Source organism: Lasioglossum baleicum, chromosome 11 (assembly GCF_051020765.1).
Source record: "Lasioglossum baleicum chromosome 11, iyLasBale1, whole genome shotgun sequence".
Lineage (NCBI taxonomy): Eukaryota > Metazoa > Arthropoda > Insecta > Hymenoptera > Halictidae > Lasioglossum > Lasioglossum baleicum.
Window position 1 is genome coordinate 3161829 of NC_134939.1, and position 1153274 is coordinate 4315102.

The 1153274-nt window shown below is 40.2% G+C and overlaps 57 protein-coding genes, 3 long non-coding RNA genes and 8 pseudogenes across 125 annotated transcripts; 27 read left to right on the top strand and 41 right to left on the bottom strand.

Moving 5' to 3' along the window:
- The first annotated feature begins 19865 nt into the window (after positions 1 to 19865).
- Positions 19866 to 23439, top strand: Nachrbeta2 (nicotinic acetylcholine receptor beta2). The gene is made up of 12 exons (XM_076433048.1): positions 19866 to 20182; positions 20326 to 20483; positions 20561 to 20605; positions 20691 to 20800; positions 20880 to 21060; positions 21208 to 21364; positions 21429 to 21556; positions 21629 to 21804; positions 21904 to 22056; positions 22166 to 22278; positions 22606 to 22718; positions 23227 to 23439. Exons 1-12 carry the CDS (start codon positions 20131 to 20133, stop codon positions 23437 to 23439), a joined length of 1599 nt encoding a protein of 532 aa, XP_076289163.1. The 5' UTR covers positions 19866 to 20130.
- On the bottom strand, positions 22299 to 28975 carry Su(var)2-10 (E3 SUMO-protein ligase Su(var)2-10). Of its 9 annotated transcripts, none has more exons than XM_076433041.1 (9): positions 28652 to 28975; positions 27147 to 27313; positions 26828 to 26926; positions 26608 to 26746; positions 26243 to 26557; positions 26049 to 26150; positions 25613 to 25853; positions 24878 to 25294; positions 22299 to 24577 (listed from the first exon to the last, which is right to left on the bottom strand). In XM_076433041.1, the coding sequence occupies exons 2-9, from the start codon at positions 27308 to 27310 to the stop codon at positions 24369 to 24371; spliced, it is 1686 nt and encodes a 561-aa protein (XP_076289156.1). In that variant the 5' UTR covers positions 27311 to 27313; positions 28652 to 28975; the 3' UTR covers positions 22299 to 24368. The 9 variants fall into 9 exon arrangements, with proteins under 9 accessions (XP_076289156.1, XP_076289154.1, XP_076289152.1 ...); XM_076433039.1 differs by lacking the exon at positions 28652 to 28975 and adding an exon at positions 28164 to 28643 and having other exon boundaries at positions 26243 to 26530; XM_076433037.1 differs by lacking the exon at positions 28652 to 28975 and adding an exon at positions 28164 to 28643.
- Positions 28976 to 29508: 533 nt separating this feature from the next.
- Poli (DNA polymerase iota) lies at positions 29509 to 32508 on the top strand. Of its 2 annotated transcripts, XM_076433046.1 has the most exons (3): positions 29509 to 29931; positions 30134 to 30315; positions 30430 to 32508. In XM_076433046.1, the coding sequence occupies exon 3, from the start codon at positions 30521 to 30523 to the stop codon at positions 32216 to 32218; it is 1698 nt and encodes a 565-aa protein (XP_076289161.1). In that variant the 5' UTR covers positions 29509 to 29931; positions 30134 to 30315; positions 30430 to 30520; the 3' UTR covers positions 32219 to 32508. The 2 variants fall into 2 exon arrangements, with proteins under 2 accessions (XP_076289161.1, XP_076289162.1); XM_076433047.1 differs by lacking the exon at positions 30134 to 30315.
- Positions 32509 to 34252: 1744 nt separating this feature from the next.
- LOC143213315 (chymotrypsin-2-like) lies at positions 34253 to 37161 on the top strand. 2 transcript variants are annotated; one of them, XM_076433054.1, is made up of 5 exons: positions 34253 to 35271; positions 35343 to 35502; positions 35571 to 35820; positions 35970 to 36107; positions 36611 to 37161. In XM_076433054.1, exons 1-5 carry the CDS (start codon positions 35220 to 35222, stop codon positions 36761 to 36763), a joined length of 753 nt encoding a protein of 250 aa, XP_076289169.1. In that variant the 5' UTR covers positions 34253 to 35219; the 3' UTR covers positions 36764 to 37161. The 2 variants fall into 2 exon arrangements, with proteins under 2 accessions (XP_076289169.1, XP_076289166.1); XM_076433051.1 differs by having other exon boundaries at positions 35970 to 36710.
- A 1002-nt stretch (positions 37162 to 38163) lies between these two features.
- LOC143213320 (uncharacterized) lies at positions 38164 to 41407 on the bottom strand. The gene is made up of 3 exons (XR_013009948.1): positions 41211 to 41407; positions 40971 to 41141; positions 38164 to 40763 (listed from the first exon to the last, which is right to left on the bottom strand). It is a non-coding gene; the product is annotated as an uncharacterized LOC143213320 (long non-coding RNA).
- On the top strand, positions 38213 to 47417 carry LOC143213309 (tripartite motif-containing protein 2-like). 3 transcript variants are annotated; one of them, XM_076433036.1, is made up of 11 exons: positions 38213 to 39126; positions 43183 to 43345; positions 43416 to 43589; positions 43675 to 43878; positions 43968 to 44216; positions 44297 to 44483; positions 44638 to 45074; positions 45134 to 45316; positions 45411 to 45518; positions 45593 to 45731; positions 45794 to 47417. In XM_076433036.1, exons 1-11 carry the CDS (start codon positions 39107 to 39109, stop codon positions 46033 to 46035), a joined length of 2106 nt encoding a protein of 701 aa, XP_076289151.1. In that variant the 5' UTR covers positions 38213 to 39106; the 3' UTR covers positions 46036 to 47417. The 3 variants fall into 3 exon arrangements, with proteins under 3 accessions (XP_076289151.1, XP_076289149.1, XP_076289150.1); XM_076433034.1 differs by lacking the exon at positions 38213 to 39126 and adding an exon at positions 41689 to 42573; XM_076433035.1 differs by lacking the exon at positions 38213 to 39126 and adding an exon at positions 41689 to 42573 and having other exon boundaries at positions 45414 to 45518.
- A 1295-nt stretch (positions 47418 to 48712) lies between these two features.
- LOC143213314 (glucocorticoid-induced transcript 1 protein) lies at positions 48713 to 63277 on the top strand. Of its 2 annotated transcripts, XM_076433049.1 has the most exons (9): positions 48713 to 50311; positions 52174 to 52334; positions 52418 to 52515; positions 52660 to 52802; positions 52875 to 53041; positions 53119 to 53248; positions 53590 to 53670; positions 54710 to 54845; positions 56111 to 63277. In XM_076433049.1, the coding sequence occupies exons 1-9, from the start codon at positions 50071 to 50073 to the stop codon at positions 56289 to 56291; spliced, it is 1338 nt and encodes a 445-aa protein (XP_076289164.1). In that variant the 5' UTR covers positions 48713 to 50070; the 3' UTR covers positions 56292 to 63277. The 2 variants fall into 2 exon arrangements, with proteins under 2 accessions (XP_076289164.1, XP_076289165.1); XM_076433050.1 differs by lacking the exon at positions 53590 to 53670 and having other exon boundaries at positions 48715 to 50311.
- On the bottom strand, positions 61302 to 96917 carry LOC143213308 (sorting nexin-29). Of its 7 annotated transcripts, none has more exons than XM_076433028.1 (13): positions 96661 to 96917; positions 67422 to 67684; positions 66698 to 66840; positions 66539 to 66595; positions 66336 to 66461; positions 65975 to 66230; positions 65741 to 65870; positions 65316 to 65557; positions 65020 to 65235; positions 64793 to 64949; positions 64448 to 64588; positions 64239 to 64378; positions 61302 to 64129 (listed from the first exon to the last, which is right to left on the bottom strand). In XM_076433028.1, exons 1-13 carry the CDS (start codon positions 96772 to 96774, stop codon positions 64045 to 64047), a joined length of 2070 nt encoding a protein of 689 aa, XP_076289143.1. In that variant the 5' UTR covers positions 96775 to 96917; the 3' UTR covers positions 61302 to 64044. The 7 variants fall into 7 exon arrangements, with proteins under 7 accessions (XP_076289143.1, XP_076289148.1, XP_076289145.1 ...); XM_076433033.1 differs by lacking the exon at positions 96661 to 96917 and adding exons at positions 68040 to 68121; positions 68224 to 68624 and having other exon boundaries at positions 66539 to 66840; XM_076433030.1 differs by lacking the exon at positions 96661 to 96917 and adding exons at positions 67836 to 68121; positions 68224 to 68624 and having other exon boundaries at positions 66539 to 66840.
- On the bottom strand, positions 73456 to 75246 carry LOC143213341 (uncharacterized). 2 transcript variants are annotated; one of them, XM_076433092.1, is made up of 3 exons: positions 74447 to 75006; positions 74222 to 74354; positions 73456 to 74150 (listed from the first exon to the last, which is right to left on the bottom strand). In XM_076433092.1, exons 1-3 carry the CDS (start codon positions 74756 to 74758, stop codon positions 73918 to 73920), a joined length of 678 nt encoding a protein of 225 aa, XP_076289207.1. In that variant the 5' UTR covers positions 74759 to 75006; the 3' UTR covers positions 73456 to 73917. The 2 variants fall into 2 exon arrangements, with proteins under 2 accessions (XP_076289207.1, XP_076289208.1); XM_076433093.1 differs by having other exon boundaries at positions 73977 to 74150; positions 74235 to 74354; positions 74447 to 75246.
- LOC143213317 (uncharacterized) lies at positions 82506 to 85266 on the top strand. 3 transcript variants are annotated; one of them, XM_076433058.1, is made up of 8 exons: positions 82506 to 83117; positions 83276 to 83604; positions 83698 to 83745; positions 83820 to 83852; positions 83945 to 83977; positions 84059 to 84095; positions 84193 to 84313; positions 84394 to 84535. In XM_076433058.1, the coding sequence occupies exons 1-7, from the start codon at positions 83109 to 83111 to the stop codon at positions 84280 to 84282; spliced, it is 579 nt and encodes a 192-aa protein (XP_076289173.1). In that variant the 5' UTR covers positions 82506 to 83108; the 3' UTR covers positions 84283 to 84313; positions 84394 to 84535. The 3 variants fall into 3 exon arrangements, with proteins under 3 accessions (XP_076289173.1, XP_076289172.1, XP_076289171.1); XM_076433057.1 differs by lacking the exons at positions 82506 to 83117; positions 83276 to 83604 and adding an exon at positions 84638 to 85266 and having other exon boundaries at positions 83710 to 83745; positions 84394 to 84553; XM_076433056.1 differs by lacking the exons at positions 82506 to 83117; positions 83276 to 83604 and adding an exon at positions 84635 to 85265 and having other exon boundaries at positions 83710 to 83745; positions 84394 to 84553.
- On the top strand, positions 91305 to 94092 carry LOC143213318 (uncharacterized). 3 transcript variants are annotated; one of them, XM_076433062.1, is made up of 8 exons: positions 91305 to 91939; positions 92098 to 92426; positions 92520 to 92567; positions 92642 to 92674; positions 92767 to 92799; positions 92881 to 92917; positions 93015 to 93135; positions 93216 to 93357. In XM_076433062.1, exons 1-7 carry the CDS (start codon positions 91931 to 91933, stop codon positions 93102 to 93104), a joined length of 579 nt encoding a protein of 192 aa, XP_076289177.1. In that variant the 5' UTR covers positions 91305 to 91930; the 3' UTR covers positions 93105 to 93135; positions 93216 to 93357. The 3 variants fall into 3 exon arrangements, with proteins under 3 accessions (XP_076289177.1, XP_076289175.1, XP_076289174.1); XM_076433060.1 differs by lacking the exons at positions 91305 to 91939; positions 92098 to 92426 and adding an exon at positions 93460 to 94092 and having other exon boundaries at positions 92532 to 92567; positions 93216 to 93375; XM_076433059.1 differs by lacking the exons at positions 91305 to 91939; positions 92098 to 92426 and adding an exon at positions 93457 to 94091 and having other exon boundaries at positions 92532 to 92567; positions 93216 to 93375.
- Positions 96918 to 100005: 3088 nt separating the features above from the next.
- LOC143213653 (uncharacterized) lies at positions 100006 to 101168 on the top strand. Its single transcript, XM_076433709.1, has 3 exons — positions 100006 to 100104; positions 100147 to 100363; positions 100496 to 101168. Exons 1-3 carry the CDS (start codon positions 100006 to 100008, stop codon positions 101146 to 101148), a joined length of 969 nt encoding a protein of 322 aa, XP_076289824.1. The 3' UTR covers positions 101149 to 101168.
- A 16440-nt stretch (positions 101169 to 117608) lies between these two features.
- LOC143213319 (uncharacterized) lies at positions 117609 to 138756 on the bottom strand. Of its 4 annotated transcripts, none has more exons than XM_076433065.1 (6): positions 138463 to 138753; positions 138150 to 138322; positions 137095 to 137190; positions 136906 to 137022; positions 136415 to 136719; positions 117609 to 119152 (listed from the first exon to the last, which is right to left on the bottom strand). In XM_076433065.1, coding segments are annotated over exons 4-6 (366 nt in total). In that variant the 5' UTR covers positions 136966 to 137022; positions 137095 to 137190; positions 138150 to 138322; positions 138463 to 138753; the 3' UTR covers positions 117609 to 119151. The 4 variants fall into 4 exon arrangements, with proteins under 4 accessions (XP_076289180.1, XP_076289181.1, XP_076289179.1 ...); XM_076433066.1 differs by having other exon boundaries at positions 136433 to 136719; positions 138463 to 138752; XM_076433064.1 differs by lacking the exon at positions 117609 to 119152 and having other exon boundaries at positions 136411 to 136719; positions 137116 to 137190; positions 138463 to 138756.
- LOC143213316 (uncharacterized) lies at positions 123547 to 130480 on the bottom strand. The gene is made up of 2 exons (XM_076433055.1): positions 130354 to 130480; positions 123547 to 130185 (listed from the first exon to the last, which is right to left on the bottom strand). Exon 2 carries the CDS (start codon positions 124578 to 124580, stop codon positions 123552 to 123554), a length of 1029 nt encoding a protein of 342 aa, XP_076289170.1. The 5' UTR covers positions 124581 to 130185; positions 130354 to 130480; the 3' UTR covers positions 123547 to 123551.
- A 6317-nt stretch (positions 138757 to 145073) lies between the features above and the next one.
- On the bottom strand, positions 145074 to 456531 carry LOC143213306 (pikachurin). Of its 6 annotated transcripts, none has more exons than XM_076433022.1 (15): positions 456372 to 456531; positions 453355 to 453746; positions 358255 to 358371; positions 314628 to 314872; positions 304640 to 304940; positions 220960 to 221161; positions 208531 to 208675; positions 188716 to 188902; positions 177062 to 177201; positions 171037 to 171260; positions 157270 to 157519; positions 154607 to 154890; positions 153241 to 153486; positions 153017 to 153120; positions 145074 to 152434 (listed from the first exon to the last, which is right to left on the bottom strand). In XM_076433022.1, the coding sequence occupies exons 2-15, from the start codon at positions 453467 to 453469 to the stop codon at positions 152286 to 152288; spliced, it is 2709 nt and encodes a 902-aa protein (XP_076289137.1). In that variant the 5' UTR covers positions 453470 to 453746; positions 456372 to 456531; the 3' UTR covers positions 145074 to 152285. The 6 variants fall into 6 exon arrangements, with proteins under 6 accessions (XP_076289137.1, XP_076289138.1, XP_076289139.1 ...); XM_076433023.1 differs by having other exon boundaries at positions 456300 to 456530; XM_076433024.1 differs by having other exon boundaries at positions 453355 to 453824; positions 456372 to 456520.
- A 3595-nt stretch (positions 456532 to 460126) lies between these two features.
- On the bottom strand, positions 460127 to 502998 carry LOC143213723 (putative ferric-chelate reductase 1 homolog). The gene is made up of 12 exons (XM_076433838.1): positions 502391 to 502998; positions 488733 to 489052; positions 485178 to 485269; positions 478482 to 478641; positions 470540 to 470737; positions 469604 to 469699; positions 468270 to 468426; positions 467374 to 467600; positions 465442 to 465682; positions 465154 to 465266; positions 463580 to 463693; positions 460127 to 463480 (listed from the first exon to the last, which is right to left on the bottom strand). The coding sequence occupies exons 1-12, from the start codon at positions 502398 to 502400 to the stop codon at positions 463340 to 463342; spliced, it is 1869 nt and encodes a 622-aa protein (XP_076289953.1). The 5' UTR covers positions 502401 to 502998; the 3' UTR covers positions 460127 to 463339.
- A 28-nt stretch (positions 502999 to 503026) lies between these two features.
- LOC143213725 (ADP-ribosylarginine hydrolase CG3568) lies at positions 503027 to 519882 on the top strand. 4 transcript variants are annotated; one of them, XM_076433843.1, is made up of 10 exons: positions 503027 to 503168; positions 513707 to 513979; positions 514208 to 514471; positions 515508 to 515677; positions 515797 to 515868; positions 515982 to 516268; positions 516349 to 516510; positions 516589 to 516699; positions 516868 to 517052; positions 519743 to 519882. In XM_076433843.1, the coding sequence occupies exons 2-9, from the start codon at positions 513719 to 513721 to the stop codon at positions 517050 to 517052; spliced, it is 1512 nt and encodes a 503-aa protein (XP_076289958.1). In that variant the 5' UTR covers positions 503027 to 503168; positions 513707 to 513718; the 3' UTR covers positions 519743 to 519882. The 4 variants fall into 4 exon arrangements, with proteins under 4 accessions (XP_076289958.1, XP_076289956.1, XP_076289955.1 ...); XM_076433841.1 differs by lacking the exons at positions 503027 to 503168; positions 519743 to 519882 and adding exons at positions 508890 to 509117; positions 517135 to 519736; XM_076433840.1 differs by lacking the exon at positions 503027 to 503168 and adding an exon at positions 508892 to 509117.
- Positions 519364 to 525107, top strand: LOC143213655 (uncharacterized). Its single transcript, XM_076433710.1, has 5 exons — positions 519364 to 519477; positions 519743 to 520320; positions 520818 to 521152; positions 523454 to 523710; positions 523779 to 525107. The coding sequence occupies exons 1-5, from the start codon at positions 519364 to 519366 to the stop codon at positions 524373 to 524375; spliced, it is 1881 nt and encodes a 626-aa protein (XP_076289825.1). The 3' UTR covers positions 524376 to 525107.
- A 391-nt stretch (positions 525108 to 525498) lies between these two features.
- On the bottom strand, positions 525499 to 530868 carry Hlh3b (Helix loop helix protein 3B). The gene is made up of 4 exons (XM_076433850.1): positions 529444 to 530868; positions 528001 to 528228; positions 527596 to 527807; positions 525499 to 527512 (listed from the first exon to the last, which is right to left on the bottom strand). The coding sequence occupies exons 1-4, from the start codon at positions 529444 to 529446 to the stop codon at positions 526813 to 526815; spliced, it is 1143 nt and encodes a 380-aa protein (XP_076289965.1). The 5' UTR covers positions 529447 to 530868; the 3' UTR covers positions 525499 to 526812.
- Positions 530869 to 535418: 4550 nt separating this feature from the next.
- Positions 535419 to 545281, bottom strand: LOC143213724 (uncharacterized). The gene is made up of 7 exons (XM_076433839.1): positions 545140 to 545281; positions 540900 to 541117; positions 540220 to 540401; positions 539982 to 540129; positions 539187 to 539852; positions 537040 to 537269; positions 535419 to 536667 (listed from the first exon to the last, which is right to left on the bottom strand). The coding sequence occupies exons 1-7, from the start codon at positions 545171 to 545173 to the stop codon at positions 536340 to 536342; spliced, it is 1806 nt and encodes a 601-aa protein (XP_076289954.1). The 5' UTR covers positions 545174 to 545281; the 3' UTR covers positions 535419 to 536339.
- LOC143213726 (spliceosome-associated protein CWC27 homolog) lies at positions 542957 to 560440 on the bottom strand. Of its 4 annotated transcripts, none has more exons than XM_076433848.1 (8): positions 560195 to 560440; positions 548011 to 548265; positions 547584 to 547793; positions 547313 to 547513; positions 547086 to 547225; positions 546761 to 547015; positions 546528 to 546689; positions 542957 to 546463 (listed from the first exon to the last, which is right to left on the bottom strand). In XM_076433848.1, the coding sequence occupies exons 2-8, from the start codon at positions 548050 to 548052 to the stop codon at positions 545941 to 545943; spliced, it is 1533 nt and encodes a 510-aa protein (XP_076289963.1). In that variant the 5' UTR covers positions 548053 to 548265; positions 560195 to 560440; the 3' UTR covers positions 542957 to 545940. The 4 variants fall into 4 exon arrangements, with proteins under 4 accessions (XP_076289963.1, XP_076289962.1, XP_076289960.1 ...); XM_076433847.1 differs by lacking the exon at positions 560195 to 560440 and adding an exon at positions 559760 to 559970; XM_076433845.1 differs by lacking the exon at positions 560195 to 560440 and adding an exon at positions 549354 to 549492.
- Positions 548581 to 560136, top strand: LOC143213721 (dynein axonemal heavy chain 7). Its single transcript, XM_076433832.1, has one exon. The coding sequence runs from the start codon at positions 548581 to 548583 to the stop codon at positions 560134 to 560136; it is 11556 nt and encodes a 3851-aa protein (XP_076289947.1).
- Positions 560441 to 561190: 750 nt separating the features above from the next.
- Positions 561191 to 563187, top strand: LOC143213656 (NSFL1 cofactor p47). The gene is made up of 5 exons (XM_076433711.1): positions 561191 to 561292; positions 561788 to 562205; positions 562404 to 562692; positions 562765 to 562956; positions 563058 to 563187. Exons 1-5 carry the CDS (start codon positions 561191 to 561193, stop codon positions 563185 to 563187), a joined length of 1131 nt encoding a protein of 376 aa, XP_076289826.1.
- A 276-nt stretch (positions 563188 to 563463) lies between these two features.
- On the bottom strand, positions 563464 to 565779 carry LOC143213727 (uncharacterized). The gene is made up of 2 exons (XM_076433849.1): positions 565584 to 565779; positions 563464 to 565218 (listed from the first exon to the last, which is right to left on the bottom strand). The coding sequence occupies exon 2, from the start codon at positions 565152 to 565154 to the stop codon at positions 563838 to 563840; it is 1317 nt and encodes a 438-aa protein (XP_076289964.1). The 5' UTR covers positions 565155 to 565218; positions 565584 to 565779; the 3' UTR covers positions 563464 to 563837.
- A 120-nt stretch (positions 565780 to 565899) lies between these two features.
- Cpsf2 (cleavage and polyadenylation specificity factor subunit 2) lies at positions 565900 to 570677 on the bottom strand. Of its 4 annotated transcripts, none has more exons than XM_076433834.1 (11): positions 570481 to 570677; positions 569985 to 570185; positions 569754 to 569913; positions 568750 to 569101; positions 568361 to 568671; positions 567812 to 568071; positions 567522 to 567728; positions 566788 to 567157; positions 566500 to 566712; positions 566083 to 566220; positions 565900 to 566018 (listed from the first exon to the last, which is right to left on the bottom strand). In XM_076433834.1, exons 2-11 carry the CDS (start codon positions 570131 to 570133, stop codon positions 565926 to 565928), a joined length of 2253 nt encoding a protein of 750 aa, XP_076289949.1. In that variant the 5' UTR covers positions 570134 to 570185; positions 570481 to 570677; the 3' UTR covers positions 565900 to 565925. The 4 variants fall into 4 exon arrangements, with proteins under 4 accessions (XP_076289949.1, XP_076289952.1, XP_076289948.1 ...); XM_076433837.1 differs by having other exon boundaries at positions 567522 to 567707; positions 570452 to 570676; XM_076433833.1 differs by having other exon boundaries at positions 570452 to 570676.
- Positions 570678 to 571193: 516 nt separating this feature from the next.
- Atg14 (autophagy related protein 14) lies at positions 571194 to 575419 on the top strand. Of its 2 annotated transcripts, none has more exons than XM_076432856.1 (9): positions 571194 to 571772; positions 572556 to 572661; positions 572737 to 572818; positions 572889 to 573126; positions 573270 to 573445; positions 573519 to 573675; positions 573763 to 573939; positions 574011 to 574140; positions 574224 to 575419. In XM_076432856.1, the coding sequence occupies exons 1-9, from the start codon at positions 571573 to 571575 to the stop codon at positions 574392 to 574394; spliced, it is 1437 nt and encodes a 478-aa protein (XP_076288971.1). In that variant the 5' UTR covers positions 571194 to 571572; the 3' UTR covers positions 574395 to 575419. The 2 variants fall into 2 exon arrangements, with proteins under 2 accessions (XP_076288971.1, XP_076288970.1); XM_076432855.1 differs by having other exon boundaries at positions 571224 to 571772; positions 573261 to 573445.
- Positions 575420 to 575836: 417 nt separating this feature from the next.
- LOC143213224 (protein phosphatase 1B) lies at positions 575837 to 588166 on the bottom strand. 4 transcript variants are annotated; one of them, XM_076432857.1, is made up of 7 exons: positions 587987 to 588166; positions 586362 to 587283; positions 585764 to 585881; positions 583273 to 583384; positions 582927 to 582981; positions 579253 to 579328; positions 575837 to 577492 (listed from the first exon to the last, which is right to left on the bottom strand). In XM_076432857.1, the coding sequence occupies exons 2-7, from the start codon at positions 587172 to 587174 to the stop codon at positions 577428 to 577430; spliced, it is 1239 nt and encodes a 412-aa protein (XP_076288972.1). In that variant the 5' UTR covers positions 587175 to 587283; positions 587987 to 588166; the 3' UTR covers positions 575837 to 577427. The 4 variants fall into 4 exon arrangements, with proteins under 4 accessions (XP_076288972.1, XP_076288973.1, XP_076288975.1 ...); XM_076432858.1 differs by lacking the exon at positions 587987 to 588166 and adding an exon at positions 587731 to 587941; XM_076432860.1 differs by lacking the exon at positions 579253 to 579328 and having other exon boundaries at positions 587987 to 588165.
- LOC143213227 (uncharacterized) lies at positions 587531 to 592175 on the top strand. Of its 5 annotated transcripts, none has more exons than XR_013009919.1 (4): positions 587531 to 587568; positions 590421 to 590659; positions 590893 to 591221; positions 591600 to 592175. It is a non-coding gene; the product is annotated as an uncharacterized LOC143213227 (long non-coding RNA). The 5 variants fall into 5 exon arrangements; XR_013009917.1 differs by having other exon boundaries at positions 587564 to 587649; XR_013009918.1 differs by lacking the exon at positions 587531 to 587568 and adding an exon at positions 588935 to 589170.
- Trprs (Tryptophanyl-tRNA synthetase) lies at positions 589855 to 591697 on the bottom strand. The gene is made up of 3 exons (XM_076432861.1): positions 591561 to 591697; positions 590257 to 591194; positions 589855 to 590188 (listed from the first exon to the last, which is right to left on the bottom strand). Exons 1-3 carry the CDS (start codon positions 591685 to 591687, stop codon positions 590021 to 590023), a joined length of 1233 nt encoding a protein of 410 aa, XP_076288976.1. The 5' UTR covers positions 591688 to 591697; the 3' UTR covers positions 589855 to 590020.
- Positions 592176 to 616281: 24106 nt separating the features above from the next.
- On the top strand, positions 616282 to 637780 carry LOC143213449 (LIM/homeobox protein Awh). The gene is made up of 4 exons (XM_076433318.1): positions 616282 to 616778; positions 623842 to 624161; positions 635198 to 635652; positions 636679 to 637780. The coding sequence occupies exons 1-4, from the start codon at positions 616773 to 616775 to the stop codon at positions 636885 to 636887; spliced, it is 990 nt and encodes a 329-aa protein (XP_076289433.1). The 5' UTR covers positions 616282 to 616772; the 3' UTR covers positions 636888 to 637780.
- A 446-nt stretch (positions 637781 to 638226) lies between these two features.
- On the bottom strand, positions 638227 to 675934 carry Awh (LIM/homeobox protein arrowhead). Of its 4 annotated transcripts, none has more exons than XM_076433089.1 (6): positions 675669 to 675934; positions 657092 to 657375; positions 647123 to 647340; positions 646168 to 646413; positions 644154 to 644327; positions 638227 to 643887 (listed from the first exon to the last, which is right to left on the bottom strand). In XM_076433089.1, the coding sequence occupies exons 1-6, from the start codon at positions 675672 to 675674 to the stop codon at positions 643781 to 643783; spliced, it is 1035 nt and encodes a 344-aa protein (XP_076289204.1). In that variant the 5' UTR covers positions 675675 to 675934; the 3' UTR covers positions 638227 to 643780. The 4 variants fall into 4 exon arrangements, with proteins under 4 accessions (XP_076289204.1, XP_076289206.1, XP_076289203.1 ...); XM_076433091.1 differs by having other exon boundaries at positions 638229 to 643848; positions 646168 to 646416; positions 675669 to 675932; XM_076433088.1 differs by having other exon boundaries at positions 638229 to 643887; positions 646168 to 646416; positions 675669 to 675932.
- A 16917-nt stretch (positions 675935 to 692851) lies between these two features.
- Positions 692852 to 700445, bottom strand: LOC143213337 (uncharacterized). The gene is made up of 3 exons (XM_076433087.1): positions 699613 to 700445; positions 698375 to 699098; positions 692852 to 698342 (listed from the first exon to the last, which is right to left on the bottom strand). The coding sequence occupies exons 1-3, from the start codon at positions 699946 to 699948 to the stop codon at positions 696946 to 696948; spliced, it is 2457 nt and encodes an 818-aa protein (XP_076289202.1). The 5' UTR covers positions 699949 to 700445; the 3' UTR covers positions 692852 to 696945.
- A 215-nt stretch (positions 700446 to 700660) lies between these two features.
- On the bottom strand, positions 700661 to 711533 carry LOC143213657 (uncharacterized). Its single transcript, XM_076433713.1, has 8 exons — positions 711392 to 711533; positions 709452 to 709770; positions 706848 to 707211; positions 704396 to 704652; positions 702847 to 702949; positions 702246 to 702529; positions 701271 to 701634; positions 700661 to 701131 (listed from the first exon to the last, which is right to left on the bottom strand). The coding sequence occupies exons 2-8, from the start codon at positions 709748 to 709750 to the stop codon at positions 700874 to 700876; spliced, it is 1929 nt and encodes a 642-aa protein (XP_076289828.1). The 5' UTR covers positions 709751 to 709770; positions 711392 to 711533; the 3' UTR covers positions 700661 to 700873.
- Positions 711534 to 711672: 139 nt separating this feature from the next.
- Positions 711673 to 723736, top strand: LOC143213336 (uncharacterized). Its single transcript, XM_076433086.1, has 2 exons — positions 711673 to 711974; positions 720520 to 723736. The coding sequence occupies exon 2, from the start codon at positions 720608 to 720610 to the stop codon at positions 723350 to 723352; it is 2745 nt and encodes a 914-aa protein (XP_076289201.1). The 5' UTR covers positions 711673 to 711974; positions 720520 to 720607; the 3' UTR covers positions 723353 to 723736.
- Positions 723737 to 729449: 5713 nt separating this feature from the next.
- On the bottom strand, positions 729450 to 734405 carry LOC143213265 (AP-1 complex subunit mu-1 pseudogene; annotated as a pseudogene). Of its 2 annotated transcripts, XR_013009926.1 has the most exons (9): positions 734361 to 734405; positions 734172 to 734268; positions 730650 to 732457; positions 730445 to 730545; positions 730107 to 730225; positions 729967 to 730035; positions 729767 to 729883; positions 729614 to 729683; positions 729450 to 729517 (listed from the first exon to the last, which is right to left on the bottom strand). The product of XR_013009926.1 is annotated as an AP-1 complex subunit mu-1 pseudogene, transcript variant X2 (transcript). The 2 variants fall into 2 exon arrangements; XR_013009925.1 differs by having other exon boundaries at positions 729450 to 729683.
- Positions 734167 to 736272, bottom strand: LOC143213266 (AP-1 complex subunit mu-1). The gene is made up of 3 exons (XM_076432948.1): positions 736113 to 736272; positions 734361 to 736020; positions 734167 to 734268 (listed from the first exon to the last, which is right to left on the bottom strand). The coding sequence occupies exon 2, from the start codon at positions 735708 to 735710 to the stop codon at positions 734712 to 734714; it is 999 nt and encodes a 332-aa protein (XP_076289063.1). The 5' UTR covers positions 735711 to 736020; positions 736113 to 736272; the 3' UTR covers positions 734167 to 734268; positions 734361 to 734711.
- A 13043-nt stretch (positions 736273 to 749315) lies between these two features.
- LOC143213658 (putative cytochrome P450 49a1 pseudogene) lies at positions 749316 to 750452 on the bottom strand (annotated as a pseudogene).
- A 3686-nt stretch (positions 750453 to 754138) lies between these two features.
- On the top strand, positions 754139 to 757649 carry LOC143213490 (electron transfer flavoprotein subunit beta-like). Its single transcript, XM_076433398.1, has 6 exons — positions 754139 to 754473; positions 755921 to 755977; positions 756190 to 756588; positions 756653 to 757032; positions 757115 to 757306; positions 757385 to 757649. The coding sequence occupies exons 2-4, from the start codon at positions 755927 to 755929 to the stop codon at positions 756965 to 756967; spliced, it is 765 nt and encodes a 254-aa protein (XP_076289513.1). The 5' UTR covers positions 754139 to 754473; positions 755921 to 755926; the 3' UTR covers positions 756968 to 757032; positions 757115 to 757306; positions 757385 to 757649.
- A 15236-nt stretch (positions 757650 to 772885) lies between these two features.
- LOC143213659 (melanization protease 1-like) lies at positions 772886 to 775953 on the top strand. The gene is made up of 5 exons (XM_076433714.1): positions 772886 to 772946; positions 773095 to 773273; positions 773722 to 774034; positions 774454 to 774725; positions 774807 to 775953. The coding sequence occupies exons 1-5, from the start codon at positions 772886 to 772888 to the stop codon at positions 775152 to 775154; spliced, it is 1173 nt and encodes a 390-aa protein (XP_076289829.1). The 3' UTR covers positions 775155 to 775953.
- A 32236-nt stretch (positions 775954 to 808189) lies between these two features.
- Positions 808190 to 810751, bottom strand: LOC143213660 (uncharacterized; the record flags this gene model as incomplete). Its single annotated transcript, XM_076433715.1, has 5 exons — positions 808190 to 809007; positions 809100 to 809425; positions 809646 to 810124; positions 810282 to 810394; positions 810517 to 810751. Coding segments are annotated over 5 exons (1284 nt in total), but the record flags the coding sequence as incomplete, so codon positions are not given.
- LOC143213661 (uncharacterized) lies at positions 810613 to 817303 on the bottom strand. Its single transcript, XM_076433716.1, has 5 exons — positions 817270 to 817303; positions 816534 to 816598; positions 816171 to 816449; positions 815228 to 815535; positions 810613 to 813654 (listed from the first exon to the last, which is right to left on the bottom strand). Exons 1-5 carry the CDS (start codon positions 817301 to 817303, stop codon positions 811170 to 811172), a joined length of 3171 nt encoding a protein of 1056 aa, XP_076289831.1. The 3' UTR covers positions 810613 to 811169.
- Positions 813515 to 815359, bottom strand: LOC143213487 (CTP synthase-like). The gene is made up of 5 exons (XM_076433394.1): positions 815224 to 815359; positions 814438 to 814843; positions 814248 to 814355; positions 813946 to 814161; positions 813515 to 813833 (listed from the first exon to the last, which is right to left on the bottom strand). Exons 1-5 carry the CDS (start codon positions 815224 to 815226, stop codon positions 813709 to 813711), a joined length of 858 nt encoding a protein of 285 aa, XP_076289509.1. The 5' UTR covers positions 815227 to 815359; the 3' UTR covers positions 813515 to 813708.
- A 553-nt stretch (positions 817304 to 817856) lies between the features above and the next one.
- Positions 817857 to 833148, bottom strand: LOC143213662 (lethal(2) giant larvae protein homolog 1-like). The gene is given in 15 exon segments (XM_076433717.1): positions 817857 to 818674; positions 818785 to 819301; positions 819386 to 819531; positions 819627 to 819754; positions 819757 to 819782; positions 819883 to 820106; positions 820207 to 820211; positions 820330 to 820908; positions 821073 to 821358; positions 821440 to 821615; positions 823044 to 823311; positions 823475 to 823610; positions 823613 to 823712; positions 832857 to 832957; positions 833073 to 833148. Coding segments are annotated over 15 exon segments (3114 nt in total). The 3' UTR covers positions 817857 to 818328.
- Positions 824772 to 826325, top strand: LOC143213489 (uncharacterized). Its single transcript, XM_076433397.1, has one exon. The coding sequence runs from the start codon at positions 825486 to 825488 to the stop codon at positions 826275 to 826277; it is 792 nt and encodes a 263-aa protein (XP_076289512.1). The 5' UTR covers positions 824772 to 825485; the 3' UTR covers positions 826278 to 826325.
- A 1898-nt stretch (positions 833149 to 835046) lies between the features above and the next one.
- LOC143213488 (uncharacterized) lies at positions 835047 to 837532 on the bottom strand. The gene has a single exon (XM_076433395.1). It carries the CDS (start codon positions 836860 to 836862, stop codon positions 836023 to 836025), a length of 840 nt encoding a protein of 279 aa, XP_076289510.1. The 5' UTR covers positions 836863 to 837532; the 3' UTR covers positions 835047 to 836022.
- An 8958-nt stretch (positions 837533 to 846490) lies between these two features.
- LOC143213664 (partitioning defective protein 6-like) lies at positions 846491 to 851613 on the bottom strand. Its single transcript, XM_076433718.1, is given in 6 exon segments — positions 846491 to 846742; positions 847378 to 847464; positions 847467 to 847658; positions 847743 to 847870; positions 848497 to 848728; positions 848870 to 851613. Coding segments are annotated over 6 exon segments (951 nt in total). The 5' UTR covers positions 848930 to 851613.
- Positions 851614 to 851686: 73 nt separating this feature from the next.
- Positions 851687 to 857236, bottom strand: LOC143213493 (UPAR/Ly6 domain-containing protein crok-like). Of its 2 annotated transcripts, XM_076433401.1 has the most exons (4): positions 854962 to 857236; positions 854024 to 854158; positions 852650 to 852823; positions 851687 to 852570 (listed from the first exon to the last, which is right to left on the bottom strand). In XM_076433401.1, the coding sequence occupies exons 1-4, from the start codon at positions 855026 to 855028 to the stop codon at positions 852341 to 852343; spliced, it is 606 nt and encodes a 201-aa protein (XP_076289516.1). In that variant the 5' UTR covers positions 855029 to 857236; the 3' UTR covers positions 851687 to 852340. The 2 variants fall into 2 exon arrangements, with proteins under 2 accessions (XP_076289516.1, XP_076289517.1); XM_076433402.1 differs by lacking the exon at positions 854024 to 854158 and having other exon boundaries at positions 854962 to 857226.
- A 589-nt stretch (positions 857237 to 857825) lies between these two features.
- On the bottom strand, positions 857826 to 862581 carry LOC143213665 (uncharacterized; annotated as a pseudogene). Its single transcript, XR_013010004.1, has 11 exons — positions 862500 to 862581; positions 861745 to 861984; positions 861480 to 861637; positions 861240 to 861387; positions 860623 to 861049; positions 860380 to 860534; positions 860077 to 860316; positions 859493 to 860003; positions 859276 to 859401; positions 858182 to 859199; positions 857826 to 857964 (listed from the first exon to the last, which is right to left on the bottom strand). The product of XR_013010004.1 is annotated as an uncharacterized LOC143213665 (transcript).
- A 2415-nt stretch (positions 862582 to 864996) lies between these two features.
- Positions 864997 to 869175, bottom strand: LOC143213475 (bone morphogenetic protein receptor type-1B-like). Its single transcript, XM_076433372.1, has 4 exons — positions 868633 to 869175; positions 866997 to 867972; positions 866548 to 866863; positions 864997 to 866463 (listed from the first exon to the last, which is right to left on the bottom strand). The coding sequence occupies exons 1-4, from the start codon at positions 868697 to 868699 to the stop codon at positions 866347 to 866349; spliced, it is 1476 nt and encodes a 491-aa protein (XP_076289487.1). The 5' UTR covers positions 868700 to 869175; the 3' UTR covers positions 864997 to 866346.
- Positions 869176 to 874576: 5401 nt separating this feature from the next.
- Positions 874577 to 875384, bottom strand: LOC143213497 (AP-1 complex subunit sigma-2 pseudogene; annotated as a pseudogene).
- Positions 875385 to 875408: 24 nt separating this feature from the next.
- Positions 875409 to 881503, bottom strand: LOC143213478 (UDP-glucose 6-dehydrogenase-like). Its single transcript, XM_076433377.1, is given in 5 exon segments — positions 875409 to 876672; positions 877335 to 877781; positions 878965 to 879018; positions 879021 to 879164; positions 881042 to 881503. Coding segments are annotated over 5 exon segments (1206 nt in total). The 3' UTR covers positions 875409 to 876573.
- Positions 881501 to 912641, bottom strand: LOC143213474 (uncharacterized). The gene is made up of 15 exons (XM_076433370.1): positions 912500 to 912641; positions 911553 to 911639; positions 911272 to 911486; positions 910956 to 911199; positions 910734 to 910877; positions 910466 to 910656; positions 910092 to 910230; positions 884505 to 884675; positions 884336 to 884421; positions 884122 to 884253; positions 883741 to 883905; positions 883368 to 883655; positions 883197 to 883285; positions 883067 to 883111; positions 881501 to 881524 (listed from the first exon to the last, which is right to left on the bottom strand). Exons 2-15 carry the CDS (start codon positions 911602 to 911604, stop codon positions 881521 to 881523), a joined length of 1965 nt encoding a protein of 654 aa, XP_076289485.1. The 5' UTR covers positions 911605 to 911639; positions 912500 to 912641; the 3' UTR covers positions 881501 to 881520.
- Positions 912506 to 915747, bottom strand: LOC143213481 (myeloid differentiation primary response protein MyD88-like). Its single transcript, XM_076433380.1, has 6 exons — positions 915494 to 915747; positions 913983 to 914179; positions 913818 to 913913; positions 913336 to 913463; positions 913096 to 913264; positions 912506 to 913014 (listed from the first exon to the last, which is right to left on the bottom strand). Exons 1-6 carry the CDS (start codon positions 915634 to 915636, stop codon positions 912644 to 912646), a joined length of 1104 nt encoding a protein of 367 aa, XP_076289495.1. The 5' UTR covers positions 915637 to 915747; the 3' UTR covers positions 912506 to 912643.
- Positions 915748 to 937265: 21518 nt separating this feature from the next.
- On the bottom strand, positions 937266 to 940716 carry LOC143213479 (embryonic polarity protein dorsal-like). 2 transcript variants are annotated; one of them, XM_076433378.1, is made up of 9 exons: positions 940575 to 940716; positions 939628 to 939714; positions 939347 to 939561; positions 939031 to 939274; positions 938809 to 938952; positions 938541 to 938731; positions 938167 to 938305; positions 937552 to 937831; positions 937266 to 937482 (listed from the first exon to the last, which is right to left on the bottom strand). In XM_076433378.1, exons 2-8 carry the CDS (start codon positions 939677 to 939679, stop codon positions 937620 to 937622), a joined length of 1197 nt encoding a protein of 398 aa, XP_076289493.1. In that variant the 5' UTR covers positions 939680 to 939714; positions 940575 to 940716; the 3' UTR covers positions 937266 to 937482; positions 937552 to 937619. The 2 variants fall into 2 exon arrangements, with proteins under 2 accessions (XP_076289493.1, XP_076289494.1); XM_076433379.1 differs by lacking the exons at positions 937266 to 937482; positions 937552 to 937831 and adding an exon at positions 937838 to 938086.
- On the bottom strand, positions 940709 to 942356 carry LOC143213485 (myeloid differentiation primary response protein MyD88-like). Its single transcript, XM_076433393.1, has 5 exons — positions 942058 to 942356; positions 941893 to 941988; positions 941411 to 941538; positions 941171 to 941339; positions 940709 to 941089 (listed from the first exon to the last, which is right to left on the bottom strand). Exons 1-5 carry the CDS (start codon positions 942206 to 942208, stop codon positions 940719 to 940721), a joined length of 915 nt encoding a protein of 304 aa, XP_076289508.1. The 5' UTR covers positions 942209 to 942356; the 3' UTR covers positions 940709 to 940718.
- Positions 942357 to 943360: 1004 nt separating this feature from the next.
- On the bottom strand, positions 943361 to 944286 carry LOC143213492 (glutamine synthetase 2 cytoplasmic pseudogene; annotated as a pseudogene).
- Positions 944287 to 947926: 3640 nt separating this feature from the next.
- Positions 947927 to 950304, top strand: LOC143213491 (uncharacterized). Of its 2 annotated transcripts, XM_076433400.1 has the most exons (6): positions 947927 to 948775; positions 948854 to 949012; positions 949091 to 949381; positions 949507 to 949674; positions 949769 to 949887; positions 949982 to 950304. In XM_076433400.1, exons 1-4 carry the CDS (start codon positions 948470 to 948472, stop codon positions 949507 to 949509), a joined length of 759 nt encoding a protein of 252 aa, XP_076289515.1. In that variant the 5' UTR covers positions 947927 to 948469; the 3' UTR covers positions 949510 to 949674; positions 949769 to 949887; positions 949982 to 950304. The 2 variants fall into 2 exon arrangements, with proteins under 2 accessions (XP_076289515.1, XP_076289514.1); XM_076433399.1 differs by having other exon boundaries at positions 949769 to 950304.
- A 14794-nt stretch (positions 950305 to 965098) lies between these two features.
- LOC143213502 (uncharacterized) lies at positions 965099 to 967808 on the top strand. Its single transcript, XR_013009979.1, has 3 exons — positions 965099 to 967430; positions 967591 to 967684; positions 967765 to 967808. It is a non-coding gene; the product is annotated as an uncharacterized LOC143213502 (long non-coding RNA).
- Positions 967809 to 977692: 9884 nt separating this feature from the next.
- On the top strand, positions 977693 to 984246 carry LOC143213500 (DNA repair endonuclease XPF-like; annotated as a pseudogene). The gene is made up of 20 exons (XR_013009978.1): positions 977693 to 977983; positions 978056 to 978408; positions 978488 to 978606; positions 978673 to 978822; positions 978885 to 979062; positions 979137 to 979320; positions 979408 to 979588; positions 979671 to 979825; positions 979909 to 980022; positions 980153 to 980300; positions 980380 to 980540; positions 980637 to 980856; positions 980946 to 980962; positions 981194 to 981374; positions 981459 to 981630; positions 981702 to 982136; positions 982330 to 982505; positions 982630 to 982759; positions 982840 to 983027; positions 983408 to 984246. The product of XR_013009978.1 is annotated as a DNA repair endonuclease XPF-like (transcript).
- Positions 984247 to 984724: 478 nt separating this feature from the next.
- LOC143213483 (protein trapped in endoderm-1-like) lies at positions 984725 to 988415 on the bottom strand. The gene is made up of 4 exons (XM_076433387.1): positions 988258 to 988415; positions 987843 to 988080; positions 986632 to 986878; positions 984725 to 985837 (listed from the first exon to the last, which is right to left on the bottom strand). The coding sequence occupies exons 2-4, from the start codon at positions 987973 to 987975 to the stop codon at positions 985189 to 985191; spliced, it is 1029 nt and encodes a 342-aa protein (XP_076289502.1). The 5' UTR covers positions 987976 to 988080; positions 988258 to 988415; the 3' UTR covers positions 984725 to 985188.
- A 35091-nt stretch (positions 988416 to 1023506) lies between these two features.
- Positions 1023507 to 1024962, bottom strand: LOC143213666 (uncharacterized). Its single transcript, XM_076433719.1, has 2 exons — positions 1024681 to 1024962; positions 1023507 to 1024232 (listed from the first exon to the last, which is right to left on the bottom strand). Exon 2 carries the CDS (start codon positions 1024191 to 1024193, stop codon positions 1023507 to 1023509), a length of 687 nt encoding a protein of 228 aa, XP_076289834.1. The 5' UTR covers positions 1024194 to 1024232; positions 1024681 to 1024962.
- Positions 1024963 to 1026435: 1473 nt separating this feature from the next.
- LOC143213667 (uncharacterized) lies at positions 1026436 to 1028169 on the bottom strand. Its single transcript, XM_076433721.1, has 2 exons — positions 1027907 to 1028169; positions 1026436 to 1027458 (listed from the first exon to the last, which is right to left on the bottom strand). Exon 2 carries the CDS (start codon positions 1027417 to 1027419, stop codon positions 1026436 to 1026438), a length of 984 nt encoding a protein of 327 aa, XP_076289836.1. The 5' UTR covers positions 1027420 to 1027458; positions 1027907 to 1028169.
- Positions 1028170 to 1046020: 17851 nt separating this feature from the next.
- On the top strand, positions 1046021 to 1048590 carry LOC143213499 (uncharacterized; annotated as a pseudogene). The gene is made up of 2 exons (XR_013009977.1): positions 1046021 to 1046294; positions 1047912 to 1048590. The product of XR_013009977.1 is annotated as an uncharacterized LOC143213499 (transcript).
- Positions 1048591 to 1051478: 2888 nt separating this feature from the next.
- On the top strand, positions 1051479 to 1053460 carry LOC143213496 (ras-like protein 1 pseudogene; annotated as a pseudogene).
- Positions 1053461 to 1053874: 414 nt separating this feature from the next.
- On the top strand, positions 1053875 to 1061195 carry LOC143213477 (electron transfer flavoprotein subunit beta-like). Of its 2 annotated transcripts, XM_076433375.1 has the most exons (8): positions 1053875 to 1054981; positions 1055065 to 1055150; positions 1055233 to 1055364; positions 1059318 to 1059374; positions 1059587 to 1059985; positions 1060050 to 1060429; positions 1060512 to 1060703; positions 1060782 to 1061195. In XM_076433375.1, exons 1-6 carry the CDS (start codon positions 1054750 to 1054752, stop codon positions 1060362 to 1060364), a joined length of 1221 nt encoding a protein of 406 aa, XP_076289490.1. In that variant the 5' UTR covers positions 1053875 to 1054749; the 3' UTR covers positions 1060365 to 1060429; positions 1060512 to 1060703; positions 1060782 to 1061195. The 2 variants fall into 2 exon arrangements, with proteins under 2 accessions (XP_076289490.1, XP_076289491.1); XM_076433376.1 differs by lacking the exons at positions 1053875 to 1054981; positions 1055065 to 1055150; positions 1055233 to 1055364 and adding an exon at positions 1057541 to 1057870 and having other exon boundaries at positions 1060782 to 1061189.
- Positions 1061196 to 1078136: 16941 nt separating this feature from the next.
- Positions 1078137 to 1080476, top strand: LOC143213668 (CLIP domain-containing serine protease B4-like). Its single transcript, XM_076433722.1, has 5 exons — positions 1078137 to 1078197; positions 1078346 to 1078524; positions 1078973 to 1079285; positions 1079701 to 1079972; positions 1080054 to 1080476. The coding sequence occupies exons 1-5, from the start codon at positions 1078137 to 1078139 to the stop codon at positions 1080399 to 1080401; spliced, it is 1173 nt and encodes a 390-aa protein (XP_076289837.1). The 3' UTR covers positions 1080402 to 1080476.
- A 13491-nt stretch (positions 1080477 to 1093967) lies between these two features.
- LOC143213484 (uncharacterized) lies at positions 1093968 to 1103887 on the bottom strand. 5 transcript variants are annotated; one of them, XM_076433390.1, is made up of 10 exons: positions 1098826 to 1103887; positions 1098201 to 1098463; positions 1098052 to 1098114; positions 1097903 to 1097965; positions 1097605 to 1097667; positions 1097324 to 1097518; positions 1097148 to 1097234; positions 1096939 to 1097059; positions 1096713 to 1096850; positions 1093968 to 1096603 (listed from the first exon to the last, which is right to left on the bottom strand). In XM_076433390.1, the coding sequence occupies exons 1-9, from the start codon at positions 1098832 to 1098834 to the stop codon at positions 1096800 to 1096802; spliced, it is 915 nt and encodes a 304-aa protein (XP_076289505.1). In that variant the 5' UTR covers positions 1098835 to 1103887; the 3' UTR covers positions 1093968 to 1096603; positions 1096713 to 1096799. The 5 variants fall into 5 exon arrangements, with proteins under 5 accessions (XP_076289505.1, XP_076289507.1, XP_076289504.1 ...); XM_076433389.1 differs by lacking the exon at positions 1097903 to 1097965 and adding an exon at positions 1097754 to 1097816 and having other exon boundaries at positions 1093969 to 1096603; positions 1102188 to 1103887; XM_076433388.1 differs by having other exon boundaries at positions 1093969 to 1096603; positions 1102188 to 1103887.
- Positions 1103888 to 1104214: 327 nt separating this feature from the next.
- LOC143213669 (uncharacterized) lies at positions 1104215 to 1111289 on the top strand. Its single transcript, XM_076433723.1, has 4 exons — positions 1104215 to 1104343; positions 1105169 to 1105353; positions 1105623 to 1105836; positions 1111216 to 1111289. Exons 1-4 carry the CDS (start codon positions 1104322 to 1104324, stop codon positions 1111287 to 1111289), a joined length of 495 nt encoding a protein of 164 aa, XP_076289838.1. The 5' UTR covers positions 1104215 to 1104321.
- Positions 1111290 to 1153274: the final 41985 nt, after the last annotated feature.

A 1153274-nucleotide genomic window follows, 5' to 3' on the forward strand; every position in this document is an offset into this window, starting at 1 on the left:
AAAACAAGTGCACCCTGAACTTTGTCGAAGAATCCTTCGTGAAAATGATTTTCATGGTCGTATTCCTCGAAAGAAGACGTTTATTAGCTAAGTTAATAAGCAGAAGAGACTAAATTTCGCTAAAAAGTATGTCAATAAAGATAAAGATTTTTGGAAACGCGTTACGTTCTCTGACGAAAGCCAATTTAACATATTTGGACCAGATGGATGCCATAAAATTTGGAGATTAGCAAATAGAGAAATGGATCTTAAAAACCTACGTCTAACCGTGAAGCATATGGGGGGTGGATCGATAATGATGTGGTGGTGTATGGGAGCCAACGATGTTGGAAACCTCGTTATTATCAAAGGAATATTAGATGAATATAAATATCTGCAAATATGAAAAGCTAATTTGAAACGAAGTGTGGAAAAATTAGGGGTAGTAGAGAATTTTCATTTTCAACAGGACAATGATCGGAAACATACTGCACGTATCATTAAACAATGGATCATATACAATGTACACAACGTTTTAGAAACAACACCAGAAAGTTCGGACATCAACCCAAAATCAGCAGGCAACGTAGTAAATATAATATTACTTCCCCGGAAGCATTAAAAACCAAAATCTTTGAAGTTTGGAACAGTATAAAGAAAGATATTACTGAAAATTTGGTTGGCAGCATGCAGCGACGTTTGCAAGCCGTAATAAGTGCTCACGGTATTCCGACAAAATATTAAAACACTGTAATTTAAACTGTATACTGTTATTTAGTCGTTCGAATACTTTCGTGACTCACTGTACGTGCTTATGATACCTTGATACTTTGAAATCAAACCCATCACTACCTAAATGTTTAGTAATTGATTCGATACTGACATATTTCATAATGTAAACAATACTGTGAATTCGAGTGCTGAGGGTTAAAATTTTGATTCTTCGCGACAGAGTCGAGATTGCTCGTAGCGTTTTAACCTGCTCGGGATAGTCTGTCCCATAAACAGCAGTCATAATTAACCACTGTAACATCTCGTACTGCTTTGTGCCGGGTTACAGCCATAAGTTAGCCGGCGTTTGCTAACTCTGTTACGCTCTCTCAGTCCCGCGGCCCCCGAGTACGTCAGGCTTTCAGCGCAGAGCGACGCGGCGCGGCGGTGGCAAGGGTTTTTATCGCGTTTAGAGCCGAAACGGCAACGCGGAACGGTGTAAACACGCCAAAATAAAATCCGATATACGCAAGTAGAAAAAGCATAAACTATGGAATAGCGTGGGGGGTGGGGGGCTAGCTAGGTACGCTACTACCCTAGCACAAACGGTGCCTCGTGTGTTCACGCCGCAAGAATCAAAAGCACCTGCGTGCAAATTACGAGGTGACTGGTATATCGCGATATCAAGAGTCAGAAATACGAGCCGCCCACGTAAATTGCACGTTTAATATGTAAACGACCCCATCGATCACAAAAATTGAGGCGCGTTAGCTTCGTGCCCCACCGATAATATATATCAGATTGTCGGATATCACTTCTGCTCGAGAATGATCATTCGTTTCCCTCAGGAACTTTTTTGAGCGATTATATTATAATCTTTATGACACGGCCGGCGGCGTATCGCGTACAGTTATTGGCAGCGTGTAAATCAAGGGGAGAAGTCTCGATAGCGCACGGCGACGACCGCGGAATGCTCGTAATAAAATATGGCTTTTAATATGGCTTAACAACATTAATATATTATGATCGGCACCTATCTCGCCAGAGTTACAAACTGCTTCGTGTTTGAACTTGCCTCTTTCACAGAATTAGCACGTTCGTTATAATAACAGGGTCGAATTTGTTCGTTTGCAAAGAGAACAAAGCGATTGAAATTGTAAACCCACCTCCGGAAAATTTGCATCTTGAGCCCTCCGAGTACTGGCAGCTCTCTGAAACCTGCATAAACCACAACGAACCATAATTCGAAATCCTAAAGGGCCCCAGAGCCAAAAACACAACCTCCCCACGAAATTACAGCTATCTCTCTCTCCTCGTTCCCTCCGAAACAAAGAGCAACTGGGGTCGGAGAATTACAACTTGGCACGGTTGTTCACGCATCGAGTGGTTCAGTTACACCCCGCAGCGCGCCATAATCTTAAACAAGTTATAAAAACCGTGCTCCAAAAGAACCGGAGGCTGCCGGGATCGTGTAATAACCGGATAGTCCGTGGACTGGAAATTTCGCGATGCTCTTTTTCTCTGCCCTCTCTATATCTATCTATCCTCTATATCTTCGACGGGGTTCTCGGTTGTTTCCTCGGCGCATTCCCAGTTCCTTACGTAGCGAGACGCTGTCGGGCGAGTAGCAGGGGGCTTGCTTAATGCCAATCGACGCTAATAAAAGGCGACCATTAGCCGGCGCCTGAGTATCTTCTAAACGATCATCTTCTTTCGGGGCGGGATGAGCTTGGCGCAGCTTCTTAGCCCAAACTGGGGTTGCCTAGCAGGGCTGGGAACTCTGAGAAGGGTGTAAAAGGGGAGGGAAGGGGAGAACAGACAGAGAACCGAATCCACTCCGAGAGCACTTTCCATCCCGCAGCTATACACTCCTCTGACTCTGGGGGTTGGAACGGGGGAGAAAGAGGAAGGGAGAGAGAGAGAGTTGGGAGATGGGGTTGAGGGTGCATACAGTGCACACCATCGATTGGTGGATGCAGTATAGCCATTGGATAACTGAGGCGCCGCCGGTACGGAACAGGAGAGGAGCCGAGAGGTTACTGTTCAGGGTTTGATCAACTGGTCTGCAGACCCTATTTCCTCTTACTATCAGGAGGAAATTGCCACTTCATCAGCTGGATAGTGCGAAAGATTAATGTCCGTCGCTCTCTTGTCATTTACACAGCCGGCCCCGACCGACAGCTCTGGCCGCGGTTCTGATGGAACTCCGGGAAAAACAGCTAGCCATAACCCTATACTTCGGGGATGGTGGGTTGTGTGCAGGGTAGTTCGACAGTCCGATGTCCAAGGTGGCTCAGAGCAGCCCATGGTAGCCGAAAGTAGCCCACGAGGTCGGTTGAAACAACGAACGAAAATTCATTAACAAATTTATTGGGTATGGGAATAAGTTTCCGCCCTTTTGGAGATGTTGTACTTATCGCGTATTTGATGGAACGTAGTACATATTTTTGAAAGGTCTATGTCTAAGCTTCAAAACGCAGTTAGTGGCAATTGTTTCGAGCGTGAACGGCAGTCAATCTTTCGCGTGAAAAATATCGACTTTTGTTCCAAGTAAGCAACATTTGCGGGAAGTCATGTTGCATTATTTTGTTTTAAATAAAGGTGTTATATATTTACGGGAACACACACACGATGCTCCTTTAAAAACCATGATTTCGACATAAGGGCAAAGATTGCGATGGTGTGCCAAAAAATTCGAAGATACATATTTCCCAACATTACTTGATGGAAATCCACGTCAAACACTTGCAGCATTGTGGATTGAATTAAACGTCGATCGATCTACTGTTGGAAAACGTTTCCACGCTATGGGAATTGTTTATACGCTTCCCATACCCAATAGTATCTGTAGTTCTTCAATGCATAGCAATTCCTCCTGTAAACAATGTTTTCGAGCACTCCCTAGACTACTTTAGCCTATAATATTTCATGAAAAATGGCTGTAAAAGTACCAAGAATTATTACACGGAAGGATCGATGCCGGGAACGTTATATCCCAGGTGTTCCAGCGTCCACTCCAGAATTAAACTTGATTCTCTTTCGCCGTGGACGTCCTCGCAAGCAAGCAAGGCGAGAGACATATTCCAACGGGGTCCCCTAAACGGATCAGGTGGGTAATTAAAAGGGGAAAGCGGATGTAACGGAGAAAGCTTATTTCTTCACGCAAAATCCCAAGGTGTCCGACTACCGTGGCCCCGGTTCAACTTATTCCGCGACTCCCCTCGGTATGATAAGTCCTCCCGGCTCCTTGTTTCACGGTGTAATAACCATTTGCTCAGTTCTTGGCCAGCGTCCGTTCCCAAGGACGAAGTAGCAACGAGGTTTTATAGCCAGGTGTCCCAAGAGGCAATGAAATTCCTCGAGCCCCTGAGTCTGTCTGTAAGGTTTCGCATGGCAGGGGAACCCGAAGAAAAACATCGCTGAACGCGGCTCGGTCACGATTTTTGCTTGCACCCGGTTGCTTCGCGAGTCTCCTCCAACCTTGTCCCACCGATGCCTTGAATACAGGTGGGCACAATGGAGAACTGCCTTCATCCTCTCCTCTTTGTCTCCCGTCTCCCGAGCGTAATTGCTCCTAATCCCTTATTTAACGTGTTTAGCAAGACGTGAGCTAATTGTTCTAATTAAGAAAAAAAAACTGTAGCGCCACCTTAATCCGCTCGGTGCTCGCTGAATTACAACAATGTCCCCTTCGTTAAAATAATTTACGGCTCATTTTTGCGATCCTTGGACATCAATAAGAATTTTATACGAGAGAACATTTAAGAGAATTCGAGAATATCGATATATTCCTTGACAGATGAGCTATCATCTTCCTAGCAAGAGGAAGACTGTCGCATTGATCTGGTGTCTAGAATCTGATCTGGAGTTTCGAATATTATCAAATTTCACTTGTTAGAGGGAAGAAGGGGCACACGAAGAAAAATGGCAGCACCGATAAGAGGATGGTCACGTATGGTTCCCGAGGAAGCAGGTGTGTAACCGCGTTTTCACGCCGTATAGCCGTGGAGGGATGTTTGGAAGAGGAATCGGTATCATTTATTCGATCGGCACACGTACGATCGATCATGTTCCCAGTATGTGGCGGGTTTTCACTTTTTTTTCCCTCCCCAGACCAGAGATTCTCTTTGTTAGGTTGGGGGTGGGGGTGGATGCCGAGACAAAGAAAAGTTCTCGAGCGTCCGGCTGCGCGGGTGCAATCGTGCGAACGTCGGTCGCCTAACAAAAGCGTGCCCGGCACCGAACCTTGTTAAGGGGCAACATCAAAGTGCGGGGTAAACTTAATTCCGGGCCCGCAGAGAGCGGAGGACGCTGATGGAACGTTAGAACGTACACGGATAAAGTAAGCGTATCGGCGGAATACAACCGGAATGATGGGGTCATTTCCTTGGGAAACGGCATTACCGCTGACGAGCTGCGAGGCGAATTCGCGATACTCCGACTTAGGCGAATGCACTGCGAGGGCTGCGTTTTATAAATTGTTGCTCGGACACTCGACCCTCTACGCCTCTGTATCGATCAAAAACACAAGTGGATAAAAAATTCGCATATTAGAAGTGCGTGTTATAGCGAGCAGAAGTTACCACTATTTTACTCTCCAATTTTTAATGCGTATAATCTTAGTTCAAATAAATTTCTATGTACCTGAACGTGTATTGAGATCTAGAGCAGGATTTCAAACACTTTTTTTTTTGTTACGGCTGAAGAAAAAAATGCTTTTATGCACACCGTAGGGTAGTGTGGGATTTAGGGATGGTCGGTCCCCCCACTACCCACTAAAAATAACCTCAGCCGAGACAGCCAATGGGCTGACTCTCTACTGTCTGCTTCATGCTCGAGCTTAAAGGAAGTCACGGTCCCGCTCTTCGCATTGCTCCTGACTTTCTCATCCGCGAGCCCTCGGCCTCGCCTGTTCTTGTCCAATCAGCATTTCAAACACTTAAATCCAGATATCTACATATACGGATTAATTAATCCAATAAATCGCATTATTGCAGACTCTAGCACTCTCTACTATAATCGTATTGATTTTTTTAGTGGGCCTTTACACACTTTTAAGAGACAATTACGTAGGATTATCGGATAATACCATACCTTATGTGCATGAGTTTTTGTGCATGTCCCTTCTTTGTTATTTTACGTAGTCTTTTTTCTATTGTGTAAACATTTGTGTAAGAGAGCTTTGGTCCGTTTATAATAAAATAGAATAAAATAGAAAATAAAAAGGATTGTTTTTAGTTCCTAACCGATTTTTAAATCCGACATATGCAAATATTATATTTTCGGTAGGCAATACTTTTTAATTATAACAACTCCTTCACCCTTCAGGGTAGTTGAGAATAGTTGTTATTTCAGGTACACTCCAGGACGAAAAGAGAGCACACTCTGAAAATAATGTAATTTCTGTTTATTCAACATTAGAAATTGAATTTCTTTATACACATATTTTTAGTGCGTCTTTCTTAACATCTATGAATGAAATGAAACGAAGCTTCATTAACTTATCTATTTTTATTGAATGAAGTAGAATTATTAACGAAATATAGAGATACATAATGATAGCACACTTAACGAAAAACTTAAAATATAACAGAATTAATCGATAAAAATCAATGCTCAATATTTTGTTGGACCCCCTTTACAGCTATCAACTTTAATCATTCGGTTTCGTAAATATTTATACAATTTTTTAATACTGTTTTGGCTAATATTCTCCCATTCGTCCAAAATGCTCTACTTTAAATCGTTAATATTTTGGAATTGTCTGCCATTTTGGTACACAGCTCTGGCAAGATGTCCCCAACAATTTTCAATAATATTGAGGTTGGAGATCTTCCTGGCCACTCCAGAATATGAATAATTTTTGAAGAAAAGTATTTCTTGACCGCATTCGCTGCGTGGACTGCTGAATTATCTTGTTGTAAGATGTGTTTATTTGCTGCAATTCTTACAAAAAAGTGTTTAGTTGTTCATTTATCATTTCAATATACCGTTCACTATTCATTCGTCCTTTTATAAATTTGATTTCTGTTTTACCCCAACATCCAATATCGGCCCAAATTATCACACAGCCGCCTCCCATTTGTCCTCATATTTATATGCTTTTCGGCAAATTGTAAGCGGAACGCTTTATGCTTCTTCTTTAACCAAGGTTTTTTCTGCAATTCTCTTCGCGCTAAGTGCTAGCATTTTTGTAAAACACAACGTACATTCTTTCCGTTAGTGTTCACGCCAACATTTTCAGCGATTTGTCTCGCAGTCATCCTCGAATTTGATTAAAATATTAATTTTCCTTAGTTTCATGTATCAAATGAGAAAAAATAGATGATGTGCTATCTTTTTGTCCCGGAGTATAGTTCAGAGTAATTGAAAAGTAACTCAATTCAGAAATAAAGTATAAATTAATAGCAGAAATCCGGGTACGTAGAATTCGCCTTGAACTGGGGAGCATGATAGAGGGTAGTGAAACGATTTAGGGTATCCGTGCTCGTTAATAAGCGTATCGGAAGTTTCGTTCGCCGGCGTGATTGTGCATGTGCAGGGCGGCGTAGCTATTGGCAAAGGGGCGATCCGAAAAAGGGCCTTGAAAAAGGGAAAAGGCATCGAGGTAAAGGTGTGCAAGGAAGCTCCGCCGCGCTCCACCGGAAGTGGATGAATTGGCTCAAAGGCGATATGGTCTGAAAGCCCGAAAGAGGAGGATCCGGCACTCAGGGCGACATAGATTATTCATGTAATTCTGCACTCACTTTGCCTCGCGATCGATCAGTCACGGAACGATGCTCATCTGAATAATGAAATTCGAGGATTCCTTGTGCCGATGACGCGGCCGCGACTGAGATTTTTCGAGTCGACGGAGGGATACGTTTCCGAATGCGCAAACCGTGATCCCTGAGAAGGATTGCACGTCCCGTTTCATCCTGGTTCATCCCGTTTCATCCCGTTTCGTGTCCGTGTCCGACGAACACACGGCACGTTCGATGCAAAACGACGCTTAAGAATGTTACTCCCTTCGATGTAACATTTACTCCGGAAGGCACCGTAAAGAGGCCGCTGGGAAAACAGAACGCCACGTGGAGACGTACGGATCGGGTATCGATGTTCTTAAGTTCTTCTGGGACCATGATCTTATATTTACGCAGGTATCAGCTTCTTTCTTCAAAGAATGCGTCGGGACGCCGATACTCTTTACCCTTCCTTATTTTTACGATTTTACGGCATGTGCAGCACCACTTTGATTAAATGGAAAGTTTTCTGTATTATTTATCTTTTCTCTATGATTTCTATAAAAACATTTTATAAAAAAATCACTTTATTGACTCGCGATTTATCACTCATCCCAAAAGGATAAACTGTATCACAATTATTGGATGGTCTCCAAAAAGTGAAAGAGCGATGGTTTAAAAAAGACACCGGTGAAAATATATTGAAATTTTTGGTGTACATCGTGTGCAGATTATGTCTTGCAAAATAAAAAATCGATAGGAAGTTTAGATTGGAATTTTTCGTTCAGGATAAAGTTCCCGAGAAAATAGGTTTTGGAAGTCTGATGGACGTGGCTGCTGCATAGGACACGGCTGACGTGTCTGTCCATTGCGTACCGTTTCTACTTAGCATCGATGTATGAATAAAAATGATTCTACAAACGATCAAAGGGAATGAATCCCGAATTATTCTCATATAGCTGTTCCCATCTGAAAATTCGTTCTTGCGCGAAGGTTACAGACGGACGTCGTACGAAGATTAATTGACGCGAACCGTTGAAGGAGCATTAGTATTACATGGTAACGGAAGATTTCCGAGTAAAATGATCGCGAGACGGAGTAGAATGGCGGATGGGATCGCGTCGAACACCCTCGCAGACATACATATGTATGTACACACGTCGTGAGCATCACGTTCACGATGCCAAAAATTCCGCCCGGCCATCCGCCCGCTGAACTGCATAAGTTTCCGCGTGATCGTTCGCATTCGCTCCATATTCCGAACCCGTTATGATCGGGGAGGGGTGGGGGGGAAAATTTGCCTGCGCACGATCGGAAAGATTTGGCAGGCGACTCTTTACCGTCAGCCCCTACTGCACAAGTACAAAGTCGTGTCGAACCACTCCGTTTATGTAACTTTCGTCGCGCTACCAACAGACTCCCGGTAACGACCGCTTCTCCGATCGCCTTGAATTTTCATGCCACCGTCAAGCCAAATCCCGGTGATACCGCACGCAAGAGTGTTTTCGAACGATGGCAACCCGTATTCATAATTAACGCGACTGCCGGGCTAACGTCGCGAAATATCCCGCGATTTAGTCGATACACTAGGCTTTCGACGCAGTAATTACTCTTTTATGCATATACGCATGAATTTATTTAATAATTTCCCCCGAATAGAATCTCCACAATGTCGGTATTAATAAAATAATTCTAGTAATAATTAACCATCAGAGCTCATAAAGATTGTATAAATTTGTTGAACATGGACCGATAATATCGAAAGTTTGGGAAAATGAAGTAATCGTCTGGGAAAACGAAACGTGTTTGTAACCAGAACGATTACTATGATATTGTGTATGCTGTTCGGCAAACAGTGCATTAGTTAGCTAAAATTGTGCGATAGTTGTTGCCATTAGCACGATAAACATCGATGGTTTATTGAGCAGCCGTCAATGGGTTACACGAAGGTTGCGATTGTAGTCGCATAAATTGATTTGAAATTCATTGTCTGCAGTAAAACAACGATCGGCGGGGCCGCATTAAGCTGCATGCAAATGAGCACGGAACAGAATCAGAGGACAATGTTCTACATTATCGTTTACATCGTTAATACCCGTTGCTCGTTGTTACGAGGCCCGCTTCAGACATTCGACAGTCGGATTTATTTTTCAAGGAACAACGCGCGCGCAAATGGGTACCCGCCGCTCCGCTAATTTATGGTAATACTTCGACTTACGGGGAAACGAGTGCGGCATCGAAAACAGAGCTAATTGAACCGCTTCTGCACGCTCCCCTAAGAACATCGAATCTTTATTACCCCTATTCTTTGCTTTTTAAGTGAGATTGAGATCATTGGCCTTCTACATTTTATCCTGTACATCCTATACACTGAAATATGGGAGGAGATTCGAAATACCTGGGGCACCTAACACGAATACAATGGTAATTAAACTACTCTTCTGTTCGTTCCCCTAAGAAACTGCAAAAATTGCAAAAATATCAAAGCAACTGAGATGTAGAACTGAAACTCGAGCAGGAGCAACGTTTCGGAGCGCCGCGCCGATAAATTTCGGCGAGCTAAAAGCTGCAAGAAAACCGGTCGTAATGCAAAAATTCCGCGCGGACAAACACGGAGGGTTGGGGAGGGAGAGGAGAAAGAGGCGGCGTTTAAAGTCCGATGGAAATGGATCAGGCGTGCTGTCGCTGTTGTCCAGAAGGGTAGATCGCGAGAGGATCGCGTTTCTGCGAGTCTCCCTCTAATCACATCCGGTAACTTAGGAGCGACGCTGTAACTCTTCCGGCAACGCGACCGCTCGCCGAGACAAAAGCCGGCGCGGCGCGGCGGTACGCGCGGGAGTGGTTCGCGGTGGAAACTGAAAAAACAGATATATTTTTCTTTCCGTGTCCGTGGACTCCTCTTCTCTCATACATCTTCCCCTTTTATCCTTCGTACACACCGGCCAGAAATACGGTCGCCGCTGCCCGCCGCGCTGCTATTTATAACTTCGACTCATTTTACCCTCACCCCCGCGGAGCAACCGGTACACCGGATAAATAATTGTTTTTTAACCGAAGGTTTATTGTGGGGAACCCCCCGGGCGAACCCGCACAAATTGCACGGGAGGGGGGGCAAAGACACCCGCGGACTAAGTGGATTTAACGGAAAAACCGGACCAAACTGCCACTGTTATATACGATTTGGATGTTTGTTTAGGAGTCGTTGGACCGTTTAAAAGAGGACTTCGCGCTATACTTCCGGTACGTTTCGTGAACGTTGGTCTTGTGTTCGTTTAGTGGGGCTCAGTTGCAGTAAAATCGTCCAACGATTTTGTATTTACACATAAATTAATTTTCTATTTGTTTTTAAAGTTGAGAACGTTTCTAGATCTGCCTGGCTGGAAAACGTATTTAACTTGAATTCCATGAGCGAGAAAAATTTATCTATGCTTTTTTCCGCGTAAGAAGCTTACCTAACATGTCGACGGGACTTCAAGATGGCAGCGTTTAACGATTAAAAATATCGTTCCCCGTGTCGTCGTCGTCGGCGGCGGCGGCGGCGCAATCGAAAGAAACGGAGTATCCCGATGACAGGTACTAATTCCCGCAAAAAGTAAATTGATCGAAGGGCTCTCGTACCCGGGATGCGAACCAGCTCGACAACCATTGCTCTCCAATTTTCAGACGCGACTCCCGAGAGACGACCTCATCCGGGTCTGTGTACTCATAACTAACAATCGCCGTCGATCCGTTTCCCCCGATGTTTTACTTTAGTTCCACGAAAAAACAACCAGCCAGCTACTCGTCACTAGCTAATTCCGATATGTCGGATGCAGTGAACCACTCGTTTGAGTTTAACCTGTAATCGGATTCGTGAATTCTAGTCTTCAGTCTCCTGAAAAAAAGTTCACTTAGAAATACTGGAAAAGATGTACAATTTTAATTCCAAAATCAAGACATTTCTTCCAACTTATAATATTTTCAACTGAGAAGTACAGTGGCCGAAATGATGATAGGTTCACCAGCCGCGTCGGCTGGTGGTTTACTGCTTCTACTTTTATTTTCGTTTTCGGAAGTGTACTGTGGCACACATTTGTTTTTATTTGGCAAGAATGTATTTAGAATACATATACAATGTGTAGACACATTGTGTAAGCAATCAGTCGACTATCAACAGTATTAGTGTAAATAGTCCAGTCAATGAATGCTCATAAGGGGGGTGTAGAGGGAAATGGAAAGAACACAATTTTTAACTTTGTGTTTTTGTTTGGACTAGTTAGGAGGTAAACATACTAAAAGTCCCCACTCCTAGGAGGTGAGCAGGGTGCAGGGGGTCACGTAGAAGGTCCCCTTTTTCGGTTTTCCGCTTACAGTGACTCACGAAAGTATTCGAACGCCCTTTAAAACAAAATAACTTTTTTATAATTGTAACAAACGATCTGATTTTTTATAATCAATTAGAAGCACTGGTTTATGAAATGATATGCAAAAAAGATTTTCCAAAAAATTATAATTTACAAAGTTACATGCAAAAATAAAGAAGGCATTTTTCTAACTTTTTTATTTGGGCCCTTACAGAAAATTTAAAATATTTGTTTTGTACATCTATGTTAGTTATACACATGCTGAAAATTTCGTCAAAATCGATTAACATACACACGAGCTACAAGCGATTAAAAATGTTGAAAATCGTAGTTTTACACGATTTTTGTGATCAGTTTCTGCTTAAAATCCACAAAATCGTACATCTTTCGTGTCGTTTTTTCCTGCGTCAACCGATTTCGATGAAATTTTCAGCATGTGTATAACTAACATAGATCTACAAAACATATATTTTAAATTTTCTTTAAAGGCCCTAATAAAAAAGTTAAAAAAATGCCTTTTTTATTTTTGCATGTAACTTTGTAAATTATAATTTTTTGGAAAATCTATTTTGCATATCATTTCATAAACCAGTGCTTCTAATTGATTATAAAAAATCAGATCGTTTGTTACAATTATAAAAAAGTTATTCTGTTTTGAAGGGCGTTTGAATACTTTCGTGAGCCACTGTATATCTTGGAAACTATGTATGTGTCCTAGCGACAAGACCATTCTATACAAAATTAAAGCTGACAAAATGTGCCACAAGATTGATTTGATTCAGTTTTTCGCAATCTCGCATAGTTTCCGAGATACCCGCGCTCAAAGTTCACTAATTTTGAAAAAGAAATTTTTGCCTCTCGTTTTTTACCTTACTTGACTAGCTTCAGCACAATTAGTAAACTTTGAGCGCGGATATCTCGGAAACTATGCGAGATAGCGAAAAACTGAATTGAATCAATCTTGTGGCACATTTTGTCAGCTTTAATTTTGTATGGAATGGTCTTATCGCTAGGATGCATAGTTTCCGAAATATCCGCGCTCAAAGTTCACGAATTGTGAAAAAGAAAATTTGACTAGCTAACTCTTCAGCACAATTAGTGAAGTTTGAGCGCGGATATCTCGGAAACTATGCGAGTTGACGAAAAACTGAATGCAGTCAATCTTATGGTACATTTTGTCAGCTTTAATTTTGTATGGGATGGTCTTATCGCTAGGACGCATAGTTTCCGAGATATAAGCGGAAAACCGAAAAAGGGGACCTTCTACGTGACCCCCTGCACCCTGATCACCTCCTAGGAGTGGGGACTTTTAGTATGTTTACCTCCTAACTAGTCCAAACAAAGACACAAAGTTAAAAATTGTGTTCCTTCCATTTCCCTCTATGTACAACTTTTCGTTGACTGGACTAAAAGACGTATGTACTTGTTTCGAAAAGACTTTGAAAATTATCGAGTACAAGATACGAAATAATCTTAGGTTCATGGAGAAATATTTGAAAATTACTATTGATAGCACAATTTTTTGAATATTTTTGATTGGTAAGTACACAGATTTATGAAGTCTAAAAATTATAGAAAATATTTTATGTTCGTTTAATATTATATTAAAGCACAATGACACGGGGAAATCGTTAAATGAGAACGAAAAGGGCCAAATTATTGCTTTTTCCACAATATGAATCTCTTTAACAGAGACATTGCAAGACGAATGAAAAGGTCATTAATTGTCATAAACAATTTTTTAAAATTAAAAGAAAAATACGGCAGTAAAAAATCTACAGCTCATCCAAAAAAAAGTAACACATAGAGACAAAGGTAAAATTTTTCAAGAAGCACCGCAAAATATGCTTAATACCTCTAAAATAAAAATGAAATTAGATTTGCCAGTTGGTGTTCAACGTGTACAGCAAGTTCTGACATCGAGTGAGATACTTAAATTTTCTGAAAAATTGAAAAAACCTACGCTAACTAAATTCCACAAGGAGGAAAGATTAAAGTTTGCAGAATATGGCGTGATGAAAAAGTGTAAAAATGACAGGAGTCCATGAAGGAGGATGTGTAATGGTTTGGGCTGCATTCGGCTGGAACGGTAAGACTCCGATAATGTGGTTCCCTCGAAAAGCCAGTGCTGAAAAATGAAAAGGAAAAGGAACTATTGGAATATCTTGGTGGACCTAATTTAATATTCCAACATGATAATGCAGCAATACATCGTGCAAAGACAATTAAAAACTACTTTGAGAGGGTAAAAGTTGAAGTTTTAACCTGGCCATCAAGGAATCCGGACTTGAATCCGATTGAAAATCTTTGGGGAATATTAGCACGAAAGATATACCACAATGGAAAACAGTATACATAGCACTGTTTCAGAATTGAAAAATTAAATTATATTAGAAACATTACAAAAATTAATTGAATCGAAAGTTATAAAACACAAAGGAGGGTCAACGAAGTACTGAATTATTTTCATTTCTTTTTTTACTTTTTATGTAAAATTACATAATGGACCTATGTTTATTTCGCAACTAAAATTCAAGTGTTGTAATAGAAAATTTGTAATTGACATTAATTAACACTGTGTTATTCAATTGAGCTGTGTATTTTGTTAATTATATTAGAATGAATAAATAATAATAAGTAAAATCAAAAATACTGCATTAAACACAACATTATGTCAACAAATTGGAGTGAATTATTATTATTATTTCGGCCACTGTATTTGCAACGAACAATTCTTGTCGAGTGGGTCCTACGGGATCCTTTTACTTACTCGCTCCCATAAAACAAGGTTCCGTGGGGGTGTGGGTTGCGTCGGGGAAGCACTGAAAATAGTTGAAAACAGGGTAACAGGAATCGAAAATTATGGTCGTCCCCGCGCCCATCCCCCGTCGCGTTTCGAGGGTGGACTGCGCGGGGGAAAGGGCAGGGTACCTAACGTTGGTAATATCGCCGTCTGGTGAACCGCACATTGCGACTCGCCGATCCAGTACGATGTTAACCACCCTGTATATATGTGTCTCCACCCGCGGCGAGCTCTCCGACACCACCCCCGCAAACAGCGTCCCCCCGAAACACCCACGACCACCCCCGTGTATCCGTGCGCACGGCCGGCCGACCTCCGGTTTGTCCACACCATACACTTTCAACTAAAGTAGTAATGAACGCGTTCTGCAGTTTGCACTCGGCGCAACCCTGCCATTATTACATTGCTCGAGCTAAATAAATTATTCCGGCGTGCCACCCCGTGGCTTTCGTCCTATCGCCGCACGCGCGGAAACTGTATCAGACCCGAATGCTATCGGGACGTGTGATCCTTCCACGTTGACGTCACTATCGTCCCCGGTCAGGCGATTTCTGAACCGCAAGGATCGTTGTTCAGACGGCAGCTTGCTCGTGTCAGGAGAAAAAATTGAGAATTCGCTAGCGTAAAAAGGACTTTGTCTTTACGAAGTCCGAAGCGATATTTTACTCTGGTGTAGTATTAGACGTTTTCATTTTAATTGCGACTTTTAATGACTCGTCCGGAACATCAATTGCACCGTATTTTCGCGAATTTACTGGCCGCGGCAACATAACCACGCCACGTTCAAGAGATTTAGTTGTCCATAAGCATAAAGCATTGATTACTATAAATTACTAAATTCGATAATATGGATTCTAAACACAGCAGTGCATTGTGCTCGAAGGCCGGAATTAATCGTCAGAATCAATTACAATTCACTGTTAATAACGACCACGAAGAACTCGTGCATCGATTAGAGGGTAATACCATTAAATCCACTAGCAAATTATGAATACTGTTCGAAGCGAAACTGTCAGAAACAGGCCAATTAAACTAAAATTTTTTCGGGAGGCCCTGGAAAATTACCTCAAGTTCTGGACATGCTACCAAACGTGTTCACTAGCAGAAAGATCAAGACTAGATTATTCCACTTTCGCCCCACTAACATAATTAAGTAAACAAACAGATCCCCAAACAGGTCCTGTATCTCAGAGGAGACGCACGTAACGTTTATTCAGCACGAGGATGCACAATCATCGTCACTCCATTGTAACAGTCCGCCGAATCAAAGTCCACAGCCTCCAGATTTCAGAGGGGTGCGAAACGGGTGAAGATAGAGTAAGAACCCGGCAAGATTGGCGACAAATGTTTAAACAAACGATTCCGCGGACCATCGTGGAGGTCCAGAACGATGCGGGGCTTTGAGAATTACCGGAAACTATACGCAATGGCATCGCGAAGCGGCACGAATCGCCGGCGGGGTATCGCAAGCGCAGCGGCCGCAGTTAAATGCAGCAACCGTAAGACAATAATCGGGAGGATAATTATATTAATAACGGATGGAGGTCAAACGCGACCACCTCGGCATGTGCTCGGCGTGCATGCGCCTGGTAAATACATCGAGGGGGGTTATGGCAAGGGAGGATGCGTACGTGCGGAATATACATGCACATCGTTGCACCGTTGCACCGTTGCACCGGTCCATGCCCCTGCTCGGTACGTAACTCAGCAGGATATTGGATACTCTGTTATCATAGTAAACCTCCATCCCTCACCGAACCCGGTGACGACGTAATTATCTCTAGTAATTAAAGTACACACCTACTTTGCTCGATATTGGCTCTTTAGATCCCCGGACTACGTACGAAGTACGCGGAATTATGGAAATCATAAGCAAGCAACGGACGTTTAACAGTTGCGCCGGGACAATCCGCGATCCGTGGACGTTCTCAGACGACCGAGATTGGCTACAAGAGGATTTCCGAGGACCCACCATCCGCGAGTGCTCGCCATCTGTCCCGCAAGAATTATCGCGTCCCTCATCCGACACTTTTGGGAATCGCCCGGACACCGCGTCTTCTTGCACGTTTATCTCCTGCAGCGAAGCACCTTTCATCCGTTTAACACGTTCAGCACGATATTTGGGGCCCGGGAAAGTTTTATGGAGCTGCCAGAGAATTTTTCGAATCTGCAAAACACTTTACATTAACCATTTGCGGGCTAGATCGTTTTTACAGTTTTATTCGGCGCAGGCGAATTACGTTTCACGAGTTGAACACGTTAGCTGCACGCTGTCTGGGGTCCGAGCAGATTTTATGAAGCCTCCGGTAAAAATTTTAGAACCTATAAACGTTTCAGATTAACTCTTCGCCGACCAGATTCTTTTATAATCCTATTTAGCGCAGCCAAACACTTTTGATCATAACGTCTAGAGTTTGTGGAAGTTTTATGGAGAGTTCCGAAAAATTTTAGGACCCACAAACATTTTAGATTAACCCGGTCTAATCATTTTTAGTGCATCTCGGTTTAGAACGCGGGTAGGGAAACAATCGCCATCTTGTTCGATGCACGTTGCACAGCTCAGTTCGTAGTTGCGCGACCGCAACGTAGCCGTGGAAGGTATTTTACGTAAAACGTGTAATTGTCGCGACGTCAATTACAATTCTGTTTTCATTAGCTTCGGGACTTGTAACTGTAATAGCCGTGCACATAGTTCTAATCCTTTGTTCTCGCAAAGCCACTTTGAGCGGTGGACTGACTCAACTGAATGCGAACTTTGGACATACCGTGTTTACGGACGGTAATATGGCGGCATTACATAAATCTGTGTGATAACTATGGGTAAACTTTCGCGTTTAATACTATAACCGCCCAGGATTTTGCCAGGGAATAACAATAATAATCTGACGTATTCGAGGTACACCAACGCACCTGTAAATTGCATCTGCTTTAAACGTTGATTAGAATCACTGTCGTGGTTATTGTATTGTATCGTACAGTACGCGTTTCTTACGCATGATTGCAAAATTTGAGAAGTTTAAGCATACAAGACTACACCATTTTCGAAAATTCGATTATCTTATTTTGCCGAGGGTAGCCTCTTAAGGAGACCCATCAGCGGCCACCAAAATGGCGCCGCGTGGGAGACCATTCTCGACGCTGCATCCTCCGAGTGGTTTCCGTATCTGCCCATAGATCGTGATCAATGTTGAATTGAAAGCCGGGAAGGCGGTTGCTCACGTTATACGACGAAAGCATTTGGCACCTGAAGCCTCGCATTTGCAGATTTGTTCGCGTCTTCCCTAGACGTTCGACCTATCTTTCTATCCTCTCATCTCTCCTTCTCAGAAAATTGTAATGCGCCGTCTTCTTGCGGGCCGGGGCAGCTTTTAAGGGATTTATCGAGCTCCACATTAAATGGCACTGATCTTAGTAAATCCAGATGGAATTCCCGTGTTTCCGCCACTTGGCGTGGCTTCCAGGATTTGGCGGCAAACCGTGGCGCCCCGCGTACGCCAAAAATCGATTCCGTCGCATTAATCGTCGGGCCCGCGGAACCGTCCGACATATTTCCATATTAGGATTAAGTGCCCTCTCTACCTATCAACGACAGACAAAAACCCGACCGGTAGTAACACTGTCGCGACGCGATTAATGAAACTCCTACGATTCTTCCTCTCAAGCTTTTCCAGATATGGCCTCTGAAAGCTATTCCGTTATAGAACAGCCTGTGGAAAATGTTCGGCAGCCATTTCATTTGGAGCCACTTCATTCGGATAGGAGTTTTTCGCAAGTGAAATAAAATAAATGATGAAAGAGACAATATACCGCAAAGAGTTAAGATTTCAGATCCGAACAAACGACAAGAAAGAACCGAAAGGAGCCATACACGGCAAGTACAAGAAGAGCAACCCCCATATTTCACGCCAGCAAATCCAGTGTGCCGTAAAGGAGGTCCGGGTCTCTCTTCCCAGCGCAACAATATCTAAATTTGTCAGGGGGTAAAATACGTTCTTGGATGAAAGGACTGCGAAGGGGTAGCTAAATTGTTCTCATCGAGTGGCGCCAGAGTTCGACGCGCGAAAACACGATATCCACTCGGAATCTATCGGTTTCAGAGGTGTCGTTACTCAAAGGGCTGTCTCGGTGGCGATACACAGGACGGACCGGGTGAAAAACCGTGACAGGATGACCAGCGGGATCTAGTGGACCAGTCGAAGACAATCTCTCTCTCTCTCTCTCTCTTTCTCTCTCTCTCCTCCTCTCTTCGTTTCTCTTCCTTTCTCTGGCGTTTCTTAGAGAGGCGAAATAGAAGTGCGGGCGGAGAATAGACAGCGTAGGGTAGTAAGTGGGCTAGTAAGTCTCGCGATAACAGTTATAAATGACCCTCTCGAAGTGCGGCGCCGCGCCACCCAACCCTCGACTATGCGCCAGACACTGGCTCCTCTCGGTAACCTAACACATGCCCCGCACAATATAGTCGTAAAAGGTACTAAACAAACATACGCTAAGTGGCCGGCGCGTGTGCGCGCGTAACCATCCTCTCTATCTTTCTCTATCTATCCATCTACCTATCTCGCTCTATCTGGCTCTTTCTCTTTCACTGTTTACGTATCCTTGATCGATAATCGTGCGCGAGACATTGTGTGGCAACGGATCGATCGTTCCACGGGCCCCATTTACGACCGACGACCCGCCACTTTTCGGAATATATCTCCGTTCCGGGGGTGCTTCCGAATACAAACTATCCCGTGTGCTTTGCTCTTCCACCGACGCTACTCGTTTCACATAATTACTACGCTTTCGAAACGAGCCCACACGCCGCACATCCTGTCGCGAGAAACGCCACTGCGCTATATGGTGCACCCCTAAACGGGTGGTTCTTTGCGGGAGAAAAAATTGTTTGTCTTTACGGTGTAGTACATCCTTGATTCACATACATCAATATGTGTCTTCGAAGTTACACTAATTCGTAAAAAGGCTCTAACTTTTTACACAACTTTTTTAAATGAATTCCTGCAGAATAAAGAAGAGGCTGCGAACCTATAGTTGATGTAAACCTAACGCAGAGTGCGCCAGCTGCCGGTCCCGAAATCGCCGATGGTAAAGCTTGGATTTCAACCCTTCGTCATCAGAACCGCGATATTAATCAATTTTTTTAACAACGGACTTCAACGATGTTTAATCATTTTTATAGACAACTACAGTCTCTGTAAATTTGGATTGACGATTATTGGAGCTAGTTGAGAGGTTTGAAAATGCATTTCCGCGCTGGGAATGCACGCAAGCGCACAGGGGTTGATACGAGGCTAAAACTAGGGAATGTGGACTGCGATGTGCACGATGGCGCTAACTTCGGATATCGATTTTGGTCCAGTGGGATGCAGAACGCTCGCGTACTGTTAATCGCGATTCTCACTGTTATTTTACAGCAAGGAACCGTCCACTCGCGCTAAACATTCTCTCGCCGTGATAATGTCAAGTCGCGGAACCGTGGTGTGCGGTGTCAGCAGGTGAACACGCGTAATTATCGCATTGGGAGTGGTCGCTGCCACCTCGCCCCTACGCAGATTTGTAAATAGTCCGGATTAAAATGCGAATATCTGTGCTCGGGATACTTCTAAATTACGTTAGCATCGTTTACGGTGAGTCTGATCTATAATTCTGTTTGTATCACATCATTATTACTCGTGTCGAACTCTGTTGCCACCCTTGAAGGGTGTGTTGTTGTCTGAACTTGTCTTTTTGTATACGCCCTTTTCACGATTTTATGCGAATTTGATTCCAGGAGCCGCGGGAACGAGGACGTACGAAGCAAATCCTGATACGAAGAGGCTTTACGATGACTTGCTGTCTAATTACAACAGACTCATCCGCCCTGTCATTAATAACACCGAAACGTTGACCGTTTGGCTCGGTCTAAAGTTGTCGCAGTTGATCGAAATGGTAGTAAATAATTTATTCTATTATATTTTCGGAACGTTGATAGAATTGTTTGATTAATAGGGTTGAAATTGTTGCAGAACTTGAAGAATCAGGTGATGACCACGAATGTCTGGGTGGAACAGGTACAATCTACTTAGAGGGTCTCATTAATTATTTGTATGATTATCCTTTTACGTTGTGTTGTACAATGTTGCCCGTGTCTTGCAGAAATGGTTCGATTACAAATTGCGATGGGATCCAGAGGAATACGGTGGCGTGGAGATGCTTTACGTGCCTTCTGAGAACATTTGGCTGCCAGACATCGTGTTGTATAATAAGTAAATTGCGATTAAATAATAATTCAGCTTTCATAAAAGGTTTTAATTTTATTCCTGAATTCGTCATCTCGTTCTCCAGTGCCGACGGCAATTACGAAGTAACGCTGATGACGAAGGCGACGTTGAAGTATACTGGCGAGGTATCCTGGAAGCCACCTGCGATCTATAAATCGTCCTGCGAGATCAACGTGGAATACTTCCCCTTCGACGAGCAATCGTGCATCATGAAATTCGGATCTTGGACGTACAACGGCGCTCAGGTGATAACTCCGATATTATACCTTAACCATTAACTATATTGTACTAATGATAAGATGGTTCGTGTAGTTTCCATCACGGAAAGGTGCAAATAATTAGTGTCAACAGAGTCCTTCGAAAAAATGCTTTGTAAAGACTTTTCGCAACAGGTAGACCTCAAGCACATGAAACAAATACAAGGGAGCAATTTAGTGGAAACAGGGATCGATTTAAGCGACTTCTATTTATCAGTAGAATGGGACATTCTCGAAGTGCCAGCGTCCAGAAACGAGGAGTATTATCCTTGCTGCACAGAACCATATTCTGGTATGTCGTCAATTGAATTAAATGAAATATTTCCTATTAACCTCGCCGATTAAATTTTACGCAGATATCACGTTCAACATCACAATGCGAAGGAAGACATTGTTTTACACGGTCAACTTAATTATCCCCTGTGTGGGCATCACCTTCCTCACCGTGCTCGTTTTCTACCTGCCAAGTGACTCAGGCGAAAAAGTAAATACTAAGAGATGCTGACTTAATTATTTCCTCTTTGTATATATTTTATTACATGTTTACTGTTCGTAGGTCTCGCTGTGTTCCTCGATTCTGCTCTCGCTCACGGTGTTCTTTTTACTATTAGCCGAAATTATACCACCGACGTCGCTGGCCATACCACTTTTAGGGAAATATTTGCTGTTCACTATGATACTGGTCACTCTGTCAATATGGATCACCGTATGCGTTCTGAACGTCCACTTCCGGTAATCACCGAAACATATTTAATATTTATAAGATGGACCAATCGACGTCAGACTAATTGACATCGAGAAAACTCTGATATTCGTGCTGTTCTTTCATAGATCTCCATCCACCCACAATATGTCTGCATGGGTCAGACAAGTATTCTTAAATTGGATGCCTCGGATGCTGATGATGCGTCGCACGCCATATTCAACCCCCGAATACGACGACACTTACATGGACAGCGGCTATACTAACGAAATAGATTTTAGGTAAGAAAGTACTTGAATAGTTATCGTTATTAAGCATGTAAGAGTCAAGCTTAGTAGTTAAATCAAACTTATAACTAATCCAGAGGCACCTAATCGCTATTTTTCACAGCGTAAGCGATTATCCACTGGAACTGAAAGGAAGTCCGGACGGTTTCGAGAGCGTCACCTCTCAGTTCAAAAATATCCGCGAGGACGACGCTCGCCACTTTCCGCACGCTTCAGGTAAATCATCGGCCCCGTGCTCTGTATAAAAGTTTTTATTTATCATCTCCATCAAAGACACAATGCTGCTCTCTTGACACGATAGCAACTACAAATATGTAAATCGGTAAAGTTCTCAATACACTCTGATTTCTCTTGAAAAGTCGACAACGCATCCGCGCGTGTCTACATCTTAAACAACTAAACGAATATCAGAATTAACACGCTGTCATTCCTCGCGATCCGCGGATACATAAAAAAACGAATGGTGACTCACGCGGTGAGACAACGTCATGTATTGCTGTTTAGGCGAAATGATGCGCTAACAATGAAAGATGTGATTTACAGTTACTGACAGTGAGAACACGATGCCAAGACACTTGTCTCCGGACGTCATATCAGCCCTGAAGGGTGTGCGTTTCATTGCTCAACATATAAAAGACGCGGACAAGGATAACGAAGTGAGTTCGACTTATTGATTTGATTTCTCCTGTAGCACACAGTTCCTGTTTTACTTCTGATGCCTCGTTCCGACAGTAACCGTCAGAAACGATTAGAGCCGAGTTTGTACTTCGTACGTTGACTGCCAGGTCGTTAGACCGCGAATTTTTATGCAAAATTAAAATTATATACATCTGCTGCAAGAAACAAGAGCCTACTCTCTCTCTCTCTCTCTCTCTCTCTCTCTCTCTCTCTCTCTCTTATACACGCACACACACGCACACACACAATACCCAAGTACCGCACGCGTTACTTTCTAAAAACAACGAGAACAATTTTACAAACTCAATAATCGTAAATTATATTGTTTTTCTAACGCAAACAGCACTTTTCGCTCTGAGGAATGCATGAGGATGAAATCGATTTGATTCGTTGAGAATTATGGAGAGTTCCGACCAGGCAGTCAACGAGCTAATAAATAAATTCACAACTATCGCGTTGTTCTAACGGGTTCCTAATGTCTTCCAGGTGATAGAAGATTGGAAGTTCGTAGCTATGGTGTTGGACAGATTGTTTCTTTGGGTTTTCACTTTTGCGTGTATCGGAGGAACGCTCGGTATAATATTCCAGGCACCTAGTCTATACGACACAAGAGAACCTGTGGACCAACGACTCTCTGGAATATCATTTCGTAATTTCATGTATCCGAATCTAGAAACGGACAACACGCCGAAAGAGTAAACACAAAACCAGGAACCCATTGAGCCCGAGAGACTCGCGCGTACCACAAACAACGATGGAAATTTGTTATACCGTTCGAATCATATTTATATCGACTCTCCTATCTCTCTTTATCTCTCTCCCTCATTTTATTCCGTAAAACGATGTTGCTTTTGTAAGAAACGAGGATCTAATAATAAACATAGTCTAAGCGATTTTATTAACCCTGATCAGCCACAAATGAAAATGAATAAAGGGTCGATAGCCTAGAAAAGAAAGGAACGTCCGGATTCAATTCCACTCGAACAAATTCCATAAACACCTAACATCAAGGTTAATAAAAGGCTTGAGCTACGAAACAAGCGATCACTCTTTTATTCCGATCGAATCACACCGCCATTTACGATTTCTCTACGACGCTATAGACATGTATTAAAATACTTTGTGTGCTCCTTCTCAACGGAACCCATCAGTTCCCGAGAGTTTCCGCTTCGCTCTCGAGAGTTGGACAAACTATACATTAACGATAGAACGGAATGCAACTGTGAACAAAAATCGACGCCACTCTTGCTATCCCGCTTGCTAACCGCCTCTTCTCTTTCAGTACCAAAAGTAAAAACATCGTGACGATACACCGTACTCTCCGTGCCTCGCATCCTCGCTCGCACCCAATGGTTAGGCGTTGACGTCACACGCTTTAGCCAATAACTCGGCTAGAATCGAAAATATCTGTGGTTCGACCAAATTGGACGGCTTACAGCCGCATTCCTACCGGGGGAGTTCTAGCGAGGCACGCACGGTACGTTAGTCCCTAACAACAACGGTTTTACTTCGACAGATCACAGAACTAATTCACGTGTTTGGTGCTCGTTTGTTCTGTACACGACTGGTACGATCAGTTAAAAGTTTGGCAGTATTTTTACATAGATAAATACGAAAAAAGGTTTCCTTTAATCTAAATCAATAATCATCAACTCTGGCGAATCGCTAGTACTGCTAATGGAGCTGGTCTGCGATTTTTTTGGCGAGGATGTACCACAAGCTAGCTTCTTTGTACTCTGTGTTGGTGTACTGTGTTCGTCGTCATCGTCGCTGTCTGATATCAAGTCGATTACAACGGCTCGTTTCTTTTCTTTCGGTGGTGCTGGGTTGCTTTCGTCTAAATCATTGCAAACGATGGACGTGATTAGAAAACATCGTGGTAAGTAAACAATTTCTCTGAAGGTCACATTCTAAGGTCATCGATGTCTCTGTTTATAAACATACGAGGTGGAGCACTTGAGACAGACCACCCTGTATATTTTTATTAGCCAAGAACAAATCTAATCCAATGATGTATAATATCATGACCTTCATGTGACCTCAAGCATCAAAACCGACTCAAGAGAAACACGATTAAGAATGAAGTGTTCAATGAAAATCTGAAAGAGACATATTATCGATAAGAAAAGTATCTCACCAAGGTCCACCGTGTCCACGTCAATTTTACGGTCTTGCGAGTTGGTGACCACTTTCGATTCTGTTTTGTCCTTGTCCTTCTCTTTCTTCAAGACCAGATTTTCCCAAGAACCGTCTTGAAGAAGCTGAATCTCGTTCACGTCCGGCAGCAGCTTCTTGGAATTGAGAACCTCTTGGAAATAGCCGTCGATAACGAGAGTATCGTACAACGCTGGCTTGTCGCAAACCGGACAACTCCACGTGGGTTTCCTCTCGTTCATTTGCAGGAATAACGACGCGTCGAAGCACTGCAAGTGTGAACACGTGGACGCGCGGCAAGGCGTGGCCATCCGCATTTTCCCTAATGGACACGCTAACGACACCCTAAGCGACGTTGTTGCTATTTCACTATCCGCATCCTCGTTGAGTTTCTCCTTAACTGCGTAAAGAGATCATTCCCGTAACAATCATTCCCGCAAAACATGGACTCAATTATTCCACTTTGATTTATGGGGTATTCTGGATATTCATCACCTCAAAAATCGACTCAAAAACAAGAATAACCCCATGGACGAGCTTTTATAGATGGATTTAGAGCTAAACAGTTTGTTATCCTATTTTTTATCATACAATCTTTTAGTGCTCTCTTTGCACTTCAGTTACAGTAGTTAACACTCGACAAAGAGGTATTTATCGTATAAAAGCTCGTGAAAGTGAAAAATTGACAAGGTCCTGAAGATGAGCCTCCACTACTTACTCAAGCCCCTCGTGTAATCCGAGTGTCGCACGCCTCTACTTTTTAATCTTGATAAGAGCTCGGCACTTGATAGTTTTCTAACGAGGTATACCGCGATTGCATAGCGTCTTCCATAGTCGGCCGACCATGTGACCTGAATGTGATTTGGTACTGTTGGGGATAATTTAACTAAAGCGCTAATCTGCACAGGCCTCGGCGGCCTCTTTGGTTCTACTCCTGGTTTGTTCGTGGGTATTGGATTCTATTAGAAACAAACCCGATCAAACGACAGTCCAACATATTATTCCGAAAGAGTAATATATAGAGGTGTGCGAGAACCCGAAAATTTCGGGATTCTCAAATAAATAAAATATCCGGATCAGTCTCGATCATCGAGTAGCCAAGTTTTTCGCGTTCTCGCGCATCTCTAGTAATATATTATCGTTGATTTACTCACAGGTAGAGGACACAGTTTTCCATTCACTTTCACTGCAATACTGGGTGGAAAACAGTCTTCTTGTTCGCACGAGGTTTCTTGTAAACAAAATCGCATTTGTACCTGCGATGCACAATGTAAGATGCATTTTATTTGTTGCGAAGTGCAGATTAAAAGTATGCAAATTGGCCGAGAACTGAATTAACCAATGATACCTGTACACTATAGTCGATTTTACTTCCCGCCCGACAATCCCGTGAACTAGCTATGTCTGTCGACTGTTGTGGAGTTAAATGAAACATAAACGTATTCTCTTGAAGTCTCATAGTTCCCTGAGGCATCAAGCTAGACGGCTTCAATAATTCGGCTAGTAAGTCGTAAAATGGAAGCTTTTTGAGTCTAACGTCCGGATGAACAGGATACTGGCTTCTAGGTTGTATTTGTAAAGGAGATGGCAAAACTTTTGGAGGATATGGGTACTGACTATAGGCGGCACTTGCAGTCTGCTGAAATTGTAAATCATATGTAAGCTAATGAATAAAAGTTTCCAAATGTTCTGCATTGAAATTCTTAAACTAACTTGTGGTGTTACGCTGGTGTATCCTGTGGTTTGATACACTGGATTACTTCTAGGTGCTGGTAGCGATGCCTGATGCGCCGGAGGAAGTTCTTTTCCACTGTTAACTGCAGATTGTGACTGCTGTTGCTGGCTGATCTGCCTTTGAATTAAATACAGATAATAATACCATGAAACGTAATCTACGTACTTGAATGTATAACTGAAAGTTAAATAAATTTACCTTGTGTAATAATTTCTGGAATGCATGTTCTGATCAATTTGTGGTTCACCGGAACCACCTGTTTGACCGTACATTTGGTGTGCAGCAAGTTGATCAGCTCTAAACAAAATAACGAAAAGAATAATGGCGCTGGCGCTTGATAACAGTATACCTTAACATGTATAGTATACTTAAAGTATAATAGTATGCCATAGTACATATAAAAGAACATATACGGTTGAAATAATATACTTATGTGTTCGTTAAATAATAGTAACAACTTTTAGAAATTAATAGAATTTCGAACGTATACTTGTATTCACATTAATATTATACTCACTGTATGGTTTTATATAGTTCACGTATTTTGAGCTGTACAGGGTGGGATCTCAAACGTAACAATTCTAGCGCACGTGTTTGTAATTCTGTTTTTCTACCGGATTTATTTCTACCAGCAAAACCAAGAAGCATCTGAAGTTCAGACACTCGAAAACTCAATACCATATTCTGTAATCACAAAATGAAAATATTCATGTATTTTAGCTACTGTACATGCAATTTTCCTAAAAAGAACATATTTAAAAAAAAGAAGAAATTAATCGAAAGTTAATACCTCAAATACATTGTCAGACTTTATCAGCAACTAAATATTGTGTATATATATATACATATGCTCCATATACTGCTTTAAAGTATACAAACGTAATCATAAAAATACGAAATCAAATTTGAAAATACTAGGCATAAAAATCATACTTCAAGTTTTTCTATTTCTACAAAAAAATTAACATAGAACTTTGTTTTTTTTTAAACCAATAACCGTATTGTATAAGGACGAATACAATAAAGTATGGAAACACATTTTTTTTTCTTTTACGATTGAGATGAACAGTATGAATTTCATGGTACACTTTATGACAAAACACGTACGTTTTCAATGACACTTTATTTTCGAAAATGGAGTCGGAATGATCAGAAAAACATTCACAACATGTTTTCAAACGGAACGAGGTAACAAATTAAGGTTACCTATAATTACGTGGACATTGCCTGTCTTTCGAAGCACTGTGCGGTTGATAGAACATGATTAACGGTACGGATGTAATTGAGAACAAAAAGAAATGTAATAACTATCGTGATATCACACTGAGATAGGAAAACAATGATTGCAACAATGGTGTACAAACTTGTACGGCGGTGCACTATACGTCTGTTAACACAATTTACTGACGGGAATCGTAAACCGCTAATAACCCGGATATAACCACGATAAATCCACAATGCAGAGCCGCCGACATTTCTTTAAAATTTTACACGCTATCTATCTGCACTGCACCACTTTTAATACTTCACTCACCTCTAATTCTTTGGTCTCCGCCATCTTCTTAGACGATTTTTTTTGCGAAGCCGTTTTGCTTATATTATTTCCAACAGTTTCGATAGAAAAATTCTCCTACCCGGTTCTTATACCTTACAAGCTGTTTCGATCGCAACCCGTTTCTATAGTTTTCTTGAGTTTAAACGTATATAGCTATTAAATAATACCGTTTAAAGGGCGCGAAATCGATTTTTGTACGTTCTAATTTTGCGGTAACAGCGAAAAATCTGACTTTCCTCGGAAAACTCAGTTCCTCTGAAAAAATATTCTGTTCAACGGCATAAAGACGAAGTAAATATCGATATTGAACACTTCGTTCGTTCGAAATACGAAAAGGGATTTTCCAAGATGGCCGCCTGCACTGAATTGCACCGAATTTGTGAATTTGGTAAATTTCAAGGAACCGAGCAAGATCGTTCGTGGTGTGACGTTTACTTTTTTAAACATGCGCTAAATGAAATACTCACATCTCACATTAAGGTCGTTCGTTTAAATTCGCTCTATACATTTCACCGTTTTAACAAATCTACACGATAACGAAAAATCTTTACGTACATATACTGGTTATGTTTCATCTATTAGATTGCATGTATCGTACTAAACAATTTACATCCCGCTATATCTATCAGGACTATATTACAAATATATAATATTATCCAATCTATACCTCAACTATCCACTTTTAAATACCACAAAGTTGCATTGAAATATTGCAATAATGTTTTATTAAATGTATCTTACAATAATATAACACGGTCCTATATTGGAAACACGAATATACAATGCAACATAAACCTATAACCCTTTATGGCGGCCTTATCTTTTCAAAAGTAGATAATAAATAATCTTCACTATATCGATGTGATAATTTCACTAGGTGTTCAGTCAAATGATTCGTTCACACCTAGGGGAAAAACACATTCTAGATTATCATCTTTTCGTCCTGGTAATTCTCCAGTGGTGTTACAAAGTTCACTAGTTGCGTTCGTAAAAATGTCATAAAACTGCATAAAACTAAACCGTTATGTTATTTTTTGTTGGAAAAATTTATCAAAATGAATTACTAATATTTAGAGCGTTTAAAATTGTTTATAATAGTCCCAATTCACTTTCATGAATATCAATGTGAAAATTTTTCTAGGCGTTCGAAAAGACGATTGGATCATGCCTAGTGTAAAAACACACTTTAGACTTTAGATTATCATCTTTTCGTCTTGGTAATTCTCCAATGGCGTTGCAGACAGTTGCAGATATTATTAGCTAATGTCATGAAAATTGTGTTATCTTTTAGTGGAAAAATCTGTTAGCACGCATCACGAAGTAGGATGCGCGTGCGTCTATCTGAAGACATTAGTAACCACTAAAATTTCGAGTGTAATTATAAATATGTATGTATATATGGACATATCTATGACAATTTAAAAACATGGCTACCATGTGAAAAATAAATTGGTCGCATTACCGTCTATACAAACAAGAGTTTGTTTAGTTTTTACGATAATTTTGTTGCACGGTACCAGCGAAACTTAGTTGGTCGTAAAAAAGTACGCAGCTTTGATGAAAACTTGCAAAGTGTTGGCGCGGATTCGCCGAGTGAAACATTTGTGTTTTTAACAGTTACGGCTGCATTTTTAATGTCTATCGAATGGCCTAACGGATTTATAAGGGATACAAATTCATCTATTTACGTTCGAATATTCAGCACGATTCCGTGGCAATAGACTTCACGAAGGATTGTTGAATAATGGTAACCTTACTTTTTAATCTAGAGAAAGTTCGAATACCTCATAAGGAAAAGATAGAATTTTACAAATAATGTATTAGTTTCACTCATTACGAAAGAATATCACAAATAATCGGTTACACGATTGTAAATAGTTGTATGTAATTTAGGATCGGCGTGCTGTCTGTACATTTCGTGTGTGTATATAACTTAACCTATTTTTTAGATTCAATATATTTACAATTAAACATATCAACTAGCATATATAACTGTATAAGCACGAGTTAAGAAATGCTATGTTCAAATCTGTTAATGCTGGAAAGGAACTTGTACTTTATTAACATGTACGACCGCTAAACGTGATTCATTCGAAAGTCTGTTTTTAAAATAAATCTATTCTCTAAAAAGGTAACAAACTTTTACTAGACTGAAATTGTTAGATATGTCTCTTTGTGTAAAATCATATTATTGTACTCTGAGTGCATTGTTACATTATACATATGTGTGTTATTATTGTTGCAGATTATAATATGTTAAGACATTAAGCAAGACAACTTGTATAATAAAGAATCTATGTATAATACTGTGCTGCATTATTTATAAACTGACATCAATGGATTCCATTGATTTTGATACAATTATACGACATCCACGAACTATCATTCACGTAGATGTGGACTGTTTTTACGCTCAAGTGGAGATGCTGAGGCATCCAGAGTTGGAAGGCAAGCCGCTCGGAGTAAAGCAAAAAAATATAGTGGTGACGAGCAACTATCTAGCCAGAGAATATGGAATTAAAAAATGCATGCCTGTCCAAGAAGCTTTACAGTTGTGTCCGGGCCTGGCGCTGGTAAACGGGGAAGACCTAACAAATTACCGTCAATTTTCTACCAAAATACTAGAGATACTACATCAGTTCACACCTTTAGTCGAAAGATTGGGCTTCGACGACAATTTCATGGACGTCACGTCTCTTGTGCAGAAATGCATGAACTCTGGCAATGATTCCGAATCGAACATAGACATTTCCATGGAGGATCAAAACCCAATCGGCGAGATATTCGGCACCTCGGACGAGGAATGTCCATGTGGCTGTCATGCTCGGTTAGCCACTGCTTCCAAAATAGCAGCTGAAATAAGAAAACGAATTTACAAAGAGTTGCGTGTCACTTGCAGCGCTGGCATAGCACATAACAAGCTTCTAGCGAAACTAGCCGGGTCGTTGCACAAACCAAATCAGCAGACAGTGATTTTCCCATGCAGCGGACCGATGCTCTTGTCTACAATAGGGTCCGTATCAAAAATCCCAGGTGTTGGACAGAAAACCACGCAGATGCTAATGTCGAACAACATAAAAACAGTGGACGATCTGCGCAAGACATCTCTGGAGACTCTGGAGATGAAGATAGGCATCGATTTGGCGAGAAAACTAAAAGATAATGCCGAAGGCATCGACGAGACGATCGTGAAGCCTACAGGCAAGAAGCAGTCCATTGGCTTGGAGGATGGTTTCAAAAGTGTCTCTCTAGTAGCTGAAGTAGAATCAAGACTGGGCGCGCTCTTAAGAAGACTAACAGAGCTGGCGATGGAGGATGGGAGGATCCCCATCGCGATGAGAATAACAGTGAGGAAGCACGATTTCAACAAGCCAGCCTCCGGCAAGAGAGAGACTCGGCAATGCGCATTACCAAAACATTTACTGCCCTCCACGAAGTGCGGCGTCTACGACCACGCTAAGATGCTGTCGCTAGCTATGAAACTGTTCCATCGAACTGTTGACGTGTCCAAACCATTCCACTTGACCCTGCTAGGAGTCGCTTTCACGAAGTTCGAGGAGAGATCCTCCGGGAAAAATAGTATTACATCTTTCTTGCGGAAACAAGTCGCCGTTCAGTCTGTTCTAGACATCAGCTCCGAGGAAGGTATCTCGGATGTGAGCCTTGGATCGCCCATGAGCGTCAACCAGGACAGCAACGATGGCTCTGCGATGAGCACTACGTCATCCCCTATTTCAAAAGCGGTGGGAGCTGCGAATCCGGGGATCGAAGATGATTTGCTGAGCGAGATAGAGCCGCTGCCGAAGAAGACCAGGCTGGAGGTGTGGCTGAACGGTCGCAGAGAATCTCCCAGCAATGAGATGGCCGATCTTCGACTCAGTCCTTCGTCACCAATGCAGTTGTCACCGAAAATCGACGCGGCGGTCCTCAAGTCTCTACCCATCGACATCCAAAGGGAAGTGACCCGCTCCTGGCCGACGACTAGTAAACCAAAACCGAATAATATATTGAAATACTTCATAGCTAATAAGTGACGGAGTTCCGTGGCCTAGATCGCAACATAGCCATCACTTTTCTGTACACATCTCCGCGGGTTACAATATTGGATGGCAGCACCATGTGATATTATGACTTTAAGTTACAGATGCCGCGAGCTGATTTGCAATCGTTTTTGGGTATTAAAACTTCTTCTACGCATACACATATACATATATATATATATATTTTCTACGGCATTTACATCGATCGAATTTGTTAAACACGTGAGGTGACGTTCACCGTATAAATCTCTACCAGAGTCTATGAATAAATTCGCATAAATACATATACCTTATTTATTTATCTTAACTGATATCCGAGGGCATCGTTTGTTTGTCTTTTCGAGCGTTGTTTAGGGTAGACGGATAGTTTGGTCGGACCTGCATTTACAAAAGCTGTGTATTACCGTTGTATTTTTGAAGAGGCGTTCGAGAATGTATAAAGACGATCCAACGAGAAAAAGTATTCCCGAGAGTTTTAAAAATAAGTTTCTCACGATGCATCGAACGCGCGCGTCTAGCACCATATGATCTGAGGCGAGCAAACAAGCTACGAGTGCATAGAATTATAGAAATATCTACGTACATAACAGTAAACGAGAAGATGTTCGGAATAAAGTTGCGTTATCATAATCTTTTCCATTTACATTGAAAAATAAAAGATATCATTCGAGACACAAGGCGTTTCCATTCGTGTTCGTTAGGAAAGCTGGATTAGTAAGCATTTTGCGAAGGAGAAAGAGGACACTGTCGATATTTTTTTTTCTTTAATGAGGTGCTGGCATTTGATTTTGTACGTATGCTCCAACGGCTAAACCGTGGTCGCATTGATTTAAAACGAAAAGAAAAAAAAAAGGTGAAAGTGTTTATATTTTTAGTACCGACGATGTTATGCTACGAGTGGAACGGGTGTTGCGAATAACTGTACACCGAAACGGAAAATACTCGATCGATCCTACCGTGCAACTGATATGGAGCTCCACACGAATGATGACGAATAGTTTCTATGTATTGTATAATTATTTAGACTATTAGACAATCATAAAGACTTTATCGGTTCGATACGGTACAAGGTGAATAATTATAATATATATTATATATATATATATATATGTATAAATATATATATATATATCCGTTAAGCATACACGAGATAAGAATATGAGCCAACGATCCACGCGATTTCGAAATTATTTCTATTAGGCATACAAACACACGCGACGTGTATGCACAACAATGTGCGCGTCCTACACGGTTACTTAAGAAACGAAACAATTAATTGTAAATGAGAACATACGTACATTAGAGCGTGGCCAGCGGCAAGTGATACTGAAACAGTAGCTTTTGTAAACAATAAAAAAATACTTATATATACATATGTATGTATATATATATAAATATATATGAATATACATGTATATGTGTATATAAGGGTCGGAAGTTTATATGTTAAGCGTTAATTAACGACCAAGGCGGGAAAATCAGAGATTAGTTATCGAGCAAGTTTTTTCTTTCCTTCTCCTCTCTTCTTTTTATTTTGTAGCCCTCTCTATCTATGTTTATTTATTTACCGTACTGCATAGGAGAAGCGGCGACCATTTTGACTATTAACTTCTGGTTGTGAGAACATGAATATTTTATACGTAACACACACACACGACGTTGGGGATGGTATGAGCGGTTGCGAAATACGAGCGCTTGTCGTCGTCCAAGTTCTGATTAATTAGAATAACATGCAGCGGTTCTTCAGATAATTGTGTTTATATTTCGCGCGTGAATCAACCGAGCGACGCACGACCAAATTGACTTTGACTTTGCACAAGCTGTGCGCCATCAACGGCGCATACTGTCCCCGATCCGTTTAAATAAAGAAAGTTCGAGTTGTACGCTATGCATTATTTTCTTGTCCCCTTAATTGCTTAATTGCAATCCTCTGTACTCCAATCCTCCTGAAAAAGAATTGCCGAAAGCGTGGATTTTTGTTCGATCTTCAAAATTGTGCCATTTCACTTTTTTTATAAAATAATGAAGTTAAAGAAAAATTTAGAATGCAACCTTCATCGGACAAGTCTTGAAGAATCTTTGTGTATTCTTCTTTTCATTTACTAAATAGAAAGCGTTCACAATAAATTGGTCACGTTTTAATAAATTGTGAAAAGAATTCGTCTTTTTGTGTCCGATTGAATGCACCGAATCATGCACCCGAATCTTCGCAGAGCGATATTTAAGAGCAATATCAGAAAGCGCAGTACGTTCAAGTATGACGCCAGAATTAGACCCTTGCCACTACTATACAATTTGAATGAGGCCAATCACCCAGCCACCGTCTCTGAATGGGACATAATCAGGGTGAGTCACGTCATAATGGAATGAATTGTGCAGCTTTGTGACTTTTTAAATTGTCCTGCGCCCTCGTTTAATAAGCCTCCTCCCGAATAATCATCTTCGAGTCATTGATCAACACGACGACGCGAATCAGATCGTCGAATAATCGTTTACGCGGTTTTAAATTGTGAAATATAACGTCTGCCCGAAGTGTCCCGAACGGCATAGGGGCTTGAGAAATCTTAAAACATCAATTTCAATTCTTGAAGAATCATTCATTCCGAATAATCGTCAAGAAGAATCGAAATTTTTCCAATTACTCGAGTTATAAACACCTATTTTTCTATGCGCATAGTGATCGCACGATTATGGAATTCCCAGGATAATCAAGTGCAAACGGGTGAATTGTTAGTCTAGCATCGTTCGGCTCTTGAACGATAAGGGTACTTGTTCGGCCAGGGTTTTTCTTAGGCCCTATCACTGCGCACGTGAGATACATCTAAACCAGCTTTTTCATAGGTAATATCTGACCCAAATTTAAATAAAGGCCAGGTGCACGTTTAATTCCCATGGACATTAAGAAGGTACTTGGTATAAATACACTTCGAATGTTTCGGGAATGTCAGATTGATACTTCACTCGTGATAGTTAGCACTAGGAAGAATCGTCTAAAATGTTGTTCGTGGTCTTGACGTTCACCATTGTTACGGTGCTGCGAGCATCCGGTAATTATCTTACTCCATTTGAAGATTAATCCAATTCAAGACTAATATATTACACAAATTAATAAATACAGCGGCGAGCATAAACGAAATTCCGAAAATCGTCGGAGGTACACCAGCTGAAGATGGACAGTTTCCGTACCAAGCTTCTCTGCGCTACAGGAGCCGCCATTTTTGCGGAGGATCTGTCTTAAACAAGAGATGGATACTAACTGCAGCCCACTGTTTATCAGGGTCTCTTATTAGAATTATTTTTATTAAAAATTCTCTGTATCTTGCCAGCTTTCACGATGTTCTTTTAGCTTGAACGGCAATGGAATTACCGTCGTGCTGGGCACCAACAAGTTAGACGACGGCGGTGACATGTACCAATCCGAAAAGATAATCAGTCATCCGAGATACAGTTCAGCATTGATCAGAAACGACATCGGGTTGATCAGAGTATCCAAGGACATCGTTTTCGGGGACAAAGTGATGCCCATCGGTCTGCCAAACGAGAACTTCAGCAAAACAGATTACCCAGCCGCGTTGTCTGGCTGGGGAACCACCAGCGTGAGTATTTCAAACGAAAGAGCCGAGTAACAATTCCACGTACTCTTACATATGTTCTTTTTCATTTATTTCTGTCTGTTTTCTCTGTTCCATATGTCCTTAATTGGGCACAACAACGGGCCGCGCGTACTACCCTAAATCGTGTTAAGTACCCGGGAGAGGCCCCGAACAAGCTGCAGCACATCGAGCTGAGCGTGATCGATCAAAAACAATGTTTAAATACCAGCTTTCGTATCACCAACGACAATATCTGCACACTTAACAAGAGGGGCGAAGGCGCTTGTCACGTAAGTGCATTCAGGTCTAGTCGAGTGCTCGAGAAGAGGGCCCTTTCGCGTCAAAGGGACCCTCAGCAAGAGCAGCACCTCTCTCTTCGTTCTTTCTCTCTCTCTCTCGTGTTCTTTTTTCTTATTTGTAGTCCGAGGAAATCGTGCCGGCAAGTGCGTGACAATGAACACCATTCAGCCTCACTTATGCTAGATCGAAAGAATTGCTCCGCCGCGCGCGCACAGTTTGGCTTCCACTTTCTTATCGAGCCGCGGATAATCCAATTTACGAAGTGCCGAGCCGAGATTGCGATATTAGAGCTCGTTTATCCGGCTGTAAACTCCGTTACATCCTTTTACAATTCGCTGTACAGGGTCTTCGGCAAATCATTAACACGTCGAATGCCGCACGACTTTTCTGTGCTTCACGTATATTTTCATTTACTTCGTTCATGGAAGTGTGATCACCCTGTACACAATTTATTAATTACGTCTAATCTGTTCAATTGATGTTAATTTCACAGGGAGACTCTGGAGGTCCCTTGGTTGCCGATAAGGAACAAATCGGAGTTGTATCCTGGGGAATACCCTGTGCCAGAGGACAACCGGACGTTTTTACTCGTGTCTACAGCTATAAGCAGTGGATAAACAAGCACGTCGAAAAGGACAGCATTTAAATTTAAACAATGTACTTCGAATCTTATTAAATAAATTCTGCTTCACGTATTCAACTTTCGATGTTTAAACACGACACGGCGCGCGGCGAGAGAAACGGCGCCGAAAGAACCATTAAAACGGGACTCGGCGGAAGACAAAACAAACGTGCCTGAATCCGACACCCGGTGCCGAAGTTCGACCAAAATATGAATAATTGTTTTCTTCCTCGAACTCGGTGTCGCAACTTCTCCTCGTCGCATGTTTAGTTGCACACGTAACAAAGCGACCTACGCTTATGCAAATGCACTTTAAGGTGACACCAATTTTACGGCTCATATTTGCGAATTAATGTCACACGCGCCTAATGCGCTAAATTAGATAGAACATTTAGGTGGTGGGTAACATTATCCAGAGATAAATAAAGTAATTCGTGCTGCGGGCACGAGTTTAATTGCGTTTAACCGTGCGCTCTGTTGTCGTGCAACTGTATTTATAAAATTACTCGGAAATCAACGTTTCAAAGATTTGAAGTTTGTATTAATTATGCACCGACAGCACAGATCGCGATCGCGCAACCTCTTTTTAAAAAATCCTCGATTGCAGTTTCGGTCAAGTAGCGGATGACCCGAATTCGATGGCGCATGCTCGGATCATGTGCATCGAAAATCGTTTCGGGTGTAAGAAGGATGCAACCCCTAGTAATGCGTCCCAGGACAAAGGGCTGAGGACCTCGAGCAAACCCCTCTAAAATTAGACTACCGGAAAACCTCTTCCGACTTGCAACCCACGAAACCCGGCAAAAAAAAGCCGGGGTAATTAATCAAGATGGCAGATGGTTATTTGCGATTCGAATCTCGCGAAGATTACGACACCTATGCAAACCCTCCTGGCTGTGGTGCAGCGGACACATATTCGAAGATCGCGAGCAACGGGGCCAAGGATGCGCGCCGCTACCCCGACCTCATAAACGTTTGAAAACCATTCTGCGGATCGATCATGGTAGATGATGATTGGTAGAAGCGTATCAACGTGTCCTGAAATTGAAATGAGAATCGGATTGGAATAGAGAGCCGGGGAACAAGAAGAAGAAGCCCGCGGTACACGGGACAACTATTCATCTATCAAGCAACGCATGACCTAAATCCGGGACGCGCATGCTCGGCTCGGGCAAGGACAGTTTCGAGGGTGTGTTTTCATCCCCTGTTTCTGGCCGTGTCGCGAATTTCTCAGCAGCGTTGTGCGGTCGCACTCTCTCCCCCTCTCCCCCTCTCCCCCTCTCCCCCTCTCCCCCTCTCCCCCTCTCCCCCTCTCCCCCTCTCCCCCTCTCCCCCTCTCCCCCTCTCCCCCTCTCCCCCTCTCCCCCTCTCCCCCTCTCCCCCTCTCCCCCTCTCCCCCTCTCCCCCTCTCCCCCTCTCCCCCCTCTCTCTCTCTCTCTTTTCGTCGTTTTGCGGGAAAAAGCAGCGTGTCGTGAAAGATGAGGACCGGTGGCCGTGCCACCTGCTGGAGCTTAACGCACATCGTCTGAAATCGATATCGCCGTCCTTGTCCCTCGTCTTCGGCATAGTCGCTCTAGCAGCTTAGGGGTGAAATACGAGCGCGATGGAAACTGTACACGGGGGATTGTATTCGGAGTGGTAGTTCTTTTGTGCGTCGCGGCGCGAGAAAACGCCGAGCGATTGACCTGCCATTGTTTTATTGGATTTTTGCTACTTAGACCAGTCCATCCCCCTTTTTGGGGCTGATAGATCGCCGTTAAAGAAGACCATTCGACTGACGTCCCCAACCTAGAACTTCGTCGCAAACTTCAAAGAAGTTCGTGCGCACGGAAAGTTGGAGTGCTCGTCGACCATACCATCCGCTGCCTTAACGTACCGATAAACGCGCTGTACGTTATCAGCGTGGGCGTAGCAAGAGACAAAAAATCGAGTTCCGGTCCATGGCATGCGTCGGGGTTGTATTCGTGTGCCTCCAGTCTATTGTTTACGTCCGAGGATCGTGACAACGCTCAAGATACACCTGTTTACGTCGATCCACGCAGCTCTTCGGCCCCTTTCCGCAAGGTGTTTACAATAATCAAGGGGAACACGCATACACGCATACTCTATTATGCCTCGTCGTTTCGGACTCGTGGGAAAGAATCGGGTGCACGGTGTTTGAAGATTGTCCGGCGGAGGATGATGTCGTAAACAGTCGTATGATATACAACGTCGATCCTGTCGCAGTCAGACCGATGCATCATGGTGCTTTGTTAGTGTGCACATCACGCCCAGTTGAGATCCTTGCAACGCCATAAATAATATAACGCGCCAATACATTGCCTGTATAAAAATAAGTTATCGTCTGAATTTATCAAAGGAACCTTCATGAGCTGCTGTCCATTCATGTGAGTATGTGACAAGCTTTCCTAACAGACACCCACCACACACACACACATACACACATGTCCAATGAAACGCTTACACGGTTTATACAGCGATACGTGACTCGCATTTTAGGGGTTGATAAAAATGGCGATAAAAAAGTGTATTTGCGCGACCTGAGAGGACTCGGTATAATGGCACGCTTCTTTTCGGTTGTTCTCTTGAACCGAAAACATAATCACTTTTCTTATATCAACTTGTGGATAAATAGTATTTTTCTTTAATCCTTTCTTTAATTACTACTGGATTTTTGGCTGATGGAAATGGGTCAGATCTTCAGCTAATAACAAATAGGTCAATGTGGTTGGACTGAAATTTAACAAGCTAAAAACGAAGGTGGCAAGGTTTATCATTGCTATTTTTGACCCTTTACACTTCATTTAGTATATTTAGTATATGTATTATTAAGTGTACAAATGAATTCGCGCGGCTCGTCAGTCGCTGTAACAATAAAGAAATTCATTTCCGAATGCAATATCCTTGAACTTTCTTTCCACCAAAAGGAGGATCATTAAACCAGTGAACTGTTACCATTTTATCGATTATAACCGTGGCTATTTATACCTCTTATAATAAAGATAATTCAAGTGTCGTGTTGTTATCGATATGTTCAAGAGCAGCGTCGATGCTCAAGCAAAGTTTACGCTCGACAATAAAGTTTCACTTTTGTCGAGGGGAACATGTACGATTCCTTCCGTGGTAAAGTTTGTTTGGTAACGATTGTACACCGGAAAAGTGGTCGAGGAAAAAACAGGTTTTCTGTAGAGTAAGGTGTATGGCATACAGATGAGAGAGTCTGTTGGAAACATGAAATTCGTGACTGTAGGAAATGTACAGCTGTCCGTAGGGCCGGCTGTAGCAAGTGCATGGAAGTAAGCAAAGCGTACACATATCAGGCGCTACACCTTTTAACGGGCGACTGCGCAGTAGACAATTCAGCCGTCTACATGGCGGTATACCTCGCGCAAGCATACCAAGCATTTCTCCGTCTTTGTACCGGCGTTGGTGTTCCTCGTCTCCTTACCCTTCGGCAGACTCTACTGTCCCTCTTTCTTCGTCATTGGTTTACTCGCTATCTTGCTTCTCACTCTCCTGGCAAACGCTTGACGGTGCGCCAATACTCAGGGACGTATTACACGTCGCTCCACCGAAACTGTTGCACACATCTCGCATCCGACAAACAAACGCTACACCTTACACTACTTTCCTCCATTCGTATATGAAATCTTGATGCTAAATAACAACACAATCACATCTTCCACGCAGAGCATGACGCACTTCTCTTATCTATGCATATATGTACATGTACGACACTCTCCGCAAAAATCGGCTTATCGCTCACACCGAAATCAAAGTACCCTCGATTATTTTTAACCAAGTACCAGAACTATATACTATCTTTAATTTTAAATCTTGATCGAAAATCGCTGGTTAAACACGTTCGTCCCAAATCGTCAATTGCTACGTTTTATTATGCGGTATTAATTGTTATCTACTAATCTATATGTAAATTCATGTTACATATTCATCACGTAACAGTAGACTACATTGTATTTTATAGTTACACAAACGGTAGAGTAGGTAGGTATTCCTGAACTTCCTAGGAAAAATGAATTTGTCTTTAATCAATTTTGTTAAACGTTCAAATGTGGGTACGATGCACTCTCGATTGCATCTGGATAGAATGAACAAGATCATATATACACTATCGGCCAAACGTTTAGAATCACGGCGTAAATTCAGAAAAACAGGAGGTTTATAAGAACTGAATGCCTTTAGAACAACCAAGGAAGATTAATTAACTTACGAGGAATGCTTATTTTTCTTCAAATTGCTCTTCCAGGGCATCCTGGCAATTAGTTTTTCGAATATTTCTAATTTGATATTTTTCCTTGCTTTACGTAGAAGTTGCCAAAGATGTCTCTTTAGAAAAGTGTATTCCGAACATTGTCTTACACTGGGTGTAAAATGCTGAAATCTGTTAATCAACTAGTGAATATTTCATATTATAACGATGGATCATTTCAAAATTTAACGATATACATACATATTCGATTTTTACAAAAACCAACAAGAGATTCCAAACTTTTGGCCGGTAGTGTGAGTCGCATGATATGACGAAAATATTCTAAACGAGACGTTGAAATTCTGGAACGAAGATGGATAGAAGATTTCGCCGCGAATTCCGAGATTTGATGTGCAGCAGCGCGATGAATAGTTTGGATCGAGGGAAGAGATGATGCATCATAGTGAATGGTGGGCGCGGGCGCCCGCATAGTGCGCCTACTGCTTTCGTCCCTGGCAGTGGTGCCGGCTGCGGATGCAGGCGAGAACGTGCGCAGCTGTAAAACGTGAGTCGCTGAGCTCCGCAGCTGATGCGACCCGTCGTCGTGATCCGTGGGTTTGTGTTTTGTTTGGAAAATGCGACAGTGCCACGCGGAATTTCGACAGTGTCGATGCAACGGTATCTCATGTCCATCCGATAGTGAATATCCGCAAGAATATCGCGAGTGATAGTGACACGAAATAAGTACGAGACGGAACAGGAACAGGTTCGAAAAATGACAACCGAGATATCCGAAGACACGCGTAGCCTCGAAAGTGAAACGGAGACAGTCCTGAACGGTTGATAAACTCTTCCTTTTTCGACTTCGCACACGATGCAAGAACTATGCCAAACGGGCGCCGCGAAGCGCACGGGCTCGTCCTAGCGACCATTTCCGCGGCGAGGACAATAGCCATCAAAGGAAGAAAGATAGACAAAGAGTCGGCATATGCTTTGTGTCGCGGTCGCTTCTACAGCGACAGGAACATCTATTTAAACCTTCCTCGCGAGACGCTTTTAGTTTCCCAAGACTGAAACATTGACTCGTTTAGATTCCTTTATTTATTTATATTAATCGTGATTTCTCGGAAGCGTTGATCATCCTTCGGATTGTATCGCGTCGTCTACTAAGCATTCACAAGCTTCCGATAAGCTGGGTCGATCACGAGTATCAGAGAAATTGTGTGAACGTGAATTTGTTGGCTGGGAATGTAAAATGCGTCGGGTGATTTCATACGCGGATGTATGAAAAAAGAATTGTAAATAGAAAGTTACTCGGCTGCGCGGTCCGTGAGAATTTTGATGTTTTGATTGTTTGCATGCGACGCAACTGGATGTTTGTGTTTGATGGCTCGGTACCGCACGGCATTAGGAGATGCGATTTAGGGGGAAGTTATCCGACGAACCCGTTACTGTCGGCCAGCTTATTCCGTGATGAAAATTTATGCGAAAGAAGCAAATACTATGCTCCACGCTCGCGTATGTAGATGCACCGATAATGCCTGTGCGATGTAACGGATGTATACATTTCTGAAAACGACAACAGGGCTAGATTCATTATGGAGGCACTGCGTTTGGCTATACAGTGAGTTTATTAATTCATAAATATTACTACGCGAACACCTCTGTGCTTCGCAACGCGCGCATTGTTACAGGCTATTGTTAGGGTACGTTCACTTGTCACGCTTGCGGTATCGCGGCAGATAACTTCGGAATTACGCGATTACGAATTTTAATCGATGTCTATCAAACTACAGTAGTCCATTTATAATAAATATTAATGAACATCGAAAATGTAATTACTATAGATAGCGGATCTTTATGCAAAATAAAAACTTTTTTTGCCTGAATTATAAATTATAACAAACTCGAGTGAAATAAAAATTTATTTTCTTTGTCTGTTTTTGTTTTCAAAGTTTTAACTTACACCTACTCATTTTTGTTGTAAATGCATAAAAATCCGCTAGTAATTACTGATTGAAAAAATGTACAGATCTGTGAGAATGTTATCCCAATAATTAAATAATAATGAAGCAAATTATTTTATACAGATAATCTTGGTTCAATTACTGTTCCTATAATTCAGTAACAGCTAGTCTACGCAAGTTTTATCTATTCAGAAAAAATATGATCTATGTAATTGAATAAATTTATCCATGTTGATTCTTATGAATGTTATTATAATTTGTTTCAGGACACGGCTAGGGGAGAGGATGGTCAGCATGAGCTCAAGGCTCGTGGAGACAGTCAGTATAAACTATGAAGATTTTAACGAGAGCTTTCTGACGTGTGGCACTTGTCTTTTCGTTTATGATGGTGGAGAACACACTCCTAAGTTGCTACCATGTTCGCACACAGTTAGTATTTCGTATAAATATTCCATATAAAATGATTGTAAATGATTAATTGATGTAATGCTGTTCACAGGTATGTTTACATTGTTTAACAAGAATCGCTGCATCCGAAACTCGCGAGCCTGGTGCCTTCCGTTGTCCTATTTGCAGAGAATTAATAACAATTCCTCGTGGTGGAGTTCCTGCGTTACCACCTAGCTTCCTCGTGAACCAACTTCTTGATCTTATGTCCAGACAGAGAAGAGAGGTTCGAACTAATGCTTTTTACAATATTTCTCTACATATGTACCATTAAATGTAACAAGTATATTAATTATTTTCTTTGACTGTAGGTGATTCCAAAATGTTCAGTTCACATAAACCAGGAGCTACTGTTCTGCGAAACATGCGACACAGTCTTTTGTACGGTTTGCATGGGTGGGAATCATGCAGGAACATCACCGGGTTGTACAGAGCACACCATCATACCTTTCAGCATTGCAATTAAAAGAATGTCTGAAATTTTGCTCTACAAGGCTAACGAATGTATATCCAAGGTAACGATCCTCCCATCCACATGGCGTAGAGTTTAAATTTTTTATTAGCTTGTAGTAATCAATGTAAATTCATATAACTGTGGTTTTAGTTGACACTGGCCCAGGATTCTGTGAGTACAGAGCTGCAACGCTTGGAAGCTTCTAAAGAGAGGTGTTTGAACGCTGTGGACAACGAGTTTGCAGAAATTATTGCAAAGTTTGAGATGAGACGTTCGGAATTGCAAGCGGCGGTAACTGCAGCTGCAAGAGACAAGAAGCACGTGTTAGAAGAGCAACACGCTCTCATAGAAGCCGAGAAAACCAAAGTGCAGCAAGAATGCGAGGGCTTACAATATCAAGTACATCATTTACGATTTTCTATTACTAAATTACTATGCTTCCTGTTTGTACCGTAGATAATCTGTTACTCTCATTGAAGGTCGAAGTACGGAACATCACGCAGAGGATTGGTAGTTTATCTGATCAACTAGACGCGGCATCAGCACTTAGCGAACCTAAAGAAAATGCCTTCATTACATTCGAATTTAACCACAATCATGCTCTTTCTCAATTAGAGGAAGCTATTCATAATTTGGGACGAGTACGTTCTAGTACAACATTGCCAGGTATCCTGAGGATTGATAATACAGTAAAGTACCTGCTTTAAAATTGTTATTAATCGTTCAATTGCTTTACTCGTTCGCGTTATCATCTTTTTTGAAAAAAAGAAGAAAAGTTGGACGATATTTAGCGTAATCAATCACGTTTTTTTTCGAATAGGTTTATGCAGAGCCAGGTTAAAGGATCCTGCAATAGTTAAGTTACAAGCGATCGTCGTACTAGAGACTGTCGATTACCATGGGTATCCTAGAAGCGTTGGAGGAGATCTTATCACTGCCGAATTAACGTTAGCGGATAGTATACATTCAAACAACCAAAGTTCCAGAGTCGAAACTGAAATAGTAGATTTAGAGAACGGTACATACGAGATACTGTTCAGACCTCCGGTTGCAAAACGCTTCGTCCTGAAATTATCGGTTTTCGAGCGGCCTATTAAAGATTATCCTTTATTTTTTGACGCGACTGTACATAATGAACCAGTTAAAGTATATGGGAAACGAGGAAGCGGAAAGGACGAGTTTGACCAGCCAGTTGCCGTTGCCGTCGACGACGACGGCATGATTTACGTTCTAGACACCGGGAACTCCCGCGTGAAGGTACGTTCGTGAAGCATTCAAGTTTTGATCATTTTTATTAGATAATATTCTGTTCCTAGGTACTCAATTGTGATTTAGAATTTCAAAGGCATTTAACTAACGAAGGTCTGGAAGGCCGTAGTTGTACAGGAATAAGTATATCGCAGCAAGGTATCGTTGTTGTCAATTGGAGAACACGAAAAATTACGGAAATGAGCTCTTTAGGCGACACAATTAAGTCTTTCACTCATAAAGTGTTTCGAGTAAGTATTTCTCGTTCTACAACTATGTCCTTGCTTAAAAGTTGTACAATTAAGTGTTGCTTTCATTAATCGTGTTTACCATTTTGATATTCAGCAGCCAATCAATGTCGCAGTAGATAGAAATTACGGACATATACTTGTGACCAACAACGGTGAAAATTGTGTTTTTGTGTTCAATTCCGAAGGCGAATTCCTCTTCCAGGTTGGATAATTTTTACAGTCATTAATACTTTGTATATGGTGAATCGTTCTAAAATTCTGTTAATGGTTATTAAGGTCGGAAAGACGATAACGTTAAAACTAATTAGAGCCGTTACCGTTGGGCGTAACGGTGAAATTGTAGTTGCCGATGATCATATTCTAGTGTTCACTGCTAAAGGAGACTTCTCCGAGGAGATATATTCAGAAGGCAAAGGTAAATTCTGTGAAATGGCTGCTACTTTGCGTGTGTGGATATTAAGCGTAATTTGTTTATAGGTAAAGGCGCTTACTACGAAAGTTTAGCTGTCGACGCAGAAGGTAGAATACTTGGTACACGCACTGACAAAGGTCGCAATACGATTCAAGTGTTGAAATTAGGTGGAGGTAATATTTTGACTGAGATCGACTCGCATAGTTCAAAATTACGACGTCCTTCAGGTATTGCAGTACTACCTGACAATCACTTAGTAGTTGTAGACCTGGGAAACGACTGTACAAAAAAATATAGATATTGGTAAAAAAGAAACACGAAGAGCAGAGTTGGATGTAGCTTGAATTACTTGCTTTCATGAAACTTTTGTTATAATCCTACGCATAATTTTAACTGTGTCTATGTTTACATACATTTTTTATATGCAATTTTTACAACTTACATGCTTAGGATCAATCAAAATAATTTTATCGGTGTAGAGAATATGGTGTCGATCGTATTTGACATTATAAGTGCAACATATACATATATACATATATATCACGTGTATACGTATGTGTAATACTTATAGAAAAGAAAACGGTGTGTAAGTTTATTTATGTGCTAGACTTAGCGACGTGCGCGTCGCGCTCCTAAAAAACGGAAGAGACTTGATTAGTATAATGTAATTTATAGTATTTTGTGTCATCGTTCGTTAATTTAATTTATTACTTAATCCAGTAAAAGTGATCCTTTAATTTTTTACTACTTATCTTGATTGTTGTCTAAATGTACTATAATAAGCATTTCGAATTGCCATAGTCCGATATGTAAAGATCAGAACGATTATACTGAGATCCTATCGTACATATCTCATAGTTGAACGATAAAAGTTCATACGAGAGGTTTATTTTACAATCAGAATTTCATTGGAAGTTTACAAGACCCGATAAACATGTTGTAAATGTTATAGTCAATACATTTTTTGGTATCTTTATTATACTCGATTGCTGCTGTCGTAATGGACTATTTTATGCTTATTAGTGTCATTATTTCGCACTAAAAATAATTATAATGAACTAGTTTCATAATTACAATGATTGAATGAAATTTTTTGTAATTGCTTTTGTCCTATAAACAAATGTTGTGTGTAAAGCAAATATTAAAAATATTAAGTATAGTATCAAATTATGTTATAAACGTGATACTTAATATTTTCTTTCCACAAAAGAAGCTCGCTGAGATACATGTTGCAACAAAGGATTTTACTACGATTACCAAAGGAATTTGATCGAAAACGTTTTGTGTTCTTATATGTACAGTCTTCTCATTTATTTTTTCATCGATAAATGTGCTTAGGTAACATATCATCGTATTTTTACATTTTATATCTCATTTGTGGCACTCGAATACGTTTCCACAACAAAAACGCGAAAATTTTCATTTGTGGACATTAAAATGTTAAAAATTACTCCTGTACTTATTTTGCACCTAGAATTAATTTAAAATGCTTTCTATGAACGTCTCGAGAACGTTTTTCGTGTTGATTTGCTTCGACGATTATAAGCATCACATTTTATTATAAAATTGTCATACAAAGCATTTTGTATTTCCATTACATACTCATTACAGTTTTTAGTTGCGATTTCATTCGTAAATGCAAACTATAACTAGTGTATTGTAAATAGATAAAATAAAAAATAAATTCAAGTTTGTGCTAATATTTTTCCTGTATCATTGCAGATCGATGTTACAATATATATTGTTTTCTATTCAATTTTGTATGCATAAATTATGATTGTATTCTAAAGAAATGTTCGCGTATACTTATATATATGTATACAGAAAGCTCGATTGTACTTTGTACAATAATCTTCTATTATGTCTATGTCGTTAACATGTTTTTTTATTCATGTATAGAGAAATAATTCTACATACTTTTAGCATTTACATTTTATCTGTTACACAACTGTTATGTCTAGAGAAACGTAGTTCCAAGTGTATACTGATTGTGTTCATTTATAATATTTCCCAGTTGATATGGAGTCCAGTTTTCTACTTATTTACGATTAAATAATAGCATATTCGACAATTGAAACGGATATGAGGGAAAATTACCATATACAAACATTAGACATATTATTAGTAAAGTATATGCTCAGTGTTGTGTTCAGACCCTCATAAATAAACCAATTCATAAGTTTAGATTCATATAGTAGCAAGTACTATTATAAACAGCAATATTAGAAATTGTTAAAATAAAAAGGCCGAAGAACCATAAACGTTAAATAGTTCCTTAATTGACACGGAACATTCCTTATAAAATGCTTGGTACAATAACTCATCAATACCTAACAAAAATTCGATTATAAGCACACATAATCGCGTGTACATATGTTACACGAATAATACACTTATACCACTGAATTAGCCTTTTATGGGAAGGACACCAGTGCCTTTACAAAACAGGAATTAAATATTATTAACTCGATAAGAGCAAATAATGTATTGATGTTATCAAGACCTGGTTTTATTGTTTGTACGTTAACATATAAAGCTTCGTGATAAGATTAAGAGTGCAACACAATTAATATATTACGTTCGTCATACTTTACAAAAATTACTCGATGCTCAAAATTTATACTGCTCGATATATAATTTCAACATTTCGATCGTAAAGCGAATTCAAATCTAGTCGTACGTTAAACATTACTATGCAGAACGGAATATTGTAATGTAACAACACACAGTGTACCATAAAATTGTAAATAAATATACGAGCTTAATTTATATAATACAAGATTCTTCTCGATCCTATAAAAAAAAATGTCTCACGAAAATACCCATCGGTAAATGAAATCTCTACAGAAAAGAAAGAAAGAATTTCCCCATGGAAAGCAGTGAAATCGCCGGGCGTTTAGAAGCGATCGAAATGCCCACAAAAAATTCCTCGGCGTCAATACTATCGAAATCAAGCTCGCGCGGTAATATTGACTCGATCCGCGGCAATTCAACCGATCGTACGCCGTTCGAGATTTCTCCTCGCGAGAGTATCGAATGAACGAGTATAGCGTGCACGCGCCGTGGCTAGGAAACGTAAGCTCGCGAATACTACGCCTGTGCTAGTACGTGCCCCCGTACACGATAGTTATTCACGCACGCTATTCATCGGCTTGTGCTCCTCCATTACGTACGACGTACGTACATAACGTGAAACGTAAGACGCTACATACTGGCCTGTACGTGTGTCGCGGCGGTGCCAGGTGTATACACAAGCATCGTTGCACACGAGAGCGTCGACGGAGTATAGTAAGTACACGTATACCAAAACATACTTTCGATTGAAACGGTCCGGGCTGTGGGGTACATTGGAAAAACCGAAGAGAGAGAGACTACCAACGAAGCAGATCACAGACATCGGGTCCACGATATTGTTTCCTCGCGAGGATCAAGCAAGAAGAGGCTAAACAGAGAAAAACTGAGTGTACGCGCGACGAAAGTCTACATTCGATATACATATATGTATATGTATTATATACATATATATATGTATATATATATATACATTTATATTGAATTCGCGTTACGGAACGGTGAAACGGGAGTGCTCGATAAACAAACCGTTGTAAAAACGGTGTTCGGTGGATAATCGTCGACACGGAGATATTCCGTAAAAAGGGTGAATTTGAGTGTCACTGCACAAGCGCGAAGAGGAGAGAGAGAATCTTGTGCGGAGAGACGGAGAGAGCGATAGGACGCTAGCTACGGTGCTACGGTGGTAGTGAATGGAACGCGGCCCCCACGGGTGAGCGTAGTACGACGCTCCACGGGCCAGCGTTGCACCAATGACCAGCCGGGACGGGCGGTCACGTGACGTGCGTGCCGAGCCAGCAGCAGAACATTGCAAATGACAAGACGCGTAGGGCATTGTCGTCGCGCCGCCGCTGCCACAGTTCCCGTCGTTGTTGGTGAACCCGTCACCGCGTCGTCGTCGTCGTCGTCGTTGTCGCAGCCGTCGTTCATGAGATCTCGCCCACCGCCGTCGCCGTGAAACGCGCGACAGAGACCTGAACGGGGCTCGCCGTTTGAGAACGGATTCGGGAGTCTGTCCTCGGTTTGGTTTGGTTAGTGTCGGCACTATCGCCACTGTCGGCGCGTGTGCGCGACAAAGTCGCGGGTGCTCGGAGGCCTCGTGCCCTGAACGGTGCCCGCGGCGCCCCGTCCTTTTAGTGCGACACCACACTACTCCGTTGTGTTGTCCCCCCCCGTTCCTATCGTTCGGATACGAGGTGCTGCGTCGTCGCTCTCTGCCACCCGAGGCAACGTACACGCGAGCCCGAGCGGCGACCGTTTACATGAGAAAATGTCGGGATCACAGCGGATGCGAAAGTCCTCGCCATGCTCGACGTCGAAGCAAGGCCCAATGCGCGCAACCCTGCCTGTAAGCTCGCTGTTACGACAGGGCCGGCAAGGCAGCAGCCTCAGGAAAAGCAACAGCAACAGTCCCACCGTGTCCCCGACGAACGCGAGTGCGTGGCGGGCCCGCATCTCGCCGGAGACCTCTTCCTCGGGACAACGAAGCCCCGGCTCTCTCTCTTACAAAGGTATTTACTGCTGCTACTATATCCCTCCCCCTTCTCCTTTCACCTCCCGAGCTCTACGTTCGTCCCTCGTACTCGCCCCCCACCCCCCTTCAATCATCCCTCTCTCTCTCACACCCTCTTCTGTTTCCCCATCTGCTGTCTCCCTCTCTCTCCCGCTTTCTCTCTCGAGATTACTATACGACTCTGTATACATGTCGTTTACATGTCCTGTACATGCCGTCGTGCTCGCTCCATACACACTGTTTTATCTCCCAATCGACTTCTTTGTTGTGTCTGTCATTTTTCGTTTTCCAAACCGTTCGCTCGAATCCTCGATTAACAGCAGATATGTACTCCTTCCTTCCTTCCTTCCTTCCTTCCTCACCTATCCTCCCCCTCTTTCCTTTCGTTTTCCACGACGCTGGTGTACACACCGACGTACGGATGCTTACTCGCTCGGCGCCCCCTCTCTCTCTCTCTTTCTCTCTGGTGGATCTCGTATTATGTTTGTTTGCCCCGTTTTTTTATGTCGGCGGCCCTATCGTTTGTCAATGTTTCCGAGATTCACATTTTCGGTGAACATCTCGCGAAAATCGTTGTTGACAAATACTGTAGAACCTCGATTATACAAACTAAACAAGGAAACCTGATTGTTCGAATACTGGAACAATTACTTTTAGTTATAATGCCAGATTCAATTTTTATTAATTTGTACAATGAATAGTGTTGCATATGGACCACTTTAAATTGAGCTATTTACATCTGAAGCATTTTAGGATATGCTAAAGACTTTGGACGTCAGAGGTTCTACTGTATTGTTGTTACTTAGTATATGTTAGGCCAGTGCCTTAGAAAGTTGTCATGTTTCAATATGAAATCAGGCAACAGCTTTTGCGCTGACCTAGTATTCCCTTAGGACTCGATGATCAATAGAAGAATAAGTATTTCTCGTTTCTGTGTAAGCACAAGTTTTGTATACTCTGGATGTTATATTTTTGTTAGGCTCATTGTTGTAAACGTCACTTACCGTGCTTTTAGTGTTTTTACGAGTAACATATTTATGTGTTGTGGTCATGCTTATCCATGGCCACTCGATTTTTCTCAAGAGCATTTCTTGATCTTTCCACTGTATTTAATCAAACAGCTAGCAATTAAAATTGGACCAGAATGGACCGGCATCCAAGGATTCCTTCCTCTCCTTTTTCCTCTTTCATTTGTTTTTTCATAAGTCTGTTACCTCATGTTTGTAATTGTATCGTTGTCATCTGTATTTGTCAGTGTTTGGAATGAGAGTTTTGTGAAAAGTCTAGTAAAAGTCACTTGTCGTTGAATTATTATCGCTGTTGGTAATGAATTGCGAGTTGTAACATCATCTATCAGACATAAACACGATGGTTATCATGAGAGAATTGAAGTATCGAAGAGTACATTGTTTTTCTTGTGTAAGCACAAGTTTTCTATACTTTGGATGTTGTAAATTTATTCGGTTTCTAGCTGTTGTCAATGTCACTTATGCTTTTAGTGTGTTAACAAGTAAATGTTTCGTTAAAGGTAACATACAATGCATTTATACATTAATATCTGAAGATAGTTGATACGATTCTCTTGTAATATCTTCTCACTATCACTTTATAATCTCTTGGATCAATTAACTCGGTAACCGAACAATCATTATTAGATCGGTTCCACAAGAAACAATTACAAAATCCTTGACCCTTTCACTCTAATTTTGAATTTTGTTTAAATTTTATTTTATCTGTTCATTTAATCCAGCAACCGAAAATATTTTTAGTAGCCCGGTTCTGGTTCACGTCTACACGATATCACAGACTAATTTTGTTTTCCTACAGTTGTATCTCTACTTAAAATATTGTTATCTACAGCAAAATCAAAAACATTAAGTGGAAGATGCAGCGAAAGTTTAAGTGGAAACCAAAATATCCGGAGGACAGCATCATTAGATACTATCTACTTAAAAGGACAATGGCCCCGTGATTCATACTACATTCATTCCAGTCTCCTTTTGGTTGATAAATCTACACAGGTAGCTATGGCATACTTTCGAGCACTTTAATTTCCAATGAAAAACTTTCCACGATGTTTATTATAACATATGTTTATGTACAGACAGAAGAATGGTCCAACGAACCAAGGAAATTACACACACGTCATCCCACAGAACAAACCACCACAGACGAGAAGTTGGAAAAGTACTTTAGGCATCGGTATGTAGACATTTTTTCATACATCTATATTCAGGAATTTTTAAAATAGTTTTCAAATTTGCGCAGTGAATTGTCATCGTTGTACGTTAATGTATAATGTAAGACTTAATATGTTCGCACTGATTTATTGATGTAATTATGCAGGTTACAGCGTACAAATAAGGAAGGCACTAGTAGTAGAGAGAGGACAGCTGCATTTGGACTCATAATGCCTGGTGGACCGCCACCGGCTTTTCCTGCAGATCACACAGTACTTTTACCCAGTATTGCTTCGCAAACATCAATACGTAAGTTCATTTGTCAGCAAGCGTTTTCTATCCGAGTACTCGATGTACATATTATTTGTCTTGTTCCGTTAGACAATCAATTTAGCATCAGTACAAAGGCAAGTCCTATGAACATCCCTATGAAACCAATGAGGCCCCCGATGCGTTCTTCTATCGAAGGATTAAACCAAGAAATCGAAGGACTCGTTCTTAAATCTGCAACAAACCCTAGTGATCCTGATCACCCAGTGGAAGACAAAGTAAGCGATCTATGCCCAAGCAGTGGTATGTACAGTAGAAGATTGACATTTATTGAAACATTTATTTTTCGTTTCAGTATGCACGGTATCGCGAACAAATTACGCCGGAAGGACATCGTGCGCCGTTAGCAGACTTACTGAGGGCTACTCGCAGCGTTAATACACAAACACCAGCTACAGACCTTCCCTCCAGTTCTTATTCTTCAGGTAATTCCAAACTGATTATTAATCCGCGAAGAGTTTCTAGACACGTGAGCTAGTTGCCAATGTTCTCTCACACCACTTGTACTTACGGAAACTTTATGTTCAAGTTGCGCGAGGTTTCTAATCAAAATGATAATTTTACGTAACAAGATAGCAAGATAATCTTCGTATCTTCTTAATAACTTCGTAACAAGATCATTTCTTTGGTGAATATATAATTATTTAAATGTATATATTAATTAGGAGTATTATATATATATATATATGTATATATGTGAATTATTTCTCGTTACTGGAGATACTATAAATAACAGACTAACTATGGTGTGTGCCTGTTGAGACAGGCCCTCCATCTAGGAATTCTGAGTCTCCGCTGATTCCTGGTCTTATGGATGCCTCCCGTCCGCCTAGCGATCTCTTACAAGGTTGGCTCATATTTGCGGAAATGTTGCTTTTGTCTGTTTTTTTGTTTCTCAGATTCATTCGATCAAATTTGTTTGTCTTATCGAACTTGTTTTCACCGAATGCTCTTTATCCAGATAGTTTAAATGGGATATCTTATATACGTCTATCCACAAATGTTTTATCTCTTTCGTAAATATATATATTTCTTGCAAAATATCTACACGTAAATATATATGTATATTTAATTCTGAAGTATGTGCATGCACTGTTTTTTCATTGAGAATATAGAAGGTGTATACGTTTTTGTGGGCGGTAAAAGTGTCAATTTTCTATCGATTATACATCTGGAATTATTTTCTGATTTTACATAGTAAATCGTAGCATATCACACTGACTAAAAGATTTTATCATTTCATGGAATACTAAATGCCAAATTGAATGTACACTATACATTATGACATTACATGGTAAATTAATCTGTTCTTTATCAATTACGATGTATATTAATGTATTATCGTTTATTAATACATTCGTGGCTGCATGCAGGCTTTATTTTATATAGCTTTGTTTATATACTATATTTTAAGAATTTTTATTTCAATCATCATTGATGTAGTCCACTACCGAATAACTTCACCTAACATATTCGATTCACTAGAATGTAATAAACTACGATTACAATTGAGAGACATTATTACTACGATCGAGATATTTCAAATTTGCATGTCGAAACACTGTAAATTATTACACATTTGTTGAAGTAATCTCATCATTTTGTCGTCATTATTCATACATAATACATATAGTTTTCATAGAACGATAAGTGTACATGCTTAAATTGATTTACATATATTTGTATTTTTAGCGAAGTGGAATGAAGTTTCATTTTGGTGTATGAATTCATTTTTATTTTACACAAACGTACGTTACATATCGATGCATTGAGTGAATTTTTGTTAGCATGAGCTTACGAGATTTTTTTTCCGATCGTTGTAAACAGTATAATTACGCATTGCTTTTACTAAACCATTAATCTCGTTGTTGTGATTCATCTTTAAGGTGGAAGTCGTGGTTCAACCCCTGAACAAGATAGAGAAGGACGCCTCGGCACCTCTCCTCACATTAACAGGTTCCTAGCAAGAGAACCACCCGATGGCTGTGAGAAAGTCAATCTCAAATTTGTAGAGGATGCCAGGTAATTTCACTTGTATGTTCATTTTCACATACGAGACGATTCGATAAGAATTTCCATTTAAAATAATAGTACATTCCTGCAACAAGGTATAATAAAACGATGGAAATTCTTCTTGACTCATTGTCAGTGTAATCGTACTGTCCAACAAATTTGAATTTGATGCGCTGAACACGAATCCAAACATCGTGTGTATTGAATTAATTGATTGAGCACGTGCGTGCAATTGCACACGATCTTCGAGTCGAGTAGGGACAACGTAAATTGATTTCAATTGAGATATCGAGTGTGCTTCGTGTGCGTGGCTGTGATTAGAATTTTGGAATATAACAGGGTGGCTGAAAAGTTCCCGGAATTTTTTAAAGCGTTTCAGCAGCATAAAAATACTGCACAAACGAATGAATCCACACACTTGACCGAATAATAAGTTTTATCAATTCATTAACAATGAAATTAACCAAAAACATTTACAACAGATGTTCGAAATTGCCTCCGTTTGATTCGATACATTTACGGACCCGCTTTCTAAAATTCCCGACGGTCGAACCCCTACACAACCGCCAAAATCACCGCCAGCTGCTCAAGAAGGGCCAGCAGAAGACTTCGGCCGCGAAAACTATCGGCCGCAGCCATTTTCCAGCCTCGGTCATGACTTGGGCCGGTATCTGCACCACCGGGAAGACGCCACTGGTGTTCATCCCGAGAAACGGAAAAATCAACGCCGCCGAGTACCAGGAACGTGTCCTCCGGAGGGAATTAAAGCCGTGGGCAACGCGACACTTCGGCCAAGGTGGATTCACGCTTCAGCAGGACTGGGCGCCGGCGTTTTCCGCCAAATCCACCATCGTCGTCTGCAAAGAGCTGTCTCCCGGCTTTTGGGGAAAGGATGTTTGGAGCAAAAGATTTCAGGAAGACGATACGCCACGGTGGAACAGCTGAAAGCGGCGTTGACGCGTGCCTGGGACGAGATTACGATGGAAGAGTTCGCGACCATCGTCGGGAATTTGAGAAAGCGGGTCCGTAAATGTATCGAATCAAACGGAGGTAATTTCGAACATTTGTTGTAAATGTTTTTGGTTCATTTCATTGTTAATGAATTAATAAAACTTATTATTCGGTCAAGTGTGTGGATTCATTCGTTTGTGCGGTATTTTTATGCTACTGAAATGCTTCAAAAAATTCCGGGAACTTTTCAGCCAGCCTGTAGTATAATAAGTGTCCGCGGCTGCACTTCAGCATCACTGAAGCAATAATATTTCTATGCATAGGCGACCCATGATAGACTTGAGCAAACTAGACTATTGCCCAAAGCCGTGTGTAGCATTCCAGTTAAAACCTAGCTTGGGATCAGCGTTCCTGCCATTACAACAGCCAGCCAGTCCAACGATGGTTGCAAGTGCATCACCCTCTTCGCATACGACACCAACTACACCTCCTCCAAATCCATAGTCCTGCTCTCCACCTTACGGAGTAATGTTTATAAACCCGATTGGTATATATATATTTTTTTTTACCGACCTGATGGGTAGAAAGTGGTTTACTTTGACATGAAAGCATACACACCGACAATGAGAAATGAAAAAAAGTTACCGAAAAGCAGCCTGTTTCCAGTGCGACAAACACACAAACCCCCCCAACTTTCGGGTAGTTCGTGATTGTGTAATTAAATGGAAGTTCTAATAATTACGTCGACCTACACACGAGAATATATTGAATGGCACCCGACAGAGAGCTCCGTTTAAAAACGTTCGAAACAATAAATAAAAAATACGAGGAACAATAATTTGTGATAAACTAAAAAAGGGGAAAAAAGAAACGATGACGAAAGAGTAAAAAAACGACATTTAGGAATGAACATTGTGTTCTACAGGGAAAAAGACTAATAAAAATTGTGTATTCTAAATTTAGTGCTAAAAGTGTGCTAAACTTTAGTTTTGTATACAGGGATGAAAAAGAAATATTCAAAATGTCGAGAGAAAAAAAAGTATTAAATTTGATTGTTGGGAAAGGCAAAATTCTACTGATACAAAGAGAAAAGAAAAAGGAAGAAGAAATGAATGGGTACATGTGCCTGGATTTATGTACATTATGTGCCCCCCTCTATAATGTTCTCATTAGATCTTTATCACTTTCGAGATGATTCGATTTTTGCATAGTGAAACGCGGAAGGAAAAGGAAACGAAGCACCTGTTAGAATTTTGTATTGTTTTGTATTATTACTCGTACACTGAGAATATTCAATTTATTATTATATGAGGAGCTCGAAAATAGTGTATCCCTATGGTACATTATTTCATTTCATTCTTTTTTTCTTCTTTTAGAATTACGTGCTCTAGACTTATAAATGTACACACACACGCAACACATTCTTTACCCGTCTCTTCATTTCGTTTCTTTCTTTTTAACGTCGCATATGTAAAGATAAAGGCATAAATTAATTGTCACGATAGTTTTTATTTTGTATCACGTGTACACGAACGTGCACTAACTTTTTCTCTCGCATAGCTTCTTCTTCTTCTTTTTATAGTGATTTCTCTTAGGAAGTAAGATTTCTACTTTTTTCGAATGGTGAAAGAACGGAAAAAGGAAAAACACTTTGCTCGAGACTATAGTGTTCAGTGTCATAAAACGCAAACTTATGGAACTTAAGTTAATCAAGCAAGAGTATATTTTATTAATCGATAACGTTTATAGGGAACTATACCATAGGGCTACAAGATTTTTTGGTTTAACTTGTATTATGTTAGTTTACTATCTGAATATGTACAACCAATACAGCATGTAATGACAGGTTGACGGATGTATGATAAATAAGAGTGAACCTAAACGATACAAGGCGGAGATGTAATGAGTAATAATACGGAGAGCGGTAAGATTTAAACAATTTTTGATTGAGGCAACAAGTGGACGACACGTGGTTTAAAGCCAGTGCGGTGTATCAGATGTGCAGAGAATGGAATGGCTACCTAACTTGGCACAGTATTGGTGTGACTGTAGGTTTTTGTATTAAACGCGGAAGCGACGAAATAATCGGGAGAAAAGGTTTTATCAGTCTGCGTTCTATACAAATGACAGTATGCATGTGTTGTGTAATATCAGAATCCTGTTTAAACCATCCACGAATAACACACAAAATACGGAGGCTTGTCGTAACTAATATACCGAGAGACAAAGAGAAGAAATAAACAAAAAAAAACAATACCGATTTTATACGAACGTAACGGACAGACACGATGGAAACTTAGGAACTACTTTAATCACTCAAACTAAAGAAAAAAAAACGCTATAGCATTTTAAAGATATTTTTAACGCGCGCGGCCTGTAGAAACGATTTTACTCCGAATAAAAATCTAACCGACAACGGATTAGCAAGCGACTTTTTAAATTTCTTTCTTACGGATAAGAATAATCAAAGGAATATCAGATATTGTAGGAGATATTTTGATATGAACTACTCTACTCTGTATTTAAAAAGGAACAAAGAAAAACGACAAAAAAAACACGGAAGAAAGAAAGAAAGTGTGGCGAAGAAACGCAGAAGAAGAAAACGAAAAGAAGACGCGAGAGAAGCAAAAAGATGGAAGAGAGAGTTATTCGTGCGATGGGTTTAATTTTATTGTTTAGTATACGCAGAGAACATAGCCACTCAAGAAGTTGAATTTATTTTTTGCTTTGACTAAACGCGCGCAGAAAGGAAATGGTTTCTCGCGGACGAATTTAATCGTTACGGTCGGACGGATAAAGATCTTGAAATGAAAAGATATAAGATCGAGAGCAGGGAAGAACAGTTTTTTAAATACAATAGTAATATACTTTCTAATATTGTAATGTATCTAGCTACGACAGTGAAGGGAAGAGGAAGGGAAGGAAAAAAAATGAGATGTTAACACATAAAGTACCTGGCACACTGGTCTATGCTCTCTTTTATCCAGCTCACTAGGAAGTTCATGCCTTAGAATGCGTGGCAAAGTGTGCTAAATAGACAGGAAGGTTAATCAGAGAGTCAGGATATATAAAGAAAAAAAAATGCACTGGCTAGTTAACAAGTATACAATACAAGAAAAAAAAACTAATCTGCTATCTACTAGCTTAAGAAGAATCTTTTTTTTCGATTTATTTTCGCTATGGACCTAAATGACATTATCTCATCGTTGTAAGGATTATTACGTGAAATTTGTAAACGCCTCGTCGAGTTTACAAAGCGCTCCATGAAATAGAAAAAAAAGAAAGAAAGGAAACCGACAGATTAAAGAAGAAGATAACAAGAAAAACTTATCGATCGCGCGTTTCATCTGCTGGCATATTTTCACTTCAACGGAGGAAAACGAGTATAAAAAAATAAAGATAGAGAAACCAAGTGGCGATAAAAAAAAGACGGAGGATGTTTTAACACGTAAACAGACATTGTATTAATCATAGTGAATAAAAGGAAAAAGAACGTTTCATACTTTTACTAAATAAGCAGAGGAGGAAAAAAAAAGAATTACTTTAGAGAGAAAGGCTAGCCTTATTATTTTTTAACTACACTCGTAAGGCTCCACTTTTTAACCTTCGTGTACTTGCGTGATGTGTTATCATTGTTAAGCTTTTGTTGTGAGTTCTCCTGGAAAAAAAACAAAAGAAAACAGAGAGGAATGCGTGTAAAGACTGCTAACACTAAAGATTACCTGTTGTTTGGATATAGGAACCGAAAATTGACGAAAAAAAGAATTAATGCGAAATACGGGGAATTAGGCTCAAATTCGTAATCTCTCTTTCTCTCTCTCTCTCTCTCTCTTTCTCTCTATCTCTCTCCGGTTACCTATGAAACGATATAGGGGATAATTACTCTTTAAAAAAGAAAACGATTCGTTAACTAAATGATCCTTACGTGACTACTGTTCGGTACATTCTTTCTACATATCTAAAATCTGAGCAGGCTTCAGAAATGGCAAAATGATTATGTCAATTACGAGTTCATTTATCCCTAGGACTGTCCAAACGTATCGTTGTAGTGTCTCGCCTAGAACAACAACAACAAAAAAAGAAGAAAAAGAACACAACAAACAACAAACCGATTGTTTGTGATTGTACATTGTAATTTGTAAGATGCTCATAAATGACACTTATGCAAACGTTTTTTAGTGCATAAAGACAACACGTACACATAACACGTTGTACAGTGAATGATATCTCGCGGAGGGAACGAAAAGACAAAAGAAAGACAAAAAAAAATATGACGAACGAAAGGGAAAAAAATGAGGACAGATTTTTATATATTTGGTGAAGTTAAACGCAGCTTTTATCCAATTGTTTTATAATAAATATATGAGAAATTATTTATTGTTTTTTATTCGGGGTGACTAAACCTTTTTCTATCGAGTGTAACGATTCCATGTAAATGACGTTGTACATAGAAAATTGATAAAACGCGCTGGGGATTCGATTGTATGATTAAGGATTTTATATATTGTACAATACATTGACGTTCGATTGTTTCTTTATCTTTGTTTTTTAATGCTTTATGACGAGAGGGGAAAGAAATTTTTATAGCTTATTTTTCGGACGATTATTGGAGGGGGAAGGGTTTTTATTGTTCGACTCGAATTGTTCTATTTGAGAATTGCGACGCGGAGTATCTTACAATGTATAGCGATGGAAAAAGGCAGTGCTGCTAGAAGATTCGCAACGGTACATCGAAAATCAATAAACTTAAATACATTATAAGGATCTATCTCGAATCTGTCCTAGGGCTAAATCAAAATTAGTCAGCGAAGTGAGCTAGTGAATGTAAATAATAATTTAAAGCCGTTTGACGATGAAACCTTTGTACGGAACGTAGTGACTAAGGCCAACGAATTCTGTACTTTTCGTGTGTCTCTTGCGGAAGTTCGTTGAACGAAAGGGAAGGAAAACTTGTGGATCAATGCGAACTTTTAAGAATGTGTATAAAAAAAAGAAAAAACAAACAAACAAAGATATTACCACGAAACACTGGCCTGTCCATAGTCAACTGAGATTAGACTCCTTTTTCCGAACGGCACAATGCAATTATCAAAATCATAGTAAAGCGTTGGCTTTTTCTTTCTAATTCTGTTATATATCCTGTTTATACATTAGTTCGAAGTTGCAAGGACATTTTTATTATCATTTTTTATTCGTGAACGTTTTGTTTTTTCTTCTCTCTCTCTCTCTCTCTCTCTTTCTCTCGTATTTTTTCAATTTTGTATTTTGTATTTGTATGTATTTCGTATTTTGGACGATGTTGGTATCGAATTTAGATCGATACGTTTCAACGGACGGGTCGTTTATGTATCAGTATTGTAAAGTATCTTAATTTTCACACGGTCGAGATTTCATTTTCACTTCGATGCATATGGATTTTTTTCATGAAACGTCGAACATTTTTGTGTAGATAAACTCATATTTTTCTGCGGTTTAAAAATACTCTTTTTCCTTCTCTCTCTCTCTCTCTCTCTCTCTCTCTCTCTCTCTCTCTCTCTCTCTCTCTACCTATATATCTATCTATCTTTCTCTTGTTTTTTAAGCGATAAGTTTACATATTGTATTTTTCGTGCATTATCGAATCTCGAAATATAAAGGCAGATTAAAGTGTAAGGTTTAGTACGTACGCGCGCGCGCGCGCGCGAATAATATTGCCTTATTTTCGAGTATTTTTATCATTATTATACATTATTTATATTTGATATTCAAATGTTTTAACGATTCGTATATTTAGAGATATTTTTCAAATAAGTTTAGTCTTCTCCGACTTTTCCTTACCATTCTCCTTCTTTTTTACGTTCTTTTTTAGGAAAGAAAATAATTTTGTATTTGTGTTTCCATGTTTCTATCGATCGTTAAGTATCGTCTCACCATAACGAACTGATTGAACAACGGATTTGTTCGATGATTTTTTTTCACCCTCTCGCAGGACGAACTATTATACAGCGTGCCCAATAATTATGGTACAATCGGGAATGTTTTCGTGCGAGCCTTCGTTATCGAGAAAAATTAATTTGAAAAAATGAATTCTGCTCATGGCTCGCTGTTTTAAATCTTCGATATTCTCGAAAACGAAATATGATAAAATTGTGTTTTGAATTTTTGACTTTGTTTTTTCACCGGAGAGATGGGATGAAATATCTTTAAAAATATTCAACAAGTACTTAGAAAAAAAAAAGAGAAATGTTTCTAAGTGTAGACGTTTTAATAATAAAATTTCTATTCTCTTTAACTGTGTAATTTAAAAGGTACTCAGAGGTACTCGAATTTGAATTGAGTAAGTGTTCAAGTGCTTAAGTGTATTTGACTACTCGTATTTAAATTAAGCAAGTATTCGAGTACTCAGATCCCAATGGAATGAGTATCTTGCGTACTCGAGTGATCCGTGCAATAATAAGAACATTAAATTGCAACCCTTTAATTTAGTAATTGGAATTAGGCAGAATTTTGAAAGAATTGTCTTTTTAGTTGTACCATAAATATTGAGACATTCTGTGTTGTATAATATTTGGCAATGAATGTGTCTGATTTGTAATCGATTTTCTAATGTAAACGCGTATGGTTACGTTACGGGACTTACTATGATTATGATGCTATGATTGCGACGCGCTAATAACATAGATTCCATAGATTTGTTTAAAGCGTATGTAATTACAATTAATACATTGACTGCCACGCAGTCTTTACTTATTTCGATACGTCCGTATCGAATGAAACGTAAGCGACGGTTTTAAACCCTGTCAAACAGACAAATGTCGATCTGTCAAGGTTTGTCGTCTGCTTTGTTGTTCTGCCGGGGCACAAAATAAATAAATAAAAAAGAAAACAGTTGTTCGTGACGCGCCATCGTCGAACACACACCTAAGTACATTAACAATAATAAATACCGTTGGTTCCTTTGTAACAGAGAAATGCATTACGGTTCCACACACTCTCGGCGGTCAAGGTATTAACGATGATTATCATTAATGACTCGATAAACTTTGCTATTACAAGAAACTTTTACATCTCAATATGGAAAGGTAAAAGAGCGAACGCGGCCCGTGTGTTTTATCTCGGTCAGTACAAATAACTAATTCGAATTAACAATCTGTGAAATTATAATTGAAAGACGCACGCGTGCGTACCATTGTTCGAACAAGTTTTTGATATATACTTGAGGAACAATGATCGACGCGTGAGACTCGTTCTTCGATAAATTGGTTGGCTTGGGGAATTCTTTCTTGTCTTACCTCTCCATAGTGAGACTCCTATGCAAACTTGTTAAACCTGTGAATCTTATATGCGAATTAGTTGTATTATTTACCAGCATAATACTGTATGTACTTGTTCCAATAACAATATGCACTTTTATTTTTATCATAAAGTATAAATGGAAAAGTGTACCTTTTTATATTACTGTTAAGGCGCCTTATATGAATAAAATTTTTAGAAAATGAGATTTAACTTAATATCGTACAATTTAATGGTGTAACAGCTAGTTTACAAATACTTTCGTTTCGTTCTTTGTATTCCGTTTTCATTATTTCTCGATTTTTTCGTTCGTGCGTACACACGTTTAATCGATCATCTTTCATTATCGGAACTTCGATTCGTTATATATATATATTTTTTTCAATTTTTACGAACTACATTAGAAAAATATTTTTTCCGTACGTTTATTATAAACTATTTCGATATATATATATATATATATATATATATATATATATATATATACAACAAATTTATATAGTAAATAAGAAATATATTTTTTTAACTGACTGTGAAAGGTTGGAGGTAGGATTAGAATTTTTCTCTGAGCATGAATTAGACTTTTAAACGATAATTACATATACATAGACATTTGTAAAAAAATAATGCATACTTTTGTAAAAAAAAGGAATAACTTTTAATTATTTTGGCTACATATTAATTTTTATACAGATTATCATATATATAAACAGCATATGTGTGGATGTATGTTAATTATGGCTGTATACATACAGGCATATGCTCACCTCTTCAATTGTCAACAATTTATATATATATATATATATATATATATATACATTAATATATATATAATAATTAACAATTATTATATATATACAAACACACACATACATATATATATATATATATGTTCTATATACATATATAGAACAACATAAGTATTTTATACATTAAATTAAAAAGGCTTCATGTATGTACAAATTGTCTATAAAAACGTTAATAATTATAAACCCATGTATTGAGGGGAAGAAGAAAATGTGTTTCGTGTAGAATTATTTTTCCTCGAATCCTCAGTGTTAGGGTTATCACTAAAAAGAAAAGCAGTACCTATTTTAATCGAAAGAAATCTTTATCTTAAAACTTTCAAAACAAAATTCGCTTGTTCCAGCAGTGAATTATAATGTTTCGATTAATTACCCGAAGAAAGGCATCAAAGATATAAGCGTCTGTCTGCTTGGTCTTGACGAGAATGCGGGCGAACATTGAGCTAATCTTCCGACAACTCTCCTCAACCAATGCTGTAACTTTTGCCGTCTCTCTTCAACAAACTTAGCGTCCTAAAAACGAAAGATAAAAATTTAATAACGAGTTGCAATCTCGAAACGTTCACCGCACCGTAAAAATACCTTATTGCCTATCGTTTTCTTTGGCGGAAAATCGAAAGTAGTAACAACGGTGTCATGTTTCTTCAGTTCCCTATAGAGTGCGTAAAATTGCGCGTAACGTCTATATATATTCCATTCAGTGTCTCTAATGCGCACATATATCTGCAACGCGAGCAATATATTATTTATAATTCCTTACAGTATTTTACATTTGTTTCTTAACCCTCGGACAGCAGTGTTTCGTACTCTCTGTAATCATTTCCTTCTCGGAATTATTTTTCGAAGAATTTTTTATAAATTAAAATAGTCGAAAATGTCCGCCTTCTGAGAGTTGAAAATGATCATTTATGATTCAGTGTAGAGCACCTGATAGACGTGATGTATATCGGAAGATTGGCCAGTAAGGAATGCGGATGGGATCCAAATGTGTATGAGACATGGTGGTTCCGATGGTAAGTCGTCCTCATTTATGGGGCCACGAAGACACTCTAATTCTGCTTGTAATAACTTCACTAGTCTGTCCCTGAACATTTGAATTTTCAACATTAATATAATCCGTCTATATGATCTGCGCACAGGTAAATTAGTCATACCTATCAGTTAATTGAAGAATTAATCTAGCATTAAATTCCATCAACTCCGCATGCATGTCTGCAACCTGTATTAATTTCTCTTCGTATTGCTGAGCTTCGTTATGGTAATCCAATGACGGATCCTCTTCCGACACTGTTCCGACATCCGAATCTCTTCTTAGCATTTGTACCGCTGTTACATATTTACGTAACTGTTGCCTCAATAGTTCATTCTCTCTATATTCATATTAACACATTGAATATTAATTACTTCCTGTAGATAAGTAGCAGAAAATAAATATCAGAAGAAGTATTACCTGTTCAATGCTTGTATCTGCAATTCGTGTCTCTCGAGATAATTCTGGTGCTGTCTTTGCAACCGAGCGAACTGAGATCTACTAGCCACAGCATCCTCCCGAGCTTGTTCTAATATCTCATTCATCGCTAACAGTTTCACTCTCAGTGTTTCCACGTCTAAACTCTCATTGTCTACATGAGCATCCAAGCCTGCTAATGGTTCTGTGGCTTCCACTGCGGCTTCTGTGATTTCGGATGAATCCTGAGAAAAACAAATCAACTTACATAAACACTTAAAGCTTTCAACACATTATCTACCAGTGATTATTTCATAATTTTTGTCTCCTCCGGCAGATAAAGCGTTAACATTCGATTAATTAATTACACTGTCCATCGCGACCTTCTCGTCTCGATCGGACAGTGTTAATTACCTGAATATACATACATCTAAGTAGTTTGGCAACGCTATTAACATGTCGTCTAACGTTTGATCTAGAGGCGAAACAGGAACAAGACCACCCATGTTACCAGAATCTGTGACCGGAGTTAATACTTTCTCCTCTTTGAAGGATTCGCTGAAAATTTACAAGGTATTAGCACGATGTAAGAATCGGGAGATCAATTGATTTCATAACTGGAACTATATTTACTATATTTACCTACCACTATATTTACCTACCATTTCTCCCATTCCGAACCTTCTTTATTGACTTCTACATTCTCATCGTTCGATACATTATCTGTCTGAGTTTCAGATACCGATAAAGAAGAAGACGGGGTATCCTTCGTGGAAGTTACTACGGGAGAATTCAAACATGTCGGAGGAGCGCTGACCGAAACGTTCACTTCTGTGGTCTCTTGCTCGTCGGTTTCATTATCAAACGAAATTATAGTTGGTACTTTCTTTCTCTGTTTCGGCTGGTTCGAAATAGGCCCTACTTTCAACAATGTAGCGATTACTATGATGTACACTGTTAATCTCAATGATGTACATTCTCTGTGTTTTTATAAAGTAATGCAAAGTAGTTGCTTTCAATTACCGGGTATTGTGGTTGATATGATTGGCTCAGACAGTGAAACTTTTTGTCTGTCGATGTCTTTTCCTCTGGAATTGTTGTCCAATTCTTCATTATCTACCCTAATGGCGAATAAAATGCTACCAAGTCCTAACAAAGAAGATAATGTTTAATCGTTTTGGAGAAATAAAGAAACAAAGTATAAAGCAGATTTATCGCTTGTATACCTGCAGCTACGTTTGGCAATACTGCGCTTCGTTCTTGGTCAAGTAAAAATGCCCAATCTTCGTAAAAAGAAGATAATATGTTAGGGTCAAGTATAGCATGTAAATGACGTTCGAGAGAACGTTCATTTAAAACAGCTCTTAGCCATGCTCTGCCCCTACCATAATCTGTGTGAACTTTCTGTAGTATGCTAAAACGTTCTTGTTCGTGCCATGTTAATTGCTCCTTTATACATGGCCAAAATGCTATGTCCGATGTGTTGCTTGATTTTAAATTGGCACCGGACACAATGTCGGACACATGCCTGTAAAAACAAAGGAAACATGAGTCAATACAGCGATCTGCAAAACGACAAACGTATTAGTCATGCCATTGTATTATAGCTTGAGCTGATAAAAGAAGCTGTTGATAATAAACTCTTCCTATTTGTAGCGTAACACTTTGAATAATGTAGAAATAAATAATAAACATGAAATATGTACTATTAGATTGTCCGAAGAGTTTCTTTCAGAATGTGTTTCTTTAATGTTGCTAAAAAAAATACAATGCGATAATTTTTATGTTAATGTTTTAGTACTTTCTAAAAGGAATTTGCATTATGTGTAGGAATCGAAAATCAACTTTTGGGACAGCCTATTGAGTTGGAACGAAACTTCGTAGCATTTACAAATTAAAATTCCAAGATTAAATTAAGATGTTTATTCACAGGTTTATTAAAAAATGGCAAAAAGCAATAGAACAGAATGGAAAATGTGTTATTAAATGAATCTCTGTGAATAAATCTCTTAATTTTATCATTGAATTTTAATCTAAAAACATTACGAACTTTCGTTCCAACCCAATAATATATTACGGAGCAGTGGGAGTATAATTGTTCTGCGATACCTTAAAGCCGAGTTCAGTTTCTCTATGTAATTTACACGTAATCCATGACTGAAGATTGCTTCGAACATTAGACACAGCTGTTTCACACACACGTCAGACTCAGTCGCCAATTCCGTACGCCCACCGAACCTGGCGTGACACTTTTTAGCGGTGGCCAATAAATCCTCCAATAGTTTCTGTCTCTCGATAGCATGATCGTAAGTCTGATTAGCATCGATTACACTGTGCGTGCCTGGCACAATCGCTGACATCATACGCAAAGCCTAAAACGTATACATGCATGTTAATATCGTAAATATTATAATATCGTTTAACTAATAATTTTGTAATGTAAATTCGCGTGCGTGTACGTTAATCTAATAAAGACGTAAATGTTACATATTTTCAGTGACTTCGTGGCATGTATGTACAAACCATAATTATTCGAATTCTGGTTAAAAATCTCGACACTTTTTAATACGAAAACAGTCATTTCTTTGTTCGGAAAGTTAGACGCGTTAAATACTTTCTAATGCGCAATTTCTATGTGATATCTGTTCCGGTACAGGGAGCAGAGTTTACATCTTCTTTCGGCGGTGAACGAGACGTTTATTCATCGTTTATATTATTTTGTTAGACCTGTCATGTAACAAGTTCCTCATTAACATGATAGGCTGACACTGGAAATCAGAAGGTCCGGCAACGCAGCGACTTCTGTCGCCTAAAATCAAGATACACACCATGGGTACGAATCAACGATGATCACCGTCTATTCCCTTTCAAATTGCGGCCGTCATTAAAAAAACTCGTACAAAAGACGTACATAAATATACAACCACTTCTAGGAATAGTTATACGTAGAAGGTATGTCATCGAGAACGTAGCAATATTGCGACTGCTCCATGACAAGTGAAAACTAGACTGTTCGTTCTCCCGTTCTCCCTGACAAACTGGTAGATGAATTTACATAGCAGGAAAAATTCAGGGGCGGAACTTGGCCTCCTCCATCCTTGATGCTTTTCCTTGATCCACCTTGATCACAGATCTGTCGTGAGAGTTAGATATAAAACAGGCATAGAAAAAGTGCCGTTGATCGCGATTCACACATCGTGTGTTTTATCTGGTTTTATCGAACACGCTTCCGTCGGACAACGATTTGATTCATTTCGGAACGCGTTCGTTTGATTTTACCATCGGTGATAATTTGTCCATAGCAGAGACACCGACGGTTCCGTTTCACGCTTCAACGCATGAATCGCTCAGAATTCCCTAGATCCCCACCACTTCTCGCGCATCAGCTACCACAGCTCTGAGGTGAAGCGTTTGATGCGAAGTTAGTAGCGCTAAATTTGAAATCAAAAATGGCTGCTGCCATGGATGACAAAACGTTATCGGCTTTAACGTTATTTTTGTTAAATAAAAACATTGAACAAGTAGAATTGAACAATTGTAGTAGTGATTCGAGTGATACTACGGATATGAGTGACAGCGAAGATGAATTCAGCGAAGATGAATTAGAAGATACTTTTTTAAATTTTGATTTGGAGTTAATTAATACAATATTAATGGTTGGCGAAACGCGAGGAGAGATGGTTTTAACCGAAAAAATAGAAGATTATGTCGAGCGAGTTATACCTGGTTACTCTAGAACAGTATTCAAAGAACATTTTCGGTAAGTAACATAATTTGTTTTAAAAATAAAAATACTTTTTGATAATTGGTTACTAAAATGATTACATTTTTTAATAAATTTTATATCACGTTATTTTAGAATTTTTCCTGAAACTTTTGAAATGGTACTAAGAATAATTGGTCCAGCGTTATGTGAAACTAATAAATCCTCTGGTAGAAAACCAATACCAGCACAAAAGCAACTTCTTATTGCTATTTGGTTCATGGCTACTCCTGATTCTTATCGGTATTTACATGAAGCAATATATATTAATATATTACAGACTGTCACGTTATTTAATCTATATGATAAATATATCATTGTTTCAGATCTGTATCGACAAAATTTGGAGTTGGCAAAGCAACTGCTTTTCGAGCATTAAGACGTGTTACATTTGTTCTCCATTGTATTGCTCCTCGATTTATTACATGGCCAAGAGGTCAAGTTGCTGTTAATGTAATGCAAGAATTTGAAAAATCATGCGGTTTTCCCAATGTTATTGGAGCTATTGATGGGACGCATATTAAAATCCGAGCTCCCTCTGAAGATGCAAACTCATACATTAATCGAAAAGGCTTTCATTCCATCAACGTGCAAGTAATATGTAATTCTCTTGGTCAATTTACACACGTATATGCTGGACAGGTTGGATCGGTCCACGACTCTAGAGTTTTTCGGAACTCTCCAGTAGCCCGTTTTCTTGAATTACCTGCAGAGTATTTTCCGAATAATTCTCATATTATCGGAGATGCTGCATATTCCATTCATCCCCACGTAATGGTGCCTTTTCGGAATAATGGACATCTGACAAACCGGCAAATAAATTTTAACTATTGTTTGTCATCCACGAGGATGGCAGTTGAACGTGCTATAGGGTCCCTGAAAATGCGCTTTAGGGCACTATTGGATTGTTTGTCATTAACAGACGCCATAAATATTCCAGAATTCACTTTAGCATGCTGTGTATTACACAATATTTGCCTGCTTCAAAATGATGAAATGCCCGCAGAAATACAGTTCATATTTGACGAGGAAGCTAGCCTTGTACGCAGTAGTGCAGTAGAATTGGGAAAAGAGAAACGAATAACAATTATGAATGCGCTACGAATGAGAAGAAGTCATTAAAAAAGTATCTTCTAATTCATCTTCGCTGAATTCATCTTCGCTGTCACTCATATCCGTAGTATCACTCGAATCACTACTACAATTGTTCAATTCTACTTGTTCAATGTTTTTATTTAACAAAAATAAAAAATAAAATAAAATAAAGCCTATTTATTTACATATACCAACCACTAATATACAGGGTGTCCCAGACCAGGGCCCGCTCTAGGGGGGGGACAACCCGGGCATTTGCCCGGGGCGCCAAGACTTAGGGGCGCCATTTTGGCTTTGGCTGCAAGTGTGAGAAAAATATTGATGTTTTAAATATTCAATTAATAGAAAATTTCAGACTACCCTTGCCAGACGATTTTGCTAAAAAAAAAAGGGTCATTCTGTTCAGCGCGGTGCTTAGTGCTTAAAAAGGGGCAGCAATTTATTTTTTTGCCTGGGGCGTCGTAACCGCTGGAGCGGGCCCTGCCCAGACAAAGTGGTCTGTTCCGTTTCACGCTTCAAGCGCATGAATCGCATAGAGAAGCGTTCCGTTGCATTCAATGCGCACATCAGAACGCTCAGAATTCCCTAGATCCCCACCACTTCTCGCGCATTAAGGGGGTAGTCCACCCTCGATTTGTAACTAGAAAGGAACTAGAATCTTACTAGAAAAATGACTCGAAACATGGGTTTGCGCGCTGTCGGTTTTCGTCCTTATTTGAGCTAATTGTGGGCTGGATGAGGGCTTATTCTAAAGAGGAAGGTTAAACACACTGCGCCCTGGTTACGAGGTTAACGAGATTATGTTTATAACTAATAATATGAGGGCCCAAAGTAGAGAAAAAATCTAGGAAAAAAAACCAGCACATTTCAATGCATTTTTCTGTCTCCAAAAGACTTTATGACTTATGAGATGACCAGGGCGCAGCGCGTTGAACCTTCCTCTTTAGAATGAGCCCTCACACAGCCCAAACTTTGCTCAAATAAGGACAAAAACCGACAGCGCGCAGACCCACTTTTTCGATCGAAAATCTGGTAAGATTCTAGTTATTTGCTAGATATTTGCTATTTACTAGGATCTTACTAGATTTTGGGTCCGAAACCTGGGTCTGCGCGCTGTAGGTTTTTGTCCTTATTTGAGCAAAGTTTGGGCTGGGTGAGGGCTCATTCTAAAGAGGAAGGTTCAACGCGCTGCGCTCTGGTTATCTCATAAGTCATAAAGTCTTTTGGAGACAGAAAAATGCATTGAAATCTGCTGGTTATTTTCCTAGACTTTTTCTCTACTTTGGACCCTCATATTATTAGTTATAAACATAATCTCGTTAACCTCGTAACCAGAGCGCAGTGTGTTTAACCTTCCTCTTTAGAATAAGCCCTCACTCAGCCCAAACTTTGCTCAAATAAGGACGAAAACCGACAGCGCGCAAACCCATGTTTCGAGCCATTTTTCTAGTAAGATTCTAGTTCCTTTCTAGTTACAAATCGAGGGTGGACTACCCCCTTAAGGGGGTAGTCTACCCTCGATTTGTAACTAGAAAATTACTAGAATCTTACTAGAAAAATGGCTCGAAACGTGGGTTTGCGCGAATCGGTTGTTTGTCCTTATTTGAGCTAATTGTGGGCTGGGTGAGGGCTCATTCGAAAGAGGAAGGTTCATCACACACGGGTCTGGTCATGATTTTAACGAGATTATGTTTATATCTAATAATATGAGTGTCCAAAGTAGAGTAAAAATCTAGGGAAAAAACCAGCAGATTTCAATGCATTTTTCTGTCCCCAAAAGACTTTTTGACTTATATTATGACCAGACCCGTGTGTGATGAACCATCCTCTTTAGAATGAGCCCTCACCCAGCCCAAAATCTGCTCAAATAAGGACAAACAACCGATTCGCGCAGACCCACTTTTTCGATCGAAAATCTAGTAAGATTCTAGTAAATAGCAAATATCTAGCAAATAACTAGAATCTTACTAGATTTTCGATCGAAAAAGTGGGTCTGCGCGAATCGGTTGTTTGTCCTTATTTGAGCAGATTTTGGGCTGGCTGAGGGCTCATTCTAGAGAGGATGGTTCATCACACACGGGTCTGGTCATAATATAAGTCAAAAAGTCTTTTGGAGACAGAAAAATGCATTGAAATCTGCTGGTTTTTTTCCTAGATTTTTACTCTACTTTGGACACTCATATTATTAGATATAAACATAATCTCGTTAAAATCATGACCAGACCCGTGTGTGATGAACCTTCCTCTTTCGAATGAGCCCTCACCCAGCCCACAATTAGCTCAAATAAGGACAAACAACCGATCCGCGCAGACCCATGTTTCGGACCCAAAATCTAGTAAGATTCTAGTAATTTTCTAGTTCCAAATCGAGGGTAGACTAGCCCCTTAAGGGGGTAGTCCACCCTCGATTTGTAACTAGAAAATACCTAGAATATTACTAGAAAAATGGCTCGAAACATGGGTTTGCGCGCTGTCGGTTTTCGTCCTTATTTGAGCAAAGTTTGGGCTGAGTGAGGGCTTATTCTAAAGAGGAAGGTTAAACACACTGCGCCCTGGTTACGAGGTTAACGAGATTATGTTTATAACTAATAATATGAGTGCCGAAAGTAGAGAAAAAGTCTAGGAAAATAACCAGCAGATTTCAATGCATTTTTCTGTCTCCAAAAGACTTTATGACTTATGAGATAACCAGAGCGCAGCGCGTTGAACCTTCCTCTTTAGAATGAGCCCTCACCCAGCCCAAACTTTGCTCAAATAAGGACAAAAACCGACAGCGCGCAGACCCAGGTTTCGGACCCAAAATCTAGTAAGATCCTAGTTATTTGCTAGATATTTGCTATTTACTAGGATCTTACTAGATTTTGGGTCCGAAACCTGGGTCTGCGCGCTGTCGCTTTTTGTCCTTATTTGAGCAAAATTGGGCTGGGTGAGGGCTCATTCTAAAGAGGAAGGTTCAACGCGCTGCGCTCTGGTTATCTCATAAGTCATAAAGTCTTTTGGAGACAGAAAAATGCATTGAAATCTGCTGGTTATTTTCCTAGACTTTTTCTCTACTTTCGGCACTCATATTATTAGTTATAAACATAATCTCGTTAACCTCGTAACCAGGGCGCAGTGTGTTTAACCTTCCTCTTTAGCATAAGCCCTCACTCAGCCCAAAATTTTCTGAAATAAGGACGAAAACCGACAGCGCGCAAACCCATGTTTCGAGCCATTTTTCTAGTAAGATTCTAGTTCCTTTCTAGTTACAAATCGAGGGTAGACTACCCCCTTAACATCGCATCAGCTACCACAGCTCTGAGGTGAAGCGTTTGATGCGAAGCCGATGCATTAGCGGTAGATTTGAAAAAATCAGATGCAAGTAAAGCACATTATTTATTTTATATATATTAACATTAATATAATCACTGAATGAACAGCGTAACATAACAGAATATATTTTTCTTCCATTTTTGGACAATGAATTTATTATTTAGTCATTAATCAATAAATACAACAATATACAATATACAATAAACAATATAACAATTGAACACCCCAATCCCAACAAGTCATTCACGTGGCCTGATGGGGCAGTACTTCTACTAATAGATCTATATAGAGAAAAGGAAGCCGAATTTAAAAACGGCTTGAAGAGGAACATCGTAATTTGGAAGGAGATTGCAGCCCAACTGCAGCAATGTAATTATGCTGTAAATGGGCTGCAATGTTCGACAAAATTTGCCGGTCTACGTCGTATATATATTATTATTTATTTGCTAGTGTTTCTAAAACTTTTAATAAAGATTTTTGAATTTCGATATTTTCAGAATGCATTCTTTCTCTTTCCTGTTTTCTTTCTCTGTGTCTGGCTTCTTTCCTTTCCTCCGCTGCCCTCCTTTCTTCGTCTCTTTGAATTTTTCTTAATTCTCTTTCTTGTTTTAGTTCTGCTATGTGGCTTTCTAAAATGGTTTCCACCCGTCTTTTTTTAATAGGCGTACCTGTAATACATATTAATATTTTTTTTTATATTTTTTTTTAATAATATTTTTTTATATATATATTTTATTACTTTGGGATCCAACCATGGACGAGGAAGAGCTGGAACCTGGTTGGGTTATAGGTGTAATCAATTCTAGCCCTTCGCTGCATGCTACAGCTGGAGGCTGCATATAGGCCCTATCGCCAATAAGTGAATCTATGGCCTACAACCACAAAATAAATTTTATAAATCTATACATAATAGATAGTATTGTATTTACATTTTTACGTATTATACACATAAGCATATACTTACAGAATAAAAGGCCCAACTGCTATACGCGTTGCCGCTTTTATTATTTTGGTCTTTTATATTTTTATAAGTACGACGTAGACCGGCAAATTTTGTCGAACATTGCAGCCCATTTACAGCATAATTACATTGCTGCAGTTGGGCTGCAATCTCCTTCCAAATTACATTGTGTCTCTTCAAGCCGTTTTTAAATTCGGCTTCCTTTTCCCTATATAAATCTATTAGGAGAAGTACTGCCCCATCAGGCCACGTGAATGACTTGTTGGGGTGTTCAATTTCCTCACGTAATTCAGGAATAGCAGTAATAGTATCCATTTTCGTGACAAAATCGCTTGACAGAAACTGCTTTCAAATTTAGCGCTACTAACTTCGCATCAAACGCTTCACCTCAGAGCTGTGGTAGCTGATGCGCGAGAAGTGGTGGGGATCTAGGGAATTCTAAGCGATTCATGCGTTGAAGCGTGAAACGGAACGCACCCAAAGACTGCCAGCCTTATGGGGGTAGTCCACCCTGGATTTGTAACTAGAAAATACCTAGAATATTACTAGAAAAATGGCTCGAAACATGGGTTTGCTGGTTTTCAGTTAGTGTCCTTATTTGAGCAAATTTTGGGCTGGGTGAGGGCTCATTCGAAAGAGGAAGGTTCACCGCAGGGGGCTCTGGTCATGAGGTTAACGAGAATATGTTTATATCTAATAATATTAGTGTCCAAAGTAGAGTAAACATCTAGGAAAAAAAACCAGCAGATTTCAATGCATTTTTCTGTCTCCAAAAGTCTTTTTGGCTGATGGGATGACCAGAGCCCCCTGCGGTGAACCTTCCTCTTTCGAATGAGCCCTCACCCAGCCCAAAATTTGCTCAAATGAGGACACTAACTGAAAACCAGGAAACCCATGTTTTCGACCCAAAATCTAGTAAGATCCTAGTAAATAGCAAATATCTAGCAAATAACTAGAATCTTACTAGAAAAATGGCTCGAAACATGGGTTTGCTGGTTTTCAGTTAGTGTCCTCATTTGAGCAAATTTTGGGCTGGGTGAGGGCTCATTCGAAAGAGGAAGGTTCACCGCAGGGGGCTCTGGTCATGAGGTTAACGAGAATATGTTTATATCTAATAATATTAGTGTCCAAAGTAGAGTAAACATCTAGGAAAAAAAACCAGCAGATTTCAATGCATTTTTCTGTCTCCAAAAGTCTTTTTGGCTGATGGGATGACCAGAGCCCCCTGCGGTGAACCTTCCTCTTTCGAATGAGCCCTCACCCAGCCCAAAATTTGCTCAAATGAGGACACTAACTGAAAACCAGCAAACCCATGTTTCGAGCCATTTTTCTAGTAAGATTCTAGTTATTTGCTAGATATTTGCTATTTACTAGGATCTTACTAGATTTTGGGTCGAAAACATGGGTTTCCTGGTTTTCAGTTAGTGTCCTCATTTGAGCAAATTTTGGGCTGGGTGAGGGCTCATTCGAAAGAGGAAGGTTCACCGCAGGGGGCTCTGGTCATCCCATCAGCCAAAAAGACTTTTGGAGACAGAAAAATGCATTGAAATCTGCTGGTTTTTTTTCCTAGATGTTTACTCTACTTTGGACACTAATATTATTAGATATAAACATATTCTCGTTAACCTCATGACCAGAGCCCCCTGCGGTGAACCTTCCTCTTTCGAATGAGCCCTCACCCAGCCCAAAATTTGCTCAAATGAGGACACTAACTGAAAACCAGCAAACCCATGTTTCGAGCCATTTTTCTAGTAAGATTCTAGTTATTTGCTAGATATTTGCTATTTACTAGGATCTTACTAGATTTTGGGTCGAAAACATGGGTTTCCTGGTTTTCAGTTAGTGTCCTCATTTGAGCAAATTTTGGGCTGGGTGAGGGCTCATTCGAAAGAGGAAGGTTCACCGCAGGGGGCTCTGGTCATCCCATCAGCCAAAAAGACTTTTGGAGACAGAAAAATGCATTGAAATCTGCTGGTTTTTTTTCCTAGATGTTTACTCTACTTTGGACACTAATATTATTAGATATAAACATATTCTCGTTAACCTCATGACCAGAGCCCCCTGCGGTGAACCTTCCTCTTTCGAATGAGCCCTCACCCAGCCCAAAATCTGCTCAAATAAGGACAAACAACCGATTCGCGCAGACCCACTTTTTCGATCGAAAATCTAGTAAGATTCTAGTTATTTGCTAGATATTTGCTATTTACTAGAATCTTACTAGATTTTCGATCGAAAAAGTGGGTCTGCGCGAATCGGTTGTTTGTCCTTATTTGAGCAGATTTTGGGCTGCTTGAGGGCTCATTCTAAAGAGAATGGTTCATCACACACGGGTCTGGTCATAATATAAGTCAAAAAGTCTTTTGGAGACAGAAAAATGCATTGAAATCTGCTGGTTTTTTTCCTAGATTTTTACTCTACTTTGGACACTCATATTATTAGATATAAACATAATCTCGTTAAAATCATGACCAGACCCGTGTGTGATGAACTTTCCTCTTTCGAATGAGCCCTCACCCAGCCCACAATTAGCTCAAATAAGGACAAACAACCGATTCGCGCAAACCCACGTTTCGAGCCATTTTTCTAGTAAAATTCTAGTAATTTTCTAGTTACAAATCGAGGGTATACTACCCCCTTAAGGGGGTAGTCCACCCTCGATTTGTAACTAGAAAGGAACTAGAATCTTACTAGAAAAATGACTCGAAACATGGGTTTGCGCGCTGTCGGTTTTCGTCCTTATTTGAGCTAATTGTGGGCTGGATGAGGGCTTATTCTAAAGAGGAAGGTTAAACACACTGCGCCCTGGTTACGAGGTTAACGAGATTATGTTTATAACTAATAATATGAGGGCCGAAAGTAGAGAAAAAGTCTAGGAAAATAACCAGCAGATTTCAATGCATTTTTCTGTCTCCAAAAGACTTTATGACTTATGAGATGACCAGGGCGCAGCGCGTTGAACCTTCCTCTTTAGAATGAGCCCTCACACAGCCCAAACTTTGCTCAAATAAGGACAAAAACCGACAGCGCGCAGATCCACTTTTTCGATCGAAAATCTGGTAAGATTCTAGTTATTTGCTAGATATTTGCTATTTACTAGGATCTTACTAGATTTTGGGTCCGAAAAAGTGGGTCTGCGCGCTGTCGGTTTTTGTCCTTATTTGAGCAAAGTTTGGGCTGTGTGAGGGCTCATTCTAAAGAGGAAGGTTCAACGCGCTGCGCCCTGGTCATCTCATAAGTCATAAAGTCTTTTGGAGACAGAAAAATGCATTGAAATCTGCTGGTTATTTTCCTAGACTTTTTCTCTACTTTCGGCCCTCATATTATTAGTTATAAACATAATCTCGTTAACCTCGTAACCAGGGCGCAGTGTGTTTAACCTTCCTCTTTAGAATAAGCCCTCATCCAGCCCACAATTAGCTCAAATAAGGACGAAAACCGACAGCGCGCAAACCCATGTTTCGAGTCATTTTTCTAGTAAGATTCTAGTTCCTTTCTAGTTACAAATCGAGGGTGGACTACCCCCTTATGGGAGTTGGCGGGACTCGAATTTTTCGGTATTTCTTACGCCCTCTAGGATATATTTTAGCTCCATCCAGAGAAACAGAAGGCCAACGACGGCATTTTGTCGGTAAAGAAGACCACTGAGGAGATTCTCGTCGCGATGCATCGGTGTGAATGCGAATTATTACGAAACCATATCGATTATTATTGAATGTTACATTCTCTGCCATATTTCAGACGATGTTTTGGCACTATTTTAACACTATTTAGAACTTTTAGCGATGTGGTATATCAGATCACTGTACCTTTCACGTTATCCCCGCGCCCACTCGCGCCCACTTACTGGTCCCGCGGAATAACACAGGGGCTGGCAGTCTTTAATAGTATCTCGTCGGTGCTAGAACCAATACGAATCGGGTTCGACTGGTAAAACTTCTACAGCCAGTGCCGGATTAATCCAGCGCGGGGCCCGTAGCAAATGTAACCAGGAGGCCCTATGGTGTTTGCACAATAATATAATAAAACCCAATGAATGACCTTTTTTGTTGCAAAAATATCTGCGAACGATATGTCTACAGCGTTGTCAAGTCTAAAGTACGCAACGTTGTCCGATTATGAGTTTTCAATACATCCGAAAATCATCGGATGAGTGCAATCGCGAAAAGGCTCTTTTCTGCCCGTTTGCCGTAAAGAGAGCGAATACGCTAATAAGAAAGAAATCTCCTTACGTTAATAACCTTACGCTAGCTTATATTGAACTTAATTTCTTAAATTAAACCAATTGCTCTAGCTTTCCCTTTAAAATTTCAAATCGTATAGTACAATATTGAAACAGTTATCGACTTTTTTAGAGTGTCTTTAAATTTTTGTTCACTACTGTATATCGAAACGTAATAAGAAAACTATAAAAACATTAAAAACGAACACATTAGGAAGGTGTAAAAATTAAATTTTTTCAATTTAAGAATCATATTAAATACACGTAATGCGAATGGAGTATAAAATTTTTTATTCGTGCTAATAAATGCTAAAAAATTGTGTTTTATCGGTAACATTGGGTGTTGACACTGAATGGCATAGACCAGATACTATTAAAGACTGCCAGCCTTATGGGAGATACTGAGGAGATTCTCGTCGGTGAGAAGGCAAATCATCACGGAACCATATTGATCATCATGAATTGTTACATTCTGTACCGAGCAGATATTTCAGACGATGTTGGTTTCAATATTAAAAGCAAAACTCAAGGACAAAGAATTCCTAGAAATATATTATTGAAGCATAATTTTTTAGGAAAATCAACAATTCCTATTTCAAATTTTATACGAGACACCTCAGTTTGTAATTCAAAAACATTTCATAAACGAGAATTATTACCTTTCACTTTTTTATACATAAATGTTCCAAGAATCGATCTGGACAGAAATATTTTGAAAAGACTTTACTTTTTTGAATAAATTAATGCGTGCGAATGTTCATGGTTTAAAAGTTATTCTATATTTCGAGTTTTATTGTCTATTTTTACGAAAAATTTAGATGGCAAGATGGTCAAGGGAGTGCTCGTTAACATCGTTAGCAAAAGGAATTGTTATAAACATTAAACAGCCAGAAATAATAAATTTATCTGTGAATTGTATCGAATAAATGAATGCGTGCGAATGTTATGGTTTAAAAGTTATTCCGTATCACGAAAACTATTAGCCACTTTGACTAAAAAATTAGATGGTCAGATAGCCAAGGGATTGCTTGTGGACATCGCTGTAAAATAGAATTGTTATAAACATTAACCAACTGGAAATAATAAATTTATCAATAATTGTCACGGCGATCGACATCGATCGATATTCGGCAGAGTGGGGGGCGCCGCTCGAGTTCGGCTGAGTGGGGGACGCCGCTTGAGCTCGGCGGAGTGGGGGGCGCCGCTCGAGCTCGGCGGCTCGGCGAAAGCTCTCCGTGAGTCAGTCAGTCGGGGCGGGGGGACCGGCGTGAGCGGACGTGCTGCGGGACCAGGAGCGCCAGGAGAACCGGAGGGACTAGAGGTGGACCAGAGGTGGACAAGGGATCATCTACAGTTACCCTGGCCTACTTTCAACTGTTCATTCAAGGAACAACGGTAAGTTTGATTACTAATATTTTTCAAAACTTCCTTTGTCTTTTTAAACTCGTCCTTCATACTTTTGAAATTTTCATCGAGACTTTCGATGAAGACTATTGAGTCTTCTTCAAATTTATTAATTTTATTCTTTATAAAAATTACATTTTGAGCGTCCCACTCGTATGCAGGATTATAATTGCTCTTGTGAACTGCTTCGTTGGTTGTATTCGCACTTCTGTGCGGGTTTACAACTGCTCTCATGAGCTGGTTCTTTGGTTGTATTCGCGCTCATGTGCATGGTTAGGTTTGCGCTTACGTGCGGGGTTATATTTGCTCTTGTGAGCTGGTTTCTGGTTGTATTCGCACTCATGTGCAGAATTATAATTGGTCTTGTGACCTGGTTGTGTTCGCACTCCTCTACAGGATTATAAATTATAATTGCCCTTGTGAACAAGTTGTATTCGCACTCATGTGCATGGTTAGGTTTGCGCTTATGTGCGGGTTTATATTTGCTCTCGTGAGCTGGTTACATTCGCATTCGTGTGCGTGATTTAATTCCGTATTCAACTGCATTGTTTCTAAATACGATTAGTCTGTTTCAGCTAGATTACAACAGCCCGCTGCTAACAAAGACGACACACCAAATGAAGAGGACACATCAACGAAGAGGAAGAAGACTACAGTGTATTTTGAAGTTAGTTATATATGATCTATGTATTAAGATTGTATATCATCGTTGTAAATATGTCGTGTTTCACAAGTCCCTCTTCCTACAAATTTTCTCATCTTGTTTGAAATTGGCATTCCTCCGATCGGAGGTCCCCCAGGGGCTCACTCACGGATGGGGCCGTGAGTGAGTACGGGGTGTAGCGTCCCCGGGGCACCCGAATCGCCTATAGGCCGCACCCGTGTGCGGGGTTAGTTTGGCTCTCGTGAGCTGGTGTTAGGTTGGCTCTCGTGAGCTGGTTAGATTCGCACTCGTGTGCGGGGTTAATTTGACTCTCGTGAGCTGGTTAGATTCGCACTCGTGTGCGGGGTTAATTTGGCTCTCGTGAGCTGGTTAGATTCGCACTCGTGTGCGGGGTTAATTTGGCTCTCGTGAGCTGGTTAGATTCGCATTCGTGTGCGGGGTTAGTTTGGTTCTCGTGAACTGGTTCTAGGTTTGCACTCGTGTGCAGGGTTATGTATTGTTATGTCTAACTATATTATTAGTCTGTTTCAGCTAGGATACACCAAGAAGAAGTCATACCAAGAAGAAGACATACCAAGAAGAAGACATACCAAGAAGAGGACACACCAAGAAGACTGCGGCGTATTCTTAAGTTAGTTTTATTTGCCGAGCAATTATTGTCTTAGCGTCACCCCCGAACCTGAGCCTTCTGCTCAGGCTCATGTTTCTTATTTGCGAATCAAAGCCTTCTGCTTTGATTCTTCCCCTTTTGCGATTTAGTTGTTTGGTCCCCAATAATTGCTCGGCTTGCGTGCGTTAATTTTTAAGAGCTTGTACTATGCCCATCTGTATATACCCATAATATTGTAGTAATTATTGGCAATGGTATTATTTGCTCGATTTAACGTTTTTGGTTTAATCTCTAAATCTGTAATACCATATACATATGCATATCTAGTTATCAGGATATCAGGATACAAAGGTATCAGCATATCAGTTTAGCAGTATATCGCATATCACTATATATGTATATCAGTATAGAATTACCATAACAATGAATCAGTATAATACCAATGCCAATAATTAATTGCGTGCGTGCGGTAATTTTTAAGCTCGTATATCTTTGTTGTAAATATGTCGAGTAATTATTGCAATAACGTCACTTTACTCGACTCGTATTTTTGACTCCGACACAGCCCTCTGCTGTGTCGGACCTTGCTTGTATGTACCAGACCGGTTGGAGCCGGTATTCGGCGTCGATACATTGAGAGGGGTGGTTCATTGAGACCTGTTCACTCGTATTGCCATTCTCTCTGTTCGTAATCCTACCCGAGTCACCTCAACGCTGTGCGTTGCCTGGTGGCAGGTAGTTGGCAGAGAAATTCTCTGTTCGTCATCCTACCCACGTTACCTCAATGCATTGCGTTGCCTGGTGGCAGGTAGTTGGCAGAGAGGTGGTTCTACGTTTGAACACTTCTCACTGTCCATTCCTCTTGGTGAGGACACGTCGGGTATCGGCTCTGACCGGAGCTGCACTGCAAGCATTGTACGCGCCGCGTCACCTTCGAACTAGAGCCCTCTGCTCTGGTTCGCTCTTGTTTCTCACTTTGAAAGAATCAGAGCCTTCTGCCTGATTTGCCTTTAATCCCCCGTGGATCGGAGACTTCTTGTCCGATTCACACCTTTTGCCCCGCGATAATTACTCGACATACTTGCGTAATTTAGTATTAAGTCTGTCGTTGTAAGAAGGGGAGGCAGAAGGAATATTGCATTCGGTCTGACTCCCTTTCGGGTCTCTCGTGCAGCAACCTCCTCGTGGTGAGACCTGGGCAATCGGTATTATCCTTTATTTGTAAGAACTTCTAGTCTCTTATGAATAAAGGATAATACCGAGCTAATAGCTGCACATTGCACATGTACAATTTTCGATAAGATTGTGTACTAGAATTTAAGACTTGCGAGATATAGAAACATATGTATTTCATTACATTGTATGTGAATTTACTTTGAGGTAGCTTGCTGTCGGCCAAGGGTACACCAATGCTTTCTGCGTTTACCCTTGGCCCGCCTTGAGTTCGTTATTTTTTAACGAATTTTTAAACAGGCGAATCGCGCCTCCCGCGAAGAATATGCGAAACGCGCGTCCAGCGAAAACAGGTGAAGCGCGCGTCCAGCGAAAACAGACGAAACGCGCCTCCCGCGAAGAATAGAATTTTTCTACGAAAAAACAGACGAATAACATCGAGACAAAAGACAAGTACGTCAATGTGGGGGCCGAGCCAGCGGAGGGAAAACGGCCCACGGTCCACTATTCTAGCATCACTATCACTGCCGGCAATAGTTCTTGAGAAGCGCTCCCGTCCACTTGCGACTTCAAACTTCTCCAAACTTCAAGCATCATGGATAAAGTAAGCTTGAATTTTTAGTTTCTAGTTGACGAAATGTTTGATCGTATCGTTACAGTGTCTCGCACAGCCTACGAATGTCAGCGACAATCGTCTGGTTTTTTCTTTCCATTCTTTGATTATTGATATTAATATTCTCTTTCAATGTTCATACATTTCAGAATCAACAACGTCCAAAAAGGCAACCACAGTTGCCAGCAAAATATAAAGAAGACTCGGGGAAGGCAGGGCCATCCAACAAAATACGAAAGAAGCAGCCCGTTGCGAAGGAGCAGCAAAAACCCCCCTCACGCGAGGATATGTTGCTACTACTGCAGGCCAGTATGGAGTCGTCGGATCCGCAGGTGAACGTCGAATTCCCACCGAATCCTTTGATCCAGAATCGTTCACCAACGTCCAACAATCCCAAACCTTCCTCCGCCGCTTCTACACCACTTTCCATCCCCATCCCGACTCCGACACTCCAGGTGCCTCCTCCGCAGCAAGACAGGTGAGAAGCACGAGTTGCACATTTGTTTTTAAATTTAGTAATAATTGTAATTAAATTGTATAGTAAATGGTATCACGTTTGTATTTGTTTTAGTATCACGATACTGCTGCATCTTGTTCAGCAGTTGGGGCAAAGGATTGAGTAAGTAATACAATAACAATTACAATTAATTGATTGTAATTAATTAATATTAATTTATGAACCTTTTCTTTCAGTATGGGACTGCAACAATTGGAGCAGAAGGTGGAGTAAGTAACACGTGGTTATATATGTATTCGCTAGCATGTAATAATTGTAATTAATTAATATTAATTTATCAATTTCTCAACCTTTCGTTCAGTATGGGACTGCAGCAATTGGAGCAAAAGGTGGAGTAAGTAACACGTGGTTATATATATAATAATTGTAATTAATTAATATAAATGTAATAATTTAACAACCTTTATTGTTTTAGAATGAGTATGAAGCAATTGGAGAAGAAGAAGAAGAAGGTAAGTAACACGTGGTTTTATATATAATGATTGTAATTAATTAATATTAATGTAAATATTAATATTAATATAAATAATAAATCTACAACCACATCAGGAAAATAACTGGGATGCTAAAGGTCGAGTATCTGGGGCAACGACCGCACTGGCTACCGCTAGAGTCTGCAGAGGATGTGCAGAAATTTGAAAATTGTCCCGGTAGCGACTTCCACAGTGTCGTAAGTATATATATTGCAATAAAGGAGACTATTGTGTTATTAGTTTATGAATATAGAAAGTAATGTTTATTTTTTTTCAGGTTGGGTATTTGCACCAATTAGGAGGGCACTCGTTCCGAGAAGCTGTCAGGGCTAGTTGCGACGATGCCCTCTCTGACACTGTGGCATTGTCGCACACATGGACGGGCATCCATGGAACCCGCCCGCTGTATAAAACGCGGATAGTGAGGGCCATCTACGGTAAGTATTGTACATCTCTTATTCAGTAGAATGTAATTATTAATTTATCGATTAATATTTTTATTTAAATGAATGTTACAAAAGCTACTTTCCGGTCAGCCGCGTATCCAAAGGCTACGAAGGCTGATTTCGCGGATGCCGGGAAGGCGGCGCTCAAAGCCGCAAAGCAGCGGGCGGCACGGCCATCGGCACGTGAACTCTCCGCCGACGCCCTCGCCGTAGCCGACGCTCGCGCTTGCTGGACAGGCCGCGACGACGACGACGACGTCCACTATAACAACAATTGCAATGACGACCACTGTAACGGAAACGGCGACGTTATCAACTACGTCTTTGACAATAATGACGACGATGCCGTCTTCGAGTACCTCCGTGCCGAACACGGTGACGGCACCGACTTAGAGTACCTCGAACCGGAGTACAACGACACGTGACGTTAATTGACGATACTGGGCGACCTACTCGCACAATCTCGCTAGTATTACGGATGTCAGACTACCTCGCTGGGTGGGGAGAAATTGACGTAAAATGTATTTGTTGATTCTTTGCGTCGATCAACAAAGGCGGGCGGAATGTTTTAATTGTTGTACCATTTACTATCATTATTGTAATTATTGTAATTAGAGACTCGCTATTAATATTATATTGTCATTATTAATTATTATTAATTATTATTATTAATAAATGCTGTTACCATTTTTAACCCTCTCTCAATGAACGGGCAAAAGAGAGCCTCTTCGTGATTGCACTCATCCGATGATTTTCGGATGTATTGAAAACTCATAATCGGACAACGTTGCGTACTTTAGACTTGACAACGCTGTAGACATATCGTTCGCAGATATTTTTGCTACAAAAAAAGTCATTCATTGGGTTTTATTATATTATTGTGCAAACCATAGGGCCTCCTGGTTACATTTGCTACGGGCCCCGCGCTGGATTAATCCGGCACTGGCTGTAGAAGTTTTACCAGTCGAACCCGATTCGCATTGGTTCTAGTTTTCGAATTCACCGTTCTCAAAGCGTAGAGGACGCTAAAATCACTGGCATTTTAAGGTGTCGGTACTTCAGATTCAGAGGCCTGCTTACAGAGCCTCCCGGGCAGACATCGCGCTGCCGAATAATGTAAATTACGCCTCGAAAACGCAAAAGAAGGCCACTTGGGCGAGCTCACGCACTAGATTGATCTTTTATCTAGCGATTGTGACTACGTAGGGGTCTCAAATGTGCATTAGCGAGACGAATAACGTCGGGAGCTGAACCCTTGTTATCCGTCTAGGCACACGCACACGCTTCCCGAGCGGTGAGCTGTGCTACACACTCTCACTCGAGCACACCAACGCAGCATCATCGTCAGCCGTATAGTGACGTCACGTTTGCGTATGAAGCCTAACTTACCGGCAACACTTCTCAACCCCCGGTTTATCGATACCGTGATTGCATTGCCTGGTGACCGAATCACCGACGAGATACTATTAAAGACTGCCAGCCTTATGGGAGTTGGCGAGCCCGAATTTTTCGGTGTTTCTTACGCCCTCTAGGATATATTCTGGCTCCATCCAGAGAAACAGAAGGCCAACGACGGCATTTTGTCGGTGAAGAAGACCACTGAGGAGATTCTCGTTGCGATGCATCGGCGAGAATGCGAATTATCACGAAACTATATCGATTATTATTAAATGTTACATTCTCCGCCATATTTCAGACGATGTTTTGGCATTATTGTGGCACTATTTCGAATTTTTAGCGACGTGGTATATCAGATCACTGTAACTTTCACGTTTTCCCCGCGCCCGTTGCGCCCGGTTACCGGGCTCGCTGAATAGCACAGGGGCTGGCAGTCTTTAATAGTATCTCGTCGGTGACCGAATGACAAGAACCAGACTTCAGCGCTCGTAGCGGAAAAATGCCGGAGGTGTAGTTTCAGAGGACCGTCCCTTCTGAGTGTATGCTTCGGCCACCGACGTCGGTGCTTCGGCTCTAGACGAACGGTCGGTTTAAATACGTTTGTTTTAACATAATAAACATTGCATTGACATTGTATGTGTCCCCGCTAGCGCGTGAGATTCCCACCGTTTCTATAAGGATCCCACTTCTCTCGATATGTAAGAAAATGTTTGTCTCTTGACAGTGGCAGCACTTCTCGCGGCTCCGCTACATGCTGGCGAATAATGCAAATTATGCCTCGAAAACGCAAAAGTAGGCCACTTTTACGAGCTCGCGCGCTAGATTGATCTTTTATCTAGCGATTGTAACTACGTACGGGCCCCAAATGTGCATTAGCGAGACGGATACCATCTAGAGCCGGACCCTTGCAATCTCGTGTACGTATACAGTGTCTAGCGGTGTGTGAGTGTGCCACCACACTCTCGCTCGAGCCGAGTCTACACCCTTAAAGCGTAGAGGACGCTAAAATCACTGGCATTTTAAGGTGTCGGTACTTCAGATTCCTATGGACACCAAGTCCCATAAGGTGTCAGGTCTATTCTTATATCTCGTCTGTGGTTATATCGCACGAAGCATCGGTTGAAGCTAGTTCTGATTTACGCCACAGGCTAGTAAAGGTTCTGTTTCATGCTGCTGCATGGTATGGTCACAGACGAGATATAGGAATAGACCTGACACCTTATGGGACTTGGTGTCCATAGGAATCTGAAGTACCGACACCTTAAAATGCCAGTGATTTTAGCGTCCTCTACGCTTTAAGAACGGTGAATCCGAAAACTAGAACCAATACGAATCGGGTTCGACTGGTAAAACTTCTACAGCCAGTGCCGGATTAATCCAGCGCGGGGCCCGTAGCAAATGTAACCAGGAGGCCCTATGGTGTTTGCACAATAATATAATAAAACCCAATGAATGACCTTTTTTGTTGCAAAAATATCTGCGAACGATATGTCTACAGCGTTGTCAAGTCTAAAGTACGCAACGTTGTCCGATTATGAGTTTTCAATACATCCGAAAATCATCGGATGAGTGCAATCGCGAAAAGGCTCTTTTCTGCCCGTTTGCCGTAATTAGAGCGAATACGCTAATAAGAAAGAAATCTCCTTACGTTAATAACCTTACGCTAGCTTATATTGAACTTAATTTCTTAAATTAAACCAATTGCTCTAGCTTTCCCTTTAAAATTTCAAATCGTATAGTACAATATTGAAACAGTTATCGACTTTTTTAGAGTGTCTTTAAATTTAAGAAACGTAATAAGAAAACTATAAAAACATTAAAAACGAACACATTAGGAAGGTGTAAAAATTAAATTTTTTCAATTTAAGAATCATATTAAATACACGTAATGCGAATGGAGTATAAAATTTTTTATTCGTGCTAATAAATGCTAAAAAATTGTGTTTTATCGGTAACATTGGGTGTTGACACTGAATGGCATAGACCAGATACTATTAAAGACTGCCAGCCTTATGGGAGATACTGAGGAGATTCTCGTCGGTGAGAAGACAAATCGTCACGGAACCATATTGATCATCATGAATTGTTACATTCTGTACCGAGCAGATATTTCAGACGATGTTGGTTTCAATATTAAAAGCAAAACTCAAGGACAAAGAATTCCTAGAAATATATTATTGAAGCATAATTTTTTAGGAAAATCAACAATTCCTATTTCAAATTTTATACGAGACACCTCAGTTTGTAATTCAAAAACATTTCATAAACGAGAATTATTACCTTTCACTTTTTTATACATAAATGTTCCAAGAATCGATCTGGACAGAAATATTTTGAAAAGACTTTACTTTTTTGAATAAATTAATGCTTGCGAATGTTCATGGTTTAAAAGTTATTCTATATTTCGAGTTTTATTGTCTATTTTTACGAAAAATTTAGATGGCAAGATGGTCAAGGGAGTGCTCGTTAACATCGTTAGCAAAAGGAATTGTTATAAACATTAAACAGCCAGAAATAATAAATTTATCTGTGAATTGTATCGAATAAATGAATGTGTGCGAATGTTATGGTTTAAAAGTTATTACGTATCACGAAAACTATTAGCCACTTTGACTAAAAAATTAGGTGGTCAGATAGCCAAGGGATTGCTTGTGGACATCGCTGTAAAATAGAATTGTTATAAACATTAACCAACTGGAAATAATAAATTTATCAATAATTGTCACGGCGATCGACATCGATCGATAGTCGGCAGAGTGGGGGGCGCCGCTTGAGCTCGGCGGAGTGGGGGGCGCCGCTCGAACTCGGCGGCTCGGCGAGAGCTCTCCGTCAGTCAGTCAGTCGGGGCGGGGGGACCGGCGTGAGCGGACGTGCTGCGGGACCAGGAGCGCCAGGAGAACCGGAGGGACCAGAGGTTGACCAGAGGTGGACAAGGGATCATCTACAGTTACCCTGGCCTACTTTCAACTGTTCATTCAAGGAACAACGGTAAGTTTGATTACTAATATTTTTCAAAGCTTCCTTTGTCTTTTCAAACTTGTCCTTCATACTTTTGAAATTTTCATCGAGACTTTCGATGAAGACTATTGAGTCTTCTTCAAATTTATTAATTTTATTCTTTATAAAAATTACATTTTGAGCGTCCCACTCGTATGCAGGATTATAATTGCTCTTGTGAACTGCTTCGTTGGTTGTATTCGCACTTCTGTGCGGGTTTACAACTGCTCTCATGAGCTGGTTCTTTGGTTGTATTCGCGCTCATGTGCATGGTTAGGTTTGCGCTTACGTGCGGGGTTATATTTGCTCTTGTGAGCTGGTTTCTGGTTGTATTCGCACTCATGTGCAGAATTATAATTGGTCTTGTGACCTGGTTGTGTTCGCACTCCTCTACAGGATTATAAATTATAATTGCCCTTGTGAACAAGTTGTATTCGCACTCATGTGCATGGTTAGGTTTGCGCTTATGTGCGGGTTTATATTTGCTCTCGTGAGCTGGTTACATTCGCATTCGTGTGCGTGATTTAATTCCGTATTCAACTGCATTGTTTCTAAATACGATTAGTCTGTTTCAGCTAGATTACAACAGCCCGCTGCTAACAAAGACGACACACCAAATGAAGAGGACACATCAACGAAGAGGAAGAAGACTACAGTGTATTTTGAAGTTAGTTATATACGATCTATGTATTAAGATTGTATATCATCGTTGTAAATATGTCGTGTTTCACAAGTCCCTCTTCCTACAAATTTTCTCATCTTGTTTGAAATTGGCATTCCTCCGATCGGAGGTCCCCCAGGGGCTCACTCACGGATGGGGCCGTGAGTGAGTACGGGGTGTAGCGTCCCCGGGGCACCCGAATCGCCTATAGGCCGCACCCGTGTGCGGGGTTAGTTTGGCTCTCGTGAGCTGGTGTTAGGTTGGCTCTCGTGAGCTGGTTAGATTCGCACTCGTGTGCGGGGTTAATTTGACTCTCGTGAGCTGGTTAGATTCGCACTCGTGTGCGGGGTTAGTTTGGTTCTCGTGAACTGGTTCTAGGTTTGCTCTCGTGAGCGGGTATTAGGTTTGCACTCGTGTGCAGGGTTATGTATTGTTATGTCTAACTATATTATTAGTCTGTTTCAGCTAGGATAAACCAAGAAGAAGTCATACCAAGAAGAAGACATACCAAGAAGAAGACATACCAAGAAGAGGACACACCAAGAAGACTGCGGCGTATTCTTAAGTTAGTTTTATTTGCCGAGCAATTATTGTCTTAGCGTCACCCCCGAACCTGAGCCTTCTGCTCAGGCTCATGTTTCTTATTTGCGAATCAAAGCCTTCTGCTTTGATTCTTCCCCTTTTGCGATTTAGTTGTTTGGTCCCCAATAATTGCTCGGCTTGCGTGCGTTAATTTTTAAGAGCTTGTACTATGCCCATCTGTATATACCCATAATATTGTAGTAATTATTGGCAATGGTATTATTTGCTCGATTTAACGTTTTTGGTTTAATCTCTAAATCTGTAATACCATATACATATGCATATCTAGTTATCAGGATATCAGGATACAAAGGTATCAGCATATCAGTTTAGCAGTATATCGCATATCACTATATATGTATATCAGTATAGAATTACCATAACAATGAATCAGTATAATACCAATGCCAATAATTAATTGCGTGCGTGCGGTAATTTTTAAGCTCGTATATCTTTGTTGTAAATATGTCGAGTAATTATTGCAATAACGTCACTTTACTCGACTCGTATTTTTGACTCCGACACAGCCCTCTGCTGTGTCGGACCTTGCTTGTATGTACCAGACCGGTTGGAGCCGGTATTCGGCGTCGATACATTGAGAGGGGTGGTTCATTGAGACCTGTTCACTCGTATTGCCATTCTCTCTGTTCGTAATCCTACCCGAGTCACCTCAACGCTTTGCGTTGCCTGGTGGCAGGTAGTTGGCAGAGAAATTCTCTGTTCGTCATCCTACCCACGTTACCTCAATGCATTGCGTTGCCTGGTGGCAGGTAGTTGGCAGAGAGGTGGTTCTACGTTTGAACACTTCTCACTGTCCATTCCTCTTGGTGAGGACACGTCGGGTATCGGCTCTGACCGGAGCTGCACTGCAAGCATTGTACGCGCCGCGTCACCTTCGAACTAGAGCCCTCTGCTCTGGTTCGCTCTTGTTTCTCACTTTGAAAGAATCAGAGCCTTCTGCCTGATTTGCCTTTAATAACCCGTGGATCGGAGACTTCTTGTCCGATTCACACCTTTTGCCCCGCGATAATTACTCGACATACTTGCGTAATTTAGTATTAAGTCTGTCGTTGTAAGAAGGGGAGGCAGAAGGAATATTGCATTCGGTCTGACTCCCTTTCGGGTCTCTCGTGCAGCAACCTCCTCGTGGTGAGACCTGGGCAATCGGTATTATCCTTTATTTGTAAGAACTTCTAGTCTCTTATGAATAAAGGATAATACCGAGCTAATAGCTGCACATTGCACATGTACAATTTTCGATAAGATTGTGTACTAGAATTTAAGACTTGCGAGATATAGAAACATATGTATTTCATTACATTGTATGTGAATTTACTTTGAGGTAGCTTGCTGTCGGCCAAGGGTACACCAATGCTTTCTGCGTTTACCCTTGGCCCGCCTTGAGTTCGTTATTTTTTAACGAATTTTTAAACAGGCGAATCGCGCCTCCCGCGAAGAATATGCGAAACGCGCGTCCAGCGAAAACAGGTGAAGCGCGCGTCCAGCGAAAACAGACGAAACGCGCCTCCCGCGAAGAATAGAATTTTTCTACGAAAAAACAGACGAATAACATCGAGACAAAAGACAAGTACGTCAATGTGGGGGCCGAGCCAGCGGAGGGAAAACGGCCCACGGTCCACTATTCTAGCATCACTATCACTGCCGGCAATAGTTCTTGAGAAGCGCTCCCGTCCACTTGCGACTTCAAACTTCTCCAAACTTCAAGCATCATGGATAAAGTAAGCTTGAATTTTTAGTTTCTAGTTGACGAAATGTTTGATCGTATCGTTACAGTGTCTCGCACAGCCTACGAATGTCAGCGACAATCGTCTGGTTTTTTCTTTCCATTCTTTGATTATTGATATTAATATTCTCTTTCAATGTTCATACATTTCAGAATCAACAACGTCCAAAAAGGCAACCACAGTTGCCAGCAAAATATAAAGAAGACTCGGGGAAGGCAGGGCCATCCAACAAAATACGAAAGAAGCAGCCCGTTGCGAAGGAGCAGCAAAAACCCCCCTCACGCGAGGATATGTTGCTACTACTGCAGGCCAGTATGGAGTCGTCGGATCCGCAGGTGAACGTCGAATTCCCACCGAATCCTTTGATCCAGAATCGTTCACCAACGTCCAACAATCCCAAACCTTCCTCCGCCGCTTCTACACCACTTTCCATCCCCATCCCGACTCCGACACTCCAGGTGCCTCCTCCGCAGCAAGACAGGTGAGAAGCACGAGTTGCACATTTGTTTTTAAATTTAGTAATAATTGTAATTAAATTGTATAGTAAATGGTATCACGTTTGTATTTGTTTTAGTATCACGATACTGCTGCATCTTGTTCAGCAGTTGGGGCAAAGGATTGAGTAAGTAATACAATAACAATTACAATTAATTGATTGTAATTAATTAATATTAATTTATGAACCTTTTCTTTCAGTATGGGACTGCAACAATTGGAGCAGAAGGTGGAGTAAGTAACACGTGGTTATATATGTATTCGCTAGCATGTAATAATTGTAATTAATTAATATTAATTTATCAATTTCTCAACCTTTCGTTCAGTATGGGACTGCAGCAATTGGAGCAAAAGGTGGAGTAAGTAACACGTGGTTATATATATAATAATTGTAATTAATTAATATAAATGTAATAATTTAACAACCTTTATTGTTTTAGAATGAGTATGAAGCAATTGGAGAAGAAGAAGAAGAAGGTAAGTAACACGTGGTTTTATATATAATGATTGTAATTAATTAATATTAATGTAAATATTAATATTAATATAAATAATAAATCTACAACCACATCAGGAAAATAACTGGGATGCTAAAGGTCGAGTATCTGGGGCAACGACCGCACTGGCTACCGCTAGAGTCTGCAGAGGATGTGCAGAAATTTGAAAATTGTCCCGGTAGCGACTTCCACAGTGTCGTAAGTATATATATTGCAATAAAGGAGACTATTGTGTTATTAGTTTATGAATATAGAAAGTAATGTTTATTTTTTTTCAGGTTGGGTATTTGCACCAATTAGGAGGGCACTCGTTCCGAGAAGCTGTCAGGGCTAGTTGCGACGATGCCCTCTCTGACACTGTGGCATTGTCGCACACATGGACGGGCATCCATGGAACCCGCCCGCTGTATAAAACGCGGATAGTGAGGGCCATCTACGGTAAGTATTGTACATCTCTTATTCAGTAGAATGTAATTATTAATTTATCGATTAATATTTTTATTTAAATGAATGTTACAAAAGCTACTTTCCGGTCAGCCGCGTATCCAAAGGCTACGAAGGCTGATTTCGCGGATGCCGGGAAGGCGGCGCTCAAAGCCGCAAAGCAGCGGGCGGCACGGCCATCGGCACGTGAACTCTCCGCCGACGCCCTCGCCGTAGCCGACGCTCGCGCTTGCTGGACAGGCCGCGACGACGACGACGACGTCCACTATAACAACAATTGCAATGACGACCACTGTAACGGAAACGGCGACGTTATCAACTACGTCTTTGACAATAATGACGACGATGCCGTCTTCGAGTACCTCCGTGCCGAACACGGTGACGGCACCGACTTAGAGTACCTCGAACCGGAGTACAACGACACGTGACGTTAATTGACGATACTGGGCGACCTACTCGCACAATCTCGCTAGTATTACGGATGTCAGACTACCTCGCTGGGTGGGGAGAAATTGACGTAAAATGTATTTGTTGATTCTTTGCGTCGATCAACAAAGGCGGGCGGAATGTTTTAATTGTTGTACCATTTACTATCATTATTGTAATTATTGTAATTAGAGACTCGCTATTAATATTATATTGTCATTATTAATTATTATTAATTATTATTATTAATAAATGCTGTTACCATTTTTAACCCTCTCTCAATGAACGGGCAAAAGAGAGCCTCTTCGTGATTGCACTCATCCGATGATTTTCGGATGTATTGAAAACTCATAATCGGACAACGTTGCGTACTTTAGACTTGACAACGCTGTAGACATATCGTTCGCAGATATTTTTGCTACAAAAAAGGTCATTCATTGGGTTTTATTATATTATTGTGCAAACCATAGGGCCTCCTGGTTACATTTGCTACGGGCCCCGCGCTGGATTAATCCGGCACTGGCTGTAGAAGTTTTACCAGTCGAACCCGATTCGCATTGGTTCTAGTTTTCGAATTCACCGTTCTCAAAGCGTAGAGGACGCTAAAATCACTGGCATTTTAAGGTGTCGGTACTTCAGATTCCTATGGACACCAAGTCCCATAAGGTGTCAGGTCTATTCTTATATCTCGTCTGTGGTTATATCGCACGAAGCATCGGTTGAAGCTAGTTCTGATTTATGCCACAGGCTAGTAAAGGTTCTGTTTCATGCTGCTGCATGGTATGGTCATAGACGAGATATAGGAATAGACCTGACACCTTATGGGACTTGGTGTCCATAGGAATCTGAAGTAGGAATCTTGTTCTACCTGATGAAAGATATAATCTTGTTCAAAGTTACTTTCAGAAATTGTCATGCAACAGAGTGGAATAGGCCTACAGGGGAAACCACATAAAAAACGCATTTACAATAGTACCTCAATGGTAATGTGGAAACCTATTGATACGGGTGTCGCCCTAATGCGCCACGCGCAGTTCATACGGTCTGGGATAGGTACGGGCCTGAGCTGCCTCGAGGACTAGGGCCGTTACGGGGAATGGGACGTGCGGTCGGTGAAAAGAGGCGGCGCGAGCTGAAAACGGCCTGCAGAGTCTCCTCCGTGCCGACCACTGTACTATACGTAGGTCTGTTACAAGAGAAATTACATTTCTTTTTTCGTGCGCGGGCGGTACCATCAGCTTACTTAAATTAATTACTTAAATTTTACTTTTATTGTTTATATTTATAACGAGAATTGTAATACAAGATGTAATAAAAGATGTAATACAACTCTTGTAATGTAAGCTGTAATACAAATGTTGTATTACAATTCTTGTTATAAATATAAACAATAAAAGTAATATTTAATGGTCATTTGTTATTCTGATTCGAAATCTGATATGCTTGTGTCTGCGGATTCCTCATAAAATATGTGCATCGACATTGAAGCGTCACGGTCAAGTTTGCTTACAATGTCGCGATGCACGTTGCAAGGACAGTCCGATCAGAGAACAAATATGTATCGTCGAAATACATATAAATAGACAGATGGTACCGCACGCGCTCGTAAAAACATATGTAATTTCCATACATGTGGAAAAGAGTTGCAATTTTTTCTTTCAAAGGCATTAAAATTAGATAAATTCTCGACATTTTGCAAAGCAGAATTGTTTCGAACGCGCTGAGAACATAACTAAAACCTTGGGAATGTACACAAATTTTATTATTTTTTCAAAGTAACACAAACAAGGTTCTCACTATAACTAAATATTAGAATAATTTCTAAATACCACGATATGTGTAATCCTTCATTTACCACTACACGAACAGCCCATGATTGTACCGTAATTATTGAAATCTATTTGTTAGAACATCTATTTTTGGTAATTGTGCATAAAGGGTCCCACCTCACCGATTTTGATAAAATTTAAATATGTTGTAAAACTCAACATTCTGAACAACTTTTTCCTATACATGTAACCGCCGACAGAAAATGAATTTTTCGGGTTGTCCGCTCAGAAACACTCTGTGGGTGTGTGCGGTGTCGTCGTAATATAATATGTACTCATTCTTCATCATCATATGATTTAAAAAGTTCACGCGGTATATAGATCGTTCGCCGATCGTAGTGATATATCTGTAGAAACAGTTGACGAGTGGTCGCATCATGCTAACGCATACGCACAGCACGGGCGTGCACGTATAGGCAAAATTCAATGTAGTAGTAGCTGCAGTTTTTCGCAAATCTTTCAAAAACGAACGCTGAGCGGCGGTTACATGTATAGGAAAAAGTTGTTCAGAATATTCATCCTGACAACATATTAAAAAATCATCGAAATCGGTGAGGTGGGACCTTTTATGCACAATTACCCTATTTTTCATTATACATCTAGCCTCGATAGCAATGATCAATTTTCCACTCAAATGACACCGAACGTACGCTTTCCACATCATTATTATTCACTGATTCTGCAAGAGCACGTTCTACAATTTACTTACGGATAGTCACGAATTCACGAATTTTCATATTTTACCACGTTTTTATTAGCTCGCTTTTTTCTAGTTTCTGTCAGAAAAGGTTGATCGAAATCTTCGGCCTGATAACATATTGAAAGATCTTCGAGATTACGGCGAGGTGTGGCCTTTTATGCACAATCATCGATCGAATTGAGACATCTATTCATAAATTTATACAATAATATATTTTTGAATCTGTTCCATTACTTTTTGCCATTTTTGTAACAATCTTTTGTATTTTCCAACAAACAAATGTAAAAACACTTTATAAAAATTATCGCGGTTTGTTATACTTACTTTTGTGTCTGGAACTGTCCGCCACAGAGTCAAAGTCCAAATGGCCGAATCTTCCCGACGGTGCTGCGATTCTGCCCAACTTTGCTCGCGCTCGCGCGATATCTGAGCCGCCATAGCTGAGGCAGTTGTATTGGCGCGGAAGTACCGAAACAATCTGTTCCGGACAAAAAAACTTCAGGACGTGTTCTACAAGTTACAAAATATACACAAATGCACATGTTATATATACATTCATTTTTCAGAATCAAATCATACAAATCTTTTCAAATTCTGTGGGGTGCTCAAAGTACCCGGTTATTGAGGCTGCAAGCGCCTCTAGCGGCCTTCCATCGTACGAAAAACGGTGCGCGATATCGGAACAATTGAAGCCTCCATTATAACTGGCGAACACAAACGCGTTTAGACGTGAATTGTTCTTTGAGCTATTCACAGTATTAGTCTTTGCGCGGCATTGTGCAGTAGTTAGCGATTAGTTAGTTGGTGATTTGGGTGATTAGTGATTACCAGTTATGGAGAGTGGAGTCCCGGCGAGCACCCAAAGGAAGAAGCAGTTCAAAACGACTTCGATGCTCCACAAAAAGATACAGCAGAAGAAAATTACAACGAAATAGGTAAGTGTACATACATATACTGCAAGATTTTCGACATAATTTTTCATACTCTTCAAGATTCTCTCGAGTCAAAGTAAAATTATTTCCATGGACGGTGCACCAGGGGGCGTAATCTTCGAAAATCGGCTGTCGCGAGTAAATAATTCGGCAAATATTTACATTAGGGGCTTCATTCTGAACAACTTTTTCCTATACATGGTATCGCCGCTCGATTTTAGTTTTCGAGATTCTATTCACAAACAACTATCGCTGATACTGTATTGAATTTTCCGTACTCTTGCACGCTTCGCAGCAACGTGAGCCTGTCCCGGCGCGGCGTTTGTTTACTTTTTGTTTCTATACACGCTGTGGAGATGAGAGAAAAAAAGTATCGGAACATCTGGTTTCCTCACTGAATGTTAGAGAAGGCAAATAATTGCTTTTTAATTGATTCCATCGACCATATACTTCGTCTCAAGGGCAAAAACGAGTATATAGCCGCAAGTGTCCCCTTTACGGACCTGTTTTTAAAAAGGTTGATAATTTAAAGTTGTCAAAATTAAAATTATCTTACATGAACGCTGCATCGCGATATTCAGCCTCGGACGGCCGCCAGCGCGCGGTATAGCTGCTGGACGGCTACGTTTGCCACCCTCCGTGTACCTTCTTGTATGCGACTTACCTTCGTGAAGATTTACGAAGAGGACGTGTCGTCACGGAAGACGGAAGAATCCTTTCATTGGTGGAAGACAACAAAAAACAAGTGCATAAATCAAGAAAGAAGAACTGCAGACCCAAATCGAAGAGTCAAGATGAAGGGGTGAATGATAGTTCGGCGACAGGCGAAGCAGCGTTCACTTGAAATAATTTTAATTTCGCGATTTTTTTAAGTATCACCATTTTCAAAAACAGATCTGTAAAGGGGAGATCATTTCCCTATAACAATTTTTTTTTGTATTCTATTTGCAGAAGACGGCAGTTAGCAAAGCTTGCCACGGAGAAGCATTGTACAGCAGCAGAAAATGCAGTGCCGGTATCAAATGCACTTGAAGAGGAAATGGTGTGGGACACAAACATCGAAAATTTCATGGCAGTGCCCAAAGGAATCGAAGAAGTAACATGCGACGTGCAGGCAGAAACTGCCACCGACGAAGAGGAGTACTTCGTAGTGGAAGAAATAATATTCGACGCGCAGGCAGAAACTGCCACCGACGAAGAGGAGCACTTCGTCGTGGAAGAAGTAACATGCGACGTGCAGGCAGAAACTGCCACCGACGAAGTGGAAATGGTGTGCGACGCATACACCGAAAATTTCATGGCAGAGTCCATAGGAAACAAAGAAGTAACATGCGACGTGCAGGCAGAAACTGCCACCGACGAAGTGGAAATGGTGTGCGACGCATACACCGAAAATTTCATGGCAGAGTCCATAGGAAACAAAGAAGTAACATGCGACGTACAGGCAGAAACTTCCACCGACGAAGAGGAGTACTTCGTCGTAGAAACAGAAACGACGACCGAATCAGAGGAAGTATCATCCCTTTCGGACGGGTTGAGCATAGCTGACATGCGCCACGTCTTTTACCAGGTACAGGAGGCAAGCGAGCATTCGAAAAAATACGGATGTACGACCAAGAATCTGCAAATAGAAAAGATGATGAGATCGGGCTTGGAAACAACTATGGTTCTGAAATGCACGATGTGCGATCATAGAGCAAATGTCCGTAGCCAACGTGGTGATACTAAAGCGATGAACATCAACCACAGTGTAGTCGCCGGAACAATAACCACCGGAGGCGGATACGCACAAGCGGAAGAATTTTTGGCGGCTCTGAACATCCCCATGATGAGCAAGAAAAAATATCAGAGTTGTCATGACGTCGTCGTCGTCAAAGTAATTGCTGCTGCGGAAAAGGTAATGTTAGCAGCGGCCGCAGAGGAGATAAGACTAGCCATTGAAAGAGGCGATGTCATAAACGGAATTCCACATATTCCTGTCGTGTGTGACGGAACCTGGATGAAGAGGTCTTACCGAACAGGAAAATATGACTCCATAGCTGGTGTCGGCGTGATAATAGGCTATTACACGAAGAAAGTTTTATTCGTGGGAGTCAGGAATAAAGACTACAGCATTTGTCGTGGAAGGATCAAGAACCGCGGGAACACGAATGTATCAAGAATTGGAGCAGAAACGAAACGTCTACCAAAATGGAGAGCGACGCCATCGCAGAAGGCTTCAGGACAAGTATTGAAAAACGAGGATTGATATATTCGACGCTCATTGGTGACGGCGACAGCAGCGTCTACAAAACAATTCTGGACTGTGATCCATACAAAACGTTGATTCGCGTGAAGAAAATAGAATCCACGAATCATTTGTTGCGCAATTTCTGCAACAAAATGAAAGAAATTGCGAAGAAGACTCCAGCCGGGTACCACAGGCGAATCGTGGAAGCATGTATTCGGCGGATGCGAACGGGAATTGTGAAAGCTGCAGAACACAGAGCCAATGAGGATTTGCCGCTAGCAGAGGAGATAAGGAAGTTATATGAAGATATAACGAATATACCCAGTCATGTTTTTGGAGAGCACAAACGGTGCAACGAAATAAGATACTTCTGCGATGGGACACCGAAGGAAAATGAAGAAAACATTGTTTCAGATTTAACGAACATAGGAGTGTATCAACAGATAGAGGAGATCATTGGACGCCTGGCGGCGCATGCAGAGTCTCCTCTACCTGAGCAACAATAACATGGTGGAGAGCTTCAATTCCATAATCCCGAAGTACACTGGCGGAAAGAGATTACATTTCGGCCAAAGGGGATCATACACTGCAAGATGTCACGCTGCTGTAATTCAGTACAAGACGAAGGATGTATTGTCTTGTTTACAGAGAGAGTTTCAAAACGAGCCGCCAAAAGTTTTGCTAAAAATGGAGGAACGACGCAGAAAGAGAGTCTTGACAAATGACCAAAAACAGAGGACTACGAAGAGAACATGCAACAAGTTCCGTGCAACGAAAGATGCTGATTACGGACCAAATGTACAGGCGCCAGACATGGAGGAACCTATATATATTCTAGCAAGGGAAAATCATTTGAAAATGCTAAGCGATTGGCAAAAGGATAGGGACAACGTTTAGCGGAATACAGTTGGACAATGGAAAAACGCAGAGTGGCTGATGAAAAAGTCAAAACTTTTGACAGCGTCCAACTTTGGCGTAGTGTGCAGCTGACTGAAAGGAACGCTGTGTAAAAAGCTGGTAGCGGATCTGCTCTACCCACGCAAGCTAAACACGCATCCTGCCATAGGATACGGACGGAAGTACGAACATACTGCTCTCGAAGAATTGGCGAGTAGGGAAGGTATAACCATAACAGAATGCGGCCTTTTCATCGACGCATCGATACCCTATTTGGGTGCATCACCAGATGGTGTGATCGACGACGACGGAATAGTCGAAATAAAGTGCCCGTACACTGCGGAAAATGTAACGCCAGAAGAGGCAATACAAAGCGTACAAGCCGTCAAGACGATGTTTACAGATAGTACGGGTACCGCATTGCGCAAAACACACAGGTACTTCTACCAAGTGCAAGGACAATTGCACATAACGGGCAGAAAGTACTGCATATTTTGTGTGTGGACAAGGAAAGGTATAAAATCAATTCGAGTTGATAGAGACGACGAATTTTGGAAACTTCAAATGGAGCCAAAATTGTCGCGCTTCTATCTAAATTGTATGCTGCCCGAATTAGTCGACCCCAGACGTCTTAGACAGAGGCCCATTCGGGAGCCTCAATATCTTCTTGACGAACATGCAGAATTAATGAGAAAAAGAGTTGCAACTGTCCGACGTCGAGTTGCACGTACTCGTGCAAGGCCACCGCCTTGAGCAGCTGGTGACAAAATACTGTAAAGTTATTACAATCCGACGTCGCGACGTCGGACTCTGACGATTTGTTCGAGTCTCGAAATGAACAAGGGTCACAAAACCGCCGTACTATGAAAAGTGAATAATCGGTTAAAGAGAGAGCGAGAAGAACGACGACGACGACGACGATGAGTAAAAAAAAACGTGGTGGAAGAGCTGCATGCCCCGGCGAGACGTTTTTACCCGCGTAGACGTGTGGTTGTGCGAGGATTCGATGATCTTTGGCAAGCTGATATCGTCGAAGTTCAAAAATACGCTCGAGACAATCGAGGGCATCGATATATTCTCACGATAATCGATGTATTTAGCAAATACGCATGGACGGTTCCTTTGAAGAGTAAAAATGCGAGCGACGTGTGCAAAGCTTTCGCGTCAGCGTTGAAGAAGGACGGTAGAGTCCCGAACAACTTGCAGACCGACATGGGGAAAGAATTTCACAATGCAACGTTCCAAGACTATCCTGAGGAACCGCAACATCAACCATTATTCTGCGTTTAGCACTATGAAAGCGTCCGTCGTGGAACGTTTCAATTGCACGCTGAAGAACAGCATGTGGACATTTTTCTCGTTGAGCGGAAAATATCATTGGATCGATGCGCTTCCCACGTTGACCGAAGACTACAATAACAGAAAACCATCCGTCGACGTGAACCGTAAAAATGCCAGCCACCTTCTATCCACCGTGTACGACAAGATGAAGATTGCTGGTCCTGCCAAATTTAAGCTCAATGATCGCGTGCGCATTAGCACGTTCAAATTCCTATTTGATAAACGATACACACCGAACTGGTCAACCGAAATATTCAAGATTATCGCGGTGAAACGAACGAATCCTGTCACATACCTCTTGGCCGACGCAAGGGGCAAACCGATCGCCGGAGGATTTTACGAACACGAGATACGTGCGACAAAATATCCTGACATATATTTAGTTGAAAAAATATTACGTAGGAAAGGAAATAACGTATATGTAAAATGGTGGGGGATGGACGCGTCACATAATTCATGGATATCTAAAACGAATATACTTTAATTTTGTATTTTCTACTCGTATTTTATATGTAAGAGTTATGATAGTTATCTTTTTCTCTAAAACGGCTATACTTTATATGTAGAAGTCACTATAATTCATTTCTCTATTTTAATTGCATTTTTTTTTATTCTATAGGAATTGTGAAAAAATGTAATTTATAATAAAATAAAGTACAAAAGAGATATTCTCGAATAATTTTATTTTAAAATAATGTATCGTTACAAAAACACACACACACACACACATTAATTTTTTAACCTATCTGTTTTGCGCCTCGGTCGCGATGATGTCAGCGCACGAAGCCGCCAGTTCGCAATCGATCAGCGAACTTTGAACGAAAGATTCGCTCTCGACGATCGCTTTCATGATATTCTTCGCGTTGCTATCCTTCACTGCAGCGGCAAAATTCATAAATTTAGCAGTCACCGTGGGAACATTGTCGATCGACGATGTTGTCGATCATTGTCCACGAACTGATTCGATAATTTCACTATATTCATACCATTGTGATTAACTATTTGTAATGTTAAATCATCGCTCATTTTTCGACACTGTTTCTGCATAGATTGTAAATTGGAAATATACTCCTTCGTGCGCAACAACTCTGTCCATGCGTCCAGGGAAAACGTAATCTCGTTACTGCGGTTATCTCCTATAGCCAGTTCCACGCAAATATCATCGCCAACGTGCACACCAATTTCAAGATATTTAAAATAATTGCCAGCTATGGAATATCTTCGACTCAAGACTCGCGCGCCGTGCAAACAACTCGACGACGACGATGATGGCTGTATCATCGATGAAATGGGACTGCTGTTGCGAAAACCCCTGCAACAGATTTCAAAATTAGACGTTTTTCTAAATTTCTTTTTCACAATTTTTCATCTTTTCTATTTTTCTAAATTTCTTTTTCACAATTTTTCATCTTTTCTATTTACATATTATTTAGCCTCCTCTTTTTGTGCGACTCCTCGATGTTTTAACGATCACATTCGGCGAGCGGACGACGATTGTGCTGCATCGTGCTGTCTACGTTTTAGCGGTAGTTGTCTTGATCTGAAGCATGACGCTCGGAATACGATATTTTATATGCTGTCTCCCTACCACTCCTTTTACAGATAAGATCAGCAAAATGGACGCATCCCCACTCCGACTAGTCTTCAAAGATTTACAATAATCTCCCTACCACTTCCTTCTCCCTACCACTTCCTTTTCTTTTACGACGATAGAAAATGGTGACTCGGTTTTTCTTAATCGATGCTGTAATGCCCCCAAGGAAGAGTATCGATCAAATTACTGCAAATATACCGCTTATCGTCGTGCGAACTCAATGCTAATTTTATTTCCGACATCGAATACACCTGATGTCATACGGACACTATACGATTACTGCTAACACTGTTTTCCGTATTATTATGAAGACAGTCGACATAGTCCTCGAAACTTATATCCCGAGCGGTAGCGTTTGTCCTGATGCCTTTGATCTTTTTAGTTTCGCCATCGCCATGCACGCGAATCGCATACATTTTCGAACGAAGCCCTACAAACTCGATCATAATTTTACCGCCATTCTCATCCTTCATCAATCCTAGTTGTTTCTTGTTCGCAGTAAACGTTTTGTAAACGTTGTTCGAGTCATAATTACTGGTGTCGTATCGATGGATATCACGTTTCAGCAGCGCCTCGTACGCGTCATCGCAAGCGATCTCGTATATCAGACTGTCCGTGTCCGTGTACAAAATCTTACAATTTTGCTGGAAGTTTGGATACATGTACTCGTAATGAAAGCTGTACAAATGAAATTTCGATATATCCAATACGGACATGCCTACGTAGATTGGCTTATAAAATTTAACGAGCAGCGTTTTCATCTGAATCGCGACGAAGTCCTCGGAAAACACCGTATAGCTGTGAAAATTTGGTCTATCTATCAATCGTTCGACGCCGTGTCTACCGTTTCATCGAGAAAGTAATTTCACGATTGCATGATTTCAAACGTTCTCCATCGTTTTTCCAAACACAGCATTGTTCATTAATTTGAACAAATTCTTGGAAAAATCGTTGGTTGCGTTGGCGCGTAATTTTTTATTCAAGTCGATATATTCATGCAACCATCGCGACTGTTGAAACTCTAGAATTCGATGAATTTTCTTCAATTTCAGATTATGTTTTAAACTTTGCTGGAGGTATCGATAATGTATAACGTATCGCTCCTTATTGCGAAGTGTTGCCAGCAACTTTCTTCGACTCGAGCTGGTTGACTTGGACAAAATGGAAGATCTGCGTGAGCATCGTGAATTTCGCGTGGATAGTCTAAATCAACCTCCAAAATGTATCCTACAGGGCTATCGATTGGAATGGATTCAACGTTGAAATTATCGATATCCTCCACCCATCGAAAGTCTCTGTACGGTAGAGGTTGCGACACATTTCTTGCGCACCCATTCGAACACATTCACGGAAACGTCGTTTTCTCGTTGAAATTTCCGAATGTCTTTGAACAGCATGGGTGATTGAAAACCTTCGGTTCGAAGCACCGTTTTGTAGTGCGGATACGATGACAAACGCGACGGATTTGCCTCGGCCGGATAGAGACCCGCCACGACCGCCCAAAAAAAGCATGCTTCATCCTTGCTGATCACGTTCACGACCGCTCTTTTCAGCTGTATCGTTCGAGGCAAGTAGGTTACAGCGGCGCAGCCGGCTTGCAACGGCTGGTATTTGCTAAAGTTCACGATCAGATGTAGTATCTTCGACAGCGCCCACCCACTGTCTCGCTCTTGAAACTCTTCCAACGATGTCAAAATCGTCGGTACAACGTCTCTCTGATACCACTGTCGTAGATTGCTCGTCCGAAACAACGCGACGTTTCGCGTGCCGAAAATTTTCACGGAAACCTCGTTGGCGCGCTGCATGAATTCCGCCTCGAACGTTACGTTAGCTTTCAGCGATGAATGCGTATTTAAAAATTCCGTAACGCGTCCCGTAATTATTCGTTTCGCGTGCTGTAAAAATTGTTTCGGATCAATATGTTCGACGTTGATAACGATGCCGGTCGATATGCGATTTTTAAACGCCGACTCAACATTTTCCCAACGAAGCGTCGAGGCTCTCGTTCAAAGTTTTCATACGATGCATAATCGATGTTAAACTATGTTTCTTGCCTACCGGCAATTCATCCTTCACACAGGCTAGATAATTGACACAACACTGCAGAGACTCGATGTATGAGCAAAACCATTCGCGATACTCGTCCATAGTTTTCACCAGCATTGACATGCGTATCAAACACTTCAACATTTTTTTCAACGTTTTAATCATCTTGCTACCGCACGGTTGTTAACAAAATATTTCTTTCAACTTCGATTTTGTATCGTTCGTTAAATTTCCAGTTCTCAAAAATATAATTACACTTTGCATCCAACGATGCGATGTTCGCCCGTTTCGATGATGTCTAATATTGTCGATGGGGATTCGATCACCGGCCATCGCGCGACAACTTGACTAAATCTTTTCGTGTAAACCAAACATATGCGACTCGTAGCATCATTCCGCATTAAACGTTCCACCAATGTTTTCAGCTCGATGGAGAAATGATCACTCAAGTACGAATTTATAACGTGAGCCCAAGCTAAATTTTTCAACGTTGGAGCAGTCATGTCACCTTTTTTCTCCGATACGTTCATTTCACACGCAACAAGTCCAACGGGTAGTACGCGAAAACCGTCACGTATGGAAAAATGGTTGACCTTTGAATCTCAACACGACAAACGCTTGCAACGATGGAACGTTTGCGAAGACTTCGCGTTCTGTTAATTTATTCTTACCATACCCACCAACTACAATAAAAAGATGGAAGAAATGTTTTGAAACGCTACTCTTAATGAGCGTTTACGATAGCTGGCTGTATGGCGATGGCAGATGGAAACAGCGACACGGTCCTCTTACATCTTGCATTACATCGATAAGAAGACGCGAAAAGATAACACGAAACACGTTCGGACATGGATCAAAGATGTAGCGAAATCTCTAGCCATGAAATTAAATATGATGTTCATCGCACTCGTGCATGTGCGCGATTTAGGTTGTGTTGTAAACGCCTTAGCGTAGGTTAATTTTTAGAGCCTTACCCTCATTTAGAATGGCCGATCCGGCTCCCGAAGTCCCCGACTTCCCGGAGGAGACTCTTGAGCAGATCCGGCGAGAGGTCGATGCGCTTAGGGAACAGTGGGAAAACAGAAACGTGCGAGAGGAGCGCGGGGATGCTTCCCAGGTCGCGGTCGCGCGTGCTCCCAAAGTTCCACCCTTTTCTCGAAAAGGTCCGGTGTTATGTTTCTGCCAGTTAGAAGCATCATTACGTCGTTCGGGCGTGACGCACGAACTGACGAAATTTGATTATTTCGTTATGTCATTAGATGAGGACTCTTTAGCTAATCTAAGTGATATCATCATGATGCAACCTCCATTTCCTGACATTTATACTAGAGCCAAAAGACGTCTGCTTTCGGTCTTCGCGCCAACAGACAAGGAGAACCTGCGAAGGTTACTAAGAGGACAGGTTGATGTAAATTGTAAACCGTCCCAAATACTTCGTCAGCTTCGATATCTTAACGAGAGATGCAATTGTAGTGATTCGGTTTTAAAATCATGCTCGACAGTAATGTGCTTCATTCCAAGAGGCATCCAGACTACAAAGATGCAAAATCTCTTTTGCGTCACATGCAGTTGCCCTTGTACTTGATAATAGTGAGAGTGATTTACGTTTAAACGACTGTCGTCGTGTCTGTCGAAAAATCTATGGACATCACCAACTTTTTGCCGAATTGCATCATCAGGAGTCACATTGCGCGCCAAATAAGGGCATTTAATTTCAACGATTTTATCGTCGTCAGTAATGCCATCAGGCGACGCGCCAAAATATGGGAATTCCTGATCAATGAATAATCCACAATCTTCGATTTTACAGGACAAGACCGCTGCCAATTCACGTCGTGCCACTGATTCTTTCTCTTTACCCCACTGAGTAGCGGGATTATTGAAGGGTTTACGGTAAAGAATATCATGAACCAGACTTTTGCGCGAAGTTACATCTTTCTTGGAGCAAACTTTTTTGAAATTCGAAGCAGTCAGCAGGTGCTTACGTGTCTCATGCCACAGCGCGCATCGATGATGCTTCCGCGTACCCTGCTCGATTATTCGCCACTTCTGCTGTTTGTCTCGCAACTTTTGTAAATGAACGGACTTCAGCTGTTCCAACTTTTCAGGCTCAACATCAGGCTGTTCCGCGTTTGGACCATAATCTTTATCAGGCCCATTCTTGCCAGAATATCTTGATCGACGAATTCTTTGACCCGATTCTTTTGTTACGCGGAAACGTTCATGGCGTTTTGCCTGTGCGGCAATATTTCTATCTTCCAGCACGTTTGCACGTGCTGGGGGCTCTCTTTACCTAATGCTCGACAAACATTCCTCATCGGTCTGAAAGTATTACATTGCACGACGGATGCTTGTACACGCGTTCGGTAAGAGCCTCTTTGTCCTAAATGCGTACGTTTGCCGCCAAGAAGTTTGCAAATAATAGCATTATTACTTTCAGCAGCATTGCTGGTACAATTGTGTAGCAAACTTTCCGCATTTTGTTTGACGCGTTGTAGTGCATACTCTATTCTTTCAAATATCCCTGCCGCTTGTAATTGGGGAACAAGATTTGTCTCGTTTTCTTTTGGACCGTTACAAAAGTACGAGGCGCAATTTTGATGATCACCAAATATATGCCTGGGTGCATTGTCAATATCTCTCATTAAACCAGTAATTTTGTCTGCCCATTCTGCTGTACTGTCCCGGTGAAAATCAGCAGCCTTCGTAACAGCGTTTCGGAATTTCATTACGCTGTTCTTAACTATTTTTTTCAATTTTGCGTATCTTCGACCAGCAACATTAGGCGCATCCTTTATTTTCTTTGACATATTGCGGAGGAGATGATTTCTACATTCAATCTTGTCCACATCAGTCTCACCGTATGGTGGGAAATCCCTCAATTCTTTTTAATACATTGCTGTCGCAATCGCCAATGTATCGACTATATATTAATCCATGCATCTCTTTACTATGGCGGAAGCCTTCGAGAATGATGTCACTTTCCATACCGGTGGAGCTCTGATTAGCTCCCCAGTTCTTATAACACACATGTTCTTTTGGCGTCGTACCCTTATTTGCTGCTCTTGCACAGATAGAGCAATATTTGTTACGTACACCAACGAACAATATTTTTCCTGTAAATTTACCTATGATAAGAGCCGCTCTCGTCATCCATGAGCCGTCTGTTATCACAGCTGTGCATGGAACACCGTTAATGACATCACCTCTCTCGATTGCTAATTGTTTTTCCTCTTCACCAGCCGCTTCCAATACTGCTTCTAAGGTCTTTCGATACCTTTGGCCCCTATGTTTGAGTACTTTATATACGTTTTACTACTCATACTTGGAATATTCATAGACCCCATAAGTTGTTCTAACTGCTTGTGACCGGTCCCTGTCAATATAGTACCGATAACTGCACTTGTATTGATATCTAATATGCAGTCGTTTTCCGGTTCGCTCCAAAAACTATCTTTAAAATGACACATACGACATGTGACAAAATATTTCGTCTTGAGACCGTAACGAAGCGTCTTCGTTGTAACAAGATCTTTAAACCGGCAACAGCAACAGCAACAGCCACGACCACGACAACGACCAAGACAACAGCAACAACTGCAGCTGCAACAACAGCAACAGCTGCAACAGCAACGGGGAAGAGGAGGATGGGGCCGCGGCCGTGGAGGAGGAAGGGGCCTCTTCCGTCTCCACGGCCGTGGCGAGAGAAATCTGCTGTATAAAAATTATTTCATCTATAAGCGTTAAATAAATTTATTTTAAAAAATAAAGGTTTTAGTTGCGTTCCCCCCAATTCAATCCCAGTTGTAGTAGAAAATAGGTTCATTTCTTGCCCTTCGGCCGTGTGCATGCATGATGATTTCCATTTGTCTTCTTCCTTCCTCTTGGGCTTTTTATCTTCTCCTTTTTCAGGTCCTAGCGATCATGCTTTGGCCTCTTCCTTTATAGTCTCTATTTAGGTAGTTTGCTCCCTGGCTGTCCCTAATTTGTATGTAATTTACATAGTATCTGTCCCCTATTCTATCATATTGCCATTGATACTGCTTTGCCCTGTCACTTTGTGTAACACTCTTCAGTAAACTCCGCTCCTCTCCCTATCTCTGTTTCTATTTCCTGGATAATTTTGGTGTTGAAATAGTCTCTGAATTATCGTGGGGTATCGTACAGTGCCCTTTTTTGCAATTTACCAATTTTGCAATTTTGAAACTTTTTATAGAAGAAATTGTATTCAGTACAATCCAAGAAAGGGCTCTGTACGGGACCCCGCGATAATTCAGAGAATATTTCAACACTAAGAGCATGAAAAAATATTGCTTCTTCGCTAAATGCGGCTTACCCGCGTGATCGGGAAATCGAACTGCTTGGATATATCTCTGTCTTTGTCTCTCCTGCGAGGACATGTCTCCTCTCTGTCACAGCCCTGCAGGAGAGACAAGGAGCTCTCTATCCTTGTCCGGGAGATTGTTAATTCTGCCGCAGCTATCGCTGATGTCAGAAAAAAATTATGCTGTTGCTCCGGCGCACCCTTAAGCGATAACAACGTGCGTATAAACTTTAAGAGAGGTTCTCGGGTAGTTCATACTAATAAGATTAAACACGCAAGGGAATCGAGTTCGGTTACAACAACTGCGACAGTTGAGAAACCCGAATCGTTTAGACTAGGTGCGATAATCGCGAAGTCCGATACGCTTCCCACGAATTCGACATCGACAGGACCGGATAAACCTATGACCCAAGTAATAAACAACGCCCGAAAAGCGTTTTCAATAAGGGCTATGACACGTCATTCCCCCTCTACTTCTATTTCTAAACCTACAAAAAGGTCCAAGCGTGGTCCACTCAAGAATCAGTTCGATCAAGAGACCGCTAGTACAGCATCGCCGATCCATCACTACGATTGCCAAAATGTGCCGCAAATTTTAGACCACACCTCGCCAGAGGTCCGTCAGTCACAAGCGTGGGGACACCATCGCATATCTGGAAAATGTAGTCTGCTACAAGGGAACAGCCTACTCGGCAGGGGACAAAAAACTGCTCTGCGTCGCATGCAGCTCCACGTATGCGACCCGGGAGATCCTCCAAATCCACGGCTACATCTACGACAGCGTCGTGGACAATTTCTGCGAACAGTGCTGGGTACAACTATGCAGCACACAACCCGCGACAGAGTGCTGGCTGTGCTTCCTCGAAGCCGGAAACGAGTTAGCAGCATGGAGGGCTCAACGGGAGGCCACCTTCGAGGAGGAGGCGACAGACTCGGAGGAATAAGGTGTCACTCTTCCCCCACCCCCTCGCAAAAGGTAGCCGATGAGACCAGGCACGGTAGCGATAAGGGTGAATATAAGACAAAGCTCAAATCACGACAGGCACAGTCACCACGCGACGCCGACAACATGAAGACCTCAGCTCTCTTCATCCTCGCTCTCTTCATCTTCGCACTCATCCGATCGACACTCACCTTCGTCGGGTACGACTGCGGGGGCAGCACCCTCAACATTACTACGTTCTCCACGATCGACCAGCCAAGATGCGACTATACAAGCGAGTCTCCGGTAAACCAAGATCTACAGATTTATATTTATTTAAGAACCACAAAGACTACTACATGAAAATAAGATATTACATGATTCCACTTTCTCATAATTCGCCTACGAAAATTAAAAATGGTATAAACATCCGTAGTCTACGTATAACTAAATTAATTTTACGTATTAATTAAATCTTTGCGTCTACATCTTTTGAAAACACTTAAAGAAACTGTGAAAGAAACTGATTTTTCCAATAAAGCTGTTCCTTTTCGAGTACAATTTAAAAAAGATTGGTCACTCTGTTCCTGCAAATACTCCACTGTCCATCAGACGCAAGAATCGAGGAAGCTACGTCCACCCACCCGCAAAGAGCACGGAAATTCGATGTGATCTGTTTTGCGAGATCTATTTGAAATTGATCGTGTGGCAGATAGGAATCAAAGAATAACGGTTTTACATCACAACATTCTTCCATCGATATTTATAAACACACACCGTACAACACCGACATCTCCTAGCATGTAAACAGCGTATTCAAACGCTGAAGGGAATTTTGCAGTGTTACCCCCAATAGAATCTACGGTTACTATCCCTCAAATAAGCACCCCGCCATCTAATAGTATTTTTCCAATACAGAGTACCCTAATTTGATGGACTCTCTTGCTCAGTGATGAAAATTATAAGAATCAAACCCGTCGGATAAGTCTAATCTCCTTGCTTTGATTCGGAATAAAATCTTAGGACATGCCGGCTTCCTAGTCCCAAATCACCGCGAAATCAATAGTTTAGACGATTCAATAAACCTTTTGTAGGAGTCATTCTCGCGATTTTTCGGGGTAGATTTCATTCATAACGAACTAAGAGAGATACGACAAGTAGATTATGAGATAGCGAATTAAATTAAAACGAATACGATTATGACGTCGTGTCCAAACTCAGTAGAGTGAACTCCAACGTTGACGCGTTGTCCCGAAACCCTGTTGACCTCCAAAATAATCCAACTCTCCAAACAAATTCAACTCATCCTTGTCTGGAGAACTCGGGGGTGGCCCTCACAGGCGCCGGCGAGGTGCTGCTCACGAACCTTCAGACAAATCCAAACCTGGACAAAAGTTTAGAATATTACTGCGAAGAACAGGTTGCTTCTGTCTTCCTTTCGCGAGAGAAGCAGTAGTTAGAAATGAGGTCGAAGACAGTTGCAATAAATTCAATAGTAAAGACAGTGATAATGACGACAACGACAATTACCATACTGCTGCCTGTCACGCCTGAGGTGACAACGACTTGTCACGCTTGAGGTGACAACGACCGGAGCGTCATCCTCCTCCGAGTGACAGCGACCGGTGAGTCCGTTTCATATTATAAGTCATGTTAAACTCACCGCGATCGTTGTGTAGCGTGCGTAATAGCGTCTAGAGGTTTTGTAACATCCGTAATGCTGCATGCGGGTGCCAGTTCGGGTCCTTGTGCAGACGCAGACGGAAGTGCTGCGTGGCATTAATGACCTGGGACGTAACAAAAATTGACGTAACACTGGCGCCGCGGACAATTAAAGCTCAAGAGTAACGAGATTTCGAACTTTCTTTCCGTGATTGAAAATGTGGTCGCCCCATCACAATGGCGGATCAAGCGGAACAAATCAAAGCTCTCACAGCAGCCGTACAGAGTCTCCTCGAGTTTCGACTTCAAAATCGGGGGACAGGAGGACAACCATCCACATCAACGAGTTCGTATCACGCACCTTTACGTCCGTATGAGGTTGCGCCGTCTGTGGCGATGTCGTTTAGGGTTGATGCTGTGAAACCGAAGTTGGATACGGACGCGTCGTATATGCAGGTGTGGTACGACGATAAGGTGCCTGGTGCTAGTGTACACAATTACGAATACGATCATGAGATAGTTGAGAGCAGCGATCTCAGCCTCAATGTGGATAGGATTAAGTCCTTGAATAACTCGGTTGGCGTTTTCCGGTTGCGTAAATATGGAAAGTTGCGTCCGGTGATGGCATATCTGGGATATACGATCACGAGAGATGGTGGTCAAAGAGCACATGTAGAAGAAAGATTAAGGAAAGGGGCGTCGTTATTGGGACAAATATGGGGAAGAGGGAAAATGAGATTTGGTAAGGACTGGGGTAGGAGACTGTGGCTCTTCGATAGGTTAATTTGTGCAGTGATTTGTCACGGAGTAGAAATCTGGGGCTGGAAGGAGAGGGAAGGATTAGAGATACTACAGAAGAGATATATGAGATGGCTGCTAGGTGTGGGAAAATACACGCCGGGGTATATGATAAGATAGGAGCTACAAAGGGATCTATTGAGGGAGAGGGCGGGTATAGGGGCGTGGGGGTATGAGTACAAGTTGGGGCAAGGAAAAGGGGGTGAGCTAGCGCGCTTATGCTGAGAAGAAGTGAGGAGAAGAGATAGAAAGGGTGGAGAGAGGGACGGGTGGGAGAAGGAGAGATGGGAATTCTTTGCGGAGAGGGGTTGGACGGAGGATGTGATTTTGAAAAAGCTAGAGGAGAGGCAGGATTCAACAAGTGAAGAAATAGTAGGGTGGGAAAAGTTAAAACAGGAAGAAAAAAGATGGGAGAGAATTAGAGGCACGAAATTTAATGAATGGTATGGGAGGGTAAAGGGTGAGGGTTTACCGCCTCCCACCACTCCCAGATTTTGTAAATTTTCTCGGAAACTACTCGATAGAATATTTTAGAAATTGGTTTTTCGGACTCGCAGAGTCAAGGGCTAAACCCTAACATTTTTTTTCGGAGAGGGCAAACCAACTTTCATTTGACTGTAGGCCTAGAGAGGTGAAACTCGAAAATCCCCTTCGATATTTCGGGCCGCACTTTTTCCAACGCTGGGGCACAAGGCCTTGTACCTTGTTACATTGGTGACCCTGACTATTCTCCGTGTCGAGTTTGTATCATCGGGACAACCTATAATTGGTGACCCCGACTTTGGACATCGCGCGGCCACGGAGAAGAGCAGAATCGTTCGGAGCCGAGAAAGATCGGGATTTGTGCAGCCCACACTGCACGGCTCGACTTTGGCGGTTCAACATTTCAAATTGACCAACGGACCAAGCCGCCATTTCAAGAAGGACGAGCCTTCGTGTCGGCCTACACGGTTTTCTTCAACTACCGAAGGAAGACACGGACAACCAACAGTGTGTTGGGTAAGTTTGGACCTCTACTGATATTCTGAAGGGTTCCAGAATTTTCTACTGCAAGCACGGCAGTTTTTCGCCACGTGGGGAGAATTCATCTTCTTCACGATACGTGCGAGTCGAGCTGGCTGTGACGTCACACTTAGAAAAGGTGATCTGCTGGTGATCCGGTATGCTGTCCACCTCGTGGCCTGGTCATCCCCGAGATCACGCCGAGCTTGCTGTCCGTTGCTGCTTACCTCGTGGTCTAGTTCGCCCGAGGTCACGCTGAGGGACATCTCTTTGTTCCTGCGTCGTTTGTGCGGTTGTTTGCCTCGTAGCCTGGTCCGCCCGAGGTCACGCCAAAGGACGCCGCCTGTTGCTGTGCCAGAGGCTGTTTACATCGGGGCCTGTTCCCCCCGAGGGTTCTCTGAAGGATGCTGCTCTGTTGCTACGCCAGCACGTTGTTTACCTTGTGGTCGTAAATCATAGGAACGTAAGTAGAACACAATGCAAAAGATCATTTACGTTACAAGAAAAAATAATCGCTTTATCTATTTGGAAAAAAAGCCCCAGGAATTATAGGTTTTTCCAGAATCTACTGTTATTGCCCTCTACAGTAACATTAAAAAAATTAATTACACAGTTAGATATTCAATCAGGAATATGCAATAGTGTTTTTAAAGCAATGGAAAAAAACGTTAAATCCTTCACAGCAAAGGAAAAATATTGTATATTAATTTTCGATGAAATGAAACTATCTGCGGGAGTACAATATAATACAATAGTAGACAATGTGGAGGGCATATATGTAGACAAGCAGGGAAATGTACAATTTGCGGACCATGCGACAGTCTGGATGCTGAAAGGCGTATACGGTGCAAGGCCGTGGAAACAGACTGTCGCATTTACATTCTGTAATAGCAGCAGTACCTACTTAGATATTGCAGATATGTATAAACGTATTGCAACAGCAGCGAAAAATATTGGCCTCACGTCATTGTCTCTGTTTGCGACCAGAACGCAAACAACGTGAAGGCAATAAATACATTAATAGAAAATTCGGAAAATCAGACTATTTCTATTTGTAATCAGGAAATAATTCCTTTGTATGATATTCCTCACTTAATGAAGTGCGTGAGAAATAATTTATTAACAAAAGACTTGCAGTTCTCCCTCGATGGCACCAACTTATTAACAGCAAAATGGGAACATATAGATGGGACATACGATATTGATCGTACTAATGGACCTAATCGTCTTCTGACAAAAATTACAGATCAGCATGTCAAGAGGGAATATATTAAAAAAATGAAAGTGGCGTACTGTACGCAAGTTTTTAGTAAGACATTTGCAAAAATCATTAATTTCTATGCTAACTATAAGCCCATTCAGGGAAACCACAGTGTTATATTATCACCAGATCCAACACATACTGCAGAATTATTAAACTTTTTTAATCTAGTTTCTAATTTACAACCGTCCATGCGAATAAATTAAAACTAGCTTGCATATATACGATTAGATTAATAAAAACGATTGCATTTACAAATAAAAACCTCGCCTAAATAATTGTAATGTAAACATACATATATGTACACCAGGAATTCCGAGTCGTAGAAACACACGCGCTCACACACACGTATATATGCAGACTCAAATCACACGCCGTGTAATTAACTATTTGTATATATATATATAATAGAGTAGTAGAAGCTGTTCCCATAGGAAACACCTTTTCAATAAGGGGGGAGGTGTAGCGTGACCCGTTGATCACGCGAACATAGTCACGAATAGCGCTACTGCCCTGTATGTTCGATTAATGGCGCTGAGAGAGAAATTTGAATATAAAACGTAATGTTTCAAGCCGTACATTTCATATACATATACTTTATTCAGGCACGATAGCTTAGGCTTAGAATAAGTAGGGAAACAAGAAGTTTCCACAGAGATCCTTGACGAAACCAGATAGGCGAGACTAATCAAGGAATTTGGGTAAAGTCGTGTAACCTCTTGGGAGAGCTTCTCCAATTTCGCATAAATAGACAGTCGAAGTCTAGAATCGGTCAAGGACGGGAAGTCGTAAATTCTCAGTCAAGGACCTCTTGGAACTCCCTCGGACCTCTCTCTCGCTCGGTCCCACGACCCTTGTTTTGACGGGCCTTCACGTGGCCTTCACCCTCGCGTGTACCCCACTCTCGTGCGCGCGCTATTGAGGCACCTCCACCTCCAATCACCATCGAGCAACAACCGAAGACGAGCCACCCGACGAATCAACGTCCAGCTGGAAGATCCGAATTTTCCTATTGGCTAAGGAAATGGATGCTGGAAGAATATAAAACTTCAGGACGAGGCAAATACGAGGCAGATAGAATTCTCAGATCATAGAGTCGACAACTAAGTTCAATTAAATAAAGTCTATATTTATTTTTCCTTTACATTACATTGTTAAAAGTTATTTTCTGCAAACCTTCCACGAGCAGAGTGCTTCAGCGCTCCACGGGCATCCGAACCCAGCAAATTCCCTAATCCCAGTACAAAATGAGCGCCAGTGTTCATAAATTGTTAATACACGGAGCTGATATTATAAAATCTTTACCACTACTAGTTGGCTAACTGTCAGAAGATGTAATTGAGGCGGGCCATAAAGAGTATAAAAAATTAAGACAATATCACTCCAGAAGAACTTCAAGAATCAACACCAATAGTGACATATTTAACTGGATGCTGGTATCCTCGGACCCTCTTGTGACAAGTACGCGAAAAACCCCGAAAAAAAACAAAGCAAAGTTTAATCAGGTTTTATTAAGCATGCTAAGATTGCCTACTTTCCATAATAATAATATTGAAAGCAACGATGATGCTACTAATGATGCTGATGATAATGATGAAAATAACAATGAGGATGTATAATAACATTTTTATTGCATATTATATCTCAAATAAAACTACAGAAATAATGTAGTGTTTTAATTTATTTAATTCTGTTTTAATTTAAATAATATGGACCCTTAACCCTTTTTTATGACATCAATTAACCCTAAGTAGCTACTTTTCCGATGATTATTATTAAGCAGTCTTCTTATAAGCATTTCTAACCAGAATGTCAAATAAAATCTCATTTCATATTTTTGTCGTCGTAATTTGGTTATTCGGCCGTATGTGCGCCGTGCCGAGCGCTCGCCCTGGGTGCGGACGAGACCCATGGGCGAGTTCTAATTAGAGATCTCGATTTCACATGTATCTGAGCGCAACCTTTACTTGGTTCCTTTTTTTTTCCTCCTTTGGTTTAATAATTCAGATGTATAATCTTTTCCAAAATTGAAACGCCAAGTTTCCGTACATCACGTTTCGTTGACCAGGTCCGAGCAACGTGGAAGGCGCGAATCAGTGGCGATGGATTCGTCGCGACATCGTACCGCCGCCGCAGCAGCCATCGTCGCCGGCGGAATGGAGGTATCTAATGGTCGGCGATTCCGACGAATCGTCGGACTGCGACGATATTGTGGACGCGCTGTACGATGCTGCTATTGCTGCTGCTGATATGTACATTTATATATATATATATACCCTCGGTTATTCCATGAACTTCGATCGTGCTCGTGGGATCAATGGTTATCCCAGATTTTAAACTAGACGCGCGTATCAAATTGACTTCCGAGCCCGTGTCTAATAAGAATTCACTTTTCTCGTGAAGCTGAGGGGCGGAGATTTGTACGCGCGGGATCGGCGAGTCTACTGCGAGGTTAACTGCAGAGACGAATCGTCGATCTGGTCTTCGGGGAGCTCGTTTGTTCGAACGGCGGTCTGCGTGAATGTTTGGTTGCGCTTCGTTGGGGCGGCCTCCCGCTGTTGATTCGTTTCGGTCAGGAGGCCTGACTCGTTTCCCGAGCGCAGGTTATTATTATAAGCTCGTTTGCGGCACTCGTGAATGTCATGTCCGGGAGTTTTGCAATAATTGCAAAACTTTCGGGGCTCTCCCGAACGTCTGTTGCGATTTGAATTCGGGTCCCGGTTTTCGCGCTGCGGGTTTTGTTCGCGAGGAGTTTCGGACCGCCATTGTGGAGTTTGAGAACGATAAGAGTTGCGGTTCGAGTTTCTCCACAAGTCTCGACGTTGGTGGGACCCGTTATCGCGACGCTCATCCGGTCCGTTGTCGCGACGTTCAGGAATGCGTTCGCGGGAATTGTAATTGTCAGAAGAGCGTGGGCGATAGGAGCTTCTGTTATCTGAGAAGCTTACCTTGCGGGAATCGTCACGATTAGATTCGCGACGACGGTTTTGATACAGCTCATATTGCTTATATGCAGAGATGGCTGCTTCGAAGATTTCTGCCGAATTCTGAGAACGGCAATGCAAAACTTCGCTGCGAAGTTGTGGGAGTAGACCGCGAAGGAAGCACTCGACTGTGAAACGATCGATTTCTCTGTAGTCGTAATGTCCGTCGGTAGAATCGCTGATGGCGGTTCGTAAATCCTTGACTCGATTTATGAAATCAAGAATATGTTCATTGTTGCCCTGGGCTACGCTTGCCAATTCGCCACGGTACTGGTCCACGAATTTGTAGGGTCCCAGTACTGTTCGTAGCTTATCGCAAAGTTGTGAGATCGTACGTATGTTTTCGCCTTCAATGGCAGCGTATATATATATATATATATATGTCACAACAGATTTCGTTGAATCTGAGCCCAACCTTTACTCGGTTCTTTTTTTTTCCTTTGGTTGAATAATTCAAATTTATAATCTTTTCGAAAATTGAAATGCCACGTTTTTGTACATCGCGTTTCGTTGACCAGGTCCGAGTAACATGGAACAGACGCACCAATGGTATTATGTTCATCATCATTGCAACGTACCTTCGCCGCACCCTCCGCCGCCGTCGCTGCCGACGCCATACAATAACTGGATCCTTACCGATTCCGACGAATCGTCGGATGACGATATTCCGGACGAAGCGATATATGCTGCTGCTACTGCTGCTGCTGGTCTGAGTAACATGGAACAGACGCCCCCCAATGGTATTATATTCATCGTTGCAACGTACCGCCGCCGCGACCGCCACAGCCGCCGCTGGATCTCGTCACCGTTTCTTCAAACTTGTCTGAACAAACAAATCACATTGTCTGCGGGTTCAACTTACGAACAAAAAGAAGAGTTACAAAAATTAGATGTTATAGCATTTTGGAGCACCGTAGGAAATTTAAAAGATTGTTCAGGTGAATTAATGTATGACGAACTTGCAAAACCAGCATTTATATGCCTATCACTACCGCATTCCAATGCAGATGTGGAAAAATATTTTTCCATAGTCACGGACATGAAAAATATAAAAAGAAATTGCTTAGGTACACAGATGGTTTGCCCTATGACTAGAATTAAATTATATTTTATAGTCGATATTTGAGAGAGTCGTACGCTGTGTGCGAGATTCGCGATGCGTTCGACCGACGAGCGTGCCGAAGCGTTGTTTACAGTTCTTAACAAAGGCTCGACGGTTGACGAAGATTTCCGAAGATCGGCGACAAGCACTGATCAATGGAAGAAGGCAGTCGTTTATGAACAATCGAGGCATCAGTCACGGGTCGCCATTTATGGTCTTATACCTTCCTCAGTGTGAAAATTCATACTTCATACTTCGCTTCACGACTGAAACTCCCACATGTTACAATTCATTTTATTTATAATAAAGAATGTTTACAATGTCTATTTAGAACGATTCATATGATTCATTTGATTAAGTACGTATATGTACACGAGTACGATACGATACGCGGCAATAACCTAAAACCTGCGAAATGTCATCTGTCCTTGCTGCGTCCCCATCGCGCACAAGCAACGTGTCACATATTACTCTAGTCATCAGAGAGGGGGTACCTCATATCGGCGTGATTCCCCTCATCTGGCAGCACTGATCCCGCAGCCGTCCACACAGTCGCTGCCGCGACATCGAGACCCTGTTCCGTGCAAGCTCCGTGCGTGTAAATGGTCACAATTTCCTACTCCTACAATTTCATGCTAATCCGTTTCATTTCTGTACACCGCGTATGTGAAACTCGCAGTCGACACAGTGGGGAGTGGGTGGTGGAGTGGGAGTTGACGGGCTCACTGCGCCTTCTCATCTCTCGTGAAATGCACTTTACAATTGGTGAACCGACTACTTTGTTCGGGACGAAGGAGCGTTCAGCAGTTTCCTGGCTCGACGATACGAGCTGGGGTTCCAGAATTCGCTGTGTCTATGCCAGAGATGGGCATTATCTAAATAAAAAATTATTCAAATATGTTTTCGATAAAAATAACCTGTATCTTTTGTGTTTTATTCGAAGTCGAATGCAGGCGTCACAATGTATCTGTAACTTTATCTTTCGAGCACTCGGTTTGGAGAGTTTATTCGTCTGTCTCTCCGAGGATTTTGTGGTTGTCTTCAACTTTTATTTCAGAGTCGAATACAGCGTCACGATGTATCTTACGGTTGTATCTGTCGTTACTTGGTAGCAGAGTATCCGTCAAATTTTATTGGAACAAATAGATTAGTAATCTTATGGATTATAATTCGAATCCAGATGTCGCGCGAGATTTATCTGTCATCTTCACTCGTTATTTGTTAGAGAAAACTTAACGACTGTATTCACACACGATTTAGTGAATACAGTTATACAGAAAACACAACAATAAATGTAATGACCAACGATACGCGACGAAAAGCTGGTTGACGAAAACGAGAACGACAGAGAGGTAACGGCTAAACGAAAGCGGTGAGACGGACGCGATATCTACATATAAGCGGTTGCCGTTAACTAGAATAAGAAGACCTGCCGGTTTAAACCCGAAAATTCACGCGTTGGGCTGACGCAAAGTAGTGGGGAGCGCTTAGACGACGTGACGTCACCCGATCACGGCTACGCGAAGTCGGTAAGGCAGATCGACTGCGTATCGGTCGGCCGGAACATTTCACCCACCCCCCTTGCCGAGACGCAGTTTTGGCAATAGACGCGGGGCCGTCGACTTGCATTTAAGGGGGCCGTCTCCTAGCAGATGACGGTCGCGCGTGAACACTCACACACCGCTAGACCACGTATACGTACTCGAGAATTGCTAGGATCAGGGAAATGCGTTCTGATTTCTCGATAATGCAAAGACGGGGGTTTTTATTAGTCAAAATCGCTAGATAAAAGATCAATCTAGTGCGCTGTTTGCTTCAAAAGTCGTTCTTTTACGTTTCCGAGCAATGATTTTGCAATATTCGGCTGCATGTTGCCCGTTAGATGGCGCTGCAGTCACGCCGGCGTACTAGCCTCTCCGACGGGCAACATGCAGCCGAATATTGCAAAATCATTGCTCGGAAACGTAAAAGAACGACTTTTGAAGCAAACAGCGCACTAGATTGATCTTTTATCTAGCGATTTTGACTAATAAACACCCCCGTCTTTGCATTATCGAGAAATCAGAACGCATTTCCCTGATCCTAGCAATTCTCGCGTACGTATACGTGGTCTAGCGGTGTGTGAGTGTTCAAGCGCGACCGTCATCTGCTAGGAGACGGCCCCCTTAAAGTATTCTCCACGAGAGAACCGTACCGCGTGAAAACCTGTTTTCGTTCGTCGCTATGCACCTTCGCCCTAATTGGTTCAAGAAAGTGGGGAGTGGGTAGTGAAGTGAGAGATGACAGACTCGCTGCGCCCCCACCATCTACATCAGCTCAGAAGGCTGCGCAGAACGATACGTTTCTCTCGTGGAGAATACTTTACGACGGTTTATGACGCGGGGCGATTCGCTTCGACGGACAATCGACACAATTTGACGATTGGCCGTTTTAACATAGTAATCGCAGTTCGGGCAGTTCGCAGGCGCGACGGGAGCTGTCGCATAATTTGCGTACACCAGGCATGGGCAGAAATAGCACGCGTGCTAGTGATTCTCAAGGAATACCCCCACTTCTCCCGGCCGCGCGTCTCAATCCCCTTGGCGGCCGTAGTTGCTCCGAGCACTACGGCCGCCACGGGGAGCGAGACGCGCGGCCGGGAGAAGTGAGGGTATTCTACGGGTATTCCTTGAGATTTCCTAGCACGCGTGCTATTTCTGCCCATGCCTGGCGTACACCGACGAGCTCTATGACGAGCCCACGTTACGCAGCGATTGATAAGGATCGCACTAGTCGTTGACCGCTGACAATCCGATACGATTGTCGGCGTACAAATTGTGCAAGTGCGCTTGAGCGATAACGAGAGAGGTGAACGCCGAGGACCGCGGCAAGATTATCGGGTTTTTTATCCACATCGACGAGGGAGTGCTGCAAGCATCCTCCCACGCGCAAGATGCCGTTTGCGTCAGCGAAAAAAACGGCTACGCCGTGCGTTATTGCCTGAATTTCTTGTGCGAAATGATCCGCCTGTGTTTGGCAAATTCAAAACTGACGAGTTTTCTATTTCAGCGACGGTTAAGGGATCTACAGGCCCGCGATCCGCTCTATCGATCTTCATCCGGCGCAAAGCTCGACAACACAATACGGTTATACGTAACAACCGAGTAAGCGACGAGAATCTCTACGTGGAATTCGACGCGGCGTGTAACGTGGACGTTTTCTCAGGTCGTTTCTCGGCGTCGAAGCGGGGATCCGGAGACAGTGTTTCCGCGGGCCATGCTGGAGAGAAGTCTCGCAGCCACGCAGAGGCCCTCGCCACCAAATGGAATCGAGCAATGCTCGGGGAGAGACACCGCGGGACGCTGAATCAGCAGAGTTGCTTGTCCCTGGAACGTGACGCCAATAGGCTTGCGGTGCGAACTGATGTATATCCGCGAAGCGATTCCGTACGAAATCCTTCCATTTGGAGGGAGGGCTGCGAATCCACGCGAGCGCCACGGCCGAATCTGCCCACGGATGCGTTGGCATTCGCTCGAGTTCCAACGCTGTTCGGATGTGCCCGACTTGCTTTGCGAGGAGGAGCGCGGCCGACAATTCCAGACGCGGAATGGTCATTGGTTTGATGGGAGCGACTCTGGACTTCGCGGATATAAGAGTTACGCGGAAGGTATCATCGTCATTTCTGACCCGCATATAGATTACCATGCCCATTGCGCGTGGATGCATCGGCGAATCCATGATTTCAATGAAGCGGTGGCGGTCGAGGTGTCCGACCTATCGATCCAGAGTCAGATTTCGAATTTCCGGCAAGTCGGTGCAGAATCGCTCCCACCGACGCGTGAACTCGGGCGGAAGAACATCGTCCCATCCCGTTTTCTAAGTCCATAATTCGCCCACCTACATAGGACGCAGTTTTCGCTCCATTCTCGCGATCGGAAGCAACGCACATGTGGCCGAGACGTTCGTATTCCTCGAGGAACTTCGTGTATTTTCTCCGGAATTGAGGACGCGACGCGAGTGCCTTTTCGCTCCGCAACAATATTCGAAGCGCCGCTGATCGCGAGTCCCCGAGCTCGCAAGGGTTTCTTTTGCGAACGGCAAACGCACAATGTATCGCCCGGTTTGGTCGCGGAAATGAGTATTACATTGACGCTCGGAGCCTGTCAGCATCGCTTCGTGCCGAGTGTTCGGCTCCTCCTGGACCCAGAATTTCTACAGCAGCTCGTAGAGGTCCCGGTCGACGCCGCACTGGAAGCTGGAGACTCCGACGGATACAGGATCTGGGATGGCCAACCAAGCTCGGTGAGTTGGTCGACTGGATGCGGCTGTACACGTCGACGCCGATCACGATGTCGATTGGCTGCGAATCCAGGTAGGAAGGGTCGGCCAACTTCAACCCTTGTATGTGTGACCAACGTGCGTGCGGATTTGCCACGGTGGGTGTAGAATGTGTCCGCTCGGGTAAAATAAAGGCGTTTACTTCGCAGTTGTACGTCTCGGTGAGCGATGATATGACGAACGTGGAGACGCCCCGTGTCGTCACATTATGATCCGCTCTGATGCCGTAAATAGGCAAGCAGGCTGCCGTGAAAGACGCAACCGTTGGCAAATGGACTCCTTGATGAAGGAAACCTCGGAAGCTGTCCCCGTTGGTGGAAATAACGTTGACGAGTGCAGTCTCCTTGGGCGAGATAGGAACGACGTGGTGAACAGTTGCAGATGAAGACTCGTCTGTCGGTGCTGATTCCGAGGACGACGAGGACGCTGAGGTGACGGTGGAGGCTTCATGCAACGACGTGTGGTGTCGCGGAGCGTATTTCGTGCACCGCTTAGTGCTGCGACAGGTCTTTCGTGGGTGGTTACCCAAGCAATTGCAGTAGCGTCGATGTTGGGTAACGAGCTGCTTTCGTTGATCCGGAGTCTTCGAGAGATATTGAGTGCAGGCTCCGAGGTAGTGATCCGCGGTGCATAGAATGCAACGTTTCTGCAACGTAGCGTGCGATCGAGCGCTGGACGATCGCGATTTCTGTGCCGTCGTGACAGCTTTTGCTTTCTCGATCGAAGTAAGCGCGTATATGCGATGTTGCAGAAAATCGTCAAGGACGGCTCGGAATCCAGCCGTCGAGTTACCCAGAATAGTATAAACGGCCCCCAATGCAGAACTTGACATTTGAGTAGCTCGAGCGCGTTAAGTACTTATTTCACTGTCCCGCGAATTTCCTGAAGCTCCGTCACAGATTCTGACTTCGCCGGGGACGCGTGTGATGTACTGTCCGACGATGAACTGCCACGCACGTTCGAAATGATCGCCGTCAACCGGTGAATTGCGGACGAAATCGAGAGCGTCGCCGCTAAGACTCGGGAGAAGATGATGAAACTTCTCGGTGCCGTCGAGGCTCGCGTTGTTTAAAACCAGCGACGTGAACAAAGCTTTGAATGGCGACCAGTCTTTAAAGTCGCCGGAGAAATTTGGAACGTCGATACGGCGGAGTTTTGACGATGATGTTGTCTTCTGGTGACCACGGGAGCTTGAACCTTCGCGCAAGTCGGAATCGCGGGGCGGGAGGTCCTTGAGCATCTCGCATAGCGTGGCTTGGGTTTCGATGAACAGTTCCTCACACACGTACTGTAGGTCGCGGACGTAATAGTCGTGATTCTGGAGGTCGGCTGTGCATAATTCCTGGAGCTGTAGATGGTTCGCCCGGAATTCGTCCCAGTTGCGCAAGAGTGCATTCAACCGTGCTTGTATGTAGGCCTCCGCGAGGTTGGCCATCCCCTTTTTCTTCGTGTTAACGATGATGCGGTGAATATTCTAGTGCAATTCGAACTGCAAGGCGATGACATTTTTGGCCGTTGACATTTTGAACGTAACGGTGCGGCAACGAGCGCGAGCGCGACGATAACACCAAACAAGCGAGCGGGTGGCAACGGCCACTGGAACGATTTGAATGTACTGTGCGATTTGCCGTTAATCGCACACACGTTCGCTGATGCGTTTGCACGAATGCTTTCACCCACTAAACGTGATCTCAGATTGAGATGCTGAGAGCCGCCGATCGATCCGGCTCGGAGGACCAAAATGTTAGAGATCGGATACGAGGAATAGTGGGATAGTTATACAGAAAACACAACAATAAACGTAATGACTAACGATACGCGACGAAAAGCGGGTTGACGAAAACGAGAACGAAAGAGAGGTAACGGCTAAACGAAAGCGGTGATACGGACGCGATAAGTATAAGCGGTTGCCGTTAACTAGAATGAGACGATCTGCCGTTTTAAACCAGAAAATTTACGCATTATGCTGACGCAAAGTGGAGGGGGGGGGGGCGCTTAGACGCCGTGACGTCACCCGATCGCGGCTACGCGAAGTCGGTAATACGGATCGACTGCGTATTATTACGACTTGGCAACGTCGAATCAAGATGTCAGATATTTAAACTCAAATAAAAATAACTAATAAAGATACATGTGATTTCATCTCTGCGAAATACTCGTCACGAATAAAACAATCGAATAAATCATCTTGCTACATCGAGCTTCGTATAAATCGGAAGGTTAAGACAAAATCGTTCCATTGAAATCTTACAGATAGACTTCCGTAGCCAAAATCCGACAGATACACCGTTAGATACATGGTGGCGCTGCCTTCGACTCTCAAATAATGGCTAAAGATGAACTGAAAATTCTCAGCTGTATCTTACGGATGGTGCTTCTCGAATAACTTCTCGCCGCCAGAGGCGTTCAATACGCATACGTCGTTACTTCGAGCTTCGATAACCTACAGATGATGAATGAAATTTCTGGAGAGTATCTTACAGATAAACTATGTCGAATATGTATTTCAGAAAAATAAGTACAAATAAAAGATAAACGAAAGTTGTATTTAGTTTATTAGATTTAGAAAGTTATAGTTAGTTTATTAGATTTATTTTATTATTATTTTATTTAGATAAAAAGATTGCCCATCTCATACGTTGATCAAGTATCCAAAGCTACCTTATAAAGCCAGGATTCTGAAAATATTAAAGCAAATTGGAATTGGCCAATTAACAATTTCGAATACAATTTCGGAATATAAATCTACTGGAATGTTTCGTCTCCAAATAGAAAAAGGTCACGACTGAACATTCTAGAGAAGACATCCGAGGAGGATGTCTTAGCTTTCAGGAGGAAAGTGCATGACTTTTGGTTAGGAAAAGAAATACCGAACATGCAGAAAATTGTAGAAGCAGTCAATAGTGACCCAGATTTACCAGACTTCAGCAGGACTACATTATATAAACTGCTGAAGCGTATGGAATTTAAATTTATCACACGTGCGCGCAATAGTGCACTAATTGACAAGCCATACATTATTTGTTGGTGACAACAATATGTCCGCAAGATCCAGCAGTTTCGTGCCGAAGGACGGAAAATTTATTATTTAGACGAGACATGGATCAACGCTGGCGATTGCCGAAAAAAAGCTATGGGTTGACGGCAGTGTAACCTGTCCGCAAAATGCAGCTGACAGGGGACTTTCCACTGGTATACCCAATCCGACAGGAAAGGGACAACGTCTAATTATAGGGCACATCGGGTCGTCAGACGGGTTCCTACCTGGAGCCCTCCTTTGTTTCGAGGCGAAGAAAAATTCTGGAGATTACTGATAGCAGAGTATTTGATAGGATAATAATAATGATTTTACTTCGTGGAAAAGAATGATATATATATATATATTTATAACAGTACACGTGTTCACTCTTGGAGTGTGGTTATACGTCTGAGGTTTAAGCTAGACGCATGTCATTAGTCGCATGATTACATAGATGTCACTTAGTTGTACTACAATATATGGTTTCTACATTATCGATATATATATATATATATATATATATATATATATATATATATATATATATATACACACACAGTACCGGACAAATGAATTCGGACAGAAATGTTTTTGTTTCCCTACACTGTGACATTGTTGGTAGGAGAAGGCCACTCTGTGTTTTGTTTTCTATTAGTTGAAAGCTAGCTCACGAGGAAGTTAGACGTAGATATTTACTCTATATTACGTATAAGGTAGGTTTTATTCGAATTTGTTTGGACAAAAGTATTCGGACGTCTCATTTATGCGTGTAATTTATTTTTTAATATTGATATATTTGTTAAATTCTTTTTTTTGTGCTTTTATTCTATTCTTACGAAGAAGAAGGAACAGGTTGTAAATGCTTTACAAAATGGTGAATCGATATCTGACGTTTCCCGACGCTTTAACATCGCAAAACAAACTGTGTACTGCATTAAAAAGCGATTTCAAGAACGTGGACACTTAGAAAATAAATCCAAGCCTGGCCGTCCGAAAAAAACCTCAATTAGAAAAAACAAGCAAATACGACGTCTGTCAATTGCTGATCCTAGGAGGACTGCAGTAGAGATACACAGAAGTTTAATCGAAACTGACGACTTGGACATTAGTGTGCGTACAGTACGACGTTGTCTAGTGTCTTTCGGGTTACATGGACGACATGGAGTGAAGAAACCATTAATTTCGAAAAAGAATAGGATGGCCCGACTTAAATTTGCTCAGGAACACCTTCATTGGTCAATAGAAGACTGGTCTAATGTATTTTTCAGCGATGAAAGTAAATTTAAATTATTTGGATCTGATGAAATTCAGTGGGTACGTCGACCAAAAAGTCAAAGATTCAACGTGCGTTATCAAATTCCCACAGTCAAGCATGGAGGAGGAAGCATTATGGTTTGGGGGTGCTTTTCCGGTCACGGCGTTGGTCCATTGCGGCAACTTAAAGGTATAATAAAGAAGGAACAGTACGTAGAAATATTAGAGACAGACATGTTGCCTCATGCAAGGGAAATCATGGACGAAAATTGGATATTTCAACATGATAATGATCCAAAACACGCCTCTCGTGCCGTGAAAAATTGGCTTAGTATAAATAATGTGAACGTTCTTAAGTGGCCATCGCAAAGTCCGGACCTAAATCCAATAGAACATCTTTGGGATCATTTGAAACTATCCATAAAAAATAAAAAATGTCTAAATACTGCTAAATTGTACAACACTCTTTGCCAAAAATGGCAAAACATTACTCCTGTTACATTAAATAGTCTTTTGAAATCTATGCCCAAAAGAATGCAGGCAATTATTGATTCTAGAGGTTATTCTACTAAATATTAATTTATTCTTTTATTTTCATGAATAACATTCGTTTATATTATAATTTTCTCAAGATATAAGTTTTGCCCGAATACTTTTGTCACTCAAATTTTTGTTTTTTGTTCAAAATATATATTTTATGTTAAAATTTACTAAATTGGTTTACACACATTATTTATCACCCTGACCTTCATAAACGGCTCAATTCATTTTATATTAATATCGTGACTTATACATAAAAACTAAGGGAAATCATTTGTCCGAATTCATTTGTCCGGTACTGTATGTAGGATCTCAGGAAAAATGAGGGCACCGCCGCCGCGGGGATCGAACCCCGACCTCACTGGTGGTTCGGTACCTCGGATTTGTGGTCAGTCAGGAAGGGCTGAAGGTCGATTCGGATAAAGTCGCGCCGGTCATATCGTTTCCAGTTCCGCGGAATATAAAACAACTGCGGCGATTTATTGGGATGGCCTCGTGGTATCGTAGGTTCATCCCGGATTTCGCCACGGTCGCGGACCCGCTGAACATCCTTTTGCGGAAGACTCATCAGGACAAATGTCGACTCATATGGAAAACGGCGTATTCTCGTGTCAGAGCATTTACATGCTATCATCGATTTAGGAACGGCAAACAAAATCGCAGCTAGCGGACTCGCGAAATTGGTTGATGATGTTCGCCAACATTTAAACATGCTGCATTCTCTAGATGTTACTCCGGATAGTTCCATGATTATTAGATTTTTAGAAAGAGCAATGCCCAGCGAAATCCGAGAGAAATGGGAAGAAACGTTAAATTTGGATACTCTCCCCCTACGTTGGAAGAATTTTATAAATTCGTGAACGAAACGACGTTCCGACGACTCACCCTTGAGAAAGGTGCCGTTCGCGACAATACCGAGACGGGAGCTAAACGTCCGACCGGGAATCGCGTACAGTTAAAACACGTAAAATCGGGACCGGTGCGCGCGCTCTCGTTACCGCTACCGTGCGTACTTGCACTCATTGCAATAGGCAGCACTTCTTGTACAGTTTCCCGGAATTTGGGAAATTATCCGTATCCCTACGTTGGGATGTCATAAACCGAAAAAGGTTGTGTCGGAATTGCTTACGATCTTATAACGGAAAATGCCGGTCGTCACAATGTAGGCATTGTGGACGTCTCCATCATTCATTGCTACACAATTTCGGTGAGCAACAATCTTCCACTGTACAGGCCACGACGATGCCAAATGCCGCGAAGGACGCGGCTGAGCCGGGTTCAGCATGACTATGCAAGTTCGCCTTAGGGTGTGCGCACACCAGAGCGTCTCGAGAAGGCCACGGATCATCTCGAGAAGGCCGTGGCCGTCGATGGACGTCCATGCGGCAACAAATCTCGAGCGGGTTGACGGGGAGCAAGGCTCCCTATTGTGCGTGGCAGAAAAAAAGGTCTCCGTGGGCTCCCCACCTCTTTTAGGGAAAGGGACCTTTCTTTCAGGGAGCCCTGCTCCCTGCTGTGGAGCCGTCGACCCGCTAGAGATTTGTTGCCGCATGGTCGTCCATCGGTGGCTTAGGCCTTCCCGAGACGATCCGCGGCCTTCCCGAGCCCTCTAGTATGCGCTCACCTTTAGGGTGAGCGCATACTAGAGGGTCTCGAGAAGGCCGCGGAGCTTTGCTCTCCGTCTACCTGCTAGAGATTTGTTGCCGCATGGACTCCTTGCTCCCTTCCTCCAAGGCCCCTGCCTTCTCGAAACGATCCGCGGCCTTCCCGCGACCATCTAGTATGCGCTCACCTTTAACCGCCGCGTGTCGTGTCCCTCGATCACAATTAATGATGAGTGCCATAGTTCGTGTCCGAAAATCCGACGGGACGTTTATTGAAGCTCGAGCGCTTCGCGACACCTGCGCGACGGCTCATTTTATGACGGAAACTCTTGCACAACAATTAAAAAACTTCCCACCCAACCATGCTCGATTCCGATCAACACGATCAATGAGATGACCACGATGTCGAGGGATTTAATTCAAATTACGTTCCGAGCACTTCATAGCGACTTCCAGAGACATTAACATGCTTGACAGTTTCGCGAATTACAGATTCGGTACCCGATGAGGTATTTCCGCGCGAATCATTAAAAATTCCCGCCAACATCCATCTTGCCGATCCCGAATTCCATATACCACGGCCCGTCGATATTTTGATTGGCTCTGGAACCACCTTATCGTTGATGTCGATAGGGCACATAAGTTTGTCTCGCGACAACTGCGACCTAGTCTTGCAAAAAACCCAGCTTGGATGGGTAGTAGTAGGCGGTATAGGAGACAACGCCGAAAATCGAATCATTTCGTGTAATTTGTCCGAATTGAAGGAACAAATCGCGAAGTTCTGGGTGATCGAAAACGTGGACGCAGAAACGTCGAACTTGTCAGAAGAATCGTTATGCGAAACACATTATAGCGAGAACACGACGCGCAATGATAGCGGACGGTACGTTGTAGTACGGTTGCCGTTCCGTGCTGGTGGTAGAGATTTCGGCGACATGCGACGGATTGCCTTACGTCGATTTCATGCGCTTCAGCGGAAGCTCAATACAAATTCAGCTCTCAAAGAAGAGTATCATAAGGTGATGGAGGAATACGTTTCGCTTGGGCATATGTCGTTGGTTAACGACGATTCATCGACTCGCTATTACTTGCCACATCACGCCGTGGTAAAGGCCACAAGTGCAACCACAAAGACTCGCGTCGTATTCGATGCGTCGGCCAAATCACCTAACAATATTTCGTTAAACGATGAACTCATGGTTGGTCCCACAATACAGGACAAACTTATTGAACATTTGCTACGTTTCCGCACACATTCTTATGTCATGACTGCTGATATCGAAAAAATGTACCGACAAATTTGAATACACCCGCAAGACCGTAAATATCAACGCATATTTTGGTATCATGAAAACAGAATAAGAACGTTCGAATTAAACACGGTTACCTTTGGCGTATCTTCCGCTCCGTATCTTGCTATTCGAACCGTACAACAGCTCGCAGATGACGAAAGTGCAGACGTCCCACATGCTTCCGAAATTTTGAAACGTGACTTGCATGTCGATGACCTTTTAACAGGTGCGAATTCTTTGGAAGAGGCTCTAAGAATCCGCGAAGAGGTGATCGGTCTTTTGAACCGCGGCGGTTTCAACATACGGCAGTGGGCCTTGAACCACAACCACGTTCTCGATTCCATAAACGAAAAGGTTCTCGGAACGGACTACGCAACCGATAAGAACCCCGTCATAAAAACTCTAGGCATTGGATGGCACGCGCAGGGGGATAAACTAGTTTACATTGTCAATTCATCAGAATCTTCCAAGAAGTCGACGAAACGCGAGATTTTAGGTGAGATCGCCAAAATTTTCTACCCTCTCGGACTTCTTGGACCGATAATTCTTACTGCAAAGATTTTCATGCAGGAATGCTGGAAGACGAAACTCGATTGGGACGAATCGGTTCCGCAAGTGTTACATACGCAATGGTTAAACTTTTCAAATCAACTTCCGTGCATAAACCACTTATCCATAGATCGAAAACTTTTGCTCGAAATTCTACTAATATTGAAATCCATGGATTTTGCGACGCGAGTAAGGTAGGATATGGCGCGTGCATTTACATCCGTTCCCGTAATCCAGAGGATCGTATTCTCGTTCGTCTGGCATGTGCCAAATCACGAGTCGCACCTCTTAAAGAAACAACCATACCGCCACTCGAACTATGGTGCGTTAACGTTGGCCCGACTTTATCGAGAGACCTGGGCTGCATTTAAATTCTCGAGAGAACGATGTGGCTAGTATTGAATTTATGATCAAGTCGTGTGGTTTGCATGTGGTTGATTTGCCTCCACTTGCCAAGTTAGTTTTAGATATGTTAACAGCGGATAAGAGAGTGTGTTCCATTTTGGAAGGCAATGATGTAGACGCGGATGAGTACGATTGTTTAGTTGTGCGTGATGACTTTGTGAATGTTGATAAACTTCGGAAGGGCGGTGATTTGATTGTGTTGGTGCGGGGTAGGTCGTTCGTATTGCCGACGGTCATCGATATGCGGTGGTCTCTATCTCTATTTCAGGTTTTAATGAGGTCGGTCCTATCCCGGATTGCGTCCCTATTACAACCGGCTCGTCAGCCCAATAAACCAGCGCTTTACCACGCAACACATCACCAACGATGGATCCCTGGGACGGGGTCAGGGGGTTTCCCGGAGAGCCGATTTTCCCAGGGTAACCAGAGCGTCTGAACAGAAAGAAAGCATCGGACTTGTCCCTAACGGGTCCTGGAACGGGGTCAGGGGGTTTCCCGGAGAGCCGATTTTCCAGGCGCCCGAGTCACGGCAAGCCAACGATGCCCGAGACGGAATCCGAATATCTACACTCTCTTCACGGTTGCCGTGTCTTTCAACGACCTCGTCCAGATCAGAGAGTGGTTCCTTCCCTCCTACGTGAAATTTTATTGAGGGTGAAGGCGTCTTGTCTTTGTCAGCAGTATGGTAATTGTCACTGTCTTTACTATTGAATTTATTGCAACTGTCTTCGACCTCATTTCTAACTACTGCTTCCCTCGCGAAAGGAAGACAGAAGCAACCTGTTCTTCGCAGTAATATTCTAAACTTTTGTCCAGGTTCGGATTTGTCTGAAGGTTCGTGAGCAGCACCACGCCGGCGCCTGCGAGGGTCACCCCCGAGTTCTCCAGACAAGGATGTGTTGAATTTGTTTGGGGAGTTGGATTATTTTGGAGGTCAACAGGGTTTTGGGACAATGCGTCAGCGTTGGAGTTCACCTTACCAGGTTTGTACCCGATGTTATAATCATCTCTATTTAATTTAATTCGCTATTTCGTAATCTTTGATGTGAGGGAAAATGGTCTACTGCAAATAAAACTGCTAATAATTCCTTTCTGATAGGAGGTTGCATGTTAAGAATTACGGCGTTTCGGGTACGGTGAGTACGCGTGTGCAAGGATGTGCGGTTTCTGACTCTAAGAAGAAGGCAACGTTAGGAACGACTGTAAGGAATTTGGTGAGAACTAGTGTGGCGAGTGTGGCTGCGTTCCGCGAATTCTCGTCTCTCGCGAGACTCGTATTGTACCGTCGTACCGTATTAATCTTGTTCGTGAAATCTCGACAACGCGTTCCGCGATCGACCATCCATCGCGAAAGTGTATCAGAAGCGCGGGCTCCCGGTTTGCGGCCACGTGGCCGCCCACCTGTAATTTATTACTTTGACCACGAATAAATTCATTCGAGCCCTAAACTATCGAGTTCATTTCCGACCTGCGAGACCCGTCCTGCCGCGTGGGCTGTCCCCGTTATTCCCTCTGTCCGAACTCCTGGCTGTTCGTGTCGTAGAATTCCGTCGGTGATTGCGAGAAGATTCGAAGCTCGTGTTCGACCTCTTCGAACACGAGACATTGGTGTTCTTTAGTGCGGTACTTCAGAGTATCTGGCGCCCGAACAAACGTTTCTTTAGTGTTCTCTTCGAGACTTCTCGGCAATCATATTTGTCCCGAGAGGACCGTGCCCGCGCGGCCGCGCACAGCCCGTCCTCTGAGACCATAAATTCTCGGGTGTTAGCCATTTCCGCCGGCTAGAAAACCGGGCGAATAAGGGCAACGTCACAATATATATATATATATGTATGTATATACTCTCCTCGGAATCAACGAACAAATAACACTGTCCAACAAATTTCAACTTTTTTAAATTTCAATATATTGTTGGGTCCTTCTTATAGAGTTTTTTGCGCTGATTTTGAATCTGTCCTTAATTTTTCTCCTATACGCACAGTTTTTGAGAAACATGGCTTTGAAAAAAAAACATTTTTCGACTTTGAACAGATATTATGATGTTATTATAAAAGATATTGTATTATTCTTTACAGCAAAAGATTCTCTAGACTTTCCCGAAACCAGTGATGTGCAATAGTAATACATTATGATTGTTTAAACATGTTTCACTTTTGCATCAATTTTTGAGGATATTTTTCAATTTATCTCAAAAAATTAGGGTCCAGCGGAAAATCGAACTATACCACCACGCGATAGAGCAGACTTTTATCTTGAAAAACCCCCATTTGAAGACATCGACGTTTTTTTCGAATCAGAAAGCAAAATATCTTCGCCCGACATGAGTTTCCGTCAGTGGCGCTCGGGACGGGATACGGCGCAGCGAACGACCGTTCTGGTGGTGAGCGCCACTGGTGACAACTCATGTCGGGAGAAGATATTTTGCTTTCTGGTTCGAGAAAAAATGTCGACGATACAAACTTCAAAGGGTGGTTTCTCAAGATAAAAGTCTGCTCTATCGCGTGGTATAGTTCGATTTTCCGCTGGACCCTTATTTTTGAGATAAATTGAAAAATATCCTCAAAAATTGGTGCAAAAGTGGTGTCTCTCCGTCTTTAATCGTTGTTTAAACATGGTTAAACAATCATAATGTATTAATATTGGATATCACTGTATTTGGGAAAGTCTACAGAATCTTTTGCTGTAAAGAACAATTCAATATCTTTTATAATTACATCACAATATTTGTTTAAAGTTGAAAAATATGTTTTTTTTCAAAGCCATGTTTTTCAAAAACTGTGCGTATAGGAGAAAAATTAAGAACAGATTCGGAATCATCGTAAAAAAATCTATAAGAAGGACCCAGCAGTATATTGAAAACAAATTTGGTGTTGGACAGTGTAATGGAAAATAAAGAAGATAGAACTTTGGTGATGACGCACGGGCCTTTAAACTGGGCCGGCGACGGCGACACGCTTCGGCCACGCGATCCTATTTCATTCTGTCTTTCTCTATGTTCGGCTCGTCGATCGAAGTCTCGGCGTGGTCTACGCAGTCATAAAAAAATAGCCTACCTACGCTATTGAAGTCCGTTCAAAACACGGGTGTTGGGACTTCTCGATCGAAGAATTACTCTGTGTATACAAAATTAAACTAGAGAAAGTTTCCTACAATTTATGTAATAACAATTTTTTTTGTAAAATCAATAGTTTTGGCGTACGAGCGCCGCAAACTATTATTCATCTGCACCATCGCGTGTTTTTCGTATATTTACGAGAAAAAAAAATCATTCCTGGGGAATGTTGCAAACAAGAACCACCTCATTAGAATGTTGAAGACAAAATTTGAAGCTGAGAATTTCGTAGTCAAACAAGCCACGGAAGATGCGGATACTCTTTAATATAATCAATACCGCGATAAGTGTTTCATCATCATTCGATTCCGTAATAGTTGTCGGCGAAGATGTAAATCTTCTTATTCTTTTGACAGCTCTATCTACGCGATCAAACATACAGTAGCGTACTACACGATTTGAACTTTTTTGGAATTTGAATAGATAAATTAATTAATTATAAGAAAATGAATTCTTTTTTTTTCTTTCTTTTTTTCCCCTCAAGGTGATGTGGAAATGAGTTTTTTAGCCAAAACGCATGTTGAAGTACACTTTGCAGCGCTCATACGCCAAAACTATAATAAAAATTGTTACTACATAAATTGTAGGAAATTTTCTCTAGTTTAATATGGTATATGGATGTTTTTATCGTAAAATGAGTCGGAAAGGAGATATTGTCAAAAAACTGCTATTAGGCGCCATTTTTCCAATATGGCGGCGCGAGCGACAAAGATACGAGGTGGCAATTTAATTTTCCAGATCATTTTAGTTCTGAAGAAAGTATGACTATAAATGGCGCTGGAATAACAAACCGCTGCGTCGAGACGCGCAAAGAAGATCCGGCCTTAAGCCAAATTTCTCACAAACATAGCAGTATGCTCGAGGAAAAAAAAAATGAAGCAAACAACTCACCATCGAAATCCGAAATACCTGACAAAGAATGGACTTGCTCCTCTTCTAACATGTTCTTGCTCTGTCTTCCTTTTTAGAGTCTGCAAACTTGTTTTCAGATCCGTAATTTTCCTGTCTTTTCTTCTATTATTCACTCTTAAGGCTTTCAATTCCAATTGATGTCTTCTTTTCATTTTAGAGATTTGCTCCCGTAACATTTGCTTTGTTGGGGAATTAAACAATCTTGTCGGGGATATGCACGTAGATTTGTCTACCGAAGACACTTTTGCTTCAGTCGATTTATTTGATTGCAATATAGCACCCACCTGCAATATAATAAAACCAGTTAGTAAATGATCATATTAGGGTACACACTACCGATTTTGATGAAATTTAGATATTGAAAGTCATTTTTACTTTTTTATAAATAAACCTATCATTTCTTTACCATATTACATGACGCCACGTAATTTTTCATTTTAAACTGTATATATTAGATAGTAAAAACTTACATGTTCATTTTTGAATTCAGGCTCAATTTTTAATATTTCTTCGCCACCGTCAATGCTCATTGGTTTGGTAAATCCAACTGAATCATCAGTTTCTACTTTTATTACTGCAGACCTCGTCTAAAACAATAATATTATCACAAAATGAGTTTGTTATTTCAAATGAAATAGTATGTAAAGTAAAAGTCTTACATTATAGCTATCTGAACATACAGAAGTTGAAGGCTCCTCAGTTAAAATTTCTTTGCACGCATTAAAATTTTCTTCCTTGATTTCTGGTAATTTTACCTATAAATATAAATACACTTATTAATATCACTTATGGGTCATTCCACGCGAAAACGGACACTTTTTGAAGTAAAATTTCGGATTTTGTTCACATTTAAGGGTGCGCTGGAGCAAAAATATCACTATTTCCACTCGCCAATCGGCGACAGAGAAGCAGATATGTTTCTCGCAGGGAAGACACTGACAGAGAATATGAAACAAACTGCATTTAGCGAAGAAGCAATATTTTTTTATGCTCTTTGTGTTGAAATATTCTCTGCATTATTGCAGGGTCTCGTACAGAGCCCTTTTTTGCAATTTGGCTCTTGGGACTTTATAAACAACAAAAATGTACGTTTTTATAGAAGAAAATTTTTTCTGTACACTTTTTCCAAAAAAAGGCTCTGTACGCTAACCCGCAATAATACAGAGAATATTTCAACACAAAGAGCATTTGGAAAAAGTGTAGAGAAAAAAATTTCTTCTATAAAAACATACACTTTTATTGTTTATAAAGTTCCAAGAGTCAAATTGCAAAAAAGGGCTTTGTACGGGACCCCGCAATAATGCAGAGAATATTTCAACACAATGAGCATAAAAAAAATATTGCTTCTTCGCTAAATACAGCCCACCCGTGTGATCGAAAAATCAAGCTGTTTCATATTTTCTGTCAGTGTTTTTCCTGCGAGAAACATATCTGCTTCTCTGTCTTCGTAGTTCACCTCGATTGACGCTGTTAATGTTACTCTATTTCCGCTCTCTCTGGCACACCCTTAAATATGCTATAGATTTTAGTGACCTATGAACGACCAAGCCGATGAAAATAAGTGTTTGGGAAGTTGTAGCGGAAACATCAGAGTATCTACTAACAATGCTGTTATTTGACGCAAAAAATCAACATATTTGAATTTGAGAAAAATCTGAAATTCCACTCGAAAAATGCATGGTATAATGTAAAGAGCTGATAAAATATTACATACATATGGTATTGCATTCTCCTTCAATCTTACGCATACTAAAGATGTTCTATGTTCTATCCAAATCTTCGTGTCTAAAATGAACAAAACATACAGCCGGATATTTTGCTACAACTGAATTCTCGAGTCCCAGACTGTTTAACCACAAATGGCGTTTCGTAGGACATTTGGGAAATCTGAAAATGAATTATACAAATACATTGCTTTTCCATAAATTAAAATTAGTATATGAAATTCCTTTTGTACGTATATTAATATTATATTAATGAGACGTACAATAAAAGTTTCAAGTTTCACTGTATTTTACTATACTTACGCGTGTAAAGTAATTTTCATTGTTCTCTCTAATTCTTCTTGTTAGCGACTCTTCCGATGATCTATTTCTGCATACTTTCACAATCCACACTGGCATTTTTAGAAATTAATGCGTATCAACGCGCAGGAAACACAAAGCAACAACGATTTACTATTTAACTTTACCGCACGTATACCGGGCACAAAATGGTTGTGAATTCTGAGTTCTGGCGGAACAGACCACATGCTACAGACGCTACAGTGTACAATAGGTTTGTAACGGTTTAGGAACAGTGTTCCGGTCGGTGATGCCAGAAATGCGCAACATTTCACACGCATGCGCGACAAACAGATTCCAGGACGTGTACTACGATTTACAAAATCTATACAAATACACTTGTTATACATTCATTTTTTAGAATCAAATCATATAAATTTTTTAAAATTCTGCGGGATGCTCAAGGTGCCCCATTTCATCGAAAAAATCATCGAGAATCTTATTATGTATACTGAGGCTAATCGCCGCGCATGCGCGTGAAATGTTGCGCATTTCTAGCATCACTGGTTCCGGTTGAACCTACCGTTTTTCGCGCGTTTTCATCTACAATGACCGGTATTATTAGCGGGACAACTGATGGACGAGAGACGTGACGCGGAACGAGGTAAAAGTATTGTTAATACTTTTAAAAGTCTTTTTTAAAAGTCTGCGGGGTGCTGAAGCTACCCGATTTCATCGAAATGGTTACGTTACTAAGTCTGAAATTGCCGCGCATGCGCGAAAAACGATGGATTCAATCTTAGACCATATACATATACCTATAGACCCGGCGCAGATAATTTGGCCCTCGGAAAAGATGAAGACGGTGTGACGTCACGTTCTCGAAAGATGTATAAGCTATGCTCATCGACAGTGCCTACGCTTGGCTTATATGGGGGGTGAGGGGGATCAGCGGGTGCGCCATGTACATGTACATACCCAGTACGCGGGAAGAATGGACAGGATAATTTCAAAGAATTTGACATTGTATCATGAAATTATCTATTATAAACTGTATTTGAGATACAGACGTTTATTCTGTATGTTTTATTAAGATATAAAGTAATAATAGTATTATATATGTATATTAACTATTTTAGGAATCGCGCGATATTTGATTCTGAAAACATATTATGCAGGTTACAAAATGGTTTTTTACATATAAATTGATCACATTTACAACATTTTAAGGTAGTACTGCTAGTTTTACACAATTTACATTTACCTCGCTTGTGATTAGTTATTGCATTGCTAGACTACGGATCTTTATGCATTTACAAAAAAATTGAGTAGATGAAATTCAAATTCGTTGAAAAATTGAAAATGTCAATACATGATTTCTGCTCTATTACAATCATTCAGGGAAGAAATAACATTCAATTTAATTTCTATTTCTTGCCATCGATGTATTGCTACACAAAATTTACACGGAGCAAGTGTATGATGGCGTAGTGTCGGCGTCGGTCTGCCGTTTCAGCCATTTTGAAATTATCTTAAGACTGCTTAAAACTTATCTTGTGACGTCACACCGTCCTTTATCTTTTCCGAGCTGTACTCTCGGTTTTCCTATACACATACTATACCTATGCCGGGTCTATAGGTATTAGGGTGGACCTAAGCTATACTTGGCGAAAAATTTTTATCGAGATACAAAGCACGACGCCCCCAGAATGGTTCTCTTTGGTGAGAAAAAAATTTGGGCAAAGTTTGAAATCGATCGAAAAAAAGGATCACGTGGCGCATTTAAATTGAAAATTTTGAAAATTTTGAAATTCATCGTAACTATAAAGTATTATATATCGTTGGATCTGTAATTTTTTTTTAAATAAGAATATGGAAAAATTATATGACCTTAATTAAAAAAAAAATAACGATGACCATGAAATTTCGAAAATTTCATTTTTAAAAAAAAATTTTTTTATGCCATTATATTTACCATATTGAACAGTGCAACTTTTTCCTCTGACATTTTTTCGTATAACCACAAATAACAGAGATATGTGTAATGAATATTTTGAATATATTCTACAGAATAGTGATAAGGAACTATTTCTTATATTCTAATGTAAGACTATCCGCTTTTAAGATGGCAAGGACAGAGCGGGTCACCAAATAATACGCCGATCAATGGTGAAGCCGCTCGCCAAGAATGCATTTTATTAAATGAACAGACAAACAATACAAAATCTAGAGAGAGAATCCAAACTTGACAAGTCACTGGAAGAACGGGTCCTCAGACCCGAAGTGGCTGTAAGGACCCGCGCTGCCAGCGTATTTTATGACGCTACCCCTCTGGGTTTCCCTGAGAGGGAGGTAGCTGTGTGGTTCGCCTGTGCTGCGGACCCTCGACGTTCGATTTACATGTTTTTCGCTATTGTTGTTTTCGTTGCGTCAGGATATTGCTGGCGGTAATCTTTTACCATTTGCAGTACCAACTGCTTTTCTTCCTCATTGCGAGCTAAAATTTGATTGTATGTAATCCTGTATTAGCTTAACGGCTCTTTCTGCCGAATCATTGACCACAGGTAAAGCCTTAACTATATCTAAACCTAGTTTGTAAGAATCTTCATCTTGCCAAACTACTGGATCTTTTTTTAAAAATTCTGTCAATATATTAAATCTACTAAAAAATTTTCGGCTTTCGTCTGATATAAAACCTGAAATGTCCTCTTGCATGTGATCGGCCACATTAGTTGGTCAAATGACAAATTTTTTATAATAATCGCCGCTACTAAAAGATCACTAATTGATCAAGAAACTCTTGTTCCTGTTGATCTTGTATCTGGGATCGTCGTTTACAACTCTTTTGTAAGACCTTCCACTTGTGGTATAATGACTCCAATTTCTCGACGCAGCGACTGTTTAACTGAACTGGAATTTTGGCCTTTTCCCACAACACCTCCACTTCTTTAACAACAAGGTGTGCACTAGACCGAAGGTTCAATTTCACTTTCCGCAAATTATAAAATAGCACTCCTAAAACTTGTCGTTTCGATGGCAACTTAGCGTCAATTATCTGATTTTCATCATGTTCTAATAAGAACAGTTTTTCGCGACTTCTACTTTCCATTGGGCTTCTCAATTTATATAGAAATTGAGTAGTCTTCCTGTATGACTACTGTAACGTCTCGCGTCTGCCAAATCTGGATTGAACGACGATGATCACGAGTCCGATTTTGTAAGTTGAGGTGATAGTTGATCAAAGACAACACTTGAGGTTGTATGTTCGCTTACTCGATACTGATGATTACAGTTCGTTAGCTCAGACAGATCTAATCGGTGGTTCTCTGATACATCTAAATCTTACTTCGGTGTGGATGTCGTTTGTTTGAAAAAGCGTGATGATTGGTTGATGGAGTTGAAAGTAATTGGTGGAAAAACTTGTAAGGATAGGAGTAGGAATAGGAGTGGGAGTTTAAGTACGGGTTGTTATAAAATTTTTAACGAGGGTTTACATCTGTTTCCCGGGTGTGCGCTTATGAATTTCAAGATAGGTAAAATTGTAAAAAAGTGGACTTAAGGTCCACGGGGTACATCTGGAGGTAACGTAATAAATTATATTGGGTCATAGGTAATAAATGGATATGTTTAAATATCTGTTATTTGTGGTTCTACGAAAAAATGTCAGAGGAAAAAGTTGCATTGTTCAATATGGTAAATATAATGGCATAAAAAAATTTTTTTTTAAAAATCAAATTTTCGAAATTTCAAGGTCATCGTTATTTTTTTAAAAATTAAGGTCATATAATTTTTCCATATTCTTATTTAGAAAAAAATTACAAATCCAACGATATATAATACTTTATAGTTACGATGAATTTCAAAATTTTCAAAATTTTCAATTTAAATGCGCCACGTGATCCTTTTATCCGATCGATCTTAAATTTTGCACAAATTTTTTTATCACCAAAGAGAACCATTCTGGGGGGCGTCGTGAAAAAAATTCGTTGGTCAAAAAATAAGGACCACCCTAATAGGTATACATATATGGTCTAAGGGTTCAATCCACTGATAGTATATGTATATATCAGTGGTTCAATCGGAACACTAAATGGGCACAGTGCTTCGATTGTGCACAAATTTTCTCGCGCATGCGCGGCGATTTCAGCCTCAGTAAGGCCTCGTACCACTGATACAGACTATACAACATGTATAGAACATTTCGACGAACTGCGCCGCGAACCGCGCATTTCGACGAACGTTTCGATGAATGGCGATCGGAATTCCAGATTTTCTTGCAAACAACTATGGGAGCTGCAGCGGCGTATAGTACACAAAGAAATACAGAAAATGTTGGCAGTTTATTGAGTTGTAATGTTCAGGTCTGTACGAAGCATTTTAAGAACATCAGATTCGAGATTAAATGACTTGAATTTTTGGAGATGTTGCAACATGATGAATTTTCGTCCTTATATGATTCTACGATACATATTCTGAATAAAAACGGAAGGGTTAAGTTCTGAGAGCGCGTTCCGTAAACAACAAGGTTGGTCACACATCGAGCCCTTGTCGGTTTGGCTGAGCGTTCTAAGTTACTTTTGCGTTTTCGAGGCGTAATTTGCATTATTCAGCAGCATGTAGCGGAGCCGCGAGAAGCATTGGGCTGCGCGATGATGCTGCTACTGTCAAGAGACATACATTTTCTTCAATATCGAGAGAAATAGAGTTCTTATAGAAAAAGTTGGAGGCAACCCCGCTATAAACCCGGGAATTTCCGAATCCCGATGCCGGGAACGGGATGGGAAGCCTCGTATCATATCGGGACAGGATCCCAAAAATCCTGAGTTTTTCCCGAGAATATTCGGGATTCCCGGTGGTGTTCGGGTTTCCCGTGAATTTTTTCGGGATTTCTGCAGGGGTGTGCGAGATTCCCGAAAATGTTCAGAATTCCCGTAAAATATCCGGGGAAAAAATGCAATGTTTTCATAGCAAGGACATCTTTAATAATTTGAAACAAATTATAATTTAATTTAATTTACTAAGATAATTTAAATCACCGATGTCTTTGTTTATAAATTTATGTCTATTTCTTGACATTTATTCCTTATATTATGAATATTTAGGATATGCTATCTGTCCTGCAAACAGATTTGTAAGTGCCGCCCCGTTCGCGTTCGTGCGCGCCGAAATGCGCGCGGCGGCGGCGTTCGTGGCACCGTTCGTGGCACCGTTCGTCGAAATGTTCGCCGAAATGCGCGCGGACAGATAAATGATTAATTTAGATTGTTTACTAATTTTCGGGTACCCGTACCGATCCCGAAAAAATTTCGTGTTCCCGACCCGACCCGATATCTCGGGTTCTCGCACACCCCTAGTAATTACTTTCATTTTTCCTACATCTATAAACTATCGATTATATTGTAAAACAATGATTACAATGGTGATATGTACTAAGGAAAATAAGAATGCAATAAGAGAATTATATACATATAGTATTATAAGGCAGTTACAGAATGGGTAATGTCAGCATTCTACTATATCATTCTTTTTCTACTTGATGAATATCTCGTCAGTGGTAGAACTTTAAGCGATGTGGTATTATGAGATCACTGTAAGTTCCACGTTATCCCTGTATAAAGAAATGAAAGTGCAACAGGAGTTTTCTATATCGAATTTAATAAATTAGCATCACGACAAATAATGCACTACTCGCGCTTGTTTCGAGATGTTTATTATTATTTGTTGATTAGCATTGCGAAAAATTATGATTCGGCTTGGCTCCTCCCCCCATAAATTCAAATGGCTGCTATCGCGTTTCCATTTGCACGGGAGTTTTCCATTTTGAATTAAACAGATTAGCGTCACGATACATAATGCACCGCTCGCGTTGTTTTACAGTGCAGTAGGGTTGCGCAAAAATGGTTCACTCGTGCGTTTGTTTGAAGTTTATATATGCATATTTACCTTTTTTTTATGTGTTAACCAAAAATTTAGAATGTTTTAAATATTTCGTCCTTTCCCGGTGAATTGGTAAGAACGAATAAGATGGCGGTACAGGATGTTTCCCTATAGAGCTACGTATAAAAATTAAAGTGCACGGGAGTTTTTCATATTGTATTTATTAATTTACATCGCGTATAATAATGCACTGGTCGCGTTTGGTTTTTTGATACGTTCAACACGTATTTTGCAGATTTGCGTTGCGAGAAAATGGTCCACTCGCGGGTTTGTTTGAAATATACATCGAGTGAACAATTATTTTCCAAAAATGTAATTCTTTTTTTATTACTATGTTCATGTGCTAATTCTAAATTAAGTCTGTTTCGGATCATTTGAGAGCAGAAAGATCTCAACTTTAAGTGGACACACGCCTTCAATTTAATAATGTTTGGTAATCATGTAAATATGTATTTATCATTTTTAAGTGCTTTCCACCAATGTTGGCATGTTTTACAAAACGATTACTTGTGGCAAACTTAGTAAGAAAACTAGACATGCTAGATGTAAGAAAAAATGTATTGAAAGATTCTCTATAAAGATCTTGTAAATGAATATCTAGGATTATTTGAAACCTATTCAAAGGGATGAAAAGATTAGGAACACACACGATGCCTGCGAAGGGACGAGGAAAATTAGAACAGGGAAAAGCCACCTGATTTACAAAATCTCTTTTTTATTGATGCTTCGACAACATGGGCTGAGACACACACATTTGCTCATATGAATTTATACCACTGCGTGTTCCAACATATACATACACAACTCGTTAAATTATTGCATCGCGCGGCACTAGATCGAAGAAATAGATTGACCTCGAGTCGTCAAGTTCTTCCGACAAGATAACCAACGAAAGAACATACCGAGACAATCGAAAATACAAAAGAGAGAGTCTCTCGAAAACCCTACGAATCCATAAAACAACGCAAACACGCTCGAACAAATTTCCTCAATTTCTGAAATCAGAATAATTATATCTACATCGTATCTTAACACTTACATTATACGTGTAAACGATTTTCTCACAGATACCGGAACTTAACGATATGAAACGGAAAAGTGAAATGGAAACGATACACATCCTGCCATCGACAATCGAAAAATCTAAATATTACTATTACTTACGTAGACTTACGCAACCGCGAAAGATATGTTTTAGGTTTCTCCGAAAAACATTCTTTCTCCGAGACATGTTCAACTTAAGCGCACGGTGTAAGCGTTTCCGATGCCACGATTTCTAAGAAAACAATTATCAGTGCGCATTCGCGTGATACCTTCGGATCCGATAAGCTCCTTCGCTGGAATTAATCGTTGACCTACACGAATAATAATTACCCGAGAAAGAGAGAGAGAGAGTGAGGGATAGGTCAAGATAGAGATAGAGAGAGAGAGAGAGAAAGAGAGAAATAGAGAGGGACAGCAGGAGAGAAAGAGAGCGAAAGAGAAATTTTCACGATTGTCTGGAAATTTCAGCGAAAATCTCGTTCGTCCTTCGTTCCTTGCTTTCCTCTGCAGCATCGAAACATGAAAAAAGAAATCGTTTCTCGACCATTCTATATGCATACATACATGCATACACACACTTACATATATGTATATACATATATATTCGAGGAGACTCACGTGGGTCGCAAGAATAGGTTGACAGGATAGACTCTTCTAATAGACTTTGCAGACGGACATAATAGAAATATTTAATATATAGCATCATATATTAATATAATATTCAGTAATAATATAATATCTATTATATATTAATATGTATGATATTTTTTTTATCGTTTTCAATATAGCGTTCTTTTCCTTTCTCGTTTACCCCATCGTATCTCGCTTCCGTCCGAGGGTTGTGATATCCAGCGATTCGACTTCTCCTCGTTCCGGATCGAATAGATCGCGATTCGTTCCAACTAAAGGCTCGCGATCCATCGATCACGATCGATTTTGATTCGCGAACCTCCGCTCGGATCGATCGTCGCGTTCCCGTTTCGTTTCCTTTCCTTTTGGTCGTTTTGCAACGTATGCGTTGATCGCGAAAACATTCATCTAGTTTCTGCAGTCAGACAAAACGGACAGACTAACTTTCGATGTTCCTTCTGCCCTTCCTTCGAACTGAATTCTTGGAGAAATGTGAGAAACGAACCAGTCAATTTCAAGTTACTATAGTCTGTTCAAATTTAGAATCCACCCCCGTGCATCGTTTTTCTAGGATTGTTGCAGCGATCGAGTAATATTTCGAAATTAGTCGCATTTCATTCAAAAGAATAAACAACATGTTTGAGTTTTGGTCTAACTGGTCCTGAATAGTGCACGAGGGTTAAGGGATGCGCTAAGGGTAGTTGTGCGCGAACAGATATGCGTGTAAACGTTTGTCAGATTGTTTTGCTACATCACTCTTGTATGATAAACAATACCTAATACCATCTCTGACAGAAGACCATTCAATTAAAACGGAACAAACGAATACACTACGATAAAGAATTCTATTGCACCGAGAATGTTCACAAAAATGCGAAGCATCTTCTCCGTATTAAATTTTGTACTTCCAATTTATTATTCGTTCGTCGAAATACTGTTTTTTGTCAGAGACAGTTTACAACTGCGATTTTATTTTGCAATTTCGGCCCGCGCAGAAGCAACCTGACAAATACCGAATCAAAAGTGTTAAAATACTCCAAGAAGATCGTCTTACGAAATGAGAATTGTTGCACGCTGTTAGTGACAGTGACAGCAAACATCGTTCAGGAACCTTATATCCGGTGATGACGGGAATACAATTAACAGAACACGACACCGAAATGGGACAAGTGCAAATTCTCTATGCGCGACGGCAAAGTCTGATGATCGTCGAACGAGAATTGATAGTTCGCTCGAAGCTGCTTTATTCTAGAAATCATCGAATTCGTTTATGTAATTGTTCTATTTACAGATGTGTTTAACATAATCTATAATCAACAAGGAATCCTCGTATTAAACATTTATCGAACCGAAAAACAAAATTGGGAATTTCAATCTCCTTTCGATCTTGCTACTCAGAACGTTTCAGTCGACTGCAGATTTTATGCATTCATAACAAAAATGGGTCAGTCCATTTTAAAAAAATGAGAGACGAAGAGAATGTAGAAACACCAATGTATGAAAGAACTTTTTCCTTGGCCTGTGTCTTTTAAAATTGATGCAGAAAATTTTTATTTTGCATAAAGATCCGCAGTCTAATTATAAATATTTGAAATGTTCGATACTGTAGAATGTTTAGGAAATAGTTGACGCATCAGTCGCTATTATTGTGTATTTAATTTCAAGGAAACAAGGGAACTCATTTCTCTTTACTAATTGTAAGGCAACTTATTGCAACTTATACCTCAGAAATATTCAAAGCGGCTCCGACAATGAATATTTCCGGTGAAGACTGAAATCTATCGGGAAAATTTGCATGTATACGAAGAGTTTCAGCTTTCGCGTAGAATCTCGAGCGAACAATGAATTCTGCTCGACAAGCAACATATTCGACGAGACATTTCGACTCGCGAACGTCGCGTTTCTCTGGGAGGAAGGCTGTGCAGAACAGAACTCGGATGTGAAAATTTACATGTGTACAAGCTCGTAGAGTCGCCACGGTGGTCGATGAACAACAACACGTCGCGAGTTGTGAATTGTGCAAGACAAACGGTATTTTTACCGGCAAAAGGAAGTTGGCGGCCCTCGAGCCTCGAGGCAGGCTGAAATACATCCTCACCGGGACGTATACGCCATTTTACATCGCTAGACTTCACGTGTAATCGTTTATATTTATTATAATTGTACTTTCTACGTTTAACTACCATTCACATCTTTGATATCCTGTGTTTCATTTATATAATTTCAAGAAAATAACATCCGTACAAAATTGACTACAGCCGATTGCTTTTCTGATGTGTTTAGTCGGTTTGTTTTCCTTGTTTTCTGCCGATCACGATCCGACTCGAGACTCGAGTCTCGAGTTCGCGTTCCGACTCGGTACGCGCCCGTTTCAAATCATTCTCGACGAAACGGAGAAACTAAAGTGTACCACTTCGTCCATTATTTCGCTTCGTCGTTCGTCCCCCAGTTCGTTCGCCGTCCCCTTCTGCTCTTCCTCGTATTCTTTACGATATGACGTGTATACGTATTGACCTCGCTGATTGATTCCGACCGGCTATTCTTCTCTCCTTTAATCCTTCCGGCATCAATCTTATTCCTAGCCGCTTGCCAATTAATTGTCTAACTTCAATTTCTCTAATCATCTTCGTCCACACACCCTCGCAGACACGCAATCCTACTTTCGAATTGGATCTCGCCGATTTCATCGATCTCACCATCGAATCATTTTCTAATTACACTTAACCGCATGTTCTTACGATCTCGTTCTCGTCCAGGGGCTCATTTGCAACCCGAGGTACGACGCGAATGTATCCAATTTACAACGAGGAGAGCAGCTTAATATGTACCAGCGCAGCGTCTAACAATAAGTAAAAATTCTGAGAAATTATTAAAAATTCATGTGGCTACGAATTTTTTTTTGAGCCTGACCTAATCTTATAGCCAATCTATCTTATAGCCAACTATCTTCGAGAGGCAATGAATTATTGCTGTTGTCACGTCCGGTGGTGCAGCCATTGATAATAATTAGACCGCGGATCTTTATGCAAAATAAAAATTGTCTGCATCGATTGCAAGAAATAGAAACTAAATTGAATGTTATTTCTTCCCTTAATGGCTTTAACGAACTTAATTTTGAATTTCATGTACTCAATTTTGTTATAAATGCATAAAGATCCTCGTAGATTATATTTGTAGACCTACTGGAGACGCAACACTGTCAATTAATCAAGATTTACAAGTTAGGTACTGTAGTGTTAGACACTGGTTGAAATTCTGCAGCTCTCCTCCATTGGTTCACATTTCTTCCGAGTTCGTCAAGCTTTCATCGCTCTTCCAATCTGTTTCGTAGACTCTCGTTATTTCTGAACGCAGCATGACTTTTCACATGAACAAATCGCTTAACACAACCGGTCGAGGTGCAAACATTGAAGTAAATACTAAAAATCGAAGGACTTATTGCTTGTCGAAGTAAACGTATCTCAGGTCTTGGGACTTGGAACAATGTTTATTGTTGTCACATCTAGATAGCTGATGATTTTCGTCTGCGTGCCGGAAGGATTAACGCGTGTGCTAGATCCGTTTCCTCAGGGTTACTCGAAAAAGTCCTATCAAGTTAAGAAAATATGCGGGGATATCTCCGTATTAAGTCGCTAATTACTTTATACAGATATTTAACCATTAGAACGTGCGGCTCGTGCTTCTTAAGCGGGGACGTTGGGGAGCGTACGCTGCCAATTTGCGGAAGTACATTACGAAGCATAGTGGTTCTCGTGAACACGAACGCGCGCGGATCGTCCCTGCATGCACGCGCTATAACAATCCTCCTCGTATCGCGTGCCTGCCCATTTGACACAAAAGCAACGCGAATTTATAAAAATCCATACACGGAGAAAGTATCTTTTGCATTTGCTACCTTCGTACATAGCGTCGAAAATGTCCTCTAGTTGTTTCGATGACAATCAGCCATTTTCGAGGCTGTGCTTCCATTTCGTAAGCAATTCTGCAGCTGGTAAATTATTTTTACAGAGGTTGACGGTAAGTCCAATATTTGGAAGATTGGATATATCAATTTTGTTTTGATGACGATCAGCCATTTTCGAAGCTGTGCTTCCATTTGGTAGTTCTGCAGCTGGTAAATTATTTTTACAGGGGTTGACAGTATGTCCAATATTTGGAGAACTGGATATATTAATTTTGTTTTGGTGGGCAGTGTTCAGTCATTTATACAGTATAAATGTGCAAATGTGAAGGATTTAACATTGATCCATATACGGCGGCATAATCTTCTGCTAGAAGGTTGTTTCATTCTTTAATTACAATTGATTTCGATGTCCTAACTTGAGCAACTTTTAAGAAGAAACGTTCGACGTTCTGCCGGTTCCAAAATGGCGGTGGCAACTCGCGAGAGATACTTTCTCCAGGCACAGTACCTTGTCTTCATCGCGGGGGGATTCCAACTATTTGCATCGTCGATGATGTCAATTGCTTTTGGTCCTTCTTGTACCTTTCGTAATTGATTTAATTCCACTCGCTCGATTATCATACCTCTCTATCGAGCGTCCGAGACCTCCGCTCGAACGTGCGAAAATGATACGGTGCTGTGTGCGATTTACGGAGCGATCTGCATTCAACGAATATTTCAAACGTGTTCCTCTTCCATCCATTACAATTTCAATCTGGCCGTCCCAAACCGAACGTTGTATTCATAAAGACAGGTCAAGCAACCTAAAAATAAAGATGGAAATCCACACGTTCGTCCACTAAAAATAGCTAGCTTATCAAGATTACAAATTAGATCGAGCGGAAACCGTGAAGTAACCTGGAGGATCTATTTCTTATTCACACGAGATTCCAAATCTGCAAATGGACGCGTTTATCCACTAAAAATAGCCAATTCGTCGGGACTAAAGATTATATCGAACAAGAGAGATCGAACAACTTGAAAAATCTGCTTGTTCAGACAAAAAGATTTTGGCTAGTAGTCCCAAGAGCAGAGCGCTCCGTGAACGCAGTTAGCACATTGGTATATACACAACGCACACTTAACTCGATGCAGCTACCGCCTAGAACATTTGAGAACCCTTTCCAGACTGTCAGTCTAGATGGTAGCGTGTGGCGACGAGGTGGCTGGACGTATGTGTTTAAGTTAGCTGCGGGACTGTAGTGTAGATCGTCCAAGAGTGCTGTCGATCCTCTTTTCTCCTCGGCGGGATCTCGATCCGACGAATGGTTGCCCGTGATCGAAGGATTTTCGCGCGACGTCCGGTCGGAGGGCGTAATAAAAATTGACGCGGAGGGGTTGTGCACTTTTTTTTCTCTACCATACTTTAATCTTATTAGGCCGAGGGCGGTCTTCGAGACGCGCTCTGTCGAGTTCTTAATCCGGCCGGAGACAGTCGTGACTGACTTATGGACGCGTTCCTTCACCGTAACAACTTCCGTCCGACACATCTCGTTCATTTGTTAGAAACGGAACGATCCGATTCCCGTTTTCCGATGAAAGTGTAAAAAGATCGGTCGAACAGAAAAGCCAGGTGACAAGCGAGAAAGAATATTAATGAATACACACACAGAGAATCTATTGGTATACCTATATGATATTTCGGGGACGCCAAGCGGAACATTCTCGTATCTCTGTCTATTCATGTACTCGGATTAATTCCAATTGCGATCGATACTCGATTTTACAACTCGATACCGGAAGTTGCCACAGAACGGATGTAACGTCGCGAGGCGACTGATAGATATATCTCCACACCGCGTTTACCTTTCGTTTAATATTTACAGTATAATAAGCTGTCCACTAATTCTTAACTCGTCGACGAGACTAATGTTAGTCTTCCCCAAAAAAGTGTCCGTTTTCCTCGCTTTTCTCGTTTTCTCATCTTCGTGTCTTTTTTTTTCGTTTCGCGTGGCTGTTTGTATTTCCCCTCTCTTCTTTTTTCTCCCCCCCCCCCCACCCTTACCACTCCTCATCGTTCCGCGTCTCGTCGGGAGAATTTGTTTCTTTTTTTTTCGTCGTTGATGAAAGTCTGTACAAAAAGGGTGATGATCCGTGTATAAATCGCACGCCGATGCGACCGGGGTAGCGTTCAAGGAGTCCTGAAAGGTGCGAAGTGCACCTTGAACGCTGCTCCATCGGACGTTCGCCCCGGCTCGGGACCGAGCTCGATTCATCGTGATGTATTTTCATATCCTAGTAACGGCCCTAACTGAGGACCTAACCACCTAGTGTCGGACGGTACCGGTGTTTTTCAGGGGATGCACGAGTGCGTGTTGGTGGCCTGCGCCGGTGACGACAGGGCCACCGAAAAGTCCGAGTCGAGAACCAGGTCGCTGATGCAGCCGACGATGCCCTTCGTGTATCTGCCTCCCGTTGTCCTCACGATGTCGGGCGCACCACCTGCAAACGCCAAAAAGTTTCGTCTATTTGTATAGAGAATTCATTTTGTGGTTAACGAAGTATCTTATTTGCAATTTTATGGTTTGTTTAGTTCAGAATGGATTAATTTAGACTCGAAGCAGTAAAAAGACAATCGCGAACGCGAAACGAGAGCGTCGCGGCGCTGGGGACGTTTCAGGAAGTAAAACGGGTTGAAATTTACATCCATAAGTCGGCGAGAGTTTAATAATAAATCAAGCCCTTTCTTAGAGAGTTGAACAACTTATTGTTCGAAGTTTCGTTGAATTTTGCGACCCTGGAAGAGGGCGACCCACTTCGTAATTTCGGCGATAACTCAAAGACGACTGAACAGGGGTGTACAGGTCGGTTCAGGTGCGAGTTGCCGGTAGTTAATCTGTTACGGTTGTTGTATTCCGACGGGGGAAATACGGTTTCACGGAAGTTAATGGCGGCTTGAATTATTAACACTAAAACTACCGCGAAATTGCTTTGTGCACCCTCAATTATTTCAACATTAATAAATACCCACTAAAAAGATATTGGACTCAATTAGGGATTATCTAGATTAACAGTTCCACTCACCAACGTAAAGACCCGTGTCGGTGTTGAGCTGTCTGAGCTGTCCAGGCGACGAAGCTGAGACGCCAGTGCCGCTGTCGACGACCAGCGACGCCCACTGTTCGTTCCTGAAGAAACACAGCTCGACTTCAAAACACGAGAACTCGATTAACAAAGATCTTAAGAGTATAAAAGTTTTTCCAGTGGAGAGGTTTACGGATCGAATGACTCGCGGTGCGAGGTTTTACCTGACTGCTCGTACACGATGCCATAGATCATCGTCCAGTCTCGTTAAATTGTATCGCAGAACGGCCTCGCCGGAACCAAGGTTGTACGCCAAAGTCAGATAACCGCGATCCAAGCCGAGGGCTAGAAAATCGTCGTTCTCGTCCCTTTGCTCCTGCGGATCAGCCTGGCGACCGCTCCACAACAGCAAACCGCTGCTGCTGCTCGCACGGAATCTCATGTTGATGTCCACCCTGTAACTGATTATCCTGCAACAGGCGGATGTCGGTCCTTCCGTCAGTGCCACGAAAGAAAATTGTAATATCTCATTTATAATATAAATTTGTTCTCGCATTTTGTCGTAGAACGTTTTTAACGTACGTTGTTTGTTAGATATTCTTCTTCCTGCCAATACTTTCAACATTTTACAGACAATTACACTGCAAACACTTTTATCTGCATGTTCTTTTGAAGTTCTTCATAAAACGCATGTAACTGATTATCCTGAAACAGGCGGATTTCGGCCCTCCTGTCAGTGCCACGAAAGAAAATTGTAAAATCTCATTTATAATATAAATTTGTTCTCGCATTTTGTCGTACAACGTTTTTAACATACGGCGTATTCTCTTCTTTCCGACAATACTTTCCACATTTTACATACAATTGCACTGCAGAAACTTTTATCTGCATGTTCTTTTGAAGTTCTTCATAAAACGCATAATTCATGTCTGTTGGCTTAAAATTACTATGGAAAGCTTGAGGGATCAAAGAAAATTATAAAAAATGTCACGTTCAAGTAGATTACTTTGTGTCTTTACTACTTCATCTTGTCTTCTCGCTATAGAACGTTTTTAAGGGATTAAGTTTCGCTTTGAATAGAACGAAGATTTTTCTTGCCGCGTTACAAAGAGATTTCCGTTACCGTGTCATTTGTTTCAACATTTTTTCAGCCGACGCTATTTTACAGTATTTCATTTCGGACGCGAACCAATTTGTAGGAGTTGAAATTACCCCTCGAAAAGAGCGGAGAATTTCCTTTCTCTGAACGAAGCACGTTCGCTTTTATTTCGGGAACAAGTTTTAGTTGGAAATATTTTACGTCATCCTAAAACGAATTTTACAGCTTTTATACGTGATTATTCTTTTAAAGCTCTGTATCAGATGCATAAAAAGCACGTCGCTTGGTCTGAAGCGCTAATCAGGAAATCTTGAGAGATCAAAGAAAATGAGACTCTGTGGGGAGTATTTCATCTTTACCATGGGTTGACTTCAAAGAAAAGTAAGTTTGAAAATCCTTGAAAAAATAAAAATTGGAAAAGATATAGGTAAAAGGTAATTTCGAAGTTCGAGGTTCTAAGTAATGTTCGTTTGTATAGTTTAATAGGATACCTTTTCATCGTGTCAGCGTCATTGTAATGAAGGTAGCTCTCGCTGCCAGAAAAGCTCGGCACGGATCTCTCGTATCGCGTCCCAACGTTCGATTTCGCCGGCGAGGAGCCGAGAATCGTATTGTCATCGGGTGCTGGACAAGGATGCGGCATTCCGGGTCGACAGCGACAGGTGAAACGGTCTCGGAGCGGGCGACATTCCGCATCTCCGCAGGGCCTCGCCTCGCACGCGTGTCCGCAGTTCCCGACATTCACTCCGCCCAGAGCTTCGGCGAGAATTCCAATCTGTACAGGGGAAATTGACGGTTCTAATTGACAATTTAGATTCACGGATTACACGTTCATTCTTGCGCCCCGACAAAAGCTCTTTCACGCGTGATCTACGCTTTTCAGCCCGACACTGGAAAATGCTTCAGCTCAGACCCCTTAGCACGAACTTCACTGAAAAATTACTGTTAACATGGACAAGTGGGTTTTCCACGTTTATTTAACCCTTGTCTCAATTATCCAAATTTTTATCCTACAATGTGAATTAATCTACAGACTGCGGTACATTTACAGTCGCCGCGGAAAGTATTTTGATACGTCGCAAAAATGCGTATTTTGTATTTTAAATCAATAATTTAGGAATTAATCGGAAATATTTATTATGTTTGTTATTTAATATAGTATAAACTAGTATGTGTAGCACCAAAGATGACATAAAGTTTATAATAATGACAGAAAAAATTAAATAACTTTTTTATCGATTGCGGAAAGTATGTTGACAGCATTAAAAATTCGTAATTGAGTGTATTCTTAACAATAAAACGACATAATTAATATGAAGTTTGATACCATTTGTTTCTTATGACCTCTTCAAGTCTTCTAAACATATTTCCAAACAATTTATTTATAACATTGTGCATTTTTTAAGCATATTTTCAGAAACACCTGGTATATCGAAATGTTAATGAAATTGAAAAAACAAAAGGGGTGCCTTGAAGAGAAAGAAACGCTCTTTCTATTGCTTTTGAGGAGTGTATATTAAATAACATACATAATATATATTTTCGATTAATCCCTAAATTATTGATTTAAAATAGAAAATATGTATTTTTGAGACATGTCAACATACTTCCTGCGGTGACTAGACGTTTGGTTTCCGTGATCAAATGTATTTTTCACTTTTGAAATTCGGTTTCGTTCGAAGGCGGCGCACTCGCGAAATTCCTAAGTGGATGATAGTTCTTCCGACAAAGGGCGAGAGGAATGCAAGTCGGCGCATTTTGCGCGTAATAAAGGGCTCGAGCCCTCGCAGGGGATTTAGCTCCTCGGAGCCGCGACGTGAGAAAGGGAAGAAGAGTGAAAGCACAAAATGCGTGCATTCGTACGGCTTAATGCCGTACAAATATTTATGCGCCGACCGTTCCGCAAGATAATTTCTACCGAATGGAACCATCCGGAGCGTTAATAAATACTTTTGCCTCGACCGCGGTCTCTCAAGAATCCGGTATTCCGGTTTAAACGCGTCTACCGCATTATTTTCAACGATGCTCACGCACGAAACTGTTCGTGCGTGCTTAAAATCGCTCCGCGGTAATGACAGTACACCTTTTGCCTCGGAATCGTTGTTCGCGGCAACCACCTTTGTAAACTTTGACTTTAAATAATGAATAGCAATGCTGGAACAATTGCTAAGCTCTGCGAAACAATTTTAAAATTTTACGTCCCGCAATATTACCGTTTCAGTAGCACCGGTTATGATAAGACAGCGGATTTTATGCAAGTACGAGAAAAATGAGTACGTCTAATTTAAAACTGTAATAAAAACATTAGAAAAATTTAAACATACAGTTTGGTGCAAATAAGTGCAAAATTGTTTGAGATCGTTGTTCGCGACAAGCTCTTTTCTAAACATTGGCGTTTGGTGATGACCAGCAACGTTTGAACGATTGTTACATATCTGAAATTTTCGTTCGCATGTGATACATATTATATTAATGTTTCAGAAGCATCGGTAGAAGTAATTACGTTTTGAAGCGTATGTATAGGTTCCCGGGGGAAATTTCTGTCAAGTGAAATAGGAGAAGTACGTGTTCGAAATGCGGCTTGATGTGTAGTAACGTAGACAGTGTAAAACTGGGTCGCATTACAGAAATGTTTAATCGCGTACACCGCGAGTAATAATATAATACGAATGTCGAGTGTTCGGTATATATTATTGATTGAATTGTTATCTCTCTCTCGAATGTCCGTGTCCAGGTTGACAGGATGAACATTAATTTCAATTAGATCCGTCGCGAACTATATTATTTTGACAGTCGCGCCACTACCTGTCAAGCTATGCATACAACGTTCTCTTATTCAACGTTGTTTCACGATCACGGGAAACGCGAGACACTTCTCTGAAAAAGCGACTTTTTAGAAATTGAAACTGAAGTGCGGTAAAAAAATGATCGCAATTTTGCAACGAAAAGGAGATCCATGAATATTAAAGCAGCCCAGGAAAATGATGGTTTGGTACAGTATCATTTTTCTGAGAGGAAGCGAACAAATCCATGCAATTTAATTTTGATTCGTCCGGGAATTAGCGTAATTAAATTTATCGTTGCCGGGGTCGCCGGTAGCTCGCGGCGCGTAGCGTACGGGGGTTTAATTTCATGAATTATGCGAGTTTCTCACCTCCCGGCGATTCAGTATGACGGTCTGAATGCAGCCCACGAAGCTGGCGGTGGTCTTCATCTTCGGCGAGTACATGTCCGTCGATGGCGCGCCGCCCAAGTAAAGATTGAGAGGCAGTGACAGCTGCGTGAAAGCTCCTGGCGCCAGGATTTCCTGCGGAGGATCGTCCTCGACCTCGAGGGACGCCAAACGTCCGGTCCTCGACACCCGGACCTCGACCCATTCGCCGAGCCGTACCGGATTCTCGCTTCTGCAACAACGATCGATAACGTGACCTATCGGTTTCCACGAAATTTCCACGAAACAGCCTTGTCTCGATCATTGACAACGAAACCCCTCCGCATTTGAACGATTGATCATTGGTAGACAGCGTATCATCGGTGAAACAGAAGAATTTAAGCAACTAAAATTTGAAGCATAGTATTCGCTTAATAATTCGCTTCGTAAAATTATCCAACAGTTTTTTATTGAGGTTCCGGGAGCAAGAATGGTTAGTCTGGCCGGAGGGATTTTCGCGTAGAACTACGGCAAAGATAAATATCAGGAGAAGAAAAATCGTGGGTAGAGAGTCGGCCGAACGAGAAGGCGGGAGAAAGTTCCCAACAAACTCTTTGAAAAATTAACGCGAAGCTACGATTAAAGTTCCGATACGAACATGCAAACGAGAGTCCGCGGAAGCGCGAAACTTCGTTACGCCGAGCGAGCGGTGGCCGAAAGAAAATTCGAAATTTTCAGTAATAATGGACGGCGATATGTTTGGAGAGCCGTTAACTTACTTTCCGAGGCGACTGTGTAAACACCGATGGGGATACACAATGCACAAAGGAGGAGAGAACGCTGGGAAAACTCGACGCCGGGGAAATGAAAAAGGAAAATTCTAAGCGGTCGAGTATCAGAAAAACGAAACCAAAGAAAAAGAGAGAGGGGGAGAGTGAGTTTTCAATGTTTACGTGGGTGGAAAGAGAACGAAGAAACAGATATGAAATTAGAACAATCCAGAATATATATTATGCATTGATATTAAATTCATTTAAAAATGATTCCGTGTAATCTCAAAAAACTTATCAGTTCCATTTGATGTAGAATATCTAAAAATGTAATGTTATTCATCCGAGGTGCTAAAAGTTGGACTCCTTGCCGCAATGGGATGCTAGTACATTTTTGAGAGAAACACATAATAAATAAAAATTCACGGAGTCGTCCTTTCTTCCTGAAAGGAAGAACTTTCTTCATCTTCGAGAACGAGGATTTGCATACAGATTTATCGTCTCCGGCAATTTCATTTCTAAACCGTGAATCGGTTTTAATGCGGAAACCCGAGCACAGCGAGAGGGAAAAGGGGATAACGGTTCCCGCGGATCGTTGTCACGAATGTAAATACATCTCGTTCAATGGAACGTATATTCTATGAGGAACGGTTGTATCTTTCAGCGGCTGTTGTTCACGGATCCAACTGTTGGGGATGGAAAACCATCAAGGTGGGAATCCACGGGGGATGGAGACGGAAGCCTGTGGAAATTCTCGATATCTCAATCCTCGGGACCCGCGTAATCGCTCCTATTTCCCGATAATCGGGAAAACTGCCGGGGAACGAGAGTAGCCGTCTTGCAACCGAGCGGATGTTGCCACAAATGACTGAGAGCCGGGGTCTCGCCGCGCACACCTAGAAGCGCGTCTTTACCGAAGTAAGCGCAGCCCGAGTAAACGAAACTTTGCTCGTTAGGAAGCTGCGTTTAAAAACCGCGTGTTCTGTCTTGGTAGCTTGCTTCTTGCTGCTCGATCCGCTTGCCGTTGGGTTAACAAAGCGGGATTATCGAGAGCGAGCAAAACAATTGTACACCTTACAGGGTGTGAACTTTCAAACGCCTCTTGACATCTTGTATTTTTTATCATTTTTCTCAGCCGTTGGAAATTCGAAATTATGTTTATCCTGCACGTTGCCACAGTGGCAGTAACTCGTACAGTTCAAATGAAGCTTCAACAAATTTTTAAAAAATCACTGATCCAACACCTTTGTTCCACAATTACTGTTGGGTGGTTCTTATAGAGTTTCTTGCGCTGATTCCGAATCTGTCCTTAATTTTTCTCCTAGACGAACAGTTTTTGAGAAACATGGCTTTGAAAAAAAATCATATTTTTCAACTTTAAACAAATGTTGTGATGTTATTATAAAAGACATTGAATTGTTCTTTACAGCAAAAGATTCTGTAGACTTTCCCGAATACAGTGATATCCAATATTAATACATTATGATTGTTTAACCATGTTTAAACACAAAGACGGAGAGACACCGCTTTTGCACCAATTTTTGAGGATATTTTTCAATTTATCTCAAAAAATAAGGGTCCAGCAGAAAATCGAATTATACCACGCGATAGAGCAGACTTTTGTCTTGAGAAACCACACTTTCAAGTTTAGAACATCGACGTTTTTTTCAAACCAAAAAGCAAAATATCTTCGCTTGACATGAGTTGTTACCAGTGACGCTCACCACTAGAACGGTCGTTCGCCGCTCCGTATCCTGGCCCGAGCGCCATGTTTAAACAATCATAATGTATTAATATTGGATATCACTGTATTCGGGAAAGTCTACAGAATCTTTTGCTGTAAAGAACAATTCAATATCTTTTATAATAACATCACAATATTTGTTTAAAGTTGAAAAATATGTCTTTTTTTAAAGCCACGTTTCTCAAAAACTGTGCGTCTAGGAGAAAAATTAAGGACAGATTCGGAATCAGCGCAAAAAGCTCTATAAGAACCACCCAACAGTAATTAGGAAACATAAAAAAGTTGAAATTTGTTGGACAGTGAAATTACTTCACACATCCAAATCGTACTAAAAGGACGTTAAATATTATAGTGACTCTCAGAACTGTTGCAATGATTAGGATTGTTGATTAAAAATGAAAAAGTATCACATAAACTCTTTTGAGAAATACGAACTTTATTGAAAAAATTAAAGTAATATTATTAAACTTTGAAAAAAATACATGAAATAATAATTTATCTCGATAGAATTTATCTTCATAGTATGTTTAATCTTTTTTATTTTAATAATGCATTTCAACACTTTTGCACCGCAATTTGTAGATCATATTTTTAGTATTTAATGTAGCCGCCTTTGGCTTTTATGATAGCATTTAATCGTTTCGGAACACTGTTCACCAAACTGTTCAAAAATCCTTCAGTAATACTGTTCCATACAGTTTGAACTCCTTCCCACATTTCATGAACAGAATTAGGTGTATCTGGATAGCCACGTAGCCAACTGTTGTTTTATATAAAACCATACATGTTCAATAATATTAATATCTTGCGATTGAGGAGGACAGTCTGATGTTGTCAAATCATGATCGGTGATCCAATTCATTGTTTTGTTTCGCTTTATGCTTTGGATCGTTGTCCTGTTGGAAAACGATTTCTCGCTCCGAAAATTCTTAAACTTGGTAATAATGTTGTTTCCAAAATGTGACAATAAGTTTCCGCATTCATCCTTCCTTTGATTTAAAAAATTTTTCCAACATTATTGCCTTTGATGCGAACTTCACGGTTGGTAAAACATGATTGTCTTGTTTTAAGGATTGTCTGAGCTTGTACGGCAGTATCAGCTTCCCCCAAAAAACAATGAATTGGATCATCGATCATGGTTTGACAATATTAGACTGGCCTGGTCAATCGCCAGATATTAATATTATTGAACATGTATGGTTTTACATAAAACAACAGTTGGCTAAATATTCAGATACACCTAATTCTGTTCATGAACTGTGGGAACAAGTTCAACGTGTATGGAACGGTATTTCTGAAGGATTTTTGAACAGTTTGGTGAATAGTGTTCCGAAACGATTAAATGCTATCATAAAAGCCAAAGGCGGCTACATTAAATACTAAAAATGTGATCTACAAATTGAGGTGCAAAAGTGTTGAAATGCATTATTAAAATAAAACAGATTGTACATACTATTAACCACTTGGTTCCCAGTGACGAGTTATATCGCGACGTCGCGCGTCGATACCGTATCGGCGTCGCGTCATAACACGTCTGTGACCCTATACCACCGACGAGATACTATTAAAGACTGCCAGCCTTATGGGAGTTGGTGTCTCTCGAATATGTCGGTATTTCTTACGCCCTCTAGGATTTATTCTGGCTCCATCCAGAGAAACAGAAGGCCATCGACGGCATTTTGTCGGTGAAGAAGACCATTGAGGAGATTCTCGTCGCGATGTATCGGTGAGAATGCGAATTATCACGAAACCATATCGATTATTATTAAATGTAACATTCTCCGCCATATTTCAGACGATGTTTTGGCATTATTGTGGCACTATTTAGAATTTTTAGCGATGTGGTATATCAGATCACTGTAACTTTCACGTTATCCCCGCGCCCGTCGCGCCCTACCCGTCCCGCTGAATAACACAGGGGCTGGCAGTCTTTAATAGTATCTCGTCGGTGCCTATATGAACGGTATCGATGTCGACGACATAACACGTCCGGGGGAACGAAGTCGTTAAGGACCAAGATAAATTATTATTTTATGTATTTTTCAAAGTTTAATAATATTACTTTAATTTTCAATAAAGTTCGTATTGTTCAAAAGCGTTTATGTGATAATTTTTAAATTTTAATCAATAATTCTAATCATTGCAACCGTTTTGAGAGTCACTGTATTTCGTACACTTTCCCAAACCCGTTTAGCGAAAGCAGCGTATCGGAACTTGAGGAAAATGGGATCGGCGGTGAAAACGGCCTTGAAGCAGTATCTTTTGGCAGAAGCATCCGCGTTAAGCCGAGTTCACGGCTCGCAGCGCTATTTAAGCTCTGGAGGTCTGGGAATTTCGGATTTTTCGCTGCATTAGGACGGGCCACGTAACATTTCGGCCCTCCCTATCTCGAAAGTTTCCTCGCGTCGCGTCGGCTCCAGGGACCGTTCAATAGATGACTTTCTCTCCCTTCGAACGTGGCCCGGCGCTCTTCCGGTGTACCCGGTTCAGCGAAATATTATCCATGAGCAAACTTCATTCGCATTCACGACGTTTGACCGGAATCACGGCGACGGGACTCCATTCTAGCCGGTTTTTCCCCACTCCTGCTATAGGATTTCCGCCGCCCTCGCCGCAATCCGTCGACGTTTTATTACTACGTCGCTGGGAAACGTCGGCTTCTTCGATGTCGAACAAGAACCCCGCCATCTTTCCTTGAAATTCCTCGTCGTATTTTCCCCGGTCTCGATATCGCTGCTACGACGTCCACAATGCTGTACACTGCAGCATTTTTTGCGTCTTTGCGAAATTGGAAATTATTTTCAATCGTCTTTCCCTCTTAATAATTTCTACTGTTTTAAACTGACATTCTTTACGTTCTTCCGATGCATGTGAACGATGATTTGTGCACTTTGTTCTAAAGTGGCCCGATCAATAATATTGTCAATATTTGCGTCAATATTAACGGAGGACCTATTTGATTGTCTAGGAGCGCATTGAAGCGTCCTATCAATATTGATGGATATTGATACAAAATTATATTTTCTGTCAATATTGAAGAACCGTTTGAACGTCTAGGAGGTTTATATTCTCAATATTTCCTTCAATATCAGTTGCTTGTGAGTACGTGACGGCGCAACTAGTCCAGTCGCCAGGTACTTTTACCTGGAAAGTATTCCGAACTTAATGAAATTTTGGCACGTCATTTGGGGGTACTCTGGGGAGTCGAATCTGTGTTTTCGACCTCGAGGACCCTGTGCTAACTTGGGGAGGGGGAAAAACCACGATTTTTGTTACCTGTTTTTGGTATTTCGCCTATAACTCAAAAACTATATGTCCTACGAACTTTTTCTTTTCATTTTTGAAAAGAGCATTAAATTTCCTTCATTCACTGGTCCAACGTATTTTTTGACCCAATATGTACCGAGAGACAGGTGTTCACAACTAGGAAATGTTTCTCAAAATTACATTTTGAGCCACACATTGTGACATTTAGCAGGAAATTTGCAAGTTTTTGGCTCATAATTTTAGTTTTTCAACACATCTACATATAATCTACATACTATGTATACCCCTTTATATTGTAAGGCTCAAAATGTCATTGTGAGAAACATTTCCTAGTTGTGAACACCTGTCTCTCGGAACCTATTGGGTCAAAAAATACGTTGGACAGGTGAAATTTGAAGGAAATTTAATGCTCTTATCAAAAATGATAAGAAAAAGTTCGTAGGACCTATAGTTTTTGAGTTATAGACGAAATACCAAAAATAGTTAACAAAAATCGTGGTTTTTTCCCCCTCCCCAAGTTAGCACAGGGTCCTCGAGGTCGAAAACTCAGATTCCAGTCCCCAGAGTACCCGCAAATGACGTGCCAAAATTTCATTAAGTTCGGAATACTTTCCAGGTAGACGCCCTTTTTTCGACCTGGCGACCTGGACTAAACGTGAGGACGACGGCGAATTTCTCCGCTCCGTAAATTTACGATTGGGTGAAACAAACAAATTTTCTATGACAGCGTTATTAGACTCGGGTAGCCCTGTAAGTTTTGTTAAAGAAAATTTTGTACCGAAAAATATTCCTAGAATTACACTATGGAATACCTGAATATTGCATCTCAGTGCTTGTGTTATTGCTTCGCAGGTTTCTATGTATAATGATGTTTTCTAATGTCTGAGAGGCGATCCCACACATACACTTCATGTCTTCCAAATCCATTCCAGACGCTAGGTATCTCAATATTATAAAAAGTCTTCGGTTTGCAGGGATAGCTTCGCGCATAACAGTGTCTTTTTTCTGGATGATGGCCTAAGTTAGGCTTTATTATTTATTTATTAGAGCTAGTAGCTCTAATAAAGTTTGAAAACCTTCTTCGTCTATTCGACGAAAATTTTGTAGTCGTCCGGTTCTGTAGAACGCAAAACATTCAGCAAATGTTCGTGTGTAAAGCGGCTTCTCAGCTTGTACCACTCTTTGATTTTCTTTGTTCGCACAGTGAAAGAGTCAATGCTGGAAAGCCCAAATCCGAATTGGAAAACATTTCGAAATTCACAACAAAAACACCACTGAAACAGCCCCGACCATGCAGCACGAATATTTTCGCTAGAATGAGTATTGGTGAGAATATTGATGTGCGTTTATAATGAAGCATATTGATGCGCGTCAATTTTGACAATATTATTGATCGTCTAGGGGCCACTTTAGATCTCGGAAAGGTTGACCTTGACATGACCTTCCTACACACAGACTTACGTCCCCTTTGAAATCCCAAAAAATCGAAAAATCGAGAATAGCGAGTTTCGACGGAACGAGAGATTTCCAGAGATTACGCGTCCGGCGAGGGGTGAAAATAATGGCGTGGCTGGCCGGTCGTCCAACATGACGAATGCGAATGAAGTTTGCCGACGGATATTATTTCGCGGAGGCGGAGGCGGCGCGGCGCGAGCCCTGCTCGGAAGACCGTGTCGGATAAAAAGGGTGTTTATCGAAGAGTTTCATAAAGCGAGCAAACATGCTCGCGCCCGGACAAGTCGTATATGTAAAACAGGAACGGGCCGGCGCGGCGCGGCGTTCGAGTTAAATGAACCGAGATTAATTAACGTGAAATATTTTTCCACAGGGAGGCCGCCGCGCGCCACGGCCAGCTTCCGGGCACAGGGCGCCAGTTATAACAAGAAATACAATAATGGCCCATTGTTGCGAACGTTAATTTAATTACCGTCTGATCGATAACGACGAACTGCACCCCCGGTGTTTGTTATATCCCCCTCCGCCTCCCTCCGCCCCACGATCGAGGTTTTCTTTGTTCCGTTTCCATTGTTCAACGGGAAGGACTCGTTAAACGGGAAAATCTTGCTATTAATGAATTTTTAATGAGAAAAGAACGAATACAATTTTTTCACGAGGAAACCTGTCTATTCGTCGTGTAAATTGTGTGGACTTTGTATATATTCGCGAAATGTACCAGCGGAAAATGGTTTTCGCATTTTTGGATTCGCGAACCTGTGAATGGGAGTTGAATTTTCGGCGGTGGAAGTTTGTTAGTCTTCGTTTCTCAATTATTCCTGTTCAACGTCCTTACACTCGACATTTTATGGCAATTACCACCCTACAGTTTTTCATTCTGTCACGCTTCGTTCCACGTTAACGGGAGTGCAGTTAACATTATTCTCAAGTACCATTCACTCGCCGGCTCTCTACTCTCGCAATTATAAATCCCCCTTGCTCCATTACGCCCCCGTATTTATATTAAAAATTTCTGACCCTACTGGCGCACAGTGCGGCGGTGGTATGCTCGGAGTGGACAAAAGTCTGTTCTTGTCGGATTCTTATAGGAAATTTCACGCTGATCACGAATATACCATATATTAAGGGTCCCTGAATAGAGTTTAACAGTTTTCTTCCGACGTTTTTTGAGTGTTTTGCGTGAAAAAATGGTTAAACTCTATCCAGTGACCCTTAATACATTCATTCGTGATCAGCGTGAATAAGACCTCAAAGTATTTTTCTTTTGTTTGGGATCACACTGTATATTCCAAGTGAAGGAAACAGGGGTCATTTAAGAAAAATTGCTCTTCAATGCATCATCTACAAAAATGAGGAAACATGAACAAAAATTGAATTGAATTTTATGGAAAATTGAATTTCAAATAATATTCTATAAACATTATAACATTAATAACAAAAAATTGCTTTCAAGTTTTATCACCAAATGCAATCACAATATGTAAAATGAGTTTAAACTTTTGATCACAGAAGAAGAAATATCACCTTTAAAAGAATTACCTATACATAGCAATAATAATAGATGGAATATTTAGGTAACTTCACAATAATAAAAGTATACCTATTTATATAATATAGGCTATGCCTATGAAGTAGATATTTATAAAATCATAGTCACTAATTATGTCTGATCATAAAAAATATAACAAAAAATAAATTTTTACTCTGAACAGAAAAAATAACACAGAGCCATCCATAGCAGTTTGAAGTAAGAAATTTTTACATATTTGTGAAGTATAATAGTTGTGAAATCAAAATATATCAGAACCTCAGAATGTTTTGAACCGAAATTGATTAAAGCTTATCTGAAGATATTAACGTCTATAACACTTGATTCTAACTTACAATAGTGTTTTTTTATTATTTCCACAAAACTAATTCAACCGTTAATGAAACTGGAAAAGTGGATATTCCTCACCTTCTTCGATACTTTCTATATTCAAAATTTGAAGAAAGAACACACAACAACGTTCTTGATTAAAGAAAGTCAGTAACTGATTGGGCCAGGTCTCGCGCGAGTTCTCCGATGATCTCTCTGATGAGTTCTCTGCCACTTATTCAAACATATTAGATTCCTAGTACCTGTGCCATACACTAGAGACACCTCTCAAGGGATTAGTAAAGCCAAACAAGGTGCGAAGAATAGATAATAATGAATCAACTTTTGCCCATAGGCGGTCGCACTGTGAGGCGCCTCCGAATTTCTATTGATAAAAAGTATAAAATAATTTTCATTTAATTTATGTGAATACACACGAACTTAAATACAATACAATCTTTTGGGAGGCGGCGCAAAATTGAAAATTTTCGACACTGGAAATTATGAAAATCCTTAAATTCTTCTAAATACTAATATATTTATATTTAAATAATATATTTGCGCCGCCTCTGAAAAGATTGTATTGTATTTAAGTTCGTGTGAATTCACATAAATTAAATGGAAATTATTTTATACTTTTTAGTGCGTTTTTTCGAAGTGGTTTAATTTTCATTTAAAAAGTTTTTTTTTATTTCACACTTTTTTTATTTCTGTCAGTCGTCACATTCCAAATCGTAATTTATAAATATCTGAAAGCCGGAATCGATAACGGTAACGACGTCGCGTCGTTACTGTTCCTAATGTCTAACATTCAGCGGAGTTCACAACGGTATCACCACCCTACATTTTCGCAAATAAAATCGTAATTAATAAAAAAAATGTAAAATTTTTTGCACGGGACCATCCCGGGAAACATACTCTACAAGATGCAAAAGGTTTCGTTCCGATTGGTCCATCCATCTCGGCGTAATCGGTGAACATACATAGAAAAAAAAGCGAGAAAAAGGCACATACAGATCGAATTGAGTAACCTCCTCCTTTTTCGAAGTCGGATAAAAATACAATTATGTTTCTTGACATTCTGAAATTTCTTACAATATGTCCTCGTGGCCAGAATTAAACGCTGAAGTGCTTCACATCTGCATGTTTCTGTCTTCGGAGATGAATTCTCCGTTAAACAAGACACTCGTTTAATCCCGATCGCCGGTTCGCAATGTCTAAAAATGTTTCTCTTAATCCCCGTCCCCGTTGCTTAATAGTTCTGCGCGTTTAACCGGTGTTCCACTTAATCCTGAATTATGTCAGTCTTACTTTTTACCGGGATCTTTATTCCGGACATTTCAACGCCGTTCGAATAACGTCGTATTTTAACGGAACCGTTTGCTGCAGAGCACCGCGAAGCCGGAGCACAACGGTCCGATCTTAATCCCGCACTTTTTATCGTAACTCATGAATTCGCGTTACACGCTTATTAAACCCATTTAAGTATCAAAAATAAACGAAACGGTCGCCGCAGGAAATCCATGAAACTCGTCTCTCTCTCCCTCTCTGTACCTGTAGATCAAAGATTGCCAACTTTACAGAGTCCAACTTGGAGTTGGAGAAAAAATGTCTCTCATTCTTACGCGATGTTCCTGGACGCTGAAAATTCTAATAGCCCACAATTAAATTGTCCACGTTGCATCAAGATTTTACTGTAACTATAAAATGAATGACTCAATAAAATATACAATTATCGCGACAACGGAAGTCTCGCCGAAATATCAACGCAACAAGAAGAAAACCGCGTCAGAATGTTCTGAAAGGTTTCCGGCGGCTGCGGAACGGATTTCCCTTGGGCAAAGGGTTAATCCTGGCGATCGAAAATGGGGAGAAAAAAATGAAGGATGCCGATCGGAAGAGGGAGGGAGAGAGAGAGAGAGAGAGAGAGCTGAAGAAGAGGGAGAGCCATGCTTTTCGTCCTCGAGGACGCACCTACTGATTTTCAGTCATGAATATTCAAAGGCTTAATTCGCGATGAGACGATGAGACCGCACGACGCCGATACATCGTTACTGGCGGCGATAGCACGGATTAAACGATCGGGCCTGGTTCTTTCGACACCGGGCGTCGCGTCGGGGCTCGTTAATCGATCGCATCGCGCATAAACTCGTTACAACGCGTTACAGGAGACGTAATCAACGGGATCACGTTCCGCGCGTCTCGCCACGTTCCGCGTCGCGTCAACCCGGAACATTTTTCCGAAATTCAACCTCACCATGTACTACCCTTTTGTTTTCGAGCCACTCTCGTAACTAAAAAGAAAATTTGATTTTACATTGGGGTCAAATATCGTTTGTCCACTGTGGTAGCCTCACACGATTTTTTAAATGTTTCGTTAAGGGGTTACACCACCCTGAGGCGGCCGAAATGACATCAACGTTTACGAATTTTTTTCTACAAAACTATGAATGTGACAATTATTTTATTATTATATTTGGTTGGGGCATACATTAAAGAATATTTTGTGTGAATTTCATAAAAAAATATTAAAAAATGGCCGAGTTATTCGTTGTCCGGCAGTACTAAGGACTGTGATGCCCACGATTATCAGAAACTAAAAAACTCATGATTTGATTGTTCCTCGATCAAATATCTACCGCGAAACATAAGGATTTCAAGAAAAAACCAGTTTTGTACAAATGCCAGGAAAGTGAAAATGAACATTCAATTTTTTCAACTTTAAATGATTGATATAAACAATTGGAATATCGTATCAAAAAAATCCTATGCTTCGCGATAGATAATGTTATTAGAATTATGTGTATCAAATTTGTGTGAAGTAAATCGGACGTATAGTTTTTGAGATATTTGCTACACCAGTTGTAAAAATGTAGTTTCGAGATAAACGCAAAAGAAGGAAAAGTGCGACTTGGAAACGCGACCTACCTGCTCGGAAACGGCGACTGCCGCACGATCTTCTAAGCACTGTAACTTCGCTATTTTTGGGAGCTGTTGCATCTACCACGGCTTAAATTATTCCCCGAACTCTAAATTAAAGGAAAATAGAAAAATCGATTTTTTAAAAATCTCAGGATGGCGTTACCCCTTAAATAGCCTCGCCAAGTAATTGGCTTTTTATTGAAATTTTTATTTTACAACATCAATATGAAACGAACAAAAAAAGTTTAAAAAAAGACACCTGTCAGATGATAATTCCAGAAGTGGGTTCAAAGGGTGAGTCCGTAGAAATCGCGGTTCTTCTCCCATAAAAAGGGGACAAAGGGTGATTTCGGTTTCCCGTATCCCGGCCGCAACGTGACGGTGAACTCGATCCGACCCCCTTGAACTTTCAACAAATTAAAATACACTTCCCCGTCTAATCAAGCGCAAACGCGGCGGGCATGGTCCGACCGACCCACTTCCCTTTTTCACCCCAGTTGCCGTATGCGCGTTCCCAATAAAATTACAATATCCGTTCACGTCCCTTATCCGTTCGCCGGGGGTCGGCATGCAAACGACTCAATTAGAGGCTCCTGCTCGAAAGGAGTAACGAGGAAATTGAAAGGAAGAGGGCAGGGAACACCCGGAACCCCTCACGGGGTGGTTGTTGCCGGAGAACAAAATGGCGGACCTTCTAACAGTTGATTCGCGAAATTTTTGCCGCCATTGCGGACCTAAATTCATTCAATTTTTATTTTTAACTAGCTTTCGCCCGCGGCTTCACCCTCGAAAATTGATATTGTTTCTCCATAAAACCTTTTAACCCCCCATTCACCCCTATAGAGTTTTAATTTTTTCATGTCGCCATCTTAGATTCCAAAACCCCTTTTCACCCCCTTAGGGGTTCAATTTTTTAAAATGCCGAAATAGGTGTTTGATTAATTATATCAAAGAGCATAAAGACCAAGTTTCAAGCAAATCCGATTACGAACAAAATATTCCTCATACAAACGTTGCAAACCCTAAAAAGTATAAAATAATTTTTCCTAGCCCCATACAGATTCTCAACCTCGTACAGATGGTCCTGAAAGTTTGTGATTGTGAATTTTTAATAGCTATGAAACTACTTGTAAGATTTAATACAAAAAATGTGGGGGTGGGCTTTTTTAAACATTTTTTTTAAATATTGCATTGTCATTTCGTTCTGAGCTGTGTTTAAGATTTCAAGTCTCTAGCTCATCGGGAAGTTAGTTTAAAATCAATTGCAAAATTTGTACTGAACAGACAGACAGGAAAGCGAGCTAATAAAAACGTGGTAATTTTAGGAATTGTTATCAGATTCTAGAGTTTGACAATCTTGTCATGTCACGCAGGTTGTAAAATGTTTCTTACAAGTAAATCGGTCGCATTTAAGGTTCTTTTAAATATAAAAACTAAATGTCATTGCGCTGAGAGCGTTAATAAATGCATTAAGCAGTTTACATATCGAAGACACCTAAACTATATACTCATTTCAAGCTCATATACCCTTAGCGTTTAATTAATTATAGATAAATTATAACCAGATGTTTTGAAGGGCAAAACAAGTCTAAAAGAATACCCAAAAGTCTAGAAACTGATGTTTTACTTGCTTTACCTCCATAAAACCGACCGAAATGCACTCCGTGCACACGCGCGTCCACCGGAAGGTTAAATACACGTGAAATGGATATCACTAGTTTCGAGGCTAACATGTGGGGAGGGATTTGACTTACCTTAAGGTGGCAGGGCCCGTCCCCAGGTCGAAGGTGAACTGCACGTGTGCCGAGGACAAGTAGAGCGCGATGAAGTCGCCGGTGGCGTCGCTATGGTGGCCGTTGTAAAGTATAACACCGTCTGCCGCGGTCGGTTTCAACGTGACAGCCAATTCCAGCCAAGATAGCGACGTGTCCGCTAAACCCGGGTAGCGAAGATAAGAGGACCCGTTGAACGACGGCACCTGCAACCAAGAGAATCCATCGGGCATCGTTATCTTACGAGGTTTCCAGATTTTCAGCAAGTTCCACCGTTGAAAGGCGATCAACGTTCCTGGAGCGTTGACTTTATACTTTATACCACCCGTCTCTTTGGCAGCGATAGCACTATGACGGTGAAAGCGTGATCAAATAGTTCCGAAAGTTCTGACTGTTCCTTTTTGGGTCGCGATAATTAACACTATAAACTTATCTACTAATTCTGTCGTTTTATGATTTTTTATTGCAACACAGATGAAAATTAAACCAGAATATTGACGTTTTCGAAAATATACAATTTCTATTGGTCACAGTATATTGACAACTAAATAGCCGCTGTAGACTCGTGGTCGTCGAGATTGGAAAATGAAAACCATTTTGACGAAACGTTTTATTTGTTCGCTGTTTCACGTAAAAATTGCGTCTCGAAAAAAAGCCGGAGCGATTGTGTAACAGGTGAACGTGTATTATTAAAAGCGGCAATAATGGCTTCGAGAAGAATTTGCTGTGTAATAAATGCTTAATGTGTGCACAATTCTGTTCAGATTGCGATATTTATGGGAGCCTAACAAAATATGATATTCAATAATAAAGCAGTCTCTTTCGTTTCATACTCGAACGTATATTCTCAAAAACGGAATATAATTCATTTAGACAATTCTCCGAAGAAATTAAATTTTTATCAGACTCTTCGGTGCCAGATAAAATTCCGTGTCCCAACAATTTTTTCGAGTATCAAAAATACCACAAAAACAAATCCGGTTTTAACTCTATCCCATCATGTTATCGCGAATCAAATAACGAATGCATGAACATCTGCGATCCATTTACGGGAATTAAATGTACGGGAGTCAAGGTATACACCCACCTGCTCCAAAATTCAGCCCAAATAGTTCGGCTACAAAATTTGCAACAAAACGCAATTTTCATGAAATATGGCGTGATCCAGAGAAACCCGGGGCCAAATATTTAATCATGAGCACTTCTCTACCCACATCGAGATGCAACGGCATTAACACGTTCGCTATCAGCATTCATTTCAGCAATGGCCGCCGTAGTTACAATATTCTATTAAATGCAGCGTATCCTCTTTTGAAATACGACTGAAAAGATATCGTTGCAGAACATTAATGTAATATTTTCAAGGATTCGTTGTTTTCACAGAATTAGACCCACAGCTGAACAGAATGAAACCACTTGAAGTATTTTCCAAGGTGTTTCGCCAAGCGGAAGTTGTCGGAGCCAATTGCCTGGCTGGTCGCTGTATAAATATCGTTATTCTCCGGTGTAATATTTCGAGGACGGTCTGGGGACGTAGGATCGAGGTCCTCGATCACAGAGTCCGCGAGGAAACACCATAAATCGAGCGATATCTCAACGGAGGAGCGAGAAAAATCGTCGGTGGCCTCCTCGAGCCGCGACGACATTATTCCCTCGGTTCGCCCTTATTTTCCCTTATTCCAACCACCCCCCACTCCCTCCCGGTTATCTAGCGGCGTCAATTTCCGAAAATGACGTAGTTACAGGAAGGAAACCCACTCCGCTGGTAGATACACCGACAGTAAATTAAACCGGGCGTGTTCGCCGCGATCGGCCGCCATTACCGCACTCGCATAAATCCCATCGAACAGAAACGCCGCCGTGTCGAGAAGCTAAGACGAACGGGGAACAAGTATAACACGGTCGCCGAGTGATAAAAATAAAAATTGTATCCCTTGTACTACATCCAGCTGGATAAACCGGAAATCCACCGCTGCCATTCGGGAATGATGAATATTCTTATGCGAGCGAGTTTCTCTGCAATTCCGCGGGCGCCTTACGGTTTTCGCGAGTCCACCATAGAGTCGGAGATCGAAGTTTCCTTGATCTATGATTTCTGGTGGAGAATTATTCTAGGTCGGAAGAAATATTGTAATAAATAGACTGCGGATCTTTATGCGAAATAAAAATTGTCTCTATCGATTGCAAAAAGTAGGACGCACTTACCCCACGCCACCTTACTGTGAAGTGGGAGGTTCCCGAGATCATTTGAAACAACATTTTTCTCTGCAAAAATGGCGTCCGCGGCTTCGTTAAGAAGTTATTAACGAAAAACACGGACCAATCAGAGCGAGACCTAGACGCATGTTGGTAAATACAGGCGCCAACACGCGTCTATGTCGCGCTTCGATTGGTCCGTGTTTTTCGTTAATAACTTAACGAAGCCGCGGACGCCATTGTTGCAGAGGAAAATGTTGTTTCAAATGATCTCAGGAACCTCCTATTTCCGGATGTTAAAGGAATTTTGAGACACCCTGTAGAAACCAAATAGAATGTTATTTTCTCCCTTAACAATTTTAATAGATGAGAGATCATATATGTATTGACATCTTCAATTCCCAAAATTTTCCTACAATTTTCAATTTCGTCTACTCAATTTCTCTATAAATGAATAAAGATCCGCAGTTCTGTACATAATAAGAAATAGCGTGAAGTTCCCAAATATGGTATAGTCGCTTATTATGGCACTACCTTTATATCTTGTAAAGAAGAAGTCGTACTCTAGTGAGGAAATCCTCAAACAATAGTTTATCATGTTTACTCAACAGTGTGAACAGTGTGCAGTGCAATCGCACCATTCTTGTATAGATTTTAGTATCGATCCTCCGCTAGTTGTGTCTCCACGTGTTGATTATTTTTGTGGTTAGATTTTCGATTGTATCTTTTTCGAGGAAGGTAAGTGATTTTGAAATATTTGAACATATCTGTAGTATCAGTTTATTTATATTAATTTATATTAAATTATATTAAAAAAATAACCAACTGTTGATTTGGGCTAAAATTCATTTTCTCTTTGTCAGTAGTTAGTATTATCACTCCACGTGGAGTTCCTAATATGGCACAACCAAGGGTTCCCTAATATGGGATAGTTATTGACATTCTTGGTGTGGGTGCCGAATATGGCACTAGGTGTCATGTTAGGGACTCAAGGTGTACCATATTAAGATACCCCTTTCGCTGGAACCTGCAAATGACACACCACAAAAACAATATTTTCCCAAGCTGTATTCATTTTTTAACAAACTTGACCACAGAATCTTATACGGAGGAAATGCATCCACAACTAGTAATTTTTTGGTCGAAAAAGATCATTCTAAAATAATCAAAAAATGACTCCAACCAAAAGTGGTTCATATTTGGCACTTTACCTTACTGTAATATTAAAGCAGGCTTCAAGCTCTAAAATTAGCAAAAGTTTATCGTTGTACGATTTTTCGTTCGGAAATTTATATAATAATTCAAACATTGACAATTTTAGGAAAATCAGAAATTTCTTGTTTCTTTTCGGAGCCACTGTGTGTGGACTTGTAATTAAAATCGAGCATGAAACAATTTCGGAGGATGTTGTGGATTACAAAGAAGATTAGAGTACAGGAAATTTAAATGTCTGGTGGTCCGGAACGGGAAGTGGGAGGCAAAGGAGCGAAAGACCGTGGAGAAGAGTCGAGGAGTATCAATTCTAGGCGCACAGCGCACCGGTTGCTATTGGAATTACTCCCGAACTGTACCGGACGTAATATCGGTCGGCAGAGAGGCGGACACGAATTTTATCGGATACAGTTCCGCGCGCTCGTCTCCGCGGGTTTCAATGCTTCCGGCGTCGTTATAATCGATATCACCGCGGATCCGCGCATAATCCGCCGTATATTTCGACGCACACGTGAAGTGGCGTCTGCGGATGAGAGGACAAATTGATCGGCATTATGTCTTCGTAAACGGCGAAACGTTTTTAAATCGTGCGAGAGACGAGGAAGGGAAATCGAGTCGAGGAAACGTGGAAAAATCAAGGAGTATCGCGTTAACGCGATCTAAACATGCTCGGAACGATCGCGGAAAAGGATTTTCAATTCAACGAGTTCGATCGTTCTTTGTATAGTATCGTGAATCTTCAATATGAACGCGGAAGCATAATTGAGCACTTGTTTTGGAAATCCAACAGCTGAATTTCTATAGACTTTTTAAGCTGGCGCTCTTTTCCCTTCATTATGCTCCGAGTGTCGGATGTATTAACAGGACCTTTTGAAACGCTCGGTGGGTTCTTTCATGAAATTTTTACTACCTTTCGAGTAATATCATTACACCAGTCTGGTTTTGATCGCCATTTAGCTCTTGTGTGCTCAGAACACGCGAGAAGCTTAATCAAATTATAAAATTAATTAGTTAGCAATCCAGAGTGTTTGCACAATTTTCCAGTTTGCGAGGCACAGGCAGTTGTGCATTCATTTTTGTCAGCATTTAATCGCTCCCAAAATTATCTTTTTACACCTCAACGTTGGATTAAGAGGATTTTAAATTATATTTTAACACACGTGTATCACATTTTTCGAATTGCGACCTCAATCGCAGAAGTTCCCCAAAGAACCCCCGCGGCGAGTACGAGCTCGCGGAAGCTGAAATTTCTTGGAAAATGTCACGGGGAACTGATCAATCATCGCCGTGTGGTAGAACGTATGTTTTTTTTATATCCCCGGCAGTAGCCCGGATAGCTGTATTTCTCGGCGAACCGGAACTTCCTATAAACTCGTCCGACAAACAGCCACGAAGGACCAGAGTTAACAAGTGTCACTTGAAACTCAAACTCGTTCTCGAACTCCGAGTACCCGTTCGCCTCCCCTTTAATTCTATATAATACACACCCCCGACAATTCAATCGAAAATTTTCTGAAAGCTTTATCGGTCGGTGACTTCGACAGCCCCGTTGCACGCTGTTACGATCCCCCCACGACAGAAAGGATCGGCAAGTTCTCCGATCCGCAAACGCGGCCGGACATTAATCGAATTTATTCGAGAAGAATATTATCGATCGATCGTACACGTTCCATTCATAACAACTAGACAACGGTCCTTAAAGAGTGATTGATATTTAAATTGCGACTTCCAGAATCATTTCCTAAGAATATATCGTAAAAAGGAAACTTTTTACAGGAGAGCCATTCGAAGATTACCTAAAATTGTCCATTTTTTAAATCGTACATCACCAACTTGGAATTGAGAATCGCATGATTCAAAGGGTGTTGAGCCGGGTTCTAAGCGAGTAACTTCGGCAAAATTACGATTTCGTGTCGGAAAGTTCACCGGGAGTGGGAAAACTATTAAAAAACTTGGATAAAAAAGGAGGAGCGACGGTGATCTTACGAGGACGGTAAAAATCAAGGCGTGGAAAAGGATGATTGAATCCATGCGCGGGGCGCGGTGAAGAAAAGTTTTATGAGGTGTGGCCAGAAACCCGAGGCATTCTTGGTCGATGCTTACGACCCCCTGACGCAACGTTGCCCTCCTTTCCTTTTCTCGGGAGCAAAGGCGACATCCTGGTGATAACCTGATCCCGCGGGACTCCGCAGGAAAGTGACCCTGTATTATGCGAAAGACCGGCGGCTCGGAGGATCCCACCGGGGGATGCATTTTCCCGCGTCACACGGAAAACATCCCCCAACTTTACTTATCGTGTTCCGCCGATGTGACGAACAGTCCCCCCGCAATCTCGTTTCGCTTCTCCCGACGTGATAAAGCTGCCTTTGCTTATGCAAAGGAATATCGGAGGAACATCCTCTCGCTCGGATCCACGACCAAAAATAATTTCACTGCCGATTCCAAAAACATTCTATCAAATTGGAGTACAAACTCGTTCGTATAATTCGTGAAAAAGAAATCGTACAATGATGCAGCTGAGCTCAAGAAATCGCAAGAAACGCGACGAGATCTGACGATAAAAATAAATGAAAAATCTGTAATAAATCTCGGTATTTACCTGCAAATCCACTCTGGTTTCGCACAGGTCGCCGGTGTATCCGAGGGGGCAGAGGCAAACGGCCGTGTCACCGCCGGTCGTCAGACATTTCCCTCCATGGGAACAGGGGACCTTGCTGCACCTGTCCGCGGTGCATTCCTCTGCAACGACAATAATAAATCAATCGCATCGATTCTTTCCTCGCGAGAGCAAGCTACGCGAGAGCCAAGATATCGCTACTGCGAAACCTTTGCCGAAAATCGTCCCTTCGATAAAACGAGAAAGAGAGATCGAGGCATCTGGATTCACCGAGCCGAAAAATATCGATCCCTTTTCCTCAACCGGCCGAATATCGTCGGGTAAATATTTGACAAAAATACCGCGGCTTTTGTCCTCCTTCTTCCAGGTATCGGAAATCGAATACGCTGTAAAATCGCCCCGTGTTCGGACGGCATAGCAATGCCGGCTCTCTGGATGCGTAAAACATTCGATTCAATATGGCGTTATTGTTTTACCGGCGCCTTTCCCCTTACTCCAAAGCTTCTACGGTTTATTTAACTTCACGTCGCTAAACAATCCCTTACTTTAATGAATAAATTTGTTTCTTGTCCAATTCAGCAGCTGTTCGTACAGATTTTCCTAGAAATCAACCTAAATGTGATTTCTTGCTTTATTTTTAAATAGAAATAACTTGTAGTCTAATGATAATTAAATGGACGAAACATGTACTAATAAATTGATCAACTCGTGCATCTATAAAATTGATAAACAGGTTTTCGTTCTTGATCATCTTTCTACGATGAGGATAATATAACAGCGTTTTTTTTATCTGGTGTTTTCACGAAGTTGTATTTCACCCTATAAAATACATAAAATCTGTGCTCTGATGATAATTAAATGGACGAATAATGTACTAATAAATTGATCAACTCGTGCATCTATAAAATTGATAAACAGGTTTTCGTTCTTGATCATCTTTCTACGATGAGGATAATATAACAGCGTTTTTTTTTATCTGGTGTTTTCCCGAAGTCGTATTTCACACTATAAAATACATAAAATCTGTGTCTGATAATAATTAAATGGACGAATAATGTACTAATAAATTGATCAACTCGTGCATCCATAAAATTGATATTGCTCTCCCCCTACTTCATTATTCACCGTTCAGATCGCGCCGTTTTATCGTGAATTTTTTAGGAGGAGCAAGAAGCTTTCGTGCACCTTTTTTCACAGGCAGACCAGATCACTTTGCAGTGTTTGAAGCTTTTGAAAAATCGATTCTTCAGCCTGTGATGGATGGAACGTTTGGCGGTCTACGATGTGTTGTGACCGCTTTTGATGCAACTTTTTCGCCGGGAGAATGGGTTCGATTTTTCAGGATCTTTCAGCAATTTTCAGAATAGTAATTAGCGTTTGTTGTATCGGTCGTTGAACAGTCCGATATCATCGCGAGCTGAGTCATCGATAAACGTTATAATAGTATTTTTTATTTTTTGAAGGAGTATCGTATGAGTTACATTGATAAATATAATGGAATTTCGGGTACTTCCAGCACAGTTCAACAACACGTGGTAGCACCCCAGAGGCTATACAGCACATTCAACGAGCAGTTTTCTGGAGGGAATGTTTCGTCTACTTTGTGAAATTTAATTTACGACGCTTGTACGCTCCGATAATTTCGAAACACGCCGGGAATTTTCCCAGACACCGTTTTATCAAATTTCGCCTCGCCGAATCCTCGACTGTTTTTTAACATGTTGTATCACGAATTAAATGTTTATTAGGATTTGCAGATTCCATATGATTTTTTACCACGTTTTTATTAGCTCGCTTTCTCGTCTGTCTGTTCAGTACAAATTTTGCAATTGATTTTGAACTAACTTCCCGATGAGCTAGAGACTTGAAATTTTAAACATAGCTGGATGAGAATGCAATATTTTTAAAAAATTTTAAAAAAGCCTATGCGTTTAGTAGATATAAACTATTAAATTTAACCGTTTCACCTTCCCGCACGACGCTCGGCTCTACGTGATCAAGTTCAGCGATCCCCACTCCGCGCAACAGCGCTCCCTACTCCACTACGCGTTCCCACTCTAACTCATCCCCACCCCCTTCGCACCGAAGGAGCTCAGCGTTCGAGCTCCGTGCGGTGTTTACAAAGTTACTACCTATTATTATACTATAATGTTTGTTTACCAAGCGCAAGAACAGTTACAACGAGATTCTCCGTTAAACCTTTATCTTTGACATTTTACCACGGCGTTTTTTTCGATATGACGAGTCGCAATACCGTCTGAAATGTACTACATGTCTCTATTATAATCTCATCAAAATGTTTAAGGATGTTCTGGACGTATATAAAAACGCAACGAAATTTTTGAAAATTTGACAAGATATAATTCTTACTAAATTAATACAATTACCAAAGTATGGGTTCGATTCACTGCACCGTTTAAGAATTATAGCAACTTAAAGTTTGCACATTTTAACACGTCTTCTTATGGAGAATTCATAAAAATTCCACTTCAAACCCTATTTAAACCTTAGAAAAACGCAACTAGAAGCTCCAGTTTTTTTTATATATAGTAAAAATTATGTAATTAATTATGTTCAAAATTTATTAGTATTCACTAAACAGTTACAGAGCAAAAAATTATTAACTGTTACAAAACGTCAAAATCGTGTTGTCCTCACTAGCATGGAAACGCGACAACTGTAGACCACTGAATATAGCTATAATCAGAGTGTACAATTATTCGCAAAAGTCACTTACAATTTTTTATAGTATGAAGACAATTTGATTAAAAAATAAATATAACATGAAATTCACTAATTAAACGAAAGCTTTTTAAATTAATCTATTTTTTTAATGCGAAATATACTTATGAATGGCTTTCATCGCCAATATATGTATTGATGGATTTCGAATTTCTTGTACTTTTGTCTCCCATTGTACCTCCAAAACATCCTTAACATTGACTGAAAAATTTCACACACACACAAGACTAAAAAGCAGAAAATAATTATTTAAATAAAAATCAGTTTTTTAAAAATACCACGTTTTTAAAACGGACTAAAAAGTAAAAAATAATTTTTCCTAGTCCCACATACAGATTCCTAACCCGGTACAGATAGTCCTGAAAATTTGTGATTGTGAATTTTTAATAGATATGAAAATACTTGTAAGATTTAAAACGAAAAACGTGGGGCGCATGTAATAGATAATTGATGCATGAACACCTAAATCACTAACAATTTTATTGCACTGCAAATGATATGAACTGTTGTGCGAGTTTTCTTAGCGGCAGTTACTCTCCACACTCCTTACTATGTATTATTTTACGCCCCACGTTTTTCGTTTTAAATGTTACAAGTATTTTCATAGCTATTAAAAATTTACAATCGCAAATTTTCAGGACTATCTGTACGGGGTTCGGAATCTGTATGGGGCTAGGAAAAATTATTTTATAACTTTGTAGTCCGTTTTAAAAACGTGGTATTTTTTAAAAATTTATTTTATTTAAATAATTGATCTCTCAATCAGTAAAAACGAAACCTCTCCATCAAAGTGCAAGAAATTCTGAAGGGGCAGAAATTCGCGGAGCAAAAATTCCGAGACTAGAAATTCGCAATCGACGATGTATGTGTGTGTGTGTGTGTGTGTTGCGTACGTACAGGAAATCGCGTTAAAGCTCGCTGCGAGATAAAAATATTGGACACGTCTCCGTCGTATGGGGGACATATTCCCCGACGAAATAAAATTCAAGAGTCGCTACGAGAGGGATGCGAAACGAAAGCATCCGGCGGGAAAGGATGGCATCCGGTTTCGTCCGTATTCAAGGCGGGCGTCGGGACGCCTCGACTACGCCCGACGACGACAAGGGGCCGATTACTTTCCGAAATAACCCGATTTACCTGAGCGAAATTAAAGCTAAGTTTCCGGTGGCCTCGTCACCAGTCTAGAAACGCTTTAATTCGCTCCTCCTTAAGACGGCCCCCGATCAATATGAGTCAAGGTAAGACCGCGTACTCGAAATGGTTCGCTTTCGAAAGCTACTTATCGCTTCTTTTCAACCGGTTCTTTATCGAGACCTGACTGCTCTCGCTCTCTCCCTTCTGCGCGGATCGAACGAAGCACGTATTCTATTTTCGCATTGCAGAGAATATTGTACCGTGTGAGCTTAAAATAAATGTTTTCCAATTAGTCCAATATATTTTTCGTCTTTCATCTATTCATTCTGTACGTACAGTAAGGAGCAAAACTGAACCAATAACCACAAGTTTTGTATAAATCATTATTTATTGCTAGGAATATAAACAAAAAATCAACATTATAATTATTTTTATCATAGTTAGAAGTAACTTAAGAAATTTTTTTCAATAATTAATGTCTCCTCGTTTAGCAATGATAACAAAAATAGATTGACTCGGTTTTGCACCACGTCCAATACTTGGCAATATTTAATATATTATTTATTTTTAATATTTCGTTCACAACCCTTGTGCTTGTAAAACTGCACTAATTCGCTTTGGCATACTTTCTACTAATTTTTTTCAATAATCCGGAGATATTTGTTCCCACTATTCTTGAATTCGATCATACAAATCTGTGATTGAAGATGGTTGGGAGTCATATGAATCCCGAAGTCGTCTTTTTAGTAAACCCCATAAATTCTCTATGGGGTTGAGGTCGGGGCTCTGTGCAAGCCAATCCAGAACAGAAAATTTTTTACACTTTTAGCAGTGTGCTTAGGGTCTCGGTCATGCATGAAAATTACATTTTTTTCTTCAAAAGGCATATTTTCAACAGCATCTATGAGATGATCTTGTAAAATATCCTTGTACATGTACTGATTCATGAAGCCATTAATTCGGTGCAGTGATCCAACACCAAATGCTGTCGGGCACCCCCAGAACATTAGGAATCCGCCTCCATGCTTTAACGTATGTTCCACATGTCGTGGTTTAAGCCTTTCATTTTTACGAATCTAGCACCAAGATATGCCATCTGAACAAATTCTGTTAATTTTCGTTTAGGATGATTTTATTATTATCCTCAGTAATAAAAAATTTTCTGTTCTGGATTGGCCTGCACAGAGTCCCGACCTCGATTCATATGACTCCCAACCATCTTCAATCACAGATTTGTATGATAGAATTCAAGAATAGTGGGAACAAATATCTCTGGATTATTGCAAAAAATGAATAGAAAGTATGCCAAAGCGAATTAGTGCAGTTTTACAAGCATAAGGGTTGTGACCGAAATATTACAAATAAATAATATATTAAATATTGCCAAGTATTGGACGTGGTGCAAAACCGAGTCAATCTATTTTTGTTGTCATTGCTAAACGAGGAGACATTAATTATTGAAAAAAATTTCTTAAGTTACTTCTAACTATGATAAAAATAATTATAATGTTGGTTTTTTGTTATTCTTCTATATTCCTAGCAATAAATAATGATTTATACAAAACTTGTGCTTATTGGTTCGGTTTTGCCCCTTACTGTAAATGCACAATTCATTTCACAAGCGACAACCAAATGATACGATGTTCTCAAATTTTTCGGAAGTGGTTCTATAATTATTAGACAGCGGATTTTATGCATTTATGACGAAAATCAGTAGGTGAAACTTAAAACATTAAAAAAATGTTTAATACGGAGACCTTATTTTCAATCAGTTGAAATTATTTACACAAGAAATAAATCTTCATTCAGCTTCATATTTCCATGCAAATCATGTACAAACATTTTATTTTGCATAAAGGTCCGCTGTCTAATCATTATCATTGTAATCGAGAAGCGAGCGATCCCTTTCAACAAATGAATTTCCCCAAATTTCAGAAGCTTCTCGGGGACAAAATTCAGATTTTAACGCGTGGCGATCTAACGGGCTCGAAGGGAATCTCCCAAGACATCGTTCTTCATCCCGGACGCAATTTCAGCAGCGTTCCATCAAAACTCTCCCTGCTAAAAAATTCAAAGTCTCTCGGAAACTTCGCCGATGCGTCCCACTCGATGGGACTTCCTCAATTTTTCCGTCATTGATTAACCCAACACCGTAAGACAGAGGGGACAAGGACTTGGGGACAACGCGTGGGAATGCGCTAAATGAAATTCTGAACGGGGGACAGGGCTTTCGTGTGTTGGGTAATTAGTCGAGCGATCAAAGTCGACAGGAGTGCCGGCTAATCGCGCGTCGAACGCCGCCTCTGCATCAAGGACCAGCGTTAATTATCAAGCGTTAATCAATTATCGAGCCGGGGGTACCGTCATCGTTCCTCCCCGCGGCGTCCGCGGGACTGCTCCTCGACAAACAAATTGAATGGCCCTGTCATCGAGTGGAATTTTATATTAACCGGTCCTCTGGCAAATAAGCCCCGCCTGCCCCATCATCGCGAGTCCATTACCCGGCCGGAGTAATTAACGTACGCGTGCTTGTTAACAGGAAAGCGACTGAGTACACATTCGGACACCTGGCTTCCTACTTTCGAACCTGCTCGAAACAATCGAACTCCTTCCCGGAATTCATGTTTTTTGTCGTAACCTTGGTTTCCAGGGGTTCAGCCCCTCGCACTGCCAGTTTTGCACCCCATATTAATCTTCTTGTACAGGGTGTCAAAAAACTATACATCGTGAAAAACTCACCGAAAAATTTACCTTGATAAAACAAAATATTTTTTCGTTCGACTAAATTGTGCGTGCCCATCTTTGTCACAAATACATAGAGGTGGACATTATTTGGCGAAACAAATATTTCAAATACTGATTAATATTATCGATTTTATTTTGCTTAAAGAAAATAGTATTTTAAATAAGATATACAATTTCGAAAATAAAATATTTCTATTTGAACAATCTGTACCTGAAAATATAATATTTCTGTTTCAACAATTTGATCCACGAAATAAAATATTTCTTTGATTCATTTGATTCAAGAAATAAAATAAATGCTGAAATACTACTTTATTTGAATAAAAGTATTGTAATTACTATTTCCAATACTTTTTATTTGAATTGTACCCAGCACTGCACAAATGCATAAAATCCGCTGTCCAGCATCTAGCTATTGGAACGATTGATCTTCTTGGGAAATAAAATTTTAAGTTTATTATTTGGGTATTCAAATAAAAAGCAAAAATAATTATCTATTATTTGAGCAAGTCTAAATGAATTATATAAAATAATAAAGTTGATTGTTATTTACAAATACAATTTCAATTATTATTTGTATTGACAAAGAAATTAAATTGTATTTTTTATAGGTAGCTAGGTCCTCCGGACGGGCTCGACTACTGGCATATAATACAAAATACAAGAACTAAGAGAAGACCAAAAACTATTTATTTGATTTCCACCTCAATACAAATAATAAACAATCTTTTATTTGCAAATTAGAAATAGTAAAGAGATCACTTTTGGAATTATTTCAATTACTTTTATTTAAATGAAAAGTTCAGTTATTATTTGCAATTAAAATCACATGTTTATTTATTATTTATTATTTAAAACAAAATTTGCCCAACGCTAGTTACACCTACTCGTTTTTGTCGTAAACGCATAAAATCCGCAGTCCAGTTATCATTAGCGAGAGGGAGTAAGGTTCCCCGATTCTCCAACCGACGGGTTCAATACTGGAGAGCATCTGGTAAATTCGTGGGAAAGAGATCAATTATCGGAGTTCCTGTTTGTTGCACGTAGTATTTTCGTTTCTCGAACAACATGTGCAAACGCATCCTCGTTCCACGAACAACTGTTCTCGAGGATATCTGGCGAAATTCCAACCGAAGCACACGAAGAAGACGAAGAAGAAGTTACAGAAACGGGACTGGACGCGAGCACCGGGGAATAAAGGGAACTTCTCGAAGAAAGTTATCGATCGAAACTTCCCTGGATTCATTAGAAAGAGAGGAAAAAACCGAGTTACAGAGGGGCAGACAATAAAACTCCGTGGAAATACTCTGGGTACGTGTCCGAAACAGTAACTGTGACAAAAACCTCGGGAGTTCGTTCGCCGGGGCCCCATCGCGCTTCCTTTATTTGATACAGGAGGTTCGAAAATGCAATTAACAACTTTACAAACGTGGAACAATTGATGAATGATGTATACGAACTGTAGAACAGCTTTATTAAGTAACATATCCACGCAAGAGCAAATCCAGAGGATAACTAAAACATGATTAGGCTGCTTACGGGCGCATAAGCTCCAATTCAAGTTAACTAAAATTTGCCAAAGTGATTTTCCACAATTCGTCTGCAACTTCGTCCGAGGTTTCAAACATTAGGCAACACAAAGTGGCTCTAGACGACAGTAGCCACGACTCTCTGAAGCAGCACAGTGTCCTTATTAGAGCAACTCGAGGCTGGTTCCCCGAAATTAGGCTAATTCTACGCAGCGTGCGCTGGTGAGAGCGACTTGCATACGCATTACTTGAACTACACACGAAGAAGAAGAAGAAGAAGAGCGGGTTCCAAAGCTTCCGGCGTTGTAATAGAACGATTTTCTAGCACGGAAATAACCGCGAGCCTTATTCCGGACTTCGCATCAGCGAAATTCATTGGACGAAGTGAGAAATCAATACTGCACGACGGAAAAGTAGAATCGAAGTTCGGAGGAAAGCGGCGAAATTCCGGCCGTTTGGAACACGCGTATCGGACGGTTCGCGCGATAACGTATCGCGCGGTCCGCCGGTCCACGCTAATGCATAAGAAATTTCCCCGGGTGAGGAAAAAGTAGGGAAAAAGGAAACGAGGTAAATTGGTAAAGTTCGGGAAAAGGCCCCGGGAGTTCGGCAACCCCTCGTCGATTCGGATAACCTCGATTCTCCGGGGCCGGGCGACTTCGAAAATCGTCTGGGTCATTCATTATTACGGAGTCCATACGAGTCACGTTTCCACCCGGCTTCCTCTTTTACTGCGGCCGCGGCTCTCCGCCGTCGTAGTCGTTTCTTTCGGCCGAATTGTATTTTATTCACCGAAAGTAATCCGATTAACTCACGGCGGAATAGCAAACAGGCGGCGGCAGCTTATTCCGCGGGATCCTCGCCGTCTCTCGGGCGATCATCTTGCCGTCGCGTCGTTTCGTTAAAGATTTCCCCGGGAACGGCTTTCCGAGATCCTTCCCCTGCCGCGAAATATGTATGGAAATTTTTATTTATGCACCTCGTCCGATTCGACACAGTTTTCCTTGCGGCTCGACGCTCCATTATCCGGGAACTGTTCCAGCTCGTATTGAATTGTCTTCTTCTGGCTCCCACCTCTTGCAGTTGGTGCAGAAAATTTTTATCTTAAGTGGTAATTCTAAATAATTCCCGAATATTGCTCTAGTAAGTTCTGCTAACCTCGAATAATCGTTCCTCCAGGAACCTGCAGCGTGATGCTATTCGCATCATTCGTATAAGCTCTCTATAAATGCTCTACACCTAACCGAATATACGGCAGTCACAGGAAATAATTCTCGACGCTTGCTTTCTCTCGTGTAGAGCACATAAAATTACTCTAGCGAGTAATAACAACTTCTATGGTTGCTCCGTTGCTCAATACTGTTCTCGTAAATCGCAACGACTCTAGAGAATCGTTTCCCAATGAATGGTTAGTATGCCATCGATAATTTCTTAATATGAGGATCGAATGAAGAAGAGAATTTCAGTTATTGCAGCGATTCATTCGGATTTTGCAATTTCAGTGGACAGTAATGGAGACGTTAAAACACCACGGTTCATAATTAGCTGCGCTGCCGTTGCATTTTGTTTTCGGTGCAGCGAACCTGTATCGGAGGTTCGAATTAACTCCTATATCGTGGTATACAACAGGTGTCACATGAATTCAGCTAGGGCGTCCCTCAACCTTCGTTCTACAAACCACTCCGTCGCCCGGGAATATCTTTCACTCCCCACCCGAGCGTTTTTAATACAAATTTCGTTAGCGTCAGGTCGATAACCTGCCTGGTAACGAGATAAAGAGGTTTAAATACCTCGATCGATGCTACGAAATTACAAAATGCTATTTATGCTCGAACGCCACTTTTAGAGACAGATTTAATCAGTTTACCGAAGGTTGAACGCTATTTTAAGAATATTTTCAATAAAGTTTTAATAACACACCGATGCAATCCTTGACAATTTAATCGTTCCACTGATAATAAAAAGAAACAAAGAATGAGCTTGTTAAAAAAATTCTTCTGACCGAACAAATGTACTTGCATCTTTGCCACGACTAACAATAAGATACAGCGGCGCGGCGGAGCAAGTTTCGATTCGAGTCTCAGAAGAAAAGTATCAAAGGAGAAGTCAGAAAATAATACACAATAGTATAAAACGTGTAATAGCAATAATAGGAATGTCTTTCAAATTCGAAGAACGATTGTTCTGCCAGGAACAGCAAGGAGAATTTATTTTCTGGGACAGGTCAAAGCGAGCACTTATCGAGGGTACACGAAGTCGCGACGATTGCGGGGTCCACAGACGATTTACTTCGACATTTTCCTCTTTCGACTCCGCGGCGATCTTCAGGATCGTTTTTCTTTCGAGGAGGAGGGTCGCGCACGCGGTCCTCTCCGACGACCAAAAAATGCATTGGCCTCGGGAATGTGCGCGGTCCCTTTGATCTATTGTGCATTCTGCACCGAGGATGGAGATATACGACGGCGGAGTGGTCGGACGTCTATCGCGTCCTCGACAGAAACCGAGCCCTTAAAAGCTGCCTTGCCTCAAACCCCCTCTTTCGACCCCTAAACCTAACTCCCCCTCCCCTCCCCCACCCCCAGGAGAGGTTACGCTCGGATGGATTATACGTATCCCCTTGAGCCTTTCAATGGAGATTTGGTAGTCGATTGACCAGTCTCCGGGCGTTCTTGGCTTTATAAGATAAGGAACCGCGCGAGTCCTCGGTCGACGCTCCGTTTCAGGATTATTGCTTTACACGAGCGACCCGAGCTGTGTCTCAGCTTGCAGTGGCGTATCTGCGCTTGATTGAATTTCACTCGGACACTCGTCTTTGTTACTGCTCTATCTAATTTCGATTCTGGCTCACGTGAAATTTCCCTTCTCGACTTTCCAATTTTTCACGATTTTCTGTATAGAATTCTGAGGTCGGGGACCAAGAACGTTTGCTCTTCACATTGTTAGCCCTTTGCACTCAAATGGCGATTGTAAGGCGCCAGTAAAGTGGCCACAGCATTATTCAAAACAGTTTTAATATTATTAAATTCGTCTATTATCTATAAATTGTGAAAAGTTCAACTGTTACTTGAGAAAACTGGTTAAATTTATAAAAATGAATAAAAATGATCTGGGCGAAAGAAATGATTTTGATTTTCGAATTAAAATTGCTTCGAGTGCAAAGAGTTAACCCGTAGCAGTTGAGGGGTAAATATTGTACGAGGTATTATATCAATTCCATATCCATACAAATTATTCTGGATCGGAAGAAATGTTTAATTTTCAAGTTAAAACAACACGCCGACTGCAAAGGGTTAATCCGTTGTGGATGAGGATTATTTAAAAATATTTTCCATGAAGAACTGGAGTGGCGAAGAACTCTGAAGGATTGTGAAGAGTTTCAATGGAAATATTGCGACAGAGGGGAGGTATCAGGGAGGAATGGTAAGAGAAGTTGTCCCATCATCGGAAGGAGCAAGTTTCGGAATTTAATTGGTAAGTTGTACTCACCGACGTCGAAACCATTCGTCGCGTCCCCCTGCGGCGCAAGAGGGAAACGATAGCGGTGTTCATTGGCTTCCAGATGCCGGACGCATCCCTTAAATCCGGTCCTCACCGGAAGTCGCTCCAGGCCGGTTGTATTTCCGGGTCCGCCGACGAACAGCGGCTCACGGAAGGTAATCCTCGCAAACAAGCCCTGCAATCAAATCCAAAAGTGTCTTGTTTACGTAACTGTGCGGGCCCTGTTGTATAATAACCATCTTTGATCTCGTAAATTGTTTAAATTCACTCTGAATGCCCCCCTGAGTTAAAGAACGGACAAGTTCTCAAATTTGTGCAAATAGTAAGGAATTATGACATTTTTGTAGGTATAAAATCAGGGACCTCACCTGGTATAACCAGAAAGAAAAAAAGTCATGGAATAACAAGTATTTCATCGATTAAAATCGTATTGGTTATAAATAAGGATTACCCAACAAAAACATCCTGTAAACAGGAGCCAAGTTCCTGTGGCCGTAAAAAGTTGTGAGATTAAATAAAATACGGCCAAGTTCGTTAACTTAGATATACCTCTTGCAATTCTGAAAAAAACGTTTGTAAAAATTAGTTTAAAAGAACGCTATTTAATTTTTAAAGAGTTACATGGAGGGCTAAATTATTCAAACTTGGCCGCTACCTAACATCTTTTATGGCCATTGGTTTAAAAAGTAACGGCCAAGTTTAAATAATTTAGCCCTCCGTGTAACTCTTTAAAAATTAAATAGCGTTCTTTTAAACTAATTTTTATCGTAGAAAATTTTAGAATAACTTATTTTTGGTCCCTGCATAAAACATTTAACTTGAATTTTCAGTGTATTCTGCACATTTAGCGTGCAGTAGTTTCTATTTCCAAACTTCGCACTCGATGTGGCACGTTTTCCTGACGTCCAATCGATCTGAAACTTTAGATATATCATTTTTTCACAAAATGGAACAATATGGAGGGCGGCGTGCTCAAAATTTCATAGTTGAAAAATGAGGTCCATCCTATAGTATACAATTAATTCGATAAGTTTGGAAGAGAACGGCGCATTCGTCGTTCTACTTCCGCAGAACCAAAAATCCCGCAGCATGCAAATTCGTTTTCGAGATATAAGGCGGAGACGCATTCGGCATATTCAAGAGGGCGTTATTGCGTGGCTGCCGATTATGACAGTTCTAACAACATTGCCGTTTTCACCCCGTGGCGGTTTCAGATATATTCCGTATCAGCTCGCGACATCCGCGCGGAATCGTCGCCGGCTGGAACGCAGTCGGAGATGGGAGCAATTTACGCGAATTATGCATCCCGGGTTGGCCCATATTTGCCCAGCGAGCGTCGCGCAATACCGATTCGCTATAGAACAGTGACTAGCAATGCACCTATCCAGCACGCCCACACGCCCGAGCAGCACGTGCGCGCGAATCCTGTCGACGACCTCACAGTTTTCAAGCTAATGCACTTACAAAAGTCTCGAAACTTTCTCCGCGCCGGTGCATCGACCGAGGTTGCCAGGAGTCATCCCCCTCTTCTTCCTCCACGTCCCTTTTCCATCCCCTTTACAGCCAACCCCCGTTACATCGTGCCTAGAAACTTCCGGCGAGACCTATCGACAACGGCGATCAGGACACAGAAAAATGTTGGCTCGGTGGTATTGGGTTGATTTAAAAGTTCGCGCGATTTTTACTGTACAATTGAAAGTTTCTGTCCGGGGAAGTAGGTGACGCGTCCTGATAAGAAGACAATGGAGCTCGTCGTCACACGCGATTCAGACCCCACGCTTTTTTTCAGTAATGTTGTTGCGCAGCATTTTCGAGAATGCAACATTCAATGATCTCTTCAGTGTTACGCACATGGAATTATGAACAGTTTTTAGTTAAAATATTCAGTCACCTAAAAATTGTTCGAGTTGTCGTAATTTTGAATGGCACATGCAGGGTGGACCGCGAAGCGCGATTAGCTTGGATTATTCTGCTGCTAGCGGGTCGATGTATTATGTACAGAGTATTGTATATGTATATGGACCGTATTTATTTTGAAAGTGGTGCAGCATTAGTCAATTCAAAAATGTAAATTAATGGCAATGTCTACTAATTTATCAATATGTAATTTGATTACATATATTTCTTTTAGGCGAATTTAACTAAAATAATATACAGGGTGTGGCCGGACGGGTGGTACAACCGGGGGTGATACTACATGTAAAAATAACTCGAAAAAAGGAATAACATTTTTTCGTTTGACGCTTCGTTTTCGAGAAAATCGAGTTTAAAGTTCCGCCAGGTTCGCGTGCTTTAGTATATGCACAAAGTAGAATTGGTTGATCATGGTCAGACGCGTCAGACGACTCCTATGCAGTAGCACGTGTATTCGCTGCATTTTCAAACTCGATTTTCTCGAAAACGAAGCGTCAAACAAAAAAATGTTGTTCTCTTATTTCGACTTATTTTTACATTTCATCACCCCCTGCTCGGTTGTTCCACCCTTTCGGTCACATCCTGTATATTTACGGGCTGTAAATGGACTTAGACCATTTTCATGATCAATCAATTGTAAAAATCAAGTAAAATTTGTAAGCATAAGTCCTCAAAGTACCCGAATAATTTCTTGGCCTTCTTCCATTTACAGTTTCACCATGAACATTACAATAGAGAAATAGGTTTTGCTTATTAAAATCACCTATATTCCAGAATTGATCAAATATTGTTTTACGTTCTGCTACATTAACACGTTCTATATCGAGCAGTTACAATATTTAGATTCAACTTTTTCTGCTGGAATACCTTTTTTAATTTTCTTTTGCAAAATCGAAGTTTTGTCTAACAATATCCTCATCTGATGAAGATTCTACCTCTATAATTCATCTTCTCTTTTTATGTTTCATTAAATACGTGTTTTTCTTAGTGGATTTGTCTTCATCCTCCGATTCTAAGATTCTTCTTTTGTTTATATTCATGGGTTTTATTTCTGTGTGAATTTATTTATAATTAAATAAAATGAATATTTTCACAATGGTTATAAAATAAGATTGATTTATTATTTCTTCTCACCTGTATCACTATTTCATGTTAATATGAAATTATCCACATATTTGGAAGAAAATCAAATAAGTAAGGTTATATATATTATATCTTCGACACGCGTGAAATTAAGCAAATTTAACCACGTGACCCCGCCACTTTCATAATCAATCGCTACGCAATGTTTTTTATTGGCCAATTTTAAATTGAACAAAGCATTGGCATTTTTTAAGATATTAAACATTAACTAGTTATAAATAGAAATTTTACACTAAATTAATCACAAATTATGTGATATCTCATTTCTTTTTTAATGGACTTACACCATTTTCAAAATAAACGGTCCATATATCTCTCTGTCTTTGAGGAAGACTGTTTCTTCGCGAAAGTTGTATCTAGACCGAACTTCCCGATAACGATTTTAGAACTGGACGGGAGCTTGTTTTCTTTAAAAAGTGGAACTGTTGTTTTAAGGAGTACGGCGATGGCATTAACGATACTCGATTAACCCGGATCTTCAAGAGTCTGAGGACTAGCCTAATTGCATTGTACTATCGATCTCCATCAACAAACTCGAACATACCGGGTCCAAACTTCTGTCGTCCTAAAAATATTTTTTACTAACTTCTGCAGGCAATTTACCAGTCCAATCAGAAAGATCGATCCATTTTCCCGAGGATGCGAAACATTTTCGTTCCATTTCAAGCCGAGTGGACAAACTTCCAGCTCCGAAAATCTCGCCGGACGTTCTCGGCGAAATTGTTTTCGCGATTCGCATAGTTTACAATTAAAGAGGAGGGGGTTGCGTTGGGGGAGGCAGCGGACGGAAGGGCATTAAAACAGCATTACCGCGTAAAGACCGTGCCGGTAAAAAAGGAATATGCAGGGAATCGGCGGCCGTGCCGCTTCGAAATCCCGGGGCCATCTCGATAACAAGGTTTCGCCATTAAAAGCGTCGGGGGCCGTACACCGGAAACGTGACTTCCAATGAACGAGCCTTCTGAGAGGTCGTCCCTACCCTCTTGGTTGGTAATTGTATAAAGCTTAAACGATTGATGCCGTCGTTCTGCTCGGCGTCCGTGAAACTTCCGCGGAATCTTTTGATCCAAGATCGGCTGTTCCGAAAGAGCCTAGCCGATTAAGATGGTTATAACTGACCTTAGGGGGTTTTCAATGACTATCGAACCATTCGAAAGCTGACCAGAAAACACCCCTCAAATTAAAATTTCAGCCCTCTAGCGTTCCCGCGAGGGTAGTTACAGGGTAAATTAGATTTCGCGCTTTTCCATGCATTTTCCGGGCTCTTACGCGTTCGAGAACTCTGAAAAAAATGTGACATATTTTGGATCCTAAGACCCATTTTAGAAAATTTTTTAAGTTTTTTTTTGTTGCAAACTGTGCCCCTAAAAAATGAAAAACCCCCAAAAATTCGGTTTTTGGATAAAATGTGGTTGTTTAATAGGTTCAGAATAATGTAACAATTAGTTTTTAAAGGAAGAAGAGACGGTTCATAAAAGAACAAAGAAGAATGAGTAATAAAATACTGAGGGTGACGGAAAGGTTGCTTCAGGGAAATCGATTCGAATGAAATTGTTTGAAAGAGCAAAATACCGAAGGGAATTACGGTTTTTGAAATTCACACCTTTTTTAAGGACCACTTCTCCAAGACGAGGATCGTAAAACAATGAAAGAATAAAGGGGAACAAGTTGTAAATTAATGAGAGATAAGTGGCTTTCGAGGAGGTTTTAAGTATCGTAGAGGATCGTGTGGAAATACGCTGCAAGCCTCAAAATGAACAAGAAGAAAATAACACGACAAATGCTGTAATGATATTTTTTTTTGAAAATTATGCACAACGGATTAATACAGGATTTACACAGGATTTAAGTTAGCAGGACTTACGCTTCGCGAAGCGTTTGTGCAAAGTAGCAAGACGTGAGAAGAATAATGTTGCGAGCAGGATAAGTCTGATAAGTTTGAAAAATTTTATAATGATGAAACTGCGGAGATAATCCGTTGTTTTTACATAATAACCTCAGTACAGAGATACTACAGTTTAATGAATTTTCAATTATACTTGCATCCACACGAATATCTAATTGGCACAGCAGTCTAATTACGAAAAAATGAACAATGTTCGAGGAACCTGATTATTTTCAGTTATGGAATCGATTCTTCATTCTACTCTACACAGAGTACTATTGTACGAGCTTGATTAATTAACGCATAAAAGATCAACGTATTTACAGTCGCCGCGGAAAGTATTGTATATTGACACGTCTCAAAAATGCATATTTCCTATTTAAAATCAATAATTTAGGAATTAATCGAAAATATTTATTACGTATGTTATTTAATATAGTACAAACTATTGTAGTATATGTAGCACCAAAGATGACATAAAGTTTATAATTATGACAAAAGAAATTAAATAACTTTTTTATCGATTGCGGAAAGTATGTTGACAGCATTGAATTCGTATTTGAGTGCATTCTTAACAATAAAACGACATAATTCAGATAAAGTTCAATACTTTTGTTTCTACGACCTCTTCAAGTTTTCTAGGCATACTTTCAAACAATTTATTTATAACATTTTCGTCAATACTATTCCAACCACTCAGTTGTGCTTGTTTAAGAACTGATTTATTATTCCGAAATTTCTCACTTACACTTCGATCTAAGTGATCCCACAGGTGTTCAATTAAATTCAAATCGGGACTTTGACGGGGCCATGGTAACAATTGAATATCATTTTCACTGAAATATTTCGTCAGTAGAGACTTTTAGTATTTTTTCTATAATTCTCTCCTTTCAATTGCAATTTCTGAAAATTTTTTTTCACATCCTGTAGTAAACTAATTGCTCTAACTTCCCAAAAAAGATCAAATCATATAGTACAATATTAAAAAAGTTACCGTCTTTTTTAGAGCGTCCGAATATTAAGCCGAGTCACTGTATGTATGGAGAAAAGCAAGGTAAATGCTTTAAATCAACGATGATAACGCGTACAGGAAAGCATGGTGAAGGATCAGTATGGGTTTGGGGTTGTTTTTCTGCAAATGGTGTTGGCAATTTACATTTTATAGACGGGATATTAACACAGTAGCAGTGTATGTAAATATTCTGCAACAGAATTTACAAGATTCAATAATAAAAATGAACATCCACGGTGATCATATCTTCCAGCAAGATAACGACCCCAAACATAAATGCAAACTAGCGACAAAATATTTCAGTGAAAATGATATTCAATTTTTCCTCCCCTCAAAGTCTCGATTTCAATTTAATTGATCACCTGTGGGATCATTTAGATCAAAGTGTAAGTGAGAAATACCGGAATAATAAATCAATTTTTAAACAAACACAACTGAGTGCTTGGAATGGTATTGACGGAAATGTTACAAATAAATTGTTTGAAAGTATGCCTAGAAGACTTGAAGAGGTCATAGAAACAAAGGGTATCAAACTTCATATTAATTATGTCGTTTTATTGGTAAGAATACACTCAATTACGAATTTTCAATCCTGTCAACATACTTTCCGCAATCGATAAAAAAGTTATTTAATTTCTTCTGTTATTATTGTGGGATAAATGGTGAATTTATTGTATAATTACAATTAAGAACACGGCACGGAAGAAGAACAAAAACGTAACACTGACAAAATTACAATCGCTCTAGACAAATTAAACCGCTCTCGTCGCACTTTCGCTCGCAATGGTCGCAATCGCTCTACATTTGAATAAACTCGCTCACGCTCTCGATACTCTCTCACTTACGCATCCAAACATACATACACATACGTTTAACAACACACTTTAGCTTAGGTTGTTGTCACCGCTCTTTGTTTCGACCGTTAGGTGACAACTCGCGATCGACGGTTCCGTGGCCGAAACACGTAACGTACGCCGATCACCTTCCGCGGATCGTACACATCGATCATACGATTGTTTCTTTTCCAAATTCAAACCCACATTATTATAAACTTTATGTCATCTTTGGTGCTACACATACTAGTTTGTACTATACTAAATAACACACATAATATATATTTTCGATGAATTCCTAAATTATTGATTTAAAATAGACAATATGCATTTTTAAGACGCGTCAACATACTTCCCGCGGCGACTGTATGTTAAGGTTTGTTGTTTCTCATTCGGGGCCCACCCAGATCCACGTGATTACGAAGTTTATCAATTAAACCGCGAATCCGTCGATCTCTCCGCGACAGTGTAATTATTTTTTCCGCGAGCCTCCGCGGAATTATCATCGGCTCTAATGATCACGTATGTGGGTCAGATTTCAGATCCGAGAGAGCAAGCGGAAAAATATTCGCAACGCACAGTGAAACGTCGTGCGGGCAATGAAACTTTTAATTCGTTAAAAATACGAAACTGGGAAAACGGCGGAAGAATTATGGGCACAGTTCGATTCATAAGAAAAGTGATACACCTCGAAATATATTTCTAAAAACAGTATAACAATAAATGTATAAATCGTGGTGTACTTTATAACTAATGTACACGACAATTCATCCAGTATCTAAATAACACCAAATAATTTAACATTTCTAAGTTGGTGGTATATACAATAAAAAAATTGTAAAACTTCTCTCCTGCAAAATTTTCTTTTTTTCGACTTATATCACTTTTCTTATGAATGAAGAAATTCTCCAACCTGTGAAAGTTTTCTCGCCGAAAGAAAAGTCTGGCAATTCGACGGCAAAGTGGCATCTTCGTTTCATTCCCCTAAAAAATAAACAAACCCGAGAGCCCACAATTTCCACCATCCATCTCGGAGCAACCCCAAGGTATGTCGACAAATGTCCAATTCGAAGTTTCGAACTGGGAGAGCACAGGGTGGTGTCCCCTTGAAATCCCCCGAAAAAACCATGAGACCGAGTGCTCATCGCGAACTCGGTCCACGTCGTCTTCGCGCTCCCCCGCGAGGAAGGGGGGGGTCTTATCATCCCCAAAGGGGTTGGAGAAGGTTGTAGAGGGGGCTGTGTACCGTACAATTTATTTCTCTTTGCGTCTCATCGTCCCCGTCATTTTTCGCACGAGTCTGACGCTATTCGAGGGTGGGGACCTCGGGGGATGAGGGATTGGGGCCGGAAGAAAGGAGAACGAGGGATAATCCGTCGTTTGTAGGCGACTTTATAAGGCGGCACGATACAATCGGATTCCCGCTGCTGCTTTGAGGAGACAGAGTCACTCCAAAGAGACTGAGAGATTGAGAGAGAGAGAGAGCCGGCTGACGTTGCGATCAGCCGTCAGATGCAGTTAATCTGCTCTCCCTTCGAGGGGAGGCTAATTTCCGACGACTTCGAGGGGTTTGTACACCACCCACGCCCCCATCCCCCACCTTTCAAGGTAAACGGGGACACCGGGACTCGCTTTTTAATGAATTTTTCTGTAGGGGCCGGTGAAGTGGGCCGCCCGTGTTCCTGTGTACCTCTTTTCAAGCTTCCTTCTTTGTTCTGACGAACCATTGACGCCGGCGAATCTAATGTCGGAATTAACCGGCGGATCTCCGGTTTACAAGCGAAAAATCATCGATCTTTTTCAACCGCCTCTGTTTCCCCCAGAATGTTCCCGGTAAGTGGTTTGCCGAGATGTTTGAGATTAGTGTAGTGGAGATTCAGAGGGTCCCATTGTCCCGTAATAAATTCCGAAAAATTACCTTCTTCTACTACATGATTGGAGTAAAGGTGCTCTTAATTATAAATCTGTGGAACAACCTCGAGAAGGGACTCGAACATCGGCGGAGCTAATGAAGGGAGAGAGAGGTGTTAGATGATAAAGGACGCATCCAATTTCTATAAGAACAGGATTTGCGAGAACCAACTCGAGTTCATCTTACAGTTGTCGTTGCTCTAGAGCCTCCGGAGTTATCTCGTCGGAAGAAACCTCGTTTCCGGTAAAAGGATCCTGTTTCTTGCGCCGCGGCAGATCGCCATCGTGTCGTTAGAAGTAACCGGGCGGGCGGCTGGTGAAAAAATTTTAACCGGCTTAACACAATAAAGCAACGTATAACGCGGAAGTAAGCCGCTCGAGGCACAAAGCACGTTTCTTGAGCATCTAATTTTCCCGACTTTGTAACGGGTCACGGAATAACTGGCACTCTTCGCAGCTGCTTCATATTTTCTTCACATTTTTGTCCATGCCACGGACAAACACTAGGAAGAACAGTGGAGAAAACCAGAACAGAGGAATTTTTCGTTCAACCACGCGTCGAGAGAAGCGATTCGCTTTTTAGCTTTTTCCAGCTTTTTATTCCATCATCGGCTCGATCTTTATCAATCTCTGACGCAGATTGCGAAACACGCGTCCACCGTTTTACTTATTCATGCCGTTTGTTTCGCGCGTTTCTGCCTCGTCCCATCCGCTAACCCTCCACCCCCATTGTTCGAAGTTATACTATTCGTTTTGCACCGCTCTCGGCCCGTTTCATCTTCATTTATCCGGTGAATTCGCGCGTTTAAACGGTTAACCGAGTCGCCGCGCAGTCAAAAATCAACCGGACAATCGTCCTGTCGAATTAAATCAGCGCCGGCTTAATGAACCGCGGGCACGATTATTAAAAAGTAATATCGACGCGATAATCCGTCCGCTCACGTTCCGCGTGACTTTTAAATATTCAAGAAGGAACACAATTTTTAAACTTTGGGTCTTTGTTTGGAATAGTTACGAGGTAGACATACTAAAAGTCCCCACTCCTAGCAGTTGAGCGGGGTGCAGGGGGCACGTAGAAGCTCCTCCTTTTCGGTTTTCCGCTTATATCTCGGAACCTATGCGTCCTAGCGATAACACCATTCAAGATTGATTGGATTCAGTTTTTCGCTATCTCGCATAGTTTCCGAAATATCCGCGCTCAAAATTCACTAATTGTGCTCAAGAGTTAGTCAATTAAGGAAAAAATTTCTTTTTCACAATTAGTGAACTTTGAGCGCGGATATCTCGAAAACTATGCGAGATAGCGAAAAACTAAATGCAGTCAATCTTGTGGCACATTTTCTCAGCTTTAATTTTGTATAGAATAGTCTTATCGCTAGGACACATAGTTTCCGAGATACAAGCGGAAAACCGAAAAAGGGGACCTTCTACGTGCCCCCTGCACCCCGCTCACTTCCTACGAGTAGGGACTTTTAGTATGTTTACCTCCTAACTAGTCAAACAAAGTCCCAAAGTTAAAAATTGTGTTCCTTCCATTTCTCACTACACCCCCCTTTTGAGCATTCATTGGCTGGACTACTCGGATTTCATTGTTACCGGGAAAAAGACACGGCGCGAAGACAATTTTGGGCTGCTCTTTACTTTACCGGACTCAAAATTTGTATCTTTCTTCTACGAATTATGATGTATTTGGTACGTAATCCAGTAGATTTGTACCCGGCGCGGATGCACAGATCAAAGTTTCGAACCTCTAGGATCAATAGTTGAGGAGATATGGTCGCTTAAAGTTGAGCATATTTACAGTTTCTTGACAGGTAAGAGCGCCGCGATATTGGTTTGTAGTGACGGTCGTACGCCGCTTACTGAGTTGGTTAGGATTAGGTGGTGGGGGCGGTAAGGTAAGCGGCTCGCGGTCGTCACTACAAACCAATATGGCGACGTCCTTACCTGTCAAAAATGCTCAACTTTGAGCGGCCATAGCTCCGCAACTATTGATCCTAAAGGATCGAAACTTCGATCTGCATCCGCGCCGGATGCAAATCTACTGGATTACATACCAGATGCATCATAATTCGTAGGAGAAAGGTAGTAATTTTGAGACCGGTAAAGTAAAGTTCATCCCAATTTGGCGTTGGACTTTCACTCGGGGGACTAAGAATTTTCAACTTTCCCGAACGTAATATTTAGACTGCGGACCTTTATGCAATTATGGCTTTTGAAAATTTTCAAAAAATGCTAGGAATTCAGTACGATTTTAAATCATTTCAGATCTGAAACGGCCACTACCACGGAAAGTGAGATTCTATTTTATTCCAGTTTCTTCAAATTCGTCTACAAAAATTGAAAATTGCATAATCATCCGCAGTCTAGTAATATTATACGGGTTACCTTGATCGTCGACAACTCATTTCACCGACACTGTTTTCATCGACACGAATTGACCGACATTAACTTTCGTCGACACTATTTTTTGATATGGTCAAATCGTCGACAAATGTCTTCATCGACATGATTTGACCGATACTATGTTTACATCGACACGGTCAAATCATCGACATATGGTTTCATCGACAGTCCGTGTTTAGCGACAGGTTTGAGATTATTCGTTTCCACTGACACCAAATTCGTATTTGCAAATGTAGATTAATCGTTATTATCATTGTTATGTTCTCGACGCATTTAGTCGTTTGTATAATAAATAATAAAGAGAATTACAAAGCATTGTTATGTAGATCAAAGTTTTTATTGCTACTTTATCAATCAGAATTTCTTCAAATAAACAAACTTTATTAATAGGTACACACAAATGAACAAAAATCATAAAATTTAATTTAAATTCAAACATAATTGTGTAAATACATATAAAAAATTAGAATAAACAGAACGAATGCTACGAGTATGCATATATACAGTGGCTCACGAAAGTATTCGAACGCCCTTTAAAACAGAATAACTTGTTTAAAATTGTAACAAACGACCTGATTTTTTATAATCAATTAGAAGCACTGGTTTATGAAATGATATGTAAAAAAGATTTTTCAAAAAAATATAATTTACAAAGTTACATGCAAAAATAAAAAAGGCATTTATTTAACTTTTTTATTAGGGCCCTTAATGAAAATTTAAAACGCATGTTTTGTAGATCTATGTTAGTTATACACATGCTGAAAATTTCATCGAAATCGGTTGACGCAGGAAAAAACGACACGCATCGAAAGATGTACGATTTTGTGGATTTGAAGCAGAAACTGATCACAAAAATCGTGTAAAACTACGATTTTCAACATTTTTAATCGCTTGTAGCTCGTGTGTGTGTTAATCGATTTTGTCGAAATTTTCAGCATGTGTATATTTCATTTTTCCATGTAACTTTGTAAATTATAATTTTTTGGAAAAACTTTTTTGCATATCATTTCATAAACCAGTGCTTCTAATTGATTATAAAAAATTAGGTCTTTTGTTACAATTATAAAAAAGTTCTTCTGTTTTAAAGGGCGTTCGAATACTTTCGTGAGCCACTGTATGTAGACTACAAAACATAACAAAATTGTATAATAATTACACAAATATCAAGTAATGAAATTAAAGCGATATGAACAATGAACTCAAACCTGTCGTTGAACACAGATTGTCGATGAGACCATAGTGTCGGTCAAATCATGTCGATGAAGACAGTGTCGGTGAAATGAGTTGTCGCCGATCCCAGGGTAACCCATATTATACAGTTTGACGTAAAAATGATCAAACTATACATTCTAGTGGATCCACTCATCCACTGCTAACGTCGCCTAAATTCAGCGCAAATATGAGCTAAACGCAGTGAATATTGCAGAAGATTCCTCGCAGCAAAATCCGCGAAAAAGTGAACGAGTGGACGTGCCAACGAAACGTGTTGCCTTTTGTGTTTCGACTGTCTCGCGGCCGGAATAAGAAAAATAAAAAAAAAGGAAGAATCGTCGAGGAGGACATAGGACAGAGAGAAAGGGAGAGGGTGGGAGAGAGAAGAAGGGTCGAGGGGTTAGCTCCTCTAATTACGATGCTGTCATTAGGACACCGAGTGCTTAATGGCACTTCGGGATAAAGTGGGCTCGGTTCGCGGACCCATTCGCCGGCTGATTTTAAAGGCAATTAAACTCTCCCCCTCCCCCCCCCCGGGGGAAAACAGACGTCCCCTGTCTTCGAGCAACGATCTTCTGAGCCCGGCCATCGATTATCGTCTCTGCTCGAGGCTTTCTTATCGGTCAAGATACCGACTGCGGGATAATTCAGCTTTACGTTCATTCGACTCGTAGTTTTATTCTACAACAATTTCTGATGTATTAGTTTCAGCTCAATAAAATTGTTAAGAGAAGAATTAAAAATTTTCGTCTGTCTCCAGACGAATGAAAATTGCTTGTCTACTTAGAATGAAAGCGTAGTTAACGTAGAAATGTTCGAAAATCACATTTCTCTGTCCGATTGTTTCGCGAGCTCGGCGTGTTTTCCAAGGGGCCACTCGAAAGCACTTTTTTCTCGAAGAAAGTGGCGCCAATCTTTCTCCCTCCGCCGTGGCGGCGCGCACTAACTTATAACGAAACAATTTGCAAGTCTTATGAGAGAGGTCGACCGAGAGGGCCCGAGCGGCAAGAAAGCTCGCGAAAGAACGAAAGATGGAGATAGATCTCGGGAGACGAGTATGTGGGGGAGAGAGACAGGGCTTTTAAAGACTTTTATAATTCGAGAGCGAAATGCCGGGCCGGTACTTCGGCGCAGTTTAAGAAAACGCCATTGCGACGTAATAAAACATGCTTAATTACAGAGTGTCGGATCGTAAAGCTGCGAGGAAGTTCCACGGGCCGGCGAAAGTGGAATTTCGTGAAGATCGAAAGTGTGGGACGCGTGTCTGCGCTTCGAATAAATTGGCTCCAACAGAACAAACATGAAAAAGATATTTAGTCAAGCCTGTGTGTTAAATTAAAAAATACGTCCTCTCCCGATTTTTTGGAACTCGTATATTTCGTTGTAAAGCAGAACTAGCAATGTGTCGTTTCGAATTTATACAGTTTTTCCGTCGCTGGAAACGAGACTCCATTGCTCCAACCTTGTCTCCACTGTTATTTTGCGAAATTCATGTAGTGTTTTTTGTTTTGGAACTTGTATTTCTTTGTCAAAATCGAATTTACCGACCGGAAGTCGCGTAATGAATTATCCAGCAGTAATCTTGAATTCATTAAGGCGAACAGCTTCGTAATAATGAATAAAGTATCGTTAAAGCCTGCTCGAGTAGACTGTTAATTCGTCAGTTCGAAGTGCGATCCACCCCTGCAATATTAATCCTCGATTACTATTACTATTAATAATCCAGCCAACCGGTTATTAATTCAACAAACCATAAACATAATGAAGTGAATGCGCATTCCAGCATACTGCTAACGTAATTGCTAAGACGTGTAAAACGAAGTGAAGCGGATTTTGTAATCCATTATGAGACGTCGCGCGATATTAAACTGCTTTAATTAACCGGGCGAACCCGGCCGCGATATAAGTATTACGAAAATTTTAATAAAACCATACACGCGACGACACGGTTTGTCGCATTCCCCCGCCGACGACCCAGTTTCATTAGAACGTCCGACATAAATTAGGGTAAAATTAGCTGGCTCCGGGAAATCGATAAACAACCCGATAGAGGGAATGGTTGAATTTCCTTAATCGAGCGAACTATGGACGACTTTCGCTCGTCCGGCGCATTTTAACTGATTACTATGGCCGGGCTGTTGCCTTACAGGGGCGTGGTTCCAACATTCATCCTTCACTGACATCACCATCTGTCTTTGTACAGGGTCATTCGAATTTAATCGTTGTAAAAGTCGCTCCGGGAGACCGGGCACTTTCACGACACAGAAAAAGTCTAACTGTGATGTTACGATTGAAGAATGCATTAAACGCAAGGTAATAAAATAATCAATGTATCTACTTTTCATCGAATTTAGTGTGTTCTTCAATCGTATTCTGATTTCAGGAGAGATGCACCACATTTTGTTCTCTGCTTATAAAAATTTTATTAAAAAGAATTGAAAGTGTTGACAGGCATAGTTGAATTCTTTATTTAAAACTCTTTAATAAAATATAACGTTAGATAAGTAAAACTTTTATATTAATATGTTAATATCTCCTTAATTATCCCATATTCTGCAAAGTTTCAGCTTTAGTTTTAAAAAAATTTCATCGCTCTATCTCATTTCTATCGAAAGTTCTTTGATGTTGACACAGATTTAACCGGTTTGTCCCATAGTGAAGCCTCCCATGCAAATCCGTCATACTCGATTTTCGTCTTATTTCTAACTATAAAATCTGTCTAACCCAATTTGTACCATAAATTATGAAACACCTTGTATTTAGGCACAGTGTGATAAAATAGTTCTTTGTGTTTAAACCTTAATTTTGTATCTAGAGAATGATAATCGGGCCGAAACACTTCGAAAAAGTAGCGAGAGACACGTCAAAAGATCGTAGTGGCATTGAATCGAGAAGCTCGCAGTTGTTGAAAGGATTTTAAAGAATTCGCATCGGAGACAAAGCGGTGGTTCGAGGGGGACGAAGGGGATACAAAATAATCGCCAATTGCATCTGAAAGAGGGATGGGAGAAGCGAGAGGGTGGAATTTACTTACCTCGAACTGCTGCGCGGACAAAAGGATGGATGCCTTTTTTTCGTTCCGACGTCATTGTGTCTCATTTGTAAAATAGGGATGAAAAAAGCTTGGCGGTAGGAGAAGCACGAAGAGCACGAACGGAGGGGTAGTAGCAGAAGAAGAAGAAGACGAAGAAGGAGAAGAACAGGCGGAATAGACGTGGGAAAAGAGGGGGAAAGTGGGGACAAAGGTAGCGTCGACCCGCGCGTCGCGAAAACCCCGAGTGGTAGCTTGAAATAAAACCGAGACGAGACAGAGAGTAAGTGCCGGCGTGATTAAAACAGAGCACTGTAGTTAACAATAGGATTCGTGTATGCGTTTTGTTGCCGGAGCTGAAAAAAAAACGGGAGCGAATGAGAGAAAAGGATATGCGACTTGCAGCGTCGCGCTTCTCCACTGCTGAAAGACGGGGAAAACGTCAAAGAGGATTTTCCGGTGTTTGCGTCGGAAAGGAGAATATTACTTTCGACGGTTCGAGAGCGACAGCCGTGTCGAATTACGCTCGCAAATGGAGCGTGAAAACAACTGCCGGCCCCGGTGACTCCCGCGGAACCCAATTAATTTTTGCGGATGATAACCGCGCGTTTTTTCACTCGCCAAGCACCGATCCGTCGTTTTTTATCGTCGACATTTCGCTCTTTTTCTTTCGTTTTGGTTATCACGTTTTACAGGCTCGGTCGAATATTAACCGGATTTTGGATTGTACGACAGCATACTTATTCTAGTCGGACATGACACTCGGTCTGCGTCGAGGGCTATTCTACTTACAGTGAGCCACGAAAGTATTCGAACGCCCTTTAAAACAGAATAACTTTTTTGTAATTGTACCAAACGACCTCATTTTTTATAATCAGTTAGAAGCATTGGTTTACGAAATGATATCCAAAAAAGATTTTCAAAAAATTATAATCAAAATCAATGTTTCATGACATCTGTCATTTGTTTTGACACATCTTTCAATTTTTAGGTTAACCTAATTATTACGAATTATAAATATTTTTCTAATTTCATTCGTTGATTGAAATCAATTGTTTTATTTCATTTGAATATCAACCCATTGTAAAAGTAAGATGAAAGAAAACAAGTTATGCTGGAAGCAATGAAAAACGATGGCTCAAATAATTTTAAGCTCACGCATATAGGGAAAGCAAAGCTAAGGGATCCAACCTACAAGTTTAAAATGCAGTAACGAAATTATTGAAAAATCCAGAGAGAGAAACTATCTGAACACTCAAAATAAAAAAAAATTGGGAGCAATATTTTTCATTTATTGCTTAATGTAATCTAGTTTTTTCATAATAAATGTTGCGTTTTATATATATTTTCTTTTGCAAATTCAATGCATCAACTGCTACTATTATTATGGGACAGAGGGAGTAATTTACAAGGTTACATGCAAACATTTTTTTTAAAACTTTCTCATTTGGGCCCTTGATGAAAATTTAGAATATATGTTTTGTAGATCTATGTTAGTTCTACACATGCCGAAAATTTCATCGAAATTGGTTGACGCAGGAAAAAACGACACGCATCGAAAGATGTACAATTCTGTGGATTTTAAGCAAAAACTGATGAAAAATGGTGTAAAAGTGCGATTTTTACCATTTTTAACCGCTTGTAGCTCATGTGTATGTTAATCGATTTCTTTCAACATGTGTATAACTAACATAGATCTACAAAGGATATGTTTTAAATTTTCATTAAGGGCCCAAATAAGAAAGTGTTAAAAATTGCCTTTTTTATTTTTGCATGTAACCTTGTAAATTATAATTTTTGGAAAACTCTTTTGCATATCATTTCATAAACCAATGCTTCTAATTGATTATAAGAAATCAGGTCGTTTGTTACAATTATAAACAAGTTATTCTGTTTTAAAGGGCGTTCGAATACTTTCGTGGCTCACCGTAAATGTTTTCTCGATAAGTGGGAAATAAAAATGACCATATTTAATTCATACGGGCCTGGGACGAAACACTCCACCTTTGTTTTCCTCCAATAAAATAGCATTTGGCATCTTGCTGATTCAAACCCGAATCGGAAGCGTTATTTGGTTCGAACCCGGACTATAACGTTTCATGCCCCTCAAGCTATATTCATTTAATGTAGAAATTGATCGAACCTGTGCGCCGAGAAAAATAATTACCATTCTTTCAAATAGTGCGATCGCGAAAAATACCTCCTTTATTTTAATTCATACGTTTCTGTCCTGAAGGTATATGATCCGCAATCTATTGATAAACACACTGGCGTGTAAAATGAAATAGGGCTTGCTCAACTTCCATTTATTTTTAACACCACTCCTAACACCGCTAATTAACTCATTAAACGCTCAAGTGCATCGAGCGGAAAGTTTTCGGAAAAAAACATACAAAATTCTAGTATCGGAGGGAACGTGAAAGTTCAGCTGCTTAGGATTCCGTTTCCCGGAGCTGTGTAACATAATTGCGAAATTGAATTTTCGCCCAAGGAAGAGGTAATTAAATTTGTTATTCATGCGTTCAATTTTTCCTCATCCAACAATCGTCTCTGTAAAAAGAGAAAGAGAGAGAGGTGAATTTCTTTTTTAGTCTTTTCGAACCAACATCTCGCCGTATTTAAAATTCACCGGAGAGAAAAAACCTCAAAGTTCCCATAAATTCGCGAACTTCTTAATTGGCGTATTTTATGTATCGACTGGAAAACATTTCTCGGTTTTAAGGGTCTTGTTCTTTGAACTTTCCCGGGGAAAACTACTCCACTTTCCCGCCCTCGTATCTTTGCGCTCGAATTTTCCGGGCGGCCGCGGCCGAACACGTCTCGAGAACAATTTGTCAATTAATAGAAATTATGGAATGCATTAGTCGATGAAACTTTATTATAATTACGGTGGCGGAACGTTTATTGAACATGTGCAGTGTCTGCGAATTTTAACGCTCCGAACTTTTCCGGACGCCGGAGACTAAAGAAACACACATTGTGTTTAATAATAAATGTTCTATATTAATAATTGGGGCAGACTGGGACGCTCCGGATTTCCAGCATTAATGTTTAATTTGTTGCAATAAATGTGGTCAGCGGGAGACCGGTGAATCCCATTTTCTTCTATCAAATTACTGGCGGGGGTAGTGGAGTTGCGAAAGGAATTGCGAGAGAGGCAGGGGGTTCAAACGAGAAAGAAAAAAGGGGGGAAAAAAGAATATCGGAGATACGGCGGCGAACCGGTGTAATTAACGTCGTAAAATTCCGTGCCGTCGGTGTCTCGAGGAATAATCGTAGGGAACCAGCCGTTGGCCAGAGTTTCGTCATTAAATGGACGATTTCCCCGGAAAATAACGTTTTCGCGGGAGAGACGCGTACCGCGGGATGGAATTGCATGCAGGTGAATAACGATGACGTCGGGGCGCACCGAGGCAAGAATACACGGGAAGTAGTGAAAAGATTTGCTCGTCTCTAAAGACGTCAGCCGGCTCGGAATTTAAAGGGAACCGTCCACGGGAATACGGCCCCTTTCGCCGGCAGAAAATTATGTCAAGGGAAGCCAATTTCCCCGCAGCTATATTCGTATCAGGATCGTTAACGATAAATCCTCCTCTAATGGTCAATTCTATTTATTTTGCAAATACTAACTGCGGTAAAGTGCGCGGTTTACGGAGCCTGCATAAATTGCTTACACAATCCCGCGCCGTCCTCGTTGTTATTTAAATTATTTCTTCACAAATTTATTCATATCAACGCGACACCTGTGGATAACTTAAAATTCCGGACCTCGTTCGTTTTAATATGAACGCGACGAGCGGTTCATTAACTTCGCCTCGTTACTTATTTACGCAGCAATAGATATTGATTGAACGACAAACAGTAAATTGTTTGATATTCGTGTTATTTGACATTATTATTACTATTATCAGTGTCGAACGCGCGCGCGACTGTTCTAAAACGCACATTAATAAATAATGAACCTTTTCATTAAACAAACCATTAATTGAAATTCCATTACCACAACATAAAACATTTCGAGTCTCGTTAACAGTCATTTGCACATTTGTACGAAATTATTGATTAATGTTCCCTACAGATTGTTACACAATCAATAAACGCTCGTAATTAATTCGTTGCGTACAGCGGGCAGCTTGTTAAAACATGTTGCGGCATTGTAACTGGGACAATCTATGCAAGCTGTTAATCACCACAATTAGTTGAATAGCAAGCACAGGATCCACGTGATGTGAGAAAATCGAGCGGTAGAATAATTTTGTTGAACCAGGGGAAGGTGCTCCTTTAGCAGCGATCGAGAAAATTTTAATAAGTTCCGAAAGAGAGATAAGACGGATTCGCGACGCGTGTTAGGAAATTGAAGCGAATTTGCAGAGATCGAGCATATTCCACCCCCTGGAATCGTTCGCGAACGCAATCCGTTCTCTTCAACAGTGTCGTAGGGATAAAGGGTTCTTACCTTCGATCTGCCCTCGACACGTTTCTCTTGATTCAGCTGGATCCAAGCGTCCCATCGGTGCCTGTAGACAGTCAACGTATTCCATTCGTTCAGCTTAACAGTTTGCGTGCTCCTGACGGTGCCGACGCCACTGCCACAGTCGAACCTACGAACAAATGCCAAGGCTACGTGAACTTTCCTCGTGAATGCCACGCTCCGAAGATTTATCACACGCTTTAGATAGCTTAGGCAGCTTCTTCCGGATTATAAATTGATCTTTCTTGCTATCGTTAACACCCTCGCTCACAAAAATTACGAATTTCCATTTTTCTCTCTTTTCATTCATAAATTCATAAGACTCTGACGATGAGAATTTATCACTATAGAACTACGGAATGTATATTAAGGGGTTAATAACACTTTTCGCGATATGTTCGAGCACGATTCAATATTCCAGGAACATTTTCTATCACACCACTATATGCAATGGTTTTTATTATGTATGTTAATAAAGGGGAACACGTTCAATCAATTTTAATTTGCAGCTAGCTTGCAGTACCCAGCAGGAAGGGTACAGAAAATTTAATCAAGCCATATTACAACAGCGGTGAACGAGATTTTAGATTGCAAAAAATTTTTTTATTATCTCGCGGCGTTGTACTTCAGTCGCGATTAAGAATATCTGCATAATGTGGAAATGCTCCGAGTAATAAAATTAATATTGCGTTTCGCGAAACTACCCTCTCGACGAATCATACGGAACGGGTTGTCTGTAGGAATCTGTTAGAGCACTGGATTCCGCGAAATACATTAAACATATTTAATAAAATATTTATTTCTACGCGGGATGTTTTTGTTTGTTTTTTGGATCATTAATTTTGGTGTTCCGCAAATTTTTCATATAACCACAAGTGTTCCCCGACTTCAAAAAGCTTAAGAACCAAGGACCAAAAATAACAGTTATTCTAAAATTTCCTACGATAAAAATCATAATAAAAAGTTGATTATTATTGAAATTTAAGATAATCTACACAAAATATAAAGAAACAAAATTCGAAGAACAAAATGATTAAAAAATATCGATTTTTATACTTTTTGGTTACAAGTAACAGTTATTAGTATCCAAAAAATTGAATCCTCCTCGATAACTGTTATCGATGAAGAAAAACTGTTTCGGTTGCTCGAAGCAGTTATCGATGAGAGAAGTTCATTTCGATCGCTCATAACAGTTATCAATGAGAGAAGTTCATTTCGATCACTCATAGCTAGACCGCGGATCTTTACGCAAAATGAAAATGTTGTGCATTAATTTTAAGAAGGAGGGGCTACATAAAAAATTCTTTCATCCTGTAATCATTTTAATACGTCGAAAATAGTAGTCATGTGTTTCTAAATTCTCTTAATCTTTACTTTATTTTAAATTGTACCTACACATTTTTGCTATAATTGCATAAAATCCATAGTCTACTCATAACAGTTATCGATGAGAGAAATTTATTTCGATCGCTCTTAACAGTTACCGATTTTCTTTTTACTTGTTCATAATAATTATTGATGAGAAAATTCATTTCGGTCGTTTATTTAATTATTGAGTTGTGTACTCTTTTTCGGATGGAACAAGCCTGTGAAATTCATTGAGAAGATTTCGTACAACAAGACGAATAACAGACCGTATGAACAACACAAAATCTGTTTGTTGACTGTCTTTGCTCACGGACGACTCTGTTCCATTCGGGAGAAACGAAAATATTATAGATTACTGGGAAAATCAGAAATATAGACTCCCGTATTTATCAAAACTAGCGTGCATAATTTACGCTGTGCCTCAGGTTTGCGTTGAACGAGCCTTTTCAGTTCTAAAATTAACGCTAGATGATTTGCGATGTAATTCGTCAAGAGAAAATTTGGAAAAACTCATTTTTGTCACATTAAATTTTGATTGTAGCAATTGATTTTATAAATAAAAAATTAATGAAATAATTGTTTGTATACCATTTGAAAGTTGTACCATTTAATAATAACTATTACAAATTTCCTGCATCGATAACTGTTATGAGCGATTGAAATAAATTTCCTGCATCGATAACTGTTATGAGCGATCGAAATAAATTTCTCCCATCGATAAATTTTATAAGCGATCAAAATAAATTTCTCTCATCGATAATTGTTATGAGCGATCGAAATTTATTTCTCGTATCGATAACTGTTTTGAACGATAGAAATCAATTCCTCTCGTCGACAAACTGTTATGATCGACCGAAATAAACTTCTCCCATAGATAACTGTTATGAGTGATCGAAATAAATTCCTCTCATCGACAACAGCTATGAGTATACTGCGGATCTTTATGCAAAATAAAAAATGTTTGCATTGATTGCGAAACACAGGAGCCAAATAAAAATTTCATTCTTTTTTTGATTATCTTGTTACTGTGAAACTAATACACTGGTGGCCTTAAATCTTTTTAATACCTCCACTGTTTTAAATTGTACGTATCCATTGTTGTCATAAATGCATAAAATCCGCAGTCTAGTTATGAGCGACCGAAATAAACTTCTCCTATCGACAACTGTTATGAGCGAACGAAATAAACTTCTCCCATTGATAAGTATTATAAGTGATCGAAATGAATTTCTCTCATCGATAACATTTACCAACAAGAAAAAAAATTGTTGTAACCAATGCGATTTTAGTCGATGAAATACTTGTTATTCCATGACTTTTCTTCTTTTTGGTTATAACAGTTAGGAACCCTGTTAACAACCATTGCGTTAGAGGGACATTAAAAGAGATGGGATTGAACATCTTTTTGCAATATATTTTTTTGATATTTATGAAGTAGGTAGTCAATTTGAAAAGCGACCGATTTGGCGGTATTTGTAAACGCGACCCGTTCGAACTGTTTGACGGAAGAGAGTATCCTTAATTCAGCGACGCGCGGCTCCGGTATAGTTCGAGTTCAAAACACGAATAAATGATGCATGGCCTCGTCGATTTCCGTCGGCGCGCCGCTACCCCATTATTCATCCCCTTGTTTTCTTCTCCGGTATGTTTCGCCATTCTCCCGAAACGATTCAGCACGGAGGAAAGACAGAAAGTTCCACGCGAGGCGTGCTCAACCGCCGCGGCAAGGGTCGGATCCTAAGTTGCGGCAATTATCACTGTCGGGGGTAAACGACATGGTAATGAGAAATTTTAACGAGTTGCGCCGAGTGCACCGTAAATCCTGCACGGTCGAAGTACGTAATTAATAGCACGCAGACAGCGGCACGCGTGCAACTCACAACTTTTCTGTCGCGTTCTCCTGCTCACCGACCGAAACTACGACCCGACGAAATCTTCTTACACAACCAATGAATTGATCCATCGACAAGAAATCCGTATTCCCGTACATTTCTAGCACGCATCAATTTTCACTAGCTATTTCATCGAGATCAAAAAGTACGACTTAAATCGACTTTCTTCGATTTTTTTAGGACTTCTCGAACGTTCTGCTTCCGTGAAGCGGCCAAGATTACCGGAGCTCGAACTTTTATGCTTGCACTTCGGCCTTCGACTTCGAGTTCTGCCTCCAATCTTCGATCTTCGTGCCTCGGAATTTAACTTTCGAGCTCGAACTTCTCTGCCCTCTGATCTCCGACCTTCTTAATCTTCGATTTTGTACGGCGTCCCCTGATTTATTAAGTTGCTCGACAAAGTGCCAGGTATTCTCGACATGTTCCTCTGAATACCAATTATAATTATTGATGTGCATGGAAAATTTGAAGGGAGAAAAATTTTAATCAAGCTCTAACACTCGGTATTTCATTCTAAAAGTTCATTTTTAAATTTGTGTGAACATTTGCCAGTCGGTACTTGAAGAAGGGAGATTACAAGGACAGTTTGGAGTGGCGGAATGCAGCAGCGGATATATTGGTGTCACGGCGTGAAGATTCCGCAGCTCGAAAGCTGTTCAGTTCCACAAGGTAGTCCCATTTTTCGGGGAGACCGAGCGAAATAATTAAGAGCTCCCGGGAGCGTATTGCAAGATGCAACCCTGACCTTCTTCCAGTCGCACTTTTTTCCCGCAATCGCAACGCCAGGCTGTAACTGCACTTGACATTTCCACGACGTCGATGATACACAACGCGACTGGAATAAAGTCACGTTCCAAGGCTTAATAAAGCCCTGGCTGCGACTAACCAACGACAATTGCAGATTCGATAATGAGCGCAGCGCCTGAAATCCCTCTGCCTTTTGTGGAACGCGAAGGACAAAAGGAATCCCGGAACAGAGATTTTCTCAACGACTAAAGGAGATACCCCGAGAAATAATAATAATAATATTTGTAAGCGACACGATTCTGCGTCCAGCCATAAAAATTAATTTTTAATCCGAACGTTCTCGGAACATCTTTAACCCTTTGCACCCGGAGCTATTGGATGATTGCATAAGTTCGTGCCCGATTCGAAAATAAAGTTTAATCGTTAAATTTTTTTGAATGCACTTTCATTAATCAATTATATAATTTCCATTCTTTTCCACAATTGCTTTCCAACGATCTACAAGCCTGTCGATTCCAGTTTTGTAGAACAAGGTTGAAGGAGCGTCCTCGGAATTAAGTTTCGTTCCACTCAAATTATTCCTTAATGATCGGAACAGATAAAAATCTGAAGGGGCAATGTCTGGAGAATATTCTGGCTACTGCAGAACTTCTCATTGCAACTTTTGCCGTTTTCGTAACGTCTGTTGTGCGACGTGTGCCCTGGCATTGTCGTGGTGGAAGATTTTTTACGATTTTACGATTGGCCAAAACCGGACGTTTTTCTCGAATAGCCGCATCGAGTCTAGTAAGTTGTTGACAGTACATGTCCACCGTGATTGTTTCGCCGCATCGGGGAAGCTCGAAGTGAATAATTCCCCTGCAATCACACCAAACACGCAGCAACACCATCATTGGGTGCAGGCTAGATTTTGCGACGGGTACTGCACTCTCATTTGCCTTTTTCCAGATCCTTTTCTGGTGTACACTGTTGCACAGAATCCACTTTTCATCGCCTGTTACCATTCGATCCAAAAAAGGCTCCGTTGCATTGCGTGAAAGGAGAGACATGGCTACAGTTATGCGGTCCAGTTTATTGTTTTCTGTCAAAGAATGCGGCACCCACGTATCGAGCTTGGAAATGAATCCAAGCCTTTTTTAAATGGCGAAACGCGGTCTAATAATCCATGTTCATCCCCTCAGCAATCTCTTCAGTTGAAATCCTTGGGTTCTGATCCACTAAGGCGCACATAATGTGGCCATCAATGTCGGAAATTACCATTTCCAAATCTGCCAAACCACTTTTTAACCGTCCGGATAGCAGGAGCACGATCTAAATAAACGCTCCGAATTTTTTTATGAGCAGTCCCAACACTCTCGCCTTTTCGAAATTCGTACAGCATTACGTGCCGCAAATGTACCTTTTCATGCCCCATCTTGTAAAATTTCTCTCACGCACAAGTCGACTTATCTGAACGATGTCTCACGCTGATGTGTCACGTGACACTGCCAGCTATTCGGTAGATATACATAACCTCACAAAAACAAGGGAACTCCGCCGTGCAGTACAGTTAGCGACATACAGGGTGTTTCGTTTATCTGATAACGGAAATATCTTGTGACTGCGACGCATTGAAGTTACGAAATAAAATTAGTTAACAATTTTGTTCGGTATGAAGGGTACAATCATGTAGTCTAATTTTTTTGAAGACTAGAATGGTGAGGAGGGGATTGCAAAGTCAAATTTAGCTTTTTAAATGGAATGTCTTATTTTGTATACCTAGATCAGGGGTGGCCAAACTGTGGCGCATGCACCAAACTTAGTGCATTGGGGATCCTGGCGACTATACTTATTCTTTTGAAGTAGGCGCCATAACTGAATCCATCTTCATATTTTCAACACCTGAGAGCTCTCAGTTGAATTTATTCAGCTTTCTTACTCATCAATTCGTCGCAATTTTTTGACAGTTTACAATTATACGATGGGAATTGCGGTGTTCAAGACAGTGATCGCCCTATCGTCCAAAAGATCATTTCTCACTGTTGTAGATTAGTGCTCCAATGAACGTATGTCTTTTCAACTGGTGTAAGTTAATTAATTTAGTTGCGCGATTGAGTTATCCCTTTTCCTCCCCTAACCGAAGCAGATCTTACCCCTATACAACGAACGTAAGAAGGTAGAAAAAGTGCTTGAGTTGTATGGCGCACCTGAACTCGCATGTGAAAAAATTTTGCGCATGGTATGCAAAAGATTGGCCACACCTGCCATAGATCGATAGAGTATCAAATTCTGAGTATAAAAGTGTTGACCTTCAAATGTTCTAAACCTAATAGTTAACGAGATATTATCCAAAAGTGAAAGAAAATTGTTTTGATAATATCTCGTTAACTTTTAGGTTTAGGACATATGAAGGTCAACACACTTTTATACTCAGAATTTAATATTCTATCGATATATGGTATAAAAAATAGGACATTCCATTTAAAAAACTAAATTTGACTTTGAAATCCCCCCTCCCCGCCATTCTAGTCCTCAAAAAAAATTAGACTATATGATTGTACCCTTTATACTGAACAATTTTTGTAAACAAATTTTGAAACATCCTGAATATGAAAATCGGACACGAATTTATGCAATCATCCAATATTTCAACTGGGAATTTAAGCATTTTATGGCTATGAAATTAGTATGATACCTCATACAATACCTAAATGTTTAGTAATTGATTAAATACCGATGTATTTAATCATGTAAACAATATTTTGAATAATGGTACAGCAATTTTTAGTGTTGCCTCAGAGTCTCCATTCGAGGGCTAAGGGTTATGAACAGAACCCTTTCATGAAATATTGTCAAAATGTTAAAATTAATGCTAATTCCAGAATCAAAAAAGGCTTCCGCTTCTCTCTCCCTCTTTTCGATGCAATGGTCGAAGAGGTTCGAGGTTAAAAATCGTCTTCCGAGCCGATGGAGCTCGATTCTCAATCGAGAATGAACGAGAGAGGAGGATAGCGACACAACGGCCGCGGTTCTTTTAACAGTATCTTCTGGCTGGGTTCCAGGCCAGAATTTCTATTTCTCTCCGATCCGTGGCTGGTTGGATATTATTTCCGTTCGAAACATCCGGTCGGTCGTGGATGCAACCATAACGCGGACATCGGTCTACGTGAAAGTGATTCTTCGGGGAGAGGAGAGGCAGAGAAAGAGAGAGAAAACGAGAGAAAGCGAGCTCTCCCAATCGTGGAAATACGCGGCTTATGCCGAAGAAAAGGCAACTCGGATTGGATAGCTAAGTCGGCAAACTCGGCCAGAGATTTCGTTCCGACGTTGAAAGCGAACGGTAACTAGTATTATAGCTGCTGGATCACGAAGATTCAACCCTTTCGCCGCCACTCGCTTCAGATTTTGTTTCGGCTCGGAGAAGGCCGCTTATCTGGCAATTTGAATGACTAATGACTCTGCTGTATTAGGATACTTATCGGCAAAAGAAGTTGCTCCTAAGATCGCTGATTGAGGAGATTCAAAAGACTCATCTGGGTTCTGATCTTCAGGAGGCTAACTTCTGGAAACCTATAACGTCCACCTTTTCATCGGGACTTGGTTGTTGTTTAAACACGCTAACGATCGGTGTTTTATAGCACTGTATGCGCCATTCCGATCCACCGTATTTATTTCCGAACGTATTAAAACAGGCTATTTATGTCATTCCTTCGAGTAATTCGCGAGCGTTCTGCTTAACGGAACGATAAATCTCTCTGCCAATCGTTTAGCGTTCGGTTAATGAATTATGGAAACGACGCCGAGGAACAATGAGCGATTATCCAGGCAGCATTGAATAAATTACACCAACAGTTCGAGCCGAGAGTTTCTATGGAGACCGCGTTTCGATCGCTTCATCTGGGTCATCTCGGTAATTAACTACGTATTCCTGTGTTCGAACAAATTTCCCGTGCAATGTCTTACCGGCTCACAATCAACCGGCACGATTATTCTAATTAATCACGAATATTTCTCTGTACAAAATTTCGGATCTCATTCGCAAGACAAAACTCTTCTTCAATGTGTCGTTCGTTCTTCAGCTCTCGAGTATGCATTGTTTAGTGATCGTTTTTCAATAAATTACAGTGCAACGAGTGCCATGCAATTTAGTCTTCGAAATAAACGAGCGAATAGCACCTAATTGAATGTCTAGATTTATAGACTACTGTTCTGTACGGAGGTGTTGTGTGTGTTTAAATCGGCTGTCAGCGTGTCGGCAGTTATGGGTTATTAAACTGTAAACGAAAAATTAGTTCCCGGGTGGAATTCTTAATTAATGGCCGCGTCAAAGTCCCGCCGGTACGTTATCGGACTAAAGTGTCCCGTAAAAGTTTCACGGAAAAGTTTCCGCGGCCCCTGTTAGGGAACTATACACCGTCGACCAAGTTCATTTACGCGATACTTCACAGCAGTATCAAGGCTGGCTCCCTCGAGACGCGCGGAAGAATTCATTTTGAGCCGCGCATTATAATCCACGGGCAGAAGTTGAGGACCTTCGTAGTCGTTTGCCAGACTATATTTATCCACAATCATAAAATCTCTCTGAATATGTGAACAACAGCTTGGTTTCGAAAACAAGCGATCAACAACCACTAACCTAGCGGTGTATTGCAACTATGTCTCATCTTCTTTGGATGCTAATCTACAGGTTGACACAATTTTTACCGATTTTCAAAAAGCTTTTGACACGGTAAATCATTCTCTTTTAATTGAGAAGCTTGCAGCATTCGGCTGCAAGGGAAATCTATTGGCATGGCTGGAAAGTTACCTTACAAACCGTTTTCAAATGATACGTATACGCAGTGCTTATCATCTCCGATACCCGTTCTGTCAGATGTACCTCAAGGCTCCCACCTCGGTCCTCTACTATTTATCATTTTCATTAATGACTAGCTTTCGCCCGCGGCTTCGCTCGCACAGGAAACCGTTTAATGCCCTCGGAAATTGATATTATTTCTCCATAAAACCTTTTAACCCCCCATTCAACCCTATAGAGTTTTAATTTTATGTCATGTCGCCATCTTTGATTTCAAAACCCCTTTTCACCCCCTTAGGGGTTGAATTTCGAAACATCCTTTATTATTCCTTGTATAGATCACAAAGGGAACCTCTTTACAAAATTTCAGCTTTCTAGGTCCAAGAGTTTAGCCTGGGCGTTGATGATTCAGTCAGGACTTTCTTTTTATATAGATTTGACTATGTACCATTTTTCAATATTGTAAGTACTTCCTATTCGCAGACGATTTAAAAATCTTCAGCAGCATCTCGTCCTATGATGATGCTTCCAGATTACAGGTAGACCTTGATCGTTTCAGCGATTGGTGTCGCATGAATGGAATGGAACTCAATATTAAAAAATGCCACATTATGAGGTCTTCCCGTCGCTCTGTACCTTTCATGTATACTTACCGTCTCAATGACAGTATTCTCTCCTCAATAAGTGAGGTAAAGGACTTAGAAATTAATTTCTCCTCTACCTTGGACTTTTCCAACCATATGTATTATATTGCTAACTCCGCCTCAAGAACACTTGGTTTCATACTTCGTTTTTCCACTGATTTTCATTCAATTCACACACTTAGATTGCTATATATCACCCTCGTCCGTCCCCTATTAGAATATGCTTCAATTATATGGTCTCCGAATAGCTTTAATTACGAAATCAAGCTCAAGAGAGTTCAGCATAAATTTCTCAGGTTTTGTTCATATAAGCTAAATATAATAAATAAGCTGTCATTCTTTGATCATGATTACTCCACAATATTAACCACAATGAACCTAGAAACATTGTCTGCTCGAAGAATAGTATCCGACCACAGCTTTATTTTTCATTTAATTAATAATCACATTGATTGTCCCTTTCTACTTACGCAAATCAGTTTCTATGTACCTGAACGTGTTTTGAGAACTAGTGCAGGATTTCAAACCCTCAAAGCCAGATCTACCTATGGATTAATTAATCCAATAATTCGCATTATTGCAGACACTAGCACTCTCTACATATAATCATATCGATTTTTTCATTGAGTCTTTGCACACGTTTAAAAAACAATTACGCAGGATTATAGGATAATACCATATAGTTTGTGCCATTAGTTTTTTGTGCATGTACCTTCTATGTTATTATACGAGTAGTCTTTTATTGTTTTCTATTGTAAACATTTACGTAAGAGGTCTTCAGTCCGTTTAGAATAAATGATAATCTTAATCTATATATAATAAAAATCAAATGCTGTTCGTTGGTCACGACATCACGGGAGAACTGCTGGACCGATTTGTCTAATTTTTTTTTTGAAATGTTCGTAATAGTCCGAATAAGGTTTTAGGGAGAGAAAAATTGGAAATGCAGCCCGGAAAAATGGAAAATTCGGGAAAAACTAAAAGTGCTTTTTGAATCATATTTCAATACAACAAAAAAAAACGAACGTCGCAGTTTTTAATCAGTATTTCAATAGGAATTTACATTATCGACGTGACTGTTTGCATTATCGATATTATCAACATCCGCCAGTTGGTTTATTTCTATTCCAATTTATGAATTTACATTATCGATGAATTAAACTCTGTGTGTATGTACAATTTTTTTTCATATTGTGAAAAGTTGTGACGTCATTAGTGCGCCCATTGTGCGCCTCCCGCCAGGGCAACCCGTCCGGAGGGCCTGGCCAGTAAAAACTAGCTAGTAATAATAATAATAATAATAAAAAAAACACACACTGACGCACCGGAACTATTTTCTGTCCACCAGCAACAATAAATATAAAATGAAACCGAATTCGGGAGATTTAAATCGAGATCGAGCTTCGAGCAAACAGTGTGTTCTTGCGAGACACGGTTCCACCGATGGAAATTTAACCCTCGCCGGTGTCGAGACGAGTTCCTAGAATGGGACACGTCTTTCAGTCGAATTTCCATCACAGAGTTTGCCGATCGCGTCGCCCATATTCCCCTCCTGTAGACGGGGGAACCGTGTATCGTGGTAAATTGAAGTAAATCGCGGTTTCGCGCCGGATCCTTTGATGTCCCGTCGCTAATGGGCCAATGAAGTTCGGCGCGAGAAACTTTGGTTATTGCCGGAAGTTGAGGAAAGTTGGCTGGCATAATTCGGCGCCGGTGACGACGGGGCCACGATTTCCTGCAAACACTGGGCCCCTCGTTATATCGTTCCGATCGATCGGACCTCGCCTACGATTTTAGGCGAATCCCCATTTGCCGGGCCGACTGCCGATTTCATTCGTTCTCCAGCGAACGACGAGGATTTAATCGCTGCGCGGATTTCGGGGGTCGTAGGTCGATGTAATGGTGCCTGCTCGCGTTAATAGCAGTTCGGGAAACGTATTAATCTCCTCTGCGCACAATTTTGGGAGTCAAAGCTCGTGGCAAATTCCGTTTTGTTTCTCTTCCTTGACGATTCGACCTGATTGAACGAATATATGCGACCATAATTATGAAATATTTAAAAGAGCACAAGGGGAATAAGTTAGTATCACGAATCCCGACTACGAAGAGTAAATTCTCGAATCGCAGCGAGTTACCGAAAATTATTACACGAAGAAAGATTCTTTAAGAATTAATCGCCTTAAAGAGAAGATACGACTGCGCCTCTGTAACGGAGGTAAATTCATGGACCCCTAAATTATGAGCAAGCTGGAAGTGATTTATAAAGAATTCATTGAATTTGTTAGCGCCTATATCCTCGGAAGACTAGTAAATTTCTGTTCACTCCATGAAAAGTTATTGCCGAAGTGAACTTACGGAAAGTCATAAAATTGCATCCTCGAGCCACTTAAGTAAATCTAATATTCTATCCTATTTGTTATGCTCATTAACGAGTTTAATCTTATAGAGAATAAGCTTTGAAATTTATTCCCCTCGAATCCTTCCCGGGAAAATCCTTCTACCATTTCCACTTGTAATTTTTAGGATTTTTACTCGAACATGAGCAGGAGAAAGCTATTCTACCTGGATCTAATTAATTTCTACAGAAATGCTATTTGCTGGTAGTTTTACGAGGAAGTCCCCACACAATTTTTTCCGTTGAAAAAATTTATATTAAATAATATGAATAAGAGTTACAAAATACCTTTCGACGACACAGATTACATATACACGAAGTTTCGCAATTCTCCGAATTTCCATATTGGCGTGCATACCTGGTAAAGTGCTTCAAAGAGGGAGGATTTAGCAATCCAAAATTCGACACACTTGTGCGAGGCTTTGCCAAACAGATTCTCTCTGGCTCGGTACGAGGACGGAAGAACGAGCCCCTTCGCCAATAAAGAATTCGCGTTGCGCGTCCCTTAAGAGCCCGCTGCCCCAATTCCGAGTGACAATTGCGCCTCGTCGGTGGTTTTAAGTCGCGTCGGTTTATGACGGGTGGCATCGTTACCTAAATTCGATGAAGCCGTGATGCAGTATCAAGGCCATGAAGTCACCCTGAAGATCGTCCCTCTCTCCAGCGAGCAGCAAGATACCGTCCCACGCCTCGGGCCGGAATTCCAATTCTAATTGGACGTGTTTGTAGGCAGCCTTCAGGGCGGGGAACGCCAGCCAACCGGAGCCCGTGAAACGGGGCGACCTGACTTCGGCCTCTGCAAGCAAAAATGATTAGGGTCGTTAGAGTCTCGTTATCATTACGATAGGCGCGCAACGAGAGAGAAAGAGAGAGTATCATTCAAGAAAAATCATTATTCTCGAAAAAACCCGACTAGAATTTCAGTTAGGCATGCCTAAAAACGAATGTGGGCCTGATGCGGAAAGAATGGTGTACGTCTAAGTTGGGCATTCCTAATAGTAGCCATACGTGGCCCAAATGGGGATGGCCGAGCGCATGCCTAGGTTAGGCATTCCTAACAGGTGCCATACATGGTCCAAATGGGGATGGCCGAGCGCACGCCTAGGTTGGGCATGCCCAACAGGTGCCATGCTTGGTTCAAATGGCGATGACCGAGCGCAGGCCTAAGTTAGGCATTCCTAACAGGTGCCATACATGGTCCAAATTGGGATGGCCGAGCGCACGCCTAGGTAGGATATTCCTAACAGATGCATGGTCCAAATGGGGATGGTCGAGAGCACGCCTAAGTTAGGCATTCCTAACAAGTGCCATACATGGTCCAAATTGGGATGGCCGAGCGCACGCCTAGGTTGGGCAATCCTAACAGGATTATGCCATAGCATAATAGCCCGAACGGGGGTTTCTATTTGCTTCGAGGATTAAGCTAGCATTGTCATTTGGTGATCATTCCAGACGTCGCCCAAATGTTTAGTTTTTCAAATACCTCCTTAAAATTGCAACGCGCCATAAACCTAGTCTCTGCTGATGACCACACGCGACCGTTCAGTACGGTCTCAAGGTACTGAGACTCGCTGTTAACAGAGTTACAGCTTATCAAATCTAGCTGTGCGGCTGACCAAAACATAGGAATGGGCAAACAAATACAAAGATTTCCCCTCGCGGGGAACTTTCAGCCGCACAAGCTGTAGGTATCATTAGACTCCTCCTTCCGGGTAGGCCTCCCTTAAAGCTACGGGAAAGAGGCCTGAACAATCGAAGGTGTCCTGGGAAATGCAACGTTCAGCAGGAACCAATGGGGCATCTTCCTTTCTCATGGCAATCGGAGATACAACACCACCTCCAAAACTAAAAACTAAGACTGGAAGTCGAGATCACTCTGTTCAGTTCCTACACTAGAACCGTGACATTGCCCAGTTCTTCGCATAGTCTGACTAGCTTTCGATCAGTTTCTCGCTCTCAGCATTGCGCCATCCTTGTCCAGCCATCGGGACAAGGCAAGTTGACGAAACGGGATTTCTCAAACACAACAATACTCGCAAGCGATCAGTGAACCAGCTACCTAAAATTAATTTGGCGGGTTGTTAATACACAGCAACATTCGCGAGTCGACGCGTCCACGGTCTAGTAGGGCACATAAGCTTTACAGAGTGATCAATCATCCGCTTCATCATTCATCATCATTGAATAATCATAAATTGTTTTCCACTACGATGTCGGATGACATGCGAAATTTGAAAACTCGTGAACTCCCACGTCTCGCAAGGAGAGGTCGCGGACGACGGGAAATAGATTTTCCTGAAACTTTCAGTATTTGAAGATGACGTGTCCAAATGTACAAAGCAGTAGCGCGCACTTCTCAAGATTTTCCGAGAAAGTTGCGTTAACCTATGAACAACAACCGGAGTGGCCGAGGGCGCCGCGAGAAATAAATACTGGTAATCAGCAGGTCGCTGGTTCGATTCCCGCTGTCGACATTTCTGGTTTTTCATTTCTTCAATTTTAATCCTAAAATTTATAACATCTGCCAATAAACATTTTTTTAAAATAGAAAATGCATGTTTTACATTTGTGGGTATTGAAAAAAAAGTCTTTGGGAGAACCTAATGTGAACCTATACGCGGGTTTCCTAATGCGGGCCTCATACGGCTTTCCCAATTAGGCAGTCGTGAACATTCCGCGTAACATTCCGCATGCCTATCCAATGTGGCTGCCCCATTAGGGCCTAACAGCCAAATTAGGCTAGCCTAATGCGGACCTATAGGTCTGCCTAACTGAAATTCTAGTCGGGAAGATTCAATATCGTCCCCGCAAAAAAGCATAGGAGATCTGCGGCCATTCTGTTCGATGTCAGGAGCGAGGGGACAAGTTTTGGTGAGCGGGGGTGGAGAAAGTGCGACGGTTTTCGTTCCCCAGGCCCGAAGCATCCGAGGAAACGAAGAAATATGGTTAAAGTCGAGGGGGTGGCGGAAGAGAGGCAGACAGGAAGCCGGGGATCGTGGATGCCAGGAACGTGCGAGGCTTAGAGAACATCCTTTACCTTTGGCGGTGCGGAGCCGACTATCAGTCAAGGGAACAACACTGTACACAGGAGAAGAGGACCCTCCTCGGTTGGTAGTACACGCGAGTATAAGGGCGGCGATAAATCAGGCCGACAAAAGGAATGGGAAAACTCGCGGCCGCTCCTCCCGGAAATGGAATAACGCCTTCTGATCTGCGAATCCACTCGCGTAATAAACGTTATTCGACGAACTGCGCTATTCCAACGAGAAGGGGAACGCTCTCGGTGAATTATTCGATCAATTCATTATTCGCTATCTGTTAAATGAATTATTATGGGTATAATCAGGTTTAATAAACATTCCCTAAGAAGAATATACATATATGTATGCTATATCTATTTTCTGACATGACTTTCTTCCACCTAACATGGCCATTCGGTACACTGTACGTGTGGCTCGAGGCGACAGCGTCACTAAATAATTTTTAACGGCCAAGACCGAAGTAATGAAAGTCAATTACACAGCTGGGGATAATTCGTCAGGTTGCCACAATGCGCCAGCATTGAATCAGCCGCTTGGTTTTCAAGGGAAAGGTGAAAATCTCTCCGGGGTCAAGCACGGAACGCGACGGTTCCCAGAGGAGCTGGACCGACCTTGACCAGTCGAAATCCTCAGACCCAACCAACGTCGTGGATCCTTCGACTGTGAGACGAAGACCGTGCAAATATCCCCGGAATCTCTCGTATGCAGAGCAGCACGCGTAACGAACCGGGAAATCGCGTTGTTTGTATTCCGCCGAGCCAAAAAATCAGCGGCATCATTCCCGAATGGAGAGAAGGGGCGCGACGTGTTCCTCGGCTGCGACGTTTTGCGGGTCAGCCTTCGTTAGCACGATAAATCGGAGCTTGGTGTTTCGCATTTTTAATTGGCCGCCGCTGATTGCCTGGGGAGTCAACCCCTGGAAGGCAAAACCAGGCAGAACCTTCTGGTACCGTGCAGAAATGGCCAGTTGGCTGAAGAAGTATTGATTAGATTGGACTCGGGGAAGGTCTGGGCTGAACTTTCACTCAGGGGAGAGAATGTAATGTAAATTATAAAACTTTGAATTCTAGTGCGAGGAATTCAAGTTTCATTGTGCGGAGTTCACTCCGATGTTTCCATGTAGCTAATCGACGTTAAGCAACGGTGCAAGCACGAATACATCGACCGGTCGTCACGTATAACCGCAATGCACTTCCGATCGTGCCGCCGCATTTTTATCGTAGCTACTCGGCGAAATGGACACGACCCACCCCCGGCTCTACTACCCCCGGCTAGCCGGCCGCGAATTTATGCAACGGATTAGCGTGACGCGTCCGAGTACGCTGAGGTTTTATCGTTCATCCGAATTAACTTGCGAACCGGCGTCCGGAGAAACAACGACCGTCCTTTGTCTGGCTTTATAGTGCGGGTCGAACGAATACGGTCCCTTAATCGCCGGCTTCGGGATTGTGCAGCGTGATTCAAGCAGCCTATCCAATCTACAACTTTGTTTAAAATTCAACAAAATTATGTATGAAATTTTTATGCAATTTATTCGAAGCTGCTGAGAAAACGATTAAAGTAGAATCGTACAGGGCGATCCAAGAAATCTATCTGATGTGCAGGTCTCTGTGAGGCGAATATCGAATCGGATATATTTTATGAAAAACGGCGGAATAAATGTAAAGCCCTTAAGTGTATTATAAGCGTTTACGGTTCACTCGACGCGGAACCGTGTTCGTCACACGGCACTTTCAGCTTTAATTTGATATACTCGCCCGGACCGCTCGGCACGTTTTAATAAAGAATGAAACGTTAAGAACGTCTCATGGCACTCCGGTTAATTCTCAAAGAGTGGGACTCAAGAACAAAGCTGCTTAACGGGTTGTTTCCGACCGCGTCGACGGGATTTATGCGAATTTTGAAGCCACTTAGGTCTGCCGGTAAACAACGGACAATCAAGCCCGTAAAAGTTTCATCCGACCACTGAGGAGCTGCTGGCAAGTATTTCGAGCTAGTGACTTTCAAAAATCAATCGACCGAACGTAATAATCGATTCGTAACCCTAATAATTAATTGCCTACAAAATTGAATGAACACAAGGGCGGTGATCGAGACCATTTTCAAGACTGGAATTCATTTGGCTAATTGCGCACAGTTACACAAAGACGAATCAATTTGCACGGCTAATAAATACACGATGCTCGCGAAGTCGACCGGAACGCGTGACCGGAAATCAATGACGCCGAAGTGTGACAAACGATCGGATGCGGTCACGATTAAGGAATTATTTACAGTTTTCGAGCGTCCCGAACCGAACCTATCACGGCCAATTAAACAACCGAGCTTATATAACCTGTTGTGCATTTAATTACCCCCTACGGTGTAATCGGTTTAAACATGTGTTTGTTTGATGAACTTGATTTAAGTGCGCGGCAATTTATAATGAAAGTATCAATTCCTATTTTGATTATAACCAGGATATCGTTTACACGAGAGGATTTCGCGAAAACAAGACTCGCGCGTGTGTGCATCGTGTTTTAGATTTCACAGTCGAAGCTGGGTGCAGTGTGTTTGCATGTAAATACGAATTTATATGCACATGACTCGAAATCTATTGGAAAATCGAGTAGGCGAGTTAACCCTCGTACTCAAGAATAGTTGCATAAAAGAGACTAGGACAATAATTCACCCATTTTTAGTCTACCCGTTAAATCAACCAACATTTTACAGTAGAAAATGTTCGGGTTTCCCGTGAATTTTTTCGGGATTTCTGATACTGTACGGAAACTTTTAATATTGTTTTTTAGTCTTTATCTATGCTACAAGAGTCTTCTGTAGAATTTCGTTTTTCAAAATATCGTCTAAAGAGAAGTCACGCGTACAGTTGCCATCGCAAAAACAGTAAACATAATGTTAATGGTTATTTATTACAAACTATACTTTCAAAATCCTCTACAAACAAGTGTCCAGGTTCCATAAGTTTACCTACTTCCTATAAAAATATGCATTTGCATAAACATCCGCTGTCTAGTTATTGATGTTTTATTTAGATAAATCAAACACTATGGTCATATTCAAGAAAACAAGACACGTTTCCCAATCCCAGCATTTTAAGAAATCCCGAAAATATTCACGGGAAACCCGAACATTTTTAGGAAACCCGAATATACACTCCTCAAAAGAATTAAGGGATCACTTGTGCGAACCCGAAAAATTGGTCTCACTTTACGTGATCATAACTCCGTCAAAAATTGCCGTATCGGTATCGTTAAACAAAGGTTTGAAAGCCTGAAACCTTTAGTTTCAGATGCACTGTTTCAAACTGTTGCTATTTTGGTTTTACAAAGTTATAGCGAGATGAAGACAACATTAACGGTTAACAAAAATTTTGTGCAACTTTGGAACATCACACGGGGAGCAACAAATTTTTTTGATAAATCGCGTTAATATCATTTAGAAGGGCTATCTTTCCTGTGTAAATTGTGTGGTTGTTGATTATATTGCGATTTTTTTTATTCGAGTTATTCAACATTGAAGTAAATGTTGACTGTTTAACTTTATCTGGCTCCAGAAAGCGAAAAAATTATCGTAGAATCTTGTGCAAAAAAGCAATAGAAAGAGTGTTTCTTTCTCTTCAAGGTACTCCTTTTGTTGTTTCAATTTCATTAACATTTCGATATACCAGGTGTTTCTGAAAATATGCTTCAAAAATGCACAATTTCCATTTTTCCTTTAACTCGCTATATTCCGGCGAGAAATGATCGTAATACCATGATCCTAACGTCAGATTGAAGCAGAGATTCTGCCGATTCGATTGAGTACCCCATGAACTCGCTGCGACAATTGTTTACCTATGGCAGCTGTGCTTGAAGTTAGTGCTTCGCAGAAATTAACGCGCCACGTACAGCGGCTATTTGGATCAAACTAGATTCAAAATCAAAGAACTTTCGATAGAAATGAGGTAGAGCGATGAAATTTTTTAAAAATTAAAGCTGAAACTTTGCAGAATATTGAAAAATAGGGAGATTATGGTACGAACGTTTTTTAACGTTAAGAAAATTCGTTAAACGTGTTGAATTTCAAGAAAATGTGGTTTCTCCAGTACCACGCGCGGAAAATTTTTTTTAACATGCTATATATCATTTCCTGTAGATTTTTTCACGCTGATTTCAAATCTGGTCTCAAAATTTGTCTACGACCTCAGGTTTTTGTAAAATCGATTTCTTGCAAAATCTAGATTCTACGATAATTTTTTCGCTTTCTGGAGCTAGTTAAAGTTAAAAAGCCCATATTTACTTCAATGTTAAATAACTCGAATAAAAAAATCGCACAATATTCAACAACCACACTATTTACACAGGAAAGAATGCCCTTCCAAATGATATTAACGCGATTTATCAAGAAAATTTGTTGCTCCCCGTGTGATGTGCCAAAGTTGCACAAAATTTTTGATAACCGTCAATGTTGCTTGCATCTCGCTATAACTTTGTAAAAAACCAACATAGCAACAATTTGAAACAAAGCATCTGAAACTAGAGGTTCCAGGCTTTCAAACTATTGTTTAACGATATCGATACGGCAATTTTTGATGGAGTTATGATCACGTAAAGTGGGTCCAATTTTTCGGGTTCGCACAAGTGATCCCTTAATTCTTTTGAGGAGTGTATCGGGAACCCCGAACATTTTCAGGAACCCCGTCCGATCCCGCACACCTCTAGATAATAGTAAATGGGTGAATTTGTACCCTGAGGAACTTACAGTGGGTGTACAAAGTATTCGTACACCTTTTAAAAACTAATAACTTTTTTATAATTGTACCAAACGACCTGATTTTCTATAATCAATTAGAAGCATTAGTTCACGAAATGATATGCAAAAAAAGATTTTCCAGAAATTATAATTTACAAGGTTACATGCAAAAATAAAAAAGGGATTTTTTAAAACTTTTTTATTGGGGTCCTTAAAGAAAATTTAAAATATATGTTTTGTAGTTCTATAGTAGTTACACGCATGCTGAAAATTTCATCGAAATCGATTAACATACACACGAGCTACAAGCGGTTAAAAATGGTGAAAATCGTAGGTTTACACGACTTTTGATCAATTTCTGCTTCAAATCCACAGAATTGTACATCTTTCGATGCGTGTCATTTTTTCCTACGTCAACGGATTTCGTTGAAATTTTTAGCATGTGTATAACTATTATAGATCTACAAAACATATATCTTAAATTTTCATTACGGACCCAAACAAAAAAGTTTCAAAAAATGCCTTTTTTAGTTTTGCACGTAACCTTGTAAATTATAATTTTTGGAAAGTCTTTTTTGCATGTCATTTCGTAAACCAATGCTTCTAATTGATTATAAAAAATGAGGTCGTTTGATACAATTATAAAAAAGTTATTAGTTTTTAAAAGGTGTACGAATAGTTTGTACATTACTGTATAAGGGTTAATATAATTCTGGTAGTAGGTGGATGTAAATTTACTGGGTGCTTAGGGACGATTACAACCCTTCGAAAATTATAGATAAAATTTTGTTGTGCAGAAAACTTGCGGGTGGATTATTACCGCAGCTGACAATTGGAGAAATGGGCTCGTTCGCGAGGGGATGGTCATTGTTGCGGGATCGGCGACCCTTCTTTCGTTCGCGGAGTGTCGGGATCAGTCACTTTGGCCCTTTGCCAGATCCAGTTTTCTGGACGGGGCCTCAATTAACCACTCGGGGGGCGCGATTTATCGCGCTTGAAGATTTGCAAGCCACGCCAAACAGAAGAGTGTCGCGCAATCGACAAGTTCCCGCGCAGCCCCGTCGCGTCGCGCTCCCCGTTGTGGTTCACCGAGTCCATTCCGAAAGTTTGATAGAATCTCGGCAACAGCTCGATAGCTGTTACTATATTCCCGTCGTTTCAAAGCTAGACGGGCACGTAACTGTTTAATAGAAATCGCGCGGAAGTGCTACGACCGTTTCGAACCAGCAGCCCGACGCACCCTTATGCAATCGTGAGCTCCCTTTTTCCGTCGATTACCGTCGCGCATTGCGAAACTCCGCGCAAACTGCCGCTTTTATGCCGGCGAATTTGACGAAAATAAAATCCAACGAAACTCCCCTTTTCTCGTTAATAGTTCCGGAAAATTAGATTAGGCTCGCCTTCGTTGCTAAAGGGCGGAGTTTATTGCCGGCTAATTAGCTCTTATTGGCTTGTGCTTTAATCTATAAATGAATTATTAGGCCTGTGGTAATACTGCGCAATTTTGTAGGAATTTGCGAGTGTAAAAAGAACACTCTCAAAAGAGTGTAAATAAAACAGAATTGCTTCTACAGATTAATGGAATTCGTAGTTTACGCTGTGGTAAATTCTATAATGAACGAGACAAATATTTTTCAGTCGTGTTCCTGCGCAGAACTTGTAGAGATATGTAGAATCTACTGCTACGAGGAGGGAGTCCGCCAGATGGTGTAACACAGTTTGATACTGTACATCACAATAACAACCATCCCTCGATTTACACAGTGGATACGCTCCTCTGGTCGTTCTATTTCCCGTGTGGTGCGAGAGATCGAATAAATCATGTCCGCCGGTGTAAAAAAATAGAAACGAGACACGCAACAATATGAGATACAGCGTCGACGTGGTAACGAACATCGTGTGTGCACACGGACGAGAAATATAACGATCTCGTGAATATAACCAAACATTCATACCTCCTGATCCCCGACACGATTTTATCATAATTCCATCTTCCTCATTCATTTACGCTAAAACGCTCGCGAAGCACGTCGAACTTCGACCCGTTGTATTCAAAAACGAAAAATGGGAATTCGGTTAACGACACGGCTTGCGATTTGCATGCAAAGCGGAAGCTCTTGAGGTTAATACGGTTCTAGCGCGCGGTCAATTTAAGACGCGATGCAACTCGTGCTCGATCGGATCCAGAGTTCCTGGGGAGGTTGACGAGCTTTCGATCGGTGCACTCGTGCACCATGCGACTTGATTGATCGTTGCGCCTTTATGCAAACTAAATACAAGGATCAAAAGGCCTCCGGTTTCTTTGCAGCTCCGATTGCTCTCGCGTTCCGTCCCGTTCCCCTGCCGCGGGAACGGTAATGGCTCTTCTTTGTCCGACTACTTTGTCGTCCGCGGTCACTTTGCTTCGTCGACACCTTTGAAGTCCTTGCTATCGATCGCGACTTAATTTTCCGGGTCAAGAGAGCCGTGGTGCGATCGCTATGCGTAAATTACAGTCTTGCTGATTGGTATTACAATAAATCCTCTATAAACGCAAAAAGGCCGTACACGATAAACGCAAAAGAAGTATCCCCTCCACTGTAGTAATCTATATCGGTGTGAACCACTACTAATGCGACGCGGAGGGTCGCAGTCGTCGACACAGTTCAAAGGCCCGTGCGTCCTCACAATGTAATACCAATATAAAATCTTTTTTATTATTACTTATTTTTTTATGAAACTTTTATCAATATATTTGTGGCATTTTTCTGATTAAAATAAGACCAAACACGATATAATTTCAACTGTATTTAGTGGTTTAATTGACGATGAACGTTTCGGGCGCAAGGAAGGACAGCGTGTGGGAAAGAAAGAGACGCGGAGAGTCGCAGTCGCTTCGGCCGCCTGTTCTTCTCTACGTTCGCCTCGGCCTTTGAAGCTTAGAAAAATAGTGTCCGTCTTCGAAAAATGTAAACGAACCTCCCCGAGGCTTTTGTGTTTATAGAGGATTTACGGTGGTTTGTTAAATATATGGCCCGTTTATAAACATTTTCCTGAATGCAGTGTAAATCTTGAATTTTAAAGATTGGTGCAAAGGGTTGGCTTCCCTGTGGACACAGCTTTACAATTACCAAGTTCAATCTCTCTCAGGCATTAGCAGTATAAATTAATTGAATCAACTCTCTGGAGGAGTCCTACCATTGATACACTCTTTCACGTCCTGTTTTTCCGATTCACCCTTTCTGATCGCTCTTGCCATGTCTTGGTGCTTTCGTGTCTCCCTCATTCGACCCTTTCTATTAATTTCCTGGTCGAGATCTTGAGTGCTTTTTCTTGATCATCTCGTCCACGAGCTCGGGCTCTTTCAGCTTTCTATTTCCTGCTTTGGCTCGTTGACGTCCTCAGTTTTCTGCCCCGGTTTTCAGTTTTCTAGATTTTCAATCTCGATTCTCTTTGTATCAAATTGATCTTTCTGTCCCTTTCTCGCTCTTTTCATACTCCCCACCGTGTCTCGTATCAGCTCTTCAGATTGCGTGAGACTTATTTCTCTTTCTTCTTCTTTTTCTTCGAGAGAGAAAGTTATTGGCTCGAAGTAAGCAGCATAAACGCGACAAATTCTTGAGGCACGTCTCCGTAACAGCTAACATCTCTTAAGAGATCGAGATTGAAGGAACGCAAAGGGATGAGAGCAATTTTCAGATTCTCCGTGCAGGAGTTCGCCGGGGTGAGTCGGTTGAAAGATAAGGTTGAAACGTCGGGTTAAAGCTTATTTCTAAATTTTCTTCTCTCCTTCCTGCCACTCGTGGACCGCTTTCATATTTTTTAAGCAGCCCTCTCGGATTTTTGCATATTTTGGGAGAGCGTCGCGGCTTAAACGCCGCTCTTAATCCTGAAAGGGGTCCCTTATGGTCCACTCTCGTGCTTAACAATCGCCCAAAAAAACCCTCCTCGCCGGCGATCTCCAGATTTTTATACAGCTCCGTTTCATCTCGGAAAGGAGCTGCTTGGAAAATTAATTTACACATTTTGTACAATTTATGCAAGCACTCCTGGAAGCTCGCAACATGTTTCAATCAGTGATACAATTAGATCTTTATGCAGAATAAACATTGTCTACATTATTTAAAGACCTAAATGGCGTAGACGGAACCAGAAGCATCGTTTTAATACGCCGCATGATCCTCCAAAAAGTAAAATCCCCGACGATGCAAGTTCCCTCGATTTATCCTTATCCACGCATGTCAAATTAGCGAACAATTTATCGGAAAGTATTTCGCACACTATGCGGTTCCGGATACACGAAAATATGAGTTTAGCGTGCCGAGCTGAAAACAACCGAGGGGTGAACTTCCCCTAAATAAAATAATTTGGCTACCCCCAGAACAAACTCCTGCAGGAAGAAGTAACGATAAAATCAGCTAAATACGAGACGCAAAAATGAATTCGGTCCTCTCGCAATTAATCACAGTCGTTCAGGAACCGCGTGCAGCAAAATGATTTTGTAGGGCGACGTTGAATAATTCTGCAAAAATGTCCACGGAAAATAAAAAGGAGCACGTCAACGATTAACTAACCGGAGACATTCAGCAGAAAGTGACACGGCTCGCGAGTGGAACTTGACAGTGAGCGAGGAAAATTCGCCGCGTCTTCGTGAAGTTGACAAAGGGACCGCGCCGGGGTTAACGAAGACGAGATAATCTGGCTCACGGAGGGCGCCGCGGAAAAACAGGGCATTGTTTAAATGAAATCAGGAAAAACCGAGGGGGTACGAGATCCTCGGGGCGACAGAAAGAAATTGGCTTTATTTACTGCCACACTTTTGGTAACTCCTAGAGAAGACCGGTGCCCGTTTGTTTTTCACGGTTTTACCTTGCCGGCGGGTCTTCTTGTTCGCGCGCGCATTTACATACCAGCCCGTGGTTCGTGTAATTAATTCTTCTGGATTTCCTTGATCTACAACGAATTAATTTCCCTTTATACAACATCCGCCGGACTGCTTCCCATCCCCCCACCCCCCGCGCTTTTAATTAATCAATCGAACGGCGGTGCGCTCCTTGCAGCTAATTAACGATCGCCTCGAATACATTTTATCGAGAATATTTCTCTCCTCGAATAATGCTCGGTAATTGTCAGTTTATCAGGCTGAACATTTAAATCGTGAAATTAATTGTCGGAAGCCTGCGCGTGGAACTCGCCGCCGCTATTAAGACGTTCCACTGTCTAGATGTTCTTTGCTTTTATAATTAAATCGTAATTATTACTCGCAAATGTTTTCCCAGGCGTATCGGACCCTAATAATTATTACCTTAAAAGTCTAACAACATCTATATTAAATATTTTGTTCGAGCCGCGAGTATAAGCAGAAAAAAATACCAAAGAGAAACGGAGGTTTGGGCGAGATGCAAAGCGGGCTCGAGAAAATTTCGCAAGGCAATAATGCGAGTCCCATGACGATAAAACGGACTCCGGAGGGATGAAAGTGCGAGGGCGTGAAGACGAGGGATGGTAGAGAGAGAGAGAGAGAGAGAGAGAAGGGTTCGGTGTTTCGAACGAGAAGATTCGCGAGGTATTCTGCGGGGGTGTGTGCAGGCGTTGCGAGCGGGGGGTGGCCGTCGGATGGTAAGTGGCCGGGTTGCACGTGTTCACGTGTTCGCCGTGGCCCGATGAAAAATGCAGCGGCGTAAAAAGAGCGTCGGATATATTTGCAGCGGCGGTGGCGAAGGGTCGCGGGCACACGCCGTCGCGTCGCGTCGGTTCCATTAATGGCTCCCCAGCGCAATTTCACCGGGGGATAATGGTTTTGAACACGCTCCTAGTCGGTTCGTTCCTATTCGTCCCCCGCTGGCGAAAGTGCACTTTCTCGCACGGACAGCACGCCCTCGAAACATCCCTCGGGTCCTCGACTCGAGATCGATGCAGGACCTCAAGGAGCAACCTCGCACTCGATACTTATTACAATGGTCTGCGACCCTGTTCTTTGTTCCCATTTTTTTTATTGCCGAAGGGAGGGAGGACGATCTTCGAGTACCTGGAACGATGTTTGCGGTTCTGTTTCATTGGGGTGAGCAATAATAGGATTCTTTTGATGACGCTTTCACAGGCCAAAGCGTACTATTGGATTGGCAAGAAGGTAATTTAGGTATTTTAAGGTGAAATGAAAAACCAACTTTTTTATGCAAGCAATGAACTGTAATGAATTAAATATTTTTTTGTATCGGAAATGACCTGAAATCAAATCTAGGCGAGGACAACTTCGGTAACGTCCTCCTTTTCTTTAGATCTATCGATATACAGTGGGTAACGAAAGTATTCGAAAGTCCTCTAAAACAGAATAACTTTTTTATAATTGCACCAAACTCGCTGATTTTTTATAATCAATTAGAAGTATTGGATTATGAAATGATGTGCAAAAAAGATATTCTAAAAATTAAAACTTTTTTAGTTGGGCCCTTAATGAAAATTTAAAAGAGCTACAAACCAAGAGCGACAAGTGGTTAAAAATTGTGAAAATCGTAGTTTTACACGTAGTCCAGTCAATGAATGCTCATAAGGGGGGTGTAGAGGGAAATGGAAGGAACACAATTTTTAACTTTGGAACTTTGTTTGGACTAGTTAGGAGGTAAACATACTAAAAGTCCCCACTCCTAGGTGGTGAGCGGGGTGCAGGGGGCATGTAGAAGTCCCCTTTTTCGGTTTTCCGCTTATATCTCGGAAACTATGTGTCCTAGCGACAAGACCATTCTATACAAAATTAAAGCCGACAAAATGTGCCACAAGATTGATTGGATTCAGTTTTTCGCTATCACGCATAGTTTCCGAGATATCCGCGCTCAAAGTTCACTAATTGTGAAAAAGAAATTTTTGCCCTACATTTTTTGCCTTATTTGACTAGCTAACTCTTCAGCACAATTAGTGAACTTTGAGCACGGATATCTCGGAAACTATGCGAGTTAGCGAAAACTGAATAAAATCAATGCTTTAATTTTGTAGAATTATAGGGTTATACACACATGTACATACATATAATACACACACATCATTCGTACTTAAGTACGAATAAAATCAATGTTATGGCACATTTTGTCAGCTTTAATTTTGCATAGAATTATACGGTTATACACACATGTACATACATATAATACACACATACGATGTGTGTGTATTATATGTATGTACATGTGTGTATTAACAAATAACCCTATAGAATGGTCTTATCGCTAGGACGCATAGTTTCCGAGATATAAAGCGGGAAACCGAAAAAGTCCAAACTAACTAGTCCAAATAAAGACACAAAGTTAAAAATTGTGTTCCTTCCATTTCCCTCTACAACTTTTCGTTGACTGGACTAATGAATTTTGAACAGTTTCTGCTTAAAATCTACAGATCGTACATCTTTCAATGCGTGTCGTCTTTTCCTGCGTCAACTGATGTCGATGAAATTTTCAGCAATTATTTACATAGACTAACATATCCTTACCCATTCTGTTAGGTTGTAGGGAGTATATCGCCGGTCTTGCCCAGTATATCAAGGATACAAATATGTACAAAATATTGTAAGGAAATGTACCGTGTTGCTAAGGACCCCTGATGTTGAAGCAGCATTAAATAAATACATGAAAAAGAAAAATATTTTAAATTTCCGTTAAGGTCCCAAATAAAAAAGGTTTAAAAAATCCTTTTCTTATTTGTGCATGTAACCTTGTAAATTATAATTTTTGGAAAATCTTTTTTGCATAACATTTGATAAACCAGTCCTTCTAATTGGTTATAAAAAATCAGGTCGTTTGGTACAATCACAAAAAAGTTATTCTGTTTTAAAGGGCGTAAACTGCTATAAATTTGTTCTTGCACTCTTCACAAGTAACATGTAAGATATGATCTATTCGATTGTAAACCATGTGGTCACTAATTACCTCGCTGTTAATGCGCCCACATTCAAATATAAACCATGAATAAATAGATAAATAAAATATTTTCCACAATCCTTTCGATAATCTTTGGCCATTTTTCTGGTAGCTTCAAAAGATCATCGAACAAAATGGAACTATTTTATTGATTACAGTTCATTGCATTAATAAAAAAGTTGAGTTTTATTTCACCTTAAAATACCGAAATTACTTGCTTGCCAACCCAATATCTATAACAAACCAGGCTCAATGTATAAAATTGAGGACAGCAGACGTCGAAAGACGAACAGCCACTAAAACCAGCAGCTAGTTTCCACTAATTGACAGGAGTTAAAAGTTAGGCGTTAAGAGGACGGCTAACATTGGCAAATCTTGCGACATCAATCAGAGATATGGTCCAGTTCGCAAGACGAGAATAATCGGGCGGCTATTTTTTCCAGGCCGGGTACTCGATTAGCGTTCCCGGGACAGTTTTTTCCACGTCGTTAGCGTCCGCGGGCAGGTGACATCCGCTCGCGCAGCCCGGACATATTAATCGATAACAGGGGCCCGTTAATTCACGGGTGATAATTCTCCGGAGAAAACGGTCTGGGTCGGTCGCGCGTCGCTTCGTCCGGTGCAGCATATGTTTCTAATGGACCATCGATTTAGCATACGATTATTGGCGGTGTCGGTGTCACTAGCCCCGGGCCCCATCGAGTCTGTTAATTGTCAGGGGCAAGTGGAACTAATTATGAGTCATTTCCTGGTCGACGGCTACGACCGGCAGTAACGTTCATCTTGCCTCCACGCGAGAGACTACGCGGATTAAAATCCGCCGACTTCAATTAATTTCGTCGCTCGCGACACCCGGCGGATTAGCGATAACTAAAGTCGATTAAAACCGCTTAGTAGTTCTGCAGTTTCGGTGAAAGAGAAACACAGAGAGAGAGAGAGAGAGATAGAGAGAAAACGTCGTCGCCTTTGGTGCTGTGAAACCGTTCGGAATCGAGATCGATCGATAAACTCGATGCAATACGGGGCAGAAAGGAGATCCTGGCGGCTGGCCAGAAGGAGCTGGATTCGTTTCCGGTCAATTTGAAGTTATTTTAAACGTTTCGACCGGGCGCGGCGCGGCGAGCCAACGCGGTGACAGAAACGAGTTAAGTTCGCCGGCCACCGTTCACCCTTCCCCAAGTTCAACGATGATTTTTCCGCGGGAATCCTCCGGAGGAAATAGCAAAACGGCTGTCGATGAAAGTTTAATGGTCGACGGAGTTTTATGGGAACCCGGCCGAAATTGTTCGTGACGTTTACCGTCGAACTACCGGGGACGACTGATTCTTAATGGCCCGCTGTGGCGGGATTTATAACGGCGAACTCGCTGAAAGCATCCATTCATCTCGATTCGATGGGATCTTCGGTTTCTTCGACGTAACAAGCATAATTTAAATCAATCCGGCAGACAATTTCACCAATATTTTTCTACCTGCCTTTCAACTTGTAGAGTGAATTGATTTGGCGAGAATCGAAAAGGTTTCAAAAGATCGCATCGCAAGAAACACGAGACAGAAATTAATTTCCTGTACACCATGTAAATCTAATAAAAAGAGGAAACGGTGCATCGACATTTTTAAGTTCGTTTGATCTCTCCGCTGTCTGAAATTCCCTGTCACGAAATCGGCAGTCTACTTACGAGGACCAATTCCAATAAAAGTATCGGGCGAACTCCAAAGGGAAATGTGCACAGACAGAAATTAAACGAAACGGGGAACACACGGTCTACGGATCGCAGCGAATCGTTAAAAGAGGGCAGGGTGTAGTCGAGCGTCGCGTGTTCGAGCTCTATCGATTTTATAATCAAGAGAAAAGGTGTGCGTTTCAGGTGCTGTCGTACCAACATCCCCGAAAGGCGTCCCTGACATTACCGGGTCCTCGTGTAGGTGTCACGCTGTCCACGTGCTGGTTATGTTCCGCTTAAAACACGCGTCGTCTGCTTCCTCTGAATAAAAAACAAACCCTTCGACAGAGCTTCCGGGGATGCATTTCGCCATTTAATCTTCCAGTCATCGGAAACGCGAACGTGAAATCTTAATTACCCTTTTCCCTTTAATAGGCTGTGAACACATTACCTACCGGCAGTTATTCCATAATTTTTGAATATCCGTGGTTCATGGCTAAGGGTTTTTTAATATTGGGTTGGAAAGAAAGTTCGTAGCGTTTTCAAATTAGGAATCGAAAATAAAATTAAGGTAATTTATTCATAATTTTTATTCAGTAACACGAGAAGATATTCGAAAATGGCAAAAAAAGTAATAGAAGAGAATGGAAAATATGTTATTGAATAAATCTCTATGAATAAATATCTGAAGTTTAGCTTTTAATTTTACCACATTTTTATTAGCTCGTTTTCTTGTCTGTCTGTTCGGTACAAATTTTGCATTTGATTTTAAACTAATTTCCCGATGAGCTAGAGACTTGAAATTTTAAACATAGCTCAGAACTGGATGACAGCGCAATATTTAACACTTTACCTACCGGAAGCCGGAAAAATTAATAGGATTATTCAATAATTGTGCTGTACCAAAAGAAATTTTCTTTTACATTGCAATCTTAAATGAAACTATTAGATGACGTTATTGAGGGTGACTTGTTAGTTCACAATGAAAATTGTTGTTGCTATTGAAGGTTCCAGTAAAAAGTGTTTACTCATGTACCATAGATTTTTCAAAATTATGCAATAATCACCGGTCGGTAAGGTGTTAAAAAAATTTTATAAAACCCTATGCGTTTAGGAGATATAAACTATTAAATTTAACCGTTACACCTCGCACGACGCTCGGTAGTACGTGATCGCCGTTCAGCGATCCCGACTCCCCGCTCAACAGTGTACGTTCGAGCTCATCCGTGCGGTGTTTACAAAGTTACTACGTATTATTATACTATAATGTTAGTTTACCAAGCGAAAGAACCGTTACACCGAGATTCTCCGTCACGGCGAACCTTTATCTTTGACATTTTACCACGGCGTTTGTTTTCGATATGGCGCGTCGCAATACCGTCTGAAATTTATTACATGTCTCTGTAGAAAATTTTGAATAGCTATGAAAATACTTGTAAGATTTAATACGAAAAACGTGGGGCGCAAGATACTAGTAAGGAGTGTAGAGAGTAGCTGCCGTTGAGAAAACTCACATAACAGTTCATATCATTTGCAGTGCAATAAAATTGTTAGGTGAACTATTCATGCATCAATTATCTATTGCATGCGCCCCACGTTTTTCGTTTTAGCTATTAAAAATTCACAATCACAAATTTTCAGGACTATCTGTATGGAGTTAGGAATCTGTATGGGGTTAGGAACCTGTACGGGGCTAGGAAAAATTATTTTATACTTTTTAGTCCGTTTTTAAGCATATTTTTTAAAAAATTTATTTTTATTTAAATTATTTTATACTTTTTAGTCCGTTTTAAAAACGTAGTATTTTAAAAAAATTTATTTTTATTTAAATATTAAGTTACAAACGCTACGAACTTTCGTTCCAACCCAATAGATCCCTCAACAGCAACTACTACCTCAAGGGTGAACCAACAAAACTCACCCTTAATAACGTAACTTAATCATTTTGTTTGGGCTTATTGTGTAAAAGAAGATTCTTAAGCTTCTTTTTGGTACAACACAATTTTTGAGAAGAATTAATAGGCTTCCGATAGATAAAGTGTTAATCAAAAAGATTCGAGCATCGTTTACTAATGAGACAGTTCTTCCTGTAGTTCCTAGGTGAATCTCCTCAGTGGTGGGGAGAAAATGTTCACAGTTACGGCAGAGATCTTTCGGACAGTTCCGGAGAGAATACTGTACAGCTGCATGCGCGAGCCAACCATTTCGTCGGCAGTTTCTGGGTTGGACGTCGTTCTTCCTCGTTAAGCATAACGAAGGGCGGGTACGAGAGCTCGACGCCGCAACAGTTACTCGGCTCTGGAAAAAGGGGCTACGAGGGAAACTTTCGGAACAACCGGCCGTGTTTTCCGCCGGTTCTTCCGCGCAAACTTCCCCGGTAAACGATCGCAAACGACGCAACTGGTGCACAGTTTCTTGGCAGGATACGTTCCGGTTTTCGGTGTGCTGCGCTGGTTCTCGCGCCTGCGAAACGGAACGGAACGGGAACTGTTACTCGCGTTCGCCCAGGATGAAATTAGCGTTCTCGGGTGTTCGCCAGGCGTCGCGATCGTTGTTCGCAAATTTCTTTTGATTGCCCGACGGGATACCGACATAGTTGGCACCGGGTTTTCACGATAGAACCAACTGGAATGGCCAGCGACGGCTAATTCTCCTCGATGATCATTGGCATCCAGCCACCGGCTTGTTCTTATGTTCCTTCTCTATTTCTCTTTCTTAGATTCGTTCTCTGACTCTCTCTCTCGGCGAGCTTTTTCCAAGCACTGATGTCTTACGGAGCTCGTTATCGTGAGCACTATTTATTTCGCGCGAAAGAAGACCGCTGGAGGGGCTGGCTCGGTCTCGGAACCGTGAAATCGTTATTGCGGTTCTTTCGGTTATAACGACGGCTCTAAAAGCGCGGATGTTTTTAATTCCTCGACCCAAGCTGAACTCGGACATCCTGCACCGATGCCGCCGCTCTTAATTCCGGCTGAATTTCATGCTGTTGGGCTTTTTAGGCGTGTCGTGAACTGTAATGTCTTGCGCCATGCCGAAACAATTCGATTACGGACTTCTCTTAGCTCAGTGACTCGAAAGAAATTTTTCTACCGGTGCGATCTTATGGTTTCTGGTTGTGTAAAGTATTGTTGCGAATTTGGAAATTTGTTGCAATATTTTTGGGCCACTGTATATACAGTGGCCCACAAAAGTATTCATACGCCCTTTAAAACAGAATAACTTTTTATAATTGTACCAAACGACCTGATGTTTTGTAAGCAATTAGAAGCATTGGTTTATTGAATGATATGCAAAAAAAATTTTCCAAAAATTATAATTTACAAGGTTACATGAAAAATAAAAAAGGCATTTTTTAAAACTTTGTTATTTGTGCCCTTCATGAAAATTTAAAATATATGTTTTGTAGATCTATGTTAGTTATACGCATGCTGAAAATTTTATCGCATATGTTTGGTAGTTCATCTTGCAAGTATATATGTATAAGTTATTGATAAAATGATGTACCTTATTAAATATAAATTTAGTAGAATTTGCATAATCGTTTGGTCGAAACGAAATCGTATTAATTGTATTCAGTTAGGTTATGTTTACTTTTAAATTGAACTTGTGCCGTGTCTTAAGTCGTACCCATATGAGATTCCTAAGTCGTACTGCCTCGTCAGTCGAAATAACGTCAACGCAGAATAAAGAAAACATAAAAAATGCGGCAAATAAAAGAAACGCAGTAATTAATAAAAAGGAATTGGCATTAAAAATTGAAAAGAAGAAAATCGATTGGTTTTGTTTTATTTGTGGAGAAGATCGGGAGGAAAACATGATTCAATATTTGAAATGCAAATCATGGGTGCACGATGTATGCGCTCGAGTTGACAAAAGAACAAAAAAATTTGTATGTGATGTTTGTACTAACTGAATACCTATGTGGCATGTAAACAGATTCATGAAAAATACGTTTTAATTATTATTGTTGCTTAATTGAATTCTTAGGTGCGACTTAGGAAACCGGTTCCTTTAGTCATACCCATGTAAGTTTTTAAAGATTTAGTTTATTTTACGTGAAAGCATACAGATTTTCTAATTTCGTTATAATAAATAACAACAATATTAACACAAGTTTTGAATAACACATTTAATTCCTATTTATTTGATAAATCCCAAGTCTTATACGGTTTTTTTCTTAAGGGGTACGACTTGAGCAATCTTACCCTAACCTTGTAAATTATAATTTTTGGAAAATTTTTTTGCACATCATTTAGTTAACCAATGCTTCTAATTGCTTACAAAACATCAGGTCGTTTGCTACAATTATAAAAAAGTTATTCTGTTTTAAAGGGCGTACGAACACTTTTGTGGGTCACTGTACACATTTAAGTGACACACTTTCGCAGGTGGTTTTTCGGTGTTCAGAACGTTTCTGGAGATGCTAAAGACATTTATGTGATAGTATTGGCGTTCTCCGGCAGGCAAATTAGTTCACGTTCGATCGACCAACGTTACAACTGTCCCACAGACGTCAACAGCAGTACCAGCACGACGCTGCGGAACGACTCTTCCCCGGTTTCGATTGCCCGCATAATATCGATTTCCACGAGGACGAATAAATTCAAATCGAGCGAAATTTCGAGATAAAGTCGGGCTGGGTATTGAATTTTCCGCGGCCCTCTCTGTGAATCGGGACCGAGGACCGATAAGCAACGATTCTCGCCGTTCTCTCTTTCCCATCCGTTCGCGGTTCGGAAATGAGAGATCGCCGCCGGGATCGAGATAGTCAGACACTGAGCAAACTTTGCCAAACCGACCAATGAACTCGGCTTTATTGCTGCGACCATTTACCTCTGATGTTAAACAACAACTTGATGATTGCAATTCACATTTCAGTTCAAAATAGCTCCTATAAAATTTTAAAAACCTGACACAGGCCCATGTAATTTCGAATTCCACGCGATCAAAGGCTAAAGCGAAACTAATAACGCACAAGCCACGATAAATCAACACGGAGCTTACTATGTCCGCAACATGCATCTAATAAGTAGACAGTGGATGTTTATGAGCGTATAAAATATGCAAATGCGCGGTAGACATTTCCGTGGGAAATACGAAAGCATTCAAAATTAGTTGTCGATTCCCCGGCAAGATTGTGTCAAAAGCGAAGATGTTATGCTCGCGCTATCGTCCAAGAAATACACAACAGAGAGTCGTGTACAATATAAAAACATGAGACACGCACGTGCTGGATATAAAACGGGAGTTTTCCGTGTGTGTTTCGATCTATTCTCCATATTCCGATTTGTTCCGTGTATTCCGACTTAATCTACATACCGCAATATATTTTCCACATTTCCATTTATTCTGCATATTCCAATGTATTCCACATATTCCAATCTACTCCGCGAGATTCGGTCTGCTCCGCGCATTCCGTCGCGCGTTCTACACACTGCGTGGTCAATTTTGCCGTTAAACAACCAGTTTCGCTTGTGATTTACAGGCTTTACAGGCAATCATGCTCATTCACCCTGCCGCGTGCATGGGCGATTTAATTATCTTCTAAACACTCGCTGCATTCACGAGATGCGCGAAGGAGACAATGTACTAAATAAAATTCTTCCAGAAATAGCACTTCTGGCTGCTCTTTACTTTACCGGACTGAAAATTTGTGCCTTTCTCCTATAAATTATGATGTATTTGGCATTGAATCCAGTAGATTTCTACCCGGGGCGACTGCAGATCGAAGTTTCGATCCTGTAAGATCAATGGTTTAGGAGTTATGCTTGCTTAAAGTTGAGCAATCTGTAGTGTTTTTGACAGGAAAGGGCGCCGTCAGATTGGTTTGTAGTGACGGTCGCGCGCCGCTTACCGAGCAGCCTTACCTGTCAAAAACACTGCAGATTGCTCAACTTTAAGAAAGCATAACTCCTGAACCATTGATCTTACAGAATCGTAACTTCAATGAGCAGCCGCCCCAGGTACAAATCTACTGGATTACATACTAAATACATCATAATTTATAGGAGAAAGCACAAATTTTCAGTCCGATAAAGTAAAGTTCACTCGCACTATTACACGTTCAATAAAATCAGGAATCAGAACCACGTCTTTCCGGTAAAGCCACTGCCAACTCTCGTAAAAATTCGGAAAAATTTGTGTCCGCCATGAAAAGCTCGTAAAGCACATTCCCAGGTCGAAGCCGAACTTTCCTCGGAGAAACGCGAATTTCCATAAAGTTTCGCCCGAGGTTTATGGACAACATTGAAACAAACGAGATCTCCGAACGCCCCGGCTAAATTCGATTTCCTCGGAAAGGCATCAACGAGGATAATGAAATCAGCCTAATGGGGGAGAGGAACCCTTCCTCGGTGGAACACGATCGCGAACGCTTCGGTGGTACCGCGTTACACGGGATCGTAGTTCATCCCTAGCTTGTATCGTGTTTCCCGGGGATGGCCGACCGGCCCGGTCGAAAAGCGGGTTATCTCATTACTCGGCAGCTTGCCGTGGAGAAAGGGCTCGTAGGGTCGAAGGTGAAGGTTGATGGGAAGGGTGAACACCGGGCCAGCCCCTACAGTAACCCCAAAAAGTGAAAACAGTTTTTAAATTATTACCAAAATTTCCATTTCATTTGTCGCAGATGAATGCAGCACAGATTCTCGGTGTTGAGGGATTTTTTAATTTTCCACTGAAAGGGAGAACGGGCTCGTTGGGCAGAGGTTGGCATTATTTGATGAAAAAAATATTTGAAATACTATTTAATATTTTAGATTTTATTTTGCTTAAAGAAAATAGTATTTTATTTGAACAATCTGAACCTCGAAATAAAATATTTCTATTTGAACAATCTGAACCTGAAAATAAAATATTTCTATTTTAATAATCTGAAACACAAAATAGAATATTTTATTTTTTGCGTCGTTATACCTAAAACTTTCAGAGATCGCATTACTTATTTAATATTTCTTATTTTAGCAATAATTTAAAGAAGAAATGGTACTTAATATAAGAAACTATATCATTTGCCACATTTTCGTTTTATTTTTTGGTTTGACTGCTGCTATTCGCATACGACAAGGTGCAGCGTTTCAAATTGGAATCTGTTAGGGTGCTCCTTCGAGAACACAGAATCAGTCCAGCAAAGCTAAAAAAGTCTCTCAACTAAGGCAGAGGATGGAATAGCTGTGTTGTATTTTACCACGTTTTTTTAAAAATAATGTTTTTATGTATTTGTACTTTGCAATACTTTCAATTTTCGTGTATCACTACCGCTCAAATATTGAAATAATTCTAATTCTGCAATGTTTGTGTATGACTGATATCATTTGTTTCTTTTTCCATAAAGCAGAAAAAGTCATCTATTTCTTTGTTTTATGAAAGTAATTGAGGTCGTGACTCTGAATCTGGATTTGCTATCTGTTTCAAAGCATTTAATACGGGTTCTTTGATAAAAGTACGTTTTTCTTCATTTAAGTCTTTCGGAATCCATCGTAATTTCCATTTTGGATGGCTAACAGTCGCAATTATATAGTCGCTTGCGTGTTCAGAAAAATCGAATAAACTCGATAGTAAATGAAGTTTCAAAGGTTCGCAATATCTATTGAATGCGAACCATTATTTTGAGCAATAATATTTAAAATTGAAATTGAAAATAAAGACAAAGTCCAAATATTTTCAATATTCTTAAAATAAAATACTATTTTCAAAAATGAGTGCATCAAACAAAATATTTTATTTTCAAAAATTACTGCATCAGACAAAATATTTTATTTTCAAAAATGGCTGCATCAAATAAAATATTTCAGTTTCAAAGTTGTACAGATACTGTAAAAAAATGTATATTATTAATTATTTACTATTTATTATTTAAAATACTATTTTCCCCAGCTCTCTCTGTCGTTGGGTCGAAGGTGATGGCTGATGGGGAACGGTGAACACCGGGCCAGCCCCTACAGTAACCCCAAAAAGTGAAAACAGTTCTTAAATTATTACCAAAATTTCCATTTCACTTGTCTCAGATGAATGCAGCACAGATTTTTGCTGTTCAGGGATTTTTAAATTTTCCACTGGAAAGGAGAAAGGGCTCGTAGGGTCGAAGGTCAATTCTGATAGGATGGGTGAACACCGGGCCAGCCTCTACAGTAACCCCAAAAAGTGAAAACAGTTTTTAAATTATTACCAAAATTAACATTTCATTTGTCTCGGATGAATGCAGCACAGATTCTCGGTGTTGAGGGATTTTTAAATTTTCCATTGAAAGGGACAGAGGGTTCGTAGGGTCGAAGGTGAAGGTTTATGAGAAGGGTGAACACCGATCTAGCCCCTACAGTAACCCCAAAAATTGAAAACAGTTTTTAAATGATCACCGAAATTCCCATTTTGCTTGTCAAATTTTCCATTGAAAGGGAGAAAGGGTCAAAGGTGAACGTTGATGGGAAGGGTGAACACCGGGCCAGCCCCTACAGTAACCCCAAAAAGTGGAGACAGAAACAGTTCTTAAAAAATTACCAAAATTCCCATTTCACTTGTCTTAGATAAATGCAGCACGGGTTTTTGCTGTTCAGGGATTTTTAAATTTTCCACTGAAAAGAGGAGGAAGGGCTCGTAGGGTCGAAGGTCAATTCTGATAGGAAGAGTGTACACCGGGTCAGCTCCTACAGTAACCCCAAAAAGTGAAAACAGTTTTCAAATGATCACCGAAATTCCCATTTTGCTTGTCTCATACGAATGCAGCACAGTATCTCGGTGTTGCGGGATTTTTTAATTTTTCCACTGTCTTTGTTTTCATAAGGTATTTGGGTTAGGTATGGCCGTGAAATGGAGGGTTGAAAATGGAGGACCGCCCTATTGTCCACCGGGTGTCCTCGAGTATTGTGCCGGGGCCAAAATGCGGCGGGTTCTCGTGCAAACACAATTTGTCGCGTCACAGCGGATAGTCAATCGATTAGGGAGGTGATGCAGGGTGCGCCACAGGTGCATGTGCAGCACACGCGGCCCTGGATTACGCCTGTCTCGGCGACGCTTACAGTTACCCATAATTCCGACGCCTAACGAGTCGATGCGACGATCCAATTAGACGCTATCGCAACTCTGCCACCGTACCGTATCAATTCTTGTTAGCGGTTCGCGGATTTTGCCAGGTTCCATACGCTCGCTATACCGTGTTTCTAGAATTCTAACATTTTTTACGAATCTCCAGTAGAATATTTTAATTATGTTCCTGAAAAGAATTGTCCAACGAGGAATCGCATTTTCTTTTTCGTTTTAATTATTGCGCATGTTTTACCTGCAAACTTTTTCTCACTATCGCGTCGCGGGATGCACTATATTTCGCAGGGAACGTCTCGTAAATCCATAAACCGGTCGTCGATGCACGAGTCTCTCGGGTTTTTGGCACAGGAACTGTTTTTTCTCCCTTTTTCCGCGTGTTTTCGAGGTTTTGCCTTTCCATCGCGTACCAGGGAGTTCGGAACCGAAATTATTTCGCTACGGATCGATCCTTGTGGAGAGTTTATGGAAGCTGGGTTTGTGTAACCGAGTGTAATCGTAACGGGAGTATCTGTTGGCCGAATTTTATTTGTTTGCGGAACGTGCGGAATTGTGCCGATAGTTGCCTCGATTCTTCGTTCAACCTTTGTCAAGTGAAATAGAAGTTTTTCTTTATTGTTTCGGTATCGGTATCTTTTAATACGATCACGTGTACCAACATTTCCATCTATTTGTTCACTTGATAGAAATTTTGGTGTCCGAATGTAATCGTGTACCAACTTTTATTTTGTCACTTTACGGGTGACTTTGCTGACAGAGCGCCACAGCAAACCAGCAGAAATCTAATTTCTGCGCTAAGCTACAAATTCAAGCGATCCCCCATAAATATTTACATATTTCATTCGAACGGCGTGACACCCTGACGAATTTATCACGGAACGTGCAAGATGGATGCGAGTTCTTCGTTCGTTCGATGCATCGGCGGCTGCACAAAAGAAATTTCTTTTGTGCCTTCGACGGGGAAACAAAATTGAACGCCAGTCATGGCAGCCGAGAGGCGTTCGATGTTAACGATGTTTATCGAAAATAAGGGAACTCAACGGAGAGGTAGCCGAGGGAAAGAGGGGCAAAAAAAAAAAGAAAAATAAAAACAGAGCGCACCGTCGATCGATGAGTAGCACATTTTCCTCCGGGTTGAGTACACTTCGCGCGCTCCTGTTGAATTCTAATAGGCAAACACACGGCGTACTGTATTTACGCGTCGGGTAATTGCTATTTATATTGCGTTAATTGTCCATTTTCGCTTTTTTAACCTCTAATTCGCCGACGATCCGACCTGCATTTTATTTTCCGCCTAGGTCGACTTCTACGCGATTTTTTGATAATTTTTATTTCCACATAAAAATCCGCAGTCTACGAGATTCGTTTTCTCCTTCCGCGTGTTTGTCACGCTATCACGCGAAACGTCCAATTAAAACGCTTCAGCGAACGCTCATTTATTTCCGATCAGTTTTAATGAGCCAAAAAATCGGAGGACCGCGAAAAACGACATTCTACAAGCATCACCCTAATCACATTTCGAAGATAAATGGCGAGTAAATTGCAAGTCGCGTCGTTAACGCGGGAAAAGACTGATGAGCGGTGTTCTAAGTGGACAAGGGTGAATTCTCAGAATTTCTCGCGTGATAGCTCGTCGTTTCGGTGGCATATCGACGGAACGATTATATTCTTACGTATGTATGCACGTGGGGTTGCTTCGAATTTCTGAGTGGAAACAGGGGGACCCATTGCCAGGCAATTATTATTATTAGCTGTTCCCACTCAGAAAGTGACACTTCTCTGGAGAATGATACGTTGACTAAATAAAATTCGCCTTTGAAATACAGTGCCTCGGAAAAATATTCGGACGATCTAAAAAAGACAAAATAACTTTTTTAATATAGTACTATACGATTTGATCTTTTTTGGGAAGCTAGACAACAATTTTTTTCCAAAATAGCAATTGCTCGGAATTGTAGAAAAAAATACTGAAAGTTGCATTTTACAAACTTTTATGTGGACCTATATTGAAAATTTAAAAAGTATGTTTTGTAGATCTGTGTCAATTATATGCACTGTGAAAGTTTCATCGAAATGGGTTGATGCGGGAAAAAACGACAGGCACTGAAAGATGTAAGAATTCGTAGACATAGGCCGAAAATCGTGAAAATCTGCAATTTTTACCATCTTTAAACGCTTGTAGGTCATTGCAACTTCGACCGATTTCGATAAAATTTACAGGATACGTTTAATTTACAAAGATCTACAAGACGTATTTTTTAAATTTCCATTATATGTAGGCTCACATAAAAAAAGTTGTGAAATGCAACTTTTAGTAATTTTTCTACAATTCCTATCAATTGCTATTTTTTAAAAAAGTTTATTTCATATCCTGTAGTAAACTAATTGCTCTAGCTTCCCAAAACAGTCCAAATCTTAAAGCGTCCGAACATTTTTCCGAGTCACTGTATTTGATCAGGAATTTATACATACATAGACAAACTCACTTCTCCAGAGAAATTCTGAAAGAGTATTCTGATTTGATCCGACAGAGATTAGGGTACAGTCAATCACGTCTGCGTGACAGGGAACGATAAAAATCGACTGTGCGAAGTCACGCATAGGTGACACTGGTCATTGTTGTTAATTATGGTAGGCAACTTTTTATTACAGAGCAGGAAGGAATTTTTATTTCTATGACCTTAACACTAAACCTACCAACACCGGTCGAACAATATACGATCGAACTGGCCCTACAATATATTTTACGATTTCAGTGATTAAAACTTTTTTTGTAATTCTTAATTTCCTAAAAAACGACAAACTTTATATGTATTGTACGCCTATACGTTCCCCCATAGCATTGCATTAACAAAACCAAAATAGAATTTTATTTCGATTTGAAGGAAATTAATAGCATACATATTTATTAGACTCTGTTCACACACAGAATCTTCGTCACGAGTCTGACTTGATAATGCAAGGGGTTAAATTCTAATCGGAAATTTGAGAGCAGGAACAATTGAATATCATTTTCACTGAAATATTTCGTCGCCAGTTAGCATTTATGTTTGTGGGCGTTATCTTGCTGGTAGATATAATCACCGTGCATGTTCATTTTTATTATTGAATCTTGTAAATTCTGTTGCAAAATATTTGCATACTCTGCAACTGTTAATATCCGGTCTATAAAATGTAAATTGCCAACACCATTTGCAGAAAAACAACCGCAAACGCATACTGATAATCCACCATGCTTTGCTGTAGGCGTTAGGACCGTTGATTTAAAGCATTCACCTTTCTTTCTCCATACACTCGGATTAATATTCGGACGCTCTAAAAAAGACGACAACTTCTGCAATCAGATTACGACAATTAGTTTACTACTTATTATTATAAACTCTACACATACTAGTTTTTACTATATTAAATAACATACATAATATATATTTTCGATTAATTCCTAAATTATTGTTTTAAAATAGAAAATATGCATTTTTCAGACGTGTAGACGTGTCAACATTTCAACATACTTTCCACGGCGACTGTACTTTTAAGGCTCGGTAGGTTTAGTGCTAAAATACATTCTGAAGCTTTACACCTCGAGAAAATGTGGAAGACATTTAGTCGTTTCTCCTCGCTCATTTTTTCCAGTACAAAAATGCAATCAACTGCTCCGAATTCTACGAAATAACCGGTAATAAAGTCCGGACGCGAGTCGAAGCGAATTTGAAAGTAAAAATGCGATTTCGCGGGAACTTCCTCCGCGCAATTTCATACCTAGATAGATTTTGCATGGATCACGATTCGTGACACAATGGACCGGGGATGGAGACGATCGACGACGCATAGAAAACACTGATCGATTTAATTTCCGACACGGAGGGAAGTTGCCACTGGGAACTTCGGATAACGAAGCCGTCGGTTCGTTAAAATCTCCCTTCCAGCTCGCTTTCAAAGAACCCCCTCTTCTTTAATCTCGTCCGTTGTGTACGTTCTGCAACTTCCGGCTGCGAGTCTGAAACTTAATTATTCCGGCTTCGACAACGTCGATGCTACCGACGAAAAAAAACCAGAAAGAGAAAAAGAGAAGAGAGAGAGAGAGAGACAAGGTGAGAGGGAGAAGTTCGTCGGGCAAGAGAGAATTTCAGATTCCTCTCATGACCTTTTTTCTGTCCTCCGTCCACGCCCCCTATTTTTTAATAGCATCTCCACAACGAAAGCTAACAACGAAACTTTTTCAACCAACTAGTCTTGACATGACAAAATTTTTAGCGCGACCGAAATAGCGACCGAAATCTGCAAGTGGCCAGTCGGACCCGCGACCGGAAGTCCTCCACTGTTTCGAAAGAGAACAAATGCTCTCGCAACCTGTTTACGTCACCGAGAGTTGAATTAATTATTCCGAGGAATAAGAGAAAATGGAATTTTCAGCTGTGAAACTAATAAAATTGCATTTTACAGGGATTTATTAAAATTTATTTTGTAATCATTTTTTCTATTCATTACAATCTGGACTTGAGCGTGAACATTTTTGCGCGACTCCTGTTTGCTTACTTCCGGTGAAAACCATTTTTAGTAAAAAGATTATTGGCTCCGCGTTTACGAGGAAATCGTGAAATTGTGCCTTTTTCATTTTTATATTTACGATGTGTTGTCGGTGCATGCTTCTTTTTTTCTAGGCCAATTGTTTTTTCTTATTTTGTAGAGCAGAATTTTAAACCCATTCCAGTATTATGGCGAGGTAGATTCCCGTTCGATTTTAATTACATTGCAGCACGCTTTAACGATTCCATGTTTATTCTCCAATAATTCAGCAACTGTTCCATGCACGTGTGCAATTCCGATACGAGTGCCTTACAAATGTGTTACCGGTTAGCTCGAAACGTACAGAACAATTTCATGGAATGATGAAATGCTAATAGAACGATTTCAGACAGAAATATTCATTCCATATATTACTACCCGTCTGCGGTGAAACTGTATCCATTTATCAATCTCTAAAACTATATAATACGGAACAGTTTTAAAAGCCCAACTAATATCTCAACAAATACCACTGATATAGTTTGTTAATGAATATTTTACACTTATTTTTTTTTAGCTGCTGATGTTCGTGTGAAGGGGGTGTAAACAGCCCTGAAAGTTGGGGTGAAGTGATGACTACAGCTTGTCAAATCTAGCTGTGCGGTTGACCAAAACTTAGGAATGCGCAGACAAAACAAAGACCGCACTTGACGAGAGAAGAATGCAACATATGAACGGTAAGGTACACACACCTCGTTAAAAGTGCGTACTGTCCATTATTTATTTATTTATTATTTTTTTTTATTTACAGCCGCACAACTAGATTTGACACACACACACACACAAGCTGTACATTCCTTGATCGCAAACACTATATCCAGTAAGGTGGAGTGGGGTAAGTGCGTAAATGGTGCAAGTGCATTAACTAGTTATTTTTATTATAATATGAACGAAATTTCTCTCTAGCTTGTATTTATTAATGTAGTATAAGTTAGTATGAACTATTCGACATGGATGTCGCCCAAGAATAAAGGTGTTTTTCTCGCTTAAATCAACCAATGCCAAACATTCACGTGCGAGGTACACGTACAACTTTGAGGTTATCCTGGACGTGCAATAGTTTACAAGTTATTAATATACATATTCTGTCTTGTTATTTTAGGTAAGTACAACAAAATTTTGATGTAGGTTTACATTGAATAAACCGTTGTTATTATATTTTGTTAAATTTATTGAGATAATCACTAAGGGGCAAGTGCGTACTATCACGGTGGGGTAAGTGCGTACTGTATTGGTCAACCTGGGTTCGTCGACAACTCATTTCACCGACACTGTTTTCATCGACACGATTTAATTAATTAACTTTATTCGACACTATGTTTTCATCGATACGATTTAATTAATTAACTTTACTCGACACTCGACACTATGTTTTCATCGATACGATTTAATTAATTATCTTTCGTCGACACTATGTTTTCATCGACATGGTCAAATTATCTATAAATGTCTTCATTGACATAATTTGACCGACACTATGTTTTCGTCGACACATGTGTCCCCTTTCATATTTCAGCATAAAAGTACTTGTTCGTTTAAAATGGATAAGTATAAAACTAAACAATATAATTTAATGCAATAAGAAGCATTTTATAGCAGGCTTGTTAATCATTCTTTTCTCGCCCTGTAGCACTTGAAACGAGGTTCAAAAGCACATTTTTAACTCTCAGAGACGTTCTTGCCCTATTTTCGGGGCAAGTGCATAGTAGTTGACACTTTGTAGAATATCCTATCAAAATGGTAATTTTCAAGCAAACTTAGAATCCTACATAATACGAATTCATCAGTAATAACTGTGGCAAGAGTTTGATACAAAGAGCGTTAAGTTTTTACATACCAGACTGAAAATACATCAGTTTAAAGTCCAACTTTACAAAAACGAGTACGCACTTACCCCACTTCACCTTATAAATTTCATTAAAATTGGATAATGTCCCGTGTGAGTGAAATGAAATTGGTACCGACCTGAAAGTGCAGTCCGAAAGAAATAGAGAAGTGGAGAATGAAATTTCAGAAAGCGAAAGGACGTTTCCCCGAGCAATTTCTACGAAATGGCTTTGCGCATAACAAAGGGGACAATATCGCGCGCGCAGTAACAAAGTAACGAATGTCCTGAAGTTCGCGTAAAATCAGACAGAACTTTCCGGTGGAGTTGATTCTGTACAAAAGACAATAAGAGAGATGGTGTTTTCAAGCGTCACAGTCGATAGTTACTTTCGGTCGAGGAATGCCCGAGTAATTCTCCCGACATTTTTGCGACAATAGCGCATGGCGGAAATTTCGAACACGAACAGGAGAGAAGAGGCGGAGGAGTGGTAGGTAGAGGATAAAACGCTGGGGGATGCGCTTTTCGGGTGCATCGGGGAGTAACTGCGCTGGCTGTGCAACGGTGCAACAACGTTCTCTCGTCGATCCTCTCTTATTCTGTTACGCGCGAGGCGGAACACGTCCCGCGACAGTAACGACGTTCGCGTTTCTTCAAATCGAGTTAGCGCCGCTGAAGCGTCACTTAATAGCGTTTTTCTTAAGCTTCGGCCACGGTTTCCGGCAAATTGCGTTCACCCACCGGTGCGCTTTCCCCCAGAAACAAAAACAAACATGGCCGCGCAATCATTTTTACAGGAAATCTGATTTTAGCGCGTCGCTCGCTTTTGCGGCTCCGACGCTGCGCAAAGCAATTTCCAGTTCCTGCGAATAATTGTTCATCTGTTAGTTTTCGTTTTATCGCATTAAAATACTGGCCGGACTTCGAGAATGAAGCCTCAGCCACTTTGTTGGATTCCGTGTTCCGAAATTGAGTACAACACTTTTTATAAATCGAAAAGAGATTTTATTTAAGAAAGGTCTACAGTAGCGTAGTAAGGTTCAAACAGTGACTTCCTAGTCTTCAATTCGCAAGAGAACAAATCTGCTGCTACTGTTTCGGCAGCTCTACATATAACTTATTTTGGAGAGGAGAATGTGGAAGGGAGGGGGAAAGATGCGTTGTCGAAAGTATGACGTGGAAAGGACAAGGTCTAAGGATTGTATAGTCCTATCTAGTTCTAATAACTTATAAGTTTAGGCTGACGTGTCCGTGGCTTGATTATCGTGATGTATTGGCGTTTACATGGGTTATCGGGTACACAATAACTTTTTGCCAAGTATTTCTGCACGATTTTCAGAGATTCTAATACATTTTTTGAACGCCGTTATTACGGGAAAGAAATGCAGTAGCTTGCGAAACATTGGCTTTTCGAAAGACAGTTTTTAAGATATCTCACGTGCCCCGAAAACTCTCGAGCTCGCTTACGCCGCGCCGCGCCGCCGTTCATTTCCACGAGGCCAGACACGCTCGGGGTTTTCTGTTCACAGAGACGTAACCCGAGCAAACAGAAATTGCTGATGGCTTCGTAGACCCCTTGATGATCTCGCGAACGATATACCGTAATGGTCCCGTGAACGTTCCACGACATACACACTCTTCTCTCTCTCTCTTGTGGGAGCCGTCTGCCGTATAAAAGCGCCGTTCCGAAGGTGGATGGAATTACGTGCATGGAATTACGTCGGTTGGAAAAAGAGGGCCGTCTACTATGGGGGCGGTACGTCTGCGAAGGGTGGGAGTCGGATCGAAGGGCCGTGGATTCCGTGACTAAAGGGATTTCCAGCGAGTTCGCGTGTCCTGGACGCCGTTGCCCCTCGACAATGTCTGACTCGCTGGCTTATTACCATTCCCATCGAAGCCCACGATACGGCACGCGCTCTACACAATTGTACACAGTACCGTGGCTTATCGACAATTTCCTCGTTATCACGGAAATCCTCGCGAGGCACCCTTCTACCACAACATTCTACCACGAAAATGTTAAAAGTTGTTGTTTACAACCTTCTTATGGGTGCCTGTACTGAAAATTTAAAAAATATTGCGATGGAACGAGAGTTTATATAGCGTTTTTAAATAATCATTCAATGATACAAATAAGATATTTATTTATAGGTTTATTCAGTGACATGATAAGATACTCCTCGGGAGGATTCGGATACGTCAATCGTAGACGAGTAGCTATTTTTTGAGCTTGGAAGGCCCAGCCGAACGTAGAGAAGGACAGCGCGCGTAAAGCGAGACCCCGCGCGGGCCTTGGAACTATGCCGGCGACTGCGACTCTCCGCGTCTCTTTCTTTCCCATTCGCTGTCCTTCCATGCGCCCGAAACTTTCATCGTCAATTAAACCACTAAATACGGTTGAAATTGTATCGTGTTTAGCCTTTTTTTAATCAGAAAAATGCCACGAATATATTGATAAAAGTTTCATAAAAAAATAAGTAATAATAAGAAAGATTAAATATTGGTGTTACATTGTGAGGACGCACGGGCGTTTGAACTGTTCACACCGATATACCCGAGCCGAGATCAGATTACTACAGTGGAGGGGATATTTTTTGCGTCAAGCGTGTACAGCCTGTTTGCGTCAATAGAGACATTACTGTACCTTAAAAATGGCGAAAAATAATAGAACAGAATGGAAACCATGTAATTGAAAAATCTATGAATAAATATCTTAATTTTATCTTTGAATTAAAATTTAAAACCCAATACATTTTGTAGATCGGTGTGAACTATACACTATTTTAAAAGTATTCGAATATAACTGTGGTTCATTGCGTAAATTGAATGCACCCAACCGATACACTTAGTTCATCAACTAAAAAATACAACACTTTCCAGAGTTTACGACATAAACTCAGAATCCTGAAACTACAAAGTTGTGCCCCATCAAAGTCCCCCCGAAAGCAAGAAATCGCAATTTCGAGGGAGCACTCGACTCCCGGCGAGGGATTTAAATAAACTCTAGTTACTGTCATTGAAGGGACAATAAACGGTGGCTCGGCCGACAAGAACCATAAAGGAGCGAGGGGGAAGAGGAGAGGCACTTCACATAAATCCAGCAAGGAATTTTCCAAGTTCCGAAAGGGCAAGGCTGAAGTCGTCGAACACCTGGCGTGCCGGTCGAGCTTGTTTGTTATCACGAGCCGCTCGTAAACGTCACTCTCGGTGGAAAAATGGTGGGGTGCGTGAGTTACGCGACTAACTCAACCCTCGATACTTAGCCCCTGACTTTCTACGTCTTCGGGGACGACTGAGGGTAAAGAGGAAATGAGAGTAGAGACTTGCTCCGTGTTATTTTCACTCATTATATTCATTAAACAAAATATTGACGCTGCTAGAAATGATCATAAATTTTGTTTCCGACTTCTTTTCAAAGTGGTTCAAGTTACCGAAGTGCGATAAGACACAATCGATGTCAACGACGATGATCCAACAAATATAATCGTATATTATTTCACTGAAATTTAATCCGGACGACAGCCAACGCTGGTCGGTATAAAACATGCAAGGAAATATTTTTTTCACGACGTTTCGTGCAACGGAAGTGGCGTCGGGAGTGCCGGAGGCACGAGATGCATCTCCAGCCTTCGAGCGGAAAATTGAAAGGACTGGTCTCGGCCAGACACTCTCGGTTTTTTGACACTGCCGCGCGCGATTAATTTTTATGCGAGCTGTCTCTCCCCGCGGAGAGCATCCCCGGTTTGCTAATTCCACGAAAAAATCTGCATCTTGCAGCGGCGAGGCACGAGACACGTGCTGTCTATGAAGGAAAAGCGTTGCGCGTCGTAAAAAGTGTATACTTTGCTGCACACGTGTTGCTCGGTCGTAGCTTGTTACTGATGCAGTCTGAAAGTACGTATGAAGCCTGTGAAAATGTGAGGATAGCTTGGCCACGTCCTTTTGGAATATACAGGGTGTCATGTTGGTCCTGATTTATTCAAACAAGTTGTATGTCGATTTTAGAGAGACAATAATGATTTGTAATTTTCTCATGAAGTTATAGTACTCTAAATGCCAGCAATTTTTAACGGAGATTCAAGAGGCTGTACGCTCATGCACGGGAGTGTGTATCCCCTAGCAACCTTGTACTATTATTACTGGGCCAGGGTTAGTTTACGCAAACAAGAATAGAACAGAATGTTAATTGATCGAGCGTATTATTAGGTTCTACGTAAATACAAAAGAAATTACCCTTCCTAACGCAGAGGATTATCAGACTTTTGGAAACAGAGACTATGAAAAAATTGAGACTTTCAAAAGTATCTCAAAATTCGGAATTCTTGTAGCCAAATATTTGAAATTAATATTCTAACATTCGAAAGGGAAGAGTCTTTTCGATCCCAAGTTAAAACACTCGCAGTCACCCAATACGGCCGAAATCTTGCTCTAATTGGCTGCTGAACGAACCAACAACTTCCTCGGACGCCACAGTGGGTCAGAAACTGATCTTTCTGCACAAAAATCTGCCGACAACTCAGTTTTTCATCGATTCAATTGGAATTTTTTTTTTAAATGTTCGTGAAGGACTATACTTTGATGACGTGCTGCGCGAAAATTGTTAACTGTCACAATCAAGAATCCTTATCTACAAAACCCAATAACTCCGATACTTCATCCGCCTATACCATAAATTTGCATGTCCCAGCCAGGCTTGCCATATTCCGCGCGGTACCAGGCCCCACCTCGCCACGCTACTACTCTGAGCCCGCCCCACTCTTCCCACTAACACTGACGCGTACCGTTAACTTAGCTTGCTCCACGCGGTACGCGTCAGTGTAGTGGGAAGAGTGGGGCGAGCTCAGCGTAGTAGCATGGCGAGGGGCGCAGCGGTAAGGGGCCTGGCACGCGCGGAATATGGCAAGCCTGGTCCCAGCTGAGTTGCCGACACTTCTCAACCCTAAACCCTAAACCGCAAAATTTTAAACTGTAAATCTGGCCCTGAGAATTACCAATTGAATAGAATTACATTCGGCACTTATGAGACTTACCATTAATTTATTGATCCAACAGCAGCGTTTTCGCTTCTTGAGAAACAATTTCCTTGTGCTGGGCATCCTTTATTCTTAGAGAGCTTATAAGTGGATCGGATGATAATAACATATACTGTATAATATCTATATTTGTCTTTTTGCGGCAACACATTCGGGAGTTTTCAGCTCGTGATTTCCTGAAGACTTTATTATTTGCCTCTTGTGGCTTGTGGCATGGATAAATTTTAATGCACAATTTATCCGTCTCCGAACAAAATATTCTTTGAATTTCACAGAGTCAGCTTTCTTGTCATATGTAATTACCTAAAGAATGTTATGCAATCTTGTGATAATAACCGCATTTAATCCAGTCACTGCAGCAACTGATTCGGCTTTTCTAAAGGAAGTTCGGGCCACGTTCCCAGTATTTGATGTACCAGCTCCCTGTTTGATAACATCAACTGTGACTCATAGATCTTTCAAAGAATTTTGCACGTTAACTTAACGATTTTCGCGCAGTACATCATCAAAGTATAGTCCTTCACGAACATTTTAAAAAGAATTTATTTTTGTCCAAAAAGATAGGTTTCTGGCCCACTGTGCGGCGCGGCGCGTCCGAGTATGGGCGATTGAAGCTACACAGTTTTCGACCAATAATTCGCCGGTTGGTTTTCAGACTCTACTATGCAAATCAGTTTGTCCCTTCCCGCGGACCAACGGTGAAACTCGATTCGAAGTTCGCCGGCCGTGTAACGCCTAACTTTCGATCCGGCGGGAGCGCGAGCTTTCAGGCGACGGCCATTTGATACAGGTACGTTAAGCGATCTTTTAACTGCTTCGGAAATTCCCGTCCATCTTGTACTGCGTTGCGAGCGAACATTTTCGATTTCTCGATCTCGGGAGTCGTATGTGTAACAATTAAAGTTTCGGCTCGAAATATCCTGACCGTAATCTCTATACGCCGGTGGGTCTCCATTCTCTGCAGTCTCTAGCCTTCGTAATCGCCGTCTTCCCGAGCTCTCTGTGTTTTATAGGTCTTTATTCTATACACGAGCTTCATCCCGCCGTAATCTCTGCTCTCTCAAATTTCAATTTAACTCCATTCTTTTCTAGTCTGTGCTTTCTGGCGTCGAAAATTTTTTTATTTGTTCCTATTGTACAAAATTTTAATCTTTCGCCATTTCTATTCTCTATGCAAACTATTGTGCACAATTTTTATTTTAAGGTTGTTCGGAAAGTCTCCGCCGATTTCCGATATATGCCGCAAGAACGCTCTACGAACATTAAATTATTTTTATAAACCTTTAATATTTCTGATTATAAACTTTCTCATAGAATAAATTTGACTGGGATATCTTACCGCACCCTCCATATAGTCCTGACTTGGCTCCTTCGGACTATCATCTCTTCCGCTCTTTGCAAAATTCGCTGAACGGAAAAGATTTGAATTCTTTGGAAAACTGCAAACAGCAGTCTTGACAAGTATTTCAGCGATAAACCAGGGACGTTTTACGAGAGTGAGATAATGAAACTTCCCAACAGATTGCAAACCGTCATCGAACAATATAGTGCATATCTTATTAAATAAACTTGATTGTTAGTACAATTTTGTTCGTTTCAATTCACTCCAAAAATCGGCGGAGACTTTCCGAACAACCCAGTATGATATCCAGAAAATATCTTGTACATGGGTCAGCTTATTTTTTCTCTAAATTCACCAGAAAATTAATTGAAGTCGACAACACTGTGACTTCTCCTTGTCAGTACAGTCAAACCTGTTTTTGTGCGGCAAATAAGGACCGCAGAAAAAAAACCGCACAAAAAAAATATTCACTAGCTATAACAAATAATTTTTCACATCATATTCAAGACAATCTTTTTTATGCGGTGGAGAGAGACCGCATAAAAAAAGTCTCACTTACTTAGAAAATATGTCAAAGCTTTACGAAATATATATAGCGAGAAAGTGCTTCCCAAACAAAATAAATAATTAAATTACACATGGAAACATTTAAAAATATTTTATACATAATTCAATACTACTCGTCGTAGTCCAAAACGCGCATATTCTTTACATAATATTTAATATTCTATTTAATATTCTATTAAATAATAGTACATACACACTGATAGAAAAAAGTGATGCCAACACCGTCGAAATTGACCATACATATGGCGAACAGAATCTCGATATTCATATACCGTATAAAAAAATCGCACAAAAATCGCATAAAACAAAGACCGTACAAAAACAGGTTTGACTGTAATTCATCAGTGCAGTATCTAGAGGAACCATGATCGCGAATCTCACGCCCGCGGGTCGAGAAGAACGCGTCAGGTTTTCGCAAGGCCTGTCCAACAGAGAGGGTCGTTCTGTGTACCCGCAACACCCAGTGTGGCCACATCGTCAGGATACAAACGCGAGGAGGGTTGCGGAACGCGGCGGCGAAACTTTTCTAACGAGTTCCGTGGACGTCGAATCCCTCCATTCTCCCAAGGAGTCCCTTCTCTATCCCGAACACACCGAGTAGTTTTCAGTGCGGCGCGCAAACAGCCCAGGGCCTGTAGAAACCAAGGAAGAGAGAGAGAGAAAGAGGAAGTTCGACGCCGCGGAGAGATATCCGGACGTACCCCGGGACATTCCGCGGTCCCGCGAGAAGACACTGCCAGCCGAGTTTTATAGAGAATAATCCCGTCGCGAAACTTCTTAAATAAAACACCGCGAAAATCCGTTGGCCCGCACGTTCCCGTGCCACGAGATTGTTTCGCGGACGCGTCCTCCATCTTGAATGTTGTGCGCAACACTCTAGGTTGCAATTGTTCGATCTAAATTTTTTGTTAAATTTTTATTCTCTCTTTTCTGGCTGTAATTTTTCGCCGACAATTTTTCTTATTGGTAGATTACGACTATCTGGAAATAACGTGAGCTCGCAGCGCGTCTCCCTTCAATGTTCAATTGCAGCCGACCGGACCGTTCGATCAACATTCACGCAATCAAGGGATACATGTTACGGGTTTTCCGATAAATTAGCAAACACCGAAGATCAACATTAATAGCGACAAGATAACGTTGGTGTGGTTATCGATTGGGTTGTAACCGGAATTCGTGGTCAAGCGTTTCAGTCGTGAACAGCTATTCGGCTCGCCTTTGGACAACGAGTTAACTCCTGCGAAGACTTCATCTCAAACAAGCTGACATTTGTCAGTTGCAAATCACACTGTCAAACGAATACGTACAGTTCTGGTAAGGTGGAGTGGGGTAAGTCCGTCAACGGGGCAAGTGCGTTAATTTTATTATAAGTAGGTTATTTTTATTATAATATGAACGAAATTTCTCTAGCTTGTTTTTATTAATGTAGTATAAGTTAGTATGAACTATTGGACATAGATGTTGCCCAAGAATAAAGGTGTTTTTCTCGCCTAAATTTGCAACTTTGAGGTTATCCTGAACGTGCAATAGTTTACAAGTTATTAATATATTCTGTGTTGTTATTTTAGGTAAGTACAACAAATGTTGATGTAGGTTTACATTAAATAAACCGTTTTTATTGTATTTCTTAAAATTTATTGAGAAAAACACTAAGATGCTCTTGCCCCGTAAATATTACTACAAGTGCGTGCTATCACGGTGGGGTAAGTGCGTACTGTATGTAAAACTAAACAATATATTTAATGCAATAAGAAGCATTTTATAGGAGGCTTGTTAATCATTCTTTTCTTGCCCCGTATCACTTGAAACAAGGTTTGAAAGCATTTTTAACTCTCAGAGACGCTCTTACCCCATTTTCGGGGCAAGTGTGTCCTAGTTGACACTTTGTACATACCAGGTACATACCAAGTTTTTACATATCAGACTGAAAATACATCAGTTTAAAGTCCAACTTTGCAAAAACTAGGGCGCACTTACCCCACTTCATCTTAGTAAATTATTTATTATATTTTAAAAATGTGATAGAGAGTCGGGAGTTCAGGATGTTGATTAAAAAGAGGTGGGACGAGAGAGATTGTGGTCTGTGTATTCGGGAGAGTGTGAAAACGTTGATCTTGAAAGCAAAGCGTGACCCAGCCTCGTTATATACTCGTCGGGCGACCCGACGGGGTAGCGTATAACGAGGCCAATACCACGAAAGACGTAGCCGACAGCGAACGAATGGCCGGTCGGTTTACAGCAACAAATCGGTCGTCGGAAGCAACTTGGTTCCATTACAAGCACTTCCGTGACGTTCTCCGGTGGTAAATGGAGCTGCGAAACGGTAATGGATAGATGGATCCATAGCGTTCTAGTTTTGCGATAGTTCCCGTAAACCTTCAAACTTCTTCGACTACGAAAAATCCAGCGAGCCGCAAGAAATAAAATCGTCGAAGTTTCCAAATATCCACAGTGTGAACTACCCTTAAAATATTATTTTTTACCATTTCAAAAAGAACCGACGAAATTTCATTCCGAAGCAACGAAATTGTATTGTTGCGAAGGCTTCGGCGTGGTCTTGCCGGAGAACACATAATAATAATAAACGAAACTATAACTTTATTAAATGTACAATAGAAGGAGAACAATCGATAATGTGTGCTTTCGTCTCAATCACTCGAGAGGATCTAACATCTCTCTTCTTCTTATCAACAAACTCGTTGTCCGGATACCGCAATATCGATCTGACAGGCGACTTCACTCGATCTCTGTGATAACTTCAGAATATCACAGGAGAAAGGCAACTTCATCGTAACATTACTCCCCCCTTCGAAGAAAGCGGGCGTCCCGTCCGCGACTAGGTTCACCTCTGTAGATGTTTCAACCTTCACGCTTCTAATTAACCAGCATCTTCAATACGTAGTCGTTAACCTTTTCACGTCAGAATGACAGCTCCCTGACATATCAACCACTGTCTGAAAAGTCAATAACCGAAAACTTAAGTGATTTACCCTGGTGGCCTCAGTCAGACAGTAAACGTCCCGACATTTGTCCTCTGTCTCAGGGGAAAAACCACCCAAAAAACCCTGAGCAGGACGTTGATAGGAGGAATTAATAATTCTTTAATGAAGCTACTCCGCCCAATCCTCGCCACTCCTCTTGACTCTTGTACCTTGAATACTCCTTTCTTGATGTCTTCTCGGGTACCAGAACAAAGTTACCCCCGTCTTCTTTTGATGAAACGTCCTCTTCTTAAGCGAAAAGTGTCGAAGTTCCTTTCCTTTGCCTCATAAATTCAAGCATTGTAACGTGCGAGTCTATTTACATGAACAATCTTTGGCTTCGCTTTAGGTGAGCGAATTATACGAAAGATTAATTCATTTAACCGATCCTTTATTACATACGGTCCTTCCCAATCAGATTGGAGTTTCGGACACCGGCCTCTTGTACGCCGTGGATTGAATAACCATACCTTGTCTCCCGTTTTAAATGAAACTGAATTCGCGTGAACATCGTACCAAGACTTCATTTTGTCACTACTAATCTTCATCCGTTGACGCACAAAATCATGGATTTTCAAGATCTTAGCCCTCGTTTCTTCGATGTAAGTTCCTTCATCCTTCTTCTCAGAAGCGTAGTTACTTCCTCTCAAGAGATCTAAAGGAAGTCGTAATTCTCGACCCATGAGAACCATTGCCGGAGTATTTCTGGTTACCTCATGTTGAGACGTCCGATATGCCAGAAGGAACGTCGGTATCCATTCATCCCAGTCTTTTTGATGTTCTGAAACAAACTGTGTTAGATACTGCAATAAAGTTCGAATCATCCTTTCAACGAGTCCATCCGATTGGGGATGTAGGGGCGTCGTCCTTGTCTTTTTAATTCCAAGCATCCTCATCAATTCCTTGAAAACATTAGATTCGAAATTCCGACCCTGATCTGAATGCAGTTCCAGTGGTACACCATGACGGCTTATTATATCCGTTAAAAGGGTCTTCGCTATGGTTGTTGCTCTTTGATTCGGAAGCGGAACCACTTCCGGCCACTTCGAGAAATAATCTACGACGACAAGGGCATATTTGTTTCCGGTCGTAGATTTTGGTAGAGGTCCTACAATATCCAGTGCAATTCGTTCAAAAGGGGCTCCAACATTGTAAATCTTCAAAGCGCCCTTCCCTTTCTCTCTAGGGCCCTTCTTCGCCACACAGCTATCACAACGACGGCACCATTCCTCAACTTCCCGACGATGATCAGGCCAGAAAAACCTTTGCCGAATCTTAGCAAGTGTTTTGCGAATTCCGAAATGTCCTCCCCATGGGGCGTTATGACACTCCCGTAACACTTCTTCGATTTTGCATCTAGGGACGATTAATAACAGAACTGCTTCTTTCCCGTCTGTGGATTCCCACCTCCGGAAAAGCAAACCTTTTCTTACTTCAAGAGAATCCCAAATCTTCCAGTAAAACTTTGTCACTGGGGAAAATGAAGAAACTTCCTGCCAATCTGGCTTATTTTGCTCAATTACTCTTTGTAATATGAAATTAATTTCTCCGTCGTCCTCTTGTGCTCTCTTCCATTCTTCTGAACCGGCATCTTCACAGATCGACCTGTAAACGTGTTCTTCCTTGTTACATATTTCTTCTCTCAACTCTCTCTTTTCAAGGCGATGACAATATTTGCACTGCGAAACCTCGCATGGTCTTCTTGACAGACTGTCTGCATTTATATGCAACTTTCCTTCCCTATGTTTAATTTCGAAATCGTACTGTTGCAGTCTTTCTATCCAACGAGCCATTTGTCCTTCTGGATTCCTAAACGACAGTAACCATCTGAGCGCAGCATGGTCAGTCCTCACTAAAAATTTTCGACCATACAGATAGTGGTGAAAATGTTCAATAGACTTGATTATTGCCAAAAGTTCTCTTCTAGTCACGCAGTAATTCCTCTCAGCTTTTCCTAGCATTTTCGAGAAATACGCAATAACTTTCTCCTCTTGATCTTGAACCTGCGAGAGAACAGCTCCAATGGCAAAATTCGACGCATCAGTATCTAAAATGAAATCTGCATCTACCAAAGGGTAAGCCAGTATCGGAGATTCAGAGAGTCGTTGTTTCAACCACTCAAACACCTCCTGGCATTCTTCTGACCATCCAAAGGTAACTTTCTCTTCCGTCAGACGATGTAGTGGCCTAGCGATGGCAGAAAAATCCCTGACGAACTTCCTATAGTACGTACAGAGCCCAAGAAAACTTCTTAGTTCCGTTTTATTCTTCGGGACCGGCCATTCCTGGATTGCCTTTATCTTCTCCGGATCCGTTTTTATTCCGCATTCGGAAACGATGTGTCCAAGGTAACGCACCTCTTTACAGAAGAAATTGCATTTCTTCGGGTTCACTAACAGTTTAGCTTGACGCAGGCGTACGAAAACAATCTTCAGATTTTCTATGTTCTCATCGAAACTTCGCCCGTAAACAATTATATCGTCCAAATACACCAAGCAGATTTTTCCGCAAAGGCCTTTTAATACCGTATCCATAAGTCGTTCAAACGTGGCAGGGGCATTGCAAAGTCCGAAGGGCATCACTTTGAATTGCCAGAGTCCTTTACCCACGCAGAACGCGGTCTTCTCACGGTCCCTTTCATGCAACATAATCTGCCAATAACCACTTTGCAGATCTATCGTTGAAAACCAAGACGATTCAGCTAGGGCATCTAGCGTGTCTTCAATTCGCGGTAATGGGTAAGAATCTTTTTTCGTGACATCATTAAGCCGGCGATAGTCCACACAGAATCTAGTGCTTCCATCCTTCTTCTTCACAAGAACGATAGGAGAGGACCATGGACTTTTCGACTCTTCGATTACTCCTTGCCTTTCCATCTTTGCGAGTAACTCTTCAACCTCGTCTCGTCGGTGGAAAGGAAGGCGACGTGGTGCCTGTTTGATTGGTACACAATCTCCTGTATCAATTCTATGTTGGACAACGTCACAACTTCCAACATGTTCAGGATTTTCTGCAAACACATCCTGAAATTCATGTGCTATTTCTGCAAACGCCATCTTCCGCGGCGGAGATAAGACGGTAGAGCAACGCTGGAAAAGATCTTTTAAATGCTTCGGCACAAGTGAAACCATCTTTTCCTCCTCCGGAGTAACTTCTTTCTTCTTCGCCAATAAAGTTACTTCTGCCTTATTTTTCATCCCTCGACCAATAAAGCTGACCTCCTCCTTCCCAGCTATTTGTAATTTTCCTGCCAAATAATCGAGCCCACACGCGTGTCTCTGGAGAAATTCATTTCCCAAAATACACTCCTCCGCCATATTAATTACGAAGAAATCTTCCTCCGATTCAAAACTGTTAATTTTAACCAGACATCTGCACCTGTCTTGAATCGGTAAATTCTCTCCAGAAATGGACACAATTTTCATTTCCGGAAGTCCCTCCGCCGCGCCAAGCTTACTTTTGGGACTGAACTTATTTGTCCCTAAAAGATTCACACTCGATCCTGTGTCAATTACTATCGAAGTCAATTCTCCATCGATGAATCCCTCGATGGCCGTACAATTCTTCTTCAAGTAAGTCTTCAGCACGACGGGGGTAGAAGAAGAAGAAGTCACAGTCTCCCCCTCTACTGTGACTTCTTTGCGTTTCCCATCTTCTGCGTTTGCCTCTTCGGACAATCCTTCTGAAAGTGTCCAGGCTGCCGACAACTCCAACACTCCCTGGGTCGATCTTCTCTATTACTGTTAATATTCGTTGTATTCCGATTCACGAAACTCGACCTCTGCTGGTAGCTCCTGTTCGGACGAAACGCCTCCTCCGGTCTTCGATCGCTCTCCCGTTCTCTCCAACTCCGTCCAGGGATAATTCGTTCCGGAAAATAATAAGGTTTGTAGCGATCGTTTCGGTTTTTATATGAGGTTTCAGTAATGGACTCAACAGCTTCAATCTCTAGGGCTCTAATAACCGTTGCCCTCAGAGATGTAAAACCACCGAGTCTCAATATTCGCTTGATCTCCTCGTTGGCCAATGCTGCTACAAATTGAGAGGCCGCGAGTTTGTCCCTACTTTCGAAAGGGCATTCGTCAAATGCAGCTTGAGCAAGCCTCTCAATTTCTGCCGCCAATTCAGAAATCGACTCCCCTTTCCGTTGCCTGTAATTTTGAAACTTCACATAACTTAAATTTCGAAAATTTTTTATCCCATAACGGAACTCTAATGCCGAAACTATCGTCTGGAAGTCATTTTGTTTATCCACAGAAAGAGAAGTCAACACTCCTCGAGCAGGGCCCTCCAAAGATGCAACTAAGGCCAAAGCTTTCCTCGGTTCATCCCATCTATTCGCGCGAGCTATCGTGTCAAACTGAATCCGATATTCTTCCCACGAAGCTTTACCGTCGAATTTAGGCGGTTTCACGGTATATCCTAACTCTGAAACACTACGAAACCCGCCCACCGTATCGCGCGGAGGATCCTGCTGCGAAAGCGGAAGAACCGGAAACGTAGACCCGTTAAGAACAGATATATTTTCATTTTGAGGTTCACGGTTCTCGGTAGAGTTAATTAATCGCGGCTGTACAAGCGTGTGTAGATTTTGCGAGAGCACCTGACACTGAGCCTCCAGGATCCCGAAACGTCCTTCCAAGGCAGCTTCCCTCGCAGCTTGAGCGGCCCTGTTTGCTGCTTCCGTCTCTTCAAACCGGGTCCTCTCCTGTTCCCATCTCTGTTCTGAGATCTTCTGCTGCTCTTGAAACTGCCCCGAAATGTTCCTCTGGAGGGCTTCGAAAAGCGTCTGCAACATCATCGCTTCTACTCCCGAAGTGGATGTTGTTGCGGTGCTATCTCCCGTAATCCCACTTCTGACACCAATGTTGCGAAGGCTTCGGCGTGGTCTTGCCGGAGAACACATAATAATAATAAACGAAACTATAACTTTATTAAATGTACAATAGAAGGAGAACAATCGATAATGTGTGCTTTCGTCTCAATCACTCGAGAGGATCTAACATCTCTCTTCTTCTTATCAACAAACTCGTTGTCCGGATACCGCAATATCGATCTGACAGGCGACTTCACTCGATCTCTGTGATAACTTCAGAATATCACAGGAGAAAGGCAACTTCATCGTAACAGTATATTTAAATATCCATAATATTTGCTGTGTTCAAAAAATGGCCCTGCGAAGCTTAAATAGCAATTAGGCTCCGCTACAAATACGAAATTCAGTGTAAAAGCAACGAAATTCATATTCTGTGTTTAAATATTCACAATGTAACCTGTACTTAAAAAGCAGTTCAGTAAATTTCGAACCAAATTTCGTGCCAAAATGAAATAAATTGTTGAAATATAATTCCAAAGCAACGAACCTGGTATTGCGCGTTTAAGAGTGTGCATAACGATTGCTGCGTTTAAATCGTATTTTCATGAAGCTTATAAAATATGTTCGTCTGATCGTGGAAAACGAATAAGCCGCGCCAGGAAAAATTTAATTATCAGCCAACGGCATCGATGCTCTGCTTTTACATGTTCGTAATGGGAGCGACATTAAAAGTACTCTATACATTCTAATTGATCGCAAAAATTAAATTGTTGAAATTTAATGTCGAAACAACGAAATTGATATTTCGTGTTGGATTAATCGTGATCTGTTGTTCCCTTAAAAAATGTATGAATTACGTGCTCCATTTCCATTCGACGGGGACCAGTAATTAGAGCAAGACCGTAATGGGTTCGCGAACGCATTGCAACTCGAAACGTCGAGCAGGATCGAGGCGTCGATAGATCCTTTCTCTCCGAAAGATCCATTATCCGTGACGCCTCGTCGCGGCGGAACATTAACTCGGTGCAAGTAAATAATTGTCGGCCGGTGGGAACAGCCGCGGCAGCTCGCAGCGAAAAAATGGCTCCGGCTGAAGTTACGGTTTCATTAACGGGGAACCGGTACGGTGGCTGATGCTGAATTATCATCGTGTTCCCTGCGACGCGAGCTTGTGCCCGCGAAGACGCGGCGAAAGTGCGGAAAACCCGCGATAAATCTGCGGAATTAGGACGGGATGAGTTTACGAGGGTGATTACTGTGACTGATTACGTGCGAATGGCACCCTCGTTAACTGATGGGGACAGGGAAACGAAATTTAGACCCCTTGTCCTGCTCAACATTTCATGACTGCGAGCAGACTGCTGATCTATCTTTATGCAAATTCTCATCTTTATCAACAATTTTATAGAAATTCATTTTAGCAGTCATGAATTTTTCATCCATTTATTGGGTATGGGAATAAGTTTCCGCCCTTTTTTGTTGAAAAGAAGCGTATAAAGTATAAACCATACCCATAACGTATAAACGTTTTCCAACAGTAGATCGATCGACGTTTAATTCAATTGACAGTTCTTTAAATGTTTGACGTGGATTTCCATCAAGTAATGCTGGCAAATTTGTATCCCCGAATTTTTTGGCACACCATCGCAATCTTTGTCCCTTACGTCGAAATCGTCCCCGTCCCCGTGAATATACAAGGTGTCCCAAAATTCCTGAACATCCCGGAAATGGGAGGTTCCTGAGACCATTTCAAGCGACATTTTCCTTTGCAAAAATGTTATCCGCGGCTTTGTTTTTTAGGAGTTATTAACGAAAAACACGGACCAATCAGAGCGCGACCTAGACGCGAGTCGGCACAGTCGGCCAATCGACAGTTGGCGCGCCGGGCCGACTGTGCCAACTCGCGTCTAAGTCGCGCTCTGATTGGTCCGTGTTTTTCGTTAATAACTCCTGAACAAAGCCGCGGATAACATTTTTGCAAAGGAAAATGTCGCTTCAAATGGTCTCAGGAACCTCCCATTTCCGGGATGTTCAGGAATTTTGGGACACCCTGTATAATAAATATAATATAGTAAATATATAACACCTTTCTTTAAAACAAAATAATGCAACATGACTTCCCGCAAATGCTGCTTGCTTGGAACAAAAGTCGACATTTTTCACGCGAAAAATTGACTGCTGTTCACGCTCACAAACAATTGCCACTAACTGCGTTTCGAAGCTTAGACACACACCTTTCAAAAACATGTACTACGTTCCATCAAATACGCGATCGGTACTTAAGTACAACGACATCTCCAAAAGGGCGGAACTTATTTCCATACCCAATACTTTTCGAAATTTCCAAACGTACTGTGTCGTGCAATTAATTGAATTTTAATTTTGCATAGAGATCTCGCTTTGATTTTTCTACCAAAATTAATTTTGATGTGGAGCAGGGTTTTCATTAAAAACGGGTAATAATTTGACAACATTTCTGAGAGAAGGGAATGCAGTTTCAAAGGAACTACATACCGAGGAGGACATCGTTCCTCGTTCGTCGCACAAAGCAAGGAATTGAAGGCGACCCCGTGCCTGTTCGGCCGGCGTAAATAATCAAAAACGGCTGACGAAGGTAATGCAGCACGACGCGAAAGCCATGGAAGCAAAGCCAGCAATTTATTCAAGCTTAATTCAGCGTTTCCTCTCTCTCTCTCTCTCACTTCTCTCTCACTTCTCTCTCTCTCTCTCTCTCTCTCTCTCTCTCTCTTCGGGCCTCTCCTATAGAATCGTCGTCTTCCTAGTTTCTAGCTCGCCATTGTTGCACCGCCAGTTTACCCGTCGTATTTCCCCTGATTGATACTTTGAATGAAGGGTCGCAGAGAATTCTCTCCCTCTCTCTCTCACTATCTATCTCTGGGTTGCTTTCGTTTCCCTCTGCATCTGTCCCCCTTTGCATTCCGCTTGATTTTTTCCCTCAACGGTTTGTGTTTTCTTGTCCCATTTCGTTTCATCTTCGACTCGACCTCGATTCCTTTTCGCTTGCTGCTCCTTGAATCTGTGTTTCTTCATCTTCCTACCTGAAGCGCTCGCTCTTTTCATCCTTATTCGCTTCTCTGCGCGATGCCTCTATTCTCGGCGAAAGGAAAATTGTGAATTTTATTTACTTTCGCGCTTCTGGTAACGAGAATTCACCGTGGACAGTCTCCACTCGCTTGTTTAGGTTAGTTGCTTGCTCTACGATGTTTCTGGTTTCTCTGAAATTTATATTTTGTAGCCCAGGTGTTTCTAGTGCACAGTTCGAGACTATTTCTTTTCCATTCCCCTTTTCACAATTTTTGCGTTAATCAACCATTCGAAGCTCGAGTAAATTTTTCGGTTCCTTTGAACACTATAAGTTCCGCTTTAAATTCGTAATTAGACTTTTCGTGTAGATACTGCTGCCTCAAAGAAACCATCGAGCGAATAAATAGGACTTAAATTTGGTAGCTTGGCTCGAAATGGAAAAATTTGCTTAAAACAAGACTGAATCGTTAGAAGCAGAATACACTTTCGTTGGACGAATTTCTTTTTCCATCATTTCTGCAGTTAGAAAAGTAACCCTATTTTTAGATAGAGTAATTAATCCCTCTGGAAATTGGCGTGGTTATCGGTCGCAGGAAATATATGGAACAAAACTACGCAGCACATGGCCGAGAGTTCTTATCGTACTGCACGTGTGCTCGTAACTTACTTGGTGACCGCAATAGTTTTCGTATTTATGTTGCGAGGCAACTTCAACAATGTCTGAACTCCGCAACAGATTAATTACTCCACGGCAACGAACGCCAACATTAGAAAGTTTCTTCTTTATAGAAACAATCGAGCCGATACCGAAATCAATTTGTCCGAAAAAATGATTTTTGAACTGTATTTCACGTGTCATTTACATCATTCATACTTATCTTAGCAATTGATATTAATATTAGTATTAACAATAAATACGATCGATACAAGGATATAACTATCATGAATGGCGAAACAACACATTCACAACAAAGGAAAGTTTTTATGCGTCAATATATCACGACGGTTTGGATTTGAAACTGTAAAGGTTCTCAAGGACTGGTCTAACACAAAATTATCAATTGCTAAGATAAGTAACAGAAAATTGTTTTTATTAAAATGCAGAACAAACAGTATAATACCAAATTTTATTAAGAATAACGTAAAAACAAAAATAATGATCGAACCTTAGCGCCGAAAGCATTAGTAATTTAATATTAGCAATAAATACGATCGAAACAAGGATATAAGTAGGATATTTTTAAATTTCTTATATTCAAAGGTGGAAATTGTACACTCCGTTATATCCTGAATACTACATACTATCTCCAAAGTAAACACGCAAAATCTTAGGATTGTGTCGCATACCATAGCAAAATTAGAGAAAGATATGTGAACACGGACTGACATTGCTTCGACAAAAGTATAAGACATTTGGCTTATTTTCCAATCATAATGTGACTTCTACCATTAAGTGTTCTACTGCGAACGTATTCAGACGTTGAATCTTGTGATTTTCTTACATTATAAGTACATTTATTACAATGAAAAAAAAATAATGGGTCGAGGAAAGCAGTTAGATAAAAGTGAGGTCGATCGAATCGTTCTGTTGCGCTCGGAAAAGTAAAGTATTAATAAAATTGCGAAATTATTAAACAGAAGTAGGTGCGCGATATATAATGTGTTAAAAAATCCAAGTGCTTATGGAGAAACGAAAGGAAGTGGAAGACCTAGCGTTACTGCCGATAAACGTGCAATTTTGCGTGTCGCGTCGAATTTTAAGGACACAGCAAGACAAATAGCCGAAGAAGCAGGTGTGAAAACAAATTTAAAAAATGTAGATCGCATTTTACAAGGAAGCAAATACATTAAACGGAAGAAATTAAAACAACGGCTACCCTTAATGGAGAAACACAAAGCAGCACGACTAAAGTTCGCTTGTGAACAAGTCCACTGAATGAAAAACTGGAAAAAAGTTATTTGTAGCGTCGAGAAAAAATTCAATCTAGATAGCCCTGACGGCTGGGCCTACTACTTTCATGATTGCAGAAAGGAAGAACTACTCCATTTACGTTGCCGACAAATGGGTGGTGGCAGTGTTATGATATGGGCCGCTATTGGTTACTATGGAAAAACAGAAATAAACTTTTTATCAGGTCGGATGAATATGTACAAATAAACATATTGAACTAATAGCAGATCAGTTAAACAAGCCTGCAGCTCGTATCACGCGCTGTGACTATATTTTTCAACAGGATAATGTAGCAATCCATACTGCAAAATCTGAGAAACAATTCTTTTCTTCAAAAAATATTAATATTTTGGAATGACCCGCTCGTTCTGCCGATTTAAATATTATAGAAAATGTGTGGGGTGATTTGTCAAGTCGATTCTACGCGAATGGGAGACGATATAATAACGGAAATGAACTAAAAGAAAGTATAAATCACAATTGGACACATTTAGAACAAAAACGAATCAAAAAGTTATATAAAACCATAGACATATAGAGATAGACTGCGCCGTCTTATGGGCGAGTTGAAGCCCACAATGGCGGCGCGCGGTACAAAGAGTGAGAGAGAGAGCATTAGTCGGGGTCCATAGCGCTCTCTTTCTATATGATGTGTCGACACATCAATTAGAAAGAGAGCGCTATGGACCCCGGCTAATGCTCTCTCTCTCTTGCACGCCGCCATTGTGGGCTTCAGCGCTTCGTACAGGCCGCGCAGTCTATCTCTATATGTCTATGTATAAAACTATCCGAAAGCGATTACTAGACGTAATTCAATTCAAAGGAGGTATCACAAAGTATTAATTTTGTATTTTTATTTGCTTGATCAAACATTTTTCTGTTAGTATCTTATACTTTTGTCGAATTAATGTCAGTCCGTGTTTACATATCTTTCTCTAATTTTGCTATGGTACGCGATACAATCCTAAGATTTTACATGTTTACTTTGGAAGTAGTATGTAATATACAGGATACAACGGAGTGTACATTTTCTACCTCTAAATATAAGAAATTTAAAAATATGCTAGGTGTCTTATTATTTTGTCGAGGACTGTGCATTAATACATTAGTATAAAAGTTTTATTCATTTAACGTTATATTTTATTAAACAGATTTAAATAATCAATTGAACTATGCCTGTCTACACTTTCTATTCTTTTTAATAAAATTTGTATAAACGGAAAACAAAATGTGGTGCAACTATCCCGAAATTACTCTAATTTGTGAGATAAATATACTGACACTATACTGCTGCCAATTTATAACATCATTGATTAGAATAACGTTCATTCATGAAGATCTAATGTCGTCTATTTTTCGCTTCGGTCGAGTTCCACCGCCATTTAATTGTTACGCCAGTATTCCCGTCCGTTCCCGTCGGGTTTGATAGAATTACCATTTTTTTCTCGCGTCTACCATCGTTGTAAAAACGTCACGCACACAGAACACGCAGTTCCCATTTCGCAGGAGTCTGTCGGCACGTTCGTTTCAGTGGCGCGCGTTCGTTTCATCGGTGACCAACTTCCGTCCGCGCAGTTACGGTGGAGTTATAATAACGCGAGGGCAATAAAGCATGTTTATTGCTGCCCTTATTATGACGCGAGCGCAGGGAACAGTACGAGCACACAATGGGCGCCATGGTATGGAAATATGGTTGTTCGCGGGTAATGGGTCCGTTTCGCAATGAAACACCGTGTTTCTAGCCCGGTTGCGTCATAAAATGGTAAAAATCCACCGTTAAGAACACTTTGCAAACGCTTCACCGCTGACTAAAAACAAACGAATACACGGCCTCGCGAGTTGTCACTGAATGCTCTCTAAAATCCACCTGTCACTATGCCCACCCTTTCTCTTTGAAAAACATACGCACCTTTTTATAATAATAGACAAAGCATACCGCAGAAGTTTCAATGGCAAAATTATTTCATTTGTTGTTTTAATTATAATAATTGTACGAGCACCATGTACTTTGCCGAAACGGATAACACAATTCCCAAGTACTTCAGCGAGTACAACATCGTCTGCGAGGCATTATATCAATTTATTATTAATTAATTCGACACTGTTTCAATTTGCTGCTTCATCGACCTATTAATTACTCATTTATTCTCTCTTGTTTACCCATTTTAAACCTGAATATTGAAGGGACAAATTATGCAAAAGCACAAGTCCGTTGACCACAACACGTCTGCAAAATTGCCATCATATTTTTCTTCAAATAAAAAGTAGTAGTTCCAAACAATCTGGTACAATATCAAATCAATTATAATAATGTTTTCAGCGCACTGGGGTTCGATCTGAGCATCAGATTAACAAATTGTCGATCGAGGTCAAGGAAACAGTTAAAATCAATTTCATTACACATTCTGAATTATACTTCGTTTAATACCACTCTTTGCAAAACAATGGTGAAACGGTAACATTAAATAGCAATCCAACAAGAAAGAAACGTTTATGTATTTGATGAATATTGTTGCGGGAAAGTCAACAAAATCAGTTTTATTTTCAAACCAAAAGAATGCTAACGTACCACAAATTTTGTTTAACTTTGTTCAACTGCATTGTGTGTGCAGCACCGTTCGGAAATCAATGTTTGCACTTCGATATTTATTTTGATTCGACAATTATTTCTCGGGGTTTCCAAATGACCGGAAATTTCGTAACGATTTCGAATCACTCGGACGAGTTGCACTGGTACATACGCAACACGGAGGCTCGCAGTAACGGCAGAAGGACTACATTGTCCCGAGTATTATCTGACGATCGCGAGCAAGCAATTCTAGTTAATCGATCGTAAATACCGATCGGGGCCGATTTGTCCGAGAATAATCTGTATTTAACGATATTTACATGATTTCGGTTGGTAGCGGCCATTGGGAGGGAGTGAAAACGCGGTTAATCGGCTCGATCTAGCGCCGCGGCTGGCCATTTTGGACCGGGGCCAAGCAACTTGGTTGCACTTAGTTGCCTGGACAACTGGAAACTGGTTTTTCGGAGATCTGTGGATCTCTTAATCCCCTGCGGCGGGATTTTCTTCGAGATTACGGTGGCTGATCGAATCACTAGAGCCGCAGGACTCAAAATCTATTTATTACCCTTTATGCATTTATTTTACTTCAATTCCATGCACAGTGAACCATGGAAGTAATATTTGAACGCACTTTAAAACAGTATAACTTTTTCATGATCGGACCAAACGACCTGACATTTTTTGAGCAATTAGAAGAATTGATTTACCGAATGACATGCAAAAAAGATTTTGAAAAAATTCCAATTGCTAATAATTACATGAGAAAGTAAAAGAGACAACATTTATAACTGTTTTATTAGAGCCCGTAATGAAAATATAAAATATGCGTTTTGTAGATGTATATTAGTTATACACATGCTGAAAAATCGAAATCGGTTGACACAGAAAAAAACGACACGCATCGAAAGATGAAAGAATCTGTGGATTTTAAACAAAAACTGACCAAAAGTCGCGTAAAACTATGATTTTCACCGCATTTAACCACTTGTAGCTCTTGGGTATGTTAATCAATTTTGATGAAATTTTCAGCATGTGTATAACTAACATAAATCCACAAAACTTACATTTTAAAATTTCATTAAGGGCTCAAATACATAGAAAAGTTTTAAGAAATGCTTTTTTTATTTTTGCATGCAACCTTGTACATTGTAATTTTTTGAAAATCTTTTCTGCAGATCTTTCAGTAAACCAATACTTCTAACTGCTTACAAAACATCAGATCGTTTGGTACAGTTATAAAAAAGTTATACTGTTTTTAAGTGCGTTCAAATACTTTCGTGGTTCACTGTAGCTGTTTTAATCAGAATGTTATCTTTGATTCACACTCCACAAGCTTACTTCGACGACACCTATCACTGTCTGTATCAGAATCTCTTGAACAGCTCGTGTACACTTGCAGTTCTATCTGCGATCTATCATATTATACATGCACGCAACAGCTTCCTCAACTATCTGATAATCTCCGGCTGCAGCAGGCGTGCTTGACACATCCGGCTCGCCTAAACTGCAGCATCAATCAAATGCGCATTGCAAAATTGGCGAGTTGCACATTAAAACAAGAATGATAAAAGTACAACACATATAAATATTGTTCGCACTGAAATACAGACTCCCAACATCATGAAAATTTTTTTAATTAGAAACTCCTCACGGAGAAGTGTTTTATTTTAAGGAAAGAATTTCCCGGAAACCCATGTACCAGAATGGCACCGAGGATCCGTAAATCAGGAGTTGCCAAGTATAATTGCCCCCCGGAGAAATAATATTATCTTCTTCTTTGAACCACGGTCTCCGAAACTCTTGGCCCATTCTTGCAGAAGAACAGAAAGAAGGATTCTTTCTAATTTTCCTACAATTTCCGGCGGAACGGTGGACAGTTACGATTCTCCGTGGAGCACGTGATGTCTAAGGTAGAGTCCTGGATAAAAAAAATCGAGCTCGCCGGGCCAACAAGATTTTAAGTCCCATCAAAGCCAACGTCTTCAACGGCGCTTTTATTTTCCCAGTCTCGAACGTGCACTGCTGTAGCTGCGGCTCTTAGTTCTCCGTAGCTTTTCTTCCGTGAAAAGGGACACTGAAGTGGCTGGAGCTGAACAGGTAATAAGGTTGCGTCCATTTCGGACGTTGTGACCTTATTAGCCGTCCACCCATCCATATTTTTCATTATCAATCGAACTTCCATCGAAGTTAAAGATGTTGGTACCTTCAATATTTTCTTTCATTCTTTCCAGAAAGAGTTACGATTAATCAGTTATAACAGTTTTGATGATTAACACTGGATAATCACCAACTAGGTTAAATGTGCCTATTACGTACAAAATGTTCTTGATTTTATTTTTTAATATTTTCTTATGTTGTACCGGGTTTCTCGAGGGACACTAACTTCTTTTACCACACTTATATTAGCTTGCAGAGTTGTCGTTGTTGTTCTAGTTCTTGTTGTTCTTGTATGCGTCAAATCTTGTAATCGAATTTTAAACCACTTCCCGATGAGCTGTGCTTGGGTCCAAATAAGAAGGTACTTACTAGCCGACGAGTTTAAGACTCTACTGCGCATATAACTCTAACGGAACTCGTTTATTGGCCAATCCCCCTACTCGTACTTCGCCGACCACGCGATCATTGGCTGACGCCATGCATTTCATGGCTGACGCGCAACAACATGCGCAAAACAAGTACCTTCTTATTTGGACCCAAGTATAGAGACTTGGAACATTAAACGTAGCTCGGAACTGGATGACAATTCAATATTAAAAAACAAATTTTTAAAAAAACTGTGCGTTCAGGAGAAACAAAATATTAACCGTCACACCTTGTCGCGCGACGCTCGGTAGTACGTCATTGTGTTCAGCGATCCCCACTCCGGGCGTCAGCGCTCCCTACTCCACTACGCGTTCCCACTCCGACTCATCACCACTCCACTGACCAGTGATGCCAGAACCGTGGTACTGTGGTACTAAACCATACCCCCACCATAGCCTACTATTGCCCTACTGACCCATTTCGCACCGAAGGAGCTCAGTCAGTGTGGTGTTCCCTTCATTCAGTTCCATTTCGGACAATTTCGGACTCCATCAAGAGACGCCGCGTCGTCTCTCGGAGTCATTTCATACCAGTACATATTATTATATCTTGCGTTCCATTAAAAAAAGACTAAAAAGTATAGAAATGTATAAAAAAAACTTTTAAAAAGGAGAAACTTTTTTTAGACATTAGTGACTATAAATAAAAGCGTGGAGCGCCCACGAAGATTACGTCAATATAGTTTAGCGCTCCACACTTTTATTTGTAGTCACCAATGTCTAAAAAAATTATTTTCTCCTTTTTAGTGCATTTTAATAGAAGCTTGTTTTTTAAAAAGTTTTTATTTATATATTTTCTTGTTTGTATTCAGAACACATGATTCTCCCATAAAATGCTAAAACATAATATTGTTTGATGACAAATTAGGAATAATATCAGAATAAAGTGGGATCGAAGCATGATACCACGCGAAACTAGTTCCCCAGGGTCCCCAGTTCGATTTTATCGCCAATTATTATGCGCGTCAGAGCCTGTAGCAATAACGCGCGCGGAACTCGCGGCACTTACGCATTTACGTGCTCGATATATCAGATTCCTAGTGGCTAGTAAAGCAACCGAGCTCCTGGAGTCGCCATAATTGCCTCGCCCGGGGAAATTTGCTAAACGGCGCGCGGCGCCGCGACGTTCGTTTAAATCGAGCAGGGATTCCGTGCGATCCTCGTTTTTAACGAGAGGCCCAGGGGGTGCACCGAACTTTAAGCGTTAGTAATTGCCGGTTGTTTGTCGATAAATCCAATCCTGTTGGCGGTTTAATTGGTCGTCGCGGATCCTACGCGCGTGTCACGACGCGCCCGTTAATGACCAAAACCGACGACGTTTTTCCATTATGTCTCTCCACCGTTTCTCTGTTAGATCGGCACGTCCGTTTTCACCGGGGCTTTCTTCCCCGCTTTCTCCGGACAGTCGACCGGACCGCCCGTCGATCCGACAGGGGAAACTGCAGTCCGTGAGCCTCTGCAACAGGCTACTCGATCCATAAATGCAATACCCTCGTCGGTCCTTTCGGCCGCGTCAAACGCACTCGCGGAACCTTTGATCCGCGAACCAACCATGCAATTTTTTGGTACGGCTTTGTGACAACGGGTGAAAAACTAGTTTCCCCGAGCATTTCCGGAACCTTTTTTTTCTATTAATTTCGCCGGGAATTTTTGGGTCGATTGGCCACGGAAGCGTCGAGATTGCGTTCGCGCTCGCGAAAGCTGCAGCCTCTATCACGATTTTTTAATAAGCTTCTGGATCTTTGAGAAATTTAGGTCCAGTTTAAGAAATAAAATTACACTACCCACCCTGGGCAAAGTGTTGCGGTATATTCATTAGCGCCGTAATCCCTCGGCCGGACGCAATAATTTCCAAAGAGGGACGTCGGCGAAATTGCTCACCGTTTTTCTCGGCCGAGGAATATGTCTGGAAGGGTTTCAGAAGAATGGCCGGTAATTTTGGAAGATTTCGCTTTTCTGAGGGAGTGAGGTTAGCTTCCGTCTCGACGATGACGAGGAAATATCGGGATAATTTCATAGGAGTCTGCGGGAGGGGGGATAAACAGTCCTCTTCGAGCCGTGTCCGTTTTCGTTATCGCGGAACAGGGAAAAATGAGATCGCGCTTCATGAACGAACCCCCTTCCTATTCCACGCCGCCGCCTCTTTGTTCCTCTGGATGCTCTCCTCCAGATTGCGATTTATTCGCGCGGCGGATGCGAAAACGTTGGAGCCCATCCCCAAGGTTCAAAGTTCCGGCTTGTCTCTCTCTCTTTCTGCTGTTGAAACGATATAGTGCGAGATCAGAGCCGCGACGAGAGTTCCGCGAGGCGAACGTGACGTCGGGGTGACGACGGGCTTGTTTCAGCGAATTTAAATATTGAATTTGCATAGGGGGAAGAACCACGGAGGGAGCATAAATAGAGACATCTTACCGAGATTCGCGGATCGCTCACCAGAAACGCGATCTCTTTGCATTTTAACGCACCGCGAACCTTTGTTTTGTCGACTGACATTTGGTTCACCTTTCCGCTCGCTGTCCTAGTGGCCCGTACGTTCTGTTTACCTCGTTTAGACCGCAGATCTACAATCCGGGACGAAAAGATGGCACACATTGAAATTAATGTAATATCTGTTTATCAAACATTACAAATTCTATGTTTTTACACACTTTTTCAGTGTGTCTTTCTTAACTATATGAATGAAATGAAACGAAGATTCATTAACTTATCTATTTCTTTTTTAAGAAGTAGAATAGAGGGACAAAGTGATAGCACAGTTAACGAAAAACTTGAAATATAACAGAAGTAATCAATAAAAATTAATGCTCGATATTTTGTAGGACCTCCTTTACATCCAATGACTTTAATCATTCGGTTTAGCAAAGATTTATACAATTTTTTAATACTGTTTCGGCTAATATTTTCCCATTCGTTCAAAATGCACAGTTTTGAATCGTTAATATTTTGGAATTGTCTGCCATTTTGGTACACAGCTGTGGCAAAATGACCCCAACAATTTTCAATAATGTTGAGGTCGGAGATCTTGCTGGCCACTTCAAAACTTCCCGACAAAGTTTTGAAGAAAAGTATTTCTTTACCGCTTTCGCCGTGTGAACTGCGGCATTATCTTGCTGTAAAATGTATTTATTTGCAGCAATTCTTACAGCATACGTGTTTAGTTGTTCATTAATCATTTCAATATACCGTTCACTAGTCATTCTTCAGTTTTACAAATTTGATTTCTGTTTTACCCCAATATCCAATATCGGCCCAAATCATCACACAGTCGTCTCCCATTTGGCGCCGGCTTAAAAATTGCTGTTTTTTTACTCAAATCGTGGCAGTAATAACCTAGGCCGTCTGGACCATTAAAATTAAATCTTTTTTCATCAGTAAATATGACTCTTCGCCACTTTGTTCTCCTATTTATATGCCTTTTCACATTTTTGACAAATTGTAAGCGGAACACGCTTTATGCTCCTTCTTTAATCAAGAAGGATCTTCGCGCTTACATCACGTTGCTTACATCAACACAATCTTCGATTTGTCTCGCAGTCATCGTCGAATTTGATGCTATTCTCAATATTGCACGTTTTTCACGGGCAGTTAGAAGAGACCTGGGTACCCACAAAGTTTTCTCCCGTAATTTTCAGGATTTTTTAACAAGTTTATAATAACTTTTCGACTTCTATTTAGAACTTTTGATATTTGTGTAATTCAATATTGTTCTTCCTTTAACTTGAATATCGCATGTATTTTACATTCACTTGGTTTCTTTCCACTACCCATTCTTAATATTAGGTGTGCAATTAAGTTCCTTCCCCTTTTTTTTCTACTATCATAACCTCTGACTGAATTTGAATTACTTCCCGATTTTGGTGTCATCTGAAAGAGCCTTCTTTTAGTTTGAATAAAAGTCGTGATGAGCGCTCTAAGAGTTCCCAGTCCTATGCAACAATTTCAAGCAAAATGTCGTCCGAGAAGCATCAGTTACGTCGCTGCTTGCTTAATCTTTGCATTCCAGCTTAGAAAATCAGCTGTTGAAGCTACTGAAATGATTTGTGCGGTACTGGGAGAGAACGCTATATCTTACAGAACATGGAGAAAGTGGTACCAAAGATTTAAAGCCGGAAATTTTAATTTGGAAGTCGACGATCGTTCAGGTGCACCGAGAAAGTTCAATGACGGTGACGGTGAGTTAGAGGAATTACTCGACGAAAATGCGATCCAGACGCAAGAAGAATTGGCAGAAAGATTGGGAATCACACACCAGACAAGATTTTACATTACATTTTATGTAATAAAATCTTGAATTTGGAAAAAGAGAAGGGGGAAGAACTTATTTGCACACCTAATACTTTAGTATGATCTTTTCTTAAATAAGTACGACAGTAGCTAGTACATGCCCGCTTTATCAATTACGTTTTGCAATGAATGTTCGCTCTGCAGTAACTTCTACACAACTGAGAAGCGTAAATCTGCTACTTGTGCTATCATTTTGTCCCGCTTGCGGATCACAATACGTTTCCATTCCTAGAAATTTGTCAGAGTAAATATTGTCGATGATATTCAGTACATTATACATACAGGCACGTCAGAATATGGTGGACATATTAAAATATTAATTTTCTTCACTCGATTGTACCAAATCAGAAAAAGTAGACGATGTGCTATCCTTTTGTCCCGGAGTGTATGTGTTTACCAACAAATCTTTCTGTTTACACCATACAAATACTTTTACATTTATAATACAAAGCGTTTATTGTACCACGAACGACGACTATTCATGCCGTCTGAATTGAAACTTGTCCCTCCGCTTTGATTAACATCGGTGTGCTTTTATTTATTAACGAGATCCATTGTCTCCATTCTGCACCGTCGATCGTTCGAAAAATTGCTTCTGGAACCGTTTATTTTGCCGAAATGACTTCTTTGAAACGGTCTGTACAAGTTTTCTATCAACACTTTGCCTACCGGGAGCCTATTCACAGGTTTTTCGGTGACAGCTGCGCATAAAAGAAGCTGAATGATTTTCTTTTAAATAAAAATCTCAGGAAGAGTTGGTACACATTATATTAGTTCGAAAAATTTTACAAATGAAATTCTAATTATAAATATATGTAAAATGAATGAAAGTGTGTAATGCGGTAAGAGGAGTAGAGCACGGGACGAATATTCTTGGGACAGTAGGGATTCGCAGGTTCGCGATAAAGCTCCGAGCTTTCGGTGGAATGTCCGCGATAGGCGGCTCGCGGATCGACAATGGTCCCGCGCGAATATCATTGTGTCCCGGTGGATATAATCCCCACGCTGCGCTGTCGCAACGGTTCGTTCGACCGTTCGTTTCCACCGGTGGCCGGTCGGTGCGGTCGACCGGTCGCGTTTCCGTCCCTAGTAATTGTTCCGGCGAGTTTCGTCGGCGATTCGACGTGCAAAAAGCTCGACAACGAGTGGCCCGAGCTCAACACGAGGTCGTTGATCTCGCGTTCTCGTTCTCCTTCTCTCTTCAGTACTCTGTTCGCTCTTGCTCTCTCTGTCTCTACCCTCTCGTCGGTCTCTCCGACAAGAGAGAGAGCTTTTCTTTCGCGCGAAAGAATTGCCCCCGGCCCCTCGCCCCCTTCACTGTTCCACGGAGTCGTCTAGACGCAGACAAGAAGCACCAGACATCGGGAACCTGGACGAGCATGATGAAAACCTGGACAGCTCTCTCTCGTTCTCTCTTTTCGAGCATGACGAGCACCTCGACTCCCGATAGCTCCGAAACCAGACCGATAGCAACAAGTAGGGGTCCGGCGGTCCGGGGAATCGAATGTCGCCACTGGACTACGCAACTTTGTGCAAACAGCAATTGTTTGTTTGGCTTGCCACTTTGCTTTGTACATGGATCAACATTTTTTTGACTGTGCAATTCTGAAATTCTTGGCAATATTTTTCCCTGGTCGTATACGGGTTTAGAAACGTTCGTGTATTTTTTTGGCTATGATCATTTCATCTGTTAGGCCGCTATTAGACTGGGCCACTGGTGGCGCAACGCCGGGCGCACACTGGCAATAGGCAAGAACATGCGTGGTCTAGGATTCCAGAAAAGGGATACAGGAGTAATACGCTGAGTATATATATATTATTTATCCTTCATATTATAAATATTTCATGCTTTCAATATCTGTGGTTGTCTGGAAGAACGCCGCATGTCATATACTTGCTCTGAAATTGCATTAGTTTTTTGTACCTTTCGAATTTGTTTTCATGACTTTTCTTCTGGTAAATACATAAATCCTATACTATAGTGCTCAATTAATGCATAAACAGATATACATATAGTACTTATATTAGATTTTTCCAAGAAACGACGTTACAGAGAAGGCACGGAATGAAATAACGACAGAAATTAAATGATCAGATATGAATATAATTATAAAAAATCACGTCCTCCTCATCACTCGGCATCTTTGTTTGCTTTCCGTAACTGACGTGAAATTTGCTCTAGTCCTCGCATATAGACGATTGCGGTATCGTACGCTAATCATAATGACGACTGCATGTAGCGACGATGACGCTTCGTGGACAGACGTCAATTCTTTTACATTGGTCGCAGCACTGAAGCGTATAGCAATCGGTATTTTGTCGCGTACGCAACTCTGACGCGACGCATCGTGGACAGAAGGCCTTAGTCCAATATGCTACATGCAAAACAATGCCCCCAGCTGATGGCGGCGCCACCACACGTTGCCCGGCCGGTTGCCGATGCCGTTCACCAGATCGGCAACAATTTTTGGTGGCTCCACCAATTACCGTAGTCTAATAGGTTCCATTTGTTTCAATGCCCCGAGACGTGCTGAGCCACTGGCGGAGCAATTTGGTTACGCCACCAGTGGTCCAGTCTAACAGCGGCCTTATGTCTGGAACAATGTTTAAAGTTGATCGTTGTTCGTCTTTCTTGAATGAGGAAGTTCAATAATTTTTTCTCCAGATGAACATAAATTGATTTGCTAATTTAAGGTTGGCCGACTGCATTACGCGTTCGGGTTGTCGGGCATCTGGTCACTATGCAGAATAGAGAGGGTATGCAGGTCGGTCGTAGATAGTAGGTCGCGAGGAATTTGTTTTCCCGGACAAGGTAATTCGCATAAAAGCCTCGGGTCACAACTTTCCCGAAACTCCGTGTGAAAAAGCACGTTCCTAGCGCGGCAAGAACGGCAGATCGCCGGGGGCTAAGTGCCGGGTCTAATTATCCGCTGACCTAACGAACTGCGTTTCCCGCATCGTCGGAATATCAGAGCTCATTCGAACAAAGGAGAACAACGCTTGCAGTCCTTGCGAATTCCTCCGCGCAAGAGACGTATATTACCGGACGAGGACACGCGTTCCATTACCAGAACTTATGATGATTGGACGACGCGGTTTTTCCCTAGACCACCGCACCGGCAACCGGAATCTTCCCATTTTCCGCTGCTTTCTTCGACCGAAAAGGATCGCTTCCCTTTCGCGATACTCGCTGTACTGTTAGCATCTTGTTCGAGCCTCTCCTTTGGTCCTTTAACGTTCGCCATTTTCTAGCGCTTCATTGAGCATTCAAGTTGCTTCTTGTTGAATGGCGGAAACGTCCTTCCACAAAAATTTATCCGGAACTCGTACTATCAAATTAATTTCTGCACACTGGAATTTATATGGTAGCTATCTAATTAATTTGACCGATTCATTCTCTCTTGAATTTTTTCATTAAATATTGCAGTCCTTGTTGAATTAATTTGGCTGCAGCAGAACTTCCAACATTCAATTAATTTGTACGATCCATTTTCTGTATGCGTGTTTAATTTATTTCATAACATATTTTAAAAAAACGAGGCGTTTCTTCTTTCATGTCGAGTTTCCATCAAAGTTTTCTTAGAATCAGGTGTTAACAAAGGACCATCGAGCTAGAGACTCTGCCAGAAGAGTTCACAATTCGTGTGCGAGTACTATCCGCGGGAAAAAATAGCCGACAAAGAATTTTGAGAGGAGCCTCATCGCGTCAAACTTTCTCGTTATTCTTCCCTCCGCCGGCGCAGCGTTAAAAGCTTCTGCGCAAAGAAAGGAACGGCGAACAAGTTACAACTTCTTCGCAGAAGATAACGCGCCATTTCCTCTGTAATTTAGAAAGGAAATCGCAAGAATGAGTACACTTTCCACGTAGCTTTATCTCCATCTTCCCGGACCGTGCTGCACACGTATTTACCTCGCGGACATTTTTAATCCGTACCCGTGTCGCTGTGTTTGCAAAACGTTCCTCTCCATCTCCGGTGCAAAAGTTAACAAAGGCCTCTTCGCATCGCCTGAAAAAATGAGATTTTAAGAAGCGTGTTCTGCGAATTGCAGTTCGAAATTCCAAAAATTCCTGAGTACCGCTCAAACACAGCTGAAACGGTAGACGGAAGTCCGATAACAACAACTTTTTAAATTTCCCCGGGAAAAAATCGCAAAGTTATCCTGTCGCGATCCAAGCTGTGGAATAGCTCCTTGAGATGCTGTCGACAGTCTGCAAAAGCGAGTCGGCTTATTGTTATCGTTGTAATTTACGTTTTCTCGAGTTAAACGCTGCTGGCGACCGGAAAGCAGCGTCGAGTGCAGCGAACGAGTAAGAAACTTCAACGCGGTTTCCGGCGGGGACATAAATTCCCTCGGCTCACTGTGTGCAGTGTGCATGTAAATCCGTGTACACGAGTCTTTCATAGTGAACACGGTGGCTGACGCGTTGCCTCCAAATACATGCACGAAGCAAGTATTCGTTCAATATTCGCATGTCACGTTATTGTTGCATAATTGACAATATTAGCCGGGATTGTTGCGGCTTCTTTGTACCGTTCATCTTCGACAAGATCTCGTGCTTCGTTAGCTTTGGAATTAAATGCACAAATATATTGTGTCTGGGTGTGTGTGTGTGTGCGAAGAAGAATCTGGAAAGAATGATTGGACGCTACAGAGCAAGAGAGTACTATGAGAACGTCGCGATTCTTGTCAAGAGCCTGTGTTCTGCACGGACAACTATCGCATACCGACATTATCTCTTTATGACTGCGCCTACCGCGCCGAGAGTTCAGACGAAAGCTGAATTTAGAGAAGGACAGCATGAAATGGCGTGGTCGATGCATATCATAGTGTGAACCACTACTATAATTGAATGTACAAAAACTTCTTTATTTTTCATTATTTTTTAATGGGACTTTCACCAACTTATCTCTAGCTTTTTTCTGATTAAAAAAGACTAAACACGATATAATTTCAACTGTATTTAGTGGTTTAATCGGCGATGAAAGTTTCGGGCGCAAGGAAGGGCAGCGTGTGGTGAAGAAAGAGACGCGGACAGTCGCCGTCGCCGACACAGTTCAAAGGCTAGCGTTGTTCGCTGTCCTTCCTTGCGCCCGAAACTTTCACCGTCGATTAGACTACTAAATACAGTTGAAATTATATCGCGTATGGTGTTATTCTAATAAGAAAAATGCCAGAAATAAGTTGGCGAAAGACCTATAACGAAATAATGAAAAATAAAGTAGTTTTACCCGAGATATACCTGAGCCGAGATCAATCATCGCCGCCCTGCGGCGCACAGTGGGAAATTTGGACCAAACTCGATTCAAAATCAAAGAACTTTCGATAGAAATGAGGTAGAGCGATGAAATTTTTTAAAATTAAAGCTGAAACTTTGCAGAATATGGGAAAAATAGGGAGATTATGGTACGAACGTTTTTTAACGTTGAGAAAATTTACGCCGCGGCGACGTCCGTTCTCGTGGTGAGCGCCACTGGCGCTATATTTTGCTTTCTGGTTCGAAAAAGACGTCGACGATGCAGACTTGAAACGGTGGTTTCTCAAAATGAAAGTCTGCTCTATCGCGTGGTATAGTTCGATTTTCCGCAGGACCCTTATTTTTTGAGATAAATTGAAAAATATCCTCAACAATTGGTGCAAAGTGGTGTCTCTCTGTCTTTGCAGAAAGTGGTGTCTACACATGTTCAAACAATCATAATGTATTAATGTTGGATATCAATGTATTCAGGAAAGTCTACAGAATCTTTTGCTGTAAAGAACAATTCAATATCTTTTATGATAACATCACAATATTTGTTTAAAGTTGAAAAATTCTAGGTCTAGTCTAGGAGAAAAATTAAGGACAGATTCGGAATCAGCGCAAAAAACTCAATAAGAACCACCCAACAGTAATTGCTGAAGGTGTTCGACGGTGTAATTGGACAGATCAGAGTGCAAACGAAAATGGCAGGGGTCGAAGCATACTAATCCACGAACTGTGGTAACGTTCCTGCGACGATAAAAGTGATCTCGGCGGGCACGAAAATTCACTCTACCGTCGCCGAACAGCGACAAAAGCTGCGAATATGAGAACCGGAAACAGCCTGCTAAGGAAATTGAAGGGTAACAATACCCGAAACGCGTTGGTGCCCGTGGGGTGGTCCTTAAACGCAGAAAACAATGCCGCGACAAGGAGAGACATAGAGAAAGAGAAGACCCGGCGAGTGGGTTAGCCTGTTTCTCGATGTTGTTTCACCGGTGTGTACACGCGTTTCCCTGTGTCTACACACCTGGCCGTGTACCCTTACCTTGCGCGAGGACACAGACACAGAAACCCCTATTAAGGCCTGCAATGGGAATTGAATTTATGAGACTCGTTTATTACCCTCGAGATTAGAATTCGCGACGACGCTTTTACCCGGCGAATTCTGTTTCCAGCGGCGCGCGGCGGCGGATTCCGTTTCAACGGGATTAGCAAATTGGAAATTTTCATTAATATTTGAAAACTGTGCTAACTGAATCCGAGGATCGGGAGCAAGACGCTCTGGAACTCTCGGTTCTGTTGCAAACGCAAAGTTTAGCAGAATGAATTTTAATGTCGTTTACGAGGATCCTCATCTTTGCGATTTTATAGCGCGATTTGGAAAATTGAGGAAGCTAGTTGTGAGTCTAGACAACATTTGGAATTTTTGCTGTTGAATCATCTAGAAAAATATTCACTATGTCTTGACAAAATTCTGGAAAACAATTAATCTTCCTCAAAAGTCTCTAAAGAATTTTCTAACGACCAAAAGCGTTACGAAATTGGATCATCTTTGCCGGAAACATTCGGGCTAATGATCACAGAGCAATTTTCTACAGCATCTCCGCTCCCAAGTAAAGAATAATAAAAGCGCCCGAGGGTGGTGCAACATGATCCAATAAATTTTAAACACAGCCAACCGAGCGCAAGATAGCAATTCAGCTTGCAATGGATTACCTGCGCCGTTGCAGCACCGCATAAAATATGCGAGACGCGGAACGACCGCCTTTATCTCTTATTCTTTCGGAATATCCAAAGTTTGAAGCGACAGCGTGCACACGCGTGCGTGAAGGGGTGCATCGGGGTGCGTATCTCGCAAGAATACGTTGCGGAAAGCCTCTTCCTTCCTTCCATCCTCCCTCGCTCTGCTGGAACAGCTTTCTTTCTCTATCACCGGCCCGGAAATTGCTATCTCCTCGGTTTCTCTTCCTCGCAAAAAGGGAACGTTGTTCCGCCCGTGAGTAAGAAAGTCACGTTGTTACACGGAGAAGCGAGCTTTTCTCGTCAACGGGTCCCCGAAACTTACTCGCGAGTCGTTCCGAGGATGATGAACGAACGCTTCTCCCCCAGCCGTGGTCGTCTGAATTTATTAAGTTCCGCGTCGCCGGGATTTCCGCGCGATGAGTCTCCGCGGCAGGGATCGAACGCTATAGATCCGAGAAATTGGGAGCCGCGCGCTCATCTTCGGGGAACTAGATTGAAGTTTTATAAGAACCCCGGGACGTGATGGATACCTTTCAGAAAAACCGGGATCCTCGAGACCCTCCGGAATTTCTGAGGGTTCCCCGTTGTTCGGGGAAAATTAATTTATTTTGAGGCGCCGAACTCGCGAGAGAGATCCCTTATTTTGTGATCATTCAGTTTATTTAGTTCAGTATTTAATATACAGGGTGTCTCAGCTGAAGGAGGCCATATTTATGGCATAATTTAAATGGTATCGGACGAGGAATATCATAGAAGAACAATTTCTTTTGTCCGGTTATTTTCTCATAGTTTTATCAAGCTCATCGTTATTTTCTTTATTTTCTGAATCTTTATTATCGGAAAAACTTATTTTTTTATTCCATCTTATAGCGGCTGAAAGAATATATTTGAACACGCTTAAGTCATTAACAAGATGGAATAAAAAAAAAGTTTTCTCGATAGAAAATAACGATGACCTTGGAAAGACCATGAAATAATAACCGGACAAATAAAAATTGTTCTTTTATGATATTCCTCCTTCGATACTATTTAAATTATGCCATAAATATTGTTTTTGATCCACTAGAATTAAATTCGCCCTGTATTGTGTAACTATTTCTGAAATTGCAGACTTTTATGCACTCGGACTGCGAACTTTCGCGTGATTCGATTTCAGGCGTCGAAAAATGTGGTAAAATGTGACGAAACGCTTGGAACCTGTTATTCGATTATTTCCCTAATTCGTTTTCTTCAATTCGTTATTTTCTCGACATGTCCTTAATTGCTGGAACCAGATTAACGCGAGATAAATCAATTCTCTTGGCTGCCTGGAGAAAATGTCATTGGATAAAAATAAAAATCGACGAGACAGTTATCCCTGGAAAAATTAACATTTCCATAGATCAATATCAATTTTTCATGTCTAATTACCAGTAAAGATTTCACCGAACCAATCAGGCTATAATTTGTCCATAGAATTGCAAAACAATCTTCCAGGAGGATTGCAGCGTCCCCGCAGATTGGCGTGCGAAAGACAGGCAGATTTAAAGTGCAAGTCTATCGGCGCGTTCCACGGTGGTTAATCCTTCGCCGCGCCAACAATGCGACCGTATTGTTTTTGCAGAAAAAGGCAGCCGGGAGCCTTGGTTCTCGCCATTGTCGCATAGCTCGGTGTCTTTTTCGTTGTCGCCCTACCACTTCCGGTTATTCTCCACGGAGCCCTCGATTATTTTCTATTCAAAGCCGGCGTCGCGTCGTCCGTTCGTCGAGCGGTGTATCGTTCTCCGACTGAAACTTCCTTTCTTTTCAAACGTCTTTTCCTCTTCCTCTCTCTTTTTCCCTCTCCGTCTCACTTTCGCTATTCCTTACCCTCTATTTTACCATTTTCCTCTTTTTCTCAATTTTACTGTCCCTTACCCTCTATTATTCTACCTTTTCTACTCTGTCTCGTTTTTACCGATCCTTGCCCTCTATTTTTCTATCATTTCTTCTCTGTCACACTTCGGGTATCTTCTGTTCCGTCGCTTCCTTCTCCTCGCAGTATTTTTCACTCCGCGTATGTTCGAATTCCTCGCGATTCACGTCTGAATATTCGAGAAAACTGTGACGCGAAATTTTTTCCGTTTCCAGCTCGTAGCGTTTCCTCCGCGCTCGCCTCTCTTTTTATTTTGCAATCGTGACCCACATCGAAAGAGAGAGAGAGAGAGAGAGAGAGAGAGAGAGGGGGGGAGAGAGAGAGAGGGAGAGAGAGAGAGAGAGAGAGGCGATAGCGAACCGAACCGCCGCGAGGATTCCACCCGCAGGGTTTCATACCCTTTCATTGTTGCGGTTCTCTGTGTCACGTTCTCTCTTTCGAAAAATAATATGATCGATTTCTCGCGTTCCTTTGTGTGATCCTGCGCCGAGTTTCCTGTCGCCCCGATGCCATTTTAGTTTCTGTATCGCTGACGAAGCTTATCCTTTGACTGCCCCGAAAAATTACGCGTTCGTTCCCTACGGTTCTGCGAAGTTGCTTGAAATAAAGCTCTCTTGGAGAACCTAGCATATTCAGTTCGATAAAACACAAAGGGTTGAAAAAGTTGTCGTGTAGCGCTCTTTTCAGAAAGTTGAAAAGAAAATCGTAGGCCAAGGGGTTGAATTAAAAGTGTGTCTGATGAAGAAAGACACTGGTCAAACACATGTACATTTTTTAGGCATTTCCGGTAGTGCAATTACAAAATGTTTTAAACAAAAGTTTATCAGTACTTGGTGAGATACATGTTTGCATATTCTTAAATCTGAAAAATGCTTTTTACGTAAAAAAGTAAAGGTCACCTTGAGTTTTTTAAATGGCACCATATGCGTTGTGGACGTTGTAGGATTGTTGCTGACGTCGAGACGAATTCAACAGTGTATTATACTATGACCTTGAAATTACCTCAAATTCAAAAATTGTATATAAACGTAATTTTAGTGGAAAATTATTTCTTAGAAAATAAATGAAGTTACATCAGATGTTCGAATTCCGATGTATCTTCTATGATACAGACTCCGCTCTTTGTATTAGATTTTTCGTTGTCTCCATAATTAGGGCATCTCGGTTTATGTTCACTTTCGTCGCTTCCCATATTATGTTTGTATTTATCACGTACACTTTAGAATCATCAGTTTGTCATCGTGTCATCGATCTAATCAGTTCATTGGCAGTATTTCTTCAGTGGTAGTTTAGTGTATCACGATTTGATCTTTCGGAATGAGTAAGTTTTCAAATATAGAAAGATGTGATACCCAGATAGCACACGATGTCTTCAAGACGTCCATTTTACGTCTATTTTAGACCAGAAAGTCTTACGTCCTAAAAACTTTAAGACGTCTTTAAGACCAAAAACAGTGTGGTTTTTATGCACCCGTAAACTAGCAGTAAGTATTAGCATTGGTATTATTTGTTCGAGTTAGTGTGTTTTTGCTTCAATTTCAATTTCAATTTCAAGTTTTATTGTGATTTTAATTTTTATTATTTTAATTGTGATTTTAATTGGAATTGTTAGTTTTATTACACTTTTTATGTCAATTCCACACATGCGTTCTTCCGATAAAGTTATTATTTATTGGTTTCACTTTAAACTCGTTTTACGTTATAAAAAGCATTTTTTCAGATTTAAGAATATGCGACCTTTTGATTGAACTTTTGTTCAAAACATTTTTTAATTGCACTACAGGAAATGCCTAAAAGATGGTGACATAACTTAACGCGTAGACCCTGTATAGTAACAGGGGTTAACTTACAAAAGTGCGAAACGAAGAGGGGTGGAACCACACTCGAAATCGCATCCCGTAAACGCGCTATAATTCTTCCCGCCTCGGTGTGTGAACGCAAGGGATGATCCGGCGAGCAACCCCTCAAAAACCAAGGGGTAGTTGGTTCGAATGAAGCGTTACGTGACTACCCTTCTTGCGGGGGTGGTGATACCCAACGGGGCTCGTTGCCGCGTGGCAAAACGGCCGAAAGTCGGCCGGCTGGTTTGGTGGAAAAACGGTGTCGCGCAATTATACCGTGCTCTGTGCCGCTGGCCGCCGACTTATTCGCTGAATTACCCTCATGGCAGCATCGGCAACCGTCTACACGGTACACGGACACGAGTTTGCGAAGCGAAACGAGCCAGTCTCTCTCTCTCTCTCTTCATCCCCTTGAAACTTCCGCGCTCGTTAGGCACGCGCGCGAGCCTCCCAGCGAAGTTACGTCGTTACAACGCCGCCGAGAAAAAGCTTCCGGACAAAGACGGTTTAGGGGGTGGCAGAAATCGTGGTCTTGTTCGTTTGCCGAGGCCTTGCCGAGCACGATTCTTGGCTCCAGAGATCGCTGATGATCGAGACTGTTTCCTGGATATCGATCGGCCAGGCCGGAATCGCTCCACTGCGTTGCGTTTTGACAGTGTGGATAAATCCAGATGATGAATGGAGATGTTTATCTATAGGTTTTTTTATAATTTTATCTATAGGGGTCTGCAGAAACGTGTCACACCGATTAAATCGATAATTCTTCTCCGTGAAATTACGTCTGTCTCAGCAGGAACAAGTTCCTTTTATTTACTCGTGATACGTTTCCGTCGTCCCTGCCTCCTTCGTGGTTTGTTCAAGGATTTCAGACGCGGCGGCGCGTTCTTTCCCGGGATCCCTGTCCGAGCGAGCTCGTCGCTCGTCGAACAGCAAAGTAGAACAAAGTGTAGAACCGAAAAAGATCTTAAGAGGATTCCGAGATCGCTGGCGGAAACTTTCTCCGTTCCCGGATAGAACGGCGCCGGGAACTTTTGCGCCCTTTCGTTCCCTACGAAGAGCAGAACCAGAGAGGAAGAGAGGAAGAGAGGAGGGAGGACTGGCACGAATCCATTTTGCGTGGCGAGTACGTGTAAACAGATCAATAGGCAAAAAGCGTCGGGACAGCGTGAATTTTACCGATACGGTTTCCGGCGTGCGGGGGGCGGGTTGCCTGGAACTCGAGAATGCGCAGCCATGTTGGAAAATCGAGTCTCCAAGCTTGGATTGCAGCGTTAAGCTGCGTCCCCATCGGCTTCGTTTTTGCTGTGTGGCTTTACTGCTTTCGCGAATGCTGCGGCGCTCTTCGGGACATGCAAATTTTTTAACAGGGTTTCGGACGAATCGAGATTTTACTAATCGATTCGAGAGCCTTGCAGATTAGTCCGACGCGTTTTAGAAAACCGGAGATCGTTCGAGCGGATTTTAGAGCTGCACAGATTTTTCTAGTGATTTCTCCGGAGACCTTCCGGGCGATGAACAATTTTTTTAAGGGATTTCAGAGTCGCAGACATTTTTTTAACGGATTTCAGTCAAGAGTTTTTCTACTGGATTCATAGGTTTTCTTCGTCGCTTTAGGTGGTCTTCCGGGTGACGGCAAGATGTTTTAACAGGTTTTGGATGGTTTCCAAATTCGAAAATTCATGATGATAGGTATATGCATACAATATAGATCATCCTGGAGCAGAACTTTGACCTAGAACCGCAAATCAAACAGCCACAAGTGGTGCTGACGCCTAGAGGCAACCCTTCCAGCCGCATCACCGCTAATGGATCCGATTTTTTTCAAACCGCAATAGACACGACAGCTGCTGGCACTACTTCGACCCATCTATAGACAAAAGACCTAAGCCTGTGTCACTGTGGCCTGTGCTAATTCTTTTTTCCTCTTGGAACACCGAAGTACATAGATTCTATTTTCCTAGAAAACTCCTCGAACTACTTCCTTGGGAAACAAACTTATTGTTTAAAATTACACTGGTTGCAAATGTACATTTTCGAAGCTCACTACGCTGAGAAATATATTTTAATAAGTAGCGAAAAAATTCCAAAAAATGTCACGAACAATATTTCCGTACATTATCAACTTTCAGCTTCTTCTAGACTCACTATGATTCCGCTCGCACCGCGAAAAGACTCAATTCGTTCCTATCCTCTTTCCTGCGAAAGCGGGGAGGAAATCCGTCACGAAACCTCGCAACGACGTCAATTTTCCTGGAAGCAGAGCGCCAAAAAATATTTCAAAAAATACTGTCTTCCACCGTCGACCTTCTACGTCATCTAGAATCCCTATCGTCGAGTATGGCAGCAGCGGGAGACCCTATTTACCCGAGCCATCCGAAATTCACCACCGAGACGGGCTAAGAAAATGCAGCTCGCCGGAAGGCAATTATCGTAACAGATTTTCCGAAAGCCCCTGAAACGGACCAATTAAAAAGGGTCCGGTTTTCCCGGGGCCGTCGTCAGCCAGACGGTAGCGGAAACTTTCCAGCCGGCATGAAACGACAATTAAAGTGACGAACTTCGCCGAGGACTGGCCGTACTTAGCCCAGAACAATGCGGTTGCTTAATAATTCCGAAAGTTAGGAGATAGCCGGTTGATTCCACGGCCAAGTTCCATCTCCATAGGACAACCGGGCTAATCCCTGTCTCCGGGATGTCGAAGATTCGTTGGAACAAAGTGCGACAACGATAGAGATAGAGAGAGCGACACAGAGAAACGAGTTTCTCCTCGCTTGTTCTCGAAGCTAGCGAAACACCGGGGAAAAGGAAACTTTAATTCGATCGAAGAGGAAACGTGGTGCTTTGGGGATGGCGCGCGGGGTGGGTGTTTCAGAGAGAGAGAGAGAGAGAGAGAGAGAGAGAGAGAGAGAGAGAGAGAGAGAGAGAGAAACTACGGTATTTTCCCGCAGGGCCCCGGAAAGTTAAGCGTTACATATTTACTCGGACTGGCTGTTACGACTTTCGGCACGTATCCTTGGACAGATAAATTGATTTACATTTTCGGCTATCTAGGGAACGAAACTTTGCCAGCCTCGTTTCCTCATCAGCAACTCGGGACTGAATGCTGCTCAAAGATACCGGCTTGATAAATCCAGGCTGGCCAATGCAGCTCAAAGGGAAGCTGGATATTTATTTAACCGATTATTTCCTTTGAACAGTAATTAATTTCGCAGGACATTCGTAGCAGGTTAGGTCGATCAGCCGAGTAATATAAGTTTTTTGCGATCGAGGGGGAATCGATGCTCGTGTAAGAACAGTTTCCGGAAGTCTCGCAGCGACTAGGACTATCCCTCCGTCCTCGAATCTCTAGCAAGTTCTTTGGACGCGAGAGAATAGCAAAAAGTTTGGACGGGAGATTTCATCTGGTCTCCAAAAGCGACGACGACCGAGGGAGAGAGATAGAGAAGAGAAGAAACTTCTCGGCTTCCCTGGTCCGACGACGGCACTGTTTTCGACACGTTGAAACGAAACCAGCCACGGTTTTGTCCTCAAAGGGTCGCCGCAACACGACCGAAAGATTAATTACTGTTCGTATTACTGTGTTCACCTGACCGTTTCGAGCGACTCTCTGTTGAAACATATTTCGACTCCGCTCATGCGAGCATCCAGAATTCAATATACAGGTTGCATATGGGAGGAGGTCCTCGGAAAATCGATTTACATTCAATTTTCTTCCATCTTGCGTCATTATAACACAATATTCACCTTTATCTACGTTCCCTTAAATCTTAACACATTACCGACCGGTGATTATTGCATAATTTTGAAGAATCTATGGTACATGGCCAAACACTTTTTAATGGAACCTTCAATAGCAACAGCAATTTTCATTATGAACTAACCAGTCACCCTTAATAACATCATCTAATAGTTTCATTTAAGATTGCAATATAAAAGAAAATTTCTATGTTTTCTTTTGGTAAAGCACAATTATTGAAAATCCTATTACATAATAGGCTTCCGGTAGGTAAAGTGTTAACCCTTGTAAAACAATGTACAAAGGATAGAAAAATAGAATACCTTAAGGGCTTGCTCTCACCCCTCGCGACACCACTCGAAAGAGGAAATGAATCATCCTCATCAACATTTTCTTAAGTCCTGAAGCCACCCTAAGCATTGCAATAATAGCATGAAAACAGTGAATGGCGAACCCACCCCCACCGAAAATCTGCAGCCGTGCGCCGACGTACAGAAGAGAGGGGTGCGTTCAATTTTTCAAAGGAGCGTTTCAAGTATCGTTTATCCTCCCCTCGACGAGCAGCAAGAAGTGCGTCTGGGCGCAAGGAACCTCTAGAAATCCGGCTGATTCGCACACCTTCTCTCACCTTTGTATTTGCTGGCGGCATATATTCATCGTTCAGACAATGCTACAGCCAGTGGCGGCACTTGGAACAGAGGGGAGGGCTGGCTATCTGTAGCAATTAATCTCTCTTCCGAGCGTACACAGTCCGCGTGCCGGCTTTTCAACGGAAATCAAGGGAAAATCACTCCCGAACATTCCCCTTAACCCCTTCTGACATTCCACCACCTTTTTGCAACGCACTGTGGTCCCACACATATAAGAATTTACCACTCGTAAATATTTAAAAGCAACATCAAACACGTACTAATTGCAATCCTCATCAGCAAGAATTGTTGTTGCGAAAGTAGGAAAAAATGTGCGTGACCTCAATTAAAGAATGACTAGAATAATAAAACATTGTTTAACGGTGCACGCTTTTTTCCTGGTAGTTGAAGAAGGTTTTCATCGGCAGCCTTTTCAACGGGAATCAAGGGAAAATCACCCGCGGACATCCCCTTCAACCCCTTCTGACATTCTACTCCCTTTTTGCAACGCACTGTGGTCCTACAAATAAGAAATCTCCACTCGTAAATATCTAAAAGCAACATCAAACACGTATTAATTGCAACCCTTATCAGCAAGAATTGTTTTTGCGAATGTAGGAAAATGTGCCTGACTTCAATTGAAGAATGATTAGAATAATAAAACGATGTTTAACGGTGCAACGCTTTTTCCTGATAGTCCAGGAAGGTTTTTATCGGCAGCCTTCTCAACGAAAATCAAGGGAAAATGTCCCCCGAACACCCCCTACAACACCTTCTGACATCTACCCCCTTTTTGCAACGCACTGCGGTCCAGCAACATCAAACACGTCTTAATTACAATCCTCATCAGCAAGAATTTTTGGTGCGAATGTAGAATAATGTGCGTGACTCGAATTAAAGAATGACTAGAATAATAAAACGATGTTTAACGGTGCAACGCTTTTTCCTGATAGTTCAGGAAGGTTTTTATCGGCAGCCTTTTCAACGGAAATCAAGGGAAAATGTCCCCCGAACATCCCCTACAACCCCTACAACCCCTTCTGACATTCCACCCCTTTTTTGCAACGCATTGTGGTCCTACTAACAAGAATTTACCACTCGTAAATATTTAAAAGCGACATCAAACACGTCTAAGTACAACCCTCATCAGCAAGAATTTTTGTTGCGAATGCAGATATGTAGGAAAATGTGCGTGACTTCAAGTAAAGAATGGCTAGAATAATAAAACAATGTGTAACGGAGCCACGCTTTTTTCCTGGTAGTTCAAGAAGGTTTTTCTCGGCAGGACTGAGTCCGAGCCCAATCGAGAGGCCGCGTAATTGCGCTTCTTAAAGTTCCCCGAGACAACCCTCCTCCACCTCTCTGTTACACGCCACTTCTTGCTGAAAGCGGAACTTCCCCGACTTCCGGGGCCGTTGTTGCGAATTTTTACGCGATAGCCTTCTCCTCGCCTGTCGGACTCCCCTGGATTATTTAGGATCCGCTCGGAACTGTTTGCGGGATTCCGAGTGCAGTTGTAACGGAGTTGTAAACGCTGGATTCTCGATGCTATTGGAGAATTAATTTACTCTTTGTCTGCTTTTGGTTTTATTGTTGCCCGCTGTTTGTTTTCTACCTTCCAAGTTGTTCGATCGATGTAGTTTAGTGGAACTTCTGCGGTATTAATGCACTTCCTACAGAACTACTGTTGCGATTGAAAGTGAATTTATCAGCATTTTTAATATTTTTTAGAAAACGTTCGGAGTCTATAAAAATTGATTTCGAATGTTTTTCGAATCAGGTTTGAACTCGTCTTGCAATTAAACGAAGCAACAATTTATCCGCGCTAAACTGCAGGAAACGGCTATGTAACTCGTCCGACAAATGTTTGACAAACGTTGGTCGCGGGAAGTTTCGGGCGCGAACTTTCGGGATCGCGTCGGACAGTTCTAATTTATGTTTCTAATTTATTGCTGTGTGCTCGCGGAAAAAGCAGCTCGCGATGTTACTGCGAAAGTTTTAACACCTTTATCTCTCGTTTCAATTGTTACTCTCTACCGAATGCAAAACTAGTTCTTATACGATTATGATATACACTTTGTGAACATATATGTATATATTCGCTTCAAAAAATATATTACTGCACTTGACACGTGCATCTCATATGTGCTCCAATCCAATAAACACTTCCGCAACTGAGAAACAAGGTCGGATGAGACACATATCCGTGCGAACTTTTTTCATTATTTCTGCGAGTCCGGTTTAATCTCCGAAACAATTTGCCCCGGAAGTTGTCCATGCAAAAATGAAATTTATCGCACCCCGGATTGCTCGGCAGCCGCACTATTGTTGATCCCGTGAGATCATATTTTTATAGCGAGGTCCATACACTTGGCAACGAATTTTTCAACAAAATAAATTCGTCGTATAATTCCTCGTGAATGTGTCTGTACCATCTCAATAATCGTAAATTATTCATATTAGAACACGTTCCGCAAACGCGTTAATGAAATATTAGGTTGTTCGAAAAGTTTCTTTCGCAATGCGTACATTTAATATTGTTACATCATGGATCATCTGTTTATTAACTTTTCATTACCTTGTAATAATACAGACTGGGTTGGGTCTGGGTTAACCTAACCGAATACTTGTGTGATGTAACAATGTTAAATGTACGCATTGCGAATGAAACTTCTGGGACGAGCTAATATAACACTGTCCAACAAATTTCAACTTTTTAAAAGTATTTCGATTCCCTCTATGCGATTCTTATAGAGTTTTCCGCGCTGATTCCGAATCTGGTTTTAATTTTTTTCCTATACGTCCAGTTTTTGAGAAAATGGAGTTTAAAAAAAAGACATATTTTTCAACTTTAAACAAATATTGCGATGTTATTATAAAAGATATTGAATTGTTCTTTACAGCAAAAGATTCTGTAGACTTTCCCGAATACAGTGATATCCAATATTAATACATTATGATTGTTTAAACATGTTTAAACAATGATTAAAGACGGAGATGCACCACTTTTGCACCAATTTTTGCGGATATTTTCGAATTTATCTCAAAAAATAAGGGTCCAGCGAAAAATTGAACTATACCACGCGAAAGAGCAGACTTTTATCTTGAGAAACCCCCCTGTGAAGTTTGCATGGTCGACGTTTTCTTCGAACCAGAAAGCAAAATATCTTCGCCCGACATGAGTTGTCACCAGTGGCGCTCACCACCAGAGCGGTCGTTCGCCGCTCCGTATCCCGTCGCTGCGCCGTGTCCCGTCCCGAGCGCCACTGACGGAAACTCATGTCGCGCGAAGATATTTTGCTTTCTGGTTCGAAAAAAACGTCGACCATGCAAACTTCACAGGGGGGTTTCTCAAGATAAAAGTCTGCTCTTTCGCGTGGTACAGTTCAATTTTTCGCTGGACCCTTATTTTTTGAGATAAATTCGAAAATATCCGCAAAAATTGGTGCAAAAGTGGTGCATCTCCGTCTTTAATCATTGTTTAAACATGTTTAAACAATCATAATGTATTAATATTGGATATCACTGTATTCGGGAAAGTCTACAGAATCTTTTGCTGTAAAGAACAATTCAATATCTTATATAATAACATCGCAATATTTGTTTAAAGTTGAAAAGTATGTCTTTTTTTTAAACTCCATTTTCTCAAAAACTGGACGTATAGGAAAAAAATTAAAACCAGATTCGGAATCAGCGCGGAAAACTCTACAAGAATCGCATAGTGGGAATCGAAATACTTTTTGGCTGTTGGACAGTGTAATTGGTCGAATTAAAATGTGAAAGGAAAATATGTGAATGTCGTCTGTTTTTGGGAGGTTTCGACGGGGCGTTGATGGAGCAAAAGCAGGGACACCACTGTTATAACCAAAAAGAAAAAAGTCATGAAATAACAAGTATTTCATCGACTAAAATCGTATCAGTTACAAATAAGAATTATAAGTAACCCGAAAATTTTTCTTTTGTGGGCAAAAGTTATCGTTGAGAGAAATTCATTTCGATTACTTATAATTTTTGGTAAAAATGCCAAAAATCTTGAAAAATTACAATTTTTACGAGTTTTGATCGTTTATAACTCGTAAACCAATTAACCAATTTCAATGAAATTTTCGGAGCGTATATAATTTATACAAGTTAATCAAACACATCTTTTAAATTTTCGTTATTGCCCCAGCTAAAATAGTAGTAAAAATCAATTTTTCTATTTTTTTCGCAATTCCGACCAAATGCATTTTTAAAAAAAATATTTTTTAGACGTCATTTACTAAACTAATTCTTCTAGCCTTACAGAGAAATTGAAGTCGTTTGGTCCATTCATAAAAAAGTTATTCTGATTTAAAGTGTGTTGAATCAGTTATGCTCGTTAGTGTATAAATAAATTTCTCTCATCGATAACTGTTATGAGTGATCGAAATAAATTTCTCTCATCGATCACTGTTATGGGCGATCGAAATAAATTTCTCTCGTCGATAACTGTTATGAGCGATTGAAATAAATTTCTCTCATTGATAAGTTATCAATGATAACTGCTTTGAGCAATCGAAACAGTTTTTCTTCATCGATAACAGTTATCGAGGAGGTTCCAATTTTTTGGACACTAATAACTGTTACTTGTGACCAAAAAGTATAAAAATCGTTATCTTTTAATCATTTTGTTTTCGAATTATTTCTTTATATTTTACGTAGATTATCTTAAATTTCAATAATAATCATTACGAATCAACATTTTATTAATGACTTTCATCGTAGAAAATTTTAGAATATTTTATGTTTGGTCCCTGAGTAAAAGTAAAATATTATAGAGGGTTTTACTGGAAGTTTGGTGCATTGAATTCTGAAGAATTTCGCGAGAGGTATAGAAATGGAGGAGGATCCGTCGTCTGCGTATAAATTTCGCTTGGAACAGAGTCGTTCTCGGTATCGTGAGAAACGCGTTCGTATCGACTGCATATATATTGTTACCGAAGCCACTGCAGCGACGCCCATTCATTCCACAATGCGCCGAATGTACAACGATCTTCATCCAGGAGTTCTCTCCAGGAAGTAGCTTGAATAGCATTACGTCGTCGCGAGGAAGACTCGCATTATCGTCTCGCGTCTAATTCCCCGACGAATTGCAACGTTCGTTTTAAAACGGTCCCGTTGTGAAATTAACAAGACCATTCGGTCTGTAGAACAGTTTGTCCGACGACGCAGCTCCTCGAGCAAGGCTGCAGAGAGCTCTCCAACCTGGTTACAGAATACTGAAAATCATTTTTACGGTACGTGGAAACGTAATAGCTTTGAGACTATTTCGGAAATGTCCTTTGTGGATGCTTGCGTCTGTGATACGCGCGTATCTGAGGATTGTAATGAAATTATGATTTCATTTGATATTCCTGGGACATATCAATTCAATTCATTTAAAGGAATGTAAATGTTCGTTTAATTCCAGTCTGCTTAAATTACAACGAGGGACATTTTATTCCCGTACAGAGTCTTGTAATCAAATCTCGACTTTCCAAGATTAATCCACACTGTTATTTCACTAAAATCGCACTTTATTATACAGATTCGAGACTCGTCAACAAATCGCCAACAAACTAGAACGCAGCGGAGCGATAACTCAGATTCTCCTCAATTTTGCTCAAACTAAACCACACTAAATTTTCAACAAAATCCCCGAACTGGATCAATCGGATAACCCTCAATCTCAACTAAAGCTTCCTCAAACCCTACAAAACGCACTTCCATACACTCTCCCGGTCTAACGACGATTTCTCAATAAGAACGAACTATAGCTGCAAAATACGCTTGCGAAACTAACAAAACGAAAGGTCCGAGCTCTCTCATTCATAACCAGATTATCTCGCGCGCGTCGCATCACTTTCTGTCCGCGCGTAAAAATTCCTCTCCCGTTCCGTTCGACGCCCGAACGGAGCCGGGGAGGACGAGAAAGAGAGACAGAAATAATCCGTGGTACCGGTGTTTCTCGGTTCGTCAGTTTATCGATCGTCATTGCGGAGATTGTGTATCGCGGCTCCAATCGGTTCCGCGCGACGTGACCCAATAAATAAATGCCGATCGACGTGATTCGGCGTCAAGACGGCCGCGCGTACTCGCGGGAAATATTCTCTCAGGAAATATTGAAAAAAAGCACACGCGGGAGAGAGAGAGAAAGGGAGGGCGAGAAGCAGCGGGAGGGAGAGAGAGAAAGATGAGAGACATGCCTCCGCTTCCTCTTTATTTATTTACCCGTGATACACGAGCGCGGCGTGTCTCGCTCGAGGATCGGCTCCGCTCCGCGTTTCAGGTCAGAGGATCGTTCTTTTTCCGATTACCTATGCTTTTAAGCTTCGCCCCGGCATCCATCCCCCTTTTCCCATCCACCTCCCCTCGTCGCACGACCAGAGGATGCATCCCCGCGTTTGTCCGCAGTTTCGCGGATCGACCGCAAAATGGATGACCTCGGCGCGAAATAAACAACCGACAAACCGGCCAGGATTTTCGGGATTGATGGCGCCTCGTCGATCCGATCCACCATCGATTTGCCAACGCCTCGCTGAAGATGTTTAGCTCACGGGAACATTCGCGGCCTGTAAACCGAACCCGGATTTTCGATTCGCTTTCCCACGAGGACATCGAGCGCTTGCGATTCGCGGACGGGATTTTTCACTGATCAGCCGATCAAGGATTTCTAGGAAGTTTTGTATGTTGATTTACGGAAGTCGTAGTTGGATAAGAATTTTTGAGCTAGTGATTTGAAGAAGGTGTTCTGAGGAATATTTCAAGATTGATTAGAGAAGGTAAGATTCTTCGTGCATGTGTTGTACGCTTTCTAGAAGACAGCTAAGGAAAATATGAAACAGTCTAAATCGAAGGGTTAAATCGATCTCTGATTGTTTCGTAATCTCTGAGAGTGTATTTTTTAAGGACAGCCAGCCAACGAGCGGTAACAATCCTCGAAAGCCCGAGAAAATAATATAATCAATCTCTAATTAACCAGCCGCGGTTCAAATCTCGTTTCATCACTTTCTCGAGCCTCAGCTTCGAAAGCCGGGTCCGCTCGAGCGTTGGCTCTCTTCCAAGTAGATATCTGCCCTTGTAGGGGTGCTAGCTGATGCCAACGAACTATAAGAGATACCTTGAGCCCCGTCCTCGTCTCCGGGGTCAGACTTGATACATAAGGGAACCGAGTGGAGGGGACGCTAGAGAAGAACACGAAGCATCAGCCCGTTGCATCGTCGTCGCAACTATGTATACGGCGTTGGTATCTACGTGGCTAAATGAAAATCACTCACCGAGCTGACATCGATCGCCGCCTCTGCCAAGGGGGCATTGACATCTCTGCCTGAAGGACCCTTGCTTTCGTCGCGGTGCGACGTCGTTCCCTTCGAGATCCATCGCCATCGAGCCATCGCCGTCTTCGTCATCGTCGACGTCCGTGTTCTCGGCCCCGTCGTCGGCTAGCTGCTCGACGTCGTCGCCTCGAGACTGCTCGATGTAGCAATTTCCAGCCGACCCGCAATCCAACGAGCACGCCGGCTCCGTGCTGACTATACTCTCCATCGTCGACGGTAGCTTCTGCTCTAAATTCGGCCCCTGAAGAGCGAACAGATTGCGGTTCACGATTACTTCGCGTTAGAGGACGTTCCGCGTTGCGGGGAGGAGATACGCCCCTTTCGCGTCGCCTTTGTGAGGCCACTTTTCCGGCCGCGGTACGCTAACGCTCGATTTTTAATACTCCCTCTGTCCCATAGTAATAGTAGCAAGTGAATATTTCAACGGGAATTATTGGCGAATGCAGCTGTAGGTTATGTTGCAGCGCAAAATTGCGAAGCCTTAGATCAAAATCAATGTTTCATGATATCTGTTATTTGTTTCGGCACATCTTTCAACTTTTAGGTTAACCTAAGTATTACGTTAACCTAAGTATTATAACTATTTCATCCGCTGATAGAAATCAATTGTACTATTTCAGTTAAATATCAACCCATTGTAAAAGTAAGATGAAAAAACACAAGTTATGCTGGAAGCAATGAAGAACGATGGCTTCAATAATATTAAGCTCACACATATAGGCAAAGCAAAGCTTCGCAGCCAAGGGGTCCTATAGTCCAGTCAACGAAAAGTTGTAGAGAGAAATAGAAGGAACACAATTTTTAACTTTGGGTATTTGTTTGGACTAGTTAGGAGGTGAACATACTAAAAGTCCCCACTCCTAGGAGGTGAGCGGGGTGCAGGTGTAGAAGGTCCCCTTTTTCGGTTTCTCGCTTACATCTCGGAAACTATGCCTTCTAGCGATAAGACTATTCTATACAAAATTAAAGCTGACAAAATGTGCCACAAGATTGATTCGATTCAGTTTTTCGCTATCTCGCTTAGTTTCCGAGATATCCGCGCTCAAAGTTCACTAATTGTGCTGAAGAGTTAGCTAGTCAAATAAGGCAAAAAACGCGTGAGGCAAAAATTTCTTTTCCACAATTAGTGAACGTTGAGTGCGGATATCTCGAAAACTATGCGAGATAGCGAAAAACTGAATCGAATCAATCTTGTGGCACATTTTATCAGCTGTAATTTTGTATGGAATGGTCTTATCGCTAGGACGCATAGTTTCCGAGATATCCGCGCTCAAAGTTCACTAATTGTGAAAAAGAACTCTTCAGCACAATTAGTGAACTTTGAGCGCGGATATCTCGGAAACTAAGCGAGATAGCGAAAAACTGAATCGAATCAATCTTGTGGCACATTTTGTCAGCTTTAATTTTGTATAGAATAGTCTTATCGCTAGAAGGCATAGTTTCCGAGATATAAGCGGAAAACCGAAAAAGGGGACCTTCTACACCTGCACCCCGCTCACCTCCTAGGAGTGGGGACTTTTAGTATGTTTAACTCCTAATTAGTCCAAACAAAGTCTCAAAGTTAAAAATTGTATTCCTTCCATTTCCCTCTACACCCCCTTATGAGCATTCATTGACTGGACTACTACCTACAAGTTTAAAATGCCGTAACGGAATGATTGAAAAGTTCAGAAACTATCTGAAATAAAAAACTCAAAATAAAAATTAGGATGTAATATTGGGTTGTCCGACCAAGGCAGGTCTGAATATATCAGAATGATTGAAAATGAATGATTGTACTTCAGGCATATTTGGAAAAAATTTTGGTTACGATACGTTTATTTTTGTCAGTTTTATACGCCTTTGAATATGGAAGCAAACAAAGTGCATTATAGGCATTTAATGCTTTTCTTTTACCGGAACGGCAAAAATATGCCACACAAGCGCCAAACAAGATAGTTTATGGCGAAGGTGCTGTAGCTGAAAGAGCTGTGCGGAAGTGGTTTGCTCGGTTTAAAGCTGGTGATTTCAACATTGAAGATCAAGAACGCCCAGATAAGCCTTCCACCACGCTGATCGAGAATAACCCACGCTATACGACCCATGAATTAGCAGAAAAGTTAAAAATATCACAGTGTACCATCCACGAGCATTTTGTCAAGCTTAGCTACACAAACCGCCTTGATGCATGGGTTCCCCACGATTTAACGAAGAAAAATCTGATGAATCGTGGCCTCATGTGTCTTTGACAACACGACAAAAGTTGTTGGATCTCGGTTGGAATGTTCTATCCCATTCACTATATTCACCAGACCTCGCGCACTCAGATTTACACCTATTTCGATCATTACAAATTTCCTTAATGGAAGAAACTTCAACTTTTTGGTCGAGATAAAAAATCATACAGAAAAGTTTTTCGCCAAAAAACCTGAGAGGTTCTGGAAGGACAGACACTTTCAAGCCTGAGAGGTTGAGTAAGATTGTGGAACAGAATGGCACCTATATGTATAATTTAATAAATGTCTACCAAAATTTAAATGTGCAGCGTTTCAATTTTCCTTCAAAAACGGCACGAACTTTCCGGACAATCTATTATTTTGAATTTATTGTTTAAAGTAATCTAGTTTTTTGATAATAAATGTTGCGTTCTATATTTATTTTCTTTTGCTACTATTATTATCGGACAAATTAAATTCATCAACTGCTACTATTATTATGGGGCAGAGGGAGTAGTAAGTTGAACGATTTTTTTTAGAGTGGAGGGTAATTATTTTTGCGTTCGCTAGACAATTGAGGGGTAAACTTTACCGGACTCAAAATTAGTACCTTTCTTCTACGAATTATGGTGTATTTCATATGTAATTCAGTAGATTTGTACCCGGCGCGGATATAGATCAAAGTTTCGATCTCTAATTGTAAGATGAATAGTTGAGGAGCTATGGCCGCTTAAAGTTGAGCATTTTTGACAGGCAAGGGCGCCGCCATATTGGTTTGTAGTGACGACCGCAAGCCGCTTACCCCTTGCAGCCTCCCCCGCCCCCTCCCCGACCTAATCATAACCAACTCAGTAAGCGGCGTGCGACCGTCACTACAAACCAATATGGCGGCGCACTTTCAAGAAACTAGAAATATGCTCAACTTTAAGCGACCATAGTTCCTCAACTATTGATCCTAGAGGTTCGAAACTTCGATCTGCATCCGCGCCGGGTACAAATCTACTGGATTACATATCAATCATAATTCGTATTAGAAAGGTACAAATTTTGAGTCCGGTAAAGTAAAGAGCAACCCAATTGAGTATTGTGTCTACTGGAAAATGTAACATTGTGTCCACTGGAAAATATAATATTGTGTTTGCTGGATAATTAAGTATTGTGTCTATTGGAAGAAAAGTGTAATATGGTATTCATTGGAAAATGTAATATTGTGTTCACTGGATAATTAAGGATGTTCTGGAGGTACAATGGGAGACCAAAGTACAGGAAATTCGAAATCCATCAATATATTGGCAATGAAAGCCATTCATGAGTATATTTTGCATTAAAATAATGGATTAACTTAAAAAGCTTTTGTTTAATTAGTGAATTTCATGTTATATTTATTTTTTTATCAAATTGTCTTCATATTATAAAAAATTATAAGTGACAGTTGTCGCGTTTCCTTGCTAGTGAGATGACATTACGATAAATTTGACGTTCTGTAACAGTTTATAATTTTTTGCTCTGTAACTGTTTAGTGAATCCTAATAAATTTTGAACACAATTAATTACATAATTTTTATTATAAAAAAACTGGAGTTTCTAGTTGCGTTTTTTCGAGGTTTAAATAGGGTTCGAACTGGAATTTTATGAATTCTCCATAAGAAGACGTGTTAAAATGTGCAAACTTTAAGTTGCTAGAATTCTTAAACGGTGCAGTGAATCAAACCCAAACTTTGGTAATTGCATTAATTTAGTAAGAATTATCTTGTCAAATTTTCAAAAATTTTGTTGCGTTTTTATATACCTCCAGAACATCCTTAAGTATTGTGTCTATTGGAAAATGTAATATCGTATCCACTGGAAAATATAATATTATGTCCAGTGGACAATTGAGTATTGTGTCCACGGGAAAAAATATAATAAATACATATTGTATTCGCTGGAGAATGCAGCATCGTGTCCACTGGAAAGTGTAATATTGTGTCCATTGGAAAATTGAATATTATGGCCTAAAACATTGAATATTACGTTCGCTTGGGATCGCGTGAATGTTTCAGTGGCAAATGCATGCGTAATGGTGGAGATGGGCGGAAAAAATTGGTTGGGATGTTTGGGACGATCTATTATTCAGGGAAGACACCATCCGGCACCCAGAAAGCCACGTACGCCATTAACCGATCGATAGTTCTTGGTTTATCGCGGATCGACGGAGGAAACAACGAGACCCAAGGCGGTTGAAGAACGAACCGGTGGCGCTTGAACACGGACCTGTTGCACGCGTCGCGACGTTTTTATCCGGAAGACCTTTTGAATAAGGGCGGAGGAAGTCCGGGGTTGCGTGGAAAACGGCCGCTATCTAAAAACCGCCACGATTTCTATGGAAATGTCGGCTCCGCGGCTAATGGACCCCGGCTGTTCCCACTTGTTTCCCCTCGCCATCTTTTCCCATTTTTCTGTTAATCCGAACGCACGGAACACTGCTCTTTAACACGGTGAGAGTCTCCCAACGAAATTACGAATTTAAATATGTCTATAGGTAAAACAGTACTCGTTTACGAATACTTTCGCGCAGTTATTGGCAGAATTCAACGAGCTGGCGAGAAAGTTTTCGGCGAGTATCTCGGGAACTTGTAATTTCCGCGAAAACCGAAAGTCATATTCGTATTCAGCACGTCGAAACTAATAGAACTATAATAGTTACCAAAAGCTTTTGAGAAGGGACCGTAGTAAAGTTCGGCCGATTTCTATTTCGATAAGTTTCCTCGGAATCGGTGGTAATTTTCTGTGAATCGCTTCCGTTCGCGAAATTATACAGAAACTATCGGGAGTGAAACTAGCTCGATAAATATTGGGTATGGGAATAAGTTTCCGCCCTTTTGACAGATGTCGTTGTACTTAAGTACCGATCGCGTATTTGATGGAACGTAGTACATGATTTTGGAAGGTGTGTGTCTAAACTTCGAAACGCAGTTAGTGACAATTGTTTGGAGCGTGAACAGTAGTCAATTTTTCGCGTGGAAAATGTCGACTTTTGTTCCAAATAAGCAGCATTTGCGGGAAGTCATGTTGCATTATTTTGTTTTAAAGAAAGGTGTTATATATTTACTTATATTATATTTATTATACAATACATATTTACGGGACGATGCTCCATCAAATACAAGTTGTAAAGAATGGTTCCGGCGGTTTAAAACCCATGATTTCGACGTAAGGGACAAAGATTGCGATGGTGTGCCAAAAAATTCGAAGATACAGATTTCTCAGCATTACTTGATGGAAATCCACGTCAAACATTTAAAGATCTGTCAATTGAATTAAACGTCGATCGATCTACTGTTGGAAAACGTTTACACGTTATGTGTATGGTTTATACGCTTCTTTTCAACAAAAAAGGTCGGAAACTTATTCCCATACCCAATAACTTCAACAATATTTCCAATCACTTCGAATATCTTTGGAACAGCGCGATGCTGGCTAAAATACGCATGAACTGGAGACAGGTAGAGGAGGGGTATATACGCAAACGAGCAACTATCGACAAACAGGAAACAATAACATAAAAATAGGGAAGAGAGAGAGAGAAAGAGGGAGAGCGGGGGGTGGGGGGACTCCGGAATGGAATTCTGTTCAAACGTTTCGAGATAAATTGAGAATTGTCCAATTTTCGCGCAGACAACCGTGCACGATTGTCGAGGATCGACAGTCGAGAGTCACGGCGAATAAAATGGACCGGCGAGAAAATAGGGGGAAACAATGTTTAACGACCCGACGCGAACATATTTGATTTTTATTTGCTGTTTCACGACGTGCGGATATCTAAACGACCGGTGTTGCGGTTCCACGATCGCTGCCATGAGCGTTGTAAGCCGCACCGCGACGAGGGTCCGTTCGAAATTGCTGGATTATGCGAGTAGGTTCGTTATGAACGTTCGTCGGTTGCATGAATTTCAATATTGTCCGGAATTATTCGGCGCAACTTCAGTTTCCACGCACCGCGGACACCACTCGTCGTGTCCAGCCGCTTTTCAATTATTTTTAGCTAAACTATTTCGATTTTCATGGATTCGATTATTGGACCGTGTTCTCCGGGAAATGTTTAATATTTAATTGTGAATTTTGTTCTATGTTGTACGAGGGGGATTTAATTCCCCACTGTTTGGAGCTGGGCTTTATATTGATTTAAATTCAGTTTATGTTCAATTGAATTGAAATATTTTGTATGCGATGTGTGCTTTTGATACTGACACTGCAACTGTATCTCTACTTTAATATCACTGTCCAACACCAAATTTGATTTCAATATACTGTTGGGTCCTTCTTATAGAGTTTTTTGCGCTGATTCCGAATCTGGTTTTAATTTTTTTCCTATACGTCCAGTTTTTGAGAAAATGGAGTTTTTAAAAAAGACATATTTTTCAACTTTAAACAAATATTGCGATGTTATTATAAAAGATATTGAATTGTTGTTTACAGCAAAAGATTCTGTAGACTTTCCCGAATACAGTGATATCCAATATTAATACATTATGATTATTTAAACATGTTTAAACAATGATTAAAGACGGAGATGCACCACTTTTGCCCCAATTTTTGCGGATATTTTCGAATTTATCTCAAAAAATAAGGGTCCAGCGAAAAATTGAACTATACCACGCGAAAGAGCAGACTTTTATCTTGAGAAACCCCCCTGTGAAGTTTGCATGGTCGACGTTTTTACCGAACCAGAAAGCAAAATATCTTCGCCCGACATGCGTTGACGCCAGTGGTGCTCTTCGACTAGCGCGGTCGTTCGTCGGGATACGGCGCGGCGCGCTGCGGTGAAACGGCGCGTGGCTATAAGCGCGCAATTATGTCAGCTTACTTAAATGTAATATTTTATTGAATGTTATGTTATTGTTATTTATTATTTATTAGTATATTTATTCTGTATAAATTATTTGATGTATTTTTTAATGTTAGTCTCTCGTTTATAGTATATTTAATACAAAAAATACCTTTTGTAACAAAAAAATAATTTATTCACAGACTACACTATTACACTATTTACAATGCTAATATATATGTGTACACTATTCAGATATAATACACTATATCGTTTTAATATGGAGCAAACTATTTTAATTATGTATTTAAGTCAATAAAAATAGTCCCGTTTATATTGTGTTTGGACTTATTTTACTCGGAAGAATCTCGAGTGTTCATTGGCACTATAATTATAATACATAGATAAGACGACAATTACTGAAAATAAAATTTTTCAGTCACCGCATTGCAGACTTTCCTTACATTGTATGTATTCCGTTGTCCGTAGACCGTCATTTATTTCAAAATATCGTGTTGGTTCTTAAGAAAACTGATGCCAGAGTTCAGTTTCGGCTTTTTGTTTGTTGAAATCAGTCGTGTCAAGCATTTCAAATCTGCATTGCTATGTATAAAACTTCATAAAAAACATTTATAGTTATTTATAGTATTTTAGTTGTTGTGTATATAATATATGTATTTTAGTAGTGTATTATATCTGAATAGTGTACACATATATATTAGCATTGTAAATAGTGTAATAGTGTAGTGTGTGAATAAATTATTTTTTTGTTACAAAAGGTATTTTTTGTATTAAATATACTATAAACGAGAGACTAACATTAAAAGATACATAAAATAATTTATACAGAATAAATATACTAATAAATAATAAATAACAATAATATAACATTTAATAAAATATTACATTTAAGTAAGCTGACATAATTGCGCGCTTATAGCCACGCGCCGTTTCACCGCAGCGCGCCGCGCCATATCCCGACGAACGACCGCGCTAGTGGAAGAGCACCACTGGCGTCAACGCATGTCGGGCGAAGATATTTTGCTTTCTGGTTCGGTAAAAACGTCGACCATGCAAACTTCACAGGGGGGTTTCTCAAGATAAAAGTCTGCTCTTTCGCGTGGTATAGTTCAATTTTTCGCTGGACCCTTATTTTTTGAGATAAATTCGAAAATATCCGCAAAAATTGGTGCAAAAGTGGTGCATCTCCGTCTTTAATCATTGTTTAAACATGTTTAAACAATCATAATGTATTAATATTGGATATCACTGTATTCGGGAAAGTCTACAGAATCGTTTGCTGTAAACAACAATTCAATATCTTTTATAATAACATCACAATATTTGTTTAAAGTTGAAAAATATGTTTTTTTTTCAAAGCCATGATTTTCAAAAACTGGACGTATAGGAAAAAAATTAAAACCAGATTCGGAATCAGCGCAAAAAACTCTATAAGAAGGACCCAACAGTATATTGAAATCACAAAAAAAGTTGAAATTTGTTGGACAGTGTATTAAATCGTTGATTTTTATATTAGAGATTTTCTTCGGACCGTGTATCGGGACCAATAAATAAATAAATAAATAAATAAATCTCAGTGCTCGGAATACTCGCAGCACTGCCAGGATTATATTTGAAATTAAAAAGCTTGTACCTCTTGGGTAAAAGTTCCCGGTTCTCGTGCTGGGAAGATTTAAAAGGTCTCCAAGGGATGTCTAATTACATGGACACTCCGGTCCGTGGTGTATTAAACTTTCTAGTGAGAAGAGAGAGACGCGTTTGCAGAGGATGCAAATAGCAAAAGCGAGCTCGGTAGTGGTCGTGGGTCTCGATCGCGAATACAATTTACAATGTTCAAAGGAATCCTTTGACACAAAATAAATTTCTTTCACCTTACGAAACGAAACGATTAGAATTAAAGAATTTTCATTTCAGCGAATTATTAACATTAAAAATATCTGTGGTATCAACTGCGAACTGAAAATAATTAAAATTGGGGAATTTATACTCGATCATCAACTGATCCCAGAAATTAACTACGAACTGAAACTAATTAAAATCGGAGGATGTTTATTGAAACGAACATCAACTGATCCCAGATATTAACTACGAACTGAGCGTAATTAAAATTAGAGAATCTATTTATAGGTATAGATTCTTTTATAATAAAATTATTTTATCATAAGAAGAATATTAATATAATTTTGTCATACTCTTTTTTTTGAAGTTTGAATGCTACTTTGTGAGAGAGGATTTTCACTCAGCTTCATATTATAATTTTCTCGCTAGTTTAATAAAGGCTATTTATAGCAGTAATAAAATAGCATCTAAAAATGTTTTTGCTCCCCAAGTGTCTAGTGCTATTCAACTGCAGCCGGTCAGGGCTATAAACTTTGAAACCAGAGATCTATATTTTAGGTTTACGACCAGGCATTCACGCGATCTATTATCTTTGCTCGGGGCTGATTCTGATTTCGTGGCACAAGGCCAGCCAGGAATTATCAAAAAATGATCTCTATTAATTCTTATAATCTAAAAATCGTACTAATTTTACTGAATTTGAACGGCTAAAGTTATTCTCAAGAAAAATTCCTTTATATTTAACTTCTGTCTTCAATTATTAATTTGATAGCTGACATCGTATAAGGAAAACGCAATAAAATTTGTCGGACACGTCGGACACATAAAAATACAAAGAAAATATTGCTGAGAGCCTGCCAAACTGCCCCGTACACCATAAAGGCGCACGATCAGTAGATTATTTGTAATAAAATATATTATGGCTGGACATCGATAATTTTCGGAAGGAATCTCACTTTAGGACGGTCCGAAAAATCAATTAATTTCAAACGCAAGATGTCAGTGTCCCCGTGTGTCCTGCGATCGTAAAAATCCTTCGTAAAAAGGTAATAAACGAAGCACGTACCTGCGAGGTGGCTCGTAACTCGACTCGATCGAGTGGTGCGCCGGTTTCGTCGTTAATCTTCGTCGAATTCGCGGTGGTGTTCTCGGGCGGCGGGTCCAAGTGTATCGTAAAGGACGCGCCGCGCATATAAAGGATGTCTTCGACCGCATCCTCGTCGTCATCCGTGTCCTTGTTTAATTCGTCGTTCTCGACCTCCTCCACCAACTCGCCGAGTTCGCTGGTCGACGGCGACGTCGAGTTCAGCTCTGAAACAGAACGGACCACTAAACAGAATTGCTCCGGCGAGCGATCTAACCAAACGCGAAACTCGCCGCCTCTACTCGCCAATAAATACACACAGGCTGTCCCAAAAATATCGAGCTTTCATTATACAGGGTGTCCCAAAATTCCTTCAACAGCCGGAAATGGGAGGTTCCTGAGATCATTTGAAGCAATATTTTCCTTTGCAAAAATGTTATCCGCGGCTTTGTTTAGGAGTTATTAACGAAAAACACGGACGAATCAAGTCTATTGGCCCACTGTGCCAACTCGCGTCTAGGTCGCGCAGTGATTGGTCCGTGTTTTTTGTTAATAACTCCTAAACAAAGCCGCGTATAACATTTTTACAAAGGAAAATATTGCTTCAAATGATGTCAAGAACCTCTCATTTCCGGCTGTTGGAGGAATTTTGGGACACCCTGTATGGTGAATAGACTGCGGATCTTTATGCAATTATGGCTTTCGATAATTTTCAAAAAATACTGGGATATAAAATATGACAGAATTTAGTACGATTTTAATCTATTTCAGACCTGACAAGGCTACTACCCCGCGGAATATAAGTTTCTATTTTATTCCACCTTCTCTTAAAATTCAACTACAAAAAGTAAAAATTGCATAAACATCCGCAGTTTAATTATGAAATTCAAGATTAAAATTAAAAAGAGTCTCGACTCGTTATTTTCAGGTATTCATATTTTTCAGAGTCCTGGGTTAGAGTACACTTATTTTGACTTGCTCATTATCAGACTGCGGGTCTTCATGCAAAATAAAAATGTTTTGCAACGATTGTGGGCAGCGGGAATCAAATAATGCTGCTGTTTGCATTGTGGACATTATAACAATATTCTTAAATTTCTCCAATCTTTTACTGTTTTATATTTCACGCAGCTAATTTCTTGATAAATGCATAAAAATCCGCAGTCTACTCATTACTTTCTGCGCAATTTCCTAAATAATCCCTGGCGGAAGATGAAAAATTTCTCCGTCCCATTTATGAAATCGGAACGCACCAGCTAATTAATTATTTCGTCGTTAATGACCAGGGGCCAGGGGGACACAGTTTCCGACTGATCGGCGTTCGCGTTCATTCAAGGGGAAACGCGGATTCCGAAAAGTCCGACGGATTAAAACAGCAACGGGTCTCGGGGGCTGCTTTCATCTCTGCGAAATTAGTATTTCGCTTTTAACGAAAGGTCGCATCTGTCCGGCGCAAGGCTTATTAAATTTTAAGTGGCCGGGATTACAGGTTGTCCTCCCGCTAGAACAAACTCCTCGAAGACCGTTTATATTGTGCATGATAAATCGACGGAAAACCGGGCATCGTGGAACATCGCATCGTCGAGAGCCGAGGAACGCTCTCGAGGACCCGAACGGTCCGTTGCTGCGGCAATTACCCGCTAATTCATACAATCGTGCCGCCTCGTTCTCGCAGAGAGGGAAGAATCAGTCCAAGGCAATACAGGGTGAGTCACCTAACGTTATCACCTCAAGTATCTTTGTTGTCTTCAAAGATACATTAAATGTCTTCAGGACAAAGTTGAATGGTAAAAAATTTCAAGTCTCTAGCTCATCGGAAAGTTAGTTTAAAATCAATTGCAAAATTTGTACCGAACAAACAGACAAACAGACAGACAAGAAAGCGAGCTAATAAAAACGTGGTAAAATGGATTGAATTTGTTATTGTGTAATTTTTTTTAGAGATATCAAGGTCCCCCTCATTTTTTTTTAATGGAACCAGCCTTTTTAATGATAGTCTCTTCCATTACGAACTCAGTGACTATAATTACTCAAGGTTATTCAAGGTTACGGACAGAAAAAACCTGATGAATTCCCAGTGGCAGATCAAGACAAGTGGGGGCCCTAAGCGATCAAAATTTCGGGGCCTCCCCCAAAAGACAGTTCCAAGAAAAACTTTCATTAAGTTATACCGAAAAACGAAAAGTAATCGAAAATTCCATAGAGTGCGACTCAGAGGCCATACATTATACATTTAACAGTTTGTTTTTGGATTTGTTCCATTATTATGCCAGGGGCCCCTACGTTTTGTGTGGTAATAAGACACAACACAATGATTGACCTCTTTTTTAGCAAAGGTACCTGTTAACAGTAGCCATGGCTGTTGCACAATTTTCCAAGCTAAACATTTTCTGCTACAAGGAAACATGCTGTTAGTAAATCAATCGCTGCGTTATCGGCTAGAGCAGGCATGCCAAACTCATTTATCTCCCCAAGGGCCTCGTTAAGTATTATAATTTAATTCGAGGGCCGCAATAAAAAATGCAGACTCGAAATAAAGAAGAAACACATTTTTTTTTATTAACATTGCAGTTACACATACAAAATAACATAGTGGAAACACAACAATATTACAAAAATACATATGAAGTATACAAGTTGTTTTTCTTCAAATTTACTTTATTTGTATAAAACTATTTAATCTTTATTTCGAAGAAACTTGGCAACGGTTTTCAGTAACAAAATTTTCAACATTCGGTTGAATTTGTTGATCTGTAATTATTTTTGAAATTGATTGCACAAGCTGGTCTGTTAATCTTGACCTTTCCTCGGTTTTATTATTTTTTAACGTTGAAAATAGTGTTGAAAATAGTTCAATACGGAATCACACTGCATTTCGATTAATTCGAGTTGTAAATTGTCAGCAACAGTTTCAAAGATTTTAGTCGGGCCGCAAAGTACTTGTCGACGGGTCGCGTGTTTGACATGCCTGGGCTAGAAGATGTTTGAAAACATTCCATAGCATCGAAGGACCTTAGCATGTTCACTACCAGAGTTGGGCATTAATCGATTAAAATTTTAATAATGATTGATTGATTAATGTGTACGATTAAAAAAAGAAATCGTCGAAAAATCGACGATTGATTCAATCGATTGATGAAGTTAATCGTCAATCGTTGATTAAATGAAGAAATCGTCGAAAAATCGGCGATTGATTTAATCGTCAATCGTTGATTAAAAAAAGGGATCATCGAAAAATCGGATGATTTAATCAATTGTTGAAGTTAATCGCCTCACGGTCTATCCATAAATTGTAATAAGGAGACAGAGAGAGACAGAGCCCCATTTTACCATTCAATTTTGTCCTCCAGACATCCAATGTATCTTTGAAAACAACAAAGATATTTGAGGTGATAACGTTAGATGACTCACCCTGTATATTGATAGTTTTCAATTCTTTTATCCTTACAATACTTACTATCCCACATTTGACCTACTAATTAATTAACCGTTCTGGCTTTCACCATTTTGTAGCCATAGCGATAGGGATTAACAGGATATGCTGGACAAATAAATTTATTTTGGAATGTTATCCGCGGCTTTGTTTAGGAGTTATTAACGAAAAACACGGACCAATCAGAGCGCGACCTAGACGCGAGTTGCCACAGTCGGCCAATAGACAGTTGGCGCGCCATGACTACTGTGCCAACTCGCGTCTAGGTCGCGCTCTGATTGGTCCGTGTTTTTCGTTAATAACTCCTAAACAAAGCCGCGGATAACATTTTTGCAAAGGAAAATGTCGCTTGAAATGGTCTCAGAAACCACCACCTTTCGGGATTTTCACGAATTTTGGGACACCCTGTATAAAATAATTCAATTGCTCGAATTACAGAATATGTAAACTCTCGCTCTCTCATCTTTTCTCTCACAAACGTCTAGAAGATGCTCTGTCCTCTCTCGCTCGACAAGGCGTCCAGGTATTATCGCCGTACTCTCCTTGACGAGACGAGCGGCCAGGAACACACTCTCAACCTCTCTCGCTCAAACGTCCAAAAGGTACTCTGTCCTCTCTCGCTCGACAAGGCGTCCAGGTATTATCGCTGTACTCTCCTTGTCGAGACGAGCGGCCAGGAATATTCTCTCGTTCCATCTCGGCAGGCGTCCAGGTATTGTCGCCGTACTCTCCTGCCGAGGCCTGGGCGGCCAGGAATTGACCCGTCCTCTCTCGTTCGACAGGCGTCCAGGTATTATCGCCGTACTCTCCATGTCGAACGAGCGACCAGGAACAGACTCCCGTCCTCTCCCGTTCTCCCGGCAGGCGTCCAGGTATTATCGCCGTACTCTCCTGCCGGGGCGCTACTGCTAACCAAGAGCGGCCGTGGCAGAGTTGGGCAAAATATGTAATTAGTTACAAATTTCGGATCACGAATAAAAGATACAAAATTTTAATTAATTAATTTTAAGGTTCGGATCCAAAAGGAACTTGATCCGAAATTTAATTAGTTATTTTTGTATCCGAAGCAGAAGGATCCGAAGCTACGGATCCATTTGTAACTAGTTAATGTAACTAATTCAAAGTTCCTTTCGGATCCTTTAAGGGTGTGGGTCCGGCTTGAGCGAGAGTGTGGTGGCACCCTAACACACCGCTAGACACTGTATATGTACACGAGGATTGCAAGGGTTTCGTACTTTACAAAGTACGTCTCGCTAATGCACATTTGGAGCCTCTACGTAGTCACAATCGATAGATAAAAGACCCACCAATTGCCGTTGCTGTCTAAAATGGCCTACTTTTGCGTTTTCGAGGCGTAATTTTCATTATTCGGCAGCATGTAGCGGAGTTCGACAAAAATTGGGCGGCGCGACAGTGCTGCCACTGTCGAGACACATACATTTTCTTAAATATCGAGAAATTTAGGGTTCTTATAGAAAAATCAAACAGCAACAGAAGTTTTGAGGTCACATACAATGCCAATGCAACGTTTATTATGTTAAACCATACGTGTTTAAACACACACTTTGTAAAGTACGGAAACATACCCCTAAACGGAGGTTTAGGATCCAAGTATAGGTCCGGCATTTTTCGCTACGGGGCGCTAACATCTGATTCTGCTGTATCGGTAAAACAGTGGACGAGAAAAAGCATGTTCCCGGTAAGTTGGGCTTCATACGTAAACGTGACGTCACTATACGGCTCACGATGATGCAGCGTCAGTGTGTAACTGACAAACCATTTCTCTATTATACACATTTGGAACCACTACGTAGTCTCAATCGCTAGATAAAAGATCAATCTAATGCGTATGGTGTCTAAGATGGCCAACTTTTGCGTTTCCGAGGCATAATTTTAATTATTCGGCATCAAGATGTCTGTACCGCGCGGCGCACTCACACACTCGTCACTCGGGCAGCGTGTACGTGTGCCTAGGCGGATCGCAAGGGTCCGGTTCTAGTAAAAGTACGTCTCGCTAATGCACATTTGGAGCCCCTACGTAGTCTCAATCGCTAGATAAAAGATCAATCTATTGCACATGGTGTCTAAGTTGGACTAATTTTGCGTTTTCGAAGCGTAATTTTCAATCTTCGGCAGCAAGATGTCTGTACCGCGCGGCGCACTTACACACTCGCCGCTCGGGCAGCGTGTACGTGTGCCTAGCCGGATCGCAAGGGTTCGGTAACTGACAAACCATTTCTCTATTATACACATTTGGAACCACTACGTAGTCTCAATCGCTAGATAAAAGATCAATCTATTGCGCACGGTGTCTAAGATGGTCTACTTTTGCGTTTTCGAGGCATAATTTTAATTATTCGGCAGCAAGATGTCTGTTCGGGAGGCTCTGCAAGCAGGCTTGACTTTGACCAGCCATACCGCGCGGCGCACTCACACAGTAACCGCTCGGGCAGCGTGTACGTGTGTCTAGGCGGATCGCCAGGTTTCGGGAAGCTTCAAATCATTTTTCGTTCTTCGCCGCCTCCTGCACTAGGTATACTATATCTATATCTATGCCATGTAATACCTTCCTATACCTGGTATATCATAGAGCACTATAAGGGTCGTTACGGGGAGCGAGACGCGCGGGAAGCACGAACACTGGTTGAACAATGCTGGCGTTGCCGACAACTGCTGCAAACCATTTCTCGTCCTCCGCTGCATCCTCCGCCGTATCTTCCGCCGCATTATAAATTGTTATTATTATTCTATACATTATAAAAATTCAAGCAATTATTTTAACAATTAATTATTAGATTGGAACGAAAGTTCGTAGCGTTTTTAAATAAAAATTCAAAGATGAAATTAAGATATTTATGTATTCATAGGATCATTGAATAACAAATACATTATAAAAATTGATTTATTTATTAATAGTATATTTAAATATATATATATGGTTTGTACGCGCGCCGGTGAATCTCCGGGGAATGCAAAGTGCACATTTTATAATTTATAATTTATTATAATTTATTGTAAAAGTAAAAATTATACGGGCCGCCTCTTCGGCCTCCGTCGCGCCGCGCGCTGCCCCGCGTCCTATCAACCCTTTGAAGACTTCCTTCAGTGCCTGTCTCCTTAGTATTTTCTGCAACATATAATAAAAATTAATGATAATGAAAATAACATAGGATACCTAGTTGGGACCTGGGATTGAACACTGTTATGATATCGGTTCCGGTTCTCGAAACAGTTATGAAGAATCTAAATGGTGTTGTAACTGTTACGAGTATATCGGTTCTGGCTTACATATGTAAATATCGATTACGGTAATGGTTTTGGAGAACCGATATTATTTCGGTTTTATAATTGTTAAATTTCGGTTCTGGATGTCGGTTCCTGGTTTCCGGTCTGTATTATGTATTGTGTTCGGCCTTATATATTCATTATTCAAGTAGTTCTTTATTGTTATTCATAATTTAAACAATTTTTAAATGAATAAATTTTTATAATTTGTCTCTACATGCATTAATTGAATTATTATTCCAATAATAATTTGTTGTTAAAACAATTGTTTAAATAAACATTATTATGTAAATGGTAATTTAAACAATGAATATAGAAACAAACTATACATTATGAAAATTGATTTCTTTAAACTATTGTTTCAACAATAAATTGTTATTCAGATGATAATTCAAATAATGCATGTAGAGACAAATTATAAAAATTTACTAATTTAAAAATTATTAAATTATGAATAACAATAAAGAACTACTTGAATAATGAATATACATATGTATAAGGCCGAACACAATACAGAATACAGAACCGAAATCGGGAATCGACATCCAGAACCGAAAATTAACAATTATAAAACCGAAATAATATCGGTTCTCCAAAACCGTTACCTTATCCGATTTTTACATATGTAAGCCAGAACCGATATTCTCGTGGTGTAACAGTTACAACACCATTTCGATTCTTCATAACTGTTTCGAGAATCGGAACCGATATCATAACAGTTTTCAATCCCTGGTCCCAACTAGGCCTCTTATGTTATTTTTAGTATCATTAATTTTCTTTTAAATGTTGCAGTAAATACTAAGGGTGCGCCTACAGTGCATCCTACGACCGACAGACATGGTGACGTCAGAGCCGTCTGGCAGACATTTCAAATGTGTGGGTAGGCCCAGGTAGGCCCGTCTGTGAGAGGCCCTTCTAGTTTCGTCCTGCATCAACCGACAGGACGGCCCTTGCACCATACAATATTTCGGTGCAGCGTTCACTTCAAATAATTTTCATGTCGCCAATTTTGAAGTATCCGTATTTTTAAAAACGGGGCCGTAAAGAGGACACTTGGGGCTATATTATCATTATTTTTATTTTTTTTATTTTCTGGTGCTTTCATAGCAATGCACCTGTTTAAAACAATTGCAAAATAAACTATGAAAACAAATATTTTCTGAACTGAAATAATTTTTATTAAATACTCTGATGGTTTCACTATGAGTAACCAAAACTAAGTTTCATCAATTTGCTAGTTTAGCCGTTATAATTTAATGAAAAACTTGTGACACACAACTCATATTACATGTCCGTAAAACCAACAGTTTTCAAGATTTCAAAGAATTCTTCGAGATACGTCTATATTTTGCTAAAGACTGCAACATATTCAAATTTGAACAAAATTCGAAACAGTAGTCTTATCTCGCATGGAAAGATTCATGTGCACTAATTGTATATGTATACATATGTAGATTAACTCTCATGGAAGTATGGATACTCGAAAATAATTAAAAATTAAAACAATTAGAAGAAACTGCGATTTACATAGATCAATCGTAAACAAAAAAATTCAAATTGCAATTTTTGAGAGAAAACCTCTCTTAAATCCATTTACTTCGTTATTACTTTATTGTCGGAGCCACGAAGAAAAACTCGGACATCTCCCTATACCTCAATAGCAATTATGTGCTATAAACCTTGCAGACCTCCACGGTCAGTTATGGGCTGCAGCTAATCATCTTGGGGTTACCCGTCAAACCCGCACACCATGTGCAGTGACTCTTTTATCTGTCTTCCACTAGGAAGACACTTTTGGCCAAGTAGAGATGGGACACCTTTCATGTAGTGAAAAAACATTTTCAATTTGTTTATGTCCAACAAGTAGTCCAATACAATGCCCGAATTACTATATAATTGAAATACAATGTAATTCAATTCTGTAATTGAATTAGCAAAACTCTGAGTGGGTTAAGATATTACACCGTTACCGCCCACTACTACGCGATTGTCGGGGTGGCAAGGCGCCATCTCGTATGGGTCCGAACTGGTGACATTGTATTGATGCGAGCGTGAGAAGAAGCGTCCCAGGCAGGACTACGGTGACGTGTCTCTAGGAACGAATGAGCGGCCGATTGGATCAGAGCGGAGGAGGCAGACCTCGTTTCACACGCATTTTCGGCTGTCGACGAAATATTGGCTACAGCGGCCACACATACCATGTAGCGTGCAGCGTCGAAGTCAAAACATTGGGACTACGGGCGCGGCTGTGGTGGCAGATAGGCAGACCTAGCAATGATAGGCTCGATTTGTTTATGTGCCGTTCCCGAGGCTGTTCTCTATGGAGAGGTTTATGACAGGTCATTACTATTGAGCTGCAAGTCGACACTTTATCGGACATGACGTGTTGACTTGTTTTAAATTAAAAAGTACTTTACAGTAAAACATTATGAGTAGGACGCGTTAAAAACAGCTTTCTGGAAAATAGCTTCGCTGTCGATCGCCCAATAATGACCCGACCATTTGCATGCCCAATGTTTTACAGCCGCTACGCTATCGTACGTCGTACAGTGGTGCAAAATCCCTAAAACATGGCAATAATTCGTTTATTATGTCATTTTTAAAAATCTATGTGTATTGAAATACATTACAGTATTAATGCATCGATCATAGATTGTAATAGAACCTAACCCAAACACTGACATTGGAAAGAACTGTGACATACATTTGAAGGAAAAAATTTTGTCTCATTTCTTTGTTGTTTTTGCGTATATGCACTCCTTGATTTTCGAAAGTTTCATAGTGTAGATATTACTCAGTGCGGTGAGTACATTACTTTAAATTATAAAAAATGCAAAGCTAATCATTAATTTTTTTTGTATACATATTATTAAGACCCTATGGTGTCACCGATTTTTATTTGGTTATAATCCAAAAATTTGCGACTTTATGTTACTTTTCCACAAATAAGGTCACAATGGTTTTAGAAAGTGCGAGATAAACGATTATTTCGAATCCACATTTATTAATATTAAGATTTTTAAAACTAAGAAAATATGAAAAAACTATCCGAATACCCAAAGTCACAAGTTTTTCATTAAATTATATCATAGTGTAACCATAAGAGTATTTAATAAAAATGATTTCAGTTGAAAAAATATTTGTTTTCATAGTTTATTTTGCAATTGTTTTTTAAACAGGCGCATTGCTATCATACCGCCAGAAAATTGAAAAAAAAAATTATGATAATATAGCCCCAAGTGTCCTCTTTACGGCCCCGTTTTTAAAAATACGGATACTTCAAAATTGGCGACATGACAATTATTTGAAGTGAACGCTGTTTCGTCCTACGCCGGACGAAAATTGAAATTATTTGATTTTCCTCCTACGTCGTCAGACGGCGAGGCCCCATGATACCCCAAGATACGGCGGAGGATGCAGCGGAGGACGAGAAATGGTTTGCAGTAGTTGTCGGCAATGCCAGCATTGTTCCCCATAGCTCCCCGTAACGACCCTAGTGCTCTATGCTATACCAGGTATAGGAAGGTATTGCATGGTATAGATATAGATATAGTATAGGTACCTAGTGCAGGAGGCGGCGAAGGACGAAAAATGATTTGAAGCTTCCCGAAACCTTGCGATCCGCCTAGACACACGTACACGCTGCCCGAGCGGTTACTGTGTGAGTGCGCCGCGCGGTACGGCTGGTCAAAGTCAAGCCTGCTTGCAGAGCCTCCCGAATAGACATATTGCTGCCGAATAATGAAAACTACGCTTCGAAAACGCAAAAGTAGACCATCTTAGACACCGTGCGCAATAGATTGATCTTTTATCTAGCGATTGAGACTACGTAGTGGTTCCAAATGTGTATAATAGAGAAATGGTTTGTCAGTTACCGAACCCTTGCGATCCGGCTAGGCACACGTACACGCTGCCCGAGCGGCGAGTGTGTAAGTGCGCCGCGCGGTACAGACATCTTGCTGCCGAAGATTGAAAATTACGCTTCGAAAACGCAAAATTAGGCCAACTTAGACACCATGTGCAATACATTGATCTTTTATCTAGCGATTGAGACTACGTAGGGGCTCCAAATGTGCATTAGCGAGACGTACTTTTACTAGAACCGGACCCTTGCGATCCGCCTAGGCACACGTACACGCTGCCCGAGCGGTGAGTGTGTAAGTGCGCCGCGCGGTACAGACATCTTGCTGCCGAATAATTAAAATTATGCCTCGAAAACGCAAAAGTTGGCCATCTTAGACACCATACGCATTAGATTGATCTTTTATCTAGCGATTGAGACTACGTAGTGGTTCCAAATGTATATAATAGAGAAATGGTTTGTCAGCTACCGAACCCTTGCGATCCGTACTACTCTTATACTACACTATACAGTGTATGCGCTTGAAGCGTGAAACGGAACGCACCCTTACTGATGCAGTGACGGCAGACAATGTACCCAGCTCCCCTACTGGACGAAAATGTTATTACTTAGGTTCTACTAGCGGCCGCTCTTTCGTTTTTGGCGTGACCATCGAAAAGTCGTCAAGGTCAACTGGGGATCCACACCCTTAAGTTCCTTTTGACCAGCTCGAGGCTTGAATGAACACGTTCCGAGGCCCGAGGGTCGGGCCCCGAGACCTGAGCCCAGAACACAATAGCAGTTCAATAAACACGGCCGGGGAATCGCCCGGCCGTGTTTATTGCACCACTCGGCCTATGCCGCCGAGGCACCGATGATGGGCAGAAAAATTGAATTAGTTACTTTTTCCAAGATATCTTTCCAACTAAAAGCAGCAAGCAGTGACCGAACTCTATCGAATTTACACTTTTCTTAATCGGCAGAACGCCACGAATCGGCTCGTGTGACTTTCGTGAGGGCAGCACGGAAAATAAATAAGTTCAGGTTTCACGTGTCAGGGGTTTCATGCCGAGCTACCTGCCTGACCGGGGGATCGCCCGGCCGTGTTTATAGCACCACTCGGCCTATGCCGCCGAGGCACCGATGATGGGCAGAAAAATTGAATTAGTTACTTTTTCCAAGATATCTTTTCAACTAAAAGCAGCAAGCAGTGACCGAACTCTATCGAATTTAGACTTTTCTTAATCGGCAGAACGCCACGAATCGGCTCGTGTGACTTTCGTGAGGGCAGCACGGAAAATAAATAAGTTCAGGTTTCACGTGTCAGGGGTTCCATGCCGAGCTACCTGCCTGACCGGGGGATCGCCCGGCCGTGTTTATAGCACCACTCGGCCTATGCGGCCGAGGCACCGATGATGGCTGCCCTCACGAAAGTCACACAAGCCGATTCGTGGCGTTCTGCCTATTAAGAAAAGTCTAAATTCGATAGAATTCGGTCACTGCTTGCTGCTTTTAGTTGGAAAGATATCTTGGAAAAAGTAACTAATTCAATTTTTCTGCCCATCATCGGTGCCTCGGCGGCATAGGCCGAGTGGTGCTATAAACACGGCCGGGCGATCGCCCGGTCAGGCAGGTAGCTCGGCCTACTACCGCAAAGGAGCGAATGCTGAACTTATTTATTTCCCGTGCTGCCCTCACGAAAGTCACACGAGCCGATTCGTGGCGTTCTGCCGATTAAGAAAAGTCTAAATTCGATAGAGTTCGGTCACTGCTTGCTGCTTTTAGTTGAAAGGATATCTTGGAGAAAGTAACTAATTCAATTTTTCTGCCCATCATCGGTGCCTCGGCGGCATAGGCCGTGTGGTGCTATAAACACGGCCGGGCGATCGCCCGGTCAGGCAGGTAGCTCGGCATGAAACCCCTGACACGTGAAACCTGAACTTATTTATTTTCCGTGCTGCCCTCACGAAAGTCACACGAGCCGATTCGTGGCGTTCTGCCGATTAAGAAAAGTCTAAATTCGATAGAGTTCGGTCACTGCTTGCTGCTTTTAGTTGAAAAGATATCTTGGAAAAAGTAACTAATTCAATTTTTCTGCCCATCATCGGTGCCTCGGCGGCATAGGCCGAGTGGTGCAATAAACACGGCCGGGCGATCGCCCGGTCAGGCAGGTAGCTCGGCATGAAACCCCTGACACGTGAAACCTGAACTTATTTATTTTCCGTGCTGCCCTCACGAAAGTCACACGAGCCGATTCGTGGCGTTCTGCCGATTAAGAAAAGTCTAAATTCGATAGAGTTCGGTCACTGCTTGCTGCTTTTAGTTGGAAAGATATCTTGGAAAAAGTAACTAATTCAATTTTTCTGCCCATCATCGGTGCCTCGGCGGCATAGGCCGAGTGGTGCAATAAACACGGCCGGGCGATTCCCCGGCCGTGTTTATTGAACTGCTATTGTGTTCTGGGCTCAGGTCTCGGGGCCCGACCCTCGAGCCTCGGAACGTGTTCATTCAAGCCTCGAGCTGGTCAAAAGGAACTTAAAGGATCCGAAAGGAACTTTGAATTAGTTACATTAACTAGTTACAAATGGATCCGTAGCTTCGGATCCTTCTGCTTCGGATACAAAAATAACTAATTAAATTTCGGATCAAGTTCCTTTTGGATCTGAACCTTAAGATCACGAATATTAGTTACTTATCTTTTAGTTGGATCCGGATTTAGTTACTTTTTATTTAAATACTGCCCAACTCTGGGCCGTGGTCCTTACCTCGTCCTCTCTCTCGGAATAGCAAAATAGGCCGAGTCCCTCCGTGAACCCTCTATTTATATAAATCCGTTGCTATCCGCGTACGTGAAATCAACAGCGGTCGTTAAGCGCGATTCGTCTTTTCGCGCGTTCCCCTTACGTCGCTACCTCACGTCGGTCGTCTACAAACTATGCTTCTAGAAGCTTTTAGAAGCTTGTCGATTCTAAATTTCTTCTAGAATATTCTATACATGCTACAATTTTAATATTAAACAGGTCATATGCAAATTCGATATGCTGATCGCTCAATCGTGGATGTAACTAATTATGTTATGCAGACGCGTTTTGGACAACGAACCCTGTTTAGAGATTTAAGTGCTGCGGACAGCCGGAGTATCGTTATTTTCGTCGTTTTCATTTAGCTTTGGAATTTTAGCTCGTTTCAAGGTTGTAAACCGAGATGCTCCGAGCGGTTGCCAGATGTCTGCAAATTTCGACGACATTTTATTGTTGGCGAAGTTTCGGTGTTACGGGTGGAAGGTTTATAATAGGGAAAACCGGATTCGTCGCTCAGTCGTCGGCTTGTAGAGTACTCGTATAAATTTTAATGAAGATGCCTCGATGCTTTACACGACGCGTCTGCGAGAATTGTTGTTTTCGGATGCGTATAAAATTTTCTTCAGAACTAAAATGTCGAATGGGTTTGTTATTTGCCACGAAAAAATTGCTGAGTATATTTCAAACATTACCAAACGAACCCCGAAAGATGGCATTCGAATAAACGTGCTGGTTCTGATTTTAAGAAATGCATTGTAATTACAAAGACCGCGGGTGCGGAATTGGCAATCTTCGGTCAAGCTCGCCGCGGGCGATAATTCTATATTTTCGCAAAAAATCGGCGCCGGAGCGGACGAACTATTAAATGGAGCTCGTTGCACAAAACATCCCGGTTTCTGTGAGAGTCGTTCTAGCGTTCCCGGACCGCGCGGCTCTTTCGAATCCATTAACAAAGTTTCGCATAATCGGCGGAAACTTGAGACGGATTTCATTTCTTCGCGCTTCACGCTACTCGCTTGCTCGGTCTCGCCCTAATTTCCCGACTCTGGAGCCGCGCAGATTTTTCGATCGAATTTCCAAGGCTCGCGTTTCGTCTGGCGTCAATTAACGAAACTCGATCCGGACTACTCCGGGATAGTGGGCCCGCCGATTCAGCCACTGTACGAGCCGAAGTTCCTGGCGAAGTTCGCTGGCCGGAAGTTAGTCGTTTTGCATTTCATAACAGGATCGAGGGGCCGGGAGTAGTCGCCGAATAAATTGATTACGGACCGGGCCCGCGTCAAAGATTGTAGAATCACACGAATAATATTTTCTTGTAGGCGAAGAACAAAAATATTGAGGAATATTTAAAAAATGTATGGAACGTGATGGATTAGGTGGACAAATAAGTTCGGTGTTTTAATATGTATTCAATCGTGATTGCATTTCAAATTAAAATTTTCTCTCGCAGCTTTGGTGTTTTGAAAAAACAATACTTTGCACCATGGCGTCTAAGAAACAGCACATTCGACACTGTATTGTTTTTGCATTTGATTCAAAGAAAAATGCGGCAATTATTGAATGAAAATCCTTGTCAAACACAACTTAAACACAGCTGAGGAACTTGGTGTAGGTCAACCAGAGTTTCGCAAAAATTGTATTTAAATAAAAATTACGAATAAAGTGGGTTGAAATTCACTTGGAAAAACCCACTTTATGCGAAATGTTTATTTAAATAGAATTTTTGCCGAACTCTGAACTCAACAAGTAATTTCCATTTGTTTGAAGAAGCTTGGGAGCTTCGAAACGTGTATTCCTTTTTTTTTGTAAATGAAAATCAAAAGCATGCTCGAAGGGACCGAACATATTTGTACACCTAACAATTTTTAGAATCGGTTTTTCTGCGAATATTTTCCGCATTCATTTTACAGACTTTCCCGTTCCTCGTTCCGAGAGTTTCTGTTCGCCCATTGAACCCGAACATGAGCAGCCACAGAAAAATATGTGTCGAACATTTTTCATCTCTCCGGCTCCGCGCAAAGTTTGATTAAAATCCGCGCACATCAATTCGATGATGTACCTTGTCAGTGCTTTCCAATTTTTCCTCTCAACTACTAAACGTTCTCTCTATCGATCCTCGAACACTGTAACTGCTACATCGTTCGCACACAGACCACGGTTTTTCATCCGAAATCAATCACGAGAACGTTCGGCATAACGAATCTATTCCGATCTCGACGAAATTGCGCACTCCTAAATATAAATAAACCTCTTATTAAATTTTCCTCGGGATTCATACTTCGTTTAACTGATTGAGTCGATCGGTAGTCGTAAAGGAGTGATCTTAGGAATTTCTCAACTTTCGAGGATTCAGGTTCAAGTTGGAAGAGCGTACTTTAGGGCAGGATCATTTAGGATTAAAAGAAAATTCGAAGTCCCTATGGAAAATAAATAGATACTAACCAATAGATTATTGGATTTTTAGGAGTTGCTTCAAGTCGATTTGAAGATGGGTTTCCGTGGGAATTTTCAAACTTTTAACGTCTGAAATTAAAGCTGAAGAAACTTTAAAGCTTTAACGTAGAAAGAAGTTCAAAGAAATTCTGTCAAATTAAGATCATGTCCAGAAATCGATAGATCTCCCATTGAATTCGCCGGGGCAAATTGTGATTCTTAATTCCGCGCAAACAGAAGCAACACCGAAACGCGCGTTAAACAAGGATGTCACCACCGCGAGCAATCAGCGACAATGCAAGCAGAAGTGCATAGTAAATCTAGTGTGCAGAACCGGGCAGAGAACGCGATAACAAAGCAACAATCGGTGGTTCTTCAATCTCCTTAACGATCCCCCGAGGAGTACACACTCGACATAATCAAGTTGATCCATTGATACGGGGAACAGTCAGTCGTGCTGCCGCTCACTGTTCCGAACATTTTTCAGGTCTATTCAACGTCGGTAGTACATTCATCGAAGTCACGATTCGGAACTGTGAACACACACACACACACAACGAGAACGAACGATCCTCGCGAGTAACGATAAAACAATTATTCCGCGCTGTAATATTAACCCGACCCTTTGATCGGCAGAAGAAAAATCGCGACTCGCCATTATTTTCAAGATCCATTCATTACGAGCGATGTCACACCGAGGCCACTGTCAATACGACAATGATATCGATCCTTCTTGTTCAACGAGTCGGAAAGCTAAAAAAATTTCTCGCTCGAGTGACGCTCCGCTCGACTGGAGAAACGACGAATCTTTTGCGTGTAACTTTGCCTTTTTGTTTTGTTTGCAAATCTTGTTCCGCTAGGCTTTTCCCCCGGTATTTTCTCTTCTCGTTGCAGTTTTTCGGTTACTCGTTGAAACGAATTGTTCGAGGCCGGCGCGGCGCGGCGGAAAGATAGAGACTGAAATAAATTTGCACACGGCGGAACGAACTCGGCCCGACGGAAATTGAAAAATGACAATCTGTTTTAATTAACGTGTCCGTTGCGTGTTCTCATTAATCCGGTGGCCGGCAAGCTCCTCCCCCCATCGGCATCGGTTTATCTATTGAAATTAAAATCGCGGCTCCATTAAACGCCGCGCTATTACAGAACAACGCGGGTCTTCGATTTTTTCGGTCGCTTCGGTGTTGATGTTGAACTTTACTTGATTAAAGTCTGAATTAATGGAAAATTTAAGTTGTTTCGTAAATAATGAATAATAAATGTTGAACTTTACTTGAACCCACACATTGTACATTGAAGTCTGAGATACTGAGAACATATAAAAAGTTTAAGTTGTTCCGTAAATAATGAATAATAAATGTTGAATTTTACTTGACCCCACACATTGTACATTAAACAGTTCTCTGTATTTCGATCGACAATTGTTTAAACTAAACTGTTAGTGTTATTGGCGCACTGGTTCGATCACTTGAAAAGATATAGCAAATATGCAAAATATTTAGACCATTTTTAAGAATAAACAAATTTCCGTATTGCGTCTGTAAGAATTAATCAAAAATATATTTTAAATGATTAGGTGAAACGATTTTCATAAGCAAGAATAGAAATGTGTAAAACTTACATGCTTATATCAAGTATTAGTTACGATTATTAAAGGTTATGGAACAACGTGTTGGTTCCATGCTGGTGACATGTGGACTAAGTGACCGTGAGGATTTGAAATGAAAACGAATCGAAGAAACACGGATCTCAGTATTGGCCAATCAATAAGTGGCGCCAAATATGAATCTTTTGAAATCATACTAAGCAAACTGCCGTTGTTAATATACCAATAAATTGGTAATCGATTAATCGCCATTCAAAGTGCTTTTTTGAGAAAAAACAAAATTTTATTATTTGGAAGGTGATTCATCATAAAACATTACTGGTTCAGTAATGTTGCGTAGTATTCATGTATCAAAGGTGTTTCGTACCTAAGATTTACGATTTGATGTTTAATCATGTGAATCGTTTCCAATAGAACTCTACGTTGTAAGTTGGATACTTTATCAATAATTTTGAAATTCTCAAAATCAAAAGCATGATCAAATTCTATTGAATGTTTCGTCAAAGCAGTGTGTTGCGTAGGAGGCGAGAAAATATTATGTTTGTGTTCTCTGATTCTAGTTTCGACATGTCTACATGTTTAAATGTCTACATGTCTAAATGGTCTAAACTGAGACCGAAACGTCGAATTAAATTTCATGTAATATTTTGCATATTTGCTAATATATCTTTTGAAGTGATCGAACCAGTGCGCCAATAACACTAACGGTTTAGATTGTACATTAAAGTCTGGAATAATGGAAAATCTGAGTTGTTCCGTAAATAATGAATAATAAATGTCGAAATTTACTTGAACTCACACATTGTAAATCAAAGTCTGAAATACTGAGAACATATAAAAAGTTTAAATTGTTTCGTAAATAATGAAAAATAAATGTTGAGCTCTTTACTTAAACCCACACATTGTACATCAAAGTCTGAAATACTGAGAACATATGAAAAATTTAAATTGTTGCGTAAATAATGAATAATAAATGTTAGGTGCACTCTGAGATCTGCGAAATTTCAGGTCCAAGAAATATCCACGAAGAGAAAGACATCCGTGCGAAACGATGGAACGTTTATTACCCGGGTAGGAAGTAGAAAGTCGTGTCATTGATCGGACGGTGTGCCGGCAGATAGTAGCCCCGTCGAACCTCTTCCAGGTAAATCCCGGCGTACAACGTTGAACTTTCTGATCCCGAAGTGGCAGCAGCGTCGGAGTTTCAACGATAATCGTCTGACGGTCTGCAGAGAACGGGCCAGGTCCAGCTCGTAAGCCAACGTTTATTTGAACGTCTCGCTAATCCGGCCGGTGCATTTAGCCGGCCCCTGAAATTTCCATGTATATCCTGGTCCTTTCACACACGGCAAAATGAAAACGACTTGTGTGTGCCCTCTTCAACTTCTTTTCCCCTCTTTTTTGCTCGCCTCAATCCCTTCCACCACCATCATATGACTTTTCTTCGATATTCCCTATCTTCCTGGTACCTCGCTTGCCTCGTTCTCGTTCTCGTTATTAACACGGTGACTGCCGACTCGGCGGAAAAACTGGGTGAAATCGAACCAATTTATTTTACTCTCCACGACCCTCTGTAACTTCCCGGTCGGCCGTTTGTTATTTGCAGACTACGGATTTTATGCATTTGCGACGGAAATGGTCCGGCGTAAATTTAACAGCTCAGGAATTAAAAGAATTTAGTGAAACAGGCGACTAAACCAAATTTTATGTTGATTTTTCGAATCTTCTAGTTCAGCTTACAGTATTTTGATTTCCTGCGAATTTCTGGATATTTGCCACGCCACTTAACGCGTTAATCGCCCTTTCAATGCTCCATTTCACGGTTCGTGAATTTTCATGATTTAATTTTGAATAAGATCAAGAATTAATCTTCGAATCTGCTTGCATAAATTGTGGACTGCGCAAAGTATCGAGGTTGTTTCCAGAACACCATCGCGACACGGAAATCTTTCCGATTCGTCGGTCGCGGATGCAAAATGAATTTCGTATGACGTCGCGTTATCCACTTCGCGGGTTTTGCCGCGATCCATTATTAGCCGCGCGGACTATTTATTATTCTAATTGGCGGGTGTCCCGAACGGTGCTGCAGGAAGCTCGGCGCGTTCCACAGAATGGATAGGCGAGCCCCGCTAATTTCGGACTCCTCCGTTGCAGTATTAATCGAATCATTTAATTTCTAATTTGTTCCAGTCCCGAAATAGATCCTTGATCTTAATTCGTGTCGGAACAACTCTAAGGGAATACTTTATCAGCTGGATAGGTACTGGTTCACTGGGCTAGTATTACGGATCTGGAATGCTAATTCTGATCGCTGCTACAAGATTATATCTGTAGCTGCAAGGAAAAACGCCGCATGTTACAATTCCAAAAAATTTGAATTTATGCATTCATTGAGCTTCCAAGTATAGGATTGACGTATGTACCAGAAAAAAGTCATGAAAACAAATTCGAAAGGCTCGAAAAAATAATACAATTTAACCGACGTCCTATGTCGAAGCATTAGTGATCATAAATTTAAACGGGTGTGTCTCGAAAGTGAAAGTGTGTGACATGTGGCGTTCTTTCTGACAACCACACATACATTTATTTTTTATTTGACCCTTACGTAGCCAACCTGGTGCCCTCTTAATGCATTTCTTAAAGATATTACGAAGTTTCTCTGAATGTCCATTCTTTGCTCGCTAATTTATTAACCCTTGTGCAGTCAATCAAAATGTATACTACACTCCTCAAAAGAATTAAGGGATCACTTGTGCGCACCCGAAAAATTGGTCCCACTTTACATGATCATAACTCCGTCAAAAATTGCCGTATCGATATCGTTAAACAATGGTTCGGAATCCTAAAACCTCTACTTTCAGATACTCTGTTTCAAATGGTTGCTATGTTGGTTTTTTACAAAGTTATAGCGAGATGAAGACAACATTGACGGTTAACAAAAATTTTGTGCAACTTTGGAACATCACACGGGGAGTAACAAATTTTTTTGATAAATCGCGTTAATATCATTTGGAAGGGCTATCTTTCCTGTGTAAAATGTGTGGTTGTTGATTATTGTGCGATTTTTTTATTCGAGTTATTCAACATGAAGGAAATGTTGGCTTTTTAACTTTAACTGGCTCCAGAAAGCGAAAAAGTTATCGTAGAATCTTGTGCAAAAAAGCAATAGAAAGAGCGTTTCTTTCTCTTCAAGGCACTTCTTTTGTTTTTTCAATTTCATTAACATTTCGATATACCAGGTGTTTCTGAAAATATGCTTAAAAAATGCACAATTTCCATTTTTCCTTTAACGCTCTGTATCTCGGCGAGAAATGATCGTAATGCTATAATGAACTCGCTGCGACAATTTTTTACCTATGGCAGCTGTGTTTAAAGTTAGTGCTTCGCAGAAATTAGTGCGCCACGTACAGCGGCTGCCTGACATCTCTGAATACGCTACCTTTGGACCAAACTCGATTCAAAATCAAAGAACTTTCGATAGAAATGAGGTAGAGCGATGAAATTTTTTAAAATTAAAGCTGAAACTTTGCAGAATATGGGAAAAATAGGGAAATTATGGTACGAACGTTTTTTAACGTTGAGAAAATTCGTTAAACATGTAAAATTTCAAGAAAATGTGGTTTCTCCTGTACCACGCGCGAAAAATTTTTTATTTTAACATGCTATATATCATTTCCCGTAGATTTGTTCACGCTGTTTCAAATCTGGTCTCAAAACCATTGTTTATCGATATCGATACGGCAATTTTTGACGGAGTTATGATTACGTAAAGTGGTACCAATCTTTTGGGTTCGCACAAGTGATGCCTTAATTCTTTTGAGGAGTGTAGATTATTTAAAACCTTTCCGTATTTAACATGTTTGCAGAAATTCTCATTATAAACCTAGAAATTAATATATTAGCGAGTAAAGAATAAAAGTTGTAATATTTTTTAGAGGAACATTGACGAATTGTTGAAAGAAATGCAGTAAATGGGTACCCGGTTCACTACACAAGAGTTAAAATGATAATTTGTGCAAATACATAATTATTTATGCAGAAGAACTTCCTTCAAAAATATATTACATATCTAGAAGCTGACACTCTTTGAGGATCCAGAATGAGGTCTCTGTTTACGAGACAATTTCAGCATGGCACCGTCGTGTGTTCCGTGGGAGTGTGTCAGAGTTGTCTCGACGGGAAGCGATTTTTCAGCGTTTTCTTGTGTGGTATCGATGGGACGAGTGTAGAGGCGATAAACGGGTTCGTCAACGGGCCGCGGTGTTTTATCCGCGCCGTTGATTTACTATGCCGGTGGCGTAGCGTCGCGAAATTACACGCGCCGCTTGGTTTAGTATCGGGGGTGGGCTTGACGTACGGCACGCGTCTATTTTCCCTTGGCCTCGGCTAAATTGTAAATTTCTGCCCGTAAGCGACGCGCTAAATCTAGCAGATAAGTACGCCTATCGCGGCCGACACGCCGTTTACCCCTTTGAAATACAACCTTTGAAGGAAAATGTAGTGCGGTAGTTCCGCGGCCGTCCGTTTCATAAACGTTTCAATTAAAAGTAAAGCGACGACTGGCCGACGCCGCGCTCGCGTCACCGTGGTAATTTAATACGACGCCGACCGGCCGTCACGACGCCCGACCATTTACCCAGTCGATCCCTACAACGTGTATCGAAACTGTCGCTTGTTTTCCTACAGGAGTTCCATTTTCCAGACAATTAGATTTCGGAACGTGCGATATCAATTGATCGCGCGACTTTAATTGCCGTGTCTGGCCAGTGCTGGTTCTTTCAACTCGAAATTAATTGCGAATGTTGGCCGATGACTTTAGAAGCCAGCCTGTCGTAGTTAAGCTGCCTCTTTATTTTTATTCCTTGTGCGTCTGTGTTTTTAACTCTGTTTCTGTACCGCCGTTCGTTTTATTGTGATTGTCGAACTGGAAAAGTGTTTTAAATGTGCTTTATTTTCAGACACAATATTGTTTGTTCCAACGAAACCCCAGTGTAACGATTATTACAGTTTCATTTAATTGTTTTAATTGTTTCGTGTTTGAAGGAGAGTTACACTACCGGTCAAAAGTTTGGAATCACAATTTGATATTTTTCCATGCTTCTTGTAGAAGTTGCCAAAGCTGTCCCTTTAGAAGAGTGCATTCCGAGCATTGTCTTACAACGGGTGTATAAAGTATACAAGAACTTTATGGACATAAGAAAATGCTGAAATCTCAGATCATTTCAAAATTTTATTGATGTATTCGATTTTTACAAAACTCAGCAAGTGATTCTAACCTTTTAGCCGGTAGTGTAGTTCGGCGTTTCTCGGGTAAACCAAGCGTGCCCAGTGGAAAATAGAGTTACGCAACCATCGCCGAATCTGAGCTGGTCATATAGCCCGATAATAAACTAATTTCCGAAGCGACAGGTCCTTTGTGACCCCCTGTACGCGTAATTTTCGCGGTAACGCCGAGAGCAGAGAGAACACGAGGGAGAGAGAAAGAGTAGAGGGCGACCGTGCTCGGAGGCTTGTTTCATTTTCCTCCCCGGAAGATTTAATCGAACAATTCAGGAGGAGAGGCGGCGGGGGTCCGATGCTCTGACCGCATCCCCGTTGCCCGGCTACGACATACCTACGTGGCGACAGGGAAACAGGCCGACTGATATTCGCGCTCGTGTAATGGCGGCGCGACGCGCCACGCGTACAACCCTACACGCCAACCCGTCAAACTCATTTGCGGACACGCGTGTACTCGTTTCGCGGTGGACGACGTGGACCGCGTTACACGACCGCGAAATCCATCGAACCGATTAGCATCGCCCGCAAAATGTGACGAATCGCGGCTCTGGTAAAGCCACGTCCCTTCTGCTCAAGGCACAAAATTATGCGCACCTTCACACCCTCTCTTCGATAACTCTTTTCCAGGAATCCGACGGAATTTTATTATATTGGCTCCCCGAGTTGTCCCGTTGGCGTTTCACCTCGGGGCGTGACGCATCAGACTCATTCAATTGCGTACACGGTGCGTTTTCACTTTAAAAAATTGAGAAAATAGAAATCGAGGCAGGAATACTTGAGAATTCGAGCGCTGAATGGTTTTCCAGAGTTTGATCGAGGAAGATATATTTTATTAAGGATTGAAACGTTTCGGAATTTTGAAATCGTCCGAGGCAACGCGTCCAACAATTTTACGTGGTCGCAATTTCGATTTTCCCGATGGGACGTCGCATTGCTACGCGCAACACGTCGGATTTGAGTGAAAAAAACGGGAGCCGTTGATACGCTGTTGCATCTGCGGATCAGTGGATTCATCCCACGCGCCCCGAGGGTGCAAAGATTAGAAGCGGTTCGTAAAACGTTTCGCGCGAACGAGTTTGGTAATCAAGTTCGATTCGCTCCGCGGCCGAATTTCTGGTCCAGGGATTGAATTAAATTTCTGCGGCGATTAGACGCAACGCCGGTCATCGAAACCGCGCTACTTCACGCGGATCCGCTCATTTAACTCCTCCGCAATCGATATTGCGAATTTTTCATCTTTTTCATCTGGCAAACAATTTTATCTTAATCGTTTAACCAATCCGACATCCATTCAATATCTATTTCGATTTTTCTATTATTTTTGGAGATCCATGTGACGCTATGAAACTAAAAGAGTCGTTCTCCAGTCAAATATTGGTTGAGTATTTTTCTGGAATTTTTCGGAATGCGTTCGATATCAATTCCTATTTTTCTATCAATGTTGAATAATTTTGCCTTTTGAAGGGTTGGCATTCAGTTTAATATTTGTTCTGAATTTTATTTGATTTCTACAGACCGCATACATATAGTGTTCATAAAGGCAGTATTAAATGCCATTTTGCAATAACATCAAGAATTTCCGTTTCATCTATCAAATAACCATCTCTGGAGAGGTCCGAATTTCATTTAATATTTCTCTCGAGTAGCCTTTGATTATTTAAAGACCGATAAATATAATTATTAGAATTTTAAGAATGCTGACGAAACGAATTTTATCATGACCCTTGCGAGCTTGAAAATTTAAAATGGCGAATTGCAATAACGTCGTTTCAACCCCGGGCCGGCAAACTTTGCAATGTGTTTTTCATCGCGCATAATCGTTGAACGTAACAGTGTGAATAATTGTTGACAACGACGAGCCCGTAAATAATTTCTTGATTAGCTATAGCCGAACAGGTCCCCCTGAGATAGCAATGGTAATTACATCCTGCGGTGATTAAATATGTATACGTTTTGCGCATCCGTTACAGTAACGGAGACACAAAACATGACAGAATGCATGACAAATGAGCAACGAATAACCGGCGTTCTGTTCATTAACATTCACTGCGCGCGACGCGACGCGACGTTGAGTTTAAACGCAATCGAGAATATTAAATAACAGTTATATTGAAAAATGAACTGTTATTTCGCATTCCCTGCCATGTAACACCCGGTTACATGAATTCCCGTTTAATGAGGCCTTGGGGCACGACCGAACTCGAGCACTCGGCCAAATAACATTTCAAAATTTCCATTTACCAACCAACTACAGTTTTTAAACCCACAACAGCTTCGAAAATCAATTCTAACTTTCAACAACTATTTTCTCTCGGCACTACTCCAAATTGAAACGTTCCTAAAAACATTCAAACAATTTGGTCACTCTTTGCAAAGAGTGCTGAAAAATTGCTGTACGATTTTTTACTGTTGTTCTATGCAATTTTGGTGTACAGTCAACTTGACAAAAAAAATCGTACAGCAGTTTTTAAGTACTCGTTGTAAAGAGGAAGCTTCAATCTTCAAATCCACGCTGGTTTCATTCGTGAGAAAAATTATCCAATGATTTTACAGTCGTTTCAATTTTCCACTCCCTGCGAAAACATTTTTTTTTTTAAATGAGTAACGAGAAGAAGTTTTATTAAATAAATTAATTGGGCGTTGCGAGGGTTTCACAGCGTTTACCGAATTTCGCGAATTTACGATTTTCGTCCGGACCGGAGGCGCGATTGACCGGTTCCGGGAGGACAATATTCATATTCGACGGCGTCAGACGCCGACTGTATTTCCCGCGAGAAATCGCCCGGACGTCGAAATTTCCCTCTCTCCTTCGAGTTTCGAAAAGGGGACGCGACGTGTTCCGGCCCTGGCTGGCGAAGCTCGAGCAATTTCACTTCCGTACTGTCGTGACGTCGACGGAGATCAGCATATGGAATGGTAATGGCGCAAACTTGCGCCGCGACTGTCGAAACGAGAGAAAAAGGAGGTGCACCCTCTGCCGCGGCGGATTTCGAATCTCGATATCTACGGGGTGGCTCGAAACTATTCGTTACATCCCCGTTTTCCCGGCACTTGGTCCGAAAAGCGATTTTTAACGCTGTAAATTTAAATTTAAAGACAACGACTCTAATTATTAAACTGCGAATTTAAAGCATTTATAACAAAAACTGGTGCATAGAATTTGAAGCGGTGGACATATTAAAAAAATTTAAGAACATCATCATATTAGTTTCAGCTTGATAAAATAATTAAAACAAGAAGGATATTATTATTTAGCTTCTGTGTCTTGGAATCGACACGAACATTTTTTATTTTGCATAAAGATCCGCAGTCTACTAATCATATATGTATATCATATACATATATATTTACATTTAGCGTGCAGTAGTTTCTATTTCAAAAATTCGTATTCGACGTCCGATCGATCTAGAATTTTAGATAAATCATTTTTTCATGAAATGGAACAATTTCAGGGAGTGGCGTGCTCGAAAGTTCATAGTCGAAAGATAAAGTCGACCCTACTGTACAGCAGAGGTGGACAAAATGTAATTTCGATTACAATTATTGATGAATGTGATACTTGACGAATCACTGTAATTGTAATTGTGGTCCGCAATTACAATTACTGGTTGAGCCAAAGTAATTTCAATTACCAATTACAATTACATGTAATTGTAATTTTATTTCTGCAATTACAAGTAATTATACTTGGTACTTGCAATTACAACATTAATTGGATACCTACTCAATGGAAATGTCTAAAAAGAACAAACAAAAAGCATATGTTAGGATATATTTATTAGTCACTAAATATTTATTTGTAGCTAATTATTTGATATTTCACAAAAACGATTACCATTACTTTTCAAAATGACCCTTATTTCAAAATTGGAGTAGGATAATATATATTACATAGTTGTAATTTAACACTTTACCTAGCGGAAGCCTATTAATAGGATTTTTAATAACTGTGTTGTACCAAAAGAAAGCATAGAAATTTTCTTTTACATTGCAATCTTAAATGAAACTATTAGATAACGTTATTGAGGGTGACTTGTTAGTTGACAATGAAAATTGCTGTTGCTATTGAAGTTTTCATTAAAAAATGTTTGGCCATCTACCATAGGTTTTTCAAAATTATGCAATAATCACCGGTCAGTAATGTGTTAATAAATAATAAATATTGCCTAACATATGCTTTTTGTTTGTCCTTTTTAGACATTTCTATTGAGTAGGTATCTAATTACTTTTTTAGTACCATTTTGGCGTTAAATAATTGCAACTGCCAATTACAATTACTTGTAATTGCATTAAAATTACTTGAAATTGCAGAAATAAAAATACAATTACACGTAATTGTAGTTGGTAATTGCAATTACTTTGGCTCAACCAGTAATTGTAATCACAGACCACAATTACAATTACAGTAATTGTGAAAGGAGTAATTGCAATTACTTAACACGATTACAGTAATTGTAATTGAGTCTAACAACTACTTCAGTGCAATTGTTCTTTTGAACCACTAATTTTTATGTATTGGACCATTTAACCGTTTTCTTATTGTAATTATAGTCTACTTTTGCACATGTAATTGAAGATGTAATGAAATACTCATGTAATTAATTACTGTCCAACTCTGCTGTACAGTGTAATTTTTAAAGCAGAATCTTTAAATAATTTTTTAGGGAGTCAGAACGAGCAAAATTGGAACACAGTGTACAGTGTTGAAACAGCCCGTGCCCGGGGGGGAAAGGGCTACGTTAGCACGGAAGAACGACTATATTGTTATTCGAGAGGAAGACGTTCGACGTGTGCGAAAACTTGAGCCATAAATTCGACCCGGCCGTGGAGCGGTGCATCGGAGGAACACGATAAGGACAGTCTACGAAGAAGAGGGAAGAACTGAGCTTGCAGGGAGGTGAGGATACCCAGGATCGAAGTGCCGAAAGTCACTTTGCTCGGTAAAATCCAGTGGCTGGAACGTTGAGAGTGTCGCTGGATTTCTATCGTGACCAATCGCTTGTCTATTTGTACTCCGGGGAACATCACAAAAATATCATATAATTTTATCCAACAGAACTTCTTTGGATTACAATCTTGGCCACAATCAGGTATTTTAAGATCCAGAATTTAAGGATTTAACAGTAAACCTTTACCGTGCAGAGCACTAAAAGCGATTAAAATGTTTTAGCACACAAAAATGACAAGGCTCTAGTTATTTAGATCTCGTGCAATTTTTATTACAATATGTGCTTAGATAAAGAAATTTATCGAAACAATTTCCATGTACAGCTTGTCAAATCTAGCTGTGCGGCTAAATGTCCCTCGCAAGGGGAAATCTTCGTATTTGTTTGCCCATTCTTATGTTTTGGTCAGCCGCACAGCTAGATTTGACAAGCTGTAAGTAACTTCATAATTTCAATAATTGTAAGATGAAAAATATAAAACCGGTCATTTGACCGGCAGCGATAGGATTAGTGTTAATTTAGCAAATCGATTTAATATCGAATCCGGAAGGTGCCGTTGCACTTCGTTTCACAGAACAGCAGAAGTGTACTTTATTCTTGCTTTCAAACATCCCCTCGAAGCTTACTTATACCTGTCCAGCAAGAATATTAAGCTTCTCGCTCTTTACCCTCTCCGCCATGTTACTTCGAGCTCCTCGCGTCGTCCATCATCTTCTCATTGAATACATTTCGTTCTCTCTTTCTTTCCCTCTCTTCTATCCTTTCACGTTCTGTTCACTACCACGTGCGTCCCCCTTTGGTTCCCCTTATCTCGTCTAAGCTTCTCATTCACCTCTTCCAACGTCCCGATTCCTCGAGTATCTTCCTCTCCCTCTCTCTTTCTCTCTCCCTTCGTTTTCTGTTCCTCCATCTCGCCTTATCAGTGAATAGCATAATAGAACGAGATGCGATCGTTATTGAACTCCGCTCGATGACGAAGTAAATGTCCACTCTTTTTTCTCATGGGGATCAGACTCATGTCGATTGCAAAAAGCCTGCAGCTCTAAACGATCTGAAAAGACCAATTACAGGAATTTCCTAAACAGTGAGAGTTTCTGTCGATGTTCATTGTTTAAAATTCGCAAAATTCGAAAGAGAAAGAGAGACCAGAGGTCACATAAATTTTCAATGTAGCTAGACTTCGATTTTTAATCATTATTCGTTCACGTGCCAATAATAAGAAGTGAAATATTTTATGAGTAGAGCAACGCTCGAAAGGCGCAGAAAGAGTAGGTTCAAGAATAGCTAAAGTTCAACGGAGACATAAAGTATCCCAACAGCCATTCGCCACAGAAGCCACGTCATAAATACTGTCTATCTCGACCTTTCAACAAAGTATCAAAGTTCCCAGCTGTCTATCCAGGGAAATATTCTAAAGCCCCATGATGCTTGGCAGTTTCACTTCGAGCTGGATGGAACTTAGGGTATTTGCGGTGCTTGAGAAGTGACGGAACTTGGAAAACACCAACAAAACGCTGGACTTAAAGGGGCTCGAAAGATTTTCAAAGTTAGCCCCGGCATGCGGCACCTTGTTCGAGCCAGTTCCATTTCTTTCCTCCCTTCTCGAATGTTTCTTGTGGAAGCCATTGTGGTATCGACAACTAATCAATATACTTTCAAAATGCTTCAGAATGCTTCAGAATGCTGTGTCTAATGATGATGATTCTATCTTGTCTAAATACATATATGTACACTCCTCAAAAGAATTAAGGGATCACTTCTGCGAACCCGAAAAATTGGTCCCACTTTACATGATCATAACTCCGTCAAAAATTGCCGTATCGATATCGTTAAACAATGGTTCGGAATCCTAAAACCTCTACTTTCAGATACCCTGTTTCAAATGGTTGCTATGTTGGTTTTTTACAAAGTTATAGCGAGATGAAGACAACATTGACGGTTAACAAAAATTTTGTGCAACTTTGGAACATCACACGGGGAGTAACAAATTTTTTTGATAAATCGCGTTAATATCATTTGGAAGGGCTATCTTCCCTGTGTAAAATGTGTGGTTGTTGATTATTGTGCGATTTTTTTATTCGAGTTATTCAACATGAAGTAAATGTTGGCTTTTTAACTTTAACTGGCTCCAGAAAGCGAAAAAGTTATCGTAGAATCTTGTGCAAAAAAGCAATAGAAAGAGCGTTTCTTTCTCTTCAAGGCACTTCTTTTGTTTTTTCAATTTCATTAACATTTCGATATACCAGGTGTTTCTGAAAATATGCTTAAAAAATTCACAATTCCCGTTTTTTCTTTAACGCTCTGTATCTCGGCGAGAAATGATCGTAATACCATGATCCGAACGTCAGATTGAAGCAGAGATTCTGCCGATTCGATTGAGCTCGCTGCGACAATTTTTTACCTATGGCAGCTGTGTTTGTAGTTAGTGCTTCGCAGAAATTAGCGCGCCACGTAAGCGGCTGCCTGACATCTCTGAATACGCTACCGCCGCGCCCCACAGTGGAAAATTTTGACCAAACTCGATTCAAAATCAAAGAACTTTCGATAGAAATGAGGTAGAGCAATGAAATTTTTTCAAAATTAAAGCTAAAACTTTGCAGAATATGGGAAAAATAGGGAGATTATGGTAGGAACGTTTTTTAACGTTGAGAAAATTCGTTAAACATGTAGAATTTCAAGAAAATTTGGTTTCTCCAGTACCACGCGCGGAAAAAATTTTTTTTTAACATGCTATACATTATTTCCCGTAGATTTCTTCACGCTGATTTCAAATCTGGTCTCAAAATTTGTCTACGACCTCAGAATTTTGCAAAATCGATCGTAGTTGGTATAAAATTGAAATTCTGTTTCTGAGAAAACGTTTTGCATAAAAATTGGGGGTATGCGATAATATTCGGGAATTCCCGGACTTTTTCGGGATTCACGAAGGAATTCGGATTTCTCGTGAATTTTTTCGGGATTTCTGATACTGTACGGAATACGTCCCGTACTACCGTCCCGGAATTTCCGTCCCGTCCCGGTCTCGCACACCTCTAAAGATAAACATTGTTTATACATCTGGAAGTAAGAATTAGTTTCTGTAAATTCTAGAGGTGTGCGAGACCGGGGCGAGACGGTAATTCCGGCACAGGAGTACGGAACGTATTCCGTACAGTATCAGAAATCCCGAAAAAATTCACGGGAACCCCGAATAGCCCCGGGAATCCCGAAAAAATCCGGGAATTCCCGACTATTCTCGCACACCTCTAATAAAAATCCACTGATAGCATAGCCTGACTATAAAATTGAAATGCACACTAAGAAGAACAATTGATCTATTTTACGATGTTCATAAACGAGCCGCGTTAACGGAAAGTGATCAAATATTATGTTCGAACGATAGAGATCGTTCGGGAAAGGTTTCTCGCGCGGAGGCTCTCGATTCCGGCGTTAAAAAACGCGAGAGCGGAACGAGCGACAGAACTTGCCGGTGAACCTAATGTGTACTCTAAAAATTTGCTGTTCGTTTTTCACCGTCGCTTTGTATGTACGGGCTTGAATAGCATATCCATCGCGGCGGTGCGTATGCATCCCGTATGGATGATGATACACGGTTACTTCAATAGGGGAACGGCTTGCGCGGCGCGATGCACAAGCGAAATGCAGTCGAAGCGGTAAAGGGGCAATCGTTGTATAACCCGTGGAATGGTGTGCATTTCCCACTGAAACGATCCCCTGTCAAAGAGTGACGCGTCTGCCCCTACTCAAGACAGCTTCGAATGGCTTTCCGATGGCTCGACTGCCATAATTCATCCGCTTTTCCGTCTTACGTCGCCGTGTACCTCGATTCGCCCCTGTGATTGCGAAATCAGTTGCTATTCTATCAATTAGTGCTTTTTTCAGACATTCACTCCTTTTTCCAACTTATAAAAATGGCATCGTAGAATTTATATAGATTTTCAGTGATCACAAGAATGTGTGCAATCATTTCCAGTGTAATTTCAATAATTATCCATTATGGTTCATCTGTGGGAGTATCTATTATCGCTAATTTAATTCACTAATGTTCCTTTTTTGCAGGATTGACAGCAATCCATTGTTCTAATTCCTCGATCCCTAAAGGACCGTGTTCGGAACGGTTCGTTTGATGTCTGACATCGGTCGGATCGCGAGCAACCAGGCCAACCATATTATTTATAGGTTAATTGGTAGAGAGGGTGGTTAATATTCGAATGGTCGAGGCGAACGGTGGAGGGGAAACTCGATAAATTCTCATCCGGTTGACAGACGATTGCGACAGTCAATTAAGGTGGTTTCAATGTGATCGGACTCTCCTTGCCGAGCTATTTTGGATTTCAATAACTTCGCGTTATTGAAGTTCCGAAGAAGTTCCCGGCTGGTTCGACAAGATTGAATTTAGGGCGTACCTCAGCCGAAGATGACGCGGGGAAGCACAACAAGAGGGTTCAAAGACGATTGAACGTCCACGAGTCGTGGCCGAGGACGCGACTGTTCGATGGATCGATCTTGCACACTTCAAAATCCGTGCAGATCTCCAATCTTTATTAATCCAGTGTCCAAAGTTTTATTCTCTATGTTTTTAATGCTTTTATTTTACGGTTTGTGATTAGAACCTTTTTTGTAGTTCGTAATTTCCTAAAAAAGGAGAAAATTTATAGATATAGTATGCCTACATTTTCTCCAATAACTGTACATTAACAAAACCAAAATAGAATTTCATTTTGGTTGAAAGAAAATTAATAACATATACAGGGTGCGGCACAAATTAGTGCCCACAATTTTGCAGCCCCTTCGGATGGTCGGACAGAAAAGTGTTTCCTAGCAAAGTTAATCAGTATTTAATCGACAAGAAATTGAAATTTTTTAAATAAAAAAAATCGATTTTCAACAAAAAATCAAAACAAAAGATAAATTTCAAATTTTTATTAAGGACCCAAATAAAATAGTTTTAGAAAGTGCATTTTTTTATCTTTGCATGCAACCTTGTAAATTGTAATTTTTAGAAAATATTTTTTGCACATCACTCAGTAAACCAATGCTTCTAATTGCTTACAAACCATCAGGTCATTCTGTTTTAAAGGGTGTACGGAGACTTATTTTACTGAGTGTATTATTTTGTCCTGAATCTTTATCGGGAGTCTGACACGATATTGTAAGGCAAGGGGTTAAAATCACACAGGTCCAGATTTGTTAAAAAAATTACGTAATGGTGTTTCAGCGATTTTTGGAAATTTTAACAATTGGAAAGGGGTCCTTTCGTGGTAGTTGCAGCCAAACTGATTTGACAGTATTTCGAAGCTCGACGATTTCGAAGCGACAGACGCTTCTTATTGCTTTACGCGGTTATCGGCGCAGCGCGACGCGAGCGACGCGCCATCAATTTCGGCTTTACGCTCGTTCGCTTGGCACGCGTGACTCCCGACAGCCCCTAATTAGCTCGTGATTTGATTATTTCGGTGCGTAGACAACGTTCATGATGTAGGAATGATGGAAACTCCGGCTGTGTACGTTTTATTGGCAGAAATTGATCGATTCCCTGCGACGACGCTACGGGTCCGATGAATAATGGGGATCGAATTGATGTTATTGAATGAATGTAACTCCTCCGTTTTCCGAATAGCAATTAAAACTGTTGCGTGGCGTCCGTTTGTTTGTCTTTTATTTTTCTCAATGTGTGCTACCTTCGATAATATATTGTTCTTGATTTCATCGAATCGATACTTTGAAAAATCTGACACCGTAAGGCAGCCGTTTCCAACCGGGGAGGCGCGCCAAAATTTTTAATAAAAAATTAATGTTCATACCATAATATCTACAAATAAATAAACTTCATATCGTAACGTAACAGTACAAATTCAGTGAAGTACTGTTTATTTTTATTTTTCTATCTCGTGCAAAAGTGATTCAAAGGGTGTTTCAGCTCAAAGAAAAAATAGCAACCTTTCTCGAAGAAAACCACCATGAAGAGGCACATTTGTGGTCGAACGATAATTTTATTGTTAAACTTGCCTATTTGGTTGAAATTTTTGGAAAATTGAGCGGTTTAAATAAATCAATGCAGGGATCACAAATGCATCCCCTTGTTCAAAAAGACAAAATAAAAGCTTTCATTAAAAAGCTGCAGTTATGGAAATCAAATTTACAAAAGAATGAGTTGGAAATGTTTTCACTTTCAAAAGATTTCTGGGACACAGCCAATATTGAACCGAGCAAAAATCTTTTTATCGAACACTTGATGGTTCAGTGTTGCATTTTTCAAATTATTTCAAAGACCTTGATTTCTCAAAGGTTTTGTGGATACAGAATCCATTTATCGGCAATCAAGAAGACGAATTTGAGCTGACAACCATCGAAAAGGAAAAATTGATAGAATTATCAGGCGACAGGTCACTGAAACAAAAGTTTCAAAATGAAACCATAATTCAATTTTGGGTGAATCTTAGTGGAGAGTATGAATCTTTGTATTGCAAAGCAATGCATATGCTTCTACCGTTTGTAACGTCTTATTTATGCGAAACGAGCTTTCCGGCACTGGCTGCAATGAAAACCAAATATCGAACAAGGTTAATAGTCGAAAAAGAGTTACGAGTGGCACCCTCCACATTGTCCCCAAGATTTGATCAACTTTGTGCCAATAAACAACAACACTCGTATTAAATTTTGATGCGTTAGATATAGTTTAATTAGTAATTTAATATAAAAATAAATGTGCATGTTCCTATTGTAATAGCAAAACCTTGTTATTATTCAGTTAATTGTAGTTTTCAATATTTTAAAACGTGTCTATATTATTATATCAATTAGAGGATAGGGAGGCGCGCGGAAAAAAAATTTTTTTTAGCGAGGCATAAGTAGTAGCATAAAGGTTGGAAACCGCTGCCGTAAAGGGAAAAAATTGAAACACGTACTGTGACAAACCAGTCGATTTTCCTTTACACTGAATAATTCATAATACTCGGGGAAAAATATATAAAAATCCGTATGTTTTTGAATTCGATTTCTCGAAGTAACACAAACACCGGGTCCTTTATGTTGAGTTCGGTGAAACCGGAAAGTAGGAGGTAAAGGAACGAGAAAAAGAAAATTTGACTCTCTGTCGGGCTCCTACGTCGAATTCGTATTTCTGGAGGTCCCTGGATCGCGGTGGGGCTCGTGTAGTATGAAAAAGAAGCACGGCACGGGCACAGAGAATCGTTGTGTAGATAGTATCGTGGGAATTGGCTTTCTTGACGGGCCGTTCCGCCGTTCCATTTCTTCAATGCAATTCAAGTATCGAAAGAAACACGCGGAAATGAACACTCCCGGAGGTTCCTCTTGGGTTCAATCTTCTATTACCCGCGGAAGCGGCCGCATCCGGTTGGATTCCGTTGTTCGATTAACGTTAAAGTCTATTTATAGCTCGGTGCCGCCTTCGACCGACCACTTAAACAACTTATACCAACGAGAAAGGTATTCGAAACGATTTTACTGGAAAACACCAGATCGTAATTAACCCCTGTATAATTCCCAATCACGCGTTAAATTATATTAAAGTTACCGAATAAAAGTGATCCGAATGTTTTAAGCACTCCGAGCCCGATCGACCGGAAACGGCACAATAAAACCTGTTTTCAGTGGTCGATTACTTAATTGAATATACATATAACATTTCGCTCGGATTCGATATCTCTATTAAATCGTGAATTATAGAGGTTCAAAAACATCCCCTTAATCCCCAGAGAGAAAGAGAGAGAGCAGGCGAACGTCCCGACGGCGTCGTTCTCACCGGCAACATGCGTTTAATCAGTCGACGGCTCGATTTTCTACGGTTTATTCAATCTATGTGGAGCAACAAACGCCGCCGGCGATAAGTTTCATCCTGCGAGCACGGAACGAATATTATTCCCGCTTTTGACGCTCGATTATTCGAGAACCCCTTTCGATACGGTGCCTCCCTCCGTTTCGTCGCGTGTTTCACATGTTGCACCCCCTTATTTCATCATCTCCCCGTGACCTTCGGGGCTCGAACTCAATTAGCCGGTGATTAATCCGAGGATTCATCGAACCACCCTCGCAACCGTACGAGTTTTATAATAATTAGACTGCGGATGTTCGTGCAAGGTCAAAATTGTCTGAATCAATTATATGTATAAGAGAAGGGACAGAAGCGATTCAATCATTTTACCACGTTTTTATTAGCTCGCTTTCTTGTCTGTCTGTCTGTTTGTTCGGTACAAATTTTGCAATTGATTTTTAATACATACAATCTAAAAATTACGTCAATATCACGAGTTTCGGGGAAATCAGTATGGCAAATTCGCGCGTCGAATTAACATTAAATCGCGTATTGATTCGTGTCCAGTACGTCGCCGATGTTTACACTAACCTCGAACAGTTTATTCGAGGCGAACAAGCGACGCGTGCGCGCGCATGTCGAGAATCGGTCCTGAAAGATTAAAGCAACGTTTAGTTAAACTTTCAGGCGTGTTTGTCGCGAATATCGAGGAACGTCGCCCGGTCTAAATAGAACCGTATACATCCGTGTTCCATCGATCGAGAGCAATTAGATCCAAGGGTCAAGCGATAAATATTTGTCGCTACACGAGTGCCAGTGTTTCGACTGGCAGCTGACAGGTTTAGCATTAATCACCTGGGCGACATTTGCATAGTCCCGTTGCACTGCAAGGTGCGTTCGTTTCTCTTCTTTTTCCACGACGCTCTTGCATCGTCACGAGATAGCAAACTCCATTTCAGTATGGTAAACGAGATTTTACGATGCTTCGAGTGTACTCGCACTTAATTGTTTCCTGAAATATTCCCCCGATCGACGCCTTTGTGCAAATCGTTAATTGCTCGTTCAGATTTTTATTGACTCGACTAATGAAACTGGAACAATCGTGCCTTCTTTCCTTTGGTGGCACTTTCTGCATTGGCACTCTGAATGCGAATTTATGTGGGAAAGATTTTCATGAAAATTGTTTTTCCTCGCTAAAACTGCAGAGAACAGGGAAAAATCGAAAGATCTAAAAGTTACACATGCAATAAATATATGTAGCTTGCCCGTATTCCGAATAAAACGTGAAATTCCCGCATCTGCGGCAAATGTAAATGTTTCAATTCCGATACTGTCGGCTCGCTAAAACTCTATTTTATTCGGAATATAATGTTTTTATTCAAACAGCGAATTTCTGTCAAATCCCCTTTGACGTACGCACGACCTAAAAATTTCAACTTTCCACATATGATATTTGATCCTGCAAACGATATTATACATCAGAGAAAAATCTGTCGGAGAGAATGTTCAGAATTCGCTGGTTTCTTGAAGACTTCTCGCAGGTCGACGAATTTCTCTTGTCATTTTCGGATGGCATTAACTGATGGAGGATGGTCGTCTTAATCATCGTTCGAGGGATTTTTTGAATAACTGCTCGGGCGATTCGTCTGGAGCGAGGGCTGCGCGGGACAACTGCAAATGAGAAATGCCGTCGACGTTCCTTTTTAATAATGAAATTACGAGCAGCCGTGGAATTCGTCCCACTATGGGCATCATTTCTAAATCGACCCGGCAATTGCATTCCAATCGAAATTGCCAGAGCGTCGGGCATAGTCGATCGATGGTTGGGATCGTTTCTGAGGAGTCTCAGAAATTTTTGAATATAATCACCGAAGGCCTGACGTCTCCCGGTATATTAATTGTCCTTGTCGCATCGTCTGCTGGCTTCCACGGAATCCTCATACAAAAGCTACAGGGTCGACTTTTATTTCATTTTTTAATGTCGACATCTTCGATTATTGTATTGGGTATGGGAATAAGTTTCCGCCCTTTTGATAGATGTCGTTGTACTTAAGTACCGATCGCTTATTTGATGGAACGTAGTACATGTTTTTGAAAGGTGTGTGTCTAAGCTTCAAAACGCAGTTAGTGGCAATTGTTTCGAGCGTGAACAGCAGTCAATTTTACGCGTGAAAAATGTCGACTTTTGTTCCAAGCAAGCAGCATTTGCAGGAAGTCATGTTGCATTATTTTGTTTTAAAGAAAGGTGTTATATATTTACTATATTATACTTATTATATATTTACGGGACGATGCTCCATCAAATATAAGTTGTAAAAAATGGTTTCGGCGGTTTAAAACCCATGATTTCGACTTAAGGGACTGGCAGATTTGCCAGCATTACTTGATGGAAATCCACGTCAAACACTTGCAGAACTGTCAATTGAATTAAACGTCGATCGATCTACTGTTGGAAACTTATTCCCATACCCAATATTATTTCCGAAAAGACAAGAACGCATCGCAAACATACAAGAAGTTATGTGCCGTATATGGGAATGAAGCCTTGAAAGAAAGGCAGTGTCAAAATTGGTTTGCCAAATTTCATTTTGGTGATTTTTCACTAAAAAATGCACAACGATCTGGCCGTCCAGTTGACATTAATGAGAGCCATATCGAGGCCATTATCGATTCAGATCGTCATAGCACAACACGTGAGATTGCAGAGAAGCTCAATGTATCGCATATATGCATTAAAAAACATTAAAACTATGTTAAGAAAGTCGATTTATGGGTCCCTCATCGGCTTAAGGAAATTCATTTGACACAACGCATTAGCATCTGCGATTCGCTTCTGAAACGCGACGAAATTGGTCCATTTTTGAAACGACTGATTACTACACTGTCCAACAGCCAAAAAGTATTTCGATTCCCACTATACGATTATTATAGTTTTTCGCGCTGAGAAAATTGAGTTTTAAAAAAGACATATTTTTCAACTTTGAACAAATATTGTGATGTTATTATAAAAGATATAGAATTGTTCATAGCAGCAAAAGATTCTGTAGACTTTCCCGAATACAGTGTTATCCAATATTAATACAGTATGATTGTTTAAACATGTTTAAACGGCACGGCGGGGCGCGGCGAACGCCCGTTCTAGTGGTGAGCGCCACTGGCGGTAACTCATGTCGGGCGAAGATATTTTGCTTTCTGGTTCGAAGAAAACGACCACGTAAACTTGAAAGGGTGGTTCCTCAAGATAAAAGTCTGCTCTATCGCGTGGTATAATTCGATTTTCCGCTGGACCGTTATTTTTTTCGATAAATTGAGAAATATCTGCAAAAATTGGTGCAAAAGTGGTGTCTCTCCGTCTTTAATCCATGTTTAAACATGTTTAAATAATCATTAAAGACGGAGAGACACCACTTTTGCACCAATTGTTGAGGATATTTTTCAGTTTACCTTAAAAAATAAGGGTCCAGTGGAAAATCGAACTATACCACGCGATACAGCAGACTTTTATCTTGAGAAACCGCCCTTTCAAGTTTGGAACGTCGACGTTTTTTCGAACCAGACAACAAAATATCTTCGCTCGATATGAGTTGCCGAGCATTATGTATCAATATTGGATATCACTGTACTCGGGAAAGTCTACAGAATCTTTTGCTGTAAAGAACAATTCAATATCTTTCATAATAATATCACAATATTTGTTCAAAGTTGAAAAATATGTCTTTTTCTAAAACTCAATTTTCTCAAAAACTGTACGTCTAGGAGAAAAATTAAGGACAGATTAGGAATCAGCGCGAAAAACACTATAAGAATCGCATAGTGGGAATCGAAATACAAAAAAAAAGTTGAAATTTGTTAGACCGTGTTACTGGCGGCGAAAAGTGGATAGTTTATAACAACGTTAATCGAAAAAGATCGTGGGTGAAGCAGGATGAACCAGGCCAGACAACATCAAACCGAGATTCACCAAAAAAAGATGATGGTGTCAGTTTGGTAGGATTACAAAGGAATTCTGCACACTTTGAACTTTTACCAAGAAACCAAACAGTTAATTCACACGTCTACGTTCAACAACTCACCAAACTGAGCGATGCAGTTCAAGAAAAGCGGCCAGAATTGGCAGATCTTAAGGGTGTTGTTTTTCAACACGATAATGCAAAGTCCCACACATCTTCAGTCACTCGCCAAAAATTATTGGAGCTAGGTTGGGATGTGTAGTCGCATCCACCATCTAGCCCTGACCTTGCGCCTTCAGATTTTCATTTGTTTCGTTCCATGCAGAACTCCTTAAATAATAAAATTTTTAATGACGCTGACGATATAAAATCTCATTTGATTCAGGTTTCTGCTGGCAAAAACCAGAAATTTTATGAACATGGAATTGTGACACTGCCCGAAAGATGGCAAAAGGTCATCGACAAAAACGGACAATACATAATTTAATAAAGTTATATTTTCAAGTAAAAATTTTGAATTTTGCTTCTTATGTAAAATCCACAATCACTTAGTTGCCAACCCAATAGCTACATGCGCAGTTGTATGCTTCCGAATAATGCAAATTGTGCCTCGTAAAAGAAAAAATAGGACTTTTGAGGGAGAAGGCGCCCTAGATCGATCTTTTATCTAACGTTTTTGCCTACTGAAAACCCCTGTATTTGTATTATCGAGAAATGAGAAGGCGAATCCCCCACCCTTGCATCCTGGAAACAAGTCTACCGCCTTAATGATTTTTTGAAAATTTTAGCAGCATACGCAAACTCTTTGGCAATTCATCACGGACTTTATACAATTTTGGTATTGGCAATCGTGTTAAAGAGTTGCTTTTCATTCGATTAACACCTCGCGAACGAGAAGTAAGTGGCAGTGAAGGAGGAAACTAGGCAAAAATGAATCCGAGACAGCTGCTAATGAGAGCACATTGTCTCGATGGGTCACAGTCGAAACGCGCGTGCTACAATGCACCGTGGATATGCACTTGGCCCGGCCGTGTGCCACTTGGTTCTCTCGGCAGGACCGTGTGTTCCTCTATTTACAAGTCCCGCTGGACCTCTGCGATGTTATTAGCGAATGCTTGGCAGACGCGTTCATGTTTCTAACAACATTATGCTAGATTCATCTGCGACGCTGAGGAGGCTCCAGAGTTTCAATTGTTAACTCCTCATTTATTTTTGGGAATTTTACTAATGAAGCAGCCACCAAATGTTCCAATTATTAGCAGACACTGATGAACAGATTGCGAATCTTTATGCAAACTTTCTAAAAATTCCTGAAAAATAACAAGAATAATTTTGACAAACAGAAATTACAGTACTGAGAATGTTTCTGGGCCCACGCAGGAAAATACTCGGTTTAATTCAACAGAGTGGCCAGAATGCTTTGACGTTGGCCTACTCCAGCAAACCGGAAGACGGTTTTAGGACTCTGGCTCTGGTGAAACGAATCACAGGAAGGTTCGGGGGGCCACGAGCAAAACCAAACTTTGATAGGAGGTACTTCGCGCGTAAACGGTGTCGTGCTTGCCGTGGACCATTTTGCACACGGCTGAGAGACCACAACGAGAGACGCGTAGCTCCACGTCCGCCTCGATGCACTTCCGGTCCCCTGGCAACTTATCGGAAGTAGTTAGACCTCGAACGTTATCGCAATCTTTGGTCGCGACGTCGCACTCACGTTCGATTCCCCGTGAAGTTCGCTGACCGGAATTCTATGCTATCTCTCGACGAATTTATGGGACTTTTTACAGCAATGAAGATTTTTTTGTCGTGACAGAAACGAATTCTTCTAAAACATTCAACTTTCCCCAGACTCGAATGCAATTCGAAAAGCGCGCGGAAAAAAGATATTTCCTTCGAATAAAATGTTTCCTCCCAACACGGTATCAAACATTGATGACCCTAATCATCGGAACAGCCACTCCGCCACTGGCCCATCAAACTAAATCGACTTTTCCTGTTGGAACTCGCGGACTGCGAGTTTCCGCGCGCCATTAACTAAACATAAAACCGTTTTCCCCGGGCATGGAAACTTTATGTCGGCGATCGGAAACTGCTTAAAGCGATTTCCACGAGGAGGAAGCAGCCCATTCGATCGGGGGGCGAGTCGATTTTGACGGGATCGACGGGGCGGCTTGGCCAAGATTGAATCTCAGGCATCCGCTGCGCCGGTAGCGGGTCGGGGGATAAGTGAAAGAGAGAGAGAGGGAGAAAAAAAGAAGGGAAGAAAGGAAAAGAAAAGCGGAACACGGAAGGAAAGTGTCTCGGCGGCGGCTGGGCTGGCTCGGCTCGAAATTGAACGTCGGATTGCGCGTTTATCGCGCTCGAACGGACCCCAAGGTCCGTTTTTACCCTCCTCGGTTATGCGAACGGAACAGACGCGGAGGCATCTCTCGCGTAAAAACCGGACAGGGAACAAATTTACAGGACTACGTTCCTCGCGCAGCTGCCTCTCGCTCTCGGACTTATCTAAAACGTGTTATGGACGGTTCGATCGTGTCCCCGACAAGAACTTCATCCCCTGGGAGGACTCTCTTCGCTGCCACCCGCTGCGGGGGTGTCATTCTGATACCTGTCCGATACATTTTGTTGTTTTCCAAGTGAAAACTTCTCTAGGCGCCGAACTAGGAGGTGAAACGCCTTTGTTGCATGTCTGAAATGTCCTAATTGCTATGATAGTAATAAACTGAAGAATGTTTTCGCGAAGGCTTTGCCCAGATATGGACACGCTCGGGTACAGCAAAAATTGATCGAACAGTTCGGATTTATTTTAAGCGGCAAGCGTCGTTTGTCCGTCGTTCTAAATTTGTTGTTACTCTCTGTGAAAGGATCAACATGCCCGCGAAGCATGAGCGGATCGTTTTAATAGTCCCGGGGAAGCGGGAAGTAACAAATCGGCTGGAAAATAGTGAAATTATAACTAAAATGCCGTCCGATTATAGAATTAAGAAATCGATAGCTCGTCGCGCGAAAAAGGAATACTGCGACGCTTTCAACGACCGTGGGTATAACGTAAAACTTTGCAGCGCCAGAATAGTATATTTTTAAATTGTACAATATGAAATGTCGGATTTCAAATCATTCGCAATTTGATCTGTACTGAAACAATCTTTTATCGACTGCTAAGAAGCATCTCTAGAACCGATAAAGATTTGTGCCGAAGTCATGCACAACTCTCTTCTTAGCGTTCATTTAAAAAACTATTTCAACGATGAAATTGAAAATAGAATATAATGTACAAGAATATGGTATAATATAGTTCTTGTAACTGTTAGAAAATCCGACATTTCACATTGCACGACCAGACATATCCAACGAATTAATTAAACTCAGGAACATCATTCAAAAAAATCCATAAAACTGACACAACCACTACTGAAAGAAAAAAATTCTCTGATTACCTAGAAAATGACCTACAAAATCGTCTCTAAACTACGTTAATCGATTCACTGACGATTACACGCAACCAAAGCAAAGCACCAGAGAAAATCAATCGAAACGAAATGAAACCGCTGATTCGACGGAAAAATAGTGAAGTAGGAATAAGTAGATGTGTATGATACTTTACACTGTGCAACTAATCACCCTCTAAGCCGATTGCCGCATGAATGAGAAAAGTCCATCGATCAATAACCACCCTCTGAATCGCATGCACCATGAGAAACATCCTCCTTTGAACTTTCCCGGAGCCACGGTACCCGAAAGGTGAAAGATCGATCGCGAATTCGCGAACGACGCGTCGGAAGAGGGACCGGATCGTATTTTCCATTCCCGAGTTACTCTTTTCCTTCGAGGGGCAAATGGGGGAATGCTGGCTCGTCGTAATGCCCCCATAGAATTTCATAAAGCCCACCATATTAGCTTTGCTGGCGAGAATATTTTCAAATGCGACCGACCGAACATTCCCTGCGAACTGTTGTCTCGTTTTACCACTCTAATATTTATATATTTATAATTATACTGACACGATATAAATGTAAATGATAGTGAACTGAAAAATGTTGCTTCCGTAGGGCGTATTGTGAAATTCTGTGGAAAAATTGTTATTTCGACGAGCCAGCGACCTCTAAAATTGCCCCAGGAAGGGAAACAGCGTCTTCTTTTGCAGTTAGCGAAACAATTCCGTGAAACGCGTCGAACAAACAAATTGGACAAGGGAGTGTGCAGGAACGCGGCCAGAGAATTGCAAAGGAGGACAAGTTTACTGGACGAAAGTCTACTCACCGGCGCAACTGTATCCATTTTTATGAAGAATATAGCCGTCCCGACAGTCGCACTCGTACATCCCGTCGTGAAGTTCGTAGCAGAGCTGCTCGCACGGTGACCCGTGCCCGCATCGTCCTGAAATGCAAACAATTCCCAGCAAGTGAGAGACTTGTAGACGGTCACCAACGTGGGGGGAACCAAGGGAAACTAGGATCAAAGTTAGATCTGGGGATCAAGGCACCAATATGTACTCGGCCCGAGTCAATTTCTATAGACCAACCGGACTTTGCCTTTCTCCATCTCAATTAACACTTTCTGATCACGACCTGGGACATAGCACACCATTTTTTGACCTAGATCCCATGTTCTATAAAACACCTGTTTTCCCCGACGACATCACAGTGGTCCAAACTGCCGATTTAGGAGTGCAAAAGTCAAAAAACCAAACATGAAGTAGGCATTTAATACTGTTTCTTACATCAACACATATGTCTGTAGAAGCTGAAATCGACAATATTACTTCTCAAATCAATTATTGTTAAGTGTGGCATAGGTTGAAAGTAGCAGTATGACAAGTACATCGATATAAAGGACATCCTTTTCAACTCTTATTTATTGTCTAGAACGATAATATTGATTTCTAATTATAATAGCCGTGTTCAGAAGCATTGGGAAGATATGAAAAAAAATATAAAACAATTTTTCGGAAATGTTTAAGTAATGTTCCTCAAGGAAGTATTAAGAAATTTATTTTTTAAGTTTGTTGTAGGAAATACTAATGATATTCGCCCGTATTCGCGCTAATTTTTGCATCAATATTAGGAATGGAATATGTAGTTTATGGTTTCATCAAATTTATTAGCAGGAAATTGCAGATTAGTAAATTATTTTATTTTTTCTGGTACAGTTCGATGACGAGTACGCGTAGGACGTACATATATGTATAATAGACGTACTATTATAATAATATATAATAGACGATTAATAGACGTATTAGGCAATAATGTGCAAAGAATGCCTGGTGTTGTGGCATTGTTGTTGGAGGGCCGATTGGCAGTTCTTTTTGCGAGTCGTAGAGAGCGTAAACAAAAAGAGATTGATTTTCTATTATTATGGGCCTTCCACATGAATGTTTCCCATTCTTATTGTGTCGAAGAGATCGTTAACAGCTTGGATTGTGTTAGGTTATATAATTATATCTAATTAGATGTAAATATAATAGTATAACTAGATATAAATATTGTTTTGTTTTTATTTTTATTATTATTGTGTTTTTTATATGTATTATTATTGTTGTTGTCGTAAATTTCATTTCTGAAAATTATACTTTTGTAAAAAATGAAGAATTGTGCACAAGTTTTTCTTTTCTAACACTGTACATTAAAACTGGCATTATAAATTGAAATATGTTGCTTCCTCTTTGCTATATTTTAAGAAAAAAAGATATTTCAAAAAACTTACGGAACTCAATTAGCCTTCTTTATACTTATCTAATGTGTATAGAATACATGTAACACAGAATTATCGATTATTAGAAGCGTTTAGACTTTTGCACTCCTAAATCGGCCGTTTCGACTTCGACCACTGTGCGACAGTACAAATTGAAATGGCCGTGAGAACATTAAAAATTTTTGTTCGTAAATGAATCTTCCGCGGATTTGAAGATTGAAGCTGCAACCAGAAGATTTTCTGGTGACGTGTTATTCAATTTTGAACGAACGGTGTACAGTCAGCTTGATTCCCGTAGATTTTTTCACGCTGTTTCAAATCTGTTCAACAAAAAAATTATTACATTAGTTTTGTTCACAAGAATCGATTTCTTGCAAACTCCTGAGGTCGTAGACAAATTTTGGGACCAGATTTGAAATCAGCGTGAAAAAATCTACGGGAAATGATATATATAGCATGTTAAAAAACAAATTTTTCCGCGCGTGGTACTGGAGAAACCACATTTTCTTGACATTCTACATGTTTAACGAATTTTCTCAACGTTAAAAAACGTTAAGTTTGCACAAAAGTTTTGAGTTTGAGGTCATTTCAAGGTAATAGTGCAATCACTGTTGTATTCGTCTCGACGTCAGCAACAATCCTATGGCGTCCAAAACATGTGGTGCTATTTAAAAAAGTCAAGGTAACCTTTACTTTTTTACGTAAAAACATTTTTTCAGATTTAAAAATATGGGAACATGTAGCTAACCAAGTACTGACAAACTTTTGTCTAAAATGTTTTTTAATTGCACTACCGGAGATGCCTAAAAAATGGTGGCATAACTTAACGGGTACACCCTGCATAAGACTGTTTTACTCTGCCGAACGAAGTCTTCATTTTTGTTGCATAAAGCAACTAAAAAACAGAATGGTACATTTTTTAATGTCGTTCGGGGGTCGGTAAGCCTTTAAGACGGTCACTATCGACTGCCGGAGGCAATCGTGGCTCGGACGGATGGTAAGAGGATATAGAGCGTGCCGTTACGAGGACCAGGAAATTGTAATCCTGCAGGAAGTTCGCGGTTAGGCGTGAATTATTCCGGGGCGGTCGCTTTGTCGATCGGGGGCGTCGCGACGCCCGTTCGCGTCTCCAGAAATCTACCTCTCTCTACCTCTCTCTCTCTCTACCTCTCTCTCTCTCTCCCTCTCTCTTGCTCTTTCGGAAAGAAGCGACGCTGAGCCAGCGTTTCAGCTGCCGTGGAATAATTCAAAGATAAATGAACCGCTTCTCTACTGCGGTGTTCCCGAAGATACGGTTAAAAACAGTAGAGCCTTACTATTCCGAGAAATTATCACCGTTTAACCGCTGACGTAATGAACGTCAGACCGCCAGACTGGATGCAATTATTAACTCCGCCGGATTTAATTATAGGCGCCTCTGTGAATCGGGAATTATATTTAGATTAGTTTATTTTCACCGCAGGAATGGGAACTGTTAGCAACTTCCAGCCTGCCAGCCCAGCCCGTCCCGGTTAGGTTGTTCGAACGAAATGCCTCGGTAATATCGTAATTAGTAAATAATGGCCACTCGTTTGTCTTCGTGATGAATGCTCGGTTCGTTTGTTTCCTCCGACTATCCGGGGTCCTGCTAATTTTCTGGCCAGCCTTTGCGGTTTCCCCCTGTTTTCGCAATTCCTTCATTTCTCAACTAACTTCGAATACCTCCAATTTATTCACATGCGGAAGAATCTTCTGGTCAGCGAACTGAATATGCTCCTCATGTTTGCTATCATCATTTTAATTTAACCCTTACGTGAAAAATTTTAATCGAAACAGAAAGCAGCGTATCTATTACAGAAGAACTCTATTGTCTATCAATTCCCGATTTCCATTCGGACAAAACAATAGTCAATCTTATAATTTTTATACGTCCTACAAAGACCGAACGGAAATCCAATCGAAATCTCCCGATCGAAACAATAAACCATTTTCGCCGGCAATTCTCAGACACTCGACGCAATACGTTGCGATCGATCGATCGCAAGCACATTTCTCTGTTTCTCGTTAACCAGTGCACCGGATCCTACGAGGAGAATCATGCTCGATAAGCTCGGAGATTACACCGATTGCAGAAATGAAATTACTTTCACCCTTTATCCTCTAACGTCGTCGAACTCGTTGTCAAGATTTCGCGTAGAATTGGCTACATGCGAACACTATGAGTGCTATTTATCGTCAGGAAATCCGCTCTTTCCTTCCCCTGTCCGATCGTCCGCAACACTTCCAGCAATAAATAATGATAAACCTTGGTCGAAGGCCCAGACGAACGAAGGTATCCACCGCCGACTGACAGCGTTATTTATGGGCGGGCCGCGGGCCGCTGACCGCGAAATAATTTATTTAAACGGTTCCCGGCCGCGATCGGTTGCTAAAGAACGGGCAGGTGTCGATCGACAGAACGGCCCTGCTTCCGCCCCGGCTCGCTCTTAATTAAAACTCGCCGCCTGACGACCGCCGGGTTTCATTAAGCACCCCGGGCTGTCGTAACTCGCGGTTTCCGAGCCGCTCGCGGTGACAGTCGCGATAAATTGTTCGGATCGGCGAAGATCTGTCGGCTATACCGGGTGTCCGACTCGCTGGAAAGACATCCGCGCAATTGCAGAAATTAGATTCTATTTCTCCACCATCGGAATTCTCCAAGTCTTCTGGAAATCCCAATTTATTTAAAAGGAAACCGATTTAACCCCTTGCCGCATTTTAACGAGTCTGCAACAGCAATTTCCATTGTGAACTAACAAGTCACCCGCAATAACGTTGCTCGATCTCAAGCAGACCGAACGTGAGACTGTATTATTTATATCTTGCATACTCGTTTATTATCAAATTTTTAGAGGCTTTCGTCGCTACCGTTTCGATCAATTACTTCGATCAATTACTAATTGAACGAAACAGTAGCGCCGAAAGCATCTACAATTTGATAGTCAACATTTACGATCGATAATTGGAATTATTTTTTTATACTCGTTTATATTTGTATAATCTTAGTTTACTCTATCTATCAATGGTTTATAACAAAGCGTGTCTAACTTGTAGACTCATTTCGTATCTTGTCCTAACAAATCATAGCATATCGTAGCAATACTGTCGAAAAGAAAAAACACATTACAGTAATGCCACCATAAACGCATAAGCTTCGGGGGGATCTGTATGCGTTTATCTCTAGACGGGTAGCTATTTTTTTGAGCTTCAAAGGCCGAGCCGAACGTAGAGAAGGACAGCGCGCGTAGAGAAACCACTCGCGGCCGGCGATCGCGACTCTCCGCGTCTCTTTCTTTTCCATAGGTTGACTGCAACTCTCCGCATCTATTTCTTTCACATACACTGTCGTTTCCTTGCGCCCGAAACTTTCATCGTCAATTAAACCACTAAATACAGTTGAAATTATATCGTGTTTGGTCTTTCTTTAATCAGAAAAATTAATTTTTAAAAAATACCACGTTTTTAAAACGGACTAAAAGGTATAAAATAAATTTTTTAAAAACGGACTAAAAATTTAGGTAGGTTGTGTTAAGAACGAAGTTGAAAATTAGTTAATCACTTGGACGACTTTTATTTCGCATGAAGGCCAACAGTCTAATTATTAATGTTCCTTTTTATATCGATTGTATAATTGTTAATAAAAGATGTACTAATCCTCTCGGCGCACTGGTTCGATCTAATTTTAAATACATCAAAACAATTTTGCAAATTAAATTAAATTTTCGACGTTTCGATCTATGTTCAGATTATTTTCAAGAAAAATAATAACTGCGTTTGCTTAATGAAATTATTTTAACTAATTTGGAACAACAGAACAAGTGCTGTTCTCATGTCGTTACACAAGCCACGGTCTAATTATTGTTAATGATTTTTGTCTCAACTTCATAATTTGTGCGGAAGTTACCAGCCGTGGAAATATCTCGGACGTCATCTTCATTATATCCTGCGGTACCACGTGTCCAACTGCGACCATAATTTTCACGTGTCCGTGGCAAGGAAAGACGAAAACACGGGAGGAAGAACGATTTCCTGGAAGTTCAGCCGGCATATTCCCGGCGATGTGTAAAAAAACCCAAGGAGATGTGTAATTACTTTTACGCTTTTTCCTGCCAACATTTTCAGAGATTACTCGGTTAAATTCCGGGCTCCGGCCCCGTGTCACGTTATTCTTCCGGCGGCCATTGTTCCACGCGCTCAAACACTTCCCTATCTTGAGCTTTCCTTCCACCGCGATACTAAATAACGAGGAATTAACCGCGCAAGGCGAGAAAAGTTCATATTGTGCTGCTCGAGAACTAGAATAACCACGTCGGAAGAAGATCGAGTGACCAGGATTAACTCTGCCCCCAGCGAATTTAATTATTTAAATATTGAACGATGACCTATCGGACGGTAAATCAATTTTTATCCTCCATGAGAGATTTAAAATGCTCTAACTTCGTGCTGGCATGAACTCGGATCTATTTTAAAGGTTGAAGTTTCTACTTCGATACCACTTAGTCCATTTATTTAAATAAAACATGTCTACACGATACAAGCGAGAGATCGAACACGTGTTCTTTGTGTAAAACACAGAAAATTGAAACGTCTCTAAAAACATTAGAAAATTTTTTTCGTCAACGAATCCAGTATGAATTTGAAAACTGCTCTAACTTCGTGCTCGCATGAACCCGTATTTATTTTAAAGCTTTAAGTTTCTACTTCGATACCTCTTAATCTATTTTTCTAAATAAAATATGTCTACACGATACAAGCGAGAGATCGAACACGTGTTCTTTCTGTAAAACACAGCAAATTGAAATGTCTCTAAGAACATTAAAAAATTCTTTTCGTGAACGAATCCAGTATGAATTTGAAGATTCCCTCTTTACAGCGAGGTTTTAAAATTCGTCATACGATTTTTTCAAGTAAAGTTCTAGCAGTTTAACGAAGACAAAAACTTCTCGATTAATATCAGAGGCGAACAGCATTAATAGCGTACGTTCAATGTAATATGCAACGTTATCCGCGGCGTAGTTTCGAGTTTCCGGGTGCGTGCACATCCGCGGTGACAGAGACGAAACAATCTCCCCGGAAATCGTCACCCGGAGACTGGAAGGCAAAGAACAACTATAGTTCAATTCCGGTAAGACAATTTCGTCGGTCTCCGTGGCGGGCTCCATCGCTCATTAGGATAATTAACGTCAGCGATCCCGTCACTCACGCCAAGTGCTCTATTATTCCCGCGAGCGAGGGAGCTCCGTCACGGGGAAGAACTTTCGCCCCCATTCCTTCCGCACCGTGACCTGCATCGCGAGATCTCGATCCTGTAAACGGGTCGGAAGAGATCCCACTATTGTCCAAGGAATAACGCATACATCAACGCGTCTGCACTAGTCTGCAGCTTACCTCAGGCTCCCTAGAGAATTCATTTGCTGGGTTAATAGACTTCGATCTGGACACTATCAACTGAGGGCTTCCCTTTTTAAGATTAAACTTGCTGATGACACAAGTTGTCCATGTGGTTGTCTGGTACAGGATCATAATCATGTGTTATGGCAATGCCCGATCTATGATAATAATAGAGATGCTCTGATTCGCAAACTTTGCAACAAGGGTTTCTTTCCACCCTATACAATAGATTCCTTTTTAGACCCTCTCTTTGTCCTCTATTTTATATGCATTAATTTTTTAAGTCTCATTGTTTACATCTTTAGAGTTAGTGCTGTATTCGAAAATGTTCATTGTATTGTCTCAATCTAGTTTATAAGTTATCTATGTAATGTTAGCATGCACAACCATGTGTATGCTGCTAATAATCCCATGTGGGGTTTTATAGCTTAATAAAAAAAAATGCGTCTGCAGTCATCATGTATGTTTTCACTCGCTTATTATCTTAGAATTATTGAGATCAATTGTTGAAGAAAGTCGTGGCATCTCTGAAGACTCTCCGGAAGGACATCGCAAGGGTTGAAGTTAGGGCAGGCAGAATATGGCAGTAGAGGTGAAACCGCCACAGCAGAGCCACAGACAGAAGTGCAATGGATCTCCTGATTAACCAACATGAGCCAAGGGTCACGCGTGTAAACGCGTACAAAGCTGTGCCAGCTATGCCGTCCAACTTGTAATGAGACGTCCTGCACAGGAATCCGATTGATGGGATCACGACCCCAAACAATCCTAAATTGTCCCCGGGAAAGACTCGTCTCGGCCACCTCACGTCGGTGACGTAATCCTCCAACTAAAATCCGATCAGGGATAAAACAAAACGTAAAACTGTTTCTTGCTAATGGCGACTAGATCGGGTATATACTATTATATACGTCTGTACGTCACGTCGGAACGTGCACGATCCGATTACAAGTGAAATCGCGAGAGCTGGACAGAGTCGGCGTGGCCCTTTTTTCGTTCCGTGACCCGAAAAGATATCGGGAAAAGGTCTTTCAATCTTCTAAATGGCTTAGTATCGCGACGTATCAATCCTGAGAGCTGTTCTGTCGAGAGGGGATCGACGACAAATTCTTCGTATCCACTTCCGGCTACGAAATATCGAAAGTTAACGTCTCGCAGTTTCCTATCTCCGTGGAAAATCCTTCCTCGAGGACTCGATATTTTTTGATAAACAATTCCGCTCGTGGACGGGATTCTGTCGAGGAGAGAAATACTGTGCGAATCTGTGATAAAAAGTATGTTGCCTGGAATCGATCTATTCATCCCACGTTTAAATTTATTTTCGCAGACTCACCCCCAATATATAATTAGCCCATAAATAATCATTAAACACACGCGTGTCACTTTTCACGTTCAAAATATCGATCCCGCTCTACCAGTGTTAATAAGCAAAGCGTAATGAAGCGACGGGGACCAACGGGGGGCGGAGGGTGAAGGTAATGGCAGGCTTCCGCCAGGATCGCGATACGGTACACGGGGGGAGGGGGGGGAGGCGGTACACGATCGGGTGTTCGCGCTCTCTTTACGAGGGAAGAAATTCGCGTCGCTGACCGGGCGTCCGTAAATACGGGTTCCGATTTCCATCTCCGGGGTTTATCGCAGTGTACGAAGTTGCCGTAGGGTCAAAAGCCACCCCTAACAATAAGTCCACGAGCGCACGTACGCCGTGGATATATGTATACGGTGCCATCTAGATTGGCTGGCAATGGCTTCCCAGGGAAATCGTCGAAGAAACTACGGGGCGATCCGATTGTCCAAAACCAACCCCACCTTTCCCGTTGCTGGACAAATAAGTCGAATTTTAGGGGATGAAAGAGACGGATCATCCATCGTCTTGAACTCGAGTCCCCGGCTGACAGATTCCACGGATCGAACGAATTCGTAGGGTTTTAGAGGCACGATCTTCGACGTTTCAAACCCATCCCCCCTTTGCCAACCCTCGATGCATGAACGTCCGGAAATCCGTGGCAACAAGGAGCATTGAATTTTCGAAAATACCAAGTCCACCTTTGGCTACTTTGACTCACTTCCGGCTGAGGGATTCCTTTTACCGGTGGACGAGGCTGAGAAGAGGGAATCTGAAAATGTATTAATTCTACAGGGTGTCTCAAAATTCCTGCAGCATCCAGAGATCATTTGGAACAACATTTCCCTTTGCAAAAATAGCGTCCGCGGCTATGTTAACCTTTAACTACCCGCGCTGGTGTAAAAAGTACACCAATACAATAATATATGTACTGTCCAGAGCACGAGAGAAAACTAGCGGAAGGGGAACGGGGCAAGAGGAACGCAAAGACAATCTTCTTTCCCCGTTCCCTGCCCACTAGTTTTTTCTCGTGCTTCGCACAGTACTCAGTCACACAGTGATACATGTGGTGTACTAAATACACCGCGCGGATAGTTACGTGAAAATTTAGGGCGCGGGTAGTTAAAGGTTAAGGAATTATTAACGAAAAACCACGGACCAATCAGAGCGCGACCTAGACGCGTGTTAGTACAGTCAGCCCGGCGCACAGTGCCCCGAACCATTAACAAAAATCGAAAAAGTCACTGCTTCATATCGATTTAAAACTAATCGTACTATGTCAAATACTAATTTGACTAATTACTAATCGCAATCATACATTGTCAAAATGTCCAAATAAATCATTTTTTTTTAAATTCAAAAAATTTAGTAGGAAATTAGTTACAAGCGAATCTGTAAGCGAATTTTAGGAAGATCAAATAGTACATCAGTTCATAGCGTAACTTGTTTCCGTTGTGTTATGAACAAAAGACGTTTGTAAGAAATAATCTTTTTAGAAAATGATGGCTAAGGGTTGGCTAATTGTAATTCATCTTGAAAAATTTTGTAATACTTATATGCAATATAATAATTAACCTGAAAAATTAAACTATTCAGTTGTATTGGTTTCCCTAATATTTAGAAGAGGATGAAAAAAAAGTGATTCGAAGTAACTCTGGGATTTTGATTGCGTCGTGTTAGTAAGATAGTATATTTTGATATTATATAAGTTAGAATTGCTACTACTGGCAAACATCAGAGTTATTTAACAAAATATGTAGCAAGAACTGGTCAGCAAGCGAGTACGCAGATATCCACTTGTAGAAATATGAGATTTGACTGTGGTTATTGAATAAATAAAAGAATTTTGATATTACATTAATTACAGATACGATTAAATAAATAAAAATTAATGTCTTAATAATCATTGGTAATCATTGACAAGACGTTAACACCCTCCGATCTCGCTGATTTTTTAATATGTTGTCCAGGTCATCACTGTGAATAATGTTGTAAATGTTTTACGCGGCGGTAGTTGTTTATAAAAAAGTTATTTAAAAAAAAGTTAATCTACTTTTTACAGCTACTCGCAAAAATATTCGGACGCTCTAAAGAAGACGATAACTTTTTTAATATTGTACTATACGATTTGAACTCTTTTGGAAGCTAGAGCAATTAGTTTAGTAAAGGAAGAGAAAAATTTTTTATTCAAAAATGGCAACTGATCGGATTTGTAGAGAAAATACTAAAAGTTGCATTTCACAACTTCTTTATGTGGGCCTATATCGAAAATCTAACAAATACGTTTTGCAGATCTGTGTCAATTGAACATATTCTGAAAATTTCGTCAAAATCGGTCGACGTTGCAATGAGCTGCAAACGTTTAAAAATGGTAGAAATTACAGATTTCACGATTTTCGGCCAACATCTAAGAATTCTTACATCTTTCAATGTCTGTCGTTTTTTCTTGCATCAACCGATTTTGACGAAATTTTCAGAATATGTTCAATTGACACAGATCTACAAAGCGTATTTGTTAAATTTTCAATATAGGTCCACATAAAGAAGTTGTACAATGCAACTTTTAGTATTTCTTCTACAATTCCGATCAGTAGCTATTTATGAAAAAAATTTGTTCTCAATCAGAAATTAAAACGAAGTTTCAGTTTCGGAAGAACTGAACTGCGAATTCATCTACTGAAAACCACCAATAAAACAAAATTTTCTTTATAAACATCGTTTTTAAAAGTTTAAATAAATTACTATATTTATAATAATATCATATGGAGATTGCTTTCAATATAAATAAAAAAAACCAGTTTGTTTCATGTCTCTCTCATAAACAGAACAAAGGTTATAGAATTTTGTCCAAAAAACAGGCATTTCGCCAACTGTGCCAACACGCGTCCAGGTCGCGCTCTGATTGGGCCGTGGTTTTCCGTTAATAACTCCTTAACAAAGCCGCGGACGCCATTTTTTAAGGAATTTTGAGACACCCTGTCCGTTGCCAAGTGGATAAAACATTCATCGAAGAATAGGGAAGTGTTAAATTGGAAATATCCCGAGAATTTCAATGGTAACGCATTCAAAAGTGTTGAAGTGGAAAATATTGATAATACTGGGAACATGGCGAGTTTTCATCGAGAACAATTCGAAAATTGTGATCCAAGGTACAATGAGAGAGATATTTAATATAATTTTTCAAAAATGGTAGCCTGTACAGTACTTGCTTGTTGCTCCAGAAATATAAATGGAATATTGAATAATCGAGAGGCGTATTTGTCGCTTTTACGTGTATATTTTCCAATGCAAGTTCCCCATTATTCCGGGTAGTTGTATTCTCTCGCGAGTGCCACCGACGATAAGGATCAGTTGGGATTTTTCGAAACCGAAAATAAAAACGCTGGAACAGAATCTGACACAGTAAGATAGTAGCGGCGTGCTGTGTTTCAGAGTTGAATGACCTCCGGCCAGTGATGCGTTACATTCTACGCTTCTGTTTCCTCGTATATCTCGCAGCTCGCAGAAAAATGACCGAGCGACGAAACTTTGTAATCCATCATTCTGAGCTTCAAAGGAATATATCCTTTGCAAAACGAACCAATGCCTTCGTAAATCATCGTTCGTTCATTCATAAAAAGAACGGCGTCGATAATGGTTGATTTCTCGACGGAATCTGTGCGGATTTCTACAGAAATGGCGTCCGCTGGTTGCTCTGAAATTGATTATACGGCTGAAGGCAGCGGAAGAAAGGATACAAGTTTTCTAATTAATTACCTGACGTTCCGCACAGGTAATAATTGATACGGATGACGATAGATAAATTCGCACAAAATTTTCTACGCAGGTAGAGGTATTTTTTAACGACAGAACACACTCGGGTTGAAAATTGTAATAAATTCTGTCTCTTCAGAATAATTTAATTTAATTAATTATTGCATTTTTAGCTGAGCAGTGTAACGTTGGATATTATTTTCATTATTCTGTGTTAAAATGGCACATCGGTGGGACAGATATAAGGAAATGGTGTGTAGAATAGTTTCAGACGCCAGCGAAAGGTCGCAGACTTCATTTTTAGACCGGGAACTGTATTCTCCAACTTCTCTCTAACTCCCAGGCGATTTCAAAATAGCTTTGCACTTCGGAGATAGCATAAACAGGCTTTAAAGAAGAGGAAAGGTGCAATAAAACGGAAATGTAGGGGAGCATGTGGCCTCCACAATTTCCCAATGTATTAAACCTTGCTCGAGTCGCCTACACCTGGACGGAAAGTTTTGTTTCTAATTAATTCACACAAACAGTCGCGACTGCATTTCCAAGAAAATACAGGACCAGAAGGGCACAATGGAGGTGAATTTCATGCTCAAGGAAAGCAAAATTACCGCGACAAATTAACAGTAAAGTCGCACAATTTCTAGACAGAAGAAAATCGCATGCGAACGCGTATTCAAATCAAGATAAATGGAAATCTACAATAAAAATACAGTTACTAAAATTCTTAAGATTCCCAATACACTTTCAATCGCCTTAAAATGGCTGGGGGTGGCGAATCAGCCCTCGAAAATTATGGTTCCCGGAGCTTTCAAAAACGGAAGCCGCAGAATTCGAACTTGCCAGCCTCGCCATAGCTTAACCGCGCGGAAATCCCAAGAATTCGGTGTAGCAGGGTAGCAAGGTGAAGTATTTTGAGAACCGCTGCCGGCCAACAGCCGCAGCAGAACGCGGGGGTGGGTTTCTATAGCAACGCGGTGCTCTCGGACGCGTCGTCCGGCTCGCGAACGAGCGGCATCGCGGCGATTTGGAAACGTTAAACCCGGAAATCTGTTCCCCGGCTGTTAATCGTATCGACGCGCGACGTGTTGCTTATTTTTTCGCAGAGATCGTCGGGAGACACACAAACGTCGAACATCGTCGACAACGACCAAGTGCCAAACGAACGCGTTGACTTCGAGCGAGAGACGGGCAGCCAGAGGCCATCGGAAACGGCGAATATCGATCGGTGGTTAAACGCAGAAGCCTTCCAGGAAATTTCGGCTTTGCTGGTACATAATCAGCTTACGCGGGGAGAACGCGGCAAACTGCGAAACTTCGGAATCCTTGCCGCGGACATTTTTATGCGTTCCTTGGAACTTGAACCGGGAATTTCTCTTTTCCAGGAGGAACAATGGACTATATTTCTGTGGGAGTTTGTAGTTTAACTATTCAGAATGATCTCTGTAAAATTTGTTGTAGTTCCTCATTTTTTTTCTTTCGCAATTACTGTGGATTAAAATTTGTCGAAAAAGTTTTCGAAGCATTACATAATAAAGTACGTTCTTCCTCTGCCTTCTTGAAAAATTTCAGATCGCTCGGTCCACTTCTCAGAAAGTTACTTAATTTTGAAGGGAGACTGGTTCGTAAGAGTGGAACGAGGACGTGTGAATTTCTGGCCGGTGATTCGAGGCCAAGGGTTTAATAACCAGGCTTGTTTCCGGGACGAGAAGACCGGGAACAGAGTCCGAGTTGATCAGGAACAATTTCTGGATCGTCCGGAGCGTGGGCGTGCAGGAAATCTGGCAGGAAAACGAGGTTCGAAGTCAGACGCTTGTCGGCCAGCCCCCAATCGTCACACACGGTGCTGCTGACACAGCCACCGGCCGGAATGTTTGTTTTAGAACCTCAGATCGTTAATCCTCGGAGCTCCAAAGGCGTGGGCGATTAACGGCTCGCCGGATCAACGGATCCGCGTCGCTCTGCGCGCCAGGATTTGTTCCGGAATTTGTGCAAACGGGATCCGGCGCGAGATAACTCTCGTGTTAAACCGATCGTCAAAAATTTCGGCCCGACCAGCTCCGTTCGTTGTATTGAATTTATTCGAACGGCTTCTCTCGCGACTTTGAGCCTGCGAGTGCTCTACATGAACCTGTAACCAGCCTGCAATTTTTTCACATTTTTACATTTTAGTCGGAATATAAAGGACGATGAATTTAGCGAGCACTGTGGTGCTTGTATAATTTCATAACGTAATAATGGTTTTACAATCCTGTGTACATTTTTATTTGGATTCATTTAATCTTTTTGGAGTGCTCAACATGAGCCTATAACCTGCCTACAAATTTCACATTTTTACATTTTAGTCGGAATATAAAGAATTGACGATGTGGATTTATTGAGCACTATGGTGCCTGATAAAAATGGTCTGGAATAAATTTATTAAAATCCCGTTTACGTTTTTATTTGGATTCATCTAATCGTTTTTGGAGTGCTCCACATAAGCCTGTCACCAGCCTACAATTTTTACATTATATTCGGAATATAAAGAATTGACGATGTGGATTTAGAGAGCACTATGGAGGCTGATAAAAATGTTCTGAATGGATTTTTTACAGTCCTGTGTATATTTTTATTTGGATTCATTTAATCGTTTTTGGAGTGCTCCACATGAGCCTGTCACCAGCCTACAATTTTTACATTTTATTCGTAATATAAAGAATTGAGGATGTGGATTTGGAGAGCACTATGGTGGCTGATAAAAATGGTCTGAATGGACTTTTTACAATCCTGTGTACATATTTATTTGGATTCATTCAATCGTTTTTGGAGTGCTCCACATGAGCCTGTAACCATCCTACAATTTTTACATTATATTCGGAATATAAAGAATTGACGATGTGGATTTAGAGAGCACTATGGAAGCTGATAAAAATGGTCTGAATTTAATTTTTTACAATCCTGTTTACATTTTTATTTGGATTCATTTAATCATTTTTGGAGGCGTACAAAGGCAGAATTTTATTCTACGATTATATATTTGTACACAGTGCGGTAGCAATACCGCAAACCGAAAGAGCACCAGAAAGTTGAATATTCGCTCCGGGTCAAACTGACCCGAACGCTGCGCAAGAGTTAAAGAAGTTTATTACCCCCGATGGGAGCCACGGGGCTTTGCAGTTACATTTTTATACATCGGAGCAGTTTAATCCCCAAATGGAGCTTATGGTAAAAGATGGGTGAAATTTACCGCGTCTCCCTTTTTCATGGTTATCGCTTTAGATTTTCCTCCTTGCGTTTCAACGAAACAAAAGCTACTTGATTCACGAACTTCGCCGTACCTCGAATGAATAAAAATGCTATTTAATTAGTAGATCGATGTATTAAGTTTCCGTTGGACGTCGCATAAACTATCCTTCTCGCACAAATTAATGAAGAACGTCCCTCTAAAGGGTTTCGCGAGCATTCTTTCAGGGGACATTCGAGGAATGTCCTCCTCCTCAGAGGTCCTTTTAAGGACTGTTCCTAATCGCGAGCGTCGTGAAAATTCCTCGGGTTTCAGGATGTTTTGCCGGTGTCCGAGGCAATATTTTTCGCGAACTCTCGGCCTGAAAAAAACGTGTCGACGCCGGTCGACGCGTAGACACTTGTCCCTCGTTTTATTCATCGAGCGTAAGCTCGCCGGCGACATGTGCCGCGCCACTGCCACGGTTTTTCTGTTCGCTATACATCCTAGGCACCCTCGGGCATATCGAGGGAAACGCGACGTCACGAGGCTCGATGCGATATACATATACAGAGGGTGTCCTAAAAATATACTTCCTTCAGAAGAATAATTTCCGAGATCATTTCAAGCAACATTTCCCTTTGCGAAAATCTTCTCCGCGGGGCTTCGTCGAGGAGTTAATAACAAAAAACATCGGCCAATCGGAGCACAGGTTCCGCTGAGCGCAGCGCTGCCATTGGCCAAGACGGAATCCATGTTTTTCATTAATAATTCCGTAACAATGCCTTGGACAACATTTTCGTAAAGGAAAAAATTACTTTAATCACCTGAGAGGAATCACTGAATTCAAGGAAGTCAACATTTTTGATCACCCTGTATGTTCTCGACGAGCATGAATTTTCCACGATTCTCGGCGCTCATTTCCGGCGCGAAACATTTCCTGCGGCCACCGTGGACGTCGCGCCCCGCGCGCCAAATTTGCGCACGCACGTGCGTTGTCGCACATGCGGGATAACGGGGCGTTGCGAATCGATCGGCAGCTACCGGTGCAATAATATCTGGACTGCGAAATAATAGCCACTGCTGGCCGGCTTTGTTCCGGAGCACCGTGCCGCTATTTTTACGGGGAAAATGTTTGGTGTCGCTGGGCTGCTCGTGTTTAGCGAAATAAACGGCTTTCGTACCATCCCCTCGAGACACGAATTGTTTTGATAGTCGTCATTTCGATGGGCAGTCTGTCTGGCGAACTCAAACATCCCACAAAATCAAAGTAATTTAATCACTGTAATGAAGAAACTGGGCCTGCATAATAAATTAATTTTTAATAATTTTAATAAGCCGTAAGGAATATTATGATGTTCTTTAATTCTTCTGATGTTGTCACTGTTCGTTATTTCTAGACTGCGGATTTTATGCATTTGTGGCAAAAATAAGTATGTACAATTTAAAGCAGTGGACAGATTAAAACGATTTAAAAATAACAATGTACTCGTTTCAGCTAATTAATATCATTAGAGAAAAAATTACATTTCTATTTGGCTCCAATGTTGCACAATTTATGAAGATAATTTTTATTTTGCATAAGGATCCGCAGTCTACTTATTTCAATCAAGCAACTGTATTGTTACGAGCCGCGAGCAGCATGAGTTACCGGCGAATGTTTGTTGGTTAAGGTACGCGGACGAACCCAATGCGAAATTGGGGAGCCGCACAGTGGGCTGTTTGCCCGATTTCAGCAGTTTCAATCTTAAAAATTTTACATAAATTGTAAAATTTTTGTGGCTTGAGTTAGTTGAATATCTGAGGAACAACCTCCCATCATTCGTTTTCCCATTAATGTATCCATAAAGCACTGAAATATGTCGAAAGTTTGAAATTCTGTTAACACGCTTTCATTTCTCAACGAATTCACCTATTAGTAATTGTTACCATATTTACATACATTGAACAGATTTTTGTTTTATAGAAGTTTTTTTAGCTAAGTATAAGGTATACTTTTAAGAAAATTTCACTTTTGTACTACATACATTGTTGAAATTATTAATATTTAAAGATAACCAATGATTCAGTAACTTTCTTTATGATTCTAAGACTTTGGTAATGATTTTGTTATACTTCTGTGGGTGAGTCCCGGTGTTCATTCCTGTACCCCGACGGGTGGTACTTGTCAGTACCCTTGGAGTCGACATTCGTATTTTGTCAACGCCCAGTTTTTTTTTTAGAAAATCTCAGAAAAGATTTATTGCAACGTTAGATATAAATATAAATGGAGTAAACAGAACACACACACAAGAAACTTATACAAAACTAAGCATGAGGTTGTACAACCATTTTGGTTTCCTTTAAACATATAAGTTACAATTTTTTAGGAACGAGTGAATATAAAGGCAGACTTTAATATTGGGCCCAGCCAAAAATATAGAAACGTCCAAAGACAGTTGGAATTTTAACTGAAAAAGGTTTTTCAGCAGTAGTAATCTTTGCGCATCATATAAATTACACTGCCAAAGGACATGATTAAGAGTTTCACACTCGGAGTTGCATCTACACATAGCGCTGTCAATGATGCCAATCCGTGCGAGAGAGCCAGCAAGATGGTAATGATCAGCTCTGCTTCTGTTTATTGAGACGATGAAATGATCGGATAAAATACCATTAAACCAAGGAAGACGGTTATCCCTATAATAATGAAGAAAATAAAATCTGCCTTTATATAACCCTTGATTTTTAATTATTCTGAAAGTGTTGAAAAAGGCTTTTTTCATTAATAGTTCGTACAAATCAGTATAAGGAATTTTAGAGATACCTAAGGAACAGAAAGTGGTAGCACTTTTAGCTAAGTAATCAGCAACTTCACTACCCCAGATCCCGGAATGAGACGGAACCCAGTAAAATTTTATGAAATATTTATTAGAATTATTCCGAATAAATTGATTATATTTTTTTTATGTCTAAAATATAGGAATTAATTTTAGCGTTAACCTTAACCGATTCAAGACTCTGAAGAGAGCTAAGAGAATCCGAAAAAATACAATAATTGTGCGGATCATTTTCAAGTATAATGTCCAAAGCACTACTTAAAGTAACACATTCAGCCGTAAAAACTGACGCATTTTTCTAAATGCTCGTCTTTATGTGAACATTAAGTTCCGGACAAAAGCAAGCACAGCCCACAAAATTATCATTCGAAGTCTTACTGCCATCCGTGAATATATGTAGAAAAAGGAGAAGAACCTTTAAGGAGTCTTTCAATTTCCTGAGAGGAATCAGCAGCGCCCTTGAGCTCTAAACCAAACTTGCGGTTAAAAGGAATAGAGGTGAATACGGTTGCAAAGTCATGACAGAAAATATTAAAGTGAACATTAGAATCTATCATGTCAGACGAATCTGCAAAGGACAGACCACTTGCTAATAATATGCAGTTGGGACTGACATTTTTATTTTTATTTTTAATTATGTCACAGTAACTTTGAATGGCTTAAAGACAAAAAGGACTTTTACTAGATGAGATTTTTGCAAGAAAGCTGAGACATAGATATTTAGCTCGTTCCTTCAAAAAAAATAAGCTTAGATTCGGCCATTAAGATAATAGTGGGGGTACTTCTTCGATATCCTAAAGCCAGTCTTATTGCAGAAAATTGAAGTTTTTCAAGCTTATCGCACAAGCTCAGTCGCTTTGGAAAGTAAATAAAAATACCGTAATCGAGGATGGAACGAATATAACTTTTATATAAGATGATAAGGGTGGCAGGATCGGAGCCCCACCATGTACCACGAAGAAATTTAATCAGATTAAGTGCGACCAAGCATCTCTTAGTTACCTTTTGTACATGAGAAGAGTCAACGCCCAGTTGATCGTGCGTATCTTTGGGCCCTAAACTAAACAGCTATGTGAATTTATCTAGGGTGGCTCTGTTCGTTTATCTAGGACGGTTCTTGCCAGAGATGATCTTGAACATCCGTTCGTCACCCGTAACAGTATCACAAGCAAAATTAATTTTCAAAAGTAAAGAGGATATGTTGGTTTTTAGATTCTGCACAATTTTTTATACAATGCCGGCTCAATAATAACTGCGCTGTGAAGTAATAGCCACGCTGCGCTGCACAGTGGGCTAGAAACCGATCTTTTTGGACAAAAATCTGCCAACAACTCAGTTTTTCATCGATTCAAAACGAATTTTTTTAAAAATTTTTAAATTCGCGTGCTGCGCGAAAATCATTAAGTTAACGTACAAAATTCTTTGAAAGAGCTATCAATCACAGTTGATGTTGTCAAACAGGGAGCTGGTACATCAAATACTGGGAACGTGGCCCGAACTTTCTTTAGAAAAGCCGAATCAGTTGCTGCAGTGACTGGATTAAACGCGGTTATTATCACAAGATTGCATAACATTCTTCAGGTAATTACATGTGACAAGAAAGCTGATTCTGTGAAATTCAAAGAATATTGTTCGGAGACGGCTAAATTGTGCATTAAAATTTATCCATGGTATAAACTACCTCCATCAGTTCATAAGGTACTGCAACATGGAAGTGAAGTACTTGCTACATTTCAACTGCCAATTGGTTTGTATTCAGAAGAGCCACAAGAGGCAAATAATAAAGTCTTCAGGAAATCACGAGCTGAAAACTCCCGAATGTGTTGCCGCAAAAAGACAAATGTAGATATTATACGGCAATGTTATTATCATCCGATCCACTTATAAGCTCTCTAAGAATAAAGGATGGCCAGCACAAGGAAGTTCTTTCTCAAGAAGCGAAAACGCTGCTGTTGGATCAATAAATTAATGGTAAGGGCCAGATTTACAGTTTAAAATTTTGCGATTTAGGGTTTAGGGTTAAGAAGTGTCGGCAACTCAGCTGGGACATGCAAATTTATGGTATGGGCGGATGAAGTATCGGAGTTATTGGGCTTTGTAGATAAGGATTTTTGATTGTGACAGTTAACGATTTTCGCGCAGTACGTATAGACCTTCACGAACATTTAAAAAAAAATTCCAATTGAATCGATGAAAAACTGAGTTGTCGGCAGATTTTTGTCCAAAAAGATCAGTTTCTGGCCCACTGTGCGCTGGTCCATTTTGTTTCGAAGAACCGTGCGGTATTTTCGTGGGAAAAATGTTTGCTATGACTAGACTGTTCATAAACACGAAGTTTATCGAAACAAACATTTCTAGTTGACTCTGTTAGTAACTGGGGGGGATTTTTTTAATATTTCAAATTAATTATTTCTCGGATAACATTTTAAACAATGATGAAATTCTTGTTTTATTATATTTTACACTCTTCGGAAGCTGTGATCATCGATAAACTATGTATTTCGAGGGAACTGTGCCATTCTGAATATTTTTCGATTTTCCTGTTGCCAGTGTATGATCAATACACTGCGGATTCTATTAATTTTATAACAAAAATGTGTACGTACAATTTAAAGCACTGGACATGTTAAAAATATTCGAGGACATCAATGTATTAGTTTCAGCTTAATAGGATAATTAAAAGAAGAATACAATTTTTATTTGACTCCTGTGTCTTGCGATCAATACCAACATTTTCTATTTTGCATAAAGATCCACAGTGTGATGATGAATAATTTGCAAGAAATAAACTATGGACAGAATTGCTGAACTCTAACAGGCATATTTATAGTGATCGATGCTTCTCTAAGCTCGTGATTGATAGCTAGAGAAAATAGAATGCAGCAGTGCACAGTCTGCTGTGTGAATAAACAATACGAGTTTGAATTTTTTATCCGGATGAAAATTGTAGTAGTCGAATATAAGTTATCAGACACTAATTGAATTGTTGATATCTTTCATTGGGGTTTAAATATTGCAAGAAGAATTTTCTTGAAATCCATGAGTTAAAAATTGCTAATGAATTATTAGCAGAAGGAGAATTTGCTTCATTGAGGAAAGTTGCCGAGAGCATCGAAGACGTGCCAATCCAGAGCATAAAAAATGAGTGAGTAGAAGAAGACGCGGTCTGATGGGAATAGCAGGAGCATAGAAAGAAGTACAAGAAAGTAGAGAATAATGGGGCTAAAGTTGCATTAAAGTAAAATAAAGTGAAGACGAGTAGAATATTTTAAAGCGAGATGATAGAGAGATGTTGATCTTGAAAGTGAACGCAGTAAAAATTCAATGAACTTAAGTGCGGCACGTTCTCCGAAAAGAATCCAGCGAAGTTGGTGAACTCTTGGAACTAACAAAATGAAAGAAGAAATTAGGAAAGTCGGTAAAATATTGGAACTGGTAAAGGTAAAAATAGAAAAATGAGAAAGTTACAAAATAATATCCTCCGTTCAAAAAATTCTCATCAAATTATCTGTTACAGTTCCAAGTTCGTAAATGAAAAATCACCATACTAAAATGCGATAGTAGTCATGCGAAAGAAACTGACGGCGAAAGGAAAACGTCAAAGAGAAGAATAAGGTCAGAATAAACAGCGGTAATCGAAACAATTGAACAAATAACTCTAGTAAACGAGGAAGCCCGAGAAGATGATGAATACAGTGGAGCAACAGGGAGTCCATCATAGTGAGCTAGACCGAGTAGACAAAATGGACGGAGTTTCCAAGAGGCTACAGCAAACAAGGAGATTGTAGAAACACGGAAGATAATTGTACGAGTAAAAATAACCGATACCAACGACAAAGGAAGACTTGGGAGAATAAACAAGACAAGGTAAAGGTAGCCTAACTTTCGGGAACATGGTGGGATTAAATGATCGGGACTGAAACAGATAAGGGACTATAAAAGAGCAAGTTTCTCGGTCGGAGGTCTCTCAGAAACCAATATCCGCAAGCCAGGTTCTTTAAGAGACCAGATTCCGCGGCGCAATCTTGTTGCGAAACCAAAATCCATAAACCGGGATAGTTCGAAGACGCGAGCTCATCGACCGCACTCGATCCTAGGAGTTCATGAATCAAGATTGCTCGGGGACTTAACTTAACCGAAACTCGCGATGGCACTAGTTCCGTCGTTTTCAGAATCGTTTTCGACCTTAAACACATCCTGGGAAGTTTCGTGCCGAAGACAGCAAGAAACCCGGAATAATAAACTTATTCCGGGATTTCGACGCGGCAAGAAGCCTTTCAAGAGAGAGAGAGAGAGAGAGAGAGAGAGAGAGAGAGAGAGAGAGAGAGAGAGAGAGAGAGGACCTTACGGGAACAACAGCTGTTAAGAATAACTTGCGAGCACGGACAAGATAAATCTGCTGTACAGCTTCCCGGAGTTAACATCAGACCTGATTAACCCTGGAACTCCGGCAGTTCTGCGGAGAGCTCTGATCCTCGAGCTGCTTCGCGCATCGAAAATTCACTTTGAGCCAGCCCACGGTACATTATGAAACTCGAAATGAATTTTAAATCGACTTTACGGCACACTTTTTCCGATTACATCCGCCGTTAGTGTAAATCGGAGAGTATCAGAGCGACGGGTTTCGAAGGTTTCGGAGAAGCTGCGCAATTATCTCTTAACCCTTCGCACTCGAGTGAAATTATTTACAACATTGTTTACAATATTAAATATGTCAGTATCTAACCAATTACGTACGAGGCAGAGTTGTGCATTAATCGATTAAAATTTTAATCATGATTAATTAATGTGTACGATTACAAAAAGAAATCACCGGAAAATCGACGATTGATTCAATCGATTGATGAAGTCAATCGTCAATCGTTGATTAAAAGAAGAAATCATCGCAAAAATCGACGATTCGATCAATCGATTGATGAAGTCGATCGTTGATTAAAAAAAGAAATCATCGAAAAATCGGCGATTGATTCAATTGATTGATGAAGTTGATCGCCAATCGTTGATTAAAACAGAAATCATCGAAAAAAACATAAAAGCACGTAAACAGCGTTTGTATTATGGACCAAATGACAATACACCTAAACTCAGTTTACATTTTTTTCTGTATTCATACAGTTTTGATTCCGTATTTCATTTCAGCAGTTAATCATTAATCAATCATCCGATTGACGATTAATAATCGTTAATCGCAATTAATGACTAAGGTAGAAATTTAATCGTTAACCGCAATTAACGATTAATAAGTATGTAATCGTTAACCACAATTAACGATTTATAAGTATTTAATCGTTAACCGCAATTAACGACTAAACTAGGAGATTAATTGTTAATTGCGATTACCGATTGAAATAGAAATTTCGTCGTCAATCGTTGATTAAATTTTTGCCCAATTCTGGTACGAGGTAGGAAGGTGGGTGCGTTTTTATATTCGCGGAATGCAGGGTGTGCCCAGGGGTTGGGAGCGATACGTCAGTCGGGTCGGGTTCGCTAGCGTGACTTCCCATTACGATAGATACCGAGCCGCATCATAATTGGATCATTAGAGTGTGAGTTGCTGTAAGTTACACAACTCAAAACGTAAAGAAATGACGAATACGAGTAAAATTCAATACCGTGCCGAAGTCAAGATGCACAGGCTGCCATGTACATGGCAGGCTTCGAAGCTTTAAAGTTGTGCCTTAAACCGCCCTACCCTACAGTCCGGATCTGGCTCTCAGTGATTTTTACCTGTTCCCGAAAATGAAAAAAGAATACGTGGAAAAGAATTTTCCAGCGGAATGAAGTAAAGGATGCGGTTTATTCGTTTTTTTGCAGATAAAGAGAAATCATTTTTTTTACAGACATACACAAATTAATTCATAGATCTAAAATATGTATTAGAGTGAAGAGTGAATGTATTGAAAAAGAAAAATGGTTTAATTAATTCATAGATCTGAAATATGTATTAGAGTGAAGGGTGAATATATTGAAAAAGAAAAATAGTTCTGTATTTTCATTTATTCTTCCTATCCCCCATTCCGCGAATATAAAAACGCACCCTCGACCCTCGTGGTATATCAATTTCATATTCATCAAATGAAACAAATCATACGCATTGGAATTACCCTGGGTCGGAAGACATGTTTAAAAATGTATAAAAACGATTAAAAAAGCATAAATGTTTATTTAAAAAAATATCGCATTTGAAAGAGTGTACTGCAATTCGTCAACGAATTTGCCTGGCGGTTTCTCTCCCCTCGGTGACCGGGCGTAATTAAAATAAACGTTTAATTAGCCGTGGAAAGGTGGCAGGAGGGTGCATCGTAGTGCGTGTGGGTGTTTCGCGACCCGTCTGCTCTCTCCAGACGGCTTCAGCCGGAAAGCGTCTCGGGGTTGGGTCCAGTCCGACCCTCGAGTCGAACATCAAAAGAGCAGAAGCCGTTCCTCCTTCCTGTCCTTCTGTCCTCCTATCCTATCTGTCCGTTCGTCACGGTGCGAGGAGAACCTCGACGACAATGAAGACGACGTTCTGCTCGCACTTGTTGAGCCTCGCGGACCGAAACGAACCCGATCCACCCTCGTTACCGGATCGCTGACCTTTCTCAGCTATCCGACCGTGTATTTTTATCGGAAGCCGCTGACCGATACACTTTCTCTCTCTGACAGACACAGTCTCTCGCAAAAGTTCACTTCCTCCTGCTCGGTCTCGCCAGTTTTCGTGGAACACCAGCTATTATTATTAACACTAAACGTATCACCGTCGGTCAAATGACCGGTTTCTGGTTTATTTTACCATTTTTATGTAAATATTGAATATCTAATGCTTTCGGCGCAAAGGTTCGATCATTTATTACTTAATTTACAAAGCAATTTTGCAAACTACTGAAGTAATTTCGACGTTTCGATCTTTTTTCAGATCATCTTCAGGGATTACTACAATTACGCCTGTGAACAATTAATTTATTAAGAATATCTTGAAGTTCGGGAATGCAGACCGACAAATTAGTTGTAATTTGTGTTGTTAAGAAAATTGCTCACTAGCTCTGTGATGAAATTTAATAATTCGGTATGAAAACAGTAAACATTCGGCAAGAACGTATGGGATCATAGATTAAAGTATGACCTATCAAAATTAGGCGGTAAATTTGAAATACTTTAACGCGTAATAATATTTTGTCACCTCTTATAACTACTTATATACCATATCATGGTAATTCTTTCTTTGACATTCAACTATCTTTGACTTGACTACATACTGTTCACTTTGTATGTGAGAACAAATTGATATTACACCATGTGTTGATATTAAATCACGTGTTTAACAAAGGAAAGTTTTATTCTAACTTCGTCAAAAACATTACTTATTCAATAATGCGAGTAATATTCACATATCTTAGGTGTTTAATACCTAAGATTTACGCTACGATGTTTAATCATATGATTTTTCCAATAAAATCATTTGATGTAAATTCGCTTCTTCATCGAAAGACTGCAAATCTTTATGCATTTATGAAGAAATCGGCTGGGTGAAATATAAAACGGTAAAAGATTAGAAAAATTAAAAAATATTGTAATGTTGTTTTTAATGTAACGAAGTCATCAAATCATAAACTCAATTTTTATTTTATTCACTACTACTATTTATCAACTACTTCTGCGTTCTCAAAATCAAATCTATGATCAAACTCAATTGAATGTCTCGTAAATGCAGTATGCTGATGTGGAGGTAAGAAAATGTTACGCTTCGTTCTCTAATTTGTGTTTCTAAATGCATTGACGTTTGTCCAATTTATATTTCATTACATCCCATACATGGTATTGAATATACTATATTATAACTTTTTGAACTGGTAACCTGTCCTTGATTGTTGGGAACCAATTTTTCAAATAGTGTGGGATTTTGAAAATAGTGTGTATTCCTACTTTCCGAAATATTCTTTTAATATCATTGGAGGTGTTTTCAACGTAAGGAACAACTACGGTATTTTTCCAACTAAATGACCCCATTTTTTAAAATTTTTCCTCTTTTCGTTTTTCAACCAAAAGAGGGTGATATATCTCAGAATTGCAAAATTGCTTTGTAAATTAAGTAACAAATGCTCAAGCCTTAGATATTTAATATTAACAATAAATACGATCGATATAAGGATGTAAATATACTTAACCCTTAGCACTCGAATGGTTACTCTGAGGCATCACTAAAAATTACTGTAGCATCATTCAAAGTATTGTTTACATTATTAAATATATCGGTATCTCATCGTATTAAACCAATATTAATTATAAAGTATTATACCAATTTCATATCCATAATATTTCAAAAATTACATATGGGAATGGAAATATTCTAGGTCAGAAAAAATGTTCAATTTTCCAGTTAAAATATCTCCGAGTGCACAAAGAGTTAATTATTAAATTTAATTTAATCCCCAGATAGAGCGAGAGAGAGGAATACATTATGGTACGCTAGTTGAAAGTCCGAAAGTAATTTTAACTTGTAGAGTAAATAGTGTTTATCAACGAATTGTTTCGACATAATCGTGCGAGTTCAAGCAAGGCAATCAATATTTACATACACAATTAATTAGAAAAGCTGCCGCCGCTGTGTGGAGAAGTATCCGTTTTCACGAGTACGCTAGCATTTATCACACTTATCAGCCCCGTGGAATATTACAGGCAAACACGGCTAATGTTACACGATTTCCTGTTAAATTCTCGGAAATCGCGAATAGCTTACTTGTTGAGCCAACAAAGTTAAATTACTCGGTAAAGTGCACTAATTCGTAAAAGCTGTGAACGAAGATTAGCTACGAATTAGAGGAAAACTTTTGGAATAGCTCTATTTTGGAAACCAACACTGGATTGCGAACTCTCCCGCTGATTTCAGACACACTCCTGCTTCCCCGAATTTATCAATTCAATTCGGAACGTGTCAACTTAACACTAAACCTTAAACCTACCACTGCCGGTCAAATGACCGATTTCATATTTTTACCACGTTTTTATTAGCTTGCTTTCTTGTCTGTCTGTCTGTTTCATTTTACAATGGTTGAGAAATTATGAAGTTGCTTACATGGAAATTAATTCGATGCATGCAATTCTTTATCCATGCACGTTTCGTGTTAGAAAATTGCACTAAATCTAAATATTAGATTGGGGAAAAAGAAATCCATTATTTTTACGTTATCTCAAGCGGGGAAATGATGGATTTCTTTTTCCCCAACCTAATATAATTAGAGCTTTGCTATTGTTGTAAGCCGAAACAATTTAATCGCTTTTAGTGCTCGGTAGGTGTAGTGTTAAAAGTAACTGGTACATGCTCCCTTATAAAAATGACAAGATTGATTTTATTTAGACTTTGTGCAGCTTCTATTGTAATATGTGCTCCACTAAAGATATCTATACAATCATTTCCGTACGTTCAAAGTGTTAATTAAATCCACAATTCGTCTTCTCCCTAATAAATAATAAACACTGTCGAACTGAAAAACACAGTGGCTCAAAAACTTCACTGGCTCAACAAGTGCAGCAAAGTGCATAAAATTCAAAGTGCACAGAATAAAAGGAGCCATAACCAGATCGCCGGGAGAGAGGTTTATCTTTGACGCTGGGTCGCTAACGAATTCCCCAAACATGACGTTGTCCTTCGAGCGTTGCCGCTAAACGGATAAACACGGTTGCGAATGTAACAGTTGTTTTTGTTGACGGTAGTCCGTCGTCGTCGAAGCAGAGTTCATCACGTATTAATAGGAATTGTTTGACGGGGGATATTTGGACGGGTGGAATCGTTGATTGTTCGGTGCACGTGAGAATAGTGCAAAGAATAGGGGATGAGTCTCCTTAGGCAGATATTGATCCGACACGATAGAAAGCAGCCTACACTTCCGCGGAGAAAAACAAATATTTTCTCGCTGATGCTATTTGCCGTTGCAATTACCGTTTTCCGAGAGGGTGAGCCAATCCCTGCCAAGGGCTGCTCGTTGCCAATACACTAAATTAGTTAGGAGATTCCCTGGGACATAGCAGCTCTCTCAAGAAAGCTGGAAAAATGTTCCAGACGAAAGAAGATTCTCGAAGTAGTGGTAATAACAAATGTTATGATTGACAGAATAGCAAATTTGAAAAATGTTCAGAGGAAGCGAACGAGGACCGTTTCGAACAAGCGAGTGACAAGAAAACAGGCAGACTTTTCTATGAATAATCAGAACGGTTAGCAGAAGGTCCTCAGGCGTTATTAGACTGGGCTCGAGGATTTCTCCGAAGTACTTTCGCCGTCGATGAGAAATCATTTGCATGCGCTGCCCGACCCGGCGTAACTACGGGGCTGGAAAGAATATCGCCCGTGACTTCTTTTTAACCGGGCGGGGTATCGATCCCAGCTCGAACAGACGATGCCCACGGGATGAAAATAGAAGAACAAACGTCCCATTCCCCTCTCTCCCCACCGTTCCTTCTTATTATTTGCTCCTGGACGTACTCTAAAAGAGCGTAAGCCAATTAAATTTTGAATGGTACCTTGTTACCATTCGAATATAATTGCCCCGGATTTCCATCGTTCTCGCGATGTTCCTTTAACGAGCATCGCTCGTAAACGATGCTGAAAAGGATCGAAAAAAAACTCCTTTCTTCGTGATAACAAATCCCCTACGGATTCCGATCGCGACGTTCTGCTCGATGATAATTAAAAGCGACTAGTTAGCAATCGCGAATTTGTTCTGTAAAATCCGATCGATCAATTTTATCAACAAGCAGTTTATCTGGAAGATCATAAGTTTAAATTTTTTTGAATTCGTTTAGTCGTGGACGTGAATTGTATAAACTTAACATTCTCAGAAAGACTCCTCGCAATTGCACCGCTATACGCAGCGCAACAATTGTACGCCCAGGAACGTGGAAAAAACTTCTAAAAACTTCTGTTTGAATTTTTAATTTTTTTGGCCGGACGTATCGCAATGATTATCCAGTGACAAACTAATTCCACCTGGAACGCAATTTCTGCGGATGACAGTTGATTACGCGCTTTCGAAATTCGTCCGTCGGCAAGGAAGAATAATAAACAGGAATAATTCATAAATAGAACGGGTTGCCAAATTATTTACAAGAGAATTCGTAACTTCGCGCGGCGGGAAAGTAAAGGGGTGGTCCACAGTATTTTCCGTCGGTGTTCTTTCAGTTCTTTCTCCGGCGCTGCACCGTGCAACGCAACAATGTCCTCGTAAACCTGTCGCCACCTTCTACGGAAGGCTTTCTTGGAATCGCAAAGCTCCTCGAGATTAAAAATTTTTTCACCGCAACCCCCTTGTGTCACGGTTTAACTCTACCCGGCGGAATGGAAGCCAAAGGGAACAAAGCTACTCGTGCCACTCTCCTGACAAAATTTCCCCGCGAACCTGTTCGAAATCAGCTTTCGAAATCCAATCTTGTTTTTTCGCAGCTTATACACGGCGAAATAATTGGAACTGCGATACTCGTGCACAGTTAATTAAAATTCTTCCCGTGGCGCGGGAATGTTGTGTCCGGACCCGGCGAAATTTTCGCGAACAACCCGATGGTGGTGTTTTTCGGCCGAAACGGATCCATATCCCACCATCAACATAGTCGCTCGTTGCCGCTGGTCTAACTGTGTACGAACTTCGTAATCAGCGGCCGCCTCGGGAGAGAGCGGCCATTAGCCTCCGATACAATGAACAAATAATTTTGCGTCTGTCTAACTTTCAAATTGATACTAGTTCCATTTATTTTCTGCAACAATGTGCGACAGAAATTCTGTGGAACGTTTCTAAAAAAGTTTATTGTACACTTACACAACGAATAACTCATTTTATAAATGTGCAGGGTCATCCGTCGTAGGGGTGAATCTACACCTCTGGATCGGTGGACATTTGTAAGAGAAACTTGCCGCAAAATTGTTTATAGCAAAGAAAATTGTTTTTGGTAAAGTTCTTTTTTAGATCAATACCTTCTACTCATCGAGAATAGAAAACGTTTGAAAACAACCACGTGTCGCAAACAAATAGTTATTGAGATGTAAGATGTTAAAGTTTTTGGAAAATTTGATTGTTGTAGAATTATACTGTTTCCTTTATCTCGATCGACAATTTGTTAATGACGTATATTGATGTTTTCAGCGCACTGGTTCGATCTGATGTTACTAAACTAAGCAATTTTGCAAATTACCACAAAATTTTCAACGTTTCGGTCAAAATTTAGACCATTTTCAAGAAAAATTTTTACATAATTGCGTCTGTAAAAATGATTAAATCAATGTATAATATGTAATTTATGTTGCATTACGCACAATCAACTAAATGTTCTAAGAAACAAACCTACTTGCCAAGTGAACGAATTATTTTAAACCCTTTATAACTTTATAACCACGTGTTAATTCCGTTTCTGTGGTATATGAACTGAAGTAAACGTTAGAATTTGAAGAGGCAATAAATCGAATCATGAAGATTCGCATGCGTTTTTTGCTTGTTATAACGTCCTTTACAGGTATATTGCCTAATCCGCTGGAGGAACGGTGAGGGTAACATTGTATAATACAGAATTAATATTCTTATAACAATTGATATAAGGCATAAGGTACTCTTTCATATTTTGCAACTTCAAACTAATGATCGGAATGGGCAGGGAGACGATGACGTCGTAAATTTCGTTTGGCTCGAGGCACGCACACGATTATAGTAGTAGGCTTTTGTTTATACGTAGAATTCCACACAATCAAATTTTGCAAAAACTTTAACAGCTTATATCTCAATAACTATTTGTTTGCGACATGTGGCTTCTTTCAAACTTTTTCTGTTCTGGATGAGTGGAAGGTATTGATGTAAAAAACAACTTCACGAACAATTTTCTTTGTTGTAAACAATTTTGCGGCAAGTTTCTCTTACAAATGTCCACCGATCCAGAGGTGTAGATTCACCCCTAGAACATTTTTTATACACCCTGTACAGTAAGTATTAACACTTTACCTACCGAAAGCCTATTAACCCTTTGCACTCGGAGCTATTTTAACTCGAAAATTAAACATTTCTTCCGACTTAAAATATTGCCATTTTTTTATGAGATTTGAAATTTGGTGGATATGAAATTGCTATTATACCATATGAAATACTTAAATGTTCAGTAATTTGATTAGATACCTACATATCTAATAATGTAAACAATATTCTCAATAATGGTACAGCAATTTTTAATGGCGCCTCATAGTCGACACTCGAGTGCTAAGGGTTAATAGGATTTTCTTTTAAATTACTTTTAAATTACAATCTTAAATGAAACTATTAAATGACGTTATCGAGGGTGACTTGTTAGTTCACAATGAAAATTTCTGTTGCTATTGAAGGCTCCATTAAAAAGTGTTTAGCCATGTGCCACAGATTTTTCAAAATTATGCAATAATCACCGGTCGGTAACGTGTTAAGAAAAAATCTGGTAAACTGGAGGAACAGCAAGGGTATGAATAGCAATAGAGCAGATATCCATTTACGAAGTGGAACATTCATTCCGGGACAATTTGACCCGAACACCGTGCAAGTGTTAGAAAGCCAGGCTTGATTCACAGCTACAAGTGATATTGTACTTTGCACAAGTCAACTAGAGTGGTTGAATATAGTTATGTAATCCCATGCTTTCGAGTGTTTGTTCAATTCCGAGAATGGCTGACGACGTTCGTAGAGAAACTCCTGTGTATATCTTGCGCTCGCTGTTATGTTTCTACGTTTTCTTAATAGACAGAACGCCTCGGAGCTTTGTCGAGTCGTTTATTGCCTTTGCAAAATACTAGAACTGAATCCCAAGCCACTTGCCGCCTGCAATTCATTCGTGCACCCGCGCCACCACTAAAACTGGAAAAAGAAGAACACTAAAAATTAAAAATAAAAGTTTTCACTTCAAAAATGCCTTTCAAACGAAGTTTCTAATTTCTTGGTGAGAATTTTCGGAATTGAAATAATTCCATCTCCAGCAACGAGGATCTGTTGGTCCAGAGGACTGGTAGCAATTCGCGGCGTTTTGATAAAATTGAGCTGTAACCATTATCGGATCCATTATGTTGCGAATAACGGTCGGAACCGGGTCCGGTTGCGTTGCATTCCCGATGCAACGGTGCACCGGTGTAGCGCAGGATTATCGGGCGCGGCGAAGGGGAATGATTTATTGTCGTAACAAGTCACATTAGCGCGCGTTAATTGCGAAGGGCTTCGTTATAACTGCTGAGGAAGGGGAAGAGAGGAGTGGAGGGGTAAGAGAGAGAGAGATGGGAAACAGCTCGACGGTGCAAGGTGCGCTGAATATTGCAGGACGTTCGGCTTGTACGCGTCGGAATCGGGTCGGCTGCGGTTTTTGGTGGAAAATCAGTCTATCGTCATCCACCGTCACGCCCTACTTCCCGGCGCTGCCAACGCATTCCGTCGGAGTTGAATGAATCCGGCAGCGTAACACGTTCTCCTGTTCCCCCAGCTATGATCCCGCATTTCCCACGGGTGTCCGCACCCCAGATGAATTGGTTTCATTTCTTTTCATTCCACTGGCTTTTACCTTTTCTTCATACCCCATGGTATGCAACGCCTCCGACTGCGCGAATGTCAGTCCGTGGAATCCACTTTGTCTGTCGGTGACGTTCTGTGACTTTGTTCGATTTGTTTCATTTTTCGAAGATTGACAGCTGGTATAGAAAATATTTAATGTAGAAAAAAATTGACGAACATTTTACCACGCATATATTAGCTTGCCGAGTTGTCGTTGTCGTTGTCGTTGTATGCGTCACATCTTGTAATCTAATTTTAAACCACTTCCCGATGAGCTGGAGACTTGAAACTTTAAACATAGCTCAGAACTGGATGACAATACAATATTAAAAAACAAATTTTAAAAAGAACTGTACGTCTAGGAGAAAAAAAATTTAATAACCATCACACATCGTCGCGTTACGCTCGGTAGTACGTAATCACGTTCAGCGATCCCCACTGCACTCGCCAGCGCTCCCTACTCCAATACACGTTCCCACTCCGACTCATCCCCACTCCACTGACCCATTTCGCACCGAAGGAGCTCAGTCAGTGTGGTGTTCCGTTTATTCAGTTCCATTTCGGACAATTTCGGACTCCATCAAGAGACGTCGTCTCTCGGAGTCATCCCCTCATTCTATCTCGCGTATTTCCATATCTTGCGTTCCATTTAAAAAATACTAAAAAGTAGAAAATAAAAATAGATTTTTAAAAAAACGTTTTTAAAAACGATTACGTCAATATAATTTAGCGCTCCACGCTTTTATTTATAGTTATTAGTGCCTAAAAAAATTATTTTCTCCTTTTTAGTGCGTTTTAATATAAGCGTGGTTTTTAAAAAGTTTTTTTTTATATATATATTTTTTATTCTATTGGATAGAGAGAGTGTGCAAACCAACAATGTGGAATATAGCAAGTTGCGCGACTCTATCACCCAGTAAGCAAAATGCGCGGTGTTGGACGGGCATTTGCGCGCGTTAGTATCGCTTTCTGCGCAGACCAAAATCGAGCAGATTCCGAGCATCCTCAAAACGCAAAGAACAGGCGTGTATTACACCCGATTATTGCACCATGCAAGAAATGTGGTAAACGTGCCACATGTCTCAGCTTGATCGGGACAAAGTTAGTAGAGGGGCGTCTTATCAGCCGTCCCGGGAGAGGACTGATTTTTAGTGGGTAGTGGTGGAACCGACCACCTGTTCCCCTTAGTCCTACACTACCCCCTTCAGGGGTGTGCATAATAACCATTTATAGTCGATATTTGAGAGAGTCGTACGCTATATGCGAGGTTCGATGCGTTCGACCGACGAGCGTGCCGAAGCGTTGTTTACAGGTCGATACAAAGGCTCGACGTTTGACGAAGATATCCGATGATCGGCGACAAGCGCCGATCAACGGAAGAAGACGCAGTCGTTTATGAACATTCGAGGCATCAGTCACGTGTCGCCATTTTTGTCTTATTTTATGTTGAATTGGTGATGCCTGTGCTTTATGGTTATTGTACCTTATGTTTGTGTTATACGGTGTAGTCCCTAATCTAATATACATATATTCTATTCACTATTTTTATATCATTAAATACATCGCTAGTATTATTACGAATCCTGACAATCACGTAGAAGACTACTACACATTAATAATAACAGCGTCGCTTAATAACCATAGCAGTTGAAGAAGCAACGCAAAACGATCAATCAAAAAAGGGGTGTGCATAAACGCATTTTTTCCAACAAAAGATTCCGAGCATCCTCAGGTCAGCTTCGAGCGTCGTCTGACAGCATAATGCCCGCTATCTGCTCGCCAGGCTGTGCTCGAGACTGCCTGGCTGACTGAGCGGGTGTCATCGGATTATAAGAGCGTCGAGATAGTTAATAATCGATAGGTGTTCGCGTATCAAAATTATATAGAGAGTAATAGGATAGGGAAACGCGTGTGTACGGGATTATATTTGGACGGGTCGCGCTATTTGCATTCCCGACTGTTATCACGGAACGCGATCCAGGCGAATTGTGTACGCGGTGCCGATCCTGGGTGCACGCGACTTGTATCAATTAAACTGTTTAATACCTGACAGCCGTGCGGCAGGCTTCTGTCCAGATAATTGTTTTGATGTGTGCGCGTCCCCTGTAACCGAGGGTGAAGAGGGGTCGCAATAAATTGACACGTCAATCTTGCCACCTCGTTACACTTCGAACCGTAGTCTACTTTGTCGGGGAATATATCGTTGAATTAATAATCGATAGAATTACAACACCTACCGCGACAAGGCGTCACTGTATCATCGCGTGTATCGCGTTGCAAATCCTCGCCAAAAATGAACAGAGATCGTAAATAACATCGATCAGTATTTCGTCGACATTAATCTTGATGAATCAGACATTGACTGGCAATTTTCCTCCTCATTCGACGGAATTTTCCGGATATTTGTAGTTGCTCGTGTATCGAACATGTAAACTTACAGAAATTGATTTTTATTTATTGACTAGCTTTTACCCGCGTCTTCGCTCGCACAGGAAACCATTTAATGCCCTCGGAAATTGATATTATTTCTCCATAAAACCTTTTAATCCCCCATTCACCCCTATAGAGTTTTAATTGTATGTCATGTGGCCATCTTAAATTTCGAAACCCCTTTTCACCCCCCTTAGGGGTTGAATTTTTAAAAATGCCGAAATAGGTGTTTGATTTATTATATCAAAGAACATTAAGACCAAGTTTCAAGCAAATCCGACCACAAATAAAATATTCCTCATACAAACGTTGCAATCCCTTTTCACCCCCTTAGGGTTTGAAAATTAAAATGCCGAAATAGGTGTTTGATTTATTATATCAAAGAACATTAAGACCAAGTTTCAAGCAAATCCAACCACAAATAAAATATTCCTCATACAAACGTTGCAATCTCTTTTCACCCCCTTAGGATTTGAAATTTAAAATGCCGAAATAGGTGTTGATTAATTATATCAAAGAACATTAAGACCAAGTTTCAAGCAAATCCGACCACAAATAAAATATTCCTTATATAAACGTTGCATCCACTTTTCAACCCCTGAAGGATTAATTTTTTAAAATGCCGAAATAGGTGTTTAATTAATTATATCAAAGAGAGCATTAAGACCAAGTTTCAAGCAAATCCGACCACAAATAAAATATTCCTCATACAAACGTTGCAACCCCTTTTCACCCCCGTAGGGGTTGAATTTCGGAATATCCTTTCTTATTCCTTGTATAGATCATAAAGGAAACCTCTGTGCAAAATTTCAGCTTTCTAGGTCCAAGGGTTTAGCCTGGGCGTTGATGAGTCAGTGAGTCAGGACTTTCTTTATTGTATATACAGGGTGTCTCACCTGATTTTGACATCTTGATTTTCTCGCTATTGTTACTCGTAGCAAAAAATTTTTCAGCATAGAGAGGCTTCAATGGTATCGAGTGGAGCATATTTTGATGTTATTAGTTTTTTCGTTAGTGGACGCGTAAAGGTCATATAAAGGTTAACTTTTTTTTTTAATGGTATGAGGTATTTTTGAATACATCAATCGATGCAGCTGGACATTCGTTATAAAAAAGTACTAACCTATGTATGTCGAAAAGTTAGTAGTTCAGGAGATATTTCAATTTAAAAAACTCTAAAATACCATTACTGTCGTACTAAGACGTTAGTGTTTACTTACTTATGTAACGTCTTAGTACGACAGTAATGGTATTTTAGAGTTTTTTAAATTGAAATATCTCCTGAACTACTAACTTTTCGACATACATAGGTTAGTACTTTTTTATAACGAATGTCCAGCTGCATCGATTGATGTATTTAAAAATACCTCATACCATTAAAAAAAAAAAGTAACCTTTATATGACCTTTACGCGTCCACTAACGAAAAAACGAATAACATCAAAATATGCTCCACTCGATACCATTCAAGCCTATGCTGAAAAATTTTTTGCTACGAGTGACAATAGCGAGAAAATCAAGATGTCAAAATCAGGTGAGACACCCTGTATATATAGATTTGATTCCGCGTGTTAATTTTGAATATGTATTGTGTAACACACTGTTGCATGATCGAACCCTACCCACAGTCCCAGTATCAACGAAATAAATCAGAGAGGGGACGCAAACCTGCAATCCAATCTTCAAGGTTTCTACAAATCACGAATTCCTGCGCGCACCACCTGACTTCGATTTATTGCCCGATAAAATTTTATCATTGCACCCTCCTCACGTTTCAACCCCTTCGCAGCAAGGCCTCTCTCAGAAGTCTACAGCTCGCCCGTAGAATGATAAACGTATTTTGTTAGGAACTTCTTCGAGCTGAACTCCACCTAACTATGATATTCTTCGGAGTACATGGCTACTTCGAATTCTATGAAACTTTCCTATAAAATGAGCTTTTAATTGCTCGTTCTTTCTTGTCGACGAGAACGTCGACTGTTCTTCGTCATATTTTACGTTGAAAATGTTTTTTAAATAGCTCGAGCTTACTTGTGCTCTTGTCAAGAGGAACTTGTCTCTGTTCTCCAAACTTAATATTGTGTTTTACAGTGAATTAATGGAATCTAAATCTTCTGTACATATATTTATATGGGATTCTACTGTATTGTGTTATGTTGGAAACTATTTTCGATGTTTCTGTAACAAGTTTGATAATAATTTTTTTCTTGCCCCGCAGCACTCTTGAAGCAAGGTTCGAATGCATTTTTAAACTTTATTTTAATGTCACTGTATCCCCTTCCATATTTCAGCATAAAAGTACATGTTTGTTTAAAAATGGATAACTATAAAACTAAACAATATAATTTAATGCAATAAGAAGCATTTTATAGTAGACTTGTTGATCATTCTTTTCTTGCTCCGTAGCACTTGAAACAAGGTTTCAAAGCATTCTTAACTCTCAGAGACGCTCTTGCCGCATTTTCGGGGCAAGTGCGTAGTAGTTGACACTTTGTACAATATCCCATCAAAATGATAATTTTCAAGCAAAATTAGAATCCTACATAATACTAATTCATCAGTAATAACTTTGGCAAGAGTGACACTGAAAATACATCAGTTTAAAGACCAACTTTGCAGAAACTAGTGCGCACTTACCCCACTCCACCTTAATACAAAATGTAAAACATGCTGTTCGTAAGTTATTTGACAAGTTAATCTTCCTTGGTTGTTCTAAAGGCATTCAGTTCTTCTTATAAACCTTCGGTTTCTCTGAACTTACGCCGTGATTCTAATCTTTCGACCGGTAGTGTAGTTTTTCTAACAAGAAGAGCACACATCGCCCGCCAAACAGGCGATCGAATATCGCGGATGGAAAGCGTCCGGAGAAACCCGTGTCCGCGTGATTTAGCATTAGCGCGGCGTCGCCAATCAGCGCGAAGGAAATTTCATTTCTCATTACGTGTCCGGGACAAACCGCTCGGATCTAGATTTCTGCTGTTGAATCCGCCATCGCGTGCCCCCGGCTTCTCACTCTCTCCCCCTCTTTCTCTCTCTACCGAGGTGTTCTTGTTGGTCTTTGTTAACGGTCGAACGCCACACGTACCCGTAAATTTCATGAAACATTCATGAGAAGAATTCCGCGCGATTTTAGTACGCCTTTTACGACGTCAGAGGCGATACTCGATGCCGAGTATACTCCGGTCTAATTCGTTTCCTCCGGGGCTAGAATAAAATTGCAAATTACGAGATAAAGGGTTGAATTTTCCTCATTATCGACCCGACCCGGAAATTTTTATTTAATCCAGCACGGGCGGTGCACGCAAAAAATTGGGAGAACCGTGTTCCCCTTGTTGCGGTCGGGGAAAAGCGAGAAAATATTCACGTAATATCTGGACTGAATTTTCACGAACAACGTTTTCTTCAGCAATTCTCCTCGCTATCAAACTGACGATCGTAAATGCACACGAATCCTCGGACAAACAGAAAACCATAATTGCACTTTTTATATCAGTTATCGAGCCCACCGGTCGGCCATTTTTCTCCAGGCTCCGTCCATAAAAGCCCGAGTTTATGAAGTCGCGGGAGCCCGGTTATTACCTCGATAAACGATAAATTAGTCGACGAAACGGCCGGAATCGAGGTCAGCGTCAGAAGCACGTTTCTTTCGACCGGACACAGTGGAAACCAGCCCTAAAGGTTCTCCGGAGTCGCGGCCACCCCCTCGTTACTTTCGCGTGGCTGGTCGGCCCGCAATTAATCACGCTGACATTCGTTGGGTCCCCGGGTTGCTTTTCGCGAACGCGTTGTCAAGTATTTTCGTCGGGGAAACGTATAGCTGCGTGGCCGTTCTTGAACAGGATGAATGGGCTTGGGAAAGAACGCGCCCCGGCTTGTTGTAATTCTTTCGACCGGTTTTACGAGCCCTTGTGCGAGGACCAAGCAAGGAGAGTTGTTAAGATAGTATCTTTAAGTAGACTTCAGAGGATCCAGGATGAATTACCAGGCTTGACGAAGTCACGTGCGCCGCGCGATCCTTATTGGGTCCGGTCCTGCGTCGACCGTGCTATCGATTACCACCAAATCCGAAAATGCTGTAACTGGGGACATTTTTGTTGGAAATGAGTCGAGTGAGAGACTCGATAGAATGATTAAGAAATTTTTACTGTGCATAAAGAAAGCCTTAAAAACATGTGCCACGTACAAGAACATTTTAAATGATTAAACTGTTAGGATGAATATTTTTAGAGTCCAGGGTTGAAATTTTTTCGGCGATGTTACAGTGAAATTAGAGATGTGCAACTGCGTTAGAATGAACTGCAAATGTCTCTGCAGAGTTTCACCAGCTTTTTAAGGGAGCGCTGAGATCCACGAGTACAAAGCGGCCATTAAGACCAATAATGCTTCTGTGATTTTTGGCTCGAACCATGAAGAAGTGGGTCTCACGGAGGACCAAAGGGAGATTGAATAAGTTTATCCGGGTGTAAAGTAGAGTCTGTCGTTTTTCTTTTCATCGTCGCCGCGGTGGAACTTGTTGCGTCGTCACCTCTTTGATACGACACTTTTCTTTTTGGAAGGGAGCCCTCTTGATGGGAGATCCTTCAAATGACTAACCATTTTCAGATCCAAAACCCTTAAAACCGACTTTCGTTTAATAATTTCTCTCCGTTGATTTGCCAGCGAAATCGTGAAAATAGGTTACACGAGACCCGAATCGAAAACCTGATTCCATATTAAAACAGTCTCCATGCCGGAGCAACAAGCTCGTAAACTTAATAAAATTCATATTGACCGGGGGCACGCGCTAGGAGTTAAACGACCCAATAAAGCCGTAATTAACTGCGAAAGAGTCTCGCTTACGAACTCGGTCATGCGGAGCAGTCTGCAGAATCCGATACAAATTAACTCCCTAATTACTGCTCCCGTTCATAGCAAGGGAGCAAAAGGCATCCTAGATTCGAATCGATAAGAGTCGCTCTGAAGTCGCTTCCCAGGAGAGCCCTTGTAATCCAACAATAAAACGAATAAATTTTATAAATAGACCTCATAACTAGACTGCGGATTTTTATGCATCTATGGCTTCTAAAAATGTTCAAAAAATGCTAAAATAAAAATGTACAAAAGCTACTACCACTGAAAATAATATTTTGTTCGTCCCCACTTTCTTTTAAAAATTGCATAAACATCCACATAAGTCTACTCATAACCTTTGCTCTGCGTATAGGTGTGTGTAAACGCACCTCGGACTAAAGTTTACCTAAAATATTGAGCTTTAGTCTAGGGTAGACTCTCTTAAGCTCCGAGCAGGTTCAGTCGCCGATCGAGCAGCGACGCCAGATGACGATCCACTTCGGATCGACAAGGACCCATCCGGCAGCTAACTCTGCGCACGATACGTAAATATTTATTGACGGTTTATTACCTCGACGGATTATTGATAGGTTCGCGGACAACTTCAGCCGGAGCACGTAATCCGGATTATGCGTTCATGGGGATCACGAGGAGAGACGCGTCGTGTATCTTGGACGCCTTCGGCGTCCTCCGTGTTGTTTCGATCCTGGAACCTCGAACCAAAATTACTTCGGTGTTAGTAATTTGTTCGTTAACCCGTTAACGCTATACGACCACCTACAATCACAATATTGAACTTTGGAAATTGATCAAATCTATTTATTCACCGCGATGCCAATATGCCTGGGGAAAACTCGATTGTTAAAAGAACATTCATTTGAAAAGAACACGATCAGTACGATCATTCATACGAAGCTTTTAAGAATGATAGGATTTTTTAAATATTATTAGTAGACTGAGGATCTTTATGCAAAATCAAAATTTTCTACATCGATTGCAAGAAGCAGAAACCAAACTGAATGTTATTTCTTCCCTTAATGATTTGAATAGAGGAGAAATCATTTTTTATTTCATCTATTCAACTTTCTTATAAATGCATAAAGATCCGCAGTCTAATTTATTAGAATTGAAAGTCCACGGGGATCTACAGTCTTGAAAAATTCGCGTACCGCGTTCCGCGGTTTATTTTTCAGCAGGGACCAAAAATAAAAGTTATTCTAAAATTTTCTTCGATAAAAATCATTAATAAAAAGTTGATTATTATTGAAATTTAAGATAATTTATACAAAATATAAAGAAAAATATTCGAAGAACAAAATGATTAAAAAATATCGATTTTTATACTTTTTGGTGACAAGTAACAGTTATTAGTAGTTCGCAGATTTTATGCATTTATGATAAAAATGGGTAGGTGTATAATTTATGACAGTAAAAATATTTGAACAATTTAAACATACTACTATATCATTTTCAACCTATGAAACATATTCAGCAAGAAATTAACAACTCAGGTTAGCGTTGAACGAGCCTTTTCTGCTCTAAAATTAACGCCAGATGATTTGCGGTGTAATTTTTCAGGAGAAAATTTGTAAAAATTCATGTTTGTCACATTAAATTTTGATTGTAGCAATTAATTTTATGAATAAAAAATTTATGAAATAATTGATTGTCTACCATTTGAAAGTTGGCTATTTAATAATAACTATTGTAAATTTCCTTCATCAATAACTGTTATGAGCGATCGAAATGAACTTCTCTCATTGATAACTGTTATGAGTGATCGAAATAAATTTCTCGTATCGATAACTGTTGTGAACAATCGAAATAAATTCCTCTCGTCGACAACTGTTATGAGCGACAGAAATAGATTTCTCTCATTGATAACTGTTATGGGCGCGATCGAAATAAATTTCTCTCATTGATAACTGTTATAAGTGATCATAACATTTACCAACAAGAGAACAAATTTTCGGTTACTTATGTATAATCCTTATATGTAACCAATACGATTTTAGTCGATGAAACACTAGTTATTTCATGACTTTATTCTTTTTGGTTATAACAGTTAGGGTCCCTGTTTTCCAGAGTAGCCCAATACGTTAACGCTACACGATCATCTACAATCACAATACATTAAACTTCGGAAATTGATCAAATTTATTTATTCACCGCGATGTCAATTTGCCTGGGGAAAGCTCGCTTGTTAAAAGAACATTCATTTGAAAAGGACAGAATCGTACGGTCATTTATACGAAGTTATTAAGAATGATAACGAGAATCTACAGTCTCGAAAAATTCGCGTACCATTCCGCGGTTTATTTTCCAGTGTAGCAAGCAATAATAATAACAAGAAGAGGCAAGCTCCGAGAATTTTGTTCAGAAAACGAAAGAAAGTCTTTCTTCCTGTAATTGTTTTCTTCCCGTATATACCGAGACGGAACATATTCCGATGGTATCCACCGTCTCATTATAAAACTACCTTAGCATTGTTCACAATTTTTATATAATACAACGTGTATTACATAGCTGGCTGGGGTGCCGGTTCCGCTGCGCTAAAGTACGTGTCGGACGTGTCCCGAATACGAAGTACAAGAAGTAAATCGAGATGTCCGGGAAAATCCGAAGTAGGATCAAGAATGGCGAAGTTATAGCCCGAGGTGCTATAGAAATATCGTGTGATAGAAATGGGAAAGGCTCGGCTTGCATATCAGGAATTCGAAGCCACCTCAATTATGTTCAATCAAAATACTTTGTACCATTTCATCTCGAACATTTTTTAAAACTATTCTTTCTAATTATACTATTCTGTGAGCCATTTAGAACAGTAATATATTATACTATAATATAATTCACTGAATATATAAATCACATAGAACAGAATGAAACAATACGTAAAAGAAAGTACATATGATCATAAATATCGGGTACAGCCATAAATCAATTGTCGCAAAATCGTTGAATGTGATTGAATTATTGATGACATAAATATTCAGCAGCGACATAAACGCGAGGAATAAAAATAGAAACGATCGTTGATTTCATCAAACTACGAATCCTTCGATAAATTCTCATCTTCCTATCTAACATTAATTAAAAAGACTGAAAACGAATAATGTCGCTTACTAAACAGCTCTTTAAGTAAATCCATAAAAATCCAGAGCAGCGAGACAAGCGTCGAGGAAACTGTTAAGAACACAGTCGATTTAATTCAGCTTTGTAGAACACGGCGATAAGGGAGGAAGAATTCTTCTGCAGGGTAAATCGTGCGTGTAGAATCCTAATTCGATCGGCAAAGCTATCACATTCGCAAGGGGCAACGTTCATCTCGATGAACCTTCCCCCCCCCCCCACCCCGGACCATCAAACCCTTGATCGAGTTCTTCCGGCTCGAAATAAAAGTGACAGAGATTGCCGCAGCAGCAGGGGTCGTGGATCGTTTTGTCTACGGGATTCTACGTGTATCACGGACACCCTTCGGGATAACGGCTACAATAATATTCCGCAGCCGTTGGGTTTCATGTTTCCCTGGCCCGTAACGGCAGCCCTTATATTGGATTCCCGTTCCGCTGACTGCCAGTCTAACTGGAGCAGAATAAGGAACGCGAACCGAGCAAACAGGACTCTGACCCCGAGAGATAAAACTCGCGAGTTGTTCGGCCGCGATCTTTCCGAACAGCGTCGCCGACGTTTCTCAAAGTTTCCTTGCTCTGCGAGATGCCATCCGGAAGCCGATATTCTCGCGATTATCCTGGATTCAAATAAACACGGAAGTTCGAAGCTCGTAAAACATCGTTCACAACGCAACGATGTAAAAAGGCTATAGACTGAGTCAACATTTTTTGAAGAATCTTCCCAGCCCGTAGAAGACAACCAAGATTTTTGAAGCGGAACTTCTTTGCTGAGGGGCTACAATTTTCTAGCGTTACGGAAGTGACGAAATTTCGCGAATAACCTCGAATAGTCTGACAAGTAACATTTTCATAATTGATTTACTAACTTTAAAGACTTCATTGGTGAACTTTTAAGATTGTATGTAGAATATAAAATGAAGCCTTGGCTACATTCCCATTTCAGTTTTATGCAGGTTTGATGCTTAAATTGTTAGTTATTAACAAATTTGGGGGAGTGGTATGTTATGTATGTCTGTCCTTGTCGCACATTTCAATTCTCCTTGTCTTGCGCATTACGGGAACTTCCGAAACAATCGCAATAATTGTTAATAACTAATTAACCAGAGTTAATTTGTGAACATTTACAATTGGATAACATAGAATCAACCCCCAGCTACTTTCACATGCAGTTTCTCATCGGATTTTGTTCCGACTAAAAGATTTATAAACAATTATCCAAACCCTTGTTCTAAACTAACCTGAAAAATTTTGACAGATGTCAGGTAAGTAAAAAAACATACGCGTGGAAAACCACGCACGGCAGAAGTGAAACTTTTTGCAGTCTAGTAATGTTTAGAAGTAAATTATGATTGGAAATGGTAAATAATCCTAATGAAGCGACGACAAGATCAGGAACAACTCTCGATGCAGTATTTGCAAGACATTTAGACAAAATTGAATCAAGAATATTTATGTCATATTGTAGTTATCACAAGCCAATTGTTTCAATGATTTTCTATGATTCTATCATTGAAACAATTGGCTTGTGATAGCTAAAATATGATATAAATATTCTTGATTCAATTTGCATCGAGAATAAATATGTTTCTTCTATCGATCGCATTTGCTGTTAATAAATTTTTAAATGCTTTCGGCGCAACGCAACGGTTCGATCGTTTTTTTTTTTGAAGTTCGGAATTATATTGTTTGATCTACTATTAATATATTTACCATGGATGGCGAAAAACTCACAACAAAGGATAGTTTTTATGCGGCAATGTCGAGACAGTTTGGAATTGAAATTGTAAGGATTCTCAAGGACTGGTCCAACACAAAATTATCAACAGCTAAGATAAGTAACAGAAAGTTATTTTTATTAAAATGTAGATCAAACAATATAATTCCGAACTTCAAAAAAAAAACGATCGAACCGTTGCGCCGAAAGCATTTAAAAATTAATTAACTACATCGATAGTTGTTCCTGATCTTGTCGTCGCTTCATTAGGATTATTTACCATCTCCAATCTTAATTTACTTCTACACATTACTGGACTGCAAGAAGTTTCACTTCTGCCGCGCGTGGTTTTCCTAGTTTCATTCTACTTGTACGATCGTAGACCGCCTTCACTTGTTTGAATGCAGATCGTCGTCATTCCACATTTTTGGTGGCGTGCCAATCGTGGTCTATTCGCTTGATCATAGATTGCCCCCATTCTACTAGACTAACCATGAACCGTGCCAACTCAGGTGTCCATGATCATGATCAATTCTACTTGTATAACCGAACACCATCTTTACTCGAATAGCTCGACGATAGGCCAAACTTTATTCCACTTTTGCGAATGTTTGCCAATCATGTTCTACTTGTTTAATCGTGGATTGTCCTCATTCTACTTGCTCGGTCGATGATTGGCCTCGTTGGACGTTCTCGTCACACTTGACTAATTTTGGACTGTGCCGAACCAGTTGTAACACTTGTTCCAGCATAAATTCTATTTTCCGATCATTTTTTGATCCTATTCTACCTGCATGGTCTTGATTGTCCTCGTTCTACTGGTTAATGAAATTGCTATCCTTTATTAACCCTAGCACTCCTAAGCTTCGATCCTTCACGCGGACTCCCAACGGGGGGGGGGCTCCTCGAGTCCATACTCTTCTTTACTCATTTCTCCTAAGAAAAAATTATTTAGAATAAAAGGCTGGTAACATTTAAGCGTGTGATACTTAATGAACATTCTATATTGTATTTAGAAGTACATGTATACAATAGAATAGTATAAGATAATTTCACGATTTCGTACCATCGACTAGCAGTAGCCATCCTCCACTAATCCCTTACAATTTTTCACATTTTATGTTCCGTGTTATTTTCCCATACACGAGTCCACCGCTGAGAAAGATATAAATGTATTTCTATCCGTAACAATGATTTTTACATTTATGGCATTTTTGTTTGGGTTTCGATATTTTATTATATTTGATCCTTATTGTTAGTTCTGAGATTATTTGTTATTTTTAACCAACTTCGAAAAAAGAGGAGGTTACTCAATTCGATCTGTGCCTTTTTTTAGCTTTTTTTCTATGTATGTTCACCGATTACGGCGAGATGGATGGACCAATCGGAACGAAACCTTTTGCATCTTGTAGGGTATGTCTCCCAATTGGTCCCTTAAAAACATTTTTTCATTGTTTATAACTTTTATCGTAGAAAGACGTGCTGCTTCATGTATATCCACTGACTACTTCAAGAGATGGATGGATCTATCAGAACGAAACCTTTTGCATCTTGTATATAGGGTATGTCTCCCGATTAGTCCCTTGAAAACAAATTTTTCATTTTTTCATTCTTTGTGGTTTTTATTGCAAATGTTGAAATATGTCAAAATTAATCTAATGTTCGATTATAATCGATTCGATATGATTCAATATTGGTATGTTTCAGTTTGTTTATGAAATAGTTTGTTGTTTGTTTGATGCATCGTTCTACTTTCTAGTCCGAGTGATCCTCACTTGACGTGTGACATTTAAACCTAAAAGACGTGTATTCTTTGTGCTCATTAGTTCGTTTGCATGCGTTAATAAAATTCAGTTTAGTTAATTTTGTTTATTTAAGTACATAATCTAATAGTAAATAACCAATAAGACCGAAAACCTATCCTATGGTGTTCTACAAATTCTGCTCGCTCCACTAAAAAGTGTGAAATAAAAAAATTTTATAAAAAAAAATTAAACCGACTTCGGAACGCACTAAAAAGCATGAAATAATTTCCTTTTGATTTGTACGAATACACACCAACTGTTAATAAAATTGATTAAAATAAAATGGATTAAAATAAAATATTGTAAAATTGAAAATTTTCCAAATGACAGATGTTGCTGATTATCCTCATCAATCTGGACATCTTGATATGTGTAGAATCCTGGCTCTCGGAAGAATCATGAACGGATAAAAACTTCCACTTCGCTGGTTTCAAGACCTTCAGGAAAGATCTTTGCACTCCAGAGGGGCTGGTATTCTTATACTAATTCGCAACAACTTAGCTTACTTTGAATTTCAAAATCTAAAGTGTTCTGATCAATCTGTAGAACTAGCTGGCATAAAAATTACTAATATAAACCCCGCAACAGATATATTCGTATGGTTAGAGCTCCCCATTCAACACTCTCACAATCTCAGTGGGACGAAGGCCTGCGATTTAAAGGTTTAAGAGAACGGTACATCTTTAAAACTGCTTGAATATTGACCTACGTTTATTTATAATTTGTATTGTATTATAAAAAGTATCACAATGTATTGAAAAATAATGTATTGCAAAATAATCTCTATCTGGAGATTCAAATTGCATTATATAAAACAAAAAAAAGATGGATTTGAAAATCAGTAGGTGGGAAGAGAAGATACATTAATATGTGAAAGCATGTAGAGGAAGTTAAGGATTTTCCTAATTTCCAGTGTTGAAAATTTTCAATTTTGTGCCGCCTCCGAAAAGATTGTACTGTATTTAATATGTACTGATACTAATATGTACTTTAATAAGTACTGTATATAATAATATTTTATTTTAATCATGTGTGTGTGTATATTCATACAAATCAAAAGGAAATTATGTCATTCATTGTAGTACATTTTTTTGGAGATAAGAGGAGCGTTCGGGTCCGCTCGCGTCAGTGTTTTCCTTTTCTATGCACCGTAATTTTGTTCTATAGCAACAGAACCTCTGGATATTAAACTATGACGTATAAACGACAATAAATAATTTTTTCAGAATTTTTCACCCAAGTAAAATAGTTCTAACTTCAATTTTTCCAACCTGTAGGCACGAGGGCTCGAGGAGCCCCCCCATAGGAGTGCTAGGGTTAAAATAACTGAGACCGTCCCATTTGACTGATTACTCCGGAAATAATTTTCCGGAGCCGACAATCAACGGCAGTATTTGAATTTGCATCTACCGACAAAGCGTTCGAAACGAGTCGAAACGATTCCGTGCGATTACAAGCCCGATCGCTAAATACCGGTGTCAGTCGGGGCTTGCTTTCACCGGGTTCCAGGTCGATGAAAACATCGTCGGGGAATTGCGATGTAACACAATCGAGCCGATGAAAAGTCCGGTATCGATCGGCGATCCCGATTCTGTAACCGGCAAAACACGGCCACGCGAAGAGGTTCGATCACCGAACCGGATCACGCGGTCCGCTGCTCGATCCACTATACTTTCATGGTTGTTCGAGGCTGGTAACGGACAACCGACGAAAATTCCAATATCCGGGAAGCCCCGGCGTGCGTAGGCCGTATTTTACAGGACCGGGTCCGTCGACGTCGCCGACGGGAAAACCGAAAAATCGTTCCACCAATTCCACGTGTCCCGGGAACGCGTGGAACGCGGAGTCTGCGTGCCACAGTTTTCTACGAAAGTATTGATAACGCCGATAACGAGCGGCGCGTGACTCCACTTATTGTTTCCGCGAATTTATCGCCGACGTTGCTACCGATCCTACCGATCCTGAATACGTAAACACGTTCACGGTAATGGTAACGGGTTCTAATGGAGCGTATACCTCGCAGAACCTATTCCCAGCGACGATTTTCTAGGGGTAGTAAAATAGGGGTTGTTTTCGGAATATTATTTCCGGTTCGTGTGCGAATTTTTGTTTCTTCCCTTTAGATGTGTGCAGGAAATTAATTCTGAGGCACCACTACAAATTATTGTACCATCGTTTAATATATTGATTACTAGACAGTGGACGTTTATGCAAAATAGAAATTTTGGCTGCTCTCTACTTTACCGGACTCAAAATTTATGCTTTTCTCCTATAAATTATTATGTATTTGGTATGTAATCCAGGAGATTTGTACCCGGGCGGCTGCAGATCGAAGTTTCGATCCTGTAGGATCAATGATTCAGGAGTTATGCTTGCTTAAAGTGGAGCAATTTTCAGTATTTTTGACAGGTAATGGCGCCACCATATTGGTTTGTTGTGTCGCGCGCCACTTACCGAGCAGAGCCACTAGGTGGTAATTGGTTGGTGATTAGGTCGGGGGACAGCTAGGTAAGCGGCTCGCGGTCATCACTACAAGCCAATATGGCGCCCTTACCTGTCAAAAACACTGCAGATTGCTCAACTTTAAATAAGCATAACTCCTGAATCATTGATCCTACAAGACCGAAACTTCGATCTGCAGTCGCCCCGGGGAGAAAGGCACAGATTTTGAGTCCGCTAAAGTAAATTTTACCCGAAATTTTTTACCTGATTTGCAACAAACTGGAGTGAAATGGAAATTTATTTTCTTTCTCTATATGTTTGATAGATTGAAAGGAATATAAAAGTATTTTTAAATTCTTCTAATGTTTTCATTGTTCTCAATTACACCTACACAATTTTGTCATTGTATGCAGAAACTCCGCTGTCTATTGATTACATTATCAAATATGTTGGTTAATTTATTGCAACTGGTTCATCTTCGGTTACCAATGAGTCTTGTACGCGGAGGAAATTGTTTTTCAATTGAACAGCATAGTTGCACATCGATTTGTTGGACAATAGAGCTTCACTTTGTCAATACGCTGTCATCAGAGTGACGAAGAATGTGAAACTCGCGTGACACAGAGAATCGTTGAAGAGGGTGTTTCCGCCAGGATAAATACAAAATGAGAAAGTCCGAATGAAGAGGAAAACAGGAATTGATTCCGTGAGGAGACTTATGGCAGTGCCACGGACAGGAGAACTATGCGATGCAGTCCCGTATACAGAAGTTTTATAGGACAAACGGTTTCGAGTTAACAAATACTTGAGAATTCTCGTGTCCTGCCGTTCTTTTCAACTCTTGGCGGACCGACTGCGACAGCGCCACGTATCTTTGTTCGGAAAAGTGGACGCGACACAGTTTCGACCGAAAGAGAAATACGTGTCAGAAACTACCGTGACCGGAAATTGTTCTAATTACTCCACAGGTGCACGTCCACGTGCTTTTCCGTTTTAGAAGACAACGGAGTTTTCTTCGCGCGTGCCCCTCTTCGTTAAGTCCTGTCGCCGTTGCGCAGGAACGGGACAATTAAAAAATCACGTTACACGAGGAAACAACTTGCACATTAAACAATATTAAAAATCAAACAGTCGGCATTCGAAGATACGAATGTTCAGGATTCAAAGATTCAAGCTCCTAACATTTTCCACCTTTCAAAATCAACCACCCATACGAACGACCGACAAACCCTTTCTTCGAAGGCCCCAGCCATGATTACCAGCCGATAGCTGTTATCCGCGTTAAAAATGAACCCCATCGGAGAACTAATGATCGAAAGTCCGCTAAAACAGCGAGCCGGTGGTCGGCAGCGTTCCCGTCGGTCGTGGTGATCAAGATTAATGAAATCCATTCGAATCGGCTCGGGTATCGCTTAATGCGGAGCAAAAGTTGCGCTCGTATATCCTTGTAAACGTCCAACAGAAGGGCGGCTGGCGTCGAATCGATAGCCCCGTAGCCCTACGCCGCGCTGTAACCTTCGCACGCAACCGTAAACCACGTAAACGAATTTCATGATTCATTTACCGGTCGATTAAACATTCTATGGCGGGGGCGGGGGGGGGGGGTGCGATGTAGCACGGTCCTCGTCGCTGTTCCCGTGTCTAATTTCGAAAATGCAGTCGGCGAATCGGGAACAACCCAGAAACGAAACGAAAGGCTCTGGCACAAACGCGGCATTGTCCCGGACGGACGGCGACGTCAATCCCGGTCGCCTACATTTTCCAATTTCATTCACTCTGCGCGCGCGGCCGAGCACTTCGCGCTTCCTTTCCGTTCCCATTCCCGTTCCCCGCAGAAATCTTCGCTTTTTCCTAGCCGAATTTCCCCTGTCATCCCTCCGCCTCTCGGTACAGGCTGTCCCGGCGCCGAGAGGAAGTCAACGTCTGTTCGTTGTCCCCGTTTCGGGTCGCTTCGCGGGTGAAAGCAATCTCCTGCAGGGCTTGGACACGTCCCCTCCGTCTAGGTCGTCTTTCTCCGACTTTTTATCTCGCTCCGTCTCTCCTCGGTCGCCTCTGTTCCTTTGTTTCCGCCCGTTCCCCCCTCCCCTTGTCCCCTTTCTTTCTTTGTCCACTTCATAGCCCGACCTACACCCCCATCCTCCTCGGTTCGTCGTCCATCCGACCCCTGGTCTCTCCTTTTAGCGGACAAACTATCGGAAAGTACTTGCACCGCCACCGGGAAGTATCATCTGTTATTTCTGCTATCCTACCGGGTGGTCAACGGATGATACTGTTTGCGGTCCCGTTCTTTCCCCCACGGAAAATGTAAGCCTCTCCGGGGACCTCCGGTGAACGTAACAGGAGATCGCGAATATAGTCTCTTTACGCGGCCGGTTTAATCCCCGCGGTTTATTTAAACTTTCCACTCGGTCGTTGTAAGCCGACCTGAAAATAAATTCTACCTCTCCGCGATGCAGTTCCTCCGGGTAATTAATTGGAAAGATTTCCGGCCGAGCGCGAGTAGTATCAAGTTAAATCGAGCAGACGATCTGGCGATGTAGACCCTGCCACGATATTACAGTTAGTCGGAACAAGAAAGATGGTATTAAGCGAGGAAGATAGCTATTCAATTCGATTCTGATCGTAAATGTAGCTTCTGTCTGATCGTAGACTCGAGCTGTACTACTTAGCCTCAAATGAATCGTTCCGTTCTACGGAATTCATCTCATGGATGACTACAGACTGACTCGTACTACTAGTTCAACTGCACCCTGTCCTCTATTATTTGTCTGACTACAGACTGGCGCAGACTACCGGTCCACGAGTAAACTGTGCTCCACTGTTTCACTCACTGCGTTCTGTCATACCGTCAATGTACCAGTGAACTGTCCCCAGGTACCTACACTACTTTGATGCCCAGCAGATATCGCGGAGTACTTGTCAGACCACTGTGCCACACGATTCACCCGATCATACGTCGCCCCTATTTGTCAGACCATGCGCCATCGTTATCCTCCCTTTCCAGTACCATCCCAATTCGACTCGTCTGACCACATCCAATACCACGTTAAAGCCCGCAGGAGCTCGGAACAGAAATCTTCAGTAACTTTGCAATTATTCTACTTCTTTTTCTCCCTCTTCCCAGATATCTCATCCCCGGAACTTTCTTTTTTCTCCTCTTCATCCCTATCTCTGACTCCGTGTCCCATCCCCCACCGTCTCGTTCTAATTTCCTTTTCTTCCTCTGGACAGTCGCATTCTTTCCCTTCTCTTCGACCGTGCTTCGTCTCTCGCCAAGCAAACTATCGGGAAGTAGTCGCATCGCCACCCGGAGTCTCATTTGTTAGTTATACCAGCCGCAGGCTATAGGTCCTACCCAACGACGCTATCTATAGTCCTCTGTATCCCATTATAAACTTGCTCGGTTGTTATATCGTTAACCACGATGCAACACCGCCCACGCCGACACGGCGTCCCCTTTCCCCGTCCTGCCCTTCCCCACTTCCTTCCGGTCCTTCCGGATGACGGTCGCGTACACTAACACCCCTGCACACGATTAATACGCTGGGACGATCATTCTTCAGGCCCGGCGAAAGGCCGTGCCTCCCGGTTAATTACCACGGTCTTAATGACCGAAACTGTTTCGTTATCGCGCCCGATTGAACCTTGCTCCCCTGAAGCCTATAAAAACTCGATGGCTTATGCTCCGGAAAATTGCCGAGCCAATTATACACAGTTAAGCAACCTGACCCTTGACACTGTCGCGTGCATGACATAATGCCTGGTCTACATTTAAATATTCATTTTTGCAAGATACGAGGGCTCTGAAAATTGGGTACGCTTTAGTAGCCTGACCCTTGACACTTCCACCTGGCGATTAAAAGGAACACGTGTTAGCTAATTTAGGATGACGGGTAAAGAAAGTGTCTCTAAAGGTAACGCGATCTAACAGACAACAAGTATTGGGTTGACAAATAAGTTCGTTCGGTTTGTTACATTGGAATAAATCATAAAAACCGAACGAACTTATTTGCCAACCCAATACTTGTTGTCTGTTAAATTGGGTTGGCAAATAAGTTCGTTCGGTTTTTGTGATTTATTCCAATGTAAAAAACCGAACGAACTTATTTGCCAACCCAATATATATCTATTAAAACAATAACAAATAACAATAACAAAACAAAACGAGATGTAACAAACAACAACGATAACGTGAAAGCTAAAACTACAAACGTCAACTAATTAAAGTCCTAGAAAGGCACAAAGATAATGACGCGACGATGATAACTCAGGAGCGATGCGTTCTCAGCGAGTGTCACGAGCTTTCTGCACACTGGTGAAAATCCTTTTTGGTGGGAGGATTGGTAACGTCTGAGAAACCGTAAAAACGAGGGGAGGAATTCTCCATTCCTCAAGAGCATGGAGAAAGTTACCTTCCCCAAAACAGTGCGTTCAAAATCGTTGCTGCCAAAGACATTGCAACGGTCGAGCAGAGTAGCGACAGATTAGTAAAAACTTTTTGATTAGTTAGTGATAACTAAATGACAAATAGTAAGTCACAGCTGTAAGTAATCGTTAGCTATTGCTTATTAGTGAATTAGTAGTTGATGATCAGTCATCAATCTTTAGTCATCAGTCCTATTGTGCGATTAACATACATTAATATTATTAGTTATCACTAACTAATCAAAACGTTTTGACTAATGACTATTTTGCTATAACTAATATTCAAAAAGACTATTAGTCATTTTTAAATATTAGTTGATTATAATTATTCTTCCAACCTGAAACCATTGTTTTCCACACGATATCAATAAAAATTTTGGGTGGAACCGCTGGAAGATACGAGTGCCCGGAAAATTGTGTACCCTTTAGCAACCTGACCCTTGACATTTCCACTGTCAATTGAAAGAAAATGACCCGAGATGGTAATCGATTAAGATGGTCACCAATGCCCTTAGAGGTTTTTCAATGGCTATCGAACCATTCGAAAGCTGATCAAGAAAAACCGCTCCAAGTAAAATTTCAGCCCTCTAGCTTGCCCGCGAGGATAGTTACAGGGTAAATTAGATTTCGCGCATTTCCGCGCATTTTCCGGTTTCCGATGCGTTCTAAAATTCTGAAAAAATGTGACGTATTTTCGATCCCAAGGAGCATGGGTTGAAACTGTTCTCTGAAGAGAACAAAGGCTACATTTTCCAAGAGAGAGTTCTACCGAGACTAGAAGGTAGAATTGTGCGCTTTCAAAAGAAGGAAAATTGCATTTTGGAACAGTCTGCGACAAGTGAAGTGCCTGGCATGATAGCGAGGATGATACATGGAAATTGACGATAGAAAATTCAAGGCACAATATCCTATCAAAAAATAATAATTCAATTATAAACTCATGATGTTTAACTGTTTGAGGATATCTCGATTCTGGTTCCCACTTAAACAGAAAATTACGAACGAGTTGCGGCCAAGTATGACAACATAATAATCCACGTTTAACCCTGAATCCCCGCGAGGACTGTTCCAAAGGTGCGAATGGGACACAGCAGCGTCCAAATTGTGTCAGTGAACGGGGAATTGTACGGCCTGCGAACGCAATAAGATCTCGAATGCGACATTCCATGAGCTTTTCGCTACACCTGCACACACGGTCTCCCTTATGGCATTCTACATCGTTTCACTCACACGTGTTCTGTATCTCGTTCATACGTGGACTGCAGCATAAGCGTTTCTGAAATGGACAGGTGAAACTTCTAATACCATTCTCGCATCCCACGTAACCAAAACTTCCGAAATAAAATATTATAAATAATAATATTAACGATTTTTGGAGTGCATATGTGCGTCAAGTTTTGAAAGGTACAGTATTTTATCCATAAACGTCCCAAATGTCTGGCCGATAAATGTCCCAGAACTATCCCCACTACTGCGGGGTGTACCCCCTTGAGGGGCCATGAAACTCGAGGGCCTCGGTCGCCGAGAAGTATGACTCGTACGGCTCGGGTATATCGGTGGACCACACTAATCCGAATGTCACAACTTCTTTATTTTTCATTATTTTTTTATGGAACTTTCACCAACATATTCGTGGCATTTTTCTCATGCGAAATGATACCAATATGATATAATTCCGATGAAATTTACTTGTGTAATGGACGATGAAAGTTTCGAACGCAAGGAGGAACAGCGTATGGGAAGTTCTTTGAGCTGTGCCGGCGCGCTGCAACTCTCTGCGTCTCTTTCTTTCACATATGCTGTCCTTCCTTGCGCCCGAAACTTTCATCGTCAATTAAACCACTAAATGCAGTTGAAATTATATCGTGTTTGATATCATTTCGCAGTAGAAAATAAACCGACTTCGAAAAAAACGCACTAAAATGTATGAAATAATTTCCATTTAATTGATGTCAATACACACGAACTTAAATACTATACAATCTTTTCGGAGGTGGCGTAAAAATTAAAAATTTTCCAAGTGACAGATGTTGCTGATTATGATTTCATTGGAACATGATGGACTTGGAAATCAGTAGGTGGGAAGAGAAGATACATAATATGTGAAAGCATGTAGAAGAATTTAAAAGATTGTATTGTATTTAAGTTCGTGTGTATTCACATAAATTAAATGGAAATTATTTCATACTTTTTAGTACGTTTTTTCGGTCGGTTTAATTTTTTTTTTATAAAATATTTTTTTAACACTTCTTGGTGGAACGAGCACAATTTGTAGAACACCGTAGGATTGTTTCTCGGTCTTATTGGTTATTTGCAATAAAAAACGCAAAGAATGAAAGAATGCAAAATTTGTTTTCAAGGGACCAATCGGGAGACGTACCCTACAAAATGTAGAAGGTTTCGTCCTGATTGGTCCACATATCTCGGAGTAATCGGTGAACATACATCAAATAATTCATTTTTCGCAAATAAAAAAATGCAAAATTTTTTCGCGGGGCCACCCCGGGGACAGACTCTACAAGATGCAAAAGGTTTCGTTCCGATTGGTCCATCCATCTGGGCGTAATCGGTGAACATAGAAAAAAATGCTTAAAAAAAGGCACATACGGTTCTAATTGAGTAACCTCCACCTTTTTCGAAGTCGTTTAAAAATTCCACGAATATGTTGGTGAAAGTTCCATAAAAAAACAATGAAAAATAAAGAAGTTTGTCATCAGATTAGTTATGTTTGCACTTCTCCGCGACCGAGGCCTCTCGAGCTCGGCTGTCCTTCTCTACGTTCGGCAAAACTCGAAGAATAGTATCCCTGGCGTATAAATGACCCTGGGCAGACTCGTGTTGGGGACTTTTATCGATAAAATATTGTAACATGCACAACAATCGGCAAACAAAGATTGTTAAACAATGGCTTCAGCAAGTGTCACGTCCGGTGGTTCAGCCATGAATAATAATTGATAAACTCATCAATCATGTGTAATATACGTTTTCTGAATTTCTTTTTATACTTGCTCTAATAATGTTGTACGGGAAATAAAATATCAAATATTATAATTGATAATTAATATTAAACTATCGTCTATTATACCACACTGTGTGCGATAGAATTAAGGAAAACTCATAAGATATATTTCGCAGTTGACTACATGGAATCGCTAACCCATGTGATTTATTTTAACCTTAAACCTCATCTTGAATTTAAACCTTCATTGAACAAATTAAAATATAGCGATATCTATTTTATTAATATGCGAGCGAATAATTAAAAGAAACATCCGTTCATCACCTGTTCATCACTGAAGAATGTAAAGATAGTCCAGAGGAAACGAAGATGGACACTACGTAAAAGAAACGTACTAAAGAATCGATGAGCAATAGGTTGGTGACCCCCGATCTAGGAGGATGTGCAGAGAAATATGATCTAGCCAAGAGGATGATAAAAACGAATCAAAGATTAAACATCCGGTCAAAATGCAGACGACAAATTGAGAAATGCGATTACGAAGAAATGATGAGGATGCACTGACCCCACGAAGATTAAGCCTACAACAATGGATTGATCAATCTATAAATAGGATGGCTCTTCATCAGGACGGGTTCAGTCAGAATCCGAAATTCATCAGATACGTGCAGTCAGTCTGTCGCCATCAGAAATCTTTATATCGTTCGTCAACGTCAGTTTAAAGTCAGTATTGAAATCAAGGGGTAAAGAGGGTAAACTTTATTTTACCGGACTCAAAATTTGTGCCTTTCTCCTATAAATTATGATGTATTTGATCTGTAATCCAGTAGATTCGTACTTGGGGCGGCTGCTCATTGAAGTTACGATTCTGTAGGATCAATGGTTCAGGAGTTATGCTTTCTTAAAGTTGAGCAATCTGCAGTGTTTTTGTCAGGAAGGGGCGCCGTCATATTGGTTTGTAGTGACGACCGCGAGCCGCTTAACGAGCAGAACCCCCTCGACCTAATCACAACCAACGCGACCGTCACTATCAATATGGCGACGCCCTTGCTTGTCAAAGACACTGCAGATTGCTCAACTTTAAGCAAGCATAGCTCCTGAACCATTGATCCCACAGGATCGAAACTTCGATCTGCATCCGCCCCGGGTACAGATCTACTGGATTACATACCAAATACATCATAATTTATAGGAGAAATGCACAAATTTTGAGTCCGATAAAGTAAATAACAGCCAAATCACAAGTCAGCGAAGTTAAAGTTATAAGGCGTGTACACTCGCCGGATTATTAATCCTCAACATCATTTACTTCATCATCTTCAACGTCATCGTCAACCACGTCATCCCTTAGGCTATAGAAGCGACCGAGTCAGTTTGTTCACTTCCCCTTGATCAAGCTATATCAACCCTACGGTAAATTCTAACAGTTTACAATAAGATCCTAATAACTCAATCTATCCGAAATTTGTTGCTGAGAATATATTCTTTTTTATTTTTACTTAAATCGAAATATCAAATCGTTTTTAAAAGAGTTGCCCAACTTCGATTTCAACTATCCAAATCCTGAATTCCCCGGCCCAAAGCCGGTGAATGCAGGTAGGTTCAAAACTGCGTTTTATTCTCTATCCAAATCTTCAAACTTAAATGTATCTCTTTAAAACGTCCACCTTAGGACATAACACAAGATAATGGCCTGTTTGATAAATAGAACGATTGCACAACGCGGTGAGGAGTCTCGAAATACGAGGTCTGACCGTACACCGGGCTCCTCTACTGGAAGCGATCCCTTGGTGGCTGATGATGCACGGACTTCTTCTCCTGACGCGAGCCGAAACACCGTACAGTGTTCACAACGTCGATTTAACAGTTCCGTAGTTTAATTAGAACATTGCAACCAACTGGGCGAGCTTAATTAAAAAACAAATGGGTCTCAGCATATACACAATATTAATCCATAAAGTAGAATACACGAAATAAATTTCGATCTTCATTTTACATATTCCTCCACCGAAACAATTCACTGGTCGGTAGAGGTTTAGTGTTAAAAAAGATACTGACGTGATTTAAATTCAGCGAGTCTAGATGTGGAAACATTCGCGGAAACGCGTCACGGAGGACCGGAAGGAAGCCCCGAAATTTTGCGCAGATATAACGGTGTCGCGTCAAGAAGCGTCGCTGCGGGCAAAGAAACGGCCGCAATCTGGGTCCTCTTAATGAGCGCCCCAACTGACGCAGGAAGTCAGCCGCGTTGCTCAATTTTCATGTTAAGTGGAGGACAAAATTAAGCGAGCTGCGTTTGAACTCGCCGGGGACTAATTAAAATCGTTTTCGTGCGTCGCGTCGGCTGCGCGATCGACTTCCGTCGAGTTTCATTAAATGTCTCGCTAATTATAACCAGTGCCGCACGGATCTTGGGCCGGACGACAAACGACTCCGCCCCTGTTCCCCGAATCAATTATGTCTTCCGACGAAGTTCTCGATGCGTCGACTTTAAGCCCGGTCTCAATTATCGATTCAACTCGGTTTTTTCAATATTTTATGTTTACGCCCACTCTGTCGGCGGAAATTCGCTCGGCTCCGGCAACGGGAACGCGGAGATATAATCGCAGAATAAATGTCCGTTATCGTTTACTCTTTTTCGGACCTTTTACAATCCATTAAAACCTGAGTCTAATCCGCGGTATCCTATAAAAGCAATTAAGGAGCGAGCGAGTTTCTGCAGCGAACGCTGATAGCGGAATCAATTCCTTGCTTCGGCGATCTTTTATTGTATAATTAATTCTTGAGCTGAAAGCTACTGCGGAAAATTTAATTTTCCACCGTAATCGATTATGGTTGTTGCGTAAACTGATTCTGGTTACAGGTTTTCCGCTGGTGAAGATTGTACAGGGTGTAACCTTGTCATGGTTTTGGCAGATGGTTGTACACCTTCGGATCGGTGGAGATTTGTTAAAAGAAATTGCCGCAAAATTGACCTTGACCTTGAAGTTCAAGGTCAAATTTTTTGATGCTTGTATCGCATTCTCTCTACTCACCATGCGGACCAAACTTGTCAAAGGAACCATAGGTCGCTCAACCGTTCTTTTATAAAAGAATGTTAAATGTTTTAACGTCGTCTTCCGTTCCTTGAGTTGAAAACCATCATGGTTTATGTCTGTTAACAATCGTCCTTGAACAGCGGCTTCGATTTAGCCACCATTATTTTGTAAACGGAACGGATGTAAACAAATAGAGGACAGTAAAGCCGCGTAAACCCAAAAGAGGATGAGCACGATAAAGTGCAATTATACACTCCTTTTCCCTCCAATGAATACGAGGTCGGCCTGCCCTCCGATGTCCAGGAGTAATAGCAAATTCAAAATCTTGAAAACGTTGGTCCAATCTTTGAAAATCCCTTCTGTCTGGCACATTCCTAGGATTTCCTTGTCCGGTATTAATTAAATATTCACGATATATATTGCGAGCTAAGGTGTAATTTCCGAATGCTTCATCAATAGCATGAAACATCTGACGCACGTTATAATTTCTTCTTCTACTTTGCATAACTGACGTCTAACACTCACTACGCGAAAAACCAGAAAAGACTGTGATTATTGGCAGTGGTAATACTGTCCTCTATTCGTTCACATCCGTTCCGTTTACAAAATAATGGTGGCCAAATCGAAGCCGCTGTTCAACGACGATTGTTAACAGCCATAAACCATGATGATTCTCAACTCAAGGAACGGAAGACGACGTCAAAACATTTAACATTCTTTTATAAGAGAACGGTTGAGTTGCGACCTATGGTTCCTTTGACAAGTTTGCGATACGAAGAAATGCGATACAAGCATAAAAAAATTTGACCTTGAACTTCAAGGTCAAAGTCAATTTTGCGGCAATTTCTTTTAACAAATCTCCACCGATCCGGAGGTGTACAAACATCTGCCAAAACCATGACACTAAATTTTGTTACACCCTGTGCATACAACTTTGAAATGGAAAATATTTCATGGGAATCGTGTCGGCCCATCCTTAAAAATAAATTTAAAGGGGTTAGCAAAATGATTTCCGGAACTTTGAAAGCGATTACCATTACCAATGATAGCATCGATTCTGCTTTTGATCGTTAAAGAAGATTAGCCATAGAATTTCGAACAATGGTGGAGAAAAAAAATAATTAACAATACAACGCGCCCATTAATACATGCTCGTTCCCGCGGGTATAAGCCGTAGTTCTAATTACCTTAGCGCTAATGACCACGATGAGCATGGCCAGGGGCGGCGCATAAATCGAACAGGGTCGCGATGGAAATGGAGGAAACATTAAAATTCCATCCGTGACGGAATCGTAATCATTCGAATCTTCGCCATTATCCTCGCGCAGAAATTGGAACAACAAGGACTTAGAAAAAAGGTCACTAATTGTTCTAAAATAGAAAAGCTAATTTATACGACCGACTGGACGAATTCTGTAAAAAGAACCTGACACACAATCCAAAGAGATCCTACTGATCCATTAAGATCAAGATAACAAGCTCCAGCTTCCATTTTAATTTATCTGGCACGTAAAACACGAAGCACGGTGCTCTGTTCTCCGTAAAGGTTCAGCTAATGTTTCCTGTTTTAGAGGAGATACGTTCTAGTCGGCGGAAATTTCGAGCACGCCGAAAGAAGATCCTCTGCTACTTAGGCTAACGTTATCATAGCGCGGTGTAATGGAAGCCTGTTGTACCCATATCATTTTTAGGAGCTGGGCGAACGAGATGAACGCCTCGGATAACTTCAAATTATGCTCCACACTATGCCCCGGATACTCTATCTATCTGAATTCTGGGAGCTTGAATAAACTCTACAGTTTATGCTCTTGTACCCGTTGGCTAATTAACCCTTGTGTTGCCACACTAAATTTTCTACGATGTTCGGTTACGTTTTGGTCGTTAGACGTCCTGATTTCAGTGGGTACACGGTTTTACGCCTGTTCATCTCTATACGTTCATTTACAATTCAGCCCCTTAATGGACAAGTGGCATAAGTCCAAAATTACGAAAAATGGAGTTTTTACAGAAGTAGTAAGTATTAGGAATACTTGTTTTATTTAACACATTAACTTGTGTGTACTTTGTTTTATGTTAATAACTAATAAGAGTCAATTTTACATCATAAATGAAGTGACTGTAAAAATATCTTGAATAATAGCATAAGTCCTTGGACTTGCTTCATTATTTCACGGAACATATGAACTTACTCTTCTGTTACATTCGATTAAAGGAAACTGGTAAACAGGCTGTTTCGCTTATCTAATAACGGATATATCTCGTGACGCACTGAAGTTACGAAAAAAATTTGTTTACAAAAATTGTTCTGTATGAAGGGTACAATCATATGGTGTAATTTTCTTCAGGACTAGAATGGTGGGGAGGGGGGATTTCAAAGTCAAATTAAGTTTTTCAAATGGAACGATATATTTTTTTTGTCATAACACGATAGCATTTTCCGAGACGAATTCAACGACATATCACATTATGTTATTTACTGTTACAAAACATTATAAATTATATTATAAACATGTAACTTTTTAAGTTACGTAGTTTTATCTAGTTGCCGGCTATTAGCTGCACACTGTAAACAAGAATCGACTTTCTATAAATAAACACAAAATTTATAATTCATATATTTAGCAATTTTATTCAGTATACCTAAATAAAATTGCTCTGTTTATTAGTTGATTAAATAATTTCATTATTTTTTGTGCTTATCCGTGTTTTTAAGAAAAAGAATTATCCTTCTACGTGACCACCAACATTAAAAATTCCTTTTCGACATGTCTTCACATTTCTTCTGTTACTGTCTCACAAGCGACTGGGGAGTTTTAAAAACTACTTATTTCAAATAACTCCAGAGAAAAAAATCGCAAAAAATTGATCTGGCGACATTGGGGGCCATGCAATTATTATTAAAATTGGTATTCAACCAATACCTAACTGCGACAGAATAATGTGAGGGAGCAGCATCATGCGGCAACCAGATATGTACTACCGTTGCTTATTTGAGAAGTTACAAGTTTATAATATCATTTGTAATGTTTTGTAACAGTAAATAACATAATGTATTATGTCGTTGAATTCGTATTGAAAAATGCTATCGTGTTATGACAAAACAAATATATTTGAAAAACTTAATTTGACTTTGAAATCCTCCCTTCCCACCATTCTAGTCCTGGAAAAAATTACACCATATGATTGTGCCCTTCATACAGAACAATTTTTGTAAACAAATTTTTTTCGTAACTCCAGTGCGTCACGAGATATATCCGTTATTAGATAAATGAAACACCCACTGTATGTATACGTATACGCAGAAGTTAAATCTGTTGGAAATCACGATAAAGGTAAAGCACCAATCCGCGTAAACTCAGCGAAGATACTATTAAAAATGTTTATGATCATATCTATGTATATGTTTAGTCACATATTAATATAATCATATATTTAATACGCGTTTTAAATATATGACTATATTAATTTACTCTCCATTAATTACTCTCCACAACTCTCCAAAAATTGTTCAGAATGTTGTCCTCGATGACATATGTCAAGGTCAAGGTCATCGGAGCTGCCTCCCCTAGACGTAAGATTTACCAAAATAACATTTGTGTAACTTATGATGAAAAGTGGTATCACAATTTAGTGCAATAATGGCACTCAATTATTCGTTACGTTACTGTTTGTTTACTATTGAAAAAAATATGGATTTTAAGTTATAATGATATAATTACTATTCTTTCGCTTTATGTGGTTACAATAAAGTCACATTGTGTATTTAATTTTTTGTATGATATTACACAGAAGTCCAATTTCTACAATATTCAGAAAAGGGACTTAATTCACTTGCCAACTATGGAGCTCAATTATCCGGGACTGTAAAAGTCTGTTGTTTATATTTCGATTTGTTTTTATTAATTTGAATTTTACCTATGTCGGACTTACAACGACTGTTACTACTAAAACCGAGATTCAATTGAATTCCACTGTTCTAAATCATGTTTTCCATTAATGAAAAATTGCGTGGACCATTAATAGAACATGTATCAGTTACTACCGTGAGTGATTCATAGAGCGATGGGTTCACTATCGCGATCAGGATTAATAAAGTCGTGCAGCGAACGAAATGAATCAACGTCCTCGGGAGCCGTGATAATTGGCCGGCTGAAAGCTAAAATCATTCGGGTGCCTAAGTAATTCCTTCGATTATTCAGAGCCGAGTAAATTTGACTTCGACCAGTGTCCGCGTTGCGGCGGTTTCTGCGAGGCTCGAGCGACGAATGAGCGACCGCAATTAGGGCAGCGAGCGTCGATTTTATCGGTGCGTTCCGAGCGAAACGCAATCACGGGATGGCGAGCGGTTCGAAACACACGGCCTCGTGTTCAATTCTTCCTTTGAACCACCGACACGTTTTTTCGCATCGCCGAAAGATCTGCACTAACCAATTTCTGTGGAGCACGACTGGAAAAACATTTGAACGATGCAAGTAAGGTGGATGTCTCCTTTACAAGCCATTTAGTGGTACAGTATTTTCAATATAAAACGTTAAGATAGTAGAGGTGTGCGGGACCGGAACGGGACGGGATCTTGAAACTTTCGGGTTTCCCGAAAATGTTCGGGATTTCTTAAAATTCTGTGATTCGAAACCGTGTCTTGTTTTCTTGAATATGACCATAGTGTTAGATTTATCTGATTAACTCGATAATTTATAACTAGACAGCGGATGTTTACGCAAATGCATATTTTTATAGAAAGTTATGGGACCTGGACAGAAATTTACGTTGTCTGTAGAGGATTTTGAAAATATAGTTTGTAATAAATAACCATTAACGTTATGTTTACTGTTTTTGCGATGGCAACTATACGCGTGACTTCTCTTTACACGATATTTCAAGAAACGAAATTATATAGAAGACTCTTGTAGCATAGATAAAGACTAAAAAACAATATTAAAAGATTCCGTACAGTATCAGAAATCCCGAAAGAATTCACGGGAAACCCGAACAGCTCCGAAAATCCCGAATATTCTCGGGAAACCCGAACATGTTCGGGATGCCATGCCGTCCGGACATGATGCTAGTCTTCCCATCCCGTTCCTAGTATCGGGATTCGGGAATTTCCGGGTTCCCGCACACCTCTACGAAAGAAACTTAAGAAAGAAATAAACTAATTGTAAGAATGAAATTTTGGAAAGTATACTTGTAGCTTTTAAATGTTATGATAAATAAAATCAACTTGCAGTAACCATGTCCCGTCTATGAGCCACCATAAAAATAAAGTAACACCATTATACATTTTCCCCAATTGTCCATGACAAATTGTTTGTCGAAAGCCAATCGCAAACAGCGTTTATGGTTCGACGGGCTATCGAAGTTTTTCAATACTACTTGGTTTCCACGCGAATGAATACGATCATCCGGAGACATTACAATACAATTGAAGCACTTTATCGGGTCGATATTAAACAATGAGTTTTCTCGATTTTCCTGAAAGCGTAGCTCCGTGTCGTTTTATTATCCAATAACGTGCGGTTTAGACGGGCTCGCTCCTCCGGATAACCGTTCCGCTGCGTATCCTTCCCTCATAATCCACTCCCGACAGACCTGCGACATGCTGGCGGCTTCGTCGTCTCCGTGTTCGACGGTTTATTGCCTCATCGTCGTCGAACGGTCTTTGAATTCGAGTTCTCTCGAACATCCTCCGTGCGACCCGCCCGCGTTCGATTCGAAAACGATCTACGTATAGGTCCTGGGTCTCGTAGTTGATCCTTTGGGAGCTTATAATGGGTTTGAATCCTCTAATTAATTTTCCCGGGGCCCATAATGCGTCGGGACGAGGCTATCAATCTTTCGAGGATGTACTGTGTCTATGGGACTTGGGATCAATCTTCTGGGAGACCTTAAAGGGCTCAAAGCAGGGCTTGAAAACAGTTATGGTATCGGTTTCGGTCCTTGAAACATTCATAACTGAAGGACCGATATATTCTGAATAACTGTTATGAAGGACCGAAATTTTAGTTGATACCGGTTTCGATTACGGTCCTTCGTACATAGATATCGGTCCATTTTTACACTATAAGAAAACCAGTTGAATTTTACTAAAAAAACGCCACGAACTTTTTCCCAGTCCCAATATAACGGTTTTTAATTTTAGTAGTTATTTTCGGACCAGTTTCAAGCCCTGATTACTGTAACTTGAAACTTAGAACTTGGAACCGATATGAGGACCGATGTAGGACCGAAAAAATAACGGTCCTGGACCGTTATCCTAGGACCGATATCCGTGTACGAAGGACCGTAATCGAAACCGATATCAACCAAAATTTCAGTCCTTCATAACAGTTATTCAGAATATCGGTCCTTCATAACTGTTTCGATCAAGCCCGAAATGAAACAGTTTCAAACAGTTATTTCCGAGACCGTTTCTAGCCCTGGCTCAAAGTATCCAGTTATTTGTTGGAAATATGTGAAAATTAGAGTCCCAACAATTTACAATGAGCCAGTTTCTACAAATATCTAAAGTTAAATAACTTTTTAATGTAGGGCATGAAAGAACGTTTATATTAACGAGCGAAATTATTCGGTGGATGATGATATAGGTTTGACGAAGGTAAGACAGCCCGTCTGTGGAATCCGAGAAACAATTTCCTGGCACCAGAACAATACCCAGCTCAAAATAATGAGTGCTGCTGACGCATAAACGAATTATGGTATCTAGTCTTCTTCCAGTTAATATCCAGTCTTACTCCAGTGAATATTATTATATGTAGAATAATATAGACAGACACTTCGGTCTGACGTTATCATTGCTGTGTTCCTCCTAACAGTTCAGCAATTCTTGATATAAGTTCGAAGCATTCATCATAATAGTCAGAGCCGACGAAAGGTCTCAGAGGATTGGCTTCAACACTTGAACTCGGTAAACGGCCTCAGGGGATTGACTAGAATTCTCGGTCTCGATAAATGGGCTCAAAGGATTGACTGCAACACTCGAATCCCGTAAATCGTTTCAAAATATTGATTACAACTCTCGGATCTGATAAATGGTCCTCCCAGCTTGGTTACCAGGTTCAGTCTCGATATATGTTACCAGAAGAGATTTACTGCGTGGTTCGCACATGCTGCTTGCTCCCAGAAGATTCATCAGCAGGTCCAAACTTGATGGACGGATCCAAAATATTCATCAGGATTATCCAAACTTGATGCGATTCTCTCAGAGGACTCACGAGGACTACAACTTTGAGACAGCTGAGCCAGATTGAGTCATAATTCCAACATATTAGGTGTACAAATTGCTTGTCGAGTTACATTAAGTTCCTCAGAAAGTTTCTGTTGTGTTTGACAAAGATTGTCATTCAACAATTGCTCTAATTCTTCGTCCTGCACTTTCTTCGGTATGCCATTGCGTTCTCCATCACTGTGATCAAGATTTCCACTACGAAACCTTTGGAGCCACTTCTTGCATGTTTTATAAGTTACAGCATTTTCACCTAACGCTGAACAAATCATTTTCGTGGCCTCATCAGCATTTCTTTTCAACTCAAATGCAAAAATCATACAGTGTTGAATGTGCTATTCCTTAAACGCCATGGTGTAAAGTATTGTTTTTTGAGGTTATGTATCTATTAGCGTAAATTTATGTAGTGCGTTTAGTAGGGTAAGGTTGATGCTTTATAACCTCAAAGTGGCGGGAGAAAATTTTAATTTATAATGCAATCACAGTTGAATATATGTAAAGGCACCGAACTTATTTGAACACCTAATAGAATGCTCAAAAATTTTATTCACACTCTCAGAGCCATGAAGTCTTACTCAGAGCACTTAGACCTGACATGTACTCTCAGAAGGTCTGAGTTAGGTCTGGGTTACAATCCCAACATAGAATGCTCAAAAATTTCATTCAGATTCATTTTAGACCTGAGATATACTCTCAGGAGGTTGATTATAAAAATAATTACACTGCAGATTTTATTCTTCAGACTCTTCAATCTTAAAAAGTCTTGTAAACATTGTGCTAGCTCTTCAACATAAATTCCAACACAAAATTTTTTTCCCATGGCGGAATATATTCGGTAGCATTCGCGACGGCGAATAATTCTGTCTAACGTTTAGTATGATTGAAGAATAAATTAAGAGTTCCATCGCAGCTCGTCCACCGATCGTTATGGTTTCTCATTTAGAAGAAAGGGTGATTCGAAGACAGGAAACCCCAGCTCAGCCCGACGGAACACGTTTCCCTCTCTTTTTCCGAGAATGGGGGGGACGGCGCGGCGTGGGGATGGATGGACGAACGAGTTCGATCGATCGATTCTCGCAAGCAAGAAGCTAATGACGGGAGCACCGCGAGTCGATGACCGACTTCATTTCCCATTCGCGACGGGGAAGAAACGAGTCTCGTAGAAGTTCCTGCCTAACTCGATCAAACGAAACTAATAGAAACTCGATGCGTCCCGCGGATAAAGAGCCCCCGAGGGACTTAATGAACCATCCAAAGACGGAATCTGATATTTCGGCCTGATATCTCGCCGGTGATTCCGCCGAGTTTGCTTGGAAATCTTCCACGACTGTCGCTGGACCAGGTAGACATTCCTTGGTCGAGGAAATTTCCAGAACTTTCGCGATCGATGTCAGAAAATTGCGAAATAATATGAAATGCAATTCACAATTAATAGACTGCGGATCTTTATGCATTTACAACGAAATTGAGTAGATAAAATTGAAAATTGTTGTCAAATTTTTGAAGTTAAGGATGCCAACATATGATATCTCCTCCATTCAAATCGTTGAGGGAAGAAATAACATTCAATTCGGTTTCTATTTCTCGCAATCAATGCAAACAAGTTTTATTTTACATAAAGATCCGCAGTCTAATAATGAAATAATAAATGATACTTCTGAATGTGTGGCATTAATATTTGAAAACCGTATCCAGAAGTTCTCCAGAATTCAATGCTGCAGTACTATAGCAAAATAGTAGGTACTGTGAAAGTAGTACACTTTGTACGGCCGCTACAACAATCGATAATGGTATTGTTACCGTATGCATGGATACCCTGGAGCAGTGATTCAAGAACAACGGGAGAAATTTCATACACCGTAGCGAAATAATTTTCGCGATTTCGCATAAAATACGAATACAAGAAGCACGGTGAAACATAAAGCATAATTAAATGCAGCACTGTTTCGACGCTAATGCGTTGAAACCACTGAGAGGGGAATAAGATTCTATTTAACTCCAACCTTCACACGGGAGATGATTTTATTCCGAATAAAAACACATTATTTATGACTACCTAACGAACCTTATTAGTAACAAAAATATATAAATAAATTCAAGAATTGGTTGAAAACTATTTTAAAGATCAGTCGCTGTAGCATTCCATCTGAAAATAGAAACGGGCTTGATCCAGGTTGAAAAATGATCACCAGCGTCTGGTTCCTCTTGTTCCAGGCAGGTCTTTGCTTTGGCGGCTTTAATAGGGCCAATGAAGACAGAGAAGGTAACGTTTTGTCAGCTAATTAACAGGAAATTCGGGGAGCTCCGTTTCCTCCGAGGGAGTTCGGAACCGCGAGAGGGAGAGAGAAAGGAGTGCGAGAGTCTGGGAAATGTCGCGAAGACGGGAATTTCGCTCTGAAAAGCGGCAAATTAAGTGATCACGGGCTTGCTGCTTGCACGGCGCGCAGATACGAACGCCGGAAAGCCTAGCCTCGGGTTTCCGGCGCGTTCCAGGCTCACTGGGAATTTACGGGAACGGCCAATGAGACGCCTTAAATTCGAGAGTTCCGCGCGAACGGGACACACCGCTCCTGGGACCGAACGAGAAACTGCCAATCCGGCTTGAAACACCGTCGGGCTCCGTCGGGATTAATTGAAAAAGAAGATGACGGATGATGGGACGCTAGGGGAGGTCGTCCTTCAACCCTCCAACCGGTTCTTGGCCCCGTAGCCATGTTCAATCGACCGTACTCGCCGATTGATTATTGTAGTCTTTGCGTTATTACGACTTCTTGCTCCATTGCCGATGTCATTGTTCGTTGCTCGAGTCGTTCCTATTCGCTGGAAAGGTGGAGAAAGTGTTCGGAAGCTTCCGGGATTTTTTCAGAATTTTGGAAACTTTGAGAACTTGAGGTACTTGAGGAACTTGGAGTACTTGATCCGCTCGAGCAACTAGAAATGTGTAGAACTTAAGGGGGTAGACTCGTTTTTCCAGGATTGCAAGGGTGCAGGATGCGTGTTCTCATTTCTAAGATAATGCAAAGATGGGCGTTTTCGGGGCAGCGTAATTTGCACTATTCGGAAGCATACAGCTGCGCATGTAGCTATTTACTACGTTTTTGTTAGCACGCTTTCTTGTCCGTTTGTCTGTCTGTTTGGTACAAATTTTGCAATTGATTTTAAACTAACTTCCCTATGAGCTAGAGACTTGAAATTTTAAACATAGCTCAGAACTGGATGACAATGCAATATTTAAAACAAAATTTTTAAAAAGCCTATGCTTTTAGGAGATATAAACTATGAAATAGATCGCGTTCAGCGATCCCCACTTCGCGCGATAGCGCTCCCTACTCCACTACGCGTTCCCACTCCACTGACCCGCTTCGCACCGAAGGAACTCAGTGTGCGTTCGAGCTACGTGCGGAGTTTACAAAGTTACTGCGTATTATTATACTACAATGTTTGTTTACCAAGCGAAAGAACAGTTACACCGATATTCTCCGTCGAACCTTTATCTTTGACATTTTACCACGGCGTTTGTTTTCGATATGACGAAATTTACTACATGTCTCTGTTATAATCTCATCAAAATGTTTAAAATCGATTGAAAAATTTCACACACACAAGACTAAAAAGCAGAAAATAATTATTTAAGTAAAAATTAATTTTTTTTAAATACCACGTTTTTAAAACAGACTAAAAAGTATAACATAATTTTTCCTAGCCCCATACAGATTCCTAACCCCGTACATATAGTCCCGAAAATTTGTAAGATTTAAAACGAAAAACGTGGGGCGCATGCAATAGATAATTGATGCATCAACAGTGCACTTAAATCACTAACAATTTTATTCTACTGCAAATGATATGAACTGTTGTGCGAGTTTTCTCAACGGCAGCTACTCTCTGCAATCCTTACTATGTATTATCTTGCGTCCCACGTTTTTCGTTTTAAATCTTACAAGTGTTTTCACAGCTATTAAACATTCACAATCACAAATTTTCAGGACCGTCTGGGTTAGGAATCTGTATGGGGCTAGGAAAAATTATTTTCTACTTTTTAGTCCGTTTTAAAAACGTGGTATTTTAAAAAAATTTATTTTTACTTAAATAGTTTTCATAAAGCTGCGACAGCTACATGCTTCCGAATATGTAAATTACGCCTCGTAAACGTAAAAATGGAACTTTTGAGGGCTCGCCGCCTAGATTGATCTTTTATCTAGCGATTTTGACGTTGAATAATGATAAACCCCATCGCATGCATTATCGAGAAATGAGAACGCGCATCCCGTACCCGAAAAATAAGTCTACAGTCTACCCCCTTAAGTAACTTGGAGAATTCTAAGAATTTTGTTGGCTGTAATGTCGAAAGAAGATTCTTGGCTGCGTTCCGATTCCAAAGGTCGCGACTCTAGAGACACCTTGTATAAGCAGTCTTAACAGGAAACGTCGTTAGCTAGTCACGATACAAGCAATTCTAACTCCACACAGCCTCGGGCTAGGATAAGCTGAATCAACGACCTAATTTAAGTTCAACGCCTAACAGATATCGATATTCCAACAATGACAAATTCATACGACCGTTCTTTGGTGACAGGTGTGCTTCACTATCATTGGACAGGCAGAAATGCATGTCTCCGTTTCAGAGGAATTAATATTCTATCCTGAAGTCGAGACATATCATTCCGTAGCATGACAGTAAGAATTCCCGTGGGTACAATTTATAATTTCATTCCTACGTTGTATCAAAAATTCCCTGACATGGACGTTGACAGCTGGAATAATTTTGTGCGCGGAATTTCATTACAGAAAAATTACTAGAACTGCTAAAACCGAGTAATAAATATATAATGATCCTAATCTACATATAACTACGACATTAATAAATAAATATAACGTCACATAGACTCAGGTAAAACCTACGAATAGAGGAATATAATTTTAATCGAATAGAATAAATGCAATACGTTTTACACGAAGCCAACGGATTCGAAATTCGCAGACCACGGTCGACATATGTGCTCGAATCGATCCGATATCCGAAAACGAAGCCGCTCGGGATATCCTGCACACACGTCGCTCGTAGGACCGGAAGTCATTGAAAATGAACAAGAGCGAGAGAATAAAGTGTATAAAATGCATCGACGTCGAAGTGATTAAAGAACTACGTTCTAAAAAATTGTTCAACGATTTTTGAAAACGACTAAAACTTCTAAACATTGTATAATAAGATACTGAATCTTTTACGAAAAATAATTTTGTACAGTTTTAAGCCTTTGCACTCGAAGCTATTTTAACTGAAAAATTAAACATTTCTTCCGTCCTAGAATAATTCCACACACATTCTATATGACTTTTTTCGATATAATACCTCACACATTTAAATGTTTAGTAATGCACACAATATTTTGAATAACATAATCCCGATTATTGATCGTGAATGTTAACTATTTAATTTAATGATGCTTTCGGCGCTACCGTTTCGATTAATTAGTAAATCTAGCAAGTTTGCAATAAACTTTTCTTCTTTCCTAACGTTTCGGTTCAGTTTTGAACCTTTTTCAAAGGAAACATTTGCGTTTGCTATAATAACTTTAGTTATGTAAATTGAGCATTGAAAAACTAATTTGTACACGCTGCTGGTTTAGAACGTACTACTAGAAAAAGGTTCAAAACTGAACCAAAACGTTAGGGAAGAAGAAACGTTTATTGCAAAATTGCTAGATTTACTAATTGATCGAAACGGAGTACGTTCAATTTACATAACTAAAGTTATTATGGCAAACGCAAATTTTTCCTTTAAAGAAGGTTCAAAACTGAACCGAAACTTTAGGAAAGAAGAAAAGTTTATTGCAAAATTGCTAGATTTACTAATTGATCGAAACGGAGTACGTTCAATTTACATAACTAAAGTTATTATAGCAAACGCAAATTTTTCCTTTGAAAAAGGTTCAAAACTGAACCGAAACGTTAGGAAAGAAGAAAAGTTTATTGCAAAATTGCTAGATTTACTAATCGATCGAAACGGTAGCGCCGAAAGCATCATTAAATTAAATAATATTTTGAATAATGGTACAGCCATTTTTAGTGGTGACATTTATTACCGACAGGAATTGACGAATTACACATTTACATTTATCCAGTGTATTTGTGTATTTGTCCTGTGGAACAGACCAATTAGAATATTATGCAACGGGACACGGGTCGTTCAGGCCCGTAAAAAACCCATCGGGCATGATATGGCAATGCGTGTCCGCGATTATTCAAAGCGGCCCGTGTTTTTGCGAATTACCTCGGCGGCAGAGACCGTCCAATTAGCAAACAGATTGAACAGAGATCAGTTTCGACGGCGAAATCTCTCCGTGAAATATAACTCGATGTACGCGGAGCAGGGTCTTGGAAAATGCGTCCGGTCTAACTGTTATTAATATCTGTTCCTCCGCGTCACTGATAACAGCGAGCACTCGTGTCACGCGGAATTAATATAATATAACAGAGTACACTTACATGCTGCGATGCGAAATATTTCCACGATTCGAAAAGAATGGCTCCATTCATTTGCGAATTTATGGAATTTTGTCCACGCTTCGGATCGATTTTTGTTCCCGGATAAAAGAGAAGCCGATTGATATGTCGTTCCCTCGACTTTATTTCTCTTTTTTTAATCTGACCGCTTCGAGTACGAGACTATTTCGAAATTAATGGACGCGGGAATGAATAAATTTGAGAGTGAGCGATGACGCTTTTAACTGTGGACCAGTCTGCTTTATTGAAGCAGTGTAATAGAGTAATAGTAATAGAATAAATATGATGCAGTGTAATAATAAATTTTTAAATGCTTTTGGCGCAAAACAGTTCGATCGCTTTTTTTTTAAGCTTGTAAGAAATGATCTTTGATGGTAATGTTTAATAATTTTTTCATGTATCTATTCTGTAAATTTGTCAATTTGTTATACGTGAAAGTAGAAGTGGTAAAAGCGTTGAATTTGTTGATAATACTATTTCTAATGAAGTTCGGAATTATATTGTTTGATCTACATTTTCATAAAAATAACTTTCTATTACTTATCTTAGCTATTGATAATTTTGTGTTGGACCAGTCCTTGAGTTTGAGTGCTCGAGTCCTTTAGTGAATCCTTACAGTTTCAATTCCAAACTGTCTCGACATTGACGCATAAAAACTATCCTTTGTTGTGTGTTTTTCGCCATCCATGGTAAATATGTTTCTTCTATCGATCGTATTTGCTGTAAATAAATTTTTAAATGCTTTCGGCGCAACGCACACTGGTCCACGCGCTCGATCTAGCTGTTCATTAATATTATAGCACTATTTGAAAGTTTAAAGGTATAGTAATTTAGGTCGTTGGATTCGTTTTGATATCAGCTACAATATTATGAAGTCCAAAATACATATTTACTTTTAAAAATTCAAGGTGACTTTAATTATTCATGCATTAAAAATTTCTTTTTCAATTTTTTCGATTGAAATTTGTAGACTGCTGAATGTTAATTAAGTTTTGTTTAAAACATTTTTTTCTCAGATTATCGGAAGTGTCTGATAAGTCAGGTTCAGGTTTTAAATAAACACAATAATCAATCATTTTTGAAGTAATGGATTTTATAAACATAATTAAAAATATTTTATTTAAAACTGGGCGAAAAACATAATATTAATTATAAAAAACAAAAATATAATTTTTATTGTATAAACAACAATAACAATTGACATTATACTATTATATTGACAAATCATTATTGTCATTACATGTTTCTTCAACATCTTTCAATATTAATTGTTCGACTGCATCATCAAAATGCCAGAGGTTCGGCCGTAATTCAGGCGACACATACGCTTTAAACAATAATAACTTGTGTACCAGGACCGAACAGGATGTGATTCTTGCATTTCATGGAGAAATGAACGCTGATAATAATGCACTTTGATACAATGAGGGCCCATGGGGGACTCGAAAGATATCCTTCACCAAAGATTGTAAACTTTGAAGATTCTATTTAGTTTATTGAGCATTGTTATTTCAATAAATTATGAATATTAAATCTTAGTACAAGAGATATACTCTAAATACAGACAAATACTATTCATTTGCAACAAAAATGGACACATAATATTAAATAGATTCTCCAGGGTATGAATAAGAAAAGAGGTAATTTTTTCGGTGGCAAATAGGATTCATAAAAATGTTGATTTTTAAATGCTTGTTCTAATCACAATTTTCAATAAATCTCATTAATTTCATCGTTTTCGAATGTCAGGGACATTTAGGAAGCAATATACATTCAATAAACATCAATTTGGGCAAGTTGCTTTTTTACCAAATGAACAGCTAGATCGAGCGCGTGGACCAGAGTGCAACGGTTCGAACGTACGATCGAACCGTTGCGCCGAAAGCATTTAAAAATTCATTAACAGCAAATACGATCGATAGAAGAAACATATTTTGCAGTGTAATAATGTTCGGTTAATTTTGAGCGTGAGATACAGGACGAACAATAAATAATAGTCTTGATTAAAGGGAGAATTAATAGCACTATTCATGAGAACAGGAAATTCACGTCTTAGGATTTAATCTCCAAGGCTCAATCTCTTACCTTTCGTTCATAATTAATACAAGAATACAGTGTATGTCTCCACTTGACAGAAATAATATACCTCGTTCCATTGAAACTGCTTTTGGAAGGATTATGGAGCTTCGTTTCAAATATAACTCAGAATGTTTTAATCCGTTCAAATGAATGTTTCGACTGAAATCGACTTACTCGAAATATAAATACAATACTTTTTTCCAAAATTAAACGTCCAACTAAATGCTTTGACACAAATAAACATTTGAGTAAAGGACACAGTAATTCTTTGTACGAAAGGTTCTGTAATACCATTATTCCAAGCAGAAAATTAAACATCTGGCTAAAATAAATCGACTCGAATAAACGAATACATACATTTGGTGTTGTCGGCCACAAAAGTGCAGTTAAAAAATATGGTCCCGCGTTTTACAATACGATCCAATATCTCCTTTATCCTTTCGAGTCCAAAATCCTTTGTTCCAGCGCCGAGATATTGCGTCAAAATGACGAATTTATCGCGTAAAAGAGAAATCCCTTTTCATATTGTAACAGACCGCAGACGTTACACAGTTGATCGCCCACACACGCACGCAACACGTTTAAACACACGGAACACGACACGAACAAAAGCTTTCATAAACTTCAAAACATTTTACACTTTAAAGGAACATCTATTTCATTGCCAGTTTGTAACGAAACCCATAAAAACATGAAATTCGCGGCGCGGACTTTATCTCTTGAAAGTTGCAAAACAAACGAACCAATAATAAAAAAAAAATGGAGTTGCGTTGTTTACTGTTAATAAAATATATACATTCAGCGCGTAAAGAACCATTGAAATTTTGCTGAACTGTTCTTCGTTCGTCGTTTTCGACGTTCATTTTTAGGGGTTGAAATTCGGGGTGGTTTGGAGATCCAAAGTCAGATTAAACTTTATACTATATACTACTAGTGTGCGTGCACGCTCCGTCCCTGATATACGAAAAGCAAAAAAAGTTGTCAAGATGTGTAGCTCTGCATAATATGTTTAAATTTCATCAAAATTCGAGAGGCGTGCCTGTTCTTAAATAATTACTACACTGCGGATCTTTATGCATTTATGAAGAAATTGGTTGGGTGAAATATAAAACAGTAAAGGATTAGAAGAATTTCAGAATATTGTAATGTTGTTTTTGATGTAACAAAATCGTTAAGGGATGAAATCAATTTTTATGTTATTGCTCTTTCCCACAATCAATGCAAAACATTTTTATTTTGCATCAAGATCCGCAGTCTAATAATTACCAGCATTTTATTTCTAGCTTTATGGCAAGATTTTTAATTTTCATAAAAATCCGCGGTTCATTTGATAAGTATCCTTGGAAAATTGCTGGTCTTTTTACGTACAATAGGATCCCATAATAAAAAACATAGATTTCCATTTGAGAAAACAAAGTGGATCTTCAAATGACCTTGACAACGCCACCCAAATAAAAAACTGATATTGCCCCCCTCTTTCCCCCTCGAAATCCTTGGGCACGTGTTTTACACTTTTCAAGTTTTCAAATGTATGTATTTGGCCAGGAATATGAATTCCCAGCGCTGTTTTTCCGCAGTTACGAGTAACTCGGCTCGGTATCGAGCTCGGTTGATTATTTAATTGCGCCAGCACAGTTCCTTGATAAACATCGCCGATATTGCCCTCTTTTCCCACCGGGGAACGGACGTTTATTACCTAGAACCGTCACCGTCTCTCGTCCACTCCTGCCATTTATTTACTTATTCAGTCTCATCTTTTCCGGTCAGCAGCGGAAAAATGAAACATCGTTCAAAGATCAGGAACATCCCCTATTCCCAGGGTGATATTTGGTGATGAAAAACCGGGGAGAAAGGGACACAGAGTCCTTAAAGAATAAGGGTGAGGATGTTGGCGTGGGAAACGATCGGGACAGCCCTATTTTTTCTTGTTATTGAAGGGCACTCTGGCAAATGCGAAGAGCGTTTACGATTCGAGAGGGTTGCTCCGCCATTTTAGGGAATCCTGGGTCGCCCGGGAATTTTCTCTTTTCAATTTTAATCAGTAGAAACCTTGCTCATTCTTGTATTTATTTATTTGGAGATGCAACGTATATTGTCGACGCTGGTGTTCCGGATTCCTGGTGTTATGGAATTTTTTGTATAGAATGAAAAATTAACGTTTGTAAAGGTCAGCAATAAAATTGGCTAGAAAACAGAGGTGGGCATTATTTGACGAAACAAATATTTCAAATACTACTTAATATTTTAGATTTTATTTTGCTTAAAGAAAATAGTATTTTAAATAAGATACGCATACAATTTCGAAAATAAAATATTTCTATTTTAACCATCTGAACCTCAAAATAAACTATTTCTATTTCAACAATTTGATCCAAAATATTTCTATTTAAAATCAATATTTCAAAATAAAATATTTCTATTTTAACAACCAGAAACACGAAATAAAATATTTTACTTTTTGCATTGTTATAATACTCTGAAAAACCGCATAAACATATAGAGTCTATCTTATCGTTTAGAAATGATTTACACTCATAAACGTATTGAATTCGAACCATTATTTTCAGCAATAATATTTAAAATTGAAATTGAAAATACAGACAAAATATAAATATTTTCAATATTCTTCAAATAAAATACTATTTTCAAAAAAATTACTGCCTCAAATTGATTATTTTATTTTCAAAAATTACTGCATCAAATAAATTATTTTATTTTCAAAGCTGTACACAAAATTCTTCAAAAAATAAATAGAATTATTTACTATTTACTATTTAAAATACTATATTCCCCAGCTCTGCCAGAAAATGAATTGGAAAAGTTATTCGTAAAACGCGAAGGGAGAGGACTCGTTCTAACAAAAGATTGATCCAATTCGCTGGTTGCGCGGAAAAGCCAGAGCTTGTCTGGAAACTGTTCGATCGCGGAATTTCCGAAAGGTACCAAATAATTGGAACGGAGTACATGACACACAAAATTTCGCGAGACACGGGCGAAAACGCTTTTTTTTGTTCGTCCCTCGAACAGCCCAGAGGCGATGAAAAATTCAAGCAAATTAATGGACGAGAAATGCTTCAATGCACTCCCGAAGTGTGCCGTAAAAAAAACCCCCGTCGAATTCGGAATTCCCGTGCAACGCGCGTGCAACTGGACTCGATACTGCAACTGTCCGTGCAGTTACATTTTTTACAGTCGCCCTCGCGAATCGCAATCCACTCTCCCGGAAAATGATTGTCCACTCTGTACGATTCCGGTGAAAGTTGAAGAAGAAGCAGGAAAAAGTTAGAAAGAGGAAGTTGTAGGAAGTTTGTATGATTTTTGGGCGAGGGGGAAGGAAAAGGGAACACGTCCGAGATTCCGTGGGGAAATTTTCACGGCTGCCAGCAGTTTTTGAAATCTTTTGGACTGGACAGCTCGGGGAAACGTGGTCCTGCTGTGTGTGTGAGAGAGAGAGTGTATGCACTCTCGCTTTGCCTCGGTTAACTATTTAACGTAGCGTTGACTGACAAACCAGGCAGCATGAAAACTCGGAAAAATTGGGGAAATTTGGTTAACACTCTGGTGAAGCCTGTAGGAGGCGTAAAAACCTTGTTATTATTTCATTACTGCTTTTGGTAGATTTTTTGGAACCCTCTGAACTATTTTATTGTGAGTATAAATTTAATTTGTGTTAAATGGGTTGGTCAGGAAGTGGATTTTCTGGAACCGGAAAGAAAAATTGGAAAGTCAGGTATACCGATCACACTAAAATGTTATCCTAACAATAATTATATTTAGATTGTGTGCAATTGCATGATAAACGGTGTATTTTGTGAATTGTGTTTGGAAATTCGATTAGCTATGTTGAACAACCTTAATAATAGTAACCGAACAATTGAAAGCACAATGGTGGTGGAAATGAATACGTATTATACGTATAAACATAGCATGCGGAGCGTAAATTAATACACGTTCTCCCAGATGTATATAATCTAGATTACAGACTGTTACCATTTGTTGTTGCTTCTGATCTGCACTGAATTATCCATTAAAAGATTTTAGGAATGAAGAAATTAAATTGGAGAATTTAAGTTTCTTCGGACATTGAAGGGATTTAAATTTCTTTCGGAATTGAATGCGCTTAAAATGGAAATTGGAAAGATTTCTTGGGGAATTGAATGGCTTTAAATTTCCTGGGACATTTTCAGTAATTCGGGTAATCGAGTATTTAACATATAACCATTATCCTAAACCTAGTTCTACGCGACCACTTACAATTAGAATTCCATTACAAACTAATCGAATTCGGAAGTTCCAAATCCCATTCTAATAATTAAGAGATCGTTCTACCTTCATTAAATGAATCCTAATTTCTCTGCGGAGAATTTAATCTACAGTACGACAGCATCTTTAGCCGATCCTGCATTCGATACTCATACCTATGGCAATGGTTATAGCAATCTCGCCCTATCCCAGGTACAGATTCTACTTTGCAGACATCAAACACAATTTATATTAAAACCTCTCAATTAATTCGAAAACAGATTCAAAAGTCACAGAAATATCTTTGATGTCCGATCGACGATTAATAACAAAAATTCTCTCGAGTCCAGTGAAGAAAAAACTTGTAGCTTTCATTCGAAAATGTTTCAGATATATCCTATCACGAACATTGGCGGAAAAAATTAATCCTGGCCGGATGATTAATGAAAAAAAAATCTTTTCCAATACCACCGGCAGAGGAACGTTTATTTTGAGTCCGAACCACCATTCTTACTAGAAGCCCACAAACATCGTTCCAAAAAGCTGTACTGCATGATTGCTAAAAATATTTTCCAACCCAGCTAGAAAGGAGGGATTTACTTTGGCTAAAAAATATTTCCCAGCTCTGCTGACTCGCGCATTGAAACCTGCATGATGCAGAGCCGTCGTTACTGCAATATTTCGTTACAATAAATAAAACAATAAGCGTACACCATCAGAGAAAGGAGCAAATTAACTTTGGTCACAGAGACACCAATTTACACACATGAAAATCGCGTTGTAACTGATATGATAAATTTCCTCCCCTAATTAGACGCTCCTGCCGAGGTCCAAAGTAATTAAAAAAATTACACCACACCTTCCACTCGATCAACAATTGTTAAAACAAAGATTGACTAACATGAAATTAATTATGGAGCCGAAACGACCAATCTACCCGCATTAAAATCGTGATGCAGCCGATACAAACAATTTCCTCCCCTAATTGGACACTTCTGCCGAGGTCGAAAGCAATTCGAAAAAATGGCAGCGCATCAACCATTTGTCCGGTGGTTGTAAAACAGGGTTTAGCCAAGAGTTGAACATCAGAAGGGCACGACACGAGTCGAGTTAACGACGATCGTTCCGGTGACTGGTCCACATTTGCCAGAATTACGGTCCAGCCATTCGGAGGTTGTCGAGCAGCCCGCGAATGGACGGCGCCTCGTCGGACGTGTTGGATTAAGTGGCCAATGAAAAGCGTTTTAATCGACTATTTATCATCGGGGGACGAAAGACCGTCTGCCGGTGTAACAGGCGACGAATTTTCGGGCCCGGCGCGCGGCGCTGCGTTCTAAATAATCTCACGGCCATCTCGCGAACGCTGTAGCGTTTCGAGTATTGAGTTTCGACTCGACGTATCAATTACATATTACATATTACGTATCAATTAAATTTTACACGCTAACCACTCTAAATATATCAGATATTTTTCAACTATGAAGTTTTGAGCACGCCGTACAGTGGGTCAGATCGACGCTTCTTAAATGTCCATTGCATTCGAGAACGATAATATTAATTAAAGTTATTAAAAACTATCGTTACAACAAGCGTTCAAAGACCAAACTTTTTCAGATACGATTTATCACCGTAAACATTCTAGTCCAGTCAACGAAAAGTTGTAGAGGGAAATGGAAGGAATACAATTTTTAACTTTGGGACTTTGTTTGGACTAGTTAGAAGGTAAACATACTAAAAGTCCCTACTCCTAGGAGGTGAGCGGGCTACAGGGGGGCGTAGAAGTCACCTTTTTCGGTTTTCTGCTTATATCTCGGAAACTATGTGTCCTAGCGATAATACCATTTCATACAAAATTGAAGCTGACAAAATGTGCTATAAGATTGATTCCATTCAGTTTTTCGCTATCTCGCATAGTATCCGAGATATCCGCGCTCAAAGTTCAATAATTGTCAAGTAAGACAAAAAACGTGAGGCAAAAATTTCTTTTTCACAATTAGTCAAATTTGAGCGCGGATACCTCGGAAACTATGCGTCCTAGCAATAAGACCATTCCATACAATATTAAAGCTGACAAAATGTGCCACAAGATTGATTCAATTCAGTTTTTCGCTATCTTGCATAGTTGCCAAGATATCCACGCTCAAAGTTCACTAATTGTGCTGAAGAGTTAGCTAGTCAAATAAGGCAAAAATTACTTTTTCACAATCAGTCAACTTTGAGCGCGGATATCTCGGAAACTATGCGTCCTAGCGATAAGACCATTCCATACAATATTAAAGCTGACAAAATGTGCCACAAAAACTTTGCTTTCAATAAAAGATTGTGGTCAGCTTAATTTATTTATTTATAACTACATATTTTTTATTCAGTAATGTTATAGCTGACGCCAAGACGAATCCAACGACCTATTTAATGTGGTCTTTATGTTTTGAAATAATGGTGAAATAGTCGTGAACAGCTCTAGCGCGTCGATCCGCCCCCTAAAATTGTTCCATTCCGTGAAAAAATGAAACTTCCTGGAAACGATAAACACTAGATATACCAGATATTTTTCAACTATGAAGTTTTGAGCACGCCGCCCTCTAAAATTGTTCCATTTCGTGAAAAAATGATAGTATATCTAACAAGGTCCACCCTAATCAACACCCCCACGGTGATTAACTGCAAACACTGCCAATACCAAGGGACCGCATCAAGAATTAACAAGAATTTCCGCGGGAGAAACCAGGATGAAATGTAATTGATACTGAATAATTAATCGAGCAACAATCGCCCACCTAAGCGGACAGAAATGAACGCCGCTTACAATCCGCTTACAATCCGCATCGAGTTCAGTCCACGAACAACGCGAATCTAATGTAAGTGGTTCTGCAAAATTTAAGGGTGAATCGAGTGGATCGGGGGATGAAGGAAAAAAAGAGAAAGAGAATATCGTTGAGAGAAATTGTTGATCCAGGATCATGTCTCTCGACTGTCCCAGTTTCAACTGGAAACAAGTACCGACAGAATATTCACGGAATAAAGTATACATATGTATATACGTACACGGGGAGAGAGCACACCGTTCGAAACACCGGAAGATTTTCACGCTACTCACTCATTGTTGTCACAATGTTTCGCGAACGAAGAGAACAGAATTCGTGTAAAGTTAACAGAAAGAACTCGGCGAGAATGAGAGAGAGAGAGAGAGAGAGAGAGAGAGAGAGAGAGAGAGAGAGAGAGAGAGAGAGAGAGAGAGAGAGACAGAGAGCGTGAGAGAGTGCTTCCGCAAGAAAGCGCGGCTGGAAGAAAAGTTTCCCGGAGCGAGCTAAACAACTTTTCAATCAATCGAATCGATACGTAAAGAAGGAAACAAGTGCGACGACCTTTTCCAGCGGGAAACGGGTCAGAAGGGTGCTACATAAATTAGTCATTTGTTCCTGTCCATTTGCGGAACTTCTCCCCGGAAATCTTCTTTTCCCGAAACACCTGACGCTGGGAAATGGGGAAAAGTAGTTCGGGAAAACAGCTAAATAAATTTGTCTTCAGTTGCTGTTCTACCGATTTTTTCGACCAATGAAAGAAATGATTGGATCACCTGGTTGTTAATTCATGCTCGAAAGGGAGCAGCTTTTATCTGAAAGTTCAGAATCGATTAGAGCAGCTGGTCGATAAGTAATGTGTTAATTTCGTCCAGATGGTGGTGCAATATTCTGGCCTGAAGTATGAAGCCTCCAGAGGAAAACTATTCGCACACGAAAGTTCCTCGAAGATTGATGATTACTCGGGATTCATGTTTAGAAGCCATAAAGGTAACGTGGAAATAAGCGGCGCTCCCTTCATGGGGGATTCGTCTGAGTAGCACTCGTGCCTTAGGGGTGGTTCGATTCTTTATGCGCGTTTCGCGTTATGAACGGAACGGGTGAATAATGGACTAGGCTGTTCCAGGAGAATTTAAATTGCGTTTCGTCGATGACACCGTTTCCTAGCTGGCCTTAATCGCGAGCTTATAGCAGCTCCACGACCTTAACGTACCTGCTCCTCGAAACCCAGACCAACTCGACTGAATTTAGAGGTAGCAACATTTCCAAGTAACTTTCTCAACAATTCCGATTGAATCGTCCGACTAAATTCTTTCTAGCCCGTTCCATTTTTTTACAGAATCACGAAGTTGCCAGCTTCAAACGTTCCCCTAAATTTTTCAACCCTTACGGCGCGGAACTGAATGCAGAAGCGTGGTCGCAGGGAAAATAAAAGTATCGCGGCACCGTTTCTGGTCGTAGTGCACTCTTTCGCATTTAGTGGTCATTTATTTGCGTTCGCTTGTTTATTTACACGCAACACCTTCCGCAAACTTTATTCTGCAAGCCCGCCGGCCGCAGAATTGTAAATTGCAACGGCGCTGACACTCAGAACTTTGTTAAACATTTTTTTATTCTTAGCGCGTTCGGGGCGGCTGGTGATTTCAGACCGGCTCCTAAATTCAACCGGAATGTGTCTCTAAAAAAGTACTTAGCGCATTAATTAACTGTAAATTACCGGGGCGGTTCTACGCGAAACTGGAGACCCAATTATCTTCTTTAACTGCGCTGCCGCCGTGAGAAACGTTCCTTGTGTAATCTACATTGTTTTAAACCCCGAATCAAGCTGGAAAAAAATATTTTCGTGAATGTTTCAGTATGTTAATTTCTTCTGATAAACATTAAAATTGATAAAATCCACGAGTACGTCAATGGTACTTCGAAAAGCGAGTTCCAGGACATAGAATCGAGGTTGTAGATCATCAAAATGATTTCACCCAGCTCGTTACGTTCTGGTAGAAGGTACCCCATCGAATTTCCGTCGTTCGAACCAGCTCGCATCCCCTCGAACGAGAAAAATGTTCTCCGCATCGTCAGAAATAGGTAAAAGGCTGCGATGTTTGCGCATCGCTGGGGGTGGCAATCGAGTCTGCCTAACGCGGCAGGCAGAATCGATTCCGGTTGACGATGGTTGCCGAGAATTTGCATTTGCGCGACGTTACGTGTCAGCTTAGTAATTGTATTTATTGCAGTTTGTTCTCCGTTCCACGTTTGACGTCCGACTGAAAACGGGACGACCGAACTGGGACAGCGATCTCCTTAACCGGGAACATCCCCTCCAAAATTCAACGCTGGATATCTTCTATTCAAACAATATCGTGAATAATGGTACAGCAATTTTTAATGGTGGCTACAGAATTTTTTAGTCGGACTATTTTTATGTTTTTTAGCCCGTTTTTTCTGCATCTAACAAAAATGAGTTCTTAACCGGGAACATCCCCTCTAAAATTCAACACTGGATATCTTAGAAGACAGATTGAATAGATTCAAACAATATTGTGAATAATGGTACCGCAATTTTTCGTGGTGACTACAGAATTTTTTAGTCAGACTATTTTTATGTTTTATAACTCGACTGTTTCTGTATCCTTATAATAAAAATGCCAAAATTCAACACTGCATATCTTCTATTCAAACAATATCGTGAATAATGATATAGTAATTTTTAGTTGTGGCTACGTAATTTTGTAGACAGACCTTTTTCAAGTTTTTTAGCCCAACTGTTTCTGCATCTGATAAAAATGCATTCTTCTTAACCGGGAACGTCCCCTCCAAAATTCAACACTGGATATCTTCTACTCAAACAATGTTGCGAATAATGATGCAGCAATTTTTCGTGGTGACTACATAATTTTCTAGACAGACTATTTTCATATTTTCTAGCCCGACTGTTTCTGCACCTAATAAAAATGCGTTCTCCTTAACGGGGAACATCGCCTCCAAATTTCAACCGTGGATATCTTCTATAAAAACAATGTTGCGAATAATGGTACAGCAATTTTTCTTGGTGGCTACATAATTTTCTAAACAGTCTTTTTCATGTTTTTATCCCGACTGTTTTTGCAGCAAATGAAAATACATTCTCCTTAACCGGGAATATCCCCTCCAAAATTTAACACCGGATATCTTCTATTCAAACAATATTGTGAATAATGGTACAGTACTTTTTCGTGGTGGCTACATAATTTTGTATTCATACTATGTATTTTCATGTTTCCCAGGCCGACTATTTCTTCATCTAATAAAAATGCGACTATGATATCCGTGTACGGACGATGGGCGTCGCGTGCATTTGTTCCGACAGAACAGTGAGAAGTATATTGCGCCGGTTGGAACAAAGGTGAGCAAAACGTGTAAATCCGATGAGCCGATCTGACGGTTCTATGAAACAAGAGAAACAGTCGTATCCGCGCCATAAACAGGATACTCGCGTGTTCCCCGAACGAAACGCGATAACTGAATTGTTCCTGCAGGCTGTAGGCAGCACGTGAATCAGCCAATCAGAAGGCATATATGCTATCCGTGTACTATGTACAGCTTGCGAATTGCCGATGCATTGTATGAGCAACGCAAACTGTGTACCATTGCCTTAAGTTCGACCGGCGTCCCCGTTTGATTCGATGGGACCGAACGGTGCGCGCAAGTGCATTCGGCTAACACAAACGCACAACGTCCTGCGTGTACGTGCAATGTGTTCACACACAAACGCCCACGAAGCCGGTCGTTGCTGCTGCATCATCTGCCCAACCAGGGAACGCGTGTGCCTCGAGCAAACGTCAACACGCATATACCAGGCGCGTTAAATGCGTCAAAGTATTCGGTTAGACGTTTGCCTGTGGAATCCGAAGCACGATAAGCAGTCCTCGATAAGATTAATAGATACTATGGCCGCGATATACCCCGCACGATTAGGCCACGGCGCAACCGCGAGGCGTTCCATTAATCATTCATTCGCGAATACTCCGGTGGTGAGCAACGTCTTGCTGGGAACAGTGCTAGGTGGGTAGAATAGAAAATATTTTCATATTGACGAGAATATTATGGGGAACAAATGTGTGATGATATTGGCGCACAGGTTCGATCCTGATGTGGATCATTCTAAAGAGTAAATTTTGCGTCTGAAAAATAATGTGAATAAATAAACCATTCTGATATAGCAAGTATGTAAAAATGGTTTATTTGGTATCTTCATATTATTTTTACTATTAACATATATTAAATTCACATTATTTTTCAGACGCAAAATTTACTCTTGAGAATGATCCATATCAGCATTTTAATTTGTTTTAATTAAAATTGCTTGTGTTTTATCACTGACCGAACCTGTGCGCCAATATCATCACACATTTATTACCAAAATTACGATCGAAAAACATATTCAATTTATATTATGGGGAACATTTGTTACATTTTTTAAATGAATTTATTTGAAGCCTAATTCGTCCCCATTTTGCCAATTAATAGATTCTTCAGAGAATTGAGACTCTAAATGTATGTTGTTAAAAAATCGTGTAAACTTGAACAAACAACTCCTTATTTTTCGAGAATATAAAACAGTCGCTTTCGGTGATCCACAATTTTAATACGAATGTTGGGTGTGTCGAGAAATAATGTGGCTGCTCTGCGGAAGATCGGGGCGTATTTTCCGAGCCACCCAGTACATGGAAAGAGTCATTGGGCGCACGTAAGAGTGACGAGTTCAACGGTCCATTCTATTAGCGGGTTCGCAGAGGAAAGTTCAGCAGCTTCGGCGCGGCCAATTTATTCCATTGTCTGGAATAAGCCATTAAACGCATTCATGGGGCGAAACAATGGTCATTGCCACTGGTAAAAACGAGGGGGAGTGAAAACCGTATCGAAAAGCCGGCGGATTTACAGAACGGTACGGCAACGTTGCCAGTCGAGGGCTAAAATGCGCGACAAAACGAAATCGGCGGGAACAACGAGCGTAATTCTACGGAATTCACCGAGCGTAATTCTTGGCCGTCCGACGAAGGGGTGTGGGGTGGGAACAATAGGCAGCGAAGAAAATGGATTAACGATCGATCGATTTAGTCCCGCGGCAAACACCGGTGAATTATGTATTTTCAAGTAGGAAAGGCGAGACGTGCCTTCTTCCAAACGAACGAATTTCGTTCGTTCCGCCTTCTTGTTTGCTCGGCATTCTACCCCGCTTCCTTTTCCCCTATCTTCACCTGCTCTTCTCGATGCATACTGTTTTGTAACCGAAACTGACACGGAAAACACCACCGAGGACGCCATTGTTTAATTTAGATGATATTGCAGTTTACTTAGAGATAGTCCAATTAATTTTATGTACCTGGGAGACTCAATGACTATTTTTCTGTAAAATTGTTTCGCTGATCCACAAAGGAAGTGCATCGACTTAAATAAAACTAACCTAGACCTAACCCAGACCGCCGAGAACACCACTGTTTAATTTAGATGATCTTGCAGTTTAGTTAGAGATAGTCAAATTAACTTTATGTACCTCGGAAACTCAATGACTATTCCTCTGTTAAATTGTTTCGCAAAGGAGGTGCATCGAGTTAAATAAAACTAACCCAGACCACCGAGAACACACACCACTGTTTAATTTAGATGATCTTGCAGTTTACTTAGAGATAGTCCAATTAATTTTATGTACCTCGGAGACTCGATGACTATTCCTCTGTTAAATTGTTTCGCAAAGGAGGTGCATCGAGTTAAATAAAACTAACCCAGACCACCGAAAACACCATTGTTTAATTTAGATGATCTTGCAGTTTACTTAGAGGTAGTCCAATTAATTTTATGTACCTCAGAGACTCAATGACTATTCTTCTTTTAAATTGTTTTGCTGTTCCACAAAGGAGGTGCATCGAATTAAATAAAACTACCCAGACCTAACCCAGACCACCGAGAACACCACTGTTTAATTTAGATGATCTTGCAGTTTACTTAGAGATTGTCAAATTAATTTTATGTACCTCGGAGACTCAATGACTATTCTTCTGTTAAATTGTTTCGCAAAGGAGGTGCACTGAATTAAATAAAACATTTAAACAGCGCAGGTGGGCAGCGAAGGAAGCAATGTTAGCGAACGCGTTAATGATGTACAATTTAATATACCAAGGATACGAGTTGACGTTATAAAAATTGCGAGAAGAATTTATTACGTAATTCATGGTACTGGACTGTTTCATGTTCCGTCTTGCATGCGCACAATAATTATCCTGCATATATATATATATATATATATATATATATATATATATATATATGGTACAGGGTGTTAACACATAATTTATCATTGTGTGTTCGGCGAATGCATTCAAAATGACGCATATCTTGCACGTAGTAATTTGTCTCGGAAGATTGTCACGCTAGTAGAAAGGACAGGTAATGGTCAGACGCAGCAGTGACACTCTTAATCTTCGTTTAAAATAGATGAATTATTTGAAAATGATTATCCTGCAAGTAGAAACGGGGAGTATTGATCAGACACAGAACACGAATCATTGATCTACGTTTTAATGTAGACTTCGTGCGACTCCTATTGTAATACGTGCACTACTAAAAATATCTATACAATCATTTCTTATTAAATAAAAAACCTGGAACGGGTCAATTTGACCGGTGTTGGTAGATTTAGTGTTAAAAATGGTGCTTTCACTTCATTGGGGTTCGTACGCAAGTGTTTAGAAGTGTAATCGACTGTCTGTCGAGCATGATATCGCCGAGAAGCAATCATCGATTCGCAAATGCGCTGGAGGGGAATTCCATCGCCGGTTCCCGATAAAGTCTCTTATGAAGCTGGATCGAAGACGGCCGATAAAAATGCACCAGCGTCGACGAAACCGATCCGGTTACACGGGATTTTATGCGGGTGCCGTTCCTCTTCCGTCGGGTCCATGTGAAACGATGCATCCACTCGGGGACGCTGATTAACGTGTAACCGGAGGCAGCTCTGCCATCGTCGACGAAGTAAACGGGTCGAAAAGTGTCGTGTCGAACTTCCGGAACGTTAAACGTCCCTCGAAACGATCAAGGAATTGTCCATCTCCGCGGAATTTTCATTATCTCCCCGTCAAAACCAATCTCGATACTCGGAATTGCGCAACTTCATTCTTTGAAAATTTTACAAGCTTTTGTAAATTTTCTCTCTCTCTCTCTCTCTCTCTCTCTCTATCTATCTAGTTTAGTTTTAGAAATAAGAATAAGTAGAGGAGGAGAAGCGGAGGAAGGAGAAGATGTAAGAAAATTGTAACCCTCAGAGTAGCGAATAAAGTTATATATACTTTAAAAATTTTCGGAACGAAGATCAAGTTTCAAATGTTATCTTAACTGACAAGAATGTGACAGGAACGAATAACGACACTTGTAGCAACTTCCGGGAAAAATTGAACACAACAAAACGGGATTAACCAGCTCGCCCAGTTTCGTTTGGACTGTTTCATATTTCAGTTTCATCTAAATCCGTGTCATCGCGTTGAAAACGTGATCCATTTACCGTGGAATGACCTACATGCTTGACTCGCCTCGGTTGTCTGACTATTACCGGCGGTTTCTACTTGTAACGTTTGAAGCATTACTTTCCCCGGATTCCGTAATAGTATTTAGCGTCCGTGCCGCACGAAAATAGAGTCCGTTAACGAAGTTAGTCGTGTGCGGCTTCGTTTCAGTTTACGCGAGCTGGTATACCGAGATTGAGGGTTTATTGGCGCCTAGACTATAACTCCCCGATTATTCCAAATCCGACGAAATAAAGGATGGCGCGCATCAACTTGCGACAGGGGCAACTTCCAAACTGCTGTTGACATGGCTCGACACTTGAAGGTGCAAGAACCTTTTTCAAAACCATTTTAAAAACAATTCTTTCTTTACAAAATAATATTCATGTACATCTTTCTTGTAATTAATATGTATGTGCATGTATGTGCAATTAATGTGTATGTAGGTGCTAAATGACCAAGGACCAAAGTATGATGCTTCTTTTTTCTTCGTTCAGGATTTTGTGCAATTCCGGAAAAAATTTTCATATATATCGTTCTTGTAATTAATGCAGGCAATTTTTATTTTGCACAAGGATCCGCAATCTGATTATCACTGGTGTTTGTTCTAAATGACCGAGGGCCAGAGTATAATGTTTCTTTTCTCTTCGTTCAGGATTTTGTGCATTTACGGCAAAAATTTTCACGTACATGTTTCTTGTAATTAGTGCAGGCGATTTCATTTTTCTTCGTTCGGGATTTTATGCATTTACAACAAAAATGTTCATGTACATCTTGTAATTAATACAGACGATTTCTTTTTTCTTCGTTCAGGATTTATGCATTTACGGCAAAAATTTTCATGTATGTATATCTTTCTTGCAATTAGTGTAGACAAATTGTATTTTTCACGAGGATCTGCAATCTGATTATCACTGGTGTGTGTTCTAAATGACCGAGGGCCAAAGTATGATGTTTCTTTTCTCTTCGTTCAGGATTTTGTGCATTTACGGCAAAAATTTTCACGTACATGTTTCTTGTAATTAATGCAGACGATTCCTTTTTTATTCGTTCAGGATTTATGCATTGTCGGCAAAAATTTTAATATATATCTTTCTTGTAATTAGTGCAGACAATTTTTATTTTGCACGAGGATCCGCAATCTGGTTATTACTTGTGTACTAAATGACCGAGGGCCAAGGTATGATGTTTTTTTTCTCTTCGTTCAGGATTTTGTGCATTTACGGCAAAAATTTTCATGTACATCGTTCTTGTAATTAATGCAGGCAATTTTTATTTTGCACGGAGATCAACAATCTGATTATTACTTGTGTTCTAAATGACCGAGGGGGCCCAAAGCTCGATGTTAGCCTAAAACGGGACAGTTCTAACATTGTTTCTCGTTGCTAAATAACGTCAGAGTAGAAAGTGGGCAACAGTGTATGTAGCAGCATAGTCGGATGGCAACGTTTCTAGGCCGTAAGGCAGCGTCCCCTAATCAGCTCACCACGCATCCGTGGCGAGTAAAGGGCAGCAACTGACCGTGATATTAATTGCTTTCTGGCTATTAGCAAATGGTACCTCGGAGACCGTCGCAAGGGGAGTGGCAAAGAGAGAGAGAGAGGGATGGAGAGGACACCCGTGTGCAGGTAGTACGCCATTAACATTAACGCGACGCAATACGCTGTTTACCCGTTCCCAGACACACCGGAGTTGCGTTTAAATCACGCGCAGCAGAAAGCGAAACTGCTTAGCCATTGTTTATTCCGTCGACAATGCGCGTGGCTCGCAACGCAGGCAAGTTAAACGGAACCCGGAGCAACTAATCCCACCACCCTCTATCCACCTTCCCCCTCTAACGAAGCCCCCTGCACCCGGTAATTGCCAAACCCTATTTTCCTTCGACCCTGATGCGAAACTTTGTCCCTGAAAGCCGGCTCCGAAACTCCTTTTATTTAGCTTTACTTTCTCGCGATTGCTAACACGTTGATTGGCAACTCAAAGCAATTTTGTTTACACGCTCTAACCCGTTTATCGCGTCATACGCGGTGCAGTTCGTTTAAACTATTTTTATTGACATGGTCGCTCGAGTTCCACATCATTGATTTTCGATCGAATAAAGTAGAACGTGTAGACGATATGGCAGACATTTTACGAATTTGTTATTGTTCGTTTTTTATACGGGAATATTGTACCTGTCTTTTCGTGTCTGTCACGTCAGAGTGCAAACGTTCAGAAAAATACCTGGCTCCGCGAAAAATTTCAATAAAGCAGCGATTTAATTGGTGGAAATCGATGGCGGCCATCGATAAACACCGACAAACGAGCGTTTCGTGTCGGGAGCGTGTCGCCGGGCGATGAATCAGGCGAAAATACGAAACAGCTCGCGATTCCGGGTACGTGCGAGCACTTTTCGCAAGCCCGGAGAGAGGGAGAAGCGGTCCCGTATTCAAAATAGTTTGGAAAATTTAGTAATGCGTCCGAACGACTCTGTCAATACGGATTCATTTGCCCCACCGTCGATAAAACGGTCCGCAAATATGCGATCGTTAATTAAGTTTCGACTCGGGCGGCGGATACGCGTTGCCCGCGCGCGTGTTTCGTTATAAAAATGTTACCGGATGTCGTACGCTGTTGCCGGATGACAAATGGCTCGGTAATGGCGGGACACGGGGAAAATAAATCCGAAAAGGCGGCATTAAAATTTCCATTGCGGTCGACGAGGACCATCGCGCGAAATCGAAATAAACGCCGACCTGTAAATATACTTGTTACGCGTGAATAATAATGCTATCGCGGCGTCACCGTGTTGCCGATCGCGTTATTGACGGACGCGTTACGCATTCGTGATAATCGTCGCGATTGCATGATGTTCAGCTTTGTAGCATTCGTCGCGATTTCATATTTCACCCACTTCGTTCTGTAATGGCTGTTTTTGTCGGTTATGAGCAGTTTCATTTGATTTATGAGAATTCTCTCGATTTCTACATCGAGGTCTTCTTATTTTACTGACGGATAACACGGAAATAACTTGGGCGAGAATTGAGAAAGTGTTTGCACAATATTTCAAGGGATGTTTCATCCCCTCCGCTTTCTGAATAAATTACTGTACAGTCTTTCATTGTATGGTTCCGTACGAGAATTTTGCACATTAATTTCATCTTTTATTGTTTACAGGGAAGAATCGCTACCCTCGGTTCCCCAGCAATCGCTTCCACAAGTAGAATCATTTGTCAAACAAACTGCCTTCAGAAGTCGTAAAATGTTAAGTAAAAAATATCGTAACATTAAACTTTGTATCTCCGGGTTCGCAGATGAAACTTTGCGGTCGGGGCTAATTAAGAGTTACTTTCAATGAAGGTTTCAAAAGTGAAACCCGTCTGGCAGAAGTAAGAATAATTGTTCGGGGAAACCGAGGAAAAGGGTATTTTGTTTTTCATAAAACACAGTGTACATTCTTTAGTTGCATTATATTTTAGGTGGAACCTGACGTCAAAGATTTTCCAACAGAATCGACAAGAAAGCACGAAATTCAAAGGACAATTTTAGTAACTGTGTAAGTAGAATAGGACAACCTGTGGTCAGACAAGTATAATAAATCAATTTATAGAGTCATACCTCACGGCGGATTAAAGAGAGCAACAAAATATTCGTTAAATAATGTCCATAAGTAATTTATGCTTGATGAAAATGTTCTTTGAGATTCTTTTGGCTACAGGAAACAGTATGATAATTTTCCTTGCAGGAGTTTCACTGATAATCTAATCAGAAATTATGCGATATATTCGAATTTAACCTCCTGTGGGACGCAGCATGCAGTTTTTGAAACTGGGTAAGTAGAATAGGACAATCTGTGGTCAGACAAGTATAATAAATCAATTTACAGAGACGCACCTGACGGGAGATTAAAGGGAGCAACAAAATATTGTAGGGGCGAGATTTTGAAGATTTTCTGTATGCGTATAATTATATTTGTAAGAGTGTATTATGTGTGTGTGCGCGCGTGAGTCAATCGATGCGATACATCGATTGACTACGTAACCAGCGGTGTAAATAAAGAGACAAACGAAACGCTTGAACAAAACATCACGGCGAGAAACATATTTAAAAAAAACGCGTCCACGCAGTTACGGAGATTCTCGAAAAACACGAATAGATATTGACGTAAAAGTTTATACGATACGATTACGATAACGGAACACGACGAATTACGGCTACGCGATTTACTACTAAAGAGTTTACGTTTATACAGTTATTGTATGCTACTTTTCGTTCAATAAATATTTAGAGTTTAACATCCTTTACTCTTACACTATTAATTCAACAATGTCCATAAGTAATTAATCCTTGATGAAAACGTCCTTTGAGATTCTTTTGACTACAGGAAACAGTATGATAATTTTCTTAGCAGGAGTTTCACTGATTACCTAATCAGAAATTATGCGATTCATTCGAAGTTAACCTTCTGGTAGGGGCGCAGCACAATTTTAGTAACTGGGTAAGTGGAATAGGACAACCTGTGGTCAGACAAGTATAATAAATCAATTTACAGAGACGCACCTGACAGGGGATTAAAGAGAGCAACAAAATTTTAATTCAAGAATGTCCATAAATAATTAATCCTTGATGAAAACGTCCTTTGAGATTCTTTTGACTACAGGAAACAGTATGATAATTTCCTTATCAGGAGTTTCACTGATTACCTAATCAGAAATTATGCGATTCATTCGAAGTTAACCTTCTGGTAGGGGCGCAGCACAATTTTAGTAACTGGGTAAGTGGAATAGGACAATCTGTGGTCAGACAAGTATAATAAATCAATTTACAGAGACGCACCTGACAGGGGATTAAAGAGAGCAACAAAATTTTAATTCAAGAATGTCCATAAATAATTAATCCTTGATGAAAATATTCTTTGAGATTCTTTTGACTACAGGAAACAGTATGATAATTTTCTTTGCAGGTGTTTCACTGTGACTTAATTAGAAATTATGCGATTCATTCGAATTTAACCTTCTGGTAGGTGCAGCACAATTTTAGCAACTGGGTAAGTGGAATAGGACAACCTGTGGTCAGAGAAGTATAATAAATCAATTTACAGAGTTGCACCTGACTGGAGATTAAAGAGAGCAACAAAATTTTAATTCAAGAATGTCCATAAATAATTAATCCTTGATGAAAACGTTCTTTGAGATTCTTTTGACTACAGGAAACAGTATGATAATTTCCTTATCAGGAGTTTCACTGATTACCTAATCAGAAATTATGCGATTCATTCGAAGTTAACCTTCTGGTAGGGGTGCAGCACAATTTTAGTAACTGGGTAAGTGGAATAGGACAACCTGTGGTCAGACAAGTATAATAGATCAATTTACAGAGACGCACCTGACGGGGGATTAGAAAGAGCAACAAAATATTCATTGGAAATGTCCTTGAGATTGTTTTTTGGCAATTTTGGTGTTGCGAGGACGTGATTGTGGGCTCCAGGTCAGGTCTTACCTTGGAAAGCAGCCTCGAAGGTGGTCTTCTCCTCGACGGGGTTCTGCCCGAGCACCAGAACAACCATAAGCAGCGCGAGGACCACGAGGAACCGGCAAACACGAACTTCCGCCATCGTCCCGCGATGTACGTGCACGCGCCCGCCCCGAGACAGTGTTCACTTTCGCATTTCGAAACCAACGAACTTCTCGATCGATTACTCGCTAATCGAGTGCTCACCGTCGAACGCGCACTGAAACTCTAGAGAGAGATCCGGGAGACACTCGTCTTCTCGCGTCGTTCTTATGGAAATGACGAAAATTATTGGACGCGGCTGTATTTGTAATTATTGCACCTCCGAGAAACACTGGCGTACCACTTTCTTCTTCTTCTACCCTTCCTCTATCTATCTCCTGTGGGCAACGCGGAAACACTCGATCAAGAACCATTGACCAGTGCTGGGCAAATCTCTTCCCTGAACGGTCCCAATACTATTCGAGTCACCAAACACAATCAACAATATGCTTAATCTAGTGTTTACCAAGCGATGATTTCAATGAAATGTTTCGATTTTCCACACCAACGAAAGTAAATAAAATGAACGTAGTGTAAGTGCATTTATCTGGCAACAATTTCCTCGATCAAATAAATAAATGTACATTTACCGGAATTTTCAACAAATATTTATCTTGGCGAGTCATTTGAACAAATACATTTGCAGCGTTTACTAAATGTACTAACTAACTTCACTGGCAATATTTGTTTCCTTCGCCTGTTAAAAATACATTTTCATACATGGCTAAACACTTTTTAATGGAACCTTCAATAGCAACAGCAATTTTCATTGTGAACTACCAAATCACCCTCAATAACGTCATCTAATAGTTTCATTTAAGATTGCAATGTAAAACAAAATTCTATCCTTTCTTTTGGTATAGCACAATTATTGAAAACTCTATTAATAGGCTTCCGGTAGGTAAAGTGTTAACATCTGTGTGTTTTCAACAAGCAAATGCTAGTGCGTGTACCGAGCGAGAAGAATTACATTTTTCGAATCGAAAACAGCGAGTCGTGTTCAGTCGAAAATAAATGGAGAACCAAGAAATGTCGTATAGAAATATTTGAACGCAATTCGAGTACCACGAAGGGGACACATGCATCGTCCAGCCATAAACAGACAAATAAAAACCCGTTCGTGAGCAACCAAACGAATGCATCGATGAGGAAGCAACGAAACACGGTCGGTGAAAGATCAAAGGGGATCGTTTGAAAAAATGTATCGACATCAGGTGAAATGGACTATTAGCCACGTTTTACCCAGCACCGGTGTGGCCTCGGACAAGGATCGGGTCGCGGGTACGCGTGTCAAGGTGAGTGGGGGGGAAGGCGGGTATCGGGTATCGAATAACAACAGGGCAAAAAGTGGACAATTGCCTTCCGGTTTTCGGTGTGTACGTGTGCATCGAAATGACCGAGGGAGAAAGTGAGAGAGAGAGAGAGAAAGAGAACGTATAACCAATGGATCGTTGCATCCAGGTGCACGTAGGTACACGAGCCTTGGTCTCTTGCGCTTTTGCACAATTTTGCACACACTTGCACGCGTACACACAGACACCCACACACACACACACACACACACACACGGATGCAAAAAAAATACGACACGCGCAAAGAGAGACCGCGACGCGGCGTTTCTTTCAACCGGTCCCTTGGTCCGTTCCCCAGAAAGGAGAGCCTTTTTGACATTCGCCGCGGTTTAACGTTCGGTCGGCCGTGTAATGAGACCCCGCGATATTTACGGTTCTTGTTACCCGTCGGCCAACGGCAGATCTCTCTCCCTTTCTCGCTCTTTTCCTCGTTCTCTCTATTTTCCCCGGCGATATCCGATGCAAATTCACTCGACACCGTATGCATATCAATATCGGTACGCATATTTCACTGGCCGGCTCAAAGGCAGACACACTTTTCGCTGCGGGAGAGACAGAGAGGGCAGATACAACGCCGGAAAGCGATACGCGCGAGTCCCGACTCGAGCGAGACGAGCGGGTCGCTGGACCCGCTTCGAGTGACTGCTCGAGAGAACTCGAAGAATTTTTATTTTTTTGTCGAAAAAGAGAAAAATGTATTTTTCGGCGAACGATAGAATCGGATCAACGGTCGAGTTGGGTTCGCTGGGAATTTCTGTGGAGCACGGGAATTCGGGGATGTTCGCGATACAGTGTGTCAGTTATTCGATACCCTAGGTGATTGTCTGACGGGTAAATAATGAAACGAAATTAATTGTACACGGAGGACAACAGAATTTGCGATTACTGACGCTGTGACGACTGATTGAGCGACTGTGTGCTTTATAGCGAATCAGTAGCCATTCTGGCGATAATCGTCGTCGTTTGTTTGGATTTGTCTTCTTTTTATGTCCTCCAATGTTTTTTTATATGTCTTTGTAGGTCCTTCTATCTTTCTTGCATGTATCAGCTCTGTTTTCCACGGATTTGTTCAATTTCTGCGAAGATTGTACAGATTTTTTCCAGGGACTGCCGTGTGAATTTCAACAGTTAGTTGCCGTTAACGCCACGCTGGAGTCGGTCCTCTCGCGTCGCCACAATTATTTATACATTCCCATTTATTTATCAACGTGGTGCGTTTTATTCGAACATTCCTAGGCATCCACAGCTGCGAAATTTTTCCGAAAGCAAGCTTCGAAACTAGCCGGTCGTCACAGGGTCAGCTTCACTCGATCTCAACGCACGACAATTAAAACGAAATAACCGGTATATGCACCGGTACCACAAAACACCCCCGCGTCACTGAGAAATCTCGGAAAACCAGAAACAAACGGGAAGAGAAATGTTTAAGCTCGCGAAATGAAAATCCGATTTGAAATTAACGAAGGAAACGTTCTCGAGGGGGTTGGCTGAGGTGGTCCATGAAAAAGGAAAGGTATCGAGTGGGTAGGAGGGTAGCACCTGGGGCTCGAGGAGTGAAAATCGGGTGATTTCGACGTCGCTGGCGAGCAGGATCACCCCGGGTCTTTGTACCTGTCCGGGCCGAGTCGGACTCGTTCCACGGCGGAAACGTGGCCGAGAGAGAACGGTGTCCAGAACGGGTTAAATCACACACGCGAACTCGTTGGAAGAGGGAGCTCCGTGACAGCCGTCGATGCCGGCCGGTGTCTCCAATCGAACTGCGGGGGTTGGTCGACGGTGGCGCCGCCGAGGGACGCCGAGGGACGCCGTGCGGCATGCGTCATAACGCCACCGCCTTCGATCGGCCGCCATTTTTTTTTTGAAGCGCGTTACTAACCCCCTGAAAACATTCCACCCCGAACGCTGCCTCCCGATCGGGGGTTGCCCAGGGCCGTGCTCCGCTGGCGTTCAAAAATCGGTTTCGAGCCTTCCACTGGCCATTTTATTTTGGTTTTGGTCCATTTTGGTCCAACTGGTTTTCGCCCATCTTGGACGTTCGACTCTCTTTTGGTCATTTTCTACTTTACCATTCTCTTCTTCTGATTATTCCCTACTTTACCGGTTTCTTAATAAGTCTTCTGGATCATTCTATTATCTCGTTTTATCTACCACCGCCGGTCAAAATGACCGGTTCCAGATTTGTTATTTTACAATTATTGAATTAATAAAAATAGACACCTTCAGTAGAGCTCGTATTATTATTATTAGAAAATAATCCCGATTATCGATCGTAAATGTTAAATATTTAATTTAATGATGCTTTCGGCGCTACCGTTTCGATCATTTAGTAAATCTAGCAATTTTGCAATAAACTTTTCTTCTTTCCTAACGTTTCGGTTCAGTTTTGAACCTTTTTTAAAGGAAAAATTTGCGTTTGCTATAATAACTTTAGTTATGTAAATTGAGCATTGAAAAACTGATTTGTACATGCTGCTGGTTCAGGACGTGATTATTATTATAGGTTGTCCCAAAAGTTTCTTTCGGAATGTGTTTCTTTAACATTGCTAAATAAATATTAGATTGTCCCACAAGTTGGTTTTCGATTCATACTAAAACATTAACATAAAGATGATCGCATTGATTATATTTATGTAGTAACATTAAAGGCGCACATTCCGATAGAAACCTCTGGGCAACCTAATACAGTAGGATCCGCAAAAAAGCTAAATAAAATCCTGTCATTTTTATAAGGGAAAATTTACTTTTAAGGCTCGCTAGGTGCAGTGTTGAACAAGCCTCAAGATCGTATAAAACAATTTAGAAACTATAATTATTTTGTTGGCAAATAAGTTCGTTCGGTTTTTGTGATTTATTCCAATATAAAAAACCGAACGAACTGATTTGCCAACCCAATATATAACAGTGGAGGTTAAATTCGTCTAATGGTTTTGCTGTTTTAGATTACACCTAGTCAATTTTTGTCATAAATGCACAAAATCTGGTTCCAATGAGCCGTAAGCATCGCTCCGAGAACAACGAATAAAACCGAAATCTACTAAGCTTTGTATTCCACGCAATCCAACCGGCGATAAACAAAAAACGATTTTCTTTTTCATTATTCGTAAATCGGCCAATAAACCATATGCGTATACACTGAAACGCCCGGAGGTACTACGTTACGAATGATCAGAGAGTCGAATCGAACTCGAACATATGAAAAAAATTCAATTACCAAGAAAACATTGATTTCCATGAAACTGACGTATACCCGGGGTTTAGTTTATTTATCTATTGTCGCAGGTGAAACGATGCCGCGTATAGCAGAACGCACAGAGGAGGTTCGTTTTGTGTACTAAATTATAGAGACCCCCTATTCACGTGTCCGACAGTATGCATAACAATAAAGTGTATCAGCGAGCAAATTGAAATTCGTAATTAACAATCAAGCCGGACAATGGCCGACATACAAAAGCTATAAAATCGGCGATGCCACGCGTCCATAGAAATTTTCAATATGAAAACCGAATCAGGAACGAATACACTACTGCGACTCCCGATAACATTCGGACACTTGTAAATTGTAGACGTTCACTTTTTCGAGATTGGACCAAACTACTTTGAAATAATTAGCAATTCAGTGCTGAGAAAATGTCTTCCCTGAATGACTATTCGAGTCATCAGACACAATAAATAATATGCTTAACACATTACCAACCGGTGATTATTGCTTAATCTTGAAAAATCTAAAAATCTAAACACTTTTTAATGGAACCATCAATAGTAACAGCAATTTTCATTATGAACTAACAAGACTTCCTCAATAACGTCATCTAATAGTTTCATTTAAGATTGCAATGTAAAAGAAAATTTCTATGCTTTCTTTTGGTACAGCACAATTATGTAAAATCCTATTAATAGGCTTCCGGTAGGTAGTGTTTACCATGTGACGATTTCAATGAAATGTTTCGATTTTCCACACCAACAAAAGTAAACAAATGAACGTAGTGTAAGTGCATTTATCTGGCAACAATTTACTAAACAGATTTACTCGATCAAATAAATAAATGTACATTTACCGGAACTTTTAACAAATATTTATCTTGGCGAGTCATTTGAACAAATACATTTGCAGCGTTTACTAAATGTACTAACTAACTTCACTGGGAATATTTGTTTCCTTCGCCTGTTAGAAATACATTTTAACACCTGTGTGTTTTCAGCAAGCCAATGCTAGTCCGTGTACCGAGCGAGAAAAATTACATTTTTGTTCGAATCGAAAACAGCCAGTCGTATTCAGCCGAAAATAAATGGAGAACCAAGAAATGTATAAAAATATTTTGACGCAATTCGTAATTAACAATCAAGCCGGACAATGGCCGACATACAAAAGCTATAAAATCGGCGATGCCACGCGTCCATAGAAATTTTCAATATGAAAACCGAACCGCGCGGGAACGAATACACTACATTCGGACACTTCTAAATTGTAGACGTTCACTTTTTCAACATTGAACCAAACTACTTTGAAATAATTAGCAATTCAACAACATTAAGACTGAACCTACCACTGCCAGTCAAATGAACAGTTTTATATTTATAATAGAATTATTGACATTATGAAATTGCTTACATGGAAATTGATTCGATAAATTTCTTTATCCAAGCACACATTGTAATCAAAATTGCACAAACTCTAAATAGATAGAGCCTTCCCATTTTACTACGTTTTTATTAGTTCGCTTTCTTGTCTGTCTGTTTGTCTGTCTGTTTGTCTGTCTGTTTGTCTATCTGTTTGCCTGTCTGTTTGTCCGTCTGTTTGTTCGGTACAAATTCTGCAATTGATTTTATTTACAAGTAAGCTTAGTGTTACCAATATTTTGGACGAGTGCCGTTTATTTATCTTACCATCTGTTTATTGTCTGTTCACACTTTCAATTCTCTTCGATCAATACGCGACATTAATGGAGACAGGTGCCTCGCAATAAAATAAACATGCGCATGCAAATCGATCTGACTTCGCGTCGATCGGATACAGTCGGTTTGTTAAGGGTTACATAAATTCAGATTCCGCTCTAAACCGATTAACAACGGCCCCTTGCAGTTAATCGAGTTCCACCGGGGCGCCCCGAACGATAAACGGATAATCTTCTCCCGGGGAAGGACTCTCAAAGCGACGAAAATCTTGAGTAGAGGGTCGCGTCGGAATGAAATTGTCTTAACGACGAGCCGGTGACCTCTGGGAAAAATCGCGAAAATCCACCGGAGTGGGGAACAGGGAGGTGGAGGGGTGAATTTGCGAACACGTTCCGGCACTGGGCGACGCGCAACAGAGTGAACAGAGTGTCCCGAGGACGAATCGTCCCGGGAATCACGTTACGTGCGACGAATTACCAATATATTTATTTTATTAACAATATCAATAACATACACAAACAACGCTATTATGTCGGTTAATGTAACGCGATCCTGTGCTGGTTCGTCCCGTCGATCGCACAGGACACGCCGATCGCTGTAGAAAATAAATCTAGGCAGTTGTAAAAATCAAAAAATACGTTAAAAAATCTAATACTGTTACCATAAATATGTATCGTGTGTTCTGGACTCGTACGCTGTTGCTCGTAGGCGAATATTCATCGAGAACGTTTCAAGATCATTACTGTAACGAAACAGTGTGTATAATAATTAGACAGCGGATTTTATGCATTTATGACAAAATGAGTAGGTGTAATTTAGAATAGAAAAAACATCACAAGAATTTTAAAATACTATTGGGTTGGCAACTAAGTTCGTTCGGTTTTTGTGATTTATCCCAATGTAAAAAACCGAACGAACTTATTTGCCAACCCAATATTATATTCTTCTCAACCTATTAAACGTATTAAGTAAGAAAATAAACTCCTCTTTCGCTCCAGTTTGTTGCAAATCAGATACAACATTTTTATTTTGCATAAAGATCCGCTGTCGTGGTTTTCTCGATAACAAATGCTTACGAACAATAGCGCACGTCAAACCGGAGAAACTTAAACATTAAAGCACCTTTCGCGAATAACTAATGCCTTTCCCGTGCGTCCTTGAACAACCGAAGTAATCGAAACACCGTTTAGCACGTGTACGTCGTATATCGATATTTATGAGCTGCAATGTCAGAAGATTTTCGAATCAGTCTGAGAGTGAGAGAAGGCACGATAAGGTGTACGGTTAGGTACTCGATTGTTATAAACGAACGGACGGACCGGGATTTTTTCTTGTTGCGTCATTTCTCGCGTTCCTATTAGATACGTACAGTTAGGAGCATAACTAATCACTAGACTGCGGATTTTTACGCATTTATGAAGAAATTGGCTAGGAAAAGTATAAAAATAGCTTGTTTTCAAGTGTAAAAAGCTATTAGGGGATGAAATTAATTTTTATTTATCTCCTACTGCCCACAATTGCTGCTGAACACTTTTATTTTGCATTAAGATCCGCAGTCTACTGATCTCACACACTTTTTAAATCAGAATAACTTTATTATGAATGGACCAAACGACTTCAATTAGTAAATGGCGTCTAATAAATATGGTGGAAAAATGCATTTGGTCGGAATTGTGAAAAACAATAGCAAAAATTGATTTTTACAACTTTTTTAGCTGGGGCAATAACGAAAATGTCAAAAATGTGTTTTGTAAACTCGTATGAATTATATACGGTCTGAAAATTCCATTGAAATTGGTTTACGAATTATGAACGACCAAAAGCCCAAACATTATGGAAAATACTTTTTGAAATTATCTTATTAAGCTGAATCTTGTTAGTTTCGAAACGCTGATGTCCTTAAATCTTTTTAATATGTCCACTGCTTTATATTGCACGTAGCCATTTTTCTCATAAATGCATAAAGATCCGCAGTCGTCTAGTGATCAGTTATGCTCCTAACTGTAACTATTACATACATACATATATTTATATACCTACATACACGCGGTACCTATATAATGTTCGCTAATCGCTACTTGTACAGTAATACGTCCTGGTCCCTACTTCAGCTGACCCCGAGTATGCTGTTCCAGCATTCGGCGTAGTCGAACAATATTGTCATACAAATCACACTCCCGATATAGTCCAATAAACGGCGATTTACGTCGCTACCGAAACGGATTTACATGTAGACAGTCACTCGAGGATGCGATGCACGGAACAGTTCGAAACTTGACGTCTCGGAACGTCCACTTTTGCCCAACCTCGAACACGATACCCTGCGGTTTCCACATAGCGCGTTTATAGTCCGCCAGCGGTGGTTTAGTCATTTTTAACGGGGGTCGCGGAACGTGTCCCGGGAGTCCTCTATGGGAGCGATGTCGATTCCGCGAAATTGTTTACGGTTCAAGAGAACAGTTCGTATAGGAGCCTGTCCTCTTGGAATATCAATTTTCGAATTGTACCCTATCGTTTACACATAGTATTGGGTTGGCAAATAAGTTCGTTCGGTTTTTATGATTTATTCCACTCTAAAGAACCGAACGAACTTATTTGCCAATCCAATATATCGTCGATAGTCCTCTAGAGGAAGATCCACAATATATTAGGTGTACAAATTAAGTTCAGTGCCTTTACATATATTCAATTGCGATTGCATTTCAAATGAAAATTTACTCCCGCTGCTTTGGTGTTTTAAAGCATCCACCTTACATAACTTCAAAAAACAATACTTTGCACCATGGCGTTTAAAAGCAGCACATTCGACACTGTTCTTTTTGCATTTCAGTCAAAGAAAAATGCTGCTGAGGCTGCAAAAATGATGTGGTCTGCGTTTCGTAGTGGAAATTTTGATCTCGATGATGGAGAACGCAGTGGAACGCCGAAAAAAGTGCAGGACGAAGAATTAGAGGAATTATTGAATGGAAATCCTTGTCAAACACAACAGAAACTTGCTGAGGAACTTGGTGTAACTCAACAAGCCATTACCGTTCGTGTATTCCTATTTTTTATAAATAAACATCAAAAGTATACTCAAAAGGCACCGAACTTATTTGTGCACCTAATATAAGATCCGGTTCTATCGAAATTATTCATGGATCAACCTGATCATGCAATATAGTTGCTGTACTCCTCTGGAGATATCAATAATTTTTAATGGTGTTCGCGAAGCTGACCCATGGCTCTGTGATTATGAATTATTATTATTAGACTGCGCATCTTTATGCATTTATGAAAAAATTGGCTGGGTGAAATATAAAACAGTAGAGGATTCGAAAAATTTCAAAATATCGTAATATTGTTTTTAATGTAACAAAGTCATTATAAGGGATGAAATCAATATTTTTTATTTTATTCCTTCTTCCCACGATCAATGCAGAACATTTTTATTTTGCATAAAAATCCGCAGTCTAATTATTATGAATGAGCCTAATAATTCGAATGAAACAACAGAGTCTTCACAGAGTGTATCGTTTCGAGTCCAGCAGATTTATTGTTTTTATGGTGTTCGTGAAGGTGATCCATGCATCTTCTATGGTTACCAATACTGTGACGATGTTTCCATTGAAATTCCTCGTGAATGAGCCTAGTAATTCGAATAAAACAATGGAGTCCCCGCAGAGTGTATCGTTTCGAGTCCGGGCTTAATAGTTTTTGATGGTGTTCGTAAAGGTGTCCCAGGTGTCTTCTATGGGAGCGAGTACGGTGATGACGATGAGCGCCGCGGCGAAGAGGACGATCACCACGAAGTAGACGCCGAAGATGAATTTCCTGATCCCCGAGTGCTGTCGGACAGAATGCGAAATGAGAGAAAACAGGCCGGGTAAAAATTTGGTCGAGGATCCTTCTTGGTAGGAAGAGAGATCCTCGATCGGAAAACTTACGGGAGCATCCTGTCTGGCATCCGGATGGACCATAGAGCCGCGGGAGTGCATGTCTTTCATCGGGAACGAATTCACCCTCTGACTGGCTTGCCTGTCAGACGCGCAGCCGACGAACTATAACACATATATCGATTCCCTTCGTTATGGAAACGTTCCGCGAATCGCTGAGAAACCGGGAACCGCAACCATGCAGATATCTGCGAGCTATTGCATCGATGCATCTCCGCTGGCCTTTGTAGTCTAAATTTTATCTTGACAATCAATTCCTGTTCGGTCTCTATTTCTTAACTCATTTCGAGCGTTCTACCAGAAATGGCAGGCAGAATTATTTGACGAAATAATTTTCGAAATGTAAATATTTCACTGTTTTATACCCTTCAGACAATTTTGTAACGAGAGCAGAAGCTCCATGTGAACCCATTTATTTTAATTACAAAAATAGCGACTCGGAAAAATGGAGATGTGTCTCTTATTAGATGACATTAAACAATGCGAAATTAGAATATCAATGGATCGGGCTTTTATAATTATGTCGGGATACTTTTTAGTTATATTTTCGCAGACAGAGAAAAATTGGAAATAGCAGGAAACTGGATGTATCTCTTATTAGATGACATTAAACCATGCGAAATTAGACTCTCAATGGATCGAGCTCTTATAATTATGTCGGGACACTTTTTATATTTTCGCGACTCGGAAAATGCAAAATAGCAGGAAACCTGATGTATCTTTTATTAGATGACATTACACAATGCGAAATTAGCCTCAATGGATCGAGCTCTTATAATTATATCGGGACACTTTTTTAGTTATATTTTCGCAGACACAGAAACATTAGAAATAGCAGGAAACTGGATGTATCTCTTATTAGATGACATTAAACAATGCGAAATTAGCCTCAATGGATCGAGCTCTTATAATTATATCGGGACACTTTTTTAGTTATATTTTCGCAGACACAGAAACATTAGAAATAGCAGGAAACTGGATGTATCTCTTATTAGACAACATTAAACAATGCGAAATTGGACTCTCAATTGATCGAGCTCTTATAATTATATCGGCATACTTTTTAGTTATATTTTCGCGGTGAAATACGGCTTTGCAGACCACAGTGCGTCGCAGTTGACTTCGATTTATCGACAGCACAAAGGAACCTCATAATCACCGAATAAAATAAGACTTGAACGAGTCGGTACCGTTCCGCTTGAGCCAGTAAACGTATATAAATAACAGCATCAAACGAATCGAATGAAATCTATAATAATAATAATAATTGTGTCCGGTATATATTTCAAAGGTTAGAGACCGGTGTTTTAAGAACTCGATTATTTTCCAATGGTAAATTACATGAATACTTCCCTTTCCGTATGCTCTAGAGTATGAACGAATAAAAATGGTAATTCAACGATTACGGATAGATAGAATACGGTCTTTTCGATAGTGGGAGTGCCAACAAAATTACCCAGTGTTCCCGGTCCCAGCGTTTTCGTCGTTCTAGCCCGGTAAAATATCGCGGAGTGCAGGTGTCAGGATTGACTCTCCTCTTTATAAATATGAAATATCGTCCTTACCGTGAGGATGAGGTGAGTCAGAATATGGAATACCACGTAGGCGACCAGAATCCAGTCGACCCATTCCGGGAGTTTGGCCTTGTTCAGTCGGACCGCGAAGAAAATTGCGATTACTGTGAAAGGAATTTCAATGTAGCGGTTAACCCATTGTCCCGTGGAACGGCGCGGTGGATAGAACGAAGCGAAAACAAAAAGAAGAGGAAAGATAGCAAGAGGAAGGATAGAGAGAGTAAAAGAAGGTGGATAGAAATAATACAAAACGGGACTTGGTATCAGGACGAAACTTACTGCCGCAAATCTGCGCTGCATTCCCAACGAACCAGTGAGCCCAATTGAAAAGGGGCCTCCTTGGCGCGCCTGGATGAGGTCTCATGGCTGCCATAAACGGCTGAATGAAGGCCAGAATCGTCGTAGCCAGGCCCAGGGACGCGTGGATCACCTCCGAACTCCATTCGCCCAACTCGACGAATATTATCACGAACGCGGCGATCGTCATCGACCACGTGAGGATCATGAAGAATCGGTGCCACTGTAACAGGTGAGAACGATAAAGGCTGACAACATTCTGATACATCCGCAAACTATTTCTGTTCAACATTTTCCCGGCGAATATAGCAATCGCCGAGTGAAAATAAACATTGATTCCCGTTAAAACCATCTGAATTAGAGAATCGCTCTTAGACGACAGTTTCGATTCGTTCAACATGCTGTAACTTTGCAGGAAATAATCGGAGACCAATTTACCTAGGCTCGTTTTGAAGAACGAAACCTCTACTTTCTTCTCCACAGGGTTTCTTTTGTGAACAGATGCTTTTGTGGTCAGGAGATCAAAAATTAGAAAGGTTCGTTTTTTTCTTGAAAATTTTTACAAGGTTGAATTTAAACGTTTCTATGGAAGGTGAAAAATTTTTCACGCGGTTCAAACCACCGTGAGTTCGAAGAATAATGTCTATTCTTTCCAACGAGAGCTTAAGTTTTGATGTACGATTTTTTGTTGTCGTTTTACAGCGCTTTAATGGATGTGCGTCGCGACTGTATCTTTGATGAGAATCGAGGTTGGAAAGAAATTTTCAACGGTCGGACGAAGGAAACATTAGCAGAAATCGAGGCCACCGAATACATCAGTTTCCCGCGAGCATCCAGTAAAAGATCGTAAAGGTGCTTCGAACGCGATTACAGCATAAGTGTCCCTGGAGTATCAAAGATAAGCTTGATGTTATCCTTGGACATCAGCCAAGCTTAAGTGTTCCTCAGGCACGCTTATATACCCTCGAGTTCTTCGAGTATCGCGTTGCACCTCGGGGAAAGTAAAACAAACATAGCCCACCGTCTCCAATCACGAGAATCTTTAATTATTAAAACAAATGCGATGATTCCTCTGGCACGTCGTGCAGAGAAAGAGAGATACACGAAAATATAAAATTAGAGAATAATAATTAATGGGGTGCACTCCGTCCAATAAACAGCGGTCGCCATCGTACCGAATTAAAATCTGATTATACGAGAGTAATAATTATTCGTTCGGATGCGTTTTAATTGGCAACGCCCGTTCATTTACGGATCGAGGAAATGGTCAGACATATCGCTTAGTTAGAGATGCCATTTTGTGTTTCGGGTAAATTCAGAGACATGGACGGGGCATGGACTGAGGGCAGTTAGGTTGAAATTTTCTGTAGATCAGTTAATTAAATCCTGGAAAATTTGGCCATGTATTTTGCAAGTTTTGTGGTGGAAATATGGGTCGGAAACCGCTGAGATGAAATGCTTTGCTAGACTAAAATTTTCCTCGATGTTCTATTGAATTTCCAACCAGAATTTCATCGATCCGTATCCGATCGAATACTTTCCGGGGGATTCTGAACCACCCAAAGCCTACAGGGGCCTGCCCCATGGATTGAAACCCATCACACGAACAGCATCTGCCATTCAACCATTGAACCAGCTAAGTAGCGTGCAAGTCCCGGTGAAACGAAACTGGAGGATCGAAGCCGCCTCGGTTTGGTACATATTGAAGTTGATCCCGTCCGTAATTATCAGGCAGAGCCTTCTGTACGTCGTTGCCACGATTAACCCTGATCCCAGGGAATCGTGAACTCACGGACACAAGCAACCCGTTCTACAAGATGGCGTTGTGTTATCCAGGTCCACGGTCGCCGGAACCGTCTGGACCCGTTCCCTGAACCCGTCTGATCCCGGTCAGAGGAAAAATTGGATACTTACGGCGAACCAATGGTCCTTTCCGCACAACTGCGAGCCGACCCACGTCTGCCTGTAGTATCTGGCCAGTAGGATCCCGATCGACGCCGTGCCGATCCAAGAAGCCAGCATCAACGCGCCGTGCACACGAATCAGCACGTTGCTCGCCGTTGTGTAACCACCCACGTCCGATAACAATTTTGCGCCACCGGTCGCCGCGTACGCCGTGTCGTGGAAACCAACCCCGTTACCTAAACATTCACACAGTCAGCCATTTTTCCTTACGTTTTTCTTCCCCGATGAAAAGTTGCGAAAAAGGTTCTGAAAATTTCTAATTGAACGAATAGTAATGATTAGACCGCGGATTTGATGCATTTATGACAAAGATGGACACGTACCATTTAAACCAGTGGACATGATAAAAATTTTTAAGGACACCAAGGTATTATTTTTAGCTTAATAGGATAATTAAAAGAAGAATACAATTTTACTAATCAAGCGAATAATAATCCTTAGACTGCAGGTTTGATGCCGTTATGACAGAAATGGACACGTACCATTAACACCAGTGGACATGTTAAAAATTTTTAAGGATACCAAGGCATTAGTTTTAGCTTAATAGGATAATTAAAAAAAGAATACAATTTTACTAATCAAGCGAATAATAATGCTTAGACTGCAGGTTTGATGCCGTTATGACAGAAATGGACACGTACCATTTAAACCAGTGAACATGATAAAAATTTTTAAGGACACCAAGGTATTATTTTTAGCTTAATAGAATAATTAAAAGAAGAATATAGATAATTTTTATTTGGATCCTGTAGCTTTCAATCAATAGGAATATTTTTTATTTTCCATAAAGATCCGCAATCTATAATGACAATGACGATGGATATCAAAAAATAGTAATTGCGTACTTTTCAGACTCTTGCCAGCAGCGACCAGAAGGTTGTACGGCGTGTTGACGAGATCGTATTCCCGACCCTGAACGACCGTCGTTTTCTCTCTCCAAAATTTACAAGAGATCAGGTCGTCCTTGAGAAAGCCCGAGTCCCACTGAACGGCACCTTCCTGCTGTAAAGGAAATCGCAAATAGGAGCAAGGTCGCCATCGGTGTTTCTTACAAAACCACGGCCCCACGCAATCGTTCCCATGGAGGATTGATCGGTAACAATGTTACACGCGAGCGAAAGTCGCCAATCACCGCAGGATTCATTCAATCGGGATCGTATTAAGTTCTCCGGCTCGCATGCTCGCGTCATGTTGCTCTCAATATCAGAAGCCTCTTCCTCTCTGTACGCCTCAAAAACCGTCGCTATTAATATCGTCTAATTTGCAGGAATGTCAATTGAACGATTTTTGTTGGCCATCATTTTTGGGAACTTTGTCGTCCATCATTTTTGACTATTTTTATTCGCCATTTTATTCACCAAGGAATGAACGATTTTTATGGGCCATCATTTTTGAGAATTTTGTCGTCCACCAGTTTTGACTATTTTTATTCGCCATCAGTTCTGCAATTTTTAACACACCGATTTTAATGAAATTTATTTACAGCTAAGAAATGTTATACAAAACTATATATCCTGTATAAATTTCATGAAAACCGGTGGGTTACACCTGGACAATGTCCCTCGAGAGAAAAGTAGATTTTAGTTAAAATTGGCAACGGTAAATTGACACGTATCAAATTATCGTTTATTCGCCGGGAATTTGATAATTGCAGGTAGAAATACACGGTTCAGAAGAGCACACAAAATTAAGACTACAGAGCAGGAGGAGGTTTCTGCAGATGCGACAGCATTTAGAAGGAAATTGCGTTTAAATATTCATCGGGCACCCGTACTATTGAATAAAATCCCGCTAATACATATATTTCGCCATTGCTGTTCCTACTTGCTGTGGACACTGCCGATGCTGTCATTAATTTATTCCTCGTTCGACTTTAAAACGAATAAAATATCGTTCGCTAATATTAATCTATAAAATAAATAAATGGAAAATAAAACTTGCATGATCGTACATTTGTACGATTAAACGAACGTTAATCGCGTCCAGTGTAAAGCGTGGAAGTTTTAACAGTTCCAATTACGAATCGAACGAGTTTCAATTAGTTGTTCGCAGCGGTGGTGTAACCGAGCTCGTTGTTTTGACGGATCATTATATCGTGTAACGGAATAATAGTGTCCCGGAGAGCGTTTCGCAGTACTGCGAACGGTGTGCAAGCGCAAGCAAGTATTGCGGTACGAACCATGGGCTGCCGCATATTCTGCTTGCCAGAGTTCCAAGACATGTGTAATGCAATTTCTCCGCCTTCGTTCGCACACTCGACCACGCTGTCGTCGCCCTGCGTCAGACAGAAAGGATTAAATAATCGGTGGCTTTCAAGTTATGGAAATCACGGTTACTACGACGACGCGAACGCTCTAATCCCATAAATTCAATTAGTATGATCGTTGCAAAACGCCGCGCGTCGAGCAAGTATCTCGGTGACGGAACCGTGGTACTTACCACCGGACAATAAACCGCGATGTTTCTGCCAAAACTGCTCAAAATTCGCGTGTTTCTCAAAAGTTGACAGCTTCAAACGATCAAGCAGGATTTTTAAAATATAGATTATCAAATTGAACTATAATAATACTTACATAATAACTTTGACTGCTATTAAACTTAATGTTCCGCTCAGGGGACCAAAAATCTTCGACTTTTCTCGGTATAACATTATACAATAATCCCTAATTATCGATCGTAAATGTTGAATATCTAATTTAAAGATGTTTTCGGCGATACCGTTTCGTACATTTTAAACGAAATAACTTTCCGTTACTTATCTTAGCGATTTGGTTTCTTGTGTTTGACCATTCCTTTAGAAACCTCGAAACGGTAACGCCGAAAGCATCTTTAAATTAGATATTTAACATCATACAATTCGACGAAAAAATGATAAAATATTAAATTCTAGCGCGGGAAATATATAAGACTTGTATGTAACTTCTGAACAACTGCACTCCGCACACTGAAATTTCGATTCCTCGCACTAGAATGAAAGTTTCATTATTTTTTCGTCGAATTGCATAATATTACATTTAGAAAAGTTGAAGATTTTCGGTCCCCCGAGTGGAAGCTCAGCCGAAATTTAGGTTTCCCCGAGATAAAGAATGATGGACTATCGAAATGAGGGAATTACCATTTTACTGTCGTCGGACAAGCCAACGGCGACATATTTACTGTCACGTGCTTGGAGTTCGAAGAGATATCTCTCTCCACGAACCAGCACCGTAACCATCGCCATGCAATCCTTGGTCCCCACGCATCCTGCCGGAGTGCCAAAACAGTTCTTCGTGCTGCCACATCCGGCGTACACAGAGTCATCCACTTCCTTCGTCTGAAATGCAAACGAACTTGGCGATTACACCCATGCCAGAAAACTCTGCATTAATCAACCCTCATGACCATTGAAAACACGCAAATAAACAACCTGAATCTATGGGGAACGACCCAGACATCCTCTTTATCTTTATTATTAATACAAGTCTGTGTGAAATGATTCATCTCCATATGTACGTACAATAAATTTTTCAATATCGCTAAAACAATTGGAATTAATAAGCAATAATGATGGAACGTTGCAAAGATTTAAATGAACACGATCGAGACTAATAAATCAAGATTAGTTTATACGCAACAACAAGATCGTGAGAAAGGAACAAATTAGTATGTCCAGGCTTGGGACCCGAAGTTGTAAATAAAACAATCCACGAATACTTGGTAAGAAAGATAAGATTGAATCGCTTGTGGTAGCAAACCACTGTATTATACAAAAATGGTGTTATGAAAAATTATTCAATGTCTAGCTTCAATCACTCTAGAAGGAGTCTAAACGAATTGGACAACAGTTAATGAATTATCTGCGTGTAGAAAAGAAAATTGCAAGGTGGGGAACAATAGTTATTTAAATAAAAATAAATTTTTTAGAAATACCACGTTTTTAAAACGGAGTAAAAAGTATAAAATAACTTTTCCTAGCACCATACAGATTCCTAACCCCGTACGGATAGTCCTGAAAATTTGTGATTGTGAGTTTTTAATAGCTATGGAAATACTCGTAAGATTTAAAACGAAAAACGTGGGGCGCAAGATAATACATAGTAAGGAGTATAGAGAGTAGCTGCCGTTGAGAAAACTCTCACAACAGTTCATATCATTTGCAGTGCAATAAAATTGTTAGTGATTTAGGTGAACTGTTCATGCATCAATTATCTATTGCATGCGGCCCACGTTTTACGTTTTAAGTCTTACAAGTATTTTCATAGCCATTAAAAATTCACAATCACAAATGTTCAGGACTGTACGGGGTTAGGAATTTGTATGGGGTTTGGAACCTGTATGAGGTTAGGAACCTGTATGGGGCTAGGAACAATTATTTTATACTGTTTAATCCGTTTTTTAAACGTAGTATTTAAAAAAAATTTATTTTGTACTTTTAAGTCCGTTTTAAAAACGTGGTATTGTTTAAAAATTTATTTTTATTTAAATAATTATTTTCTGCTTTCAGTCTTGTGTGTGTGAAATTTTTCAATCGATTTTAAACATTTTGATGATATTATAACAGAGACATGTAGTAAATTTCAGACGGTATTGCGATCGCGTTATATCGAAAACAAACGTCGTGGTAAAATGTCAAAGATAAAGGTCGACGGAGAATATCGGTGTAACTGTTCTGTCGCTTGGTAAACAAACATCATTAGTATAATAATACGTAGTAACTTTGTAAACATCGCACGTAGCTCGAACGCACACCGAGTTCCTTCGGTGCGAAGCGGATCAGTGGAGTGGGGATCGCGAAACGCGATCACGTACTACCGAGCGTCGCGCGGGGAGGTGTAACGGTTAAATTTAATAGTTTATATCTCCTAAACGCATAGGCTTCTTTAAAAATTTTTTTTAATATTGCATTGTCATCCAGTTCTGAGCCATGTTTAAAGTTTCAAGTCTCTAGCTCATCGGGAAGTTAGTTTGAAATCAATTGCAAAATTTGTACCGAACAGAGAGACAAACAGACAGACAAGAAAGCGAACTAATAAAAACGCGGTAAAACGGATGATTTTCGTTTCGATGAAATCGGTGTCCCAGTTCGAGGCGGCCAGGTGAGAAGACGTATGAATCGACACGCGACGATTCTATGTATCATCATGCGATGACTCTGTATCGTCTGGCGATGACGTTCGCAACGACACTGCCCTGGGTGAACGTTTCACCGATGCGGTGTGGTATCGTTTACAGTCGTGCCAGATTGACGCTCGATGAATGAAAAGATACGGGTCGACGTCTTTTTTGCGTATCGTCCTCATTAACCGGTCCACTTTCGAAACAAGATCACCGTGAGAAAAGGCACCGCGCGAATCTCTCTCTCTCTCTCATCTCTCCTCTCTTCTCCCCCTTGGTTTCTCACTTGGAAACTTTATTGAGGAGTTTCCAGAGTAGGTCTGAACTACTCCATTAAACTGCTCGACGTTGGTTATACAGACAGGTGTACATACACACCCACGCGTGGATACACGCTGTTGGTATATACGATGTATAGATCACGGAATCGGATTTCTTCCAACCGGAAATATCTTGATATTTTGGATGAAAATAAATCTTTCGGAAGACCCGCGGAACTTTCCGCCGGCTGATTTATGTCCGACAATAAATGTAACACGGTGAATGATGATGTATACCGCTGCCAACTCTTTCCATTAAGACGGATCGACTGCCAAATTGATTCTCTGGAATTTATTCGAGGGCCCACCGCTGCTTTTTCTTTCGCCGACTCGCCAGCAATGGTAACACGCGCTTTTAACCCCTTGCCGTAACAATTCCTTTACGGTTAGTGTGATTAAAACGTCTTCATCCCGAAAAATGTCGAAGAGAAAAGCAACTTTGCATTTACTTTAACACTAAACCTACCACTGCCGGTCACATGACCGGTTTTATATTTTTCATTTCATAATTATTGAAATTATGAAGCTGCTTACGTGGAAATTGATTCGATAAAATTCTGTATCCAAGCACATATTGTTGTAAAAATTGCAGAAAATCTAAATAAATAGAGCCTCCTCATTTTTGCAAACTAAAACATGTTAATCGCTTTTAGTGCTCGGTTTAGTGTTAATACGGATGTTTATGCAATTTTCAATTTTTAGAATCAAATTTTTTAAAAAATCGGAATCAAATAAAATCCTATTTTTAGTGGTTACTACCTTCGTAGATCCAAAATAAATAAAAATTGTACGAAATTCTACCAACTTTTACATTGTAGCATTTTTCGAAAATTTTCGTATGCCTTAAATGCGTAAAGATCCGCAGTCTATTGATTACGAACGAATCAAATTCTACTTCATTTACAAAGTACAAAGTTCATTTACAAAAATCTACTTCATTTCTGCGAAGTTTGTCCTGCAACGAAATATTATACAGGGTGAACATTATAAAGCGTTACAGACGAATATCTCCAAAAATATTAATTATACGCAAAAGTGTTTCAGATGAAAGTTGTTCAGTACCGAGGGGGACATCATATGGTGGGATTTTTATTTCTCCCGATGTGGACACTCCAAGGTGAGGTGAAGGTCACATTGATTTTTTTAAATGGAAAGACCTACTTTCTGTATAATCAATCGATTGATTATCGAATTTTAAGTAAAGATGTATTTGCCTCCATATGTCCTAAATCTAATATATATAGTTAACGAGATATTATCGAAACAATTTTCTTTTTTCTTTGGATAATATCTCGTTAATTATTAGCTTTAGGACATATGAAGCTCAACACTTTTATACTCAGAATTTGATACTCCTTCGATCTATGGTATAAAAAATAGGACATTCTATTTAAAAATAGAAAGTTGATCTTCATCTTACCTTGGAGTGTCCACCGGGAAAAATAAAAGCACCACCGAATGATGCCCCCCTCGGTACTGAACAACTTCTATCTGAAACATTTTTGCGTATAATCAATATTTTTGAAGATATTCGTCTGCAACGCTTTATAATGTTCAATCTGTATCGCAGTCATTCCGCGCGTTTGATTAGGCGAGCTAGTTATCCTCCCTGAATGGTTAATTGCAGTTCGCGAGGAACGACAGGGAGGCCCGTTGTCTCCTCGGCGGAAAGGTACCGAGCACGATGACCAACCTTCAACTTAGACACACTTCGCGAAACAGAGTAATTACAGTTCCATCGTTGGTTACCAGTTTTGTTGCTCGTACTGGTACCCATACTTCTACGCTTTTTATTTACATTCGACCGCGAGTAATGTCGTTTTGTATGGGCTCGGGTAATTGCGCCCGTAATTGCGGACTGTTGTTGCGCAAAGATGCGTGAGTTTTTGTATTAATTATGCCGAGTGACTGGGAAAAACACGCGCTGTGTGCGTTCGTGTTTCTCGAGGAAACCGGAGGAACCTGGATGCAATCTCTTCGTGTATTATTATCCAATCAGAGAATTAATTTTTCAATGCATTTTCCAAGCCTGACTGCTTGTGATTCTTAAACCGAGGATCTCTTCATGCGAAATAATAAAACCATGCCAATACTTCTATTCTATTCTATCCTATTCGTTTCTCCTCGGAACGTGACGGATCAGACTCATTCACCGCCCAGCAAACAGTTCCCCTCCCTCGCAAATTAAATTTGCAACATTCCACACGATCTTCCGCAACGTCGGCCGGTACACGACGCGCGGGTTCACGAAGGAGGGAATAAGATGGCGTCAGAAATACGGCGCAGTAAATATTCACAACGGCTGGAATCCTTGATAGCCGCGAATCGCGACTTTTTAGCATAGATCGCGGGCGATTCATCCGCGTTAACGATTATGAAAGACCGTGGGAAAAACGAAACCGGGACGCCTGTGCTCGCGAGTCGCATTGTTTTCCGGCGATGATAAAATCCGGCGACGGTAAAATCGCGAACGGGGCCGATGACGCCGGGAAAAATCACGGGCGTAGTCGGATCGCACGATACGAAAGTGAACGGGCGAAAGTATCGTATATACATAAACCATAAACTCGGAGAGTGTATCTCGTGCGCGGAATGAAGCGTTCTCCGTATACACTGTCGGTCAAAAGTGTCTGCTCAAATTTCAATTCTCAAAAATTCGAAATCGCGTTCACACTGAACTACAAACGGCAGCTCTTCGATTTTTATTGTAATGTGATTTTGAACGAAAACATATTTTAATGTGGTAGAGATTGGATTTATATGTGAATAAATGAAATAAATGTTTCGTTGATTTTGAATAAATTCCGACTGGCCAGATACTTTTGGGCAGAAGTGTACATAGTTAACTGCATCGCGTGCGCTCATCGTACATGCATAATACATGGTGCAACAACGATATTCGTTAAAACGCGAACATACTTTCCACTCGTAAATGAACCGACACCCCCTATCCAATGTCCCCATCTATTCCCGGTGATGGAGCTCGCAACAATTACGCTAAAAACAATTCACGGAATTCCTTTATCCTATTCTCTTCCTTCCTCTCTGTTCCTTTCTGTCGTAGGCTCCGGAGGAAGCGCGGCTTTATCGGTCTCAATTACGAGTATTATGTGCCCGGAGCCTCGGTCATGTTTAATTCAGAATGCAAATCGATGGAGAGAACAATATTTTCTACGCTATCGCTTCACACGTTCGCTGATTTCGCTGTTTATGGGGGTGGCGTGCTCTAAACATCCTTTTGAAAGGGAAATTATAAACATTATAACTGCACTTTGTTTTATGAAGTTGGAAGTCTTAATCTATACACCGCTGAATTACGTTTTATGCACTCAAACAATTTACACTCCTCAAAACAATTAAGGGATCACTTGTGCGAACCCGAAAAATTGGTCCCACAAACAATGGTTTGAAAGCCTGAAACCTCTAGTTTCAGATGCTCTGTTTCAAATTGTTGCTATGTTGGTTTTTTATAAAGTTATAGCGAGATGAAGACAACATTGACGGTTAACAAAAATTTTGTGCAACTTTGGAACATCACACGGGGAGCAACAAATTTTTTTGATAAACCGCGTTAATATCATTTGGAAGGGCTGTCTTTCCTGTGTAAATAGTGTGGTTGTTGAATATTGTGCGATTTTTTTATTCGAGTTATTTAACATTGAAGTAAATATGGGCTTTTTAACTTTAACTAGCTCCAGAAAGCGAAAAAATTATCGTAGGATCTAGATTTTGCAAGAAATCGATTTTACAAAAACCTGAGGTCGTACACAAATTTTGAGACGAGATTTGCAATCAGCGTGAAAAAATCTACGGGAAACGATATATATAGCATGTTAAATTAAAAAAGAAATTTTTCTGCGCGTGATACTGGAGAAACCACATTTTCTTGAAATTCTACATGTTTAACGAATTTTCTCAACGTTAAAAAACGTTCGTACCATAATCTCCCTATTTTTCAATATTCTGCAAAGTTTCAGCTTTAATTTTTAAAAAATTTCATCGCTCTACCTCATTTCTATCGATAGTTCTCTGATTTTGAATCAAGTTTGGTCCAAATAGCCGCTGTACGTGGCGCGTTAATTTCTGCGAAGCACTAACTTCAAGCACAGCTGCCATAGGTAAACAATTGTCGCAGCGAATTCATGGGGTACTCAATCGAATCGGCAGAATCTCTGCTTCAATCTGACGTTAGGATCATGGTATTACGATCATTTCTCGCCGGAATATAGCGAGTTAAAGGAAAAATGGGAATTGTGCATTTTTGAAGCATATTTTCAGAAACACCTGGTATACCGAAATGTTAATGAAATTGAAACAACAAAAGGAGTACCTTGAAGAGAAAGAAACACTCTTTCTATAGCTTTTTTGCACAAGATTCTACGATAATGTTTTCGCTTTCTGAAGCCAGTTAAAGCTAAAAAGCCCATATTTACTTCAATGTTGAATAACTATAATAAAAAAATCGCACAATATTCAACAACCACACAATTTACACAGGAAAGACAGCCCTTCCAAATGATATTAACGCGGTTTATCAAAAAAATTTGTTGCTCCCCGTGTGATGTTCCAAAGTTGCACAAAATTTTTGTTAACCGTCAATGTTGTCTTCATCTCGCTATAACTTTGTAAAAAACCAACATGGCTACAATTTGAAATAGAGTATCTGAAACTAGAGGTTTCAGGCTTTCAAACTATTGTTTAACGATATCGATACGGCTATTTTTGACGGAGTTAGTGTGGATTTATAGTGGAGCAGCGAGGTGAGCTGTGCGGTGAAAAAAAAGAAAAACAATGAAAATACATATGTACTTTTTCATTAGTATGTGTCGAAATGTTGTCACGCATGTTGGTTTATTTTCACCGCGCCGCGCCGCTATCATCAATGCTCACAGCTCCACTATAAATCCACCCTTATGATCACGTAAAGTGGCACCAATTTTTCGGTTTGGCACAAATGATCCTTTAATTCTTCTGATGAGTGTATTATAAGAAAATTTTCCATTTCTTTCGTTTGATCAAATCTTGTGGCGATACTCTAAATGTTATTTTTTAACGAAGAAACTATTGAACACAAACCGAATAATCGTTCTGATTTCATGGAACAAATGGACTATTGGCGAGATCCCAAAAAACCAGGCCACCCCGAGGTGCATGAAGGGTAAAAATGCAGAAAATGGACCTGAAAGAATTTCAATCTTGTGAGCAGGGTGAAATGTTGACCAGTAAATTCTTTCAGATTCAACTTGTAATTTAATAAAAAGATATTGAACGAATTTTTCACTGTATGTACTAGTGACAATAAATAATATCTTCTTTCTCGTGTCACTATACTCCTCAGAGAAAACTGTGGAGCTTATCCGTTACTTAAATTATATGTGACCGGGGTGAAATGTTCGGCAGTAAATTCTGCCAGATTCATCTTGTAATTTAATAAAAAGATATTGAACGAATTTTTCAATATCATCTTTCAACTATATTCTTCAGATATTAATTTACCACGTTGTTTCCACGTTGTTTCCCCGTTGTCCAAGGGTCTAATTTCGCGTGTTTTCCGATGATCGATCGCCGCAGCGGCAATTATCGGGTGTGAAAAGCAGGTTTGCCACGTGATCGGCGGTCGGAACGTAGTCGAGGAATACTTACCTCGTAATCGACGGTCGGGCTGAAATAGGGTGGCGTGGTTGTTCTGTGCGTGCTGGCCGGCGTCGAGGAGGTCAGCACGGCGATGGATCTTTTGTTAACGTTGACTCTTGGCGATTCAACATCAACCCAGTACGTACTGTAATCCTGCGCGAAAGTGGACCTGAAGAACGAAGAAATCAGAACCATCAAAAATCTTTGTCTGCTCGATGAAAAGGATTATGAAAAATTCTGAAAAATCATATGAAACATTTTTTCCCCACTGGGAACTCAAACAAGATCCAAATAAAATGATCGACCATGTTCCTGCGCGAAACTGGACTTGAAGAACGAGGAAATCAAAAGAATCTTTATCTGCTTGATGAAAGGGATGAATTGATTAAAAATTCATGTACACATATACATTCTGAAAAATCATATAAAAAATGTTTTCCACCACTGGGAGCTCAAACAAGGTTCAAATAAAATGATCGACTATGTGCCTTCGCGAAACTGGACCTGAAGAACGAGGAAATCAGAAGAATCCTTGTTTTAACTCCATAAAAAATTCATGTACAAATATACATTCTGAAAAATCATATAAAAAATTTTTTCCTCTCGCTAGAAGTTGAATCGCATCATACAAAACATTTTTCTCCGACTGGGACCTCAAACAAGGTCCAAATAAAATGGTCGACTATGTTCCTGCGCGAAACTGGACCTGAAGAACGAGGAAATCAAAAGAATCTTTATCTGCTTGATGAAAGGGATGAATTGATTATAAATTCAAGTACAGATATACATTCTGAAAAATCATTTAAAACATTTTTCCCCCTACTTCGAGCTCAAACGATGAAAAAAATCAAAATTAAAAATTCATGTACATTCACATACATTCTGAAAAATCATATAAAAAATGTTTTCCCGTCATTAGAAGTTCAAACAAGGTCCAAATAAAATTATCGACAATGCTCCATCAAACTTGTTGTTCGACTACGATTTTAATCATTGTGTGCATTTTCGTAGACGTCAGTTTATTGTTCCTTCCACTAAAAGATTGAAAAGTGAATACAAGATCCAACATAAATTGAGCAAGGCGTCCAATCAACCGCCCTATAATTTCACCTGCGCGCATCAAACAATTTGTACACACATTATCGCATCCTGCATAATGTTAACATAAACAGTTCGATCAGTGGAGAAAGATTTACAAAGCGGGTCCTATCGGGATCGAAGAGGAAGAATCGATCAACGTGTTCCATAAAACTACAATACCGCCACTGGCTCCGCGAACAAATCTACGAATCGCAGCTCGCAAGATTACGCTTCAGCCGCAATCGTTCAATTACCCCGCGAAATATATCACGACAGGCAACATCTATCATTGCCTTCACGGTAATAGAACTCTCGGGGAAGCGCGAGAGGAAAAAAGAAGAATGAAAATGGATAAAAAAAAAGGACGGGGAACACGTCGATTCGTATTCCACATCTCTTCAGATAAGCCTATAAATTACAGCCTTCCGGGTCAACGTGATGCAACCCATTACTGGCCAGGCGTGGGAACAAAAGATAACAATGTTGAGAACGTGTAGACGAAGGGAGTTGATCGAGGATGAGGCTAACATTGAGGAATCGTTCCTGAACGGCGAAACTTCGAAATTTGTACAAACTCGAGATACCCCGTCTCTTGCGGAAACTATTTTAGTTTCTTAATCGAGAACGAAAACCTAACTTCTTCTTATGGCTTCCTGTGAAAACAGGTGCGCTCATTTTTCACACAAAAAGCAAACTGTCCAAGACGTTCGATTCGAGCAAGTTCCGACTAGACTGTGGATTTTTATGCATAATCAAAATGTTCAGCTTGGATTCTGGCAAGTTCGAGTAAAATAAAAATTGATTTCATCCCTTAATCCTTACCGTAACATTGTCTTTACAACTACAGTGATTAGAACGTCTTCATCCTCAAAAATGTTGTAGAAGAGAAAAGAAAATGTATATCTTTTGTGTGGCTACATTTAATCAAATTTCATTTCATCTAAAGAGAAAGGCATAACATTCATATTCGTTATGCCTCGTACAGACCTGAACATTTCGACGAACAGCGCGCCGGACCGCGCAAAACGGCGAACGGAACAGCGCGCCGGACCGCGCAAAACGGCGAACGGAACAGCGCGTAGAATTTCTTTCTATTTTCAGGTATAACTATTTCCAGAATTTCTTGCGAACAACTATGGAAGCTCCAGCGGCGTATACTACACAAAGAAATACAGAAAATGTTGGCAGTTTATTGAGCGAATTAAAGATTCAAAGTGAATTGTTCAGGTCTGTACCAAGCATTAAAGACATTAAATTCGAGACTAAATGCTTGAATTTTTATTTCGACAAACATTGCGCCGAACGGCGAACGCCGCCGCGTGCGTTTGTCCGCGCATCACGACCGCGCACGAATGCGAACGGGTAGCACTTGCAAATCTGTTTGCAGAACAGATAGCATATCCTAAACATTCATAATTTAAAGTATAAATGTCAAGAAATAGGAAGAAATTTATAAACAAAGACACATCGGTGATTTAAATTATCTTCCGCATTTTTTCAAATTTTTAGAAAGGTCCTTGCTATGAAAACATTGCATTTGTTTAAAACAATTGTGATGATCCATCAAATATATAAATGTATATAATATACATATATTTTATAACAAGTTTTAGATTGTAGAATATATTTCCACCAAAATAAAAATCAACAAGATGGTGGCAAACAAATTCATATTCTCAAAGAAGTACAGAAAATGTTGGAAATGTAGTGAGTGAATTGAAGTTTCAAAGTGTAACGGGCACTATAAAAATTTGACAAGAATGACACCTGATTTTTGAATGTTAATAAAATAAAAAACCATTTCATGCAGATTCATTTTGCCATTCAACTCGACCTTCTTTGGTTATAAAAAATTCTGCTAATTCCTATCGAACTTCTTGAGCTGCGTTGTTCGGACTGCACGTTACAAAAACTACCGAATTAGTTAAAATGGCCGGAAACAAATAACAAAAAGAAGCAAAAAACACAAAACATCTTGCAAAATAAAATTAAGTGTACCTTGCACATGTATTTACATATCACAAGACGTGTGCGATTTTCAAAACTTAGAACGCTCACAGTGTTGGGCAATAAATAAATTTATTTAAATAAATAATTATTTAAATAACAAGTTATGTTATTTGGATATTCAAATAAAAAGCAAAAATAATTATTTATTATTTGAGCAAGTCTAAATAATGAATTATTCAAAATAATAAAGATAATTGTTATTTGCAAACACAATTTCAATTATTATTTGTATTGACTAATAATAAAATAAAAATTATATTTTTTTATAGGCAGCCAGGCCCTCTGGACGGGCCCGACACAATTGGCGGTATACCTAAAAAGGTTGCTATAGCAAACAAAAAACGGGCAGGTGTTCATTGTATACATACAAAATACAAGAAATAAGAGAAGACCAAAAACTATTTATTTGATTTCCACCTCAAGCCAAATAATAAATAATCTTTTATTTGCAAATAAGAAATAAAATTGTATTTAAATAAAAAGTTTAGTTATTATTTGCAATTAAAATCACACGTTTATTTATTATTTAAAATAAAATTTGCTCAACACTGAGAACGCTCAGCCAAACCGAAAAGGGCTCGATGTGTGACCAACCTTGTTGTTTACGTAACGCGTTCTCGGAAGTTAACCCTTCCGATTTTATTCAGAATATGTATCGTACAATCATAAAAAGACGAATATTCATCATGTTGCATCAGGACGTACACCGTACGTGGTTCGCCCACATACGATAGATCGTAAGGACGTACGCCGCACGTCCTTCGGGTCGGAAGGGCTAAATCGTAAGGCAAGGTTTAGGTAAGGGTGTAAGACAAGAACAGGCGTGGGAGAGATCCAAAGCTACTGAGCACTGAAGCTACTGAGCAAATAGCGTGTCGCAGTGCTCACCATTCTTTGGACCAGTAGGAGGTGGATAAGGTCTCAAGTTTGAGTCCTGGACTGTTAGGTTTTTAGGGGGGATGTTAATGCGTAAATGCATTTTTTCCTAACAGTCCTTAGTAGCAAAGGGTTCTGCGCGCAGTCAGTTCGCCGTTTTGCGCGGATCGTCGAAATGTTCAGGTCTGTACGAGGCATTAGATTTATTAAAATCTCCATCGCGAGTGTGACTCGATAAAATACGGCAATATTCATATTCTCGATTTTTTCACAGCCAGCCAATCCCCTCGTAAATTAATAAAATCCGCAGTGTAGTCATAACATTCTGAGAATGACGATTTACGACTCTGATCAGTTGGATAGTGATCAGTTGGATAGTGATCAGTGGGACGAGACTTATGGATATCGACTGGACGAATTGGAGAACTTTTAATGGGTGCCTCGTCTATTCTGGCATTAATTGAGCGTCCAGCAATAAACGGGAGAGAGACCGGGGTACCAATTATGAGGGAAAAAGTTTATAATGAACGTCCCCGGCCCATTTCATGCACCGTTACACGCGTTATATTGTATTCCGCGCACGAGGACGATGTAACCGGTGCCGCGCGCCACGCGTTCGTTCCTAATCGTAATTCATATGCCGACAGATCGCGGCGTGTTACGTGCTTCAGCCTGCTCTGGCACTCGGTGTGGTGTGCCCGCGAGCCTCTGACCCAGAAATTAAACGTCCAATTAATCGTCGCTCTCTCGAATCACCCGGTTCCAGGATTCCAAACGCATACGAGGACACATTGGTTACTCCGACGCTTGTTAAAAGGCCACCCAACGATTCGACGAACCGGACACTAACGTGGTTTCGCTGTGTGTTTCACCTTGTTTGTGCCGAGTGTTTCCAACATTTTTCTACCGTGTTGTCGGACAATGGAAGTCACTAATGTAATAGAAAATGGGTTTGTACTGATTTTGGTGTAGAGATATGCAGAATTAAAATTCTATGAAGAATTTTGTGACTTGTGGACGGCGGATGTTTATGCAAAATCAAAATTTCCCACCTGAATTGCAACAAACCCGGAGTGACATGTAAATATTGACTGTAAATATTTCTCTTGGTTGTCATCCTTACATTGAATTGTGTATTACAGTATTTTATCGATAATTGTCCTCAACACGAGTCTGCTCAGGGACAATTATCGGCCAGGGATACTATTCTTTGATTTTTGCCGAACGTAGAAAAGGACAGTGGAGATCGAGAGGCCTCGCTCGTCGAGAAGTGTAAACATATAACTAATCCGATAACAAAATTTCTTTATTTTTCATTATTTATTAATGGGACTTTGGCCAACATATTCGTGGTACTTTTCTAGTGAAAATGATACCAGATATGATATAATTCAAATTATATTTACATGTGTAATGAACCATGAAAGTTTTCGACGCAGAAAAGGACATCGTATGGGAAAGAAAGTCACGCGGAGAGTCGCAGCGCGCCGGCACAGTTCAAAGAACTTCCCGTACGCCGTACGCTGTTCTTCCTTGTCAATATTCTTATATTCATTGTAAATATTATCGGAATTATATCAAATTTGGTATCATTTTCATTAAAAAAATGCCACGAATGTGTTGGTCAAAATCCCATAAAAAAATAATGAAGAGTAAAGAAGTTTTGTCATTGGATTAGTGTGGTCTCACCGATATACCCGAGCCGTATAATGTCATACTTTTTTGCGACCGAGGTTTCTCGAGCTTCTTGGCCTCTCAAGAGGGGGTCCCATGGAAATCACCGACACAAATTTCCCCGACACGGTTTTCACCGACTCCAGATTTGACCGACAATAGCCTTGGCCGACAACGAATTTAACCGACAACGAATTTGATCGACAACGAGTTTGATCCACAACAACTTAAGACGACCACAGTATGTATTATCATACAGCATTATCATACAATATTATTATACTGTGTCTCAACGGGGTATATCCCGTAGGAGTGGCGATAGTTCTGGGACAATTGTCGGCCAGACATTTGGGCCATTTATCGATAAAATACTGTATGTTGCAATAAATCTCTTATGATATCTTCTACAATGAAAAAGAAACTTCACCGGTGCTCGACACAGCCTCGACTCGAATGAAGAAATAAATTGCACAACAGGTCGCTCTAATTGATATAAATTTTACGACCCACTGAACGGGAGAGTGGTACACAGCAATTTCTAGCAGCGCTGAAAGTGGAAGACCTTTACATCCAACAGGTCGTGACAGTCCGATAGGGATTATGAGGAAATTTAACGTGAAAGTACAGCGCCGGAGTACTTGATTTTCGTGACTCGATTCAACCTTGCTTCCGCATGCCTATCAGTTATTCCCTTTACACGCCCAACAACCGTATCGTCATGGTGCATTAGCCACACCGTGCGCGGCTGAATCAAAGTAAACATATTTCTCTTAAATTCCTTTTGCAGCCGGGGCGATTCGCCTAGGAAACACGGTGTCTCTTCGGAATGAATCTTTCTGTTCAATATTTTCCAGGAAATATTCAATTGTATTCTTGCTTGGCCCTCGAACGGCGAGTCGTAATAATATTCGTGATTCACAAGTGCGCAAAATTGGTGCGACAATAATCGTTCAAGGATCTGTGATCTACAAGGACGATGTTGGAACCTTGTTTGATTGGAATAGCATTGTACAAGCCGCCAGTTCCCAGCATGTTCTTGCCGGTGAGAAGACGTTCGATACTCACTTGAAAACAATGGTTCCCTCGTAATCCGCCGGTGCCTCCCAATCGAATTCGAGATTATGCTTCTTGCTGGTGTTCGTGTGAGTCACCGCGTTCTGTACAGTACAAGGAAAACATTTCACCGAGGCGACGAGACGGGCAAAACACGGTTGTACGCGTCCTTCGAGAAACTAGCGACACACGTGAGTCACTCGCAGCCTTGAGATCTTTTGCTACGAATGTTTCGATCGTGGACACACGATTCCACGAATTATCTGCGATCGGTGGTCGTACTCGTTCCTCGAAGACACGTCTACGTATTGACATTACGCTCGAGGCAGTAAGAGGATCCAGTTCGGAGAGTTTAACGCTGGCACGCGCGCCATTAATCTTCGGCTGTCTTAAATTATCTGTAGAAACGTGGGACAATTTTTTCACGTTTTCGAAGTCGCTTGAATTTGTAGCATTTTTAAAGGGATTGTGAGTCAACGCTTTTTAACACCGCTGTACAGTGGTGAGTTCGACCGAAATCGTGGCCGAAGGTCAACAATTTCTTTTCGTTGTTTAAAAATCTGTGTAATAGTACTTTATTTATAAAGTTCCAGAGCACGTTTTTTTGTTAGAACCAATATTTAATACGTAAGTACTTCTGTCGGAGATACGTAAGTTCAAAGTTAGTAGTTTTAAAAGACCGACATTTTCAACTATTGGTTTGGCAAATAAGTTCGTTCGGTTTTTGTGATTTATTCCACTCTAAAAAACCGAACGAACTTATTTGCCAACCCAATATAATTGAAATTACCTTTGCGATTTATTATCGCGCTGTAACGCTGGTTTATCATTCTTGCTATTGTTGGACATGTCCTAATTTAATATAATATCCTGTTTTTACTGCTTTATTTCACTTTTTAAAGCTCTGGGAGATGAAAAAGAGAAATCTACATATCTGGTACATTTCATTAACAAAAAAGTTGCTTACTAATCGCGATCAACCATTCCTTTTTTTATAGCCTGTCAAGGCTATTAAACAAATGTAAGTTTCATTTACCCGCAGTCTATTGCGGTCTTATGAGTTATCGCCATTTACTTAGCGAACGGTAACGTTCCGAAATGGCGAATTTGCCCTAAATTGTAGACAAAACTAATATTTGCAAATATAAGGTACATTATTGTTATATATTACAATAAAATGCTTCAGATAGTGAACAGTGTAAGATTTTAATGGTAAATATTGCATGTAAAACACCAATTACAATCACAATTATGAAATTACAAAATAATTTGTATACAAGTAACTTTACAATACTTCATCACATGAAGTATCTTCATTTATATCAGGTTCTTCGAAGAATTGTGTGTTCGGGAGGATATTTTTTCATCTCTTTTGTACATAACATCTTAATACTACTTACGTATGGATCTGTGATGAAACACCATAGTATACATTTATATCTTTATTTTACTAGAGGTGAGAGAAATATCGTAACGAAACGGATCTGAGATGAAACACCATAGTATACATTTATATCTTTATTTTACTAGAGGTGAGAGAAATATCGTAACGAAACGGATCTGAGAAACTTCTATTATATTTTAGTACTAAAGAATTACGTCGGATGCAATATTTATATATATAACACTAAAATCTTACGTTTTTCGCTATCTGAAGTCACCTGATAATAATTTGTATCAATAATATACCTCGCAAACATTCTATTACCAAATATTTGTGGAAATAAATAATTGTTTCACATACCCGGCCGCCAGTTTGATTTTTAATTTTGACGTCAGATTCATATTCAACGACACAAGAAACATGCGAATACTGATTCTCAAGGGAGTTCAATAAAGTCTTGGGTTACGCATCCGCCATACTGAACCTTCCATTTTGTTTTTTGTAATTTTGACATCAGGTTCATAATCAGTAGACTGCGGATCTTTATGCATTTATGAAGAAATTGGTTGGGTGAAACATAAAACGGGAAAAGATTTAAAAAGTTTAAGGATGCTGTAATGTTGTTTTTAACGTAACAAAGTCATTAAAGGATCAAATCAATTTTTATATTATTCCTGCTTGCCGCAATCAATGCAAAACATTTTTATTTTGCATAAAGATCCGCAGTCTAATAATAATCAGCGACCCGGAAAACCCAATAGTATCAACTAAATTGGAGTACTCCTTCCTATTTTGGCCATGATTTCGGTCAAACTCACCACTGTGCGCTAATCAAATGACCGGTTTGCGATTTTTATTTTGTAATTGTTGAAGTTGATGATACTTCTATTGTCATGGAGAACCACCCACTTAAATTTTCTCCCACCTGTATTCGAACAGCCTGTATACTGGAATAAAATAATGTATTCAATCAATTCCCATGAAAACATCTTTAAAACTTCAACAATTGCAAAATAAAAATCTCAAACCAGTCGATTGAGAATAAAACTGGTTTTTAGCACTAAACCTAACGAATTATATCTGTGGTTATCAGGAAAAAATTCGAGTTTATTTATTAATTGAGCTCTATAGTATAGGATTTACGTATTTACCAGAAAAGAAGTCATGAAAATAAATTCGAAAGGCTCAAAAAAATAATGCAATTTAACCGATATCCTATGTGAAAGCATTAGTGCTCAAAACTTTAAACGGCAATATCTCGAAAGTGAACCGCAGATATTTTGTGCGATTTTTATTGTAATGTGCAGGGTGTTCTACTAAAGGTGGGAGAAAATTTAAGGGGTGGTTCTCCATGATACTTGTACAGGGTCTGTTCGGAAAGTAATGCGACCACATTTTTTTTTTAAATCTATTGAACATATGAGTACAAACCTTTAAAATTCTTCAAAGTAGAATCCTTGGGCGCCGACACATTTTTTCCAGCGCGATTTCCATGCTTCGTATGCTCCCTGGAAGGCGTTATCTGGAGTCCCTCGTAGTACCCTCGTCGCAGCCTCGTCGAGCACTTTCAACCAAAGCTTTTCCGTAGATTACGGGGAAAACCGTAAACGGTACTTCTTAGTTGGATCACAACACTTCCTCAACCCCCGTACAGTCCTGACTTCTCTCCCGCCGACTTCTTTTTGTTTCCAAAAATTAAAAATGTGCTAAAAGGATGCCATTTTGAAAGCGTGGAACGCGTCAAAGAGGCCGTGACGAGGGAGCTACGAGAGGTTCCAAAAAACGCCTTTCAGGGAGCATACGATGCATGGAAATCGCGCTGGAAAAATGTGTCGATGCCCAAGGATCCTGCTTTGAAAAAATTTAAAGGTTTGTACCCATATGTTTAATAGATTTTTTTTAAAAATGTGGTTGCCTTACTTTCCGGACAGACCCTGTATTATCATTGAGAACCACCAGCTTCCTTATTCCCGTTTCCAAGTCTCGGTGAATATTCTAATTGTCGTAGGCTGACAGTGCCATTGGAAACCTCGCCAGGTCACCCGGCAGTGGAATAAGTCGTGAAAGCGAGATTTCTCGTGACCCCGTAAGCAGCGCGTTAAAAATGTTGTCCTCGATCGTTCGGGAACGTGATCCTCTAACTGGCCCAAGCAATCGATTCTCATTGAAAATGCTATTCGTACCTTGACACCATCGATGCATTCGATGGTTCTCGCTAAGTCCGGAAGATTCGCGAATTCCCCGACGAGTTCACCGGTCGCGGAGTCTCGCGCGAGAATCATGAAGCCCTCGTAAGCAAGACCTTGAGGGCTTCCTAGAATTAGGCGAACCCTGCCTTCTCCCGCAGCTGGTAGCACCTGGTAAGGAGCAGGATACGCGTCCTGGGTTGAACTTCCTGGATGACGGGGCAAAAGGTCCTTGCACGCGCTTTGGGGAGCGCCATTTGGCAGTGCTAGTATGGTTGCTGAGATGCTCAGCAGGATCAGAAGCGTTCCCTTTGCGTCTGCAAAAGATAAACATTCGAATCAGCATGAAAATTGCCGTCACACGATTTCAAAACGATGTCCACCGATTTGTAAATACTTCGGAACATATTAAATCCTAGTCCGCAGCCTCTCGAACACTGTCAAGGCTAGTTTCGAAGCAAAAACCTATCCACCGGTCGATCTGTCCTTATACGAGTCAGACAAACGTTACTCGATCCCCTTTTTCTACGGCCTAGAGCGGAGAATAATTGCCAAGAGGCTGCATACAAGGATGTCGCTCCAATTCTACGAACTTCTACATGCAGAATAGAGCGAGCCCGCATTTTATGACACGCAAGAATTCGTGTCTGGTTTTTCTGGTGCGTCACTCATGAAACTATTCAACGGAGAATCCTATGCGTCAGTCACCACTTCGAATTTATCGCGACCCACCACCAATGTATTTTTCCCCGGCCGCGAACCGCTGCGTCATTATTTTCAATTTCCGAGTTTTGCATCGTACCGTGAGTCATCAGTCGTTCAACCCGCCGCGCCAGAATTAAATATTTACGAAAGAAACAGAAAGTAATGGTTCACTTTTTCTCGGAATATCGATTTTTCTCGATGATCTGAATAGAGCTGTCATCAGTTGCGTTTTATTAAAACTGCGGGAACATATTTTAAAATCGCAAACTGGCGCATCCCTTCTGTTCACGGGTATTCTTACAACTAGACTGCGGATTTTATGCATTATGACAAAAATGAATAGGTGTCATCTGAAACAGTAAAAACATTAGAAGAATTGAAAAATTCCGTTCTATTCTTCCCAACTGATTAAACGTACAGTCAAACCTGTTTTTGTGTGGTCTTTTTTATGCCGTATATGAATATCGAGGTTCTGTTCGCCATATGTAAGTTCGCCGCGAGGTTAGGTCAATCTCTTTTTTTCTATCAGTATGTATTGTGTATGTATCACAGACCTAAGGACCGGATAGAATGGATTCTATGACAGCGGATAAAATATATGCAGGGATCAGAGTTGGGCATTAATCGATTAAAATTTTAATCATGATTGATTGATTAATGTATACGATTAAAAAAAGAAATCGTCGAAAAGCCGGCGATTGATGAAGTTAATCGTCAATCGTTGATTAAATGAAGAAATCGTCGAAAAATCGGCGATTGATTCAATCGATTGATTTAATCGTCAATCGTTGATTAAAAAAAGGAATCATCGAAAAAAAAACATAAAAGCACGTAAACAGCATTTGTATTATGGACCAAATGACAATACACCTAAACTCAGTTTACATTTTTTTCAGTATTCATACAGTTCTGATTACGTATTTCATTTCGAAATTTCAGCGGTTAATCATTAATCAATTATCCAATTGACGATTAATAATCGTTAATCGCAATTGACGATTAATAAGTATTTAATCGTTAACCACAATTTTAACGACTAAACGAGGTGATTAATTGTTAATTGCGATCAACGATTGAAGTAGAAATTTAGTCGTCAGTCGTTGATTAAATTTTTGCCCAACTCTGGCAGGGATCCAGCTTTGCAGCAAATTGGAAAAGCATTTTCTTAAAACAGATAACAATTCCAAAAGAAGCTTGAAATTCCAAAAAGAGCTTCGATCGTGTATATCTGGCTACCGCGACGTTTACAAGCAGCTGATCAAACGACCGTCGTCGCAAAAACTTATCACCGACTACATGGTAACAAAAAATAAATCACCTCTAATATCTTAAAGTAACGAAAGCGATCTCGAACCAGTTCATCACAAGAATATGCGCGTTTTGGACTACGACGAGTAGTATTGAATTAATGTACATTTTTTTAAATTTCTCCATGTTTAAAATGAGAAATTAACATTTTTTAAAATGTCTCCATGCGTAATTTAATCATTTATTTTGTTTGGAAAGCACTTTCTCGCTGTTTCGTAAAGCTTTGACATATTTTCTAAGCGAGATCTTTTTTATGCGGTCCCTCTTCACCGCATGAAACAAAATTTTCTTTAATATGTTGTGAAAAATTATTTGTTATAGCTATTTATGAAGTTTGTGAATATTTTTTTTTCTGCGGTTCCTACACTGAGAAAAAAAAGTAGTTACTTCAATAACACGCGTGTTATTGTAATTTTTTTACTTCGATGAATATCAATGTATTCTTTTCAATAGTATGAAATTTAGAAGCAAATCGTGATGTATTTGAATTGTCCATCATGAAATGATTGAAAACATTATTCGATTCAATACCGTACATTATTATTCGTAATATTTCTTTTTTTCCTTCAATCAGATATGTTGTTAAAAAAATTTGAGAAATGTATTGATTTATACTGGAATTAGTTTGAGGCCATACCTTATTTTTTTGAAAACATTGATGGTCAAGCTATTCGCTTATATGATTGGCGGAAATGAGTTTTGCTATTGAAATTCAATAGTATTAAATATTAAAATAAGTTCATATGATATTGGCACTATTCAATTGTACATCTTATTGAATCAACATATATTTTTTTTGTTTCGACAGGATTTTTTTCTCAGTGTATCTACCGCACAAAAACAGGTTTAACTGTGTTAAGGATGTTCTGGAGGTATATAAAAACGCATCAAAATTTTTGAAAATTTGACAAGATATAATTCTTACTAAATTAATGCAATTACCAAAGTTTGGGTTCGATTCACTGCACCGTTTAAGGATTATAGCAACTTAAAGTTTGCACATTTTAACACGTCTTTTCATGGAGAATTCATAAAATTCCACTTCAAACCCTATTTAAACCTTGAAAAAACGCAACTAGAGAAACTCCAGTTTTTGTATATATATGTATAGTAAAAATTATGTAATTAATTATGTTCAAAATTTATTAGGATTCACTAAACAGTTTACAGAGCAAAAAATTATAAACTGTTACAAAACGTCAATCGTGTTGTCATCTCACTAGCATGGAAACGCGACAACTGTGTAGACCACTGAATATAGCTACAATCAGAGGGTACCATTATTCGCAAAAGTCACTTACAATTTTTTATAATACGAAGAAAATTTGATTAAAAAATAAATATAACATGACATTCACTAATTAAACGAAAGCTTTTTAAATTAATCTATTTTTTTAATGGAAAATATACTCATGGATGGCTTTCATTGCCAATATGTTGATGGATTTCGAATTTCTTGTACTTTTGTCTCCCATTGTACCTCCAGAACATCCTTAAGGAAGACAATAAATTTCTATTTCACTCCAGTTTGTTGCAATTCGAGTAGAAAGTTTTAATTTTCCAGAAAGATATCCGTTGTTTGCTTATAACTATCGAGATTCATCTAAGATCTGCACGCATTCAATTCAAATGGTAAACAATTTCTGAAGTACTATATCAAATCGACACGCAAATTGCGAATACTCTCGAGAGCAACTATCGACAGAAACTCTCAGATGGACTCGTAGCTTAACAATTGTCGAGATTCGCAGCAGTGGCAGAACACGTTGGAGAGCAGTTTCTATTAGCACTAGATCGAAGAATTTATCGGTGCTGAAGCAACAGCCTCCAGGGTCGCGTTCGAAGCGATTACATAAGAAAAGGAGCCGGGTGTTTCGATATCGTTTAGGAATGCGCAAGCAAAGAAATCCCGTGGGTCGTCCAGCGGAACTCGATAGGTGAAAGTCAGCGTCTTTCATGCGTGGGCTACGCGTGCTTCTCGGACGTTAATTCTAAGTCATTCACTTCTTGCGAGCTGCGCTGCTAGACGCGCGTTGAATCATCGTAAATTGTACGGTGTGCCATCCGAGACGCGTCGCGTCGTTTCGTATCGACCGGTGATCGTGTGTGTTTCAGATTGAGACTCGAGAACGCCGGAGAACTAGTTGTTTGACTAGGTTTCTGGGGGATTCTGGGTCAACGAGACCCAACACGGAATACTGGTCGTTGAAACTTTCTGTAACCGAGCCGCTTCGCTTGTCCCATTGATCATAATGCATTTTCAAACAATCCTGTTTACTCCCTGGACCATTCGTTACTCCCGCGAACCCCACAGAACCAACGCTTTCATCGAACCAAACTATTTTTCGTGTACTATTCGTTCGCTCGATCCTTCAATTTCGCGCTAAACGGTTCGTAACTAAACTATCTCTATGAAAATTCCACGTTTAACCTTTAACTACCCGCGCCCTGAATTTTCACTTAAGTACTCGCGCGGTATATTTTGTACACCATATGTATCACTGTGTGATTAAGTACATATATCATTGTATTTGTGCAAGAAAATACATTGTCTTGATGAATTATGATATTTATTCAGAAAATAACGTGAGGCAAAAATTTCTTTTTCACAATTAGTAAACTTTGAGCGCGAATATCTCGGAAACTATGCGAGATAGCGAAAAACTGAATGCAGTCAATCTTATGGCACATTTTGTCAGCTTCAATTTTGTATAGAATGGTCTTATCGCTAGGACACATATTTTCCGAGATATAAGCAGAAAACCGAAAAAGGGGACTTTCACACCGCTCACCTCCTAGGAGCAGAGACTTTTAGTATGTTTATCTCCTAACTAGTCCAAACAAAGTCCCAAAGTTAAAAATTGTGTTCCTTCCATTTCCCTCTACACCCCCCTTATGAGCATTCATTGACTGGACTACTCTTGTTATTAACATTTTACCTACTGGGAGCCTATTAATAGGATTTTTAATAATTGTGCTGTATCAATAGAAAGCATAGCGAAGGAGTATTTATTCGAAACACATGTTTAACGTTTCACGTGTTTGATGTCACAATCTGAATGTGACTGTTAATTACAAACGAACGTCGGTCGTTAACAACAAATTGATCGTCGGCACGTAACGACTATCAGTGAGACGTTCACCAGATCGTCCCAGCTGATCGCCGACGATCGATCGGCACCAACACCAACGTATCTAACATCTAATACCTACAATAGAAATTTTCTTTTACATTGCAATCTTAACCCTTAAAATGCTGTATACTTTTTGGCAACACTAATAACGATGTGGGGTCCTCAGAGGACTCCACGTTAGAAAATTGTAGAATTGAAAATCAAAAATAGATATGTTTAATATATGTATTTATCGATATAATTATGGTATAAAAACATAAAATTACATTTTATTCTGTTTACAAAAAAAATTAATACATCAAGGTTCTAAACAATAGAATATACTCTGCATTCGTCATGGTCCGAGCAACGTACACTTTTCTTCTCTATTATTTCTACTCTATGATTTTTGCAGATGAACATTCAACATTCTTCACAAAGAATATTTACATTTCTGTCGCTAGATCTTATCTATAATCGGATGGGGTCTCCTGGAGACCCCAGTATGTTTATAGCTAAAAACAAAAGAACGGTAATGTTTTTAGAATAGACAAATCATCCACAATACTTGACGATGAAAAAAGAGGAAATACATAAAATATGAAAAAATACAAACAATTACTTACAAATTTATTAAGGAAAAATACTTTCTGGGGTCCGTATAGGACCCTACTCAGCATTTTAAGGGTTAAATGAAACTATTAGATGACGTTATTGAGGGTGACTTGTTAATTCACAATGAAAATTGCTGTTGCTATTAAAGGTTCCATTAAAAAGTGTTTAGCCACATACCATAGATTTTCCAAAATGATGCAATAATCACCGGTCGGTAACGTGTTAATAATCTGTTTAATTTAATGAATAATTAAAAAAATGTATTCTAAACTTCCCACGATAAAATCTACATAATATCGCCATAACTCGGTCAAGCGACGTCATCATTCACAAAGAAGCGCTCAGAGTTGCATCTTCTGCCGCCGAACGTTTACGCGGCTAATTTCAGCAAGTTTTGCAACGAGCCAGCGACAAACCGATTACGGGGACCCTTGATTACTGGACGGCCGTTCATCAGTTCCTGCTTCGGGCAATTACAGAGACCTAATGGCACGCCGTTTCAAGGTTCGAATACTGATGCCCGGTTCTACAAGAATAAAAAACGCCCCATTATTTCCCGAGGCGTCGAGCACTTCGATTTAGCCGTGACGCGAAATGAAAGATTATCTGCGTTTTCCAACAATCGCGGCCGTTTCCCGCAGCGCGAGATAGATCAGCTGCATTTTCTCCGCATGACATCAGAACTGCAGCAGCATGCACAATATGGGGACACGCGTTCACCGCGAGTTGCAAGTTGCAACGATGCATCACGAGCTGCGCGTATGACAAAGAAGAGCCCGCGCATGCCACGGAGAAAGATTTTCGCGGCGAGCGTTTCGCGCGTACGCTATGTCGTTCGAAATAAATTGAGGTGCATTAAGGGGGCCTTGATATGAAGGGTGGAGTTCGCAGACGCGCCAGCGATATTTTAATATCATCGCCTCTGACGCATTTTATTTCGCCGGAGCAACAACTTCGTGCCTCGAGGCCGGATTGCTCGCGAGGAACCCATTGTGCTACGCTAAGTCGATTTCAGCCCTGCAAACAACCCTCTTTTCTGAAAGCTGCCAGTACTAGATCCTCAAAACTGTTTTTTCCTGGCCGTTTTGCAGCGTTCAACGATGTCAGTCTGCAAGCATCGATTGGGGCTGTTACTTTCCTTCGAAGGTCGAAGATTTTGAACCTTAAAACTTCGATTTCCGAAACTTCGAAGGTGAAAACGACTGTGGATCTTTATGCATTTATGAAGAAATTGGTTGGGCGAAATATAAAACAGTAAGACTTAGAAAATTCAAGAATGCTCTAATGTTGATTTTCGTGTAACAAAGTCGTTAAGGGGTGAAATCAATTTTTATGTTATTTCTGCTTCTTAAAATCAATGCAAAACATTTTTATTATGCATAAAGATCCGCTGTCTAGTCATGAGAATCGAATTTTCGAAGTTTCGAAATTCGAACCTCCGCAGTGAATTACACTGTCCAACAAATTTTAACTTTTGTTATGATTTCAACATATGTTGGGTCCTTCTTATGGAGTTCTTTGCGCTGATTCCGAATCTGTCCTTAATTTTTCTCCTATACGCACAGTTTTTGAGAAACATAGCTTTGAAAAAAAAACATATTTTTCAACTTTTAACAAATATTCTGATGTTATTATAAAAGATATTAAATTGTTCTTTACAGCAAAAAATTCTGCAGACTTTGCCGAATACAGTGATATCCAATATTAATACATTATGATTGTTTAAACATGTTTAAATACGAATACGGCGCAGCGAACGCCTGTTGTAGTGGTGAGCGCCACTGGCGACAACTCGTGTCAGGCGAAGATATTTTGCTTTCTGGTTCGAAAAAAACGTCGACGATCCAAACATGACAGGGTGGCTTCTCAAGATAAAAGTCTGCTCTATTGCGTGGTATAATTCGATTTTCCGCTGGACCCTTATTTTTTTAGATAAATTCAAAAATATCCGCAAAAATTGGTGCAGAAGTGGTGTGTCTCCGTCTTTAATGATTGTTTAAATATGTTTAAACAATCATAATGTATTAATATTGGATATCACTGTATTCGGGAAAGTCTACAGAATCTTTTGCTGTAAAGAACAATTCAATATCTTTTATAATAACATCACAATATTTGTTTAAACTTGAAAAATATGTTTTTTTCTCAAAGCCATGTTTCTCAAAAACTGTGCGTATAGGAGAAAAATTAAGGACAGATTCGGAATCAGCGCACACACACAAAGAACTCTATAAGAAGGACCCAACAGTATATTGAAAACTTTGGTGTTGGACATATTAGAGAATTAGAGGATTAAAAAGAAACGGAGTTTCGAAGCTTCGAATTTCGAAACGCTGCTGCGTTATATTTGATACAATTACAGACACGCCTACATTTCGAACAAAAATACACCACCACAGCTAAAATATCGATTAAGTTATAACTTCATACGATCCGAAGCCTCCGAAATTTCGTACACTTCGAAGTTCCCTTCGTTCCTTCGAATCCTTCGAATCTTGGGGAAAGTAACAGGCCTAGTAACAACAGGTCGAATGATGTTTTAGTAAAATCGATTGCACAACGTCGAAGATGAAAAGTTGCAGAGATCACGCAATGGAAAAGCGCGTGCAGTTATGACAATGGCGTCAAACGAGGGCATTGTTCCGTCGTCGGTTCTCCTGCGCTAATGGAGGGGCCATCGTATCAAAATCCATTCATTAAAACAACGTTTGAATGACAGATGAGAAGTTAAGGAGCACGGTAATCACGGTTCGCCGGCTATTATCATGTATTATTACGGCATTGTTCGAAGGAACGAGCACAAGGCTTCCCGCATCGTGTTTTGCGGTTTATTCTCCCGTGCCCGCTGCACCCACTGCTCACGCATCGATCTATGAATCGCGGTTGCATCCCCAGGTGCAACAAATACTGTAAACTCAATCAGGCGACCGGTTAATCCGCGAACTTCCATCGGCGACAAGCTTTCCGCTCTATCCTGTTGATAACACTGCCGCCGGAGAAATTTTCTAATTTCGAGGGAACGGTACTTTTGTAACTTAGATGGCTGATACTCGAGGTAGATGACGCGCGACGTCTCCATTAACTTCCTTTTGCTTCTCGGCAAATTCGAGGGTCTCGTAGAACCGTGGCGAATTTTTTGGGATTCAGGGATTCCTTTTATAAATTAGAAGAATTAGGTAAAAGCACCAATGGTTGACCAGTTCAGAAAAATTCTCTGCGTGGAAATCGTGGAAAATGGTTTCTTTCTACAATGACGCTTTTTCTGAACTAGAAAATTCTGCTTCATCCTTGAATATTATCTAAAATGGTAATTACCCGTGACAATCGATCGAGGAAAATGGTATCATGTTTTGAACAAGGAAACAGAAAATTACGCTTCTAGCCTTGAATAACCTAGCCTTTACCTCCCTTGTATTTGCAAGTATAATCGAAAATGATAATTATTTGTGTCAACACACTGTTGGAAAATGGTTTCTTTAGTGATTAGGATAACTGCAAGTAACCTAATTGCAGCGGCACGTGCAGTGGGCGTATGTACAAAGTATTTGTGTACCTTTTAAATGTTTCCCACCAACAAAGCTGAATGTTTGTTGTTTCACGTTTGTCAAAATTTTTCGCAGCACACAATTTCGTCACATGGAACCAGCTACAACACGGAAGTGACGAAAATAAAAGCAAAGCACGGTAGTCCGTCTATCAGTTTAAGGCTACGAGTGCTACAATCGCTCGCCCACGCATGAATTATGCATGGCATGATCGTGTATGAGTCAGCCAAACTACACATTACGCGTCACTTGTACAAATAAAATAACGTGGCTCTCGTCGATCACCTAATTCTCGTTCCTAGTAACTGATCACGGTACAGAGAAAGAAGCTATTAATACCGAAACAACGGAAATGCATTTGCACGGTCATTTGCATGTATTTAAAATGTGCAGATAAGAAGTGACAATCATTTGAGGAGGAAAAATTGCAGTTCCCAGAGATTGTCCACAGGTCGGCGTAGATTATAGCGATCGCGAGAGACCAGCAAAGCCTGGTTCAACAAAAGTCCTAGATTTGCATCAATCGTTCCACATATCCAGACACGTTCCTCGATACAGCCGGGGTCGTATACCTCGTGTTTGGCTAACATGTCGCCATAGTAACTCTGCTGTCCTAGAAATTCCTCTGCGAGCATTATACGCGGTGCTGATTCTTACCGCTTATAACTTCGTCGACTTATGTGCCTGTTGGCAAGTATCATTTCGAGCCCAGTCAATATACACAGGGAGAAGAGAGAGAGAGAGGGGAATCGCGTTGCGTTTATGTTTGCGTTTACGTTCGCGTGTCGAACCGCAAATTGCTTTGTTGCCTGCAGTCGTTGCACTTTGTTTCCCCGTGTACACGGATTATCTTGTCCTACAATTCGCTAATTGATTCGGCCACGTAACAGACAATTACATTCTCTGCTGGGAATTTGATCGATAGACTGCGAAATAAAAATAGTCTGCGACCGAAATCAGCAGCCACTTCGAAATTGGTTTCTTGATTCGATCACTTCAATAGAATCGAATTATTTCTCTTGGGATTATCATTTTAAAAATATCTTCGAAGCTTCTTTTGGATGCGGCGCACTATTTAATACGTCTATTCTTAACGCGTTGAAGAATCGAGCTTGTCAAGCGCGGAAAATTAAAATTACCGATAAGTCGGAGGATTGGACGCATGATTTATGTATGAATTTTTTATGCTGCATCTGCGAGTTATATTTCGCAACACGTGAATTCTGTACGAAGTATCTATTCTTCCTGCCTTCTCTGGAAAAATGAAAATAGATCCTAAATCAACCCAACGAGTGCTTGTCAATTATAGGAAGGCAGTGAAATATTCAACGACGTCCGAAAATACGTCAAACAATAAATACATACGTAATCATTCAGACTTTGAAACGTCAAGTTTAGAACGATATTTATTACTTCAGCTTGGAATACATTTAACACAAAAATCGTTTGCAGTACAACTAGTTATTTATACTGGTGCATTTATACAAAAAGACAAATTGCCGCCCCTTGAGAATATATGTATATATTTAAAAAATAAAGGTACATATTTTTTATCTTCAATAAAAATCAAATCATTTTATTTAAATTTTAATAAAAGCATTTATTTTAATAAAAGCAAATTTTCTATTAATTGGGTATTTAACACATCAATATTTCTCTCATAGCTACAACCAAAATGGGGCACCTAAATTTTCGCGCCCCGGACGGATGTCCGGGTTGCCCCCCCCCCCCCCCCCTTAGAGCGGGCCATGCTTGGTGGGTAAAGCGTTAAAGCGTAAAATTGACTTTTTGCGTTCAGTGTTAAACAATAACCGCTAGAATGGAGGATGCATTTCCCCGCAGGGCCAGAAAGCGTCACCGTTAATTGATTTAGAAGGTAGCCATAGCGTTCGATTCGAAGCCGAAGCAGAAGAAAGTTCGTTGGACTTTCGAGCGAGCCTACGAGACGGGACTTTCTAAAATATTGCGCGTTTGTTTCTTAATTGCGGCGGCGAGCATCTCGGCGACGACGCGACGGAGCACAGTGGGATAAACCGATGAATTCTGTGTAAAAATCAAAGTACTTTAAAGTTGAAACTTAAAGTTGAGTTTATGGTACGAACGATTTTTAACCTTGAAAAAAATCGTTAAACTTGCCCAATTTCATGAAAATTGGGGATTATCCAATACAACGAGCGGAAAAAATGTTTTGTTCACATGCTATGTATCATTTCCAGTAGATTTTTTCACGCTGATTACAAATCTGGCCGTAAAATTTGTCTACGACCTCAGGATTTTGCAAAAAATTGATTTTTGCGAACAAAGCTAATGAAATCATTTTTTCGTTGAAATGTTAACCCACTAGTTTGGAGGTATATTGTATATTCTCATATATAAAATACAATAAAAATAAATATAACGAAATATTTGAACGATCACTCGACGTATCGCTACGATTGTCGCTGGCACTCCTTGTAATTTTTTTTAACTACTGATGATACACCTTATTTGTTTATTTTTATCACCAGATGTTAAAAAATTCGTTGATAAGAAGTAAGATAAAACGATGTAATGCTTACCTTACTTCCTGTGTAAATGAAAATATAATTATATCATAGAAAATAGATATCTCTAATTTTAAAAATTACGTTACAATCGCACACAGTCTACAAGGAATGCCAGCGACAATCGCAGCGATACGTTAAGTGATCGTTCTTCAGGTGATATATGTCAAGTAAATGTTCAAGTACTTTGTTATGTTTATTTTGATTGTTTTCTATATGAGAATACAATATACCTTGAAACTAGCGGGTCATCAAATCATTTCTTCGTCTACAAAAATCTATTTCTTGCAAAATCCTGAGGTCGTAGACAAATGTTGAGACAAGATTTGCAATCAGCGTGAAATAATCTACTGGAAATTATACATAGCATGTCAACAAAACATTTTTTCCGCGTGTGGTATTAGGTAATCCACAATTTTCATGAAATTGTGCAAGTTTAACACAGATTTTCAAGGTTAAAAAACGTTCATACCTTAATCTCTCTATTTTTCCCATATTCTGCGATGTTTCAGCTTTAATTTTTAAAAAAAATCGTCGCTTTATCTCATTTCTATCGGAAGTTCTTTGATAGAAATGAGATGGAACGATTTGAAATCAACAGGAGATGATGTATAGCATGTCAAGAAAAAAATCTGTCCGGACATGGCATTCGATAAACCACAATTTTCTTGAAATTCTGCAAGTTTAACACAGATTTTCAAGGTTAAAAAACGTTCGTACCTTAATCTCTCTATTTTTCCCATATTCTGCAATATCTCAGCTTTAATTTAAAAAAATAATCATCGCTCTATCGCATTTCTATCGACAGTTCTTTGATTTCGACACAGAATTCATCGGTTTGCCCCACTGTGCGGCGTAATCAACTCGATTTCGCGTAATAACGCACGGGAACTTTTTCGTTTGCAGTGCCACGTGCCGTAAAAACGTGTCCCGGCCGGTGACAGGTGCGCCAGGGAAACCTGCATTCTTTTTTCCCCTCCCTTTCTTCATCTTCTTCCTCCAAGCATCCGCCGTAGAATTTCGAATGAAGGCGACGCGGCGGCTTTTATTCTCCGCCGACAGAGACACTTTCCACAGATTGTCCGTGCCATTCGCGAAAACCGCCGAACAGATTTCATTCTCTAAATTCTAAATCGAGAGTTCGAAAGAAACGCGAGAGGGAGATTGTCAGGCGCCGATCGACGCCGACTTTCGCAACAAGTATTTCATAAAGATACCGATCGAAACGTTTCGCTCGTTAAATACCGTTACCGCGAAAACGTTCGATCATAGAGCCGTTCTAATTAACACACAAAGGGAAACGATATTAACCAGTGGACTGCGAACATGTTTTACGACGGTTCGTATGAAACATTAAATAAACATTGAATTGTAAGTAAACACACAGCCTGGGAACATCTGAAATGATCTATTTTCGTATCTGGGACCAGATTTATTTTCGTCTGACTACCGTTCCTAACGCTTGTATGTATACAAGACGGATATTATCCTCCGTATCCAACATTAATCCTTATCACTTCAGGAACACCATAGCAAATTTTGTAAATTTCAACAGAAACTTCAGACTCGCGACAGAATAAAGTGGAGCAGTGGACTGGACAAAAATTGTCTTCATCAATTATCATTCTTCCCTGCTTTAATCATTCTTGTAAGTTAAAAACAACACATAGATTTTCTTAAATTGTTATAAGAGCATAAAATCCGCAGTCTAATAATAACCAATCACACCTACGCTCCTTCCAAACGTCTTCTCCTCACCCACGAAGAGAGAGCCAAGTATTACTACCTTCAGCGTCGTTTCGCGTCTTAGGTCGAAAGGTACTCACGGTTCTTCATGTTGATCAATTTCCTTAGATCCTGTGGTAATCCTTAAGATCCTGTCCACAATAAAACGAACCCGAATTCTTCGAGTCACGTGTATCACACGATCGTATTCACAGTTGAACCTGTTCAATCCTATTCGATCCTCTCGATCCTTTAGATCCTCTTTTCAGACGCCGCAAGACTCGCGGGTCTCCAGCAACGGTTCACCTTTGTCATTGAACACCACGAACAATCACAACCCGATGAGGGACACCTGTAGATCCAGGGGGACGCTTGGATCACTTCGGATCGAGCCGCGACTCGGGCCTGGAAGATCCACGTCGATCTACGTCGATCCACGAACGCGGACTGGCTTCTTCTAACCACCTGCGCGACGCTCTATCCCACCCGATCACTCTCTCTCTCTCTCTCTTTCTCTCTTCTCTGACTACGATGATGATGATGATCCTCTTTCTGTAGCGCACACGAACCAGGAGGAAAAGGTGTTCGCTAAGTTCGGTTAGGTCAAGTGTTTCCCCGGCGTAGTCTCGAGTAGCACTTGTTGATTCCGGACGAGCATAGTACTGACCAGAACGCCGGGAACCACACCTTACGACAGACTGTATAGTGGATACACGGTTCGAGTTGAAAGGCCCTCGCCCGCGAGACTCCGCCAGGGCCGTATCTAGAAAACAGGACAACGCGCTGCAGCGTAGACATTCATCGATCCGAGCTGGCCGCGATCCTTTCGTGCAACGCACCAGCCGTTCGAACGCCGACAGTACCGGAGAGAACGCATTCGTGAGTATGTTTCTGAATTCGGACGTCGCATTTTTTAGAACTTTACATAAATTGTACAATTTTTATGGCTTGAGTCAGTTGAATATCTGAGGAACAATCTCCCATCATTCGTTTTCCCATTCATTTCTGTTAATCCGCTTTCATTTCTTAACGAATTCACCTATTAGTAATTTTTACCTTATTTACATGCACTTACAGATTTTTGTTTTATAGAAGTTTTTTTAGCTAAGTATAGGGTATACTTTTAAGAGAAATTCACTATTGTACTATACACATTTTTGTAGTTACTAATATTTAAAGATAACCAACGATTCAGTCCCCTTTTTTATGATTCTAAGACTTTGGTAATGAATTTGTTATACTTCCAAGTGAGTCCCGGTGATCATTTCTATGCCATTGCGTTCTTTGAAGTTTTTTTATTAAGATGCAAGAAAAATTGGCTCTGACTACGACTGACTCCGTGTTGTGTAGTTGATTTACGAAAAAATCACATTCTGCATGTTCGCATTCGCTATATCTTCGTATTAACTTAAATAAATACTAAATAATAATAATAAACGCACAATATACACTAAAATAAGGAAACAGTGGACACATGAAATTTAAATAATATACAGGGTGGGGCAATAACTATGTCCACTTTGAATATTGCCGTTATTTGTAATAATATGAAAAAATGCTATGAACAAAATTTGCACGGTACAGAGGGCAAATGTTGTGGCACAAACATTTTCTGCGTGGGTGGAAGCATAGAAGAGATTTCAAGGTCACCTTGATTTTTTTAAACGGAAATACCTACGTTTTATATCATGAATCGATACACTATCGAATTCTGAGTAAAAATGTATTGACCTCCATATGTCTTAAATCTAATAGTAAATCGTAAACTATTAGGTTTATAGGACATACGAAGGTCAACACTTTTATACTCAAAAAAGGACATTCTGTTTAAAACAATCAAGGTAACCTTGAAATCTCTATGCCTCCACCCACGCAGAAAATGTTTGTGCCACAATATGTCCCGCTCTGTACCGTGCAAATTTTGTTCATAACATTTTTCCATACTATTACAAATAACGAAGATTATTCTTTGTAATAACTATTTTAAAAAGATATTTTAATTGTAAATGATTACAATTTTCGATAGTGTACATAAAATAGAAGAATAACGTTGAAATATTTATTATAATCCGCAGAACTTGATTGAAAAATAGCTACAAACTTTACAATCTCATACGCTCCTCTTTATGGACAAATTTTGCACTCAAAACATCTGTTTCAGTAAAAACGGCACACAGTACAAAAAGTTGAAATCTCAAGCTTTAGAATGGTTGTTTTTTCATCAAATTTGGATACATTTTAGCAAAGTTCAGCAGTTTCAATATTGAGCGAATTTTGAACTAGCTGTGAACCGCTGAAATCGGGAAAATACCCCACTGTGCGTCGCGTTGGTCCCTTCTGAGGATTCATCGAGATCTTCGGAGCCCTCAAGGCTCAAGGGGGTATACTCGTTTTTAAGAGAGCGGGATGCGCGTTCTCATTTCTCGATAATGCAAAGATGGGGTTTTTCAGTAGTCAAAAGCGCTAGATGGAAGATCAATCTAGGCCGCAGTCTCGCCCCCAAAACTCAAATTTAATTAATTTAGTAATTTGCATTATTTGGAAGCATACAGCTGCTCGTGTAGCTATTTCCATAAAGCTGCGACAGCAGTATGCGTCCGAGTAACATAAATTACGCCTCGAAAACGTAAAAATAGGACTTTTGTCTAGTGCTAGGATCTAGCGCTTTTGACTACTGAAAAGCCCCATCGCATGCATTATCGAGAAATTTAATTAATTTAGTAATTTACATTATTCGGAAGCATACAGCTGCTCGTGTAGCTATTTTCATAAAGCTGCGACAGCAGTATGCGTCCGAATAATGTAAATTACGCCTCGAAAACGTAAAAATAGCAGTTTTGTCTAGCGTTAGGATCCAGCGCATTTGTCTACTGAAAAACCTCATCTTTACATTATTGAGAAATGAGTCTACCCTCTTAAACTTCCTCAATAAAGTACCGAATTACGTAGTAGGTTACATGACCCACTTCCAAACGATACCGGCGCTAAAAACATCGAACCAAAGATTCGGAAAAAAGGTACATTTTCGATCGGAATTGGCCAGCACCAGGAAACACGTTCCTACAGTTAAACATTATTCACCTTCATCCTTGCCTCCATCCCCTCTGTGCAGCAACCTAATAACATCGTCGAAAATATGTCCGCTCGTAAGTTAAGACAGACGACTCGGGAATGCAAATTCACCGTGGGCCCCATGGTTGCCACGAATTCTTCCCGGTTAACATACAAATTGCCATCATTCGTTATCTTACAGGTTCATGGGTACCGGTGTACGTACAGGTTCCTCCTCTTGTAATCCGGTTCGAGGGTTCGCTGGTTGTTGTTCCTCTTCGTGTTCTTCTTCTGGCTGGTTGGTCACGCTGACAACTGCACTCTTTAGCAACCCGGAGAATAATTATCGCGTGTCAAAGCCTCGTTCCCGATGATTATGCTCAAGGGGAGCGCTCATAGGAACATTGCGAAGAATGTTTTGCATCTAGCCACGCCTAGAGTTCGATTCTCGCATAGTTCTTGCCACCGCCTATGGGCTCACCTTTTGCTCCTCGAATCGAGGATAGGAGGTCCTCGACACGGTTCAATGAAAACTCACCAGGTATTCGATCTACGAGAATAGGAACAAATAATACTGCACTGAAATAAAATGCGGGGTGCACTGTGGGACATTATCATCATTAGTGGAAGGTTTGAGTGGGGATTAACTCGTTGCTTTGGGTATCTGTAGATTAGTTGATAATAGTTCTATTGACGAGTTTAATGATGACTTTTTTCTTAGGATATCTGTGGATTAGTTGATAATAATTGTATTGAGGAGTTTAATGATGACTTTCTTCTTTGGATATCTGTAGATTAGTTGATAATAATAGAATATTTATTTTTGTGGGCCAGTTTGTGAGGGCAATGGGTTCGATATCTCTCTCCCGAGGATTCTATCGTGTTCCGAAGAAGATAATCAGTTTCCGGGACCCAGAAATACCATAACTGGACCGAATCAGCAGATAAACGATAGCTATGTTTCTATTACAGTTTATCTCACAGGAAAGATGGCAATATTCGAGAGGATCGTTCAGTTTATACGGTGCACCGCAGCGTATTTGAATTCCACGGGCGAGCGGCCATATTGGATGTTTGCGGTGGGATGATACTTATCAGGCGGAGTACCCGAAAACTGTACTATAGTGTTTCAACAGGCAGCCGGGTAATCAGTCAAAGTAAATACACCGCTTTGCGGTGAGTGTCATCTTAGTCATCTGTAAATGCTGTGATTATAAAATACATTAAACTGTGCTTTAACTGTTTCGCCGATTCTTCAGAGATTACATCTTGACGTGATGATGACGCGCATTAGAACAATCCTTATTCAATGTCAGAATAGAGTCAATTCATTTGTCAATTCATGTATGAAACGATTCTCGTAGAATCGTTTATCCATTTCCAAGGACCAGAATGATCAAACAAAGAATTTAAAAAATTCAATTAAGGAGACAATTGATCATAAACGACCGGCACACGAGGACCAACGACTATAGCCGATCGTTTTACGTATTCCTGCCGGTGTGAGCGGGACCGGTGCGGGTCGCAGGTGCCTGAATGGAGTGTACTAAGAAAATAAATTTTTAAGAGACCCGTTATGCCCGCCGGTGAATAATTAGTAGTCGGCCGGCGTGTTCGCTTAAGAAATCATTCAGAGATGGCCGTCTCGAGCCGTCCCTGAGTCGTCGCGAGGAGAGAGGGACTAACTACTTGGCTCGAAAACGGGGGTACACCGTACGTTCACCGTGTCGGCGTTCACCTCAGTTTTATCGACGTATTTTTCTCGTTCTCTCCTTGTCTCTCCTCTCGCATTACCTCTTTCTCTCTCCTCTCTCACTCTTTCCCTCTCGTTCCAGCACGGTTGCCAGAGGCCCTGCTGGCGCGTGCATTACATATTACATACCATTCCATCCCTCGCCTGATAACCGAGTCGACCTCGAAAAATTTCTACCGTACCATGCGAATCGATTCTATCTCTCATCCTGGTCGCCTAACCGGCGTTCTTTGTCGTCAGACACCAGATGGGTATTTTTATATCGCCTTGATCGTTCGCAGAAAGTTCAGACAAATGGAGGATTCTTTATTTCTTTTCTTATGGGTTTGTTCGATACATTTGGCGAGGTACCATAGTATGGTGCACAACCGGGAAGGTGGAAATTCTTTAAGGGTTTTACCTATATTCGTTCCAGAACCGGTTCCGAAGAGTCTGCCTCGTAAAATTTTGGAGGCGTTCGGAGTGTTGTCTTTTAAGTATCCGATAGCGGATGGTGTCTGGTTTTAATTCGAGTGCATGGCTGCAGGCATTAAATATGCTTTTTCTGTCTAGACCTCGGCTGTAAGCGCACCCTTATCATCTCGATGTCGCGCCCGACGTTACCGAGCATTCACGAATTTAGGAGTACATATTAGCAAGAACTGGATATTCGGTATACTTTAGTTTTGCTACGCGAGGCGCACGTATGTGGCGCGTTTATTTGAAAAGTAGAGATAATATTTATGAAGACAGTACTACAGAAATACGATGTAGTAAAAAATTCCGGAAATCCAGTGACACATACAGTAGCGGACAAAAGTTTAAGACCGCTCTAAAGAAGACGATAACTTTTTATATATTGTACTATACGATTTGAACTGTTTTGGGAAGCTAGAGCAATTAGTTAGTACTAGAGCCTTTAGTAAACTAATTGCTCTAGCTTCCCAAAACAGTTCAAATCGTATAGTACAATATTAAAAAAGTTATCATCTTCTTTAGAGCGGTCTTAAACTTTTGTCCGCTACTGTACATTTCATATATCTTTTTTCATCTCGCGGAATTGCAAACCCTAGTCGGATGGCTCATCGTCGCTTTAATCATTTCAATAAGTTTGAACACACACGTCGACATTCTTGAAATCTTTTTGCTGTTGTAACTTTTAATCACTCGCATGTAGTGCTTGCAATCCAAAATTTCTGAATTAGCGCTTCAAGCATAAACAAAACTGTCAATTATACCAGCAAATATACATTTTGCATTAACACTAGGTTTACTTAACCCAGTATATTGACGTTTTCAGCGTACTGGTTCGACCTGATGTTACTAACTAGCAATTTTGCAAAGTGCGCTGAAAACGTGAATATACTTTGTTAACAAATTGTCGATCGAGATAAAGGAAACAGTTACTAGGTTTACTTGTATTACTGATATAGATAAGAAAAATATATTTATTTAGATGTTCCAGCCATTTTTTTATTGTAATGTGTGCTCGTGGAAATAAATCTATTGTATTCTTCACGAACGCATCCACGAACTTTTTCCAGTACCTAATCATTTCTTCGTGAATGCATAAAGATCCGCAGTCTACTGATGACGTTTTCGAAGCGTTAAAGTCGACAAGCAAGGTTGAAGCTAGAACGCGGAAATGATCGGAAGTAACGGTCGACCCGGAAACGTCTTCGGGGGTCTCCGAACCGGAAGTATCCACAGGGTCATTGTGAAACGGCGGTTTCCGGGGACACGAACGGAAACGCTGCGAAGTGTGCTCCGAGGACAGAAAATCTGCGCGAGCGCGGATAACCATCGACACGCATGTGTAATTCACGTTCGGACGCAGAAGTTTCGTTCTACGAGTCGTCTCGTGCGGACGCTTTCCTCGTAAGCCCGCTAAAAACCGCGAGAAACCCGCTCGATTTTTCTCCGTTTGAAAGGTGAATGTGATTTCGAAACGGACGGGAACACGCACGCACGACAAAACCGAGATCGCTGGATCGGGTGATCACGGACCAGGTGACATGTCAGTGTTCGGTTGTTGCATTCGTCGGGTGAGTTTTGTTATCCCTGGATCACGGATGATCGATGTAAAGTGTGCAAACATTTATTTATAACGCCATTCCACACGAAATTGGACAATTTTCGGTGTAAAACTTTATTTCTCACCATTTATTTTGCAATTGTTTTCTTAGCTGGGGACAATTTGAAAAATATTAGGCTGTAGCTCCAAGCGTTCCCTTTACGGAGCTGTTTTTAAAAATGCGGACGTTTTGGAATTGACGAAATGAAAATTATTTGAAGTGACCGCTGCACCACGATGCACCATCGTGGACAGATGACGCGCGGTACCAGCAGCGTAGCATCGGTACCAGTTATAAATTAATTGGAAAATCCTGGTCAATAATTTTAATCGTTGGGAACATTTACTATAGCTACAACATATCCGAATTTTAAGGAAATCCGAGACAGTATTCCAACAAGTGTCTTATCTTATCTTATCATCCGAATGTTTGTAACACTGGATCAAAATGAACTTGGTTCTGCCATTTCAGGCTTAATGTCTAATTTTGCTAAATCACTGGATCACTCTTGCAACTATAGGTGCACCCGCTCTGAAAATATTGATCAAAATGAGTTTCATTTCATCACATTTAATCGTAGCGTTCGTCAACGTGTCTGCGACATCTAAAACTCCAAAACCACAAAAGATGTAAAACACTATCGTACCACAATCAAAACACAAAACGAATTTATCAACGTATGTACCATATCTAATACTTCAAAACCACGTACAATTTTTACCTTAAAAAATGTAAAACACTATCGTGCCGCAATCAAAACCATAAAACGAATTGATCAACATCTGTACTACATCTAAGACTTCAAAAACCACGTACAATTTTCACCTGAGAAAATAAAAAAATGATCATACCCATAGGAAAATTCAAGTTCAAGCGACAACATGCAGGAAAATGCAAGAATATAAAATTGTATTTCACGAGGAGGTGGTTTTATCGTTCAACAAACTCGCGCGCGTCTTCGCTGATCGTCGAAGATTTCATGGTCGAAAACGGAGCCAAGAGGTCGCTTGTTTACCGGTGAAAAAAAAAATAAAAAAATCGGTGTCGCGTCGATTCTTCCACGACCACGGGCTAGCCTTAATTCTTGCTCACCCCTGTCGCTCAGGTGGCAGAATCGGTAAACAGAAAAAATGAAGTGAAGTTCGCGTTACGGGGACCCGGGAGCTTGTGGTCAGCGTAACTCGCTAGGGTGAACGGATACATTTTCCGCTACTTAACGGATTTCATGCTCAACTATCAAAGAGATCGCGTCCTTGCTCTAATCAACGCCGGTGTATTAATAGCGCCCGACTTGGGTTTTTTGCAAATTTTCTTGGAATGCTTTCTCGGTGTTGCTTGCGATCTACCTCTTGGGACAGGCTCTGGAAATCCTCATTGATAAAGGAAACACCTTAGGGAACAAGAGGCTTTCAAAGAAGAACCGCTGCTATTTTTAATCTGAGACGGCTTCGAGCGTTCAACAGGCCGTAAACATTTAATTTTACACAATCCCTTCTTTTTTTAAATCGTTCACCGGAGGACCGGACACCGTGATCGGAAAGTTCACGACCCAAAATCGCTGTCTCGAAGATGCTCGCTGATCTTCTCTTCGATCTTGCTCTTTGACGAGCAACTCAAATCATTTTATTAGATTGCCGATCTTTATCGATTTACGGGAAAAATGCGTATTGCAATTTTGTACTCTACAAAATACTTTCCTCGCTCAACTAAACCTAACTCAAATCATTTTATTGACTGCGGATCTTTATCGATTTACGGAAAAAATGGGTATTGCAATTTTATACTCTACAAAATATTTACTTTCCTCACTCAACTAAACCTAACTCAAATCATTTTATTAGACTGCGGATCTTTATCGAATTACGGGAAAAATGGGTATTGCAATTTTATACTCTACAAAATACTTTCCTCACTCAATTAAACCTAACTCAAATCATTTTATTGACTGCGGATCTTTGTCGATTTACGGGAAACATGCGTATTGCAATTTTATACTCTACAAAATACTTTCCTCACTCAACTAAACCTAACTCAAATCATTTTATTGACTGCGGATATTTGTCAATTTACGGGAAAAATTCGTAGTGCAATTTTATACTCTACAAAATACTTTGTGACGTGGCAATATTGCCTGCGTCACTCTAACCTCTCTAGCGGAAGACCGGGCCATCCTCTGGTCAAGCTTTGCGATAAGGGCAGCTGCGAGCGTTCCAGAGCGCTCTCCCTGGGCCAGTGTGCCCAGATGACACGCTTTTTTTCGCGCATGCGCGCGTTTTCAGCCTCAGTAAAGTACGCTTCGCGAGGAAATGTGGCACCTTGAGCGCCATGCCGAATGTTAAGAAGTTGATATGAACTGATTATGAAAAACGAATGAATGACAAGTGTATTTGTATATATATTCGTATATACGTATGAAATATTGAAATATAATATATATATATATATATATAGATATAATATATAATTCAGATAATAATATAATATAAATTAATATAAAATTTTAAAATATGATGTTTTGCCAAATTTTTTATCTGGGCCTGTAACGATAATTTAAAATTATATATAATACTTAATAATTAATTATTTTAATAATTTAATTTAAACTTATATGCATACTGAAAATTTCATCGAAATCGGTCAACATTGCAATGAGCTACATACGTTTAAAGATTCAGCCTTGCCAGGGCATTTCGCCCTAACGTGATCATCTTTAAACGTTTGTAGCTCATTGCAATGTTGACCGATTTCGATGAAATTTTCAGTATGCATATAAGTTACCGAAATCTATAAAACACATTTTTTAAATTATCGTTACAGGCCCAGATAAAAAAGTTGGCGAAACATCATATTTTAAAATTTTGTATAATTCCTACCAATTGCAATCGTAAGAAATTTTAGTTTACTTATTCTCTAGCGAACTAGCCGGTCTAACATCTTAAAAAAATTCAAGTCCTTTGGAACAATTTCTAAAAATTTATGCGATTTTTAAGCGTGTCCACTTATTATCGCCGCTGACTGTAGCTGCCTCAGGGCTCTGCTACATCATCGCATCGGCCGCATCATAGCTACGTTACTGTTTTGACGCGCATTCGCGAAAAAAAGCGTGTTATCTGGGCACACTGGTGTTATCTGGGCACACTGGGGCCACCGCGTGAAGATTCATTGCGTCGTTAGAACTCTAGAGAATAAGTTGTCGCTCTTAACCATTGTTATCGAATAAAGTATTTTGCGTCGGCTGATCAGAGGAATAGTAAATCGCTGCCGAACATCCGCTGCCGTGCGATAAAAGGTAAGCGCCGATCAGGCTTTCGTAAATAATTAGCGAAACTTCGTGTTGGCTCGGGTAGTGGGTCGTAAAGGTTGACGAACGGAAGTCGTCAATATTATTTGCGAGGGGCACGAATCCTTCGGTTTGTGAAGGATTTGGTAATTATTTACAAAAGTACCATCCTCTCCGATTTTGATGAAATTTATATATGTTATGCAGCAACACATTCTGAACAGCTTTTTCCTTTTCCAATATAGGGGGGTCGCTTTTAGTTTTCGAGATATTTGCAAAAAACTATCGCGAATACTGTATTGAATTTTTCGTATTCCTGCACGCTGCGCTTCTGGTGATAAAAATAAGAATAAAGTATCACCAGAAGTTAAAGAATTTGTTGATGAGAAGTAAGTTAAAAAGATTAAATACTTACCTTACTTACTGTGTAAATGAAAATGTAATCATGGAAAATAGATATCTAATTTAAATTACATTACAGTCATACATAGCCTACAAGGAGTGCCAGCGGCAATCGCAGCGATACATCGGGTGATCGTTCGCGTGCGCGCGTCAAGTGATATACGGCAAATAAACGTTTAAATACTTCATTATGTTTAAATTTATTGTGTTTTACATATGAGAATACAAAATATACCTTCAAACTAGTGGGTTATCAAATCATTTCAACGAAAAATGATTACATTAGTTCTGTTCACAAAAATTTTCTAACTCAAATCATTTTATTAGACTGCGGATCTTTGTCGATTTACGGGAAAAATTCGTATTGCAATTTTATACTCTACAAAATATTTACTTTCCTCACTCAACTAAACCTAACTCAAATCATTTTATTAGACTGCGGATCTTTATCGATTTACGGGAAAAATGCGTATTGCAATTTCATACTCGACAAAAGACTTTCCCAACTCAGCTAAACCTAACTCAAATAATTTTATTAGACTGCGGATCTTTATCGATTTACGGGAAAAATGCGTATTGCAATTTTATACTCGACAAAATACTTTTCCTAACTCAACTAAACCTAACTTAAATCATTTTATTAGACTGCGGATCTTTATCGAATTACGGGAAAAATATGTATTGTAATTTCATACTGCACAAAATACTTGAAGATCACAAGAACTCAGTATAGCCAGATTTTCATACAAAAATTGACTGTTTCAATGTAACCTCGAGGAAGAAAATATATCCGAGGCATAAAAATGCGAAGCCATAAAAAATGCTGGGATTTGATGGGACAAGCTAGTAAAAATGATGTGATATCGATGTTTTACAGAATCATCGACAGATGGAGGACGCGAACCAGCAGGAGTTGCTGAAGGAGGCGCCGGAAATCTCGTGGGAGAACACATTAGGCGCGCCAAACGGTGTCCCGTTCGACGAGGACACGAAAGAGCTGCTCAGGAAATGCCTGGATGTCTCCGCACCATCGCCCGCGACCCTGGCACAAATCATCAAGCGAAGCGAAGTCTTCCCTATAAAGTTCCCGATTAAAACAACGAGATGCACCGCTCTCAGAGAGCGAGGAATCAGCACGGAAGTTCTCGAGGTGGGGCCTTTAATGTTCTCCAACTATGTTTCCTTGTTTTCTCCATTCCCGGATGAATTAATAGCAACGTTACTTTGTTTTTCATTTCATTCATAACTTCTCGCGTCGCTTGTATTTCATCTTCATAAATACGTTACTCGGCGTTCGTTTTCATTTTTGCAAAATCTTTATCAACAAGTGTTACCGACAGGTGTGATCGGTTTTGAATTTCCGTAACATTGATTCCAGATGAACGCGAACTCTGTTTATCCGCTGATACACGAAGCAATGTTACCGTTGCTGGCGCGATGGTTGAAGCACAAACAATCGTACGGGAGTGCTATCGAGAGATCGATTTACAAAGATATGGGATTGATACAGTTTATCCAACGTTTGTTGGAGAAACGAGCGGTGCACTTCTATGGGCCTGACGATGAATGGAAACTGATCGATGGTAAAACGGGCGTCGGCGGATGGGAGAATGTTGGTACCGATCACGAGAAGGAACCCTTGGTTAGTATCATCGTCGCATAATCAAAGCATTTTCTTATCCTCCACGTACCTCGAATAATTTTCCAAAATGTCCACCTACCTTCCACAATTTTTTATTGGAACACCTACAAGTGAAATACTTTATTCGAGCTTGAATCATTTTATTGATCAATAATATACATCCATTCTTTGGCCGACAACCGAACGCAATATCGTACGATTCGAGTCGCTTGTATCTGATTTATTTGTGATAAAATCGCTTTGAACCGGCAACAAAAGTTTCAACGGAGTTCTGATAGATTACCCATTCAACACGGTTTCCATTTCGTCTGGCGACCTCCGTTTTTATTGAATCGTTTTAATCGAGAATTTCAAAGCTCTGCCACTCGCCATGCATGACCGTGTACACGTTAAATGTTTCAAGACTGAGAGACAGGAATTCCAGCTTTAATCTGCTCGCAATTAATTCCTCTTTAATTGACCGTGATCTTTAAACCTGCCAGCAAATCACTGCGAAGCACAACTCATCTAAATCCAATCCCAGCGAATTAACGTAACTCCTGAACCTCGAAAAGGAAAGGTTCGTTAAAAAATACAGAAAAATTGTGGAAACAGGGGAAATTATTTCTGCAAAAAATTCCTAAAAAAAAGCTGAGGGCAACTGAAATTATTTGTGTGGAAAATTCCTAACAAATCCGGGAACCAACCCAGATCCTTACTGTAAAAATTTGCTAAAAACTTTCAGAGAAGCAGAAATAATTTCTGCAGAAAATTCCTAAGAAATCTGGGAGCAACTGAAATTAATTTGTGTGAAAAATTCCAAAATATCCGGAAACCAACCCAGATCCTTGCTGTAAAAAATTGCTAAAAATTTTCAGAGCAGAAATAATTTCTGCAGAAAATCCCTAAGAAATCTGGGAGCAACTGAAATTAATTTGTGTGAAAAATTCCAAAATATCCGGGAACCAACCCAGATCCTTGCTGTAAAGAATAGCTAAAAATTTTGAGCGGAACCGGAATGATTGCCGAAATGAAGCGGGACTTTTTCTGCGAGCAGGTCCTGACGAAATGCTTGTCCTACGACGAGATCAAGTTGTCGGCGTTGCTGGCGATGTCCTCTCACAGCGAGTTCATAAACGACGGCTCGCGAGAGAACAGAGGCGTCGTGAGTCTCGATCCAGACTCCATTCAGCCGCGAGGAGTCATTATAGGTGTCGTGGGAACAAGGTTTCGCTTTGTTTATTTCACGCTTATCGTTAACAAAAGAACCTATCGTGTACACACCAGTACGTTGCATTTCCACCACGGTGAGACACGCGTTTCACCTTTCCTACCACTGTCCGCAGATTCGAACGCCAACGCGTCATGGAGTACCAAGACATCCTTGTCACACCTCAACAGAACACCGTAGACAACGGGTGAGCTAACTCGAAATGAGCTTCAAATGATCAGTTGATATCGCAACAATTATTATTAAATGCAGAATGCAATCTCAACGAGACATTGTTAACGCTTCGCGGTGTTCATACAGATACGGAGCTGCCAACACAAATAACGCAGACGAACTACGAAGACTGCGATTGTTATGGGCGAAATTTTACGGCGAAGAATACCATCCGCTTTACGACGAGGCTGTAAAACGTGTGAAATCGAAGGACAATATGAGGTACTTGTCGTTGTCCGGTCAGACGATCTTCGACGTCGAGAACTACATGAAGAGGACCCTCGTCAGCGTGGAGATCATTCTTCTCGAGGCGAATACGCGGGCAGAGAAACAGAACACGACTGCTTTCGTGCATGTTGTCGGCTTTGGTCTCGGTTAGTATCCGTTTACTCAACGTCTGACCAGTAGAAGTACCGATGGAACCTGACTTGATGAAATAAAACAATATTTCCAGGAATCTGGGGCATAATCCAAAATCAAGAGATATATTTTCTGAAAACGTTCGAGATCGCCATCAAGAAGATGAACAAGAAGCTGCGATTCGTCTCGGACATAATGTTCGCGTACTTCACCCAGCAAAAATTCGGCGACGTTGGGAACGGCGACTATCTCGGAGGTGTGCACCGATTTTTCTCGATCTTCCAGCGCTGCGTAAGGAGAGCTGTTAGCCAAATAACCCGCGATCTTCTTCCAGATATAAAGATTCATTTCGCTATTAAGGAGCCTCACAGCCGACTGTTCAGAGCCATGGACGCAAACAAGTTGCTCGTAGTGACGTACGCGTGGGACGGGAACGCACTGCCAGGTCTGTCGATTGTTCATTGATTAGTCTAAGAAAGAGTTGCCTAATTTGGGCCAGTACGTTGGGTTGAATTTAAGCGCTGGCGCTGGTTCAAATTCCACAGCTCTTTTATTTTCGTATCGCGATGTTGGTGTTTTTGTAAATGGATGATGGAACGAAATTGTCCCGCAGGAAACGAATTCTGGAGCGGATTCCTTTCGTCGAGCGGAGATCCTGCGACAGCGTGCAGCAGCCAAGTGGCTGAGTTACACACGTCCAGAATTAATCCCAGAGCTTGCGGTGCCAGCTTGCGCGTTGCCTCAGCTGAACACGGTATTTTACACATATCCGATTACGCGAAGCTCCATCTTACTTAGGTAATCCTTCGTATTCTTACTGGAAAAGATCGCGAGCTGGGCGTGCAGCTAGAGAACAAAGATGATTATCATGCGATCCCAGTTTTGCAGGATCTTTGTAAAGGTGGGTTCTCCTACGCGCGTTTCGACGCAGCGTTTTGTGATCCTTGGGACTCTTGTACTCCATTCGTCATGGATAGACTGCGGATCTTTATGGAAAATAAAAATTTGCACTGATTGTGGGAATCAGGAATAACATAAAAATTGATTTCGTTCTTCAACCCTTTGCAGTCTGATGAGTCTGATTTATTTTTGTGCATTCTAAGATTGATATATTCGTGTATAATGGAAAACGGGATCTATTTGCCCCCATTAGGCGCACGTAATACATGGGTGGGACACATATGTCCCGATAGACTCCAAAGGGTTAAGGGAGTAGACTCGTTTTTCCAGAATTGCAAGGGTCCGGGATGCATTTCTCAATAATGCGAAGATGGGGTTTTTCAGTAGTCAAAAGCGCTAGATAAAAGATCAAACTAGGCCGCGATCACTCTCAAAAGTCCTATTTTTACGTTTACGAGGCGTAATTTGCGTTATTCGGCACCGTAATTTGCACTATTCGGAAGCATGTAGCTATTTTCATAAAGCTGCGACAGCTACGTGCTGCCGAATATGTAAATTACGTCTCGTAAACGTAAAAATTGGACTTTTGAGGGCGATCGCGGCCCCGATTGATCTCTTATCTAGGCCTTTTCACTACCGAAAAAGCCCATCTTTGCAGTATCGAGAATTGAGAAGGCGCATCCCGCGCCCTTGCAATCCGGGAAACGAGTCTACCCCCTTAACGACTTTGTGTTACATTAAGGGGGAGGGGTAGTCACGTGACAAAACTAGCAAGGAACCAAAATCTTACTAGATTTTGGGTCGAAACATGGGTTTGCGGGCCTCGGCCATTTAGTCCAGCCCGCTGGACCCCATCATATCAGTCAAGAAAGTCTATTTGTGACAGAAAAATACATTTTTCTCTACTTTGTACACTCTTATTATTAGATGTAAACGTAATCTCGTTAAATCATTTGTCGAGCGGGCTGTAATTATCCTTCCTCTTTAGAATGAGCCCCCACCTCATCTACTCAAATAAGGACAAAAAATCTAGTAAGATTCTATTGTAGTTCCTTGCTAGTTTTGTCATGTGACTACCCTTCCCCTTTAAAAGTAAGGGAGGTGGTTGGGTTGTGAGACGGGTTTTGTTTTTGGGCTATAACTTTTTGCTTGATGAAGATATCAAAGAGTTTTATATACCGTTGGAAAGCTGAAGGAAATACGCAACTTCATACGAAAAATGTTTAGTGATTTGATCAACAAGTAAAATTTTATGGCCAATTTTACGAGGACATGTTTTTTGGCTTTCTGAAAAAAGTGGTTGGGTTGTGAGACACTCGAGAAAATCAACTAAAAGTGGTCAAATATAGGGTAAAACCCATGTAACTTTAAGCAAAAATGAATTTTTATTTATTTTAGAGACATTAAGTGGGGCCAAAGAAGTTAAAAAAAATGGCAAAAAATTGAAAAAAAGCAAAGTATGGCGAAGAAAAGTAAAAAAAGAATACATAATGAATGGAAGGATTCAATAATCATCTTCCTCTTCGTCATCCAAGTCGCTGTCACAATGTTTGCATGTGAAAAACGAACGAGTGCCCATACAACAAAAGAAACAAAAAACATACCATGTTCGATGGTATGTTTTAGTATCTCATAGATGTGCGCAAAAATTCCATCAATTTTTCATCGCAGACTGTGGAAATATCGTCAAAATGGCTATCAACTTTCTTCGCATAACGCTGTGACGTGCTCTTACCAACGCCATATTCTTTGGCAGCCTTTCTTATGCCTTTCTCCTCCAACAAATGATCTTCAACGGCACTAAGCACGGCATTAAAATTAATTTCTTTGTTTGCGGGAGATTTACTTTGGAGTTGACATGACTATAAATTCAAAAAATAAACCAAAACAAACGTTAAATGACAAATAAACACTTAATTCTAACACAAACAACGATATTTGACAGTTCTAGTTCGTTTCTAGTACAAAAAACTAATGTCTCACAACCCAACCAGTAGGGTGTCTCATAACCTAACCATGATGCCATTCCGAATGTGACATAAAAAAACTGTGTTTGTCGTATATGCGCAAAACTCAATATTTCATCGTAAAATGTAAGGAAAACCCGAAATGAAAATGCATCACACTCACCTTTTTCAATTGATTCACTCAACAAAATAATGTTTTTTAAAAAATTTGTAAGAGTTTTGGAAATTGATTTTAACACACGATGTCCGTATCTAATATAAGCAACACGTCTATACACCTCGGTGCTAGCACAAAAACTAGCAGACGTCAAAACAAAAATTTGACAGCTGACAGATTGGAATTATCGCGATTGCGCGTTGGATAAAAACGACTGTCTCACAACCCAACCACCTCCCCTAACATTACAACATTCTTGAATTGTCTAAGCCTTTTACTGTTTTATATTTCACCCTACCAATTTCTTCATAAACGCATGAAGATCCGCAGTCTATTCATTCAAGATTTTAGGAGATCCCACCTTCACCCAACTTCAGTGCCAATAAAAGAATCGTACCTCCAGCTCGCGACATCCTCCCCAACGATAAACGCCATCATCCCCTAACGAAATATCGTTGCTCCAGGATCGGGCGTGCCCGTTGGGCACCACCGGTCAGCGAAGACCTTCCCGATCGCCTCGCAGTCAGAGAAGCCGAAGCGCGGACGTCGACTGTTTGAAGAAATACACGGAAAGACGTGTCGAAGAGCGCCGACACACAGACGTGGCGGACACTAGCAAGTTAGACCCATCCCGATGGATCCCGTTAACAAAGAACATGAGCAGAAGTCAGCCAACAACCTCGAAGAAGTCTCCGCAGTCGTCGAGAGATGATGATAAACGTCGATCAGTCTCGGTGGATATCGAGGAGACGATCAATAATATTATTCGATCCGGCGTGGTTACGGTGCCGAAGAAACTGACCCCGACGAAGGAGGAAGAGACGACGAAGGAGTTCGAAGAGAAAGACGAGGCTACAACGACGTCAACGACCACGATGACAACGACGACGACGTGCACGACGACAGTCCTGTCGTCGACGTTGCCAACGACACACAGAACAGGGGGCAGGAGCCTTAGCACCGACGTCGGCCGCGCTAAAAACGAAAAACTCGTCGAGGAACGAAGGCATACGGAGGCAGATCCCCGAATGATCGCGACGAGGTTGACAGAGCACATTTTCCTAGTCAAAAAGAAACCAATGCCGTGAATCGATACACCCAATCTCACACTATAATCCATCGTTCACACAAATTCTTGTCGTAAACTCGTGGGAAGTAATAAGACCATAAACGCAAAACAAATAACACACAGACACAAGTACACTATAGACCCCTGTCGTTCAAGTCGGATTTCAAAACCAAACGGCTGCAACGTTTGGTCGTATGCGAGTTCGATGTACCATAATGTAATAGTCGATGTCGGTCGTTCCGTAGAATAGAGAAAACAAAAAAAAAAAGATCAATAATGATAATAATGTATATGTGGCTGCGAGAGATTCGTTGTTCGAGTTAATCGGTTAAAAGTGTAGAACGGAAAAAAAATATGAAAGATTGAGTTGTACAGTTAAATACTAACCGTTTCTGGCGTGTGTTAGAGAACACGGCTACGCGCGTTGACGAGTCTCGACAACGGCTTTCTGAGTAAACGAATACCTTTAGGTGGCTACCGCAAATTAACATCTCAAGGTTCCGCTACGACGCGTCATCGTTCACCAGGATCAGCAACACCGATATCACGAAATTAGCGGCGGCCAGGTGGCTGACGTTCGTCAAGAACCCGTCCCCGTCCCCGATACCGCGTATGAACCCGGAAAGAAAGCCGTCGACAACGACGACGACGACGACGACGACGACGACGATGGAACAGGCTGGCGTCCACGCGGAGGAAAAGCTGCAAAAAGAAACGAAGAACGTGTCGCCGAAGTGGGAGCCCATACGAAAGTTCTCGTCGGTGGCACAGGCCAAGAGCGACAGGGACGCTGCGAAGGAAAAAGGTGAGATACACGATCCACAGAATCGGAGAATAGTGGAACGCTTCGGAGATGATTTTATGTCCTTTATTAGTACTTAGTGCGTTATCAGTACGCCTTATGTGCTAATTATTCAGGTATACATATTATGGAGTTCAATAAAAAATGTCTTGAGATATTCAATAGTTCTTCGAATCCATATTTTAATGCAGAAATTGCAATACAGTAAGTCCTCGACTTACTTGAAGATATTCTGGAGGTACAATGGGAGACAAAAGTACAAGAAATTCGAAATCCATCAATATATTGGCAATGAAAGCCATTCATGAGTATATTTTGCATTAAAAAAATAGATTAATTTAAAAAGCTTTCGTTTAATTAGCGAATTTCATGTTATATTTAGTTTTTAATCAAATTGTCTTCGTATTATTGTAATTGTAAGTTACTTTTGCGAATAATTGTACCCTCTGACTGTAGCTATATTCAGTGGTCTACACAGTTGTCGCGATTCCATGCTAGTGAGATGACAACATAGTCCAGTCAATGAATGCTCATAAGGGGGGCGTAGAGGGAAATGGAAGGAACACAATTTTTAACTTTGGGACTTTGTTTGGACTAGTTAGGAGGTAAACGTACTAAAAGTCCCTACTCCCTAGGAGTCTCGGAAACTATGCGTCCTAGCGATAATACCAATCAATACAAAATTAAAGCTGACGAAATGTGCTATAAGATTGATTCCATTCAGTTTTTCGCTATCTCGCATAGCTTCCGAGATATCCGCGCTCAAACTTCACTAATTGTGAAAAAGAAATTTTTGCCTCGCGTGTTTTGCCTTACTTGACTAGCTAACTCTTCAGCACAATTAGTGAACTTTGAGCGCGAATATCTCGGAAACTATGCGAGATAGCGAAAAACTGAAATGAATCAATCTTGTGGCACATTTTGTCAGATTTAATTTTGTATTCAATGGTCTTATCGCTAGGACGCATAGTTTCCATGATATACGCGGAAAACCGAAAAAGGGGACCTTCTACGCGCCCCCTGCACCCCGCTCACCTTCTAGGAGTGGGGACTTTTAGTATGTTTACCTCCTCACTAGTCCAAACAAAGAACCAAAGTTAAAAATTGTGTTCCTTCCATTTCCCTCTACAACTTTTCGTTGACTATTGTAACAGTTTATAATTTTTTGCTCTATAACTATTTAGTGAATCCTAATCAATTTTGAACATAATTAATTACATCATTTTTACTATATATAAAAAAACTGGAGTTTCTAGTTGCATGTTTTCAAGGTTTAAATAGGGTTTGAAGTGGAGATTTATGAATTCTCCATGAAAAGACGTGTTAAAATGTGCAAACTTTAAATTGCTATAATTCTTAAACGGTGCAGTGAATCGAACCCAAACTTTGGTAATTGCATTAATTTAGTAAGAATTATCTTGTCAAATTTTCAAAAATTTTGTTGCGTTTTTATATACCTCCAGAACACCTAGGGGATATCCTCATTTCTAGGATTGCAAGGATATAGGATGTGTGTTCTGATTTCTCGATAATGCATGCGATGGGGGTTTTCAGTAGTCAAAAGCACTAGATAATAGATCAATCTAGGCCGCAATCGCCCCCAAAAGTCCTATTTTTATGGTTATGAGACGTAATTTGCATTATTCGGCAGCATGTAGCTGTCGCAGCTTTATGCTTCCGAATAATGCAAATGACGCCTCGTAAACGTAAAAATAGGAGTTTTCAGGACGATTGCGGCCTAGATTGACCCTTTATCTAGCGCTTTTGACTACTGAAAAACCCGTTCCTTGCATAATCAAGAAATGAGAAGGCAATAATGCAAATTACGCCTCGTAAACGTAAAAATAGGACTTTTCAGGACGATTGCGGCCTAGACTGATCTTTTATCTACTGCTTTTGACTACTGAAAAATCCGGTCCTGGCATAATCAAGAAATGAGAAGGCAATAATGCAAATTGCGCCTCGTAAACGTAAAACTAGCACTTTTCAGGACGATTGCGTCCTAGATTGATCTTTTATCTAGCGTTTTCGACTACTGAAAAACCCGGTCCTTGCATAATCAAGAAATGAGAAGGCGCATCCCGCACCCTTGCAATCCTGGAAACGAGAATTTACCCTCTTAACGCGGAAAGCGCTGGAACGAATTAACCGCGTAAATCAAGGACTTACTGTACTTGCTTTCTAAGTAAGGGAAATACTGTGAATGATCCTTGATCGATGGTCAGCGCTGTACGATTCGGTGTATTCCAGCGTTCTAGATTGTTTCGTGTAGGTTGAAATGGGAACGTGAATTAATAATTGCAGATGAAGCAGAGTCTAATCGAGCTTCGCCATCGTCGGAGCTCTCCCCGGACTCTGCCGAGCGATCGAAGAGGCTGACGCAGCGTATGAAAGATCTTTACGATTTCAAAACAGAGAACGAATGGCCGAAGCGAGTGGTGAACGTATGTCGTGAAAACATGTGGATCAGCAAAAGCAGCAGCGAAGAGGAACGACCTAGCCAGCCTGTGCGCAGAAATAGCCAAGACTTGGAGTTCAACGACAGGGTGAACGTGATCAAGGTGAATTTTCTAAAACACATGAAATCAATGGTACATATTTTTGATACTACGATCGAAACACATTTCAGCTGAGGGACACCAAGGTGCAGTCGGACTTCCAAACCCCGAAGGATCCAGCTCCGAAGAAGGAAGACCCTCCGAAGAGCTCTGAGATCTTCGACAGCGAGTACGAGGAGCGTATAAGGAAATTCAACGACAGACTTAGGTTCAGCGAGGACCTAGGTGTAGCAAAACCGAAACTAAAGGAAAGAAGAACGTACTCGGATGATTCCGAAGAGAAAGTTCGTCGATCGAAATCGGCTCGATCAGCGCGTTCCGAGAGCGTGCAGGAAAGTAGTCAGCCCTCGGAAGGGAAACGAAATTCGGACGCGAGTAGCAGATCCAGAGGAAGCTACGCCGAGGTGAGTCCTGTGAAAAGAGACTCTCGTACTAGCACCGCGAGTTACGCTAGCGTTGGAAGTACAAAGCGAGCTAGCATCGATGACAAGAGTACAACGCAAATGGTGGAGGTGCCACCACGAAGAGCCTTCAGCCAAACGGAGAAGAGACCAGCCACGCCTGTGCCACCTGTCGAATTCAACGACGATCGATATGTAGCCGGTCGATTGAAGGTCGCGGAACGCCAGAAGAGGAACAGTACGAGATACAAAGTGTACCTGACGTAAACCATCGTCTCCTTGCACTTCTTTTTCATTTGTCACCGTGGAAAACAGCCGTGAGCAGGCGATTTGCCCAAGGAGCATGATGAAATTCGATCAGGGGCAGTCCACAGCACTTCCAGAGCAATCTGCAAATTAAGAAGAAGATTTAGAAACCTTTGGTGTTAATGTAAAAGAAAACCAATTAAAAAGTCATCTCACATGCCAAACTTTCGAAGTGCTGTAGCTCTGACGTAATGGAATCCAAAATGGTGGTCCCAGGGGCAATCCAGAGCGCTCCCAGGGCAAAATCGCTCTTGGCCCACTCCTGAAGCAATCGTCCACGTAGATCGGTGTCGATTGGACGGGTTTGGAACACGAGGACTGGTTGCAAAGATCGAAACTACACCACACGTTGCGTTTTGATGGAATATCCGTTTTTTTTCGACCAATGTAGAAAGGAATTATCGACATAAAGTATTACGTGTAATCGTTCGATGGTCTCACGATTCCCCTTTGCCACGTTCGATGTGCGATTCTTTTTCGACGTATGCGAAAGTGTTTCTATGTGATCGTGACGTTGTTGCCGCGATTATGGTGAATGTGTCGATGTATTTTAGCGAGGTTTAAAACGAAGTGTTGTCAGGGGCGCATACAATTAACACTGTACAGAACGATGTAATACGGTTCGATTAATAAAATATTGTTTGAGAAAGAGTACAACTCGATTAGGAACTAAACACTTTGGTCTTCTCTTCATTTCGATACTGATATTCTCTAACTAGATTAGCTTTCATTGAATTGGCTATACGTAATTGAAAATTATGAATGAAAGAAATGTTCATTTTTACTTTGAAGATATGGATGTTTGTGTGTACAGGGTTCAGTTAACTGGCAGCCATATTGCGGAGAGAAAGATGCATTATTTATTAGTAGACGACAGAAATTTATATTTTTATAAAGGAACTCGCGAAAACTAAAATTGAATGAAATCCTGTAACGGTACATTAGAGATACCGTAAAGAGGTGTTAAATCTCGTTAAAATTTCCATTTCTCTACCGAATGTTTTTAATAGATTTTATGTAACTAAGAAACAAGACGGTCCTTATAAAAAAACGTCTCAGAAAGAAACTAATTTTGCTTTGAAACAGTGTGGCATAAATATGGGAATGAAAATAGTTTACAGCGATTTATCGTCGCTTGATAGCAGCACGGAGGTGCGTGTGTAACGTGTGTGCGCGTATGTGTGTGTACGTGAAGGCGCAACAGTGTGGAGACGAGAGCGTTGCATGATTTTCTCGTACCTATATTTCTATTCTTAATTAAATATCGTTTTTGGTATCGTTGCCATGTATTAAGTCATTATCCGGATTTTCCTAGCAACCCATCTTACACGAATAAATAATGCATCTTTCTGCACTCTGATAACATTGTCGACTCTCTACGATGATTTTTAACTTTACAATTGCATACCTGAATATTAATACTTCTTAAACCTATCGCGTTTCGCCTACTCGTTACGACATCGCGTTAAACAAACTCGCTATTCGATAAACTCTAATTTACCTCAATAATAAATATTTCGTTTTGTCGATCATAACGAAATAATAGAAATTAGTTTATGTTGTCGGCGCACAGGTTCGATCCAAAATCAAGACAAAGCAATTTTGCAATTTGCAAAATTTTTCTCAACGTTTCGATCCAAGTATGGATCATCTTCAAGAGAATTTTGCGTTTGCCATGTGTAAATTGTTTATAAGTGTATAAATTCCAGTTTAGTTCGTGCCAGCATGGAATTCAGTTGCAAATTTATACACTTATAAACAATTTACACATAGCAAATGCAATATTCTCTTGAAGATGATCCATACTTGGATCGAAACGTTGAGAAAAATCTTTTAAATTGCAAAATTGCTTTGTCTTGATTTTGAATCGAACCTGTGCGCCGACAACATAAACTAATTTCTATTACCTCAATAATGACGCAGTCGAACAAAATTCATTTCGACCATCTTACCGTCCCGAAGAGTCTCATTCGTTAAAAAATTCATTCTCTCATTTAGCATTAAATTCAGTCGTCAAGCTAGCGAACGCGTTGAATCCGAATATTCGAATACCTAATCGCCAGGCTGCGGATGTTTATGCTATTTTTAATTTTCTCAGGCAAATTTCAAGAAAGTGGGAACAAGTAGAATCTTGTTTCCAGTGGTAGTAGCCTTTATAAATTCTGTGGGAATTTTATATTCTAGCATTGTTTTAACATTTTTAGAAGCCACAAATGCATAAAGATCCGCAGTCTACTAATCTCCACTAAATAAGTTAGGCGACCGCACCGGAACGTCCATCGCGCTCGAAAGTCAAAGTCGCCTCTTAGCATTACTACTTTCAAGAACATCGATCGGCCATCGTTACAAAATAGTCACGACCGACTCAATTTTCGCTGGAAAATTGAATTGTATGTCTCTACTTCCGGAAATCACTGCGGTACGGAGGATTCGAGTCCTTGACGAACGTAACTTTCACTCTTTTCCTAGCAGGGACATTATGACCGGAGGAAGGCAGTGTTTTACAATCTTTCCCTTGTCCAGGCTGTTCTTCGTCGTCTCTCTCGATCTTCAGCCTCTTCTGGCCACAATTCGGTACACTTCCGTTCACCGAGACCACGTTGTTGCTCAGAGCTGAGCTGGAAGAGCAATTAGTCAAGATATTTGATCCTGTTACAGTTTGCACGGTGATTTGCGGCGATTTTGAAAAAGTCGAAGGCCTTGGTGGACGTATGAGGGCTCCATTGGTCAGTGGGCCGGATGAAAATGTGCTTTGTCCTATAGTTGACGGCGTCACGTTTCTTTTGTTCATCGTCGAAGAGATGTTGTGACCACTGGGAGCGATCATTAGAAGATTGTTGCCGTTCTTGTCGCACGTTAAGTGAGACACCGAGTGTTGTACTTGCTTTTGAACGGGAAAGCTGGTGCGATAAGTGTTATGGTTCTCGTTTATGTGCTTCTCTTGCTTTAGATAGGTGACCGATGGCTTGCTGGGATAGGAGGATGAATTTTGGGCGTTGAACGGGGGCTCGCATTTGATTCGCACTTCGTGCTGCGCGATCTCGTTACGGTCCTGCGCCTTTTGCCATTCGATCACGTTGCTTAGCAGCCTTATGTACCTACAAAAGCGTAACACGATTAATAGCTGTGCGCGTGCAGCGTAACATTGTATTAATTTCGCAACTGTCTAAAAGGGAATTACCGTATCGCCAATCGAAGAATCTCATTTTTAGACAGCTTCTTGTCCGGTGGATGAGTAGGCACCAACTTTCGAAGCTCGGCGAAAGCACCGCTGACGTTCTGCTGCCTCCAACGTTCCCTGCTGTTCGTAAATAATTTTCGAACGCCTAAATTTCCTACTCGAAGCGTCGGCGAGCCAAGATGGCTACTCCCCGTCGGCGAAATACCGTCTAGCTACGAAATTAGTGGAATTTCAGAGAAGTCAATCAGAATAATCAACTCTTTTAATGTTCTAACAATAAACGAGTTCCTTTGGGATAACAATTTTCTTCAGTGAATTTTTGACTGTCAGAAATCAGTAGAAAAATCGACGATTTCGGGGCAACAGTGAAAGCAAATCTGAAATACGAGTAGAAAATTTGCTCACGGAGTTCGTACGGTCCCGTCGCTTCTTCCCTTGGTCATCCTCATCGTCCGTATCATGCGAATAAAATTCATCGGACAGTGTAGCCTCTTCTTCGGTATCTCTAGGCGTTCCTGGCGAGTCCCCAACTTCTTCAGCTAATTCTCCTTCAGCGGATAACAGGGATTCTGCTGGAGAACCGTTCTCCGTGTCTACTGTTCCCCCGGAACAACCATTGTACGCCAACATCGACTGGAATTTGAAAACGATTCGCCTCTGTCTCTTCGCACTGGTGTCAATCACACGACTCATTCGTCTCGAGAATTCAAGCTAGAGATTCGATTGAATTTTCAAGAGTTTCCGCGCCGCGTGACACGATTAAATGGTCGATGACAAAAGCCGCGGGAAATCTGGTCAAATTATCGCGGACGAAATTAGCCTACATAGCGCCAACAGGATGCTCGTATCACACCCCCTCTGCTCTGTTGTCCCTGACATTCAGCAGATATGTATGTTGTGTCAATTATTCTGTGTTCGTGGTGTTTGTGAGGTGGGACTGTGTGTTGGGATGCTGGCTGATTCGAATGTTGACGTCAGAGAATTCCTTTATTGACGTGGAAACTTCTTTCCCAAGTAATCAGGCCAGTTCTAACGATTTTGGGTCGGCTGGGCAATTTTGGGACACTTGGTAAAAATCAAACACGAGCTTAAACTTCTAAGAATCTCTCTAGAGAGATTCTTTGGAGTTCTGTGACACAATAAGAGCAATTGAATCTTTGTTAACACAGTAGAATCAGATATGAAAATTTTGACATTTGGCACTTGGAAAAAATCGAACAGGAACTTAGAGAGATTCTTCGATGTTCGGTGACACAATAATAGCAATTGAATCTTTGTTAACACGGTAGAATCAGATATGAAGATTTTGAATAGCACGATAAAAATCGAATGCGAGCTTAGAAAGATCCTTCGATGTTCTGTGACACACTAAGAGCAATTGAATCTTTGTTAACACAGTAAAATCAGATATGAAGATTTTTACATTTGGCACTTGGAAAAAATCGAACACGAGCTTAGAGAGATTCTTTGAAGTTCTGTGACACAATAAGAGCAATTGAATTTTTGTTAACATAGTAGATTCAAATATGAAGTTCTTGAATAGCACATTAAAAATCATTAAACCTTCTCTGACACGGTAAAACAATTTCAAGACGATGTTTAGCAAAATTCAAACACGAACACACCGAGGACTACGAGATCAATCAAAGAAATCATTTCTTGGATCCTCTGTGGCGCGATAAAATCAATTAAACCTTCCCTGGCAGAATGAGATAATTTAAGAGCAAAAACGTTCACCAAAATTGAAACAGTAGTATGATTAAGAAATTCACCCTCGCACCAGACAAACGATTAAATTATCACAGTTCATGTGTTGTATTCGAAGTTTATAGTGTTTCGATCGCTTACCATTATTTAGGGGTAAGTTTCGTTCACAATCACGCACCATTCACGAACGAGAAAAATATTAGACGTAAGTACCGAATGTCACGACTGTTCAGGAGGCACTTTACTGACAAATTTGTCCCGGGTTACGATTGTAGCTGGCGTTAAACCGACTGGCTACTCGAGACGGGCCGATTTAACTAATAGAAAGTGCGGTACAACCCCCGGGAAAATGAATTTTGCGAAGGCGGAGCGCAGGCCTCATGGGTGGAGCTCCTCTACGGACCGTCCCATACTGTTCCACACGTATCCAGCATCCCTCTGCTCTATAGAGACTCTTAGGTCGCTGTTAGACCCCTCCTGATGGGTAAATACGTCCGAACAATACCAACATTCGCTTACAATCAAACAATTTATTACCGAATAACCTCCAGAAAGGTAAACATCTAGGTTTTATACACTCGTCAAAAGAATTAAGGGATCACTTGTGCGAACCCGAAAAATTGGCCCCACTTTACGTGATCATAACTCCGTCAAAAATTGCCGTATCGGTATCGTTAAACAATGGTTTGAAATCTTGAAACCTCTAGTTTCAGATGCTCTGTTTCAAATTGTTGCTACGTTAGTTTTTTACAATGTTATAGCGAGATGAAGACAACATTGACGGTTAACAAAAATTTTGTGCAACTTTGGAACATCACACAGGGAGTAACAAATTTTTTTGATAAATCGCGTTAATATCATTTGGAAGGGTTATCTTTCCTGTGTAAATTGTGTGGTTGTTGAATATTGTGCGATTTTTTTATTATAGTTATTCAACATTGAAGTAAATATGGGCTTTTTAGCTTTAACTGGCTCCAGAAAGCGAAAAAATTATCGTAGAATCTTGTGCAAAAAAGCAATAGAAAGAGCGTTTCTTTCTCTTCAAGGCAGTCCTTTTGTTTTTTCAATTTCATTAACATTTCGATATACCAGGTGTTTCTGAAAATATGCTTAAGAAATGCACAATTTCCATTTTTCCTTTAACTCGCTGTATCTCGGCGAGAAATGATCGTAATACCATGATCCGAACTTCAGATTGAAGCAGAGATTCTGCCGATTCGATTCAGTACCCCATGAACTCGCTGCGACCATTTTTTACCTATGGCAGCTGTGTTTGAAGGGAGTGCTTCGCAGAAATTAGCGCGCCACGTACAGCGGCTGCCTGACATCTTTGTTTGAAAAAAAAGACCAAACTCGATTAAAAATCGAAGAACTTTCGATAGAAATAAGGTAGAGTGATGAATTTTTTTAAAATTAAAGCTGAAACTTTGCAGAATATCGAAAAAATAGGGAGATTATGGTACGAACGTTTTTTAACGTTGAGAAAATTCGTTAAACGTGTAGAATTTCAAGAAATTGTGGTTTCTCCAGTACCACGCGCGGAAAATATTTTTTTTAACATGCTATATATCATTTCCCGCAGATTTTTTCACGCTGATTTCAAATTTTGAGAACCAGATTTGAAGTCAGCGTGAAGAAATATGATATACATATAGCATGTTAAAAAAAAAATTTCCCGCGTGTGGTACTGGAGAAACCACATTTTCTTGAAATTCTACATGGTTAACGAATTTTCTCAACATTAAAAAACGTTCGTAGTAAAGTGTAGTTTTCATTGTACAATTATCGAAATGATGAAGTTGCTTACATGGAAGTTGATTCGATAAATATCTATATCCAAGCACATATTGCAAGAAAAATTGCACAAAATCGAAATAAACAGAGCCTTGTCATTTTTGTAAGCTAAAACATCGTAATGGCTTTGTACAAGTTTCGTTGACTTTTTCGATTCACAGTTCCCAAACAATTAGATTCTTATTAGCCCGGAGAAAGTCATTGGATAGGGGGATGCAGCGAAAAAAGGGAGCCTTGTTTAATATACATTAGGGGTGAGAGTTATCGAAGCCCACCCGTTGTCAAGTGGCCACCAGCCACGGGCTGTTTTATTGTGACACCTTCGTAGGGTGCTACAGATTTTCCGGAGGGATGAACCGGAAGGGGGGTGTCATCGCACGATCCCGATTAAATGATTAAATCAGCGATCGTGTTCATTCGAGCGCCATTACCGGCCAATCTGCGTGGGAGCCGATCTAATTTCATCTTGAGGGGCTGTGGAGATTTTTAGAAATGCTAGACCGCCCCTAGAAACATTATTAATTAATATACTGTTTATGTAATTTAAATGATCGACTTCGCAGAAAGAGCTGTCGAACGGAGCACGGAAAAATTAAGCTTATTTCACGTCGCGCGGACGATAACAGAGCCGATTAGATAAGGCGAGGGCCGATGTTATTTGTTCTTGAATTGTGTAGGAAGCATCTTCGAGGCAGATGTTGATGGATGGAACAGGAAGGAGGTGGAGACAAACGTAGTCATGAGCCTCCGCGCAGATAACGAAATGTAGTCAGTTCGTCACGAGCCTTTTCTTACTTATTTTAAGCCTGACAGTCGAAAGATCAGCGAGAAAATCCCCGAAGCCGAAAACAAGGAAAGTTTTCACGTGAATCTTTTCGTTCTTTGATCAGAACTTTACTGCGAAATGAATAATCGTAACAGAAATAAAGATACCGCAACTATCACCTTATTTACAGGTTTATAAAAATAATTTTAACGTTGACAAAAGGAACAAGAATATAAAGGAGATATTTAGGTGACTACGTATCGGAGGACTGGAGCTATTTAAATTTAGTTGGCTTTTTTTAATGCCGCTATTAGGATCCCACTTTTGAACTTTATCTACGCCTTAATCTCGGAATAAAAGGCGTATAAATGACACGTGTGTCACCCTCGAATGGAGTCGCGTGCCTCAATCGCACCCTTCGAGGGGGTTGCTTTTTTCAGTCTTCGCTAATCCTTCATTGCGACCGCATATGCTGCGAGACACTTCTGTGGCGAGAGTGTGTGGTGAATTGCAAGTAAACATCGACCTATCAGGTACAGTTACCGTTAACAAACCATAAAACCACTGCAAAGATTTACAACAATTAATCTGAATATCGGGAACAACTTAGAAAAGAATTCCAAAGGGAATATTAGACTAATAATTCTTTAGGGGTTGGATTATATTGCCAGGTCGTTAACCCTCGCAATAATAGCCTCGTTTTTAATAAATTTGGGATAAAGAATAACACAGGATAAAAAGTAAACAAACGGATTTAATTTGATTCATATAAAAATTCTCTGAGACCCCACATTACCTTGCGAAGGTTAAGTGTGAAACTTGACAAATGTGTTTGAAATTTGTGTTTTATTTCTCCTGATATACTCATCATTGCAGCACTGAAAGCAAATGATTATTAAGAAGTCCAAATGGGCAAAATGCGATTGATTTTTTTAGGGGAGAAAGTCAAGCGGCGAATCCCAAATTCCCATCGATCGAGAACACCCTAAAAAGTCGCATGGGGTTGGTTTCGTAGCGGTTTCCCACAGCTTCGGTAACACACAGCTCAATTTGTGCGTGTCAACGAATAGGAATTAGGTATTATATCCGGGCCCCGGTGAAATGTACTTGTACGATCATCGAGTGACGATAAATTTCGATTCCGTTGTTGATCGAAACGCGAAACACCGTCATCGAATCACGTAATTCGTTATCGCGGGCTTTTAACTTTCATTTGTTGAGACCTGTTATATCTTTCACGGTGATTATGGTTCTAATTAAAGCTTTAGGTCTCTAGATATCGTTATTCTATTAGTATATGAACGATTTCAATCGTTCTGACTAATTCGAGAACGGAAAACCCTCGCATACTATGCACAGAATAGGCATGCACCAGCATCGTAAAATTTATTTTCGCAAAAGCGAGGGTACGTTAACGATTATGGTGTCGCTCGAGTAAGGTAATACGGGAAAAACCTAACGGCAATGGAATATGGTCGGGCACGTAGAAGAATTATCGTCGGCAGGCCGTACCAATAGAAAAGAGGCGTGTCGCCGGTTTTGCGCAGTGTCCCATGAAACGTCAACGCGTTCGAATGGAATCCCCATGCCCCGGGGTGAGCACCGAGGAGCACGCCGGGAATGGGGATGTGGAAGAGGGGGATGAAGGGCACGAGGGTGAAATCAATTTTCGTTATCGCCGTCAACCAGCCGCTTCATATTAATCCCATTATTAGTGTTTGTTTTCCACGTGCCTCTCTCACCGATGCTCCTCGAATCGGCCGAGTCACGGTACGTGCCCTCTTACTTTTAAACACTCGCTATCGATCACTATTCATTCATAAAAGCGCGATTCTATTGGAAATTATTTTCACAACTGTTGGCGATTTTTTTGAAATTTTTTGGTCAGTTAAAAACGACACGAGTCTAAGTGAAAATTTTAAATAAACGAGTTTATCAGTTATTTCACATCACATTGTTTTAAATTAGATTAATTCAATGTTATTTTTACGATATTGTCGAAAATGGTCCATTAGGTAGTGCTTGTTATTTCAACATATTAAATATCAGATTACTAATAGACAAACTTCGGGTTGAGAGGCTTCGCAATATTCTACGTAAAACAATGGCTCAGAAAATGTACTCGTCGAACCCAGGTTCAAATGAATTATTAATCTGACAAGAAAAGTAGATCATTAGACCGCGGGTTAATTTTAAGAAGGAGGGGCCACGCGTAAAAAATTCTTTCATCCTTTAATAACAATGTCCAACACCAAATTTGTTCCCTAATTACTGTTGGGTCCTTCTTATAGAGTTTTTTGCGCTGATTCCGAATCTGTCCTTAATTTTTCTCCTATACGCACAGTTTTGGACGAAGATATTTTGCTTTCTGGTTCGAAAAAAAAGTCAATGTCGCAAACTTCAAAGGGGATTTTCGCAAGATAAAAGTCTGCTCTATCGCGTGGTATAGTTCGATTTTCCGCTGGAGCCTTATTTTTGAGATAAATTGAGAAATATCCTCAAAAATTGGTGTAAAAGTGGTGTCTCTCCGTCTTTAATCATTGTTTGAACATGTTTAAACGATTACAATGTATTAATATTGGATATCACTGTATTCGGGAAAGTCTACAGAATCTTTTGCTGCAAATAACAATTCAATATCTTTTATAATAACATCATAATATTTGTTTAAAGTTGAAAAATATGTTTTTTTTTCAAAGCCATGTTCCTCAAAAACTGTGCGTCTAGGGGACAGATTCGGAATCAGCGCAAAACTGTACAAGAAGGACCCAACACTAATTAGGGAACATAAAAAAAGTTGAAATTTGTTGGACAGTGTAATTTTAATATGTTGAAAATAGTAAATTCGTGTTTTTGCCATAATTGCATAAAATCCGCAGTCTATTGATCATCGTTCGCAGCTTCAAAATTGTATTATAGAAGTTGCCATCGAGTCCAGCTTTACAAAAATGATTTTGTCCACTCGAACAAATACTGTGCCGACCATAAAATCGAAACTAGTAGAGGTACCGTGTAAAATCGAAAGTACACTGTCAAAAGATGGTATTACCACCGCCGTCTTCGGGCTGTAAATCTGTTAAAGACAAGAGGGTAGCAGTTTTTAGTTTAAACAGAGATTCCATTGTCATCCGGAAGACAGATAAGCTGTCCTTTGGCAATATTCCAAGATGAGTATCGAGCAAGGACATTCACGTACAAGAACGAGCCGTAGTGGCGGCGGCGGCTGCGAGAGCTCACTCCCAAAAAGTCATTGAAGCCACGGAGGCTGCGCGAGTCGCGAGTGTTCGCTGCTGATAAGGGTTGCTCCGCCCTCGAAACCCCCATATACCATCCACTACCACCCTTCCCAACCCGTGGAATCGCAGGGTCAAGTTGTCGGAAGCCTCTTGCATCGGCATGAAGCATTAATCTCCGGGATTAAACTAACAGATAGGACGGAGATTAATTTTTAAGATGTCCGAAGACGTAAAGGATTAGCCCTTGGAGACCCTTAATTAGCATTGTCTCGGTCACGCTAATTTTTCGCCAGGAAACTGCAGTATTATTGTGCTAGTACATTCTCGAAAATGTAAATCTTTTAATAAAAACGATTCTCCATATTTACATACAGCAAAGATAAGTTCGTCGTAATTTGTGCACGTATTATCACATGTTTAAACTTTCTTCTATCTACATTTTTACAATTCTTGTAAACGATTATTCTATCAGCACCGCTTTCTCTCTCTCTCTCTCTCTCTATTCGAATAAAAATCGAGAGATAAACGACCGGCTGTGATTAATAAAATTTTTCATTGAAACTATATAAATCAGCTTTGCAGTCTCTGTACACTCGTTTAATCCCACAGTGATCGATAAGGTACAATTCACGGTATAAATCTCAACCTCGCCAGTCTACGCGAGATAAAGCGGTATTACTAAATAAATTAACAAGAAGCGACCTACAATAAATAATGTCAACGAAATCATCCCGTGGCGATACGTCGACACTCTTCCACGTTAATAATAAACGTTAATAATAATCTTTGTTCACAAGAATGATTTATCTTCTAACACGTGGAGCGAATCTCACTTGGTACTAATTTCTAGTCTAATTATAAAGTCTATAAAGCGCTCTAGAAAGTATGTATACGTTTATCAAAGAACGTCGAGCATTTTTAAGAAGCACTTGAAACGTGAAGTAAAACGTCAAAAGTCCTCATTAAAATATTAATTACATTTCTAACGAGCTGAAGACTCGAATCAGTTCTATTTAAACGGACGATAGGAAGGTTAAAGTTCCCTATCTTCTATTCTACTATCAACTAACTAGTCAGCGTGTCGCTACCACTCGAAAGCGCGTGGGGAAAAGAAAAATACTGTTACACTGTTGTCGTTGCAAGCATTTCGTCACTCGGTCGACTTAAGCCTAATATTTACAAGTGAGCATTGTCAGCGAGATCAGAAACGCTGCCCCTGGGTCGTGTTGACAAACGTGATGTCAATGGAAAGCAAACACGAGGATTAGTAAGGGAACCAGCATGATGCAGATCAGGTAGATCGCGGTTCGCGGCTCGCAGGTAGAAACTACCACGTATTCATGGTTCCATTGGGAATCGTTGCCACTCCATGGTAGTTCCAGGACTGTTCTCTCGTTGCTGAAGAGCTTTAATGGCAGAGAACACTCTTTTGTACTGTTCTTGCACTCGTGGACCGGGTTTGAGATGTTGTACACGGTTTTCAGAAGGTCGAAGTTCACTCGAAGGTAGTTCGGTTGGATCTCGTTCTCGGAGTTGAAGACGAAGAAGTAGTATCCGTTCATTGGGACCCTGAAACAAATAGTAATTAACAAATGAGCATGTTCACTGGCTAAAAAATCTTAAATAAAGTTCTAGAAGCTCATTCTTCCCTTGTGTAAATTTGACACTGTCTCTAATAAAGTAGCACGTCCTGTACATCGATTTATTATTTATGAACGATGAGAATAATCTCGCTTTAATCTTGTCTTATCATCGTGTTTCAACGTCGAAGAAAGAATTTGAAAATTAAAAACACATGAAAAATGAAAGCCTTGATAGGTCGTTGCATCCGCCGCGAGTCTATCCACTTGACTATTTGCCGTTCCAGAAATAAGTGTTTATCCACTACCTGTTATTATCATTATCGGGGATCTATCAATAGAAATGAAGAGGTCTGCGTACCTGTAGGTGACCGTGTTTGCAAACGAGGCTTCCGAATGTTTCTTCTCATATTTTGGTGTACAATGACGATGAGGGGTTAGGGGTAGATTTAGAATCAACCCTTTACAATCCAGTAATCGTTCCTCAGAACTGCTGAACGAACTCCAAAATTCAGAATTGCTTCTATCGTTCAGCATTGTCTCGTTCACGGTGCCTCTGTCCTCTGCTATGCCATCTGGGTGCAACATATCCTAATGTACGTAAAGGAACATTGGGTGGTGAGAAAAAAATCATTTTATTAAGAAAATATCTATTTCTAAAAGTGGTGGAAAATTTGGAAGATCACCTTTGGTTTTGTTGGTCTTTAAGACTGGGTCTTTATGCATTCATTAGGATTTTTTATTAGGTCTTTATGCATTCAAGGAAATGTCTATATGTATATTGATCAGAATGACCAGTACTAAATACTAGGGCTGAAGGTGGAGGATTTTGAAGCTTCGGAGCTTCGATTTCAGAAACTTCGAAGGAGATGAGAATCGAAGTGTAGAAGCATCGATTTTTGAAACTTCGAAGGTGATGAGAATCGAAGTTTAGAAGCTCCGATTTTTGAAACTTCGAAGGTGATAAGAATCGAAATTTAGAAGCTCCGATTTTTGAAACTTCGAAGATGATGAGAATCGAAGTGTAGAAGCTCCGATTTTTGAAACTTCGAAGGTGATGAGTAGACTGCGGATTTTATGCATTTATGACAAAAATGGGTACGTATAACTTACAACAGTGGAGATATTAAAAAGATTAAGGACACCAGTGTATTAGTTTCACCTTAATAAGATAATTAAACGAAGAATGGAATTTTTATTTGATTCTTGTAATGCAAATATTCGAAGTTTAGAAGCTTCGAAATTCGAACCTCTGTAGTAAATTATTAGAGGATTAAAAGAAACGGAGTTTCGGAACTTTGGACTTCGAAATTTCGCTGCTAAGTTATATTTGATACAGTTACAGACACTCCTACATTTCGAAAAAAATACGCCACCGCAGCTAAAAGATTGATTAAGTAAGTTACAACTTCATACACTTCGAATCCTTCGAATCTTCGAAGAGTCGAAGATTTTGAAGCTTCGAAGCTTCGAGTTCTCGATATCTCTCGATCGTCTCAATGTCTCGATACAGAGCCTCGTCCTATCAATATTTTCCGGATTCGCGATACATCTCTATTATTCCGAAAGCGTCGGAAAATATTGAACGCCGTCTCGATAACGGGACCCTCGACGCCATTGCCACACACGCGAGTAGAAAATTACAGATAGCCGCCGCGCCACAATTACACGATTTGGTAATCTGTAATTAGGACAATATAAGTAATACCCAGATAATGATCTGTCGACGATAAAGAAATTGATTACGATCCACTGAATTGGCCCGTCTTATCGTCCCGAGAACGATGTTGACAGAGAACGGAATACGTCCTCCTCTCTCGAATCGTTTGACAACAACCGGTATCGTTGAAATCGACAACAGAAGTCTCGCCATCTAACAAGCTCTCCGCATTAGTCTCTCGCGAAGCATAATCTCACTCCCACGTTTTATCACATAATAGCACCTCAGCTGACGCATTATCATCAGACGTATACACCAGAAGAAATCTGCTGTTCTGCTTCGAACTTGAAAATTTTCCACCGGTAACTTAATTTCGTTGAGCGAATTAAGGATTTTACAGATAATACCGCCCGTGTAAACAGTCAAGTGTCCTAACTTCACGTTTATGCAGCTGCGATGCAGGCTACTTCTCGCTTTTTACATTTTATTTATCGTCGAGAATATTCTTCTATGATCTATGCTGGGTTTTATGAGAGAGATTAGAAACCGTTCATTCGCGGAACGTTATCGCGCTAACGCTGAATTACGATTCTTTATTGCTATGCAGAAATGCATTTATGCTGTGTAAACACCTTCGAGAGCGTGTTAAGAGCTGGATTAATGCGATGAGATCATTGATAATGCTAATTAGATTTGTCTGGAACTTTTACTGGCTAGAATTTGTCCGGGAGAATCTGAGATTGTTTGTTCGATTTAATAGTCTAGTGAAACGAGTGTAAAAATTGTCTCGTGGTTCCCACAATTCGATAAGATTAAGATTAATAAGATAAGAATGGTTCTTACTGTACCTCTTCGACGGCAGCGTCGGAGTCTTCGTCTTCTTCAGTCAGCTCTTTACGAAGAGACGAGGACAAGATTAAATCCCTTCGTCTTCTTCGTTTCTCAGCTTCGGAAAGCTTCTGGTTCTTTATCGTCTCATCGACCACTTTCCTCAGGACCTCAGTCTCCCCACCATTTTTCTCCATCTCGTCCATCAACTTTCTGAGGATCTTCTTTCCTCGATATCCCATCGAATTGATTTTATCCAGCACATCTTTCACCACTTCTGCAGACGTTGGTTCTCCTTTCTTCTCGCTCGTCTGCGTTTTTTCTTGTTTCTGGCCGCCATCGTGCTTTTCATCTTTTGCTATAGCCTTTTGTTCTACCTTCTTGTCCACTTCGGAAGGATGTTGTACAGGTGGTTTAACAATGTTTGCTACCTCTACGAAAGTCCCCTCGTAATGATGATGAGGATTCTCTTTTTGTTTGTTCTTCGTGTCCAGCGTTTTTGCCATCAGCTCTGTTAGGATTGCTCTCATGGCTTTCGCGTCTAATTCGTGGCTGCTGTAATGATGCGCCATAGAGTTTGTTAGGTGAGTTGAGCTGTTTAGGAGAAGGGCTTGGTCCTTGTGGTGGAATTGAATTCCTTGTTCTACTCTCTTCATCTTGCTTGGCTCGTTGCTGGGACTCTTATCCTGCACGTGGAATGTTTGGTTTTAAACGTTTTGATTAAGGGGATGGACTCTCGTTTTCAGGATTGCCATGGTGCGGGATGCGGGAGGGGCTAGTGCCTAAAAAGTTAGTGCTTAAAATGCATTTTATACCTCGTCTGTTCCGTTGACAGAAAGCAGCCCAGTCTCTTTAGCAACCTCCAAAAGCTCCTCCAACTCCTCGCTGCTATCATCGCCGATAAAGGCGCATTCGTGAAGGTGCTTGTGCCCTCGAATGATCGTCAGAGATGCCCCAGGCCATCTGCCATTCGTCAAAAAATTTTACGAATCAGAACTGTTCAAGATCGATGCAATCTTTGATACTCTGAATCAATCAAACTGTGATTCGAACCTCACGCAAGTGGAGACTGTGACGCTGCTACCTCTGAGCAGATAAAATCCCCAATACTCTTTCATGTCGTCCTCCAAGATCAGGTGTCTTGTCATCGAAACAGGTTGAACTTTACCTTCAACCTGTGGCTCATCGCTCATCAGATAAGCGTTGAAAGTCGCGTTTACTTTGATCAGCTGGCTCTGGAAGAAATTCAAGGTGATTCTTCAAAGGGGCGTCAACTTCAAGCGCAATATTCGAGCAACGTTTGAACCTTGGAAAGCTATCAGATCATCGAAGTTTTCCAGAGTAATTACGTGTTCAGTTTGCGAATCTTGAAAAGTGATCAGCGATTATATCATAAAGTATCTAAACATAGTATATACAATCTTTTAATGCTGGAAAATTATCAAGTTATTGTAAAAAAATTTCGATTCCGCTTGTGCGAACAATATTTGAGTCTTCCGAAGATTATCGAACGATTGTAATCGACGTTTCTGGAAGCACTTGTGTGTAGCATTTTGGAATCTTGAAAAGTGATCATGTGATTATATCGACGTATCTGAAAAATTACGAGGTTGTATAACTTTCCAAGCGTAATTCTGTATATAGATTATTTGAATCCTGAAAAATTATTGATTGAAGACAAGGAAAATGAAGAACGTGGCTGCTAATTAAAATTAAATCGAAGAATCACTTACCTGACACCATGTGGTCGACACTCTCGCGTCGATAAGCCTCTGATCAGAGATGGTTAAAGGGTACAATTGCTCGGAATAAACGCGGTATCGCAAGTACATCGGCCCCGCTACCAACACAGCAGGGAGAATCATTCCAAGCAAACATAATCGCAATAGCCTCAGCGGTACCTTGTACTCAGATCTACGAGGCTGCCAATCTCTTGGACGAACACCCTCCTCTACGAATTGCAAAATGATTTCTCGTGAGAAAACTACCGTGAAAATTGTGGGGCGCTTTTGCTAAGCAATTCAAAAGACTGTTGATAATAATCGTACAAATTCCAAAATATTTAAATTGAGACCAGCAACACAGTCTTCTGAATCACTCTATGTACAGTGGCCAAAATAATGATAGGTTCACTGTGGCATTTCTTTTTATTTCGCAAGAATGTGTTCTAAGCATTGTGTAAGCAGTCAGTCGACTATCAACAATATTAGTGTAAAGATGTACCTGTTTCAAAAATTCTTTGAAAATTATCGAGTACGAGATACGAAATCATCTTAGGTGTTCACGGAGAAATATTTAAAAATTACTATTGATAGAGCAATTTTTGAACGTTTTTGTGTGGTAAGTACACAGATTTATGAAGTTTAAGATTTATAAAAAATATTTTATGTTCGTTTAATATTATTAGAGCACAATGACACGGGGAAATCGTTAAATGATAACGAGAAGGCCCAAATTATTGCTTTCCACAATATGAGTCTCTCTAACACAGAAATTGCAAGAAGATTGAAAAGCTCATTAAATGTCCTAAACAATTTTTTAAAATTAAATGAAAAATACAGCAGTGAAAAATCTACAGGTCATCCAAAAGAATTAACACACAGGGACAAAGGTAAAATTTTTCAAAAATCACTGCAAAATATGCTTAATGCCTCTAAAATAAAAATGAAATTATATTTGCCAGTTGGTGTTCGACGTGTACAGCAAGTTGTGAGATCGAGTGGGACACCTAAATATTCTAGAAAAGCGAAAAAACCTCCGCTAACTAAATTCCACAAGGTGGAGAAATTAAAGTTAGCAGAATATCATATGTCGTGGACCGAAAAGTGGAAGACGGTGATTTTTTCTGATGGAAAAAGATTTAATTTGGACGGCCCAGATGGGTATTAATATTACTGGCACGATCTGCATGATGAAAAAGCGTAAAAATGACAAGAGTACATGGAGGAGAATGTGTAATGGTTTGGGCTGCATTCGGCTGAAACGGTAAGACTCCGATAATGTGGTTCCCTCCAAAAACCAATGCAGAAAAATATCGGGAACTATTGGAAGACGTACTGGATGAATATGGCGACAAGATTGGTGGACCTAATTTAATATTCCAACACGATAATACAGCAATACATCGTGCAAAAACAATTAAAAACTACTTTGAGAGGGTAAAAATCAAAGTTTTACCCTGGCCATCAAGAAAGGTATACGACAATGAAAAACAGGATAACACGTACTGTTTCAGAATTAAGAAATGGGATTAGAGAGGCGTGGTCTGAAATTAAATTAGAAACATTATAAAAATTAATTTAATCAATTCCACGCAGAATATTTGAAGTTATGAAACACAAAGGTGGTTCAACTAAGTACTGAATTATTTTTATCTTTTCCTTTTTTAATTTTTTTTATGTGAAATACTTAATGAACCTATGTTTATTTCGCAACTAAAATTCAAGTGTTGTAATAGAAAATTTGTAATTGACATTAATTAACATTGTGTTATTCAATTGAGCTGTGTATTTTGTTAATTTTATTAGATTGAATAAATAATAATAAGTACAATCAAAAATACTGCGTTAAACACAGCATTATGTCAACAAATTGAAGTGAACCTATCATTATTTCGGCCACTGTATATCGAACACATAAATAATTTGAAGTGATTTCGTACAACAATTTGTATTTCGTTTTACAGACGTGACTGTAACAATTTTAACGAATTCGTAATCGAAGGGGTCTGACCTGGACTATTGAAGTTACAGTGTTAACTGGAATTTAAAGGTCAATAAACAACCGGTAGGAAACTGTTCATCCCTTTATTCTCTCACATTACATTATAATATTTTACAACGATTACGCCACTCCGCAATGCGACGTGCAATTGCAAATGGTTAATACGCAATTTCGATCGCGCAACGAGCAGGTATACATGTCCGTCAATGTTTATTCATTGCGATAAATTTCAATAGGTCTACTCGTTTGACGTTCAGGCACGTAATCGTAAAATAGTATGCGCAGATTTCATGAAGATTATTATGAATCGCTAAATCATCAATGGAACTGGCAGACAATTCTGGAATTTTTCCCTGTATAAACATCAACATTTAGATAAACACAATCCCAGAATGTTATAGCAGCGTATCTGGTGCTTCTGATTGCGATATGGTAATGAGAAATGATAATAATTAATCGTAGCTAGGTTTCAGATACTTTTATCGAAGTTCAACGCGCACAATCTGTGTTTACAGAATGGAGAACATTTCTATTCAGAATGTTTCGAATTGTTCAAAAGAATAAGTTATCTGTGCTAGTAAAAATCCGGTGATTCTAAAGACTATATGTATTTTGCGCCATTGACCACGCTTAGATCATCCGATCGAGTCATCGAACTTACAACGAAAAGGTTCGATGAACAAAGAGGGTATCGACTCCGACGTTCACCTTTGTACCAAAATCAAGCGATAACCCTCACGTAACGGAATTACTATGCCAGATACTACTATCTATACTACAAACCCGTAAACATACCATCCTAGGCCAGTGAGTGTCAAAAATAAGGTCATAATATGACTCGTGACTCATAGAATTTGTCATAATAGTAAGGTCATAATGCGACTCGTGACTCATAGAATTTGTCTCGATCTTGATTAAAACGTCGCGCCACAAAAGATCGAAACGTAGTATGCAAAAAAAAGTGCCGATGACCTTAAAATGACCTGCGAGGCGACCTTGGATGACGTTTTTTTGTAATCGTCATCAAACGTGGTCGAATCTAATCTTTTTTCAGTTTAGAACATCAACAAAAATCATTTTCATAAGAAGAAATGTTTGCGTTAATATCGAGCGTGTCAATGTTTCAAAAAAAAAAAACGGAAAAAAGAAATGCAAAAGCCGATATTGATATTTTCCTTGAATTTGCAAGCGATGAGGCCGATGCGGTGGCATAATTCACATTGTCGCGTTGTCGTAATCGTCTCCCATTAGTCGCGACGCATATACGTTACACGGGGTGCTCGGAAACTCGAGGCACGGACTTTGCACGGTGACACGTGCAAAACGTGAAAAACGAACGACGCCAATGTTTGCAAACAACGTCTTGCTGGGGTGTTTACGATCGTTCTTCTTCTTTTCTCTCTCTGGATGGTTCGAAACTTTTCGGACACACTGCGTAAGACGGAGACGACCCTTATATAGGCGGCAGGGATTTAAAAATAAAGTTCGCCCTGCCTCGTGGAGGCAGATTACACATTGTCGGGCACTATTACGATTAAATGAGGCTACATCGAAGAAGAATATGCGGACAATTAACATGGTGAATGCGTTACAATCTAATTCAAAGAACTGCACGATTTCCCCGCCTCGGCTTTACTAAATACCGTCATCGCATAATTAGTCAATTCACCTATCAATAGTAATACGATTTTGATTGGTGTATAGATCGCTCGCGATTGTGTTGCAACTGTGTATGCGTGTGCTATACACGCCCATGCAGCATTTCACCACGTGGCAGAGCAACTGGAAGAATCCTTTGTTACATGCAGACCCATGACACTATTAAATACCTACCGGTAGATAAGGCGTTAATTAGGCTTTTCTTTACGCTTCAATTTCAAGATCTGATGATTAAAAAATAGATGTGTAAAGTTTAAAATAATTTGTCAATTATAGCTGCGAGAAACACGATCATACACGCGCAGACAGAAGTGTAGTCGATTACGCCACCGACGCGACAATTCGAATTCGAAAATAAGCGCTTCCTTGTTTATATTATGGTCGTCACCGTATCGAATATATTAAAGAAGCAGGGAGGATTGCTGATAGCTAATGATTCAGGTAATCTGATTCAAAATAAAAGCATGTCGATCGGTAGCTCTCGAACCCAGACTGTTTTTTCAACGACGCAGATAACTATACCACCGCATCGCGTACACACACACGTCGCCAGCGATTAATGCAATAATATAGGAACGAAACAAAACATACCGAGTATATCTATTTTTAATGGTGTCGATGGCATTCTTCTTGTAGGTCCGTAGCATCACTTTCAGAATCACTTTTCCCACGCTGGGATAATCTTAATAAAGCATCACGCACAGCACGAATCCAACGTTTCTGCTCTCAGTATAAAAATATACTGTCCCGAATCGATTTCGTTACCGAACGCTTTACAACACTCGTTAACAACTTTTTCAAAAAATATGAAACCTCTACCAAATATGTCCGACAATGAATTTCGAAATTTTCAACGATTTTACAAAGTCCGTGTTATTGTTCCGTGGACTCGGTGAACGTACGATTTAAATTAATTAATTGATTTCATTAACTGGAAGTTACGTAAATGCACGATGTGTATCGTTCGCTCCCAACAGATCGACTGATTCCGTGAACGAATATGTCATGCTTTGTATCAGTGCCTTATCAACTTTTACTGTGCCGGGGATAAGCTCCCGTCCATAGAAGTCTATTTGCACGAAATCGTGTCCCTAACAGCTAACCCATCGGCTGTATTACAGTTATCTCACCCGAATATAGTAAACAAAAGTTTACGGCACCGATGGCACGCAGCCGAACGATTTTTCTCGATGACGTCGTCGAATTGCAACGTGCGTATCTCTCTATCACTTTGACGTAACACGCGTGCAAAGGAAAAATAGAAGTTTGCGCGTCAGAATCGAGACGCGATTTCAGAGAAGCGTTTCCAATTGTTGTTTGAAAAGAAAGCATGTATTTTATGCAATAAGTGGGGTTTCCTGCATCTAATACCAGAATTATTTATAATACAAGTTATTTGCGGCGCGACTCGTCCCGCCTGCTACTCTCCTCTGTCGGTTTATGCGATTTCTCACCCCTCCGCCTTTTGTTCAACGGATTACGAGGATCGTATATTTCGAACCAATCGTCGTCCTTCGTGCTAGCATCTTTCGCGAGAACCGGAACTTTCTCCTCGCATTGCAACGAGTGCACCATCCACGACTCATCATCAGGATCAAAATCCTCTTCCTTGCTATTGTCTTTCCGCGGCGGTGTTGGCGATCTCTCGCTTCTAGTCTCTTTCGCACTTTGAAGCTTCGATTTGAATTTCTTCAAGAGATCCATCGTGAAATCTTCGCGACTTTTACCCATTCTAGGCAGCTTTGACTTTGCTTCTTTGTACTTCACCTGAGTCTGAATGTACTCCTTCATGATCTCCGTTTTCTGACCCTTCTTCTCTTCCTGCTCCTCTTTCAACTTCTTGTCCGCCTCCTTCGCCTTCTTCTCGTTCTGAACGTCCCGCTTCAAGTCGCGAATCTCTTTTCTAATTTCTTCCCTGTGGAAAAATTCGTCGGAAATATTTTAGCACTTTTACTTCAGAGATAGTATAGTATACGTACGCTTTCTTCCTCCGTTCTTCTTCTGCATGTTTCCCAAGATAATACTCTTCTTCTTGTTCATCTTGATTATCGACTTCGTTATCTTCCAGTTTGTAAGAGCTTGTCTTCTTGGATTCCTTCTTCGTTTCCTTTAGCTTACTTTTTATTCTTTCTTTCATCGCTCTGGGAAGACAACAGTATTCGTATGAAAATACAACAAGTAATCGGTGAAGAATTTTAAAGAATTGGCTCACTCTTTCTCTTTTCTTATAGCTTCCAATTCTTCGGCAGTTTTCAATTCCTCGTCGCTTTCCCAATCGCTACTGCGATCTTCTTTCTTCTTCTTGCTCGGAGGTCCAGCCGGTTCGACAGCTGGTTGAGCACTTAATTTCGGATCAGATAAATGATCGTGCGCCGATTTCCCTTTGCCAGTGAATTGTTTATTCAATATCACAGACTCTTCCTCATCTTCTTCTGCTTCCTCTCCGAAAGACAAAAGATTGAAATTTCTGAAAGTAAGCAGTCCTCGTTGAAGAATATTTTTAACAGGAACGAAGATTACAAATATTTCTTTCTTACTTCACTCCTGCTTTCTTATGTTTTGTACTATCCTTCACTTCCTCGCTTTTTCTCGTCGTCACCCTAGGTACAATATCAGAAAAAGGATTATTCAGTATTTCAGTTTTTAATACTTTTGGAGGATAAAGTGGCCTGTCGTTCTACGAACAGAAAAAAGCACTATAATACATTTCTCGTGTAAGTAATTTTACAACAATTCAGCTCGTGTAATTAGCATAGTCTCTTACTTCATCTACTAGTGCTTCTTCGAGTTTGAGCATATTGTACACAGTTTCTCCGGTAACTTTACCGAATATAGTATGCTTGTTCTGTAATTCTGGAGCAGAAGCAAGAGTAAAGAAAAATTGAGATCCATTGTCGTCTTTTCCTGCATTCGCCATAGCCAGCAAACCTCGCCTGCAGAATCGCAGTCTCGTATGGAATTCATCCTGAAATGAGTAAGTACATTGGCTATGCGCCAATTGTAAGAGAGTGAATTTTCATGAAAATTAAACATACTTTAAACGGTTGTCCATATATACTTTCTCCGCCTTCTCCCGTGCCAGTCGGGTCTCCGCCTTGAGCTATAAAGCCCTTAACAATTCTGTGAAATATGGTATTGTCGTAATAGCTTTCCATACATAATTGTATAAAATTTTTGCAAGCCTTCGGAGCCTCCTTCGTCCATAACTCTAAGTCAATATCGCCCACTGTTGTTCTCATTACCACCTATTTATTCAAAATAAATTGTTTAAAATTAAAATTAAAATTTTTTTAACAAAAATGAGGTAAATGTTTCCGGATAAAACGAAATACGTTAAAAAGACCGTGTTATGTGTTTATTCGCTGCATCTAGATAAAAACTGATATCGCAAATATTTGTTATTAGAGGTTATGTAACGAGAAACAAATAAATATGAATAAAATATCTTAAATTTTTACTTACTTTACCCGTTGTGGGTGGTTCTTGTATATAAATGTTGCTCATGATTGCAAATGTTTTTTAAATAAACAGAAGAAGCATTCTATTTATTTACGTTGAAATTGCATTCTCCTAAATACGACCCCAATCAATAATATTCCTCACATACATACATTAGGAATAATATAATGATGTAAATACATAACGGAAATGGTCTATGCAACAAAAAATATTTATGGTATTTATTTATTATTTATTTTACGATGTTTACATTGCTACCTGTAAAAACAATAAACAGATATTTGAATCAGAGATGAATGTCGACATTATTTAAATACTTATTTAAATATATGAGCCAAGTGCGTGTGTGTATGTTGTCTTTTAAATATATTTCATTTGATTTCATAAATTCATGAAAATCTAAACGCTTGTAACAAAATTTAATAAATAGAAATATATGTATTATAAATAGGTTTATCAATATGGTGGATATTGATAAAACATTTTGCACCGATACATATTTAAATAGTTAGTCAGCCAGGTTAATCTATATAATAAATATTTTAATATAAATATGTAAATAGTGTTTTAGCCATGGATGCGACTAAAGTAAATATAAACAGTCCCAATAGTTTGAACATTGGTTTAACATCCGACCACAATATAATTTACAATGAAATAAAGAAGTGTTTAAAGTATAACAATGAGTTTCCTAAAGAATGGGAGAAGAACATATTAAATTTATTGCCAAGAAGGTACAGAAGAAAATACTCTTCGTTAGTACAATCAATGCTAACGGAAGTGAAAAATATGCTGACCGAAGATATGCAAAGCTTTTCCATGAAAGTTATATTATCGTTGTCAGGAAAAGAAGAAGCATCTTTCTCCTCTTTGTATTCTCTGAAGGAATGCGAAGGCTACAGTTATAAGAAATTTTCAGAACGTCGTAACTTAATAGTGAAAAAATACTTTCTTCATCTAGAGCCGATAAGATTCATTATGGAGATGGGACAAGTTATGCTTCCAATGTTCGTCTGTAACTTTCAAGATCTCTGTCTTGATCTCATGTCGTTGAATGATTTTCAAAATATAATTAATAACGATGTTAAAAAAGCATCTCTGATCATTTCTTATCAGTTTTATAAAGAAACCTGTAGGGTAATATCGAGGACTGCAACCAGAGCACTGAGAAACGTTAGTGTAAATCAACTGCTAAATATTATGCGGTGTATAACACATATTTTCGCACAGAGAATTATAAATGTTATGATACGATCGATAGATCACATGCTAACAATTATGAGGAATGAATATTATTGTCCAAAAATTAAACTTCGACTTGATTTACAAGATGGTCAACTTCTTACCGATCCTAACATCGAAGAAATATATTCAACGTATCATGGAATAATCGATCGCATTGGTTCGATAGCTCAACATTTAACTTCGTTCGAAGAATTGCTAAATTTGAAAGTATCTTCCAGATACATTCAAATCAAATTACCAGACTGGTACATCGAAGAATCGCAAAATAAATTGCGAACTATATTGCACGACTTGTTTAAGCCTGTAAACAAACATGTGATAAATATTACCGAAGAATTTTATCCTGTAAGCGTGCCGAGTACGAAGAAGAAAATATTATCATTAAGTTTAGGCAAAATAAACTTTGATTCATACCTCAAGTATATTAAAAAGTATAATATATACCTGATAAGAACAAATACAATAGTAGCGAACATGTATTATACCGTAGGCAGATTAGAACAGACTAAAGTTAAGGAAGCTTTGAGGAAAGAATCGTGGGATATCGTAAATGCTTTCCTGCTCAAGGTAATCAAGTATCATCAAGATTTCAATATAAAAATCTGTGGAGAATTCGAAAGCTTGAAACTCAAAGCACTGGATGTACCGAACGAAGCGAAATTGTTGATCGAGTTAACCGACTACATCTTACACGCGTCAAAAGAATTAATAAAAGAACTAGAATGCAAAATTCAGCTGTCTATATACATGCTATGCACATTATTTGAAGTGACAATTCTATCGGACGACCATATCAATTTAAATAAGAAAACCATAAACTGGTTGCGCGAGATTGAGCCTGTATTCAGACAAAACAACACATTGTGCGAAGCAATGAAGAACGAATTGGAAGAGGACATGCAAAAGAGAATAAACAAATTGAATTCTGATGTAGATTACATTATTCCTCAACTCAGTGTTTTAGACAATATGGACGATATCGAGAGAGTCGAAGAGTATGTTGAATACTATAGGGGGCTGTTTAAAGAAGTGAATAAAATTAACATTGAGATGGAAAAGATCAACGAAGAAGAGAAATTGTTTAAATTTCCCGAAACTGAGTTCCCGCAAGTAATTGAATTGCAGGAAGTCATTGTCCCGTTTCACGATCTCATTTGTGTCGTTCATCAATGGAGGAAAGACAATAGCGTATGGTTGGATGGACCGTTCGAGTGGTTGGATGCTGCTGTTATAAAAAAGAAAACATTAAACTACTTCGAGACGATCATTGAAATGAGCAGAACGTTCAAAACAAAAATTAAAATGGATTTGACTGCAAACAAGTGCTTTAAATTCTCTGGCATCGCAGATGACCCAGATCCCATGCAACAACCAGCTCCGTTAAAACTGTGCTGGCAAGCTCTAAATGACATAAACGATTTCAAGAATTATTTATCATTGATAGTATGCATGTGTAATCCGGCTCTCCAAAAATCTCACTGGATGGAAATGTCTGCGATATGTGATTTTGATCTTATGCCCAATGCTGGCACCAGTCTAAGGAAAATGATCTCCTTCAATTTAATGGATGACATTGAGAAGTATGAAGCTATTAGCCTAGGTGCCAACAGAGAGCTAGAATTACAGGAAAAATTGTCGCAAATGATTAAAGAATGGAAAACAATTTCGTTCGAGATAAGCTTCGATGAAAAATCGAAGATGTACGTCTTCTCGAATTTATCTGACATAGAATTGCTTCTCGAAGATCATTTTATAGTAATCGAAGAGATGAAAACCTCTCATTTCGTGAAGCCAATCATTTTGACTGTAAACGAATTCTTCTCGTCTCTCAATAGGATTAGGAACATCATGGTGCAATGGTGTGACGTTCAAATATTAATGCTTCCTTTATATTCTACTTTTTGTTATCCTAATATAGAGAAATACTTGCCTAAAGAGTCAGTCTTGTATAGGGAAGCGAAAGAACTTTTAGCAAATATTCGAAATAAAATATGCATGAACACTACATTTTCGGGAATTGATGATCTAACAATTTTAGAATCTTTATATAATGCTAACAGAAAGCTTGAAGAGGTACATCATGGGGTAACAGAGTACATAGAAAATAAACGATTGTGGTTCCCAAGATTTTTCTTCCTTTCGGACAAAGAAGTTCAAAGAGTATTATTCGAATCGAACAATGTCGAAGAATTGAACGTCTCCCTAAAATCTTGTTTCGAGGGTGTAAAGAAAGTTCGAGTCAATAAAGAAAAACAAATTTGTTCTATTATCGGTGATCATAACGAAGAAATGAATTTAGAAAAGTCCATTCAGGTTCATTCTTATCATGAAGAGACATGGCTGATGGAACTAGAGAATGAGATAAATAGTACTTTGCAGAAAAGTATTTTAAAATGTTGGGATAAATTTAATTTTACGCATTACGATATTCTCAATTTTCCAAGTATGATAATTATATCTGTGATTTTACTTTATTGGACTCGCGATTTACATAATTGTTTCTCTTCGTTTAGCTCAGAAGTATTAAACTCATTATACTTAAAGTATATTAATCATCTATCTAGTTTAGCCATTGAATTGAGAAATTGTACAACACGAAGACACAGAAACATATTCACATCTTTAATCGTTGTAGTCAGTAATCAAAAGGACATCATTAAATTATTGTTGGACAAAAGAATTACTCGATACACAGACTTCACATGGCTTGCGCAGTTAAGATATTATTTAGAGGAAGATTATGTTACTGTATCAATGTTTGATGCAAGTATAAAATATGGATACGAGTACAGCTATTACAAACAATGTATAGTTAACACTACTCTCACAGAGAGATGTTTCTATACACTTATGCAAGCGTATAAGTACCATTTGTACGGGGCTGTTACAGGATTGCCTGCTTCGGGGAAAACGGAGACTATTAAAAGCCTGGCGAAAGTAATTGCAGTACAATTTCGTATTTTCAATTGCGCCGATATATCTTCCTACAATTTTGTCTGTCAAGTGTTCAAAGGATTTGTTTCCTGCGGAGCATGGCTCTGCTTCGAAAATTTCAATAGTCTCGAGCTGGAAATGCTGTCCATGATTACTCAAAACCTTGTTTGCGTTGCTCAAGCAGTAAGTGCAAATTTAAAAGTCGTAACTATCGAAGGTTCACTGTTAAATTTGAATCCAAATGGACATATTTGTGCTACCACTAATCTTGGCTCGTTCAAATACCATAAATTGCCTGACAATTTAAAAATATTTTTCAGAAGAGTACACATGATGATACCGGATATCGATAAAATTGTAGAAATCGAACTGTTCGCTGCTGGCATAGTTAATTCAAAACTGTTAGCTTTAAAGCTAACTACTCTTTACAAACTACTCTCCCAACAGCTGCAGTGTGAATCCTGTAACACTTTCAATATAAACTCTGCCAAAGTAGTTGTTCGGACCTTGAACTATTTAAAAAGAAGTTTCCCAGATGAGAACGAAATCATGTTACTCTTACGATCTTTAATCGACGTTAATCTCCCTAAACTCTGTAGCGCAGATTCACTCGTCTTTAAAAGTATCGTTGACAATATGTTTCCTGATGTTACATTGTTGCATCCCGATTACAAAATATTCTTAGAAACTCTAGAAACCGTATGTGGCTCTAGATGTTTGCACATTCACGACGATTTTAAATTACATATTATACAAGCATTCGAGCTGTTGTATATTCATCGAGCAGTTATGCTTGTTGGCGACCCATTGGTAGGGAAAACAGAAATTCTACATGTTCTGAAGGATGTTTTAATATCCTTGCACAAGCAAGGCATAGAATCTGGTATCAATGTAAAATTAGAAACTATAATACCAGGAGTATCAACTATCGATCAACTCTATGGTCATTTCGACAAAAAATCAAGAATCTGGAAGGATGGGATATGCTCTCAAGTATTTCGTTCTTTATCGAACGATTTCTTTGACAAAAGATGGATAGTATTCGATGCACCATTAAAAGATGTATGGATCGAGAGCTTATACACAGTTCTGGATACGAACAAGGCATTGCATTTGACTTCAGGTGAAAAGATTGATATAGCAGACTCAGTATCTGTTATTTTCGAAACTATGAACATCGTAGAAGCTTCTCCTGCTATTTTATCGAGATGCGGAGTGATTTATGTTGACTTGCAGTCTCTCGATTGGAGACCATACGTTAAAACACATGTCTACAGACACGATATTTATAATGGACACGAAGACACATTGTATTCGATATTCGACTGGATAATGGATCCTGTTCTGGAGTTCATACGAAGACATTGTACTCTATCTTTAATCGTAAACCAATTACATGGTATAATATCGACATTAAATTTGCTCGAGATGTATTTGAGGGATGCTCAAACGGAAAGCACCGAAGACAAGGGGAAAAATCATTTTATAATATGGATGCAAGCTGCGCTTATATTGTCTATTATATGGGGATTAGGAGGAAACTTGAACATGGACTCTCACGTTAAATTTAATTCCTTTTGCACATCCCTTTGGAGTGGAAAAATTGAGGAGCACCCAAAACCTACAACAATAAAGAACTTTGATGTAACGTTGCCTCACGAAGGATTAATACAAGACAACTATTACATTTTTAAAGGTTCCGGCAATTGGAAGTGTTGGAGTGATTTATTAAAAACTGAAAAGACAATAGAAATGAATGATGAAATCTTTGTACCAACGATTAATACTTCAAAATATAATCATCTGTTATTGAAACATATTAAATTCAGAAAACCTTTCCTCATTTGTGGGAATGTATCTACTGGAAAAACTTCTTTGATAAAGAATTTGTTAAGAAACAAACTGGCTGGTGACAAATATTTGATCAACACGTTTAGCTTTGCTTTCATGAACTCTGTGTTGAGAACGCAAAACATGCTGCTCGCGAAATTAAATAAAATTAAAACAGGACACTACGGTCCTCCAAAAAATCAATTCTGTATTAGTTTCATTGATGATCTTTTTGTAGAAACGCCAGAGAGTCGATCCGAGATTAATAGTATTCTAGAATTTCTGCGGCAATACCATAGTTACGGGTATTTCTATAATGCTAACGAGCCTGAAAAAATTTTTATTCGCGACACCATGTTCTCCCTTGCTGTTATAGGAAATGATTTAATCAAGATATGCCCCAGATTTTTAAGGCATTTTAATCTGTACAGCATGTATGTACCATCCACAGATACTATATTTCGAATATTTTCAAATGTGCTTTTCACGAATTTCAAGAAGAATCTTTTCGCAGCGGATGTTCTAACTAGTGTAACTAGTATAGCGAATGCTACAATTGATATCTACAGTTCTGTGATAAAAAATCTCTTGCCGGTGCCTGCAAAATGTCAATATCAATTTAGCATGAGAGACGTGAGCAAGGTAATCAATGGCTGCAGTCTCCTCCAAAAGGAATCGGTGGAAACGAAAGTTACTTTCATCCGGCTTTGGGCTCACGAAGTCTGGCGTATTTTTGGCGATAGAATATTGGATGACGATGACAAAGAATATCTCTTCTTACAGATCAGAGAAACAACCAAACGTCATTTCAAAGATTCATTCGAAACAGCTTTTGACTATTTACCAAAATCTAAGAATAATCAAATTACGAAGGAGTCCTTTAACGATTTAGTGTTTAGCAATTTTATGGACACGGAGAAAAATAGAAAGTACGAAGAGATAACTTCTATGGATAAACTAAAGAATAAACTTCTCTTTTATCTGAACGAGTATAACAGAAATTTTAAGAAACAAGTCGATATAGTCGTAACGCAATACGTGTTGGAAAGCCTCGTTAGAATTGCAAGAATTTTAGTAATACCGGGAGGTAATTTACTCATGATATCCAATATAGGATCCGGTAGAAAATCTATAACAAGCCTCGCAGCTTATATAAATCAACAAGAATTGTTCGATCCATCTTCTTCCAGCTTCGATTTATGGAGAGAAGATCTAAAAACAGTTATACAAAAGTGTGGCGGTTCGAGGGAGAGTCTTACGTTTTTTCTAAAGGAAAAACAACTATCGGATACCTTTCTTTGTGATATCAAGAGTCTTTTAGCTACTGGTGAAATACCTGATTTATTTTCTACCAAAGAGAAATACGATATTATCGAAATGGTACGTTTGCATGCTCAAGGGGGAAACAAAAATGCAGAAATAAGTACTCACGCTGTAATGAATTATTTTTTGGAACAATGTAAAGGAAACTTGCACATCGTTATATGCTTCAACTCGACAAGCAAAACAATTAGGTCCTATCTATACAAATATCCAGAACTAGTGAAATATTGTACAATGAGTTGGCACAATACCTGGCCAACGAGTGCGTTCAAGCAAGTAGGTTTAAAATACATTCAAGACATTAATGTCCAAGAGAACATAAAAGAGGATATAATAACAGCTTGCGTACAGTTGTACGACAGTGCACGAGAAATGAGCAACGAATATTTCAATGAAACATCCAAAAAAATTCATGTAACATTACTGGCTTTCTTACATATGTTGAGATTATACTCCCATCAGATATCGGAGAAGCAGAAGAATATTGTCGCTACGAGGAACAGATATTTAGCGGGTCTGGAAAAATTGAAGTTAGCAGCGCAACAAGTAGAGAAGATGAAAGCTACATTGATAATGTTGAAACCGCAGTTGGAAATCTCTGCTCAACAGACTATAATTACCATGAAGGAGGTAGAGAATGAGAATATCAGTGTAGAAGGGGCTACGATTCTTGTGCAGCAGGAAGAGGAGATAGCAAATAAAAAGGCAGGAGTAGCTGGTAAGCTGAAAATGGAATGTGAAGCTGATTTAGCCGTAGCAATCCCAATTTTAGAAGATGCTGTTGCTGCATTGAACACGCTGAAGCCCACAGACATCACTCTTGTGAAAGCTATGAAAAATCCTCCTGATACCGTCAAATTGGTCATGGCTGCAGTCTGTGTTATGCTCGACGTACCATCAGATAAACTCATAGATCCAGTCACTGGTAAAAAATACACAGACTATTGGGGTCCGAGCAAGCGTATCTTAGGTGACATGAATTTCTTACAGAATTTAAAGGACTACGATAAAGACAATATCCCATCCAATATCATGCAAATTATTAAAAAGACGTATATATCCGATAACAGCTTTAAACCACATATCGTTGCCAAAGCATCGAGCGCTGCGGAAGGCCTTTGTAAATGGGTTCGGGCAATGGTGTCGTACGACGAAGTTGCTAAGGCAGTTGCGCCTAAGAAAGAGAAGCTTCTGGCTGCGCAAAGGGAATGCGATGAAGCTGAAGCGTTTTTAAATGAGAAGCGTAAAACGCTCTCCGCATTGAACGCGAAACTTGCAGTGCTGAATAACAGTCTTCAGGAAACGCTGCAGCAGAAAGTGAAGCTCGAGAAGGAAGTGGAAGACTGCACCAGCAAGCTTAATAAAGCAGAGAAATTAATTGCAAGTTTAGGCGGTGAGAAAGATCGCTGGATGGAGTGCGCAGAGAATCTGCAAGAGAATTATAATAATCTTGTCGGAGATATGATACTATCGTGCGGAATAATAAGTTACACAGCATCGTACACCACAATTTTTCGCGATAAAATAGCAGGCTGCTGGAAACAGTATATTACAGATTTAAAAATACCATTTACTACTAACTACAATCTTATAAACATTCATGGAGACGAGAACGAGATAAATCATTGGTATCTTTGCGGTTTGCCTAAACATAGATTCTCGGTTGAGAATGCAATTATCATGAGCAATTCTGAGCTGTGGTGTTTGTTCATAGATTCGCAGAATCAAGCGAATAAATGGATTAAAACTATCGAGAAGAAGAATAACATTAAAATCATCAAACTGACTAATTCGAATTATGCATCGATTGTTAGATCTAGTATCGTAAATGGAAACCCTGTGTTGATTGAAAATGTAAGAGAACGATTAGAAACCGTATTAGATCCGTTTCTTAAGGACAGAATCTACAATGATGGGAATATTTCGTATTTAACTATAAATTGTGATGTTATAAAATACTCGCATGATTTTCGGTTGTACATTACAACACGATTGCTGAATCCACAATATACACCAGAGGTGTACAGTAAATTCACTGTAATCGATTTCTTTATTCCAAACGAAGCTCTTCAAGATAAGCTACTCGATCTGGTCGTTTCGAAGGAAAAGCCGGAGCTTCAGGAAAAATTCGAGATTTTGCAGATGGAAGACGTGAATAACCAAAAAGTATTGAAACAACAAGAGGATAATATTTTATGCACTTTATCTTCGACAACCACGAATATTCTTGAAGATGAAAACGCAATAAAAACTCTGGACTCCTCGAAAAATCTTTCTCTAAATATAATTAAAAAGCAAGAGATAACGAAACTGATGTCTCTGGAGATCAGCAAGTTTCGAGATGCTTACACGCAGTTCGTTAAATACTGTGTCGATTTGTTCAACACACTTATTGCTCTATCGTACTTGAATAGCATGTATTGTTTCTCTTTTACGTGGTTCGTGCAATTGTATATCAGATCTATCGAGACTTCAAATAGAAGTGTTGTTCTCGAAAAGAGATTAGCATATTTAAAATTTTCATTTACTCAAAGCCTTTACGCAAGCATATGTAGATCCTTATCGGAGAAGCATAAGATACTGTGCTCTTTCTTATTATGTTCTAAAATACTATTAGACGACAAACAAGCCACAGAGGAAGAAATTCAATATTTTATGTCCTCGAACAGCAGACGTATCGAAACAATTTCCGATAATAAGCCTAGTTGGCTACCGCAATATACTTGGATGAATATTTGCGATGTTCAGAACGCATTATCAACGTTTAATGGTCTCACAGAAGATTTCCATTGCAACGATAAGGCGTGGAAGCAATATTACTCCTCTGAAACACTTCAAAATCAGTTATTACCAAAGCCTTGGGTAGATAAATCCTCTTTTCAGAAACTCATACTTACTAAAACGTTAAAGCCTGACAAAATTATAGTACAGATCATAGAAATAATAAAAGATATATTGGGAAACATGCAGGCTCACTCCCCACAAATTAAAGTGGCTCAATCGTACACAGAATCCAATTGTTTGACTCCTATTATATTCATTCTACCGAGCTGTTCGTCACCTTTATCTCTTATTTCCGCTTACGCAAAGACAAAGGGCTATTTGTCGAAGTTTATCTCTCTGTCGATGAGCAGAGGCCAAGAAGAGAGAGCTGAATTTCTTTTGAAAAGAGCACAGGCTGAAGGCAATTGGGTGTTTCTAGAAAATTGTCATCTGGTGCCTCACTGGATGCTGGATCTTGAAAGACTCTGTGAAAATTGTGATATCTCCAATACATCTTTGGGCTTTCGATTATGGTTGTCCAGTTACCCTATTAAAGGATTCCCGATTAGTATCTTGCAAAATAGCATAAAAATATCGCACGATTATCCATTGAGTATCAAGGAAATATTGCTGAACATTTACCAGTCGGACCCTATAGCGAATCAAGAGTTTTACGAAGGGTGTCCAGGAAGAGATAAAATCTTCTCGAAGCTGCTGTTCGGCTTGTCTCTATTTCACACGATCGTGAAAGAGAAAAATAGCTTTGGTGCCCAAGGCTGGAATATACCGTACGATTTTGATCATTCTGATTTTCATTTATGTGCTACGCAACTGCAAAGCTTTATAAACGATGTTGACTATACACCTTTCGATATTATTCTATACTTCATCGGAGAATGCAATTACGGAGGAAAAGTGATGGACAATTTTGACAAAAAATGTCTATCGCATCTCTTAATGGATTACTGTAACTCAGAGACGGTTCAAGATAAGCAAGCAAAGTTGATACCGCAAAGATGCGAGTATTTGCATGTAATTAAGTACATTGAAGAGATGCCTTCGGATTTATCGTTGGAAGTTTTTGGATTCAGTCAAAATGGAGCTGTTACTCGAGATACAACGATGGCCTCTGAATTCTTGTCGTTTATCTCATTCATGAATCCTATCAATCATATATTAGACAACCATCTGCCTCAAGATCAAGTACTGCTTTTAATCAACGATATTACTGATAAATTGCACGATTCATTCGAAATCAATTGCTTAGAGAAAAATGAGTCTTCTCTGCTTCGAGAACCTATGAACAGAGTTCTTCTGTGTGAAATGAAGCTGTTTAAACACACTTTAACAACCATAACTCAAACATTGAGTAATTTGAAATCAGCATTCGAAGGATCTCTACCATTTACTGATTCTCTTCAGGAAGTATCGGAAATGATATATAAAAATGAAGTTCCGTGTATTTGGAAAGGAATAAAAAATAATAACATAACAGATAACTTGAGTTATTACATTGATAATTTACTAAAACGTCTAGATTTTCTGAAACAGTGGATCAATGGAGACTGTCCTAGAATTGTTTGGCTCGATGCAATGTATTTTGGTAAAATGTTTTTCTCTGCAGTTTCCTTAATGTTTTCGGAAAAGTACAATGTACCTGTTGAAGAAGTTGAGCTTGAATTTCAAGTTACAATTGAAGGAACCGATATAGAAAATGTTGATGCATATTTTATTCGTGGTTTGCATTTATCCGGCGCACGATGGGACATTGAAAATAATATATTAGTCGAAAATTCGAAATACATATATTGGCAGGACATGTCGCCTATACGCATTTTATTCTTACGTAATAAAAAGGATACGGATAATGTTTATCAATGTCCTGTCTATGTAACTGCTGTACAGTGCGCTGATAAAAATATTAAATCTACGTCGAATAATTATGTAATTAGTATACCGTTAATAACAGATCGACCTAGAGCGTACTGGATAAAATGCGGTACAGCTCTGTATTGTCATAATTACATAGACTGATTATGTGCGTTTATGACATAAAACAGTAAAAATATTAGAAGAATTTAAAAATACATACTGTTACATTATTTTCAACCTGAAACATATTGAGACAGAAAATAAATTTGTATGTCACTTGAGTTGATGTCACTCCAGTTCAGTGGCGCACTCAGGGGGGCGACAAGGCCCCCTGGCCCCCAACAGAAAGGAAATATGTAGAACACTGGAAAATTGGTCAAACTAGCTGGTAGAACAGCTGCTTCCTCTCCAATATCGACGATTTTTGGATATGTTATATGAAACACTCAAAATTAAAACATTATGTACATATATATATGTTATGCACATCTGTTCAACTCGGCCCCCCCTCCCAAGATTAAATCCTGAGTGCGCCACTGCTCCACTTTGTTGCAATTCAGGAAGAAAATTTTTATTTTGCATAAAAATCCGTTGTGTATATATATAGTCATAATTCATAACTAGACTAAAATTGTCTGCATCAATTGCAAAAGATAGAAACTAAATTGAATGTTATTTCTCCTCTAAAGGAGAAAGGAATTTTTTAAATTTTCCGACAATTCTGAATTTTCTCTAGTCAATTTTGCTATAAATGCGTAAAGAGAGTCACATTAGTCAAATAAAATTTTTTATTTTCTTAATTAATGCTCTCAATGTTAAAAATCTGATTTAATCAGAGATTTATTTTGAAAAAAGATCTATTGCGAAAGATTTTTATATACAAATTGACTAATATATAAATATGTATATTATATAATTTCGCGTGATATAGAGTACGGAGTTGTGTGTAAAATATTCATGTAAAGTGCAAAAAGTGTTCAAAAGTCGAAACGGGTGCGAAACCTATATTCAAATATTTCGCGGATTCGCTGACTACATGTATCCGGTTCGGTTCCATATTCCATATAAATGGAAGGAATGACAGGTAAATTGAAGAAATTGACGTAAAGTTGAATTACGGAACAAAGAAAATTATTACCGGAGAGATTGTTTTGGCAGCTGTTTAGAATCAGGTACAATATCTAATTCACCGTAAGTGGTATAATATTCGCGATCAATGGCGAACCAGGAAGAGCTGGTTTCGGATTTTACAGATATAACTGGTGTAGAGTCTGAACGAGCACGGTTTTACCTTGAGTCATCTGCTTGGCTGCTTGAGGTGAGGCAGCGAATTTATTAAATGTTTTATATAAGTTAATATAAATAGTTTCGATCAACGAGTGACTCATTTCTAAGCAACACTCTGCGGTTAGTCAAAAAATTTCAGCATCGCTTTTGATAACCTTAAACTCCATAAATCGAAATATCTACTATTGTTATACAAAATGGTGTGCTATTAATATTTATATTTTGAAATAGTTTATCATTTATCTCATTCCATCTGAAGATATATTTGAAATGGTTATTAATCGACAGCGTGAAAATACGCAACGACAACGTTATAATAAAAATGCCTATAAATAAACAGGCACAGTTTGTATTAAAGCCAATTCTTTCTATTGTGTGGCTTCTTTTTAATTTGACATTTCTAGTGCACACAGATTCCCAGTGTGTATTTACCGTAAAAAAATTATTGTTTCTTTACGTTTATAAAATTTTTGTGTGTCCTGTTCTAGTTGATTAACTATTCGTGCCTGTTTCGTAAATGTTTCAGGTTGCTCTTGCCACCTTTTACGAGACTGATGATTTAAGGCCTTCCGCGTCGGTCCCAGAACGTACCGAAGATTCCACAACAGAGGAAGAATATACGCAGGCCTCAGACACCGAGATGGAGGGGCAATCGTCAAAAGAAATACCAAAATCAAAACCAAAATCCAGACTCGCAACGCTTAACGATGTCAAAGACAAAGAGAGCAGCCCCGAGGATGCGCAGACATTCTACGCTGGCGGTTTTGAGAACAGCGGGCAAGAAGTGATAGGACCGCCTAAAAAGAAGGATATTATTAGTGATATGTTTAAATTGTGTCAGGCACAATCGGTCGAGGTCAAACCAAAATCAAGCGGGCAGCAAAGACCAAACACTTTCAGTGGAACAGGATATAAACTAGGTCAAACAAATTCTGATACCGAAGGTATAACGTAAATGCTAATGATTGGACAGCAGATTTTTATGCATTTATAGCAATATTGAGTAGATCAAAATATGATTCCTCATTTCATAGATGAAATCTATGTAGACAGTGTTTATTTTGCATAAAGATCCGCAGTCTACTAACGACATAGGAAAGTTGGTTCACGAATTCTAATAAACTATCTCTGTTTTTGTCTAGTTGTTTCTGCCGCATCCTCCAGTCAAGGTTCCAGTTCCGGACCTATCACTTTGAAGCTGTGGAAGAACGGATTCACTGTAAACGATTCTGAACTTCGATCTTACAACGATCCAGAGAATAGGAAATTCCTAGATACCATTAAGAGAGGCGAAATACCACCAGAAATTCGTCAAGAAATTGTGAAGAGCACAGAGGCGTGGATAGACATGGAGGATCATCGTCATGAGACTTACCTTCCTCAGAAAAATAAAGTGAAAGCTTTCACTGGGAAAGGCCGTATGTTAGGAAGGTATATCTCTCTTATACAGAATAAATTTCATTTATGTATATTACATGTATTTTTAATAATCTCTTTATTCAGTCCTTCTCCAGCAACCGTTGGTATGACAATACCAACCGATCTAGCAGACCAAGCAGCGAACGAATCTGAAGCTAAGAAGCAATTAAATTTAGACGAATCAAAACCTGTCACAACGTTGCAAATCCGTCTTGCCGATGGTACAAACGTGAAGGCTCAATTTAATTTAACACACACTGTCGGCGATTTGAGACAGTATATAGTAACGTATCCTTTTATAATGAAAGTACACTGTTGGAGGATTAATTTAAATTTTGATCAATCAACAGATCATTCCTTAATTATATATATCTTAGTATGAGACCTCAGTACGCTATGAGGGAATTCAGTTTACTAACAACATATCCTACTAAGGAACTGCCAGACGAAAAAACAATTGAGGAAGCTGGTTTGCAAAATACAGCAATCATCCAACGACTGAAATAAACGTTTTTTCTAGATCCTTAGTTACGGAAGTTTAAGTGATGTATCAATTAGATCATTCTTGAATATAATACATTGATATACTTGAAAGTAACTGGTTCAACACTTTTCATGTAGTAACAAATGCAATTTTGCTCTATACTTTATTTTATGGTTGGTTCTGATGATTTAAGATTAATTTTGCTGATACAATACTGCAGAGAACATATTAGAAAGCATGTAATAAAATTACAGAACTTTTGTAAAATCTATAATAAAATTAATTGATGCAATGTGTCGTTTCATAAGATAACAAACAAAAATTTTGTGTAATTATTATTGAATAATATAATACAAGAATATTGTTAATAAGTATACCAATTTATCCAATCACCGAGGCAACCAGGGAAAGGAAGTTACACAAAATAAAATCGTTCTATTAGGTTTTATAAAATATTTACATTTATATAGTCGTTAAAAAGTTATTCAAATATCTGCATTTTAACAATGTTTGTTCTTTTTTTGTACAGTATTTGAGAATGTACATTTGGACACTTATACGATACTTATAAATAGATCAGACTTTCGTACTGTCGCATCGAATCTATACAGACAATATCTCATACAATTAACGATTTCAAGGAAAATAGTCGATTATTATTTGCAACTATTTATCAAGAGTTTACTAAGAATCTTTTATCTGTTATAAACCTCCTGTACATGGGTGAATTTTGTATGTCTTCTTTAAATCTCAGAATTGTGCTATCTTCCTTGCCTGTACCCGAGTTGAATTTTTCGAAACAATATTTATATCGATTCACCGCGACCAAATCCGTGCTAATCGTTCGAATATGAACATTATCTCTTTTAAATACTTCGCGTGTATTGTATATGTAAATAGATCGGTTGTCGGCAATGCTTGAATCATACTGTGTCTTTTTAAATATTGAGAACGATGCATTTTTATTAAATGCATTGTCAATTTGCTGAGTGCAAAACGTGAAGGACTTAATCAAGTAACGATCGGCCTTCGTGTTAAATTGCTTGAAATTCGCCATTAAATCGACGAGAGAATGATGATACTTTAAAACTACGTACTCTTCCCACGACAATGCGATCGTGTACTTAACTTTATTGTATGTACGATATAAACAATCCGCCTGTATTAGATCTTTTATCACGTCCGGATGAATTCTGGAGAAAGGAAAGTTCCACGGGACAACTGTGTACGTAAATTTCCAGTATGGATTTTGAGATTTGATTAACTCCTTCAGCTGACCATTGAAATCACTCGCAATACCGAAATCGTATACTATAAAATTATCTATGCCAATTATATCGTGGAAATTTATGAAAGCAATCATCTCTGATAAATGCATCGGCTTTTTTAATGGTGGAGCTATGCATACTCCAATATTAGTGTAATTCGAGTTATGTAACGGAGGCTTAACAGCCAGCATGGGTGTTTCGTTCAGATTTAGATTAGATTTGGTAAGAAAACTTACTCCTACCGGTTTCTTATTTTTAGCGTATGTACAATAAAAATGATATCCGTTGTAATCTGAGTTTTTATGAACCCTAGTGCCGTTCGAGTCGCTACGAATCGGAATGTATCTGAAGCTTCCTAAGACTGGTTTGATCTCGTTATGAAAAAATATTATACATTGCATATCCTGGATACTGCTCGACAACCCGAAACCTATTACTTGAACCTCTTTATTGTGAACATTATACGCGGAATAGATGTATAAATCATTTTCTAGTCTCTGCCATGAGGGAAGAGGCTCGTCAAATTTCATGTTTGCCGTATTAAACAACGGCACGTTATTAATTGTACAATTAGCCTCGACATTTTTCTGATTTGGCTTCCCAAAGAAATTGAAAACTTCTAACACGTATCTCAACTTATTATACTCGTGTCTATAAAATAACAGAGACACAAGACTCACTACCGTAATGACTGCGAATGCTGCTTGATAATATTTTCGCATGTTTCAATGATTACTCTCATTCATTAACTTGTTTTTGGTCTATCTGTTACGCATGGATGCAATTCTGAAACAGAAATGTTGTTTGGAAAATTAAACTTGCTTCTGTATTAACAGATTTCGCATTGTAGATTATTAAAAATTGTCTGCATCAATTGCAAAAAATAGAAACTACATTGAATGTTATATCTTCCCTTAATGATTATAATAATTGACATCTTCAATTTTAAAGTAAATAGATTATTGGACTGTGGATCTTTAACCAAAGTAAAACTTGTCTGCATCATTTGCAAAAACTAGAAACTAGGAGAAGAAATCATATATTGACATTTTCAATGTTGAAAATTCCCAACAATTTTAATTTCATCTAAATACTCGATTTTGCTATAAATTCATAAAAATCCACAGTCTAAATATACATAGATTATTTACCTGTGAAACGATGTAAATAATGACAACTGAAATAATCCGCACACGATTTCTGTTGAATTACTGTATTTTCTAATTCTTCGAATCGCCACTTATTATTATAGATTAGACTTTCAATGCATCTTTAGTAACCACCGTTCGCATATTGTAATTCTTTATTTGAAAAGTGGGTTTACGATTTCATAACCAAAGAGAACGTGTTAAATAGGTTAATCCCTTTACGCGCCACTTTTCAAAGTGATAAGATTATTGTTCAAAAAGAAAAGTGACATGCGTGCGAGACGGAAACTATTAATAAGAAAACAATGGAGGACACATGTAGTAGAAAAACTATAATTATTAATTTTATACAATTGCATATTGTTCGTACAATAATTCGCGCACTTTGTAATAATCTTCGGATAGACAGCCTTCTAAAATTACTTTGCCAGCCTCGTGCTGAAAGAAAGAATTCAATTATACCGTTTCCAATGTAGCGGAATTTTTAAAATTATATACAAACCCTTCTGACGGCGATAGAATTATTGCAACACCATAAAACTCCTCCGCTGAACTCGGAAGATATATTGCTTTTATTTAAGATTTGTTTGAAGTCCGATAATTTCAGTTCGTTGATGAATGTTGTTTGATGTCCCGGTACCTATAAAACGAAGTGTAGTAGTATATTATTTGATTATTAGTAGACTGCGGATCTTTATGCAAAATAAAAATGTTTTGCATTGATTGTGGAAAGCAGGAATAATATAAAAATTGATTTGATCCCTTAACGACTTTGTTACATTAAAAACAACATTAGAGCATTCTTGAATTTTTTGAATATATCACCCAAGCAATTTCTTCATAAATGCATAAAGATCCGCAGTCTATTGATTATGGTCTGCTTTTCGGAAGAAGACTGCTGTTAAGATTATGAACGTACAGTTACGCAACTACGTGCTTCGTTTAGCGGTAACGGTTCTAGAGTCAGTATTTTGTCATTTTGATCTATCGTGTCGTCTTGCTGTGTATCAGCAACCGCATCGCGGCATACTTGATCTCGAGCTGTTATCATTGCATCGATCCATGCTACTTCGGAATCGCCTTTCCCTTTCGAAAAGTTCAAGCCGCTAACAAGAGCATCCGTCAAACGAACCTGAAATGCATTTAAATGAATACATGCGCAATATCGATAGAAAGATCCTAAATAAATGCATCGAGTTTGCATTACTTGATAAATATGCGTTTCTGTTGTAGCATCTAACGTTTCTCCCCTGCCTGGAACAAACACTCGTGCACCCGCACTTTGTGCTTGCTGGGCTAGGATTTCTGTATCCTTCGGAGCACCTCGAACTAACACAACCCTCCGAGGTCTCAACTGTGCTAGGATTTTCTGCAGTGATTCACCATCCGATCTCCCTTCGAAGTCTATGTAGGTGACAGATGCATTAACTGTCATTGTACGAGTAACTTGAATGCATTTGGTGGGAATGTCAGTAGCTACCTCTGGATGGTGAGTAGCGTCTTCTTGTTTCGTTTCAAGGTTCTCTTTATTGTCATCGATTTCTGGCATAGTTTCTGCGATTTTATAATCTTCGGGTCTGCGAGAAACAATACCAATTATTCGGAAAAGAATTAGTAGTATATTTCTAATTGATAGACTGTAGATCTTTACACAATTATGGCACTTAAAAATTTTCAAAAAAAGCTAGGATACAAGATATGACAGAATTTAGAACGATTTCAATTTATTTCAGTTCTAAAAGGGCTACTACCACGGAAATTAAGATTTTATTTGATATTCGAGTTTCTTAAAATTCGTCTACAGACATTGAAAATTGCATAAATATCCGCAGTCTTGTAATTGAATTTCATTTGTACTTAAGAAATTCCTAAAAATTTAATTGCATTTAATAAAATGTTTCTTAAAACAGTCTCGAGTGCAATGGGTTAATAAAATATTACCTTATAATCTCCCCGTATTCATCCGTCTTGATTTTTTCTTCCACAAATGGAAACATAGGATGTTGTTTTTTACTCTGCTTGAAGAAACCTGGCTTACTCTCTTGCTTCACTAATAAATCGTGCTTCCCTCTTCCGCCACCCACTTCTATCTCATCTTCCGATTCGGAACTGACGTCGGCGGTTTCCCTAGTGAGAAAATGGTTAAAGCTACAGTAGAAGAAATTTTAGTAATGTACATTAAAACAGTGCCGATCGAATACTTCAGAATATTGTAATACAGCATTACATACATTTGTTCCTGCTTCAGTTGCTCCTGTTTCAATTTCTCTTTTCTCTGATATTCTTCCAACTCGATGCCTTCTAGTCTGATTCTTCTTCTCACTTCCAACGTGATATTTCTGTTGCCCCCTTTTTCAACTAAATCTCTCGCCAATGTTCCCGGAGAAGTTCTACTGGTTAGTATAATACTGTTCTGAGGATTGCCACACCATTGCAAGAACAACTCTCTCGAGAATCCGCATTCCATGTCTGGAGTGCTCGCGAGTACAACCTGAGGGATTTATTCGCGTGAAAACTTTCCTATGATAATAGTCATGAATAGACTGTGGATCTTTGTACATTTATGGCTTCTGAAAATTTTCAAAAAAGGGTAGAATATAGAATTCGACAGAGTTTAGTACAATTTGTATTTATATCAGATCTGCAAAAGTTACTACCACTGGAAATAAGATTCTATTTTATTGCACTTTCTTAAAATTCGTCTAGAAAAATTGAAAATTGCATAAATATCCGCAGTCTAGTCATGAATTGTTAATATCATTAATCATCTTGTTTCTGACCTTTGGACTAGGAACTTGATTCAACTCTGCCATGCTGTGACACAGTTGTAAATGCTTGAACTGGAACGGATTATTTCTAGCTCCTTCAAAGCTTCTCATCAATTTATCGCTCATCCATTCGATCTGTGACTTTGCAAATTCCACCACATTGTAACTAACATTATTTAACAGAGCCAGCGAATACGCAAGCAAACCAGATTCCTTGTTACGCCAAAGTTGATCCAACATATGTGCTAGTTCTAATACACGGCCAGCTGTATCTACGCTGACCAGAACATTCCCACCGCCTCGTAGGGTTTGCAAAATGTTTGCTGTAACATATAAGAAAAAATACTTTACAATATATCGTTTATTACTAAACAAAAGGAATTTAATTTTTCTTTACATACTCATCAGCTTTTCGTCTCTAGTTCTACGTCTAGCTTGCTGATACGTAGCGTTAAATGCATCTGTGATCAATAAAGATGGCCTCTGCAATCTCTCTAATTCACAGCCGTTCAAGTGCCTTTCTTTTTTGTGGTTGAAATCCACAGCGTATATTATATCTTCCTCTCCAACCTTTACAATCTTCCAAATTGTCCCTCCGATCATGTGACCGGCTGGCAATGGTGTTAACGTTACTCCGTACCCTTTCCCTTTCATCGATATACTTTGATTATATTTCAATTGAACGATTTTATCGAATGCTGCGTCTACGTCGTCTAATGTGAAGAGATCGAAGTCCTCCATGTTGTGGCGGGACTGCAATCGGATTAACGTTAGACTTTGCAGTGTGGGACAGTGATGAGTAGACTGTGGATTTTATGCATTTATGAGAAAAATGAGTAGATGTAATTTAAAACATTAAAAACATTGGAAGAATTTAAAAATACCGTTATATTATTTTCAACCAGTTAAACATATTGAGAAAGAGAATAAATTTGTATGTTACTCCAGTTTGTTGTAATACAGCTGGAAAATTCTTATTTTGCATAAAGATCCGCTGTCTAGTGATGAGCAATCAGCGACCTGTAGACCTTTGTCCACAATGTTCTATACGAACTACGTCAGCAAGTTACTTTATTAGCCAAATTTTTGGCAAAAAAGATGAAACTCTTTTACAATGGAGGAATGGTACAAGAATGTTTATTGGCAATAGCAGATGCCACCTTTCCCAATCGAAAAGATATAATTTCCAAAATTAGCTTGTCGCGATTTACAGTTGCAATAAAGCAATAAATTCATTAAAGAGGCACTAGGAAACCGTAGCATAAGGACAGACTGAAATTGGAGCTTTCGATGCAACAAAGTATTTAATATTGCGTTCGTTGTGGTCCACTGCGGTCTGCGGCTTGCTCATCGCTCGTAGGAGGTATGGTACAGGACCGAATAATTCCCTTTCCATCTACAATACCTGATACATGTCGTACATAAACATTTGTCCCATCTTGTACACAGGAATAGTAGCGTATATAGGACAATTTAGGCCACATTTTCCAACCAAATACGGTAGAGCACCTAAATGCAATGGATCCGGATACGACAGCAGTACTGCATCAATCTGATGTACGTGTCTGCGAAATTATGAAACAATGTAGTAACAATTAGCGTATGATTAGAAAACAACAGTATTTAATCGATCTACCGTTTTAATTCCTTTATAAATTCTTGATCAAAATTCTCGTCCCATCCGCAATCGAGTAGGATCCTTAATTCATCGACTTGTAATATATAACAAGGAGGAGACTCGTCCATAGCCCCAGAAACGGCATGAAGTTTTATAATCGACGTCATTGTCTTGAATTTTTCCTACTTATTGTAACATACGATACTATCAGACCAGCATCTAAAACAAGATACGTCTAAAATGTATTTACTTTTTTAATAACAGTGAAATCTTCAGACTGCGGATCTTTATGCAAAATAAAAGTGTTCTGCATTAATTGTGGGAAGCAGGAATAAAATAAAAATTGATTTAATTAAAAACAACATTACAGTATTCTTGAATTTTTCTAATGTTTTACTGTTTTATATTTCACCCAATCGATTTCTTCATAAATGCATAAAGATCCGTAGTCTATATAATTATACAGAAAGCATCCGTGGTTTAACCTAGAAAGGTAACGTTAGATATTACGAACAAGTTCGTAATTTTCCTTTAAACAGATCTCTGAATGACTTTCAGAAGGATGATATATCTGGAACCGTTTAAAATACATTCACGCGGACATATTTCTCAAATGTTTGACATGTTCGGCGACAAATCATCTTCTTATCCTTTGATATATGTACAAAATCAGCGGTGAACGAACGGTCAGTGATGCCGAAATCGTGGTACTGTGGTACTAAGCCGTGGTACGAGACCCCCCCACTATGACCTACCGTTGCCCCTACTGGCCTTCTCCAACTCGCTCGCGCGCTACACTCACCAACGTACCTCTCCTAGGATATGAGAGGTACGTTGGTGAGTGTAGCGCGCGAGCGAGTTGGAGAAGGCCAGTAGGGGCAACGGTAGGTCATAGTGGGGGGGTCTCGTACCACGGCTTAGTACCACAGTACCACGATTTCGGCATCACTGCGAACGGTACGATAAAATACTAGCTATTCTCACGGTATTTCGCGGTAAAAGAGAGCGCGTATCCCCGTTTCCTCTTTTATAAAATTTCATGCACAGATTGTTTTATAACAATGTGTATATTTACGGGAGGATGAAAGTATAGCGAAGTAATTAAAATAAAATGAATCAAACACGGAACGTACGAAACTCCATGTAAATTGAAACATTGTAATGAGAGTTTTCCGTGCTCGATAAATCTTCTATATTTTATTCTGAAAATATATACATGTACAATTGTTTGAGCGTTTTATCGTCTCATCTATATACATTCACAAGACATTTTTCCACGATTTGTATACGCTATCTTTGTTTATCCTGTTTATCTGTCGTCGCGCAACGGGATTTTTCCGAGAGAATTGCTGCCACGGTGCAGCTATGAGATACGTAAGCCGAGATTTAATTTTGTTTTTTCCATAATTCAACAATTACTCGTCGAATTAGAAGGAAAAATTGTGTGAGACGTGATCGCCTGTATGCGGCGCTCAATAAATATGAAAGTGAAGATACGCGATAAAGACGATATCGCGAACAGAGTGGCGGGAGAATACAAGTAAATATCAGATCAGCTGATGAGTGACAACAGACAGGCGAAGACCCATTGTTCTTGTTCTTGGTTATGGCGACAAGCAGTTCCGATGGGTCTTGTACAGCACCTGCAGATTTTGAGCTATCATCAGAATTGGAAGACGTCTCGAGTCGTTTAAGCGTGAACCTATTAAAGTGTCCACTGTGCCATAATAGCCGTCGAATTTTTTATTGTCGACAGTGTATTCAAAATGGTGATTTTATCCATTCAACTTCTGTTTATTCCGAACGGTAAATATATATGCTAGCGACTCGCCTGATTCAACGCCAGTTTCTTTTCGTATACTGCGATCTTTTATATTTAGCATTCGGTATCGTTTGAATTTTTCCAATTGAATACAAAAGTGTGTATTAATCCTTGTATTTTCACGAGAACGCGAACGATTGTTTCATACAAAGATTCACTGTCCCTTGAAACACAGTTTCCCCGAATAATGTATTTTATAATATATCAGACGTGTTAATTACCGAACCGACTGAAGAATCGTGTTTTATATTAAAGCTAGTACCTTTATTCGAGTATATGAGATTCTTTTCTATTTAGCATTCAGTACGAGAACGCGAACGATTGTTTCATAAAAAGATTTGCTGCCCCTTGAAACACAGTTTCCCCAAACAATGTATTTTATACTACATCAGACATGTTAATTACCGAATCGACTCAAGAATCGTGTTTTATGATAGAGCTAGTACCTTTACCCGAGTATATGAGATACCCAGGTAAATACCCAAGTATCTCATAATGTCTCAGAACTGGCTACTAGAACTATTATTACATATCTCATAAATAGACAGCGGATCTTTATGCAAAATAAAAATTTTATACCTGAATTGCAACAAGCTAAAAAAGGTAGAAATTTGTTTTCTTCATTAATACGTTTAACAGGTGGAAAATTAAATTCTTCTAATGTTTTCGCTGTTTTAAATTACACCTCATTTTTGTCATAAATGCATAAAATCTGCTGTCTATACATAAGTTACAGCTCTATTTTATACTGATCAATTCTTGCGCAGATTTGCAGATAAACAATTGCGACTTCTACGGTTGAAAGCAGCTAGGGCTCAGCTGGAAGAGAAATGCAAGAATGCTCTCGAGAAACACAAGCAACAGGATAAATTGGTATTTGGAAAATAATTCTAGTACACTGTGTTAAATGTTTATACATTATTCTAACAATTATTCTGGTATTCGTAGATATGTGATATAAATACTTGTAAAGAAAGAGTAAGGCTCCTCCAATCGCTAGTGAACGAAACGAAGCAGAGTATAAACAGAGGTATCATTTACATTCCATGTAATTTATTTTTGAGAAATCATTGTACTAAATCAGTCCTAACAATACACAGGTAATCAACGATTGAACGTTCTCAAAGATGTGAACTCTCAGGTAGCGCTTAGATTACCGAAACACGAAGAACGGGTGGAAAGATTACACCGGCATGTGACCGGTCTGAGGGCGAAACAGGAGAAACAGAAAGAGGCGGTAGATAGAAAAAGGCAACAGTTAAAAAAAGTGATAAGAACCGCTACAAAACAATTGATTCAATATATTTTTCCATTATCAACAGTTCAACCTAACAGAAGGTAATGAACCCCGTAATTCATGATTAGCATTAATCGAATGCACAGTTGATAATTTCATATTTTCCCTCTTGTTTTCATTGAGACTGTATTTCCATTCTAAAGAATACAGAAAATAGAATATTGATTGTTTCTAGTTTATCTAGCAGTGAAGAAGATACTAGTGTAGACGTTGTGACTTGTGCATTGGCAGATGCGTCTGGTACATCTTACGTCAGAGGTAGATGGATCAATGATACAGACAATTCCTCGGAAGTTCAACACTGCATAGTTGCTCCTACTTTGCCAGGATCTGGCAACTACAGTGCTTATTCTCTATGGGGTATATTATTTTCTATCGTTCAAATGAAATCGTGTCTTACTGTGACTACTTAAAGATTAACATGTTCCTTCAGTGGCAGCGAACAAAGACGGAGTACCAGGTGCAAACAAGGAAACCGCGATGCACAATCCAGCTTACAATATCAGTGCTGCTTTAACTTATGCTACACAATTGGTTAATATCATTGCTTACTACGTTAACATAAGATTACCGTATAAACTTGCTTATGGGTATGTGTAAAATATCTAGCTTTTAACTTGAAATTTCTCCAACAAATTCTTCTATATACCGACAAACTGATTGTACAAATTTTCCAGTGAATTCTGTGAGAACGAGATGTCGAATCAAAAATTCGCACGGAAAGTAGCCAGGCTTAACAGCAATGTTTTACATTTGTGTTTTACGCAAAACACCAATACTACAGTTTTGCATCCGATGCATACTCTACAAAATTTGATGCACTTGCTCAACACCGAAATCAGTGATCTTGGAAGGTGAATATTGTGAAGATTCTCATAAAACAAATACATAATAGTTATTCATGTGACGACTTTTTTCTTTGTAGAATTGGTCCAATGGAAGTGGATTCGAACATTGTAGCACAACTGCACAGTCAATTAGTTCCAGATTTAGAAAATAACGACGATTCTGCTTCTGACGAGGAGGAAGATTCTATTAATTGGGAATGGGAAGCTGTGAGCCTTCTTTTTCGACTTGTTAACAAATATAGAATACGATTATGTTAGAAAACGTGAATAACATGGGTTCTGTATTACAGGTTCCGAACGTCTCATGCCCTGAAATGACTGTTCCGTTCCCTGGTGCAATGATCAACAACAGTCAACAGTCATCTACCATGCAAGTGAATCAGAGTGTCGCTGGAGGTTTAGTTACGAGTGCTGCGGCGAGCATAGCGTCATTTTGGCGTGGATGGACGACTAATAGATAGACTGTTATTATTAAATTAAAGAAACTTCTTTTTTATACAAAACGCAACTACACATGCAGGAATATATATGTATTATGTATATATTAGATATAATAATACACATATGTATATATACAGTGACTCGAATTAATATTCGAACGTTTTAAAATGACGATAGCTTTTTGAATATTGTACTATACCATTTGAAATTTTTTGGGAAGCTAGAGCTTACTACAGGATGTGAAAAGTCATTTTTAAAAAAATTGCAATTCATCGGAATTGTAGAAAAAATACTAAAAGTTGCATTTTACAACTTTTTTATGAGGGCCTATATCGGAAATTGAAAAAATATCTGTGTCAATTATATGCACTGTGAAAGTTTTATTAAAATCCTTTGATGCGGGAAAAAACAACAGGCATTGAAAGATGTAAGAGTCTTTAGATTTATTGCAATTTTTATTATCTTTAAACGTTCATAGCTCATTGCAACGTCGACCGATTCCGACGAAATTTTCAGAATATGTTTCATTGGCACAGATTTACAAAACTTATTTTTTAAATTCCTTTTCACATCCTAAACTAATTGCTCGAGCTTCCTAAAAAAGCTCAAATCGTATAGTACAATATTAAAAAAGTTATCGTATTTTCTAGAGCATCCGAATATTAATTCGACTCACTGTATGTAGAGAATGACACAAAACGATCGACAATGCTTTAGAACAAGCGAAACACTGTGTCGAAGAGAGGTGGCTGTTTAAAATGTATAACGTAATGTACATATACATATATCTGTGGATTGAATCGATCACATAAGCGAAATCAATTTGATTTCGCGCTGCTAATAGATTTCGCAAGATCTGACCGGTTAGTTTATGTTTTCAACCATGTCTGTAATATATTCATTTCTGTGTTGTTGTTTACTTGTAATATAATTCCATATATTTTGTATTACGCTCGTGATAAAGATCGTATAACTAGACTGCGGATCTTTATGCATTTATGGGTTCTGAAAATTTTGAGAGAAGGGTAGTACATAGTACATAAAATTCTATTTCATTGCACTTTCTTAAAGTTGCATAAATATCCGCAGTCTAATCATAACACTTTGGTACAAATTTTTCAGCGTACGAGTTAATTGTACGCTACCACTTTCACTTGTTTACTTATAAATATTGATTCATTAAATAAGAAATTGTGTACGTGAGTTGAAAACGACTGTCTTTTTTACGCTCACTGCACTTTGTGTGATTACATATTCGTTTAATATATATATATATATACGTAAATTGTTTGTTCGTATCAACGACGCCATCGCTGTCATCGTAATCGTATTGTCTGTATACTTTTTTAAGCTACCTGAAATTTTTAACAGAACAGACGAAGCATCGTGGAACTTTTCTGTTTCGAACAAGCCAAGTAAGAGACTTGCTACTTAAAGACGATGCGTGTATGGTAGTGTAAGGAACGATGTTTTAAAAATGTTATTATTTTCGCGTAGCTACGACCATACCATGTTTCATGTATATTTTTGATTACATATTATAGAAAATAAGACCTGTTGAGAAAAGAAAAAAACACTTCATACCTGACAATATACAACATGAATGTAAAAGGGAGGTTGTATTGTGTTAATCACTTTTGCGATCATATTCAATTAACAATTAAGGATAATCTGTACGACATCAAAATGAATTTTGTATTTGAAACGTTGTTAAAATCATGTTACGTAGATTCGATAAGTGATAAAAGGAATAGTGTGTATGTTACTATTAGAGCACGAATGCATTGATATAATGTACTCGCACCCGTAAAAATTAATTATTAAACAAAAAAAAGTGATACGCAATTTCTATAGAAAATAAAATTTTTCTAATCTCATAGTTTATTTAATTAATCTTACTTAGATGAAGTGTAAATTGCTTACCGTAATGCACGTATTATTACTAAAACGAAAGAACTCATTACAACACTTTATTAACAAATATAATAGTATGTTTTGCATTGTGTAATATTATTTAAATACGAAGATACGCAAAGAAAGATTTACCAAGTCAAACTATAATAATTTCTTATAGTCGTTAAGCTTAGAATACAAATGAAATCGTAAAAGTGTCGCGTCTACGAATAAGTGAAATTATGTATTTATTATATTTCGTTAGGTATAACGTTTACACATGTCCGATTTTCGAAAAAGATTATAGTGTTTTATAAATTCTATTGAGCGGACAAAACAATTTTATGGAATGATAATTAAATTATAATACATGATGTTACATATATAAATTAAAATTTCTATATATGGAGAACCAGCACAAATTTGTAAATATTATTTAATAGGTATATATATTTTGATGCTATTGCTGTTAATTATAACATTTAAGGAGAAATTCAATAGCACATTAGGTTCGATGTGCTTTAGTTTAACAAAAAAAAAACAAATCTAGTTCTTAAAAATATTATTTGAAGAACCTTTACGAAAGTGTATACAAAATATTTTTAGTTAGACCGATAAGTATATATATATAATTGTACATATATAAATTATATAATGCTACACCGTTTATAATATCGTGTAAAATGGCTATGTTTTATCTAAACGAAGTTTTATTGTGATATCTTGAATAAATTAGCATCTGTTTTTTACCAGCTTCCGACATCTTTTAATTTTTTGTACGTTAAACTCGTGCAAATTGTGAGAAAACAACAATTAAAATATAGTTGATAAATATTTATTGCTTAGAAGGGTAATAACATACAACATTAGCTATATATTATTCAAAGTAAAAACCTATAATACATTGTTATAGAGAACTTGATCAGATTCTTTTACCCTCGCTTAGAAATAAAATGTTTTGTACAATCAATTTTGTCTCTCTCTCTCTTTTTAAATTCATGATGCAAACATGATTTTCAGGATTGTTCAACAAGAAATGAAATATGCCTGCAACATCATTCAATTACCATTCCATATAGTCTCTGTTCATGTAGCACACTCCGCTCTGTAGTTTTCTTGTCGGTCGGTATCTCACTTTCATGACTTTTGGATTGGCCAGTTTAATTGTGTACCGCATGTATCAAATTGTATATACATGTTTTGTACACTAACTGGCTTGCGATGTCTGTAAGCATATCATCATATAATATTTTAATTTTCGTGCTCATATATATTTCTACGTATATAGAATTTACAATAAAATACTTATTATTAAAACACAGTGTTCCTTTTTTTCGTTTTAGTATCTCTACAGAAGGACAGAATATTATATATTTTGTACTACATTATCATCACAAGGATATAGAAAAGGAATGTCGACAATCCTAAAATGAAAGTAACAAATTTAAATTGCTATATATTATATTACTTATCCTAATCTAAATAACATACTTTTTTTTGTTGACATTAAGATATGTAGCAAATATATTTAATTATCTAGACATGTACAGCGCAGTGTGTTATTTTGTGCCACTGACCGAAAATATAAAATGCATTACATACTTACACTATTTGTATACGATATATCAATAAAGTTGATTATCTTGAAGTATTGAAAAATATGTCAAAAACCATGAACATTACACAAATGTTATTGTTGTGCATTGGGTTTAACGTGTATCTCATCTTTCTCTATTCAACTTAACATCATTTATGTTGGAGGAATTAAGTCCAGCTTTATAATCTAGCCGAAAAAGCAGCACATATATATATATATATATATATCTACAAGTTCATGTCTCGGCTACTAGATTTCTTTGAATGCTTATTCGCTAACATTAGGAATATTGTACATTATTCAACAATAAGAAACAATAAGAAAGAGAACTTAGAAAATCGCAGATCCTTCGAATGCAAAATATTGTTTGGAGCAGCAATGTAGCCAGTACTAATTTAAAAGATGTCTCAAAGGTTTATGTCATTTTAAATCGACAAAAATCTCTAAACAATATTCTTGTATAATAAACAATTAGAAAGTATTCGCGGTATTGAATAATAAATTGAAAATAATTATACTGAAATTTAGATCGCAGTCGTAAACAAATATAATGTCTGTACATGATAACAAAATAAAATTACACCCACACATGAAATTTGTATTTATAATCACGTATGTTATATACAATAACATAAATCTATGATTACTATTTGTATGATATATATGCACAGTTTAGCAATTTTTTTTAAAAACTATGTCTTATCTTTTATACTGGATTCAAGGCATGAAAGTTCTCGGTATAAAATATATGTACTCATTCTAAAACATTGACAGTTTCTTCAACTCATGTCTACCATTAATGAAAGCATACTTATAGTATTAATAAATTCTCTTAATGTTCTAACTGTAAATAAAACAGTGATAGCATTATATCATACCTATTACGCACTAAATTAATAAATCGAAAAGAAAGGGAACGTATATAATTACGGTCTTATATTATTAGTTAAAAAGGATAACAAAATAATATGACATCGAGCATGCTATAATTCAAACTTATTTCGTGATGTATTTGTACACTATATACCCTAAGTGTAAAAATGAAATATTAGTAGCAAAGATATAGATCGATAATTCCAGAAAAAAATTATGTTCCTTGGAGGAAGGAGAAATTTTTATCAGATTAAAGATTTTTCTATACCCAACAATATAAAATGTATAGTTATAAGTGATCATATTTATTTGTACAAACGATTTATATAGGTGTTAAAATTAAAATATGTAAAACAAGTGGATCTTTTTAGATGTATAGATGTAGAGATACGCTGAAATGTATACATACCAAAATAGTAGACGAACTATTTCGAATTCATATATATATTTTTTTGGTAAATTCAATTAAGTGTATTTTATTTTTAGTATATATATAAATATATTGGGATACTAACAATCATTAGTTAGATGAGCAATTCCAGTATCCAGCTTTGATTGCAGGAGAGGATTTAAGTATGACCGATATGACATCTACACAGGAACGAAAACAGGAAATAAAAGGATTATGTTATGAAATCAAAGAAATCAGTTTAGTAACATCATTAAAAGATTACTTAAAAATTTCGAATTTCGACGTGTGCTAAATGAAAAAAAAATAAGTATTTCAATTTTGTCGAAAAAATAACATAAATCAGGTACATGTATTAAAAAACAAACGAGAGAGAGAGAGAGATTGGGTTTGTGTATATATTGTTTACAAAATACTGATTTCTTAAATAAATATTTGAAATACGTTTGTATCGCGTTCTGAAGTTATTATGCAGGCACATTTTATGAGAAATCTTTGAGTGATATAACAGAAAAAAGTCAAATGAAACACACACAAAACTATGTACAAAACAAAAAGAAAACACTACTACTTTTTCAATTTTATAGAAGCATGTATTTCATAATCAACCGATAGTCCTATTCTGTATAATAATATATTATTATTTGACTTATTTTTTAAGTACAAAGTAAGATCATTCGCTCGACACAAGTCGAGAAATGTATGGATCTCGTTACTATAATCTTATGGTTCTCGTGATCTTGTGTGTTTTGTAAAAATGATATTGAGCGCAGAACAGGACTATAAGTATAAAATATTGTATACTACTGTGTGTGGATAGTAGTAGAAGCCCATATTAAAAATGCACTTTGGATTTATTATCGTGTGGCCGCAGTCATAACTACTATTATATCTTATTAATGTTATCATTATTATACTGTTGTTTCTGTTCTTACTAACTTTTTCAACTATATATCTATATATATGTATATGCAAATTATAAATCGACAGCGAAACTTTGTAAATTCATCAGACAAACATAAAGATATTCACCTTTCGACTTCAAAGTACACAGGTATTTCTTTTCTGATAAACTTGTAGCACATAAATTTTTGTAACATTAACAATATTACAGTACTATAAATGGTTCAAAGGCAAGACACGACACAGCTACGTTATTTTAGCTGTTTTACAATTTTTGGATTTTTACGATAAAAACAGTATGTAGAAAAAAAAAAGAAAAATTCGTACGATCAATACCTGAACAAGCAAACAATTTAGAGTACCCGATAAAATATAATACTACTTTTTATACACTCCATAGATTGTTAGTAAAAATAGAGGGGGTAACCCTATATACGGGATTTATTATTTATTTTTAAATATATTACTTTTAAAACGATAATAGATTGTTAACTTCAGTTAATTTTCAGAACTTCTGTTTTCTTTTTTAACCAGGAACGGTAAATATATACTTTGGTATACATATTATGATAGACTTTTATGTTTTGAGGATGGCCTTGACGCATATAGTTTCTGTGTGTTACACAAATGGGAGATTTTGGACGGTTACAAAATCAATCACATGAAAGAAGTATAGTTAGTATGTAATTACCTGACAATCTTGTTTCATTAATTGATCAAACCCGTATTCGTAGAAATCGATAACATTCAACTTTGGTATCATACTCGTCAAAATTAACACAATACTTACATGCTCTTAATTATAAATAAGGTTGCGTTGATTAATAATAAACTTTACGATCCGATAATTTCTCATCGGTCATCCTTTTTTGTTTTGTTTTGTTTACATGTAACATAATTTATTGAAGACTATGTTAATATAGTTTTTCTGGTATGCCGTTTTAATTTAAATTACAAGTTTTCAAACTTTGTAACATTTATTAATTAAATAGTCGTACTTCAAGTTCCTCTGGTAATTGAAATACAAATAATTCAATGCAAAGATACAATTTCTCTATGTAATTAAAATCAAGGCCTCCCTACTACATTCCTACTGCTTGATTTTAAAAACGATTTAAATAAAATATTGATACACTGTTTTCTCGACACAACTTTTTATACATATATATGTGTGCATATATATATATACACATATACATATATTATGTGTATACATATACATATATATATATACACAGTATTGGTATTCCTAAAACTAAGCGATCAGTTTTTCCACTCTTCTCGTATATATGAAAAAATTTCAAACCTTTTCAAAATGTAGAATAAACAGTTGTTCGACTGTTTCGAAAACGTATAACAAAGGAAGAGCACGAAAAACTGATCGACGAAGTAAATATTCTGAGCGCAAGTTCTCTAGAGCTACAAAAATATATAATTATATATAGTAATATTATGCATTTTTTTTTTATATCAACATTGCAAGAGGATACGATATAAATATTCTACTAAGTATTGATGAAAATCTAGATCTGTGAAACAACTCTTGGACTTATAAAAATGTAGTTACTACTTCGTAAGTAAATCATACGAGAATATTAAAAAGTAGTATGTTGTTTTTGTTTCTTTTTTTTGCCAGTTTAAAGATTTTGTACAAACCAGATGAGAAGTATAAAAACCTTAAGTAATTCAAGCGTTTCGAACTTAACAGATTGAAAAACTTCATCGAAACATGTAATTCATTTGCGGTGAATAAACATAGTTTGAATCGATCTCTCACATCATCTAGTTTTCCATAAGAGTATAAGTATATCTGCACTTATTCTCAGTAGAATACCTCTAAATCCTCTGCTTATAATAACTGTAATATAAACATTTTTCACTCCTTGGATGAAGAATTTATAAAATCCAACAATAGATTGTAATAATTATGAAAATTACCAATGCCAATAGTAATTGGAACCAGCTGCAGGATGTACTTATATGTTCATTTTTTTCTTTAAAATTATGCAGTGAAGTATATTGAGAGATGCTTCTCGATACTTTTGTTCTGTTTTTTTTTCTCGAGTGTTGTAAAATATCAATATTTTTTTTCCACTTATCTGCTTCATAATACCCTTTTTTTAAAAGACAAAACAAAGAAATAGAAAACGAAGACTTCCTTTACCTATACATATTCCTAATTATTCTGTATGTTACTTGTACTGTAAACTAAATTGTCTTAATTGATAATAACAAACGAATGCTTCGTAATAATTATTATTATTAAGTATTATAAAAGTGTTCGCTATAATATTTATTTTTTTTTTTTAAACTCTTTCACTGTATCTCTTGATTTCATCAAGCAACCCTGCAATTTAAGACATTTCCCCTGCATGCTATAAATTTCTGTTCTTTTTCCGTAATAAATAATCGCAAACAAAAAAAATCAATATTTTGTGTTCAATTTTTTTCCTTTTTATCAAATATACGAAATAACTGAGAAACTCTGAAAGTCAACCATGTACATGTTTTTTTTTAATCCTCTCTTTTCTGACTGGGTAAATGTATAATATTTTACGATCTTTTTAGATGTATTGTTAAACTCTAATTTTATTTTCGCCAACAATAACGTACTGCAAGAATTTACCATCTGCACATATTCAGCAGCAGATTTATTTTAGATAAGACTTAGCTCGTAATATACCAGTGTACTTTTTCTTACAATTTTAAAACGAATTTCTTTACATCAGAGGGGATCGTTAAAATAAAGATATTTCTGTCAGCATCTGCATCGTTATGATTATGGAACATGTCTAATGATTATAATTGTACACTTGATGCAGTATAGAAAAGAACAAGGGTTAGTTATAGCAAATGGAATTCGAATCCATGACTTACACTATTTGCTTGACTGGGACATACTTCTCGAAACACTTGTTCTATGAAAGGTAGCCTGAAAACAAACAAATAGAACAATTATTATTATTATTCAGTTCGAAATAAGCCTGAAAAATCTGGAACTATTTCAAAACGATGCACCGTAGTTGAGACTGATTTTTGAAAAAGAAAAACTGAACATTTTCAAGAGGAAATTTAATTTCTGGAAGCACGCCAAATATGATAATAGACTCGAATATCTTTAACATTGAAGGTACCAACCTTAATATAAGTTTAGTAACTATAACAAACATACTTATACGCTATATTCTCGATTGAAACCATAATAATTTACATATACACTCACATCGCTGAGAGACCACCACCGGGAGGCAGGTTGGGAAAGTCTACGTCCACAAGAAGTTGTAGTAATTTCAAAAAATCAAATTCATTCTCATCCTCCTGTGCAGCAACAATTTCTAAAAAATGTAATAAAACGCACGATTAAATATGAAATCGACAGAACGCGTTTACAGTTTGAGATATTCATATGATAAATGTATATAGTTAAATTATACTTATACAAACAATACTATCATGATTAAGTGCATTGTGCATCTATTATCACATTTGTGCTGTACATATATAAAATATTCTAATAAATGCTGTTCATTAAATTCGACCAGTATCACCAAAAGAAATCGAAGAGATTGTACGATACTTGTTACAATCGATAACTCTTACAAAAATCAGGAATACGATATATATAAAACAAAAAAGAAAAAAATGAACGTACAAACGAAATAAATACAAAATGCATGCATCTACTTAGGACTGGAATAGTTAGTGCTTTGAATACATTTCTTATGGAAAACCTGAAATGATGAAATCCGGTCTTAAGTAGATACATTTTTTTTGTTTATACGTATTCATATAGTTACAATTCTGTAATTCTCTTCTAAAACTGATCCCACCTCTGGAATTGTACTGTACTAATACGAAATGTATGCATTCAGAGAGACAGTATTGGTTTCGTTGGAATGTTCCTCCATAAGAAATGTGTTTATTAAATGGTAAAGATACCGATGCAGTAGGTAAGAACATTTTCGTGTACCTTTGTAAGGAAACGTTAACCTACCTGTAACATCACTTACGTGTTTAGAAAGAGGAACAAACAACTTTTTAAATGAAAACTTTACTTACAATAAAGCTTTATCAAAATATCAACTCCAAGGGTGGAATGCATTTTTTAAGTAAGAATAATTCTAGGCATTAAAACCGTTTAATTAAGGAAGAAAACAATTAGTACAATTCGATAACAAGGAAAACTAATACTAAATATAAATAACCATTAATATATTTATATAAATTTATAACCACCTAATGCCTTAAATTACTATTCTAGTATGAATAATGTAATGTCTAATGTATCGATAGAATATTTTTTGGAATTGATAGCTCCAAAAAAAAAAATGTACATAACAGATGCTTTCGGAATATTTTAACAACATTGAAAACATATTAAATACCTTTTTTTATGGTTTTACAAGTATTTCAAATACATTGAACATTCCATTAAAATATACTATACAGTTTATACAATATCCTTTTAAAGAACTTTGGTTTTTTTTGTACTTCTGTATATGGTACTGGTATTTTAAAAATAGTTAGAATACAATAAAATACAGTTGTACAAGTAAAACGATTGAATACTGTGGAAATTAGAGTATCTATTATGTGGAAAGTATTTGCGAACGACGATATGTATTAAATAATACACGATACATAAGCGACAAGAGTGAGGAAAAACGAATTAATTGAAAGTTTACCAAATAAAAGTGACTATGATAATAAATTGCAATCTTTTTTGTAATAGTTATACTAGCTACTTACTAATTGTATATAATTGGAAGATATGATGTACTGTTTGCAAGAGTACTTTTTTATATTGCACAAGTACGATTAATCACAAGATAAAATACCGAAAAATGGTGTTACATACAGCCTTTATAATTATTTATATGTATTCCACTTTCATTTAATATTTGACCCCGAGAAATGTACAATCAGCTATCGTCATTAATCAAAAATTAATGAAACGCAACATTATACATTATATTGTTAAATGTACATGTTATATATATACGTGTATATAAGAAAATACATTCATCGAACAAGAATAAATTTTTTTAACGTTTCTTAATAGAAACACATGTAAATACCTTCTATGAGGTGTGTGTATAAGGTACGAAAATGATGTGGCACTTACTTACAACAGATGTTTAAAATCTGAGAAATATTTTGTCTCTACTAAAAAATATACTATATATATAATATATATATTTAATATATATATTTTTTTAATTGATTCATATATATATATAGTAATGACTAGTAAAATATCTTTTCAAACAATAAATATTTGAATTATATGAAACAGTCTATTGCAAACGACATTAAAATATAAACAGGACAAACTTCAATACTGTGTGTATTCGATTGTATATTAGCATTTATTCTACTCAGCTATGTTTAAAATCTACTGTTTACGTTTAGATTTGTACATTTTGTATATGGAATAAAGGTACTTAAATAGCTCTGAAAAAAAAGAAAGAATGAGTGTAAATAAATTTGATTCGCTAAATCATGAGGAACACAGATCTACTTCTTTTTTGTACTCTAGTTATGCCACTATAAAGATTGTATTTGATTGTACTAAAATTCCATTACTGAACTGATGTGCGGTTACTTTGTTTAAGGGTTGTCAGAATGTCAAGTTCGTGTATGATACTGTGATCTCGTATTAATGCAACAGCAGAAAGAATATAATTGTTGTGAATATGGAAATGATAATGAACCTTTAATGCTCCTTTCAATGGCTGTTTCCAACTCGGTTTCCTTTAACTGTGCTGCTGGGCTTGGCTTCGGTGCAGCAGGAAACGTTACCAAAACTATGCTCATGTTATCTCTGCTACCCTAAACAAACAAACAAAATTATTTGTAAATAAACATATATAACTGTACTCGTTTTAAATATTCTTTCAGAGGTCGAACACCGTTGATAAATGTACAAAACATACAAATGAAAAGGAATTGGTAAGTACATAAACGCATTGTAAAGAAGATTAGTAACATAAAAATGTTATCCAAAGCTTAGAATAGTACATATTTTATTACGATGCGATCATAATAATTTAAAGGCTGAAAATGTAATGTAAAAGTTGCCAGAAGTATATCAAATAAATTTATCATTGTGTTACATGTAATCAGTTATATCCTTGCGATGGAGAACTTCGTTCGATAATCTCTGTGGGGAATTCATTTTCTTTTGGTTTTGGAAGAGTTACGTCTCGTTACAAGTATGTAAATGCAGTATAAATATTTAAAGCAACACACCTTGAAAACCGATAACGAGAAAACTTATAAGATACGTGGTAAAGCTTTAGGTATCATTACCTTATAAAGACAGGTGTCTATAACCTGGTTCGTAATTGCTTCTAAGTCATCTGTAAGCAGCAGCCTCGAATGTATAAAATTACATAGATCTTCGTTGTGCATTACATCCCAAATACCATCACACGCTAAAACTAGAAATTCATCGTGTTCATAGTCTCTATCTAGCACGGATATTTCTGGTTCTGGAGACACTAACTGTTCACAGGGGCCTCGATCTTTTAAATTTTTGTACTCGTAATCTCCCAATGCACGAGAAACAGCTAAAGCTCCGTTTACTCTCTGTATCATTACACTACCACCAGCGTTCTGAATTCTTTCTTTTTCAGCTGGCAAAACAGGTTTATGGTCCCGTGTTGAGAAAACAGGACACCCTGCTTGACAAAGCACAGCTCTAGAATCGCCGCAATTCGCGATATATATATTTTTGGGAGATATAAATGCGCAAACTGCTGTGGAACCAGATTTGTCAGTACCAGAGCTCATCTCTGGTAAGTCTCTCATCTCATTGTCAAATCTGAGAAAGCCCGAGTAAATTCCTTTGATAACATCTTCCGCTTTAAACTCTTCCGTTTGTATTATACATTCTAACAAATGTTCCGCGCTATGAGCGGATGCCAGTGCCCCGGCGTGACCATCGAATACCGCGAAATAACTCCAGTCCGATAGACTGTCGTTTAAGCCAATTATCGCTCTATGAGCATCCTCCATCTCTGTTCTCCAACCCTGCATGCTGGAAACACCATAGCGTAGTCCGTTGCTCTCGCCATGCTCATTGTATTTCTCTGTTTTCGGAGTATCCAAAAGTGCCCCCATAATATTAACTAAATATTTGCTGCGTCAGCTCGATCAATTTGATTCCTTTGATATTATTTGACCAGCATCTTTCGATCGATCATTCGAGTAATGCTTTCGTAAGTTTTACCTGAAATTACAAGGAAAAAAATCACAATCTCCGTCAATGTAGATTTTCTAGAAACTTTGTCAATGTATTCTACAAGCATAAATAAACATAATAAATAATCTACTTCTACATTGTGTCATCAGTGTAACTGTTTGTTTTTTTTCTATAACAAAGCTTCGCACGACTTATGTTTATATAACAATTTTTTTTTCGTACTCAGAATACACTGACAAATGTTTGGCCGCTAAAACCTCGGACACCCTGTATGCACATCGAAATCCGCGACGGAATGATATCACGTACAATGTATGTATATGTTACGACATAACTTTATAATTTGCTTCTCGATCGTTGTGCGGAGGGTGATCCGATCGAGAAAACGTTACGGTGAGAATTTCGGTTCGAACGTAGGAAAAAAAAGTCGATAGGAACATAACATCGGTCTAATGCCGAACGTATTTAACGTACAAGGGAATCGGGCACTGCGAACATTTTTGAACGGTACACAGAGATAACGTTCGCGTAAATAGAAATACACGAACGACGGTGCGGTCACGTTTACCGTCGTGTTCTCGCTGTGAAACTCTGTCGACGTTGCGAATCGGTGGGTTTCCGTGGAAAAAAAATCAGCTGTATCAAATTCTAATGGGAAACTCTATTTGGCAGTGCCAAATTTCGCGACTAAAATAGTTTATACCTCGGACTACATGTTCATGAAACTTACGTTGGGAGATCGTGACCAAATATCATCGTTACTTCGGCAAAGTATATATGTGTAGAGCGTGGTATTGCTAATAGACTTGTTTCATATCACTATCACCATGTTCCCTTGCTAGGCTCAACACACAGAACCAACGAAATCGACTTGCATGAATGGCGGATATACACTAGGCGATTTTCTGCGCATGCGGCGGTTATTAATAGCATTGCCTCGTGGCGTCACAATCCACCAATCGAATGGCTGCGATTTCTGTCCAACACTGGGCAATCATATAGGGTGTCTTAAAACACACATCCATACTTCGAAAATCGAGAGGAGTGGTTTTGTGAGAAATTTACAAAAATTATAATGCTTCTTACTAGACTGCGAATCTTTATGCAAAATCAAAATTTTCCAGTTGAATTGCGACAAACTCGAGCGAAATATAAAGTTATTTAATAGATTGAAAATAATGTAACAGTATTTTTATATTCTTCTAATGTTTCGATGTTTGCTTATTACCATTTTCTCTTCCCTATCTTTTCTCAATCTTCGAAATTATTTTCCATTGTCTTCGTCAAGTTCAAATTAACCGAAGTTGATTAGGTTAACTTGAACATGCGTCTCGGTATCAGCAGCGCGATACACTGTAAAAGACTTTTGAAAATTCAAAAAAGAGAGGGAAGTCTCTCTGGACATTTCAAAACCAATAAAAATATTTTCGAAAACAATATTTCCGGTGAAGATGTTTTATTGTCTAATCTACAATAACGAATGTAATGTTCTACATATTTGAGAAACGAGATTTTTCTAGTCTAAAGTGTTTTGAGTCAGTACTGTCAGTACCGGAAGTAAAAAAATCACCATTCCATGTATATATCACCATTCATATATATATATATATTTTTTTTTTCTTCCCTCCACTTTGAACGAATGTTCTGAGACACCCTGTATAGGGTCCTGATGTAAAATTAACTCATGCGCGATACTGGAATTAACTTCTTGCGAAGAACTATATAAACAAAAACACGACGTTTTTGTCGATGATAATTCGTGTCACTGCTGATTACTGCGTTTATCAGTATTGTTACAGTCAGCAAAATCAGGAAATTTGAATTTACCACTTGACGCGTTCAAAGTCGAGTCGAACGAGTTCTCGATTCTATTTGAATGTATATAGCAGAGAGTTATATTCGAATATTTCATCGGTCGGTAATGTTTAAATATTTTTATAGTGAATAATATCATCGATCGATGAAATCAATCAAAATTTTCGACATTTTATTCTTCTTCAATTAATCAATTGAATGAAAAGTTGCAATCAATCGATGACCAACTCTGGAATATATGTAACGTATAGTTATTGATAACAGTCCATATATATAAAACTTATCGTTCTTCCACAAATGATTAAATTTCGATAAGTATTATGTTTTTTATGTAATCATAATTGGCACGAAATTCATCGAGTAGAAATTGCTCGAGGTTATATTACTTGTAAGAAGTATTATGCTATTCTATTGTATTTTTCATAAAATGTTTATTGATTAAAGTATGGGTATAAAGTTGATATAATCGAAGAATAAAATAACAAGTACTTTATTTCTCTTATAAGTATGTTGTAATACTTTGAAACAACTTCGTTGTACGATTCAATACAATTCCTGCAACTTCTGTTTTAAAATTAAATATATACAGTACAATAGGAATATTAAGTAAATAACAAGCAATATACTATTACTCTGGAGAATATATTTTTATACGTTTATATAGAAAAATATGGAGAATATCTTTTCGTTAACAACTAATAAATAATATTTTCTAACGAAATTAAATAGGATCGTATTTATACTGAAATAAAAAAATGGGTGTAGACATAAATATCAAATACGTAATTGAGAAAAGCAGTTTAATCACCATAAAATTTTTAAAAAGAAATTTTTTATCGAAACAATTATTTGTATAGTTTTTGAAATAAATAAACTTAAATAAATTCATGAAAAAAGTACGTTTCTGGGGAAGTGTGTGCTTTATGTACAGAAGAAATCTTTTGTGCAATTATTTTGAATTCGTTACAAAACCAAGATCTCTGGGAATCATGTATTCCCTGACATTATCGTCTGTTAGTTTACTTCTAGCTGCTTGATGTTCAGCTACTATAGATTGCAAGACATTGATTAGCTCCTTCTTAAGTTCTCCAGTCAAAATTTCTCCGCTAGTATAACCCTGAAAATTCAGAACATAGTATAAATGTTTTGATCAATTAGAATCATATTCAATCTCGTCAAGCTTACTTTTTTAAGTTGGTCTAACTTATCGTCGTCTTCTAGGAAGAATCTCAGCCATTGATACGATATATCAACATCACAGTTGCCTCCTAATTGTCTATGTTCCTCGACGGTAGCCTGTCCACCCGAGAACGCGTGTTTATTAACTTTATTCTTTATTTGTTTCGCAGTGTCCGTTAAGAATATTGCACTGTTATCGCTACTGGCAGACATTTTCGTTTTCGAGCCCTGTAAAGCTGGAAAGAACACAGAATGCAGTAGAGCAGGCTTCGGATAGCCAAGTTTTGGCGCAGCGTCTCTGGTCATTCGGAAATAAGGATCCTGATCAATGGCGCACGGAATCAGACAGTGGACTTTGGCGTTCTTAAAGATAAATGGAAACGTGCTAGAAATCGCTGGAGCAGCTTGGGTAGGTGGAAACGCGATTTTTGCGATAGGATCGCTGTCTCCGAATCCAAAGATTCCTTTAACTTGGTTGAACGTAACGCCCCTCTGAATTCTGATCATATTTTGGTAAAACGCTGAATTAGTTCCGATGTGCTCTAGATTCGAAAAAATGAAAGTCTTGTCTGGCTTGAATCCAAGAGCTATAATGTCTTTAGCATTGGAATAAGACAGTTTAATCGCATCTTCTATTTTCAGGTTTTTCCATATAGCTTTCTCGTCGTCGCTCAATTGAATGACTAACGGTATATTGAATGCATCCTGCAACCATTTGCAAAACATGAATGGTACTAGATGTCCTAAATGCATAGAATCCGTGCTAGGTCCTCTGCCAGTGTAAAGATAAAAAGGTTTTCCTTGTTCGTACAAATTTAGAATTGTGTGCATGTCTCTGTGAGAGAAGAATATTCCTCTTCTGAGGAAATGATGTGGTTTTCGACCGGTGATCTTCTCGAACCTGACTAGCAGTTCTTCGTCGATTTTCGAGCTGCCAAACTTCTCTGAAAGAAGAGGAGAACCGTGATCAAGTTAGTACATGCGTAATGTTCTACAATATTTAACCCTTTGCACTCGGAGCCATTTAAGCTCGAAAATGAAACGTTTCTTCCTAGCTAGAATAATTCCATTCTGTATGGAATATAAAAAACAACTCACGCAATACTTAAATGTTTAGTCATTGATTAGATACCAGCTAATTTAATAATGTAAACAATATTTTGAATATTTATGGTGACTCTGAGTCACCACTCGAGTGCTAAGGGTTAAGTATTTATTGTGAAGGAAAATCACCGAAGTTAAGATAACAGATGGAAGTGGTTTTTGTTAGATAAATATGAATGATAAAATATTATCCTTGTGGAACTCACTAATTAGTTTATCATAATCAATTCCGTTCTCGTTTTTAGATTCGACATCCCAGGGCGTCACGATATCCTCGTCTTCCGTGGTTCCGTTTATGGTCAGTCTGTCAATATCTACACTTTCCGCTGTCATGTTTCCTGCCTTTCAATTTCCCACGGATGTGTAAACAAAGTGAAATAATTACATCCACGAGAAACAAACGTCATATGCTACAGTATTGGCTTGACCATAAGGTTAACTAGGTTAGGTCACTCTGTAATTCCGGCAGGATTGATTCCTGCGCGCGCATTTGCACCTTCAACACGGCACTTTTATTTGAATGACATTTCCTACGGACACACCAACGCGGAAAAGCATTCTTCATTCGCTTACCGTCATTGTCTCTCCGATACTGCCATGTGAGAATGATAGTACTAATGGCAGTGTCGCGTGTCTATTTAATAATCTGTCAAATTGTCTAGTGCAATTAGTAATCTCGTGGCGGTTTATTTGAAATTCGTTTCAACCGCAGGGAAAGGAAGCGTTGCGTTCCGAGTATGTAATTGAACTCGTCAGTAAAGTTACGTGGCAGATCTGAACTTATGTTAGACAATGATTAAAGATTCATACTTACACGAAAATCGTTGACTTGTGAGTGCTTGTGAGCGCTTGTGTGAAACTGCAATTCATTAATTTTAATTCACCTCCTCGTAGAGGCTACCACAAGCGCTTAGATTACATAAGTTCGTGCAAAATTCTTTTCTAATTGTAGAAATGCTGTGCTTCTGATATTAAAAAATGACGACAGGTATCGCCACCATCTTGATCTATGGTGCTCTTGCCCTGTCGGTAAAATTGTCTAAGGCGGCCCCTACACGGTCAATCGGAATGACAGTTTTGTCGAAGATTGACATTCGGATTGATTCGAATTGATCGTGAAAGATTAATACTGATGTACTGATGAAATGGACTGACGGATTTCCAGATATTTGGAAATCCGAGCTTCAATCACGGGAAGTGGAGGGGAGACCAGGGGAGACTAACAGTCTGAATGATGTTGTAGAGCAGGCGTGTCCAGAAGTTTATAATATAACCTTATATTATAGGGGAATGTCTAAATAAATAAATTATATACTTATATAATATTAATTTTTAATAAATTAATTTTGTTATTTATGTCCTTTATTATTAAATAAATATAACAATTTAAATAAATTGAGAAACGTGTAAATTTTTAATAAATTTATGTTGCTCGATCGGAGGCATCTCCCAAGAAGCTTCGCCCAGTAGCAAGGAATCTTAACGTTACAGCTACTCTCTCATGCGCAGTTATTGCATCTCGCATGAGAGTATTTTTGCGCGATATGTACGGTGCTACTTTCTGAACAAGTAGATTAAATAGCATTGGATCCATTCGAAAATAATTTCTAAAATCCTCAGACATTTCGCGCAGTAAATTTACATGACTATAGCGCTCTCTCTTCTTCAGCCATTCTTTCATCCATATGGACCTTTTAACTTTTTTTTTTAATCCTAATGCTAAAATAATCGCCAAACAGGCTTTCTCTTTACAAGACATTGCAACTTAGTTCTTGGTTATAAAATTTCAACATTCAATACTGTCAATCTGATAATCAGTCTGTCAATCGTGATTGAAGTAAGGATCAGTCAGGATTGGTCAGGATTGACAGTCCGACTTGGTCTGACTGTTCAATCAGACTGTCATTCCTGATTGACCGTGTAGGGGCCGCTTAACAGTTTCCAGCTTCAATTTGCGTTATCAAAAGTTCAAAAAATTCCACGGAAACACATTCTAAAATCGATTCAAAGTAAACCCTGTAAATCCAATTTTAATTAAACAGGATGTTCTTAAACTTTAATTAAACGATCCCGATTATGTTCAATAATGATGTAAGAAAAACGCTTTACTAGATTACCCTCGAGAGAAAAATTACTTAATAAACTAGAGGGGTGTTGTTGCTCGCTCGCTTCGCGAGCTTCGCAAGTAGGGTTGTCGTAGCTCGCTCGCTTTGCGAGCTCGCGAGAGGGATAGTGGTACGGATGTTATTTTGTGTGTGACTCTCCAAGAGTCACACAAAGAACTTCCCGATTAGTTAGTTGTAGTATATTATTATCATTATTAAGTGTACATTTTAAGAAGATTATACGTTTTCAGGGAAATTCAATAGTTTTCTACTTATCAAAATGTTTGCTATATGGCGTCGCATTAAACCAACATCGTAGGCTCGTTGCTCGCTTGGTTCCTTGTTATAGCATACTAATGTTGCAAAATAAATTGTCTTAATTAGTTTTTCGCAAACGATACAACTCATCATTATCCGGGTTTGCAGTATTGATCTTGGTTTTCTTCGATACTGTTCATTTAAATTGTCCCAAAATATATAAACCGCGCTCAATTTTGAAACTCTGCTCAGTGCTACATACAACATTTGTAAAGTTCGCCTTTCTGATTTTTTAAAATCCAAACATACTTTCTCGTATGTTTGTCCCTGACTTTTATGAATCGTAATCGCTTCAGCAGGAACCACTGGAAATTGACTACGTGTGATTTGATATTTTTCCTCACTCGACATATTATTACTTGATTCGATATTTTTATTATTGGTGTTAAATTTTGATCAATATTTGCATTTTTCATATAATCACGATAACGAGTTCTTACTTTCACTCCTACTCTGGTTAATTGAAAATCTAACCACAATATAGACGGAATTTTAGTATTTTCTTGAAAAGTACTAAATTTTAATATTCCGCATGTGTGCTCCATTAACCAATCCGTTTTCAACATCAATGTTATTAATAATTATCATATAGTTTATATTAATTTTCAATTTAATCTCAGTTAATAATTTGTTTTGAACTGATTGTTTTTTTGAAGATTGTAATATAAATTTTTTTTGTACTTTCATCGATATTCTTTGAAAATGTATTCTCGGGAGTAGAGATGATTAACTCACTCTTGCATTGGGATAAAAATTTTTTTTTTTAAATTTAAAAAAAATAAAAAAAAAAATTTTTTGTGTAATTACGTTTGTTTCTTCGGTGGAAACTTTCCGTTCTCTCGTATAAATTGCATTGTTGAATGAACTTCTTTCGGAAAAAACTAAAAAAACTAAAAAACTACTTGACCAAAATGGACCAAAATCTAATCAGCTCTAAGTTACAGCGGGGCACATCGATTGCATCATTCATCATCCTGATCGCGTTGTTACTTTTTCTGAAAACGTTAACCAAAAATTTGATAACATACAAACGGACATACGCACACACACACACGCGAACATTTTGCTGAAAATAGTCTAAAATGACTGCAATGACCATGAAACGTGAAGATCTGCTAAAAAATCGATTTTCGATTTTCGGGGTCATTACAATAACTTCCCTATAAAATCGGGAAGTTAATTAAGGAATTCGCGAAAACGTTGGGAGGAAGTTTTCATGGTATCTCCACTGTTCGCAAAATCAAATTCTCCGTGATTTTTCACCAGCTATAATATCGCGGCGCGGTCTCGCACGAGGTATCTCATAAATTGAAAAAAATTAGTAGTTCGTTTGAAAACTAAAGCTCGCTTTTCAAAGTGCGAACCGCTCTCTCGTGAGGCTGCGAGATTAATGAAATATTCATTCGTCGTACTAACCAAAGAGGAGGCGGATGATTATTATGAAAGTAATAAAGCTGACGTGTTCGCGAGTAGAATAAGCCGAATTTCTCGATTTCATTTCATTTCGTCTCATCCACCGGCAAATAGAATGATTGGGCCTGCGCGGACGGTGAATACAAATCGGGAATACGTTTCGGTTATTTGCGAACTGCATGCACGTCTATCTGTTTACATATACATATAATTTCACCGACGAGGCGCGTATGGAAACACGAACGTCCAACACTGGCTGTATAATAAATAGACAGCGGATGTTTTTGCAATTATCAATTTCTATAGACTTTTAAGAAAGTGAAATGGAATAAAATCCTATTTTTCATAAGAATAGCTTTTGTAGATCTAAAACAAATAAAGCATTTTTTTTTTAATTTTCATAAGCCATAAATGCATAGACATCCACAGTCTAATAATAAATGTAGATTCGGTATTCGTTTAGAGAAAAATGTTCCACGACAATATCAGCGGCTACAAATCTTTCAGCGATCATTTTAGCGAAAGGTTGGTCATCCGGAGTTAAAGTAAAGTGCAGGAAGAAAACCACATGAATCACAATCGTCGGCGATAGTGGACAGGCTTTTGACTAGCTTATCGTCGCTCGTAAAGAATGGAAAATCGACGATAAGATACGCGATTCGGGAGATTTGGGACGCGCGCGCGACTTCGCCCACGCGTTCCGCGTGAATCGTCCACGCGAGATGATCGCTGATTTATGGCGCATTGTGTTCTTAAACTCGCCGGTTATATATATACAGAGGAGAGAGACGGTTCTAGCTGCGACAATGTACCGGGCCCGAGACTGGTCCCGATTCTTTTTTCTTTGTGGCCGAGGCCCGCGTATTTTGTTGGCGCAACAATCGTCTTTTGCCGGCTTCGTCGGCTCGCCAAGCTCTACCATGGCGAATCGGAGCCGCGACACCATGTTCTCTACGGGGTTGAAGCCGTCCCACTCGCGGAGGTGGCGATAACTCGAGTTGCGGGCCAACAAATTTCGAGAAGAACCTGGTCCCTCCGGATTTTCGGACTCTACTGCCTCTCTAATGCGACTAAGGTACATGTCCATCTGAGAGTTTCTGTCGATAGTTGCTCTCGAGAGTACTCTCAATTTGCGTGTCCATTTGAGAGCACTTCAGATATTTTTGGCTCTCGGAGATTGACGTGAGAGTCAACTCTCGGAAAGTTCTTTCAGGTATATGGCAATTTGAATTTGATGCGTGTAGCTCTCGGATGAATCTCGATAGTTACAAGAATACTCGTGAACAGAATGGATGCGCCAAAGTTTGCTGCAATTGTGGCAATGTACTTAATAAGAAAAAGAAATGTTCGAAAATGCTGGATTAAAACCATGGATAATGCGACGCAACAAAATGGGTGCATCTTCAACTTAGAAGTTTCGTACGAATGAATGCAGTGCAAGTTACAGATATCTAGATATATGAATATATAGATATAAATATATAAATATATGTATAGATACAGATAACAATAAGAAAGTAATTACGTTTCAAGAATATTTAATCCTGTGGAAACATTCGCAAATAGTCTTGAACAGTCTCTCGAGAGTAACTCGCGATAGTTTTACTCTCAGATGGACACGTACCTTAATCGCACTTCACCGTTTCTCTCGGTGTTATTCATCAGTCGCACACAAGTTCGATTTAATAGCACAGGTAGTAGCTTCCGTGTCTTTGTTGATGAGGCCAACGTCGGCGGCCATGCTGCCGATACCCTTTAACGATCAGATCGAAGCTCGTAAAACTTCGCGATCTCTGATTAGCCGAAAGCGCGGCGCACAAAGGGTTGGAAAAAGGAGGCAGCTCGAAAGCGAGCGGCGAATTAAATTTCAAGGTCCTGCCTTAACGACGGGGGCGTGTTTACGGTAGGCGATGTCCTCTAGTTTTTGTCCCGGGGGCCACAGAAGAGGCCACGTAAGAGTACGCGGCAGGCGACTCTTAATCAAAGTTTGATCGTCCTTCGCCCTTCTTTTAGAGGCCCGCGCAAAAATCCACGGATATTAGCGAGCCAGGTCCGCGCGATCCTTTATGATTGCCGGGGCACAGCCCCACTGAGATTATAAATCAAGCAATCAACCGCCATAAAAGTCCGCCCACGCGATCGCCGAGATCTTCCCCTTCTTTTCACGATCGTCGTCGTCGTCGTCGTCGTTGCTCGACCTTTTTCCCCCCGTTTGCTTCTTTAAGGGAATTACGAGGGCTCCGCGACAACGTCTGCAGATTTAGTGGCGGAACTTTCCTGATGTTGGAAATGGAGCATTGATTTTCGAGTGCTTACGAGGAATGATCCCGAATTCCGGAAATTCAAACAATTGTGAGACTGTATTGCGCGATTTCTCTTTGCTGGTCAATTTCGAATTCGAAACAGCCATCAATCGTGCGGCTACTTTAACAAACAGGTACAGAAGGGGTTAAAACACACGGAGTGCGAACGTGTGCGGTACCCTCGTCTCACGTCGAGTTCTCAGTCTTTCGAGCACTGAAGTTGACGAATGCACCGAGATCAACGGAGGGTGACTGGCAGATTGTTCACCAGCGTTCTCAGCGGTGGTCCACGCTCGGATGGACCTCGATCGATAGATTCTGACCTTAAACGAGCACTTCGGCACGCCTCTCGAAAAATGATCGATTCCCGACCGGCTCGATTCGGACTTCGATACCCGGCTCCTCCGTTCACTTGCTGCCGTTGTCCGTGTCAGTCCACTTATCGAAACTATGCGTTATCGTTTTTCCACTTCACGGAAGCCGAATTCTATAATCCTTCTGCCCCACACAGATCGTGTAAATTCTAGAATATTCTCTTTTCTACGCCTGTAGACGCATTTTTCTGCAGAATAAAAACTGTCTACTTTAATTGCAAGACGCAAGAGCTGCATAGACATTTATTCTTCTTTTTCATCTACTCGTTTTTATAATAAATGCATAAAATGATTACGTACATACAATTACGCGCGTGAAAAAAGATTGAAGGAGATCTGCAGTTGAATAATACGAATCCTGGGTGTGGGTATCGAAGATAAAAATCGAGATCGTCACGGGATCGATGGGATCCACGGCCGTTGAAAGATGCGACCGGAAGGAATCCCAGCATCGATCGAACTATACCGGTGGTCCAGTATTGTCGGGGATCGTCGTGTCGGAGATCTTAATCGTTTATTTATGTCGGCGAATGTAACGTCTACCTGTCGTTTCGTTCATTGTGCGTGACTTTGGGCCTCGCCGCGATGCGAGAGACGCGTCACGACGTTACAAGACGATTTTATTTCCTGCTTGTCGTCCCATTACATAATAACTGGCTGCCCGTCTCGATCGTAGATTATCGCCGATCGATAGACATCTACACCGACAACCGTTGCCTCCTCATCTGCCAGAGTTTCGTCCAGCTGCCATTGATCTACTACAAAATCCTCGTTTCAATTCGACTCAATTCAAAGATTTGAAAATTATTCTTACTATAACGTATCGACTGTGGATATTTTATGCAAATATTACAAATCGTCTGCACCAAGCGCAAGATACAGGAACCAAGTGAACGGTTCCTTCTTTCTCTAATAGCTTTGATCATCAAAAGATAATATGTATAATATATAATTTCTATTTTGTTGAAATTGCATCTACACATTTTTGTCGTAATTATTTCCTGGCTCTGATCGTTGCGGAGCTTTCGCAGGTACTTTTAACGATCGTGGTCGAACGGATACAAAAGGGTACAGCGATAAAGAAAGAGGGGTGTTCCACGTTCATCCCTTCGGGTTTCCACCACGTATCAATTGATCCGTGCGGGGGTGTTAAGCGCGTAGGACACGACATGTGCTACCAGCAACCACGATATCCACCCTGTGTCTTACGCCACCGTACACAGAGACGGGGATGCGAGTACACAAAGAGTGACTCTTGATCGCTCGACAGCCCTTCGCTTAATTTTTCTCAGCGGGTGGATTCCGTGCGCTCGGGCGTGTTGCTGCAACCCTGCAACCCTGTCAAAGTCGTTGTCGACGATTTTCATGGGACCCGATCAATTTACAGTGCACGGAAAGATGAAATTTGAACAGAGAGGTGAGTTGTTCATTCAACTTCTCGAGCGTTCGAGCATTCTTGAAAGGCGATGCGCGAGGGAATAAAATTCGACTGGAACAATGGCACAGGTGGTAGCTTGCATGTCTTACAATTAGTTGATGAGGTCAATGTCGGCGGCCATGCTGCTGATACCCTTTAATTAATATGGATACCGTGCGCTTGGGCGTGTTACTCGCGAATTAATCCTGCAACCCTGTAAAAGTCGACGTCGATCAATTTACAGTGCACGGAAGAATGAAATCTGAACAGAGAGGTGTGAATGTTCATTCAACTTTCTTCAAAGGCGATGGGCAAGGGAATAAAATTCGACTGGAACGTCCGACGTTAATTCGAAGATCGAGCACAAATACGCAAAGACCGGCGGGCCCATTATTCGCGAGGATAGCTCGCAGCCAGTCGTTCCATGGTTGATTTTTATTGCCACCGGGATACGGGCTGGTATAAAATGTACATGGGCGGGCGATAACGAAATCCTCACCCTTTTCGGTGCACCCTAAAGTTTAGCGATCTCTAATGAACTGGTAGTCCGTTAGTTAGTCTAACTCGGTCCTTCTCTCTCTATCCGCCGGTTCTCTGGTCCGTATATACCGGGTGTGCGGCCTGTGTACATATGTACAACCGTCGGAGGAAGAGGGAAAACGCGAGAGTACGTACGTACACGCGCGGATACAAATAAATCCTGTTAGCCGTAGCCGGAGCGGCGCAAAGCCGAATTTTCCCGGCTCTCGCATCTGTGAATATTTGCCCGTGGGTAGCGCATTACACGCCCGTTGTAATGCGCTCTCTAACTACCGTTCTCTCCGTCTACGAATCGGTATCGAACTGGCAGAGACAGAGAGCGACGAACCCCCCCGATCTCGCAAACACTCTGTTTCCGTCGGGTGGATTCCTCGCGACGCTCCCCGGGGTCGAATTTACATTTTTACGGGATTACAACGCCGACAGGGTGCCTCGTGACAGGCCCATGGGAGTATTAAGCGGCGCACTTATTGTTGTAACGATTGCAAGTATTCTGGACGTAATAATCTGTCGAAAAAGGCGCGGTAGATAAATATAGCTTCTCCTATTAATTAAGAACAAGCAAACCACGAAACATCTCTACTCTGTTCCTAAATTAGATTTCATATGCTATCTTTTCTTATTTGTATTTGCCCTTTTACTTGTAATTTCTACTAATCGTTATTGCAAGTAAACGAAGTAACCACCTTTTTTATTTTAATGCTTTGTTACACAATGTAAGAAGTTCAAACAGCATTTTCACGCATAGAGTATTTTGGACTATTTAATAAAGGATAGAAAGCATTTACTATTATTCACGCAGAGAATTTTTCTTAACTGGTGCTCAACTATTGGTGCTGTTTTCAACTATAGAAAATCGTGAAGGAGTATTTGCACCCGCTAAAATTGTCAACTCGATCGAATTACCATTTTCAGCAGCGTAGCAACGGGGGTCGAGCGAGTCGAACGGAAAATGAGGCCCACGCGTCGCGATTTCCAAGTGTTCGAGCGCAACGGTGGAAACGGAACTAAAAGTCGATGCAAATTCATGCAAATGATCGGCCGGGACAATAATTACCGCGGCGGAAAAATAGCAGCCGATACGGTCGGTCGATCACGAATTTCCCCGGCGCGGTGTGAAACTGCCTCGAGACAGAGAAAACGACCATGCTCGATCAGGGTGGGAAGAGGTTGCAAAATGGAAATGGCCGAGGCTGGCAACCCTCTTTTCAGTTTCTTTTAGCCTGGGCGGCTAATTTGCGGCTACGAGCTCGGTTTGACAGGAAGGAAGGAAGGAAGTGATCAGGAACTGGGAGGGAGGCTCGCGAAGATAAAGGAAGAAATAAACTCCTTCTTTCTTTGTGATTTGCATGAAATTTCCCGTCCCGGCGGCCGCCCTTTGATGTCTCCTACTGATCGTTCCTTGATTAATGTTCCGCTACGTGTCCGTGGAACTCTTTCTTTTCGTAGACGTCGTAGTCAATTTTACGATCGAGTTGGATCAACGAAGATCCTGACAAAAAGTTACATGAACAATTGGTAAAATGATAGTTGGAACGAATTTTAAATTCAAGCTTGCAGCAGCGTTGCGATCTCGTAAAAATGTGAACCAGTACCGTCTTGAATGTTCGCAAATAAATAATTGATTGGATTTGTAAGGGGTGGTCGGGTATCGAGCAGTTTCAAAGGGCGAGGATCGCAATGAATTTCTCTCGGTCGACAGTCGCAGAATCGAGACCGTGGTCGCCCATTGTTTTTTTCTAGACTGCGGGAACAAAGGGGGTAGGTGGTGCGCGAGTGCGTAGGTGCGTGGAAGCGTCGTGCTCGCTAACAGGATTACGGAAGGGTGGCTGTGTAGGGGCTGCCACCCCAAAGGGTGCCGACAAGTGGACCGAATAATGTAGCAAGGTACAGGGAGGTGCAAAGCCGGGGTGCATTTTCAATCCGACGTCCTGGAAATATTCCTACGATTTCCTTTACTCAATGTCTAAACAGAAAAATCATTTCGAAACACTGCTACCCACAAAAACAGATTTCTATTTTGCAGAAAGATCCGCAGTTTAATGAGACACAAATATGTATCGCTACACCCTGGAAATATTCCTACGATTTCCTTTACTCAATGTCGAAACACTGCCAAAGATCCGCAGTCTGGTAGTGAATACCAGACTGCCAACCTCGTCAGACTAATGACTGTGCGACTATGATCACAGGAGGAACTAGCTAGGAAACGCACTCGAGAGTGCTAACATCTCATCAGCTTGCAGCTTAATGAGACACAAATATGTATCGCTACTTCCGATACAGAACAAACTCCGCCTCTCTGAAACCGAGTAACATCCAGGAAACATCAAAGCGTTCGCTCGACGTATCGTTGATGATGTTCAAAGGGTGGCGCGTGTACAGGGTGGTGGTGATCGCTGTAGATCAGATTAGATTAAACATCCGGGCCGCTGACTTCGCGATTTCGCGCATAACGGAGAGAAGCTCGTGGCGATTTAAAAAGCTCCGAGCTTCGGTCCCGTCGGTTTCGATCTTCTCTGAGAACGAGGATGAGGAAGAGGACGAGAAAATCTTCTTGGCGGAGGATGATTACGACGCAGGGGCGGACGGACTCGTGAAATTGGGGGGAACAAGGTGAAATTCGGCGAGCCGCTCGGGTCCGGTTTATCGAGCTGGAACAACAAGCGGCAATCAGGCATAACTCGATCATTTCATTCTTCTACGTCCGTGCGCCACCCTCCTGGATCTTGCTGGCCCTCTTTCTGCAACCCCTCAAACCCCCTGATGTACTTGCAATACACTCGCGTAGAGGATGATTCAAAAATCTGTTTACTCTTTCGACTATCTAAAATGACTAGCTCCAAAAGTATGCACGGCGAACGTATAGAAAATCTTCATCCCCCTCGATGCGGTGTTCCTCAAGTTCCTATTCAAGAACAATAGTAACGACAAGTAACAAGTTTCTGGAACAAGTTTCTAGTGTTCCGCGTCGAAAACAATTTTGTATCGCACTGTAGACTTACGTAGCAAGAATAGAGGCGACGTCGACGATTCCGTGAGCCACCTTCGCAGAATCTCACCCTCTGTTTTATCTCGGCGGAGTCGCGAATCCGAAAATTCCAAACAGTTTCTCGGCTACCCGGTTTCGGCTGGCGCGTGTCTGGAATATACAATTTTCTGTATCGGAAATTCGAACTCCCTGGTAAACAATGGATTTCCATTCCGTCGCGGGGGTGGCGTAATTGCCGGAAATATTTTACGCATCCTACAAAATTAAGAACTATAGGATCATATTGAAGATGATTTGCCAATTTCCACCGCAAATTCGCATTTTTAGCATTTATTTCACGGAACGAGCACACATTCGCGATCTCTAACGCGTCTGCAGGGTGCATCAGCTAAATATTATGCACCCCCCGAGCCCCGGCCGCTCATTCGTCGATTCTGCATACCGCGGGTTACTGTGAACGATAGAAAGGGCCCTGCAAACCCCTAATTCCTCGAGCAATAATTTCACTCGTCGACACAGCAGCGGTCGATTCGGTCGAATCGCGTTACGACTCGCTCAAAGGGCCAACGAGTCTTGATTCTGTTAGGAAATAGTACATCGCTCGATTATTATGACTCGAATAGGCGTGGGCATCGGGGAACGAGGGGCGGTCTGTTTTTGTTCAGAAAAGCTCGCCTTCTTTTCTGTGGCATACTTCCACCGTGTAATATACATAATCGACAAGAGCTGTTCAAAGGGTTGATATTTTCTATGAAAGGCTTTTGTGTGCTTCTCGATTTAGAATTGGACAAAAGTTCGATAGGCTGTTGCAACTTTTTTGGTTCTTTTTTCAATCCTTCCAGTAGTTAGTCTCACCCAAGTGAGTGGGAGTTACCGTTTTCCACCGTGTTTGGTTATTAATGACTAGACTGCGAAGTTTCATGCATTAATGGTTCATAAAAATTTTCGAAAATTTTTATTTATTTTGGACCTACAAATGTTATTACTAGACTGCGGATTCTATGCATTTACGACGAAAATGGACATGTACAATTTAAAGCAGTGGACGAATTAAGAAGATTTAAGGACATCAGTGTATTAATTTCAGCTTGATAGGATAACTAAAAGAAGAATACAATTTTTGTTTGGCTCCTGTGTCCTGCAGTCAATGCAAACATTTTTTATTTTGCATAAAGATCCGCAGTCTAGTTATTACCAATGAAAATAGGATTTTATTTGGTACCACTTTCTCAAAATTTGTCTACAAAAATTGAAGAAAAGTTCTGCAACTAATTGGATTAAAAAGAGATACAATTCTCGTGTGGACAGGTGATATAAGCCACCCTATCCACCAAGGTAAAAAGTAATCACCACTTGTTGGCTCGTATCGGTTGACGTCCATGCAGGGGGTTATTGTATTTTTGAGGCCTCGGTTACTTCGCCTCGTTGTTAACGACGCTTAATTCACCGTGTAACCGTACGCGGGATCGAGTTAACGTTAAGATCAAATTGGATTTGGCGCCGGCGCTGCCCCGTCTAAAACTTAGTCATCCGGCAAGACCCTCCTAATCCGTTTATGTTCCTTCGTCCTGGCTGCCGCCGTCTCCGCGACTACAGTTGTCCGTGTAATAAAGAGAGAAACCTGCCGCAAAAAGAAGATACTCTGGTCCGATCCTGCGACCTGGACCCGTGCTGGTTTCCATTTAACTTTCGCCCTATGAAATTCAAAGGGCCGGGAACAATACCGTAGAATTCCCGGCGGTGCAAACTGTGCTTAACTTAAAAATACTAAACCCTCGAACATTCCTACGTACTTCGCGCAGCTCTTAAAATTTTATCCGAGGCCTGAAATGAACAACTGGAAACTTGTTCCTCTCAAACATGTTTCGAACAATTGCATATGAAAGGACAAACCAAGGTCAACCCTAATTTTCTCCATGAAAAAATTCCAGGAAGAATTTTTAATTAGCGGCTAGTGTTGTCGTCAATTTAAGCACATTACCGGAAGTAGTTGGTCGGTGGAGGGTGCGTGGGCGTCGCGAGTCACTGGAAAATTCACCATCCGGTTCTATCTCTCCCTCTCTCTGTGTGTGCGAAATTTCCACGAACATATCCACAGGCGGAAAAGTAAAATGGCCGTTGCCATACGTACGGTCGTTGATCGATAAAAGCGTCGCGACGCTGGGCGTGTCCGTAGCTGCAAGCCGCCTCCGCAACGCCCCGCGAATCGCCGCGAAACTACGGGAAAGTTTACCCCGTGTCGCCCGACAAACGCGGGGACAAAAAGGCGACAGCTAACAAACTTCGTTTTCCACCCCTCTCCGCCACTCCCCGCACAGTCCCTTCTTTCCTCTCTGTTTCGTCGAAATAATCGCGCCACCCACGCCGAACCACCCCTTACTCGACGCCGCTGCAACCACACACACAGACTTCGTGGAAACTTGCGAAAAACTTGTTAAAGAGAAACACGCGGGGAAACTGATTTCCCTCTGCTTCCTCTCTAAACGTGCTTCTGCCTTTTCCGTGGATTTTGGAAATTTCTCTTCTTTCCAATGTACTCATATTTTTCTATTAACGCTTCAAATATTTGACGTTCTACGTATTACAGTAGGGACTTTAATACGCGTTCGGGAATTTTTCAATAATTATCACTAGACTGCGGATCTTTATGCAAAATAAAAAATGTTTGCATTGATTGCAAGACACAGAAATAAAATAGAAAATTCTTTTTTCTTTTAATGGTCTTATTAAGCTGAAATTAATACACTGATGTCGTTAAATCTTCGTAATTCGTCCACTGCTTTAAATTGCACGTGCCCATTTTTGTCATAAATGTAAAAAATCCGCAGCCTAATTATTACAATATCGGCCGAACTCCTTCGAAATGAAATTCTGCCTCAGCAAAACCGAAGCGAAAGGTAAAAAGACGCCAAGCCGTGTACGCTAACTTATCGAGTATTATAAACGTCCCTCCAGCTGTTCGCCGACGAAATAATTAACGTTTTCGCATAAACTTTCTCGTGGCCGAGGCCCGGCCTCGGCACGCTAACACCGCCATTGTCGCGGTGATTAATCGAACGAACCCGGTCAGGAACCGGCGATTAACCTTCTAATTAATGAACGTTAACGCGTAATCTTCGACCAGGCTTGCTTTCCTGTTTCGCTTCTGTGTTCCCCTGTTCCTCTTTCTTTCTACCGATTATTCCTTTTTGTTTGTTTCCGTTTGCGCATTCGTCGGCGGGCATCGGAGTCGGTGGGTACGCGAAACCGGCTTATAGGCTCGTATATCTCTTTATAGGGCCTTATCATATTTATGGGAGTCGCTGCAAGCGTGCGACATGGAAACCGCATCTGTCGGCATGCATATTTTTAAATACCAATTCACCGAGTATACCCGGCCACGACGCGATTTCTTTCTTCTTGAACGGTGCGCCGATCCCGATACGTGAGGATTCGTTATTTATTTCGTGTGCTTCTGGCGACGAATCTTTCAGAAAGAGAAAGGGAGACAGAGAGAAAGAGAGAAAGAGAGAGAGAGAGAAGGAAATTTTGTCTTTGAGAACAACTCAATCGAACCACAGATTGGCCACGGTGATTTAATTCACGTTGGGAGATCGGCTCTCGAATTTCTTCGGGCACGTTAATTCAAGCTGCTGCGATGTCGGAGTCACTCGAAATTATTTGGCGAGGCTCGACTGACTATTCATGATCTTGAAAATCGTTGCGAACGGTAGTGCTATAATGGAGGCTTTAGATTTTACGGAATTTATGTATTGGAAAATTTTAACAAATTGTTGACCGGTCACAAGTTAACTCATGTTTTCATGCCCAAACGTTGTTGACGTGGAATATTTCAAAACCTTTGTTCATTCGGTGATTATACAAAAAGACATGTTCAAAGTTTCATCTTAATTCATTACGTATAAATGAAATTTATTGAGGTTTATTTAGATTGTTCTACTTCCACATTCAGTTACGAAATAATAGCCGGTGACACGAGACAGCCTCTGTGTAAAATTGTCGGTTAACAATGTGTTAAAATCAAGAATACCTGAAGATTCTCGATTCGCGCGGTTTTGATCGATCGATTAGGGGTCCGCGTAAGAAGCGTCCCACGCACAAAAGGAGATCATCCCTAATCCGTGTGGCAGCCAGAGTCGAATGCGACCGCAAGCGTAAGCTTGTTACACCTACCGTACACGTATCTCGTTTCGAATTCGCGAGATACCCGTAGGATTATACCTCGTCTCGAGTTTAGAGACGCATGCATATGTATACGTACATGGGCACGTTTCCTATAGTATTCCCATGGCTGTGAACACGACGCGACTGCGACAAGGTGCAACGCGACGCGTCCCATCCCCTGCGATGATTCAGCTTGATCCGCGGTGATAATGCACCGCGATAATAATTAGTCGGCCGAGATCGACGAGATGCAACGCGATGCAAACGGACATTTTTTCTCTCGACGATCGACGCGTATTGACGCAGCGCGTACGACATTCGCCATCGTGTCGCGAGTTATTAACCCTTATAGTATATCGTCGTTCACAACACTTGCGAAAAGTGCGATGACGACTTACTATTCGCAATGCGAGAGAACTCTACCTCAAGATTTTATGAACGGTTTAATTTCGTTGCAAAACAATCAAAAGATTGTTTATGGATTTCACTTTTTGTTAATTACACGAATTAATAACTCTCAGTCCTTCTGACGCTTGCCGTACATCATGGAATTATCCTTTAGTTTTGTGGTCCGATATTAGTTATTTTGTTACAAATGATTGAAAATGCAATATCTATACTTCATACCAGAATTGGGCAAAAATTTAATCAACGATTGACGAATAAATTTCTACTCCAATCGTTATTCGCAATTAACAATTAATCTCCTAGCTTAGTCGTTAATTGTGGTTAACGATTAAATACTTATAAATTAACTTCATCAATGAATTGAATCAGTCTCCGATTTTTAGATGATTTCTTCTTTTAATCAACGATTAACGATTAACTTCATCAATCGATTGAATCAATCGCCGACTTTTCGATGATTTCTTCTTTTTTTATCAATGATTGACAATTAACTTCATCAACCGATTGAATCAATCGCCGATTTTTCAATGATTTCTTCTTTTAATCAACGATTGACGATTAACTTCATTAATCGATTGAATCAATCGCCGATTTTTCAATGATTACTTTTTTAATCATACACATTAATCAATCAATCTTCATTAAAATTTTAATCGATTAATGCCCAACTCTGCTTCACACTACGTGATCTACGTGATCTATATCAAACGATGATTTTTCTTATGTGCAAATACTGTTTGTAAAAGAGAATTGATTTTTCTGTTTTTCATAATTTTTTATATGTATGTTATTCGTATGATTTTCAACAAATATTGAAATACAATTAGCATTACTTTATTCTCCCTTTATTTAGTAATATGCTCCTTTCTGAATTTTGTAAATATCATTCTTATATTGTTTTTATGAGCTTTTTCCCAAACCTTAGGTCGGCACTTAGGTCGACAAGTTAAGGGTCTGCGAAGGTCAACGTGTTTAATTGTTTGTCGGTTTCTTCGACGATTGTTTCAAGAAACAATCGGATTAATTAACTCCAAGATGCGCGCCAAGTTTCGAGACTGTCGGGGTTTGACGCGAGCTCCATTATACATATTAGGTTGGAGGGAAAGTTCTGTCGTATTTTAAAGAAAAACATTTTAATATGTTTAATAAACATTTAATATGTTTAATATGATTTAACTAGCTGCTCGCAACCAGGCCCTCCGGGCGAGTTGTGGGGACGCTAAAAGTCTGTTGTTTATAAAACACAACCAGAAAGCGTCAACGATTTGCGTCGCAGAATTGTACAGGAATGTAGAGCTATTCCAACAGATACCTTCAGAAATGTTCGTTCAGAATTTGAGAATCGTCTGTATTATTGTTTAGAAAACAACGGAGAACATCTTAAAAATTTGTTATAGTTATAAAGACATTACAAACTTGCTCGCAGTATAAGTATGACTCGCTCTACTTCTCTTTAAATATCTCCGCAACTAGTGCGCGGATAAAAAAAAGTATCATACGAAAATTGCTGATCTTTTTACGTACAATAAGATCCCATAATAAAAAATATAGGTTTCCATTTGAAAAAACAAAGTTAAAAAAATAAAAAACTGATACTGCCCCCCTCTTTCCTCCTCGAAATCATTTGAAAGTTTTCAAATGAACACCCTGTATATTAGATTGTCAGATGCAGAAGATGAAGATGATATAATTTTCATTATTTCTTGCTAGTTCTCAGATAACCTGTCAATTCCTGTTTCTCAACGACTCGCTAGCAATATGTGTGTTTGATTTACAAGCAAAATTACCTGCTTATGTCAAATACGACAGAACTTTCCCTCCAACCTAGTATTATATACGTAACTTATAAAAATCCACGTGCTGGAAGACGAAGCGAGAGAATACGACCTTTGTGGGGACAAGTATGGAAGCCTAGAATATTTAACAAGAGAATGCAGGGTAATGGGAGGAAAGATCAGGATCGAGGATGTAGTGAGCGGGGGGAAAGATAGAAATGTCGAAGAGTGGTTGGAGAAGTTGAGGAGAAAGAGAGAAAAGAGAGAAAAGAGAGCATAAATATCTCAAGGAGTATACCGAACTAAAAACATATGTTAGGGAATAGGAAAGAATGCAATAATTAGGATACGAGCAGAGTAGGTCAGGGTAGGAATGAGTGAGACAAAGAAAAAGAGTGAGAGAAGGTATGGACCGAAACAAGATAGATCTGTCAAGTTAGGTTAATGTAAACCAAGTCACATTTCTTAGCTGTAAGTCTGAAACAAAGCAAATAAATAAATAAAAATTTACGTTCTAAAGACACACAAGTCTATGTACACTCGAAAGGGACCGATGAGTTCATAGAGCGATTCTCAGCTCCCCACGGTGTCCGGAAGCGAAAAAAAGGAGCCGAAACCGCATCCACCACGCTAATGTGCTCGGCTAGCGATCGTGATCGATACGATCACACTCGAGGAGACCGCGTGGGATCGCGATCCGACCGATTAATCGCAGGAAAATCGCAGTCAGGGTTGGTTACGGGACTCTGTTCACCCTGGACGTTCTAATAAGAGGGTGTGAGGGGGTGTAAGTCTAATATTATGTAATAGGGGCCACGTGGCGGGCACGCAACCCCCCGTTTTGCTCCCGCAGAAATGTCGGACAGCCTCGATTGTTCTCGGAGGAAGGACCCGTGGCCCGTGGCGCATAGCGACGTGGATTTTCATCCCTCTCGAGAGTCAACGTTCAACAATGAACCATGCACCCCGCACACCGCGCCGGCGGCATTCACCTCTCTAATCCGATTATTCCTTTCGAATCAACGGGCAACTTCATTCCGTGCCCCCGTGTGCCCACTTTACAACCCAGACCTATAGTATGTATGTAATACGGGTAGGTACGTGCCACTGGAAAAATCCGTGTAATCGGTTACATCGCGATGAGAACCGGCCTCCTGCTATTTGCGTTCTCCCTGTTCGTTAAGTGCGCGACTGCTTCGAGGAAAAATCGCTCGACCCGATTTGTATCAGCGACGATCTGATAATAAGTAAATCGAGCTGTCGCTTTAGTGGAATTATTACGGATCAATTTTCGAGCAGCATTTCACCATTTTTCCTTCTTTTTAGACGATCCTCTAAACTCTATTTCCTGATTGCTCTCCTTCCGAAGGTGTGTTGGCTTAAAGTAGCATTATTGTGTGTAAAAACAGGACAATTTGATTCAGTGAAAATCGCCAGAGTTGTACAAACATCCAGGAATCCGTTCCATTCCCGACACCCCCAGGAATGCGCTAAGAAAACCTATGACATTCCCATACGATGATCAAACGGCCTCTGCTTTTACAGGTGAGAATGGTTCACCGGCCTCCGCTATCAAAACTGTTCCTTTATTGTACCGATTTCCTTTCGTGTAGATCAATCATCTCGTGGCCCATTGATTTTGACGTCGACCTGGCCACGAGAACAATCGACGTATTGTAGTTTGTTTATTTTTCAGAACGTTGCATGGGAAAATCGGAGTGAACGCTCCTGATGGAACTTTTAAACATCAACAAATGCTTGAAAAATTGTTCAATTGTTTCATTGGTTCATTGTCTGCTGCTGACCCAGTGAAAAATTTCACTCATTTCACTCCATTATGTGAGTCGACCGCTTATCGAAGTTTTTAACTCGACCGAGCATTTAATCGAATGAATTTCGACCAGACTTTCCTTAATTTTATCAAATGATCTTGGGGACGTTGCATGGGAAAATCGGAGTGAACGCTCCCGATGGAACTTTTAAACATCAACAAATGCTTGAAAAATTGTTCAATTGTTTCATTGGCTCATTGTCTGCTGCTGACCCAGTGAAAAATTTCACTCATTTCACTCCATTATGTGAGTCAACCGCTTATCGAAGTTTTTAACTCGACCGAGCATTTAATCGAATGAATTTCGACCAGACTTTCCTTAATTTTATTAAATGATCTATAAGACACATGATCGCGCGCGATTTTCTAGGTCGATCTTATCAACCAGTTTCGATAAATTCTTTGACGCCACTCGACGGAACATGACGCATAGAAGTTACGTCGATTTTGACACGCAGTTCGCGTGTTTGCACAGTAGGCGGTTGGTCGACCGCGTCACGCTTCTTTCTCGAGTTTGTATTCTTTTATGGGGTATCGAGGGATTCACGACAATGGACCCTGAGAGAGTTCGACGGCGAACGGGCCACAGGACCACTTTTATCATGATAATGCCCGGAGGATGCCGGGAAATTCCGAGGGAAAACGTTCTGGGGAATCTGCGAGCTCGAAACGTCTTGAAACTTGTTAACAATGAACCTGGAGCCTTAGAAATAACCTTGCATTACTTTGTGAAAATTACGAGACGACAAGATTGGATTTATATAGAGTTTGTGCAACTTTTATTAAAAGCCCTGTGTTTGTTTTACGTAACACGAAATATTCGAAAATTCAATTTTACAGAATATGTTGCTTTTAAAATTTACGGTCTACTAACATTGATTTCAGAATGCAACTTTTCCTTCCGTGAGGCTAACTATACATGTGTAGAATGCTTCCGACTCAAACAGTAGAATGGAAACGAGGTTAAACAAACACAGGATTGCATTTGTTTAACCTCGAAGCTGTACGACTCCGAATTTTCGAATGTTCCGAATGTGCCGACGCTGTTTGAACAACTGTGTTTCCTCACGTTTCGAGTTTTCCACCTGAAAAACTAGATCGCCAGCTGAATCATTTCAAATGCTATTGCGAGATCGAGTGATCTTAGAATCATCTGATGTTTCATACTCATTTCCGAACTAATTTCGGTAATGGTAGAAGTTCATTAGTCGGATACATCGCGATCCTTCGTTAGCATGCTCGCGATTCGGTTCGCAGATATTCGGGCAGGATATTTCGCGAGATACATATTTCTGCAGAGATGTACTTGGTACATCAGGGTGTCGCACAGTCTACACGCACGCGTGTAGTCCTGTAATTTTGAGATTTGCACTTTCCATCGTTCAGGGGTTGCGAAACGCGATGTAGGGGGGAATAGAGAGAGAGAGAGGGATGTTCGCGAAAAGCCTCCCCCGACGCGTCCTCTCATCCGTCGCCGTCGTCTACATCGCGCTCTCAGCTTCCTGCTCTGTGATCTCAGCCCGTCTGAGTTTCATCCCTCTTCAAGTTAGCTAACAGCAGGATCCTGCACAATGTAGTCGTGATTGCAAATCCGCTCGTTATCATCAAAACTGCGCCCGACCTAACGAAACCCACCCCTCTCCTCCCCTTTAGTCGCGCGCGCAATCCTCTTCCCGACCGTCGCGTCGCCCCCGATTCCCCGAGACCCCCTCTACCTCTCTGCACCCCCGCGTCTGTATCACCGGGACCGTTCCTTTGACACGACAAAGCGAATACTTTCAGACGGTAAAGAGATTCCCTGCTTTCGCCGAATTTTTCCTCCACGGCAAGTTCAAAAGTCTCTCCTTTCATCCCTTAGACGACCAGCCCCTGGCGAATTTTTTTCTCAGACCAGCTGTAACTTGATTGGATGCACTCGGGCAGGATGGAACTTTCTGATTTGTTCTGTGTCGAGAGAGATTCGAGTTTTTCGGTGAGTTTTGGGCACTGGGTTGGCGTTGCAGGACGATGAGGGGTTGGATTGTTTGGGATTTTTCTCAAAATCTTGATTATCCCGCGTCATTTTTTGGTCCCGAAAATTTGGCGGGACTAAATGATGAAGAACAGAAGAACGAAGAGTGTGCAGAATAGGAGGACGAAGAGCCCGAACAGCAGAAGTAAGGACACGCACCCCGAGAGAACAGGACATCGATCGCAAACGGGATTCTTGATGGTATCGATTATGAGCGAGGCATCGCCCTGAGCGGCTGCGGCTGTCTGTTTCGGCGGGATCAACATCATGGAACCCCATGGTTTCTTTTTCGAGGATCCTCCGCGTGTCCTCGTGAGCCAAGACCTTTGTCCACCGTCGGGTCCCACCAGCGGAATAATTCGACAGCCATTTTTCTCGCTTTATGCTGGGTAAGCGTTACTAATGGCCCGTTCCCTGCCGATCGGCCAGTCCCCGGTGCTCGTTTATGCCCGCGTAAACGCATACACGCACTATAACGCATCGCCGAGGGATGCACGCGTGTGCCTCGACAACCTCTGCACGCGCTCCTCGAAAATAAACACCGTCCGAAACATATAACACGCATTTGTTCCTCGCGGCGCGATCCACCGGATAAAAACGAAATCGATTCGAGGCGGTTTTTGTTTGTCTGTTGCCGTGCGTCGCGATCTTTGCCATAAGCTGGCGCTTATCGGCTGCAATTGATAGGGGATGAGGCTATACTAAATTGGTGGCGGTGCACGGCGATTCCAAAGACCGTGAAATAATTCTGAAAAGTTAAACTTCTCTTCAGAGATTTCAAGTTAAATGTGTCAGAGGGCTGCAGTACAGCGGGAAAAAGATGTAGGAAATGCGATACTGCTACTTCTACAATGATTCTAAAGAAAAGTCTCTTGTCACCGTGTCACGAACTTCATCCTACTAAGAATGTTCTAAAAAGAACTGTTTCTTCTTCGGAGAAACCGCGTAGCAAGCTTGACATCGACGAAACCCTTGCATCCCATTCGGTGGTAGAAGTTTCCTCGAGTGTGAAGTGCGATTCAGAGTGGAAAAGGAAAGCTGGAGCACCTGCGGTGAAACTGTATGCAGATGTGTTTCAACGCGTTTCATATTCAAACGAGAATCAGTGGACTCGGGCTGCGTCGTTCGACGCTGGGAGCTCCCGAAAACAAGGACTGTTTAGGATGACTGGGAGATTTCAATAAAATGGAAATCGGCTGGAAAGTTTCCCATTGTTGCCTTCCATTCTCCTGTCTTCATTAAAATTCGAATATTTTTAGTCGAACCCTGTTTAAAAAGTCTTAAGTCCACAATGATATTATAAGAAGTAAAAGCTAAAATCGAGTGGAAAAGTTGCGTAATATTTTCCCAGTGGACATATTCTCGTTGGAATGTTTCCGAAGGAAGTTTTGAGCAGATTCCAGGCGATCGTCCCGATCGATCGGCTCTCCGGTGAAGGCGCAAGGTCAGAAAGTGTTCCTCGGTTGACCGTTTAGTCACGGTGTGCCCCTAGACAGTGACTATCCCCTTTCCAGCATATTTACGCGTGGACATATATTTTATATTCCGTCGCTTCCTTTTTATTTTCGATGAGTTTGGGTTCTCGAGGGGGTTCGAGCACCTGTTTGTATTTCTGCTCCGCCGACACATAAATCATCCGGGAATGGACTAACGCCTTTTATCACTGCTATCCCTCTTTCGACCGTATCTCTCTCTATCAAAGCAGCCTCTCGTACACACGCGTACGCCGTGTCTCTGTGTGCGTAGATTCACACAGAACCGCCAGCACGGCCCGTATACGCCCACGACCAGGATGAATATGAATTTTTCGTTCCCGAGGCCCAGGGAAACTGTCAAACGGGTTTTTTGAGCTTCCCAAGCCACTCGAACAGAGATCCTTTATTGCCACCCGTAGACGAAAAACGGGCCGCGCATACGCATCCATCCGTGAAATCCTGTGTTTCTTGAATTATGCGATGGGGGAGACAGAATCGAACGGTTGGCCACGGGAAAACGGAGCCAATCCCATGGAAATTCGGTCTGGTTGGGATATGTGGGACTATTTGGCAACTTGTTGGTCTGGTGGGGATTCCTTATGGCGTCTCTGACGGGTTGCGTAACATTTCTCCAAGTTCATTCAGAAATACAAAATTGAAAAGATAACGTTATTGATTCCAGCCTGCATGTCTCCTAATTAATTACTGTTTGTTTACCTTTATAATTCGACTGAATGAAACCATTTTCCGTGAAACGAAGGAACATTGTTATTCTCTTCCGACGCAATCCAATCGCTGTCGTCACGCAGCCCGCGATTTGTGTATTATCGATACGTGACCAGCGCCACTTTCAATCACGAATGCGTTTTGATTTCTCATTCAGAGTCGAATCGAAGGAAAACAGTATCTTTTATTGTAGATTGCGTTGTTAGCTGCGAGTACGACTGATTGACACACGCTCGAAATATCGATTCGGTATCGTAACCAGTGGCGGTTCAAGTTAAGTGGGGGTCCGAAGCGGTAAAAACTTTACCTACCGGAAGTCTATTAATAGGATTTTCAATAATTGTGCTGTACCAAAGGAAAGCATATATAGAAATTTTCTTTTACATTGCAATCTTAAATGAAACTATTAGATGACGTTATTGAGGGAGACTTTTTAGTTCGCAATGAAAATTGATGTTGCTATTGAAGGTTTCATTAAAAAGTGTTTAGCCACACATGTATCATGGATATTTCAAAATTATTAACATAGTAAAAATAAGCATAATTCACAATCGAAAATTGAAAAAGTTGTTTTGATTTTTTCTAAATAAATTGAATTTTTTGTAAAAGAATGAATGCTGCGAAATTGGGGGCCCTATGGTATCCCGGGCCCCACGCGGCCACTTAGTCTGCTTACCGTTAATCTTTTTGGTCAGATGCGAATAATTATTACAGTGAGAACAGATTTAACAAAAACATCACTACAAAAGCAATAAAATTAAGAAGAACATTCACCGAAATCGCAAGACGTCCACAAAGATCCTCGTATCATTTTCTGTAACTGAAGAGAACGTAATATTCTGCTCACAGTAGATTCTACTCAAATAGGAAGAGCAAGCGCAAGAAGAAGAAAGCTCCGACGACGACGACGAAGAAGAAGAAGAAGGTCGTGTTCAGATCCGCACGGAAATTCCATTCGAGTTTCATCCGCTCGAGCGTAGTTTCCCCCACCGTCCGGACAGTGAGTTTCGTCTGTGGGCGTGGCTAGTAGGCGGAGCCTGTTGTCCATTTCAGTGCTCCCCGTGCTCCAAACCACTCTCTTCTTGGTGGAGGATCGAATCGAGTCAAGTCACGGACCAGGACTCCCCTCCGTTGTCCCACGAAACAGACACAGAGACACGGAAACCCACACATAGATCCTTGGGGCGTGTACAAACGCGGATCGAAGCTGTCGGTGGGTGTGCACACTGTTCCAATTCTGCGAGGAACAAGCTGGTCTGGGTTCGCGCGTGGTCTAAGCGATTTCAGCGTGGAAGGGGCAGGATCGAGGATGCCAGTCTTCCCCGGGCCACGGATCTGGACAGGGCACCTTGCTACTCCTCGATCCTTTTCGATCCTCGAACCAAACGTTCTCCATGATTCGATCGGTGAGACGCGCGATCGGTTTCGACGAGGTTTCCGTGCTGTGACTTTTGTTGCCAGATTGGACAATTTGTTTATTGATCTCTCTGGACTCTTGGACTTTCCCTTGGTCGCTCATGGATCGCAGGATGATCAGGTCGTGACTCGTGATCCACCGCCGACGACATGAAGGTGAGTCAATGTTTTGGTGAATGCACGCTTCTTCAGTTTGATCGTGAATGAAGGGGAAAGCTGCGAATCAGAGTACAGGTAGCCCTTCTACAAGACGGTATCCTATAACATGGTTTCGCTCTGACACGATGGAAAAATTGCGGGAACAATCGTATAGATCGGCAACCTAGAACACTGTTTCGCTCTAACACGGTACAATAAAATTGCGAAATCCTTTGTACAACACACAAAAGAAAGGTTGTTTTTTATAGGCTTTCGGAACCTAACCTCCCTTTTTGTACTGGCCATGGGTTTCACACAACACGGTATTTTAGGAACCTATCTACCGTGTTTAGGAGGGTTACCTGTATTTTTTTATAATTCTTTGATGATCGAATTCAATTTATTAACTGTCGAGTATATGCAACGTTGAAAATGAACACCGGTCGATTGTTTGGACTAGACTTCACTTCACGTCACTTTCGTTTAATTCATTCGTCGACATGATCCTACTTTGTTCATTAAATCATTTGAGATGTACATTCAATTTACTCAATTTATGTTTGTGGAGTATTTGGGTGTGATGTTATTTGGAGAGGTGTTTGTAGTGAACGTTGGGAGTGGTTGGAGGGTTTGGAAAGGGGTGATCGGTCTGATTATATGAAAGACGAGTGTACTTCGTAAATTGATCGACTTCATGTTTGTTTTTTGGAGTGTATGATTGTGAAATTGCTTTGTTGATATTTGGAGGGTCGTTTGGATTAGTTGTAGGGGTTGGATGTAGATTTTCCAGTATCGAGAACTTTTCATTCTGTTTCTTCAAGGAAAATTGTTAGAAAAATTAGATTACAACAATCTTGAAATCGCTGTATGAAATTGATTGTACCAAATTGATTGTATCGAATTCGTGACTTTTCGCGAGTGGACCGATATCGATAATCGAGCGAACGGTTTGCAATCGATGTTGCACGAACGAAAAATTGTTTACGATACCCGATGAAACGTATAAGGTCGATAAATCACGGGGAATGGTACTCGCTCGTGCCATTAAACGCTTGTCCGGTTGGCCAACTGACGAATCGAATGTATCCGAGCAGCATCGGTGTCCGGTAGTCGGTAGTAAGGGCCGTTTGGCCTCTTCACCCGTTGCATTTCTCACTTTGTCAGCTCATCTCCGTCCCTCCGAAGTGTTGACGAATAAAAAATGACTCCTATTATTCTTCTTAACTACCCGCTGATTGCATTCTACGGTGATCGCGTCCACCTACTACTCGCCTCGGGACGAATTGAAAAATTCTTCTCGGGGCCGGTGAAATGAAAATTCGAGTCCCATCAGCAACTGACTGCACGATGGATATTCAATCCGACGGACCGACAGCTATCGATCACGTTTTGCAAACAATATCGCGAACTTCTTTCGCTGGCAAGTCGATGAAGCTCTATTCATCCCGATACGGGATTCTTAACAACAATTCGAGGGTGTTTGTGGTTCAAGGAATTGTAGATTAGTCAATTAACCCTCGTGTAGTCAACCGGGTACCTATTTACTGTATTTCTTTTCAATAATTTGTTAATGTTCCTCCAAAAAATATTACGAAATTTCTCTGAATGTCCATTCTTTACTCGCTAATATTTTTTTTATTAAATTATTAACACTTTGCACTCGGAGCTATTTTAACCCCTTGCCTTGCAATATCGAGTTTCTAAATAGTTTTCTTAAATAAAATTCTATTTTGTTTTGTTAATGTATAGCTATCGGAGAACATGTATAAGCGTGCAGTGGATATGAAGTTTCTCCTTTTTTAGGAAATTAAGAATTACAGAAAATGTTGTAATCACTGAAATCGTAAAATAAATGTAGGGCAAGGGGTTAACTGGAAAATTAAACATTTCCTTCCGATGTAGAATATTTCCATTCTCTATGGTTTTTGAAATTTTATGGATATGAAATTGGTATAATACCTCATACAATACCTAAATGTTTAGTAACTGATTAGATACCGATCTATTTAATAATGTAAACAATATTTTGGATAATGGTGCAGCAATTTTTAGTGGTGTTTCTCTCTCTCTCAGAGGGTTAAGTTATAGTCTTATAATGAGAATTTCTGCAAACATGTTAAATACAGAACGGTTTTAAATAATCTACATAAACATTTTGATTGACCACACAAGGGTTGAACGTGAGATTATTATAATAGGTAGCTATTTATAACAGCTTAGGTATTATGGAAGCTAATTTTATTTAAAATGGAACCAACATTTTATGATCCGTACTTGGAAACTAGAGGTGTTCGAATGTAATAAAAATTATTAACCAGATTAACAAGATTAATTTTATTTGGACTTTGTGCGGCTCCTATTATAATACGTGCTCTGCTAAAGATATTTATACAATCACTTTTATTATTTCAATAATTGTAAAATAATAAATCTGGAACCGGTTGTTTCGAAGGAGACTTCCACTGCGGATTAGCTTTCACAATGGCAAACGAGGGGTATTCGAATGTACTAAAAATGATTAATTAGGACTTCATTTGCGAATTAGTTTTCAAAATGACAAACGAGGGTTGTCTTTTGTTTGTGAAGAAATTATATTTAGGGCTTCAATGTTGTTGTTAATTTTAGTCTGGCTTCCTTCCGCAGCTCTAAACGTTCTTAGGTAAATTCGGAACGGAACAAGGTTTCGGTCGGTTGTAAAGTACCCCTTGGATTCCGTGTTTCAGGTCTTCGTTGGGTCATAAACCAGGGACGCCATCGTAAATCACATTGTCGCTGTAGTCGACCATAGTAACTTTCTGTTTAGTTTCGCAGTTTTCCCGTTGCACAATAATTAGAAAGCACAATTCTCGTTTATGAATTTACTAAGACAATAGGACTGTCATACATTGTCACACACGATGCGACACTTCGTCACACGGATCCAAATCGACGAAGACTAGAGACACTCTGGGAACACGGTGTACAAGTAACATACGTCGCATGCCAAGGGCTGTTTGGCGAATCAATCTGACGAGGAACGTAAGGTTTATCGCTCGCAGACAATGGCGTTAATGAATCGCGATTTGATAGGCGTGTTATGCTGTGTTTTCGTCGCCGTAATATTTACTACGCGATAATAGCAATTTACGAGCGAACGTTGCTGAGCGTTACAATGAAGTGCAAGCAACTTTCATGAATCTGAAACGTCGGCCACGATATCATATCACTTAGTCGTATTCTGAATGCGTTGCATTACGTTCTCTCCGAAGCACGTAGGTGCATTAATTAATTTGTTATCGTCGGCGATTGACCGGGAAATTCAAATTCTGTGCGTCGCCCGACATAATTTTCATTCATAAACAACAGGCTAATCTCGTGGTTTTTAATTACGAATACGATACGGGTCCCGGGGTAGTTCTCAGGGTACACATTGCAATAATCGCGTGAAAATGGCGGTGGCGTCGCGACAGAGCGCTAATCGACGGGTCGAAAAGGAACACGGCTCAGTTTCCTCGGGAAGATCGAAATGCCAGAAGGTATAAATCACAGGTGGGGAGTTCAACTTCGCCTTCGGCAGATCATAAATCAGTGACCGTCCAGCTATGCATGAAATGATTACCGGTGCCCGGCGAGCGCGGCGAGAGAAGTCGCAACGAGAGAGAGGTGAGGAGGACGAGACGATGTAGCTGTAGCCGTCTTCGAAATTGGCTGTCGTCGATGTTGTCTTTCTTGAGGTGTCTGTTATGCAACGGGCCTTTTCTTTCGACGTGTCTTCGCTCGCGGGTTCGAGGAGTCTCTTTCGGCGCTTCGTATGCAAATCCGACGATGCGTCGTCGATGAAGATGAAAGTTCGCCGGGGGTGACGTTCCGATTTTATTTCAATAGAATTCAATCAAATTTCGATTTTGTTTCAATAGGAAATTGTAGAAGAATTTGCACGTTATCGATATTCAGATACAGTTAGCTTCAATCGTTCGATACTCGCGTAGTTAGGCTCGTACGTAAAGCTGTCGCTCACCCATGCGTTGAAGTCTCCAGACCTCTCCAGTCGCTTATAGGATTTTATTTAAAAACAATCACTTGTTCTGGCTGGTTGAAATTTTTTGCTGAACTACCTCTGACCCTCCTCTATAAGATTATATCACCATCATTTGTTTAACCAAATTTCCCGAATAAAAGTAATTGATTGAACCACAAGCAATTCTCTAATGAATCGTTCAACTTAATAGCCTTCCTCGTAATTAAATACAACAAAATTTTATTAATTACATAATTTTGATTTAACACTAAACCTACCGAGCACAAGAAACTATTAAAATGTTTTAGCTTACAAAAATTACAAGGGAAATGAAATCTATTTATTTAGATTCTGTACAATTTTTATTACAGGATGTGCTTGGATAAAGAAATTTATTGAATCAATTTCCATGTAACTTCATAATTTCACTAATCGTAAGATGAAAAATATAAAACCGGTCATTCGACCGGCAGTGGTAGGTTTAGTGTTAACGAATAATCTCGAACAGAAAACAAAAAATTCCTCTAACCAGCGCACAAGATGGACGAAGGGGGTAAACAAGCGGTAAATCGAGGAACGTACCGTAATTAACTCATTGATTGCACGCTAGGATGAACAATAACCTTTGTGCGTTACTCGTGTACCAATTAATATCGTTGACTCGGGTCCCGGCGCGTACACGTGTGCACGCGCGACTGTGTATACGGGCGCGTGTGCTAAGACGACGATAAGTAAAAATTGTATACAAATCAGATAAGCGTTATCCTTTCGTTTATCTCTACGCACTCGCAATGACTTTCTCTCTCACCATCGGTGTCTTCCTCTCTCTTTTTATTTGTGGCGGACAGTTTGCCTGAAGGAAACGAATGTCGTTGTCGATTGTCAATTAATCGCGAACGTTTCTCGACTAATGATTCATTAGTAGACTGCGGATCTTTATGCGAAATAAAAAATGTTTGCATTGATTGCAGGACACAGGAGCCAAATAGAAAATTCTTTTTTCTTTTAATTGTGTTATTAAGCTGAAATTAATACACTGATGTCCTTTAATCTTCGTAATTCGTCGACTGCTTTAAATTGCACGTGCCCATTTTTGTCATAAATGCATAAAATCCGCAGTCTATTCATTAGTAATGAACGATAGCATATGTTGCATCATGAATGAGATGTAATCGTCATCCTCTTTTTCGCTTATCCGTTTAACATTCTGTGAAAATATTCACACCTGCTGTCCGACACTTTAATTTTTATTCGAGATGAATTTAAAATAGAAATGAAATGTTATTGCTTTGAGAAGCGAATAGATGATTTAAGAAACGTATTCTAGTTACAAATTGACTCATAAAATATCATCCGAGATTACCATGCAATTTTTGTCGGGGTTTGCTTATGGAAATAATATGGAGATCATTTTTACATTGAAGCAGAAATGGTAAGTCTTTGTTTTACAATCCGAGGACGAAACCACAGCAGAAGAGATGGCCCAAGGCAAACATATTAAGCTGAAGACCCTTCCTGAAAGTTCGCCTACGTTCCGCAGCATAGAATCATTAACAATTCCTCTGGATTTAATAGCCCTATCTCTGAGTCGAGCGATAAATCTTGTCAAATATTATACCAATATAAATTAATATATAGTGCGTAGTAAATTTTCTGGACGTAGCCATACGTAGGTTTACACGGGACAAGCTTATAAGAGCCTCTTTCCGGTTTATAGTTGGCGGAGTGAGGTCCCTCCCGATCGGCTTTTGCAAGTCTAATTAATTAAACGGGATCCCGTAATGTTTCCTATGCGTCAATTAATTCGTTAATCACGGCGAGTTTGTAAATCTACTCTGCGCTTCGAACGCCATCAATTTTTCACTTTCAGGAAACTGGTACAACTGGAATTTAAATGAATCAGCTGGAGAACCGTAATCAAAATTACTGAAACATAAATGAGAATATCTACCGAACGATATTTACTATCAAATGTTAGTTACTATCGCTTACAGACATTCTTAGGAAATTGTTTTAATGCCTTTTAAATATTTTATAACTAAACAGAGTGGTATTTCCAATTTTTATTAATGTTAAGAACTGTTATTATAATAGCTTGGGGGAACGAATGACCAACAATGGACAGTATAATCAATGCAGCTCGATAAAATGAATAAGAAACAGTGCGAGGTATCGAAAAGGGGCAGGATCCCGAGATTGCCCTGTAAATTAGACGACTCGAATTTACACCGCCCACGTGTTCGCTATTTCACTTAAATCTCCCCTGTACAATGAGCAAATTTGCGCCCACCGGTGCCCGGTGCCGCGGAATCGCGTGCAACGCACAGTGATACACGACGTGTGTGTAATCATGCGAATCGTATGCGAATCGTAGACGTTCCGGGCCAGCCCCATCCGGGGACCGAGAAGGGATCATGCCCAGAGCGGCGTCATTTATCAGCCGGCGGCCTACCGCTCGTTTATTATTTCACTTTGGCGAGTATTAATTGAGATTTGGAGCCCGCAGCCAAGGCATTCGTACTACACACCTGGAAACGGACCTCTGCCATTTACTTTGCCAATCGATCGGTGATACTCCTTTCGTCCGCGAAAAACACCGGTCCGACCAAATTATCTTCCGTTGCAATTTTCTCTTCTACCTTCACTCATTCCACCTAATTTTTTGCGGATTATTCTATAAAATAAAAATGATGTGCGTCAGTTGCAAGATCCAAATAAAAATATTTTGCTTCCTAAATAGCCCAGAGTTTTAGTGAACTTACTATAAATTAAACTGTGAATTGAACTACAATAATAATAAGTAATTAGACTGCGTATCTTTATATGATTATGGCTTTTGAAAATGTTCGAAAATTGTTGGGATACAAAATATGACAGAATTTAGTACGAATTTACTTTATTTCAGATCTAAAAATGTGCTAAGGCCACGGAAAATAAGATTTTGTTTGATTTGCGTTTCTCTTGAAGTTCGTCTACAAATTGCATAAACATCCGCAGTTTACATATGTATAATTTTCTCGTGGACAGACGGGGGTTGCTACGGAAGATAAAAATTGACGATATTTCGGGGGTGATTTGTTGCAGACGGAGATCGAGGCGGACACCGAGTGCCCGGACAGCATCCTCTGTTCGAACAACAACAACAACACGACAAACAACAACAATGTGCCGAGCATCAAGAAGGGTGGCGGGACGGTCATTGTGAACAACGATGGCACCGATACCATGGAGATGGACTGCGGTGGTTGCGGGGAAAGCGTTCGCGAGCGCACTGTCCTCTGCGTAGGGGGTCGTACCTGGCATTCCAGGTGTCTCAAGTGTTGCGCCTGTTCGAGGCCTTTGCACGACCAGCACTCATGCTTCCTCCGGGGGATGAGGCTTTACTGCAGGCACGACTACGCCTTGTAAGTACAACGCATTTCTATTTGCGGAGCCTCCCAGCTCTCGGGCCCCATAAAACACCTCGGAGTAACGAAGACGGACGCTGGACGGTTCTGATCTTAATGAGAGTTTATGGCACCGGGACCGCCATTTTTCCGCGGCTGTAAAAATTCACCCTCCGACGCACAGGGGGTCACAACGACGAATTCGCTGCTCACGCCTGTTTTAGCATTATATCGCGACTTAAAGGGGTAGACTCCTTTTTCCAAGATTGCATGGGTGCGGGATCCGCCTTCTCATTTCTCGATAATACAAACACGCGGGTCTTCAGTAGTCGGAAACGCTAGATAAAGAATCGATCTAGGGCGCTATCTCCCTCAAGTGTCCTATTCTTTCGTTTACGAGGCGTAATTTGCGTTATTCGGCAGCGTAATTTGCATTATTCGGAAGCTATTTTTATAGCTACATGCTGCAGAATAAAATTACGCTTCGTAAACGAAAAAATAGGACTTTCGAGGGAGCTAGCGCCCTAGATCGATCTTTTATCTAGCGTTTTTGACTACTGAAAAACCCCGTGTTTGTATTCTCGAGAAATGAGAAGGCGAATGCCGTACCCTTGCAATCCTGGAAACGAGTCTACCGCCGCAAGGGGGTAGCCAAGCAAAATACTGACAACTGGTAACAGCTAACAAAATACTGAAAAATTTTCCCACATGATTCTCGACTCCATTTTATGTTTATAGGGGTAGATAGATCCTGGATACAGAGACAAATTCGAAATAAGGGTTGGAAAGGGAGTTTTTACTTAATATATTCTGAAATTTTGTCACTTCAAGCTCCTGAACACAGAGACAAATTCGAAATAAGGGTTGGGAAGGGAGTTTTTACTTAATATATTCTGAAGTTTTGTCACTTCAAGCTCCTAAATACAGAGACAAATTCGAAATAAGGGTTGGAAAGTGAGTTTCTACTTATATTCTGACATGTTTGTCACTTGAGAAGACAATCCCGTAATTTTCAACCAGCTGTGGTCTAAGTGGATTTCATAGGTAGCTATAATAGTCTGACGATGATGACCTACGACACTTCGGGACAGTCTCTGTGGGCCAGGGAAAGGGGAAAGACAATTTCGGCAAGTCACGAGTATTTAATTCGAAACGATAGCCCCCGGAATCGATCCCTCGGGAGCTGTTCGTAGAATCTTTGTGACTGGCTGCGCGACAGGGTGTCCGAGATATCGGTTATGCTGGTGTCAGCGTACCCCGCGAGATCGGTCCCATAAGTCGAACAAATGATGGTTCTTTCCAGGAGCACCGATGGTAGCTGGTAGGAATATCCTCTTAAGCTGGGACGGTGCTCACGTAGCCAGTGGGGTGTCTCCACGAGACAGAACATTATTCGATCCATCGATAAACCATGGTGTTGCTCCCGGATTCCGGAACAACTGTCGTTCTTGACAGATTTAATCAATCGGATCTCGACTTTACACGATGCGACCCTTTATGTCCGCTTCGGGGTTGCGCGTGTTCAGTGATAATGATTCTCCTGTGACATGCACTCAGAGGATTTCGATCCTCCTTATGAATATTTTGAACATCCTGTAGAAGAACAGGGAACATAATTGTATAAATACATAAGTAGACAGAGGAAGAGCGGATCTTTATGGGAAATAAAACTTTTCTATCTGAATTCCAAACGAACTTGAGTGAAATAGAAATTTATTTTCGTTCTTAACCCCTTGCCCCCCTCCCTATGATTTATTTTACGGTTTCAGTGATTAGAACTTTTTTTGTAGTTCGTGTGATTTCCTAGAAAAAGATAAAATCTACACTAACGAGCATAACTGATTCAACACACTTCAGATCAGAATAACTTTTTTATGAATGGACCAAACGACTTCAATTTCTCGGCAAGGCTAGAAGAATTAGTTTAGTAAATGACGTCTAAAAAATATTTTGAAAAAATGCATTTGGTCGGAATTGCGAAAAAAATAGTAAAAATTGATTTTTACTACTTTTTTAGCTGGGCCAATAACGAAAATTTAAAAGATGTGTTTGGTCAACTCGTATAAATTATATACGCTCTGAAAATTTCATTGAAATTGGTTTACGAGTTATAATCGATCAAAAGTGGTAAAAAGGCCAGAAATCTTGAAAAATTGCATTTTTTACCACTTTTGATCGTTTATAACTCGTAAACCAATTAACCAATTGCAATGAAATTTTCGGAGCGTATATAATTTATACAAATTGACCAAACACATCTTCGAGATTTTCGTTATTGGCCCAGCTAAAAAAGTAGTAAAAATCAATTTTTACTATTTTTTTCGCAATTCCGACCAAATGCATTTTTTCAAAATATTTTTTAGACGTCATTTACTAAACTAATTCTTCTAGCCTTGCCGAGAAATTGAAGTCGTTTGGTCCATTCATAAAAAAGTTATTCTGATTTAAAATGTGTTGAATCAGTTATGCTCGTTAGTGTATATCTATTGTATGCCTACATGTTTTCCAATAACTATACATTAACTCAACCAAATTCAATTTCATCCCGGTTTAAAGGAAATTAATAACACACATATTTATTAGACTCTGTTCAGAATCTTCATCACGAGTCTGACACGATATTGTAGGGCAAGGGATGATATGGTTAACAGGTTGGAAATAATATAACAGTATTTTTAAATTCTTCTAATGTCTTCACTGTCTTCACTGTCTTCAATTCTACACCTACTAGTTTTTGTTATAAACGCATAAAATCCGCTGTCTTATACATAAGTATCGCATCAGACATTTCCTCAGTCTGGTCGGGAAGAGTTTCGTTCGATTACAAGTGAAACGATTACAAAGTGATTCCGCAAAGGGTGGTGGTTTTCGATGAGGAATCAGGACTATACCTACATGGGCACACACGCGCGAGGCATATGGGTGCCGAGTCACGAGTAAAAAGACAGTCAGTGTTCCCGAGGAACCAAGGAATTCGCCTCGTAAGCCAGCTCTCTCTCTCGAGGCCAGCTGTGATTTTCTCTCTTTCGGCCACCCTCGCACGAGAAAGATCGTCGGTGCTTTTCAACCGGGCAGAGGACGGGTGTCTTTTAAATTAATAAATATTCGCCGGTGCTATTCTCCGAGCGTCTCACCCCCTTCACCGTCCTTCTATTCCCTTCTTTTTCGGCCCCCTACGGTCGTTTCCCTCCGCGTGTGTCGTCGTCGCCGTCTCTCTCGACCGGAGCAAAAAACGAGCCGAACGAAAAGAAATCGAAGCTGGACCAGAAATCGCTCTATTAGCGGGTCTCTCTGCGGAGACCGTCGTCGTCGGAATTCCGGTTCTCTTAATTCAGTATGGCCGAAAGAACCGCGACAGCGAAACGGCCGCCGCCTTAATCACGACCTTATCGTTTCTGCCTTAATGGCACTTAAATGCGAATGCCTACGCCTTCCGTAAAAAGGACCCGATCATTCCCAATCGCTGGGGGTGATCTCCGACGACACACCCTCCCCATCCCCCTTCTCCAAAGCCCGAAATGATCTCGACGATTTCCTGAATACGCTTCGAGAATAATCAGCCGCGAGGTTCCAACTTCTTCTGCCCACCGAGTGCTTCCTGCTTACTTCGACCGAGACCTTCAATGTTCTTTAATTGGACCCCGAAGAAAGTTGCTGAAATCATTTCTGCCACGAAATACATAGTAGAGAGTCATCTTCGTACGTATACCTACACCTGTTCCTCCATTTGATTTTATCTTGTATCTTCACGTGCGTGCATTTTATTTGAAAGTCTCGTTTTGAAATAATAGTCTGAAGAGAGGGATTAGCGTTTAATTAACCTCTACAATATCGTGTCAGAATCGTGATGAAGATTCTGAACAGAGTCTAATAAAAAAATATAATGCCATTTAATTCCTTCAAACCGAAATAAAATTCTGCTTCGGTTTTCTTAATGTACCTACAGCTACTGGAGAATACAGGTTGTCCCACGCAACTGGAACGGGCTTTACTTCCTAAACGGTCGGGAATAGAGGAAAATGTTATAAGAAAAAGTTGAATGGCATCAGACGGTGCATACTACGCAACTAATTTTATGCACTTTTGTGAATCGGTGCATCAGAAAAATGCAACTGCACTTTTTAAAAAAATGGAAACCTATATTTTTTACTGCACCAATCGATGCAGTTTGTTGTGCTCTACATAAAAGTACTAACATACTTATGCCCTAAACTTATTCGTTAAGAAGTTATCGAAGCTAAAAGTTCACTGAATTATTTCGGTCTCGGCAAGTGTTCCGGAGTACCTACATTATGTTCCATTATAAATCAGAGAACTTTTAGCTTCGATAACTTCTTAAAGAATAAGTTTAGGGCATAAGTATGTTAGTATTATACTTTTATGTAGAGCACAACAAACTGCATCGATTGGTGCAGTCAAAATAGTAGGTTTCTATATTAAAAAAAAGTGCAGTTGCATTTTTTTGATGTACCGATGCACAAAAGTGCATAAAATTAGTTGCGTAGTATGCACCGTCTGATGCCACTTCAACTTTTTCTTATAACATTTTCCTCTATTCCCGATCGTGTAGGAGGTACAGCCTGTTCCAGTTGCGTGGGACACCCTGTATTATGTATAGGTATACAGTAGAGTAGATATACATTTTCTCCTTTTTCAGGAAATACCGACCTTCAAAAAGGTTTCTAATCATTAGGGGTGTGCGAAATCACGGTCGGGACGGGAATTTCTCGCGGGATCGGGACGGAATCCCGAAAGTCTCGAAATTTCTGACATTTTTAAGTTTCTCCATATTTCCAATAATTACAAGAATCTGAAAGCCATTGTGTTCTCGAAGATTACATATCTTATTAGTCGGGAATGTTTATGTTAGTAATATTGTAGAAAGTAATTGCGAATTTCGATAATTCTGACAATGCAGAATGCCACCGTCATGTTTCGAGCCATCTCAATGTAATTTTTTTTATCTGATTCCAAACATCGGGATCTCGTGAGTTGTTCAATGGAGGTAAATTATTATGAGATTATGAATTGTAAAAGGTAGAGAGTAGAATAAAAATAGCATATTATAAAAATAGTGGGTATAAAACATTTTATTTTAAATTTTCCCAAATATTAATCTATGTCCCGAAAATTCTCGGGTATCTTGAAAATTCTTGGGAGTCTTGAAAATTCTCGGGAATCTTGAAAATTCTCGTGAATCTTGAAAATTCTCGAGAATCCCGTATATTCTCGGGAACCCCGTATATTTTACGGGAATCCCGAACATTTCCCGAAACTGTAAAATAAATCGTAAGGCAAGGAGTTCAACGGTTCATTAAAAAATCAAGAGTACACGAAGAATCGTTTGACTGTTCGTTATCTGGCAGGATTACTCGACATACCTGGCGCGGTGTATAAGGTGTTAACATTTGAGGGCAGCTCGCGACAATAGCGTATCAGAGCAGAGTTTCATCGAGGACTGTGCTTGGACCGATCGAAAGCTCCGTTACAAAAAGTGTGCCGTGGCCAAGGATTCGGCAAAACACAGTGTTCCTTTTTTGGTTTTTGAAGGGAGAAAAAGTCAGTTGAGATGTCCTTTATTCGTGGCCGGCATCGGTGCTGCCTTCAACGTCACAACGTGACTCGCAGGCTAGCGTGCGTGGTACACGCATATGCTCGGTGACGTGAATAGCTTGGCCTGTACGTGCGGTCCGAAGAAGAAGAAGAAGAAGAGGAAGATGACGACGACGAAGAAGAAGAAGAAGGAGGAGAAGGTAGAAAACGGAGGAGACTACATCGAAGACATTAATCACCCACTGGCGAACCACTAACGCACCCACGTGACGACCACGTGACTCGAATAGCGGACAGAATTTTAGCAAAATTAGCGCTGGCTAGTTACCGTTTCGGCCCGGGCTCTTTCGAGGTTCACGACAAGCAATTAACAAACGAGTGGCGCAATTACAGTCTGAAAAATCGAAGATTCGAATGAACACCATTGTTAAAAATCCTGCGATCGGATTATCGCCATCTACTTATGTTTCATGTACGGTGAGGCACAAGAACTTTCACGTTTCGGTAGTTTTTCTTGTACATTTTCCGTTTTATTGTATTATATTCTTTGTTGCACTTTACTCTCTATTCTACATCTCCACCCCTCTTCGTCTCATCATCCTTCCCCTATTCGTCCTTTAGAACTTCCTTTGAGACCCATCTTGTCCTATTCGTCTCAAGTTTATAGAACCCTAGACGATGGTGTTACTAGTCCATATTCGAAACGAATAATTCACCGGCGAAACTCGGCGAACGTAGTAATTTATTTAACCCCGAGTGGTATCTCGAGACGATATCGAAGATCGCGATCGTGATCTGCCTGCGGAGCGCGAGAATCGAATACGGGGGACCATGAATTCCGTCGTAGCGAGGTCGGATAGCGCCTGACTTAATCCCCCGTTGACTTATAGGGCCCGCCTATGTGGAAGAACAAATGAATAAATTAGGGCGGGGTCGTTTGGTAGCCGATGTACGGCCCTGAAGATTTATAGATACCCAATACCAGTTTCACCATCCTCCCGGGCTGGTTACACGGGGCTTCTGGACTGTCTGCTTCTCTTCTCTCTTTCGATCATCCGACGTAAACGCGCGAGGAGGATAGGGGTGGCGCCACTATTTATGCTAATCGCACCTCGCCCAACAACCCAGACCTTCTTCTTCTCTCCTCTATTCAACGGACGCGTCAACTTTTGCACTTTCCTGGTTACGGGACACCATAAGATGTCCGGAGACTGGTCTCCAAGCAGTTTCAATAAAGCTGTTCGATTTTTATGGAGTTTATTGGAGACTTCTTTGTTGGTCGAATATGTGTTAATTAGTACTTGTGAAGCTGTTGGTTTTGAGGATTTCATGGTTGTCACGGAGTTTAGTATTGTTGTATGGGTTAATTAATATTTGAGACGTTGTTGGTAGGTGGATCTTTTCAATCATATATTTGTCGTCTTCTTTTTCGGGTATTTTCGAACATCTTTAAAATCAAGACTAAGCATTCTTCTTTGCATGAATATTCAAGATTCAATTAAAGCTTGATGAAGAGTGTGCAACATCGGGTCAAAATGGACCTCAGCCCCGCCCTCAGAGGCTTAACTTATGATTATAAGGGTCGGAGAAGCTTGACATATTTTAATTGTGTATAAATTTGAAGGTGGAACTTCGTAAACTTCGAAGAGAATTTAATTATCTTTAAAATTTGTGGATTGGGTACGCTGTACAGATTTAGGCTTGGAGTGGCGTCGATAATGTTCATTATAATTAATGTATAGCCCTATAATGTATATGTATGGTCGATTTCCGAAGGGCCAAACGTCAGAAAGGCAACAAAGAAGTTCAGAAATGCAACTCGACGTCTGAGGGGTCTGCGTGCTTCTAGGCGTGCCGTGTGCATGATCACCATAACCAATAATGCCCGAAAATATCTTCGATGCGACGATGACTATGCGATTCGTTGTCAGACTAATCCTTCCGTAGCTTACCATATTTTTCCATACAATAAACCTTTGGTCGATCGAGCATTCTTCCCTTTCACCCCCTACGTATTCTTCTTTTCCTTTTTAGGCTTTTTCGAAGCAAAAAGGATACCGCTTCAGACATTTCCTGACTTGATACTTTCGCAATCTTCGCGATAAAAACTTATCTAATCCGTGAAAATATTAAACAACCTTTCGCACGAATACAATCACCGTTTAAAGCTTTCCTCACTCCAGAGGTGTGGAGTAAACTCACCCCCAAGAGACTACCAATCGGAGATTCTTCCCTTTCACCCCTACGTGTTCTTCTTTTTCTTTTTAGTCTTTTTCGAAGCAAAAAGAATGCCGCTTCAGACATTTTCTGACTACGAGCAGCATAACCTCTTCATAATTCAATTATTAGACGAAAAACTAATACTTTCGCAATCTTTTCGAATTTTCTAAATTCGTAAAAATATTAAACAACCTTTAAAGCGATCCCTACCCCAAAGGTGTGGTAAACTCACCCCCAAGCGACTTCCATTCGGAGATTCTTCCCTTTCATCCCTACGTATTCTTCTTTTTCTTTCTAGTCTTTTTCGAAGCAAAAAGGATACCGCTTCAGACATTTCCTGACTTCGAGCAGCATAACCTCTTCATAATTCAATTATTAGACGAAAAAGAAATACTTTCGCAATCTTTTCGAATTGTCTAAATTCGTCAAAATATTAAACAACTTTTAAAGCGATTCCCACCCCAAAGATGTGGAGTAAACTCACCCCCAAGCGACTTCCACTCGGAGATCCGTACTTTCATCATGATAAGCTCTGCTAGACGACAGGTTCTGCGGAGATCCGTGCAAAGATTCAATTCCAGAGGCTCCGGCTCGCCATTTTTCATCGAGCCCATTAATCGACGGTGTCCGATGACGCAGCCACTAATTAGCAGCAACTCGTCGCTCATATATTCATGTTGGAGAGGGACTCTAGGGCGTGTCGCCTGTTTCCTGGTGTTCGTCGGTCTATGGTCAAAGGGTTCGAGTCATTTGTAGGGCGAGGGGAAGCCGCGGGACTGAGATGTCGAGATAATCTCGACGTAATCTGCCGGTCGAATCGCGAGGAAGATAGAAAGAGAAGGAGAGGACGAGGGACGATCCTGAAACCGTGGAGCCTCGCGCTTCTGACGCGCTCCACTCCGAGGGACATCGAGTGGCGGAGTAGTATGTTAATGAGGACAGGGCCATCGGATTCTCGTGCACGGAGGTCCTGAATGAACCTGCAGCCCCGACCAAAATAGCCCCTTGTCCCTCTCCAGACCATCTAGCCTCTCGATCGAGAGAGAAACCTGCGAATACGACCGCTAATTTCAGACGGAAACGATATTCACGGTTTTGCCTTGCCGGTCTCGAGATCCGATAACAACCAATTATGCCAGACACGCTATCGAAAACTATCCTTCGCGCAGGAGGGTTCAACGCTCTCGCTGTGAACTGGGGACGGAATCTGCAAAATGGTACTTATTTTTCGGAGAAGATGAATGGATTTTCGAGTCTTGTTCAAGAAATTTTTATCTCGCATACAGATCCGCAGCGTAATAAATAGACTGCGGAAGTTCATGCAATTTGCAATTTTTCGAGACGATTTTTAACACTAAACCCACCACTGCCGGTCGCATGACCGGTTTTATATTTTTTATTTTACAATTATTGAAACTATGATAAATATGTTTCTTATATCGATCGTATTTGCTGTTAATAAACGTTAAATGCTTTCGGCGCAACGGTTCGATCGTTTTCCAATTTCGATTTTTCCAATAAACCTTACTTTTGTCATTATCTAAACATTTTGAACTAATTCTCCCATACAATAGACTGTATGAAAACTGATTCCAATGAAAGTTGAACGTTAATAACGATTTACCATCAAGGTATATTCGTAAGAGTGGATTTAAGAACATACTATGACTTTTCAAATTTACCGCCTTATATCGATAGATGTAACCTAGATCGTTTTCAATACGTTTTTACATCAGTGTCTTGACAACAAGCATGTCCGACGCACGTAACACACGTGCCACACAATTATTATAAATTTAATTTCCCAAAGCAAGTGAGTGAGTTTTTATGAACAATATTCCTTATATTCAATCATTGAATAGTTTTTGAAATTATGATAACATATTTTCTTTACAGACGCGATTCAAATAAATCTTGAAAAGGATCCAAACTACAATCTTAACGTTGATTTTGTTTGATAATTAACGAAATTGCTTCATAATTAGTAGTAAACGATCGAACCGTTGCAGCGAAAGCATTTAACATTTATTGAAACTATGAAGTTGGTTACATGAAAATCGATTCGACAGATTTTTTTACACATATTGTAATAAAAGTTACGCAGAATCTAAATAAATAGAGCCTTGTAATTTTTGTAAAGTCAAGACATTTTAGTCACTTTTAGTGCTCGGTCTTTTCCAACAGACGACGCGACGCTCGCGCGTGAACACTCACACACCGCTAAACCACGTATACGTACGCGAGGATTGCATAGGCCGGGATTCCACTTCTGATTTCTCGATAATGCAAAGATTGGGCTTTTTCAGAAGTCGAAATCGCTACATGAAAGACCAATCTAGGGTGCTGTTTGCCTCAAAAGTCCTTCCTTTACGTTTTCGAGCAATGGTTATGCAATATTTGGCTGCATGTTGCCCGTCAGATGACGCTGCAGTCACGCCGGCGTACTAGCCTCTCCGACGGGCAACATGCAGCCGAATATTGCAAAACCATTGCTCGAAAACGTAAAAGAAGGACTTTTGAGGCAAACAGCGCCCTAGATTCATCTTTCATCTAGCGATTTTGACTACTAGAAAATTCCGTCTTGCATTATCGAGAAATCAGAAGTGGAATCCCGGAGCCTTGCAATCCTCGCATACGTATACGTGGCCTAGCGGTGTTTGAGTGTTCACGCGCGAGCTCGTTTGTTGGAAAAGACTACCTGAAGGGTGTCGGCGCGACTGTGCAAGAGTGTGCGATTTTTTCGCTTCGAACGATAAATCTCTCAATATTTACGAAAATCTGTCAGTGACGGCCATCTTGTGCTATCATGCTTGCTTCGGATGTCTCGTGACAGGCGGTGTCTGCTGAATATTACAAATTATTCCTTCATAACGTAAAAATATGCATTTTGGGCACCGGACGCATCTAGATTTGACTTTTAGGAATCACAATTGACCGCTTCTGAACTCCTCATTACAATGTTGAAGCGTCATTTTGTATTCTCGTAAACCTTGTAATTGCATTGTAATTGCGGATTTAGCGATGTGTGCGTGTGCCCGCACACTCTTGCACGGCCGCGCCGACACCCTTAAGAAGGAGGAGCCAAATAAAAGATTATTTTCAGTGGTAGCCTTTGTAGGTTGGAAATAATATCAAAATTTGACTAAATTCTGTCGAAGGATATATTCTAGCATTTTTTGAAAATTTTCAGAAGCCATACATGCATAAAGATCCGAAGTCTAGTAATAAGAATGCTCTAGATTCACAGAGCAATCGATCAATGGTTAATTTTCTAATTGCAGGACCTTCGGAGCGAAGTGTGCGAAATGTGGGCGCAGCGTTGGTGCCGGCGACTGGGTGAGAAGGGCAAGGGAAAGGGTGTATCATTTGGCCTGTTTCGCTTGCGACGCCTGTTCCCGACAACTGTCCACTGGGGAGCAATTCGCCCTTTTAGACGCCAGGTTACTCTGCAAGGCTCACTATCTCGACGTAGTTGAAGGAAACAATACTTCGTCCTCGGAGGACTGCGATTCCGAACACGGTGGGAAGGGTAGCAAAACGAAAAGGGTTAGGACCACCTTCACCGAGGAACAGCTTTCTGTTCTACAAGCGAATTTCCAGCTGGACAGCAACCCTGATGGCCAGGACCTCGAGAGGATAGCTCATGTGACGGGATTGAGTAAAAGGGTCACGCAGGTCTGGTTCCAGAACTCCAGGGCCAGGCAGAAAAAGCACAGTGGAAAGATCAAGACGCAAAGTGAGTGGCTCGAATCATTGATCGATCAACTATGGATCTTTATGCTGATTTTTATAGTCGTTGGTAGACTGCGGATTTAATGAAAGTATTTCTAGAATTTAGAAATTTTATTATTAGATGATTGCATGAGTTCGTGCTCGATTATTATAAAAAATAGAAAAATTATTAAGGGAAAAAGTCTACAATTACAAAAGAATGGTGACTATATAATTTGTTTTTACGTAATAATTTGTTACTTTCTTTGAAAAAAATCGGGCACAAACTCGACCATAATAAAATTTTTAAATTCTAGAAATTGGTTAATAAAGCTGTACTCTTTAAAATTTAACCATTGAATTTTATTTTCAAATCCGGCACCAACTTATGTAACCATCTGATATTTCCACCGATTCGAATTCATAAGAAAAATCTTGCAATTGTTATTTTGCGAATCCACAATCTGGCGACTATACGTATAATTGATTAATAAAGCTGTATTCTTTAAAATTTCACTTATGCAATTATCTGATATTTTCAACCGATTTGAATTCGTAAGAAAAATCTTGCAATTATTGTTTTGCGAATCCACAGTCTGGCGGCTATACGTACAATTGATTAATAAAGCTGCATTCTTTAAAATTTCACTTATGCAGTTATCTGATATTTTCAACCGATTCGAATTCGTAAGAAAAACCTTGCAATTGTTATTTTGCGAATCCACAGTCTCTGGCGACTATACGTATAATTGATTAATAAAGCTGTATTCTTTAAAATGTCACTTACGCAATTATCTAATATTTTCAACCGATTCGAATTCGTAAGAAAAACCTTGTAATTGTTATTTTGCAAATCCGCAGTCTGGCGACTATACGTATAATTGATTAATGAAGCTGAATTCTTTAAATTTTCCCTTATACAATTGTCTAATATTTTCAACCGATTCGGATTCGTAAGAAAAATTACTATTTTGCAAATTCGCAGTATGGTAATTACAATGAGTTTTCCTACAAGGACTTAATAAATGATTTCCTCGTTTGGCTTGTTCAGTGCACCATTCACCCCCGATGCAGCACCACCCAGGGGACCTGTACTCATCAGGGGTTAGCATGGTGGGCGCCTACTTGGGTGGCTACCAGGGCGGTAGTGCCGGAAGTGAAAGCCCAGGCAGTCCCATGACACCACTCACCCCGTTGACACCACTCACCCCAACAACGCCTAATCATCTTCAAGCTCAGTTCTGCCATCAGGCTGGCTAACTCTTTTGGAGCAGACTAAAGACAACCATGTGAAACCGGTGACTTCTGGGAATTTATTGAACATTCTCCGTGGACTCTTGATCGATCCTCTTTGGAAGGACGTATTAATATAAGGACTTTTTTCACAACAAGATCATTCTCGTTGACGACTGATGAAAATATGCAGTGATGAAAGTGTGAATGTTGCCTCGAAGAGACTTAACTAGTGGTCCATAGTGAACCTCCACCGAAAAAGGATTGCAGTGAGACTTCCGATGGTTATTTTTATTGTAAAAGTTTTTTCAAGACTGTCTTCTAGAAGATTGTTAATGTTCGATGATCTTCAGTTTTTTGTATAGTATATCAACGGAGAACAGTCGAAGAAAGAGTAAAAGTGATAATACGATTAGGATAGGATTTCGTGGTGAGGATTCTAGATTCTATATGTATATGTATATGTATATGTATATATATACATATATATATATATATATAGATAGGTAAAATTATTATTATTTATTTCGTCTCGGTTATGACAGTTCGTAGCTCGTATTTATAGACAGTTTCGCGTGACGAATTTGTTGGCCATACATGTGCAATGCTATAATCGAGGTATTCTTTAAGATTGAACATTTTCTGTACTGAAGAACAGTGAGCATTTCTGTTGGCGAGATTTGATTGAAATTTTCCTCACAATAATGTTTCCGAGGTCAGACGAGTTTTAATCGAAGGAATTGTTTGAATAGTGAATTATTGCAATATATGACGCTCACTAGTATTCTCTCGATCCTTACTATACACGTATATCCTATAAAATATTTGAATTTCGGACGAAAACATTGTACATATACACCGTAGCTTTTGTATATAAACCCGAACTTGTGCATGAGTATTTGATATTGCGCTTGCGTTGTACACTAGTACACTAATTCCCGCAATATTGTAAACCGTACTGTTATTAATAAAAATGTCTTTTACTGTTAAACCAATTTGTGTACAATCCCCATCTCCCTTCGACACTACAATAATCTCGTAATTTCCCATTTTCTCAATTTCCTAATTTCTGTATTAACCGATTTTCTTTTTGTTGGGAACCTCCCCCAAGAATTACGACCCATGGTACTCTTAAAAATCACAGTTCCCGTAATCTTGTAAACTATGAAATACAGTTCGAGAAATTTCCCATTTTCTCAATTTCCTAATTTCTGTATTCACCAATTTTCTTCTGGTTGGCAACCTACCCCAAGGATTACAACCCCCGGTACCCTTAAAAATCACAGTTCCCGTAACCTTGTAAACTATAAAATACAGTTCGAGAAATTTCCCAAACTTTCCAAAGGATTTTGGGACAAGTATAAATTCCAGAGAGTCAAAGAAAGGAACACCGCAGGTATGAGCAACATTTTATATTGTATATACTTAGTTTACAATATTTACATCACAATACATGTATATTAAATTATGGTTCTTTTACGGAGTACACAATTACCTAGACACTGTAAAAGATACTTTCATTCGGAGCATTGCTTTCGGATGTACACTGAGATCCCTTGGGCTCGAGATTCTACGGAATCGAAGTTCTACGGAACTTCCGGTGACGTTTCAGCCACGCTGATTCACGCTAAACTTACACGACCGCGCGCGTTTTATTAACACGACTGCCTGATTACATCAGGGAACTCCGCGGAATGATGGAAGCGAGAATAAAAACACTCTCTTCCTGCTGAAAGATAGATTAATCACGTTTATTGCTTCCGCTAAACTTTCATAGTCTTTTCAATGGGACTAATTAATCACTAGACTGCGGATGTTTATGCAATTTGCAATTTTTCTAGACGTGTTTTAAGTGGAATCAAATAGAATCTTATTTTCCGTGGTAGTAGACTTTTTTTTAGATGTGAAATATATTAAAATCGTATTCAATTCTGTCGTATTTTATATCCTAGCGTTTTTTGAAAATTTTCAAAAGCCATAATTGCATAAAGATCCGCAGTCTATTAATCACTGACGGTTCCCGGGAAGTGAACTTTCATTAGTTTTTAATTGTTGGTTGCTTAACTACTAAAATAGGAAAAAACATCTCACTATCTGTGAATTGGACGAATTGTTAAATAACTTTTGTATAATAATTTTCATTAGCATCTCACTTCCATCATGGCGGATGAATTCGCGCTTAACACATAACGTTAACTTGTATATCACTTATTTATAATAAGCTTGACACCGAGTGCGAGAGAGCTGTGCCGCCATTTCCAGTCTTAAAAGTTGGCGCCGTCTACGATTTTCCAGCTGACATCATCGATTAACAACATTCTGGGCGGATTTCGTTCTAAACCATAGAAAACATCGTTCATACTTCAGCGACATACTGTTTTGCTTACTTGCTAACGGGGTGGATACGAAACAGCTGTGAAACATTCGGAAATTAATTCTTCAAAGCGTTCTATCTAATAAATTTCATTCAATAATCAACAGTGATCGTTCGTTTCCTACGCGAACAACCCTTCAAAGAATTAATTCACTGGGTAAGTACGATTGCAGGGAACAGACTATTAAATCATCCCACATAATTAACTCAAATTTTCCGTCGTTCTTCGCAAATACAAAACTTCTTCCGCGTTTTCTACAATCTATAAAATACTATATAAAATATATAATATTAACTAGGGGTGTGCGAGTACCCGAAATTTCGGGTTCGGGTAGGGTCGGGAAATTTATTCGGGTTATATTATATGATAGTTAGCAATATTCGGGTACTCGAAAGTTGGGGCATGTCTGTGATTAAAGCAGCGATAAATAATTCGGTGCATATTAACCCTTTGCACTCCGTTTTTGCCGATAATGCGATATTTGAAATATGAACTTTAAATCCACAGTCACTGCTACGGCGACACGACTCACAGTGGTCCCTTTCAGCGATTTAGCTGGCCAAAAGTCGATTTCAAAAATTTACCTAAAGTGTGAAATTTTTGGTGCTTGCTATAGTTTAATATATGGGGGACAATGTACTAATATTTTTTTTATCATTCAGGCACCCATGAAGTGAAGTACTTCATCGAAAGTTAAAGATTTTCGTAGTACGTGCCTTGCTGCTAAAATTCGATGAGACAGTTTTTATATGTTTCAAGTAAGTTGTTCACATTTCTCTCCAGTATAAAATTTTTCAAGTAAGTATGGACTATACTTTCAACAATTTTGTATCCTTTTATTGCATATCTTACGGTAATTATTTACACTTCAACACGATTAGTATGTAAATAAGATTTGTTACGATTGTAACACTTTATGAGTAATTATGTTGTATATCAGGTTGCGTCCGAGAATTTTTTTAAGCGCGGTTGTAATTGTCAAAGGTTTGGGATTACAGCAAAACAAAAAAAAGTTGCACGAGTCTGCACCTTTTTTTTACAGCATTTTGTTTATCGCGCCAAACGGTCCTTGCGTTTCGGGCGCGCACGCTTTCCAGACGCAAACACTTGAGATGAAATGATGTTTTTAAAATACTTAAACAAATACAAAATGATACTATATGTGATTTGAAAACGTTGCGGGATCATTAAACATTATAAATAATTTTGGCCAGCTAAATTCAATGAAAAGGTTCGGTTCGGAAGCTTTTCGGTGCAAATGCCCAATTGTCACCACGATGTTTTGAACATGTCGGATAATCTGGCAAGAAAATGTTTCGAACAAAAGTTAATCGATACTCAGTCATCTATAAATCCCAATAAAAACATTTCACATTTTTTTTTTAATAAAAAAATATAAGTATGTTAATTTTTTAAACGCCACTAAGTATTTTTTATTACATATTGTTGTAGCTGATGTCAAGACGAATCTAATGACCTACTTAACTACGGCTTTAAGTCTTGAAATAATGCTAGAATAATTTTGTCCAGCTAAATGGCCCGTTTAGACCACTGTGCGACTGTTCTGCTTACTTATACAGGGTGTCCCAAAACTCCTGCAGAACCCGAAAATGGGAGGTTCCTGAGGTCAGTTGAATCGACATTTTCCTCTGCAAAAATGTTATCCGCGGCTTTGTTTATGAGTTATTAACGAAAAACACGGACCAATCAGAGCGCGACATAGACGCGAGTTGGCACAGTCGGCCAATTGACAGTTGGCGCGCCGCGCAGTGCGCCGAACCATTGACAAAAATCGAAAAAGTCACTGCTTCGTATCGATTTAAAACTATGTTTATACTACTAATTACATTTATTAACAGCAAATACGATCGATAGAAGAAACATATTTATGTTCATACTATGTCAAAATGTCCAAATAAATCATTTTTTGAAAAGAAAATTCAAAAAATTCAGTAGGAAATTAGTTACAAGCGAGTCTGTAAGCGAATAGTACATCAGTTCATAGCGTAACTTGTTTCCGTTGTGTTATGAACAAAAGACGTTTGTAAGAAATAATCTTTTTAGAAAATGATGGCTAAGGGTTGGCTAATTATAAGTCATCTTAAAAAATTTTGTAATACTTATATGCAATATAATAATTATAACCTGAAAAAATGAAACTATTCAGTTTTATTGGTTTCCCTAATCTTTAGAAGAGGATAAAAAAGAAGTGATTCGAAGTAACTCTGGGATTTTGATTGCGTCGTATTATATGTATATAGTAAGATAGTATATTTTGATATTATATAAGTTAGAATTGCTACTACTGGCAAACATCAGAGTTATTTAACAAAATATGTAGCAAGAACTGGTCAGCAAGTGAGTACGCGGATATCCACTTGTAGAAATATGAGATTTGACTGTGGTTATTGAATAAATAAAAGAATTTTGATATTACATTAATTACAGATACGATTAAATAAATAAAAATTAATGTCCCAATAATCATTGATAATCATTGACAAGTAACACCCTCCGATCTCGCTGATTTTTTAATATGTTGGCCAGGTCATCACTCCGAATAATGTTGTAAATGTTTTACTCGGCGGTAGTTGTTTATAAAAAAGTTATTTAAAAAAAAGTTAATATACTTTTTACAGTTAATCGCAAAAATATTCGGACGCTCTAAAGAAGACGATAACTTTTTAAATATTGTACTATACGATTTGAACTTTTTTGGGAAGCTAGAGCAATTAGTTTACTACAGAATGAGAAAAATTTTTTTTCAAAAATAGCAACTGATCGGAATCGTAGAAAAAATACTACAAGTTGCATTTTACAACTTCTTTATGTGGGCCTATATTGAAAATTTAACAAATAAGTTTTGCAGATCTGTGTCAAGTGAACATATTTTGAAAATTTTGTCAAAATCGGTCGATGTTGCAATGAGCTACAAACGTTTGAAAATGGTAAAAATTGCAGATCTCACGATTTTCGGCCTACATCTAAGAATTCTTATATCTTTCAATACCTGTCGTTTTTTCAGAATATGTTCAATTCACACAGATCTACAAAACGTATTTGTTAAATTTTCAATATGGGCCCACATAAAGAAGTTGTATAATGCAACTTTTAGTATTTCTTCTACAATTCCGATCAGTAGCTATTTATGAAAAAAATTTGTCCTCAATCAGAATTTAAAACGAAATTTCAGTTTCGGAAGAACTGAACTGCGAATTCATCTACTGAAAACCACCAATACAACAAAATTTTGTTTATAAATATCGTTTTTCTATGTTTAAATAAATGGCTGTATTTATAATAATATCATATTGAGATTGCTTTTAATATAAATAAAAAAACCCATTGTGTTTCATGTCTCTATCATAAACAGAACGAAAGTTATTGAATTCTGTCCAAGAAACAGGCATTTCGGCGCACTGTACGCCGGGTCGACTGTGCCAACTTGCGTCTAGGTCGCGCTCTGATTGGTCCGTGTTTCTCGTTAACCCTTTGCACTCGGAGCTATTTTAACTCGAAAATTAAACATTTCTTCCGACTTAAAATATTGCCATTTTTTATGAGATTTTAAATTTGGTGGATATGAAATTGATGTTATACCTTATGAAATACTTAAATGTTCAGTAATTGATTAGATACCTACATATCTAATAATGTAAACAGTATTTTCAATAATGGTACAGCAATTTTTAATGGCACCTCAGAGTCGCCGCTCGAGTTCTAAGGGTTAATAACTCCTAAACAAAGCCGCGGACGACATTTTTGCAGAGGTAAATGTCGCTTCAAATTACCTCAGAAACCTCCCATTTTCGGGTTCTGCAGGAGTTTTGGGACACCCTGTATAGTGCTGGGGTTGTTGGTGTGCTATATGAATCACTAGGCTGCTGGAGTGCTTAGGGTTAAGATGTCCAATCATCGGTTGTAATAATATTTCGATTTGTAGTAAACACCGTTTACTAAACGCTGATTTGATCGTAGACTTGCCCCAACTTCAACTTCGGGTACTCGAATATTGCAAACTTTCGGGATCCCGTCCCAACCCGACCCGAACATTGTCCGACTCGACCCGATGCTCGAAATTTCGGGTACCCGCACACCCCTAATATTAACACGTTGACTGACAATATCAGTCATGTTCGAGTGACAATAATCTTGAACTAGCTTTTATAAATCATTCTTTAGGTCGAAGGACTTTTGCATTAATGTTGTGCGAATGTTCAGCGATCGAAGTTCGACAGTCAACGTATCAATAACTATGATATAATGATCTTGCGCTACACCTTCCAAAAACAAAGAGAAAATTCGATCAACTCGTGGGACAACCTAATAAAGTACGCGGAAATGAACGTTTTAGAAACGTGTCTTAAATTAAAACGTTGAACCTTAAACCGCGCGGTTTAAGATCCGGAGGTTCGCTCGCGGCCTGGCGCTAGTTTCGTCGATAAATTAATTTAAACGAAAGAAGCCGACGCTTTCACCGGCTTGGCGGAGGATTCTAACGCGGTTACGCGAATATTTACAATGTTGCTAGGTCGACAGCGGCGATTAGACTTCGTTCGGCATCGACAACATCATCGAATCCTGCGAGAGCTCGTCCATTGACTGTTCCGAGCCTGAAGACAGAGTTGACGGGGTTGCGATTGATAGTAGACCTTTTCAAAGCAGAATTTTCGGTGCCATTTTGTATACTATTGCCTGATAGAGTCGTTCTTAGTCGTTTTAAATAGATCTCGGTTGAACAGACAATGTTTGCGAACGTTCTTTGCTAATTATATCAGTAAAAGCGTTGTTCTAAAGATTTCCCTAAAGAGACGTTGTCACTTTGAAGAATAAATATACGTTCATGTTTTCAGAAAAATTATAGAAATAATCTGATTCGTATAAAATGGGGCTCGAAAGTAGAGAGATATTCCCTTACCGTGATTATGATAAATCGAAGGCGTGGGACTCTTGCATGTAGCAGGACTGAGCTGCGGTTGCTGTTGGCCGTGATGGTGTTGCTGTTGATGTTGAAAGGAATAAGTCAGATGTAAATTGATGTGCCGGCCGAAATCGCCCGTAGACGCGGTGGAATTCGGAGGTGATTGATGAACTGTAACAGTAAACGCCGATGCTTAACACCGGACTGTCGTAACTTCCAATATTTCGTGATATTCGGCCTGTCATGGAAAATCATTTGTTTCGTTTTTAGAAAGCTCCGAACGCTATTATGTACAGGGTGTATAAAAACTAATGGTCATCCGTCGTAGGGGTGAATCTACACCTCTGGATCGGTGGACATTTGCAACAGAAACTTGCCGCAAAATTGTTTATAACTAGACTGCGGATCTTTATGCAAAATAGAAAGTGTTCGCATTGATTGCAAGACACAGGAGGGAAATAAAAATTTCTTTCTTCTTTTAATTATCTGATTAAGCTGAAACCAATACGCTGACGTCTTTAAATCTTTTTAATCTTCCGACATATATACCCCCGTCCAATTATATTAACAAACGCAACATTTCCCCACCTAAATCTACCCTTAACCATTCACGAAAAACCGAGGTGACAACCACAGTACTATTTTGACCGTGGCCGGAGCAACTTCTTCCCGTTCGCTGTCACGATTTTGGAAAATGTGTTGTTTTGTGGTTCACACTTATGAAGATGTATTCGCGCAAATGGCAGTGTCCTGTTGATCCGACATTATTATTTTATAATTAATTAATTAATTAATTAGAATTAATATTCTTATGTATAAAAATGGATATAAGGTATTCTTTCACATTTTGCAACTTCAATTTATGATTAGAATGGGCAGGGAGACGAACACTTGGTACGGGCCTAGCGATTAATGTCCCTTTAAATTTTGTTTGGCTTGAGGCACGCACACGATCATGTTCTGTCTCATCGACACGGTCGAGTGGACTGTAGTAGTAAATTTTTGTCTATACGTATAATTACACACAGTCAAATTTTGCAAAATTTTAACAGCTTATATCTCAATAACTATTTGTTTGCGACATGTAATTCCTTTCAAACTTTCTCTCTTCTGGATGAGTAGAAGGTATTGATGTACAAAACAACTTTACCAACATTTTTCTTTGTTATAAGTGGACAGCGGATTTGATGCACACATTTATGACCAAAACGGGTAAGCACAATTTAAAGCAGTGGACATATTAAAAAGATTTAAAGACGTCAGCGTATTGGTTACAACTGAATCAGGTAACACTGTCCAACACCAAAGTTGTTCCACAATGACTGTTGCGTGGTTCTTATAGAGTCTTTTGCGCTGGTTCCGAATCTGTCCTTAATTTTTCTCCTATACGCACAGTTTTTGAGAAACATGGCTTTGAAAAAAAATCATATTTTTCAACTTTAAACAAATATTGTAATGTTATCATTAAAGATATTGAATTGTTCTTTACAGCAAAAGATTCTGTAGACTTTCCCGAATACAGTGATATCCAATATTAATACACTATGATTGTTTAAACATGTTTCTCAAAAACATCAGCGCAAAAAACTCCATCAGAACCACCCAACAGTAATTGTGGAACATAAAAAAAGTTGAAATTTGTTGTACAGTGTAATTAAAAGGAGAAAGAAATTTTTGTTTCGCTCCTGTGTCTTGCAATCAATGCAAACATTTTCTATTTTGCATAAAGATCCGCAAATGTCCACCGATTCAGAGGTAGATTCACCCCTACAACTCTTTTCGATTTCGAAGAACCGAAATTTCTGTTCAACTCATTCATACGATTTTTCTAGCCAAAGTATATTTTGATTATTCGACTGAAATTGAACAATTCCTTCTGTTAAGATCAAAATTGTAGCGGTGGACTCGATTGAAAAAGATAATACTTTCGCTATACTAGCCTGCAGAGATTGGACTAACCGCGTAGAGATCGAGTGTTATAAAGCTGAAAGAAAACAAACGCAAGAAGTACCATGTTGCCCTTTCATTTTGCCCGTGTGCAGATGCTTCTTCTGCCTCGCCCTAGAATTCTGGAACCAAACCTGCGTAACTCTTTTGCTGAGCCCCGTCACATGCGCTATCCTCTCGAGGTCTTGGCCGTCGGGATTGCTGTCCAATTGGAAGTTCGCTTGTAGAACCGAAAGCTGCTCCTCGGTGAAGGTGGTCCTCACCCTCTTCGCCTTGTTACCGCTCTTGTGGCCGCTTTCGGAGTCACCGCCTTCTGCGAAAGTACCAATTAGGGATGCTCCACCTTTTCGAATCTCTATCTTTCGATTCGCGGGGATATCGTGCAGCGTGAAACAATTGTCTGCAATTGTTTGACACATGGGTATTCTCTAAAGTGGCCCCTACACGATCAATCACTGCTAAAAGTGTAAAAATTTGGCTCTGTACTAAAAACTTTATCGTTCTGGATTGGCCTGCACGGAGCCCCGAGCTCAACCCCATAGAGAATCTATGGGGTTTATTAAAAAGTCGACTTCGGGGGATTCATACGACTCCCAACCAACTTCAATCACAGATTTGTATGATAGAATTTAAGAACAGTGGGAACAACTATTTCCGGATCATTGCAAAAAATTAGTAGAAAGTATGCCAAAGCGAATTAGTGCAGTTTTACAAGCACAAGGGTTGTGGACGAGATATTAAAAATAAATAATATATTAAATATTGCCAAGCATTGGACGTGGTGCAAAACTGAGTCAACCTATTTTTGTTGTTATTGCTAAACGAGGAGACATTAATTATTGAAAAAGATTTCTTAACTTACTTCTATGATAAAAATGATTATAATGTTGAGTTTTTGTTATTCTCCTATATTCGTAGCAATAAATAATGATTTATACAAAACTTGTGGTTATTGGTTCAGTTTTGCTCCTTACTGTACATTCATGATTTCGATGGAACAAGGGTACGCATAGCCTCACCATCGGAGGAAGTGTTGTTGCCTTCGACGACGTCCAGATAGTGAGCCTTACAGAGCAACCTGGCATCCAAGAGAGCGAACTGTTCACCTGTGGAAAGTTGACGGGAACAGGCGTCGCAAGCGAAGCAGGCTAAATGGTACACCCTTTCTCGAGCTCTTCTTACCCAATCACCAGCTCCCACACTACGCCCACACTTTGCACACTTTGCGCCGAACGTTCTGTAAACAAAAGCGCGCAGACCTATCCTTAGAAAATACATAGTAACCTTAGAAAATCGGTCACCAGTTCATTCTCGCTATGTAACATTTATTTGTCGCTATTAAAAAATAGTTCTCCTTGAATTTCTCATCCCGATATTTCTGTTTCGCGGATTATTTTAGTAGACCTGAAGGAATTCCGAAGTTTTTCCAGAGTAGTCCGATGACAAACGACGCGGTCTCATGCAGGAAAATCAGAAGCGATCGTAAAGAATCCGCACGCACGCAGCACGCGGCCACCTGCGGCAATGGCGGCCATAAATTCTACTATGGAAGCTCGCCGAAGGATTTAGCTTCCAGTACGTCTCACTTCCTAACGAATGTATCCGGCAAAGTGCCGACGACGATTCCCCGTTGGCCTCTCTTCGTGTTCGGGGTGTCGATAAGAAGCCAACTATCGACTTCTTTCCACATCGTGAAACTTCTCCTACACAGCCGGAAAACTCGCGGCCGATTTCCTGATGGAATTTATTCATGGCCGCCATTAGCGATTGCGGATAGAGAAACCATCGCGTGCAGAACCGCGATATTAATTGTTAGAGGTCCCGGGAAAGGTATACTGCACGCTCGATACGCCACTTAAACTGTGTTACGGTAAAAGAAAATCCAGAAATGCATTCGCGGCTCAAGCACAAATTGATCTAATCTCGTCTGCGGGCTACGGCTGATTCGCAAATTGCGATTTTTAGGGGAGACATTGCGGAGAGGACTCTATTGGAGAAACGTAGCTGCTGCTCGTGTAAATTGATTTGTACATCTTGTCCCAGATAGGGCTGTAACTTTTCCGAAGGTTCGAAGACTTCGAAGGAACGAAGGGAACTTCGAAGTCTTCAACTGCTCGAAATTTCAAAGTCTTCGAAACGTATGAAGTTGTAACTTATGAGTTTCTTCATACCATGTCACGATTTTCGATAAATAAAAATATTAACTTTCAGTCACCGGTGACTGACACTGAACTTTTCGTTTGGACTTTTCGTAATTAAATTTTGAAAAGATTGCATTCTATTAATAAATTTCGGTATCATATCACGAATGTATTTAAAAAATACTACTTTGCAAACAAAATTTTCATGAGTTTTATTAAATTCGGTGAAACCGGATATCGCGGACTAAATGAAAAGAAAGGCAAGACAGGCTTGGCGCTTGACAAAACTCATGTATTCAGTAGGGCTGTAACTTCCCTTCGAAGGTCGAAGATTTCGAAGCTTCGGATTCTTCGACCTTCGAAGGAAAGTGACAGCCCTACTCCCAGATAGTGTGGCTGGTTTGCAAATTGCAATTTTTAGTGAAATCGTCACGGAAATGACTTTGCTTAGGAATTACGGAGTCTCGTTAATCCCATTGTTTCTTAGCAGGGTGGCGATTCCTCGTGATCGTCGCCCACGAAGTCTAGGTCGGGATTAGAATTTGAAGCGAGCAGACGTGAATCGTAAAATTCTTTTAGCATCTCGGTTGCGAGAAGACACGAAAGACGTGTTCGTCTCGAAAACAACGGAGTATAATCCCTGCGGGAAGCTTCTTATCCACTTGATTCCATTGTCTCCGCGTTGAGGATGAATAAAACCTGCTATCCTACACGATCCGACTGTTGTAACGGCTTTGAAAAACGGAGACGGGAGAAAACTGAAGCGTTCATGTACAGCTGAGTACTCTTCAGCACGAAAAACCTTTTCGTTCGAGGTTCAACTAAAAATCGAACAAAGCATCGTCCTCCACTAACGGTTGAAAGAGGCAGTGCCACCTAATTTATCAACTTTGTCGCGCGCAATCAGCGCCATTAGCATCGGCGATAGGTCTCGGGTAGGAAAGATCGGCCTCTCGGAATGTTCTCTCAATCGGTGGTTGTCGCGGGAAATGCGACAATTCCGTGGTTCTACGTGGCCCCATGGTTTCTGCACGGTGTAATGGGGTGGTGGGGCCACCGGGGTAGTCGCGTGGCCCCATAAGATATCCTCGATTCAGCGACTTGCTGGAGAGAGGGAGAGGGAGAAGGGGAGGTGTATGGGGTCCCGCGAACACAGCCCGTATAAACAGCCTAGGTGGATCGTCGCCGGAGGAACCGGACGAGGAATCGGGATGCACTTTCCGTGTTCATGAATATGATAATGGGCTAATGGCCACTAGTCGTTGTTTAATTACCGGGCCGCTGCGCACACAACCGACCACACCGGACCACAACCTCTCGGAGTCACCGTCCCCTGGGCCCCCTTGGGCCCCCGGGGCTTGTCGATGCACTCGGATGCAGCTACCAGGGTGCAGGGGCTCTCGGTGCACCCGTAACACCCACCTTTCCAGCCATTCATCTGGCCCGTGCGTGCGTGTGTCGTGTACCCTGCTCGTGTCCTACCCGCTACACGGCTACTGTTTACACCGTAAAGGCGTAGCTCCGGAAGATTTTTAGACGGACCCTCTCCGGGCCCCCTCGGGCCCCTTATCCTCGCATCCCTTTCGGCCCTTTCAACCAACGAAGAAGTGGAAATCGTTGGACTTCCAGCGGGAATTTCAGTGAATTTTTGGACGGAGTTAGAAGACGCTGAAAGTCATCGCTAGACTGCTGATCTTGGAATCCAGTGGGAAGCAGTAGTTAAATAAAAATTCACTCTTTATCCCTTAATTTATCCCTTTCGGGCCTTTCAACCAACGAAGAAGTGGAAATCGTTGGACTTCCAGCGAATTTTTAGACGGAGTTAGAAGACGCTGAGAGTCATCACTAGACTGCTGATCTTGGAATCCAGTGGGAAGCAGCAGTTCAATAAAAATTCACTTTATCCCTTAATTTATCCCTTTCGGGCCTTTCAACCAACGAAGAAGTGGAAATCGTTGGACATCCAGCGAATTTTTAGACGGAGTCAGAAGACGCTGAAAGTCATCGCTAGACTGCTGATCTTGGAATCCAGTGGGAAGCAGTAGTTACTTTATCCTCTTAATAGTCCTTCCACGTTTAAAACAATATTCTTCGATTTCTTGTATCTTTCACCGTTTTATATTTCATAAAGATCCGAGGTGTAGTCATCACAGAAGCGCGATGCAGAGACAACTGCATTTCTTCTTGCTAACACACCCCGACTGATTGATTGTTCGACGCGAAAGAACACGAGCGTTTTAAAAAAGCATCGAACATGATCCTTCGTGCGGTCCAGTATTTATAACAATGCCGATGCCTAATTGTCTCGAGTTTCACAACTAGATTAGAATTGTATCGACTGGTTGCGGAAGTGGTAGACGAGAATAGAGCATTGTCTGACAGAACGATGGCTGAAGGGAATATATTAAAATGATAGAGTACGATCGTAGAGTTCGATCGTAGGACTACCGCACGAAGTCAGATAGTGGGAGAACATGGCAGGGCCTAACAGGCTGAGTATAACATGCGCCACTGGAGATCACTTTCCAAGACTAGAGAGCCAAGTTTCTCTTCCCTGGACTTTCCTCCCTTCCTCTGCAGACACTTTCTATTATAATAGAATCCCTCGTCTCCTGCATTGTTCCTTTTCTCCGTTGTTCTTCGCGTCTGTTAAACGACTGTCTCGAAAATGTGTTGCGGAAGCGAACCCTGGGAGAGATCACCACAATAAAAGAATACAATTCTACCAATTCATACGATGATAATGTGTATTTTCCAACCGATAAAATTGGTTTCGAAGGATCGAGGAATGAACGCGACCGTATTAATTGCTTTCAACCCTCGTAAACTGCACAGTAGTCTATTCCAGTTATCGGAACGGGTAGTTTATCGATCTCCGAGCTGGCGTTTGTTTCTCACCGCGCGCGGAGCATGATCACAGCCGTGTTCGCGTGAATGGTCGCAGAAATAATTCGTACTTCGAGCGGGAGAGCACTTTGCAGAGTTAGATAAGGCGTTGCGCACGAACGCGCGTTTACCTGGAAGGTGGCGAGGGGTATACCGGTCGCCGTTGCGACAAATAAATGACTCGGGGACCCCGAAGCGCGAGCTGTAACTCCGAAGAGTATGTTTGCGTGTATGTAAACCCGCGAAGTGCGTCGCTCCAAGAGAGGGATGCGCCAGGGAAAAAAGAAGAAGAGAAAGAAACGAGACTCGCGGATGCAAAGAGGAGAAACGGACTGCGATAAGAGAGAAGTGGAAGAAATCCAACAGAAGAGGAGAAAGAGGGAGAGGAGAGCAGTGGCAGCTGCGAGATGGGCGCGAAATGTTCGGAGAAATAGATGAAAATGGCCGTCGCCGGGAACGTCGATTTAATACTCGTGAGATATAAAACGGAAAAAGGTTAGAAAAATCTAAGAACACTGTTAAATGAATTGTTATTTAACTCCTGCTGCCCACAATCGTTGCAAAACATTTTTATTTTGCATAAAGATCCGCAGTCTGCTCTTGAGAAATCAAGAAGTAGTTCGAAAAATAATATTTTGGAGCTTCAACATATTGTTTTCATATTTTTATATATTTCTTTAAAATATCAAACTTGGTTTCAGGGTGCTGCTCTTCATTAAATTGTACAGAATGTAGGTCATTTTTCGGAATTTATTGCAGGAAAACTAGACGGTGTATCTTAATTGAATGCCAGGTAAAGAATCAAGGAGATTGAAATGAAAATTTGATGTGCATGCACGCTAATTGAATATTTTCCTAAAGAGGTGTTGTTACAAATGGTGTGGAGGCTCGGATATTTTCATAGAGAAGAAGGCCACGAAAGCGTACGTACAGATGATCGAAGAGCTAAAGAAGCCACGCGAAGTGACTCGTCGATTGTGGCACACAGGCAGAGTCGAAGTCGAAGTCTTTCCGACGTGTTTATCCAACTGTCAATCAAAACGTGGACCGGTCACCTGGCTGTTGCACCGGCCTGTCTAAATCACGTATCGTGATATCTGATCGTGAAACGCGATCTGTCTACATTATCGAATGCGGAAATCAATGTTCCCCATACGAGAACACCGTGGAACCGTATTTACCCCATATTGCCCTTTGCGATTCAAAATTTGCACTGCAAAACCAAAATCTACGAAGAAAATATTCTCTCAATCTAAAAACGAAAACCTGACAGCAATTTAGTAGATGAAAAGAAAATTCAATGTTTGCTCTCTCAATCTAAAAACGAAATCTGACAGCAATTTAGTAAATGAAAATAAAATTCAATTTTTGCTCTAACATAATCAAGAAACATCTTTTTGATCGATAACTAATACTTATATAATAACTAGATTAAATTTATGTATCCCCATACACAGAGAGAAAGTTAAGGAGTTTCTTATGTCTTTTCTGGTCTCAAATAAAAATTAATGAAGAAAACTGCTCTAACATAATCAAGAAACTTTTTTTCGTTCGATAACTAATATTCAGATAAAATTTATTATCCCCATACACAGAGAGAAGGTTAAGGAGTTTATTATGTCCTTACTGGTATCAAATAAAAATTAATGAAGAAAACTGCTCTCACATAATCAAGAAACTTTTTTTTGATCGATAACTAATATTCAGATAAAATTTATGTATCCCCATACACAGAGAAAAGGTTGAGGAGTTCTTTTCTGTCTTTTCTGGTCTCAAATAAAAATGAATGAAGAAAACAGTGGATGTCGCACAAGTATCGAGGTTTTCCAGGACAATGGAAGTAATTATCACGGATATATTGAAAGGCAACGTGGAGATTCTTTTTCTGACAAGATCCGTCTATGGAATTTCGCAAGCGGAGTCGGTGCGGCGTTCTCCTGTGAAGACACTTGCCGGATTTCTTCAGGGGCCTGTCTTTGAGGAGTCAAAGTCGTGTATGCGGGAGGTCTACAGGAATCCGCCGCGTAATTTTTTTGACTCATGCTTTTTGCCTCGTAATGCTGGCTTACGATGACCCGGTCGACAGGATCCACGACCCGTAGACTCGTCGACAACCAACTCCGAAAGAACCGAAGCCACCTTTTCGATCTACGTTCTCCTGCCTTCCGTGATAAATGATCGGCAACCATACTCTCCGGTCCCAAAGGGCCTCGCGAGGAAACGGGGACATCGCTTGGACATGCATCCCTCCCATTCGATCGTCTCGTACAATGTGATTTAATTAATAACATTCCTCTGGTCGTGATTCATTCGATATTAGGCCTCCTAATAAGCGAACTAATCATTTCGAGCATTTGTACACTTTAATCTTCTAAGAACGAGCTTGGAACAATTTTTAGAAATGTCTGACAAGTTGTTCATGGACATTTTATTAATAAAACATTTTGTGATTGCGTCTAATATTTTACTAGAATCAATTTTTGTTTGTGAATGTTCCTATGTTTGTTCCGAGCTACAGTAGGGAGCATTACTGATTCCACACACTTTAAATCAGAACAACTTTTTTATGAATGGACCAAACGACTTCAATTTCTCTGTTAGGCTAGAAGAATTAGTTTAGTAAATGTTGTGTAAAAAAAATGTCGAAAAAATGCATTTGGACGGAATTGTGAAAAACAATAGTAAAAATTGATTTGTACAACTTTTTTAGCTGGGCCAATAACGAAAATTCAAAAGATGTGTCTGGTCAACTGGTATAAATTATATACGCTCTGAAAATTTCATTGAAATTAGTTAATTGGTTCGCGAATTATTAACGATCAAAAGTGGTAAAAATTGCAATTTTTCAAGATTGTCGGCCTTTTTTGCCACTTTTGATCGTTTATAATTCGTAAACCAATTAACCAAGTTCAATGATATTTTCAGAGCGTATATAATTTATACCAGTTGAGACAAAACACATTTTTTATCTTTTCGTTATTGGGCCAGTTAAAAAAGTTGTAAAAATCAATTTTTAGTTCACAATTCTCTCTCTCTCTCTCTGACCAAATGCATTTTTTAAACTTATTTATTAGACGCCATTTACTAAACTAATTCTTCTAGCCTTACAGAAAAATTGAAGTCGTTTGGTCCATTCATATAAAAGTTATTCTGATTTAAAGTGTGTGGAATCAGTTATGCTCCTTACTGTATATTTAAAGGAAAAGGATATTAACACTAAATGCATTCCACAGAATGTTGAAATAGCAAGCACTATCTACAATTACGTTGAACCAATTTAGTTTAAAATAATGTGATGTGTAGGCTGCGGATCTTTATGCAAAATAAAAAATGTTTGCATTGATTACAAGACACAAAAGCCAAATAGAAATTTCTTTCTTCTTCTAATTGTCTTATTTTTCAAATTAATACACTAATGTCTTCAAATCTTTTTAATTCGTCCACTGCTTTAAATTGTACGTGTCCATTTTCGTCATAAATGCATAAAATCCGCAGGCTAGTGATGTGAAATAACTGATCTCGTCATAACTGGGAGAGAATGATCGACGAGCAAAACGATCGCCTCGAACATTATCGATCCTAACAGAATCTTTTGCATGTTCCAGCAGAAAACCCGCCATTAGAAACAATTTATCAGCACTGTTTAAACATTACAAATTATCGAGAAATCGTTTTGCATCGGGACAGAAGCAGGAAGAGTGGCCTGGTATCATAATTAACGCATCTAGTTGCAACTTGAGCAGGCGGCAGGGATTGCAACAAGGTGCCAGCAAGAAATGAGATGCATAAATTCTAAGTGAATGCGCTCGTGGTAATTGCCACTGTGTCGTCAAAGATCTACGTTTTCTCTGACCACGGTCTACCAGATCGAAGCAGATTCAATTATCGAGATAAACCACGAACGAGAAAGTGAACAGACTTCATATTTATTAACACCATACTAGATCGATCGGTCGTAATAATAAAGTATCGTAAAACTGGGGCTGCCGTGTTTATACATTATCGACGTAATAAATATGATAGCATAGTGGTCACAGGGATTAGACTCTAAAAGTCCATTCCCTGATTAAATAAGACTGAGACGACGGACCGCGTCGGTGTGACAACCTGTCCGGGATTTTTCAATCGGTGATCGTAAATTAACGTGAACGTGTCTATGAACTGGTCACCGAGGATTTTTATTTTCGCCGGTTTATTAACATATTGGACGCGATTTGCTCCGAGCTATGCATATTTATCGGCACGCTGGCGCTGGCGTTGATTGAAAACAAAGTACGTTTTGTAATATTCGAATTTTGTTGTATTTTTAAACGATACAGACCTGCGTGGAAGTATTTTATCATGAGGATTAATGTCTTAACCCTTAGCACTCGAATGGCGACTCTGAGGCGCCACTAAAAGTTCCTGTACCATTTTTTTATCGTTTACACTATTCAATATATCGATATTTAGTCAAGTACCAAACATTTAGGCATTGGAACATTTAGGAATGGAAATATTCTAAGTAGGAAGGAATGTTTAATTTCAGAGTTAAATTTAAATTTTAAAAAATTGGTTAAAATACCACGTTTTTAAAACGGACTAGAAAGTATAAAATAATTTTTCCTAGGCCCACATATACAGATTGCTAACCCCGTACAGATAGTCTTGAAAATTTTTTGATAGTGAATTTTTAATAGCTATGAAAATACTTGTGAGATTTAAAACGAAAAACGTGGGGCGCATGCAATAGATAATTGATGCATGAATAGTTTACTAACAATTTTGTTGCACTGCAAATGATATGAACTGTTGTTTTTTCAACGGCAGCTACTCTCTCCACTCCATACTGTTATCTTGCATCTCACGTTTTTCGGTTTCAAAATCTTACAAGAATTTTTATATCTATTAAAAATTCACAGTCACAAATTTTCAGGACTATCTGTATGGGGTTAGGAATCTGTACGGGGCTAGGAAAAATTATTTTATTCTTTTTAGTCCGTTTTAAAGACGTGGTATATTAAAAAATTTTTTTTATTTAAATAATTATTTTCTGCTTTTTAGTCTAGAACGTTTGATCGAGGAACCGATAAAATATTGCATTGGCATCCAGTTCTGAGCTATGTTTAAAGTTTCAAGTCTCTATAAAATCAATTGCAAAATTTGTATCGAACAGACAAACAAATAAACAAACAAACAGACAGACAAGAAAGCGAGTTAATAAAAACGTGGTAAGATAGCTCCAAGTGCAAAGGGTTAATTTTTGGAGATTGGAGTTAGGATTTTAGATTCGTGGGGGAAAAAATAGTTTTTAACCAGTGAAAAATCCCTTCTTTGGATTATCGAGAATTGAGAACGCGCATTCCGCACCCTTGCAATCCTGGAAAAACGAGTTACCCCCTTAATCCTTAGCGCTCGAATGGTAACTTCGAGACAGAGAGAAAGAGAGGTGCCATTAAAAATTGCTGTACCATTTTTCAAAATATTGTTTACATTACAATGTAATATTCTAGGTCGGAAGAAATGTATAATTTCAGAGTTAAAATAGCTCCAAGTGCAATGATTAACTATTGGAGTTAGGATTTTGGATTATTGGGGGGAAAAATGGTTTCTAACTAGTGAAAAACCCCTTCTTTGGATTATCGAGAATTGAGAACGCGCATTCCGCATCCTTGCAATCCTGGAAAAACGAGTCTATCGCCTTAATCCTTAGCGCTGTAATGGTAACTTTGAGAGAGAGAGAGGCGCCACTAAAAATTGTTGTACCATTTTTGAAAATATTGTTTACATTATTAAATATGTCGATATTTAATCAAGTACCAAACATTCAGGCATTGGAACATTTAGGAATGGAAATATTCTAGGTCGGAAGAAATGTTTAATTTCAAAGTGAAAATAGCTCCAAGTGCAATGGTTAACTTTTGGAGTTAGGATTTCGGATTAGTGGGGGGAAAAATGGTAAAAATGGTAATTTTCTCTTACAGCGCATAGTCGTGCTTGCAGTAGAGTCGCATTCCCTTCAGAAAGCAGGAGTGTTGATCGTGTAGAGGCCTGGCACAGGCGCAGCATCGGAGACACCTCGAGTGCCAAGTTCGACCGCCGACGCAGAGAACGGTACGTTCACGGACACGTTCCCCGCAGCCGCCACACTCCATCACACTCGGGGACATTTCCGGTCCTATCAAACCGCCAGTGGTTTCAGGGGCACCGAGGCTCGAACCGGTGCCTTCGCAGACGCTGTCACTCGTCATGTCCTCCACTTCCGTCTGTAACACCAAAGAGAAACCTCATCGTCGCTTCTAGAGAGCACTCGAACCATGTGAGTCATCGAGACACACTTCTTAAATTATTCTTTCTTCGTTGAAAAGAGGAGAACACAACAACACATTTTATCATCTGCGCGACAGAACGATACTTGTATTTTTAACAAGAATAGGAGACTGAATCAAAATGGCACTTTTTCTGAACCAAGCTACTACTGTTGGCATTTTTATTGTAGATTAGTATTTTTATTTTGCTTGATTACAGAGGTACAGAGACTGAACCAAAATGGCACTTTTTCCGAATCGCGATCAAGACACCACTTTGAAATTTTTCTTGTATTCTTACTTCTGTAATGAAACAAAATAGAAGCACTCACCCGGTGCAAGACATTAATAAATATTTAATACTAAATGCAAGCATCAATATTGCTATATCTATTCAACAGAATCTTGAAACTGGAAACAATGTAAAATCGCCTCCGCGCAGATATCTGTAGACTAGTGGAAATTCTAATTGTAAGGGGGGATATTTTGTGTCTCTGACCTAGGAGGTCAACGTTTAGCTACAGGGTTTCCAACGTACTGTACCGTGTCAGTCACCGAGTCGCATACAAAATTCTGCCGGCGAACTATCGGATGTTCCTGTCACGAGAGCACAGGCGCGTTTGATGGATGCGTCTGTTCCGATCAATCTGTTTCATCGCGCTTCGCTACGGCTGCTATTCGCGTATCCTTTCACGTCTTTTCAATCCGTCCCACGATTCTGCATTCTATACATTATTCAGGTCTTTTTTACGCTCGACACCGTCGCAAAAAAACATTCCAACACCGAAATCTTCAATGAAGACATCGTGGAAAGTCACGGAAAAAAATCGAAGCATAACAATTCATTCGTTCGTACGTTAATAAACTACATTAAACAATTCATTGTACCGAGTTTCGCTAAATTGGAGTCTCACTATGAGATACTTTAAAAAGTGCACCGTCATTCAACGATTCCCAAAAGAAAAAGCTCAACGGCTTTCGATTAAAAATTCACCTCTACTCCCAGCGAGTCCATGGAAGTCTCTGAGAGTCCACTAAGGTGCCAGAGAGTCCCAGAGGGGTCCAAAGTCCCCGTTAATTCCGCGTTTACAATAGTTTACACGGCGAACGTGTCGAGATCGGTTCTGTAAACGATCCGGTGGGCATGGCAGCTGGTCAAGCGAAAAGGCGCCCCACGGCGAACGTTACACGTCGCCAGCATAACATATCTAACCGCGCGTAGGCTAGGAGGTGTCCTAGGAAGGTATGCGAGTGGTTGATGTTCCCTTTCAGTCAGCGACACGCATGCCTCCTTGTACACGGGGTGGCTTTGTTGTGCCACGCAAAGTCGTTGTACTCCGGCACACCGGTGTAATGTATGTGATCGGGCCCACCCCGTAACATCCCCCTTGAAAGAGGGAGAGAGGATTTCATGGGGGTTGCTGCCAATGGGACGCGTAAATGGACAACCCCCGGCATCCAGCCGCCTCCGAACATCTCTGTCATTGTGTCGGCGGCCTTGTTACGGCAACTCGTGTCGGATCATGGTTAGATTCACTGGAGCTAGAATGATGCGACCTCTAAATGATTTTCGAACGAGGGGGGCGTGCCGCGTAAATAAACTTCCGCACCCGTCACCGGGGAATCACCAGTTTGTCTTTTCAGAGTAGGATTTTCATTGCTTTATTCTATTTTGTACAACAGATTCTGCTAGGGATCAATTTGTTCTTGAATGGAGAAGATCGTAAACGAATAAATTGGGAAACTCCTTGAAGCCTCTGTTTGCCACTGCACATTTAATGAAACGCAGTGTCTTTTTGTACTGATCAGATACAGCTAGGAATCAATTTGTTCTTGGATGGAGAAGATCGTAAACAAATAAATTCAGAAACTTCCCGGAGCTTCTGTTTGTCGCGGCAGTTTTTCTGTTCGGAGCAAGATTTTCATTGCTTTATTCTATTTTGTACAACAGATACAGCTAGGGATCAATTTGTTCTTGGATGGAGAAGATCGCAAACAAATAAATTCAGAAACTTCCCGAAGCTTCTGTTATACTTGAATACTGAATACTTGAATATAATGGTTTCCCTATTTCTCTGGTTGACAATGTCATCAAGGAAAGGATCTTTGAAATTTATCATCCTTTTTTAGTCTCCCAACTGTAAGGGAAAATGATCTCACATGCAGGTCCTATCAATTATGAAAATACGGTGGTAATTCCATTTATCAATAATATCTCTTTTGACATTCAAAGAATCTTTAGAAAAGTGGGTATGCATACTATCTTTATGTATACCGTCTTACTTGAGCAAATGGTTTCCTTCCATCAAAGATAAAATACCTTTAGCAAAAAATTGTAATGTGGTTTATCAAATACCATGTATGGGTTGTGATTTGACTTATATTGGACAAACAGGCAGGCATTTGGACACACGCATAACTGAACATAGACGTAACATTTTCCTTTCTGTGACGCAACATACTGCTTTAACGAAGCACTCATTAGAATTTGACCACCGTTTTGATTTTAATAATGTGAAAGATCATTGACAAGGAATCTAACCTACAACGCAGATTATTATTGGAAACCATTCATATGATTAAACAACAAAGCGTAAATCTTAGGTACGAAACACCTAAGATTCATGATTACAACGCGGCATTACTGAATCAGTAATGTTTTATGATGATTTTTCCAATATAATTTAGATTCTAAATTTTTCCAACTTCACAAATGCTGTCGTTTTTGTTTTCCGTTCTTATTAAATGTGGTACAAACACAACTGAGCGTGGATACACAAAGAAAATAAATTTAGTTTTATGATACAAACAAAATAATATTAAAATAAAACACTTTTGAGTTAGTTTTTTCGATGATAATGTTGCAATTAAATGTCTATTTTAATGTCTATAAGTTCACGCTGTTCAAAATTGCCGCCAGAGGTGATTGAGATTCACCATTGATCGATATCGACCAACCAATCAGTAAACGGTTTGCCCATTTGTATGACACTTCACGCTCTTACTTTTGAATTAGCACATGGTTTTCAGTTACATATCTGCCACCATGGATGGAGATTGTCTCTGCGTAACTCATAATTTTCGTTTAAAATGTTCTTTCCTTTTCTTGTCGCAGCAAGTAAGTGTATTATTTTTGTTTGATCTTTCGAATCTATTTTAGCCAAATTATAATTTTCTTGCATTATTTTCAGACGCAATGAATGTTCTTTGTGAAAATGATCCACATAGGGATCGAAACGTCAAGATACATGTTTAATTAATTGCACATTTGCTGTCGCTTTACAATTGATCGAACCTGGCGCCGAAATCATAAATTCATATATTTCAATTTCGATCGAGAAACAAATTTCACCGTAAACAACTAAATTCGGAAAGTTACCGAAGCCCTCTGTTTGTCACTGCACATTTAATGATAGGAATCAATGTGTTCTTGGATGGAGAAGATCGTAAACAAATAAATTCAGAAACTTCCCGGAGCTTTTGTTTGTCGCAGCAGTTTTTTTGTTCGGAGCAAGATTTTCATTGCTTTATTCTATTTTGTACAACAGATATAGCTAGGTTTCAATTTGTTTTTGGATGGAGAAGATCGTAAACAAATAAATTCGGAAAGTTACCGAAGCCTTTGTTTGTCACTGCACATTTAATGAAACGTAGTGTCTTTTTGTACATCAAATACAGCTAGGAATCAATTTGTTCTTGGATGGAGAAGATCGTAAACAAATAAATTCAGAAACTTCCCGAAGCCTCTGTTTGTCACTGCACATTTAATGAAACGCAGTGTCTTTTTGTGTGTGTGCATCAGATACAGCTAGGAATCAATGTGTTCTTGGATGGAGAAGATCGTAAACAAATAAATTCAGAAACTTCCCGAAGCTTCTGTTTGTCACAACAGTTTTCCTGTTCGGAGCAAGATTTTCATTGCTTTATTCTATTTTGTACAACAGATACAGCTAGGTTTCAATTTGTTCTTGGATGGAGAAGATCGTAAACAAATAAATTCGGAAACTTCCCGAAGCCTCTGTTTGTCACTGTACATTTAATTAAACGCAGTCTAATTCTTTTGTGTTTGCTAGTCCACTCGACAGGCTTCCTCTTTATTGTTGTCGCGTTTCAAGATTTTCTGTACGTTAAGCACTTCTCAGTCAGTTGTAAACTGTACATGAGTTATAGCGAGATGTTCCTGTGCCGAACAAGATGGAGGATGATTCTTAAAAGTGCACGGCGGAGCGTTTGAACGTTTTCGCTTTTTGATATCCGCAGACGCGCATATATTAGACTAATAGCCGAAAGCAGTCTAATCCGTCGTTTTATGATCCCGCCCCGCATGCAACCGGACTCCGTTATTGTCACCTATAACTCTCTCCTGGACCAACTTCTATACATAGTATAATAATGTGGGTGTGCGCGGGTCTCTCTGTGTGTACCACGGCGATATTTTAGCGGCGGATTTATTACGACGGAAGAAAGGACCCGAAGATCGGAGATTAACGAGCGATATTTTGCAATAGGACTCACTCGGATAGTATAAATCTCGATGGAACACGTGGACTATTCCAAACTCGCGATTCTACCGCTAACTGTACGGTAATTTCAGAATAGAATCCTTGAGAGTAGAATGTTTGTGAGCATAGAGAAACTTTACATATTGCAATTTTACCGTGAATATTTATTACGTGTGCAAGTAAGTTCTTTCCCTTTTTTTCCAAATTCAAGATTTTCATACACAAAATCTAATAAAATCTTGTCTGGTGACTGAAAACAGTGAAAACTTTCCCTTTCCTCGAGTCTGTGTTTCTTATTCATTTCGCTTAATTCATGTGGGACCCATTGTCCTAACTTCTGAATCTTACCCAATTGTTTCAGTCGGATAGATACTGTTTGCGTGGTGACTCCCAATCTTTCTGCCAATTCTTCTTGCGTCTGGGTCGGATTTTCGTTGAGCAATTTGGACTTTCTCGGTGCACCTGAACGATCGCCGTCTTCCAAATTACAATTTTCGGCTTTAAATCTTTTATACCAGTTTTTGCATGTTCTGTAAGATACAGCGTTCTCACCCAGTGACGCACAAACCATTTCTGTAGCTTTACAGCTGATTTCCTAAGCTGGAATGCAAAGAGTAAGCAGTGCCGCAAATGATGCTTCTCGCACGCCATATTGCTTGATATTGTTGGATAGGACTGGAAACTCTTATAGCGCTCATAACGATTCTGCTTAAAACTAGAAGAACGCTCTTTCAGATGGCACCAAAATCGGAAAGTAATTCGAATTCAGTCAGAAGTTATGATCGTAGAAAAAAGGGGGAAGGAACTTATTTGCACACCTAATATAAATACAATCCTTGGCGATCCGCTAATTCAGAAAATGACGTGCATTTTACCGCGTGCCGTTTCCAAGGGCACGGATCAAGTTTTAATATTGGAAAATCCACCCGTACAGCCCTATAATTGCCAGTTTATTAATTACACACCCCGGAGCAACCCCCATCTGCCATAAGATCGTCAGTATCGAGCAGCTTAGGACATCACGAGCGACGATGCGATCGCATATTGCTCGATATTGTTGGATAGGACTGGAAACTCTTAGAGCACTCATAACGATTCTGCTTAAAACTAGAAGAACGCTCTTTCAGATGGCACCAAAATCGTTAAGTAATTCGAATTCAGTCAGAAGTTATGTGATCGTAGAAAAAAGGGGGAAGGAACTTATTTGCACACCTAATATAAATACAATCCTTGGCGATCCGCTAACTCAGAAAATGACGTGCATTTTACCGCGTGTCGCTTCCAAGGGCACGGATCAAGTTTTAATATTGGAAAATCAACCCGTACAGCCCTATAATTGCCAGTTTATTAATTACACACCCCGGAGCATCCCCCATCTGCCATAAGATCGTCAGTATCGAGCAGCTTAGGACATCACGAGCGACGATGCGATCGCATCGGCGCAACACGGGACTGGTGTATGGTTAGGATGTGCGAACATTTGGTTGGTTATGGTTGGTGGTTAACCATACGTCACGGGGAGCCGCACACAATGGTGGCGCACGGGAGTTACATAATGGCATTGTAACGTAATACCTGCAAGCCGTAGGTACCGCGTCTATACCTACACCTAACACTTAACGTTCGTGTATGTGTGTGTCTGTCGTAAGGTCACTGTATTGACTATCACGAATAGAGGGAGAGAGAGAGAGAAATTCAGAGACCTCGTCATAGGACCAGCCCCGTGAGTTATGGTGAACGATGTACCCTCCCATTTGTACTGGGACCCCCTGACTCCTCTACGGTTGCGGGCTGCGGTCGCACGGCCTGTCAGAGGCGTGATTTTCGGAGTTTATTATGAGAATGATAGGCGAGAATAGAAACCCGGCCTATGACACTGTCGCAGGAACCGTTCGGCCACTTTCTGTATCCTGGAAAACTCTTTTTTCCACGAACTTGTCTGCCATTATTGGAACATCAATGCCGCTTTAACTCTTTCTACCAATTTTCAATTCCTTCCCTTATTATATCTCGGAACAAAGTAAAGGAAAAACTTATTCCATCTCGATTGGGATAAAAGCTTTGTGATAGCTGCGTGCTGCCGAATAATACCAATTACGCCTCGTGAAAGTAAAAGTAGAACTTTTCAGGAAGACAGAGGTCTAGATAGATTGATCTTTCATCTAGCGCTTTTGGCTACTGAAAATCCCCATCTTTTGCACCCTTGAAGTTTTATCAGTTTTTCAACAAATTGCATAATATTACACTCGGAAAAGTTGAAAATGTTTGGCCCCCTGGATGAAAGTTCAGCCGAATCCGGTTAAAACCGAGAATTTTGGAGTGTGCTGCTCCATTGAAAAATATTTGGCGTCAGAATCGATCCTGTCTCGGCCACTCGAGAGTCATAATCCGATCTGCGGACTTTAGCCGGAGAATAACCCCGGCTGTTCGTCCGCCTTATTGCCTTATTTACACAAAGGTGGATCGGTGAACGGTCCGCGGAGAGAGGACGCAAAACCCATAGAGAGAGGACTGGTGTACACGGGGTTTGTACACGCCTCTATTCAAGACGGCCATGAGGCCCCATTCTTGGGTTCTCGAGTGGTTTCGATTTCGGTCCGCTTGTCGACGGACAGCCACCACCCCGGGTATGACTTTCAAACTTTGAAAGCCTGTCGACGGGAGGTCCTATGGGGATACTGGCGAGCCCTTTTCCTATGGTGCGGTGTTCTCGCGCCGGCTCCGTGTCACTTTCCGGTCCGCGACACGGTGTCCCATTGAAACCGATACTTCTTTTTCGTCTATGATGCCTATGGGGTCCCAGCCACCACTGGTAATAACGATAATGCTACCTACAATGCCAACGACGGCTTCAAGGATCCTCGAGACCCGTACCTTGCCCTTGAGGCTGCAACCTGACGAGAAAATAATTTTTGGCAAATTGGACCTGACACTGTTTTTACCAAAACTGTTTTGCGTAATGTACAGAATTTTATTTTAACCTCACATCCTGCTAATTTTTATGAATTAAAAGTAATACAATTATTCATTCTCAGGCTGCTGATGAGAAGCTAATTTTTGTCAAATTGGACCTGACTCGTGACACTGTTTTCCGTAATAGATAGAATTTTATTTTCACCCCTCGTCCTGCTAATTTTTATAAATTTAAAGTAATACAATTACTTATTCTTTAATCTGATGAAAAGCTAATTTTTGGCAAATTGAACCTGACACTGTTTTGCGTAATATACAGACTTTTATTTTAACCCCACATCCTGCTAATTTTTATAAATTAGAAGTAATACAATTACTTATTCTGTAACCTGACGAGGAGCTAATTTTTGGCAAATTGGACCTGACACTGATTTTATCAAAACTGTTTTACGTTATACATAGATAGAATTTTATTTTCACTCCACGACCTGCTAATTTTCACGAATTAAAAGTAATACAATTACTTACTCTGCAGCCTGACGAGAAGCTAATTTTTGAAAATTGGACCTGACTCGTGACACTGTTTTCCATGATAGATAGTATTTTATTTTCACCTCTCGTCCTGCTAATTTTTATGAATTAAGAGTAATACAATTACTTATTCTTTAATTTGACGGAAAGCTAATTTTTGGCAAATTAGACCTAACATTGATTTTACCAAAACTGTTTTACGTCACAGACAGAATTTTATTTTCATTTCACGACCTGCTAATTTTCACGAATTAAAAGTAATACAATTACTTACTCTGCAGCCTGACGAGAAGCTAATTTTTGAAAATTGGACCTGACTCGTGACACTGTTTCCCGTAATAGATAGAATTTTATTTTCATCCCTCGTCCTGCTAATTTTTATGAATTGAAAGTAACGCAACAATATTTTTAAATTCTTTAAACGTTTCCACCGTTCTCTGGATCGACTAATTTCCGCGATAAAATATCCGCAGTGATCAATGAGACCGGGTAAAAGAGGAACGTGATCACGGTGTTTCTGGAGTATGCGATTTTTTGGTGGGACACTAGAGGGGTGCGAAATGCAAACGACCGATCGAGTCCGTCTTTTTGATCACGAACCCTTTTCTCGACGGTCCCGGAATAATAATGGGAACGATACACCTTCGCCCTGTGGTTCTTATACTCGCATACTCGCTATAGTCGAGCGCGGTGGTTATGCTAATTGGGGGAACGATTTTATTCCGGGTAGAAGGGACGAGGAACGCGAAGAAACGTCGCCGCGTTCGATGACAAACTGCGTATTCCGTGAATTCCCGCGGGAAAGACGAAGATACGAGATAATATATCGCGATAGCCCCGTGGAAGCAAAACGAATCGAGAGCCACACTTCTGGCACTCTATTAATAAAATGCAAACATATGTTAATGTGACGGGTTTCCGCTATCAGCTGAATCAATTTATTATCTAGATCCAGGGCTCCTTCGATCTGCGATTTCGTGTGACGATGGGGAGGACGCACGCATCCTTGATCCCTCAGGAATCTTAATTATTAGTCCCGGTGGATTGATTTGTTTTTAATGTTGAAATATGCGTAACTGGTTTCCTGGACATGTCCGAGGATTTTAATACACGTTCTCGGTAATGGAGTTAACTTATTTTGTACTTTATTATTAGAGCGGATCTTTATGCAAAATAAAAAGTTTTAAATTTGCACTAAACCGGCGTGAAATAGAAATTTATTTTCTTTCTGTGTAATCGGTTGAAAATAATGTACATGTGTACTCATTTTTGTCGTAAGTAGACTGCGGATGTCCATGCAATTTTCAATTTTTGTAGGCAAATTTTAAGAACATGGTCTCATGTAAAATCTTATTTCAGTGGTAGTAGTTTTTGTACATCCGAAATAACTAGAAATCTCGCATTAAATTCTGTGGAATTTTATTTTATAGCATTTTTCTCGAAAATTTTTTGAAGCCATAAATGTATAAAGATCCGCAGTCTAGTCATAAAATCCGCTGTCTATTCATTATAGTGCAGTTTATGAAAAATGGCGGAGTCCGAAGAGCGATCGAGCACCCAACAAACCACCTTATCCATTGAATAATTCCCGAACGCTAATAAATCGAGCACTCTCTTTGAATTCTAATTAGATTTACGTCTTTCCGGATTCTGCGGCAGCCTTGCACGGTGCAGCATCATTGTAGCGGACAGTTATAGTGTAGCTAATAGCGAGTCGAATCCGTCCGAAGCCATTCAGCGCATTAGTTGAGCGATCGACAATGGTGTCGCGAAACCAGAAATCGGATGGCGATTTAAATGGATTTCGAGTGGCTAGTCGGCTCCTTGAACGGAGCAGGACTGTCCATTGTGTCGACGGGGGATCGTTTCTTCTTTATAGGCAGCCTCCAGCAGCGGTGACCCAACGGATGGGGGGAACGGGGGGGTAAAAGATTTTTCTACGAAGGCGTGAAGAGAGGCTCGTGCCCTTTTTCTGTTCGGTGCCACTCGAAAAGCCGCTCGAAACACACAAAAACCAGACGAGCATTATTTTCCCGTAGCATCCTCTCCCTCTCCCTCTCTCTCTCTCTCTCTCTCTCTCTCCGCCCCTCTTTCTCGAGAGAGTGGTGGAGGATCGGCTGAAAGGGCGAGCGAAAGAGGGATGCCTGTAGCGGGCCACTTTGTCAACTTGTCACCTGGGTCCCGAAAACGCGAAAGAAAACGAACGAAAGGCCCCTCGGGTAGAAGGGAACGAGTCTCGTTCTTGTTCGCACCAGGAAGTCTTGACTCCACTCTTCCTGGAGATGTTCCTCGCCTCCTTCTCTTTTTTGTTTCTTTCTTTGGCATCGAGAATCTCGAAGACTCTCATGCCCCTCTCGATTTCTCGCTTTGAGCCGGCCTGTAGGATTGTCTTTGCTTGTTTATCGGATCCCGGATTGTTCGACGAAGTTATAATACTTGGACTACCGAGTCCGTAGAATTTTCAGTTAGGGAGTAGACTCTTTTTTCCAGGATTGCAAGGGTGCGGGTTTCGCGTTCTCATTTCTCGATATTACAAAAATGGGGGTTTTCAGTAGCCAAAAACGCTGGATAAAAGATCGATTTAGGGCGCCATCGCCCTCAAAAGTCCTATTTTTCCGTTTACAATGCGTAATTTGCATTATTCGGAAGCATACAACTGCGCATGTAGCTATTAGGTTGTAAAGAAAAAAATGCTGGATTTTTGTTCCTTCGTTTTAATTGCAATTTTATACCAATAAATATTTACCTTAATTTAATGAGTTATATGTCATTTTAAAGCTTGCTTTACGCTCTATTTAATTATGCTTTTGATATTTAATTTTATTCAATTTTTGTTAAATTATTTGGCTTTTATTTCAGGATGTCAAAACGCGATTTTCGCCTTATTTTTTTCTACGAGTTCAAACTTGGAAGTTTCTACGAGTTTAAACGAAGGAATATCAACGAAGTATGGGGCGAAGGAAGTGTCAACGAATGCACAGTGCAGCGCTGGTATCAGAAGTTTCTCGCTGGCAACGACAGCCAAATGATTTAATAAAAATTTGAATAAAATGAAATATCAAAAGCATAATTAAATAGAGCGTAAACAAGCTTTAAAATGACATATCACTCGTTAAATGAAGGTAAATATTTATTGGTATAAAATTGCAATTAAAACAAAGGGCCAAAAATTCTTTTCAACCTTATATTTTCATAGCTACATGCTACCGAATAATGCAAATTACGCCTCGTAAACGAAAAAACAGGACTTTTGAGGGCGATGGCGCCCTAGATCGATCTTTTATCTAGCGTTTCTGACTACTGCAAACCCCCATTTTTGTTATATCGAGAAGTGAGAACGCGAATCCCGCACCCTTGCAATGCCGGAAACGAGTCTACCGCCTTCAGAATTAGTTGAAGACGAAAATTCCGAAACGAATTAAATAATCAAGCATAGAATATAATTAGAGTATAATTATAGCGAACGAGGTCGCCTGGCCGTCGCACGTGATCAAGCTGAGCGACTTAAGTGTTACGCGAAAGCCTAAAGTTCATAGTCCTGATCACGATCTTGCATATTCCTGGCTAGATTAGGGACTCGAATTGATGAGGGTGGAGGCGCGAGGTTAATTAACGACACGGCTATATCTTGTCGATATTTGACACGCTTAATAGACGTTCGGCTAGTGGAAATCGATGTAGTCGCTGATAGATTGATAAATTTACTAGCTGCTGAGGATTACACTGATGAATCACCCGAGCGACGTTAACATTGGTCGGATAGTCGATTATACAGTGTTATTCGCAAAACACCGCTGTGACGAAAATCAACAAATTATTCAGTTGTCAGGTCGCAAAGTATAAAACTTGACAAATGTAATTGAAATTTGTGTTTTATTTGACAAGTTTCATACTTAACGATCCCTGATAACACTCGTATTCTTCAAATGACCGGCTCCAGATTTTTTATTCCACAATTATTGAAATTGTAAAGATGTTTTCGTGGTTAATCATTAAATAAATTCATTTAGTTACAGTCGATATTGTAATATTATAATAAATTTAATCTTGTCATTTTTATAAGGCAATGTGTACCGGCTACTTGTAAAACTTCGTTGGTTCAGCGTTAAAGTAAAAATGTCCGAACCGATTGAAAACGATTCTGCAGGTTCGGAGGAAGGAGTTCGCGACGCCGATCGAATAAAGTTGAAACATCGCTGCAACGTCCCAGTTTGTTTAATGCCACATCGATTCTCCATGGTTTACACGTAGCTAGTTTGCGCGGGGCTGCTACTTTCCCCCGCGAGGATTCTCTGTATTCCACGAACACGAGGCGTAAATCCGTTTCAGCTAGGAAACAAACACGCGAGCCAATTAGAAACGAACACTTTGTACAGGGGGCTCCCGCGATTCGAGAAGGTCACCGTCCAACAGAAGACTTATCTGTATTCACAAGTTCTCGTTAGAGGAATTTATTAGTTTATATGTCGGCCGATGTCGATGAATACTTGAACCACTGATTAACCATGCGGACCTTGCCCAGTTACGGTGAACCATGATCCCATGCAATTTAGCACTAAACCTACCACGAACGGCCAAAGGGACCGGTTCCAGATTTTTTATTTTACAATTATTGAAATAATAAAGAAAAAAACTGTTTGAAAACCACGCTTATATTACAGTGCACTAAAAAGGAGAAAATAACTTTTTTCCTGGTTCTCCATAAAATACCGAATCCAGTTAAATGATTAATAATGTTTTTTCCCAAAATTTTAAGCAATTAGGTCAAAATTTCTTAAAATAGTCATAAATAGACTGCGGATTCTTACATTTCTTACCTGAATTGCAACAAACTGGAGTGAAATAGAAATTTACTTTCTTCCTTATAATATTTAGTAGGTTGAAATCAATTGTATAATGGTATGTTTAAATTTTCGTAATATTTTTGCTATTTTAAATTACACCTACTCATTTTTGTCATAGATGCATAAAATCCGCATTCTAGTCATAAATTTAAATAAAATCATGACATAGTGACTGTACGAATAAAAGCGTGGATTACGAAGATTACGTCAATATATGTATACATATGTATAGTTCAGCGCTCTACACTTTTATTTTTATAGTCACCAATGTCATGATTTGATTTAAATTTATATTAAATTTGTCTATCTATTCCGACACTAATTTTATAACAGAAGAAATTTTCAACTAATTGCTTAAAATTTTGGGGAAAAATATTATTAATCATTTAACTGGATTCAGTATTTTATGGAGAACCAGGAAAAAAATTATTTTCTCCTTTTTAATGTATTTTAATATAAGCGTGTTACTTTTTATATATTTTATTTTCTACTTTTATTGTGTCATCGAAAGCAGATGTGTATACAAAACAGCAAGATTGGACTATGGGAAGAGGTTTAAAATTCGATTACAAGATTTTACGCATACGACAACACGGCAAGTTAATATAAGCGTTGTAATAAAAATGATTTCATAAGGAATAATTGTATATTTTTAGTAGAGCACGTATCACAATAAGGGCCGCACAATGTCTAAATAAAATTAATTTTGTCATTTTTATAAGGGAACACGTACGTACCAGTTACTTTTAAGGCTCGGTAGGTTTAATGTTAATAACAATACTGTTATCGACAATATATACAATTTTTTACGCGTTTATTCGAAGCAATTTATTTTAGAATCATTAACCCTTGCCGTACGTTTTTCTTTACAGTTATAGTGATTAAAACGTTCTCATGCACAAAAATGTCGTAGAAGGGAAAGGAAAATTCATATTTTTTGTATGGCTACATTTATTTTAATGCTTAAATATTGATTACAAATGAATCAAATTTTATTTCATCTAAAATAGAACGCGTAACATTCACATTTGTTAGACATTGTTAATACCCTCCACCGCGAGTCTGGCTCGTCAAAATACGGCAAGGGGTTAATAGAATTCAATTGACACTGTTGTACGTTCATAAAATTTTCCAGTGGCTACAGATTTAGCACAGTGCTTTGCTTAGAAGAAATATTTGCTCAGACACACATTGGACCCCCTATCAAAATCTATCTTCTCTATCTGAATCAAATATTTGCACAGATAGTGGAACACTATCTGTTCCTCTCGTCAATCAATAAAAGAATAATTTTTGCGACCACATTCGTTATTATTCATCCATGCGTCAACTCGGGAAAATTTCCACGATCGGATTAGTAGCCTTCTATGCTATACTCGAATAAAAAGTTACTCGATGATCGTTGTGTAGCTATTTTATAAAGCATCGCGAGCGACCGATAAATATGGAAAGTGACTCGGAAACGGTAGTTCGCTGCGAGTGAAATGAACGGAGATCGATAAAGCAGAATTAACGCGGAGATTCCGAGAGATCAGTGAAGATTAATGATGTGAAAGGGCACGCGGATCTTGCTCGTATCTTGCGTAAAACGGATCATCCGGAGTTACGATCTATGGGATCGGCGAGACGTCCGATGACGTCCGCCTTGGACGCTCCGACAAACCTCTCCAGCTCTGTTGGGGACTGTGGAATGGGCGTCTAACATTTTACACAATTAAATCACGTTGCGAAACCAGCAGTATAATCGTAGACGAATTTTAAACATTATAGAATAATTTTTTAAAAATATTCAGAGTCGCTAGAACTGATGGTAGCTAGATAAGAGAATGGCACTGGCAAAAATTAATTCCCAATGAAGTGCACTTCAAGCGTACAACCATAACCTCCACAGGAAAACGTCCAGAACAAAGCAGCGCTATTAAACAGGTAGCTTCAGCCAGCAAAACGTCCCCTAACTCAGGCCAGGGTAAAACTTGAGGACTTCCAGTGAGCGTAATCGAGGAAACAAATGGATATTCATAAACTGGAGTCTTCGCACTACGATTTAAGGTAGCGTAGCTGACAATGGTCGATGATTTTCATTCATGAAATCGCGTCGCGAAGTACCGATGCATCAGCCCCGCGAAATCCGTAAGTTCCCGTGCAACAGCCCGAGGTACAATATAAGGAATTACGTTGAGGATGTTACAGGGATTCAGCGGCGAGGACGACAAGGATATCCGTGAGATATACCTACGCAAAGACAGCAGCAGAAATCGTAAATAGCTGTACGATCAAAATCGGGACGGGCCACTGTGCACGGCGGCCCACGCGGAAAGGGCTCCGGTGTAGAAAACAGCCTTCTGGTTGGTGTCCGGTGCGTGTGTGGTCCAGTAAATTGTCGACGTAAGGCGCAAAATGCCGCATCAGCCTGATCCGGAGTTATATGACTCCGTTTTTAGAGAACGAGGACCGAACGCACAGAGAAAGAGAGAGAGGCCGAGAGATTCGCGTGGTTGAAGCCGCCGACCTGTTCAAGTGAATCGGACCCTTGATTGGGGAAAATACTGCCCCAGAGCGTCGCAAACTGCCCTTGCTAATTAGTCGTAAACATTTCTCGCCGGTTCTTCCATTGGCGCTCAAGGAGGACTCGGTGTTCGGAAGACAAGGGAGTAAACACGAGCTAAAAATGGTGAGATTATTTATGTGGCTGCAAGGATAAACGCCGCATATGTCAATTTTAAAAAATTAATTTTACGCATTAATTAAAAAAACTCACAAAAACAAATACGAGGGACTCCAAAAAGTAAGGGTGGATTTATAGTGGAGCTGCGAGCATATCGATGATAGCGGCGCGGTGAAAACAAACCAACATGCGTGACAACATTTCGACACATACTAATGAAAAAGTATGATACATATGTATTTTCATTGTTTTTCTTTATTTTCACCGCACAGCTCACCTCGCTGCTCCACTATAAATCCACACTAATGTAATTTAACAGAAGTACTTTAAACTGCAATATCTCGAAAGTGAAAGTATACGTAGAACATTCTACCTTGCAAATTTATTGTTTTCGTCATTTTGTGCAACTTTCGTGAACGTCACAATTTCGGAAAACTTGAGTTTATGCATTAACCCTTTGCCCTACGATGTATTTTACGGTTTCAATGGTTACAACTTTTTTTGTAGTTCGTAGTTTCCTAAAGAAGAAAAAAATTTATATCTGTTGTATGCCTACATGTTCTCCAATAAGGATACATTAACAAAATCAAAATAGAATTTCGTCTCGATTTAAAGGCAATTAATAACTCTATACATTCGTTAGAACCTGTGCGAAATCTTCATCGCGAGTCTGACACGATATTGTAGGGCAAGGGGTTAATTGAGGTGTAGAGCGTAGAATTTACGTATTCACCAGAAGAAAGGCACGGAAACATATTCGAACGGCTCCAAAAAGTAATGCAATTTAATACTTTACCTACCGGAAGCCTATTAATAGGATTTTCAATAATTATGTTGTACCAAAAAAAAGCATAGAAATTTTCTTTTACATTGCAATCTTAAATGAAACTATTAGATGACGTTATTGAGGGTGATTTGTTAGTTCACAATGAAAATTGCTATTGCTATTGAAGGTTCCATTAAAAAGTGTTTAGCCATGTACCATAGATTTTTCAAAATTATGCAATAATCACCGGTCGGTAATGTGTTAACACAGGAAAACTTTAAACTGCAATATCTCGAAAGTGAAAGTATACATATGTAGAACATTCTACCTTGCAAATTTATTGTTTTCGTCATTTTTTGCAACTTTCGCGAATGTCACAATTTCGGAAAACTTGAGTTTGTGCATTAATTGAGCTTTAGAGCGTAGAATTTACGTATTTACACAAGAAAAAAGGCACGAAAACAAATTCGAACGGCTCCAAAAAGTAATGCAACTTAACAGAAAAACTTTATACAGCAATATGTAGAACATTCTACGTTGCAAATTTATTTTTCTCGTCATCTTGTGCAACTTTCGCGAACGGATTTCTTCGCAATCGAATCCTCGAATAATCAGGATAATTAAAGATTGGAGTCCGATTGCGAGATGGACATTAAGATTGCCGCAGCGATGACCATCAAAGCGCCGGTGACAACGCAGAGAAGCACGCATGTATACCGGTATTCGAGGATATTTAGCATACAGAGGGTCAGTCGAAAGGACACACGATCGACATCCCGACAAGACAATCGCACATAGCGATCGAGCGTAATCCGCCACCCCTATTTCGCGAAGCCATATCCCAACGACCGCGCCTTATAATGCATCGAGGGCGTCTCACTCTCGTTTTATCCGTTTTGCATCGAGGATTCCCATCCGTTCACACTGTTTCCTTTTTATTTTTGCAGAGCGGTATCGCGGCAGGGAGACGCGAGCTGTCCACCAACGCTCATCAACCTCATCAAGCCTGGTCGAGACGGATCTAGGGATCTTACTTCTTGAGGAACTCGCAGAGATAGGACGTGCGTTGGCTCTTCTGCTTGGTAGTCGAAGGATGTGGCGGTAGGATTCTAATTTTTTAATTTGATCATCGTGTATAGGCCAATCCGAGTTAATTGGAATATTTTGTTCATCTTTAACATGTTTTCCGAATCTCCGGTAGCTAAGTTCTGCTAGCAGCTAATGTCTGTGGAAGGCTTGGAAAGCTAAGATAATCTTTCAGCAAGTCTATAATCTTGCAGAGGCATTTAGACAAGTTTCTAATCCAATCTTTGGAAGTGTGTCTCGGTCATGCAACCGTCGAGAAAATTAGAATACCGAAGTTTTATGGCTCGCTATGGACATTACGGGGATGACATCGCATATTTCTAACTATTCATCATCGTTCGTTGCTTATCTAAAGATTTGTAAGCAATGAGTCGCGAATGTTCAGACTCATCCGAGACTTCCCTAAGGGTTTTCTACGGTGATCAACTGTGACTCCTGTTGTACCGTGCACCTCTGGGATGGTTGAATAAATTCCCGAAGGAGCGAATGAAGCTCGAACTGAATAAAATCCTCGGAGCTGGGAAATAATTACTCACTCGATTCAGTATTAATATAATCTAACGCATAAGACTCGGGGCTGCAATTTCAGGGGGTGGTGAATTATAATCTACACTCTACACTAGACCCTATCAGAGACCTGGACAGATTGTCAGCTTAGTAGTATTACCAAGAATTGCAGGACCATTTATTTCCACAAACTAACTTGTCATCCTCTCAATCTGCAAGAAGCTCCAAAGCCCGATACTGGGGACTGCAACCTCAGGGGGTTGTTAAATCACAGTTCACTCTAAATACCTATCAGGTGAGACTGATAGCCAGAAAACAATACTAACAATTGTGTTCTAACCCATTCTCACGGTACAACTCTCCGTCCACACGATCGTCAACAGCCTCCACCATAAAATCGAGACTCGGGACAGGAGTTTAAGGGGGTGTGCACTTACCTTCATGATTTCAGGGGATGCAAGTACGATACTTCGGTCGGCCAGCGATATCCCTCGCAGTATCGATCACAGGAGCGTAATCCGGAATCCCAAACGCATCGCGTCGAACCGCGCGGAAGATAAACGGATTCACGGGGCTTGCGAGCAAGCGATAGCTACGCCCGAGGAGCGCAGCATGGCTCGAGACTCGGTGCGCTCGACAGTATAATAACGTAATTCCCGAGCGGGGTACACTCACGGACACAATCCACGAAGAACGCGAAGCCGAGTGCTTGGTCGAACCGGTGGGCGTGACCGAAACGTTTCAGGGCTGGGCTAGGATCATGTTGCACCCCATTGGGCTGTTTCAGCCCCGCCTATTCGAACGAATGTGGCGGTGCCACGCGATACACAGCGCGCGCGCGATCATCAACCCCTCTCCTCTGACAGCGCCACTCTTCCTCGATTGGTCGCCACTCACACCAGGATCATTCTCGAAGATCTTTCTCCCTAGACGGAGATAGCCCCGGCGTAATTGTACAACACGTCCCGATAGCTTTCAATGAGATGTTCCCGGAGTTTGGAACTTCGTTTTGGAAATATGGAATCCCGCGGATACCCTCGACGTTTTCTGTCCTCCGCTCGAGACCTCGGTTCGTCGACACTGTAAGGGGTGGATTTTTTTATTGGTCCGGTGGTGGGACGTCTGAGGATTTTATTTTTGTTTGTCGGTCCTCCGGACGGTGGAGACTTGACAAGAATTACATTTCTCTTGGGATGTTCGAGTGAATTTTAATTTTGCCAAAATCAATCGTGGAAAAAAGATTCATAATCACTGTCCACCGTGTACATTGTCAATCCATATATATTATGTAAAAATGTATTTAAAATCTATAACATTATTAGTTTATATTTATGTAAATTTGTACAATTTATAGAATCCGATCTAATTGTCAGATTATACAGTCTCGTTTTGACAGCAAGAGGGTTGAAGAGTTTTTGGGGAAATTCACAATTATTGTCCATCGTGTACACTGTCCATTTCCCATAGAAAATGTGTCTGAGAAATAGTATTGTAATATCGACGGTGGACGGTCCACGGTGTGTTACGGGCTCCGGATAAATCGCGTGCAAACTTATGCAGTGGAACATGCGAGGAGCGTGAGTTTAATCTACTAACCCATAAGCCCGGACAGACGGTTTCGGACTAAAGGGGATCGAGGATAAGAGATACTGAGTGGACGGCGCTGGGTTATCCCTGCAAACCTCGGAGGTGGACTTAAAGGCTTCGGATTCTTATTTCCCCATAAATAATTTTAATGACGCGCCGCGGCGGTTCAGGTATAGGGTGAAAGCTATGCGGGGCCCCTGGTACCTGTAGGCAGCCTCGTATTGTTATTTATTATATTCGCCGTATACATATGCGAATAAGCGTTCTACGCAGAGCCGCGGCCTGCGCCTGTGGAAACGCGAAAACCACTGTCGGTGAACGTGCCACACGATAAAACTCACCAGCCATTTTTCACGAGTCCGTTTCGTACCGAGTAACCATACTGCCCGCGTATTTTTCATGTTGCGTGTTCGTTCCGGCACACTAGCGTTCCATTTCTTCGCCAACTTTTACTGAGAGTTAAAAAAGCAACATTTAAGGGGTAGACACGTTTTTCCCGAAGATACACCCACGAATTCCTGATAACCAAACAAAACCCACCAGAGTGCACAACATACGCCGTAACCAACAATATACAACATATCCTACGTGAATGTCCTAAATTCTCTACACAACGATCCAGATTTTCCAACGAGAATGACCTCAAGACAAATCTTGACGAAGACAACATTGGAAACGTCATCCTCTTTTTTAAATCTATCGATATACAAGAAACTGTTATAAATTTTTTCTTCTTTTTGCTGTTCCCCACCACAATGTAAACATTAACCGTAACCCCTCTCCACAAATAACATGTAAGATATATTTGATGTGAACCATGTGGTGTCGCTAGTGACCTAGCTGTTAATGCGACCACATAGATATAAACTATAAATAAATAAATAAATAAAACGTTTTTCCCGAGTTGCAAGGGTGCTGGATGCGCTTTCTCATTTCCCGATAATGCAAAGATGGGGTGTTTCAGTAGTGAAAAGCGCTAGATAAAAGATCAATCTAGGTCTCGATCATCCTCAAAAGCAGGGCTTCGGAATCGGAATCGTGGAGTCGGAATCGGAGTTTGGGAGTAATTGCTGATCATGGAGTCGGAGCCGGAGTAAGAAAAAGCTATAGTATATCGACTCCCGGAGTCGGAGTCAGAGTCGAAAAAAAATATATCGACTCCGACTCCAACTCTGGCTCTTTTGTTTATAAATCATTAATAGATTTATGTATACATAAATAAATTGCTAATATGTATTGTATATGTGTGTATTGTATACCTCGACACTATGTAGAGGAGAAACAGTTAAAGTTATAGAGAGTGGCAGTATTTTTTCTAACTATTTCCTGAAAGTGAGAAAGTAACAGTAGTGTTGAGTTGTATCAGAGTTATCTGTTCCATATTCTTAGACTTTAATACAATATTTCAACTATTTATTCAGTTTTATTACAACTCTTAATTATTTTGAGTACATATTTTTCAATTTGGAGAGTGGAGTCGGAGTCGGAGTCGAAATCGGCGTCGGAGTCGGATTCGGATTTGGAGTTAGAGGTAAAAAGAATGAGGAGTTGGAGTTGGAGTCGGAGTCGGATTTAAGAATTTTATCTACCGACTCCGCAGCTCTGTTCAAATGTCCTATTTTTACTATAATTATGTGTATACAGGGTGCGACGCAAATTAGTCCCCACGATTTTTCAGCCCCTCCGGATGGTCGGACAGAAAAATGTTTCTCACCAAAGTTAATCAGTATTTAACCGGCAAGAAATTGCAATATTTTAAGTTTAAAAAAAGATCGACATTTAACAAAAAATTAAAGTCGCTGTCATATCTTTTAATGGAACTGGGTATGTTTAACTTCATAATATTGTAGGCGACGTCAAAACGAATTCAACGACCTGCTATACAATGACTTTCAGATGTCCTTGAAAGATAATATCGCCATGAATCAATTGCCAGAATATTTGAAATATTTCGACGGTACGTAATAGCAACGCCTCGCATTTGGAGGTAAACAAATGAGCAAAAACAAAAAAAAGAGCAGAACGAAAATTTAATTTAATTATTAATTAATTACATGTACACGTTTAACATTTGTGTTTTCAATGTGGCTCCGTATAAATTTGGTTTTTTGTGAGTTCAATGTTTACTTTGATTTTTTTGTTGAAAATCGATTTCTTTTTAATTTAAAAAATTGCAATTTCTTGTCGGTTAAATACTGATTAACATTAGTACGAAACAGTTTTCTGTCCGACCACCCGAAGGGGCTGAAAAATCGTGGGGACTAATTTGCCCCGCACCCTGTACGTATATTTACTACAATTTATATAATTTTCATTATTCGGAAGCATAGAACTGCGCATACAGCTATTTTTTAATTAAATTAAGCAAATTATGCTTCGCAAACGTAAAAATAGGACTTTCGAGGGCGATCGCGGCCTAGATTGAATCCCATCTTTGTATTATCGAGAAATGAAAAGGCGCATCCCGAACGCTTGCAATTCTGGAAACGAGTCTACCGCCTTAAACAACGATGAACAGCAACAATAAAAAATTGCATTCTAGGGAAGAAGATCAATTTCCCAGGATTGGCCAAAGACACGTTCCCGTAAAAGCAAACATTGTCGAGGGGATGGTTCCAGGGGGTGAGTTCGATAATCTCGCTGCTAATCCAATTTACCAATGCGCCCCCGTTTATCTACGTGATTGAGGCGAGAGATATTTAGCATATCGATCGTGTAATTATCTCCGAATCCTCCGTGGCACCACCGAAACACCGCCCCATCGGGCCGCGCGCCCGTGTAAAAGACCGAAGATGAAGAGGTAACGCCGTAGGAGGCGAGAAAATAAAAAAACCAACAAGACGAAGACCCAGAAGAATTCCCAGCTGGGGGTCATTCCTGACGTAAGGTTTCCATTGGTCGAGTTCGACCACGATCGACCACCTGGCCGCATAGTTACACCTTGTAAACGGCCCCGGTTGTCTACCGATCCTAATAAACAAAACGGGCACGTTCCCCACCGGTTACGTACGTGTCCGAGGGAGATTAATCGACGCTGATTTGTCACGGGCGTCATTATCGGCGAGCACGGCACTGCCGGAAACCGTTCGGTCGAAATCGTAGTTGCCAGCAAATTATTCATATTGAAAACACCCAATTGTTTGCTGGAGAGTTCTAATAAAACAACGGACACTGCTGTTTACAGACCAAACAAATACAATATTGTTCATGAACCTTGTTCAACAATTTTTTGTTAATTGAAAATATCACGAAATCGAGCTTGAATCATTTCCTTCGTAGGCCGCGTAAGGGGGAGAAAACTACCCCTGACTTTACAATTAAGTATCTCGCGAACCCCTTAAGATATTTGAACGAAACAAAAAGCAAAACATAGCTACACCTCTACTCTACATCGCCTAATTTTCCCAAATTTTTCACTCCGCGATTAATAATAAAAAAAAATATTTATTACATACAGTCTAACTAAAACAAGCTCTACGAACTTCTATGCGAACCCACAGTTCTAAAAATTGAATAAAGCTAACAGGCAGTGTGTACGAAATTCACGTGACATTGTCACAATCTCCAGTGTCGTAGCTACGATCTCTAAGAGCCCCTGTACTTATTAGAACGTAGAATTTGCCAGGAACGACAGGGAATCGAGAACGAAATGGTAGAAAGGGGAGAGAAAAGGTAAAAAAGAGGGTAGCAACGTGATTTACAAAGCAGATGATCGCGAGGTGGCGTCGATCCTTGCAGCACACGTTCAACTAACGAACACAGATATCTCGTATCATCGGCAGAGTTAGGCGGCGCGAAGTCAGTCGTTGATGGTGCTGGTATGACGTGGTAAATTATTTATTCACCGGCGACTGCGGGTGAATAATGGATCTTCCTTCGGCGCGAATGGCACCGAGGAACGTTATTGATCACCGAAATATCAAAAGTAGGCGTATCCATCACCGATGGACCACCATACGCACAAGAATATACATATGGGGAGAGAGAGAGAGAGAGAGAGAGAGAGAGTCCCCGTGTGTCGAAACGAGCCCGTGCCGCGTTCGAAACGGTTACGAACGGTTTCAACCATCACAGAGACGAGCACATGTGTATGTATGTATATCCACCGCGGCGAGGAGACGAGACACACGATGAGGAGAAAACGGACGGACGGATGGACAGACACCGATGGAATGCACGGGCTGCACCGTGGCCGAGGCCTGTTCCGACAATAAAATCGATTTTTCATACCGGGCATTTATCATACACCCACGATAATGGGTATGTATGGAGATACGGTATAAATATTTCGAGGTAAATAATCGTTAGCTACACGGAGAGAGAGAAAGGACGAGAGAGAGAGAGAGAGAGAGAGAGAGAGTGCGGAGAGAGCATTAATAACGACGGTGTCCTTTTCACCGTGCTGAGGGAATTGACAGCGACGCAGAATCCTTCGTTACCAATCCTCGGACCTTAGATAATGAACTTACGGATTATTTTATAAACTGAACATTCTGTTTACTCTTGTCGCAGAAATTGGCGAACAGCAAAGAGATTTGCTCAATTGACACTAAACCTACCACCACCAGTCAGGATGACCGGTTCCAGATTTATTATTTTGCAATTATTCAAATAACAAAAAAGATTTTATAAGAATTGATTGTATTAATATCTTTATTAGAGCACGTATTGGGTATGGGATAAGTTTCCGCCTTTTTTTGTTGAAAAAAAGCTCTTTATTCAGAAATACAAATTGAAAGTAAATTCATTCAAAGTATGCTCCATCGGCATCTACAACCCAGAGTTGAGCATTAATCGATTAAAATTTTCATCAAGATTGATTGATCAATGTGTACGATTAAAAAAGTAAAATTCATTGAAAAATGGGCGATTGATTCAATCGATTGATGAAGTTAATCGTCAATCGTTGATTAAAAGAAGAAATCATTGAAAAATCGGAGACTGATTCAATCGATTGATGAAGTTAATCGCCATACGGTCTATCCATAAATATAAGGAGTAATAAGGAGGGAGATAGAGACAGAGAGCGGAGATGGAGAATTGACAGAAATATACATATTCTGTCAACAAAAACTCAGTTTACATTTTTTTCAGTATTCATACATTTTTGATTCCGTATTTCATCTCGAAGTTTCAGCAGTTAATCATTAATCAATTATCCGATCGACGATTATAATTGAAAGGAATGTAATCGTTAATCGCAAACGACTAAAGTAGTAATTTAATCGTTATTACCAATTAACATTTAATAAGCATTTAATCGTTAACCGCAATTAACGACTAAACTAGGAGATTAATTGTTAATTGCGATATACGATTGAAGTAGACATTTATTCGCCAATCGTTGATTAAATTTTTGCCCAACTCTGCTAGAACCTTCTTCCACCGTTCCGGTAATAAACGAATTCCTCGAAGAAAAAAATCTGTTTGTTTCGATGCAATCCATTCATCGAACCAATTTCGGATACTTTAATAGGAAGTGAACTGCTCTCCAGATAGGGCCGACTGCATGGAACGGAACAAGTGGAAATCTGAAGGAGCAATGTCCGGCGAATATGGCGGGTGGGGCAAAATTTCCCAGTTCACTCCTTTTAAGTATTTCTTGACGGGTTTTGCGACATGCGGCCTAGCGTTGCCATGTAACAGAATCAGCTTATCGCGCCTGTTGTCCCATTCCGGTCGTTTTTCTTGTAATGCTCGCTTCAAACGTAGTAGTTGTAGTTCTTCAAGTGTTTAATGTGGATTTTCATCAAGTAATGCTCGCAAATCTGTATCTTCGAATTTTTTGGCGCATCATCGCGATCTTTGTCCCTTACGTCGAAATCATGGTTTTTAAACAGCCGAAACCATTCTTTACAACTTGTATTTGATAGAGCATCGTCCCTGTAAATATCCACGAGCAAACGATGCGTTTCCGCGGCACCCATTTTTAAAACAAAATAATGCAACACAACTTCCCGCAGCAAAAGTCGACATTTTTGACGCGAAAAATTGACTGCTGTTCACGCTCCAAACAATTGCCACTAACAGCGTTTCGAAGCTTAGACACACACCTTTCAAAAATATGTAGGGTAAAGTGCCCAAACACTTTTTGTTGACGTCATTTTTTGATTATTTTAGAATGCTCTTTTTCGACCAAAAAACTACCACTTGTAGGTGCATTTCCTTCCTGTAAGATTCTGGGGTCAAGTTTGTTCAAAAATTAATACAGCTTGGGAAAAATATATTTTTTTTTGTGGTGTGTCATTTGCAGGTGCTATCGAAAGGGGTTCTTAATATGGTACAGCTTGAGTCCCCAATATGATACCTAGTGCAATATTCGGCACCCACACCAAGAATGTCAATAGCTATACCCATATTAAGGAACCCTCGCTAGTGCCATATTGGGAACTCCACGTGGACTGATAATACTAGCTACTGACAAAGAGAAAATTAATTTCAGCATAAACCAACAGTTGGCAAACATTAATATACATAAACTGAAACTACAGATATGTTCAAACATGTCAAAATCACTTGCCTTCCTCGAAAAAGATACTATCGAAAATCTAACCACAAAAATATTCAACACGTGGAGACTCAACTGGCGGAGAATAGGGCTGTAACTTTCCTTCGAAGGTCGAAGATTTCGAAGCTTCGAAGCTTCGATTTCAGAAACTTTGAAGTTCCGAAGTTTCGAAGCTTCGAAATCTTCGACCTTCGAAGGAAAGTTACAGTCCTACTGAATACGTGAGTTTTGTCAAGCGCCAAGCCTGTCTTGCCTTTCTTTTCATTTAGTCCGCGATATCCGATTTCACCGAATTTAATAAAACTCATTAAAATTTTGTTTGCAAAGTACATTCGTGATATGATCCCGAAATTTATTAATAGAATGCACTCTTTTAAATTTAATTTAATTACGAAAAATCAAAACGGAAAGTCCAGTGTCAGTCACCGGTGACTGAAACTTAATATTTTTATTTATCAAAAATCGTGACATGGTATGGAACTCATAAGTTACAACTTCATACGTTTCGAAGACTTTGAAATTTCGAGCACTTGGAAGACTTCGAAGCTTCGGAACTTCGAAACTTCGAAGTTCCCTTCGTTCCTTCGAATCCTTCAAAGTCTTCGAAGCTTCGGAAAAGTTACAGCCCTAGCGGAGAATCGATACTAAAATCTATAAAATGCACTGTACAATGTTGAGTAAACGTGGTAAACTATTGTATGAGGATTTTCTCACTAGAGTGCGACTTCTCCTTTACAAGATATAAGGTAGTGCCATAATAGGCGACTACACCATATTTGGGCACTTTACCCTACTACGTTTCATGAAATACGCGATCGGTACTTAACACTTTACCTACCGGAAGCCTATTAATAGGACTTTCAATAATTGTGCTGTTCCAAAAGAAAGTATAGAAATTTTCTTTTACATTAAAATCTCAAATGAAACTATTAAATAACGTTATTGAGAGTGACTTGTTAGTTCAGATTTTTCAAAATTATGCAATAATCACCGGTCGGTAATGTGTTAAGTATAACGACATTTGTCAAAAGTTTTTTTTCCCATTCAAAAGTCAAATTTATTCCCATACCCAATATTATAATAGGAGCCGCACAAAGTCTAGATAAAATCAATCTTGTCATTTGTATAAAGGAATATGTACCAGTTTAAGTCTCGGTAGGTTTAGTGTTAAAAGTTTATGGAGCCCATTGTTTATGGGATAGTTTCAGGAAGAGATGTTTAAAGAAGGTTTCTCTACAATAAAAACTGAGACCCCATAAAACAGCCTTCACGGTGGCCTTGTCCTGATCCTAGATTTACGCGTATTAAAAGGGAATTACAATATTAATAAGGTCTGTTTAATGGTTCGGTGGTCCCATTTTGGAAGTCCCATTTTACGATTTCTCGGGTGTCAGGTGAAAGAAAAATGTTCTTTCACTCACGAACATCTCACACAAGGCCCCAACTAAATTCTAAAACAATTTGAAACTGGGACATCGCTCCAATAAATAAATTTCCCGGGACAAGGTCGAGAACTCAGGGAATTTTAGCGCTCGCGTCCCGATATTTATATGCGCGCGGCCTGTTATATCGATGCACTCTCGCATACGAGGAGGTATTCGTGCCGCATTCGGTGGCCCGACAATGGCGGCCAGTAATAAATTATGAATCGGAAAAAGAAGGAACAACGGCAACAAGAAGCGGCAACCGCGGCGAGTTACGGTTTCGCGTTAAATATGAAATACTGCTGTCCAAGTTCGGACCGTGCACGCACACACGCGGGTAACAGGTACACACAGATAGAACGATGCTTGTATTACGAGCACATTAAGTAGCTGCTTAACATATTTTAATTGCCACATTAAAATTCAAAATGTCACGGGCGTCGGGATCCGTCGTCGCGCTCGTAATGGCCTCGCCTAATAAACCTTCGTAGATCGTTTGTCTATAAAAGTCTGATTTTTAGGGATCATTCGGGATCTACGGCTCGCCATCGTTCATTATACTTGCCAGTCCTCCGAGAAGTGCCGACAACGTGCTTTATTCGTTCCGTGAAATTCAATTAATCCATCGAAAGTCATTTTTCTGTATCGCAAAAAATTCCAGAAAGACCGACTCCTTATTTTGCCTCGCGTAATCTCGATTCAAGGACAGAGATTGTAGAAATGGTAATGAAAATTGCACGTTTCCCCGCGATACGGTGTAAACATTCCCACAGGCGACGTCCAAGGCAACCAATAATCTGTTACCGTGGATTTCAAGTCGCCGCAATTAGCGTCCCGCTGATTTTCAAATCGGGGTGTTACAATTTGCTCGGGAAGTACGCACTCGTGGGACACTCGTGGTGCCGGCTCGTCCCCTTTGTCGGACCAAATCGATGACATTTTTCGGTTCGACATCGAGGGCCAAAATTATCGGCGACAAGTGCCCTACGCTCGAGTAATCGGTGTACGGGCAGATACAATAGCGATCGGCTCGCAAACGAACGTTCTTATCTCGGTAACAAACTCTATTTACGCGGTCCACTTGCTCGTAAGTATCTTCCCTGAAATCTATGCAAGAGCCTCGCTCCTATTCGCATTATCTCCGCTGCTTTTTTTTTTATTGTAATCTGCCGATATACGGTCTCGATAAACGTCCATTCTCTTCGGGAGTCGTTGTGCCGCGGGAATGCCTAATCACCTGTCCATTTATTTTTATAGTTCGTTCGGGACATTCAGGAATTAATTTAGCGTGGAATTGATTTTTTAAACGAGGATAGTCGACGAGCAGAATTTTATTTTATATTATTGTGGGCTAAAATTTCACTTAGAGGACCGAAGATTTTCAGCTTTTCCGAATGTAATATTATAGAAAATTCGACGAAAAAATGATAAAACTTTATATTTTAGTGCGAGGAGTTCTATCTTTATGCAATTTTGACTTTTGAAATTTTTCAATAAATGCTGGGATACAAAATATGACAAAATTTAGTACGATTTTAATTTGTTTCAGATCTAAAATGGCTACCACCACGGAAAATAAGATTCTATTTTATTCCACTTTCCTAAAATTCGTCTACAAAAATTGAAAATTGTATAAACATCCGCAGTCTAAATCAGAGTTGTGCTAATTCAATGACATTGTAATTCAATTACACAATTGAATTACGTTGTATTTCAATTATACATATACATAGCAATTCAATTACGTCGTAACTGAATTACATAATTCAAACCTTTCAGTTAATTCAATTACTAAGTATTTTAATCAGATGTGTAATTGAGATACAATACATATAATTAAAACACAGCTCTCCAAATTATAGACCAGAACTTTGAAGGAGTGCGATATATTTTTATATTTTTCTTTCATATACTTGTTTGCTGTCTATGCAGCGTAGTTTCTATTCCTCGTCCACCTTCAAAGCACGTAACGCTATTTTATAAGTGAAGGGGTGGATGGATAAAGGTGTCAAGTAACAAATTGTTTGTTTTCTGTAAAAGAGATTTTAGCGAGGTATGTTGTCCTTTTTTGGTGAATGAAGATAATAACACAAATCAATTACAAATATACATATATATTGTTATGGTTAATCTCTAATACAAAAAAAAGATAATAATTATCTTCATTCATCAAAAAAGGCCAACATATTTTGTTAGAAACTCTTTTACAGAAAACAAACTTGACATCTTCATCCATCCACCCCTTTAATTGTACTCCAATTGCAATTACGGATTACATTGTAATTTAATTGAGTGAAGATCTGAATTACAATATGACTGAATTACGATGTAATTCAATTACTCTGTAATTATAATTCCTGGAGTAATGCAATTGTAATTCTGCACAACCCTGGTCTAAATATTACATTCAGAAAAGTTGAAAATGTGTGGTCCCCTGAGTGAAGTTCAGCCTTATCGTGGACTTTGGATGCAATAATGATCTTTTAAAAACGTTTTAAACGCAGTGTCTATTTTTGAACAACTGTAGCGAATACTCCAAAATGTTATGAATAATATGGGACACATGAACGAGCGTTAAACGCCGGAGATCTGGATCATTTGAAGAAGCCGCGTCCGATTTCCAAGTAGAGGCGATCGAAACGTTTATTGTGGTTCTTTCTCGAACACCGTAATTATCATTAACGGTCGTAATGTACTGGAAAGTGCCACTGTCTATAATGCCAAGAGACTGGTTCGTGGACAGGCAACTGTGCGAAACAAGCCAGCTACATCTGAACGCACACAGTTGCATGCAAGTACCGGGGTCAGGTATATTTACCCGGGAACGTTTTCGACCCGTTATTAGCGCGTATTTCACGAGAAACGTTTACGAGCAAAAACCACCGCTGACGCCATTATGAATACCACGATTTTTATTGGGCTTCGGATCGTTTGCATAGTTGATTACGAAATCGTGATTGTTGCTGCGGTCCTCCGAAGATTGGTCATTTAAGCCTGACGCCTTCATGAGCCTGTTCGGTGTTGAGTTTCTTGGAAAATGGCGGAGGATGTCCTTAAAGGAATATAGGAAATCACGAGGCGATCATTAAGGAGAGAGATAAAATCTCTGATCGGTTTTGTCGTCAAATCAAAATTAGCGGAGTGTTGTAGGCAGTAGTGGAAAAATTAAAAATAGCGTTTCACCTCGGAGCGTGACGGATCGAACTGATTCACTGCGCAGCAATTGTGTACGCGGTGCGCCTAAAGATTTCACTTGAAAAATGTCTTCAAAAGATATTAGAAAGTGTACAACAATATTTTTGAATGAACTGGGAGGTATGCGGTGATTAAATGGATTATGTTTGGATGTTACGATGAGTCTGTGCCGTTATCTGGTCTCCTGTTTATGTCTCGCTTTCCGCAGACCATAAACGAGGACAATCACATATTTTCCTTCTGATCCTGAGATTGTGCGGATCCCCGCAGAGGCTGTGGCGTATTACTCGTGAAAGAATACGAGGGTGAAGACACAGGCAGGGGTTGACATGCGGTTGAAATCCGTGGCACGACAGGGAACGTAACCGGGGGACTGTATGGTACGGTGATGACATAATTGGTATCATTCGGAATCTTCTTTCGAGGTAACCCATAGAACAGCACCCTCGTACGCACGCCTGCTCCATATGTAGGAGCCTCGACGCACTTTTTCCAATCTGCCATCCCTGCACCGACTGTAGAAACCGTTTCGCTTCAACTATTTTCAAGAAAAATGTGAAACCTATCTCCAAATCAATTAACGCGAGGAAAAGACAAAGTATTTCTATAGACTCGGCCCTTAAACATCCGCTAAATACATTTTGGCTAAATATCCCCTACATGATTTTAGCTAAACATTCATTAGAAACATTTTAGCTAAACATCCCCTAAATGATTTTAGCTAAACATTCGCTAAGAACGATTTAACTAAACATTGACTAAAAACATTTTAGCTAAACACTCGCTAAAAACATTTTAGCTAAACACTCGCTAAAAACATTTTAGCTAAACACTCGCTAAGAATGTTTTAGCTAAACATCCCCTAAATGATATTAGCTAAACATTCGCTAAGAACGATTTAACTAAACATTGACTAAAAACATTTTAGCTAAACACTCGCTAAGAATGTTTTAGCTAAACATCCCCTAAATGATTTTAGCTAGACATCCACTGAATACATTTTGGCTGCACCTCCCCTACATGATTTTAGGTAAACATTCATTAAAAACATTTTAGCTCTAAACATTCATTAAAAACATTTTAGCTAAACATCCCCTAAATGATTTTAGCTAAACAGTCGTTAAGAACGTTTTAAGTAAACATTCACTAAAAACATTTCAGCGAAACATCACCTAAATGATTTTAGCTAGACCTCTACTAAATACATTTCGGCTAAACATCCCCAAAATGATTTTAGCTAGACATCCACTAAATACATTTCGGCTAAACATCCCCAAAATGATTTTAGCTGAACATTCGCCAAGAACGTTTTAAGTAAACATTCACTAAAAACATTTTGTCTAAACACTCGCTAAGAATATTTTGTCTAAACATTGCCTAAATGATTTTAGCTAAACATTCGCTAAGAACGTATCACCTAAACATTCACTACAAACATTTTAGCTAAACATCACCTAAATGATTTTAGCTAGACATCCGCTAAATACATTTTGGCTAAACCTCCCCTACATGATGTTATCTAAACATTCACTGAATATACATATTTTAGCTACACTAAACTGATAAAAATTCATAAATAAACGTTCGGGGACGAGCGTCGCCGGAAGCGAGATTTTGTCGGGCTCGTTTTTGGCAGTAGTTTCGGGAAACAGGAAAACAGTGGGCGATACTGGGAGGACAAAAGACAGGAGAATCGACGCACGGTGTCGCAATGGAAGAAAGGAGACGAGAGCAGAAGAAGAGAGCGGACCAGCTGGGGAGGAGCAGATAATCAAATAACCTGCACGCACCGTATAAATTATCAATCAGGCTGCGATTGTGCAACCCCAACAGAGGGAGCCAGTCGTGTCGGTAAGGGTTGTTACACATCGTACCATCGCGTCGACACGGGGGTAGGGGAAGATTGTGCGAGAACCTCGTCGTGTCGAGTGACCCCGGAACAGTTATCTTCCCTCCGTGCGTGGGCGTGCGTGGACGTGAGTTCACGCCCTCAGAACCCCGGGGTTGACACGTGTAAAGGGGGTTAGATGTGTCTGACATTAAAGGCGACCTCCGTGTGTCCCGGGGCGTCCCTGATCCTTGAATCTCTTCATCGAATTCCTTCAAAATCCGCAGGTTCCGTTCACAGACCTACAAAGAGTGGACAAAAAGTATTCGTACATCTTTAACCCTTTGCAATTGGCCCAATTGGAGCAATCTTTAACCCGCTCCAATTGGAGCAATTAAAACTGGAAAATTAAACGTTTCTTCCGACCTAGAACATTTCCATTCCCTACGATTTTTTTAAATTTTGTGGATACGAAATTGGTATAATACCCAAGTGTTTAGTAACTGATTAGATTCTAGATTAGAATAATGGTACAGCAATTTTTAGTGGCGCCTCAGGGTCGCCATTCGAGTGCAAAGGGTTAAAAGCGAATAAAATCCTTCGAATAAAATAAAATCCCTTTTCAAAATTGCACCCAACATTTTTTAATTCTTATTGTGTACTGTTCATATTATTAGACAGCGGATCTTCTTGCAAAATAAAAATTTTGTACTCAAATTGCAACACAAACTAGGGTAAAATAGAAATTTATTTTCTTTTTCCATACAACAGCATTTTTAAATTCTTCTAATGTTTTCACTGTTATAAATCACGCCTACTCAGTTTTGTCATAAATGCATAAAATCCGCCGTCTACTATATGTATTTAATTTTTATTCAGACAGCCATCGACAGAAGGAGGATTTATTCGATTTAGTCAACGTAGAAAAATTCAGATAAAAATTGTTTATGGCTCCCCAAAGTAAAAAGGTAGTGTAAAAGGTTCGAAGCGATGGTAAGCTTGAAGCATCCGGAATAAAAGGAGCGTTCATTCGATTTTGTTGTTGCCGATCTATTAGATTGCGCATGGACATAGCAAAGGGAGTTCTTCGGTGGTACGAGGAGCCTCGTACAAAGCACACAAAGATGTTAACTAAGAGGGTGATACTATTATGCCGCTCCTCGACGGTGTGGGTGTGTGCGTACACATAAATCCACACCCCACATTCTGCAGTGACACGTGCAGTAGGTTAGATGCGACCTACCCCGAGACATCGGACGTGTGCAAGGTGGGTAAGGTACATATAGGATGCACGTGCACGCGGCACAATGTGCAAGAATCGTGTTAATTTACGCTCAGAGTGACGTTTATCAAACGAATTAAGGAAAAGATTGGACGTCAATGCATCGGTGCGAGTAAATCATGAAAAACGAAGCAGCTGTGTGTGAAAAAATGTATTTACTAATTGATTTTCTGTTTATCAAACGAATTAAGGCAAAGATTGGACATCGATGCGAGTAAATCGTGAAAAACGAAGCAGCTGTGTATGAAAGACATTTATTTACTAATTGATTTTCCGTTTATCAAACGAATTAAGGCAAAGATTGGACGTCGATGCGACTAAATCACGAAAAACGAAGCAGCTGTGTGTGAAAAACATTTATTTACTAACTGATTTTCTGTTTATCAAACGAATTAAGGAAAAGATTGGACATCGATGCAAGTAAATCACGAAAAACGAAGCAGCTGTGTGTGAAAAAAATGTATTTGCTAATTGATTTTCTGTTTATCAAAGGAATTAAGGCAAAGATTGGACGTCGATGCACCGATGCGAGTAAATCCTGAAAAACGAAACAGCTGTATGTGAAAAACATTTATTTACTAATTGATTTTCTGGGATCTCGTGCTAAAATGAAGATAATAAATTGCGCTATGGCGTAAATAGTGTTACAGCTGTCCTGAGAAGTTGTTGTCGCAAACTTTCAGTTGCCAGGCAACACCATCTTCTTCTTGTTGCGGCGCACGACTCATGTGTTTGCACACTATGTACACAAGGCGCCAGGCGTGTAGATCACGCACGAAACGAGCGAGAAACTGTACACACATAGAGTACGTACGCGCCAGCCAATTAAGCGTCAAAAGGGTTGCACCCCGAGGCGTTTCGGCATCGACATACGGAAAATTAATCCACGCGTAATTCCTCGAACCTCGACGATGCACTTTATACGCACAATGTACATTTTTCAGGGACCTCCGTTGAATTGCTTCCACGTACAACTCGACACTGCCTTTTCACCCCTTTGTCCCACTTTTGATTTGTTCGTTTGGAAACCAAGAAGCATCTCGGGTGCATTATATTTATTCGTATAATGGGGGACGTTTTGGTAAATTATATCGAAGTTAAGGTTTTAATCTTTGTACAATTTTAAATTGCTTTCTCGTCACGAAAACGCGACGAATGGATGGCTTTATAATAAAAATAGAGTGGCGCTGTGAATGGTTTCATACGATGGCGCGTTCTAAAGCGAGGCAAAGTCAGATTATAGGGATCCAGCGACCCTATCGGTCACCGGAGGGTTAATAAAACGGCACACGCGTCAAAAGTGACGTTTTCCACGTCCGAACGTGAGAACGTCCTTTATACCGTTGTCCTACGACGGACCGATGCACAATTTGCACAATCGTGCACTGCCTGCGGCTATAGGAAACTATTAAACGTCCCCCAGGATCTTTTATCTAGGCGTGTGGCTGCGTCTTTTAATAGGAGCATTCCGCTCCGCGAAGCGGACACGCGCGGGCACATCGGATTTCGTCGTTTATTTATTTTCTTTGCCAACCACCGTGGCAGCGATCTTTACATTCAACACGGACATTTAATCCTCCAAATAACAACTATTAAGCTCCACAAAAATTGTAAGAAAGAAAGCGACGATACAAATTTATCGTGCCCATAATTATGAAAGCTGTCTAGGTCAGAATAAATAATTATTTTATCGATTGTGAAACATTGAATCCCGAAGCAGACCGTTGCACCGCGCGCAATGTGTGATCTAATTTAATCTGTGTCCTCATCGGGTCCCGTTATAAATAAAGCTGTACAATTTTTTTTCAAGAAGCTCGCACGGGGATCGGGGGCACATCGAGATCCAGGATTTCCAAAGGGATATTTATTGCGATCGATGGACGCCGGGCCCAGCAGCGCGGTTACACTGCGAGCGCGTAAATGGCCGCGGGCCCTTATTTAATAAGTTGTTATAAATTAAAGGGCTACCGCATATTAAACCACTCTCGGCATATTTATAGTGATTCTTAAGAGAGTGCGCCGAGCGGTACAGATATGTAAATCATTCGAGCGGCCGTTCCTCGCCAGCTTTCGATCCTCTTCTTCCTACGCTTCTATCCTGACTACCGGCAAATGCAGTCGCTAAACCAACAGGCCAACTGCACACAACTTGCACTTATGAATTTATCTCCGAAGATCGAACGACAAACGGTTTTAATTGCTGCTTCGGGCCCTCACGGAATTCGAGAACTTGTTATCTCGCAGATATACCTGGCGCACTTGATAACGCTTCGCGGTTCCTTAAACAATCCTACTTGCACCTGCTACCTGGAAGAATTGTTCAACTCGTCCCTGGTATGAACAATTCTTATCTATATTTGTTTCACATTCATTTAAGGGCCTACGCCACCCTGAGGCGGCCGAAATTACATCAAAGTTTACGAATCTTTTTCTACGAAACTATGAATGTGACAATTATGTTATTATTATAGAGGGTGTCCCCCTCAGCTGAAGAAAGCCACCAAAATATCTCCTTTATTTTTAATGACACAAAAAATATTTATGGCATCATTTAAATAGTATCGAAGGAGGAACATCATAGAAGAACAATTTTTTTTGTCCGGTTATTTTTTCATAGTTTTTTCAAGGTCATCCTTATTTTTTTATCGGCAAACTTAGTCTTTTTTATTGGAATAAGATGGATCTTATAGCGGCTGAAAAAATACATTTAAATATGCTTAAGTCATTAACAAGATGGAATAAAAAAAATAAGTTTTCACGATAAAAAATAACGATGATTTTGAAAAAACTATAAAAATTAACTGGACAAAAAAGAATTGTTCTTCTATGATAATCCTCCTTCGATACCACTTAAATTATGCCCAAAATATTTCTTTTTTGTGCCATTAAAAATAAAGGAGATATTTAGGTGGCCTCTTTCAGCTGAGACAACCTGCATATGCTTAGGGCATACATTAAAGGATACATTGTGTAAATTTCATAAAGAAATATTAAAAAATGGCCGAGTCATCCGTTGTCCTGCAGTACGATTGTGATGCCCACGATTATCAGAAACTAAAAAACTCATGATTTGATTGTTCTTTGATAAAATATCAATTGCGAAGCATAGGAATTTCAAGAAAAAACCATTTTTGTACAAATGCGAGGAAAGTGAAAATGAACATTCAATTTCTACCAAAAAAATCAAACTTTAAACGATTGTTATAAACAATTGGGATATCGTATCACGACAGATAATGTTATGAGAATGATGTGTATCGAATTTGTGTGTGTGAAGTAAATCGGACGTATAGTTTCCGAGGTATTTGTTACACCAGTTGTAAAAATGTAGTTTCGAGAAAAACGCAAAAGAAGGAAAAGTGCGATTTGGAAACGCGACCCACCTGCTCGGAAGCGGCGACTGCCGCACGAACTTCTAAGCACTGTAACTTCGCTATTTTTGGGAGCTGTTGCATCTACCATGGCTTAAATTATTCCCTGGACTCTACATTAAAGGAAAATAAAAAAAAATCGATTCTTTTAAATCTCAGGTTGGCGTAACCCCTTAACCCCTTTCCCTACAATATCGTGCCAGGCTCGCGATGAAGATTCAGAATAGAGTCTAATAAATATACATATGTACGTTATTAATTTCCTTTAAACCGAGATGAAATTTTATTTTGGTTTTGTTAATGTATTGGAGAACCATGTAGGCATGCAATAGATATCAATTTTCTCCTTCTTTAGGAAATTACGAACTATAAAAACAGTTCTAATCACTGAAACCGTAAAATAAAACATAGTGCAAAGGGGTTAAGCTAAATTGCACTTATTTTTCACGTAAATGCATAAAATCCGCAGTCTATTTATTTTATCTGACAGTTTCTGTATAAAAATTGAAGGCTGTAGCGCATTCTATAATATCAAATAAGCATGTACAGTGAGTTGTAACCAATGGTTGTTAACAACGATGTTAGCGAAAGGAAACGACAAACATCGCCCAAGGCAGCGGATCGAATGAGATTCCCGCGAATCCGGAAAATTGACGACTCCCTCGGAATCGGATCGTTTGTATCGTTTGCAACCATAATACCGACAAATGCCGGCGCACGCCATACTAAACGCGACAATGAGGCTCCAAGTCGGCAGGGAGCAGGCTAGTGATCGGATTATCCTGGAAACTCCTTGGGCAGAGAACGGGAACAGCCGCGAACTTCTCGTACGCTACCAGAACTGGCATAAGGCATTGTTAGCGTCCCCCGGGGGACAAACCGAGATCAAACGCTGTTAGGCGGAAACCGTGCCCTCTCGATTCTGTTTCTCCTGTTAAGTTCATTTCGCTGCCTCGCAGAGCATGCTGGATTTTCCTCTAATTTTCCTTTCTCCGCCCTGCTTCTAATTCGTTTCCCTGTTTTCGTCGATGATTCGTCAGTGATGAATTTCAATCTGTTTTGTCCGAAGAGAGGTTTTCCAAGAAAGATTAGTGAAAAAGCATTTGTGTCCATAATTATGAAACTGTTGCCGGACACTGGACACTATTCCAGCGCGTCGCTCGATCTAGGATCTCGCACAGATCGTTTTGGTCTGTTTTCGCCACTTTTCACTCGCCGAAGAAGCGAAACGCGAACGTCTCTGTCTTTCTTCAGTTCCCTCGGCCTCGGATATCTTCGATTCCGTTCTCTCGTCCTTTCATAGTTCATATATCAAACGCTTAGGCAAGGCGGCGACACATAAATACCGTACACGGTATATAAAAGCCAGCACCTCCGGAGGATATATCCCACTAGGTGAAATATATTAACCCGGGTCGGGTGGCCGCGTGGGTTTCATGATTTTTGGGGACACTTCTCTCTCCCTCTCTCTGGATATCCGTGAGAGAGACCGGTCTCTCGGATTCACCGAGTTTCGAGATCTATCTGTCTCACCCTCTCTCTCTTTCTCTCTTTTTCACTCTTTCTATTTTTCTCTCCTCGGTTCGCCGACTGAATGACTTATGGCCTGCGGCGAGCTTTAAGCCCCGTCACTATCGCGGGATTATAGCCGCGGTACTATAATGACGATCGAGACCGTCTCTTCCTTCTCTTCTGGGCTTGTTCTGCCAGGATAAAATTCCGATCGGACTGCGAACGATTTGTTCTAGACGTTGTGCCAATGAGTAATGGCTAGACGAATCTTTTGCAAAATAAAAATTGTCCGAAGTTAACACTGGACCTACCGATTTATTAAAATTGGCTAGTCTGTATTGTTTCGTGACTGAAGATTTATTAAGGAATCTTATTCAAATCGTTTTTATTTAGATAATGCACACGTTATGCTAGATTCGAAGGTTCAACGCATAGTATTTTCAAGATCCACTATTTTTAAATCATAGATTGAGGATTTTTATTATAGCCCCGTGTGTGAAAACAATCGTGACGAGCAGGTCGAATCGCAGCCCCTCTTTGAACGGAAGACAGAGGAACAGAGAGGGCTGGTTGCCTGATTGGGTTAGCACTTAGCCCTGTGATTGCCATTTGTGAGTCCTTTGCCATTTTCGCCTTTGAGAACCCTCGAGATTTCGCATCGGAACCTCCTCTTTCGGCGGACCATCGTCGGAAAAGTTTGAGTGCGAAACTGAGCGAACCCTTCGGGGAAAACTATCAACGTGATCGAGGAGCTAAATCTCTAATTCAATAAATGCTGTGCGCTGCTCCCATTCAAGTTTTACCGCTGTGACAAATACGTACTATTTAATATATGTACTTTGAATAATTCACATTTGTATCAGAAAGTTGGACAAAAAAGAGAACAGCAATGTACTAGAAATATTTTTAATTGTGTCCTATTTTATTACGGCTTGCTTTTTTAGATAAGAGATCATATTTAATGAAAAGTTTACTAACGTCAAGAATTACTTTCTTCAATTTCCACTTCAATGGCACACCTTCTCGGAACGCATCCCCTTGCAATACTGGTCACAAATCCTATTCTCCTCGTCATGCACATGGAAGAAACATTTCTCCTTCATCCCAATGTTCCTCGTGACATTAGTATCCATTCTCTCCAGCATACCATATCCTTGACTGTTTCTCGCATAAAACCGATTTGCAAACTCCTTCCTCCGCGAATCTTGTTCCACATACTTCAAATGTTCCCCTAACTTCTCACTCCTTCCATTGATAGACTGATCTTCAGTTCTGCCACCTGTTCTAACATTGTCCACAGATACAGGACAAGCAGGAGTATCATCAGAGTCTATAACAATCCTATGAACCTCTACGCTGGGTTTTATCTTAGGTTTAGTCCTAGATCTGACTGTACTGACGTATTCAGGACCTTTATTCTGTTCCTTGTCGGGCAATCCGCTTTTCAGGCTGTCACTAAACTTCCAGGCAATGGGATTCTTCGATTTCAGACGTTTCCCAATCCTAATCGGCAATTTCGAATTCGTGGACACTTCGGATCGAATCTTCTTTTCGACATTCATCCTCGAAGACTTCTCCAGATCACTATCTTCCTTCTGGGAGCCTTCCAGCTTTCTCTTCAAACACGCAGCAGTCTTTTCGATGAACTTCAATCCACTTGTCTTCTCTTCATTCTGTAACTTCTTCTTTTTCCCACTCTCCTCTCCATGTTTCGCTTCATTCTCTCTTTTCAGGTATCGATTCCTGCCTGGCCACCCAAAGCTTAGCGCGTGAGCAGGCTTACGTTGATGCTTAGGCTCTCCCCAGCTCTGATCGTGACTACTGCCATAGTGCTTTGCAACTGTGTCGTCATTTGAGTGCAGTTTCTCTCTGTTATGTCCTGTATTGACCTCTGTTTGCGAGTTTAGACTCGTTCTGTGGAGAACCTCCACCGATCTAGCAGACTCTTCGCGTCTATAAGTATCGCAGGGCAAGACAGTATCCCCCTTGATCGTTTCTAGATCTCCAGGATTTAGTAATGAACAATGATCGGTGTACTTCAAGTTCTCCGAGATGAAATTTCGATCAGGGTCCAAGCTTGTCTTGACACTCTCTTGGACCCTTGGTTTAGACGTAGAAGGATCGTCGTCGTTGACAAGATGTCTTCTCAGAGGATGGTAATCGGTGTCTCGAAACATCCTATGATCCAGCAAGCACCTAGTCTTCCTATTCCCAGCGATCTTGCATCGTGGATCGTTTTCATCTTCCAGAGGGACGAACTCCCAGAAACCGATGATCTTCTCGCTCTTCCCAGTGTCCTTCGAGGATTTCGGCACCACAGCTGCATCCGTGGACGTAGACACCTCCGATATATCGCATATACTGTCCTTATCCACTGCACGATCCACAAATTTCCGGATTTTATCGATCGGATTTTATCGATAGATCGAGTGTACATCACACTCCCAGATTGATCAGAATCGTAATTACACACCGGAGAATTCGGATCTTTCATGGTTTCAGGATTCTGCTGATTCTCCATTTGTTCGAGATCATTGGGAGAGGATTTCGGGAAGGATTGAGTCCTCTTTTTCCGATCTTTCGGCGGAGATCGCGTTCTAGATCGGATTCTAGGAGCCTGAAGATCTTCGATGGTTTGCTCAGTATTGTTTGCCTTTGCTGCAGGGATTTTTGTGCTCTTTTGATATCTTGATGATCTTTGAACTTTCTGCGGGGGTTCATCGATTGGTTTTTTCAGGTTTGTGGTTGTCCGTGTTCTCAGATTCTGCCAACGATCTTTGGAGATGTTATGGTCGAACACTTCTGGGTAATCTGGTTCCAGGGTCACCATAGTGTTTCTCTTATCGAAGGTGAATTTTTCTTCAACTTTCGGAACGATTTTCGCATCGATTTTGGGTTCGACTTTCGGAGGAGGTGACTGAGGTGTCATTGGTCTCTTTCGCGTTGGACAACTCATCGGTCTTCTCTCAGAATTTGATGCTGCGTGATCGTCTGGAAGTTCCTGAGGAATTTCTTGGACGTTTCCTTTGTTCCAGCGATTCAATCTGGGTCTTTCTGACTGCATTCTTGGACTCATTTTCATGTCTTTCGTGTTTGAAGTCTTCTTGGGCGTTGGGTTGTCGCTCACTTCGTTGTGGGTGGTCGGCCTTTTCCCACGATGCTATAAGATCGATAGAAAAACCGCAAGAAGGTGTTACATAATGGCAGTTTCATTATCTAATGCACGCAAATGTGTTTTGATACATTTACAACGAAAAAAAAATGTTGACGACCTTGAAAACTCCGGAAAAAAGCGACCTTGAGAAGATAATAACATTTGCAAAGCGTTCCCCTTGTGATACCATTTATATTACATTAATAACATCTTTATGCAAAATAGAAATTGTTTGCATCAATTGTAAGAAACATGAGCCAAATGAAATTGTCATTCTTTTCTTAACAACTTTAACAAGATGAATATAACACATGAACATTCATAAATTCTTGCAATCCTTTTACTGTTTTAAATTACATCTACTCGTTTGTATAATAAATGCATTAAATCCGTCGTCTAGTCATAAAAAATAAAGGAGATATTTAGGTTGCTTATTCTTTCATTATGGAAGCAATTAGAAATATTCCTCATTGACAGAAAGACTGTACCTCGCTTGGAAAATTTGTGCTTATTAATTTACCTCGTCAATGTTCGGGCGAGGAGCATTTTCAACTTGTTTATGGGTGGAGAATGTTTTCCCCAGGTTTTTCGGAAGTTCTTCGTTCTGCCGCCATTTTTCTCTGTAAAATTTGTGCGCTGATTTATCTTCGTACCTCGATCTGCTATTTTTGACAGTGGTGGTTCTCGTAGGAGAATACTGGCTTTTATTTTGTGTAGGCATAGTCGGTGTTATGGCATCGCAACACGCGTCAGAGATTTCAATGATCTTCCTCTGATCCTCGCCGGGATTCTCAGCGAAAATAGGTGGCACGTTATCCACGAAAAATAGAAATGGACTGTCAACGAAGCTGTTCATGTTTTACCAAATGTATGCTCCATGAATTTGAGAACCACATAGCCTCGAAAATTCTTGGTGTACTCGCGGTTTTTGGAAAAATGACTTCTGTTCAATTACGATATTGATGGTGCTCTTGAAACGATGATTTTCATCGGAGATGGCTATTGCACTTGGAATTTTGACTGAGTTGCCGAATTAATCACATTTGATGGCTGACATTTTTCTGGTGATCGATTGTCAAGTGTTCGATTGAAAATAAAATCGAATTTCACGCGTTCGTAGCAAAAAAATCATTTAGAATTTAGAAATTATGAAAATGACTTTTCTGATGAAATGAAATTTCTAAATTTCTAAATTTTGTTCATATTTTATTTATTTTGTTATGTAGGTTTTTGTAAATTGCAGAAAAGTCTGTAGTGACATTCCCAAATGGCAAACATAGATTAAATATTTTTAAAAGCGCACTATCTTGGTCACACTGCAAGCTATCTATAAAAAGACAATTGTTCGCGCTTTTTATCTTTAAAAATAATTATAATTTCGTAAATTTATCGACTGAGATAAGTGCGAACAGACTTCAGAAATAAGCCATCTACGTGGCACTAGTTTCCACTATATGTTTTGATACTAACTTCGCCGTTCTACCGCGGATGTCGCCATAAGTAAATTCGTGTAGCGGATGTCGAAAATGTAGACTCCTATATTGCCAAGATATAATCGTATATATAATTGTAAATTTTGTTAAATAGTTTTGGACACATTGTACACATTATCAAATAGTTGAACTATATATTTGAGTCCAAACCCAGATTCAGTAAAAGACTTGCGCGTGTATTGAAGATTTGTATTTAAAATCAAGCTACACAGGGTTCGTCCGCGAAATTGTTAAACAATATCAGTTGGTTATTCTTCCATAAATGAATATGCAATTGTAGAACTGAAATCAATCAATTTCAAGCTTCTTGAAGCTCCCTTCGACGCCGAAGATGTCTGTCAAGGATTTTGCTTTTCCGGGCCTCAACGCCTCGTTCACTCTTTTATTTTGTTCATCGTATACGTAGAAGTCCCGGTTCTCTTCAAGTAGCTTCACGCTTTCCTCGTGCAGCTTCATCACGGGTCCTGCTTTTCCACCTGCTTCGTTTGGCAATGCTTCTACGGGCAGGAATTTCGCCAGTGTGTCCAAGTTTGTGTGTGTATGAAGCTAAATTCAAAACGGAGAACATAATTCAGTTATTTTTCATTTCATTTCGTCTTTCTTGAAATTCTATCAAAATGATGATAAAAGAAGCGCACAAACAGTATTTGAAAATATAAATTTTTAACGAGTTCCAATACGTTACCATGTCTAATAGCTCCTTCTTCATGAACGGCTTCATCATGTTCAAGATCACATCCATCACGGCCGTGATATTCATAAAATGGAATCCCTTCAGGCGAACCGGAAGTGCTTCCTGCAGGTAATACAGATACTTCTTCAGTCCCATGGGATTCAATCTAGCAGCATGTCCAAGAACAACGTTCTTCATGTCGAATAAAATTATATGACCAGGCATTGTGCCTTCTTTGCAGAGCCATAGGTCAACCACCATGCTCAGAAACTTCATGCCATCGTTGTAGACGTAGTGCGACGGCTCAGTATCGATCAACGTGCCGTAGAGGATCGCGTATCCTTCGGGAGTCCTCATATCCAACACCTGGATCGTTCTGCCAGAACACAATTTGCGCAAATCGCGTAATTTCGGTTCGTTCGGCTGCAATTTTCCAGTCATTGAAATTGCTTGCAGCAAAAACACGTGACCTTCGATTGCAGAATTATGGGACTAGAATTTGTTGTATGTTCTTATTAAAGAATGGCACAGTTGTTTTAGATCACCACATTTTCAAAATGTGTGTAAATTGTGTTGAAATAGAAGATTTGGTTGATTAATAAATTGTTGTTGTAAAGTTTAGTGGTAGACCGCGATGATTGTATTCGGTTGGCCGAGAGATGGGAATTCTTTCACGAAGAATGCATAGTAACTGAGGAGTTATGTTCATTCGTGCATGCAGTTGTAACCGGAGCAACGTACAACGAGGATAATTGAGGCATAAGAACGCGGAACGATGACTATAAAAGAAAATGAAAACGAGAATTACGTTCGTCAACGTTAGTCAGCGACTTATGCGCTTGCAGTGGTGTTCAATGAATTCAGAGGGAACAATTCTCATGCAACCATAAATCTAACAAATTACAGACACATTTTCTGCAGAAAGAACTCTATCAAACAATAATGAATTGTCTCTTCGAAAATTCCAGTTAATACGCGAGTACTTACACTGTGTTAAAGGCTTTCCTCAGCTCCTTACAGCCCAGAGGGTCCATGTTCGAGAAAAACTCCGGAACGTGCGACCTCACAGTATAATAAGTGTCAATAGTTGCCTTGGTAGGTTCCATTCGATAGTAATTACTATGATAGAACAACGCCAGCTCGGCGTCACTAACTTTTGGCAAATGGGGCTGCTTTTTCAACCACTCCCTCAACACCTGTATCTCCTCTTCCTTCAATTCTGGATTCCTCTTCAACTCCTCCTCGTACGTCACTGGCTGCATCTTCATTTCCTTTGGTTTTAAACAATTTTCTATAACTTGTTACAATGCGGGCGAGATCGTCTTTCAATCGCGCAGCGTCTTCTGCGATCTTTAAATTTTTATATTGTAAAATTAACACTGAGCCTTCTACAATTATTGAAATTGTTAAAATTCATTCATGGAAAATAATCGAAAATAATTTCCGTGTGCAGAAAATGACCGACAATTTCAATAAACTTAGCGCTGCCATTTTTGTCAGGCAATATTTACCAGATACTTTTGGTAGGTTTAGTGTTCAGAATCGAAAGAGCGAATCGCAGAAGAGGCAGCTGAGTCCAGTTGAGTACCGAAAGAGGATTGATTTCGTGATGATCTAGTCGGCGGTTTGAATGATACTGACTCCCGTAGACATTCAATCGCAATCGTCCTCTTAAAATGTGATGGGACAAGCTAATATCATGTAATCACGTATTGCGTGACTAGTTGGGTCGTCAGACCAACAGCCATCAAATTACATATTCCAAGATGATATGAAAATCGCACAATAGCAACAAAAAAAAAAAAGAAACAATCGTAATACCGTTTTTGCAGATTTCCGCACGGGAAATCATTCCTTCCAACCTAATTCTTAACCCTTAGCACTCGAATGACGACTCTGAGGCGCCGTTAAACATTTATTTAGGTATTGTATGAGATGTTTATACCAATTTCATGTGCATAAAATTTTAAAAAATCGTAGGAAATGGAAATATTTGAGGTTGGAAGAATTGTTTAATTTTCGTAATTCATACTTTGAAAATGAAATTGAACGAACATTTTCATATCGAACATTTTATTTATCGTATCGGTAGGAAAATCAGAAGCAAGGGACTCGAAGGAGGAAAATAAAATTGGCGAAACGAGTTCTGTGCAGCAATAGCTACGTTTTTGAAACGGATTTCTTCGATTCATCCTGAGCCAGCGGAAACTCACGTAAGTATTACACCAGTTATAAATAGCGGCTTCCGCAAAGGACAAAAACAAGTCGCATGTTCTTGCCTTCGCAAACCTGTTATTAGGTCGGGTTATTTGTTTGCGCGAGTGTTAATCATTTTTCTGAATTTTTTCGTTTGGAAAAAGTGAACATGTTCCGAGCTAGTTGCATAGAAATTCTGTGAACCATGCCGTACATACTATAATTTTAAAGGAATCATACATATTAATGTGAAAAGCAATTAGCACGCGAAGTTCGGATTAATTAAGCTCAATCATATTCAATTAAATACTCTTTTGCCGCTCTATTTCAGTTCGGATTGCGTGGAACGAGTCGAGAAAACCTTCCTAGATAATTATGCCAATTTTTACATTTCAATAATCGAGGGAACGTGATAACTAGACAGCGGATCTTAAGGCAAAATAAAAATTTTCGGCTTGAATTGCAACAAACTGGAACGACATAGAAATTTCTTTCCCCTTCTAATATGTTTAATGGATTGAAAATAATACAGCAGTATTTTGAAATTTTTCTAACGGTCTTGCTGTTTTAAATTATACCTACTTATTTTTGCCATAAATGCATAAAATCCGCTATCTAGTGATAACAAACAAAAAAACAAAGTACACTTCAGGCGCTGAAAAATTCTGTCGCGAATATTTTTCAAAATAGAATAGCACTTAAAAATTCTTTAAATCTCTGTACGTTCAGCTACAGTTAAATAGATTCTGTTTCTACCGTTTTGAAAACAGAATAGAAATTTCTGTTTTACGGAATTCAAATGGAATTACTTAACTACGATTAAAGTCCTGCCATTGGTAGGAAATCAGTCAGACTTTGGTGAAGCTAGACTTAATAAATAAGTCGCGTAAAATTAACCCGTTTACCAAATGAAATGTAGAATGGGGTAATGAATTATTTATCAATCGATCTCGAGTTTCTTGAACGTTCCTTCGACACCGAACAAATCGTTCGCAGTCTTGCTTTTCCCGACGCGCTTAGACTCGTCTACTCGAGCCACTGTTTCCTCTTCTATGAACCACTCGCGGTTGTCATCCAACTCTTTTATTTGATCCTCGTGAAATTTGGACAATGGCCCCGCTTTTCCACCGATGTCGTTCGGTAGAATGTCGAGAGATACGTACTCCTCCAATGATTCCAACGAGGAATGCAAATGTATCTGGTAAAGTTATGCAAAATTATGCGTCGTTACATCGTTAAGTGGTTTGTGATGCGACGATTTAAAAGCGATACTATGTAATTGCAAGCTCATTACAGATTTGTTAGGCAACGAATTGCAATCAGTAGACTGTTGATCTTCATGCATTTATAGAAAAACATCTCCTCTATTACAATCATTAACACTAAACCTACCACCACCGGTCAAAATGGCCGGTTCCGGATTTTTTATTTTACAATTATTGAAATAATACAAATGATTTAATAAGGAATGGTTGTATATTGTATAGATATCTTTAGTAGAGCACGTACAGTAAATCCGCATTTACTCCACTACCCACTCCACTGCCGGCCAACGCCGCGCCGCAGTGTGAACTCGGCTCGGTGTGAACACCACTACATTAACAGTATGAATCGAATGTTCAAACTTCTTAATTTTCATTATCTTTTTATGGGACTTATTAACGGTATTTCTACATATTTCTGGCATTTTTCTGATTAAAATGACACCAAACACGATATAATTTCAATTGTATTTAGTGGTTTAATCGACGATGAAATTTTCGGGCGCAAGGAAGGACAGCGACAACGCGGGTCTTTAAACTGTGCCGGCGACGGCGACGGCGACTGTCCGCGTCTTTTTCTTTCCCATACGCTGTCCTTCCTTGTGCCCGCAACTTTCATCGTCGATTGAACCACTAAATACAGTTTATAACATCGTGTTTGGTGTCATTTTAATCAGAAAAATGCCAGGAAAAAGTTAGTGACAGTCCCATAAAAAGATATGTAATGAAAAATAAAGCATTTTTAATTGGCAATGTAATTGTGAGAACTTTAAACTGTGCCGGCGACGGCGACACTCTTCGGCCACGCGATCCGTATTTCATTCTATCCTTCTCTATGTTCGGCTCTCTATTGAAGTCTCGGCGCGGTTGACGCCGCACGGTGGGAACTTTCGACCTAACTCGATTCAAAATCAAAGAACTTTCGATAGAAATGAGGTAGAGCGATGAAATGTTTTTTAAATTAAAGCTTAAACTTTGCAGAATATGGGAAGAATAGGAAGATTATGGTACGAATGTTTTTTAACGTTGAGAAAATTCGTGAGACATGTAGAATTTTAAGAAAATGTGGTTTCTCCAGTACCACGCGCGGAAAAATTTTTTTTTAGAATGCTATATTTCATTTCTCCTAGATTTTTTCACGCTGATTTCAAATCTGGTCTCAAAATTTGTCTACGACCTCAGGATTTTGCAAGAAATCGATTTTTGTGAACAGAACTAATGTAATCATTTTTTCGTTGAAATGATTTGATAACCCACTAATTTGAAGGTACATTGTATTCTCATATATAAAACACAATAAAATTAAACATAATGAAGTATTTGAACATTTATTTGACGTATATCACTTGACGAACGATCACCCGACGTATCGCTGCGATTGTCGCTGGCACTCCTTGTAGGCTATGTGTGACTTTAATGTAATTTAAATTAGATATCTATTTTCTATGATTATATATTTATTTACACAGGAAGTAAGGTAAGTATTTAATCTTTTTAACTTACTTCTCATCAATGAATTCTTTAACTTCTGGTGATAAAAATAAGAATATAAGGTATCAGAATCTATTTAACCGTAGCTGAACCATAATTTTCTTGAAATTGTACAAGTTTAACGAATTTTATTAAAGTTAAAAAACGTTCGTACCATAATCTCCCTATTTTCCCATATTCTGTAAAGTTTCAGCTTTAATTTAAAAAACATTTCATCGCTCTACCTCATTTCTATCGAAAGTTCTTTGATTTTGAATCGAGTTAGGTCGAAAGTTCCCACTGTGCGGCGTCGACGCAATCATAAAAATATAGTGTCCCTAAGCGATCATTGTCCGTGCAGAACACGGCTGTTTTACAGTAAATGCGTATTTACTGTATTACCATAGGGACCGCACAAAGTCTAAATAAAATCAATTTTGTCATTTTTATAAGGGAAATGTACCAGTTACCTTTAAGGCTCGGTAGGTTTAGTGTTAAGGGAAGAAATAACATTCGATTTAGTTTCTATTTCTTGCAATCGATACAGACAATTTTTATTCTGCATAAAGATCCGCAGTCTAGTAATCAGTGATTTTACTATGAATAACTGTGTTTTTTCCTCGGGGTAATTTGTGGATCGTGTAAATAGAATGATTCTCACCAAGCTCCATAGATCTCTCGTCATAAAAGGCTTCGCCATGTTCATGATTACATCCATTACCGGCGGCGTGTTGATAAAGTGGACCTGCTTCAATCGCACCGGTATAGCGTCTTGAACATACGTTACTAATTTCTTCATCCCCATTGGACTAATTCTGCCAACATGACCTAGAGATACGTTCGATGCGTCGCCAATAAAAATATATCCCTCAACAGTTTGAGCTTGCAACGCCACCAGATCGGACACCATGAAGAAATACTTGGTAGAATCGTCGAATGAATAATGAGATGGATCGGGATCGATCAGCTTCCCGTAGAGCACTTTGTAGCCTTGCTTCGACAACTGAGGCAGTCCAATGGCAGCCCTGTATCACAAATTTATAAAATCATTCATTCACCGATTTTTTTAATATAAAACTAAACAGTGGTCCAACACGATCATTATTCTCCAATATTAAAGACTGGAGGGAGTACACCCCTTTTTACAGGATTGCAAGGACGCGGGATTCGTGTTCTTATTTCTCGATAATACAAAAATGGGGGTTTTCAATAGTCAAAAACGCTAGATAAAAGATTGATCTAGAGCGCTATCGCCGTCAAAAGTCCTATTTTTTCGTTTACGAAGCATAATTTGCATTATTCGAGAGCATACAAGTGCGGATATAGCCATTTTCATAGCTACAGTGACTCCCACTAATATTCGGACGCTCTAAAACAGACGATAACTTTTTTAATATTGTACCATACGATTTGAACTTTTCTGGGAAGCTAGAGCATTTATTTTACTCCAGGATGTGAAAAGAAATTTTTCCAAAAATTGCAATTGATCGGAATTGTAGAAAAAATACTAAAAGTTGTATTTTACAACTTTTTTATGTGGGCCTATATTGAAAATTTAAAAAGTATGTTTTGTAGATCTGTGTCAATTAAACATATCCCAAAAATTTCGTCAAGATCGGTCGACGTTGCAATGAGCTACAAACGTTTAAAGATGGCAAAAATGGCAGATTTTCACTCATTTTCGGTCCCTAACTGCAACAAATCTAAGGATTCTTACATCTTTCAATGTCTGTCGTTTTTTTCCGCATCAACCGATTTCGGTGAAACTTTCACAATGCATATAATTCACACAGATCTACAAAACATATTTCTTAAATTTTCAATATAGGCCCACATAAAAAAGTTGTAAAATGCAACTTTTAGTATTTTTTCTACTATTCCGGCCAATTGCAATTTTTGGAAAAATTTCTTTTCACATCGTGTAGTAAATCAATTCAGTGGCGCACCCAAGTCCCCCCCCCCCAAGAAAAAGGAAATAGAACACTGGAAAATTGGTCAGACTGTAGAATAGCTGCTTTCTCTCCAATTTCGATGATTTTTCAACATGATGTACATATGTAAGTACATATGTACATTGGCAGTGACGTGCTACTGTATGGGCAACTTGGGCAAATGCCCGGAGCCCCGAACGCAAACCCAGATCTAAATTCCACGTTTTTCCTCGGAGGCCAGGGCTGAATTAAACTGAATTAATAGCAGAAGTAGCAAATGCGGGGGGCCCCGCGCATGGAGCAAAGACTGTTTAGCCTCTAAAATCTAGGGACAGCCCTGGGTACCATTAACAGATACTTTGGCTAAAAAAAGGTCATTCTGTGTTTCATTTCATTATCATACTAAACCTAAAACCTCCTGGTAACATCTGCTACACGCTCCGCGCTGGCTTTATCCGGCCCTGTTCGAGGCCCCAACTAGTTTCAACGCGCTACTGTACATTATCCGTTCAACTCGGCTCCCCCCCCCCCCCCGATTAAATCCTGGGTGCGCCACTGAACCAGTTGCTCTAACTTCTCGAAAAAGTTGGAATCGTATAGTCCAATATTAAAATAGTTATCGTCTTTTTGAGAGTGTCCGAGTATTAGTGGGAGTCACTGTACATGCTGCCGAATAATGCAAATTACGCCTCGTAAACGAAAAAATAGAACTTTTGAGGGCGATAGCGCTCTAGATTGATCTTTTATCTATCGTTTTTGCCAGCTGAAACCCCCCATTTGTGTATTATCAAAAAATGAGAACGCGAATCCCGCATCCGTGCAATCCTGGAAACGAGTCTACCGCCTTAACTTTTAGCACTCACTGGATTATTAAAATTGTTATCCTGCTCTTTTTTAAGTAAAAGTATGTCCCAGTTCCCAGAATCACCCTGTACACTTAAAAATTCCTCGTGGTTAAAGCGAAATAAAGATATTGTCAATTTTCAATCATTATCGTGTGATGACGTCGTTGTTTTCAAGACTATCCCTCTATTTCCGTCTCAAGGAAATTAGAAACTCATTATTCCTCTTCTCGACAACAGGTTTTAATCTCGTGTTCAATCGATAACAACGCATTTCTATCATCGTCGAGTACGCTAAACAATTACTCCGTAAAAACATTGTTCTTCCGCAAGGAATAGTCGGACTCTAAAGCAATTAAAAATAACGCAGTAGCGGATGAGACTAGATTATTACGTGTCACGACACGCAAGATTTGAAATCGGCGATTTGCAACTTCATCTCAAAATGAGTGAAAAAATATTTTGAAAGAATTATGGAACGGACAAACTTACACAACGTTGAAAGCTTGTCGAAGTTCTTTCGATCCCAGAGGGTCTCTGCTCGAAAAGAACTCGGGCACGTGTGATCTAAGTGTGTAAAAGTTCTCGACAGTGTGCTTCGCCGCCTCGATGCTATAGTAATTGCTGTGCAAAAACAGCACTAGAAGGAGATCAACAATCTTCGGCAAATGTGGCTGTTTCTCGCACCATTCCCTCAACACTTCGATATCCGACTTCTTGATCTCTGGATTGTTCTTCAGGATCTCCTCCAAACAGTATGGATAAGGTATCGACAGCTTCTTCGTAGCCATGACGGAAGCAAGCACTCAAACTGCGAGGAAAATACACAGAAATTATCGAGGCACGCTGTTATTAGTCACGGTCGAAGTAGATCAGATCTGTAATGATCGGACTACGTCACACACGGGTCGATTGTAATCGCGTCGTGAAATTCGTACGTCTTGCTCGTCATGTACGATTCATGCGACGGACGCGATTGCCGTCCACACATGGGTCGATCGTTGATTCGGTCGACGCGATTCCCCCTCCACGTGACTTCCAATGCAAATGAATGGAGAGCCACACACGGGTCGATTCGTGGTCGACTGAAATCGGCTCGACTGAAATCGCCACGATTCTAATCGCGTGCGAGCGAAAGCGAAGTTGGAAAATCGCGTGGATCGTACGATTCGCGCGACTCATGGAGGTAAGTTTGTGCAGTTCATGTAATTTAAATGATTTGGTCATTATTTTTTGCAGTTTGAGTGCATTGCACTCTTCGATGTGGTCTATGTATTTAGGTTACATAGGGGTTATTATTTATTTATTATCTTTATTATCTTTTTTTATGTTATTACGCATACTAATAACATTAAGGTAAGCTTTTTCTTTACATAGTTGCATATAATCATGTAGGTTTATGAAAAAACAAAAACAAAAGGCAAAGTAAAAAAAAAATTGAAGTCACAGGGATTGATAAACTGTTGTACAATTTTCTGTGGAGTGGGAGTGTTATTAGGGAGTTGTCTTCTCAGGTCGATTTAATCTGGAAGTATTACCACTTGGTATATTGAGCGAAGATTGAGGGAAATCTGTTGAACTTCCACCAACATCATCTATGAGGAGCAAAGCTCAACTGAGGAGTTACAAAAGGAGAGCTTTGCTCCTCATAGATGAGGTTGGTGGAAGTTCAACAGATTTCCCTCTATCTTCGCTCAATATACCAAGTGATAATACTTCCGGATTAGATCGACCTGAGAAGACAATTCCCTAAGAACACTCCCACTCCACAGAGAATTGTACAACAGTTTATCAATCCCTGTGATTTCAATTTTTTTTTACTTTGCCTTTTGTTTTTGTTTTTTCATAAACCTACATGGTTTATGCGACGGACGCGTTTCAGTCGAGGCGATTTCAGTCGGCCACGAATCGACCCGTGTGTGGCTCTCCATTCATTTGCATTGGAAGTCACGTGGAGGGGGAAATCGCACGCGACTGGAATCGCGTCGATCGAATCGCCGATGGACCCGTGTGTGGACGGCCTTAGGCTATAGGCTTTTATAGGCTTAGGCTTTTATAGTCATTTTTCCAGTTCATAGATGGTCTATAAAGAACACGCTGTTTCCATTGAATGTATTCCGCAAAAAGTGGATTTACATAGACGATCACGAATTTCTTTAAACTAGGATGGACACATTGTGCGCGTGAGTCGATAAAGTATCTTTAGGTTTTTTGTGGACCTGTTGACTCACACATGTTTGCTACTTATGATTTAGGCGTGACTTTATCTCGGCAATGAGAAAGTAAATGACAGAAATTTTAACACAGGACGATCTCGAAAAAGACGTCTTTTTAGGACGTAAGACTTTCAGACCTAAAAAATGGACGTAAAAAGATGTCTTTAAAACGTCGCGTACTATCTGGGTTAATTGCTTATAAATACCATTACTCACAGACAGCTTATTTCTCAAGAGTCAACAACTGTCAAGCTAGTCTTGATCTACCACACGAACAGTGTCACTGTCAAAAAGTTGCCAATACTCCAAACAGGTCTCACACAGATTGTCACACACTTGAAACAAAACCTGAAGCGTCGATCTTCGAAGTATAAGACAGAAATGATCGAACGGTCGATGAAGGGTTTCAGGCTGCGATCAACGGTGTAAGTGAAGATCGATCCGTGACGATCGAAGGCGAACTGTGTAATCTACGTATCGTCACCTGGTCGCACGGAAATCACGCTGTCCACAGGATGTCCGATCCACCTGTCCAACAATCGTTGGCGATCGGTTAAAGCCTCGGTGCAGACTGAAAGCACCGTTCAACGTCTTCATTTTAATTCATATCACAAATTATAACGCCGTGCAGGTGCTCATGTGTGCGTGCATGTACGGAGTTACGCTTCGATTAGAATGCAAGGAGAACGTGTCTCTCGGATCCAGGATTATCGCACTTTTTCTCCGAGCGGATTCGCGGAACCCGGGGATAATTGGTGTGGTTCGGCCTCATTACGATGACCCGAACTCGTGATTAAAGGTAGGCATACTTATTTGGCAAAGTCTTGCGCGAATCATCATTACGCAATCGTAGAGCGTGCTCATTCACCGTAAAAAGAATTTCGAGCGTCAAACGACCGAGAAAGAGTGAAGAGAATTTCAAATGACCAAGAAAGAAGAAAGAGAATTTCAAATGTCCAAAAGTAAAAAGAATTCTACATGACCAAGAAAGAATAAAAAGAATTTGAAGTAATGACCAAGTTGTTTGAAAATAACGTCTAATGAAAACGACTATATTAAAAATAAAAATTAAGAGACGTTTTTCAAGTTTGCTAATGAAGTTTCAATGGGCTAGTTTGTCGTGGTTGGTTATCGAACTTGTGTTCCTGATTCGGAGGAATCCTCGCGTTAATCATTGATACCAGGCGTTCGTTAGAGTTAATTAATTTTCATAGGAGAGCATCGAGATTACGGAAGCATCCGCTGTACGAAATAAAGGAGGCGTTCACCGACACGAACGCCTCGCGACGCTTTCTAATTTAATCATTTTCTGATCCAATTCCTCCGCTGCTTCCGTTTTAACTGTGCATTGTTCCCCTTTTTTTTATCTGTGCATAGAACGTACAAGTATGTATTGAATAAATTGAATTCATAATTCCTAAAAGTCACGACGGTTTATCATCATTTTTAAGAAGTTTAAAACCTGCTAATTAAGTTGAAGATTAATTAATTAGACACACTCTCTCTCTCTCTCTCTCTCTCTCTCTCTCTCTCTCTCTCTCTCTGATGGTAATTATGATGAAGAAGATGGTGGCGCCATCGGTGGCGGAATGATGAAACTGATAAACAAACGACACCGATAGGTAAAAATACCATCCCTACCTGCTTGTACTTTAATCACAGACGAGATATAGGAATAGACCTGACACCCGATGCATTTTGGTGTCCATCGGTATTGGGTTCCTAGTAGGGCTGTTCGAGTACTCGCAAAATGCGAGCCGAGCTAAGCTCGACTCGATTGGTCGAGTCGAGTCGAGTACTCGCACGAAGCGAGCTACTCGCGCCGACGTCATCGGCTCGCATCGGTGCGAGTTACTTGCATCGATGCGAGTACTCGACCGGCTCGATCAATCCAGTCGAGCTTAGCTCAGCTCGCACCGATCCACAGTGCGCCGGGATGCCTGTTTCTTGGACAAAATTCAATAACTTTTGTTCTGTTTATGATAGAGACATGAAACAAAGTGGTTTTTTATTTATATTGAGAGCAATCACAATATGATATTATTATAAATATAGTATTTATTTAAACATTAAAAAACGATATTTATAAACAAAATTTTGTTTTATTGGTGGTTTTCAGTAGATATATGAATTCGCAGTTCAGTTCTTCCGAAACTGAAACTTCGTTTTAAATTAAATTTTTTTCATAAATAGCAACTGATCGGAATTGTGGAAGAAATACTAAAAGTTGCATTATACAACTTCTTCATGTGGACCTATATTGAAAATTTAACAAATACGCTTTGTAGATCTGTGTTAATTGAACAACAAACGTCTACTATTTGATCTTCCTAAAATTCGCGTACAGATTCGCTTGTAACTAATTTCCTACTGAATTTTTTAAATCTTTTTCTCAAAAACTGATTTATTTTGACATAGTATGAACATTGTTTTAAATCGATATGAAGCAGTGACTTTTTCGATTTTTGTCAATGGTTCGGCGCACTGTGGCGAGCGTGCGATTCGTACGAAACGAACGGCATGCATGAAGGAATTGATTCGAAATAAATTCAAGCGTAATACGACATTGAAGTTCTCGCCGTGCCACGTTTAAATTATTATATTGTACAAACTTTAAAAAACGCAATACTCTTAAAAAAATAATTTTTAAAATATTTTATTTGTCTATATTTCAATATATGAACAATACTTCCAGCAGATACGATTAGAATCCCACACCGAATGATTTTCTTTTTCGTTAAACACTTTTTTTTCTTCTTTCTTAACCATATAATTGTTGTAGTGATATTTCTCAAATATATTGTCAAAGCAATATTTATATTGCATTTTTACGTTTGTTAAAAATGTTCAATATTACATAATACACATACAAAAGGTAAAGAAATATCGAAAAAGTTGATTTTTATTTTTTTTAAGTACATTGCACTATATATATATGGTATATATAAAATTCTGAAAAACATTAAGAAAAATGATTTCGACAATATCCCATTACTGAATTTTTATAAAACTGTTATCTCCCATACTTCAATAGGAAATATGCATTTTTTTAAAGACGTTCGCATAATTCGAAAATCTGAAAAGCATATGCATTAATAATCACGATGGGACACAACTAACATATTAATATAAATAAACGAGTTATGTACTCTGGAAACTTTAAAATAAAACTCATTTCACGGCTACACATCAGATACATTGTATACATTGTTCGTTTCGTGTAAGCCGTTCGCTTCGGTGCGAGTAAGCTATCTTCTCGCATCGGTGAGATCGGTGCTTTGAAAAATATATTTAATATATCTCTACAACAATTATATGGTTAACAAAAAAGAAAAAAAGCGGGATTCGATTCGCAGCGGGAGACCTTGCCGTCTGCACTAATTGTATCTGCTGGAAGTATTGTTCATATTAATTGAAATATAGGCAAATAAAATATTTTTAAAATTATTTTTTTAAGAGCATTGCATTTTTTAAAGTTTGTACTTTATTTTTCTGAATACAAGAATGTTCACTATTACATAATACACCTACAAAAGGTAAAGAAATATCGGAAAAGATTATTTTTATTTTTTTTAAGTACGATGCACTACATAAAAAATTCTGGAAAAAATTAAAAACGGTTGTTTTAACAATATCTCATTATTGAATTTTTATATACCTGATATTTCCCAAACTTCAATAGGAAATATGCATTTTTCCGAATTTTTGGTAATTTCCAATTTTTTAAAACCTGTTCGCAAAGTCTGTAAAATCTGAAAAAATATACATTAATAATCATGATAAGACACATCCAACATAATAATTTAAACGTGGCACGGCGAGAACTTCAATGTCGTATTACGTTTGAATTTATTTCGAGTCGATTCCTTCATGCAAGCCGTTCATTTCGTACGAATCACACGCTCGCTGCGAGCCGCGGTAAGCTCGACTGGACTCGCATCGATGCAAGTAACTCGCACCGATGCAAGTAACTCGCACCGATGCGAGCCGATGACGTCGACGCGAGTAGCTCGCTTCGATGCGGGTAGCTTGCATCGATGCGAGCTACTCGCATCGTGCGAGCCGCTCGCTTCGTGCGAGTACTCGACTCGGCTCGACCAATCGAGTCTCGACTCGACTCGACCAGTCGAGCTCGAGCTTAGCTCGGCTCGCCTGCAGCCCTAATCCCCAGTTGACCTTGACGACTTTTCGATGGTCACGCCAAAAACGAAAGAGCGGCCGCTAGTAGAACCTAAGTAATAACATTTTCGTCCAGTAGGGGAGCTGGGTACATTGTCTGCCGTCACTGCATCAGTAAATGTTGCCGGTAAGTCAGGAGCAAGCGTGACGTCACACAGTGTCGGTGTGCTCGAGGAGAGTGTGTGGCACACCCTCGACACTCGGGCAGCGTGTACGTGTGCCTAGACGGATCGCAAGGGTTCGGTAACTGACAAACCATTTCTCTATTATACACATTTGAAACCACTACGTAGTCTCAATCGCTAGATAAAAGATCAATCTATTGCACATGGTGTCTAAGTTGGCCTACTTTTGCGTTTTCGAAGCGTAATTTTCAATCTTCGGCAGCAAGATGTCTGTACCGCGCGGCGCACTTACACACTCGCCGCACGGGCAGCGTGTACGTGTGCCTAGCCGGATCGCAAAGGTTCGGTAACTGACAAACCATTTCTCTATTATACACATTTGGAACCACTACGTAGTCTCAATCGCTAGATAAAAGATCAATCTATTGCGCACGGTGTCTAAGATGGTCTACTTTTGCGTTTTCGAAGCGTAGTTTTCATTATTCGGCAGCAAGATGTCTATTCGGGAGGCTCTGCAAGCAGGCTTGACTTTGACCAGCCGTACCGCGCGGCGCACTCACACAGTAACCGCTCGGGCAGCGTGTACGTGTGTCTAGGCGGATCGCAAGGTTTCGGGAAGCTTCAAATCATTTTTCGTCCTTCGCCGCCTCCTGCACTAGGTACCTATACTATATCTATATCTATACCATGCAATACCTTCCTATACCTGGTATAGCATAGAGCACTAGGGTCGTTACGGGGAGCTATGGGGAACAATGCTGGCGTTGCCGACAACTGCTGCAAACCATTTCTCGTCCTCCGCTGCATCCTCCGCCGTATCTTCCGCCGCATTATAAATTATTGTAATTATTCTATACATTATAAAAATTGAAGCAATTATTTTAACAATGAATTATTAGATTGCAACGAAAGTTCGACGCGTTTTTAAATAAAAATTCAAAGATGAAATTAAGATATTTATGTATTCATAGGATCATTGAATAACAAATACATTATAAAAATTGATTTATTTATTAATAGTATATTTAAATATATGTATATATGGTTTGTACGCGCGCCGGCGAATCTCCGGGGAATGCAAAGTGCACATTTTATAATTTATAATTTATTATAATTTATTGTAAAAGTAAAAATTATACGGGCCGCCTCTTCGGCCTCCGTCGCGCCGCGCGCTGCCCCGCGTCCTATCAACTCTTTGAAGACTTCCTTCAGTGCCTGTCTCCTTAGTATTTTCTGCAACATCTAAAAAAAATTAATGATAATAAAAATAACATAGGAGGCCTAGTTGGGACCAGGGATTGAAAACTGTTATGATATCGGTTCCGGTTCTCGAAACAGTTATGAAGAATCGAAATGGTGTTGTAACTGTTACACCACGAGAATATCGGTTCTGGCTTACATATGTAAAAATCGGTTACAGTAACGGTTTTGGAGAACCGATATTATTTCGGTTTTATAATTGTTAATTTTCGGTTCTGGATGTCGATTCCCGATTTCGGTTCTGTATTCTGTGTTGTGTTCGGCCTTATACATATGTATATTCATTATTCAAGTAGTTCTTTATTGTTATTCATAATTTAATAATTTTTAAATTAGTAAATTTTTATAATTTGTCTCTACATGCATTATTTGAATTATCATCTGAATAACAATTTATTGTTGAAACAATAGTTTAAAGAAATCAATTTTCATAATGTATAGTTTGTTTCTATATTCATTGTTTAAATTACCATTTCCATAATAATGTTTATTTAAACAATTGTTTTAACAACAAATTATTATTGGAATAATAATTCAATTAATGCATGTAGAGACAAATTATAAAAATTTATTCATTTAAAAATTGTTTAAATTATGAATAACAATAAAGAACTACTTGAATAATGAATATATAAGGCCGAACACAATACATAATACAGACCGGAAACCAGAACCGACATCCAGAACCGAAATTTAACAATTATAAAACCGAAATAATATCGGTTCTCCAAAACCGTTACCGTAATCGATATTTACATATGTAAGCCAGAACCGATATACTCGTAACAGTTACAACACCATTTAGATTCTTCATAACTGTTTCGAGAACCGGAACCGATATCATAACAGTGTTCAATCCCAGGTCCCAACTAGGTATCCTATGTTATTTTCATTATCATTAATTTTTATTATATGTTGCAGAAAATACTAAGGAGACAGGCACTGAAGGAAGTCTTCAAAGGGTTGATAGGACGCGGGGCAGCGCGCGGCGCGACGGAGGCCGAAGAGGCGGCCCGTATAATTTTTACTTTTACAATAAATTATAATAAATTATAAATTATAAAATGTGCACTTTGCATTCCACGGAGATTCACCGGCGCGCGTACAAACCATATATATATATTTAAATATACTATTAATAAATAAATCAATTTTTATAATGTATTTGTTATTCAATGATCCTATGAATACATAAATATCTTAATTTCATCTTTGAATTTTTATTTAAAAACGCTACGAACTTTCGTTCCAATCTAATAATTAATTGTTAAAATAATTGCTTGAATTTTTATAATGTATAGAATAATAATAACAATTTATAATGCGGCGGAAGATACGGCGGAGGATGCAGCGGAGGACGAGAAATGGTTTGCAGCAGTTGTCGGCAACGCCAGCATTGTTCAACCAGTGTTCGTGCTTCCCGCGCGTCTCGCTCCCCGTAACGACCCTTATAGTGCTCTATGATATACCAGGTATAGGAAGGTATTACATGGCATAGATATAGATATAGTATACCTAGTGCAGGAGGCGGCGAAGAACGAAAAATGATTTGAAGCTTCCCGAAACCTGGCGATCCGCCTAGACACACGTACACGCTGCCCGAGCGGTTACTGTGTGAGTGCGCCGCGCGGTATGGCTGGTCAAAGTCAAGCCTGCTTGCAGAGCCTCCCGAACAGACATCTTGCTGCCGAATAATTAAAATTATGCTTCGAAAACGTAAAAGTAGGCCATCTTAGACAGCATGCGCAGTAGATTGATCTTTTATCTAGCGATTGAGACTACGTAGGGGCTCCAAATGTGCATTAGCGAGACGTACTTTTACTAGAACCGGACCCTTGCGATCCGCCTAGGCACACGTACACGCTGCCCGAGTGACGAGTGTGTGAGTGCGGCGCGCGGTACAGCATCTTGCTGCCGAATAATTAAAATTATGCCTCGGAAACGCAAAAGTTGGCCATCTTAGACACCATACGCATTAGATTGATCTTTTATCTAGCGATTGAGACTACGTAGTGGTTCCAAATGTGTATAATAGAGAAATGGTTTGTCAGTTACACACTGACGCTGCATCATCGTGAGCCGTATAGTGACGTCACGTTTACGTATGAAGCCTAACTTACCGGGAACATGCTTTTTCTCGTCCACTGTTTTACCGATGCAGCAGAAACAGATATTAGCGCCCCGTAGCGAAAAATGCCGGACCTATACTAGTATCCCACCCTCCGTTTAGGGGTATGTTTCCGTACTTTACAAAGTGTGTGTTTGAACACGTATGGTTTAACATAATAAACGTTGCATTGGCATTGTATGTGACCTCGCAACTTCTGTTGCTGTATGATTTTTCTATAAGAACCCTAAATTTCTCGATATTTAAGAAAATGTATGTGTCTTGACAGTGGCAGCACTGTCGCGCCGCCCAATTTTTGTCGAACTCCGCTACATGCTGCCGAATAATGAAAATTACGCCTCGAAAACGCAAAAGTAGGCCATTTTAGACAGCAACGGCAATTGGTGGGTCTTTTATCTATCGATTGTGACTACGTAGGGGCTCCAAATGTGGATTAGCGAGACGTACTTTGTAAACTACGAAACCCTTGCAATCCTCGTGTACATATACAGTGTCTAGCGGTGTGTTAGGGTGCCACCACACATTTAATAAAAATTATTTCAGTTCAGAAAATATTTGTTTTCATAGTTTATTTTGCAATTGTTTTAAACAGGTGCATTGCTATGAAAGCACCAGAAAATAAAAAAAATAAAAATAATGATAATATAGCCCCAAGTGTCCTCTTTACGGCCCCGTTTTTAAAAATACGGATACTTCAAAATTGGCGACATGAAAATTATTTGAAGTGAACGCTGCACCGAAATATTGTATGGTGCAAGGGCCGTCCTGTCGGTTGATGCAGGACGAAACTAGAAGGGCCTCTCACAGACGGGCCTACCTGGGCCTACCCACACATTTGAAATGTCTGCCAGACGGCTCTGACGTCACCATGTCTGTCGGTCGTAGGATGCACTGTAGCGCACCCTTATACACCCCGCGACAAAACTATACATAGATACCCACGACGTTTGAAAAGAAATTAATAATGGTGAACTTTTCCCTATTTCGCTTTCCGTGTTACCTCCAATTCGTAAAATTATTCGTGGAAAGTTCTCAAGTAAATCCTTCCAATGGTTTTCTGCCAGGGCGACCAAGGCCTCGGTCGCCGTGGCTGAATGGTTCAATAAACACGGCCGAGCAACCCGACGGCCATCCAGGTATATCGGCGCGAAACCGCAACTAATGGGTTTGGATGTTTCCCAACAAATGGGGCTTACTTCTTGTAAGGCGGATTTGTGCATGGAATCTAATAAGTACAGAAAGGCACGGAAAGTGAAACTGTACGTTTGTTCTTTGATCTTTGCATTGCGGGTGTGTATTTAACATATGTAGGATTTCTTGGATAAGGATAATCCAATTACTAAAATATTTACAGATGTAATGCTGATGCTCTAGAAATGCTAATCAAGTTGATTTCGGTTTTTAATTATTTCTGTAAAACGTTCAAGGATGATAAACGCACTGATAATAAGTGCCTTCCACGCGAAATCTGCAATTTTTCGATTTTTTGAGGTTTTTGTTTTTTTTCCCATGCAAGATTTTCAATTTAAAAATCTTGAACGAATTGCAGAGAATGCACTTGTACTGTGCATTTGTTCTTTGGTTTTTGTGTGTGTCTATCCACCGTTCTGTTGTGTGTATGCCATCAACATGTTTTTGTATTCTGTTTGCAGACAGCAGCGGTTATCGAGGCTTGGCCTGGAAAAGCAGTCAACGGGTGCGGAAAATGGAGCGCCGGCACCTGTTGGAAACGAAGAACCAATGTCGTGGGAGACAAACGCCGAGCATTTCGTGGCGATGGGCGAACATAATAAAGAAAGGGAAGCATCACCGGCATCAAGCGTACTGGAAGAGGTGTGCGACAACACCATCTGCGATAAACCCATAGGAATTGAAGAAAGCATGGAAATTGAAGAATTCGTAGAAATTGAAGAAGTCATAGAATTCGAAGAAATGGAAGCAGAAAATGCAGCGCCGGCGTCAGGTGGACTCGGAGGAGAAACATTGCGCAACATGACAGAAGATGTTGGAGAGACGACAGACATGCAGACAGTCACTGCTGCCGACGAAGAGGAGTACTACGTCGTGGAAAGAGGAACGACGACCACGTCACAGGCGGAATCGTGCCCTTCGGACAGGTACAGCATCTCTCACCTGGCCTACGTCGGCGAACAAATGTTGAAGGTTGCCAATCACTCGGTGATTACATGTTCGTCGACGAGCATCCGTATAGAACGTACGAAGACATCGGGTCTGAGGACAACCATGCATTTGAGATGCCAGATGTGCAATGAGACATTCCAAGTCCATAGTCTGCCCGCAGATACTAGAGAGAAGTCGTCTGTTGACATCGAGCTGAGTGCAGTCGTCGCAGCAATGACCGCCGGAGGCGGATATTCACAAATGGAGGGACTTTTCTCAGCCATCAACGTCCCCTGTATGACGAAGAAGACGTACCGTAATTATCACGACAAGATCGTGGATAAATCCCAACTTATTGCGGAAGAAGCAATGTCGGCAGCGGCTGCTGAAGAAAGAGCGCTAGCCATTGCAAGAGGCGATATCTTACCATGCGGAACTCCACACATTCCCGTCCTGGCTGACGGGACCTGGATGAAAAGGTCCTACAAAAGCGGAATGTACAACTCGGCGTCGGGTGTTGGCGTGATCATTGGATTTTACACCGGGAAGGTCCTATACGTCGGAATAAAAAATCGAATCTGCAGCATTTGCCAGAAAGCAGCGAAACTGGAAAAAGAAGCGCCGAAACACAAATGTTTTAAAAATTGGGGCAGAAACCAGCCATCGACACAAATGGAGGGCGACGCCATCGCAGAAGGTTTCAAGGCCAGCAAGGAAACACACGGATTAGTGTACTCAACACTAATTGCTGACGGCGACAGCAGTGTATACAAAAAAATTTTGGACTGCAAGCCATACGGAACATCGCTGCGCGTGAAGAAGATCGAATGTACGAACCATTTGTTGCGCAACTTCTGCAATAAGATGAAGGATGTTGTGAAGAAGACTCAGGCTGGCTACTACAGGAAAATGGTAGAGAAAAGTATTCGGCGGATGCGCACGGGAATTGCGAGAGCTGCTGCATCCAGGATGAATGAGAACGTGTCGATAGCAGAGAAGATCAAACGTTTGCATGAAGACATCGTCAATGTGACCAGCCACGTTTTCGGAGATCACAGACGGTGCGCCAGATATTTCTGCGATGGATCTCAGAAAGAAGATGAAGTCAACATTGTTCCCGACTTATCAAATCAGGGAGTGTATAAAAAGATACAGGATATCGTAAATACGTTGGCGGCGTACTCTGAAAGCCTCCTCTATCAGAGCAACAATAACGCGGTGGAGAGTTTCAATGCCATCGTCGCGAAGCACATTGGCGGGAAGAGACTCAATTTCGGTCAAAGAGGATCGTACAACGCAAGAGTTTACGCTGCTGTGATCCAGTTGAACACAAAAGCAGTAATGTCTCGTCTGCAGACATCCCTCGGCGGCGCGCCCTCACCAATTTTGAAGAATTTGGAGGAACGACGTAAAAACGAAGCATCACAAAATGCCCGTAGGAAGAGTGGCTGCAAAAGGACAAAACAGCAGTTCCCTGCAGGCAAGGATAAAGATTACGGACCAAACGCACAAAAGCCAGACATGGAGCCACATATATATGAACTGCGCAAGACAGCCCATATGAAAAAGCTAGAGGATCAGGCGCAAGAAAGGGAACAGATCCAGCAGGATACCGTTGGTCAATGCAACAACAGCAAGTGGCTGACGTACAAGTCAGAAATGTTGACAGCGTCAAACTTTGGCAAAGTGTGCCGTCGATTAAAAACAACGCGGTGTGCCAAACTGGTAGAGGTACTGGTCCGCCCAAAGCCTCTAAACGTTGCTGCCGTACGACACGGAAAGCAGAACGAAGCTGCTGCTCTCGCAGAATTGTCGACAAAGGAGAATGTTGAAATTAAAGACTGCGGTCTTTTCATCGACGCATCGCTTCCCTATTTGGGAGCATCACCGGATGGTTTGATCGGTGACGACGGCATTGTCGAAGTAAAGTGCCCGAAAACCGCAGAAAATCTAAAGCCGGAAGAGGCATTACATACAGTCACAGCCGTCCGAGAGATGTTTGAAGACAGTACGGGCAGCGCAATGAGCAAATCACACGACTACTACTACCAAGTGCAAGGACAATTGCACATAACGGGCAGAAAATACTGCCTATTTGGTGTGTGGACAAAAAAAGGTATAAAGGTAATTCGAGTTGAAAGAGACGACGTCTTTTGGCAACTTAAAATGGAACCACAATTGTCGCGGTTTTATATACATTGTATGCTGCCCGAAATTATCGACAGCAGAAAGGATAGAGGAAACCAGAAGATTAGGGAACCCCAGTACATCCTAGACGAAATAGCAAAGGCAGCAAAGAAAAAACTTGAAACTGCCCGACGCAAAACAGCACGTACTAGTTCAGCTGGCACCTCGAAAATGTAAGTATTAGAAAAATGTTAAATATCTGAGGTTGAGGTGCTCTTACAAGTGCAGTACCACTGATTCTGTCAGCTGGCACTGCACAATTGTAAAGATAGCAAAAAAGTTTTAAATATCCGACGTCGAGGTGCTCTTACAAGTGCAGTACCACTGATTCTGTCAGCTGGCATTGCACAATTGTAAAGATAGCAAAAAAGTTTTAAATATCCGACGTCGAGGTGCTCTTACAAGTGCAGTACCACTGATTCTGTCAGCTGGCACTGTACAATTGTAAAGATAAAAAACAATTTAAACTGTCCGACGTCGAGGTGCTCTTACAAGTGCAGTACCACTGATTCTGTCAGCTGGCACTGTACAATTGTAAAGATAAAAAACAATTTAAACTGTCCGACGTAGAAAGAAATGTTGCAGTGTGCGACACAGTGGAATAGGCCTAAAGGGGATACCACTGACTAAAAAAAACGCATCTACAATAGTACCTCATGGGTGATGTGGAAAACTGTTGACACGCGTGCCGTCTTATATTTTCGCCAGGAGCCGAGGCATTCTCAGCCGCAACGGAAGACGCGGTATTGGTAAGTAACAGAAATTATGGTAATTGCACATAAAAGGTTACACCTCGCCAAATTCCAATGAAATTTAATGTGTTGTAAAACTCAACATTCTGAACAAGTACATATATTAGTATACTATTATATATTTTCAGACGCAACTATATATTTTCATTCAGATAGAATTGGGCTATTACAAACTAATTTTTTCAATCTCGACAATCAACTTTATAATGTCGAAAAATTTAAACAAACTCTGTTTTTACGTTTTCTCGATTAGAGGTCAGAGTGATTCGAAGTTTCCCTTGAACGAATGGAGCTATAAAAATTGGCGTGACAATGAGCTGGTAAAGGCCGCCGTGCACCCCTGTTTCAGGTAGGGTCATTATGGTATTATGGTCATTTGTCTGTACGGCTGGTCCCGAGAAAATACCATTAAACTGTTTACGACTAAATAACCCTATTTATACCTCGAGAACAATATTAGCAACCACTCTTTGCCGAGGTGTTCGTGTTTACAAAAAGAGACAAACCTTGGGCCTGACTGCAATAGTAATCAAAAAACATCTGGAATACCGGAGTGTAGTAGGAAAAACCCGAGTAATAATGTAGGGACCCTAGCGTGCCAGATTTCAGAAGAAATGATGAACGAGGTTTGCAGAAACATTAACCAAAACAGTATTAAAAAATTGTATAAATATTTACCGAAAACTTCCAAATACTCTGCCCCCTCATCGAAAATACGTAAAAACAGAATTTGTTTAAATTTTTCGGCATTATAAAGTTGATTGTCGAGGTTGAAAATGTTAGTTTGTAATAGCTCAATCCTTTACGAATGAAACGAAAAAAAGGTGTAGTTCAATCGGCCAAACAGTTCCTGAGATGAAAGTGAGGCCTGTTCTCCATAGAGAACAGCCCCGGGAACGGCACATAAACAAATCGAGCCTATCATTGCTAGGTCTGCCCATGCCCACCACAGCCGCGCTCGTAGTCCCAATGTTACACGCTACATGGTATGTGTGGTCGCTGTAGCCAATGCTTCGACGACAACAGCCGCAAATGCGTGTGAAACGAGGCCTGCTTCCTCCACTCTGAGCCAATCGGCCGCGCATTCAAACCTATTTACACACGTCACCGTACTCCCGCCCTGAAAAGCTTCTTCTCAGGCTCGCATCAATACAATGACACTAGTTCGGACCCATACGAGATGGCGCCTTGCCACCCCCTGCAATCGCATAGTAGTGGGCGGTAACGGTATAATCGCTCGTACGGGGCAGTTCAAATTTGTTTTCAAAAATGGCATTTCGTCGGAATTGCAGATAGAAATACTAAAAGTCGCATTTTAGAACTCTTTAGACAGTGGACTCATGTTGAAAATTTAAGAAATACGTTTAGTAGAACTGTGCCAATTTTATCGTATTCTGCAAATTTCGTCAATATCGGTCAACGTGTTAATGAGCAACAAACGTTTAAAGATGATAAAAATTGCAGATTTTCACAAGGTTAAATTCCTGCAAACGACTTTTTTCATTTCGTAAAAACTTTAGTAAAGCTAGATTACTGGAATGGGCCACTGTGCCCCGTTTTATCGGTGGTATACTTTTTACCGTAATGGACTTTCGGTCATAAAACGTCTGTATACCTGAAATGCTAATAGGCACCTTCGCTCCGGAAACATTCATCGCGGTCAATCTGCAAGCGGGAAGGAAATGTAATTTTTCCCACTACCTGGTCATTGTTACATTTATTTTTGACGGCAGAGAAACCTTCATAAACCTCTTTCACATACACAGGCGTGCGATATTATTTCGGTTCTGTAATTGTTATTTTTCCGTTCTGGATTTCGGTTCCCCCGGTTTCGGTTCTGTATTTCGCACTGTGTTCGGCACATAAATTTTTTTTTTATACGTTGCAGCACAAACAAATGCAGAAGGCGAGGAAGGATTTCTTCAAAAATCTGCGGAGACGCACTGGGCAGCGCGCCGCGGAGGCCGCGGAGATGGCCGCGGCGCGGCGCACAGTGGGACCTTTCTTTCTAATCGGAGACAAAATCAAAGAACTTTCGATAGAAATGAGGCAGAGTGATAAAATTTTTTGTAAATTAAAGCTGAAACTTTGCAGAATATGGGAAAAATAGGGAGATTATGGTAAGAACGTTTTTGAACGTTGAGAAAATTCGTTAAACTTGCACAATTTCGAGAAAATTGTGGTTTTTCCAATACCACACGCTGAAAAAATATTTTTTTGAACATGCTGTACTTCATTTCCCGTAGATTTTTTCACGCTGATTTCAAATCTGGTCTCAAAATTTGTCTACGACCTCAGGATATTGCAAAATCGATTTCTTGAAATTCTACATGTTTAACGAATTTTCTCAAGGTTAAAAAACGTTCGTACCATAATCTCCCTATTTTTCCCATATTCTGCAAAGTTTCAGCTTTAATTTTTCAAAAATTTCATCGCTCCGTCTTTAATCATTGTTGAAACATGTTTAAACAATCATAATGTATTAATATTGGATATCACTGTACTCGGGAAAGTCTACAGAATCTTCTGGTGTAAAGAACAATTCAATATCTTGTATAATAACATCACAAGATTTGTTTAAAGTTGAAAAATATGTCTTTTTTTCAAACTGCATTTTCTCAAAAACTGGACGTATAGGAAAAAAATGAAAAACAGATTCGGAATCAGCGCGGAAAACTCTATAAGAATCGTATAGTGGGAATCGAAATACTTTTTGGCTGTTGGACAGTGTTACAGCAGAAGCATGCGAGTATGCAATCTCAGTTTAGTAAGTAAACTGTCAGGGGTGGGCCCGACGGCTGGGTCGGGTAATGTACTCACCGCACTGAATAATATTTACACTATGAAACTTGAAAATCAAGGAGTGCATATACACGAACAACGCAAAACAACAAAGAAATGAGAAAAAATTTTGCAATAATAATATGCTTGCTCTGCAAGCAGGCTTGACTGGTGTTCCTGATCTCTCAACATTTTTCATTTCTCGAGAAATGAGAAATAAGACTATATTTCTCGAGAAATCTGTAGAATTTCTAATAAAATAAAAAGATATTGGAAAACTCATGATATTTGGAATATCTATTTATCGAAATATATTTACCGAAAGCGGAAGAAACATTAACTCAACGTTTATTCCTGTCCAATATGTACATTAGGATGGCCCCTATGCAATACTTGGAGAAAAATTTTTATCAAGACACAATGCACGCAACTATCCAGTACTGTTCCTTTAGGTGAGCAAAAAATTTGTGCGAAGTTTGAGATCGATCGGATAAAAGGATGAGGTGGCGCACATAAATTGAAAATTGTGTGAAATTCACCTAAACTGTGGAACATGGCACATTGTTGGATTTATACATTTTTTCTGAATAGGAATATAGAGTAATTACATGACCTCCTTTAAATAAAAATAACGATTACCTTGAAATTTCGCGAAATATGATTTCCAAAAAATTTTTTATTTTGCCATTATATTTACCTTATTGAGCAGTGCCAACTTCTCTGACATTTTTCGTATAATCACAACAGAAAATTCTTGTACAATAGAACTTTCGTACAATTTAACGCAAACGGGTGGTGGAGGTGTGGGAGGAAGGAGATCGAGGAAGGTGTGGGTAAGTAAAATACAAAAATTCAATACAACATTTACTTTTATTGGCTACAGAAAAATTGTGCAGCGCTCCTCCGCCATATTCTCTCTCTCTCTCTCTCTCTCTTCCCTCCCTATGTTCAGCCGCATTAGACATTATATATGTAAAAAATTTAGATAAACACTACAAATAAAAATTATTGCGCGCGTAAGGGAACAGCATGGAACGCAAAGGAACTTGTGAGGGTAAGTAAAATACCAAAACTCTCTCTATATATATATATATATAATGTGTAAACTTTATTTAAAGTAGAAATTATATGGTCGGTTGTGATACTCTCTGTCTCGTCTGTCTCGTCTGTCTCGGCCTCCGCTTCCTCGGCCTCCGCGTCCGCGGGCTTCGGCGGTCGCTGCCGCACGTTGATGGAGGTGAATGAATCTCCTCTGTGCGTCAACAAATACTTTGTTCTGCAACAAATAAAAAAAAATTAATCATAATAAAAATAACATAGGAGACCTAGTTGGGACCGGAGATTGAAAACTGTTCTGATAAGTACTTATTTATAATTTGAACCATTTTTAAAAAATAAATGCATTTTTATAATATGTCTCTACATGCATTATATTTGAATTATCATCTTGATAACAATTTATTGTTGAAGCAATTGTTTGAATCGACATTATTACGGAAATGATAATGTAAACAATGAATATGGAATAGCTTCACCAAAAAAGTTCAAATCGTACAGTACAATATTTAAAAAGTTTACGTTTTTTTTTTTAGGACACTACACTTTGTCCGATACTGGATATATGTGATTCCGGTGAAATGAACTATGTATTATAGTATGTTACTCACCCATAGCAATTCGGCCTCTGTCGCGGACGATGAGTATGGCAAAGAGGCGGCGGCTGAATGATCCAAGTGGGACCACTTTCCCATCGATGGGAACCCACACGTTGTCGCGGCTGCCGTCATGTAAGAGGCGGGTGGCGGCACTGCATTGTAACTTCTCGCGGGTGGTGGCGGGGCCGCTGTCGGGGCCGCTGGCGTGGCCGCTGTCGGGGCCGCTGTCGGGGCCGCCGTCACGATTTCGTTGCCCGCTTGGAGGGCCTCTGATTTCCAGGCCCTCTCTTGTGCTGCCTCAAGGGCCGCCATCTGGGCCGCGAGTGATCGGTTTTCTTCTCGTGCGGCCTCTAAGGTCGCCGTCGCTCGTCGGGCGGCGTTCGCTGCCGCTGCCGTGGACACCGATGTGGGTGAAAACAGTGGCGGTGAAGGTAATTGCTGCTGCGTTCTGTACGAGTCCATCTACATCGTGAAAAAAAAAACAAATTAATCAAAACACGAACACACACTCAATAAATATTCAAAATATCTGGCCAAGTAGCAATAAAAAAGTACAGTAAAGTTGCGATTTTTGTCAAAGAGCCTGTGTTCTGCACGGACAACTATTTCATACGACATTATTTTTTTATGATCGCGACGAGAGTTCAAAAGAAAGCCAAACGTAGAGAATAACAGCATGACGACTCTTGTTTTTTTGTATCAGTTGTTCCTGATCTTGTTTTTTTGTATCAGTTGTTCCTGATCTTGTTTCACTTCATTATTTTTTTGTTAGTTGCTCCTGATCTTGTTTTTTGTATCAGTTGTTCCTGATCTTGTTTCACTTCATCATTTTTTTTTGTTAGTTGCTCCTGATCTTGTCTTTTTCCAATCTTAATCTACTTCTACACATTACTAGTTTTTTTCCTGATCTTGTTTTTTTTCCAATCTCAATTTACTTCTACACATTACAAGACTGCAAGAAGTTTCACTTCTGGCGCGCGTGGTGTTTCACGCGCATATTGTTTTTTTCTGGGACTCAAACCGGTATTTTTTTTACGCCAATATTTCAATAGTTGGGATGGGAAAAATAGTATTTTAAATAGTAAATAATAAATAATCCTATTTATTTTAAAGAAAATCTGTACATCTTTTTTATTTATTTTCTGTTCCACACGCTGTCGGTTTTGCAAATCATAGAAACGTTAATTAGTGTAAACGTATGTAAATATTTAGTTGCATGAGCTGTCATAACATAACTAAGTATTTCTAACCTTTTCGTTTGATCCAAGCGGTGGTAAAATCTTGTCGGTGCAGCATTATCAAATTTTCTTGTGATGAATGCTAAATTGTCATAAATAATAATTTAAAATATTACATTTTGGGGTAAACACACTCATTAATATTATAAAATACTTTGTACACACCACACTGAGCTCCTTCGTTGGCCACTGTGCTCTCCGTATCTGTCCCTGCTGGATTTATATCTTTGGAGCTATCTGCCATCCGCTGTATATGACAACAATCAATAATGTTCAAGAACTCTGCAATCACATAAGAAATGCATGTAATAGCATAAATACAAATAGTTGCATGTGTTGTCATAATATAAACAAGTATTTCTTACCTTTTCGTTTGATCCGAGCGGTGGAAAATCTTGTCGGTACAGCATTTTTAAATTTTCATGTGATGAATGCTAAATTGTCATTTAAAATATTACAGTTTGGTAAACACACTCATTTATATAATAAAATACTTTGTACATACCCTACTGAGCTCCTTCGTTGGCCACTGCGCTCTCCGTATCTGTCCCCGCTGGATTTTTATCTTTGGAGCTATCTGCCATCCGCTGTATATGACACAACAATCAATCATGTCCAAGAACTCTGCAATCACATAAGAAATGCATGTAATAGCATAAATAAAAACAGACGCTCTAATTATGGCAGCAAAGAGAAATCTAATACAAAGAGCGCAGCTCTGTGTCGTAGAAAAATGTAACGTATTTCCAACATTTGACGTTACTTGATTTATTTTATATTATATATATATTATATATTGTATTATATATTATATTAAATGTAATTTATAATTTATATACATACCTCTTCTTTTACTTTTTATTTATTTTCGATTCCACATGCTGTCAGTTTTGAAAATCACAGATATGTAAATTCAACAATGCTGTGGTCCAGTGTTCTTCTCTCTGTAATAATATATGAAAATTATGTTAGCTTTTTAATTAGCGTAAACGTATGTAAATAAATAGTTGCCTGAGCTGTCATAACATAACCAAGTATTTTTTCTAACCTTTTCGTTTGATCCTACTACCGACCGGCCGAGCGGCGGTAATATCCGTAATATCCTACGGCTGCAGCATTTTATCAATTTTATTCAGTGCGATATATACCAGAAATGTTCCATAGTATTCTAAGATCATTGGTGGCCCAAGCGGTTAAGGATTTGGGCTACCAAGCGGTAGACCGGGGTTTGAATCCCGTCGGGGTATAAGAAATGTTTTTCTCGGTTTTTTTCTCCGTTTAAAATCTACGTTTAAATTTTAGCCTCTTCTTCGACTTTCGTTACGTCGCTCCGTTACACCACTTCCGTTACAAAAGAAAATCGTTACCCTCAGCAAAGAAGTTTCACTTCAAAAATCGAATCTTTTCGAGATACGCTAGTCTTGTGATTTATTCATTTCAATCTTGTTACTGTGGATCACAATCGGTTTGCGAAAGTAAGTAGCTAGGAAAGATGGTCTCAGATGTTCCGAAGCTTACTAAGCGTAGCGAAAACCGACTAGTTTCCACTTCGGTGACTGTTTCTCCTTGTCTAATTTGTCCTCAATTGGTAATCTCCGTTCTGGGTGATATACCGCACCCACGGCAACGCCTGGTACCCGCTCTTCTCAATGATCTTCAGGTAGCGCACCTGGATACCGGAAGTCGTGAAATAGGGAATCTCAAATTTCACTTGAATTGGCGGTTTCCCCTCCAGGTCTTCCCCAACAACAGACGGCAAGCCAAAGTGTGCTCTCATCAAGTATTCTTTCCCTCCAGGGAATGATTTGATGAACCAAGTTATGGCGCTCTGCTCCGGAGAATATTTGACACTGCCGATAGTGGTCTTAAATTTGGGGGAATCCGCATCGTTCGGCACTGGAATTACTATTTCTACATTGTTCGCAGTGGAGCGCCTCTTAAACTGTGACCTCGCCTTTATCATGTACTCCACTCTGCTATGAGCATGCCGTTCGATCACTGACTCGATCCATATAAGCGGCTTCACATGGGTGTTCAGTCTGTACGACATTAATTCAAACTCACCATCCGGTGGAATGAAAGAAATTGTTCTGTCATTCTCGAATCTGAATAGTCTGACGCACTGGTGAAATTTCATATCTTCTAATTCTACAGATTTCGATTTTCCACGTCCCGTAGATTCGAACAAGACCTTGTCGTTCAGTCCAAGTCTCAATTCCGGCATTCCTGAGAGATAAACTCTCATCTTTATGGCACCCACTATTTCCGAGCTCAGTACGTTTCCATTGGCATTTGCTAAAAGATTCACCGACTCTATTACGTCAAGGAACACCTCGTTCTTGCGATATTTGATGCCCTCCGATCTCCACGACACAGCATTTGTCACAGCCATAGGAATACGTGGTTGAATCTCAAGTTTGTGGCCTTCCTGAGTGATATACTCTTGTAAGATCTTACTGTCCGTGGTTTGAGGATAGCCGAAATCTATGAGCTCGTCCAGTAACTCGTAGATAACAACAAAATTGTCTCTTATACTCTCCTCTTCCAATTCCTTAAAATATTCTTGCATCACCTGAACCAGTTTATGCAAGAAAACAAATACCAGAGAGATATTGGCATTCTTCTTGGTGGTGGAAACAATGTAAAGGTTGTTGTACTTTATGTACGCGTACGTACACTCCGGTGTTTGAATTATCGGCGTCAGATTTCCTTCCTCCTCGCGCTCCATCACGAGAGGCATGAATTTCTCTATGACGCCGGTTTCTATGTCTCCACGATAGTTTCGTGAGATCAACACCTTCCCTTTCACGTCTAAAATATATATTGCGGATGTCGACATCTTTACGATGTGTCAAACTGCAAAAAGAGATGGATTCCATAACATTTTCTGTTAATAACACAATAACGGTTCAGGTAAAACGCAAATCCAGTCTATCAGTAAGATCCAGTTGAGGTTATGTTATCAAACAGGAGAGTACAAACACTAGAGCAACAAATTAGAATACGAACATGGCAAAAAAATCGTAAAAATTAATATTAATACACGACAAAGGGAAATGTGAAATAAAACAATATGTGCGTGAAACACCACGCGCGCCAGAAGTGGAACTTCTTGCAGTCCAGTAATGTGTAGAAGTATATTAAGATTGGAAAAAAAACAAGATCAGGAAAATAATGTGTAGAAGTAATTTAAGATTGGAAAAAAAACAAGATCAGGAAAATAATGTGTAGAAGTAAATTAAGATTGGAAAAAAACAAGATCAGGAAAAAACTAGTAATGTGTAGAAGTAAATTAAGATTGGAAAAAAAACAACATCAGGAGCAACTAACAAAAAAAAATTAAGATATGAAAAAAAACAAGATCAGGAAAATAATGTGTAGAAGTAAATTAAGTTTGGAAAAAAAACAAGATCAGGAAAAAAACTAGTAATGTGTAGAAGTAGATTAAGATTGGAAAAAGACAAGATCAGGAGCAACTAACAAAAAAAAATGATGAAGTGAAACAAGATCAGGAACAACTGATACAAAAAACAAGATCAGGAGCAACTAACAAAAAAATAATGAAGTGAAACAAGATCAGGAACAACTGATACAAAAAACAACATCAGAGACAGCTAATAAAAAAACAAGATCAGGAACAACTGATACAAAAACAAAACAAGATCAGGAACAACTGATACAAAAAAACAAGATCAGGAACAACTGATACAAAAAAACAAGATCAGGAACAACTGATACAAAAAAAACAAGATCAGGAACAACTGATACAAAAAAACAAGTTCAGGAACAACTAAAAAAAAATCTTAGAAAAATTTTCATTTCAAAAATAATGAACGATAACAAAAATTTGTGACACAAAGAAGGAGAGCGTATGGGAAAGAAAGAGACATAGTTCATAGCATACACTCTCCTTCTTTGTGCCACAAATTTTTTTTATCGTTCATTATTTTTGAAATGAAGATTTTTCTAAGATTTTTTTTTAGTTGTTCCGGATCTTGTTTTTTTTTGTATCAGTTGTTCCTGATCTTGTTTTTTTTATATCAGTTGTTCCTGATCTTGTTTTTTTGTATCAGTTGTTCCTGATCTTGTTTTTTTTTGTATCAGTTGTTCCTGATCTTGTTTTTTTGTATCAGTTGTTCTTGATCTTGTTTTTTTATTAGCTGTCTCTGATGTTGTTTTTTGTATCAGTTGTTCCTGATCTTGTTTCACTTCATTATTTTTTTGTTAGTTGCTCCTGATCTTGTTTTTTGTATCAGTTGTTCCTGATCTTGTTTCACTTCATTATTTTTTTTTTGTTAGTTGCTCTTGATGTTGGTTTTTTCCAATCTTAATCTACTTCTACCCATTACTAGTTTTTTTCCTGATCGTGTTTTTTTTCCAATCTTAATTTACTTCTACACATTATTTTCCTGATCTTGTTTTTTTTCTGGATCTTATTTTTTTTCAAATCTTAATTTTTTTTTTTATAAGAAATAAGTATTAATTAAAGTTACGTTTCCACAACCCTGTATATGTATCTATTTTGATTTTAGATTTTTATTAAATTTAATTCTGCTATTTATATACATACCTCTTCTTTAATTCTTACTTAGTTATTTATTTTCTGCTCCACACTCATAGATATGTTAAAATAAAATAATAGTATGGTCCACACAGTATTCTTCTCTCTGTAACATATGAAAATTATATTAACTTTAATTAATGTAAACATATGTAAATATTTGCACGTGCTCTGATAACATAACCAAGTATTTCTAACCTTGTTTTGTTTTTGTTTGATCCTACTAGCGAGCAGTGTTGGGAATTGGTACTGGAAAACTCTCGTCTGAGCGGTTAATCCAGGAACGTATGTGCGTTCTAAACACTGATATATATACTATGAATTCTGCACAGCCTTTCGTCCCGAATTGATCGTAGAATACAATCTCCCGTACTCCTCTTCACCTCCGTGGTTCTCTATACTTTGCCTTGTGTTAGCTCAGTGATGGTAGGTAAGACGCTTTTTTCGCGCATGCGCGAGTTTCGTCAGGACCGTATCTACGTCCGAAGTTTGTGGGGAACTGCTCGGCGGCGACCTACGCCTACGCCGCGCCGCGCCGCTGTCACACAGTTAATTTGTCCTCAATTGGTAATCTCCGTTCTGGGTGATATACCGCACCCACGGCAACGCCTGGTACCCGCTCTTCTCAATGATCTTCAGGTAGCGCACCTGGATACCGGAAGTCGTGAAATAGGGAATCTCAAATTTCACTTGAATTGGCGGTTTCCCCTCCAGGTCTTCCCCAACAACAGACGGCAAGCCAAAGTGTGCTCTCATCAAGTATTCTTTCCCTCCAGGGAATGATTTGATGAACCAAGTTATGGCGCTCTGCTCCGGAGAATATTTGACACTGCCGATAGTGGTCTTAAATTTGGGGGAATCCACATCGTTCGGCGCTGGAATTACTATTTCTACATTGTTCGCAGTGGAGCGCCTCTTAAACTGTGACCTCGCCTTTATCATGTACTCCACTCTGCTATGAGCATGCCGTTCGATCACTGACTCGATCCATATAAGCGGCTTCACATGGGTGTTCAGTCTGTACGACATTAATTCAAACTCACCATCCGGTGGAATGAAAGAAATTGTTCTGTCATTCTCGAATCTGGATAGTCTGACGCACTGGTGAAATTTCATATCTTCTAATTCTACAGATTTCGATTTTCCACGTCCCGTAGATTCGAACAAGACCTTGTCGTTCAGTCCAAGTCTCAATTCCGGCATTACTGAGAGATAAACTCTCATCTTTATGGCACCCACTATTTCCGAGCTCAGTACGTTTCCATTGGCATTTGCTAAAAGATTCACCGACTCTATTACGTCAAGGAACACCTCGTTCTTGCGATATTTGATGCCCTCCGATCTCCACGACACAGCATTTGTCACAGCCATAGGAATACATGGTTGAATCTCAAGTTTGTGGCCTTCCTGAGTGATATACTCTTGTAAGATCTTACTGTCCGTGGTTTGAGGATAGCCGAAATCTATGAGCTCGTCCAGTAACTCGTAGATAACAACAAAATTGTCTCTTATACTCTCCTCTTCCAATTCCTTAAAATATTCTTGCATCACCTGAACCAGTTTATGCAAGAAAACAAATACCAGAGAGATATTGGCATTCTTCTTGGTGGTGGAAACAATGTAAAGGTTGTTGTCAAATCTTAATTTTTTTTTTTTATAAGAAATAAGTATTAATTAAAGTTACGTTTCCACAACCCTGTATATGTATCTATTTTGATTTTAGATTTTTATTAAATTTAATTCTGCTATTTATATACATACCTCTTCTTTAATTCTTACTTAGTTATTTATTTTCTGCTCCACACTCATAGATATGTTAAAATAAAATAATAGTATGGTCCACACAGTATTCTTCTCTCTGTAACATATGAAAATTATATTAACTTTAATTAATGTAAACATATGTAAATATTTGCACGTGCTCTGATAACATAACCAAGTATTTCTAACCTTGTTTTGTTTTTGTTTGATCCTACTAGCGAGCAGTGTTGGGAATTGGTACTGGAAAACTCTCGTCTGAGCGGTTAATCCAGGAACGTATGTGCGTTCTAAACACTGATATATATACTATGAATTCTGCACAGCCTTTCGTCCCGAATTGATCGTAGAATCATAGACATATAGATGTATGTCTATGCGTAGAATACAATCTCCCGTACTCCTCTTCACCTCCGTGGTTCTCTATACTTTGCCTTGTGTTAGCTCAGTGATGGTAGGTAAGACGCTTTTTTCGCGCATGCGCGAGTTTCGTCAGGACCGTATCTACGTCCGAAGTTTGTGGGGAACTGCTCGGCGCAGTGATGCCAGAATCGGGGACGCGAGGACGCTTCCCCTCCAGCACAGGTTCCCCCTCTCTGACGGACCGTCCTCGCCGTAGCTTCTGCTGCGCACGCGCTACACACGAACGTACTTCTACTCTGCCCGTGTGAGTGCATGCTCGATTGCACGCGCGCTACACAAACAAGCGTACCTCTACCATGTCCGTGTGACTACCTGCTCGACCGAACGCGTCGGCGACGCGTTCCTTCGATTTTCACCAATTTTCATGTTGCCGAAGTTTCGGAAGCACGAGTCGGAAAGTCGGGATCTGGAGACGGCGCGCATTTGAATCCCGGGACGGCGCGGCGCGGCGCGGTGCACATTTTGCTATAACTTTTGATCTAAAAAAGATATCGAAGCGAAATTTGGACTAAATTTTTTTTTTAAAAACCGGGTTTAATGGTTCATCCTAAAATATGTTTTGTATTTCTTAAAAAATTTTTCTCGTTGATTTTTAAAGTTAAGGTAGTCCAGAAGGCCCCCAACACAAATTGATTTTTAGTCGAACCATGCTCAATAAACAATTACGAAAAAATTTATAAATATTCCACTTAATAGCACACATGATTGAGATTTTTTTCAGATTTTTCAGATTATGCAGACATGTTTAAAAAAATTGAAAATCTCGAAACATTCGAAGAAAATGCATATTTCGTATTGAACTTTTCGAGATACCAGTTTTATAAAAATTCATTAGTCCGATATTATTGAAACAATTGTCCTTAATTTTTCTCAGAATTTTTTATAAATTGTATCGTTGTTAAAAAATCAAAATCAATTTTTTCGATACTTCTTTGTTGATGTATTATGTAATACTGAATATTTTTATAATCAGAAAAATAATGTACAGACTTGATAATGCAATATAAAATATTTTATTTACGTTATATTTCAATATACATATGTGCATCACTCCTAACAATTTTGGTAATCACATAATTATTGTAACGACATTTTACATATATCAGGTCGTTAAGTATGAAACTAGACAAATAAAACACAAATTTCAAACACATTTGTCAAGTTTCATACATCTCCGGTTACGAAAATCGATTTTAAATGGTCCCTGCCTTTCTACAACATAACAAAAAAAGAAATTAGTTAAAGTCATGATTGCAAAGTATAGAATAAAATATTAATGTATAACTTTATAGTATAGTTTATACTTATCTTTTCTTTGAAGTCATTCTCTTGAATCTGCTAATATTGATTTTAAAACCAGCGCTTTTGGATTGGCTTAGCGAGGTGAGGGCGATAGATTTCTCGTTGGAATCAAATCAAGTTCCACTAGATCAAGTGGAGCTTGGTTCCAGATGCCACGATTATTTGGAAGAGGCAGTTAGGGATGGAATGGCGGAAGTTGAGGTGTTCACCTTAAAGAAAAATTGCTTAAGGTTTTATGTGACCTTATGCAATGAATTGAGAAATCGTCTTCCTCATGACGATATTTTCCTCAGACAATTGACGGTCTTCAAATCGCCCGATTCCCTATTTAACAGCGACAGAGATTTAACTTTTCAAAATCTCGTAGCTGTCGCTAATAAATTAGGGAATTGGAGTGCCGTAGATCTACAAAAAAAGTGGGACTTCTTGTACTACGGCACTTCCCGGTCGCAGAGGGACCAATGGTCGAATCTGTCTTTTGACGATATGTGGATAGACATCTGTAACCAAACAGACCCGAATCATGTTCTTCGTTTCCCCCTTTTAACTTCTCTAATAAACACGGTCAGATGTCTTCCGCACTCGAATGCCGAGGCCGAGCGAATTTTCTCTTTGCTTCCCGACATAAAATCTCGAAGAAGGAATAAAATAGGCGCTGGCCTATTAAATTCCATGTGTGTGGTGCGCACATCCTTGAAAGCTAGACAGGAGTCTAGTCGCACCATGTCTGTCGATGACAGACATTTATCCCTTATGTCGGGAAAGCATTTATATGAAAATTCATCGCCCTCGCAAAGTTATAATCAATTAACTTTGCACTCGTTTTCGAACTAATGAGGTCGTGTTTTCTTCGTTAATCGTTCGATAGTTTAGTTCATATAGTAAACAGCCAACAGTATGGATGAAGAGAGTGGAAGAGATGAGAGAAAGGATGAGCAGCGGAACCGGGGGTCCAGAGTGTGTGAATGAGTGAAGAAGAATGTGTGAGGAATGAGTGAACGGTGTGCTCTCTCTCTCTCTCTCTCTCTCTCTCGTGTTTAAGTGTAAATTTAAGTTAAGAATGAAGAGATAAGGAAGGTGAAGTTTGTAAGCGGAGCGGAGGTCCGCGTTTGTACCCCGAAATGGGAAATAAAATACTATTATTATTATTATTATTATTATAGTAAACAGCCTACAGTTTCTTTGTCGCGTTTTTAATACTTTTTAATGGGTTTTTAACATTTTTTTATCTTATTAGGAATTTATTTTAGTGAGTGACCATATTCATCGATAAAAAAGGATAAGTATACGTTACTATTTATATTGAGTCCTACAAGATTGCAATTAGAATTACGATTTTAATTATGTCTACTTTTTCTTTGAACACGGGGAGAAACAAATTTTTTGATAAATCGCGTTAATATCATTTGGAAATTTTTCGGGTTCGCAGAAGTGATCTCTTAATTCTTTTGAGGAGTGTAGTAACACATTTTTAGATTTAGTGTTATAAACTAAATTTTACTAAATAATTGAAGTTTTGAAACGATGAGTAAAAATTGACCCGAGCAGCCTAGCCAAAGGGTTCATTTTTTAAGGAAAAGACAGGACTAGATGGTATGAGTTTATAGAAAATAAATACATGTAATGTAACATTGTATATGTACAAAGTGGAACTATATTGGGACTCTTTCACAGACACATACATCGCGATTATAAAATATTTTCTCACACACACACTCACTCACGCGCATATATACTTATCAGTTCACGTTGAATAAGTTCATTAAAAAAAGTTATCCGAAATGTTCTGAATCCTTTGAATGTAAATATTTGTGAGCAGGGAGGAAATGTATGTTCTGGAATCGAGCCAAACCTAACCCTTCCCTCACCGTTGTCGCTATGACGCATTGACCCTCGAAAAAAAAATTTGGGACACCCAAGGTCACCCCCCCCCGGGTTAGGTTTGCCTCGAAGTACATTACCTCCCTACTTGTGGGTTTACTAGTCTGAGTAAACGCTATAACTTGACTGCGGATCTTTATGCATTTATCAAGAAATTAGTTGGGTGAAATATAAACCATTAATAAATTAGGAAACTTCAAAAATATTTTGTAACGTTGTTTTTAACGTAACAAAGTCGTTAAGCGATGAAATCAATTATGTTATTCCTGCTTCTCGCAATCAACGCAGAATACTTTTACATTGCATAAAGATCCCCCGTCTAGCTATAGCGAATCAGTGTAATCGCATGGTGTTCTATAAATATAAATTTCTAAGGCAGTGAGGCAGTAAAAAAGTCCCTTTAACATGTTTCCGACATAGTAAACGCAAAAACGTTATCACAAAATCACATAATCTCCTTAGTTTTTCCTTATTCCCATTCTTCTACAAAGAAGTATCGAAAAAATTGATTTTGATTTTTTAACAACGATACAATTTATAAAAAATTCTGAGAAAAATTAAGGACAATTGTTTCAATAATATCGGACTAATGAATTTTTATAAAACTGGTATCTCGAAAAGTTCAATACGAAATATGCATTTTCTTCGAATGTTTCGAGATTTTCAATTTTTTTAAACATGTCTGCATAATCTGAAAAATCTGAAAAAAATCTCAATCATGTGTGCTATTAAGTGGAATATTTATAAATTTTTTCGTAATTGTTTATTGAGCATGGTTCGACTAAAAATCAATTTGTGTTGGGGGCCTTCTGGACTACCTTAACTTTAAAAATCAACGAGAAAAATTTTTTAAGAAATACAAAACATATTTTAGGATGAACCATTAAACCCGGTTTTTAAAAAAAAAATTTAGTCCAAATTTCGCTTCGATATCTTTTTTAGATCAAAAGTTATAGCAAAATGTGCACCGCGCCGCGCCGCGCCGTCCCGGGATTCAAATGCGCGCCGTCTCCAGATCCCGACTTTCCGACTCGTGCTTCCGAAACTTCGGCAACATGAAAATTGGTGAAAATCGAAGGAACGCGTCGCCGACGCGTTCGGTCGAGCAGGTAGTCACACGGACATGGTAGAGGTACGCTTGTTTGTGTAGCGCGCGTGCAATCGAGCATGCACTCACACGGGCAGAGTAGAAGTACGTTCGTGTGTAGCGCGTGCGCAGCAGAAGCTACGGCGAGGACGGTCCGTCAGAGAGGGGGAACCTGTGCTGGAGGGGAAGCGTCCTCGCGTCCCCGATTCTGGCATCACTGGCTCGGCGGCGACCTACGCCTACGCCGCGCCGCGCCGCTGTCACACAGTTAATTTGTCCTCAATTGGTAATCTCCGTTCTGGGTGATATACCGCACCCACGGCAACGCCTGGATCACTGTACTTTCACGTTATCCCCGCGCCACCGACGAGATACTATTAAAGACTGCCAGCCTTATGGGAGTTGGCGGGACTCGAATTTTTCGGTATCTCTTACGCCCTCTAGGATATATTCTGGCTCCATCCAGAGAAACAGAAGGCCAACGACAGCATTTTGTCGGTAAAGAAGACCACTGAGGAGATTCTCGTCGCGATGTATCGGTGACACCGACGAGATACTATTAAAGACTGCCAGCCCCTGTGTTATTCCGCGGGACCGGTAAGTGGGCGCGAGTGGGCGCGGGGATAACGGGAAAGTTACAGTGATCTGATATACCACAGCGGTAAAAGTTCCACAATCGACGAGATATTCGTCAAGTGGAAGAAGAATGATATAGTAGAATGCTGACATTACCCATTCTGTAATTGCCTTATAATACTATATGTATATGTATAATTCTCTTATTGTATTCTTATTTCCGTTATTATCACCATTGTAATAATTGTTTACAATATAATCGATAGTTTATAGATGAAGGAAAAATGAAAGTAACTACTACGTAATATTCTACAAATGTATATTGGAATTTAAATAGTAATTTGAACATTATTGCGTTATATATAAAATAATGATTCTTAAAAAATATTCTGTTATGTTATGTAATGACAAAATTCAATCGTTCTTATTAAGATCCTTAGTAGGAAACAGAAAATTAATTTTTTTACTTATTTATCCCATACTTGTAATGCTCGACAGCATTATTGACAGCAATTATTAAAGCAGAGGTAGTAACAAGATAAAAGTATTAACTAATTAAACTAATTTTCGACGGCTCCTATCCATACAATGTTATTTAGAGGCAGTATTTCGCACGAAGATATCTAAAAAAATAATTCTATTTGACTCTATACGAATATTTCTTGCACCATATATGACGCTATTTAAAAAGTGCGTGTAACATTATTTTATTTCATTCTGAACTGAACCACTTCCTGAAACATGATTCATTTATGAGTACATTGTGCGACGAGGCGAAGATCTAGCAGACGAAGTCGAAGTCGAAATCTTAAAAGAATAAGGACTATCCGCGTCTCTTCTTTTCCCGACGCTGTCCTTCTTTGTGTCCGAAACTTGCGTCGCTCATTGCATAAGCAAATATCATCGGAATTATATAATTTTGGTACCATTTTCATAAAAAGAAACAAAATTCACCAAATATGTTAAGGAAAATCCTATAAAAAAGTAATGATAAATAATTAAGCTTTGTTGTTTGATTAGTAGTCTCACACCGATATACCCGACCCGACCCGTATCAATATATATGTTACAATGTTTCACTCCACTCCACGGCGACCGAAGTCCCCGAGCTTCACTTCCCTTTTCTCCGTTCGTCATCATAGAATAGTGTTTCCTGAAAATTGAATGTCTCATATCTGGCCAGACTCGAGTTTTCGACATTTATAGCAAGCTTGCTATAATCCTATCTTATATGTCAAAATTTAGTTTTCTATTTAAAATATTTTGTTGTTAAAACTCATTAATAGTTTTAAATAGTACTTGAATATATTTAAAATGGTTTGGAATATTGGAATATTACAATTTGGAATGAAGGGCCTAGCCGGACGAGGTAGTCCTTCGAAGTATTTAAACAGCCGTTGTGCCATTCAATTTTCGGTCAATTTTCCCCATTTGCTTGCATTAATTTAATCATATAATTGCATTTAATTGAAATTGATATTTGAGATTTTTTCCCGATTTTTTGGTTCAAAATGTTAATTACACAAAGTGAAAAACACGCAAAAATTCGACAAATGCAGGTTTTTTAGAGAAATTGAAAAATAGCATTGTGATCATATTTTTAGACTATCAACATACCAGAACTTTTTTTACGACAGCGCGTATAGTCCAGTCGCCAGGTACTTTTACCTGGAAAGTATTCCCAACTTAATGAAATTTTGACACGTCATTTAGGGGTACTCTGGGGTGTCGAATCTGAGTTTTCAACCTCGAGGACCCTGTGCTAACTTGGGAGAAAAAATCACGATTCTTATTACCTTGTTTTGGTTTTTCGCCTATTACTCAAAAACTGAAAAAAACGACGGCGGGGTCCGATCGGGGATGTTTTTTTTTTATTATTAATATCTATATTGCTATTAAACATAACACCAACAAAAATATAAAAAGGCTTGAATCCACTCGGTTGAAGTAAATAAATTGTGCTATCCTCCCCAGTTAATAGTGAAAATGTAAGGGGTATCCGTAGTATGAAGATTATATATAGATATGTTGAAAAACTAAAGTTATGAGCCAAAAACTTGCAATTGCCTGCTAAATGTCACAATGCGTGGCTCAAAATGTCATTTTGAGAAACATTTCCTAATTTTGAACGCCTGTCTATCGGTGCCTGTTGGGTCAAAAAAAAGATTGACCAGTGTTTGAATAAAATTTAATGCTCTTTCCAAAAATGAAAAACAAAAGTTCTGAGGATCCACAGTTTTTGAGTAATAGGCGAAAAACCAAAACAAGGTAATAAAAATCGTGGTTTTTCCCCCTCCCCAAGTTAGCACAGAGTCCTCGAGGTCGAAAACTGAGATTCGACACCCCAGAGTACCCCTAAATGACGTGTCAAAATTTCATTAAGTTCGGAATACTTTCCAGGTAGACGCCTTTTTTCGACCTGCCGACTGGACTATATGAAAAAACTTGACGACACTGAGGAAAATGAAAAATTTGATAACTCCGAGAAAAATGGAAAACTTAATGTGACTCCGAGAAAAATAAAGAACTTACTGACTCTGAGGAAAATGAAAAATTTAATAACTCTCAGTTAATAAGCAGTCTTCAATGCCTCTTAAAAAAGCAATTAATCATGCAGGGATTGATCAGGTGTTTCTCTCTATATTAAAAAATATTTAAAAATCCTTTGACAAATCTGTTTTGTGGCGTCAGGATACTGCTGTCGATATTCCATCACACAGTTTGTATAGTATACATATATTATTTCTCCTCTTTGTTTCTATATAAAATTTTATTATGATCCTCCATTAGTTTAACGCCCCGTTCAGCGGTATCATTGACCACCTTCAGTCTATGTTTCAGTCAGACTACTTATTATTCATAATAACTTCTTTTTCCGATATTATAACTGTTTTTCTTTTGTAGATTGGAGCGTATTAATGAATTTATTTATATATACATATATAAGGGAGTAGAGAGACTTCCAGGATTGCAAGATATTCATTTACTCATTTCTCGATAATACAAACACGGGGTTTTTCACTAGTCAAAAAAAAAACGCCAGATAAAACATCGATCTAAGGCGCTATCTGCCTCAAAAGTCCTATTTTTTCGTTTACGAAGCGTAATTTGCATTATTCGGCAGCATGTGTAGCTATGAAAATAGCTATATGCGCAGTTGTATGCTTCCGTATCTCTGTCAGTCATGTATATATGAAAAAACTCTTCAAACAAAAGTTGTAGTATACATATAAGGAGGTGGATATAGTATCAGAGAAAAAAATTTTTTCAAAGTCATTATTTCAAGTTTTCAAGGTCACGGATGTTTTTTCTATCAACAACTGTTTATGCTATATATGGATTCTTAGAGAGAAAAAAGACAAATTCAACGATATATCATAACGTCTATTTATGTCAAGATTTAAAAAATTCAAAATTTTCAAATTTGCTGCGCCTCATTTTCCCATGATCCAATCGGCCCCAAAATTTTTCCAGATCATTTTCTCAACATTTGTTACAATTCTGGTTTCCGGGACCAAAAAATTTCATGGTCGAAAAATAAGGTCCACCCTAATGTACATATACGTAAATTACGAGAAACAGTAAAGGGTGCTTAACGTCGAAGAAGAAAATCCTGGTAATTAAAACTTAATATGTACTACATTCCACGTTATTAGAATAATTGTAGTCTAATTATGATACATTTTATATCAACATTTTTTATTTACACCTAGAAACGCCACTGTCTCGGAAGGAAATGGACATTCGAGAGAAGCAATAAAATTAGAGCATCATCGCGAAAAAAGATGAGTTTGCAATAACCTCAATATTTTATGAAATTCTATTATAATTATAGTTATGACTGTATTTTTTTATTATAGGAAGACAGAAGATCAAATTGTGTGTATAAAATCAATTTATATATATTATACAATTTATTTTATTATTTGTTTGACAACTAATATATCTACAAATTGTTTCATAAACTAAAAAATACTTCCTGCATTTTCGTATTCTCCAATCAGTCCTAATAAATACCATCAACGTGTTCTCATATACCAATTTTTATTAATGCAATTATGACAGTAACGAAACGTTTCTATTTAAAATGAATACATATTTTGAACATAGTTTTAACATTTTTAATTTTTTGGAAGGTTAAAAAATGTAATTAAAAAAGTAATGAAAAATAAAAATTAAAAAAAATCCTCGCTGCACGGGGACTCGAAGGCTAGCTCCAGATTGCGATTCATACGCTCGACGGCTCGACAGTCGAATTTCAGTTTCGTTTCCGTAAGCCGTAAGCCGTAAAGCATGGCAACATGGCAAGTGCTAAAAATAGATTGCGGCTGGCACAAGCAGCGCACACGGATATAGCAAAGGTACGCTGGTGAGTGTAGCGCGCGGGCGCGTTGCTAACACGATACCAATACAGTGTCTTCTGCACCGACGAAATGCCGTCGGTGGCCTCCTGTTTCTCACTCCAGTCAGAATATATCCTAGAGGGCGTAAGAGAACACCGAAAAATTCGAGTCCCGCCAACTCCCGTAAGGCTGGCAGTCTTTAACAGTATCTTGTCGGTGTCGGTGAGAATGCGAATTATCACGAAACCATATCGATTATTATTAAATGTTACATTCTCCGCCATATTTCAAGCGATGTTTTGGCATTATTGTGGCACTATTTCGAATTTTTAGCGATGTGGTATATCAGATCACTGTAACTTTCACGTTATCCCCGCGCCCGTTGCGCCCGGTTACCCGTCCCGCGGAATAACACAGAGGCTGGCAGTCGCTGGTTTCCCCTTCCGTGACGTATCGTCGTGTCCGTGAGCGGTGTCGACCGCGCTTGCCCGTGTTGGTGCCTGTTCCATTGCACGCGCGCTACACAACACAAGCATACCTCTACTCTATCCGTGTGAACTACCTGCTCGACTGATCTACGCCGACGCGTTCCTCCGGTTTTCACGTTACCAAAATATTGGACCATATCTTTTATAACAACATCACAATATTTGTTTAAAGTTGAAAAATATGTTTCTTTTCACAATTAAGTTTCTGATAACTGTGCGTCTAGGAGAAAAATTAAGGGCAGAATCGGAATCAGCGAAAACAACTCTATATGAATCATCCAACAGTAATTCTTGAACATATTTGGTGTTGGACACTGTAAATCGAATCGAAAACTTTTTTCCAGCAGTTTGATCAAACGGGAACCGTTTTCCAAACTTCTGATGCGAGGCTGATGCGCGCATTGAATGAGACGGAACGGTTCTCTATGCAGTCTATACGCATTATGCGTGAAACGGAACGCACCCTAAAAGTTGCATTTCACAACTTTTTTATGTGGGCCTATATTGAAAGCTGTTTTGCAGCTGTTTTAACTCGAAAATGAAACATCTCGTTCTAGGTAGAATAATTTCGTTCGATGTATACGATTCTTTTCATTTGATGGATATGAAATCAACGCGCGCGGCAGCGCGCGTCCAAGTTCCTCTCCCGCCACCTCTAAGCTGCCGAGTAGTTATTCTCGTACGCACTTCCAGACAAGCTAGAAACTTGAAATTTTGGAATCAGGTGTCTTTTATATCCAAGCCAATAGGAAAAATCGAAAATCCCGAAAAAAAATTTTTTTCTTTAAATCAAAATACCACATACTTCATGTGGTTGGGCATACCCTAGTGCTCAAGCAAAAATCTTATGAATTTTTTAAAAATCTGCCGTTGCTTCGACTCCTGCAGAATCGTCTCCTTCTGCGCCGTATCCGGATATAAATTTTTCTCATGCAAGTCAAAATAGTAGTGCCAGCGCAGACGCCAAATTCCCTAGGTTGTAAAGTTTGAATTAGGTAAGTGCAACAATCATTGGCCTCTGGGAATTGGTCTTTCCCGATATCACAGCCCTTATAGGCAAGAGGAACTTGGTCCATCCATCATATCACAACTTTGATAGGCGAGGGGAACTTGGTCTATCCTTCATATCACTGAAGTGGATGGGCCGGGGACCTTGGTCAACCTTTACACGAAGTGTTTTGGTTTGGATTGATTGTAATACCTCATACAATAATTGAAGGTTTAGTAATTGATTAGCTGCCAACATGTTTAACAATGTAAACAATATTTTGAATAATGGGACAGCAATTTTTAGTGGTGATTTCGAGTCACCACTGGAGTGCTAAGGGTTAAAGATGGTAGAAATTGCAGGATATTACAACAATGACCAATATTATAAAGCAGAAACGCTAACGTTACCGTTAACGCGTCAGAAGGAATAGCTGTAAGCTGCAAGTACAATTGCATTAATTATGGCGTGGGAGAACCGACGGTGCCCGTAAGGATAATCACGGTCGCTTAGAGTGGCCGGACTATGGCAGGGTAAGGGTGTGCGCTGGTATGCGTCATAGGTAAAGGGGCCTCCCTTTACCTAAAAGAGGTAGGGAGCCCACGGAGACCTTTTTTTCTGCCACGCACAGCAGGGAGCTTTGCTCCCCGTCAACCCGCTAAAGATTTGTTGCCGCATGGACGTCCATCGGTGTCCGCGGCCTTCTCGACACGCCTTTAACAGAGTCTCGAAAATCCAGGGTTGTTTTGGTAACTACCCAGGATTTATTGGCCCTCGCGACGGTCAAAGTAATTGCCCAGTTTTATTGACGTTTTATTACTTCGTCGCGTACCCTGGTATAAAGCAGCGAAAGCAATTTAGATATCGTGAAACAGTTCGAATTTCTTTTATTGCTGTTCTTGGAAATTCTGAAATTGTCAACAAATATACACGATCAGTGTCTGTACGTTTTACTATACGTCAGTCAGTCAATCAGATCTGCTTCGAGCCGATATCGATTGCAGCCTGCACTCGATGCTCGAAGCTGAGTGTGCTTCTCATCTACTTTATTCGGAAATAGATCTATGATATTCTGCTTGTACAGTGTCCTGTCCAATTCAAAGCAAATTCCGAGAATTTTGCTTACTGACAACGCGCGTTAATGATGGAGACGTGCCTAGGTGAACTAAAGGTCCGCATTACAGCCAGGTATACGTCGGATTATCGCAAGCACCTAGGTAGCAGATTAAGGGAGTAGACTCAGTGGTCGGCACGGATGAGACTTTTCAGGCCGCCTCCTTTCACCGGCCGCACGTCTCGTTCCCCGTAACGGCCAAAGTCCTCGAGGCACCTCAGGCCCGTACCTATCCCAGACCGTATGAACTGCGCGTGGCGCATTAGAGCGACACCAGTATCAATAGGTTTCCACATTACCATTGAGGTACTATTGTCAATGTGTTTTTTTTATGTGGTATCCCCTGTAGGCCTATTCCACTCTGTTGCATGACAATTTCTGAAACTAACTTTGAACAATAAACACGGGAAAGAGAGAGAGTGTATGAACTGCGCCACCCCCGCAGTTCATACAGTCTAGGATAGGTACGGGCCTGAGAACTAAGGCCGTTACGGGGAGCGAGACGTGCGGTGGGAAAAGGAGGCGGCCCGAAAAATGTCATCCGTGCCGACCACTGGAGTAGACTCCTTTTTCCAGCATTTCAAGAGTGCGGGATTCACATTCTCATTTCTCGATGTAATACTAAAATGGGGGTTTTCAGTAGTCAAAAACGCTAGATAAAAAATCGATCTAGGGCGCTGTCGCCCTCAAAAGTCCCATTTTTTCGTTTACGAAGCGTAATTTGCATTATTCGGAAGCATACAACTGCGAATAATGCAAATTACGCCTCGTAAACGAAAAAAGATAGAAAAACTCCATTTTTGTATTATCGAGAAATGAGCACGCGAATCCAGCACCCCTGCAATCCTGGAAACGAGTTTTAAGGCACCTCAACAAGACTAATCCTCCCCGGTAATAAACGGCGAGTTCTCGGTTTATTGTTCCTGAGCATTTACAGTGACCACCGAGGATGCTAACGGGAACTATACTTAACGAGCGCACTGTAATAAAACCCCGAAATTCTGTTCCACACTTCATCAACTCCTTTTTCCTTTCTTCTTCTTTCCACCAATAGAATGAGGTATTATAATACCTAAAATGCAGTACAGAACAAAGCAAATGGCCTGAACGTGTTAACCGAAGTTTTTCAGTATAAAGAGTTGCTTTGTAGGTGAAAGATTTTCGGAGATTTTAAGGTCACCTTCATTTTTTTTTTAATAGAAGATGTTCAATTTTCCAAGATTTATATTAATTGATTTCAATTTTTTCAGCATTAAGATAATAGGTATAATTACTTTGCTAATGGCCACCACCATTTCCAATTCAGCAAATCGTCGTCTCAAACACATCCTCCTCCCATAACCAAACGGAAGTGATGCGAAACTATGACGAACACCATCAGCTAGCAAGTATCGTTCCGGAAGGAATTCACTGCTTCGTGGAAAGTATGTACTTGTCCAGATTGCTTATCACGTAATGCTGGAAAACCACTTGAACCTAATTGCATAGACAAGGTCGTTAATTGAGGAGAAACCTCCTCGCGTGATCGTTGCTTATTACTCGTTGTGTTGCTTTCAATTACATTGTGTTTCTCTTACTAAAACCTGAATTATGTTATCGTCGCTGTTCGAGTCTCCAGTGGACTAGTGATTTGATTTATCCAAGCGAATATATTGTTGAAAGTTCATTTTATGTTTGCGGAAAGAATTGTTTCTTACTCCTTTTGGCCCTTGGTATCCACCGATAACCGTGTCCTTGGTCATGCAGCGACCATTCCCAATAACGACCGGATACATTCTAGTAACCAATAAGAAAATCATAACAACGTTATTATACAGGGTGTCCCCACGCAACTGAGACAGGCTGTTGTTGGATTCCGTGTTCAGAAATCGAGTACAACACTTTTTATAAATCGTAAAGAAGTTTTATTTAACAAAGGTCTACAGTAGCGTAGTAAGGTACATACAGTGACTTCCTCATCTCGAATTCGCAAGAGAACCAAAATTTGATACTGCTGTTTCGGCAGCTCTATACATATACATATAACCTATTTTGGAGAGGAGAATGTGGAAGGGAGTGGGAAGGGAATGGAAAGGACAAGGTCTAAGAGTTGTATAGTCCTATCTTGTTCTAATAACTTATAAGTGCAGGCTGACGTGGCCGTGGCTTGGTTATCGTGATGTATCGGCGTTTACATAGGTTATCGGGTATACAACACTGTAACTCCTAAACGGTCGGGAATAGAAGAAAATGTTATAAGAAAAAGGTGAATGGCATCAGACGGTGCATACTACGTAACTAATTTTATGCAGTTTTGTGCATCGGTGCAACAGAAAAATGCAACTGCACTTTTTGTTTAAACGGAAACCTACATTTTTGACTGCACCAATTGATGCAGTTTGTTGTGCTCTACATAAAAGTACTTATTAATATACTACATAAACATACTTATGCCCTAAACTTATTCGTTAGGAAGTTATCGAAGCTAAAAGTTCACTGAATTATTTCGGTCTCGGCAAGTGTTCCGAAGTACCTACTTTATGTTCCATTATAAATCAGAGAACTTTTAGCTTCGATAACTTCCTAACGAATAAGTTTAGGATATAAGTATGTAGGTACTTTTATGTAGAGCACAAAAAACTGCATCGATTGGTGCAGTCAAAAATGTGATCAACATAAAAGTAGCAGTTCACGCCATCCTGCGCCATCCCTATGAGCATTCTCATTTCCTGTGTGGCGTAATCTAAGTAAACGGAGAACAAAAATAGTAAATAATAAAAAATAAATCATAAATGATCATAAATTGTAAACAAAAATAGATTTCCTGGCTTTATATTTCAAATTTCGCTCTATTGGATCTAACTTTGTAGGACTCAATATAAATAGTACCGTATACTCATCTTTTTTTATCGATGAATATGATCACTAACTAAAATAAATTCCTAATAAGATAAAAAAATGTTAACAACCCATTCAACCCATTAAAAAGTGTTAAAAACGCGATTGAACATGTTGGTGAAAGTCCCATTTGGGGGTGAACGGAACTAAATTTAAGCTGGTGCTTGAAGCGGGCCCTAGGATTCGCCTAGACCGCACATGTGGCGACCAAACCTTGGGGTTTTCCAGCCATCTGGAAACCAGAAACGGTGTAGCTTCGAATAATTTTCTGCCAGGGCGGCGAAGGCTTCGGTCGCCGCGGCCAAGTGGTGCAATAAATACGGCCAGGTAACCCGACGCGCGACGGCCAGCCAGGCATATCGGCATGAAACCACTAACAAGTAAATTGCAGACCTAGTTTATTTTTCGTAATTGTTTCATGTAAATGACGCTAGCTGCTTCGTGTGGCGTTCTTCCGATTAAAAAAAGACTAAACTCAAGATAGAATTTGGACTGTGGATAGTGGATTTATTCAAAGTCTTCGAATAACGGCACAGTCAATTTTCTACCGAAACCGAAATAATACCGGTATTCTTTCGGTTTTTCCAATGCTTAGGTTGTTCCAAATGAAAAAGGAACTACAGGCCACTTAATGTTCCGTCGTAAAACCCTCCGCGCGAAGGAACAAGCGCGAGTCCGAATTCACAGGCGAGGCCGTCATAAAACATTCAGCTAAAGACCTTCCAGATGTACCTCCCAACAAAGTGATTTTTAGCCAGCCGAAAGAAGCACAGTCGATGTAGCCAGATGTATTTGGACCTTTTATACCGTTAAGGTACTAAACTTTATACCGTAGCTACCTGCAACCGAACATACTCCTTGGTTTCAAATCCTTGCTTTAGTTTATTAAAAGGGAGTAGACTCGTTTTCAGGATTGCAACGGTGCGGGATTTGCCTCTTATTCTCATCTCTCGATAATAATACAAACACGGGGTTTTTCACTAGTCAAAAACGCTAGATAAAAGATCGATCTAGGACACTATCTGCCTCAAAAGTTCTATTTTTTCGTTTACGAGGCGTAATTGGCATTATTCGGCAGCATGTAGCTATGAAAGTAGCTTGTATGCTTCCGAATAAAGCAAATTATGGTGACGACTAATGCAAATTTCGCCTCGTAAACGGAAAATAGGACTTTTGAGGCAGATAGTGTCCTAGATCGATCTTTCATCTAGCGTTTTTGACTATTCAGAAACCCCGTGTTTGTATTATTATCGAGAGATGAGAAGAGGCGAATCCCGCACCCTTGCAATCCTGGAAAAAGGAGATACTGGAACTGCAATTACTCGAATTAATATTCGGACGTTCTAAAAAGACGAGAACTTTTTCAATATTGTACTAAACGATTTGAACTTTTTTGGGGAGCTAGAGCAATTAGTTTACTACAGGATATGAAAAGAAATTTTTTCAAAAATTGCAATTGATCGGAATTGTATGAAAAAATACTAAGAGTTGCATTTTACAACTTTTTTATGTGGGCCCATATTGAAAAATTGAAAAATACGCTTTGTAGATCTGTGTCGACTAAACATATTTTGAAAATTTCGTCCAAATCAGTAGACGTTGCAATGAGCTACAAACGTTTAAAGATGGTAAAAATCGCAGATTTTCAGCCTACATCGAAGAATTTTTACATCTTTCAAGGCCTGTCGTTTTTTTCCGCATCAACCGATTTCGATGAAACTTTCACAGTGCACATTTATTTACGCAGGCCTACAAAAATCGATTTCTTGAAAAAACCAGAGGTCGTAGATAAATTTTGAGACCAGATTTGAAATCAGCGTGAAAAAATATACGGGAAATGATATATAGCAAAAATTTAAAAATATTTTTTCCGCCCGTGGTAACGGAGAAACCACATTTTCTTGAAATTGTGAAAGTTTAACGAATTTTCTCAAGGTTAAAAACCGTTCGTACCGTAATCTCCCTATTTTTCTCATATTCTGCAAAGTTTCAGCTTTAATTTTTAAAAAAAATCATCGCTCTACCTCATTTCTATCGAAAGTTATTTCTTTTTGAATCGAGTTAGGTCACTTGTCCCCACTGTGCGCAGATTCCGACTTTCCGACTCTTGCTTCCGAAATTTCGGTAACGTGAAAATCGAAGGAACGCGTCGGCGTCGATCAGTCGAACAGGTAGTCACACGGACAGAGTAGAGGTGCGCTTGTGTGTAGCGCGCGTGCAATCGAACAGGCACTCACACGGGCAGAGTAGAAGTACGTTCGTGTGTAGCGCTACGCACCAGAAACAACGTGGCGTGGACGGCACGTCCACGGTACGTCCACGGTTCGTCAGAGTGGGGGGGGGGGGGGCGAGCCGCCGGAGAGGAAAGGTCTCGCATCCACGATTCTGGCCAGTGTGCCCAGATTCCACGTTTTTCTTCGCGCATGCGCGTCAAACCAGTAACGTAGCTATGTTGCGGCCGATGCGATGATGTAGCAGAGCCCTGAGGCAGCTACAGTCAGCGGCGATAATAAGTGGACACGCTTAAAAATCGCATAACTTTTTAGAAATTGGTCCAAAGGACTTGAATTTTTTAAGATGTTAGACCGACTAGTTCGCTAGAGAATAAGTAAACTAAAATTTATTACGATTGCAATTGGTAGGAATTATACAAAATTTTAAAATATGATGTTTTGCCAACTTTTTTATCTGGCTCTGTAACGATAACTTAAAAAATGTGTTTTATAGATTTCGGTAGCTGTCATTGTGTCTGCCAAATAAAATATTTTGTTGTTTATTATTTATCTTGCTTAATTATTTTAGCACTCCTTCCCTCTTCCCCATCCTCTAAATACAATAGAATAAGTCGGAATTATATTATTATCTGAATATATATATATATATATTATATTTCAATATTTCATATGTATATACGAATATATATACAAATACACTTGTCATTCATTCGTTTTTCATAATCATTCGGCATGGCGCTCAAGGTGCCACATTTCCTCGCGAAGCGTACTTTACTGAGGCTGAAAAGTCGCGCATGCGCGAAAAAAAACGTGGAATCTGGGCACACTGTTCTGGCACCACTGGCATGAATCCTTGCGGCCAGAGTGAGCGTAGTGGGGGTAGCTACCCTTGAGGCTATATAATGAGGCCCATCAGGGCTGATTGGTTCATTTGCGGTACGAAATTTGTGGAACGTTGATCTGCGGCTCTGTTGATTTTCAGTTTATATAAATAGTTTAAGAAATAGAACTCGAAGTTGTGACAATTATCCCGTTGTTGTATTGTGTCGTCTTCGGATTTTTACGGAACGTGTGCGACCCGTACAGAGTAGACGCGCTTTTGCTTTCGATAATTTCTTCCGTACCGAAGTACCGAAACCCGATTAAGTTTCGCGTCGCGGGTGGCTTTCCGGACGAACAGAAGCGTGCGAGTGAGGCGTCAAGGGCCAATATCGAACCCGCAGCCAGAATATCGTCGACGGTAAGTCGACTTTGTGATCTTTCGATTCGTTAATCGTGGTGGCTCATAGTATTGGCGCGAGGACGACACGTGTTCGTCTCGTCCTCGGAGATTTCGTTAGAGCCGAGGCGCAGGGCGCCTCGAGCCTTCTCGCTCGCGTTCTCCTCAAGGACGCTGTGAGCATTCGCGAAGATAGTTCCCTTAATCTCGAAGATCGGAAGTCTTCCTCAGGAGTCGTGTCGGATTCGAATAGTCTTCCGTTCGAAAGTCGGTTGCGTTAGAAGCGATTCGGTAGAGCGGCGGTCATTTAAGGTGAGCGCATACTAGATGGTCGCGGGAAGGCCGCGGGAAGGCCAAAGCCGCCGATGGACGCCCAAAGCCGCCGATGGACGTCCACGCGGGAAGAAATCTCTAGCGGGCCGACGGCTCCACAGCAGGGAGCAGGGCTCTCTGAAAGAAAGGTCCCTTTCCCTAAAAGAGGTGGGGAGCCCACGGAGACCTTTTTTTCTGCCACGCACAGCAGGTAGCCCTGCTCCCTTGCCGCATGGACGTCCATCGGCGGCTTTGGCCTTCCCGCGGCCTTCCCGCGACCATCTAGTATGCGCTCACCTTTATCGTATTCTCTCGTAGGTCTACGTGTTGTATCGAAATCGTACGGCCGCGGATTTGTAACCCGATTCGATCCGTTGTCTCTAGCTGAAGCGTCGGCGAACTTGCTCGCGACCCCGCGGCGGTCTACGCGTCTCGTATCACGCGTACAGCCGCGGATTGTTCATCTCACGTAGCCAATTTCGTTTTGTATCCGGCTCTCGCGACAGTCTTCGAAATTGCGCCGTTCATCCGCGTCTCGCGGAATCTTGTATCGACGAGAATCGTATATAGTACCGTACTTCCTCGATAAAATCAAGATCGACTAACGCGCTCAGCGAACGACTATCTCTCGCAAAAGTGTATAAGGAGCGCGGGCTCCCGGTTCGCGGCCTCGTGGCCGCTCGCCTATATATTTTATTTGACGACCATTAAATGAATGGAGCCTATTTCGCCTAGTTGATTCTTGACCTGCAAGATCCGTCCTGCCGTGAGGGCTGTCTCCGTAACCTCCTGTGTTCGAACCATCTGGCCGTTCGCGTCATTGTTTCACGCCGCGTTTCGTGGAGACTCGACTCTCGGGCTCGGCTTCACCGAGCACGAGGACATTATCGTGTTTCGCGTGGTATTTTCTAATACCTGGCGCCCGAACTGGTATCGCGTCGTCCATTCGAGCCTCCTTCGAATATCGCCTTCGCACCGAGAGGACCGTGTCCGCACGGCCCGGCCTCAGCGCCTATAAAATCTCGGGGTTGACCGTTTCTCGTCGGCCATGAAACCATACGGAAAAGGGACAACGTCGCAACATATACTTCACAATAAATGTTCTGAGAAAGAAATTATAATTTATAATTGTACGATATATCGATCTGTTTATTAGTTAACGATGGCGCGGGTGCTCGTAGGAGTGAAGAGAGTTATCGATTATGCAGTTAAGGTACGTTTTAATAATATGTTTATAGCTATAGAAAATTTATGTGCGATGTCGATTACTTGATTTGATCATGAAAATTGATGTACATTTTAACACGTTCGTGAAATTATTAAATAATCGATGCCGTAACAAATGCCGTAGATTGTTAACAATGTTTCACATTAATTAATAATTGTATTGTTTTCCGTTTAATTCTTTCTTGTTTTCAATTACAGATTCGTGTGAAATCGGATAAAACAGGTGTCGTAACAGATGGGGTGAAACATTCTATGAATCCTTTCGACGAAATCGCAATCGAAGAAGCTGTACGAATGAAAGAGAAGAAATTAGTCGAAGAAATAATTGCAGTTTCGTGTGGACCGCCGCAGTCTCAAGATACGCTTAGAACTGCCCTCGCGATGGGTGCTGATAGAGGGATTCATGTTGAAGTATCTGGACCGGAGTATGTAACTTTACAACCGTTTCATATTTCCAAGATGTTAGCTAAACTAGCTCAAGATGAGAAAGCAGATCTAGTTATCGTCGGTAAACAAGCTATAGATGACGATTGCAATCAAACTGCGCAAATGATTGGAGGGATTTTGGACTGGCCAACTGGAACGTTCTGCTGTAAAGTATGTTGAATGTACTAAATTGTAAAATAATGTTTAAATAATAATACAATCTTTTTCGCATTAGATAGAGTATAATAACGGCGAGCTAACAGTGGTCCGTGAAGTCGATGGAGGGTTGGAGACCATTCAAATGAAAACACCAGCAGTTTTGAGCGCCGATCTCCGTCTGAATGAACCACGCTACGCTACTTTGCCAAACATCATGAAAGCTAAGAAGAAACCAGTGAAAAAGATGACGCCAAAAGATTTGGGTGTCGACACTACTGCCAGAATTGATATATTATCGGTTGAAGAACCACCGGTTAGGCAAGCTGGTGCTATCCTGCCGGATGTTAATAATTTAATTGCGAAACTGAAGGAACGTGGACATGTACTATAGTTAAACGTATTGATAGATTTATCTCATTGCCTTTGTACTCATTGGCGATGATAAAGAAGTGCGCCGTAAGTATATTGTAGTAAAATTATAATAAAAGTGAGTATAGCCTAAACAATCAATATGCAAACTAATGCTTATTTATTTTAGGTTGGGCACTTCGTTCAGTGCTCTTGCATTGCAATGGTGGAATAGGCCTACTGGGGATACCACTGAAAAAAAAACGCATTGTCAATAGTACCTCCTGGGTAATGCGGAAACCTATTGAATCGGTTTCCCCAAGGAGGAGAAGGAATAAGCTACGGCAACCGGGGAAAAGGAAGGCTTCTAATTTCTGGTGTGGTACGTATATCTATAATTATCCCAGTCAACACACGTATACATATATTGTACATTACTGATTTTCTTTGTTTTTTCTAGGTGTCCTGCCTTTGCCCACGCCTATGCCAAAACAAGCTACAGCGGTGCGCTCGACTTGCCACTACCGAGGAAAAATATAATGCGCTGTGTCCAGGGAAGAAGGAGTCCTGCACCTGTAGCTTACAATTGGAGTACTTAGACCATATATTGGTCTATATATAAGTCCTGTAGTAGATGATGGCGCTAGTTTCGGTCTCGCGCACATAAAAGTATTGTAATTTGGCCTTGATAATAAAAAATTGATAAAGTAAATTGATAAATATAACATTCATTGTTCCCTGTATCATTTTTGTTTTATCCCTTCACCAACCCCCGGCGGCGTAAAGTTAAGTTAACAGTTAAGTAAAATTGGAGTAGACGAAATTCCAAATTTTTGTATTTTCTAACTACTCGAACATCGCTTTTACATATCGCGCCACCAGCCCCGTCTCCTCAGACGATACATCCATTCTTTCGTCGACACGTATCCGGCCGTATGGCGTTACACGCGCCGATGCCGGGCGAAATTTTAGAACGTCTAGTTTGTTCAGCATCATGCGCGATAACGTCGTTTCGAGATTCTACTCGCGGACCAATCGATACGAGCAACGAACACACACAACCCTGATAACCAAATTCTCGATTTTTGCCTGGGATTCTCCGCGCGTATTAGTAGCTATTTTTGCCGTCTAATAGCGGAGGGCAATAGCAGAAGGCAAATTGAAGGCAGCCAGCCGGCCGAAGCTGAATTTGTTTAAGAGGGCAGTACCGTCGCGTCTACTGATCTGATTGGCTAATATCGTTTTACAGGGCCGCATCGTCGGTGAGGGTAGTTCGCACTGATGTGGCAGATGTCAGCAGCGAAGTAATCGAGCGCACGAGGAAGAAGATCGATCGACACCAATCGATACGATCAGCGTGTCGTTCGGAATAACGCATACGGTCGTGCGCAGGCGCGGCAGCTCCCCACTACGCACAGATGCACATTTTGTGCACATGCAAATTTTACTTATTCTCATATTTATGTTATTTTTCTTAGACTGCGGATCTTTATGCGAAATAAGAATTGTCTGCATAGATTGCAAGAGATGGAAACTATAAAAATTGCATTGCCATACCATTTTCTCTACAGTTCAATTTCAATTCATTACATTTCGAAATTTATTGAAATGTGTTTATGGAAAAAAAGTGTCGTTCGACGGAAAAGAAAATTTATATTTTTTGTATGACTACTATACACTTATTTTAATGTTTAAATATTAATAATTTTAAATTCAGACTACTCAATATCAGAAGGGATAATAAATGAATGAAGTAGGAAATAATAAATATTATATTTTTTCATTTAGTTTGATTATTTTTCTTTATTAGTCAACTATTAGTCAAATTTTTACAAACCTTGACTTGCGCGAACACAGAAGATGATTTGCAGGACAAATCTGATAAACAGGTTCTGGATGATCAGCTTTTCTTCGTAACTCCTCCCGTGAATCGCTCGAGTACAGTGCTGCTCTCACCGCATTTCTTCTTGGTTGAAAATGGTTGAAAAGAGGATTGTCTTATTATACAGACCTGCACAGACCTGGGCGACGCTGGCTCGAAAAATACATGTTGCTGTTGCTGCTTCTCACCAAAGAGGACTGAAGAGGACTAATCCTGACTAATCCTCTTTGCTTCTCACCTTCTCTTGCTCAGTAACACTCAATTACACTCAGTAAGACAGTTCCAGTCCCCACGTCATCCACTCCGACAAAGGAGTTGCAGGCTGCAACAGGCTGCAAATGGCTGCAACTTGCAGCAACATGTGTTTTTCGAGCCAGCGTCGCCCAGATCTGTTATTATATTCGCCAATCACATCACATCAGTACGACTCGACGGTACTGCCCTCTTAAACAAATTCAGCTTCGGCCGGCTGGCTGCCTTCAATTTGCCTTCAATTTGCCTTCAATTTGCCTTCTGCTATTGCCCTCCGCTATTAGACGGCAAAAATAGCTACTAATACGCGCGGAGAATCCCAGGCAAAAATCGAGTTAATCCCACCTTGAGCAACTCGAACAATAGCGCAGCTCGGAACGGGCCAATTCTTAGCTCTAGGTAGGATTATCCCTCGGCAGGCCTGGTTATCAGGGAATGTTCCACTCAAAACGAATTACCTGAATGCTATCCCCTGTCTGCAATAATAAAACTTTTTATTTAACCTGATGATTATTGATCAGATTTGCAATTTTGGACCCTAAACCTTGGACCCTACAATTTTTTAATTACTGTAAAACTTACTTCCAAGCAGAATTGTATCAAATTTTCGTTATTAAATAATTTTCGTCAGAAAATCATCAAAAAAATACAACAAACATAAATTCGTATCAAAAGTTACACCTTTCACTGAAATCCAAGGTAAATCGGTAAAGTAAAACTTGAGCGAGCACATTAATAAATTTCGTTTGGTTAAATCCACCGCATATTGTACAACTAAGTGGTTTAAACGGTTCATCGACCATCTAACGCATTCGGAACGAAAAAAATCGGAATGATGCAAGAGGAACTCGAACGAGGATTGTATTTCGGTGTTATATTAATCCTCCTTTGAATCGGTGTCGGTAGATGCGGCCGGGTCGACAATTCGCGGCGGAAACGCGCGACCCGAAAGTTTTCCGGCCTGCAGAAACGAAATTACTAGAGAGAGAGAGAGGTGGAGAGCGGGGGCTGTGGAGCGTTTCGTGAAAGCCGAGCTCTCGCCGGGGCTCGTTGAAAATTAGATCTTTGTATCTCCGTGAATTATCGAGGTTATCAGGCACGTGTCGGCCTCGGACCAGCGACGCCGCGCCGCGCCGGTGCTGCGAAAGATAGAGACGCGACGCGCTCTCGTGCGTACGTGTCGCGTTTAGATTGCAAACTGTGCGACAGCCGAACGTGGCTATTAGAGCGGAAAAAAGTTTTCACGAACTTTCGCACGTTCCCCATTTATTTTCATGAAAACAGTCGGATAGGTAGGGGACCGAAATAAAAAAAAAACCGGAAGAAGATGCGACAGCCAGAGAGAGGGAGGGCGAACGCTTTTGAAACAACCGCTGATCAACGAAAGGCAAATGTATCCATGAAATATCTCTGCGACCAGCGTTCTTCGCCGTTTCCACTGAATCTTTTCACCCTTTATTTACCTCTTAAAGTGAGAAATGTTGCAATCGAGGCTTTCAGGAAATTACGGATCGATGATGACTTCCGGTTTCATCAATTCCTCGTGGATTTTGTTGCAATTTCATTTTATAGGCTTTATGTATAAGAACTGCTTCCGATGAAAATGAATTTCTGGCTGCTCACAATAAAATCATAAAAGTATCTATCTTTTTTAAATTGTTTTTAACAAATTGTTGCCGATTATTACCCGAGTAAGAGCACAGTTTAGAAATAAAATGTGCTTTTCGCGCGTTTAACTGTTTACAGACGGAGTCAGAAAATTAGAAAAAAAGAAACGAAAATGAAAGAGGGAGGGAGAGAAAGTTTCAGAAACGTTCGTTGATCAACGAAAGGCAAGCCAACGAACGAAATAGCTGTGCGATGCGCATTCGAACCCATTACGCGAGCGAATTTTTGATTCCCTGTGTGTCGCCCGCGTGCTGTTGCCGCGCGGATGAAACTTTCATGCGGCGAAAAGAGGCGAGTTCGCGTGCCGCGCCCGGTACAGTACGTCAAATGAAAAAAGAATTCGCCGCGCATCTTTCGCGACTTCCTTTCAATGTTTTACATCCGTTCGTTTGGTTCTGGTTTCGGTCCTGTCGCTGTTTATTTAAAACGCGTGTCCGTCCGCCCGCGCCCGCGAGCGTGCGATCGATGCCACTCGGTCCTCTATCCCGTTTATTCAAAGTCGCGCCGTCGATTTTGCTACCCGCAAAACCATGTGTGCAACAAAGCGGCCCTGGAATATTTGACGGGTTCATATTTTAGAGAGCTACTTTCAGCGTACGACCGCAAAGAAAAATGGAAATGTACAGCGTTTGTGGTAACCGTTTAACAAAAAAAAAAATTTGCACGTTGTATAGAATTCGGGGGCATATTTTATACACGGCTTTTTTCGGCAGTTGTTGCCTGCATTCGGGGGCTGGAAATGGCCCTCGAGGTTGCCGCTGTGCGTAACGCATTTTTCAGACAAATGAATTTTGAAAATATGCAAACTGGTTTTTGAAAATGATCTCATTGCTACGCTCCCAAAACTTTGCGAATATCATTGTTATTATTGTTTAGACAAATTCGAGGCCGTTCTCCAAAATGAGCTTTTTGATGCTTTGATGAGTGGACTGTGGACCTTTGTGCAAAATAAAAATTGTTTCTAATAAATTTCGAACTACCGTGGACTCTTTTCATTCATCTCGATTCGGGGAAATTATCCGTGTGTATTAATGTTTCCCCCCACCATCTTTTCAATTTCCTCCCCTCCTCGATTCTGGCTCGCTTGTGTCGTCTTTTTATCTCTCCTTGCGGGTTTGCTATTGCTCCGAATTCGCCAGCATTCTTCCCTCGACAGGCCGAGTTGGATTTCGAGGTCGGATATCGATTTGCCGCGTCGGAATCCTCGAATCCACGGGAATTCCCGTATATCGTACCTACGCGCCATTTCTCGAAAAGTTCGCCGAGACTCATAATTCCATACCATTTTCAGAAAAATTGGCCTCCTTACATTTCCCGGATTGCTGAATTCGAATGTCTCACCGAAAATGCAAAACCGATAGGAACAGTTGGTTTCGCGACATCGTAAAAATCCTGGACATCAATGTTTAAACAAATTGAAGAACTGAACTTTGTTTTCTTCGATTAGACGATTTCATAGCACGGCGAATGGGTTTATCATTTCGAATGAAGGAAAACTGCGGCGTCTAGTGTCGCCAGGCATCATGCGCGCAGTGTGCGAATTTCGGCGGATTCGCGAGCACGCCCGGAACAGCGCGACCGCTTCCGGTGTTACAATATTTACATAGAACAAAGCGTCGCGGTGCTCGAACAAACGGACCATTACGGGCGGGACGACTAACGGTGGAACGATGAAACCGTTATTGATATTGGCCGTTCCGGATTCCGCGAACGTAATCCGCTGCGGAGTAGTAAGGGTGCCGGCGATAAAGGGATCAGGCTCGTTTTTACGAGCTCAAGGGGCACTTTGCGAGGCCACCAGCCAATGTGTAGCCGACCTTAAGTTTTCGCGGAATAGCGGTTCTAACGTACGAGCGAGGCACCGACCGACCAGGCAGACCTGTTCGATAATCGCCTTCGTTGCGGTAGTCCAGGAAACGTTTGCTTCCTCCTGCACCGTGCGACCATGGGGGATCCTGGGCCATCCCGATTGTGGAAAGCTTAGGTCTTGTATATTTTACCCCGTACATCCGCGGATCATACCACTTTTTGTTCACGAATTTTCGGACCCTCATTCGGAACGTTAGAATTTTAATCGACGAATTTAACAATTATCATTGGTTAACAGAACCGGGCCGGATTGCATAAATCTGGACGCTAAACTGCGGATTCAGTGCGCTTTTAACGTTCGGAAGTTTATAAAGCTTGTATCAAAATTTGTACTCGGTAAATAGAATTTACCACCGGAGCATCCAGGGCTTGGTTTAACTCGAGCGAAGCTTATAAGTAAAATAAATGAGGAATTCTTATATTGGAAGATGCAAGAGCATCTCTCCCGTTAAATAGAGAGTCATAGGATTAGCCTTTCAACTCGCAAACCCAAAAGACGAAATCTAAATACTCCGATCCGAGCATCTCGTTCATCGTCGAGATAAATCGCCTTTTTACACGAACGACTGAACTTAGCTGGAACGTGACCGCGATTCCCCGGCGCAGAAGCAAAGGCAAGTTACAATCCTCTTCTTGGAGAGAGAAAAGAGGGAAGAAAAGGAGGAGTATAGCCGGAGTAACGAACGAATTCCGCCGATAGGAAGAGCCCGATAGGAAAATGGAATTTCCTATTAAGTGCTATGCATACGAATTTCCATGAATTCAGATTCCGGATAACCAACACTTAACAAGCAAATGAAACAGCACGGAATGAAGTGACTATCCTTTAGAGGCTGCCGCGTTTAAGGATGTCTTGGAGCGGGGTATTTTTAAGGACAAGCTTCCTACAGCAGAGCGGAATCAAGTAGAACATATACCGTTGAACATTTCCAGCGATATACTGAATATACATAATACGCCAACCATGCAGCAACAATTATTAAACCCAGTATAATGAATCCAGTACGGAATATTCTGGACTGTTCTGTTTTACCATGATGAACCCGGGCGCGGCGCTAAACACAATCGAATGATCGAAAATGCCCGTCGATCGTAGCGGCACGCAGCGCAGGTAGATAACAGCTCGAAAAGGAACAGGCGAGCGTTTCGGTTAAATAATGAAGGGAGCGATAGGGGTTCGGGGACACGGGGTGTACGGGGATCGATACCGTCGGGCGAGGATCGATTATTCCGCGTTTTATCTCCCGTGAAAAATCGCTTATCCGCCGCTTGCGCCCGTAATTGCGGAGCAGCCGGAGCATAGAAACGATCCGCGTATTCGCTTTGGAACATAACCACACCAAACACGTATTCCGCCTGGACCGTTTCTGGACCCAGCCCCCGCGAGCTGCCGGATGGAACGCCAGGATTCGTATAGACGCTTTTACGGCCTGCTTTAGATTATACGCCTGAGATAACGGGCGAAGGAGCGGGAAGCGAGCCTTTATTTGCAGTCGGTGGAAGGTATGCGAATCCGCCCTCCCTCCCTCCCTCCCTCCGTTCCCCCTTCGCCTTTTTCCCGTAATGCGGCCCGGCCCTGGTCTCTCCGGTTAGCCCTTTCCCTTCCGGAACTGCGACTTCTTTCTCTCGTTCCCAAGGTTCGAGAACCGCCAGCCACCACCGTACCTACCCGTGCTCCACCTCGAACTAACTTCGTACCGTGGGGCGATTTATTCCCAGGATGAACGAGGAACAGCCGGAATTGCCGGGTTTTGGATCCACCGTCTATTTTTTCTCCACCTCAGACTCCCTAGAGAGCCACACCGATCCTTCGTTCGTTTCAGACCGGGATGATCGTATCAAACGTGGCTTGGTTGTTTCACTTAAATAGAGCTAGGAATACCGAGGATACCTCGAAGAGCATACCGTGTCCAGTGGACGGTAAATTGTTAATCATTCATGTCGTTTTTCTTCACTCTTCCGAGCAAAGATCTGTCTAGTTTCGAAGTTTGAGATCTTTCCTGTGTCACAGAATACGTCAAAGTAGTACTTACAATGTTCCTCGAGTTCTTCCAGTGTCCAAGATATTCAACCATATGTGTTTCTCATCCCAACTTTCAGAGTTGCTTTCATCCCCTTGATACGGATGACTGTGAACAGAAAAAGTGAATATCACATGTTGGGTCGGTATATAAATTGTATTTAACAATAAAATATAGATTCCATCGTAATCAATTATACGCATGTTCACCATTATTCACTGTAAAAACTAGCACGAATTAAGGATTATGGGAAATACGGGCACCTTTTAAAAACATTTTAAAATAAGTTCAATTATGAACTGAACGGGTACTTTTATTAGTGAACAATGTGTGGTCCAGTGAAAACAAACAATTAAAAATTGAAACATTGAAAGCATGCATTCATACCAAATTCAATATTGACATGAATTGTGTACTGTTTTACGGATTTCTAAAGCACAGACCTTACAAAGAGATCGCTGCCGTGAAAAGTATGAAAATTAAATTTTTTCAGACACGTAACAATACCTGATTTGTTCTCTATCTTTTCCAAGAAAACATAGCCACTGCGAAACAACTTACCACCCGCAATCGGAGCGCCTCGGTTAATCGTCCGCGACGCAACCCCCTAATCCGGGAGGGGTGGAATTTTTGAAAGGAAGCTACCGAGTCACTTGATCCCCGCTGTCGAACAAACTTTCCGCGAGCCATTCGGTTCGCGAGTTGCATGAATATCGTCGAGGCTGAAGCCTCGCTGTATTCGCAACATATGTGTCGTCGGTGGAAACCGGCGCGGATATTCGAGCCACGTAGGAAACCTCTACTTAACTATCCATTAAATACGAGCAACCGCCATCCGGTGTACGGCAACGGAGCAGGCGGGGAGACCAAATCCACGGTAATCTAGGGAAAATTTCATGGCCGGTAAAAACTAGCGTGCTCTCTCCTCTGTAACGATCAATACCGCACGTACGCGCGTAAAACTCTCCGCTGACCAGCCGCAAGGGAGCGACATCCCCGCCGAAACCACGGCCACGCGATACGTCCGGATACGCTCGTAAAGGGTCGCCGGTATGTCCGTTGACGAACGACGAGAAACGTCTTTAGTTCGTTGCGGAAACGAATAACCCGACCTAGTATCGGGTGCGTACTTCCAATTCACGAATTCCTCGATGAATCGAGGTTTATTGGTCGAACAATTCCTCCGGGCTGTAAATCCCGGTTATGTGTTGCCGCGATGATGTCCGGCTGGACGTCCGCTGCTCTGTTACTAGCTTAGTGCGTAAATTTCGACCGTGCGCATTACTTATTTGCGATTACCGCGTTAAATACGCCATCAGTATTTCAAGATTTTCGAAATATGAGGGGATATTTGTCAATTTATCCCCGCTACCTCGAGGTGCGACTTAATGAAACATTGACTAATATATTGTTCACATTTATCTTATTTAGTTTGTACTACTACTACTACTGTATCGCTAATACGATCCAAACTGTGTCGTGTTAAAATCTCACGAATATGTTAGTGACGGTATCATAAAATATAATTGAAAACAAAAGAATTTTTAGAAATAAAATAATATCTAGTTTCTCGTTCCGCAAATATGGTTTGCAACATTTCGGGAAGAATGTAGCAGGAAAGTGGCCGATGTCCCAAGACCAGAGGTTGGTCAAGTTAAATACTGGGGAAGTGTTCTCACGCACGTTCATTATACTGGCATAAAGGATTCCATCCGGGTGTTCCCATTATCTCGTAAAAATACGACGCTCTTTTGGGCGGGGGAAAAAAAGCCGCGATCATTTATACCGCGATTTAATACCAGATTAACGAGGCAATTTGCGTCAAAGGAAGGAGGGTCGTTTAATCGGCGGAGACGGCTAATTTGTCATCGACATCGATACCTATCTACTCGTAATTTCGTGCCGGATAATTCGTGTGGCTCGTAGATCGCGGCCGAACCACTTCGCCGCCTTCGTCAACGATCTATAAAACTAATCGATCTCGTCCCCGACGTTTTCCAGCCCCGTGTGAATCTGCAACCACGGAGAACCAGGCAGGAGAGAGAGAGAGAGAGAGAGAGAGAGAGAGATCGACAGCACACGATTTCCGATCTCTCCGACGGTGATAATTGGACCGAAATATTTTTAACTGTAACCCGTGCCGGCATCCGGCCGTTCTAAATTATAATTAACGCGTGTAATTAGTTCCATTTCTACAATAAGTCCCCCCCATCTCGTCTCGCAACCTCGTGTTCGCAGTATATTACGCGTTACACGGTCATAGGAAATTAATTAGCCCCGATAGATTTATCACGAGTGATCGAAATGTAATAAATTTAAAAGGCCCTTGGTCGCGCTTCCGTAGCTCCGCGATGGTTTACCATTATCGATATTATCTACACGCGACGGCTAAATGATTCTAATTAATTTACTACGAAACGTACGCGCCGGCAGCCATTTCCTCCGATAATTGTTGCAGGCGATATTTTAAACGTTTTCGGCGCAGCGGCCCGACAACTTTCGCTTTTTAAAAGTGATGGATGAACGCCGCGATCGTGATCGATAATTGTGCGATCCGTCACTCGTTAGTTATGGAACACAGTTGTTAATAAATATAACAGGGCCTTCATGCTTGTCAGACTTTCAGGCATTCGTTTTGGGAAACTGACTGATTTGATCCAAGTTTTCAGTATTATGTACTGATTCAAGTTTAAGTTCACACAGCAGCGTGCTTAGTTCGATGATATAAAAGATTACTTTTGTGCCTTCAATATTCAAAAGCTTGACAAGAATACATCCGGCCATGGAACATGGTCAAGACTAGTATATGATGCAGATCGAGTGCAAGACATGGCTACTCAAACTTCCACCGGGTTTCGTGCAAATAAGAACGCCTGTGCAGTTGTCCAGTACAAAGTCTAGTTAATATTTGACTGACCCTTGTATGAAAGAAAGTTCGCATTACTCACAGTACTTATAACATGGTACATAAACGACATGGACCTCACCCTTAAGAAGGTAAATTGCTATAGTATCTTAAACCTGGCTATTTCTGCTTCGGAACCATCATGGATATCAGAACAAAATTGCGTCAAAATCAACGTGAAACGCTCCCTAAACGCGAAACTGTTGACAGGAACCACAGTGTGTCACTGCGAACGAGATATGTATCATTATTTTACCATGCATGCGATTTATCATAGACAAACACTCGAGTTCATTGTGCTCACTTAATTGGATGATCATGCGAGCAAAATGTTGCTCGGTCGCATAAAACAGAAGGAAAACTTCGGAAAGGAGCAGATTCTAACGCTAAAAACTTTATAGGTTTTTGCGAAAATAATTTCACTCTTTTGCGAATCAATTTCACCCATTAAGAATATATAAAATTGATTTTATTTATTTATTTCGATTATATTTCGAATTATACGTAGGTCTCAATGCTCAATGGTGAAATTGATTTGCGAAAGGGTGAAATTGACTTGCAAAAGGGCGGTTTCGGAGTGCGGAACATGTATAAAAACGAGAAGAGAGAAGTTGGAAAAGGGGGTCCCACAGAAAGTGGTCGGCCGGTTTGCTCTTCCTCGTAGCGGGTCCCGGAATTCGGAACGTTACCCACTTGGTGGCTTGGTGGGCGATCAATTGCGTGTGTGGAGGGGAGGGCTGGACGCGGGGCAAGATGTGGTCCCATTTGATTTGACGTCGAGTCTCGCGCGAAGTGCGCTTCTCAACGAGAGAAGATCGATTTTCGCGACCGGGTCGATCTCGCGTCCCTGGACAGGTGCTAAAAGCTTCCGCCGGACCCACGTCTACAGGCCCAAGAGATTAGAATGGTAACGCGATCGGGCCCGATTTACGATCGTTGACCACGGCGAAGCGAAAAGTACGTAACGGGACAGCAGACAAAGGGGGTTCGGAACGGGCGAACACGGACCCCTCGATGGTTTTATGGTAAGGGTGGAATTCTGGAGACTGATTGTGCGCCCAGGTAACCAATTGGGCCCAATTGCACCTCTCTGTACGGTGAAAGTTTGAATGCGTTGGGGGCTCGGGGTTTTATGGAGTGTACTTGCACATATTGTATTGAAATGTTGCTTGCGCTTCTTCGAGCGAGACGATAGGAAATTGAAGTTGTCTTGTGTTGTAAACGAAGAGAATTGATTTGGTAAAAAATTCAGAAATGATAAAATTTGTTCCCGAGAAAGCCGAACCTTTCCGAAAGAAGCAAAGAATCCGATGGCATGTGTGTAATTGAGATAAGAAAATTGTCAGCGTGTATGTAAATTTATGTAACGCTGATTTTCGGAATGCTGTGGAAGAACATGGTCCGTGGATAGTTTCTTTCGTGACCGAAATTGTTACATTCGCTTTAATAACTTGAGAATACTTTAGCGATTAACTTCTAACAACCGTGTATATTAACTCAACAGATATAAATCTTTCTATCCAATAGAATTTTGTTTCAAAATCTCTTCAAAACATCTTTTTCACGCTTCGCAGAATCCCGATCCCGATCCTCGGGAACACCTGGAGACTGTTTCCGGTAATCGGTCAATACCAAATTTCGGACGTGGCGAAAGTGACGCAAATCTTGCACAATGAATATGGAATCATTTGTCGTTTGAGTGGATTAATCGGCAGACCGGATCTATCGTTCGTCTACGATGTCGACGAGACCGAAAAGACAAGAATTTCCTACGCCTTTCAGAACATCGATGCCGTGTCGTGTTTGGTGCGACACAAAAGCGTCGTGCGCAAGGATTTCTTTGAGAATCTGCCTGGCGCTGTTGGTGAGTGTATGTACATACAATTAAATATTATCTTTTTATCGCAAGTGCTCGATTCTAAATCAACCCGATCAAATTTCTTTAAATAACAAGAATTAACCCTTTGCACTCGGAGTTATTTTAACTGAAAAATTAAACATTTCTTCCTAGCTAGAATATTTCCATTCCCTATGGTTTTTGAAATATCATGGATATGAAAAATTGGTATAATACCAACACATTTAATAATGTAAATAATATTTGGAATAATTGTACAGCAATTCGAGTGCTAAGGATTTCAGGTATCTAACATCAAATTCTTATACGTTTCTACAATACATATAAATGTACATACCAGCAGCAGCCTCATCGTCCGAATGGCCGTACATTAAATATCGCCATTCCGGCGCCATCGACGTCGGCGATGGCGGCAGCGGCAGCGATGGCGGCGGCGACGGCGCACAGTGGGCTGGATCGAGAAATTTAGTGACATTTCACGAAAGAGTCGACTTTCTCATATCGATTTCTAATAAATTCGTATTGCTTCCTAAATGTCCATCAACATCGAAGCGGAAAATATTAATGTTCGTTCACAAAAACTGTAGTTAATATAAATTGACAAAGATAGACATTTGGGATGCAGTATTTTTCAGCGAAAAATTGCTTCTTTTCATCGAGGTGTCCTGATTACCCTATTTAATATTTCTTCTGGGTCTTTTGTGTAAATGAAAAACAGTCCTTTGCGGTAACAATTAACGCTGTTAGTTGAGGATGGTTGCTCGCAATCTATTAACAATTAATATTTAATGAAATGAATAAAATCTATATACTTTCTTAGAATTTGCAAGGTGTATCTTTTAGGGAACCTAACGGAACCTAATCGGATAAGTCAGATCATTTTCATTGGACCTTCCTCTACATATCCCCACAAAAATCATATCCGAACCGATCCGATATTGGAAGTTATGATTGTTTAAAGTTATCGGGACGTGCCACCTGACGCATAGCAACTCACATATAGTACTTAAATACCATCCAAATATGAATATTTTTGCAATTGCATTGAAAGTTCGTACCTACCTAAAACAAGTATGTAATTTTTAACAATTAATTAAATAAAAAAAAAATTATTGTTAAAAATATAATGAACGGTAATAATATAACTAGACTAAGAGTTTCTTAAATAAGTATATGTATAGTTTATTAAGTGTATTTAAGTATTATTAAGTTTATTAAGTGTATTTAAGCGTTATTAAGTTTATCAAGTATTGACACATTTGTGATATTAATATACATAATACATAAATATAGATAAATATATAAATTTGAAAATTTGGTAAGTACAATGACGTTTAAGCATTTGTTATAACAAAGACGATACTATGCTCATGCATAGTGCAGATATTGTAAAATATGCCTTAGTACCAATTGGCCAACTTAGCGAAGAAGCACAAGAAACTCGGCACAAAGATTTTAAGAAATTTAGGAGCAGAAATAGTAGGAAAAATTCAAGAACAAATACAAATAAAGACATATTTTACAGACTACTGTTAACTTCCGATCCGTTGCTTTCAATGTTAAGGATCGAGTCAGTTAAAAAAAAGGCGAAAACCTTACATCCTGAAGCAGTAGAATTGTTAATTTAATCATCTATGCAGATAAAGTAGTATGTTAATTAGATTACATTTTATATCTGACAATATTTGTTGAATGTAGCGATTTTAATCTCAGTTTTTATGCCTGCAGATATCCAGAAACTGCAGCTTTAATAATTAGTTAAACTCAACAAATTGACCAAAAGTTTACCAGTTACCATCAATTTAAAAACGTTTTGGTAAGATAATTGGCTTATCTTTTATATTTGTTATCTTTTTGTTGATATTTTTATCTTTTCTAAACACATTACACATACATGAAATAATACGAAATAACAAAGGTCGTAATATATAGAATAGACATGATTTTAAAACGATTAAATTGAAAAATTATTTATAATTATTATAAATTATTATAAAAAATATCTTTTGACACGCTTGTGAGACGTTTTTACCTCCTCAGTACATTTTGTATGCGTTGATTATAAAAAGATTTCTTGAATTTATATTTTACGTATTCTATAAAACATTACATGTATGAAATGTAAATATAAAATACATATTTAGTAAGTAAAAAATAGTTTGGAAGATTATACTTAAACAATTTTATTTTAATACAAAAATTCAATGAAAATTAATTAACAATTATTGTTTAACAAAATAGAAAAAATTTTATTTGTTTACAGTTAAAATTCACTATTTTTTTAATGAATTTTAGTGCAAATTTCATCCCGATATCTCTTATGGTTCAAGAGTTATAACAAGATGTCACTAAATTTCTCGATCCAGCCCACTGTGCGGCGGCCGCTGTTCCGTTGTACTAGAAAGAAAAAAAAAACAAGGAAATGATTTATCGCGCGTGCGCGCGCGATGAAAATTGCAAAGTGCGCGAAAATTGTGCATGCGTGGTATACATATGCGCGCATACACACACACGTGCGCGCGCGTGCTCTCTCTGTACACGTACCTGTCGTCCCGTTCATCCTCGAGACGGCGAACCATCGCCGCCGGCGGCGATGGCCACATCAACGACAGCGATGGCCGCGACGGCGGCAACGCCAGCCACGACCGCGGCGATGGCGGCAGCAGCGGCGGCGATGACCACGACGGCGACAACGCCAGCCACGACTTGGCGATAGCCACGGCAGCAGCAACGAAGGCCGCGGCGGCGGAGAAGAAGATGGAGAGGAATTTTTTCAAAAAAAATTAGGCCTAATTTCTCTTCGATATCTCTTTTAGATCAAAAGTTATAGCAAAATGTGCGTCGCGCCGCGTGCTGTGCCCGAGATTCAAATGCGCGCCGTCTCTAGATGCCGACTTTTCGCCTCATGCTTTCGAAATTTCGGCAACGTGAAAATCGAAGGAACGCGTCGGCGTCGATCAGTCGAGCGCTAGTCACACGGACATGGTAGAGGTACGCTTGTGTGTAGCGCGCGTGCAATCGAGCAGGCACAGCGACTCAGGGGAACGGCCCACGGCCCACGAATATCCCAACACTGCGTCCACGGTCCGTCAGAGTGGGGGGTCCTGCGCCGAAGGGGAAAGGTCCTCGCGTCCACGATTCTGGCATCACTGAGTTAGAACGTCAAGGACCGTCGCGCGGGTATCCGTACTCCGCAGAACCAGAAAATAAACAGTTTCCGAAACAGGTTTGTCTGCTTTGCACGCGGTTTGAAAAATCACTGGCTGCAGACAAGTGTCGAATGGGAGTGGATCGTTCGGAACGTGACATTCGTCTTCCTTGTTGACGTCGGTGTTTGTTCAAACGATTGTATCGGATCGGATTGAATCAGATCGGTATAACGGGAGAAAGAATCGTGTGACGCACTCCTGCGTACGATCCACGGTCAAACAGTGCGCAAAGTGTCTCGCTGATCTTTGAACGTCTTTCCGAAGCAAAGAGAAGCGATTGACAGAGTCTGCACAAGAATGACTCGTCACATTCTTCTTCCCGTGCTGATGGTTCTTCTTGTGCAGAGGTGTACTGCACGTGAGTATAATTTCGCATAAGCACGTAACGCGTTTACCGGATCCGACGAGCCAATGAGCCGACGATGACCCGACGGACCTCGATTTTCAAACACTCCGCGAAAACTCTAGCCATGTCCGATAATATTGAGTTTTCTTCTTCCGGATAGAGGACAGGTGCTCCACACCCGAGAATAGACCCGGTCTGTGCATCAATGCGCGGAATTGTCCGGCAGTGGTTCAACTCTGCAAGACACACAGACCCTTGACCAGAGAAATTCAGAACTACTTGCGGAGCTTGCAATGCGGCTTCGAGGGCAGGACTCCCAAAGTTTGTTGCGCACAGCAGGTAAATATAAACAGGTGCCTGTGTACGGGCCGTGTACAACTACAACGTACAGCCTCGATCAAAACTGTTAGACGTCTCGATTGTTAAACCTCGATTACCCGGGCCTCTGATGTTCGAATTCTTTATCTGAATTATTCTTTGTCTGAATACTTTCCGCAAAGAATTAGTTTGCGTTAATGAAGTAGAATCGTTTTTCCAGGATGCGCGTTCTTATTTCTCGATAATACAAAAGTGGGGTTTTTCAGTAGTCAAATTTTTCGTTTACCAGTCGTAATTTGTATTATTCGGGTGCATACAATCATGTTCCACTAATTAACACAGATAATCGAGGTTCTACTGTATTTGTGTTTTCGATACTGTTGATTTTTCATCGTAGCTATGATGTGTCGCGGTTGAGTAGCTGATCGCCACAAAGGAATTGCAGTGAATAATAGAACAATGGTTTCAGCCTGTAATAACGACAGAACCACCCCCAACGTCAACGGAATCTCCGAGCCCGCAGGTCGATCTCATAAACGTGTCCGCACCCCCGGACGTTTCCAACCACCCGAACTTACATCTGATAAACGAAGACTCGTGTGGTCCGGTGTACACGCAAAAAATCATCGGTGGTAGCAAAACCGGCGTGTTCGAATTTCCGTGGATGGCATTGCTCGGTTACGATTCCGGAAACGGTGTCCCGGATTTCAAATGCGGTGGAACGCTGATCAACAAGCGATACGTGCTAACCGCTGCCCACTGCGTCACAAGGCTACCCTCTGGTAAGTCAGTATTCGATAACCAAATATCATACGAAAGAGTATCCTAGCGTCGACGAAATTTTCGGTTTTCCAAAGAAAAAGTTGTTGTCCCCGATTAGAGGGCAATTAAAGCCTTCATTCCATCCCGAACTGCGCGGCTCTTATTGTTTGTCCACAGACCCCAGAACCTTGAAATGGCGGGGGTCCCGTTTATTGGGTAGCCTCTCTAGCGTGGAACAAATTCTCCGTTTTCCAAAGAAAAGACTTTCGTCCCGGATGAGGGGGCAATTAAAGCGTCCATTCCATCCCGAACCGCGCAGCTGTTATTGTTAATCCGGACACCTGAACCTCGAAAGGACGAGGGTCCCGTTTATTGATACTATTCTACTACTACTACCACCGAAGCAGTAAAAATAGAACAACCGAAATATTGTCTTTAGGTACTAGACTGATCGGCGTACGGATAGGGGAACACGATTTGTCCACGGAACGCGACTGCGACAAAAACGACTGGGGTCTCCAGGTGGCCTGCGCGGAGAGGTATCAAGACTTTGGCCTTGAGAGCGTGCATTTTCATCCTGACTATACGCCGAAATCGGCGCAGAACGACATCGCCCTGTTACGATTGAACGCAGACGCTGATTACAGGCCGAAGAACGTGAGGCCGATCTGCCTGCCGGTCGGTTTCAACTCTACTCTGCCAAGGAAAAAGGTAAGTTTTCTCAGCTTTGAATAAGCTTAGTTTTCCTCGAAGCGTTCTCGTGACCATTTCCTCTGAATGTTTCGACGACAGATGGTAGTGACGGGCTGGGGTAAGACGGAGAGCGGTATGCGCAGTCAGGCCCTGCTGCAAGTGAAATTGACGATCGCCACTTTGCCGAATTGCGCACAAGCCTACAAGGGCAAAGCACAAATCTGGCACAAGCAGTTGTGCGCCGGCGGCAGCAGAATTGCGGACGCGTGCACCGGAGACAGCGGTGGACCGCTCCAGTTACCGACGCTCTTCAAGGACACCGTGAAATCCGTTCAGTTCGGGATCGTTAGCTTCGGACAACGTGGCTGCGCCATAGAAGGAGTCCCCGGCGTTTACACAAACGTTGTTTATTACATAGACTGGATCTTGGGCATCGTTAGACCTTAGATTACTGTACACATTTTCTTAGGACTTTGACATCTTTTATACGCGGTCGACCAATCGAACCGGAAACAACATTCTCTTCGCTGAAACGCTTCAACCGAATTTCCAACGCTGTAATTCCCGATACGGCGGGGTCGTAATCGTTACGCGTGCGTAAAACTGTGTAATGATTGTATAAGACACGAGACATCTCCCTCATACACTATACGCGAGCGCGCCACGCGAAACCGCGAAGCGCTACCTCCCGCGGATTCTCGCGAGTGAATAGATCGCGACAGGCGTATAAGTAGGGCGGCGGAGGCCCTATCAAATCAGTTCGAGCTACGATCAGGGGGTATAAGCTGAAATGCAAATAATTCAACCACTAAGTTTCTGGCCCTGGCTTATAGGCGGCGTTGGTGTTCCCCATCACGTGATGGGGGCACATGCGCAGAACGCTTGCTTGGCTCTGACTGACGCTAACGCTTAGCAACCTAACCCACACTGGAATTCTTCTAAATTGTTCTAAGCGAGTCGAAGTTGGTCCAAGTGAAAGAGTAGCTATGGTTGCTAAATTGTGCGTTGTTCTTAATTGCCCCGGCAATTATAGCAGTTTATACAAATTTCCTAAGGACAGGAAATATGAGAAAAGGATTTCTAAGGCTGTTATTAGACTAGGCCACTGGTGGCGCAACTCGGTTGCGCCACCGCCACCAGTGGCTCAGTACGTCGTGGGGCATTGAAACAAATGTAACCTATTAGACTACGGTAACTGGTGGAGCCACCAAAAATAGTTGCCGATGTGGTGGACGGCATCGGCAACCGGCCGGGCAACATTTGGTGGCGCCGCCACCAGCCGGGGTATTGATTTGAGTGGCTCTCTGCGACTGGGAACAAAGAATTATTGCATTTGCCCGAGAAACTACTGTTGGAGCGGGCAGTATGCAATTTACATTTTGAGGCCAAATATATTGTGCGGCGAGGACTCTCTCTGTCTGCCGTACCAAGTTTATGTTTACCAGGTATTTATATATTATTTATTTATAAGTAAATATAGTTAAGAAATAATGGTATAAACATGTGCGATAATATATCTTGTCTTTATATTCGCAGATCAAATTGAATCCTATTATACGAAATATTGTATAAGAAAATAAATAGATTTATAATAAATATTTATTTTTATATATTTCAAGCTGTATAAATTTCTACCCTTTCCACTTAAAAGATTAATTGTACGCGTGTACATTAAAGTACATATAGCTACGGTATATAGAGTTGTGTGAGTCACGCGAGTATCTGTGTGTAAGTGAGTAGCGTTTGTATCTATACAATATACAGGGTGTTTACCTACAGGTGGGAGAAAATTTAAGGGGTGGTTCTCGACGATAATATAAGACGAAAATGAAGAATAAAAAAATTGCAATTTCGGCTTCGTTATTTAGTTATTAACAATTAAAAATCCGCCTAAAATGCTGCAACACTTCTAAGGGCGCGCCTACAGTGGAGCCGTTTTCGTCCTTCGTCCTACAACCGACCACACAGACGAGAGTTTCGAGCGCCTCGAGAGGCATGTGTTGGTGCCAGTACGGCCGACTTCGCCGGAAAGTGTGCTTACAGTGGGCCCGTCGTCTGACGAAATGGTCAAAATCACGGGGAGCCGAACCATTCTCAGGTACTTCGAGAAGGGTAACAATGGACAAACCCCATGGGGCCTCGATGTCTGACGACGTAGGAGGAAAATCAAATAATTTTGATTTTCGTCCGGCGTAGGACGGAACAGCGTTCACTTCAAATAATTTTCATGTCGCCAATTTTGAAGTATCCGTATTTTTAAAAACGGGGCCGTAAAGAGGACACTTGGGGCTATATTATTATAATTTTTTTTTCAATTTTCTGGTGCTATGATAGCTATGGACCTGTTTAAAACAATTGCAAAATAAACTATGAAAACAAATATTTTTTCAACTGAAATCATTTTTATTAAATACTCTTATGGTTACACTATGATATAATTTAATGAAAAAATTAAACCGACTTCGAAAAAACGCACTAAAAAGAATGAAATAATTTCCATTTACTTTATGTGAATACACACAAACTTAAATACAATACAATCTTTTCGGAGGCGGCGCAAAATTGAAAATTTTCGACACTGGAAATTACGAAAATCCTTAAATTCTTCTAAATACTAATATATTTATATTTAAATAATATATTTGCGCCGCCTCCGAAAAGATTGTATTGTATTTAAGTTTGTGTGTATTCACATAAAGTAAATGGAAATTATTTCATTCTTTTTAGTGCGTTTTTTCGAAGTCGGTTTAATTTTTTTTTTAAAAGTTTTTTTTTATTTCACACTTTTTTATCTCTGTCAGCCGTTACATTCCAAATCGTAATTTATAAATATCTGAAAGCGGCAATCGATAACGGTAACGACGTCGCGTCGTTACTGTTCCTAATGTCTAACATTCAGCGGAGTTCACGACGGTATCACCACCCTACATTTTCGCAAATAAAATCGTAATTAATAAAGAAATGTAAAATTGTTTTTGCACGGGACCACCCCGGGAACATACTCTACAAGATGCAAAAGGTTTCGTTCCGATTGGTCCATCCATCTCGACGTAATCGGTGAACATACATAGAAAAAAAAAAGCGAAAAAAAAAGGCACATACAGATCGAATTGAGTAACCTCCTCCTTTTTCGAAGTCGGTTAAAAAACTTGTGACTTTGGGTATTCGGATAGTGTTTTCATATTTTCTTAGTTTTAAAAATCTTAATATTAATAAATGTGGATTCGAAATAATCGTTTATCTCGCACTTTCTAAAACCATTGTGACCTTATTTGTGGAAAAGTAACATAAAGAATAAACAATAATATGTATACAAAAAAATTAATGATTAGCTTTGCATTTTTTATAATTTAAAGTAATGTACTCACCGCACTGAATAATATTTACACTATGAAACTTTTGAAAATCGAGAAGTGCATATACGCAAAAACAACAAAGAAATGAGAAAAAAATTTTCCTTCAATAGTGTATGTCGCAGTTGTTTCCAATGTCAGTGTTTATGCTTAGGTTCTATTATAATCTCTACGATCAATGCATTATTACTGTAACGTATTAATACTGCAATGTATTTCAATACACATAGATTTTTTTTAAATGAGATTACCATAATAAACGAATTATTACCACGTCTTGGGGATTTAGCACCACTGTGCGACGTACGATAGCGTAGCGGCTATCGGCACGTGCAATAAAACATTGGGCATGCAAATAGACGGGTCATTATTGAGCGATCGACGGCGAAGCTATTTTTCAGAAAGCAGTTTTTAGCGCGTCCGATTCATAATTTTTTACTGTACAGCAATTTAAAAATTACTTTACAGTCAACACGCGTTGTCCGAGCAAGTGTCGACTTCCAGCTCAATAGTAATGACCTGTCATAAACCTCTCCATAGAGAACAGCCCCGGGAACGGCACATAAACAAATCGAGCCTATCATTGCTAGGTCTGCCTATCCCCACCACAGCCGCGCCCGTAGTCCCAATGTTTTGACTTCCACGTTGCACGCTACATGGTATGTGTGGTCGCTGTAGCCAATGTTTCGACGACACAACAGCCGCAAATGCGTGTGAAACGAGGCCTACCTCCTCCACTCTGACCCAATCGGCCGCTCATTCGTACCTAGAGACACGCCACCGTAGTCCTGCCTGGTAACCTTCTTCTCACGCTCGCATCAATACAATGTCACCAGTTCGGACCCATACGAGATGGCGCCTTGCCCCCCCCCCCCTACAATCGCGTAGTAGTGGGCGGTAACGGTTTAATATCTTAACCCACTGTTGTTCCGCTATCGCTAGTACGGGGAAATGTATTGGACTACTTGTTGGACTTAAACAAATTGAAAATGTTTTTTCACTACGTGGCAGGTGTCCCCTCCCAACTTGGCCACCACGGAGGTGGAAGACAGATAAAAGAGTCACTGTACACGGTGTGCGGATTGACGGGAAACCCCAAAAATAAATAGCTGCAGCCTACAACTGACCGTGAAGGTCGGCTAGGTTTATGACACATAATTGCTATTGAGGCTCGGGGAGATTTCAGAGTCTTTCTTCGTGGCTCCGACAATACAGTAATAACGAACTAAATGCATTTAAGGGTGTGGATCCCCAGTTGACCTTGACGACTTTTCGATGGTCACGCCAAAAACGAAAGAGCGGCCGCTAGTAGAACCTAAGTAATAACATTTTCGTCCAGTAGGGGAGCTGGGTACATTGTCTGCCGTCACTGCATCAGTAAGGGTGCGTTCCGTTTCACGCTTCAAGCGCATACACTGTATAGTGTAGTATAAGAGTAGTACGGATCGCAAGGGTTCGGTAGCTGACAAACCATTTCTCTATTATACAGGGTGTCCCAAGACCCCTTCGACTCCGGGAAATGGGAGGTTCCTTAGGTCATTTGAAGCAACATTTTCCTTTGCACCAATGTCAGCCGGGGCTTTGTTTAGGAGTTATTAACGAAAAACACGGACCAATCAGAGCGCGACCTAGACGCGCGATGGCACGTTCAGCCCGGCGCGCCGGGAGACGAGCGTGGTGTAACGCCGCGATGCCGTAACGAACAAGAGTTTCTCGAGATTATGTGAATCCTCCCCGATTTGGATGAGCTTTGGATATGTTGTCAAGACCATCATTCTGAACAACATTTCCCTTTACAGTTTTTGTCGACCGGCTTTAGTTTACGAGATACATAATTGTAAAAACTTGTAATTGTAAATCGATCGATAGTACTATCTTCTACCCGATTTGGATGAGCTTTGGATATGTTGTCAAGACCATGATTCTGAACAACATTTCCGTTTACAGTTTTTGTCGGCCGGCTTTAGTTTACGCGATAAGTAACTTGTAATTGTAAATCGATCGATGTACTATCTGAACTATCTCCTCTCCGATTTCGATGAGCTTTGGATATGTTGTCAAGACCATGATTCTGAACAACATTTCCTTTAGACTTTTTGTCGGTCGGAAGAACTTTACTTGTCAATTCATATGGGTGGATCTCTTTACCCGACTTACGGCAACTTTACCCGAACGAGGGAAAAAGCAGAAACTGATTGTATTAAAACCTCACTTATTCAGCCGTAAATCCATTTGCTGCTTCGAAATGTGTGTCACTGGGTCACTCGGTGACGAACTGCACAGATGTCTTCAGGTATACGACAGTACCGAAAGCTAAGGGACGTACGGCCAGGTCGACGAACTGCACAGCCGGTGGTAAAAGGCCTACGGGATGCGCGGTCAAGTCGACGATCCAGAATTTCACTTTCACTTTCGAATCGATAAATAATTCGTATGTTTATTTCACACAGATGCCTTGAAATTTTTCCACACTCACAATCACTGTTCACATTTGTCAACACATAGTTATGCACTAATAATAATTGCTTAAACTAATTAAACGATTATTTAATCTAATCACTAGACTGCGGATCTTTATGTAAAATGAAAGTTGGCTGCCGCTATTACAAGGGCCAGAGCCAGACAGATATTTGATTCTTACTGTGATCATTTTAAGAAGTTGAAAATAATACATTGGTGTTCTGAAATTACTTTAATCTCTCTAGTGTCTTAAAATGCACCTACTCATGTTTGCTACAAATGCATGAAATCCGCAGTCTAGTGATTGCATTACCTGATTGTTGTGATTTGTGCAGCAGGACAAGGGATATGGCAATTATTATTAGTGCATAACTATGTGTTGACAAATGTGAACAGTGATTGTGAGTGTGGAAAAATTTCAAGGCATCTGTGTGAAATAAACATACGAATTATTTATCGATTCGAAAGTGAAAGTGAAATTCTGGATCGTCGACTTGACCGCGCATCCCGTAGGCCTTTTACCACCGGCTGTGCAGTTCGTCGACCTGGCCGTACGTCCCTTAGCTTTCGGTACTGTCGTATACCTGAAGACATCTGTGCAGTTCGTCACCGAGTGACCCAGTGACACACATTTCGAAGCAGCAAATGGATTTACGGCTGAATAAGTGAGGTTTTAAGGGTGTGGATCCCCAGTTGACCTTGACGACTTTTCGATGGTCACGCCAAAAACGAAAGAGTGGCCGCTAGTAGAACCTACGTAAAAACATTTTTGGCCAGTAGGGGAGCTGGGTACATTGTCTGCCGCCCCTGCATCAGTAAATGTTGCCGGTAAGTCAGGAGCAAGCGTGACGTCACACAGTGTCGGTGTGCTCGAGTGAGAGTGTGTGGTACACCCTCAGCCCTCGGGCAGCGTATACGTGTGCCTAGCCGGATCGCAAGGGTTCGGTTTTAGTATAATCACGTCTCGCTAATGCACATTTGGAGCCCTTACGTAGTCACAATCGCTAGATAAAAGATCAATCTACTGCGCATGCTGTCTAAGATGGCCTACTTTTGCGTCTTTCAGGCATAATTTTAATTATTCGGCAGCAAGATGTCTGTACCGCGCGGCGCACTCACACACTCGTCATTCGGGCAGCGTGTACGTGTGCCTAGGCGGATCGCAAGGGTCCGGTTCTAGTAAAAGTACGTCTCGCTAATGCACATTTGGAGCCCCTACGTAGTCTCAATCGCTAGATAAAAGATCAATCTACTGCGCATGCTGTCTAAGATGGCCTACTTTTACGTTTTCGAGGCATAATTTTAATTATTCGGCAGCAATATGTCTGTTCGGGAGGCTCTGCAAGCAGGCTTGACTTTGACCAGCCACACCGCGCGGCGCACTCACACAGTAACCGCTCGGGCAGCGTGTACGTGTGTCTAGGCGGATCGCCAGGTTTCGGGAAGCTTCAAATCATTTTTCGTTCTTCGCCGCCTCCTGCACTAGGTATACTATATCTATATCTATGCCATGTAATACCTTCCTATACCTGGTATATCATAGAGCACTATAAGGGTCGTTACGGGGAGCGAGACGCGCGGAAAGCACGAACACTGGTTGAACAATGCTGGCGTTGCCGACAACTGCTGCAAACCATTTCTCGTCCTCCGCTGCATCCTCCGCCGTATCTTCCGCCGCATTATAAATTGTTATTATTATTCTATACATTATAAAAATTCAAGCAATTATTTTAACAATTAATTATTAGATTGGAACGAAAGTTCGTAGCGTTTTTAAATAAAAATTCAAAGATGAAATTAAGATATTTATGTATTCATAGGATCATTGAATAACAAATACATTATAAAAATTGATTTATTTATTAATGGTATATTTAAATATATGTATATATGGTTTGTACGCGCGCCGGTGAATTTCCGGGGAATGCAAAGTGCACATTTTATAATTTATAATTTATTATAATTTTTGGTAAAAGTAAAAATTATACGGGCTGTCTCTTCGGCCTCCGTCGCGCCGCGCGCTGCCCCGCGTCCTATCAACTCTTTGAAGACTTCCTTCAGTGCCTGTCTCCTTAGTATTTTCTGCAACATCTAAAAAAAATTAATGATAATAAAAATAACATAGGAGGCCTAGTTGGGACCAGGGATTGAAAACTGTTATGATATCGGTTCCGATTCTCGAAACAGTTATGAAGAACCGAAATGGTGTTGTAACTGTTACACCACGAGAATATCGGTTCTGGCTTACATATGTAAATATCGGTTACGGTAACGGTTTTGGAGAACCGATATTATTTCGGTTTTATAATTGTTAAATTTCGGTTCTGGATGTCGGTTCTGGTTTCGGGTCTGTATTATGTATTGTGTTCGGCCTTATATGTATATTCATTATTCAAGTAGTTCTTTATTGTTATTCATAATTTAAACAATTTTTAAATGAATAAATTTTTATAATTTGTCTCTACATGCATTAATTGCATTATTATTCCAATAATAATTTGTTGTTAAAACAATTGTTTAAATAAACATTATTATGGAAATGGTAATTTAAACAATGAATATAGAAACAAACTATACATTATGAAAATTGATTTCTTTAAACTATTGTTTCAACAATAAATTGTTATTCAGATGATAATTCAAATAATGCATGTAGAGACAAATTATAAAAATTTACTAATTTAAAAATTATTAAATTATGAATAACAATAAAGAACTACTTGAATAATGAATATACATATGTATAAGGCCGAACACAATACAGAATACAGAACCGAAATCGGGAATCGACATCCACAACCGAAAATTAACAATTATAAAACCGAAATAATATCGGTTCTCCAAAACCGTTACTGTAACCGATTTTTACATATGTAAGCCAGAACCGATATTCTCGTGGTGTAACAGTTACAACACCATTTCGATTCTTCATAACTGTTTCGAGAATCGGAACCGATATCATAACAGTTTTCAATCCCTGGTCCCAACTAGGCCTCTTATGTTATTTTTAGTATCATTAATTTTCTTTTAAATGTTGCAGTAAATACTAAGGGTGCGCCTACAGTGCATCCTACGACCGACAGACATGGTGACGTCAGAGCCGTCTGGCAGACATTTCAAATGTGTGGGTAGGCCCAGGTAGGCCCGTCTGTGAGAGGCCCTTCTAGTTTCGTCCTGCATCAACCGACAGGACGGCCCTTGCACCATACAATATTTCGGTGCAGCGTTCACTTCAAATAATTTTCATGTCGCCAATTTTGAAGTATCCGTATTTTTAAAAACGGGGCCGTAAAGAGGACACTTGGGGCTATATTATCATTATTTTTATTTTTTTTATTTTCTGGTGCTTTCATAGCAATGCACCTGTTTAAAACAATTGCGAAATAAACTATGAAAACAAATATTTTCTGAACTGAAATAATTTTTATTAAATACTCTGATGGTTTCACTATGAGTAACCAAAACTAAGTTTCATCAATTTGCTAGTTTAGCCGTTATAATTTAATGAAAAACTTGTGACACACAACTCATATTACATGTCCGTAAAACCAACAGTTTTCAAGATTTCAAAGAATTCTTCGAGATACGTCTATATTTTGCTAAAGACTGCAACATATTCAAATTTGAACAAAATTCGAAACAGTAGTCCTATCTCGCATGGAAAGATTCATGTGCACTAATTGTATATGTATATGTAGATTAACTCTCATGGAAGTATGGATACTCGAAAATAATTAAAAATTAAAACAATTAGAAGAAACTGCGATTTACATAGATCAATCGTAAGCAAAAAAATTCAAATTGCAATTTTTGAGAGAAAACCTCTCTTAAATCCATTTACTTCGTTATTACTTTATTGTCGGAGCCACGAAGAAAAACTCGGACATCTCCCTATACCTCAATAGCAATTATGTGCTATAAACCTTGCAGACCTCCACGGTCAGTTATGGGCTGCAGCTAATCATCTTGGGGTTTCCCGTCAAACCCGCACACCATGTGCAGTGACTCTTTTATCTGTCTTCCACTTGGAAGACACTTTTGGCCAAGTAGAGATGGGACACCTTTCATGTAGTGAAAAAACATTTTCAATTTGTTTATGTCCAACAAGTAGTCCAATACAATGCCCGAATTACTATATAATTGAAATACAATGTAATTCAATTCTGTAATTGAATTAGCAAAACTCTGAGTGGGTTAAGATATTACACCGTTACCGCCCACTACTACGCGATTGTCGGGGTGGCAAGGCGCCATCTCGTATGGGTCCGAACTGGTGACATTGTATTGATGCGAGCGTGAGAAGAAGAGTCCCAGGCAGGACTACGGTGACGTGTCTCTAGGAACGAATGAGCGGCCGATTGGATCAGAGCGGAGGAGGCAGACCTCGTTTCACACGCATTTTCGGCTGTCGACGAAATATTGGCTACAGCGGCCACACATACCATGTAGCGTGCAGCGTCGAAGTCAAAACATTGGGACTACGGGCGCGGCTGTGGTGGCAGATAGGCAGACCCAGCAATGATTGGCTCGATTTGTTTATGTGCCGTTCCCGAGGCTGTTCTCTATGGAGAGGTTTATGACAGGTCATTACTATTGAGCTGGAAGTCGACACTTTATCGGACATGACGTGTTGACTTGTGTTAAATTAAAAAGTACTTTACAGTAAAACATTATGAGTAGGACGCGTTAAAAACAGCTTTCTGGAAAATAGCTTCGCTGTCGATCGCCCAATAATGACCCGACCATTTGCATGCCCAATGTTTTACAGCCGCTACGCTATCGTACGTCGTACAGTGGTGCAAAATCCCCAAAACATGGCAATAATTCGTTTATTATGTCATTTTTAAAAATCTATGTGTATTGAAATACATTACAGTATTAATGCATCGATCATAGATTGTAATAGAACCTAACCCAAACACTGACATTGGAAAGAACTGTGACATACATTTGAAGGAAAAAATTTTGTCTCATTTCTTTGTTGTTTTTGCGTATATGCACTCCTTGATTTTCGAAAGTTTCATAGTGTAGATATTACTCAGTGCGGTGAGTACATTACTTTAAATTATAAAAAATGCAAAGCTAATCATTAATTTTTTTTGTATACATATTATTAAGACCCTATGGTGCCACCGATTTTTATTTGGTTATAATCCAAAAATTTGCGACTTTATGTTACTTTTCCACAAATAAGGTCACAATGGTTTTAGAAAGTGCGAGATAAACGATTATTTCGAATCCACATTTATTAATATTAAGATTTTTAAAACTAAGAAAATATGAAAAAACTATCCGAATACCCAAAGTCACAAGTTTTTCATTAAATTATATCATAGTGTAACCATAAGAGTATTTAATAAAAATGATTTCAGTTGAAAAAATATTTGTTTTCATAGTTTATTTTGCAATTGTTTTTTAAACAGGCGCATTGCTATCATACCGCCAGAAAATTGAAAAAAAAAATTATGATAATATAGCCCCAAGTGTCCTCTTTACGGCCCCGTTTTTAAAAATACGGATACTTCAAAATTGGCGACATGACAATTATTTGAAGTGAACGCTGTTTCGTCCTACGCCGGACGAAAATTGAAATTATTTGATTTTCCTCCTACGTCGTCAGACGGCGAGGCCCCATGATACCCCAAGATACGGCGGAGGATGCAGCGGAGGACGAGAAATGGTTTGCAGTAGTTGTCGGCAATGCCAGCATTGTTCCCCATAGCTCCCCGTAACGACCCTAGTGCTCTATGCTATACCAGGTATAGGAAGGTATTGCATGGTATAGATATAGATATAGTATAGGTACCTAGTGCAGGAGGCGGCGAAGGACGAAAAATGATTTGAAGCTTCCCGAAACCTTGCGATCCGCCTAGACACACGTACACGCTGCCCGAGCGGTTACTGTGTGAGTGCGCCGCGCGGTACGGCTGGTCAAAGTCAAGCCTGCTTGCAGAGCCTCCCGAATAGACATCTTGCTGCCGAATAATGAAAACTACGCTTCGAAAACGCAAAAGTAGACCATCTTAGACACCGTGCGCAATAGATTGATCTTTTATCTAGCGATTGAGACTACGTAGTGGTTCCAAATGTGTATAATAGAGAAATGGTTTGTCAGTTACCGAACCCTTGCGATCCGGCTAGGCACACGTACACGCTGCCCGAGCGGCGAGTGTGTAAGTGCGCCGCGTGGTACAGACATCTTGCTGCCGAAGATTGAAAATTACGCTTCGAAAACGCAAAATTAGGCCAACTTAGACACCATGTGCAATAGATTGATCTTTTATCTAGCGATTGAGACTACGTAGTGGTTCCAAATGTGTATAATAGAGAAATGGTTTGTCAGTTACCGAACCCTTGCGATCCGTCTAGGCACACGTACACGCTGCCCGAGTGACGAGTGTGTGAGTGCGCCGCGCGGTACAGCATCTTGCTGCCGAATAATTAAAATTATGCCTCGAAAACGCAAAAGTTGGCCATCTTAGACACCATACGCATTAGATTGATCTTTTATCTAGCGATTGAGACTACGTAGTGGTTCCAAATGTGTATAATAGAGAAATGGTTTGTCAGTTACACACTGACGCTGTATCATCGTGAGCCGTATAGTGACGTCACGTTTACGTATGAAGCCTAACTTACCGGGAACATGCTTTTTCTCGTCCACTGTTTTACCGATACAGCAGAAACAGATATTAGCGCCCCGTAGCGAAAAATGCCGGACCTATACTTGGATCCTAAACCTCCGTTGAGGGGTATGTTTCCGTACTTTACAAAGTGTGTGTTTAAACACGTATGGTTTAACATAATAAACGTTGCATTGGCATTGTATGTGACCTCGCAACTTCTGTTGCTGTCTGATTTTTCTATAAGAACCCTAAATTTCTCGATATTTAAGAAAATAGCAGTGGCAGCACTGTCGCGCCGCCCAATTTTTGTCGAACTCCGCTACATGCTGCCGAATAATGAAAATTACGCCTCGAAAACGCAAAAGTAGGCCATTTTAGACAGCAACGGCAATTGGTGGGTCTTTTATCTATCGATTGTGACTACGTAGGGGCTCCAAATGTGCATTAGCGAGACGTACTTTGTAAAGTACGAAACCCTTGCAATCCTCGTGTACATATACAGTGTCTAGCGGTGTGTTAGGGTGCCACCACACTCTCCTCAAGCCGGACCCACACCCTTAATACAATCAGTTTCTGCTTTTTCCCTCGTTCGGGTAAAGTTGCCGTAAGTCGGGTAAAGAGATCCACCCATATGAATTGACAAGTAAAGTTCTTCCGACCGACAAAAAGTCTAAAGGAAATGTTGTTCAGAATCATGGTCTTGACAACATATCCAAAGCTCATCGAAATCGGAGAGGAGATAGTTCAGATAGTACATCGATCGATTTACAATTACAAGTTACTTATCGCGTAAACTAAAGCCGGCCGACAAAAACTGTAAAGGGAAATATTGTTCAGAATCATGGTCTTGACAACATATCCAAAGCTCATCCAAATCGGGTAGAAGATAGTACAATCGATCGATTTACAATTACAAGTTTTTACATTTATCGCGTAAACTAAAGCCGGCCGACAAAAACTGTAAAGGGAAATGTTGTTCAGAATGGTGGTCTTGACATCATATCCAAAGCTCATCCAAATCGGAGAAGATTCACATAATCTCGAGAAACTCTTGTTCGTTGCGGCATCGCGGCGTTACACCGCGCTCGTCTCCCGGCGCGCTGGACTGAACGTGCCATCGCGCGTCTAGGTCGCGCTCTGATTGGTCCGTGTTTTTCGTTAATAACTCCTAAACAAAGCCCCGGCTGACATTGGTGCAAAGGAAAATGTTGCTTCAAATGACCTAAGGAACCTCCCATTTCCCGGAGTCGAAGGGGTCTTGGGACACCCTGTATACATTTGGAACCACTACGTAGTCTCAATCGCTAGATAAAAGATCAATCTAATGCGTATGGTGTCTAAGATGGCCAACTTTTGCGTTTTCGAGGCATAATTTTAATTATTCGGCAGCAAGATGTCTGTACCGCGCGGCGCACTTACACACTCACCGCTCGGGCAGCGTGTACGTGTGCCTAGGCGGATCGCAAGGGTCCGGTTCTAGTAAAAGTACGTCTCGCTAATGCACATTTGGAGCCCCTACGTAGTCTCAATCGCTAGATAAAAGATCAATGTATTGCACATGGTGTCTAAGTTGGCCTAATTTTGCGTTTTCGAAGCGTAATTTTCAATCTTCGGCAGCAAGATGTCTGTACCGCGCGGCGCACTTACACACTCGCCGCTCGGGCAGCGTGTACGTGTGCCTAGCCGGATCGCAAGGGTTCGGTAACTGACAAACCATTTCTCTATTATACACATTTGGAACCACTACGTAGTCTCAATCGCTAGATAAAAGATCAATCTATTGCGCACGGTGTCTAAGATGGTCTACTTTTGCGTTTTCGAAGCGTAGTTTTCATTATTCGGCAGCAATATGTCTATTCGGGAGGCTCTGCAAGCAGGCTTGACTTTGACCAGCCGTACCGCGCGGCGCACTCACACAGTAACCGCTCGGGCAGCGTGTACGTGTGTCTAGGCGGATCGCAAGGTTTCGGGAAGCTTCAAATCATTTTTCGTCCTTCGCCGCCTCCTGCACTAGGTACCTATACTATATCTATATCTATACCATGCAATACCTTCCTATACCTGGTATAGCATAGAGCACTAGGGTCGTTACGGGGAGCTATGGGGAACAATGCTGGCATTGCCGACAACTACTGCAAACCATTTCTCGTCCTCCGCTGCATCCTCCGCCGTATCTTGGGGTATCATGGGGCCTCGCCGTCTGACGACGTAGGAGGAAAATCAAATAATTTCAATTTTCGTCCGGCGTAGGACGAAACAGCGTTCACTTCAAATAATTGTCATGTCGCCAATTTTGAAGTATCCGTATTTTTAAAAACGGGGCCGTAAAGAGGACACTTGGGGCTATATTATCATAATTTTTTTTTTCAATTTTCTGGCGGTATGATAGCAATGCGCCTGTTTAAAAAACAATTGCAAAATAAACTATGAAAACAAATATTTTTTCAACTGAAATCATTTTTATTAAATACTCTTATGGTTACACTATGATATAATTTAATGAAAAACTTGTGACTTTGGGTATTCGGATAGTTTTTTCATATTTTCTTAGTTTTAAAAATCTTAATATTAATAAATGTGGATTCGAAATAATCGTTTATCTCGCACTTTCTAAAACCATTGTGACCTTATTTGTGGAAAAGTAACATAAAGTCGCAAATTTTTGGATTATAACCAAATAAAAATCGGTGACACCATAGGGTCTTAATAATATGTATACAAAAAAAATTAATGATTAGCTTTGCATTTTTTATAATTTAAAGTAATGTACTCACCGCACTGAGTAATATCTACACTATGAAACTTTCGAAAATCAAGGAGTGCATGTACGCAAAAACAACAAAGAAATGAGACAAAATTTTTTCCTTCAAATGTATGTCACAGTTCTTTCCAATGTCAGTGTTTGGGTTAGGTTCTATTACAATCTATGATCGATGCATTAATACTGTAATGTATTTCAATACACATAGATTTTTAAAAATGACATAATAAACGAATTATTGCCATGTTTTAGGGATTTTGCACCACTGTACGACGTACGATAGCGTAGCGGCTGTAAAACATTGGGCATGCAAATGGTCGGGTCATTATTGGGCGATCGACAGCGAAGCTATTTTCCAGAAAGCTGTTTTTAACGCGTCCTACTCATAATGTTTTACTGTAAAGTACTTTTTAATTTAAAACAAGTCAACACGTCATGTCCGATAAAGTGTCGACTTGCAGCTCAATAGTAATGACCTGTCATAAACCTCTCCATAGAGAACAGCCTCGGGAACGGCACATAAACAAATCGAGCCTATCATTGCTAGGTCTGCCTATCTGCCACCACAGCCGCGCCCGTAGTCCCAATGTTTTGACTTCGACGCTGCACGCTACATGGTATGTGTGGCCGCTGTAGCCAATATTTCGTCGACAGCCGAAAATGCGTGTGAAACGAGGTCTGCCTCCTCCGCTCTGATCCAATCGGCCGCTCATTCGTTCCTAGAGACACGTCACCGTAGTCCTGCCTGGGACGCTTCTTCTCACGCTCGCATCAATACAATGTCACCAGTTCGGACCCATACGAGATGGCGCCTTGCCACCCCGACAATCGCGTAGTAGTGGGCGGTAACGGTGTAATATCTTAACCCACTCAGAGTTTTGCTAATTCAATTACAGAATTGAATTACATTGTATTTCAATTATATAGTAATTCGGGCATTGTATTGGACTACTTGTTGGACATAAACAAATTGAAAATGTTTTTTCACTACATGAAAGGTGTCCCATCTCTACTTGGCCAAAAGTGTCTTCCTAGTGGAAGACAGATAAAAGAGTCACTGCACATGGTGTGCGGGTTTGACGGGTAACCCCAAGATGATTAGCTGCAGCCCATAACTGACCGTGGAGGTCTGCAAGGTTTATAGCACATAATTGCTATTGAGGTATAGGGAGATGTCCGAGTTTTTCTTCGTGGCTCCGACAATAAAGTAATAACGAAGTAAATGGATTTAAGAGAGGTTTTCTCTCAAAAATTGCAATTTGAATTTTTTTGTTTACGATTGATCTATGTAAATCGCAGTTTCTTCTAATTGTTTTAATTTTTAATTATTTTCGAGTATCCATACTTCCATGAGAGTTAATCTACATATGTATACATATACAATTAGTGCACATGAATCTTTCCATGCGAGATAAGACTACTGTTTCGAATTTTGTTCAAATTTGAATATGTTGCAGTCTTTAGCAAAATATAGACGTATCTCGAAGAATTCTTTGAAATCTTGAAAACTGTTGGTTTTACGGACATGTAATATGAGTTGTGTGTCACAAGTTTTTCATTAAATTATAACGGCTAAACTAGCAAATTGATGAAACTTAGTTTTGGTTACTCATAGTGAAACCATCAGAGTATTTAATAAAAATTATTTCAGTTCAGAAAATATTTGTTTTCATAGTTTATTTTGCAATTGTTTTAAACAGGTGCATTGCTATGAAAGCACCAGAAAATAAAAAAAATAAAAATAATGATAATATAGCCCCAAGTGTCCTCTTTACGGCCCCGTTTTTAAAAATACGGATACTTCAAAATTGGCGACATGAAAATTATTTGAAGTGAACGCTGCACCGAAATATTGTATGGTGCAAGGGCCGTCCTGTCGGTTGATGCAGGACGAAACTAGAAGGGCCTCTCACAGACGGGCCTACCTGGGCCTACCCACACATTTGAAATGTCTGCCAGACGGCTCTGACGTCACCATGTCTGTCGGTCGTAGGATGCACTGTAGGCGCACCCTTAGTATTTACTGCAACATTTAAAAGAAAATTAATGATACTAAAAATAACATAAGAGGCCTAGTTGGGACCAGGGATTGAAAACTGTTATGATATCGGTTCCGATTCTCGAAACAGTTATGAAGAATCGAAATGGTGTTGTAACTGTTACACCACGAGAATATCGGTTCTGGCTTACATATGTAAAAATCGGATAAGGTAACGGTTTTGGAGAACCGATATTATTTCGGTTTTATAATTGTTAATTTTCGGTTCTGGATGTCGATTCCCGATTTCGGTTCTGTATTCTGTATTGTGTTCGGCCTTATACATATGTATATTCATTATTCAAGTAGTTCTTTATTGTTATTCATAATTTAATAATTTTTAAATTAGTAAATTTTTATAATTTGTCTCTACATGCATTATTTGAATTATCATCTGAATAACAATTTATTGTTGAAACAATAGTTTAAAGAAATCAATTTTCATAATGTATAGTTTGTTTCTATATTCATTGTTTAAATTACCATTTACATAATAATGTTTATTTAAACAATTGTTTTAACAACAAATTATTATTGGAATAATAATTCAATTAATGCATGTAGAGACAAATTATAAAAATTTATTCATTTAAAAATTGTTTAAATTATGAATAACAATAAAGAACTACTTGAATAATGAATATATAAGGCCGAACACAATACATAATACAGACCGGAAACCAGGAACCGACATCCAGAACCGAAATTTAACAATTATAAAACCGAAATAATATCGGTTCTCCAAAACCATTACCGTAATCGATATTTACATATGTAAGCCAGAACCGATATACTCGTAACAGTTACAACACCATTTAGATTCTTCATAACTGTTTCGAGAACCGGAACCGATATCATAACAGTGTTCAATCCCAGGTCCCAACTAGGTATCCTATGTTATTTTCATTATCATTAATTTTTATTATATGTTGCAGAAAATACTAAGGAGACAGGCACTGAAGGAAGTCTTCAAAGGGTTGATAGGACGCGGGGCAGCGCGCGGCGCGACGGAGGCCGAAGAGGCGGCCCGTATAATTTTTACTTTTACAATAAATTATAATAAATTATAAATTATAAAATGTGCACTTTGCATTCCCCGGAGATTCACCGGCGCGCGTACAAACCATATATATATATTTAAATATACTATTAATAAATAAATCAATTTTTATAATGTATTTGTTATTCAATGATCCTATGAATACATAAATATCTTAATTTCATCTTTGAATTTTTATTTAAAAACGCTACGAACTTTCGTTCCAATCTAATAATTAATTGTTAAAATAATTGCTTGAATTTTTATAATGTATAGAATAATAATAACAATTTATAATGCGGCGGAAGATACGGCGGAGGATGCAGCGGAGGACGAGAAATGGTTTGCAGCAGTTGTCGGCAACGCCAGCATTGTTCAACCAGTGTTCGTGCTTCCCGCGCGTCTCGCTCCCCGTAACGACCCTTATAGTGCTCTATGATATACCAGGTATAGGAAGGTATTACATGGCATAGATATAGATATAGTATACCTAGTGCAGGAGGCGGCGAAGAACGAAAAATGATTTGAAGCTTCCCGAAACCTGGCGATCCGCCTAGACACACGTACACGCTGCCCGAGCGGTTACTGTGTGAGTGCGCCGCGCGGTATGGCTGGTCAAAGTCAAGCCTGCTTGCAGAGCCTCCCGAACAGACATCTTGCTGCCGAATAATTAAAATTATGCCTCGAAAACGCAAAAGTAGACCATCTTAGACACCGTGCGCAATAGATTGATCTTTTATCTAGCGATTGAGACTACGTAGTGGTTCCAAATGTGTATAATAGAGAAATGGTTTGTCAGTTACCGAACCCTTGCGATCCGGCTAGGCACACGTACACGCTGCCCGAGCGGCGAGTGTGTAAGTGCGCCGCGCGGTACAGACATCTTGCTGCCGAAGATTGAAAATTACGCTTCGAAAACGCAAAATTAGTCCAACTTAGACACCATGTGCAATAGATTGATCTTTTATCTAGCGATTGAGACTACGTAGGGGCTCCAAATGTGCATTAGCGAGACGTACTTTTACTAGAACCGGACCCTTGCGATCCGCCTAGGCACACGTACACGCTGCCCGAGTGACGAGTGTGTGAGTGCGCCGCGCGGTACAGACATCTTGATGCCGAATAATTAAAATTATGCCTCGGAAACGCAAAAGTTGGCCATCTTAGACACCATACGCATTAGATTGATCTTTTATCTAGCGATTGAGACTACGTAGTGGTTCCAAATGTGTATAATAGAGAAATGGTTTGTCAGTTACACACTGACGCTGCATCATCGTGAGCCGTATAGTGACGTCACGTTTACGTATGAAGCCCAACTTACCGGGAACATGCTTTTTCTCGTCCACTGTTTTACCGATACAGCAGAATCAGATGTTAGCGCCCCGTAGCGAAAAATGCCGGACCTATACTTGGATCCTAAACCTCCGTTTAGGAGTATGTTTCCGTACTTTACAAAGTGTGTGTTTAAACACGTATGGTTTAACATAATAAACGTTGCATTGGCATTGTATGTGACCTCAAAACTTCTGTTGCTGTTTGATTTTTCTATAAGAACCCTAAATTTCTCGATATTTAAGAAAATGTATGTGTCTCGACAGTGGCAGCACTGTCGCGCCGCCCAATTTTTGTCGAACTCCGCTACATGCTGCCGAATAATGAAAATTACGCCTCGAAAACGCAAAAGTAGGCCATTTTAGACAGCAACGGCAATTGGTGGGTCTTTTATCTATCGATTGTGACTACGTAGAGGCTCCAAATGTGCATTAGCGAGACGTACTTTGTAAAGTACGAAACCCTTGCAATCCTCGTGTACATATACAGTGTCTAGCGGTGTGTTAGGGTGCCACCACACTCTCGCTCAAGCCGGACCCACACCCTTTTTCTCTCAAAAATTGCAAGGAAGTCACGTTCGTAAGAAAGGCACATTTTTCAACTGTAAACAAATATTGTGATGTTATTATAAAAGATATTGAATTGTTCGGTCCAGACTGTCCAACAGCCAAAAAACGTTTCGATTCTCACTATGCCATTCATACAGAGTTTTTCGCGCTGATTCAGAATCTGCCCTTAATTTTTCTCCTAGACACACAGTTTTTCAGTGAGTTTGAAAAAAGATATATTTTTCAACTGTATACAAATATTGTGATGTTATAAAAAACATTGAATTGTTCTTTGCAGCAAAAGATTCTGTAGACTTTCCCGAATACAGTGATATCTAATATTAATACATTATGATTGTTTAAACATATTTAAACAATGGTTCTGGAAAGAGCGAGACAAACGATTTTTTCGAATCCATATTTATTAAGCTTAAGATTTTTAAAACTTGAAAATGAAGACACTACCCAAATACCCAAAATTTCATCGAAATCGATTGAAGCATGAAACAGATGTAGTAGGCATTGAAAGATGTAAAGATACGAATCTTTGAATTTTTTTGCTTACGATTGATCTATGTAAATCGCAGTTTCTTCTAATTGTTTTAATTTTTAATTATTTTCGAGTATCCATACTTCCATGAGAGTTAATCTACATATACATATACAATTAGTGCACATGAATCTTTCCATGCGAGATAGGACTACTGTTTCGAATTTTGTTCAAATTTGAATATGTTGCAGTCTTTAGCAAAATATAGACGTATCTCAAAGAATTCTTTGAAATCTTGAAAACTGTTGGTTTTACGGACGTGTAATATGAGGTGTGTGTCACAAGTTTTTCATTAAATTATAACGGCTAAACTAGCAAATTAATGAAACTTAGTTTTGGGTACTCATAGTGAAACCATCAGAGTATTTAATAAAAATTATTTCAGTTCAGAAAATATTTGTTTTCATAGTTTATTTTGCAATTGTTTTAAACAGGTGCATTGCTATGAAAGCACCAGAAAATAAAAAAAATAAAAATAATTGTAAATATAAATAATAATAAACAAAATTGGCGACATGAAAATTATTTGAAGTGAACGCTGCACCGAAATATATGGCGCGAGGGCCGTCCTGTCGGTTGATGCAGGACGAAACTAGAAGGGCCTCACAGACGGGCCTACCTGGGCCTACCCACACATTTGAAATGTCTGCCAGACGGCTCTGACGTCACCATGTCTGTCGGTCGTAGGATGCACTGTGGGCTCACCCTAACAAAAGTATACGTTGCGTACGTCAGACAGGCGCGCGACAGTCTCGTATCAAGTGACAAACGCATGCATACCTTGGTTCTCATTTGGGGCCCCAGCGAGGTGAAAATGTTTAAAAAATCGGTGGACGACATTGAACCTACCTACTCGTTAAAATCCACAAGGGCATTTTTAATATCCGCCCTATGGAATTATCGAGTAGAAGGGGTCAATGCCCTTTCACTTTTAAATTCTTCTCACACATATCCACAAATCCTTATCCTGCACTATAATTGTTCATAAGACCGTACCTAATATACTGGAATAAACGCTCTAGCACTATTTGCTTCTAGCACCTTGCTGCCATAATTAGAGCGTCTGTTTTTATTTATAGTATTACATGCATTTCTTATGTGATTGCAGAGTTCTTGAACATTATTGATGGTTGTGTCATATACAACGGATGGCAGATAGCTCCAAAGATAAAACTCCAGCGGAGACATATCCGGAGAACGCAGTGGCCAACTAAGGAGCTCAGTGTGGTGTGTACAAAGTATTTTATTATATTAATGAGCGTGTTTACCCCCCCCCCAAAATGTAATATTTTAAATTATTATTTATGACAATTTAGCATTCATCACAAGAAAATTTGAAAATGCTGCACCGACAGGATTTTACCACCGCTCGGATCACACGAAAAGGTAAGAAATACTTGGTTATATTATGACGACACATGCAACTATTTTCATACGTTTACACTAATTAAAGTTAATATAATTTTCATATATTACAGAGAGAAGGACACTGTACCGTAGCATACATTTATATGATTTTCAAAATCGACAGCGTGTGGACAGACCATATACAACCTATAGACCCGCCATAGGTATAGTATGTGTATAGGAAAACCGAGAGTACAGCTCGGAAAAGATAAAGGACAGTGTGACGTCACAAGATAAGATAATTTCAAAATGGCTGAAACGGCAGACCATAGACACTATATGTCTATGCGGCAGACCGACGCGACGCCGACACTACGCCATTATACACTTGCTCCGTGTAAATTTTGTGTAGTAATACATCGATGGCAAGAAATAGAAATTAAATTGAATGTTATTTCTTCCCTGAATGATTGTAATAGAACAGAAATCATTTATTGACATTTTCAATTTTTGAAATTTTTCAACGATTTTGAATTTCATCTACTCAATTTTTTTGTAAATGCATAAAGATCCGCAGTCTAGCAGTAACTAATCACAAGCGAAGTAAATGTAAATTGTGTAAAACCAGAGCAGTATGTAAAAACCCATTTTGTAACCTGCATAATATGCGAAAGTTGTTAATCTTCAGAATCAAATATCGCGCGATTCCTAAAATAGTTAATATATAATACTATGATATTATTAATTTATACCTTAATAATATATTATAGGAATGAATTCCCAAGTAGCCACGTGTAGCCACGTACGTCCCTACAACGTACGCAGAATGGACGTAGGACGTTTGAACGCGAACTGGACCTGAAACGTACGTTTTAGGGACGTACGTGGCTACTTGGGTTAGATATTACATGCGTTGGTGTTGATCACGGTGCATTATACAGGTGTGCCGACTTAGCATCTCTGTAATGCTGAAATTTGGAGGCAGATGAGTCGTAATTCTCTGGCCGCTGCCAGACGGCCCATGGTTCCCCAGGTACCGTACGTGTGCGAATGAGTGTGATTGTGTGTATTCAGCAGCGCAATCTCATTCAATCTCATTCGCACATGTACAGTACCTGGGACCATGCGCCGTCTGGCGGCGGCCAGAGAATTACGACTCATCTGCCTCAGTTTTTTTAGGGAAGTCGGCACACCTGTATAATGCACCGTGGTGTTGATGCCGATCTATCGTCGGCGACCAGCTGAGTCGATTTGGCGATTGTCGTCTGTTCATCTCGCTGGTTGTCGTTATGAGCCGACGATCGATTTATTAACGACCGTAGTTCGTTTGAATTTGTATTTTCAACATCTTACATAGAAGAATTATTAATAGAAGATTGTTTAATAACTTGTTTCCGTTTTTAATTCCAGGATTCTAACGGAGCTTCGCCGTCGACCCTAACACAGCTTCAATGCTTTCTTCAAGCAGGAGAGGATGTGTGAGTATATTTTCTATACATATTATATTACATTTTATGTATGTATATATTTTCTTTTCAGCATCTTAAATAGAAGATTATTTAATAACTTGTTTCCGTTTTTGATTCCAGGATTCTAACGGAGCTTCACCGTCAACCCTAATACAGCTTCACCGCCAGCCGCAACGCAGCCTCACATCAACTTCAACGCAGCTTCACTTCACCTCAACAAGTAGTAAGTGAACAAACAACTGTCTTTCCAGGTTGTCGCCAGGCGTTCCTGCGGGTAGTGAGTAGTAATCTGATTCTTAGCTAGGTAGGGTCTTTTGGTACGTCGCGTTTGCTTTTATGAATTTGACAATTTCAATAACAGATTCTCGAATTTGTTAAAAGATAACAATCTTCCATAATTTGGTGCATAATTACTACACTCGTTTTTTATTATCAAGAATATCGTCTGTGTCGGTTATTTAAACTAGATTCAATAGCGCACATTCCTGTCAATCAATTTATTGATTTATATTTAATTTAATGATGTTTTCAGCGCCGCCGTTTAGTAAATCTCTTTGAAAAAGGTTCAAAACTGAACCGAATCGTTGGGAAAGAAGAAAAGTTTATTTCAAAATTGCTAGATTTACGAAGTAATAATAATAATAATAATCGGAATTATTTTATTGATTTATGTATTTCGCAATGTCACACACACATTGTCAGTCGATTTCAGGAAAACTGGTACGTACATACTTTAGACTAGAGTGTGCTTGCGTGAGATACTCGAACGTTAGGGTGTTGGAGGCGTGCCGGGACGTTCTCTCTAGCTCTAGGTGTTAGGCCATTGCACCTTAGCGCACAGTGGTCCGGATCGAGGAATTCAGTGACATTTTGTTAGAACTTTTGAACCATTAGAGAACTCTTCACAGATTTCATTCTGTCGTCCACTGCAAATAATTTTCATGTCGCCAATTTTGAAGCATCCGTATCATTTATAATAACATCACGATATTTGTTTAAAGTTGAAAAATATGTCTTTTTTTACGGACGTTGATTTCCTTGATATTTTTGAGAGAAAGCCTCTCTTAAATGCATTTAGTTCTTTATTACTTTATTGTCGAACCACGAAGAAAGACTCGGACATCTTTCTATGCCTCAATAGCAATTAGGTGTTATAAACCTTGCAGACCTCCACGGTCGGTTGTGAGCTGCAGCTATTCATCTTGGGGTTTTCTCGACAACCCGCACACCATGTGCAGTGACTCTTTTACCTGTATCCCACCAGCATGATGGCCAAGTTGGGGTGGGTTTAAGAAATCTGGATTTTTAAGCGATCATATTTACTGCAGAATTTGTTTTTCAATTTCTGAATTAATTTCCTCCCTCCCGTTCATCTCATTGAACCGCCCGTTTATCGCAATTATATTTCTGTTGCAATTCTCTTCGTACAGAGAGAATTTCGTATTTTCGTCTAACGTATACAAGCGATCATATTTACTGCAGAATTTGTTTTTCAATTTCTGAATTAATTTCCTCCCTATTTTGGTATAGTTGCGCATGTTCCCCAAGGTCATTACTAGATCTTTCCGTTCTACTTTCTGTTACATTCTGTTTCAGTTAATTAATTATTGTGGTTTTACTTCTTTGCTTAGTACAAGTATTTACAATACTGTATAATTTTTGACGGGGTTCTGGAGGGTCAGATCCGGTATCCCATCGTGTCCCTGTACTCGTTTTCGGACATCCCGTGGAGTCCATTGTGCTATCAGGGTACAATTCCCTGCCCCCCCCCCCTGCACCCAATCCTACCCCAATACCACAGGTGTACCCGCCTCCGACTCTCCCGTCGCTTCCTGCGGTGCGGAAACAGTAAGGCCGTCCACACCAGGGTTGCCAGATGCTGGACGTGCCCGGCCCCTTACTTTTCCGTCTCTCGCCCCCAAGCTGCGTTAAGCCTGCCTTCGCTTCCCCCACTCTTACCACTGCCGCTGCCGCGTACCGCGTGGAGCATGCTACCGAGTGGCGCAGAAAACACCGTACGCTTATACAAGCTGATTTGCTTCGGAAAGGTAGGCTATACTGCTATAATGAAATAAATTTATTCGTGTATTGTTAAATAAACACAAATTAAGGTTTGAAAAATGTATATTTGCGACCTGCAAATTACAATCACTGCTATTGCTTTCGCTAGTATTCTATTCTACCTAAAGGTAGGCTATACTGCAATAACGAAATAAATTTATTCTTGTATATTGTTAAATAAACACAAATTATGTTTTAAAAAATGTATATTTGCGACCTGCTAATTACAATCATCACTCAGCTCGCCCCACTCTTCCCACTACACTGACACGTACCGCGTGGAGCAAGCTAAGTTAACGGTACGCGTCAGTGTTAGTGGGAAGAGTGGGGCGGGCTTAGCGTAGTAGCGTGGCGAGGTGGGGCCTGGTACCGCGCGGAATATGGCAAGCCTGGTCAGAGTGGCCAGACGAGTCCGACCTTGGGACTCGCGAGGGGAATACAGTACCCCTTCTCTGATGACCAGCAATATGCGCAAGCGCGACGGGGATCGAGTAAGGCGCATTGGAGACACGTTGCGCTTGCGCGATGGGGACGCAACAATGACAGGTGACATATTACAAGTTTTAGGTTATTGCCGCATATCGAACCTATTACCTAATGAAATGAATCATATGAATCGTTCTAGATATTATCAACATTCTTTATTATAAATAAAATGAATTGTAACATGTGGGAGTTTCAGTTGTGAAATGAAGTATGCTTATTATGTATAATATGTATGTTGAAAAAAATGTTGAAATCTGTACTACTGAGTTACATTCCAGTAAAATCATAAATGTCCAAAAAATAAATCATAATCTATTTTAACACTTTTAAGGAATGGACATAGCAAGTTTTGAAACTACCTTTTTCAATGCATATCTTAAAAAGTTTAGTATTGGGAAGATGACACAAATTGTAGAACTAAAAATATTGTGTGAATATAATAAATATATTATACATAATACAGTGATATACAATAAAATTGTAGGACAATATAGCCTATCAGCTAGATATATACGCTACGGGAAAGGATGACTGGCGTGGGCGTTCAAATAAGAACTATTCAGTTATTGCCAGTGAAGCTGTCCGCCAAGAGTGAGATTTATTAATGAATTCTACGAACTGAACACTCAGAGCGTCACATAACACAATCAAATACAATATGATACAATAAAATATAATAAACAAATACACACACACACACACCAAAATACGCAAACAGATACTCAATATACATATATGTACAAAAGTATAGTTTTAAAAATTATGTTTTGTACATATATTGGTAACTAATATTAACACATCAACATAATTAATCTGAATTTTAAAGATATTATTTTCCGATACGAAAATATTAAGAAAGATGTAAACAATCATGCACGGTATGTGTACGCTGATATTCGTAAACATATTAAAAATGACGCGCAGAATAGAATACGTCGTCGATAGTTGCAAATAAAAGTTCATGAACTTTTCAAAGAAAACGTTTCGATGTTGGCACAACCTAACTTATTCGATCCGTGGCGTGTTTAAGCTTCTTTTCGTCATAAAAACATTTGATATCGATTAATTATACATATAGCCATGGCAAAATTATGTAATGGTATTTTAGAGTTATTTAAATTGAAATATCTCGTGAACTATTAACTTTTCGACATACATAGGTCAGTACCTTTTTATAACGAATGTCCAGCTGCATCGATTGATGTATTAAAAAATACCTCATTCCATTTAAAAAATGAAGGTGACCTTCAAATTTCCGAAGTACCTCCACCTGCAAAAAAAAACTATTATCGCCGCCGGATGGGCCCCTTCGTACTGTGCAATTTTAATTCAGCAAATATTTCTGTGAAACTTATAGCAGAGAGTATATGAGAGTGCTCACGCCCGGGTTATGGCCGTGCCACTTTTGGCTGCCTTTTAGTCCGGACAAGAACTCGTCTCGAACTTAGCCCGGACAAGACTCCGTCTCGAGACTTAGTCCGGACAAGACTCCGTCTCGAGACTTAGTCCAGACAAGACTCCGTCTCGACACTTAGTTCGGACAATAACCTACATCATCTTTGGCCTTGATCAGAACGAACAGTTCATATCGTTTTATATAAAATATGTAACTAAGATTCTTTCACGAAGTGAAGGAAATATCGTGTATTAAAATAACTGCAAAAAATAATTATTTAATAAGGTCTAATAAAAGACAGGATTGCAGAAGTAGACACGTTGTACGTAATAACTAATTTAATTTTTTGTTTAAACAAAAAAGATCGAACAGTATTTAAGCTCTACTTGCAACAAACTAGAAAATGTATGTACAATGTACAAGGTACTATTTACTTAGGACTTTTAGAAATTATATTTAGTTTGAAAGTCGGAATTTAACTATGGACTGGAAAATAAAAGAAAGGCGAAACAAAACAATTAATCGAAAATCAAAAAATCATTTATTATCACAAATTAATATCATTTATTACACACACACACACACACACTCATAAAAACAAATATTATAATACATAGACAAATATAATCCAAATAATATAAAACAAATAAATAAATAATTATTATAATACAACAACAATTAACTAGGTGAAAGCCGGTGGAGGAAGTACTGAACTTTCGTCAGGCAGGGATGACAGCGATGATTCTGCAAATAGAAAAATGCATATTATAATACATAGACAAATATAATCCAAATAATGTAAAACAAATAAATAAATAATTATTATAATACAACAACAATTAACTAGGTGAAAGCCGGTGGAGGAAGTACTGAACTTTCGTCAGGCAGGGATGACAGCGATGATTCTGCAAATAGAAAAATGCATTTTATTATGCAAATCTGAAGGTTTTTTTGCTCTATTTAAATATGTATTATATAATCTACTTAAACCTATTTAAAAAATAATACAGATTATTTACATGTTCAAAAAATTATATTTGTCTAAACAATTTAATTTACCTAGAAAATTCTGTTTATAAAAGGATGTTTATACAAAAACTTTTATCTGAGCAAAAATATACTTTGTTCAGACAATTTTTCTTGCAAGATTCTGTTAAAAAAAGATGTTAACTAATAAAAAAATATTTGTTTCAAACTTGATTTGTTTCAAAACGATTGTTGCAAAATTTAACATATTTAAAAATTGTACTTGCTTACATAGATTGTATAGTTAGAAAAATTGAATTTATGGAATATTTGATTATCTAATACATTTAAATATAAAAAACATATTTGATTGAATTGTAAATGATTAATTAAACTTACATTAGCGGACATCACAATAAACACAATAAAAATTAAAATTGCAATTACAATTAAAATCACAATAAAAAAAGATTGAATGAGTTTAAGTGCCGATACACTATTTTTAACATATAAAAAAGTATTAATGAGGAATATAAATTGTTACTTTGCTTCTAAATTATTTATAGAATTTATTTTGCATAAAGATCCGCAGTCTGTACTTATTACACACAAAATATTTTAAATCAGAATAACTTTTTTATGAATGGAGCAAACGACTTCAATTTCTCTGTAAGGCTAGAATAAGAAATGGTTTAGTAAATGATGTCTAAAAAATATGTTGAAAATTGAGTAAAAAATATGTTGGAAATTGGAATTGCGAAAAAAATAGTGAAAATTGATTTTTACAACTTCTTTAGCTCGGCCAATAACGAAAGTTTAAGAGATGTGTTTGGTAAGCTCGTATTATTATCTCGTTGATTTGAGTTATAAACGATTAAAAGTGGTAAAAAGGCCGAATGTCATGGAAAATTGCAATTTTCGTTCTACGAGTTCGAATAAATCCACGAATAATTTTACGAATAAAACCACTATAATGCACATGCCTTTTTTTAATCAGAATAACGCGACGAAGCAACCGCGTCACTTACATGAAAGAAATATGAAAAATAAATAAGGTCTGCAATTCACTTGTTAGTGGTTTCATGCCGACATACCTGGCTGGCCGTCGGCCGTCGGGTTGCCCGTCGCACAGCCGTGTTTATTGCACCACTTGGCCAAGGCTCCCGAGGCCCTCGTCACATCATCGCCCTAGCCAGCAGAGATGGGCAAAAATTGTATTTGAATAAAAATTTCGAGGATACTTTCACGAGTAAAACCACTAGACACAGTCCGAATTCTATCGAGTTTAGTCTTTTCTTAATCGGAAGAACCCCACGAACTGGCTCGTGGCACTTTCGTGAGGGCATCACGGAAAAATAAACAAGTTCAGGATTTACTTGACAAGCGTTTCATGCCGAGCTACCTGGCTGGCCGGGGGATCGCCCGGCCGTGTTTATTGCACCACGCGGCCTAGGCGACCGGGGCACCGATGATGTGCAAAAATATTGAATTAGATACTTTTTCCAAGATATCTTCACGAGTAAAAGCAGTAAGCACTGCCCGAATTCTATCAAGTTTAGACTTTTCTTAATCGGAAGAACCCCACGAACTGGCTCGTGGCACTTTCGTGAGGGCATCACGGAAAAATAAACAAGTTCAGGATTTACTTGACAGGCGTTTCATGCCGAGCTACCTGGCTGGCCGGGAGATCGCCCGGCCGTGTTTATTGCACCACGCGGCCTAGGCGCCCGAGGCCCTCGTCGCTTCGTCGCCCTAGCACAGATGATGGGCAGAAAATGTATTTGAATAAAAATTTCGAGGTTACTTTCACGGATAAAACCACTAGAAACAATCCTAATTCTATCGAGTTTAGGCTTTTTTGAATCGGCAGAACGCCACGAATTGGCTCGTGTCAGTTTCGTGATGGCGCAGCACGGAAAATAAATAAGTTCAGCATTCACTCCTTAGCGGTTTCATGCGGAGCTACCTGGCTGGCCGTCGGCCGTCGGGTTGCCCGTTGCACAGCCGTGTTTATTGCACCACTTGGTCAAGGCTCCCGAGGCCCTCGTCACATCATCGCCCTAGCCAGCAGAGATGGGCAAAAATGGGATCCTCTTTAAGGACCCGTTTTTAAAAATACGGATACTTCAAAATTGGCGACATGAAAATTATTTGAAGTGAACGCTGCACCGTCCTACGCCGGACGAAAAACAAAATCATTTGATTTTCCTCCTACATCGTTAGACGTCGAGGCCCCATGGGGTTTGTCCATTGAAACCCTTCTCGATGCGGCCGAAGAGATTCGGCTACCTGTGGACCGTGACCGATTCGTCTGACGTCGGGCCCACTGTAAGCACACTTTCCGGCGAAGTCGGCCGTACTGGCACCAACACATGCCTCTCGAGGCGCTCGAAACTCTCGTCTGTGTGGGCTCCACTGTACGCGCACCCTAAATAGGAATTACAGACCAAAGAGAAGAAATAAAGGGAGCCAGAGAGAGAGACGGGTTATGAGGTATCAATGTCAGATTCGAAGTCAGATGCAGCAGGAGTTGACAAGTAATTCATAGAGAGTGGTTCGTCTTGGTAGACATTAGGTAGATCTTTACTTAGTTTTTTGCAGATTCTGTGAAGTCTGTTCTTAATGCTACGGTCTTTTAGTGTCGGGTATATTTTTTTAATCATTTGATCTAATGCCTGTGTATCGTGAGTGTATACTTGGGCAACAGCTATTGCATTTTCAACACCGAAAACGTTTTCTAGAAAGCTTTGACATTGAATAAAATCCAGTGGGAAATTGTTAGTAACATCTTCGATGATACTTTTGGCAGGTTCCAGCATTTCACCAACTTTTTTAATTGCGGTGTCAGTCGATTGTGATCGTTTGGGTTTTTTTTGTTAGGGTTGCAGGTAGGAGACTTCGGCTTATTGAAGTTATCGGCATTATTTCTTTGTAGGGAACTGTTGTCAGATGTTGATAGTGGCCTCTTGTTAGAAGAAGGTGACGGTTCGACGTAGTGTTTGTCTATTGCTTCGGCATTTACAGATTGAGGGATGTCTGTCCTTGTTGGGATGATTACAGTTTTCGGTGTTGTGTCTTCCTTGCTGCTTGGTTCATCCTTGTTCTGCTGGGTATTGTCATTTCTAGGACACTGTTTGGCAATATGTTCTTCGAGGCCACAGAGAAAGCATTTTAATTTATCTGCACTTGCAAAGATTCTGTATTGCGTGTTATCGTGTGAGATTAGGAAAGATTGGGGAATCTTGGCAACGTCTTCCGAGTTTAGATAGATTGAGCGTCTAAAACTAGTAATATGTGCAAATTCGGGTTCTTTGAAGCCCGTTTTGATGAAAGCATAGAAAGATGTTCGAGTCATTCTTCTTGGCACCGACAATAAAGTAATAAAGAACCATTCTTGACACAGTGCGCTGGTAAAGGACGATTTCATTCCATTCAAACCGATGAGGGTTTCGGAGTTTTTACCTCTTCATTAAAAAGGTATCGATGGCCAAGAGTGATTACTAATCTTGTTCTCGAGGTATAAATAGGGTCATTTAGTCGTATACAGTCTGCTGGTAAAAATATCAACTCGAGACCAGCGGTATAGACAACGGCTCATAATAGCGGTCCGCTCGACTCGTCTCTACCTGAAACGGGGGGTACGTATTTTATGTATCGATATAAGTCCCCAACACGGGTCTGCCAAGGGTCATTTATACGCCAGGGCTATTATTCTTTGAGTTTTTCCGTACGCCGAGAAGTGTAAACATAACTAATTCCATGACGAACTTTCACCAACATATTCGTGGCATTTTTCTTGAGATTTACATGATGGTGGCACTTTGAATATTGAATATCGATTTTCTTGGCTTGTTTCATGTTTAGCGAGCTAAAAAAATAAGAAAATTTTTTATATAATTCTGGTTCAGAGACGATATCGGCACATCCACTGAAGGTGTACGTCAAATTTGAAGTCAATCGGTCGACTAGACTCTAGTCACTAGAGTTTGATATATCATGTCAGCCATGTAAAAAAACTTTGTTTCGAGAAAAACGCGTGTTTAAAGTTTCTCATACCCGTTATATGAGAATGGCATATACTTACAACTAGTCTGCTAACCCAGGTCCATACAATGATCCTTCCTCGTGTTCAAAAAGTCCTGTTTACTTTCAGAAAATGCAAAAAATAAAAAATCAATTTTTTTAGTGGTGTAGACTACAGAATACCCACTTAATAATAACTGTAGCTAAAAATATGAAAAAATCGGAGATAGTGTTGATGACAATACCTCATTATTAAATTAATAATATTCAAGATGGTCGCATTTACGCCTCGATATGAAATCTGTATTTCTTCGAATTCTTCCGGGTTTTTTATTTTTTACAACTAGAGTTTGAAACTAAAAGATTGGAAAAAATTAAAATACACTTCTACCATTATAATTAATGTTATATTTCATTTATATTAATTAGAGATTTGTATATTAGATCTATATCTTAGTTACATATTTTATATAAAACGATATAAACTGTTCGTTCTGATCAAGGCCAAAGATGATGTAGGTTATTGTCCGGACTAAGTGTCGAGACGGATTCTTGTCCGGACTAAGTGTCGAGACGGAGTCTTGTCCGGACTAAGTGTCGAGACGGAGTCTTGTCCGGACTAAGTGTCGAGACGGAGTCTTGTCCGGACTAAGTGTCGAGACGGAGTCTTGTCCGGACTAAGTGTCGAGACGGAGTCTTGTCCGGACTAAGTGTCGAGACGGAGTCTTGTCCGGACTAAGTGTCGAGACGGAGTCTTGTCCGGACTAAGTCTCGAGACGGAGTCTTGTCCGGACTAAGTCTCGAGACGGAGTCTTGTCCGGACTAAGCAGTAGTGTAGGGGGCAGCACTATAATGGGCACGGCCAAAACCCGGGCGTGAGCACTCTCATATACTCTCTGCTTATAGTTTCGAAGATATCTGAGGTGCTAATAGTTATTGCCCCACCCTGTATATGCGTTATTATTAAATATACAATTATTATTTCTTTTTCAAAATATTCTGTATATTATTGATCTGACTTGTCATTATATCGTAAAAGCATACAGGAGTTTAGATATACATAGTTGATCTTTTACCATTATTTTTATCAGTTTTAAAACAATAATCACTGTATTATTTTGTGAAATTATTAATTATATTTTTATTAGTTGTCTGCAATTAAAAGACCACTACCTAATATATGAAACAGGGGATGAAATAAATAGTACACAATTTTATTTAATTATATTACATGCACACTCACACTCATTGTCAGTCATATGACATGCACACTTACATCATTCATACAATATGCAAATACATGTAGTATTTAGAAAGTAGAGACAGAAGTTGAAGTTGGCGGAAGAGACGTCATAAAGGCAAGAGTCTCCAAGTAGGTTTCTTCAGTCTCCTCAAGTCACCTCAAGTCTCCTCGAATTCGTCATCGGAGAAGTACGGGATCGTCGCTCGGTGAAAAATAGGTTATAGGCAAATAAAATATTTTTAAAATGATTTTTTTTAAGAGTATTGCGTTTTTTAAAGATTGTACAATATTTTTCTGAATACAAGAATGTTCACTATTACATAATACATCTCCAAAAGGTAACGAAATATCAAAAAATTGATTTTTGTTTTTTTTAACACCAAACCTACCGAGCACTAAAAACTCTATTTATTTACATTTCGTACAATTTTTATTACAATATGTGTTTGGATAAAGAAGTTTATCGAATCAATACACTATATGTAGTACGATGCATCCGTGTCTCGCATCGACCGGTAAACTCCTTACTTTGAATCTCGAACAGTCAACTTTATCTTGATGGTGCTGGAATTCTTCTTTCAAAGTTGTTAATTCTTCGGCTGATCAGACAGAAGATTGTATAATTATACGACTCATAATACTTCTAAATAGAAGGTTTACGAAGATTATAAAATGGTCAATAATTGCTCACAAGTAAAACCAGCTAGCTCTGCTTTATTCCATAGCTTATTCAACCTTCTATCTTTGAACATATCTCTGGTATTGTCCGTGGTACTCGTGGCACGGACATCGATTCCATCGGACGAGGAGTCTGTTGCCTCTTCAACGTTATTTTGATGCCTCGACCTGGTGTGTCTCTCTAAATCTCTCCTTCGTACGAGTATCTTGCCGCAGAGTTCGCACTTGTATGGAGTCTTTCCATCCGAGTGCAATCTCACGTGCTTGTTCAGGTTGCTGGGCTCTCCGAATGGTCGATCGCAGTACTTGCATTTCAGCGGTTCGTAGCCAGTGTGGGTCCTGAACACGAGAAAAACAATTAGTAACGTGGTTAGGAGATTTAGGAAAATTAACCCTTCGACGATCAGAATCTTCTAGATTCGTGAGTTCAGTCTACATTCTAGAGAACGAAAGAAGCATTCGTACACTAGTGTGGTTTTCTTTTGAATCTACGGTACGCTTTGATTCAGTGATAAGTAGCTCTACAATTAAATGAATAAACACAAGGAGATCTGCTTACCTGATATGAATCTTGAGCCCATACTTCTTCGAGTACACTTTCCCGCAGTATATGCACAGGTGTCCCTGCTCCGATTTTCCCAAGTTGCTAACAATCGTCTCCATCTGAGCAGCATGGATGTCCGCAGGTAGTGGTGGAGGATTCGGCTGGGCATTGAATGGTACCACAACGTTACCTTCTCTTGGTGGAGGACAGATACTAGAAACCATGTTGGTCTGATGCAAGTATGGCCTGAACGCCGAATGTCTGAAGCCCAGTTCCTTTTCCAGTGGCGCCACTTGACTGGAAGAGTTAGGATAAATCTGCGTGGATGATGAAGAAGGAGATGATGTGCATGTTTTGTTGAACGATGAAGAAGGAGATGGTTGGTTGAATGATAAAGTAGAGGGTGGTTGATTGAAGGAAGTAGGAGATGGTTCATTGGATGTGTGATGATGATGATGACGGTAACGGATGGTTTGAGGAGCTTGGAGAGTTGTTGGTCAACGAATGATTGGAGGCCGTGCTTTCGATTAGGATCGGAGATATTCTTGCTACCGATGGTTGTGGAGAACTGGTCAGCTCGAACTCGAAAGTCGATAGGTTCTTCAAGGATAGGCTCCTTCTTCGAGTCAGAGTGAACTCCTATGCGAGAACCGACCAGAGGTGGCTGATGTCCAATCGGCTGCAGTTCAGCGCCAGGTGAACCTTCAGAGGGTTTGGATACTCGAACAGGCAGTGACACACGTGGCAAATGTAGCGAGTTTGGCCTGGAAATGAAGAAGTAACTTTATTAGAAAGGAAGATCATTTTCCGATAAGCTAGAGTGGACAAGTGTATACTTTCAAGATTGAATGAAACGTCTAAGGGGTTCAATGATTTAGAAGCTTACCTTGAATGTGCGTTGGTGTCAGGAACGGCATGCTCAGCAAAGCTATGATGTGCTCCGTAAACCACAGAAGCAGAGGTTCACCCAGAGCGATATACCTGGCAACCTTTAGCATCACACCTTCGTCGGTGGTCATCAGTAAAACATTACTGCTTTGACAGTCTTCCGCTAAATTGATGATCTTCAACCAACATGGCGTACTAACGATCCCATTGCGATAAAGGCATTTCAGGGTGAAATGGCATTAGAGTTTTTATACATTGATCCAATTGTCGTAAAACTTCTCTTATACTTCTTCCGATAACTGCCATATCGGCATCAAGATCTTCAGGAGTACGTCAGGATCAAAGAACGAATTATTGGCTAGGCTAATGGAAGCAGATCCTGAAGGACGATGGATGGAAGAAGAGGGAAACGTCGTACCAAACGATAAGGTGAACGACGAGCAAAACCAGTCAGAATTACAAAACGCACGTTTGAGCGAACAACTCGCACGGCAGGAGTTAGAACTCGTACGGAGGGAACGCGAATTATTGGCCGAGAGAATCGATATTTTAGAACGAGAAAGAGAATTGACGAGACGCGAAGCAGCTTTGGACAGTCAACCACCGGCAATGCTGTCCACAGAAAAAGTCAGCCTCAAGACGATCGGCGAATCACTCGCCGAGTTCAGTGAAGGAACCGACCGTGGATATGGGTTCCGGAATTTTCTTGGACTTAATTCCATCGTGGGGTAAATTTGAAGCGTCGCCATTTTCTAAATTATGCGGTAAACCGGTGGATGAAACGTGGGAGGTCGCGCTTGGAGCTCTACTTGTGCTCAGACTAGAGCACACCGAGTCCTTCCTCGACGATGTCTGTTCGTACGGCGGTACTATCCTCGTCACTTCTCTCTGAACTACTAGTACAAGAACATTTCCGCATGCTTTTAGAACTTCTACAGCGTCATAGTGGCCTACGTTCACTACTGAAACTCCATTTACAGATAACACTTTATCGTCTACTTCCAAACCTGCTAAATCTGCGGGTCCACCTTCGGTAACTCTGGAAATAAAAATGCCTTCGTCGTCACCCTTGAAAGGGGTTGACCCGATACCACCGGCTATTGACAATCCAAGACCGCCAGTTGTTCTGTCTATATGAATCTCATATTGTTCTTCTCGGACTTCTATCGTCGGCTCAGCGTCAGATGTCGCACCTTGACTATGCGTGTCGTAGATTTCAGTAGATTCCGTGACTGCGGGCGTGGGCGCAGGAGCGTCATCGTTCTTCTTCATAAGTGCCTGTGCGATGATGGAAGCCACCTTCTCCTTGTCCACGGACGCGTGTATGCGTTTATTTTTCAAATGATGCGGAGTGTCTCTACGATGAAGCCTGTTGGGTCTGTTAGCGTCGCCGGCAGATTCGTAGTCGGCTCCTTCGGCTATGGAAAATTCAACGTGTCTCTGTCCCTCTTCGCTTTCCGACTCGTCATCCTCCTTATCGTTCCTGTCCTTCGACTCCGATACGTCGGTCCTCGCGTTCGCGTACGTATCTGTAGCATATTGATTAGGAATCACTTCTGGCTCGACGCTCGATTGAACATCCTCGCTACCGTCCGCTCCAGGTAGGTTCTGCGCTTCCTCGTTCTCAACGGACTCGGGTTTCGCTGGCTCCTGTTCCGAGGCGTCCAAATCCAAGTCGTTGCCTTGTCCAAATATATCGTTCTCGGCCTTGTCCAGGCCGAACGTCTGAGACACGTCCTGCTCGTCGGTAGACGCGGACCGGCTGTCGCTCTTCCCTTTACTGAACAGTTTGTGAGCTTTGGCTTTCAGTTCTTTCAGGTGCGGCGTGTTCTGTCGCAAGAACGGCGTCTCCTTTTCGGTTTCCGGAGCTTCGTCCGTGAACTTGACGGAATGAGTTCGCGATGCTTCCTTTTCTTGCCAGCCCTCGTCGTCGCTGCTTCGAAAATCGCCGGCCTCGATGGCATCAGGATGGACTTCTAATTGCGGCAGCAGGAAACAGGTCAACACTTCCTGTTCCGTTTCCTCGTCGATGTCGGTTTGAAACGTGAGCATCGGCTGAGCTTGGTTCTCGCTAAGCCACACCGACTTCAGGTTCAAATTAATCAACGAGTATGGCAAGTATTGTAATTTGTTACCGGATACGTCGAGGACGTGCAGGGCCGTGCACTGACCAATCTCGGGCGGAAGATACTGCAGTTTATTGTTCCTTAAAAATAGTACGCCTAACTTCTTCAAGTTCCCGATCTCGAGCGGCAACGATTTCAACTTGTTCTCGTCCACGTTCAAATTATTTAAATTATGAAGTCTCCCTATAGTTACAGGCAGTTCTAATAGATAATTTATAGTAAGAATTAACTCCTGCAGATTCTCGCACCTGCCTATGTTCGAATTTAAAGTAGATAGCCTATTCTGATCGACCTTGAGAATCGTCAGCTTTTTAAGCTGCCCCAGGCCCTCGGGTAACTTCTCGATGATGTTCTGCGATAAATACAGGTCCGTTAACGACTCCAGACCGCCGATCTCCTCGGGCAAGTCTTCCAGACGGTTCTCGGAGACGTCCAAGCACGCGAGCGTCTTCAACTCGCCGATCTCCGGCGGCAAGTGTTGCAACCCGTTATGATCCAACCATAATTCCTGCAACGCTGGCAAGCTGCCTATGTGCGGCGACAGTTCGTTGATCTCATTGTAGCCAAGATCCAGCCGTTCTAATTTATAAAGTTGCGACAGCGATTCCGGCAACGATTTCAGATAGTTCTCCCTGAGCTCCAGCGACTGCAATGCCTCCAGACATCCGATATCGGGCGGTAGATTCGTTAGGGACATGTCATTGAGCCCCAGAACAGTTAGGTTCCTCAACTGCACGTAGCCTGCCGGGAGCCTTAAAATTGGATTGCTACTGAAGTCCGCGACCTGCAACGCCCGTAGATTCTTGATGTTCTCGGGAATGTCTTCTATGTAACATTCCTCCTTGCTCGCTGGTTCCTCGTAGACGTTCGCCACCTCCGGTTGCGCCGTCTCGTTCTCCACCTTCGGTCTCCTGTTCTGCTGGTTCTCTGGACAATCTCTCGCTTGATGCCCCGTTTTGAAGCAGTAGAAGCAGGCTCCTTTCTCGCGTACCGGTCTCTCGCAGCTCGAACTCGAAAGTCGATAGGTTCAAGGATAGGCTCCTTCTTCGAGTCAGAGTGAACTCCTATGCGAGAACTGACCAGAGGTGGCTGATGTCCAATCGGCTGCAGTTTAGCGCCAGGTGAACCTTCAGAGGGTTTGGATACTCGAACAGGCAGTGACACACGTGGCAAATGTAGCGAGTTTGGCCTGGAAATGAAGAAGTGACTTTATTAGAAAGGAAGATCATTTTCCGATAAGCTAGAGTGGACAAGTGTATACTTTCAAGATTGAATGAAACGTCTAAGGGGTTCAATATTACCTGATTCAGTATCGCTAATTTGGTTAGGTGAACGCCTGCTGCAACCTTTGGACAGGTAATACTTTAATCTACCTATACTCGCTAAAATGAATCCCAAGAATGGAGGTGAAGGCCTCAAAGGCCTAGACAAGTATTCGGGATGAAATTGTGTGGCAACATAATAATTATGCCCTTCTAACTCCGCTATTTCCATACGTACATTATCGACGTCGTGACCTGACGATAAAAAGGTTTCGTTAGTTTAAAGAACGACCGTTCAAATAATTCCACTAAGACTTCGAAATCAATGCTACTTTATTCACCTACGAAATGGAGTCCATCCCCTTGTAAGATGTCGATATACTTTGGATTAATTTCATACCTATGCCTATGCCTTTCCTCTATGTACTCCTTATCTCCATACAATTGTTCTAGACAGAAAATAATTAGCATAAACACGTATGGCAACACGAATACGATTTATATTTACGAAGTATTGCCTTGTCTACTAACTTATGACAGAATTATGGTCTGTAAACCGAGTCTGTAAAACTCTCATGGTCCCACCCATCTGACCCGGATTATGCTCCGGCATGTCGATAACAAGAGGATAGTCTGTGTTCGGATCAATTTCTGTACTGTTTGCCGTCTCCATGCCCAAAACGTTTCGAGCAAATTCGACGACAGCCACTTGTAGCCCCAGGCAAATACCAAGAAACGGTTTGTCATTCGTTCTACACCATTTACATGCCTGCATTTTACCTAGCATTCCTCTTTTACCAAAACCTCCTGGCACGATCACACCACTGAAAATAATAGAAATCATCAAGGTTTTCTGCAGGTCCTCCTTTTTTGTATAGGGCGCCAACCGTGTTACGAATAGTCGTCGTCCTGCCTTGAGGCGGCTACTGCTTCCTTCCTTTAATAACAATTTCTACTTATGTATACCGTGGTTAAGCGTAAATATATATGTATGTATATTCTAATACAACATGATGTTTGGTTGATTAAGACATATTCAATATTTGCATTATGCTTATGGGAGCTGGGTTGGTTTCTCCCTCTCCCTTTTTTGAGAATATGCTACTCAACAGATTCATTCTGTGACATAATACATATACTAAATTGTTAAAATGATAACCACACGGTTCTTCAATGCTTTACCTGCCTTTCCTTTAACTAGTTATTGTCATGTTATATTTTTTTACTTATTTCTAACAATTTTCTTTTTACGAACGAACATATTAATTGTGTTCAGTTGAGCATGACAAAGTACAAATTAAAATTTGCTCTACTTGCCATTTATAAATGTAGCACACCCTGGTCATGATTAAAATGATTTTGGTGATGGTGATGATGATGGTAGTGGTGATGTTGAGAAGTAGAGGTTGTTGCATCATCCTGCAAATTTACGCCAGTTAAATCCACATTTTCGTCTGCATCTTCGTCACTTCCAGTCGCAGCACTTTGCGTCGATTGACGACTTCCAGACGATAATTGACTATTACGCGAAAATGATCCACGTCTTGGAGCAGTTAACGCTGCCCGTTGATTGGCAGGTTTTACTGTTATTATAAGATTGATAGAATTTGCAGTCATCATATCGGTAACCTAACACAGCGAACAAATAAATTCAAATTGTACGAGTACATTGTTTCAACATAATATATCGATTTAAGGAACTAGACCCGTTTCTAGAATTACAAGGGGGCGGGATGAGCCTTCTCATTTCTCAATAATGCAAAGATGGGGATTTCAAGTAGTCAAAAACGCTAGATAAAAGATCAATCTAGGCTGCGATCGCCTCAAAAGTCCTATTGGGTTGGCAAGAAAGTAATTTCGGTATTTTAAGGTGAAATAAAACCCAATTTTTCTATTCAAGCAATCAACTTTGATCAGTAAAATATTTTCCATCCTGTACGACGATGTTTCGCCATCTTTCTGGTAGCTTTATAATTCCGCGCTCATAGAACTTCGAAATGTTCCCAAAATTGCGTCTTATTTCACCTTAAAATACCGAAATTACTTTCTTACCAACCCAATATTTTTAATTTGCATTATTCGAAAACATAAAGCTGCGCATGTAGCTATCATAAAGTTGCGACGGCTACATGCTGCTGAATAATGCGAATTACATTATAAATAAGAAGGTGCGTCCAGCACCCTCGCAATCCCGAAAACGCGAGCCTACCCCCTTAAATCGTTGAAAAAATAAAAACTGTAACTGGCTCTATAATCACAATTACCTGGTCCAGGGTTTTTCCAGCAACCTCTATGCCGTTTACCTCGAGGACTTCGTCGTCCACCGCTAAAAGCCCTGTACTTACAGCTAAACCACCTGGTACCAATCTGCTGATGAATACACCCGGTACTTTCTCAATATGACCACCCGTGGAAGATGATACAATACGAAAACTTTCTCCATCCTTAATATAAAACCCTGATGGCTTATCAGAGCCATGTTTCAACAAGCGTACGCGGCGAAAGGTTTCCGGTAATATATCCACATCGATTATCGCTGATACCTGGAATCGTTAAAGAGAATTTACAATATAAATATATTTCGTACCTAAATGTATCTAATTTGAAGTTAAACACGTAAGACATACCTGCCTAAAATCATGAGGTTTTGAGATTGCTAATGACGGTTCCTTCGGAGATTCTTCGTCACCGGCTAAAAGACAGGTGTTCAAGAATAGGTACTAGAGGGGTTGTAGTTAGGATACAGTGTCGTCTCCCGTTCGTGTTAATATCGTGGGGGTGTGTGAATTACGACATAGCGGCTAGCTATCGTTTAATGAATCGCAGAGATGATGATAGCGAAGCGACACGTACATATATGTGCAAATGCATAGATGTATACACAGGTTACAAAATATGCAAGCGGTTATAAGGTAAAAGGCCGTATTATCAGACAATGTCCCCATTTATGAAACATTAAAAAGAAAAATGGAAGGGGATTATATTATAAATATATGCATATCACAAAATTTAAATGAAATTATATTTATATAAAAATATGACCATTCAAATTTCTACGTGTACAAATATTAATGTTGATTTAATGTATTTAATATAAAAAAATGAAGTTGAAGCGTCCTCTCCGAGTCTGTATAAAATTAATTAGCTTACTCTGAGCTGAAGTACGAATACACTTGGCTTCTTGTTTTAAGTATTTACAAATTTCAATGATTTTAAAAGATGTTAAATAATTTGGTCGAAAGCTGTGAAAAGTCATAGATTGTAATTAAATAACTACGATTAGGATTCTGGCGTAATTTTATTAATTATAAAGCTGTCTCATATTATGTACGCTAGCCTTTTAGAAGTCCATATTTATGGTACAATAATTCGCTTGTCCCATGCAGGGTTTCACCATATTCTAGCCTCGCCAGGCCCCTTACCCTTCCGCCCCTCGCCCAGCTTGTCTGCCGAGTCCGCCCCACTCTTCCCACTAACACTGACGCGTACATACCATGTGGAGCAAGCTAAGTTAGCGGTACGCGTCAGTGTTAGTGGGAAGCGTGGGGCGGAAGGGTAAGGGGCGTGGCGAGACTAGAATACGGCCACCTTGGTGCCAATACAACATTTTTCCACAATAGACAATAGTAACATTCTGAATGACAATTTTGCAAATGCATTTACCTTCTCATCACAATATTTACCAAAAAAGAAAATTAAAGTAGAATCTTCTAGCAAATCTAAGCTACCATCAGCTGGAACTTCAGATGCCTGGTGGCAACAGGAATTTGAGAAAGAAAAACAACCAAAAAACTTAAAGAAGAAAAGATTTCGAAAAAAAAGAAACTGCAACAGGAGAAACTGAAATTAGCTAATGAAAGAAAAAAGTTACAGGAAAAAATAAAAGAAATACAACAAAAAATCAAAGAACAAACAAAATAGATTAAATGTTAAAGTTACGAAAATCATTAATTTATTTAAATTTTTATTTCCCATCTTATTTATGTTTTATCGATGTTTTATTTATTACTTTATTTTACAGTTTATGTAATATTTTATGTACAATTATCTATTACTTTACTTTACAGTTTATTTAATATTTTATGTATAATTATTTATTACTTTATTTTACAGTTTATTTAATATTTTATGTACAATGTTATATTATTCATTTAAAAAAAACTAAAATATGAAAAAAGTGGTTTTTAGATTTTTTAAATTATATTAGAAAAATTATTTATACTTCAGGAAACACCAAAGAATTGAATAACGCACAAATTCGCAGCATTTTATGTTTTGAATTATTTAAAATGATTTAAAATATCATGTTTGTCTCTAGCATCTGTCTCATAATATGGCCTTTTACCTGACGCGTATTTTAGTAGTAGCACGTTTAAACATTTTCCTATGGACGATCCGTAAACTTATCTATCGATTAATCAATCAGATATAAAAGATCGACGCGGAGCCACAGCGATCAACGCGTAGTATACTCACTGGAACCGGCGCGGCGATACCGTTCTCTGTGATCGTCCTCTGCACCGGAGCGACCGGTTGGCTACCTTGGGTCTCGCCCTCAATTTCCGCTGCACCCTCCACAACACCTTGATCTTGCACCTTCTCGTTGCCGGTGGTCTTATTGGTGTGCGACCTAGCGTTCGGAGGTAAATTCAGCGAGCAATGCATCTTCGACTCGTTGTTCGCCGACAAGTTGATCCGCTGGAGCTCCGAGCTCGAATGTAGATACAGAGCTTCGTCGGTTTTCGTGAACGTCAACGAGGAAATGCCACTACAAAAAAAAAAGACAGGGAACGGTAGAAATAAGTGAAACAACGGATCTCGGAGCTACAGCAGCCTGCGCAACGCTCGACAAATCTATGTGAAAAAAAGAATGCTCACTTGATGTCTTCGCGTTTGATGGCAGCTGCGTTCAGTTGCCTTCTGAATTCTGGAATACTGAGCACTAAGCAATCACCGAGGTTTGTCAGACACAGCAGATAAGTTTCCTCGTGAGTGCCCGTCGATTCCGCGGGATAGGTGAACTTGGCGAAGCCGGTCTTCCGCACGCGGGAACCTTCGTGCGCGGTCAGCTTGTATTTACAGAACGGTTTCAATGACGGAAGATTGAAGATTTTGAACTGCTCTTCGCTGGCGATCACTACTCTGTGCGGGGACGCCATGTCGGGCCCGGGGCATATGCCTTTCTCGGCTTCGAACGGTTCTGGCAACGGGACGTTCGACCCGTCGAGTATCGTTATCGCGATCACGGGTGCTCTGTGCTTCAATTGAATCTCTTTCCCTAATGTACAATTTACATCCTCCTCTGTCCGCCTGGCGCCCGCTGGTATCGCTAACGTGAAAACGTAGACCGTACCATTGTTGGTACCTGCCCACAGCGTGGGGGTGGTGTTCCTCACTGTAACAGAGCAAAACGATTATTAAACGGCGTTTCCGAGAAGATATTACATACCGTCTTCTCGATTTTCCAAGTTGCGCTTACTGCTGATTATGTAACTCCTGGCAAAGTATAAACATCGAACCATCGAACCAAGGGCGTCGTCTACGGGTCTTGCTTCCACCTGTCTTTCCACGGACTTCAATTCTACCGGCGAGAGCTCGCCGCTTGAAGAAGAGGCAACGCTCGTGCTGTCGAATCGATAACAACACGATCATCGGACTCGCAAAAATCGAACATTTCACACGTTAGAAATACATAACTGGCGAAAAGAGAAGCAACTTACGTTTCCTTCTTCTCCGGAGGTGCGTTTCTCGTCGGACTTCCGGCGTTCATTCTACGCTGCGACCTTCCTTTCCTCAACCTCCTGAAGGATTCCCTTAGGGACTTTTTGAAGGACTTTTTTCTGGAGATGTGGGCGTGTCCCCTGCCCCAGAGAGATCTACGAAACGCAAGTTTTCATAAAACGTAAAGTTTAGCCTAAAAAAAATGCCTAGCGCCACGAAACGGAAATTCCGTTTCGATTATTTTCAAGTATGTACCATTAGGGTTGAGAGTGCATTTGACAGTGACGGCTTTCGATCTGGTATAATCGAAAACCGCTAAACCGTGGGCGTTGCCGGCAGTCACCAGTCCCCACTCGCTGTACATAGCCAAGGCTGTGACCGCAGCCGGCGGGTACAATTGAAGAAGACTCTGCGGTTGGAAACCAACTGCGAAAGATATGCTGGCGGTTCTCGCCGGCAGTGATGCCGAAATCGTGGTACTGTGGTACTAAGCCGTGGTACGAGACCCCCCCACTATGACCTACCGTTGCCCCTACTGGCCTTCTCCAACTCGCTCGCGCGCTACACTCACCAACGTACCTCTCCTATCCGATAGGAGTATCCGTTGGTGAGTGTAGCGCGCGAGCGAGTTGGAGAAGGCCAGTAGGGGCAACGGTAGGTCATAGTGGGGGGGTCTCGTACCACGGCTTAGTACCACAGTACCACGATTTCGGCATCACTGCTCGCCGGCAGATGGTCATAACCTTTCCAAACGAAACCGTCGCGGTCGCTCACGATGTTCATGGTGACGGCTTTGATCTCTTTGTTCACTGGCTCGGACGATATCGAAGCTGTGATAACGTGACCAGCGGTACCCGCCACCACCAGCGTCGACGACAGTGGACACAACAAGACCTTCTTTACCGCGAGCCGCGGATCGTCCGAGTAAGGATCAAAAGTTCCAACTTTCCTGAACGGAGGCCACACGTCTTCGTCGTCTTCCGGCGGCTGCTCCAGAACGTCCAGGTGCTCGTCGGTGAACAAAATGGACGTGGTGTATTTGTACAACGGTGTCAGAGCGACGTCCGAGGCGTCCCAGAATCTGACAGTTCCATTCTCGTGACCCGTCAGCAATAACTCTCTGCCCTTTGGCTTGTCACCGGTTGCCTTGGGACTCACGATGCCGCCGTCGATCGGCCAGGGTTTATCGGAGTACAAGTGTTCGGTTTGCGCTTTGCCAGCCGCCACGATGTTATTCCAGAGCTCGTCGGGAATGTTTGGAACGTGGTGCGAGCAGGTCACCTGAAACAATCCTACCTCAGATTATATTTGTCGATTGTACGCGATCGACGTTCGACAAAGATTACATCGAGGTGCAAGAAATCTTGAATCGATTTCGTGATTATTTCTGGACACGAGGGTCTCCAAGGGGTTAGGGACCGAGGATTAAGTTAAACCATATTTACAGCGCTCGCGTGAAGAGACACGAGGTAAGGCAACGCCATCATCTTCCAATCAGGGTGCGTTAGGTCGATCGCCACTATCTCTTCTTCGGCTAGGACCACGAGGGCTTCCGGCCCATCCGCGGGGTCTTTGCCCTCTTCCGGATTCGGGAACACAGTGAAGAAGTCGATCACTTTCGACGTGATGTCGAAGGCGACGTGTTTCTCTTTCGACATGACGGTGAAGGTGTCACGATCTCCGAAGCTGGCTCGCTGCATCCCTCCAGAGAATAACATCAGTTCCCCGTGTCTATAGAAACAATAGGGACAAATGTTTGTTACACGGGCCACTAGAGATCAAGTTTAAGCTTTTTCACTGTTTGGTACTCACTCTTTGGTCGGGTAGACCAGAATTTTGGTGATCGCTTTGCATGGAAACGGTCCGTACGGGGAAGTGGATTCCAGCATGGTATCGCTCCCGGAACTCCAGAACGAGTAGGAGCCGTCGTTGTGCGAGGAAACGAAACGGGTCTCGGAGACCCAGTGCACCGATTCCAGTCTGGGCGATTAGTATTAGAACAGCGAGTCTAATCGAATCGCCGCGCTACCGTTACCGTTTCGAGTTTCGTTAACGAGGCCGTCGTCGGGTCTCCTATTTGCCCTGATTGCTGTAGATTAAGTGCTATCTCCGGTAAAGGAGCATCATTAAAACACAATTTCCTCCACCGATGGGTTAAGCGTTTCCCCACAAATATTTGGTGACACAAGCTGTGTATGCGTGTGTGTGTAGTATTAGATTCGGTGTTGATTGTAAGCAGTGTTGTTATGCTCCACGGCAGTATAGTATAGTATAGTACAGGGTGAGTCCGAAGAAACAGAACACCTAAATATCTCCGTCACGTTTTGTTGTAGAAAAAAAACTGCTTAGGACAAAGTTACACTGTTTGAAGGGCCACATGTAACGGTGTAAGGCACTGTAAGGGAAACGATTTTCAAGGTAATTTTTCTATGAGATTTCAAGGTCATCGATGTTTTTTTAAATGGAATGATATATCTTCAACCCAGAAAAAAGGATTAAATTTGAAAAATTGAGAAATTGAAGGGTTGAAATTGAAGTTGATATTGAGGTCAAAATAGAACAATTGAAGTTGGTATCGAAAAGTTGAAATTGAAACATTGAAGTTGAAATTGAAATGGAAATTGAAGTTGAAATTGAAATGGAAATTGAAGTCGAAATTGAAATGGAAGAGTTGAAGTTGAAATAGAATAGTAGAAATTGAACTTGAAATTGATGTTGAAATCGAAATTTGAAAAATTGAAGAGTTGAAATTGAAAAATTGAAGTTGAAATTGAAATTTGAAAAATTGAAGAGTTGAAATTGATGTTGAAATTGAAATTTGAAAAATTGAAGAGTTGGAATTGAAAAATTGAAATTGAAGCAAAAACACTAACTCGAACAAATAATACCAATGTTAATACTGCTAGATTATGGGTATATAAAAACCACACTGTTTATGGTCTTAAGTACGTAAACGTTAAAGAGTCTTCTTAGGGCGCAAGACTTTCAGACTTGAAATAGACGTCTTTAAGACGTCGTATGCTACCTGGACTGTCAACACCGAATCTGTTATTATGTTGTGTATTGCGATACATTTGAATGTATAGCAGCTCAAGGGAATATTTTTGAATATTTTGAGTAACAGAAATAAAGCAAATGAATCTTACACGTTGAATTTTATTTATTCCATTTTTCTGGGTTGAAGGTCATTTGTAGGTCATATTATGTTACATGGATGAATTCGTTATTTCGTCAGCTACAACATTACGTTAACGAAGATATATCATTCCATTTAAAAAAACATCGATGACTTTGAAATCTCATAGAAAAATTACCTTGAAAATTGTTTCCCTTGCATCGTTACATGTGGCCCTTCAAACAGTGTAACTTTGTCCTAAGCAGTTTTTTTCTACAACGAAACGTGGCGGAGATATTTAGGTGTTCTGTTTCTTCGGACTCACCCTGTATAGTATAGTATAGTATAGTATAGTACAAATACAGTTTTTGGTGTGTACATTGACGGACATGTAAGGGAAGTGCGGGAAACAATAAGAACGAAGACTCACCTGTTGAGCTCCCGGAGTCGCTTTGTTCCAGAGAACCATTAAACCACGATTGTAACCTATCAGAATATTGTCCGGATGACCTGGTTGTTCCGCTATCGCCTCGACCGCTCGCGGATTTATCTTGTAGTCGTTTGGTACGCTGTCGCAAAGAAGACATGGAAATTTCATCGTTTCCGAGAGACGCTAGCCGCGCAGCGTTTCTAACGCGATCAAAGTCCTGCGACCCGCGAACGGGTCACGATTTCACGCGGAAAATAATCTAGTACTTTTCAAGGCTCTAAAGAAAGCACAAGTGTTCTTACTTTTGTATGACGACCTCCTGGTAGATGATGTTGTCCGACGTCGTGAAGGTCTTCATGTTCAAGAGATAGATGTTACCATCCTCGGTACCCAGAAGAAGGTTCTCGCCGCTCGACTCCAAACATAATGCGGACACACTTTGAATTTACCCTCTAACGAGAAGGTTTCCGTTTCGATGATCGAGCTCTCGTCGATCTCCCACATGTGCACGGACTTGTCCAACAGCGTAACCAGTCGGCCCTGTTTTCACGAATGGACAATCCTCTTTTAACAGAAGCTTATAAGGTCTGGACTTGATCTCCATACTCCTTTCCCTCGCGGGAAAAATCTCGATTTTTTTAACCATTACGACTTGGCTTGCTAGTAGCACAACTAGTGCCGACACAATAGCAAAACATCGAATACGGTGTGCGACGACACTTTTGATTTTCAATTCAGGTTTATATTTTATGGTTAGACTAGCCATAGGAACCATAGTATGCTAACCTAAGGAAAGGAGGTTTGTTGCGCCGACAATTCTCTAGATTTCGTCGGTATCGCAGCGTACATGTATAAATAATCGCGTCAACTATTGTACGCCGAGTGGTTTTTGCAATGCCGCCCGTTTCTCACGAGCCAACTCCCGCGTCCCTTTTTTTTTGCAAGCGGCGCGGCGAACCGAGTGAAAACTCGAGAAAAACGCGAGCCTCCGTGTTTCCTTACTTTCACGCGGATCGGATGCCCCGTCGTCCGTCGTTTTTCACGAGAGCGTTTCCGCTTCGTGGAAAATGCTCCGGGTCACCCGCGTTATTAACGCGTGCAGTTAAACGATTCTGATTGCGGTCAGGAACATTTTTTGTTCTCTTCTTTATTTATTACTCTGTTCTGTTCTGTTCTAGTTCTGCAGTTGATGCGTCGAGATGCTCGCCGGGACACTCGAGACTTCTTGAACTTTTGAACGACTAGATGAACCTTAATTAACGCGATTAACGGGATTGCGAATCTGTTCGCGAGACACGCGTGAGGTCCGCGTCCTTTCCGGCATTTCAGAGACGATGATTTTCTTAACAGATGATTTTCCTGCTGCATCGAGGAAAGTGTTTGATTTCTAACAGTTACGTGGACGACACGGCTCGTGGCCCGATAATCGTGCAAGTATACCTCCTATCTAGTCTCGTTTGATTCTGTCGCGATGAGATTATAATCATGGGACTCGTTATCTTATCTCACAATTCTCTTGAGAAATAAGATAACGATTCTACGTGTCCCGTAATGCGGCGACTAAAGGGGTTTCTATTTAATCGTATCAATTAATTCTCGATTCGATGACGTGGTCAAGTATTTTCAGAAAGTTGTAGCGGCCAGGAGCACGTACCATAAAACATCTGGCGTGCAAATGGTCAGGACGGTTTGCGAGGCAAGCAGCAATAAAGCTATTTTTGAGAAAGCCGTTTTTAACGCGTACAATTTAGATGTTGTAGACAATGTATGTCCCGTTCGGTAGAATCTTTCGTTGACGGCCTCAATAGCAAATGCTGATATCGTAAACCCCGAGTTTCCGAAGGGTCGCGCCGACCGAGGTCCGAGGGGCCCATGCAAGGCCACGGTAAGTACCTCGCCGACCTGGAGGAAATACCGCTATATCATAAAAACCCTAACGGTCACTTTCTGCATCCCCGAAAAAGCGCGCCTCGGGCGCAAGGATGGTGGGAGTGTCCTAAACGAGAAAACTGCCTGATTGGAGGCAATTGTTATCAACTGCCCAATCAGTGCAGTTTAGTGTTTAGAATCCGCCTTTCGGAAAAAGGATAAAAAGGCGTACCGAAGACAGAGTCGGGGAGAAGCTACAGAGAGACTTGTAGAAGCAACGACTACGATTGAATAAAGAGACCTTCCCGCGAACTTGTTTCTATTCTCATTTCGAACACGACCATCCAAGCTTCTTCAATTGGTGACCATCGACGTTAGTGCAAGTTCGGGAATTCGTGAAGTAGTTAATCGAGACATCGCACCGTTCAGTGATTTAAAGTGAAAATGCCAACCACACGCAGCGAAGCAGCTTCGACCGCGCCGGAAGTGATCCGAATGAACATACGTGTTCCGCCGTTGTTACCAGAACAGCCGGCTGTCTGGTTCAATCAGATCGAAGCCGAGTTCGTTATAAATGGGATCACGGACGACCAAACGAAGTTTTATTTTGTCATGGCGCGGTTAGAGCCTAAGTACGCAGTGGAAGTGCAGGACATTTTCGACAACCCGCCGGCTACGGACAAGTACAAGACGCTAAGGAAAGAGGTCCTACACCGAATATCAGCATCTCAGTCCCAGCGCATCCGACAGCTGCTGGAACACGAAGAGCTAGGTGACAGGACGCCGTCACAATTCCTCCGGCATATGCGGACTCTCGCAAGAGACACGGTCGGGGATGAGTTTCTGCGTACGCTGTGGGCCAGCCGCCTTCCGGACATGACGCGTGCGATCGTCACGGCTCAACCCGATCTAGAGTTGAGCAAACTTGCGGAGATCGCCGACCAGATTTTCGAGAGTTCGAGACCCCGAACGCAAGTGGCAGCCCTATCCCAGGACCGAATCAATGATGCGCTACTTAACAGGCTCGAGAGCATGGAGATCAGGATTGCCGAATTAGCGAAAGCGCGTCCACGCGAAAATTCGCGTCGCGGATATCGTCGGACAGCTTCGGGATCCAGGGGAAGAAGACGCTCGCTTTCACCGGCAGAAAAGGAACATTGCTGGTACCATAGGACGTTCGGGAGCGAGTCCACGAAATGCCGTGCCCCGTGTAACTACAAGTCGGGAAACGAATAGACTCGGCATTGAGAGCGGCTGTCAATGACCAACCGACATCTAGCCGTCTCTTCGTTGTGGACCAGAAAACGAAGGAGGAATACCTGGTCGACACGGGGTCGGACCTGTGCGTGTATCCTCACACACAAGTGGCAGAACGACTAACGAAGACAACATACGAGATGTTTGCGGCTAATGGGTCCGTGGTCAGCACGTATGGCATACGAACGCTCAAATTAGACCTCGGCCTTCGCCGAGCATTCATCTGGAAGTTCATCATCGCGGACGTCGCGAAGCCCATCATCGGCGCGGACTTCCTCAGCCATTTCGGCTTACTGGTAGATCTACGAGGACGACGCCTTCTCGACCGGACAACGTCGCTGTTCGCTGCTGGTAGGATAGTCACCGAGCACACCGAATCGGTGAAAACCATATCCGGAGACTCACCCTATCACCAGTTGCTGGCCAAATATCCAGACATTACGAGACCAACAGCGATTGCCCGTAAGGTAAAACACGACGTCGTACACCACATAGATACAACTTCCGGCCCGCCGGCATTCTGCAAACCGCGCAGATTGTCTCCGGAAATGTTTAAGATCGCGAGAGCAGAGTTTGAAAATCTATTAAGCCAAGGTCACATACGACCTTCTGAGAGCCAATGGGCATCAGCCCTACATATGGTCTCGAAGAAGGACAACGAATGGAGACCGTGCGGAGATTACCGTGCTCTAAACGCTCGAACGATTCCCGACCGCTATCCGATACCGCATATCGAAGACTTTTCGCGGATGTTGGACGGAAAAACGGTATTTTCCACGTTAGATTTAGTTAAGGCCTATCACCAAATTCCCGTCAATCCGGCAGACATAGCGAAGACCGCGATTACGACACCATTCGGGTTATTCGAATATACGGTAATGCCATTCGGTTTGAGGAACGCCGCGCAAACTTTTCAAAGGTTCGTCGACACCGTAATAAGGGAGTTAGATTTCTGCTATGCATATCTTGATGATATATTAGTAGCCTCCCGGGACGAAGCTGAGCATAGGGCTCATCTCAAACAACTTTTCGAGCGTCTCAACGAATACGGCATCATCGTCAATCCGAATAAATGCGTATTCGCCGCGAAAGAGGTAAAATTTCTCGGGTATACTGTGAACGACCGAGGCACGAAACCGCTTGAAGATAAAGTCCGAGCGATTTTAGATTTCCCAAAACCGCGTACGTGCAAAGAACTTCGAAGATTTCTCGGTATGATAAATTTTTACAGAAGATTCATTTCAAACGCCGCGTTCTTGCAATCACCGTTAAATCAACTGCTCAAGGGTAAGAAGGCCAAAAGTGACCTTCCAATCGTGTGGTCAAACGAGGCCGAAATCGCGTTCAAGCAGTTAAAGGAGGCGTTAGCAAACGCTACATTACTCGCGCATCCCCGTGATTGCTCGCAACTCGCAATCATGGTGGATGCGTCTGATTACGCAATAGGCGCGACTCTTTCGCAGCGTCAAGGAAATTCGTGGCAGCCTTTGGCTTTTCATACGAAATCTTTGGCGCCTGCTCAAAGAAAGTACAGTACGTACGACCGGGAACTGTTAGCGATTTATTCCGCGGTGAAGCAATTCCGTCACGCTGTAGAAGGTCGAGCGTTTACAGTGTACACCGATCATAAGCCTCTAGTGTTTGCGTTCAAACAAAAGACCGATAAATGTACGCCGCGACAGTTTAGATATCTAGATTTTATAGGCCAATTTTCTACCGACATCCGACACATTAGCGGTAAGGACAATGAGGTGGCAGACGCCCTATCGCGAGTAGAGTCAATTGCCACATCGCTAAATTACGACGATCTAGCTAAGTCACAAGAGTCCGACGAGGAGTTAAAGAAACTCTTATCGACGTCTGGGACCTCATTGCTTTTAAAACGCGTTAGTTTAATAGGGACCGATAAACAAATTTATTGCGACATTTCAACGAGCAATACGCGACCGTTCGTTACAACACCTTTTCGGCGACAAGCGTTCCTTTCAACGCATGGACTCGCGCATCCCGGAATTAAAGCCACGGTGCGTCTTCTTAAACAGCGTTTTGTTTGGCCGTCGATAGATAAGGATTGCCGCGAATGGACTCGCGCATGTCTAAGTTGTCAACGAGCGAAAGTTAATAAGCATGTTTCGAGCGCCGTAGGTAACTTTGTGTCACCGTCCACTAGGTTCGAGCATGTACATATCGACCTAGTGGGGCCCTTACCAGTATCTCGCGGAAATAGATACTGCTTAACATGCGTAGACCGCTTCACGCGTTGGCCAGAAGTGTGTCCACTTGAAAATATCGAGGCTCAAACCGTCGCGAGAGCATTTGTTGCAGGTTGGGTTGCGCGTTTCGGTACACCCTTACGCATTACGACAGACCAAGGACGACAGTTCGAGTCGCAGTTATTTGGGCAACTTAGTACCATATTAGGTATAAATCACTTGCGAACAACTGCGTATCATCCGTCTGCGAACGGTCTAGTGGAGCGTTTCCACCGTCAATTAAAAGCCGCGATTAAATGTCATAACGATGAACGCTGGTCCGACGCGTTACCAGCGATTTTATTGGGAATAAGATCAGCATTTCGCGAAGATTTACAAGCGTCAACCGCGGAATTAGTTTATGGGGAGCAATTGCGTTTGCCCGCAGAATTCTTTTCGACGAGCGCGACGGTAAATAATTCGGAACCCATAGACATGGCGAAACAACTTCGCACACATTTTCGCGACCTTCGACCGGTCACTGGTTCACGACACGGACACAAAAAGGTTTTCGTGTATAAAGACTTAGCAACAGTTTCCCATGTGTTCGTAAGAATCGACGCGGTAAAAGGCCCGTTGCAGAACCCGTATGAAGGGCCGTTCCCAATTATTTCCCGCGCAGAGAAAACGTTTACTGTAAATGTTAGAGGTAAAAATATAGTTATATCGATAGATAGATTGAAACCGGCATATTTGTTAGTGTGCCCCGAAGACCAAAGCCAAAGGCAGACGTTAACAAATACTACGCAAACAACAGAAAGCGATAAAGGACCGACTCCGATGCGAGAGCCTGGGCGAACGCGTTCAGGTAGACGAGTTACATTCCCGTCAAGATTGCAGGTCGGTCATTAAGGTGCATATTGTAAATAATGTAAATACTAGTTATACCTTAGCACCGTTAGTAATAAGTTGACGTTTGCACTGGCAAGGGGGTGATGTAGCGGCCAGGAGCACGTACCATAAAACATCTGGCGTGCAAATGGTCAGGACGGTTTGCGAGGCAAGCAGCAATAAAGCTATTTTTGAGAAAGCCGTTTTTAACGCGTACAATTTAGATGTTGTAGACAATGTATGTCCCGTTCGGTAGAATCTTTCGTTGACGGCCTCAATAGCAAATGCTGATATCGTAAACCCCGAGTTTCCGAAGGGTCGCGCCGACCGAGGTTCGAGGGGCCCATGCAAGGCCACGGTAAGTACCTCGCCGACCTGGAGGAAATACCGCTATATCATAAAAACCCTAACGGTCACTTTCTGCATCCCCGAAAAAGCGCGCCTCGGGCGCAAGGATGGTGGGAGTGTCCTAAACGAGAAAACTGCCTGATTGGAGGCAATTGTTATCAACTGCCCAATCAGTGCAGTTTAGTGTTTAGAATCCGCCTTTCGGAAAAAGGATAAAAAGGCGTACCGAAGACAGAGTCGGGGAGAAGCTACAGAGAGACTTGTAGAAGCAACGACTACGATTGAATAAAGAGACCTTCCCGCGAACTTGTTTCTATTCTCATTTCGAACACGACCATCCAAGCTTCTTCAAAGTGAATATTAATATTATTATCGATGACTGGAGATGGAAACACACTCATCGGAGTATTCGGACCGAGTCGTTACGTTTGTTTCCATCTTGAATTCTAGCAGAGATATTTAGAAATTCTTTTTCCAGTTTGATTAGGATGATCGGAAACTCGGTGCCCGAAACTCTAAACTCGTAAAATCCGTAGTCTAATATACTGTTATGAGCTGACGAGAAGATCCCCGGGGGGGCACAGAGGCAAGAGGGGTCTCCAGCTAGCGCCGCCTACCCCCACCTCTGACGGTCCCGTACTCGCCGCGTGACCACGCCCTTTCAGCTGCTACGTCACACGACGCATAGTATGTAGTAGGATTCCCGTATTTACAGAGGGCTACGATGTTTCACGACTTACAGCCAATATTCAATGCCGTGAATACGAGGATCCTATTGCAGTCATGAAAAGTGACAATTTACACAAGGAGAATGCAAAGCCTTCGCGTCACAGATTTAGTTGAGACTTTACAGAGTTACAGATCTCGTTCCCCTGATTACGAATATACCCCATTATAGAGGCAACTATTCAGTAATTTTCAAGATATTTGCAAATTAAAGTTTTGTGGACGCAACATGTCAGTTTACATAGTTCACTCTTTTACTAAGTAATGGTGTGGCGTAGCGGCAGCGAGCTGAACTGCTATGCCGTGGCAGTGTTGCTAGATGGTACGGGAAAACTCGCGCATGCGCGACGATTCCAGCGTCACTGAAGTACGAAATCGGGCACCTTGGTTGCCCCGCATAGCTTCACACAATCTTTTCTTCTCGATTTTCAAACATAGCGTTTAACATGCGTATGTTATATTAAAATTTGATGTGTATGTACATGTAATATATAAATATATTCTAATTGTATATATGTATACAGTAGCGGACAAAAGTTTGCTACGGACTGTAGAACGCAGATACGTTCCTGGATTCGCCGCGCATGCGCGAGTTTTCCCGTACCATCTAGCAACACTGTGCCGTGGACTCGGGTTCGAGTCCCGTCGTAGTAACTTTTTTTATACTTTTTTTTTAGCTTTTTACATTAGAGACAGAGAGCGGGAGAGAGAGAGCGAGAGTGAGAGAGGGCGGGAGAGAGAGAGAGAGCGGGAGAGAGAGCGAGCGAGCGGGAGAGAGAGAGCGAGAGAGAGCGGGAGAGAGAGAGAGAGAGAGAGAGAGAGAGAGAGAGAGAGAGCGGGAGAGAGAGAGAGCGGGAGAAAGCGAGTGAATTTTGTTCTACAATGTTCTGAATTTTGTGCCTACGCCGTTGAGTACCCTCACTGAGTACCCTAGGGTACGTCTGATTCCCTCTCTTCGTCACGCGACTCGAGTAGTGGGGGTGACTGCGTCGGCCAATAGAACGCTCTAGTCGAAACTGCGTGTGAGCCTAGGCGCCCCCCCTCCAAGCCAACCAATCGGGTGCGCATTCTTGCCTACGTCACCGTATTCCTGCCAGGGATCTTCTCGTCAGCTCACAACAGTACTTGTACCATGTATCGCGGGAGTTCGCTGTAAATCGATTCGAAGCTAAAAGTTCATTATCCAACTGCTGGGAATCTGGCGCGAATTACCGAATCTAGCGATATTTCATATAATCCCCTTAATCGCGCGTGATTCTTAATCACCGTGTGCCACTTAATCAAGGTCTTGTTCCCGAGACGCGCGATACCGGATGAAATTAATGAGAGACTCGGAACCACGGATGCTGCTCCTTTATTCGTGTATTCCGCGAAGAAGAGAACTTATTTAAAAAAAACGGTTTACCGCTAATTGTACGGTAAATGAACGTGAAAAAAATTCGTCGTTGTTTACGTATGTACGTACGACGCGACGCGACACAGCGGTGAAGTAATCTCGCATTATATTCTCGGTAATTATACACCACTTTTCCCTATTACCGCTTGCCTCTTTTTTTAGCCGCCTCGGTAATTAATTATCAACGCAATCCTCTTCCTTTAGCGCGCATGCGAGCTCTACGCGCGAGTCGATCTGGCGCAGCTGTTCCTAAAAACGCGAACGACTCGCGAATCAATTATAATTATTTTTAACAATCAAACGAATCTGGATATATTTTCTAGAAATTGCAAAGACAAAATGTTCATCGAACCTTGCATCTTCTAAAAAGAACCTAAACGGGCCTAGCTCCGAAAATCAGTTCCGTAACGATCAGAATACATCTAAACGGGGGAAAAAAGGAACGACGATGAATGGGAACGGTATTATGTATACCTTTTTACACCATTGATAAAGTTAAACGAAAAGAAAGAAAGACAATTTGTAAAATATGCGTTGTGGAACAATACGATGCGAATTCTGTGTTAAAGTTTGATTGATCGATGTCTGATAGACGTCGCGCGTCGCGTTGGATGAAAACCATGTGGCCCGGGCAGGCGTCATACATACTTAGCCTTTACGATCGGAGACACAATGGGATCCGCTGGTCCGTGTATTATTTACCTTGCACACGCGTGCAGAAATGCATCGCGCGTGTCGCACACACGGTTACGCAATTCAGCACGAGAGACTAAGCCGAACGCGGTATCGCGCTACCGGTGCAACGCGTGTGACTTTTAAAACAATCGTAACTTCGCGCATCCGCCTCTATGGTTACAACGTACCCCGACGCACCAATTGATTCTTGCCGTTTCGGCCATTTGTCGATACGCGACAAGCGGCACGAATCATTTGGGTGCGAAAATTTTTATTTCGAATAAAATTTCTATCGATTAACCAAAAAGATTTGGTAAAATGCACACTCACCTGATTTGGAACCGCGACGATTCTCTTGACCGCCCTTTCTCCGCTGTCGACATGTTGACCGTAGAGCTCAACACCTGGTCTGCCGAATCTGCGAGTGTTGTCTAGTCAAGGAAAATCGAGGAAAAGTCTCGTCTTGGTCTGAAAACGTGGCGCGAACCCCGGACAGGTGAACAAACAGCGGTCTTGTTTCGAAAATGACCGACTTAACGCGCTGACCGAGCCGTTTGTGCTCGTCGAGCGGACCGAGGAATGCACACTGCACAGAATAATCCTGGATCCCTCTGCATCGCATCGTTGTACAATTCTGCAAGATTTTCTCTCTTTTTCTCTATCAGTTTCTATCGTCTACCTCGCATCTCCGACGAACAGAGTTATCGAAATATTTCATTGAAAAGGAGAACGTCTGCGAGTTATCGAGCATCGAAGTACAATATGCACTTGAAAACTTTTCTGACGTAGAGCAGAACGTTCGTCGATAAAAAAAATGCGAAGACGTTTATTACCAGCCTTGCGAGACGATAACGATCTCTTGATTACGTAGCGGCGGGAACATCTGCCATCGTTGCCTGAATAAAGTATGCGATTGGCCGATGAGACGCGGTGTCTATCGAGCTGCACGGACCTAATTAGCATTTTCCCTTCGCGTTCGATTGTGCACGATGCACTTGAAAACTGCTCGAAGTCGATAGGAGGCGCTCGAGGAAATTGTGCGACGGTCCCGAGTCCCGAGTTTCTGAACTCTGAACTGCCATAAGTCCTCCGGGACTCGGTTGGTTTAGTCACACGCATTTAGATAACCAACGTCGAATTAATTACCAGACGCTTTGCTATTTCGACTCGCTACGTATATCGTGTGACACTTTTTCTCTGCGGTCTTTCATTGAAATGTACATACATTTAAAATTTAAAGTTGAATTAAACAATGAGAAAAGTATGTAATCGCTAGACTGCAGATTTGATACCTACAACTTAAACCGCGATTTCGCGGTATATTTATGGATCTCCTTGAAACTCGATACGTTCGCCGCTTTTTTCAGTGAAAGACATATTTGATCGAGTATCCTGAAAACTATTACAGCTAGAGAACTAGCTTGAAAGGCAAAATTCTGTAATTGTTTTTCAGCATCAAACAATTAAAACCCAAAACAAACTCAGAACCGTGAAGAAATCATTTGTCCAGCCAGCAACGCCAAGAGTAACCGAACCGCTACGCGCTGTTTCGATTTCGATTGACACGTTCAGAGCGTACAAACTATGAAAACTATCGGAATGAACTAGAAGAAGATTGCGGTGCTTTCGAAGGATAGCAGGGTGGAAATGAAGGGAAAGCAAAGAATAATGGAATTTCTATAGATTCTAGTACACAATTTGTTCAATCGAGAACAGCATCACGCCGATTTTCACTCTCGCTTTCCTTCGGTTACGGCTAAGGGTGCGTTTATAGTTCGCTTCCCGCGAGAGAATTTCCCGCGACGTCTGCGACGTGAGCGAGTAAAAAGTCATAAATTTCGAGCGGGTCGACGGGCCCGCTGTGCCCCCCGCTGTGCGTGGCACAAAAAAAGGTCTCCGAAGATAGCCTACCGCCTATCGGTAGTTTACCTAAACGAACCGTGAAGCCGTAGAAACCTTTGGGCCCGTCGACCCGCTCGAAATTTATGACTTTTTACCCGCTCACGTCGCAGACGTCGCGGGAAATTCTCTCGCGGGAAGCGAACTATAAACGCACCCTAAAACGGTGCAAACTACTCTGTCTCCTCTGTACCGTTACCTTCACACTCGAAACGAGAGTATCGTTGTTATCGACGAACGCGGCACGGAGGCACGATAACATTGTTTCCTCGCAGAATACGAATCTAATCGGTCTCGGTAATCGCGACGGTAACGAAAAAAAAAGAAAAGAAAAGCAAAAGCAAATATGCCATTCCAATGTATGTAAGTACCTACATATGTATGTATATTGGCGCACACGCAGCGCACACGTACACGCGCGCAAAAGTAGATGAACGGAAGAAAGTGTCCTGCGTGTTCCAGCGTGTTCCGACAAGCCGGGTGTGGGCGCATCGAGATCTTTTCCCGATCGAGGGGGCCCGAAGGCGGAGGAAAAGGAAGAAGGACTTACCTTTTGAAAGGCGAAAAGATTCTGCCGCTCGGCCGTGGGTTGTTGGCCCTTCCCCCTGATAAACTTGAGCATTTCTGTGATACGGGTGGTTTGTTTGCTTGCTTGTGGCGCGACGACACACGCGCGTCCGTTAAAGACGGTTAATCCTCACTCCCGGTGTGTAAGGCGCACACGCGACGCGACGCGTATCATCCAGTGTGGTCGCGAAGGGCTCGCTAGGACCGCGGCACCTCCCCGTAATTAAAACATTCTTGAATGGAACGGTGAAACTTTTGTGGATCGCGCGCGCGCACGCGAGTTCACTCGCTCTCCCCGTGCCGCAACAATAACCCGTGTTCCGTGTATACCCGTCGGTGCGTTCGACCGCTACACACGTCTGTCTGATACGGCTGCAACACGTCAGTCCCCTATCTTTCACGCCGTGTCCTCCTCTTTCCTTCCTTCCTTCTCTCTCTTTCCTGGTTTCGCGCGCAAGCCGTGTCCTTCTCGCTCCAACGATCTCTCTCGCCTCGCCGCGCCGCGCCGCGACGTGCCGTGCCGTGCCGTGTGTCCAATCTGCCTTCTCCTGGGCCGATGTGTCAGCCGCTTCGCGTTTTTCGGCGACGTTATGCGAATTTCGTCACGGTTCCACTCGCAAATCGTCTCGAAAGGTGTGCACCAGGATACCGTGGCCTGCTGTCCGACTCACGATACGTACGGACCCGTAAAAACCATCGAAATGAAATACACGGACAGAAGCGTGAAGTCCCTCGTCCCTCCACGTCTGTCGCTCGCGTCTCTCTCTCCTCTCTCGTGTCTTTCTAGTGCATCCGCTTAAGTTAATACATTGGAGCAGAGGCATCTTTTCCGCGATTTCATGAATCATAGTTTGTGTGACCCATCCGCAATATGTTAGACTTAAACGAGTCAACTTGTCATAATGATTTGTTATAGGTGTCATTTGTCCTATAGGTCAGTATAGGTCCAACATCTGATTCGACGAAATTCGCTACTTCTACGTTCGCTGCGTTCGCTTCTTGCTGTCTCTCTTGCTCCTGTTGCGGCTCCTCAATGTTGTATGCGTGTTTGCCGTATTGCTATATTTTCCCTGAGTGCATTCAGCGCGCCATAGTTCGGGAGTGGATCGCAAAGATTTAGCTCCAGGTATTCTAGTTTTTGGAGTTTGGCCATTGCACCCTGTAAGAATTCTGCTCGCAGTCCTTTACAGCGGTCTAAGGTCAGCTGTTTCAAGTCTACGCGCAGGCACAGCAAAGGTCGCCCTTTCAGAACTGTCCGCGTCGCCCTGAATGAAGTCAATTGCGCTGCTCCTTCCAGGACCCGCTGCAGATCCATTTCCACGTTTCCGCAACATTCGCCTATACTTAATTGTTCCAGCCTATTTGCCGCTTCCGCTAGATTTCTCATCGCCGATGGTCTGATAGGCGCTGCAGTAAAGTCGATGGTAGTCAGTTCCGGAGCCTCCTTTAAAGCTATTGCTATCACCTGTGGTCGCAAGGGCGGTGTCAGTGTTTCTTCCGCAATCGTTATTTTCTGAATATTTTGTGCTCTTCGCACCAACCAATAGAATGCCTCTGTTGTTACTTTTCTACCCGACCAGCCCTGCGGCCAGCGCCAATCGGTAAGACCCAGATGCCTAATTGGATGAAACGAGGCCAAGGTCTCCGTTCTCCATCTCCGCGATACTTGTTCCAGTCGGGCCCTGTCTGGAAACGGTAGATACTGCACGATATGCGCTATGCATTCTATTGGTAAGGGTATCTTATCCGTTAAATCCAGTCCCGGGAATGGGTTAACAGCCGGTCGTTGCTTAATTAGTTTCCATTCGTGCCAAGGGTCTCCTTGCAATAACCTTAACTTTCTCTTATATACGGTGAAAGTACCCGCCATCGCCCTTTTTGCTTGCTCCTCCGTAGCAAACGTTAGGAACTGCAGGTCCTCCTTTTTTGTATAGGGCGCCAACCGTGTTACGAATAGTCGTCGTCCTGCCTTGAGGCGGCTACCGCTTCCTTCCTTTAATAACAATTTCTACTTATGTATACCGTGGTTAAGCGTAAATATATATGTATGTATATTCTAATACAACATGATGTTTGGTTGATTAAGACATATTCAATATTTGCATTATGCTTATGGGAGCTGGGTTGGTTTCTCCCTCTCCCTTTTTTGAGAATATGCTACTCAACAGATTCATTCTGTGACATAATACATATACTAAATTGTTAAAATGATAACCACACGGTTCTTCAATGCTTTACCTGCCTTTCCTTTAACTAGTTATTGTCATGTTATATTTTTTTACTTATTTCTAACAATTTTCTTTTTACGAACGAACATATTAATTGTGTTCAGTTGAGCATGACAAAGTACAAATTAAAATTTGCACTTGTAACGTCCTAACGTCCGTCACCGGACTCGCTCCTTATATTTGCGTCACAAACAAACGCATAATTAATTAATATTAAAGTCTGACAAGATTTCATCTGACGTCATCACTTTGGAATGCGATCTCGTCAAGCCTCAATGATTTTGGAAATAACAATTTCAAGGCCTGCTCACTCAGGCATAAGATCTTATTGTTTCCCCCACTGATCCACTGCCTGCTCTCTCAACCACGAAATTCTTCCTATTATCTCCCCACCACAAACCCACCTGGCAACAGTCCTATAAAAGCCAGGACCGGAGAGCAGAGTCCCCCCTTTTTTAGTCGCTCTTAGGCTCTTAGGCTCTTAGTCTCTTAGTCTCTTAGTCTCTTAGTCAGTCAGATACAAATTCATTAATTTATTTCGAGCACTTCAAAATCGTCAGTCAGTCGGTCGAGATTGTTTAATCTAGAGTCACGAACGTAGCACAGAATATCTATTCAATATTCGCGTAGCTTTTCTAATCTACGCTTACAACGTTCCGAATTCCATAAACCAGTTCTCATTGATGAACAAATCGGGACGCTATAAAGTATTTATAGTTAACACCCGTGATCTGAGAGAACGCCTCCGTTTACCAAATTCTCCTTACGATTCACGTACGGTTTTACAACAATCTACTCAAAAAGTGACGTGTGTGCGTGCGACAGGAACGAAGTGCGAGTGAAGTGAAAATCGCGTACCTACAAGAACCCGCTATCCTTTTCTCCCTCGAATTAGGCGGACTTGGTCCAGCCGTCCGAGCCAACGATCCAACCCGAATTAGGCGGACTTGGTCCAGCCGTTCGAGCCAACGATCCAACCCGAATTAGGCGGACTTGGTCCAGCCGTTCGGGCGCCCCCCTAAATCCCGAATCAAAACCTCTCTCGAGATCGAATATCAAAATACCGATAAAATTTCACTCGGACCGGGATCTGCGTGGTACTCTCCCACGTCACCGCGAGTCGCGAGCGAGAAATCGAAAGCGCGAATCCGAATCGTTCCCATTTTTCCTTCTAACGCCCGACCTCGGACGTTACATTGGTGACAGCAGCGGTGGGATTTCGAACTGCTCAACGGAGCACCCACAATTGCCACATCCTGCGTAATTTTCAACATACACGATGTCTCGAACGTCGAATCCAAGCAACCCTGCATCGGTACAGTCGGTTCTCAATGAGGCCACAGCGAGGGAGCTCGTTTTACTGGAACAACTCGAAACAATGGGGCGAAGACACCAAGAACTGCTCGACAAATACAACGCACATCAAGGACGTGAGCGAGTCCCTGTCGTAAAATCCGAACCCGCAGCAAACCTCACCGCGGTCGAAGGGTTGGCCGACAAATTAAAGAAACTGCAGGAAATGATCGAGAATCTGGGCAGCCCAGCAAACTCCCACACATCCGAGCGCAGTCCGACACCCGATCGTTCAAGGCCGCTGGACAGGATCGCGCACAGAATTGAGGCCCATTCATCCCGCGAATACGGACGAATTACGTTGAAGGACGCAGTGGAAACCGTCCCTCACTTCGATGGCGAGAATATCACCGTTTTTCAATTCGCACGAGCATGTAAGCGGGCTCGTGAAATGCTGCCTGCGAAAGCTGAGCCAAACCTGGCCAAACTGTTACGTAATCGGTTGAAAGGACACGCAGCTCTGGCCGTCGAAGACCAAATACATCAATCGGTAGACGAATTGATCAACAGACTGAGATACGTCTTCTCACCTTCAAAAACTCCGAATCATTACCGAGGCGAATTGGCCAACATAATTAAAGAGCCCAAGGAACATATCCTCGACTACATTTCGAGAGTCAAGGATCTAAACTCCGCTATTATCGACGGCGAAAAGGAACGATACGGTACGCTGAGTAACAATCACGTCAACGACATCGACGACCTCACTCTGGAGTCCTTCCTGGACGGGCTACCCCCTACCATGAGGACTCGAATACGTCACGAGGGCTGTTACGGTTTAACCGAGACCTTCGACTCCGCCATCCAAATCACGAAAGAAATGGAGAGAGACAGCCGAAGATTTTCAACAGCCCCGCGATCGACGCCAACCACGTGCCAAATGTGCCTCCGACCGGGACATGAAGCCCGTGCCTGTCGCGACCACGGAATATCTCGCGGTCAAGGACCGTCCCGCGATTATGGATCGCCCCGTAACTACGGACCGCCCCGTGATTATGGATCGCCCCGCGACAGTGGACCGCCCCGCGGCCCCATGCACGACCTTCAAGGTCGACCAACTCGATGGCCAGATCCACCACGCCGCGTCGCCAACAACGACGCAACTAACACCCGACCATTCCAAGGCGCAGGAACGAAAATCTGTGCCTATTGCAAAGCGACGGGCCACTTAATTTCGGAGTGTAGGAAACGGGCCTACAATAATCAAAGGTTTCAGGGAAACGAGGATCGCCCACGAGAAACTACGAGCGCGTATCGTGGAGCACCAGCACAACAGACGCGCTCCGCCCTCCCGATAGTCACGAAACAAGAGAACCAGGACGAACACGAGCATGTGCAGTCCAATTGAAATCAGCTCTGGTCGTACCCGCAATAATGCTGCACTCCGCTGATCTCAAAGAAGCAACAGAAACCATGGTCGACACCGGATCAGAGATAAACATCATAAAGCGAGAAGCTTTGAGTAAACCCGAGCTGATTAACGCTCAAGAAAAAGTGAGCATCACGGGCATCACGAGCCATACCATCACCACTCTCGGCACGTTCGAAATTAATATATTCAATCACAAAGTGACGTTTCACGTCGTCGCCGACGACCTACCGATACCTCAAAAGGGCATCATTGGCTCCGAATTCTTCCGAAATCAATCCGTCGACATCGTCTACTCAGAAAATTGTCTCCGTTTCCATGGCACCACTATTCCATTTCTCAATCACAAACAAATTACGCTTCCGGCAAGATCCAAAACGGTCATTCCAGTACACATTCTAAATCCAAACCTTGACGAAGGCTACGTGCCGCGCCAAGATCTCGGCGAAGGGGTCCATTTGGGACACGCCATAATAAAATCGAAACAAGGGAAATCCTACCTCCCCGCAGTCAATACAACAAATCAAAATGTCATGCTGCGAGAACCTAACGTCGAACTCCAGGAGTTCGAGGAATTCAAGGAACCTCTACCGATTCCTTCTTCACAGATCTCTTCTATTCCTATTTCTTCTATTTCTATTTCGTCCACCACAGTACACCCACTCACTGAATCTTTACCAAATCCAGGTGTGCTGTGCGTGAAGTCTCAATCTTCTCCAGAGGCATGCGAACCAAATTCCAATTCTAATTCTACTAATTCTCGCATGTCGGAGCTCTATTCTAAAGAATCCAAGCCGATTCTATCTATCTGTGAAGAAAAATCCTCTGAGGATACGTCGAATCCCGTCTCATTATTCCCTGGCCATCTCACTCACCAAGATACTAAATCTCCAATATCATCCGATACAAACCCGTACGCCAATGACCGAACAACCGAGATCATGAAACATTTAAACACGGAACATTTAAATGCGGAGGAAGAAGCCAGCGTCAGAAACCTTGTGAAAGAATATAACGCCGTATTTCATCTACCCGAAAGTCAACTTGGATGCACCAACGCAATCACCCATCGGATAACAACGACGGACGACCGACCAATAAACGTAAAACAATATCGCTTTCCGCCGATTCACAAAGAAGAAGTGAATAAGCAAGTCAACGAACTCCTCGACAACAATATCATAAGGCCATCGATATCACCATACAATTCCCCCATCTGGATAGTCCCCAAGAAACCGGGGCCGGACGGTCAAAAGAAATGGCGAATGGTAATCGATTACCGACTATTGAACGCCAAAACCATACCCGACGCCTATCCGCTACCCAACATTACGGATATATTAGACCAATTAGGCGGCGCTAAATATTTCTCTGTCTTCGACTTGGCGTCAGGATTCCACCAGATCCCGATGGACGAATCCGACATGCAGAAGACAGCATTTTCCACTCCTCATGGGCACTATGAGTTTAAACGAATGCCATTCGGCCTGAGAAACGCACCCGCCACCTTCCAACGATTGATGGACCATATCCTCTCCGGACTCCAAGGAATAGAGATGTTCATATACTTGGATGACATAGTCATATACGCAAGCTCCATCAGAGAACACGAAATCAAATTCAGGAAATTAGCCGAAAAACTGCTCGAGGCCAATCTCAAACTCCAACCGGGAAAATGCGAGTTTCTACGAAAAGAAGTGGCATACTTGGGACACATCATCACTGAGAATGGAGTTCGACCCGACCCGAAGAAAATCGAGGCAGTAGCACAGTTTCCCGTACCAAACAATCCCAAGAAAATCAAAGGATTCCTTGGACTCGTCGGATACTACAGGAAGTTCATACCGAACTTTTCGAAAATCTCGAAACCTCTCACCAACCTCTTAAAGAAGAAGAACAAGTTCTCCTGGGGCCCTAAAGAACAAGAATCGTTCGAATACCTACGACAACAACTGACCACGGAACCGATCCTGCAATTCCCCGATTTCAGTAAACAATTCCACGTCACAACAGATGCATCCAGCAATGCCATCGGGGGAGTGCTCAGCCAGACCGTCGAAAAAAAGGAATTGCCAATTTCTTACGCCTCAAGAACGTTAAATAACGCGGAGGAAAATTACTCGACGATTGAGAAAGAGCTCTTGGCCATCGTATACTGCGTGGGACACTTCAGGCCCTACCTGTATGGTAAACTCTTCACACTATTCACCGACCACAAACCACTGGTATGGCTACACAGTGTAAAAGATCCAACGTCTCGTTTAGTCAGATGGAGACTAAAACTAGCAGAATACGACTATGAAATCCGCTATCAACCGGGGAAAACCAACTACATCGCAGATGCGTTGTCACGTATCACCCACGCAAAAATATTACCCATAAGGGCCCGATCAACCAGCAACAGCGATTCCGACGAAGACGTGCCCAATCCAAAGAGGCATAAATACACGCCTCCACGAGAATCGACAACACCATCGAACGAATCAACCAGTACTACGCCAGACACACTGACACCTGAAAGAGTGGGAAATGACGACGATTATACACCAACCCAATCTCCATCTACCGAGGCATCGACGTCTGCAAACGATTCACTGCCAGAAGAAGAAATATCGGATGAACATATACGCAGTACTTATACCGACACGGATTCGGTAACCAGTATTTCATCAGAAGAAGACGAACCGCCGATCACCACAACACCCGATAACGAATCCGGCTTCCGAATTATCGAGTCCAACGATCCTCTAACCCTGATCCACGACAACCATGTATTCTTCGTCACAACGAGAGGAGAACCCTGCGACGCAGGAGCAAAAAACCTTGACCAGGGTAATATCTTGCCACAAATGACGCAATTGACCCTCGGAAGAGCCAGAGTATTCGACAACAGAAATAGATTGCTGATAGCCCTAGCGCTACAAGAGAGAGTTCTCATGCAACCCGATCCATCCATCCTGGAAGAGTGCATCGCCTCCCTACAAGACGTCGTACGCGAAATGAATCTCCAAACAATCTGCATCGCAAAACAACTCACGCTCGGAACAGAACCCTGGAACCTGATATTGGCACTGTTGAACACGTACCTCTCAGAATTCAACATCACATTAACAATAACCTCGCAAACAGTCAGAATCCCCGAAGAAACCGAACGAGAACGCATCATCAGAGAAAACCATTGCTCTGCCATCGCCGGACACAAAGGGGTCAATAAAACATACAGTCGAGTACGTCATCAATACTACTGGAAAACCATGAAGAAGGAGATACAAACATTCATACAAAACTGCCTCGAATGCCAGCGGAAGAAACTAGTACGCGTAAAAACTCGTCAACCACTGGTAATAACTGACACACCAGGGTCAGCATTCGATAAAGTGGGCATGGACATCGTAGGACCGTTACCACCTACCAGAAGAGGAAATTCGTACATCCTCACAATCCAAGACCTACTCACAAAATTCTCCTTGGCAATTCCATTACCAAACGTAAGGTCCGTTCAAGTCGCAGATGCGTTTATTAAAGAATTTATTTGTCGCTACGGAACCCCCCGAGCGATTCTCACCGACCAAGGCACCAACTTCGTAAGCACCTTCATAAAAACAATCACTAAAAGATTCAAAATCCGACACTTCAAATCCACGTCGATCCACCCGCAAACCAATGGTTCCATAGAAAGGTCGCACCACGTGCTCGCAGAATATTTAAAAATGTACGTAACAGCCAACAAAGAATGGGACGAATGGACGAACCTCGCCTCCTTCTCTTACAATACAAGCGTACATGAAGGAACGCGATATACACCGCACCAACTAGTCTTCGGCAAAATTGCTAGAACTCCAACTACAGAAAGCAGAACCAACGACACAGGAGTAGTCACTTACAACAATTACCTTGAAAACCTCAACCGAATCATCTCCGAAACACAGAAGATAGCACGCTCCAATCTCCACAAAGCAAAAGAAAAATCGAAGAAACATTACGACAAACAAGTTCACCCACACGAATTTCAAGCTGGAGAGTCAATTTTTGTCCTCAACGAACCAAAAAGAGGAAAACTCGCAGATAATTACACAGGGCCACACACAATATTAGAAGTTCTACCGCAACAGAACCTGAAAATTTCCTGGAGAAGGGGTACCAAAATCATTCATTCCAACAAAGCAAAAAAATCGTACATTCAAGACACCAGTACGCTTTAGAAAGAAGAAGAGAGGGGATACCCCCCCCAACACCGAGGTACATATTCCACAGCATCCGACGAGGCAGTTCATTAACACAGCAACCATGTGCCTGAAAGCTCGAAGACGCGTTACTTCTGCAGAGAAGAAGAGCAACTACCTACTCCAATTTGACGGATTTAATTGCTACAATGGCATAATGTACACCGACGAAGGCGGCAACGAATTATGCAAGAAATGTGCAGACCAACAACCTGCAAACCAAATCGAGGAACGGGGCATGCCTCACCAAGCGCACATACACTTAAACAATAAGTGCTCAAACTGCGCCAATAACATATTAACGGTAACTCCATACATGGAGTGCATCATTTGCAGTATAAAATTGGCAATAGTTCGGACAAAATACATATTCCCCGATTCACCAGACCACGTAGCGAACCGGAACCAAGGGACACATACCCCCCACTCCTAATACCACTCATCGTACCTCAACAAGGCATACCCCCATTGATACGGAATTTACGTGAATGAGAACAGCCAGCCAAATCGATCAGTCATTCATCAACCACCGATCAACATGGATCACAACAACAACCGAGCATATAAGAAGACGCACCGAGCGGGCAGAAGAATCCAAATCAGGAAGATGCTACGAGCCTTCCACGCGAAGGATGAGACGGGGGATCCGAGGAACTTTAAATTTCCGGAGATCATCAAGCCGGAAACAAAAGAAGACACCATTGTGTACATTCCATTCCGGATACGAATTCCACCGGAACAACAGGGCCCTACCCGCCAACACCGACTGGAGGACCTGCGAATAGTGGACGTGCGACCGGACAACCCCGACAATTGGTTGCCAAAACCGCGAGGGAAACCCACCATAAGATCGGTGATCGATATTCCAGCAGACCACTACTGGAATCCAAGGACAAGTACGGTGTGTCCAGGGTCGCCTCCACCACGGCCAGAAATAGAAGTGGTGACCATCGACTAGGCCGTCCCAACTCCAATCTTCTCATATAACTATTTTCTTTTCTTTTCACTTCACCCTCCATAGCTGCAGTTTGCGCTATGTGAGCCCACATTCTCTTTTCTTTTCACTTCACCCTCCATAGCTGCAGTTTGCGCTATGTGAGCCCACATTCTCTTTTCTTTTCATTTCATCCTCCATAGCTGCAGTTTGCGCTATGTGAGCCTACATTCTCTTTTCTTTTCATTTCATCCTCCATAGCTGCAGTTTGCGCTATGTGAGCCTACATTTTCATTTCCTTTCTTTCTCCACAACTGCAGTTAGCAGTGTGTGAGTGCCATTTTAGTTCTTACTCCTTGCAATTTCTTGGTATTTTCCACTCCCTTCGCGGGAGTCTATCGCGTTCAGCGAACAAAAAAAAATCAAATTCGTTTGCTTTGCGAACGAATTCTCTTTTTTTCTCCGAGGGGTGACGTGTAACGTCCTAACGTCCGTCACCGGACTCGCTCCTTATATTTGCGTCACAAACAAACGCATAATTAATTAATATTAAAGTCTGACAAGATTTCATCTGACGTCATCACTTTGGAATGCGATCTCGTCAAGCCTCAATGATTTTGGAAATAACAATTTCAAGGCCTGCTCACTCAGGCATAAGATCTTATTGTTTCCCCCACTGATCCACTGCCTGCTCTCTCAACCACGAAATTCTTCCTATTATCTCCCCACCACAAACCCACCTGGCAACAGTCCTATAAAAGCCAGGACCGGAGAGCAGAGTCCCCCCTTTTTTAGTCGCTCTTAGGCTCTTAGGCTCTTAGTCTCTTAGTCTCTTAGTCTCTTAGTCAGTCAGATACAAATTCATTAATTTATTTCGAGCACTTCAAAATCGTCAGTCAGTCGGTCGAGATTGTTTAATCTAGAGTCACGAACGTAGCACAGAATATCTATTCAATATTCGCGTAGCTTTTCTAATCTACGCTTACAACGTTCCGAATTCCATAAACCAGTTCTCATTGATGAACAAATCGGGACGCTATAAAGTATTTATAGTTAACACCCGTGATCTGAGAGAACGCCTCCGTTTACCAAATTCTCCTTACGATTCACGTACGGTTTTACAACAATCTACTCAAAAAGTGACGTGTGTGCGTGCGACAGGAACGAAGTGCGAGTGAAGTGAAAATCGCGTACCTACAAGAACCCGCTATCCTTTTCTCCCTCGAATTAGGCGGACTTGGTCCAGCCGTCCGAGCCAACGATCCAACCCGAATTAGGCGGACTTGGTCCAGCCGTTCGAGCCAACGATCCAACCCGAATTAGGCGGACTTGGTCCAGCCGTTCGGGCGCCCCCCTAAATCCCGAATCAAAACCTCTCTCGAGATCGAATATCAAAATACCGATAAAATTTCACTCGGACCGGGATCTGCGTGGTACTCTCCCACGTCACCGCGAGTCGCGAGCGAGAAATCGAAAGCGCGAATCCGAATCGTTCCCATTTTTCCTTCTAACGCCCGACCAGACGATAATTGACTATTACGCGAAAATGATCCACGTCTTGGAGCAGTTAACGCTGCCCGTTGATTGGCAGGTTTTACTGTTATTATAAGATTGATAGAATTTGCAGTCATCATATCGGTAACCTAACACAGCGAACAAATAAATTCAAATTGTATGAGTACATTGTTTCAACGTAATATATCGATTTAAGGAACTAGACCCGTTTCTAGAATTACAAGGGGGCGGGATGTGCCTTCTCATTTCTCAATAATGCAAAGATGGGGATTTCAAGTAGGCAAAAACGCTAGATAAAAGATCAATCTAGGCTGCGATCGCCTCAAAAGTCCTATTGGGTTGGCAAGAAAGTAATTTCGGTATTTTAAGGTGAAATAAAACCCAATTTTTCTATTCAAGCAATCAACTTTGATCAGTAAAATATTTTCCATCTTGTACGACGATGTTTCGCCATCTTTCTGGTAGCTTCATAATTCCGCGCTCATAGAACTTCAAAATGTTCCCAAAATTGCGTCTTATTTCACCTTAAAATACCGAAATTACTTTCTTACCAACCCAATATTTTTAATTTGCATTATTCGAAAACATAAAGCTGCGCATGTAGCTATCATAAAGTTGCGACGGCTACATGCTGCTGAATAATGCGAATTACATTATAAATAAGAAGGTGCGTCCAGCACCCTTGCAATCCCGAAAACGCGAGCCTACCCCCTTAAATCGTTGAAAAAATAAAAACTGTAACTGGCTCTATAATCACAATTACCTGGTCCAGGGTTTTTCCAGCAACCTCTATGCCGTTTACCTAGAGATCTTTGTCGTCCACCGCTAAAAGCCCTGTACTTTCAGCTAAACACCACCTGGTACCAATCTGCTGATGAATACACCCGGTACTTTCTCAATATGACCACCCGTGGAAGATGATACAATACGAAAACTTTCTCCATCCTTAATATAAAACCCTAATGGCTTATCAGAGCCATGTTTCAACAAGCGTACGCGGAGAAAGGTTTCCGGTAACATATCCACATCGATTATCGCTGATACCTGGAATCGTTAAAGAGAATTTACAATATAAATATATTTCGTACCTAAATGTATCTAATTTGAAGTTAAACACGTAAGACATACCTGCCTAAAATCATGAGGGTTTGAGATTGCTAATGATTTTGGTCTTCCAGGTGTACCACCCAGAATGCTGGATATTAAATTTTTTGGCTTCATTGTTCCATAGCCATTTCTGTCTTCCAGTCCATCTACTATCATATAAAATAGATGAATCACATGTGTTAAAACATAGATATTCCAACATCATCAAAGTACAAAGCGATATCATCAGTATTTTTGTATTAACCCCTTGCACTATAATATCATGCATAAATAAAGCAAAATAAAAATTGTCTGTCTCGATTGCAAGAAATAGAAATTAAATTGAATATAATTTCATTCCTTAATGATTTGAATAGAGGAGAAATTATATATTGACATCTTCAATTTTTAAAATTTGCCAACAATTTTGAATTTCATCTACTCAATTTTGCTATAAATGCATAAAGATCCACAATCTAGTCATTAGAGAACATATAGGCATTCAATAGACACAGATTTTTTCTTTTTCTAGGACATTATGATCGATAAAGAAGTTCTGATCACGGTAACCGTAGAATAAACCATAGTGCAAGGGATTAATACAGGAATGGACAAATGTATATAAATATTCACAGGCAACTTATAGAGGGTATTTAACTAAGATAAAAATCAAAGATGACGATTTTGCTATATAGTTTTTGTTTCAATAGAAATTGAAACAAAATTGAAACGAACTCGTACCAGAATTATTTAGATCACTAAAATTATTTTCCATTCTGGCTATCTTGAATCTTACCCGTTCTGAGTATAATAATCCTAAGAAGTGGTTTCGCTGTGACCAACGCTCTCGCCAAATTATTGTCATTATTAATAGGTAATTCTTCACCATCGTCAGTTGGATCCTTATACCTAATCAGGAAGCTCAGATCTGGGCCTATATCATGTCTTTTAGCCAATGATTTTCTGATGTCGTCGTAAGTAATAGGTTCATTACGGTTGATTGAAAATCGTATGCAATCAGATTCGAACTACAAAAGGGAAACGTAAGTAACAATATTAAAGACGAAAAAGGTACAAATATTTTGAAAGATCGTTTGAACGAGAATTTATCCTCGTTTCACGATAAAATTGTAACGCGAATGTATCGAAGCGATTAGAAAGTAGCTTACTTTGCTTTTCACTGCGACAATGCTGCTGTCAACTTGATGGTGAAGTTTGCTTTTAGACATGATTTTTTGAATTTTGGTCGTATTATTTTATCGTTGGGCCTCTATTAAATAGAAAATGGACATAATCGTGTAAACTATGTAGAGGAGACGTAACCTCGGACAGAGAAGATATGAGAGTGTTCACGGCCCGGGGTCTTTTCTGCCACCACTATTATCAGTACAGATCACGGTGTATTATATGCAATTGTATGCAATGCATTTTTCTGTCTACTGTTCTGAATTACCGACTCTGTATAATACTGTATATAGACTCTATCGAAATGAAACGATCCGAATTCCGATTTCGAAATAAAATCCGTATTCAAATGCATCTCTACAGGCTGCCTCAAAATTCTTTCAACATCCGGAAATGGGAGGTTCTTGAGATCATTTGAAACAACATTTTCCTTTGCAATAATGGCGTCCGCAGCGAAAAACATGGACCAAATTCAATATTTGCATTATGCTTATGGGAGCTGGGGTGGTTTCTCCCTCTCCCTCCTGCATTGCCGTGGTTTATACCCCGGCTTTGATACAAACTTTGTGACCCTGAGGTTCTTCACTAGAACATGACTACCCTTCCTCTGTTTTATAGGTAAAATGTAATGTTGTACAGATTTATAAGAATTAGTTTCATTGTCGCTATGCGCTATTAAAGTTATTCGCCAGTTGACCCTTCGAAGCACAATTCGGAGTCTGCGTTATTATGTATGCCATTAAGGCTTTGGACCTTCATATAATGCCAATACTGTGCGTGTGCTCTTCTTTTTCTACATCATGCTTTCCGTTTTCGTCCTCTACTATTATATTATTTTGTGTAGCGATAAATTGTGTAGCGATACAACAGTAAAAACAAAATGATGTATCATCACGTAAAATATGTCTTATGAGTTTTAAGTAAAACATGAATATTCGATATATGTATTATGCACAGTGCATGAGAACAGAGAATTGTTCTTTCTCTTTGTTTTCTTTAACGAGTGCCATAAGAACGTTAAGTTGATTGATCGTATCTTCTGGACAAGCGACACGATCTCCAACAGTTAGGTCACTCTCATAAATTCCTAATCATTACCACCTTCTGTTGTTTTGTCACCAAAGAAATGGATTTCATTATAGCCCTGAACGTGTCTAAGACAGTACGTTTTATCCCAGCCAACAGGAAACACATCGAAGGATATTTGACCTCCTGCACATGCAAAGAGAGTAGTAGAATAATGTTTTATATACTTGATAATTTACTTGGATCAAATCGATTAGTCTTTCTTCTCAATGTATACAACTTAACTACATAAAGTAGAAATGATTTATAACGTAATCTAATACTTCTTTGAACAATAAGACCGTACAAATTTCAGTTAAATAACACTGTCCAACAAATTTCAACTTTTTAAAAGTATATTTCGATTCCCACTATGCGATTCTTATAGAGTTTTCCGCGCTGATTCCGAATCTGGTTTTAATTTTTTTCCTATACGTCCAGTTTTTGAGAAAATGGAGTTTTAAAAAAAGACATATTTTTCAACTTTAAACAAATATTGCGATGTTATTATAAAAGATATTGAATTGTTCTTTACAGCAAAAGATTCTGTAGACTTTCCCGAATACAGTGATATCCAATATTAATACATTATGATTGTTTAAACATGTTTAAACAATGATTAAAGACGGAGATGCACCACTTTTGCACCAATTTTTGCAGATATTTTCGAATTTATCTCAAAAAATAAGGGTCCAGCGAAAAATTGAACTATACCACGCGAAAGAGCAGACTTTTATCTTGAGAAACCCCCCTGTGAAGTTTGCATGGTCGACGTTTTCTTCGAACCAGAAAGCAAAATATCTTCGCCCGACATGAGTTGTCACCAGTGGCGCTCACCACCAGAACGGTCGTTCGCCGCTCCGTATCCCGTCGCTGCGACGTATCCCGTCCCGAGCGCCACTGGCGGACGGTAAGTCCACGGTCCGTCAGAGTGGGGGGTCCTCTGCCGGAAGGGAAAGGTCCTCGCCGGCCACAGCCTTGGCCAGTGATGCCAGAATCGGGGACGCGAGGACGCTTCCCCTCCAGCACAGGTTCCCCCTCTCTGACGGACCGTCCTCGCCGTAGCTTCTGCTGCGCACGCGCTACACACGAACGTACTTCTACTCTGCCCGTGTGAGTGCATGCTCGATTGCACGCGCGCTACACGACAAGCATACCTCTACCATGTCCGTGTGACTACCTGCTCGACCGAACGCGTCGGCGACGCGTTCCTTCGATTTTCACCAATTTTCATGTTGCCGAAGTTTCGGAAGCACGAGTCGGAAAGTCGGGATCTGGAGACGGCGCGCATTTGAATCCCGGGACGGCGCGGCGCGGCGCGGCGCACATTTTGCTATAACTTTTGATCTAAAAAAGATATCGAAGCGAAATTTGGACTAAATTTTTTTTTTAAAAACTGGGTTTAATGGTTCATCCTAAAATATGTTTTGTATTTCTTAAAAAAATTTTCTCGTTGATTTTTAAAGTTAAGGTAGTCCAGAGGGCCCCCAACACAAATTGATTTTTAGTCGAACCATGCTCAATAAACAATTACGAAAAAATTTATAAATATTCCACTTAATAGCACACATGATTGAGATTTTTTTCAGATTTTTCAGATTATGCAGACATGTTTAAAAAAATTGAAAATCTCGAAACATTCGAAGAAAATGCATATTTCGTATTGAACTTTTCGAGATATGTATTTATCACTTTTATTGTACACATGTAACAGAACACATAAAAGGAACGGTGCGTTTCTGTATCCAATGGTATGTTTTATTTGCTGCGCTTTTCCCTTAACTAGCTAACGCTCACGGGGAAAGTACATATAAAAATATAAAGAAGCGTCGTGACATTTTTATAATTAAAACTAACTTCACGAACTTAATAATGGACGGTAATGGACAGTCTTATGTGTAATATGAATGTCTATAATATCGATCAAGTACAGTGCACGCCGTGGCGTTCACATTTTGTACTAGGCCACTGTAAATTCACGAGTATGTTCACGAACATACGTTTTTACATCGATAAAAACTACTTCTCTAAAAGATACAACGACGATGAATGCCTTCCGGCTCAAAGGTAAAAAGTGATATTGTACAATCGTTTAAAAAATCTCATATAAATATTCTCTTAATTCGTCTAAAAAATTTTCCCTAGCAAGGCGTAAAAAGGCACTTTTCTGTATACGTTTAAAAAATACTGAAATTGATTTCAAGCGATATTATGACTCTAAGAAAATTTGCACATCTTTACTTCCCTGACGTTCAGATCATAAAATTGTTAAAAAAAGAACTCTCCTTAAGTAAGTACGAGCGGATCTCTATACTGTAATAAATGTATGTTCAAAAGATGAATCGGTTCAGTTTGTCAGATCTAAACAATAAAAACTTTGGTCGACTTTGTTAAGTATAGACAAGTACGTATCGCATCGAAACTATGGCAGCTATCAACGAGACGATTAGACTGCTGTGATTGTACGGAGCTGCATTGCAGCCATCCTTGCTATTACAAGTGCAGTACTCCATAAATATGTTGTAGGTCCCAGTTCTCATGAGACAAAATCTCTCGTCACCCTGAATTCCTGGCTCACCCATGTAAGCGCAACTACGAAAGTACCTCCATACCCCATTGACTAAGAACAATGATAAGGTCCATCAAATATAAATATAAACCATTCCTTTATATCCTACATAGTTAATGCATTCACATACCTTTCTGGCGAATCTTACGACACATCATTGGTCTGACGCCAGGTAAGTGCTCCAGATCTGGTTCTTGTTTACAGTCAGTGATTGGCACTGTGGTATTGTCAAAGGGATCTGCACATTTTGGATCTGAGTCTGACCTGCATACCCAACACTTGATGTTCCCAGGACTTGAGTATCCTGTAAATATTACACCATTGAAAATAATATTCTAGTAAAAATGAATAGAAATTTAAAAGAGTGGAAAACATAATACACAGTTCAAGAACATAAACAGATCATTTTGGAATTATTAACATTATTCAGCAGAAAAAATTTGTATCTGATAGTTCCTATTTGTGCAATAGATGGAGAAAACTTTCTTTTTGCACATAATGGTTTGCAGTTTAGTAAGCACAGACATTGAGAAAGCTCACAAATGAATTGTGTTCGTTGTTGTCTATTAATTTGTCAACAAAACAACTCGCTGAAAAGAAAATGTAAAGGCCAAAGGGTATAGCCGGATAAGATAGTCAAAAATGCCCTTGAGCCGAATTTTATCGACGATGTGCCATTCGATAGAGCACCAAGAAAAAACATACTGTGCAAAATTTCAACCCTGTATCTCGATCGGGAGGGTAGTTATGGGGTAAAATCGAAAAATCAGTTTTTGGCCTATTTTCCCTAGTTAATGACGTTTAGAAATTCTGAAAAAAATCTGACACATGTCAAGAACCCAAATACATACTTTGCAATTAGTTTCAGATTTTTAAAATGGAAATCCTGCTTGTAAAAAATCAAAAACCTCAAAAAAATCGAAAAAATGCAGATTTCACATGGAAGTTCTAGAGTGTCACCTTTTATATTTTTACAGTAGCAGTATATTGTTATAAGTATTGTTCATGAATTTTTTCAGATTTTTCGGTTTGGTGCGCCGTTGTTAAAAAAAATAAAAACCGATTTTTTCGACGTTTTTTCCGCGAAGAACTAAGCTAACCTTAAAATTGTTACGTTCTATTTATTCTGTAAGTCTATCAGGCTCTGATAAACCTTGAGCATTCTACAGAAGTAATTAAAAAATGAAATCAACTTAATTAATATTTCTACAGTATAAACATTACATCTAGAAATATCAATCACGTTTCCAACAGTTCAGTTGGCTCAGTGCGTTAGGCGTTCGATTGTGGACCGGCCTATACTAGGTTCGCTCCCGGCATAGGTATACATTTTGTTGGAAAACTTTATTTTATTAAATAAGATGACTTTATTTATTCAATGCAAATAAAGTTACACAGTGGATTAAACAGTGATCGTAGTGTGAATTGAAAAAAGACATAAACTGTATTGAAATAAGGAAAAGCTAATGCTGTAGCGTAAAAGATGCTATGATGTGTACTGTACTGTATAAGAGCGACGACTGACTGGTTCGTCCCTGGAAAAACCTTTGGTCCCTTTCCTTAAGTGGGGGTGTCATAAACCACTTGGGCCAGGCAACGAAATCTCTGCTCCTACGGTCGAAGTCGCACCATAGCCTGTCTGTATAACATTATCGTTGGATTCCAACACATTTTTTTTACTTGATTAATTCTTTTTTTTATGTCTGACTATATAATAATCAATGGTGTGTTTGTAGATTTCTTTTAGAAGCAATATCTACATTAAAAAAAAAAATATTTTAAGGTGAAATTCGCAAAAAAATTATAATACATAGCTTGTGCGGATCTTAATTATCTCAGTTTCATTTTATCGTGTTTTCTGTAAAGCATATTTTATTTTATCGATGAATTGAAAGATTTATTTATGTTGAAAATTGGAAGAACTTCTGGCAGTACTCGACATTTTCAGCAGTAATTCCATTTATGTGTCTTCGAGTTTTAAATACTTTGTTATAGAGAAGAGAAAGAAATTCAAGTTGTAGGAATGGCTCTATTGTTGTTTACTTCTTTTGAGGCATTCAATTTGGTACCTCGTCTCTTATGCGGAACAGCACAATTGTCGTGTATGTACCACTCAGGGTTGCTAATGAAATATTTCACAGTGAAAGCAGATGTTCCGATACTTGTCAAAGTAAACTAACGGATCTATAAAAGCATATTTAGAATGACAAACTTTTGATGTTTCATTAACTTTTACCTTTGTTTACCTTTATACATTTACATTTTCTTTTCTTTACTCAACTACACAATAGATATAAAGTGCTCTATCGAATGGCACATCGTCGATAAAATTCGGCTCAAGGGCATTTTTGACTATCTTATCCGGCTATACCCTTTCTCCAAAACAATGCGTTAAGGTTATGATCTAAACTGTAATGGATCGATACACTGATAAATATTTACCTTGATGCACGCAGAAGAGGAAGAACAATACTGTCAACAAGGCGCGAATGTTATTTTCCTGGGCCATTTTTAAAGAGGCGAGTGGTCACTTAATAAGAACTGAAAATACCTTGCGTTAAGACGCAACGTTAATTACTCCAACTGCCCACGCCTACGACTGACCACGCCACTCAACCAGTGTTGCTAGATGGTACGGGAAAACTCGCGCATGCGCGGGGAATCCAGGAACGTATCTGCGTTCTACAGTCCGTAGCTTGTGGGGCAAGTTTTCTTTAGAGCGGTCTTAAACTTTTGTCCACTACTGTATATATACAATTAGAATATATTTATATATTACATGTACATACACACATCAAATTTTAATATAACATACGCATGTTAAACGTTATGTTTGAAAATCGAGAAGAAAAGATTGTGCGAAGCTATGCGGGGCAACCAAGGTGCCCGATCCTCCCTGCTGTGGAGCCGTCGGCCCGCTAGAGATTTCTTCCCGCGTGGACCAGCGCGGACGTCCATCGGCGGCTTTGGCCTTCCCGAGCCTTCCCGCGACCATCTAGTATGCGCTCACCTTTAACTTAAAAGGACACGAAGCTACGATCGGGACGCGCGTCCGTCTCGTCTCGCGGACTTGCACGCGTGGGAATTAATTCCGAAATCATGAGATTCTGTTCTCTCCCCCGCTAGGAATGGCACTGTTTCTGTCGCTCGTACGGGCCAGTGTATTGGACCACTCGAAACATAAACAAATCGGCGGGCAATACACCACGCCTTTTCGGGCAACGTTGCAATCTATGTATTGTTATGGTTTCTGAGTCGATACGTTATAATGTAGTATGAGGAAGTCCCTTCCAACACGTGTTTTTCCTCGTGTTTTCGTCGGACGGTGGTCATGAAGTAATTCATGCTCGTCAAAAAACAAATTTTTACAGTAGCCTCATTTTTAGAGTAGACCAGTATTTACCCGTCCTTATTACCAGTAATAAAATTTATGGGGGCTTAAGGCTGAAGCTAACGGACGAACGGTGCCTTCTACCTACGAGCCACTGATTTTGAACAATGTAGGAGACAAATAACTTTTAGGTCTTTACGGATAGGAGAAATTCTGTGATGTCGAATGTTTCCAATATAAACTCCCAAAAACTCATTGTCGTCGATTTGTAAAATCAACAATTCATCAAAAAATCATTTCGCGTCCGGCGATTTCGGCAATTGTAAGTGCACGAAAAAAAAAACAAAGTTACTATGGACGGTATCAACCTGTGTACTGCACATTCGGAGTGTACGACACCCCAACAACAATTTAGGTAAAATAAACGACATCTCACGTCCTCCTTCCACGCGTTCTGTTTTTTCGCGACGTGAAAGTTGCAATTTTTGTGACAAACGCTATCCCAAAGAATATTCAGCAATTTCATGGACCCGAAATGACAAACAATTCAAACCTAACAGCTGTTTGTAGTTACTGGAGTGTTTCACATCTCGTGTGTGCCGCACGGTGGGCAATGTGGACGAAATCTGTGTCAAAATCCAAAAACTTTCGATAGAAATGAGATAGAGCGATAAATTATTTTCTTTGTCTACGACCCCAGAATTTTGCAAAAAAAATCGAATTTTTTGCGAACTTAACTAATGAAATTGTCTTTTTTATTATTAATTTCTTATTATTAATTCCTGGAGTAATTCAATTGTAATTCTGCACAACTCTGATTCACGATCAAGCATATTGCGCAATAATTATTGTGCAGCATGATGTTTACGCAAATCTACATTGTGCAATAGGCAGTGGCAATTTTGTGGCAAATTCAGTGGCCCATTTTACCTAAGAGTCGTCTGCGCGTACTAGGCCACGGCCGGCCACGGCCATTCGTGCAATACGCAGTGCAATAGGTCCCTTTACCTAAAAGAGTTGGGGAGCTCACGGAGACCTTTTTTTTCTGCCGCGCACAGCAGGTAGCCCTGCTCCCTGCTGTGGAGCCGTCGGCCCGCTAGAGATTTCTTCCCGCGTGGACCAGCGCGGACGTCCATCGGCGGCTTTGGCCTTCCCGAGCCTTCCCGTGGCCTTCCCTCGACCATCTAGTATGCGCTCACCTTTACGCGACATCCTTACGTAGTTTCCCCAAGTGACTTGGGGGTAAGAACTTCCACCTCCACCGTGGAGGACTGTCCGGAAGACCCTCCTCCCTCAAGTCAATCGGCTAATGAGGACGACCCTGTCAAACTTTAGGACCCATCCCCTCGAGGATTTTTCTCTCCAACGAGGTGACCAGCGCGAGCGGACCTAGGAGCAGCGTCAGATAGTCTTCTCGTGCCATACAGAGATCATCGTGATCCCAGCCTCTTTCGTTGAACTTAGAATCGTACGCAGTCCACCGCTCATCAACCTTCGGATCCGGTTACCCTAGATTAATTTGGCGGGTAACAATTCGGTGACACGGCGATTTAGAATCCTTCTCTGCTGTTTAATAGCAGAGGTATACGAGAACAACGAAATATCTTGCCTGATACGCGAATTGCGAAACACCTTCCAGAGATGATCTACAGTTCACAGGCACGTAATTTTCCGAGAACAATGTTATTAACTGTTGATTGGGATTTATACCTTTGCACACATTCTCTACAGTGGGCTCGTCTCCGTCAGGCAAATTTACACAGCTCGCTAAAGCAGAAGAAATAGAATTATAATATGCGACATGTATCTATATAATCGATGCAAATAATTCTTATTTTGTGGATAGATTAGCAGTATAGTACTAAACTTAATACCTTCTAGTTTTTCCAATACATTCACTGTTCTAACGATCAACTTAACACAGTGATAGCACTGTCCGTGTCGAAATACGAACGTATAATTGACATGGTACTCTTCAAGCATATTTACACAATAACCATGGTCGGTCATTGTATCCGCATTGATCTCCGTCAAAGTATTTCTGCCATTTTCCCATGAAAACCATGATCCCCTTATGACGGAGGGAATTTGACAATCTTGAAGAGAATCTGTGACTGGAAAACAAACATAATTGGTAGATCATTTTCCCAGGAATCTGTGATATCGTTAAATCAATCGTTATCGCTTCAATCAAAAATATTTACGCTTAATGAAATTTTTTTATTGTGACAAAATACAATTTCGTTGCTCACGAAATTCATTTGAAATTTGAGAAATCGTGTAAACGTAGTAAACAATCGTATTTGATTTTGAAATTTATCGGAAGCTTACCTTGCCACAGATAAAGGAAAGCGAGTAAAACCGAGTGCCACACTTTTGTCATGTTGTCGAACGATATAATTTGGAGACGTTGGAAAAATTATATTTTAATTAGAAACGATCATCCAACGTGTGTTAAAACTAAAATTTTTCTCGTTGACACTTAAATAAGTTTTCTTTGGACGCTTTTTACACTCGGATCTTGATAGAATCCTACTTTCGTCTTCGGAATGCGAATTGTTCGCAGGCATTTTTCGGTGTGCAGCATGCGAAAATTCGAATTCTCCAGACATAAGATAAGGGTACCAGTACCAAACTGTACCAAACCGCTCCTAAAAAACCGCAACTAATAGTTGCAGACGCAGATATCTGTCACGTGAACTTTTTGTTTATTTACATCTACTGTCTTGTCTCGTTGGACAGAATTGTATGCAATGCATTTTTCGGGTAGATTTCCGAAAATCGGTCAAATCGGATTCAGCTGAAATTTTGTACATAAATACATAGATTCATTTTGCATTAAATGTTTTCCTTGGATTTTCCCAAGGCTTTTCCCCAAGCTTGAGCTATGCGCGATCGTTAACGCGTTCGCTACGTATTCATTGTTTGTTAATGCTCCTTTGGAAGACATCTGAGCTAATATAAATATACCCCGCGGTTCCTTCACATTTTCCAAGGCTTTACTCAAGCCGTCTATAATGCCTCTCCCTGCCACCGCGTGCACAGTAACCATGTCTGCCCACTCCACAATCTTATAGATTCCCTTTTAAAATTGCAACGACACCGTGTTACCAATGTCCGCGAACTTCCGGTCCTCCATTATGTAAAAGTCATGCTTGCTAGCCAGATCTTTTAAACGTTTTATAAAACCATCGCTGAAGTCTTCTATTATGTCCACATGTATTTTTAACACAACGATGTGTGGTCCTATCAAATCGGTTAATTCCAAAATTGATTCCGCTTTAGTCAAGTCCGCAGCTTCCTGTAGTCTCTTCCATGGAACGCTTTAGGTTCCTATGCATCTCAACACCTAATAGAAAGTTTTTGTCACTAAAGCTTAATTCAAATTGATATAAATAATAAGAACAGACTGCTCCTATACCAACCTTTGGTAATACGATTATTTCCGCTTGTCGAAGGTTCATCAATGGCTCTGCTTCCATTGAAACCATCATTTTCATTATCTTCAGTTTCTACACGCGAGAAATGATGCAGCGGGACTTCAATAGGATCTGCGAATATAAAGACAAGATATATTATAGCACATATTTATAGCACTATTTCTTAACTATATTTCTTTATGAATAAATAATATATAAATACCTGGTAAATGTAAACTTGGTACTGCAGACCGAGAAATTCCTCGCCAACCAATATATTTGGCCTCAAAATGTCTAATGCATATTGCCTGCTCTAAAAGTTTTTTCTCTGGCAAAAGCAATAAGTCTTTGTTCCCAGCCGCAGAGAGCCATTTGGAAATTCTTTTCTCGTGTCTTCTGTCCTTAGGAAATTTGTACAAGCTGCTATAATTGCCGGGGCATTTAAGAACGACGCACAATTTCGCAACCATAGCTAAATATGTACTTTTCACTAAATACACGTGAATGCGCGTGGATACAGAATGATGCAGAACTGAGCTGAACTGAAGCTTGGCTTGTGTTGGCTTGGCTTGGCTTGGTTTCACTCAGGTGTTCACAGGTGTTCACTGGGCTTCACTTTCACTGACTTTCACAACGGTACTTGCTGAAAGGATCCAACTCGTCGTAAGTTATCAAGTACGATTTCAAGTTCTACTTCCAAAATCCGATGCATTTCATTTTGTAATCGGGCAGACCTGTACGTAAAAAACTGAATTAGAGGACAAACAACTTAGCACAACTGATGCATTACGAGTGACAAGAACTTACTGTAAATGTCTACAGGTCTTCCCAAATGATCGACGGACAGGCAGTAGGTCTCGTCAATGGCGATTTCTTTCTGGTCAGTGTCGCACACAGAGAAATCCGAAATGTTCTGCTTGCAATAAATATTCGGACGAGGCGATAGCGTCACCCCGCCCAAAATTCTAGTCTCGAACAGAATATCCCCTTTCTGGTTGAACATGTATTTTCCAGCCACGGGACACCGCACCGGTACAGGATCCTTCGCTATAATTCGATTCATTAAATGATGTACAGCTACGTTTTCGACCTATCGTTTGTCATACTAACACAGGAATAAATCATATTTCCATTCTTCTTTGTTGGGAAACTGTACCCAGGAGCAGACCGTGTGGAAGTCGTCCTTGATCACTGCAATACCTCGTCGATATCTGATGATGTTGTGGTGTCGACGTACGAAGTCGAAGCAGACGTAATCTTTTTGACTGAAAACCCGATTCACTTGATTACTATAGAAATTAATTGTAAACTAATTGTATAATGCAAATGATACATATAGAAAGTGTTTTGTACCATCCGTCAACAGTTAACCTCGCCATCATCACTCTGGTGTCCCTGGACTCTCGACACACGTAAATCGTACGTCTGTAACGACCCTCGTCAGGATACCAGGTTTCAATGATGTGTGTTTCATTGATGAATATATCTGCGTCAATGTTAGCCGTGTTTATCCATTGTCCGCTCATGTGTTCTGGTAATCTACATCCTGGCTCCACCACTTCCGCTTTAACGGGTGTCACCCTTAAACGCTCGGGACTTTTCTCAACAGTTTTCAACTTATTACACTCCGCTGTAATAGAGACTCCGATGTATAGGTCGTCGTCTCGATTCTATAAGAAACACCTGTACTTTTCGTCTTTTCTCGACTCTTTCGTATTCGCGATTGCGAAGAAATGGTTCTTGTCCACGAACCAGTCTCCCAGGCAACTGTACTCGACCACTGAAACATTTATGGTTTAGAATAGGCAGGCAATTTTATAAAAATTAGACTGCGAATCTTTATGCAAAATAAAAATGTTCTACATTAAACGTGGGAAGCAGGAATGAAATAAACATTGTACTGTTTTATATTTCGCCCAATCAATATCTTCATGAACGCATAAAGATCCACTGTCTACTAATAATATTACCTCCGTCGAATGTATCTTTCATTCCAGAACACTTCTTGTAAGTTATATTAAACTTTTGATTGGTTATTAAGAACTATGTTCCTGCAGTTTGACATGATCGGATTTGAGCGTCCGGATGATTGCACTCTCCTCTGAACCTGTATCGGTTCTGTAATCGTAGCGGGAAAATTAATTGGTCAGTTTAGAATCCTTCTCTGCTGTTTAATAGCAGAGGTATACGAGAACAACGAAATATCTTGCCTGATACGCGAATTGCCAAACACCTTCCAGAGATGATCTACAGTTCACAGGCACGTAATTTTCCGAGAACAATGTTATTAACTGTTGATTGGGATTTATACCTTTGCACACATTCTCTACAGTGGGCTCGTCTCCGTCAGGCAAATTTACACAGCTCGCTAAAGCAGAAGAAATAGAATTATAATATGCGACATGTATCTATATAATCGATGCAAATAATTCTTATTTTGTGGATAGATTAGCAGTATAGTACTAAACTTAATACCTTCTAGTTTTTCCAATACATTCACTGTTCTAACGATCAACTTAACACAGTGATAGCACTGTCCGTGTCGAAATACGAACGTATAATTGACATGGTACTCTTCAAGCATATTTACACAATAACCATGGTCGGTCATTGTATCCGCATTGATCTCCGTCAAAGTATTTCTGCCATTTTCCCATGAAAACCATGATCCCCTTATGACGGAGGGAATTTGACAATCTTGAAGAGAATCTGTGACTGGAAAACAAACATAATTGGTAGATCATTTTCCCAGGAATCTGTTTGATGTACAGCTATGAATTTAATATTTAATGTTCGTAGCGGGAAAATTAATTGTCGAGGGCAAATTGTATCGAGTGAAAAATCCCGTACGTCGCTCGAAGCGAAACCTTTCCAACGAAAATTAATCGCAAGTATGGCAATTCTCTTATCAACATGTGATTCAACAGCAGTGATTTCGATCAGAAAAAGTACGCAAAGCATCGAAAAGTGAAAAATCTACGCTTCGCGATCGTCGACGTTTTATCGTTCCTGGAGACCCTATGTAAGAAATAGCCTACTAACTCGGCTATTCGCTAGGTTAAAAGGTGTGGGCGGTAAATGATACGCTGATCGACGGTGAAGCCGTCCGCAAAGGTGCGATTTATTAAGAAGAGATCTTTTAGTACTCTACACTCCGAGCGTCACTGGAAGAGTGACCGCTCAGGTAAACTCTAGTCTTAAGGACACCTTGTTGCCAGCGTGTTTTCTACCTGCACCCCCAAATGTGCACTGGGTTTTTACCTGAAGGGTACGCGTCGCGCTGTCGAGCCGCACGCTGCCCGCTCTCGACATTCGCAATTTCGATATTCCTTACACCTACAAGGGTCTCGAGAAGGCCAACACTTTATTATTTTTTATTAGGGTCCGAAACTCAAATTGCAAACCCTTGGACCATCGGCTTAAAGACCATCATTAAGCACAACTCCCTAAGAGTTTCGGATAAATAACTCTGTCTGTCGAGTCCTTGGAAAATACGTTTTTCAAGGAAGCATTGTTCTCGAAGTCGATGGTCGTCGTCCGCGTGCAACAAGGGATCATAAATTGAACGCACGTGTTGGCCACTTGGGCCTTTCGTTTGTTCACGTGACTCTGTGTCAGGGTTGCCAGATGCGGCCCCTTACGTTTCCGTCCCTCGCCATCAAACTGCGTTAAGCCTGCCTTCACTTCCCCCACTCTTACCCCTGCCGCTGCCGCGTACCGCGTGGAGCATGCTACCGAGTGACGCAGAAAACACCGTACGCTTTGTTCGCTCGCGTAACTGCCGATTTCAAAATGTTTGATTGTAAAGAAATGGGTTCGCGACTGTTCGAATGTTATCCGCCAAACTAATTTTAGACAACTATTTCAATGTAAAATGGATCGTGTGGACAAGGAATTGACTGGAGGAATCGCGTTTCGTTCGAGATCTGTTGGTGAACTCGTCAGTAAGGCTAATCCAACAGATCCTGCCTTAGACGCGCGCAGATCAAACCGTGTTGATCTGTATTGTAGTGAAATGTGCTGATCGTGTATGCAGCAATCACGTGAGACGCTCAAGCAGACTGGTAGGTGTTACTCGTTCAGAGATTCGGAAACGAACTGCTGAAAGTACCGTACGTAGGCCTTGGCGAGAGGTCGGTTAGGCTCCTCGTGGGTGGAGAGGTTGACCTTAGACGAGGAAAGGGAAGTAGAATCTATTGTAATGAGGGAAAGAACTGTCCGGGTTGGTTCAGTCAACTCGTCGTTTACCAATCAGGACACCCTTAATTGTTCAAACTTCCTTCCACAGTGACTGAGAGGTTGGTCTAGTCGGAAGGAAGAGTGGGGTGCTACCTGGTATGAAGGCAAGAGCGGTAAGTGACGTCGCTCGACGGTTGACTGTCGCCCCTTGACCGTATCCTTAAAGAATTGAATGTTTAACCTTGGACTGAGCTTAGCGAACGCGGGCGTAAACATCTGGGTTTACACATCTGGGGTTGTAATTTATGACGGTGAGGGTTCTTTAGAGTTGTATCTTGAGTGACCGTGAATATTCTTAACCTGGGACGAAGTAAGCATTCCGAGAATTGCTGGATGTACAAAATAACATTTGGCCGTACCTGAGTGACCGTAGCATAAATAATCGTCTAATCCGAAAAACGGTTGGAAACGGCTATATCATAAATAAATACGAAGTCGACCCTGAAGCTCTTTATTTCGCGAGGCAGTATGGTTCACTGCAGATGCTATGGTTCTTTATGTTTAAGGGAGAATTTCCGTTAACGAATTTCTTGCGAGGAAAAACATTTCTTTGTGTAGGACGACGATCCGTTGCGACGGAACACGCTTAATACAAGCTGATTTGCTTTGGAAAGTAGGCTATACTGCTATAACGAAATAAATTTGTTCTTGTATATTGTTAAATAAACACAAATTAAGGTTTGAAAAATGTATATTTGCGACCTGCTAACTACAATCACTGCTATTGCTTTCGCTAGCATTCTATTCCACCTAACGGTAATATGTATACTGCAATAACGAAATAAATTTATTCCTGTATATAACAATATGCAATGTAGCGATTATATTATAAACAACGCGACGATTTTGTACAAAATTTTAATAGCAATATGTAAAAAAAAGAAAGTTACCGCAAGAATTTGCAAATTTAATTATAGAAAGCGAAAGCGAATTTACCAGCAAAAGCGATGATTGTAATTAGCAGGTCGCAAACATACATTTTTCAAACCTTAATTTGTGTTTATTTAACAATATACAAGAATAAATTTATTTCATTATAACAGTATAGCCTACTTTCCGAAGCAAATCAGCTTGTATAAGCGTACGGTGTTTTCTGCGCCACTCGGTACATAGCATGCTCCACGCGGCAGTGGCAGTGGTAAGAGTGGGAGAAGCCAAGGCAGGCTTAAGGCGGTAGGATATCTTCGGAGACCTTTTTTTGTGCCACGCACAGCGGGGGGCACAGCGGGCCCGTCGACCCGCTCGTTTATGACCCGCTGTCTCGCGAGTCAGGAACTATAAGGGTGAGCGCATACTAGAGGGTCTCGAGAAGGCCGCGGAGCCTTGCTCTCCGTCTACCTGCTAGAGATTTGTTGCCGCATGGACTCCTTGCTCCCTTCCTCCAAGGCCCCTGCCTTCTCGAAACGATCCGCGGCCTTCTCGAGACCCTCTAGTATGCGCTCACCCTAAACGCACCCTAATGCTTGAAAACTCCCTTCACCGCGCGTATCGAGGTCAGGTCTACGCCCGGATCCTCGCTATCCGACCTCTAGCCAGTGTGCCCAGATTCCACGTTTTTTTTCGCGCATGCGCGTCAAACCAGTAACGTAGCTATATTGCGGCCGATGCGATGATGTAGCAGAGCCCTGAGGCAGCTACAGTCAGCGGCGATAATAAGTGGACACGCTTAAAAATCGCATAACTTTTTAGAAATTGGTCCAAAGGACTTGAATTTTTTTAAGATGTTAGACCGACTAGTTCGCTAGAGAATAAGTAAACTAAAATTTATTACGATTGCAATTGGTAGGAATTATACAAAATTTTAAAATATGATGTTTTGCCAACTTTTTTATCTGGGCCTGTAACGATAACTTAAAAAATGTGTTTTATAGATTTCGGTAGCTGTCATTGTGTCTGCCAAATAAAATATTTTGTTGTTTATTATTTATCTTGCTTAATTATTTTAGCACTCCTTCCCTCTTCCCCATCCTCTAAATACAATAGAATAAGTCGGAATTATATTATTATCTGAATATATATATATATATTATATTTCAATATTTCATATGTATATACGAATATATATACAAATACACTTGTCATTCATTCGTTTTTCATAATCAGTTCCATTCGGCATGGCGCTCAAGGTGCCACATTTCCTCGCGAAGCGTACTTTACTGAGCCTGAAAAGTCGCGCATGCGCGAAAAAAAACGTGGAATCTGGGCACACTGTCTCGAGTAATAAAGGGTCTTATTACCTTGGGACCGTACTAAATGTTCACGGGTGACTTCTCTTCGACCGTTTTCTTTTGTGACCGTATTTTTAATAGCGTGAATAATCGTTAACCGGGATTGAGGTTTTAAAGAGTGTTGCAAGTTTACGAAGATACATAAATACATAAAACCGATCGGCCACGTGCGGAATCGTCACCAAACAACGAGATTGTGTTAATCCTTAATCCTAGTCACGAACTTGTCAAAAACCCAGGTACGATGGCAGATCCTCCGTGCTGCTCTATTCTTTTCGCGAGGACATACGGACCTTTGTGAAGAAATACGGTTCTTGCGACGGAAATTGATCGATTCGATCGACCAATGGCGAATATAATATGTGCGTTGACTTACTTAATCTATGCTAACTCATTGGCACTGTATGGTTGTGCATTGTCTAATATGTTGAGAAGAGGTGCCAGTTTTTTGACGTTCCGTTTGTAGACACCAGTGATGCACAGTGGTCCCAAATCCCGAAAACACGGCCAAAACCTCAAAAATGAACTTCCTCCCTGGAGTTCGTAATTTTAGGGTTTGGTAAAGTGATGTTATGGCCACTGAATGCCACCAAGGAGAAAGGTAAAAAGTTTATGGTACGGTGGACATCAGTGTGGACATTGTCTTCTTAACGCGTAACGCTTTCAAACGAACGGTAGGATTCGCGTGCCAACACTCGGCCATAAGTTTGCTGAGAGCAACGAGGATCTGAAACAGGAAACAGACATCGAATATTTAACAATCTCCTGCTAAAAAAGAACGTTCGGCGTAAACAATCATTCTCCTGCTTACTGGATCATTCTCCCATCGCGCTGGTATCACCGGACGTAATCGTTTTACGCACACCGCTAACTTCATATCTTCAAAGTCTGGATCACTCGGAACATCGTCGTGATAAGGCAACGCGTACGGTTCCACTATTGAATTTTCACCACCGGTTTCGCATCTCCTACACGCTTCCCACAGCACAAGACCCACAGAATACATATCTGCCATCTCAAAGGCATCGAACGAGGATGTGTTCAATGTTTCATCTAAGACTTCTGGAGCCATGTACCGGCGAGTACCTACTCGCGTGTTAGGAGCGATGTCGATTTTTCCGCTTTGTCTGCATGTATATAATAAAAATCAAATGCTGTTCGTTGGTCACGACATCACGGGAGAACGGCTGATATCAAATCTTACAATCACAATATCCGTTTACTCGTTTTCAATGAAATTGTTATTCCAACGATCCTCACCTTATATACCTGACTGCCAAGCCGAAATCGGCGATTGCACATTCACCGCTCCTCTTCACTAAAATATTCTTACTTTTAATATCCCTGTGCGCAATCGCGGGTTTCCGTCGTGTGCCACAGATTTCCGTGTGTAGATGAGCAATTCCAGATACTATCGACAGACAAATTGCTAATAGACTAGGATGATCTAGGACCGTGGTTTGCAAGTAGTCGTGTAGCGATCCTCTCTCATGGTAATCTGTGATCAACAACATCTGTGTGCAAGATCCTGGTCCCGTGATATCATCAGCGATAAATCCTAAAATATTGTCGTGTCTCATCAACATCGTCTGGTAGATCTCGGACTCTCTGGACCAAGATGCTTCCTCCAGCGAGAAGAACACTTTTACTGCTACATTCTCTCCTTTCCATTTTGCTAGCCATACTTCGCCGTAACGTCCTTTCCCGACGCACTGAGAAAAGGCCAATTGTTTAGCGATAGTTTGTTCTACTAATACAGGTAACCCTGATCCAGAACCGCTGCTCTCGATAAAGTCTTTGAGGGTGTCCTTAGAAGGCACTCTCTCTTTCCTTCTGTATCTATGGTATAGAATCACCACAGCTATCAAAATAACCATTAGGCATACGGAAAGAACAGTGGCCAATATTATAAGCGGCGTGCCCGATGCAATGGCCATAGGAATCGGTGCTGCCGTTGGCCTGGGTTCATATTCAGGGACTATGTTTTTGTTGCACAACGCGCTCTTGTTGCAACATATTATGCTCTTCCCTTGCATGTGGGGCACCAGGGTTCCCATACATTGCAGGGAGCCTCGTTCGTCCAGTGGTAAACAACCGAACAACCACTCCGGCACGTACTCCCCTGTGTCTGCATCCCAAAATTCTTCCACAGCACTGAAACAATACCCTCCTTCGCAGGTTCCATTCTGTCGATCGTCCGGGCAGTGTCCTTTACAGTAGCATGTGATTCCCAGAGCTGAAAAAAGAAAAGTGTAATTATCTATCCATCACTCGCCGATGAATTTCGTGTAGCACGATCGGAGCACGGACCACCTGCCGTCAGTTCGAATCTCGTCTTTTCACGGTGTCACTGTTCGAACGGCAACGCGAGACAAGCGCATCTTTGAAATTATATAAAAGTAAACAAAAACACTGAAGAATAACGGTGTATTTCTATTTAGGTAGCGAGAGACGAGGACCATGGATATAGATATCCATGACAAGGACACGTCGGAGACAGATTAGGCGAACGACAGCAAGGAAAATCTGCGCGAGATAAACAACCGAATGGTGCACGTGTCAAAACAGGCGCGATATCGTCCGATGTAATTGCAAATGAGAAAATGATTCATCACCCTAGAGAACAACTGTTGTCGCTGTTTCTTATCTAAACAAATCGATCTTGCTAACGCGTCCTCAAACATTTGAATTTTTAAATTTCCCGCAAACACGATATTTCCGTTTACACATATAAACGTTGAAATATTAAGAGACTGTTTTCACCGGATGTTCGTTCTTGCTGCAACGATCAATCGAAATTGTCCAAATACAGAATGAAATAATAGAATTAAAAAATGCCCCGCTCAAGGGATGCCGCGATGTTCGTCTGACGTTTAGTTACGTGCGTTAACCTTACCAGTTTGGACGAGCAGTAAGAATGCCGCGAAAACGAGGAAGCTCGTGATCTCACGTTTCGCGGTCATTTGGAAATTTCTGCGCGACGTTAGCGTAGCCAAAAGTCCCGGCGACGCGAATGCGACTGATGCGACTGGCCCAGTGATGCCCAATTCCCACCAGCCAGAATCGTGAACGCGAGGACCTTCCCCCTCCGGCGGCTCGGCCGGCTGGGCCCCCCACTCTGACGTACCGTCCTCGCCGCGTTGCTTCTGCTGCGCACGCGCTACACACGAACGTATTTCTACTCTGCCCGTGTGAGTGCCTGTTCGATTGCCCGCGCGTTACACAACAAGCGTATCTGTAACTCTGTCCGTGTGAACTACCTGCTCGACTGATCGACGCCGACGCGTTCCTTCGATTTTCACGTTGCCGAATAAGTTTTGGAAGCATGAGTCGGAAAATCGGAATCTGGAGACAGCGCGCATTTGAATCCCGGTACGGCGCGGTACATTTTGCTATAACTTTTGATCTAAAAAAGATATCGAAGCGAAATTTGAACTAATTTTTTTTTTAAAAAACGGGTTTAATGGTCCATCCTAAAATATGTTTTGTATTTCTTAAATAATTGTTTTCGTTGATTTTTAAAGTTAAGGTAGTCCAGAGGGCCCCCAACACAAATTGATTTTTAGTCGAACCATGCTCAATAAACAATTACGAAAAAATTTATAAATATTCCACTTAATAGCACACATCATTGAGATTTTTTTCAGATTTTTCAGATTATGCAGACATGTTTAAAAAAATTGAAAATCTCGAAACATTCGAAGAAAATGCATATTTCGTATTGAACTTTTCGAGATACCAGTTTTATAAAAATTCATTAGTCCGATATTATTGAAACAATTGTCCTTAATTTTTCTCAGAATTTTTTATAAATTGTATCGTTGTTAAAAAATCAAAATCAATTTTATTCGATACTTCTTTGTTGATGTATTATGTAATACTGAATATTTTTATAATCAGAAAAATAATGTACAGACTTGATAATGCAATATAAAATATTTTATTTACGTTATATTTCAATATACATATGTGCATCACTCCTAACAATTTTGGTAATCACATAATTATTGTAACGACATTTTACATATATCAGGTCGTTAAGTATGAAACTAGACAAATAAAACACTCAAACACATTTGTCAAGTTTCATACATCTCAGGTTACGAAAAAGACATTCTTGAATCTGCTAATATTGATTTTACGTTATCGCGATTTTAAATGGTCCTCTGTCTTTCTACAACATAAAAAAAACACATAGTTAAAGTTATAAGTACAAAGTACTTACAGAATGAAATATTAATGTAACGATACACTTCTCTTTTCTTTGAAGTCATTCTTGAATCTGCTAATATTGATTTTACGTTATCGCGATTTTAAATGGTCCTCTGCCTTTCTACAACATAAAAAGAAACACATAGTTAAAGTTATAATTACAAAGTACTTACAGAATGAAATATTAATGTAACGATACACTTCGCTTTTCTTTGAAGTCATTCTTGAATCTGCTATTTCATTACCGCTGATACCCACGCGTTGCTATATTCAAGGAAAAAGTAGACCTAATTAAAATCGTAATTCTAATTGCAATCTTGTAGGACTCAATATAAATAGTAACGTATACTTATCTTTTTTTATCGATGAATATGGTCACCACTAAAGTAAATTCCTAATAAGATAAAAAAATGTTAAAAACCCATTAAAAAGTATTAAAAACGCGACAAAGAAACTGGAGGCTGTTTACTATAATAATAATAATAATAATAATAATAATAATAGTATTTTATTTCCCATTTCGGGGTACAAACGCGGACCTCCGCTCCGCTTAGAAACTTCACCTTCCTTATCTCTTCATTCTTGTAGAATGTAGACATCTGTAACCAAACAGAACCGAATCATGTTCTTCGTTTCCCCCTTTTAACTTCTCTAATAAACACGGTCAGATGACTTCCGCACTCGAATGCCGAGGCCGAGCGAATTTTCTCTTTGCTTCCCGACATAAAATCTCGAAAAAGGAATAAAATAGGCGCTGGCCTATTAAATTCCATGTGTGTGGTGCGCACATCCTTGAAAGCTAGACAGGAGTCTAGTCGCACCATGTCTGTCGATGACAGACATTTATCCCTTATGTCGGGAAAGCATTTATATGAAAATTCATCGCCCTCGCAAAGTTATAAACAATTAACTTTGCACTCGTTTACGAACTAGTGGGGTCGTGTTTTCTTCGTTAATCGTTCGATAGTTTAGTTCATATAGTAAACAGCCTCCAGTATGGATGAAGAGAGTGGAAGAGATGAGAGAAAGGATGAGCAGCGGAACCGGGGGTCCAGAGTGTGTGAATGAGTGAAGAAGAATGTGTGAGGAATGAGTGAACGGTGTGCTCTCTCTCTCTCGCGTTTAAGTGTAAATTTAAGTTAAGAATGAAGAGATAAGGAAGGTGAAGTTTGTAAGCGGAGCGGGGGTCCGCGTTTGTACCCCGAAATGGGAAATAAAATACTATTATTATTATTATTATTATTATTATTATTATAGTAAACAGCCTCCAGTTTCTTTGTCGCGTTTTTAATACTTTTTAATGGGTTTTTAACATTTTTTTATCTTATTAGGAATTTATTTTAGTGAGTGACCAAAAAGGATAAGTATACGTTACTATTTATATTGAGTCCTACAAGATTGCAATTAGAATTACGATTTTAATTAGGTCTACTTCTTCCTTGAATATAGCAACGCGTGGGTATCAGCGGTAATGAAATAGCAGATTCAAGAATGACTTCAAAGAAAAGAGAAGTGTATCGTTACATTAATATTTCATTCTGTAAGTAGTTTGTAATTATAACTTTAACTATGTGTTTTTTTATATTGTAGAAAGGCAGAGGACCATTTAAAATCGCGATAACGTAAAATCAATATTAGCAGATTCAAGAATGACTTGAAAGAAAAAAGATAAGTATAAACCATACTATAAAGTTACATTAATATTTTATTCTATACTTTGCAATCATGACTTTAACTAATTTTTTGTTTTTTTTGTTATGTTACAGAAAGGCACCATTTAAAATCGATTTTCGTAACCTGAGATGTATGAAACTTGACAAATGTGTTTGAGTGTTTTATTTGTCTAGTTTCATACTTAACGACCTGATATATGTAAAATGTCGTTACAATAATTATGTGATTACCAAAATTGTTAGGAGTGATGCACATATGTATATTGAAATATAACGTAAATAAAATATTTTATATTGCATTATCAAGTCTGTACATTATTTTTCTGATTATAAAAATATTCAGTATTACATAATACATCAACAAAGAAGTATCGAATAAAATTGATTTTGATTTTTTAACAACGATACAATTTATAAAAAATTCTGAGAAAAATTAAGGACAATTGTTTCAATAATATCGGACTAATGAATTTTTATAAAACTGGTATCTCGAAAAGTTCAATACGAAATATGCATTTTCTTCGAATGTTTCGAGATTTTCAATTTTTTTAAACATGTCTGCATAATCTGAAAAATCTGAAAAAAATCTCAATCATGTGTGCTATTAAGTGGAATATTTATAAATTTTTTCGTAATTGTTTATTGAGCATGGTTCGACTAAAAATCAATTTGTGTTGGGGGCCCTCTGGACTACCTTAACTTTAAAAATCAACGAGAAAATTTTTTTAAGAAATACAAAACATATTTTAGGATGAACCATTAAACCCAGTTTTTAAAAAAAAAATTTAGTCCAAATTTCGCTTCGATATCTTTTTTAGATCAAAAGTTATAGCAAAATGTGCGCCGCGCCGCGCCGCGCCGTCCCGGGATTCAAATGCGCGCCGTCTCCAGATCCCGACTTTCCGACTCGTGCTTCCGAAACTTCGGCAACATGAAAATTGGTGAAAATCGAAGGAACGCGTCGCCGACGCGTTCGGTCGAGCAGGTAGTCACACGGACATGGTAGAGGTATGCTTGTCGTGTAGCGCGCGTGCAATCGAGCATGCACTTACACGGGCAGAGTAGAAGTACGTCGTGTGTAGCGCGTGCGCAGCAGAAGCTACGGCGAGGACGGTCCGTCAGAGAGGGGGAACCTGTGCTGGAGGGGAAGCGTCCTCGCGTCCCCGATTCTGGCATCACAGGCCAAGGCTGTGGCCGGCGAGGACCTTTCCCTTCCGGCAGAGGACCCCCCACTCTGACGGACCGTGGACTTACCGTCCTCGCCGTTGCTTCTGCTGCGCACGCGCTACACACGAACGTACTTCTACTCTGCCCGTGTGAGTGCCTGCTCGATTGCACGCGCGCTACTCACACAAGCGTACCTCTACCATGTCCGTGTGACTACCTGCTCGACTGATCGACACCGACGCGTTCCTTCGATTTTCACGTTGCCGAAGTTTCGGAAGCATGAGTCGGAAACACTGATGCCAAGGCTGTGGTATTTACTGTGGTGAGCTGACGAGAAGATCCCTGGCAGAAATGCGGTGACGTAGGCAAGAATGCGCACCCGATTGGTTGGCTTGGAGGGGGGGCGCCTAGGCTCACACGCAGTTTCGACTAGAGCGTTCTATTGGCCGACGCAGTCACCCCCACTACTCGAGTCGCGTGACGAAGAGAGGGAATCAGACGTACCCTAGGGTACTCAGTGAGGGTACTCAACGGCGTAGGCACAAAATTCAGAATACTGCTGAAAAGTTGTCATGACGTAAAATGTTCAAATCAGTATTGACATTAACAACAACAACTCTCTCCCGCTCTCTCTCCCGCTCTCTCTCTCTCTCTCTCTCCCGCTCTCTCTCTCGCTCTCTCTCTCCCGCTCTCTCTCTCTCCCGCTCTCTCTCGCTCTCTCTCTCCCGCTCTCTCTCTCGCTCTCTCTCCCGCTCTGTCTCTCGCTCTCTCTCGCTCTCTCTCTCCCGCTCTCTCTCGCTCTCTGTCTCTAATGTAAAAAGCTAAAAAAAAAAGTATAAAAAAAGTTACTACGACGGTACTCGAACCCGAGTCCACGGCATAGCAGTTCAGCTCGCTGCCGCTACGCCACACCATTACTTAGTAAAAGAGTGAACTATGTAAACTGACATGTTGCGTCCACAAAACTTTAATTTGCAAATATCTTGAAAATTACTGAATAGTTGCCTCTATAATGGGGTATATTCGTAATCAGGGGAACAAGATCTGTAACTCTGTAAAGTCTCAACTAAATCTGTGACGCGAAGGCTTTGCATTCTCCTTGTGTAAATTGTCACTTTTCATGACTGCAATAGGATCCTCGTATTCACGGCATTGAATATTGGCTGTAAGTCGTGAAACATCGTAGCCCTCTGTAAATACGGGAATCCTACTACTATGCGTCGTGTGACGTAGCAGCTGAAAGGGCGTGGTCACGCGGCGAGTACGGGACCGTCAGAGGTGGGGGTAGGCGGCGAGTAAGGACCGTCAGAGGTGGGGGTAGGCGGCGCTAGCTGGAGACCCCTCTTGCCTCTGTGCCCCCCCGGGGATCTTCTCGTCAGCTCACCACAGTACTCGTTCAGGCGGGAAAAGAGTTCGCGTAGGTGCGCTTTGTGTTCCTCGACTGTGCTCGATGCGACCAGGATATCGTCTATGTAAACGTAGCACCAGTCGAGGCCGCGTAACACTTCGTCCATAAACCGCTGGAATGTCTGCGCCGCGTTTCGGAGTCCGAAAGATATCCAGGGGAAATCAAAAAGACCAAACGGGGTCGTAATCGCGGTTTTCGCAATGTCTTCCGGGTTCACCGGTATTTGATTATACGCGCGCACCAGGTCTATTGTTGAGAACACGTTTTTCCCGCCTAAGCGCTGCGCGAAATCCTCGATGTGCGGCACCGGATATTTATCCGCAATTGTCCTCGCAATACGGGACTAAACTATGCTAGATCTAATGTCCGCTAAGTAAAATCAAATGAGAAGCAATTTTGTCGCTAACAGGACTTTCTATGTGAGCTACTATACATATATATTATATTATGATATAATATATATATATATATATATATATTATATTATTCTTCTTTGTCGCCTATATAAAAATATATGGGTTTATATGCTAGGTTCGTAGGGGCTCTCAATGTTAAGTAAAAAACTGATGCTCAATAACTATAGAAAAAGTAGAGATGTATGATGGCATCATGCAGCGGGTGAGCCTGCTCCAAGTCTTGATTCATGTGGGTTGTCACATTGGCCATGACGGGCATGCAAGAACGCAGCACCTACAAAACCCCTATCTCCCGCAGGGCACCTTCCACAGCTTCGTCCTCCTGTAGTAAATCCTGAGATGCAATGGCTTTTAACACATTTTTTTTGCTAGTCTCTTGAATTTCACCGCCGAGCAATAGTTCATCTAAGATAAAGTATGCTTTCTCAAAGTTGAAAATTATATCTAACTCGCATACACTTCCAAAATATTTATCCAATAATTCAACGTAACGATGTATAATTTCTAAAGTGAGCAATTCATTTTCGTTTTGTTCAATTGCACAAAAAAAATATAAACTTGCGTATCTTTTATAGACAACTTTAACATCTTTCCATTCTAGGAAACTGGACATTTTCGGCTTTCGCGCTAATATTGTCGTAATCAATTCCCTTGTAATTTTTTTCTTTTTCTTATCAGGATATGCCACATACCATTTTTGTAGACGTAACTTTCCTTGGCGACTGAACAATAACATAAATCGCATCATATCAATCTATAATCATGTGGAGAATAAACAATGAATATTTACCATTTTTAAGTAAACTTCTTTTGATAAAATAACCACAAAATTAAACACAACACCTTTCACTAAATAGATCACAATACGTGAAGTAGACTCGACTTTCGGAGCCAGGTGTAGAGACGAAGACCAACAGCTTTCGGATCGTCGCGCTGTTCCGTCCCTCACCATTGCTTCGAATTCGGCCTTCGCGATGCGGAGCTTATCCGGCGCCAGCCGACGGGGCTTGCACGATACCGGCGGGCCAGGTGTGGTCCGGATGTGGTGCCTCGTCGCGTGTTTGGCCGTGCGGTGTCCACCCGACGGCCGCGTGAGGTCCGGGAATTCTGCGAGAATCCTGTGGAAGGTGGATTCCCCGGCAATCGCCTTCACACTCTCGGCACAACACATCACCACGCGGCCGGCCACCGTCAGAGTCGTAACACCGTCTGTTAGTTTTTTCGCGCGCATATCGACGAGGAGTCCGTAATGGCTCAAAAAATCGGCGCCGATTATCGGAGTGGTAACGTCCGCTATCACAAACCGCCACGAAAAAACCCGACGCAGGCCGAAGTTCAACTTGAACCTCACGGAGCCGTACGTCGCAATCATCGAGCCGTTCGCGGCGTAAAGTTCGTATGTCGTCCTTTCGCGTGCACCACTCACACGCGAATGCGGAAAAACGCACAGGTCGGATCCTGTGTCCACCATGAATGTGATTTTCGTGCTATGGTCCGTCACGAAAAGGCGGCTTGTAGACGGCGCAGAGTCGTTCGCCGCCATTAACGACCGTCCCGCCGGTTTCCCGTCGCGTGGGAACAGGGGTCGCGGCACTTCTTTGCGGCGGGACCATGCTTCCAATGATACCAGCACCTGCCGTCACCAGGTGGTACCTCATCGTTTCGGTTTCGCGATTTCGACGCCCTTCTTCCGCGAGGGCCGCGAGATTTGGACCGCGCGCGGCGGGTGTCCATTCCGACGCGGAGAGCGGCGATTTCGCGACGGAGTTCCGCTATCGCGGCTTGGGTATCGTCCGTTCGGCTTGTCGACGTTGCAGCTACCTGCGGGCGAGACGACACCTCGATGACGGTATCGGCGAGGGCTGCGAGGTCGGAAAGCGGGTCCTTCTGCCGCGTTACGAGCACTGTTTGCGCGCCCGTCGGCAAGCGCGACATCCACAGCGTTTTGAGGAACTCGTCCGTCACGGTACCGTCGGCGAGGCTTTGCAGACGCCGCAGGAACACGGAAGGCTTCCGGTCGCCGATCTCCTCGTGCTCGAGGAGGTTCCGGATGTCCTGCTCTGCAATTGAGTTTTATTTCACCATAAAATACCGAAATTACTTTCTTGCCAACGATAGTTTCAAACATATGATCTGCCATGATATCAATAAGAGAAATATCACTAATAGAGGTGTACGCAAGAACTCGAAAATGTTCGAGATTCTCGAAGGTTTCGGGTTTCTCGAAAATTTCAGGGTTCTCAGTACTCGATTACCGTTACAAGTAGGCAGCGGACCTTAATGCAAAATAAAAATTTGGTACCTGAATTGCAACAAATTGGATTGAAATAGAAATTTATTTTCTTTCTTACTATATTAAATAAATCGAAAATAATACAGTATTTCCATTTAACAGTATGTATTTCTAAATTGTTCGAATATTTTCACTGTTACAAATTACACCTACTCGTTTTTGTCATAAATGCATAAAATCCGCTGTCTAGTATCGAACTCGTCCCAACCATCGAGGTCCACGCATTTTCGGGCACACCCCTAACCACTAAGAATAAATTCTGAGATCGTCTGTTAATATTTTTTTGTTTTAGTCGTTTCTAAAGGGAATTGATGGATAACCACGTGTCCGGTTGAGGGTTAATATTTGCCGTGATATACTGAAGGCCTTGCGCGGCCCGCGGCTGGCTGTACGACGATGCCACCGTGGATGCTCATTAAAGAAAATCACCTTGGGATCGTATATGTGAAGCATGGCACCCTCGTCAAGCAGGGTCTTGGCGACATGAATGGCCGGTGACTCACGCGTGTCTCCGGTGTTCTTCTTGAAGGCGAACTCTAGCATAGAGATCCGTTTGTCCGTAACGGTGTTGAACAGCGATTCGATTTTTTTCGCGGAGTACCTTGACTTCTGGTATTCGTTCATGTCTATGACCTGTTGCCAGTAGGCAGCCACCTCCGGCAGGTTCAGGCACTCGCACATGTACACCAGATTGAGTATGTCCTTCTGGAAGCAGGAGCCGCCGAATCCCACCGAAGCATGAAGGAACTTCGATCCTATTCGGGAGTCAAGGTCAACAGCTCGCGCTACCTCCGAGACGTCCGCGCCCGTCGCCTCGCACACCGCCGACAGCGAATTTATGCTGGATATGCGCTGCGCTAAAAACGCATTGGCGGCCTAAAATTGAAATTCAATTCTCACTTAATTGCGCAACCCCGGCCTGCCTATTACCACGCGAACAATTGGCAAACATTAATTCCAAGAGAATGCCACGCGACGCGACGTTGCGACACGCAGCCGAAATTCAGAACGCCTGGCGATTCACGTACACAGTGCACAGCAAAATTCGAACAATCAAACCGTTCTCGCATAAAATCATTATTTAACCCTTGGCAGTCGGAGTTATTTTAACTCGAAAATTAAACATTCATCTCGATCTGGAATAATTCCATTCTACATATGATTTTTATGAATATGAAAATGATATAATATCTCGCGTATACATATATGTATAATACTTTTTTAATCGTAAATGTTTAGTCATTGAATAATGGTACAGCAATTTTTAGTGGTTTTAACCGCTAAATATTTAGATGTTTTAATCACTGTAACTGTAAAGAAAATGATACGGCAAGGGATTAAGCACCGGTCGATTGCTTTGACAGTAAAATGTCGAAAAATTCGACATGCAATTAACCGATCTGGCCTCCGAATGGCTCCATTATCGGTGCACGTATTCTTAAAAATAAACGAAAGACGCTGACAAATTTGCTTTGTTAGCTACCGATTTACACAAGTGTGCTTGCCAGTAGACTCGATTTAATCTTTTCATAGTTTGCCTGATATTAACTGATACTGCGTGTAGACGGTAGAAGGGCATTCAACATTCTGACTTTGCCATTCTACAGAAAATGAAGATGCCTAAATTATTGACTAGACTCTACATAGATAAATTTGAAAAATTGGATGAAATAGTGAGGAGTAGACTGCCTATTGATGTACCTGTCTATTAATAAGGTACACATATTCAGTATGTACCTCTATTATTTACATAACCGGATCTACAAGGTTCTAACACAAATTCTGGTCAACTATTTGCGCCAATGACCCGAGTCAAAGATTTACCGTGGGCTAATTTAAGCACCCAAATATTTATACACGTCGTTGCACATTTCTAAAGTGATATATGCTAAGAGAACAGTGGACATGTTTCGAAACATGTCTGCGTTAACTTTTGATTCGCAGTATTTGACGTAGGACTTTTTCGCGGCTCGAGAGTCTACCGGTTTGCACACCTGTGCTTGAACATCGCGTCGCGCGCATTGCTATCAGGATTTTCGGAACATGGATTTGCTCTCACCAGCTTCGATAGCTCTGAGCTCCACGTGTTCATCGTTAAGATGTGTTCACGTGGGGGATCCAGTGTTCGTACACCTTGCACAATTCCTCCATAGCGGCGTGACCTTCGATGGAGTCCTCGCCGCCGATCAGAACTCGGTCTGCGCACAGCAGGTCCTCGATCGCGGTCCCTTCCGCCAGAAACTCAGGATTCGACAGAATCTGAAATGAAAACATGATGGTTTTTGTTCTCCTACTTATGTTACCCTGATCGAAATCGCGACACATCCGACTTGGCACCGACGTACGATATCAAGCGGCGCGTGATAAATGTAAAAACGCGGCCGGAAAGAGAGAAAACAGGGTCATGATCACACGACCGCCCCGCCCCGCCGCGCCGCGCCGGATAGCGGACGCCCCTCGGACGCGACCGGTGTTAATTCAACAGGTGCCAACTAGAACTCTCACTATCCCGGGTATCCGAGTACTCGGAGCACTCATTATAAACTGTTGGAATATCTGCAAAACTAAGTCGAGTGTTGAAGGATACTAAGAGTGTCCCGGAATATTTTAACGGTCCTCGGGTCTTTGTCATTGACTCAGGTCAGAAGTGGAAGGCCTGCAACCTTCAAATACAAAGAGGCCCTGAGTAATAAATTAAGGGACCTCCCACATCTGTTTTTCCGAGTGGACCCAACAAGGGGTTTTTCTTTCCCCTAAAACTTTCTCTGTAGCTTCACTTCAGTTTCGGCTCGCTAACGATACAGACGTCTTCTGACTAGTTCTTCTTCGGTTAAATAAAGAACAGACAGTTTGAATTCTTGTGCGTTATTTCTGCATTATAAATACCCATTTCCATTATAAACCGACCCAAGGGATACGAGTAGACCCACCCGAATTGCAACAAACTAGAGTCAAATAGAAATTTATTTTCTTTGTTAATATGTTTAATATTATACTGTGCAATAATGACTTTGTCACACATTTTACGACATTCCAAATAATATAATGACGATGTTCTTATCACCCTGATAAGAATTGTGAACACGTATAGAAAATTTATACTCGGCTCACGAGATATCGATGAAATTTGAAATGCATAGGAAACTCAATGTTTTTGTTTCAGCAATCGTTACTTTTGAAAAAGAGAAAGCCTTCAGCTTTTAATATATTATTCTTAATCAGAAGTAAGCTATTTAGGATGCTGCATTATAATTGAATAATGACAATGAATGTAACGTAAAAATTGCAAATAAAAAAGAAAGTGTAACTCACGTAGAGCTCAACGTAATATTAGTTTTACGAATAGCGTATTTTCTCAATTATTTGTAAACGGGTAAATCCAATCATCTTTATCGGTGTGCTTTTCGATACGGAAGTTTGAACAGTTGGCATGTGTTGTACAGGAAACCCCGTAGTCCCATTTTGGAAACACGTGTGCTGCCCACCCATAAGCGTATCAGCACAGAATTACTTCGAGGACCAATTGTTTATAATAGGCTGTTCTAAAAATAAATCAGCGGACGCACCGCGAGTCCTGTTCACAAAAACACCAAGAAGAGTATGTACTCCTTTAAATTCGGCGCCATTGTTCCTTGTATGCAACGGCAATTTTTGAGGAATTAGTCCAACATTGCGTTTTTAAGTGTAAATTATTTTTCTGAATATAAAAATATTCAATAATACATACATATGTAATATACCTACAAAAAAGCAAAGAATTACAAAACAAAATCGAACAAATTGATTTCTATTTCCAACTCAGAAAATCATGAAAAATTGCAATTTTTACCACAGTTGATCGTTTATAATTCGTAAACGATATATTAGAAATATTTATTAGATGTCATTTATTAAACTAATTCTTCTAGCCTTACAGAGAAATTGAAATCGTTTTGTTCATTCGTAAAAGAGTTTTTCCGATTTAAAGTGTGTGTGAGTGTGATCAGTTACGCTCCTAACTGTATTTCCCGTTTAGAGTAAAATTTTATCTAACAAAGTCGATGATTCCCGCGGGGGTGAATGAAAACTCACGTGACCGCAGCGCGTGATTGATCAGGCGAAAATTTGAGTAAATAAAAATATGGTTGTAACATTACCTGATACGAAACTCCTGGTTTGTGATTGGCACGCAGAATGTTCATAATGCTTTCCGCCGCTCTAACCGGCACGGTGCTTTTCTCGACAACGATTTTGTCCCCGGTCGCAATTTCTGCGATCATTCTGGCCGCGCTCTCGACATACTTCAAATCTGCTGCTCTTCCTCTCCCGTTGCCGAACGTTTTCGTCGGCGTGTTGACGGAAATGAATATCAAATCCGCCTCCTTGATCGCGGTGTGAATGTCCGTTGAGAAAAATAAATTTTTCCCGCGGCTCATTTTGACCACCTGATCCAAGCCGGGCTCATAAATGGGAAGCTTATCCGAATTCCACTGGGCGATCCTTTCTTTGCTCTTGTCCACGACAGTCACTTTGATTAGCGGACACTTCAAAGCAATAATACTGCAAGTAGGACCGCCAACGTACCCAGCACCGATACAGCAAATATTCCGGATCGTCATTTCCAATGATCGATACCCTACCTGACAGTAACATTTACCACTGGTTAAGCGCAAATCTTTTCACTCGAAGAGATCAAATATTCTTTAAAATGTACAATTAGCGATGGTGTGCGAAATCACTAACCGTGATTTATCACAGTGATCGCAGAATCACTGTATTCTAGAATCATGTATTTCAAAAAAGATCTAACTTAAAATCTTGTATTTCAAAAAGAACTACGTACATAATTCAATGGAGATGAAAAATCAGGAGGACAGTGAGCAAATTTACTCTAGATTAAAAAATTACAATTTACTATTGAATATATTAAGAGAGAAAATATATATATAAATTTCTACGTCACTCCGGTTTGTTGCAATTCAGGTGGAAAATTTTTATTTTGTATAAACTACTAATGAGTTTTCTGACTACTAACATAAGCACGCGTTTACTTTGCCAATTGATTTAATCCACCAATGGAATCGGGAGCCTCACAATTCGGATAATATTGCGCGGCGATCCGTAAAGTGAATCGTCGCCACGTAATATTCATTGTGAATAATACTGACGTAAAATTGTCTTGTTTGCATGTATTACGAAAAACTATTATTAGCTCTCGGAAAACGTGCTCGCGATATTAGGTTGTATCATCAGTTTTGCGCACAATGAATCCCGAAAATTAAAGCAAAATGTGTACCGGTAACGCTAAATCTACCGACCATCAAACGCGACCGATGTGTATTGTATTATAAAAATATGTAACAAGATTAAATTTATTCATATTTTGTGCAATTTTTATTATAATCAGGCTGCGGATCTTTATGCATTTATGGCTTCAAAAAATATTTTAAAAATGCTAGAATATAAAATTCCGAAGAATTTGATACGATTTTGATTTGTTTCATCAGATCTCTAAAGGCTACATACTATGTACCACTGAAAATAATATTTTATTCGTTTCCACTTTCTCTTGAAATTTGCCTGGAAGAATGAAAATTGCGTAAACATCCGCAGTCTAATTATACATAATATGTACTGGAATAAAAAATTTATTCAATGAATTCCCACGAAAACACCTTTATAAATTCAATAATTGTAAAACAAAAAATCTAAAACCGGTAACATGACCGGCGGACTTTTCTCTGTAATTGTCAACGAAGATATAGTTTGGGATGTTTCATTGTATTGACAACGTTATCTCATGAATATATCGATCTAAGTGCCGATTGAAAGATACATACTGTAATCTATTTCGTTACGACCACAATTCACCCTCGCTCGTATCAGTTGAACATGCGAACTGTACAATTATTTTGAAAACTTGACTGGATCATATTCTACGATAATAGTTCATTTACATTCGTCCATTTAAATTCAACGAATGATAAATGTCATAGTTTATCAAGTTTTGTCGGTATGTAACCACTAACAGAATGCCGGATGACGGCTGCAACGTGCTAATGCAAACAACTCGACACACTGTAGAAATCTCATTAGTTTTGAGAGGGCTGAATGAGCGCATTTGAAGTACAATTAATATTTCAAGTAAATTAATAAGAGCACCCTTGGCGTGCTGTCGTTACCTGTGGCTAACGTTTCTAAACGTACCACCTGGCACGATCACACCACTGAAAATAATAGAAATCATTTCAGAGAAACCGTGAAGCGAAACTGTTTTCGAAAATGAAAATCGGCAACGATGCGAGTACTCACTCGCTTTTGCAAAGCTGTTGCCAGGCTTCGTGATACAGTACAGGATCGGACAGCTTTTTGCTTTGTTCCAAATTATCAGCTTCTATGTACTAAACATAATAACGATATATTGTAACGTAGAGTCATTACGGTTATAAAATAATGTATAGTAGCGTAAATAGAGTAATTTACCGTTAAATTCAGTTTGTAGTCAACCTCGACGCAAGCGTGTTGCAATGCTTTTTTCACGGACGTATAGGAATCTTCTAACTTGGTATACTTTCCCACTAAAGCAATGTTTACCTCCTTTCGTACGTGATCTATTCGATCTGCCAACTCCCTCCATTTTCGCATGAAACATCGCGGACGTGGCACGCCAATATTTAATTGTAGTCTCTCTTTTAAAAATTCGATTACACCCTGACTTTCCATTAACAATGGTACACGGTATATAGATGATAAATCATGTATAGTTATGACCTAGGAAAATCAATCGTTACATTAGCATTATTAATTGACTTTCAAATTCAAAGAAAAACAGGTAGAAAAAGGCTGATCCGTTTACCTGATCCGGAGCAACACCGCAGAAACTCGAAATCTTTTCTTTGATGGTGTCGCCAATAGGCTTCTCCGATCTACACACTATAATATCAGGAGATAAGCCCAATCCGCGCAATTCCTTCACGCTGGATTGCGTGGGCTTTGTTTTTGGTTCTCCTGTAGACCGTGGCTAAAAACAAAATATATTCGTGACTATATACTTCTTTTAATTAGTATATACAGAAAGGAATAAACTATGGTTACTGTAGAAATATGTTTGTCTCTCACTGCACATGATTCTATGATCTAAGAATAAACTAGCTTATGTTAGCAGTTGGCTCAAGTTCAAGGTCAAGATCTAAACAATGAATAAGGATTATTTAAAGAAATACATATAGCTACGTACTTGTGGTACCAAAGACACATGAGCACAACAAAAATTCTCCTTTTTCACTTTAGATTGAAACCATCTGAAAGCTTCGACGAAGGGCATTCCTTCGATATCTCCTATTGTGCCTCCTAGCTCGATAATACAAACCTGCAACAATCAAGACATTAATCTATATTAGAAAGTATTAGAAGTATGGAGTTTTACAATAAGCAGTATGTAGATATATTACTTCGGGTTGACCACCATCTTCCGTTACGGGTTGATTTGCCACTCTTTCAACCCAGTCTTGGATGGCATTTGTTATATGAGGTACCACTAAACACAAATTTAAATAACTGTTACTTTACCGATGTACGCTCTACAACAAAAGATTACAACCAGTTCTATTTTGTCTATACCTTGTACCGTTTCTCCCAAGTATCCACCCTGCCTTTCCTTTGATATCACCTCTTGGTATATTTTCCCCGTGGTGATATTGTTATCCCTGTGTAACGTTATGTCCAAGAAACGTTCGTAATTGCCTAAGTCGAGATCGACTTCGCCTCCATCCTCAAGAACATATACTTCGCCTGGAAAAAATACTTTCATAAATATATTCAAGGAATACAAGATCGTAACATTGAACATTTATTAATTGTGGCTTATGATATTTGGTCCCCTCAGAGTTTCAAATTCATTTACCCAATCTCCTCTTTTCTCTTTCCACTCTCACCATCGCCTTTTCAGCGGGACCTACTGTTTATGGTGGGTTCCGAACCACCTTTTGCCAACAACACGTGAAAAACACCCCGGGTGGGTCACTTTCCGGTTTCTTACCAGACGGTCACCCATCCCAGTGCCGTTCACGTTCCACGTTGTTTAACTTCGGTGATCTAACGAGAACCGGTGCATTCAACAGGACTACGGTTGTTGGCTGAAAATTTATTAATTAATGAATTATATTTGTTGAACATAATCGTTGACGATAACTGTCATATAACATAAAAGTTAATAATCGCAATGTTATCGATATTTAAATCTTGCTAGAGTGAGAGTTGAGTAATGCGCGGGAGTAATCAACATATAAAATGACTCCTGACCGCATGGCTATAGAAAACATGTTGCCATAGCGCTAAACATATCCGGAACGTTCGGTTCTATCGGGATAAAAGAGACAAAGATTAAAATTCAATGTCGTACCGTGCTCGTAGGGCGAAAATGTCCCGGCATCAATATTTATGTAGGGATCTATTTTGATTGAAGTAACTCGAACACCGCACTCCTTCAGGAGCGCCCCAAAGGAGCTGGCAATGACGCCTTTCCCCACACCACTTATTACACCACCGGTCACTAAAATGTATTTCATATTTCACTGGTGACTGAAGACTGAACTGGACTGAACTCTGAACTGGACTGACTCACTCAGGACTGACTGAACACTGACTGGGAAAATTAATGTAAAAACTTTATCTGCCCGAGACGCCGTAGGTCTAGTTCAAATGGAACTGTGAATGAGAGCGAATGAGTGCGCGCGCGCTTGTCATCAAATAAATCAGCAAACGTTCAATTCAATATATGTAAATGAAGCATTTCATGTGTATGACCGAACACTTCTCATAAATATTTGCATCTTAAATGAAGGACATCAACTCGTACTACTCTCAAATGATTTTTGTAAATAATCTGATATGTAATATACTATGAGTCTGTGTATGTACTTTAAAATTAACGAGAGAGACAGAGTTCGAAGTCAGGCAACTCTTCCCAACAAAATCATTCGGTTCATATATAGGTTTTCCTTTGACATGTTACTCATTCAATCGTTTGTATAAATTCAATTTTCTCAACACGTAGAACCTCAGTTGTAGAATTTTATTGTAATTTAATTAAAACAAATTAATTAAAGAAAGTACTTTGTATTGATCACTGTTATTTCTTACAATCCCCTTTGCAGCTTGAAAATGTAAACAAACGCCGCGCCGGGACAGGCTTACGTTGCCGCTGAGCGTGCAAGAATACGAAAAATTCAATACAGTATATTAGCGATAGTGTTTTGCAAATATCTCGAAAACTAAAAGCGGACCCCCCTATATTGGAAAAGGAAAAAGTTGTTCAAAATGTGTTGCTGTATAACATATTAAAATTTCATCAAAATCGGAGGACGCAGACCTGTTCGCAATAATTACCAAATAATCTTTTATTTGCAAATAAGAAATAATAAATGCATCATTTTTGGAATTATTTAAATAATTTTTATTTAAATAAAAAGTTTAGTTATTATTTGCAATTAAAATCACACGTTTATATGTATATTATTTGAAATAGGTGTTGGAGACTGTAAATCAAATGGGAAACTTTCTTCCAGCAGATCTATTAATGGGTCTATTAACTTTTTTCCGTGTAACATTTTGTTTATTTTCTCGTTTCTTTGTTATAATAAATGGAAGCTTATGTTAATTTGTTGTTCTTCATTCTTTAATAAGCCCCTTTTAATTTCCCATCAGTTTTAACTCCATAAAGTAATAGTTTCCTGTAAAATCCGTATCAATGCCTCCGGATCGGAAACTTTCTGCCAGGGGTTGTATTAATTCGAGTAACTGTAACTTTTTAAATGTTGGACTATACGATTTGGACTTTTCGTGAGAAGTTGGAGAAATTAGTTTACTGCATGATGTGAAAAGATATTTTTCCAGAAATTGCAGTTGGCTGGAATTGTAGAGAAAATAGGTACTAAAAGTCGCATTTCACAACTTTTTTATGTGGGCCTATATTCAAAATTTAAAAGATAGTTATAATAATTAACCCTTTGCAGCCGCTTTAACTTCGGAGCTGTTTTAACACGAAAATGAAACATCTCGTTCTAGGTAGAATAATTTCGTTCTATACGATTCTTTTCATTTGATGGATATGAAATTGATTGTAATACCTCAGACAATAATTAAAGGTTTAGTAATTGATTAGCTACCAACATGTTTAACAATGTAAACAATATTTTGAATAATGGGACAGCAATTTTTAGTGGTGATTTCGAGTCACCACTGGAGTGCTAAGGATTAAAGATGGTAGAAATTGCAGGATATTACAACAATGACAAATATTATAAAGCAGATACGCTAACGTTACCGTTATCGCGTCAGAAGGAATAGCTGCAAGCTGCAAGCTGCAAGTACAATTGTATAGAATTTCGGGGAAAACTTGGAAGAGTGGGAGGGTTGCCGGAGTATTAATTATGGCGTGGAAGAACCAACGAATAATCACGGTCGCTTAGACTGGCCGGACTATGACAGGGTAAGACGTGGTTTCCCTCGGGTCTCAATTATCCATCGGGCCTTAATTTGTCCGGGCTGTTTGTCTCTCGATCAAGCCGGTTCGTCGAGGTCCTGGTACTATGTACTTTGGAAATGAAATGAATGATTATGTGAAAATTTGCTTGTCAAACGAACATTCCGGGAAAAGGTTCAGGTAATTTCGTGCAGGAGTTTCATTGTGGGGAAGCACAGCGCGCGCAATAAACAGAGTTCGAAAATCCAGAGTTGTTTTGGTAACTACCCAGAATTTTTATTGGCCCTCGCGACGGTCAAAGTAATTGCCCAGTTTTATTTACGTTTTATTACTTCGCCGCGTACCCTGGTATAAAGCAATTTAGATATCGTGAAACGGTTCGAATTTCTTTTATTGCTGTTCTTGGAAATTCTGAAATTTTCAACAAATATACACGATCAGTGTCTGTACGTTTACTATACATATACGTCAGTCAGTCAGATCTGCTTCGAGCCGATATCGATTGCAGCCTGCACTCGATGCTCGAAGCTGAGTGTGCTTTTCAACTACTTTATTCGGAAATAGATCTATGATATTCTGCTTGTATAGTAGGGTGCTTCTTAATTTTTGACCAACGAATTAAATGCACCGCACCCCCCAGAATTGTTCCTTTAAGTGAGAAAAAATTTGTGTAAAGTTTGAGATCGATCGGATAAAAGGATCACGTTACCCAAAGCGAATGAAAATTTTGAAAATTTTGAAATTCACCTCAACTATGGAACATGGCACATCGTTGGATTTGTCTTTTTTTTCTGAATAGGAATATGGAAAAATTATATGATCTCCTTTAAATAAAAATAACGATGACCTTAAAATTTCAAAAATATGATTTCCAAAAAATTCTTTTATTTTGCCATTATATTTACCATATTGAACAATGCAAATTTCTCCTCTGACATTTTTTCGTACAATCACAAATAACAGAGATATTTAAACATTTCCATGTATTACATTTTATTTATACCTGTACTGAAACAAGACTTTAAGAAGCCTAAAGTGACAGTTTAGCTACATTAGCATTGAACAATAAACAAAATCAACTTGTACTTTGCATTACAAAGTACTTTTGTCAACTGTTAAGTAAAGTTATTAAGTAAAACTATTTCTGTTACCACAATTTTTTGTCAACTGGCTTTGGTTTGCAAAATATGAACTGAAAATCACTTTCGCAAGGCAGAAACCAGGTACAGTTTCGTACCTGGGTACTGGGTACCCTCGATGCCGTCCATTAACATAAATAAAACGCTATAAAACATTTCGTCGGGATTAGGACCCCTCAAATGAGGGTAGCGAGGGGCAGCGGACCCGTTTACAACTCTCCGTACTGAACACTGGACCCATGACGACGGTCAGGTACGAGGGACGTTTAGTACACGTGCACTGAACACTTACTTGGAGTTCCTTCCTCCATTTGATGTACGTTCGAATAGTATGCGGTTGTAGAGCTGGTTTCTGCACGCGCGTACGAAGTTTTCGCCAAAATCTCGCAGTGTTTAGTCACACAATCAAATATTTCAGCATGTCATCTCCGGTGTAACTCATGCTTGTCAACCAGACGTTCTCGCGAGTTGTTTGATGGCCAAGGGGAACCGCGCATGTGATCCAACGGTACCACTTCGAACTTTAGTTTGTTCTTAACGCAGTCATGCGGTGATTGCAAGAATGTAATGCAGAAACCGAGTTGCGTTAAGAATATCTCATCACCTTGGCATTAAGAAGTTATATCAGTTGGTAACAAAGTGGAATCTTTCACAAGAATGCAATTTTGTAAGATCCGGCTAAACGTAGCGGATCTTTATGCAAAATAAATATTTTCCACCTGCATCGCAACAAAGTGGAGTGAAATAGAAATTGATTTGCTTTCAAAATATTTTTAACAGGTTGAAAACACTGTAACAGTAATGTTAAATTCTTCTAATACTCATTCTTGCCATAAATCCATAAAATCCTTAGCACTCGAATTGCTGTACAATTATTCCAAATATTATTTACATTAATAAATGTGTTGGTATTATACAAATAAATTATATTAAAGATGTGCTTCAAGATTTATAAAGAAAATTTTATTGGATAGAAAGATTTATATATTTTGAGTTAATACACGGTTGTTGGAAGTTAATCGCTAAAGTATTCTCAAGTTATTAAAGCGAATGTAACCATTTCGGTCACGAAAGAAATCATTCACGGACCATGTTCTTCCACAGCATTCCGAAAACCAGCGTTGCATAAATTTACATACACACTGACAATTTTGAAATGAAATTTTTAGCTTCTTTCGGGAAGGTTCCGTTTTGTCTTTTCGTCCAGCTATCGATAAATGTTTATTCAATTACAATTGAAACGACAATTATTAAAAGAGGAAGTTGTGCAATTGGTTCGAACAATTTTTACCATTTCTGAATATTTTACCAAATCAATTCTCTTTACAACACAACGTTTACAACACAAGACAAATTCAATTTCCCATCGTCTCGCTCGAAGATGCGCAAGCAACATTTCAATGCAATACGTGCAGGTACACTCCATAAAACCCCGAGCCCCAACGCATTCAAACTTCCACCGTACAGAGCGGTGCAATTGGGCCCAAGTGGTTACCTGGGCGCGCAATCAGTCTCCAGAATCCACCCTTACCATAAAACCATCGAGGAGTCCGTGTTCGCCCGTTCCGAACCCCCTTTGTCCGCTGTCCCGTTACGTTCTTTTCGCTTCGCCGTGGTCAACGATCGTAAATCGGGCCCGATCGCGTTACCATTCTAATCTGTTGGGCCTGTAGACGTGGGTCCGGCAGCTTTTAGCACCTGTCCAGGGACGCGAGATCGAACCAGGTCGCGAAAACCGTGATGTATTTATACACTCCGGGACAAAAAGATAGCACAACATCTATTTTTCCTTATTTGGTACATTAAACTAAAGAAAATGAATATTTTAATATGTCAACATATTCTGACATGCCTGTACGTACACAATGTACTGAATATTATCCACCATATAGAGTTTTTCGTGCCGATTCCAAATCTGGTTTTAATTTGTTTCCATACGCACAGTTTTTGAGGAACATGGCTTTGAAAAAAAAACATATTTTTCAACGTTAAACGAATATTGTGATGTCATTATAAAAGGTATTGAATTGTTCTTTGCAGCAAAAGATTCTGTAGACTTTCCCGAATACAGTGATATCCAATATTAATACATTATGATTGTTTAAATATGTTTAAACAATGATTAAAGACGGAGAGACACCACTTTTGCACCAATTTTTGAGGATATTTTTCAAATTATCTCAAAAATAAGGGTGCAGCGGAAAATCGAACTATACCACGCGATAGAGCAGACTTTTATCTTGAGAAATCACGCTTTCAAGTTCGCAACGTCGACGTTTTTTTCGCACAAAAAGGAAAATGCCAGTGACGGGATACGGCGCGGCGCGCGATCGGCCGTACCAATGGTGAGCGCCAGTGGCGGCAACTCATGTCGGGCGAAGATATTTTGCTTTCTGGTTTGAAAAAAACGTCGACGATCCAAACTTGACAGGGTGGCTTCTCAAGATAAAAGTCTACTCTATCGAGTGGTATAGTTCGAATTTCCGCTGGACCCTTATTTTTTGAGATAAATTCGAAAATATCCGCAAAAATTGGTGCAAAATGGTGCATCTCCGTCTTTAATCATTGTTTAAACATATTTAAACAATCATAATGTATTAATATTGGATATCACTGTATTCGGGAAAGTCTACAGAATCTTTTGCTGCAAAGAACAATTCAATACCTTTTATAATGACATCACAATATTCGTTTAACGTTGAAAAATATGTTTTTTTTTCAAAGCCATGTTCCTCAAAAACTGTGCGTATGGAAACAAATTAAAACCAGATTTGGAATCGGCACGAAAAACTCTATATGGTGGATAATATTCAGTACATTGTGTACGTACAGGCATGTCAGAATATGTTGACATATTAAAATATTCATTTTCTTTAGTTTAATGTACCAAATAAGGAAAAATAGATGTTGTGCTATCTTTTTGTCCCGGAGTGTATAAATACATCACGGTTTTCGCGACCTGGTTCGATCTCGCGTCCCTGGACAGGTGCTAAAAGCTGCCGGACCCACGTCTACAGGCCCAACAGATTAGAATGGTAACGCGATCGGGCCCGATTTACGATCGTTGACCACGGCGAAGCGAAAAGAACGTAACGGGACAGCGGACAAAGGGGGTTCGGAACGGGCGAACACGGACTCCTCGATGGTTTTATGGTAAGGGTGGATTCTGGAGACTGATTGCGCGCCCAGGTAACCACTTGGGCCCAATTGCACCGCTCTGTACGGTGGAAGTTTGAATGCGTTGGGGCTCGGGGTTTTATGGAGTGTACCTGCACGTATTGCATTGAAATGTTGCTTGCGCATCTTCGAGCGAGACGATGGGAAATTGAATTTGTCTTGTGTTGTAAACGTTGTGTTGTAAAGAGAATTGATTTGGTAAAATATTCAGAAATGGTAAAAATTGTTCGAACCAATTGCACAACTTCCTCTTTTAATAATTGTCGTTTCAATTGTAATTGAATAAACATTTATCGATAGCTGGACGAAAAGACAAAACGGAACCTTCCCGAAAGAAGCTAAAAATTTCATTTCAAAATTGTCAGTGTGTATGTAAATTTATGCAACGCTGGTTTTCGGAATGCTGTGGAAGAACATGGTCCGTGAATGATTTCTTTCGTGACCGAAATGGTTACATTCGCTTTAATAACTTGAGAATACTTTAGCGATTAACTTCCAACAACCGTGTATTAACTCAAAATATATAAATCTTTCTATCCAATAAAATTTTCTTTATAAATCTTGAAGCACATCTTTAATATAATTTATTTGTATAATACCAACACATTTATTAATGTAAATAATATTTGGAATAATTGTACAGCAATTCGAGTGCTAAGGATTTTATGGATTTATGGCAAGAATGAGTATTAGAAGAATTTAACATTACTGTTACAGTGTTTTCAACCTGTTAAAAATATTTTGAAAGCAAATCAATTTCTATTTCACTCCACTTTGTTGCGATGCAGGTGGAAAATATTTATTTTGCATAAAGATCCGCTACGTTTAGCCGGATCTTACAAAATTGCATTCTTGTGAAAGATTCCACTTTGTTACCAACTGATATAACTTCTTAATGCCAAGGTGATGAGATATTCTTAACGCAACTCGGTTTCTGCATTACATTCTTGCAATCACCGCATGACTGCGTTAAGAACAAACTAAAGTTCGAAGTGGTACCGTTGGATCACATGCGCGGTTCCCCTTGGCCATCAAACAACTCGCGAGAACGTCTGGTTGACAAGCATGAGTTACACCGGAGATGACATGCTGAAATATTTGATTGTGTGACTAAACACTGCGAGATTTTGGCGAAAACTTCGTACGCGCGTGCAGAAACCAGCTCTACAACCGCATACTATTCGAACGTACATCAAATGGAGGAAGGAACTCCAAGTAAGTGTTCAGTGCACGTGTACTAAACGTCCCTCGTACCTGACCGTCGTCATGGGTCCAGTGTTCAGTACGGAGAGTTGTAAACGGGTCCGCTGCCCCTCGCTACCCTCATTTGAGGGGTCCTAATCCCGACGAAATGTTTTATAGCGTTTTATTTATGTTAATGGACGGCATCGAGGGTACCCAGTACCCAGGTACGAAACTGTACCTGGTTTCTGCCTTGCGAAAGTGATTTTCAGTTCATATTTTGCAAACCAAAGCCAGTTGACAAAAAATTGTGGTAACAGAAATAGTTTTACTTAATAACTTTACTTAACAGTTGACAAAAGTACTTTGTAATGCAAAGTACAAGTTGATTTTGTTTATTGTTCAATGCTAATGTAGCTAAACTGTCACTTTAGGCTTCTTAAAGTCTTGTTTCAGTACAGGTATAAATAAAATGTAATACATGGAAATGTTTAAATATCTCTGTTATTTGTGATTGTACGAAAAAATGTCAGAGGAGAAATTTGCATTGTTCAATATGGTAAATATAATGGCAAAATAAAAGAATTTTTTGGAAATCATATTTTTGAAATTTTAAGGTCATCGTTATTTTTATTTAAAGGAGATCATATAATTTTTCCATATTCCTATTCAGAAAAAAAAGACAAATCCAACGATGTGCCATGTTCCATAGTTGAGGTGAATTTCAAAATTTTCAAAATTTTCATTCGCTTTGGGTAACGTGATCCTTTTATCCGATCGATCTCAAACTTTACACAAATTTTTTCTCACTTAAAGGAACAATTCTGGGGGGTGCGGTGCATTTAATTCGTTGGTCAAAAATTAAGAAGCACCCTACTATACAAGCAGAATATCATAGATCTATTTCCGAATAAAGTAGTTGAAAAGCACACTCAGCTTCGAGCATCGAGTGCAGGCTGCAATCGATATCGGCTCGAAGCAGATCTGACTGACTGACGTATATGTATAGTAAACGTACAGACACTGATCGTGTATATTTGTTGAAAATTTCAGAATTTCCAAGAACAGCAATAAAAGAAATTCGAACCGTTTCACGATATCTAAATTGCTTTATACCAGGGTACGCGGCGAAGTAATAAAACGTAAATAAAACTGGGCAATTACTTTGACCGTCGCGAGGGCCAATAAAAATTCTGGGTAGTTACCAAAACAACTCTGGATTTTCGAACTCTGTTTATTGCGCGCGCTGTGCTTCCCCACAATGAAACTCCTGCACGAAATTACCTGAACCTTTTCCCGGAATGTTCGTTTGACAAGCAAATTTTCACATAATCATTCATTTCATTTCCAAAGTACATAGTACCAGGACCTCGACGAACCGGCTTGATCGAGAGACAAACAGCCCGGACAAATTAAGGCCCGATGGATAATTGAGACCCGAGGGAAACCACGTCTTACCCTGTCATAGTCCGGCCAGTCTAAGCGACCGTGATTATTCGTTGGTTCTTCCACGCCATAATTAATACTCCGGCAACCCTCCCACTCTTCCAAGTTTTCCCCGAAATTCTATACAATTGTACTTGCAGCTTGCAGCTTGCAGCTATTCCTTCTGACGCGATAACGGTAACGTTAGCGTATCTGCTTTATAATATTTGTCATTGTTGTAATATCCTGCAATTTCTACCATCTTTAATCCTTAGCACTCCAGTGGTGACTCGAAATCACCACTAAAAATTGCTGTCCCATTATTCAAAATATTGTTTACATTGTTAAACATGTTGGTAGCTAATCAATTACTAAACCTTTAATTATTGTCTGAGGTATTACAATCAATTTCATATCCATCAAATGAAAAGAATCGTATAGAACGAAATTATTCTACCTAGAACGAGATGTTTCATTTTCGTGTTAAAACAGCTCCGAAGTTAAAGCGGCTGCAAAGGGTTAATTATTATAACTATCTTTTAAATTTTGAATATAGGCCCACATAAAAAAGTTGTGAAATGCGACTTTTAGTACCTATTTTCTCTACAATTCCAGCCAACTGCAATTTCTGGAAAAATATCTTTTCACATCATGCAGTAAACTAATTTCTCCAACTTCTCACGAAAAGTCCAAATCGTATAGTCCAACATTTAAAAAGTTACAGTTACTCGAATTAATACAACCCCTGGCAGAAAGTTTCCGATCCGGAGGCATTGATACGGATTTTACAGGAAACTATTACTTTATGGAGTTAAAACTGATGGGAAATTAAAAGGGGCTTATTAAAGAATGAAGAACAACAAATTAACATAAGCTTCCATTTATTATAACAAAGAAACGAGAAAATAAACAAAATGTTACACGGAAAAAAGTTAATAGACCCATTAATAGATCTGCTGGAAGAAAGTTTCCCATTTGATTTACAGTCTCCAACACCTATTTCAAATAATATACATATAAACGTGTGATTTTAATTGCAAATAATAACTAAACTTTTTATTTAAATAAAAATTATTTAAATAATTCCAAAAATGATGCATTTATTATTTCTTATTTGCAAATAAAAGATTATTTGGTAATTATTGCGAACAGGTCTGCGTCCTCCGATTTTGATGAAATTTTAATATGTTATACAGCAACACATTTTGAACAACTTTTTCCTTTTCCAATATAGGGGGGTCCGCTTTTAGTTTTCGAGATATTTGCAAAACACTATCGCTAATATACTGTATTGAATTTTTCGTATTCTTGCACGCTCAGCGGCAACGTAAGCCTGTCCCGGCGCGGCGTTTGTTTACATTTTCAAGCTGCAAAGGGGATTGTAAGAAATAACAGTGATCAATACAAAGTACTTTCTTTAATTACTTTGTTTTAATTAAATTACAATAAAATTCTACAACTGAGGTTCTACGTGTTGAGAAAATTGAATTTATACAAACGATTGAATGAGTAACATGTCAAAGGAAAACCTATATATGAACCGAATGATTTTGTTGGGAAGAGTTGCCTGACTTCGAACTCTGTCTCTCTCGTTAATTTTAAAGTACATACACAGACTCATAGTATATTACATATCAGATTATTTACAAAAATCATTTGAGAGTAGTACGAGTTGATGTCCTTCATTTAAGATGCAAATATTTATGAGAAGTGTTCGGTCATACACATGAAATGCTTCATTTACATATATTGAATTGAACGTTTGCTGATTTATTTGATGACAAGCGCGCGCGCACTCATTCGCTCTCATTCACAGTTCCATTTGAACTAGACCTACGGCGTCTCGGGGGCAGATAAAGTTTTTACATTAATTTTCCTTTACGAAAATTGCTTTGCAATCCTTCAAAAATACAACAAGTGACGTTGGTGTCTTCTCATTCATTTTCTACATACATTAGATCACTGTCAATCGAAATGTGTGAATAGTACTGTAACATCTTAAAAAATACAATTCATATGTATTATGGATCTATATATGTATATATTTTAACTGCGTTTAATGGGTTTAGAATCGTAACAATTTCATGAACTGAAGTACTTGGCTTGAGAACGATTTAATGTCATTTGTTGTATGTCTAGGAAACAGTATGAAGCGGAATCAAATACTTTTCACTAGATCGAGATTTGTCGCTCTGTTAAAACTAATCCGACTTTAGTACATTACAAATTCAACTGGTTCTACCACTTTATATACAGATTTTACAATGATTGTCGGCAACGATAAATAGATTATCATTCTGGAACAAATTGTTATCATTCTTGTTTTTAATTTTCGTTTAATGATAGTCAAATAATAATATTTCATATCAATTTTAATTTACATTTGCACATCTCGTGTGTCACAAGAGTCTAGCAAGCAAACATTACATAAAACCTTCATTTACATACTTGTTGCGCGTCTACGCATAGAGATACGGAAACTATGCGTTTCTTTACATCCTACGAAGTACTACAGAGTAATTGTGTATTTTGTCGTATATGCGATCACATATAATATTATACTAGTTTAATTAGGCCGAATACGTAGTAACTGATTGGACTGTTAGTGTAAATGATAAATATACAATGAAGTGCAAAGAAACAATGTGTGTGTCATACTTGGTGAACCGTCAGCGGTCCATACGATTTGAACTTTTTTCAGAAGTTAGCTATGTACTTGCTACACAACGTGAACAAAATTTGAGACCTTCAGACAGCCTCAAGCAGTGGCGCACCCAGGATGTAATCTTGGGGGGGGGGGGGCCGAGTTGAACCCAGCCCTAGGTTTTGCGTGATGACCTTTTTTTTAAGCCAAAATATCTATCAACGGTACCCAGGGCTATTCCGCGATTTTAATTTTGGAAGCTGAACATTTTTTTCTTGGTGGGGGACTTGGCCCCCTGGCTCCCCCCCTGGGTGCGCCACTGGCCTCAAGGAGTTGTTTTTCTTTAATTTGCATTATTCGGCAGCATGTAGCTGTTGCAGCTTTATGAAAATAGCTACGTGCACAGATTTATGCTTCCGAATAATGCCAATTACACCTTGTAAATGTAAAAATAGGACTTTTGAGGATAACTGCGGCTTAGATTGATCTTTTATCGAGAAATGGGAAGGCGTAAATCCTAAAAACAAGACTACCCCCTTAAGTTGCTATGTTTTAGAAACTTTACCTCTAGTCAGAAGGTTTTCGTCAATCTCATTTACAATTTCATTGGCTGTTGTTCGAGATAGTGATGGGCATTATCGACTAAATTCAACTATCGACTAATTACTATTTAGTTACTACATACTATCGAATATTTAGTCGATAGTTTTTAGTCGACTGAAATTTCGTTTTAGTGGTTATACGTCTAGATTGCGGGCTATAGTCTATGCCTACGTATAGATCTCATTTCTCACTCACTCTTACAGCATTGTACTGCAGTGCTCACTTAGTATTATAGGCACAGTAAGAGTAAATTGGGGTAAATATACCAGACAATAATTAAATAATTAATAATAATAAAAATAATTTTTTTATAATTTTTAATAATTCGATATCGCTAATGAGTGAATGTATTTGATAGTAAATCTTATAAAATTTATTCAAAACATCCGCCGTTAAAATTCAACCAATAGCTCGATAGTTTTAAGCGACTGATTCAGTAACTGAATTTAGTCGATAGTTTTCAGTAGTTTACAGGTTATTCTCGTATTTACTCTTATTCACTCTTATTCTCGATGTTCGCTAGTTAAATGAATAGTAGGACAGTATGGGACAGTACAGAGATATTAAATTTCGTGATTGAATGATTTTGTCTTTATTTAATAATAAATTCATACACTATGTTATAAATATAAATGTACACAATTTATTTATATCACATATATAGTTTATATTGCATAAATAGCAATAAGATTTTAACATCCAATATGAATTAAAGTATTGAAATATCTATTACATATTTCATTACTTGCATATTTGCACGTCCTGTCATAATTATGTATTTCTAACCTTTTCGTTTCATCGTCTGACACTGACACTTGAAATTTCAAGATGGCGACGTGTAAACAGTCGACTGAAAATAGTAACCCCACCACATAGACATATAGAGATAGACTGCGCCGTCTTATGGGCGAGTTGAAGCCCACAATGGCGGCGCGCGGTACAAAGAGTGAGAGAGAGAGCATTAGCCGGGGTCCATAGCGCTCTCTTTCTACAGGGTGTCCCAAAATTCGTGAAAATCCCGAAAGGGGGTGGTTCCTGAGACCATTCTAAGAGACATTTTCCTTTGCACCAATGTCAACTGCAGCTTTGTTTAGGAGTTATTAACGAAAAACACCGACCAATCAGAGCGCGCCCTGGCCCGGCGCGCCACGCCGCGCCGGCAAGCGAGTGTCGGTGGTACGCCGCGACATCGCAACGAACAAGAGTTTCTCGATAATGTGAACCCTCTCCGATTTTGATGAGCTTTGGATATGTTGTCAAGACTGTAACGTTCCCATGCAGTTAGCACGGTGAACGTTCCTTTACGCCGACAGCACCATAGCGCTGTCTCTCACGCTCCACCAGCCGAGCGCACCCCTCTTTCTCACACCGGCAGCACCATAGCGCTGTCTCTCACGCTCCACCAGCCGAGCGCACCCCTCTTTCTCACACCGGCAGCACCATAGCGCTGTCTCTCTCACTCACCAGCACACCCCTCAAATCACACCCGCATTAATACGCTACCTGTACCTAGGTGGCCCCTTTTTTTTCCACACTTTCTCACAGGTAAAACTGAGAGGGATTAGACCTACCCCCTGCAAAAAGCTTTCTCGAAAGTAAAAATATGCAGGGTAGAACATAAAGACCACCCGCTGGGACTGGTCAAAAGAAAAAAAGCCGTCTGCTTTAGGGTCGTTCCTCTAAGTGCTGGTACAAATACAGATCCGCGCACAACGAATCCTAGGATTCCGAGTGCTGGTACAAATACAGATCCGTGTCACAGACGAGTGCGACCTGACGTACCTCCTCAAAAAGGAACGTTTTCCCCATCTTTCGAGGGATGACCATTCCCCTTGACCTTGAGGTATCAACTGGGCCGATACGAGTGAAACGAGGAGGAAGGAAGCACAAAAAATCGAGGAAGGCAGCCAAGGACCACGGGCTAATACTAAAGGAAGCATCGCCAGCAGAGCCGACTCAGATAGTCGATCATCAGTCCGTAAGCTCATGGGAGCTTAAACTCGTCGAGGTCCCAAAGGCTATCCCAAATCTTAGCAACGTCCCCACAACTGATCCCCGATTCGCACATTACGCGAATCTATTGTTCCCCCATCCTCCTACGCGGACAACAGTATAATTTTGTATGTATCTTGAAAATTCTTTTGTAAATTGCTTTCTTTTTTTTAATAAATCAACTTGTTAAAATTGAACTGTGGAAGAGCTGAATTCTTGGGCCTCTGTTGCTTTTTGGACCCCTCCACTGACGAAATAACGTCTCCCGCCTGAAACAGATAGCCGCTCGTCTGTTTCACATCCTCCTTGCGCCTACTTTCCGAAAGGAAGCATCGCGACGTAACAGGAGAATTTATTAAATTGGTGACAGCGGTGGGATTTTTCGTTATTTCGTGGAGGTTACAGCTTCAGAGACAAGAAAAATCAGTTTTTTCCAGTAAAGTTATAAAATAAATCTTTCAAGATGACGCTCACACTTAGTGAAGACGAGTTAGAAATACTATCGAATCAACTAAAAACTAGAGAAAGTCGAATTAGAGAACAGGAAGAAAAATTTAGAGAAACGCAAGAGAATTTTGAAGAGTTTTTAGAGAACGAAAGAGCTCACCTCCGGTTAGAGGACAAAAAGAAGATACAGGAACTAGAACGTACAAACGAGAAATTAGAAGCACGAACAAAACATTTAGAAGCGCAACTAAAAGAAAAGGAGGAGTTGGAGGTTGTTGTCAATACATTAATGGCACAAACGAAAAATTTAGAAGCACAGCTCGCGGAAACTTCGTCCCAAGGAAAGCCGATAGCAGTTGCACCGGTTAAGATAGTAGAAGCACCACCGCAGTCCTTTTCGCTGCGACTTCGAGACATCCTCTCGGAGATCCCAACCTTTTCGGGAACCAACATTTCAATCGACCGGTTCTTTCAAGCATGCCGACGAGCTCGGGATGCTCTATCACCCTCTCAAGAATCGGAATTAGTAAAAGCCATAAGAACGCGAATTTTTGGGCGAGCGTATTGCATAATAGAAGGAGAGGAGTTCCGACAAATAGATGACCTAATAGCCACCCTTCGGTCTAAACTATTACCGCAAAAATCGTCCTATCATTACCGCGGATTACTCGCGGATATCTTTAAACAGCCCGCGGAACACATCATAGATTACGTACAAAGGGTGAAAGACCTGAAAATTTCCGTTCGAGACGCGGAGCGACAAGAGGGCCGATCGCCCGACCCCGAGATCGATAAATTTACGTTGGACTGTTTTATCCGTGGGTTACCGTCCACTATAAAAATCCTGTTAAATTTCAAGGGGTATCAAACGCTCACAGAAGCATATAATCACGCAATCATCGTTTCGAACGAAATGGAGCAGGAGGAGGCTAGAATGAAGCCACCACCATTGCTAAACTCTTCCGCGCCCCCCTTTATCCCGCGGAATCCCCCACCCTCGAGGAACTTCATAAATAATCGGGTACCACCTAGTACCTGTACAATTTGCAACAAGATTGGACACACTGCCTCACAGTGTTTCCACAACCCCCAGAATCGAACAAATAGTAATACCTCAAATCGACCCTCGTCTCCGGTAACTTGCACATATTGCAATAAATTCGGACACACTGCTTCCCAGTGTTATAGGAAAAATCAACTCGGCTCGGGAAACCGCGACAACCGCTCGCCGACGGACGACCGGCGAGACGGGAAACTAGATCGTCCAACACTAACGATTACAGCGGAAGAAAAACCTTCCACATAAAAGGTAATTTCGATCCCGTTATCGAAATGAACTTGGCTTCTCCAATCGGCAAAACGAAATTCTTAATCGATACCGGATCGGAGCCAAATTTAATTAAGGAAAGTCAAATAGGGAATCTTCCCTTGAACCATGGAATCATTCTAAGATTAAGTGGCATTACATCAGAAGTAGTTGAGACAATGGGGTCTTTAAAAATTCAAATATCAAATCAAGCCCACGAATTTCACGTGGTGCCAAGTAATTTTCCAATTCCCTACCCCGGGATCTTAGGATCGGAATTCTTAAGAAAATCTAATGCCACCATATCATACCAAGACCGCTGTCTTATATTAGATTCCATGAAAATTTGGTTCTCCGATCCTCTAAAAATTACGGTACCTCCGCGCAGTGTTACGACGGTTCCGGTTTTCTTAAAAAACCCCCAAGTTAGAACGGGTTATCTCCCTCGGCTGCATATCGGGCCCAAAATTTTCGCAGGAGAATGCGTGGTAAGAAATATAAATGGACGTGCTCTAATAAAAGTATTTAACACGTCGGAGGTAGAATTTGACGTGGAAGTCCCTTGGTTATCCCTTGAAGAAATCGAGGAGATTAACCAAAATCCCCCTAAACTCGCAAGGAACGAGGAAAATTCCCCTAAACTCGCAAAGAACGAGGAAAACCCCCTTAAACTCGCAAAGAACGAGGTAGAAATTCCCAAAACCCCCTGTCTTCCCGTCGAAATCTCTTCCGAACGTTTTTCAGAAATATTCAAATCAATAGATTTAGATCACTTAAATGTTGAAGAACGAAAGCACGTTGAAAATTTAATACAGAAGCACCACGACATTTTTCACTGCAAAAATGATCAATTACCATGTACTCACTTAACTTCGCATAAAATAACCACTACCGATAGCGGCCCCGTAAATATTAAACAATATAGATTCCCCCCAATCCATCGAGAGGAAATACACCGACAAATATCGGAATTAGTCGACCAGAAAATTATCGTAGAGTCATCCTCCCCTTATAACTCTCCCATCTGGATAGTTCCGAAAAAACCAGACTCCTCCGGCAACAAACGTTGGAGGATGGTTATTGATTTCCGACAGCTAAACGAAAAAACTGTAGGCGACGCATACCCCCTTCCAAATATCATCGACATATTAGACCAGTTAGGCGGGGCTAAATATTTTAGCGTCCTAGACTTAGCATCCGGCTTCCACCAGATTCCCATGGAAGAATCCGACGCGCATAAAACCGCATTTTCATCCCCCTATGGGCATTATCAATTTTCACGAATGCCTTTCGGTCTTAAGAACGCTCCTGCTACATTTCAAAAATTGATGGATACTGTATTAACCGGATTACAAGGAACAGAAATGTTCGTTTATATGGACGACGTAGTGCTATACGCGAGTTCTCTGCAAGAACACTCTATTAAATTCAATAAATTAGCTGAACGTCTACGATCCGCTAACCTCCGGCTTCAACCGGACAAATGCAAATTTTTACGCAAAGAAGTCCATTATCTGGGACACATAATTTCAGAAAATGGTATTAAGCCAGACCCAAGTAAAATCACTGCAATTAAAAACTTTCCAAAACCGCGCACTCCGCGCAATATTAAACAGTTCTTGGGTCTTAGCGGATATTATAGACGATTCATCTCAAATTTTTCTGGTATAGCAAAACCATTAACATCACTCCTCAAAAAGGGTGTTAAATTTAGTTGGCAAAACGAACAGGAACAATCATTCAGTAAATTAAAGGAAGCACTTTGTCAGGAGCCGGTTCTCCAGTATCCGAATTTCAACAAACAATTCATAGTGACCACAGACGCATCAAATCATGCCATCGGAGGTATACTAAGTCAGGGAGAAATCGGTAACGACCTCCCTATAGCATACGCGTCTCGATCATTAAATACAGCAGAAATGAACTACTCCACAATAGAGAAGGAACTCCTCGCCATCGTATATTGCACGCAACATTTTCGCCCTTACCTTTACGGAAAGGAATTTTTATTAATAACCGACCACCAACCTTTAGTTTGGCTACATAGGGTGAAAGATCCCACATCCCGACTCGTCCGCTGGCGACTTAAACTCGCCGAATTTGAGTACAAAATCAAATATAAGCCGGGGAAAATTAATAGTAACGCGGACGCGCTTTCACGGAACCCCCAAGTCTTGGTAACGAACACCCGCGAAGAAGAAGAGATAGACGAAGACTCATGGGCTGGTTTGGCTGAACTTTTTCGAGACGATGAACTCCCCCTCACACCTCCTCAATACCCTCCACAAGAAGGACTCCAACCGCCGTCCCTAGGACCCCGGCAAATATCGGACCTTCAAATACCCTTCGAAGAAATTCCCACCCCCGAAAATCCCTTAAGATCCTCTGGTACCCCCGAGAACCTCCTATCGTCGCCCTTAGGGTCTCGACAACCTATGGAGAACCGAGGGAATACTGAGGAACCCCTAGAAGAAGAAGAAATAGAAGAAGAAGGAATAGAAGAAGAAGGAATAGAAGAAGAAAGAATAGAAGAAGACGGGAATCCCACTAATATCCCCAGAATAATAGACGAAACGGAGGAAGAAATAGAAGAGGAAGAAACAGAAGAGGAAGAAACCCCCCCTAACCCCCCGGGAATAGCAGAAGAAACGGAGGAAGAAATAGAAGAGGAAGAAATAGATGAAGAAACATACACAGGAACGGAATCAGAAGTCGAAGAAGATTCCCCTACGACTAATATTATTGAAACTAGGGATTGTTTATATTTAAGAAAGGATAATGTGGTATATTTCGTAACCATCAACGGGGATCCATTTGATGAGGGCTCACGTCAAATCCAGGACTTTGCAAAATTACCTTCACATAAGGATTTAAGATTAGGGAGACCAGACGTCCGTACAATAAATAGGAAGATGTACATCGCGCTCCCAATAGTTAGAGAGTCACACGATCCAGTTAATAGGGAAATATTAAAGGAATGCTTCGAGAATTTACAAAATATAGTTTACGAAGAAGCAATAAGTACATTTTCTATTAGTAAGCCTTCAAAATCAGATAGAGTAAATTGGACCGCCTTAAATGAACAATTAGAAGGAAGATTTTCACATGCGCCAATTCACATTACAGTTTGTAGAAACCTTGTTAAAATTCCACCGGTTTCAAAAAGAAGTAGGATACTAGAGGAATTCCATACATCCGCTATATCTGGGCACAAAGGGATTACAAAGACGTACGCTAGAATTCGTCAATATTTTTTCTGGGATAGCATGAAAAAGGACATCCAACAATACATTCAAAATTGTATAAGTTGCCAACTAAAAAAGTTAGTCCGCGTCAAGAATAAGCAACCAATGATGCTTACAGACACGCCGGGCAAAGCATTTGACAAAATATCAATAGATATGGTTGGACCTTTACCAACCACCCGTAGAAATAACAAATATCTACTCACTATACAAGATTTATTGACGAAATATTCTCTAGCCATACCAATACCAGACGGACTAGCACAAACAATAGCAAAAGCATTCACAAACAACCTTCTATACCGCTTCGGAACACCGAAATGCATTTTGACAGATCAAGGCACGAATCTAACGGGAACAGTAATGAAAAGGCTATTTCGGAAGTTTAAAATTCAACACGTTTGTACTTCACCATACCACCCACAAACAAATGGGTCATTAGAAAGAGCGCACCATGTCTTCGTGGAATATTTGAAGCAATATATAAATAATAGAGTTCAATGGGATGAATGTATCGAAGCAGCAATATTTTCTTATAATACGAGTGTTCACGAGGGAACAAGATTTTCGCCACACCACTTAATATTTGGGGAAATCGCTCGCCCACCCTTCTCATCCGACATCATAGAAGAGGAACCCGAGGAAACTTACGAAAATAGGTTAGTCCAACACGTAAAAAACCTAAGGGACCTCCAAACTAGAGCAAGGAAGAACCTGATAGCAGCAAAGGAAAGGTCGAAATACTACTACGACAAAAAGATCCACCCGCAACAATTAAAAGTAGGAGATAGTGTTTTTATACTAGCAACAAAGCAGAATAAATTCAGCGACCATTATGCAGGACCATATAGGGTAATGGAAATACTTCCAAACAATAACATTAAACTATCTATCAATGGAAGATTGAGAATTTTGCACATGGACAGATGCAGGAAATCCAGGATCCCAGCTCAGCTGTAGCCATCGCAAAAAATGAGATCCTACGAATCTCATTTTTTATTCGTCAGGGGGGAGGTGTAACGTTCCCATGCAGTTAGCACGGTGAACGTTCCTTTACGCCGACAGCACCATAGCGCTGTCTCTCACGCTCCACCAGCCGAGCGCACCCCTCTTTCTCACACCGGCAGCACCATAGCGCTGTCTCTCACGCTCCACCAGCCGAGCGCACCCCTCTTTCTCACACCGGCAGCACCATAGCGCTGTCTCTCTCACTCACCAGCACACCCCTCAAATCACACCCGCATTAATACGCTACCTGTACCTAGGTGGCCCCTTTTTTTTCCACACTTTCTCACAGGTAAAACTGAGAGGGATTAGACCTACCCCCTGCAAAAAGCTTTCTCGAAAGTAAAAATATGCAGGGTAGAACATAAAGACCACCCGCTGGGACTGGTCAAAAGAAAAAAAGCCGTCTGCTTTAGGGTCGTTCCTCTAAGTGCTGGTACAAATACAGATCCGCGCACAACGAATCCTAGGATTCCGAGTGCTGGTACAAATACAGATCCGTGTCACAGACGAGTGCGACCTGACGTACCTCCTCAAAAAGGAACGTTTTCCCCATCTTTCGAGGGATGACCATTCCCCTTGACCTTGAGGTATCAACTGGGCCGATACGAGTGAAACGAGGAGGAAGGAAGCACAAAAAATCGAGGAAGGCAGCCAAGGACCACGGGCTAATACTAAAGGAAGCATCGCCAGCAGAGCCGACTCAGATAGTCGATCATCAGTCCGTAAGCTCATGGGAGCTTAAACTCGTCGAGGTCCCAAAGGCTATCCCAAATCTTAGCAACGTCCCCACAACTGATCCCCGATTCGCACATTACGCGAATCTATTGTTCCCCCATCCTCCTACGCGGACAACAGTATAATTTTGTATGTATCTTGAAAATTCTTTTGTAAATTGCTTTCTTTTTTTTAATAAATCAACTTGTTAAAATTGAACTGTGGAAGAGCTGAATTCTTGGGCCTCTGTTGCTTTTTGGACCCCTCCACTGACGAAATAACGTCTCCCGCCTGAAACAGATAGCCGCTCGTCTGTTTCACATCCTCCTTGCGCCTACTTTCCGAAAGGAAGCATCGCGACGTAACAAGACCATGATTCTGAACAACATTTCTCTTTAGACTTTTTGGCGATCGGCTTTAGTTTACGAGATAAGTAACTTGTAATTGTAAATCGATCGATGTACTATCTGAACTATCTCCTCTCCGATTTCGATGCGCTTTGGATACGTTGTCAAGACCATGATTCTGAACAACATTTCTCTTTAGACTTTTTGGCAAACGGCTTTAGTTTACGAGATAATCGTAAAAAAAGAGAAGAAGCAGAAACTGATTGAATTAAAAACTCACGTATTCAGCCGTAAATTCATTTGCTGCTTCGAAATGTGTGTCACTGGGTCACTCGGTGACGAACTGCACAGATGTCTTCAGGTACACGGCAGTACCGAAAGCCAAGGGACGTACGGCCAGGTCGACGAACTGCACAGCCGGTGGTAGAAGGCCTAAGGGATGCGCGGTCAAGTCGACGATCCAGAATTTAACTTTCACTTTCGAATCGATAAATAATTCGTATGGTTATTTTACACAGATGCCTTGAAATTTTTCCACACTCACAATCACTGTTCACATTTGTCAACACATAGTTATGCACTAATAATAATTGCCATATCCCTTGTACTGCTGCACAAATCACAACAATCAGGTAATGCAATCACTAGACTGCGGATTTCATGCATTTGTAGCAAATATGAGTAGGTGCATTTTAATACAGTAGAGAGATTAAAATAATTTCAAAGCACCATAGTATTATTTTCAACTTCTTAAAATGATCACAGTAAGAATCAAATATCTGTCTGGCTCCCCTGTCCCTTGTAATAGCGGCAGCCAACATTCATTTTGCATAAAGATTCGCAGTCTAGTGATTAGTTTAAATATCACTATCAAAAACACAGCTAATAGCAACCGTTAGCTTTGAATTTACAAGTCTTTGGAGATGTTCTCTCTACCGCGGCTCGAACGACTCTGATTTTCCTCAAGATTTTACTAAAGAATTTAGGAAGGGCATTTAGAGTGTCGAAATTCGAAATGCACGCTGTAGCACGAGAACGACGGGACGGTTGGACGAAAAACAGAATGCGAGGAGGACCGCTGTAAGCTTTGTGGCAAACACATGTTCAGTTTTTCCTGCAGGTTGGTACGTAGAGTCGATGGGTAACTGTTCGAAAACGTCATCCGTCCTTTTACCCAGCAAGGGGTAAAAATGTCAGGTCAGCGTAGCATCCCTATTGTCCTATACCTTCCTTAAGAAACTTTCTAAAAGAAGGACAGACGACGTTTTCGAACGGTTACCCATCGACTCTGCGTACCAATCTACAGGAAAACCTAAACATGTGATTGCCATAAGTCTTAAAGCGGTCCTTCTCGTATCCTGTTTTTCGTCCAACCGTCCCGTCGTTCTCGTGCTACAGCGTGCATTTCGAATTTCGACACTCTAAATGCCCTTCCTAAATTCTTTAGAAAAATCTTGCGGAAAATCAGTGTCGTTCGAGCCGCGGTAGAGAGAACATCTCCAAAGACTTGTAAATTCAAAGCTAACGGTTGCTATTAGCTGTGTTTTTGACTGTGATATTTAAACTAATCACTAGACTGCGAATCTTTATGCAAAATGAATGTTGGCTGTCGCTATTACAAGGGACAGGAGCCAGACAGATATTTGATTCTTACTGTGATCATTTTAAGAATTTGAAAATAATACATTGGTGTTTTGAAATTATTTTAATCTCTCTACTGTATTAAAATGCACCTACTCATGTTTGCTACAAATGCATGAAATCCGCAGTCTAGTGATTGCATTACCTGATTGTTGTGATTTGTGCAGCAGTACAAGGGATATGGCAATTATTATTAGTGCATAACTATGTGTTGACAAATGTGAACAGTGATTGTGAGTGTGGAAAAATTTCAAGGCATCTGTGTAAAATAAACATACGAATTATTTATCGATTCGAAAGTGAAAGTTAAATTCTGGATCGTCGACTTGACCGCGCATCCCTTAGGCCTTCTACCACCGGCTGTGCAGTTCGTCGACCTGGCCGTACGTCCCTTGGCTTTCGGTACTGCCGTGTACCTGAAGACATCTGTGCAGTTCGTCACCGAGTGACCCAGTGACACACATTTCGAAGCAGCAAATGGATTTACGACTGAATACGTGAGTTTTTAATTCACTCAGTTTCTGCTTCTTCTCTTTTTTTACGATTATCTCGTACACTAAAACCGATCGCCAAAATGTCTAAAGAGAAATGTTGTTCAGAATCATGGTCTGGACAACGTATCCAAAGCTCATCGAAATCGGAGAGGATTCACATTATCGAGAAACTCTTGTTCGTTGCGATGTCACGGCGTACCACCGACACTCGCTTGCCGGCGCGGCGCGGCGCGGCGGGCCAGGACGCGCTCTGATTGGTCCGTGTTTTTCGTTAATAACTCCTAAACAAAGCCGCAGTTGACATTGGTGCAAAGGAAAATGTCTCTTAGAATGGTCTCAGGGACCACCCCCTTTCGGGATTTTCACGAATTTTGGGACACCCTGTATATGATGTGTCGACACATCAATTAGAAAGAGAGCGCTATGGACCCCGGCTAATGCTCTCTCTCTCTCTCGCACGCCGCCATTGTGGACTTCAGCGCTTCGTTCAGGCCGCGCAGTCTATCTCTATATGTCTATGCCCCACCACTACTAAATTCAGTCGATAGTTTAAAAAATCAGTCGACTGAAAATAGTAGTTGAATACTATCGATTTAGTCGATAGTTTTTAGTCGATGGTGCCCATCACTAGTTCGAGATCTTTCTACTTCTTCTAAATACTTCTTGGCATCCCTTTCTATAACAAAAATGTAGAATGAGACATGTAAAAATAGCTTTTAAAAGCGGCAATATTTTCAACACTAACCGAATAGTTTTGACGTATCGTCCAAAATATCCCATCTGTCTAATTCTTCCAATATTTCTTGGAAATCTTTAATCCTTACATTCTTCTGTTTCCTTTGCCAGGATGTTAGAATATAAGTAGACGGATCTGGATGCGTTGCCAACAATGCCATCACCTCTCCACCCAAATTGGATAGATGGGCAAGACCTCTCCAATCTGTTAGGGCCCGCTCTAGGGGGGGGGGGACAACCCGGGCATTTGCCCGGGGCGCCAAAATTTAGGGGCGCCATTTTGGCTTTGGCTGTAAGTGTGAGAAAAATAATGATGTTTTAAATATTCAATTAATAGAAAATTTCAGACTACCCTTGTCAGACAATTTTGCTAAAAAAAAAAGTCATTTTGTTCAGCGCGGTGCTTAGTGCTTAAAAAGGGGAGGCAATTTGTTTCTTTGCCCGGGGCGTCGTAACCGCTAGAGCGGGCCCTGCGTTATTGTTAAAGTCATCGAAATTGCGCGGGTATCTAGGCGCGACGTTCGAGAGTAAGGCAGACTCGGTGGCTAAGATTTTACCAAATGTACTATAATCTGTTTTCTCTTTCGAGCAAATGCTTTCCGCAAAGACCAGAATGCAGGCTTACCTGTACCAGGTGGTAACATCTCAAACGGAAACGGTTCGCTAGTTGCTCCATCCGATGGTCTCTTCAGCTGAATGTATACTTGAACGGTCTGGTCCACTGTTTGTCCACGGTAAGTCGGTGTAAAGAACGTTATCGCAGTCTGTTAACAATCATCGAATATCGTTAAACATCTCCGCGATACTGGAATATCGAGTTTATGATTATTAGACTGCGCATCTTCATGCAAAATAAAAATGTTCCGCATTGGTGGTGAGCAACAGGTCTTTGTTACACTAAAAACGACATCACAATATTCTTTTATATCTCACCCGACCAATTACTTCATAAACGCATAAAGATCCGCAGTCTAATGATTATGAAAGCGTAAAACGTACTTGTTTATGTACACGACTAGGCTGAAAATCGCCAAATCCTTCCCACACCATTTGCCCGTCCTTCTCTTCGAAGAATCGGACTTGTATGTCTTCTTTCGCAACCTTCTCGCATAGCACAATCATTTTCATACCACCCGCGACCAGAGCATTATGATGACTGAGCTCGGATATTACAAGATCCGACATTGCCTCTGAAATATTCAAGGCAGATGTAGAATGGCTCGTTCTAAAAATAAATACAATCCGCACGACAGCCGATTGAACTTACTCTTATCAAATATAGGATCGAACACAACCGCCGGTAACGCGACACTGAATTTTCCCTTCCGAGATCCTTCTATGAAAACTTGGAAACATAATCTCACCGCGTTCAGATCGATGCTGGTAGGGTGTTTTTTATGTTCGAAGCCAGCTGGAAAAGAAAAGAATCACACATGATCTTGATTTATCGAAAAAGATAAAATTACTTCCTGTTTCATTCTCAGCTTACTTCGAAAAGGATCTACGCGCCCCTCTTCTCTTACTGTAAGTGCGTCTTCTATATCCTTTTTCTTCACGCACTGAATGCCAAGATTTGCAAACGTCGCCGTCATGTTTTCCGATGACACCTCTACTCTACAAATACCTCTGTCGCATGCTTCCTTTCCGACAAGATTGTGAGGATGAGGTCTATGCGGCGGATCTTTCGTTACGCACGATACTACAACTGCGGCTCGGCCTTTGTATCCCACTATCTTTTACCATACATTAATTATTATCACATAAGACAAACAATCAGTAAATGGTACAGTTTTATCGATACTCACTCTTATACTAGGAAACGTTTTATTCTCTGGTGTACTGTGGACACTGGGTATACTACCAGCAGATCTGCCCTCGCACTCATAGCGAAAACGTAAAGCTTTGCTAGCCGGCTGTTCTAGTATCTCGACGTACGGCAACGGCCGTCCAGCATTCACTTGCATCGGTGGTAGAGTTCTCGTAGATTTCGCGATCTCAGGATCGTTTTCGATGACTTCAACTATCGAAGCAAATCGATATAATTTTCACAGAAACAGGAATTGAAAGTTGGCGCAGAGATACTTACTGACATCGCTAATACGTATATTCTCATTACTCATACGAGGGAACTGTTCCATGCCTCTTAGTGGTTAGCGAACTGGATAGAAGCTATCTGGAAAACAGTTTTTATTTGGATACACAGCTTCTTTGAACAGCTCTCTATTTAGACGTGCTGCACCATTATTCGGGAATCACGTGCCAGGGCCCGCTCTAGGGGGGGGGGGGGGGGACAACCCGGGCATTTGCCTGCGGCGCCAAGATTTAGGGGCGCCATTTTGGCTGTGTGAGAAAAATATTGATGTGTTAAATACCCAATTAAAAGAAAATTTCACATATCGATTTTTTCGTTCGCTAACAATTTACAGTGCGTGGCGTATTTATATCGTTTATGTCTAAAAGCTAAAAATATTTACACTATTATTGAAAAATTGACGCAGAATTTGTAAAGAACGCTGCTTGAACTTTTGAACATGCATATACTTCTCTGAACAGAATAGCATTAGCACGCGAACAGAGCGCTGCTTCAACTTGTGTTTGAAGTTTGAACATGTTATAGACTTGCTTATTTCCTCTTTTAAATTTAAAAAATGTAATAAAATAGTTTGCAGAACTGAAAGTAAGAAAAAAATGTTTTTTGTGATTTTAACGTAGTTGATGTTACCTTCTTTTATTTTCAAAATAATAGAATTTTAATTGTTTGTGCAATAATACACATTTTTAATAGTATTTAAAAATGTAAAAAATTATATGGTTAACAATTTGTGTTATGTCATGTTATATGTTTCTTTCTAAATATATGCTCTCTTTTATTAAAATTTAAATAAAATGATTTGATTTTTATTTACAATAAAAAATATGTACCGTTATTTTAAAAAAATATATATTCTTAAGGGGCGGCAATTTGTCTTTTTGTCCGGGGCGACGTAACTGCTAGAGCGGGCCCTGTATACAGGACCGTATAATTTTACTTACTAAAAGCGTTCATAAGACGTACCAATGCTCAGTGCTTGAGCATAGTTCAAAAAGAACTTATTTGCCGAACTTCTCAAGAAATTCGATGTAACTACCACAATTAATCTGTTACACCTTTCGGAGATTAATCTCATGACAGCTTTTCTAATCTCTCGTATTATTCTCCGGTTTCGGGATCAATTTTTTCATAAATTGTTGCAAAGAATTACCAATTCTTTTTAGATTATTGTTATCTTTTGGATCGTATACATTGTCATTCGAATTCGGCAAACTCTCTGGTATGTCCTCCTTTGTAGTTTTCGTAAGGTCTTGGTTTTGCAAAGGTTCTGGTTGCTTACTATTATGTTTCACAAAGTTTTCCGTCACTCGACTCGGAGTTCGAATAGAGTCTCTCAATTTTCCCCAGAAATCGTACAAACCTGCCCTGTTGTAATCTACAACGGATACATAACATAACTGCGGCGGTAATTGACATTTTTCGTAAAGGCACGGTATAATCTTTCTCTGGCACTTTTCTGGAATGAAAGAAAATGGAATATTATGATATTATACAGGACCGTATAATTTTACTTACTAAAAGCGTTCATAAGACGTACCAATGCTCAGTGCTTGAGCATAGTTCAAAAAGAACTTATTTGCCGAACTTCTCAAGAAATTCGATGTAACTACCACAATTAATCTGTTACACCTTTCGGAGATTAATCTCATGACAGCTACGTGCTCAAATGTAATACCCGCAATTAAATCTCGATCTTTTATACACAGCTGAAAAAGGATAGATAAAGATTAAACTTATAAATTCTTGTTACAATTATGTATCCATTTTACTTATTTACCTTCAACTTATGCTCGTTTTCTAGTTTGTTCATCATTTCAGTGGCAAAATTCATATCTTCGTCTGCGTATAGTAAAAACGCATCGTAATTCTGATTGTCAAGACCTTGCGCCACTCTGAGGACATCATCTGTTAAAGAAATTGAACTTTTTTAATATTGGACCATACGATTTGAACTTTGTTCAGAAGTTAGCTATGTACTTGCTACACAACGTGAACAAAATTTGAGACCTTCAGACAGCCTCAAGGAGTTGTTTTTCTTTAATTTGCATTATTCGGCAGCATGTAGCTGTTGCAGCTTTATGAAAATAGCTACGTGCACAGATTTATGCTTCCGAATAATGCCAATTATACCTTGTAAATGTAAAAATAGGACTTTTGAGGATAACTGCGGCTTAGATTGATCTTTTATCGAGAAATGGGGAGGCGTAAATCCTAAAAACAAGACTACCCCCTTAAGTTGCTATGTTTTAGAAACTTTACCTCTAGTCAGAAGGTCTTCGTCAATCTCATTTACAATTTCATTGGCTGTTGTTCGAGATCTTTCTACTTCTTCTAAATACTTCTTGGCATCCCTTTCTATAACAAAAGTGTAGAATGAGACATGTAAAAATAGCTTTTAAAAGCGGCAATATTTTCAACACTAACCGAATAGTTTTGACGTATCGTCCAAAATATCCCATCTGTCTAGTTCTTCCAATATTTCTTGGAAATCTTTAATTCTTACATTCTTCTGTTTCCTTTGCCAGGATGTTAGAATATAAGTAGACGGATCTGGATGCGTTGCCAACAATGCCATCACCTCTCCACCCAAATTGGATAGATGGGCAAGACCTCTCCAATCTCTGTAAAATTATGTACTCATTGTAACAGATGCAGACTTTAGTAGATTAATTCTCTATAAACGCGAAAATCTTTCAACGATAAACGCGAAAAAAATATCCCCTCCAAACTAATACACTGACTCGGCTCGGTATATCGGTGTGAACCACTACTAACGCGACGCGGAGAGTCGCAGTCGTCGGCACAGTTCAAACGCGCCGGTGAGTCATCATAACGTTACACCACAGTCAAACTTCTTCATTTTCCATGATTCTGTTATGGGATTTTCACTACCTTATTTCTGGCATTTTTCTGATTAAAATGATACCAAACATGGTATAAATTAAGCATAATTTAGTGGTTTAATTGACGATGAAAGTTTCGGGCGCAAGGAAGGACAGCGTATGTGAAAGAAAGAGACGCAGAGTCGCAGCGCGCCGGCACAGTTCAAACGCCCGTGAGTCATCATAACGTTACACCAACAGTCAAACTTCATTTTCCATGATTCTGTTATGGGACTTCCACTACCTTATTTCTGGCATTTTTCTGATTAAAATGATACCAAACACGATATAATTTGAACAGAATTTAGTGGTTTAATTGACGGTATGTACATATGAAGTGACTTTAGAACATAAGAGTATGTATAGCGAGTGAAAAAGAAATAGAAATTGCGATCTCGACGCTAGGCAAAGATTAAAAAACGAGAAAAATTACTTTATAAAATATGCTGAACTGTTTTATATTTTTATTATTTAACGTTCGGTTTCGCAAATATAAAGACGCGATGAATTATGACCGATCATGTCGCAAAACCGAACACCGTGTCAAGTCACGCGCGTCGCTCGCTCCATTACAATTTTTTGATAAGAAACAAAATTAAATAAATCTTAAGTACATTACTTAAACCAGTTCAAAAACTACAAAAAGTGTGTCTTTTCCTGACGGATGCAAACGTTCCAATTCGATAGTTTTCCTTGGATGGTATTTAAACTGTAGAGGTTTAAATGACGATGGACGTTTCGGGCGCAAGGAAGGATAGCGCGCATACTAAAAAAAGAGACGCGGAGAGTCGCAGTCGCCGGCACAGTTCAAAGGCCCGCGCGTGGTCTCGCTTTACACGCGCTGTCCTTCTCTACGTTCGGCTCGGCCTTTGAAGCTCGAAAAAAGTAGGAACACGATCGAAAAATGCGAACAAATCCCCCCGATGCGTTCGCGTTTATAGAGAATTTACTGTATGTATATAGAAACGAATGGGTGAAGTTTTTCTTGTTTGCATGCAATTAATGCGAACTTTCTTTTTGAATATACTCGTAATTAATTAATCGACTAATTACCTGGGTAATCCATTCTCGGTCGGAATAACTTTTGGAGGGTTTAATAACGTGGAGATCACTTCTTTGGACACTGTAGATAGAGCAACAAGTGGCACTGCTGACTGGTCACCTGACATTTCTTCTTCCTGACTTAACCCGACCATGGAACCTACAGGACTGACTGCAACTGACTGACTGTGACGAATGTGACTGACTGAGCGTAAGGCAGTGATGGGAATGATGGGATATTCGTGGGCCGTGGGCGTGGGCCGTTGTGTTGGGATTGTTGGCGCTTTTCGCGCGCATGCGCGAGTTTCGTCAGGGTCGTGTCTACGTCTACGTCCGAAAGTGGGGAACTATTAGGGGGAAAGTAGTGGGAGACTGTATGGAGCGAAATTAGCAGGGCGACCAAGGTACCCGATCTTCGTACTTGACTGAGGCCGTCTGAGGCTAGAATCGTCGCGCATGCGCGTGAAAATTGCCAACAATCCCATCCGGCCCGGCCGTTCCCCTGACCCTGAGTCGCTGGTTTCCCCTTCCCTGACGTACCGTCGTATCCGTGTCGACCGCGCATGCCCGTGAAAGTGCCTGCTCGATTGCACGCGCGCTACACACACCAGCGTACCTCTACTCTGTCCGTGTGAACTACCTGCTCGACTGATCGACGCTGACGCGTTCCTCCGGTTTTCACGTTACCGAAATATTGGACATTATCTTTTATAATAACATCACAATATTTGTTCACAATATTTTTCGAAAAACCCGAAAAAAAAATTTTTTTCTTTAAATCAAAATACCACATATGTCATGTGGTTGGGCATACCCTAGTGCTCAAGCAAAAATATTATGAATTTTTTTAAATCTGCCGTTGTTTCGTCTCCTGCAGAATCGTCTCCTTCTGCGCCGTATCCGGATATGTATAAATTTTTCTCATGCAAGTCAAAATAGTAGTGCCAGCGCAGACGCCAAATTCCCTAGGTTATAAAGTTTGAATTAGGTAATTGCAACAATGTGAAGTAGGTTATAAGGATAAGATGTATAAATGGATTTAAAACCCTAAGGGGAATAAATATCTTTATCTATCTATCTATTGGCCTCTGGGAATTGGTCTTTCCCGATATCACAGCCTTTATAGGCAAGAGGAACTTGGTCCATCCTTCATATCACTGAAGTGGATGGGCCGGGGAACTTGGTCAACCTTTACACGAAGTGTTTTGGTTTGGATTGATTGTAATACCTCATACAATAATTAAAGGTTTAGTAATTGATTAGCTACCAACATGTTTAATAATGTAAACAATATTTTGAATAATGGGACAGTAATTTTTTGTGGTGATTTCGAGTCACCACTGGAGTGCTAAGGATTAAAGATGGTAGAAATTGCAGGATATTACAACAATGACAAATATTATAAAGCAGATACGCTAACGTTACCGTTATCGCGTCAGAAGGAATAGCTGCAAGCTGCAAGCTGCAAGTACAATTCTATAGAATTTCGGGGAAAACTTGGAATAGAGGGAGGGTTGCCGGAGTATTAATTATGGCGTGGAAGAACCGATGCGACGGTGCCCGTAAGGATAATCACGGTCGCTTAGAGTGGCCGGACTATGGCAGGATAAAACGACCGGCGACATTGAAGACAATATGTATAAATCCTCGGAAGCGTCTATACCTGTCTGTCCGACCTTTCCTTGCCGTATTGCATGTTTGTTGCCATCCGAGTTGCCGTTTCGATCAATGTGAAACGCTCCCTAAACGCGAAACTATTGACAGGAACTGCGAGCGAGATATGTATAATTATTTTACCATGCATGCGATTTATCATAGACAAACACTCGAGTTCATTGTGCTTGCTTAATTGGATGATCATGCGAGCAAAATGTTGCTCGGTCGCATAAAACAGAAGAAAAACTTCGGAAAGGAGCAGATTCTGACGCTAAAAACTTTATAGGTTTTCGTGACAATAATTTCACTCTTTTGCGAATCAATTTCACCCATTAAGAATATATAAAATTGATGTTATTTATTTATTTCGATTAAATTATACGTAGGTCTGAATGCTCAATGGTGAAATTGATTTGCGAAAGAGTGAAATTGACTTGCAAAAGGGCGACTTCGGAGTGCGGAACCTGTATAAAAACGAGAATGGGGGTTAAACGAAAAGAGAGAAGCTGGAAAGAGGGGGTCCCACGATCGGGAAAATCGATGTTGGTCGCGTTAACGAATAAAGTGGAATGGAGATTAGAGTTGGAGTGAAAGGGAGGGCGTGAAGCAAGTGGTCGGGTGAGAAGCTCTTCCTCGTAGGGGGCCCGGAATCCGGAACGTTAAGGTGAGCGCATACTAGATGGTCGCGGGAAGGCCGCGGGAAGGCCAAAGCCGCCGATGGACGCCCAAAGCCGCCGATGGACGTCCATGCGGCAAGGGAGCAGGGCTACCTGCTGTGCGTGGCAGAAAAAAAGGTCTCCGTGGGCTCCCCACCTCTTTTAGGGAAAGGGACCTTTCTTTCAGGGAGCCCTGCTCCCTGCTGTGGAGCCGTCGGCCCGCTAGAGATTTCTTCCCGCGTGGACGTCCATCGGCGGCTTTGGCCTTCCCGCGGCCTTCCCGCGACCATCTAGTATGCGCTCACCTTTACCCATTTGGTGGGCGATCAATCGCGTGTGTGGAGGGGAGGGCTGAACGCGGGGCAAGATCCAATGGTCCCATTTGACGTCGAGTCTCGCGCGAAGTGCGCTTCTCAATGAGAGAAGATCGTTAGTACACACCGGGACGAAAAGATAGCACAATCTGAAATTAATGTAAGGAATTTCTGTTTATGAAAGATTAGAAATTCAATTTTTTTATAAACATATTTTTAGTGTGTCTTTCTTAACATGTATGAATGAAATGAAACGAGGCTTCATTAACTTATCTATTTTTATTGAATGGAGTAGAATTACACTGTCCAACAACTTTCAACTTTTTTTATGTTCCCCAATTACTTTAGGGTCCTTCTTATAGAGTTTTTCGCGCTGATTCCGAATCTGTTTTTAATTTTTTTCCTATACGCCCACAGTTTTTCAGGAACAAGGCTTCGAAAAAAAAGACATATTTTTCAACTTCAAACAAATATTGTGATGTTATTATAAAAGATATTGAATTGTTCTTTGCAGCAAAAGATTCTGTAGACTTTCCCGAATACAGTGATATCCAATATTAATACATTATGATTGTTTAAATATGTTTAAACAATGATTAAAGACGGAGATGCACCATTTTGCACCAATTTTTGCGGATATTTTCGAATTTATCTCAAAAAATAAGGGTCCAGCGGAAATTCGAACTATACCACTCGATAGAGTAGACTTTTATCTTGAGAAGCCACCCTGTCAAGTTTGGATCGTCGACGTTTTTTTCAAACCAGAAAGCAAAATATCTTCGCCCGACATGAGTTGCCGCCACTGGCGCTCACCATTGGTACGGCCGATCGCGCGCCGCGCCGTATCCCGTCACTGGCATTTTCCTTTTTGTGCGAAAAAAACGTCGACGTTGCGAACTTGAAAGCGTGATTTCTCAAGATAAAAGTCTGCTCTATCGCGTGGTATAGTTCGATTTTCCGCTGCACCCTTATTTTTGAGATAATTTGAAAAATATCCTCAAAAATTGGTGCAAAAGTGGTGTCTCTCCGTCTTTAATCATTGTTTAAACATATTTAAACAATCATAATGTATTAATATTGGATATCACTGTATTCGGGAAAGTCTACAGAATCTTTTGCTGCAAAGAACAATTCAATACCTTTTATAATGACATCACAATATTCGTTTAACGTTGAAAAATATGTTTTTTTTTCAAAGCCATGTTCCTCAAAAACTGTGCGTATGGAAACAAATTAAAACCAGATTTGGAATCGGCACGAAAAACTCTATATGGTGGATAATATTCAGTACATTGTGTACGTACAGGCATGTCAGAATATGTTGACATATTAAAATATTCATTTTCTTTAGTTTAATGTACCAAATAAGGAAAAATAGATGTTGTGCTATCTTTTTGTCCCGGAGTGTATAAATACATCACGGTTTTCGCGACCTGGTTCGATCTCGCGTCCCTGGACAGGTGCTAAAAGCTGCCGGACCCACGTCTACAGGCCCAACAGATTAGAATGGTAACGCGATCGGGCCCGATTTACGATCGTTGACCACGGCGAAGCGAAAAGAACGTAACGGGACAGCGGACAAAGGGGGTTCGGAACGGGCGAACACGGACTCCTCGATGGTTTTATGGTAAGGGTGGATTCTGGAGACTGATTGCGCGCCCAGGTAACCACTTGGGCCCAATTGCACCGCTCTGTACGGTGGAAGTTTGAATGCGTTGGGGCTCGGGGTTTTATGGAGTGTACCTGCACGTATTGCATTGAAATGTTGCTTGCGCATCTTCGAGCGAGACGATGGGAAATTGAATTTGTCTTGTGTTGTAAACGTTGTGTTGTAAAGAGAATTGATTTGGTAAAATATTCAGAAATGGTAAAAATTGTTCGAACCAATTGCACAACTTCCTCTTTTAATAATTGTCGTTTCAATTGTAATTGAATAAACATTTATCGATAGCTGGACGAAAAGACAAAACGGAACCTTCCCGAAAGAAGCTAAAAATTTCATTTCAAAATTGTCAGTGTGTATGTAAATTTATGCAACGCTGGTTTTCGGAATGCTGTGGAAGAACATGGTCCGTGAATGATTTCTTTCGTGACCGAAATGGTTACATTCGCTTTAATAACTTGAGAATACTTTAGCGATTAACTTCCAACAACCGTGTATTAACTCAAAATATATAAATCTTTCTATCCAATAAAATTTTCTTTATAAATCTTGAAGCACATCTTTAATATAATTTATTTGTATAATACCAACACATTTATTAATGTAAATAATATTTGGAATAATTGTACAGCAATTCGAGTGCTAAGGATTTTATGGATTTATGGCAAGAATGAGTATTAGAAGAATTTAACATTACTGTTACAGTGTTTTCAACCTGTTAAAAATATTTTGAAAGCAAATCAATTTCTATTTCACTCCACTTTGTTGCGATGCAGGTGGAAAATATTTATTTTGCATAAAGATCCGCTACGTTTAGCCGGATCTTACAAAATTGCATTCTTGTGAAAGATTCCACTTTGTTACCAACTGATATAACTTCTTAATGCCAAGGTGATGAGATATTCTTAACGCAACTCGGTTTCTGCATTACATTCTTGCAATCACCGCATGACTGCGTTAAGAACAAACTAAAGTTCGAAGTGGTACCGTTGGATCACATGCGCGGTTCCCCTTGGCCATCAAACAACTCGCGAGAACGTCTGGTTGACAAGCATGAGTTACACCGGAGATGACATGCTGAAATATTTGATTGTGTGACTAAACACTGCGAGATTTTGGCGAAAACTTCGTACGCGCGTGCAGAAACCAGCTCTACAACCGCATACTATTCGAACGTACATCAAATGGAGGAAGGAACTCCAAGTAAGTGTTCAGTGCACGTGTACTAAACGTCCCTCGTACCTGACCGTCGTCATGGGTCCAGTGTTCAGTACGGAGAGTTGTAAACGGGTCCGCTGCCCCTCGCTACCCTCATTTGAGGGGTCCTAATCCCGACGAAATGTTTTATAGCGTTTTATTTATGTTAATGGACGGCATCGAGGGTACCCAGTACCCAGGTACGAAACTGTACCTGGTTTCTGCCTTGCGAAAGTGATTTTCAGTTCATATTTTGCAAACCAAAGCCAGTTGACAAAAAATTGTGGTAACAGAAATAGTTTTACTTAATAACTTTACTTAACAGTTGACAAAAGTACTTTGTAATGCAAAGTACAAGTTGATTTTGTTTATTGTTCAATGCTAATGTAGCTAAACTGTCACTTTAGGCTTCTTAAAGTCTTGTTTCAGTACAGGTATAAATAAAATGTAATACATGGAAATGTTTAAATATCTCTGTTATTTGTGATTGTACGAAAAAATGTCAGAGGAGAAATTTGCATTGTTCAATATGGTAAATATAATGGCAAAATAAAAGAATTTTTTGGAAATCATATTTTTGAAATTTTAAGGTCATCGTTATTTTTATTTAAAGGAGATCATATAATTTTTCCATATTCCTATTCAGAAAAAAAAGACAAATCCAACGATGTGCCATGTTCCATAGTTGAGGTGAATTTCAAAATTTTCAAAATTTTCATTCGCTTTGGGTAACGTGATCCTTTTATCCGATCGATCTCAAACTTTACACAAATTTTTTCTCACTTAAAGGAACAATTCTGGGGGGTGCGGTGCATTTAATTCGTTGGTCAAAAATTAAGAAGCACCCTACTATACAAGCAGAATATCATAGATCTATTTCCGAATAAAGTAGTTGAAAAGCACACTCAGCTTCGAGCATCGAGTGCAGGCTGCAATCGATATCGGCTCGAAGCAGATCTGACTGACTGACGTATATGTATAGTAAACGTACAGACACTGATCGTGTATATTTGTTGAAAATTTCAGAATTTCCAAGAACAGCAATAAAAGAAATTCGAACCGTTTCACGATATCTAAATTGCTTTATACCAGGGTACGCGGCGAAGTAATAAAACGTAAATAAAACTGGGCAATTACTTTGACCGTCGCGAGGGCCAATAAAAATTCTGGGTAGTTACCAAAACAACTCTGGATTTTCGAACTCTGTTTATTGCGCGCGCTGTGCTTCCCCACAATGAAACTCCTGCACGAAATTACCTGAACCTTTTCCCGGAATGTTCGTTTGACAAGCAAATTTTCACATAATCATTCATTTCATTTCCAAAGTACATAGTACCAGGACCTCGACGAACCGGCTTGATCGAGAGACAAACAGCCCGGACAAATTAAGGCCCGATGGATAATTGAGACCCGAGGGAAACCACGTCTTACCCTGTCATAGTCCGGCCAGTCTAAGCGACCGTGATTATTCGTTGGTTCTTCCACGCCATAATTAATACTCCGGCAACCCTCCCACTCTTCCAAGTTTTCCCCGAAATTCTATACAATTGTACTTGCAGCTTGCAGCTTGCAGCTATTCCTTCTGACGCGATAACGGTAACGTTAGCGTATCTGCTTTATAATATTTGTCATTGTTGTAATATCCTGCAATTTCTACCATCTTTAATCCTTAGCACTCCAGTGGTGACTCGAAATCACCACTAAAAATTGCTGTCCCATTATTCAAAATATTGTTTACATTGTTAAACATGTTGGTAGCTAATCAATTACTAAACCTTTAATTATTGTCTGAGGTATTACAATCAATTTCATATCCATCAAATGAAAAGAATCGTATAGAACGAAATTATTCTACCTAGAACGAGATGTTTCATTTTCGTGTTAAAACAGCTCCGAAGTTAAAGCGGCTGCAAAGGGTTAATTATTATAACTATCTTTTAAATTTTGAATATAGGCCCACATAAAAAAGTTGTGAAATGCGACTTTTAGTACCTATTTTCTCTACAATTCCAGCCAACTGCAATTTCTGGAAAAATATCTTTTCACATCATGCAGTAAACTAATTTCTCCAACTTCTCACGAAAAGTCCAAATCGTATAGTCCAACATTTAAAAAGTTACAGTTACTCGAATTAATACAACCCCTGGCAGAAAGTTTCCGATCCGGAGGCATTGATACGGATTTTACAGGAAACTATTACTTTATGGAGTTAAAACTGATGGGAAATTAAAAGGGGCTTATTAAAGAATGAAGAACAACAAATTAACATAAGCTTCCATTTATTATAACAAAGAAACGAGAAAATAAACAAAATGTTACACGGAAAAAAGTTAATAGACCCATTAATAGATCTGCTGGAAGAAAGTTTCCCATTTGATTTACAGTCTCCAACACCTATTTCAAATAATATACATATAAACGTGTGATTTTAATTGCAAATAATAACTAAACTTTTTATTTAAATAAAAATTATTTAAATAATTCCAAAAATGATGCATTTATTATTTCTTATTTGCAAATAAAAGATTATTTGGTAATTATTGCGAACAGGTCTGCGTCCTCCGATTTTGATGAAATTTTAATATGTTATACAGCAACACATTTTGAACAACTTTTTCCTTTTCCAATATAGGGGGGTCCGCTTTTAGTTTTCGAGATATTTGCAAAACACTATCGCTAATATACTGTATTGAATTTTTCGTATTCTTGCACGCTCAGCGGCAACGTAAGCCTGTCCCGGCGCGGCGTTTGTTTACATTTTCAAGCTGCAAAGGGGATTGTAAGAAATAACAGTGATCAATACAAAGTACTTTCTTTAATTACTTTGTTTTAATTAAATTACAATAAAATTCTACAACTGAGGTTCTACGTGTTGAGAAAATTGAATTTATACAAACGATTGAATGAGTAACATGTCAAAGGAAAACCTATATATGAACCGAATGATTTTGTTGGGAAGAGTTGCCTGACTTCGAACTCTGTCTCTCTCGTTAATTTTAAAGTACATACACAGACTCATAGTATATTACATATCAGATTATTTACAAAAATCATTTGAGAGTAGTACGAGTTGATGTCCTTCATTTAAGATGCAAATATTTATGAGAAGTGTTCGGTCATACACATGAAATGCTTCATTTACATATATTGAATTGAACGTTTGCTGATTTATTTGATGACAAGCGCGCGCGCACTCATTCGCTCTCATTCACAGTTCCATTTGAACTAGACCTACGGCGTCTCGGGGGCAGATAAAGTTTTTACATTAATTTTCCTTTACGAAAATTGCTTTGCAATCCTTCAAAAATACAACAAGTGACGTTGGTGTCTTCTCATTCATTTTCTACATACATTAGATCACTGTCAATCGAAATGTGTGAATAGTACTGTAACATCTTAAAAAATACAATTCATATGTATTATGGATCTATATATGTATATATTTTAACTGCGTTTAATGGGTTTAGAATCGTAACAATTTCATGAACTGAAGTACTTGGCTTGAGAACGATTTAATGTCATTTGTTGTATGTCTAGGAAACAGTATGAAGCGGAATCAAATACTTTTCACTAGATCGAGATTTGTCGCTCTGTTAAAACTAATCCGACTTTAGTACATTACAAATTCAACTGGTTCTACCACTTTATATACAGATTTTACAATGATTGTCGGCAACGATAAATAGATTATCATTCTGGAACAAATTGTTATCATTCTTGTTTTTAATTTTCGTTTAATGATAGTCAAATAATAATATTTCATATCAATTTTAATTTACATTTGCACATCTCGTGTGTCACAAGAGTCTAGCAAGCAAACATTACATAAAACCTTCATTTACATACTTGTTGCGCGTCTACGCATAGAGATACGGAAACTATGCGTTTCTTTACATCCTACGAAGTACTACAGAGTAATTGTGTATTTTGTCGTATATGCGATCACATATAATATTATACTAGTTTAATTAGGCCGAATACGTAGTAACTGATTGGACTGTTAGTGTAAATGATAAATATACAATGAAGTGCAAAGAAACAATGTGTGTGTCATACTTGGTGAACCGTCAGCGGTCCATACGATTTGAACTTTTTTCAGAAGTTAGCTATGTACTTGCTACACAACGTGAACAAAATTTGAGACCTTCAGACAGCCTCAAGCAGTGGCGCACCCAGGATGTAATCTTGGGGGGGGGGGGGCCGAGTTGAACCCAGCCCTAGGTTTTGCGTGATGACCTTTTTTTTAAGCCAAAATATCTATCAACGGTACCCAGGGCTATTCCGCGATTTTAATTTTGGAAGCTGAACATTTTTTTCTTGGTGGGGGACTTGGCCCCCTGGCTCCCCCCCTGGGTGCGCCACTGGCCTCAAGGAGTTGTTTTTCTTTAATTTGCATTATTCGGCAGCATGTAGCTGTTGCAGCTTTATGAAAATAGCTACGTGCACAGATTTATGCTTCCGAATAATGCCAATTACACCTTGTAAATGTAAAAATAGGACTTTTGAGGATAACTGCGGCTTAGATTGATCTTTTATCGAGAAATGGGAAGGCGTAAATCCTAAAAACAAGACTACCCCCTTAAGTTGCTATGTTTTAGAAACTTTACCTCTAGTCAGAAGGTTTTCGTCAATCTCATTTACAATTTCATTGGCTGTTGTTCGAGATAGTGATGGGCATTATCGACTAAATTCAACTATCGACTAATTACTATTTAGTTACTACATACTATCGAATATTTAGTCGATAGTTTTTAGTCGACTGAAATTTCGTTTTAGTGGTTATACGTCTAGATTGCGGGCTATAGTCTATGCCTACGTATAGATCTCATTTCTCACTCACTCTTACAGCATTGTACTGCAGTGCTCACTTAGTATTATAGGCACAGTAAGAGTAAATTGGGGTAAATATACCAGACAATAATTAAATAATTAATAATAATAAAAATAATTTTTTTATAATTTTTAATAATTCGATATCGCTAATGAGTGAATGTATTTGATAGTAAATCTTATAAAATTTATTCAAAACATCCGCCGTTAAAATTCAACCAATAGCTCGATAGTTTTAAGCGACTGATTCAGTAACTGAATTTAGTCGATAGTTTTCAGTAGTTTACAGGTTATTCTCGTATTTACTCTTATTCACTCTTATTCTCGATGTTCGCTAGTTAAATGAATAGTAGGACAGTATGGGACAGTACAGAGATATTAAATTTCGTGATTGAATGATTTTGTCTTTATTTAATAATAAATTCATACACTATGTTATAAATATAAATGTACACAATTTATTTATATCACATATATAGTTTATATTGCATAAATAGCAATAAGATTTTAACATCCAATATGAATTAAAGTATTGAAATATCTATTACATATTTCATTACTTGCATATTTGCACGTCCTGTCATAATTATGTATTTCTAACCTTTTCGTTTCATCGTCTGACACTGACACTTGAAATTTCAAGATGGCGACGTGTAAACAGTCGACTGAAAATAGTAACCCCACCACATAGACATATAGAGATAGACTGCGCCGTCTTATGGGCGAGTTGAAGCCCACAATGGCGGCGCGCGGTACAAAGAGTGAGAGAGAGAGCATTAGCCGGGGTCCATAGCGCTCTCTTTCTACAGGGTGTCCCAAAATTCGTGAAAATCCCGAAAGGGGGTGGTTCCTGAGACCATTCTAAGAGACATTTTCCTTTGCACCAATGTCAACTGCAGCTTTGTTTAGGAGTTATTAACGAAAAACACCGACCAATCAGAGCGCGCCCTGGCCCGGCGCGCCACGCCGCGCCGGCAAGCGAGTGTCGGTGGTACGCCGCGACATCGCAACGAACAAGAGTTTCTCGATAATGTGAACCCTCTCCGATTTTGATGAGCTTTGGATATGTTGTCAAGACTGTAACGTTCCCATGCAGTTAGCACGGTGAACGTTCCTTTACGCCGACAGCACCATAGCGCTGTCTCTCACGCTCCACCAGCCGAGCGCACCCCTCTTTCTCACACCGGCAGCACCATAGCGCTGTCTCTCACGCTCCACCAGCCGAGCGCACCCCTCTTTCTCACACCGGCAGCACCATAGCGCTGTCTCTCTCACTCACCAGCACACCCCTCAAATCACACCCGCATTAATACGCTACCTGTACCTAGGTGGCCCCTTTTTTTTCCACACTTTCTCACAGGTAAAACTGAGAGGGATTAGACCTACCCCCTGCAAAAAGCTTTCTCGAAAGTAAAAATATGCAGGGTAGAACATAAAGACCACCCGCTGGGACTGGTCAAAAGAAAAAAAGCCGTCTGCTTTAGGGTCGTTCCTCTAAGTGCTGGTACAAATACAGATCCGCGCACAACGAATCCTAGGATTCCGAGTGCTGGTACAAATACAGATCCGTGTCACAGACGAGTGCGACCTGACGTACCTCCTCAAAAAGGAACGTTTTCCCCATCTTTCGAGGGATGACCATTCCCCTTGACCTTGAGGTATCAACTGGGCCGATACGAGTGAAACGAGGAGGAAGGAAGCACAAAAAATCGAGGAAGGCAGCCAAGGACCACGGGCTAATACTAAAGGAAGCATCGCCAGCAGAGCCGACTCAGATAGTCGATCATCAGTCCGTAAGCTCATGGGAGCTTAAACTCGTCGAGGTCCCAAAGGCTATCCCAAATCTTAGCAACGTCCCCACAACTGATCCCCGATTCGCACATTACGCGAATCTATTGTTCCCCCATCCTCCTACGCGGACAACAGTATAATTTTGTATGTATCTTGAAAATTCTTTTGTAAATTGCTTTCTTTTTTTTAATAAATCAACTTGTTAAAATTGAACTGTGGAAGAGCTGAATTCTTGGGCCTCTGTTGCTTTTTGGACCCCTCCACTGACGAAATAACGTCTCCCGCCTGAAACAGATAGCCGCTCGTCTGTTTCACATCCTCCTTGCGCCTACTTTCCGAAAGGAAGCATCGCGACGTAACAGGAGAATTTATTAAATTGGTGACAGCGGTGGGATTTTTCGTTATTTCGTGGAGGTTACAGCTTCAGAGACAAGAAAAATCAGTTTTTTCCAGTAAAGTTATAAAATAAATCTTTCAAGATGACGCTCACACTTAGTGAAGACGAGTTAGAAATACTATCGAATCAACTAAAAACTAGAGAAAGTCGAATTAGAGAACAGGAAGAAAAATTTAGAGAAACGCAAGAGAATTTTGAAGAGTTTTTAGAGAACGAAAGAGCTCACCTCCGGTTAGAGGACAAAAAGAAGATACAGGAACTAGAACGTACAAACGAGAAATTAGAAGCACGAACAAAACATTTAGAAGCGCAACTAAAAGAAAAGGAGGAGTTGGAGGTTGTTGTCAATACATTAATGGCACAAACGAAAAATTTAGAAGCACAGCTCGCGGAAACTTCGTCCCAAGGAAAGCCGATAGCAGTTGCACCGGTTAAGATAGTAGAAGCACCACCGCAGTCCTTTTCGCTGCGACTTCGAGACATCCTCTCGGAGATCCCAACCTTTTCGGGAACCAACATTTCAATCGACCGGTTCTTTCAAGCATGCCGACGAGCTCGGGATGCTCTATCACCCTCTCAAGAATCGGAATTAGTAAAAGCCATAAGAACGCGAATTTTTGGGCGAGCGTATTGCATAATAGAAGGAGAGGAGTTCCGACAAATAGATGACCTAATAGCCACCCTTCGGTCTAAACTATTACCGCAAAAATCGTCCTATCATTACCGCGGATTACTCGCGGATATCTTTAAACAGCCCGCGGAACACATCATAGATTACGTACAAAGGGTGAAAGACCTGAAAATTTCCGTTCGAGACGCGGAGCGACAAGAGGGCCGATCGCCCGACCCCGAGATCGATAAATTTACGTTGGACTGTTTTATCCGTGGGTTACCGTCCACTATAAAAATCCTGTTAAATTTCAAGGGGTATCAAACGCTCACAGAAGCATATAATCACGCAATCATCGTTTCGAACGAAATGGAGCAGGAGGAGGCTAGAATGAAGCCACCACCATTGCTAAACTCTTCCGCGCCCCCCTTTATCCCGCGGAATCCCCCACCCTCGAGGAACTTCATAAATAATCGGGTACCACCTAGTACCTGTACAATTTGCAACAAGATTGGACACACTGCCTCACAGTGTTTCCACAACCCCCAGAATCGAACAAATAGTAATACCTCAAATCGACCCTCGTCTCCGGTAACTTGCACATATTGCAATAAATTCGGACACACTGCTTCCCAGTGTTATAGGAAAAATCAACTCGGCTCGGGAAACCGCGACAACCGCTCGCCGACGGACGACCGGCGAGACGGGAAACTAGATCGTCCAACACTAACGATTACAGCGGAAGAAAAACCTTCCACATAAAAGGTAATTTCGATCCCGTTATCGAAATGAACTTGGCTTCTCCAATCGGCAAAACGAAATTCTTAATCGATACCGGATCGGAGCCAAATTTAATTAAGGAAAGTCAAATAGGGAATCTTCCCTTGAACCATGGAATCATTCTAAGATTAAGTGGCATTACATCAGAAGTAGTTGAGACAATGGGGTCTTTAAAAATTCAAATATCAAATCAAGCCCACGAATTTCACGTGGTGCCAAGTAATTTTCCAATTCCCTACCCCGGGATCTTAGGATCGGAATTCTTAAGAAAATCTAATGCCACCATATCATACCAAGACCGCTGTCTTATATTAGATTCCATGAAAATTTGGTTCTCCGATCCTCTAAAAATTACGGTACCTCCGCGCAGTGTTACGACGGTTCCGGTTTTCTTAAAAAACCCCCAAGTTAGAACGGGTTATCTCCCTCGGCTGCATATCGGGCCCAAAATTTTCGCAGGAGAATGCGTGGTAAGAAATATAAATGGACGTGCTCTAATAAAAGTATTTAACACGTCGGAGGTAGAATTTGACGTGGAAGTCCCTTGGTTATCCCTTGAAGAAATCGAGGAGATTAACCAAAATCCCCCTAAACTCGCAAGGAACGAGGAAAATTCCCCTAAACTCGCAAAGAACGAGGAAAACCCCCTTAAACTCGCAAAGAACGAGGTAGAAATTCCCAAAACCCCCTGTCTTCCCGTCGAAATCTCTTCCGAACGTTTTTCAGAAATATTCAAATCAATAGATTTAGATCACTTAAATGTTGAAGAACGAAAGCACGTTGAAAATTTAATACAGAAGCACCACGACATTTTTCACTGCAAAAATGATCAATTACCATGTACTCACTTAACTTCGCATAAAATAACCACTACCGATAGCGGCCCCGTAAATATTAAACAATATAGATTCCCCCCAATCCATCGAGAGGAAATACACCGACAAATATCGGAATTAGTCGACCAGAAAATTATCGTAGAGTCATCCTCCCCTTATAACTCTCCCATCTGGATAGTTCCGAAAAAACCAGACTCCTCCGGCAACAAACGTTGGAGGATGGTTATTGATTTCCGACAGCTAAACGAAAAAACTGTAGGCGACGCATACCCCCTTCCAAATATCATCGACATATTAGACCAGTTAGGCGGGGCTAAATATTTTAGCGTCCTAGACTTAGCATCCGGCTTCCACCAGATTCCCATGGAAGAATCCGACGCGCATAAAACCGCATTTTCATCCCCCTATGGGCATTATCAATTTTCACGAATGCCTTTCGGTCTTAAGAACGCTCCTGCTACATTTCAAAAATTGATGGATACTGTATTAACCGGATTACAAGGAACAGAAATGTTCGTTTATATGGACGACGTAGTGCTATACGCGAGTTCTCTGCAAGAACACTCTATTAAATTCAATAAATTAGCTGAACGTCTACGATCCGCTAACCTCCGGCTTCAACCGGACAAATGCAAATTTTTACGCAAAGAAGTCCATTATCTGGGACACATAATTTCAGAAAATGGTATTAAGCCAGACCCAAGTAAAATCACTGCAATTAAAAACTTTCCAAAACCGCGCACTCCGCGCAATATTAAACAGTTCTTGGGTCTTAGCGGATATTATAGACGATTCATCTCAAATTTTTCTGGTATAGCAAAACCATTAACATCACTCCTCAAAAAGGGTGTTAAATTTAGTTGGCAAAACGAACAGGAACAATCATTCAGTAAATTAAAGGAAGCACTTTGTCAGGAGCCGGTTCTCCAGTATCCGAATTTCAACAAACAATTCATAGTGACCACAGACGCATCAAATCATGCCATCGGAGGTATACTAAGTCAGGGAGAAATCGGTAACGACCTCCCTATAGCATACGCGTCTCGATCATTAAATACAGCAGAAATGAACTACTCCACAATAGAGAAGGAACTCCTCGCCATCGTATATTGCACGCAACATTTTCGCCCTTACCTTTACGGAAAGGAATTTTTATTAATAACCGACCACCAACCTTTAGTTTGGCTACATAGGGTGAAAGATCCCACATCCCGACTCGTCCGCTGGCGACTTAAACTCGCCGAATTTGAGTACAAAATCAAATATAAGCCGGGGAAAATTAATAGTAACGCGGACGCGCTTTCACGGAACCCCCAAGTCTTGGTAACGAACACCCGCGAAGAAGAAGAGATAGACGAAGACTCATGGGCTGGTTTGGCTGAACTTTTTCGAGACGATGAACTCCCCCTCACACCTCCTCAATACCCTCCACAAGAAGGACTCCAACCGCCGTCCCTAGGACCCCGGCAAATATCGGACCTTCAAATACCCTTCGAAGAAATTCCCACCCCCGAAAATCCCTTAAGATCCTCTGGTACCCCCGAGAACCTCCTATCGTCGCCCTTAGGGTCTCGACAACCTATGGAGAACCGAGGGAATACTGAGGAACCCCTAGAAGAAGAAGAAATAGAAGAAGAAGGAATAGAAGAAGAAGGAATAGAAGAAGAAAGAATAGAAGAAGACGGGAATCCCACTAATATCCCCAGAATAATAGACGAAACGGAGGAAGAAATAGAAGAGGAAGAAACAGAAGAGGAAGAAACCCCCCCTAACCCCCCGGGAATAGCAGAAGAAACGGAGGAAGAAATAGAAGAGGAAGAAATAGATGAAGAAACATACACAGGAACGGAATCAGAAGTCGAAGAAGATTCCCCTACGACTAATATTATTGAAACTAGGGATTGTTTATATTTAAGAAAGGATAATGTGGTATATTTCGTAACCATCAACGGGGATCCATTTGATGAGGGCTCACGTCAAATCCAGGACTTTGCAAAATTACCTTCACATAAGGATTTAAGATTAGGGAGACCAGACGTCCGTACAATAAATAGGAAGATGTACATCGCGCTCCCAATAGTTAGAGAGTCACACGATCCAGTTAATAGGGAAATATTAAAGGAATGCTTCGAGAATTTACAAAATATAGTTTACGAAGAAGCAATAAGTACATTTTCTATTAGTAAGCCTTCAAAATCAGATAGAGTAAATTGGACCGCCTTAAATGAACAATTAGAAGGAAGATTTTCACATGCGCCAATTCACATTACAGTTTGTAGAAACCTTGTTAAAATTCCACCGGTTTCAAAAAGAAGTAGGATACTAGAGGAATTCCATACATCCGCTATATCTGGGCACAAAGGGATTACAAAGACGTACGCTAGAATTCGTCAATATTTTTTCTGGGATAGCATGAAAAAGGACATCCAACAATACATTCAAAATTGTATAAGTTGCCAACTAAAAAAGTTAGTCCGCGTCAAGAATAAGCAACCAATGATGCTTACAGACACGCCGGGCAAAGCATTTGACAAAATATCAATAGATATGGTTGGACCTTTACCAACCACCCGTAGAAATAACAAATATCTACTCACTATACAAGATTTATTGACGAAATATTCTCTAGCCATACCAATACCAGACGGACTAGCACAAACAATAGCAAAAGCATTCACAAACAACCTTCTATACCGCTTCGGAACACCGAAATGCATTTTGACAGATCAAGGCACGAATCTAACGGGAACAGTAATGAAAAGGCTATTTCGGAAGTTTAAAATTCAACACGTTTGTACTTCACCATACCACCCACAAACAAATGGGTCATTAGAAAGAGCGCACCATGTCTTCGTGGAATATTTGAAGCAATATATAAATAATAGAGTTCAATGGGATGAATGTATCGAAGCAGCAATATTTTCTTATAATACGAGTGTTCACGAGGGAACAAGATTTTCGCCACACCACTTAATATTTGGGGAAATCGCTCGCCCACCCTTCTCATCCGACATCATAGAAGAGGAACCCGAGGAAACTTACGAAAATAGGTTAGTCCAACACGTAAAAAACCTAAGGGACCTCCAAACTAGAGCAAGGAAGAACCTGATAGCAGCAAAGGAAAGGTCGAAATACTACTACGACAAAAAGATCCACCCGCAACAATTAAAAGTAGGAGATAGTGTTTTTATACTAGCAACAAAGCAGAATAAATTCAGCGACCATTATGCAGGACCATATAGGGTAATGGAAATACTTCCAAACAATAACATTAAACTATCTATCAATGGAAGATTGAGAATTTTGCACATGGACAGATGCAGGAAATCCAGGATCCCAGCTCAGCTGTAGCCATCGCAAAAAATGAGATCCTACGAATCTCATTTTTTATTCGTCAGGGGGGAGGTGTAACGTTCCCATGCAGTTAGCACGGTGAACGTTCCTTTACGCCGACAGCACCATAGCGCTGTCTCTCACGCTCCACCAGCCGAGCGCACCCCTCTTTCTCACACCGGCAGCACCATAGCGCTGTCTCTCACGCTCCACCAGCCGAGCGCACCCCTCTTTCTCACACCGGCAGCACCATAGCGCTGTCTCTCTCACTCACCAGCACACCCCTCAAATCACACCCGCATTAATACGCTACCTGTACCTAGGTGGCCCCTTTTTTTTCCACACTTTCTCACAGGTAAAACTGAGAGGGATTAGACCTACCCCCTGCAAAAAGCTTTCTCGAAAGTAAAAATATGCAGGGTAGAACATAAAGACCACCCGCTGGGACTGGTCAAAAGAAAAAAAGCCGTCTGCTTTAGGGTCGTTCCTCTAAGTGCTGGTACAAATACAGATCCGCGCACAACGAATCCTAGGATTCCGAGTGCTGGTACAAATACAGATCCGTGTCACAGACGAGTGCGACCTGACGTACCTCCTCAAAAAGGAACGTTTTCCCCATCTTTCGAGGGATGACCATTCCCCTTGACCTTGAGGTATCAACTGGGCCGATACGAGTGAAACGAGGAGGAAGGAAGCACAAAAAATCGAGGAAGGCAGCCAAGGACCACGGGCTAATACTAAAGGAAGCATCGCCAGCAGAGCCGACTCAGATAGTCGATCATCAGTCCGTAAGCTCATGGGAGCTTAAACTCGTCGAGGTCCCAAAGGCTATCCCAAATCTTAGCAACGTCCCCACAACTGATCCCCGATTCGCACATTACGCGAATCTATTGTTCCCCCATCCTCCTACGCGGACAACAGTATAATTTTGTATGTATCTTGAAAATTCTTTTGTAAATTGCTTTCTTTTTTTTAATAAATCAACTTGTTAAAATTGAACTGTGGAAGAGCTGAATTCTTGGGCCTCTGTTGCTTTTTGGACCCCTCCACTGACGAAATAACGTCTCCCGCCTGAAACAGATAGCCGCTCGTCTGTTTCACATCCTCCTTGCGCCTACTTTCCGAAAGGAAGCATCGCGACGTAACAAGACCATGATTCTGAACAACATTTCTCTTTAGACTTTTTGGCGATCGGCTTTAGTTTACGAGATAAGTAACTTGTAATTGTAAATCGATCGATGTACTATCTGAACTATCTCCTCTCCGATTTCGATGCGCTTTGGATACGTTGTCAAGACCATGATTCTGAACAACATTTCTCTTTAGACTTTTTGGCAAACGGCTTTAGTTTACGAGATAATCGTAAAAAAAGAGAAGAAGCAGAAACTGATTGAATTAAAAACTCACGTATTCAGCCGTAAATTCATTTGCTGCTTCGAAATGTGTGTCACTGGGTCACTCGGTGACGAACTGCACAGATGTCTTCAGGTACACGGCAGTACCGAAAGCCAAGGGACGTACGGCCAGGTCGACGAACTGCACAGCCGGTGGTAGAAGGCCTAAGGGATGCGCGGTCAAGTCGACGATCCAGAATTTAACTTTCACTTTCGAATCGATAAATAATTCGTATGGTTATTTTACACAGATGCCTTGAAATTTTTCCACACTCACAATCACTGTTCACATTTGTCAACACATAGTTATGCACTAATAATAATTGCCATATCCCTTGTACTGCTGCACAAATCACAACAATCAGGTAATGCAATCACTAGACTGCGGATTTCATGCATTTGTAGCAAATATGAGTAGGTGCATTTTAATACAGTAGAGAGATTAAAATAATTTCAAAGCACCATAGTATTATTTTCAACTTCTTAAAATGATCACAGTAAGAATCAAATATCTGTCTGGCTCCCCTGTCCCTTGTAATAGCGGCAGCCAACATTCATTTTGCATAAAGATTCGCAGTCTAGTGATTAGTTTAAATATCACTATCAAAAACACAGCTAATAGCAACCGTTAGCTTTGAATTTACAAGTCTTTGGAGATGTTCTCTCTACCGCGGCTCGAACGACTCTGATTTTCCTCAAGATTTTACTAAAGAATTTAGGAAGGGCATTTAGAGTGTCGAAATTCGAAATGCACGCTGTAGCACGAGAACGACGGGACGGTTGGACGAAAAACAGAATGCGAGGAGGACCGCTGTAAGCTTTGTGGCAAACACATGTTCAGTTTTTCCTGCAGGTTGGTACGTAGAGTCGATGGGTAACTGTTCGAAAACGTCATCCGTCCTTTTACCCAGCAAGGGGTAAAAATGTCAGGTCAGCGTAGCATCCCTATTGTCCTATACCTTCCTTAAGAAACTTTCTAAAAGAAGGACAGACGACGTTTTCGAACGGTTACCCATCGACTCTGCGTACCAATCTACAGGAAAACCTAAACATGTGATTGCCATAAGTCTTAAAGCGGTCCTTCTCGTATCCTGTTTTTCGTCCAACCGTCCCGTCGTTCTCGTGCTACAGCGTGCATTTCGAATTTCGACACTCTAAATGCCCTTCCTAAATTCTTTAGAAAAATCTTGCGGAAAATCAGTGTCGTTCGAGCCGCGGTAGAGAGAACATCTCCAAAGACTTGTAAATTCAAAGCTAACGGTTGCTATTAGCTGTGTTTTTGACTGTGATATTTAAACTAATCACTAGACTGCGAATCTTTATGCAAAATGAATGTTGGCTGTCGCTATTACAAGGGACAGGAGCCAGACAGATATTTGATTCTTACTGTGATCATTTTAAGAATTTGAAAATAATACATTGGTGTTTTGAAATTATTTTAATCTCTCTACTGTATTAAAATGCACCTACTCATGTTTGCTACAAATGCATGAAATCCGCAGTCTAGTGATTGCATTACCTGATTGTTGTGATTTGTGCAGCAGTACAAGGGATATGGCAATTATTATTAGTGCATAACTATGTGTTGACAAATGTGAACAGTGATTGTGAGTGTGGAAAAATTTCAAGGCATCTGTGTAAAATAAACATACGAATTATTTATCGATTCGAAAGTGAAAGTTAAATTCTGGATCGTCGACTTGACCGCGCATCCCTTAGGCCTTCTACCACCGGCTGTGCAGTTCGTCGACCTGGCCGTACGTCCCTTGGCTTTCGGTACTGCCGTGTACCTGAAGACATCTGTGCAGTTCGTCACCGAGTGACCCAGTGACACACATTTCGAAGCAGCAAATGGATTTACGACTGAATACGTGAGTTTTTAATTCACTCAGTTTCTGCTTCTTCTCTTTTTTTACGATTATCTCGTACACTAAAACCGATCGCCAAAATGTCTAAAGAGAAATGTTGTTCAGAATCATGGTCTGGACAACGTATCCAAAGCTCATCGAAATCGGAGAGGATTCACATTATCGAGAAACTCTTGTTCGTTGCGATGTCACGGCGTACCACCGACACTCGCTTGCCGGCGCGGCGCGGCGCGGCGGGCCAGGACGCGCTCTGATTGGTCCGTGTTTTTCGTTAATAACTCCTAAACAAAGCCGCAGTTGACATTGGTGCAAAGGAAAATGTCTCTTAGAATGGTCTCAGGGACCACCCCCTTTCGGGATTTTCACGAATTTTGGGACACCCTGTATATGATGTGTCGACACATCAATTAGAAAGAGAGCGCTATGGACCCCGGCTAATGCTCTCTCTCTCTCTCGCACGCCGCCATTGTGGACTTCAGCGCTTCGTTCAGGCCGCGCAGTCTATCTCTATATGTCTATGCCCCACCACTACTAAATTCAGTCGATAGTTTAAAAAATCAGTCGACTGAAAATAGTAGTTGAATACTATCGATTTAGTCGATAGTTTTTAGTCGATGGTGCCCATCACTAGTTCGAGATCTTTCTACTTCTTCTAAATACTTCTTGGCATCCCTTTCTATAACAAAAATGTAGAATGAGACATGTAAAAATAGCTTTTAAAAGCGGCAATATTTTCAACACTAACCGAATAGTTTTGACGTATCGTCCAAAATATCCCATCTGTCTAATTCTTCCAATATTTCTTGGAAATCTTTAATCCTTACATTCTTCTGTTTCCTTTGCCAGGATGTTAGAATATAAGTAGACGGATCTGGATGCGTTGCCAACAATGCCATCACCTCTCCACCCAAATTGGATAGATGGGCAAGACCTCTCCAATCTGTTAGGGCCCGCTCTAGGGGGGGGGGGACAACCCGGGCATTTGCCCGGGGCGCCAAAATTTAGGGGCGCCATTTTGGCTTTGGCTGTAAGTGTGAGAAAAATAATGATGTTTTAAATATTCAATTAATAGAAAATTTCAGACTACCCTTGTCAGACAATTTTGCTAAAAAAAAAAGTCATTTTGTTCAGCGCGGTGCTTAGTGCTTAAAAAGGGGAGGCAATTTGTTTCTTTGCCCGGGGCGTCGTAACCGCTAGAGCGGGCCCTGCGTTATTGTTAAAGTCATCGAAATTGCGCGGGTATCTAGGCGCGACGTTCGAGAGTAAGGCAGACTCGGTGGCTAAGATTTTACCAAATGTACTATAATCTGTTTTCTCTTTCGAGCAAATGCTTTCCGCAAAGACCAGAATGCAGGCTTACCTGTACCAGGTGGTAACATCTCAAACGGAAACGGTTCGCTAGTTGCTCCATCCGATGGTCTCTTCAGCTGAATGTATACTTGAACGGTCTGGTCCACTGTTTGTCCACGGTAAGTCGGTGTAAAGAACGTTATCGCAGTCTGTTAACAATCATCGAATATCGTTAAACATCTCCGCGATACTGGAATATCGAGTTTATGATTATTAGACTGCGCATCTTCATGCAAAATAAAAATGTTCCGCATTGGTGGTGAGCAACAGGTCTTTGTTACACTAAAAACGACATCACAATATTCTTTTATATCTCACCCGACCAATTACTTCATAAACGCATAAAGATCCGCAGTCTAATGATTATGAAAGCGTAAAACGTACTTGTTTATGTACACGACTAGGCTGAAAATCGCCAAATCCTTCCCACACCATTTGCCCGTCCTTCTCTTCGAAGAATCGGACTTGTATGTCTTCTTTCGCAACCTTCTCGCATAGCACAATCATTTTCATACCACCCGCGACCAGAGCATTATGATGACTGAGCTCGGATATTACAAGATCCGACATTGCCTCTGAAATATTCAAGGCAGATGTAGAATGGCTCGTTCTAAAAATAAATACAATCCGCACGACAGCCGATTGAACTTACTCTTATCAAATATAGGATCGAACACAACCGCCGGTAACGCGACACTGAATTTTCCCTTCCGAGATCCTTCTATGAAAACTTGGAAACATAATCTCACCGCGTTCAGATCGATGCTGGTAGGGTGTTTTTTATGTTCGAAGCCAGCTGGAAAAGAAAAGAATCACACATGATCTTGATTTATCGAAAAAGATAAAATTACTTCCTGTTTCATTCTCAGCTTACTTCGAAAAGGATCTACGCGCCCCTCTTCTCTTACTGTAAGTGCGTCTTCTATATCCTTTTTCTTCACGCACTGAATGCCAAGATTTGCAAACGTCGCCGTCATGTTTTCCGATGACACCTCTACTCTACAAATACCTCTGTCGCATGCTTCCTTTCCGACAAGATTGTGAGGATGAGGTCTATGCGGCGGATCTTTCGTTACGCACGATACTACAACTGCGGCTCGGCCTTTGTATCCCACTATCTTTTACCATACATTAATTATTATCACATAAGACAAACAATCAGTAAATGGTACAGTTTTATCGATACTCACTCTTATACTAGGAAACGTTTTATTCTCTGGTGTACTGTGGACACTGGGTATACTACCAGCAGATCTGCCCTCGCACTCATAGCGAAAACGTAAAGCTTTGCTAGCCGGCTGTTCTAGTATCTCGACGTACGGCAACGGCCGTCCAGCATTCACTTGCATCGGTGGTAGAGTTCTCGTAGATTTCGCGATCTCAGGATCGTTTTCGATGACTTCAACTATCGAAGCAAATCGATATAATTTTCACAGAAACAGGAATTGAAAGTTGGCGCAGAGATACTTACTGACATCGCTAATACGTATATTCTCATTACTCATACGAGGGAACTGTTCCATGCCTCTTAGTGGTTAGCGAACTGGATAGAAGCTATCTGGAAAACAGTTTTTATTTGGATACACAGCTTCTTTGAACAGCTCTCTATTTAGACGTGCTGCACCATTATTCGGGAATCACGTGCCAGGGCCCGCTCTAGGGGGGGGGGGGGGGGACAACCCGGGCATTTGCCTGCGGCGCCAAGATTTAGGGGCGCCATTTTGGCTGTGTGAGAAAAATATTGATGTGTTAAATACCCAATTAAAAGAAAATTTCACATATCGATTTTTTCGTTCGCTAACAATTTACAGTGCGTGGCGTATTTATATCGTTTATGTCTAAAAGCTAAAAATATTTACACTATTATTGAAAAATTGACGCAGAATTTGTAAAGAACGCTGCTTGAACTTTTGAACATGCATATACTTCTCTGAACAGAATAGCATTAGCACGCGAACAGAGCGCTGCTTCAACTTGTGTTTGAAGTTTGAACATGTTATAGACTTGCTTATTTCCTCTTTTAAATTTAAAAAATGTAATAAAATAGTTTGCAGAACTGAAAGTAAGAAAAAAATGTTTTTTGTGATTTTAACGTAGTTGATGTTACCTTCTTTTATTTTCAAAATAATAGAATTTTAATTGTTTGTGCAATAATACACATTTTTAATAGTATTTAAAAATGTAAAAAATTATATGGTTAACAATTTGTGTTATGTCATGTTATATGTTTCTTTCTAAATATATGCTCTCTTTTATTAAAATTTAAATAAAATGATTTGATTTTTATTTACAATAAAAAATATGTACCGTTATTTTAAAAAAATATATATTCTTAAGGGGCGGCAATTTGTCTTTTTGTCCGGGGCGACGTAACTGCTAGAGCGGGCCCTGTATACAGGACCGTATAATTTTACTTACTAAAAGCGTTCATAAGACGTACCAATGCTCAGTGCTTGAGCATAGTTCAAAAAGAACTTATTTGCCGAACTTCTCAAGAAATTCGATGTAACTACCACAATTAATCTGTTACACCTTTCGGAGATTAATCTCATGACAGCTTTTCTAATCTCTCGTATTATTCTCCGGTTTCGGGATCAATTTTTTCATAAATTGTTGCAAAGAATTACCAATTCTTTTTAGATTATTGTTATCTTTTGGATCGTATACATTGTCATTCGAATTCGGCAAACTCTCTGGTATGTCCTCCTTTGTAGTTTTCGTAAGGTCTTGGTTTTGCAAAGGTTCTGGTTGCTTACTATTATGTTTCACAAAGTTTTCCGTCACTCGACTCGGAGTTCGAATAGAGTCTCTCAATTTTCCCCAGAAATCGTACAAACCTGCCCTGTTGTAATCTACAACGGATACATAACATAACTGCGGCGGTAATTGACATTTTTCGTAAAGGCACGGTATAATCTTTCTCTGGCACTTTTCTGGAATGAAAGAAAATGGAATATTATGATATTATACAGGACCGTATAATTTTACTTACTAAAAGCGTTCATAAGACGTACCAATGCTCAGTGCTTGAGCATAGTTCAAAAAGAACTTATTTGCCGAACTTCTCAAGAAATTCGATGTAACTACCACAATTAATCTGTTACACCTTTCGGAGATTAATCTCATGACAGCTACGTGCTCAAATGTAATACCCGCAATTAAATCTCGATCTTTTATACACAGCTGAAAAAGGATAGATAAAGATTAAACTTATAAATTCTTGTTACAATTATGTATCCATTTTACTTATTTACCTTCAACTTATGCTCGTTTTCTAGTTTGTTCATCATTTCAGTGGCAAAATTCATATCTTCGTCTGCGTATAGTAAAAACGCATCGTAATTCTGATTGTCAAGACCTTGCGCCACTCTGAGGACATCATCTGTTAAAGAAATTGAACTTTTTTAATATTGGACCATACGATTTGAACTTTGTTCAGAAGTTAGCTATGTACTTGCTACACAACGTGAACAAAATTTGAGACCTTCAGACAGCCTCAAGGAGTTGTTTTTCTTTAATTTGCATTATTCGGCAGCATGTAGCTGTTGCAGCTTTATGAAAATAGCTACGTGCACAGATTTATGCTTCCGAATAATGCCAATTATACCTTGTAAATGTAAAAATAGGACTTTTGAGGATAACTGCGGCTTAGATTGATCTTTTATCGAGAAATGGGGAGGCGTAAATCCTAAAAACAAGACTACCCCCTTAAGTTGCTATGTTTTAGAAACTTTACCTCTAGTCAGAAGGTCTTCGTCAATCTCATTTACAATTTCATTGGCTGTTGTTCGAGATCTTTCTACTTCTTCTAAATACTTCTTGGCATCCCTTTCTATAACAAAAGTGTAGAATGAGACATGTAAAAATAGCTTTTAAAAGCGGCAATATTTTCAACACTAACCGAATAGTTTTGACGTATCGTCCAAAATATCCCATCTGTCTAGTTCTTCCAATATTTCTTGGAAATCTTTAATTCTTACATTCTTCTGTTTCCTTTGCCAGGATGTTAGAATATAAGTAGACGGATCTGGATGCGTTGCCAACAATGCCATCACCTCTCCACCCAAATTGGATAGATGGGCAAGACCTCTCCAATCTCTGTAAAATTATGTACTCATTGTAACAGATGCAGACTTTAGTAGATTAATTCTCTATAAACGCGAAAATCTTTCAACGATAAACGCGAAAAAAATATCCCCTCCAAACTAATACACTGACTCGGCTCGGTATATCGGTGTGAACCACTACTAACGCGACGCGGAGAGTCGCAGTCGTCGGCACAGTTCAAACGCGCCGGTGAGTCATCATAACGTTACACCACAGTCAAACTTCTTCATTTTCCATGATTCTGTTATGGGATTTTCACTACCTTATTTCTGGCATTTTTCTGATTAAAATGATACCAAACATGGTATAAATTAAGCATAATTTAGTGGTTTAATTGACGATGAAAGTTTCGGGCGCAAGGAAGGACAGCGTATGTGAAAGAAAGAGACGCAGAGTCGCAGCGCGCCGGCACAGTTCAAACGCCCGTGAGTCATCATAACGTTACACCAACAGTCAAACTTCATTTTCCATGATTCTGTTATGGGACTTCCACTACCTTATTTCTGGCATTTTTCTGATTAAAATGATACCAAACACGATATAATTTGAACAGAATTTAGTGGTTTAATTGACGGTATGTACATATGAAGTGACTTTAGAACATAAGAGTATGTATAGCGAGTGAAAAAGAAATAGAAATTGCGATCTCGACGCTAGGCAAAGATTAAAAAACGAGAAAAATTACTTTATAAAATATGCTGAACTGTTTTATATTTTTATTATTTAACGTTCGGTTTCGCAAATATAAAGACGCGATGAATTATGACCGATCATGTCGCAAAACCGAACACCGTGTCAAGTCACGCGCGTCGCTCGCTCCATTACAATTTTTTGATAAGAAACAAAATTAAATAAATCTTAAGTACATTACTTAAACCAGTTCAAAAACTACAAAAAGTGTGTCTTTTCCTGACGGATGCAAACGTTCCAATTCGATAGTTTTCCTTGGATGGTATTTAAACTGTAGAGGTTTAAATGACGATGGACGTTTCGGGCGCAAGGAAGGATAGCGCGCATACTAAAAAAAGAGACGCGGAGAGTCGCAGTCGCCGGCACAGTTCAAAGGCCCGCGCGTGGTCTCGCTTTACACGCGCTGTCCTTCTCTACGTTCGGCTCGGCCTTTGAAGCTCGAAAAAAGTAGGAACACGATCGAAAAATGCGAACAAATCCCCCCGATGCGTTCGCGTTTATAGAGAATTTACTGTACCAGTTACGAGTTTGAATTCGTTTCCCCTCTCCGGTCCCTATTCAAACGAGCAATCGGTCCAGCCGTTTACTCGTTCAGAACACAGGTCCGGACGAGGGCCTCGCAGACCGCGTATGGGTCGCAGTTGCTGCTGGGTCTCCTATCCTCCAAGTATCCCTTTTCTTGTCTTCGGCGACGCCGCGCGGAATACGAATGCTGACGTTGCGATTAGCCACGCCGCGCCGGCGCTGAAATCATGTACATATACTGCTTGTCTCGCATTTCCCGGTGAGACGGCGTTCGTTGTCCTTCCCTCCGCGCGGGTCATACGCCTGGATATGCCTGAGATGTTGCTTGCTCAGTTTGTCGATCGCTTTCTCAATCTCCGCGATCCCGTTGTCCGCGCGCATCGTCTTCGTCGAGAAGTTGGTGTGCGCGCCAGCTCCGTTCCATGAGCCTTCCATCGGTTTCGGGTCAAGGGTCACGACCACGCCGTACTCCTCGGCCACCTGGTGCAAGATAAACCTGGCGACCCAGAGATCGTCACCAGCGGCTATGCCGCTGCAAGGGCCGACCTGGAACTCCCATTGGGACGGCATCACCTCAGCGTTAGTCCCAGCGATCTTGACGCCCGCGTAAAGGCAAGCCCGATAATGGGCCTCGACGATCTCGCGGCCGATCACCTTATCGGCTCCCACGCCGCAGTAATAAGGTCCCTGGGGACCCGGGAACCCGTGCTTCGGCCAACCGAGCGGCCTACCATCGACGTCCAGGAAAGTATGCTCTTGCTCGATACCGAACCACGGATCCTCGTTCTTGACCGCCTCCATCGCCTCATTGCACTTGAACCGCTTGTTCGAGGCTGTCGGGGTCTTATCGCTGTGGTAGGTGTCACACAGCACCAGCTTGTTGTTCCCCCGACGGAATGGGTCGTTGTAGATCGCCACCGGACACAAGTAAATGTCGCTGTTCGCCCCGTCTGCCTGGTACGTTGAGCTTCCATCGTACGTCCAAATTGGCAATTCTGAAAACAATGGAGGAACTCGTGAGAGATCGTCGAGCGAGTTACTTATAATAACGTGTGTCCCGCTGATTCACCGAATTCACCGGCTTTAACATTAAACCTGCCGAGCCCTAAAAATGGCTACATTGTGTGGCTACATACTGTGTACATAAATTCAGTAATTGTAAAATACAAAATGTGGGAACGGTCATTCGACCGGTAATGGTAGGTTAGTGTTAAGGGGGTAGACTCGTTTTTCCAGGATTCCAAGGGTGCGGGATGCGCGTTCTCGATAATGGGGGATTTTTAATAATCGAAAGCGCTAGATAAAAGATCAATCGAGGCCGCGATCGCCCTGAAAAGTCCTATTTTTACATTTACGAGGCGTAATTTACATATTCAGCAGCATGTTGCTGTCGCAGCTTTATAAAAATAGCTACATGCGCAGCTGTATGCTTCTGAATAGTGCAAATTACGCTGCCAAATAATGCAAATTACACCTTGTAAACGTAAAAATAGGACTTTTGAGGGCGATCGCGGTCTAGATCGACCTTTTATCTAACGGTTTTGACTACTAAAAAACCCCATCTTTGTATTATTATCGGGAAATGAGAACGCGCATTCCGCACCCTTGCAATCCTGGAAAAAACCGAGTTTTCCCGGTGGGATATCCTAAGCGTATTTGGATGCAGAGTTTTGCAATCCATTCGTCCTAACTTTCTGCTTCTGCTTTGACGCCAAGTTTGCGTTCAGCGCGCTTAGAAGATCCCGCCTTTAGTGTGATGAACGTTTCCCCGTTGGCGGGGATTGATGGTTCTGTAGTTCTACAGGGTGTTCCAAAAATGGGACGGAGGAAAACCTTGAACCCGTCCGCGATAGCAACCTGCAAATCTCGTCCGGATTGTAGGTACTCTTAATCGACGACATGTCCAGAGACATTTCCATGCAATCGACGTATCGTAAATGTTAATGGCTGCTCGGTTGCACGCAGAATTTCATGAATACAGACCAAACCTCCTGACAATGACAAACGCACGCAAGCAAGCCAAGCGCGATAAATTACGTGAACGTGTTAGCACGGTCAATTTTAAGCCATGTATTCACCGATTTTTACCGCAACCACTTCTTTATTGCTGTCGGGAATAAGAAACTTGCGTCGATTTACAAAGACAATTTGCATCGAAGTAACCCTCGTCACGTGACCAGGCCACGGCGGAAGCGTGGCGAATAGCGTCGTAGAAGGGGAAGGTAGAGTGGGGACATAAGTCCTAATCTGATGGCTCTGAGTATATTGTCGAAACGCAATAAATAATTGATTGATGAACAATCACATTTATAGAAACAAAAAGTTGACAGGAAAAGTGCAGCATCCTTTAGAAATTTCTTTGCCCACTAGACGCCTCCTCTGCCTACCTGCACCATCGCTCCGTCCGCAAATTGACGCTGCGCTGGTAGTTCTTCCGCCTACTAGACGACTCCAGCACCGCGCCAGAACAGTGGCGCTCACCACTAGCGCGGTCGTTCGCCGCGCCGTAACTGTAACCCGTCGAACGAGCTAATCCAGACCGTTCTAGTGGTGAACACCACTGCGCGGCGGCAACTCGTGTCGAGCGAAGATATTTTGCCAAGACACCTCTGTAGGTTCGACGGTAGGGCACCAGTTCACTATACGCAGGTAGACGGTCCGGGTCCGAGTCCGACAATAGTAATAATGTTGGGGCGTACGGTCGAGTTTTTATTGCTTTATGACTCGGTGACATCGTGGACTTTTTCGGAATTTTCTGGCGATAGTTAATGTATTCTAAAGACACGCTGAAGTGATTTGGTTATTGCAGATTACCGGGGTTTGGGCGCAGTTACTTTCGAGTGGCGAACATTAGCACTTAGCACTGCCTACACAATCGCTTCTTATTTTACTGTAACGACTACGATTTCATTAGAGGGACGAAAAGAAAATTTTCGAAGCTCGCGCGAGTCCCTTCTTTTGTTTTCCACATCAACGTGCTATTTCGGATATGTATATCCACAAACATGATTTTGACTTGGACCTATTCTGACTCTCGCATAATTAGTATGTACTAATAGCCAAAAATTATTTCCATCATCGATAATGGTTCCTTATGACCAAAAAGAATTGTTGTCATTTATAATGGTTGTTTACCAGTCAAAGATAATGTCTATCATCGATAATGATTATTTGTAACTATTGGGTTGTGTAATAAATTCCCGCGTTTTTCTTATCTTATATTTTACCCGCAATTTTCCATCAACAGAAGGGACATTCTCGGGGAGAATGTTTTGCCGGTTGCTGGATGTGCTGTTCGTACGGTATGCGAGAGACGATCTTAACGATTCGTAAAAACGACTAAAATGAAGATCGCAAACACTAGAATTGGTTCGTCGATTTCGTATATTTGTCAGTCAATGACGATTTCAGTTATACTAATTTCCAAATTTTAAATACTTATAAAAGAAATTGTATTCACATAACGTAAAATATACTGCCAATTTTGCGATAATTGTTATCCACACACCATAAACAATAGTTATTTTTAATTTAATAAAAAAAAATCATTTGTAAAAAGTTCATATTATTATATCGCAAGGAAGGCAGTAATCGTTGAATTTCACAGAAATTATTCGGAAAATCCAGTTGTTTTAAAATATTAATTTGCATATGTTCTACTTACAAATAATTATTATCGATGATAGACTATCTTTGACTGATAAATATCTATTATAAACGACAACAATTCTTTGTGGTCATAAGGAACCGTTATCGATGATGGAAATAATTTTTGGCTATTAGTATTAGTAATCACATTGTCGAGGACAGAAATTTATTTGTGCTACTGATCATGCGAGAGTCAGATTAGGTCAAAGTCAAATTATCATCGATAAGGTCCAAGTCAGATTATCATCGATAATGATTATTTGTAACTAGAACATATGCAAATTAATATTTTTAATGAACTAGATTTCCCGAATAATTTCTATGAAAGTCAACGATTACTGCATTCCTTGTGATAAAATATAAACTTTTTTCAAATGATATTTTTTATTAAATTAAAAAGAGACTATTGTTTATGGTGTCTGCAAAAATGTTTCCAACAAAAGTTGATCAGTATTCACTTTTGTACAAATCTCGATATCAAAAATTAATAGTAAATTTTTTTTTTATAAAAAACTGAAGGTTACCTCAATTTTTTAAATATTAACATATATTTTTTATTTCATAATATTCTAACTGGTATCGAGACGAATTCAACAACCTATAACAATATAACATTATAAACCTTGAAATAACGGTGCTGGCGAGCAAAACATTCTCGCCGAGAATGTTCCTTCTGTCGAGGCGCGCTATTGCTGCGCCATTGCAGGTACAGTAGGCGCAGTCCCACTGAAATACACAGAAGAACTCCAAAACGGCGAGGTGCGGCAAAGCGGTCAATCCGCGCTGCAGTCTGGTGGGTGCACTTTTTCCGGGGCGACGAGTAGGCCCGCTGGGGCTGCGCTATTGCTGCGCCATGGCAGGTATAGTAGGAGCAGTCCCAATGTAATAGACAGAAGAAACCCAAAACGGGGACGGAGCGATGGTGCAGGTAAGCAGAGGAGGCGTCTAGTGGGCAACGACCTTAAACCCAGGGGCTGTCGACTCCTTTGTTAAAAAGTGGCTAAGAATTTAGTGATGTTCTTCGGTCCTTACGCTTGGTGGCAGCACAGTAGTGGCCTGGCGGCACCTGGCGGTGGGAATAGAAACTGTATCCCCACTCCACCCCACTCTTTGCTGGCGGCGTCGGTTGGCGTCGGTTTTTCGGCCATTTCCAGCCATTTCTGATGCGCTCGTTGACATCGCTAGATCACGTTAGATTCAGTTAGATTACGCTAGACTCAATATTTGGAGTACCGATTATTCTTGCGAATTCTTAAAATTTATATAATTGTGTGTTATAAGTGTGTTCTCTTTTGTATTTTTAAACTTGAAAGTGTAGTATTTATAAAGTATAAAGCTGCAAGATGCCTGGATACGTGTGTGTAGTGCCTGGTTGCAAATCTGGTTGGAAGGTTCCTGCACATGGTTTTCCTAAAGACCCAGTTCGAGCACTGCAATGGAAGGAAGCCGTAAATTCTCCAAGACTAGATGGGCTATTTGGACACGAGTTGAAGAAGTTTTATGTATGCGCATTGCATTTCACAGAAGATGATGTTATTCCATCATTAGTCAGGCGCAAATTAAAGCAGGACGCAATTCCAAGTTTGCTTTTACAAGAAATGTGCGTTGATTCACCAGAAGATGATACTGCATTAAATCTTCAACAAGAGGTATGTATATTAAGGTAATAGATAACATGCAATGACCCAATATTAACAATAAAAGTGTATGCTAATGATGTTTGATAGGATAAAGAAGCTGAAGATGCAGGTCCAAGTTCGCTTTTGCCAAAACAGCACCATGCCCACGATGTGGAGGATGCTGCAGAGCAATTGGGTACACATTTACAGGAAGAAATGTGCGTTGATTCACCAGAAGATGATACTGCATTAAATCTTCAACAAGAGGTATGTATATTAAGGTAATAGATAACATGCAATGACCCAATATTAACAATAAAAGTTTATGCTAATGATGTTTGATAGGATAAAGAAGCTAAAGCAGAGATGAGTATTACTAAACGAAGAAGGAAAAACGCATTTCGATATAGGATTCCAACAACTATGACCTCAAATTCCAAACAATTTTTTGATATTGCCAAACAATGGAAGAACCAACTATACAATGCTCGCAAGAAATTAAAAAGTTATAAAATGCGTCTTGCGTCAGCAAATAAATTCATAAGAGATAATGGCTTAACGGGGTACAGAAAATTAAATCCAGCGCAGCAATTATTTCTACAAATGCAGCTGTCTAATATGGATAGAAAGGCAAAGGTAATATCATTACATACATATGTTGATATAATGTGTTATATTTATTTATTGCTTTAAACCAAGTGGTTTATATAGCAAATAATGTGTTATATATATAACTAATCAATTTTCTTTTTTTGATATAGTAAAAATCAATCTATTAAAGTGACCATTGTCAAAGAGCATTATCGAAGTATAAGAAACGCTTGCGTATCCCAAAATCAAAACTTCACCCCAAATGATAAGGCTTAAAGGCTTAAGGATTAAAGCCTTAAAGAAAAATGCAAAAATAACGCATCTGCAAATTGAATCAGGTAAATGTCTACTATTCATAACCATTTCCATCAGTATACATTTCTATTTTTAATAAATTATATAATTGAATTATCTTATTCTTATATGTTGCAGTTAGTTTGGAACGAATGGAAAATCCATGAAATACGAGGAATAACAAGCAAAAAAGGATGCCAAGGCGCAACTACAAGAAGAAGAAGAATGCAAAAATAACGCATCTACAAATTGAATAAGTTAAGTGTCTACTATTCATAACCATTTCCATCAATATACATTTCTATTTTTAATAATTATATAATTGAATTATCTTATTCTTATATGTTGCAGTTACTTTTTGGAATGAATGGAAAATCCACAAAACAGGAGGAATAACAAGCAAAAAAGTGTGTATTATTTATGAAGTTATTATGAAGATGTTATTGGATGTTATATTACGAATAAGTATGTTTATTGGGAATAAGTATGTTATATTGCAATAAATATAAATAAATAAATAATAAATATGTACACATACATAACCGTTGTAAATTAATTTTTCTAAAAAACCCAATTCATAACTATAAATAGCTAGCGATGAATACGATTACACGTACATGCGAGGTTAACTATGTGTGAGTACACGTTTGTGTGATCACCAACACACATATACGTTTTAGTTCGGTTCGGCCCATCTTTAGCTGAGAGGGCGCCCTGAACAGTGGTTCAAAAAAGTGCCAGAGTCGACACCCCCTGCTTAAACCTGGCGACCCAGAGATCGTCACCAGCGGCTATGCCTTGGCCGGGCGAGGACCCTCGGGTCCACCGCTCGAGCAGGGCAGAAAGGCTCCGGGAGCTGTGGGTGGACCGAGCTGGGGCTCGGGAAGCCCAATCCGAAGGCTCCAGGGATGGGTACACCGGGCGGGTCCCTCCGCCCGGGGTCCGGTTAGAGCAGGCATGGGGGGAGCTAACCCCTCCCCTCGGGATGCATGTGAGCTGGGAAGTGTCCTGTTGAATACTCGCGTGATCCAGGCACTTCCCATGTAGCTTAAGGCGGGCGTGTGGTTTTAGTGGGTACTCTGGGGGAGGGGATCGGCGAGCCTTGTTGGCTCGGCGACCCCCTCCTCGAGGGAGCCCCACATAACCCCGGCTCCCCCCCAGGGGGCTCGGGGTATGCGTAACGCATTTCCACACGATAAAAAAAAAAATAAAAAGTTGGAGTCGGATGCTGTTGCTCGAGCAGTTCGGATGTGGTTGGCAGGCGATTGAACCATCCACCACGGTTGCACGTTCTCTGCTTTCTCCTCGCGATGTCGTGCTCTCGGACGTTCGAGCCTTGAGAAACGGACGTACGCGCGTGCAACCCGCATGATCTCGCGTCTCGTCTTCAGTACATACGTGAAAACACGGGTCGGGTCTACCGGGCGCCAGATTCTCGAAGAGGCGGAGAGACCTCGTGATAACTGAACGTCCAGACAGAGAGAGATAGAGGAACGTCCAGGGTGTGCGTCGCCAACCGGGTGTCCTCCCCTCGCTCCGCCGCCATCCATGCAATTCCTCTTCGCGGATATATATATATTTTGAGGTTTTGTTTACGATTCGACACCGAAATACTCTCCTGCTTTCGCGGATCTGAAAAATGATCCTCGGTTTTGATCTCTGGTATCTAGGCCAGGGGACGGGCAGCAGGATTTTTCTGGATATTTGTTTGCGATGGGACAACGAGGCTAGGGGCTTCGCAAATATTTTGCTGCTATGGGGATGGGATAATTAGAGATCTAAATTGATACACAGGGATTGCCAGAAATGCCAGAAATAAGTTAATGAAAGTCCCATAAAAAAATAAGTTATAATAAAAAAACTTTTATATTGGTATAGACGTCCCTCCGCGTCGCATTAGTAGTGATTCCCATCGATATACCCTATCCGAGATCAGATTACTGCAGTGGAGGGGGTATTTTTTTGCATTCATCGTGTACGACCTTTTTACGACTATACAGGATTTACTGTATTACGAAAAACACGGACCAAAAAAGAAAAAAGCGGCCACAGTCGCTAGATTATAATATTCGTCTCCCCCTCTCCCTCTTCCACGACACTGTTCCCTCACGCTTCCGCAAAGTTCCGTATCTGTCGTGCCTGTATTACAATGTCGCGCGACTAGAGCAGCGCTCGGATTTACTTACTCGCGATGGCCGAGTTTCGAAGGATATGCCCCCTGACCCGGCCGCACGCTGGCTCCCCGTGGCGGCCCTGGTTCCCCTAGGCGCCACGAATAGCGAGTATGGAACGCGCCTGAGGAGCTCCGAACTACCCCCTCTACGGGGAGCGAGACGCGCGACCGAGTCGAGGGGGCGTAGCCTTCGAAACTCGGGCGTCGCGAGTAAGTAAATCCGAGCGCTGGACTAGAGAGAGAGAGAGAGGGTAACGGTTTCCCCTCAATTCGAGTCAATTCCCCTGATCTGATTGATTTTTCGTTAATAACTCCTTAACAAAGCCGCGGAGAACATTTTCGCAGAGGGAAAAGTTACTTGAAATGACCTCAGGAATCACCTCTTTCAAGGAAGTACATTTTGGGGGCACCATGTATAACTACGCGTTCCGAGTATGTAAGAATACAAAACCAAGGAGCAATATAATTTGCTACTAGGTGATTGTGAATCAAAGTATGTCAGTAAGTACTTTTTATCAAACATTATAACCTTTTCAACAATTAATACTCTTTCGAAAATCACACTTGAAAATTCTTGAAATTGGTGAATTTTGTAAAAATGTGGTTCTTGCGGTATTGTATGTAAATGATTTTTACCCGAATCGTCTACGTGTAGATTGTATCGTTAATCAATAGAAACAGCTTTTCCTCTTGTAATCTATAAGTGAATCTATGGAGCCAAGTGTACCGTATGCATATGTACATATTATACGCACGTGTTACTTATAAGATTCATCTTTCCCATTCGTGTGCACTGTATGTTTTATAAATATGTATATTCCGTGTTGTAATTGGCTAACGAACAGCGTATTTTATTTCTCGATTGTATATACCGGCAAACTGTGTCGTTCAAATCTGGGAGGAATGTATGTGAATAGATGACAGTCTTTGATAGAAATCACGGATGTGTTTTGTTATTTGTTTTTTTCTATTTCTCGTTTCACTTGTCTCGCACGCGCCACATCTATTCTTTCACGTTAACTCGTTCACCATACTGTTGTTCTTACAGGAACGAACATCTGCTATTTTTTCGTATCATGCAAACCGTTCGCCCATTGTTCGACATTTCTAATTGATATATGGACGAAGTACGAAGAAATGCAATAATCAAATTTAAATTGAATTAGTCCAGTGTTTGTTCTAAACACTGCGTTAGTAAACAACAATGCTACGAGCACTGAATAGTTTCGTTTTCACAGCTATCTTTTCAATTCTAACGTGATTTATTAAACTATGAAATTCATCATGTTTTAACAAATTGTAACTTTTTGGAAAAAGATTGAAATTGGAAGAAAGAGTCAAACTATAGAGGAAAATTATTCAATAATTGTATTGATGTTGGCTACTTAATTTTAGGAAATCAGAATCTTTGTTATAAAAAACTAAAATTATTCAGGATGATTTTGAAAATGATTTTATGATTAACCTATGCATGTATGTAAACAGATTGTTCATTTTTGACCATCTAAAAACATTTTATCCGTGATAATAGGGTCGTTTGAATTCGAATCATTACAAAAAAATTAATTATTAAATTAAATTATGTGTTTTGTCCATGTTGTCTTTAATTGCAAGTGGTCAAGTTTTTAGCCACCATTGTACATTGACTATCCCCTAACACAGTGGTTGTCTACCCTTTCATGTACATGATATTAACATCGAACTCAAAAAATTTTATATTCATTATTCGTCTGCGGATTTTATGAATTTCCGACAAAAAGTAATACAATACAAAAAGAACAAAACAGTTGCATTTGTAAAGTACACTTTGAAGGTCCACTTAAGGGTTGAAATGTGTCTTGTTCACAATTGGCTAGACAATTACTACCAATTTTCACTGATGAAGAACCACTGCTTTGTATACATACTCTCTCTGTCACAATACATTCTTTCCTCTTTTTCCTTCATTTTTTTACTTTGCGATTCATCGTTTATTTTTGTTTATATCAATCCACGTACACGTACCTACGTACATACTAGTTTTAGAGAAAAATGCACTGCGTACACGTGTGGCAACCCCCGCTAGTAGCACACATATATGTCATAGTACCATAGATCCTATTCGGTGAGTACATTTTATTTTTCACTTCGTCAGAGAAAATCGAGAGTCGGATATGGAATCATTTTTCAGTTTATTTGCTAATTAAAACAACTCGGTTCCTCTCATGTCGAATCGAATCCTAACCAGGAAAATCTGGTTCCCGCATTCAGTCGAAAACATGTGTAACAGCATAAAATGTAACAACAAAACATGTGAACTGCATAACAGCTTAAAACAGTTATGCTACAGCACAGAAGTGCATTCCATATCGGATTTCACAGATGTATCGATGGTTTTTCATGCTTCTACCGCATGCTTGTGTTTACCAAGTATTTGTCGCCTGCTTCGTTTGTAAACTGCTAACAACAATGCTACTAACAAATTACAATGAATCCGTAGAGCCCTGAAATGAATCGAGCAAAGTAGAGCACACGCGCGGTAAGAGTATGGGGCGTTTACACTTTATAAATATGGCAAGGATTCTCACAAATGTCGTCACATTATAATACGATAGCGTGTAGTATGACTTCTGTTTAACGAGCACGTGGGTCGATTTTGCGAGCTATAAAGGCAACGAGACTCCCCTTTCCAGTTAATTAAAGTGGACTAGGTAATTATTTACGAAAAGGTACCTTATTTTAAAAACATGGCAAGCATGCATTTATTCAGATTTCTAGCTATTTTTATTGTAATATACAGTCAGTCACATAAACAAATAAAAATAACATTATGAATAACTATTGAAAATTTTGTACAAATTACGTTCAGTCGAAATTACGAAGAAAAAATAGCAAAAGTTGCTTAATTGGGTCGGTAACGAAAATTTAAAAAATTTGTATTGCTAGAAATTGGTTAATTAGATTATGGGTCATAACCGATTAAAAATTCTGAATATTTCAGTCCATTTGTGCCTTTTCTCAGTAACAATCACTCACAGCTTTGATATACATTCGTTAAAAACCCGTTTGCGAAAGTATTCATATTTAGCAGCGGCAGTTGGCATGATTATCGACGCGATGTAATCGATCGGAAAGGCTTCTTATCCCCCACCACTTCTAGATTATTGCACCGAAGCTAATTGGTTTCTCCCGAGAGTGCCCTAATCGACTTATGCCACCAATTCTCCCTAATTCTTCCCGCGGAAGATTCCTTAGCGTAATGTTCAAACTCACTTGGTGAGCCTCTAACACTCGGATGGCGAAAGTGGGGTCCATTTTGACCAGGAGTTACAAACGTTCCATCTGTATTCTAATTGTCTTGTAGCCAGTTCAAATCGTCAACTGTTTCCGTTTTACCAAAAATGTTGATCTTACAGGAGTAAAAATACGTCCACATTGAAGCAACATCGAGCAACACTTTGTTATTAATAACTTTGGCAAAGCTGTATGCCATGGAATTCATTACTGTCATACATCTATGTATTTAATAATATTTTCATCCACGCTTCTCTGTTGCATGAAATAATTTATACACACGTGAAACTGTGTATTAAAATGAATAAAAATGTTGTTGTGAAAAAGCTTGATTCAAATTAAAATTTGTATTGTTAAACTCAACTAAATTGACGACTTCATATTTCCTTATTTATATGCTTCTTCTGTGTTCTTCAGTGTGGACATAGCTTAAGGATTCAAATAAATCTGGCTACCATCAGATTATATGTATACCAATAATATACCATAAAATTAGCAAAAGCATCCGCCTTGCGAGGGTTAGCAGCGTGAGCCGCAGTGAGCGTCTAACAAATAGGATAACCGATAGCTCTCTTATCGAAAGTAGCATAACAGCACCCTCCATAGTATTTAATTGGTTTGTAACATTATGGGTTCGCGTACGCTTCTTCGTATTTACACTACCACTTTCAAAAAAATGTTTAATCACCATTCCATATGTACTACGCGATGGACAGTTGCGTTCAGGAAATTTCTCTCGGTATAATCGAACAGCTTGTCTTAAACACTGATTACTTTTGCCATAAATCAGAATCATATTAATTTTCTCTTGCTTTGAGTAACTCATCGTGAAGGATAATATCGATATAATGACGAACTATTTGAAAGTGATCAGACTTCTGTGGTGTCAGAAGTCATTCGTAGAGTGTGATGGTAAACATGTTTATTTACTCTTACAGATTCCCGAACGACGTCTTCGTCTCTAAAGTGTCGATGGACATAAATTATTCGTTTCCATTTAATTTTTGAACTTAAAGGTAATTTCAAGGTCATGTAATGTACATAACTGAACGTATTTTTACGTCAGCTACACGATGCAATAATAAAAATTATACAATTATACGCAAAAAAACATCGATAACCTTGTAAACTCCGAAAAAAATGACCCTAGAAAAAAAACATTTTTTGCAATAGAATGGTTTTTTCAAACCATTCAAATAGCATACAAAATATTTTTTGTACCCCCACAATTAGAGGAAATATTTAGGTGGCCTGACTTAGGTGGACCACCCTGTATACAAATCATTGAGGAACCGAGTACTTGCGGGAAAGGTTTTTCGACTACTGTCCCTCTTGTGGCGCATGTAGGAAGTTGCCGCTACATAATAAATTAACAAAGCAACCGATGGAATAAAAATCGTAGTTATTTAAAAAATCATATTTTATCAAATTCCAAGCTTCTGGGTGATGCAGTACACGCCATTTATTGAAGATGTTTGTTAATTTTTCAGTCGTGCCTGCGATGAATTCTTTTTTCCTTAGGCGATTCGTAACTTCCCAATGCGTTTTAACAAGATTCCACGGTTCATTATTTTTTTGCAACCACTCGACACTTTGGGCGACCACTTCTGATGTATCTATAAAATATATAACAACAACGAAATATCTAACGACGAACTAACCTCTATCTATCACAAAACGTCAACCTTACAGAGGTGCTTAGTCGTAACACCTCTACATAATATGTACACGGTGTATAACTGCTCTCCGAGAAGGAGAGCGGGTATCAACAAAAAGAGACGGCGCGCGGCACAGCGTCTTTGACACGCCGAAACGATCTAACTACCTACATAATATTTATATTGTAGATATCCGCGTCTGTTTTTGTGCAGACACGTTACATTTCGCGTTCTCAATTTGTTTTGACATAGTCGGGTTTCGACTAACAATGAAAATGTTTCTGCCAATACTAAAAAACCAATGCAGTTTTCCTTATTTTATAAATAATATATTATCGATTTAAATGCAGCAAAATTATTGAGATAAGTGACGTATTCTATTGAAAAGATACCGTCAGATACTTTCAATAGGAACACATTAATGCTTGCTTCAATATTTGTTTAAAATTATTTAAAATTATTTTGAAATTTTCGTATCATTGAGTCAAGAAAATTTAGAATTGAGCATTGTCTGCTTCTTTTGAACCGTCCCTGTTATTCACCCAACAACTTAACTATTTCTATCAATTACAAAAAATCAATACATTTCTCAAATTTTTTTAACAACATATCTGATTGAAGGAAAAAAAGAAATATTACGAATAATAATATACGGTATTGAATCAAATAATATTTTCAATCATTTCATGATAGACATTTCAAATACATCACGATTTGCTTCTAAATTTCATACTATTGGAAAGAATACATTGATATTCATCGAAGTAAAAAAATTACAATAACACGCGTGTTATTGAAGTAACTACTTTTTTTCTCAGTGTAGTGTTGTGATTCACCGATTCAAGAGATCATGGCCGATTCGGGATTTTACCGACAACGTAAGTACAGATATCTTTTTCTTTAACTATTCTATACTTGCATCCTTCACTTTCGTATAGAAATAGTCTTATTACACTATAATACGGCAGTATTATTCGATATTAAAATATCGTTTTACAACAACGTATAAGCCAACTATGTCTAATTCTTCTTACGTAAGAAGATTCGGGATTTTACCGACAACGTAAGTACAGATATCTTTTTCTTTAACTATTCTATACTTGCATCCTTCACTTTCGTATAGAAATAGTCTTATTACACTATAATACGGCAGTATTATTCGATATTAAAATATCGTTTAACGAGACTACTCGATGCTACTCGGTGTCTTCTTCAAGCAAGAGAGGACGCGAGCGTAAGTACAATTAATAAATATTCAACTTTAATTATTTAATTCCTATTGAGATTAAATGGATTTATTCTTTCTGTTACAGAGCCCTAAGGGTACAAAATATTTTGAACCTATTGTCTAATGCTGTCTAATGGTGGATGCCTAATGCTGTCTAATGCTGGATGTCTAATTCTGCCTACCTTGACGACCAAAAACGACATCGATACTGAGATCGAGAGCAACGTGTTGTGTTGTATTCAAGGGGGAGAGAATGTGAGTACCAACTTGGTACTACCAAGACATTTTTACAATTAATCTTTATTATAGAACATTTCCTTTCAAAGTATTAATGAAAAATTGTACATCCTACAAGTTCTATTCCGGAAATCATTTAAATAGCATTTAAATTATAATGTTTTTATATGCCAATGACATTGTACGAATCGATTTTAATATGTTTTGTTTTATTTTTTTATTTCAGGACTCCCCCCCATACAGCAAAGCGTGCCGATAGCCACATCTCGAGCCCAGCGGGCCGAGGCCACCTAACGGGCACTACAGTGGCCGAACGTCGCTCGCAGCTGTTCTAAACACACGATGACTACATGTATATCCAACGATAGAACAGTACCGTTGCGCGCAGCTTGGAAGATGGTGGGGGCGCAGCGAGCCTATCATCTCTCACTCCACTATCCCCTCCCCACTTTCTTGAACCAATTAGGGCGAAGATGCGCAGCGACAAACGAAAACTGGTCTTTACGCGGTACTGCTCTCTCGTTGGGTAGAGTATATATAGATCAGGCGTGGGCAATTTTGCCTCAATTGAGGCAAACTGTCCCCACCGTAGCGCCCACTGTCCCCCACCAGCATCTGTCGTTACTATGTAGGAAGGACGCGTTTCGCTTGTCGCAAGCAGTGCGCAGGCCTCGTGCATCGGAGCCACGAGGAGCGCCACCGAAAGGAAGCTTGCTGGGGGAAGCAGGCGTTTGAGGGGCTCCACCCGTGCCCACGCCTGATATAGATTGTGGCCACGCCACACTTGCGCGTGAGGGCTCGTAGTTTTGCCTCGACACGATCTCGGCACAAGTCGTTCTCGCCACGTTTTCGCCACAATCCTGGCCGAATGATTTCATTCGAATAACCAACGAATCAATAACCAGCGAAAGTCATATATAATTACAGATTTTGTACTTTCATTGAATTTTTTGCCCCTTGAAAGCGAATTACGGATGCGAAAAAATATGACTTTCATTTCCTTAAGATACCAATATTCTATAAGAATGTCAGTAAAATCGGTGTCTTCAAGCTGGGTAATGTCCCATGTAAGCGATTGGGATAACCACGATGCGGCGCACAGTGGTACAGAGGCGGCCAAAAATCGATTTTATAAATTTTTGATTTAAAAAAAAAAATATTATTTTTGTATTACCAAATAGTGAATGTATAATGTGCCAAAGTCCGATTTTAAAAAAAAATTTTTACGGAGATATACGCATGGCAAGTAACCTATTTTTCTCTCTTGGGAAATCATCAGTTTTCAATGCCATAGTTATTTAATTATTGCGTCTATAATTGAATACTTACAGCTCTGCAATTTATAGGGGTTATTATGCATGCTTTAAACTATTGACTGCCACAAACAATTTTTCAATAAAGTTGTTTAACATTAATTAATATGGATTAATCGGTATTGATATAAGAGCAAAAATTAATACTGCATCACATCGTTTCAGTTATGTGTTAAGGTAGATACCGAGGGTCAAATGTTTATTTCCTACTCCAGGCCTCTTAGACCCAAGGACATCGGTAATAAAACTCCCAAAAGCCATGTGCTATTGGAAAGCAGATAAAGCTAAGGGCCTTCAGCCCAACAGACCTGCTCTTTCTTTCTTTTCGGTTGCAGTCGGTAGAGACACCCTCTCTGCAGTCGTTTTTAGTCAGTCGCTTATGAGAAGGCAGAGAGAACCGTTGTGCAATAGTAAATCTTACTAACGCGATTTTTATTTTAAATACCATATCCTGCTTCCCACAAACCAATAATCGGAAGCATCTTTGCGTAACGCTCATTGTTTATTTATGGAAGCAAATCTTAAAAGTGTTAAGGAGCTACGGTATGGCACTACTTGTATTAGTAAGGTGTTATATTGAAGTAATTTTGTGTAAAAAATCTCGGCCAACTTCGGCTACCTTGGCCGCAATTTAAGTTTAAATATCAACCTCTAAATAATAAAGAAAAATGTGAAATGTATATGATTTATTAATCCTTTTTGTATAAAAAATGTTAATAACAATTTTTTTGTATTACTGTTGGTGTATTTGAAATTATATAATCAATAAAACAAAAATAAATTTGTTTTATATAATTGAATACAACTTCATAGTTAATTTTTGTTTCATGCTTCACTTTCATTCTGTTATTCAACGTGTCACGACGTCCTTCCTTGCATATCAAATAAATGATAGTTTGTTGATTCTAAACATAGTTCAGTTTATTTAACCCATATTTCCAATAGGTTATGGGCCCAGAAACGTTTGTCTTTATTATATAGTTATTATAAAATAATAGTGAGAAAGTGTTTGAGAAAGTATTCTGATTAGATTTGTTATTATTGAATTATATATACAGTTTATATTGTTCAGTTCTATTCGTTATCAAGTATTGTTCAGTACTATTCGTTATCAAGTGTTATAAAAGGATAAATTATGGAAAATCCACACAAAAGCTAAAAGAAATATTAAACCTTTTGATGGTGAACGATATAGTGTCTGGAAACTAAGAGTACGTGGTTTAATGAGCGAACTTGATGTAATAAAAGTGATCGATGAAGTAGCTCCAGAAATGTTAACTGCAGAATGGATGAGAGCAGAAAGAATTGCGAAAAACACAATAGTAGAATATTTATCTGATTCTCTCGTTGGGTTCGCGAGTACAGCAAGCACAGCAAAAGAAATTTTTAATAATCTGGATGCTATTTATCAACGGAAAAGTATAGCTACTCAACTAGCTATACGAAGACAACTACTCAGTCTAAAATTACAAGGTGATAAGACTCTGGTGTGTCATTTTACTATATTCGATGATTTGATCACTGAATTATCAGCAGCAGATGGCACATTTACTCTTAACCCTTCCAAATTCATATGATGGTGTCATTACAGCAATTGAGACACTGTCAGATGATAATTTGACACTAGCCTTCGTGAAAATCAGACTCTTAGATCATGAAGTGAAATTACGTGAAGAAAGTAGAGATACGAGTTCAAAAGTATTACATGTGCATACCTCGAAAAATTTCAACAAAAACACTACTGAACTACAAAAAGCATTCAAGAGTAATCATGGCAAATGGAAATCAAAGAAGCTACCCCGAAATAACAATCACCAAACTTTGAAGTGTCATCAATGTGGAAGAAGAGGCCACAAAATAAAAGATTGTTATTATTACAAAAGAAATATCCAACGCAAAGAAGAAAGAAACAGGACAGTTCAAACGGTACAAATGACGGAGCAGATGCATAACAATGATTCAGCTTTTGTGTTTATGGCCGGTGATCATCAGCTGGAGGTTGGAAAAGGAGTGACTTTTCTATTGGATTCGGGAGCCTCTGATCATCTTGTCAATCAGGAAAATTTGTTTACTGATTTTACAATTATACAACCGCCGTTAAATATTTCTGTTGCGAAAAATGGTGCATTTATTACAGCAACAAAGAGGGGGACAATTCACGTAATCAGCAACAAAATGGTAAATGGTGTACTTGAAAATGTTCTCTATTGTCCTGGAGTTCCATACAATATACTGTCGGTACGAAGGATGCAGCAGGCTGGTATGACGATTTTATTCGACGAAAATGGTGCGACTGTTTTAAATAACGGAAAGACTATAATGACTGGTAAGCCCTTAAGCAATTTAATTGCTATTGAATTCGAGATTGTCCAGAAAAGGGTAAGAAAGACTAATATTCAAATAAATAATGTAAATAATACTAATTATGAATTGTGGCATAAGCGTTTGGGACACATAGGAAGATCAAAATCCTTAGAGTTAAAGAATAAACAAATGGTCGATGATATAGAATATCTTAATCATATTGCACCTAATAATGATTTATGCGAAGCTTGTATAAAAGGAAAACAAGCACGATTGCCATTTGAAAAAGTAAAAGATAAAAGTCATGTAAAACGACCATTGTTTATTGTCCACTCAGATGTTTGTGGGCCTATCACTCCGCCCACGATTGATGATAAAAATTATTATGTAATATTTGTAGATGAATTCACTCATTATTGTGTAACTTATTTAATCTCATATAAGTCAGATGTTTTTTCTGTTTTTAAAGATTTTGTTGCAAATAGTGAATCTCATTTTAATTTAAAAATCGTAAATTTATATTCTGATAATGGTAGAGAATATTTATCAAATGAGATGAAGGATTATTGCGTGCAAAAAGGTATTAGTTACCATTTAACAGTTCCACGTACCCCTCAATTAAATGGTGTTTCAGAACGGATGATTAGAACAGTAACTGAAAAAGCACGCACAATGATTAGTGGTGCTGATTTGAATAAAGTATTTTGGGGCGAGGCAGTTCTTACTGCTACGTTTTTAATTAATCGAACCCCAACTAAAGCTTTAAAGGTAAATAAAACACCATTTGAATTGTGGCATGGTAAAAAGCCCAAAGTTAAATATTTAAAGATATTCGGGTCTACCGTATATGTTCATAGCAAATTTGGAAGAACCAAGTTTGATGAGAAATCATCAAAAGGTATTCTAGTTGGTTATGAACCAAACGGTTATAAAGTATGGGACGTGAGAACTGGTAAATTTATGGTAGTTAGGGATGTGATAATTGATGAAGTTAATTATTTAAAAACTCGTCCAGAAATGAGGATGGAAAGGGATAATACTGGTCTTGGAAATAAAACTGATGCATCTGACATATGTTCAAAATCAGTAAAATTGAATGAAAAGCCTCATAAATCTGATAATGATAAATCAGACATATCAAAGTCGAGTACAATTCCTGAAAAGAAATTAGGAGATGAACCTAATGAATCTGTAAAAGAAATAGAAATGCACGAAAAGTCATTATCTAAAAATGATAAAGTAGAAATGCCAGAAAAACAGAATCTTAGAAGGAGTGATAGAATCAAAAATCAACCTAATATTTCTTATGATGAAAGTAATTTACAAGATGATCTTCTTATGTGTGCACAATCATTAATATGCAAAATTCCCAGTTCATATGATGAAATTAAAACTAGAGTTGATAGAACTCAATGGGAACAAGCTATTAATGAAGAGATAAATTCACTTTTAACAAATAATACATGGACTTTGGTCTCAAAGCCTGAATATAAAAATATTGTTGACTGTAAATGGATATTTACAATTAAGAATGATGAATATGGAAATCCATTAAGATATAAAGCTCGACTTGTTGCTCGAGGGTTCAGTCAACAATATTTAGAAGATTATAATGAAACATTTGCACCTGTTGCAAGAATAGCAAGTTTCAGATTTGTAATAGCTTTTGCAAATCAATTTGATTTAATAATACATCATATGGATGTGAAGACGGCATTTTTAAATGGTATGTTAAAAGAAGAAATTTATATGAAAGTTCCTCGAGGAGTCGTCAGTAAAAATAATCAAGTTTGCAAATTAAATAAAGCTATATATGGATTAAAACAGGCAGCGAGATGTTGGTTTGAAATGTTTGAAAAATGTCTTGTAGAAAAGGGTTTTCGAAGCTCTTCAGTTGATCGCTGTATTTATCTATTAGATAAAGGAAATATATCTAAAAATATACATATATGTGGTATTATATGTAGACGATCTTGTGATTGCAACTGCTAATAAGGAAACCATGACTAACTTTAAAAATTATTTGACGAATCAGTTTTGTATGAAAGATTTAGGTGATATTAAACTCTTTTTGGGAATAAAAGTTGAGAGAAGTCACGGTAAAATCACGCTAGATCAGAGTGCATATATAAAAACAGTTAGAGAAATTCAATATGAATGATTGTAAACCTGTTAGTACACCTCTTCCGAGTAAATTAAACCATTTAGCATTAAATTCAGATGAAAAATTTGAGGCCCCATGTAGAAATTTAATTGGTAGTTTAATGTACATAATGGTATGTACGCGACCTGACTTAAGTGTTGCAATAAATATTTTGAGCAGGTATACCAATAAAGAGAATAGAGAGCTTTGGCAAAATTTGAAACAGGTACTGAGATATCTGAAAGGTTCAAGTGATCTGAAGTTATGCTATAAATAAGGAAATTATAAAGAAATTATAAGTGGTTTTATTGACTCGGATTGGGGAGGTCAGGATAAAGATGATCCAAAAAGTACATCAGGATATTTATTTCAGTTATTTGAACGATGCACAATATGTTGGTTGACTCAGCGACAAGCATCGGTAGCAACTTCATCTACTGAAGCAGAATATATGGCACTCTACGAGGCCATAAGAGAAGCATTGTGGTTAAAATCCTTAGCAGTTAGCATAAATATAAATATTTCAGAGCCTATTATTATTTATGAGGATAATAACGGCTGTATAAGTATAGCGCAAAATCCTTGCAATCACAAGAGATCGAAACATATTAATATTAAATATCACTTCTCTAGAGAACAGGTGGGAAACTATTACCATTATCGGAAACTAGGTGGGAATGCCGTTTTGATAGTGTAAGGGCTATTCGCTTTTATGCAATATATGCAAATCACCAGAAAATTTTTGGTTTTCTATATATGAATGAGATTACGAATTTAGATGACCAATATTTATTAAAACGTTGTCAAGATCTTCACTTACATTTGGAAGGAGATATCGACGGAACTGAAATGTATGAAGAGATTAAGATGTTCCGATCGATAACACAAGCCAATTATTCGGCTCTAGATGCGATGAGATACATTATAAAAAACAATCTTTCGGAAGCGTATCCAAATTTATTAATTGCATTACAAATAATGTTAACTACGCTAGTAACCGTGGCTTCAGCTGAATGAAGTTTCTCGCGATTGAAACTAATAAAAAAATATCTTCGATCGACAATAAGCTAACAAGGAGAGGCCGCGGCCTTCGGGTCACCGATCTCGTTGAGACTTCGCACACTTATAGAGTTCGTTCTCCTGTTTACGAATATATACCATTATAGGGTCAGACGCTCAATAGTTTTTGAGATATTGACGATTAAAGTTTTATTGCTCACCTTAAATACAATATTTTTTGTAGATAATACCAAGAGCCGGCGTGGCGTGATGGTAGCGTGTGAACTTCTCACGCGGATGGCCAGAGTTCAAATCCTGTCAAGTGAATCGATTTTTTTTTCATTTTACTTTATTTTTTATTCATGAAACATTTACCCCGATGTATGTGTATGATATTAATTTCAATCAATTCGAATTCACGCATAAAATTGCATTATCTCTATTTTTTAAATAAAATACTCTAATTGTAAATCGGTACTTATTATTATACGCGTTGAAGAAAAAAAATTCAAATGCAATCTTCTCACAAGAAAATTCAAAATTTATCACGGCGAACACCAATGGGTAAGTATTGTAACCCGATGTTTACAAACCGCGTCGTGCTCTCAAGAGTTTCGCCGAACTCGAGAGGTTCCCTGATCTCTGTTTATGTTGACTGTTTATATCCAAATGATGCAATTCACTAGTTCCGAACTGCATCTTTCGAGTCAGTTGATCAGTCTGTTTTGTTCCACAGTGAAATCGAGAGGTTCTTATAAAAATGAATACGCGAGCGTCTACATCGAGATGTTCATCTCGTAGTGTTTCTGGCGCGAGTGAAAATGCATGCATAAGTGATACAAGTGCGATTCTTGAAAATCAGAAACAATATTTAAAGGATGCTTTTATATATGCGGAAAGCCTCCTGCGAAATGAAAATTTAATTGCGGCGGAAGGATCGTCTGTAATTTCTCATGCAGCGATAGCAATAGGCGAAAAAATATTTGAACTCGTTGTCGATATGATACAGCAGCATGAAATAGTTACAGAGGAGGATCTCATTTGTAATTATGAAATAGATAGGGAAAATGTATTTACGAAAATTACACGTGACGATTCTATTGAAGATGAGTGGTCTGACACGGAAGAAAAGATGGAGAAAACAGAAATTGTGCCGCTAGATGTGAAAATAAAAACAGTTACTATTGCTCGTCGTCATCCATTATGGTCTTTAAAATCACTCCGATCAAAAGGAAGTAGATTGTTGAAAAGAAAAGAAGATCTACTTCGCTGGGAGAAACAAATTAAAGAAGGAGGGACCATATTTGAAAAATATTATGCGATTGATAAGTGGACGTACGACCGATTTCAAGAAGCTCGTGCAAGTTGTCAACAGGTAACTACGAGACACCTCCAAGAATGGGCACTGGCAGGAGCACATCAATATCAATCCACAAATTTTCATTTTAAAGCTGGTCACACTTGGGTAACGAATTTCAAATTAAAACACGATATCCGACAGAGAAAAATCACGAAGTACGTTACTTCACAAGAAGCAAAAAATTTTGACGAAATACTGCAGGCCGCCGAAAATTTTCGTAAAATAGTAAAGTGTATGACCCCGCAATTTAATTTAAATTATATAATTAACACGGATCAAACAGGATGTCAATACCAGTCAACATTCGGAAGGACAATGACATATAAGGGAGAAAAAACTGTAGTTGTAAATAAAAGAAATATCTCAAAAACCACGCATACATATACAGCGCAGTACAGCATCACAATGGCAGGAAAACTGTTACCGCATGTATTCTTATGCATGCAAGAACCTTCAGCAAAATTCGGACCACTTGTACAGAAAAAAGTAAATGAGCTTACGTCACATCATAAAAATATAATAGTAACTTGTTCAAAATCCGGAAAATTAACACAGGATATATATAAAGACTTCCTAAAATTGGTATTGCAACCTTATGTAGAAGAAAACAAATTTCTCTTGTTAATCGATTCCTGGGGAGGACAGACAAATGTGGGAATGTATGACGATTTATTTGTGACGGAAGAAGGAGACACCACCTGTACTCTACGAATAATTCCGCCTAAATGTACACCGCTAGTACAACCTTGCGACGTGTACTTTTACAGGCAAATTAAAAATTTTTTAAAAAGAATACAAAACTGTACCTATTTAATCGAAAACAATCGAGAAATTTCAAGAAGAGAAGATGCCATTAAAATACATTCCCTCATACACACCCAATTGTCAGCAGTAATTTTTAAGCCTATGTTGCAATACGCATGGTTCGCCGCTGGACTATCCGACGATAGAGAAATTTTTGAAAACGTGAATCAGGTGTGCTTCCCAATGGAAATGTTAAAAAACAAATGTTCATGTGGTGAAAGTGCATTAATACGATGTGCAAGATGCTTTGCTTTTCTATGTTTTGTTTGCTTCTACGACAAATACCACTGCTGCACATAACAATAACTGTAAGTATTCTATTATAACTATTCTACTTCTGTTAGTATTATAGAATTATTGTGCGTGAAATCGAATTGATTGAAATTAATATCATACACATACATCGAGGTAAATGTTTCATGAATAAAAAATAAAGTAAAATGAAAAAAAAATCGATTCACTTGACAGGATTTGAACTCTGGCCATCCGCGTGAGAAGTTCACACGCTACCATCACGCCACGCCGGCTCTTGGTATTATCTACAAAAAATATTGTATTTAAGGTGAGCAATAAAACTTTAATCGTCAATATCTCAAAAACTATTGAGCGTCTGACCCTATAATGGTATATATTCGTAAACAGGAGAACGAACTCTATAAGTGTGCGAAGTCTCAACGAGATCGGTGACCCGAAGGCCGCGGCCTCTCCTTGTAAGAACGATTTACATCTCTGGCTATTCTTTCAATAGAATGCGAACTAGCAAACACAATCAATTTTGATGACGTAATCCAAGAATTTGCGGCGAAAAAAGCAAGAAAAATTATATAATATTCATCTTACAAAATATATATATGTTACATTCTTTGTATTTGTAATAAATAATTCCTTATTATGAAATTTAAGTATAGTATTTGAATGTGTATTCTGGACCCGCAAAATTTTTGAACCGAGACCAGCAAAAGGTAACGCCGGGCCTGTATATACCGTACCGAATTCGTGTTTCTAGCCGTTCGAATAAATTTTGAATATATATATATATATGTTAGCGTCAACGTGTTTTAAGCAAAGTCAAGGGCTGATGTCGAGGAGACCTTTAAGATTGGAAGGATTTATGGTAGGACCTGGGCGTACATGATGCCCTGAATAGAGACGGATGAGAATAAACAGAACCGTCCTCGGACGATGGCGGGTGGGCACTGTGGGCCATCCAGCTATCGTTCGGGAAGGTCATGTTTATGAGGATGTGACGAGTGAAACTTGCCGAGGGTATGCAACCCAAGACCACGCTGCCCTAAAGAATTGAGACTTTGTTCCAAGAGGATCTGGCCACGGAGTGGGGAAGGCAAGGGTGCCTTTTGGTGAGAGGACTGTGTTAGACCCCACGGCACTTACCCCAGAACCTTCGAAGCGGACGAGTCTTTTTCAATTTTTAACATATATGTATGTGTGTGTATATATTCCTCGCTTCCTTTCTTCCCCCTTCCCTTACCTTAGTACAGTTCTATCGTTTTCATTTCTCTTTGTCATTAAAAAAAAGCGTCCATATAGCTTTATTCATATTACTTAAGCGATTCTCCTGACTGATTAGCCCGCGGTACGAGAAAGCACATGATTCTGAAACATTTTGCTGCATACTGTACGCAGATATGTATTTACCATTATGCGAATGCAGTAAATATCGCAGTAATAAAGGGAGAGGCGCACCTTTAAATCACAAAAATATAGTAAAACGATGATACGGAACAACTATTGCTGTTCTATTTTAGAAGCAGTCGCGTGTTGAGGTGCAGTGCGGCATTTGATTTATTGCAACTCTAGGAGGCGGAATTGTCTACCACTTATTGAAAACTGACACATTGAACTGATTCGATTCTGCAAATTCTCACAGTAACATACGAGAAGGGGACTACAATACTTCGCGACCTCGAATATTATTGCAGAATTGCAAAAACCAGTGGCGCGATGAAATTCCGTCGATAAAACTACTTCGCTTAACGCAATGATTCGATGCGTTTTACATACACATCGTGTATGTCTATCAACGCGATCGAATCACTACGTCGTGGGGGATTAGTCCGAAAAGTATACATGCTGGTGAAACGCAGTGGTCCGTTCCCTGCATTTAGCGCTCACACACCATCAAATGGCCAAAGGCACGCGTCGCTACGTTCAGGTAAGCTACAGTGTTTTCCGCCATCGCAAGTCACGCCCAACACCATGGCTTGCACCGCATTAGATGCTAATACGATGCTCACCATGGCATTGTCGTGCATACCGCCACAGGTGACGTAACTTAATACGTCTTCTTTTTGCGTACGGTATTGTCGAACGACAGCGGAAACACTTGTTCCATTGCTGGAACGGCAAACGTGTCGTGTTGTGGCACACCGCGGGGAATTGAACGTAGTAACGTGCACCGTGATTTTGCGCTAACTGCTTACGGCAACCTGGCCTGAGAACGTACCAATACATTTCTTCTCTACGTAGTGGTCCGGTGGGCGTATGCTCCACATTTTTTTGACGGTATTAAAAACTCTAGTAATATTAAGTATCTCTGGAATTTAATGGCCGTATGCTCCGTGCGCTACTGGTTCCGCCATCTTGATCCTCTACTCTCATACGAGGTCGCGACTCTTATAATTAAATCGAATCGTTTAGGTGCGTTTTTCAATATGCGTGTAAACGCGATCGTTCAACTATCGCGTCCACTTTAATTCCGCCTATAGACAACGCGGTGGTATTTTTCGCGACACTAAAACAATCGCGACAACAAATTATGATTTTCTCGCAACTCTAACCGAAATCGAAAATACCTACACCGCACCCGACTGCCGCATAGACTACGTGGACCGCTTTTGCAGTGGCTCGTTGCAGCTGGAGCATGGGCGCCTGAAATGTCGAAAGATTCGAACGCAAACGCGATTCTTCTGCTGCGCAACGATAATTCAACGAACATACACATAGATCCAAATGATGACTGTCAATTTTGTGCAAATCAACTATGCAAACTTTACTCTTACAAAATTGGAATATCTCAAAATTGCTTCAAGTAACAATAAAAATGGAAAAGGGAATCGCGACTATTTCATTCGCAACGCTACATATTGAATACAATGGAAATTGAAGTTAATTGAATATACTTGATGAAGTGAATGGAAATCGCGAGCATAACCGCAACGCTAACTTTGATCTCGGTGATTTTTTCGCAACGCTACTGCAAATCGCGGACGTGCCCATCTCCGCTGATCGTTGGGGCGGCAAGGCCTGCCCATATGTACAACTAACTACTTCTACTACTACTATTTCTACAGACGAGTACAGTGACAAGGTAGTAACGATATGACCTCGCATCCGAAGATGCGAGGCCATTGTAGTTGCCCTCTTGAGCGACAGTTTGTCGGGGCCACTTCGGCATATAGCCTCTTCTTTTTCTTCGGCGCTCCACCAAATAACTGAAACCCTAAACGTGCTCACAGCGAAAACGATCGACGACTTCCGAGACAAATCACAAGTTTCGATAGAAGCCGATCGTTCCGCTGGTGCAATCGAGCAGGTGCGCAACGTTTCGAAACCCTAATTCGCGCGCGTTCGCGTCCGCGTCCGCGAAAAGCTACACGAGCCGGAAGAATCGAGACGAAACTTCGAGCTCTTCCAGTGACTGACTACCGTACGAATCGCGGCCTACCCGAAAGAGAAAACGGTAGCCAGCCCCGGCCCCTACCTACTTACAATAAACAATCACACCAAGAAAAGGTAAGCTACCTACCTACCTAGCCCTATATTTAAAGATGGCAAAAGACAAGCTCTCCAACACATTCGCAACACGATCTTCACACAGACGCCAGGGTGCAACAGCCTAACACCTAGAGAGAACATCCCGGGACGCCTCCGACACCCTAACGTTCGAATCACAAGCACACTCTAAGGTACTACGTACCAGTTTTCCTGAAATCGACTGACAATGTTAGTAATCATTGCGGGATAAATCGAAATAACAGCTGAATTAACGCTGAATTTAATTACGCGCGTAAGTTTTAATATTGCATGTTATTTTTAATGAAATGAGAAAGCTACGCGCACACACATTCCACGAGAAGCCATGTAGCATATCACAGATTAACGGGAATATGCGCTACCGAATCTAGTTTAAGAAACCGACGCAATTCCACTTCCTAACACACACACACAGAAGTGGAAAATGCGTCGTGCACGATACACTAACGATTGTCAGTCGCCACACATACGATTAAAAAATAATATTCCATGTGCCCGTTGCTGTCATCCTCCTGAGTAGCACCTGGGCACGCGAGAGGATTCGGGCAACGAGCAGGGAACCTCATTATTCTGAAAATCCTAACTAAAAGAATCCGTTAGATTTTGTACGGGCTAACGTTCATGCATTTTTGCAAAATGACTCTACTTTCAACTCAAAATATAATCTCAATTTACAAATCAAATATTAAATTAATGAAAATGCTCAGGAAAATTTAATTGTTGAGCGAAAAGAGACTAAGAAAGATTTTAATAAAAATATTCAATAATTTATTGATTTATTTGTTCTCAATTTTTATAGAAATATGTATTTCAAAAACCCTCGGAAGATCCTTTGGACAAAGCAACGTTTCGAACTAATGGAAAAAGTACTAAACATAAAGTACTTATAAAAGTAATATATGTTAACTTGTTTTGTCTAAAGAATCTATCCGTCGCGAATTGTCTTTTTGTACCTGATATCTAATGCTTCCGATCAATTTAAAATAATTTTAAAATACAAATGATATTCTTGATGATAAAAAACGACTCTAATAATTATGCACCAAATTAAGGAAGATTGTTATCTTTTAACAAATTCGAGAATCTATCATATTATCGAAATTGTTAAATTTATAAAAACAAACACGACGTACAAAAAGCGACCCTAACTAGCTAAGAAACAGATTATATTAACAGCAGGAACGCCTAGCGTTTCCACGGTCACTGTACTCGTCAAAATCTACCAATAAGAAAGACAGTTGTTTGTTCACTTACTACTTGTTGAGGTGAAGTGAAGCTGTGTTGGAGTTGGTGTCGAGCTGCATAGGTGTTGAAATGAAGCTGTGTTGGAGTTGGTGTCGAGCTGCGTAGGTGTTGAAGTGAAGCTGTGTTGGAGTTGGTATCGAGCTGCGTAGGTGTTGAAGTGAAGCTGTGTTGAAGTTGGTGTCGAGCTGCGTAGGTGTTGAAGTGAAGCTGCGTAGAATCCTGAAATAAAAAAGGAAACAAGGTATTAAAAAATCATTGTAAAATTCCATCGGGATATATCGAGTCCATTTGATTTTCGACAGAAAATATATATGTTATGGTAAATATGATTGATCCGGTGATTAGTCATTGTACTCGTCAAAATCTACCAGTAAGAAAGACAGTTGTTTGTTCACTTACTACTTGTTGAGGTGAAGTGAAGCTGTGTTGGAGTTGGTGTCGAGCTGCATAGGTGTTGAAATGAAGCTGTGTTGGAGTTGGTGTCGAGCTGCGTAGGTGTTGAAGTGAAGCTGTGTTGGAGTTGGTATCGAGCTGCATAGGTGTTGAAGTGAAGCTGTGTTGAAGTTGGTGTCGAGCTTCATAGGTGTTGAAGTGAAGCTGCGTAGAATCCTGAAATAAAAAAGGAAACAAGGTATTAAAAAATCATTGTAAAATTCCATCGGGATATATCGAGTCCATTTGATTTTCGACAGAAAATATATATGTTATGGTAAATATGATTGATCCGGTGATTAGTCATTGTACTCGTCAAAATCTACCAGTAAGAAAGACAGTTGTTTGTTCACTTACTACTTGTTGAGGTGAAGTGAAGCTGTGCTGGAGTTGGTGTTGAGCTGCATAGGTGTTGAAATGAAGCTGTGTTGGAGTTGGTGTCGAGCTGCGTAGGTGTTGAAGTGAAGCTGTGTTGGAGTTGGTGTCAAGCAGCATTGGGGTTGGTGTCAAGCTGCGTTGAGGTTGGTGTCAAGCTGCGTTAGGGTTGATGTAAAGTTGTTGTGAAGTCCTGGAATCAAAAAAGGAAACAAAATATTAAATAATCTTCTATTTAAGATATAAGATAAAATACAATAGAATTCGTACCATTATTTTCAGCAATATTAAAAATTGAAATTGAAGATATATGTATAAAGACAAAATACAAATATTTTCAATATTCTTCAAATGAAATACTATTTTCAAAAAAATTACTGCCTCGAATAAATTATTTTATTTTCAAAAATGACTGCATCAAGTAAAATATTTTCTTTTCAGAGTTGTACATATATTTAAAAAAATAAATAGGATTATTTACTATTTAAAATACTATTTTCCCCAGCTCTGGCTACATCCGAATTAATAATAAGTAAAGAATTCAAATGGAATTAATAAATTGTTCATTAGTGAATATTCAATAACACAATTTAATTTGGAAGGTACATAATAGGTAAATACTCACGCTCACGTCCTTTCCTCCTTGAAGAAAATACGACACGACGCTGCCGCTGCGTCTCGCTTTCAATTTTCGAAATCAGCGATCTCGGCTACCAAGCTGCTCTTCGGAATCTGCAACAGAAAGAGCAAATTTATTAATTACATATACAATAGTTATAATTACAACAACAATTACATATAATATAGACAACAGTTAAAAACTAAATCACAATTAATAATAAATAAATAATTCAACAGCTAGAAACACGAATTCGGTACGGTATACATATTTATTTACGCGACTTGCCGGACGCGGTGACCTCCCCCTAGCCGAGACGCCTGTTATGGGAATAACAAATCTAAATGGCCCGAATTCTTGCGTTTTTGCAATGACTTTGACCGTTAACGTCTTTGATCTACAACAACTTTAACTATAACGACTTTTAGAGACATTTCGATATTAAAATATTAACATCATTTGACAACAACGTATATAAACCGACTATGTCTAATTCTTCTTATAAGTATATACACCACTGTGCAAAAGAAACAAGCACTCAGTATAATTATAAGACACAATGACAAATAATATCATTATATATAGAAATTGTATTGTACAATGATTGATTTATTGCATTTAAAGAGAGTATTAGATAATCCACAATAACACATATATTCTCAGAACTATTCAATTAAACAGCGGAATCCTTTTTCAAAGCTTACTGTGTTCTTATTTGATTTTTAACGCTTTTCTACTAAATATGGCCGGGTGCTTCATTCTTTTGCATAACAGTGTATATGTATATAGTGTAATAAGACTATTTTTATACGAAAGTGGAAGGATACAAGTACAGAATGGTTACAGAAAAAGATGTCTGTACTTACGTTGTCAGTAGAATCCCGAATCGGCCACGATCTCTTCAATCGATGAATCACGACACTTTACAACCGCGACAACCTTCCGTTACGAAAGCCAGCGCGACATTGCCATCCCGTCTTCACGGTAACGCTCCGCGGCGGAGCGTCGATCCTATTTCCCCCCGCCGCCGTAGTCACAACTTATCCTCATTGGCGCGCTTCACGCGCGAATCCTAATCCGCGAATAGTCCTCGGGCTTCGGATCTACGCGTGAAATACTGTAATGGCCGCCCCTGACGACCCACAGTGCTAATGCGCGTTTTAGAGAATTTTTCAGATTTTTTTTTGTTGCAAACTGTGATCGTAAAAATTGAAAAACCCCCCAAAATATCGGAAAAATGCAGATTTCTCGAAAATATGAAAACGCCATTCTACTGTTTGGCTCCCTGATAAAGTACTATAACAGGCAGTGCCGTCAATTTATTTCAGATTTTTGTTGTGGGATATAATTGTCAAAAACAATAAAAACCGAATTTTTCGACATTTCTACTGTGAGGAGGAAAGTTATACACTTGTTGATTTTACCACGGGTGCGTATATCAAGTAATTTTTAACGTTATTACATTGGAAAAAGCAATTGTTTGACTTAAGAAATGCGATTTAAGAGAAAGAAGAATTGTATTCTGTGTAATACACAGGGTGTCCCACGTAACACTTTTCACGATTTCTCAAGTACTTGCGATAATCTGACAAAAAAATATTTTCAACAAAAGTTGATCAGTTCTCGATTGGCTATACGTTGCATTAAAAAAAGGTTCGAAAATTTTTCTTTTTCTTGCAATTAATTTAATTACCAATAATAAGTATTTTAATCATGTAGATGTGCTATTGAAATACAATATAATTGAAATACAGCTCTCCAAATTATAGCCCAGAACTTTGAAGAAGTGCGATATATTTTTATGTTTTTCTTTCATATATATATACTTGTTTGCTTTCTGTGCGGCGTAGTTTCTATTTCACGTCCTCGTTTATAATACGTAACGCTATTTCATGTTTATGTTTGAAATTTGGAAAATGTGTAACGTAGAAGTTTTTGTTTGAAACCTTCACATGGATTTTCCAACCTCTTCTAACCTGTTACTTTATTATTCTTTAATTTTTAATTTTAACTTAATTACATCGCAATTCGTAATTAATGTAATTTAATTACAAAGTATTTTATAATTGTACTCCAATTGCAATTACGGATTACATTTTACATCATTTAATTACAATGTGTTTTATAATTGTATACTGCAATTGCAATTACGAATTACATTGTAATTGAATTGAATGAAGAATTAGAATTATAAATTACAATATGACTGAATTGTAACGACATCCGCGACATCGGCAAAACCTATGTTTATATTTTTTTGTGTTGTTATTGTTACTTAAGTTATTTCTGCGCAGTTGGAATATCTGAATCTTAAATTTTAAGATTCATTAGAGGTTGGTACTTTGCTATAGGAGCAGAGCACATGGAGAAAACAATAGACTCCTATATCGTCAGCTCGAACAACAAGGTCTAAAAGAAAAAGTTGGAAATCATGTCGAAGAATTGTTTTATTTTCGTAGCATTCGCTCGATGTGATTGCTCGACGTTCGGCACGTTGCACAGTGATCGATTCCTCGATTCTAGGTGGACAAAATGGTAAATTTGATCAACTTCAGATATCTTCGCTGCCGTTCTATTTTGTTCACGAATATTAATTTATTCGATATATAACGTAATATTTCCATTGCACGTGGTTATTACGACGATAATACGGTGCTAAAGTTTTGCCTGTGCGAAATACTATAAATAAGCTAATTCTTCTTCATCGTATAACTTGTTTGTTTGTTGTTTAAATTATTATGTAAAAAATGGAGCGCGTAAGCGAAGGTAAGTATTTCATTTTTACATATCGGTATAATTTTATTTTGCCGTGTAAATTATATACAACAGGTTAACTAATAATATTATTTAAGAAGAGGTCAAATAGTATAACTTAGTTTTCCCGGACTCGGCCGGACTTGGTTCTTTGATAGTTTTGAAGAATACTTATTTCAAAACAATGATACTAAATATCGTTGACCCGTTTTGCCCCGTTTGTCATTTATATCATTTTTTAGAAAAGACATGGAGTATGCTACTATTCCATGTGGTATTGAAATTGACGATAGAAAGTTTACAGAATATGTACTTCAGACTGCGAGAATTACATATGACAATTATAATTTATAATAATTTAGAATATCCACCTTTGTGTCATGCACATTCCTTATTATAATTTTGTAATTTTGTATTATATTTTTGTAGAACTTTATCTAATTTTTAAATATGAGTTAAGATTAATTCTTTCCATTTTGTGTATTGTTTATTCACGTATTTAGACAAAAACTATACAGTATTTAATTTATGTTATTTTCACAAACGTTACAATTAATTGTTATATTTGTCCATTTTAAATAAATGATATAATTCGTTTAAATTCATGTAGTTTTTATACACTTGTCATGATTTCTGAGAAATGAAGCGTTATTACTACAAGAGAACACAAAAATTTGAATTTTGTCCACCTAGAATCGAGGAATCGATCACTGTGCGTTGACGCTGTCACAAAAAAAGTGTCCCCTTACTATGCACGCTCCGTGACAATGTAAATAAGCCTGTTTCGGCGCGGCGTCTGTTTACTTTTTTTTCTAAACACGCTGTGGACATTGAGAGTAGGGCAGGCATGGACAGAAATAGCACGCAATAGCACGCGTGCACGCGAGCTGGCGAGCTAAGGATTCTCAAGGAATACCCCCACTTCTCCCGGCCGCGCGTCTCGCTCCCCTTAGCGGCCGTAGTTGCTCCGAGCATATATATATATATATATATACATATAGAATATAGAGTGAGCTTTCAATCTTGAAATACTACTCCTGGATTTTCGTATGCAATAGATATACTCTCTGGCAATAGTATGCATGGTCGTCTTCGCCCCCCCCCCAACTAATAGCAGTTGCTATATCACAATAAAACAGTAATATAAATTACTTTCCAGCAGAGTTGGGCCAAACCAGGCCAAACGTAATCCAATTAAGAAAATTACGATTAATATGAAATCCAATTATAAATCATGGCTATTGATTACTATAAACAATATATATAAATATTATATATTCTCATCATTCAATGATGTTGATAATGATGTTGTTAATTATGTGATAATACATATATATGTATATTTATATATTGTATATATTCGCTAACTCTAAATGTCTAACAAAAACAAAACAAACAATCGCGCTCCTCAATCGGTAACACAGTACGAATTGTTTTGACATTTACGAGAAAGTTGATTTAATAAGACGATGGTAAGATGATTTGTTAGCTTTTTTCAAGACAATCATTTTTGTAGCAAGTATATACTGGTATATACCCTGCGTGTTAACATTTCAAGAAAAACTACTGCATTACATACCTGATGAGGTTACCGGAGGTTCGTACAAGTAAATAGTATAGCCTAACGCATGATGGATTCATCAAAATAATAGTAACGTCTGAGTAAGTAATACTGTATAATCTTAATAATTCAATTATATATAAGACACATTGCATTCTCTCATCACTTTCCAGCATTGTCGAAATCCAAGGAGTAAATAGTCAAAAGCGCTAGATAAAAGATCGACCTAAACCGCTGTCACCCTCAAAAGTCCTACTTTTACATTTACAACGCGTAATTTGCATTATTCGGTAGCACGTAGCTATCGTAAAGCTGCGACAGTTACATACTTCCGAATAATGCAAAGTACACATTGTAAATGTATAAGTAGGACTTTTGAGGGAGACTGCGGTCTAGATTAATCTCTTATCTAGTGCTTCCGACTACGATCTGAAATGAGAAGGCACAGACCGCACCCTTGCAATCCTGGAAAGGAGAATACCCCTTCGAGATAAATAATTTGAAACTTCAATAATCGAACACATCAGTGAGATAGTCGCACGGTTTATCAGCGAACATTTCTTGACTTCCATGCGAACAAAATGTTTCTATTTTACATTTTACAGCACTGGGAATGCAGATATATATATGCTTCCCAAATAACAACAAAACCAACTTACGAGCATGATTAATATTGTCTACAATCCGCTACTTGTGGAAAAGACACAGTTGTTATACCTGACAGGTAATTGTTCGAATTAGTGTAAAATCATCTATACGACAAAAGATTTTAATAATTGGAAATTTTTAGCTTTCAGAGACCAGTTAGCGTAGGAATTTATGGACATCCGTCTCACGAAGTTAGTAAATATATTCTCTTAGTGTACGAAACAGAGAGAATACGGAAACTATATTTTACAATAAAAATTCAGAGGATGCCCAAGAAGACGATAACAATAAGGTATGTTTTCTGAAGTATCCAATTATCCAAAAGTATTCAATTATCCAAAAGCTTTCTTTCAGGACCAAACTTCACCGGTTTCAGTGTTTATTGTGTGGCAACTTTTAGATATACTTTTACAAATACTGTTTTGATGAATGAATAATTATAGTGAACAATTTAAAAAGCAAACATGTTGGAATACGAGAATCAAATGCTTTTAGAAATACTGCACGAGGATGGTCTCGTTGTTACAGCAAAGTACCTACTACATTTTCACTTTTCGGCTTTTACCATAAAATATTCTTCACATTTTAATTTCTTATTTATTTTAGGGGACTTGGCATAGAAACTGTCTTTGCGAATGTACTAAGAGCTTACATAGACCCAGGAAATTTGGTCATAGTCCTAGGAACTATACAGCTCACGCGACGAACAGTACTTTATCGATAGATTGAAGAAATTTGGTGTAGAACAATTACCCTGTGTTGTAACCGCAGAATGCAATTCCGACGAGAGGTTTAAATCAGTTTTTCATTTCGAGCATAGAAATTTGTTTCTTTACGTGCTCTTCTCATTTCTTTTTAATCTTTGTATGTACTACAGGACATTAATGTATCTAGAAGGTGGAGCTTTGTTTATATCGGGTCGAATTTTTGTGGTGGACTTATTGAAAAATAGAGTTCCATTAAATTTAATTACTGGCATTTTTGTATATAGAGCGCATAACATTCTACGTTCATATCAAAAAGCATTCTCTCTTCGTTTATATCGACAAACTAATAAAGTATGTATTAACAATGAAACATAATACATTCCTGTACAACATAAAATGAAGCACGATTGTTCATTTTATTGAATTTTTCTAGACAGGCTTCATCAAGGCATTTATACTACTTCAGCGTTAGCATTCACTGTCAGGTATATGCAAGTAGAACGCATAATGAAGGCTTCATTCGTTAAGAAGTTGTACTTATGGCCACGCTTCCATTCGCTTGTACATAGCAGTTTAGGAAAACACAAGGTAACTAAATTATGTAGTCTATGATTTTTTAACGCAACACACACTGTGTATTGTAAACGACAACTACTAATTACATTTTGCAGCCTGAGGTGATTGAATTGCTTGCAAAGATCACACCAAAAATGATGAGTATACAAAATTGTTTACTCGATCTAATGAATTACGTAGAGAAAGAATTGAAAAGACTCAATAAATATGTAAGTATTGATTCGTATCATATTACATGAAAGTTGAATTTGAATTTATTTATTATCTACCATTGTGTGTGTGTGTGTGTGTACCATATATGTATTACCATCAGAATTCAATTATAATGTGTTTTTACAGTTAGAATTAGACGAATTGAACACTGAAAATGCAATCGCTAAAAAGTTCCACAAACAACTGCAATCGCAACTTAGATCCTATTTGGCATCAACTTAGTCCAACATCAAAACAATTGTTGTCCGACTTGAAAACTTTAAGAGCTCTTCTCGCGTAAGTATTTATATATAAAATATTATCTAACAAGTTAATATTTGATCAATGAGAGAATATTGTGCGAAACTGTACAGCTCGCTTTGACATACGAGGATTGCGTCTCATTTTATTCGATGTTGAATCGTCTACGCACCATGGAGTATGCTGTGAAAAACAGTGGTTGGTTAATCTTAGATGCTGTGGACGTATTATGTATTCAAAAATGCAAAGAATAGGGTTTACAATGAGGAAACTGGTGGTAAGTGTGTACTGTGTACAGATTATAGATATAACAGGATTGTTCCATGCGAAATCGATTGAATGCGATGATAATTCTGTCGCTCTTAAATAAAATTGAAACCAGAGCCAAATCCTAAATGGGCTGCCTTGACCGAAATACTTTTGGAAATTCAAAATCAAATTGAAATGAGAAAAGACAACGAAAATGGTGAGAAAATTCTTGTTGTGGTACACGATCGTAATACATGCCACCAATTAAAAAATTACTTAATCATGGGTCCTAACGAGTATTTGCTGTACGAGTCAATGAAGAAACTTTCCCAGAAGGAAATGCAAAATACAAGGTAATAATAAGCATTTTTCAATTGTAAGAAAGCGGAATGAAATAAAATCCTATTTTTAATCGAAACAGCCTTTGGAGATCCAAACCAAATAAAAATTCTACAAAATTCAGCCATAAATGCATAAAGATCTGCAGTCTAATTATTAAACTGCGGACGGTTATGCAATTTTTCATTTTTGTAGGCAAATTTTAAGAAAGTAGAATCATGTAGAATCTTAAGATTAAATAATATTAAAATTATTATTTTCAGTGGTAGTAGTCTTGTAGTTCTGGAATAAATAAAGATCCGCAGTCTAATTATTATAATTATACATTATAATTATTACAAACAGAGAAAAAAACTGCTGAGAAAGTATCCACATCGGAAGAGAACGCTAACAACGATACAGACGAGAACGAGCAAGATACTTACATGTTAACATTAAGTCAAAAAGTTTCCAAAGGTAGTCAACGGATTCAGCGGAAGAAAGGGACGGTCATCAAACTTTATTTGAAGAATGCTCGCAAGTAATATTTCACTACATTGTTTTCTGGAAATCGAGTAATGTATTTTACATTGTTAGATCGTTATGTATCGTAATATTTCAACAGATCGGAGAATTAGATTTAACCAACAGGACAGTGGACGCACCCATTGTTTTAATACAGTCTTTGAAAAAGAACGATGATCCAATGTTTTTGCAGCGTGCTTTAGAAGAACATACGCCAAGAAATATTATCATGTATGTATGTAGGTGACATTTCTGCTGTGCGGCAAATCGAAGTATGTATAAAAGAAAAGATTTTGTTACTTTCTAAACAAAGTTACATGTCTGAACAAGTAATATTCTGTAGGTTTACCAAAATAATAATCCATCGATAGATTTGAAAGTGTATTTTTTAATCTACGGAGGTGTGTGCTGTGGAAGAACAAGAATATCTCACATCGTTGCGCCGAGAAAAGGAAGCATTCGACAAATTGATCAATGTCAAAAAGGTAATGTTATACTTATTGTATATTACTCTGTTCGTTTGTGCATTAATATATTCTGTTTTCGCCCGATTTTAAATAACGGTTGTACCGGAAGACCAAGATGGTAAAACTGGAGATTGTTTCAATCTTTCAGTGCAAACAGATGCGAATACTGAAGAGAATACACGGAAAGGTGGATTATATGCTCCGTCTGAAGTTACCAACACTATGTGATAGTTGATATAAGGGAATTCAGAAGTGAACTTTCTGCGATACTTTATACGAGGGGGATAAAAGTTGAACCTATAACGTTGCTGGTATCGAGAATTTTAACGAGTCACACTCGTGTGAAGGTTTTAGAGAAAGTGTAACAAATATGACTGTTACGCCTTAAAATAAATGTAGCCATACGAAAAATATAAATGTTCTTTTTTAAGACATATTTGAAAGAAAAGGATACAGCAAGGGGTGAATATATTATTGAACCTAAATCCCATTTTCAATTTCTAGGTTGGCGATTATATTTTGTCGCCGGAAATATGCGTGGAAAGGAAAAGTATTTCTGATTTAATTGGTTCATTATAATCAGCGGCAGATTATACAATCAGGTTGTTTCCATGACAAGACATTATGCCCAACCGATGCTTTTAATTGAGTTTGATCCGAACAAAGCATTCTGTTTCCAGGTAGATTGATTTCTGCATTTTACAGATAAGAAATATTATTAGAATAGCCAGTAGTAGGAATTGTAAAGAAGGTTTTTCTATTCTATTGTTACCTCATTTGAAAAAATGAATTATCTAATTACAGGGACACTATTACGCCAGCTTAGATGTACAAAACATGGCGATAACTTCGAAATTGCAACTGTTGACTGTACATTTTCCACGATTGGAACTTATATGGTCGCCAGGACCTCACGCAACAGCTTGAGTTGAAGGTAATAAAGCAAACATCTCATAAAACATAATAAACATATTTTATCGCGTTTGTTAATGTTCCATAAAATATTGCATCAAGGAAGACCCCAACCAAACTCGATTACAGCTTCCCAGGTCGGAGTTGAAGAAAACAAGCAGATAGATACAGACAAATTTAATTCGTACATTCACGATTTTATCGCGAAACTACCGGGAGTGACCACTAAAAATTTGTACTCAATTTTGAGTAAAGGACAATCGCTAGACCATCTTAACAAACTTACAAAAGTATATACTTTTATATTCGAGCGAACAACTCGTGCAAAATAATTAGACAGCGGATTTTATGCGTTTACGACAAAAATGAGTGGTTGTAATTTAAAACAGTAAACGCATTAGAAGAATTTTAAAATACTATTATATTAGATGATTGCATAAATTCGTGCCCGATTTTCAGTAAAAAAAATTATATAGACACTATTCTTTTCTAATTGTAGAAAAGAATGGTGACTATACATATCGGGCACAAACTTATGCAATCTGATATTATTTTTACAACTTGTTAAACATATTAAGAAAGAAAATAAATGTTTATTTCGCATAAAGACGCGCTGTCTAATAATAACAAACGGATATTCTCATTTTTTACACGTTCCTTATTTTTGCAGGAAGAAATAACGGAAATGATAGGAAATAAAAATGAAGCACAAAGGCATGACGTTCGAATTGATGCTTCGGGCTCGATTCTTCCTGCTCGTGTAGCTTTTCGCGGACGTGGACGCGAACGCGCGCGAATTAGGGTTTCGAAACGTTGCGCACCTGCTCGATTGCACCAGCGGAACAATCGGCTTCTCTCGAGACTTGTGATACGTCTCTATATGCCGAAGTGGCCTCGACAAACTGTCGCTCAAGAGGGCAACTACAATGGCCTCGCATCTTCGGATGCGAAGTCATTTCATTCGTTACTACCTTGTCACTATACTCGTCTGTAGATATATTAGTAGAAATAGTTAGTTGCAGATACACATGGGCAGGCCTCGTCGCCCCAACGATCAGCGGAGATGCTGCAAAAATTGAACAATTGTTCGACACTATTTCCAACTTTTTCTTTTAGACTTGTGATTCTATTTCGTAAAAAATTTTATCGAGTCAATATTGTTCGAGCTGACGATGGAATTCTATTGTTTTATTCATGTGGTGGTATCCATGAGTCGTGGAACGTTTAAACATTCCTACGGGGAAACATTCTATGATCCAGAAATTCCTCTTACATTCTCGCGAATTTTACTTTTGGAATGACTTTATGGTACAATCGACCATCTGGTAGTTTTTCAGTAATTTCTTTTTTACTGTACCATTATTAATTTATTACCGGGCCGTTGCCATTTCTTTAGTAGAACGGTATGTAGCCAACATTTGGCACATAGTAATAAGCTCTAATAAGCTTTACTAAGCAATACACGCCGTGCCCAGTCACCCCTACGCATGGGGAGGACCCAAATAGGCGGTCAGTAGACTTAGGTTAACGAGCGTAAGTTGCAGATTGCGCTTTTCGATTTTTAATTCAACTCGATCTAATATTTCTTTCCAGAACAAAGTGCCGCTATGAGGTATATACATAATTGTCCGTGCCTTTGACGGGTGCTTAAGGCTGCGTTTATAGTTCCTGACTCGCGTGCTTTTCGTCTCGCGTGCTTTTGGTCTCGCGAGACAGCGGGTCAGAAATTTCGAGCGGGGTCGACGGGCCCACTGTGCCCCCCGCTGTGCGTGGCACAAAAAAAGGTCTCCGAAGATATCCTACCGCCTTAAAGGAAAGCTATCGGTAGTTTACCTAAACGAACCGTGAAGCCGTAGAGACCTTTTTTCGTGCCTCGCACAGTGGGCCCGTCGACCCGCTCGAAATTTATGACCCGCTTGTCTCGCGAGACCAAAAGCACGCGAGACGAAAAGCACGCGAGTCAGGAACTATAAACGCAGCCTAATAGTATCTCGTCGGTGTCCGTAGTTACCAAATTATGGATCATTTATTACGTGTACAATATCTATCCCAATCTACTGCAGAGCGTAAGTACCTTTTTCTACAGAAATTGTCGAATAATTGTACGCTAAAGGCGAATAGAAAAGTTTATTTATCCACTACTTAAAACAGAGCTATAAATTAATAGTCCGCTATAAATTAATAGATCCCGTCACTTCTTCGCTATCATTTCTCATTTTCAATATTGAACATTGTCCGTGCAATTTCACAACCACGTTCATTATTATTTTAATTAACGATTATACAACTGCAAACCGCGTAAGTCCTCCATTCACGCTAAACTAAACAAAACATTCGGTTTCCGCAAAAATCTTCGGACACATAAGTCTGAAAGCGTTCAAAGTTCGCGAAACACTTGCGCGCCTTTAGAAAGACACTCTCAGCACTGAAATCCCGAAACCATAATCGATCTCAGGTTCCCTGAGGCGTGGAAATCTTGCTCGAATGCGAATGGGTGGGTTTAGGTCCGATTGTGGGCGTTTTGCTGGACACTGGACACAAAACTTGTTTGTAGGCCTCTCTGTACAATTTATTAGTGCCTGCATAAATAAAAGGGTTGATCACAGATGATGCCCAGGCGAGGATCGAGGCGATCACGTGGAGAATCGGTACGTGGATCTTGTCGTCGATCACGTTCGCCAGCATCAGAGGCATAAAGCAAAGAATGAAGCAGAGGAAAATAGTCAGCATCAGTCTTGTTACTCTGGAGTCCTCTCTTCGCTGGAAACCGTTGGTTTTTCTTCGAGAAATGCCTCCATGAGCTTCAAGGTTCTTCCTGCTCTTTCTTACACGCCAGTAGATGCACAGGTAAGACATGCTAATCACTACACAAGGTACGAGGAACGCTAGAACGAAAAGGAACTTCTTCGGACTGCGACCATCTTTCTTCAGGATCGTACAAGAGAAGGTTGTCGTGTCTAAGCCCATTTGACCCCAGATTCCTAGCAATGGTGGGAGGAGGATAGAGAAACTGACGGTCCAGATCGTGATTAACATGATTATTATGCGCTTCGTTGTGTACAATTGCGCGTACATCTCCGATCTTGATATTAGGATGTACCTGGAATGAAACGGTGGCGTTAACAGGCTGCGGGTTTATGCAAAATAAAAATTAAGAAGTTAGTTTTATACTAGACGATTTTATATGTTTCATCTTACAATTATTGAATTATTTTATTGCTTGATTAAAAATATACTGAAATTACTTTCTCGCCAACCCAATAGATTTTTTATAATTGCCGTGTCATTCGATTTAACGAATTAAAAGTTGATTGAATGAATTAAGAGTTGATTTAAGAACTAATTCTTTTTTATTTTTCTGTGTTTCAAGAAATTTGTCACACAGCTTGTTTCTTTTTACATCGACGAATAGATTCTTTTGTACGATGATTAACGCTGTGACAGATCTATCAGCCGGAGATTCAAATTATGAAGTTGCTTACATGGAAATTAATTCTGAAAATGGCACAAAATCGAAATAAATAGAGCCTTGCCATATTTGTAAGCTAAAAGGTAGGTTTAGTGTTAAAAAACAAGAGAAGAAGTTGGCAGAGATTAAAATTTGTTCGAAAATATCTGAGAACATGCTACATCACAAGGACATAGCTTATTAGGTATTGATCTATGTATATGAGCGAGCACACGTGATCGATCAGCGCGCATCATCGAACCTGATTCATCGTGCATTTGATACTATTGGGATGAGCAGAGGGTGATTAGGTTCCTAGTAAAGGAAAAGAATATGCTGAGTTCGTGTAATGGATCTTGCGTATAAATTTCAGTCAGCGTATTTAAAAGTAAGCGAAATTACAAACACGTGCACGGTATCAAACATCGTAAGATTTACATACGAACCTATTGACCGTGATCGCCACCATACTGAGCAACGAGACAGCGACATTCCCGTAAAACAATAGCGGGAATATTTTGCACAGTGTTTCGCCCAACACCCAGGCATCTCGCAGAAATCTGCTCGCAGTCAGTGGGAGATTCACTGCCGAGAAAATTAGATCGGAGATGCTGAGACTGATCACGAACGCTGTTGTCGCGTGTCTTCTCAGTCTTGTGTATTTTAGCAGCGCGATCACTGTCACCAGATTACCTGTAATTTGTATAAAAATGTTATTAGTAGATTTGCAAGTTGCAATTTGCAATTTGTATAAAATTTTATTAGTAGATTTACAAGTTGCAATTTGCAATTTTTGTAGACGACTTTTAAGAAAGTCGAATCAAGCAAAATCTTATTTTCCGTGGCAGCAGCCTTTTCAGATCTGAAATAATTAAAAATCGTACTACATTCGGTAGAATTTGATATTGTCAGTATTTTTGAAAATTTTCTGAATCTATAATTGTATGAAGATCCGCAGTCCACGTACAAGGTGTCACAAAAATATATATCGCGGACACCATAGCGCGATTCTACGGAAAATGACATAAGGAACCCCCCGAAAAATTGACCTTGAACGTGAAAAAACAAGGTAAAAGAACACCAAATTATTTTACGATTAAAAATCTTAAATTTAAAAAAATCTTTAATCTTAAAAGTTTTTTGTTCTTTTTTTGCCTTGTTTTTCACGTTAAATATCAATTTTGCGTACCTTATGTCATTTTCGACTAAATCGGGGGTGTAGAATCGCGCTATGCTGTCCGCGACATATAATTTTGTGACACCCTGTACAACATTTCTGTCTTAATAAGCCAACAGTGCGTTTTAATGATCGCGCAAAGAATTAAAGAGTAGCCAGCACCTTGGAGGAGCATACAAATTGCACCCAAGTGGATAATTTAAAAAGGAGACATTAATAATCCCAATTCCTGACACTCCAGTGGCCCGAGTTAAGGGTGTTAATAGCCATGGGTCAACAGAAGTTAGTCTGACCGCAGAATTGGAACGTTTAATTAAAGAATCAACCATCGCGAGCACACAAGCGTACTCTAATTCCTTGATGGACTGAATCATGAATAATGTAGCCTATTGTTAGGGAAACTAGAGACTGTCTCCGGAATCCTCGAGTATCGAGTATCCTCCCCTAAATGGATTTGTACTAATGGAAATAAACATTTACCCGCGACTCCAACGACGCTGAAAATAATCGCGCAAACAGCTGCAACGATGGTGACCCATCGAGGAAAGTGTTTCACACTCTCGCCTCCCAATGCCACTCCGATAATTGTGTCGTTCGTCACAGATCCGTCCATTTTTATAATGTTCACGCACTCTTTCGTCGCGGCTCCTTTCCAGCACGTGAAATGCAAAACCGGGCGGGCACGCTTCCGTGAAAACAAGACGTCATTAACGAACACCTGCGCTTAATAACGAGAGCTTATTTACTACGTGTTCTACGCAAGAAAACATTCCAATCTTAACTCGTTTAAATCGTCAATGAAATCGAACGTCAACCTGTCGCTCGAAATTTACAAACGTTCTCTTTTTCTTTAAATACTTTGATACTTTATTTAAATACTTTGATAATTACTTACGTCGTCCTCCTAATATCTATCATCGTGTAAATCCTTCAAAATAATGATTCCCTTAGGATTCTCCGTGTCGTCAACCTTTTTAATAATACTACATTGGTTCCTTTCTGTGTTCTTCTTCACGATCCTCCGTTCAATTATCGACATCTAGACACAGAAAGAAACAAGAGTTAAAGACACTACCACCCAGTTTCTGGAGCATCAAATCACATTACACAGATGATTACGGGAGAATTTTAACAAATCGACCCAAGTCTGACCCGGCACATATAAAATTCATTCAGAAAATCCGCCTATCAAGAATCTTCGTTTACTCGATTCAAACTTATCGGAGCGACCACGTGTGTCCCGGGAAGCGGATTCCGCAAATCCGCCGTGGAAAATCTTTCATCGGCGAGCGAACCGTTCGCGATTTACATGCGTTCGTCTGTCGGACGATCCCCGACAATGTCTGGAACGATTAAAGGACTCTTTAGTTTGCACCGTCTCCGGCGCGCGGACATTTTGGACCATTTAGTTTGGTGTCCGGTGGGCTGGTCGTAATTCGTGAGGCTCGCACAAAGGCCAAGCGCTGGGGATCGTGTCTAACCCCAGGGGTTCGCGGACAAACCCCAGGGGTTCCCTGAATCTTTTACTCCCCTCTACACCTCAGGAGATGCCTATCCTAGAGCCGGTCCGTCGCCGGTCCGTCGCCGGAGAAATTCCAAGCTCTCCGAAATCTTTCCGGCGCCGCTCCGGCGTGGCACAGGCAGAATATAACATGCTGTATTTATTAACTTCCTGATTTTATAGGGAAGTTATTGTAATGACCCCGAAAATCGAAAATCGATTTTTTAGCAGATCTTCACGTTTCATGGTCATTGCAGTCATTTTAGACTATTTTCAGCAAAATGTTCGTATGTGTGTGTGTGTGTGTGTGTGCGTATGTCTGTTTCTATGGTATCAAATTTTTCGTTAACGTTTTCTGAAAAAGTAACAACGCGATCAGAATGATGAATGATGCAATCGATGTGCCCCGTCGTAACTTAGAGCTGATTAGATTTTGGTCCATATTGGTCAAGTAGTTTTTTAGATTTTTAGTTTTTTTCGAAAGGAGTTGATTCTACAATGCAATTTATACGAGAGAACGGAAAGTTTCCACCGAAGAAACAAACGTAATTACACATAAAATTTTTTTTTTCATTTTTTTTAAATTTAAAAAATTTTTTTAATTAAAAAAAAAATTTTTTTTTATACCTTACGCTAATGTTTCCGCTTACAATAATCGAAAATTATCCCAATGCAAAAGTGAGTTAATCATCTCTACTCCCGAGAATACATTTTCAAAGAATATCGATGAAAGTACAAAAAAAAATTTATATTACAATCTTTAAAAAAACAATCAGTAAAACACGAATTATTAAGTGAGATTAAATTGAAAATTAATATAAACTATATGATAATTATTAATAACATTGATGTTGAAAACGGATTGGTTAATGGAGCACACACATGCGGAATATTAAAATTTATTACTTTTCAAGAAAATACTAAAATTTCGTCTATATTGTGGTTAGATTTTCAATTGGCCAGAGTAGGAGTGAAAGTAAGAACTCGTTATCGTGATTATATGAAAAATGCAAATATTCATCAAAATTTAACACTAATACTAAAAATCTCGAATCATGTAAATATGTCGAATGAGGAAAAATATCAAATCACACGTAGTCAATTTCCAGTGGTTCCTGCTGAAGCGATTACGATTCATAAAAGTCAGGGACAAACATACGAGAAAAGTATGTTTGAATTTTAAAAAATCAGAAAGGCGAACTTTACAAATGTTGTATGTAGCACTGAGCAGAGTTTCAAAATTGAGCGCGGTTTATATATTTTGGGACAAGTTAAAGTAACAGTATCGAAGAAAACCAAGGTCAATACTGCAAACCCGGATAATGAGGAGTTGTATCGTTTGCGAAAAACTAATTAAGACAATTTATTTTGCAACATTAGTATGCTATAACAAGGAACCAAGCGAGCAACGAGCCTAAGATGTTGGTTTAATGCGACGCCATATAGCAAACATTTTGATAAGTAGAAAACTATTGAATTTCCCTGAAAACGTATAATCTTCTTAAAACGTACACTTAATAATGATAATAATATACTGCAACTAACGAATCGGGAAGTTCTTTGTGTGGCTCGTGGAGAGTCACACACCAAATCAAAAAAAGCACTAATAGCTATAGGTACTACTAGCCATGCGTACCACTAACCCTCTCGCAAGAGCAGTCCTATCCGCGAGCTCGCGAAGCGAGCGAGCAACAATAACCATCTAGTTTAAAAAGCTATTGACTAGAACTTGTCAGAGTTTGTCGTGTCAATAGGTGGCGAATACGTTGTTAAGGAATTTAAACGTTATAACAAAGAGTTTGATTTTTTTGAAAAGTTAGTACAATTATTAATTGATTACATGACGTGGAAAAAGATTTGTGGAAAATGCAATTGGTCGGAATTGCAGAGGAAATACTAACAGTTGTATTTCGCAATTTTTTTGGGGTGGCTCTTTATTGAAAATTTCAAGAGCGCGTTGTGTGGATCTATTCCTGGCCAGCGTTTCTCTTGCAAATTATTAGAAAAACATGAAAGAGGAAAAAGTAGTACATACTGTTTTTTATACGCAATGCAACGACATATGTAATTTTTTTGTGTTTATGATATTTTGTTAGATGTAAATCCGTATATTTTGTACAGCGACCCTCAAGGTCATGCAAGCTCGGAAACGAAAGAAGCATTTTGAATATTTAATACCAATGTGTTTGCAAGTATTTCAAAATGCTTCTTTCGTTGCTGACCTTGCATGACCTTGAGGGTCACTGCACAGTATACGAATGAATTCGACTAGACTCGCGCTCTCATGTGACATAAGAAATAATAAAGCATTCTATTTAAAAAAATTGAAGGTCACCTTCATATCTAACAAAATATCATAAACACAAAAAAATTACATATGTCGTTGCGTTGTGCGTATAAAAAACAGTATATACTACTTTTTCCTCTTTCATGTTTTTCTAATAATTTGCAAGAAAAACGCTGGCCAGGAATAGTGTGAAACACCCTGTAACACCCCAAATTTTCAATAAAGGGCTAGTACAATTAATTGTACTAACTTTTCAAAAAAATTAAACTCGCGGGTAGCGGTTTTCATATCTTAGCCCACAGCTGTCCCGCTATCATTCGTACGGGGCAGTGTTTTGAACTAGTCAGAACATAAACAAATCCGCGAGCAACACAACACGCCTTTTCGGGCAACGTTGCAATCTATTGGTGTGATTTTTGAGCTAGTACATTATAATTTAGAATGTGGAAGTCCCTTCCAACACGTGTTGGCCACGTGTTTTCCTTCGTGCTTTTGTCGGACGGTGGTCATAAAGTAATTTATGCTCGTCAACGAAACTTATTTTTACGCTACCCTCATTTATACCTGTCTTTACCTGTAATAAAATTTATGGACTTAAGGTAACGGACGAACAGGAGAACACCTTCCATGTGCAGCTGTTTGTAGTTATTGGGGTGTTTCACATTTCATGTGTACCGTATGAAATTTTTAAACGGTGTGTACAAGGTCAATCAAGTTGCAAAGTGTCGCAGTGTAAAATGAACAATTTACTTACTACTTTCCTGTGCATACTCCCCTCTACGTGTATTCTCGAAGACTACATACAATGACTCCCACTAATATTTGGACACTCCAAAAAAGACGATAACTTTCCAAATATTGGACTATATGATTTGAGCTTTTTTAGAAAGCCAGATCAATTAGTTTACTACAGGACGCGAAAGGAAATTTTTTCTTTTTTACGTGGGCCTATATTGAAAATTTAAAACATACGTTTTGTAGATCTGTGTCAATTCTGAAAATTCCTTCAAAATCAGTCGATGTTGCAATAAACTGCAAACGTTCAAAGATGTTGAAAATTTTAATTTTTCACGAATTTTAACCGATTTCGATGAAACTTTCACAATTGACACAGACCTACAAAACGTACTTTTTAAATTTTCAATATAGGCCCACATAAAAAAATTGTAAAATGCAACTTTTAGTATTTTTTCTACAATTCCGATCAATGGCAATTTTTAAAAAAATTTCTTTTCCCATCCTGTAGTAAACTAATTGCTCTATAGCTTCACAAAAAAGTTAAAATCGTACAGTAGAATATTTAAAAAGTCATCGTCTTTTTTTGAGCGTCCGAATATTAGTGGGAGTCGCTGTATGTAGCATTTTTACATTTATTTTCCTCCGGAGAAGTCGGGGCGCCTACAAATTATTTTACAGTCAACACATGTTGCCCGAGAAAGTGCCGACTTCCAACTCAATAGTAATGAACTGTGATACACCTCTCCATAGAGAACAGCCCCGGGAACGGCACATAAACAAAGCGAGCCTATCGCTAAGTCTTGCTATCATCCCCACCACAGCCCCGCGCCCGTACCCCAATGTTTTGACTTTGACGTTGGATGCTACGTAGTATGTGTGGCCGCTGTAGCCAATATTTCGACGACAGCCGAAAGTGCGTGTGAAACGAGGTCTGCCTCGTCCACTCTGATCCAATCGGCCGCGCGTTCGTACCTAGATACGTCCTGCCTGGGAACCTTACTCTCAGGCTCGTATCAATAGAATGTCAACAGTTCGGACCCATACGAGATGGCGCCTTGCCAGTCCCTACAATCGCGTACATAGTAGTGGGCGGTAGCGGTTTATTATATCTGAACCCACTGCGCTGTTCCCCCATCGCTCGTACTTACGGGGCAGTGTATTGGACTACTTGATGGACATAAACAAATTGAAAATGTTTTTCACTACGTGGAAGGTGTAATGTCTAAAGAATATTCAGCAATTTTATTCACCCGAAACAACAAACAATTCAAACCTAACAGCTGTTTGTAGTTACTGGAGTATTTCACATCACATGTGTGTCGTATGAAATTTTTACATGATGCGTACAGTTGCAAAGTATCGTAGTGGGCGAAATGACACTATTGGTTTCCCTAAAATGAACATTTTATTATTTTCCGGTGTATCCGAAATAATTTTTGATATCATATGTGTATTAGGTTGGAAGGAAAGAGTTATGGCGCATTTTAAATAAGCAAGTAATTTTACTTGTATATCGAAAACACATGTTGCTAATTAGTCATTGAGATACGGGAATTGACAGGTAACCTGAATGATGGCAACAAGTTGTTACGAACAATGAAAAAAGAACGGTATTTCAAAGAGCAAGAATCGTAGAATACGACCATATATTTAAACATTTTTTCACACTAGATCCGGTGGAAAATTTGCAGAACAAAGATATGTCTCTAATATATTTTTTAGCAATTATTTTAAATCATTATTTAAGAAGAATTCACCAAGCGGTAGGAACGTTTCCGTCTTCCATGATGTTATAAAGGAGACCTACCGATAGTTTACCTAAGGACCTTTTTTTTGTGCCACGCACAGCAGGCAGCCGCGACCCCCGTCGAGAGTTTATGACCTGACGGCTGCGGCCCGGCGCGAGGAAAAATTTCGGAGAGAAATCGGACCGGTGCCGCCGATGTCCGTCGCCCTATCCTTAAGCATTGGGGCCGGCCGGATGCTGTGGCAAACTAAAGACACTCTAAAAAAGCTCAAATCATATAGTCCAATATTTGGAAAGTTATCGTCTTTTTTGGAGTGTCCAAATATTAGTGGGAGTCATTGTATGTAGTCTTCGAGAATACACGTAGAGGGGAGTATGCACAGGAAAGTAGTAAGTAAATTGTTCATTTTACACTGCGACACTTTGCAACTTGATTGACCTTGTACACACCGTTTAAAAATTTCATACGGTACACATGAAATGTGAAACACCCCAATAACTACAAACAGCTGCACATGGAAGGTGTTCCCCTGTTCGTCCGTTACCTTAAGTCCATAAATTTTATTACAGGTAAAGACAGGTATAAATGAGGGTAGCGTAAAAATAAGTTTCGTTGACGAGCATAAATTACTTTATGACCACCGTCCGACAAAAGCACGAAGGAAAACACGTGGCCAACACGTGTTGGAAGGGACTTCCACATTCTAAATTATAATGTACTAGCTCAAAAATCACACCAATAGATTGCAACGTTGCCCGAAAAGGCGTGTTGTGTTGCTCGCGGATTTGTTTATGTTCTGACTAGTTCAAAACACTGCCCCGTACGAATGATAGCGGGACAGCTGTGGGCTAAGATATGAAAACCGCTACCCGCGAGTTTAATTTTTTTGAAAAGTTAGTACAATTAATTGTACTAGCCCTTTATTGAAAATTTGAAGAGCACGTTGTGTGGATCTACAGGGTGTTTCACACTATTCCTGGCCAGCGTTTTTCTTGCAAATTATTAGAAAAACATGAAAGAGGAAAAAGTAGTATATACTGTTTTTTATACGCACAACGCAACGACATATGTAATTTTTTTGTGTTTATGATATTTTGTTAGATATGAAGGTGACCTTCAATTTTTTTAAATAGAATGCTTTATTATTTCTTATGTCACATGAGAGCGCGTGTCTAGTCGAATTCATTCGTATACTGTGCAGTGACCCTCAAGGTCATGCAAGGTCAGCAACGAAAGAAGCATTTTGAAATACTTGCAAACACATTGGTATTAAATATTCAAAATGCTTCTTTCGTTTCCGAGCTTGCATGACCTTGAGGGTCGCTGTACAAAATATACGGATTTACATCTAACAAAATATCATAAACACAAAAAAATTACATATGTCGTTGCATTGCGTATAAAAAACAGTATGTACTACTTTTTCCTCTTTCATGTTTTTCTAATAATTTGCAAGAGAAACGCTGGCCAGGAATAGATCCACACAACGCGCTCTTCAAATTTTCAATAAAGAGCCACCCCAAAAAAATTGCGAAATACAACTGTTAGTATTTCCTCTGCAATTCCGACCAATTGCATTTTCCACAAATCTTTTTCCACGTCATGTAATCAATTAATAATTGTACTAACTTTTCAAAAAAATCAAACTCTTTGTTATAACGTTTAAATTCCTTAACAACGTATTCGCCACCTATTGACACGACAAACTCTGACAAGTTCTAGTCAATAGCTTTTTAAATAAATACAGCATGTTATATTCTGCCTGTGCCACGCCGGAGCGGCGCCGGAAAGATTTCGGAGAGCTTGGAATTTCTCCGGCGACGGACCGGCTCTAGGATAGGCATCTCCTGAGGTGTAGAGGGGAGTAAAAGATTCAGGGAACCCCTGGGGTTTGTCCGCGAACCCCTGGGGTTAGACACGATCCGCAGCGCTTGGCCTTTGTGCGAGCCTCACGAATTACGACCAGCCCACCGGACACCAAACTAAAGGGTCCAAAATGTCCGCGCGCCGGAGACGGAGCAAACTAAAGAGTCCTTTACCCGGACAAGGAACCGCAGCGACGGCGGCTGCGTTTCCCCCCTCCCGGGATCACCCGATGGGACGCCGAGATCCAGCTCGACGCCCCGATGACCCAAGAGATCCCGTCGTCCGTCCGTGCCGGAGTGCGATAAAGCACATGGCGCATCTAGGATGTTACTCCCTCCGGTGGTGCGGACGAGGGGATCTCTTTCGCGATAAGGCCCATTCCTCGAAAGGGTGCATTACGCACACCCCCGGAACAGGCCCCCTTCCCGTGAGTCCAGGAGGTACCGGTACCTCCACCCTCACGACCCCCTCCGGTTATTCGGGCGTCCCCGAGTAGTGGGAGGAGGTCATTCCCCAATGTGGACTCCGCCTGAAGGGCGCCCTGCTAGCACAGTCTGGAACGGTCAGGAATAGTGCAGAGCGTGGAGTGAATGTGGAGGGCAGTATCGTTCCAGACGCCGCTTTTGGCTGCTCGGAGCCACGGGTGGAGTACATCTGGAAAGAGTGTGGCGTGCATGCCAGTGGGCTTCCAAAAATGAGTACAGGTGTACAAAGTCCGCCGTCACAGCATCTGGACGGCAGCTTCTTCCGTCCAGATGGAAGGCAGCTCGTGGAGTCTGTGTGGAGCGGCGGATGCCGTTATACAGGGCAGCACCGTCGGTGAGGTTATATTGGTAATGTCGGTGAAATGAATTTCTACATATCGTACAAATATGTAGCAGTTTTCCTTTTTATCGACAATTCCAAATACCGATTCTGAATGAAAACGAAATAATAAAACCGATATAAAAAAATATTAAATTTTATTTATTTCTATTATATCTATATTATTTTTCCTAGACTGCGGATCTTTGTGCAAAATAAAAATTGTCTGCATCGATCGCAAGAGAGATGGAAACTATATGTACAAATTGAATGTTACGTTCTTCCCCCCTTGCCGTAATTTTCTTTACAGTTACATTAAGAGTAAACCTACACATAAATCAATAAACTAGTAATACATTAATTATCCCCTAATACGTACAGTTACACGAATTAATATTCGGACGATCTAAAAAAGATGATAACTTTTTTAATATTGTACTATACGATTTGAATTTTTTGGGGGAGCTGGAACAATTAGTTTACTGCAGGATGTGAAAAGAAATTTTTTCAAAAATTGCATTTGGTCGGAATTGCAGAGAAAATACTAAAAGTTACATTTTACAACTTTTTCGCGCGGGCCTATTGTCACGTCTGCCGACGTGTTGCCATAGGTTATAAGCATAGCCAATAAGAGTAGGATATTGTAACCGTAATTATTAAGAATATTGATTAGTTATAAGTAGTCATACTTCGCTCCGTTCATCAGATCCGATTCTCACCTCATACCATATACCCATTCTTATCTTAACCCTTGTATAATAATCATATCTTAATGTATTCCCCGTAGCAGTATCACGTAGCATTCACCGTAATCATTAATCGCGCGCTTCTCATAACATCCATAGCGTTATGTCTAACGAGACATCCGGTAGAAAATAAGACACCTCTATGTATTCGACCTCACGATCCTAAAAAGAGTTCAGTTAGTCAGTTCAATTCGGACAGCCAGTCTGACACGTTCGTTCAAGACTCCAGCGAGGCTCGCCGCCTCCTGGATGTCCCGGTCCGGACTCCGACGAGTCCTCGCTCTCATCCACCTTAGAGCGGTCCTGCTATATCACGCGCTTCTAGTTCATTATAATTTCATTTTATACGTTACAAATATATTCCCAGTTATTAATTTAATAAGTGAGTCTCGCTTAGTTCTTCTCCCTACATCCTCGAGCTTGTAATACTCTCCTATTCAATTCGCGTTCGTCGCTATCAATTACGAAAGCTCGTGCGCGTCAACGAACGCGAGACGGAGGACAACAGCGGGGTATCTCCCGCCAACCGAGGATCACCGACGACGTGATCTTCCCAGGACGAGTGAGGATCATCGTCCTCCCTACGACGATCCAGCCTGATTCGACTGCAGCCGTCAACGAGCAACGAAAGCAGTTCGCATAAACGAAGCCTGCCTGTATTCTCTCATCGATCGTCATACTCAACTGTCCGATAAGTCGCTAAATATTTCCCTGCGAAGATTCGCGCCGTCTCAGTTATCTCTGCTCTCGTCCGCCGCTTTGGGCGAATCTACTGTAAGCGTTAAGTAGAATACGCATGTTCGCGAAAGTCGTGGTTCCCAGTCAGACGTCGGACGTAACGTGCCGCGTGGACAAAAGGTTGTATCGCATTTGAGAGCGTCCAGTAAGGGGAATGGGTCGCGGAACGATAGTTTCGCGAAAGTCAGACTCCGGGACGTAACACCTATATTGAAAATTTAAAAAGTACGTTTTGTAGGCCTGCATAAATAATGTGCACTGTGAAAGTTTCATCGAAATCGGTTGATGCGGGAAAAAACGACAGGCCTTGAAAGATGTAAGAATACCGGTATTATTTCGGTTTTGGTAGAAAATTGATTGTGCCGTTATTCGAAGACTTTGAATAAATCCACAGTCCAAATTCTATCTTGAGTACAGTCTTTTTTTAATCGGAAGAACGCCACACGAAGCAGCTAGCGTCATTTACATGAAACAATTACGAAAAATAAACAAGGTCTGCAATTTACTTGTTAGTGGTTTCATGCCGATATGCCTGGCTGGCCGTCGCGCGTCGGGTTACCTGGCCGTATTTATTGCACCACTTGGCCACGGCGACCGAAGCGTTCGCCGCCCTGGCAGAAAATGATTCGAAGCTACACCGTTTCTGGTTTCCAGATGGCTGGAAAACCCCAAGGTTTGGTCGCCACATGTGCGGTCTTGCCGAATCCTAGGGCCCGCTTCAAGCACACAGACGTCTCATGCTATTGTTCTGTCACGCCGGATTTGCTGGGGCCAAAGCGGCCCCAATACCACTTCGGTGTCGCGCCCAATGTTACCGATAGCAACGTATTAGCACAGACTTAAATACTGCCCAACTCTGCGGCAGACAATGTACCCAGCTCCCCTACTGGACGAAAATGTTATTACTTAGGTTCTACTAGCGGCCGCTCTTTCGTTTTTGGCGTGACCATCGAAAAGTTGTCAAGGTCAACTGGGGACCCACACCCTTAAGATTTGTACAGACCAGGCTTGCCATATTCCGCGCGTGCCAGGCCCCTTACCGCTGCGCCCCTCGCCACGCTACTACGCTGAGCCCGCCCCACTCTTCTCACTAACACTGACGCGTACCAGTGATGCCAGAATCGGTGACGCGAGGACGCTTCCCCTCCAGCACAGGTTCCCCCTCTCTGACGGACCGTCCTCGCCGTAGCTTCTGCTGCGCACGCGCTACACACGAACGTACTTCTACTCTGCCCGTGTGAGTGCATGCTCGATTGCACGCGCGCTACACACCAAGCGTACCTCTACCATGTCCGTGTGACTACCTGCTCGACCGAACGCGTCGGCGACGCGTTCCTTCGATTTTCACAAATTTTCATGTTGCCGAAGTTTCGGAAGCACGAGTCGGAAAGTCGGGATCTGGAGACGGCGCGCATTTGAATCCCGGGACGGCGCGGCGCGGCGCGGTGCACATTTTGCTATAACTTTTGATCTAAAAAAGATATCGAAGCGAAATTTGGACTAAATTTTTTTTTAAAAAACTGGGTTTAATGGTTCATCCTAAAATATGTTTTGTATTTCTTAAAAAAATTTTCTCGTTGATCTTTAAAGTTAAGGTAGTCCAGAAGGCCCCCAACACAAATTGATTTTTAGTCGAACCATGCTCAATAAACAATTACGAAAAAATTTGTAAATATTCCACATAATAGCACACATGATTGAGATTTTTTTCAGATTTTTCAGATTATGCAGACATGTTTAAAAAAATTGAAAATCTCGAAACATTCGAAGAAAATGCATATTTCGTATTGAACTTTTCGTGATACCAGTTTTATAAAAATTCATTAGTCCGATATTATTGAAACAATTGTCCTTAATTTTTCTCAGAATTTTTTATAAATTGTATCGTTAAAAAATCAAAATCAATTTTTTCGATACTTCTTTGTTGATGTATTATGTAATACTGAATATTTTTATAATCAGAAAAATAATGTACAGACTTGATAATGCAATATAAAATATTTTATTTACGTTATATTTCAATATACATATGTGCATCACTCCTAACAATTTTGGTAATCACATAATTATTGTAACGACATTTTACATATATCAGGTCGTTAAGTATGAAACTAGACAAATAAAACACAAATTTCAAACACATTTGTCAAGTTTCATACATCTCCGGTTACGAAAATCGATTTTAAATGGTCCCTGCCTTTCTGTAACACACACGCGATTTTGAATGGGCCTCTGCCTTTCTATAGCATAAAAAACACATAGTTAAAGTTATAATTATACAAAGTACAGAATGAAATATTAATGTAATCATACACTTATCTTTTTTCTTTCAAGTCATTCTTGAATCTGCTAATATTGATTTTACGTTACCGCGATTTTAAATGGTCCTCTGCCTTTCTACAACATAAAAAAACACATAGTCAAAGGTATAATTACAAAGTACTTACAGAATGAAATATTAATGTAACGATACACTTCGCTTTTCTTTGAAGTCATTCTTGAATCTGCTATTTCATTACCGCTGACACCCACGCGTTGCTATATTCAAAGAAAAAGTAGACATAATTAAAATCGTAATTCTAATTGCAATCTTGTAGGACTCAATATAAATAGTAACGTATACTTATCCTTTTTTATCGATGAATATGGTCACTCACTAAAATAAATTCCTAATAAGATAAAAAAATGTTAAAAACCCATTAAAAAGTATTAAAAACGCGACAAAGAAACTGTAGGCTGTTTACTATAATAATAATAATAAGAATAATAATAATAATAATAATAATAATAATAATAGTATTTTATTTCCCATTTCGGGGTACAAACACGGACCTCCGCTCGGCTTACAAACTTCACCTTCCTTATCGCTTCATTCTTAACTTAAATTTACACTTAAACACGAGAGAGAGAGAGCACACCGTTCACTCATTCCTCACACATTCTTCTTCACTCATTCACACACTCTGGACCCCCGGTTCCGCTGCTCATCCTTTCTCTCATCTCTTCCACTCTCTTCATCCATACTGTTGGCTGTTTACTATATGAACTAAGCTATCGAACGATTAACGAAGAAAACACGACCTCAGTAGTTCGAAAACGAGTGCAAAGTTAATTGATTATAACTTTGCGAGGGCGATGAATTTTCATATAAATGCTTTCCCGACATAAGGGATAAATGTCTGTCATCGACAAATGTGTTTGAAATTTGTGTTTTATTTGTCTAGTTTCATACTTAACGACCTGATATATGTAAAATGTCGTTACAATAATTATGTGATTACCAAAATTGTTAGGAGTGATGCACATATGTATATTGAAATATAACGTAAATAAAATATTTTATATTGCATTATCAAGTCTGTACATTATTTTTCTGATTATAAAAATATTCAGTATTACATAATACATCAACAAAGAAGTATCGAAAAAATTGATTTTGATTTTTTAACGATACAATTTATAAAAAATTCTGAGAAAAATTAAGGACAATTGTTTCAATAATATCGGACTAATGAATTTTTATAAAACTGGTATCACGAAAAGTTCAATACGAAATATGCATTTTCTTCGAATGTTTCGAGATTTTCAATTTTTTTAAACATGTCTGCATAATCTGAAAAATCTGAAAAAAATCTCAATCATGTGTGCTATTATGTGGAATATTTATAAATTTTTTCGTAATTGTTTATTGAGCATGGTTCGACTAAAAATCAATTTGTGTTGGGGGCCTTCTGGACTACCTTAACTTTAAAGATCAACGAGAAAATTTTTTTAAGAAATACAAAACATATTTTAGGATGAACCATTAAACCCGGTTTTTAAAAAAAAATTTAGTCCAAATTTCGCTTCGATATCTTTTTTAGATCAAAAGTTATAGCAAAATGTGCACCGCGCCGCGCCGCGCCGTCCCGGGATTCAAATGCGCGCCGTCTCCAGATCCCGACTTTCCGACTCGTGCTTCCGAAACTTCGGCAACATGAAAATTGGTGAAAATCGAAGGAACGCGTCGCCGACGCGTTCGGTCGAGCAGGTAGTCACACGGACATGGTAGAGGTACGCTTGGTGTGTAGCGCGCGTGAAATCGAGCATGCACTCACACGGGCAGAGTAGAAGTACGTTCGTGTGTAGCGCGTGCGCAGCAGAAGCTACGGCGAGGACGGTCCGTCAGAGAGGGGGAACCTGTGCTGGAGGGGAAGCGTCCTTGCGTCCCCGATTCTGGCATCACTGACGCGTACCGCTAACTGAGCTTGCTCCACGCGGTACGCGTCAGTGTAGTGGGAAGAGTGGGGCGAGTTCAGCGTAGTAGCATGGCGAGGGGCGCAGCGGTAAGGGGCCTGGCACGCGCGGAATATGGCAAGCCTGGAACAGACTGTGCATGCTATTGTTCAGTCGCGCCGGGATCCTGAATTACCGACCCTGTAGAAAATGCCCTAGCACGACAGCGGACTCTATCGAAATGGAACGGTCAGCTAGTGAACTACATGACGTTACAACGCGAAAGGTGTTTGGCTCAGGACGCTAGATTTTACAGCGTTGTCAGCTTTAAAGTTGTGAAACTTTGTTCATTATTCATATCCCTGTCACAGCGTACAGATTTCGCGACTAGTTAGCTTCTCGATAAATGTCTTGCGTGTCATAAACTTTTATTCCTAATAATTTCGCCGCGAACGAATCCGTTATGTAAGTAGATGAAACTGTCGGAAGTATAAACAATGTCCCAATAAAATAGAGTACCTCATTACAGCAAGTGGAGATTGGTGTGTAAATCGCTATACGCTCTATACATATATTCCGTGACTATCATTAAGGGAAGGAATAATAATCAATTTAGTTACTGTTCCTTGCAATAGAGGTAGAAAATTTTTATTTTGCATACAGATCCGCAGTCTACACATTACACACAATCAGTACACACTACATACAATACATTAATACACATTACATTCAATCAATACACGTTACATACGCATACATACAACTATTATTTACTACACTAACACAACAATTTACATTAATTATTAGCAAAATACTCTTTGAACATATCACGTATCTCGTAGGCCCTCCGCGATGCGTGATTGCGACGCCCACTCGACCCCGCCTGGTCCCTGCCAGTGTCACCATACACAGTGGCGTTTGCATCCCACATTTCGGGGTCGCTTATGCCTTCTTTATCTATGATTATGTTGTACAGTAAGCACATACATTTAACGAACACATTCACGTTACTTGGATGCACCTGCAGTTCCCCTTTGAAGCACCTCCACATGCTCACGAGGATGCCGAATGCACATTCTATAGAGCGTCTGGACTTGCTTAACATGTAGTTAAATTTTTCTTTTTCGCGATCGTGGCTGTCGGTGATCGTATACGATCGCATCAGATACTCCTTCAAGGGGTATCCCTGGTCGCCGATTAGCACATACGGCAGAGTTACGTTTCCCAGCACTCTGCTGGGTGGCATGTCAAACCTATTATTTTGGAGACGGCGGTATACATTTGTCGTTGAAAGTGCAGCGCTGTCGCTTCGTCTCCCATAATCCCCGACATCCACCGTAACGAATTTACATTTGGCGTTCGCAATCCCTTGCAGGTGGATGGAGAAGAATTTCTTATAATTATGAAACCTTGATCCAGAGTTCGATGGACATTTAAGGCTGCGTTTATAGTTCCTGACTCGCGTGCTTTTCGTCTCGCGTGCTTTTGGTCTCGCGAGACAAGCGGGTCAGAAATTTCGAGCGGGGTCGACGGGCCCACTGTGCGAGGCACGAAAAAAGGTCTCTACGGCTTCACGGTTCGTTTAGGTAAACTACCGATAGCTTTCCTTTAAGGCGGTAGGATATCTTCGGAGACCTTTTTTTGTGCCACGCACAGCGGGGGGCACAGTGGGCCCGTCGACCCCGCTCGAAATTTCTGACCCGCTGTCTCGCGAGACCAAAAGCACGCGAGACGAAAAGCACGCGAGTCAGGAACTATAAACGCAGCCTAATGCGGATGTGCTTCCCATCGATACTCCCCACGCAATTGGGAAAATCCCATAGCTGTTCATATCCCAATGAAACTTCTCGTAGCGAATCCATAGTTGGAACTGGCATATGGACTTCCTGGAAAACTTCCCAAATTGCTTGGCACGTCTCGGATACTATCCCAGAAATGGTGTTATTCGCCATTCTAAAACTGAACGCCAAGGACCTGAATGCCAGTCCCGTTGATAGAAACCTAAACAGAAATCAATATTACGTTAAAACTGTGCCATAGGAAGTATTCGATGACATTAATTTCCATCAAATTAAAAGATAACTTCCCTCAACGTTACAACCAGCCTCTCCTCTGGCGATATGCACTTCCGAAAATTCGACTGTTTTACAATTTTGCTTCTGATGCCTTCCAAGATATAATCGAACGTTTCCTTCGTCATCCTCATATATTCGCGAAACTTGTCCGGATTAACCTTCAGCTCCGGAAACAGAAGGTGGTATTCACTTTTTTCCTCTCGCGATTGGAAGATTTCATGGACATGAAATCTCCTTTTTCGCCGAAGATATTCACTTATAAGTGGGCTTGTTTCATAGCAAAGATATTCGTCAATGTCCATAGTGACTACCTTGAAATGCTTGCTGAAAAATCTCGGAACAAGTTTTTTTCGCGAACTGGTAGCGTCTCGTTATGTTCTGACCGTCTTCAACTCGGTATCTTCACGATTGGCCAATTATGGATTTAAGTGGTGGGACTTTGAACTTTCCAATTGGTCGTGGGTGTGTCAGTACGATTCTTTGTGGTGGAGTGGGAAACTGTCAAAAAAAACTTTTCGTATTCGCACGTGTTGACGATGTCGTGATTAATGGCCGGTCGTCGTTCACTGGTCTATTGCAGGTCCGGGTTATAGGACGTTTTGGAATGCAGTTGTCGAGCTACGGTGGGCATAAAGCAGTTAAAAAGATTTCGGAACCGGCCCGCAATTTTGACATATAAATCAAGACCTTTGCTTCTTGACATCATAAATGAAACAGATGTGTTTCCCTCGCGAAACAGTTGTGTAGGCCGCCGAACCATGTTCAGCGAAGCCTTTTGGAAAATCGGGGTTTATGATATGTACCAGGATTTACAGTTACAGCAGAAAACTCAGAACGGAACATACTTTTCCCAACAATATTCATTGGACGAGCTATAAACAGCTTTCTTAAAAACAGCTTCGCTGTCCATCGCTCTATAATGGCTCGACCATTTGCAGAGGAAATGGATAGAGGACGAGGAATAGAAACTACGCCGCATATACAGCCAACAAGCATATGAAAGAAAAACATAAAAATATATCCGCACTTCTTCAAAGTTCTGGACTATAATTTGGAGAGCTGTATTTTCATGTAATATGTAATTCAGTGATGACGTAGTTGAATTACTATATAATTGAAATATAATGTAATTTAATAGTGTAATTGAATTAGCACAACTCTGAGTGGGTTAAGATATTAAACCGTTACCGCCTACTACTACACGATTGTAGGGGGTGGCTAGGCGCCATCTCGTATGGGTCTGACTTTGCGACATTGTATTGCTGCGAGCGTGAGAAGAAGGTTCCCAGGCAGGACCACGGTGACGTGTCTCTACGATGCGCGCCCGATTGGATTAGAGTGGAGGAGGCAGGCCTCGTTTCACACGCATGTTCGGCTGTTGTCGAAATATTGGCTACGGCGGCCACACATACTATCTAGAGTACAGCGTCGAAGTCAAAACATTGGGACCACGGGCGCGGCTGTGGTGGGGATAGGCAGACCTCCAGATGATAGGCTCGATTTGTTTATGTGCCGTTCCCGGGGCTGTTCTCAATGAAGAGGTTTATGACAGATCATTACTATTGAGCTGGAAGTCGGCACTTTCTCGGACAACACGAGTTGTACTTTACTTAACTCAGTTGTAAAGTAATTTAAAAATTTCTTTACAGTAAAGAATTATGAATTGGACGCGCCAAATGTTTTATTGCACGTGCCGATAGCCGCTACGCTATCGTACGTCGCACAGTGGTGCAAAATCCCCAAGACGTAGCAATAATTCGTTTACTATGGTAACGTCATTTTCAAAAATCTATGTACTGAAATACATTAAAATATTAATACATTACAGTATTAATACATCGATCATATGTAGATTATAAGAGATAGAGCCTAAGCACAAACGCTGACATTGGAAACAACTGCGACATCCATTTGAAGGAAAAAATTTTTTCTACTTTCTTTGTTGTTATAATGTATATGCACTCCTTGATTTTGTAAACATTTATAGTGTAGATATTATTCAGTGCGGTGAGTGCATTACTCTAAATTATAAAAAATACAAAACTAATTATTAATTTTTTTCGTTTAAAACTGGACGTTAATATGAACGTTATAATCCGAAAAAGTCATGAACGTATCTCAAAGAGAATTCTTTGAAATCTTGAAAATTGATGGTTCTACGCGGACGTGGAATATGAGGTGTCACAACTTTTTCATTAAATTATAACGGCCAAACTAACAAAACAATGACAATTTTAGTTTTGGGTGCGCATAGTGAAACCATAAGAGTGTTTAATAAAAATTATTTCAGTTGAAAAAATATTTATTTTCATAGTTTATTTTGAATTGTTTTTTAAACAGGCGCATTGCTATCATACCGCCAGGAAATTGGAAAAATAAAAATAATGATAATATATGATAATATTCTTAAAAATACGGATACTTGAAAACTGGCGACATGAAAATTATTTAAAGTGAACGCTGCACCGAAATACAAGCGCGCGGCGGGGGTCCTGTCGGTCGACGTCGGTCGAAGCTAGAAAGGTCTCACAGACGAGCCTACCCACACATTTGAAAGGTCGGGCCCGATGCCTCTGACGTCATAGTTCCGACCGATGTCGGCTCCAGACGCGCACAGTGGATCCGTTTTCGCCCGACGACCGACTTTTGCCCGCACAGACGAGCGTTCGGGAAGCATGTGTTGGTGTCTTTTCGGCCGATTTCGACCGAAAAGGTGCTCACAGTGGAGCCGACATCGGGCAAAATGGTCAAGGTCAGCGGGGAGCCGAACCTTTTCGAGACCTTCGAGAAGGGTAACAATGGACAAACCCCATGGGGTCCCGACGCCGGAGGAGAATCAAATCATTTCGTTTTTCGCCCTACGTCGGACGGTGCTGCGTTCACTTTAAATAATTTTCATGTCGCCAATTTTCAAGTATCCGTATTTTTAAGAACGGGTCCACAAAGAGGACACTTGGGGCTATATTATCATTATTTTTATTTTTCCAATTTCCTGGCGGTATGATAGCAATGGGCCTGTTTAAAAAACAATTGCAAAATAAACTATGAAAATGAATATTTTTTCAACTGAAATAATTTTTATTAAATACTCTTATGGTTTCACTATGTGCACCCAAAACTAAAATTGTCATTGTTTTGTTAGTTTGGCCGTTATAATTTAATGAAAAAGTTGTGACACCTCATATTTCACGTCCGCGTAGAACCATCAATTTTCAAGATTTCAAAGAATTCTCTTTGAGATACGTTCATAACTTTTTTGGATTATAACGTTCATATTAACGTCCTGTTCTAAACGAAAAAAATTAATAATTAGTTTTGTATTTTTTATAATTTAAAATCTACACTATAAATGTTTAGAAAATCAAGGAGTGCATATACATTATAACAACAAAGAAAGTAGAAAAAATTTTTTCCTTCAAATGGATGTCGCAGTTGTTTCCGATGTCAGCGTTTGTGCTTAGGTTCTATCTCTTACAAAGATTTGAGGGAGAAAGCATTAAGTGGCTGCTAGACAGTGGATGCTCAGACCACATAGTAAACACCGACAAATACTTCACCGAAACCGTAAGTTTGAAAAATCCAATAAACATTAAACTTGGTGATGGTTTCTCACTGGAGTCAGATAAAATCGGTAATATAGTAACGTACTTCAATGTTATGGGTAAATTGCAAAGAATTGAAATTAAAAATGTTTACTATGTTCCAAGCATGAAACAAAACTTAATCAGTGTATCGAGCATTGCAAAGCACAATAACTATGTCATATTCGACAATGATACAGCAAAAATATACAACAGTAATGACAATCTAATCGCAATGGCAATTACAGTTAACAAACTGTATAAATTAGAAGGAAAAACAACACCCTATTTAAACAAAGAAGCTATATCATACATGGGATCCGTGGAAATGACAAACAAGGAAAAATGGCATCGAATATTAGGTCACACAAACTTCCAAGATCTAAAATATTTATGCGAAATGCAACTGCTTGAAGGGCTACCTAAAAGGATTGGAGATGAGTATATGAAATGTGAAATATGCCTTAAAAATAAAATGACAAATTTAAAGTTTAGGAACAATCGAAGCAAAGCAAGGGACATTTTGGAGATTGCCCATACGGATGTAAATGGCCCAATAAATCAAATCGGATACAAAGGTGAAAGATACTTTGTAACATTCATTGACGACTATAGTAAACTTGCTGTCGTATACTGCATAAAAAGGAAAAGCGAGGTATACGATCGATTTGTCCAGTACATAAAGTTAATGCAGAACCATACAGGAAAGAAAATCAAACAGATTTATTGCGACAATGGACGAGAATACATAAACAATAACTTCATGGAACTAGCCAAACAAGAAGGCATATACTTAAGGCCAGGCCCTCCACATACTCATGAACTAAATGGTGTAGCGGAAAGGTACAACCGTACCATTATGGATCGTGCCAGATGTTTATTGTCGGAAGCAAAGGTCGACAAAAATTATTGGCCAGAATGTGTATACAGGGTGTCCCAAAATTCGTGAAAATCCCGAAAGGGGGTGGTTCCTGAGACCATTCTAAGAGACATTTTCCTTTGCACCAATGTCAACTGCGGCTTTGTTTAGGAGTTATTAACGAAAAACACGGACCAATCAGAGCGCGCCCTGGCCCGGCGCGCCACGCCGCGCCGGCAAGCGAGTGTCGGTGGTACGCCGCGACATCGCAACGAACAAGAGTTTCTCGATAATGTGAACCCTCTCCGATTTTGATGAGCTTTGGATATGTTTTCAAGACCATGATTCTGAACAACATTTCTCTTTAGACTTTTTGGCGATCGGCTTTAGTTTACGATATTATTGTAAAAATTTGTAATTGTAAATCGATCGATGTACTATTTCCTATCCGATTTCGATGCGCTTTGGATACGTTGTCAAGACCATGATTCTGAACAACATTTCTCTTTAGACTTTTTGGCAATCGGCTTTAGTTTACGAGATAATCGTAAAAAAAGAGAAGAAGCAGAAACTGATTGAATTAAAAACTCACGTATTCAGCCGTAAATCCATTTGCTGCTTCGAAATGTGTGTCACTGGGTCACTCGGTGACGAACTGCACAGATGTCTTCAGGTACACGGCAGTACCGAAAGCCAAGGGACGTACGGCCAGGTCGACGAGCTGCACAGCCGGTGGTAGAAGGCCTAAGGGATGCGCGGTCAAGTCGACGATCCAGAATTTAACTTTCACTTTCGAATCGATAAATAATTCGTATGTTTATTTTACACAGATGCCTTGAAATTTTTCCACACTCACAATCACTGTTCACATTTGTCAACACATAGTTATGCACCAATAATAATTGCCATATCCCTTGTACTGCTGCACAAATCACAACAATCAGGTAATGCAATCACTAGACTGCGGATTTCATGCATTTGTAGCAAACATGAGTAGGTGCATTTTAATACAGTAGAGAGATTAAAATAATTTCAAAACACCAATGTATTATTTTCAAATTCTTAAAATGATCACAGTAAGAATCAAATATCTGTCTGGCTCCTGTCCCTTGTAATAGCGGCAGCCAACATTCATTTTGCATAAAGATTCGCAGTCTAGTGATTAGTTTAAATATCACAGTCAAAAAAACAGCTAATACATAGCAACCGTTAGCTTTGAATTTACAAGTCTTTGGAGATATTCTCTCTACCGCGGCTCGAACGACACTGATTTTCCTCAAGATTTTTCTAAAGAATTTAGGAAGGGCATTTAGAGTGTCGAAATTCGAAATGCACGCTGTAGCACGAGAACGACGGGACGGTTAGACGAAAAACAGAATGCGAGAAGGACCGCTGTAAGCTTTGTGGCAAACACATGTTTAGTTTTTCCTGCAGGTTGGTACGTAGAGTCGATGGGTAACTGTTCGATAACGTCATCCGTCCTTTTACCCAGCAAGGGGTAAAAATGTCAGGTCAGCGTAGCATCCCTATTGTCCTATACCTTCCTTAAGAAACTTTCTAAAAGAAGGACAGACGACGTTTTCGAACGGTTACCCATCGACTCTGCGTACCAATCTACAGGAAAACCTAAACATGTGATTGCCATAAGTCTTAAAGCGGTCCTTCTCGTATCCTGTTTTTCGTCCAACCGTCCCGTCGTTCTCGTGCTACAGCGTGCATTTCGAATTGCGACACTCTAAATGCCCTTCCTAAATTCTTTAGAAAAATCTTGCGGAAAATCAGTGTCGTTCGAGCCGCAGTAGAGAGAATATCTCCAAAGACTTGTAAATTCAAAGCTAACGGTTGCTATGTATTAGCTGTTTTTTTGACTGTGATATTTAAACTAATCACTAGACTGCGAATCTTTATGCAAAATGAATGTTGGCTGCCGCTATTACAAGGGACAGGAGCCAGACAGATATTTGATTCTTACTGTGATCATTTTAAGAATTTGAAAATAATACATTGGTGTTTTGAAATTATTTTAATCTCTCTACTGTATTAAAATGCACCTACTCATGTTTGCTACAAATGCATGAAATCCGCAGTCTAGTGATTGCATTACCTGATTGTTGTGATTTGTGCAGCAGTACAAGGGATATGGCAATTATTATTGGTGCATAACTATGTGTTGACAAATGTGAACAGTGATTGTGAGTGTGGAAAAATTTCAAGGCATCTGTGTAAAATAAACATACGAATTATTTATCGATTCGAAAGTGAAAGTTAAATTCTGGATCGTCGACTTGACCGCGCATCCCTTAGGCCTTCTACCACCGGCTGTGCAGCTCGTCGACCTGGCCGTACGTCCCTTGGCTTTCGGTACTGCCGTGTACCTGAAGACATCTGTGCAGTTCGTCACCGAGTGACCCAGTGACACACATTTCGAAGCAGCAAATGGATTTACGGCTGAATACGTGAGTTTTTAATTCAATCAGTTTCTGCTTCTTCTCTTTTTTTACGATTATCTCGTAAACTAAAGCCGATTGCCAAAAAGTCTAAAGAGAAATGTTGTTCAGAATCATGGTCTTGACAACGTATCCAAAGCGCATCGAAATCGGATAGGAAATAGTACATCGATCGATTTACAATTACAAATTTTTACAATAATATCGTAAACTAAAGCCGATCGCCAAAAAGTCTAAAGAGAAATGTTGTTCAGAATCATGGTCTTGACAACATATCCAAAGCTCATCAAAATCGGAGAGGGTTCACATTATCGAGAAACTCTTGTTCGTTGCGATGTCGCGGCGTACCACCGACACTCGCTTGCCGGCGCGGCGCGGCGCGACGGGCCAGGACGCGCTCTGATTGGTCCGTGTTTTTCGTTAATAACTCCTAAACAAAGCCGCAGTTGACATTGGTGCAAAGGAAAATGTCTCTTAGAATGGTCTCAGGGACCACCCCCTTTCGGGATTTTCACGAATTTTGGGACACCCTGTATACAGCCGCATACATAGCTAACCGATTATTAGCAAACACAATAATAAAGAAAACGCCGTATGAAATATTCTTTGGAAAAAGACCAAACATATCAAACCTACATTTATACGGAAGCATATCATACGTAAGAATTCCAGAAGGGTATAGAACCTCAAAACTAGACTCAAAAGCGGAGAAAGGTATCCTAATTGGTTATACAGACACAGGGTATAAAATATTAATTAACAGAAAGGTAATCATAAGTCGCCACGTTCAATTTATTGAAAATAATACAAAGTACATCAGACTCGAAGACTCAAGATACTCAGAAGACGAAGAAGAAAATGAAATTACAAACCAAGATGAAAAAAATGAAGAAGATAAGACCAAGGAGGTAATAAATATAGAAAATCCAGAACAGAATAAAAGAGAAAATCCAGAACAGGATAGAAGAGAAAATCCAGAACAAGATAGGAGAGGAAATCAAGAACAAGAAAGAAGAGAAAATCCCAAACGAGATAGAAAAATGCCAAAGAAATATGACGAGCATGTTGTCTATGTAAATTATTGCAATCCTGATGTACCAGATAACTACGAAGAAGCACTAAGATGTCCAGACAATAAACAATGGAAAAATGCCATGAAAGAAGAGATGGAAAGTCTGGAAAACAATGATACTTGGACTGTAGTCGACACACCAAGAAATAAAGATATTATAAAAGTTAAATGGCTTTATCGAATTAAATCCGACGGAAAATACAAAGCTCGGGTTGTAGCTAAAGGATTTCAACAGACATATCAAGTGAACGAAGAGATTTATTCCCCAGTAGCAAGGATGAACACTTTAAAAACATTGCTGTCAGTCGCATGCATAAAGAGACTAAAAATTGAACAAATGGATGTACAAACCGCCTTTCTTAATGGAAAGATTAAGTCGGAAGTATACATTTATCCCCCAGAAGGATATATGACGGAAAGAAATAAAGTATGCTTATTGAAAAAGTCACTATACGGATTAAGAGAAAGTCCGAGAGACTGGTACGAATGTTTTCACGAATTTATGAGTTCTATTAGTTTTCAAAGGTCAAACTGCGACAACTGTTTGTACACTGGAAATATAAACGGAAAACGATTATACATAATCTTATATGTAAACGATCTATTAATCTGCAGTTGTAATCCAAACTGTATACAAAAACTCAAGACAACACTAAGCAAAAGATTTCGAATGAAGGATTTGGGTCCAATTAAACAGTACTTGGGAATTGAAATAGAACATAATCAAACAAAAGGAAAAATGTTTTTGAGCCAACAAAAATACATAGAGAGTCTCGCAACAAAATATGAAGTCAAAGATTCAAAAAACTTTAATACACCTGTCACGTCCGTAACCTGCGAGTCTGGCGAAACTCTCTTGGCTTCAGGGGAAGTAATAAACCTGTAACCAAACACCCTGCATAGCGACGGGCCACCCGGGGTTGGTGCAGTAAATTTGGGAAACCGGACGCATCACTTGAGGCTCGATACTGAGGATGCCCAAGTGCCAGAGTGCGTGCGTCTGGTTCATGTCTTCGATGGCTCGAAAAGGGCAGTTGACTAATCGCGGGTGGGCCCGTCTGGAAATCCTCAAAACCTATCCTCATTTCCATTTTTCCTTTCCCATGCATTTTTCCACCACCCCGAAGACAGGAAAGGGAAGCTTCCCTTTAAAACCGAGAGATCTCTAGCGGGGGAAGCCAGTTCTCTAAAAATCTTTGTACCGAGCATATTACAGAAGTTTTCGTCGTTAATAAACGTGTGTGTGTAATTTACATTTGTGGTCACTATCATCATAACCCTTACCCCAGGTAAATTCCTTAAATGGATTGACCAAAAATTAGGGACTCTCAGCACGTGACACACCCATGGAAATGAATCTGAAGTTGGAACCTGCTGAGATAATACAAGAAGATGTAAAATACAGAAATCTAATAGGAGAATTATTATACATTGCAAACGGAACGAGACCAGATGTATCCTTTCCAGTAAATTATTTGAGTCGCTATCAAACATGCTATAGTAATACTCACTTTAAATATGCATTACGAGTTTTAAAATATCTGTACAACACTCGTTTTATCAAATTGATTTACAGCTCAGAATATACTAATATCCTGGATGCGTTTGTCGATGCTGATTGGGCATCAGATACAGTGGACAGGAAATCCACATCCGGAATACTAATACGTGTTTTTGGAAACGTAATTTTATGGAAATCGCAAAAACAGAAGATTGTATCCAGAGCTTCTACTCACGCAGAATACTATGCACTTGCTGACTGGGTAAGCGAAATTATACCTATCAAAGGAGTATTAAAAGACTTGGATATAATTATAGCAGATGCAGTAAAGGTCTACGAGGACAACACAGGTGCAATTGCTTTATCCAAGAATGGGAAATTTTCGAAGAATTCTAAGCATATTGACATAAGTTATCATTTTGTTCACGACTATGAGAAAAAGGGATTAATTAATACTCAGAAAGTAGCTAGAGAGGAACAAATTGCAGACATACTCACTAAATCTTTAGGAAAGATTAAATTCGAAAAATTTCGTACATTATGAGGGCTAGAAACATTGTAATTGTATCCCTAGAAAATTCAATGATATAAGACTCATGTATAAGTTCTTTTGTTAAGAATGAGTACGCGTTGTGTGCTCATTCAAAATGTTCAAAATGCTCAAAATGTACAAAATCAAGGAGGTATGTTGAAATATGATTTTGTAAACTGTATTTCATAGTTGTCAACTTGACCAATGAAGTATGTAAGGTTAGGTAGGCAACTTGACCAGTGTGGTCGCTGTGTATTGCGTAATTGCGTTTAAAAGAGTTTCCGTTACAAATCCACGTTATGTATAAAGAGAAATAAAGTTTATTAAGTTGAATATATATAAATAAGTAAAAGCGTTTTCCTCATTATTCTATCAATTATGTTGTGTATTGCGATACATTTGAATATATAGCAGCTCAAGGGAATATTTTTCAACATTTTGCTTAACAGAATTAAAGCAAATGAATCTTACACGTTGAATTTTATTTATTCCATTTTTCTGGGTTGAAGGTCATTTGTAGGTCATATTGTGTTACATGGATGAATTCGTTATTTTGTCAGCTACAACATTACGTTAACGAAGATATATCATTCCATTTAAAAAAACATCGATGACCTTGAAATCTCATAAAAAAACTTACCTTGAAAATTTTTTCCCTTACACCGTTACATGTGGCCCTTCAAACAGTGTAACTTTGTCCTGAGAAGTTTTTTTGTACAACGAAAAGTAACGGAGATATTTAGGTGTCCTGCTTTATCGAATTCACCCTGTATATGTATACAAACATCCATTTTTATATGTATATTAGAAGATATATTCTGTGTACGTATAGTATATATGTATATTTATGGATGTATGTGCAATATAATGTAACATACCCTTTTTTTTTTATTTTGGGAATAATGAAGGGAAGGGTACTAAAATGACTTTAAACAAAATATATAATAACAAAATTAAATATTTTATTTGGCCGGAGCAATTAAAGAATACCAGCATTTTTGCTATTCAGATAAGGAAAACTGCAAAAACCTTATCACTATCCACAAAAGAAAAATACATTGATGTATAAAATTACTCTTCAACGAAATACATATCTTATTTTATGCAAACATAAAATATATAAACATTATTTTTAATAATAATACAATTTTAAAATATAACAAAAACGTGCCTACATCTAAAATTATGAAAATAGAATTATTATACATATTCGAAACCTGCAGACATAAAAATAAAATTAATAATTATTGCACATGTTTGTACGGAAATATAATAAATACATGTTGCACATAAAATAACTTCAGATGTAGACACGTTCCTGTCGAAACTCGCGCATGCGCGAAAAAAGCGCCCTGATCCTATCACTGATCTCAACTGACTCTCGCCGTTGCCTTCACGAAAAACCGTCTCGCATATCGACGCTCGTTTGTTCATTCATCGCTCGCATGCTGTTTCGTTCGTACGATGTTTCGCTAGTACAAAGTGAATGTACACACATACACGTTTTCTAAGTCTGTTTTAACATATAGCATAAGTGCTAAAATGCTGACAGAATAACAGAGAGAGAGAGAGAGAGAGAGAGAAACCTTATAGATTAATATAACTTATATTTTTGTTTTTATTTTTTGTTATGTAAAATGTCCCGAGAACATAGACTTCTATATGTATAGAGTGACCAAGAACAGTTATGTTCCTATGCTCTCCACCAATCAGTAGCGATCACGAAAAATCACGAATCACTGTGAAAAAACACCGTGATTTAGAACGAACGTGATTGAATCCCGAGTGATTCGGAATGAGCAGTTCATCCCATCTGTAGTTACGATAGCGTTACCGCAATACAGGTTCGATTAATGGCGCTGAAAGGGAAATTTGAATATAAAGCATAACGTTTAGGTCAAAGCCGTGTATTTCATATACACTATTATACACTAACGAGCATATAACTGATTCGACACACTTTAAATCTGAATAACTTTTTTATGAATGGACCAAACGACTTCAATTTCTCTGTAAAGCTAGAAGAATTAGTTTAGTAAGTGACGTCTAAAACAATATTTCGAAAAAATGCATTTGGTCGGAATTGCGAAAAAAAATTGTATAAATTGATTTTTACTACTTTTTTAGCTGTGCCGATAACGAAAATTTAAAAGATGGGCTTGGTCAACTTGTGTAAACTGCAGACGCTCAGAAAATTTCATTGAAATTGGTTAATTGGTTCACGTCACTCGATTCGCATTGTCGTGTATAACTGGTGGAGGTTTGACAGGGGTTCATTCGTAACAGGCCTACGTTATGTAGGTCTGTTACACTCGAGAGACTAACTTCATTTATTTACAGTGAGACTAACTTTATTTAGAATTGATAGGAACTTTTTAATACATGATTGCACAGTAGAATACAATAAAAAAACATCACAATACCGGCTGGCGTTGGCCTCGGAAAGTACATGAGAACCAAAAAAACAATATACCCGGGCTGCGTCGTACCGGAATGCTTATCTATTTACATTTGTACAGGTGTCTTATATTCTATCTTATAAACTAGATCCCCCCCCAAAAAAACTGTCCCTCCACCAATGAACTTTATACATATTGCTTAACCTATGCTTGCGTGTCGCCCTTGTTACTGTAGGATCATAGGATCTCAGGAAAAATGAGGGCACCGCCGCCGCGGGAATCGAAACTTTTTTTTTCTAAAAAAAAAGTTTTTATTTGCTTGTTATTTACAATATTTACAGCAAGCGCAAATAAAAATACTAAAAACTACCTTAGGATATCTAACTTTGGTAAAGCAGGAACATATTTGGTTCATCGCTTCACGACTATAATAATAGAGGTAATACAGTAGGGGTTGAATCGACGCTTATACATAAGTCAGTCTTGTCGCTCGTTAAGTTTAATACAGGTAAAAAAGAATTAAAAAAAAAACACGGTACAGTATCTGATGCGGGAATCGAACCCTGGCCTCACTGGTGGTAGCCAATCGACTAACGCGCTTTTTTTTTTTTTTTTAAGAGCGTTTATTGTGCCAGAAATAGATATATACATCGGTTATTACAATGAAACTTTGTACGCTCGACAAGTTTGACGGTGTGTGTGTTTTTGTTTGACTAAACTTAATGGCCCGTAGGAACGGGCTCTCGCAGTTTTGCAGCTTTCTGTTTTATTGCACTTACTGCAGGTGTGTTTACTTAGGCTAAGAGACGTTTTCTTATCGTATATCATTTAGTTGTGTACAGAAAGGCACGGGAGGAAAAAAAACTGTACATTTGGACAATGGTTAATTGTTGAAGTAGGAGTTAATCTGGGTAGGGACCCTTTTATGACTGTATTTTTTTTTTTTTTTTTTTTTTACCTGTTTGTCCAGGGGGAAAAATCTGAGTTAAATTATGGTGATGATCCTCTCTTTAAAATTAGTAGTGTTTGTTCGTTTTATTTTTAGAGCTTGCCTAAATCTGATTTTTTTTTTTGTTATCTATAATTTTTTATTATTATTATTTTTTTTTTTTTTTTATTTTACTGTCGTTAGTTGAGGTCGAGCCACCAATATTTTTTTGTGTTTTTTCTGTGATCGTTTTCCGTGTCGTATTTAGTCAGTTTGTACTTGAATCTTATATCTGTGTTGTCTATGTTTAAGTAGCTGTCGTATTTTAATGTTTTGTTGTAGTTTTTTCTGTTATAGAGGTATATTATTGGGTGTCCGTGCTTGTTTTGTATGAGTCCAGTGGCGTCTAGGTGGATAAATGCTTCCGGAGGTGTTAGTCCTGTATGTCTTGTCTTCTCAAGGTATTGAGGGTTGGGGTAGGAGGAGCTACTAATGAGGCTGTTGTTTTGTACATTTCTGATGTTTGCCCAGTGGTTTCTGACGAGTTTAAGCATATGTAAGTCTATACGTGTGTCTTTTGATTTTTGCAGTAGTTTGTGGTTGCTATAGTATTTCGTGTAGTTTGATTCTGGTGTTTTGTAGGCGTTTAGGCAAGCTCTGAGTACCCTTCGTTCGAACAAACGAATTTTTTCCATGGTGCTGGCGCTTATGTTGTACCATATTGGTATGCCATAAGTGATTATTGGTCTTATTAATAGTTTATAGCAGAGGAGTTTTACTTCCTTATCTAGATACTTCGAATAAAATATTTTTTTGTTCGCCGCTACCGCTTTTCGTGCTTTTTCAAGTTGAATTTGTACGTGCTCGTTATAATGTAATTTAAAATCTAGATGTACTCCTAGATAACGAACGATTTTTTTGTGTGGTATTTTTTGTAAATTTGTGTCTTTGTTGTCTTGTATTTCGAAGTTTTTAGCGTTCCTCCGTACGTCTGCGTTTGCGTTCGAGTTTTTAGATAGGCATGGTCTGAATAGAATAGTTTCGCATTTATTGAGGTTTATTTTAAGTTTCCATGTATGAAAGTAGTCTTGTATTTTGTCAAATAAGTCTTGTAGTTTCTTTTTTATTTTTGTCGGTCCGTTGTCCATGATATACATTAGGAAATCGTCTGCGTACGCTATGGCGCCTTTGCGGTTGTCGTTATCTAGGTCGTACATTAACAAAAGGTCACTTAAATATAAGCTAAACAGTATTGGGGAATTTACGGCGCCCTGTTGCAGTCCGTTTTGAACTGTGAATGATTCTGTAGAGGTGTTTTGTCCTTCAGTGACTTTAAATTTTTTGCCGTGAGTCATGTTCCACATCATTTTGATGAGGTGTGGGGGGAAATTTTTTTTTATGAGTTTGTAAAATAAACCGTCCAGCCAAACTGTGTCAAACGCTTTTTCTAGATCTATGAAGATTGCGCCGACGCAGTCTCCTGCATTACGCGCCCAGCAGATGTCTGCTGTAAATTTTGAGATGGCATGTACTGTTGAGTGTTTTCTTCTGAAACCGTATTGGGTTTCGGGAATTATATTATTGTCTGTGCAAAAATGTTCTATTGATTTGTTTATTATCATTTCGAAAATTTTGCTGATATTTGGTAACATGCTGATGGGTCGGTAGTTGGCTGGATTAGAGCTATCTTTTCCTTTTTTTTTTAATGCTATAACTTTGGCTGTTTTCCATGCCGTTGGAAAATATGCTCTGTTTAGGGAATTGTTAAAAATTATTGTATAATTGAATCTGTAAACTGGTGGTAGGTGTTTTAGTACTATATTTGGAACGTTGTCGAAACTGGCAGATTTTTTACTGTTAAGATGTTTTAGTATAAAGTCCAGTTTGGTTGTTGAAGAGAAGTAATTTGGTGGTGTTAAATTGGTGTTTGGGTTGTCTGCTCTGTTGTTGTCGTTGAAAGTGCAGACTGTAATGTCGGAGCGTATGTCATTGTTTATTTCAGTTTTTAAATTGAGAACTTTTTGTTCTATTATGTTTGTTAGTTGTGGTTTTCCCATGTGTGTGTTTTGTGTATGTGCTTTCTCAAAAAGTGCCCCTAGTACGTTTAATTTTTCATTTATGTCAGTTATTTGAATGTTGTCGTTCACGTCTGTCTGTCTGTTGTTTATGTTTATGTTGGCTTTTGAGATTACTTCTGTGTTGGAGGTATGTAATTTTAAAGGATCTATTGTATTTTGTTCTTTGGGTCGGAATAATGTCTTTATTGATGGGAATAGTTCGTCTGGTTTGTGTGTTGTTAGGTTTGTGATTTTTTTTTTCCAGTAAGAACTAACTGATTTGTGGAATTCTTTTTTTATTTTTTTTTTTGTAGATTTTAGCAGGTATTTCAGCATTTGTATGTGTTGATCGTTTAAGGTTGTGCAGTTGTTGATTGCAGTCCGTTTGTTGAGTTGTGTTAGTATTGTGCTTTTCAATTTTTTAAGGTTTTTTATGGTTGGTGTGATGAATCTATCTGAAGAGTTATAATTGTGTGAGATGCGTGGTGTTGTTTGGTTTATGGCTAAGTTAATGTTTTCGTTTAGTTTTTCAATGTATCTGTCAATTTCGTCTGTGGTTAGGTTTTTATTGTTTGGGATGGCTGTGTCGTCTATGTTTAACAGGTTCGTTTGAAACTTGATCCAGTCTGTTTTTTTATAGTTGTAAATTATTGACGGGGGAGGTTTGTCTATTTCCATAGTGTTGTTGTGGTATAGAGAAATAATCATTTCTACCGCTCTGTGGTCGCTGTCAAAATCAAGAGTGTTTAATCTACCTGGGGCGGGTGTGTTGTGAAATTTTATGCGCTCGTCTGCTAGGCATATGTCTATGAATGATCCGCCTTTTGGATAAGATGGAATTTTTGTGTTTAGCAGAGTGACTCTATTTTGAATTTTATTGTTTTGAATCCACGTTTTTAGGGTGGTTCCTCTGTTATTGATGGATGGGTTATTCCAGTCTGTGTGTTTTGCGTTTAGATCACCAGCTATTACGAAAAAGTTATTGGTGTTGTATAGTTCTAATTGGTTGCAAATTTTAGTGAGGTCTATGGTGAATTCTTTGTTATTGCTGCTGGGTGCGTATGTTGCTATTAGGAATAGTGAGTTCTGGTTTACCTTGATTTCTATAATTGTAGCTTCTAGAGATGCATGGAGTGAGACAATTGGCTGGACGGTTTTAAATTTTAAATTCTTTTTAATAAGGATGCCGGTTCCCCCAGCTTGTTTCGCGTTTGGTCGGTCTGATCTCACGAATGTAAAGTCTTTAAAATTGACTTTGTGCTTCGAGTTTAATTTTGTTTCGCATAGTAGGACCACATCAGGTTTTTGTATGTCTAAGAAATCAGTTAGAGCTGCTCGTTTCTCGTTTGAAATAAGGGAGTTTACATTAATTTCTATTATTTTTAGTGTTTTATGTGATGTTGTTGTGTTTCTGTTGTTGTTTCTATGGCTTGTGTGGTTTGAAAGAGCGTTAGGGTTCATCTTATATCACTAAATTGTTTGCTAGCGCTAGTCTGTTGATTTTGTTGTTGTTTTCTTCTATTTGATATAATAGATTTTCGGAGAGTGAATTTATTGCTGAGTCTATTAATTGTTTTATTTGCAGGAGTAGTGTGTTATGTAATTGTATGTTTGGATCGGTTTGAGAGGTGGAAGCTATCTGTGTCGGTTTCGTTTGGGTTGCGTTAATTGGATTGTTGGTGTAGTTAGGAGATGTTGTATTTGTTACTGCTTGGCTGAAGGAAAAACCCGATTTTATGAAATTTGAGCTAAAAGTAAGTTTTTTCTCTTTTTCAGAATGTATTGCTAGTTTTCTTGCTTGTATTCTTTCTTTAAATTCTATTAGTTTGGGGCAACCTCTGTAAGAGGCTGGATGACCGTGGCTCTTACAATTCACGCAGTATGGGGGAGAGACAGCTTTTACTGCTGTGGAGATTAGGGATCGAGGGCATTCGCCTGGATTGTGGTCGTGTTCGCATTTAACGCATCTATACTTAAGGTTACAATTTGACGCTACATGTCCAATTCGTTGACATCTTATGCATTGTATTCGGTCTTTTTTTATTAACTTTTCCCATTTTACTATGGTGTGCATGAGTGATTTTATTTGACTCAGATTTTTCAGATTGCTTTCAGCTGTAAGTTGGACTATGTAAATAGGTAGGATTCTACCTTCTTCTGATGATCTTTTTGTTGAGAATCTTTTAACAGATATAAACGACAGGCCTTCTATATTTAGTTTTTGTAGGGTGTCAAATATTTCCTCCGGTTCGTAATTACCTTCTATGTTTTTAAGTAAAACGGTTATGTTTTTGTCTGATTTAGGCGTGTAAGTAAAGAACTGAGTATTAATGCTTTTGAGTGTTTCGCAGGCTATTTTGTAGTTCGTTATAGATTGTGTTTGTAATATGTGTTTGTTATTGTTAATTTTTTTTATGTGAAAATCATTTATTACTAGGGAGAGTTTAGCTATTATGTCCTTCGTTGTGTTTGTGTGTAGCGTGATTGGCGGAGGTTTATTTGTTTTTTTATTCTCTACATTTGTTTCGATATCAGAAGGAGGTAGAATTTTATCCTCTTTACCTTTTTGAAGATTCAATATGTGTTGACCTTTAAGTGGGCCTTGTTGGGGGTGCGACTGAGCCGTTGATCCGCTGGGCCCTGCTATTATTTGTGGGATGTGATTTACTGGGCTTGCCTTTGTAGATGCAGTTTCTGTAGGTCGGTGCTCCGGGGTGGGGTTCGAGGTGTCCATTGTTTCTTCTGCTTGTCCTATGGTGTTCGACGCTGGGTTTTTATTGGGGTTGTTGATGTCCGGGGTTAATGTATTTTTGGTCCGTTCCTTTTTTGTTGCCGTTCCCAGGTCTTTGTTGGAACTAGGTCTTTTTATACCTGTGCTGAATATTTGGTTCGTATTGCTGGTGCCGTTACTTTTTTTCTCTGAGAGGGGGGTGGGCTCAGTGTCCAGTATTGCGAATCTGTTGTTGCTAACAAATTCGTTTGTTGGCGACGGAGTTCGGTTTTTGTTTTTTTCTTCTTCGAGTTGCTTGGATAGCTGTTCGATTGTTTTCTTCATGTCGTTGATAATTGTGTACAGTTCCTCTGGTTTAGGGTTGTTCATCATGATGCCATCCTTCGTTTCTGGTTGTTGATTTGTTGATTTTGTTTTGTTTTTTCCCATTTCTGAGGCTGTCGATATATTGTTTCTGGTTGCTTTGTTGTGTATGTTTGGTTTCGGGTTTTCTTTTTTCGTTGCATCCTTGTTGCTTAGGATTTTGTTAATCCGCAGCATCGTTTTCTTGTCTAATAAGTTTTCTGTGTCGTTGCATTCTGCTTTGATTTTTGAGATCGTTTGCGATAGTGTTTTGTTCGACGAAGGTGTTGTGATGTGTGCGCTAGATTGAGAGCTGCTGCATTCAATTGATTGGACGTTGCTAACGTTTTCTTTGCCTGAGGAATGTGCCCCTGTTGGCATCGCGTTTTCGCGCGCGATTTTTACTTTTTCACTCGCTTCTTTTTTTGTTTTTTTTTCACTCACCACTTTCACATGTGATTAACCAGTAGCACTTTGGATAACGCACTGTGTGATCGATGCGCATTAAACTTTGATCACTGTTTTTCACTTATGCGAATCGTTTCTTGACGATCGCTAGGCACGTTTCAAAGCTGTTTCCTGGAGGCGCAGGTAGCACGCTGGGCATGACCTACCCCTGCGAAGGTTCGAAGGGGACTGGCGACTAACGCGCTCACCCACGGAACCCTCCCATTTCTTCGCAATCTCCTACAGTACACTTGATCTGGGGATCCTGATCCCACATTACCGTGTCGAGTAGGTGTTCTAGGACTCGCGTCGTCTGCAGCGTTGGAGGCGCCCGGACCGGTCAAAGTGGAGGATCCACCTTTCGTCCCCCAGGGATGCCAGGAAGCGTTTCGATGTGACGAGTCGCAAGGGAATCTCTACGGGCCGGCCATTGGGCAGCACGTACCATGTCGTGGGGCATGGTTTGCCCTTGCCCGCGTACCGGATAGGCGCTAAGATGTCGTGTCAAGATTCCGGTCCATGGCTGTGGTCTATCCGGCGGTGGTGCCTCCGTGGCAGATGGTGGTATGGTATTGACGCCGTCGCTGTTGGTGCCCTGGTTTGTTTTGGCTTTGGTGCGGGGAGCCTTTGTGGACGTGGCTGCTCCGTGGGCATGAACCTGGTCGTCCTTCCGGTCCTTGGCTGTGGTCTTTCCGGCGGTGGTGCCTCCGTGGCAGATGGTGGTATGGTATTGACGTCGTCGATGTCGGTGCCCTGGTTTGTTTTGGCTTTGGTGCGGGGAGCCTTTGTGGACGTGGCTGCTCCGTGGGCATGAACCTGGTCGTCCTTCCGGTCCTTGGCTGTGGTCTTTCCGGCGGAGGTGCCTCCCGTGGCAGCTGGTCGTATGGTGTTGACGTTGTGCCGCATCTTTTTCTTTGGTTCTGGCCTGGTGTTGCCGGCCGCTTGTTCTTCGTCGCTTTTCTTTGCGGTTTCGCCGGTTGTTTCTTGTTGTCCCACCACTGAGGTGGTTCGGGAAGTCCTACGGGGAGCCCTATTGACGGTCCATGTCCCGCTAGTCTCCTATGCTCCTCGATGCTTGTCGGTGGTATAGTCGAGGCGTCGGAGAAGGCGTCGGAGAATACGCTGGAACTGGACCGTGCGCGTCGGAGGGTGAACGAAGGCTCCTGACTTCTGCCTTCGTTCAGCCCGAGCAGCTCCGTAAGTTGTTCTGACAGCATAATGCCCTTAATCTGCTCGCCTGGCTGACTGGGTTATTGCTGGAAAGGAAAATATAAAAATAAGATGATTACCAACGTGAGAACTAACGAACAAATTTTGCAGTCCATTTATAATTAGGGCTGTAACTTTTCCGAAGCTTCGAAGTTCCGAAGGTTCGAAGTCTTCCAAGTGCTCGAAGTTTCAAAGTCTTCGAAACGTATGAAGTTGTAACTTATGAGTTCCATACCATGTCACGATTTTATTATTATTTTTTATTATTACGTTTATTATTATTACGTTATTATTACATCCATTATTATTATTACGCAGCGTGCAGGAATACGAAAAATTCAATACAGTATTCGCGATAATTTTTTGCAAATATCTCGAAAACTAAATGCGACCCCTCTATATGGGAAAAGGAAAAAGCTGTTCAGAATGTGTTACTGCATAACATATTTAAATTTTATTAAAATCGGAGTGGGCAGTACTTTTCTGTATAATTACCGGAATTTTTGCTCTTGTGGCCTCTTCCTGTTGGTGACCGTGTTCTGCCCGTGTCTTTCGGTCACCCGGTGTAGTTGGCGTTGGTCGTCTCGCTGTCGGTGCCCTGGTTTGTTTTGGCTTTGGTGCGGGGAGCCTTTGTGGACGTGGCTGCTCCGTGGGCATGAACCTGGTCGTCCTTGCGGTCCTTGGCTGTGGTCTTTCCGGCGGTGCTGCCTCCCGTGGCAGCTGGTGGTATGGTATTTGACGTCGTCGATGTCGGTGCACCGGTTTGTTTTGGCTTTGGTGCGGGGAGCCATTGTGGACGTGGCTGCTCCGTGGGCATGAACCTGGTCGTCCTTGCGGTCCTTGGCTGTGGTCTTTCCGGCGGTGCTGCCTCCCGTGGCAGCTGGTGGTATGGTATTTGACGTCGTCGATGTCGGTGCACCGGTTTGTTTTGGCTTTGGTGCGGGGAGCCATTGTGGACGTGGCTGCTCCGTGGGCATGAACCTGGTCGTCCTTCCGGTCCTTGGCTGTGGTCTTTCCGGCGGTGCTGCCTCCCGTGGCAGCTGGTGGTATGGTATTTGACGTCGTCGATGTCGGTGCACCGGTTTGTTTTGGCTTTGGTGCGGGGAGCCATTGTGGACGTGGCTGCTCCGTGGGCATGAACCTGGTCGTCCTTCCGGTCCTTGGCTGTGGTCTTTCCGGCGGTGCTGCCTCCCGTGGCAGCTGGTGGTATGGTATTTGACGTCGTCGATGTCGGTGCACCGGTTTGTTTTGGCTTTGGTGCGGTGAGCCATTGTGGACGTGGCTGCTCCGTGGGCATGAACCTGGTCGTCCTTCCGGTCCTTGGCTGTGGTCTTTCCGGCGGTGGTGCCTCCCGTGGCAGCTGGTCGTATGGTGTTGACGTTGTGCCGCATCTTTTTCTTTGGTTCTGGCCTGGTGTTGCCCGCCGCTTGTTCTTCGTCGCTTTTCTTTGCGGTTTCGCCGGTTGTTTCTTGTTGTCCCACCACTGAGGTGGTTCGGGAAGTCCTGCGGGGAGCCCTATTGACGGTCCATGTCCCGCTAGTCTCCTATGCTCCTCGATGGTTGTCGGTGGTATAGTCGAGGCGTCGGAGAAGGCGTCGGAGAATACGCTGGAACTGGACCATGCGCGTCGGAGGATGAACGAAGGCTCCTGACTTCTGCTTTCGTTCAGCCCGAGCACCTCCGTAAGTTGTTCTGACAGCATAATGCCCTTAATCTGCTCGCCTGGCTGACTGGGTTATTGCTGGAAAGGAAAATATAAAAATAAGATGATTAGCAACGTGAGAACTAACGAACAAATTTTGCAGTCCATTTATAATTAGGGCTGTAACTTTTCCGAAGCTTCGAAGTTCCGAAGGTTCGAAGTCTTCCAAGTGCTCGAAGTTTCAAAGTCTTCGAAACGTATGAAGTTGTAACTTATGAGTTCCATACCATGTCACGATTTTATTATTATTTTTTATTATTACGTTTATTATTATTACGTTATTATTACATCCATTATTATTATTACGCAGCGTGCAGGAATACGAAATATTCAATACAGTATTCGCGATAATTTTTTGCAAATATCTCGAAAACTAAATGCGACCCCTCTATATGGGAAAAGGAAAAAGCTGTTCAGAATGTGTTACTGCATAACATATTTAAATTTTATTAAAATCGGAGTGGGCAGTACTTTTCTGTATAATTACCGGAATTTTTGCTCTTGTGGCCTCTTCCTGTTGGTGACCGTGTTCTGCCCGTGTCTTTCGGTCACCCGGTGTAGTTGGCGTTGGTCGTCTCGCTGTCGGTGCCCTGGTTTGTTTTGGCTTTGGTGCGGGGAGCCTTTGTGGACGTGGCTGCTCCGTGGGCATGAACCTGGTCGTCCTTGCGGTCCTTGGCTGTGGTCTTTCCGGCGGTGGTGCCTCCCGTGGCAGCTGGTTGTATGGTATTGACGTCGTCGATGTCGGTGCCCCGGTTTGTTTTGGCTTTGGTGCGGGGAGCCTTTGTGGACGTGGCTGCTCCGTGGGCATGAATCTGGTCGTCCTTGCGGTCCTTGGCTGTGGTCTTTCCGGCGGTGCTGCCTCCCGTGGCAGCTGGTGGTATGGTATTTGACGTCGTCGATGTCGGTGCCCCGGTTTGTTTTGGCTTTGGTGCGGGGAGCCTTTGTGGACGTGGCTGCTCCGTGGGCATGAACCTGGTCGTCCTTGCGGTCCTTGGCTGTGGTCTTTCCGGCGGTGGTGCCTCCCGTGGCAGCTGGTTGTATGGTATTGACGTCGTCGATGTCGGTGCCCCGGTTTGTTTTGGCTTTGGTGCGGGGAGCCTTTGTGGACGTGGCTGCTCCGTGGGCATGAATCTGGTCGTCCTTGCGGTCCTTGGCTGTGGTCTTTCCGGCGGTGCTGCCTCCCGTGGCAGCTGGTCGTATGGTGTTGACGTTGTGCCGCATCTTTTTCTTTGGTTCTGGCCTGGTGTTGCCCGCCGCTTGTTCTTCGTCGCTTTTCTTTGCGGTTTCGCCGGTTGTTTCTTGTTGTCCCACCACTGAGGTGGTTCGGGAAGTCCTGCGGGGAGCCCTATTGACGGTCCATGTCCCGCTAGTCTCCTATGCTCCTCGATGCTTGTCGGTGGTATAGTCGAGGCGTCGGAGAAGGCGTCGGAGAATACGCTGGAACTGGACCATGCGCGTCGGAGGATGAACGAAGGCTCCTGACTTCTGCTTTCGTTCAGCCCGAGCACCTCCGTAAGTTGTTCTGACAGCATAATGCCCTTAATCTGCTCGCCTGGCTGACTGGGTTATTGCTGGAAAGGAAAATATAAAAATAAGATGATTACCAACGTGAGAACTAACGAACAAATTTTGCGGTCCATTTATAATTAGGGCTGTAACTTTTCCGAAGCTTCGAAGTTCCGAAGGTTCGAAGTCTTCCAAGTGCTCGAAGTTTCAAAGTCTTCGAAACGTATGAAGTTGTAACTTATGAGTTCCATACCATGTCACGATTTTATTATTATTTTTTATTATTACGTTTATTATTATTACGTTATTATTACATCCATTATTATTATTACGCAGCGTGCAGGAATACGAAAAATTCAATACAGTATTCGCGATAATTTTTTGCAAATATCTCGAAAACTAAATGCGACCCCTCTATATGGGAAAAGGAAAAAGCTGTTCAGAATGTGTTACTGCATAACATATTTAAATTTTATTAAAATCGGAGTGGGCAGTACTTTTCTGTATAATTACCGGAATTTTTGCTCTTGTGGCCTCTTCCTGTTGGTGACCGTGTTCTGCCCGTGTCTTTCGGTCACCCGGTGTAGTTGGCGTTGGTCGTCTCGCTGTCGGTGCCCTGGTTTGTTTTGGCTTTGGTGCGGGGAGCCTTTGTGGACGTGGCTGCTCCGTGGGCATGAACCTGGTCGTCCTTGCGGTCCTTGGCTGTGGTCTTTCCGGCGGTGCTGCCTCCCGTGGCAGCTGGTTGTATGGTATTGACGTCGTCGATGTCGGTGCCCCGGTTTGTTTTGGCTTTGGTGCGGGGAGCCATTGTGGACGTGGCTGCTCCGTGGGCATGAACCTGGTCGTCCTTCCGGTCCTTGGCTGTGGTCTTTCCGGCGGTGGTGCCTCCCGTGGCAGCTGGTTGTATGGTATTGACGTCGTCGATGTCGGTGCCCCGGTTTGTTTTGGCTTTGGTGCGGGGAGCCATTGTGGACGTGGCTGCTCCGTGGGCATGAATCTGGTCGTCCTTCCGGTCCTTGGCTGTGGTCTTTCCGGCGGAGGTGCCTCCCGTGGCAGCTGGTCGTATGGTGTTGACGTTGTCCCTCATCTTTTCATTTGATTCTGGCCTGGTGTTGCCCGCCGCTTGTTCTTCGTCGCTTTTCTTTGCGGGTTCGCCGTTTGTTTCTTGTTGTCTCACCACTGAGGTGGTTCGGGAAGTCCTGCGGGGAGCCCTATTGACGGTCCATGTCCCGCTAGTCTCCTATGCTCCTCGATGCTTGTCGGTGGTATAGTCGAGGCGTCGGAGAAGGCGTCGGAGAATACGCTGGAACTGGACCGTGCGCGTCGGAGGGTGAACGAAGGCTCCTGACTTCTGCCTTCGTTCAGCCCGAGCAGCTCCGTAAGTTGTTCTGACAGCATAATGCCCTTAATCTGCTCGCCTGGCTGACTGGGTTATTGCTGGAAAGGAAAACATAACTAGAGAGTTATTGTTGCTCGCTCGCTTCGCTCGCTCGCGAGTAGGGTTGTTTTTGCTCGCTCGCTTTGCTCGCTCGCGGATAGGACTGCTCTTGCGAAAGGGTTAGTGTTACGCATGGCTAGTAGTACCTATAGCTATTAATGTTTTTTTTTATTTGGTGTGTGACTCGCCACGAGCCACACAAAGAACTTCCCGATTCGTTAGTTGCAGTATATTATTATCATTATTAAGTGTACGTTTTAAGAAGATTATACGTTTTCAGGGAAATTCAATAGTTTTCTACTTATCAAAATGTTTGCTATATGGCGTCGCATTAAACGAACATCGCAGGCTCGTTGCTCGCTTGGTTCCTTGTTATACCATACAAATGTTGCAAAATAAATTGTCTTAATTAGTTTTTCGGAAACGATACAACTCCTCATTATCCGGGTTTGCAGTATTGATCTTGGTTTTCTTCGATACTGTTAATTTAAATTGTCCCAAAAAATATAAACCGCGCTCAATTTTGAAACTCTGCTCAGTGCTACATACAACATTTGTAAAGTTCGTTTTTCTGATGTTTTAAAATTCAAACATACTTTTCTCGTATGTTTGTCCCCGATTTTTATGAATCGTAATCGCTTCAGCAGGAACCACTGGAAATTGACTACGTGTGATTTGATATTTTTCCTCACTCGACATATTTACTTGATTCGATATTTTTATTATTGGTGTTAAATTTTTATGAATATTTGCATTTTTCATATAATCACGATAACGAGTTCTTACTTTCACTCCTACTCTGGCCAATTGAAAATCTAACCACAATATAGACGGAATTTTAGTATTTTCTTGAAAAGTAATAAATTTTAATATTCCGCATGCGTGCTCCATTAACCAATCCTTTTTCAACATCAATGTTATTAATATAATTATCATATAGTTTATATTAATTTTCAATTTAATCTCAGTTAATAATTCGTTTTGAACTGATTGTTTTTTTAAAGATTGTAATATAAATTTTTTTTTGTACTTTCATCGATATTCTTTGAAAATGTATTCTCGGGAGTAGAGATGATTAACTCACTCTTGCATTGGGATAATTTTCGATTATTGTAAGCGGAAACATTATCATAAGGTACAAAAAAAAAAATTAAAAAAAAATTTTTTTTTTTAATTTTAAAAAAATTAAAAAAAAATTTTTTGTGTAATTACGTTTGTTTCTTCGGTGGAAACTTTCCGTTCTCTCGTATAAATTGCATTGTTGAATGAACTTTTTTCGAAAAAAACTAAAAAAACTAAAAAACTACTGGACGAAAGTGGACCAAAATCTAATCAGCTCTAAGTTGCGACGAGGCACGTCGATTGCATCATTCATCATTCTGATCGCGTTGTTACTTTTTCTGAAAACGTTAACGAAAAATTTGATACCATAGAAACGGCCATACGCACACACACACACACACACACACATACGAACATTTTGCTGAAAATAGTCTAAAATGACTGCAATGACCATGAAACGTGGAGATCTGCTAAAAAATCGAATTTCGAAAATCGGGGTCATTACAATAACTTCCCTATAAAATCGGGAAGTTAAAAATAAGATGATTACCAACGTGAGAACTAACGAACAAATTTTGCAGTCCATTTATAATTAGGGCTGTAACTTTTCCGAAGCTTCGAAGTTCCGAAGGTTCGAAGTCTTCCAAGTGCTCGAAGTTTCAAAGTCTTCGAAACGTATGAAGTTGTAACTTATGAGTTCCATACCATGTCACGATTTTATTATTATTTATTTATTATTATTATTTATTATTATTTATTATGAACAGACCGAGGTCCATTCACACAAATGTTTACAATATTAACTTTCAGTCACCGGTGACTGACACTGAACTTTCCGTTTTGATTTTTCGTAATTAAATTAAAAATAGATTGCATTCTATTAATAAATTTCGGTGTCATATCACGAATGTACTTAAAAAATAATACTTTGCATACAAAATTTTAATGAGTTTTATTTAATTCGATCCCAAGTAGCCACGTACGTCCCTAAAACGTACGTTTCAGGTCCAGTTCACGTTCAAACGTCCTACGTCCATTCTGTGTACGTTTTAGGGACGTACGTGGCTATTTGTGACTACTTGGGATGACATCGGATATCGCGGATCCTCGAAACTTCGAATCTTCGAAACTTCGGAACTTCAAAGTTTGTGAAATCGAAGCTTCGAAATCTTCGACCTTCGAAGGAAAGTTACAGCCCTATTTATAATAGTTAGACTGCGGATCTTTATGCAAAGTAAAAGCTTTCTACCTGAATCGCAACAAGCTTTGGTGTGAGATAAATATTTAATATCTTGTTCAATATATTTAATAGGTTAAAACTAATATAGTAGTAAATTTAAATCGTTCAAATTTTTGTACTGTCAGAAATAGGCCGACCCATTTTTATCCTAAATGTATAAAATCCGCAGTCTAATACATAGTATGGTAATTATACAGAAAAGTACTGTCCACTCCGATTTTGATTAAATTTAAATATGTTATGCAGCAACACATTCTGATCAGCTTTTTCCGTTTCCAATATAGGGGGGTCGCTTTTAGTTTTCGAGATACTGGTAAAAAACTATCGCGAGTACTGTATTGAATTTTTCGTATTCCTGCACGCTGCGCTGCAACGTAAGTCTGTTTCGGTGCGACGTTTGTTTACATTTTGGCGCTATAGAGATAAAAGAGAAAACAGGGGGGGGCGGAAAGGGCCAGCCTGACACCACACACACCCACTCAGTGTTTCACACGCACCCACTGTTTCTAAATTATACTCTAGATTCTTACGTATTTTCACGTGCTGATTACGAATATGATATTGAAAATTTGCGCAAATGTTAATTTCTTAACGGAAACCTTCTTTTTAGAAACACTGGGTGCGTGTTAAGCACTGGGTGGGGGTGTGTGTGGTGTCAGGCCGGTTCTTTCCACCCTCCCGTTTTCTACCTCATCTCTACAAAGTCAAAATGTAAACAAACGCCGCACCGAAACAGGTTTACGTTGCAGCGGAGCGTGCAGGAATACGAAAAATTCAATACAGTATTCGCGATAGTTTTTTGCAAATATCTCGAAAACTAAAAGCGTCCCCCCTATATTGGAAAAGGAAAAAGTTGTTCAAAATGTCAATATCTATAACATATTTAAATTTTATCAAAATCGGAGTGGGCAGTACTTTTCTGTATAATTACCAAAATTTTAATGAGTTTTATTAAATTCGATGACATCGGATATCGCAGATCTTCGATGCTTCGAAATCTTCGACCTTCGAAGGAAAGTTATAGCCCTATTTATAATAGTTAGACTGCGGATCTTTATGCAAAGTAAAAGCTTTCTACCTGAATCGCAACAAGTTCTGGTGTGAGATAAATATTTAATATCTTGTTGAATATATTTAATAGGTTAAAACTAATATAGTAGTAAATTTAAATCGTTCAAATCTTTTTAGTGTCAGAAATGGGCCGACCCATTTTTATCATAAATGTATAAAATCCGCAGTCTAATAATAGTATTAGAAACACTTACGTGTTGGTCGCACACGTTCCGTAAAAATCCGAAGACAACACAATACAACAACTATCTATAAACTGAAAATCAACAGAGCCGCGCACAGATCAACGTTCCACAAACTTCGTACCGCGAATGATCCACTCAACCCTGACGGGCCTTATTATATACCCTCAAGGGTAGCTACCCCCACTACGCGCACTTTGGCCGCAAGGATTCAGATCCCCGACTGTGCACAGCATTAGGCTACTCGCCGCGTAATTCATTTTCCATTAAAATCTTTGCTGTTCTGTCAACGTTTCGGTTTCGGGATTTTTCCTAGAGTGACAGCAATTTTGGCAACTGAAAAAGAACGATAAAATTAAACATTAAAACATAAGCAGAAGACGCATAATGCCGAAGCTTTGTCGATTCATTCCCCTAACTTTTCAGAACAGACACAACATTTTTAATATTAAACTATGCGATTTGAACTTTTTTGGGAAGCTAAAGCAATTAGATTACTACAGGATGTGAAAAGGAATTTTTTCAAAAATTGCATTTGGTCGGAATTGTAGAGAAAATATTAAAAGATGCATTTTACAACTTTTTTGTATAGGCCTGTATTGAAATTTTAAGAAATACGTTTTGTAGATCTGTGTAAATTATATGTATATACTGTGGAAGTTTCATAGAAATCGATTGATGCGGGAAAAAATGACAGGCATTTAAAGATGTAAGAATCCTTAGAATTACTGCAGTTAGAGGCCGAAAATCGTGAAAACTGCAATTTTTACCATCTTTAAACGTTTGTAGCTCATTACAACGCGTCGACCGACTTTGATGAAATTTCCAGAATATGTTTAATTGAAACAGATCTACAAAACGTATTTTTTAAATTTTCAATATAGGCCCACATAAAAAAGTTGTAAAATGGATCTTTTAGTATTTTCTCTACAATTCCGACCAATTGCAATTTCCGAAAAAATTTCTTTTCACATCCTGTAGTGAACTAAGTGCTCTAGCTTCCGAAAAAAGTTTGAATCGTATAGTCCAATATTAAAAAGATAATCGCGTTTTTTAGAGCGTCCGAATATTAATGGGAGTCACTGTGTAGGTATATGTTAGAATAATATAATAAAAACATAAAACAGCGATATTCTTTGCTTTGCGCCCAAAACCCAGTTGCGCCGGTGGCGGGCGCCTCTTTCGCCACACCCTCGTTACGGCACTGCCGTTTACTGTTTTCCCCGTAATCTACGGAAAAGTTTTGGTTGGAAGTGCTCGGCGAGGCTGCGACTAGGGTACTACGAGAGGCTCGAGATAACGTCTTGCAGGGAGCATACGCAGCATGGAAATCGCGCTGGAAAAAATGTGTCGACGCCCAAGGGTCCTACTTTGAAGAATTTTAAAGGTTTGTACTCATATGTTCAATAGATTTAAAAAAAGAATGTATAAAATGTATAAAAATAAATATAAATAAAATATAAAAATATAAAATATAAAATAAATAAATAAAAATAAATGTATAAAAAATTTCATGAAAAGGTAATCCCAACAAAAACATTCGGTAAACAGGAGCCAAGTTATTATGGCCGTAAAAAGTTATGAGATCAAACACAATACGGCCAAGTTCGTTAGCTTAGAAATACCTCTTGCAATACTGAAAAAAGCGTTCGTAAAAATTAGTTTAAAAGAACGCTATTTAATTTTTAAAGAGATGCATGAAGGGCTAAATAATTCAAACTTGGCCGTTACTTTTTAAATCAATGGCCATAAAAGGTGTTAGGTGGCGGCCAAGTTTGAATTATTTAGCCCTTCATGCATCTCTTTAAAAATTAAATAGCGTTCTTTTAAACTAATTTTTACAAACGCTTTTCTCAGTATTGCAAGAGGTATTTCTAAGCTAACGAACTTGGCCGTATTGTGTTTGATCTCACAACATTTTACGGCCATAAGAACTTGGCTCCTGTTTACAGAATGTTTTTGTTGGGATTTCATCACTTTTTGTTGAAATTTCATCAATTATCAAATTTATGGTTATTATTACTCTTACCCCTGATTCATTAAATCCTAAACATTTTTTATCTTTAAGGTGAACATTAGTTAAATTAATAAACGAATGTTCGTGTTTTACTACCTATTTATACCTACTTGAAACTTTGTCCCGAAAAATCTAAACAACGCAGCGACGATCAAAGAAAAAAAATTCTTTTATAATCTGCAAGACAAAATCCAAATTCAATGTATCGAAGAGTAACACCCTGCCATGCCGGCGACGCGACGTTCGGATCCATTTGGCCGATTTACCCCTAAGTTTCTTTGGTATAATAAATGAAAGCTTATGTTATTTTGGTGTTCTTCATTCTTTCATAAGGCCCATTTAATTTCCCATCAGTTTTAACTCCATCAAGTGATATTTTATACTTCTGAAACATGAATGTTTTCTGTAAAATCCGTATCAATGCCTCCGGATCGGAAACTTTTTGCCAGGGGTTGCATTAATTCGAGTAACTGTAACTTTTTAAATATTGGACTATACAATTTGGACTTTCTCTGGAAAGTTGGAGAAATTAGTTTGCTGCATGATGTGAAAAGATATTTATCCAGAAATTGTAATTGGCCGGAATTGTAGAGAAAATACTAGAAGTTGCATTTCACTACTTTTTTATGTGGGCCTATATTGAACATTTAAAAGATAGTTTAAAAGATATAATTAACCCTTTGCAGCTGTTTTAACTCGAAAATGAAACATCTCGTTCTAGGTAGAATAATATTTCGTTCTATACGATTCTTTTCACATCGCACATCGTCTATTTTTCCTCATTTGGTACGTTAAACTGAAGAAAATGAATATTTTAATATGTACTCTGAATATCATCCACAATATTTACTTGAATAGAATTTTCGAAATGAAAACGTAAATATTGGGGTACACAAGCGGGACAAAATGATACATGGCACAAATAACAGCTTTACATTTGTCAGTTGTGTAGAATTTACTGAAGAGCACACATTCATTGCAAAACGTAATTGATAAAGTGGGTACTAGCTTCTCTCTCTTTCGTGCTTATTTAATAAAACAACATATACTAAAGTGTTAAGAATGGATCGTGGAAAAAAAACTAATTATATGTGAAGTACATACGATATTGAAATTAAAGGGAGCACAAGATTGAATTACAGAAATATCAAAAATTGTAAATAGATGCTGAAAAGTTATTATAAGTTTGTTAAAAAAATCGTAAAAATTACGAGAAAAAGAAGAGTTCTGGGCGTCCAATTCTAGGATGACTGCGAGACAAATCACTGAAAGTGTTGACGTAAACACTAACGGGAAGAATGTACGTTGTGTTTTAGAAAAATGCAAGCACTTGGCGCGAAGAGAATTGCAGAAGAAACCTTGGTTAAAGAAGGAGCATAAAGAGTTTCGCTTAGAATTTGCCGAAAAGCATATAAATATGAGGACAAAGCGGCCAAGAGTCATATTTACTGACTAAAAAAGATTTAATTTGGATGGTCCAGACGACGCGACGTAGGCTATTACTATCGTAATTTGAATGAAGAACAGCAATTTTTAAGTCGTCGCCAAATGGCTGTGTGATAATTTGGGCCGATATTGGGTGTGTGTATTGGAGTAAAACAGAAATTAAATTTATGAAAGGACGAATGAATAGTGAACGGTATATTGAAATGATAAATGAACAAGTAAACGCTTATGTTGTAAGAATTGCTGCAAATAAACACATTTTACAACAAGATAATGTCGCAGTACACGCGGCGCGGCGAAAGCGGTCAAGAAAAATTGTCTTTTCTTAAAAAATTATTCGTGTTTTGGAGTCGTCAGCAAGATCTCCAACCTCGACATTATTGAAAATGGTTGAGGACATCTTACCAGAGCTGTGAACCAAAATGGCAGACAATTCCAAAATATTAACGATTTAAAGTAGAGCATTTTGTATAAAAAAATGGAATTTCTAATGTTTCATAAACAGAAATTACATTAATTTCACAGTGTGCTATCTTTTCGTCCCGGAGTGTAATACCTCATACGTCATACAATAATTAAAGGTTTAGTAATTGATGAGCTACCAACATGTTTAACAATGTAAACAATATTTTGAATAATGGTACAGCAATTTTTAGTGGTGATTTCGAGTCACCACTGGAGCGCTATGGGCTAAAGATGATAGAAATTGCAGGATAGTACAAGAATGACAAATATTATAAAGCGGAAACGCTAACGTTACCGTTAACGCGTCAGAAGGAATAGCTGCAAGCTGCAAGTACAATTGTATAGAATTTCGGGGAAAACTTGGAAGAGGGGGGGTTGCCGGAGGATTATTTATGGCGTGGAAGAACCGACGCGACGCGACGGTGCCCGTAAGGATAATCACGGTCGCTTAGAGTGGCCGGACTATGGCAAGGTAAAACGACCGGCGATATTGAAGACAATATAAATCCTCGGAACCGTCTATACCTGTCTGTCTGACCTTCCCTTGCCGTATTACACGTTTGTTTTCATCCGAGTTGCCGTTTCGATCAAGAAACGCTCCCTAAACGCGAGATGGTTGACGTTGACAGTAACTACAGTGTGTCACTGTGAGCGAGATATGTATCATTATTTTACCTTGCATACGATTTATCATAGACACAAACTCGAGCTTATTGTGCTCGCGTAACTGGAGGATTATGCGAGCAAAATATTGCTCAGTCGCATAAAACAGAAGAAAAACTTGGAAAAGGAATAGATTCTGACGCTAAAAACTTTATAGGTTTTCGCGAAAATAATTTCACCCTTCTGCGAATCAATTTCGCCCATTAAGAATATATAAAATTGATTTTATTTATTTATTTCGATTATAAATTATACGTAGGTCTCAATGCTCAATGGTGAAATTGATTTGCGAAAGGGTGAAATTGACTTGCAAAAGGGCGGCTTCGGAGTGAGAAACCTGTATAAAAACGAGAAAAGGGGTCCCACAGAAAGTGGTCGGCCGGTTTGCTCTTCCTCGTAGCGGGTCCCGGAATTCGGAACGTTACCCACTTGGTGGCTTGGTGGGCGATCAATCGCGTGTGTGGAGGGGAGGGCTGGACGCGGGGCATGATGTGGTCCCATTTGATTTGACGTCGAGTCTCGCGCGAAGTGCGCTTCTCAACGAGAGAAGATCGTTAATATAATACATCACGATTTTCGCGATCGGGTCGATCTCGCGACCGGTCGATCTCGCGTCCCTGGACAGGTGTTAACAGCTTCCACCGGACCCACGTCTACAGGCCCAAGAGATTAGAATGGTAACGCGATCGGGCCCGATTTACGTACGTTGACCACGGCGAAACGAAAAGTACGTAACGGGACAGCGGACAAAGGAGGTCCGGAACGGGCGAACACGGACCCCTCGATAGTTTCATGGTAGATTCCACAAGGGTGGAATTCTGGAGACTGATTGTGCGCCCAGGTAATTTATGTACACGCCAACGCATCACGATTACTAAGCCGTAGACACGTCAGCCAAAACATCTGAGTCACTAGGACCAAACGACCCTTAGGCCTTAGACCTTCTCTTCCACAGCATACCATTCCTACTCCCTTCCACATTTTCCTCTCCAAAACCAATTATACATATATAGCAGCCCACCGAAATAGTAGTGCAGCAGCCTGCTATGGGCGAAGGTTTACGGTAGGGATAGCGCTATTAGTCCTTGGTCCCGGGGACTAATGATGAAACCCCTGACAAGTGAATCCTGAACTTGTTTATCTTTCCGTGATGCCCTCACGAAAGTGCCACGAGCCAGTTCGTGGCGTTCTTCCGATTAAGAAATGTCTAAACTTGATAGAATTCGGGCAGTGCTTAGTGCTTTTTCTCGTGAAGATATCTTGGAAAAAGTATCTAATTCAATATTTTTGCCCATCATCGGTGCCTCGGGCGCCTTGGTCGAGTGGTGCAATAAACACGGCCGGGGGATTGCCCGGGGGATTGCTCAGGTCTAGGAGGCCCGACCCTTGGGCCTCGGAACGTGTTCATTCAGCCTCGAGCTGGTCATAAGGATCTTGAAGGATCCGAAAGGATCTTTGAATTAGATACAGACCATCGTCGCCAATTTTTCCACGCTTCTCCGAACTCGCGTTTCGGTGGACCGAGTAGCTGAAACGCGAGTCGGGAGAAGCTGAGTCAACGATGGAAATGATCAAGATCCGCTAATGTAAGTTTAATTAATCATTTACAATTCAATCAAATATGTTTTTTATTTAAATGTATTAGATAATCAAATATTTCATAAATTCAATTTTTCTAACTATACAATCTATTAAGCAAGTGCAGTTTTTAAATATGTTAAATTTTGCAACAATCGTTTTGAAACAAATCAAGTTTGAAACAAATATTTTTTTATTAGTTAACATCTTTTTTTAACAGAATCTTGCAAGAAAAATTGTCTAAACAAAGTATATTTTTGCTCAGATAAAAGTTTTCGTATAAACATCCTTTTATAAACAGAATTTTCTAGGTAAATTAAATTGTTTCAACAAATATAATTTTTTGAACACGTAAATAATCTGTATTATTTTTTAAATAGGTTTAACTAGATTATAATACATATTTAAATAGAGTAAAAGAAAACCTTCAGATTTGAATGATAAAATGCATTTTCCTATATGCAAAATCATCGCTGTCATCGCTGCCTGCCAAAAGGTCAATACTTCCTCCATCGGCTTTCACCTTGTTAATTGTTATTGCATCCCTATCAATATACATTGTAGTTTAATTTCTCGTAAAAAGTACATTTCTCTGAAAGCGTTCGGACGTTTTTGTCTGAAATAGTTTTCAGGATATAAGGACTTTATGCCATAAGTAGGGCGGGTAAATAACCTTCATTTCGGGCCAGGAGGAGTCGTTGATTATCTGAACCCCGTCCCGTAATGTCGCGGCAAATTCCTTTCTTTCCGTGCTAATCCCTCGACCGTCATTCCGACGACCCATAAACAAAATAGCTTTTAAAATGGTCGAACATTATACTTTGTGCCTTATATTTATACTTTATATTGTAAGACTCGGAATTCTCAATTCTCTGGAAATTGTACATGTACCTCTCTCTCGCTTCCTTTCTTCCCCCTTCCCTTACCTTAGTACAGTTCTATCGTTTTCCTTTCTCTTTGTCATTAAGCGTCCATATAGCGTTATGCACAATCTTCGCTGTTCTGTCAACGTTTCGGTTTCGGGATTTTTCCTAGAGTGACAGTAATTTTGGCAACTGAAAAAGAACAACTAGAGGGTTATTGTTGCTCGCTCGCTTCGCTCGCTCGCGAGTAGGGTTGTTTTTGCTCGCTCGCTTTGCGAGCTCGCGGATAGGACTGCTCTTGCGAAAGGGTTAGTGGTACGCATGGCCAGTAGTACCTATAGCTATTAATGTTTTTTTTTTATTTGGTGTGTGATTCTCCACGAGCCACACAAAGAACTTCCCGATTCGTTAGTTGCAGTATATTATTATCATTATTAAGTGTACGTTTTAAGAAGATTATACGTTTTCAGGGAAATTCAATAGTTTTCTACTTATCAAAATATTTGCTATATGGCGTCGCATTAAACCAACGTCGTATGCTCGTTGCTCGCTTGGTTCCTCGTTATAGCATACTAATGTTGCAAAATAAATTGTCTTAATTAGTTTTTCGCAAACGATACAACTCCTCATTATCCGGGTTTGCAGTATTGATCTTGGTTTTCTTCGATACTGTTAATTTAAATTGTCCCAAAATATATAAACCGCGCTCAATTTTGAAACTCTGCTCAGTGCTACATACAACATTTGTAAAGTTCGCCTTTCTGATTTTTTAAAATCCAAACATACTTTCTAGTATGTTCGTCCCTGACTTTTATGAATCGTAATCGCTTCAGCAGGAACCACTGGAAATTGACTACGTGTGATTTGATATTTTTCCTCACTCGACATATTTACTTGATTCGATATTTTTATTATTGGTGTAAAATTTTGATCAATATTTGCATTTTTCATATAATCACGATAACGAGTTCTTACTTTCACTCCTACTCTGGCCAATTGAAAATCTAACCACAATATGGACGGAATTTTAGTATTTTCTTGAAAAGTAATAAATTATAATATTCCGCATGTGTGCTCCATTAACCAATCCGTTGTCAACATCAATGTTATTAATAATTATCATATAGTTTATATTAATTTTCAATTTAATCTCAGTTAATAATTCGTTTTGAACTGATTGTTTTTTTAAAGATTGTAATATAAATTTTTTTTTGTACTTTCATCGATATTCTTTGAAAATGTATTCTCGGGAGCAGAGATGATTAACTCACTCTTGCATTGGGATAATTTTCGATTATTGTAAGCGGAAACATTATCATAAGCTACAAAAAAAAAATTTTTTTTTAATTTTTTTTTTAAATTTTAAAAAAATTAAAAAAAAATTTTTTGTGTAATTACGTTTGTTTCTTCGGTGGAAACTTTCCGTTCTCTCGTATAAATTGCATTGTTGAATGAACTTTTTTCGAAAAAAACTAAAAAAAACTAAAAAACTACTGGACGAAAGTGGACCAAAATCTAATCAGCTCTAAGTTGCGACGAGGCACGTCGATTGCATCATTCATCATTCTGATCGCGTTGTTACTTTTTCTGAAAACGTTAACGAAAAATTTGATACCATAGAAACGGCCATACGCACACACACACACACACACACCAGAGTTGGGCAGGAATTAATTACATGAGTAATTAATTACATCTTCAGTTACAATTACATGTAACTGTAATTGGAATTGCAATTACTTTCGCTCAACCAGTAATTGTAATTGTGGACCACAATTACAATTACTGGTTGAGCGAAAGTAATTGCAATTCCAATTACAGTTACATGTAATTGTAATTGTATTTCTGCAATTCCAATTCCATTTACATGTAATTGTAACTGTAATTGTTAGTAGCAGTTACAAGTAATTGTAGCTGGTAGCTACAGTTCCTTTCCAAACAGACGACGCTCGCGCGTCGCGCGTGAACATTCACACACCGCTAGGGTACTCTCACACACCGCTAGACCATGTATACGTACGCGAGGATTGCAAGGGTCCGGGATTCAACTTCTGATTTCTCGATAATGCAAGGACGGGGTTTTTTAGTAGTCAAAATCGCTAGATGAAAGATCAATCTATGCCATTGTTTGCCTCAAAAGTCCTTCTTTTACGTTTCCGAGCAATGGTTTTGCAATATTCGGCTGCATGTTGCCCGTCGGAGAGGCTACTACGTCGGCGTGACTGCAGCGTCATCTAACGGGCAACATGCGACGGGCAACATGCAGCCAAATATTGAAAAACTATTTCTTAAATTATTAAATTAAAATTTTTTTTATCGCTTCTACGTTGACGGTTCAACTATCCCGCCACCAGCAGAGAAATAAAATCGATTTATCGAATATCCTTTTTCCAGATTTTCAAATTGCGTTACATTTTAATTTTTTTTATTCATTTCACGATACGTCCTCTTTTAAAATTCGCATCGCTATTGCAATATTTATTTCCCATGTATTCGTTTTATATATACATATATAATCGTACCCATATTCGAGTGTTTATCAAATATCCTTTTTCTAATTTTTCAACCGTGTTAAATTTTAATTTTTTATTCATCTTATAACATGTTCTTCTTCACATTTTATATCATTCCTATAATATTCATTTATATATATATATCCCGACAAAAACATCCTGTAAACAAAAGTCGCAAGATCAAACGAAACACGGCCACGTTCGTTAGCTCGAAAATACCTCTTGCGATATTGAAAAAAAAGCGTTTATAAAAATTAGTTTGAAAGAACGCTATTTAATTTTTAAAGAAATGTGTATAAAGGGCTGAATTGTTCAAATTTGGCCGATACCCAACACCCTTTATGGCCATTGGTTTAAAAAGTAACGGCCACATTTGAATAATTCAGCCCTTTATGCACATCTCTTTAAAAATGAAACAGCGTTCTTGTAAATAAATTATTACAAACGCTTTTTTCAATATCGCAAGAGGTATTTCCAAGTCAATACGAATTTGGCCGTATTTCGTGTAATCTCGCAAACTTTTTACGGCCATAGTAGAACTTGGCTCCTGTTTACAGAAAGTTTTTCCCGAAATTTCATCAATTTTTCTTGAAATCTGTATCTACACCCAATAAGCAAATAGTTTCACGTCTGTCGCGTGTGGTTCTCCACGCATATGTTTTTTCTATTTTTTTTTTAAATCAAAAGAGTACACACGTCATGCGGTTCGGCATACCCTATGTGTTTTTAGTCGAGCCTTTTAAAAATTTTGTTATTTTTGCGATAGAACGCAACCGCTCCCAAAATACAGCCATACTTTAATTTTTTTCCTATTAAAAAGACTACACGCGTCACGTGGTTGGGCATACCCAACATTCTTTGTGTCGAGCATTTTGGAAATTTCGTTATTTTTGCGGTAGCACGCATCGTTCTCTAGATACAGCCATTTTCTAAATGTTATATCCTACGTACCTATTTCGTAATGTTTCTTTTTTTGTTTTTTTCAATACAACCCCTTCAAAGTGTACTATTTCAAACTTTGATAATTATTGCTTCGAATGTTTGTTATGGTGAACCTATGTACCAAATTTCAAGCCTGTAGATGAATGGAAAATACCCAAAAAAGGTTTTGATGATCTATCGGTCAGTCAGTCGGTGACAAATTTAGTAATTTTTAAGGTCCTATATCTCGCAACCTGCTAATGTTGGAACATTAATGTTTCAATATTGAGACATGATAGCACATTTAACAACTGTACGAAAGTACATCTCTGCGTCTGCCTCCAGTGCCGAATTATAAACCTCTAAAAAAATACGATCAACTTGTTTCGTGTAAAAAAAGGCAGCGCGAAAACTTGGCTGATGCGCTACCGCGTACACTAAGGGTGCGTTCCGTTTCACGCTTCAAGCGCATACACTGTATAGTGTATGCATAGAGACTCTTATACTACGCTATACAGTGTATGCGCATTATGCGTGAAACGGAACGCACCCCTAGATGTATATGTATATACCGGGTGGTTCACGACAAACAGGCCACCTAAATAGCTCCGTTAGAATTAGAGATAGAAGAAAATGTTAGAAAGAAAAGTTGTACTGTTAAAGGGGGCAAATATGGTGATATAAAAAAATATTCCGATTGTAGTCGTTTTTAAGGTCTTTTGAAGGTCATCGATGATTTTTAAATAGCACCATATATTTTTAACATCACAGTGTTGTAGCTGATGTCAAGACGAGTACAATGATGTGGTACACTATGACCTTCAAATGACCTTGGACTCATTAATAGATATAATTTGACTACTCTGTTTGATCAACAGAAATTTAATTTCTTCAGCCATTAGGTCTCACAACACGTATTCCGTTAACGGAAGGTGATCTCTAAGCGTACACAAACAAGATTATCAACAAACTACTGGTATGTATGCCGAGTCATTTATGGTCATCGAATTATTGCGAGTGTATCAGTTTATCAATAACCGTTTAACGATGCGTTACTCAAACGAGCATAAGACCGATCTTATTTCCATTTATTACGAAAGTCGTCAGTGTCTTCGAGGAGCTGTTCATCATTAAAAAGACCGATTTCCTGGTCGCAGATGTCCATCTCGTTCTACCTATTCAAATTTATTAAAAAAGTTCCGTGAATTAGGCAGTGTAGGACGGAATACGTGTTATGAGACCTAATGGCTGAAGAAATTGAATTTCCGTTGATCAAACAGAGTAGTCAAATTATATCTATTAATGAGTCCAAGGTCATTTGAAGGTCATAGTGTACCACATCATTGTACTCGTCTTGACATCAGCTACAACACTGTGATGTTAAAAATATATGGTGCTATTTAAAAATCATCGATGACCTTCAAAAGACCTTAAAAACGACTACAATCGGAACATTTTTTTATATCACCATATTTGCCCCCTTTAACAGTACAACTTTTCTCCCTAACATTTTCTTCTATCTCTAATCCTAACGTAGCTATTTAGGTGGCCTGTTTGTCGTGAACCACCCGGTATATACCTATAGTCCATATCAACATTTACCCTGTATTTAAATACTGCTTTATTTTTCTTCAACAGTTGTATCAATCGATCGTAATCGATTCGTATTACGATATTCGATACGAAGGTTGTTATGACAAGCATGAAAAATTCCATGTAAAATACCGTTGATCCTCGGGACACTTCTACAAAAGTCTCGAGAAGGCCGACACTTTATTATTTTTTATTAGGGACCGAGGCTCAAATTCTGCAGAGTCCTTGGAAAATACGTTTTTCAAGAAAGCATTGTTCTCAAAGTCGATGGTCGTCGTCCGCGTGCAACAAGGGATCATAAATTAAACGCACGCGTTGGCCACTTGGGCCTTTCGTTTGTCACGTGACTCTGGGTCCGTTGCTAGTATTTACCGTCTTTGTTTGTACATTTGCTTTCCGCAATTGGCCCGAGGTGGGGATGTCCTCCCCCACCGATAGGGATGTACAGGAATGGCTCCTCCCTCGGGTCAGTCAACGAATGGGATGTTCTTTCCCCCAAAAATGTACCATTTTCCCCACTCTTCAATCTCACCACCGAGGTGAGGAACGCGCTGACCCAGGGACAGTTCTCAGATACAATTTCTCTCTGAAGTTGCACAGTCTTCCGCAAAGTTTACCTCCATTCGAGATACAACTTGCAGTTTAAACAAGTGTAATATATTGTGAATATAGTGAATAAATTCAGAGGTTCGTTAAGGCAAAAGGGTGTCGAGCTGTCGTTTCAGTCAAAATTACAACGCAGAACCTCTCAAATATATTAAGAGAAGCTGCAAACATAACAAAGGTATACTATTCTATGTTATTGATACACAAGGAATAATGTAACCCGATTCAATCGACGATCATAATTATTTTTAATCGAGATACGATTTATCGCATTACCAAGACACAACATCCGTGTTCATCGACGACAATTTTCGCAACTGTTTGAACAAAAAATTAAGTAAATTCTTCTATCCGAAAAGTTATCGGCAAAAGGCATTCGTCTGTAGAGCAATTTCCCACATATTTTTTAATTTTTTGTCATCATACGAATGAATGTAATTATCGATATTTAACCATCGTTTCGTAACCTGTTTGAAAATAACGAAATTTCAACGACAATTCACCGTACACCATAGCAGAAGAAAATATTCTGTACGTATACATTCGAATGTTGAAAAAAGATTGAATCTCTTTTCAACATTCGAATGTATATACGATATTTGGTTTCACGTTACGAAAAAAAATATTTCTTTCGAATATTCAAGAAATATTTACTTCATATTACAAGAAAAAAATAATTTTTTTCTAAACATTCAGAAAATAATTACTTCATATAGCGAAGAAAACACTTTTTTTCTAAATATTCAGAAAATATTTGTTTCATATTATGGAAAACAAAAAAACATTTCTTTCTAACATTCGGAAAATATTTATTTCACACTATGAAGAAATTATATTTTTTTTTCGTAAATATTAAACGAATCTTTATTGCATATTACGAGAAAAATATTCCATTTTCAAGCATGAAACGAATCTGCATTTCACGTTACGAAAATAATTTTTTTTGTTTTTGAATTCCCCAATTTTTTGTTTCAGACAATTCAAAGTATTATAGGCGAAGACGCGTTACAAGATTTGATAAACTTTTGCTTAAAGTACATATCCGAATTGCGCCTGCCTTTCAAACGAGGAACTTTTATAGAATTCAGAACTGGAATGTTAAACGTATCGCCAGTTGGTCGCAATTGTACAAAAGAAGAACGTATTCAGTTTTTTTAATACGATGCTGAGAATCAAGTTCGACGGAAATTCATTCAGGCTATTAAGAAAGAATTTCCAGACCTGGCTTTAACATATAGCATTGGTAACTACTATTCAAATTTGTATTTATTTTATTGCGTATCACCTTTATCATTAACACATTGTGGGTTGTAGAAATTTCAATTGTCTATTACATTCTTCTCTCTCTCTCTGCAATACATAAACAATTAACGTCTCAAATTCGCAGTGTGTTAAATAAAATAATTAAACATGTTACATTTGGTGCCAAATGTTTTAACTGACAATAAGTAGACTATCTAAGTAGAGTATAGAAACAATAAGTAGAGTATCTAAGTTGACTAACAATAAGTTGACTTTAAATAACTTGAAAAAAGTGTCGTTCTTGTTTTAATCTTACACTCTTACACTGAATACCAAATTTCTTCAAACGTACGATATTTTAGCGTTTGATAAAATGTTTCATTCACGCAAATAACAATTACACTGTCCAACAGCCAAAAAGTATTTCGATTCCCACTATGCGATTCTTGTAGAGTTTTCCGTGCTGATTCCGAATCTGGTTTTAATTTTTTTCCTATACGTCCAGTTTTTGAGAAAATGGAGTTTAAAAAAAAGACATATTTTTCAACTTTAAACAAATATTGCGATGTTATTATAGAAGATATTGAATTGTTCTTTACAGCAAAAGATTCTGTAGACTTTCCCGAATACAGTGATATCCAATATTAATACATTATGATTGTTTAAACATGTTTAAACAATGATTAAAGACGGAGATGCACCACTTTTGCATCAATTTTTGCGGATATTTTCGAATTTATCTCAAAAAATAAGGGTCCAGCGAAAAATTGAACTGTACCACGCGAAAGAGCAGACTTTTATCTTGAGAAACCCCCCTGTGAAGTTTGCATGGTCGCAAATGGGCATGGGCGCAAAATATCTTTGCGCGACATGAGTTTCCGCCAGTGGCGCTCGGGACGGGATACGGAGCGGCGAACGACCGTTCTGGTGGTGAGCGCCACTGGTGACAACTCATGTCGGGCGAAGATATTTTGCTTTCTGGTTCGAAGAAAACGTCGACCATGCAAACTTCACAGGGGGGTTTCTCAAGATAAAAGTCTGCTCTTTCGCGTGGTATAGTTCAATTTTTCGCTGGACCCTTATTTTTTGAGATAAATTCGAAAATATCCGCAAAAATTGGTGCAAAAGTGGTGTATCTCCGTCTTTAATCATTGTTTAAACATGTTTAAACAATCATAATGTATTAATATTGGATATCACTGTATTCGGGAAAGTCTACAGAATCTTTTGCTGTAAACAACAATTCAATATATTTTATAATAACATCGCAATATTTGTTTAAAGTTGTAAAATATGTCTTTTTTTAAAACTCCATTTTCTCAAAAACTGGACGTATAGGAAAAAAATTAAAACCAGATTCGGAATCAGCGCGGAAAACTCTATAAGAATCGCATAGTGGGAATCGAAATACTTTTAAAAAGTTGAAATTTGTTGGACAGTGTTATTTAACTGAAATTTGTACGGTCTTATTGTTCAAAGAAGTATTAGATTACGTTATAAATCATTTCTACTTTATGTAGTTAAGTTGTATACATTGAGAAGAAAGACTAATCGATTTGATCCAAGTAAATTATCAAGTATATAAAACATTATTCTACTACTCTCTTTGCATGTGCAGGAGGTCAAATATCCTTCGATGTGTTTCCTGTTGGCTGGGATAAAACGTACTGTCTTAGACACGTTCAGGGCTATAATGAAATCCATTTCTTTGGTGACAAAACAACAGAAGGTGGTAATGATTAGGAATTTATGAGAGTGACCTAACTGTTGGAGATCGTGTCGCTTGTCCAGAAGATACGATCAATCAACTTAACGTTCTTATGGCACTCGTTAAAGAAAACAAAGAGAAAGAACAATTCTCTGTTCCCATGCACTGTGCATAATACATATATCGAATATTCATGTTTTACTTAAAACTCATAAGACATATTTTACGTGATGATACATCATTTTGTTTTTACTGTTTTATCGCTACACAAAATAATATAATAGTAGAGGACGAAAACGGAAAGCATGATGTAGAAAAAGAAGAGCACACGCACAGTATTGGCATTATATGAAGGTCCAAAGCCTTAATGGCATACATAACAACGCAGACTCCGAATTGTGCTTCGAAGGGTCAACTGGCGAATAACTTTAATAGCGCAATGCGACAATGAAACTAATTCTTATAAATCTGTACAACATTATATTTTACCTATAAAACAGAGGAAGGGTAGTCATGTTCTAGTGAAGAACCTCAGGGTCACAAAGTTTGTATCAAAGCCGGGGTATAAACCACGGCAATGCAGGAGGGAGAGGGAGAAACCACCCCAGCTCCCATAAGCATAATGCAAATATTGAATTTGGTCCATGTTTTTCGCTGCGGACGCCATTATTGCAAAGGAAAATGTTGTTTCAAATGATCTCAAGAACCTCCCATTTCCGGATGTTGAAAGAATTTTGAGACAGCCTGTAGAGATGCATTTGAATACGGATTTTATTTCGAAATCGGAATTCGGATTGTTTCATTTCGATAGAGTCTATATACAGAGTCGGTAATTCAGAACAGTAGACAGAAAAATGCATTGCATACAATTGCATATAATACACCGTGATCTGTACTGATAATAGTGGTGGCAGAAAAGACCCCGGGCCGTGAACACTCTCATATCTTCTCTGTCCGTGGTTACGTCTCTTCTACATAGTTTACACGATTATGTCCATTTTCTATTTAATAGAGGCCCAACGATAAAATAATACGACCAAAATTCAAAAAATCATGTCTAAAAGCAAACTTCACCATCAAGTTGACAGCAGCATTGTCGCAGTGAAAAGCAAAGTAAGCTACTTTCTAATCAGTTCGATACATCCGCGTTACAATTTTATCGTGAAACGAGGATAAATTCTCGTTCAAACGATCTTTCAAAATATTTGTACCTTTTTTGTCTTTAATATTGTTACTTACGTTTCCCTTTTGTAGTTCGATTCTGATTGCATACGATTTTCAATCAACCGTAATGAACCTATTACTTACGACGACATCAGAAAATCATTGGCTGAAAGACATGACATAGGCCCAGATCTGAGCTTCCTGATTAGGTATAAGGATTCAACTGACGATGGTGAAGAATTACCTATTAATAATGACAATAATTTGGCGAGAGCGTTGGTCACAGCGAAACCACTTCTCAGGATTATTATACTCAGAACGGGTAAGATACAAGATAGCCAGAATGGAAAATAATTTTAGTGATCTAAATAATTCTGGTACGAGTTCGTTTCAATTTTGTTTCAATTTCTATTGAAACAAAAACTATATAGCAAAATCGTCATCTTTGATTTTTATCTTACAAGGGAACATATTCAGATGCGAAATTCGGATTTTGATAAAACTTTGGGAGTTTATAGTTCTTTGAAAAATATTTGACACGTATTTTTTTTTATCGGCAACCATCCACTTTGAAGGGGTGAAAACAGCCCTCAAAGTTGGGGGTCAAAACCATACTTTTTGAGATATCTCGGAAACCAGAGGTCGAAAAAATTTGAATTTTTTTTTAAATTGTGTGTTTTTCAATGGACAATGTAGTCGCGCAAGAAAATTTTAACAAAAATTTTTTGTTTAAACAATATATTAAAAATTTGATTTCTTTTTGTAGTTTCTCTTATTTATTGTTAGTTAATTTTAATGTAAACTTGGGTGCGTGACCTTTGATCCAAAATAGGGGATACATGTTTCAGGATTTTCTTTTTTTTTGCCATTTAACAATAATTATGCATAATGGAATATAGTCTTGCACCTGGCGTGTGGGGGAATTCTGGCTTGTTTTATCGAAATATAAGCATTTAGTATAAACGTATATAGTATTTTAAACAATACCACTGGATTACATGTCGTTTATTGTTTTATCAGCAGCTAAAGAAGGTGGCGCAGGTACCAGCGTGACGCGGTGCTAATTACCGCGGCGGAGTAAGGGCACCGACTGGTATATATAGCCAATTCTCCTGCAAATTTCTCCGGTTGTTGGGTGTTTCCTTGTTATTATTGCTGTGATATGTTTCCATCAAAATGTTTATAATGTTCATCAGATTGACCTTCATGTTTGTAAAAACGAATCTAAAAATAAACAATCAGTAAAAGTAAATTATTTGAAGGATCCACAGTGTATTTGAAAAGGCTCCAGGTATATTTTGACCGAAAGCCCAACGACCGCAGAAATTCGCAGACGAATTGGCTATACATACAAGTCGGTACCCTTACTCCGCCGCGGTAATTAGCACCAGGTCACGCTGGTACCTGCGCCACCTTCTTTAGCTGCTGATAAAACAATAAACGACATGTAATCCAGTGGTATTGTTTAAAATACTATATACGTTTATACTAAATGCTTATATTTCGATAAAACAAGCCAGAATTCCCCCACACGCCAGGTGCAAGACTATATTCCATTATGCACAATTATTGTTAAATGGCAAAAAAAAAGAAAATCCTGAAACATGTATCCCCTATTTTGGATCAAAGATCACGCACCCAAGTTTACATTAAAATTAACTAACAATAAATAAGAGAAACTACAAAAAGAAATCAAATTTTTAATATATTGTTTAAACAAAAAATTTTTGTTAAAATTTTCTTGCGCGACTACATTGTCCATTGAAAAACACACAATTTAAAAAAAAATTCAAATTTTTTCGACCTCTGGTTTCCGAGATATCTCAAAAAGTATGGTTTTGACCCCCAACTTTGAGGGCTGTTTTCACCCCTTCAAAGTGGATGGTTGCCGATAAAAAAAAATACGTGTCAAATATTTTTCAAAGAACTATAAACTCCCAAAGTTTTATCAAAATCCGAATTTCGCATCTGAATATGTTCCCTTGTTAGTTGAATACCCTCTATAAGTTGCCTGTGAATATTTATATACATTTGTCCATTCCTGTATTAATCCCTTGCACTATGGTTTATTCTACGGTTACCGTGATCAGAACTTCTTTATCGATCATAATATCCCTATAGAAAAAGAAAAAATCTGTGTCTATTGAATGCCTATATGTTCTCTAATGACTAGATTGTGGATCTTTATGCATTTATAGCAAAATTGAGTAGATGAAATTCAAAATTGTTGGCAAATTTTAAAAATTGAAGATGTCAATATATAATTTCTCCTCTATTAAAATCATTAAGGAATGAAATTATATTCAATTTAATTTCTATTTGTTGCAAGTCGGCTTTTGTATAAACCCTAACGGTCGCGTCTTCTCCGCGCGTCCCGGACGCTTCTCTTCATTCTCTGTCCGGCAAATTATTCGAGCGACCAAGGAGAAGCGTATGCACGCTGGCTGGGCCAGGTTGAGCCGAGCCGCATTCGCGCGGGTGATTTATACGAAACGTCAAATTTTTTGGTCGTCAACGCGTGGTGCGTGTGCGTGGCCGAGGGTCAAGGCAGTGATGGGAATGATGGGATATTCGTGGGCCCGACTGATGCCGTGTGGGCCCACTGCCTGCCAGTTGCCAGTGGGCGTTGGGGTAATGTGTCTTTGAACTTTGCTAAGGCCATGCATGAAGACGAGAAAGATCTCCTGCTCAAACGACGTTTATTTTCACGTCGATAGCGTTGCTCGTTTGTTCGATGTACTCTGAAAACACACCTCTCGCTTAACGTCGGTATTTCGAAGAGTTCGAAGTAAGAAAGACAAGACGCAATTGTAGCTTTGCATTAAAAGCTGTAGATCCTGTTGGAATAATAATTACATAATGACAGAATTTAAACTTGTCGTTGTGGGTGCCGGAGGTGTTGGCAAGTCTGATCTTACCATTCAGTTGATACAAAATCATTTTGTAGACGAGTACGATCCCACGACAGAAGACTCTTATAGAAAACAAGTAGTCATAGATGGGGAGACATGCCATTTAGATATATTGGATACAGCTGGACAAGAGGAGTATAGCGCGATGAGGGATCAGTACATGAGGACAGGCGAAGGATTTTTGTTAGTGTTCGCTGTGAACTCTGCTAAAAGTTTTGAGGACATAAGCACATACATATAGGGAACAAATAAAAAGAGTGAAGGATGCGGAAGAAGTGCCAATGGTATTGGTAGGAAACAAATGTGATCTACAACAATCTTGGGCAGTAAATATGTCGCAAGCAAGAGAAGTTGCCCGTCAATACGGTGTGCCTTTTGTTGAGACTTCTGCAAAAACTAGAATGGGCGTAGACGATGCTTTTTATACTTCGGTCAGAGAAATACGCAAAGATAAAGAACACAGAGGCAAAGCAAAAAAGAATAGTATGTGAGCAGGTAACTCGAGCCATAGTAAGAGTCAGGTAAATCGATCCAACGTAACACACGTTGGATGATCGTTTCTAATTAAAATATAATTTTTCCAACGTCCAAATTATCTCGTTCGATTTATTATACGCGATCGCATATCCAATAGAGACGTCGCGAACGATCTTCTCTGACAACATGACAAAAGCGTGGCACTTGGTTTTACTCGCTCTCCTTTTTCTATGGCAAGGTAAGCTTCCGATAAATTTCAAAATCAAATACGATTGTTTACACTGTAGCGGCCAGCTGCACACAGTAAAATTAACATGTGCGGTGCAAACGCTGGAGAGGTTTTAGGACTCACGCGACAATAGAAGCTATTTTTGAGCTCTCTCGTACGCGCGACGGAATTTCACTCCGAGACCGTCGGAAACGTTCGTGTCGCGAAAGTGATCACCGCAATCACCGAGTTCGTGAGATCAACGCGAAATTTCATTGTTCCATCGATCGACGCGCATACTCATTACGCAGCTTACAACTGCGTAGTACGCGACGCGACGCATCAACACGCCGGCGCTTTCCGCTTTTCATTGCTTTCCATTCATTGACACATTCCGCGACTTCGTCTACCTCATCTCAATAGGCCGATCGTGTTCTCCATGTTGCTGCGAATTCCATAGCACTCGCGCTCATCTCATCCATACACTTTCTTCAAATCACTATCTCAAATCACTTTGTGATTGAAAATATTAATTAAGAAAATAAATAATTAACTTCAAATTAGATACATTTAGGTACGAAATATATTTATATTGTAAATTCTCTTTAACGATTCCAGGTATCAGCGATAATCGATGTGGATATATTACCGGAAACCTTTCGCCGCGTACGCGGCTCCGTGCAGCCACATGGTGGAGAGGTGTCAAAACCACCGTGACTACTCATAAGGAGACAACCGACCTCATCCGTGCTACCTTTGCTCCCCGAAAACCTGCGTACCAAGTATACCGAGAAATATTCCGCGAACCACAGGACGCTAAGACGGCAACTGATATATTCATCAGCAAAAAACGGGCGTTCCTTGCAGAACTACCGACGCTACCAACAGAGGAAGTTCAAATAGACATGTTGTATGGGCTCCTGCGCTTTCATTTACGTGATCGAATTTCACGTGATTCTGTGCAGACATTCACGGACCTCGTCAAGCGAGCACGGAGAGTCGAGGCATTGGAAAAAGAAGTCCAAAAACAAGAGTCACAAAAGTATCCGGAAGAGGGCCCTGACGAACGCACCAATTCTGCAGACGGCCGATGGGACTAGACCGTACGTACTTCGAACTGATGACAGCAGCTACGCTATCGGAGCAGCTCTCCTCTAGGGGGAGAAGGACACCGAGCATCCAGTGGAGTATGCCAGTCGCTTGCTGTCGCCAGCAGAAAGAACTATTCGACCACGGAACGAGAAGCACTTGCCGTAGTTTGGGCAGTAGACAAGTTCCGTGGCTACGCCGAAACGAGACTGACCGTATGCTGTGAAGCGGCGTATCGGAGCGAGCAGTTACGAGATGCAAACTAGAGACGAGACACCGGTGATAATTGGAGTTTATCACACCTCAGCACTACACCCTTACACTGGAGAACGGGACCAGGTACCTGCACCCGTGGTACCCATCCGCAGGCGCGGACGACCACGAAAGCGAAGGAGGGAGGACGAAGCCGGTCGTCCCAGTTCCGACGACGTCACCTGTTAATATCCTGGACTACTCATCGGGGCGATTTCGCGTCCAGAGGGGGAGATTGTAGAATGTATAGAATATTCTAGAAGTACACGTCAGGATTATTTCATCTAACTTGATAGTTAGATCATTATTGAAAATACTTGTGCGAGAAGAGATCGGTACAGATTTTGAAAATGCCTACACAAACAGAGAATGACGATATTCGAGTGAAAGTTGTTTACAATGGGGAAGTGCAGATTACATATATTTCGCCTGGAATTTCGTTCGATACATTGCGGGAGGAAATGCGTACGATATGTGGATTCGATGCATCAGGTCAAGATCAATTTACGATAAAATGGGTTGACGATGAGGGGGATCCATGTAGGATTGCTTCTCAGGAAGGAGTGGATGAAGCGTTGCGTTTTTACGAACTAGAGAAGTACCCTGAGATAACCATATATGCATATCCTGTTTATTCCCTACCGTAATGGCTACAAATATGGCGCCGAACGAGCAGGCCTCGGACCACGACCTATCCCAACCTGATGACCTGTCATCATCCACGTTCCAGCTGTCCGAAGTCGATCTCGACTTAGGCAATTACGAACGTTTCTTGGACATAACGTTACACAGGGATAACAATATCACCACGGGGAAAATATACCAAGAGGTGATATCAAAGGAAAGGCAGGGTGGATACTTGGGAGAAACGGTACAAGGTATAGACAAAATAGAACTGGTTGTAATCTTTTGTTGTAGAGCGTACATCGGTAAAGTAACAGTTATTTAAATTTGTGTTTAGTGGTACCTCATATAACAAATGCCATCCAAGACTGGGTTGAAAGAGTGGCAAATCAACCCGTAACGGAAGATGGTGGTCAACCCGAAGTAATATATCTACATACTGCTTATTGTAAAACACCATACTTCTAATTCTTTCTAATATAGATTAATATCTTGATTGTTGCAGGTTTGTATTATCGAGCTTGGAGGCACAATAGGAGATATCGAAGGAATGCCCTTTGTCGAAGCTTTCAGATGGTTTCAATCTAAAGTGAAAAAGGAGAATTTTTGTTGTGCTCATGTGTCTTTGGTACCACAAGTACGTAGCTATATTTCTTTAAATAATCCTTATTCATTGTTTAGATCTTGACCTTGAACTTGAGCCAACTGCTAACATAAGCTAGTTTATTCTTAGATCATAGAATCATGTGCAGTGAGAGACGAACATATTTCTACAGTAACCATAGTTCAGGCCTGGGCGCGGTTGGCTCGGGGAACACATGTTGCAGCTTCTCTTCTTCGTTTGGTCGGCAAGTCAGTCCCCACCACGGCCACTCCGACTCTTCCCTTAGCCTTAGCCTTAGTCCTAGCACGAGCACCCCCACGATGCTGCACCGGCAGGTTACTCACCACTACTATGTAAACATGTACACGCACATAAGACCCTTGCCCGAAGCTGTGGAACTAGCGGCATTTACCAATTCCTTTAATTTCGTGGGGGTGCTCGTGCTAAGGCTAAGGCTAAGGCTAAGGGAAGAGTCGGAGTGACCGTGGTGGGGACTGACTTGCCGACCAAACGAAGAGGAGAAGCTGCAACATGTGTTCCCCGAGCCAACCGCGCCCAGGCCTGCGTTAAGGTACTAAACTTTATACCGTAGCTACCTGCAACCGAACATACTCCTTGGTTTCAAATCCTTGCTTTAGTTTATTAAAAGGGAGTAGACTCGTTTTCAGGATTGCAACGGTGCGGGATTTGCCTCTTATTCTCATCTCTCGATAATAATACAAACACGGGGTTTTTCACTAGTCAAAAACGCTAGATAAAAGATCGATCTAGGACACTATCTGCCTCAAAAGTTCTATTTTTTCGTTTACGAGGCGTAATTGGCATTATTCGGAAGCATACAAGCTACTTTCATAGCTACATGCTGCCGAATTATGGTGACGACTAATGCAAATTTCGCCTCGTAAACGGAAAATAGGACTTTTGAGGCAGATAGTGTCCTAGATCGATCTTTCATCTAGCGTTTTTGACTATTCAGAAACCCCGTGTTTGTATTATTATCGAGAGATGAGAAGAGGCGAATCCCGCACCCTTGCAATCCTGGAAAAAGGAGATACTGGAACTGCAATTACTCGAATTAATATTCGGACGTTCTAAAAAGACGAGAACTTTTTCAATATTGTACTAAACGATTTGAACTTTTTTGGGGAGCTAGAGCAATTAGTTTACTACAGGATGTGAAAAGAAATTTTTTCAAAAATTGCAATTGATCGGAATTGTATGAAAAAATACTAAGAGTTGCATTTTACAACTTTTTTATGTGGGCCCATATTGAAAAATTGAAAAATACGCTTTGTAGATCTGTGTCGACTAAACATATTTTGAAAATTTCGTCCAAATCAGTAGACGTTGCAATGAGCTACAAACGTTTAAAGATGGTAAAAATCGCAGATTTTCAGCCTACATCGAAGAATTTTTACATCTTTCAAGGCCTGTCGTTTTTTTCCGCATCAACCGATTTCGATGAAACTTTCACAGTGCACATTTATTTACGCAGGCCTACAAAAATCGATTTCTTGAAAAAACCAGAGGTCGTAGATAAATTTTGAGACCAGATTTGAAATCAGCGTGAAAAAATATACGGGAAATGATATATAGCAAAAATTTAAAAATATTTTTTCCGCCCGTGGTAACGGAGAAACCACATTTTCTTGAAATTGTGAAAGTTTAACGAATTTTCTCAAGGTTAAAAACCGTTCGTACCGTAATCTCCCTATTTTTCTCATATTCTGCAAAGTTTCAGCTTTAATTTTTAAATAAAATCATCGCTCTACCTCATTTCTATCGAAAGTTATTTCTTTTTGAATCGAGTTAGGTCACTTGTCCCCACTGTGCGCAGATTCCGACTTTCCGACTCTTGCTTCCGAAATTTCGGTAACGTGAAAATCGAAGGAACGCGTCGGCGTCGATCAGTCGAACAGGTAGTCACACGGACAGAGTAGAGGTGCGCTTGTGTGTAGCGCGCGTGCAATCGAACAGGCACTCACACGGGCAGAGTAGAAGTACGTTCGTGTGTAGCGCTACGCACCAGAAACAACGTGGCGTGGACGGCACGTCCACGGTACGTCCACGGTTCGTCAGAGTGGGGGGGGGGGCGAGCCGCCGGAGGGGAAAGGTCTCGCATCCACGATTCTGGCACCACTGGCATGAATCCTTGCGGCCAGAGTGAGCGTAGTGGGGGTAGCTACCCTTGAGGCTATATAATGAGGCCCATCAGGGCTGATTGGTTCATTTGCGGTACGAAATTTGTGGAACGTTGATCTGCGGCTCTGTTGATTTTCAGTTTATATAAATAGTTTAAGAAATAGAACTCGAAGTTGTGACAATTATCCCGTTGTTGTATTGTGTCGTCTTCGGATTTTTACGGAACGTGTGCGACCCGTACAGAGTAGACGCGCTTTTGCTTTCGATAATTTCTTCCGTACCGAAGTACCGAAACCCGATTAAGTTTCGCGTCGCGGGTGGCTTTCCGGACGAACAGAAGCGTGCGAGTGAGGCGTCAAGGGCCAATATCGAACCCGCAGCCAGAATATCGTCGACGGTAAGTCGACTTTGTGATCTTTCGATTCGTTAATCGTGGTGGCTCGTAGTATTGGCGCGAGGACGACACGTGTTCGTCTCGTCCTCGGAGATTTCGTTAGAGCCGAGGCGCAGGGCGCCTCGAGCCTTCTCGCTCGCGTTCTCCTCAAGGACGCTGTGAGCATTCGCGAAGATAGTTCCCTTAATCTCGAAGATCGGAAGTCTTCCTCAGGAGTCGTGTCGGATTCGTATAGTCTTCCGTTCGAAAGTCGGTTGCGTTAGAAGCGATTCGGTAGAGCGGCGGTCATTTAAGGTGAGCGCATACTAGATGGTCGCGGGAAGGCCGCGGGAAGGCCAAAGCCGCCGATGGACGTCCACGCGGGAAGAAATCTCTAGCGGGCCGACGGCTCCACAGCAGGGAGCAGGGCTCCCTGAAAGAAAGGTCCCTTTCCCTAAAAGAGGTGGGGAGCCGACGGAGACCTTTTTTTCTGCCACGCACAGCAGGTAGCCCTGCTCCCTTGCCGCATGGACGTCCATCGGCGGCTTTGGGCGTCCATCGGCGGCTTTGGCCTTCCCGCGGCCTTCCCGCGACCATCTAGTATGCGCTCACCTTTATCGTATTCTCGCGTAGGTCTACGTGTTGTATCGAGATCGTACGGCCGCGGATTTGTAACCCGATTCGATCCGTTGTCTCTAGCTGAAGCGTCGGCGAACTTGCTCGCGACCCCGCGGCGGTCTACGTGTCTCGTATCACGCGTACAGCCGCGGATTGTTCATCTCACGTAGCCAATTTCGTTTTGTATCCGGCTCTCGCGACAGTCTTCGAAATTGCGCCGTTCATCCGCGTCTCGCGGAATCTTGTATCGACGAGAATCGTATATAGTACCGTACTTCCGCGATAAAATCAAGATCGACTAACGCGCTCAGCGAACGACTATCTCTCGCAAAAGTGTATAAGGAGCGCGGGCTCCCGGTTCGCGGCCTCGTGGCCGCTCGCCTATATATTTTATTTGACGACCATTAAATGAATGGAGCCTATTTCGCCTAGTTGATTCTTGACCTGCAAGATCCGTCCTGCCGTGAGGGCTGTCTCCGTAACCTCCTGTGTTCGAACCATCTGGCCGTTCGCGTCATTGTTTCACGCCACGTTTCGTGGAGACTCGACTCTCGGGCTCGGCTTCACCGAGCACGAGGACATTATCGTGTTTCGCGTGGTATTTTCTAATACCTGGCGCCCGAACTGGTATCGCGTTGTCCATTCGAGCCTCCTTCGAATATCGCCTTCGCACCGAGAGGACCGTGTCCGCACGGCCCGGCCTCAGCGCCTATAAAATCTCGGGGTTGACCGTTTCTCGTCGGCCATGAAACCATACGGAAAAGGGACAACGTCGCAACATATACTTCACAATAAATGTTCTGAGAAAGAAATTATAATTTATAATTGTACGATATATCGATCTGTTTATTAGTTAACGATGGCGCGGGTGCTCGTAGGAGTGAAGAGAGTTATCGATTATGCAGTTAAGGTACGTTTTAATAATATGTTTATAGCTATAGAAAATTTATGTGCGATGTCGATTACTTGATTTGATCATGAAAATTGATGTACATTTTAACACGTTCGTGAAATTATTAAATAATCGATGCCGTAACAAATGCCGTAGATTGTTAACAATGTTTCACATTAATTAATAATTGTATTGTTTTCCGTTTAATTCTTTCTTGTTTTCAATTACAGATTCGTGTGAAATCGGATAAAACAGGTGTCGTAACAGATGGGGTGAAACATTCTATGAATCCTTTCGACGAAATCGCAATCGAAGAAGCTGTACGAATGAAAGAGAAGAAATTAGTCGAAGAAATAATTGCAGTTTCGTGTGGACTGCCGCAGTCTCAAGATACGCTTAGAACTGCCCTCGCGATGGGTGCTGATAGAGGGATTCATGTTGAAGTATCTGGACCGGAGTATGTAACTTTACAACCGTTTCATATTTCCAAGATGTTAGCTAAACTAGCTCAAGATGAGAAAGCAGATCTAGTTATCGTCGGTAAACAAGCTATAGATGACGATTGCAATCAAACTGCGCAAATGATTGGAGGGATTTTGGACTGGCCAACTGGAACGTTCTGCTGTAAAGTATGTTGAATGTACTAAATTGTAAAATAATGTTTAAATAATAATACAATCTTTTTCGCATTAGATAGAGAATAATAACGGCGAGCTAACAGTGGTCCGTGAAGTCGATGGAGGGTTGGAGACCATTCAAATGAAAACACCAGCAGTTTTGAGCGCCGATCTCCGTCTGAATGAACCACGCTACGCTACTTTGCCAAACATCATGAAAGCTAAGAAGAAACCAGTGAAAAAGATGACGCCAAAAGATTTGGGTGTCGACACTACTGCCAGAATTGATATATTATCGGTTGAAGAACCACCGGTTAGGCAAGCTGGTGCTATCCTGCCGGATGTTAATAATTTAATTGCGAAACTGAAGGAACGTGGACATGTACTATAGTTAAACGTATTGATAGATTTATCTCATTGCCTTTGTACTCATTGGCGATGATAAAGAAGTGCGCCGTAAGTATATTGTAGTAAAATTATAATAAAAGTGAGTATAGCCTAAACAATCAATATGCAAACTAATGCTTATTTATTTTAGGTTGGGCACTTCGTTCAGTGCTCTTGCATTGCAATGGTGGAATAGGCCTACTGGGGATACCACTGAAAAAAAAACGCATTGTCAATAGTACCTCCTGGGTAATGCGGAAACCTATTGAATCGGTTTCCCCAAGGAGGAGAAGGAATAAGCTACGGCAACCGGGGAAAAGGAAGGCTTCTAATTTCTGGTGTGGTACGTATATCTATAATTATCCCAGTCAACACACGTATACATATATTGTACATTACTGATTTTCTTTGTTTTTTCTAGGTGTCCTGCCTTTGCCCACGCCTATGCCAAAACAAGCTACAGCGGTGCGCTCGACTTGCCACTACCGAGGAAAAATATAATGCGCTGTGTCCAGGGAAGAAGGAGTCCTGCACCTGTAGCTTACAATTGGAGTACTTAGACCATATATTGGTCTATATATAAGTCCTGTAGTAGATGATGGCGCTAGTTTCGGTCTCGCGCACATAAAAGTATTGTAATTTGGCCTTGATAATAAAAAATTGATAAAGTAAATTGATAAATATAACATTCATTGTTCCCTGTATCATTTTTGTTTTATCCCTTCACCAACCCCCGGCGGCGTAAAGTTAAGTTAACAGTTAAGTAAAATTGGAGTAGACGAAATTCCAAATTTTTGTATTTTCTAACTACTCGAACATCGCTTTTACATATCGCGCCACCAGCCCCGTCTCCTCAGACTATAAAGGATTCCATCCGGGTGTTCCCATTATCTCGTAAAAATACGACGCTCTTTTGGGCGGGGGAAAAAAAGCCGCGATCATTTATACCGCGATTTAATACCAGATTAACGAGGCAATTTGCGTCAAAGGAAGGAGGGTCGTTTAATCGGCGGAGACGGCTAATTTGTCATCGACATCGATACCTATCTACTCGTAATTTCGTGCCGGATAATTCGTGTGGCTCGTAGATCGCGGCCGAACCACTTCGCCGCCTTCGTCAACGATCTATAAAACTAATCGATCTCGTCCCCGACGTTTTCCAGCCCCGTGTGAATCTGCAACCACGAAGAACCAGGCAGGAGAGAGAGAGAGAGAGAGAGAGAGAGAGAGAGAGAGAGAGAGAGAGAGAGAGAGAGATCGACAGCACACGATTTCCGATCTCTCCGACGGTGATAATTGGACCGAAATATTTTTAACTGTACCCCGTGCCGGCATCCGGCCGTTCTAAATTATAATTAACGCGTGTAATTAGTTCCATTTCTACAATAAGTCCCCCCCATCTCGTCTCGCAACCTCGTGTTCGCAGTATATTACGCGTTACACGGTCATAGGAAATTAATTAGCCCCGATAGATTTATCACGAGTGATCGAAATGTAATAAATTTAAAAGGCCCTTGGTCGCGCTTCCGTAGCTCCGCGATGGTTTACCATTATCGATATTATCTACACGCGACGGCTAAATGATTCTAATTAATTTACTACGAAACGTACGCGCCGGCAGCCATTTCCTCCGATAATTGTTGCAGGCGATATTTTAAACGTTTTCGGCGCAGCGGCCCGACAACTTTCGCTTTTTAAAAGTGATGGATGAACGCCGCGATCGTGATCGATAATTGTGCGATCCGTCACTCGTTAGTTATGGAACACAGTTGTTAATCAATATAACAGGGCCTTCATGCTTGTCAGACTTTCAGGCATTCGTTTTGGGAAACTGACTGATTTGATCCAAGTTTTCAGTATTATGTACTGATTCAAGTTTAAGTTCACACAGCAGCGTGCTTAGTTCGATGATATAAAAGATTACTTTTGTGCCTTCAATATTCAAAAGCTTGACAAGAATACATCCGGCCATGGAACATGGTCAAGACTAGTATATGATGCAGATCGAGTGCAAGACATGGCTACTCAAACTTCCACCGGGTTTCGTGCAAATAAGAACGCCTGTGCAGTTGTCCAGTACAAAGTCTAGTTAATATTTGACTGACCCTTGTATGAAAGAAAGTTCGCATTACTCACAGTACTTATAACATGGTACATAAACGACATGGACCTCACCCTTAAGAAGGTAAATTGCTATAGTATCTTAAACCTGGCTATTTCTGCTTCGGAACCATCATGGATATCAGAACAAAATTGCTAGCCCTCCCTTTGAAATTTAGGTAGCAATGGGGCGGAGCGAAAGCAAATTCCTTTCATGCTAATTAACAGAGCCGGTCGGAACGAACGTATGGGTAAGATACAGCCGTCAAAGGTTCATCTATCTTTTCGACATTCTCGCGAGTAGTCGTTCCTCGGAAGGGAAAATTTTCCTGGGCGCAGGAAAGAGCGGCCGAGCTGTAATCGATCGACATGGTCTCCCACATCTAGGTCGCGACTTTTTCTCTAATTACTTGCGGCTTTGAGAGTGGTAGTAGCAGCCAACCAGGTTGCAGCTACGATGCAACTTTTCTACACGCCGGGACCAACTCTCCCTCTTCCTCTTCCACTCGCTATGTCTCTCTTCCTCTCTGTTACTCTCTCCGTCCCATCTTTTTTCACGAATCAAAGTTGAACAGGTCGCGGCAGCCGGTGCGGCGCGGCGGTGATCAAAATCCAGGATCAAAGGTCGCCGTTTTCTTCCCATTTCGCGAAGTAAGAAGTCTGTTAGCCGGCTAATTAATTATCGTCCGGCCTACCCTCCTCTCGCCCCTCTCTCTCTCACTCTCTCTCCCTCCTCTCGCCCCTCTCTCTCTCACTCTCTCTCCCTTCTGTCGCCCATCCCAACGAAGCGTTCCACGCTTCCGCACGGATATCGAAAAGAGTTCTGTAACGAGGCTCGTCTTCTTTGAATAGCCTGAGCATCTGGCGGCGTGTATATACACGTTAATCACCCTGTGATTACCTTGGAAAAATCTTCCCGGCAGAGACAACGTTTAGCCCAGGTTCGAGATACGAAAGTGAGTCCTCGCTGTTTTAAGATTTTAATACGCGGATCTTGATGACGTCCCGTTACCTATAAGGGCTGCTATACATTCCTAGGGCTAACATTGATTTCGGTGGAATTCAAAAATGTTTCACTTGATATTTTTGAGATAGTATAAGAATGTCGCAGAGGCACCCCTAGACCAGTCCCGAAAATCTCATTCATGCATCTTCATCATTTTAGCGGTAGAGGGCAGTTACGTCGATCTCCATGAATTAAATGCTACTGCGTTGGCATGTCCTACAAAAGCTTGTTTATTTAACTATTCTACATGTTTCACATGTAAACAGTTTAATCCAAAATGATTCATGCCCAACATGATTCATCGTACTGCAGATCAGTAAAGATTTAATCTAGCACTGTAGCTAGATAACTGTTCTCCGAATTCACATGTTCCGCTGATTGAAGTTCGGATAATCGAGGCACTACTATATCGTCGATTTAATAAGCAAGTACAATCGAAAATGTATCGAGGTGGATATTAACAATTAGATGACTTGCTGCAAATTTAGCGCCTCGTTCGGTGACGTAACAGTGCTCAGCAGGGAGGAGGATCCACTCCGTCTGGGGTGGTGGCGACGTAGCGTCGTAAAACGTTTTTCAGATCAATTACTGCGAATTCGCAGTAGTAGCAATTACTTGGGGAGCCCGGTCGGCTGATGATGGACGTGATCGTGATTCCGCGAAAATCTTGCTCGCCTCGTCTCCGCCGCAGTCTCCTCCGTCTTCGTCGTCGTCATCGTCGTCGTCGTTGTCGTCGTCGTCGTCGTCAGGGATCTCCTCGCCTCCGTGTGGCCTTTTTTCCTCGCTAATTGCATCCGGTCTTTGAAGCTAAGTTTGCGAACAGACGCTCAGTCGCCGGGGATGAAAGAAAGGAGAAGCGCGGCCGAGCTGAGGGGGTGCAAAGGGGTTTAGGAGGGGTGGGAAAACAGGGCGGACGAAACGAGCGGATAGGTAGATAGGCGAGTAAAGAGACAGCGAAAGGATTGCGAGAGAGAGAAACGGAGATCGGGGAACAGAGAGGAGGAAAAAATGCTGCACTGAGAAAAAAATCCTGTCGAAACAAAAAAAATATATGTTGATTCAATAAGATGTACTATTGAATAGTGCCAATATCATATGAACTTATTTTAATATTTAATACTATTGAATTCAATAGCAAAACTCACTTCCGCCAATCATATAAACCAATAGTTTGACCATCAATGTTTTCAACAAGATAAGATATGGCCTCAAACCAATTGCAGTATTGACTGGTGAATAATATTTTGCATTTCTTTCTAACTTTCTATTATTAATCCATCATTTTATGAAGTTAAATGAACATAATCTGTAATAAAGATAACTTCGCTGTTTGTTCTATGCAAATACTCAAACGATTACGTAAATCGATGTATGTATTAAAATATAAAAAGAAATTTTTGAATAACATATACATTTATTTGGTCCAAGTAAACGTTTTATCGATTCAGCAAGAGTCAATAACCTATGTTATAGTCTGAACTAAACATGTTATTGAATAAATCGGAAAAGCTATTCAGTAAAAAAAAAAAATATGGGAGTGCTTGCAGATCGTTGCCCACTCGATTGATGCGTGTCGAGTTTTTGAGAAGCGCGCGTTTTTAGCTCGAACTGTAAACACACATCATGGCGAGCTAGTGGTCGCGCTCGTGCCTATCGAGCCGTAGATGCTGCCTGTCCTAGCATGGCCGCTCGAAGAGGACGTGGATTCGGTCGCTGATCCTCCGTGAGTCCGTCGTGATCTGCTGACGTCGGTCGTCTGTCGTCTGCGACAGATCGACGGATCGCCACACTAGGAGAGGGATTACGTATCTCGGCCGGTTTGCAGTAGAATCTCCATCCTCCTTGATGTTGTTGTTGGGCTCCTGGTTGTAGTCGTCCGCTCGACTCATCAGTAAGGCTATCTAGCGGGCCCTGTCTTAGACGGTTGGGATGTTGGAAGGCGGTTGAGGACTGTATATATACAAATCATTGAGGAACCGAGTACTTGCGGGAAAGGTCTTTCGACTACTGTCCCTCTTGTGGCGCATATAGGAAGTTGCCGCTACATAATAAATTAACAAAGCAACTGATGGAATAAAAATCGTATTTATTTAAAAAATCGTATTTTATCAAATTCCAAGCTTCTGGGGGATGCAGTACACGCCATTTATTGAAGATGTTTGTTAATTTTTCAGTCGTGCCTGCGATGAATTCTTGTTTCCTTAGGCGATTCGTAACTTCCCAATGCGTTTTAACAAGATTCCACGGTTCATTATTTTTTTGCAACCACTCGACACTTTGGGCGACCACTTCTGATGTATCTATAAAATATATAACAACAACGAAATATCTAACGACGAACTAACCTCTATCTATCACAAAACGTCAACCTTACAGAGGTGCTTAGTCGTAACACCTCTACATAATACACGGTGTATAACTGTGTATAACTGCTCTCCGAGAAGAAGAGTGGGTATCAACAAAAAGAGACGGCGCGCGGCACAGCGTCTTTGACACGCCGAAACGATCTAACTACCTACATAATATTTATATTGTAGATATCCGCGTCTGTTTTTGTGCAGACACGTTACATTTCGCGTTCTCAATTTGTTTTGACATAGTCGGGTTTCGACTAACAATGAAAATGTTTCTGCCAATACTAAAAAACCAATGCAGTTTTCCTTATTTTATAAATAATATATGATCGATTTAAATGCAGCAAAACTATTGAGATAAGTGACGTATTCTATTGAAAAGATACCGTCAGATACTTTCAATAGAAACACATTAATGCTTGCTTCAATATTTGTTTAAAATTATTTTGAAATTTTCGTATCATTGAGTCTAGAAAATTTAGAATTGAGCATTATCTACTTCTTTTGAACCGTCCCTCTTATTCACCCAACAACTTAACTATTTCTATCAATTACAAAAAATCAATACATTTCTCAAATTTTTTTAACAACATATCTGATTGAAGGAAAAAAAGAAATATTACGAATAATAATATACGGTATTGAATCAAATAATATTTTCAAACATTTCATGATAGACAATTCAAATACATCACGATTTGCTTCTAAATTTCATACTATTGGAAAGAATACATTGATATTCATCGAAGTAAAAAAATTACAATAACACGCGTGTTATTGAAGTAACTACTTTTTTTTCTCAGTGTGGGAAACAAGCGGAACGCCCGTGAATGGAATGGCGACGGTGCGGTGCTGAGACGACCTGGTAATCGATTGGATGCAGCGGTCGGGCGGAAACGGCCAAGTATATTGGCATAATCAGTCCGCGGCACGTTGCTACTTGTCGAACCTGATTGTAACCTGAGAGCAGACACGCGGACGCCCGTGTGTAGCCCATAATACAGTGGATCCCGACCCATCGTATCGCGGTCGCCGGAATTAACGTGATTAAAAATGGCGGTCTACCGGAGCGATTCCGTATCGAAGTTTCGGCGGTTTTGCCAGCTGGATCGAAATCAGATGGTGATATTACCGGGATCAACGACTAGATCTAGATTATTGGGTGGTTCTATTGAGGTTTTAATTCAGGATTTGTTAGACTTGTAGAGTGAAATTTTACTAAAGCCGGCCGACAAAAACTGTAAAGGGAAATGTTGTTCAGAATCATGGTCTTGACAACATATCCAAAGCTCATCCAAATCGGGGAAGATTCACATAATCTCGAGAAACTCTTGTTCGTTGCGGCATCGCGGCGTTACACCGCACTCGTCTCCCGGCGCGCCGGGCTGAACGTGCCATCGCGCGTCTAGGTCGCGCTCTGATTGGTCCGTGTTTTTCGTTAATAACTCCTAAACAAAGCCCCGGCTGACATTGGTGCAAAGGAAAATGTTGCTTCAAATGACCTAGGGAACCTCCCATTTCCCGGAGTCAAAGGGGTCTTGGGACACCCTGTATATATATATATTTAATTAATATTTTTGGACCTGCAAGACATCTTGAATGTCCTACGAACGTATTCCAAACGGCCTCTACGAAAGTTTTCTCAACGGTCTGTGTTACAATACCGTACGTTTTAAAAACATTCCAAGAATGTCGATTAGACGTCTAGAAAACGTCAAGAAAAAGTTTTTTAGACGTTTAATAGATATTTTTTGGACGTTTTTAGAACGTACGATTTAGTAACAAAGCCGTTGAGAAGACTTTCGTAGGCCGTTCGGAGGACATTGAAGACATCCATAAGATACCTTGAATGTCCGACAGCATACGCATTTAAGAACGGTCAAATAAGATATGCCGAACCAGTTAAACACTCGATCAGCTTTACAGATCACGTTGTATCTGCTGTTTCTGATCAGAAGTATTCCGCATACGAACGGAAGAAAGAGTTCGAGAAGCTTGCCCAAAATGCGCTGAAATCTGCGAAGGAGGGGCATCGTAAACAATTGACCGCCCTCGGTCACCACATCCCCTCCACCGCCACCACCGAAGCCACAATGGCTGTAAATGACAGGTGCAACTGCTGGCGGAACACCGCCATCAGCGGCAACAACGACGCCACGGCGCACAGTGGTCTGAAAGCGGCAAAAACCCCATATTTTCAAGTTTCTTAAAAAACCAAATTTTTTATATTTTTGACTAGTAGGTGAGTAAATTCAAACATTTCTAGGATGAATCAGTTCAAAATCCAAATTCACTTTGTTGTAGAACGTCTTAAAGTTGGCCATGCTAAGCATACCTAGTTTTCAGCATAAATTCAAGCGCATGTTGGAAGAAACCGTATGAGCCTGTAAAAATAGTAATGTAAATAATGTTTTCTTTTCTGACTTCCTTCAAGTACGAAGACCCGGAGTAAATCGCAAAAAATGTTTATTTTTAATTTTTTCGAGTAGTTTTGCAGATAATGCTATTAAACGGGGAAAAGAGCAACGTTAATGAAGTTTGAAAGACGATATCTTTCTTGCGCCAAACTGCGCCAAGGTGCCAATGGAAAAATAACGTTTGTAGATGTCTAAGTAAACAATAAATGCAAAGTTCATCTGCGGTAACCTGCGGCTTTGGGTTTTATCTCATGAAATGTCGGTGAGAACGCGTCAAAGAACGCTCCGCTTTCTGAAACACTTGACGTTCCGAACGTTGACAAAACTATTGTAGCGTTATTTGAAGGTTTAATGTTATATTATTATAGGTCGTTGGATTCGTCTTGATACCAGTTAGAATATTATGAAGTAAAAAATATATGTTAATATTTAAAAAATTGAGATGACCTTCATTTTTTATACAAAAAGAGATTTTTCTTTAATTTTTTATATTGAAGTTTGTAGAAAAGTGAACACTGATAAACTTTCGTTTGAAAAATTTTTTGTCAGATCATCGGAAATATTTGAAAAATCGTGTTAACAATTCTCACAATGCATACTATTGAAAGAAACTGTGCGAACCCGTTACCCACTGTATGTAAAAACAAGTGTAAAATGTATTATTTATTATTATTTTTTAATTTATTTACTATTTTTCGTGACCAAAATGTAAATAAACCTTACCTGTATACTGTACATTGTACATAATAAATTTCCATGAAATTATTTCATTTTATTTTAATTGACATGAAATTATTGTTTTTTAAATTAAATAGTTATTTTATATGGAGAGGAATCATTTTTTATTATCTTTAAGTTAAATTGAATTATATTTCATTTTAAATTTATTTTATATTTTCACAATTTAAGTGTAAAATTTATTATTTATTATTAATTTATTACTTATTTTTTAATGTATTTATTATTTTTCGTGACCAAGAACGGTTACAAACATTTTTTGTCGAGATTTTCCCCGAAATAAAGCTTTCCTAGGGTTTTTGCCGTTTTCTGCCGCTCTCAGACCACTGTGCGGCATCGTCGTGAGTAAGTTAATTACCGTATATTATAATAAAAGTAAGTATATGTAATCTATTAAACTAATCTTTATTAACTTCCCGATTTTATAGGGAAGTTATTGTAATGACCCCGAAAATCAAAAATCGATTTTTTAGCAGATCTTCGCGTTTCATGGTCATTGCAGTCATTTTAGACTATTTTCAGCAAAATGTTCGTATGTGTGTATGTGTGTGTGCGTATGTCTGTTTCTATGTTATCAAATTTTTCGTTAACGTTTTCTAAAAAAGTAACAACGCGATCAGAATGATGAATGATGCAATCGATGTGCCCCGTCGTAACTTAGAGCTGATTAGATTTTGGTCCATATTGGTCAAGTAGTTTTTTTCGAAAGGAGTTGATTCTACAATGGAATTTATACGAGAGAACGGAAAGTTTCCATCGAAGAAACAAACGTAATTACACAAAAAATTTTTTTTTTCATTTTTTTAAAATTTAAAAAAATTTTTTTAATTTAAAAAAAAATTTTTTTTTTGTACCTTACGCTAATGTTTCCGCTTACAATAATCGAAAATTATCCCAATGCAAGAGTGAGTTAATCATCTCTACTCCCGAGAATACAGTTTCAAAGAATATCGATGAAAGTACAAAAAAAAATTTATATTACAATCTGTAAAAAAACAATCAGTTCAAAACGAATTATTAACTGAGATTAAATTGAAAATTAATATAAACTATATGATAATTATTAATAACATTGATGTTGAAAACGGGTTGGTTAATGGAGCACATATGCGGAATATTAAAATTTATTACTTTTCAAGAAAATACTAAAATTCCGTCTATATTGTGGTTAGATTTTCAATTGGCCAGAGTAGGAGTGAAAGTAAGAACTCGTTATCGTGATTATATGAAAAATGCAAATATTCATCAAAATTTAACACCAATAATAAAAATATCGAATCAAGTAAATATGTCGAGTGAGGATAAATATCAAATCACACGTAGTCAATTTCCAGTGGTTCCTGCTGAAGCGATTACGATTCATAAAAGTTGTATGTAGCACTGAGCAGAGTTTCAAAATTGAGCGCGGTTTATATATTTTGGGACAATTTAAATTAACAGTATCGAAGAAAACCAAGACCAATACTGCAAACCCGGATAATGAGGAGTTGTATCGTTTTCCAAAAACTAATTAAGACAATTTATTTTGCAACATTAGTATGCTATAAGAAGGATCCAAGCGAGCAATGAGACTGCGATGTTCGTTTAATGCGACGTCATATAGCAAACATTTTGATAAGTAGAAAACTATTGAATTTCCCTCAAAACGTATAATCTTCTTAAAACGTACACTTAATAATGAAAATAATATACTGCAACTAACGAATCGGGAAATTCTTTGTGTGGCTCGTGGAGAGTCACACACCAAATCAAAAAAAACATTAATAGCTATAGGTACTACTAGCCATGCGTACCACTAACCCTTTCGCAAGAGCAGTCCTATCCGCGAGCTCGCGAAGCGAGCGAGCAACAACAACCCTACTCGCGAGCGAGCGAAGCGAGCGAGCAACAATAACCCTCTAGTTTTTTTTAGGTTTTTTTTTAGGTTGGCCACTTTGTTGGTCAACGCGGCGACATAGTGGAATAGGCCTGCTGGGAATACCACTGAAAAAAAACGCATTGACAATAGTACCTCCGTGGTAATGTGGAAATCTATTGGAATCTGAGGAAAAGTATACTGTGCTGTCCAGGGAAGGAGGGAGCAGGAAGCTGCGACGAAGAGGAAGACCTCTAATTTGCTGGTGTGGTACGTATATCTAATTATGCCATTTAACGCACGTATAAATATATTGTACATTACTGATTTTCTTTGTATTTCTTAGGTATCCCGCCTATTCCAGAACATGCTACTGGCCACAATGAGATAGGGTTTGATTTGTGTAAAGATTTTGACTTTGTTTCATTTGGTACAATAAAGAATAATAATAGTAAGTTAAGAGTTACAAGATTCACTATTCCCTGTGCCATTCACCCATCCTCCCTTCACCAACTCCCCGCGCGGCCTGAATTTTGCCGGAATTTTTAATTAGATATATACAGTCAGCGGCAATATAATAAGTGGACCCCCTTAAAAATCGCATAGCTTTTTAGAAATTGGTCCAAAGGACGTGACTTTTTTAAAGATGTTAGATCGGCTAGTTCGCTAGAAAATAGGTAAACAAAAATTTATTACGATTGCAATTGGTAACCTTTAATATCACCTCTTGGTATATTTTCCCCGTGGTGATATTGTTATCCCTGTGTAACGTTATGTCCAAGAAACGTTCGTAATTGCCTAAGTCGAGATCGACTTCGCCTCCATCCTCAAGAACATATGTATACTTCGCCTGGAAAAAATATTTTCATAAATATATTCAAGGAATACAAGATCGTAACATTGAACATTTATTAATTAATGAATTATATTTGTTGATCATAATCGTTGACGATAACTGTCATATAACATAAAAGTTAATAATCGCAATGTTATCGATATTTAAATCTTGCTAGAGTGAGAGTTGAGGGATGGGGAGAAGGCACGTGATCGCAATGAAATGAAAATCGGCAACGATGCGAGCGTACTCACTCGCTTTTGCAAAGCTGTTGCCAGGCTTCGTGATACAGTACAGGATCAGACAGCTTTTTGCTTTGTTCCAAATTATCAGCTTCTATGTACTAAACATAATAACGATATATTGTAACGTAGAGTTATTACGGTTATAAAATAATGTATAGTAGCGTAAATAGAGTAATTTACCGTTAAATTCAGTTTGTAGTCAACCTCGACGCAAGCGTGTTGCAATGCTTTTTTCACGGACGTATAGGAATCTTCTAACTTGGTATATTTTCCCACTAAAGCAATGTTTACCTCCTTTCGTAAGTGATCTATTCGATCTGCCAACTCCCTCCATTTCCGCATGAAACATCGCGGACGTGGCACGCCAATATTTAATTGTAGTCTCTCTTTTAAAAATTCGATTGTAATGAAGCGATGATTGTAATTAGCAGGTGGCAAATATACATTTTTCAAACCTTAATTTGTGTTTATTTAACAATACACGAATAAATTTATTTCATTATAGCAGTATAGCCTACCTTTCCGAAGCAAATCAGCTTGTATAAGCGTACGGTGTTTTCTGCGCCACTCGGTAGCATGCTCCACGCGGTACGCGGCAGCAGCAGTGGTAAGAGTGGGGGAAGCGAAGGCAGGCTTAACGCAGCTTGACGGCGAGAGACGGAAACGTAAGGGGCCTGGCACGGCGTGCATCTGGCGACCCTGCCCCCCACTCTGACGGACTGTGGACGTACCGTCCTCGCCGTTGCTTCTGCTGCGCACGCGCTACACACGAACGTACTTCTACTCTGCCCGCATGAGTGCCTGGCAGGCTTGCCATATTCCGCGCGTGCCAGGCCCCTTACCGCTGCGCCCCTCGCCACGGTACTAAGCTGAGCCCGCCCCACTCTTCCCACTACACTGACGTGTACCGCGTGGAGCAAGCTAAGTTAGCGGTACGCATCAGTGTTAGTGGGGAGAGTGGGGCGGGCTCAGCGTAATACCGTGGCGAGGGGCACAGCGGTAAGGGGCCTGGCACGCGCGGAATATGGCAAGCCTGGTGCCTGCTCGATTGCACGCGCGCTACACACAAGCGTACCTCTACCATGTCCGTGTGACTAGCTGCTCGACTGATCGACGCCGACGCGTTCCTTCGATTTTCACGTTGCCGAAATTTCGAAAGCATGAGGCGAAAAGTCGGCATCTGGAGATGGCGCGCATTTGAATCTCGGGCACAGCACGCGGCGCGACGCACATTTTGCTATAACTTTTGATCTAAAAGAGATATCGAAGAGAAATTAGGCCTAATTTTTTTTTTTTAAATTCCTCTCCATCTTCTTCTCCGCCGCCGCGGCCTTCGTTGCTGCTGCCGTGGCTATCGCCAAGTCGTGGCTGGCGTTGCCGCCGCTGCTGCCGCCATCGCCGCGGTCGTGGCTGGCGTTGACGCCGTCGCGGCCATCGCCGCCGGCGGCGATGGTTCGCCGTCTCGAGGATGCACAACTTTCGCGCACTTTGCAATTTTCATCGCGCGCGCACGCGCGATAAATCATTTCAATGTTTTTTTTTCTTTCTAGAACAACGTAACAGCGGCTGCCGTCGCCGCTGCCGCCATCGCCGCCGTCGATGGCGCCGGAATGGCGATATTTAATGTACGGCGATTCGGACGATGAGGCTGCTGCTGGTATGTACATTTATATGTATTGTAGAAACGTATAAGAATTTGATGTTAGATACCTGAATCCTTAGCACTCGAATTGCTGTACAATTATTCCAAATATTATTTACATTATTAAATGTGTTGGTATTACACCAATTTTTCATATCCATGATATTTCAAAAACCATAGGGAATGGAAATATTCTAGCTAGGAAGAAATGTTTAATTTTTCAGTTAAAATAACTCCGAGTGCAAAGGGTTAATTCTTGTTATTTAAAGAAATTTGATCGGGTTGATTTAGAATCGAGCACTTGCGATAAAAAGATAATATTTAATTGTATGTACATACACTCACCAACAGCGCCAGGCAGATTCTCAAAGAAATCCTTGCGCACGACGCTTTTGTGTCGCACCAAACACGACACGGCATCGATGTTCTGAAAGGCGTAGGAAATTCTTGTCTTTTCGGTCTCGTCGGCATCGTAGACGAACGATAGATCCGGTCTGCCGATTAATCCACTCAAACGACAAATGATTCCATATTCATTGTGCAAGATTTGCGTCACTTTCGCCACGTCCGAAATTTGGTATTGACCGATTACCGGAAACAGTCTCCAGGTGTTCCCGAGGATCGGGATCGGGCCGCGCCGCGCCATTCCATTCTGCGAAGCGTGAAAAAGATGTTTTGAAGAGATTTTGAAACAAAATTCTATTGGATAGAAAGATTTATATCTGTTGAGTTAATATACACTGTTGTTAGAAGTTAATCGCTAAAGTATTCTCAAGTTATTAAAGCGAATGTAACAATTTCGGTCACGAAAGAAACTATCCACGGACCATGTTCTTCCACAGCATTCCGAAAACCAGCGTTACATAAATTTACATACACGCTGACAATTTTCTTATCTCAATTACACACATGCCATCGGATTCTTCGGAAAGGTTCGGCTTTCTCGGGAACAAATTTTATCATTTCTGAATTTTTTACCAAATCAATTCTCTTCGTTTACAACACAAGACAACTTCAATTTCCTATCGTCTCGCTCGAAGAAGCGCAAGCAACATTTCAATACAATATGTGCAAGTACACTCCATAAAACCCCGAGCCCCCAACGCATTCAAACTTTCACCGTACAGAGAGGTGCAATTGGGCCCAATTGGTTACCTGGGCGTACAATCAGTCTCCAGAATTCCACCCTTACCATAAAACCATCGAGGGGTCCGTGTTCGCCCGTTCCGAACCCCCTTTGTCTGCTGTCCCGTTACGTACTTTTCGCTTCGCCGTGGTCAACGATCGTAAATCGGGCCCGATCGCGTTACCATTCTAATCTCTTGGGCCTGTAGACTGTAGACGTGGGTCCGGCGGAAGCTTTTAGCACCTGTCCAGGGACGCGAGATCGACCCGGTCGCGAAAATCGATCTTCTCTCGTTAAGAAGCGCACTTCGAGCGAGACTCGACGTCAAATCAAATGGGACCACATCTTGCCCCGCGTCCAGCCCTCCCCTCCACACACGCAATTGATCGCCCACCAAGCCACCAAGTGGGTAACGTTCCGAATTCCGGGACCCGCTACGAGGAAGAGCAAACCGGCCGATCACTTTCTGTGGGATCCCCTTTTCCAACTTCTCTCTTCTCGTTTTTATACATGTTCCGCACTCCGAAACCGCCCTTTTGCAAGTCAATTTCACCCTTTCGCAAATCAATTTCACCATTGAGCATTGAGACCTACGTATAATTCGAAATATAATCGAAATAAATAAATAAAATCAATTTTATATATTCTTAATGGGTGAAATTGATTCGCAAAAAAGTGAAATTATTTTCGCAAAAACCTATAAAGTTTTTAGCGTTAGAATCTGCTCCTTTCCGAAATTTTTCTTCTGTTTTATGCGACCGAGCAACATTTTGCTCGCATGATCATCCAATTAAGCGAGCACAATGAAGTCGAGTGTTTGTCTATGATAAATCGCATGCATGGTAAAATAATGATATATATCTCGTTCGCAGTGACACACTGTGGTTCCTGTCAACAGTTTCGCGTTTAGGGAGCGTTTCACGTTGATCGAAACGGCAACTCGGGTGGAAACAAACGTGCAATACGGCAAGGAAAGGTCAGACAGACGTATAGACGCTTTCGAGGATTTATATTGTCTTCAATGTCACCGATCGTTTTACCCTGCCATAGTCCGGCCACTCTAAGCGACCGTGATTATCCTTACGGGCACCGTCGGTTCTCCCACGCCATAATTAATGCAATTGTACTTGCAGCTTGCAGCTATTCCTTCTGACGCGTTAACGGTAACGTTAGCGTTTCTGCTTTATAATATTGGTCATTGTTGTAATATCCTGCAATTTCTACCATCTTTAACCCTTAGCACTCCAGTGGTGACTCGAAATCACCACTAAAAATTGCTGTCCCATTATTCAAAATATTGTTTACATTGTTAAACATGTTGGCAGCTAATCAATTACTAAACCTTCAATTATTGTATGAGGTATTACAATCAATCCAAACCAAAACACTTCGTGTAAAGGTTGACCAAGTTCCCCGGCCCATCCACTTCAGTGATATGAAGGATAGACCAAGTTCCCCTCGCCTATCAAAGTTGTGATATGATGGATGGACCAAGTTCCTCTTGCCTATAAGGGCTGTGATATCGGGAAAGACCAATTCCCAGAGGCCAATGATTGTTGCACTTACCTAATTCAAACTTTACAACCTAAGGAATTTGGCGTCTGCGCTGGCATTACTATTTTGACTTGCATGAGAAAAATTTATATCCGGATACGGCGCAGAAGGAGACGATTCTGCAGGAGTCGAAGCAACGGCAGATTTTTAAAAAATTCATAAGATTTTTGCTTGAGCACTAGGGTATGCCCAACCACATGAAGTATGTGGTATTTTGATTTAAAGAAAAAAAATTTTTTTTCGGGATTTTCGATTTTTCCTATTGGCTTGGATATAAAAGACACCTGATTCCAAAATTTCAAGTTTCTAGCTTGTCTGGAAGTGCGTACGAGAATAACTACTCGGCAGCTTAGAGGTGGCGGGAGAGGAACTTGGACGCGCGCCGCAGCGCGCGTTGATTTCATATCCATCAAATGAAAAGAATCGTATACATAGAACGAAATTATTCTACCTAGAACGAGATGTTTCATTTTCGAGTTAAAACAGCTCCGAAGTTAAAACAGCTGCAAAGGGTTAATTATTATAACTATCTTTTAAATTTTCAATATAGGCCCACATAAAAATGTTGTGAAATGCAACTTTTAGGGTGCGTTCCGTTTCACGCATAATGCGCATAGACTGCATAGAGAACCGTTCCGTCTCATTCAATGCGCGCATCAGCCTCGCATCAGAAGTTTGGAAAACGGTTCCCGTTTGATCAAACTGCTGGAAGAAAGTTTTCGATTCGATTTACAGTGTCCAACACCAAATATGTTCAAGAATTACTGTTGGATGATTCATATAGAGTTGTTTTCGCTGATTCTGATTCTGCCCTTAATTTTTCTCCTAGACGCACAGTTATGAGAAACTTAATTGTGAAAAGAAACATATTTTTCAACTTTAAACAAATATTGTGATATTGTTATAAAAGATATGGTCCAATATTTCGGTAACGTGAAAACCGGAGGAACGCGTCGGCGTAGATCAGTCGAGCAGGTAGTTCACACGGATAGGGTAGAGGTATGCTTGTTGTTGTGTAGCGCGCGTGCAATGGAACAGGCACCAACACGGGCAAGCGCGGTCGACACCGCTCACGGACACGACAATACGTCACGGAAGGGGAAACCAGCGACCAGGCTTGCCATATTCCGCGCGTGCCAGGCCCCTTATCGCTGCGCCCCTCGCCCATCTGCTGGACTAAGCCCGCCTGGCTTGCCCGACTCGTCCCACGCGTGCGCGTTGAGCAAGCTAACGGGTGTCCCATAAAGACTTCACTTTCACCCAAGCCAAGCCGTCCGTGGTGTCGCGCGGAACAAAAGAACGCCCGTTAGGTTCCCTACCTGCTCCCACTGGCGAGGAGTGGGGCAAGCCAGGCGGGCTTAGCCCAGCAGATGGGCGAGGGGCGCAGTGGTAAGGGGCCTGGCACGCGCGGAATATGGCAAGCCTGCCAGCGACTCAGGGGAACGGCCCACGGCCCACGAATATCCCAACACTGCGTCCACGGTCCGTCAGAGTGGGGGGTTCTGCGCCGAAGGGGAAAGGTCCTCGCGTCCACGATTCTGGCATCACTGAGTTAGAACGTCAAGGACCGTCGCGCGGGTATCCGTACTCCGCAGAACCAGAAAATAAACAGTTTCCGAAACAGGTTTGTCTGCTTTGCACGCGGTTTGAAAAATCACTGGCTGCAGACAAGTGTCGAATGGGAGTGGATCGTTCGGAACGTGACATTCGTCTTCCTTGTTGACGTCGGTGTTTGTTCAAACGATTGTATCGGATCGGATTGAATCAGATCGGTATAACGGGAGAAAGAATCGTGTGACGCACTCCTGCGTACGATCCACGGTCAAACAGTGCGCAAAGTGTCTCGCTGATCTTTGAACGTCTTTCCGAAGCAAAGAGAAGCGATTGACAGAGTCTGCACAAGAATGACTCGTCACATTCTTCTTCCCGTGCTGATGGTTCTTCTTCTGCAGAGGTGTACTGCACGTGAGTATAATTTCGCATAAGCACGTAACGCGTTTACCGGATCCGACGAGCCAATGAGCCGACGATGACCCGACGGACCTCGATTTTCAAACATTCCGCGAAAACTCTAGCCATGTCCGATAATATTGAGTTTTCTTCTTCCGGATAGAGGACAGGTGCTCCACACCCAAGAATAGACCCGGTCTGTGCATCAATGCGCGGAATTGTCCGGCAGTGGTTCAACTCTGCAAGACACACAGACCCTTGACCAGAGAAATTCAGAACTACTTGCGGAGCTTGCAATGCGGCTTCGAGGGCAGGACTCCCAAAGTTTGTTGCGCACAGCAGGTAAATATAAACAGGTGCCTGTGTACGGGCCGTGTACAACTACAACGTACAGCCTCGATCAAAACTGTTAGACGTCTCGATTGTTAAACCTCGATTATCCGGGCCTCTGATGTTCGAATTCTTTATCTGAATTATTCTTTGTCTGAATACTTTCCGCAAAGAATTAGTTTGCGTTAATGAAGTAGAATCGTTTTTCCAGGATGCGCGTTCTTATTTCTCGATAATACAAAAGTGGGGTTTTTCAGTAGTCAAATTTTTCGTTTACCAGTCGTAATTTATATTATTCGGGTGCATTCAATCATGTTCCACTAATTAACACAGATAATCGAGGTTCTACTGTATTTGTGTTTTCGATACTGTTGATTTTTCATCGTAGCTATGATGTGTCGCGGTTGAGTAGCTGATCGCCACAAAGGAATTGCAGTGAATAATAGAACAATGGTTTCAGCCTGTAATAACGACAGAACCACCCCCAACGTCAACGGAATCTCCGAGCCCGCAGGTCGATCTCATAAACGTGTCCGCACCCCCGGACGTTTCCAACCACCCGAACTTACATCTGATAAACGAAGACTCGTGTGGTCCGGTGTACACGCAAAAAATCATCGGTGGTAGCAAAACCGGCGTGTTCGAATTTCCGTGGATGGCATTGCTCGGTTACGATTCCGGAAACGGTGTCCCGGATTTCAAATGCGGTGGAACGCTGATCAACAAGCGATACGTGCTAACCGCTGCCCACTGCGTCACAAGGCTACCCTCTGGTAAGTCAGTATTCGATAACCAAATATCATACGAAAGAGTATCTTAGCGTCGACGAAATTTTCGGTTTTCCAAAGAAAAAGTTGTTGTCCCCGATTAGAGGGCAATTAAAGCCTTCATTCCATCCCGAACTGCGCGGCTCTTATTGTTTGTCCACAGACCCCAGAACCTTGAAAGGGCGGGGGTCCCGTTCATTGGGTAGCCTAGTGTGGAACAAATTCTCCGTTTTCCAAAGAAAAGACTTTCGTCCCGGATGAGGGGGCAATTAAAGCGTCCATTCCATCCCGAACCGCGCAGCTGTTATTGTTAATCCGGACACCTGAACCTCGAAAGGACGAGGGTCCCGTTTATTGATACTATTCTACTACTACTACCACCGAAGCAGTTAAAATAGAACAACCGAAATATTGTCTTTAGGTACTAGACTGATCGGCGTACGGATAGGGGAACACGATTTGTCCACGGAACGCGACTGCGACAAAGACGACTGGGGTCTCCAGGTGGCCTGCGCGGAGAGGTATCAAGACTTTGGCCTTGAGAGCGTGCATTTTCATCCTGACTATACGCCGAAATCGGCGCAGAACGACATCGCCCTGTTACGATTGAACGCAGACGCTGATTACAGGCCGAAGAACGTGAGGCCGATCTGCCTGCCGGTCGGTTTCAACTCTACTCTGCCAAGGAAAAAGGTAAGTTTTGTCAGCTTTGAATAAGCTTAGTTTTCCTCGAAACGTTCTCGTGACCATTTCCTCTGAATGTTTCGACGACAGATGGTAGTGACGGGCTGGGGTAAGACGGAGAGCGGTATGCGCAGTCAGGCCCTGCTGCAAGTGAAATTGACGATCGCAACTTTGCCGGATTGCGCACAAGCCTACAAGGGCAAAGCACAAATCTGGCACAAGCAGTTGTGCGCTGGCGGCAGCAGAATTGCGGACGCGTGCACCGGAGACAGCGGTGGACCGCTCCAGTTACCGACGCTCTTCAAAGACACCGTGAAATCCGTTCAGTTCGGGATCGTTAGCTTCGGACAACGTGGCTGCGCCATAGAAGGAGTCCCCGGCGTTTACACAAACGTTGTTTATTACATAGACTGGATCTTGGGCATCGTTAGACCTTAGATTACTGTACACATTTTCTTAGGACTTTGACATCTTTTATACGCGGTCGACCAATCGAACCGGAAACAACATTCTCTTCGCTGAAACGCTTCAACCGAATTTCCAACGCTGTAATTCCCGATACGGCAGGGTCGTAATCGTTACGCGTGCGTAAAACTGTGTAATGATTGTATAAGACACGAGACATCTCCCTCATACACTATACGCGAGCGCGCCACGCGAAACCGCGAAGCACTACCTCCCGCGGCGGCCGCGAGGTGGCTACCGCGACGCCGCGGATTCTCGCGAGTGAATAGATCGCGACAGGCGTATAAGTAGGGCGGCGGAGGCCCTATCAAATCAGTTCAAGCTACGATCAGGGGGTATAAGCTGAAATGCAAATAATTCAACCACTAAGTTTCTGGCCCTGGCCTATAGGCGGCGTTGATGTTCCCCATCACGTGATGGGGGCACATGCGCAGAACGCTCGCTTGGCTCTGACTGACGCTAACGCTTAGCAACCTAACCCACACTGGAATTGTTCTGACCAGTGATGCCAGAATCACGCGTCGTGGGTTTTTTCCCCTCCGCTCGCTCAGCCGACTCGACCCCCCACTCTGACGCACCGTCGTCGCCACGCACCGTCGTCTACTCTGCCGAGATACTCTGATAGAGATACGTTCGTGTGTAGCGCGTGCGCAGTAGAAGCAACGTGGCGACGACAGTGCGTCAGAGTGGGGGGTCGAGTCGGCTGAACTAGCGAAGGGGAAAAAACCCACGACCCATGATTCTGGCATCACTGGTTCTGACTTGTTCTAAGCGAGTCGAAGTTGGTCCAAGTGAAAGAGTAGCTATGGTTGCTAAATTGTGCGTTGATCTTAATTGCCCCGGCAATTATAGCAGTTTATACAAATTTCCTAAGGACAGGAAATATGAGAAAAGGATTTCTAAGTGGCTCTCTGCGACTGGGAACAAAGAATTATTGCATTCGCCCGAGAAACTACTGTTGGAGCGGGCAGTATGCAATTTACATTTTGAGGCCAAATATATTGTGCGGCGAGGACTCTCTCTCTGTCTGCCGTACCAAGTTTATGTTTACCAGGTATTTATATATTATTTATTTATAAATAAATATAGTTAAGAAATAATGGTATAAACATGTGCGATAATATATCTTGTCTTTATATTCGCAGATCTAATTGAAGTTCCGCTGGATCACTTTTGTTTGAGATAGCGCGTACCTATTATACGAAATATTGTATAAGAAAATAAATAGATTTATAATAAATATTTATTTTTATATATTTCAAGCTGTATAAATTTCTACCCTTTCCACTTAAAAGATTAATTGTACGCGTGTACATTAAAGTACATATAGCTACGGTATATAGAGTTGTGTGAGTCACGCGAGTATCTGTGTGTAAGCGAGTAACGTTTGTATCTATATATACAGGGTGTTTACCTACAGGTGGGAGAAAATTTAAGGGGTGGTTCTCGACGATAATATAAGACGAAAATGAAGAATAAAAAAATTGCGATTTCGGCTTCGTTATTTAGTTATTAACAATTAAAAATCCGCCTAAAATGCTGCAACACTTCTAACAAAAGTATACGTTGCGTACGTCACACAGGCGCGCGACAGTCTCGTATCAAGTGACAAACGCATGCATACCTTGGTTCTCATTTGGGGCCCCAGCGAGGTGAAAATGTTTAAATAATCGTTGGATGACACTGAACCTACCTACTCGTTAAAATCCACAAGGGCATTTTTAATATCCGCCCTATGGAATTATCGAGTAGAAGGGGTCAATGCCCTTTCACTTTTAAATTCTTCTCACACATATCCACAAATCCTTATCCTGCACTATAATTGTTCATAAGACCGTACCTAATATACTGGAATAAACGCTCTAGCACTATTTGCTTCTAGCACCTTGCTGCCATAATTAGAGCGTCTGTTTTTATTTATGGTATTACATGCATTTCTTATGTGATTGCAGAGTTCTTGAACATTATTGATGGTTGTGTCATATACAACGGATGGCAGATAGCTCCAAAGATAAAACTCCAGCGGAGACAGATCCGGAGAACGCAGTGGCCAACTAAGGAGCTCAGTGTGGTGTGTACAAAGTATTTTATTATATTAATGAGCGTGTTTACCCCCCCCCCCAAAATGTAATATTTTAAATTATTATTTATGACAATTTAGCATTCATCACAAGAAAATTTGAAAATGCTGCACCGACAGGATTTTACCACCGCTCGGATCACACGAAAAGGTAAGAAATACTTGGTTATATTATGACGACACATGCAACTATTTTCATACGTTTACACTAATTAAAGTTAATATAATTTTCATATATTACAGAGAGAAGGACACTGTACCGTAGCATACATTTATATGATTTTCAAAATCGACAGCATGTGGACAGACCATATATACCTATAGACCCGGCATAGGTATAGTATGTGTATAGGAAAACCGAGAGTACAGCTCGGAAAAGATAAAGGACAGTGTGACGTCACAAGATAAGATAATTTCAAAATGGCTGAAACGGCAGACCATAGACACTATATGTCTATGCGGCAGACCGACGACGCCGATACTACGCCATTATACACTTGCTCCGTGTAAATTTTGTGTAGTAATACATCGATGGCAAGAAATAGAAATTACATTGAATGTTATTTCTTCCCTGAATGATTGTAATAGAGCAGAAATCATGTATTGACATTTTCAATTTTTGAAATTTTTCAACGATTTTGAATTTCATCTACTCAATTTTTTTGTAAATGCATAAAGATCCGCAGTCTATCAGTAACTAATCACAAGCGAAGTAAATGTAAATTGTGTAAAACCAGAGCAGTATGTAAAAACCCATTTTGTAACCTGCATAATATGCGAAAGTTGTTAATCTTCAGAATCAAATATCGCGCGATTCCTAAAATAGTTAATATATAATACTATGATATTATTACTTTATACCTTAATAATATATTGTAGGAATGAATTAGATATTACATGCGTTGGTGTTGATGCCGATCTATCGTCGGCGACCAGCTGAGTCGATTTGGCGATTGTCGTCTGTTCATCTCGCTGGTCGTCGTTATGAGCCGACGATCGATGTTTTATTAACGACCGTAGTTCGTTTGAATTTGTATTTTCAACATCTTACATAGAAGAATTATTAATAGAAGATTGTTTAATAACTTGTTTCCGTTTTTGATTCCAGGATTCTAACGGAGCTTCACCGTCGAGCCTGACACAGCTTCAATGCTTTCTTCAAGCAAGAGAGGATGTGTGAGTATATTTTCTATACATATTATTATTATATTACATTTTATGTATGTATATATTTTCTTTTCAGCATCTTAAATAGAAAATTGTTTAATAACTTGTTTCCGTTTTTGATTCCAGGATTCTAACGGAGCTTCACCGTCGACCCTGACACAGCTTCAATGCTTTCTTCAAGCAAGAGAGGATGTGTGAGTATATTTTCTATACATATTATATTACATTTTATGTATGTATATATTTTCTTTTCAGCATCTTAAATAGAAGATTATTTAATAACTTGTTTCCGTTTTTGATTCCAGGATTCTAACGGAGCTTTACCGTCAACCCTAATACAGCTTCACCGCCAGCCGCAACGCAGCTTCACTTCACCTCAACAAGTAGTAAGTGAACAAACAACTGTCTTTCCAGGTTGTCGCCAGGCGTTCCTGCGGGTAGTAAGTAGTAATCTGATTCTTAGCTAGGTAGGGTCTTTTGGTACGTCGCGTTTGCTTTTACGAATTTGACAATAACAGATTCTCGAATTTGTTAAAAGATAACAATCTTCCGTAATTTGGTGCATAATTACTAGACTCGTTTTTTATTATCAAGAATATCGTCTGTGTCGGTTATTTAAACTAGATTCAATAGCGCACATTCCTGTCAATCAATTTATTGATTTATATTTAATTTAATGATGTTTTCAGCGCCGCCGTTTAGTAAATCTCTTTGAAAAAGGTTCAAAACTGAACCGAATCGTTAGGAAAGAAGAAAAGTTTATTTCAAAGTTGCTAGATTTACGAAGTAATAATAATAATAATAATCGGGATTATTTTATTGATTTATGTATTTCGCAATGTCACACACACATTGTCAGTCGATTTCAGGAAAACTGCTACGTACATACTTTAGAGTGTGCTTGCGTGAGATACTCGAACGTTAGGGTGTTGGAGGCGTGCCGGGACGTTCTCTCTAGCTCAAGGTGTTAGGCCAGGCATGCACAGCTCTTTGCTCTCAGAGCAGCTCCCGTGCTCCCAAGTTGCTCCCCGTATGCTCTCAGAGCAGATCGGACGTATGGAAGGGGAACCCACTAAGCGTGACTTGTAAACAAAGCACGAGAGAAGACGAGTGGGAGGGGCGTGGGGAAGTGCAGAGCGCGCCGGAGTGGTCAGACTACAACAACGTAGACGCCGCCCCCACTCTCATACGCTCTTCTTCTCGTCTTCTCTCGTGCTCCGTTTACAATTGGTGGGTTCCCCTTCCATACGTCCGAGCAAGGTCACTGCTCCGACCCCTGCTCAGGAGCAGGGTCGATTGCTCTTGCTCCCAAATCGTCGACCTGTGCATGCCTGTGTTAGGCCATTGCACCTTAGCGCACAGTGGTCCGGATCGAGGAATTCAGTGACATTTTGTTAGAACTTTTGAACCATTAGAGAACTCTTCACAGATTTCATTCTGTCGTCCACTGCAAATAATTTTCATGTCGCCAATTTTGAAGCATCCGTATCATTTATAATAACATCACGATATTTGTTTAAAGTTGAAAAATATGTCTTTTTTACGGACGTTGATTTCCTTGATATTTTTGAGAGAAAGCCTCTCTTAAATGCATTTAGTTCTTTATTACTTTATTGTCGAACCACGAAGAAAGACTCGGACATCTTTCTATGCCTCAATAGCAATTAGGTGTTATAAACCTTGCAGACCTCCACGGTCAGTTGTGAGCTGCAGCTATTCATCTTGGGGTTTTCTCGACAACCCGCACACCATGTGCAGTGACTCTTTTACCTGTATCCCACCAGCATGATGGCCAAGTTGGGGTGGTTTTAAGAAATCTGGATTTTTAAGCGATCATGTTTACTGCAGAATTTGTTTTTCAATTTCTGAATTAATTTCCTCCCTCCCGTTCATCTCATTGAACCGCCCGTTTATCGCAATTATATTTCTGTTGCAATTCTCTTCGTACAGAGAGAATTTCGTATTTTCGTCTAACGTATACAAGCGATCATATTTACTGCAGAATTTGTTTTTCAATTTCTGAATTAATTTCCTCCCTATTTTGGTATAGTTGCGCATGTTCCCCAAGGTCATTACTAGATCTTTCCGTTCTACTTTCTGTTACATTCTGTTTCAGTTAATTAATTCTTGTGGTTTTACTTCTTTGCTAAGTACAAGTATTTACAATACTGTATAATTTTTGACGGGGTTCTGGAGGGTCAGATCCGGTATCCCATCGTGTCCCTGTACTCGTTTTCGGACATCCCGTGGAGTCCATTGTGCTATCAGGGTACAATTCCCTGCCCCCCCCCTGCACCCAATCCTACCCCAATACCACATGTGTACCCGCCTCCGACTCTCCCGTCGCTTCCTGCGGTGCGGAAACAGTAAGGCCGTCCACACACGGGTCGATTGTAATCGCGTCGTGAAGTTCGTACCCTGATAACCAAATTCTCGATTTCTGGCTGGGATTCTCCGCGCGTATTAGTAGCTATTTTTGCCGTCTAATAGCGGAGGGCAATAGCCGAAAGCAAATTGAAGGCAGCCGGCCGGCCGAAGCTGCATTTGTTTAAGAGGGCAGTACCGTCGCGTCTACTGATGTGATTGGCTAATGTCGTTTTACAGGGCCGCATCGTTGGTGAGGGTAGTTCGCACTAATGTGGCAGATGTCAGCACCGAAGAGAGTGGGGGAACAGAGCCCCAACAAATTTCTATTGTACCAAATACATATACATATATACACCACAGAACTCGTCCTTTTTACTGACAATTTAAAATTAATAATTTTAAATTCAGACTACCCAATATCAGAAGGGATAATAAATGAATGAAGTAGGAAATAATAAATATTATATTTTTTCATTTAGTTTGATTATTTTTCTTTATTAGTCAACTATTAGTCAAATTTTTACAAACCTTGACTTGCGCGAACACAGAAGATGATTTGCAGGACAAATCTGATAAACAGGTTCTGGAAGATCAGCTTTTCTTCGTAACTCCTCCCGTGAATCGCTCGAGTACAGTGGTGCTCTCACCGCATTTCTTCTTGGTTGAAAATGGTTGAAAAGAGGATTGTCTTATTATACAGACCTGCACAGACCTGGGCGACGCTGGCTCGAAAAATACATGTTGCTGTTGCTGCTTCTCACCAAAGAGGACTGAAGAGGACTAATCCTGACTAATCCTCTTTGCTTCTCACCTTCTCTTGCTCAGTAACACTCAATTACACTCAGTAAGACAGTTCCAGTTCCAGTCCCCACGTCATCCACTCCGACAAAGGAGTTGCAGGCTGCAACAGGCTGCAACTTGCAGCAACATGTGTTTTTCGAGCCAGCGTCGCCCAGATCTGTTATTATATTCGCCAATCACATCATCACATCAGTACGACGCGACGGTACTGCCCTCTTAAACAAATTCAGCTTCGGCCGGCCGGCTGCCTTCAATTTGCCTTCGGCTATTGCCCTCCGCTATAGACGGCAAAAATAGCTACTAATACGCGCGGAGAATCCCAGGCAAAAATCGAGTTAATCCCACCTTGAGCAACTCGAAGCGTAACGCAGCTCGGAACGGGCCAATTCTTAGCTCTAGGTAGGATCTACCCTCGGCAGGCCTGGTTATCAGGGTACGTCTTGCTCGTCATGTACGATTCATGCGGCGGACGCGATTCCGTCCACACACGGGTCGATCGTCGATTCGGTCGACGCGATTCCAGTCGCATGCGATTCCCCCTCCACGTGACTTCCAATGCAAATGAATGGAGAGCCCATAGACATATAGAGATAGACTGCGCGGCCTGTACGAAGCGCTGAAGCCCACAATGGCGGCGTGCGAGAGAGAGAGAGAGCGCTATGGACCCCGGCTAATGCTCTCTCTCTCTCACTCTTTGTACCGCGCGCCGCCATTGTGGGCTTCAACTCGCCCATAAGACGGCGCAGTCTATCTCTATCCCTGATAGCACAGTTTGGAACTGCCAGGAAAAGTCCAGAGCGTAGAGTGAATGTGGAGGGCAGTATCGTTCCAGACGCCGCTTATTGGCTGCTCGGAGCCATGGGTGGAGTACATCTGGAAAGAGTGTGGCGTGTATGCCAGTGGGGTTCCAGAAATACGCATAGATGTAACAAAGTCCGCCGTCACAGCATCTAGAGGGCAGCTTCTTCCGTCCAGATGGAAGGCAGCTCGTGGAGTCTGTGTGGAGCGGCGGATGCCGTTATACAGGGCAGCACCGTCGGTGAGGTTATGTCAGTAATGTTGGTAATGTCGGTGAAATGAATTTCTACATATTGTACAAATATGTAGCAGTCTTCCTTTTTACCGACAATTCCAAATACCGATTCTGAATGAAAACGAAATAATAAACCCGATATAAAAAAATATTAAATTTTATTTATTTCTATTATATCTATATTATTTTTCCTAGACTGCGGATCTTTGTGCAAAATAAAAATTGTCTGCATTGATCGCAAGAGAGATGGAAACTATATGTACAAATTGAATGTTACGTTCTTCCCCCCTCGCCGTAATTTTCTTTACAGTTACATTAAGAGTAAACCTACACATAAATCAATAAACTAGTAATACATTAATTATCCCCTAATACGTACAGTTACACGAATTAATATTCGGACGATCTAAAAAAGATGATAACTTTTTTAATATTGTACTATACGATTCGAACTTTTTGGGGAGCTAGAGCAATTAGTTTACTACATCATGTGAAAAGAAATTTTTTCAAAAATTGCATTTGGTCGGAATTGCAGAGAAAATACTAAAAGTTACATTTTACAACTTTTCCGCGCGGGCCTATATTGAAAATTTAAAAAGTACGTTTTGTAGGCCTGCGTAAATAATGTGCACTGTGAAAGTTTCATCGAAATCGGTTGATGCGGGAAAAAACGAAAGGGCTTGAAAGATGTAAGAATTCTTCGATGTAGGCTGAAAATCTGCGATTTTTACCATCTTTAAACGTTTGTAGCTCATTGCAACGTCAACCGATTTTGACGAAATTTTCAAAATATGTTTAGTCGACACAGATCTACAAAGCGTATTTTTCAATTTTTCAATATGGGCCCACATAAAAAAGTTGTAAAATGCAACTCTTAGTACTTTTTCATACAATTCCGATCAATTACAATTTTTGAAAAAATTTCTTTTCACATCCTGTAGTAAACTAATTGCTCTAGCTCCCCAAAAAAGTTCAAATCGTTTAGTACAATATTAAAAAAGTTCTCGTCTTTTTTAGAACGTCCGAATATTAATTCGAGTAATTGCAGTTCCAGTATAGCCTTTTTCCAGGATTGCAAGGGTGCGGGATTCGCCTCTTCTCATCTCTCGATAATAATACAAACACGGGGTTTCTCACTAGTTAAAAACGCTAGATAAAAGATCGATCTAGGGCCCCATCTCCCTCAAAGGTCCTATTTTCCGTTTACGAGGCGAAATTTGCATTAGTCGTCACCGTAATTTGCATTATTCGGGAGCATACAAGCTATTTTCATAGCTACATGCTGCCGAATAATGCCAATTACGCCTCGTAAACGAAAAAATAGAACTTTTGAGGCAGATAGTGTCCTAGATCGATCTTTTATCTAGCGCTTTTGACTAGTGAAAAACCCCGTGTTTGTATTATTATCGAGAGATGAGAATAAGAGGCGAATCCCGCACCCTTGCAATCCTGAAAACGAGTCTACTTCCTTTTAATAAACTAAAGCAAGGATTTGAAACCAAGGAGTATGTTCGGTTGCAGGTAGCTACGGTATAAAGTTTAGTACCTTAACGGTATAAAAGGTCCAAATACATCTGGCTACATCGGCTGTGCTTCTTTCGGCTGGCTAAAAATCACTTTGTTGGGAGGTACATCTGGAAGGTCTTTAGCTGAATGTTTTATGACGGCCTCGCCTGTGAATTCGGACTCGCGCTTGTTCCTTCGCGCGGAGGGTTTTCCTTTTTCATTTGGAACAACCTAAGCATTGGAAAAACCGAAAGAATACCGGTATTATTTCGGTTTCGGTAGAAAATTGATTGTGCCGTTATTCGAAGACTTTCAATAAATCCACTATCCACAGTCCAAATTCTATCTTGAGATTAGTCTTTTTTTAACCGAAAGAACGCCACACGAAGCAGCTAGCGTCATTTACATGAAACAATCACGAAAACTAAACAAGGTCTGCAATTAACTTGTTAGTGGTTTCATGCCGATATGCCTGGCTGGCCGTCGCGCGTCGGGTTACCTGACCGTGTTTATTGCACCACTTGGCCACAGCGACCGAAGTCTTCGCCGCCCTGGCAGAAAATTATTCGAAGCTACACCGTTTCGATAGTTTCCAGATGGCTGGAAAACCCCAAGGTTTGGTTGCCACATCTGCGGTCTTGCCGAATCCCAGAGTCCGCTTCAAGCACTAGCTTAAAAGTTCCGTTCACCCCCAAATGGGACTTTCGCCAACATGTTCAGTCGCGTTTTTAACACTTTTTAATGGGTTGTTAACATTTTTTTTTCTTATTAGGAATTTATTAACTTCCCGATTTTATAGGGAAGTTATTGTAATGACCCCGAAAATCGAAAATCGATTTTTTAGCAGATCTTTACGTTTCATGGTCATTGCAGTCATTTTAGACTATTTTCAGCAAAATGTTCGTATGTGTGTGTGTGTGTGTGTGTGTGTGTGTGTGTGTGTGCGTGCGTATGGCCGTTTCTATGTAATCAAATTTTTCGTTAACGTTTTCAGAAAAAGTAACAACGCGATCAGGATGATGAATGATGCAATCGATGTGCCCCGCTGTAACTTAGAGCTGATTAGATTTTGGTCCATTTTGGTCAAGTAGTTTTTTAGTTTTTTTAGTTTTTTTCGAAAGAAGTTCATTCAACAATGCAATTTATACGAGAGAACGGAAAGTTTCCACCGAAGAAACAAACGTAACTACACAAAAAAATTTTTTTCCAATTTTTTTTTTACCTTACGACGAATTTTACGCTTACAATAATCGAAAATTATCCCAATGCAAGAGTGAGTTAATCATCTCTACTCGCGAGAATACATTTTCAAAGAATATCGATGAAAGTACAAAAAAAAATTTGTATTACAATCTTTAAAAAAACAATCAGTTCAAAACGAATTATTAACTGAGATTAAATTGAAAATTATTATAATATAAACTATATGATAATTATTAAGAACATTGATGTTGAAAACGGATTGGTTAATGGAGCACACACATGCGGAATATTAAAATTTATTACTTTCCAAGAAAATACTAAAGTTCCGTCTATATTGTGGTTAGATTTTCAATTGGCCAGAGTAGGAGTGAAAGTAAGAACTCGTTATCGTGATTATATGAAAAATGCATATATTGATCAAAATTTTACACCAATAATAAAAATATCGAATCAAGTAAATATGTCGAGTGAGGAAAAATATCAAATCACACGTAGTCAATTTCCAGTGGTTCCTGCTGAAGCGATTACGATTCATAAAAGTCAGGGACAAACATACGAGAAAGTATGTTTGGATTTTAAAAAATCAGAAAGGCGAACTTTACAAATGTTGTATGTAGCACTGAGCAGAGTTTCAAAATTGAGCGCGGTTTATATATTTTGGGACAATTTAAATTAACAGTATCGAAGAGAACCAAGATCAATACTGCAAACCCGGATAATGAGGAGTTGTATCGTTTGCGAAAAACTAATTAAGACAATTTATTTTGCAACATTAGTATGCTATAACAAGGAACCAAGCGAGCAACGAGCATACGATGTTGGTTTAATGCGACGCCATATAGCAAACATTATGATAAGTAGAAAACTATTGAATTTCCCTGAAAACGTATAATCTTCTTAAAACGTACACTTAATAATGATAATAATATACTGCAACTAACGAATCGGGAAGTTCTTTGTGTGGCTCGTGGAGAGTCACACACCAAATTTAAAAAAAACATTAATAGCTATAGGTACTACTAGCCATGCGTACCACTAACCTTTTCGCAAGAGCAGTCCTATCCGCGAGCTCGCAAAGCGAGCGAGCAAGAACAACCCTACTCGCGAGCGAGCGAAGCGAGCGAGCAACAATAACCCTCTAGTTTTAGTTAGTGATCACATTCATCGATAAAAAAAGATGAGTATACGGTACTATTTATATTGAGTCCTACAAAATATTGCAATTAGAATTACGATTTCAATTATGTCTACTTGTTCTTTAAATACAGTAGAGACTCCCGTATCCGTACCCCCATTATCCGAATACCCTAATATACGGACGTCCTATTGTCCGCATGTTCTGTTATCGCCGCGTCGCCCGCTGTGCCGGGATTCAAATGCGCGCCGTCTCCGGAACTTTCGATAGAAATGAGGTAGAGCGATGAAATTTTTTTTAAATTGAAGCTGAAACTTTGCAGAATATGGGAAAAATAGGGAGATTATGGTACGAACGTTTTTTAACCGAGAAAATTCGTTAAACATGTAGAATTTCAAGAAATCGATTTTGCAATATCCTAGTCGTAGACGAATTTTGAGACCAGATTTGAAATCAGCGTAAAAAAATCTACGGGAAATGATATATAGCAAAAATTTAAAAAAAAATTTCCGCGCGTGGTATTGGTAAAACCACAATTTTCTCGGAATTGTGCAAGTTTAACGAATTTTCTCAACGTTAAGAAACGTTCTTACCATAATCTCCCTATTTTTCCCATATTCTGTAATGTTTCAGCTATAATTTAAAAAAAATTTCATCGCTCTACCTCAGTTCTATCAAAAGTTCTTCGATTTTGTCTCCGATTTGGACGAAAGGTCCCACTGTGCGGCGCACGGTGGGTACAAATGACTTACCTCGCTTCAAAAAGAAATAACTTTCGATAGAAATGAGGTAGAGCGATGAATTTTTTTTAAATTAAAGCTGAAGCTTTGCAGAATATGGGCAAAATAGGGAGATTACGGTACGAACGGATTTTAACCTTGAGAAAGTTCGTTAAACTTTCACAATTTCCAGAAAATGTGGTTTCTGCGTTACCACGGGCAGAAAAAATTTTTTTAATTTTTGCTATATATCATTTCCCGTAGATTTTTTTACGCTGATTTCAAATTTGGTCTCAAAATTTGTCTACGACCTTTGGTTTTTTCAAGGAATCGATTTTTGTGAACAGAACTAATGTAATCATTTTTCGTTGAAATGATTTGATAATTCACTAGTTTGAAGGTATATATTGTATTCTCATATATAAAACACAATAAAATTAAACATAATGAAGTATTTAAACGTTTATTTGCCGTATATCACTTGACGCGCGCACGCGAACGATCACCCGATGTATCGCTGTGATTGCCGCTGACACTCCTTGTAGGCTATGTATGACTGTAATGTAATTTAAATTAGATATCTACTTTCCATGATTATATTTTCATTTACACAGTAAGTAAGGTAAGTATTTAATCTTTTTAACTTACTTCTCATCAACAAATTCTTTAACTTCTGGTGATACTTTATTCTTATTTTTATCACCAGAAGTTAAAGAATTTGTTGATGAGAAGTAAGTTAAAAAGATTAAATACTTACCTTACTTACTGTGTAAATGAAAATATAATCATGGAAAGTAGATATCTAATTTAAATTACATTACAGTCATACATAGCCTACAAGGAGTGCCAGCGGCAATCACAGCGATACATCGGGTGATCGTTCGCGTGCGCGCGTCAAGTGATATACGGCAAATAAACGTTTAAATACTTCATTATGTTTAATTTTATTGTGTTTTATATATGAGAATACAATATATACCTTCAAACTAGTGAATTATCAAATCATTTCAACGAAAAATGATTACATTAGTTCTGTTCACAAAAATCGATTCCTTGAAAAAACCAAAGGTCGTAGACAAATTTTGAGATCAGATTTGAAATCAGCGTAAAAAAATCTACGGGAAATGATATATAGCAAAAATTAAAAAAATTTTTTCTGCCCGTGGTAACGCAGAAACCACATTTTCTGGAAATTGTGAAAGTTTAACGAACTTTCTCAAGGTTAAAATCCGTTCGTACCGTAATCTCCCTATTTTGCCCATATTCTGCAAAGTTTCAGCTTTAATTTAAAAAAAAATCCATCGCTCTACCTCATTTCTATCGAAAGTTATTTCTTTTTGAAGCGAGGTAAGTCATTTGTACCCACCGTGCGGCGCTCATGTGAATCCCGGCACAGCACGCGGCGCACATTTTGCTATAACTTTTGATCTATAAGAGATATCGAAGAGAAATTAGGCCTAAATTTTTTTTAGCGAAGCCTTCGCCGCTCCTTGGCAGAAAATTATTCGAAGCTACACCGTGTCTGGTTTCCAGATGGCTGGAAAACTCCAAGGTTTGGTCGCCACGTGTGCGGCCTTGGCGAATCCTAGCTTCAAGCACTAGCTTTAGTTCCGTCCACCCCCAAATGGGACTTTCGCCAAAATGATCGTGAAATTTTTGCCAATTTTTCCAAAAAACTAATGAAAATGATACGCAACGCGCTGGCACAGTAATCCGGACCTAAAACCCGCACTACGTTACACTTCTCGACGACCGAAGCCTCTCGAGTTTCGTGGCCCCTCGTTTTTGAGAAATTGTTTGAAAAAAAGACATATTTTTCAACTTTAAACAAATAATGTGCTGTTATTATAAAAGATATTGGATTGTTCTTTGCAGTGAAAGATTCTGTAGACTTTCCCGAATACAGTGATATCCAATATTAATACATTATGAATGCTTAAACATGTTTAAACAATCGTTAAAGATGGTGAGACAACACTTTTGCCTGAATTGTCGAAGATATTTTTCAGTTTATCTTAAAAAATAAGGGTCCGGCGTAAAATCTAACTGTGTCACGCGATAGAGCAGACTTTTATCTTGAGAAACCGCTCCTTAAAGTTTGCAACATCAACGTTTTTTCGAATCAAAACGCAAAATATCTTCGCCCGACATGAGTTGCCGCCAGTGGCGGTCGCCATTAGTACGGCCGTTCGCCGCGCCGCACTATGGGCCAAACCGACGAAATCTGTGTCAAAATCAAAGAACTTTCGATAGAAATGAGATAGAGCGATGAAAATTTTTAAATGAAAGCTGAAACTTTGCAGAATATGGGATAATTATGGAGATTGTGGTACGAACGTATTTTAACCTTGAAAGAATTCGTTAAACTTGCACAATTTCAAGTAGATTTTTTCACGCTGCGCATAGATTCCTAACCCTGTTCCGTCGCGAAAGAACCGTTGCACCGAGATCCTCCGTCGAACCTTTTTTATTTTTATGACTAGCTCACGACAAAGAGACTTTGTCGCAGAGCTCGTAACAAAGGGACCTTTTCGACGAGCTCGTGACATCGGGCCTTCTAGTCATTTGGTGACCATTCCAGATGTGGCCCAAACATTTAGCTTATTTTTCTTATACTTAATCCCTCATAAAAATTACAACGCGCTCTAAATTTGGTCCCTGTTGGTCCCTGCTAACGACCACCGCGGTCATTAAAATAAGGTCCCAAGGATTACACGCGCGGCCGGTACGGTCTCAGTCTGTCTCAAGGTACCGAGACTTTTTTTTCATTACTACGAGTCAGGTATACGATATACGATGTACACCATAACGTTGTATGTATGTATTCACGTACAGGGTAACAATTTATTTAACACAATAATTTAACAATAACTTGTAACAATAATTTTTGTTTAAGATATAGAAAACATTAGTCACAAAAACCTTATTCCCCGAGACATCGCGATTTCGTTTCCGATTACAGAATTAAATGAATATTATTCTTGTGCTTTTTAACAAGATCGTCCAGAAAAATTGGACGGCACAGAAAAAAAAGTTGATAACTGATCGTTTATCAAAAATAATGCAAAATAAATTACGGAATGCCTTCAAATTAATAAAAAGAACCACAGTCCAAATTCTATATCGAGTTTAGTCTTTTTTTTTTAATCGGAAGAACGCCACACGAAGCAGCTAGAGTCATTTACATGAAACAATTACGAAAAATAAACAAGGTCTGCAACTTACTTGATAGTGGTTTCATGCCGATATGCCTGGCTGGCCGTCGCGCGTCGGGTTACCTGGCCGTGTTTATTGCACCACTTGGCCACGGCGACCTGGCAGAAAATTATTCGAAGCTACACCGTTTCGATAGTTTCCAGATGGCTGGGAAACCCCAAGATCTGGTCGCGGACACCCTTAAAAATCGCATAACTTTTTAGAGATCGGTCCAAAGGACTTGAATTTTTTTTAAATGTTAGACCGGCTAGTTCGCCAGAGGATAGGTGAACAAAAATTTATTATCGTTACAGGCCCAGATAAAAAAGTTGACAAAACATCATTTTTTAAAATTTTGTATAATTCCTACCAATAGACGGGATACCTAAAAATCAGTAATGTACAATATATTTATACGTGCGTTGAATGGCATAATTAGATATACGGACCACACCAGCAAATTAGAGGTCTTCCTCTTCGTCGCAGCTTCCTGCTCCCTCCTTCCCTGGACAGCACATTATACTTATCCTCAGATTCCAATAGATTTCCACATTACCACGGAGGTACTATTGTCAATGCGTTTTTTTTTCAGTGGTATCCCCAGTAGGCCTATTCCACTATGTCGCCGCGTTGACCAACAAAGTGGCCAACCTAAAAAAAAAACCTAAAAAAATAAAGATTAGTTTAATAGATTACATATACTTACTTTTATTATAATATACGGTAATTAACTTATTCACGACGACGCCGTGGCGTCGTTGTTGCCGCTGATGGCGGTGTTCCGCCAGTAGTTGCGCTTGTCATTTATAGCCACAATGGCTTCGGTGGTGGCGACGGAGGGGATGTGGTGACCGAGGGCGGTCAGTTGTTTGCGATGCCGCTCCTTCGACGATTTTAGCGAATTTCGTGCAAGCTTCTCGAATTCCCGTTCCAGTGGCCGTGGGAACGAGCGGTTCCGCAGCGTTGCCTCTGTAACATTCATTTGAATCAATATAAGTAAGAATTAACAATAAATTAATGAAGATAAACAATGAATGTATAATGAAATTAAACAAAGTCAACGATATACAATGCTTACTGTATATCGCCCTCATAATGCGCGCGGAAGCCAATGACTTGCTCCCCGATGCGCCGAGCCAGGTATGCTCGTTCGCGCAGGCATCAGTCATTGACGCCTTGAACGATGCATTGACCACCTCTTTTGGGGTATACTCGCCTAATGAGGCGAAGTAGACAACGTAAAAAAAAATTTACATTAGTTTCCATATTATACTTTTATTATATCTGTATTGCAATATACTTACCGCACCCTCATACTCTGGTTCGGGACTGGTCTCGAACGCCAATACCTCTTCCGCCGTTTGAAACGGCAGGAAGTGCGGGGGCATCGCCTGCTGCTCGGACTGCATGACCCGACGTTGCGCACTGTTCATGGTGGGAGCAAAGAAAAATTAATAAATGGACCAACTTTTCCAGAAATATATGATTTCAACTAATTCTAAGGATGACTCACTCTAGGTTCTCCATTATTAGATCCTGACGCTCCGCTGTTGCATGGAGGAGGTCGCTTATCGCCTTCTGTTCTGCTCTGCGTTCGGCCCTGTTGATGGTGGGAGCAAAGAAAAATTAGTGAATGAAACAACTTTTTCAGAAAAAATATGATTTCAACTAATTCTGAGGATGACTCACTCCTGGTTCTTGGTATATTCCAGCAGCCGGTTCGTCTCGTCGATCCGCTGGTTCGTCTCGTCGATCCGCTGGTTCGTATCGTCGATCCGCTGGTTCGTCTCGTCGAACCGCCGGTTCATCTCATTGAACCGCTCCTTCATGTCATTTTTCATCGTATCGAGGTGCTGCAGAACGGCCTGCAGCAAGGCCTGCGTTCTAAAACAAATACACAAACATTACACCATGTACTATACAATTTACTTATAATTATTACTACACTTAAAAATATCTATGCAACTTACTGTGTCGGCATCGCAGAAAGCGACGGGGGAGTCGACAGCGGTTTCAGCAATTGAACGTGCACTCTAAAACAAATACACAAACATTACACCATGTTCTATACAATTTAATTATAATTATTACTACACTTAAAAATATCTATGCAACTTACTGTGTCGGCATCGCAGAAAGCGACGGGGGAGTCGACAGCGGTTTCAGCAATTGAACGTGCACTCTAAAACAAATACACAAACATTACACCATGTTCTATACAATTTAATTATAATTATTACTACACTTAAAAATATCTATGCAACTTACTGTGTCGGCATCGCAGAAAGCGACGGGGGAGTCGACAGCGGTTTCAGCAATTGAACGTGCACTCTAAAACAAATACACAAACATTACACCATGTTCTATACAATTTAATTATAATTATTACTACATTTAAAAATATCTATGCAACTTACTGTTTCCGCACCGTAGGAAGCGACGAGGGAGTCGACAGCGGTTTCAGCAATTGAACGTGCACTCTAAAACAAATACACAAACATTACACCATGTTCTATACAATTTAATTATAATTATTACTACATTTAAAAATATCTATGCAACTTACTGTTTCCGCACCGCAGGAAGCGACGGGAGAGTCGGAGGCGGGTACACCTGTGGTGTCGGGGTAGGATTGAGATCAACCGCCTCTTTCTCCATGCCCTCCAGGGTATGCATAAGCCTTGCTATGCTGGGGCTTATGGGTCGCGGCGCAGGCAACGGCAACCTCTGCGACATATTGCTCCTCGAGAACTTCTCACCCGGTTTCTCGTCAGAGGACGTGGTAAGGTGCTTCCGCCGCTTCTGAACGTTCTTCGATGGGCGATTCAGCTGAAATGTTTGAACATTGAAAAATATTAAAAAGAAAAAACAAGTTTGGATTTTTTAAAATCCAAACATACTTTCTCGTATGTTTGTCCCTGACTTTTATGAATCGTAATCGCTTCAGCAGGAACCACTGGAAATTGACTATGTGTGATTTGATATTTTTCCTCACTCGACATATTTACTTGATTCGATATTTTTATTATTGGTGCCAAATTTTGATGAATATTTGCATTTTTCATATAATCACGATAACGAATTCTTACTTTCACTCCTACTCTGGCCAATTGAAAATCTAACCACAATATAGACGGAATTTTAGTATTTTCTTGAAAAGTAATAAATTTTAAAACTTATTTAAAACTTACACTATCCATGCTATGACGGCAATCAATTCACTGAACCTAACACTCAGCAGATAAAACACTCAGCAAAACCGCAGCGCGCGAGGGTGCTTTGCTCGTGGAAAGGATCGCGTTGGATACACGCGATTACAACTTGTAGAAGTCGAGAGGGTCGGGTCTCAAGTCTCAATAGCAAGCTGAACTAATCAGAACTGACGCTTCTGTGGGCAGCGGCAGTGATGCCAGAATCGGGGACGCGAGGACGCTTCCCCTCCAGCACAGGTTCCCCCTCTCTGACGGACCGTCCTCGCCGTAGCTTCTGCTGCGCACGCGCTACACACGAACGTACTTCTACTCTGCCCGTGTGAGTGCATGCTCGATTGCACGCGCGCTACACACAAGCGTACCTCTACCATGTCCGTGTGACTACCTGCTCGACCGAACGCGTCGGCGACGCGTTCCTTCGATTTTCACCAATTTTTATGTTGCCGAAGTTTCGGAAGCACGAGTCGGAAAGTCGGGATCTGGAGACGGCGCGCATTTGAATCCCGGGACGGCGCGGCGCGGCGCGGTGCACATTTTGCTATAACTTTTGATCTAAAAAAGATATCGAAGCGAAATTTGGACTAACTTTTTTTTTAAAAAACCGGGTTTAATGGTTCATCCTAAAATATGTTTTGTATTTCTTAAAAAAATGTTCTCGTTGATTTTTAAAGTTAAGGTAGTCCAGAAGGCCCCAACACAAATTGATTTTTAGTCGAACCATGCTCAATAAACAATTACGAAAAAATTTATAAATATTCCACTTAATAGCACAAATGATTGAGATTTTTTTCAGATTTTTCAGATTATGCAGACATGTTTGTGAAAATCTCGAAACATTCGAAGAAAATGCATATTTCGTATTGAACTTTTCGAGATACCAGTTTTATAAAAATTCATTAGTCCGATATTATTGAAACAATTGTCCTTAATTTTTCTCAGAATTTTTTATAAATTGTATCGTTGTTAAAAAATCAAAATCAATTTTTTCGATACTTCTTTGTTGATGTATTATGTAATACTGAATATTTTTATAATCAGAAAAATAATGTACAGACTTGATTCTGGTGGTTATGTTCTAGCTTTCGATAATGATCGGCTTTCAGCCGTTCGTAAACTTCAGGAGTAACATCCGACTTTTCCGCGTTCGGACCATAATCTTTATCAGGTCCACGACTCCGGTCAGAATATCTCGATTTACGACGAGCGAGACCCGATTCTTTTGCTGCACGCAAACGTTCATTCCGTTTTGCCTGTCCGGCAATATTTCTTTTTTCCAGCACGGTTGCACGTGCTGGGGGCTCTTTACCTAATGCGTTACAAACCTTACTTATCGGTGCGGAACTATTGGTTTGCACGACTGATGCTTGTACACGCGTTTGGTAAGAGCCTCTTTGCACTAAATTTGTACGTTTCCCGCCGATGAGTTTGCAAATAATGGCATTACGACTTTCAACAATATTGCTGGTTAAATTGTGTAGCAAACTCGCCGCATTTGCTTTCATGCGTTGCATTATATGTATATTGTAATTTGCCATATATCCCTGCCTCTTGTAATTTGGGGACAAGATTTGCCTCGTTTGCTTTCGGAACTCCGTTACAAAAATACGAGGCACAATCTTTATGTTCCCCAAATATATGGCTGGGTACATTGTCTAAATCTCTGATCAAACCAGCAATTTTGTCTTTCCATTCTACATTGCTCTCTCGGTGAAACGTAGCAGCCATAGTAACAGCGTTTCGAAATTTCATTACGCTGTTCCTAACGGCTTTTTTCTCTTTCGAGAATTTACGAGCACCATAATTACCCGCTTCGTTTACTTTTTTTGACATATTGCGGAGAAGATGATTTTTACATTCTACCTTCTCTACTATAAGAATGCCCGCGTATGGTGGGAAATCAGTCAATCTTTTCTGAGCACTACTGTCACCATCGCCAACGTATTTACTATACATCAACCCATGCATTTCTATACTACATTCGAAGCCTTCGAGGATGATGTCACTTTCCATACTCGAGGAGCTCTGATTGACTCCCCAGTTCTTATAACATACATGTTCTTTTGGCGTCGTACCATTATTTGCTGCTCTTGCACAGATACAGCAATATTTGTTACGTACACTAAAGAACAATATTAGTCTCGTATGGGCCCCTATGATAAGAGCCGTTCCGGCTGGAGAATTGAAACTACTATAAGATCTCTTCATCCATGAACCGTCTACTCGCGCAGGTATATGCGGAATACCGTTAATGACATCACCTCTCTGTATTGCTAATTATCTTTCCGCTTCGCCAGCCGCTCGCATTTCTGCTTCTGCGGCACGTGCGAAAGCTTCGGACACTTTCTTTTCATACGCCCCATACGTTTTACCACACATGAATTTAACATCCATAGCAGCCATAAGTTGATCTAACTGCGCGTGACCGGTCCCTGTCAATATAGCACCAATAATGGCACCTGTATTGACATCCAATATTTTGTCATCTGTCGGTTCGTTCCAGAAACTACTTTGGAAATGACACATGCGACATGCGACAAAAAATTGAGTCTTCAGACCGTGACGAATCGCTTTCGTTATAACAAGCTGATCGAACTGGCAAAGGCAATGGGCGTTTAGTCTTTGCAATTCTTTAAAAATATGCCCAACGCTCGCGATGCTTCGTCCAGACATGTCGGCAGAACGTAAACGATCTGCGTCGATGTTCGCATCTTCGTGCAAAACGATATTTTGGATATCGTCGTCCGTATCGTTTTGCATTTCCGATGATGTCCCTTGTACTAAACATGCATCTACAATATTCCCATCATCGTGCAAAACGATATTTTGGATATCGTCGTCCGTATCGTATTGCATTTCCGATGATGTCCCTTGTGCTAAACATGCATCTACAATATTCCCATCATCGTGCAAAACGATATTTTCGATATCATCGTCCGTATCGTATTGCATTTCCGATGATGTCCCTTGTACTAAACATGCATCTACAATAGTTGCAGGCAACGTAGCAGATACTGATTCTAATGTGAACGCATTATTATGCGGTACATCTCCTTCATCCTCGGAAACATGCGTTGCTGAACTTGCATTTTTTACAATGCTTTGTTCGTTCATTGCAACGCATGTATCGGCAGATAAATCAGAGGTGCTTGGAAATGATGTAAGCACATCTCCTTCATCCTCGGACACATGTGTTGCTGAACTTGCATTTTTTACAATGCTTTGTTCGTTCATTGCAACGCATGTATCGGCAGATAAATCAGATGTGCTTGCAAATGACGTAAGCACATCAGTATTTGTATCTACTACGTGACGCTGCCCTTCATTTAAATGATTGGACGTACCTGTTGCGTCGTTTGTGGAAGCATTATGCAGTTTCAAGCGTCGCAAGGCCGCCATCCTGTTCTTTATGGACTTTCCTTCTCGGCATCCTTTATTCCTAGTCATTGTGCACTTTCGTCTTTACACTTTTTGCACGATATTATATAAAGATTGCACTCAACACCTTTTACGATAAGTAAAAAAATAAAAATAAAAATAAAACTAAAAATAAAAATAAAAATAGAAATAATAATAAAACTAAAAACAATAATAATTAATATTATTATAGAACGTTCAACAATTATTGTTGAACGCGCGCACGCGGAACCGACTTGTCGAATCGATTGTTCGGTTCCAACTAAACGCATTCGTGTCAAGCTGTGAAACATCGAAACATCTCGATGAGCGAAACAGAAGACGGTGAAAGAGGGAGAGGTCAATCGAGAGCGAACGTAGAGAAGGACAGCATGTAAACACGGATCGCTCGGCCGATACGTGTAGATGTAAATAAACATCCTATGTACATAGTTACACAAAATATTTTATTTTATATTTTATTTTTTTTTTCTAATAATTATATGATTTGATATGATTTAATATTCCCTTATGCCGTGCATAGAAAGTAGTATAACATATAGTTTCTAATTATTGTTATAACTTTTTCTTAAATGTTAAGATTAAATTGAATGTTATTTAAATATTGATTACGAAAATCGATTTTAAATGGTCCCTGCCTTTCTAGAACATAAAAAAAGTATAGTTAACATTACAGTTAACTATACCACTTACTACTACTAATTTGTAATAAGTTTTTAAGAGAAACAAGTTCAAATGGCCAAACTGCTGATAAACCATGCGGCTAACAGAAGGGTGAGGGGGAAAACAATCCCACAGTGGCTATAAGTTTTGCCAACAACACGCGGTGAACCAGGCGCGGTCACTCACCCAAGTGCTGATCACGCTTGACGCCGCGCCGTTTGACCGGTGATCGCACGAGGACCTTTCTTTTTTTTTTTTTTAAACATGTTTATTGGTTAAATTAGTACAGTCTTATGATTAGTATCAATAAACATTAAAAAACTACTATACATTATTGTGAGTGGTACCTAGTTGCTCGCTCGCTTGCGAGTCTCCTAGGTCTACTTTCGAGGACCTTTCTTTCTTTTGAGGCAATGGCACCTCGCCGCTATGACTTGTCATAGCTTGATAATATGTATAGGGGGCTTGTATTTAGCGCGCTAGAAGCGACACACAGTGTTCCAAAACGCCGAAGAACTGGCCATAGGATCATTTTTCGAAGTCAAGAATTTTGATGATGTGAAAATTAGCTTCAACAGAGTTCAAAGAATTTACCATACGCTGTTCTTCGTTGCGTTCTAAACTTTCATCGTCGATTAAACCACTAAATACAGTTGAAATTATATCGTGTTTGGCGTAATTTTAATCAAAGAAATGCCAGAAATAAGTTAGTGAAAGTCCCATAAAAAAATACTGAAAATTAACAACTTTCAACATAAATGTTGTCACTCTATAACTTCCATGTGAAATCTGCATTTCTTCTATTTTTTTGAGATTTTTGATTTTTTATGAGCAGGATTTTCACTTTAAAAATCTGAAACCAATTGCAAATATGTAATTGAAATTGTTGAAAAAATACTAAAATTAGCATTTTCAACTTTTTTATGTGGGCCTATATTTAAAATTTAAAAAATACGTTTTGTCGATCTGTGTCAATTATATGCACTGTGAAAGTTTCATCGAAATAGGTTGAGTCGGGAAAAACGACAGATATTGAAAGATGTAACAATCCTTAGTGTTACAGATTTTTTCCAATTTGATAGAGATATGTTGGAATATCTGCAAAACTAAGTCGAGTGTTGAAGGATACTAAGAGTGTCCCGGAATATTTTAACGGTCCTCGGGTCATTGTCATTGACTTCGGTCAGAAGTGGAAGGCCTGCAACCTTCAAATACAAAGAGGCCCTGAGTAATAAATTAAAGGACTTCCCACATCTGTTTTTCCGAGTGGACCCAACAAGGGGTTTTTCTTTCCCCTAAAACTTTCTCTGTAACTTCACTTCAGTTTCGGCTCTCATCTGGCGACACTGAAAATTCAGTTGTTCTTCGACAGTCGACCAGTACACATCGTTGGTCGAGATGGATTACAACTATCCACAATGTCAGTTATTTTCTGTATATATTTTCTAGAGAAGAAATATAAGTGTGTAGGGTAAACTGTAATATTGCTGGCACTGTAGTAGTTATTGGCACTTTTGATTCAAAACGGCAAATATTAAAAATTCCCTGGTATAGAAAATCATTTTATATTGCTTCTTATTTATGTTTCAAAGCAACGTTGTAAGTTTTCATAAGAGAGTATATATTTTGTAATACAAGATTTATGGCTCGTAAAACTGTTTGATTTTGCTGAAAAATCTCTATTGGCTTATAATAATAGCAAGTTTAGCTCGCTTCAAAAAAAGATAAAAAGTTTTTTACTACGATTTTGTATTAGGTTGCCAATCATTCTACAGTTTACCCTATATACTATTTATATACTAATAATCCAACATCAAATTTGTTTCCTAATTACTGTTGGGTGGTTCTCATAGAGTATTTTGCGCTGATTCCGAACCTGTCCTTGATTTTTCTTCTACACGCATAATGGTTGAGAAACATGACTTAAAAAAGTTTAAACAAATATTGTGGTGTTATTATAAAAGATATTAAATTGTTCTTTACAGCAAAAGATTTTGTAGACTTTCCCGAATACAGTGATACCCAATATTAATACATTATGATTGTTTAAACATGTTTACAAAATATGATTATTTTTCAAAGTCACGTTTCTCAAAAACTGTGCGTACAGGAAAAAAAATTGAAAACAGCTTCGGAATCAGCGAAAAAACTCTATAAGAACCACCCAACAGTAATTAGGAAACATTAAAAAAGTTGAAATTTGTCGGACAGTGTAATCATTGAATTTTATTTGTTTCATTTGCAGTGCCAATTGTATTGTTGGAGAGGCGCGTGGCATTTTTGCCACCACCGCAGCCGTATCCGCCACCACCGCAGTCGTATCCGCCACCGCAGCCGTATCCGCCACCGCCACCGCCTCCGCCAACGCCACCGCCGTCGCCTCCGCCGCCGGTAGCTGATTGGCCACCACTGCTGCCGCCACAAAATATGGTCAGTTAAAAAAAAATTGCAATACGATGTTGCTTGCATTCATTGTATTTATGTTTGAACTGTGCCGGTGCTTCGGCCACGCGATCCGTATTTGCATGTTATCCTTCTCTACGTTCGGCTTTTCTTTGAACTCCCGGCGTGGTCGACGCAGTCATAAAAAAATAATGTCGGCGATCACTACCTGTGTAGAACACAGTAGTTTCCCAAAAAAACGTACATTTCATGTTCGAGCCTGCATTTAAAATTTTAACCTCTTACGACATTTCCAGCAAGAACGGCGACGGGAGCTCCGCCGCAACCGCCGCCTTGAGGCCTGCAACCGCCTCCTTGAGGCACAAAATGAGGTGCGGCGGCTGCAGCAGTTGCTGCACCAGCAACAGCAGCAGCAGCCGCAGCAACAGCAGCAGCTACAGCAGCAGCAGGGGGTGGACCGGCGTGGCCGTGGTACCGGACGAGGCGGCCGCGGAGGCGTAGGCGGCCAGGGCAAAAAAAAAATTTATAATATAAATTATTATAATTGTCACCACTGAATTTGCTCATTAAAGTTTTATAAAAAAATTATTGTTACAATTATAATTACGCTCCTCGCGCATCCCCATCCTTTCAATTGTACCCTCCCTTCACTCTTCAACCCTCCTAATCTACTCCTCCCCTCCTCCCTCATCATCGAACACTTCCCACATTCTTACTTGCCATCCACATTCTTCATCGACCCTCATGCACTCTTCCCATATACAGCATCTCCCTGTCCGTCGCAGTCCTGCAGGAGAGACGAGGATCTCTCTATCCTTGTCCTACTTCATTCGTCGTAGGTCAGTTACGCTCGGAGAAAAAGCCCAGGCATGATCACTTCGTAGCTCGATCGGAGGCATTCTCGAGAGATCCCCCCACTTGCCCGCCCGCTCGTCCCGCTCCCCGTGGCAGCCGTACCAGTGCTCGCAGCACTAAGGCCGCTACGGGGAGCGAGACGCGCGGGCGGGACGTCGGAAAGCGCGTAGCGAAACAGAAAATCTTGGAATACGAATTGTTCAGTATTATAACGATGAACACTTTCAGATTTCCTGAAGCGAAGAAGCAATATCTTTGGATGCTCTTTGCGTTGACATGTTCTCCGTGTTATTTCGGATCCACGTACAAAGCCCTATTTTTGGAAACTGTACTGAAAAAATTGTCTATAAAAACGTACGCTATTATTGTTTATGAAGTTTCAAAAGACAAATTACAAAAAAGGGCTCTGTACGCTACCCTGCATAAATACAGAGAATAGTTCAATATCAGAATTATCGAAAAATATTGTTTTTTCGCTTCACGAAGTTCTAAGTTCATCATTATAAAACTGAACGATTTGTATGCTACCGCGCTCTCCGTCATAGCGGTATTGGTATTCTTGTAAAAAAATTGTTTCTGAAATTTTATATATAGGTGTTTGTAGATGTTTAAATACTGTTCAACTTTTGTTGGGAAGATTTTATCGTCAGATTATCGGAAACCGTTGGAAAATCGTGACACTGCAGTTCTTTCACCGAAAAGCTGGTGAAAATTATTTTTACATGTAAATTATGTTGAAATAATGTAATTTGTTAATTTGATATAAATGTGTAGATCGCGAAACTTGTTATTAAGTAAATATTAATATAAATATTTATTTTTAGCATTAATATTTATATGTATATTTAAAACAGTATTTATTTCTATGTTGCGTATATTTGTGCATTTAATTAATATTTAAAAGTAATCAATAATTCAGCAATTTTTCTTACGATTTTAGAACTTCATCAAGGATTTTGTTATACTTCCGTGTGAGTCCGCGTGTTCTATTTGATGTCATTTTATTCAGTATATATTGGCGAACAAAGTGCAAAAAGAATTGAATCTAACTTGATCTGACTCGAAGTTTTATAGCTAATTTAGTTAGAAGGTGATTGAGAATTGTAGCGCTCCATGCACGCCTGTACGTTCGCGTTCGACGGGCCTCCTCTTGAATTCTCGGAACCTCGTCGAAAGAACTGTTTAGATTATAGCCATTTGAAATGTTATTGCTATGCTGCAGATAAGCCTTCGACTAATTGTAAGTCCTCTGGTCCTCGTTCGCTGGCTTTTGACTGCATTCATTGTAACAGTGCGATCGAAGACTACAGAGCGAAATATTCAAAGGCGATTTTATATGCTTATAACGTTTAGTTAAATTTTTTAGTGTAAATTATATTGTGTGTAGTGTATTTTTTTTTAGTTTAAGTATTGTTTTATGTAGTTTATGTTTAGTGCGTGTTAATTATGCTGTGTTAAGTTTATTATTCGTAAGACTAATTAAATTGGTTGGACTCATCTGGAATCAAACTAATCACCCGACAAAGATTATTCGACATAATGCAGGAGCACAAAGAGAAAAATATTAGTCAGAAATGGAAATGTCTGGAACAATTTTTCAATCAACAAAATTACACAGAAGAAGAGCGTCAAGCATTCAAGCATATTCAATCATCGTGATAGGGAAATATTACTTGAAGAACATTTTTGCAAAACGTTTTTAACAAAAATTAATTGTGAGTATCGTAATTATATATACATACAAAATATTGTTAACCTGTCATATCAACATATTTCATAAATCAGATTTTATATGTGTATTGCCGCTTTAGCAGTGATTTTTATAAAAATTACCTACAGCATCAAAAAGTAGAGAAGATTTACGCTTTATAATCGTGGATGTTTCATCACTTTTGGATTATTCTCGGCAAAGTTATGCGAATTTGAAGATTGAGCCAATTTTAAATTAGCTCTGTCCGGCTTTTCCGGCTGTGCGACGCACAGTGGGGTATTTGGCCCGAAAAAGTGGAAAAAATTCTATTTCTAAATTTTTGCGTATGGCATAAAATTTTTGTTGTTTGTTGTAGTTAAACGTCTGAAGAATAAGGCTGCAATATTATTTTTTCTATTTACTGATGAAACTACATCAGCAGATTCAACCGAAGAAAAAACATTATCTGAGGAATGGTAATAATTTAAAATTTTCTTGTAATGTATATTTATTTACTAAAAAGTTTCGAGATTCGCATATTTTGCATAAAATAATAATTTACATCATTTCAATATAATTTATGTGCAAAAATAATTCTTTTCAGCTTTTCGGTGCAAATATTCTACTATCGCCACGGTTTTTCATGGGTTCTCGATAATCTGAGGAAAAAATGTTTCTAACAAAAGAGGAACAGTATTCAGTCGTCTACAAATTTCAATATGTAAAAGTTAAAAAAAAATTTTTTTTTCAAAAAATTGAGGTAAGTTTGATTTTTTAAATACTAAAATGTATTTTGGATTTCATAATGTTGTAGCTTATATAATATTATAACCTTGAGCCTATAAATAACGCTACAATAGTTTTTTCCACTTTTTCAGGCCAAATAACCCACTGTGCGACGTATGCCAACCAGCTCAAGACATATTGCGAAAAAGCAATATTTTTGGATAATTTTGATATTGAAATATTCTCTATCTTTCTGCAGGGTAACGTACAGAGCCCTTTTTTGCAATTTGTCTATTGAAACTTTATAAACAATAATAGCATACGCTTTTATGGAAGAAATTTTTTCAATATTTTATGAAATTGTATTATAATTATAATTTTGAATGTATTTTTTATTATAGGAAGACAGAAGATCAAATAAACTTGTGTAATGAAAAAAAAAAAAAAATCGCTGCACGGGGACTCGAAGGCCAGCTCCAGATTGCGATTCATACGCTCGACGGCTCGACAGCCGAATTTCAGTCTCGTTTCCGTAAAGTAAAGCAACCCAACATGGCAACATGGCAAGTGCTAAAAATAGATTGTGGCTGGCACAAGCTGGCACAAGCGCACAAGCAGCGCACACTCTCGAGAGATCCCCCCCACATGCCCGCCCGCGCGTCTCGCTCCCCGTGGCTGCCATACCAGTGCTCCCAGCACTATGGCCGCTACGGGGAGCGAGACGCGCGGGCGGGACGTCGGAAAGCGCGTAACGAACCAGCCATCTTGGAATACGAATTGTTCAGTATTATAACGATGAACTCTTTCACATTTCCTGAAGCGAAGAAGCAATATTTTTGGATGCTCTTTGCGTTGAAATGATCTCGGTGTTATTCCGGATCAACGTACAGATCCTTTTTTTTGCAGTTTCTTGAAATTTTATAAACAATAGTAGCGTACGTTTTTGTAGAAGAAAATTTTTTCAGAAAATTTTTTCCAAAAAAGGGCTCTCAACGTTGATCCGGAATAACACGGAGAACATGTCAACGCAAAGAGCATCCAAAAATATTGCTTCTTCGCTTCAGGAAATGGAAAAGAGTTCATCGAAAAATCAAGCTGTTTTGTTATATCTCTGTCTTTGTCTCTCCTGCGAGCGACTGTTTCCTCTCTGTCTGACTCTGCAGGAGAGACAAGGCATTGTTTATCCTTTTCCCGGAATTTCTTCATTCTGCCGCATCTGTCGCTGAAGTCAGAAAAATTGTCGCTAGTGGGTCTCGCGCACCCTTAAAAAATTCAGTAGGAAATTAGTTACAAGCGAATCTGTACGCGAATTTTAGGAAGATCAAATAGTAGACGTTTGTTGTTCAATTAACACAGATCTACAAAGCGTATTTGTTAAATTTTCAATATAGGTCCACATGAAGAAGTTGTATAATGCAACTCTTAGTATTTCTTCCACAATTCCGATCAGTTGCTATTTATGAAAAAAATTTAATTTAAAACGAAGTTTCAGTTTCGGAAGAACTGAACTGCGAATTCATATATCTACTGAAAACCACCAATAAAACAAAATTTTGTTTATAAATATCGTTTTTTAATGTTTAAATAAATACTATATTTATAATAATATCATATTGTGATTGCTCTCAATATAAATAAAAAACCACTTTGTTTCATGTCTCTATCATAAACAGAACAAAAGTTATTGAATTTTGTCCAAGAAACAGGCATTCCGGCGCACTGTGGATCGGTGCGAGCTAAGCTAAGCTCGACTGGATTGATCGAGCCGGTCGAGTACTCGCATCGATGCAAGTAACTCGCACCGATGCGAGCCGATGACGTCGGCGCGAGTAGCTCGCTTCGATGCGGGTAGCTTGCATCGATGCGAGCTACTCGCATCGTGCGAGCCGCTCGCTTCGTGCGAGTACTCGACTCGCATTTTGCGAGTACTCGAACAGCCCTAATGTATACCTCATCGTGTAGTTCCCCATTGAGGAATGTGGTTTTAACATCAAACTGCTTCATTTTTAAATCTTGTTGTACTGCTAGCGCTAGTAAAATCCTTATGGAATCGTATCTTGCGGTTGGTGAGAAAGTGTCAGTGTAGTCAACACCCTTTCTCTGTGCATATCCTTTAGCACACAATCTTGCCTTGAAGCGAGGAATATTTTTTATATTGTTATTTGCTTTAATACTAAACACCCATTTCGAGCCTATGGCGTGTTGGCGCGAGATTTAACTTTCAAATTTCAACAATCCCGTATGATCACTTGTAAAAGTATAATTTATTTTTTTTGTTGCAGGAATGCATCACGAGCTTTATTAGCACGAAGTCTCCGTGTATTATACAGCCGCGCGACCTATTCTGGCCGCGTTTACCGTCGCGTAAATCGCCGCGCGTTACGCTGCGCCCCGCTACGCCGCGCGCCGTTACGCCGCGCCCCGTTACGCCGCGCGCCGAACGTCGCAACACAAAAAAAGAATGGTATGATCTTGGTTCACGTTTTTATTAGCTCGCTTTCTTGTTTGTTTGTTTGTTTGTTCGGTGGCAAATTTTGCAATTGATTTTTAAAAACGTGGTATTTTTAAAAAATTTATTTTTATTCATCTCGGATTTATGTTTGATTATATGGTTTCAGAAGCCACCAAACCGGGTAGGAAACCCGTATGGAAGGAGGAGACGATGATGAAGGCGCTAACCGCCATAAAGTAATATACTGTGGTGAGCTGACAAGAAGATCCCCGGGGGGGCACAGAGGCAAGAGGGGTCTCCAGCTAGCGCCGCCTACCCCCACCTCTGACGGTCCGTACTCGCCGCCTACCCCCACCTCTGACGGTCCCGTACTCGCCGCGTGACCACGCCCTTTCAGCTGCTACGTCACACGACGCATAGTAGTAGGATTCCCGTATTTACAGAGGGCTACGATGTTTCACGACTTACAGCCAATATTCAATGCCGTGAATACGAGGATCCTATTGCAGTCATGAAAAGTGACAATTTACACAAGGAGAATGCAAAGCCTTCGCGTCACAGATTTAGTTGAGACTTTACAGAGTTACAGATCTCGTTCCCCTGATTACGAATATACCCCATTATAGAGGCAACTATTCAGTAATTTTCAAGATATTTGCAAATTAAAGTTTTGTGGACGCAACATGTCAGTTTACATAGTTCACTCTTTTACTAAGTAATGGTGTGGCGTAGCGGCAGCGAGCTGAACTGCTATGCCCTGGACTCGGGTTCGAGTCCCGTCGTGGTAACTTTTTTTATACTTTTTTTTTTAGCTTTTTACATTAGAGACAGAGAGAGAGAGAGAGAGAGCGAGCGGGAATAATCCATCATACTATGTGCGCGAGCGGCGAATCCGCGAGGCGCTGCAGGGCTTGATGAGCGAAGCGAGCAGTAGGCGGGGGGGGGGGGGGAGCCCCCTAGTAAATAATAAATAAATATAAACAATAATTTGAAAATGTATAAATTATAATTTATCCTTTAATTATAATGCAATATAAAGGCAAAGTGTTAATGAACTTTTTAAAAATATCTAGTATTTATAGGTATAATTATAAAGTACTATTTTTTCTTTAGGTTGTGATTAATATTTTATTCCCATAAATGCAATATTGTATAAGTATTATTATTTAATAATTGTATAATATTTGTTGTATAATAATTGTTATTTCTGCTACATACTACATACACATGCTTATTGAACGAATTATTCGATATCGTTAATGAGTGAATGTATTCGATAGTAAATCTTATAAAATCTATTCAAAATTCCCGCTGTTAAAATTCAACCAATAGCTCGATAGTTTATAAATTCAGTCGACCGAACGTTGCTTCGACAATCAATCTTTCTCCAGCATTCTGTCTGATCACTGAGCGATTTTCCAAAGCGATTTTAATAATTTAATTTAACGTAATATTTTATATTTAATTGTATTATTCGTAGTGTATTACTTTATTTACTATATTGTATTTTCTATTATATGTATTATATATTACCATTCCTATAGTGTAGTTGTATTATTCGTAGTGTAGTTCTAATATTCGTAGTGTTTTACTTGATTTTTTCTCTTTAATATTATTATAGAATTAGGTATTTAGAATTAGTTATTAAGATAGAATTAAGTTTCAACAGCGTTAAAGTGTAGAGTTTAAATTGTATAGTGTTTTAGTGTATAGTGATAGTTCTTATGACAGTTTTCTTTTTTACAGTTTTATAGTTTTATATTTTGTTGTTGTTATTGTCGTATTGTTAGTTTGTTGAATTAAATTTCTTAAAATCATTATGGAACGTAAGCGAGGGCAGACAGTTCATAGTGAGGCACGTAACGTAATTCGAACAATTACGGAGAAATGCGATACAGAGGCAAAGATGAATAGTCTCCTTCATCCTTTGTCACAGGCTACTGTTCGTGCTGCCGACTATGCTGGAGTTTCGACAGTCACAATTAAGAGAATACGGAAAGAAAGTTCCTCCTGTGAGGAAGGCGAATTTTTAAAGTCTCCAGGGAAAAAACGTCCAAAAAGTGATATGCATAAGTTCCATTGTTCAAACGAAGAACAACAAATAATACGGGACATTATTCACGAATTTTATACTGTTAAAAAAGTATTACCGACGAGTTCAAGATTGTTAACCGCAATTCGTGAAAAAATAGATTTTCCTTGGGGAAGACATACACTATGTAGATTATTACACCGTATGGGTTACAAATGGAAGAAAAGTAATCCCATTCGAAAAATATTAATTGAAAAGCCAAATATTGTAGCTTGGAGAACGAAATATTTGGAAACAATTAGAGCATACAGAAATGCCAATAGAAATATTATTTATATAGATGAAACGTGGGTGGACAACACGATGTGTGCCTCCAAGTGTTGGCAAAGTGAAGACACTTTAGGAATTTTAAAAAATGCAAGCTCGTCACACAGATACATCATCGTGCATGCAGGTGGAAGAAATGGATTTGTTGAAGGAGCTGGATTAATTTTTAAAGCTCGCACATCAACGGGCGATTACCACGGTCAAATGAATGCCGTCAATTTTGAGAAATGGTTGACAGAAAAATTACTGCCAAACATACCACAAAATACTTTCGCAGCTCCAAACGATCCTGACTCTATGAAAGATTGTGGAAAAGTGAGCTTTGGTAGCAATTATTGTAAAAAAACAAAAAAAAAGCGGGCGCGTCAGGCGGCCGCGACAAACATACATCGGACAAGCGAGTGGTCCGCCTGCCCCGCGCGACCTTTATACGCATATACTCGAAATAGGTGTCTCTAAGGAAGACAAATTAACTAGACTTTTAAACACCTGCCGTTATTTTTCATTATGTTTAGATGAAAGCACCGATAACAGGCATACGAGTCAATTGAGCATTTTCGCTCGAATTGTTCAAGACGATTTTTCGTATGTCGAGGAGCTCCTAGACTTTGTAGCTTTACATGGCACAACGGCAGGTGTAGATATTTTTAATGCAATAGAACAGACTCTGAATAAATTCCAAATAAATTTTTCAAAATGCTCTGCAGTGGTAACCGATGGAGCAAGATCCATGACAGGTGCCAAAACCGGTCTGCACGGACAATTTAGAAGTCGCGAAATTTCAATTCCTTTGATTCATTGCATTATCCATCAGGAGGCATTATGCGGAAAAGCTGTTCGATTATCTTTTGCATAGCAAAAGATAACGAAAATTGTCAATGCCATCAAAGGGGGAAATAAACATCTGTCACACAGAAAGTTTATAGATTTCCTCCAAACGCATAAGGCTGCTTATACGGATGTGCCTTTATATTGCGAAGTACGCTGGCTCAGTGCAGCACAATGTTTGAGTAAATTCTTTGCCGTAAGAAAAGACATTGTCCTTTTCTTGCAAGAACATTCCATTTTAAATTCCGAAGAATATTCTTTCTTATTAACAGATGTGAGTTTCCTTTGCGAACTTTCATTTATAGTTGACCTTGCCGCGCATTTAAGTACTCTAAATTTGAAATTGCAGAAACCCGGGCAGAGCACATGTCAATTATATGCCCATATTAGTTCTTTCCGTAGCCAATTAATAGTCTTTAAAAATCATTTGAGTTCAGATCCGAAAGATTTTACCTTCTTCCCGTCGTGCAAAATAATTTTTGATGAGTTCAGCACTAGATGCGATTTTGACGACTACATCCATATTCTTCTCTCCGTGATAAATGAGTTCGATAACCGTTTCACCGATTTCGATTCCCTTAAAAATGATTTCATACTCTTCCAGAACCCCCTCGCGGCCATAATCAAAGAACAAGCTTCCGAGTATCAAGAGGAACTTCGCAATCTTCATCAAGAAGTTCCTCCGAGGACTAGGGAAGAAAATAGTGTCGAATTTTTTAAAATATTAAATGAATCGAGATACCCTCTCCTCAGAAATTTCGCACTTAGGATTTTTTCAATGTTCGGATCGACATATCTGTGCGAATGTTCGTTTTCTAAAATGCGAAATATTAAATCGGAAAAGCGCACCCGGTTGAATGACGCTACTTTATCGTCTGCGATGCGAACCGCGACATCTCATATTCCGTTTGATATATCTGATATTCCGAGTACATCTAAACGTCCACGAAGAAGTTTGTCTGAATGACAGTTTAAAATTTTGGCAATGCAATTAAGAAGTATTTATCTATCTCTCTCTCTTCCGTGTTTATTGTTCACAGTTAATTTCATAAATTGTCATGCAGCAGAGTGGAATAGGCCTACGGGGGATACCACATAAAAAAAAACGCATTGACAATAGTACCTCAATGGTAATGTGGAAACCTATTGATACGGATGTCGCCCTAAGGGTACGCCTACAGTGGAGCCGTTTTCGTCCTACGTCCTACAACCGACCACACAGACGAGAGTTTCGAGCGCCTCGAGAGGCATGTGTTGGTGCCAGTACGGCCGACTTTGCCGGAAAATGTGCGTACAGTGGGCCCGTCGTCTGACGAAATGGTCAAAATCACAGGGAGCCGAACCTTTTTCAGGTACTTCGAGAAGGGTAACAATGGACAAACCCCATGGGGCCTCGCCGTCTGACGACGTAGGAGGAAAATCAAATAATTTCAATTTTCGTCCGGCGTAGGACGAAACAGCGTTCACTTCAAATAATTTTCATGTCGCCAATTTTGAAGTATCCGTATTTTTAAAAACGGGGCCGTAAAGAGGACACTTGGGGCTATATTATTATAATTTTTTTTTTTCAATTTTCTGGCGGTATGATAGCAATGCGCCTGTTTAAAAAACAATTGCAAAATAAACTATGAAAACAAATATTTTTTCAACTGAAATCATTTTTATTAAATACTCTTATGGTTACACTATGATATAATTTAATGAAAAACTTGTGACTTTGGGTATTCGGATAGTTTTTTCATATTTTCTTAGTTTTAAAAATCTTAATATTAATAAATGTGGATTCGAAATAATCGTTTATCTCGCACTTTCTAAAACCATTGTGACCTTATTTGTGGAAAAGTAACATAAAGTCGCAAATTTTTGGATTATAACCAAATAAAAATCGGTGGCACCATAGGGTCTTAATAATATGTATACAAAAAAAATTAATGATTAGCTTTGCATTTTTTATAATTTAAAAGTAATGTACTCACCGCACTGAATAATATCTACACTATGAAACTTTCGAAAATCAAGGAGTGCATATACGCAAAAACAACAAAGAAATGAGACAAAATTTTTTCCTTCAAATGTATGTCACAGTTCTTTCCAATGTCAGTGTTTGGGTTAGGTTCTATTACAATCTATGATCGATGCATTAATACTGTAATGTATTTCAATACACATAGATTTTTAAAAATGACATAATAAACGAATTATTGCCATGTTTTGGCGATTTTGCACCACTGAAACGACGTACGATAGCGTAGCGGCTGTAAAACATTGGGCATGCAAATGGTCGGGTCATTATTGGGCGATCGACAGCGAAGCTATTTTCCAGAAAACTGTTTTTAACGCGTCCTACTCATAATGTTTTACTGTAAAGTACTTTTTAATTTAACACAAGTCAACACGTCATGTCCGATAAAGTGTCGACTTCCAGCTCAATAGTAATGACCTGTCATAAACCTCTCCATAGAGAACAGCCTCGGGAACGGCACATAAACAAATCGAGCCTATCATTGCTAGGTCTGCCTATCTGCCACCACAGCCGCGCCCGTAGTCCCAATGTTTTGACTTCGACGCTGCACGCTACATGGTATGTGTGGCCGCTGTAGCCAATATTTCGTCGACAGCCGAAAATGCGTGTGAAACGAGGTCTGCCTCCTCCGCTCTGATCCAATCGGCCGCTCATTCGTTCCTAGAGACACGTCACCGTAGTCCTGCCTGGGACCCTTCTTCTCACACTCGCATCAATACAATGTCACCAGTTCGACCCATACGAGATGGCGCCTTGCCACCCCGACAATCGCGTAGTAGTGGGCGGTAACGGTGTAATATCTTAACCCACTCAGAATTTTGCTAATTCAATTACAGAATTGAATTACATTGTATTTCAATTATATAGTAATTCGGGCATTGTATGGACTACTTGTTGGACATAAACAAATTGAAAATGTTTTTTCACTTCATGAAAGGTGTCCCATCTCTACTTGGCCAAAAGTGTCTTCCAAGTGGAAGACAGATAAAAGAGTCACTGCACATGGTGTGCGGGTTTGACGGGAAACCCTAAGATGATTAGCTGCAGCCCAAAACTGACCGTGGAGGTCTGCAAGGTTTATACATAGCACATAATTGCTATTGAGGTATAGGGAGATGTCCGAGTTTTTCTTCGTGGCTCCGACAATAAAGTAATAACGAAGTAAATGGATTTAAGAGAGGTTTTCTCTCAAAAATTGCAATTTGAATTTTTTTGCTTACGATTGATCTATGTAAATCGCAGTTTCTTCTAATTGTTTTAATTTTTAATTATTTTCGAGTATCCATACTTCCATGAGAGTTAATCTACATACATATACATATACAATTAGTGCACATGAATCTTTCCATGCGAGATAGGACTACTGTTTCGAATTTTGTTCAAATTTGAATATGTTGCAGTCTTTAGCAAAATATAGAAGTATCTCGAAGAATTCTTTGAAATCTTGAAAACTGTTGGTTTTACGGACGTGTAATATGAGTTGTGTGTCACAAGTTTTTCATTAAATTATAACGGCTAAACTAGCAAATTGATGAAACTTAGTTTTGGTTACTCATAGTGAAACCATCAGAGTATTTAATAAAAATTATTTCAGTTCAGAAAATATTTGTTTTCATAGTTTATTTTGCAATTGTTTTAAACAGGTGCATTGCTATGAAAGCACCAGAAAATAAAAAATATAAAAATAATGATAATATAGCCCCAAGTGTCCTCTTTACGGCCCCGTTTTTAAAAATACGGATACTTCAAAATTGGCGACATGAAAATTATTTGAAGTGAACGCTGCACCGAAATATTGTATGGTGCAAGGGCCGTCCTGTCGGTTGATGCAGGACGAAACTAGAAGGGCCTCTCACAGACGGGCCTACCTGGGCCTACCCACACATTTGAAATGTCTGCCAGACGGCTCTGACGTCACCATGTCTGTCGGTCGTAGGATGCACTGTAGGCGCACCCTAATGCGCCACGCGCAGTTCATACAGTCTGGGATAGGTACGGGCCTGAGGACTATGGCCGTTACGTGGAGCGAGACGTGCGGCCGGTGAAAGGAGGCGGCGCGAGCAGCCACAGGCCTGCGGTGTCTCATCCGTGCCGACCACTGCCCTAGGGTACGTCTGATTCCCTCTCTTCGTCACGCGACTCGAGTAGTGGGCGTGACTGCGTCGGCCAATAGAACGCTCTAGTCGAAACTGCGTGTGAGCCTAGGCGCCCCCCCTCCAAGCCAACCAATCGGGTGCGCATTCTTGCCTACGTCACCGCATTCCTGCCAGGGATCTTCTCGTCAGCTCACCACAGTACTTTATTTTAAATTAAAATCCAGGAAGGAATCGGCTTTTAATACTTATGCGTATCGTTTTCGTGTTTCAGAAATGGATCCACAATACGGGAGGCTGCACGGGCCTATAGTATTCCATACACTACACTCTACAAGAGAAATAAAAAACAACAACAAAAATAAAGGAATCCCTTCTATTATTTACTGTCCAACACCAAATTTTTGTTCACATAACTGTTGGGTGGATGTTGTAGAGTTTTTTGCGCTGATTCCGAATCTGGCCTTAATTTTTTCCCTACACGCACAGTTTTTGAAAAAAATGGTTTTGAAAAAAAAACGTATTTTTCAACTTTAAACAAATATTGTGACGTTATTATTGTTACGAGCCAGGGCCGCGAGCAGCACGAGTGGCCGGCGAAGGGTTATTACCCTAGGAATATGATATAAATTTGTTAGTTAAGGAACGCGGACGAACCCAATGCGAAATTGGGGAGCCGCTGGGATTATTGACAGCGAGGACGAACCTGACGCGAAGTCAGGGAGCCTCTAGGAATGGAGTCAAGCGCAGACGAAACCGATGCAAAACCGGGGAGCTGCTAGGAGGTTGTATAATAGCACAGACGAACCTGATGCGAAATCAGGGAGCTGTTAGGATGCGGACGAACCCAATGCAAAACTGGGGAGCCGCTAGGTTGGATAAATCTCTGTTCGGACAGTTGGAATGTCGCGAAAGAACCTGTAACGAACCGACTTCGCTATGCCCTGTAGCTCAAGAGTTACCAGGGTTCGTTAGGATGGAGGTAATGAAGGTTGTGCGAAGTCTGGTAAAAACTCAGGTTTATTCAATAATAATTCCTGGTGCCTGGACGAGTTTCTGGCGGCGGCGATCTCTGTCGCGACGACGGCGACGGCGGAGGTTCGCGGTCCGGCGAGAACGCGGCGGAGAAACGGCCGGCGAACAGTCAGCCTGGTCGGTCAAGGCTCGGTCGGCGCACTTACAATTAACACTACACTAATTTACGGCGCACTTACAACTCACACTATCCTACTTACGAACTACGGACGCGGGTTAAAAGACGGGCCGGGTGCGGTCCGGACAAGCGAGACCATGCTTCTGGCGGACACGGTGCGTTGGCGATTCCGGACTATGCTACCGCGGCTGGATTCTGGACGCGGGTAAAGGACCCTTTAGTTTGCCACAGCATCCGGCCGCCACCAATGCTTAAGGGTGTGGATCCCCAGTTGACCTTGACGACTTTTCGATGGTCACGCCAAAAACGAAAGAGTGGCCGCTAGTAGAACCTACGTAAAAACATTTTTGGCCAGTAGGGGAGCTGGGTACATTGTCTGCCGCCCCTGCATCAGTAAATGTTGCCGGTAAGTCAGGAGCAAGCGTGACGTCACACAGTGTCGGTGTGCTCGAGTGAGAGTGTGTGGTACACCCTCAGCCCTCGGGCAGCGTATACGTGTGCCTAGCCGGATCGCAAGGGTTCGGTTTTAGTATAATCACGTCTCGCTAATGCACATTTGGAGCCCTTACGTAGTCACAATCGCTAGATAAAAGATCAATCTACTGCGCATGCTGTCTAAGATGGCCTACTTTTGCGTCTTTCAGGCATAATTTTAATTATTCGGCAGCAAGATGTCTGTACCGCGCGGCGCACTCACACACTCGTCATTCGGGCAGCGTGTACGTGTGCCTAGGCGGATCGCAAGGGTCCGGTTCTAGTAAAAGTACGTCTCGCTAATGCACATTTGGAGCCCCTACGTAGTCTCAATCGCTAGATAAAAGATCAATCTACTGCGCATGCTGTCTAAGATGGCCTACTTTTACGTTTTCGAGGCATAATTTTAATTATTCGGCAGCAAGATGTCTGTTCGGGAGGCTCTGCAAGCAGGCTTGACTTTGACCAGCCACACCGCGCGGCGCACTCACACAGTAACCGCTCGGGCAGCGTGTACGTGTGTCTAGGCGGATCGCCAGGTTTCGGGAAGCTTCAAATCATTTTTCGTTCTTCGCCGCCTCCTGCACTAGGTATACTATATCTATATCTATGCCATGTAATACCTTCCTATACCTGGTATATCATAGAGCACTATAAGGGTCGTTACGGGGAGCGAGACGCGCGGAAAGCACGAACACTGGTTGAACAATGCTGGCGTTGCCGACAACTGCTGCAAACCATTTCTCGTCCTCCGCTGCATCCTCCGCCGTATCTTCCGCCGCATTATAAATTGTTATTATTATTCTATACATTATAAAAATTCAAGCAATTATTTTAACAATTAATTATTAGATTGGAACGAAAGTTCGTAGCGTTTTTAAATAAAAATTCAAAGATGAAATTAAGATATTTATGTATTCATAGGATCATTGAATAACAAATACATTATAAAAATTGATTTATTTATTAATGGTATATTTAAATATATGTATATATGGTTTGTACGCGCGCCGGTGAATTTCCGGGGAATGCAAAGTGCACATTTTATAATTTATAATTTATTATAATTTTTGGTAAAAGTAAAAATTATACGGGCTGTCTCTTCGGCCTCCGTCGCGCCGCGCGCTGCCCCGCGTCCTATCAACTCTTTGAAGACTTCCTTCAGTGCCTGTCTCCTTAGTATTTTCTGCAACATCTAAAAAAAATTAATGATAATAAAAATAACATAGGAGGCCTAGTTGGGACCAGGGATTGAAAACTGTTATGATATCGGTTCCGATTCTCGAAACAGTTATGAAGAACCGAAATGGTGTTGTAACTGTTACACCACGAGAATATCGGTTCTGGCTTACATATGTAAATATCGGTTACGGTAACGGTTTTGGAGAACCGATATTATTTCGGTTTTATAATTGTTAAATTTCGGTTCTGGATGTCGGTTCTGGTTTCGGGTCTGTATTATGTATTGTGTTCGGCCTTATATATTCATTATTCAAGTAGTTCTTTATTGTTATTCATAATTTAAACAATTTTTAAATGAATAAATTTTTATAATTTGTCTCTACATGCATTAATTGCATTATTATTCCAATAATAATTTGTTGTTAAAACAATTGTTTAAATAAACATTATTATGGAAATGGTAATTTAAACAATGAATATAGAAACAAACTATACATTATGAAAATTGATTTCTTTAAACTATTGTTTCAACAATAAATTGTTATTCAGATGATAATTCAAATAATGCATGTAGAGACAAATTATAAAAATTTACTAATTTAAAAATTATTAAATTATGAATAACAATAAAGAACTACTTGAATAATGAATATACATATGTATAAGGCCGAACACAATACAGAATACAGAACCGAAATCGGGAATCGACATCCACAACCGAAAATTAACAATTATAAAACCGAAATAATATCGGTTCTCCAAAACCGTTACTGTAACCGATTTTTACATATGTAAGCCAGAACCGATATTCTCGTGGTGTAACAGTTACAACACCATTTCGATTCTTCATAACTGTTTCGAGAATCGGAACCGATATCATAACAGTTTTCAATCCCTGGTCCCAACTAGGCCTCTTATGTTATTTTTAGTATCATTAATTTTCTTTTAAATGTTGCAGTAAATACTAAGGGTGCGCCTACAGTGCATCCTACGACCGACAGACATGGTGACGTCAGAGCCGTCTGGCAGACATTTCAAATGTGTGGGTAGGCCCAGGTAGGCCCGTCTGTGAGAGGCCCTTCTAGTTTCGTCCTGCATCAACCGACAGGACGGCCCTTGCACCATACAATATTTCGGTGCAGCGTTCACTTCAAATAATTTTCATGTCGCCAATTTTGAAGTATCCGTATTTTTAAAAACGGGGCCGTAAAGAGGACACTTGGGGCTATATTATCATTATTTTTATTTTTTTTATTTTCTGGTGCTTTCATAGCAATGCACCTGTTTAAAACAATTGCGAAATAAACTATGAAAACAAATATTTTCTGAACTGAAATAATTTTTATTAAATACTCTGATGGTTTCACTATGAGTAACCAAAACTAAGTTTCATCAATTTGCTAGTTTAGCCGTTATAATTTAATGAAAAACTTGTGACACACAACTCATATTACATGTCCGTAAAACCAACAGTTTTCAAGATTTCAAAGAATTCTTCGAGATACGTCTATATTTTGCTAAAGACTGCAACATATTCAAATTTGAACAAAATTCGAAACAGTAGTCCTATCTCGCATGGAAAGATTCATGTGCACTAATTGTATATGTATATGTAGATTAACTCTCATGGAAGTATGGATACTCGAAAATAATTAAAAATTAAAACAATTAGAAGAAACTGCGATTTACATAGATCAATCGTAAGCAAAAAAATTCAAATTGCAATTTTTGAGAGAAAACCTCTCTTAAATCCATTTACTTCGTTATTACTTTATTGTCGGAGCCACGAAGAAAAACTCGGACATCTCCCTATACCTCAATAGCAATTATGTGCTATAAACCTTGCAGACCTCCACGGTCAGTTATGGGCTGCAGCTAATCATCTTGGGGTTTCCCGTCAAACCCGCACACCATGTGCAGTGACTCTTTTATCTGTCTTCCACTTGGAAGACACTTTTGGCCAAGTAGAGATGGGACACCTTTCATGTAGTGAAAAAACATTTTCAATTTGTTTATGTCCAACAAGTAGTCCAATACAATGCCCGAATTACTATATAATTGAAATACAATGTAATTCAATTCTGTAATTGAATTAGCAAAACTCTGAGTGGGTTAAGATATTACACCGTTACCGCCCACTACTACGCGATTGTCGGGGTGGCAAGGCGCCATCTCGTATGGGTCCGAACTGGTGACATTGTATTGATGCGAGCGTGAGAAGAAGCGTCCCAGGCAGGACTACGGTGACGTGTCTCTAGGAACGAATGAGCGGCCGATTGGATCAGAGCGGAGGAGGCAGACCTCGTTTCACACGCATTTTCGGCTGTCGACGAAATATTGGCTACAGCGGCCACACATACCATGTAGCGTGCAGCGTCGAAGTCAAAACATTGGGACTACGGGCGCGGCTGTGGTGGCAGATAGGCAGACCCAGCAATGATTGGCTCGATTTGTTTATGTGCCGTTCCCGAGGCTGTTCTCTATGGAGAGGTTTATGACAGGTCATTACTATTGAGCTGGAAGTCGACACTTTATCGGACATGACGTGTTGACTTGTGTTAAATTAAAAAGTACTTTACAGTAAAACATTATGAGTAGGACGCGTTAAAAACAGCTTTCTGGAAAATAGCTTCGCTGTCGATCGCCCAATAATGACCCGACCATTTGCATGCCCAATGTTTTACAGCCGCTACGCTATCGTACGTCGTACAGTGGTGCAAAATCCCCAAAACATGGCAATAATTCGTTTATTATGTCATTTTTAAAAATCTATGTGTATTGAAATACATTACAGTATTAATGCATCGATCATAGATTGTAATAGAACCTAACCCAAACACTGACATTGGAAAGAACTGTGACATACATTTGAAGGAAAAAATTTTGTCTCATTTCTTTGTTGTTTTTGCGTATATGCACTCCTTGATTTTCGAAAGTTTCATAGTGTAGATATTACTCAGTGCGGTGAGTACATTACTTTAAATTATAAAAAATGCAAAGCTAATCATTAATTTTTTTTGTATACATATTATTAAGACCCTATGGTGCCACCGATTTTTATTTGGTTATAATCCAAAAATTTGCGACTTTATGTTACTTTTCCACAAATAACGTCACAATGGTTTTAGAAAGTGCGAGATAAACGATTATTTCGAATCCACATTTATTAATATTAAGATTTTTAAAACTAAGAAAATATGAAAAAACTATCCGAATACCCAAAGTCACAAGTTTTTCATTAAATTATATCATAGTGTAACCATAAGAGTATTTAATAAAAATGATTTCAGTTGAAAAAATATTTGTTTTCATAGTTTATTTTGCAATTGTTTTTTAAACAGGCGCATTGCTATCATACCGCCAGAAAATTGAAAAAAAAAATTATGATAATATAGCCCCAAGTGTCCTCTTTACGGCCCCGTTTTTAAAAATACGGATACTTCAAAATTGGCGACATGACAATTATTTGAAGTGAACGCTGTTTCGTCCTACGCCGGACGAAAATTGAAATTATTTGATTTTCCTCCTACGTCGTCAGACGGCGAGGCCCCATGATACCCCAAGATACGGCGGAGGATGCAGCGGAGGACGAGAAATGGTTTGCAGTAGTTGTCGGCAATGCCAGCATTGTTCCCCATAGCTCCCCGTAACGACCCTAGTGCTCTATGCTATACCAGGTATAGGAAGGTATTGCATGGTATAGATATAGATATAGTATAGGTACCTAGTGCAGGAGGCGGCGAAGGACGAAAAATGATTTGAAGCTTCCCGAAACCTTGCGATCCGCCTAGACACACGTACACGCTGCCCGAGCGGTTACTGTGTGAGTGCGCCGCGCGGTACGGCTGGTCAAAGTCAAGCCTGCTTGCAGAGCCTCCCGAATAGACATCTTGCTGCCGAATAATGAAAACTACGCTTCGAAAACGCAAAAGTAGACCATCTTAGACACCGTGCGCAATAGATTGATCTTTTATCTAGCGATTGAGACTACGTAGTGGTTCCAAATGTGTATAATAGAGAAATGGTTTGTCAGTTACCGAACCCTTGCGATCCGGCTAGGCACACGTACACGCTGCCCGAGCGGCGAGTGTGTAAGTGCGCCGCGTGGTACAGACATCTTGCTGCCGAAGATTGAAAATTACGCTTCGAAAACGCAAAATTAGGCCAACTTAGACACCATGTGCAATAGATTGATCTTTTATCTAGCGATTGAGACTACGTAGTGGTTCCAAATGTGTATAATAGAGAAATGGTTTGTCAGTTACCGAACCCTTGCGATCCGTCTAGGCACACGTACACGCTGCCCGAGTGACGAGTGTGTGAGTGCGCCGCGCGGTACAGCATCTTGCTGCCGAATAATTAAAATTATGCCTCGAAAACGCAAAAGTTGGCCATCTTAGACACCATACGCATTAGATTGATCTTTTATCTAGCGATTGAGACTACGTAGTGGTTCCAAATGTGTATAATAGAGAAATGGTTTGTCAGTTACACACTGACGCTGTATCATCGTGAGCCGTATAGTGACGTCACGTTTACGTATGAAGCCTAACTTACCGGGAACATGCTTTTTCTCGTCCACTGTTTTACCGATACAGCAGAAACAGATATTAGCGCCCCGTAGCGAAAAATGCCGGACCTATACTTGGATCCTAAACCTCCGTTGAGGGGTATGTTTCCGTACTTTACAAAGTGTGTGTTTAAACACGTATGGTTTAACATAATAAACGTTGCATTGGCATTGTATGTGACCTCGCAACTTCTGTTGCTGTCTGATTTTTCTATAAGAACCCTAAATTTCTCGATATTTAAGAAAATAGCAGTGGCAGCACTGTCGCGCCGCCCAATTTTTGTCGAACTCCGCTACATGCTGCCGAATAATGAAAATTACGCCTCGAAAACGCAAAAGTAGGCCATTTTAGACAGCAACGGCAATTGGTGGGTCTTTTATCTATCGATTGTGACTACGTAGGGGCTCCAAATGTGCATTAGCGAGACGTACTTTGTAAAGTACGAAACCCTTGCAATCCTCGTGTACATATACAGTGTCTAGCGGTGTGTTAGGGTGCCACCACACTCTCCTCAAGCCGGACCCACACCCTTAAGGATAGGGCGACGGACATCGGCAGCACCGGTCCGATTTCTCTCCGAAATTTTTCCTCGCGCCGGGCCGCAGCCGTCAGGTCATAAACTCTCGACGGGGGTTGCGGCTGCCTGCTGTGCGTGGCACAAAAAAAAGGTTTTTATGTGCTCTACAACTCCTTAGGTAAACTATCGGTAGGTCTCCTTTATAACATCATGGAAGACGGAAGCGTTCCTACCGCTTGGTGAATTCTTCTTAAATAATGATTTAAAATAATTGCTAAAAAATATATTAGAGACATATCTTTGTTCTGCAAATTTTCCACCGGATCTAGTGTGAAAAAATGTTTAAATATATGGTCGTATTCTACGATTCTTGCTCTTTGAAATACCGTTCTTTTTTCATTGTTCGTAACAACTTGTTGCCATCATTCAGGTTACCTGTCAATTCCCGTATCTCAATGACTAATTAGCAACATGTGTTTTCGATATACAAGTAAAATTACTTGCTTATTTAAAATGCGCCATAACTCTTTCCTTCCAACCTAATACACATATGATATCAAAAATTATTTCGGATACACCGGAAAATAATAAAATGTTCATTTTAGGGAAACCAATAGTGTCATTTCGCCCACTACGATACTTTGCAACTGTACGCATCATGTAAAAATTTCATACGACACACATGTGATGTGAAATACTCCAGTAACTACAAACAGCTGTTAGGTTTGAATTGTTTGTTGTTTCGGGTGAATAAAATTGCTGAATATTCTTTAGACATTACACCTTCCACGTAGTGAAAAACATTTTCAATTTGTTTATGTCCAACAAGTAGTCCAATACACTGCTCCGTAAGTACGAGCGATGGGGGGGAACAGCGCAGTGGGTTCAGATATAATAAACCGCTACCGCCCACTACTACGCGATTGTAGGGACTGGCAAGGCGCCATCTCGTATGGGTCCGAACTGTTGACATTGTATTGATGCGAGCCTGAGAAGAAGGTTCCCAGGCAGGACGTATCTAGGTACGAACGCGCGGTCGATTGGATCAGAGTGGAGGAGGCAGACCTCGTTTCACACGCACTTTCGGCTGTCGTCGAAATATTGGCTACAGCGGCCACACATACTACGTAGCGTCCAACGTCAAAGTCAAAACATTGGGGCTACAGGCGCGGGGCTGTGGTGGGGATGATAGCAAGACTTAGCGATAGGCTCGCTGTGTTTATGTGCCGTTCCCGGGGCTGTTCTCTATGGAGAGGTTTATGATAGGTCATTACTATTAAGCTGGAAGTCGGCACATTTGGACAACACGTGTTTACTGTAAAGTAATTTGTGTGGTCCCGACTATTCCGGGGCGAAATAAAAATGCTACATCCGAGAAATGTAGTCATAAATGGCCGTTCCCTGTTTATGCCGAGTCCCTGTCATAAATGGCCGCTGTTTCTACATACCTGCAAAGTGAATTGTCAACCTTTTTTCATTGTGTTACAACGGCTGCACTAACAAACCGATAAAGATATTTGCGGAACTTCGAGTTGTTTCAGTTGAAAACACATGTTTCTTCTGCCATTCATTTACCGAATATTTTAAACAAATGAGATGTTTTCTTAGCAGGTAAGTACTTAAGAATTTGGAAGAGGAATGAGGACTAAAGTGGCTCTTATAATATCTACTCTTGTCAATAATTTTATGTCTAAATTTCTTTGATGTTTCCAGTTTGCGTCAAGACGTCAAAGTGTTCAAGTGGACAAGTATTTGATATTGTGCGTGTTCTAGGATTTAAATATTGTGAAATTTTCAACAATGGGTCGCGGTTCAAGATTGACTGGTACTGAAATATTAATAATTTAAAGGGAGGGAGAGAGAGAGAGAGAGAGAAAATTGTTCCACTGATAAAATTGCGAAACTGTTGAATATGTATTATGTACAATTTCTTAAAAAATGTAGACGAATATGGATAAAAATAGCGCAGGACGTCAAAGAGTGACAATTGATCGTCAACGGCGTATAATTTTAAGAACTACATCAAATTCTGCTGCTGCTGCAAGAGAAATTGTATCAGAAGCTAGAGTACACTCCGGGACAATAAGATAGCACATCGTATATTTTTCCTCATTTAATATATTTTAATATTTCAACATATTTTGACATGGCTGTACATACAATGTACTGGATATCATCCACAATATCTACTTCAATAGAATTTTCGAAATGAAAACGTAGATTTTGGGGCCCACAAGCGGGACAAAATGATAGCACAAATAGCAGTTTTACATTTGTCAGTTGTGCAGAAGTTACCGAAGAGCAAACATTCATTGCAAAACGTAATTGATAAAGTGGGTACTAGCTTCTTTCGTGCTTATTTAATAAAACAACATACTAAATCGTTAAGATTGGGTCGTGGAAAAGAACTAACTTAAGGAAAGGAAAAAACTTAAAGGAAGAAAACAAAATTGAATTACACAAATGTCAAAAACTGTAAATAGATGCCGAAAAGTTATTATGAGCTTGTTAAATAATCCTGAAAATTACAGGAAAATGAACAGTTCTGGGCGCCCACAAAGTTTAACTGCCCGTGAAAGACGTGCAACATTGAGAACAGCATCAAATCGAGGATAAATCAATTCGAGGATGACTGCGAGACAAATCGCCGAAAGTGTAGGCGTAAACACTAACGGAAAGAACGTACGTTGTGTTTTACAAAAATGCAAGCACTTAGCGTGAAGAGAATTGCAAAAGAAACCTTGGTTAAAGATGGAGCAGAAAGCGTTCCGCTTACAATTTGCCGAAAAGCATATAAATATAAGGACAAAGCGGCAAAGAGTCATACACTCTCCGGGACAAAAAGATAGCACATTTTAAAATTAACGTAATATTTATTTATTTAACATTACAACCAAGGTTTTATTTTTACGCATTCTTGCAAAATATCGATATAAACAGACACAAATGAAATTGAATTGAATTTCGCCAGCGTATACAATTTTATTTAAAAAAAAAAGAATTTTTAAGGAAATATGGTGTGACAAAATGATAGCACATTTAAATGAAAATTATGTATAACAGTAAACCAACGAATGATAATTAATGCTTAATATTTTGTGGCCCCTCCTTTACATTTAATAACAGCCATCATTCTCTTTGGCAAAGATTCATAGAGTTTTTTAATGGTTTTTTGCTCTAATTGCTCCCACTCATCTTGAATACATTTTTTTAATTCGGCAATATCTCCAAATTGTCTGCCATTTCTATATACAGCTCGGGCAAGATTTCCCCAACAATTTTCAATAATGTTGAGGTCGGGTGATCTTGCTGGCCAATCTAAAACGCGAATTTTTTCTCGAGAAAAGTACTCTTTTACTACTTTTGCTGTGTGTACTGCGGCATTATCCTGCTGAAAAGTATACTTCTCTCCAGCAATTCTGGTCGCGTACGTGTTTATTTGTTCCTTAATCATTTCCAAATACATTTTGCTATTCATTTTTCCTGTTATAAATTTGATTTCCATTTTACCATAGTACCCGATACCGCACCAAATCATCACACTACCACCTCCCATTTGTCGACGACTCAAAAACTGTTCCTCTTTTCGCATATCGTGAAAATAGTAACTCAGACCATCAGGTCCATCTAAGTTAAACCTCTTTTCATCCGTAAATATTATTCTTCGCCATTTCTTTCGCATATGAATATTCTTTTCCGCAAAGTGTAACCGATTGTTCTTATGTTGCACAGTTAACCAAGGCTTTTTCTTTAATTTTCTTCGTTGTATGTATTTGCATTTTTGTAAAACACGTTTCACATTCCTTATATTAGTGTCTACACCAACACTTTGTGCAATTTGCCTTGCAGTCATCTTAGAATTCGAGGCTGCTCTTAGTATTGCACGACGTTCCCGGGCGCTTAGACTTTGCGGACGTCCAGAACTCTTCTTTTTACCATAGTTTTCCGGATTTTTTAAGAAATTCATTATTACTTTTCGACTTCTATTCATAACTTTTGCTATTTTTGTCACTGAATATTGTTCTTCTTCCAATTTTATTATAGTGTGAATCTCACACGCGTTCAATCTCTTTCCGCGACCCATTTTTCATAATATTTCGCCTTTTTTAAACAAATATACAACACGAGGTAATATCACGGACTTTATTAACTATGTTCCGAGGTTGTTGTTCGCAATTCGCGAGCTTCGGTGTAACTGGAAAGCGTAGATTTACTACACGTGCTATCATTTTGTCCCACTTGCGAATCATAATATTTACGTTTTCATTTCTAGAGTTCTGTTGAAGTAAATATTGTCGATGATATTCAGTACATTATATATAGAGGCATGTCAGAATATGTTGACATATTAAAATACTAATTTTCTTCGGTTTATTCTACCAAATGAGAAAAAATAGACGATGTGCTATCTTTTTGTCCGGGAGTGTATTTACTGACGAAAAGAGATCTAATTTCGATGGTCCAGACGGCATAGGCTATTACTATCATGATTTGAATGAAGAACAGCAATTTTTAAACGTCGCCAAATGGGAGGCGGCTGTGCGATAATTGAGGCCGATATTGGATACTGGGGTAAAACAGAAATCAAATTTATAAAAGGACGAATGAATAGTGAACGGTATATTGAAATGACAAATGAACAACTAAACACTTATGCTGTAAGAATTGCTGCAAATAAACACATTTTACAACAAGGTAATGTCGCAGTCCACGCGGCGAAAGCGGTCAGGAAATACTTTTCTACAAAAATTATTCGTGTTTTCGAGTGGTCAGCAAGATCTCCAACCTCAACATTGTTAAAAATTGTTGGGGACATCTTGCCAGAGCTGTGTACGAAAATAGCAGACAATTCCAAAATATTAACGACTTAAAATAGTGCATTTTGGACGAATGGAAGGATATTAGCCAAAACAGTATTAAAAAATTGTATAAATATTTACCAAACCGAATGATTAAAATCGTTAGTTGTAAAGGAGGTCCTACAAAATATTGAGCATTAATTTTTATCGATTAATTCTGTTATATTTCAAGTTTTTCGTTAAGTGTGCTATCATTTTGTGTACCTTTATATTTCGTTAATAATTCTACTTTATTCAATAAAAACAGATAAGTTAATGAAGCTTTGTTTCATTTCATTCATATATGTTGAGAAAGACACAGAAATTACATCAATTTCAAAGTGTGCTATCTTTTCGACCTGGAGTGTAGATACTAAGTAAGATACGCAATGTACAACGTATTATAAAAGAATGTTAGTACATAAAAAGCGTAAACCACCGCTAACTAAACAACATAAAGGAGCTCGTTTACAATTTTCTGTGAAGTATGTTCATTGGAAGAAAAAATGCCGAAAAGTTATCTTTAGTGATGAAAACAGATTTACGTTAGATGGACCGGATGGCTACCGTTGTTCTTTCCACGATTTGCGCAAGGAACAAAAAATTTTGTGCAGTCGACAATTCGCTGTGGTGGTGGAGTAACGGTGTGAGCTGGAATTGGGTACCATGGAAACACGAAAATTAAATTTATAATTGGAAAAATGAATAGTGCAAAGTACATTAGTTTAATCGACGAACAATTGAAGAGACATGCTCTAAAAATTGCGGGAAAAAACTTTATTCATCAGCAAGATAATGCAAGTGTTCATAACACGAAGATTGTGAAAGAATATTCAAATTTTGGACTAGCTAGCCAGTCTCCAGATTTAAATATTATAGAAAATTGCTGGGCCCATTTAGCCAAATCTCGAACCCGCGACGAATTAAAAACCTGTATTGAACGAAATTGGGTATCGTTAAGCAGAAACGTGGTTAAAAAATTATATAAATCTATAGCAAAACGTTTATTCCAAGTAACACAACCAAAAGGCGGACTTACAAAACATTAAGACATAATTTTTTTATACATACAGCTTACTTTTTGGTTACTTTAAGAAAAGTCTGCTATCTTTTTGACGCATTGATTTTTTTTCGTTTAATGTTATTTTCCAATAAAATTGTTTCTTCTCGTAATGAATGCATACAAACACATTTCGTCGGAGCGCCCCGGTTCAGGTGAGTCACTATTTTTGGCCACAGGTATCTTTACCATCCCCCGCAAAGGCTAATTGCGAGGTGACTTTTTTCACGAAGGTTCGACGCAGGAATCTTTCTAGTTTCGATCATCGGACAGTTAACACCTACGCTTTGCACTTAGACCCATCATGAAAGACGAGAGACTAATAGAAGCTGTGCGCGCACGTGAATTTTTGTACGATTTGACACACGCTCAATGCATGGATTCGAGGTATAAGAACACCGCGTGGGAACACATCGCTGTGGAACTGCAGCAGCCAGGTCAGTATTCACTGTATTTTAATACATCCCTGTTTGTCATTCCAACGTCAGTCCAAAGGATATCTCCTTGTGTGTAGTGATATGTGAACGATTCTCAAAGGATTCCTCGACATCTTCGAGATGTTGTATCGTCGAGGTGTTAAAAAAGTGCCAACCGTTTTTGGAGATGTGTTTCTAGGAGCTTGTAGTGGAAGTAGAGTGCTGTGAATAGTTATACAAATTTGCCGAATACATGCGAAAAAAATCATTTTTTCAACTGACAACATTCTTAGTAGATGCTCGCATCTTTTCACTACAAACTCATTTCCATCGGTTTGTTAGTTATAATTTTACAATTCAATATGTGTGTGGAAAAGGGTTCGCATACCTTTTTTGGTACATCTCTGCAAAAACAACAATTGAAGATAACGAATAGTACTTTGAGAATCGCTGACAGGTCAAGATTTCCAATTATTCAAATTAAAACCAAATCCGAAACCGTACTTCAAAAAGCGCTCCGATGTCACGTGGAATGACCAAACATGAAACTGCTGCAATAGAGATATTTTCGGATAATAACACACTTATTGAGACAGCCATTAGTTAAGGATATTCTGGAGGTACAATGGGAGACAAAAGTACAAAAAATTCGAAATCCATCAATATATTAGCAATGAAAGCCATTGACGTGTATATTTTGCATTAAAAAAATAGATTAATTTAAAAAGCTTTCGTTTCATTAGTGAATTTTATGTTATATTTATTTTTAATTTTAATTTTATTTTTAATCAAATAGTCTTCATGTTATAAAAAATTGTGAGTGACTTTTGCGAATAATTGGACCCTCTGACTGTAGCTATATTGTTGTTAGTTGTCGCGTTTCCATGCTACTGACAATGAGAAGGACAACACGATAAATTTGACGTTTTGTAACAGTTCATAATTTTTAGTTCTGTGACTGTTTAGTGAATCCCAATAAATTTTGGACATATTTAATTGCATAATTTTTACTATGCAGGGTGTTTCGTTTAAAACAGGACACCTAAGTATCTCTTCTAACTTTGAAAATACAAAAAATGTTTCTAACGTAATCCACATGGTTTCAAAAGACAAATCAGATGGAAGAACCGTTTTATATGTATTATAATTTTTTTATCGTTTTTTCAAGGTCACTCGTGTTTTCCGTATATGTATACATACAGTTTTTTGTAGTTGTATGTTATAGTAAACATTATTGTGCATCCATCCATGTTTAATAGCATGACCTTGAAAGGACCGTGAATTCTAAAATTTGCTAATTAATGCAGAACTTTCTTTCAGCGACATATCAGATTTCACCCGTAACAGAAATTAGACCATGAACTAGAATTTGTAAATAAACAGACTGTATCATTCCTCTGTATTTCAAATGTTTATTGCAGTAATAAATGTGATTATTTACAAGTTCAAGTTCATAGTCGATGTCTGTTACCGTTGAAATCTGAAATGTCGCTGAAAGAAAGTTCTGCATTAATTAGCAAATTTTAGAGTTCACGGTCATTTCAAGGTCGTGCTATTAAACATGGATAAATGTACAATAATGTTTGCTATAACATACAACTAGAAAAACTGTATGTATATACGGAAAAACACGAGTGACCTCGAAAAAACGATTAAAAAATTATAATTTATAAAAAACGATTCTTCCATTTGATTCGTCTTTTGAAACCATGTGGATTACGTTAGAAACATTTTTTGTATTTTCAAAGTTAGAAAAGATACTTAGGTGTCCTGTTTTAAACGAAACACCCTGTATGTATATGTATAAAAAAAAATTTGAGTTTCTAGTTGCATTTTTTCAAGGTTTACGTAGGGTTTGAAGTGGAATTTTATGAATTCTACATAAGAAGACGTGTTAAAATGTGCAAACTTTAAGTTGTTATTATATAATTTTTAAACGGTGCAGTGAATCGCACGCAAACTTTGGTAATTGCATTAATTTAGTAAGAATTATATCTTGTCAAATTTCCAAAAATTTTGTTGAGTTTTTATATACCTCCAGAACATCCTTAAGTATACAGTGACTCGCATTGATATTCGAACCGCTCGCAAAAAAGCTATAACTCTTCAATATTTCTTGTTATTTAACTATTCAATATTTGACTGTACGCTTCCAACTTTTTTCCCGAAGCTAGAGCAATTGATTTCATATTAGATGTTTAAAGAGATTTTTTCAAAACCTGCAATTGGTCGGAATTTCAGAGAAAATACAAAGAGTTGCATTTAACCATTTTTTGTATTTGTATATGTGCGTGTGTGTTTGTGGGCTAATATTGAAAATTTTTAAAATACGTTTTGCAGACCTGTGTCAATGATATGCATTACGAAAGTTTCATCGAAATCGTTCGACGTTGTAATGATCTACAAACGTTCAAGGATGGTAAAAATTGCTGTTTTTCCCCACATCGACCGTTGCGATGAAACTTTAACGATGCATATCTTTGATACAGATCTACGAAACATTTTTATATTTTCAATGTAGGTCCACACAAACACACACACTCACTCACTCACTCATGCAACGGTCATTCATGTCGGTCCCTTAATGTGAAAAGATAATTACTAAATGTATCCCTAACATCAAAAGCCTCCCTTGTCGCGTTGCCTGTTCGACTGTTGTATGGCCGCCACGCAGGAACCGCCGGTTCTTCTTCTACCTGCACCCTGTCTGCTGGCCAAGACCTCTCATAGGCTCGTATGAAATTGAGCAATATGCACGCTGCCAATATATGATAATCAGCATTTCCAGGCAAGGCCTGGATCCGCCTGTTAAATATGCGGAATTTCTGAGAAAGTATTCCAAAATTATTCTCTACGACGGGCCGTGCCATGGATAGGCACGTGTTGAAATTAGTCATCCTTTCGTCGCCTTCAGCTTGTGCTGAAGATTTCTTCGAAGCGGGAAGGCTTCATCGCCCACTATCACGCAGGGCGCGCAAATTGATGTCCCCGGCAAATTTCCGTCGGGCAATAACCTCATCGTTCCGTCGTTAATTAAATCCCTAAAGTCTGATGTGGCAAGTAGCCCACCATCGCTACTCCTGCCTTTGCCCCCTACATCGACGGCGATGAAGTTGGCGTCCGCGTCCGACAGGGCCAACAACACGATCGAACATGTCTTTTTGTAATTGAAAAAGTCAGATCCCGAGTTCGGTGGTTTCTGTATGGCTACATGCTTCCCGTCAATGGCCCCCAAGCAGTTTGGGAATTTACATTTCTCCCAAAATTGTTTTCTGATTTCCTCCCACCTTTCCTTGCTGGGCGTCGGCATTGTTTCCTCCAACAGCGTTTCTGCGATAACTCTACATGTTTCCGTGACAATCTGGTATACCGTCGCATGCCCCATCCGAAAGCTGTAGCTGATTGTGAGGAAAGAGTCTCCCGTTGCTAGGTATCTACAACAATGATAGACGATTAATTAAAAAATATTTCTGTTTGCAGCTTCCCTCTGCAAACGCAGATGGCAGAATATTCGAGATTCGTTCCGGAAGTTCCGGCAACGTCAAATCACAAAAAGCGGCCAGGCGGCGAATTCCGGAGACAGAAATCATAAATATGGGGCGATTTTGGAATTTTTGCTTCCAAGTTTCCGAGAGCGAGATACGATCTGCAGCCACCGCCCCGGCTTTCCCCGACCAAACACCGAGGATGCAATGGCCAGTACCTCATCGGAGCCTACGACCGGCACCAATTTCACATTGGATCCTACGACCGGCACTACCGAATCCGCAGATGGGGAGTCGGATGCCGACGAAGAGGTCCGGCGACACCCGCCGACGAGAGCGTCAAAACGCAAAAGGACAACTAACGGTGACGACGGTATGCTCCGAAATTTTGAGGAGTCGAACCGATTGCTCCGTGGAGTATTAGACAAGGAGGAGAACCATATAGAATTGTATGCCAGGAGCGTCACAGCCGCAATTTTGAATTTGGACGCGAAACGTCAATTGATAGCAAAACGGAAGTTTTACAAATTTGGGCGTTTTGTCGACTCCTTACTCGCGGAGAAGTTGGAGGAGGAGGAACGAAACATGAATATGTAAACTGAAATAATGAGCCATTAAACTTTCGTGTGTAACATAGTATTAAAAATAAAAAAGTTTTAAAAAATGCCTTTTTTATTTTTGCATGTACCTTGTAAATTATAATTTTTATAAATTAATATTTTCACGAAGTTTACGCGGATTTGGTGCTTTACCTCTGTGTCATTCCATGCCAAATCGATTACTTTTTGCATGCACCATCGTCGATTTTGTTGTAAATGAAATATGTTGTAGTCCATGTGAAAATTCGCGGGGGCTTAAGTCATTATTTTGCCGGTTTCGTTTTTTTTTTAGAAATGGCAGGCTTTCAAAAATTAAAATTTTTTCCTATTTTGGTGAAAACGGGCCTCGCTTGCGAATTTTTATCGCAGGATCTGTTAGTCCAATTGAGCTACATTTTTTTGGTTTTATTTGGTTTTATGTAAAATAATTTTTTCGCCCTCGACAATCAACTTTATAATGTCGAAAAAAATTTAAACAAATTCTTTTTCTACGTTTTTTCGATGATGGGGCTCAGTGAATTAAATGTAGAAAAAAATATGGTTATATTCCTTGAAGATTCCCTTTTAAAATGAGCCCTCCATTGATAATATGCACCATCTTTTTCAAGGGCTCATTTTAAAGGGGAATCTTCAAGGAATATAACCATATTTTTTCTACATTTAAATCACCGAGCCCCATCATCGAAAAAACGTAGAAAAAGAATTTCTTTAAATTTTTCGACATTATAAAGTTGATTTTTGAGGTTGACAAAATTATTATGTAATAGCCCAATCCTTTCCGAATAAAACAAAAAAAAAATTTAGCTCAATCGGACAAACAGATCGTGCGATAAAAATTCGCAAGCGAGGCCCGTTTTCGCCAAAATGGGAAAAAGTTTTAATTTTCGAAAGCTTGCCATTTCTAAAAAAAAATCGAAACCGGCAAAATGATGACTTAAGCCTCCACGAATTTTCACATAGACTACAACATATTTCATTTACAACAAAAACGACGATGGTGTCTGCAAAGAGTAATACATTTGGCATGGAACAACCCCTCTATCGTCATTTGCGTCTGCACCCGAATTACGAAGTCGTTTTGCAACATTCCTAGCCCAACCATCACTAGTTCTTACTCTTTTCCGACTTACCATAGGATTTGCGTTAACGGTATTCATTTCGAGCGGATATAATACAGGGTGTTTATTATATCTTGAACACTTAAATTATTTCCGCTACTATTAAAAGTAAGACAAAATAACTAAATAGGATGTACATTTCAAGGGCTCTGTATTTTTTTGCATATTGACATGTATTTTTCATAATGCAATGTTGTAGTCGGCGTCTTTAAGGTCACTTCAAGGTCATGGTGTATAGGTTGTTGAACTCATCTTGACGCCGACACAACATTGCATTATGAAAAATACATGTCAATATGCACAGAAATACAGAGACCTTGAAAAAACTGTTAAAATGACCTTCAAAGGATTTGTTTTATTACCATCTGATGCGCGTCTTAAAACCATGTACATCCTACTTAGTTATTTTGTCTTACTTTTAATAGTAGCGGAAATAATGTAGGTGTTCAAGATAAAATAAACACCTTGTATATCACAATGTCACTGATACCGAAGCTAATAAAATACTAAACAGTTCTAGAAGTTAATGTAAACATGGATGACCCTCATCGGTCTTGCTAACTACGAATCGATTATCGCATATACATATACCAGTTTCCTTTAATCGATGTAACAGTAGAGTAAGTCCATATGTTCCGTGGAATAATGGAGTAAGTCCAAGAGATTGGACTTACGCCGTTATTCAATATATTTTTACAGTAATTTAATTTATGATGTAAAATTGGCTTTTATTTTTTATTAACACAAAACAATGTAGACACAAGTGAATGAGTTAAATAAAGCAAAGGTTCTCAATACTTACTATTTCTGTTATAACTTCATTTTTCGTAATTTTGCACTTATGCTACTTGTCAACTGAGGAGCTCAATTAAGACGAAGCTATTTCGACTGGTTTTGGTATAAGTAGCTGTGATACACAATTATTTTCATTCCGAATAAATATATAAATTGAAAAAAAATAACATTCATTATATTACACCTTTAGTTATCGCCCCAAAGTCATCGCATCATTGCGGAAAAAGTAACATGAAGTAAGAATTTTTAAATAAAATCGTAAAATTAGTCACTTTGACTGACGTGGGTGGTAGTTCTAGTGTCAACACCCTTTTTCAAAAGCAAAAAATAATATTTACATAAGGAGCCCCATAGTTATACATATATAAGTGTTAATAACAATAAATTAGGTGAAAAATCACTTACCGCAGGCAAACTGCCAATCGGTCCGCTGGGGGAATCGGACTTTTGAAATTGGTATGTTGTTTTGCCAGCTTGTCACCGACTTTGCTTAGCAACAGGGAATAGCAGCCCCTGCTCATTCGGAAATATCCGTAAAATTTTTCTTCGTAATCCATTGTCATTTGGCGAATTAGCACCAATTCGCCTTCGGTCTTTCTAGTTCTCCAAAGGGGGTGGACGTTGTAGCGGCGTCTTCTTCTTGTACTACGGAGCTCACGGTCCCGTAAGTAACGTCTTCGGACGTTCAATTGAGTGCAAAGAATTACCGCTAGCCGACGATTCCGATCCATGCTTTTAAGAGTAACACGCGCGTGAAAACTATAGTACAAGGATAGGCCAAAAATGGTGCTGAAACGTGGCTTCACAGTCCCTTATACAGGGTGTCCCAAAATTCGTGAAAATCCCGAAAGGGGGTGGTTCCTGAGACCATTTCAAGCGACATTTTCCTTTGCAAAAATGTTATCCGCGGCTTTGTTTACGAGTTATTAACGAAAAACACGGACCAATCAGAGCGCGATCTAGACGCGAGTTGCCACAGTCGGCCAATAGACATTTGGCGCGCCGAGCCGACTGTGGCAACTCGCGTCTAGATCGCGCTCTGATTGGTCCGTGTTTTTCGTTAATAACTCGTAAACAAAGCCGCGGATAACATTTTTGCAAAGGAAAATGTCGCTTGAAATGGTCTCAGGAACCACCCCCTTTCGGGATTTTCACGAATTTTGGGACACCCTGTATACACTACCGGCACCCCCTACTCAACGACGTCAAGGGAGAGAGTAGAATTTCCCGATCGCGAGAAGAGTCGCAAACGTTTCTATTGGGCGGTACGGAATCGCAATACTAAATACACATGCAGAACACGTAACTGTGCAATAAGTAAATAATATAATTTTACAGTTATAATAAGTAATAACACTATCCAACATTTTTCTGAAAAACATATTTATAGTTTGCTCTCACTTTTTCTCTACAGCCAATAGGGACACAGTGACTCCTACTAATATTCGAACACTCTTAAAAACGCCATAACTTTTTTAATATTGGACTATGCGATTTTAACTTTTTTGGGAAGCTAGATCAATTAGTTTACTACAGGATGCGAAAAGAAATTTTTCTAAAAATTGCAATTGATCGGAATTGTAGACAAAATAGTAAAAGTTGCACTGTACAACTTTTATATGCGGGCCTATATTGAAATTTTAAAAAATACGTTTTGAACATCTGTGTCAATTGTATGCACTGTGAAAGTTTCATACAAATCGGTTGATGCAGGAAAAACGACAGGCATTGAAAGATGTAAGAATCCTTAGAATTACTGCAGTTTTCGAGGCCGAAAACCGTGAAAAACTGCAATTTTTACTATCTTTAAACGTTTGTAGCTCATTACAACGTCGACCGATTTTGATGAAATTTTCAGAATATGTTTAATTGATACAGATCTACGAAACGTGTTTTTTAAATTTTCCATATAAGCCCACATAAAAGAGTTGAAAAATACAACTTTTAGTATTTTCTCTGCAATTCCGACAACTTGCAGTTTTTTTCAAAAATTTTTGTCACGTTGTGGAGCAAACCAATTGTTCTAACTTCTCCAAAAATTTCAAGTCGTATATTCCAATATAAAAAAAGTTATGGTGCTTTCAAGAGTGTCCGAATATTAATGGGAGTCACTGTGTACATTATCTAGATTTCGAGCAAAATCTGTAACTAATTTAATTGAATCTTTTAATTCTAACTTATTATTCCACAAAGTGGAAAAATTAGCTTAAATAAGTACACTTTGTTCTTTGAAGGATTTAACAATCTGGAAATAAAGGAGAACTTGACTATTTGGCACAAAATTCATAATCCATTTAGTCTAAACAAAATGAATTTAAATATTACCAAAAATATTTACTTACTTCCCTAGTAGCATGCACATGTTTTGCGTAAAATATCGCCATTTCTATCCACGTTCCCCATCGTGTTACGACCGCTTCTGGAGGAAGAGGAACATTTGGCAGTTTTTCTCTGTAAATTTCTATTATACGTGGAACTTTGAAGAATATTTGCAGACACGCGCTCTCGTGTGACATAAGAAATAATAAAACATTCTATTTAAAAAATTAAAGGTCACCTTCATATCTAACAAAATATCATAAACACAAAAAAATTACATATGCCGTTGCGTTGCGTATAAGGAACAGTATGTACTACTTTTTCCTCTCATGTTTTTCAAATAATTACTATTTGCAAGAGGAACGCTGGTTAGAAATGGTGTGAGCACCCTGTATAGATTGCACATATACCTTCGACATACCTGATTTGCCAAAAAATTTTCCTTGGAACGGAGAAAACCCTGCCGCTACAATGCACAATAGGTCCTTCATACAAAATGCTGAATTGCCACCCGCATGCCGCCAGTAACGGTCAGAAAAGTTTCCGTACACCCTTCAAAATATACGATGTTAACAGATTTTATAGCATCGTATACAACGGGGAAATACACTACCGGCAATCCCCTACTCAACGACGTCACAGGAGAGGGTGAAATTTCTCGCGCGCGCGCGAGAAGAGTCGCAAGCGTTTCTATTGGGCGGTACGGAATCGCAATACTCAATACATATGTAGATCGCGTAACTGTGCAATACGTAAATAATATTATATTTCACAGTTATAATAAGTAATAATATATTTATTTATAGTGAACAGAGCTACGTGATCTATTTCACCGTAATTAACATGTAAAATAATTTCTTCCAGCTTTTCCATCCAGCCATTTCGACTTTTTAAATGTGGAAATAGGTTTTTCATAATGCTACAGCTGACGATAATAAGCGAATTTTTTAACGACATACTACATTATTACGTTACCCTTTAAATAACGCCAAAATAGTTTGTCCCGACATTTCGGGCCAAACACCCCACTCAGCGATGGCTTGTTTAACATTGGTCCCCGCGAGTTTAATTTTTTTGAAAAGTTAGTACAATAAATTGACAACATGACGTGAAAAAGATTTGTAGAAAATTGCAATTGGTCGGAATTGCAGAGGAAATACTAACAGTTGTATTTCGCAATTTTTTTGGGGTGGCCCTTTATTAAAAATTTCAAGAGCACGTTGTGTGGATCTACAGGGTGTTTCACGCTATTCCTGGCCAGCGTTTTTCTTGCAAATTATTAGAAAAACATGAAAGAGGAAAAAGTAGTACATACTGTTTTTTATACGCACAACGCAACGACATATGTAATTATTCTGTGTTTATAATATTTTGTTAGATACGAAGGTGACCTTCAATTTTTTAAAATAGAATGCTTTATTATTTCTTATGTCACATGAGAGTGCGTGTCTAGTCGAATTCATTCGTATACTGTGCAGTGACCCTCAAGGTCATGCAAGGTCAGAAACGAAAGAAGCATTTTGAAATACTTGCAAACACATTGGTATTAAATATTCAAAATGCTTCTTTCGTTTCCGAGCTTGCATGACCTTGAGGGTCGCTGTACAATATACGGATTTACATCTAACAAAATATCATAAACACAAAAAAATTACATATGTCGTTGCATTGCGTATAAAAAACAGTATGTACTACTTTTACCTCTTTCATGTTTTTCTAATAATTTGCAAGAGAAACGCTGGCCAGGAATAGATCCACACAACGTGCTCTTCAAATTTTCAATAAAGAGCCACCCCAAAAAAATTGCGAAATACAACTGTTAGTATTTCCTCTGCAATTCCGACCAATTCCATTTTCCACAAATCTTTTTCCACGTCATGTAATCAATTAATAATTGTACTAACTTTTCAAAAAGATCAAACTCTTTGTTATAACGTTTAAATTCCTTAACAACGTATTCGCCACCTATTGACACGACAAACTCTGACAAGTTCTAGTCAATAGCTTTTTAAATAAATACAGCATGTTATATTCTGCCTATGCCTCGCCGGAGCGGCGCCGGAAAGATTTCGGAGAGCTTGGAATTTCTCCGGCGACGGACCGGCGACGGACCGGCTCTAGGATAGGCATCTCCTGAGGTGTAGAGGGGAGTAAAAGATTCAGGGAACCCCTGGGGTTTGTCCGCGAACCCCTGGGGTAAGACACGATCCCCAGCGCTTGGCCTTTGTGCGAGCCTCACGAATTACGACCAGCCCACCGGACACCAAACTAAATGGTCCAACATGTCCGCGCGCCGGAGACGATGCAAACTAAAGGGTCCTTAAAGGATTTACGCACCGCTATCCTTGACTGTCACCGCGACGGGAACAATGTCGACGAAGTCGATACCCTCACCATCGACAGCTTCATTCGCGGCCTCATCCCCACCTTACGCGCCGAGGTCCGACCATTTCGAAACGAACCGTTACGAGTCGTTTTCAACGAGGCCATCTCCGCCTACAAACAGTATGAACTCGACAAACTATGATATAGGGAAACCCCTCGCGACGATTATCGCCGCGTACATTTCACGGAGGCGCGTCCTAGCACGTCCGATCGCCGCGATCATTACTCCCCCGAACCTCGACGCCGATACATTTTTCCAGTTAGCATGGCGCCGTCGAACATTCCGTGGGCCCGACGCGATAATGTATCATAGTTTATGATTTCATTTTCACTTGTTTGACTGGTTGCATCCGCGAAATGGATATCCTCGCAGCTCAAATAAATTGATTCCCTCGATTGGGTAACATCGTTTTCATTTCCCGCGTTCATGTTGGTTTTATGTGTATAATCTATTACAAAAATAAAAACATTCCGTTTATAAAAGAAGTTTCACTTCAATAAATAATAATAATTATAATACGTTTCTTCATACCTGTCAAAATCAACTCGAGTTCTTTCCTCGACAAATGTCGCTGCTGATGTAGAGGGAATGTGCTGTTTGTGCTTCGATTTGACCCAACTTTTCTCCGCAGTCTAATTATCAGAAATAATTCGTAATTGTAACCACTTGTTTTGTTTAGCTATACGGACTCTCGTTGGATCCAATAAGTCAGGTCGGGCCACCTTAGGCGAGTGTCTCAACGCGACATAAAAATGTCGGGATTACCGGAGAAAATTTTATGAATTGGGTTCTGACCCAACTCAATATTTTCGGTTCTTGAAATGTAGATTGGTAATAGCTAATTGTTACAATATACCTATACATTCAGGATTCCGATCCGATCCTGAAATTTCGGGTACCCGCACATCCTTAACATTTCTACTATCGAGAACTGGATTCGCAAAGCGAGCATGATCGGCGTGCAATCACATCGTGAAAAACTAGAATGCAGGTCGGTATCGCAGCCTGTATCGTCTTCCACGCCGCGCCATAACCGGTTGTCGCTAGTAATCGGCCGCTTCCGGAAACATTAATCGTGCAACGGGGGTAGAGCGGTTTATCCGCGCGAGTAAGTCATTAGCATTGCGGTTGATATTACGAATTAGAAAGCACGCGTTCCGTTCTGCTCTGCTTGCACGCCGATCGGGATCGGGGAATCCGATGGCTCGACTATCAACGACGAACCGCAGTCGCCACCGCTGCCGGCACCGTCGCGTCGTCGCTGCTCAACACGATTGTACCGCCGCTGCTGACGGTGATGACACTGCGTCCGCTCGGCGGTGTTCTGGACGATACCATCAGCGACTCGGTACTGCTCGACTGATCGTCATTTCTGCCGAGAAGGTTGTGGTCGCGAATGCTGCTTCGGCCGCTGCTTCGGATGTTGTTCGAACGCACCAGCCGCGACCACAACCTTTTCTTCTTCCTTATGTCCGAGGGTGTCGACGTTGTAGGCGCCATTACATCAAGCCTAATGTGAAAAATAGTCAAAACAAAAAAAAGAGATCAATTCATTTCGAAAAATTTCATACGCGCTATTCTACATGTGTGTATGGTTATGTATATGTATATAATTTGATTATAACAAATGCTTAAACGTCATTGTACTTACCAAATTTCCAAATTTATATATTTATCTATATTTATGTATTATGTATATTAATATCACAAATGTGTCAATACTTAATAAACTTAATAACACTTAAATACACTTAATAAACTTAATAATACTTAAATACACTTAATAAACTATACATATAATAAACACTTATGGGAGAGTCGTGTAGTACCGACCAAAATTATTTATGGCAACGTAGCAACGAAACAAATTACGCACAATCTTTAGAAAGTGCAGCAGCACTACGTGGATTATTAAAAAACTTTGTAAAAGTATTAAAGCGAAAATGGATCCGATCCAGTTATAATGAAAATAGTTTCCTAATATCTAATAAGAAGTGGCTAGAAAAAGACATTTGGTATCCGAATGGAGTAATAGTACAAATTCCGAGCACAAGTTGTAATACGATTCCAGTTCAAACTACGAGTATAAAATCATCCGTTGAAAATGTTCAGAAAGGAAAGAAATTGTTCTCCAGATGCAGTATTAGGGGAAAAATTCGAAAAGCCCAATCCTTAGTTGATAACTTTTCTTTGGAGGAATTAGTTTATGCCACAAGGATAAGTTTTCGTAAACAAGGTATGCACAAGGAGGCAAAAATACTTAAAAATTTATACGATAAGGATTATCGCAACATGGAAACACTATCGAAAACAAGTTGCATGCCAAAACAAAGGATATTTACACCGGAGAAGGCATTAAACATTTTTATAGCAGCCGAATTAACAAAATCACAGTACATTAAAATTACAAATGAGTCAATAATCTGCAATATGAATCAATGGCCTTCATATTTTGCAATACAGAAAGAAAAAGAAAAATCTTATGCCCCTACAGACACAATCGAAATAACAGAAATATCGGCTAAAATTAAATTACAAAGTTTATTAGATCAAACAGCATCGCGAATATTGCAGACAGTCAAAGGATTAAGAAATAATTCCGAATTAATATTAACGTGCAAATGGGGTTGTGATGGAGCTTCAGGCCAACCACGCTATAAACAAATATTGGGTGCGGAAAATACAACCGATGAAAGCATTTTTATTTCTAGCATGGTACCTATAAGCTTACAAAATAAATTGACATCTGAATTCGTATGGGAAAATCCTCGACCGTCCTCACCGTGGTTTTGTCGGCCTATTCAATTTAAATTTGTTAAGGAAACCGAAGATGTTATACTGCGAGAAATAAATGAAATAAACAACCAGATACAAAATTTACAACGAAAAAAAATAAACAACGTTTACGTCGAATACGCCATGGCATTAACAATGGTTGATAATAAAATTTGTAATGCAATTACAAACACGACATCAGCTATGCGATGTTATATTTGTAATGCAACACTAATAGAAATGAATAATTTAAAATTGATACAGACTAAATCGTGCAATGAAATCAATTATTCTTTTGGCATTTCCTCGCTTCATGCATGGATTCGGTGCATGGAGTGTTTATTACATATTTCATACAATTTACCATTTAAAAAATGGATTGTTAACACACCGGATACAAAAAAAATTCAGAACGAAAGGAAACAAGAAATTCAAAGAAAATTTAAAGAAAAAACTGGACTACTCGTTGATTACGTTAAGCAAGGATGGGGATCGTCGAACGATGGGAATACCGCTAGACGGTTTTTTCAAAATCCAGAAATCTCGGCGGAAATAACAGGAATTGATGTACAATTGATTAAAAGGTTCCACGTGATTTTACAGGTCATTTCCTGCCTACATAAAATAAACCACGAAAAATTAGGAAAGTATACATTAGATACAGCGGAACATTACGTCAAAAATTATGGGTGGTACCATATGCCAGCTTCTGTACACAAACTGCTCATGCATAGTGCAGATATTGTAAAATATGCCTTAGTACCAATTGGCCAACTTAGCGAAGAAGCACAAGAAACTCGGCACAAAGATTTTAAGAAATTTAGGAGCAGAAATAGTAGGAAAAATTCAAGAACAAATACAAATAAAGACATATTTTACAGCCTACTGTTAACTTCCGATCCGTTGCTTTCAATGTTAAGGATCGAGTCAGTTAAAAAAAAGGCGAAAACCTTACATCCTGAAGCAGTAGAATTGTTAATTTAATCATCTATGCAGATAAAGTAGTATGTTAATTAGATTACATTTTATATCTGACAATATTTGTTGAATGTAGCGATTTTAATCTCAGTTTTTATGCCTGCAGATATCCAGAAACTGCAGCTTTAATAATTAGTCAAACTAAACAAATTGACCAAAAGTTTACCAGTTACCATCAATTTAAAAACGTTTTGGTAAGATAATTGGCTTATCTTTTATATTTGTTATCTTTTTGTTGATATTTTTATCTTTTATAAACACATTAAACATACATGAAATAATACGAAATAACAAAGGTCGTAATATATAGAATAGACATGATTTTAAAACAATTAAATTGAAAAATTATTTATAATTATTATAAATTATTATAAAAAATATCTTTTGACACGCTTGTGAGACGTTTTTACCTCCTCAGTACATTTTGTATGCGTTGATTATAAAAAGATTTCTTGAATTTATATTTTACGTATTCTATGAAACATTACATGTATGAAATGTAAATATAAAATACATATTTAGTAAGTAAAATATAGTTTGGAAGATTATACTTAAACAATTTTATTTTAATACAAAAATTCAATGAAAATTAATTAACAATTATTGTTTAACAAAATAGAAAAAAATTTATTTGTTTACAGTTAAAATTCACTATTTTTTAAATGAATTTTAGTGCAAATTTCATCCCGATATCTCTTATGGTTCAAGAGTTATAACAAGATGTCACTAAATTTCTCGATCCAGCCCACTGTGCGCCGCACAGTGGTTCCAAACGCCCAAAAGCTGGCCAAAACCCCAAAAATGAATTATGAGCTAGGACGTTTTTACCCATTGGGATGGGTACTATAATAGTGACTCCGTAGTGAGGTAAACGGGAAAATGCTTGCATTTTTTTACCTGAGTTGCAGTCGTAGTCGAAACTTCGCTTTCGTTAGACAGGCATTTTTCACGCGCGTGAGCGTACGTACGAAATATAAGTGCAAAGTGTATAAGTTATATTGGAAGCTACTGATTTTTATACTACATAATGGATACAGTTTGTGGAGGTAAGTTCAATCGTTTTTAGTGCTGAATTGTTAATGTTAACCGGTTAGCAATTACACGGAAGGGGAACGTAAATTTTGACGCATACATTTTAAAGATGTAGTGATAAGTTAAAACCTCCACACACCTCCAGCAAATAACTTACATAGGGTCTTAGATTATACTATTATCTTGCAAAATCTAAAATCTTAATTGCCAATTCGCGCCATTTCTCACGTACCACCATTTTATATAACTCAGTGTAAGCATTTTATTAGCTTTCACCAAAATATCTCGGAAAGTATGAATGATACTAAAAAATGTTTGAAATAAAAATTTTACGGTTTGAAGGAACACATTTGACGATGGTATGCGTTTGACTTATTAGTGACCTTGAATCGTCCTGCGAAGGTCACGGGTCAATTTTTGAAAAAAAGGGTTATTTTTTTATATATTCTTATAGCTGACATTCAGACAATTTCAAAACAATAGAATAACATTATTTTGCGTTAATTTGTTACCGAGATATAAACGTTTTAATAAGAGAGCTAGAGAGGAAGCGACCTTTAAGGGACAGACAGGTCTAAGTAAATTAATTTATAGAAGTAATTAATTAACTTTTTAATTAATTCTTAGACAAAATGTTTCAAATATTGATTTCTATTATTTACTTTCAGGGTCTCGTGATATCGAAATCCGTTTGACGAGAAAACAGATTTTTCAAATAATTAAGTGTTATTTGAATAGTGATATTACTATAATATCTGAACACCTTTAGAATCAGATATGCGAACAGCACGGGAAATTAATTGATGTAAATCATGAAACAAAGACCGCATTAGGGATTTTAATTTCTAAAATTAAGACAAAATGGCGAAGTGTAAAGAGAACGGAAGATTTCTTTTTTAGAAAGTTTGCTACGTGGCTTAATCTATCTGTTGCATTCCGTATACCTGCAGACAGCGACAATCATGCGAACATCATTGGCCGTCCTTCTTTAGAATTTGAAACCTCCAGCGAAAGATCAAAGCGAAGAAAGACAGCAGATATTCGGGCAAATTTTTCAGATGATGCATTATCGTATGCAACTCAAATGAGTTTCCGAGCATCTTCTTGTGCTTTGTGGTCGCAATACGTACGATACACCTCGGAATGCCAATTTTTGAACAGAAGTAACAATTTTTTAACGTATGCGTTCGCCATATTGGATCCGCCATTTTGTTTTTCGAATTTTGAGTTCAGATTCGTAATCAGCGGACCCGAAAACCATGGGATACCAATTATTGGAAAAATTGAAGTACGTTTAGGGGTTTTGGCCAGCTTTTGGGGATTTGGAACCACTGTGTGCCGCCACCACGTGAAAGGGAGGAACCACGGCCAGGAGGCCCGCCACCTCCGTGGAGATGGTGCGGTACCCCGTATGGACCGCAGGGCCAGCCGACGCCCACTCTTTCCAAGAGCGCGATGCTGCGTCGGCTGGCCTCGAGCGAGCGGTGCCACACGGGGGCCCCATACAGGGCAATCAATGGACCGCACCACCCCCAAATAGAGGCGGCAGACACTCAACTGCGGCCCCCCGATATTGGGCAGCTTCCGCGCAAGCTGGGTCTCGGGCCGCGGTTCGTCGGCGTACCCATACCCACTAAAAACCTAACCTCAATGGATGGTTAATGGACCGGCCCTCTACACATCGACTATTGATCGAGGTGGGAATCCGGGGACCAAATGTTCGTATTACGCCCGAATCCCTGTCTCGATCCCGAAACCACGCGCATGCTCTTGTCGATTAGTTATAGTCTACAACTGGTACAGGTAATTCTTGCGAATTACATACATTTTGTACTCTGCTTTCTTCATAAATATAGTTGACGGGAGCTGCTGGTCCACTTTCCGGTCGCTTAGGTAGCTCCTCTGCTAACAAGAATTAATACATTGTACTGAAAATAAATTATACTATATTGGTTCATAATACCTTTTAATAAGCCTGCTACGTAATCAGCGGTCCTATATAATTCTGCTTTTGCATTAAAAGTTTTGGTTGACCTCGGTTACCGGGGAGAGCGGCAGTGGCGGTGGCAATATGGCTAAAAAGCGCTAAACTATCGTACGAGAATAACTACTCGGCAGCTTAGAGGTGGCGGGAGGGGAACTTGGTGCGCGCGCTACCGCGCGCGTTAATATAATAACTTCAAAATTAAATAGATGAAATTCATGATTGATGTATTTAGTTTTGTTGCGTTTCTGTTTAGATGAAACAAAATTTAATTCGCGTATAATCAATGTTGTAGCATTAAAATAAATGTAGCTATAGAAAAAATATAAATTTTCTTTTCCCTTATACCACACTGTTTTTTTTTTTTTACATGGGGACATTTTAAACTTAGCTTCCATCTCTTGCAATCGATGCTGAGAATTTTTATTTTGCATAAAGATCTGTGCAGTCTAGTAATAAACGATGAAAGTTTCGGACGCAAGGAAGAACAGCATATATGGGAAATATTATACTTTGAACTGTGCCGGTGCGCTGCGTCTCTCCGCATTTCTTTCTTTCCTATGCGCTGTTCTTCTTCGCATCAAAACTTTCATCGAAACTTTCATCGAAAGTATGTAAAATATAATTGGAATTATAGCATATTTGGTATCATTTTCATTAGAAAAATATTACGAATATGTTGGTTAAAGACCCATAAAAAGACAATGAAAAATAAAAAACATACGCGTGGAAAACCACGCACGGCAGAAGTAAAACTTCTCGCAGTCTGGTAATGTTTAGAAGTAAATTAAGATTGGAAATGGTAAATAATCCTTATGAAGCGACAACAAGATCAGGAACAACTAATACGAAAAAAATCATAGAAAAAGTTTCATTTCAAAAATAATGAACGATCAAAAAAGAGCGTATGGGAAAGAAAGAGACATAGTTCATAGCATTTCCCATATGCTCTCCTTCTTTGCATCGCAAATTTTGATCGTTCATTATTAATTATTAGTTGTTCCTGATCTTGTTGTCGCTTCATTAGGATTTTTTAAATTTTTTATGTAAAAATATATAATGAACCTATGTTTATTTCGCAACTAAAAATTCGACTGTTGTAATTAACATTAATTAACATTGTGTTATTCAATTGAGCTGTGTATTTTGTTAATTTTGTTAAGTAATAATAATAATTTTGTTAAGTAAAATCAAATATGCTGCATTAAAAGGGGGAACTGTACCCTAATGAAGTAACTAGAAAGGAACTGGAATCTTACTAGATTTTGGGTCGAAACATGGGTTTGCGCGCCTCGGTTTTTTGTCCTTATTTGAACAGATTTTGGGCTGGGTGAGGGCTCGTTCTATAGAGGAAGGTTAAACGCAGCGCGCTCTGCTATTGATTTAACGAGATTATGTTTATATCTAATAATATGAGTTCCCAAAGTAGAGAAAAAATCGAGAAAAACAACCGCAGATTTCAATGCATTTTTCTGTCTCCAAAAGACTTTTTTGACTGATGTGATGAGCAGAGCGCGCCGCGATGAACCTTCCTCTATTAAATGAAACTTCGTGCAGCTCAAAATATGATCGTATAAGGAGAAAAAACCGAGGCGCGTGATTTTATTCACATAGCAGAGATTTCCCCATATTACGTTCATGAATACAGAGGTCCTTTCTGATGCAGAGCCAGTCTAGAGCCAATTTTAGTTCAGTTAGTTTAGGCGAGATGGCGCCTAGTCAGGAAGACTGTCAATCAGAACTGCGATATGGTGCAACATTTCACTGCTGCACTGCTGTCAACGTGAAATCATAGCAAAATCATGCCCTGTATAACAGCATTCGCGACGAGCTGAATACAATATGGAAATAGCAAGTAACTCAATCTCGTGTTCATTAGGCAGTTGCGTGTTTATCAATGTTACCAAACATTTTTCTGCACAGAGGTTGATAACATTGATAAATACCCCAAAATCTGAGGGTACAGTTCTCCCTTAAATTATGTCAACAAATTGAAGTGAACCTATCATTATTTCGGCCACTGCAGTGCGACTTGTTTTAGCATATAATAACATCAATGATATCTAGGAAGTCCGAGTCGATGACAATCGACGAGTTAACTCGTCCTCGGCGGATTAAAATATGAAAATCAGCGGTCCGTTCAACGACGAAACGCAAAACGCAGCTTAGAAACCTTGCAAGAACGTTTCTAAATCTATCAATACTCGATCGCAAGCAAATCTAATATTACAAGAAACTCGCAGAAAAACCGCAAAACGCGAACGCAGAAAAAACATTGCCCCGTGGGGGATGATTCTGGTTTTTACAATGATCTATAGATCTAAAAATAGTCTTCTACTACCCTCATTCTCAGGAGGGTACTCATTACAAAGATTACAAACATTAAAAGTCTGTTTTCTTAATAGTAGATAATATATTGCTGATATATTTCTGCTTGCGATATTTCTGCTCCGAAGCCTTGCCGGTGTCCAAAGACATATCGAAGTCGAAGGTTTTGCGACTGTCATCGGTTTCCACCAAAATTGGAGACCTTCCTTCAGAGTCGCTGCTCTCGGTGCCGTTGGAAAACACTGCCATTGAACAGAATTTGGCATCTGACTCGCTAGCACTTTCTAAATCGTCTTCATTTCTGATCGTCGAAGTGAACGATTCCTCAATAGTGTCATCCAAGAGCGACGAGTTCCCTTTCTCCAAAGCGTCCACCACGGTCTTCACAAAATTCTGCTGTGCTCCAGGAACGTTGTGCTGTTTTCGCAACAGGGCTTTCTTGATAGCCCTCGCTGTCATAGCTGTGATGATCTCTCGAACCACGCTCTTCTGTTTAGGAGGCTGTTTGCTCCTCACCAAATTCTCAAGATCCATCGACTTCCTCCTTGAGTTCAGGAACCTGGTGCTCGGATAGTTTGCCCGATCAGGATCCTGGCCAGTGTTCTTCCCCTTCGAGGACTCTTCAATGTTCTTTATCTCGCAAGAGACAGAGAGAGAGAGGGAGACCCCCATGACGTTCTTCTGGAGTTGAAGAATTTAGTAGCGGGAGAGTCTGCATTACTTCTCTCCATCTCCTTCCTCTGTTGCGCCAGCATCCTCTCAAAACAGAAAATATTCTGCAAAGTATTTACCCTGAGCAGGCATAACAGGAGCTTGGAACTCCAACCAGTAGTCTTTTACTTTCTTCACAACTTTCGGTGTGATCTTCTTACATTCCAGGAGGTGAGCGAGGATACTAGTGATCGAGTACAG

Coding starts and splice junctions, on each gene's coding strand:
- Nachrbeta2 (XM_076433048.1), top strand. CDS start 20,131: ATGCGAATATCTGTGCTCGGGATACTTCTAAATTACGTTAGCATCGTT. Junction 20,801..20,879: donor GACATCGTGTTGTATAATAA/GTAAATTGCGAT, acceptor CTCGTTCTCCAG/TGCCGACGGCAATTACGAAG. Junction 22,719..23,226: donor ACGCGGACAAGGATAACGAA/GTGAGTTCGACT, acceptor AATGTCTTCCAG/GTGATAGAAGATTGGAAGTT.
- Poli (XM_076433046.1), top strand. CDS start 30,521: ATGGATTCCATTGATTTTGATACAATTATACGACATCCACGAACTATC.
- LOC143213315 (XM_076433051.1), top strand. CDS start 35,220: ATGTTGTTCGTGGTCTTGACGTTCACCATTGTTACGGTGCTGCGAGCA. Junction 35,503..35,570: donor GCAGCCCACTGTTTATCAGG/GTCTCTTATTAG, acceptor ATGTTCTTTTAG/CTTGAACGGCAATGGAATTA. Junction 35,821..35,969: donor CTGGCTGGGGAACCACCAGC/GTGAGTATTTCA, acceptor AATCGTGTTAAG/TACCCGGGAGAGGCCCCGAA.
- LOC143213309 (XM_076433034.1), top strand. CDS start 42,548: ATGGAGGCACTGCGTTTGGCTATACA. Junction 44,484..44,637: donor TTCTAGTACAACATTGCCAG/GTATCCTGAGGA, acceptor TTTTTCGAATAG/GTTTATGCAGAGCCAGGTTA. Junction 45,519..45,592: donor AAGGCGAATTCCTCTTCCAG/GTTGGATAATTT, acceptor ATGGTTATTAAG/GTCGGAAAGACGATAACGTT.
- LOC143213314 (XM_076433049.1), top strand. CDS start 50,071: ATGTCGGGATCACAGCGGATGCGAAAGTCCTCGCCATGCTCGACGTCG. Junction 50,312..52,173: donor CGGCTCTCTCTCTTACAAAG/GTATTTACTGCT, acceptor TGTTATCTACAG/CAAAATCAAAAACATTAAGT. Junction 53,042..53,118: donor ATCACCCAGTGGAAGACAAA/GTAAGCGATCTA, acceptor TTTTCGTTTCAG/TATGCACGGTATCGCGAACA.
- LOC143213341 (XM_076433092.1), bottom strand. CDS start 74,758: ATGGATACTATTACTGCTATTCCTGAATTACGTGAGGAAATTGAACAC. Junction 74,355..74,446: donor GCAGTTGGGCCTTTTATTCT/GTAAGTATATGC, acceptor TTGTGGTTGTAG/GCCATAGATTCACTTATTGG. Junction 74,151..74,221: donor GTCCATGGTTGGATCCCAAA/GTAATAAAATAT, acceptor TATGTATTACAG/GTACGCCTATTAAAAAAAGA.
- LOC143213317 (XM_076433056.1), top strand. CDS start 84,206: ATGCTAAAGGTCGAGTATCTGGGGCAACGACCGCACTGGCTACCGCTA. Junction 84,314..84,393: donor GTAGCGACTTCCACAGTGTC/GTAAGTATATAT, acceptor ATTTTTTTTCAG/GTTGGGTATTTGCACCAATT. Junction 84,554..84,634: donor GATAGTGAGGGCCATCTACG/GTAAGTATTGTA, acceptor TGAATGTTACAA/AAGCTACTTTCCGGTCAGCC.
- LOC143213318 (XM_076433059.1), top strand. CDS start 93,028: ATGCTAAAGGTCGAGTATCTGGGGCAACGACCGCACTGGCTACCGCTA. Junction 93,136..93,215: donor GTAGCGACTTCCACAGTGTC/GTAAGTATATAT, acceptor ATTTTTTTTCAG/GTTGGGTATTTGCACCAATT. Junction 93,376..93,456: donor GATAGTGAGGGCCATCTACG/GTAAGTATTGTA, acceptor TGAATGTTACAA/AAGCTACTTTCCGGTCAGCC.
- LOC143213308 (XM_076433027.1), bottom strand. CDS start 96,774: ATGGCGGCTCAGATATCGCGCGAGCGCGAGCAAAGTTGGGCAGAATCG. Junction 67,685..96,660: donor GGACAGTTCCAGACACAAAA/GTAAGTATAACA, acceptor TATACGTTTTAG/GCTTTGCGTATGATGTCAGC. Junction 66,231..66,335: donor CATATCAACCACAATACCCG/GTAATTGAAAGC, acceptor TGTTGAAAGTAG/GGCCTATTTCGAACCAGCCG.
- LOC143213653 (XM_076433709.1), top strand. CDS start 100,006: ATGGTGGAGAGCTTCAATTCCATAATCCCGAAGTACACTGGCGGAAAG. Junction 100,105..100,146: donor CTGCAAGATGTCACGCTGCT/GTAATTCAGTAC, acceptor TCTTGTTTACAG/AGAGAGTTTCAAAACGAGCC. Junction 100,364..100,495: donor AAATCATTTGAAAATGCTAA/GCGATTGGCAAA, acceptor GCTGACTGAAAG/GAACGCTGTGTAAAAAGCTG.
- LOC143213316 (XM_076433055.1), bottom strand. CDS start 124,580: ATGTCAAGTTCTGCATTGGGGGCCGTTTATACTATTCTGGGTAACTCG.
- LOC143213319 (XM_076433064.1), bottom strand. CDS start 136,965: ATGAGCATTGACGGTGGCGAAGAAATATTAAAAATTGAGCCTGAATTC. Junction 136,720..136,905: donor CTGAATTCAAAAATGAACAT/GTAAGTTTTTAC, acceptor ATTATATTGCAG/GTGGGTGCTATATTGCAATC.
- LOC143213306 (XM_076433022.1), bottom strand. CDS start 453,469: ATGGCGGAAGTTCGTGTTTGCCGGTTCCTCGTGGTCCTCGCGCTGCTT. Junction 221,162..304,639: donor CGGCGATCGATGTCAGCTCG/GTGAGTGATTTT, acceptor TTTTGCTTGCAG/AGGCCGAAGTCAGGTCGCCC. Junction 157,520..171,036: donor ACGGGCCCTGCCACCTTAAG/GTAAGTCAAATC, acceptor TCGTTGTTGCAG/AAGCGAGAATCCGGTACGGC.
- LOC143213723 (XM_076433838.1), bottom strand. Junction 469,700..470,539: donor TGTCCGACGACAGTAAAATG/GTAATTCCCTCA, acceptor TGTCTGACGCAG/GGCGACGACAGCGTGGTCGA. Junction 463,694..465,153: donor TGACTCACCTCATCCTCACG/GTAAGGACGATA, acceptor TATGTGTTATAG/TTCGTCGGCTGCGCGTCTGA.
- LOC143213725 (XM_076433841.1), top strand. CDS start 509,088: ATGTCAGTGTTCGGTTGTTGCATTCGTCGG. Junction 513,980..514,207: donor TCAGCACGGAAGTTCTCGAG/GTGGGGCCTTTA, acceptor CATTGATTCCAG/ATGAACGCGAACTCTGTTTA. Junction 514,472..515,507: donor ATCACGAGAAGGAACCCTTG/GTTAGTATCATC, acceptor TTCTGCGAGCAG/GTCCTGACGAAATGCTTGTC.
- LOC143213655 (XM_076433710.1), top strand. CDS start 519,364: ATGTCCGTATCTAATATAAGCAACACGTCTATACACCTCGGTGCTAGC. Junction 519,478..519,742: donor TGGAATTATCGCGATTGCGC/GTTGGATAAAAA, acceptor TCGTTGCTCCAG/GATCGGGCGTGCCCGTTGGG. Junction 521,153..523,453: donor GGACGCTGCGAAGGAAAAAG/GTGAGATACACG, acceptor TAATAATTGCAG/ATGAAGCAGAGTCTAATCGA.
- Hlh3b (XM_076433850.1), bottom strand. Junction 527,808..528,000: donor GACGGGACCGTACGAACTCC/GTGAGCAAATTT, acceptor CTAATTTCGTAG/CTAGACGGTATTTCGCCGAC. Junction 527,513..527,595: donor ATTCTTCGATTGGCGATACG/GTAATTCCCTTT, acceptor ACGCTTTTGTAG/GTACATAAGGCTGCTAAGCA.
- LOC143213724 (XM_076433839.1), bottom strand. CDS start 545,173: ATGCCATCGACACCATTAAAAATAGATATACTCG. Junction 541,118..545,139: donor ATTAAAAATAGATATACTCG/GTATGTTTTGTT, acceptor TGCAATTCGTAG/AGGAGGGTGTTCGTCCAAGA. Junction 536,668..537,039: donor GCAAACACGGTCACCTACAG/GTACGCAGACCT, acceptor TATTTGTTTCAG/GGTCCCAATGAACGGATACT.
- LOC143213726 (XM_076433848.1), bottom strand. CDS start 548,052: ATGAGCAACATTTATATACAAGAACCACCCACAACGGGTAAA. Junction 546,690..546,760: donor GCTATAAGAAAAGAGAAAGA/GTGAGCCAATTC, acceptor TTGTCTTCCCAG/AGCGATGAAAGAAAGAATAA. Junction 546,464..546,527: donor GAAGAACGGAGGAAGAAAGC/GTACGTATACTA, acceptor ATTTTTCCACAG/GGAAGAAATTAGAAAAGAGA.
- LOC143213721 (XM_076433832.1), top strand. CDS start 548,581: ATGGATGCGACTAAAGTAAATATAAACAGTCCCAATAGTTTGAACATT.
- LOC143213656 (XM_076433711.1), top strand. CDS start 561,191: ATGGCGAACCAGGAAGAGCTGGTTTCGGATTTTACAGATATAACTGGT. Junction 561,293..561,787: donor CATCTGCTTGGCTGCTTGAG/GTGAGGCAGCGA, acceptor TAAATGTTTCAG/GTTGCTCTTGCCACCTTTTA. Junction 562,206..562,403: donor AACAAATTCTGATACCGAAG/GTATAACGTAAA, acceptor GTTTTTGTCTAG/TTGTTTCTGCCGCATCCTCC.
- LOC143213727 (XM_076433849.1), bottom strand. CDS start 565,154: ATGCGAAAATATTATCAAGCAGCATTCGCAGTCATTACGGTAGTGAGT.
- Cpsf2 (XM_076433834.1), bottom strand. CDS start 570,133: ATGACGTCGATTATAAAACTTCATGCCGTTTCTGGGGCTATGGACGAG. Junction 569,102..569,753: donor TTATGTACGACATGTATCAG/GTATTGTAGATG, acceptor ATCCGATTGCAG/TCCCGCCACAACATGGAGGA. Junction 567,158..567,521: donor GAATACGGGGAGATTATAAG/GTAATATTTTAT, acceptor TGTTTCTCGCAG/ACCCGAAGATTATAAAATCG.
- Atg14 (XM_076432855.1), top strand. CDS start 571,573: ATGGCGACAAGCAGTTCCGATGGGTCTTGTACAGCACCTGCAGATTTT. Junction 571,773..572,555: donor ACTTCTGTTTATTCCGAACG/GTAAATATATAT, acceptor ATTCTTGCGCAG/ATTTGCAGATAAACAATTGC. Junction 572,819..572,888: donor GAAGCAGAGTATAAACAGAG/GTATCATTTACA, acceptor AACAATACACAG/GTAATCAACGATTGAACGTT.
- LOC143213224 (XM_076432857.1), bottom strand. CDS start 587,174: ATGGGGGCACTTTTGGATACTCCGAAAACAGAGAAATACAATGAGCAT. Junction 582,982..583,272: donor GGTGGTGGTCTCTCAGCGAT/GTGAGTGTATAT, acceptor GTTTGTTTTCAG/GCTACCTTTCATAGAACAAG. Junction 577,493..579,252: donor TGCTCATCTAACTAATGATT/GTTAGTATCCCA, acceptor ATATGCTTACAG/ACATCGCAAGCCAGTTAGTG.
- Trprs (XM_076432861.1), bottom strand. CDS start 591,687: ATGACAGCGGAAAGTGTAGATATTGACAGACTGACCATAAACGGAACC. Junction 591,195..591,560: donor TGATTATGATAAACTAATTA/GTGAGTTCCACA, acceptor CTCTTCTTTCAG/AGAAGTTTGGCAGCTCGAAA. Junction 590,189..590,256: donor AGTTAGACCAACTTAAAAAA/GTAAGCTTGACG, acceptor CTGAATTTTCAG/GGTTATACTAGCGGAGAAAT.
- LOC143213449 (XM_076433318.1), top strand. Junction 624,162..635,197: donor TGCAGGCACGACTACGCCTT/GTAAGTACAACG, acceptor TTCTAATTGCAG/GACCTTCGGAGCGAAGTGTG. Junction 635,653..636,678: donor TGGAAAGATCAAGACGCAAA/GTGAGTGGCTCG, acceptor TGGCTTGTTCAG/TGCACCATTCACCCCCGATG.
- Awh (XM_076433088.1), bottom strand. Junction 647,341..657,091: donor TGCAAGCACGACTATGCGCT/GTAAGAGAAAAT, acceptor TTTTGTTTACAG/AACGTTCGGCGCAAAGTGTG. Junction 643,888..644,153: donor TTCGATTTATCATAATCACG/GTAAGGGAATAT, acceptor TGCTTTGAAAAG/GTCTACTATCAATCGCAACC.
- LOC143213337 (XM_076433087.1), bottom strand. CDS start 699,948: ATGAACAGCTTCGTTGACAGTCCATTTCTATTTTTCGTGGATAACGTG. Junction 699,099..699,612: donor CTCGCCCGAACATTGACGAG/GTAAATTAATAA, acceptor TCGATCTTATAG/CATCGTGGGAAAAGGCCGAC. Junction 698,343..698,374: donor TGATCAATCTGGGAGTGTGA/TGTACACTCGAT, acceptor AAAATCCGATCG/ATAAAATCCGGAAATTTGTG.
- LOC143213657 (XM_076433713.1), bottom strand. CDS start 709,750: ATGGCTACGAAGAAGCTGTCGATACCTTATCCATACTGTTTGGAGGAG. Junction 704,653..706,847: donor CGAGAGATCTATGGAGCTTG/GTGAGAATCATT, acceptor TAACTTTACCAG/ATACATTTGCATTCCTCGTT. Junction 702,530..702,846: donor ACGAAATCAATCCTCTTTCG/GTACTCAACTGG, acceptor TTAAAACCAAAG/GAAATGAAGATGCAGCCAGT.
- LOC143213336 (XM_076433086.1), top strand. CDS start 720,608: ATGTCGTGGGAGACAAACGCCGAGCATTTCGTGGCGATGGGCGAACAT.
- LOC143213266 (XM_076432948.1), bottom strand. CDS start 735,710: ATGCAAGAATATTTTAAGGAATTGGAAGAGGAGAGTATAAGAGACAAT.
- LOC143213490 (XM_076433398.1), top strand. CDS start 755,927: ATGGCGCGGGTGCTCGTAGGAGTGAAGAGAGTTATCGATTATGCAGTT. Junction 755,978..756,189: donor TTATCGATTATGCAGTTAAG/GTACGTTTTAAT, acceptor TTTCAATTACAG/ATTCGTGTGAAATCGGATAA. Junction 756,589..756,652: donor CTGGAACGTTCTGCTGTAAA/GTATGTTGAATG, acceptor TTTTCGCATTAG/ATAGAGTATAATAACGGCGA.
- LOC143213659 (XM_076433714.1), top strand. CDS start 772,886: ATGACTCGTCACATTCTTCTTCCCGTGCTGATGGTTCTTCTTGTGCAG. Junction 772,947..773,094: donor TGTGCAGAGGTGTACTGCAC/GTGAGTATAATT, acceptor TCTTCCGGATAG/AGGACAGGTGCTCCACACCC. Junction 774,726..774,806: donor CTACTCTGCCAAGGAAAAAG/GTAAGTTTTCTC, acceptor TTTCGACGACAG/ATGGTAGTGACGGGCTGGGG.
- LOC143213487 (XM_076433394.1), bottom strand. Junction 814,162..814,247: donor GGATGGACTCCATTTCGTAG/GTGAATAAAGTA, acceptor TTTTATCGTCAG/GTCACGACGTCGATAATGTA. Junction 813,834..813,945: donor AATTAGCGATACTGAATCAG/GTAATATTGAAC, acceptor CTTCATTTCCAG/GCCAAACTCGCTACATTTGC.
- LOC143213661 (XM_076433716.1), bottom strand. CDS start 817,303: ATGGTGAAACCCTGCATGGGACAAGCGAATTATT. Junction 816,599..817,269: donor CATGGGACAAGCGAATTATT/GTACCATAAATA, acceptor CCTGTCTTTTAG/CCGGTGACGAAGAATCTCCG. Junction 813,655..815,227: donor CAGGGTGTGCTACATTTATA/AATGGCAAGTAG, acceptor TCGACTTTCGAG/TTCGAGCTGCGAGAGACCGG.
- LOC143213489 (XM_076433397.1), top strand. CDS start 825,486: ATGCCAACCACACGCAGCGAAGCAGCTTCGACCGCGCCGGAAGTGATC.
- LOC143213488 (XM_076433395.1), bottom strand. CDS start 836,862: ATGGCGGGTACTTTCACCGTATATAAGAGAAAGTTAAGGTTATTGCAA.
- LOC143213493 (XM_076433401.1), bottom strand. CDS start 855,028: ATGGCCCAGGAAAATAACATTCGCGCCTTGTTGACAGTATTGTTCTTC. Junction 852,824..854,023: donor TCAGTCGTCGCTCTTATACA/GTACAGTACACA, acceptor TAATATTTACAG/GATACTCAAGTCCTGGGAAC. Junction 852,571..852,649: donor TCGTAAGATTCGCCAGAAAG/GTATGTGAATGC, acceptor CATTGTTCTTAG/TCAATGGGGTATGGAGGTAC.
- LOC143213475 (XM_076433372.1), bottom strand. CDS start 868,699: ATGACCGCGAAACGTGAGATCACGAGCTTCCTCGTTTTCGCGGCATTC. Junction 867,973..868,632: donor CTTACTGCTCGTCCAAACTG/GTAAGGTTAACG, acceptor TTCTTTTTTCAG/CTCTGGGAATCACATGCTAC. Junction 866,864..866,996: donor TTGGCAGTCAGGTATATAAG/GTGAGGATCGTT, acceptor ATATACATGCAG/ACAAAGCGGAAAAATCGACA.
- LOC143213474 (XM_076433370.1), bottom strand. CDS start 911,604: ATGGAACAGTTCCCTCGTATGAGTAATGAGAATATACGTATTAGCGAT. Junction 910,231..910,465: donor CTAGTCGTGTACATAAACAA/GTACGTTTTACG, acceptor GATTGTTAACAG/ACTGCGATAACGTTCTTTAC. Junction 884,676..910,091: donor GATGTTACCACCTGGTACAG/GTAAGCCTGCAT, acceptor TATTTTTTCCAG/GCGAAGTATATGTTCTTGAG.
- LOC143213481 (XM_076433380.1), bottom strand. CDS start 915,636: ATGGTCGGGTTAAGTCAGGAAGAAGAAATGTCAGGTGACCAGTCAGCA. Junction 914,180..915,493: donor ACCGAGAATGGATTACCCAG/GTAATTAGTCGA, acceptor ATAATTTTACAG/AGATTGGAGAGGTCTTGCCC. Junction 913,015..913,095: donor TGCTCAAGCACTGAGCATTG/GTACGTCTTATG, acceptor CTTTCATTCCAG/AAAAGTGCCAGAGAAAGATT.
- LOC143213479 (XM_076433378.1), bottom strand. CDS start 939,679: ATGGAACAGTTCCCTCGTATGAGTAATGAGAATATACGTATTAGCGAT. Junction 938,732..938,808: donor CGATCCTATATTTGATAAGA/GTAAGTTCAATC, acceptor TGAATATTTCAG/AGGCAATGTCGGATCTTGTA. Junction 937,832..938,166: donor GATGTTACCACCTGGTACAG/GTAAGCCTGCAT, acceptor TCACACTTACAG/CCAAAGCCAAAATGGCGCCC.
- LOC143213485 (XM_076433393.1), bottom strand. CDS start 942,208: ATGGCATTGTTGGCAACGCATCCAGATCCGTCTACTTATATTCTAACA. Junction 941,989..942,057: donor CGATACGTCAAAACTATTCG/GTTAGTGTTGAA, acceptor CTTTTGTTATAG/AAAGGGATGCCAAGAAGTAT. Junction 941,090..941,170: donor TGCTCAAGCACTGAGCATTG/GTACGTCTTATG, acceptor CTTTCATTCCAG/AAAAGTGCCAGAGAAAGATT.
- LOC143213491 (XM_076433399.1), top strand. CDS start 948,470: ATGCCTGGATACGTGTGTGTAGTGCCTGGTTGCAAATCTGGTTGGAAG. Junction 948,776..948,853: donor CATTAAATCTTCAACAAGAG/GTATGTATATTA, acceptor GATGTTTGATAG/GATAAAGAAGCTGAAGATGC. Junction 949,013..949,090: donor CATTAAATCTTCAACAAGAG/GTATGTATATTA, acceptor GATGTTTGATAG/GATAAAGAAGCTAAAGCAGA.
- LOC143213483 (XM_076433387.1), bottom strand. CDS start 987,975: ATGGACGGATCTGTGACGAACGACACAATTATCGGAGTGGCATTGGGA. Junction 986,879..987,842: donor CAGCGTCGTTGGAGTCGCGG/GTAAATGTTTAT, acceptor TACAAATTACAG/GTAATCTGGTGACAGTGATC. Junction 985,838..986,631: donor GTGGCGATCACGGTCAATAG/GTTCGTATGTAA, acceptor GTTTCATTCCAG/GTACATCCTAATATCAAGAT.
- LOC143213666 (XM_076433719.1), bottom strand. CDS start 1,024,193: ATGCTGTCAGAACAACTTACGGAGCTGCTCGGGCTGAACGAAGGCAGA.
- LOC143213667 (XM_076433721.1), bottom strand. CDS start 1,027,419: ATGCTGTCAGAACAACTTACGGAGGTGCTCGGGCTGAACGAAAGCAGA.
- LOC143213477 (XM_076433375.1), top strand. CDS start 1,054,750: ATGGCTACAAATATGGCGCCGAACGAGCAGGCCTCGGACCACGACCTA. Junction 1,055,365..1,059,317: donor ATGTGTCTTTGGTACCACAA/GTACGTAGCTAT, acceptor TCTGTTTATTAG/TTAACGATGGCGCGGGTGCT. Junction 1,059,986..1,060,049: donor CTGGAACGTTCTGCTGTAAA/GTATGTTGAATG, acceptor TTTTCGCATTAG/ATAGAGAATAATAACGGCGA.
- LOC143213668 (XM_076433722.1), top strand. CDS start 1,078,137: ATGACTCGTCACATTCTTCTTCCCGTGCTGATGGTTCTTCTTCTGCAG. Junction 1,078,198..1,078,345: donor TCTGCAGAGGTGTACTGCAC/GTGAGTATAATT, acceptor TCTTCCGGATAG/AGGACAGGTGCTCCACACCC. Junction 1,079,973..1,080,053: donor CTACTCTGCCAAGGAAAAAG/GTAAGTTTTGTC, acceptor TTTCGACGACAG/ATGGTAGTGACGGGCTGGGG.
- LOC143213484 (XM_076433389.1), bottom strand. CDS start 1,102,211: ATGCTTCCACAAACGACGCAACAG. Junction 1,097,519..1,097,604: donor CTTTCTGCGATGCCGACACA/GTAAGTTGCATA, acceptor TATTTGTTTTAG/AACGCAGGCCTTGCTGCAGG. Junction 1,096,851..1,096,938: donor AACCAGAGTATGAGGGTGCG/GTAAGTATATTG, acceptor TCGCCTCATTAG/GCGAGTATACCCCAAAAGAG.
- LOC143213669 (XM_076433723.1), top strand. CDS start 1,104,322: ATGGATTACAACTATCCACAAT. Junction 1,105,354..1,105,622: donor TGCTGCCGCCACAAAATATG/GTCAGTTAAAAA, acceptor CGACATTTCCAG/CAAGAACGGCGACGGGAGCT. Junction 1,105,837..1,111,215: donor CGGAGGCGTAGGCGGCCAGG/GCAAAAAAAAAA, acceptor ATATGGTTTCAG/AAGCCACCAAACCGGGTAGG.